At 35.1% G+C, this 1,063,823-nt stretch overlaps 4 protein-coding genes and 2 pseudogenes across 9 annotated transcripts; 3 read left to right on the top strand and 3 right to left on the bottom strand.

Moving 5' to 3' along the window:
- The first annotated feature begins 117,604 nt into the window (after positions 1–117,604).
- Positions 117,605–118,078, top strand: LOC127557340 (mitochondrial inner membrane protease subunit 1-like; annotated as a pseudogene).
- Positions 118,079–159,358: 41,280 nt separating this feature from the next.
- SLC36A4 (solute carrier family 36 member 4) lies at positions 159,359–235,081 on the top strand. Its single transcript, XM_051986806.1, has 11 exons — positions 159,359–159,520; positions 180,938–181,061; positions 191,606–191,696; positions 193,874–193,962; positions 195,285–195,380; positions 199,354–199,438; positions 206,509–206,733; positions 208,824–208,922; positions 217,958–218,127; positions 219,336–219,505; positions 229,347–235,081. Exons 1-11 carry the CDS (start codon positions 159,472–159,474, stop codon positions 229,652–229,654), a joined length of 1,506 nt encoding a protein of 501 aa, XP_051842766.1. The 5' UTR covers positions 159,359–159,471; the 3' UTR covers positions 229,655–235,081.
- A 10,625-nt stretch (positions 235,082–245,706) lies between these two features.
- LOC127554881 (zinc finger protein 420-like) lies at positions 245,707–264,520 on the top strand. 4 transcript variants are annotated; one of them, XM_051986805.1, is made up of 5 exons: positions 245,707–245,839; positions 247,552–247,787; positions 254,967–255,093; positions 256,140–256,208; positions 260,589–264,520. In XM_051986805.1, the coding sequence occupies exons 2-5, from the start codon at positions 247,755–247,757 to the stop codon at positions 261,869–261,871; spliced, it is 1,512 nt and encodes a 503-aa protein (XP_051842765.1). In that variant the 5' UTR covers positions 245,707–245,839; positions 247,552–247,754; the 3' UTR covers positions 261,872–264,520. The 4 variants fall into 4 exon arrangements, with proteins under 4 accessions (XP_051842765.1, XP_051842763.1, XP_051842764.1 ...); XM_051986803.1 differs by having other exon boundaries at positions 247,297–247,787; XM_051986804.1 differs by lacking the exon at positions 245,707–245,839 and adding an exon at positions 246,030–247,459.
- Positions 264,521–357,496: 92,976 nt separating this feature from the next.
- Positions 357,497–390,255, bottom strand: MTNR1B (melatonin receptor 1B). The gene is given in 4 exon segments (XM_051990692.1): positions 357,497–358,332; positions 389,589–389,652; positions 389,655–389,773; positions 390,183–390,255. Coding segments are annotated over 4 exon segments (1,092 nt in total).
- Positions 390,256–404,114: 13,859 nt separating this feature from the next.
- On the bottom strand, positions 404,115–404,494 carry LOC127554883 (40S ribosomal protein S12-like; annotated as a pseudogene).
- Positions 404,495–507,414: 102,920 nt separating this feature from the next.
- Positions 507,415–1,044,838, bottom strand: FAT3 (FAT atypical cadherin 3). Of its 3 annotated transcripts, XM_051986799.1 has the most exons (28): positions 1,041,547–1,044,838; positions 870,647–870,961; positions 702,695–702,756; positions 636,390–636,704; positions 632,970–633,180; positions 632,493–632,561; positions 622,293–622,432; positions 612,119–612,394; positions 611,024–611,234; positions 602,924–606,997; positions 599,127–599,323; positions 597,013–597,166; positions 593,387–593,620; positions 575,026–575,415; positions 570,995–571,209; positions 569,989–570,126; positions 565,974–566,117; positions 563,296–563,493; positions 560,961–561,759; positions 551,317–551,451; positions 548,768–548,925; positions 537,433–537,901; positions 524,696–524,849; positions 522,780–523,435; positions 518,813–518,926; positions 515,456–515,515; positions 514,388–514,423; positions 507,415–513,827 (listed from the first exon to the last, which is right to left on the bottom strand). In XM_051986799.1, exons 1-28 carry the CDS (start codon positions 1,044,836–1,044,838, stop codon positions 513,205–513,207), a joined length of 13,839 nt encoding a protein of 4,612 aa, XP_051842759.1. In that variant the 3' UTR covers positions 507,415–513,204. The 3 variants fall into 3 exon arrangements, with proteins under 3 accessions (XP_051842759.1, XP_051842760.1, XP_051842761.1); XM_051986800.1 differs by lacking the exon at positions 632,493–632,561; XM_051986801.1 differs by lacking the exons at positions 514,388–514,423; positions 515,456–515,515; positions 632,493–632,561.
- Between the last annotated feature and the right edge of the window lie 18,985 nt (positions 1,044,839–1,063,823).

Below are 1,063,823 nucleotides of genomic sequence, written 5' to 3'. Positions count from 1 at the left end.
ATAAAGAGAAGTGATCATTCCAAGCTTATCTTGAAATCTTCTATTATGTTGAAAGCCTTAGTCATATTCTTAAATCACACCTAAACTCAAGTGGTTCACTTTTTATCCTTGATCTGGAGAAGGGAAAATGGAGCATGAAAAAAGTTAATATATTATCATAGAATAGCTTAAAGTCATTTATACTCATTCACTCAATATGAATTCTCACTAGTCCCTATGCTAGAAATATTGAGCAAGTCCCTTTTAGCCACATGAAATTATGTAATTTCACATTTTGACGATTCAGAGGTTTGACTTATGATCTATGGGCAGAACTTATACAAATGTAGAATCAATAGAAGAATTTCATTTCTCAGGAAGATTTTTTCAGTTTCCCTTAATGTTAGTGCTTCCCTCTAAGATTACCTTCCATCTACCATTTATGAGGTTGTGTATATCTTCCATAGTGTGTATATCTTTTATATATAGTTATATGTTGTCTCCACTATTAGAATATAAACTCCTTGAAGGCAGAGACAATTTTTGCCATTCTTTGTATTCCTGGGCCTTAGCACAATGTCTGACTTACAATAAACACTAAATGAATGTTTTTAAAAAAATTTTTTTTTTTACTAATTCATATATATGATTTGTTATTATTATTATTACTACAATTAAAGGTAAGGATAGGGGCAAGACTGTCAACAGCAAAATAGAAGACTGATTAATATCATAGATTTGGAGCTGGAATAAGGCCTTAGAGGTCATCAAATCTACCCCCTTAACTCCTGTTTAATTTACAGATGAGAACATTGAGGTTCTAAGCAGTTAAAGGATATATTCAGGATTACACAGCCTAGTAAGTGTCTGAAGCTGGATTTGAATTTAGGTCTTCCTGCCTCCAAGCCCAATGTCCTATCCTTTAAGCCACTTAACTGTGTACCATTTCATTATTCCACTGGTACCTGGGAAACACCAAACCCCACAATTATTTGCCCTATTAAAAGGATTGCCCAATTTACAATTAGAGTTGACTATTTAAGACACAAATAATCCAATGGAGGTATCAGTTACTAATATGAGAGCCTTCCTTTAGAGTAGGGGTGAGGAACAGACCACCCACAGGAAAGGCAACCTCAGGCAATAATGATATGAAAGTTAGGTCCAACAACGCCCCGCCCCCCTTGAGTTTTATAAATTCAAATTTGTATGAGTGATGTTATAAATATCCGAATAGTCCTTGGGGAAAAAAAAGTTTCCCAACCTTTGTTTTACAAAAATTTTGAGAGGGTAAAGGCTTTCTCTGAGATTATGATTGCAAAAAGAGAAAGGTGAAGATGTGAAAGATAATTCCCTATTTAATAGTTTTTTCTAAGATTTGATCTTATACAAGAACAGAAGTGTTAGATTCCAATCCTAAAAAAAAATCTATACATGTGAGTATAAATGCATGTACATGTGGACAGTGTGTTTGACACCTCCACTGTAGATCATAGAATACTGTTTGGGGTTTTTGCTGAGAAGAAGCACACCTCCTTGCACTCTCCTCTTCCTGTATCCTGGATTAGAATCCCCTTCATTCACCAGTGTTTGTGTGCCTGGATAAGATTATAGAACTGGTAGAGCATATAAATTTATCTTAATCCCTGAGGGCCTAATCATCAGGAATTTACTGATTCGGATCTTTAGTACATACTATTTACTGCCTCAAGTATCAGCACCCTTGTATTTACAGGTACAATTATCACCTGTACCAACAGTGACTTCTTTCGAACCAGGATCCTGAAGTCAAATGCCTTCAGTCAAAATTTGTAGTTATTACTTCATCTCATGGTTGGAAAACTCCTACATTCTCTTCCCTAATCCACTGATTCAGAATTGTCTGCTAAGGCAAAAACAACCACCTTTTCCTTATTGTTTTTCCTTATGCTATCAGCCCAATTGATCTCAACTTGACCTCTCCCCAGTTCCTTTCCCCCTCTGTCCCTTCTACTATGCTCTCTGAAATCTTCATTTTATCATAAGCTACCCAACTCTTCCTTCTAGTTCTCTTCACAATCAGACAAGCTTCTTATATTCACTGAATTCTGGTCATCTCCCCAAAACACAATATTCCTTGCCTTCATTTCTCGTCCACATTGTTTCATTTTTCATACCTTCCATCCTCTGTCCTGTCTTTGGGCAGGTGAAATATTCTCTCCTCCCCATTGCCACATACAGATTTTTCCATTGTCATCAACACTCAGAAGCTTTTCCTCTTTTGAGGCTATTTCTATCACCTGATGCAGATTTCTTTAATTTACCAGTTTTTGAGTTATTCTTCCTTTCTTAATAAGTTAGGAAAATTTGACTACTGAAATGGAAATAATGGAAACTTCTGTTCACCCTCTATTAGGATATATCATAGAGATAGAAAAGAAAGCAAGACCTAACTTGACATGCATCCTAAATTTTGGGAAAGAAAATTCAGAGGTTTTAGGGAGAACATATTTAGAATCTTATGGGAAACTACAAAGTGAGTCTGCCTAAGAGAGATTGAAACAAGGACATGATGGAACTAGCTAATACCAACTCACAAGAATATTTTGTTAAATTTCCAACCTGAGCATTTACATCCCTGAAATTGAAAAACTACAAATCAGGGCTTACTGGAGAAAAATAGTAATAATGCAGATTATATTTAAAAGTGTGTCATGTGCACATTTTTCAGATTGTTAATTGTTAAATATTTACAAACATATCCTCAAATAGAAAGCTGTCAAGAATTAAAAGTAAGATAATTAGGATGAGAAGGGAAAGTGAAAGTTATATATAGAAACCTGCATAAGTGTTTTCAGAACTCAACTACCCATTTGGATTTTTTCAAAGACATGAAAAATGAAAACAAGAAAAAGTTATAGAGAATTAATATATAAGCATGAAACAGTCTGGTAAGACTTTTCTGGTAAGAAAAGTCAAGAAAACTAAGGCTCAGAGTAAACTAAAGTTAACGAGAAAAGCTACAAATAATGAAAAAGGTAGGATTCAGGGAGGGATAAATGGAAACAAGATGAGGATAAAAGGAAGAAGAAGATCACTGATTGGGGGGAATGGAAAAGTGATTAAAAATGACAGAATGGACAAGGCTGCTCAAATTTTTTAAAAAAGTTTTAAGTCTATTTTCTTTCCCATAAAGAATTATCTTTGACCCATAAAAGACAGAAGAAAAATGGCTAATAATAAAGTAGGTTATAATGAGAATTCCTTTTGGGGTATGGGTAGGATCAGCTGACTACTCATTCCCTTTTAAAATCCCCAAATTTTTTATTCTATGATTGAATTGATACCCAAGACAAGTAGAAATAGTAATGAGAACCTAGTTGACCTTTATATATTTAAATCATTTTGTCCAAATAAACTGGCATTTAAAGATACTGAACTACCATATGTGATTACTGAAGCAGTGACTACTGAAAGAATGTGAAGAACAGGAAACTCAGAATTAGAGAAAGGCCAATGTTTTAGTTTTCTGTCAAGGAAAGAGATATCATCATAGATTTATAGATTTACAGTTGAAAGGGGCTATTAAAAGTAATCTAGTCCAATTATCATTTTATAGATGAAGAAATTGAAATCTAGCCTTCCCAGGGTGACATAGGTTATTAAATAGAAGAGTTGAGATTTAAATCGATATCCTTTGATTCCAAATCTATTGTTCATTTTGTTGCAGGAGTCTGCAAGCCATAGATCAATGAGTTTGATTTTATTCTAGAATGTATTATTAAAGATGAATATGTGGAAAAATAAATCAGTGATGACAAAGAACCAAGATGACTCCATTAAGAACAAGTCATGCCACATTAACCTTTCTTCATTTTTTTTGACATGATCACTAGTAATCAATATAATGCAGAGCTAAATAGGAATATATCTCTTAAACGCATCACTGAAATGTAAATCTAGTTAATTTATCTGAATATTAGCAAGGTATTTAGTATTTGCTAAATTTTTAGGAAAGTAAATTATACTTTTCTTGTGGGCAAAATAAAATGTCCAATAAGTTAGTTGATTAGATTCAAAAACAACAATTCTTCACGATTCCATTTGAGGTTTTCTTGGCAAAAATACTGGAATTATTTGCCATTTCCTTCTCCAACTCACTTTGCAGACTAGGAAGTCTACTGAGGCAAACAAAGTAAAGTAACTTCCCAGGATCACATTATACATTTGAATTGAGCACTCGATCTATTATACTACCTACCTGCCCTAAATGGACCAGACCCAAATAATGATCATTAGTGGTTCAATATCACCGTTAGAGAGGTATCCCATGTAGCAGTAAATCTGTGTTTGGCCCCTTGCTGTTTAAAATGTATATCAATGACTTGGATATACATATGCATGGCCTGCTTATTAAATTTGCAGATAACACAAAGCAGGTGAGTGTTATTTAACACACCAGATGAAGGAATCAATATACCAAAAGACAATAGCCAGTCTAAAAGGATGGACCCTGTCTAATAAGATGATAGTTAATAGGGATAAATAAATTTTACACTTGGGTTCAGAAAATCATTTTTCTAAGTAGAAGATGGGAGAAGCATGGTTATCTCAATTAAATTTAATAAAAGCAAACTGAGGTATATACTCTGAACGAAATCCTTTTATAAACAGCTATGTGTTTAATTGTTAGCAAAAAGGGTCAGACTGGTCAACTTACTAAAGCCAGTGATTCCAATGAGAAAGGGGAATGCTCTTTGTTAACACTCAAGAAAGAAGGCAGTCTTGGTACTTGTGGAACATTATAATTGGCTATACTAAAAAAAAAGGCTGAATGACTTTTAAGTGAGGATAATCACACCCTTTTCTGAATTCAAGGAATATTTATTGTTCTGAGGTATTTTTTTGCATTGTTTAATTCTTGTTAAAGAATCAAAACTTTCAGACTTCCATCTCCTTGGGAGATATAAAATCTCCCCTAATTTCACATGGACTGTTAAGGACAGATAACATATCTTTTGGGCATGGTACAAGTATCCTAGGGGCTATCAGTATGAAAGATATTTTTTCTTTTAATTGTATCTTTAAACTAACAAAGAAAAAACAAAATTCCTGAGCTCAACTCAAGGATAGAGCAACGTGGCAGATGCAGACCCAATTATAAAATTAATACATGGTAAAATCAATTACATTTTAGAATCAATACAGCAGAAATCAATACAGTAGAAACCTGAGGTAATATTTATTTTAATATTTTCAATAAGCAAATAGGAATTCCTTTGAAAAAGACATGGATTTTGGTGGACTGAAAGCTCAATCTGAGTCAACAGTCCATGGAGATAGCCAAATTTTTCAAAGGATCTTAAGCTACACCAAGGGAAGAATAGTATCTAGGGTAAGGGTAAGGTGATAAACTCACTGCATCCTATCATAATTAGACCACATTTTGAGTATTATGTTTAGTTTTGAGTGCCCCATTAGGAAAAAAATTGACAATGCAACAGCAATCAAGATAAATAATGGTACTGAAACTTACTTAGTGCTTTAAGTTTGCAAAACACTTGGCAATATTATCTTATATTATTCTCACAACAATCCTGTGATATATTAGTCCTTTTTCTTGAGAAAACTTAGACTTACAGTGATTAAGTAACTTGCAAGAGTCATACAACTATTGTATGAAAAAAAATTCAGTCAAATCTTCCTGACTTGCAATATGGCACCTAATCCACTAGCCACTACTCACATATGGAAGACTCAGGGCTTTAAGATCTTGCCACATGAGGATTGTTTAAAGAATATAAAAATGTTAATCTAAAGACAAAAAGATATTAGCAAACATTTTTGTTTTTAAAGATGAAACAAATTAGACTTGCTCTAACTGATCTCAGAGGGTAGAACTAAAATCACGGGGTGAAAGTTATAAAAAATTTAAGTTTAAGTAACTAAAGCTTAACAACTAGAGCTGTCCAAAAGCAGAAAAGACTGCCCCAAGAGACAGTGGCTTCTGCATTATGGAGGGTTTTGAGGAAAAGTCTAATGATCATTTGTCAGGGTTATTGTAAAGGGGATTCATGTCCAGGTATGAATGAGACTATATGCCTTCTCTACTTTGAAATTCAGTAATTAATACATGTCAGAAAAAGGTTTGGTTATTGAGTTTATTTTTCTTCTTCCCTTTTAAAATATTCCTTTTGAGATTTCACCTCTTCCCTTCCAAGAAACCCTATGTAATGCCGAGATTGGTCCAGCATCTAACATTTCTACTTTGGAATATCACAAACTGAAATATCACAGGCAGGAGACAGAATCACTGTGTAAAACAGCCAAGTTTGATAATCAGAAATTTGGGTCATAGAATTTGAGGACCAGAGACAATAAACTGCTTTGAAGTACTTCAAAAGGATAAAAAATAGGAATCATACCAAATTCAGAGGAGGGTAGCAAAAAGGAGAAAGGTACTAAGCAAACAAATTATCTTTAATTCTTTATTCTCCCATCCTACATATCCATTCAAGTTGCCAATATAGTTGTCTTAACTTCTACAGTTTAGTAAGAAATAAGGTGTTGAGTTGACTGAGTTCCTTTGATTTAGTGAACTCTAATTTTCTGTGAATATGAGTGTATATTTATATCCAGCTCTGTATAGCTGGCTCTATTAGCTTCCTCTGAATATTTCTTTTGAAAAGCTTTCAGTAGCACCTCTCTGCTGCTTTTATTTTCTCACAATGACTGATTTTAAGTTGTTGGATACTATCTAGTGTATCTCAATTAGGAAAATTTTAAAAGAATATAACATAATTATTCATGAAATACAGAGATTTCCTTCATTGGAATAATGTACATTGAACACAAATTTGAATATTAATGAAGTCAGACATTATTACTGTTGTTGTTTGATGGTTGTTTTTTTTTAACTAATAAGAATTCAAGAAGTAATGGAATTTTTCCTTTTGTAACTCTGGATATCATACTTGACAACTTGCTTATAAAAATTTATCTTGATATTCACTAAAGGCTGTTATTTGGATATACAAACATATGTGTAAACACATACAACCATGAATAAACATCCTGACTTTTATAGTACTAGTAAAAAAAATGTAGTGTCTATTTCAATGAGGTAGCAGAGTTTTATTCTCTTTAGTGTCACTATTGAATAATCAAAGAAAAAAATAAGATATGCAGGCTGAAGAAAAATCACTCTTTCAGTTGTTTTGTTCTTTCTGAGGTTTTTTTCTGTCTTATGAAACTACTCATCATGATGCTATTCTACCTTCTCTTTGTATAAATAGAACAAAGCATGTTTCCTTTGTTACTTCTTCTATGGCATGTAAGTTGATGTAGTTATAACAGAACATTGTTTGGACATACATTTCAGTGCAGCATTGAGAGAAACCATTTTATGTTATTCAATAGGAAGAAAAAAATTAGCTTTCTGTTCTTTTTATGGAATTAGCCTATAAAATTCTCAGACTTGTATCATAAAAGGAAAAAAAGTAATGCTTTTATACTATACATGAAATCTATATTTGACCCTACATTCCATTGAGTTGACTCACTACATGGTTACATTGCACAAGCATACAATTCAGCTTAACTCTTGATAAATAGGTAAATTGTCTTCCCCAAAAAAACTTGCCATGGCCAGAAAAATATAATCTCCTAGTGGTCAGCCTCCTGGTGATAAGCATCTCTGTACTTCACCAGCATGGTTCATAAATAATAGTCTGTTGCCAGATCCATCCATCCTAGCTTTGTAAGACCCATAAGAGCTTGAAGGCCAGTGTTAGAGCATTTATGAACTCAATGTCATCTCCAGGCCATCATGAAGCATCAGAGTACAATCTTATTTTGAACAAGAATTGCAAATTGATGATGAGCAATGTCTAGAAGTGAATGGGAAGAATTACTTCAGAGTGTTTTCAATGATCCCAATCATTTTTCCTCTGCAAAACCCATCTCTTAACATACATATTCTTCCATCTCAGATGCTTTCTACCTGTGACAGGGCACTTAACCTACCTGGGTCTTAGGGTCAACTGTAAAATGAAAGTACTGGACTCAATGAGTTTTGAGATCCCTTTGAGCTGATTCTCAGGATACTATGTGACTGAAAATACCATAGTTTCTCAAGAACTGAAGTTACATAGAAGTCAAAGAACACTGAAAAGCTGTGTGGTTAATTGAATTAAGTTTCAAAAAACTGGGCCATGTTACCAATAACAATTTTGGTGCAACAAACTGTATAATACACATAGATTCCTGGAGGAGGTCACATATTAATAATTAAAGAATTATTAAGAATAAAGGACAAAAAATAGATATGCTAAGATACATTAAAAAAAAAGGGAAATACAGTGTGTTAATTGGGTTTATAATCTTCAGAGGATTTATGTGAAAACATGGAAAAGAATGAAACAGAAAGGCATGAATGTGCATTCTACATTAGTGGAAGATGTATATTCTTTTTCCTTTCTTTTTTTGAGAAAGAATTTTTCATTTATTACTTTTTTAACATTCTTTTCTTGTTAAGTTTTGAGTTCCGAATTTTCTCCCTCCTTCCCATCTCTCCCCTCTCCTACTCACTGGGAAGACAATCATTATGATATCAATTATACATGTGAAATCATGCAAACCATATTTCCACCTTAGTTATGTTTCCAAAAATAGGCAAGCAAAATAAAATGAGAAAAATAAACTTCAGTTTGCATGCAAAGTTCATTGATTATCCCTCTGGCTATGGATAGCATTTTTCCTTTAGAATTGGCTTGGATCACTGCATTGATCAGAGTTGACAAATCTTTCATAGTTAATCATCATTACAACACTGCTGTTACTGTACATAATGATCTCAAAGTTCTTCTCACTTGATTTTGCATCAGTTTATATAGATCTTGCCATGTTTTTCCGAAACCAATCCCTCATAATTTCTTATATCACAATAGTAGTACATCATGATCATATGGCACAACTCATTTGTGTGCATCCCCTCAATTTCCAATTATTTGTTGCTACAAAAAGAGCTGATATAAATATTTTTGTTTAGAGGCCCTTTCTCTTTTTTTTTTTTTTTTTTGATCTTTTTGAGATATAGATCCAGGAGTAATATTGCTGAGTAGAAAGATGTGCACAGTTTTATATACCTTCAGGCTTAGTTCCAAATTGGACTGCAGAAGGATTGGACCAGTTCACTGCTCCAACATTTCCTTCGTGTACCTGTTCCTCTTATCCCTTCCAGCATTTGCCATTTCTGATTGGTGTGAGGTAGTACTTCAGAGTTGTTTTAATTTCTCTTTCTCTAAACAAGTGATTTAGAACATTTTCCTATGACTATAAATAGCTTTGGTTTCTTCTTCTGAAAACTACCTGTTTTCATCCTTTGACCATTTACCAAGTAAGAAATGTTCATTTATATAAATTTGACTCAGTTCTATACTCATTATGTATTAAGAAATTAGAGCTTAATGAAACTTGATGTAAAAATGTTTGATATTACTTTGTTTTCTGTGATATTTTTAGCAAAATGTAATTTTCCTGATTATTCTTTTTAATTATGTCATTTTTGCTTTTGTTTTTGTCTAACATCAAGATCACTATCTCTGCCTTATTTACTTAAGCTGAAGCCTATTAGGTTGTATTTTAGCCCATTATTTTAACTCTATATGTATTTTTGTATTTCAAGTGTGTCTCTTGGAAACAACATAATTGTTTCTGATTTCTAATACACTCTGCTGCCTATTTCTGTTTTATGAGTGAACTCATCCCATTCCATTCAAAGTTATGATTACTAACTGTATTTCCCTCCATTCCATTTTCTTCTGTTTCATTTTTCTTTACTTTCTCTTTTAATTCTGTCCCTCCTTAAAAGTTTATTTTGCTTCTAACTATGGCTTCCTTAATCTGTCTTCTCTTTTATTATCTGCCCTTTCTCTTAGTTTCTTTTCCTCCTATTTCTATAATGGGTAAATTACATTTTTATAAATAACCTCTTTGAACCAATTCCAAAGAAAACGAGGTTCAAGCATTGACTGCCAGCCCATCTTCCACTTTAAAAGTGCATTCCTTGAATGCCTCTTTTATTTGAGAAAATTCTCTCCATTCTACTTCTCCCTTCTCCTAATGTATCCTCTTTCTCACTCCTTTATTTTTTTAGAGATCATTACAAAATAGTTGACATATTTCTGCCCTCTTTCTATATAAACTCCCTGTAACTGCAATGATGGTGATAAATTTCTAGAAGTTAAATGAATCATCTTTCTTTATAGAAACATAAATAGCTTAACTTTATTGAGACTCAGGATTAATCTTTCATGTTTACTATTTTATGCTTCTCTTGAATCTTGTGTTTGAATGTCAGATTTTCTATTCAGCTCTTGTCTTTTTGTGAGGAATGACTAAAATTTTTCTATTCATTAAATATCTATCTTTTTCCTAGAGGATTATAATCAGTTGTATGTTATTCTTGGTTTAATTCTAGTGTACTTGCTTTCTTGGATATCATATTCCAAAACCTCTGTTTCTTTAAATTGAAATTGCTAAATTTTGTGTAATCCTAACTTTGGCTTCACAATATCTGAATCATTTCTTTTTTGATGTTTAAAGCATTTTCTCCTTCACCTAAGAACTTTGGAATTTGGGTATAATATTCCTGGGAATTTTCTTTTTGATATCCTTTTCTGGAGAATGGTAGATTCTTTCAATTTCTATTTTTATCTTCTGGATATTAGAAACTGTGGCAATGTTCCTTGAAAATTTCTCAATAATATGATGGGTAGGTTCTTCTTTTGATCATGGCTTTCAGGAGTCCAATAATTCTTAAGTTATCATTCCTTTATTTATTTTGAGATCAAGTGTTTTTATGATGAGATTCTTCACATTTTCTTCTATTTTTATTTTTTACTTTGTTTTATTGTCTATTGATGTCTCATGGAGTTATTAGTTAAGGAATTATTTTCTTCAATGAGATTTTTCTTTTTTACATTTTCCTCTTTCCAATTTGGCCACTTCTGTTTTTTAACAGAACTTCTTATTTTTCAGTAAATTTTTGTGCCTCCTTTCCCATTTGGCTCATTCTGTTTTTAAAGAGTTTTCTTCGTCAGTGAATTTTTGTGCTTCTTTTACATTAAGCCAGTTTTGTTTTTAAGGTTTTGTTTTATTCAGTATTCTTTATACTTCTTTTGCCAATCTGTCAATTCTCTTTTTGTAATTTTCTCATATATTATAGCTTATGTTTTATTTCTATTTCCATTCTATCCCTCTACTACTCTTATCTCTTTCTTTAACTCTTCCAGGAATTTTTATTGGTCTTGAGTCCAATTAACTAGTTCTTTTTCTTTGATGCTTTGTGTCTATTTTCACCTTGTTTTCTGCTGAGTTTTGGTTTTGGTCTTTCCTGCCACCATAGTACTTTCTTACGATCAAATTCTTCCCCCCCCCCGTTTGTTTACCTTTCTAGCTTATTTCTTTACTTCAAACTTTATTTTAAAGTTGGGTTCTACTCATCTGGGCATGGGAAGGCACTGTTACCAGCTCCAGACTTTTTTATGCTTTTGTTTTCAGAGCTAGTTCTTGGGGTCTGCAAGTTTTTGGTACTTTCAAGGTGATGTGATCTTGGAAGAAGTATAGTCACTAATTTCCTGGAATGCATTCTGGTCTTTATTCTGGAAGGTTATCTAGTCCCCTATAATCACAAATTATATCACTTTTTGCCTTGGAACTGGGACCATGGTCCCTATTCCCTTGTGACTGATGCTCAGTGCTTCACCCTGTAACTGTGATCTACAACTGCATATAAGCAATAAAATTGCTGATCAAAATTGTATTCAGTGTTGGCAAAAGGCCCCCTATGATTTCTTTCTGACATTGTCTGACCTTCTTACTATTGTTAGATTAAGAGCCCCCTGTGCTGATATTGATGCTGTGGCTGCTAATGCCCTTCCAGGTGTGCACACTATAGACAGGATTCCACTTTGATGTAACTGACAACCTCCTTAGCTTTCTTCACCAAAATAATATCTCACCCAAATCTTTTGGTGACTCTGTTGCTCCAAAGTTTGATTTGAGGTATTACTTCAAGGTTGTTTGAAGGAAAATGTTGAGTTAGCTGAGTTGTCTCTAATCCACCATCTCGGCTCCAGAAAAAAGTGTATTCTTTAGAAATGGAACAAAAGACAGCTTTGTGCAATAATCTGATTTCCAGTATTAACAAGGCATAAACAGGGAGACATATGCTCACTAAAAGTGAGCATGTGCTCACCAAATATCATTATAATGGAGGAAATGAGATGTCCAGATGCTCCTGCTTGAAGATGATAATGTAATGATGACATGTGACTTTGCATAGCCACCTTCATGAAATTCATGACCACATAAAACCTTTCAGCCTAGAAGAATACATAAAAACACCTATTTTGAAGAAGCTAGATGGACAAGTCATAAATCCAGGCCAACAGCACATATCTCTTGAATAGGACATTGGAATATGAGGATAGATTCCTGTTAGAAAACTGAGCAGTGTGTTTCATGACTCTAAATTTCTTCCAGAAACAAATGTTTATTTTTAATACCAATATTCTCTTCTGGATGTTGCATAAATATGAGTCATGAAAGTCATAGCCAGAAGATAACTCATTTTCTTTCATTCCAAACCCAACTCTCTTTTAAAATTTCCTATTCTGTTGAGGACTTCTCCATTCTTTCAATCTTTTACTGGATTGGGATCTGTTCTTCAGTCTCTAACAGTGACATCCTTAATGTTGCCCTTGATTCTTCATTGTTTTTTACCCTTTTTATCCATTAAATTGTCAAATCTTATTGTTTCTACTTTTAAGACATATCACATATATTGCTTCTTTCTGCTCACATAGCTAATTTCTAGTTTAGATACTCATCATCTCCTGCCTTGACTATTTCCATTCCTGCCTCAAGTTTCTTATCTATCTTTTTCACCTCATCATCTACACAGCTTCCAGAGTATTTTCCTTAAAATGAAGGTCTTATACTTTAACATATTTAACATGTATTAGTTAACCTGCCATCTGGGGGAGGGGGTGGGGAGAATGAGGCAAAAAATTGGAACAAAAGGTTTTGCAATTGTCAATGCTGAAAAATTACCCATGCATGTATCTTGTAAATAAAAAGCAAAAAATAAAAAATAAAAAAAATAGCTACTAAAAATCAATAAAAAATAAAAATAAAAATAAAATGAAGGTCTTACCAAGTCACTCTCCTCCAAAAGTTTCAGGGCTTCCTATTATATCTAGTATAAAATATAACTCAGTTGTTTAGTATTTAATACAGATCACCATGTGGTCTCAATTAACCTTTCCAGTTTTATTATACATTACTCCCCTTTAAGCACTCTAAGGTTCAAGCAATCTATCCTTCTTGCTGGTTTTTTACACATGATCTTCTCTCTCCCATTTCTGTGCCTTTGCACTATTTATTTCTTCTTCTTCCTCTTTTAGGCTTATGGTTTTTAATTTATTTTTTTAAAATAGTGTTTTATTTTTCCAGTATATGCAAAGATAGTTACCAACATTCATCTCCACAAAACCTTATGCTCCAAATTATTCTCTCTCCCCTCCTTCTTTCCCTCATCCCCAAAACAGCAAGCAATACAATATAGGTTAAACATGTACAGTTCTTCTCAGCATATTTCCATATTTGTCATGCTACACAAGAAAAATCTGTACAGGTGATTTTTCATGCCTGAAACATACTGTTTTCTAATTTCTATTTAATAGAATCCCTTGTTTCCAAAATTCAGCACTCTTGGCAAATAGCATCACCTTCATTAAGGCTTTCCTAATTATCCCCTCCCATAGCTCCTGGGACATCTCATCTCATTTCAAATTATATTATATATGTATATATGTAAGAATGTGCAAACTTATTTATTAACCCCAAAATGATATTAAATTCTTCAAAAAAATTCTTTTTTATCTTTTATCTTTAGTACTTAGCAAAGTACATCACACTTATAAGATAACTAGTAAATGCTTGTTGGGTATTGATTGATTGGTAGGGAGAAATAAATTTTTGACTCAAACATCAAAGGAAAAGCATATGGTAGGTCTAAGTATATTGTAAAGTAATATCAATGAAGACTTGCTCAGGAGTTAGAATATAAAACATATGAAAGGAAAAGGAAGTGAATTAATGATGTAGTATGGGCAAAAGATAACTGATGTACAATCCATGCTCAATTCAAGAGATCTAGAGCGGTCTGCTAGTTGGTATGTGAATAGACCACCAGCCCCCAAATCAAGAGGACCTGAGTTCAAATATAGCCTCAGACACTAACTTCCTGGCTGTGTGACTCTGGGCAAGTCACTTAACCCCAGTTGCCTCAGCAAAAAAAAAAAAAAAAAAAAATCATATTTAAATAATCTAAAGGAAGGCCTTTAGAACTTGATGTATACTTTATGAGAGATATGGGAGGTCATGAATAAGAGTACTATAAAATGAAATGAATTAGAATCTCAGCCATGTTAAGCCAAAGTGATCCTTTTTTGTGACTATAAGTATTTACTTCGAAACAATGATGTCTTTCAATTTCATGTCTTTCAAGTGTTTTCTGTAAAACTCTTACTCACTATGCATTAGTACATGCTCATCAGCTTGACTGATAAATTCCTGTTCTCCTCTTGTACTATGTAAAATTTGCATAAAAAGCCAAAAAGCCATGAGCCTCCAGGTCCTTGTGCTGACCAAGAGCTTTACACCCAATTTATTTCTGCACCTTCATGCCTAGCTAAATAAAATAGCTGTCTGAATATAAATAAGTGTCTTTATTTTTTTACCCTTTTATTTTAAAAATATATGCATAGTTTTCAACATTCACCCTCGCAAAATCTTGTATTCCAATTATTTCTACCTTCCTTTCCTCCATCTCCTCCCCCCAGACAGCAAGTAATCCAATATATATTAAACATATAATTCTTCTACACACATTTCCACAATTATCATGCTGCCCAAGAAAAATCAGATAGAAAAGGAAAAAAACTGAGAAAGAAAAAATGCAAGCAAACACCAAAAAAGGTGAAAATACTATATGGTGCTACACATTCAGTCCCCACAGTACTCTTTCAGGATGCAGATGGCTGTCTGTAGAGGGCTGAAATTATTGAATTCAATGCACTGAGGTCAGGACTGCTGAGCACTTGAGACTAACTTCTGATTGGACGATACTCTACAGGCATATGCTTGGAAAATGGTCCTTTCCACTATCTGTACTGGCTCAATGATTGGTATAGAGGATTGTAGGAGGGACTAGGGGGTGGAGTAAAGCTAGCCAGGGACACACACTCCCGGGTAGACGAGGGAGAAGGTGGTCATGGAGAATCTGCTTCCATCCTGCTCAAACCTGCGTCTGGGGACAAGAATAAAGATTAAGGACTTTTGCTTATCCTGACTCCGGCTGATTCTGGGATGTCCTGGGTGCTAGCGCGGTCGTTATAGCTGTCTTTATCACAAGTCTATTGGAACTGGCCTGAATCTCCTCATTGTTGAAAAGAGCCATGTCCATCAGAATTAATCTTCTTGTTGCCATGTGATCTGTTCATTTCACTCAGCATCAGTTCATGTAAGTCTCTCCAGGCTTTTCTGAAATCATCCTGCTGGTTGTTTCTTATAGGACAATAATATTGCATAACATTCGTATACTATAACTTATTCAGCCGTTCTCCAAGTGATGGGCATCCACACAGTTTCCAGTTTCTTGTCACTGTGAAAAGGACTGCCACAAACATTTTTGCACATGTGGGTCCCTTTCCTCCCTTTAAGATTGGGATATAAGCCAGTAGAAACACTGCTGGGTCAAATTATATGCACAGTTTGATAGCCCTTTGGGGATAAATTCCAAATTGCTCTACAGAATGGTTGGATCAATTCACAACTTCACCAACAATGTATCAGTGTCCCTGTTTTCCCACATCCCCTCCAACATTCATCATTATCTTTTCCTGTCATCTTAGCCAATCTGAGAAGTGTGTAGTGGTATCTCAGAGTTTCTTAACTTGCATTTTTCTGATCAAAAGTGATTTAGAGAATTTTCATATGACTAGAAATGGTTTTAATTTTTTCACCTAAAAATTGTCTGTTTATGTTCTTTGAGTGTCATTCTTTTCAGTAAGAATTTTGGCAGAAGAATCTCCTTAGATATTTGCCCACAGAACATCCCAGGACCCTCTGGTATGATTTCTACCAAGGCTTTTTTTTTTGACAAAGGATTGTCTAACCTGTATCTCCATGACCTCCCAAATTTCATGCAGACCGAGGCTTCAGAGATAAGAGACAGAGGAAATATGGCAGAGTAAAAGCAGGAACTCACCTAAACTCTCCCTCAAACTACTCCAAAATTCCTTTTAATAATGACTCTAAATAAATTTTAGAACATCCCAAAAGATGGAAAAGAACATTTTTCACCTGAAAGCAACTTAGAAGATCAGCAGAAGAGGTCTGCAATATCAGGGTGAAAGTCCAGCATGCAGAGCTGGCTCTGACTTGGACCCAGCAGACCCCACACAAGTAAAGCAGCATCAGATCTAGGGACCTATGAACCAGCGGTAAACTGGCAATTTCTAAACCTCTCAGCCCAGAGACACTAAAGACAACTTGGAAGGTCAGCAGAATAGAACTGTGGAATCAGGGTGGGAGCTCAGCACATAATCCTAGCACAGGCTGTATCAGCACAACCCCAGCCCCAGGTCCAGGCCCCACCGCAGAGCCAGCAAAGCAGGACTCTGTTGCTTTAGCACACTATATTTTACAGCTACAGTGGGTCAGAGATAATTCTAACAGTTCCAGGGCAGAAAAGAGTGCTTGTGATCAGGTCCCCAGAAGGATTATTGAAATAGCTGCACAAAATTCCTGAAGCTCGGGACAGTGCACTCTCCAACCTGGAAAAAGAATCTTACTTTATCAAAGAATTAAAAGCTGAATAATAGGTTTTCTACCTATTACAACAGAAAAAGTTTCTGACCATAGAAAGTTACTATGGTGACAGAATAGATCAAAACAAATAGATCACTTAGAAGAAGATAACCAAGTCAAAGCTCCTATATCCAAAGCTTCCAAGAAAAATAAGAATTGGATTCAGACCATGAAAGAGTTCAAAAGGGATTTTGAAAATAAAGCAAGAGAGAAAGAGGAAAAATTAGGAGAAACATTGAGAGTGATGCAAAAGAAAATACAAAAAGCTAATGAGCAGACTGAGGCTTCAAAGAAGATAAGAACCTCGATAGAGGCACAATGGAAGAGTTCTTGTTGCCCGGAGTCATGGAAAATTTGTCATTTAGAAAAAGTCTGAGAAGCTAGCAGAGAGTTCCTTAGGACAATTTTTCATGGCCTAGGATCTATACTGTACTTCCCACACAGAAGGGAAATGTCAAAGAATAAAGTTCTAAGAAGGTCTCGTCAGAGGTGTAATGGAATAAAAAAAGAGAGAGAGAGAGAAACTGTGGTACTCTTAAGAAATCACTTTTGTAGGAAAGAATCAGAGAAAAAGTAAATAGAGGTTTCTGGTGGAATCCAGGAAGGGGGTGATGCAAACAATGAGGTGGGCTTCAAAAGTTCCTAAATACAAATAAGGTCTTTTTACCTTGGAGGATTTCGGTGGAGAATACTTCATCATAATAAACAGTTCTCCCAGCTATCAACAACATTAATCAGAGACTTAACTTTCATGACTTTTTGATTAAACATCCAGTGGGAGATAAGGAAAATGTTATTGAAATTTTTCCATTATCTCTACCTTTCCAACTCTGGGTCACATTGGAAATAAAAATAAAGAGACACAAGATAAGCAAGGAAATGTTTTCCCCCTTGTTTGTAGAACATTATGGCATTATAAATTAATTAGAGGCTTAATTTTAATTGAAATGTAATATCTTAACTGTGAATTTCCAAATTATGGTAATACTTATATGGATTTTGGAAATTTGCAGTTGGGGATAAAATCAGGTGCAAGCAGCACATATCCCTCTTTCCTCATCTTGGGGGATGCTAGATGGATTATTTTAGTAGAAGCTGATTTCACTTACTAAGCAAAACTGAAGTTAGTTTGTAATGAATCAATGGAATTTAATTGTTTAAATAAACTAGTGATTAAGTCACCTAAATTAAAATAGACTATGCAAAGTTTGGCAGTTATTATTATATAAGAACATATGTAAAAGAGTGATGCAGTGAAATAGACTAGAATGTTACTGAGAAAAAACATGAATGAACTTAATAGTGAAGATTAATAAAAATGAGGAATCATTGTAAAATGAAAGATTAGTTTCAAAGTTGGTAGGCTTTAGATAAAGTCCACCAGAAGGAAAACAAATGGCAAGAATGAGGTTTAAAGTAAGGAGAGACAGAAAGACAATGGGTGGAAAGTTATAAAAAGTTGAAGTCTGCACTAAATAAAGGAAATTGAAAATAAAGGACTTGTAGTTGTACCAGACCTGAAACTATATTATAAAGCAGCCATCATTAAAATAATTTGGCACTGCTTAAGAAAAGTAGTAAATCAGGGAAACAGGTTAGGTTCACAAGACACAATAATCAATGACTATATAGCTACACCCTCTTGCCATCCTGATTAATGATACATGCACAACACACTCGTTCCTAATTCTTCCTCAGTCTTCGCCAGTCTACTGGCTAACATTTTAGAGAGGTTCAAAGCCAAGTCAAAATAACCTTGAATACAGCAACTAAGCAGGTATTGCTAGGTAAGTGTTTCCTGGAGAGGCACAAAAAGTTTTTGTACAAAACAAAACACTACCTAGTGTAGAAGAGAAACAGAAATCAAGGAGAATTTTTTTTTTTTTACATCAATGTTTCTGATAAAGGCCCCATTTCTAAAATGTATAGAGAATTAACTCAAATTTATAAGAATACAAGCCATTTCCCAATTGCTAAATGGTCAAAAGATATGACCAGATGATTTTCACATGAAGAAATTAATGACATTTTTACATATGAAAAAATGCTCTAAATAACCATTGATTAGAGAAACGCAAATTAAGACAACTCTGAGGTGCTACTTCATACCACTCAGAATGGCTAAGATGACAAGAAAAGATGATACATGTTGGAGGGGATATGGGAAAAACTGGGATACTAATGCATTGCTGATGAAGCTGTGAACTGATTTAACCATTCTGGAGAGCAATTTAAAATTATGCCCAAAAGGGTTATAAAACTCTGCATAATTCAGCAGTGTCTCTACTAGGTTTCTGTATCCCAAGATCATAAAAAAAGGAGAAAATACCTACATGTGCAAAAATGTTTGTAGCAGTCCTTTTTTTGTAGTGGCAAGAAACTGAAAATTGAGGATTGACTGAATAAATTATGTCATATGAATGTAATGAAATATTATTATTCTATACAAAATAACGAGCAGGCTGATTCAGAAAAGCTTGGGGAAGACTTAAATGAACTGATGCTAAGTGAAGTGAATAGAATACAGAGAACATTGTACAAAAAAAATAACAAATTTATGTGATGAGCAACTGTGATAGACTGGGCTCTTTTCAATAATGGGGTGATTAAAGGTTATTTGAATAGATTTGTGATGAAGAAAGCCATCTGCCTCCACAGAAAGAACTATGGACTCTGAATGTGGATCAAAGCATAGTATTTTCATCTTTTTTTATTGTTCGTTTGTTTGCTTGCTTTTTTTTTCTTTTTCACCTTTTCTTTTTTCCCTTTTGATCTGATTTTTCTTCCACAGTATGATGAATATGGAAATATGTTTAGAAGAATTACATATGTTTAACCTACAATGGATTGCTTGCTGCCTAGGAGAGGGGAGAGGGAGGAAGGGAAAGAAAATTTTGGAACACAAGATTTTACAAAGGTGAATGTTGAAAACTATCTTTGTGTGTATTTGGAAAAATAAAAAGCTATTATAAAAATAAAATAAAGGACTTGGAGTTTTGAAAAGAGGTTTGAGAAGGGTTTGATTCCCTTGATATAAGAATTTTGTAACTAATTTTTTCTCTTTTTTTTGATCTGAAAAACTTTTAGAGAAATGCTTGTTAGCAATATTTAGATGCTATTCTATTAACTTACAACATTTACCAAATAAAAATCACAAAGAAGAATTTATAGCATAAAATTATTTGAGTAATTAACACTATCCTTGAAAGACCATTCAAAGGATTTACCGAAACTTTAATTCTTAGTTGCTCCAAAGGAGGAAGATGGCAATGTGAGACTTCTATGTGGAGCTCCTCTGTCACCTCTTCAGGGCTTTTGGGAGTTAAAACTAGGAGAATATTTTTTAAAAAGAAATAACATGTATCTCAGGTGAAAGTGAGTTGTGTACTTTATCTATTCTATTAAAATGCTAGGTTTATTAACAGATACAATTTCATAATTTTAATCAGTAATGGTCAAATAATCTCAAATGAAACTCTTTACTATATGCAAACTTGTAAGTTGCCCCACTCTGACTGGGAGAGTTCCAGTTTCTCAAACTTTAGATCTTTAAAAGTTTATAATATATTGTCAATAGGGCTGATAAAATGTAATGAGAATAGGAAGTCTCAAGGAACCTTAACAAGTTCCTTGGTTGACAGGGCTTGGTTGAGTATAAGAATCAATTAGGCTCATTGGGTGATTTTAAAAGAACCAAAAAGGTTTATGAGAAGGTGAAAATGTCAATATGAATCTTTGAAAATTAGCTAACTTAAGGCAGTGGGCTCTGAAATTTGAGGTTCTGGCAGCTAATGGTCCTTGGAAAATTTGAGATTTGAATGATTACCACTAGATATTATAAATCTAGATTTGATTTGGTCAAAATTTGTCTTGAAACTAAATTATAATGTGCTCTTATTTATAGTCAGACACATTCTTCTATTTGGGTAATTGTGATTAATGCAAAATACATTTGCTAATATAATAAGAAAAAAAACATGGATTAGGAAAACCTAACTTCACATCTAATTTTAGAAATCTATTTGCAATGGGACCTTAAGCAAGTTACTTAACTGTTTATCACAGTTCCCTAATCTTTAAAGGAGACAATAATAGCACCAATTATAGTATAACATCCCAGGATTGTTGTGAAGATCACATAGCATAATAATTGTCAAATGCTTAGCACAGTGCCTGGTACATATTAAGTACTCCAAATTAGTCTTCTATGAAACCAGTAAAGAGTGCCAAAAATGATAAAATGGATGATTTTTATATAAGGATTTGAAAATGCATTAAATGAACTAATATTATTTGACTATTAGAAAGGTTTGTGTTCTATTTTTTAAAAATTCACAATATTACTTGTTATTGTTATGCTTCTGATTTTCCTTATATTGTGAAGTTTCAGAAACCATTGTTTCAGAAATGCTTTTTAAAAGTAACTTTTTTTTTTCATCTGGATGCTATTAGACTATGAATTAAGCTGTTAAAAAGGATGTGGTCAAAATGTCTGAAAAACCTGAATACTTCATGGGACACATTTTGCTTTAAAATGGAAAATAATTATTTATTGTTGGGAGGAAAATAGCAAAGGTCTCTAGTTATCCTTATTTGTAAGGTTCCTTGAGACTTCCTATTCTCATTACATTTTATCAGCCCTATTGACAATATATTATAAACTTTTAAAGCACTAAAGTTTGAGAAACTGGAACTTTCCCAATCAGAGTGGGGCAACTTACAAGTTTGCATATAGTAAAGACTGAGTTTCCTTTGAGATTATTTGACCATTACTGATTAAAATTATGAAATTGTATCTGTTAATAAATAGTATTTATTGAGATTACATCTTTGAACCAATTGACCTTCGAGTCATAAATTTCATTTTTGCCTTAGGCAAATGAATATGAATGTGTTGTTCTGGAGACATACTCAGTATTTTTCTGGGACTCTTGAGTGTATTATGAAATTCCAAAATTGATTATTCTTCATTTATGATTGAATCTATAATTTGTAATTGAAAGACAAATTCATAAGTTCATAAGACGTGTTCATTGTTAGTTGTTATTATAACATGAGAAAAATAATAATAACCTATCCTGAAACTATGATTAATGAAAATTTTGCTATTTGAGTTAAAATCTTGTGATTTGATTTGTTCTGAATTTTGGTTTCAGGTATAATTTCTATAATGTCATTAAGCTAATAGTCCACCATACAAAAGGAATGTCATGTGCTGTCCAAAAGGAGTGTGGTATAAGAACTATTACAGTGGAGGGGGAGGGGGGATGAGATATGAATGCATTATTGGTTGAGTTGTGAACTGATTCAACTATTCTGTGGAACAATTTGGAACTATGCTCCAAAGGACTACAAAACTCTTTGACCTAGCAATACTACTACTAGGTCTATATCCCAAAAGAGATAAAAAACAAAAAGGAAAAGGATCTATATATACAAAAATATTTATAGCAGTTCTTTTCGGAGGGCAAAGAATTGGAAATTGAGGCATTTCCCATCAATTGAGGAATGATTGAGCAAATTATAATATATGATTATGTTAAAATAGTATTGTAGTATAAAAATGAGGAGCAGGATGCTTTTAGAAAAACCTGGAAGGACTTAACACTAATGCAAAGTGAAATGTACCATATACAAAGTAACAGCAATATTGTAAATGATAAGCTGTGAACAACTTAGATATTCTCAGCAAGACAGTGATCCAAGACAACTCTGAAGGACTTATGATGGAAAAACATGTTATCCATATCCACAGAAAAAACTGATGAATACAAATTGCAACATGCTTTTTTTTTTTTTTTTTTTTTTGCTTTATTTTTCTTGAAGTTTGGTTTTGGGCTTTTTTGTCTGTTTTATTTTACAGTCTGACTTTTATGGAAATGTTTTGTATGACTACACATGTATACCTTTATCAAATTGTTTGTCTGGAATGTGGGGAGGGAGCAAGGAAGAAAATTTGAAACTCAAAGTTTTAAAAATGAATGTTAAAAATTGTTTTTAATATGTAACTGGGGGAAATAAACCACTAAATTAAAAAAATTGCTACAGTTGCATGTCTGCATATGAGGAAGTTGAGGAGACAACTTTGCATAGGCAAAGATAGGATTCTCTTGACTCAGTTTCTCCATTATACTATTTCCTTTCTAAACAGTAAAATTTTCCCACCTGGTAAATTCTAATCTTGTTTCTTATATGCTGTGAATAACATAGAACTTTTCTACGTAGCTGGCTCTTAAATAGAACTGATGCCCGGACTCTAACAGAGTTAAGGGAATTTTCTTCTTGTTATGGCTTAGGACACATCAATCTGTGCCCTGAAAGGAACAGTCTTGATATTGTCATAACTATGCATTGTTACCCAAGTACCATTGTCAAGACCTGCTTTTACTTTTTATAGCAAAATTCTATGATTAGGACAGATGAACAGGGAAAATTTTGTCTTTACAATACTAAAAAACCTATTCATTAATAGTTCATATTAATAAACTATTTTTTAATAGATTGAAAACATCTCTTAGTTACCATAATAGGATGCATATGGAAGATCTTATTATTTTAATATGAATTTGTGGTCAACTTCCCTATTCTAAGCAACTAGGTAAAAACTGAAATTATATGAAGTTTCAGGTGAATTATAAATTTCTAATTAGGTATACTTCTTATAATCTCTTTTCTGATTTGGTTTTCACCCTTGAACTAATTACTGGAAAGCCAATCTAATTATGTTATGTTTTGCTAAATTATACAGTCTTTTCACCAGCAGGCTTTAGCAACATTGCCTAGAAAATCTCTACAAGTGACCTGGAATCTGAAGATGGTCAAAGAAATATCTTTATAAATCTTCCCTGATCCATATGACCAGTATTAAAGAAAGAGATGCACAGAAGTTGCTTTCCAGAGTCCTGAACTTCATTGCCAAAGGACTTAACACCCCTAAAATCCTCCTAAAACTATAGTTATATTGGGTTTCTTTATTCCCCTGTTGAAATCATGCTTGCCCTGGGAATTATATTTCTGTTAGAAGTCTTTCTTACTTGTTGTTTTTCTTTTTCTTTTTTTTTCTAGAAGAGTCAGCTCTACCCAAGCCTTGTGCTCTAATGTTGTGCAAGTAGATCATTCCCACCTTCAATGTCTGAGGCTAAATCGAATTTTCTTTAAGGCAATTGGCAGACCCAGTGGACTCCCTGAGCCATAGGTACAATCCAGAGAAGTGTTCGGTTTATTGTAGTATAATTGTGTATTGTATTACTACATACTTACTACATTTTGTGACTAGCTCTCAATTTTGTGACTATCTGTTTCAATTCTCAATACTGATGCCTTTGAGTTTCCTGTCCGACAAATGTTTTCTGTAATATTCCCCAATCACAAAACATTAGCACAAGCACTGATCCAGTCACAATTTTATTGATGTATTCCTGTTCCCCTTTTGTACTATGTAAAAAGTGTATAAAGGCCAAAGAGCCATGGCCTCCAGATCCTTCTGCTGAGAGCCTAGGATTCAATTTCTTTCTGCAATGACACACATGCCGTGCTAAATAAATCATTGTCTGGATGTAATTAGGTGTCTCTTTTCTGTAACATACATTGGAGAGAGTGACCATATAAGTTGATTACAAATGCATTTAAGTATTAATGAATCAACTTCGTTTTTAAAAATATAGAATATGAACTGAAAATTCTCAAAATATAGTGTCCACAACATTTTAGTATTTTTAAAGCAGTTTTAAGTTTTTAATAACATAAAATTGCATTAAGACTTTTGAGATGTCCATTATATTCAGAAGTGATATCTACAATAATTCTGACAAGTAATCCTTTGAAAGAAAAGAGGTTTTTAGTGTTAAAAAGAGAAGATTCAGGAGGGATATGATAGATGTCTTCAAGTATTTGTAGGGCTATCATATGGGGAATTTGTTCTGGTCCCAGAGGACAGAATGGGCAGCAATGGATAGATATTTCAAAGAGACCAATTTAGGATGGATATTAGGAAAAAATTATAAAAATTAAAAGTAGAATAGTGGAGGCATTTAAATGGAAGATACATGATTCCTTATAAAATATGTTATGATATATGTTGCCAACTCTAAAATCCTTTTGTTCTGTAATTCTAATCATTTAGCTTCCATTTGTGATCTTCAGTGATGGCTTCTTCATAATTTCTCAAGGGAAGGCCATTAAGTTTAAAAAACCTATTTAGGTAGTCTTCAGATTGAGTTGAAATTTATCTTTCTGTAACTTTTACCTATGTGTCCTATTTTTTGCCTTTTGAGGCAAAGCAATATAAGCTTGTCTCTTTGACTCCTTTAAATATTTAAAGCCTTTTATCATGTCCCCTGAATTTTCTCTCTTGTTACTTGAACATAAGAAAATAAAGTTTTATTTTCCTTAAAGTAGAAAGGAAAGTCAGAGTTAATGTAAGCAGATATGGACAATAGCTGAATTTAATGAGAAAATCCTTTATTTATATCTAGTTTGTATTTATTTAAATTTTCTTCTTTGTTTTATTTGGAACTCTATTGCAAAACAGAAATACCAATTAGAAATTTTAATGGAAGTATTCTTTTCATAGAAGTATGAAATTTATTGTATTGTATGCTTTTGGTTCTCCTTTCATTTATGTATTTATTTATACATTTGAAAAGAACAGATCTCCAAGTATCCATATCCATTTCCAAGAAATATTATTTACCAAAATTGTAGTCCTAGTACGTAAGTCAAAGTACCTTAATAATAAACCTCAATAGAGCTAGCCTTGTATTTTCCAACTAATAAGAACATTGAATTTGGAATTAAAAGATCAAAAATTGAATCTTGGTTCTGCTCATTACTACCTGTGTGACATTGGGCAATCACTTACATGCTCAGAGTCTCAGTTCCCTCATCTACAATATGAAGGACTAATTTTTAAGGACTGATTTTTTATTCCTTCTAGTTCTAAGTTCTTGAGTGCTAACAACTATTCTATATACATTCTATACAAGAAATACAGAGCTAGTATTTATATTGTGCTTTAAGGTTTTCAAAGAGCTTTATAATTATTATCTCATTTGATTATTACAGTAACACCAAAGGCTATTATTCTTATTCTCATTTTGCAAATGAAAAAATTGAGGCAAATATTCATTAAACCACTTTCCCAGTCTCCATCTAGCTACTGTGTTTTTGAGTCTGGATTTGAACTCAGGTCAACTTAGGTCTTCCATTGTACCACCCAACTATTTCTATATAAGTAGAAGGTTTATACTTTTATAGGCCTACTATTTAAAATATTGTAGAACATTAAAGTTTCCTCAACTCTCCTCCCTAATGCTTATAAAGTTCTCAATCATCATTCACTTTGAGAAGGAAAGATAGGCTAATTTTTTGCTAAATTTAACACTATCCTTTTGTGCCCCTACTTTACTACATCTTCCAAAATTCTCTTCCATAAGTCATTATCTCTCTTTCATGCAACTCTCTCTTTCTCTCTTTTTTAATTATAGATTTTTATTTGCAAGTTATATGCATGGGTAATTTTACAGCATTGACAATTGCCAAACCTTTTATTCCAGTTTTTCCCCTTCTTCCCACCCCTTCCCCCAGATGGCAGGTTGACTAATACATGTTAAATATGTTAAAGTATAAATTAAATACAATATAAGTATACATGTCCTAACAGTTATTTGGCTGCACAAGAAGAATCAGACTTTGAAATAATGTACTATTAGCTGTTATGAGTTCAAATGTTGGAGTTCTTGTTCTTCTCAAGGCAAAGCCGGTTTAGAGGCTTGGAGTCCTTCGGATGTCTCCAAATCCAAAGGTTCTGTCCTTCAGCCTCTGCCTCTGCTTTCTTCTGCCTCCAACCAGCACAGAGATGGAAGGTCTCTCTTATCTCCTTCTGGGGAGCCCAGCCACCAACTTGCCGCAGAGAGAGGGCTTCTGGCGTAGCTCCACTGAAATCCGTCAAAGTGTTCTCTGCACCAAAGTCGCTCCTCTCGAGTCCAGTGCGATCAGCCAGCCAAGAGGAAAAAATGTATTCTGCCATAGATCCCTCATCGCTGGCCTTTTATCTGCCTCTTCTGAGAGAATGGGATTATGGGTTTTCTCCCATAGTGCTCTCTGGCCCAATGAGCTTTAAGGGAGGTGTGGACTCCCTTGAAGTTAGAAAGTGTGCTTTGTGAAGCTAGCATACTTGTGGACTCCAATGAGTAAAGGTGGGAACACAAGCCTTGTCTTAATTAGTTCTACTTAGTACCTTGTTTTAGGTTCTGGCCAAAACATCTTCTTGTAAGATTAGATCAACTCTAATTAGTTAGCAGTTAGTAAGGATTCCAACAATTAGCCTATGAAGGAAATCAAAAGTACAGGCAGGCAAAAATAGAGGGATTGGGAATTCTATGTAGTTGTTCATAGTCATCTCCCAGAGTTCTTTCACTGGGTGTAGCTGGTTCAGTTCATTACTGCTCTATTGGAACTGATTTAGTTCATCTCATGCAACTCTCTTTTCATTGATTCCTTTGTAATACCTGTAACAATGTTTAGGTCTCATCAATCCTAAAAAATACTTTCTTGACCCATATGTCTTAACTAGCTCCATTCCCATTTACTGCTTCCTTTCAATTCAGACTTCATGGAAAAGTTGTATATACTCATTGTCTTTACTTCCTTACTACTGATTGTCACCACAATTTCTTGCAAATTAGACACTCTAATGAAATGCTGAGTCCAGAAAACTACTAAATTGCTATTACATTAAAAGGCAGAGAGAAGGTTATGCATTTAGCATAAGGGACACTATTTTATATATTCTTATCTCAAGTATAAAATTAGCTACATATGGTTTCTTTTTGGACTTCAACCTAGTTCTTCCAATTCCAATTCCAGTATTTCTCCATCAATGCTGTTACAGAGCACTGCTTTCAGATATCTACAGATTTGTCATGGGGTAAGTGGAATGGAATTTTTATGCATGGCCCTAGAGAACAGATTTAGGAATATAGAAAAGACAGAAGACAGATTCAATAGAAAAATAGATTTCAACTCAATTTAGGAAATATAATGTGAGGCATCATGATGAGATGGATTCAGACCTCACCCAGGTGCCGTGAGGTACAAGTGAAATAATGCTTATAAAGCACTTTGAAAATCTAAAAGTACTCTATGAATGCCTATTATTATTATTAACTTCCAGTTGTCATTGTTAAGTCAGTTTAACTCTTTGTGACTCCCTAGACCATGGGACCAATACTGTCTATAGTGTTTTCTTGACAAAGGTACTGGTGATTGCTCCCATGGCCACAAAGTAAGTGTCTGAGACCAAATTTGAACTCAGTTCTCCCTGAGTCCAGACTCAGTCTTTATCCAACTGAGCCACTATAGTGATGTCCTCGATTCAGTGATAAATTCCTTGAGTCTTTATTGCCCTCCTGCTGAGCTCAAGCATAATGTTTATAGAACAATACATGGGTGTGTTGGTAAATGCTTAACAGTAGGGTTGGGGAAGGGAAGGGATGTATGTACATACGTTTACACTGCATTTCATTAATACTTTTTTAAAACTGAGGCAACCAATAATACAATCAATAAATCAAACCCTGATTTGTTGGGATGGCTAATTTCTAGGGTATAACTGCTTACACTGAAAATTTAACAAACTTCCCCAGCACAACCTGACCCCAATTCTGATCCAACAATTGTGGCTATGTAAAGCTGGACAATTCTCCAAGAATATAAGTTGCAGAGAATGTGCCAATATTCATTAACAGAGAAAATTTTCTCACTGAGAGTTTCTTATAGCAGTGAAATCACAGATAGTACTATTCTCCCCTAAAGTGAATATCTTGTATTTATTATCTGTAAACATGCTGTGACTGTCTGCCCAGTCATGAATGCACACTTCTTAAGGTTTCTTACTTTTGCATTTATATCCCCACTATAGACAGTGTAGTATAGTGGATAGAGAGCTAGTTGTGAGTCTAGGAAAACTTAGTTTCATATCCTGACTCTGACATATACTGATCAAGGCATTTAACCTTTCAGCTTTCTGGGCTACTCTGTAAGGATATTAGATTTTGTATACATTTCATAGAAGTTGCCAACCTGTATTAGTAAGTGGTATTTTCTCACATGGGATTAATAAGGAATTGTATACTAAGCAGTAAGTAATAATAATAATAAATAATAATGAGGAAATAACAAATTCTCTCAAGCTATTCCTGTACTCAGCACAGTGCTAGGCATATAATATGTGTTTAATAAATATTTCTTGATTGAATTAAAATCTGAGTTATCCAACAATAAAGTTGACTGATTTGGGAGTAATGAAGTCCCTGTCACCACTACTAGTCTTAAGAGAAACAGATGACTCCCTATCCAAGAGATTCCTAATAGTTATTCCTAATTTAGAATCAATGAATGGGTTTTTTTTAAGTTATCTAGTCATATTTCAATAAAATTAATTTTCTTTGTAAATTTTTATTTTATTTATTCTGAGAAGGGATCTAGAGATTTCACCAGAGGACCCAGGGATAAACAAGGTTAAGAATCTTTGCTTTTGAGTCTGAAAGGAATTCTTCTACTGTGGGTAAGGTTGGATTATAGAGACAGAATTAGGAAAGTTGAACTGAAGACCATCTGGGGTTTTCTCACCTTTAAAATGATCTCGTTTTATGAAAGGAAATTCATTGCCTTTTGAGAGAGTTCATTCCACTTTGAGACCATTTTAATTGTTAGGAAATTTCTCTTTATAGAAAGCCTCTCTGAAAGTCTAAGACAGACCATGTGCTATAGTGGATAAAATGCAGGGCCTGAAATCAGGCAAGTTTGAGTTCAAATACAGCTTTAGGCACTAACTATGTAAGCCTGGGCTTAACTTTTTTAAACTTTTGCCTCAGTTTCCTCATCTGTAAACTAGGGTTATTAATAGTATTTATCTCACAGAGTAATTATGATGATCAAATAAAGTAACAATCATACAGTGCTTAGCATAATACCTGTCATGTAATAAGCAATATGCATATATTAGCTATTAATTGTTACATCAGTTACATTTCATATAGTCAGTCACCCTGTTCTGATTGCTCTCTTCTCCCTTAATTTTGAAGAGATTGTTTCTCCAAGAGAAGACCCCAAAATTCATCGAATTTCAAAGTGAGAAGAAACCTCAAGAACTATTTAGTCCAAAATCTACCTTAAAATACCCTCTCTTTTCACTGCTCTTAACAAGATCTTCTCCAGACTCTGCTTAAAAAGTACACAAAAGGGGAAATCATTAGGTCTCTAGACAGCTTTTGGGTAACTTTAATAATTAGAAGAGAGGCATAGTAGGTCAGCAATGAGCTGGAGAAAGAAGGGAGGAAGGAAGGAAGGAAAAAGAATGGAAGAAAGGAAAGGAAGGAAAGAGGAAGGCAAACCACTTCAGTATCTGCCAAGAAAATCCCCAAAATGAGAACCTAAAGAATCCACAAAATTGAACAACAACAATGGGGATCAAGAACTATTTACAAAGTTGGAAAAATCTGAATTCAAGTCCTACCTCTCATACATATTATCTGTCCATGAGACTCTGGAAAAGTTAATTAAACTCTCAGTGAGACAATTCTCTAAGATATTAATTTGCAGAGAAATAGCTAACCAACATTAGCATAGGAAATTTCTTCATGTGACAGTTTCCTATAGCAATGAAGTCAGAGGTCTAGTCCCTTTCCCTTAATTATTAGAAGTATTTCTTTACATTTAGCCTTTATTTGCCATTTTTATAGTTTTCACACATCTTTACTATTTCTGTGTTTCAGGACCACATCTAATCTTTCTTTTACCTACTTGACAAGTCAGCATATGTCTCAAAATCTTTTTACACCTTTATTTCCTCTTATGTTATAGTCTCCAAGTCCTGCATTCTCTTGGTTATGATCTATCGGTTGCATCTTAGTTTTAAAATGTCTCAGAACTAAATGAATAAAAAAAGAACTAAATGAATTACTCCACATGTTATCTGAGCAAGGTAGAAGATGGTAGGACCATCACCTTACATGTTCTGAACACTGTACTTCTTCCAATGCAGCTCAAGTTCTCATTTTGACTACTATGTTTGGTACTGAGCTCTTAAGTTTTGTTAGGTTGTTTTCCTAGGTTGTTTTCATATAGATTCTTGCATAGTTACATCTCATCTTTACATTCTTATGCAATTGGTTACTTGAACCCAAGGTTAAAACTTTATCATTATTAAATTACATCCTACTAGATTTGTAGTCTATTAATATCTTTTTAGATTCTGTTATTTTCCAAAATTCTAGGTATTTTGAGCCTTGTTTTATCTGTAAATTTAATTAGAATATCATCCATATAAAAATAATCCTTAATAGAAATGATCCACAGCAGAGGGTCCATTACAGATGCTTGGGTCCCTCCACTAGAAACATTCCCCCCATACAAGTTGACATCAATCTGGATAAAATTATTAATTGGTGACATTCAATCATTTCCAAATCCACATATTTACTACTACTTATTCTTCCTATTTACAAGCATACCATGAAAGATTGTTAAATGCCTTTCTGAAATCCAAATATACTAACTCTGAAACATTCCCTTACTCTTCCAGTCTAGTAATCCTGTCAACAAAGAATATGAGTTAGGTGATAAAATCATGTCAGTTTTTATTAATCCTTTATCAGTTATTGGAAACCATCCCCTAATTTTCTACTTCTATGGTTATTATCCTTAGCAAGAGTCACTGCAAAAATTCTCTTTGCCCCCTGCTATGTGCCTGTTAATAGTTATCACAGGCAATTCTTCTAGCTAAATGCTATGCCAAGATCCCATGTTTGTTTAGTCAAGTGAGGATTCAGTTAGTGGGGGATCCAGAGTGAAACTATAAACAGATTTACTGTCTTTTCTTTAAATATGACTCAGTTGGCTGCTACTGTGATTGGTGATTAATATATTTCTTTCCAAGTCACAATGTAAATCAAAGCTATCCAAAGTTATAGTCCCAAGCAGAATCCAATCATCATTTTTTTTGCCCCTCTTCCTTCCTTTTTTGCAAGGCAGTTGGGGCTAGGTGCTTTGCCTAGAGTCACACAGCTAGGACATGTTGTTTCCTGAGACAAAATTTGAACTTAGGTCTTCCTGATCTCAGGGTCAGTGCTCTATCCACTGCATCATGTAGCTGACCCATCTTTCTTTTTCTTGCGGAGAAACTGAGCATCATTTTTTAACCTATCTTGCTACTTCTCAGGCCATAGTGTTCTATTTACTCACCTCAGTTTTTCAAGATTAAGTACTTTGGTTTGGGTTTTAAATTGAAGAAGGGGTAGAAAATAGGGGAAATAAAAATCTTCACAAGGCACTATTTGATCTCTTTTAAAATTTTCTTTATCCATTCCCTCTCTTTTACTTCCCTATCTCCATAACCTCTTAGGATCCCTAAAGGGGGGGTGATCCTCGATGTTTTTATTCTTGACCATTTTTCTTCTCATTTTCCTTCTCTTCCTCATCCTCCTCTTACTTCTTATTATTATCATTCTTAACATTCTTTTCCTCCTCCTCTCAATTCTATGAAATCAATGAATAAAGGGTATTGACTAAATAATTACTAAGTGCAAAGTATTGTAGACCCTTCAGAGTAATCTAATATGCTTCCATAACTTCAGTTAGACTTTATGCAGATGATTCTACACACACACAATTCTGACATCTCTCCTGAGCTCCCGACTTACACCTCCAAAGAAATGGGACATTTTCACATAAATATCTTTCTGGCATATAAAATTCAATATATCTAAAAACAAAGTTCTTATCTTTCACTCAAAACAGATTGATCCTCCTAATTTTAGCAGTTCTGTTAATGTCACCATCATTTATACACAGTTTTGTATGTTAAAAACTTTAGTGTTATATCTTTCCTACTCTTTTCTATTCCTCACCTTCCACCACTAGTCATATTCAGTCAGTTATCTATATATAATTATACATTCATAATATCTCTCTTAGATTAATCTTCTCCAATCTATTCTCATTGCTATTACTTTAGGTAGTTGCTCATTTTCATTTTCCTGTACTAATACAACAGTTTTCTAATAGAATTTCTTGCTTCTCTGCTTGCTTATTACTCTCCAGTCCATCCCATGCACCAATACTAGACTAATCTTTCTATTGCATAGAGTTGGGCACTTCACTTTTTTGTTCAAATATCATCATTTCCTACTGAATAAAATTCAACTTCCTTGGTTGCAACTTGGTTTTCAATGATATTCAGAAATTGTTGTAATCTTTCACTGATTGTATATTATAATCTGCATTTTGAAAAAACCTTTCTATTAGATATCTTTGCTTCTTATTTCATGAAGAACATGCAAGTTATTAATACTTTCAAAATTTTCCCTTATCTACTTTTTCTTTCTTTCTGTTTTTGTTTCAGTCTCAAAAGAATTGATTAATTTTCTTCTCATTGGGGCTCCTCTTTATTTATTCCCTTGATTCCAACTTCCTTTCACCAATTTTCTTTAACTATTTGGTCCAACCTATTTCCAGTTTGATTTCTCTGATGCCTACAAATATACTCTGGTATCTCTAATCCTTAACCCTTAAATCCTCTCAAATTACTATAACATGTCTTCATTTTACTGCTGAATTTTGAAAACCATCTACATTTGCTGTGCCACCTCCACTTCTTTAACATTCACTTACTGCATTAAGCATTCAGTTGGCTGTAATCTTCTGGCTAGCTCTCTAGAGGTCCTCCAAATTGGCCTTGGTTTCAGCAGAATAATCACCACAAGAATAGTCAGGAATAAAGTCAAAAATCTTTATTGTCTCTTTCAGTCTCCCAGTCTGCATCAGCAGTCTCAGTCAGTCAGCCAGTCAGCAGTCTGCACATCTCATTCTCTGCTGACTCTGACTTCTTCTATACTCTATTACAATTAAATCAATTCATCATACTGAGTATAAGCCAATTATTATATCACTGGGAAACCAATTATCTCATTAATTCCACTGAGTTAATATCTTGTTGTAGGATTAAATCAATCATACTGAGCCTTAAGTATACCTTTTAAGAGTTCCTGCCCTCTATATCTCCCACTTTCTTTTGTTTTAGAACATAGGTGGTCACGCTACTTCCTGACTTCTCAGGGAGGTAAGAACTCCAAAAAGGAGGTAATCATGCTCTCCCTGACTTCTCAGAAAGAGGGGGTGAAAATACCAAAGGGAAATGGAAAGTCAAACCAGATTTTGTTAGCAGGTTTCTGAAGGGTTTCACTTGAAAAAGCTATACATAAATCCATCAGCATGGGAGGTATTATACAAGCACATAGTAATAGAACATAGGCTAGTAGTGATGGCTCTCTCCACAGTTGGTACAGGCTCAGTGTGTTTTAACAAACATGAATTATACAAGTATTGATATAACAAACAATATGAATTAACATAGTATTGCAAAAGATTTTCAGAAGTCCTAGAAGGAGGGTATATAAATAACAATCACACATACACCTCCTTCAGCCAAGAGATAATCCAAAACCAATCTATTATCCATTACTTCATGTGTCAGGGAATCGAATGATTTCTGCAAGTTTTGAAATCCTGCAATAGTCTCATCATGTGTTAGGGAATCCAATGATTCCTGCAGATTTTGAAGTCCTACAACAGTTTTATCAACAATTTTTCATCTCAGGGAATCCAATGATTCCTGTGGGTTTTGAAATTCTGTAACAGTATTATCAACAATTTTTGATGTTCATGAATCAATTGCCATATACATTGGGTTAACAGTCATGCTTTTTCAATAGCACATGCAATCAGAAATGAAATCACCCAATATTTCTTGAGTTTTCTCCTTTGTTTTGAGGTTTTCCTCTTTTTCTGTCTCTCTCTGATAGACAAGGTGAATACAGCTTGTTGGCACCCATCTGATTCCTTCTCCATCTGTAGAGATACAAGCAAACCCTCTCCCCCAAGCATTAACCTATCTGGTCCCTTCCATTCACCACTTTCTGTATCTCTCCACATCATCAGGCAATTATATTGGAGCTGCTTGCACTGGACACTGCCCTTCTGTTGTGTTATAAAACCTGTATTCTCCTCAATTGTAATCCCTTCCTTGTATCAGATTGCTTCTTGGCTAATTGATCATGTAATTCCTTTCTCCCATCAAGTTGCTTCTTGGCTGATTGGTCATGTCTGAGTACTGCACTTCTAAAGATTCTCTGGATGTAACCTCAGCTGCCATCATGCCCTACTTGTTTTTTGCTTGGGGCCCTGGAGCTGAGCCCTATCTCTTGTTTCCCTGAGTCGATCTGCATTCTAATGCTCCATGGAAGCCTCTGTTGAATTTTGGACATAGGGTTTTGGGTCTTATTCTCTCACCCTGTCTTCTCAGTCTATCTCTATACCAATGTTGAGCTTTCAATGCCCTACTTAACACATTGAAAGCATTGACGAGTTTCTTTGGAAGTCCCTTGCCAAAAGAGCCCCTGTCTTCTCATGTTCTGCATCATAGCCTGCATATAAAAGGCATTTGTGCCCACTGTGGCACAGTGTCTTATGATCTCCTCTAAAGGAGCATCTTTGTGTAGTTCTAGTATAATTCTTCTATAAACCTTATTATCATTTTCTCTAGAAAATTGTTTTATCATTATTCCTGTTGCTTCATTTTCACCAAGAGTTCATATGACAGCTGTCTGCAGATGTCCCATGAAATCAGCCAAGGGGTCATTTGGACCTTGCTGTTTTGGGGAAGACTTCCCCTCTATCTTGTTTTCCTGGGAGGGTGCCCCATGCTTTGATAGCAGCAGCAGCAATTTATTCATATGCTATCAAAGGGTAATTAATATGCTAAAGTGTCTGCATAATGACCTATATCTGCTAGTTGATTAAAGGTGATTAGTATGTTAACTCCATTTTGCCTATTTTGTTGATCTTGTATTCTACAGAGTTTACTATACACTGAAAGCCACAAGTTTTATCCAGGTTCTAAACATGTCCTTGCTATAGATTTCCAATCAGTAGAGGTTAAAATTTCTTTTTTTTTTTAAATAACTTTTTATTGACAGAACCCATGCTAGGGTAATTTTTTTACAACATTATCCCTTGCGCTCACTTCTGTTCCTATTTTTCCCCTCCCTCCCTCCCTCCCTCCACCCCCTCCCCCAGATGGCAAGCAGTCCTATACCTGTTAAATATGCCATAGTATATCCTAGATACAATATATATGTGCAGAACCAAACACAGGGAGAATTGGATTCAGAAGGTAAAAATAACCCGGGAAGAAAAACCAAAATGCAAACAGTTTACATTCATTTCCCAGTGTTCTTTCTTTGGGTGTAGCTGCTTCTGTCCATCATTGATCAACTGAAACTGAGTTAGATCTCTTTATCAAAGAAATCCACTTCCATCAGAATACATCCTCATACAGTATCTTTGTTGAGGTATATAATGATCTCCTGGTTCTGCTCACTTCACTTAGCATCAGTTCATGTAAGTCTCTCCAAGCCTCTCTGTATTCATCCTGCTGGTCATTTCTTACAGAACAATAATATTCCATAACATTCATATACCACAATTTATTCAGCCATTCTCCAATTGATGGGCATCCACTCAGTTTCCAGTTTATAGCCACTACAAACAGGGCTGCCACAAACATTTTTGCCCATACAGGTCCTTTTCCCTTCTTTAAGATTTCTTTGGGATACAAGCCCAGTAATAACACTGCTGAATCAAACAGTATATACAGTTTGATAACTTTTTGAGCATAGTTACAAATCTCTCTCCAGAATGGCTGGAGTATTCACAATTCCACCAACAATGTATCAGTGTCCCAGTTTTCCCGCATCCCCTCCAACATTCATCATTATTTTTTCCTGTCATCTTAGCCAATCTGACAGGTGTGTAGTGGTATCTCAGAGTTATCTTAATTTGCATTTCTCTGATTAATAATGATTTGGAATATATTTTCATATGGCTAGAAATAATTTCAATTTCTTTGTCTGAGAATTGTCCGTTCATATCCTTTGACCATTTATCAATTGGAGAATGGCTTGATTTCTTATAAATTAGAGTCAATTCGCTATATATTTTGGAAATGAGGCCTTTATCAGAACCTTTAACTGGGAAGATGTTTTCCCAGTTTGTTGCTTCCCTTCTAATCTTGTTTGCATTAGTTTTGTTTGTACAAAGGCTTTTTAATTTGATATAATCAAAATTTTCTATTTTGTAATCAGTAATGGTCTCTAGTTCATCTTTGGTCACAAATTTTTTCCTCCTCCACAAGTCTGAGAGATAAACTATCCTATGTTCCTCTAATTTATTTATAATCTTGTTCTTTATGTCTAAATCATGGACCCATTTTGATCTAATCTTGGTATATAGTGTTAAGTGTGGATCCATACCTAATTTCTGCCATACTAATTTCCAGTTATCCCAGCAGTTTTTGTCAAATAATGAATTCTTATCCCAAAAGGTAGGATCTTTGGGTTTGTCAAACACTAGATTGCTGTAGTTGACTATTTTGTCTTGTGAACCTAACCTATTTCACCGATCAACTAATCTATTTCTTAGCCAATACCAAATGGTTTTGGTGACTGCTACTTTATAATATAGTTTTAGATCAGGTACAGCTAGGCCACCTTCATTTGATTTTTTTCCCATTAATTCCCTTGAGAGTCTTGATCTTTTGTTCTTCCATATGAATTTTGTTGTTATTTTTTTCTAGATCATTAAAATATTTTCTTGTAAATCTGATTGGTATAGCACTAAATAAATAGATTAGTTTAGGGGGTATTGTCATCTTTATTGTATTCGCTCGGCCTATCCAAGAGCTCTTAATATTTTTCCAATTATTTAAGTCTGACTTTATTTGTATGGAAAGTGTTTTGTAATTTTGCTCATATAATTCCTGACTTTCCTTTGATAGATAGATTCCCAAATATTTTATGCTGTCGACAGTTATTTTGAATGGGATTTCTCTTTGTATCTCTTGCTGTTGGATTTTGTTGGTGATGTATAAAAATGCTGAGGATTTATGAGGATTTATTTTGTATCCTGTAAGTTATGAATTATTTCTAATAGCTTTTTAGTAGAATCTCTGGGGTTCTCTAGGTATACCATCATATCATCTGCAAAGAGTGATAATTTGGTTTCCTCATTGCCTGCTCCAATTCCTTTAATCTCTTTCTCAACTCTTATTGCCAAAGCTAGCATTTCTAATACAATATTGATATAATGATGATAGTGGGCAACCTTGCTTCACTCCAGATCTTACTGGGAAAACTTATCCAGTTTTTCCCCATTGCATATGATGCTTACTGATGGTTTTAAATATATGCTCCTGACTATTTTAAGGAAAAGTCCATTTATTCTTATACTCTCAAGTGTTTTTATTAGGAATGGATGTAGGACTTTATCAAATGCTTTTTCTGCATCTATTGAGATGATCATGTGGTTTTTGTTAGTTTGGTTATTGACATAGTCAATTATGTTAATAGTTTTCCTAATATTGAACCAGCCCTGCACTCCTGGTATAAATCCTACTTGGTCATAGTGTATTATCCTGGGCATGATTTTCTGTAATCTTTTTGCTAATATTTTATTTAAGATTTTAGCATCAATATTCATTAGGGAGATTGGTCTATAATTTTCTTTCTCTGTTTTCAACCTACCTGGTTTAGGTATCAGTACCATGTCTGTGTCATAAAAGGAGTTTGGTAGGACTCCTTCAATCCCTATTTTTTCAAATAGTTTATATAACATTGGAGTTAATTGTTCTTTAAATGTTTGGTAAAATTCACATGTAAATCCATTTGGTCCTGGGGATTTTTTCTTAGGGAATTGGTTAATAGCTTATTCTATTTCTTTTGCTAAAATGGGACTGTTTAGGATATTTACTTCTTCCTCTGTTAATCTGGGCAAGCTATATTTTTGAAGGTATTCTTCCATTTCATTTAAGTTGTCGAATTTATTGGCATAAAGTTGGGCAAAGTAACTCCTAATTATTGCTCTAATTTCCTCTTAGTTAGTGGTGAGTTCTCCCTTTTCATTTTTAAGACTAACAATTTGATTTTCCTCTTTCCTTTTTTAAATCAGATTTACAGTGGGTTTGTCTATCTTGTTTTTTTCATAGAACCAACTTTTAGTTTTATTAATTGTTTTTTTACTTTCAATTTTATTGATCTCTCCTTTTATTTTTAGAATTTCAAATTTAGTGTTTGACTGGGGGTTTTTAATTTGTTCCTTTTCTAGCATTTTCAGTTGCAAGCCCAATTCATTGACCTTCTCTTTCTCTATTTTATGCAAGTAGGCCTCTAGAGATATGAAATTTCCCCTTATTACCACTTTGGCTGCATCCCACACATTTTGGTATGACGTCTCATTATTGTCATTTTCTTGGGTGAAGTTATTAATTATGTCTATGATTTGTTGCTTCACCCAATCATTCTTTAGTATGAGATTATTTAGTTTCCAATTATTTTTTGGTCTATTTTCCCCTGGCTTTTTGTTGAATGTAATTTTCATTGCATTGTGGTCTGAAAAGGACGCATTTACTATTTCTGCCTTACTGCATTTGAGTTTGAGGTTTTTATGTCCTAATATATGGTCAATTTTTGTATAGGTTCCATGAACTGCTGAGAAGAAAGTGTATTCCTTTCTGTCTCCATTTAGTTTTCTCCAAAGATCTATCATATCTAACTTTTCTAGTATTCTACTTAAGGGGTTAAAATTTCAAAAGCCAAATTCTCTAATACCATCTTAACATAAGATGATATAGTCCCATAAAGAGTGCAACCCTTTTTTAGATCTTTGATAATTTCCAGATCAAAAGGAGTGCATCTTCTCCTGAAGAATCAAATTCTTCAATCACAGGGTATTCTTTTATTCTTAAATCACATGTATCCTGTCCTTTTTTAGCTTAAACTAGTACCTTTTGTAATTGTGTCATAGGGAGTGAACAAAGCTGCTGCATGGGTGGTGATTGTGTCACTGCCCTTTCCCCTCCTCCTCCTCCATGAAGGGGGAAATTGAGGGAGGGTCATGAGATGGGGAATGTCCTAATGTCTCCTGCTGTGAAGTACCACATTCCTTAATTTCATCAGTACTGTACTTAACTCATTTTTTGTCTAATTCTTCATGCTTTTAAGCTATTTTTGTCAGTACTATCCCTCTTTTTAATTTCATCAGTACTGTACTCAACTCCTTTCTTGTTTTATTCTTCATGCTTTTCAGCTATTTTGTCAATACTATTCCCCTTCTGCTCTTTCTCCTTTTTCTTTATTCTAATACTTATGTAATTCCTTAAAGCCAATTGCATTACATTGTATCTACACACACACACACACACACACACACACACACACACACACACACATAATGTTTTTTTAGGAATTGAATCAGGACCATTATCATTATAATATTCAATCAGTCGCTTTCCCACTAGTTTCCACTTATCTGGTTCTAATTTTTCTTCCTGAGAACCAAGAAGACGTGTACTGTCATGTTTCTAAGTGTTCAATGATTTGCTTCCAAATTACAATCAAACCTTGGTTCTTTATTAGCTTAATTATGCATTCTACACACTTCCCTTGGGTTGGGGAAAGTTCTTTTCTAAGCATTTGTCCCATTTCAACTGAAATACTAGTTTAGTCCTTACCAAAGTTTCCTGCTTGTCTATTTTTGCACTTATCCTGTTTCCAGGTCATAGGGACTTCTCCACTGAAACCATGATTGATGTTAGTCAAGCTGCTGAGTATAAATCCTTACATCCATGTTCAATCACCAAAATGTAATGTTCAGGCTAGCTCTCTGGAGGTCCTCCAAATTGGCCTTGGTTTCAGCAGAATAATCACTACAAGAATAGTCAGGAATAAAGTCAAAAATCTTTTGTCTTCTTCAGTCTCTCAGTCTGCATCAGCAGTCTCAGTCAGTCAGCCAGTCAGCAGTCTGCACATCTCAGTCTCTGCTCCCTCTTTGGTCTGAGTCTGACCTCCTAAACCCTCTACAATTAAATCAAATTCATCATACTGAGTATAAGCCAATCAATATATCACTAGGGAACCAATTATTTCATCAATTCCACTGAGTTAATATCTTATTGTAGGATTAAATCAATATACTGAGTCTTAAGTATACCTTTTCAAAGTTCCTGGCCTCTGACCTGACCTGACAGCTATATTGAAATTGCTCTCTCAGAGGTCACAAATGATTTCAATTGCAAAAACTCAGTAGTCTTTTCTGAATTTTCATTGTCTTTGACCTTTTATCAGTTTTTTTCAAACTATTACCACCCTGTCTTCCTGGATCCTCAATTCCTTGGTTTCTGTGGCAATGAATAGCATGATCAGAAATGCAATGTCTTTGTTGAAAGAGACCCCAGAGGCCATTCAGTCCAAGCTGCAACTAACCAAGAATTCCCTTGGCAGTTTTCCTAGGCAGTCATTTAGCCTTCCCATAAATACATCAAATAAAGGGGAGTCCACTATTTTCTTCCTTTCGTCTGACCCCTTTACAGTCTCATTTGCTAGATCATCACCTCTTCCTCTAATTGTAAATGTTCCTCCAAGGTCCTGCCCTAGGTCTTCTGTCCTCTCTCAATTCTGTTTCTCATGGTGATCTCATATTCTCCCATTGGCTCAATTTTCACTTCTATGAAGATGATTCACAAGTCTGTTTTTCCAGCCCTATATAAACTCTTACCTGAAACTCCAGTCCAGTATTATCAATTACCCATTAAACACCTCTATCTGGATGTTGAACCAACATGCTAAATTCAGTATGTCCAAATTTAAATATACATGTATGAATGTATATATGCTGGCATGTGTGTGTGTATCTCCTCTAGACATATGATTTTATTGATGGGCAGCCTCCTTGATGTGGAAATTCTTTTTACTATTAGAATATACAAATTTGCCTGTCATTGATAATATTGCAGATTTACTTGGGGGAAGTAGGTGATAAAGATTTGCAAGAATCACATGTCTAGATGTATTAGAAAGTAAATATAAACTAGGTTTTCTTGTGACTAAGAATGACTTTCTAACAACTATACCATACTGCTTCTCACCTAAGTACATGTGTATGTATATAAAAATATATATTTGTGTATATGTACATGTATTTATGTATAATTTATATATTTATACTATATAGACATAAATGCTATATGTGTGTTTATATATATATATATATATATATTTTTTTTTTCTCCCTTCCTCCCTCTGTGTGTTTGGGTATCATTCTATATTTATGGTTTTATCTTCTATTACTTACTTCCAGTTAGTCTATATTATACTATAACTGAACTATGTGCTTTCTCCCTTATATGACATGTTTCCTCACCTCCATGTCTTTTTTTTACATTATTTACTATGTCTCTAATAGTCTTCCCCTCCCATTCCTCTCACTCTCTTGTATGTTAAATTTCCTTTTATTAATATTCAACTTAGACTTCTCATAGTTCCCAATTCTTTTCTTATGTATTTATTATGAGCATTCTACTTATTTGTGTATTTGTTGTGGCACCCTATAAGACCTTGATGATAGAAACTCAGTTTTAGCCAAAATTTGTATCTTCCACAGTAATGCACTAGTATTTTCCACAAATGAGGTGCTTAATATGTGTTTGGTGAATTTAATTTTAATACTTTAAAAAACCTAGTTTAATTATAGGATGAGAATTGGGCACTACCACAGAATAATGCATTGTTCTGCATGAAGTAGTTGGGACTGCAAATTCAAATACAGGTCTTGCTAAGTCTATATTTAACATTAATATTCAGTTCCAAGCTGTATAGCACAATGATTAATTAGACTCTCTATTGTTTGGGACATGTTCCAAAGTAGCATGACTCACTTCACTGAAGATATTGGCAATAACAACTCATAAGAGAAAGTCATGTTTCTCCAAGTCAACATATTGTTAATTCAGAAGTGGAGATCATTCTCCTTTGACAGCATGACAACTTAATGAGGTTTGTACAGATTCAGAGAAGGCATTTGATAAAAGAAGAGAATAGAAAAAGCCTCAGGACAAAGCCCATTCATGAGAAATGGTATGCAAAAGTAACTTAGGTAACCTTTAGATGTGAACTCCAGGGATTCATTGTCACAACTTCATCATGCTTTTTCATTTCAGCTACAACAGAAGTGGGATTAGTTATCCCATGATAGGATGAATTATTGGACAGAAAGTACTTTTCAGTCCAATAGGTACCATTTCTGTTTAAAATGCTTACAAAGGCATTTTTATGTTCCCAGAAACTCAGCTATCCTTCATTCAACTTTATTGCTGTTATCTATATTACCAATGTAAAATTATACTAATAGTGTGTCTTGTAACTGGACAAAGGACTCTCTCCCTTCTGTATCATGGGTCTCCTGTGCATCAAAATTCCAGAAAGTTCCTATTAGTGGAAGTGCTAAGAATTAGATGACAACCTAGCACTGGGGCCTAGGACAAATTATTTAACTTCTCAGAATATGTTAATTAATTTGTAAAACACTCATACTTATGTATAGTTTTTAGACTAGGCCTATGATTCCATAAACGTAAGGAATTCTCAATAAGAAAAACTCCATCCAATAAATATAGATGGCACAAGGTCTTCCTAACCACAATTCTGTTTAAGCTTATTGGAGCTGGTTTAAAGCATGTGATAAACACCAAGATCAGGGGGAAATGATCCTGAATTGATTCAATAGCAACATTTCCTGGATCTTTATGCTCTTGATTCTTAACATTAAATTTCTATTCACATAAAATCTCCTAAAGGCAATAGGAAAACTCTAAATATCTTGGAACAAGGGAGAGACAGGGTCAGGCTTCTGTTCCAAGCATTTTTGGGCAGTTGATTTCAATGTAAATCAGTGAAGAGAATAGATATAGTAGTAATATCATAGACAGATTAGATTGTTGAAGAGAAGGGAAAGCCTAGAAATATGGAATCTAATTGGGAAGCTATTATAAGAGAAGGGACAGGGAAGTGAACCATAAAAATAGTTAACTGAATGGTAGGAAAGGGAAAGATTTCAAAGATTATGATATAGAGGTGGTTTGGTTAGATTTGGCAACTGATTGGATATGGTAGTGAAGAGTTAGAAGAATTGAAAAGGAAGTTGAAGAATTGAAAATGATTTCAAACTTGTGAACATGGATCACCAATAGAGTGGTCTTGTCTTCAACAGAAATAAAGAAGTGGGGGTGTGAAAATGGGTTTGGGAAAAGATAATGAAATAAATTTTGGACACACAGTGTGGTGAATTATTGGTATAACATCCAGAAAGAAATATCTATTAGGCAATTGATGATGAGAGCCCAGAGACAAAAATTAGAGTGGGATAGGCAAGATGTCTTAAAAGTTTTTTTGTGGTTTTAAGTTTTTTTTTTTAATAACTTTTTATTGACAGAACCCATGCCAGGGTAATTTTTTTACAACATTACTCCTTGCACTCACTTCTGTTCCGATTTTTCCCCTCTCTCCCTCCATCCCCTCCCCCAGATGGCAAGCAGTCCTATACATGTTAAATATGTTACAGTATATCTTAGATCCAATATATGTCTGCAGAACCGAACAGTTCTCTTGTTGCACAGGGAGAATTGGATTCAGAAGGTATAAATAACCCGGGAAGAAAAACCAAAATGCAAACAGTTTACATTCATTTCCCAGTGTTCTTTCTTTGGATGTAACTACTTCTGTCCATCCTTGATCAATTGAAACTGAGTTAGGTCTTCTCTTTGTCGAAGAAATCCACTTCCATCAGAATACATCCTCATACAGTATCATTGTTGAGGTATATAATGATCTCCTGGTTCTGCTCATTTCACTTAGCATCAGTTCATGTAAGTCTCGCCAGTCCTTTCTGTATTCATTCTGCTGGTCATTTCTTACAGAACAATAATATTTCATAACATTCATATATCACAATTTACCCAACCATTCTCCAATTGATGGGCATCCATTCATTTTCCAGTTTCTAGCCACTACAAACAGGACTGCCACAAACATTTTGGCACATACAGGTCCCTTTCTCTTCTTTAGTATCTCTTTGGGATATGAGCCCAGTAGTAGCACTGCTGGATCAAAGGGTATGCACAGTTTGATAACTTTTTGAGCATAGTTCCAAATTGTTCTCCAGAATAGCTGGATGTGTTCACAATTCCACCAAAAATGTATCAATGTGCCTGTTTTCCCACATCCCCTCCAACATTCCACATTATCTTTCCCTGTCATTTTAGCCAATCTGACAGGTGTGTAGTGGTATCTCAGAGTTGTCTTAATTTGCATTTATCTGATTAATAATGATTTGGAGTATATTTTCATATGGCTATAAATAGTTTCAATTTCTTCATCTGAGAATTGTCTGTTCATATCCTTTGACCATTTATCAATTGGAGAATGGCTTGATTTCTTATAAATTAGAGTCAATTCTCTATATATTTTGGAAATGAGGCCTTTTTCAGAACCTTTGACTATAAAAATGTTTTCCCAGTTTATTGCTTCCCTTCTAATCTTGTCTGCATTAGTTTTGTTTGTACAAAAACTTTTCAATTTGATATAATCAAAATTTTCTATTTTGTAGTCAATAGTGATCTCTAGTTCTTCTTTGGTCATAAATTCCTTCCTCTTTCACAGGTCTAAGAGGTAAACTATCCTATGCTCTTCCAGTTTATTTATAATCTCATTCTTTATGCCTAGGTCATGAACCCATTTTGACCTTATCTTGGTGTACGGTGTTAAGTGTGGGTCAATGCCTAGTTTCTGCCATACTAATTTTCAACTTTCCCAGCAATTTTTGTCAAATAATGCGTTCTTATCCCCAAAACTGGGGTCTTTGGGTTTGTCAAACACTAGATTATTAAAAGTTATTGGCTGTTTTGTCCTTTGAATCTAATCTATTCCACTGATCAACTAGTCTATTTCTTAGCCAATACCAGATAGTTTTAATAACCGCTGCTTTATAATATAATTTTAGATCTAGTACAGCTAGGCCACCTTTTGTTTTGATTCTGGGAAGTTGGCAGAGTAGGTTAACAACTTTGACCAAAAGATTCCAAGACAGTTTTACCTAGTGTGAAGCATAAACACCTGCAGGCTAGCTTCACAGAAACAACAAGCAAGGAGCCCCAGGGCTAGCTGGGTTTGAAGCGGCTTCAACCCTAAGTAGGAGAACTTTCAACTCCCAGCCAATCTGAGGAGTCAGGAATCTGAAGTCTGGGAAGATTGAGGGAATTCTCTTGATTATGAACACCAGAACCAGTTGTGCTGCTGAGACACAGTCCTGGGTAAGAAACAACCAGCACATCTAGTAAGTGCAGAAGCAGTGAGATAAAGTTTCTTCTGGCTGTGGGCACTTGCAAATGGGTAGAGTTTTGGGTTTGAGGTTCCAGGTGAGAGGAGAGAGTGGAAATGAAGCCAGAAGTGCCATCCTGATCACCTCAAGAGTAGGGCTGATTACACTAATAAGTTCTTATTTTTTTAAAATAAGCAAGTAAATAAGAAAGAACTTAACCATAGAAACTTAAAATGGGAATAATGAAGATGTATTCATCTTCAGAGGAAAATCTAAGAAGTAAAAAAAAAGTTGCTTCTACCTCAATCAATAACATTAAATGGCTACCTGTTCAGAAGGAATTCTTAGAAGAATTAAAAAAAAAACCTTAAAAATCAAATGAGAGAGCTTGAGGAAAAACTAAAATCAAAAAATATTCAAGAAAAACAAGAAGATTATGAAAACAAAATCAACTAACTGGAAAATGAAATCCATAGTCTTAAAGAAGAAAATAAATTAGAATTGGGTAAAAGTGAAACAAGTAAAGCTATAAAAAACCAAGAAATAACAAAACAAAATATAGAATGAAGAATATAAGAGAATGTAAAACATTTTATAAGAAAAACAACATATCTAGAAAAGAGAGCAAGAAAAAAATCATAAGAATAATTGAACTGCCTGAAAGCTGCGACCAAAAAAAGAACTTTGACATTATATTACAAGAAATAATCAAAGAAAATTGTCTTGAAGTGATGGAACAAGAGGGAAAAGTAGAAATATAAAGAAATCCATTGATCATTACCTCAAAGAGATCCTACAAGGAAAACACATAGGAACATTACTGGTAAATTTTGAAGTCCCAGATCAAAGAGAAAATTTTACAAGAAACAAAAAACAATTCAAATATACTGGAGCTACAATTAAATTTGTACAGAATTTATCAGCTGCTAAAATAAAAGACTGCAAATCTTGAGATAATATACATCGGCAATTTGGCCTATGGCCAAAAATATCACATCCAGCAAAACTTAGCATTTAATAGGGAATTAATTAAATTAAATTTTATTTATTAAAAATGGGAAAAAAATATTCAATGAACTAACAGATTTTCAAGATTTGTCTCAACCAAACCTGAACTCAATAAAAAATTTAACTTATTAGGGCTAACATCAAAGACTAATTTCAAGGGACTCAGCAAGGACAAACTGTTTGTATTTTATATGTGGAAATATAAATCATGTTTAAGATTAACATCAGTTACTGGGTAGTTCAAAAGAAAAACTGGGATAGAGATGAGTATAATCTGACTCTAAAAAGTAAAATTGTCTAGGAAAAGGCTAAAATAGTCATTATGCTATATGAATGAGGTACAGAACTAAAATTGACAGCCATTAGATGGAGGAGAGCTTCTGTTATATATGCTTTCTTGAAATGGAAATTTAATATTATATAGATTGAATCCTTTTTGTTGTTCTGCTGGGTACTGTTTTCTTTAATTTTCCTTTTTCTGTCTTTCTTTTTATAATTTTTTTCTTATTTTGCATTTAGTTTTAAATATTTTTAAAAGCCCTGGGATAGTTTACATGCTTACAATCATAAAAGAATAAAGTTAAATTAGAGATGAGCAACAAAGAAAAGGCACTAGCATTAAGAAGTATTATGACGGGTTTCTTGCAGAATGTGCTATTTGAGATGGAAGCCATTGAAAGCAGGAGGCAAAGATAAGGAGGAAGGGAAATTCAGGCACGAGGGGGAACCCATGAAAATGCCCAATCAGGAGGTGGAATAGAAGAACAACAATGTCCCTGGACCAAAGAGTATATGAAAGGGAGTAAGATGTCTGCATATTGAAAAGTAGGAGCAGGTTAGATTATGAAATTGTTTTTCAAATAGAGGATTTTAAATCTGATCTGACAGGTGATAGGGAACTGTTAGAGTTTACTGATGGGAGGATAACATGGATCTGTGCTTTAGGAAATCAGTTTAGGAAGATCAACAACTAAGTGGAGGATTGACTGGAAAGGAAACAAACTCAAGGTAGAAAGTCATAGAGTCCAATCAATTATTACAATAGTAAAGGCCCTAGAGTAATGGCAGTTATAACAGAAATAACAGAATAAATAACAGAAAGAATAACAAGAGATGTTGGGGAGATAGAATTGACAGAACTTGGCAACATAACGGATATATAGGGTGAAAAAGAGTGAGGAGGTTGGATGATGTTTATTTTGTGAATTTGGGTGACAGGGAAGGTGTGGTACTCTTGAAATAAATGATTCAGGAAGAGGTAGTATTAGGGGAAAAGTTAATCATTTCAGTTTTGAACATGTTGAATTAGATTTATTCACTAGACAATCAATCTGAGATAACTAATAAGCTATTAAAGATATAAGACCATAGGTCATAGGAAAACTTAGGGCTAGATAAGCAGATCTGAGGATCACTTGCAAATGTATGATAATTAAATTCATTAAAGAATTTCACACAAAAAAGGAGACAGAGAAGTTAGGAGAGAGCAGCATCACAAAAACATCAAAAGAATAAACATTAAGAAGAAGAGTGTGGTTGGCAGTGTCAAAGGCTTTAGAAAGATCAAAGAGGATGAGAAGTGGAAAAAGATCTTTAAATTTGACAATAAAAAGATTACTGGTAATTTTGGAGAGAGCAGTTTCAGTTGAATGATGAGATTGTTCAACTGACATAGGAAGCCAGATCATAGAGAGCTAAAGAATTGGAAGCACAATGCAGATAGTAGATGTTTTCTCAAAGAATTTGGCCAAGAAAGGATGGATATACATGAGACAAATGCACTGGGGATGAACAAGCACTGAGAATGGGAGAGAATAACTATATGTTTGTAGAAAGTAAAGCAGCAGTCATTAGACAAAGAGAACTTGAAGACTGATGAAAAAGTGGGGATGACAGAAGGGACAAATTGCTAAAGAGGTGGAATAGGAACACTTGTACACGTAGATGGATTTGCCTAGGCAAAGAGGACTGTCTCTTCATAAGAGATATAGGTGAACGAGGAAGGAATATGAGTTATGTGAGATGAGGCAGGGAGAAGGAACTCAGCAAAAGTCTCTTTTTTTCTGTGAAATATGATGCAAAGTTCATGGCTGTGAGGTTAGGGAAGGCGAGTCATGGGAGGTTTGAGGACAGCTATGTTGAGTGAGATAGTGAATCAATTAAAGAGGTAGAAAAAGATTACCTTGTGATAACAAGGGTCTAGATTGAAAGGCAGGAGAGAGAAAGAAAGACACAAGCTCTGAGATAGAACAGAATGGAATTAAGAATGCAAGTTCTTTCTCAGAAATGAGAAGAAAAGAGGGAAAGATAGAAGCATAGAAATGGAAAGAAAAGCCAATATGAATGACTTCTCTTTTTTGATAAAATGCTCTGCTGAAAGGCAGTGGGGAAGAGATTGTTTAGGATGTTACAAGAGGGAAGAGAAGGCTCAAAACAGCCTCTACATTATGGAAATATGATAGTAAAATTCTGAATAATAACAGAATTGCCATGCTGAAGTGAATATCCAGTTGAGAGTAGATAAAATAAATTTATAGTGGAATCTATCAATGAAGTTATATGACTTCCTACAGAATCATTCAACATGAGGCTAGTATAATCCCAAAGGACTCATGATGAAAAATGCTATCCACCTTCAGAGAAGGAAATAATGTTCTCTGAATACATTTTTCTTTCTTTCTGTCTTTCTTAATTTCTTTCTTTCTTTCTCTCTTTCTTCCTCTTTTTTTCTCTTTCTCCCTTCCTTCCCTCATTCCTTTCTCCCTTTCTTTCTTTCTTTCTTTCTTTCTTTCTTTCTTTCTTTCTTTCTTTCTTTCTTTCTTTCTTTCTTTTTCTTTCTCCCTTCCTTCCTTCCTTCCTTCCTTCCTTCCTTCCTTCCTTCCTCCTTCCTTCCTTCCTTCCTCCTTCCTTCCTTCCTCCTTCCTTCCTTCCTTTCTTTTTCTTTTTCTTCTTTCCCTCTTTCCCTCCCTCCTTCCCTCTTTCCTTCCTTCCCTCCCTTCATCCTTCTATCCCTCCTTCCTTTCCTTCCTTCTTTCTTTTCTTCCTCCCTTTCTCCTCCCTCCCTTCTTCCTCCCTCCCCCTTTTATCTCTCTCCCTTCCTTCCTTCCTTCCTTTCATTCAAGTTTTCTTGCACAAAATGATTAATATATAAATGTTTTGCATGATTGTACATGTATAATCTATATCAGATTGCTTGCCATTGGGGCAGCTAAATGGCAGAATGGGTAGAGTACCAGCCTTCTCAGTGTTCAGGATTTTGAAGTAGAACAATTAAGGGGGGGGGGTGTTGAGATCAAGAATATCGTCAATCCTGTAAATGTCATGATGGAGTGAAGATAAAGATCAAGGTTACTGAGGAAGTTGATAAATTGGGAAGCCAGGGTGTATCTAGGAAGAATGTCCAAGGAAAAAAATCAATTTTTTAAAAGCAATGAGATATTCACATATGTTCAACTTGAATGAACAATGAATAAAGAAGAAAGTGCAATTCTTGCCAAGGAAATTTGGCTTAGTGGCTGAAGCAATGGGCTGGAAATTCAAATCACAGTTCTGACCACATGTCATGAATTTGGGCAGACTGATATTTTCTCTGTCTCAGGTTTTCACTTTTTAAACATTTGAAAGTCAAAGAGTCATAGCCGAATTATTCAGTAGCTTTGTGTCACTAATTTACAGTGTGACTGTGAACAAGTCACTTTACCTTTTGGGGAATCTCAGTTTCCCCATCTGCAAAATAAGGATTCTGGACTAGCTGACCTTTAGTGTCCTTTCCAATCTAAATTCTATGATTATGAAAATAACAAAGATGACAATGTTATTCTACCATTACTAAAAAAATGATTTGCCTCCAATGTTCTAAAATAAACATAATCACAGGTTATAGCAGCATGCTGAAAGGTTATGGAAATATTCCAAATGAATCAGGAAATTCTCAGTCAGGAAATGAGTAATGTGAAGTTTAATGAAATTGAGCCAAGTAAAATTAATTGGAACAGGTAGGGAAAAATCCCTACCGTGAGATATATTAGGCTGTAAAACTATCTCCTGAGGCAAATGGTAGAAACTTCAGTGATTTAGTTATTTTAAATTGGACCAGACAAAATACTTGCAAATACATTAATGATAATGCCTTCCATCTCTATGGAACTTTCAATTTTTCAAAGGACTTTCCTATCAGTTACCTTATTTGATCTTCATAAGAATTCTGGAAGGAATGCATTAATAACCATCTTCAATAGACAAGGAACCTGGAATGTAGTGATTTCTTTAATATTCTAGTCATCTCCAATTTCATATATTTACTTTGTTCGGATGATTGTATTTAGAGTAAACCAGTTACTGGATAATAACAATGATGATAATGATAATAAGATGATGATGATGATGATAATAGTATTTATACCACAATTTAAAATTTGCCAAACACTTTACAAATATTTTATCTTCACAATAACCATTAGAGATAGGTTCTATTATCACAAATGTTTTTACAGATCAGGTAACTGAGGCAAATAGAGGTTAAATGAATTGCCTTGGGTAACAAAGCTAGTAGGTATCTGAGGTGAGATGTAAATTAGTTCTAGATTTGAACTTCTCTTCGAAGACAAAGTCAGCAACCTACGGTCAAAACAAGGGTTAACTATTCTAGTAGTGGGGCAGGTCAAAAGGAAATAATAAGCTGAGAAAACTTTTTATGTCGGGATGGGTGGCCAGGATCTTTGGTAGTTTATTTCTTTGGAAATCTCCAGCCTAACTCCACGTCTTTTTGAAGAGAAAGAAGCTATTAAGACCATCAGTAGATATTAATAAGAGGATATCAGGCATATGGCAAACAGCACATGGAAAGCAGAGTGACTTTTTCCCTCACTAGTATTTCCCAAGGTCACAACATTGTCTAGCTTCCATTCACTGTTCCAATATCCCTAGAAATATAATAATTAGAATTTATTCTTTATGGGAAAAGGAAACATGGAATATCAGGAATACTCTCTGACTATCTGAATTGGCTAACCCCCTACTTCCAGAGTGAAGGTGACTTACACATGAGGGTTAGGATCAGGCTTTCTCTAATGTGCATCACATTTTCTGGTGGAGACTGCTCCCTATTCTCACTTGAGCACAGCCTGGTTCAATTTAAACTGCCTCAGCAGGATTGCAGTTGTTCAGTCTCAAAATGAACTCACTAATAGTCTCCCACTGCTAGATTCTGTATTCAGTGCCCTGGACATAATTACCATCTGACCCCCACACCTCATTACTTCCAGGGTGAAATTCACTGCAGGTGCCCTAGCCAGGTGTCAACATTCCTTCCATCTGCACCCTGCTCCTTCTCTTTTTTTAGAGTGCAGTAGAGACCAGTGGGACTCGATGCCCTGCATCTTTGCTGTGTAGTTTAGAAAGATTATCTTTAAAAAGTTCTTTAATGTGTGAATAGATTTATGGATTCTTTACTTTGTGCACCTCTACTTATAGCAGTTTATATTCCAGTAACCTGTAATTCTTACAGTTCTACAATATCTATTTGATTGACCAGTTCTCAAATTATGCCCAATAACTATGGTTTTGCTGTGGTCACTCTGTATTCAATTGAAAACAATCTACCTAGACATGGATTCACCTGCCAGAATCAATCAATTATACAGTATATTGTTGTAAGTGGAATAGTAAAAATCAATTACAATTTCACATAAATTCAGATGTTAGTTTTAGATATGGAAGGAAACACTGAGGCCATCTGTTCCAATGCTATCATTTTATTGATGAAGAATTGAGTCATAGAGGATAAAGAGAATTAATTGTTCAGGATCACACAGTAAATGCTGAGGACTGAGGACAGCTCTCAATGGCTATGGAATAGGTTTTCTATATACTAAACTACAATGCTTCTGAATAATAATAATGGTTTATAAAACATTTTACAAATATTATCTCATTTGATCCTTATAATAATCCTGAGCTACCAAGGTCACATGACTTGCCTAGGGTAACATGACCAAGAAGTATCAGTATTCAAATTGACACTCAGATTTTTCCAATTCTATCCACTGTGACTTCTACTCACAGATCTTTTTAATAATATGATGAAACCTATGAACTCCTAAGAATGATGATTTTGAATGTGAAAAGTAAAATATTCAAAAGAATTACAATAGAAAACAATTATATTGAAATGTATTTATATGTATATATGCTATATATGTGCCTATATATGTATATATGTGTATATCTATATTTCTAAATCTTATAAACCTCAGGGTTAAGACTCTTTTTCTAGATGTTCTTCCTTTTTAAATTTTTAAAAATTTAATCCATTTTTTTCCATTTAAATTTTTATTCCATTTTTTCCATTTAAATTTTAATCCATTTTTTAATCCATTTCTTGCCACTGGGTCCATTTTATCTACAGTAAGGGGAGAAATATTTACCTTTGAAGAAGGACAAAACAGGATCCTATACCTTTTTTTTTTTTAACTGCAGAAGCATCAGTAAATAATGACTTTAATCTTATTTAGATGTAGATATAGATATAGATGTTGATAATGACCCACCATCAGCACTCAATGTGGTTTGTTTTGTTGTTTGAGATTTTTTGTTTTGTTTTGTTTTGTTTTGTTTCATTTTTGGTGTATTTGTTAAATTTGGAATTTTGATCCTTTTTTATTTAAGCCAGAAGGGCAGTGCCTACTGCAATCCCCCTGAATCAGTATTGAAGTTTTGACCTGTTGCATTCCCTGCTCATTGGGTGGTCTGGTAGCCCTTCCATTTCTCAGGAATCACTAAATTGATATCAAATTTAATGCATGCAATTGACTGGTTTGAACTCTTCTCCACTCAGCTTAATAGTTCTGAAAACTTCAGCCTCTTTCAATAGGAGAGGTTCCAGATATGACACCACACCTGATACAACAGCATTTGCTTTAAGGTTGTTAGGTGGTACAGAGAATAGAACTCTGAACCTGGAGACCCAAATTCAAATCATGTCTCAGACACACCTATGTGATCGGGCAAATATTTTAATCCCTGCTGCCTCAGTTTTCTCATCTGTAAAAATGGAGATCATAATAGCATCTATCTCCCAGGATTGTTGTGACAATCAAATGAGCTAACAAGATTAGTAAAGAAGTTTACAAACTTTAAAGTGTTATATAAATACTGCTACTATTTTCCAATGGCAATGAGCTAATGAGATTGGTAAAGAAGTTTGTAAACCTTAGTGTTATATAAATATGCTAGTATTTTCCAATAACATTGATAGTTTTAGCACTATTCTTGATGCATTTATAATCTTGCACTAGGCCTTCCTTGTTATCAATAACAGGCATTGAGAGAAAAAAACAGTTTGTGACAATGGAATGATGATAAAATAATTTCACCCTCATGGGGACCAAACCAGGGTCACATTAGTTAATAAGTACCAACTATTACTGTCAGGTCAATAAGAATGGCAAGCTTATTCATTTTATAGATTAAGGAATTAACAAAGATAAGAATTCATGAGGTATTTTGGTTATTGGATCTTGTATACATTATTTTATGTTGATCTTCATAAGAAACTTGTGATATAGTACAAAGGTTATTATCCTCATTTTACCAAGAGAAAACAGAAACTTGGGGGGAAATTCAATTACTCATTTATGTTCTAGATCCCAGAAACATTGAGAGCATAGAGCCAGGAAGATGTGTGGCTAGCATGACATCACCATTAAAGAAAGATGTCTTGGACAAGGATATTTTACAGGAGGAAAAAAAATCACAAACAACTATTCTCCTTCAATTATCTGCCTTGACTCCATACTGATTTATTGTAAAATGTATTCTTACCTCCTATTTTACCCTTTAGAAGAAACATTCGGGTGGACTTTGATTTTATCAGTCACAGCCTCTGGTTTACACATTTTGGCCACATCTTGTACTATACCCGTTTTTCCCAGGTGAATTTTTCCCTCGAGTACTGTTGATTATGATTAATTATGAAAGACCATCCCCCTTTTCCTCAAGGAGTGGAGATTCATCCCTCAAGGTCACATAAGTACTATTTGGCACAATCAAGTCTTGAACTGAGATTTTCAGACTCCAAATTTAATGCTAATTTTACATGATGCATTGCCTCATCCATTTTCTTCCCTCTGTTCTACAAGATGAAAAAGTAGTTCAAGAGGGAATTATGTATGGTATTTGTGGCTGAAATGAAGCTAAGATTTTTCAAGGGTGAAAAACCTGTAGTGATAAAGCTACATTGTACAATAGACCAGAAGCAAAAGGTGATTCAAATAAATCAGAAGAGTCAGATACCAAAGTAGCCATTTTGAAATACAAAAGAAAGGGGATCTATTGCAAAAATATTATCTGGGAACTGCTAGCTTAAAAAGCCAAGGTCTCTCATTTCATCCAGGGCCATCTCTAGTCATTTTGATCTATACCTTGCCACTAGACCCACTTGACTCTGGAGGAGAAAGAGAGGATGGTGACCCTGTACAGCCCTTGCTCATTTAAATCCAATTCACTTGCATGCCATGACATCACCTCCCTGATGTCATGGTCCTCTTCGAGAACAAAGGACTAACTACAACAATATCTGGGGACGAGAAGAGTAATCTGATAACAAGACATGAATAAATTAGTAAGTGAAAATCACGTATTAAACACTTTCTATTGTGCCAAGAGCCGAGATTTAAATCTAAGCAAGCCAGATGGTCCCTGACCTTAAGGAGCTTAATTTTATTGAGAAGACAATAGATATGTGGAAGTGATGACTAAAGAGGATCATTTTGAAGAGGGATGTTATAAAGAATGGTGATTTGGGTAACAGGAAAGCTAATTCAGAGACCCTTTCAGGAATGGTAGAGTTGATATGATTATCATTCTAAGAATGGTTAAAAATGATGAAAAGACAGGGAATGAAGAGCATGAAAGTGATTAGAAAATAGGGGATTGAGATTAGATAAGGTAAAGTGATGATAATCTTCACTAGACACAAGATCTAGGGGGCAAGCAGAAGAGTCCAGGGTTTCAAAAAAATTTAGGTATCCAATAAAGTCTGAGCTTTTAAAAGGAATTAAGACATAATTTGTCATATCTTCATGTTCTCATCCTGTAACATGTAATGCTGACTCACTTTTTTTTGGAATGAGCTTCCAATATATAAAGCTGCTGAAGTTCCAGCATTTCCTACATGAAAAATATTGCTGAATAAGCAGTAGTGGAATGGACTAGATTCTACCAGTATCTAAATAAGTCCTTAGCTCTGAATTAAGGACCATTGAATGGTATATTCAGTTCAATTCAAAAAGCACATAGTAGGCACTATATGTAGTAAGATTATCAATAACCAAACACCCTAGTCCGGACTGAACTCTTTAATATTGTACAAATACTTTAAATGAGTATTTTATTCAGCAATCAAGAATTCAGGCATTCTAGCCATTGGAGGTACAAGTACAAAAAATGAAATAATCCCTATTTGTAATGAACTTACATTCTAATAAGAAAGATGACAAGTACATAAAAATAGATACAGCATAAATATTAAGTTAATATATGTAGTGATAAAGGAGTGAGGAAGAGCCCCATATGCAGTGAAGATTCTGTTCTTGTATATGTCTTGAAAGATGGCAGAAAAGACAGCTCTAGTTTCTCCCCCTACCTTGCTTCTCCTAGGGAGGCTTTCATTCCTGCCAAGATGGGAAATAGAAGGATGGGACTGATGACCATCATTTTGTTCTCCTCAGAGAGGTACCTAGCTAGAACTCTTATCTGCTCACTGTTTGTCCAGAGGATATGATCAGGTTCAAGTTAGCTTTTGATTGCTTTATTTGAGGAGGGAAGGGGGATTCCAAATTCTATATCCATGGCTTGATTCCTTTCTCATTAAATACTAATTTCATAATGAACACATATAGAGAATAGCAAAGACAATCCCAATCAGTAACAAAAAGGAAATCAGAAAAAGTATTCATAAGGAGCTCAATACAAGCTATCACAGAGTAAAAGAGTTCTCTCTTTGGAGGTGAGATAACTAATCTCAGCCAACTGGATCTTTCCCAAGGGAGGACTCCCTAAGTTTCAAGAATAGCAAGCAGGGATAGGGCATGATGAAGATTGTTGTTCCTTTCATGTTTTCTCAGAACTTTTTACTTCAGCAGCCTAAAGTGGGATTGGCTTTTTCCATCTTACTTCTCAAAGCTGGAAGTTAGGAATATTCAAATGATGGGGCTCTGAAATAATGTTGGACAAGAACTGAAGCTCTTGTCTTTGACTAACTTCACCTCACTTTTTACATAGGGAAGAACTTTTATCCCCATCAATAAAGAGAAAGTTTCATATCAATAGGTTTTGAGATAGGGGTTATTTTTTTCACTTAATATTTTTTTAATTACACATAAAGATAATTCAATTTTGTAGCATTTTGAATCCCAATTTTTCTCCCTCCCTTTCTTCCTTTCCCACTTCCCCAAGACAGCAGATAATCTCATATAGATTATATATGTACAGTCATTTTAAACATATTTTCCTATTAGTCATGTTGTGAAAGAAAAATCAAAATAAAAAGGAAAAAAAACATGAGAAAGAAAAAACAAAAACACAAAAAAAGTTAAAATAGTTTGCTTCAATTCACACTCAGTCTTCTTAGTTTTTTCTCTGGATGTGGATGGCATTTTCCATCCTGTCTATTGGAATTGTCTTGGATTACTGCATTGTTGAGAAGAGCTAAGTCTATTATAATTGATCATCACACAATGTTGTTACTATATATAATGTTCTCCTGATTCTGCTCACTGCACTTAGCATCAATTCATGTACATCTTTCCAGGTTTTTCTGAAATCATCCTGCTCATCATTTCTTATAGAATAACTATTTCATTACATTCAAATACCATAACTTATTCAGCCATTCCATAATTGATGGGCACCCAATCAATTTCCAATTCTTGCCACTATAATAAGAGCTGCTATAAACATTTTTGCACACTTTTTTTCCCTTAAAAGAGAAAAATCTACGTCAGGATTCAAAAAGATCTTGACATAACTCAAAAATTGAATTATTAGAGGACTTCCATACCAATATATACACTCCTGCACAAGGTAGATCCATAGGTATATTGATGTTATATACATTCTCAGATTTTTCAATGTATTGATCAGTTATGATGATTTTTTTCCCTTTCTTTTTTTGGTCTTTGAAACATGCCATTTATTATATGGAACAGCTCTCGGAAATGTAGTTAAACTGAATAAATTAAGATAATATAAAAAAGAAAAGACATCAATAAAAATTTGTTTAAAAATGCAATGGTCTGAATCTTTTGAAATAAAATTCAGTAGGAATAAATGTAACATTTTAAATCTGGATTCAAAAAAAAACATTTTTACAAGTATACAATGAAGGAGGCATGGTTCAAGAAAAGTTTTTCTGAAAAATATCTTGGAATTTTAAAAAATTAAAATCTTTGAATTTCACTGGACTACAGCAGTGGTCCTCAAACTTTTGTTCTCAATATCTTTATCCTATTAAAAATGATTGAGGATCTGTCCAAAGAGTTTTTGTTTATGTGGGTTATAGTATGGATATTGATCACATTAAAAAAATATGAATTTGTAGATTCTCTGAAAGGATTTCAGAGATTCCTCAGGATGCTCTGGACCAGACTTTGAGAACCACTGGACTACAGGCTCAATATGAATAAGCAGAGTGATACAGCAAACAACAATGCTAATGTGATCTTGCACTTCATTAAAACAAGCATAGATTTCAAGAATAAGGAGATGAAAATTCTCAATACTCTGCCCTGGTCAGAATACATCTAGAATATTGTTTTCAATTTCAAGATCCACATTTTAAGATCAATAAGATGAAAAGGATCCTGAAGGCAGCCAGAATAGTGAAGGACAATAAGATCATATGAAGATGGCTTAAAGGAATTAGGGATGTTTAAGTTTGAAGAAAAGATGACTCAAAAGGAAAGGATCTATTAAAAACAATATTTTGGGAATTTAAAGTTTAAAATTCAAAGTTTTAAACTTTAATTTTAAAGATTAATAAGATGAAAAGGATCCTGAATATTGTTTTCAATTTCAGGATCCACATTTTAAGATCAATAAGATGAAAAGGATCCTGAAGGCAGCCAGAATAGTGAAGGACAATAAGATCATATGAAGATGGCTTAAAGGAATTAGGGATGTTTAAGTTTGAAGAAAAGATGACTCAAAACGAAAGGATCTATTAAAAACAATATTTTGGGAATTTAAAGTTTAAAATTCAAAGTTTTAAACTTTAGAAAATTAAAATTTCAATAAGACTTCTAAAACACCCTATATTAGTATATATGGGATAAATATATGCAGAATGTGTGTGTGTGTGTGTGTGTGTATGTATGTGTGTAATAGCTAAATATAAAATAGTTAAAGAGGGAGGGTACTAGCAGGAAGATCAGGAAAAGTTCTTATTGAGGGATCCTATGAGACTGAATATGTCCTAGACATGAGGACAACTATTTTGAAGATAAGAAACAGAGAGAAATGCATTTTGATTAAATTGTGGCCAAACTCTATCTAGTTTGGGAAAGAAAATAATCTATAATAATGTTAGAATGATAGATTGGGGCCAAAGGGAAGAACTTTAAAAAGCAAACTTTATATTTGCCCCTAGAAGCAATAGGGATATTTATTGAATAAAATGACATAGTCAAGGCACATATCTGTGCTTTAGGAAAATAACTTTGGCAGTTGAATGGAGGAATAGGAGTAAGAAGATAATTTCAGGTAGGGAGTCCAATTAGGAAGCTATTGCAATTGTTTAGACCTCATTAGAAATCACCAAGCAGCTATATGACCACTTGTTCAGGTATGTTATGATAGATTCCTTTTAGATATGAGTTGAACTAAATGACCACTGAAGTCTCTTCCAATGCTAAAATTCTGTGATTATATGAACTATTATGTTAGAAACTGAGAAAAGAGTTAAAAGTGAGAAAATCTGAAGACTAAAAATACATTATTAGTAAATTTGTAGAATGTTCAATTCCTATTTTTTCCCTTGTTTCCTATCAATGGTAGTGATCTTTAAGATATAAAGCTAGAACAAACATGGTTAACAGAGAATTGAAATCTGTGTTAGATAAGGAGATAGGAATTAATTGTTTAAAAGGTAGTTACAGCTATCTAGATCTAAATCAATTATATTTCAGGGTACTGAGAAAATTTGTAGATGATACTTTGGTCTATTGAAGCCACTTTAACTGGGTAGACTGCTAATCATCTTGTAATAGAGGAATAGTAACAGAGGAATCTATAAATATCCCTTTAAAATAATATTCACTTAGAAATTCAAGGACAGACCTTTATGGAGTGACCAAAATGACCGATATAGTTCATTATTGAGAGTGGAGATGGAAAGGCTGCTATAATGATTAGAATGCCATTAATTTAACTATCCAGACCAATTGTTTTGTAGCCATTATTTTGGTCATTTTAATGACAGAAACAGATGGACCATGTGGCAAGATGATTATTTTCTAAGTGATAGAATTGCAACTGATTGACCCATGGATCATATAGGCTCATTGTAAATTTAACTAAACAAAAATATTATTTATTTATTTATTCATTGATTCACTTAATATTCTTTCAGTGAGGCAATATGACTACAAATCATGAAATACCACAGTCTCCAAAGAATCAAAATTGTAGATCACCAAAAGTCAATGAGGAGACATATGGTAGGAATAAATACCTTGAAATATACTACCAACAATGACTTGCATATAATGATGAGGTGGGCTGGTCTTGTCACAAGAATAAGAAATGGCTGCTAGACAGCCTGTGTGTTTTACTGATAAACAACCAATTTTAAGAGTTCTAAATAAAAGTTAACTGTACATTGGTAGGCTTCCTATGGAAGACTGATGAGAGGACATTGTTGAAGTGACCCAGCACAAGAGGGCATGGATAGATTTCTATCTATTTATAAAAAACTATAACTCACAAGTTCCCATCAATAGATTTGCTTTCAAGAGTGAGCCAGCTTTCATTGAAGAAAAGCAAAGTCATTTTCCTGAAATGGCACAGTAAGAAGAAAAAAATCTCTCATAAAAACCTGGTACACAGTCACTTAGAAATATATTCAGCATCAATTGGGAAAGGAAATACACCGTGAATTTACAAGTAGAAAGAGACATGCATAAGGAACACAAATGGCCATGGAATATGCATGTAAGAAATTGTCTCTTACACCTCTAAACATTACAATATTCTTCATATCCCTCTGCAATGTAGGTGCTTAATAGTATGTCAAAAAGAATTGAATTCCTTATCTCCTTAATTAGACTCTGAGCTCTTGAAGAGTAGGCATTATATTTTAATCATCTTTGAATCCATAAGTGTCTAGTGAGCATAGTAGAGGGTCAAAAATGTTTATTGAATTGTGTATGATTAAATTGGAATCCAAAAGATAGATGAAAGGTTGAAGCAGGGGCCAGGTGGGTAGCAATGTGGTCTGCCATTGCTACTGTAGTGTGAGCAAGTCAACAAGACATGTGCATTCAATTTCAGTCACTTTGGCCTTAAAGACAAGGTTACCCTCATAAGTATTATTTCCTCTCTGCTCAATTGGTTTGACTCAGGAAGATCTGCCTTTGTATATCCACACATACACATACATACACAAATAGTTTGGGTTAAAAAAAAAAAAAAAACTAGTACAGTTGCAAACAATGCTGTAATATAAATAAGTAAGTATCCACAATCCTACCATTTTCTGCCTATTGAAAGTTCTAATTAACTTCCATTAAGAAAATTAGCTAGAAAGTTTCTTATAAACACCTATTCACATAATCATCAATTCTACATTCTATCTGAAAGTATCCCAGCGTGTAAGTAATTCTTTTATGATGTAAGTTCCTTGAGACAGAGATTTTCCATTTTGGTTTTGTATCCCTGGTAAATAATAAATGCTTGTGGAATTAAATTGAGTTAAAAAGAGGTTTTCTAGGGGTGGGCAAGGAGAGAAACAAAGTATTTTAAACGAATGAAGTAGAGACATTGCAGTGAAGCTGATATTTATCTGAAAGTTACATTTTACCTAAGCAATCTTTGCTCAGAGTCCTTAACAAACCACTGCTTTGGACACTTGAGCTGTCCCTCAGATACAAGTTTTCAGTTTCCCAGAAGGGTGTCATTATAATAATTATTCCAGAGAGTTTTCACATCAGCAGAGAATAAACTTATGAAATCTATGACATTGTTAAATTTCCATCTGTTCCAGGAGCTGTTGACGATACACATGAGGTTATTCAGGCACTGTTTCAAAATGATGTGAGTTGGAGGACCCATAAATCATGTTGCTGCCTCACGACACAAGGTATATGTGGTGCCAGGTGCAGTATAACAGATGTAGCCTCCAATTTACCAGGATCATGTCACAATTCATTCACATTATGGCAGTCTGGAGTTAGAAATCTGCTGGAAATGCGACAAACATATGCCGGGTGGCTGCTGGGTAAGCATGTTTTCCACAGCAATATATTATACATAGCAGGTTGCAGTATTAATTAATTTATTCCTGGTCTGCAGATATCATTTGCAAATTGTCTCTGGACATCTATGTCAAAGCTTTAAAGTGCTGGAGAATCCATTGTGATGGTGTGATGAAACTCAAAGATTTGCCAGAACTGTGGCAGATCTGTTCACATTTGATGCTAATATATTGGAAAGTGTGGTGCTAATGAATTACAAATAGTGTCATAGAGGCTTTTAGAGTTGTCATATTAATTCAAGATTCCAGAATTTTAAAATTTATTTTAAAATGTGACTCAAATGTATAAATATTAAGGAGGCATTAACCTTTATGGAACAGGTTTCCCCCCTTCATTAAAAAAAATTAGCATCCAATATCAGTGCACATAATTTGACTTTGCTATTAGCTAGTTGAAGAGTACAAAGTCTGTCCCAAATTATTCATGTAAATTCAGCTAAGTTTTTCAAACAGGGGCTAAAAGAGAAATATATCTGGTGAAAAATATGTAAATTGAGAAAAGCTAATAAATTCATATCCTATAAAGGGATTTTTTAAATTCAGGTATGTGGAACTCTATGACCTAAGAGTTCTCTTGCAATTCAAGTTTCCCTAATTTTATGACTTATCATGCTTACTTTAATATTGATCCATAATAAAACACTGAATAAAATGACTTTTCTGTAGTTTACTCATCAGACACATCCAGCAGAAAAAAAAAATAAATGCTTGTTAATCAGAAAAATAATAAAATTAAGGTGGGAGAAATTAGATAACTAATTTTAAAAATAACATATCTTTTTAAAAAATCTTAGATACCTAGCAGAAATTAGGTAATGTTAAAAATAATATGTCTTTAAAAAAAATCTTAGATACCTAGGAATAAACTTAAATAGTCACTTAATATCTTTCAATATCAGTTTTCTTATCTGTAAAATATTATATGAACAGTAACTACCTCACAGGGTTGTGCTGAGGATCAAATGAAATAGTGTATGTAAAATGATTTGCAAATGTTGCTTATTATTATTTATTAAAGAAATTTGCTGCAAGGAATTTTCCCGTTACCTAATTCCCTTCTAATTTTAATTGCATTGATTTTATTTGTATAGAACCTTTTGAGTTTTATATAATCAAAATTTTCATTTTTTCTTCTGTAGTTTTCTCTATCCTATAGATCAAAAAAGCAACTTCTTCCTTGAATTTCTAAATTTGCTAAAGATGACACCTATATCTGTCATGTATCCATTTGAGTTTATCTTGGTACATGCATGAGATGTGTGTCTCTATCTAATCTCTGCCAGATTGATTTCCAGTTTTTGCAGGTTTGTTGAATAGTGAGCTCTTACTCAAGTCTTTGGATTTGCTTTGTTTTTTTCAGATATTAGACTACTATGTTTATTTGTGTATATTGAATGGGCCTAATCTGTTGCACTGAAGGACATCTCTATTTTTTAATGAATACCAAATTATTTAGGTAATTACTCCTTTGTAATATGGCTTGAAGTCTAACAATAACATTCTCTTCTCTTAAAAAAACAAACAAAATAATAATAGATGGAATGGAATAAATGGAATTTTCATAATATAATAAATAGTGTTAATCTCAAACCAAAATCTCATGTATATATATAAATATATGTGTGTATGTATGTATGTATGTATATGTAAATAATGGAAAAAAGTGAAAGGCCTTTTCAATAAATTAATTTTTAAAAATAGTTTTTAAATTGTAATTCTTGTCATTCCTTGCCCATTTTTTCTGCCTATCACTGTTAAAATGAAATAGAACTTTAAGAACTGAAGGTCATTTTTAATCTGGGTATTCTCATGACCCAAGAAGTTATTATCTACTAACCTGCTTAAAGTAAGGACTAGTCTCATTAAATACAAAGAGGCCTATTACAGTTAAGGAAATCATTAGGTAATAAATACCTGGTCTTATACACCAGATATAATCTGTTGCCAAGACTGGGCAAGTCAAGAATCCTATCTCTAACACTAGCTGCATAACAAGGACAAATCATTTAATCTCTCTGAGCTTGCAGTATAGGAGAATTTGGATAAATAGCAACAAAGCCATGAAAGGATAATAATAAAATTTTATCACTAATCACAAAGGGAGGAGGAGATGCTAATAGAGAACAATCTTGGGTGTGTGGTCCCATTGTCCTCATCTAAGAACAAAGTATGGTGACATGACTTCCAGAAATGAAAACTCTGAAGAAAAATTCAGAGCTCTTTAGAACTCAAACAGAATTGTAGACAAAGAGCCAGCATAGCATCAATAGGAAATTTCCTTTCATACATAAAGATAGTATGAGTGGTACAAGTGAAATAAGAAAGTTTTCTGAATTGTCTAACAAGAGTAGAGTACATAGATGTAGGGAATTTAATTCTAATTATGCCATCTAGAAACATGCTGAGAGTGAGATTGGGACTAATGCATGTTCTCTAGATTTTATTAGCCATAGCATGTTTTCTTCTTGGAGAGCTGGGGATTCACTCACATTGGTGTCCATAGATTCACAGAGCTCTATTATCATGCCTGCAGTATCTACTTCATGGGGTGGTTGTGGGGCTCAAAGTATTTGTAAAACACTTTGCAAACCTTACAATGACAGAAAAATGCCATCATCATTGTCATCATCATCATTATCATCATCATCATCATCATCATTCTTGGTAAGACCAGGAAGATGTTGTGCTACTTAATAGAGTAAGAAGTCTAGGTCACTGCCACATCATTCTATGATATTAGAGAAGAACTTTTATGAAGGACCCTGACAGAAGCAGTAATAAAAAAAAGGTATTTTAGACTTCCCAGAAATGTATATACTATGTGGATAATTTACCAAACTAATAGAATTAAAACCTTATAGTTAGTTATAACTCAAGAGCATTGTTGGCTGGAAGTAGTAATTTTCTGTGAAGATATATCTTTAATTAAAATCTGAAGGTTAGAAGTCTATGTATTGATTTGGAATCTTTCAATAAAGAATATTCATAATTTTTCAAACTATTTTCCTCAAAACTCATAAATTAACATTGTTTAGGTTTTTAAGAAATGCTAGGTGGCTGAATCAATCAAGAATATTTACACTTTGCAATATAGGGACAATAATTCTCACCAATTACAACATTCCTGGCAACCAGTGAACTGTCAAGTATAACTTTCAAGATTTACACTAAAAAGCTTCCAGTCACAATTCTTCAGACAAAACAATAAAGTTTCAGAAGTCACTTTCAACTATTTTTACATATGTAAATTATAACCTTTCAAGGTTTATTAAAGCAAGAATATAGAATAATCTCCAGATAATTCAAATGTAATGCCAAGTGTAGGAAAATATTTTGCAATGTGATGGGGGAGGGGAGGAGGAGGGCAAACAGGAGAGAGAATAAGTTAACTAAGACTAAATAGCTAGTTGAGTAACTGTTTTTTTCCCCTACGAAATGCTTACTGCTTCTGTACCTTCAACCTATAGGAATTGCTATTTTATTCAGAAGGAAAAAATTGCCTCAAAGTCTATGCTAATTTTGTTCTGCTTCCTTGCTAAGAGATTTAGATTTATGCTTTTATAAAATATTCTTTAAATCTGATTACTCTAGCAAGTGTGGTACTTTCCATTTTCAAAGCTAAAATTTAAGAACTATCCCCAGCTTCTAACATTTTTATTCAAATTTTACTTTTGAGGCAAGAAATAGTGTAACATAGCATCAAGGGCATACTGGTAATGTATAACAACTGGCTTTAAAAAAAAAAAAAAACATTCTTCAGGACACACTTTTAACTTTAATCTGCATGATTAATATTTTCTCCATTACTTTGTAAAGTCTAGACAATCAACAAAGTAATAAATCAAGTCTTGATTTATGGCATTTGGTAATTTCCAACATGTAAATAATGACATTGAAAATTTAACACCTGACTATCAGAAACCTGTAGGAGCTGTTCCCGGCACAGAATTAAAATATCTGGGTGCAAGCCTTGTGTCTGACACTCTCTGGTTGAGTTACTGTGACTTACTTATCCTATTTCTAAGACTTAGTTTCTTCATCTTGAAAATTACAGTATATGAAATACCTACTTCACAGGTTATCAGGAAGAAAGTTTAAAGCAATATTTTAAAATAAATTTTTATCAGCAGCCTTTGTGATTCTTGAAAATTTCATTTTTATTTTTGTAAAGTTTTAAAGAATTCCCACTCCCAAAAGATATCTTTGGTGTTACTCTGGCCATAGTTTGCGATGCTTTCCTCAGGTGTAAAAATTAATCACTAACTTTTAACAAAGCAGTATGTGTGCTGGTCACTGGGGATACAATGCAAAAGTCTACCATCAAAGAGTTTATAATATACTGAGAGACACAGTGCAAATTAGAATATATGCTAATTGGTCAGGATAGTTGTAGAATTTTAAATTTTAAAAAATAAATTGAATTATACTTGAATTTTAAAAATTGCCATTCAGGAGAAGAAAAAAGTCACCACAAAAGTAACTAATAGTGAACACATTCTACCTGTTCTGATACCAGCCCTGGATAGCCTCTGAAGTTATGCTCTCAAATCAATTGCAATTATTAGATAGTGTAACAGATAAAGCACTGGGTCTGGAGTCAGAAAGATCTAACTTCAACTTCAAATACTTACTAGCTGTGCTATGTGATCCAGGGCAAGTCATTTAACTCTGTTTGTCTTAAGGTCTTCATAAAATGAGCTGGAGAAGGAAATGATGACAAAATACTATAGTATTTTTGCCAAGCATACTCTAAATGGGATCACAAAGAATCAGACATGACTGGAAATGACTGAACACTAAAAGCAACACTACATATACAGGAGAATTATGCTGTAAAACATATGGAAAGGTCCTATGGTCCTTAGATACAGTGGCAGAAGGGATGGCAGTGCCTAAAAGTGGTGGCAGAGACTCGGCAGAAAACAGAGACAGGGTAGATACTGAGGCTTACCAATGGTCCTTAGAACCCAGATAGGTAGTAAATTAAGAGTATTAAAGTGAGGAAGAGTACTGGAAGTGACCTAAGCATATGATGAAGAATGACTATATCTCAAGGGTCCCTGCCCCACCCCCAAGGAGTTTAATTTGCACAGCAAATTTATAAAACAATCAGAGAACATCAAAAAGCAGTTTATAATTAAGAGAAAAATTTTGAAACAATTCCTATACTTGTGGGTAAACATATATATATATAATGCATACAAAGTGCTTTCAAAGGTCAGAGTGAACTAATAAGTGGGATATCAAGAAAGGCATCAAGAAGGAGATAGTATAAGAAGCAAGAAATTCTAAAAGGTGTATTACAGATAAGAAAAATCAATTGTGCAAAATTGTGGAGGTAAGAGATGGCATATTGTGTACAGGAACTAGCTAGCAGTTCAGTGTGACTGAAAAATAGAATGTATGAATAGGAATAATATAAAATAACCCTGGGTTCACATATAGGTAGCAGTCATAAAATGGGAGATTTTATATTCTAGGCTGAATATTTCATATTTTCTTTAAGAGACAATAGGGAATCACTGAAGATTTTTATAGAGGAATAATTTCATGGCCATACCTATGTTTTAGGAATATCATTTTGGCAGCTTTGCTGTGAATATAATGAAGAGAGGGAGAAGCTAGAAGCAATCAGCTGCTAAATGTTGAGATTTAGATAGTGGTCGTCTATGATAAATTCAAGGGAGTGAGCAGTCATTAATAGAGGACTTAGGGAAGGCAGTCTTCAAGTCAAGATTTCAAAAGGAAGATGCCATTCTCTTCTGATAAGAGATGAAATATAGAAGACATATTTAACATGACATGTATAAGAGCCAATGGTTGAGTGGCCTAATAAAAATATCTCTCTCCTTAGAAAGGAGCATTATTTTACGAAGCTTAGTCTGTTCAGTTGGAAGATATAGGATGCTCAGTGATCCCCTCATTCTTTGAACTTGCATTCTATTTATAGAATACATAAGACACTTAGAAACCACCATATGAGATAGATTGGAGAATAGGAGAGACAATAGAAGCCAATGAAAAAGATATTATAATAATCCAAAGTAGAATATGATGAGTGAGAGAATGAGGTTGTGACCTTGGAAACAGAGAGAAAGCGATAACTGAGAACCATTTCAAAGGGAAAATACATACAATTTCATGACAGATTGGCAATTGGGTGGGAGTAGGGTAAAGGAGAGGGACTCAAGATTTCCAATCCTGAAGACTTGGTATATGAAGACTTATTGCATGGGGGAAAGGTTAGGGAATTTTTCTTTTCATGAACACAAAACAAGAAGGATTTGCTTTTAAATGAAACAATTAAAATTTAGATTATATATAAACAACTCCCCAATGTAAAAGGTTAGTAAAAGATTACTTAATTGGGGCAGTAGATAGAGCACCAGCCCTGAAATCAGGAGAACCTGAGTTCAAATCTGGTCTCAGACATTTAACACTTCCTAGCTGTGTGAACCTGAGCAAGTGACTTGACCCCAATTGCCTCAGGGGCTGATGCTAAGTGAAATGAACAGAACCAGGAGATCATTATATACCTCAACAACTATACTGTTTGAGGATGTATTCTGATGGAAGTGGATCTGTTGGGAGTTCAAATGTTGGCGTTCTTGTTCTTCTCAAAACACAGCCGGTTTAGCTTAGAGCCCTCCGAATGTCTCCAAATCCAAAGGTTCTGTCCTTTAGCCTCTGCCTCTGCTTTCTTCTGCCTCCAACCAGCACAGAGATGGAATGAATCTCTTGTCTCCTTCACTTGGGGCTCGGCTAGCTTTCTGGTGAGTCTTTCAGACCAGCTTGGTCTCAGTGGGGGGTGTGCAGGAGCCCAGCCACCAACTACAGTGGTGTGAGATGAAGATGAATCTGGTTGTCCACTGAACTCTCCACTCGTCGTAGCTTTATCTTCTGAAAACTCTTCTTCTGCCACCAGCCAGCCAAATGGAAAATATTCTCCTTGCCTCGGAGAGAGGGCTTCTGGCGTAATTCCGCTGAAATCTCTAAGTGCTCTCTGTCTGCACCAGAGTGCTCCTCTCCAGTCCATCTGAACTCTCTTCTGCGACCAGCCAGCCAAGTGGAAAATATATTCTGCAATAGCTCTCTCTTCACTCTTCATTACTTAATTAATATCTCTTTCCCTTGCAATAAAGTAGATGTATTAATTTCCTTTTAATAATGGAATTGTCCAAATATTAAAGATACATTTCATCCCAAATTGTTGTTTTGTTCAGGTATGTGTTTGATTAAAAAAGAAAAGACAACATTTCACTTTATTATTATCATCTAATCTTATTACCTGCAAAAGTACCAAGCATGGTGCTCTGCATACCAGAGGAATGTAATATTTCTGTTTGAATGTTTGTTGTTGTGAACTGAATAGCTATACAACCATGAGAGCCATATGGCATGATAACCAAAGTACTACAATAGAAGCCTGCAAGCTTAGTCTCTAACCTTGAATGGGTCCCTTACTAGGTGAACTTTGACATAGCATTTATGTCCATAAGTTTTCTGGGCATAAATATTCTTACCAATGATCTTTTAATTGCTGAATCTAATGACATTTTTCTTACAGTCCTCATCCCTTTTGGTCCCTTTGCAGCTTTTCACACTATTGATCAATCACTTCTATATCCTCTTTTCTCTCTGGGATTTTGTGACATTAGCCCTCTTGCTTCTCCTTCTTCTTCTCTGACCACTCTTTCTCAGTCTCACTTGTTTCTTTTTCCAGATCACTGTTATCGATTGTGGGTGTACCCAACTTGAGCCTCTTCTATCCTATTTCACCTGATGAATTCATCAGCCCCCAGGAATTAAATTATCATCTCTCTGCTGATGATTCTCATATCTGTTTATCCAGTCCCTAACTTCTTTCCTAATTTCCAGATTTATATTTCCAGTTGCCCTTTGGACAACTTGAATTGAATGTCCTGTAGACATCTTCAACTCACATGTCCAAACCAAATTCATTATTTGTCCTACTTCCTCCCCAAACCTCCCTTCTTCTTAACTTTACTATTGTTATTGAGGGAATTAGCATCCTTCCCAATTCTTGACTTGACTTGACTCATTGGAAAATAAAAGGAGTTGCATTGGATCATGGATTCTCTTTTTTAATTTTTTAAAAAAATTTTGTGAGGCAATTTGGGATTAAATGACTTGCCTAAAGTCACATGGTGAGGTTTCAATGTCTGAGTACAGATTTGAACTCAGGTCTCAAATTTCAAGCCTCACATTAAGAACTCCTTATCATTAGAAAATTAAATATTTGAGCACAAAAACTAGTAAACAACAGAAAACAGATTACAAGTATTAAGCTCTTTCAAAAATGTTGTTACATAAACAATTCATACCCATTTTATGTAAAATTCAAAATAATGGAAAAAAGTGTACTTATTCAATATATACAGAACCAACAACCTCTTGAGGCAACCCATTTCACTTCTGGTCAGCTCTAATTTTTAGGAATTTTTTTCTGTTATCAAGTCTAAATATGCCTCTTTATAGCTTCTACTCATTCATCACTCCTAGTTCTGGCCTCTAGGGCCAAATAGAACAAGTCTAATCTCTTCTCCATGTGACAGCCCTTTAAATATTTAAAGACAGCTATGACATTTCCTCTGAGTCTTTTTCTAGACTAAACTTACCAATTCCTTAAAGTGAACCTTATATATCATGGACTCAAGACCTATTAGTATCTATCCATGATACCATCTTCTACATGCTCTTAAATCTAATGAATGTCCTTTTTAAAAAATCAGTGTCCTTCTGATACATGGTGCTATTCACATAAGTTAGCTATGATACCAGCTAATAATAGGAAAAAATGTGGCATTTGGGATCTTATCTATGGTACAATTATGGACAACTTCAGGATTTGGTTGCCCCATCTGTAAATTGGGGAAAATAATACTTGTATTACATATTTCACAACCTATTTCATAGGGTTGTGAGAAAAAAAGACTTACAAATTTTACAGCGCTGCTATTGTTGTTACTTATTAATCATTACAAATCAAGTTGTATGCATGCTTCCTGACAAACAAACCTGGGTTCTCTATAGCTGTTCAACCTTATTTCCAAGTGGCTTGCAATAGCAGTAGCCATTTTCATCCACAGTTAGTTTTATCAAAATTTGAAAATTGTAAAGAAAACAATACAAATAAATTCATTTTACATGATATCAGTAACTTATTGTTCTAAACAAATTCCACTAAAACCTGTTAATAACTTCTCCTATTCTATACTGTCTCTTATATTTGTTGGCTAACCTTTGGATGACATACATTCTTATAGTATGTGCAGGTGACAATTAAATATGTTTTTTCAGTTTCCACTGACCCAGAAATGGCTTTTAGCACTACATGACTATATCACTAAGCTCATAGTTGGATGTACTCCAGATTTCTTAAATTGAATGGAGGCTGAGCTCAAAGGATGTCCTTGACACTTGTCCTCTCTGAATTGTTTCTTTTAATGAACTAAATAAGCTCATATCTATTCCATTTCTACAGCCTATAATCTTGAGGTCATCTTAATGGAGAGCATTTCTGACTTTCACATCAGTTTACAATAAAACTTTGTATTATGGCTTTAAGAATTGTTGTTGTTATTATTATTAAAGTCTGCAATGTTTTCCTGGAATTTAAAGACAAAGATAATTTCATTAGTCCTTTTGTATTGCAATCAACTATAGTAAAAATCATAAATGTGCCCTGAAAAAAAGTCTGCATTTAGCATACAAGGAGAAGACATCACTGATGAACAGAGTACTTCATCATCATTACAGGTCACATTTATATTTCCATGCCTTCTAGGACAAAACATCATTTTTCCCTTTAAATGCGCCATTCTCTGAATTTCCTTAATTTTGTTTCTGTATCAAAGTTACCACATTTCTATATTTCTAGTTACCCTGGATTTCAAAATAGTGGTTACTCTTTTGGGGGTATTTTCATAATAATAGTTTTTTTCCTTCAAAATATATGCAAAGATAATTTTCAGTATTTACCCTTGTAAAAACCTGTGTTCCAAATTTTTCTCCTTCCTTTTCCTCTTACCCTTTCTCTTAAACAACAAATAATCCAAGATAGTTAAATGTGCAATTCTTCTATATATATTTCTATATTTATCATTCTGCACAAGAAAAATAAGATCAAAATAGAGGAAAATGAGAAAAAAACAAGCAAGCAAATAACAACAACAACAAAAAGATGAAAAAACTATGCTGTGATCCACATGCAGTCCCCACAGTCCTCTCTCTGGATGCAGATGGCTCTCTTCATCATAAGTCTATTAGAATTGTCCCGAATCATCTCATTGTTGAAAAGAACCAAGTTCATCACAGTTAATCATCACATAATCTTTTTGTTGCTGTGTACAGTGTTCTCTTGTTTCTACTCACTTCACTTAGCAATAGTTCAGTAAGTCTCTCCAGGACTATCTGAAATCAGTCTGTTGATCATTTCTTATAGAAAATTAATATTTGATTATATTCATATACCATAACTTATTCAGCCATTTCCCAACTGATAGGCATCTCAGTTTCTAGGAGTTACTCTTGACTTTTCACTCTCACATGCCTCCTACACCCCAAGCCAATACAATCAGTTGTCAAATTTTATTTATTCTATAAACACAACATCTGCATATGCTGTTTTTTTTTTTCTCATTCACATGTTCACTACTTTAGTTCAGGCCTTTATCATCTTTCACCTGTACTTATATAAAAGTCTCCTGATTGTTCTCCCTGCACTTGGCCTTTTCTCTCTCTAGTTTATTCTTCACAGTTGATAAGTTAATATTTTTTAATGATACTTTTAAAGTAGAGGATTGACCACATCACACTCCCACTCAGATTTTCTATGGTTCTCTATTGATTCTACGATAAAATAGAAACTCTACATCCAGGCATTTAAAGCTATAATGAGAAGTATCATTATAGAAGAATTATAGAGAAGTGTCATTATAGAGAAGAGGCAAAATAACCATCTTTAGTATATTCAATCCCCATCCCTCTCCAAGGGAAACTTTAATTTCTGCCAAGAGAAGAAACAGGAGATGGGAGCCAAGGCGAGACACTCTATTTTTCTCAGAGAGGAGTATTGAGCCAGAATTATATCTCTCTATTCCCTAAAATATTACTAAGTTTGAGGATATAATTTTAAGGTACAAGCTAAAGTCCTAATCACTATTCATTAATGAGGAAAAGGGACCTTAAGTTTTATATCCAATGTTTGACTTCCTTCCCATAAATGACCAGTTCCATAATAAATACACAGAGTAAATAGAAAAGAAACCTACTTACCCCAGTTGATAGCAAAATAAAATCAGAAATAGTATACATATGAAAATATATACATATTGAAGGAGTTCTAGTGGGAGCAAGGTAAGTCAACTCAACCAAGAGTCCTAGACCTCACCTAAGAAGAAATTCCCCAAGGAGGGGATAGAGATGACAGAGAATGCTAGTTCTAATGTCAGCTTCTTCCCAGAGACTTTATCTCTCTTCAACCACTCAAAGAGAGAGCAGAATGGATCATTTTCTCTCTCAAAGCTGGAAGCCAGAAGAACTCAAAAAGACCAAATCTAGCTATCATCTTTCTCACTTTTGCTAATTCTACCTGCCCCTCACACAGGCAGAAACTGAGTAATTTCTATCAATAAAGAGAGTCCCATGCAATTGGCCTTTTGAACCAGTTACAAAGCCTTCTACAATCTGTCTCCAATATATCATTCCAACATTATTTCATATCATTTCCCTTCACAGACTCTATATTCCAGCTGAACTAAAATGCTAGCTGTGCTCTGAAATTACTAGTTTATCCAACTCCTGCTTCCTATATCTGCACAAATTGATTCCCATTCTCCATTCAGAAATATACTGCCTTCTCATTTGTGTCTCCACAACTTGTGACTTCAAAGTTCAGCTCAGTGACTATTAGCACAATCTCTGAATTTGCTACACTGGTATATTGTATTATTGGTATATATGTGTATTTTTTTTACCTTTAACTATAACTCAGTACTTCAACCTTCATAGGTGATTACCATCTGGGGATTAAGGGAAAGCTTCTTTGAGAAAAGCATTGAATTTGATTTTGAAGAATAAGTAGGAATTCAACAGCTTTTTTATGGAAGGGAGGGATGGTAGTGGTGATGGTGCTGAGAAGACATTTCAGACATGGAGGATAGTGTAAGCAAAAGAAAAAAAGTAAGGAGAAACAAGATGGAAAACATGGGGTTAACTAAGGGGATGAGTATTCCAGTTTGGCTGGGCTATAAAATAAAATAGGGTCAGAGTAGTATTAAACAAGATAGAATGATGATTTTAGGTTGTAAAAAACCATCAAAGAATTTTGATCAGGGAGTGACATGATTAGATCACAGTGTAAGGAAATTCCAGAGATGGGAAGAATGGTTAATAGGGGAGAAAGGTTAGCTGGAAGAATCCTACAATAACCCAGCCAGATAGTATTAAGAGGCTGTTGATGAAGGATATATTGTCAGTGGAAATAGAGAAGCATGATAGAGAGTAAGAAAAACAGAGATGAATAGACAAAAAGAGACAGTAACAGTGACAAAAACAGATAGACAAAGGCAAAATCAGAGACAGTGACAGAGACACAGAGAAGCACATAGAGAATGAGACAGAGACAGAGAGAATGAGACAGAGACAAACAAAAACAGAGTCAGAGAGACAGACAAAGTCAGAGAGAGTAGAAGAGAGAATTAGTGATAGATTGAATGTAGAGGAGCCTTAGAAAGGGTGATATCCAAGCTCACATAACTAATACATTGTGAAGGCCAAATTTGGGAGTCATTGGTTTAGAGTCATTGATTGCCTGAAGCCATAGGGAGTTAGATTGCTAAAGGAAAGAGTATATGGAGAGAAAGCAAAAGAACTAAGAATAGGACTTTGGAAAACACTCTACCTGAAGGAGCTAGGAAAAAGAAAACTCCACAAAACAAGCAAACAAAACAAAAGGAGTAGTTAGAAGGGGAGGAGAACACAGAGAACTTGAGGGTGAGATTATCCAGAAGAAATAGATAGCAAATATTGTCAAATATTTCAAAGATCTTAAGGACTGGGGAGGGGAAAGAGAAGGCAATATCTAACTTTGAATTTGGTGACTTACTAGATGACTAGCAAGTGGCCTTGAGTAGTATCAAGAGTGGTATGGATGGAGATGAGATTGCAAAAATTTGAGAAAGGAGCAAGTAGATGGTGAGGAACGAAATACTTAAACATTATATCAAACTACAAACCTGGTAACATATTTCAAGAAATTACTTTATTAAATTGGCAATATCATCATACTTCCTCTTATGCAAAATATGGCCCAGTTCCCTTTTCTGAATCTAGGAAAGTACAATGTTCTCATATACTTCCCCCGGGGCATTGTACAGCTTATTTTGGCATTTCCACATTGCTTACTGGGAAAATTTGACTTCTAATTTCAGAATCTCACAGCTTGACTTCTTTGGAGACCTAGAGAAAAGCCAATCACTCTGCTTCAGGGTATGCTACAGGAAAACATTTGCTTAGCTCCTCTTTCCCTCTGCTTTCAAATATACTTGTCCAGGATTTCTCTCAGTCTGTTTAAGCAGGGATCATCTAGGGCAATGCTAGATCCTGAAGAAATTTGTTTTCAATAACCTCTCATTGCCTCTCTCTGGGCTCACATTGAGCCCCTTGGATTTTCTCCCTCCCTGATTTCTAGTATTATACCCAACAGAACTTTAGCCCTCTCAGCACTGTCCTTCATAGACAAAGTCCATTATTCTTTTCTTCTCTGACCAAAGTTTTCCAAATTAGTATCTTAGTCACAGGTGGTTATTAAGAGGAAATCCATCTAATAAACTAGTTTGCATTAAGATGTTAATTACAAGAACTACTCTTCCTTGGGATAAATTTACCTCTTAAAAGATGATGCTCACACACCCCTAACGAGGTCAAAGCGAGACATAAAGTTTCCATTTCTACCAAAATACTCATAGCAACATTTTTTTTCATGGTAGTAAAGTGCAGGAAACAGGGTGGGTACCCTTCAATTGGTGTATAGCTGAGTAAATTAAGGAATATAAATGTAATAGAGTGTTGCTTTTTTGGAAGAAAAAATAAATACAAGAAATTTAAAGAAATGAAGGAAAATGTGTGAATGAAAGTAGAGATTAAACAGAATCTGAACAATATACACAATGTCTATACCACTTCACATTTAAGTAACACTAATAGACACTCAGAGTTTAATTGCAATAACCAGTACTGAAGAATAGAAGATAAAGTGTAATTTCCTTTTCTCAATAGAGAAGATTTGGGAAGATTGCCTATGTTGTCAGATGCTGTCATTTTGTTGATTCATTTTTATAGTACTTTATTTTTCCAAATAAATACAAATACAAAAATAGTTTTCAACATTCACCTTTGCAAAAACTTGTGTTCCAAAGTTTTTTCCCTTCTTTCTCCTTTCCCTCTTCACAAGACAGTAAGCAATTCAATATAGATTAAATATATATAATTCTTCTAAACATATTTCCATATTCTTCATGCTGTGTGGGAAAAATCAGATCAAAAGGGAAAAAAACAACACAAAAAAGAAAAAAAAACCCAAGCAAACCAACAGCAACAACAACAAAAAAGTGAAAATGCTATGCTTTGATTCACTTTCAGTCTCCATATTTTTCTCTCTGGATGTGGATGGCACTTTTTAACACAAGTCTATGGGAATTGCCTTGAATCAACTAATTTATAATTGTTGAAAATCCATCACAATTGATCATCACATAAACTTTTTGTTACTATTACAACATTCTCTTGGTTCCCCTCACTTCACTCAGCATCAGTTCATGTAAGTCTCTCCGGGTTTTTCTGAAATCATCCTGCTGAGCATTTCTTATAGAAAAATAATATTCCATAACATTCATATACCATAACTTATTCAGCCATTCCCCAACTTATGGGCATCCACTCTGTTTCCAGTTGCTTGTCACTACAATAAGAGCTGATACAAACATTTTTGCACATGTGGGTCCTTTTCCCTCTTCTATGATCTCTTTTGGAAATAGGCCCAGTTAGAGACACTACTGGATCAGAGGTTATGCACAGTTTGAGAGCCCTTTGGGCATAGTTCCAAATTGCTCTCCAGAATAGTTGGATTGTTTCACAACTCCATTGTTGATTCATTTTGCTTTAATACGTTTCTTTGTTACAATGGAATGGTTTTTTTTTTTTTTTTTTGGTCATTAGCCTTTTTTTTTTAATTTTATTTTATTTAATAATAACTTTGTATTGACAGAATCCATGCCAGGGTAATTTTTTACAACATTATCCCTTGCACTCGCTTATGTTTTGTTTTTCCCCTCCCTCCCTCCACCCCCCCACCTCAAGATGGCAAGCAGTCCTATATATGTTAAATATGTTGCAGTATATCCTAGATACAATATATGTTTGCAGAACCGAACAGTTCTCCTGTTGCACAGGGAGAATTGGATTCAGAAGGTAAAAATACCTCGGGAAGAAAATCAAAAATGCAAATAGTTCACATTCGTTTCCCAGTGTTCCTTCTTTGGGTGTAGCTGTTTCTGTCCATCATTTATCCATTGAAACTCAAGTCTCTTTGTCATAGAAATCCACTTCCATCAGAATACATCCTCATACAATATCGTTGTCGAAGTGTATAATGATCTCCTGGTTCTGCTCATCTCACTTAGCATCAGTCCATGTAGGTCTCTCCAAGCCTCTCTGTATTCATCTTGCTGGTCATTCCTTACAGAGCAATAATATTCCATAACATTCATATACCACAATTTACCCAGCCATTCTCCAATTGATGGGCATCCATTCATTTTCCAGTTTCTAGCCACTACAAACAGGGCTGCTACATACAATGGAATATTAAAGCAGAGTTAGTTATTAGAAAATAAGTTATTTTTAAAAAGGCAAAAAATGATAAGTCCTTTAAAAAAAAGATGTTTAGAGAGGTAATGTCTTAAACTCAGAATAATAAATCTCTAAATGTATAATTTCACACAATTAGGGAAAGGAGGTAGTTGGGGTTTCTGGGGCTCAATCTGAGCCCAAAGAGAAGTGAAGGATTATCAAAAACACATTTCATTAGCTTTTCAGTTTTGCTAGAAGGTATCCTTACTTAAACACTTTGATAGAAGGCCTAGACAAGTACTTTTGAAAGGGAACCTTCCTGGAATCTTTCCAATAACATCATATAGGCTTAGTGAATTTGTCAGCACTAGCAAAAATCAGGTAGTCATAAATTATGATAAGGTCTGCTCTAAATAGAAGACAATTATTCAAATGATGGGAAAGCAAATTTTCTTCCAATCATCAGTGAAATGAATTTGATTAAAAATCTCAACAATAAATCATTTCTGTGCTAATGCCTCAAACAGCAAGGCTACAGCCCTCAGAAACACTTTGAGGACATCAACACTAATCAACCAACATGTATTTATTGGGCACTTAATTTAACTGAACATTAATGTCTCCCCACTAAAGTCAGCCTCCAATGTCTCTTGGTAATATGCAGATGATCTCAGACTGTCAAAGGCTATGCCAGCATAGCATAAGCTTTGTTAGGTCCTAATAAGCTGGAAACACTTCAAATATAGACCCAGTAACAAATAGTAATTCTATTATCTGAGAATCAAGAAAGAAAAATCCAAAGAATTCCTTCACCACAAGATTGGTTACCTACTGAGGAACTCACAGGTACAACTACTTCTTGGAGAAATCATGATGTGCATTGGTGGAAGAAGTGTCCACAAGGATAATGTTATAAGTCTTTGAAGGATTGGCGTACAAAATACCCAGAACTATGCCAAAACTAATTGAGAAGATAATCATAATTGCATGAATGGTCTGGACTCAAAATCCAATAGTTTAAATATACCAAGGCTATTAAGATTTCTTTATTCTTTTATCAGGGTTGAATGATTCATTCCTGGCAGCCAAACATTTTTATAATTCTAGACAATCTTGCATTCCTCTGAAAAAGTTCTACTTATCCTTCAAGATGTTAAATATTAAATCCCCCATGAAGCGTTGGGATAGTAGAAAGAACACTGTTCCTACCCCTCCTTTGATTTATTTCCACTTAATGTTTTTTCTAAATTCTGTTAAAAAGTTTTTTCCAGATGTTTTTCATAAACACTTGTGGTTGACTCTGTTTTTATATTGTCTGATATTCCTTTGTATGTGGCTTTAAGGTATATTGGAAGCCACACTGAAGAGACCTTATCTAACTCAGCACTGGAAGCTCACCTTCCAACCCAGCATTAGAGAGTTTTCTTCTCTAGCTATTGGCATAAGTAATTGCCATTTCAAAACTTCATTTCTAAATGTAGAGTTATTATGATCATAGGCCAGTAGACAAGAGCTTAAGAATAACTAGATTTATATTGTGGTCCATTCACATTTCTAGAGTAATTAACAAATATTCTTTCTTTGCCTTTTTAAAACACTAGAACCATCAAATATACAAATAAGGCATCATTCTATACATTTATCAAGATAATTTAAATCTTTTCTTAGCTTTTATTTTCAAAATATATGCATAGTTTTCAATTCATCCTTGCAAAACCTTGTGTTCCAAATGTTTTTCTCCTTTCCCCCCATCCCCTTCTTTAAACAGGAAGTAATTCAATATATGTTAAACATGTGCAATTCTTCTATACTTATTTCCACAATTATCATACTGCCCAAGAAAAGTGATTTAAATCTTTATACTTTTACCACAAATCATTTTCTGTCCAAATCTAAGTGCTTAATATGAAATGAAGAGTTTTTTAAAAAGAACAATAGCTTAAATCATTCTTATGCTAAAGATGGAGAGATATGGCCTAAAGTCTAGTAAAATTGAGTAGATTCTAAATTGTTTGCATGGCTAAGCCCAAAGAATAGTCATTAATTATTCTATATCTACTTTTTTTCAGCATCTCTTTCAGTGTCTCCCTTTCTGCCCCTTTGTCACCCCTTATCAGTACCAGTCACAGAGCTGGAATTCTGGAGAGGCAAGATTTTGTGACATTACACAAATGTTTGCCTATCTAATAAGTAGTAGGAATAATACAGAGTAAATGGACACCTGGGATTTTCATTAAGCAGTACAAGGTTTATATTTTTGCTTTAGATTACCTGTGAGAATAATCATATGTAAGGGCTTTTGACATTAGCCTTGATGGAATTAATTTTTTGGCCTCAATTAAGATCATTTGTCCTTTCCAGGCTTCAGTTTCCTTATTGAACATGATCATGCACTTGGTATGGTGTTTCTCAGCTGTCATAAAGTTATAAATGACATATGATTTCTCTTTCGACATCAACTTGGAAGGAGGTCTCTAATAAATTTTTTTAAGTATGTGAGTATGGCTTTGTACTCTTTGAGATTTTCATAGAAGACTTGAAAAAAAGCCTAAATTGTATCTTTATCATATTTTACAGATGATTAAAAACTCCAAGAAATAATTAATTTATTGAATGATAGAGCTAGGATTCAAAAAAGTCTTGTATAGGATCCAATCTAGAACACTAGAAATTAAATATACATAGTATGATGCTGGAGAGATAATCTGGGGTTTACAAAAGAGGACAGAATGCTTAAGGATATTAGATTCATATCAAATAAGTATAGGTTGAAGAAATTGTCAGTGTTTAGCCTGGAGAAGAGAAAATTAAGATGGTGATGTGAAAAGCTTTCTTCAAATATTTGAAGGGCTGCCATATGAAAAAGGGGTTTGACTTATTTGGTTCCACAAAGCAGGATTAGGAGCAACAGGTTGCAAAGGGACTAAATTGGGTATGAGATAAGAAAAAGCTTCCAAATAATTAGAGCTATTCAAAAGGAAAGTGGATTGTCTCAGCACTACCTCAGGGGAGTATAGTCTAGAAAAGGCTAACTGGCCATTTGTTGGTGTGATATAGATGACAATCTTGATTCTTGTTCAAGTACTGGACTGATTTAATTAAGGTCAAAACAAGTCAGAAAATATGTATTAAACACCTTCTCTGCACCAGGGACTGTGCTAAGTGTGGAATAATAATAGCAAGCATTTATGCAGTACTTTAAAGTTTGCAAAGCACTAGATGCTTATGTTTCATTTGATCCTTCAACTTGGATTCTGTAAAGACATCTGAGTTGTGACTCATACAAAGGCAAGCAAGAGCAGGATTCATAAAACAAATCTAGTAGGAGTTAGGGACAAGCTATAACAATAATTAATAGCTAGCATTTATATAACTTTTGAGGTTTATGGCTTTTTATAAATATCTCATTTGATATAGTAATTCTGGGAGGCAGATATAATTATTATCCCACATTATGATTGTGGAAAATAAGGCAAACAGAAATTTGAGTTACCCAGGATCACATAGCTAGTAAATGTTTGAGGTAGAATTTGAATTCAGGCCTTCCTGACTCCAAATCTAGTACTCTAGTTGCCTTAAATAGCTCCAAGGGACAATCAAAAGCATAGGACAAGGCATCCAACCCCAGCAGCAGAAGAAAATTGCTCACTGTTTGCTTCCTGTTGGCAGAAGAGCCTTTTGGCAATACACACATAGTCATGCTATCTTCAGGTTATTGAAAGGCTATTACTTTGTAGAACTTATGACCTTAGAAGCTCTTAATGGACAGCTCTGGTTCAAGGTTGTTTCCTTGTTAGTTTAGGTTCAGTACTGGCATTCAAGTCCCTTAACCTACTCCTTAACCCTTTCTTCATCTTCAATGCTTCCTTTCAATTAATGCTCCAGGAAACTAGTACAACTTTAATGGGAAATTCCCCTCACCATAATGGAGAAAATTTTCCATAAAGTCTTTCACATCAGTCTCAAATCCTTCCTTTAGCCACATAGACAGGAAAATGCATGCATTTCCTGGTTGGGAATGATAACTACCTCAAAAATAGACAGTCAAAGGATGGATTTGGTAGAGAGAGCAATGTCTACTTAAAATATGTCACATATTTAAAAACAGTGTTCAAAAAGAATGAAATGTCCACTTTAAAAGAAAATGTGAAAGTCTCAAAATGACTTTAAGACTACTGCTTAAGAATACTACAGAGTGTATTTTGGGATACACTATTCAGTCCTATAGGCTGTATATACTCAGAACTTCAGACTGTCTGACTCATTCCCTTGGACCCCTACAATGCTGGAAGGTATTAAAGGGGATGCAATGATTACAACAGTGAGGGAAAGCTTGACAACAGTAATCACCAATAGTTTAATATTTAATATTGACCAGTCACAAAAATGAGTAATTAACTATTCCTAATATGTGCAAACAATAAGCATAAGCCACTTTTCTGCAGCAGAAAGTATGATTTTAATCTTTATGGTCACTTTGTGACCATATTGGTTTTTTTTTTAATTTTTCTTTTTCTTTCTTTTTTTTTAATAACTTTTTATTGACAGAACCCATGCCAGGGTAATTTTTTACAGCATTATCCCTTGCACTCACTTCTGTTCCGATTTTTCCCCTCCTTCCCTCCACCCCCTCCCCAGATGGCAAGCAGTCCTTTACATGTTAAATAGGTTACACTATATCCTAGATACAATATATGTGTGAAGAACCGAACAGTTTTCTTGTTGCATAGGAAGAGTTGGATTCAGAAGGTATAAATAACCCAGGAAGAAAAACAAAAATGCAAGCAGTTTATATTCATTTCCCAGTGTTCTTTGTTTGGGTGTAGCTGCTTTTGTCCATCCTTGATCAATTGAAACTGAATTAGCTCTCTTTATCGAAGAGATCCACTTCCATCAGAATACATCCTCAAACAGTATTGTTCTTGAGGTATATAATGATCTCCTGGTTCTGCTCATTTCACTTAGTATCAGTTCATGTAAGTCTCACCAGTCCTCTTTTTATTCATCCTGCTGTGACCATATTGTTTTGTTGATTGTCAAAATTTAAGGAAGTAATGAAGAAAAACATTAGCAATACAGATTATATTTAAAAGTGTGCTGTGTATATATTTTTCACCTAGACATCTGGTTGTTAGACATATACCATCACACCTCTGGGACCTAAGGGCTTATCCAGGCCAACTTCTTCTTGTTAATTTTATGGAGATGTAGACTTTCTCTTTTGTGAGAAAAATTAGAACAATAGCAAAAATTTTGGAGGAAAAGTAGCAAGATCAGTGCATTTGTTTTTTATAGGATACAAAGGCAATGATTAAAACTAATTAAATGCCCCTCACTCTTCAACTTTTCATAAAAGGTTACACAATAAAGTCTGGCCTCATGGATTAAAACAAATACAGAAAAACATCTTGCTCCACTGAATTTACAACTACAGAGAGAGATTCCATGTGTATAGCCTCTATGTAGAGAGCATGGGGGTGTCAGTATATGGCTCAAAGAGAGGCAGAATAGATATTTTTAGCCTCTTTCCCCCTGATTTTTGTTTAAAAGAGACTTTTATTCCTTCTAGGAGGAGAAGCTGGAAGTTGGGGCAAAAGGTTACCACTCTTTTCTCTCCTCAGAGAGAAGGGGTACCAGGCTAGAATTATATACATCAGCTCCTTTAAATATTAATAATTTAGAGATGTAATCTGTTGGAGTTCTTGTTCTTCTTTAAAATAATATAATAGTTTTCTCTGGGAGCAGAGGGTAAGTTTCTCGGGGAGGTTTTCTGGAGGCAGCCTTAGTTGCAGTTGAAAGTAATAATCATCCAAAATGCAGCCAGCTGGTAAAAATGCAAATGTTTTATTTTCTCCTTCCAAAATAACCTGGTTAGTTGAGGCCTATCTCTCTGCTTGGTTCTAAGAGCTCTTGCAGCTTTGTCCTTTGCTTCTGCCTCTGCTTTCTTCAGCCTCCAGAGCCAGCACCAAGTTGAATCTGTCTTGCCTCTGAGAGAGGGCTTCTGGCTCTCAATCTCCCAGAGTGCTCCTCTCCGACCCCAGTCAATGTTCCGAAGTAAAACTCCTCACTCAGAGAGGGCTTCTGGCTGAACTCACTTGACACTCCCCTCTCAATCTAAATTCAGCTCCACTCTCTTAACTGGGCCTCAGCTTTCTTCTTATATACCAGAGAGTGGGATTATGGGTTTTCTCCCATAGTGGTCTCTGGCCCTAAGAGCTTCAAGGGAGGGGTGAATTCACAAAGTTACACAGTTAACTTTGTGAATCTCCCATGCTTGTGAATTCCAATGAGTAAAGGTGTAAACACAAGCATTGTATCAATTAGTTCTACTTAGTACCTTGTTTCTTCTGGCCCATAATATCTCCTTGTAAGATCAGATCAACCATACTGAATTAGATAATTATTGTTTCTATCAACTCTAATGACTTAACAATTTGTAAAGATTCCAACAGTAATCAATGACTGTCTCTGGAATAAGAGGATTTGATTTCAAATCCCATGTCTGATATTTAGGAGAACTTGGAGAAATTACTTTGTCTCCCTCTGCCTCAGTTTCCTCATTTTCAAAATGGCGTGGGGAGAGGCTGAATGATATGGCCTCTGAGGTTTACTTTACCTTTGGATCTATAGTCCTATGGTTGTAGTTATGGTAAACCTCGGTTTTTCTGGCTTAATCATTCTCTATCCAATAGGTTACCTCTTTCCTTAACATGCTTTCCTACAACTACACAGAACTACCTTCTTTTTTCTTGCCTCTTCTCCAGAATGTCTCATATCTAGAATCTTCTATTCTAGACTAAAACTTTTCAGTTTCTTACCTGATTGGTATCTCCCTACTGTAATCGCAGTAGAAAGCCAATCAGAACTTCCAGAGGAAAAATCTTATTCTCTCTCTCTCTCTTTTTTTTTTTTTGGTTTATTTATTTATTTATTTATTTATTTATTTATTTATTTATTTATTTATTTATTTATTTATTTATTTATTTATTTTTATTCAATAATTACTTTATATTGACAGAATCCATGCCAGGGTAATTTTTTTACAACATTATCCCTTGCACTCATTTTTGTTCCGATTTTTCCCCTCTCTCCCTCCACTCCCTCCCCTAGATGGCAAGCAATCTTATATATGTTAGATATGTTGCAGTATATCCTAGATACAATATATGTTTGCAGAACTAAACAGTTCTCTTCTTGCACAGGGAGAATTGGATTCAGAAGGTAAAAATAACCCGGGAAGAAAAACAAAAATGCAGATAGTTCACATTCGTTTCCCAGTGTTCTTTCTTTGGGTGTAGCTGCTTCTGTCCGTCATTTATCAATTGAAACTCAGGTCTCTTTGTCGAAGATATCCACTTCCATCAGAATACGTCCTCATACAATATCGTTGTCGAAGTGTATAATGATCTCCTGGTTCTGCTCATTTCACTCAGCATCAGTTCATGTAAGTCTCGCCAAGCCTCTCTGTATTCATCCTGCTGGTCATTTCTTACAGAACAATAATATTCCATAACGTTCATATACCACAATTTACTCAACCATTCTCCAATTGATGGGCATCCATTCATTTTCCAGTTTCTAGCCACTACAAACAGGACTGTCACAAACATTTTGGCACATACCCAGGTCCCTTTCCCTTCTTTAGTATCTCTTTGGGGTATAAGCCCAGTAGCACTGCTGGATCAAAGGGTATGCACAAATTGATAACTTTTTGGGCATAATTCCATATTGCTCTTCAGAATGGTTAGATTCGTTCACAACTCCACCAACAATGCATTAGTGTCCCAGTTTTCCCACACCCCCTCCAACATTCATCATTATTTTTTCCTGTCAAATTAAAAAAGAAAACCTTATTCTCTTAAAAAAAAAAAACACTTAGGAATCCCTGATATAGATGCTGCCATGACTCTCAAAATGATGAGTTGCTGCAGAAACTAGACTCCAGAGTCCCACACCACTGTGGATTCTGTCTTCCTTCCACAGCATATGAGATAATTGGTTAGTGTACCCGAGTTTTGAGGGCTCAGTATTGGTCCTGGTGAAAAGGTAGAATCAATAGTCTGCCCTAGTACCCTTCTCATTTTCCTTCTGACTTCCCTTCTCTGATCCCTTGAGTGTCTTTAATTAAGCTATATGGCTTTAAAATAAACCAAATAAAATTTCCTGTTCCATTTAGTATTGACTGAAATGTCTAATTCTTTGGTCAAGTTCCTTTTAATCCTAGAAGTAAATCCTTAGAGTTTTTTTTTTCCTAGGCCTTCTGAGACTATGTTTATTGTAAAAAGTATTTGGCCTATTGTATTGGGAAACCACAAGCTTTAATAAACCGTGACTCTATCTAATATTCTATCCTTAGATATTTTTGTTTGAATTAGACACTAAATAATTATTTGGGGAGATTGGCCAATTGTGCCAACTTTTATGGAATAAATAAATGACTAGAACATTTATTAAATGCTTACTATATGCCTGGTATTGTGCTAAGCACTAGAGACAAAAAATACAAAAAAAAAGATACAGTTTCTGCTCTCAAAGAGCTTATACTCTAGGCTAGGTACCACATGAAAGAAATGGAGAACAAGGAGAAAGGAAGTTAGGTTTATTGATTGGGGTAGGAAAAGACTGGTGGTTCATCAGCATACTGCTGCTCTTGGAGAAAATGAGAGGGATACTTTCATTGTTTCCATGTATATAAATCTCTGTCTTGCTCTTCTGTTATTCCATTCCAATCTTCAATGATACTTCTGAGATTAAAAATAGTAGTCGACAAATAATTTGTTCTGGGCTCTCTATCTCATCTGGAAAGACCTTAATTAAATACTGTTGCTCTCTCACTTAGGAGCTGGACATTTGTGTGAGTAAGAGGCCCTGATTTGCCGTAGATTACATCAAGCGTAATTTAACTCCATAGTTATGGGGCCCAAATTATCCCAGAGGATTGTAAGTATTTTGTCTCATGGCCTTTTTGTTGAAAATAGAAGGATGGGAGGAGAAAGTTCCCATTTGCAGAGACACAGAACTGTGTCTGACTGGTCTACATCTCAGCTAGATCAAAATCCTATAATCAGGTTGAATACCCGCTGTGAGACAAAAATATTCTTTGATAGTATGCTGACCCTGCTGGGCCCTCTTTGATAAGTAAGTGACCTAGCTTAGTGAGTATCTGTATCACATATAATTGCTACTGATTCAGGATTTTAAGGAAGAGTCTTACTTCTACAACTATTACCCACCAGGGACATTTATGTGATTGAGACTTTAATAGGAAGAAAAAGTTTATTTAATGATCACTCAAAGAGATATTTTTCTCTTTTCAGAATTTTAATATTCAATAAATGAATATAATCATATTATATTATATTATAAATGTGTGATCATAGCAGAACAATTCTATGGTGACAGTTTTTACAAATCCTGAGACAAAAAAATTTGCTAAGATATAAAAATATTTTCAACCATCATGTTTCAGTTTAAATGTTACTGAAATTCAATCTAAAGAATATAAGAAAACTTAATGTCTCTTTTTTTCATAAGATGAAAGCTTTTTAAGGGACAAAAGGATGTGCTAGAATTATGAAGTCAGATTTTAGATACTGTTATGCTAACAGAGAAACTGGAGATGCTCTTTAATGGATACAAAATTAGGCAACATTATCCACAATAGTCATTTTGAGGCTTATGAAATTATTATATTCATGATTTAATATTATTGGAGCTGTCCAATCGATTTGAAAGGTATTCTTATTGCTCAAAGATAGGACTAGTACTAAGCAAAATTATGATGTAGCTCTATCAACCAATATTTATTGAACTTCAATTTAGTCTTAAATCATTGTGGGAATTTTGAAGCATGAGCTGTGACTCCTATCCTCAATGAACTTACATTTTAGTCAGGAAAACAAGTAGACATAGTCTTTGACATCTCTTCTTCCTTTTATTCTTGCTTATTCCTCTTCTGATATTACCTCTGTCCTTGATACTCACTGACTTCATGCTACTCCTTAGTTGTTCAGAATACTCCATAATGGGAACCCCACTGAACTTCTTGGTTATTGTCATACTCTCTGACCCATCTAATTTCTCCACTTTGCATCAAAACCTATGTATATTTCATTCCTTTGGGGCCTTGCTCTCTTTCTGATAAAAAAAAATCATGCTAATGTATTCATCACCACAGATAATGATGATCTTTTAGCTATGGTGACCCAAGAAGACAGTTTCCTTCAAAATTTAACTCAACTTTTACCAATTCCACAAGGCCTTTCTTAATTCCCCCAGTGCTAATGCACCCTACCTTCCTAACTAAAATTCTGGTCCCTATCCCTATATTTCATATATACTTATATATGTGCATGTTTTTTCCCTTGATGGAATATAAGCCTCCTGAGTGAAGGGGTTATTTCTGTCTTGTTTTTGTATCTTCCATGCATGATACATAGGGGTAGAGACTGTAATTTCACTAGTACAGTGAATAGTAGATAAGAAAATTCCTTCCTTCCATGCAGATCAATGTGTTTTCTGAAATAGATATCATCTTAGAGAGTTGCCTGAAGAAGTAAGAGATTAAACAATCTGCCCAGGGTAATGCAGACAATATTGTTTAGAAGACAATTTAGGGGTCAATTTTGAAGGAAGTTTTCTGGTCCTGAAGGCCAGCCTTTATCTCTTATTATACAGAGGCATACAATAGATATTTGATGCTAGCTGATTGATTTGTTGAAACAGTTAGGATTTTATTGGTATTGGTTTTTGTTCCATTGGTGCCTATCCCAATTCCTCTATATCTTAGTAAAGGATCTTAGTGTGTTGCTATAACTGAAAAAAATTACCCTGAAGCTAACATAAAGATTAACCAATCAGAACTTGTACTGGCCTTTAAATGATAAACCTACAATCTACTATTGAACACCTTCACAAGTCTTTCTAGCTTGGGAAGATCTTTGATATTCTTGTTTGTAGATGAAAAACTATTTGCTCTCCTCTTTGAGATCCATAGCTACTCCAAAAACTTTGGAATTCACACAAGGAAAACATGTGAATGAGAATTATGAATTGCTTAGAATATAACATTCATTTGGGTAGATAATCAAACATATGTACTGATGTACATATGTCGCAGACAGATATTGCAGATAGAACATGAACTAGATCCAGAATTACTTGGGAGGAGGAAAGCAGGAAGGATTATATGTTCACAGGAGACAAAATCATAGAAAGAATCATTTAGCATGGTAATTGAATCATCTGAGATCATAAAGCTGGAAAGATCCTCAGAGGCCATTTAGTCCAACCGGTTTACTTATTTTATAAGTTAAGACCCAGGGATGTTAACTGACATACAGATGGTGGCAGAAGTATGGTTTAAACCAAGTTCCTCTAGCTCCAGAGCCACACTTTCACAACAATACTACAACTGGTAGTAAAACTCACAACCTTAAATGTCTACATACAAATCCCCAAAGTTAAGGCAATAAATATGATGAACTAGATGTCCTTAAGTTGGGTGACAAATTTGACCTCCATATTTATCACTAGGATTTGGTAGGATTCTGTGATGATTAGAATATGATTTCTCTAAGGGTATATCTTATTCAAAAGAAACAGAATAGGTAAAATGGGATGAGGGTAGAGGAGGAATAATATTGTATATTAGAAAGTTATATTTTGTGAGAAAATTCAGGACTGGAGAAGGAAAACATGATGGAAAACATTTGAATAGAAATTAATGGGGAGATTAACCAAGTAACTTTTTCATTAGAATGTACCATAGGACATATGAATAGAAATAGATGAGGAATTCCTACATATTACTATTGTCCAGTCAAATTTGTCTTGTTATTTCTTACAGTGCCTTTACACTGAATATACCCCCATGCTTAGAATGCACTCCCTTGTCATCTTTGCCTCTTAAAATATCTCTTTTCCTTAAAAATTCCACTCAAGTACTTTCTCCCACATGAAACTTTTCCTGATTCTGTTCTCCAGACACTAATCTCCCCTTGAAAGAAAACCTATCTTGTATTTTTCCTGCATGTATTTTATGTGTACCTATTTATATATATGTTATCTCTCATATAATATGTAAACTCCTAGAAGTCAGATCAGTAATTTTGACTTTCAACCCCTAGTGTCTAACACAGTGTCTGGCACATGGTGCTTGCTGATAGAATGATTGACTGAGTGAAAGAGATTACAAGCCTCACAAAGAATCATGATATAGATTTTGTAAGAATTCTCTCTCTCTCTCTCTCTCTCTCTCTCTCTCTCTCTCTCTCTCTTTCTATGTCTTCTTTCTTTTTTTCTCTCATTTCTCTCTATATATTTTTCTCTGTCCCTCTCTGTGTGTTTGTCTCTGTCTCTCTATTTCTCTCTATTTTTCTCTGTCTGTCTCTCTCTTCCCTCTCTTCCTCTCTCTCTCTTTCTTTCTCTCTCTTTCTCTCTGTGTCCCTGTTTCTCATTCTGTTTCTCTCTCCTCTTAAATGTGGAGAATTTAATAACTTATTGAATTGGCTTAATGATAATTTCCTCCTTCAACAAGTGAAGGAAACCCAAGGGGAAATTATCTTTTGAATATGAGTCTCATGAATTAGTTGCTATGTTAGAAATGATGGGAACCTCCTTGTTTGTGATGGAGAATGAAAGTTGTATATCCCTATGTTTGGGGAAATTGATTTAAAGGTTTCAGAGAAAGGATAGATAGCAGCCCATGGACTAATATTCTAAAAAGAGAGCTAACAGATAGATCAGGCCAAGTTTATAAAGTCAAGAAAGTCAAGTTTGATGCATAAGATAAAAGGCAACTCTTTACAAATACCTTTTCTCAGGATTAATAGTTAATACTAGAGTTTGGGGTTGGGGTGAAAATCAGTCATTTTTATTTAACCTTGCAAATTACTTCAGACACTCTCTTTTGCCTGGTATTAGCAGATAAAGCAAAGGAATAAACTAGGGATTTTCAGCTTCCCATCTATGTAGTCTTAAGCATGCCAATAAAGCAAACTTCACCTGTCATCCTGGTAGGCAGCACAAATTCACTAGAGGAAGGTGGAAATGAAGAAAACCATCCAGCTAAAGCTTTTAAAAAATGAGGAGCTCAAAATTGCCTAGGGTCTTTTGTTTGTCCTCTTTGAGAACTCTCAGGATGCTAGCATTTTATAAACAAATAAATTTCTAAAATCTCAAGCTTTCTATTCCTTGTCATAAGGAGAATAAAACATTGGCTTGTACAGTGCTGAAAGGTGTATTAAACATAGTTGATATTAGTTGATGAGGAAATAAAGTTAAAACATCATTCAAACTACTTCCCAAAGCCTTCCCTAGTTTACTAAACACAATGTAATTATTGTGAAGTGTTATAATTATTTGTGTATCTGGATACCATCATCAAAGAGGTGGATAATTGGCAAAGGATATGGGCACATCATGTATAAAGAGCAAGGAATAACAGTTAACATAAAACCTTCATGATCCATTGCTATTTATATAATGTAAAGAGATGGAGAGTGAGGGTCTTCCAGTACTGGGGGTCTCCAGTCCCCTGTGGAGGATTTCTGGCAAGACATGATTAAGAATCATACGGGTTGCAAAAGAACTAGTGGGTTAAATTCTGCAAGATGGGGTATGGAGTGAGGTGTGGATTCCTCATGTTGCTGACATCCCAGATATATTGTCAGATAAAAGTAAATAATCCATAAAAATAAAGAAGCAATAAAAATCTGCAAATAAGAGAAACTGAGGCACAGTTCTGTGCATGATCAATATATTAGCAAGGTTGAAATTGCCAATAAGTGAAGTCAATGATGCCTACTAGTCAGAGATAAGCTGAGGGATTTACAGAGCATTTTTTTTAATAGTAAATAAAAAATCACAGAATCTGTTTTGGTTGATTTTGGATTGATTAGTTTAGGGTTGACTAATTGGAACGAAGAACTTTGGGCTGATGGATGTGTTGAGAAGTTATGGGGCATTTCAAGGACATAGCAATAATCATACTGTTTATCTAACTAGTTATTACATTACATCAGTTATATACATCAGTTATATATTACATTACATCAATAACATGGAATTATTGAGCTCACTGGAAGGTTCGGTACTTGTGGTAAATGTGGTTTCCATGTTTCCCTGCATCCTTACCTGAACACAGAACAAAGGGTAATTTAGTGGGACATGAAGGGTAATGTAGATTTAAGAAATATTTATGCTCAGCTCTAGGGGCTCAATACTGCAAAAATGAAGAACATAATCTACAGTAATCATATATCTCTTCATCTAAAAGCTAACTGAATTGGACGTTATAAATTAAAAATAAATCATCAGGATAATCAATACTAACTTGATTAGGAATTATTTCTTTCTGTATTGATGAAATATTTATTTCACTACTATACCATAAATAAGCTCCATGAGAGCAGGGACTGCATCTTATTCATTTTTCTGTAGCCTAGACTGAGTCTTGAATCAGTCTTGAATCAATCTTGAATTAATGCCTTGAATCAGTCAATCAGTCAACAAGTGTTTGCCATGTTTACTGTGTGCCAGCCACCGTGATTGAATAATTGGAATATGAAGGAAAGCAAAACCAGAAGATAGCAGCTGCCTAATAAATACTATTGAATTGAATTCAATTTCCAACCATTTATTCTCACAGTGAAGACTCAGAAACATAGTCAAGTGGATGAGCCAATAAGTTTGATGCTAGAAAATTGCCTTAGTTCTTATTTTAAAGCAATTATCAGACTAATGTATCAATAATGAGCACATCTTGGTAAACTATCAAGTGCTATATAAATACCAGCTCTTGTTATTCTAATTTGACACATTCTTTTTCTGTTTGTGCTTCGATGGTTCTTCATTTATTAGTTGGAAGCTAAACTGGCAAAAACTCATGTGAGGGATCACTGCGAGGGTTTATATGAGGGTGGAAAAGTTGACCCACAATAGATAACAATTGGAATTTTTGTTCCCTTTGGGAAGGAGTTCATTTTATTCCATGGATATGGAAGGAAAAATTAGGTTGACTCCTTCATTAATGCTCCTCAGTGGATAATTATATAAAGTATTATGGAAAGAATGAATTACAACATCTTCATTTTTTATTTTAAAATTGGAATATTGTCATAGAAATAAATAAGAAAGGATTAGAAAAGGGAAATGGTAAGGATAATGGCTTTGACAAATTAATATCAGTATTATTACTAGTTGACTTTTCTTGGCTTGTTTTTCCTGTTTGTCCTAATTGGTATTTTCTGATTTCTATTTGCTATTTTCTGGGATGAAGGAACTTACTCATATTTATTATTTTTGGAAATCCTTTGTGTAACTAGCATTTGGTTAGAAGTCAACTTGATGTCAGATGAGAGTTAGCAACCAGAAAGCAGCTTTTTGTCTGAATCTATATCAGTAGTATTTAGGAGGATGCATAAATATAATGGTATTTATCTAATCATCCTCTCAAAGACTAGAACAAAGAGTGCCCAGACTCATAGAATGTTTTTCTGTTCCCTTTAAGACAAGAATCGTAGTCTTCCTCACAGAGGAATGGTGGAAATTTCAGAACAAACTATCAGTACCTCCTGTAAGTCATATTTAGACAACCATGTGAATATATTTATCTTATACAAGACACACACAGGCTTTATCAATTTAAGATCTTTCAGTCATGGTGGAATGACATGCCTAGAAAGATTAATTTGGGAAGTGTTATATAGCAATTTAAAACCATGCAATCTAGCCAAGTCTGAAGACATTCCTGAGTACAGAGGAAAGCAGTAATCTATGTATTATCTTGTGTTTCTCCATGCTATTCCTTCTTGAACTCAGTTCTGCTTACTTATTTTTCCCTTTCAATAGCTGAAGGTCAAGGAGGCTTTGGGTTAGTGATGCATAAGACTATGCATCCTATTTTCCTGTTCTAAACTACTGAGGTGTAGATAAAGCTGAACTTCTTTCTCCTCTGCTGCATTGTCGATCAAGCAATAAGCAACAAGTCAAAGGCAGGTTCTTCTTCCCAAAATAATGTCATACTTTATTTAATGGCCATGTGAAGAAAAATGAACTTTAAAATTTCATTTCCTCAGTTTTTTATTAAATGTGTCAGTTTTTCTATATTAAATATGTTGAAGAAGTGGAGCTTTCTATCTGTGTTTCTCAAATGTAAAAGAAAGGTAGAATTATGTTCTTAATACCTAGCACAAGGGTTTACAGATAGTAGCTAATGCATGTGTTTTATTTTGTTTTGCTTGGATAAAGGAGGAAGAAAAGGTGGAATGGAATAGAAAGATTATTAGATTTGGAGCCAGAAGACCTGGGTTACAATCCTGAGTCTACTCTCCACTACCATCACAAGTAAATGAGAATGAGAAGAGTGGAAAGGCATTACTGACTGATACAATGTTACCATGACCATTCTCTGAACGACTGATCGTGTTTCTGGGCATATAGACCTTAGAGGCCAAAGACAAATAAAGTTCTTACATGTAATAAAATATTAGTAGCTACACTTTTGCAGTAGCAAAGAAGTGAAAGCAAAAGTGTTGCACATTAGTTGGAAAATGACTAAATAAATTGTGACATATAAGTGATTGCAGTGGAATAGTATCATTCCTCAAGAAATGACAAAGATAAGTAATTCAGAAAAACATGGGAAAATTTATTGGAACTGATACAGAGAACAGTACCAGGATAGCAATGACTACAATAATGCAAAGGAATCCTAAAATAAAGCCATAAGCTATGTAATTGTAATGGCCAGTCTTTATACCAAGTTAAAAAAAAAAAAAGTCCTTCATCAAGATATGGGTAATATCTTGACGTGCATGTGAATTGGATTTAAGTGAGACAGAGTTGCACAAGTCCTCAGCTTCACTCTCTCTTCCAGAATCACTAAAGTCCAGTGGCAAGACAAAATCAAGACAACTGGCAATGGCCTGAGATGAAGTGGATGACTCTAGAGCATCTATGAATGTTCCACTAAGCTCAAAGCACTTCACAGATAAATAGCTCCTCCTGCATCCTGAGCCTTCCATCCCCAGTTGTCCTGATCCATGTCTTACCACTGGACTAATGACTGGAGGAGAGAGGACGACTGATAACTTTGCATATTTTCGCCTCATTGAAATCCAATTCATTAACAGGTCAAGACATCCCTCTCCTGATGCCATTGGTGCCCCTTGAGAACAATGGATGAACAACAGCAAACACTCCACAGAATCTGTTTTGGCTGCTTTCATGGCCATCAGAACAAATTGTTCTTATTCATGCATTCCATTTGAGTAAATCTTCACATACCTAGGGGAGATGTTTCCCTAACTCAGTGAGATTTGAGACCTGTCAGTTACCTTCAAAGCAGGTTAGCCTATCTGCCTAGACAGTTTAACAGTGTGGCCCCTGTTCCTGCTATGGATGAGAATGGGTGTGGAGTGGACACCAAAGGTGGAAAGCATCCATGAAGAAGGCTCAGCAAGTCTTCACAACATAGATGCTAGTCCTCCCTGAACACCCCCAACCCTAAATAAAAGAGTAAATAATATAGCACTCTCTTTCCCTTAGAGAGGTAGAAGCCTGCAAGTGAAGAATCTTTTATACATCTTCAGATGTATTTGCTGCCTCGGTGATTTTTTTTAACAGCTTTTCTTTATTAAGAAGGGAATATTTATTGGTTGGTTAGGAAAGATATATTTGAAAATGACTATGATGCAAAAAGTCACCAATAAAGTGTAAAGTATTATAGTTTTATAATTGTTTTGGGATTTTTTGTTTGTTTGTTTTTAGTAAACACGGCCTTGGTGTTCTGGGAATGGCCTTTCCTTCTCTGTCTCTGTTCACATTAGAGTTCAAGAATGTTGCTATGAACAAAAACATTTATCCATAGGAGGCAATGACAGAACAGTGATGGAAATAGCTACAGATTACTCCTTTCGACTCATTTAGCAAGCAGCAAGATGGACTTCATCATGAGTGTTCATGAAGGACAAAATAGAATAAATGAACTGTGGATATCTAGAAGGAGGTTTGGGAGTGAGAGTTGTTGACTTCAAGTAAGGAGTGGTAATGTAAACAAGAAGAAGAGGTGGAATAGCAACATGAATGAGAATAGAGAAGCATTAGGCCTGAGAGGGAATGAAAAGGACGCAAGCTTCACCTATTTTCCTAGAAGAATGTCCTGAAGTCATTATCATGTTCCTGCTCTCAGACTACGAAGTCCTAAATTGAGAAGGACTGCACGGGGTTGTCTGAGTTGTAGTGTCTTCAACAAGCAATGATGCCTTTGCCTTGGGGAACAATGATGGGGGAGGAGTAGTGATTAGATACTGGATCTCAGAATAGCAAAATTCTGAGCTCATGTCGTCTCTGCATCCAATCTATCCTGCAATTAACAAGGTTTTAAAAATCAGCAAATCACAACATCTGCTCTGTGCCAGACACTGGGCTAGGTACTAGGAATACAAAGACACAAACTAAACAGTTCCTGCCCTCAAGTTCCTTGCATTCTATCAAGGGAGTTAATGTTTTTAATATATAGTGATATGGTTATACAATAATTGTGGGAATAAAGACAATGAAAGTGAGAATGATCAAGAAAAGTTTTTTGGACAAGATGGCATTTATGCTGGCCCTTGAAGTCTAGAATAAGGGATAAGTTCTAAGGGTTAAAGGTTAAAAGGAAGAATATTTTAGGTATGATGGATATCCAATGTAAACAGGAAAAGAGATAATAGTGTTGCATAGGAAGAATAATAAAAAGTCTGTTTAACTGGACTATAAGATATAGGAAGGGAGAATAATGTGTCCTAAAGCTGAAAATTTATTTCGAGGCCAAATTGTTAAGTTTTAAATGCTAAACAGAAGCTTCTCAATAGGCCAGCAAGTATATTCAGAGCTTGAATGTGAGATGAAGGGAAATAATGTGACTGTATAATGAGATCTATGACAGTTTATGGGGCAGCTAGGTAGTACAGGGGATAAAAGCACTGGGTTCAGAGTCAGAAAGACCCGAATCCAAACCCCATCTAAGACTACCACTAGCTATGTAATCCTGGAGAAGTCCTTCTTTGCCTCAGTTTTCTCATCTGCAAAATGAGCTGGAGAAGGACATGGCAAACCACTCAGCATCTCTGTGAAGAAAACCCAAATGGGGTTACAGAGAGTCAGACACCACTGAATGACTGAATAGCAACAGAAAATGGCAGCTTATTCCCTCCCTCTTGAGTAGAAGAGACGTCTATCAGATTTACTTATACAGTATATTTCCTCTCTGTCAGATCTTGTCTGTCTATGTCCATCTACATCGACAAGCTGCCTGAGGATGCAGGCACACACATACCAATAGGGAATTGGCCAATGATGAGCTGAATACCCAAAGGTATAGCTAATTGCTGCCTAGACAACATTGCTTCCTGAAGTCATTTTCCTTATCCCTAAGGGTGAACCCACTGCCAAAACTTTTAACAACTAGTTTTAAATGAACCACTTGGTAGATGTGAAATCAGCATTCTTAGTATTCAAAATGCTGCTATGAGAGCACTTTTCTTGAGTAAAGTACCCACTAGGGTACGCTTTAGAAATATATTATTTCAGTCAACTTCAATGATTCCCCAGTGGTTGGAACATTAATGTAATATCCAAAAATACCAAGCAAAACCAGGGCTAGATAAGGCAGTGTGGTAGAATAGAAGGACCATAGAGTTTGATGTCAGGTCATCTGGCTTAATCTTAAATATTAAGGTATTAAAGTATTAAGTATTAAAGAACCCCAGTCTAAGGAAGCTGAATCTGTGTGATATCTGAACAGCCCAGCAAATGTTTATTGATGTTCTGCTAAATGAAAAGCCTCCCATTCAGGTAAGAAACCATTCAAATCATTTATTTGACATTACAGAAATGAAATTCCTAAATGATTACTTTTTACTTTTTTTGACCAAACTGACTAGATATTCATATAGTGAAACAAGCTCATGGCTTGCAAATCCAATCCATGATGATTTCCTGTATAAATGTGGGTCAGGGAAATGTTGCTGAGGTGTGCTTGCTTCCATAAAAATGAGGAGCTATAGCTATGCCAATTTGCATTTTTATCTTAAGTACCCTGGAGATTTCCCAAGACCCTAGAGGTTTACACAGCTTAAAATCAAGAGCATCTCTTCCCCCATCAAATGCATCTTGCTGAGTTGCAGAGTCAGTTTAAAAAAAAAAAAAAAGACTTCTTTTGCTAATGCACTGGCTAGATGAGCAGAAACAAATAGGTTTAGTAGAAAGTTCCATGTAGGAAAGCAGAGTTTGCTGATCCCTTATACCTTTAGTAATAGCTCCCTTACAACTAATTGCTTGGTATTTTGATTTGGTGTGGGGTAACCATATAGCTCCATGTTCCCCAGGTTAGAGGGTGGAGAAATAATTTCTCTACACCTAAAATTGTCTCTTGTAGGGGTGAGGGAGCAAATCAAAGAGCCACAAGTAGCTTTCCATATAGTTAATGTTAAATTTCACATCTCTTGACCCACTTTTCCTAATTCAGACAGTGTGATGACTAATTTAAACACCTCATTTGCTGAACCATTTCTCCCTACTCAGTGCTGTTTCTGATACTTGCATTGCCCTTTCTTCTGAAAAAAGATTTTCCTTGCTGTAGCTATTGTCAGCCTTCACTTGAGGAAGATCTGGCAACAGGATTTTGGGCAAGTCAAACTCTCAGTGATCTGGATAATTCCATCATGTTCCATCCCTGATCTTTTCCATGTGTAAAAATTTTGGGGGAAAATAAAATCTCCATACAGAGTGACTTTGCTGGAACCTCCATTTCTTTGGAAATCTATATCCCACAAACAGGAAAATCTCCTCAATATTTATTAATATATACATATTCATTCAATCAACACATATTTATGAAGCACCCATCTATTATGCTATATTGCCTCTCAGCTACTAATATTCACTTTTATTAATTTGTTACAGGAAGGGGATGAGGAGAGTGTACAAACACAGGAATACTTGGTTGGATTCAAGTTCTCTGATACATACTGGCTGAGTGATCCAGAACATGTCCTTCTCAGGGTCCTTCACAAGTCTTTAAAATTAAAAATGACAGCGAAGTTGTCCATCTGTACCAGTGGAGGGAACTTCTTAACTGAGAGTTCCCCAGATTCATCAGATCATAGCTCCAAATTACTGGACTAAATTTTAATAATATTCATTCATTGATTTAACTAATAGTTATTGAACATTTATTCTATGAAAGCCATAATGGAAGAGAAATGTATCTAATCAATACTAAATCTGGCTAATAATAATTAATACTTACTAAAAACTTATTTCATGTAAGCCATTATGGAAGATAAAACTTTTAAAATTAAAAAAATCAACAATCTGAAGCCAAAGAGGCTATGGTCCACTCAGAATGAGATTGAAACTTGGAGATTTTTATAATGGCTCACATAACATAAAAATTCAATAGTTATTAGTATGATATAGTATTGGGGAATCTGGGTTTCATTCTATCTCTGGTTAGGCCACAGCTTTTCTAGATTTTTTTTTAAGTTTTGTTAATGTATTTTACCTTTACAAATGTTTACAGATCTCTTCATTCCTTGAAAAGATCTTATAACAAAGTAAAACAATCAAGTAAAACTAATAATACAGTTAACTCATTACAAAGTAGATAAACCATTCTACATCTGAAGCACCTCTTCACTTCTCTACTTAAAAAAACTAACAGAAGTTGACTTCTTTTTTCTCTCTTCCCAATCCCATTGAGAAAAAAGAAAAACAAATTTCTTGTAAGAAATATACATAATCTAGAAAAACAAATTCCTTCAATGGCTCCATATGAAAAATATGCATCTGATCCTTCACCCCAAATCAATCACCTCTCTGTAATAAATAGCATGCTTCATCATCAGTCTTCTGGAATCACAGTGAGTGGTCATTGTATTATTTTTAATTCAATAATTTAATTTAATTTTTCAATTCTGAAGTCTTTACCTCCCTTTATCTTTCCCTCACCCACCAAGAAGACAAGAAAAACAAAGTGTAATATAAATATGTAGTCATGCAAAAAAAAATGTCCTATATGCTTTAAGATATGCTATGTATCCCTCAGCACTTTCTCTGGAAGTGGACAGCATGTTTCATCATACATCCTTTGGAATTATAGTTGGTCATTGTACTAATACAATAACAGATTCCTAAATTTTCAAGTACATTCTTGGTAAGAAATGGGATGTTGTTAGTAGAGCTATGAGTTATAACAATCATTCTTAACTTTGCAATTATGCACACAAAAAATTGATTCAGTGATAACATTACTAGTCCTATATATCAAAGAGATTTAAAAAAAGAAGAAAAATGACCTATGAAAATATTTGTAGCAGCTCTTTTTGAGGTAGAAAATAAGGGATTACCTATCAATGGGGAATCATTGAATAAACTGTGATAGACAAATGTCATATAACTCTGTTGTGCTATAAGAAATGAAAAAAAGATGAAAAGTCTCAAAGATACATAGAATGACTTTTATGAATTGAAGCAGAGCAAAGTAAGCAGAATTAGGAAAACAATATACATCAATATTACAAAAACAAAGTTTTGAAAAATAAGAATTAAATGATCAATCATGATTCCAGAGGACTGATAAAGAAAAATGTTGGCCACTTCCTGACAAAGAGAGGATGAACTAATATGCAGAAAAAGAAATGCATTTTTGGACATGATCAATGCTGGAATATTATGTGATAAGCTTTATTTTCTTCTTTCTTTGCTATTCTTTCTTTCTTTCTCATTTATATTTATTTTTTATGCTTCTCTTGAATCCTATGCTGATAAGTCCAATTTTCTAGTCAGCTTTGGTCTTTTCAAAAGTAATGTCTAGAACTCCTCTATTTGCTCCCATAGGATTATACTTTTGCTAGGTAGGTTTCTCTTGACTGTAAGATCATATATTTTATTTTCTGGAATATTATATTACAAGCTTTTTCTTCCTCTTTAGTGGTGGCTCTAAACTGTATATGACCTGAGTGTGCTCTGTGGCAATTGAATTCTGTCTTTTCGCCTGTTTTCAGTATTTTTCCTTGACCTAGGAGCTTTGGATTTGGGTTATAATACTCCTGAGAGTTTTCATTTTAGAGTTTCTTTTAGGAATTGACCACTAGATTTTTTCATCTTCCACTTTTCCTTCTGATATCAATATATCATTGAAATTTTTTTATGATTTCTTGAAATATTATATCCAGATACTATTGTTTTGTAAGAAACAATCAGCAGGATGATTTCAGCATGTGTTGATTTACATTCAATGTCCAAAGTTCTTTTTCTGGATGCAGATAACACTTTCTATCCAAAATCTATTGGGATTGCTTTGGATCATTGAACTACTAAGAAGAACCAAGCTTTTCATAGTTGATCATCACACATTCTTGATGTTATTGCATTCTTGGTTCTGCTTGGTTCGCTCAGCCTCCGTTGTGTAAATCTTGCCAGGTCTTTCTATAATCAGCTTGTTCATCATTTTTTATAGAACAATAATATTCCATTACCTTCATGTACCACAGCTTGTTCAGCCATTTCTCAACTAATGGGCATCCATTCTTTTTCCAATTCTTTGCTATCACAAAAAATGCTGCTACAAACAGTTTTGCACATGTGGGTCCTTTTCCCTCCTTTGTGATTTCCTTGGTGCTGGGTCAAAGGGTATGCAGTTTTGTATTCCTTTTAGCATAGTTCCAAATTACTCTCCAGAATGGTTAGATTGTTTCACAACTCCACCAACAATGCATTAGTGTACTAGTTTTCCCACATCTCCTCCAATATTTATATTATCTTTTCCTGTTATCTTTGTCGATCTGAAAGATGTGAGGCAGTCTCTTAGAGTTGTTTTAATTTGCATTTCTCTAATCAATAGTGATTTCGAGCATTTTTTCATATAACTATATATGGCTTTAATTTCATCACCTGAAAATTATCTGTTCATGTCCTTTGACCATTTATCAATTTGGGAATAACTTATATTCTTATAAATTTGACACAGTTCTTTATATATTTTTAAAATGAAACCTTTATCAGAAATAGTCTGTATAGATTTTACCCTAGCTTTGTACTTCCTTTTTAATCTTATTTCTGTTGGTTTTGATTGTGCAAACCCTTTTTAATTTAATGTAATCAAAGTTTCCACTTTGCCTTTCATAATGTTTTCTAGTTCTTTGGTCATAAATTCCTCCCTTCCCCAAAGTTCTGATAGGTAAACTATCCCTTGTTCTCCTAATTTGTTTATGGTATCATCCTTTATGCCCAAATCATGTATCCATTTTGATTTTGTTTTGGTATGGGATGTGAGATGTAGGTCTATGCCAATTTTCTGATGTATTTTTCCCAGTTTTCCCAGCAATTTTTGTCAAATAACTTCTTATCCCAGAAGTTAGTGTTTGGGAATTTATCAAATACTAGATTGCTATAAGCCTTAATTATTGTGTTATGTGTATCTAATCTATTTCACTGATTCATCACTCTATTTTTAAGCCAGTTCTGATTACTGCTGCTTTATAATATAGTTTTAGGTTTGGTACTTCTAAGCCACCATCCTTTTTTTTTTTTTTTTTTATTAATTCCCTTGATAATCTTGACTTTTTGTTCTTCTAGATGAATTTTGTTATTTTTTTTCTAATACTACAAAATAATGTTTTGGCAGTTTGATTGGTATGGCACTGAACAAGTACACCAATTTAGGCAGAATTGTCATATTTATTATATTAGCTTGGCCTAATCATGAACAACTGATATTCTCCAGTTGTTTAGATCTGATTTTATTAGTGAGAAGTGTTTTATACTTGTGTTCATATAGTTCTTGGGTTTGTCTTGGAAGGTAGACTCCCAAGAACTTTATTTTGTTTATAGTTATTTTAAATGGAATTTCTTTTTCTATCTCTTGCTAATGGGCTTTGTCAGTAATATATAGAAATGCTGATGATTTACATGGGTTTATTTTATATCTTGCAAATTTGCTAAAGCTGTGAATTGTCTTCAGTGGGTTTTTGAGTGATTTTCTAGGATTCTCTAAGTGTATCAAGCAAAGAATGATAGTTTTATTTTCTCATTTTCTATTCTAATTCTTTTATTTTATTTTTCTTTTCTTATTGCTAAAGTCAACACTTCTAGTATAATGTTGAATAATAGTGGTGATAATGGGCATCCTTGTTTCACCCCTGATCTTATTGGGAATGTCTCTAGCTTTTCCCCATTCCAAATAATGCTTGCTGTAAGTTTTAGACAGATACCGCCTATTATTTTAAGAAAAGCTCCTTTTATCCCTATGCTTTCTAATGTTTTTAATAGGATTAGGTACTGCATTTTGTCAAAAGTTTTTTCTGCATCTATTGAGATTATCACATGATTTCTGTTGGTTTTATTATTGATATGGTTGATTATGGTAATAGTTTTCCTGATATTGAACCAACCCTGCATTCCTGTTATAAATCCTTCTTGGTCATAGTATATTATCCTGCTAAGTTACTATAATCTCTTTTCTAATATTTTATTTAAGATTTTTGCATCAATATTCATGAGGGAGACTGGTCTGTAATTTTCTTTCTCTGTTTTTGCCTTTCCTGGTTTAGGTATTAGTGCTATATTTGTGTCATGAAAGGAATTTGCCAGTACTCCTGATAAGGTTTAGATTTAGGGAATCAAAATGAAATTAGGGTTTCTGTTGGTCAGGGAGTTAAATGATACGGTTTAGTGGCAGGTTCAGGGTTCAGGGAACCAAATGGAGAAGTTTGGCTCCCTTGTAACCCCTTGGGATTCAGCACAAGGGTAGGGAGTTTTGAGGACTCCCTTCTGGCAACACAGAGGTTCTCTGTAAAAGAATTTACAGACCTGAAAACCTAGATTGATAAAAGGGTTTATTATGGAGATTGGAAGTAAGGTTAGAAATTCTGACAGAGGCATAGGGTTAGGGAAATAGGTGAGGGTAAAGAGAGGATGGCACTGGAAAGAGTATTCCAGTGCACAGAGAATCCTTGGGATGTCAAGCATGGCATAGCTGGCATGTTTGGAACTTCTGCAAAGAGAGTATTTTTGTTTGTCTCTTTTTATAATGAGGGATTTAGCTGAAGGGGGCCCATGGGTGGAGTCCCAAGTTGGCTCCTCACTGGGTTTCAGCTTAAGCTAGAATTTGACTTGACACCACTCAGATGACAAGAGTGAAACTGTTTGTCCCTCTGGGCAAAGTCCCTCACTGATGCAGAAGGAGATTTTCTCCTTCAAGGATTTTCAGAGTTTCAGGGTCCCCTCTTCACTCCTTTATCTATTTCTGCAAATAGTCTACATAGTATTGGAATTAATTATTCTTTAAATGTTTGGTAGAATTCATTTGTGAGTCCATCTGGCCCTGGAGATTTTTTTTTTTTTAAGGAGTTCATTAATGACATGTTCAATTTCTTTTTTCTAAAATGGAACCATTTAAATGTTTTATTTCCTTGTCTGTTAATCTGGGAAATTTATATTTTTGGAAATATTTTCCAGTTTGGTTAGATTATCAGACTTGCTGCCATAGAGTTGTGCAAAATAGCTTCTAATTATTATTCATCACAAGATTACTGGGGCTGGTCTGAATCGTCTCATTGTTGAGAAGTGCCACATCAATCAGATCTGATCATAATATAATGTAGTTGTTGCTGTGTACAATGATTTCCTGATTCTGCTCATTTCACTCAGCATCAGTTCATGTAAGTCTCTCTAGGCTGCTCATCCTGCTGATCATTTCTTATAGTACAATAATATTCTATAACATTCATATACCATAACTTATTCAGCCATTCTCATGCTGATGGAGAGTCACTCAGTTTCTAGTTTCTTGCCACTACAAAAAGGGCTGCCACAAACATTTTTCCACATGTGGGTCCCTTTTCCTTTTTTAAGATCTTTTTGGAATATAAGCACAGTAGAAATACTGCTAGATCACAGGGTATACACAGTTTGATAGTACTTTGGGCATAGTTCCAAATTGTTCTTCAGAATGGTTGGATCAGTTCACAACTCTGCCAACAATGTATCAGTGACCCAGTTTTCCCACATCTCCTCCAACATTTGTCATTGTCTTTTCCTGTCATCTTAAGCAAATCTGAGAAGTGTATAGTAGTATCTCAGAATTGTCTTAATTTGCATTTCTCTGATCAATAATGACTTAGAGCATCTTTTCATATGACTGGAAATAGTTTTAATTTCTTCATCTGAAAATTGGTTTGAAGACAAATAGGCCAAAATTTGACCATTTATCAATTAGAGAATGGTTTGAATTATTATAAACTTGAGTCAATTCTCTATTTTAGAAATGAGGCCTTTATCAGAACCTTTGAATGTAAAAATGTTTTCCCAGTTTATTGCTTTCCTTCTAATCTTGTTTGCATTAATTTTTTGTACAAAGCCTTTTTAACTTAATATAATCAACAGTATCTATTTTTTGTTCAATAATGATCTCTAGTTCTCCTTTGCTCACAAATCCCTTCCTCTTCCATAAGATCTAAGAGGTAAACTATCCTGTGCTCTTTTAATTTATTTATAATATCACTCTTTATATCTAAATCATAAACCCATTTTGACCTTATTTTGGTATAAGGTGTTAGGTAAGGGTCAATGCTTAGTTTCTGCCATTACGCATACAATTGTTAAACAGCACTGGCCTACACACAGATTCTTGCATCCTTTTACTAGAGACCTCCTTACAAATTGGCTAGACCATTAATACTTATTTTTGAGGTTCAAAAATTTAACCTGTTCTTTGCCATTACCTAGTCATCTAACTTTATTATTACCTAGCCTATATTTTCACATTATATTTTCAAGCATAAAATGAAATATTTCTTCTTTAGTCCAGCTGTCATTTCAAAAAAAAAATGAAGTGCTTTTACTGAACTCATGCTGACACTCAGTGATCATTTCCTGCCTTTCAAAATGTTTATGATATCTTTTAGATTAATGTCTAGTGAGCCTCTTCTGAGGGCAGCGCCAAGATGGCAGAGCAGAGAAAGCACTTAGCTGTGCTCTCATAAGTATCAAAAATTTAAATAATTAAACTTTGTAATTATGATGTTGGGGCGGGGCATAAGATTTTAGTATTTATATCTCTGAAGTTAATAAAACTTAAAACTGCACATAACTTCTGGGACACCTTGTATTTCAGAAGCCAAAATATCCACGGTGTTAACAAAATGTTTCCCCATCTTCCCTATGATGAGATGATAAGTACTACATTAACAGTAACATAAGTACTATATTAGTACTTGGAATTCAGAGAACAGTTCGATAAGCATTCTATTAAAGGTTAAAGAGTGCTGAGATAAAACAATAAATGCAAATAGATAGTAGTGCTATTGAGCTGGGTGGCGACATTGGAAAAGTACTTGTAGGGGAGGAATTGTCCCAGACACTGCCTGCCACCACTCTGGTGCATGCTATCATCCGCTCAAGCCTGGAGTGTGGCAATGATTGGGTCTCCCTATTACCAATTCCTCCCCACACCAGCCAGGCCATTTTCCACTCAACTGTCAATGTAAACTTTCTAAGCACAGGTTTGATCATGTTCTCAATTCTACTTCCTCCCCACCCCTCACTCCCATCCGTCAATAAACTCATATGGCTGACTCCCTCAAGATATAAAATCTTCATACTAAATAAAAATCCTTCATAACCTGCTTTTCCCACCTTTTTAATCTTAATCTTAAACTTTCATATTCTGTGATCCAGTGAAAATGGATTCCTTTCTGATTCTCAAACAAGATATCTCAATTCCTGTTAGGAATTTTCTCTGACTGTCTCCTATAACCATAATGCTCTCTCTACTCATCTGCTTCTTGACTTCCTTGACTACTTTCTATTTCTATTATTTTGTTGTTTTTTTTCCCCTGAAGCAATTGGGATTAAGTGACTTGCCCAGGGTCACACAGCCAGGAAGTGTTAAGTGTCTGAGACCAAATTTGAACTCAGCTCCTCCTGACTTCAGGACTGGTGCTCTATCCACTGCTTTCTATAAGACTATTTTCTATAAGAAACTTTTCCCAATTCTCCTCAAAGCTGGCGTCTTCCCTCTTGATTATTTCCAATTTGTTCTGGCCATAGCTTGTTTATACATAGCTGTTGGTATGTTGTCTTCCTCATGAGACTTTGAGCTCCCTTTGCATCCCCAGTGCTTAGCCCAGGTGTCTGGCACATAGTAGGCACATAATAAATGTCTATTGATTGGGCTGCTACATAGAGGATTTGGAAGAAACTTTAAAAGATCCTTTAAATAATCCCCCTGACTCAGGGGAGAACCACACCTATGACTGTGATGCACCAAGTTGCTAGTTATAGGTTTGAATTTTTTTCTGCCCTGATATCTTTGCCCCACTGACAAGTTTTTGATGTATTCAAGAAAAGAGAAGAAAACAAAACATAATAAACCTACAGCTAGGCTAATGGAATACCAATTTGAGATTAGTATAAACCTAGAGTCACTTTACTCTCCCAAGGTCTCTAGGGCCACGCTACCCATCTGGAGCATAAGAAGTGTCCTTGAGTTTCCACAATTTTAATTTCCACAATTCCACAATTCCACAAAATTAATTTTAAAACTCCAAAACCCAAATGAAATAATATGACATTCTATGGATACCTTACTTTTCAGCTCCAGGTACAAAGAAAGAACAATTATAGTTTTAAATGATAAGATGAATAAGTTTAAATCATCCAGGTATCTTCCTATTGTGATCTCATAACACATCCTTGTAGTTTCCTCCTTATTTTTTGTCACTGGAGCAATACAGCAAATAATGAATGAGTCACATTGATATAAAGCAATAAGGTTTAGAAAATAACTCTAGAAAGAACAACAACACAACTGCTGCTTAATAGTGCTAAAATCTGCAAATCTTTATTCTATCTCATTTGAACTCCTCAACAACGCTTCAAGGGAAGTGTCTCAGGTATTATTATCCCCATTTTACAGATGAAGAAATTGAGGCACTTAGAAGTTAAGTGGGTAACCATGGCTCCATAGCTGTTAAATATATAGAAAAATATTGTGATCCAGATATTCCCAACTCCATGTAAAAGTCCAGCAATCTATCCATTATACCATACTATGTAAATAACATCATTATTCCCACTTTACAGAAGAGCAAACAGCCTCAAACAGATTGAGTGCCTTGCTAATTACCATATCTCTTCTCAGTGTCAGATCCAGATCAAAGAAGAGGGAGTCAGATTTGCAGGTTTAGGGGCTGATAGTTTGATTTTTAAGGAACATTAAAGCTTAATTTAATTCCTTGCCATCAACAGAAAAATGTGAGAGTGTATGGAGGGGAAATGCATATTTCATGGAGTTGTAAAGATCAAATGAAACAATATATAAGATATCCCAAAAGTCTTGGCACAGTTTTAGGCTCGCTTATAAAGTTAATTAATTGATTTATAATATTGTTGATGACATAATAATTAAATATTATTAATACTATTAAGATAGCATAAATCTGAATTGACTTTTAAACAAAACAAACCAAAAAACCACAATGTAGATGGAAGTTTTTGGTAACCTGCAGTGAACTTTACAATGTAAAGAATTGTTATTATTATTACCAATAAGTTGCAGTGATTTACATTTAGCACCCATGACTTTATTCTTCACCTAGAAAGGACTAATTCTTGAGGCTCACAAAATCATAGAATTATAGAGCAATAAACAGTCTGAGAAAGTTTGGATAGAGAATTAACCTGCTTCTGATATATATTGGCTATGATTCTAGGCAAGTCACTTTATTTTTCAATATCCTTAAACAAAGATCTCTAAAATTCTAACTTGCAGAAAAAGATACTGAGCTGCATTGGTCAACAAATCTTCCTCACTGGGATTTCCCTAATTCACTGAAATCATAGATCTGGTCAAAGACAAACAGAAAAAGTCAGTTGAAATCAATATGGTAGTGGAGAGGAAAGACCATTGAGTTAAAATGTCAAATTCTTACATTTTCTACCTTTGAGAAACCTCAGTTCTTATCTATAAAACTGGGATACTAATACTTGTATCACCTACTCCCAGGTATGTTGTAGGGAAAGTACACTGTACCAATTAACACTATTACCAGACTTCTTTCCTTTTACAAAAGAATAAAGTGAGGTACAGTGAGATCATATGAGTTGCCTGAAGTTATATAGCAGATAAAGCACAAAGTCTGGAAGAGAAACCCAATTTCAATGATCAACTTTAAATACATTTTCTGTTTTTCTTTTCATAGTCCTAGCCCATAAACTTCAACTAATTAAGTCTCACACTGCCACTGTGAGGTAGATGGAGTTACAGCTAGGAATCAAGGAGGGAAACTGGCTTAGCTTATTCTCTCTTCTCATTAGTTTGTGAGACCACTAATAAGACATTCTCCTTGATGAGTGTTTCCTCTCCAAGATTCCCTGGTACTGGCAGCCTCTAGGAGGGAACCCTTCTTGGGCTCATTCAAGGTGAAAACAAGAAATTACCTTTTAAAGTGAGGATACATGGGGTTGTAGGACTGGCACTATGTAGAGGATGAAAAGATATTGCATTGTAACTTACTCCTGCTGTGTGTGTGAGTGTGTGTGAGTGTGTGTGTGTGTGTGTGTGTGTGTGTGAGAGAGAGAGAGAGAGAGAGAGAGAGAGAGAGAGAGAGAGAGAGAGAGAGAGAAACAGAGAGAGAAATAGAGAGAGAAAGAAGGGGGGAAGAGAGGGAAGGAGGGAGAGTGGAGGGAGGATGAGAGGAATAAAGAGAAGGAGGAAGGGAGGAAGGGGGAAAGAGAGGGGGAGAAAGGGAGACAGAGACAGAGACAAAGAGAGTGGAAGAGGAGAAGGAGTAGGGAAGAGGGAGGGAAAGAAGGAAAGAAAGGGAGAGGGAGAAAGGGAAAGAGTGTGTGTGTGTGTGTGAGAGAGAGAGAGAGAGAGACAGAGACAGAGAGAGAGAGAGTGAGAGAGACAGACAGAGAGAGAGAGACAGAGAGAGAGAGAGAGAGAGAGAGAGACAGAGAGAGACAGAGAGAGACAGAGAGAGACAGAGAGAGAGAGAGAGAATAAAAAGGAGAAGAAGGATGTGGAAGAGAAGACAAAGAAGAGGAGGAAGAGGAAGAGGAAGAGGAGAAAAGTAGAAGAGGAAGAACAAATGTTTCTCTCATAGAATCATAAATCTAGAAGATCCTCTGAGATCACCTAGGCTAACTTTTACCTAAATCATGTATCTCATTTATAACATAACCAATAAATACATGTCTGCCTCATCCTCTCTTTTCCCTCAGTGCTTGTTAGATTGCAAGATCCCCATGTCGGTCATATCAACCTACGTTTCAGCTGACCCACTGACAGGAAAGAGGTCACTTCTAATTGGAACCTTCTTTTTTGGCTTTCTCTGAGCTTGCCCTCCCTTCGCCCTTCCCCACCAGCATTTTCTTCTCTCACTCCTCCCCTTCACTAACTGTCCCTTCAAAATATAGCTGCCAAAAGCATCATGCTTGCCGGCTATCTGACCTTGTCACTATTCCCCTTGCTAGTGGGTCCCTGGGGCATTTCTCTTAAAAATCAGCATATTCGACCTGGGAGTCAAAGACCTCTGTCAACGTCCCAGTACCCATAGCACTTTCTTCATTGTTCTCCTCCCTGTCAGCTCCTCAGAGCCCTGTCAGAGCTGCCACCCAGTTGTGGGAGGGAGCAAGGTGCAGCAAGGAGGCAGCTGTCTAATTGTCTTAAGTGACAAGAAGTCAAATAGGGTTGGAAACTTTGTGTGAAATAATGACTTTATAGAAATGTAATGGTGCGCTGGTATCTTTTGTCTTTTGAGACAAGGCTGCCTCTTTGAGTTGGCTTGCTTAACTAGCTAATATTATGTTTAGCCACTGAGATTCCACCCGGGCACCTAACTGTTCTTCTTTCTCACCATCTCTTACCTCTGTACATTTGCACAAAGCCTAGAAATGATGCCCCACTTTTTCTGTCTGCTGTAATCTTACCTCCTTCCCCCCCAAAAAAAATCAAGTTCAGATGCCCCTTCCTATATGAACTGCTCCCTGATTCTTCCTATGTCCAGCTAAAAGTAATCTCTCCCTTAAGGGTCAGTCTTTAATCTCTCTTTGACCTCTATTTACTTATCATGATCTAATTTGCATTCTAGTCATTTATTTACAAGGTTCACCTCTATTAGAAGGTAAGCTCCTTTGGGTATAGGTCTCTGCAATTTTTTTCATCTTTTTATCTATCCTTAGCACCCACTTAAGTCAATTATAGTGCCAGGACATCGACATTCTCTTAATGTGACATTTCTGTATTGCCTCCATCTTCACAATCCCTTACACTTAGCCTCCTATTCTTCATATTTCTATTCAAAGTTTGGCTTTCCAACGTGATTTAGTTAGCTATTATAGGTAAAAAAAATTAATGATATTGAATTATAATTATACTGATTATCAATCATATTCCATAATGCTTTATAAAAGGTATTCATATACATTATGCTGGGTGAGATGATTAACTCCATCTGCCTCTGATCAGAGAAATTTCAAAGACTGAGGACTCATCACTTGTTGGTGAAACAAGTCTGGCTCAGTCTTTGAATCCTATAATCAACCATAAAGCAATGATGGAATAAGATACTTCCCCATACTTCCTCTCCAGCTACTGCCACATTTTCTGTAGGAACTCTTGGCTCCTGCTTGGACAACACAGAAAGGCAGTCCCCAACGGCACGAGTTCCATAGCTGGTTCCTCTGTGTCCATTTTGACCCTCGGACACATTAGCATGGTGCTGAAATATCCATGTTTATCACCCTCTTCTCCGGGGTGCTGTTTCTCCCAGGGAAGATACTCAATCATTTAGAGTATAGGAGAGGTGCCATATAATAGCATATAATAACAACAAAACTTCCTAATATGGGGACTGGAACAAGGAGGAAAATAGGATAATAACATAAACACATGTATACAAATGCAAACTCATGCTTGTGCTTAATTGCTAGCATGAAATATGAACCTACCACCATGTGCACACATATGCTATTAATGATAGGTGAAAGAATGCACAATGAGTTTTATAGTGCAACCCAATGTAAAAACAATATTCCATTTACAAGAACACGTTAATTAAAGGGTGGTAAATATTCCCAAAATTGATAGTTATTAAAAAACACATTATTATTTAATTTTCCACTAGGTGACAGTAGAGTCCACAGGATAATCTTTATTAGTTTTCATCCATTTACAAACAGAAGTCCTCCACTAAAATCCCATTTCTGTGTTTTATAGTGGTGAAAAAGTGGTCTTGATTTTTTAAAGACTATGCTGATAGAATATAAACTACGGTGAGCACTACTATTAGAGAAAGCTTCTCAGTGATATACTTTTACGATACCATGGGATCAGTCTAACAATTTGGAAGTAATTAAATTGGACAGAAGGTTGTAATTTTGTTCACCTCTGATCTCTCACAGTCTGTTCACCAGTCACAGAGAGTGACTAGGTTTAGTAGAGGAAGTACAAATATAGTTAACATTTGAAGTCACTTTGGAGATTCCAATTTAACTGCTTCATTTTATAAATGAATAATAGGGCCCAGAGGATTTCATGTCCAATGACATGAAAGTAGTAAGTGGCAGAATTTGAATTTCAACTCACCATCCTCTGATTCCAAATCCAGAACCTTTATACTACAACATACTAACGATCATAGGGTAAAAAAAATTCAAGTATGGACATCCAATAGTCCTTTTGACTCTCAAAAATATCATATCATATCGATCTAGGATCTGATATATACAAAACAATGAATGTTATCAAGATTCCGACTTTCTAAATGGAAAAAATGAGAACTTCAAGCTTTAAAAAAAAAGATGACAGCTTTTTAGGACTTAGAGATTCATGTAATTTAGTAGGTATTATTGACAACCATCAACTCTAGCCTCCTCTTGAGTAATTCTTTGTTTTTTTTGTTTGTTTGTTTTCATGGGATGAAGGTAGCGCTAGACTTTGAAAGCTATACCACAACAGGGAGGTTCTTGGAGAGCCTGTCAACTTTGAAAGCTTCAGGTACGAACCCACTGCTGGACTTTCTCTCTATGCAAGAGGATCAACATCACATAATGTTAGAAAGACTCATTGCCACTGATTTGTTTTTGTTCTTTGCTATGTTATCTTATAAAGCTATCAGTTAAGAATTGTATCAGATCCTCTTTAAGCTCCTTTCAAGCTCCCCAAATTCTATGACCACAGATATTCTACCTTAGTAGTTACTAGAACAGTAGAAAACCATTTCACAGAAGATTAATTCCTATGGGGGGAGGTATACAGTGATAGCATTAATAAGCAGAGAAAAGAATAATAATAGAAACAAGGAAAACCCAACCAACCTTAATACTTGTAGTTTGGGGAAATGTAAAGTATGCTTTAGTATAAATGATGATTGAAGGCTGTTTGACAGAATGCTATGTGAGAAATCTAGAAGGAACCTCAAGAGGTTAATCTGATTTGGCCTTTTCCCTCTGGGGAGAAATACACGTGAGTCATCAGCACCAGAATGCAAATCATCAACATTACGTGTGCAAATAGCCTTTTGGTGATAGGTGGGGGAGTCGATAGCTTTGTGCTTGGATTCCCTCTTTTCATGTCACTCCCCACTCTGCCAACCACACTTGGAATTACAGGAACATACCTACTTTGGGGATCCTGGCTCATTTGAAGGATTGAAGCATAGATTCTTAACAAACCTCAGCATTAGTTTGGGAAGTTGAATACAAAGTGATGATTGTGTCAATGCATTGTTCAGAGAAGAATAAATAAAACAGCTGCCTTGGAAAGCTACATGTCTTAAAACTGTTTCTTTAGCTAGTTCAATCCTCATGATGAAAGATTGTTCATAAATCAACTGATTCAATCAAGTCAACCAAATCAACTGATTTCACATTTTAAGAATCTTCTCTCAAGCAAATTATTTTGGATAAGTCTTAACTCTAGAGGGGATAAATTTTTTGAGAAAGAAATCTTACTATATTCTATGGTAAAGAACTTTTGAAAAAAGTTTTCAAGGCATTTTCACATGCACAATCTCATTTGATATTAACTGCAACATTATGAGGTAAACAGGGCAGTAATTATGATTTCTATTTGACAAATAAGCAAATTGAAATATCCAGAGATTGAAGTAGCTTGCCTAACATTACTTGTGGAGTCACTGAGAGTGACTTGCTAATAATCTCAAGGATCTCTGGAGAAATGATCTTATGGAAAAGAGTGGGGAAAGGATCTGTTAGATTCTATATTATCCCTGTCAGAAAGAAGATAGGGTTTTCCTCTCCTCCCCAATTCACCATCCAGCACATCTTAATGATACTTTTAAAAAGTTAGCTGGGAGCAGCTAGATGGTGTAGCGGATAGAGCACCAAGCTTGAAATCAGGAGGATCTGAGTTCAAATGTAGCATCAGACACTTTACACTTCTTGGCTGTGGTCACTTAACCCTAATTGCCTCGGCAACTACAACAACAACAACAACAACAACAACAACAACAACAAAAACCAGTTAGCTGTAGGACAGCCTCCAGGGATTGTCATTAAAATTCAGAATTTCTTCTAAAGCCAACTTGCAAACAGTCATTTGCCTTCACAGGCCTAGCAATAGACTATACTAAAAGGAGAGCAAAAATGGCAATTTCACAAAATTATAAAATTAAAAATATTTATTATTCTAGGGCCTCATGTAGATTGGGAAAGAATAGCTTTAAATCTGTGTGAACTAATTATTTTTTAAAATCCATTTTCATTTGTAAGACTACCTTAAGGTCACTACATTCTTATCCTAGGATGGGAAAGGAACATAGGCAGGTATTGTGCTAATAACTTTACAAATATCATTTCATTTTTATCCTTTAACTAATCCTGCAAGATAAAGGCTCTTATTATTTCCATTTTACAACTGAGGAAACTGAGGCAAATAGAAGTTAAAGACTTGCCCATGGTCACACAACTATAAAGTGTCTGGGGCCAAGTTTGAAGTCAGGTCTTCCTTCCTCCAAGTCCAGCCCTCAGTTCATTGTGTCACCTAGCTGCCTCTAGGCTAGATAATAGGAAATTGAATTTGTTTTTTCATTACTTTGGAGAATTGAATTCCCAGGTTAGGAAACTCCATTTATCCAGGCAGATCAACCCCTTCTTTGTAACATATGATCTTAGAGAATTGAGAAGTTATGTGATTTGCTCAAGAACACCATATATATCAGAGCCAATATATATCAGGGGCAAGACTGGAACCCAGCACTTCCTGGCTTTGCTCCCTAACATTATATTGCACTACCTCTCATACGGTATTCAAAAGTTGTAATTGAAGGTCCTTGTTGGTCAAAATGAAACTTAGAAAAACCAACTCTGAATTTTGGATAAAACTAAAGTTCCAAATATACTATAGTATCCTAAGGGACTTGTGGTTTCATTAATGTTCAGCTCAAGATCTCTTCATGGGATCCTACCCAACTTCAATAATTCTAATCTAGGTTCTTCCATATATTTATTTTAGGAAGTGTTTGAGGGCTGCTGGTGACTTTGCTCTGGATACCTACACATTTATGGACACCAATGTGGCATGTGATCTGCCCATTGACTTGTTTTCTATGAATAACAATCTCTTTTTTTTTCTGTTATATACCCTACAATGACATTCATGGAATTGTTTTTCCTTTATAAGTCATTTATAGTATATTGCAGCCAGCTTGTGTCCACCATATATTTCTCCATGACTCCTTGGATGAGCCTTAACTTTTGAGAGAGTAGTACTCCATTACTTGCAGCCATATAAGATCACTGAAATATACCTTTATTAAAGAGGGTCTTTGTTTCAAGTAGGAGTTTGAGATTATTTTTAAAACTATGCAATTTCCCAATGATAATCTAGCCTGTTCAGTTCTGGGCCTGGTTCATATCATTTTTCAGCATCTGTCAATACAGATAGAAAGATAGATAAATACATGAATCACTTACTAATTGCTTACTATATTCCAAGAATTGCACTATGCTGAGGAACACAAACAAACAAACTGCTTCTTGCTCTGGAGGAACTTGTATATTCCAACAGAAAAAGAAAACATATAAGACAGAAAGGGGGGGCTTATATTACGTGAATGATGAGAAGGAAAAGTATGGTATGGCGGTTTGGTCTCCAGTAAGATAAAGCTCTCTTATCAAAGCGAGGGGACCTAGGATTGGAGGCTAAGACTCTGGTGAGATTGAGATGATGATGATATGATGGACAGAGAGCAAAGAACATGGTGGGGAGACAGCAGGAAGTGACCAGGAAGCCTAATCATGGATGACTAGCTCTAATGGTCCTTCCCCCTGAGTGGATAGCTAGATCAGATAGTAATAAGCAAATAAAGAAAAACTTCCCTTTATGATTTTTAATAAAACTTTTCCTCTTTCAGGAGTGGAATGGGAACATTAGATAAGAGGTAAATGGGGATTTTTAGGAAGGACTGATTTGTGAATATAGAAGCACTAGGAGAATCCAAATATGCTAATAGGAGGCCATAGAAAAAGGATAATATAACTTTATTGAGCCTGAAGGGAACACTAGAAGGTAGGAGAAGCACATCCAAAAAGGAAAGAGAAGAACAGTAAAAGACTACTTCATTTCCTCTGTAATCTTTTTAAAGCTTTGATAATGACTTCTAATATCACTGAAAATAATTTTAGGTTCAGGGACAAGTGGATGCCCACCAGGCCCAGATAGACATCAAAAATCTTTTGAACAATTCACAACTTCACCAACAAGATATTCCCCGAACCTCTCTTCCAACATCCACTTCAACATTGTCATCTTTGCCAATTGGCAGGGTGTGAAGAATATGATTTCCCTGAAGACTGCTTCCCAGAAATGATAATTTCCTGAAATTATGGAGTGCCCACCTGTGTTTTGAGAAAACTTAAGCATGTGGTTTTCTTGAGATACCACCACAAGAACTGAATGTATTATAGACCTGGCTTTAGGGATAGGAAGGCCAGTGGCATTTGGATATACCTAGAATTATGCTTCAAAGTATTGTGGGATAAACACTTCAACTTCTTGCCTATACTCTTCAGCTCATTGTGCCTTTCAAAATAGTGATGGTGGTGTTCTATGTTCTGGACCATCAATGGAACCTATAAATCAGAATTCTGATATTGTCTTAACAAAAGAATTTTAGTTGATATTTTTCTGATATCTAAAGAACTTATATTATAGTTGCCAAAATTCCAAGTGACTTAAATCAAATATTTGCAAAAGAGTAATTGGTTTGGAAGGAGATAAAGTTTTCATTCCTAGCTGGCTAGATTATCTTAAAAGCCATAGCTATGTACCAAGAAGTCATGTTTGGCTAAAGAGTGATAATCACCAGAATGTTACAGATTCCAAATAAGTACTATGGACCTGTTCCATATAAACTAATCAGAGGGTGTATTTGCTTAAAGATTTAGTCTCTGAATAATTTTGGATTTCTTTATAACCCCTATCACTACTGATGTATAGTTAACATTTAGCCAACCAAATCACTTCATTATCATTTCATGTTTCTCAAGAAACATTTTATCAAGTCACTTAAATCATGTATTCATAAATAAAATATTTTATATTGAATTTTATTTTCAAATAGGAAAAAAGAAGATGGGAATCCAATCTGTTACTGAAATTTTACATATATAACACATTCTCTTCTCTCCCTTCTCTTTCTTTCCTCCACCCCTACTAAAAGTAAAAATGTATAGATTTAAAAGAAGAAAAGATCAAAGCCATCTTAGTATCTTATCTGACCTAAATAGTGGATATCTGGATCAAAGACTTAGATCTTTTTACTTTTCATTTGTACTTTATATATTCTATAGACCCAGCCAAAGAAATTCTATTCTTCCATCTCAATTTTGCTTTGGTTTGGGTATAATACCTATGAAGGTGGTGACTACTTATTTTTAATTACAAGTCAAATTTGGCTATAAGAGAAACTTCCCCTAATAAGGATTGCCAAGGAAAAGCTTTGACTCACTTACTCAACAAAAAGAACAAAAAATTTCAGCAATCTTTTGAGATTCTCCAAAATGAGATCTGACCTGTGTTAACACAAAAAAAAAAACCCACTAAATATATAGAAAAATAAAACTGTTTAATGGTTACAGTGACATATGAAATTTATGCTTATAAGAGAAGATATAGAACAGGAAAATTTTGGTCTTAAGACACCAATAACATTGTATTTCAAATTCAGAAACTGTAAGGAATGCTGTGTTTTTATAATTAAAAAAAGAAAGAAACAATCTGATTTAAAATGATTTATCATAACCATAAATACTCATTACTTAAATTACACGACTGGACTAGTTCTCTGTACTACACCAGTATGAAGTACTACTTGGTTCCTGACCACAGATGATTATTTCCACACCCCAAAGAGAGCATCAAAACTAACAGACCCTTTGCTTAACTTTATAATTAAGATCTCGCTCTAGTCTTAAAACTAACCTAACTTGCTCATACTGCAGCTTATGCTCATTTCTTTTTTTCCCAACATGGAAGGGTTAGATATTATTAATAAAAGATCTCACATTTATAAAGTGAAAAAAAGAAGATAATTTTATGCACACTCTTGTTTTTATTCTTAATTTAAAATGTTCTTGTATCTTATTATTAATTTTATAAGCATGAAAAAGCAAAGATTTTATTATAGAAAGAATAACAAAAAGCAGAATTAAATATAACAATGGGATTTTATAATGTGAAATATATTTATATCTGTAGCTACTTGTCTATAATATATATATATACATGTATGTATATGTGTGTATGTGTGTATGTATACATATATGTGGTTATCTTTGTCAAAGTACTCACTTCTGGAAAAGAGGTCCTGGGAAATGTCTGCTATAACAGAAGGAACTAAAAATTATGAAGATTCTTTTCTTACCTCAGTTACTTTTTTGTAATTAAAGAATATCTAGAAAGAAGTTCAAAAGTTGCTTCTATTGTGTGGTATAATCAACACCCTCCAGGGTCCCATTAAAAGATATCTTTCTCCTCTGCCTGTTTCCCCTCCACCTCCCAAGTCCCTGAAAAGCAAGCGCTAAACCACCATCTCTTAATTTTTTCCCATTCCAATCCCCCAATGGAACAATGGAAATATTGTTCCCCCAAATTCTAGTTATGGTTTTAATGCTTACCACATCTGGACCTCTATAATGCTTTATCTTCCTTAGCACTGCCTCATCCCAAAGTATCCCTTTGCCAGCAAATGCTGGATCCCTAATCCCATTGGTGAGTGCTTGGGTTTTTTGAGAAAGGGTTATTCTTCATTCCTCTACTGTCTCTGCTGACTTTGCTTTTGGGTATGACATCATGTCCCTGAATGGGTACCATCCCTATCATCAAATCTGCTTCCTGCACTTTCTCCCTCTTTTGCTTTGTCTTGCTTCATTTTCTTTGAGGAAAAAAATTATCTATCTGGAATATACATATACATATATATCTACACATATGTAGAAAAAATATATATTCATATATGTAGAAAAATATATTGAATATATACACATGAATATATCTATATATATAGCAAATATAAAGATATATAATATATAACTATGCAATTACATAACAAAAATACAGATGTAAATACATATTTATATATATATATATATATTTGAATCCTCAGCACTTACCACAGTACCTGATATATGTAAACTCTTAATAAATGTCTGTTGCCTTACCTTGTGAGTTCCAAACTGTTTCTTCCCACATTACCAGGATACCTGTTTCCCTTTCCCCATAATACGCTACATTATTTGACAACACTGATGTTTCACCTATTCAAAGTTCCTTCTGCTGTTACAGGCAGAGGGGTGGTATGGTAGATAGGACTCTGAACTTGGATACAAGACAACTTAAGTTCAAATCCTTCCTTAGACACTCACTAGCCATGTGATCCTCAGTAAGTTACTGAGTTTTTGTCAGTATTTATTTCCTCACCTATAAAATGAGAATAATAATATCCTTTACCTCACAAAATTTTTGTAAAGATCAAATAAAATTTTATATGTAAGGGGACAGAAATAAGAAATACAGCTATCCAGCCCCCTCTACCCCCAAAAAAAATCCTTGTCCAAACACATCTAGAAAACTACCAGACTGAAATCTGTTCTGGCAAGCCAATAAAAATACAGTGAATCATTTTTACATCCAGATAGGCCTGAGGAGACAGACCTGTGTCTGATTTGAAGTATGGTCAATAATCTACTCCCTATAGAGCATTCTAGTGAAGGGAGAGGCTGAGCATCCAGCAGAGCAAGGGGAGGTACCAGATGCAGCATAAAGGGTCCTAAGTTTGGGTAGAATGCAGAAAAAAGATGCCAGCTGGTAGCTTGGCCCCTGTCTATTCAGTTCTGCATCACACAAATCCAGAGCAGACTGAGAAGGTGATCTGTACCATCCAGAGGCAGTTTTGCAGGATATGAAACTATCATAGAACCTACCTCACATACCCAGCAAAGAATAAGTTCAGCAGCAACGAGAAGCCATGTGGTTCAGAGCCCAGGAGCAGAAGGGGTTTCAGTTCTAGCTTCAAGGATAATCTCAGCCCTGCAGAAGAATAACTAAGGTAGGTTCCCCAAACCAAAGGAAAACCAAAAATTCAGTCATTAAACTGACAGAGCTTCCTAGCTTGTTAATAGGTACAGAATTGAGCAACAGTCTCCTATGGTTCATTGTTCATACCCAAAACTAGATCACCAACTTGCTGAGCTCATACCAGGGTAGGAAATGATCAGACTTTTCCTGAAATCAGACCATTTTGGTAACACGAAAAGCTTGCAGGTCCCCAGCCTGAGCTATCCTTCAAAGACTAGAATAATGTCTTTATTATTATTATTTAACTCACTCAATACCCCCAAGAAGCAGTAAGATCAGATTTCCTTCCAGAAGTGCATAAAACCTGAGCCCAACATGTGTGTGGAAATGTGTCCATCTAGGGGGTGCTGGTATTATACACACACATATGTCAATGTGGAAGAAAAAACTACTCCCCTCAAATATGGAGTTCTGGTTGAGTCAGAACAAAACTATTTATTAAATGGAAAGTCGGCATGCTTGTTGGACCCCAAATCCAAAGTTAAAATGGAGCCTATGGCCCAAGAGGGACAAGGGCAATTTAGGCTTGAAAAACCACAAAGGGGGATTATTGTAAAGAACGAACAACTTTTCCAGGAACAGATGAGACTCAGAAGCAGTTATTTTGTAGGTACAATTGTCTTCAAGCTACTTTAGACCGATTTTTGGTACATACCTCAGCAAGTTCAGCAACAAATACTGGCAAAGACATCTAGGAGTGAGACAAGACTGGTTCACTGCAGGCTCTCAATGAGCTCTTTTCAACAAACAGCTTTACTCTGTGCCTTTGCAACTAGGCAACCCATGGAAAATAGACATGCTAATCTCTATTTTCATAGACACACACACACACACACACACACACACACACACACACACAGAGTTTGTATATGACCAGATATCTATAAAGATATAAAAGGTTTTTCACTGTCAGTGAAGGGAAAGTCCACACCATTAAAATCATATTGTACTGATGTATTGCTATTAGGAAAATAGATCACAGAAAGCCTTGAAACCCAGACATTGATATATTGGGGAGAAATAAAGGACCATTCTACATGCTTGAATAGGAATGTAAAAGAAAAGTGATATTTTAGGAAGATTATTATGAGACCATCCGGATGCTGTAATGGACAGAGTACTGGACCTAGCCTCAGGAAGGCCTGAGTTCAAAGCTGACCTCAGACATTTAGCACTTCCTAGCTGTGGAAAGAAAGAGAGAAAGAAAGAAAGAAAGAAAGAAAGAAAGAAAGAAAGAAAGAAAGAAAGAAAAAAGAAAGAAAAAAGAAAGAAAGAAAGAAAGAAAGAAAGAAAGAAAGAAAGAAAAAAGAAAGAAAGAAAGAAAGAAAGAAAAAAGAAAGAAAGAAAGAAAGAAAGAAAGAAGAAAGAAAGAAAGAAAGAAAGAAAGGAAAGAAAGAAACAAACAAAGAAAGAAAGAAAGAAAGAAAGAAAGAAAGAAAGAAAGAAAGAAAGAAAGAAAGAAAGAAAGAAAGATTATTATGGTTACAACATGTAGGATGGACTGAAGAAGAAAAAATTAAAAGGAAAATTAGGAAGCTATTGCTGTGGTCTGATCTTGAGATGATGAGTCTCTAAACTGGGTTGATAGAAGTAGGAAAAAAGGAGAAAAGGAAAATGCAATAAGTTTTTCAAAAATAAGGATGGGGAGGTAGAAGGGTAGAATAAACAAATCATCCCATTTGGCTCTTGTGCCTTAACCAAGAGAGAACATTTTTTCGATTGAACCAATCAAAACCAAGTGTGAACAGGGCCTGTAGATCTCCATGAATCAATCTAAATAACTGAAAGACAGGATTAAAACTAAAGCAATCTACACAAAAAGAGAGTTCTATAAATCTGAATGTATGGATTCCATAGGTTGGAGCAAGCAGAGCTCTGAACTATGGCAGAGAAAGGAAATATTGAGAAACTTTGCTTTAAAACTAAAAGAGAAGAATTAGGGGAGGAAGAATGTTGGTTACAGAATTGAAGTGATTTAAAGGGCACATAAGTGGCAAAGTAGATATAGTGCTGGGCCTGGAGTCAGAAAGGCTTATCTTCATGAATTCAAATCTGACCTCAGATACTTACTGTCTTTGTGCCCCTGGACATGACTTAATTCTGTTTGTCTCAGCTTTCTCATCTGTAAAATGAGATGGAGAAGGACATGGCAAACCACTCCAATATCTTTGCTTATGTACAGTCACAGGAGTTGGAAACAACTGAAAAACAACAACAACAAAAAGAAATGGATAATTAGCATTACATAGCAAAATTAGGATCAATACAACAAATGTAGACAAAATATTCAAAGGAAAAATTGACATGCATAATTTCAACAGTGCAGTAGCTTGTGGTTGTACTGGTCTGAGTACTCCCTCCACCAATACAGATCACTGTCTCCTAATAATTTAGTGAAAGGCTTTTGGTAGTTGCTAGGGCCAAAAAAATAAAAATTAATTGCCCTATAGACAATGATGAGTCTCTCTAACCTTATTTAGTCTGGTTCTCAAAAGTAAGACACAGTCTCTCACCAAGGCTAAGTTTAAAGTATTTCCAACTTGATAGAACCTGCTAGAGCTTTTGTTCCATGGGCAGAATCTTTAGCCAAAGGTTTCCTTCACACCACAATGAAACATTAAAGAAGAAATTAGGGAAAATTGCTATTTGAAAAAAGAGGAAAGGGAAGATGATAACTAGAATGGATGGGGAAAATTTTTGTTGTTCTTAATTTCATTGAACAAGCATTTCTGAAGTTTCAGGTGTAATTAGGAAAGATAAGGAAAATCTGACTGTGTTTAAATAATCAAAGGAAAAAGCATCAAGGAGAGTCTGAAGCTGAAGATGCTTGAGAAGCTAGGAATAATTGTGGGAGGTATGGAAGGAGATGAGAATAAGATGTATATAGTAGAAGACAATCGAATATAAGAAAAGAGAGAAATCCATTCCTTTGAGACTGCTTTTCACTACATCTCATTGTCTTACTTAAATGTTCAGGTTCATTCAGTTCCAGCTTACTCCTCTTTTCTTTCTAAAGGATAGGTTAACAATTATAGGGACATAGAGAACTGTCATGCAGGCTATATTTTTATAGGATTTTTGTTGTGATCCAATCTTTCACATTTAAGACTTCTAATGAAAATGCTTATTTAACAATTATGATGTGTAAAAGAAAGAACTCTTTGAAAGTAACAAATGAATGCAAGTGAAATTCAGCCTGAAAGCTGCAATTTCCATAGTTGTTACTATTGAGCTATTGAAGCTAATTTAAGAACCAAAGACTATGCCAGTCACCGGTTTCACTGGGGCATTTCTGAGTAGTATAGATTTCATGTCTCATTTTTTGTTCAGAACAGAGTCCTCTTTCAAAAATTATTGTGAAGAAGTGGGGATCAATATTGCTCCAATCAAACACAGAAGGCTTGAACTTCTCCCTTGAATCAATCATTTCAGCTGTCCCCCTTCATTAATGTAACTAACAAAATGCAACGTAGCTGATATCTTTATCACATAAAACAGGCCTCTGATTAATTCTGAAAATTAATTAAGGGCATAAAATAAATGTGAACAGTTTCTAGACATTTCTACTGAAGTCATCAAGAAATTAAAGTTATAAGATATGTGGGAAAAGTCCTTAATCAATTTGTAAGAACAGAAATGCTTGGAGCCATTGGATAAAATGAAATGGATACATAAGAAGTGCATTAAGACTGGTTGAAGAGCATCAAGTGTATCTTGGGAAATGAAATAAAAATAGCTACACCAACAGCAGCTCAACAAAGAGGTAGAACAGATCTTGCCTAGCCTGACAGAGGGAATAGCTTGGGAGAAGAGGGCAGAGAGTCTCTATCCATTCTCTCCAGCTCACCCACTAAAGGAAGATCTTGCAGACTTCAAAAAATTCAGAAGAATTGACACTTCCAATTGGAAGTGGTGTTTCTTGAGTATAGCAATGCCTGATGGTAACAGCTGCATTGGGAGGCAAGGATAAATTGTATACACTGAAGAAAGAGGAAGGAGGAAAAGGAAATTATATATAGCATATATTTGCTCCTGTATACATATATACAACATGTATGTTTATATGTACATTTCTATAATAGCATTCATATAGTGCCTAATGTGTGTGAGTTACTGTGCTAAGCACTTTATAAATATTATCTCATTTGACTCTTATAATAAACTCTTTGAGGTTAGTGCTATTATTATCATTAGATTCTTTGAAAACCATGATTAAAAATAGCCTGGACAACATATTTCAGGAAACCATAAATGAAAACTGTATAGATCAATTAGAACCAGAATGAAGAAAGAAATAGTACACTATAAACTAGGTTCTCTAACCTTTAATCTTACTTTCTCACTTTCTTCTTTGGCAATTAGAATCACAGACACTTAGAATTTTAGAAACAATATTATCTAATCCAGGAAGTCTTATTTTTATTATTTTTTTGATGATGCAGACCTCTTAGGCAATCTAGTGAAGCCTATGGATCTCTTCTTAAAATAAAGTTTTTAAATTAATAAAAAATTTTAAAAGCCATAGAGTTACAAAGGAAACAAATTATACTGAAATAATTATAACTTTTTTTTAAAGTTCTAAGTCTGCAGGTTAAAAACTTATGCTCTAACTTCATCTCACAATGTGTAAATTGAGGTCCAGAGAAGAAAATTGATTCATTCAAACATACAGCTATTTGGGAGCAGAGCCAGCTCTAGAATCTATGTCTCTTGGTTCTCAATCCAATGTTCATTCCATCACACTATGAATTCTAGTAATGTGGCATATACTGTTATTTATTTGCCTATTTCTCCTTCACACCCACCTGCTCCATCTGTCTGTTTAATTCTCTTTCCACACAACTGCTTCATTTCACATTCAGTCATCCAACCCTCCCCTGTATACTTATAATATTAATAAGAGTTGACATTTATATGACTCTTTAAGGTCTGCATGCATAATCTCTAGCTTCCTCTCCCTGGTTTTCCATTTGAACAATGCATATGGTGTCATTCACTTATATATAGGGACTTGAAAGGTACTGCAAAATCATCTTTCCTTTTAAGGAAGTCTTAATTCTTAAAAACTCCAGTGATTTTAAGTCTCTTAAGTTGATTTTATTAAACTAAATAAAATCATTAAAATTAAACACATTCCTCCCCTCACTCTCTGCCAAATGGAAGAGGGAGCCATCATTGCCCTGCTACCACCAAAACCAAACACAAACCAACTATGATCAAAAGTCAAGAGCCCGGGAATAGCCTGACCCTGCAGAGTATAAACCTTGCTACCAGCCCCAGCTACTGAAGACCTGGAAAAGAAAGTTATTACTACTAAAGTTCTTGGCACCTTCAAATGTTTCAACATCAGAAACAGACATAATTTTCTCACTATAAATGACAGATGCATGTACCATCTGCTTTGTTTCTGCACCATAAGGACCACTGAATCTTTCCATCTGATTTGAAGCTGAAACCTCTTACATGAGTTGTCTTTCCCTATAAAAATATGAGCTTCTTAAGAGCAGAGGATGTCCTGTATTTCTATATGTATTTTCAATATACAGCACATGGCTTTATGCTTAATAAATACTTTTTCCCTTCATTCAACAATTTTTAAGTGCTTATTAATTTACAAGAGTATGGGAACACACAGACAGAAAGAAAAGAGAAAAAAAAAAGAAAACGAAGAGTTCCTGCCTTCAGGAAGCTTACATTCTAATGCTGCAGTCATATTGGTGATCATTTTATTTACCAGTCTTTCATATGGTAGTAACCCTGACAGTCCTACTAATAGCTTGTGAAGTAGCTTGAACTTAAATTTCCAATGATCATTTATTGCAGGTTTAAGTTTTGGTGGATTCTGGGATAATTGTTACATTATGGACTTATTCTTTTCTCGGTGAGAGCAAAACACACATACAGATAGAGAAAAACAAGTATTCCAGCAACCTTCAATGAGGGAGAGAATTAAGCTATTAGTCAATCAATAAATATTTATTAGATACCCACTAACCAGGATTATGCTATGTACTAAGAACAAAAAGAAAATGTGTTATTTGAACTTGAGGAAGCTATCATCTAATTATATTAAACAATCAACAAGTATTTAGGATGTAACATAATAAAAAAAATTAAAGGACAAGACTAATGCCAAGAAACAATTAGAATCACATAGAAACAAAGCTTTAGAGTTGTAGGGATCTTTGAGGATCTTAAAAAGCAATACAATATAAAAGTCTAAACTAGGAATTTTGGTGCCCAAGACAAAAATCACAAATTGTATCCAGGGTAAACGGTACCAGACATGCTCTCATTTGAGGGTGGCAGTAAGGAACAAGGAAAGAGCTCATTGAATCCCTCCCTCATGTAACTACTTATTTTAATTTGATTTCAACTTGCTATGTTGTACTAAGGTATATTGCTCCCCCCCACCCCTGCATTCTATGAAAGGGCTGAAAATACTATCAATCCCCTAAATTCAGGTTCCCTTTGACTCTGACAATCTTTGGAACATAAAGTTATACAAAAATGAATATTGAAAACTATCTTTACATATATTTGGAAAAATAAAATACTATTGAGAAAAAAATTGTGCCTTGACAGAAATATTTAATAAGCTTTATTGATAACTTTTGTCTTTAGTTTTATTTCCTCTCCCAACTCATCAAACTGACCCCTTTTTGGGGAGGGAATAAAATACTAAAATAAAGCAAAAATATCTGATCTAGAGTCTGTCTGACAATATTGTATATACATATTTCACACACATATGGAGGGAGGGAGACATGTACTTAAATACCTATATCCAAAATATATTCATGACTAATTTGTTTGCTTAGCAAACATTGTTTTTTCCTCCTTGACTTAGAGACCTTTGCACCTCATAAAGGGATCTGGACCCAGAGACATCTTTAGAATTTATCATCTCATTATGACCCAGTGATTACACTCTAGGACTTCTGAGATTATATTGACTGAAGTGGGAGGTAAACCCTAGTCACCCATCTGTTCTTCTGGATCCATAAACTATCCTTTTTATAGTGGATATTTTGCTGCTAAAAAAAAGATGCTAGATGAGGGAGGGAACTGTGATAATGGAGCAGGTGAGGAGATAGTAACCATATGAATAAATATGAATAAATGGTAGCTAGTGAGTATAATTTTCTTTTTCCTTCAAAGCTTTCTGGGAAGCTCTGAGGCTGCTGATAATCCAACAAGGCCATCAGAAGAAATGCATCATTTCCCCCAAACAATATCTGTGAGAGTAGAGGTAGAATTACATAAGCAGGAGAGAAATATTGAATACACATAATAATTGCTTTTTCCAGTGCTTTATGTAACCCTTTATACTGTATCACCTTAGTTAATGAGCCATGTTTTATAAATAAGTTTGGTTTGGAGAAGGTGCTTTTCTTTTTTTTTTTTCTTTTTTTTTTTTTTGAGGGGGTGAGGGGAAGTTGTGGTGACATGGCAGAGTGGACAGAATGCCAGGCCGGGAGTCAGGAAGACTCCTCTCCATGAGTTTAAATGTAGTTTTGGGTACTTATCAGCTGTGTGACCCTAGAAGAGTCACTTAACCCTATTTGCCTCAGTTTCCTTATCCACAATATCTTTGTCAAGGAGAGTCACAATTGAAAAATAAATGAAGAAAAATGTTTTTTTTAAGTGACAATAGCATTTTGGGGAGGAATATGTAAATCCATAATTACAGAACATCAATTGTTTTCCACTTTACAATCTGAAATACTTGCCTGAATATAAAAAAAAAAAAAAACCTTTTTCCTCATAAGTTTCCTACAGCAATGAAATTGTAAGTCTTTAACAAAAGAACAAATGAAAACTTTACCAGCATAAAACAAGTTTCTCCGACTAGATTTCTCTGGTTTGAACTTTTTTTTTGTTTCCTGCTCTGCACTAACTCCCCCAGTCACACCTGATATTTGGGTTAGGGTGAGTAAATTCCTTTCAACTCCCATCATACCTCTGGCAGCTAATCTTAGAGGCTCGCTGATTACCCTGGAGTTTCACTTATTAAAATTGGAAGGGGAAGGATAGGGCTGGAAACCTTTATCTTTATTCCTATAGCTATGCCAAACTGTGTTTTCTCTAAGAGGTTACATGCTTTCCCCCCAATTCTAAAGCCCTATATAAACATTACTTACTTATATGTGCTAATAACAGGCAGCTAAGCGTGGCAGTGGATAGAGTGTTCAACCAGTAATAAGGAAGATCCAAGTGTAACTCCAACCTCAGACATTTATTCTCATATCCCATAACAAAACACTCAATCTCTGTTTATCTCAGTTATCTTATTTATAAAATGCAGGTCATAATAGCACCTACATCCTAAACTGGTTGTGAGAATCAGGACAAATGCCATAATAACTGCAAAGTGTTCAATAGACCTTAAAAAGTGCTAGCTAACTGTGTTATTAATAAAAATGATTGGATGATTGACTTAATGTTGAATTGTAACTGTGAGGTTAAAGTTGTTATTTTTTATGTTTATGATAGTACTACTTGTGAGTCAGTCAATAAACATTTAAGTACATACTATTGTTAGGGTTCAAGGGGGACTTCCCCCAAAATAAATAAGCAACCAGCCACCTGAAACTGACAGGTAAACAAACCCATGGAACCACAGTCAGCCTGCGGGTGAATTGTTAGGGCTAGAAAAGAAGGTTGTTGGCATTTGCTGGAATCTGAGAGCCTTATTTCTCCCCTTCCACTGTAGTCTCTTTGAAATATTCCTTCTTCGGAGTCCTACCAAACTCCTTTTACAACACAGACATGGTACTGATACCTAAACCAGGTAGGCTGAAAACAGAGAAAGAAAATTATAGACCAATCTCCCTAATGAATATTGATGCTAAAATCTTAAATAAAATATTAGCAAAAAGATTACAGAAAATCATCCCCAGGATAATACACTATGACCAAGTAGGATTTATACCAGGAATGCAAGGCTGGTTCAATATTAGGAAAACTATTAGCATAATTGACTTGATATAGTCAACAATAACCAAACAAACAAAAACCATATGATCATCTCAATAGATGTAGAAAAAGCATTTGATAAAATCCAACATCCATTCCTAATAAAAACACTTGAGAGCATAGGAATAATTGGACTTTTCCTTAAAATAGTCAGGAGCATATATTTAAAACCGTAAGTAAGCATCATATGCAATGAGGAAAAACTGGAACCTTTCCCAGTAAGATCTGGAGTGAAGCAAGGTTGCCCACTATCACCATTATTATTCAATATTGTATTAGAAACACTAGCCTCTGCAATAAGTCGAGAAAGAGATTAAAGGAATTAGAATAGGCAATGAGGAAACCAAACTATCACTCTTTGCAGATGATATGATGGTATACCTAGAGAACCCCAGAGATTCTACTAAAAAGCTATTAGAAATAATTCATAATTTAGCAAAGTAGCAGGATACAAAGTAAATCCCCATAAATCCTCAGCATTTTTATATATAACCAACAAAATCCAACAGCAAGAGATACAAAGAGAAATTCCATTCAAAATAACTGTCAACAGCATAAAATATTTGGGAATCTATCTACCAAAGGAAAGTCAGGAGTTATATGAGCAAAATTACAAAACACTTTCCACACAAATAAAGTCAGACTTAAATAATTGGAAAAATATTAAGTGCTTTGAATAGGCTAAGCGAATATAATAAATACAACATTACTCCCTAAACTAATCTATTTATTTAGTAGTATATCAATCAGACTTCCAAGAAAATATTTTAATGATCTAGAAAAAATAACAACAAAATTGATATGGAACAAAAAAGGTCGAGAATCTCAAGGGAATTAATGAAAAAAAAATCAAATGAAGGTGGCCTAGCTGTACCTGATCTAAAACTTTATTATAAAGCAGCAGTCATCAAAACCATTTGGTATTGACTAAGAAATAGATTAATTGATCAGTGGAATAGGTTAGGTTCACAAGACAGAATAGTCAACTATAGCTATCTAGTGTTTGACAGACCCAAAGATCCTAACTTTTGGGATAAGAATTCATTATTTGATAAAAACTGCTGGGATAACTGGAAATTAGTATGGCAGATATTAGGCATGGACCCACACTTAACACCGTATACCAAGATAAGATCAAAATGGGTCCATGATTTAGGCATAAATAATGAGATTATAAATAAATTAGAGGAACATAGGATAGTTTATCTCTCAGACTTGTGGAGGAGAAAGAAATTTGTGACCAAAGATGAACTAGAGACCATTACTGATCACAAAATAGAAAATTTTGATTATATCAAATTCAAAGGCCTTTGTACAAACAAAACTAATGCAAATAAGATTAGAAGGGAAGCAACAAACTGGGAAAACATCTTCACAGTTAAAGGTTCTGATAAAGGCCTCATTTCCAAAATATCTAGAGAACTGACTCAAAATTCATAAGAATTCAAGCCATTCTCCAATTGATAAATGGTCAGAGGATATGAAGAGACAATTTTCAGATGATGAAATTGAAACTATTACCACTCATATGAAAGAGTGTTCCAAATCATTATTGATCAGAGAAATTCAAATTAAGACAACTCTGAGATACCACTACACACCTGTCAGATTGGGCTAAGATGACAGGAAAAAATAATGATGAATGTTGGAGGGGATGCAGGAAAACTGGGGCACTGATGCATTGTTGGTGAACAAATCCAACCATTCTGGAGAGCAATCTGGAATTATGCCCAAAAAGGTATCAAACTGTGCATACCCTTTGATCCAGAAGTCTTACTTCTGGGCTTATAACAAAGAAATATTAACGAAGGGAAAGGGACCTGTATGTGCCAAAATGTTTGTGGCAGCCTTGTTTGTAGTGGCTAGAAACTGGAAATTGAATGGATGCCCATCAATTGGAGAATGGCTGGGTAAATTGTGGTATATGAATGTTATGGAATATTATTTTTCTGTAAGAAATGACCAGCAGGATGAATACAGAGAGGACTGGGGAGACTTACATGAACTGATGCTAAGTGAAATGAGCAGAACCAGGAGATCATTATATACTTCAACAATGATACTGTATGAGAATGTATTCTGATGGAAGTGGATTTCTTTGACAAAGAGACCTAACTGAGTTTCAGTTGATCAAGGATGGACAGAAGCAGCTACATCCAAAGAAAGAACATTGGGAAATGAATATAAACTATTTGCATTTTTGTTTTTCTTCCCGGGTTATTTTTACCTTCTGAATCCAATTCTTCCTGTGCAACAAGAGAACTGTTCGGTTCTGCACACATATATTGTATCTAGGATATACTGTGGCATATTTAATATGTACAGGACTGCTTGCCATCTGGGGGAGGGGGTGGAGGGAGGGAGGGGAAAAATCAGAACAGAAGTGAGTGCAAGGGATAATGTTGTAAAAAATTATCCTGGCATGGGTTCTGACAATAAAAAGTTATTATAAAATAAAATGTATTTTAACATTAAAAAAAAGAAAAGAAAAGAAATACCCCTTTTTCAGTATTATGCAAGATAAAAAAGTCAGGGCAGGTGCTTGTGCAGACCTGAATTTTAGTAAAGATGCTGAGTGGAGTACAGCAAGATAAGAGGGAAGGATCAAGTTCTATATAAGTGGCAGTGAACTTGGCCAAGCATAAAGTAATCCAGTGAAAATCCTTGATATTATATTATTAATCCAGAGTTTTTTTTGAAAGGATACAAATTGGTTTTTATACCTTCTGGCAGGCAGCCACGTTCCGAAGAGAACTGACCTTCTCAAATGTCACAACTATAGGAAAAGTGAAGGCTTGTTCCACAGCGGAGGCACCACTGGAATTACACCTGGATGTGACTATCTACACCTGACTGTAGAAAGAAAGAAAGTACTCCTTATAAACAGGCAGCAGAAACACACACAGATACTTCTATTTAAGAATACTGGAAACAAGCCAGAGCTAAATGAGATATGAATTACTTTATCAAAGGGAAGAATTAAGGACAATAATAACAATTTATATATATATATATGGCTTTCTGAGTACATTTATTTTATTTTATCCTCACAGCAACCTTATGAGTAAAGTTGGGAAGCATTATTATTCTTATTTGATAGATGAGGAAATTGAGATTTAAGGAAGTTATATAAATTTACATATGTTATCTATCTTTATGATTCTAAAACCCTTTACAACTATTATCTCATCATATCAATTATATTTGTACAGTTCTCAGCACATAGTAAGTGCTTTGGATTCTTATTCCCTGCCTCCCCTTCCTTCCCCATTTGCTCTTCATAAAATCTTTTGGAAATAGGTGTTCCTATTATCCCAGTTATACAAATGAGCAAGCTGAAGCAGACAGGTTGAATGCCTCTAACCTAGCTAGCAAACAGACATAATTGAAGATCAGACCTACATTTTCTGACTCCAAGTCCTGTGCTTTTTGTTCCATTATCCTATGAAGACAAAGAATCTGCTATTTCTTAGTGATATATTGAATTCTTTGAAAATTCTAAAACACCATATTATTTCTCTGCTTAAAAATCTTCAGTAATTTCCTATTTTATCTAGGATAAAATACAAAATCATTTGTTAACATTTAAAGCCCTTCCCATTCTAACTCCATCAAATCTTTCCTGGTTTCTCTCCCTCGTATAATCTACATTCTAGGCAAAATGGGCTATTTAGTGTTCCCCAAATTCAGCTCTTTGATTTTTGCCTCTTACATTTTTGTTTGAAATGTTTGTCTTCACTTCTGCCTCTTAAAAGCCTTAATTAACTCTCTTCATGTTTCATTTCAGGTGCCATAGGAAAGTTTTAATGATCTCCTTCTCTGCCCTCCTCCACCTCCACCACCATTTAGTTATCTTTTCCTGAAATAATTTTATATTTCCTTTGTATATATTTTGTATTTATATATGTATATGTTATATCTTGACAACAAAACGGATATTCCTTGAGGGCAGGAACTCCCCCCCCCACTTCAGTGTTTCAGTGTTTACCATAATATCTTCCAGTGTTTACCATAGTAGATATTTATAAAATGCTTATAACATGAACAAATCTAGAAATATATAATGATAGGACTTCAAATTTAGTCCTTTTGTTGAAGACTCTCCCACAGCATGAGGAACCTGACCCTACTCTGGGAGATTGCTAATCTCTGTGGCATTATGATAAAGAAAGCTCATTATTTAGCACAAACACATGGTTCATCACCAAGAGGGGCTTGCATGAACACAGTTCATGCACAGTTCAAATTCAAATAAAAGGAAGATAAAGCTCACAAAAGAGCTGATAGAAAAGAACAGCTCTCAAGAGAGAGATATCTAAATGTTGTATTATTTCATTTTTCTTATCTGAAAGTGGGAGAGCTATAAACAGCAGTAAAAATCATTTCAACTTGATTATTACAGAAAACTAAAAGAGATGTCACAAAGTAAACTACTGATAAGAATGAATAGAATAGAGAATACTACTACTCACATTTGCCAAAATTATTTTCTACCAGGTCAATGTGACAGGATGGATAGGAAGTCTCTTTCTGAATGAAACCTTGTGCTTGCGATTTGAAAGGGACACTGGAGAAGTATTAAATATTAAAGGGTAGGCTTTTGAGTCTATTTCCTAATTCCTGAATTAGGTCCAAGGTCCCATAAGCCATATCAGTAGGAAATTCCATCCTTATCTAGAATTCATGTTAGACTTTTGAAGAGGACAGTGTACTTTTGCTTCTATGATGGGCTTCTGAAGTCATGACAGGATAGTGAATGTGATAATGATCTTTAGAGAAAGTATATTGGAACTGGGGTTGTTCAAGCCTTATGATTCCAATGTAGGGTGAGGAGGAAGAAAGGAAACCATTAAAGAAGAGAAACCATTTCACAGGAAAGGTTGGGTGATCTTTTATTTGAGATGTTAAAAAGATTCCTGTTTACAGTTGATTAGGTGGTTTCTGTAAATTTTCTCACTCCAAGAATCTTTGTGTGAGAAGAATAATTTCTCCCTGATAATATACCTTGAAAAGTATGTCATAAAAGAAACCAGTCTCTTAATATCTCCATTGCTTTCTTTGAGATTTGATGTCTTTACAATTTTCTATTAAGACAACTCTGAGATACCACTACACACCTATCAGATTGGCTAGAATGACAGGGAAAGATAATGAGGAATGTTGGAGGGGATGTGGGAAAACAGGGACACTGATACATTGTTGGTGGAATTGTGAACACATCCAGCCATTCTGGAGAGCAGTTTGGAACTATGCTCAAAAAGTTATCAAACTGTGTATACCCTTTGATCCAGCAGTGTTTCTACTGGGCTTATATCCCAAAGAGATACTAAAGAAGGGAAAGGGACCTGGATGTGCAAGAATGTTTGTGGTAACCCTTTTTGTAGTGGCTGGAAGCTGGAAACTGAGTGGATACCCATCAACTGGAGAATGGCTGAATAAATTATGGTATATGAATGTTATGGAATATTACTGTTCTGTAAGAAATGACTAGCAGGATGATTTCAGAAAGGCCTGGAGAGACTTACATGAACTGATGCTGAGTGAAATGAGCAGGACCAGGAGATCATTATATACTTCCACAACAATACTATATGATGATCAATTCTGATGGACGTGGCCATCTTCAACAATGAGATGAACCCAATCCGTTCCAATGGAGCAGTTATGAACTGAACCAGCTACACCCAGTGAAAGAATTCTGGGAGATGAGCATGAACCACTACATAGAATTCCCAATCCCTCTATTTTTGTCTACCTGCATTTTTGATTTCCTTCACAGGCTAGTTGTACACTATTTCAAAGTCCGATTCTTTTTGTACAGCAAAATAACTGTTTGGATATGTATACATATATTGTATTTAACTTATACTTCAATATCTTTAACATGCATTGGTCAACCTGCCATCTGGGGAAGGGGTTGGGGGGAAGAAGGGGAAAAGTCGGAACAAAAGGTCTTGCAATTGTCAATGCTGAAAAATTACCCATGCATATATCTTGTAAATAAAAAGCTATAATAAAAATTAAAGATTAAAAAAAGAATATTTGATAAACAGAAAAAATATACAATTTGCTCTGTATGGCATCCTCAATGTAGCTCTAATATACAGAAATTACAACACATGTTCTCCTGCCATCTTCTGGCACAAATATCACTGCACACAATCTCTTCTGTTTAATCAAGCAATCAGGAGGTTTCTGGAGGAAACTTCTGATTATCATTTCTGTAAACCTCACAGAAGCAACTGACTTCCTTTGTAGACTTTTTATATAAATATAAAATGTTGAATAAAATTTATCTGCAGGCTATCCTTTATTGAGATTAATAAATCATAATTGAGATTACCTTGAATCACTTTCTCAATTACTGATTGAGCTACTTATTAAGCAGGAATATCCACTATTTTTCTAACAAAAAGATTTGTTTGATTTATCTTAAATTAAGGTTTATGATAACTGTGGGGAATAAAGGATTAGAATGGGATTGCAGATTACTAGGGAAAAAAGAAAGAATATGACTCTTAGCCTCCTCTCCCCTTTTCAATAGCCTTTTGGCAAGCTCCCTTTAGGAAACACTTAAGTGTTCCATGATTCAGTCTTATCAATGAAGTGAGATGTCTACAAAAGATTATAGAGTTTAACAGCAAAACATGTGTAAACATAATAGAAGGCATTGATTTCCCAAAATCGCCCTCCCAGGAATTAAGCCACTGGAAGTAATAGTTAACAGTACATTCTTTTGTCACCTTGGGTTACAATGCCCGAGATCTGCCTTATCTGGATTTCCTTGATTCTTTAAATATAATAACATGGCACTCAGCCTAGCACAGTGTACAGTCTAGAGATTTCCCCCTCATGCTTTGTATAGAAGAATTAGATTGAAACTAGCTACATTATCTCTCTTCAAGACATAATTTCACACATCAAGGAAGTAATTTAGTTATGAGACAACACTACTGATCATCTAGCCTGAAGGGCTCCTTTGGGCTCATCTCTTAGACTATTGCTTGACTTAATAGAGTCTAGCAAACTCTATCTCCGAAATAAGGTTACTGTATATACTGGAGTCCACTCTGTTCTTAAGATTTAAATGAGCCAAACAATTAAGAGTTAAGCCCGTCACTATTACTTTCAGTGGCTGAGATAAATAAATGAATTGGGTATTTAGGGTTCATTAAAGAGTGAGATTTGAATTTTGTAAAAGGAATGTGGTACTCAAGTTCTATAGGTAAAATAATTCTTGAAATAATATGATTTAGGATAGGCAGGAGACCAGATTTGAAATCAGGGCTGGTCTATCTGGAGAATCTGAGCAATCAGTGAGATCGATCTAATTCAGCTGATAAAATTTGTGCAGCCATTGAGATAACTAGCTTCAGATATCTGACAGTGTTAATTGCAAAATCAGATAAAGAATGAGAGATCTAATTGTTTGCTGATTAGATTCTCTATCAGGTCAAGGTAACTGGATGGATAGGAAGTCTCTTTCTGAATTAAACCTTGTGCTTGCGATTTGAAAGGGACATTGGAGAAGTATTAAATGTTAAATGGTAGGCTTTTGAGTCTATTTCCTAATTCCAGAATTTGGTCCCATAAGCCATGTCAGTAGTATTATCACTGAATAAAACAAATGGACAGGAAAACAGAGAAGCACTGATAAATAGAAGTAAGTAGTCCAATAGGTTCTTGAAATTAGCTAAAAATGAAAATGGCTGAAGCTCTTGGCTTTTAAAGGAGTACTACTCTCTCCGAGACTGCTTGGTTTCAAATCTTTTCTGAATAATCATCATAGTAAGGTTCCCATACTTGTGCCACCTTTTGGCAGAGAGTTTCCAATTTCCATTCTTCCTTCTTTCTTCTACCAGCTGGCATATTTTATATTGGTGTTTTTTGTTTTTTCTAATGAAGTCCTGTGGGGACCTGCAATTCAAGGCAGGGAAAATCTTTTTCTTTCCTTCCCTAGTGCTTTTAGTATTATTTAACAGGCCTTTAGCATATATAATGAACAGGCTCCTTGAATTTCTATGATAAGTTGTCTAAGTATCAAAGAATTCATGATTCTTACTTTATGGCATTTCTAATGGTGATCCATTTATTGCAAGTAGAATGTGAACTCCCATTGGATCTTGTCCTATGATAAAAGGCAGGATACACAAAAGCTCATGCTGACAGGTCATGAGAAGAAGCCTTATAATCAGAACTTGATGGAAGTATAAAATTGGGAGATAGAGTTCTAAACAATTCTAATATTTTGTGTATATCATTAATCCCTCATGGCCAAGAGAAAACACAATTTGTACTTGGAAATATAATAGCTTCACCCGGGTAGAAAAACAAAAACAAATGATTTCCTTTTAGTTTGATGTTTAAGCTACATATCATGCTTTAAATGGAAACAAATACTATTTTACAAGCATCTGCATTCCTTTAAATCTTTGGAATAGTATAGAAGGTGAGCTCAGTGTTTTCATCATTCATTAGATGTGTTAAAATTTACACATATATATTTATACCCAAAAGTAATAATTAACTTTTGGAAAAAATTGGTATATAAGCAAGTTTTCTTAGTATATACATGTAATGTTACATATAATATTCATATTTATAGCATGTTGTAGTTTAAGTTGAATGTGATATGAAAGAGACATTATGGTATAGTTTTGATCTATTTAAATAATATTAAATTATATTGACATTAGTGGAGTTTAGACAACTGAGTCTAAAAACCTGAATTTGAGTACAGTCTCTGCCAATGGTATTCCTTTGAACAAAGAACAAAATCTCTCTGGGCTTCAATTTGACCACTTGTAAAATGGGGATAACACTCCCCTAAATAATAATAATCTCCCCTAAAGTGATGCTAGTATTACAACTATATTCTGTCTAAATGGTAGAACTAAGAGGAATGGGTAGAATTTGTCAAAAGACAGATTTAGTTTTTAAGTCAGGAAAAATCTGAAAATTATAACTGTCCAAAAATGGATTACCTCAAGAGATGGTGGGGTCCCCCTCATTCGAAGTCTTCAAGTTGAGCCTATATGAACCATTATCAGGCATATTTTAATTGGGAATTACTTTCTGGTATTAATTAGTATAGAGGGACACCAAGTCCCTTCCAATTTATCCTGTGTATTATGGAGGTGACTTTGTTCTTTCATAAGTAATGCTAATTTACTCTGTAATTAGGCTCTGTAAATCCTACCAAGTGGAGAATATTTGAGAGCAAGTCCAGTGACATATACTATTTAATTAAGGACCAGCTTTACTAAGTTGATAGAGGCTCCTTACTACCAAATTGGTTGTTAGGTGTTTAATTTTTTTCAATTTTTTGATCACGTGATTCACGAAGACCACAGATTAAGGAATAAGGGATTAAGCTATATGTAGACACAGCAAGTACACATTCTAAGGAACCTTCCTCCTGAAATTGCTATAGGGAACAAACAAGGTAATGACTTTAAAGTGTTTTGCCTTTCTAAAGTATTACATAAATGCAAGTTATTGTTTTTTTTTAAATCTTGATATACAAAATTTAAATACCAACAATATCACATATTTCCCTAATTTGAAAGTCAAATTTTGACACTCATTTACAGTTGGTAGATTGATGAAAAAGAGAAGTGAAAAAATTTTCTTATTTCTGAAAAGATCATGCCAGTGAAGAAAAAAAATTTCCAATCTCAATGATAGAACACTTTAAAGTGTGTAAAGCTTTATACAAACATCATCTCATTTGATCCTCTTGCTTAGATAGCACCAATTATTATTCCCTGAGATAAGATTTCAATTTAAATCTTCCTGATTCTAAGTCCAATGCTCTCATCTACTGCACCACCTAATTATAACATACTTTTCAGTTGTCTAAATTCCAACTAATGTCAACATAATCTAATATTATTCAAACAGATCTGTATAATAATAAGTCTTAGAAGAATGAACAAAAATAAACCATTGTTAAAATCGGTAACCATGCCAATTTCTATGGTAAATCATCCTTATCAATTCATATTATACAAGAATAATAATAGCAGGCATTTATTAAGTGCCTACTATGTACCAAACAGTATATAAGAACTGACATATGCCATTTTCTTGGTTCAAGAGTTTTTGATTATATAGTACTTGTTGTATGATACAGTAGGGTCTGATGGCCCAAACAACATATCCCCATCCCTGTTGGAATCTTTACAAACTGCTAACTCATTAGAGTTGATAGATTATTGAGCTGATCTTACAAGAAGATGTTTTGGGCCAGAACCTGAAACAAGATACTAAGTAGAACTAATTAATACAATGCTTGTGTTTGCACCTTTACTCATTGGAATTCACAAGTATGGGAGATTCACAAAGTAAACTTTGTAACTTTGTGAATTCACACCTCCCTTGCAGCTCTTAGGGCCAGAGAGCACTATGGGAGAAACCCATAATCCCTCTCTTTCTACCATCCCACAATTCCTCTCTCTCAAATAAATAGACCTTCAAAGGGGCCAGTCAGAAGAGTTTTCAGAGGAAGAAGCTACGAGTGGAGAGTTGAGCAGAAGATTGAGGAGGCTCTCTCAGAGGCACAACCAGATTCATCTTCATCTCACAGCACTGTGGTGACTGGGCTCCTGCACTTCCCCCACTGAGACCAAGCTGGTCTGAAAGACTTGCCAGAAAGCTAGCCAAGCCCCGAGTGAAGGAGACAAGAGATTCATTCCATCTTTGTGCTGACTGGAGGCTGGAGAAAGCAGAGGCAGAGGCTGAAGGACAGACCCTTTGGATTTGGAGACATTCGGAGGGAGCTCTTGGAACCAAGCAGAGAGATAGACCTCTAAGCTAATCGGGCTATATTGGAGACAATAAAAGATCTGAACTTTTATCACCTGGCTGCGTTTTGGGTGATTATTACTCTTAACTGATACTAAGACTGCCTCCATAAAATCTCCTTGAGAAACCAACTTTCTCCCCCAGAGAGAACCATCATTTATATTATTATTTTAAAGAAGAAAAAGAACCCAACACATCCCCATTTCGAAGAGAATTTCAATCTCAGAGGTAAACTAGTAAATCTGCAGTGCCAGTGGACAGAGTAGGCATTTCCTAAGAAGAGTATTTGGTAATAGGTATGTTTCTCCATAAGGTCAGAAGATAAGTCAGCCACTTGGTAAACTGTAATTTTGAGTATAGACTATTGTCACCATCTTTAAATGACAAGGAAAAGACAAATGGTTCTCTAAAGCTATAACTAGGAATTTGGGCATTTGGTACAGGTTCAACTGAATGGGCAAAGATGGGGAAATAGAGGTCTAAGGCAGGACTTCTGTTTTATTATTTTAAATAATAGCTTCTTATTTTCAAAATACATGCAAAGATAGTTTTCAACATTCATTCTTGCAAAACTTTGTATTTCAAATTTTTCTCCCTTCCCCCCCCCACCCCTAGACAGCAAGTGATCCAATATATGTCAAACATGTGTAATTCTTCTATACATATTTCCACATTTATCATGCAGCACAAGAAAAATTAGATCACAAAGGGAAAAAATGAGAAAGAGGGGAAAAAAGAAGCAAAAAACAACAAAAATGTGAAAATACTATGTTGTGATCTATATCCAACTGTCGCAATACTCTCTCTGGATACAGATGGCTCTCTTTATCACAAGTCCATTGGAACTGGCATGAATCACCTCATTATTGAAATGAGCCAAGTCTATCAGAGTTGATCATCACATAATACTGCTGTTACCATGTAATGGGCTGAGGCTTGAGTTGATGCATTGAGGTCCCAAGCACGTGAGGTTAAATAGTAACTGGACCATACTCTATTAATATATATATGCTTGGAGAAAGAATGGCCCCCACCCACTCTTTGTGCAAGTCCTGATGTGTTGTATAGGAAATGACATTTTTGGTGGACGGAGGCAGGGGAGAGGAAAGGGAAGCGGAAAGAGAGACTGCTGGCTGGCATCTTGTCACAGCTGCTCGAATTGCTATCTCGACCATCCTTGACCTCCGATCCCCTTCTGCTAGCTGGCTTCCTGTTGCAACTGCCCATATTGCTGTCGCAATCCTTCACTGTCCATATTGCTATCGCAATCCCCCCTCACCTCTACTAAGAATAAAGATTGAAGATTTTTCCCTTAACCTGAATTCCTGACTCTGGCTGATTTTAAATACACGGTCATCACATTTGGCGCCCAAGCATGGGAACCAAGGACCCTACTTTCACTGAAGAAGTCTCCAGTGACCAGGAACTTAGGTGACTATTGTAATAGACAAACAGGGAACTTATTTTCTTAAAGACTAAACTAGTAACTTTTTTTTGGCTGAAATGGGACAGATCCTAGCTAAAGATTCTCCATCCCCTACTCTCTCCCCCACCCAGGAGTGGCGCTATAGAAAGCCTGCTTAAGCTGATAGAAGATCTAGGGCTACTTATAACTTGGGAACAGACAGCTAGACTTCTGGGTACATTAAAATGCACCTCCCCTTGGTTCTTAGAGGAAGAGCAAATCTCTCCAGATAATTGAACATTAATTGGACAACAGCTCTCCGCATATTACAATGAAAACGGTCCTCATTCAATTTCCATCGAGGCATTCTATTTATACAATATGATACAGTTGGCCTTAAGATACCGTATAAGTTATAGAAGAAAAGGAAAAAACTCTAGGAAAATGCCAAATGGGGAAGCCTGAGATAAAGGAGGAAGACAACAGATTAATGACCATATCTCCACAGGGCATGGAGACTTAAGTGAGGCTCAAGGGTGAGGTGAATCTGAGGCAGCTTCAACCCCACCTAAGGAGCAGATGAATTGACTTACATACTCTCCTTCTAGGACTTCTGGCAATCTTTTACACCACCATGTTGATTTATATTGTTTGTTATACCATTACTTGCGAGTACAATTCATGTTTGTTACACCACATCAAACCTGCACTGGTTGTGGGGAGAGTCATCACTAATAGCATCTGTGTTATTGCTATGTGCTTGTGTAATACCGCCCATGCTGAGGGGTTTGTGCATACCTGTTTCTAATAAGACCCTTTAGCCCAGAAACCCACTAACAACCCCCACTTCCCTTTGGTGCTTTTCATCTCCTTTCCTGAGAAGTCAGGAGGGTCGTGATCACCTCCCCTTCGGGGCTCTGACCTCCCTGAGGAGTCAGGGATGGCATGACCACCTGTGTTCTAAAACAAAAGAAAGAGGGAGATGTAATGGGCTGAGTCTCGAGTTGATGCACTGAGGTCCCAAGCATATGAAGCTAAATAGTAATTGGACCATACTTTATTAATATATATGCTTGGAGAAAGAATGGCCCCCATCCACTCTTTGTGCAAGTCCTGATGTGTTGTATAGGAAATGACATTTTTCGTTGGTGGAGGCAAGGGAGGGGAAAGGGAAGCGGAAAGAGAGACTGCTCGCTAGCGTCTTGACACAGCTGCTGGCATTGCTATCTCAACTACCCTTGACCTCCAATCCCCCTCTGCTAGCTGGCTTCCTCTCGCGCCCATATTGCTATCACAATCCTTCTTCACCTCTACTGAGAATAAAGATTGAAGATTTTCCCCTTAACCTGAATTCCTGACTCCGGCTGATTTTAAATACACGGTCATCACATTACCGTGTATAATGATCTCCTGGTTCTGCTCATTTCATTTAGCATCAAGTTATGTAAGTCTCTCCAGGACTCTCTAACATCATTCTGCTTATCCTTTCTTGTAGAACAATAATATTCCATAACATTCATATTCCATAATTTATTCAGCCATTCCCCAACTGATGAGCATCCAAGAAGTTTCCAATGTATTGTCACTACAAAAAGGGCTGCCACAAATATTTTTGCACATGTGGGTTAAGGTGGGGGTTTTTAACCTGTTGTCTATGATCTTGTTTCTAAAAAACATTTTGACAACTAAATTACAATGTACTTGGTTTCCCTTGTATAACTATGTATTTCACTGAAGGGATTCATTGACTTCATTAGATGCTGACAAGGTCCATGATTCAAAAAAAGATTAAGTCTACATAAGGGATGACTGACTATTGTGGAGGAGCCCACTTTCCAATGGACAGTTACAATGCATATGGAAGGTCTCAGCCACCAGTCAGATAGAAAAATCACAAGGTCCTTATGTTACAATGGGAAAACAGATGTTAATATCCTATCTTTAAGATTATTTCAGTTGATAAAAGGATATCCATCTCTGAAGTGAATCATCTGACAATTGTCAAGGACCACGGTAGTGCCAAGAACTTTCTTATCTGAGTTTTCAGTAGCTTTGACTATAGTGTCTGCAAGAATAGTCATCAGGCTGTATCTCCACAAAGTTTGTGCTACCCAGGATGATGACTGAGTATACTAGGCTGTAAAAATTGCTATTCCCATGGCTAGTGTGTTCAAGGTCCTGGGTTTCCCCATATTCCCTTCTTTGCTATACATTTCCTATTGCCAACACTGTCACAGAAATACCTCTCTCTTACTACTACTTTTTTTTTTAATACTCTTCATAATTTCTGTGAATTGTAATTAATTGAGTGGCAATGGGAATGGGTTTTCTAAGGGAAATTATAATATTTTCCTCCTGGAGATCTTTTTTAAAAAAATAGTATTTTCCTATTATGTGTAAAAATAATTTTTAATGTTCAATTTTTAAAATTTTGGGTTCTAAATTCTTTTCCTGTTTTATTTTCCCTTCCTGAGATGTAAACATATATGTTGGATATGTGCAATCATGCAAAACATATTTCCATATTAACTATGTTGTGAAAGAAAACACAACACAAAAAAAAATAACTCACAAAACAGTTTTTTAAAATATCTGTATTCAGTCTGTATTCAATCCTTATTCAAACTCAATTCTTTTCTGGAAGTTGATAGCATTTTTCATTACAAGTCTTTTGGAATTGCCTTGGATCATTGCATTGCTGAGAATAGCTAAATTATTCACAATTGATCATCATAGAATATTTCTGTTACTGTGTATAAAGCTCTCCAGATTTTTCTGAAGTCATTCTACTCATTCTTTCTTATAGCACAAGAATATTCTATTAAAACTATATACCACAGTTTGTTCAGCTATTTCCTAATTGTTGGACATTCCTTCGGTTTCCAATTCTTTGCCATCACAAGAAGAGCTGCATAACTATTTTTGTTCAAATAGATCCTTTTCTCACTTTTAAAAAAGTTTTTTGGGAAACAAATCCTAGTAGTGATATTGGTGAGTCAAAGAATATGCACAGTTTTATAGTCCTTTGGACATAGTACTAAATTACTATCCAGAATGGTTGGTTAAATTCACAACTCCAGCAACAGAGCATAATCTTCCCACACTATCTCCATAATTTGTCCTTTTCCCTTTCTGTTATTTTAATCAATCTAATAGATGTGAGGTAGTATCTCAAAGCTGTTTTAATTTGCATTTCTCTAATCAATAGTTATTTAAAGCACTTTTACATATGACTATAAATAACATTGATTTCTTCAACTGAAAACTCCCTATTCATATCCTTTGAATATTTATCAATTAGGGAATGACTTGTATTCTTAGAAATTTGACTCAGTTCTCTATCTATTTGGGAAATGAGGCCTTTATCACAGACACTAGCTATAAATATTATGCCCTAGCTTTCTTCTTTCTTTCGAATCTTGGTTGCATTGATTTTGTTTGTGCATAATTCTATTAGGTTAATATAACTAAAAGTATTCATTTTACATCTTGTCATATTCTTTACATCTTATTTGGTCATAAATGCTGGAGATCTTTAAAGCTAAGAAAGAGAGCTTTCTGAGTAGAGAAACTTACTTAAAGACAGAATAGAAGTCCTAGAGAATTGACAAATTTTCAATCAAATGTTACTTCGCTGGACCCTTACTTGAAGTATTTCCAGCTTATTAGGAACTGCCAAAGTTTTTAGAGCCTAGAGACACCTTTACATTACAATGGGCATTGAAGAAGGGCTATTTTATGGGAACTGACCTAGCAAAGTTTGGCATGAATGTGAACTTCTGAGCAATGAACTATTTGGTCATAATATTTTCAAAGTCTTTCTGATAAATTGTGGAAAGGTTGAGATCAGAATTAATGAAAGCAAATACTCTCCCCAAAGAACTAAAAGATCTTTAAAGTATCGACAAAAATGTTCCTTCTAATAATTTCCATTATTGATATTGTTTTTAAGCCATTTCTCAGTTGTGACACTTTTCATGACTCCATTTAAGATTTTCTTAGTAAAGATACTGGAGTGGTGTGCTATTTCCTTCTCTAGCTCATTTTATAGGTAAGAAAACTGAGATAAACAGGGTTAAGCTAGTATCTGAGGCCAAATTTGAACCAGGACCAACACTGTATCAATCAACTGCACCATCTAGTTGCCAATTCTCATCATGACTTCCTATTATTTTATGACAAGTGTAATTTTTTCTATCCCAGTATCTTAGAGAGGAACAAAGTATCAACAGGCTGAAATACTGAAAAAAGAAAAATGTCAAAGGAGACTAATCAATTCTAAATTGGAAAAAAAAATCACTCTTCCCTCTCTACTACCCCTTCCCTCCCCTCTTAAAGAAAAGGTTTTCTGATGATTTGCATAAGAGGCATGATAAAGAGTCACAGTTCCATTCTGAGTTCAGTTATAATGGGTAATTAGAACTAGTCACTTTTTTTAGATTCCAATTCTTTTTTTGGTAGGGATACCCTGAAATAAGATTTTTCTTAAAATTTCAGATCTGTTGCACATGGTGTTAGAAAAGATTATCTGTCTATGAGATATTCATTAAATATTTATTGACCATTATTACTAGGCACAAGGCCCTGATATTAATTACAAGTCTTTGGGGTAAATACAAAAACAATCAAAAAAACAAGGCAGCCTGTGATAAGTGCTGCAGAAGGACATTTGTTCAAAGTTATAGCAATAATAATAATTATTGTTGTTGTTCAATCATGTCCAACTCTTTGTAATCCCATTTGGGATTTTCTTAGCAAAAGCTGTGGATGATTTGTCATTTCTTTCTCTAGTAGATCTATTTTGTCAAGCAATCAGGGGTTGAGTGACTTGCCTAGCTAGGAATGTCAGAAGAATCTGATCTCAGATCTCCAGGTCCAGTACTCTACTGAATTATTAATAATTCAGTAATAATAACTACTGCCTCTCCAGTAATAATAACTACTCTAGGACTTTAAGATTTGCAAAGCACTTCACTTATTAGCTCATTTATTCTGTAGTACAACATCAAATTATAATTATTCCCATTTTACTGATAAGAAAACTGATGCTTACTCTAAGGCATCTCCAGACACAAACAGAAAGCCTTTTGTTTGGTTCTTGCAAGAAGCGGGCCAGCACATTCACTAGGCAGTCTAATGGGGGCGGACCAGTACTGAAGCAGAAGCAGAAACTGGGTTAAAACTGCAGGTCTCCCCCTTATTCTGATGATTTTAAAATTCATTGGTTGGACTGAATTCTTCAGGAACCAGGAAGGGACCATTGACTAATGTACAACCATATCTCCTTATTTGGCATGAACAGTGCTGATGTGAAAGAGCAGATTCTGTTAATGGTTACATGACCTGAAACTCAGGCTTAGGGTCTGCTCTTCTTTACACTACAGTCTCCTGAGAAATCTTCATTTATTCCATTTACCTGCAATGTGCCAAGCACTGCAGAGTATATCTATATAAATATATTATATATTAGAGTATATCTATATCTATGTAAATATATTTATATGTGTATTCATTTTTTCTTCCTGAGACCAAATAAAACCTCAGAACCTTACTAGCTGTATGACTCTGGGCAAGTCACTTAACTCTGTTTGCCTCAGTAATTTCCCCATCTGAAAATGAGCTGGAGAAGGAAATGGCAAACCATTCTAATATCCTTGCCAAGGAAGTCTCAAATGAGGTCACAAAGAGTGATTGAACAAAAAAATATAAGGTGACACAGTAGAACTAACTTTAATGACTTTTGAGTCATTTGTTAAATTTTGATTTACATCGAGGGAATCTGTGAACTCAACAAATAAAGGCTCCTTTTATTGTTTTGTTAATAATTGACTTAAGAAATTGATAAAGGAAATGATAATAATGAAGATCAAACTTAAAAGTATCTGTATGCATTTTCTCTTGGAAAACCTGGTTGTGAAATATTTATCAGCACTTTCCTGGATATATGTTAAAGATATTTTAATATTAGAGTTCACCCTTTGTCATTAACGATGGAGAGGTCTCCAGATCATAGGGAAGAGCTGGCTCAGTTCTTCTGGTTGGAGGGAAAGAAGCCTCTTTTTGCTAAAGTTGTCTTCCTCTTTGTGAGCAATGGATAGACATTTATTTGGTTTCCACAAAAAATTAAATTGGAGAAGTGAAACTTAAATTAGAAAAACTGAAATCCACAAGGATATCAAAGAATAATCAAGGGTGGAAGTTAGTTCTTCCCCTAAAAGAAAGTAAGCTCCTTGGGGCAGGGATTGACTTTTATGATCAGGAATAGTGGCTTGAAATTTGAAAAGAATCTTTTTTTTTCTTTGCCTTTAGCCCATTTCTGTATTTTCCTTCTTCTAGAATGTCCTTTGGGGTAGGGACTGGCTATATAATGGGATGTGGAGATTCCATGTCTTGTAACTTCTGTAACATCTAATGAGGAATGAGGAATCAAGGGAGGGACTTGTGCTTTAGGACAGGAAATAAAATGCTACCTTTGGTGTTTCAAAGTCAATTGACCTAGGTACCCATTTTTGCAAGAATGAAAATTTTTTCCTGAATTCATCAGTGAGTCAGTGGAGTTCTTCATAAAATATTTTGTTTCTTACACTCTTGCTTTTTCCTCACAATATTTATTTTACTTGGCCATAACATGCAATTGGGGATATTTTTTTCTATTTGTTGTATTTTTTAATAGAAGTTTTTACTTTCTGTTTTTAAACATGGGTAAGATGAGTTTTTCATTTATTCTCAAGATTTTCCCTCACCAATAACTAAATTAAATTGTTCTTTTTTGTGTGTTGCCAGAAATTTTTCCTTCTTTAATGTTGTTCTTTAAAAAAACTTTTCCCACTACTGTTTTAAACAAAGGGACTTTGAGGTAATCCATTTCTTTCCAAGTCTTATTTAGTCACTAGATCTGTGGTACAGATTGATTATTCCTTCCTTAGTTTACAGAAATAACTGAACAGAAAAATGTAAAAATATAACCGTGAAATCAACTATAGATCAGAAAAATAACTTTAAAAATATATTCTTTATTTTGGCATTTCATTTTCATAATATCACAGTTTGACAAAATTTGCTTTGCCTAAATAATTTAAATATCTAATTCTAGCTTTGACATTCCCTAGCCTAGTGACCATTGGTGAGTCCCTTAACCTAATTGAGTCTGTGTAAAACAGAAATAACAATACTTACTCTACCTATGCCATAGGGTTAAGAAAAATAGTCTGTAATCCTTTAAGTGCTTTATAAATACTGCACCTTGACAAAATATTTTATATATAAACAAAAAGATAAAATAATGCCATTAGTAAATAAACTAAGGCCATTAATACTTATTGCCAGTGATGAAAAATTTCTGTAGAAGACAAGTGCAAGAAAAGAGAAGACATTAAAATTGGTTAAGATGGATATTAGTGAGCCATTTTGGGCAGCAATCTGAAATTATGCTAAGATAATTAAAAAGTTTATACTCTTTGACCCTGTGATGAAGCATCTCTCCTAATTTGTTCTCCCATTTAAGTCAGGCTTGTTTTTTCATTAAAAGTATTGATCTATTCCTGGAGATTTGATTGGTTCCTGGGAACTAAAGGCTCAGGTAGTTTAAGTTGCTTATCTCCAGAATACAAAACCACCAGAAAGAGCTCCCAGGTATGCTGACACTAGGCTGGTGGATCTTGATGGTTGATAGATCACATAGATCATGTGTGATGGATCTGTTAATTGAATAACCAACTAGTATCTCATTTTTTTCCAATGGCTAAACCACCAGGAGCTTTCTCTGATTCAAGTCCAAACAGATCCAGGGGATCCCCATGAGGGAACTTGTCTTTTGCATCATTGATTGTTATAACCTCTTTCCTTTTTAACTATATGCTCTCCCAACTCTGTTTCATATTTACCACTTCTAGTGAATATTGTATTCTTCGTTTTGTCTGTAACCTCATCTCCTAAATAAACTTAACTTTTGCCAAAGAGAATGGCCATTGTGAATTCTTCACAATATTTTAAGGGGGCAGATAGATATAATTAATGGAGAAGGAAACAGCAAACCACTCTACTCTCTTAAAAAAAATCCCAAATGGGGTCAAGAAGAGTGGAACAACTGAAATAACTAAACAAAACAACAGCAAATGAAAGTAAGGTTCTCTTAATCACAATTAACTTAAGGGGAGAGGGAAATGTGGGTCCCCCTCCAGATCCCTGTGAATCTGTGCAGCATTAACAATCAGATATAAGGACAAAGACCCAGAGTTCTGGGCAATTAACTGGGTATACATCCCACTCTAGACTTTCACCACTGCCTATGATTGCTCAAGGGACTGAAGGGCCAGGTAGGTTTATGTTTATATAACTCAAAAATAAAAGGCCTGATTAGTGACCCTTAAGTGTTCCTTAAAAAAATAAAATATTATCAGAGCCTCTTGTTATAATCTGAGAATGTCAAAGAAGACTGCACTAAGTAGATGACATTTGAATTAATTATAAGGAATGATTAGGAATGTAATTTAAAAAAAAAGAAGAAAAAAGCAGATGCTAGGTATAATTCAGGATCATTCTGGGAATAAACAAAGACACAGAGATGGGAAAGTACATAGGGCACATTTCAAGGAAGAGGTGGCAATCCAGTTGGCTGCAGTGTATCATGCATGTAAAGGAATAAATGAGAAAAGAAAAGCCAATAAGGGAAAGGGTAGGTACTTCCTGATTATGAAAGCTCTAAAATACAAGGCAAGGGAGCTCTATTTTAGTCTAAAGGCAGTAAGAAATGAAGATCTTTGAACAAATGAGTACCATCACCAGATTTGAACATATGGATCCATATCTAGTTCAATGCGATTTTTGCTATTTATTTATTTGAATTTTTTCCTGTTCTTCTATACCTCAAATGCCAGTGCCATCCTTCCCAAACTACCTTGCATTTAATGTAATGCCAGAAAAACTGAAGCAAGACAGAAATTAGGGTTTTTAATATTTTAATAATGGAGAATTTGGACTAGTGGCTGAACAGGACCCATGTTCGACCCCTAGCTAAGTGGGATTCTTGTCTCAAAGCATCCAGCAACAAGCAAATAATTCCAGAGACATTATAGGGCTTCAGCTATCAGGAAAACAAAGGCAAGGCAGGGGGAGGGAGGTTGGGGGGGGGGGGAGAAGGAGACAAAGCAGTGGATGAGTGGAAATTCCAAGAAAGGACCATAATGTTTAAATTCTAACATGTTTGGGGTCAAGAAGATGGTCAAGCTGGAGACAGGAAGTCTGAGACTAGGAAATACCCAAGTACTTGAGATAAGCCATCTGACTTTTTGGAATGTGAGAGTGGCCAGAGCTCAGAGGCCCTAATTCTCTCAGTCCTAATGGCCAGGAAGAGGTAGAGGTGAACATAGCATACTAACTCAGGGAAACTGAGACAGGTATTACAATTCAGGGAAACTGAGGTATTTCATTAATTACTTTGGATTAATTACTTTAATCTCTTTTTTCACCTAACATTTTTGTTATATATACTTAAATAAGTTTTTGTTTCTTCCTCCATTGGAATGTAAGTTCCTTGAGGACAGGGATTCATTCTTTACTTCTGCCCTCAGTGCTTAGCACAATGTATAATGGGAGCTTAATAGACACTTGTGCTTTAGACACAAGTGTTCTACTTCCTTGTTTGAGAACTCTGAAATCCTTTTGTCGTAATTTCTTATCGTTCATATTTCCTTATGTTTTACAGTTCTCACCCCTGTTCTTAATTCTCATCCTAATCTCCATTTCATCTATATCCTTCACTTCTTTCCCAAGTTATCACCTCTACATGGGTTACATTTTCCTCCCTTAATTATCTATATTCCTTCGTGAAACAAATTAATTCCACATGTTCCTCTATTCTAGAATTCCCATTCCCATGTCTTATCACTAATCATGACTTACCAAATACCAGCCCTAGATTACTACTATCATCTGCCTCCATTGCTTTTTTCTTTTTCTTTTTTTTTTTAAATTTTATTTAATAATAACTTTGTATTGACAGAATCCATGCCAGGATAATTTTTACACAGCATTATCCCTTGAAATCACTTATGTTTCATTTTTTCCCCTCCCTCCCTCCCCCCCCCAAGATGGCAAGCAGTCCTATATATGTTAATTATGTTGCAGTATATCCTAGATACAATACACATTTGCAGAACCGAACAGTTCTCCCACTGCACAGGGAGAATTGGATTCAGAAGGTAAAAATAACTCAGGAAGAAAATCAAAAATCAAATAGTTCACATTCATTTCCCAGTATTCCTTCTTTGGGTGTAGCTGTTTCTGTCCATCATTTATCCAATGAAACTCAGTTAAGTCTCTTTGTCAGAGAAATCCACTTCCATCAGAATACATCCTCATACAATATCGTTGTCGAAGTGTATAATGATCTCCTGGTTCTGCTCATCTCACTTAGCATCAGTCCATGTAGGTCTCTCCAAGCCTCTCTGCATTCATCCTGCTGGTCATTCCTTACAGAGCAATAATATTCCATAACATTCATATACCACAATTTACCCAGCCATTCTCCAATTGATGGGCATCCGTTCATTTTCCAGTTTCTAGCCACTACAAACAGGGCTGCTACAAACATTTTGGAACATACAGGTCCCTTTCCCTTTCCCATAAGGCTCTCTCCAATACAAGTCTACTGAAATTGGCCTGAATCACCTCATTGTTAGAAAAAAAAAGCCAAGTCCATCAAATTGATCATCACATAATCTTCTTGTTGCTCTTCTACTCACTTCATTTAACATCAGTTTATATAAGTCTCTTTAGGCCTTTTTGAAATCATCCTGCTGATTGTTTCTTTTAGAACAATAATATTCCATAACATAACATTCCATAGCATCCATAAAAATTTTAAACAATAACATTCCATAACATAATAATAGCTTTTTATTTTCAAAATATATGCAAAGATAGTTTTCAACATTCACTCTTGCAAAACCTTGTGTTCCAAATTTTTATCCCTCTCTTTTCCTAGACAGAAAGTAATCCAATATAGTATAGCATAACTTATTCAGTCATTCCCCAGCTGATGAGCATCCACTTAGTTTCCAATTCCTTGCGACTAAAAAAAGGCTACTAGCAACATTTTTGCACATGTGAGTCTTTTCTATTTTTTATGATCTCATTGATATAGATTCAAGGACTATAGACCAATGACTATTTAGAGACATGTACTGGATTGTATGCACAATTTGATAGCCCTTTGAGCATAGTTCCAAATTGCTCTCCAGAATGATAGGATCAGTTCACAACTCTACCAATAATGTATTAGTGTTTCAGTTTTCTCACACCCCCTCCAACATTCATCATTGTCTTTTCCTGTCATTTTACCAATCTGAGAGGAGTGAAATGGTTTCTCAGAGTTGTCTTACTGCATTTCTCTAGTAATTCAGAGCATTTTTCATATGACTAGAAATGGCTTTAATTTTTTCATCTGAAAATTATCTGTTCATATCCTTTGACTATTCATCATTTGGAGAATGGATCGTATTTTTATAAATTTGAGTCCATTCTCTATATATTTTAGAAATGAGATATTTATTAGAATCCTTGGATATAAAAAATTTCCCCCAGTTTTCTTCTTCCCTTCTAACGTTGGCTGCATTAGTTTTGTTTGTACAAAATCTTTTTAATTTAACATAATCAAAATTATCCATTTTGCATTTCATAATGTTCTCTGGTTCTCTTTGATGCTAAATTTCTTTCTTCTGCATAGATCTGAAAGGTAGATTATCTCTTGTTCTCCTAATTTGCTTATAATATCACTATGTCTAAATCATGAACCCATTTCAACCTTATCTTGGTATAAACAATTAGGTGCTGATCAATACCTAGTTTCTGCCATACTATTCTCCAATTCTCTCAGCAATTTTTGTCAAATACTGAGTTAATATTCCAGAAGCTAGATTTTGGGTTTATCAAACTATATTGACTATTGTGTCTTGTGAACCTAATCCATTCCATTCATCTACTACTCTATTTCTTAGTCAGTACCAAATGGTTTTAATAACTGCTATTTCATAATAGAGTTTTAGATCTGGTCACAGCTAGGCCACTCTTATTTGCACTTTTTTCAATAATTCCCTTGAAATTCCAAACTTTTGATTCTTCCAGATGAATTTTGTTATAATTATTTCTAGCTCTATAAAGTAATTTCTTGGGAGTTTGATTGGTATGGAACTGAATAAGTAGATTTATTAAGACAGAATTGTTATTTCTATTATACTAGCTCATACATGAAGTGAGTAGAACCAGAAAATTATTGTACACAGTAAAAGCTCAGCCTACCCATGAGCACTTGATATTTTTCCAATTGATTAGATTTAACTTTATTTTTGTGGAAAGTGTTTTATAATTGTGTTTATAATTCCTGACTTTGCCTTGGCAGGTAGACTGGGAAAGTCACTTAACACTGTTTGATTTTAGTTTTTTCAACTATAAAATGAACATTTCACACCTTATACCAAGATAAGGTCAAAATAGGTACATGATGTACATATAAAGGATAATACCATAAGCAAATTAGAAGAATTAGGGATAGTTTACTTGTCAGATCCATGGATAAGGGAAGAATTTATGACCAAACAAGAAACAAAGAACATTATGAAATGATAAGATGAATAATTTTGATTGTATTAAATAAAAAAGTTTTTGCACAAACAAAGCCAATGAAATGAAGATTAAAAGGGAAGAAGAAAGCTGGGGAAAATTTTTTATAGCCAGTGTTTCTAATAAAGGCCTCACCTCTAAAATATAGAGAGAACTGACTCAAATTCATTAGAATACAAATCATTCTCCAAATGATAAATGGTCAAACGTTATAAACAGGTAGTTTTCATATAAAGAAATTAAAGCCATGTATAGTTATATGAAAAAATGTTATGGCATATTATTGTAATGGCACATTATTATCTATAACAAATGATAAGTGGGAAGATTTCATAAAAACTGAAAAGATTTACATGAAGTGAGTAGAACCAGAAAATTATTGTACATAGTAATAGCAAGATTAAGAAGATGATCAACTTTGATAGACTTTGCTCTTCTCAGTCATACAATAATCTAAAATAATCCTTAAATCTTTAAGGGTTTAAGGATTATTATGGAAAAGCTATCCACATCAAGTGAAAGAACTATGGAATCTAAATATATATTGAAACACACACTATTTTCACTTTATTGTTGTAGTTTTTCTTTCTGATGGTTTTGCCCTTTTATTCTGATTCTTCTTTCATAGCATGATTAATGTGGAAATACATTTAACATGATTTATATGTTTAATTGAAATCAGATTGCCATTTTGGTGAAGTGTGAAAGGGAAAGGGAGAAAAAAATGGAAATCAAAATCTTATTAAAATGTCTTATTAAAATTTTCACCAAATCTGGAAGCATCCAATTGAAGGGGGTTGTCTTTAACATTACCTCATCAACAGTAAAAGATAATGATAAATGTTGGAGTGGATGTGGGAACACTAATAAATTTTATTATTTATTAATAAATAAATGTCTCAATAATTTCTAAAATTTATTAAATAAATGTCTAAATTTTATTGTCTATAAATAAATGTCTAAATTTTATCGTCTAAATGTCTAAATAAATAGATAAATGTCTAAGACTAATAAATAAATTTTAAAGAAAGAAAGCCCAAGATATCTTGAAAGGTTTCAGCAATCAAAATTTACATTCATCCACATGTAAGGGTTCTAGATAATGGACATGCTCTTTCAGTCTTTAGATCACATGTCTTCAGAATGAGGAAGAACATGGCTTTAAGATCAGCTACTGCACTGATAGTAAATTTTTCAACTTGAAAAGGCTAAAATGGAAGAAATGTTAGTCAATGCTTTTTTGTTTGCAGATGATTATGCATTCAGTGCAGCCTCTGAAGCTGAAATGCAACAAAGCATGGGTCGATTCCATGTTGCTTGTGCTAATTTTGGCCTAACAACATTATGGGACAAGGACCACCAGAAAGAGAAGTTTGGGGTCTGAGTTCGAGATCAGCTTTATTCTTTCTCCAGCTCTCAGTGCTCAAACAGCTGCAGGCAGGGAGTGCCTCGTGGAGAAGCTCCTAGATTTCCTTTGTCCTAATTCTAACCCCATCCCTCACCTCTGTCTCCCCTCACTATTTGCTGGTAAGGGGAGCTCACAATCTTCTTACTAATACTAACTAATCAAAGACAAAACAGTATCAATCCTTTAATACCGTTTGTTCATAGCTAATCTATAACCTATGAGCATACTACATTTTATAAAACCTCATTTATGCATTTCTTTTCACCAAATCTGGAAGCATCCAATTGAAGGGGGTTATCTTTAACATTACCTCATCAACAGGAAAAGATAATGATAAATGTTGGAGTGGATGTGGGGACACTAATACATTGTTAGTGAAGTTGTAAACTGATCTAACCATTTTGGAGAGCAATTTGGAACTATGCCCAAAGGGCTATAAAACTGCCTTTGATCCAGCAGTGTCTCTATTGGGTCTGTATCCCAAAGAGATCATCAAAGAGGAGAAAGGACCCACATGTGCAAAAATGTTTGTGGCAGCCCTTTTTGTAGTGGCAAGAAACTGGAAACTGAGTGAATGCCCATCACTTGGAGAATGGCTGAATAAGTTATGGTATATGAATGTTATGGAATATTATTGTTCTATAAGAAATGATTAGCAGGATGATTTCAGAAAAGCTTGGAAAGACTTACATGAACTGATGCTAAATGAAGTGAGCAGAACTAGGAGATCATTGTACATGGCAACAAGATTATGGGATGCTCAATTCTGGTGAACATGGCTCTTTTCAACAGTGAGGTGAGTTAGGCCAATTCCAATAGACTTGTGATGGAGATAGTCATCTGCATCCAGAAAGAGGATTTTGGGGATTGAATGTGGATCACAACATAGTAATTTCATCTTTTTGTTATTTGTTTTTTTTTCTTTCTCATTTTTTTCCTTTTTCACTTGATTTTTCTTGGGTAGCATGATAAATGTGGAAATATGTATAGAAGAATTGCACATGTTTAACATATATTGGATAACTTGTGTAGGAGAGAGGGTGAAGAGAAGGGAAGGAGAAAAATTTGGAATACAAGGTTTTGCAAGGGTTAATGTTGAAAACTATCTTTGCATTTATTTTGAAAATAAAAAGCTATTAATATTATTTAAATGATAAAATGGATTTAAAAAAACCTTTTCTTCATTATGGATTGTAAAGTTGAGCCTGTTTGTAGAGATAAAAGTGTAGCAATGAGGAAACTTCACTGAAGGTCATTTTTCACAACACCAAGAAAACACAGGTGCTCCATCAACTAGAAACACACCATCCATATGTGAAACCATTAATTACAGCAAATAAAAAAGTTTTGAATGCTGTGGATAACAGTATACATTCCAGGCATGTACACATTGATAATGAAGTTGACACACACATTGCCAAAGCTAGTTCAGTTTTTGGAAGATTGAAGGAAAGTGTGGAGAGAGAAGAAGTATTAGAATGACTCCCAAACTGAAGGTCTACAGAGCCATTGTGCTGTCCTCATTGTTCACTTATGAAACTTGGATGGTTAAACTGCCAAGCATTACAACTCTACTGCAGAGAGTGCAACTCCATTGGGTTGACCATGTTGTTTGAATGCCAAATGTGCTCTTGCCAAAAAGACTGTTTTATGGAGAACTCATACCATGCATGCACTCACATTAAAGTCATAAAAAGTAATATAAGGATACTATCAGAGTCTCTTAAGAACTCTGGAATTGATTATGGGACATGGAAAATATTGACACAGGATAATGCAGCATGGTGTACTCTCATCAGAGAAAATGCTATATTTTCTATAAGCAAAGTAGAATTGAAATGGCTCAAAAGAAACAGAAGATGTACAAATTTAAAGAATCTACCCCAAATGTTCACATGAATTATTTGTGTTTGACCTGTTGTAAAGCATTCTATTCTGATCCGCCACAGTCAGATACCTTGTAATTTGATTCTAACCATAGTGGTGTCTTTAGAATGATGAACACCAATCAACCAACAACAACCAATCAACCAACTAATAACAACTAACCATTGTTGGTCAATCCATGAGAGCCAGTGATTTGGGTTTAAGGCCTGGTCGTAGCCTGTAAACCTCAAGATATCTTGGGAACTTTTAGCCATCAAAATTTAAGTTCTTTTGGGCAGAGTACCAGTCAGTACAGGAATGATTCCCTAATGGACAGGGGGAAGGAAAGAAGAAAGAAATTTAATTAAATTTACTGAGTATTACTACACTGTAAACTCTTTGAAGACTTAATTTGTTTTGAGGTTTGCCCCTGTTAGAAATGTGACTTATCTAAGAAATGCATGATCAGAAAAGGAGGAAGGCCAGAATGGACAAATGGACAATCTCGGTGGCTGTACTGGTGCCAGTGAAATGTAACAGTCCCGTAAGGTCTATGGATCTTGGATTTGAAGTTGGAAGGAACTTAGGGATAAGCGGGGTACAAAGAAGCTTTTAAAGGTTTAAGTGCTTGGCTCAAGTTTACAGCTAGTAAATAGCAGAGCTGTTGTGAAGCTAATTTGGGTCCGGACCCTCCCCTCCACCTGGTCTCCCCTCACCCCAGACAAATGGGAGGGAGTGGACAAAAATTCCCTAGAATGGATGGTATTCTGGGCCCCACGACGGAGAGCCCAAGTAGATGACCTCAGAGTTGTGAAGTAGTTGTTACTATTTTCGTATCGGTCCCCACCAAGCATCCCCCTCTCTCCCTTCATCGGTTCTGTCCCAGAGAGATGCTATGGTCCTCCCCCACATCCCACAGCCTGTCCTCTCCACCCCAGTAATCAGGCTGCAGGAAAATCCCGGAGTTACGGAATCCTCGGCCTGGAATTCTTCCCGTGTGGCAATGAACCTTCTGATCTGGGCATGCTCAGTAGCCGGCGAGCGGGAGGAGGGGAGGAAGGCTCTCCTCATCCCTGCCGGAGGAACCCTCTCTCCAGACTCCAGCTGCTCCACCGTGGCGGAAGAGCAGACGGCAGGGGCGACGGCGTCCTGGAGACCAAAGAGAGATGGAAGCGGAGGCGCCGGCGTCGTCCCGGTTGGTGGAGGAAGAATTAGGTGGGTGCTTGCGGGTACAGCAGTTTTTTGCCATTCTCTCCTCTCTTCCCCCCCTAGAATGGCGCGTGCCGGGGACTGAGACTAGGGAGGCCCTAGGTGGTGGTGTTTTGGTAGGGGGTGCCATTGTTTAAGATCCATCCCCGCTTTCTACGATGGTACCTCCCTCGGGGTAGTGTGAAGGCCTCTTAGGAACCTACCACCCTGAGAAGCGGGGGTGGTCTGTGGGAAGAGAGACCGCGAGCGGGAGGCGGGGAGGACCCAGAGGAGGATGCGCGGGCTGCCCTGGGGCCCGGGCTGGGGTTCGAGCGAGGAGATGTGCTCTTTCCCCGCTATCCTCCCCTACTCTACCCGGCCTTTGGTAAGAAGAGAGAACAGAGCTTTTCAGGGACTCCGGGGATTGGATGTGAAAAGATAAGAAGCAAATCCTGCCGGTTTTTGTCCCCAGCAAGGATGAATTTGAACTCGGGGCCCGGGACTAAACTGGAGCCTTTTATTTGCTGATGGCAGTGAAGTTGGCCATGGTAAACAGCCGCCGCCAGATTGTAGCAGTTTTTTGTTTTGTTTTGTTTTGTTTTGTTTTTAAACGAAGAGGCAAAAAAGCTTGAGTTCTCACCATTTCATCGAATGAGGCTTTAAAAGCAACCATGGTTTCTTCTTTTGAATTTTTTCTTTGCCATCTGTAGTCCCTCCATAAGAACTATCCTCCTTTTCCTATCATTCAAGAAACTGAGTAAAACATGAAGTGTGATTTAAAAAAAAAAAAGTATATGTGTGTAGTGGGCACTTGTGTATGGACTTGTACTTTTCTTGATAGGGTTGAGACTCTCAGCTGTAAAAAACATGAATAATAACAGTAATAGCTGACATTTAGATGGGAGTTACTATGTGCCAGGCACTGTGCTAACTAAACACTTGATAGTTATCTGATTTAATCAAGTATAACTTTTAGGAAATCAAACCGGAACAGGTCTCTAAAAATCTTTTAATTTAAGCTGATATAAAAATCACGCATAAAGTTATATAATTTTAAAATTATTATACATAGTGATAAATAGAGGTGTTATACTTCATATTTTCCTGAATTGAGAATCGGACTTGGTGATCAGGTTTCCATTTCACCTTCTTTCAACACTTGAATTATGATTTCTTTACAAACCATTTTTCTTTACTGTGCTTTGGAAAATGAGGATAAATGGTTGTGGTTCTTATTTGCATCATAATGTTATTGAAGAATTAAATATGCTGGGGACAATTTAATCTTTCTGTCTTCATAATAAAATGAAAATGGACTTTGTAAACTGTTTTTGTTATTGTTCAGTTGTGTCTGACTCTTCATGACCTTGTTTGGAGTTTTCTTAGTAAAGATACTTCTCTAGCTTATTTCACAGATGAAGAAATTCGGGCAAACAGGTTAAGTGACTTGTCTGGATTATAGAGCAAGTAACTGTCCAAGACCTCATTTGAACTCAGGTTTGACACCAGGCTCAGCCATCCATTATATTGTCTTGCTGCCCTAGAAGCAAAATAGAGTTCAACAATTTAGTCTCCTTACTATATATTATCTTTTTATTTATTCTTTTGTTCTTTTGTTATACTTAAGTATTCATCATCAGCCTCAGTCCATTTTGAGCTTTTGATGCTATTCTTACTTGATGCTATGCTTCTTTTTCATACTTATCCTCTGTAGTTTACTCCTTTTAATCTTCCGTAAATGTCTTTAAAAAAAAATCTAGATTGATTAATTTTCTGTGCATTTACACCATTTTGTTTAGTCAGATTTGCCCTTTTTCCTTTAATATAATAAATTCTGTTTGTGTCTTCAGAACTTAATTCTCGAGAAGCTTTTTATTTATCTTGGGCTGACTTGCCCTACAAGATAGTATACCTAGGGACCCAACTTATTCTTTCTCTTTAGCCTTTGAAAGGATCTGTGATTTTTAATATGATTATTTCCTCTAGTGATAATGGATCACAGTCCATCCATTTCTACCTGCCTATGATGTGTCTTATCCACACTGTACCATAAATTTGTCATAGAAAGTCATTCTAACATGTTGAGGGCCTTCTTTGCTTTTCTTGACAAGTAAAAATATTAGTAGAATGCATGAGGCTCACCTGCAGTTTTACTAGATCATTTTTTTTTTTGCTCATGTTTCTTTGATAATTCTTAATTTTTTGTAATGTTACAACCTAATCACGTTTTCTATGGCTCTTCTGTACCCTTTGGGTGATTTATTCAACATTTCATTTTTTCAGTGTCTGTTATCTTCAATTATTCAGAGTTATTATATAACACTGATGTAATATTAATGTGAAAGAAGGGCCTTTGTTTCAAGAGAATCTTGTAGTTGTTTTTTTAAATTCAGTTTCTCAAGACTAATTTTTCTTCTTCCTCTTAAACTATTGGCCCAAGTCATTGTCCATTTACACGGTTTGTCAAGACTGTTAGAAAAGCTCTACAAGTTGTCCTTCCAATTGCCAACCATTGTCCATGTTGAAGATATTCTTCATCCACTTGTTTTTTTCCCATGTGGGTTGTTAAACCACGTGTTCTTGAGTGACTATAGATTTCATTTAGAAGGCCCTGCAGTTCTTAAGAGCTAGAAATAATCACTTCAATGCCATGAGATGCAGGATTAGATCTCCAATGTGACAGTGGTAAATTTAGGGAGCATTTATCTCCTTTATTCCTTACTTAATGATCAAAGGATAATCGGACAAACTTTTTTTTCAGTTACTTCGGGGAATTGTGTATCATTTTAACATATACATGGTGGGGCACGTTGTTGGAGGAACCTTTAAGGTACCGGTTTGCTCTACTAAATTAGGTAATTAAAAAAAATTAATCGCAGTGAGATCTTGTATTTTCTATATCTTTTTAAGTCAGTTGTTATGATGAGTCTCCTGTGAAATATCCTTAATTAAAGCCTTCTCATTCTCTTCTAATGCTCAGAAGTCCTTGTTACATGCTAGGTTATTTAAAAAAAAAAAAACTTTAACATTGATGGACAAATAGGCAAATGGGTCAACATCTATTGATGGTGTTTTAGTTATCTATTTTACTAGTGTAAAGTCAGATTTTTTTTCCTGTGCTTGTGGTATCTTTTTCAAATATTTTGATAATTTTCTTATTACTTTTTAAATTGTCACCTTAGCATGTATTGCTTCTGTAATATTCTGTAATAATTGCTTTTTCTATATTTTTTCTTCAATGTTGTTTTAATTTTTTTCTAGGTTTATCTAGGTATGTAATGATAAGAGGCAAATGTAGTTGCTTTAGTGACTTTGATCTTGAAAAGAGTTGCTTGTATAATCCTTTAAAAGATACCTTTTCGTCTGTGTCTGTTGTCCTTTCCAGATAGAAAAACTCTTCTCTTTCTCCTCCATTGATTGTTACCCAGCTGCATTCTGCTATATTTTTTCTCTGAAGTTTCTGGATTTCCTCATGCATATTTCTTTTAAAAATATAATACTATTTCTCTGCTCCTAATAATTAATTTCTTCCTGTCGAATGACATATGGCCTTTCAGTCATATTCTGTCACAAATTCTCTCCAGCATCACATAGACAGTAAATGTCTGAGAGTAGATTTGAAAACTGGTCTTCTTGACACAATGTCTCAATCTACCTACTGCTCCACTTTATTTTCCTCAGAAATTACCTTCGTAGAAATGGTAGTTGAAACATGAAAGGATTGATATGGTCAAGGGTAAAGAGAGGATATTGAACAAAAGAAATACTCTTTGGAAGAATGTCATAGTTAAGGGATTGGGAAGATGATAAATAGGAAAAGAAAGATTTAAATTTTATTTAAGTCCTAGTTAAAAATAATCATTGTAGATAAAGTTAATTGGAAAAAATGGAAACAATTACCCAATTGAACTAGATGTTAAAATTGTCAAGGGAATTAGTTGCGATCCATAATTTAGCAGAATGGAGTAAATTATATCACCATGTCATAGGATCTGAGAATTGAGGATCTTGGAAGCCATTTGAATCAGCTCATACCAGAATAAGTATCCCCTCTACAACATTCCTAAGAAGTAACTATACAGCCTTTGCCTAAAGATCTCTAGTGAATGGAAACCCACTACGTTATGAAGTAGCCTTTTCAACTTTGGGACAGTTTTAATTATTTGGAAATTTCTCCTTACAAAAAGTCCAAATTTGCCTCTTTGAAGTTCATAACTATTTCTCTTATCTCTGAGCTTTGGAATAAACAAAGCAAATCTGTGCCCTTCTTTATATAGCAATACTTCAGATACTTGAAAATAGGTGAAGATAGCTATCACGTTTCCTTTTTCTGTCTTCTCTCCAATTAATTAAAAAAAAAGTTCTAGCATGGAAATATTCTCAATGATATTTTTTTTAAAAGTAAGAATAGTATTTTATGGTTTTACTCTCTAAAGGTAGCTGTTAATTGTACAACAGTGTGTTAATTGAAATTTAAAAAAAAAAAACATTCTGCGATTATAGAGATAGTACATGTATTATATCCCTCAGAGGTAGACTACTGTAGCAGAAAAGGGGAAGCCAGAAATGTCCAAGTTGCCCTAGGTTATCACTGATATGGTTAAACTATATAAAAAACAAGACCCTTAAAAATGCAGTATTTAAAATACTCTGAAATGAGATGGGAAGTGACATTTTGTTCTATACATAATCATACTTTATCCTTTTTAATGTGAAGGTGACATTTAATACCATAAAGAGAGAGTTGATTTTTGAAAGAAATTCATTGTATATGTAGAGCATTTTGAAAAAGGATATCTGGAAACACTTTTCATCATGTTGTGCTTTTATTGATGAAAATGATGCCAATTAAAAAAAACTATAATATTTGAACGCTTAAGATCTGGAAACATTTTTTCACTGGTTTAAATATTTCCTCTCCCTAAACAATTTTAGCAGGTTTTGAACCCATTTGTTATATATAGAAAAATTTAATGCCTTCTAATTCTAATTAGCTGGCTTCATGATTGTTGGCACAAATTATTATTATCTGCTCTTTCTATTGGGGAAAGTCTTCATATGTTTGAGGTATACATTTTCCTAATTTACCAAGAGATTTAAGGCTGAACAGTTAACCTGTAACTTTATTTAGCCCACCTGCTGAGATAGTGTACTGGACTATAGTCACTCTGCATGTTATAGCTTCTTAGAGCCACAGGTGAAAGTTGGGATCTTATTAACAATAAATAAATAAATAAATGAAGTGACTGAGAAAACATTGTCATCTGTTTTTATTTCCATATAAAAATATCTCTATTAAAAAAACTCACATCTTTCATGTATGTTATAGTATCATGGAAACAAATATTACTAGAGAATAGGTGAGCTTTTGCAACTGTTATTCCATAGCAGACCACATCTTCACTTTTGCAAAATTGACCAAAATATGTAGGAAACTGATTATCTCATATTCTAAATTATTTTGTTGACTATAAAAATTGCTTAGTTGAGTATAGCAAAATCTCTAATCATAAATACTAGGTGAATCATAAAACACAAATTTACAAAAAGTATTTACAGTGATGAAGGCTATCCATTGCACAGTCCAAGTCAGATGGTCTAGACATTTCTATTTGTAGATATCATTGTGCTGATTTTATCAATCCTTGGATCAAGGAAGAGATTACTGAGTAAGTTCCCTAATGATTCAAGAGTTTGGCCTAACTATTCACATAGCAACAATTAGCCAAAGAATGCCTTTGTTCTAATTATGATGTGTATTTAGATGGAAATTGATGAATCTTGTCTATCAGTATATGTATACTTTGGACAGTATTGTATGTCACTTTTATGATGGCTTGCTTGCTCAGGTCCTGGATGTTTTATTTCAAAAGTTTTCCCCAGTTACATTGAAAAAAATTTTTTTCACATTTGTTTTTAAAATTTTTGAGTTCTAGGTTCTCTCCCTTTTCCCTACTCAGTTAAGAAACCACTTATGAAGCTCTAAGTTCTGGATAATGGACAATGATCTTGTTCTTTCCCAGTCATCAATGGAGTAAAACAATTCTTTGCTTGTTCCCATGTTTTTTAGCATGATGTTTTCAGCCATGTGGTCAGATGCCTTCAATGAGGACAAACACATCATTAAAGTCAACTACTGTACTAATGGTAAATTTTTCAACTTGAAAAAGTTGAGAATCCAACTAAAAGTGGAGAGAGTGCTGGTGCATAGCTTTTTGTTTGCAGGTGATTGTGCACTTAATGCAGCCTCAGAAGCTGAGATATCCATATAAAGTATGGATGGATTCTCTGCTGCTTGTTCTAATTTTGGCCTAACAATCAATACTAAGAAAATATAGATACTTCTTCAGCTAGCACCACATTACCCAAATGTGGAGCCATCAGTTACAGTAAATGGAGAAGTTTTGAATGCTGTGGATATAATGGAAAGTGTGAGAGAGAAGAGATACTAGACTCAACCCAACTGAAGGTCTACAGAGCCACTGTGCTGACTCATTGTTGTATGCTTGTGAAACCTGGATGGTCTATTACCAGCTTGATGCCAGGAGACTGAATGGCTTCCATTTAAATTGTCTTAGGAACATTCTGAAGACTGCCTGGCAGGATGAGGTACCAGACACTGAGGTCCTTTCTCAAACTAAACTGCCAAGCATTCCAGTTCTGCTGCAGAGAGCATAGCTCCGTTGGGCTGGCCATGTTGTTGGAATGCCAAATATGCTCTTGCCAAAGAGATATTTTATGGAGAACTCACGCAATGCACGCACTCACATGGTGGTCAGAAAAAGTGATACAAGATCACTCTCAGAATCTCTTATGAACTTTGTAATTGTTACTAGCACAGAACTGTCCAGTATGGTGTACCCTCCTCAGAGAAGAGTCTGTGTTCTATGAGCAAAGCAGAATTTAAGTAGCTCAAAATAACCCCCACAGGATCTGCAGCTATAGAGAATCCACCCCAGATGTCCTCATGGATTATTGGTGTCCAACCTCTGGTGGAGCATTCCGAGCTCATGTTGGTCTCATGAACCCCAGGCACACTTTAACTTGACTCTCACATAGTGATGTCATTTTGGTCCTCTTTGAGAACAAAGAACAATAACTAGCCAACTTTGGATAGATATTGCAAATAGCTGGCTACTTGAGTCAGGGATTAAATGAGAGGGTCAGTGATAGGGATTACTGCAGAAAATTTTAGAGTTTCTTTAGTGACTGCAATTTAATAACTAAAGTTCCCTGAAATGAAGGTCCATCCTTCTTAATACCAATATTATACCAGTGGTTGTGTATGCTTATAGTTGTGGAATGTTGCACTCTTCAAATAATTGAAATTGATTATTACAAAATGGGTGCATAGGAGGGGTGAGCAGGTCACAAAATGTAACAAAGTACTATGGCGAACTGTAGTAAAGAGTGACATCAAAGAAATGCATGATTGAAAAATTATTGGCCAATCATTTGGCAGTATCAAAAGAGAGGTATTGGATTATTTGTGAATTTTATTAGTATCCTATTAATGTCAGAAAAATTTGAGAAAGACTTCACTATATTGGGTGGACCCTTTGTAGTGAACTTAACAGAAGAATATGGACAAGATTTGCACCAATAGGCAGGCATGGGTTGTAGTCTTATTATTCAGAGGATGCATTAGTATCAATGAGATAACAGATCAATGAAGAACATAAAGAATTAGAAAAGCAGGTTTTAATGGAAAGACAAGAAATTGAAGAAATATATCAGTTTACAGTGATGAAAAGATATGGAACTTTAAAAATAAGATTGGTAACAAGTTTGATTAATACATCTTAAAAATATCTGAGGAACAGATAAGGACAATTAACCACAAATATACATTACATATTTACATAAATTGAAATCGTCATATCCTTTACAAGTAATATCACGAAGAATAAAATTCAAAACAATTCTTAGGGACAGAGTTCTAACAATTAAATTGATCCACTAATTTTGTTAATAGAATCAGATTTCTGGTTACTAGTTATGCAAATTCCTCATTCCAACTTTCTCTGGTCTTATGTTATTTTAAATTAATTTTTAATATATAAAAGAAAACAAATTTGTCTTGTGTTTAATTTTTTTGTAATGGAGAGCATGACATTTTTATCCAAAAAAGTGTTTTTGGTTTTTTGTATGTGTGAGGCAATTGGGCTTAAATGACTTGTCCAGGGTTATGCATTAGGAAGTGTTAAGTGTCTGAGGCTGTATTTGAACTCAGGTCCTCCTGACTTCAGGTCCTGACTTCTATCTATTGCACCGTCTAGTTATCACCCAAAAAAAGTTTTGAAAAGGCAGAAACAGCATTTGCTTTCACATCCTTGACATATTTGGAGGAATGATTATTTAGTTATGGAAGCTTAGGATTTTGATAGGGTTCATAAAGTTTCTTCTAGATCAGGGATTCTTAGCCTTTTTTTCTGTCATGGACCTTTGACACTCTGAACTCTATGTATCCCTTCTCAGAATAATGTTTTTTAAATATATAAAGTAAAATGCTTAGGATTACAAAGGAAATCAACCATATTGGGATATAATTGTAAGAATGTTGAAAAGAAAAAAAAATACCAGATTCCAGGTTAATAACTCCCAATCCTTATCTTGTATTTTAAAATAACAACTATATTCAAACCTTATTTACCCCACCCCCCAAAAGATCCCCAGCAACACAACAAATCCAAACCCTAACAACAGGAACTACAGACAAAACTCCTTAACAAAAAGATTTCTGTGACATTCAAATACATATCAGTTTGCATTTAGTTAACACATATAATACAAAGTAGCACTAGGTATTGTATAATATGTGAAAGAAAGGTATATAGCCATTGACTTTAAGCAACTTAGGTTTTATTGGGGAAATATATTAAAAAGATTTAAAAATGGTATAAATAGTGAATATAACACTAGCTTTATAATCAGAGGGCCTTCATTCAAATGCTAGTTCTGCCACTTCCTCCTATATAATCTTGGACAATCCACTTGACTGCTTTTGGCCTTAGTTTCTTCAGCTGTCCATTACGGTTTGGATTAATAGAAATCTAAGACTCTGTCCAGCTCTAAAATTGTGATTCTGTGCTGCTTTGTGTTTTTTTTTTTTAACTTTTATTTTTTAGGGATTCTTTTCAAATATGAATTAGGCCAGATGGTATTCAGGTCCTTTCTACTTTGAGATTATATGATTCCCTAATATACCAACTAAGTTAATAAGTATAGAATAGATGACTGATTATTAGTGGTTAATCAGGAAAGAAAGATTATGTTTAAATTTTGAATAGGTATTTGAGGGATAAGAAAAAAAGAAAAAAGACATAGATTGGTGTGGAGGAGTTGGCAAGGCATTTCCGGGTAAGGTGAATATCATGTGTTATAACAGTTATAATAATGTTTTTCTAATATCTTTCTTTCTGCTTCAGTTTAAATTTATTCATTACGAGTGTATCTTTAGTAGATAGTAATGGATGTTAGTTGTACAAAGCTAGTTATATGCAGTCATTCCCCAATTCGTGAGTTAATTACATCCTAGAAATAAATTATTTGGAATTTGATATTAAAAAAAATTTTCCTTATGGGATAAATATTATAAATTGTAATTATAATAAAAGTAATTTATATTTGTTTTTAACACCTTAAAGATTGCAACTCTGTAAAGTAAGAAATTTCAATGGAAATACTTATTTTAGAGATACAAAAACAGTCTCTTGATAGCCTCTAAATTCTTGATTCTGACCGCATGTGAGTGGAATTTGAATCCAGATCTCCCATTTATGAGTCTGATATTCTTTTTCCCCCCTCAGTAGTGTTTTATTTCTCCAAACATACAGAAAGGATAGTTTTTAATATTCATTTTTATAAGATTTTGTGTTCCAAATTTTTTCTCCCACCCTCTTCCATTCCTCCCTCCCCAAAACAGCCAAGCACTTTAATATAGGTTTAACATGTACAAGTCTTTCAAACATATGTCCATATTTGTCATGTTGTGCAAGAAAAATTAGACCAAAAGGGAAAAAGCCATGAGAAAGAAAAAGCAAACAAACAAAAAAAGGTGAAAAAAAAACCCTATGCTTTGCTCCACATTCAGTCTCCATTCTCCCTCTGGATATAGATGACATTTTCTAGCCCAAAGCTGTTGGAACTGTGTTGAATCACTGCATTGCTCAGAAGAGCCACATCCATCAGAATTGATCATCACATAATCTTGGTGTTGTTGTGTGTAACGTTCTGTTGGTTCTGCTTACTTCACTCAGCATCAGTTCATGTAAGTCTTTCTTTTCTGAAATCACCCTGTTCAACATTTCGTGTAGAATCTTCCATTACATTCATATACCATAACTTATTCAGCCATTCATATACCATAACTTATTCCCCTATTGATGGACATCTACTCAGTTTCCAGTTTCTTGCCACTACAAGAAGGACTGCCACAAACATTTTTGCACATGTGGGTCATTTTCTTTCTTTTATGATCTCTTTGGGAAATAGACCCTATAATGACCTTACTGGATCAAAGGATATATGCCTAGTTCTATAGCATTTTTAGGAAAGTTCCAAATTGCTCTCCAGAATGGTTGAATCAATTCAGAACTCTATCAGCAATGTATTAACGTCCTTTTCCCCCCCACACATTCCTTCCAACATTTATCATTATCTTTTCCTATAATCTTAGTCAATCTGAGATGCATGAGGTGGTACCTCAGAGTTATTTTATTTTGCATTTATGAGTCTAGCATTCTTGCAAAAGCTTGTTGGCTCTCCAAACCCTTTTTAATCCATACAGTTGAAAAAGGGGCTATGTGATGTAAATGGAAGGATGCATTTTCTTCTCCTTTCCTAAATATATCAGAACAATCATTTCCTTAGTGAAGTATATCTTAGGAAGGTATTAATAGGAAGATAATATAATTCTGTTAATTTACATTTTTTAGAAATATGACTAATAACTAATAATCCCTTAACTTCCTAGAAATACTTGTTTTTAAATGAAGATACTTATTAATACAAATGAATTTCAGTTGATAAAATTTCAGGTTTTATGGTTAAAGAGGAAAAAATCAGATAGAATGGGGGTGGGGAAGATATTTGGGTCTGAATTTGTCACATTCATTCCTGTTATAAGCTTCTTTCCTGTTACCATTTCAGGTTCTATAGAATCTTCAAGGTTTCTCCCATCATATGTTCTCCTAGGTATAGTAGAGTATTTTCCAGTACTTAGGGTATACAGTTTCTATTTGTTTTAAACTTGTAAACATCTATAAAATGCTACTCCAATATCTTATTGTGTCTTATTGTGCAGCTCAGTAAAAGCTTTTGTAGGTCTTACCCATCTAGAAAATCTTCATGTATAAGCTTAGTCATGGAGTGTGTGTCAATCATTTGGGAATTTGCCTGATTTTAGAAAGACTTGTCATTAGAAATTGGTCATTAGGAAATGAAATTTCTGGGCCATGGAAACTTGTGAAACTAAGTGTTGAGGAAGTACAAAAAGTATCAAGGCATGAAATTACCCTACCAATAAAAAAAAAGAAATATTGAAGTATCTAGGAACCTCTTATATTTGATATGAATAAAATGGATTTTTAAAATATTAGTAATACTAACAGTGTCAAGATGGGGGTATTAGGACCTATAAGAGGTCAGGTCCCCCTGTAAAATCAAAAATATACCAGAAGGAACAATGATAAAACCAAGAAAATTGTTTACAAATTCCTCATTCAAAGATTAAACAAGGAGGAAGAGCTAAGGCCAAAAGTGTGTTGATGACCCATCTACTATAAGAGATTGAACTAGACAAGTATCCAGGTATTCTAGGCCCAAAACATAGCAGGAGATAATTTCAGATGTTTCTTGCAAAAGGCAGGACCTATTTACAGCACCAAATCCAGGATCATATAAGGACCTATCCAAACTCTTCACTACAGGGTAGCTTTTGATCTGAATTCAAGCCCCTAATCTAGAATTTGAGGCTGGAGATAGGATGAACAACCAAATACAACAAAGAATTGCCATTGACGGAAGCCTGAAAAAAATGCCTTGGTCATAAGGACTAAAAAAAAAAAAAAAAAAAAAACCTTGAAAAATTGAGATAAAAATAAAATAAGGAGGAAAGGATATCAAAGAAAATTAATTTTAAAATATTGGGTATCATACAGTTTCCATGAAATGAACTCCTTGAAAATTAGGGCCAAACAGAAAACAACAATGTCATGACATAACAAAAGATTGAAGAAAATACAAGACATAAACAAAGATCAAGGAGAAATCTAAGAATCATTAGAGCAACTGAAAGTCATGGTCAAATAGAGAAGCCCTAGATATGATGTACTAATAAAAATAACAAATAAAAATTACCCAGACCTCGTGGAATCAGAGAAGGAAAGTGGAAATAAAATGTTTACCTACTTCCTGAAAGAAATTCCAAAATGAGAACTCCCAAGAACAATATAACCAAAATCCAGAGGTTCTAGATAAAGGAAATGCTGAAAGCAGAAAGAGTTCAAGTACCAAGAAGCCATAGTCAAGATTATATAAGAATTCACACTTGACATATTCTAAGAAAAGAGAACTTGGAATTTAATACTCAAAAGGTAAATGATAAAAAAAATTATAATTAAGAATAACCTAACAAAAGCAAAATCCTAAAGGGAAAAAATAGATATTTTATGAAATAGAGGATTTTTAGGCACTCCTGTTGAAAAATCCACAGTTGATAGATACTTTAAAATGGAGACATAGAAGATAAAAGAAACATAGAAAGATATACATCTATGATCAATTGGAAGAAACTGTGAGGATGAATTGTTTTTAATGCTAAAAGATCAATTGAAAAGTTCTCTGAGCCTTACTTGTCTTTAAGGATCATAGCCAAAGTTAAAAAGAAAATGCACAAAGATGATTTTTTTTGTTTTTTTTTTATTTTTTGATAGTCTTAGGAAACAAAGAAATTGAATGGATAATATATTTAACTGGGGAGAAAAGGAGGAAAAAAGGGAAATCTAGCTCACATGTTAGGCTATATGAAATACAGAGAAAGTGATATGGGGAATGAACATCTTATTAACTTCACTTTCATCTGAACTGGCAATTATGAAACTGATTTTAAATTGCACATTTTCCTCTATTCTCTTTATTTGTATATTTTTCCTTTATCTGCATTTCCATATTTTTAAAGTATGAGAAGGTGACAAAAGTTTTTCTAAAATTTGTGATTTATAGAATCTGTTTTGTGCTTCATTTTTCTTTTTTCATTTGCCTTACACTAGGTCACAGGCATATAAATAGAAATGTACAAATAAATAAACACATGTTATATGTATGTATATATATATATATATATATAGTATAACATAGTATAGTATCCAAATACTTAAAGTAAAAATTAATTGAACTGCAAAAAGAAGTGACGAAACTATATGATGGAATCTCAAAGTATTTCTTTCAAAGTTGGATAGATCTAAGAAAACAATAAAAAAAAAACTGATAGACCTTTAAGGTATTAGAGATAATGGATTTCTAATAATTAACAAATGGGAATAGAAAGGAGTTTGTTATCCAACTATATATAACAACTTTGCAAAAATTGTATTGAGACATAAAAGCCTCAATAAAAAATTAAAAAATACAAACAAATATTAAACATCCTTTATTGACCATAGTACAATGAAACTATATCAAATAAAAGGTCTTTAAGGACTTAAAAATTAATTGGAAACTAAATAACTTAATATCAAATAATTGCTCAAAGAATAAATCATAGAAATAATAGAAAATTTCATCAAACGAATTGGTGAGATAATTACATCAACAAAAAAGAGGACAAATCAATGACTGAACATGAAACCAAAAAAATTCCCTAAAAAGGCAAAAATGATTGTCCAACTAAATAACAGATTAGAATATTATTCTAATTAGAATATTAGAAATACAGATTTTTCAATATCAAAGGAGAGATTAGAAAAACTAAAACCAAAAACAAATCTAATGAATAAAACTAGAAGCTACCTCTTTAAAACTAAAACTAATAAAATGAATAACTGGCCACTCTTATTTTAAAAAGAAGAAAACCATATTATTCCTTTAAAAATTAAAAAGATTTCATAACACTTGAAAATGAAATAAAGCTATTAGAAAATATTTTGCCTAATTATATGCTGACAAAATTAATAACTTAGATAAAATAGTTGAATGCTTATCAAGATAAATAGCCAGATTAACAGATGAAATGGATAAATTAAATTATTCAATATAAAAAATAAATTGCACAAAGTATAATGAACTTTCAAAGGAAAAAAACTCCGAATTATATAATGTGAAAGTGAATTCTATATAGTATCCCAAGGACAATTCCAGTAACACATATATAAAGATAGGAAAATAAAGGGCTCTTCCAAATTGTTGCTGTGAAACAAATGGCAAAAACAAAAAAATACAAGGATGAGAAAAAAAAGTATAGACCAGTGTTCATAATGAACCAGTGAATCAAAAATATTCATCAAAACAGGCTCCAGCAAATAGGTTCCAATAACATGTTAGATCAAAATGGCAGTACCCCATAAAATGATTATTAAGTTGAGTGAGTACCACATAAAATATTAAGTTGAAACATCTAAGGCTTACTTTATAGAGCTAGAAAACAATAAAATTCCTCAGGAGGAACAGAAATTCAAGAATTTTGAGAAATGATGAAAAAAAAAAAGGAAAAGTGAGAGGCTAGCAGTATAGATATATAGATATATACATAGATCTCAACCTATACAATAGAGTGGCAATCATCAAAATAATTAGATACTGGTTATAAAAATTATATCTGCTCAATGGAACAGATTAGATTCATAGCATATTGAAGCAGACAAACACTATAGTATTAGGTCCAAGAAACCAAATAACCTCCTCTGTTGGAATAAAGACTCACTCTTTGATCTCTTTTTCCCCACCCCCAAAATTTGCAGTATGGCAGAAATGAAATTTAGATCATTATCTCATATCATATGCCAAATTAAGCTCTAAATGGGTAAATGACATAGATTTAAAGAGTGACATTGTAAACAAATTAGAAGGCCAAGAAGTTAACTTTTCAAATCTATAGTTGGGAAAGAATTTAATGAGTGTTAAAACAATCACAGGAGATGAAACAGACAATTTCTATTAATCAAGTTTAAAAACTTACACAAATAGAACAAATGAAGTTAAAATTATGGTGGCTATAGAAACTGGGAAAATTCTTTACAAAATTTTTTGACAGAGGTATCATTCAACCTATATAAGAATATTATTCAAATTTATAAACACGAGAGCTATCCCCCAATAGATAACTGGATATATAAGTGGTCAAAAGTTATGAAAAAGAAAAGAATATATTATATACACTAGATAAAGAAAAAAAGTAGTTTTCTAAAGAACAAATTCAAGCTGACAATTATGAAAAAATTCTCCTAGTAACTAATAATGAATGAAATATAAAAGTACCTCTGAGGTTCTGCTTTATGTTTAACAAATTGGCAAAAAGGTCAAAAAAAGTAAAATGATAAATATTAGAGGAGGGGCACACTAGTGCATTGTTGTTGAGACTGAGAGTTGATTTTTTGCTTTGGGAAAAAAAAGGAAACTATGCCCTTAAAGTAACTAACTCAATTGTGCTTGCCCTAGTTATACCACTATTTAATTTATATCCCAAAGAAATGAAGAAAAAAAAAAAGAGGCAAAGAACTCATATGGGTTCTTTTGTACAAATGGGTAATAAAGTTGTAGCACCTCTTTTTATAATTTGCAGAGGACTGAAAACTGGTTACCAACTATTGGGGAACAACTTATGATAGATAAGTTTAATGGAATATTATTGTGCCATAAGAAATGATGAAATTAATGGTTTCAGAGAAACTTGGGAAGACCTCTATGAAGTGATGCATATAAAATAAGTAGTACCAGGAGAAAAAAATTGTATAATGTCAACAACATTAAAAAAGAAAATAAGTTTAAAAGATTTGATAAACTCTAGTGCAGTAAGTAACCATGATTTCAGAGAACTGAGAAATAGTATGCTCATATTATCCATCTTTTTATAATTGATGAATTCATGATGCTAAATAATATATAATTTCCAGACACAGCCAATGTGGGAAATTTTTTTTGCTTGAATTTGAAAATTATGAGGGCTTTATTTATTTTTTCTTTAGTGAAGATGGAAGGAACAGGACAAGAGGAATAGGGTAATCAGAAAAAGAAAGAAAGAAAAGAAAAAAATTAGAAAAATAGAAAGGTAGAAAGCAGAACTTTCTTAAGAAAAAGTATATATATAAGCAGGACAGCTTTGAAAACTACAGGTTGAATTTATAAACTTAAAAGGAAAAGCAAGGTCTACATAATAGATATCTAGAGAAAAAGCAAGGTCTAGATAATAGATATCTAGAGTTTTGTTTGTAATATTATTTTCCTCTGCTACTATATGTTTGAGATTAACCATTTTATTTTAAGTTCTAAGTCATCAATGATGAGCAAAAAGATCAAGAAATGCAGTTATCAGTACCTTAGTATTGAGATTGTAAACTTTCAAGTACATATATAATACATTTTTCTCTCAGTTCGATGGACAGGATCATTTCATATTTTCCCATGTTAATTATGTAGAAAGAAATATTTCTGCAAATAATATCCTAAAATATTTAACAAATACAAATCTTGTTTTGATACAAGTTATATGCCTTAGAAACTGTATTTTAAAATTATATAAATTTAGTTTCAAATTAAATCAAGTAGGGAAAAGGAAATCAGTAGGGTAATTCTTAAATTGAATAAATCTACACTTAGTTTTCTAAGTATGAATTAAAATTGAGTTGCCTTTATCTTAAAAACTTTTTATTAATATATATCTTTTGTGGTGATGTTAACAACAATAACTACGTTATTGTCAGAGTTAATATTGTATTAATATTTAATGTCTTTTTAGATGTTTTAGGCCTTCTGACCTTCTTATAAAGAATGTTAAGAATAAATTTTAGTATCCATACTCTTTAAAAAATATGAAAACCTACCTTTGTTCCTTTTGATATTGTTTCTTTAGCCAGTATATTCTACAGGACTGTATGTTCAAATGATAGGATTCCTGGCCTCTCTGGAATGTTAGGTAGTGATGACTATCTACATTGTGAGGATACAGTGTACTAGATATTTTGCAGAACACAATGCCCAGTGCCCATAGGCAGAAAAATTAAATTTCTTATAATTGAGATTTTGGAGGAGTGATTAGGAGAACTGAATTAAGTTAAAAAAAGAAGAAATTATTTATTAAGCAAGGTTATGTATTAGATGGGCCCTTCCCCATTAAGAACTTTTGTTTTACTGGTGAGAGGAGTAGTATAAGATGGCATGATGTGTACAAAGGTAAGTATAACACTTAGTGGGGTATGATAAGGACAATAGAAAAATACGAAATGCTCATAAGAAAATTTTAGGTTTTAGATGACAGTTTCATTAAAGGATGGTTTCACAGAGTTGATGACACACATGAGTAGATTTTTGAAGGAAGGGCAATACAGATTATAAGATGCAGAGATGAGGAAGTGCCTTCTGGGAATGGGGGGGTAACCTTTGCAAATACATAGAAATGAGTTTGGGGAACAGTCCATTTTAGCGGGAAAATAGGATATATGAAGAGAAAATGTGAAATAAAACTGGATTGAAAATGAAGACAATTTCTAATTAGACCAGATGTCATAAGTTCCAAAGTTAGGCTTCCAAAAGCCTAATGCAAGTTATGTATGACCATGTGAATCATAGCTTAACTCCTCAAAGCTATATTTATATCCCAAATTTAAACTTCATCAATGTTCAGATAACATTTTCTAGAGTAAATTTTGCCTGTTTTTTTTTTTACTAGAAACCTCTTCACCCTAAAATTATCATATATATATATGTATATATATGTACATGTGTATTCTATGTGTATAGATATGTTTATATCTATACACAATTATACACACATATATTTACCTGAATATATGTACACATTTACCTTATGTACTTGTTTGTCTTCTGAGCTTCAGTTCTCTGTTTTCAGTTAGATATTTTAAAGTTGATATCCTATAGACATTGCATACTCAACTTGTCTAAAACTGAACTTATCTTTTCTCTACAAGCCCTTTCCTCTTCCAAACTTCCCTATTACCTTTGAAAGTTCCATCATCCTTCCAGTTTCCAAGTTTTGTGATATCATCATTATCCTTAACCTCTCACTTTCCTTCATCCCACATGTCTAATTATTTGACTAGCTTGCTGTTTCTATTTTTACAACATTGTATCCATTCTCTCTACTTGTACAGTTATCACTTTTAGTTCAGACCTTTACCACCTTTCACCTAGATTAGCAGTGTCTTCCCTGTTTCAAATCTCTCATAACTCCAATCCACCCAGCACATTGCTGCCAAAGTAATTTTCCTTAAGCTTAGAGCTAATGCATGACTCATCTACAGTCTATCCTAGTGACTGTCTTTCCTCTAGGATCAAATATAAACTTTTCTAGTTGTTAGAGCTCTTCATAACCTGGGCCCAACTTCTTGCAACTCATTATACATTACTTTCCCTCCAGCCTCTGCACTCCAGTTAAATTGACCTCTGTGTTCCTCACGTATTAAATTCTATCTCCTGCCTCCATATCTATATTCTTTGTTCTTCATGTCAGGAGTGCACTACATCATTACCTTTTGTGTGAAGTTTCTCTCTTTCTTTAAGATGAAGCCAAGTGCCACATTCTACATGAAGCCTTTCCTGATTCCCACAGTTTGCTAGTGCCCTCACTCCCAAACTACCTCATATTTACTTTGTATTTATTCACTTATTTCTGTGATATGTACTTTAATATGTCTTCATTTTTTAAAGACATTATCATGTAAGTTCCTTGTGAATAAGAAATGTTTCCTTCTTTACTCTTGTATCCCCAGTGCTAATCCCTACCACATTGCTTGGCAATTTAATGAATACTTGTGTTGGTTGATTGGCTGATTATTATTTGTATTATTGGAAAATAATGCTCATTATTATTATTATTATTAATCTGTAATAAATAAGATATTTTGAGTGTTCCAAAAAAGGACAGTTGTGTTGTGCGGGATAGGATATTATACCACATAATGCACATGTGGTACTGGGTCAGAATAGTGAGATAGTTCTATTACATTAAATTTTTTCTTCTTCCTTTTCTCTTTTCTTTATTAGACACATAGAGAACTTGGAAAGGGATCACAGGAAAAAAAAATTAAGGAAGGGATTGGAAAAGTGACCCAAAAAGGAAAAGGAAAACATTTGTTTTATATAACTTTAATTAATTTGTGATAGATCATATTTAAACTTTTCCTTTGTACTTTTCCATGAGAGGATTTATTAATCAAAATAAAAATTATTTGAAAAAGATAGATAAAACTTTTTAAAAATCCTAATATTGAATATTAGATACTTTAGAACTATATTTTCTATCCACTAGGCTCTGGACTGCTATTTATTGTTCAGGGTCAATTGAAAACTTTTATTACTATAGGTTCTTTCAAGACTTTTCATCTTTCCCTACCCCCTCTACTTCCAAAAAATACACAAGGGGTGTGAGTGTGTGTGTGTGTGTGTGTGTGTTATGTGTGTAGGATACATAAATATACATACATATACATTCATTGTATATTGGTTGTGCTATTTCTTTGTGGAGAGTACAATAAACATGTTGCAAACTAGATCTCTAGATACAAAACAACTTTCAAAAGTTTAACTTATGAAAAATCAAGTATACCTTCTTTAGAAAAATTTAGAAATAAGTTTGACTTTCATATTTCTGTTGTTTTGCAGTACTTCTGTCAGATTCTTGTTAGATGATTTCTTTAGCTTTCCAGTTCAATCAATAAACAGAGTATTTATGGGACTATAAATACAATAAGTGAAACATTTTATTGTGTGATGTATGGCAGCACACTAAGGTGAAAGTTCACCTAAGAGAACTCAAAGCCATATGCATGACACCCCAAGATTGTTGTGGTGACATAATATTGGGAGTTGGAACATAGGCAGTATGGTAAAGAACTGCCTGCAAAATAGTATGGAAGCCTAATTCTAGACAGGTTAACATGAGAAAGCTCAGTCATAAATAATCCCTAATTAACCCTGTTTTAAATTAATAAAACTGGACGTGGAGAGATAAAATAGATTATCTGTGTGAAAATAAAAAAAATATTTTGCTTATATCTGTAGCTTATGCTCTCAAAGTTCAAATCTAAATTCCCACTCCCACTGTTAAATTGGATCCCCAGAACTTGACTGTTGGGTCTCCTTGATATTTTAGGAATATCTCTGAAGAGTTGGAAATGTCTTTCTAATGCTATAGCTTATAAATTCCTACCAATACATTTCCCACCATGATGATTAAAAATAGCCATTAGTTCTACTCCTGACACACTCTCTTACCAGTATATGTAGAAACAAGAAGAAAGTGAGCTTAAGCTTAGAGAATACATGTAACAAAAGAATAATTCACAGCTCTTGGTTGCTGGGAGTTCTTTTCTCCCCTTTATGAGGTGTTCAATAAGTTCCTTTAGACATGATGTAACTTCTTTGCTGGATTCTTTGTGGAGATGTGAATCTGCATTCACTTTTAACTTTTGCTCCTGGTGAAGTTATTTGGATAAAAAGATGGGAAGATTTCCAGACCTCTGACATTCTTGAGGTTCTCCTCCTTTCACTGGGTAAGGGAAAGAAGATTAAGGAAAGGCAGAGATGCTCTTTTCTCCCTAAATGACTTAGGGTGGCAGTGTGAGGTGGAGAGTTAACTGGAATGCTAGCTCTCCATTGCCACCCATTGGAATCTCTGTCTCCACCAGATGCTAGAATAACTTGGGTTCTGAACAGGTCTTCAAATTCTTAAATCATTCACAAGGCATGACCAGTTTCCTTAGCAAATCTGAATGTTCTTCCTGTGAACATTACTAGCTTTTGATTGATTGGTTGATTTGTTGAGACTTTCTCTTATCTTAAAGCTTAAGTTGTCAGGACATTTTATCACTTACTTTAAGTGACATGGATGACTTGATTTATTCATCACCCTATGCTTATATATATTTTAAAGATTCAATTGATTGTTTTATTCCAGTAAGCTCATTCCAACAAATAAACAACTCTCATTCTACCCTAAAATATATTGCCTCCAATAGTTAAATAAAAACACTTAAAAGAGTGATTGCAACTAATGGTACTTGTCACTTTCCATTTGGGGGGCATTATATTTATTAATGAAAATGAAGAATACATCCTTTAACTTGAATAAAGTAGTTTCTGTTTTTTTTTTAATTTAAAGTTTTATTTAACCTGAACAGTTTGGCAAATTGCTTTAAAAAAGTGGAATTAGAATTCAGGTTTCCTAATGTTCAGACTAAGCTCATAAATATTCATTCTTTTTTTGTTTCACAGATATGGAAGTAATGAAGCCTTTGATAGATGAACAAAATTTAGATGGTACATCTGATGAAGAGCATGAACATGAGCTATTGCCTGTTCAAAAACATTACCAGATTGACAGTCAAGATGGCATTTCGTAAGTAAAATATTTTAAAGATCTTTCTTCATATTTTACTTGCTCTTTTTTTTCCTTTTCACACTTGTTAAACTGATTTGGAGTATTCTCTAAATAGAAGTTAAATTGGGCAAATAATAGCAATTACATTTATTTTAGGAAAGTGATTGAACTACCTGAAAGTCAGCTGTAAATTTGTACCATTTTACTGATAAATTAGATTTTGCCACATTAGATATATCTACAAAGCACATTAAAATAATCATAACAGTATTTCATGAAAACATTTTAGCAAAATCACATAATAAAGAAAATTTGACTTTCTCCTCTCTAGGTTTTTGTGAATTATTGTCTCTTCATTCCTTTGACACCTCTCTAATCACTCTAAATCTTCTTTGCTGGCTTATCATGCATATCCTGTCATCTTACTGTTGTAATATACCCTAAGACTCTTCCCTTGGATCATCTTCTCTTCATCCCTGTATTCTTTTTTTTTGTAATCTTATTGACTCCTATGAATTTGATTATTATAATGTTACAGATACAGATACAAATGATTCCCAGATCTATAAATCTAGCCCCAGTTTCCTTCTCAGCTCCAGTTCTATATCACCAATTGCCTATTAGACATTTCAAATTAAATCCTTTGGACATGTCTCAGATTCTACATGGACAAAATAGAAATCATTATCTTTCTTTCCTAACTTTCCCTTTACTGAATATTTCTATTTTTGTCATAGGCATCACCATTCTTCTATTCTGTCAGACTTGTTACCTGGGTGTTTTCATCAATAAATTTATTTTGCAAGAGTCAAAATTTGCATATCAAATCAGGTTCCCTCACTCCTCAGAAGTCAAAAAAACTTGAGTGACTTACAGAGCTGATTTTTATAACAAAAAAGAGGAAGGAAAAAAATACAAACTTTTTAAAAACAAAATTCAGTTGGATAAGAAAGTTATGTGATTAGACTTCTTAAATTCTACCTCAGAGATCTTTACCTTGCTATTGTTATATTTTGAAGCAGAAATATATTTTAAGGAGCCCCCAGATCAGTTGATATGATTTCTCCACTTCTAGAAAGGGGAACTTCTTTCAGAGGTCCAGGAAAAAAGGGAACTGGGACTGGAAAAGAGGAACTTGTGGTTAGTAGTGAAAAACTAGTGGTCAACTCACATTCTCCCAGTTGTCAGAAGAGGAAATTTAACTTTAGGAAATTAAATTAATTAACTTATATCTACTAGAAAGAGGAACTTAACCTTTGGTCAACTTCCATTTCTGCTAGAAAGGAGAACTTAGCCTTTGGTTAACTCCCCATTTCTAACAGAAAGGGAAATTAGCTTTTCAAAAAAATCTTATTATCTTAACATTTTTCCTAAATTATTTGCTATTAAATGATAAAATATTATCAATCTTTTCATTACATGTATAAGTAACATAGTCTTAGGAGACTACCTATATTAGTTTGACTTAAGCTAGTTTTTCTGTTTTATGGGAGAGTTCATCCCATTCACATTTACAGTCAAAATGACTAATTCTATATTTCCTGCCATTTTATTTTCTCCAAATTATACTTTTCTCTTTCCTGTCCCCCTTTCCTCCTTTCCAGTATTTTTCTTCTGACCACTACCTCCTTTGAACAACCTTCCCCTTTTACAGCCCCTCCCCTTTTCTTATATCTTTCCCATTCTACTTATGTTCTCCCTTCTATTAGCCTCCCTGTTTCCTTTCTCTTTTCCCCTCCTACTTCCCTATAGGGTCAGACAAGGTTTCTCTGTGAAGCTAAATATATTTGATATTATCTCTTTGAGCCAAATCTGATGAGAGTAAGATTCACACAATGCTCATTGCCCTCCCTTATTTCCCTCAGTTGTAATAGGTCTTTTTTGCTTCTTCTTGAGATGTAATTTACTTCATTTTACCTCCATTTTCCTCTTCTTCCAGTACAATGCTCTTTCCACCTCTAGTTTCTTTTTTATATCATCACAATAAAATCAAATTATACTTGTACCCTCTAAGTATATCCACAAGAGATACAATTCTCAAAAGTTAAGCATGTCATCTTCCCATATGAGGATGTAAGTTTTTTATCTTTTAAAAGAAATACATTTTCCCTTCCTTTTTACCTTTTTATGCTTCTCTTGAGTCCTGTTTTTGAAGATCAGATTTTCTGTTCAGCTCTGGTTTTTTCATCAGAAATACATGAAATTCACCTGTTTCATTGATTGTCCATCTTTTTTCCCTGAAAGATAATGCTAAAGTTTGATGGATAGTTGATTCGTGGCTGCAATTCAAGTTCCTTTGTCTTTCAGAATATCAGATTCCAGGCTCTTTGATCCTTTAAAGTGGAAGCTGCTAGATGCTAGATAATCCTGATTATAACTCCTCAATATTTGAATTGTTTCTTTCTAGCTGTTTGCAATATTTTCCCCTTGATTTCATAATTATGACATTTAGCTATGATATTCCTTGGAGTTTTTAGGGTCTCTTTCAGGAGGTGATTGGTGAATTATTTCAATGGCTATTTTGTCTTCTGGTTCTAGGACATCTGGACAGTTTTCCTTGATGATTTCCTGAAAGATGATGTCTAGGTTCCTTTTTCCCCATGGTTTTTAGGAAGTATAATAGTTTTTAGATTGTCTTTCCTAGATCTATTTTCCAGGTCATTTGTTTTTCCAATAAGATATTTTACACTTTCTTCTATTTTTTCATTTTTTTTGGTTTTGACTGATTCTTGATGTCTCATTGAATCATTCACTTATGTTCATTTCTAATTTTTAGTGAATTATTTTCTTCAGTTAGCTTTTTTTTTTATCTTTTTGCATTTGACCAATTGAACTTTTAAATAAGTTGTTTTGTTTGATTTTTTCCATTTCACAAATTTTGTTTTTCAGTGAATTAGTTTCTTTTTCAAATCTATTTTGCAAGGAGTTATATGCTTTTTTCATTTTGTTATACATATTTTATGAGGATTGTATGATTTTTCTATTTCATTAAATCTATTTTCTAGGGAGTTTTCTTCAGATAATGTCTGTGTTTCCTTTTCCAAACTCTCCTGCAAAGTTCTGATTTCATTTCCCCATATGAGATATATATCTCTTTTAAGATATGTTTTGAAATCTTCTAAGAGAACCTTGTGAAATGGAGATCAACTCACATCATTCTTTGGGGCTTCATCTGAACACGATTTTCCTTTAGTGTCCTCAGGATTTGAGGTCTGTTCTCTGTCTCCATAAAAGCTATTTATGGTCAGAACCCTTTTTGCTTTTTTGCTCATTTTTTAAAGGTTGAGGTCTGCTCGTAGGGCAATTGGAGATTGTCCTAAGCTTCTTCTACAGGTGACAGCTGCTTCACACTGCTCTGGGCCCATCCTACTGACTTCTTTCCTGTACTCAATGGACATGGCCAAGTCCCACATTATTCTGGGGTTCAGAGGCTCACTCTTTGCCTTGTATATTTGTGTTGGATGTCTCACAGCTAATCTGCTGATCCGCTAGCTTATGAACCACAACAGTGTAGCCGGCACTGCTATATTTTGGCTAAGAGCTTCCTGGTAGACTCCCAGGTGTGTGGACCCTGGGTCCCTGTGCTGATCTTGTGCTCGACTGCCTCTTTCCCCCCACCCCCAACTGATAGAAACAGACTTTTTCTAAAGTTCTTCTAAAATATCTTCTGCTGGAAATTTGTTACACTCCAACTATTTGTGTGTTCTGTCACTCCAAAACTAGTTCAGAGGCTTAATTTGGTATTGATCTAAGGGAAGCCAGGAAGAGCTCAGATAAAGATCTGTCTACTCTCTGCCATCTTGGCTCTGTCCTCTAGTTTTTCCTAAAGAAGGGAGTTTAATCCTATAATCAAACTAAAAATAAATCACAGTAATCAATATTAATTGATTTCCTTTTCAGGTGTCATCCTTGACTTTCCAATTCTCCTTTTCTTTACATAAGCAATCAGTTGCTATTTATATCTCTACAATATCTCTTGTATCTGATTCCTCTTTATTCACAGTCACCATCTTTGTTCAGATCCTCATTTTCTCTCAAATGGACTATTTCAATACCTTCCCAATTCATTTTTCTGCCTCAAGTTTCTCTTCCCTTCAATCTATCCTCCAAACAGCTATCAAAGTATTTTTTATTTAAGTCCAGATGTGTCCTTGTGTCTCCTCTACTCAGGAAACTTTTTTGGCTTTGTATATAGCTATAAGCTAATCTGCTTCTCTTTTAAAACCCCCTCCCCCAGATGGCAGGTAGACCAATACATGTTAAATATGTTATATGTTAAATACAATATATGTATACATTGGACATAACTTTTCAAGGTCTTTTCTAGCTCTAAATTGATGATTCCATGATTCTGTTGCTATACCTTTCCATTAGTTGTACCACTGCTCATACAAAAGCTTACTGAAATCTTCAGGGTTATATGGCAAGAAGAAGTTGTTCCACAAACAACAAGGATACTTCTACTGTACATCTCTATAAGGAAAAAAGGGTCTAGGTTGTCCTGTGACAATACCCCTGTAGTCTCTTAGTTATTGCCAGCAAGTTTCTTGCCAGAGTTGTTCTTAATCAGTTAATCCTTTACCTGGAAGATGGCCATCTACCCAAAAGTCGATGTGTCTTCAAAAAATAGTGTTTGACATGGTATTGCCTGTTACAGCTCTAGGTGAAATGCCCAGAAGCAGAACAGAAGTCTGTTCACAACATTCATCATTCTGACCAAGGCCTTTGATACTGTCAATCATGAAGGCCTATGGAATATTATGACAAAATTTGATTGCTTGAAGAAATCCCACAATATTTTACACTAGTTTCATGATGGTATGCTTACATGGATTCTGGATAGTGAACAATGCTTTTTCTCAATCATTATTAGAGTGAGGCTGGATTGTGTATTTGCTCCCATAATTTTTAGCATAATGCTTTTAGCAAACTCCTTCCACAAGATTGAAAATGGCATCAAGGTTAACTACCACATAAATACTAAGTTATTTGACTTGAAAAAGCTACAAGCCAAGATTAAAGTAGAAGGAGAGTTGATGCTTGACATTTTACTTACAGATGATTATTCACTCAGTGCAGCCTCTGAGGCTGAAGTACGACAAAAAACAATTATCTGCTATTTGTGTGAAATTGGCTCAACAATTAATACCAAGAAAACAGATTCCCTACCAGCCAGTGTTGTATTATCCATAAATGGAACCATCAGTTTAGCAAATGGAGAAATTTTGAAGGTTATGGATAAGTTCACTTACCTTAGCAGTATACTTTCCAGGGGTGTTCATATAGCTGCATTGCCAGAGGTAGCTCAGTGTTTGAGAGGCTGTTAAAGAAAGTGTGGGAGAGAAGAAGTAAATCAGGCTACCTACCAAATTGAAGATCTTCAAAGCCATTTTGTGGACTTCAGTGTTTGCCTATGAAGTCTGGAGAGTCTATCATTGCTAGACATGAAAATTGAATTGCTTCCATTTGAATAACAAGGAAAATCCTGAAGATCACCCGGCAAAATAAAGTACTGGACACTGATGTCCTTTCTTGAGGTAAATTTCCAACTATTACTGCAGAGAGCACAACTCTGATGAATGGACCATATTGTTTGAATGACAAACATACATTTGCCTACAAGGTTATTTTATCAAGAACTCTTATAAAGCAGGTGTTCATATTATGGTCAGAAGAAGCAATAAAAAAGACTCTCTCAAGGTCTCTCCAAATAACTTTGTAATTGATTGTGAATATTTCAATGAACAAATGGAGACCATTTGCCAAAAGTGTCATCTTCTCCCCTCTTCCTCCTTTCATATCAACTCACATCTCCAGGATGCCTTCTTCTACTCTCTATGCTTTCATTCCTCTCTCCTGTAGAGAAGTGGCCCTTTTCCTTGCCAAGGCAAACCCTTCTACTTGAACACATTGATCCCATTCCATCCCATCTTCCCTAGCATATTATTTCCTCTATCATCCCCATTCCCTCCCATCTTCAGTTTTTATTGGCTGCTTCCCTATTTCCCACAAATATGCCCACTTCCCTTCCCCTGTCCTCAAAAACTCATTTGCTATATCTATCCCCACCAACTATCATCCCATGTATCTTCATCTTTTGTGATTAAATATCCTGAGAACGCCATCTGCAACATGTACTATCAGTGCTTTTCTTCTTAATCTCTCTTCTTAACTCTACAGACTGATTTCCAATCTCATCATTCAACCAAAACTGCTCTCTTCAAAGTTACCAATAATCTCTTAATTGCTAAATCTAGTTTTCTCAATCTTTTTTCTTCTTTACCCCTTTGTAGTCTTTGTCACTGTTGATCACCTTTTTCTATGTGTTATTTTCTCTCTAGGTTTTTATGATACTACTCCTACCTGTCTGACCTCCTCAGTCTCCTTTGCTGGATCTTTCTTTGGATAATGCCCACTAGTCACACACACACACACACACACACACACTCACACACACACACACAGACACACACACCCAGAACTCTGTCCTGGACCCTTTCCTCTTAACCTTCTCTACTATTTCACTTGGGGATCTCATCAACTTTTATGAATCCCAGGATTCAATTATCTCTCTCTATGCTGATGTTTCTTAGATCTATTTACCAAGTCCTCACTTCTCTATGGACTTGTCTCATATTTCCAACTATCTATTGGTTATCTCAAACTAGATATCCCAAAGACATCTGAAATTCAATCATATACTTAAATTTTTTATATACAGAAAAAGAAAGAAAAAGTAAAAACAAAATAGAGAAAAGGAAAACAAAACACAATATTGTCATGTGCTCAGTAGAATATCAGAGAGGATTAAAAGTACATAACAATAAATTTCCATTTCAAGAAAGCATATGTAATAATTGAAGAGATTATATTCATGACTGTTCATCTTTTCTTTGATTCCTGGTAAATTATTTTTTTGCTCTCTGCTGTGCACTTTTTATTTTATTCTTTTTCCCCCTTCTTCCACTCCACCTTCCCCAATCAGACAGCATTTAAACATGGAGTATTTTTATGTGCATCTATATACATACATACACACACACATATAACCATACACCCTCCCATACATATATCTGTACATGTATAGCATACATGCATACACACACAACACACATATATACACATACACATTTATACTTATGTAGATATGCATCTAAAACAATAGTAATATGACTGACATATAACTTAGAGTTCTCTTAATTGAATCTTTAAAGTTTGACTTTGTTGGAAATCAAGGAATGCTAATCCTGCTTCATTTTTCATAATAAATTCTACTCTTGATTCTTGTTAATGTATTTGTGTATATGTCTTATTTCCTATCCCTGTTAACTTTTCTATTTGCCTTACCATTACTTAACTTCTCCCACCCACAGAACCCTCTTATCTTCTCCCCCCACCTTCCCATTAATTTACATATCTTATCCTACTCCCCTTAATCTAAACACTCTTCTGTACCCCATCTTATCCTGTGTCACCATTTCCCTCTTTTTCTCTTTCCCATTAATCTATGTACCTTGTCCCACTACCATAACACACCTTTCTATATCCCACCTTATCCTATTCTCCCCCCCTTTTCTCTTTATAGATGTTGGAGGGTACTATACCCTTCTTGGTATATATCTATATTATTTCCTGCTAAACCCATTCCAGATATAAGTAGGTGTTCAGAATCACCAGCCCTCCTTCCCCAGTGCCTCTGTGTCAGTTCTTTTTCTGTACCTCATTCATACAGCATAGTTATTATTTTTACTTTGTCCAACAAAATTTTGCTTTTTCGAGGCAGATCAAACTTGTCCTTGTCCTTGATAAGTCCCTTGAAATTAATCTTTTCTTTTTCTCCCCTGAGGCAACTGGGATTAAGTGACTTGCCCAAGGTCATAAAGCTAGGAAGTGTTAGTGTCTGAGGACAGATTTGAACTCAAGTCCTCCTGACTTCAGGGCTGGTGCTCTATCCTCTGCACCACCTAGCTGCCCCTGAAATTAATCTTTGATGTTGGCTCTTATATGCTAAATTTTCTATAGAGTTCAGGTTTGATTGAGACAATATCCTGTAAAGCTGCAAGTTCATTGAATATTCCCTTATTTTTGTTCAATATTGTGGTTAGTTTTGCTGTATACTGTATTTTTTACTGACAGATCTAATTCTTTAGATTGCCTATATATTATTCTAGGACTTGAAGTCTTTTATTGTAGCGTCTAATAAATCTTGTACAAGTCTAATTGTAGCTCCAGTATATTTGAATTTTTGGTTGTTGTTTCTTGTAGAATTTTAGTTCTGGGTTTTTTGAAATTTAGTAATAATATTTTTATGCCTTTTCCTTGTAAAATCTCTTTGAGGTGGTAATCTATACATTTTTTTCTATTTCTACTTTTTCCTTGTGTTCTATCACTTCAGGACAATTTTCTTTGATTTTTTCTTGTATTATTTTGTCAAGATTCTTTTTTTTTTTTTTTTTTTTTTGGTCACAGCTTTCAGATAGTCCACTTATTCTTATGATTTCTCTTTTTTGATCTATTCTCCAAATCTGTTGTTTTTCTTATAAGAAGTTTCACATTCCCTTCTATTTTTATTCTTTATGTTTTGTTTTGTTGTTTCTTGTCCTCTTATAACTTCACTGATTTCCCTTGGCCCAATTCCCCTTTTCAAAGAATTATTTTCTTCTTTAAGCTCTGTATCTCCTTTTCTAGTTGGTTAAGTTTTCACAATTTCCTTGTTTTTCTTTGAAGGGTCTTGGTTTTCTTTAGTTTTTCCTCAATCAATCCCTCTCATTTGATTTTTAATGTCTTTTTTGAGTTCTTTAAATTCTTTCTGGGCAGGGAATGCTTTAATGTTATTCTTTGGGGTAGAAGAGGCCTTTTTAACTTGCTGCCCTCTTCTGATGAACCATCTTGATCTTTCCTATTCCCATAATGTTTCTGTGGTTGCAAGGTTTCTTCTTTGCCTGTTAATTTTTTTTAAATGAGATCTATTAGTGTAAGCATCTCTAGTCCTGAGGTGGAGGGGATGGTATCTCTGGCTTCGCTTCATCTCTCTCCTCTGACCTGGAGCCTCAACCAAAAGCTCTCCTCTCCTACAAGTGCCTGCAGCCAGCAGCATCCTTGTCCTACTGCTTCTGCACTTACCAAGTTAGACTGGTTCCTTCTTACCCAGGATTGCCTGCAGCATAGCTCAGCCTGGTGTTCCTAATTAGCTGAGGTTCTCTCAATCTTCCTGGACCCAGACCCCTGATTTTCCTTCTGTCTGGGAAATGAAAGATCCTGTAGTTTGGACTGAGGCTACTTCAGTAGAACTAGGCCAGGAGATGTTTATACTTTACAGGAATTAAAGCTCTTTCCTGGTGTCTGTCTTCTTTTGTCCCAGGAGGATCCCTGTTTTGCCCCAAGTCATTTTTTTTCACCAGTCTATGTTTGCCCTGAGGTACAGTTTTTTTTTTTTTTTTTTTTTTTTTTTAGGAGGCAATCTGGATAACTTGGAATTTTCTGACCCTACTCCACCAACTTCCTAGAATTCTCTCTTAACCATATACTTTTTAAAAAGCTTTTGCAAATTAAAGTCCTTTTTTCTCATCTTACATATATAGAATAAATTTCTTACAGTTTTATGCCATAAGAAAATAATATCAGTTTAAAAACAAATGATTAAAAAACTACAGCAAAAAAATTGGAAATAGTTGAAGTTTTGCTTGGAATAAGCAAATTTGTTGGAAAATTAATTAATGCCATGGTTAATAAAGGATAAAATTGAGATTCAAGACTAGAGTCAGAGGAGAGTTCTTTTAATTTCATCAGTTTTTAGAGTAGGTGTATTATTCCAAGAAGCATAATCTGTATTATCAGTACTATTACTATGGTTTTTTTATTGCTATTGTGTATTTTTTTATTAATTTTCTTAAGCTAGCTTATACATAGAAGAAAGATATTTTTATATACTTTTTTAAACTTTTGTTACAAATATTGCTTGGGGCTTAAGGAAATTAAAATTATGGAAATCAAAGAAATTGGGGGACCAGGCTTAATGATTTTTAAATTAGAAATAAGATATTCTGAAGCAAGTGGATAGCATAGAGAACAGAGTACTAGACTTGAAGTAATAAAGCCTGATTTTATATTCTTCCTTTTACTCTCTGTGTGACCCTGAGTAAAGTGCTAACATTTCTTATACTCTGTTTCCATATTTGTGAAATGGGTATAATAATAGCACACACTTTATAGAATTATGACAATCAAATGAGATTCCATATGTAAAATGACTTGCAAATCTTAAAAGTACCATGTAAATAATATACTATATCTGGGTTTTATTGATTCTTTTAATATAGTTTCATTGAAACATGGAAATGTTGACATCTTAATTATTGAAGATTCCTGCCCACCCCAAAAAAGCTGGGGTGGACCTGACTTCAAATTTGATATCAGACATAACTAGCTTTGTTATCCTGGCAAGTTACTTAATCTAATTTATCTTTCCTTCTCTTTCCTCACTCTCTCTGAAAAGATTCTGTGATCTATTAACTTTTTAAAAAATTTTTGAATGTTTAAATCTTATTATTTTTACTTTTCAGATTTATGCAAACCCTTATGCACCTACTTAAAGGAAATATTGGAACTGGCCTTCTAGGGCTCCCTTTGGCAATAAAAAATGCTGGCATTGTGGTAAGATTTTTTTTTTTTGTAATGATAAGTTGATACATTGAATGATCTAATTTATAAACAAAAAAATTATCAGAAAATAATATCCAGGTTAGTAATATTAGATGTTTTTTGTCAAATACATTTTGACCAGTTGAAAGTCAGTTTTGATACAATGTGATATTTTGCTAAAATTAGGGAAATAATAATGCATAAACAAGTTATAAAGCTTTTAATATTTCTTAATCATTGATTGTTTACTTATGGTACTATATAGTGGCATAAAGCAGACCATTAATTGTTGAACTGAACTGGTTAATACTGAACATATTTAAAACAGTGATGGGTGTGCTTGTAACTCAATTTTCTTTAAGTTTCATAGGGTTGAACAGTCTGCCTATCATTTTTGGTAATCAGTATTAATTTACAACTGGTAAGGTAGATATACATCTTGCTTGTGTGGCTAACGTTGGGACCATCGAAATTATGAGCACAACTACACAGTATAAGAAAATGAATACCGCCAGTATTTTGTCACCTGTTTGCTATTGCAAGCAACATATAATAAGGATGTGAGCATTCTGATAGATTGTTGGTTGTTGACTGGTCATAGTAATTTTATTAAGAAACAAATTACCTGAAATTGTGATTCTGATGTTGTGTTTGAATGATGACATGGACTGAGAATGTTTCAGGTTCTGATTATCTATTACTTGTGAAATGTGTGGCTTCTCATGATTTCTGTTAATGGAATTAGAACTAAAAGGGATCAGCTGTACCTTCTTGTACTTTAGGCAGAATAGACATCACTAGTTTGATCATGGGCATTGACCCATGATGAGATAATGGATTACTTTCCCTCTGATAGATATTTGCTAATCTCACAGGTAGCCTGTGATACAGATTGATCCTTACTCTTGGCTGTGTTGTTACAAGCCAAGAGTAGAGATCAATCTGTGTCACAGGCACAGTGTGTCAGCTGAGCCATTTGACTTTTTCAAGAAAAAGGAAAAGAGTAAAATAATAATAGGGCATCTTGGTGGCATGGTGGCTAGAGTTCTGGTACTGGAGTCAAGAAGAATTTTCTTTATAAATTCAACTCTAGCCTCAAACACTTATTATTTGTTTGACCCTGGACAAGTCACTTAACCCTGTTTGCCTTAGTTTTCACATATGTAGATGAGCTGGAAAAGGAAATGGCAAGCCATTCTAGTACCTTTGTCAAAAAAATCTCCCCATCAAGAGTCAAGCTTAATTGAAAAGTGACTAAACAACAATAACAACATAATAGTACAGAGAATGTAGGATCAAAAATTATAATGCAGATTATTTGTATTTATAAAGCTATATACTTTGTATGTAATAAGTATGATTTTTTTATTGTTGTTGCTAAAGAATCATGTTAAACATACGTCTGCTAAAGAGAAAAAAGTGAAAGATGTTTCTTGTTGAGATTATTGGTTGTGGTTCTTTGTAATTTAATGTATAGCTGAACTTTGTTTATTTTAAGAATATTTTGGGAAAATTACCTATGAAATAGTGGAATAGTATTTGACTTTTGTTTATTGATTGAAAACATGATGATCTCACTGTACAAATGATTTGTCTGATTGGCCTATTCTAAAGCAACTTTCATCTTTTGGTTATATGAATAAATATGAAATTGTGAAGATGCTTTGACCATTTTTCGAAAACCCCTCTTTTTTCAATTATTAGGAGATTATCTACGATACAGCTCTTTAGTCTGATTTTTAACCATCTCTGTTAGAAGAGGAAGTAGAAATAGAGAAATGCTGTCTCATTTGCTTTGGCATGCATTGCCTAATATACCAGTTTGACACATGTTCAGCCCTTTTAAGGTAATTTAGCATGAAAATGATCCTACAACACTAGTTCTTTTGGTAGGAGACTATGATATTCCTTGACTTCTTATATGGTTTTGTATAGAATGTATTTTTTAGCCTACATCATTATCATTCCCTTTCTAGAAATACTCTAGGTTGGGGTAGCTAATGGGAGATGGATCTTAAATGTCAGTTAAAACATTTTTATGTCTTTGAGTTTATTGTCTCATTAAAAACCTATTTAATCATTCAATTAAATTAATATTTATTAAAATAGTTTTCTAATTGCTTAGGCAACTTATATTTGTTTAAAGTTTCAGTATTTAAAAATTGAGTTTTGATCTCTTTCTTTTATAGCTTGGACCAATCAGTCTTGTGTTTATAGGAATTATATCTGTTCACTGTATGCGCATGTTGGTACGTTGCAGTCACTTTCTCTGTCAGAGGTAAATTTGAAGTTGCTCAATCTAGTTCACATATTTGTTAAGGAACTTTAGAACCTTCAGATAGAACCTTTGCTGCTGTATTTTGTAATTAGAAATTATAATTTTATTAACAAAACAATTTTTTTCTGTCATTAAAATAATGTCATTCAATTTACTATTCTTTAGACATATTATAAGAAAGAAAGAAATTACTTTTCTTTCCTATTTATGAGAAACAAGAAATAAAAGAAAGTAGAAAAGTCTGAATTGAACAATATTAATGACAGTTTTGGCTTAGTGTGCTTCATTTGTCAGAAGTTCTGTTTTGTGTGCCACATAAGATTTTGTGGGCTTTATTGTAGTAATAATAATAATAATAATAATAATAATAGCAAAAATGATAGCTGATATTTTTATTAGTGCTATAAGGTAATAATGAAAGTGATCTTTTATGGTGGGATTGGGACATAAGTGGCAAAATCATGTTTTTGTAACTATAATGAGCTTTCTAAATGTGTGATTTTCACTTTTTTTCTTTTTTCTTCATGAGTCTAAAATACCTAATTTGTAGTGGATCAAGTGTTTCTTAAAAGATTTGGACTCTACTGCCAGCTCTGACACTTAATAAATGTGTGATTTTAAGCAAGTCACTTGAACAATGAATCTTATTTTCCTTATCTGTTAACAAAAATGAGTAATAACTTTGTTATTATAGTTTTGCCTTAGAAGGTTTTTCTGAGGTTAATTTTGTAAATTAAGCTTCCACCTGGAAGATATTAAAGAATACTAGTTTAAAAATTCATTGGTTTGGATTTTGAATATAATAATTGCTGTTCATTTGAAATACTTAATGTGTGAAGCATTAACATAGAATTAATATCAACTAAGTTTTAATAGGAATGCAATTTTAACATTTATTTCCATGACTATAAAAACAATAACTGCATATTAACTATCACAATGTGGCACTTCTTAAGAGAGAAATAGCATTTTTAGAATTTTCCTTAGCTTATTAATTTATCTTGAATTAGCATGCTAATAGCAGTTCACATTTGAAGAAATAGCATAGCATGATGAATTGAGAACTGGATTTAATCAGGAAGAGCTTGGTGCAAATTTATCCCTGATACCTTGATAAGTGATTTAACCCTTCAAAAGTATCAGTTGCAAAACAATTTCAGATACAAATTGATAAATATTCTCAAGTTCTCTATAGCAATGAAATCACTCTAGCTCCTGCCCGCCCAAATCCTTTTGTATTGAATTTTAAGGCTTTAAAAAGTAATGATAAGAAATTATAGATGCTTAAATTTTTCTTTTACATATTTATTATTACATTGCAGGTTTAAAAAATCTTCATTAGGTTATAGTGACACTGTTTGTTTTGCTATGGAAGTAAGTCCTTGGAATTGCATACAAAAAAAATCTTCTTTGGGAGGGTGAGTATTTTGTTAATATTTCATTTTATCTGAAAGTACACAGACAAATTAAGAATCCTTCTGTAAAGCAGACTGTTCCAAAGGCTGCAAGGTGTGTGATGGTATTTTTGCAAGATGACAAAGTTGCAGCATCTCCATTTATTCACCATATGCTCATTGTCATCCTGTAGCCTAGTTTCCATCCACATAAGTTTCCTGAAATTTCTCTCAGAAGTTATTTCCTAATTCTAAGACCCAGTGGTCTTTTTTCAGTCCCAATGTTCCTTGAACTCTCAGTATGATTTAGCATTGTTGATTTACCTTCTCCTCCCTGGGCTTTACTTGGTTTTCTTTCTAACTTTCTAAGAGTTATCTGGTTCCTTTTCCTAAAAATTGTATCTTAAAGTGCTATTGTAAACCCCATTCATTTGTTTCTCTCTTCTCTTTCCTTTGACATCTACTCACAACTTCATTTATTATAGATAGCTTATTCCTAAGTGTGTGTGTCCTTGTACACAAACACATCACTGATCTCTTTCAGTTTTAGGTTAATATTTCCAAATGTTTGACCAATACTTCAAACTCTTCATGCTTTGAATTAAATTCATTATCTTTCTAAAAGAAAAAAAATTCTTCAACTAGTAAATAAGCATGTATTTTAAAGCACTTATTATGTGCCAGTAACTGTGTTGAGTATAAGGGATACAAAGAGAAAGCACATATAAGTCCTGCTCTCAAGATACTTATATTCTAGTGGGAGAGACAAACATGAACATAAATAGATATATACAAGATAAATACATAGTAGATACTAGAAACATTCATTAAATATTTTCTTTGTGTAGAGAATAGTGCTTAGTGTGTGTGTAGCTAATAAATTTTTTAAAAACCCTGTCTTTTCCTTCTGGATCTTATCAGTAATGGGGGGTATAGATAATAAAGTTGGGTTTTGTCTTTTTTTTTTTCTTTTTCTACCAAACAAACATGAACAAAATAATTCTTTACAAACACAAAAAGAACTATTATATTTTGGTACATAAAGAACCTTTGAATCAGAGAAACTCCAGGAAATAGAGGATGAAGATGTGGTGGAAAACATTTGGGTGAAGACCAGTTTAGCCAGAAATAGATTTGATATCAAAGCATGTTATGGAACTCTTAGATAGGAAGAAAATAGATGATGAGATTTCAGATAAGAGATAACAATGCAGTCAAGAGTTATGATATAGTAATCGTGAGAAACTTTAATTGGATATCTGTTAGTGAGCTTTCTTTCTCGTCTTTGTTTCTCTTTCATTATTCTCAGAAGCTATTCATTTCTTAGGTTTAAATGATAATTTCATTATTCAAAATGTAGAAGAATCAATGAGAGGCAATTATTCTAGACCTGATTCTGATCAGAAAGGAAAAAGTTATTGATAAAGTACAAATAATGGGAATCTCTGATTGAAATGAGCATTCTACCCTAGAATTTTCAGATGAGAAGAAAGCTAGATATTACCTTAAGAGCATCTTGTTCAGAGGAAACATTGGAAGAATCCTATGGACTAAAATTCTTCAGGGAAAGATAGCTCAGAAAGGTTGGAAAAATTTTTAATAATGACAACTTGAAGGCACAAATTAAAACAGTTCTAGTGAGAAAGCAAATTGGGAGTTAGATTTTTTTAAAAGATATGTTAAAAGATAGATTTAAGCATAAATATTGAAAGATAAACAAAACAAGGTAGAATGGTCCTGCAGGAAGAGTATCAGTAATTCAGAAACTCAGAATTAACTGAGGTTAACAAGTTCTAAACTCAATAAAAAGGGGTTTTGGGAAGTTGAGGATGGGGGAAATTGAAGGGAAAGACTAGTAAGGGTTAAATAAGATAATAGTTAATAGACAAAGGAAAAGAGACAAAACTATTCAGTTTTCTGTTCTTTCTGTCTTGAAAAATCATTTTTGGAATGAAAATGACAGAACAAAACTGATCCTGAGGAATTTATGCTAGAGATAAATAAGGAAATAGGAAAAGAGTTCCTAGCTATAAACTTAAGAGCTCAACTTGCCAGGTCCTGACAAGCTACATCCCACAGTAGGTTGTACTTTAAAAAAAGTAATAGATATCAATCATCAATTATATTTGAAAGGTTGTAGCAGACAGGAGAACTTGCAAAAATGAAGAAAATCAAGCGATGTTCTTATTTTCAAAAAAGCAAGAAGAGTCTGCAGGGGATAGGCTAGGGAACTTGACTCCATTTCTTTGTAAAGTTATGGAAAATGTTACTAAATAGAGTAAAACTCTGGGGTAGGGGAGAGGGATGCATTTGTCAACTCATGCCAAATTAACCTCATTTCTTTTAGATCAAGGAATGCTGAGATATAGTTAAAAATGGTAGGTCCATCAAACCACTTTATGTTTACTTTGATTATATTAAAAGAAATATAGGGTTCAGAATGTGGAGTCTGATAGGCTCTAGCCTGTAAGCTACACTACACTGTGCCTTCATTAACCTATATCTGTAGTGTATGTTGTTCAGTTCTGCCTACCATGTTTTAGGATGGACATAATAAGGTATAGAACATCCTGGGGGTATAGAACAACACAGGGGAAAGTGACCAGAATATTGAAGGGGCATAAGATTATTCTTTTTGAGTATCTGATTGAAAGAATGTAACCTGGAGAAGACTTACGTCCTGGAGAATGCTTAGCCTGAAAAATTACTGAGACTATTATAGCTATTTTCAAATATTTGAAAAAAATTATCATGTGAAAAAAGGATGACTTGTTCTGCTTTGCTCCAGAAAACAGAAGTAGAACTTCTAGAAAGGCAGATTTTTACTACGAGTAAATAATTTCCAGTAATTAGAGCTATCTAGAAATGTGACCAGCTGTCTGAAGAGCCAGTAGACATTACTGTGCCAAAAGTTTTCAAGTAAAGGCTACATGATTAGGTGTATTGCAGAGTGAATTTTTGGATTTAGATTTGTGGCTACCGTGTTCCATTCCACTTTGGAGACTATTAACCATCCTTTTAAAAACACAACTCAAATTCTGAATTCTTTTTTTTGATGACCCCTAATTGGTAAGTGACTTTACCCATCTCAGACTTGACATAACACATTATTTGTATTTTTCTTTTGTGCCTTTTCTTTTTTCTTTTATATTATGGTTATTTGTAGTTTATTCTGTTTTTTTTTTAAACTGTACTTGTAATCTCCATTAGGACACAGAATCCCTATTTATATAAACTTATCTAAACATGGTATTTTACTCATAGCATATGCTCTATAAATTTCTGTATAGTTACTCAACCTTTATGCAACCCTGGGTACCTACAGTAATTTATGCTAAAATGGTGCAGCAGTACTGGAAGATGACAAAATCTGATAAGAAATTATTCTGTCAGACTTTCATGGTATAAACTAAATCCAGATGTTCTGATCAATAAAACCTAAATATCTAAATTAACATGTATAGTTCATGCTTACTGTATTTTAAATAGAATAGAATAATTAGGGAAATGGACTAAAACCTAGAAAATTATGAACTTTTAAAGGGAGATAATATGTCCTAGGAACTTTATATCATAATCCTAGCTGTGCCACAGAATATGTTCTGTATAAAATAACTTATCATAATTTAGATAATCCTTGGCTTCTTTCAAATGTGTATATTTATTTATTTTTTGGAAGATGTTTAGAATATGGCATACTTTATTGGGAGAGCTTTTCTGTATTGAATCATTTGCCTTTGGGGGGGAAGAGAGGGGATTATCAACACAAAGCAGGATTTTTTATTCTTTGTTTTATTTAATTGTAAATTATAAATATATATACACATACATTGTAAATATATATACATTATAGAAAGTGAATATTTTAATTCTGTTCCATAACTGTCACTTTGGAGAAAAACACTTCATATCCAATTTTTTTTAACATGGGTTATAAAAGAGTTTTAAAAATGTCATTTTAGAAGGATGACCCTAAATTATATGTATCTATTTTCAGGAATATTGTGGACATTTTTCTAGTGATAACACAGCTGGGGTTCTGCAGTGCTTACATTGTCTTCTTAGCTGAGAATGTGAAGCAAGTGAGTATTTTTCTTCCAGTTATTGAGACACTTTCCCTTAGTTATCCTTATTTTGCTATTATCTTTCCGTCTAAAGAAGTTCCATTTTAATGTGGAAATGCTTTTATTTCATGGAGAGTGATGCTTCATTGCTTTCCCTTAGGCTCCACTTTGCAAGTTGGCCTCCAGCTTTTGGCGTTTTGGGGTCTGCTAGCTTTCTTTGCTTGTCTTCAAGGTCTCTGGGGGACTTTTCTCCCAGTGCCCTGGGCATCCCAGGCTGTCTTGGGCTGTCTCTTTGGGCACCTCTGAAAAGGTGCTATGGGCTCCCCTGAGAAGGGAGAGTAGGACTGAAGGCTGGAATACAAACAGGTGCTATCCCCGTCAGAGTGCGACAGTTTTCGGGAGTCCTCCTTTATGTTGGGATATTGTTTCAGGTTGACTCTAAGGGGTCTTCAGCCTTGGTAGAGAATGGCTGCCTATTTGGGCATACATGCCAAGCACTGAAGTTGGAGCTCTACCCAAAAAATGCCAAACCACATTCATTTGTAACTGGTAGGTAGTCTTTATTATTATTTTCTTTATCTTTCTTTTATTTATTATCATTGTCATCATTATCAGTTATAAGTTTTACTTACATTTTAGGGGCTGAACAAATGTATATTTATTGACCTATGCAGTATAGTAGCAAGTGCTATATAGAATAACACATGGCTTCCCACTTTTTAGATACTGATAATGTAAAGAATTAACAAGAATATTTTTGTAAAAACATATATCTTATTTAAAATTTTACAGATTATATTTTAACTATGTCCTTTTAAAATCTAAAGCCTAATATCCCTAATGAATGAAGCTGCTAGTTTAAAATTTTCAAACTGGAATGGACCTTTAAGACATAGTCTAACCCTTACATTTTAAATATGATGAAACTGAGGCCCCAAAATAATTGGTTGTGTGAATTATCTTGCTCTTGGTCACTCTGGTAGTTAGTGACAGAGACCCTAGAACCCTCTTTATCTGAGCCCAGGTCATTGTTTTTCCCATGGTCATATTCTTTTTTCTTTAGTACACAGAATTATGTCTGGATGTAGCTGAATTACTTTTTATTAAATGAATTTTACTCTTCTCAGCCTCATTTCCCCTGTATAACCTTTTTGTTAGCAGTTGCAGCTTCTCTTAGATTAACTACCTCTCTTTGTACAGGAATCCTCACCCCATGTTCTCTTCGTCCTTCATCAAATGATTTTCTTTGGCCTGACTTTTCTTTGCTAAAACTATTTTTCATACTCTTACCAAAAGAATTACAACAGTACTTTCAGCTGAGCCCATTAGATTATTTAGTCCTCCTCTAGCCAAGTAGTAATTGCTCTTTATCAACTAACCTATTTTCAAACTGTCTCCTTCATACTGAAACTTGTATACCAAAGGAATCACTTTCATTCCTTTTTACATTATTCTTGCCCACAGGAAGTTCTATAGCTTCATCCTGATCATTGTTGTTTCTTTCTCTCTTTCTCTCTGTCTCAGTCTCTCTCTCTCTCTCTCTCTCTCTCTCTCTCTCTCTCTCTCTCTCTCTCTCTCTCTCTGTGTGTGTGTCTCTGTGTCTCTGTGTCTCTGTCTCTATCTTACACACATACACACACACACAGTTCTCCCTTTCCATAAATTTGCATTACACAATTTTGATCCCCCTGCAAGTGGCCACAAAATATCCTCTCTCTCCCCTCCCTGCCAGTTAGGGTTCCTTGATCTCAGGCACTGAAGCTGCTCTGACTTTTAGGGTGTTCTGGTGCTGAAGCTGAGCTGCTCAATGCAGCCATGCAGGACTCCCCAGGGGAGGGAGAAGTCTGTAGAATGAGCCATTTGCTGTCTTTATAGACATTCATATATTTGTACTTTATAAAAGAGTAGGAAATAGTGAGATAGTTAAATGAAAATACATGTAGCATGTTAATATTAGTATGATGATATGTATGTTCATTAACTTAGTCTAGATCTACAATTTATCAGTTCAAGGAACTAACAGTAAGTAAAATACCTCTGCCAATACGAATGGGTAGCTCTTCTGCATCTTTGAGTCTTAAAGAATTGCCTGAGACAATAGAGCAGTAATGAATTGAACCAGCTGCACCAGCGAAAGAACTTTGGGAGATGACTATGAACCACTATAGAATTCCCAATCCCTTTATTTTTGTCCGCTTGCATTTTTGTTTTCCTTCACAGGCTAATTGTACACTATTTCAAAGTCCGATTCTTTTTGTATAGCAAAATAACTGTTTGGACATGTATACTTATATTGTATTTAACTTATACTTTAACATATTTAACATGTATTGGTCAGTCTTCCATCTAGGGGAGGGAGTGGGGAGAAGGAGGGGAAAAATTGGAACAAAAGGTTTGGCAATGGTCAATGCTGTAAAATTACCCATGCATATAACTTGAAAATAAAAAGCTATAATTAAAAAAAGGAAAAAAAAAGAAAAAATTAACATACTAAATAAATGTTATATTGTTATTAATTCATTTAAGAAATTATCAAACTTTTTTACTCTTGCTAATATTGAATATGCAATGCCAATAATAATGGAATTAAATTTCTGTATATAATTTAAAAAAAAGAATTGCCTGAGATATTAAGAGGCAAAGTGATTGATCCAGAGTCATCTAGTTAGTGTATGTCAGGGCAGGGACTGGGCTGCAGATCTTCTTGATCCTAGGTTCTAATCCTGGCACTTTGTCATGCAGTTTGTGTCATCACAGTGAATAATAAAGGTCCAAAGGCCTAAATTATTCCAACCTATATTCAATTTTTAAATAGAGAAGATACCTGGCTCACTGAAGTGGATCTGGAAATACAATTGTAGGGTCTGATTTGGGTAAATCAGCCTGGTGCTGCCAGATGAACTGAAGCTCCTGATCAATACCACCATCCCATACTACCTCCCACACTTTTATATTAATATATGTAAATAATTTTATGTATAAACACATGTGTGTATAGATAAATAGATAGCTATTAGCTATCTAAATATACAGATGAATGTATACCAAGACTAAAGAGAGAATAATTTTAGGAGGGAAAAACAAGTAACTGATTTATTAAGTAAATCTCATTTGAATAAAGTTCAATAGAAGCACAAATGGAGATGATATTGTTACACAGATCTGGATAAGAAGAATAAGATGAGGAATTTGATAAATTATAGGCCTGGCATAGCAAAATATGCTGTATTAATGATGAAGGAAATTATATTATTCAGATGTCCACTGAAATTTTCACTGTGTCTAAAGCAGAACAGCTAATAATATAATTGTTTTCCTTGAGAAGCAACAGGGGATCCTATTATTTGGGACTAATTCTGACCAAAAAGAAAGTCAGAAGAAAGTAGAACTTGGAGGGCAGAGACCCATTCATTTTAGAATTGGAGATGCAGCTGTAGGAAAGAAAATCCTTTCATTCATGCTTCTTAAATTTGGGAGAATAGATTTCACAGGTTTAATGAAACTTTCCAAAAAGAAAAGGAATAAAATCTTTAATAAGTAGGTCTTTGATCTCAACTTAGCAAAATTCTAAAAGGTATAATTAAAGATATGGCTAAGGAACATGTAGAAAAGGAATGATGAGAACATAGCATTTAATAAAAGATATGTTATTTATAAATTTGAGGACAAATGAATACTTTTGAATGATAAAATTATGTGACTTTTGGGATTATTTTTTAAAAATTCAACTAATTTCAATTTATTATAAGAAATGGACTTTGTATAGAAGGATTTTTTCAGAATGTAGAGAAATATAAATACTTCTAAGGCATTGTGGGACAGAGTATACAGTAAAAACTGGAAAAAATAGTAAATAGATTCAACTAAGCAGAATACATGAAGGAAAAGATCAAGAATTTCTCTTTGTAGAAACGTTCATGAGAATTTAGCAGCAGCTAATTTAGAACTATCAGGCATTTTACCTGATTCTCTCACTCCTGTCTCATAATTTTGCAAAAGCCTTATCTGTTTTCCTTCACATCATAGGTGGTGATTCAGAAGCACTTTGTTTTGTCAAAAACCTTCTTATTTGCATCCCTCTACTAATGCTGTTGACTACATCTGAAATACTCAGTTTTCTTCACTTCCATTCTTCAAAGTTCATCCCAAAGGCCATCTCAGTCATTAAGCCTTACTTTTCTGTCTATTTGTACTTCTTTTATACCATTATTTTATGTACATATTTTACCACCCCTACTAGATTATAAATTCCTTAATAAGGGCAAGGACAATCTCTTATTTAACTTTGTATCTCTCTCCACTGCATAATGCAATTCATTGTATGTTATAGGTATTTAATAAATGTTTGAATGACTAAATAGATGAGATAAAATTGTTGCTTAAATCTTAATTATTTTAAACATGAATATAATTGAATATAGCTTTCATTATTAGTGTCATAATATTTTTTTGGAAAATTTGAATGTATATTATTTCATCCTTAAAAACATTTATTAATTATTTTTTGCACATAGGCTCAACAAATTTATCTATGATTATTATACAAATGCAAATGCACACATACACACACACAGCCATACACACACACTCTACAAATCGTGTAGCTCCAAAAGATCCTTCCTATTTTGACTTTTTCCTATCAGTGATAGGCAATTACTTAAAAATATAGGTGGGTAAGGTTTTGTTTTAGTTTTAATTTTGTGGTTGACTTCACCAAGACTAGACATAAAACTCTTGAGTTACTAAAAAACCCTCACAAGTTGGATTTAATAATCAAAAAATTAAGATAGAAACAGTTTAATTCAGTGCCTTCTATTTCTTATAATGTTCATTACAAAGTTTTATGTTTGGGTTATATATATATATATGTATGTATACATATATATACACACACATATACACATATATGTATATATATACATATACACACACATATATATATAATATATAGGGATACACATATCAGTATATATCATATACACACACACATACATTTTAAATAATCTCTGACTGTAGGGTGCACCAAAGAATACAAAAGGTTACCTAAATCTGGGTGTAGGTACGTATCTGTATTATTTTTATTATTTGGCTTATTTTTGTAGGTATCTTTATGAATTTTATGAAGTAACCTAGTATATTAAAAGAAAGTTGTGACAGATCTGTTAAAATTTCCAATAGACTTCTGTCCTGTCAGCTTAGCTATTGAAGTGTAATGAAAAGCTCATCAGAAAATAACAGTTTGGTGGATAGCCTTATCATTTGCAGCAAGTAACTTAATTTTCTAGACTAAGTAAATGATCTCCAAGGTTCCTTCAAAATACTACATTCTTAGCTTTAAAATTATGTTATTTATTGAACAGTTTTTCTCATTGGTATACAGTAGTTCAGGTGTTTTTAGGATCCTTGCTTTTTTTAGGATCATGCTTTGCTTCCTACAAAGCCCTAATTAGTTTGTTTGCTTTGCAAATCAGGTAAACAAAAGTAATATGTGAATAAAAACTGTGCTATGAATTAACAATTTTATTTCTGTTATATTTGAATAATATAACATTTTGTCTTGAAAAAAATAACTTGTAAGCCACAGCAGTATGGCTTATAGTATGGACTGCTGCACTTAAAGTCAGGAATACCTAAGTTCAAATCTCACTTCTCACATTTACTGATTGGATGCCCATAGACAAACCACTTAACCTTAGGGAACTTTATAGGCAGTTCTCTAAGACTTTGATGTAGATAACTTTACACTTTGCATTGGTAGAGTTTTAAGATTGAAAATTCTTGTACCCATGATATCTCTGTCCTTGAAAGATTGATGTAATTCACAAGTTAAATATGGGTTATGTATCTCTGAAAACACTGTATGATTGGTAAAATATTCTTGGATCCAAAGATTTTAAGACAGTATAATTTTAAACTCTAAAAGATCTATTGTTAGACATATAGAATTATTTATTATTTCAATTGTCCATTTTATTAATAAGGCATAACAGAAGTAACCCAGAGAAAAGTTTTTACTAATGGTACCAGGACAGGTTTTTAGCTTTCTGATTAATTGATCATTTATAGAATCATAAAATCTCAGAGGAATAACGGAGCTTACAGGTGATCTAAATCAAGACAACAGAGGGAAGGATTTGGCAAATTTATTTTCTTGTTATTGAAATTTAGTATGTTCTACTCCAACTAGCATTTTTATTTTTTAAAAATTTCTGAAATTGCATAGTAATCCTTTCTTGTTTCATTCTAATTGTTTTAATGTGGGCAGTAAGATGACATTAAGTTTAATTGTGCTTAATTACTTAATTGATTACTTAAGAGTAATTGTGCTTACCGAAAAAATAATAATTATTACAATTGAAGTCTAATCATTTTAAAAATAATAATTGACTTTTTTTTGGTAAAATAGTTTGTTTGCTCCAGGTTTAAAGTGAAATAGTCTAGTACTTACCACTTCGTGAGGTGCCATATACTTGATGTAATTATTGAATATGACTTGAAATTATGTGTCTTTTAAAAATTAAGTTTATATATTATGTTTTTAAAAATAATTTATTTTGGCATTATATTTCTGAAAAATAATTACAACTTGCTTTTCATATGAAAGGAAATGAAAATGCTTTTGAAGGTTGGATCTATACAATATTAATACACTCAGCTCCTACATTAGATATATGTGTTCCAAATTTCTTGTACATATCAAGTTTTATTAGAGTTCAAAAATGTGGTGCTTCATGAAATTTCAAAATGAATGAATCAATTTATCTTAACAACAACATTTATTGAACTTAATTTTCATAGTAAGAAAGAATAAATATTTTTTGTTTAAATAGTTCCTGCTAGAAGGTGATTTGATTGTCTATGTTTCTGGGAAGTTATTATTCTTAAAATGATGCTACAATATTTTTGTTCACTTTAAAATTATTATGAGTAAATATTGTACAGGATACCATAGGTCACTGATTTCTCTGTTATCTCCTTTTTGTTATTTTAATCACATTTTTAACATGTAAAATAGAGTAGATAATAAAATTTAAAAAAAAAAACATTTTCTTTACATTTTCTCCTTTCTTCTCCTAATCCTGTTATAGATTCATGAAGGAATTTCAGCAAAAATGTTCTCTCTGAATGGTACTGGTGAAGCAACTCTGTATGAGAGAAGAAGTATTGACCTGAGGATGTATATGCTTTGCTTTCTCCCATTTATATTTCTTTTGGTCCTTGTTCGTGAACTTAAGAGCTTGTCTGTGCTTTCATTCCTTGCCAATCTTTCCATGGCAATCAGTCTTATAATAATCTACCAATATATTATTAGAGTAAGTATAACACATCTTAAATTATTATGTGTTTTTAAGTATGTTACTTAAAAATACTCAATATAAATATTAGAAATTATAAAAATATTCTATGATTTTATAACATTCCATTTTTTAAAGGAGGGGGTTTTTATGAATTAAAAATGTAGAAAGGCTAGATAGTTCCATCATGTTTTATTTTATTCCTGACTGTTTTATTTTATGCTAGTAATGCAGGTGTGGATATTAAAACTACTTTAGTTCAAGTCCCCAGTTACTCTTGACTGAACTATTGTATTATTTAAATATTATTTTTGGTAGTAATATGTTTCATTTCCCTAGAAAATTTGTAAATTTCATATTATATAATTTTTCTCTTAGTGCTTTGCACTTAAAGGTCACAGATACCAGAGTTGGAACAGATTTTAGTGGTTGTCCAGACAGTTTTCTCACTTTATGGAGGAGGACGATACTTAATAATATACAGTTTTTAAATTCGTGGGTGCTAATTAAATATTTAAGCTTCATAAAATTTTGTCTAAATCATAAATCATTTACCATATCACATAGTTTGCTTCACTATTATACATTATTTTATAAAAATACAGCTTAAAAATTGTTAGCAAATGTCAGATATGGTTTTCATATGTCTATTATATTTGCCCCTTGGCTGGATACAGAAATACTTTAAAAATATTTTTCTTGGGATATTTACAAAGACAAACTTAGGTTTTATGTAAGAAAAAAATTAAACTCAGAGCTATCCAAAAATGTAAAGGGCTATCTTAGGAGGAAACAGCAAAGACTTAAAGGATAATCAGTTACCATGTGTGATGTAATGAAAATTCTTATTCAGGTACAGATTGAGCTAGATATTTTTAGAGGTTCTTTCTAGTTTTGCTCTTGCACTAGCCTTCAGATGATTTTATATTTTGCTGAATCTAAAATGCCACTTTCACTTTCTTGAAAGAAATTACACAGGGCAATCCCAATGCAGGGTGGGAGAGGATTTTATTGGATCCGTATTGGTTTCTTTTATCTAAGAACCTTATTAACTTACCTAAGACTTAGTAAGGGATACTTGTGACCAGTTTTATAGTTCCTGTTGTATTACTCCCATGTTAACATCTAGCTTTGAATTCACAAATCACTTAAGATCACACAGTAAGTTTAAAAGGCTAGAGAAAAAAATCAATCTCTTCTGATATTTTTAAAATATTGTTTCATTTCAGCAAATATTTTTATTTCCAAGTGTATATAGCTCTGTACTAATTACTGTCTGGAAACAGTTCAAGACACTTGGGGAAAAGCGAAACATTTTTAGATAGATGACTTTGTTAATATCAGCACTGCAGTTGACATTGAATTATATAAGGTAAAAAAAAATGCATCTTAGAAAGATCTGTGAACATGTGATAAAAAATAGTCATGGAAATGGGTCAGATTAGAAAAGGAAACGGAAGCCGATATTCATACTAGAGCATAGATGAGTAGTCTAGATTGAATTTTCATATTAAAACTTAAGACAAGACTGTGGCCAAGAGCTTCTTAAGCCAGATCAGGATAAAATGATAAAATAATAAGATCAGAAACCTCATTGATAAGAACCAAGAACAAATGCTGTAAGAAAGATCTGAGTTTAAGGATTAAAATCAAACACATCTGTCAGACATTGGGAAGTTCCAAAGTATAAAAGGGTAGGGCAAGGAAAGTCGAAAAATAAATACTAATTTAATACTAATACTAATAAGAACCTATTAACTGGGATAGCTTTCTGCCTGAGGTCTAGAGTTTTCATATATTTTTTTAAAGATCCAATTCTGTTATTAGATATCCTGGACTCTTCTGTTAGAAGTAATTGGAAGCTTTTAACTCCCAGGGTAGCTTGTATAGGAAAGGGATGAACAACTTTTGATAATTTGAACCTGACAGAATGAGTCTGGTTGAAGTCATTTTTGTCATTTTTGTTTGAAAAACAAAAATTATTAATTATTAGGATTTGAAAAAAATGTAAGAAGCACAAAAAGGTATTTGATTTTGTCCGTTGTAAATTTTATTAGACAAGAACTCTTACCTATCTGTGAAAGTTTTTTTTTTTCTTCAATTACCAGGATATACCAGATCCGCGAAATCTTCCAGCTGTGGCTGGTTGGAAGAAATATCCACTCTTTTTTGGTACAGCTGTATTTGCTTTTGAAGGCATTGGCGTGGTAAGGATTTATTTTAAAGTATTAAGTATGAAAAACACTAATATAAAGTATCACAAATGAGCATTTCTCTAAATTTTCATGTGCTTAATTTAAGACTGTTCATTTTTACATTATTTTATAAGTTTCTATATGACTAATTACAGGAGATCAAAATATAAATATTCCTTCAGCATATAGATATTATATACATATGTATTATGTTATTTATATATGTACATATACATGTCTTTACATACATACATATATGCACATGTGTACACATACAGCATTGAGTTGGAAGATTAGAGTACATCTTATACAAGCAACAGTTAGGAAGCAGTATCACTGAATCTCAAGATTCATGATGGGAAGTATGAGATATTAGAAGACTGGAAAGTCAGGGGAGGAAGTCAATTTATATAGGACTTTTATTGGCAGTTTGTTACATGGTCTTGGAGATATAGGAAGCCACAGGAGTCTATTGAAATGTGTATGGGATGGGATAACATAGTCAGAATTGTATTTAAGGAAGATCACTTTGACAATTGAATGGAGAGTGTACTGAAGCAGGGAGAAACTTGTGGCAAGCAGATCAGCTAGCAGGTATTTGCAAAAGTCCAAGCATGAGATGATGAGAGCTTGGGCCAGAGGAGAAAAGGGAGTGTGTATGAAATATGTTACAAGGTGAAATCAACAGATTTTGGTGAGAGATTGCCTGTGAATGGGGAGCGATCATGGGGAGTTGAGGATAACACCCAGATTTGTGAGTGAGGGCGGCTGGGATTGTGCTTTCTTCAACAATGTAGATGATAGAGCACTCTGCTGAGCTCCCCTAGCATTCCTCTCCAGATAGCTTTGAAATAACAATTGAAATTGATATTCTACAATGGTAAAGCCAACAAAACATCAGAGTGAGACATTCTTCTAGTCTGAGATAATATAAAAAGTAAGAAAAATCTCTGACTTAGAGGAAGAGGCTGCCCCAGAGCCCACTGGATGAGATACCAGTGGTGGGCCTAAGTGTTAGAGACAGAAACAGTAGCAGTAGCTTTGGGCACTCTCAAGCCAGAGACAATAATGGAACCTGGCAACTATGGTACCCCTGCACTATCACTTGTCAGAAGACTAGACACTATTTGGCAATTCTATCATCTATATCCATTTCAGTATCAGAATTCAAGAGCAGAGATGATCACTTTGGGTGAGGAAGTAGGGGAGTCCTGAGGAGCAACTGTTTGGCAACTCCATTATCTGTACTCACTTCTGGATCATCTATACTCATTTCAAGATCATAATTCAAGAGTAGAGAAGAACGCCTTTGGTCATGAGGGAAGCAGAACCCTGAGAGGGCAATATCACTTCTGGTTTCAAGCGATCAAGTACCTTGAGGAATAGTATTACTTCTGATCTCAAGGAAGGAGAGTCCCCAAGAAGCAGTATTAATTGCAGTCCTAAGACCTCAGAGGTCCTTCCTGGGTAAGGACCAGAGTGAAGACCAAGAGAGAATGGACATACTTCTCCCCAAATTACATTATCTTGGAAGCACCAAAAACTTTCAAACACCTAGAATTAGCTCTGAAAACAGCATAATAAAAAAGTCTGAAATTTGAGATGATATCATGCCCATCTCTGCCCATCCCCCTTGTATCAGAAACAGAATATAACTCTAACATAAAGTTACAAAGAAAGAAAGAGGATGGAAAAATGAATAAGCAAACAAAAAAGTTAATGTGGTGACATGGAAGTTCACACACAAATTCAGAAGAAAATAAAGTCAAAACAGCTATAAATAAAGCGTCAAAGAAAATGTGAATTGGATACAAGTCTAAACTTAATTCTTAGAAAAATTAAAAATAAAAATGTCCAAATGGAAAAGGAAGGTAGAAAACTTCATTGATGAAAATAATTCCTTAAAAAGCAGAATTGGCCAAATGGAGAAAGAAGTAGAAAAGTTCGCTGAAGAAAATAGTTCCTTAAAAATTAGAATTAGGGAGCAGCTAGGTGGCACAGTGGATAGAGGACCAGCCCTGAAGTCAGGAGGACCTGAATTTAAATCTGGTCTCAGACAGTTAACACTTCCTAGTTGTGTGACCCTGGACCAGTCACTTAATTCCAATTGCCTCAGCAAAAAAAAAAAAAAATTAGAATTGGGCAAGTGGAAGTTAATCACTCCATGAAACATCAAGAAACAATAAAACAAAGACAAAAGAATAAGAAAATAGAATAAACTGTGAAATATTTCATTGGAAAAATGACTGACTTGGAAAAAAGATTGAGGAGAGAGCATTTAAAAATTGTTAGACTCCATGAAAGCCATGATTGATGCAAAATCCTAGATATCATATTTCAAGGAATTATCAAGGAAAACTGCTACAGTATTTTAGATCGAGAAGGTAAAATAAAAATTGGAAGTATCTATCAATCGTCTCCAGAAAGAGGTCCCAAAATGAAAACTCCCAGGAATATTATACTCAAATTTCAGAACTTCCAGGTTAAAGAGAAAATATTTCAAGCAGCCAGGAAAAAAAAAATTCAAATATCTTGGAGCTAGAGTCAGTATCACACAGTATTTGGCAGCTACTACCTCAAAGGAACAGAAGGCTTGGAATTTGATATTATAGCAGACAAAAGAGCTAGAATTACAACCAAGAATAATCTATCAAACAAAACTTGAATCTAATCCATCAAGGGAAAAATGGATATTTAATGAAATATAGGATTCTGAAACATTTATGATGAAAAGACCAGAGCTGAAGAGAAAAATTTGACTTTCACATGTAAGATTCAAGAGAAGCATAAAAAGGTAAACATGAAAAAGAAATCTTAAGGGGCTCAGTAAAGTTAAACTGTTTGCTTTTCTATATGGGAAGATGATATATGTATCGTCTAAGAAATTTCTCATTATTAGGGCAGTTAGAATGGAGTCTAAATAGAGGGTGCAGAAGTGAACTGAGTGTGTTGGAATGATGCTGTTTGAAAAAATGGATAGATGAGAAAAAGGATTCTCTAGGAGAAGAGATAAGAAAGAAAAAGAATGGGGAAAATTATCTCAAAAAGAGCTTTTAAAGTGAAGGGGAGAATGTAAGTGGGGTAGGAGGGTGGGCAATGTTTGAAACTTACTTGCAGCTAAATTAGTATTAGTAATAGAACTCTATCTTAGATTTTTTAGAATTTCTTAAAATAGAAATCTGCTCCTACAAGCAAGTAGGAGGGAAGTGTAATAAGAGAAAGTATGGGTAATAAAAGAGAGGACAGATAAATGAAGTCAATGGTCAGAAGCAAAACAGACCTTTGAGGTAGGTTAGAATAAAAGGAGAGAAAGAAGGATAAAGAGAAGTAAATGGGATGGAGGGAAATGCACAAGTAGTAATCATAACTGTGACTGTGAATTTACCCATGAAATGGAAATGCTTAGCACTGTGGTTTAGAAACCAGAATCTGACAATATGTTGTTTATAAGGGGCATGAGTAAAGTAAAAATAAAAGATTGTGACAAAATCTAATATGCTTCAGTTAAGGTAAAAGAGGCAGGAGTAGCAATCATGATCTTAGACAAATTAAGAACAAAAATAGACCTAATCAAAAGAGATAATCAGGGAAACTATATTTTGCTCAAAGTTACCATAAACAGTATGTAATATCAAATAATTTCATAGCAAGTTTCTCTGATAAAGGCCTTATTTCTCAAATATATATACTGAGTAGATAATTGAGTCAAATTTATAAACATAAGAGTCAACATCCAATTGATAGTCAAAGGAGATAAACAAGCAGTTTTCAGAAAAAGAAATCAAAACTATAGTCATTTGAAAAAAAGTTCCAAATCACTATTGAGTAAAGAAATTCAAATTAAAACAGCCCTGAGATACCACCTTACACCTATCAAAAATGATAATTGCAGTAGGAGATGAGGGTGAAATAGTCACTGAAGAACATTTTGAAACTTTGCCCTATAAAACTGTACATACCCTTTCACCCAGAAATACTATTACCAATTCTGTATCATAAAGAGACTGAAGAAAAAGTAAAAGGACAGTTATTTACAAAAATATTTATAACAGCTCTTTTTGGGGGGCCAAAGAATTGGAAATTGAGGGGACGTTTATCACTTGGGAACTGACTGAACAAGTTGTGGCATATGATTGTTATGTATTACTATTGTACTAAAAGAAATAATGAAGGGGATGTTTTTAGAAAAACATGGGAAGACTTATGGGAACTGTTGTAAAGTGATGTAAGAAGAATTGAGAAATCATTGTGCACAATAATAGCAATGATGTAATGATGATTAATTTTTTAAAATTATTATTTTTTTATTATAATAACTTTTTATTGACAGAACCCATGCCAGGGTAATTTTTTACAACATTATCCCTTGCACTCACTTTTGTCCCGAATTTTTCCCTCTCTTCCTCCATCCCTTCCCCGAGATGGCAAGCAGTCCTATATATGTTAAATATGTCACAGTATATCCCAGATACAATATATGTGTGCAGAACCGAACAGTTCTCTTGTTGCACACAGGGAGAATTGGATTCAGAAGGTAGAAATAATCCAGGAAGAAAAACAAATATGCAAATGGTTTACATTCATTTCCCATTGTTCTTTCTTTGGGTGTAGCTGCTTCTGTCCATCGTTGATCAATTGAAACTGAGTTAGATCTTCTCTTTGTCAAAGAAATCCACTTCCATCAGAATACATCCTCATACAGTATTGTTGTTGAGGTATATAATGATCTCCTGGTTCTGCTCATTTCACTTAGCATCAGTTCATATAAGTCTCTCCAAGCCTCTCTGTATTCATCCTGCTGGTCATTTCTTATAGAACAATAATATTCCATAACATTCATATACCACAATTTACCCAATCATTCTCCAATTGATGGGCAAATGATGATTAATTTTGAAAGACTTGGCTACTCTGATCAATACAATGATCTAAGATAGTTCCAAATGATTCACAGTAAAAAAATGTTATTCACTCCCAGAGAGAAAACTCCCAGAGAGAACTCTGAGTGCAATTGAAATAAAACTTTCTTACTTCGTTTTTCTTACTTTTTTTGAAACATGGCTAACATGGAAATATGTTTTGCATGATTTCAGCTATAAAATTAACATATTGCTTGCCTTCTCATTAGGTGGGGTGGGGAATGGGAAGAATATTGAATAGAAAATTTTTAAAAATAATAGAACAACAATAGGGAAGCTTGGAAGGTAGAAAAGTTTCTAGGTAAAGATAATGGATTTGGTTTTGGACATATTGGGTTTAAGATGGCTACAGTAATGTGATTTGAAATGTGTACTAGGCATTTAGAGATATAAGAGCAGATATCAGCAGAGATGTTAGGGATACTTTAGTAAATTTGAGAATCATCAGGAAAGATAGTATTTGATTGAATTCATGGGAACTTATGAGTTTACCAAGTGAAATAGAGGAAATAGAATAAAAAGAGATTTGCCTAGTGCAGAACCCTGTGGGACACTCTTTTTAAGTAAGTATGATTTGGAAGAAAATCTAGGAAATGATACTGAGGAGAAACAGACACATATATAAGAAGGTGAACCTGGAGAGAATTGTGTCTTGAAGACCTAGAGAGAAGAGGATGTCAAGAATAAAAGGGTGATTGACAATGTTAAAGGCTGAAGAGAGGTCAAGAAGGATAAGGTTTGAGAAAAGCCCATTGAATTTGGTAGTAAAGAGATCATTAGTGACTTTGGAGAGAACAATTTCATATTACTGTCAGAAGTTAGGGTGCAGAGTTGAAAAGAGAGTGAGAGGAGGGGAAGTAGAGGAATCTATTGTAGAGACTTTCTCAAGGAGCTTAGCCACAAAAGGTTAGAGAAATCTGGACCAACAATTAGCCCCCACTCTTGGGAGTTTGCCATGTTAGCTGTAGTCTTTAGAACTCCTGAGCTCAAGGCCTCCACCACCACAACTCATCCAGTAGCTAAGGTTTTTTTCCCTACATCAGCTGCCATTATTAATACCTGATTTATATATCTGACTGGTGTCCGTCCCCTTCTTCAGTCCTCTACAGCCAACTATATATTGAGCATTTTGCATCAGATTCCTATAAGCATCCCAAACACAATATATTCACTTATTACAATTATAACCAATGTTTACATAGTGCTTACTGTGTGCCAGACATTGTACAGAGTGCTTTAAAGTTGCTATTTCATTTGATGTTTGTAACTCTGGGGGTTCAATGCTGCAATCCCCAATTTTCAGAAGAAAAAACTAAGGTTAAACAGAGGGTAAGTGACTTGTCTGAGTTTACATATCTTGTAGTATTTGAGCTTGGATTTGAACTCAGATCTTCCCAACATTAGTCACAGCACTCTATCCACTGCAGCATTTGATTGCCTCTATGGAGTTCATCTTTTTAATCATACATCTGTAATATTCTGTTCTCTAAAATATAGTTGTTCTCTGGGAGCAGGTTTCCTGGGGGGTTTCTGGGAGCAGCCTTTGTTTCAGTTCAAAGTTAATAATCACCTCAAATGCAGCCAGGAGTTAAAGTCCAAATCCTTTATTGTTTCCTTTTAAGTCTTGTCTCCTTCCTTGGGCCTGGTTAACTTTCTTAGAGGTTTATCTCTCTCCTTGGTTCCCAGAGCTCTTGCCGCTAGTCCTTTGCCTCTGCCAGCTTCAGCCTCTCTTCCTCCAAATCTCCAGCCAGCACAAAGGTGGACGTTGGAATGAATCTGACTCTGCCTCCAAGAGTGGGCTTGTGGGCTTCTCAAAGTGCATCCTGCTTGAGGCTCCTATCTTAAATATGCTCTCTTAAAGGAGTGAATTTTGTGGAACTCTTAATAAGTACTAAGTACCTTTAGAGAACTGTTAAGCACCCTGCTGAACAACCATTGTCTCTATCAATTCCACTGACTTAGCACCTTGTAAGAATCATAACACATATCCTTCTTCTAAAATGGTGTTTTTTTCCCTTTTAAAGATATTTCCATCCTTCTAATCACCGAGATTCTCATTGCAAATAGTCATCATTACCTCCTCATTTTTTTCCACGAGTTTTGTCAATTCTTTCTTTACAGTATATCCTTTATGCAGTCCCTTCTGTACTCACACATTCAACAAACTAATCTAGGCTCTCATTTCCTCTAGTCTAATCTATTGTAATAGCCTCCTAATATCAATGCCCTTTCTACTCTCACCCTTAATCTTGCTTGCATTGTCACTTACAATCCATCTTCCAGATAATGTCTAAAGCATAGGTCTAACCATGTCACACTCCTATTTAATAAATTCTTATGATTCCTTATGACCATGAAGAGCAAATGCAGACTCCTATTTTTTCCCATTTAAAGCCTTTTACAACATGGTTCCTACTTGCCTTTCAAACTTAGGACATAGCATTTTCATTTATGCACATTATGATTCAGCTACATTAGACTTCAGGTTCCTCACACACAGTGCTGCACCTCCTATCTCTCATGCCATCAGTGCACTCCCATTTCACTTCTGCAGACAATTGAATCTTCTTTTAAATTCCCAAAATGGCACAAAATAATTTCATTTACATAGAATTAATTTTTTGACATAAACAAAAGCAGTAAAGATGGAAAAGTATCATTGATAAAAAATTGTTTGCATCAAAATTTTCTGATATCCAAAATGTATATAAAGAAGTAACATCTACATACTGTTTTTGCTTTATATAAGTGGGCAATTCCTCAGATCCCTATGTGACATGATTTTTATATAATGTGAATTTGTCTGCTAATGTGGGGAGGTATGGAAGGAAGCAGAAAGGATGCCCCCTGTCCATGGGTGGAAGGGGCTGGCACATACTTCAAGGATATTTAGAGGCTGGAAACAGAGGAGCAAGTGCAAGAGGAGTAACCAGAGACCAGTGACCAAGAAGAGATAATAATCCTCAAGCATAGACAGACATGCAGATAGGTGGGCAGAGCAGGGCAACAGTCTTGGTGCTGGAGATCTCAAACCAAGCCCCAGATATGGAGTCAACAGTGGGGTCTCTCCAGGAGTCTGTTTTTCTACTTTCACTTGGAGGACATTTTTTTTTTAGTTTTTGTTTTTTTTTTCTTGTGTGGGAAAGTCCAGTGGGAAGCTCCAAAGTGCTGAGCTGAGGAACAGGACTGAGATATTGTAAGAGAGAAAATACTGTAAATTAAGTTGATGTAGGTTTTTTAATGCATTTTTCTTTCAGAATTCTTTATGAAAAATTGAACTTGTGTAACATGAATTTGTGTAAAGTGAGAACTGTGTGTGTGCCTGTGCACACAGAAGTGTGTGCATGTCTGTGTGTATACACAGTTTTTTGAAAAAAGTTACTAAGCTTTGTGCCTTTTGACCCAGAAATCACGTTAGACCTCTTAAGAAATCAAGGTCAGAAAGAAAGGTCACATTATCACAATATTTTTAAGTGGTACTTTTGTAGTAGCTGAAACTTGGGAATAGAGTTGGAATACATTCATTAGCGAATAGTTGAATGAATTGTAGTGTGTGGTGTATGAAGTATAATGGAATATTATTGACTGTTAAGTGATTGATATGCCGAAATTTGGAAAAATGGGAGACTTTTATAATCTGATATATAAGCTAATATAAACAGAAGCAGGAAAACAACATACTCAGTGATCTCAATAATGTGTACAAAACTCACTAAAATCAAGTGAAGTGGTTTGTAATTATAAAGATTAATATTGATTCTGGAAAAGAGAGATGATGTATGCATAGTCAGACATGGTCTCGGTCAGTTGTTGCTGAGAGGTTTTAGTTGTGTCTGATTCTTTATGACCCATTTGAGGTTTTCTTGGCAAAAATACTGGAGTGGCTTGCCATTTCCTTTTCCAGCTCATTTTACAGATGAAGAAACCGATGTTAAGTGACTTGTCCAGTGTCTCACAGCTAGTCTGAGGTCAGATTTGAACTTGGGTCCTCCTGCCTTTAGGGCCAGTGCACCTTTTAGATACCACCTATGTCAATTGTTTTTATTTGACTCCTTTTCATCTTCAGCTCTAAAATTCTATGATTTTATTATGCATGTATATATTTTTAAATCTTTTCTCCATCCTTAGGTCCTTCCATTGGAAAATCAAATGAAAGAAACAAAACGCTTCCCAGAAGCATTGAACATTGGCATGGGGATTGTTACAACTTTATATATAACATTAGCCACTCTTGGATATATGCGCTTTCAAGATGAAATCAAAGGCAGCATAACTTTAAATCTTCCTCAAGATGAATGGTAAGTGGACATGTATATTTTTGCTCATTTATTATAATTTCAATGCTAATATAAATTAGTTATATTCATAATTTGTTAAACATGTAAACTTTTGTTTTAAACATCCCCTTTTTCTTTTTAGATATAACATAGACAAAACAAGAAGTTTTGATTATGATTTACTTTTATATATAAAGGAAAATATTTTAATTAAATACAAATTAAGAAGAAAGGGGAAGTAGCATATGAGGAAAAGAGTTGAGATCAGAGAGCCAAGTAAATCAGAACAGCAGAGCTACTGCTACATCATTATTGATTTTTTTTAATCAATAAAATTGAGCTTTTATAGATGTGAACTAAAACTATTATAGATGTGAACTATAGAAATATATTTTAATACTATAGAAAAATAAGTTATATTCTCCCCCCGCCATTACCAATTAATTGTTTCTATAACCATTGCCCAGTAAGGCTACTTTTGAACAATGGCTTCAGTTCAGCAAATATGGTAGATGGAATTTACTATATGTAAGGCATTGATTATTCCAGATGCAGGGGTATTAAGACAAAAAGAGGATTATCCTTGTTTTGAAGGAGCTTATGTTTCCTCAGAGTAGTAAACAATTGTTACTCTTTCCGTTTCTGTGTGCAAATTGTACCACTGATAAATGTCTTTTTGTTAATGTTGATTGTTTCTTTGTACGTTTTTCTTCTATTCTCTTGCTTTTTCAGATTGTTTTTCAATAGCAAGCACTATATTGAATAAGAATTTATGTATATTATAAACCAAGGTGATCATGAATGTTTTTGAAATCAAGAGAAAGACAGTCTTTAAGAATGTAAATTTTTCATTCTAAAAAAAATTATAGTAAATGTCAAAATATAAAAATAAGAACAGATGATTTGTCGCTTTTTTTAACTGAAGATTTATATTTTCTTTAGACACACAGTATTTCATACCTTGAAATACTGACTACAGAGCCAAGAGTTTCGGAAATTGAACAATCCTTGTGCAAGATATTGAGGATGCCAAAATGAAAAATAGCATACTACCTATCTTCAGGGAGCTTAGAGTCTACTGGTTGTGAAAGGGAAAGGGAAGCTATAATATTTACATAAAAGTAAATTATGATAATAATAATAGCTTGTGACAAGGTCAAAGGAGAGATACAAATTATCTGCCAGAGATTGCATTTTATTTAATTAAACCTTATTCAATTTTTTTACAGGTTGTATCAATCAGTGAAAATTCTGTATTCCTTTGGGATTTTTGTGACTTACTCAATTCAGTTCTACGTTCCAGCAGAAATAATCATTCCAGGAATCACATCTAAATTTCAAAACAAATCGAAGCTAATTTGTGATCTTATTATTAGGACTTTCTTGGTTTTTATTACCTGTAAGTAAAAATATTTTTTTTCATTTAAATTAATGTGTTGATATTATTAATCATATAATTTTTATAGTTTAATATATTTTTCTACAAATGAGGATTTTAACAGATGTTATCTGAAATAATCTCATAATGCTAAAATTTTAAATCAGCTCTATAAGTTAGAGCAGATTTTAAATTGCCATCTTAATTTTTCATCTCATATAAGCATTTTCATTACATAGTAATTGTTTTTACTTGTCTAACCTTTGATATTCTACAAAGACAGTAGTTTTACTCACTTTTAGGCTTTTGGTATCATAACAAAATCATTATTCCTTTGGATGCTGCCTGAAAGTGAATTTAATATCTTTATAAATTTATTTCATTCTAATTTCTTGCTTTTAAGGTTTTTATTGGCCTAGTAATTATAGTAATACAAAAATATCCTTTCAGTTACAGCTAATGGTAATAGCTTACATTTGCATTATGCTTTAAGGTTTACAATGTATGTTATTATTTTATTTATCACAACTACTTTCTGAAGTAAACACTACAAGTAGCATCCCTTTTATCTACACAGGCTCAACGAGGTTTTGGCAGCCACCCCAAAAGTTAATACATTCTTGGGCTGCATGAAGATGAGATGTAGCTTCTGGCCATAAGATGATCATAGTCCAACTATACTCCCATCTTCTCTAAGAGATTGATTGCTCTATCATCCTCATTCTCTCCTTTATTTTCAATCTTTTCTTATCTCCTGACTGTTTTCCAAATGCCTAGGAACATGGCTATTTTTATCTTGAAAAAACTCTCATTTGATCCATCCATTTTTACTCTTCTCTCCTTTTTCTCTTAGATGTTGTAGTTAAGCTCCTTAAGAAGATTATTCACCATGGATGCTTCCACTTCCTTTCCTTTTACTTTCTCTTACTAACTTTCTATTCAGCATACCTGCTCTCCAAAGTTCACTCTTAATTGCCAATGATGATGATCTTTTTAAAATTTTCATTCATTTTGATCTCTCTTCAGCGTTGGTCACTGTGGATCATACTCTTTTCCTTGATACTTTCTTCTCTTTAGATTCTTTGAGACACTGATCTTTTCTGGTTTCTTCTTATTGATCTTATAGCTCCTTCTCAGTCTCCTTTTCTGCATTTTTCTCCAGATCCTGCCTGCTTACTCTGGTTATCCTCTAGAGTTCTGTCCTGAACCCTCATATCTTCTCCCTTTATACTGTTTCACTTGGTGATCTCATCAGCTTTCATGGGTTCATTTATCAACTTTATGCTAATGATTCTCAAATCTACTTGAGTATACATAATCTCTCTGCTGTTCTCCAGTCTTGCGTCTCCAATTAGGTATCTCAATTGAATATGCTGTAGACATCTCAAATGCAAGAAAGGAAGGATAACAGTATTAGAATTAATGAGGTGAATGTCTGTATTCAGACAAAATAAGACAAAACTTATCTATTAAAAATGAGGAAGAGTAGGAATGAAGGTTAATGAAGCAAAGGCAAAGGATTTGGAGATGAACAGAAAGTCACCACTTTATATTATTTATGAATAATATGCAACAGTAAAACTCAAATGAAGATTGCCATCTCACCCAGGGATATGGCACAAATCAGCTTGGGATCTTTCTGGACAACAAGCAACCCCAGGACCTAAATTCAAGAAGACAATAGTGACCTTCAACCATACGGGATTAGGAGAGAGAGAGAATTCAGACCTAGATAAAACTACATTGAACATCAAAGAGACAGTCTTACAAGATCTTATTCTGAGAATAGCAAAACTGTAATAGTTGAATAAAACTTAGATTTTTTAGGAGAAATCTAATTAAATAACAAAGAATAATAAAAATATATTGAAAAAGAAAGCAAAATACTATATTATTACTCAACTAATTTTTGGTATATCAAATCTAATTAATTAGTAAAGGGGGAAATTATTAAAAAACCTAGAAAATATTTCAAATAAAATTTGCTATATTGATGCTAGCCTAGAAAATATTTACTTATATATTTAAATAAAAGTTCATTTTCATGTGCAAATAAATTTAATTTCACTTTCATAAAATATATCTATATTGCATCTCTGAATAATTTACAAATAACTTTTTAAGATGGTTATTATTTAGCTCTAAAACATTCCTGAACTAATGGCCAGAGATGATAATTCTGAATTCTTGAAAGACAAATCTTGCAGAATACAAGCCTTGGTAGTTGCTAAAACTAGAAAGCCTCAAGTTGATTGGTTAGTTGTTGTCCTTCATTCTCAAAGAGGACCAAAATGACATCACTATGTTAAATTAGAGTTATAGTGTATCTGACTGTGGCTTATTAGACCAATATGAACTCGCAATGCTCTGCCACAGGTTGGACACAAATAATCCCTGTGAATGTTTGGGGTAGATTCTTTAACTTGCATCTCACATTTCTTCTGAGCTAATTCAATTTGGCTTTGCTCATAGAGCAGAGCACTTTCTCTGATGAGGACACACCATGATGGTGGTCCTGAATCTCATGTGTTATGCAATCAATTCTAAAGTTCTTAAGAGAGATCTTAGGAATGTCCTTGTTCCATCTAAGTTAGAAAGCTTCAAGTATGGAATGGATGACATTCTATGTGTCTGTGGCTCAAGTTTTGAACCCAAGTTAAGAAAAATTCGGAAGTTGATTCATTAGGTGATAAGTGATAATTTTTTTTTAAAGTAACCATAATTCAATAAGAGGGCCTATCAAGTTGTAGAAAAGAGAAGCAATGATCTGCCTTAGTAAAAGATATACCTGTGCCTATGAAATCATTGATTTTTCAAGAAGTGTTGCCCAATTATCCTTGTGGTTTTTCTCTTGGAAACTATTTTGAAAAGATAAATGTGAAGAAAAAGCAGCTTTGGTTCCTAAAGTTGTTAGACATAATGTTACTGAGGAAACTGAAGGTGGTGGATTTTAGCTCAAATTTTAAACACAGTAGGAAAAGACATTTGAATACTAATGTGGAGAGCCTCAGGATTGAGAGGATCTAATTGGCTAACTAAGAAGGATGAAACTAGCTTAGGTTAGAGCTCCTTTGGTGACTAGTAGTGGAATTGGGCCCATGAGGGTCCACAATTTCAAGGGAGATGGAGAAACTTCATCTCAAAAACAAAAACAATGGATTCTAAAGTCAAAAACCAGAAAGCATAATTAAAAAAAAATCTATTCAATGAAATGGTCAAAGAAGATGCATTGGAATTTCATTTATTTAAATTAATTATGGCTACTAATACAGGCAGCAATAAGAAGAAAATTAAATGTTTCAATTATATTTGCAGCTATATCTTTTTCTGGTGATTTTTTAAAAAAAATAAAAGTTCACATGTATTCATTTTACAAAATAACTATGTTCCTGAATAGTCTGTAATTTGAATGTTCATAAATTAAATAATAAGTTATTGTTTCAGGGAAGCATTCTGTTAAAAAAGATTCAAAATGTTGATCTATTGAGTGAATTTCTATTTTAATTCTTTAAACCTTCTAATTTACTTCTTTTGTATATCTATATTTGAAGTATTTTGAAAGTTGGTAATGTGACTTATTCCTAGTTTTTAAGCACAGTTGGCTTTATATAAGTAGGTACGTAATAAATGTTTTCTTAATTAATTTTCATATATTACTTTTGCTTAAAATGTGAAATACTCTGTTGTATTTACCTTCTTGAGTGTTGATAGGATTGCTAAATGTACACAGTAGAGTAAGGCAGTAAATAACTACAGGAACACAGTAAATTAATGTAAACTACAAATATACTGATTAAATTACTTTTGTACATATGTAGTCTAGAACAGAAAAAGTAAGAAATTAAAAATACATTAATTGTTCAAGTCAAGGATGATGATATTAGGTAAATCAGGAATGGATGACTATTTTAAGGTGATAATGAATTCACTTTCAACCTTATTAAGCTGGAAGTGCTAGGCTCCACACAAGATTCTTTTTGTTTCTATTTTTCCCATAAAATGAGACATCTTACTGAATTTAAATTTGACTTTCAGTCTCAGAATTATTCCCCTCCCCAGAATTTTTATTTCATCTATTTGTAATTATCATATCAAAGATTCTTTTAAGGAAATCTATTGGCTTTTTTCTCAGTCCTCATCTTTCTTGACCTCTCTATCCTAGTTAATATTGTTGACCATGTTTTTTCTTTGGGTTTTCATGACAGCACTCATTTATTTTGTTGTTCCTTCTCGGTCTTTATTCTCAGATCTATATATTTAGTCCTAATATCCCTCTTGAACTCGAACCTTACATTCCCAACCGTCTCTTAAACTTAACAAGACTAAAACAAAAACTCATTATTTCTCCCCAACCTACCTCTCTTTTGATTTCCCCCATTGGTTTTAAGGATGTCACTATCCTTTCCATCACCCAAGTTTTCATCCCAAATATCAGCTTTAACTTCTTTCTCTCATTCACTCCACATACCAAAATCATTTCCAGTTCTTGTTTTTATTTTATCCCTTGTTTTGTCGTATGTTCCTTTTCCTTCATTCATATAGTCCCTACCTCATCCAGGTCCTCATCACCTTTCACTTGGATTATTCCAATAGTTTTCCAGTTTCTAATTGATTTCCCCAACTTATATCTCTTTCCACTCCAATCACTCAGAAGACAAACTGATTTTCTTTAAGTGAGAGCTTGATCATGTTATTCCCCCATTTAAGAAGCTATTGTGGCTCCTTGTTGTCACTAGTATCAGATAAATAAAAGCTCTTCTCATTGTATTTAAAATCTTAGAACCCATTCCTTCTTTTCTTTCCATGTTTTCTTAAAATATTGTATATTTTATCTATAGTACAATCTATAGTACATGATGAAATCTATAGTACAATCATAGTGGTCTATTTAATTTCCTATTTTTCCTATGACTTTGCACTAGCAGTTCTCCATTCCTGGAATGCTTTTACTTCTTACCTCCATTTAGAATCCCTGGATTCCTTCCAAACTCCAACATTATATTCTTTAGAATGTTTTCTCTGGCATCTTGGAAGTTAGCACCCTCCCCTTAGAGGTTGTCCTGTGTCTCTTGAACAGGTCAATGGGGAAAGATAATGAGTTCAGCTTTAGACATGTCGAATTTGAATTGCTGATCAGATAGCTAATGTAAAATTTCTAATAGGCAGCTGGTCAAAGGTCTTAACACAACCTGGCAGAGATCAGTGCGTACTTAATAAATGCTTTTCATTCATTAGTGCTTAATAAATGCTTTTCATTCATTAATATTGTAGTGAAGGAACAATGAAGGGGAAAGAAGTTCATTTTCTCAACTCTTCTCTAGGTCCAATAATAGTCTGTTTTCATTAGTGACAGAAAAATTACCACATTTGGACATTAACATATCAATCCCTGATTGCCATTAGAAGGTATGAAAATGGTACTTAGGAAAATAAAATTCAAATACACAAAGGAAATCTATGCTGGAGATAACAGTACTGAAATCATTGAGGGATTACTTTATAAATTATCTCAGGAAAGAGAAGATTCCAAAAGGATAGAAAAAATGAAAAAAAAATCATAGACTGGTAATAGCCCCCAAAGGCAAATGTGAGAAGATCAGTAACTATTGACCCTTAAGTTTCCTTTGTTATCTTGATACAAATCTTTATTTGAGTGATCTCTGTATATAGTGTGGGCATTCTTATGAAACAGAATGGTAATGGACTGTCTATCACAAATGATAATCAGTCCACAAATGAGCCTTCTCAACGAAATTCATGATAACTCAAAAAGGATGCATCTAGTTGTACTCAAAAGAAAAACAATGAATGTAATCTGCTTTTTGGTCTAGAAAGTGAAAATTGGATGAATGATAACATTAGCCTGATCTATAAGTGAATGTGCCTATGACAGGTATTCAGATGGATAAGGATTTGGATTAGAATTAAATAGAAGAGAGTGACATAGGTTATATTTGAAAAATCACATTATGCTTCTAATTCTTCCAAATATGGAAAAAAACCCATCTATTTATTATCAGTGTTCACACTGTAATATTGAGTGGGTTGTAAATCTTGGAGTACCATAGTTTTTGGGGAACCCAACTTCTGAATAACCCTAAAATCAATAGGAAGGGGGAAGAGAAAAAGGAGGGGGAATAGTGACAAAAAGAGAGACAGAGAGAGAAGGCGGCATCATATTTCTGGTAATTTAAGAAGGCAATATAAAGGATATCAGTAAGGAAGTATTTAAAGGGCTAGTCATGTGATATGGATAAAAATTAATTATTACGTAGAAAGTTCAAGTATTCCAAAGATTATCCATCATTAAAAGGCTTAAAGGAAATTCTCTGGGATATTGGGCAGATACTTTGGGAAGAATCCATGGTAAATACAGTTAAGTTTGATACTGTATTAAAAAGGCAAGGTTAACTTGCCTTTTTAATTGCCTTTCACCATTGGAGAGAAATAGGAGTTCATAAATACTGTGAATATGTGAAAAACTACTCTGCCAGAATGGCAGAAGGTCAGAGTAAAACAATTTTCCAGACTTGGAAAGAGAAAAAGGAGGGGGAATAGTGACAAAAAGAGATAACTTGAAAGGTCATCAGGAAAGATCTGTCTCTCTGGGGTAGGAGTAGAACAAAAAGCCTAACATAGGCCATGCCCCAGCAAGCCAGTAGCAGCCTGAGGAGTGACAGAATTAGTGACAGCAGTGGCTACTGGAGCTCTCAGCTCAGAGACAGTAAGTGAGGGAGTTGGATAACTAATCAGAAAGAGATTACAAGGGTCCTTTTATTGGCACTGAGTTGGGCAACTGTATGTTGCCCAAACACAGTTCTAGGTTGCATACCTAAGGAGGAGCACTAACAGGAGTAGGAACCCTGAACACAATTCCAAGGTAGAAAAGAGTTTTTGTGGTCACTCAGATGAGAGCAGAGTCTAGGAGAGCAGTGACAATGCCTCTCCTTAGAATATGCCACTGTGGAAGAACTAGAAATTTGCACACCCCCAGAACTAGCTCTTGAGAGCTACAGCAAGAAAGGCCTGAAGCTTGAAGCAGTGCCCTCTCCATCCAAGGAGCACAGGCCAACTTTAACAAAAGTACCTGATTATAGAAAGTGACAAGGAAGATCAAGATAGACTTAGAAGATGATAACAAAAGCAACTATATGCAGAATCTCAAAGAAAAATGTGAATAGGTTTCAAGATCAAAAAGAATTCCTAAAATTGTTCAAAAGGGAATTTAAAAATCAAATAATAATGATAGAGGAGAAAATGGCAAAAGAAATGAGAGAAACAAAATAAAATCATGACATTTTGTCTACAGTGCTAAAAAGAGTTTTAAAAAATTATTGAAGAAAGTACCACACTACTAAAAAGAATTGTCCAAATGGTAAGATCAGCAAAAAACCACTGAAGAGAAGAACTCCTTAAAAAAGTAGAATTGGCCAAGTAGGAAAAAAAGTATATAAAAGCTCATTGAAGAAATTAATTCCTGGGTAGCTAAGTGGCACAATAGAGCATCAGCCCTTTAGTCAAGAGGACCTGAGTTCAAATCTGGCCTCAGACACTTAACACTTTCTAGCTGTGTGACCCTGGAAAGGACTTAACCCCAATTGCCTCAGCAAAAAAGAAAAGAAAAGAAATTAATTCCTTGAAAATTAGAATTAGGCAAGTAGAAGCATATGACCTCATAAAACATCAAGAAACAATAAAACAAAATCAAAAGAATGAAAAAATGGAAATGTAAAATATCCTTTGGAAAAATAGCTGACCTAAAAAAAAATAGAGAGAATTGAAGAATTCTTATACTACCTGAAAGCTATGATCAGAGGAAGAGACTAGGCATTATGTTTTTTAAAAATTATCAAGGAAAACTGTCTTGATACCTTAAAGCAAGAGGGTATAACAGAATTTGAAAGAATCCATAGCTCATCTTCTAAAAGATATACAAAAACGAAAACTCCAAAATGTTGCAATCAGCTAGGAAAAAACCAAGTATTATGAAACCACAATCAGGATGATACAAGATTTCATAACTTCTACAGTAAAGGATTGGGGGGTCTTGGAATATTATATTCCAGATGGCAGAGTAGCTAAGATTAGAACCAATCATCATGTACCGATAAAAACTGAATATAATCTTTAAGGGTAAAAATGGATATTTAATGAAATAGAGGACTTTGGGGTATTCCTGATGAAAAATGACCAGAGCTGAATAGAAAATTTTAATTTCACATACAAGATTCAAGAGAAGCATAAAAAGGTAAACAGGAAAGAGAAATCATAAAGGATTCTATAAAACTAAATTGCTTCCAACTTTGGAATATATTTATAACTTCTAAGAAGTTTATCATTATTAGGGCAGTTAAAATGAATATACAGATAGAGAACAAAGGTATGAGTAGACCATGTTGGAATGCTATTCCCCCAAATTAAGGAGAGATAAAGAAGGATGCATTAGAAGAAAGGAGAGGTAGAATGGATAAATTATTTCTCCTAAAAGTGGCATGAATGAACTTTTACAGAGGGGGAATTAGGGAAGAGGGTGGCAGGAAGCACTTGATCCTTATACTCATTGGAATGAGTTCAAAGAGGGAATAACATATACACTAAATTGGGCATAAAAATCTATCTTAATATATAGGAGGTAAGGGGAAAAGGAATAAGAGAAGTGGGGGTTGCTGATAGAGATTGGAATTGAAAGAAATAGTAATCAGAAGCAAAATACTTATGAGGAGGAATGGAGTGAAAGGAGACAGAAGGATAAATTGGGGAAAAGTAGGATGGAGGGAAATATACAGTAATTGTAATTGAATTTGAATGGGAGGAATTTACCCATAAAATGGAAGCAGATAGCAGAGTGGATTAAAAACCAGAATCCTACAATATGTTATGGATAAGAAACACACTTGACACAGTGAAATATAAAGAATAAAGCAAAAGAGCTGAAACAGAGCCTCTTATCTGTCTGCTGAAGTTTAAAAAAAAAAAAAACCACCAACAAAAAACATCATGATCTCAAAGAAAACAAAATGAATAATAGTTCTTAAACATAGAGGTTTTTTTGCAGATTTCTTTGTATACTCACCTGAATGTGTAGAAGAAGAAGGAATGAGGTTACTAACAATAACTTAAATTTATGTAATGTTCTTGAAGCATTTTTGTCATAATAATAGATGTGTAGATGACAACTGTTATCTTTGCATTAAAGATAAGAAAACTAGGACTCGGGATAAGAAATTTAAGAGTAGTGATTGTTTAATTGTTTTTGTCTTTGACTCCAGAGGGCTGGTATGGTAATTGGCACAGTTGTAGACACTCAGTAAATGTTGATTGATTGATTGGCTGTGTTCACAGTGTCAGAGTCAATATTTCAACCTAGTTAGCACCATTTGTTCTGCTACATTGTATAAGCCTTTAGATCAAGTTCTTAGTCCTGTTTTTGAACATTTAAAAATTATTTTGATACATATTTCAATATAATTGATTCCCTATGTAATTCTATGTATTTTATTTTATGCATTAGAACATACCCCATAGTCTTAACCAAACTGCCAAAGAGATGTGTTACATACAAAAAAGCTAATAACCTCAGTTCTAGACTAAGGGTTCCTAAGAGGCAACAATGTCCACTGTTTTTTTCCCCCAAGAAAATGTTTTTCCTTAGATATAAAGAGCAATATAGCGTAATAAAAATATACTAGGTTCAAAGTTTGGAGTCTTGGAGTCTAGTCCTAGTTCTGCCATAATGTGGTGTGACTTTGGGCAAAATATTTTATCAGTCTGAGCCTTATTTTTCCCTCTCTATACAAAAGAACAGCTTTCTCCATTTTGATGCTCATTAATTCATGCCCATGTTTTTTGTTCTTCTTTGCAGGTCTTGTAGCAATCCTGATTCCTCGTTTGGATATAGTGATTTCACTTGTTGGAGCTGTGAGCAGTAGTACATTGGCACTCATTCTGCCACCTTTAGTTGAAATTCTTATATTTTACAAGGAAAGTTTCAGCCTGTGGATGATTCTCAAAGATATCTTGATATTACTCATTGGAATTGCTGGTTTCTTAGTAGGTACATATGTATCTATTGAAGAAATTATTTATCCTGCTACCACATTATTGCCTAATGCTACACAAGGTCCAGCTGTAAGTCTCAATTCAACCTATGTGGCATCTGGTTTCAAGTAGTGGTGATAGGATTGCAAACTTTCTACTCTTTGCTTAACTGTGAAAATGTAGTATAAAATGAAAACTAGGAGAACTTATTTTTAAAATACTTTTTTTACATTTTTTCCAATATTATCCTTATTGTAACAAGTGATCATTCTTTATTAATAATAATCTCTTTAAATTATTTACCTTAGTGAAACCATGCCATTCAGTTTCAACAATTTCAAAGAAAATCAAAAGGTTACAGTTTACTGTACCTTTTAGTCTTTTTTTTTGCTTTACCCTACCTCATCCAGGAGACTTTCAAGCCAGATTTTTTTTTATTTAGGAGATAGGCCATTCCATTCTTGGCTATTATTCTGTCAATGGGAATAATAAGACTTTAATAATAAATACTTTAAAAATCAACCAAGAAGAAATAAATATCTTCCCCAAACTATGAGAGTGGATATTAGTGCATACATTGTAAAGAATGTAAAAGATTGTGATTTTGTTGTTTACCATTAATCAGCTTTACAAAAGCAAACTATTGGTCCAAACACAAGCAATTAAAAATTGTATGTTGTGTGTTATACATATATCTATACACATATATGTAGATATATGCATACATATATATAATTTCTTTTATAGTTCTTTACAATTATTATTGATAATAATAATGATGATTTATAAAATCCTGAAATGCCTTCTGAATTATCAAAGTCATTATTAATCAATAATAATAATGTAAGTGGATCATTGGAGTACATTGGAGTAAAAATTATATTTATTTTAATATATTTTTAAATTTTTCAGTTAACCTGAATAGTCATTTAATAACAATATTCTCATATCAACTATGCCAAATAGAAGGTTATTGTATCTTCATATGAAAGCTGTCTTTTTCCCTATGTGTGCAAGAAGACAACAGAGATGAGGGCATGTAACCCCATCTACTTCTCCTTGAATTATTTTTTTCTAAGTGTGTGTTGACCTTTACTGGAGAGAATCCCAAGGTGGTTTGAAAGGCCTACATTTTGATAACTCAAAGAGTGATTGAGGGGAATAATCCAGACCTTCATTGATTCTTCGTTTGTTAGACTCATTTGGCAGTATGATTGCTGAGTAATACAGTTTAATTGTAATCACATACTTCTGTCAGCTTCTTTGTCCTTTTTTCCTCTCTGGAGTCTGCAGCTGCTTCCTCATGTCTTCTCTTGTACCTAGGAACTTCTCTATGCTTCCTCTGCCCCTCTCAGGGAGTCTTTAAGACAGTTTGCAGAGTCTGAGGCTAGCCCTTTCTTATTCATTACAGCTGACTCCTCTGGTAGCAAGCAACTGATAGGACTTCCAGTGTTCCTCGAATTTTTCCAAACCTCTACCTAGCTGGATCCCAAGCTTTCATTTGCTGGAATATGTAAAACACACTAATCACAAAAGGATTTATTCATGCTAAAGTAGTTATTTATGAGGAAGTAAAGGATGAAATCATAAATCTTTTTTGAACCTTATGAGATAGAGGAAAAAATTCTTTCCCCTGCTTGATAGGCCTTGATTATCAAAAACATTTTTAAAAAATCTTTCAATTTACATAGAAGATGAAAGTTAAAGAATGAAATATGATTACAGAATATGAAAAATGCAATTGTACTCTTGGTTTGTATGGTTCATGATTTAAAAGGTTTTATACTTTTTGTCACAGTATCAAGTGTTCTGTGATAGAATAGCATTATTTAAAGAGAGCTATCAAGATCACAATAATGGTGCATTTATTCCATCTTGATTTATTTTTTGCAAATTTGCCTTAGCTTAAGGACTGTTTGCTCATATCATTAGTCTCATTAAGTACAAACTACATACATCATATTCTTTATTTTGATAACCATTCATGACAGACTTTGTATTTGTAGCTGTATGAAGATTATCAAATAGTAGTTTGCTGTGCTTTTATTTTATATTGAGAGCATTACATTGAATGCTAATCATTTTAAAATGATAATTTAAAGGCTATCAAAAACAAAACAAGAAACTTTAATGAAAAGATAAATCTGTTATTGTTATGAAAATACTAATTTGTATAAATATTACTATCAGTTACCAAAAACCACTACCTTTCATCAATTTTAAATGTAAATTAATTCTAGGTATTTATTATTTGCCTTCTGAAAATAGATTATTCTAACACAGTTCTGTTCTCTTTTCATTATCAAGCATTTATTCCATTCCTTGGGTATTTTTCTGATCTAGAAACAGAACTTCTACAATAAATTATTTTTAATTCAGCACATACAGAAATTATATATAGTTTCATTAGGCATTCATATGAAAAGAGTTTTTGTTGATTAAATATTCCATTATGAAGTTCTTTAACTTACCCAGTGTTTTAAATGTAAAGATAACAGAACAAAAGCAAACAAATTGAGAATCTAAGCGTAAGAAGGTAACTTGACTTTTTAGCAAGAAATGTCTTTGTCCAATAAAGAAATAATATACCAGTGCATTACTTATAGATGAATGATAAGACAGAATGTTATAGGCAGTAGAGGAGTCAGTCTCAAAGACAGGAAGACCTGGGTTCAAGTTTGACTTTTGATACAAAGTATGTGATCCTAGGCAACTCATTTAACTTCTCAGTGCCCTTGACTACTCTTTCAGACTCATCAAGTTTCAAAGAAATTGCTGTTGAGCATTGATAAATGCAGTTTCCTCCTTTTGGGTTCCCTACACTACACTAATAAACTCACAGGTCTGGCAAAAGAAAAGGGGATGGTGGGTGGGCAGAGATGTTTGTAACAAAGATGTATTCTTTACAATGGAATTTGTTGGAGAGTACTGTTAGGTTTTTCTGTGAAAAATTCAGTTTTGGTGATAAATACTTTCTAGATAAAATTTTTCTGTGAAGATTTCTCTTGCTTGTTGATTATTCACTACTGCTTTACACTGGCTGTGAGAGTATGAATGAATATATATGCCAAATGTATTTGTGTCTGTTGTCTCCTGTATATCACTTTTTGGGTTAAAGTTTTTTTTTTGTTTTTTGTTTTTTGTTTTTTTTTGGTTTTCTGTGTGTCATGTTGAATTTATGTTCTGCTGAAGTGCCATATTCTGTCATGTGGGAAACTTGGACTGCACCAAAATTAAATCATTTAGCCTTTGGGCAGCAGAGAATATAGGAGCAGGACGGGGAGGATGCTGTTGGAAACCTGAAATAATAAAGAAAACAACCTAGGTCCTAGTCCTAGCATTTACTGGATGTGTGATTTAGGGAAAGTCACTTTACTCTCAAATTCCAGCTTCCTAAGAAGGAAAATGATGGGATTGAATCTGAGAATCTTTAAGATTTTCTCTAGATTGTGATTCAGTCTCTTAAGAGTATTTTCTCATTCCAGATAAGTGGTAATTCATATGGGTATTCAGGTTTGAGGAATTTAAGAAACAGAAAAAGTGTCACACTGACTTGATTTACCTACGCCATTTACTGATAATATTATAACACAGCTTGGTACAGAAAAGGTACAAGACCTGTATGTCTCTATTTTAATTCTTGGTTCCCCCCAAGATTGAAGAAATGAAGTCAAACATCTAGGTGGCTAAGTAACAGGTAATAAACAATGCTCAAGAATCTGTCTAGCCCAGAAAAAAACCAAAAGCTCCCAAACATCTGTGGGCAACCTAGAACAAAGGGGACTTGCAGGATTAGAGTGAGGAAACTGTGGCTGCCTTTGAATACTCCCTTCTTAAGAGGTCAAACAAGCTTAAAATCCAGGGATGATATATAGTTCCTTTGGAGTCGGGACCTATACTTAGTTGTGCATTAGTCACTCCATGTGGCTGTATCTCCCTGTCCCTTCTGGAAGAAAGCTAATCTGACTAATTCATATAGGTATCACTGATTTCCAGATTGGGCCTTCTAGAGCACTGCATTTAATTTAAAACTGGTTCTCAAGTGGTTTGATCAGAGACTTTCTCTTTTCTTCCTGTATTCTTTAACAGTCCTGTTCTCTGAAGGAGTTAAAGAAAAAAGTTAACCAGAATTCTACGTTATTAAAATTATGGAAATTAGGGTTATTATGGCTTGGCATCAATTTGGGCTGATGATCACATCCAATACAAGTATTAGCAAATTCATTTCTTGAGTCATCTTTTCAATTCTTTCTTCATGGAAGTCTCAATTTTTGCTGGAGACATTGCTTCTATAGATATTGTACTTAAATTTCCTAAGTCTGTGAGATTTGTACAAATTGTAGCAGGGGCTTAGCCTTACTCAATATTCTCAAGCATAGGTTCTTTTCTAAAGTAATAAATTATTGTACCTCATAATAAACTCCAAACAGAATTTTAATTAGTGAATTTGGAAAATTCCATTTGCCAACAGCTCATTAGGTCCCATAGTTTTTTTCTTTCTTTTGATCACTTATAAAAGAGAACAATAATGGAGAAAACTTGTACAGTAAATAACATAAATATATTATCAAAAATGATAAATTAGCATAGTCATGCATATACTGGATTAACAAATGCTAACTATTGAAAAACTAAAGTGGATAAGTAAAGAGCAGAGAAGAGAACATAGAATAAAAGATGTTGAACTGTCTGGCTCTTCAATCTCCATGATTCCTTTGGAACTTCCCTACATTGCAGTTTGAGAAACACTTTTTAAAGGTTTCTAACGTGATAGTGATGAGTATGCAGAAGTTTTAGCATCATAATTATTATCTTGGGACAGAACATGTTGCCACCGAGTTTCTTCCAAGTCACTATGAAATAAATGTATGAGTATATTTGGCCTCCTTATGAGGTCAAAAGAAAACTAAGCCAAAGAAATGATAAGGAATATTATTCCAAACCCCTCTGAAAATGAAATGACAACTCATTATGATTTTTAGGAAAGACCCTGCCAATTTTAGTCCATTTCTATGCACACTCTGTATACTATATGGATTTTAACTTATTATTTTAGTTGAGAATTATAAAGCTTCATTATAAACTAATGACCAAAAAATTGTGCTGGCACTTTCTTTAATCAAAAAGTGGAAAAATGCAGCTTTACCAAGTTTTAAGGAAATTAATCTCAAGTTGAGAATTTTTTATGGTTCTAAATCAAATCATGTCTCTGAAGCCCTTACATTTTTATTCTTAGTCAGTGGTTGAATGTGAAAGAAGAGAATTTGTGGGTTCTGTAACTTAAGTTTTTGGAATTTCAATAAAGATAACATCATTATTTGTTGGATAATGTAATTTTTATTGTCTCATCTTGATTTGATTACAGGGTATTGCTAAATAACATGCTTGAAAAATGACAGCAATGTGTAAGACTCAATAGACATCAAAGATTTAAAAAACCAATTTAATTTGAAAGTGAAGGAAACTTAAGTTTAAAACCAGTTCCTGTTATGTGTTTGCTGCTTTTTTCCTCGTGAATGAAAAATGAACATATCAATAAAGGTTTCTGGTCTGTAGAAATGAGTTTTGCAAATTGTCCTTCCCCTTCCCCTATCCCTAAATTCTCCCCTTTAGCATTTCCACTTTGTTTTAGAGTGGGGTCAGCTATTATTGTTGCTCCTTCATAAATGGCACAATTCTAGCTCTGCTACAATGGAAGCAAGTGGGTACAAAATTCCTTTTTCCTCTTTTCCAGCCACTAACCAGGGGAGGAATTCCTTTTTTGTGTTTAGGTATAATATTGCTATTAATATTATCTTTACTTTGGTGTTTCAATTGATCTATGATTCATGCATGCAGATTCATTTCCTCCCAATGCAGATCACATGCCTTTTATTCTGTGTAATTTGTCCCAAATAGTATAAAATATCGGTTATAATTATCTGAAGTAACAAGGAAACTTGAGGACAGAACTATCAAGCCATCTATGATTTAATTTGCAGTCAGTATTTGTCTATGAAATCAGGTCATCTGACTTCTCAGAGGTCAGAGTCACAGTGATTTACAGAGCTGACTTTTATAACATAAAGGCAGAAGTTTGTTTTGAATATAATTTAATTGGACAAGCTAAGCCATGTGACTAGTTAGGCTTTCTTAATTCTACTCCTGAAGTCTTTGCTTTGCTTCTGTTATATTTTGAAACTGGAAATGTACTCTAACGAGCCCCTAGATGAACTGATATAACTTCTCAGCTTCTTCAAAAGGGAACTTATTTTAGAGGGTCCTGGAGAAAAAGGGAACTGGAACTGCAAAAGAGGAACTTAAGTTGGTAGTTGATAAACTACTGGTTAACCCTCATTCTCCCAATAGTCAGAAGGGGAAACTTAACTTTAGGAAATTAGAGTATTTAACATAACTTAACTTCCTCATGGAAAAAGGAATTTACCTTTTAGTCAATACCTCTTTATGCTAGAAAGTGGAACTTAATGGCAATCTTCAGTATTAGAGATATTTCCTTACAAGGGAAATTCCCTAAATCAATGAAATCATAGGTCCATATCCTATGAAGCATAAGTGAAAGAGCAAAACCACAAAGTACAAAAGTCATTTAAAATGATACATAGCTGGTGTCAAGAGTATGGAGCCAAATATGTTTCTCTTAGTTTAAGTCCCAAATCTGAAATGTTGAAAGAATATTTCTTACGGGATTTCCAAAAAATTCTCACCAACTCCCTACTGTCCCCCACAAAAAATGGAAAGTTTAAGTAAAAAACAAATCTTTCTCCCAATATATACTAAAAAATAAATAAGTATTCACTGTGTGACAGACACTATCCTTGGTGCTGAGAAGACAAAATCAAACTTCCTCCCAAGGAATTTACAGGAGGATGTAGATGGGAAGGGGAAAAGACAACATGAATACATATCAATACAATATAAAATAATAGTTTAAGAAGAGATCAACGAGTTCTAAGAATATTTGCAAAGATGCAACTTGAATAGTTGAGAAATTAAGACTTCCTTGAGGAAGTGATATGTGGGCTCAGTCTTGAACAAGGTAAGTACTCAAATGAGTTGGCTATGAGGAAGAAAAGATTAGGAATTGAGGTTGACTTACCCAATTGTAGAGACAGAGTCCTACAATGAATAAGGTGACTGACCTTGATTAGCACTTCTTATTGTCACTTATTACCTTTTCCAGCAACAGAATTATCTCCATTCAGAAATGTGTTTTGTTTTCTCACTGTTATCATTAGCAGGATTCTTCAATATGGTGCTTTTCTCGGTTGTTATGAGTATAGCTCTTCTTAACAAGAACAACAAATGGAACCAAGATGGCAGATTAAAGGCAGCAACTCAATTAAACTCAACATTCCTCTCCAAACAATTTTAAAATAATGCCTCAAATTTTGGAGTAGTAAATTCAACAAAAGGTCCGGATGACAATTTTTTTCCAGCCTAAGAAAATAGGTCAGCAAGAGAGGGCTGTGATATTGGTGTAGAAGGCTGTCTAAAGTACACCAGTGGCAACATCTGAGAGCAGATGAGGAAACTAATGACCAGATAAGCAAAGTATCTTAATGGCTTTTTTTATAATGGTGAATATTAATTCATCCTCACACTCAAATTTAAATATGAGCGATTTTTGTTTCAGGGTTCCATCACCACACTTTCTAAAGTTTAAAAAGAAAAAAAAAACTTGTCACAGATTAGAATATACAATACTGGAAGAAATCTTGATGTTGTTTAATCTAACTTCCTACCTAAAGTAGGACTTCCCTTTCTATAATATCAACTGCTACTCGTCCATCCTCAGTGGTAAGGAACTCACAAGCTACTGTATTTAAGTTAGCCCATTACATCTGGAGATAATATTAATTTCTATGGAATTTTTTCCAGCATCAATGGCAAGAGCTCTCAGCCCAAAGATGAGAAGGGGATTGGACAACTGGTAAAGATTACTGACACGAGGTCCAGCTGGTTCTGATTGTAAATTCTATTGCTCATAGCAGTTCTGTGCCACAGATTCAGGGTGGAGAGGAAAGGAGCATTTATGTTAAATTGCAAAGAAATAGGACTCTGGTTGTAGTTCCAAGCTAGTCCCACTTAAATTTAGAATATGGGAGTCCTAGCAGTGGAGAGCTGTTAAATGGGTTTGAAGATCCATAGCTTTATATTTTACTCCCTGGAGGCCATATAGATCATTAAGTCTGTTACTCAGTAGCTTAACATACTTGTTTTCATACCAAAAAATTATCTTGACAAAATGGTTATTAATGGCAATACTCATACCAGCCTCTGAGGTAAAGAGGATATCATCACCTTTAAAGTCACTACTTGTTCTTCTATGTAACCCAAGGATTCCTCTGATATTAATTTCATTCTGTTCTTGAATTGGCAAATTTCTTTAGGTGGCAGGTAAGATCCAATGAATACATTAGAAAGAGGAATATAGAAGTTTTCCCATTCAGCTTAGGGATGACCTGAATCTGTTGAAGACAGGGTTGATACTTTGGGCAACACCATGCCTATTCTACCACAACTTGCCAGAGAGACCAGTTGTCTTCTGGGTAGCATTAATTGCTTGGATTGTGATTATAAGGCCTTTCAGTAATTATAAGTCTTTTCAAAGTTGTCATGGACGACCTTCACTGAAGGAGGAAGGGAGAAGAACTTGGTAGGCATTATTGACAGTCCCATGAGAATTATATTTTTCTTGGTTCACTTCTCTAGGAAATGCAGGGACATAAGCAGAAGGAGGAGAGATGATAGCATACCTAGCTTCACCTTACAAGTAATCTCCATTAATATATAAATTGGTACAGATATCAGTGTACTATACAACATGCTTGATCCCAGTATCTCCCTATTATCATTAGATGAAGTGGTGTTAAGTTCTCTTAGTCATCAAAATTATAGTCTTCCAGTTAAACAGTAGATATGGACTGATTTTTAGCTCAGTGGATAGAGTGCTGAGTCTGGAGGCAGGAACTCATTTTCTTGTGTTCTAACCTGCCCTCAAATACTTAACTAGATAACTCTGGGAAAGTCACTTAGCTCTATTTGCCTCAGTTTCGTTATCTATAAAATGAGCTGACCTTTGGTAAGAAAACTTCAAATGGGGTCATGAAGAGTCAGACATGATTGAACAGCAAAATATAAGATATAAACCTATGATATGGAACTTTTCCAAGTTTCTCTCTCCCTTCCACTTTTCCTTTCTTTCCCTCCTTCCTTCCTCTTCCTTTCCAATCCTTGTCACAATATTTTAGGAGAGATATTGAAATTCTGGGAATTGTCCGATAGGATTACAGTAAGATTGATGAAGAATCCCTAATTCATGCCATATGCTCATAGACTGAAGGAGTTATGGTTGCTTAGTTTGGAGATGACAAGCTTTGGGCAGTGAAAAAGGAGATATAATAGCTGTCTTTAAGTAGCAAATATTTTCTCACTGTGTAGTTCAGAAGCTTGGATGTTGCTTCCTTTTTGCCAAGTGACCTTTAAATTCATATAAAATCGAACTTAATGTATCTTCCTTTAGTTATCATAGATAAAAAGAATTAGCTATATCATATGTCCCCCATTGGGAACATTTATATCTTTAAATAATTCTATTTTCTATGTAAGAAAAAGTTACTGCATTTATTATTAGACAGAAAATTTCTAGATAGAATTCTATATAGAATTGATTTCTATACAAATAAATCACGTAAAAAGCCTTTTATAAATTGAAAAACACCAAACTGGTTTTGAAGATCAAATGTGATCAATCTCAGTGTAGGAACATATATTTTGCATGGCTACTGTTCCACCACTTAACATCTTAGAGTATTGCTTTTGCCTAGGGTGGTGATGGTAGTGGTGGGCATACTGAGGTTTCAGTGACTTGCCCATGTTTACACAGTTAAGCAGAAGACAAAGGCAGACCTTCAGTCCAGATCTTCCAGACTGTAACTTTTACCCTTTTTTACCCACTAGACTAATTTCTGCTTCTTTGTAAGTAGAACTGTATAATGTATGAATGTTAATGCATTTTGTTAAGTTTTAGTCATAAACTAAGATGGAAGTCCTCACTGGGTAGCTCTTTAAGAATATTTATCTCCATATAATTGAAGAGTTGACACGTAGAAAGGTGATTAAATCCATTCTGCTCAATTCCAGAGGTCAGAACTGCAATCACTTGATTAAAGATGCAAAGAGACAGATTTTGGTCTGCCTCAAGAAAAAATTCCATAGGAATTAATATTGTCTCCAGATGTAAGTGAGATGTAACTTAAATGCAGTAGCTTGTGAGTTCCTTACCACTGAGGTTGGACGAGTAGCAGTTGGTATTATAGAAAGGGAAGTTCTACTTTAGGTAGGGAGTTAGATTAAACAACATCAAGATTCCTTCCAGTATTGCATATTCTAATCTGTGACAAGTTTTTTTTTTTTCTTTTTAAACTTTAGAAAGTGTGGTGATGGAACCCTGAAACAAAAATTGCTCATATTTAAATTTGAGTGTGAGGATGAATTAATATTCACCATTATAAAAAAAAGCCATTAATTAAGATACTTTGCTTCTCTGATCATCAGTTTCCTCATTTGTAAAATAAGTGAATTAGACTAGAATAATCTCTGAAACCTTTTCCAGCTCTTAACATTCTTTGATAGTAAGGAAAGTAATCTCAACAAAGATATATCCACAAAGTCTCAAATGAAGACAGTATGGTTAGAGAGCTGATCTTAAAAGTTAGGAAGATCTGGGTTTAAAATCCCACCTCTGTTGATAACTGTTATCAAATCACTTGACCTCTTGGTTGTGGGCTCTTAAGACTTAAAGAGGTGGGAGAAAGCACTGATAGTTCCCTACACTGTTTAAATCACAAATATACCATCTCCCTCTCTTCTTCCCCTCGAACCAACAAAGAATTTTGTCGGTCAAGTCAGCATTATTCACCTGAACACTGGATTTATGAAGGCTTGGAATTTAATCTAGGCAATTTTTTATACAAATCTTAATCTGTTAACTTATTTTCTTTCCCTTTTCTTTTTAAAGTAGGATTCTCCAGAACTCTAAAGGAAAACGTGAATTTTAAATTCCTTAATGTCAGGGACAGTCTTCTTAATATACCTCACAACATCTGTCTAAGCACTGAGATAAATACCATTATACCTTGTCTTCAGTTTTGATAGGTGAATTTTCACCTTACATTGCCAGGAATCAGGGCTCTGAGTCATTTTCCAGCCACTTCCAAACCTGAACTGTTGTTGTTCAGTCACATTTGATTATGACCCCATTTAGCAAAGATCAGTATTGCCATTTCCATTTCTACTTTATTTTACAGATGAGCAAACTGAGATAGTGTTAAGTGACTTGTCCAATGCCACATCACTAGTAAGTGGTTGAGGCCATGTTTGAACTCATGAAGATGAGTCTTCCTGATTCCAAAGCCAATGTTTTATTCACAATACCACTTCAGTGCCTCAACTCTAGACATCTTCTTAATCCCCCCATCCCCTTAGACCTTGGGACCTTAGCCCTCCCACCACACCTTTGCTCCTACATCTCTAACCTCACTCCATGCACCATACTTTTGTATTATCTTGTCTGGAATCAGGCTTCTATGTCACTTTCTGGCCAATTCCAAATCTGATTTACTTTCTCCTATGGCTCTCTTTTATATTGTCGTGTCCCATTAGAATTTAAATTACTAGAGGACAAAGATTGTTTATCTCCCATACTTAGCTCAGTACCTGGCATGGAAGCACTTGATAAATGTTTTGTCATTATAACTATTACTGTCATGGAGACAAAGTTCTGTCTTACCTTAACAAACTGTGAAAAAGTAAAACCAAAGTCACTTATAATTTTTAAACTGTTTTTAAAAACAAAAATTCTTTCACTCCCCCAAAAAAGTTATTTTCTAACTAAAAATAGAAGTTTGAAATAAAAATGTTAGTGGAGTTTCAGAAACTTAATCGTAAGAGTAACATTTACAATAAGATGGCTACACTTTTGAAGTATGTCATTTAATTAGCTCTTGTGTCCCTGAACACATTGTTCAGAAACTCATTAGTTCATTTTTGTCTTATTAGAAGGGAAATAATAGCATTTATTTTAATTTAGATTTCCTGTTGCAGTCATTATGAAATAATGATGTAGTTTTCACTCATGAGATCATCTTCAGAGGGTTTTGGAAGATGAAGTCTAAATAATTGCCTAGATTCACAACTGACAAGCACATTTATATCTTATATTAAAAAAACTCAACTTTTGGAGATATGCAGGGTGTTTTTGGTCTTGGCACTGTTTTTCCTCTTTTATCTATGATTTATTCTAACTTTAAATGATATCACACCGCAAAAAGCCCAGGGAATTTCGTAAGTTTTTTGAAAATCTAAATAGACATGGTGAAGCATGCCTATAATCCCTTTTTCTGAGGATGCTGAGGCTAATGGGTTGCTGGAGATCAGGAGTTCTGAGTTTAGGGCTAAACTTATTGAGTGTTCACATTAATTGTAGAATCAAGACTGTGAACCAGTAGGTGGGGTGAGTAGTGGTCCAAGCCTAAATGGAGCAAGTCAAAGCTTTTATGATAATTAATAGTGGAATCAAGCCCTTGATTCCAAAAAACTTGAGTTTTTTTTTTTTTTTTTTTTTTTTTGGTGGTTGTTGTTGTTTTATTTTTTTTTTTTTACGATAAACCTGAAAATCTTGAGAATTCCCTGAATCCTAGAATTACAAAATTTAAAATTTGGTATATTACCTAGATGGCATAATAGATAGACTAGTAAATTTGGAACAAGAAAAATCTGAGTTTTAATGCAATCTCGACATTTAATGAGCTGTGTGATTCTGGACAATCATTTAACCCAGTTTGCCAAAGTTCCTCATCTATAAAATGAGTTAAAGAAGGAAATGTCAGAACGCTCCAATAGTTTTGTTAAGAAAACTCCAGATGGGGTCAGAGTCAGACATGACTGAAATGACTGAATAAAACAGCAGCAAATCCATCATGACATGATTTACAGTTTACTTTTGTATTAAACTATATTCATAAGATTAATACATATTTATGTTTTTAATGATTGTAGTATTTATTTATAGTAAACAGTTATTGGGAGGTATAACAAGGACAGGAAGTAAGTTTATTTGCAGTATTGGATTGCTGGGATGTTTCTAGAGTGGATTAATTACTAGATTTGATATTTTATTGGGTTAGAGCTAATGTCTATCAATTTGTGAAATTTTTTGAGAAGTACTTCTTAATTTGATTTAGCTAAGTTGTTGACTATAAATATTTCTCTGCTCTCTTCACATTTTCCTCCAAACCATTTGCTAGGCCACAAATTTTATACTTAGTATTAAGAAGCTCATAATTCAACTCCAAAGATTTAATATTGATTCTGTTTACTTTTAGTTTAAATATTTATTATATAAAGCAACTCAACAGAGCTTCAGACTAGCAGCTAACGAAAGACTACACCCAGCAATAAATAAAGAATTAAAGGCACAAACACCCATGAAGAAAGTTGTATCTACTAGAGAGGGTAACTAGGATACATCGATCTCGAAGATAGAAGTTTCAATTAGTTAAAGTTTAATGGCTTCCTGTCTGGTGTTAGATTTAAGATGTTAAATAAAGAGGTCATTTGGGGATGGAAAATGATTTAGCTTGTGCTCTTTCATTTTAATATTTTGTTAAGTTTTTGTGGGAAAATGTGGCATTTTGACAGAAACCAGGAAGAGGATTGTTTAATCCCACCCCCACCAAAATAGAAAAAGATGGAAATAGTTGAATATTTTAAATATTCATCCAGTAGAACAGAAGAAAGAACATTAGGAATCAGGATGGATTTGAAAGCATCATATTCAATTTTTTTAATATCTCAAAATGAACACAGTAATAAATAGAAATTATTTCATGTGCAATTCTTATTACTGAAGACCTGGGTGACCTCCCTGTAGTTCACAGCAGCACACATTAGTGCTGCTAGTTTATGGGATCTCACACTGAATGGCGTGTCCTGAGCAGATCCAGTGTCCTTAGGCGTCTTGGCTTACTATGGGGTCTTTCACCAGCTGTACCAAAAAATGGAGATCTGGGCCCTCTTAAGCATTCATTATTGGCAGTGCTATGTCTTTAATGCCCACATGATATCTATAAAGGCCTAAATTTCTTGGGAACTATGATTAGGCTACCTACTTAGGGATTGCCCACATTTCTTGCTCTGATCTTCATCCTCTGTCCCAAGCATGTCCAGTGCATTTATTTCCAGGCTCACTTGGGACAGAAAGGGCTCAGGTCAGTATTGCCTCCATTATTAGTCTGCTTAACTTCTTCCTTATCTGAGATCCCTATTCCCATGGGTGGCCAAAATCTCTATTCCTTTGGGTGAAGGCTCAGGATCATTTTGCTATATTTTCACATGATGCTGATATTCCAAAAGAGACTACATTATTTCAGGGCCTGCAGTCAAAGGAAAGAGGATGGCTTAGTATTAAAATAATGAGTACATAGAAGGACATTAGTATGGGAAGGGTGTGAACTAACATTTTTGGGGTATGGCCCCGATAGCTTATTTAGCTGAACTTATTAGGATATGGTGTAATGGGAGCACAAAGGATTTTGAGCTCTTTGATATGGGTTCGAATCCTGTTGTCCTAGAAATAAGGGGGCTTGCACCCCTATTTTTTATCCTATCAAGATAATTCTTTTGTCAGACATAAATCTGTATTTGTGGGGGAATACACGATAGGGCAATTCTTGGGTCTCCTCTTAGGAACACAGCTTTGGATTCCTCATAGACTTGGGCATCCTTTAGTCTCTTCCTGAGCTCCTCCGAAGAACATACATTAGTTAGTTAGAAATACTCATTAAGAGCGTTGGGGCTAGAAGCAATCAGCTACAGGAGAGTTGGGGCTACAGACATCTAGGAGCAAGAAAAGTGGGGCCAGTGGGTAGAGACAACCCAGAAGGAGGGCGTGGCCAGAAACATCCAGGATCAGGAGGAGCGGGGCTGCAAACACCTAAAAGCGGGAGAGGTGGGGCCAGAGACAATCAAGGATGGGGCGTGTCTAGAAGCACATCCAGGTGCCGGAGGGGCGGGGCTGTAAACATCTAAGAGCAGGAGAAATGGGGGTCAGAGACAACTCAGCAAGAGGGCGTGGCTATACACCTAGGCGCTGGAGGGGCGGGGCTACAAACAGAAACAGGAAGAAGGTGTAGCTAGGGAGTCCTCCACCTACAGGGCATGGTGGGGTTTTTTCTTCTTCCAATGGCTCTTTTCCCAGTAATGGCACACTTACCTAGGCTTAAGAAATGATGAACTCGTTGATATTAGGGGAAAAAATGGATAGACTTGCACAAAATAATTAGTTAAATAAGCAGAACTAAGACATGGTATATTATAACGGCAATTGTTTTAAGAAACGACTTTGAGCCATTCATTTTGACTATTACTTGACTCAACTATAAAGCACCTAAGAAAGTGCTAAAGAATTGATAGTTGTATAGTGGTTTTACATACACATAATACATCTAAATTTATATCTATATACATATTTGTGTCTAATAGTAGCCCTCTCTAGGCTGGTATGGAAAGAAGTTACAAGGTAACCTTACGTAGCAAGTTGTATATAATAGATTTGCAGTTTCACGTGCAATTCTCCCCTCCGCCCCCAATTCCATGCAATGGAAATGTTGTATTTTAAAGTTCAGAATAAAAAATAAAAAATCCAAAACAATTCCCTCACCAAATAAACACAAAGGGAAACTACTCCCCGGTTTTTTAAACCTCTGGGCACCTGGCCACGCCCAGCTAGTGTCTTTTCCAAGAACATTTAGAAGGGAGAGAAAATATTATTCCGTCCTCAGAGCTTATAAGAATAAAAAACTGGAACTCAGGGTACAGGTATCGCCCTAACTTCTTTTCATTCGGAAGCCTCCGAAACAAGAGCTCTTTACTCCTAAATAAGGTTCGCATAAATAAGGCCCCCGCTTAGACCGTTTTCTTCCACCCTCCGGGAAGGAGGGAGGGGCGGAGGGTGCAGCCCGAGCCTCGTGGAAGGGGCGGAGCAGGTCAGCAGCGTTGAGGTGGGGGAAGGGCTCAGGCTGGGGAGGGGGAAGGGGAGGTTCAGGGGCGGCCCACACAGCAGGGGGGAAGGGCTGGAGCGCCCCAGTCCGGGGATAGAAGGCGGCCCAGAGGCCTCTGGGAAATAGGAAGTCGAGAGCAATGGCGGCGATCCTGGGTTATCTACATCTCTCTATGACAATTCTTAAGAGTTTGACCTGCTTGGCTCATTAACTGGACCAGGCTGCTTCCCGTGGAGCATCCTGCTCACAGCACCAAGTGAATGGATAAGTAATTTATGGAAGGAAGAAAGGGGGGGCGCACCTGGTTCTTTGGGGCACTCACCGGAGATTCTGTGATTGACAACGACAATGACGTTTTAATACAGAAGGAGACTAGCATGGAATAGTGGGGAGGGGGAGGGAGGCACAGGGCTTGGCTCAGCTGGGGGATGGGATGGGGACGGGAAAGAATGGGAAGGGGGAGGGGCAGAAAGCATCCCTCTTGTCACAGGGCTTAGGGCTTGGGAGTACTGAACAGCTGTGGACTCTCTGGTGGGAGTAGCGGGAATTTGAAGTCTCCTTTTTATTAAGTTTTTTGAGGAGAGAACAACTCTATGCCACCTTGGAGGTATTTCCTGGAAATACCCAAAGCACCCCAAAGTTAGGAGCCCCTCTTGAGGTCCTGCTGCTCCAGAGTTGGGCAGATCCGGATAGAGCCTGGAATAGACATATCAAAGTACATCTTAGTTGGCTTCTGATAATTCAGTACGTAGTGATAGGTTGTGAATTTTGGTTAATATATGATATAATGTGTAGCTCAGGTTGTTTTGATCTTTGAGACAGTGTAGGCTGCCTTCCCACTTACTCTTTTCAGTCTTATTTCCTGCTAAAATTTCCTGACTAGAAGGGGAGGAAGTGGTCAGAGAAGTAGAACAGGATAGATTTTTTAAAAACACCCTGCAAGTATTGGGATCTAGGGAAATGATGGAGGGTGTGTTCTGAAAGAATTCAGGACTCAGGCTGGCTCCAAATCAAGTAAAGGTATTAAGATTTATGCAATCAGTGGGTTAGCCTCTATGAAGGAGTTAGCAGCACAGAAGAACAAGACAAGGATTTTTATAGAGTAAATGGTACTGATCACATCACAAGATGTCTAAGTTTGGGGTTGCAGGAGGAGTTTATTAACGTGAAGAGGTCCTAAAATCTTGGTGAAACTGTGTATATGGTTACCCAGAATGCATACAGAAAACCCAGTTTTTTAAGGGATTATTAATATATGGTAATGATATTATAACTAACATTAAATTCACCCAAGAATGACAAAAAAGGAGAAGTCACAGGTGCCATGTCAATAGAAAGATTTGTTGATGGTTTCGGATCCAATGTCCTGTTTTATATCCTGTTGGTACTCCTTTCTTATTAGCTGATTTCTCTGGTATGTCTACACCAGATGGAGTAGTCACCAGGGCTGGCTGACTTGCTCATTGTTGTAGTGATTCTGTGGGATTTGAGGCTGGGGACAACAATTAGAATCCCAACAATAGTATAAGTAACATAAGTTCACCCAAGGACCGCAAAACAAAGGAAGTTTGAAGGTGCCACATTGGGAAAAGTCCTTTCTGCCCTTTGTGGTACACCACCATCCTAATCTGCATTTTATTGGCTGATTTCTCTTATGTTTATAGCACCTGATGTGGTTATAGTATATGCTGATCTGCTTGTTGTTGATTATAGGAAAAGTTCAAGCTGGCTGGAGGCAACAATTAGAATCTCATGAAAAGCATCCAGTAATACTGCCTTCTTGCCCCTAGCACTCATGTTGGACCCAGGCACCAAAGATCTCTTGCCATCTCAGATCCCAAGCCCTTTCTGTCTTTTGGGTCTCAGTAGGATAGAGGTATGGAATTGGGTAGAAGTGAAAGAGTAAGAGAGGGTGACACCATCTCATTTACAACCCTGACCCAATCTGCTGCTTCCCTTTTAACCTAGGTTGGAGTCTCTCCTCTGAGGACAGACCCAGGGACTTTATAACTCCGGTGGAATCTCTCCCTCCACAAATCCCTGTTGGACAGCCTCCTGCCTAGGAAGAGAAAGGAAAGAAGTTTCACTTTCTGGGATCCTTCTCCCTCTCCAGCTCTCATTCTGCAGAGGACCAAAGCCTGGCCCAAGCAGGGAGCCCAAAGTCAGAGGGAATGGCCCCTGGGAATCACAGACCCCCACCCCAGGTAAGTGTTCTCTATCTACCAACTTGACCAACTTCAGCCAGAGACCATTTTTATAATTAGAGAAGATTGTCTTTGAAGATGGAAGTCTCTTTTACCTGTGAAATTGAGTGCATTAGTAACAATACTGCCCTGCTCTCTCTATCAGTGTTTTGAACGGATTCATAGCATTTTGAACATTTATTCCCCTTTCACCTTCTAAATTGCAGCCTACCAATGTTTGTTTTTTAAATTCTCTCTCATTAAATTGACTGACAAAGAAAACCACTTGGCTCTTTAGACTGTATTCTGTATAAATGATGTCGTTGCTTTCTTTATGCATACCTAGTTCTCCCTCTCCTCTATATAGAATTCCTCTCCCCTTTGTTCTTTTGGTCAAACTTTCCCTTTTAGCAATGGAAAGTCAAGGAAACCTCTTCACACTAGAGTCTAGTCTGAACAAATAGAGTTCTGGAGCCTTCCCCTGCTTTTGTCCTTTGCAGTGTTGTCTTCACAGTAGACATTGTTCTGGTGCTATTCATTACCTTCAGCCTCAGATCACACAAGTCTTCTCAGGTCTCTCTGAATCTCTCCCTTTTACCTTTTCTTAAGTCTAGCCAATGAAGGGTCACTGCTAACTTCTGGAAATACAATGGAAGGAAAAATTCGTTCCTGCCTTATTGAAGCTTAATGGGGAAGACAAAATGTCCAAACAAGCTTTGTACAACTTGGAAGGGTGGTATTCTTTGAGGGAAGGCTTTGATAGTTTTAGGAACAAGGGAAAAGACTTTTTTCAGAAGGTGGAATTTTAGCTGAGACTTAAAAGAAGCCAGGAGGCCAGATATGAGGATAGAGAATATTCCAAGTATGAAGGACAGCTAATGGAAAGGCACAGAGTTAAGCCCATGGAAGGAATTTGTCAAAGATCATCCAGGAGGCAAGTGTTCCTGGATGAGGGAGGAGGTGGAAGAATCAGTAAGGTGTAAAAATAGTGAAGAGGAGATTGGGATATGCACCAACTATTTTCTAGGAACATTATAAATACTTTCTCATTTGATTCTTTTGCAAGAATTGTCAGGGCTCTTGCTCATGACAGCCAGAATAAGGCAGTAGAGGATGCAGCCAGGCTGATATCTTATGTGACCCACACCATCAGTAGAAGATGGACATGTGTCTTTCTCATTCACAGATGTGACACCCATGTATATTTATATATTTTTTCATCTTTCTCTTCTCAAAAGAACTTTGGGAAGAATATGTATTGAAATTATTGTACATTTTTTAAAAAAGCATCTAAACATAATAACAATTCATGATTTCACCTATGATCAATCCTATTTCTCTTATATTTTGTTTACAGAAATGTTATTCCATTTCTAGATGTTTATTAAGTTTAGACTAAATTTAAAAACTAAAAATCTTTGTCTTCTTTCAAGTTTCCAGTTAAGACCTTTTAAAGAAGCTTTTCTGCTCCCCAAGCAGCTAGTTCTTTCCCCTGTGAGATTGATTACTTTCTTTCTATTTTTTATGTGTCCTGTAGGCATTTAGGTGATCCAGTGAATAAAGAATTGGGTCTGGAATCAAGAAGTTCAAATGCTGCCCCAAATGCTTACAAACTGTGTGACACTAGCCAATCCACTTAACTTGTCTGCCTCAGTTTTCTTATCTTAAAGAATTAGGAAGATAACAATACCACTTTTCTAAGTTATTGTGAAACTAAATCAATCAGTAAATAAACATTTATTAAAGGCATATTTTCTGCCAGTATTGTACTAAACCTTAGGGGTACAAAAAGATGCAAAAGATAGTCCAAGTCTTTTGAGGGGCTTATAATCTAATGGGAAAATCAGTATGTAAACATATAAAACCAAACTATATATAAGATAAAGAGGAAATAATTAATAGAGAAAAAGCACTAGAATTAAGAGTAATTGGGAAAAACTTCCTGAAGGGGATGAGATTTTTATTTAGACTTCAGGGAAGCCAGGTAGGTCAATAGTCTGAGTGGGGAAGGGAGAGCATTCCAAATATCAGGTACAGCCAGAAAAAAAAGCCAAAAGAGATGCAGTGTTTTGTTAATGAAATATCCAAAAAGTTTGTATCACTAAATAGCAGAGTCTGTGTTATGGAATAAGGTATAAGAAGACTGGAAACATAGGAGGGGAATAGATTTTAAAGGGTTTTGAATATCAAACCTCATTTTGTATTTGATTTTGGAGGTAATAGGGAACCACTGGAGTTTATTGAGTGGAGTGTTGAAATATTCAGATTTGCAGCTTAGGAAAATCACTATAGTGGCTGATGGAGGATGAACTGGAGTGGGAAGAGAGTTAGTGGCCATTAGTCCCATCAAGAAGGTTTTGTAATAATCCAGGTATGAGGTTATGAAGACCTGCCCCAGAGTAATGGTTGTGTCACTGTCAAAGGAAATGACATAGAAATACTACAGGTAATTATTTTCCTTATCTATCATCTCTTCCCTTGGGATCATTGCCCTTTTGCCTTTGAGGCTGTTTATGGCACATAGTTAGAACATTGAAAGGGACTTCAGTAATATCTAATCCCACTCATAAACAAAATGAATCTCCAGTAAGAATAAAAAATGGTCATCTAACCTCTACTTGAAGACTTTCAGGGATGGGAGAGCTCTTTACTACTTCCTTTTAAAGCAGCTTATTCCATCTTGGGACAGCTCTCATTATTAGGAGTGTTTAGTTTTGGTTTGGTTCAGTTTAGTCTAGTTTTTTTTTTTTTTTTTTAAACTGTGTTTAAATTGGCCTCTTTATAACATTCACATGTTATTCCTAATTGTTCTCTTTGGGTTCCAAACAATAGGTCTAAGTCCTCCATATGTTTACCTCTTCAAATAAGTGAGTACCATGTGCTGTATTTTCTCGGTTGGGAATGAAATTTGACAAAAAGGGTGAAAGAGGATATTTTTCAAGCAAGTTAAGATTTATTAGCAGTGATATGCTGCTTGTCAATATGACAGCCAATAACTTGTTTTCATTTACACCAAAGACAATGAGCAGCTGGACACCTTCCTTTGTATAGGTTTTAGGGAGTATAGAACAAAGAACAGAACAGGGTAGATGACATCATGGGATTGGAGATAAGATGAATGGTTGAAAGTTTGGGAATGGGTGCTAACAAAGATCCTTTCCCCCACTTCTTTCCTGAGACTAAGAAGTGCTCATTATTTGAGTGTACAATGCAAGATTTAAAGATGATAGATTAGACCTTTTTGGACAGCAGTCCAGAAATCCTTGAAGAATAGCTTAGTAATATAAAGATGTTAGGCCTGATTTCCTGCTTCTCCTAAGATCAGTTTTTTATTGAAGCAAAAATAATTTAGTGATTAGCAGAAGAGCTGGTGTTTCAAATTAACTCATTACTAATCAGTTGAATCTCTGATCTAAGTTAAGAGACAAAGAAACATGATTTGAGCAGTTAAAGGACAACATCAATTACTTGTAAATAGGAGCAATAACAAAATGATACAATATCAATTCAGTCTTCTTATCCTAATATGTTTGTTTTAAAAACCAAGTAGCCCATTTTTGTGGTTCTCAGATTTTCACCATTCTCAAATCACTGGGAGTTGTAGAATTTCTGACATTAAATTTACTGCACAGTTTCATTCTCATTTCTGTTCTTTCTTTCATCATGTATCCTTTTTTTTTTGGTGAGACAATTCAAATTAAGTGACTTGCCCAGGATCACACAGCTAGGAAGTGTTAAGCTTCTAAGGTCAGATTTGAGCTCAGGTCTTCTGGAGTTCCAGGGGTGATGCTTTATCCATTGCACCATCTAGCTGTCCCATCTATACTTTTTTTTTTATTTAAACTAAGTTTGGTGGTGAACTCCTTGTGACTCTTGGGGCAAGAGTTTTATCTTATTATTGAAATTACTTGCTTTGTATCTTCAGGGTTAGCGATTTTAATGTCATTTGTTGCTTTTGGACTTAGTTCTCCTGTAATATAGAAGACTTGGGAACCTGCTTTTTCTAGATCTGTAGTACTCATCAATCTGTCCCCAGAGTTCCCTGCCTCCTTCTTACCCCCCCGATCTACATTCTAAGAGGGATCCCTTTCCTTCAGGGGGGATCCCATCATTTCCTAACCTGCATCAAGTTCTTTTCTTTTTTTTTTTTAATGACAATCTTATTAAGAATACAATTTCTCCTTGTTGATTATTATACCTTTTGAAAAATGAATTTCTTTTGAAAACCAGTCATTATTGTTATTGGCTCCTCTGCTATTGAAAGAAAAATAAGGAGAAATGAGGAGGAGAGACAAGAAGAGAGAGTAAAGAGGACTCATACTAGAGCTTTCCCAACATTACCGTCCTACATCTATTCTAGGCTTTGTTCTCTTTGCTTGGAAGACAAACTGGTGCTTCTTTCTTGGATGGTTTTGGTGAATTGTTTTATTCTTTCCACCAACTAATGTCATCAAGACAACAGAAAGCAGAAAAATAGGTTTATTACACTCATAGTGTCCAGTGCAGAGAAAAGGCTATCATATAGAGCAATTAATAGTTCATCAGTAACTTTAGAGAGAGCAGTTTCAGAAAAGTGAAGGTAAAAACCAATTTGAAAGGTTGAAAATTTGAGAAGTGGCGAAATGATTGAGGGTTTGCAAACTATTGGAGAAGTTAGTATAGAGTGGGATCAAATGACCACATAGAGGACTGGCCTTGGCAAAGACAAGATTCTCTTCTTTGGGGGCCTGGAGGAAAAAAATTTAGGAGATTACATATAAGGGTTTTAATATAAAGAGAATGGGAATATTTAGTCATTCAGTAAACATTTATTAAGTGCCTACTAAGTGCCAGGCACTACCATTAGTGCTGGAGATCCAAAAAAAAAAAAAAAAGTAAACAACAGTTTGCTCTCAAAGAGCTCACAAAATAATGCAGGGAAACAATAAGTAAACAAATAATAGGAAAACAAGTTAAAAAGAAGATAAATAGGATATAATTAAAGGAAGAAAGGCAAAAATGAAAAATAGTTGGTAAAGGCCTTCTGTAGAAAGAAATTTTAGTTGGGACCTTGAAGGGAACTAGAAGGCAGAAATGAAGAGGGCAAGTATTTTGTCTGTGAAAAACAGCCTGAGAAATTATTTGGAACAGAAGATAGAGTGAGTTCTTTTTGGAATAGCAAGGAAGCCAGTGTCTTTAGATCAAATGGTAGATGACAGAAAGTAAGGTGCACAACGTAAGTGTTGCCCAGTCATGAAAGACTGAATTCAAAAAGAGTATGCAAAAGTATTTAATCTTAGAGGTGGTAGAGAGCCACTGGAGATTATTGAATAGGGTAGTGACAGAAGTAGAAAATGGGAGAGGAGAGAAGATATCCAATTGAAGGGTAGGGTATAGAAGTCAGTCTGAGAAAGTCTTAAAGTAGTTGAGGCAGGTTAGAAATAAAGAGATGTCTGAGATTAGCTTTCTTCTTAAATGGAATTTTGGAATTCATAGACCTGTCTCAGGATAGTAAATGATGTATGGTGAAAGATTGGGGAGAAAAGAGGCTTGGCTTCTCTTGGGAGTGATGTATTAGAGAATCAATTTGGAATCATTTGTCATAAAGAATTGACTGACTTCCTTTACAGATTGCTCATGAGCTATGAATAAATGACTATGCAGTGAAGAATAGTGACTAAGAAGACCCTACTGTAAATTCTTGGGAATCTCAGTAAGTGGGGAGTGATCAATAAATTCATTAACTGTTTAGAAGACAATTGATAGAAATAAAGGAAGTTAAAGATGAAATATAGATTCCAAATATAACATAAATCAGGTGTTTTAAAAGAAACACTTTCTTTTAAAGAAAGAAGAAATCAGGACAGTTAAGTGATTCTAGAGTGTCAGGCATGGAGTCAGAGAGACTTTCCTGAATTCAAATCTTGGCCTCAGAAACTTACTAGCTGTATGACCCTGAACATATCACTTAATCCTTTTTGCCTTGGTTTCCTCATTTATAAAAAGAGAGAAGGAAATGACAAACCACTTCAGTATTTTTACCAGAAAGACCTAAATGGAGTCACAGACAATCGGACACCATTGAAAAATGATTGAACAACAAAAAAGAAGAAATCAAAAATTTGAAAAAGTGAAGACAGTGTAATACAATGATGAAAAAATTTCTTGCAAATAGTAGATATTTTCAAAAGGTAAATCATATCACTATAACATAAATGGAAGAAAATGAAAGAGCAGATCATTAACTATCAAGTGCATTGTTCTGTGTGTAGCAGGTTGGCAAAACAGAGGACTCCTTCTCAAGTATCAAGATGTTTTCAGATTTAGTCAAGCTCTGCTTATGATTTCTTTCATCAACCTATTTCTTAACTCATTCTCTTGATTCTTGATCGTCAGTGTTCTAGAATTCTATGAGTATGTTTAGATTATCTTTTTTCTTATAAAGAACCTGGAAATATCTGTCTCATGAATTAGCTCCACTTCCACTTAATGAAATACCACATGTTATGTCTTTGACACCTCATACCCAAAGCCTTTTCAAGCCTTACTAGAATGAAAGATATCTTGGATGGAAACAATCTCATATGCTATTCAGTTCATTTCAGATTGTGATTAATATCTCTTAAGAAAATTCTCTAGATAAGATGTTATTTCTGACTTTTAGGAAATTAAATAAATTATTCATTTTTTTCTCTCTCTTCAGAGATCATGAGAAATATTTTAGCCTTTCAATATTTTAGCACCAAATGCTTGGTGCTTTTTACAATTTTTTTATGGAATTATATCACTTATGACAGTTCTGATGAGGAAGAAATTTCAAATCACCTTGTTTTCTTCAACAGTTCTGATGAGGAAGAAATTTCAAATCACCTTGCTTTCTTCAACAGTTCTGATGTGGAAGAAATTTCATATCACCTTGTTTTTTTCTTTCAGAGATCCTCATCTCTTACTGAAGACATAACTTTTCTAATTCAATATAGAATAACACTTCATAGTTATACATTTTTAAGCTTTCCAACTGAAAATATAAAATGCTTTTTTCAATATTCCATTGGACTTTTCATGACAATAGTTTCAAGTGTTGGCTCTAACACTCAAAGGGTATGACCTTTGGATCAGACCCTTTGCTTTACTTTGCTTTTGTATATTTGTAAGTATTGAACTAAATCAATTCTGAAGTGTGTCTTTCAACTCTAAATCCTATGCGTTTTGATATTCTAGGAGTTGGTGACATTCAAGGATGTGGCTGTAGATTTCTCCCCAGAGGAGTGGGGTCTGTTGGACCATGCTAAGAAAGAGCTATACAAGGATGTCATGCTGGAGAATGCTCAGAATTTACTCTCCCTAGGTAAGGACCACTTCCTCTGGCAATTCTGAATCTGCCATCAAAAGGAGTGTCTTCATTCCCCTAGTGTGCAGTATTTCAGGCATTTGACATTTGGCAATTCTTAGATTAGATGCTGATTTCCTGTATCCAAGAGACAAGATCCTCCTGCTGCCTTGGTTTTCCTATGAAAGATTTTTGCATTGTGTGATTGAGAGCTGGGAGTTTCCTTTGTTGTTCCTAAAGATGTCTCCTCCTGGTTCATAGCAGCTTCAGGTCAAGGATCAGATCAATGGTATTGAATCTCAGACTTGGAGTGAATCTCAGGCATTATGTATTTTAACTTCTACCTGGAAGTGAATTTTGTTTGCAAAATCTCTAATAACTGTTCATGTAACTTTGCCTTGAATATGGACAATGATGGAAACCTTCCTTCTCCTAAGGCCATTCTTCTTTGGGAAAAATTTTTGTCTTTGAAATTTCTTTTTGATAATAAGGATAAATTTGTAGCCCACTGCTCATGGTATTACTCTTAGAGTAAGTATGTCCTTGTTTTTTCTTTGTATATACCCCAGATTCTAGTATAGATACAGAAAAATAAAGGGAAGGGAATAAATATTTATATACAATTCCTATGAGCCAGACTCTATGCTAAGGGCTTTCTTTATGCATATTTTCTCATTTGATTCTCACAGCAATCTTTTGGTTTTGGTGCTGTTATTATACCCATTTTATAATTGAAAAAACTAAGGCAAATAGAGATTAAGTTACTCTTGGGCACAGAATTAGTAAATGTCTGTTGCCAAATTTGAACTCCTATCTTTCTGACTCTAGGCCCAGTGCTCTCTCCTCTGTACCATCTTGTCTCTAATTTCTAGAAAATGCAGGCCCTGGAATTTGCATGAATTTCCCTGAACCCCAAAAAGTTCCCAGCAATGCCTACCCCAGAAACTTTTTGAGTAGTTCTTGAAACCATTTTGCAATCTCTGCTTGCAGTCCCCTTTTCCCTAATGAGGATTAAATTATAATTTTCTCTTTATCCTCATCCTTAACTTATTCCCCATGCCCAGGGCTTCCAGTTCCCAGAGAATATTTGATCTCCCATTTTGAGCAAGAAGGCCTGAGGAGCTCCTGTCCAGGTGAGTGAGGTGAAAACCAGTGTATGTGGGCTGTTCATTTCCAGAGGCTTCTGAAGGGCACTAGACTTGGGGACAGGAATACCTGATTTGGGATTCTTTTTAGCAGTGAGATCTTGGTTGGATCACTGCAACTCTATGCCCTGCTTTCCTCAAGTATAAAAGGAGGGGGTTGGACTCCATGGACTTTTACTTCTCTTTTAGTAATAAATCAGTGATCCTGGGACTTAGGACTCTCCTGCCACCATCTCAAAAGGGCCAATTCTGTCTAATACAAGCTTGCTCTTAGGCCTTCCTTAGGTATTTATTAAGTGCTCATTATGTGTCAGACTCTGTGCCAAGCACCAGGGTTATAAAAATATAAGACAGACATTCCCTGCTCTCAGTAAGCTTATAGACTAGTGAGAAAGACCGCATGGATACAGTACGTAGGATAAGGGCAGCAGGCACTAAGGTAAGAAAGAATAGACATCTTGTCAAAAGTATAGTTTTACCTTGTATTTCAGATAAGCCAGGTGTACATTCTCAGTGTGAGGACCAGCTAGGGAAAGCTTCATGGAGTGGGAAGATGGAGTGTCCTGTTAATGGGACAGAAAGAAGCCCTGTACTTCACTGGAGTATATATCTGTGAAGTTGGGAGTAAGGTGAAAAGGGGTCAGAGAGAGACAGATGATAAAGGGCTGCAGCGGCCCAACAGAGAGATGCCTCTTTTTTTTTGTTGGCAGCAAGGAGCTGCTGGGGTTTTTGAGTAGGGAGTGATATGATTAGGCAAGAGTTTTAAGAAGATGTCTTTGACTGCTGGTTGGAGGATTGAGTGGACTGGGAAGAACTGAGGCATGGGTCCCAACCATTCAGTTCTTGCAGTGCATTCAGTGTAAGGTTATTAGTCCTGACTGAACCAAGGAAAGAGCAATGTTGGGAGAGGAAGGGATGTATCTAAAAAAGGTTACAAAGGTGCAATCAACAGCAATAGATTAGATGTAGGGGAGAGGAATGTGTGAGAAATAATGAAGAGTGAGTGGCACATAGGTTATGAGCCTCGGTGAGTAGAAGAATTGTGCCCTAGATAGTAATAGGAACGCAAGAAGATGGGAGCATTGGGGAAAAGATAAGCTTAGCTTTGGATGTGTTATGAATTGTACCAGGAAAGAGAATTGCCCCAAAATCTTAGAAGAAAGAGAAGAGAGTATTAGGAAAAAGTGATTGATTAACAGTTATCAGAGGCTGTAAAAAGTGTAAGAAGATTAAAGATTAAGAAAGTCATTGATTTTATTAGGAATTGGGAGATCACTGGTAATTTTGGAAAGAGATGTTTCAGTTGAACAATGAAATTGGGGGCCAAATTATGGAGTTTTGAAGAAAATAAGAGGAAAGTAAATAGTGACAACAGTTATAGGTGGTCATCTCCAGTTATTTAGCTATACAAGGGTTGGACAATATAGGACAACATATGATGGGGAGGAAGGAATCAAGTGAATTTTTTTTGTATGAATCTAGGAGACATGTTTGTTGTTTCATAGGAACTAAGACAAGATGTAGTTGACAGAGAAAGATTCAAAAGTAGTAGGAAAAATAGAGTCATATAAGGAATATTCTGGGGTAGAGAGTTGGATGAAGTAAAAATATTTATATATATAGATGAGTTTTCTTTGACAAGTAGGAAGGATCCCTTCTTACTTGAGCTTGAGGAAGAGAAGGAAAAGAACATATATGACATATGTGAAATGAGGAGATGATAAGATAGTTCTAGGTAAATGTCCCTTTTTTAGTGAAATAACAAGACCATGTTCTGATTAGAAATCATAGAGGGGAGCAAATGATATGGGAAGGTTGAGGAGACATGAAAAGATTTGAAAAAAGTTATATGGTATAATGTTTTGCCATAGTGAGAGCCCAGCTGAGAGTATGTAACCTAAGAGAATGGAGGTTTATGAAGGAGAAAATAATCAGGGTGGAAAGAATCAAAATGATAATGACAATGATAATACTTAATAATTATATTGTGCCTCCCCTGTGCCAAGAGTTCTACAAATATTGTTTTTTTAAATAATAATAGCTTTTTACTTTTCAAAATACATGCAAAGATACTTTCAACATTCACCCTTGTAAAATCTTGTGTTCCAAATTTTTCTCTCTCCCAATATTATCTTATTTGGTCCTCACAACAGTCCTAGGAAATTCGATATCAAATTCTGGTCCAGATGTTTTTTTCACTAGCACTACTGTCCTTATATCTGTCTCTGAATATGCCAGTTCTGTACCTGGGGGCTATTAGAATTAGCTATTATTAGAAGGGGCTAAAGGGTGGGGGGGAGGAAGGGGAGAAGCTCTGGATCTGGGAGATGCTGTAATGAAACTGGCTAGTCAGTGTTGTCTTAATATTGTTGACAATTCTGTAAAGTTCCTTTTTATGAGAGTGCTATTTATTTCTTTCATAATACAGATAAATTGAGGTAAAGAAGTACTGTGATTTTTTAAATATTTGCAGGTAGTTAGTTTCTGAGCTTAATTTGAAGTTGTCTGCTCGACTTCTGCCCCATTGCTCTATCCACCAGGCTATTCAGCTGTGTCATGGTGGAAAATGAATTTCTGTCCTAGAAGATGTTTCTAAGAGGATTATCTACATAGAACATATGTGATGATCCATGATTTTTTAAATATGGCTTATAATGCACATGCCTAACAGTCATGGATCTTCCTAACAGTCATGGATCTTGATTACATACTTTGCCTTGTATTCTGCAGGAACAAAAATATTTATCACTAATGAATATGATTACAAGATAATTGTAGAAGGAAGTACTCTGGTGCAAGTGACAAAAAGCAAGTGAGGGTCTTTGCATGCCTATGACCTGAGGATTTGGAAACAATTTGATGACAGCTTGAGAAACTGAAGAAATCTGTTGCACTTAGAAGAAATCAGTTTGATGCATTCACTGCATGAATGCCAAATGTTTTGTATGCCTAATCATGATGTTTGAGACTCTCTGAAGAAAGGGACTGATTATGTTTTGAATATTCACATACTTGTTTTCCCTGAGGAAAAAATGTATTTATAACAACATTAAGTAATTTACTGCTTAAAGTAGCATGAAAGAATTTTTAGGTCAAATCCTTTGGTCTATTATTACCAACTCCCAAGGGATCCTTGATCCCCTAAATGGGAAGAGTTGCTGGAGGACTAATAATGTAGCACACCACCTACTTTTTGGCAGATGGAAGAGAGTTTTAAAATCCATGATGAGAAATAATTTTGCACATGAAAAATATAGTTTTTTATTGGCCCATATAGGATTTTTTAAAATTAAAGCAACAGTGTCATTCAAAGATAAAAATTTTAAAATAAAGAGATAATAACTATCTTAAAAAAGGTATGACCCAGAATAGAATCTAAAATGCCTTATGTAAAAACAAAAAACAGAATTAGTACTCATGATAAGATCTCATTTTCAGTAGCAACAATAATAGAAATTTAAAAGGCAATTATAGTATGTTAAGAGATATGATAGATAATGAAAAATATGAAAATTTTAATATGTGTGTAATAAATGGCATAATATCTATATATCTGATTAAATTATAACTAGAAATTACTATAGGGCAGTTGAAAAGAGTAAATCCTTCTCAGCTTAGTGTGAAATTCACAATAAATGGCAATATGATATTGTATCAAAATTGGTCAGTATAGGACAGTAGAAAGATTAATCTGAACATATAGAATAAGATTGTAATCAACAGTTCTTCTTTAAAAAAGGATTGAAAGTGGAATGGAGATAATCTGTCTAATGCAATATACAGGTCACACTCAGTTGCTGGCTTTGAGTACTAGTCTCAGCTGCTAAGATTTGGGTTAGGCAGAGTTCATTGCCTGAATTATAAAGTATAATGAGAATCCCAGCTTTGCCTGTATCTCATGTGTGTTGTGAAGACCCAATGTGATTGGATTATTTGTGGAATTCTTTGTTAGTTAAATCATCTTATAGGTACTAAATAATAGCATTTTCACATGATTTAAGTAAGTTTGAAAGCTCTTTTTGATTGAGGGAATTAAATATCATTCAATTTTGTTGTTGTTGAGTCATTTCAGACTCCCTGTGGTCCATTTGGGATTTTCTTGGCAAAGGTACTGGAGTGGCTTGCCATTTCTCTCTCCAGCTCATTTTCCAGATGAGGAACTGAGAAATAACCTAAGTGACTTACTCAAGGTTTACAAAGTTAGTAAATGTCTAAGTCCAAATTTGAACTCAGATTCTCCTGACTCCAGGGCCAACACTTAATATACTTTCCCACTTAGTTGCCCATATTTCAATTTATTTTCTGAGAAAGGAAGGAAGAGGATATATTTATAATGTGTGTGTATATATGTATGTTTGCTTTCTTCAGATTCAGAGACCAGATTTGATGTGAAGGAATCAACTGCAAAGCTGAAAGTGATCTCATGGAATGACTATTCTCAGTATAGTCAATGCAGTGCTGGTCATGCTAATCATCAAAGAATTCACACTGGAGAGAAACGTTATGAATGTAATCAATGTAAAAAGACTTTCAGAATGAGCTTCCATCTAACTACACATCAGAGAATCCACACTGGAGAAAAACCTCATGAATGTAATCATTGTGGAAAGACTTTCACACAGCGTTCCAGTCTTTATGTGCATCAAAGAATCCACACTGGAGAGAAACCTTATGAATGTTATCATTGTGGAAAGACTTTCACACAGCTCTCCAGTCTTGCTGAACATCAGAGAATCCACACTGGAGAAAAACCTTATGAATGTAATCAGTGTGGAAAGACTTTCAGAATTAGCTCTCATCTCGTTGTACATCAGAGAATCCATACTGGCGAAAAACCTTATGAATGTAATCATTGTGGAAAGGCTTTCTCACAGCACTCTGGTCTTGCTGAACATCGGAGAATCCACACTGGAGAGAAACCTTATGGATGTAATCAATGTGGCAAGACTTTCAGAAGTAGCTCCCATCTTGTTGTTCATCAGAGAATCCATACAGGAGAGAAACCTTATGAATGTAATCAATGTGGAAAGGCCTTCAGATGCCGCTTCACTCTTTGTAGACATCAGAGAATTCACACTGGAGAGAAACTTTTTGAATGTAATCAATGTGGAAAGACTTTTACCTGCACATCACATCTTTTTAAACATCAGAGAAGTCACAGTGTAGAGAAACCTTATGAGTGTAATCCATGTGAAAGACTGTCACACAGTCCTCCAGTCTTGCTTGAACATCAGAGAATCCACAATGGAGAGGATTCTTATGAATGTAATCAAGAGGGAAAGACTTTCAGAAGGAGCTCCCATCTTGTACATCAGAGAATTCGCACTGGAGAGAAACCTTATGAATGCAATCAATGTGGGAAGGCTTTCCGATGCCTTTCCACTCTTTATACACATCAGCTAATCCACAGTGGAATAAAACCTTTTGAATGTTATCAATGTGGAAAGACTTTCAGGTGTACATCATATCTTTTTAAACATCAGATGATACACACTGGAGAGAAACCTTTTAAATGTAATCAATGTGAAAAGACTTTCACAAGGAGCTCCAGTGTTACTTATCATCAGAGAATTCACACTAGAGAGAAACTTCTTAACTGTCTGGAGTATGGGAAAACTTTTAAGGTACACTCTCATCTTACTAAACAATAGAAAGTCCATACTAGAGGAAATACTTCATTAATGTAATCAATATGGAAAATCACCCAGAGTAGAGTTACCCCTTATTTCCCATCAGAGAATTCACATAATATAGAAATTACATCTCTGTAATGCATATGTAAAGACATTCAAATGTAGTGCAGAACTTGTTAGACATCAGAAACTTCATCTTGGGAACAAGCCCTATATGGATACATTATGGGAAAACCCTTGGCCAGAGATCATCTCAGAGATTCATAGTAGAGAGAAGGCTTTGGAATATACTCAATGAGGACCTGCCTTTTGCTAGAAGATGGATGTCACTAGACATTCACATTGGAAGGAAGCCTTATAAAAGCAATACTTATGGAGAAGGCTTTCACCTAAAGCTTGTATATGTATATACACTGGAAAAATCTTGCTTGGGATAAATCTTATTGATCTAATTAATATGGGAAGCTTTCCTGAAGCATAAACTTTTCATTAGACATCCCAAATTTCATATTGTGCATAAAGGCCTAAAAGTGGATTAAATATTTCTCTGAAATCCTAAGGTTTCTCATTACTCTTCTATAATATTCTTCCATGGCATTTTAATGACATAACTTTTTTTTTTTTTTTTGAGGCAGTGGGGGTTAAGTGACTTGCCCAAAGTCACACAGCTAGTTAGTGTGAAACTATATTTGAAATTGCTATCTCTTGGCTCCAGGGCTGGTGATCTTTCCACTGTGCCAGTTAGCTATCTTTCTTCCCATTCCCACAGTGGCATAACTTCTGCCATTTCCCAGTCAATTGGTACTCACTGTTTTTCTTGATGTTAGCTGGCAAAAATTTTTGTTATCTGTTGGACATTTTTTGAAATTTGATTTTTTTTTGACAATTACATGTAAAATAATTTTAAAGATTAATTTATTAATATTTTCATTTTTTTCCCTCTCCCTGCTATTTCTCCTCCTTGAGACAGCAAGCAATTTGATATAAGATTATACATGTGCAATCATTCAAAACATATTTCCATATTAGTCATTTGTGAAAGGAAAAGCAGGTTTCTCCCCAAAAACACCCAAAAAAATTTAAAGTGAAGAGTGGTATGCTTTGATGTGCATTCAAATTCCACCAGTTCTTTCTTCAGAGGTGAATAGCATTTTTATCATATGTCCTTTGGAATTGTCTTGGATTGTTATATTGCTGACAATAATTAAATCATTCACAGGTGATAATTTTATATTACTATACTGTATACAATGTTCTGGTTCTGCTCACTTTATTTTGCATTAGTTCACGAAAGTCTTCTAGCTTTTTCTGAAAGCACCTTTTTCATCATTAAAAAAAAATAATATGATAATATTCCATTACAATCACACACCACAACTTTTTCAGTCATTCCTCATTTGATGGGCATCCCCTCAATTTCCTATTCTTTAATACTACAAAAAGAACTTATATAAAATCTTCCCCTTTAAAAAAAAAATCTCTTCGGGATATTGATCTAGGAGTACTATTGCTGAATGCATAGATGCCAATTGCTCTACAACAGGGGTCCTCAAACTACTGCACACAGGCCAGATGCAGCAGCTGAGGATGTTTATCCCCCTCACCCAGGACTATGAAGTTTAGTTTTTGTTTTTACGTAGTCCGGCCCTCCAACAGTGAACTGGCCCCCTATTTGAAAAGTTTGAGGACCCCTGCTCTACAAAATCATTGGATCTCAAACACACAACTCCTGATTTTTCCACATTCTCTCTTACATTTATCATTTTCCTTCTCTTTCATATTAGGCAATCTGATATATATGAGGTAGTGTCTCAGAATTGTTTTAATTTGCATTTCTCTATTCAGTGGTGATTTTCAGTAGTTTTCTTATGGTTATTAGCTTTAATTTTTTATGAAGAAGAAATTCTTTCTTATCCTTTGACCTATTGATCAACTGGGAAATGTCTTGTCATCATGTACATTTGACTCAATTCTCTATATTTTTGAGAAACAAAGCCTTTAACAGAGATATGCACTATAAAATAATTTTTCCAACTTCTTTACTTCTAATCTTGGATGCATTGTTTTTGTTTGTATAGAACCATTTTAATTTAATGTAATTAAAACCATATATTTTATAAGTGATAATGTTTTCTCCTGTTTGGTCATGAATTCTTTCCTTATCAATATATGTTACAAGTTAATTATTTCATTCTCCCCTAATTTGCTTATACTATTTTTTCTTATGTCTAAGTCAAGTTCCCATTTTGACCTTATCAATACATTATTAGATGTTTGGGGCATTCTGCCAAATGGCTTTCCAGTTTTTCTAGCAGTTTTTCTCAAATACTAATTTTTTTGTCCCAAAATCTTGGCTCTTTGGGTATCCTACTAGGTAACTGTGGTCATTTATTACCGTGTATTGCATACCTAATCTATTCCACTGATTTATAATACATTTTTTTCCCAAAACAATACCAGATTATTTTTATAATTATCATTTTGTAATACAATTTGAGAGCTGGCACTGCTAGGCCACCTTCACTTTTTTTTTTTTTTCATTGATTCTCTTGATATTCTTGAACTTTTGTTCTTTCAGATGAATTTTTGATGGCTTTTTTTTAACACTGTAAGATAATTTTTGGTACTTTGATATGGCACTGAATAAATAGATTGATATGAATAGAATTGTCATTTTTATCTTATTGGCTGAGCCTACCCATGAGCAATGAATATTTTTCCAATTGTTTTGATCTGACTTTGTGTGAAAAGTGTTGTGTAATTGTGTTCATGTGGTTCTTAAGTTTGTCTTGGGTTTGTCTTCCCAAGTATTTTATATTGTCTACAGTTATTTTAAAAGGAATTTATCTTTTGCTGCTAGGCTTTGGTGATAATGCATAGAAATGCTGATGATTTATGTGGGCTTATTTTGTATTCTATAGCTTTGCTAAAATTATTGTTTTATCTAGTTTTTTAGTTTATTCTCTAGAATTTTCCAAGTATATCATCCTGCCATCTGTAAAGAATGATAATTTTATTTCCTTATTACCTATCCTAATTGTTTTGATTTCTTTTTTCTTTTCTCCTATGGTTAGAACTCTATGGTTAGAGCAGGTTAGAACTATGGTTAGCTAATTCTTGGTACGATGTTGAATAATAATCCAAAATCCTTGCTTTACCCCTAATCTTATTGGAATGACAGCTTATTCTCTTTACAGAAAATGTTTGCTTAGGGTCTTAGATACATACTACTTATCATTTTAAGGAAACTTCTACTTATCCTTATGCATTCTAAGTATTTTTTAAAATAGGAGTGAGTGTTATATTTTGTAAAAATATTTTTCTCTAGCTATTGAGATGAGCATATGACTTCTATTGTTTTTGTTACTGGGGTGGTCAGTTCTGCTGATAGTTTTCCCAATATTGAACTAGCTCTGCATTTCCTATGTAAATCCCACCCATTGATAGTTTATGTCTTTGTGATACATTGTAATCTCTTTGCTAATATTTTAAAATTTTTGCATCAGTATTCATTAAGAAAATTGATTTATAGTTTTCCTTTTTTGTTTTGGTTCTTCCTGGTTTAGGTATCAGCACCATATTTTTGTATGGTAAATGGAATTTAGTAAGAACTACTTTTTTGCCTATTTTCCCAGATAGTTTCTTTAATATTGGAATTGTTCTTTAAAGGTTTGTTAAGAATTTACTTGTGCATCCATCTCGGAGATCATTGATGGTTTATCTCATTTTATTTTATAAAATAGGCATATTTAATTATTCTCTTTCTTCTGTTATATGGGCAATTTATATTTTTATAAATATTCAACCATTCACTTACATTATTTGATTTATTGGCACATAATTGGACAAAATAGCTATTCTAATTGGTATATAATTGGCAAAATATCAATCCTAATTACATTAATTTTATTTTCATTGGTGGTATGTTCACCCTTTTTAGTTTTGATACTTGTTATTTGGTTGTTCTCCTTTTTAAAAATTTTTATGAACCAATGGTTTATTTTATTGTTTTTTGCCCATAAAGCCAGCTTTTAGTTTTATGTATTAATTCAGTGGTTTTCTTTCAACTTTATTATTTTCTCCTTTGATTTTTCAAGATTTCCAGTTTGATGTTTAATGGGAAATTTTAAATTTATTTTCTAGGTTTTTTTTAGATGCCTTCCCAGTTTATTGCTTTGTTAGTCCTCTGTTTTATTGATATATGTGTTTAGAGAATTTTCCCAAATACTGAGAACTCTGGGAGCCAGAGCAACTCTGGCTGTTACTAATTTAGTTGCCTCCAATGCCTGAGTTGGCTTGCTGGGGCAAGGCCACTGCTGGTTTACCAGGACTCTGCATATGCTAGACTATGTTCTACTCCCACTCTAGTGAAATAGTACTTTCCTATTGATCTTGTAGGTTGTTTTGGGCTGGAAAATTGCCTCACAGAATCCTTTTGTTGGTTTTGTCATTCTAGAATTTATTTTGAAGGATTATTTCAAAGTTGTTTGGAGGCAGATTTGGGGATGTTAGGCAAGGTCTTGCCTCTATGTCATCTTGGCTCTGCCTCTGGTATATCTGGATATTTATTTTTGCAATGTTTTCTTTAGGCTGATGGGCACATTGGATAGAAGGCTATCACTGGACAAATGACATGTGGCAAGCCAATAGATGCATTGCTTAGAATCAAACAAAAGTCAGGAATTTATAGGATTCAGAGAAGAAAGGAGTTAGAGAATCAGGCTATTTTGGCAGCACTGAAATCTTGTAGAATCTCAGTATATTACTCAGAGACTGTAAGCTTCAGTAGATTTAAAGTAGAAATTGTAAATTTCAGTACATTACTTTGTCACCATAAGCTAGCTAGAAAACTATCCTGGTCAAAAGTGAAGAATTCCAGGGTCCTCCTTTATTTTAGATTCCTTTCCTGCAGGCTTCAGACTGAACTGCGTGCTGGACCTGATACCGTATTTTACATATCAGAACCATTTGGCTGCTACTTGCTACTTAATTTGTTAAATGCTTAATACCCACTCTAGGGCCTAGCACTTGTTATGGAACTTGCCACTTCCAAGGGCAGTCTCCCTCCGTTTGCCCAACTTGAAGTTGGGCAGTAAATAATAGGGCTGCCAGATGCCATCTGTTTTTGTATCCTACTTACATTAAAATCCCTTTATACTGAATCTGAGACCCTTTCTTGGCTTGTTAAACAGGCCTTTCCCTATGCTCACAGACCTTTGTAATGGGCTGAAACTGAGTTGATGCACTGAGGTCTGAGCACTTAAGGCTAATTACCAGTTGGACAATACTCTATTAGCATATGCTTGGAGAAAGACTGGCCCTCCCCACTTCTCTGTGCAGGTTTTGATCTGTTGGCGTATAGAGAGATTGGGTGGAAGATTTAGAAGGTGGAGTAGGACAAGTGAGGTGGCTCCCGGGGTCAGAAGAAAGAGGAGATTCCTGTGTCCAGGAGCTCTTCTCTCCCTTTGATAAAGAATGAAAATCAAGGACTTTTGCTTATCCTGACTCTGGCTAATTTTAAAGTACCCAGGGTGCTAACGTGGTCTTTCTCAGTTTAACTCTTTACACTGAACTCATTTGAAACAGTGCCTCAGTGGTTTATTGGATTTCCCACTAATGATTCAGGCTAAACCATGTTCTCCCTTTTGTTTGCCTTAACTTCTTCAGTTGTAAAATGAGTGTAGTAACAGCACCTACTTTATAGGATTATTGAGAGGATCAAATGAACCAATTTATAAAGCACTTGGCACCAGTAAAATTTAACAAAGATGTAAACTGAAGCACTTCTGACACTAAAATTAGTAAGTGGGCTGCCAGTGACTTGCCATTTATGCCAGACACCAAGCAAAAGAATAGTTCTTCTAAAAGAAGGGAATACAGATCAAAGAACATACCTAGGACTGAGGGCCATATAATTGACAGTGTAAATATATTAGGCCTGACACTGATATTCGCATATGTCCTCCAAGGTCAGCTACATTCCTTGAGGCAAAAATAGATTAGTGATTATTAGGAAAGCTGGATTTTAAAAATTAACTTATTATAGTGAGCTGAATCTCTGAACCAAGCTGAGAGGCAAACAGCCATAACTTAAGCAGTTAGAGAAAAAAAATCTATCATTTATAAATTGGATCGATAAGAAAAGGATCTAGAATGAATTTTCTCTGTAGGCACCATGGTTGTGAACCTGAGAGATGAAATTCACGAGGGATCGATTATAAGTCTTGCTATTGGGTACAAAATAATTCAGTTTCACAAGTATGAGATGGGAGAGCAAGAGTAGGCAGCCCTTGTTCTGAAAGGGCTCTACGGCTTTCCATGGACAGAGAGCAAATTTAGAAGGAGCCAGAATTTGCTCTTGGGCTGCAGCAAAAGACAGCTTCAAGGGAAAAAGGAGGGGAGAGCCTTTGTACATATTCTGCCCTTATCAGACCTCAGCTAGAGGACTGGGTCCAGTTCTGAGACCACACTTTAAGAAGCACATCATAAGTTGGACGATGCTCATAGAGCAGCCAGGGGGGGTAAGGGCCTTGAGGCCATAAGGAATACTTGGGACTTAAAAAAGACAAGTCAGCTGGAAACAAGATAACTGTCTCCAAGTATTGGAAAGGCTGTGGTGTGGTGGCTAGACTTGCAGTTTGATTACAGAAAGCATAACCAGAAGCAGTAGTTAGAAATTTCAAAGAGGAGTCAAGAAATCAAAATTGGCCTCAATCACTAGCTGTGTAACATTGGGCAAGTTACTTAATTCAGTTTCCTCATCTATAAAATGAGCTACAGAAGGAAAATGGAAGTTGCTCCATAATATTTGCCAAGAAAAACCCAAAAAGGGGCCATGAAGAGTCAAACAACTGATACCAAGCAGAAGGAAGACCATAAATGTTTCTGTTGGTATTATGGTTTTTATTTTTATCAGATGTAGAGACTAGATTTGATATAAAGGAGATACTGTTAAGCTGAAAATGATCTCATGGAATGACTATACTAATTATAATGAATGTAGAACTGGTCTTGCTAAAACATCAGAGAACCCATGATGCAGAGAAATAAGAATACAATCAACATGGAAAAGCTTTAAGACTTAGGTCTAGTCTTATTCTATATTGAAAAATTCATACTGGAAACTTTATGAATGTGACCTATGTAGAAAGACATTCAAAAATAGGTCCAATCTTGTTGCACACAAGAGAAGCCACACTAGAGAGAAACCTTATGAGTGTAATCAGTGTGGAAAAGCTTTTGCACATAGGCCCAATCTTGTTATCCATGAGAGATTCCATACTGGAGAGAAACCTTATGAATGTGATCAATGTGGAAAGGCTTTCAGATGTCTCCACTCTGTAAACATCAGGTAATCCAGAGTGCAGAGAAACCTTATAAATGTAATCAGTGTGGAAAGACTTTTCGAATGAGCTTCCATATTGCTGTACATGAAAGAATCCACACTGGAGAAAAACCTTATGAATGTCACAAATGTGGTAAAGCTTTTACCTACCACTATTCCCATTATGTACAACAGAAAATCCACACTTGAGAGAAAACTTATGAGTGTCTAGAATATGTTAAATCTTTTTGTTTTTGTTTTTTTGAGATGCAACTGGTTAAATGACTATCTGCTGCTCCATCTAGCTGTGCCCCTGTAGGAAAGCTTTTTTCCCTTACTGAACATCAGAGAATCCATAGTAGAAAGTAAAAAATCTCATTAACATAAAGTGGAAAAGCATGCAAGCTAAAGTCATCTCTTATTTCCTATAAGTGAATTCACATGAAATAAAAATGTCCCTATAATGAATATGTAAAACTGTTCAAATGGAATGCAGATTTTGTTAGACATAAGAAATTTCATTTTGTGAACAAGTCCTATATGAACTTAATGTGGGAAGGCCTTCAACTAGAGATCATCTCTTTATATCAGAAGATTAATAGAGAAAAGACTTATGAATATGTTCAATGAATATTCACCTTTTGGTGGAAGATGTAGTCATTAGATGACATAACATTCATACTGGAAACAAGCTATAAATAGCAAGGATTGTGGGAAGGTCTTCACTAGCAGCTTATACTTGTGCATGCATTGAGAGATTCTTGCTGGAGATAAAACTTAGAAATCTAAATTTTTAGCCATTCCCCAGTTAATTGGTTCTCTATTTTCATGATGTTAGTTGGCAAAAAAAAAAAAAAAAAAAAAAAAAAAAAAAAAGTCTTGGTATAAATATTTTGGTGTCAGTAAGTTATTTTTGTAAAGATTTCTTTAGCTGCTAGGTAGCATAGTGCATGGAAGTCTGTCCTGTTTCCCCATATGTACAATAGGGATAGTAATAATACCTACTTCCAAGGGTGCATGCATGAGATCAAATGAGATATTTGTAGAGTCTTTTGCAAGCATTAAATCAATATGCAAATGTAAGCTAGGAACTCAAGGCTTATAGAAAAATCAAGATTCTCAAAAGTATTGTTACAGTAAAAACTGAGGCACACATTTCCAAGCATTATCAATTTATTAGTTAAACTAGTAGTAACCAATAAATTGACCTTTCTTGATTATCAAAGACTGGTTGAAGCCTGAGAGGAAGTTTTATAAACAATTAGGGAGATGATAAAGCCAAATCTTAAGCAACATAGGTATGTCTTCTGATTGGCTATTGATGACCTAGAATTGAGATTACATTATTTGAATTTTCCATTTGAAACTTATTAACCACAACCAGGACATGTGACACAAGACAAAGATTCTCAGGTGATAGTGTTAATCTTCAGGTAGTGGGATTAGTCTATAGCCCATAGGATTAATCTGTAGGAGTTGAGAGTTTGTTTGTTTTTGTTTTGTTTTGTTTTGATAAGAACATCAAATAAGAAATCCATAATTTCCTTGAAGCATAAGAAAATTTAAATTTTTACATCTTACCACTTTAAAAATCCATGAAGATCTGTAAAATGAGTCATTCTGGTTAGAAGAATTAATATTTATCAAAGTGGCCCTGCAAGCAATGGTTGAAAAAGTACTTTTTTTCTTCTCAATATTTTATTTTTCCAAATACATGTAAAGATAATTTTCAGCATTTATTTTTGTAAGATTTTATGTTCCAAATTTTTTTTCCCTTTCTCATCTCCCATTTCTCTAAGAGGAATCTGATTTGGGTTAAACACATGCAATCCTTTTAAACATATTTCCATATTTTTCATGTTGTGCAAGGAAAATCAGGCCAAAAAGGAAAAAAAAAACACAACAAAGAAAAAAAGCAAAATAAACAAACAAAAAGGTGAAAATACTACACTTCAATCCACATTCATGCTCCATGGTTCTCACTGAATGTGGATGACATATTTCATCCCAACTCTACTGGAATTGTCTTGAATCTCACATTGCTGAGAAGAGCCAAGTTCATCTCACTTGATCATCGCATAATCTTGCCATTACTATGTATAATGTCTTCCTGGTTCTGATCACTTCATTCAATATTAGTTCATGTAGGTCTTTCAGGCTTTTCTGAAATCAATCTGCTCATCATTTCTTATAGAATAATAATATTTTCTTACATTAATATGCCATCACTTAGTCAGCCATTCCCCAATTGATGGACATCCAAAGAGTGCCTTTTCTAGATTAGCACTGACTCTATTATCATTTAACTTTTTTTTTTCCCTGCTGAGGGAATTCGGGTTAAGTGACTTGCCCAGGGTCACACAGCTAAGAAGTGTTAAGTGTCTGAGTCCAGATTTGAACTCAGGTCCTCATCATTTCAGGGCTGGTGCTCTATTCAGTGAAAAAAGAATAAAATAAAAAGCACAACATAGAACAAAAGAATAATCTTGGACAGTCATGAATATAATGTTTTCTCTTATATATATATATATTATATCTATATATATACTATATAATATATATACTATATATATATGCTATATATATTATATATACTTTCTTAAAATGGAAATTTATTGTTACACATTTTGACTCCTCCATTATGTTCTACTGGGCATATGACAACGTGTTTTTTTTTTTTCCCCTTTTCTGTCTTTTTCTATTTTGTTTTTTCTTTTTTTTGTATTTAGGGTTTTTTTTTTTTTTAAGAATTATTTATATTTGATACATATATGTCTGTGTGTATGCATATATATAATCATCTAATCTTGATGCTTTCTCAAAATTTTTCATTCTAGCTAATTCTCCCCTTAGATGGATGAGACATTTTAGGGTTCTAATCCTAAACATAGACGTATGGCTATTAATACTCTTTATAAGTAGGTGACTCTTCTCCTTTGGTTCATTGGCTACATAAATGGAATTGCATAAAGTATGCTGATTTAGCTTCAATTGTAATACAACAAAATATTTGGGATGGGATATATGTATATAGAGTAAGTTCTTTATCTCAAATTGTATGCAGAAAATAGTGTATATCTCAAATTATTAGTCTATATGTAAATCCCTTTTACTTCAGGATATACTCTACACACATATGTTAATTTCTAATTAAATAATAAAACCAAGTAAGACTGGATTTTCTTTTGGATTCCCTTTGAGGTAATCCAAGATGGTTCACAAATTACTCTCCTTTAAGATAACTGCATAGAAATTCTTTTCCCTGTAACCAAACAAAAAATGTTTCTGATTTTAATCTTACTAATTAATAGATTGATATCTTTTCTTCACAAACTTCTTCATCTATGTCTAATTATTCCCATATGATTCTGAATTATTTCAAAAACCTAGCATTCTATTACATAGTAGTGTGGAGGTGCTGGAGTATTGCAACAGTGAAATTCATTATCTTAAAATTACAGCTTTATATATCCTGGTTAGAGAGATTTGCTATGAAAGGAAGAACCAGGGACATGGTTATGACAACATCAAAAGTGGTCCTTCTTACCTAAGCCTAAAAACACAGAATAGATAAAGCACTCTTAATAATGTTTGGTTTTAAATAAGAATTGTGTCTGCCATTTGGAACAGCCAATTTTTAAGCAGTTTCATATCATTCACAAGTATTCACTGGTTGTAACCAGGCTCAAGATTGCACAGGTAGAAAACATTTCTTTTTAGAAAGGAAATTGAACAATGGGAAAACTGAACCAAGAGGAACATACTTTAGTCCAGGCCAAGTTCATCCCCTCAATTTTTTTCTAGAAATAGACATTCCTCAGGCTGAATTCCCTTAAGCAGAAAGTGGCATTTACCTTTGAATGTTGGGTGACTGAGTTTTCATTCACTGAATTGACTGAATTAAAAAATCAGAATAATGTCAGAGTATAATCCCATGAGATTTCATTTCAAATAGTTAAGTTTCACTAATCATAGCTTAGGATGATGATGATGATGATGATGATGATTACAGTTATTATTACTCTCATTTTGTTGCAATAAGTTTTCCTGTTGTTTTTCAGTTAAATACTAATCTCATGACCCCTTTTTGGAGTCTTCTTGGCAAAGATATTGGAGTGGTTTGCCATTTCTTTCTCCAGTACAGTAAGTTACTTAGCAATAAAAGACTTTTCAAAAAGAAAATTCACTCAACATCTCTTCTTCTCTTCTTTCCCCATTTGAACTTATCATTGTGTTAAAAAATCAGTCATCAGAAATCAAGAAAATAATTACATTCTGCAATTCCAAATAGGGAATATATGAACATCCTATTAAAAATTAGCCAAAAAACACTGACTAATTATAAATCTTCAGACTGACAGATATCCCTCTCTGAAAGTATTGTATATTTAATCCTGAAACAAAATTAAATTTAACACTAATTTGGCCCAAGATGTAACTTTAGTATATACTATTCCAGGTATAACTTCATAATTTTCATAATTACCAATAATCATATAAATTATCGCTATCCTATAAACAGATTGTAATTCCTCTCCTCTTTGTCAAGGAGTGTTTGTGATGGAAGAGGAGATCCCATTTAGCAGTAAATTACAGTAAAGCAAATTACAAGTTATTTCACATGAGAGCATGCCACTGTTGAGGTATAGGGGCTTTGGCAAAGTTCCATGGCAGAGAAGAGTTCCTGTGGTCACTCTCAGAACAGAGCACAAGCTAGAGGAGCAGCTGTCCACTTCTTAGAATATATCACCTTGAAGTAGAAGTCGAATATTAACTCTTAAAGTAGTATCAAGAATGACCTGAAATTTGGGACAGTGCCTTCTTCATCCCAGGAGCAGAGCTCATGTTAAACATAAAGCTAAAAATGAAGAAATAAGCTGTAAAAATGAACAAACAATAACAAAAAGTACCTGACCATAGAAAGTTACTATGATGACAGAGAAGATCAAAAGTCAAATTCAGAAGAAAATAAAAAGTCAAAGGACCTATATGCAAAGCCTCAAAGAAAAAGCCTCCAAAAAAAGCCCCAAAATCGAATTGATCTCAGTGCCATTTGTCCCTACCACTAAAAAACTTCCTGGAAGAACTCAAAAAAGAGTTTGAAAATTCAATAAGAAAGATAGAGGAAAACTTAGGAAAAGAAAAAAGTGATGCAAGAACATGATGAAAAAAGTCAATAGCTTAGTAAAGAAGGCATAGAAATATTGAAGAAAATAACCTCTTAAAAAACAAAATATGTAAAAGAATCACAAAAATCCATTAAGGAGTGCCTTAAAAAGAATTGGCCAAGTGGGAAAAGATGTATAAAAATTCACTGAAGATAGGAACTTAAAAAATAGAATTGGCCAAATAGAAAAGAAAGTAGGAAATTTCATTGAACAAAATAATTCCTTTGATAAGTAGAAGGTAATATCTTCATGATTCATCAAGAAATTAAAAAAATGAAAAGAATTGTAAAAATAGAAGAAAATGTGAAATATCTTGTAGAAAAACAACTGAACTGGAAAATAGATTGAGGAGAGATAATTTAAGAATTATTGCATTTTCTGAAAGCTATGATGTAAAAAAAAAAAAAAAAAAAAAAAAAAAAAGAGCTAGCTATTTTATTGAGGAAAACTGCCCTGGTATTCTAAAACCAAAGCATAAAATAGAAATAGAAAGAATCCACCAATCACTTCTGAAAAATCCCAGAAATATTATAACGTAATTCCAGAGCTCCTTGGTCAAGGAGAAATGCTTCAAGCAGCTGGAAAGAAACCATTCAAATATTGTGAAACCAGAGTCAGGGTGGCATAAGATTTAGCAGCATATTAAAGGGCCTGAAATACTATTCAAGGTGACTTGAAGCTTGAAAAAAACCCAAAAAACTAACATCTTGGCAACTAGTCCCATCACTTCAGAGTAGAAATGGAAGCAGTGTCATCATATATTAATGAGCTCAAATATATCTGCATATGATGACTACAGCCATGAAATTAAAAGACATTTGCTCCTTGGAAGGAAAGTTGGACAGCATACTAACAAAAAGAGATAACAAAGGTTTGTATGGTCAAAACTGTGAGTTTTTTTTTTTTCTTTAGTAGCAAGGTATAACTTTGAGAGTTGGGCTATGTAAGGAAAGCTGAGTGCTATAGAATCAATGCTTTCAAATTGTGCTGCTAAAGGAGACTTTTGAGAATTCCTTGGATAGCAAAAAGATCAAATCAGTAAATGCTTAAAGAAATTAATTCAGACTATTTACTGGAAGTCAATACTAAAGGTGAAGCTTAAATATTTTGGCCACATAATAAGACAGAACTCATTCAAAAGGATCCTGATATCGGGAAGGATTGAAGGCAAAAGGAAAAAGAGAAGACAGAGGATAAGATGGACCGAGAGTGTCATGGAAACAATGAACGTGAACTTGGATAGACTTTAAGAGATAGTGGAGGATAGAAGGTTATGGCACATGATGGTCCATGGAGTGATAAAGAATTGGACTTGGCTGAAAAAACAACAGTATTGAATTTGGCAGTTAGGAAATCCTTGGTAACTTTGAAATATGGCTTCCAATTTTATAATCTAACTAAAAGTATCCTCTCCAAGAGGTTGAATGTTGAGAGAAGTATCAATAATGAAAAATTAGTTTTTGTTTTTTTCTGCAATTTTGGCTGAGAAAGGGAAGAAAAATTATAGCAGGTTATTTGAGAGTATGGGGAGATTATCTTCTTAGGTAAGCCTCAACTGTCACTGTCATGGCTACCTCCAAAGCCTGCTGCTGGTTCTGCTACCATGTATACTCCAGACCAGCTGCCATTCCTATGTCAGAGCCGGCTCCTGGCAACCTCCTAAATTGTCTTGGGCTAGAAAAGTGTCTCATCTTGACCTTTTGTTGGCTCTGCTACTCCAAAATTTGATTTGAGACATTATTTCAAAGTTAATTGGAGGGGCATTTTGGAATTTAGCTGTATTACTGCTTCTACTCTACCCTTTTGGCCTCCCTTGAGTGATATCTTGAAGAATGATTCTGCAAAGCAGAGGTAAGGGGGAAATGCCATCCAAGCATGAAGGTAAGACAGTAAAAAGGCACGGGGAGAGCAGGAGTTTTGTTCACAGCCAGTTTGCCTAGATCACAGAGGGCAGGAGAAAACTCATGTTTAATGATCCTGTAGGGATAGGAAAGAAGATAAAAGAAAAGGGAAGATAAACTGAAAAATAACTTTCAGACATTCTCTTTGAAGAAAATAATGCTAAAATACCATAAAGAATTTAATTTCAACTCCTACACCAGCCTATTCTGAGGGCATGGGGGAAGACAATGATGGCGATACCAGTGAGAGAGGAGAAAATATTACAAATATCATATATTTGGAATAAGAGGTATTCAAGGTACGTCCCAGTAAGCTGCAGAAGCCCAGTTTGCCCAAACCAGTTAGGAATGAAAATGCTTCAATGGAAAGAGGGTACATTCATTATAACACCTTGATATTTGTCATAAATGTCTGCAAAGTAGCTGGCATAGTGCCTGGCATACAATAGTGCTACATAAATTATAGCAATAATTATTAATCAGTTTCCTCTAAGTTCTTTGTGAACAGTCTCAGTCAAAATCTTGAGCACTGGTTGAGAGTCAGCAGGGTGAGATGGAAGAACAAGCAGGAGTGTCAGTGGTAGAGCAGCAAGAAAGAAAGAAGAGTTTGACAGGGAAAATTAGAAGGTGGGGCACTGCTGAAAAACTGCTTGTTCTACACTGTGACAGTAAGAAGCAGTCATTTCAGAGAAGACTTTAGCTGGGACATTTCATTATTGTTCCAAAAGATAAATGACTTCATTGGCCGAGAGTTTCATTGACTGCTATTATTCTCTAGTGCTGCCCAGAGTTAGAAAAAGATGAAGCTTTTTAATAAGGGCTTGATGCTCTCTGTTGACATCTCTGTCTTGAGAAAGAAAAGCAGAGAGGGGTTCATAGCTATAGTGAAACTCTGGGGAGCAGCCTTAAAGAGTCAACCTGAACTTTGATAATGTAATTTCCTTCTGATAAAACAGAGCAGCATACTTGTATAACTGCCAGGTGAGAGTCTATTTGAATTTCACAACTCTTTGACTTAGGGAAATAGTCACATTAAAATCCCACACTTCTCAAATGCCCTTGAAAAGTGATAGTTAATTGGAAGAGTTTGAAAAAACTATGTTCAAATAGAGAAGAGGATTTATTTTTTTAATATTATCATTTTTTTATAACCATTTATTGACAAAACATATGCATAGGTAAATTTTCAACACTGATCCTTGCAAACACTTCTGATCCAACTTTTCCTTTCCTTCCTTCCACCCTTTCTCCTAGACGGCAGGTAGTCCCATACATGTTAAATATATTAAAGTATATGTTAAATACAATATATGTATACATATTTATACAATTGTCTTGCTACACAAGAAAAATTGGATTTAGAAAGAAGGTAAAAATAACCCGGGAAAACAAAATAAAAATGCAAGCAATAATAACAGAAAGAGTGTAAATACTATGTTGTGTTCTACACTCAGTTCCCGGTATTCTTTCACTGGGTATAGCTGGATCTGTTCATTACTGATCAATTGGAATTGATTTGGATCTTCTCATCATTGAAGATAGCTACTTCCATCAGAATTGATCCTTATATAGTATTGTGTTGAAGTATATAATGATCTCCTGGGTTCTGCTCACTTCACTCAGCATCAGTTCATGTAAATCTCTCCAGACCTCTCTGTATTCATCCTGCTGCTCATTTCTTATAGAACAATAATATTCCACAACATTCATATACCACAATTTATTCAACCATTCTCCAATTGATGGACATCCACTCAATTTCCAGTTTCTAGCCACTACAAGAGGGCTGCCACAAACATTCTTGCACATATGACCCTTTCCTTTCTTTAAGATCTCTTTGGGATATAAGCCCAGTAGTAACACTGATGGATCAAAGGATATGCACAATTTGACAACTTTTTGAGCATAGTTCCAAATTGCTCTCCAGAATGGTTGGATGTGTTCACAACTCCACCAACAATGCATCAGTGTCCCAGTTTTCCCGCATCCCCTCCAACATTCATCATTATCTTTTCTTGTCATCTTAGCCAATCTGATAGGCATGTAGTGGTAACTCAGAGTTGTCTTAATTTGCATTTCTCGGATCAATAATGATTTGGAACACCTTTTCATATGGGTAGAAATAGTTTAAATTTCATCATCTGAAAATTGTCTATTCATATCCTTTGACCATTTATCAATTGGAGAATGGCTGGATTTCTTATAAATTAGAGTCAGTTCTCTACATATTTTGGAAATGAGGCCTTTATCAGAACCTTTAACTGTAAAGATGTTTTCCCAGTTTATTGCTTCCCTTCTAATCTTGTTTGCATCAGTTTTGTTTGTACAAAAGCTTTAACTTGATATAATCAATTTGTGATCAATAATTGTTAGAATTCTTACAAGGTACTGTCAGTTATCTAATTTTAGCATGATACTTAACAGTTCTCTAGCTCACTAATGTATTTAGTACTCATTGGAGTTCTACAAGATTCACAAGTCATAGAGTAATGGAGAAGATTCACAAGTCAGAAGCCCACAATCCCACTCTCAGAGGAGGAGTCAACCTTTGAGTTCACATCTCTGAAAGAGCATAAAAAAGGACAAGCCCACTGGGAGCACTCTGGGAGATTGAGAAGCTGAGATTCAGAGAGAGAGAGAGAGAGAGAGAGGCTGAAGCTGGAAGAGGCTAAAGACTAGCAACAGGAGTTCTTGGAACCAAGAAGAGAGATAGGCCTCAAAGAAAGCTAACCAGGCCCCTGAAAGGAGAGTCAGAAGTCCAAGATAATAAAGGATCTGGACTTTAACAGCTGGCTGCATTTAAGGTGATTATTACTCTGAACTGAAACTAAGGCTGCCACCAGAAGTTCCCTAAGAAACCTGCTCACAGAGAACGATTATATTTTAGATAAGAGAACATTACAAATAACAATCTCTAGTTCTTCTTTGGTCACAAATTCCTTCTCCCTCCACAGGTCTGAGAGGTAAACTATCCTATGGTCTTCTAATTTATTATCTCATTCTTTATGCCTAGATCATGAACCCATTTTGACCTTATTTTGGTGTATGATGTTAAGTGTGGGTCAATGCCTAGTTTCTGCCATACTAGTTTCCAATTTTCCCACTAGTTTTTGTCAAATAGTGCATTCTTATCCCAAAAGTTGGGGTCTTTGGGTTTGTCAAAACACTAGATTGCTATAGTTATTGACTATTTTGTCCTGTGAAACTAACCTATTTCACTGATCAACTAAGTTTATTTCTTAGCCAATACCAAATGGTTTTGGTGACCGCTACTTTATAATATACTTTTAGATCACGTACAGCTAGGCCACCTTCATTTGATTTTTTTTTTTTCATTAGTTCCCTTGAAATTCTTGCCTTTTGTTCTTCCAGATGAATTTTGTTATTTTTTTCTAGGTCATTAAATACTTTCTAGGGAGTCTTGATATAGCACTAAATAAATAGATTAATTTAGGTCATATTGTCATCTTTATTATATGCACTATCTACCAGCACTTGATATTTTTTCCAATTGCTTAGATCTGACTTTATTTTTTTGGAAAGCATTTTGTAGTTTTGCTCACATAGTTCCTAACTTTCCCTTGGCAAATAGATTCCCAAATATTTTATACTATCAACAGTTATTTTAAATGAAATTTCTCTTTGTACCTCTTGCTGTTGGATTTTGTTAGTAATATATAAGAATGCTGATGATTTATGTGGATTTATTTTGTATCCTGCAACTTTGCTAAAATTGTAGATTATTTCTAATAGCTTTTTAGTAGAATTTCTAGGGTTCTCTAAGTATACCATCATATCATCTGCAAAGAGTGACAATTTGGTTTCCTTATTACCTATTCTAATTCCTTTAATCTCTTTTTCATCTCTTATTACCAAAGCTAGCATTTCTAACACAATATTGAATAGTAAAGGTGATAGTGGGCAACCATGTTTCACTCCTGATTTCATTGGGAATGGTTCCAGTTTATCATGATTACATATGAGGCTTACTGATGGTTTTAAATAGATGCTACTGACTATTTTAAGGAAAAGTCCATTTATTCTTATTCTCTCTACTGTTTTTAATAGAAATGGATGTTGGATTTTATCAAATGCCTTTTCTGCATTTATTGAGATGATCATATGGTTTTTGTTAATTTGGTTATTGATATAATCAATTATGTTAATAGTTTCCCTAATATTGAACCAACAAAGGATTTTTTAAGATAAAAATGGGAAGGATTAATGGTCAAGTAGTGAACAGAGAAGCAGTTTCATGTATGTTCAATTTTCACCATATCTATTCAGTCCATTAGCGGAAGAGAGTGATCTGGGTTTATCTGAGTATTGTGATGTATTTTTTACTTATGTATTTGTTTTACTGCATTGTTTCTAATATTGTTTTTGCCTTATTATCATATAAATGATTAGTTTTAAGATCTAAAAGTATCTTTAAATGATTGTATAAATATTGAAACTCATTGAATGGAGATTCAAGATTGGTGAACAGGGTTCAACTCAATAGTTATTACAGGCTTTTGAGGGAGTTTGAATATAACTGTGGTATTGGTCTATTTCTGGGAACTTAAAAATCCCTAGTTCTCACTAGAATGGGTTAACTCTTCCAACCTGCTCTGAGGTAAGAGGTCTGCTTGCACACTTAGATGAAGCTCCTCTGATGTGAGTTTTGGCTAGACCTTATCTGGCATATCACACTAAAAGTATTATGTTTGGGGAACTGTATGTAGAAAACTGCTTGCTATCCCAGGAAGTAGTGAAAAAGGCTAAATTAATAAATAAAACTATACTGTTTTAATTGATTAATGTTTTTGTTCTATTTTGATGGTCTTTTAAGAATTCTCTTCCAGTTTTTAATTGGCTTTCTCCTTTTATTTGGTACTGCTATTTAATGTATTTTTGAGAGATAGGTAAAAAGTTTGATCCTTTTCACCTTGCTCTCATTTTCAGTAGAAAGCACCAAATATTTTTTCAACATCGATAGACTATTAAAGCACTATGTTTAAAAGAGACAGGCTTAAAACAGTTGCCACCAGCAACAGCCAGTTAAAATTGACCTTCAAGGTGACTCACTTTGTTAAAAAGGTTGGGAAATAAGTTACATTATAGATAAAAGAATCTTTAAAGTAGTACAAAGGCCCAAATGGAGCAAGAAAATCAAATTGTGAAGTAATTGCAAGGATGCCAGAAATAGATAACCAGAAAATAAATGAGCTATAAAACCCCAGATAGGAAAGATGCAACTCAATTTTGGAGTAAAATATCAGCCTAACCTATCACATACTGATATAGCAACAACACCAGTAACAAGCTAAACATGTACTACAAGGCCATAAAATACTTCCAGCCTTAGATCATTTTCTCCCAAATAAGAAGAAAATACTGCAATAGAACTAGAGCTATTTCGAGAAATGCATTTGGGGATTTACATTCTAGGTTTAGGATAAAGAGACCTTGAAGACAATCTAGTCCAATTTTCTCATTTGACAGATAAAAAAAACCAAGACCCATGGAAATTATAGCATGTCCAGGTTTTTTCAACCTGGCAGGCTTCAAATACAAATCGTGGTGACAGTCAAAACCATGGTTGAAACAACCGAGCTAATGTACTTCTCACTTGGGTAAAGTTCTAAATTGGAGTATCTAAGATGTTTCAAAATTCTTAGAGTGAGATGTAATAATATCAGAAGTACAAATGATACAAATTTATAAAAAAAATTGAAAGGTTAATTTATTTAAAATTTTAAAATGTTGATTTATTTGGGTTAAAATTGAACATAACTGTCTTATGCTATACATTAGCAGGCTTTCAAATTTCATAAAATTTCATCAGTTCATCAGCATTTGTAATCTTAGCTTTATAAGGAAATGAAGCCTGAAAAAAATAAAATTAAAAATTATCTTTCAAAATTCACAAAAATATTAAAAGATTTACATTTTGAAGAGAGAGAAGTCAGAGGTTGCCTGAGCTTTTCCTACTATTCCTCAGAAACAATGTTAAATCAACCCTCTAAATAGATTATGGAGTGACAGAAGCTACAAAAAGACGCAGTGAAACAATTTTCTAGCATAAGATAACTTAGAAGGAATTCAGGAAAGGTTTGTCTCTTTTGGAGAAAGGGAGGATGCAGCTCAGTGCTGATGGTGTCCAGGCAAGCCAACCAAAGGCTCTTGGCCACAGCATAGATTAGCACCCAGTGCCCCTCAATCCTAGCTCAGCATGCAAGTATTATGACTGGCCAGCAGTGAGCCTCTAGATCTAGTGCAAAAAGTAGGTTTCCAGTCCCCCAGAGGCCAGACAACAGCAGGCTCAATTGGGTCAGACTATCCCAGCACAGTGAGCAAACTTCCAGTCCTGGAGTATTGGAGCACCCCAGTGCTAAAAGTCAGTAATCAGGCAAAAAAGAGTAAATTACATCACACAAGAGGCATAGAAGAACTAGGATTTCAAGGGAAAAAACATTGTTTAAACCTTATTCTCATCAGATTTGGCTCAAAGAGGGAATAAAAAACCATGAGAAAGAAAAAAAAATCAAGCAAGCAAACAACCACAACTTAAAAAAAAAAAAAAAAAAGGTAAAAATGCTATGCTTTGATCCACATTTAGTCTCCATAGTTCTCTCTCTGGATGCAGATGGCAATTCCACCTTCTGTCTATTGGAATTGCTTGAATCACCTCATTGTTGAAAAGAACCAAGTCCATGACAGTTGATTATTACATAATCTTGTTGTTGCTATGTACAATATTCTTAGTTCTATTCACATTACTCAGCATCAGTTTATGTAAATATTTTCAGGCTTTTCTGAAATCAGCCTGTTCATCATTTCTTATAGAAAAATAGTGTTCCATTACATTCATATACCATAATTTATTCAGCCATTCCTCATCTGATGGGCATCCACTCAATTTCCAGTACTGCCAATGTTTCTAATAAAGGATTTGTTTCTAAAATATAGAGAATTGAATTGAGTCAAATTTATAAGAATACAGGTTATTCCCCAATTGATAATTAGTCAAAAGATATGAACAGACAGTTTTCAGGTGAAGAAATTAAAGAAATCTATAGTCATAAAAATGCTCTAAATCACTATTGATTAGAGAAATGCAAATTAAAATAACTGATGTAGCAACTCATTTTTGTCAGATTGGTTAATAGGACAGAAAAGAAAAATGGTAAATATTGGAGATAATGTGGGAAAATAGAACACTACTGCATTGTTGGTGTAGCTGTGAACTGATCTAACAATTCTGGAGAGCAATTTGGAAATATGTCCAAAGGGCTATAAAACTTTGCATACCCTTTGATTCAGCAATGCCACTATTAGATTTGTTTATGCCCCAGTGAGATCACAAAAAAGAGAAAAGGATCCACATGTACAAAAATGTTTATGGCAGCTCTTTTTGTGATGGCAAAAAGCTGGAAACTGAGGGGATGCCCATCAATTGGGGAAATGGTTGAACAAATTGTAGAGTATGAATATAAGAGAATATTATTATTCTATAAGAAATGATGAACAAATGAATTTTAAGAAATCTGGAAAGACTTATATCAACTGATGTTGAGGGAAGTTAGCAGAACCATAAGAACATTTATAGCAACATTGTGTGATCAACTTTGATAAACTTTGCTCTTCTCAGCAATATAATGATCTTCAAACAATTCCAAAAGACTCATGATGGAAGATGTTCCAAATAACATTTTTAGAATATATCTAGCATTATTAGAATATATCTAGAAGTGGTGCTGTTACATTTTATAAAATAATATTTTGACATAAAACTATTAGAAAATGCATGTTTCTGTATTTCTTGAATCTCTACATCATGCTATGTTTTCCACCATATGCTTTCTGACAACCTTTTCCTGAACAGAAGCTGCAAGAAGTTAAAATTTACAATTTAGGTATTTGGCACAAAGTTATATCTAATATTTCTTGGTTTTTTATCATAGTTCAAACCACATTAATAGATACTGTATAGAAATGTAGAGGGAAGGGATGGTGTTTTCTTATCCATGGCTATTTCCCTTTCCTTTCCTCCATGGCAAATTTCCCTGTATCTTTTTTTAGACCAAGTCTAGTTCATAGCTATGGTTCCCATTTCAGCACAATTCGCAACATTCACTGACTTTACTATCTTTCCAGTCTCACATAAAACCTCTCAACTTACTTTCACACAGAATTTCTTAGGTCACCATCCTATAGGTTGTCTTGTTTCACATACCTGAGTTAAAAGACACCTTAGAGACCGTCTAATCCAGGAGTGGAAAACATCCATCCCACAGGTCCAAAATTATTTGCTAAGGCAACTGCGGGTGATAATGAGCTGAAATCTCCCAATGCTTGAATTCTTTAACTTAATAACTTTGTACAGCCCACGAATGATGTTATAAATATCCAAATGGCTCTTGGCAGAAAAACAAACGTAATCCATCTAGAATATTTGATAAGAAAAAGAAAGAAGCGTGAATTTATTATGCAACTACCATATTCTAGAAACAGTGCAAAGCATTTTACAAATATTCTATTTGATTCTTACAACAATCCTGAGAGATAGATGTCATTATTATTCCAATTTTGCAATTAAGGAAAATTATTTTATCTTTTTAAATTTAATATTTTATTTCCCCCCAATTACATGTAAAAACAGTTTTCAACATTCATTTAAAAAAAATGTGAGATGCACATTTGCTCTCTTTCTTCCCCCTCCCTTTATTGAGAAGGCAAGCAATTTGTTGTAGGTCATACTTGTGTAGTCATGCAAAACATAATTCCATATTAGTCATGTTGTAAAATTAATATAAACTAAAATAAAAACTCAAGAAAATAAACTAAAACTGTATGCTTCCTTCTGTATTCACAGTCTTTAAATTCTTTCTGTGGGAATGAATTGTATTTTTTATCTTAAGTTTCTCAGAATTGTCTTAGATCATTATATTGCTGAGAATAGCTAAGTCATTCACTGTTGATCATCATACAATATTGCTGTTGCTATGTACAGTGTTCTCATGCTTCTACTCATTTCACTCTGTATCAGTTCATGTAAGTCTTTAAAGGTTTTTCTGAGATCATCCTTCCCATCATTTCTTATAGCACAATATATATTGTCCATCATAGCCAAACACTACAATTTGTTTAGCCATCATGCAGTAGTTGATAAGCATCTCTTCAGTGTCCAATTCTTTGACATCAGAAAAGAGGTTTATGAATATTTGAACATAGTTGAGCATAGTTTCAAATTGTTTTACATAATAGTTGAATTAGTTCACAACTCCACTAACAATACATTAGTGTCTCAATTTTTCCTTATCCCCTCCCATATCTATCATTTTCCTTTTAGCCAAATTAGTCCTATTAGCCAATTTAAGGTAGTACCTTTGAATTATTTCAATTTGCACTTCTCTAATCAATAGTGATTTAGCACATTTTTTTTCCATATGGTTATAGATAGTTTTAGTTACTTTATCAGAAAACTGAATATTAATATTTTTGATCATTTGCCAGCAATTCAGGAAATTTTAGTCAAAGAGAGATTAAGAGAATTGTCTAGAATTCTACAGCTGCTAAATGTCTGAGACTGAATTTGAACTCCATTTTTCCCGATTCCAGGCCCAGCACACTATCTACTGTTTACCTAAGTCCCATCAATACCTTTATCTCTAAAAGCAGTTCATTTCACTTTTTAATAGTTCTGATAAATTATTGGGAGGTTTGCCTTTATCAAGACTGAACTTTTCTCCTAGCTACTTTCATCAGTTTTTCATACTTCTGCTATCTGTGGCCTAACAGAAGTCTAATCCTATCCTTACCTGTATTAAAAGGAAGTGCTCTGTGTTGAAAGTTGAATGTTGTGTGATAGTGGCAATATGTAAGAATGTAACTGTGGTATAAAAATTCATCAATAAAACAAAAAAAAAAAACCAATGGTATCAGACTCAGATAGAAAAAGATGTCAAACCATACACAAAGATCTCTGTAAACTACCCACTGACCTGGAAAACCACATTAATGTGTTTTCAATTGTTTTTCAGTTATGTCCAATTCTTCTTGACCTCAGTTGGCAGAGATGCTAAAGTAGTTTACCATTTTTTCCCCCAGCTCATTTTACGGATGAGGAACTGAGGCAAACAGGGTAAGTGATTTGCCCAAGTTCCACATAGCTAGTAAATGTCTGAGGCCAGATTTGAACTCAGAAAGATGAATCTTCTTGACTCCGGTAATCTATCCATTGCATCACTTAGCTGTCCCATATTAGCTTTATCTATGCTCTATTATGTTTATGCTCTATTTATTTTGTTAAATATTTCTGAATTATATTTTAATCTAGTTCACCCTAGAAGGTTTGATATGTTTGCTCCAAATCTTCAACACATCTTTGAAGGATTGGAGAAGCAAAGATTTTTAATGGTGTTTCTTGGCAATCTCATTTACTAGTTTTTCTATTATCTCTGGATGACATTGCCTCATGTCTTGATTTCACTAATGGCCACTGGCTACTCTCTTTTTATCTATTTATGGATTTCAAGTCCCTAATAGTCATTTCCATAATATTTTTTCTAAGATTGACCTTTTTTGATAGAGAAAATATGAACAAAATGAGAGATGAGTTAATTTTGCTTTCTGTGTTCCACCATCGATATCACATCCACACTTACCTTGTTTCTTTTCCATCAATATGGCAAAAAACAAAAAAAAAAAACCAATGGTATCAGACTCAGATAGAAAAAGATGTCAAACCATACACAAAGATCTCTGTAAACTACCCACTGACCTGGAAAACCACATTAATGTGTTTTCAATTGTTTTTCAGTTATGTCCAATTCTTCTTGACCTCAGTTGGCAGAGATGCTAAAGTAGTTTACCATTTTTTCCCCCAGCTCATTTTACGGATGAGGAACTGAGGCAAACAGGGTAAGTGATTTGCCCAAGTTCCACATAGCTAGTAAATGTCTGAGGCCAGATTTGAACTCAGAAAGATGAATCTTCTTGACTCCGGTAATCTATCCATTGCATCACTTAGCTGTCCCATATTAGCTTTATCTGTGTTCTATTATGTTTTTATTTATTTTGTGGTTTGATTTATCTAATTCTGAGAGTGCAAGGTTGAGATCTCCCACTATTATAGTTTTACTGTCTATTTCTTCTTGCAGCTCTCTTAATTTCTCTTTTAGGAATTTAGATGCTACACTACTTGGTGCATATATATTTAATATAGATACTTCTTCATTATTCATTCTACCCTTTAGCAAGATATAGTGCCCTTCCTTATCTCTTTTGATTAGATCAATTTTTGCTTTAGCTTGATCTGAGATCAGGATGGCTACCCCTGCTTTTTTGGCTTCACCTGAAGCATAGTAGATTTTGCTCCAACCTTTTACCTTTAACCTGCATGTATCACCCCGCTTCAGGTGTGTTTCCTGTATACAACATATTGTAGGATTCTGGCTTTTAATCCATTCTGCTAACCGCTTCCTCTTTATAGAGGAGTTTACCCCGTTCACATTTATGGTTAAAATGACCAATTCTGTATTACTTGCCATCTTGTTGACCCCGGTTTATGCTTTTCTCCCTTCTTACTCCCTTACCCCCTCCCTTACCCCCCTTCCCAGTATTAAGCTTGTGAGCTCCCCTTGCTTCTCACAGCCCTCCCTTTTTCAGTATCCCTCCCCTCCCCTTAGAGTTCCCCCCCCCCCCAACTTACCCCTTTCCCTCCCAGTTCCCGTATTCCCTTCCACTTAGCTTATTCCTTCCTTTTTCACTTTTCCCTTCTCACTTTTCAATGAGGTGGGAGAAGTTTCACCATAGATTGAATATGTCTAAAATTCTTCTCTTACTGCCAATTCTGAAAGCAGTAAAATACTCACTATTTTCATTCCTCTCCATTCTTTCTCTCAGATATACTAGGTTTTCTTTGCCTCTTCATGAAATGTAGTACCCCCACTTTCCCTTTTTTCTAGTACAATGTCCTTTCCTCAACTAGTTTCTAGAACAAGGTATACATGTATTTTTTATACATCTTTACAGCCGAAATATAGTTCCCAAGATTAATCTTTACCTTTTTAGATTTCTCTTGAGTTCTGTGCTTGTAGATCAAATTTTTTGTTAAGTTCTGGCTTTTTCATCAGAAATAGATGAAATTCGCTTATTTCGTTGAATGACCATCTTCTTCCCTGGAAAAAGATGCTCAATCTCGCTGGGTAAGTTATTTTTGGTTGCATACCAAGTTCCTTAGCCTTTCGGAATATCATATTCCAGGCCCTTCGATCCTTTAATGTGGATGCTGCCAGATCCTGGGTGATCCTTATTGTGGCTCCTTGATACTTGAATTGGGTTTTTCTAGCCGCTTGCAGTATTTTTTCCTTTGCCTGAGGGTTCTGGCATTTGGCCACTATATTCCTTGGTGTTTTGATTTTAGGATCCCTTTCAGTAGGGGATCGATGAATTCTTTCAATGTCTATTTTACCTTCTGTTTCTATGACTTCTGGGCAGTTCTCTTTGATAATTTCCTGGAAGATAGTGTTCAGGCTTTTTTTTTCATCATACTTTTCTGGAAGTCCGATGATTCTCAGGTTGTCTCTCCTGGATCTGTTTTCCAGGTCTGTTGTCTTCCCCAGAAGGTATTTCACATCCTTTTCCATTGTTTGATTTTTTTGGATTTGCTTGACTGATTCTTCTTGTCTCCTCGAGTCATTCAATTCCAATTGTTCGACCCTGATTTTCAGTGAGGTATTTTCTTCACTCACTTTTTTAAGATCTTTTTCTAATTGTCCAATTGAGTTCTTTTGTTCTGTGGAATTTTTTTCCATTTCGCCAATTTTGTTTTTTAGAGAGCTGTTTTCTGTTTCCAGTTCACTAATCCTATTTTTCAAGGATTTGGTTTCTTTATCCACTCTCTCTTTAACTGACTTCTCCAGGCTCTTTTGCCAAGCCTCCCTCTCCTTTTGCAGAGCCTCCCTCTCCTTTTCCCATTTTTCTTCTAGCTCCCTTGTGAGAGCCTTTTTAATTTCCTCCATGAGATTCATCTGTGCTGAGGGATATAAGGTCTCCTCCTTCGGGGATTCACCTGGGGACTGTTTGTTTTTAGTCTCCTCAGGGTTTGGAGTCTGCTCTTTATCTGTATAAAAGCTGTCCAGGGTTAAATTGTGAGAAAAGATAGGATAAGAGCTAAGAGATGGGGAAGGACAAACAAGGGGGAAATAGGATGGAGGAAATAAAGTTAATTATTGTAACTGTAAATATAAATGGAATAAATTCCTATAAAATGGATATGGATAGCAGAATGGAATAAAAACTAGAATCCTACAATATTCTATTTATAAGAAACACATCTGGATCACAGCATTATATCAGGAGAGTAAAGACAAGGGGCTGAAGCAGAATATATTATGCTTCTGCTGAAGTAAAAAAAAAAAGGCAGGGGTAGCAATATTGATCTTAGACAAAGTAAAAGCAAAAATAGGTCGATCTAATTAAAAGGGAAAAGAAAGAAAACTATATCCTACTTAGAGTACCATGGACAATGAAGTAATATCTCAATGCTAAATATGTATACAACAAGTGTTACAGCATCCAGATTCTTAGAGAAGTTAAGTGAGTTATAGAAAGAAATAGAGAGCAAAATTATACTAGTGGGGAACCCCAAATTCCCATTCTCAGTAGATAAATCTAACCATAAAATAAACAAGAAAGAAGTTAGGGAGGTGAATAGAATTTTAGATAGTTAGATATTATGAAATTCAGGCAAAAATTGGTTGGGGATGGAATGGAATATACCTCTTTTTTCTCAGATGTATCTGGTACCTACACAAAATTGACCATTTGTTAAGCATAAGAATCTTGCAACCAAATGAAGAAAAGCAAAAAATTTAATGCATCCATTTCTGAATATAATGCAATAAAAATTGTATGCAATAAAGGTCAGTAGAAAGATAAATTGAAAACTAAATTGAAGAAATACTATTGTTCTATAAGAAGTGATGAACAGGCTGATTTCAGAAAAGCCTAGAAAGACTTAAATGAATTGATGCTGAATGAACTAAGTAGAACCAGGAAAACATCCTAACAGTAACAGCAAGAATGTGTAATGACCAACTATGATAAACTTAGCTCTTCTCAGCAAAACAGTGACTGAAGACAATTCCAATAGAATTTGGATGGAAATACACAGAAAGAATTGTGGAAATTGAGTGCAGATCAAAGCATACTATTTTCACATTTTTTGTTTGTTTTTTTTTTCATGGTTTTCCCTTTTGTTCTGTTTTTTATTTCCCAGCATGACACATCTAGAAACATATTAAAAATTATTGCATATCCATAACCTATATCAAATTGCTTGTTATTTTGAGGAGGGTAGAGATAAAGGCAGGAGGGAAAAAATTGAAATTCAAAATCTTACAAAAATGAATGTTGAAAACAATATATGTAATTGGAAAAATAGCAAACTATTAAAACAAAATAAAATAAAATTTATAAAAAAAATATGTTAAATACAATATATGTATACATATTTAAACAGTTATCTTGTTGCACAAGAAAGATTGGATTTAGAAAGAGGATAAAAATAACCTGAGAAGAAAAAACAAAAATGCAGGCAAACAATAATAGAAAGAGTGGAAATGTTTTGTTGTAGTCCATACTCATTTCCCAGTGTTCTTTCTCTGGGTGTAGCTGGTTCTGTTCATTACAAATCAATTGGAACTAATTTGGATCCTCTCATTGCTGAAGATGGCCATGTCCATCAGAATTGATCCTCATATAGTATTGTTGTTGAAGTGTATAATGATCTCCTGGTTCTGCTCATTTCACTTAGCATCAGTTCATGTAAGTCTCTCCAAGCCTCTCTGTATTCATCCTGCTGGTCATTTCTCACAGAACAACAATATTCCATAACATTCATATATCACAAGTTATTCGATGGGCATCCACACAGTTTCCTGTTCCTTGCCACTACAAACAGGGCTGCCGCAAACATTTTGGCACATACAGGTCCCTTTCCCTTCTTTAGTATCTCTTTGGGGCATAAGCCCAGAAGTAACACTGCTGGATCAAAGGGTATGCACAGTTTGATAACTTTTTGGGCATAATTACAGATTGCTCTCCAGAATGGTTGGATCCATTCACAACTCCACCAACAATGCATCAGTGTCCCAGTTTTCCCATATCCCCTCCAACATTCGTCATTATCTAAGAAAGTAATTTCTTAAAAATTGGACAAATAGAAACTAAAGACTCCATGAAACTTCAAAAAAACAATAAAAATAAATCAAAGGAATAAAAATAATAAAAGAAAATGTGTAAGTCTCATTGGAAAAAATAACTGACTTGAAAAAATAGATCAGGAGACACAATTTAAAAATTATTGAACTACCTCAAAACCATAATCAAAAAAAGAGCCTGGGCATCAATACTTCAATAAATTATCCAGGAAAAGTTCCCTGGTATCCTAGCACCAGAGGGAAATATAGACTTTGAAAGAATCTACTAGTCATCACTTGAAAAAGATCCCCAAATGAAAACTCTAGGAATAGTTAGCAAAAAAACTCCTAGGTGGAGGAGAAAAATACTGCAAGCAGTCAGAGGAAAATAATTCAAGTATCGTGAGCCACAGTCAGAATTACACAGAATTTAGCAGCTTCTGCATTTAAAAAACTGGAGAGATTGAAATATGATATTCTGTAAGGCAAAGGAGTTAGGTATACACACAAGAATCATGTTCAAGGTTCAGTACAAACTTTCAGGGGAAAATTGGATATTTGATGAAATAATTATCAAGTATTGCTAATGAAAAGACCAGAGCTGCAAAAAAAATTGATCTTCAAATATAAGTCTCAAGAGAAATATATAAAGGTTAAAAAAAAGAAAAAAAGAAAACATTCAATAATTTTATATTCCTTATATGGCAAGATGATATTTGCAATTTTTAAGAACGATCACTATAAAAGCAATTAGAAGGAATGTATATGTAGACAGAGGGTGAGAGTATAATAGGACAATGATATTGAAAAAAACAATATTAAGTAATGAGAAAAAGATTGCATTGTGAGAAAAAAAAAAGGAAGGCAAATTATCTCACATAAAAGAAGCATGAAAGAGCTATTACAGTGGAATCCAAGATGGGGATGATGATAGCAGGCAATACTTGAAATCTACTCTCATCAAAATTGTCCCCAAAATGGAAAAAAAAATACATTCATTTGGATCTAGAAATCTATTTTACACTAAAGGAAAGTAAAAATGAATGGGGATAAGAAAAGGAGCCTGAGGGTGGGACTGATACAAAGGCAAATTGGAGAAGATGATCATCAGAAGTAAAACATTTGTGAGAAAAAATAGGATAAGAGCTAAGAGATGGGGAAGGAAAGAAAAGGGAAATAGGATGGAGGAAATAAAGTTAATTATTGTAACTGTAAATATAAATGGGATAAACTCCTATAAAATGGATATGGATAGCAGAATGGAATAAAAACTAGAATCCTACAATAGTCTATTTATAAGAAACACATCTGAATCACAGCATTATATCAGGAAAGTAAAGACAAGGGGCTGAAGCAGAATATATTATGCTTCTGCTGAAGTAAAAAAAAAAAAAAGCAGGGGTAGCCATATTGATCTCAGACAAAGCAAAAGCAAAAATAGGTCAATCTAATTAAAAGGGAAAAGAAAGAAAACTATATCCTACTTAGAGTACCATGGACAATGAAGTAATATCTCAATGCTAAATATGTATACAACAAGTGATACAGCATCCAGATTCTTAGAGAAGTTAAGTGAGTTATAGAAAGAAATAGAGAGCAAAACTATACTAGTGGGGAACCCCAAATTCCCATTCTCAGTAGATAAATCTAACCATAAAATAAACAAGAAAGAAGTTAGGGAGGTGAATAGAATTTTAGATAGTTAGATATTATGAAATTCAGGCAAAAATTGGTTGGGGATGGAATGGAATATACCTCTTTTTTCTCAGATGTATCTGGTACCTACACAAAATTGACCATTTGTTAAGCATAAGAATCTTGCAACCAAATGAAGAAAAGCAAAAAATGTAATGCATCCGTTTCTGAATATAATGCAATAAAAATTGTATGCAATAAAGGTCAGTAGAAAGATAAATTGAAAACTAAATTGAAGAAATACTATTGTTCTATAAGAAGTGATGAACAGGGTGATTTCAGAAAAGCCTAGAAAGACTTACATGAACTGATGCTGAATGAACTAAGTAGAACCAGGAAAACATCCTACACAGTAACAGCAAGAATGTGTAATGACCAAATATGATAAACTTAGCTCTTCTCAGCAAAACAGTGACTGAAGACAATTCCAATAGAATTTGGATGGAAATACACAGAAAGAATTGTGGAAATTGAGTGCAGATCAAAGCATACTATTTTCACCTTTTTTGTTTGTTTTTTTTTTTCATGGTTTTCCCTTTTGTTCTGTTTTTTATTTCCCAGCATGACACATCTAGAAACATATTAAAAATTATTGCATATCCATAACCTATATCAAATTGCTTGTTGTTTTGAGGAGGGTAGAGATAAAGGCAGGAGGGAAAAAATTGAAATTCAAAATCTTACAAAAATGAATGTTGAAAACAATATATGTAATTGGAAAAATAGCAAACTATTAAAACAAAATAAAATAAAATTAATTGGTACTAAATAATCTAATTCTAAAGAATAAATGGGTCAATCAAAATAAGAAAGAAATCATAAATGTAATGGGGTTACATGAAAACAATTACATGACTGTACTCTTGGTAGAGCTATAAATTGATTTAGCCATTATGAAAAGTTATTTGGAAATATGCTGAAAAAATCACTAAGCTATGTACATTCCTTGACTCAAACTTAATTTATTGCATATTTTCAGTGCCCATTTCCAAGATACTGATATATTCAAATTTATTTATACCTTGAATTTAAAAAAACACTAAATAAGATGAACATTTCCATTGAATAGTAGAATACAAAAAGAGGACTAGTCAGAAAAGCCAGTCAGCTATGTAAAAACATATAAATAATTATTACATATGAACATATAGAAATACTTTTTATGTATATATGTATAAATTTTATAAATAAGTATATAAACAACTTGTATTATAAGAACACAAATAAACTATTAAAGAACATAAAATGAAGTCTATATATAAACTTCAAAACAAAATATTTATAAAATATAAATATAATGTTATATATACATATATCAATAGATCAATTAATTAAAATCAATAGAAAACATTAATTTAGTAAATTTTCAGGTTTTAAAGTGAATCTACATAAAACATTGACATTTCTATGTATTACCAACAAAACTACTGAATCTTGTATATAACCAAAAAACTAAAGCAACTCTATTTTATTTTTAGTTCTTCTATTTTGTCTCTGATCCTCTTTGTGTGATTCCTAGTCTGCCTTCCATATTTCTTTCTGCAGACAGCATATATTCAAAATAGTAAATGTATTAGGATGAGGTTTCAAGAGATAGCTTATCTGAAGATTTCCTATTAGTATCCCCAACAACAGGATTTGTCTTATCAAATGATATCACATCCCTTCCTACTATCCTTGCAAGATCCAGCAACAAGTTCTCTTTAATCCAGAGTTATTCCATACCCAATTCTCCTGCTTAAATTGAAATATATATAAGCTGTGTTTTTTGTTGTTTCTGAGAATCTTACCATGTGGGTGGGGCTCCCTTGCTGCCAAACTAAAAAATCCTCCTTGATTCCTAAATTTCTAGTTTTGATTCTGTTTTGTTCTTGCACCAACAATTTTGTCCATAGTCTATACCTCAGAGACATCAAAGAAAGCAAAAAGGACCTATAAATACGAAAATATTTGTAGCATCAATTGGACACCATTGGAGACCAAGGAGGTACGCATCAATTTTCAAATGGCAGAATAAATTATGGTATATGAATGTAGTGGAAAATATCACTGTCTTTAAAAATGACAAAATAAACAATTTCAGAGTAATATGAGAAGACATATATAGAGAGACTGGTACAAAGAAGTGAACAGAGCTAAGAAAACACTTTATATGATAATATTATAAATAAAAACTTTTTTATAAATAAAATAAAACGAGAATTGTGATCAATCCAGTGACCAGTTATGATTGCAGAGGAGTGGTTGTGAAACATGCTACCTAATTCATGACAAAGAAATGATAACCCCAAAATACAGAATAAGACATGCATAATCAAGCAAAAAAATACATTGATTCTAAGAAAATGTATTTTACTGCAAAAGTTTTTTTTTTAATGAGACATGGAATCCTATAGGAATAAATTTTGAAGATGAAGGATAAGAAGAAGAGGAAAAAAAGAATAATTAAGTCACTTTTTTTAAGGCATGGAAGAAAACAGAATGATGGCCAGAAAGAATCATTGACAAATCAACCAAAGAAAGCTATAGGTTAAACTTGCTATATAATAAAAAAGAAAAGCAAGCTGCACATAATATAGAAATGTGGCTTCATATAAAATCCTTTTTTTTTTTTACTATGTATATCAAAATGTCCATTTTATTTACTATTTAAGTTCAGAATACACATATGGATATCTGTACAAATATGTATACATATACATTCACACATTGGATATAGGTTAGTTACACAATTGAGTAGAAAGATCAAGATAAGTCAAATTTAGAAAAAACATTTAGCCATCATTCTCACTAAGTACCGTAAAAAAATCTGTCTTTAGTGACAATTTTCTCCTGATAATATCATATGACTATCATGCATAGAACATTATAAGTTCAGAAGAAATATAATAATAGTCCAAAGAATGGTGAAAAAATTGAATGTCCATTGTAAGTAGGCAGCAACAAATTATCATTGTGGCTATTTAAAAGTATCAGCAATAAGATATCATAGCCAGAAATGGATGTGAAGCAATGGACCAGTCCAAGTACAACAGTAGTGCCCTGAAGACAATAAAAGAATCATAAAATGCCTTCGGTACTTAGACTAGATCCTCCATAGGGATTGACTTATAAAAGGGCATGACCTTAAATTCCACAGAGTGAGAAAAGTTCAGGGTTTGCTAGAAACAGCAATGGAGAATATACCATGTTTATCTTTAGGAAAGCTCTCAGAGTTAGGTAATAGAAGTAATCTGACTCCTTTTAACAGATAAGGAAACAGATAAGAGCTCACTGACCAGCCTGGACCTCAAAGATCCCACATCTGGTCTGTGACTGGATCAGTAATAAAACCTGGACTGTTTACCCCAATTCTCCCATTGTTTCCACTAAATCATCAAGGTCCATGTATCTTCTTGGCTTCTGATGGCCTCAGATTTCTAGGGGATTTTTCCAGATATGGTCATTGATATGTAGAAAAAATTCCTTTTGTGGCAATTAACACACCTTGGAACAAGTATTAAATGTCAGGTTAAAAATAGCTAAAAACAGCTGAACATTACAGAAAGTTACAGCGGCAGCTCTTATTGCACTGGGAGGAATCTATGAATAGTATGGCAAGGAAGGATGGTAGGAGACTCAGCCGAGATCACTCTGACCTGATTTACTCAGGAGGTGCAGTGTGTTTCTGTGGGTATCCAGCAGCTGATTCTTTTTTGATATTTAAGTTTCTCACACAAAATTTCCAGTAGTAGATGTTTATACAGAACTTGGAAGGTATTAATGAAAGAAATTACCCAAGGAGTCTTAAAATGTATCTGGGTTGTTTCCTTTCCATGAAAAATAAAGAATTATTTCAACCAAGTTGCATAATGAATGCAGCACAGCTTAGTGCATTTATCATGACTGTGCACAGAAAAGATATCTACAATAAAAATACAGAGGAGGTGAAATGGAGTATGCTTTTCAGTGATTAAAACTCATTACTGCTCCAGGACTATGACTTGAGGAAAGAAACATTTGTTAATCAAAACGGATTAGTGACATTTTTTATTGTTGGGCTGCTGCTCATTGATTTCTTTTCTTGAAGAAAATTACTTCTGTGAGAAACTGATGATTGTCAATTGCTTAGAGAAAATTTTTTGCACTTCATTTCTCTAGTTTTGATTTCTTTTTCTCTAAGTGCAAGTATATGTTCTGTTATGTTCTCTAGTATATAGTTTGTCGCTTTGCTGTGAATCCAGGATCTTACACAGTAGGCAAGATCCCAAGTCCTTTTCCGTCCTAATGGCAATGTCACTTCCATGGTAAATCATTCTCATTCTAGTTGTTTGCCCATATTCTCTATTTTCCTTAATAGTGTAGAAAAGAAAAAAAAAAGGATAACTAGAATCAAAATACAGGTTAAGAAAGACACAATATTATGCCAATTAATGTGGGAAAATTGTGTATGTGTTAAGAGGGATTTAGTGGAGGGTTCTGTGAATTGTAAACTCAATAAACATCAATGATGTGACAAGACAGTGCAAAGAGCTAACAAAAGCATTGAAATAGGAATGTTGTCCAGAATGCTGTTGTTTGCCCTTCATTTTGAAAAGAACCAATTTCATCACTAGTATGATGTCTTAACTTGTTCATAAATTGGATTTGAGTGAGGCAGAACTGTGCAAGGTCATCAACCTTGATCTCTCCTACAGAATAATCAAAGTCCAGTTGTGAGATAAAGATCTGGCCGTTGGAGGACTGGCAATGGTCCAGGATGCAGTAAGTTACCTTGGCTTTTCTAAATTAAGATCTTTCCCAGGTTTCATTTTGTTTGATGTTATGCCTAACCAAGGGTCAGATAAAAACTGAGATAAATATGGCTCAATTTACCAATCTGAGGAGTAAGACTCTCAGAGTTTTTGGCCAGAACAGAAAATAAATTCTATTTACATTCATCCTAAATCTTCAAAACCTAAACAGTGATTCATAAAAACTTGTGCTGAGTGTATTATTGGTCACTTAATGAAAGTCAGAATCATTTGGGTTTAAGGCATAATCAAGTAGTTCCCTTTAAAACACAGGTTTTTTTAAAAGCCTATTTTTCAAAGCTATATGGCAAAACATCAAAAATGAAAACAGCCTGCATCAGTGAAGAATGAGTTTCAGGGACAGCTTTTTCTCTCCCTCTATCTTCATGTTTGTATGGTAGATTTTGAACTCTGTGACAGAAGGAACTGTCTTTTTATCTTTCATTATATCTGATTAGCATAGTGACCAGTACATAGTAGGCACTTAATCAATGTTTACTGACTGGACAAAGGACAAGAGAGATAAAAGACTCACTGCCCAAGGCAGCTAAATGGCAAAGCATATAGAATAGTGGGTTTGAAGTCAGAAAGATTTGAGTTCAAATTTGACCCCAGAAACTTATTAGCTATGTGATCCAGGGCAAGTCATTTAAAGTCTATATCTCAGTTTCCTCACCTACAAAATGGGGATAATAACACCTATCTCCCAAGGTGGTTTGGAGTATTAAATGATATGCTATTTGTAAAGTGCTTAGCACAGTAGTTGACATAGAGTAGGTGCTTAAGAATGCTTATTCCTTCCCAGGTCAGATCATCTATGGGACATTGCGTACAATTCTCCCTTTTCAATATAAAGCCCTCTTGATCCTAAGTGAGAGAGTCTCCTACAAAATATGCTATTTCTACTCTTTATACAATCTATTTCCCCACTTATACCAAGAGTGTTGTGTTGGTATCATAAATCAAGGTCAACTCACACTATTTGTTAAATATCTGTAATGTGCCCAACCTTGTACTAAGTACTAAAGATGCAAAAAAAAAGAGACAAAAAGAATAGAGATTATTTTAAAGAGGGAGAACAACATTTAACTTATGCACACACACATATCCAATCAATAAATCGGGTATTTATTAAACACTTAGCACTGTGTCTAGTACATAGTGCTAAAAATACAAAAAAGGTAAAAATTCCCTACCTTTAAAAAGGGGAAGGTGTTAAGAACTAGGGGTGGGTGTATAAATAGAAGTAATGCCTTTTATAGAAGGCAAGATTTGAACTGAGATTTGAGGGAAGCCTAGTTACAGAAAATCATATCCTGTTTCTTTGATACTTTCACTATCTTACCAGTGTTCCCTTTTCCTATTCTCTTTCCTCTTCTGAAGTCATGACTTTAAACTTAAGTAGGGAGTGGGAAATTGAAGACTCCATCTGTCATTAGGGATGCATTCCAGATTTCTTCTGACTACATCATTTGTCAAGGGAATCATCGTAAGTGGACAGTAGTCAGTGGGTCTATCACATTTTAGGTACATGGTCTCCAAAGATATGTCCAAGTCAACTTTATCTACAACTCTCTTTACATATCTATTTCCAATTGAGAGTTGTAACTCCATGCTATTCTATGAGAAATAAATGGCTACCACTACTAGAGTGCATATCCTTCTTTTGGGGGTGGGAGGGTAACTGATATCCATGAAGTCTCCTTATTGGAAATGAATTACTGGGACTTCCAGTAAGAGGGTTCCTTGAACAGAAGTAAGATACCAAAGCCACATTTATCTACCTTAGCAAAAACCTAAAATTCACACCAGACCAAATAATGACCAAGAAATCCAATTAAAAACTACAAACAAGGAATATCTGCAGCAGAACTACTACAAAAACCATCCAAAAGTCCATGGGAAATGGGGAACGGGACCAGCACCAAAATTGGTGCTAAAGCAGGCAAATAAGCCAGTAGCTTCCCACAACAGAGGCATAATAGCCTGCAGGGCTTTATGTTTATGGGCAGCTAGAGTGGGGGGCCCCACTGAGAAAGTTCCAGAGTAGATATAAATCACTGAAATTCCAGAGATTGAAACCTCGGAAATCACTAGGAGCAGCACTAGCCATGCAGTGATAAGGCTATGTTCAGAATGAGACAGCCATAAGTGTCTAGGTGCTCCGCATTTCCCAGTATTTTGTCCTGAGATGTCATACAGGGCCCTAAAAATCCAAAATTCAAACTTCACAGATCTCAAGGTAAACTAATCTATGGAAACAGATGTACAGAACCTGAGGGACCCAGAGCAAAACCAAAGAAACTGACTACCATACCTAAAAGTGCAGCAGGAGATGCTGTGTGGCTTTGGCAAAAATAGTCAATTTAGGAATTAAAGCTGGAGAGATGAGCAAATCACAGAAAACACTAACAGGTAAAAACAAAAATTCAGTCTTAGAGGAGAAAGTAATTCCATGACAACAGCAAACAGAAATTCAAAACAAGAAAATGTGTTTCCATAAGGATGTTGTGAAAACCTGGAAGGAATAAAGCAAGAAATACAAAATAAAATAAGACACCTTGAAGAAAGAATGGGAAAGATTTTATAGTAGATTAAAAGAAATGGAATTGCTGAAGACTATTAGACAAATAGCTAACAAGAGATATCAGAATAAAATTGCAGTTAAAGGCAGGGACTCCCCAACTTCTCCATTTACCTTTAAATAATGACTGTAAACACATCTTAAAGCATCAGAACCACAAAGGATGGAGTCAAACAATTTTCCAAATGAAGACAACTTAGAAGGTCAGCAGGAAAGGTCTGTGTTGATGAATGAGCACACTTCTGGATCAGGCTCCACCAACACAGGCCCAGCCAACTGGGCCTTGGGGCCTCTGAACCAGGGGCAGCACTGGAAGTCTCCAGACCTCACAGCCTACAGACACAATAGATTACTCAGAAGGTTAGTGGGAAAGGTTTGTCTCACAACAGTGTAAGGGCTTTGGGAGATCAGCAAACAAGGAGCTGGCAGCTGTGGCAGGGACAGCATCAATGCTGGTAGAAGCTTTAGTGACAGCAGTAGCAATTGCTTCTGGAGGTCTTAGATGGTAAAGGGATTGAACTGGCCAGAAGGGGGTCTCTTGACTAGCACTGAGGCAGGACTCTGCTGCTTTGCCCATAATCAGATCTGGCACATAGTCCCAGGATGAGGGGAACACTAACACTAGAACTTATAGCCAGAGTAGCATGGGACTCTTCTCACAGTTCCAGGCCCAAAAAAACCATTCACAGACCACAGCATGGGTCAGGAGAATAATAAACACACTTGGATCATAACCCTTGGAAAAACTGAAAACTCACAGGAGGATCCCTAAGAAGAATGTACTGGGAGAAATGGAAAGGGCGAGGTAAAATGGTATAAGTTGTCTGCCATAAAAGAGGCAAGAAAAAGATTTTACAGTGGAGGGGGAAAGGGGGAGAAGAGGAGGAGTGAATGAACTTTGTATCATCAGAATAGGCTCAAAGAACAAAGCCTCTGAAGCTCAGAATGTTGCACCTTCTATAGTGGAAATAGAGGCCCACTTTAACAAAGAGTTAAGAGCTGAGTAGTAGTCTGGAAAAAATGAGCAAACAACAGAAACAGATTCTGATCCTAGAAAGTTACTGTGGTGACAAGGAAGATCAAAACACACAATTCGGAAGAAGATAACAAAGTCAAAGCTCCATCACTCACTAAAGTCTCCAAGAAAAATAATTCTGAAAAGTAATTTGAAAAGCTCAAAAGTAATTCTGAAAATCAAGTAAGAGAGGTGAAATTGAGAAGAGAAACGAGAGTGTTGTATAAGGTACTACAAAAAGCTAATGAGGAGAAAAATGCCTTAAAAAGCAAAATTGGCCAAATGGGAAAGGAGGTACAAAAATTCTCTGAGGAAAATAATTCCTTAAAAATTAGATTTGAGCAAATAGAAGCTAATGACTTGATGAGAAATCAAGAAATAATAAAAAACCCAAAAGAACAAAAAAAAGAAGAAAACAATATGAAATATCTCAGTGTGAAAAACAGTGGACGTGGAAAATAGATCCAGGAGAGTTAACTTAAAAATTATTGGTTTACCTAAAAGCCATTATCAAAAAAAGAGTCTGAACATCATCTTTCAAGAAATTATCTGAGAAAACTGTTCGACATTCTAGAATCTGATGAGAGATTCAAAATCGAAAGAATCCAATAATCATCTTCTAAAACACATCCCAAAATGAAAACTCCCAGAAATATTATAGCAAAATCCCCAAATCCCTAAGTCAAGAAGAAAATATTCAAGCATCCAGAATGAAAAAAAAAAGTATAGTGGCACCACAGTCAGGATAACACAAGATTTAGCAGTTTCTACATTAAAAAAATCAGAGGGCTTGGAACATGACATTATGAAAAGCAATGCAGCTAGTATTTTAACCAAGAATCACCTACCCAGAAAAACTGAGTATAATCCTTTAGGGGAAAAGTTGAATATTCAGTGATATAGAGGACTTTCAAGCATTCATAATGAAATGAGCAGAACTGAATGGAAATTTTTACTTTCAAGTACAGAATTCAAGAGAAGCCTAAGGGGTAATTAAGAAAGGAAAATCATAAGGGACTTAATCAGGTTTACCTGTTCATATTCCTACATGAGAGAATGATACTTGTATCTCATAAGAATAATAATGTGGCAATTGGAAGGAGTACAGATAGATAGAGGGCGCAGATATAATGTTTAATATGAAGGGATAATATCTAAAAAAAAATTAAGGAGTGAGAGAAGGATGTACTGGAAGAAATGGAAAGGGAGAGATAAATGGTATGTTATTTGCCATAAAAGAGGCAAGAAAAAGATTTTACAATGGAGGGAATAAAAGAAGGAGTGAATAAATCTTGTATCATCAGAATTGGCTCAAAGAGGAAATACCATAAATACTCAATATGGGTATAAATATCTTATCCTGCAGGAATGTAGGAAGGGAAGGAGATATAGGAAGAGGGGAGAGTGATAAAAGGAAGAACATATTGGGGGAGGGAGTGGTCAGAACAAAAATAATTTTGAGGAAAGACAGAGTGAAAAGAACAGAATAAATGGGGAAAATGCAGCAATAATAATTGTGGAAAGAATGTTGAATCAAGTTTCTCTGATGAAGTCCTCATTTTTCAAACATATAGGAAATGAAGTCAAATTTATTAAAAAAAAAAAAGAGTCATTCTCCAATTGATAATCAAAAGACTGAATAGTTTTCAGATGAACTAATCAAGCTATTCATAGACATATGGAAAAATACTCTTACTATTGATTGGAGATTTGAAAATTAAAACAATTCTGAGATACTATCTCATACCTATTAGATTAGCTAATGAGCCAGAAAAGGGAAATAATAACTATTGAATAGAATGTGGAAAAAATGAGACATTAATGCATATTGGGGGAATTGTATACTGATTCCAATATTCTGTAGAGCAATATGGGAACTATGCCAAAAGGGCTATAAAGTAATGTATATCCTTTGACCTAACAATATCACTACTATGAATGTATCCCAAGAGAATTAAAAAAAAAAAAGGAAAAGGACCTATATGTACAAAAATATTTATAGCCGTTCTTTTCTTGGGGCAAAGAACTGGAAACTGAAGTGATTCACAAATTCAGTAACTCATTGGGAAAATGGCTGAATAAATTGTAATATGTGATTATGATGGAATATTATTGTTCTTTAAGAAATAATGAGCAGAATGCTTTCAAAAAATAAGTAATAGCTATGCTATAGAATGATCAGCTGTGAATGACTTTGTTATTCTAAGCAATACAATTATCCAAGACTACTCTGAAGTACTTATGATGAAAAAATGTATCCATACTCAGAAAAAGAACTGGTTGTATCTGAATACAGATTGAAGTATACTTTTTAAAAAAGCTTTTTAATTTCAAAACATATGCATAGATAATTTTCAAAATTCATCCTTGTAAAACCTTATGTTCCAAATTTTTTTTCCTTCCCTTTTCTCCATCCCTCTCCTGGATAGTAAGTAATCTAATGTATGTTAAACATGTGCAATTTTTCTCTATTTATTTCTACAATTATCATGCTGCCTAAGAAAAATCAGATCAAAAAGGGGAAAAATGAGAAAAAAGCAAAATGTAAGCAAATAACAAAAAAATAAAAATACTACATTGTGATCCACACTTAGTCCCCACAGTCCTCTCACTGGATGCAGATGGATCTTTTCATCACCATATCATTGGAATTGGCCCGAATCACTTTGCTGTTAAAAAATCCAATTTATCATAATTGATCATCATATAATCTTTTTGTTGCTATGTACAACATTCCCTTGGTTCTATTCACTTCACTTTGCATCAATCTCTCCAAGTCTTTCTGAAATCATCCTGTTGATTTCTTATCATTTCTTATAGATGATTTCTTATAGAACAATAATATTCCATAGCCTTCATATACCATAACTTATTCAACCATTATCTAACTGAAAGGCATCCGCTCATTTTCCACTTCCTTGCCACTATAGAAAGGGCTGCCACAAACATTTTTGACCATGTGGGTCCTTTTCCCTTTTTTAATGATCTCTTTGGGATACAGACCTGGTGTAGATACAAACCTGATAGGTTTGAAGTATATTTTTTAAATTACATTTTCCTATATAGAGAACTGACTCAAATGTATAAGAACTCAACCCATTCTCCAATTGATAGATGGTCAAAGGATATGAACAGGTAATTTTCAGATGAAGAAATTAAAACCATTTCTAGTCATATGAAAAGGTGCTCTAAATCACTATTGATCAGAGAAATGCAAATTAAGACAACTCTAAGATACCACTACACACCTGTCAGATTGGCTAAGATGACAGGAAAAAATAATGATGAATGTTGGAGAGGATGTGGGAAAACTGGGACACTGATACATTGTTGGTGGAACTGTGAACTGATGCAACCACTCTGGAGAGGAATTTGGAACTATGCCCAAAGAGTTATCTAACTGTGTTAGCAGTGTTACTACTGGGCTTATATCCCAAAGAGATCTTAAAGGAGGGAAAGGGACCCATATGTGCAAAAATGTTTGTGGCAGCACTCTTTGTAGGGCCAGAAACTAGAAACTGAATGGATGTCCATCAATTGGAGAATGGCTGGGTAAATTGTGGTATATGAATGTTATGGATATTATTGTTCTATAAGACATGACCAGCAGGATGATTTCAGAGAGGCCTGAAGAGACTTACATTAACTGATGATGAGTGAGATGACCAGAACCAGGAGATCATTATACACTTCGACAACAATATTGTATGATGATCAATTCTGATGGACATGGCTCTCCTCAACACTGAGATGATTCAAACCAGTTCCAATGATCTTGTGATGATGAGAGCCATCTAGACCCAGAGAGAGGACTGTGGGAACTGAGTGTGGACCACAACATAGCATTCTCACTTTTTCTGTTGTTGTTTGCTTGTATTTTGTTTTCCTTCTCAGTTTTATTTTTCCTTCTTGATCAGATTTTCTTGTGCAGCACAAGGTTTTTGTAAGGGTAAATGTTGAAAATTACCCATTTATATATTTTGAAATAAGAAGCTTTAATTAAAAAACCCTATATTTTCCTTTTTTTTTTTTTAGGGGAGGGGAATCTATTATGTTCTTATATGTTCTTTTACAACATGACTTTTATGGAAATGTCCCACATAACTTCACATGTGCCTTTTTAATGAGTGCATTAATTCCTTTTAATTCCTTTTTAAAATTCCTAAAAAGAGATTTTTAATTCCTTTTTAAAGGAATAGGGGAAGTAGGGAGAAGATCTGGAACTCAAGTTTCAAAAACATTAAAAATTGTTTTACAGGTAACTGGGAAAAATAAAATGTTAAATAATGAAAAGTAGAAGGAAATGTGAGCTATTTGACATTAAAAAAACTGATCTGGAAAATAAATCAAGTAAAGATAATTTGGGAATCACTAGATTCTTTAAAAATCATGACTTAAAAAAAAGTCTAGACAGTATTTAAAGAAATCATACATGAAAACATGCATATTCCCTTGGAACAAGAAGACAAAGTAAAGATAGAATTAATTCCCCAATCACTTTCTGAAAGAAACCCCTAATTGAAAAGTCCATGACCATAACAGTTAAAATTCAAAATTTTCAGATCAAAGAAAAACTAAGTCAAAAAGAAGTTCAAATACCAAGGAATTATAGTCCCCTACATAAGATCTGGCAACTTTTATTATAAATAAGAAGTTTGGGGATAGAATACTCAAAAAAGCAAAAGAGAGAGATTTACCATCAGGAATAACTTGCAATACTGTTTGTAATACTACAATATAAATAAGATGGCATGTGTTACATCCTGCCTTCTGGTATTTGAAAGCTTTTTCTTCCTGGATTTCCTCCATAATGTTCTCTTCCATCTGTTCCCAGACACTTCATCCTTCATAAGCTGAAAAAAAAAAAAAGTGTTCTGCAGATTCTTTCATTTGCTTCCTCATTTGCTCGTTCATTTTCAGTGCTTATCATTGTTGTCAACTTTAGACAGTAAAATATTGAACCTACCCAATTCAGCTCTATTCAGGGATCTAGCTCAAGTTTCTTGATATGCAGACATCTTGAGTACCAAGGTCAACTTCAGTCCTAAAATTTTTTTTTTTTGCACTGAGAAATACCTTATGAACTCCTAAAGCAACTGTCAATACATTAACTGTTTAATTGTTTTTAGGATATGTTATCATGACACCTATTGTGTAACTGATAAGATATCAACCACTTCTCTACTATAGATCAGATAATGTAGTGGATAGACTTGGAATGTTGGAATGTAGAAAGACAAGCTTAAACCTAAATTCAGATATTAGCTATGCAATCCTAAAAATGTCACTGAATCTCTATTTTGAGGTGGAGTTCAAACTATTCTCTCCCTTTCATTTTATAGATAAAGAAAATAATACATTCGTCACACTGTGTCTCTGTCTCTCTACCTGTTTCTCCATACCTGTCTCAGAACACTGCAAAGGAGTTACCAATACAGAAGGTACAAATTCCATCTTTGGCCTGTATAGCCACTTTCAAAACGATCTTGCTTATCTGATTTCTCACATATTTCTATCCTAACGTTCGTGATAGTTTCAAGAACTTATAAGCTTCTCAATTACCCTTTCACAGTCAACCTGTTTATAGCTTTTCACTGCTAGCATGAATGCTTTTGTCTCCTCGGTGAATGTTTATGTGGCTTTCTATATGGGAAACCATCAACTCTGTGTGGGAAGAAATTAGAATTTACTACAGCTTCAGAAAATTAGAATAAGTTGGCAGTGATTCTTCTTCTTCAATAACCTTGTCTCATATCTAAAGAGTAGGTAAAAACCAATATCATTCCTATGGAGAAGAAAAGATGGGCATAAGATTTAGGCACTGTGATGCAATGGAAAAAGTACTCAGTAAGTTCCCTCCCTTCCTCACTAATTAGTTGTATCACCTTGAACATATTGCTTCACTTTTCAATTTCTTCATCTATAAAACAAGTGGGTTGATCTAGATATTCCAGATCTACATGGTCTCCGCCAGAATCTATGAATTTAGCATCTATGCCAAATCTGAAGAAAGGCAGGAACAAGAGTAGCATATTCATGTAAGATATAGAGATGGCTGCTTCAGCTCACAAGTGATAATGGATTGATAATTGATCTGGGATCTAGACAACCCTGTCTCTAAGAGGAGGCTGAAATTTCCAGCGGGTGGAGAGTCATGGCTGAGTGCTTGCTCCTTTATTTGTCTGTCCTCAAATGGGGTATTGAGCCAGAATTATCTATTAACACCTTAAATATTGATACTCTAAGGATATGATACATTAAATGCCAGTATATATATATATATTATATATATATATATATATATATATATATATATATATATATATATATATATATATATATATATGTCACTTTTTCCCTCATTACTCTCAAGGGAAGCATAATACTTAGCTTACTATTGCTTGCTCAGTTTTCTCCAGTCAAATGCTGTTTTTACAAAATTCCATCACAAATAGCTAGCAAATCTTGGTTACCATATTCAAGGATTAACATAGGAAACAAAATGAAATTAGTTTTTAGAAGGCTATTCATTCTTTCACATGATGCTATTCTCTCTTCCTATTCTAAATCTAGGGTTCTGTGTGTTCTTATGCTAGAATGGAAAGAGTAGTTGGCTCAAAGGAGAGACTGATTCCAATCTCAGCTTTACCACTTACTGGTTGAGTTACTTTCAACAAATAACTTAATTTCTTTGACCACTCTTTAGTTTTTCCCTCTGTAAATTAAAAAGATGGGACTAGGAATCATTATCTAGTCTAAACCACACTATATTTCAGTAAAAAAAAAAATTAGAATCTTCTAATTTTCACAAACTCTGGATAGCAACTTCCAGTGTCTCAGAGAGTGGGAGTTAAAGAATAGTGAAAAGGAAGGAGCTTACAACTTAAAAATAGGATGAAAGGAGAATGAAGATAATGTTTTAGAACTTTTAAGAAATAAGGATCTAATTTCCCACAAAGAAGACAGAAAATCAAAGCAGTTCAAATATCTTACAATTACTCTCATAAGGATGAAAAAACTTTCTTGATCATTACTCTGTGTGATACACTTAGAAGAAACTATAGTAATTGCACTTTTCTATCCCAGAGATGTACAAAGAGATATCCAAAAGCCGGCAGGCACTGAGGAAGAGAGTCAATTAGAAAAACTTGACCAGAAGGCATAGTTCACTGAAGCTTTCTAGTACATGGACTAGGGGTGATCCAGGGACTATTGAAGACTGAGGTTATATCCCTCTGACTTTGGGCCAGAGACAGGAGCCTGATTATCACCACAAAGGAAAGAAGATCCTAAAATGTGATATTCTAAAAGACAAATGATAGAAGCTTACAACCAAGGATAACTGAATCTGCAAAACAGTATAAACCTCTATAATAGAAAACAGCATTCTAATAAAATAGTTCTGGTCTTTTCATCAGGAATATTTGGAAGTTCAAAAGAAAAGTAGAAAGATAAGCAAATAAATGATAATGAAGTTCATAGGGACTATTTGTGTCCAACCTGTGGCAGAGCATTCTGATCTTCTGATCAGCCAGTAGGACACATTAATTTGACTCTAACATAATGATGACATTTTGGTCCTCTTCGAGAATGAAGGACAATAACCAATCAACCAAATAAGAGCTATCTAACTCTCAGTGATATACCTTTTTCTTTAAAAACCACAACTATCCATTTCTCTAAGTAAATTGATAGTCCTTTAAATTGTACCTCATTTTCTTATGCTTATCTTCTTTAATTATAATTTTTTTAAATTTTATTTATATAATATATATAATATACAATAAAGCAATTTATTTTATTAAAATCTGTATTTTATATAGATTGTGAATTAGAGGAGGTATCTATAATGCCCCTTTTAAGTTTCTCTTTGGTGCCCTTGGAAGAGTTTATTCACATTTCCATTCCTCTTATTTTTAATAAAGAATTTCTCTGCCTCTTTACAACATTGTGCCCATACATACAAATCATCACTCCATTTTATTAACAAAGAGATCCAAGGTTTCAAATAATTGTCCTTTAAAGTTAAAAAAAATCACTAGTCTCACTTGATCCTCACAAGGACCCTTGATATGAATACTATTAGTATCCCCATTTTACAGATGAGAAAACTGAGCTTGAGAGACATTAATTGTCTCTCATTGTCACTCATTTAGGAAGAGGTTGAAACTAAATTTCAAAGTAAGTCTTCATGACCCCAAGTCCAGCTCTGCTACAGATCATTTTCTCTCTAAAAGGTCCAAAATCCCTTCTGAAAGTGAGCTTTCTTTTATTCTCTCCCCCATACATATCTATGCATTTATACAAAAATACATACATACATACATATATACACACACACACACACACACACACACACAAACATATACTTTAACAGTGAATGTTAAAACAAAGTTATCTTTCTATTTATTAGGTATCGGAATGTTCATCCATAACAATGTCAATATCCTACAATCTTTGACGATAAATACAAATATGTTATTTCAAACAAAAACATATTTTCTATATCCTTCAATATTAACTGCTTCTTATAAAAAAGAGACAGAGACAGAGTATCTTTTGCTGCCTTATTCCCTTCTTTGAAAAAAATTAAACATTTTTTCATCTCTCCTGAACCATTTTTTCTAATCTCAATATTTTTCAAAGATATAACAGAAGCTCATTTAGAACTTCTTATAGGACCTGGTAAATTGAACTCAAAGCATTGAGGTGCATTCAGTCATTTATGTAGCTTCAATGATTAATTAACAGTTTTTGTTCTCTCATTCATGTCTGAAGATTATTATCAAGATTTACTTAATACCCTCCACAGAAAAGAGTTTTAATTTTAGAGAACCACATTTTTGGACAGTAGTATTGCCAATGGAAAAGGGTGATTCATGAAGTTACTGTAGCTTATTAGAAATTCCTCTTTATTTTTATTTATTAGAAATTTCTCTTTAGAACATCCAGCTCTTTTTACTTACCACATTTGGTCTCCAAATTAAAAGTGATTTTAACCAGCATGAGTAGGTGTCCTGTGCAAATAAATAAAATCAATTCTTATTCCAGGATTATAGGATTATGGGATTTAAAGCAAGAAGGGACCTTGAAAATTATCTAGTCTAACCCTTTCCTTTTTGTACATAATGAAAGTAAAATATAGCTTCTCATTCTACTCCAGTTAATTCTGTTCCCACCATTATTCAAAACAATGAAAGAACATAGCTACCAAATGCTACCATTTACAATTTTATTCTCCTCAAATACTTTAACATTATCTCTTATATTCATGTTTTTGTTAGAAGTCTTCTGCCTCTTTACCATTATTTGGCATATGTATACACACACACACACACACACACACGTACGTGTCTTTTTATTGCTTGCCTGTTGCTTTGTTTCATAGATATATAGTTATGCAAAATAGATATTTAATCTATATTTATATATGGATATTTACACATGTATTTATGTATCATATCCATATGTTTATATCAATCCATATATTTTTACATTTGTAAAAGCAAAATATATGTAATAGGAAAGCAAAAATAGGTTCTATAAGAAACTATGAACAACTATTTTAAAATACATTTCTTCTTATTGCAAACTGAATTGACAACTATCACCAATTTTTGAAATTCAAAGACACTCTCTCTGAGTATTTCTCTGGCTGTCTCCCATGCTCAGAATGCTTTCTTTCCTCAACTCCAACTTCTGGCTTCCTTGCCTCCCTTCAAGCTAAAATGCCACCTTCAACATAAAGCATTTCCAATCCCTCTTAATTTTAGGCCTTCCTTCTATTGATTATTTCCTACTTATCTTTTATATAGCTTATTGGTGTATAGTTGTTTGTATGTTGTCTCCAACCTTAGGCTGTAACCTCCTTGAGGGCAGAGACCATCCTTTGCCTTTCTTGGTATCTGCAGCATGCAGTAAAATGCCTGGCACATAATTGACACTTAATAAATTCTCACTGACCTTCTCATATTAATGAAGAAATGCAGGCTCAGAAATCTGGGCCTTGATCAAAGTCATGCAAAATTGATTGAAATTTGAAGCCTGATCCTCTGCTTTCAAATTCAGAATTCTTCACATTATATTACACTATATACCTCAAGCAGTCAAGAGATGTGGTTACATAATGTTAATAAACAGGTATTTATATGCCCTATCACTGGGAGTCACTGATCTTTATTACCTTTCTCTTCTTTCTTTATTACTAGATGACTTCTTCCACTGTGACATATAAGAAGTTTAGGGGACATAAGTTCTGGATAATTAAACATTTTATTAATAATATTAGTGGACAAAATGAAAGGGATCAGTTCCACTTTGGAATGCCAAAAACCTCATGGAACCCAGTCAACGCTTATATGCCTTTGGAAGAGTGGGCTTTCCCCAAGGGTAGCAATCAACTCTGGTTAACAACTAATGGGAAGAATGAATACTATAATGAGAGGTAGATCTGTTCAAATGAGGACCTGGAGTATTTCTCTCAATCCCAGACCACCCACATCTGGATTATTTAAACCAGATAAAAGATCTGTTCCCCCTCTGAAGCCTGAGTGGAACACAATGGGTTTCTTCACTTGAATGGGATCTGAACTAGGTTGAGGAGAAAATTAATGTAATTTCGTTATCAGCAATATCTTCAGATGCTGACTTGACCCAGTAGAGAATAAAGAGATAGGAATGGAGAAAACCTGGTTATCCCCCCAAAATTGGTTATTTAATAATCATTTCTCACTTGGAAGTATCTAAGTAGCCCCATGAGTTTATAAGAACTCACTGTTTATAAGAAAAAAGAGAATTCATCTCCATTAATAACAGGAAAAGTGTCACACTCATTTCCAAATATATTCCTCATTTCTTTACTTCTCTGTGTTACATATGCCTGTTCTCCAATTTCATGCCCTTGCCCTTCCACTTTCATCTCTCCAGATTCTTTTTTTTTCTTATTTTCTCTCAGAAGCACATCTTTTTTTTTAATTAAAGTTTTTAATTTACAAAACATGTGCATGATTTTCACTCTTTCTGTTGTTGTTTGCTTACATTTTTGTTTTCTTCGTTTTTTTTTTCATTCTAGATTTGATTTTTCTTGTGCAGCAAGATAACTGTATGGATATGTATACATATATTGGATTTAACAAATATTTTAACATGTATTGGAATACCTGCCATCTAGAGGAGGGGGTGGGAGTAAGGAGGAGAAAATCTGGAATATAAAGTTTTGCAAGATCAGTATTGAAAAATTATCCATGCATATGTTTTGTAAATAAAAAATCTAAAATAATTTATAAATGTTCATGGATAATTTTTCAATATTGACCCTTGAAAGGCCTTCTGTTCCAAATTATCCCCTGCTTTCCTCCATCCCTTCCCCTAGATGGCAGGTAGTCCAATACATGTTAAAATATATGTTAAATCCAATATACATATACATATCCATCTTGCTGCACAAGAAAAATTGGATCAAGAAGGAAAAAAAAACTGAGAAGGAAAACAAAATTCAAGCAAACAACAGAAAGAATGAGAATGCTATGTATGTTGTGGTGCACATTCAGTTCCCAGAGTCCTCTCTCTGGGTGTAGATGGCTCTCTTTATCACCAGATTATTGGAACTGATCTGAATCATTTCATTGTTGAAAAGAGCCACATCCATCAAAATTGATCATTGAATAGTCTTCTTGTTGCCATGTACAATGATCTCCTGGTCCTGCTCATTTCACTCAGCATCAGTTCATGTAAGTCTCTCCAAGCCTTTCTGAAATCATTCTGCTGGTCATTTCTTACAGAACAATAATATTCCATAACATTTTAACCACAATTTATTCAGACATTCTCCAGTTGATGGGCATCCATTCAGTTTCTAGTTTCTTGCCACTATGAAAAAGGGCTGCCACAAACATTTTTGCACATACATGTCCCTTTCCCTCCTTTAAGATTTCTTGGGGATAAGACCAATAGAAACACTGCTGGGTCAAAGGTTATGCACAGTTTGATAACTTTTTGAGCATAGTTCCAAATTACTCTCCAGAATGGTTTGATTTGTTTACAATTCCACCAACAATGCATCAGTGTCCCAGTTTTTCCCCATTCCCTCCAATATTTGTCATGTTTTCCCGTCATCTTAGCCAATCTGAGATGTGTAATAGTATCTCAGAGTTGTCTTAATTGGCATTTCTCTGATCAATAGTGATTTGGAGAACCTTTTCATATGACTACAAATAGTTTCAATATCTTCATCTGAAAATTGTCTGTTTATATCCTTGATCACTTATCAATTGGAAAATGGCTTGAATTCTTATAAATTTGAGTCAATTTTCTATATATTTTAGAAATGAGGACTTTGTCAGAACTTTTGAATGCAAAAATCTCCAGTTATAAACACATTTTCTTTCAAAAATGTCTTCATTGTCTCTGACAAATTAAGGAGCTTTCTGCTTTCACTTATTTCTCGAGGATAAAGACCAAAATGAGTTTTATTTGTGCAAGACATTACTTATCATTTGGCAGATATGAAAACATAGCATGCTTGGCAAGTTGCTTCAAATACTCTCATGTTCTACATGCTAGAAGAAAAACCCTCAATACTTTATTTTAACCTTCATCATATAGTACTAAAACAAATTGTTTCTTTGTACACACCTAAATCCTATTTTCTGAAATTTGTTGGAGAATTCATTTTTCCTCATGATAAAATGTTTTTATCCTTATCTGCCTTTAACTGCATTAGGGCTTGGGGGAAAATCCATAACTATCAGATAGAAAACACCTTCACTGTTATCTGAGAAAGGAACAGACATTTCTTCTCCAGACAGAAGATATTTCTTCCTCTCAAAAGTTCTCAAGTACCAAGCAAGAAAACATATTTTGAACAGTTCCAGAAGAAAGAATCAAAAGCACAGAGCAGGAGTTATAGAAAAATATTTGAGGTTTAATATAAAGAAGAACTTTCTTTTTTAAAAAAATTATGATGATAGCTTTTTAGTTAAAAACATATGCATGGGTAATTTTTCAACATTGACTCTTGAAAAACCTTCTATTCCAACTTTTCCCCTTCTTCCCCTCACCTCCTCCCTTAGATGGCAGGTAGTCTAATACATGTTAGTGAACATGTTAAATCCAACATATGTATACATATTTATACAATTATCTTACTGCACGAAAAAAAAAATTGGATCTAGAAAGAAAGAAAAAAAAACCTGAGAAGTAAAACAAAAATGCAAGCAAATAATAACAAAGACTAGAAATGCTATGTTGTGGTCCACACTCATTTCCCATAGTTCTCTCTGGGTGTAGCTGACTTTCTTTATTACTGAACAATTGGAACTGGTTTGAATCATTTCATTGTTGAAGAAAACCAAGTCCAAGAGAGGAATAGATCAGATGTGTGGTGCAGAGGATAGAATTCTGGGTCTGGAGTCAAGAATATATATTTTTTTATCTTTCTGAGATCAAATATGGCTTCAGACACTTATTGGCAAGTCACTTAATTCAATTTGTCTCAGTTTCCTCAAAATGGGCTGGAGAAACAAATGGCAAACCATTCCAGTATCTTTTAGGAAACCCCAAATGGGGACACAAAGAGTTGGATGTGACCAAAACAAGTGAACAATAGCATGCCAATAGTTTGCCATGTTAAATACCAAGTTCCTGCCTCTAATTGTTCCAGCAAAGACTAGATGGATAATTGATATAGTAGGTCTAATTTCTGCATGGGTAAGAGATTGGATTTAGATGGACTTTAAAGTTAATAATAACAGTTCGTGCTTATAAAGTATTTTAAGATTTGCAGGACACTTTGCATACCTTATCTCACTTTATCCCTATAATATCCCAGTGAGGAAGATTATCTCTATTAGAGATGAGGAAATTCATTACCCTCAAAGAGATTAAATGGCTTACCTACCGTCATATAGATAGCAAGCATCTAAGATGAGATTTAAATTAAAGTCTTCCTGACCCTAAATCCAGTGTATTATATTCTATATAATATTGTCTCAGTTCTCTTCCAAGTCCAATATCCTATGATTCTCTGAATATTGGGACCAAGAGTTTCAGATATGGCCAAGAGCAATCAATAGGGACTATCACAATAAGAAGAAATATTTCTCCTACCTAGTAACTTGTAGAGGTAGCATTTCCCAGGGAATTACTTAGTACTAGTCTGATAACTTGATAAATGGCTATATGATATGATTTAAAAATAGAACAACTTCCCCACTAGTTTCCCAAATTGTCCCAAAATATCAATGTTTCCTACTAAAATGCATCTATGGTTGTGAAGTCCAAGTTAGCCCTCTGGAGGCCTCAGAATCAGCCAGAGTCAGGATAAGCCAAAGTCCTTGGTCTTTAGGGGGAAAAGTGAAGGCGATGGACAAGACTGACACAAGCTCTCCACAACCTCCCTTCTCTTCGTCCACCTCCAAAGTGACTCTGACTCACCTCACTCCACCCCCTAACCCCTCCTTACAATTCTCTTAATCCCAAGCATTGAGCCAGCATTAACTGTGAGAAGAGAAATTCCAACATGCTAATAGAGTTATTGTCCAATAGGTAATTAGCCTTAAGTGCTTGGTTGTCTGATTCAAGTGCACCTATTCAGAGTCTCAGCCCGTTACATATGGTAGAATCTGGAAAACAATTTATACTACAGTATTATAAAAACATACACCTTTGAAAGACTTTCAGAACTCCAATAAATGCCCCGACCAACTAGGATTCCAGATGTAGCATGCTCCTCCTGATAGAGAAGTGATGGACTCAAGTTAAAGAATGAGAAATACATTTTTGGACATGGTCAATAGGAATGTTTTTTTTTTTTGGACTATGAATATTTTTCCCAAGAGCTTTCCCCTATTTTTTCTTTCTCTTTGGGGAGAGAAGTTGGGGGAGGGGAACAAAGAAGCTAATAGAGATAAGACAGCCAGAAGAAGAAAAAAATATCACTGAAGCATTATGTTAAAATACATGGAAGAAAACAAGAGGAAGGACAGAAAGAATTACAAACAAGCAGAACAGCATTGAAAGAAAGCAGAAAGCATATGCTTAAAAAGAAAGGCAAGCTATACATAATAGAGTTTTATGTATATAGCAGTTATGTGTAAAATTTTCTTTATATTCTATCATGTTTATAGAAATGTCCATCTTATTTTAGTATTAAGTTCAGAATTTTGAAAAAATTAAAATTATATTTATGACCCTATGAGAGATAACACAATTAAGATGAACAAATCAATGAATATAGGGCCTTAGGAAAATAATAGAAAAAATAGGCAAATTTTAATGATGAAAGTATAATTGACTAACTTGATGTCTTTCTCTGACATGGACCATGTTGACTATGCAAGGTCTAAGTTTCAGGGTTTCTGGGAGTTCTAGGGTAACAAGAGCTATGACAGAATAACAAAAAGTACATTATTAGGTAATTGAAACCTAAGCTCTCTCCTCCCATTAATTTTTTTAACAGGAAAGGAAAGGAAAAGAAAAAAAAATTGTTAATTGTATCGACAGTTGCTGAATCATGAGTTTAATGCATATAGAAGTTTTCCTGAGCAAGACCAAGGCAATAGTTTTCATGGGATGTTGCATCATTTTCTTGGAACAGGCTCAGTAATTAGATCTTACACAGCCACTATGTTACCCCTTGGTTCAATTTTGTTTTTCATTCATTTTAATCATGTTCAACTCTTCATGACCCTATTTGAGACTTTCTTGGCAAAGCTATTGAAATGGTTTTCCATTTCCTTCTCCAGCTCATTTTATAGTTGAAAAAATTAAAGACAAACAGAATTAAATGACTTTCCCAGTCTACCTGCCAAGGCAAAGTCAGGAACTATATGAACACAATTAGAAAACACTTTTCACACAAATAAAGTCAGATCTAATCAACTGGAAAAATATCAAGTGCTAATGGGTAGTCTCAACTAATATAATAAAAATGACAATACTACCTAAATTGATTTAGGTGTCATACTCATCAAATTCTCAAGAAATTATTTTACAGAACTAGAAAAATAATGATAAAAATAATAAAATAATAAAAGTATAATCAGTTCATCTGGAATAACAAAAAGTCAAGAATTTTAAGGGAATTAATGAAAAAATTAATGAAAAAAACCAATGGCTTGGTTGTACTAGACCTAAAACGATATTATAAAGCAGCAGTCATCAAAACCATTTGGTACTGACTAAAAAATAGATTAGTTGATCACTGGAATAGGTTAGGTTCATGAGACAAAATAGTTGATGACTATAGTAATCTAGTGTTTGATAAACCCAAAGACACTGGGCTTCTGGGATAAGAACTCACTATTTGACTAAAATTGCTAGAGAGAAACTAGGTATTGACTCACATAACCTCTAAGAGGAGGTTGAAATGGGTTCATGATTTAGCCATAAAGAGTAATATTATAAGCAAATTAGAAGAACAAAAGGTAATCTACTTCTCAGATCTGTGGAGAAGGAAAGAATTTGTAGGCAAAGAAAAACTAGAGTACACTATTGAACATAAAACATATAATTTTGATTATATTAAGTTAAAAAGGTTTTGTACAAATAAAACTAATGCAAATAAAATTATAAGGGAAGCAATAACTGAGAAAAAATTGACATCCAAGGTTTCTGAGAAAGGCCTCATTTCTAAAATATATAGAGAATTGATTCAAATTTATAATAATTCAAGACATTCTTCAATTGATGAATGGTCAAAGAATATAAACAGACAATTTTCAGATGAAGAATTAAAGCCATTTACAATCATGTAAAAATGCTCTAAATCATTATTGACAAGAGAAATGCAAATTAAGACAACTCTGAGGTAACACTACACACCTCTTAGATTGGCTAAGATGACAGGAAAAGATTATGACAAATGTTGGAGGGGATTTGGGAAAACTGGGACACTGATACATTGTTGGTGGAACTGTGAACTGATTGAACCATTCTGGAGAGCAATTTTGAACTATGGCCAAAGGGTTATCAAATTATGCTTCCCCTTTGATCCAGCAGATCCAGGGATACACTGAACTTGCATCCCAAAGAGATCATTAAAAATGGAAAAGAACTTATATGTTCAAAAATGTTTGTAGCAGTCCTTTTTGTAGTGGAAGAAACTGGAAATATACTTTTATGGTATATGAATGTTAGGGAATGTTATTGTTTTATAAAAAACAATCAACAGGATGATTTCAGAGAGGTCTTTTGGAAAGACTTACATGAATTGATGCTAAATGAAAGAGTAGAACCAGGAGAACATTGTATACAGCAACACAGATTCTGTGATGATCAATTCTAATGGACATGACTGTTTTCAATAGTGAGGTGATTCAGGCCAGTTCTAATGGTCTTGTGATGAAGAGACCCATCTACATCTAGAGAGTGAACTATGGGGATTTAGTGTAGATCACAATATAGTATTTTCGCTTTTTTGTTGTTTGTTTGCATTTTATTGTCTTTCTCATTTTTTCCTTTTTGATTTTTCTTGTGTAGCAGGTTAATTGTGGAAATATGTATAGAAGAATTGCACATGTTTAACATATATTGTATTATTTACTATCTAGGGAAAGGGGTGGGGGGAAAGAAGGGAAAAAAATTGGAACACAAGTTTTTACAAAGGTGAATGATGCCCTGAAGTCAGGAGGATCTGAGTTCAAATCTGACCTCAGACACTTAATACTTCCTAGTTGTGTGACCCTGGGCAAGTCACTTAATCCCAATTGCCTCAGGAAAAAAATGATGAAAATTATCTATACATTTTTTTTGGGAAAAAACTTTAATAAAAAAATTAAAAAGTGACTTTCCCATAGCCATATAATTAGTGTCTAAAGCCAGATTTAACTTGAGAAAATGAGTCTTCCTGACCCCAGTTCTACCACTTTCTCCCTTACACTATCTATCTGCTCACTGGTTCAATACTTAGAGGATATATAACACACAGGGACAAATAAAAGCCTTTTGTTGTCCAGCAGAGATATGCTTTCTTCAGCCTTTTGTAAAGTGACCAAAAGGCCACTTTAAGTTTAGTTCTATCTCAGATTCTGAGATCAATGTGGCTTCTAGGCAGAAAAGATATATTAATGCAAAGCTACATAATTAGTTGGATAAGGGTCTAATCATTCTTCATCGTAGTTCTGCTTTGGATCTGAGTCATGGAGGAGTGGATAGACCCCTGGACTTCTTCTTAGTGAAAAGTTAGGAACTCTTTTGTGAGAACTAGAGAAGAGAGTCTACCTTGGTATCCTGCCCTGGAAGACAGTTTCTCTAAGACTTGGCCTTTTCCTTTGTTGATCTTTCTATAAATCACATCTCTGCTTCAATCTTCATCTTCTTTCTCCCTTAATACTCATCTGCTTAGACCTTAGTCTTCCTTCTTTCTTTAGATAACTCTGACATCATAGTTCCTCTCACCTTCTGGGAGGAAGAACCTCCCTCCCCCACAAAAAATATTATTGGGTCTTCCTGATTCTGACACTTATCTGGACCGCAATTTATTACCTGCCATTAAGTACCACTCCATGTTCTTGAACAGATTTTTCTCTTAGCACACTTTGTTATTATCTTTTCAGATTGCCTTCTTCATCTTCCTTTTCCTGGTCTTATCTTTGGATTTCAGCCAATCCATTGACAGAGAGAATAAAGAGAGTTCCAGAGCATAGAGGGATGGGTTTGAGATATGTAGTCTATTGGAAGAAGGGAAGGCAGCCAGGGTTAGCATGAGAACCCTGAGACCATACAAGTGGGCAGTACCAACCACTGAGAGAAGGCTATTGAAAATGGAAAGAAGAGTGTATCAAGGATAAATGCCACTAATTTAGCTTCAGGCTAGTTCTGATAATATTTCTGCACTTAGAACATAAGAAATAGTCAGTAAATATATGCTAATTGATCCAACAATGGGCCATAATATGAAAAGAGGGAAAAAACCCAACAACAACATATAAACCAAGAAGGATTGTGCTTATAAGCACCAGAAGAGAAAAGAACATTGAAGGAAGTCACAGCAGATATGGAATATCCCATACTATGTATGGATCCTGAAGAGCTCTGAATATTTAGATTATTTTCCCGTTCTGAAATCTTTTTTTGATGAAAGTCAGAAGTCAACAAATTTGTTCATATACCAGGTTTATGCTCAGTATTCTTTGGAAGTCTAATTTCATATCTTAACATCTAGAATCCTTTTACTTTTCTAGATGAGAATTTGGTTGGTTGTTGTCCTTCTTTCTCCAAAAGGACCAAAATGACATCACTATGTTAGAATGGAGTTACGGTGTATCTGACTGTGGCTATTAGACCAATACCAACTCAGAATGCTCTGCCACAAGCATGAGAATGAACATTTGGGTGGTTTCTCTAATTTTGCACACCTTGCATTTCTTTTGGGCTAATTCAATTCTGCTTCATTCATAGATTACAGCACCTTCTCTAAGGAGGGCACACCATGCTGGGTGGTCCTGTACCAGTGTCTCCCATGTCATAAATCAATTCTAAAGCTCTTAAGAAATACATTGAAAGTGTCCTTATATTGCTTTTTCTGACCACCTTATAAGTGCTTGCTATGTGTGAGTTCTATATAAAAAATTTTTTTCGCAAGTGTACATTTGACATTCAAACAATGTGGCCAGCCCAGTGGGGTTGTACTCTTTGCAGTGGAGTTGAAATGCTCGACAGTTTAGTTTGAGAAAGGACCTCAGCATCTGCTATCTTCTCCTGCCAGGGGATCTTCAGAATCTTCCTAAGATAATTCAAATGGAAACGATTCAGTTTCTGGCATGGCACTGGTAGATTGTCCAGGTTTTACAGCTGTACAACAATGAGGTCAGCACAATGACTCTGTACATCTTCACTTTGATAGTCTAATACCTCTCCTCTCCCACACTTTCTTTCAGAATCTTTCAAGCTCTGAGCTAGCTCTGGCAAAGTGTGTCTCAGTATCAATGTGGACATCCCTGGAAAATATACTGCAAGGTAAAAGAACTTATCCACAGCATTCAGAGCTTCACCATTTACTGTAACTGATGGTTCCACATACGATGGTTTGGTACTGACTGATGGAGAACCTGTGTTTTCTTGGTGTTAATTGTTAGGCCAAAATTAGCAGAAGCAGCAGAGAACTGATCCATACTTCGGTGCATCTTAGCTTCAAAGGTTGCAGAGTGCACAATCTTTTGCAAACAAAAGCACCATGCAGCAATACTTCTTCCACTTCAATTTGGCTTTAGTCTTTTCAACTTGAAGAATTTATTATCAATGTAGCAGTTAACTTTGGTTCTATGCTTGTCCTCATTGAAGGCATTAAGCAACATGGCTGGAAATGTCATGTTAAGAAGTATGGGAACAAACACACAGCCTTGTTCTATCCCACTGGTGACTGGGAAAGCTTGAGAGCATTGTCCATTGTCCAGAACTTGGACAAGCTTGCTGCCATGAAACTGCCATACTATACTGATGAACTTCTCTGACAACCCTCACAACTTACAGTATCAGAGACTTGGCCAGATCTACAAATGTGTCTACAGACCTCTGTCCTGCTCCCGGATTTCTCCTGGAGCTGTTGGGCAGTAAACACCATGTTGACTGTTCCTCAGCCCCTTCTGAAGCCACACTGGTTCTCAGGTAGATGACCTTTTGCTGGGTGTAGAGTCAGCCTATTAAGGACTTTGGTAAGAATTTTGCCAACAATGGGTAAGAGAGAGACCCCATTGTGATTGTCATAGGACAATCTGTTCCCTTTAGTTTTATAAAGATGGACAGTGGAGGCATCCTTGAACTCTAGAGCATAACTTCCTCTTGTTGTATAATCTGGAAAATTTCAGTCAGCTTTCATACAAGCAAGGGATCTCCAACTTTGTAAATCTCAACAGGAATAGAAACAGAACCAGGTGCTTTACCATATGAAAGTAGACTTATGGCACTCAGAACCTCTTCTTCAGTTGGAACTTCAGCTAGGAAGTGATTGATTTCAACTTGAGGTAAATGGTCAATAGCTTTAGCATTGATTAATGATGGTCTGTTGAGAACACTATGGAAGTGTTCAGCTCATCTTATTACTAAGATGTGTGGCACCATCAACACTGAGTAATTGAGATGCACCACAGGTCTTTGGCCCAGAAATAGCTTTCAGTGCATTATAAAAATGTTTTGCATTGTTGCTATCAGCATAAAATTGAATTTCATCTGCTTTTTTAGTGAGTCAAGAATTCTGCATCTCTCTAAATTTCAATTGTACTTTACTTTTGATGGAGGTGGACAGTACCTTCTTACAAGAAGGATGAATTGTCCTGCCTGTACACCCTGTGAAGTTCTCATTTTTCATTTAGCAGTTTTTGAATTTCCCCATCATTTTCTCAAACTAGTCTTGATGTTTGCAAGTGTTCTGATTCAGATGAACAAATACAGTGCTGAACACCAAGTCTCTGAAAGTTGCCCATTCCTTTTCTGCTCCATTGTTGTCAAATGTGTGTTGGCTCAACTTACTCTCCAAGTTGGCAACAAATTGTTTCCTCTCAGAAAAGTGCTCTAATCTGATGATAATCTAATTCTTCAAGTAGTCTTTTTGACCTGGGACCACTAGTTTTGCTGAATGCAAATATTCAGCTTGGAGAGGATAAGTCTATGATCTGTCCAGCACTCAGCCTTTGTCCCTATCACATTCTGTCTGTCTCTTCTTATAATCACATAATCTATTAAATGCCAATGTTTGCTATGAGGGTGCATTCATGAAGTTTTATTGCATTAAGGTAAATAGAATACAGTGTTGGTAATGAGATGGTCATGAGATGCATGAGTCTTCAATAAAAAATGACCACTGCTGTATTTCCAACTCCATTCCTCCTGGGGGCTCCCTGCTTTGTCTAGTAGTCTAAGCCTACTTTAGCATTAAAGTCACCCAGAATTATAAGCTTATCTTTTTTTTTTAACACATTGATGATAAAGGTCTTCAGATCATCATAAAATTTTTCTTTGACTTCATCAGGATTCGTCATGGTGGAAGCATAGGCACTGCTGATGGTGACGTGGTACTTTTCCTCCAAGAAGCAATTGCATTGTCATGAGCCTGTCATTCATTCCTTTTGGGAGGCATGTGAGTTTATTTTCTAGCTTAATTTTGATCACAAAACCTACACCAGTTTTATGGTGTTCCCTTTTATTGTGGCCATTTCAGAAAAATATGTATCCAGCCCCTACTTCAGTAAGCTTGCCTTCACATCCATCCTTCTTTCACTCAGAGCTGCTATTTGGGTTCTCTTGCAACAAGATCTGTAAAATCTTATCTACTAGATTTTGTGTTGTCTCTATGTGTATGCATGTCCCAGGTACCATTGGTGAGAGGAATCAGCTTTTCTGAAGCTTTTGTACATTTTTTAGTGCTTCAACTGCAGAACTGGATCCTCGCCTGCCACAGTAATTGGGCCAGGGTTGAGTAAGCAGACAGTTTTTAGGGAACCTCTTCTAGCCCCTCCTCACACATAGAGGTAAGCGAGCAGTGCAATTCTTAAAAAGCTGCTCAGACACCCAGAGGGCCTAATCCCACAGCTGCTTCCAGTGAGAAGACACCCTGTGGCCTGGGCAACCTGGACGCAAGGTTGTGACCACAGCTGCCAGTGTATCCGCTCCTGCTGCATCATCACTCACCCACCACCACAGAGCTTTGGGATGGGTAGAAATGGGGAAATGGTGTGGTGATGTCTTGATTCGGGCATAAATTGGATTTAAGTGAGTTATAGGGAATCACTCTCTCTTCTAAAGCCCCTATTGTCCAGGGGCAGGACAGAGTCAAGATGACTGGTGATACCTCGAGGTGCGAGGGATGACCTTGGTGAGTTCAATTCTAACCAGGTTCTAAGTGCTACATAAGACCTGCCTCATCTGCCTTCGAGGTCATTGGAACAAATTGTTCTCATCTGCCCATTCCCTCAGGGGAAGACTTTCTATATCTGGGTTAGACACCCCCTTCTTGCGTAGAGTGTGAGACCTGTGGGTTATTCTCAACCTGAATTAGCCTTCTGCTGAAATGATTTGCTGGGATATGGACACTGCACACTACAGCTTCTTGGAGCCAAAGGTGAGAGTTAAGTGGATCACATGGACAGCAATGGTGGAAAACAGTCTTGTAAAGGACTCAACACCCTTCACACCAGAAGCACTAGTCTTCCTGAACACATCCTACACTCCACTTTTCTAGATGAGAATTTATCATTTTAATAACAAACGACTCAGCTCCAGTTACTTCTTACTGTTTTTGTAAACAGATTCACAATTTCATTTTTCTGAAGTTGGCTAAAAGGAGAAAATTAGATATTACTAGAAAAATGAATATTATTAGCTTTTCTACATTTTCCCATCCACAACCCCAATTTGCATACTTTATGGATATTTTTGATCCTGACGTTTGACTCATCTGTAATCTTTCTAGCCAGTATCAATCACTCTTTCACTTTTTTATGTATCTAATCTGTTGACATTCCACAAAAACCAATTTCTACCTAGGACCTAGGAGTCTACCTTCCAACAATATTTCTATTTCTAAATTATTATGGAGTGATCGTCATTATACATAGTGGTTTTCTTCCTGACAGCTTCTGGGGACATTGTTTTGTATTTCTCCCATAGAGGGGGAGAAAATAAAAGCAGCTCCAAGAAACTCCAGGACAATAAATTTGTGTGCCTGAAGCAAAGTTTGAAAAATTTTCCTCATCTACTTTGCAATCAAAAATTGTGCCTGCTATGGATTCCTGCCATATGTCTTTCTTCCCTCCTTCCTCCTTTGAGCTTTAATTGAAATACATGCAATTTGACTTTGTGGATCAGAGAGCAAGTATTACAACATGAATATCAGCATGCCATGGAAGTGGAATTTTCTGCCATTGAAAATAGGTGCTTCTGTTTAACCTATATTAGATTGCTTGCTTTAGGAAGTAGAGGAAAGGAGAGGAAGAAAAATTTGAAACACAAGGTTTGCAAAGGTGAATATTGAAAATTGCATGTATTTGGAAAAATAAAATACTATTAAAATAAAAAAATTAAAGAAAATATGTGCTTCTGTAAAAATCATACTAAATTATGTCTCTCCTTGTGCCATTCTATGTGTTGTACCCTCAAAAGCTTTCTCCCTTGACTATCCCAAGAATTAATTCTGGTTTGAAGGCAGATTAGATCTGATAGGAAATCAGCATTCTTGAACTGGAGATGATAATCCAAGGTAAATTTCAATCTTCATCAATTTTAATCATTGATGGGATTGAAAGGAAGAAGGAGGAGGAAGGGGAAGAAGAATTTATTAAGTATCTACATATGTTCTAGGTACTGTGCTAAGCACTTTATAATTATTCTTTTTAGTCCTTATACCGGTGAGTTGGGTATTATTATAATCCTTTCTTTTTCTTTCTTTCTTTCTTTCTTTCTTTCTTTCTTTCTTTCTTTCTTTCTTTCTTTCTTTCTTTCTTTCTTTCTTTCTTTCTTTCCTTTTCTTTTTCTTTCTTTCTTTCTTTCTTTCTTTCTTTCTTTCTTTCTTTCTTTCTTTCTTTCTTTCTTTCTTTCTTTCCTTTCTTCCTTTTCTTAACTGTTTCTCAATTTGTTGTCCAAATTAAAAGCTGCCCTCAGGCTCAAATTCCAGGTATCCTGATTTTTCATAATTTTCCTCTGAACTGGCTGACCATAACATCCTGCCTGGAATCCTGCCTTCAAGATCTCCATGCTTTGAAAGTGGGACTGGTAGCCAATCTATACCTAAAAATTCAATTAACACAGAACAGAAACAGAAATGAAGTTTAGAGTTAAGAAGGGAGGAGAGGTCCTCTCACTGGTTCATTTCATGAATCCCTTACTGGGTATATAGTTATCTTCACCTTCTGAATTCAGCAAAAAAGAGTATACAGGAAAGAGAGATTGTCTCAGTTTGGCCAGTTTTAGAGATGGAGCTTGTTCTGGAGGAGCTGCCAATTAAAAGACTCCTCTTCCTTTTTTATCAGGGGACATAGAATGTCTCCATGTTGGACAATCTGGGCCTGCCCAGGACAATCCCCTCAGTCTATCTCCATTTTAAGAGATATGGGCGTGCTCCAAGCATCTGTCTAGATGGCAGAGTGGGTAGAGCACTGTCAGAAAGTTAAGATCCAATATCAAACATCTGCTAGCTGTGTGACACTAGAAAGGCCATATCAAACTGTTTTCCTCAGTTTCTTCCACTGTAAAATGAGAATAATAGCATCCCCATTTCTAAGACTTGTGAATATCAAGTGAGATATTAATAAAGTATTTAGATAGTCTCTGACGCATAGTCAATGCTTGAAAAATACTCATTCCTTTCTGGGCAGGTCTTCATATTTTATAGTGGGGGAATTTGCAATGATCTATTAGTCACTGGACCCAGTAAACTCTTCCCATTTCTTTCAGTTGTACCATTCAATGGTTCAGTGAAACTAGGAACAAAACAGTTGTGGCAGGAAAGACCAAGAGGAAGACACTTTTAGAGATAAAGTAACTGAGGTAAGTAAGATAGGAAACCAGATTCTCACGTTACAAAGCCAACCTTCTTTCCACCTATTGTCCTAACAGCTCGAGTCTTACTTTTAACATATGCTGACCCTGACAGTGTTCTAGTAACTACCTGAGACTCAAAATTGGAGGAATGATATGAATTTCCATTGGTAGAAGAATTTTTTTTTATTGAGAGTTTCACTGAAATCTCAGATCCAATTTCTATCCCTATTCCTATTGAAGAAAACCTAAATAATACCTTCCTAGCAAGTGAGGGGAAAGGATTGACTTCTGAGCATAGATATTAGCCCTCCATCATGTAAAATATAAGAATCATAATGCAAAATGAAAATTTCCCCAGGCCATAGTTTGGATTGGTGCCCAGAATAAGGCTTATCAACCATATCTAGGAAATAGGCATTTATGCCATTTTATAAGGCACTTTATATCATTTTAACAAAACCAGTCACACTGTGTTAAAAAAAGAACTTTAACAAATCCATTATTAGATTAATTTTGAATTATTCACTCTCTCCAGAAGATAGTAGTCTTAAAAACATGCCTGTAAGGATCACTTCAGTTCATATCAACAAGCACTTCTAAGATCTTACTCTGTGACAGGCATCGTACTAGATGCTAGAGATACAAAGATAAAAATAAACCAATTCTTTCTCTCAAGGAACTTACCTTCTATCAATCTAAGGAAGTGGGGATTTGGGACTTGGAGAGGAGAAGACAGGGAAATAAACATTATTTTCATGTATTTGTCTGAAGGGCTGACACATGAAAGTGAACCATGAGCAAAAGGTATATGCTGCTGTGAGGAAAATGTAGATTTCATGCAAGAAAACTTCCTTCTATCCACAGATGGAATAACTGCAAGGGGAATATAGTGAATTCCCACCACCCTACCCCACCCCGAGTTTTCAGATAAGACCAAAAGACCATTTGTCAGGAATGATTTTGGGTCCCCGTATTGCTTGGACCAGGTAGTCTCTGGGTCCCTTTCTATTCTGACATTACTTTTTTTTTGCAACATCAAGATAATTTTACACAGAGTTTATTCTTTGAAACAAAGTATTTTATTTGAGGGAAATTAATGTACTTTCCTACTTGGTTTGAAAGCTTACTATATGTGTGGCACCTGTCAATCTGTAGTGGGAAGAGTTCAGACATCAGTTGCCTGCCACCTTTCATTTCTACCCTGCTTTGGGTAAAATGTTGTCTCCATGAATTTTTCTTATGAAATTATTTTCATAGAAGTCCAATAGTTCAAAGTTGGTCTTAATGAGATCCCCAGGGCTGGTCACAGAAATGAAAAGTGAGTTCTCCCAGGCCTATAGTACTGTGCATCACCTGCAGAGATTGTTTTAACATCTCTGACATGTTTATTGCCTGCAACCAAAAGCATCCCATCCATTCTGGGTTTTTGCTTTGAAAAGACTGGTTCCCTTATGAGCTGACTGTGCTCACAGTTAGCTCCCTAATTTCTAGGTTATTTCTGCTGTGCTCAAATCATAAAAACATTTGTTAATTCTATATTGATGTATTTCTTGAGAAGCAGCAGTGTTTAATGCATTGAACTAAAAGTTACAAAGACCTGAATTTGAAACCTGCCTCAGACACTTTTTAGCTATGTGACCTTCTATGAATTCTAGTTTCCTTATGTGTAAAATAAGGTATTTGGACCACTGTGATTCTATGATTCTTCCCAGGAATTTAGTTCTATGTTCCATCTAGACTACTGAAAATTATTTTTGAAACTGCTAATCCATCTCTCATCTTCTTTGCATCCACTCAAATCATTTTCCAGGCCTGGGAAGTGCTCCCTTTTCAATTTGACCTCTTAGAAGCCTTATCTTCCAATAGGTTTCAGCTTGTGTTTCTACTGTCAGAAGTCTTCCCTGGTCCTCCCAATTGCTGGCTCTCTCTCTCTCCTCAATTTTTCTTGTACTCTTATTTGTCCACATGGACCCTTCCCCCATCACGCGCAAGTGCCCATTCCTTTTGAGCAATCCAATGCCTTTCTGGAAATGACTCAAAGTAAGAGAATGATTACTAGATTTGCTCAGAAAGTGGCAGGCCTGGGATTGGAGCTCAGTCTCTGTCATTGGGTTCTTAGGTGGCAACATGTTCTATGATGAAGAATGTTACACTGCTTCTGACAGAAAGGCAAAGCATTCAAAATGAAAAATGAGAAATGCATTTTTGAACATAGCCAATGTGGAAATTTGTTTTGTTTTGTTTCACTATATTTATGTGTTTTCTTTTTTATGAAAATTGTGGTGGTGGAAGGCAAGGTGAGAAAAAGACTAAACACTTATTAACTGAAAAAAATATTAATAAAAAACCCAACTGTTCTTGACTCTTGATCTGGTGTTCTATCTACTATAAAAATTGTCTCTCCTTAGGATCTATCAAGTCTTTCTGGTTCCAAATCTATGTTTCTTTGATTCTATATCATCATCTTTTCTTTCACCAGAGAATTTGTCAATTAATTAATGACTTCACATTTGGAAGGCATCATGCCATCTCTGTTCATATCTAGCTGTTTCAATCATGTTCCATGATTGAATTTGGGGGTTTGGGGTTTTCTTGGCAAAGATGCTGAGTAGGTTGTCCCTTTCTTCTCCAGTTTATTTTATAGCTGAGGAAATCAAGGAAAAGAGAGGTAAATTATTTGCCCAGGCTCCCAAAGGAAGTGTCAGAGGCCAAATTTGAACAGTTTCTTGACTCAGGCCCAGCACTCTATCCACTTATTTTAATGAGGGAGATAATAGGTATATATATGTATATAAACATAAATATATATACATAAAGCATATGTATATATAAAATATAAACATAAAGTTAGCAAATATAAATATATACAAAATAGTTAAATAGAAAGTGGTTTGAGCTAGGGCACTAGAAATTGGGGAGACCAGGAAAGACTTGATATAGGACATGGTACATGTTATATTTTAAAGGAAGGGAAAGACCTTTTAAGATAGAGATAAGAAAAGAGATCATCATAGTACCAAGGAATGGCCAATGCAAAGAGATGGGAGATGAGTGTCATATGTGAGGGACAGAAAGGAGAGTAATTTGATGTGATCACAATGTGAAGAAGAGAAGTAATGTCTAATGAGTCTGAAAAGATTAGTTGGGGCCAGGTTGGGTAGGAATTTAAATGCTAAATTCTGCAGAGGACTTTCTAGTATATCATAGAGGTAATAGGAAGCAATTAGAAATGGTTGAGGAAAGTCACATAGAAACGTATGTGACTAGGAATTACTTAGATTAGGACCGACTGGAATGGGGAGAGATGAGACAGAGAGAACAGTTAGAAAGATATTGCAATAATCTAGGTAAGGAAATGAACTAATAATAGTTCTATTATTCTGTCTAATAGCTAATATTAATAGCTAGTATTTATATAACTTGTTTGTAAGATACTTTATAAATCTTTCATTTGATTCACACAACCCCAGAATATATATATTTAGAGATTTGCTCATAATTGAACAGCTAGGTAATAATTGTCTAAGCCTGGATTTCAACTTGGGTCATCTTGACTTCAGTTCCAATACTCTATCCATTGTATCACCTATCTGCCTAAAGCATTAGCCAGCTGTGTAAATAATAAGAACCAGTCAGGTTCCAAGAGACACAATGAAGGTAGGAGTGGCAAGATTTGATGATTGATTGGATATGGATATTGGGATGGGGAGTGTGAGGTGTTAAAGATTCTGCCAAAAATGACAAACCTGAGACACTGAAAAGATGGTACTGTCTTCAACAGAAAAAAAAATGTAGGAAGAGGGGCAGGTTTAGGAGAAAGATAAAGTAAACAATATTGAGTTTGAGATTCCTCTGGATTAGTCAATTTGAAATGTACAATAGTCAACTAATAATGAAGGACTAAAATGAGGTAAAGTCTGGGCCTATTATATATGGATCTGGAGGTCCTCTGCATTGAGATGTTAGTTTAGGGTAATTTGGAGCTATGGTCAGGACTGGTCATACAGATTAGTAGAATAAACAGTGGCCTGATAGTGTACTTTAAAAGGCCTTTCCAATCCTTCCCAGATATCTACTCCATCCCTACTGAAATTGTTTGAAATTACATTTCCAGCAATATCTCTTAGTACTAAAATACAAATATTCCTTGAATGGGTAACCCTGAAACTTTTTATTACCGGGGCATTAGTGACTCATCAGAAAAAAAATTTTTTTTCTAACAAGATAGACTGAGGCATTAAGGAGAAAGGAGATTAGAAGGTAAGATCTTTAAAAGGGGACAAATGTTTTCAAAACAGAGAGGAGAGGGCTACCAAAAACAGTTTTGACCAGGTTCATAATCTGTCTATAGCTATTATTTCTCATCCCCAATTAGCTAAAGGATAAGACCAGGGTTGCTAAAATCTATTAAGGCTAGCTTTGCCCTTAGCTTGCATTAGATGTTTAATGAAAACTTTTAAGTATTCCATACATTTCCTCTAATCTTTAAGTTTCCTTATAAGTAGATTTCTTTTTTCTAAACCAACATTTCCTTCTTCTATTGCTGCAAATTCCTTGTAACATCTTGATCCTTATGAAAGCACTTAGTAGCCCAAGGATATGCATGAAAATGTAGCAATTATATTTTCTTAATGGTCAAAGTCAGGGTTAGAAGTACACATTAAATAGAATTGTTTCATCTAACCCAAGAGCTCTCACATCTTACAGAATTAGTTCTTCAAATCCAATTCCATTTTAAATCTGTTTTCTCTGTGCCATATTGATTGAATGTACCCTCTAAGCCAAATGTTATTGATGCTATGCATTTCTTGGGTGAATACAATAATCAAAATTACTAGTTATTCTTAACACTTATTTCTTTAAAGGGGTTACAAGATAGAGAAATACAATGAACAGTATGAAATTTGTAAAATTGTAAGAAAAAAACAAGCATTTGTCAAGTCCCTACTATGTGCTAGACTTTACAAATATCTCATTTGATTCTCACAACAACCTTGTGAAAACTGTGTACCTGATTTAGAGTTATATAATCTCTGCTTTATGGCCTTGGGAAGAATCCACTACTTCTCATCTTTACTTTGAAATAATTCTAATTAACTGAGAGTTTGAGAGTTTAAGTGACTTGCACATCGTAAGACAGATAGTTAAATGGTCAGCTTTTCTCAATCCATATCTGCTGCTCTATCCACTATGCCAGGGCTTCTCAAACTTTTCCTATCATGATCCCTTTCTGCCCAAGAAATTTTTATACAACCTAAGGTATATAGGTATGTAAAATAGGTATACAAATGAAACATTTACTGATAATAAATAATAATTTTGTGACCTTCATATTCAATTGCATGACCCTATTAGGGGTTGTGAAGCACAGTTTAAGAAACTTTGCATTCTGCCATGTTGCTTCAACCCCTTCAGTTTTCCAGTATGTCCTCATTTGATAGAATCTTCACCATCCTGGTTGCTCTTCTCTGAATATTCTTCAGGTATCGGTGTCCTGCCTAAATTTGACTTGAGAAAATTGAGGCAAATAGAGATTAAGTGACTTGCACAGGGTCACACAGCTACTAAGTACTTGAAGCCAAATTTGAATTCAGAGCTTCCTGATTCCCTATTCAATACTTTGTCCATCAAACCCATGTAACCATCTCATAAGATTTAGAACTAAGATGACTTTGACTCCAGATTCAATAAGTATTGCCCTACATAACTAAGAACTTAGATTTGCTTTTACCTCTAATGTTTACTACCTGTAAAATTTTAGTTGTCATTTAGCTACCCTAACCTCAGTTTCCTCATGTAACAAGAAAAATTAAGATTGCTATTCCAATAGTGGGAAGAACAGTGATTCTGGAGTTGGAGAATCCGGTTTCAAATTCTACCTTTAATACAATCTATATGACTTTGGACAAGTCATTTAACTCTGAGACTCCCTTTGTTTCTTTGTAAAATGAAATACTAAAAGGTTTCTGGGATACCTTCCAGATCTAGATCTATAATCCTAAAGTAATGGTATCCAAAGAACTTCAGAGATTATCTAGTTCAATGTGAATATTCTCCAGTGTATCAGTGTCCTGCCTAAATTTGACTTCAAGAACTGAATACAGTACTCCAGAATTTCTCTGACCAGGGAAGAGGGTACAATGCAATAATTAACTCATTATTTGTGGAAGGAATGTTTCTCTTAAAGAACCCTAAATCTCATTAGCTTTCTTGGCACTGTTATAATGGACTAAAATCCCTAGACATTCTTAGCTTGCTATCTAATCACACCTCTCCCACCTTACATTAGGTTCAAAAACTGAACTTTACAAGTATAAGACTTTATCCTTACCCACAACAGATTTTATCTTAGGTGATTTAGTTCAGTGCTGTAGTCTTTCAAGATGATTTTGAACTCTCTCAATTCAGTGTCTTAAATATTTGTGTATTCTGCAAATTTGATAAGCATGTCAAGTGCATCTTTATTTGGGTCATTGCTAAAAAGATTTACTAGCACAGGGCCAAGGCTCCAGAGACCTCCTTCCTGGTTGACACTGAATAATTAATGACTACCCTTTAGTTTTAGTCATTCAAGTAATAAACTAAGTGTACTATCATCTAACCCGGGGTTTTTAATCTGGAATCACTGCATACATTCCAGGGGGTCTGTGAACTTTAATGGGAAAACTTAAATTTTCATTTTCATTAACCTCTAACTGAAAATTTGCATTTCCTTCAATTTTGAATTAGGCAACAAAATGTTATAATGAGAAAGGGATTGACCAGACTGCCAAAGGAGTCCTTGAATTGGAAAAGTTAAGAACTTCTCTCATCTGAATCTTTCCATTTTCTCTGTGAAAAGAGCATAGCCTTTTTTGTTAAATGCTTTACTAAAATCTAGGAAAGCTTTTTCCATGGTTTTTTCCTATCTATTAGCTTAGTAACCCATGAAAAAAGGAAATAAAATTAGTCTAGTTGTTCTCCATAAAACTATGCTCACTATTTGAAACTACTGCTTCCTTTTAAAAATGTTGACTGACCATCCTTTTGAGAATAAATGGTGTTTAGGAATGGAAATTAAGCTCTTTGGACGATTGCTGATAGATACTGCTCTCTTACCTTTTTGGGAAAAAATATGACATTTGCCTTTCTTGTGTAATAGTTCTTCCATTTTCCATGATAATTCAGAGTTCAGTGACAGAGGTCTAGCAATTATCTGCCATTTCTTTCAATACCCAAGAATGTTGTTCATTTAAGATGATTTGAATTCATCAAGGAGCTGGCTACTCATTCCATGCTGGTCCATTTGGGTAACATGGAATCTTTCTGTAATCCTTGCTCCAATATCACTGTGGTTCAAGTCCCCAGTCTTGTAACATACCTCTAGCACTGGAAACAGAGGACAAACAACACAGAACAGAAGCAATACACCAAGTCTTAAAGTTGTGGTAAAATAGAGGGAGCAGGGGAAGGACACTTTTCTCACTGGTTTGGTTGTGGAACACAGAACTAAGGAGTGCAGCAGAGAAAGTGGCAGAAATGATTGCCACTGAAAAAAGGGGTGAATGGATCAATGTCATTGATTTAATGATAAAGACAACCCCCCCAAAACACAATCCCATAGGCAGCTAATAAAAGGAAGGCACACTATCTAGGTGGCAGGGGACACAGATCTCTATGTTACCCAAACTAGGGATGCACAAGCCATCCTGGGTTACACATATTATCTCCTTACTTATCTTGTGAATCAGCAACCTGTGACTTACCTTGATCTTTCTCTTTTCTGCCATTCAGTTCTAAATGTCCAATTTATTGATAGTTATTGATATAATTAATAATGTGGGACTGGGCTAGGTAAGGAAATGGGGAAATCACCTGCATATAGATATGCTAATTGAATCCATGACCATCAAATGAGAGGATAAAGAGAGAACAGAGTGCCCAGAACCTACAGAATTGGGCATGACATAAATGAAGAGTCAGCAAAAGAGAAGCACTAGAATAAATGAACTTTGTGTATACATAGATAACTCTGGAGTAAGTCAATGGCCTTCAAATATCATCACCAATTTCCTCAAGCAATGGATATTACTGATAATCATTTGAATTCAGCTATTTTCTCAACATTTTATAGGAATTAGAAAGCAGTTGTCTGCTCTAATGGCTCAGAATCTAGACTAGCTGGACAAGTTCATTATCTGCAGAGTGACCTCCCTCTACATTATTTACTATTTGCCTGTTTTGTAGTTCTTTCCAACCTGTCACTGATTTCAGAGCAAGTATGCTCCCCCTCTTTGACTTCTGCCCCTCCCATCCTGCTTGAGTATTTCTGGGCTAGACACTTGATACTGATTAATTCTTTTAATGTATTAATTAACATATCCCAATACACTGCAAGGTTCACCTGAATTATTAACCTCCAGTAGGAAATGTAATGAAGTTTGTAACTAACAAATCAATTCAGTTTGCTGATCTCTGCATTCTAAGTCTTTTGGGGAAATGAACTTGAACATGTTGTGCTTAATTAGAGTATAAATATTTGGGTTTAATAGCACTAGCAATGAAGCTAATGGCAAAGAAAAGCTGTCTTTTTATGGATCTAGTAGAGGAGCACCCCATTGATCTAGAACAATAATCCTAAATATAGTGTCTCACTATCTGACCTAAAAAAATATTTTTTTAAATGATCATTTAAAAATGATCTCTTACTGCTTTGGAATGGTCTGGGCTTAGTTCCAGAGAAGAGCTGGTCCCTCAGCTCATTGGAAAAATGTAATTAGAAGGTGTTAATGAAGTATTAAACTGACTATAGACATGCTTCCACCTTGAATAAGGGTTGTATTCCCTTCTTTGAGTCAAGAAGAGAACAGCACAATTGGCTGAGTAAATAGTCTCTGAGGGCTTTACAACATGAATTTCAGAGATTGATGGTGACAGGGCAAGCCTAAAGCTCCCTGTTTAGGATCCTCCTTTCAATAGTTCCAGAAGAGGGAATTTTCTTTCCCATCACCCTCCCTCCCATCTTCACGTCAGTCATAGCAAGGAGTCAACTTTTAGTAAGGAGCAGATCCCTGGGATGCTAGATGAACAACCCCCTGAGCAGAGATGACACAACCAAAGGGAGCCTCATGAGTACTCTGGGATCAAAGGTCTTCCGAATTCTGAAATACCAGCAACAGCAGCAACACAAAATACCAGTGTGCATTGCTTTGGCTGTGTGTGTATACGCTGTCATTCTAAATTGATGCCCATTCTTCCCTTTCTCTCTATTGAGCGAGTTAGGTTCAAAATCATCTTGAAAGACTATACTGAACTAAATCAACTAAGATAAAATCTATTGTGGGTAAGGATAAAGTCTTATACTTGTAAAGTTCAGTTTTTGAATCTAATCTAAGGTGGGAGAGGTGTGATTAGATAGCAAATCTATTTATTTTTAGCAAAAGTATACTTTGTGGTTAAGTTCACTCCAGCTTTATTGGGGAAAGGTTTTCTATTTATTGTTCTTGCTAATACCATTTGAATAAATGTCTATCTATGCCAGGAGCTAAATTATTCTACTGGCTGATGATCACTGGAAAGAATATTTGTAGTATCCTTCCTCCCTACCCTTCCTCCTTTCCTCTTTTCTTCTCTCCCTATTTTCTTTCCTCCCTCCCTTCCTCTTTCCCTTCTTTTTTCTTTCTTTCCTCCCTTCCTCCCTCCCTTTTTCCTTCCCTTTCTTTTTCCTTCTTTCCTATCTTCCTTCCTTCCTTCTTTCCTTCCTTCCTTCTTCCTTTCTCTCTCCTTCCCTCCTTTTCTCTCTCCCTCTCTTCTTTTCTTCCTTTTTTTCTTTTGTTTGTTGGAGAAAGAGTAATGATAATTTGTATTATTTATTACTCTATTTTCATTTTTTGTCTCATCATGACTATTTTCTATGGGAGATAACATTAATTCATTCTGGTATCATCTATTATGTACTTCAATTCCTAATTCAGCCCTATAAATCAACTAAAAACATTATGCATCTAATTTTGGAATACTTATCTAGAAGTAAGAATGGAGGCCCCAAGTCTAAGGCAGCTTCTTTTGTTTATTTATTTTATATTTCACTAATAATAATAGCAAACATTTTTACAAGACTTTAAGGTTTCAAAGCACTTTCCAAATATTATTTCATCCTCAAAACAATCCTGGCAGGTAGGGGCAATCAACATTTTTAATGGTTCTCTATTTAGAATTCTAAGTCAAGTTATTCTGGGCATTTCTCAGCAGGAAGAGATATCTTCTCATTTTGGAATAGAGTAAAGAAGATCTTAGTTCAAATCTCATGTTTGATTATTTACTAGTTCTGTGAGCTGGACAAGTCACTCTACCTCTGCGTGTCTCGATTTCCTCACCTATAAAATGGGGATAATTTCAGACCTGGGAGATAACCATTGAAAATACCCATTCTGGGGAAGTAGATTGTTTTGTGTGAAGAATAGCAAAGAGGTCAATTACTGGGGGAGAGTAAGGGGAGTGAAAGGGGCTGGCTTATGAAAGGCTTTAAATACCAAATAGGATTTTATTTTTAATTCTCAAGGCTATAGGAGGCCACTGGAGTAGATAGAGTATGTATGTGGGGTTTGTGTGATATGGTCAGATCTGTACTTTAAGGAAGATCAATTTGATATCCCAGCGGAAGATGGATGAAGTGGGGAGAGACAGGAGACCAATCAGCAAGCTATTGAATGAGCCATGTGTGAGGTGATGAGGGCTTGCCTCAGGTGGTAATAGTGTCAGATGGGAAAAGGGAATGTATAACAGAAATATTAGTGAAAGTAGAAAGGGAAATGTTCTTCCACTTGGTGTCTGCCTTCCCTTGCTTCCTTCAATTTACAGTTAGTTTCCCTTTCTGCAATAAGACTACTCTGTCCTCCTTAATCTCACTGCCGTCCTCTGGAGACTACCCACATTTTATTCCATACACATTTTGCTTATATATAATTATTTGTATGTTAGGTACACCTTAAGACTGTGAGCTTTGAAAGACATACCCATAAAGATTTTGGTTTTTTTGTCTATTGCCTTTGCTTAGCACAGTGCCTAGTCTATACTAGGTTCCTAATAAATGTTAGTTGACTGACTGGCATGCAAAGAGTGGTGGGAGGATGATCTTTGTGATTTTAAACTATTACCTAGTAAGCACTAAAACAGGAGATAGTAGGTGTGCTTAAAGATTAAGAGGGAAGGGAAAAAACATTGAAAATTAGAAAGTCAACCTTAAAGAACATCGAGTCTAAAAAAAGGGAAAACTGAGCCTAAGTAGGCTATGACTTGCTCAAGATCATGTAGTAAGGTAATAGCAACATTCGGACTATAGCTCAGGTCTCCTGACTCCAAATATGGGAGTCCTATACCTCTCTTATGGAGTACTATATATCTCTCTGCTTTTAATGAAGAATCAAAGAATAGGATAGGGAATAAGAATGAGGAAGAGGTAATTGGAGAGAGAAATAGAAAGCCTAGAAGTGATGGGGAAGGAATTAAGTTAGAGAAAATTAATTTGAAAATGTATACTATTATATGTTCTCTTCCTTTTTAGAGATGAGGATAGGAAATCCTGGAGTATATGGTGGCAGAAAGTAGGGGCCCTGGTCACAATAGGCGTAATATTCCCTTGTGGGAAATCATTCCAATTAACTTGCTTTTGTAATGGTCTCTGGCACCTCCCTTTCATTAGACTGATTTTTCTACAAATGAAATTATTTTGTATAACTCCACAAACAATTTAATACTTCAGTGGATTCGTGATATCAGCAATGTGGGTATGCATTCACATGCACACATATGCATACAAATTTATGCTTTCTCATCCCGTGTGATTTCTCTCCATGATCTTCACACATACCGAGCAAATTGTTTTGGCCAATCAACTGTCCCCTTTAAAAAAAATTAAAAAAATAACAAATTCTGAAGTGACATACCAGGACAGGACAACAATTTGACTAAGAAGTAAATAATGTTATTTTCAATCTTTAGCTCTATGTCTATTTGGTCAGGAGACTAGCCATGCAAGTTTATAGAACTTTAGATTTTGCAAGATGCTTTTCTTTCAGCTTTGTAAGGGAAGTAATAAAGGATCTTCTGCTGGAAACTGACTGTCTCTGAGTCTCAGTTTCTTCTTTTTAAAATAAGTGGCTTGTCTATGGTCACATAGTTAATATGAATTGAAGATCACATTGCTATTCAGATGCAAGAAAAGTATCTGAGATCTTTGGTTATAGGAACTAAAAATGCTATGTCTTCTTTCTCTCCTTTCATGTTATTCAGTTTGTAAGGTATCATCTTTCTCAAGTTATATACCAACTTGAACTAAATATAACAAGATACAAAGCTTAAAATATATATTTAATTTTCCCCCTCATTCTTTTTATAGCTTTTCAAGTTAAAAAACTTTTCAGGAAAATTTTATTATAAGAAGTTACATTCCAACCATTATTTTTAAGAGCAAATGCGTGTCAGTAATATCTATACTGATATGAATTTTTACTTCATAAAAGTCACTCTTTAATACTCTGAAATGCACATGTCAAAACTATAAAATCAAAATAATTCAAAATTGTGGCCATCTACTTGAAATTATACTCAGAAAAGAATACCCACTCTGATACATCAGACAAGTGGTTACTCTGTCTTTGCTCAAAATTCTGTAATGAAGAAAAAACCTCTATAATCCAAAGAAAATAGATCTCTGAGGATCTTCTAAAGAATGTGTTATAAACTCTACAAGCAAAGGGGATAATTAGACCAAATTTTCTCTAATTTAAAATCTTCCCCTTTATTTTCCATTCTATTTCTAGTATAGAAAAAGCTTGGTTTAGAAAATAGATAACTAGCTTTGGATTCCATGTCCAGCCTCTGACACTTACTATATGTCACAATCTCTTAGAGTTCTTTATAAATCTCTCATATTATCAAATTTCAAAGAAGAGGCCAAACTCCATGATGAAAAGGAATTCCTTGCTTAGGGTGAAGTAAAAACAAGTTTTCTTTTGGGCATTTAAAGTCTTTTATAGCCTGGTCTTTTCCTTCCTTTTCAGTCTTGTACTTTCTTCCCTACCAAGTATTTTATAATCCAATAACACTGGTTTCTTTGCTTTCCTCACTTACAACAATTCATTCTGTGCATTCTTCTTGGCTGTCTCCCATGCCTGTAATTCTCTTTCCTCCTTTCTGCCTCTTGGATTTTCTTCCTTATTATCTCCATTTTTTCCCTGTATATAATAGCTTATTGGTACATAAGTATTTGCATGTTGCTTTCCCATTAGAATGCGAATTCCTTAAGAAAAGGAAATGTATCTTATTTTTTTGTATTTCCAGTGCTTAACAAAGTGTTTACTAATTGTAGGAGATTGATAAATTCTTGTTGATTGATTGACTAGAACATAACTTTCAAAGGATATGTTCCATGGCATTGATGAAGGAAAGCCCCACCACCCCACTTTTCATTTTCAGTGGAATAAAGTTACCTGCTCAGAACAAGAAAACATTGTCAGGCTGTGGTATCTGTTACAGAGATGTACTTCAATATTAAAATAGGATTGCTTTGCTTCAATGAAGACTCGTTTAAGATTGAGTAACAAATTTGTAATGAACTCAATCAGCAGGGTTTCATAATTTCCCCTGATTCTCTTCAGTAGCACACGAATAGGTGAGATATTGTAGAGGTATTAGTGAATTGGGTTTTGCAAAGGTGGGAGATTGTGAAAGAAATATAGCATTAGGTTTTTGCAAGGTATCACTGATAATAGAAGAAGGAGATGAAAAATTTGAGAATAGAAGAAAGCACAAAGTTGGACTGGTTCACCAATGAGTCAACATAGGGAAAGAAGGAGAGTGTACCCTGTGCATATGTCATATCTTGGAAAGAGACCAAAAAAGGCATAGGGAAAAAATAAATAAAAGTTCATGATCAGATAAAGACATTTAAGAGTTCAAAAAACCCATATGGGGATGAGAAGGTTAAGAGACCATTACTGTCTTCCTAATGTGAGGTGGAAGAATAGAAGCCCTAATATAAAGTACTTTACATCAATTGGTGTGTAAAAAGAGACTAAAGGGATCAATGAATTCGTTGAAGAAGATAGAGATTGCCCTAATTGACAAATAAAGATCTAGGATCTTGAGGAAGATCTCCCTCCCCCAAATTCTAACTGAGAGTTGAGGGATTTCCTTGCTCCTGTGCCATTTAGATTTCTGATCATAGAGCTAGAAGAGCACTTTATGATTACCTGCTGTTAGGTATATAAATCCTACTGAATAGGTAGCACAGAGCATTTGCTCAAAGCCAGTCAAATATAGATTAAAATATTTATCAAGTATTTACTATGTGCTAGGCACATAGTATGCTAAGCAGTGGGAATATAAATCTGAAAAACAAAAAAACAGTTCTTGCTTTTGTGGATCTCAAGGATATAATGGGTAAAGACAACATATAATAGGGAGCTAAAGCACATGATATGGTGGTGTACTTGAATATCCTAAAAATTCAAGTAAAATTAGTTGAAACAATCAGTAATTTTAGCAGTGTAGCAGATAGAATATAAATCCACTATATATTACCAACAAAACCCTGCAAGAAGAGATATTAAGTAATATTTATCTAAAATAACCATAGAAAACAAAATATCTAGCAGTATTCCTGCCAAGACAAGTCTAGGCATTATATGAACCTAATTATAAAAGATTTTAATAAAATAAAATCAGATTTACATAATTGTAGAAATATTAATTGCCTCGGGTGGGCTAAGCAAATATAATAAAATAACAATTTTACCTAACCTAATATACTTATTCAGTGCCATCCTAATTAAATTACTAGAAATTATTTCATAGAGCCAGAAAAAATAATGACAAAATTCATTTGGAGATTAAAAGGTCAAGAATTTAAAAGAAATTAATGGGAAAAACATAAACAAAGGATGTTCTAGTAGTGCCAGATTTTAAACTGTATCATAAGACCATAATTATAAAACTGCACAGGACTGGCTAAGAAATAGAATGGTAGGTCAGTGGAACAAAGTATACAATACACCAAAGCAAATTATTGTGTTATGTTTGATCAATGCAAAGTTCTAAGTTTTGGGGATAAGAACTCATTTTTGGGAAAAAATTGCTGGGAAAACTGGAAAGCCGTCTGAAAGAACTGAGGTAAACTATTTACCAAAAGAAGGTCAAAATGAACGTATGACCTAGATATAAAGGGAGATATCATAAGTTAATTAAAACAGCATAGAACATGATACCTATCAGATTTATGAATAGGAGAAAAATTTACAAATAAACAAAAGAGAGAACATTGTGAAATAAAAATGGATGATTTTGATTTTATTAAATTAAAAAAGGGTTTGTACAAATATAGCCATGATAGTCAAGATTAGAAGGAAAGCAAAATGTTTGGGATTTTATAGTCATTTTGTTGAATAAAAGCCTCATATAGCAAACATTCAGAATTAAGAAAATTGAGTTAAATTTATAAGAATCTGAGTGAATCCCTAACTGATAAATGGTCAAACGATATGAATAGACATTTTGTGAAAGAAGAAGACAAAGCTACACAAAGTCTTTTGAAAAAAAGTTCTAAATCATTATTGACTAGAGAAATAAAAATTAAAGTAACTCCGAGGTACTATATTAAACACGCTGGATTGACAAAAATGATAGAGGAGGAAAATGACAAATGCTGGAGAGGTTGTGAAAAATTGGCACACAAACTGTTGTGAAGCAATTGAGAAATTTTGGAGAGCATTTTGGAACTATGCCCTAAGAGTTATAAAACAGCAATACTACTACTAAGTCTGTTTCTTAAGGTGATCAGAGATAAAGGCAACTTATATATAATCTAAACTATTTATGCATCTCTAATATGGTACAAAGAATTGGAAAATGAGGTAATGTCCTATTGGAAAACAGATAAATCAGTTGTGGTATGATTGTGATGCAAAGCTATTGTGCTATAAGAAATGATAAGCAGGTTGGTTTAAAAAAAAAAAAACATGGAAAAAATAGACTTGTGATAGAGAAAGCCATTTGTACCCAGAGAGAAGAATGTGGGGACTGAGTGTGGATCACAACATATATTTTTACCTTTTTTGTTGTTTGCTTAGTTATGTTTTCTTTCTTGTGCAGCACGATAATTGTGGAAATATGTATAGAAGAATTGTACATGTTTAACATATATTGGATCACTTGTGTCTAGGGAAGGGGTTGGGAGGAAAAGAGGGAGAAAAAAATTGGAATACAAGGTTTCACAAGGATGAATGTTGAAAATTATCTTTGCATATATTTTGAAAATTAAAAGTTATTATTTATAAAAAGGTCCCCCAACACAAAGAAAAGAAAAAAAGAAAATATGTGAAGATGTGCGTAATATAATGCAGAATAAAATGAGCAGAACTAAAAGGATGTCCATAGTAATAACAATATTTTCAGTAGAGTAACAAAATGACTAATCCACTCAAGTAATATAATCATTCGGATCAATAATTGAGGACTTATGAAGAAAAAAGATGTTATCCACATCCAGAGAAAGAACAGATATATATATATGGAAGTGTCTAAGGTGTGGTTCCACCTATCTATATCAAAATGGGTCTTTTGTAATGTAGGGTTGAAGGGAGGGAGAAAGACAACTTGGAACTCAAAATGTAACCCCAAAAAGGCAACTGAAAGGGAAGAAAAGAAGGTACTTGTAGGTTTTGGAGTGGGGGAATGATGGAGAAATCCTGAGGAGGATAGCTTGGTGGGAAATGAAAAGATGACAAATCTGGGTACCCTCCTTAATTGAAGTTCTAGGAGAAATTCTCCATCCTCTAAGACTTGGCAGGAAAGATCTCAGATGCAGAAGGTAATAGCTTAAATCCAAGACAGAAAGGATGTTGCAAAAAAAGAGGTTCCTGACATGATAGAGAAATCCAGAGGAGGGTAGCCAGGTGGGACACGAAGAACATTTTGGGGTTGCATGTCTCATAAATAGCGAGTGAGGAAAAATCCAAAGACATTTTAAAATGTGTATCTGCTGCTTCCTTTTCACTTTGGCTGAAGAAATAATAAGCATAATTAGATTTTCTTTTGACCAAAAGGGCTATGAGGTTTCTATTTAGATTCACATTACTCCCCCCAAGCAAGAGATTAAGTAGTTTTTTAAACTTTCTTTTGAAATGTAATTAATGGTAGTCTATAATTTTCAAGAGAAAAAATAATTAGTCCATGATGTATTAACAGACTAGTAAGAAGCTTTTGTTTGAAATGGGGCTGAGCCCATTTTCTAGGTAAGTGACTTCAATAGCAGTCTGATGCTAAGATTAAAATGCAACTAGTCTCTAATGGCAAATTGGGGAACTCTTGGAAAGGGTGAGTTTTTGATTCTATGCAAAACTTTTAGTCCAACCTGTTATCAGTCAGAAAGAAGAGAAGCTGGACATTACACAATTACACCTAAGGTTCACATTCTCCCTGCTAATAAGTTATTTTTCTTGAAAATTTCCATGAATAATATGAACCCATCATAACAGGTAGAATCAAGAAGAACAGGGTTTAAATCCTGCCTCTCACACTTACTTGGTTTCCTCATCTGTAAATTGAGGATACTTAATAGTACCTATCTCCAGGGCTGATGGAAGGATAAAATGAGATGATAATGAGCTAGGGATGATAATAATATTCAACCCATATAGTTGTAAGGATCAAATAAAATGGTACATATAAAGCATTTGGTAAAATTTAAAGTTCTATATATATGGCAGCTTGTATTTTATTGTTAGTGAACTTTTTGATTGGTATTTGTTCATATACACCTAGGAAGCTGTTGCATCTTTTGAAGTTTCTATGATGGAGAAAGTAAATAGCTGTCTCATACCTGTACACTCAATGTACATCTATTTTGTACACTGAGCACTTTTGAATGATGGGACCCTGTTACCCACTTTTGAGGAGACCCTAAGCTTGTTCTACCTACGTTTGTAGGAAGTAGCATAATGGATAGAATGAGGAGAAAATTTTCAAGAAAATTTGGTTTCAAATTCTGCCTCAGACATTTACTACTTGTGTAACCCTGGCCAAGTCACTTAATCTCTATTTGCTTCAGTTTCCCTATCAGTAAAGCAAGGAAAATAAAAATACCTATCAGATTAGACGAGTTAACATATGTAAAATGCTTTGCAAACACAAAAGTTTGCAATAGCTATATTGTAAACTTAAAGTTTGCCTAATAACTATATAAATGCTATTTATTATTATTATTATTAATGGTAATAGTAGTTGCTGTTGTAATAGTAGTAGTAGTAGTAGTAGTAGTAGTAGTAGTAGTAGTAGTAGTAGTAGTGTCATGGACATTCCCCTGTAGTTTTGTTTTTGAATGAGGGTAGAATTAAAAGGAGAATTTAACCTTTCCAAGAGCAGGGGAGTCAGGTACTCCAGAACAGACCTTGTTCGTTATAAACCACAAAACTAGACTCCAATTAACAGAGAGCACATGATTCATCAGAAACATTGGGATATAAATAGGTCTGAATCATCAGAAGAAAAACAGTCCCTTTACCTAAGTTCACATTCTACCCCTGAATCTTATCTATGTGGCTCTGGACAAGTTATATAACTACTGAGAATTTAAGTGGCTTAACCTGTACAAGGAGGGGGTTAACTACATGGTTTTCTCAGATTCCTTCTAGCTCTAGACCTGAAATCCTCTAAGTTAGGGAAAAAAAGATGAGTCATCTAGGACTTATCCAAGTAGAATTATTAAGTCATTCCATTCTGCCTTCTTTGACTGCAACCTCATCCATATGAACCTTAAGTGGACCCAATTCCCTTTATTTCCTCTTCCCATTTCTACTCTCATCCCTATCCTTACCTGATTTTAGATAAATATTTGCAAATTATCATTTAAGTCTTGACAGAATTCCTAATGTGAGGCCCATGAATTTATTTTAAAATTTAATTTAATATAATTGAACTTACAAGTTAAACAATTCTCTATTCCCTGAATAAACCCTTGGATACAGTAACACAAACCACCTGCATGATCCCCAAACAATATATTTCATCTCTTGGCTTAATGTATTTTCTTTTCTCCATAACTGGAATATTCCCCCTCCTAGCTTCTCAGCTAAAATCCTTCCTTCTATTGATCTTCTTTAATATTAATGCCTTTGTCACATTGTACAGTGCCACGACTGGATTTGTATCCCAAAGAGATTATAAAAGAGGGAGAAGGACCCATATGTGCAAAGATGTTTATAGCAGCTCTTTTTGTAGTGGCAAGTAGTTGGAAATGGAGTAGATGCCCATCAGTTGGGGAATGGGTGAATAAGTTGTGGTATGAATGTAGTGGAATATTATTATTCTGTAAGAAAAGATCAGGAGGATGATTTCAGAGAGATTACTTACATGAAATGATGGCAAGTGCAATGAGCAGAACCAGGACATCATTGTACATAGTAAAAGCAACATTGTGAGAATGATCTACTAAGATAGACTTAGCTCTTCTTAGCTATACAGTGGTTAAATGACTCACCAGGATCACACTTCTAGGAAGCATTAAGTGTCTGAGCCTGGATTTGAACTCAGTTCTTCCAGACTTCAGGACTGGTGCTCTATCCATTGCACCATCTACCTGCTCCATCCATAGACTTTTGATGGAAAAAAGGAAGGAAAAAGAAGGGAAGGGAGTGAGGGAAAGAGGGAGGGAAGAAGGAAGGAATGAAGGAAGGAAAAAAGGAAGGAAAAAGAAAATGAAGAAGGAAGGGAGGGAGGGACAAAGTGAGGAAGGAGTCTTCAACTGACCAATTGATGATGAAGCTTTTTCCCCCTGAGATATACTTCTTTTTCAATTTTTCTTGTTAGTCAGTAAACATTTATTATTAAGCATCTACTATGTCCCAGTGCTAAGCCCTAAAAACATAAAGAAAAAAGATCATCTTTACTTGCAAGAGAGTCACAATCTGATGGTGGAGGTGACAGGCAAATAACATCTACAGACTGGGAGGGGGGGATTAGCTTTGTCCACAGAGGTTCCTTAATTCTCAAAGATGACATCAGGGACCTTCCTCCTTCTTTCCCTCTTTCCTTCCTTCCTTTCTTCCTTCCTTCTTTCCGTGCAGATAGGGTATCACACTCTTACCTCCAGATGCTCTTACAAGTATTTTTTTTCTCTTTTGTACTTCTGAACCATTCCAAGATATCTTGGAATCTTATTCTAATTAGCCCCCAATAGGTCCTAAGCCCCAACTCTGCTCTCTGAAGCTAGCTCTGCAGTCTCCTTCAGTCTCCCAAAACAGATTTGAGTCTTCTCAGTGGATTCCTTGAGTTACAAACTTGAAAGACCTTTTGAAAAAGAATATCCCATTGACACTGAAATAAAGTTTAAAAGGATTTTCTGTTTCTTTTGCTGCAGCACTTTCTTTGAAGGGCCATTCTTCTCCAGGTGGACAGCAATTATAGAGCTTCAAATAATAGAGGCAAAGCTCACAGCCAAAAAGGTACAAAAGCAATAATTCCTCAATTAAGTGGAGGTCAACCTTCTGACATACCCAACTCTCCAAGATGTGATCCCCAGCCAAGAAAAAGTAAAAAGTTTTTCAAAATAATTGACACAAAGCCTCAGTGTGAAAGGAAACATTAGACCATAGGCGAGGTCTTCAGGTTCTCAGTGTTTATTTATTCTTAAGTGCAAAGATAAACAAACTAGGCTTCTTTGGGATCTTGGGCAGTGGATCTCAAATTTTTGTTCTCAATATCTTTCTACTGTTGAAAATCATTGAGGATCTGTTCAGAAAGTTTTTATTTATGCAGGTTATCTTTATAGATATTTACCATATTAAAAATATCTCCAAATTGAACCTCCAAATTAATAATACAAATAGTCATTGTAACAGTCCTGAAGATTCTACAGCATTACTTTCATTATACCACCAGCACCATCATCATCACCACTCTCACCATCATCATCACCATCATAACCATCATCATTCTATATCACAATGGGCTGGGGTGATATTGAAAATTTTAATGGAGTTGATAAAATTTAAATTGAGACCTGAAGAACAGATAAGGTTCAGTCACATGCATGGGGACAGGGGGAATGGTGCAGTAGATATTTCAGCTTTAAATATTAAACCTGGGCCACATGGGCCATAGGTTACATATACAATTGAGCCTATTTCATGAGTCAGTGACTAAAATCATGCACTTACAAAATGTAAATTAAGGAATCTAGTCTTAAGGAAATTGAGGAGTGCATAAGCTCATTAGCACTAACCAGGAGTAATGGAACAATTCAGAAATGATTCCTTTGGAGTGGAAAGAACATTGGTTCCAGAGTCATAGGGTTTGGGTTCATATTCAGGCTTGGATGCTTTTTACTTATATGACTTTGGGTAAGTCACTTAACCCTTGTGGACATCATTTTCCTCATATATGAAATGAGGAGATGGACTAGATGATCTTTCATGTCTCTTCCAACTCTATCAATGCACCTATGACTCTTACCACTTAGTTTTGCATTTCTTAGACTTAGAATCATAAATCTATACTTGGAAAGAACCCCTCCTTTTATAGATGAAGAAACTGAAGCACAGATAAGTTAAATAACTAGTCCAAGCTCACACAATTAGTTAATAGCAAAGTCAATTTGATCTATAGCCTACGACTCCAGATCCAGCATTCTTTCCCCAATATATGATAGTTTTCTATGCTTATGTCTCATCTTTGTATCTTCCTAGCTTTTGAGGCTGGGGTCTTCAGCTTATCTAAACTCTATATCTCTCTCAATATACAACACCGTGCTCTGCACACAGAATGTAGGAGCTTAAATAAAATTATATTATATTATGTTGAATTGTCTTATACTCTTCTATAGGCAGCTAAGTAATATAGTAGATAGAATGCAGGACTTGAGTTCTAATCTAACTTCTGATAGTTGTTAGCTGTATGACCTTGAGCAAATAATTTTAACCTCTATCTGCTTCAGTTTCCTCATATGTAAAGTGGATATAATTGTACTGCTCAGGGTTGTTGTGAAAATAAAGGTAAACATATATATAGCATCTCTGTTACTCCCCACTGGCTAATCCCCCCACCCCACCCCCAGTCTGTAGATGTTATTTGCCTGTCACCTCCACCATCAGATTGTGACTCTCTTGCAAGTAAAGATGATCTTTTTTCTTTATGTTTTTAGGGCTTAGCACTGGGACATAGTAGATGCTTAATAATAAATGTCTACTGACTAACAAGAAAAATTGAAAAAGAAGTATATCTCATTTCATATCTCAGGGGGAAAAAGTTTCATCATCAATTAATTAACACGGTAACCAGTCACAACTTCAGAGTTCTAAAGTCTTTCTGAATTGTTTTTCCTTATATTACAGTTATTGCATATTTTATTCTTTTTGAGCTATTTATTTTTTGCATTTATTTTTCTTTCCAAATTTCTATGAATTCTTTACATTTGCTAATTTCTATAGCATAATAATATTCCATTATGTTAACATAACACAATTATTCCCCAATTTATGGGTACTCATTCTATTCCCAATTTGTTATTACTGTAAAAAGTGTTGCTATTGACTTCTGCGTTAAGATGGTAATATGCAATTGTCCACAAAGAGTTCAACTAAATCCTGAAAATTCACCAGAAAGAAGAATGATAAAGAAAAGTAAAAAGACATCAATAAACTCTTCCAGTCAGTCCAGCACTGAACAAGAAGACTAAATCTGTGGCATGCTGAGCTGAGAAAAGAAAGGGGAGGTGGGAGTTAGTTACTCTGCTTAGGGTCGCTGGGGTCCAATTATTACATAAGGGCTCACTGCACACGGATATAATGAAACTATACACCTCTTGGGCATAACAGGTGCTTCTTAGCCAGCTATTGGGGCAGATTCTCAATGAAATACACAAAGCCAATATGATGCTTAGACAATAAATTTCTTTTTAAAATTTCTCAATTTACATGTAAAAAAACTTTTAAATATTTATTTAAAAATTTTTGATTTGCAAATTCTCTTTCTCCTTCATCCCCTTCTTCCTTGAGAAGACAAGGAATTTGATATAAATTGTATATCAGCAATCATGCAAAACATATTTCCATATTACCTATGTTGTAAAAGAAAACACAAATGAAAAAGAAAGAAAGTAAAAAATGGTATGCTTTAATCTGCATTCCATCAGTTCTTTCTCTTGTATTGGATAACACTTTTCATCATAAATCCTTTGAAATTATCCTAGGTCATTGTGTTGCTGAGAATAGCTAAGTCATTTACAGTTGATGATTGTAAAATTTTGCTATTGTTGTGTAGAATTTCCAGGTTTTTCTGAAAGCATCCTACTTATCATTTCTTATAGCACAATACATATTGTCCATCATAACCATATACCACAGCTTGTTTAGCCATTCCCTAATTTATGGTCATCTCCTCAATTTCTAATTCTTTGATATCAAATTACAAATTGTTATAGATATTTTTGTACATATAGGTTCTTTTCTTTTTTCCTTGATCTTTTTGTTATATAGACCTAGAATAGCATTTCTGGTTAAAGGGTATATACATAGTTTTATAGTCTTTTGGACATAGTACCAAATTGCTCTACAGAATGGGTGAATCAGTTCACAACTCTACCAATAAGGAATGAGTATCCCAATTTCCCTACATTTCTTCCAACATTTGTCATTTTCCTTTTTTTCTCATATTAGCTATTCTGATATATGTGAGGTAGGTAGTATCTCATAGATGTTTTAATTTGCATTTCTCTAAATAGTGATTTAAAGGATTAAAACAATCCACTTTACATCCCATAATATTCTTTATCTCTAGTTTGCTCATTCTTACCTTCTCCATAGAACTGAAAAGTAAAATTTTCCATGTTCCCCTAATTTGTTTATGATATCCCTCTTTATGTCTAAATTGTGTGCCAATTTTGGCCTTTTCTTAATCCACAGTGTAAGATGTCAGTTTTTGCCAAACTGCTTTCTAGTTTTCCCAGCAATCATTGACAAATGTAGAGTTCTTGCCAGTGACTGTCAATTTTTTCCTCAGGGGATCTGATATAAAAGAAACCATCTCTGTCATTCCAATCAAAATACCAAAAATTTATCTTATAGAGCTAGAAAAAAATAACAACAGTATTGATCTGGAAGAACAAAAGATCAAGAATGTCAAGGAAATTAATGAAAAAAAATAAAAAAGAAGGCAGTCTAGCAACACCAGACCTCAAACTATATCATCAAAACTATTTGGTATTGGCTAAAATAGAGTGGTGGATCAATAGCACAAGACACAGTAGTAAATGACCATAGTAACCTATTGTTTGATAAACCCAAAGACGCCAGCCTTTAGAATAAGAATTCATTATTTGACAAAAACTGCTTGGGAAAAACTGGAAAATAATAGGAAACAAACTAGGTATAAACTAAGATCTCACACCATATACTTTTTTTAATTAAAGCTTTTTATTTTCAAAATATATGCATGGATAATTTTTCAACATTGACCCTGGCAAATCCTTGTGCTCTAAATTTCCCCTCCCTTCCACCATCTCTTTCCTAGATGTCAAGTAATTCAATATATGTTAAACATGCTATAAATATGTTAAATCCAATGTGTGTGTACATATTTATACAATTATCATCACACAATATACTAAGATAAGGTCAAAATGAATACATGATTTAGACATAAAGGATGATGCCATAAAGTAAATTAAGTTCAAGGAATAGTCTACCTATTAGAGCTATGGTTAAGGGAAGAATTCAGACCAAACAAGAGATAGGAATCATTATAAAATGTAACATAAATAATTTGGATTATATTAAATTAAAAAGATTCTGCACAAACAAAACTAATATAGTCAAGATAAGAAGGAAAGCAGAAAACTCAGGGGAAAAAATCTTTACAGGAAGTATCTCTAATAAAGACTTCATTTCTCAGCCATATGGAGAACTGAGTCAGATTTATAAAAATACAAGCCATTCTCCAACAGATAAATGGTCAAAGCATATGAAGAGACAATTTTCAGATGGAAAAAATCAAAGCTATCTACAGGCATATGAAGAAGTATTCTAAACTACTTTTGATTAGAGAAATGCAAATTAAAATGACTCTGAGATACTATCAGATTGGCCAACATGACAAAAACGGAAAAAGATAAATGTTAGAGAGAAAATGGAAAATTTGGGACACTGATGCATTGTTGGTAAAGCTGTGGATTGTTCCAACCATTCTGGAGAGCAATTTGGAACTATGTCCAAAGAACAACCAAACTATGAATACTCTTTGATTCAGCAATATAACTACTACATCTGTATCCCAAAGAGATCATTAAAAAGGAGGAAAAGATGTACATAAACAAAAATATTTATAGCAGCTCTTTTCATGCTAGAAAAATATTTGAAAGTGAAGGGATGTCCATCAATTGAGGAATTACTGAACAAGCTATGGTATATTAATATAAGGAAATACTATTGTCCAATAAAATATTAACAGACACATATCAGAAACTCCTGGAAATGATGCAAAGTGAAATGAGCAGAACTAAGAAAACATCGTACACAGTATCAGCAACATAGAGTAATGATAAACTATGAATGATTCAGCTCTCCTCATCAATACAATGATCCAAAGCAAGTATAAAAGATTTAGGAAGGAAAATGCTATCCACATGCAGATAAAGAACTGATGGACTCAGTGCAAATGGAAGCATATTTTTTTTTCTTACCTTATTCTTTTTTTGTACTCTTTTTCCTTTTGATCTGTTTTTTTTCTTTTACAACTGTGATTAATATAGACATATGTTTTACATTTATAACCTATATCAAATTCCCTGCCATTTTTGGAAGATGGGAGAAGGAGGGAGAGAGAGAAATTTGGAACTCAAAATCTTGTAAAACTGAATGAAAAAATTATTTTGACATATAATTGGAGGAAATGCTATTTAAAAAATAGAAAAATTCTCCTCCACTCTTAGTTTTTTGCTCATTGCTTTTTCCCCATGTGTTCCTTGGAAGGTTTCTTACTCCTGATTATAATCAGGGTCACCAATATCAAAACAAAAACCCAGCCATAACACATCGATTAAGAAGCAACCTAAAAAAGAAAAAAAAAGCAGCCTGCTTCATTCTTCAAGTATCAGCCAAGCTAGCCAAATGCTAGTTGTTTGGCAAGATCTCCTTATAAATAAATGAAAGCTTTTTGTGTTATTTTCTGACTCTGAGGGCAGTCAAGTGCCCAAATGGAGAGAGCACTGGGCCTGGAGTCAGGAAGATAGTTCAAATCTGGCCTCAGACACTTACTAGTCGTGTGACTTTGTGCAAATCATTTAATCTCTCTCATTTTTCTCAATTATAATATGGAGGTTATAAAAGCAATTACCTCCCAAGATCAAATGAGATAATGTTTGCAAAGCACTTAGAACAGTACCTAGCACATAGTAAGCAATACCCAAATGCTAGTTACTACTATTAATCTTAGTAAAGAAGGTATAAGTCTAAGAGAAATAATTATTAATAACCAATGATTTAGAGAGAGTAAGAGTTCTCCCTCCTTTTCTAAAGTCTTCCTTTCACATCTCAACAGGCCAGGACTGATGACAACTAAAAGGATTAACATTGTTCTCAGTCTAAGTATTGTTACCCCATCCAAACTTCTGAGGAATTTAATCTAAGATAAAACTCCTGGCTCCTTGTCTTTTGCTTAGACTTGGGTGGAGGGCATAGATTCTTTGCCTAGATTTTGCAGGCTGGGAGTGATTTGGCAATAAATGATATAACCAAAATTACATTCTCCTTCCCTCTCATTTGAATAGGTCTATCTCTTATTATAATATTCATCCTCTCTCATTAATTAACCAATCAGAATTGATAGCCACCCTATAGAACATCGTTCTAAGGAACATTTATATGCCCATTTTTCTAAGGGCATATAAAATATGAGCCCACTGCCATAATTGTTCTTTGGCATTCAAGAGTTTCACTGACAATTTTATTAATAAAATGCTAGCATTATTAATAAAAATGCTTAATTACCCAGAAACCATGTTTCTCAAACTTTTTAAATCATATGATGTGGAGTAGAAACTATGTTCTCTCAGGTAACTTTCTTGATGTCTCTGAGTCTTAGGTCCCTTATCTATAAAATAAAGTTTGGAAAGGCATTCCTTTTCAGTTCTAAATTCTGTGTTCCTATGGCCCACTAAAGTATGGTGAGAAAAACATAGACCTGAGAGTCAAGAGGTTTGAATTCTGGGCTATGTTCTGCTTCTAATTTACTGTGTGACCTTGAACATTTAACTACTTAAATCTTCCTTTTCCTCATGTATAAAGTGCTAATGGACAAGATGGCCTCTTGAGTTCTTTGCAGATCTGTGAAGGGGCATCTGGTGGTATATTTATTATAATAAAAAGGCAAAAAACAGATATATACCCAGAAATAGTCCCAGGAAGAATTATGAAATTATCTAGGTTTTCCTTTATTATTTGCAGCTCTTACATATCTCTTAACAGTCAAATGCTTTTTCATTCTTCTATCTATTTCTGCTCTCATCATTATCCAAACCTGCTTTCAGAAAAATGTCTGATTTCATTTATTCCTGCAGAAGCCCTGTTCTTAACCTAAGGTTTATGAGTTTTTAGATAAATAGAGTTAGAGATATGCATATAAATATGTATGTGTATGTATAAGTATAAATAATTTTGTTTGGATATAATTGGCTTTTTTGTCATCTTAAAAATTATATTTTAAGCATTTAAAAAATATTGTTCTGAGAAGGTATCCAAGTTCACCAGGCTATAAAGGGATCCATGACACACAAAAGATTAAAAATATTTACCTTAGGATATCAGAATCTGAATGGAACTTTATTCATTCTGTAACTGTCCTCAGAGTTGTTCTGAGTAAAAGATGACATTATGTGTGGAAATGTGCTTTGTGAGAATAGGAGGTGGTGTACAACAGCATTATGATGACTTTGAGGGATTACATAGGAAAATGAGTGAAGTACTATGGGGAAAGAAACAACCAGCATACATGTGAAACAGGGGGAACAGGAAAAATGTGGGTACTTGGATTATCAGGAAAACAATTCCAACAAAAGTATTTCAGGCAGAATTTTCTTTATTGAGAGTCAAATCTTCCAGTTTGAAATAGTCCTGGTATGTGTTAAATATACAAACATATGCATATACATATATACAAATACATATGTGTAAGTATATATATATATATATCTCATCAGATGTCTAATTTGCCTCATTTGTATCAATTTCCCCAGTTCCAGACTCAAGAACAGCAACCTATAGAAAAAGATGGAAAAGTTTAGGTTAGTGAATTGTAAGTAATATTAAGCAAAACCTGAGTGACAAGGTAAATGTCTCCCTCCCTTCCTCTCTCTCTCTTTCTCTCTCTCTGTCTCTGTCTGTCTGTCTGTCTCTTTCTGTTTCAGTCTCTGTCTCTATCTCTGTTTCTCTCTGTCTCTCTGTCTCTCTCTCTCTCACACACATACACATACACACACACACACACTGCCCTCACAATGGGCTTTCCCTTCTAAAGGCAGGAAACAGATCAGAAAAGGAGAGATATCCATTATGTTACTTCTGGGGAGCTTGTAGTAAAAGGCACAGAGGGAGGAGGGGATGGCAAGAGAGGAACTCATTCCAGTCTATCATTTGGTAGCTTCAGATTATAACTAATTCTCTTTGCTAGGGAGTTGTTAAGCTCTAATATTTCTATATTACTGAAGGAATACGAGTGCTGTACGAAATGAGGGCACTGAGTCAAACTCCCAGTTGCCTCACTCTAGTTAAAGCTTCACTTCAGGGTTGTTTCCCTCATGTTTCCCCACTCTCCACTCTCTTTTGTATTCCCCTCCTTATTCCTACCCCATTTCTCTGTCTCTCTCAATCAAGAAGCATTTATTAAGTACCTAATAGGTGCCAGGCACTGTGTTAGACACTGACGTTTGAAAAACATTGAAATAGTCCTCCCCTCAATCTTTATAGTTACTTCTTTCTGTGTGTGTGCACATGTATGCGTACATACGTGTGTGCTTGGGTGTGCCCATGATTCTTCTGTGGAATGAAGTTCTTCTTGCAAAGAGCCCAGTATTTGTAGCCAGGTCATAGGTGATTGTGAGGATCATGGCTTTATAGAACAAATAGGGCTTGTAGCCAGGGATAGGTTATGAGATTCTAAGAAAAGCTTTCTTGGTGGACTGCGAAAGTTTCAAACATGTGTATTTGACATATGGTCCTAATCCCTATACCCAGGCAAGTGCCAGGGTATTAATATTTAACAATTGGCTGGGCGGGTGAGTTTTTGCCCATAACACACTTTTAAGTTTTATGTGCATTATTAACATTTTCTCCCTCACTTTCTTAAGTCTACACAATCAAAAAACCACCCAATAAATCAAGCTTTGAGTTATATAGCTTGTATGATTTCCAATGTATGAATGCTCACAATAAAAATCACAATCAGTTCTCCAGAGCTGGTTCTAATCTGCTCCCTCCACCTCAATTCTCCCTTCATCCCCCTGTCTTACTGATATCAGGGAGATGATCATGACATAACTAGACTACAACTAGAGCATCCCATATAAATGCAACATATCTCCTGCATTTATTCCTACACGCATGGAAGGATGGGATGGATTCAGGACACCTTAAATTAGACGGATCAGTTCAATCTTTGGGAATCCCACAGGGACTATCAATATCTGAGAAATGACTTATAGAAAGAGTGAGGGAGAATATGATTTTATGGTGGTACTTGAAGGTCTTTTATACATATTAAGAACTACCTCCCTTCCACCCATGCCACTCCCCTCCCCCTTTCTCTCTCTTACACACAAACACAAGTTTATTTCTCTCCTTCCCCAACCTCATTACCTGCTCCTTGGCTACTTTTGGGTGGTCCTTTCTTCCTCCCCCTTAAAGATAGTCCTAGCTCTCTATTTTCATCTAATGATAAAGATGGAGGGGAGACCTAAGATGTTTGTTAACTTTGCTGAGGCTCCTTTTTCAGAGAGACCTTCTTGTTTGGAGGACTAATTTTCCCTCAAGTAGGATTTATCTTGACACCATGCTAGGAAGGAAGGTCTTTCTGTCTCTGGATGGAACAGTGAAAATATGGCACCAAGAGGTCAAAATATCAGTGTAGTCAGAAGTCCTCAGAAAGATGTGTTGGAAGACCAGAAATTAAACCTTGCTGCTTTATGGAGCGCCTGAATCTTCCCTCAGGTGTGCCAAATACCCAGAGCAACAATGCAGAAAATTAAAGAGACCTGTACCACTGTGCAAAGAGATAGTGAGCACATGAGCTTAGTTAACCATGTACAAATCCACTGAACATCTTGTCCAAAAATTAGCTGATCAGGATGCACAAGTCAAATGTTAATTAAAAAAATAATGTAAGGGTCTCAGAGCCCATCTGCTCCAGGACTCCACCAGTCCTTTCCTTGCTCTGCCAGAGAACTCACCCCAGATATACTGATTCCTTCTGAGTGCTCTGTAGAAAGATTACAAGTTGTTGGTCTCTATGTGTAAAGCATCAGGCTGTTTCTCTGATTGTTAGTCCCATCCTTGGAACTATCCTGAAAGAAGTACCTTGGTATCCATAGAAACAAAAGGATTTTTTTGTATTCCTTCCAAAAATTCTGATTGAAAAGACCATATATAATGACATTCAGGCAATTATTGAAATAAGCCAGGAAGTAGCTCGTGGTAAACAGCCCATCTGGGACCTGGGAAGCCATGTCCAAAGGGTTAATAGCTATAGCAAGACCAATAAAGTTCAATGGAGCCCCGCAAATGGCAAAAATCACAAACACCACAAACATGGTGAGGAAATTCCAGACCTCGCTCAGTTTCAACCTGGGCTTTATCGCCAACTTGACCCTTCTTCTGGATTGAATCACCAGCACCCAGATCCTCAGGTAGCAATAGGTGACAATCGTGATAGGGACAAGGAAATGGATCCCCACCACAGCAATGGTGTAGTGGGCATTGGCTGTCTGGATAAACGTGCAGGAATAGATGCGGGGCTCATATTTTAAGGAGCCCACAAAAAAATTGGGCACCAAGGCAATAACCATGAAGACCCAGATGAGGCAGACGTGGAGGGTAGTATTCCAAGCCCTGTAGATCTTGTGGTAGCCAAGGCTGTGGCAGATGCAGCAGTAGCGATTAATGGCAATTGCGGTGATGTTGAAGACGGAGCCAAGGACGCTGAGACCCATCACAAATCCACTGGTTTTGCAGTGTATCTCACTCAGGGCCCAATCATTGTGGAAAATGCCCATCAGGATCAGAGGGTAGGGGTACAAGGCAACCGCCAGGTCTGCCAAAGCCAGATTCACCAAGAACATGTTACCTAAGGCAGAGGAAAAGAGAGGTGACAGTAATTTGAGACTGCAGCTATAATAAATGAATGTGGTAGACACCCAATCAATCTACTTAATCAGTGATAACAATTATAACATCAGACATTTAAGGTTATATTCTATAACTAAAGCATTTGCTCATTCGTTTAAAAAATATACCCTTCAATTCTATATTGAATCTATAAGACACTTAGTTTCTTTCTTGTTCTCTCTTCTTTGGGTCTAAGAAATTCCCATAAAAGCATTTGTTTAATTTGAATTGCACAAACAACTTTCTGCTCACATTTACCCTTAGGGATTAGGATAATGATCCGGATTTATGATGTCACTGGAATAGGAAACTCCAGATGAAGAAATTTTATCGATACAACTTAGAACTTTTTCTACAATTGATAATCTTATACAATTGCCTTAAGTGCCGAGTTGCTAAGAGATTTAGTTACCCATAGTCACTATATGTCAGAGGAAGGGTATACTGATTCAGAGGAGCCAAACATCATGCTGATTGATCATAAATAGTGATATTGAGGCTAGGATTGATAAGAAGGAGGAGGAGGAGAAGATGAGGTAGATGTGGGGGGTGGGAAAGCAAAAAAACAAAGAGAAATTATAGGGTCTTTAGAACTGGATGAGACATGAGAAATCATCTGATTCAACTGCAACATCTTAAATGTGAAGAAATGAAGGATCAGATTGGTAGTCAGAACTACTCTTTAGGAAAATCAATTTGGTGCATGTGGAGTATGGTTTGGAATAGGGATAGACTTAAAAAATATCAATTAGAGATTAATTAATAAACTTAAAAAGAGATATCAATTGAAATAGTCCAACTTTGATATGATTATGCCTGAAATAGAGTGGCAACTAAGTGATTAGACAGAAAGGCATTGCTGCAAGATATATAGAAGTATAAATGACAAAATGTGACAAGTAATTAGACATGTAGAATGTATGAGAACAAGGAACTAATTATTATGCCAGTCATTGGCAAAACAATTTCTTCTGGCGAACTAGATGACAAAAAGTGAAATATCTAGGTCATTGATCTCTTCAGCCTTTCAGTAAGTTTTAAGTTCCCTTTCTCCCTCTTCTGCTTTGGGCATGATTTTCACTTCTTTAAAACAAAATAAAATAAAAGATTGAATGACTAGAATAATGCTCACTCATAATATGTGCCTTTCCTAATGGAAAGGTGGTAACCAATTGCCCCTCCCCTCCTTTCCCCTCCTCAACATGCCTTTTGTTTATTCTTAAAGATAGACTTTTCAAGAATAGCTCTCTCAAGAGTCCCTCAGTGGGTGTCAACTGTACAATGAGAGGTGCTCCCTGCAATTTCTTATAGAAATCTACTAGGGAAAGGAGGAGGAGTCTCAACTCTTAACCTTACTGACCAGAAGACATTGCCTTGAAGTAGCTATTCAGGAAGGGGATGCTAAGCAGAAGGAGCTTCCAGAATCCCATGATGCAGGCTTCAAGTTCCTGGGTAGCACAAATGTTTAAGTCAACATAAAGGGGAGGTGCCCTTACTCCATCCCTCACAAGAAGTTACAGAGATTTACATGTCCTATTCTGAAGGGAGGAAGGAAGAAAGCAGGCCATGAAGTGGAGTCAATTTCTTTTAAACTCTACTAAGTGGGTAGTTTCCCATCCCACACTGGTCAGTCCCCACGGATGCAAGCAAGACTTTACTGCCACCATGGGTCCAAGTGCTTTAGCGATTTAGGAAGGGAGGGGAGAGGGGGTGATTATCTCACCTTTAAAATAAAATAAAGAGAATTTTAAATTTCTTTAATCTTAGTACTTTTGCTATTTAATCAACAAAATATTTACTGTACATTTACTGTGTACCAAGTACTTCCTTCTCCATTCATGTTTCATTGGTCAAAGGTGCCTTCTTGGTAGTAGTGACATATAATATTAGTAATCATCTAATACTGAGGTTATGAAATTGAGAGATTGTAAGAATGGTGGTACTGTAATTCTGGAGGCAAGATAGAGATTAGAGGTTTTAAATATTTTATTAGAGGGAGAGTTTGGACTGGGGGCAAAACAGGAACCATGTTGACCACAGCTGGCTGGATCAGACTCTTGTCTCAAAGTATCCAGCAAGTAGCAAGGGACTCCAGAGACTCTTATAGGGCTCCGGTGATCAGGGAAACAAAGGCAAGGTGGTGGTTGAGCACTGATGAGCGGGGAGTTCCAAGAAAAGACCATAAATTCAGTTCTGACTAGTTGGGGGTAAAAAAGAATCATAAATTCTGAGAAGTTGGGAAGAGGCTAGGAGCCACTAAGTCTGGTTCAGAGGGTCCCATCTAGGCATCTGAGATAAGCCATCTGCAGTTTTATAACTCTTTGGCATGCTAGTGGTCAGGGATCCCAGCCCTAATGATCTCACTCCTAAGGTTCAGGAAGGAGGGTTGCCATCAGGGAGACTGAGGCAGAACAATTCAGGGAAACTGAGGAAGAACAATTCAAGGAAATTGAGGCAGAACAATTCAGGAAAACTGAGGCAGGGAAACTGAGGCATAACAGTAGCTTTGACATAAATAAGGAAATTTATCAGAGGTAACTGAGGTGGGAAGGGAAGAAAGTAATTCGTTTTGTTGGGAATATGTTGAGTTTGAGATTTCTCTAGGACATCCAGTTTGAAATATGCAATAAGTAATTGGTGATGAGGGATTATATCTCAAGAGAGACATCTCGATAGAGATCTCAGATCATCTGAATAAAGATAATTAAACCCATGATAGCTCTTATCAAGAGAAACAATATAGAAAGAGAAGAGAAGTAACCCTAGAACAGTCTTGAGGGAATCAATTAATTAGGAAGCATAATATTAATGAAGAGTCAGAAGAGGAGACAGAGAAGAGGTGAGAGTTTCAAGTAGGAGATGAACTAGGAGAAAATAGCATCATGAAAACCTAGAGAGTGGAGGGTTTCCAGGAGGAGAAAGTGATCAACAGCATCAAATGTAATCCGAAGAAAGAGCAAGATAAAGACTTTTCCCATGAGTGCTTCTTGGGATGGCCTAAACATCAGATCTACTCTAATATAAGACTAAGAAATGAATTCATTCTATTGCCCAAGGGAGCAGCAACAAATCTATTTAAATTAGCCCTTGAACCATCCTAGTTTTCTAAAAAAAAATTTTTTCCAAAACAATGACTCAGAGTGGGATTGTCTTTTTAATTTCACTTTTCACCCGTTGAGTTCAGCTGTCCAGAGCCACAATTTCTGTCCAGTGAATAGAAGGTCAAAAATTCCCTCATGATCTTTGTATTGAATTAAAAGTAAAGCCTCTGCCTGATCTTTGGTGGGAATCACTTGCAGGAAACATAAAGAGTTATGGAAGATATAAGCTTTATAGCACTAATATCCCAAAGGCCAATGAAACAGAATTCTTGGATAAAGTCATCCAGTTTTGTTGACTATAGACCTTTACTGCCACCATGTGTCTAAGCGGCACAAGGAATTCAGGAAATAGAAAAGTCATAGCAGGAAGAAACCAGTCTTTGGTTGGGAAAGAGTTTCTTTGTGGGGAATATAAACTCATGTGTGTTAAAAGAGAGATCTTTACCATTTAATAATGGTCATTTGGTAATCCTCTTTGCACTTGAATTTTTATGCATGGAATGCTCATAGAGTAGAGAAGCTACTTATTTTAATTAAGTCAAAGAGACATGTATCATTATGTCCATGAGATCTAGTCTTGAAATAAAGATGATCTCACTCTACAAAAATCCTTTCCCAATACTTTTTTTAAATTTATTTTTTCTCAATTACATATAAAAATAATTTTTACATTATTTTATTTTATATTAAGTTCTAAATTCCCTCCCTCTCCCTCATTACCCCCCTCCTTCAGAAGACAAGATATTTGATATAAATTATTCCTGTTTAGTCATGAAAAACCTGTCCATATTAGTCATGACATAAAAGAAAATATAGATAAAAAAACAAGAAAAGTACAATTTTAAAAAGCATGCTTTGAACACATTTTGACTCCAACAATTCTTTCTCGATGTGGCTAGCATTTTTCATTTTTTTCAGTCCTTTAGAACTGTATTGGAGAATTTTATTGCTGAGGATAGCTAAGTCATCGCACCATACTGTTCTTAGTATGTGCGATAGTTTCATGGTTTGCATCAGTTCATGTAAACCTTTCTAGATATTTCCAAAAGTATCCTGCTCATCATTTCTTATAGCACAATATATATTGCCCACCGCAATTGATAATCATTCTCTCAATTTCCAAATCTTTGACACCATAAAATGAATTGCTATAAATATTTTTGTATATATGAATTCTTTTCCTTTTTTCTATTTCTTTGGGATACAGATCTAATAGTGATATTGCTGGGTCAGAGGATAAGCACAACTTTATAGTCCTTTGGACATAGTACCAAATTTCTCTTCAGAATGGATGAATCAGTTCAGAATTCTACCAATGAAGCAGGAGTATCCTAATTTTCCCACATCCCTTCCAATATTTTTCATTTTCCTTGTCTGTCATATTAGCCAACCTGATAGGTTTGGATTTGAAATTCTCTAATCAATAGTGACTTGGATCCTTTTTCACATGAATAAATAAACTTTGATTTCTTTTTCTGAAAATTGCCTGTTCATAGCCTTTGACTATCAATTGGGGAATGATTTTTTTCTTATAAATTTGACTCAGTTCCCTATATATATTGGAAAAATGAGGCCTTTAATAGAGAAACTTGTTGTACATCTCCTCCCTGTCCCAATTCCTGCTTTCCTTCTAATCTAATCTTGGGAACATTGGTTTTGCTTATTGGAAATTTTAAAAAACTGAATGTAATAAAATTATTCATTTTACACAGCATAATGCTCTTTCTTTCTTGTTTGATCATAAAGTATTCCCTAATCCATAGATCTCACAGCTAAAAGATTTCATGCTCCCCTAATTTGTTTATATCACTCTTTACAGCTAGACTATTTTGACTTTATTTTGGTCTACAGTGTGAACTGTTGGCCTATATCTAGTTTCTGGCAAACTGTTTTCTAGTTTTTTTTTTTTTTCCCAGCAATTTTTGTCAATAGTTAATTCTTAGCCCAGAAGTTGGAATCTTTGTGTTTATCAAATAGTAGATTACCATTGTCATTGACTATTCCATCTCGTGTACCTAACCTATTCCATTGATCCACCACTATTTCTTAACCAGGACCAATGCTTTTGAAGACTGCCATTTTATAATATAGTTTTAAATCTGATGCAACTAAGTCCCCTTTCCAAAAGCTTGGATCTTTGTGTTTATTTTCCAATACTCCTTAATGCTAACACCTTTTTCCTAAGCTGATCTTCAATCTATCTTGTCTATATAGTTATTTTCATGTTGTCTCTTCCATCAGACCATGAACTCCTTAAGAGCAGGAATTATCTTGCCTTCCCTTGCTAGCACAGTCCAGCATATAACAGTATTTAAAAATACTTGAAGACTTGATTTAAGACAATGAAGAAGTGAAATCAGCTATGTATTAGTTTGTTTCAAAGAATATATGTGTTATACACATATATGTATGTTCTTTTCTCTCTCTGTCTCTGTCTCTGTCTCTGTGTGGCTCTGTCTTTGTCTCTTCTTTTTCTTTCTCTCTTCTATCTCCCTCTCCCTCTCCCTCTCTCTGTCTCTGTCTCTCATCTCTATCTCTCTCTCTAACACAAAGACACACACACACACACACACACACACACACACACACACACCTGAGCTCAGCCAACCAATACTGAAGTTCTAACCTGGCCATTAAGAGTTTTGTGGAATAGGGGGTAGCTACCTTTTCAGCCTTCCTTATACTTTGTTTTGATGGAAAAATAGGCTGAATAGCTGTCTGCCTATCTATGTGAGTTTAAGGCAAATGTAGATGACAGAGAGAACACAGCTAGTGAATCATGAGAGCACATAAGACAATACCTTCCCATTGAGCTATTAAAGAAAGGGACCAGACCATTTAGGAAAGGTCTTTCTGTGATATGAAAATCCCCTAAGGGCAATTCAGAGTGGATAATGTACCCAAGAAAAACTGGAAGTCACGTTCAACATGATCATCTCTTTTTTATAAACTAGAGCTTGGCAAAATGTTTTGCTCAGACTTACAATCAATAAAATTACAGTTTATAAGACCTCAAGTAAGATGTCAAACTGTTCAGATTTTCATCAGTCAGATGAAGCTTTCTCAGTCCTTCTTAGTTGAAGAGCTTTTTTTCTAAGATTATCAATATATCAATTAATAAATCAATAAACATTTCTTAAGTGCTTACTATATATGCTAGGTGTTGGTAAAAAAGATAAAAAAGGACAAAACTCAGTCCCTAACCTCAAAGGCCTTACAATCTAATAATGGAGGGAAATATATACATACATATAATACACGCACATGTATATGTATACATATATAAATAAAAATATACAAACACACACATATATACATATATATATACATATACACACATGTATGCATAGGGCATTCTGTATACATTTTGTTTGTGTTTAATTGCTTTTTTGCTATCTCTATTAGACTGTGAGCTCCTTGAGAGTTGGAACTATTTTTTGCCTTGCTTTGTATTTTCAGGGGTAGGTAAGCTCATAATAAGGCTTAATTTCTAGTTGAATAATTTTTAAAACTCATATCATGCAACCTTTAATTAGGTGAAAAGCTCAACCTTTTTCTCCCTTATGTTCCTGGGAGCATATTAAATTGTCTAGCCTGCTAAATATCTCACAGAAATAGTATAGTTTTGCTTGAGTTGAAGTTGAGCTTCCCAGGGTGGAACTTCCTAAGCCATTTTTTCTTTAAATCCAGTCAAGTACAAAAGAAGAACTAGGAAAAGGCATTCTAAGAGAATAAAGAAGCAGCAGCTAATTATATTTTTCTTTTTCCTCCTGAGAAAGTCTTGACTTTCCTGAATAGAATCTTACTCCACTCAGTCAATGAAATCAATAAATATTTGTTAAGTATCTACTATATCCCAGGCACTGTGCTAAGTGCAAAGGGTACAAAGAAAGGCAAAACAGCACCTGTTCCCAAGGAACTCAGTCTAATGGGGAGACAACATACAAACACGACTATGGACATTCAAAGTATATACAGAATAAGCTGGAATAACTAATAGAGGGAAAATACTAGCAAGGAAGATGGGAGGGAGAGATTGGGACAGGCTTCCTATAGATGACATTTTCTAGTGCAGATATTTCCATTATTATAATTATTATCATATCTACCTTATTACTAATAGAAAAAGGGAAGAAAAGTAAAAATGGCCAATATGAGAATTATAACAATGCCGACTCTTGTATACATAGCTTTGGCCAGTGTGGACATTTTTAGAAGTCTCCCCTAGCAGATCTCTGATGTCAACATCCAAATAGTCAATGCATCATTTAACAAGAATATTTTTTCAAAATGTAATCACTCTGGGGAGTTTTCAAGTTGAAAAGCAGTTTGAAACAGTGGAAAGTGTGCTGAATGAGGCATTAGAGGACCTATGTTTAAATCCCTGGGCTTCAGTTTCCTTCTCAGGGAAAATAAGAGGGTTGGACTATGTGATTTCTGTGGTCTCTTCCATCTCTAAATATATGATCTTATGAACAAATGAAGTCACGGGGTGCTAGAGAAGCATTTTTTTAAAATTCATATGGATAAACAACTTTGTTATCTCATCAGAGTGAGTTAGGAGACTTTTAAGAATTTCCTTAGGGCAGCTGGGTGGTACAGTGGATAGAGCACTGACTCTGGAGTCTGGAGGACCTAAGTTCAAATCATGTCTCACTTATGTGATCCTGAGTACGCTATTTAGTCCTGATTGTTTAAAAAAAAAGTCTTAGTACTTCTGCTATTTAATCAACCAAATATTTATTATACACTTGCAGTATAGCAAGTACTTCCTTCTCCTCCATTCATGTTCCATTGCTTACAGATATCTTCTTGCAATGTCCCCCATCTTCTCATAACACTGTTTTTGGAAGTTATTTGAAATATTCCTCTTTTCAACCCATGGCAACCAATTCAAGAGAAGCACTGCTGTCCTCTCTTTGCTGAGTTTCTAGTTGATGTGCCACGAAAGTCCAACACTTGTTGGAGTTATTGCCAAGTCCCTACCAGCTGTTTCTTTTAAGTTCCAAATGCTGCCTCATATAAGAATGAAGCCCTACAGGGCTAAAAGCAGCATGGGAAACAAGGCAAGAAAACATGGATTTCCTCGTGAAAATTGATCTCATTATTCTCCTCTAAAACACTGACTGTTCCTAACAGGCTCAAGTCATCTTATTGCAATAATACATTTATCTGGGCCTTTGAACTGTTTTGGGAGAAAGAAGGAAAAAGTCTTGTTTTGTTTCCAAGACGAAATCAGGCCCAGCCTTCTTGTTCTATAATCATTTTCTCATATTTTTCTTCCCCAGACATGACAGGTATAAATTAGGATGCACATGAGATTGCTAATAAGCTTCTGAGGGGGCATCTCATGAATATTTATAGTATAACCTATGAAATGATGCTCCTGTTCCTGGATCAGATGGGGAGGGATTACTGTGGATATAGCGCCAAAATAGGATTTAGTAGCTTATTAATGTATACTCACACACAGACATACATAGAGCCCAAACTGAAAACATGATTACAAATGAAAACGACAAGTAGTGTCCTAGATCAGCATGACTTGGTCAAAGTTAGAAATAATTTGAAAAATGCCAATTACAAGAGTTATGAAAATGACCAGGATAAGACATGATACAAAGCTTATCTGAATCTTTAAGACCCATTCACCGCTTCCCCCAAAGGAAAAGGACCAGCCTAGGAAAGGGAAAACTGGAAGGCTGTTTTTTACCTCTCCCTTCTCTCAAGCTTTCTCTACACGCTACCGCCAGATCTTGTCTTTTTAAAAGAAGGTTTGGCTATAGGTATCTGGACTTTCTATGGAAGACCCAGCCAAAGAAGAACTAGAATGCTCCGGTAACATGAGAAGATACTGGAGAGTTTTAGAGTGAATACTAGAAAGTCCCAGAAAGTAGAATATATAAATATATACCATCACACACACACAAACACACACACACACACTATAACTGATTAGCTTACTTTATTGAGTATGAGAGAGTGGAAAGAATGCCAGTTCTGGAGTCAGCCCTAGATCTGAGTCATGTTTCCACAACTTACTCATTTTAAGCAATTTACCAATTCTGAGCAAATAATGTTATTTCTCTGAGCTTGGCTTTCCATCTATAGAATGTAAACAGAACATATAAATCTATACTGTGACATATATTTAATATTTATATTATATTAATGTATTTGTATACTGTTTACATGACCTATAATTTATAATATATATTTATATAATCTGATATATATTTGCTTGGTTGGTTGTTGTCCCTCATTCTCAAGGAGGATCAAAATGACATCACTATGGTAGAGTCAAGTTACAGTGTGTCTGACTGTGGCTGATCAGATCAAGAGGAGCTCTAAATGCTCTGCCACAGGTTGGACACAAAGAGTTCCTATGAACATTGGAATGGCTTCTCTAACTGCACATCTCAAGTTTCTTTTGGGCTAATTCAATTCTGCTTTGTTCACAGAGCACAGCACTTTTCTGATGAGGGCACATCATACTGGGTATCCTATGCCCTGTCTCCCATGTCACACAGTCAATTCTAAAGTTCTTAAAAAAGACTTTGGTAGTGTACTTGTATCTGTTTTTCTGACCATCTTGTGAGCATTTGTTTTTTTTTTAATTAAAGCTTTTTATTTTTAAAACATTATGCATGGATAATTTTTCAACATTGACTCTTGCACAACCTTATTTTCCAATTTTCCCCCTCTTCCCTCCACCTCCTTCCCTCAATGGCAAGTAATCCAATATATGTTAAACATGGTAAAATATACATGTGCAAACAAATTTATACAATTACCTTAGTGCACAAGAAAAATCAGATCAAAAAGGGAAAAATTAAAACGCAAGCAAACAACAAAAAGAGTGAAAATGCAATGTTGTAATCCACCCTCAGTTTCCACAGTCTTCCCTCTGGGTGTAGATGGCTCTCTTCATCGCAAGATTTTTGGAATTGGCATCAATCATCTCATTGTTGAAAAGAGCCACGTGCATCAGAACCGATTATTGTATAATATTGATATTGTCATGTACAATGATCTCCTGATTCTGCTCATTTCACTCAGCATCAGCTCATGTAAGTCTCCCCAGACCTCTGTAATCATCCTGCTGGTCTTTCTTACAGAGGAATAATATTCCATAATGTTTATATACTATAACTTATTCAGCCATTCTTCAACTGATGAACATCCATTCAGTTTCCAGTTTCTGGCCACTACTAGAAGAGAGCCGGAGGGCTGCCACAAACATTTTGCCCATGTGGGTCCCTTTCCCTCCTTCAAGTTCTCTTTGGGTTATAAGCCCAGTAGAAACACTGCTGGATCAAAGTATATGCACATTTTGATAGCCCTTTGGGCATAATTCTAAATTATGAGCATTTGTCTTGTGTGAGTTCTCCATAAAATAGTCTTTTTAGCAAGCTTATAGTTGGCATTTGAATAATATGGGCCGATCTAAGGGAGTTGTGCTCTCTGCAGTAAAGTTGGAATGCTTGGCAGTTTAGTTTGCAAAGGACTTGAATGTCTAATGCCTTCTCCTGCCAGGTGATCTTCAGAATCTCCATAAGATAATTCAAATGCAAACAATGCAGTTTCCTGACATGACTCTGGTAGACTCAGGTTTTACAGACATATAACAATGAGGTCAACACAATGGCTCTGTCTAATACTTCTCTTCTTCCACATTTTCCTTTGGAGCTTCCCAAATGTTGAGCTACTCTGGCAATGCATTTGTCGACCTCATTCTCAGTGTGTACATCCCTAGAAAGTATACTGTCAAGGTAAATGAACTTATTCACAGTTTTGAAAACTTCATCATTTGCTGTAACGATGGTTCTATGTATGGATGGTGTGATGCTGGCTGATGGAGTAACCATGTGTTTTTGGTGATAATTGTTAGGCCAAAATTGGCACAAGCGGCAGAGAATAGATTCATACTTTGTTGCCTCTCAGTTCTAGAGAATGCATATTCATTCAGCTTATTGAGTGCACAATCATCGGCAAACAAAAAATCATGAATTAACATTCCCTCCACTTTAACTGTAGCCTTTTCCAGTTGAAGAATTTACCATTAGAGGGGCAGCTGGTTTGTTTTTATTAAAGGCATTTGATAGTATAACTGAAAACATCGTGCTAAAAAGCACAGGAGCAAGCTCAAATTTGTTTCATTCCATTGGTGACTGGGAATGAGAGCGTTGTCCATTGTCCAGAACCTAGGCAAGCACGCCATCATGAAATTGATGTGCTACATTGATAGATTTTTCTTTTGACACAATTTCCCATAAGTCCTCATGAATGACAGTATCACAGACCTTGGTCAGATCTACAAATGTTATATACAGACCCTGTTCTGCTCCTGGCATTTCTTCCAGGATTGTCAGGCAGCAAACACCATATCAATTGTTCCTCAGCCTCTTCTGGAAACACAAAAGGCTTTCAGGTAGATGACCTTCTTCCAAGTGTAGTATCAGCCTATTAAGGAGGACTCTGGCAAGAATCTTGCCAGCTGTGACTAAGAGAAAGATTCTTTCTCTCTCCATTCCCATGATTGTCAAGGATAATCTTTTTCCTTTACCTTCATTAAAATGGATAATAGAGGCATCCTTGAACTTCTGTAGCAACCTCCTATTGCCATATGATCTGGAAAATTTCATCCACCTTTTGTATGAGCAATAAACCTTCCGCCTTGTAAATCTCAGCTAGAATAGAATTAGTCCTATGTGCTTTGCCAATGAAAGCACCCTAATGGCATTGAAACCTCTTCTTCAGTTGGAACTTCAGCTAAGGAGTGATTGACTTCAACCTGAGGTAAATGGTCATTGACTTCAGCATTGATTGATGGTGGTCTGTTGAGAACACTATGGAATTATTCAACCAATCTCATTATCCCTAATTAATGTGGCTCCATCAGTACTATGTAGTTGAGATGCGCCATTGGTCTTTGACCCAGTTAATCATAAGAGTGCTTTTGATTGTTACTATCAGCATAAAACTGAATTCCATCTAACTTCTTACTGAGCCAAGAATCCTGCATACCTCTTAAATTACAGTTGTACTTTACTTAATTGAATGCTACCTTCTTAGATATGGATGAACTATCCTGCTGGTATACCATGCGAAATTCTCATTTTTCATTAAGTAGTTTCTGAATTTCTCCATCATTTTCACCAAACCAGTCTTGATATTTGCACCAAGTCTCTGAAAGCTACCCACTCCTTCTCTGCTCCACTGTTGCCAACTGTAAATTGGCTCAACTTACCTTCCAAGTTAGCAACAAACTGTTCCCTATCAGAGGAGAGCTCTAATATGTTGACATTAATTCTTCTGGTAGTCATTTTGCCTTGGGGATACTGCATTGTTGTTGAATGTGAATATTCCATGTGGAGAAGATAAGTCTAAGATCATCACAACACTTTACTCCACACATTGTCTTTCTCACTTTCTGATTTTTCTTACAATCAAATAGTCTATTAAATGCATCATGAAGTTTTATTGCATTTACATAAATGGAAGGCAGGGTTGGTGATGAAACGATCATGAGACAATGATGAAATCAAGTCTTAATAGCAAGTGATCATTGCTGTTGCTGTTTCCAGTTCCATTCCTCTCAAGGACTCCCTGTCATGTTTGATAGTCTAAGTCTACTCTGAGAGCATCAAAGTCACCCAGAATTATATGCTTGTCCTCTTGGCACATTGATGATAAGGGGCTCCAGGTCTGCATAAAATTTTTCTTTGACCTCATCAGAGTTTGTCATTGTGGGAACATGGGCACTGATGTTGGTGGCGTAACATTTTCCTCAAGTGGCAATAGCATTGTCATGAGACTGTCATTCACTCCCTTTGGAAAGCATATGAGCTTGTTCACTAGATTATCTTTGATTGCAAAACTTACACCAGTTTCATGGTAGTTCCTTTCCCTGCAATCACTCCAGAAAAATGTATATCCAGCTCCAACTTCAATAAGCTGGCTGTCATTTGCCAAGCTTGTTTCACTCAAAATTCATCATCAGTAGTGATAATTGTTAAGTTCTCTCACAAGAATTTTGTGTTGTCTATAAGTGTGTTCACATTCCATATACCAATGACGAGTGGAATCAATTTTGCAGAAGTTTTTGTACATTTTTTAGTGTTTCAACAGCAGACTGGGATCCCTGGCTGGCAGGGGTAAGTGAACAGACAATTTTAGGGCACATTTTCTACCCCCTTCTTTGAACTTGGAGGGGAGCAGTGCTATCCCTAAAAGGCTGCTCAGACATTCAGGGGCCTGCTGCTCCAGTGAGAAAACAACCCTATGGCCTGGGCCACCTGTGTGCAGAGTTGTGATTACAGCTCCCAGTGCATCTGCACCTGCTGCTTCATAATTCATCCATTGTCAAAGGAATTTGAGATAGGTAAAATGGATAGTTGATATCTTTTGATTCACGCACAAAGTGAGGCAGAATTGAAGTTGTAGGCTTTACTCTTGCTTCTTTCTTCATCCTTGTCCAATGGCAGAACAGAGTCAAGATTGTTAGAGATGCAATGGAAGACCTGGAGTCTTTGATGCCCAATCACTTCACAAAACCTGCTTTACCTGCCTTCATGGCCTTAGGAACAAATTGTTCCAGGGAACCAGGGAAGTTTTCACATGCTTAGAATAGACACCTCCCTAATGCACCTTAGGGACTGAGACCACTTGGTTACTCTCAACCTGCTTTAACTCCTTTTACCAAAATGGCCAATGTGTATTCTACATCTTCTTGGAGCCACAGGTGAGAGTTAGGTGGATCAGGTGGACACCAAAGGTGGAAAGCAGACCTGTAAAGGGCTTGGCAGCTCTCACCTCAGGGGTACTAGTCTTCCCTGAACTCCCCTACACCCCAATATATATATTTATGTAACATATAAATATAATACTTTCCTAATCTGTAGCCTATACATAAATATAATACTTTCTCAATCTGTTGCTGTAAGAACAAAAAACAATCAATAAACATTAATTCAGTATTTACTGTTGGCCAGGCACATTGTCAAATTCTAGGCAAAAAAAGAAAGGGAAAAACAACCCCACAAAAATGGTTCCTGCCTTCAAGAAGTTTACATATTAACGGGAAGACTATATGAAGATAAATAAGCACATAATATTATATATATATATGTATGTATATATATATGTATGTGTATATATATATATATATATATACACACACATATACATATACTTGTGTTTGTAGCATACATCAAGTGTAAGGAAGATAATTTAACCTCAATGGCTGAGATGAAGAGGGAACGGACTGGGAAGACCCTTCATAGAGGGTGCTCTGAGTTGTCATCTGATTTGAGTCTTGAAGGAAGCCAAGGATTCTAAGATTCAGAGGGAAGAAGGGATGGCATTCAAGCCAGAGGCCAGTTAGTACAGACATGGAGATGGGAAATAGAATACTATCTTCAAGGAATAGTGAAACTACATGACTAGAGTACATGGGAAAGAAGAAACTATAAAATGGATAAAAATATAGGAAAGAGTCGGGTTTTAAAGAACTTTTATGTCACACAGAAGACTTTATATTTGATGTTGGCAATAAAGGCGTACCTCATTTTATTGTGCTTTGCAGACACTGCAGGGTCTTTTTGTTTGTTTATAAATTGAAGGTTTGTGACAATCTTGCGTTGAGTAAGGCTCTTGACACCATTTTTCCAAAAGCCAGTGCTCACATCATGTGTTACTTTTTGGCAATTTTCACAATATTTCACACTTTTTCATTATTATATCTGTGATCTGTGATCAATGACCTTTGCTGTAACTGTTTTGGGGCACCATGAACTGTGCCCATATAAGATGATGAATTTAATTGATAAATGTTGTGTATGCATTTCAGCTGCTCCATTAATCAGTCCTTACCCTGTCTCTCTCCCTTTCTTTGGGCCTCTCTATTCCCTGAAACACAATATTGAAAAAATACTACATAAACTTTGTTGATAAAGCAAAAGCAAGATTTAGGAGGCTTGAGTGATTTTGAAAATTCTTTTGTGGATAAAATGCTATAAAAGAGCACCATCAAATGCTACAGAGAGGTCTCTCATGAAAGGAAAAGTGAATTGATGTGACAAATTTCATTGTTGCCTTATTTCAAGGAACTGTCATGGCCATCCCAACTTTTAGCAATCACCACCTTGATCAACATGGCCATCAACATGGAGACAAGACCTTCCACCAGCCAAAAAGATTACAATTCAATAAAGATTCAGATGCTGGTTAGCATTTTTAACAATAAAAGTATTTTAAAATTGTTATATACATTGGTTTTTTTTTAGACATAATACTATTGCACCCTTACATTTTACAGTTCAATGTAACTTTTATGTGCACTGGGAAACCAAACAATTCATGTAGCTTGCTTTATTGTGACATTTGCTTTATTGCAATGGTCTGGAACCAAACCTGCAATATGTTTGGGTATAGCTGTAATTGGGAACCATTGAAAAGAGGAATGACATAATCAGATGCAGGTCTGTTTAAGGAAAATCTTGTGTTTGGATTACAGTGGGGAGAGACTTGGGGCAGGGAGATCAATTAGAAGAAATGATAAGGGTTTGAACAGAAGTGGTAGCTGTGAGAAGGAGACATATATAGGAAGCACCAAAACAAGGTTTAGAGCATTACATTATATTGTATGCACAAACATACATGCCCACAATAACCAAAATCTAGAATTTAATTACAAATGAGTTACTGTAAAGACATAAATGACAAATGAAGTAATATGTTGAAAGCACCCTGAGAAATAGAAAGCAATGAACAAAGTTTTATTAAAGATTCATAGAAAAGCTAAAGTAGTAATGTTATTATTTTCTGTTTGGCTTTCGGTGTCTCTTTTTTCCCCATAACATGGAGATGATAATATATGTTCTTTTTACCTCCCAGGATGCTAATGTGAATTAAATGAGATATGTTTTAAAATGTTTCAAAGATTTACAAGTCTTAAGCATGTAAAATAAAAACAAATTCAATAGTTATATAAAATAATAAAAATAATATAAAAGAATAAAAATAAAATGAAAATAAATAAGACTTAATAAAATAAATAATATATAAAATATGGTTATTAGTATTCAAATTAAGGAATTTTTCAGGAAAAAAGTTCTTCTTCTGCAAGTGTCAATGAAAAGTGCATATATAAAAGAGCTTGCCAGTAAACCCAGGCCCTGTGAGCCTGCACAGAGTACAAGAAAGTAAGGCTAGGAAGCCTACCTCCAGCTCAACCCTGTTGTTAGGTAATAGAAGTGCCTTGAAGAGACTTTAGGACATATATAAATATTCTGGAATTGGTTCTTATCTGCTAAACACAGTTGCCTTTTTAATTGACTATAGTTGTAGAACACAAATTGGAGCATCTTTAAAAGATGTTAGTCATCCTTAGGAACTAATCTTGATTGGGCAGCTGCTCTTGGTTCGATTCTTTTGCTGATGACATACAATAATGACAGTTCTATAAGGGGAGAGGCCTGAGCCTGCCCATCTGCCTGTTTCTGTGTTTCTTTCTTTCTTTTTTTCTCTGTCTCTGTGCCTGTTATGCTATCTCTGTATTTATCTGTGTGTCTGTCTGTCTCTGTTTCTTTGTCTCTTTGTCAGTTTCTCTGTCTCTCTGTCTGTCTCTCTCCACAAGGCCAATATACAGACCTACAAATGTGGTTTTCAGCATTTTTATCTGCATCAGAGGCACTTAGGTGGTGTAGCCTGGCATTGGGAAGATCTGAGTTCACATCTGGCCTCCTATATTTATTAGCTGGATGACCCTGAACAAATCAGTTAATCTCTGTCTGCCTTAGTTTTTCTTCTGTAAAATGGGAGTTATTCTAGTTTTCCTCTCAGGGTTATTATAAGGATCCAATGAGATGATAATTATAAAGTGATCACTACAGTGCCTAGCACATAGTAAGTTCTATATAAATGTTAACTGCTATATTTATTTATCTTTTTTTCATTTTACACAAAGTTAAGAGCAATAACTTTGTTGGATTTGTAAGATAACCCAAGGTCTAAGATCTTACTGCATTTTATGGCCAGCCAGAATTTATGGTCCAGGGAGTACCCTCAGGACCAGTCTAGCTAGCAAGAGCCAGTCGTTGAGATGAGGGTGCATCTGGCAGCAATGTCCCATTTGGATGTAAAATTGGTGAGAACAATATTGGATTGAAGTTGTGCTAAGTCTGAGCCAATTTTCTCCAGTCACAGAGATAATATAGGGGGAGTGTACTCCTAAAATGGTAAGAGGAAATGTTTTGTCCTTTTCTATTCTTCCTGTAACTTCAAAGGAAATATCTTTTTGTTAAAGCTATCATGCTAATTGATGGACACCAGTCATTCATGGTTAATAGTGGTGGGAACACATCCAGCGAATATTCAGGCTAATAGCATTAGAGAAAGAGATCTTTCCAACTATGGATGTGGTAGAGATAATATAAACAAAATTATAGAAGTTATCTTTAAAGAAAATTCTTTCAAGCACTTTAAAAGCATCTATTTACATAAAATAATAGATATGATCATTATAAACCATTCTTTCCTAACCATTAAATCAGAATGCCTGAAAATCTCAAACAGAATATACTTCATTAACAAAATTGCATATGATATAAAATTTTCACTAATTTAAACCAGCCTTCTGTTTTGTATCTCTATGCATGAGATTTAACAATTAAAAATCCCTTCATTCTAAGCATTCCCATTCACCTTCCTACCTCAATTCCCCCTCCAATGCACATTTCTCTGGACAAGTAAGCCAACAACAACAGAAATGTTTGTTGATTAATTAGGGTATAAGATAAAAGATATGGGAACTATTATTCCAATCAACTAGCCTATTAAATCCTTCAGTTCTTTAAATTCACTATTCTGTCCTTAAGATTGTGTGATAAAGAATACCAAACTTGGAGTCAGAAAACTCTTGTTGGTGCTGTGAAACTGCCATTTATTAATTAGCTGTATGGCATTTTTCAATTCATGTAATCTTTTAGAATCTCAATTTCTTCATCTCTAAAATTAAGGAAAGGGGAATATTGTGACTTTCTTCCTCAAAGATCCTGGAAGATAAAATAAGATGTGTGCATAAAACAAGTACTGTACTGAATGAATTTGATATCAGAAATCATAGGTTCAAAATCTAACTGCAACTTATTCCTCATATAATCTAGAAGTAACTTAATCTCTCTGGGCCACTGTCTTTAAATGAAGGTGTTGGATTATGTAACCACTAAAGGAAGATCCAGTACTAAATATATAATTCTATTTATTTCATCATCATCATCATCGCATCTATTGTATGTTAGTTCAATCAGCTCATTGTGATCCCCGTTTGAGCATTTCTCAGCAAAGATACCAGCATGGTTTGTCATTTCCTTCTCCAGCTCATTTTGCAGGTGAAGGGAATGAGGGCAAATAAGTTTAAGTGACTTGCTCAGGATACACAGGTAGTAAGAGTCTTAGGCTAGATTTGAACTCATGAGGTTGAGTTTTCCTGATTGCAAGCTCACTGTTCTATCCACTGTACCCAATAGTAAGCACTTACTAATATGGAAAAACTTAAAAAGACTTAAGAACATTGACCAACCCAATCACCAATCATAGGGCCAATGATGAAGAATGTTTCCCACCTTCTGATAGAGAGGTGATGGATCAAATTAGAAAATGAGGCATATTTTTGCATATTTCAGAAATTGCTTTCATTCATCACTCCTTTTTGTTTCAAGAGTTTTGTTTACCTAAGTGGAGTCATGGGGCATAGTAAAAAGGAAGAGAAAATAAATGTTTATCAATTGAAAGGATAACATTTAATTTCAACTTAATTTTAATTTAGAAAATTTAAATTTACCACACAATAAAAAATAGAAGTTTCTCGATGAATTAATCACTAGTAGACAACCAAGCATAGAGGCAAGTTGACATAATGGATACAGCATTAGATTTGGATTTAGTTTAAATCTAATCTCAGATATTTATTAATTAAGAAAGTCATTTAACCTCTGTCAACATTAACTCATCCATGATATTAACAAAATAATAACATCTATCTCATGGGATGGATCAGATTACCAAACAGGTTAGGTTTCAACAATAAATGAACTGAGAATTACCAAAAGGACAGACGAATTTTCGAAGAAGCAGAGGAATTATAGATCAACTTGTTGATACTTGCTGGATTATAGAGAAAGCAAGGGAATTCCAGAAGAGCATCTACTTCTGCTTCACTGATAACACTAAAGCTTTTGTGTGAATTACAATAAAATATGGAAAGTTTTCAAAGAGATGAAAGAGCCAGATTATCTTGTCTCCTGAGAAACCTGTATGCAGGCCAAGAAGCAATAATTGGAACCAAACATAGAACAACTGACTGGTTTGAGATTGGAAAAGGAATACAATAAAGCTCTATATTGTGATCTCATTTATTTATTTTGTTTATATGTAAAGTATAATCATGCAAAACGCCAGAATGGATGAATCAAAAGCTGGAATTAAGGTTGCTGTGAGAAATATAAACCATCTCAGATATGTAAATTCTGATGTCAGAAACTGAAGAGGAATTAGGAAGTCTCTTGATGAGAATAAAAGAAAAGTGAAAAGCTTGCTTGAAGCATACACACACACCTATAGGATCTTGGCAATCGGTCCCATCACTTTTTGGTAAATAGAGGGAAAAGAAATAGAAACGAAGTCAGATTTTAAATTCTTAGGCTCAAAGATCATTGCAAATAACAACTGCAGCCATGAAATTAAAAGAGGCTTACTCCTAGGAAAGAAAGCTATGGCAAATATGGACAACATACTAAAAGCAGAGATATCATCTTGCCAATGAAACTCTACATAAGGTTATGACTTTTCCAGTAGCAATGTATGGCTGTGAGAGGAAAGAAAGCTGAGTACCACAGCATTGACACCTTCAAAGTGTGATGCTGGAAAAGCCTTTTGAGAGTTTCTTGGTTAGTAAAGAGATCAAATCAGTCAAAAATGCTAGTTACTTATTTTACTTAAATAGTTCCTGAATCTTGGTTCACGCTATTCACCTGAAGGTCAAATACTGAAGCTGAAACTTAAGCACTTTGTCATATAATAAGAAGAAAGGATTCAATGGGAAGGACCCTGATATTGGGAAAGAGTGAAGGCAAAAGGAAAAGGGGGTGGCAAAGGATGATACCGATGGTATCATGGAAACAATGAACAGTGGAATAAATAGAAATTGGACAAACTCTGGTCCATAGAGTCGCCGAAGATCAGATATGACTAATAACTGAACAAGAATAACAACATAGGGTGATTTCAATAATCATGTGAGATAAAGTATGTGTTTTGTAAACCTTAAAGCATTAGTAAGTGTTATTTGCTGTTACTTTATCTAGGAGCAGACTGAATGTTTTCTCTGGTAATTTTTCTTTAGTAAGAAAGTTCATATCCAGGAGTTTCTTAATGATACATTTTTAGGCAAAATTTCATATAAACCAGAAATAATTTCTAGAAACCACAACTTGTGTTAACAGAATTAAATTCCAAAGACCTTGACTAAATTTTGTGCGAAAATCCTACTGTACCCTTGATATTCACAGCTTCATCATGGATCACAGATTTAGAGGAAGGTCATCATATCCAAACATCCCTCTTGACATATAAGGAAAGCAAGTTCTGAAGCAGGTAAATGTCTTACCTAAAATTATGCAGCTCATATGTAGGTAAGCCAGGATTTAAATTCAGGTTCTTTCAAACTTGGAGTCATCTCCATGCTTATAAGAACTCTGGATTCAGTAAAGCAAGTTGTTGGCTGACATTCAGTTTTCCAGATCTAAGTTGGCTAAGATCTAAGAGAAGTAATCCCTACTTCCTGGTTTGCTTCTAGTCATGTTGCCCAAACAAGCCTAAAATTGTGACAAAATTAAGCATCATTTATGAATCAGTTCCTTCTTCCATTTTTCTGATTTTTTCACATCTTTATCAAATTCATTCAGTGGCAAAAAGGTCCCCTTTTTTTTTTTTGAATAGGCATATTTTTACATTAAGACTACATACCAAGCTAGATATCCAAGAAAAAGGGCAAAAAACCATCAAAGTCTTTATAATTCTTGTCTGCTGGGGGTTGCATAAGAAGAATTAAAGAGGATTACAAGCTTTTCTGATTATCCAGCTAAAAACATAATTACAGGATTTAAAATTAGTTAATTTTTTGCTGGGAGGGAAGTTAATAAGATATTCACAATTGAAGTGAAAAGTTGGAAAGCTTAGAGAACATTAGGGAATGAAGTCCAAGACAAATGGATTTGAACTTCATTAGATAACAACCCCCAAAAGTTAGGAAGGCTTGGAAAGGCCAAGAAGCATCTGGCCCTTGAAAACATGGAGCAGAATTTTAATGTGATGATACAAGATGGTAAAATGTAGAAATTTAGCCACTTGTGAGTGAAGGGAAATAAAATAGTTCCTTCTATACACATGGGTCCCACCTAAATTGCTTTATGAAATGTATATCAGATAAAAAATTAACACAATAGCATAGAGCCCTCGATTAGGAAAATTCTTAATGTTTAGATAGAAATCTGACTTTCTGTCCTAATTTAAATTTATGTTTATTTCTAGCTAACTTCTGGCTTCTTTGTGTTTGAAGCAAAAACCAAGATTCAGAAAATATTTAAATAAAAGCACTGGGCATATTACTGTTACTGGGTAGACCTGGAAAGGGAAAGTTGGGTAAAGAGCAGATTTGGCAGGTTTGTGTAGAGGAAAACTTCCCTTGGTCTTTTAAAGGTATATACAACCTAATAACTTTGGACAAAGATGTGTACTTCAAGATGCCTGTGAGGGTCCTCCTGGATCTCTTTCTTCTCTACCATAGCTCAGTTTGCCTTTTGAAAGTTCAGTTTGTTAAATACTTACTGAGGTTGGAATTCCCACTGGTACTATTGCTCAGCTATTTCATTCTCAGTCTCATATACTTTGTGTGAATCTGACGAATTCTTAGCTTTCAATGGAGTCCATCTTCCAGCTTAAAAATCATGCTCAAAATCACTTTCAAGACTGAGAGGAATGTCCTTCTGAATTACAAACCACAGGATACCAACCCAGTCTCAAATTTCACTTACCACTATAAGTAAGGCAACAATGTAGTAGATGGAAGGCAAGTCTGGGAGTAAAGCAGATTTGGGTTCAATTTTTGTCTCTGACACATATTAGTTATGCATCCACAGGAGTCATATCACTTTTTGACATCCTAGATATCATAAATTACACCCAAGTTATCAATCTGCTTGAATAAAGGCAGTTTCCACACTAAGAACTAACTGCATGAAAGATATTACAAGTTGATGGCTCCCTCCAAGGGCACTGTGTTAGGCACGAGGGACACAAAAATACAGTGAGACAATGCCTTCTACATTGGGGAGTTTATAATCTAGTTGGTGATTCACACTTACAAATAAAAAATATAGCGGAGTTGTGGCACAGGTCCCCTACTTCTTTCCTCTTCCTCTAGCTCCCTTTTCTGAGACTGATTTTTTAATACCCCCTCCTCTTCCTAATTTGACAGGTTGCGGGTTCCCAGCAGAGGCAGCTATAACTCATATTCAAAGTACTAGGGATAATCCTTACAGGAAAAAAAAAAAAAAAAAAAAACTATTCATTTATTGTTCACAGCTCCTAAGCCTCCACCATTGTGTTTCCTATTTAAATCAGCCAAGATGACACCATTAATTTTTAAACAGGAGACATTTACTAACAAGAAATAAATGAATTAATAATCATAGCAAGGAGGAATTGCCTCTCCTTGGAAATCTTCAATGAGCATTTTTTGTTGAGTATATTATATCAGGAATTTCAGATTATAGGTAAAATCCCTTCCAATTCTTAAATTCTGTGATTCTCTGTTAACATAACAGTCCACCCATAAATCCGGGTCATATTTTTCCTAGAAGGCACATGGTTTTGGAGAGGACAGTGAGCAGAAACTTCTAGGAACCTAGCAATGAGGTACACGTATGTATCTGGGCAATTCACTGTGCTGGACTGATGGTTTTGAAATTCTTAATCTTGTTAGTGAATAGTCTGTACCACTGATGACCTTCTGGGCAATACAGCTATTCTTTTGGACTCTCCTGAGGAACAAAGCCCCTTATCTGCTACTCTCAAGGCACAGAAACAGTGATAAGTTCATTTACCAAACAGCAACTTTAAGCCTAAAATTTGCAGTTTCCTGGGAAACTTAGTTTCCTGCTCCCCTAGTTGAGTGTCAAGGCAACATTACACTCTTTTAGTGAAAAACAATTCCCTTGAGCTTGGGATTTACAAAGCTATTCAAGTCTTCTCATTCATTGGTCACTCTCAAAACATAGAGGGCAATAATGGGAAATGTGGACAAGACTGTGAGGAATAACTCCCCTCAGAAGCTCTAAGTGGTGCTAAAGAGCAAGGCAGAAGCTCAGATAGCTCTTCAAGCTAAATAGCAATCTTTTTTCTTCCAAAATAGTCTCCCTCTCAAACAATAGTGCTTTTTTCTTCTCCAATCAGTTGACTTCCCAGTATCAACTGCAGAGTCTGTTTCCAATCCACTGGGCTCTTCTAGAATCACAGTGAAGATCTTCCTTTTACAATCTTCTTTCTTTTATCTGCTTCTTTTGTTCTGCTGGTTTCTTCGTTCTTTTGGCTTCTGCTTATTTCTTGGTGTCTAAGCTCCTCATGTTTCTTCTGCCTCAAATCAAGGCCTTTTTATGTGTAATAATATCTATTCCAGGTCAAAAAAATCAAAAATTCATATTTCTGTTAAATGTGACACAAATAGGCAATGTACAATTGTCCCATAATTTCCCCAAATAGTTCTTGGTGTATATATCCAGAAATATATATACCATCAGGAAATACTGTTTTGCAGCCGTCTTTACTATCAATAAGAATGTTTGTTTCTCAGGAACTGTTTTCCCCCAGATCCTGTCAGGATTATCTGTTTTTCTCCTCAAGCACTTTTTCTCAGTTTTTCATTAAAAAATTTTATATATTTTACCTCTTTAAGCAAATGAAATGTCCATATAAGAGAAGGATATTATCACACACACACACACACACACACACACACACACACACACACACGGTGTTTTGAACAGAAAAGTATTTAGAGCATAGGAAGATGAGGAAAGGTCTCACAAAGAAGATAAGTTTTGACCTAAGCCTTGAAGGAAACTAGACATTATGAGAGATTATGATGAAGATGAGAGGAGAGAATTTCAAATATTAGCAACAATAAATACAAAGATACAGAAAGAAACAGAAGTTGGTTGGGGAATAAGATATTGTTGTTTATCCGTCATTTTCTAAGAGGATCAAAGACATCATAGATGATGTCTTGACTTAAATCTGTATTGAAATTAAGGGAGACAGTTCCACAAAATCATCAACCTCACTCTCTCTTCCAAAGTCATCAAAGAACAGTGGCAATGTAAAAGGACAATGAGCAATGACCCAAGATGCAATGGATAATTTAATGTCTCTGATGTCTGATCAAACTCCTAACCACTCCACAATGCCTGCTTCAATGACCTTCAAGGCCATTGGAAAAAATTGCTCTTATCTACTTTCACATGCTTTAGTAGACATTTCCCTAGACTCACCAGTAGGTTTGAGATCTGTTGATTATCTTCAATCTGGGCCAGGGCTGGCCCAGAGGGCTCTTCAAAGACAGTTTTACTGGGTATGAGCTACTGATGAACAATTAAAGAATTTGTATCCTGACAAAGAAAGAAAGTCACCTTGAAAACTTTGAAGGTAGATTGGAGTGAGATTGTGGAGAAGAGACTACTAAAGAAGTCACTACCAGAGTCCAAGCAACAAGTGAAGAAGACCTGAAGAAGAGTGGTGACTGTATAAGTGATTATGAATGTAAGAGATGCTAGATGCTATAGAAGTGGAAATAATAGCATTTGGGATCTGGGTTGATAAAAGTGGTTAGTCAGAATAACAATAAAGTTATGTATCTGGGAGGCTATAGGTGGTGTAGGTATAGGCTAGTGGTATCAAAAGAAATAGGAAACAAGAAAATTTGGAAAGAGAATGAGTTGGTTTGGAGTGGAAGAAAATGACTTCTCTTTTGGACATGTTAAGTTTGAGATGCCTTCATAATATCCAGTAGGAAATTCTAATATGCATTTAGTGATTCGGGTCTGGAATCCAGACACAGAGTTGTAAGAAAAGCTAGGACTTTAAGGTCCTAGATATGATTCTACCATCATTTTTAAGGTCCTAGATGATTTTAACTGAGCAGCTAGGTAGCACATGGATAAAGTGCCAGCTCTTGAGTCAGAAAGACTCATCTTCCTGAGTTCAAATCTGGCCTCAGATATTTACTACCTGTGTGACCCTGGACAAGTCACTTATCCCTGTTTGCCTCAGTTTCCTTATCTGTAAAATGAACGGGAGAAGGAAATGGCAAATAATTCCAACATTTTTGCCAAGAAAAACTCAAATGAAGAGTCAGACATGACTGAAAACAACTGAAGAAATGTTGTTACTATTACCTAATACAATTCCCTAAATTTCAACAAACATTTATTAAGTTCCTATTATGTACCAGGCACTGTAATAGGTACTTGAGAAACAAAAACAAAAATAAAAACAGTCACTTCAAGGAGCTTACATTTTCTGGGGAATTGGGGAAAGGAGAGAAATAATATGTGTACAATTAAGTAAACTTAAAATATATACTAAACACAGAGTATTTGGAGGGAAGAGGATACAATATTTTTCCAGATGAAAACACTCAGATCCAGAAAGCAAGAAACAACTTGCCCATGGACACCCAGATTATTCATGACAAAGCTGGAACAAGAACTCAGTTCATCTAAATATGGATCAAAATACAGTTTCAACTTTACAAAATCAAAGAAACAATTGGAAGGAATTTCAGAGGCCATCTAGAAACTGAATTTGACCAATAAGGGATCCTCAAAATAACTTAGGCATTCATAATCAGTACCAGTAGGGAATACTGGGAGTTTGAATCCTATCTAGAGAGGAAAAAGAAGGGCTAATGGTAGTAGAAGAGGTAGATTATAGAGCACTAATTTTGTACTGACCATACTGCCAATAAATGGTTAGGGAGCATCTATTTGAAGTGAGGAGTAAACAACTTAATACAATGTAAAGAAGTATAGAATTGCCAAAAAAATGTTTCATTTACCAAACCTTGTTTTATACACATTGAGTTCTAAAGATTAAGCGGTATTTCAGGTGCTGTAAAGAATGAAAAAGGCAAAAAGAAGACTAGGCTCCTCTTCCTTTTAAGAAATTTAAAAGCAAAAGATTATATAAAAAGAGTAATGCAAACTGACTAATCACATGATATTGGACTACACTCCAAAACAATAAGAAGAAATGAAAATTTAAATGCTTCTGGCATTTCAACCAACAACCTGCATATTGGCAAAAATGACAATAAAAAGTGAATCGGAAATATTAACAGGGCTGAGGATAGGCAAACACACACATACCCTGTTAGTGGAGCTGTAAATTCTAGATAAAAATTTAAAATTATACAAAAAAGTGACTAGGTTTTTCATTTCCTTTGGGCTTTTTATCCATTTCTACATGTTTACCTAAAGAAGTCAAAGACAGAAATAAAGTTCCAATATACAGCAAAATAGAGTAAATAGTTTTCTTTGGGATAGCAGAAGAATGGAAGCAAAGTGAGCACTCATCAGTTGGTTAATGGTTGAAAAAACTATGGCATGTGATTGTAATAGAATATTGTATAGTAATATTTATTAATGCAAAAATTTCAGAAAAACATTAGATTGGTATTAACTAATACAAAGTAAAATAAACATAACTAAAAGAACATACGTAAGAATAACAATGTAAATGAAAATATCACTAAAAGCAAGCTAAGCTTTTAAGTACTTGAAAAACTAATGAAGAGTAAAGCGATTGTATACATATTATGTATATATATGTATATATAGGTATGTGAAAATAACATTAATAAAACTTTAAAAGTGAAAGTTAAAGAGAACAGATAATGAAACCTATCTCCTGCTTTATGGCAGAAAGGTAGGGAACTCCCAGGGGAAAATGTTTTTATCCATTGTCAAATGTAGTCATGATATATTTCTACTTAATAGCCTTTCTTTATCTAAAAAAAGGGGTTCTATATGCCCCCCTCCAAAAATAAATGAGTGTGATATGAAGGTAAAGTCATAAATAAAATGTGTTTTTTGTAATAGAAAACTGAAGAAACCTGTTCAATTTACCCACAGCTGCTCCTAGATAGACATAAATATTGGGAAACAGGTGGTAAGGGATCTATCCAGAGAAAGGAATTGAGACAATGATAAATGATGGATATAATACCTCTAGAGTGATAATGATTTTAAAAAGAAGAGACTGTGTCAATGAGGGGAATGACAGAGTAAGCACAGAACAAGTTTAGTAGCCTCTAGAGGACTATATCAGCTTCAGAAGCTGAAATAGAGAACAAACTAATCTATAATAAGCATATAGTCCTGAAAAACTAAGGGCTAAATATGATAAGGGACTGAGGAAATGGCTGACAGTCACAGGCAAATGTCTAACTTTTCTCTTGCTCCTTCAGCAGAGACCTTTTGAGTGCAGGTCCTGAATATACTAGTTATATAACCTTGATCAAGGCATTAACTTTCCAGTGCCTCAGGCAATAATGCAAGACTATCATTTATGGAGCAAGTGTTGATCTGCATTAGTAAAGGAAATTACTTCAATGGAATTCCACATACCAGTGAAAGCACCAGTCTAATCCAAAAAAAAAAATTTTTTTTTAAAGATTTTTCCTAGGGACATCACTAGCTTATTGATTCTCCTCCAACTCTATCTATGTCTGGGCCCTAGTCCAAACCTGTGTCACCGCTTGCAATGCCAAACCTATTAGCACTGCCCATCTCACGTTTCCTTGTTTTTCCTAATGCCTTTCCTTCCCATGTCTAAGTAGCAAAGTGGTGCAGTGGATAGAGAGGTAGGGCTGGAGTCAGGAAAACCTGAGTTCAAAATCAGCTTCAAACATTTCCTAACTTTGCCACTCTAGGCAAGTTATTTAGCCTCTTCTGCCTCCCTTTCCTCCACTTTATTTGAAATAACAATAGCTCCAATATCCACAGTTGTATAAAATGCTTAGTATGGTGCCTGTTGTTAAAGTAGGTGTTTAGTAAAAACTTGTTTTCTTCAGTCTCTTTGCTGGCATTATCCCTGTACCCAGCACAAAGAAAAATTCTGGACACATAGAAAATACTCAATAATAATATGACTTTAAAAAAACAAACAAACCTCAAACCTGGGTTGCATTAGTGTGGGGGAAATTCCAACATGGAAAACTCTGTCCACAGATGAAGATCACCAAACACTACAACTTATAACCTTAGAAAGTTACCTTGCACTAAAAATCATATCCATACAAAAACCTTTAACATTAAATAAGTAATAGTTCATTTTCCCCCATTTTATAGATGGGAAACTGAGGCACAGAATGGGTGAAAGGATCTGCTAAAGATCTCACACCTGATGTGCATCAGAACTATTATTCAACCTCATTCTCCAGTATGCACATTGAACATGCTTTCCAGTGTATTATGATGCCATTAATTATTAGCATCACATTCTAACATTAAAGATAATGATACAATAGATAGGATCCAGCCAGAGAAGAAACAAAATTTAATTTATAGAAGTCTAGCCTCAATGCTAGGAAGATCTAGAATCACAGTACTATCTGAGTGACCATAGATAGATAATTCACTTTTACCTCAATCACAACTCTTTACAAGTAAAATAGAGAGTAGAGTGGTTTTATTCTAAAGTCTATCTGACTATGTCTCTTTCCTATTCAATTAAGTATAATGACTCTTTTACTTAGAGGATCAATTTTAAGGTCCTCTATTTGAGGACCAGAGGATGATAGCACTAGAGCTATAAAGTATTGAAAGCCCTTTACTACCTGGCTCCAATCTATCTTTCTAATCATATGTACTACTCCTCTTCTATTCTTCTGCATTTAATCTCCCACCTCTATACCTTTGCACCAGTAGTCTCCCATGCCTGGTAACATACTCCTAACCTCTGCTTCTTAGAATTACTTGTTCTTCTAACACTCAACTTGGGCTATATAAAGAGTATCCAGATAAAATTTATTAAATATAGTTTTCTGTTTGTTTATTATTCTTTTCTAATGAAAACATTTAAAAGTAGGGATTGTAGCATACTGAAAAGGATACTGAACTTGAACAAGCAAACAGGTTCCAAATCAGGTTCTATAATGTATAAGCTATATGAACTTAAAGGAAATCCTTGTACTTCTCTGAGCCTTAGTCTTCTTATCTGCAAAATAGGAATAAAACTTGTACTACATAATTGGGCAGGCAGGTGACATAGTGGATAGAGTGCAGAACCTAGAGTCAGAAAGATTCATCTTCCTGCATTCGAATCCAGCCTCATGCACTTTCTCATATGTCTCAGTCCCTCATTTATAAATGAGCTGTAAAAATAAATGGTAAACCCCTCCAATATCTTTGCCAAGAAAACTGCAAATGGGGTCATGAAAAGTCCAATGTGACTTAATAACAACATCTACTTCACTAGACTATTGGTGAGTGCTTTGGTTCTGATTTATAATTTTAAAAGAAATAGTTATACTCTTCCTGAAAAAAATCTTGAGTGTAATTTCCTTTTCAGAATGTTTATGGTACTTTGAATAAAATGGAAACATATACTTCATTTAAAATTACTATTATAACCAAAGAATTAAAAAAAACTTTTTAAATAACTGAAGTAATATTAAATTCTATACACAACAAGAGGTTTTTCATTTTTGTTGTTGTTGTTTTTGGAGTCCCTTTTAAAAAGAATACTTTGAGATGATCTGGTACATAGTGATTAGGTCTTAATGAGTGCTTAATTGTGCTTGTTGGTTGATTGTGTGGATATGTACATATGTAAGGACTTGATATCAAATCTCCCATGGTTCTTCTAGGATGAAAATTCTGGATCCAATTAGTCAGAAAAGAAAGCATTTACTTTAAAAAATACTTTCCCTTATGAAAATATTGAGCAACATTTCTAAACTGTATAAGTTGCTTGCTATTGCTGGGCTTCTTCCATTTTAATAGCTCTTTTAAATTTGAGTTATAGCCTAAATATGGCTGGAAAAAAAAGAGATTTCAGCTCTCTTCAGCGAGATGCAAATGGAAAAATTTAGAGTTAGATGTTCAAATCTCATATCCAGCCTTTACTACACATGAGACTTTAGGCAAGGCACCTAATTTCTCTGGACCTCAGTTTCCTAAACTATAACAAAATGGAGGTGGACTAGATGACCTTCTAACTAAATCTATGATGCCAAGGACTATAGCATAAACTTAATGATCAATCAGGACAATTGTTCAGGGTATGTCCCCTAACTCAGCTTTCTTCCTTCCAAATTCTGCACATAGAAAATCTGAAAGTCTAAACTGTGAGAAAATTTCAGAATTGTAAGCTCATGAATATGAAGGAGATTTATTCCTTTGTCTTTAAATATTTCCAGTAATCCTCTAATCTCCAAAGAGACAGCCTATTTATATGCTTCCAGGAATGTTTTTTCAACTTCTATGATCAACAAAGTATTCTTATTTAGTACTAGGACTAATAACATTCAAAAGAAACTCAACGTGTACACATCACAAGGGAATATCTTAGAAATTTGTTAGTAGGTAGCACTCCCTAGAACTGCATTAAATGGGAATCAATTATGGAACATACTTCTGGACAAAAGGTAGTTTCCTTCCTCTGATTGTCCCTCCCCTACTTGTCACCCATCACTACCCCACCTCACTGCCAGCAGAAGCCTAAGGAAATGAGTGAACAAAACTTTTTAAGTAGGTTGTTTATAAGATAAATCAATAGAAGAAGTTGGATTTCCCATGCCTTAGAAATGACTTGAACCAACTTTTAGTTTCAGGATCAAACTTGGGGAAAACAAAAGCAATGTCGGAAAGAGTTAAAAACTATGATGAGGGGACATTTGTCTGAACCAGAGTAGGGTTAGAGTATAAATTGAAATGGGAGAGTGGGCGGAATAACGAATAATGAGATGCCCACGGCTCCGTCCATCCTCCCCTACCTGTATTCCGGATTTTGCGGTTCCTTAACACGGACAAGATCACCAGTGAGTTGCCCACAAAATCTAAATGGTGGTGATGATGATCAGCACGCTGGACAGTGCCGTAGTTACCCAAAAGGGCCTAGAGGCCAGAGAGGGCTGCGTCCAGTCCCCAGCTTCCGCCTCTTCCCAGCCAAAAGTGCGGCCTGATCCGTACAAATCACGCAATTATGGAGACAGCCATTCTCCAGCATTCGGACCTCTGCTTCCCCAAACCGCCGCTGTCCCGGTTCTTGCCTCCGCTGCAGCATAAACCACACAGTAGCACAGAAAGTGACTGGGCACACGCGCAGGAACCTAGGTCCCAACTTCTTTCTACTTGCCTCACCAATCTGGTCTGCCCATCCCTCCCTCCTCCCGACCACCCGGCCTCAGAAGGATTTATAATGAGCTTTGTCCTTACCACTACTCTCACTCCCATTTAGCTAAGCACTACTCGGACTCCCCAGGCTTACTGAGGGTAGGGAGGAGAGGAAGTAGCAGGAGGATTTAAAAGAAGAATGTTAAGGATCGGAAAGAAGAGGAGGGACGAATAGTGACTGAGTGGAAAATCACCGAACTGTTCCTGTCTCAGAAGTCCATGCTGTAGCAATGAACTGGAGATCCAGGGACAAATCATTTCACACATTATCTCATTTACTCAATAACCTAAGGCCCTCTGATTTGGGCAAGGAGAGAGGAGGGTCAAAGTGGGGAGGTCATGGAAGAAAGGAAACAAGCATTATTATGTGCCAGATATTGTGCAGGGATAACTAAATTGAAAAGATGCCAGTCAAGCAAAAACAAATATAAAGAAAGAATTTAACAGTTTAGTTAATTTTTTTAAATTAAAATATATTGAAACTAATGTATAGCTAATATATAAATACTCTTTAGTTACCAAGGTGTATTTATGGAGTTTTTGCCAGAGGGATATTTATGAAGTCTTTTTCCTATTAAGACTATCCTTCATGTTCATATTTATTTTAACCCTATGTTATCTATATTGTTAGTCCACTTGTATCCCTTTAGAATAGTCTTGGGTACTCTTATTTCCTTAGAAATGACTTTTACCACATAGACCAGATCATCTATTCTCCCTACTTTGGGCTGAGACAAACCATAGTTTGGTAGTCCACTTTCCTTACTAAAACCATGCCCCTTCCCTTGGCCTGAGCAGCTCACATTCTCCAATGCTGACAGAGTCTTACTCATTTTATTTAGTCACATCCAGACTCTTAATTCAGGACAGTGGAGACTGTGTATTAAACAGTCTTGACGGACTTCCGGTTAAGATGGCGGAGAGGAGGCTCACAGTTGCATAAGCTCCGCGCTTTCTCTCACTATCCACTTCATTACAAGCCTCTGAATCAATGCTTGACTGAAAAAAAACCCACAAATAGTTACCAAGAGAAGCCATCCTTGAGATCCACCAAGAAAGGTCTGTCTTTACTGGAGGGCTGGGGCGGTTTTAGATCGGGCGCAGGCGGCGGGCAGCGGCAGTGAGGGCACAGGAGCAGACTGGAGAGGGGGTGGAGAGTGATCGTAGCCGTTTCTGCGGGGAGAGCTTCGCTACAGGTTTGGATACTTTCCTCCGGCAGCAAGTCAACAGCCCAGCAGAGAAGCTAAAAACACCGGGGCTGAAGAATACAACCCCAAACAGCTGGAGTCTCTCAGGACCTGGCCGCCCCCTCCTTCCCCCCCCTCAGTGACTCAGCACGCTCTGGGATCTCAGAGCGCAGGCGCAGCACAGTCCTGCTAGTGCCTCACTGCTGCCCTGCAGTCTGTAGAGGAAGCTCGATAACACACCCAGCCCCCCCCCCAAAGAAAGACTCCAGTTTTTTCTGTTTTTCTTTGGTAGTTTGTCTCTGATTAATAGACAGAATGAGCAAGAAGCTGAAGAGGACTTTAACCCTTGACAGCTTCTACACAGATAGAGAGCAGACTCTAAATCCTGAGGAGACTAAAAACAGGCAGTCCCCAGGTGAATCCCCAAAGGAGGAGATTGTCTGTTCCTCAGCATAGATGAACCTCATAGAAGTGATTAAAAAGGCTCTCACAAGGGAGCTAGAAGAAAAATGGGGAAAGCAGAGTGAGGCTTGGGAAAAGGAGAGGGAGGCTTGGCAAAAGAGCCTGGAGAAAGTTAAAGAGAGAGTGGATAAAGAAGTAAAATCCTTGAAAAATAGGATTAGTGAACTGGAAACAGAAAACAGCTCTCTAAAAAACAAAATTGGCGAAATGGAAAAAATTCCACAGAACAAAAGAACTCAATGGGACAATTAGAGAAAGATTTTAAAAAAGTGAGTGAAGAGAATACTTCACTGAAAATCAGAATTGAACAAGTGGAATTGAATGACTCGAGGAGACAAGAAGAATCAGTCAAGCAAATCCAAAAAAATCAAACAATGGAGAAAAATGTGAAATACCTTCTGGGGAAGACAACAGACCTGGAAAACAGATCCAGGAGAGACAATCTGAGAATCATTGGACTCCCAGAAAAACATGATGAAAAAAAGAGCCTGGACACTGTCTTCCAGGAAATTATCAAAGAGAACTGCCCAGAAGTCATAGGAACAGAGGAAAAAATAAACATTGAAAGGATTCATCGATCACCCACTGAAAGGGATCCTAAAATCAAAACACCAAGGAATATAGTGGCCAAATGCCAGAACCCTCAGATGAAAGAAAAAATATTGCAAGCAGCTAGAAAAACCCAATTCAAGTATCAAGGAGCCACAATAAGGATCACCCAGGATCTGGCAGCATCCACATTAAAAGATCGAAGGGCCTGGAATATGATATTCCGAAAGGCTAAGGAACTTGGTATGCAACCAAAAATAACTTACCCAGCGAGAATGAGCATCTTTTTCCAGGGAAGAAGATGGACATTCAACGAAGTAAGCGAATTTCATCTATTTCTGATGAAAAAACCAGAACTTAACAAAAAGTTTGATCTACAAATATAGAACTCAAGAGAAATCTAAAAAGGTAAAGATTAATCTTGGGAACTATATTTTGACTATATAGATGTATAAAGAATACATGTATACCTTGTTCTAGAAATTGATGTGGAAAGGACATTGTACCAGAAAAAGGGTAAAGTGGGGGTAGTACATCTCATGAAGAGGCATAGGAAACCTATTATATCTGAGAGAAAGAATGGAGGGGGATGAATATAGTGGGTATCTTACTGCCTTCAGAATTGGCTTTAAGTGAAAAATCTTAAGACATATTCAATCTATGGTGAAACTTCTCCCATCTCATTGAAAAGTGAGAAGGGAAAAGTGGAAAGGGAAGGAATAAGCTAAGAGGAAGGGAATACGGGAACTGGGAGGGAAAGGGGTAAGATAGGGGGAGGAACTCTAAGGCGGGGGAGGGACACTAAAAAGGGAGGGCTGTGAGAAGCAAGGGGTGCTCACAAGCTTAATACTTGGAAGGGGGGGAAAGGGGAAAGAAGGGAGGAAAGCATAAACCGGGGTTAACAAGATGGCAAGTAATACAGAATTGGTCATTCTAACCATAAACGTGAATGGGGTAAACTCCCCCATAAAGAGGAAGCGGTTAGCAGAATGGATTAAAAGCCAGAATCCTACAATATGTTGTTTACAGGAAACACACCTGAAGCGGGGAGATACATGCAGGTTAAAGGTAAAAGGTTGGAGCAAAATCTACTATGCTTCAGGTGAAGTCAAAAAAGCAGGGGTAGCCATCCTGATCTCAGATCAAGCTAAAGCAAAAATTGACCTAATTAAAAGAGATAAGGAAGGACACTATATCTTGCTAAAGGGTAGCATGGATAATGAAGCACTATCTATATTAAACATATATGCACCAAGTGGGGTAGCATCTAAATTCTTAAAAGAGAAACTAAGAGAGCTGCAAGAAGAAATAGACAGTAAAACTATAATAGTGGGAGATCTTAACCTTGCACTCTCAGAATTAGATAAATCAAACCACAAAATAAATAAGAAAGAAGTCAAAGAGGTAAATAGAATACTAGAAAAGTTAGATATGATAGATCTCTGGAGAAAATGTAATGGAGACAGAAAGGAATACACTTTCTTTTCAGCAGTTCATGGAACCTATACAAAAATTGACCATATATTAGGACATAAAAACCTCAAACTCAAATGTAGTAAGGCAGAAATAGTAAATGCATCCTTTTCAGACCACGATGCAATGAAAATTACATTCAACAAAAAAGCAGGGGGAAGTAGACCAAAAAATAATTGGAAACTAAATAATCTCATACTAAAGAATGATTGGGTGAAACAGCAAATCATAGACATAATTAATAACTTCACCCAAGAAAACGATAATAATGAGACATCATACCAAAATGTATGGGATGCAGCCAAAGCGGTAATAAGGGGAAATTTCATATCTCTAGAGGCCTATTTGTATAAAATAGAGAAAGAGAAGGTCAATGAATTGGGTTTGCAATTAAAAATGCTAGAAAAGGAACAAATTAAAAACCCCCAGTCAAACACTAAACTTGAAATTCTAAAAGTAAAAGGTGAGATCAATAAAATTGAAAGTAAAAAAACTATTGAATTGATTAATAAAACTAAGAGTTGGTTCTATGAAAAAACCAACAAAATAGACAAACCCTTAGTAAATCTGATTAAAAAAAGGAAAGAGGAAAATCAAATTGTTAGTCTTAAAAATGAAAAGGGAGAACTCACCACTAACGAAGAGGAAATTAGAGCAATAATTAGGAGTTACTTTGCCCAACTTTATGCCAATAAATTCGACAACTTAAATGAAATAGAAAAATACCTCCAAAAATACAGCTTGCCCAAACTAACAGAGGAAGAAGTAAATATCCTAAACAGTCCCATCTCAGAAAAAGAAATAGAACAAACTATCAATCAACTCCCTAAGAAAAAATCCCCAGGACCAGATGGATTTACATGTGAATTCTACCAAACATTTAAAGAACAATTAACTCCAATGTTATATAAACTATTTGAAAAAATAGGGATTGAAGGAGTCCTACCAAACTCCTTTTATGACACAGATATGGTACTGATACCTAAACCAGGTAGGCTGAAAACAGAGAAAGAAAATTATAGACCAATCTCCCTAATGAATATTGATGCTAAAATCTTAAATAAAATATTAGCAAAAAGATTACAGAAAATTGTCACCAGGATAATACACTATGACCAAGTAGGATTTATACCAGGAATGCAGGGCTGGTTCAATATTAGGAAAACTATTAGCATAATTGACTATATCAATAACCAAACAAACAAAAACCACATGATCATCTCAATAGATGCAGAAAAAGCATTTGATAAAATCCAACATCCATTCCTAATAAAAACACTTGAGAGCATAGGAATAAATGGACTTTTCCTTAAAATAGTCAGGAGCATATATTTAAAACCATCAGTAAGCATCATATGCAATGGGGAAAAACTGGAACCTTTCCCAGTAAGATCTGGAGTGAAGCAAGGCTGCCCACTATCACCATTATTATTTAATATCGTATTAGAAACACTAGCCTCGGCAATAAGAGTTGAGAAAGATATAAAAGGAATTAGAGTAGGCAATGAGGAAACCAAACTATCACTCTTTGCAGATGATATGATGGTATACCTAGAGAACCCCAGAGATTCTACCAAAAAGCTATTGGAAATAATTCATAATTTTAGCAAAGTAGCTGGCTACAAAATAAATCCCCATAAATCCTCAGCATTTTTATACATCACCAACAAAACCCAACAGCAAGAGATACAAAGAGAAATTCCATTCAGAATAACTGTTGATACCATAAAATATTTGGGAATCTATCTACCAAAGGAAAGTCAGGAATTATATGAGCAAAATTATAAAAAAGTCTCCACACAAATAAAGTCAGACTTAAATAATTGGAAAAATATTAAGTGCTCTTGGATCGGCCGAGCGAACATAATAAAGATGACAATACTCCCTAAACTAATCTATTTATTTAGTGCTATACCAATCAGACTTCCAAGAAAATATTTTATTGATCTAGAAAAAATAACAACAAAATTCATATGGAACAATAAAAAGTCGAGAATCTCAAGGGAATTAATGAAAAAAAAAATCAAATGAAGGTGGCCTAGCTGTACCTGATCTAAAATTATATTATAAAGCAGCAGTCACCAAAACCATTTGGTATTGGCTAAGAAATAGATTAGTGGATCAGTGGAAAAGGCTAGGCTCACAAGACAGAATAGTCAATTATAGCAATCTAGTGTTTGACAAACCCAAAGCCCCTAACTTCTGGGAAAAGAATTCATTATTTGATAAAAACTGCTGGGATAATTGGAAATTAGTATGGCAGAAATTAGGCATGGACCCACACTTAACACCATATACCAAGATAAGATCAAAATGGGTCTATGACCTAGGCATAAAGAACGAGACTATAAATAAATTAGAGGAACATAGAATAGTTTATCTCTCAGACTTGTGGAGGAGAAAGAAATTTGTTTTTTGTTTTTTGTTTTTTTTTTTTTATAATAAATTTTATTTTATTTAATAATAACTTCGCATTGACAGAATCCATGCCAGGATAATTTCTACACGACATTATCCCTTGCAATCACTTATGTTTCGTTTTTTCCCCTCCCTCCCTCCTCCCCCCCCCCCCCAGGATGGCAAGCAGTCCTATATATGCTAAACATGTTGCAGTATATCCTAGATACAATACATATTTGCAGAACCAAACAGTTCTCTTGTTGCACAGGGAGAGTTGGATTCAGAAGGTAAAAATAACTCGGGAAGAAAATCAAAAATGCAAATAGTTCACATTCATTTCCCAGTATTCCTTCTTTGGGTGTAGCTGTTTCTGTCCATCATTTCTCCAATGAAACTCAGTTAAGTCTCTTTGTCAGAGAAATCCACTTCCATCAGAATACATCCTCATACAATATCGTTGTCGAAGTGTATAATGATCTCCTGGTTCTGCTCATCTCACTTAGCATCAGTCCTTGTAGGTCTCTCCAAGCCTCTCTGTATTCATCCTGCTGGTCATTCCTTACAGAGCAATAATATTCCATAACATTCATATACCACAATTTACCCAGCCATTCTCCAATTGATGGGCATCCATTCATTTTCCAGTTTCTAGCCCCTACAAACAGGGCTGCTACAAACATTTTGGCACATACAGGTCCCCTTCCCTTTTTTAGTATCTCTTTGGGGTATAAGCCCAATAGAAACACTGTTGGATCAAAGGGTATGCACAGTTTGATAACTTTTTGGGCATAATTCCAGATCGCTCTCCAGAATGGCTGGATTCGTTCACAACTCCACCAACAATGCATCAATGTCCCGTTTTCCCGCATCCCCTCCAACATTCATCATTGTTTTTTCCTGTCATCTTAGCCAATCTGACAGGAGTGTAGTGATATCTCAGAGTTGTCTTAATTTGCATTTCTCTGATCAATAGTGATTTGGAACACTCTTTCATGTGAGTGGTAATAGTTTCAATTTCTTCATCTGAAAATTGTCTGTTCATATCCTTTGACCATTTATCAATTGGAGAATGGCTTGATTTTTTATAAATTTGAGTCAGTTCTCTATATATTTTGGAAATGAGGCCTTTATCAGAACCTTTAATTGTAAAGATGTTTTCCCAGTTAGTTACTTCCCTACTAATCTTGTTTGCATTCGTTCTGTTTGTACAAAGGCTTTTTAATTTGATATAATCAAAATTTTCTATTTTGTGATTGGTAATGGTCTCTAGTTCATCTTTGGTCACAAATTTCTTGGAGAAAGAAATTTGTGACCAAAGATGAACTAGAGACCATTACTGATCACAGAATAGAAAATTTCGATTACATCAAATTAAAAAGCTTTTGTACAAATAAAACTAATGCAAACAAGATTAGAAGGGAAGCAACAAACTGGGAAAACATTTTCACAGTTAAAGGTTCTGATAAAGGCCTCATTTCCAAAATATATAGAGAACTGACTCAAATTTATAAGAAATCAAGCCATTCTCCAATTGATAAATGGTCAAAGGATATGAACAGACAATTTTCAGAGGATGAGATTGAAACTATTACCACTCATATGAAAGAGTGTTCCAAATCATTATTGATCAGAGAAATGCAAATTAAGACAACTCTGAGATACCACTACACACCTGTCAGATTGGCTAAGATGACAGGAAAAAATAATGATGAATGTTGGAGGGGATGCGGGAAAACTGGGACACTAATGCATTGTTGGTGGAGTTGTGAACGAATCCAACCATTCTGGAGAGCAATCTGGAATTATGCCCAAAAAATTATCAAATTGTGCATACCCTTTGATCCAGCAGTGTTTCTATTGGGCTTATATCCCAAAGAAATACTAAAGAAGGGAAAGGGACCTGTATGTGCCAAAATGTTTGTAGCAGCCCTGTTTGTAGTGGCTAGAAACTGGAAAATGAATGGATGCCCATCAATTGGAGAATGGCTGGGTAAATTGTGGTATATGAATGTTATGGAATATTATTGTTCTGTAAGAAATGACCAGCAGGATGAATACAGAGAGGACTGGCGAGACTTACATGAACTGATGCTAAGTGAAATGAGCAGAACCAGGAGATCATTATACACTTCGACAACGATATTGTATGAGGACATATTTTGATGGAAGTGGATTTCTTTGACAAAGAGACCTGAGTTTCAATTGATAAATGACGGACAAAAGCAGCTACACCCAAAGAAAGAACACTGGGAAACGAATGTAAACTATCTGCATTTTTGTTTTTCTTCCGGATTATTTATACCTTCTGAATCCAATTCTCCCTACGCAACAAGAGAACTGTTCGGTTCTGCAAACATATATTGTATCTAGGATATACTGCAACATATCCAACATATAAAGGACTGCTTGCCATCTAGGGGAGGGGGTGGAGGGAGGGAGGGGGAAAAAAATCGGAACAGAAACGAGTGTCAACATACTGTAATTATTAAATAAAAAATTAAAAAAAAAAAAAAAACAGTCTTGACTGACAGAGCCTTCACCTGCTTCTAAATTAGGGTATAAAAAAGAATGAAAAGAAGCCTCCCTTTAAGAGGGAAGGGCCAAGCCCAAATGAGTCATATCCAAGTCCAAATGGAGCAAACATGAGGAGGAATGAAAAGGGAAGCAACTCTATCTGGAACTCAAATAGAGCAGAAGGAGAGAAGAGGAGTAAAGAAGCCACAGACTGATGATCAATTGCTTGGTTTGAACTAGATATGATTAACTGGATCAATCAAGGGCTTTCTTTCCTGATAGTAAGGGAAGGAAAAATTCAGAACAAAATAAGTATTCATTTCAGTGAGAAGACCTCCAATGTCCTACTTTCTCCCTACCTTTCCATCTCCAATATAATACAATTATATTGTATTTACTTTGTATGTATTTTGTATTTATATTTTATGTTTCCCTAGAAAAGATCTAAGCTTCTTTTTTAATTAAAGCTTTTTTATTTTCAAAATATATACAAGGATAATTTTCAACATTCACTCTTACAAAACCTTGTGTTCTAACTTTTTCCCTCCCTTCCCTCTACCCCCTCCCCTAGACTGCAAGTGAGGATCTAAGCTTCTTGAAGGCAGTTTCTATTTTTGTCTTTGTATATCCATCATCTAGCATAGTCCCTGGCACATGATAGACACTTGTTTGACTCTTGTTCAAATATGAATTGGTCCAAAGTACTCTTAGGTGCTTTCCAATCTGAGCTTCTGTGATTTTTCAGATGAGAAAAATGAAGCTGAGAAATCACTAACCAATGACTACAATCACAAACTAAAGATGACTTCATATTGTTCCCCATGTTTTTGCCTCTAGAAAGAGAAATAAACCAATTGTTTATTCAAACAATTGAATCCAGCCCAGTTTCCCAATTCCATTCCAGTATAGGAAAGTTTCCACTTCAAGCAAGGCAGCAAGCAATTTTTGGTTGTGATAACAATGCACAAGTGGACTGCTAATTGCTTTTAACATTCTGGGTTGATGCACTCTTATCTAAAAAGAATTCTTTTAAATAGACAAAAATATTAGCTGCTACCTATGATGAGATGAAATTACATGGGAGGAAAAATTACTAAGGAGGAATGCAGAAAGAAATCGAGGTTCAAGACATCCAACTGGTTCTTCTTATATACCTTTTACTAGGCTCAAATTCAGACCAAAAGCCCTCTCATAATAATATCAATTAGGGAACAAATAACTTAGAAAAGAAAATCTCTGACAAAAACAGCACCAGTCTCTATCTCTGCCTCTATCTCTGTCTCTGTCTTTATCTGTCTGTCTGTCTCTCACACCCACCCAGCCCATGCATGTATATATACCAAAACCCTCCCTGAGCAGAGTCATAAAATTAGGAATTATTAATTTCAAGTCATCATCTAGCCTCTACCTGAAGATCTACAGTGAGTTGGGAACTCCAACTTCAACTCATTTCACTTTTGAACAGCTCTCACCATTAGGAAATGTTTTTCTTATGCTTATTAAGGAAAAGTATTCCTTAACTTCAAGTTCTGCCCTCTGGGGCCAGGGAGAATAAGGCCACTAGATGGATAGGGCACTGGAACTAGGGTCAAGAAGGCTTGAGTTCAAATCTAGCCTCAGCTATTTACTAATTGAATAATTCTGGGCAAGTCACTTAACCTCTGGCTACCTCAGTTTCCTCAACTGTAAAATGGGAGGGAGCTAATATTAATACCTCCCAAGATTGTTGTTAAGATTAAAGGAATATTTATAAACTATTTTGCATAATGTAAGCATGTGATAAATGCTTGATTTCTTCTTTTTTTCCTTTTCTTCATGAAAATCATTCAAATACTTGAACATCTTTTACCCCAATTGTTTTTTTCTTCTTCAAATACAGGCTAAACATAACTAATTAGTTCAACTAAAAATTGTGAAATAGTTTCAGTTTCCCTCATCATCCTAGTCAGACTCTTCTAAACACACTCCAACATGTCAACATCTCTTTGAAAATAAAATATGCAGAATAAGATTCTAAGGAAGGAAAAAAAAAAGAAAGGAGAGAACAAACAATTGGTGACCTGAGCCAGAAAGAACCAGCAACTTAGGAGCAACCAAAGAAAGAAATAATTAAAAAATATGAGCACCACATTTGTTTCATAAAACTCTAAGATTTTATATTGAGATTATTTTAGTAATCACTAACCTCCACTAACAGACAGCTAAGCACAGGAGCTCTCAGAGTAGCAGCACTTCTCATTCCTCTTGGTCTTGCTTCCAGCCCAACACTTACAGCTACTATTTGAAAAATGGCTTTTGAGGAGAAGGGACCAGCTATTCTAACCACCTACCAACTAATCAAGCAAACCAGCCCAATAGAAGCAGCAGGAGGAAGACAAGAGGCAGTTAAATCACCCCCACCAATATGACTAGGAACTTCCTACTCATTCCCTAACAGAGACAGCCTTAAACCCATGAGCCTTGGAAACAGCAATTTTCCTACCTGTAATCACTTTCTTAGGAAGTAATTCCTGGGAAGATACAGGAAGTAATTATCATTACTCCTTCACGTGATAAACCTATATCTATTGAGGACCTAGAGATTTTTGTCACCATACACCTTGGCAGTGTTGAACAGTTCAGCATCAGAAATAGATATGATTTTATCAGTAGAAATTACATTGGAGGGACAGTCTTAACACCTGCTTTACTGCTACACCCCTCAAAACTCTGGTCCTTTCTATCTGACTTTCAACTGAGGCCTTCTATGTATATTGTCTTTATTATTAGAATGTGAGCTCCTTGAGAGAAGGGACTGCCTAAATTTTTCTATTTTTATCCCCAGAATTTAGCATAATGCTTTTCAAATACTAAATACTTAACAAAAGCTTCATTCATTCATTTTTTCAATGTGGTCTGCTCAGAATGAATACAGCAGAAATCCTTTGCTTGGGATTATATACTTCCATTCATTAATAGAATGTAAGATCTCGGAGATTCTTTTGACTGCTGTACCACACTGCTGCTTCATATTGAGCTTACAATCCATGAATCCTCTAGAATTCTTTTTATATGAATTCTTTTTTGGCCACGTTTTCCCCACTCTACATGTGCAGTTGATTTTATTAGCACAAGTATAGGACTTCACAGTTACTCCTATTAAATGACCAAAGTGTTATTTTTATAGAGCTAGCAATATCAGAAAAAAATTCATCTATAGGAACAAAAGCTCAAGGATAGTAAGGGAAATAATGAGGGAAAATGAAAAGGAAGAGGGGCAACAATGCCAATTCTTAAAATATAAAGCAAAGTAATAATCATCAAAATTATTTAGTACTCTGTAATGGGCCAGAGTTCTGAAGAAATATATTTGAGGCAAGGGTTCTTACAACAAGGTGTTAACTTAGTGGAATTGATAAGACAATGATTATCTAGTTTAGCATGGTGATTAATAGTTCTCTAATTCAGTATGATTGATTTAATCTTACAATAAATAATGGTTGCCTAGTGATATAATGATTGGCTTACACTCAGAATGATGAATGGATTTAATTGTAATAGAGTATATAAACTGGGGACAAACTCAATCACAGGGAGGAGAAAACTTGACCAGCCTCATGGTGGCTCTCCTGCCCTCATTACCTCTCCACTAACACCAAGGACTCAGGCTGGTCCTGAGATCCTCCAGAGAGCTAGTCTGTGCACTATATTTTAATCCACCCCAGTGTGGGGGCTCTAGAAAAAATTGGTATGTTTTGTCACCCCAACTTGGGGGCTCAAAAAAGCAGGACATTACATTGAGATGTGCAGACTGCTGAATGACTGGCTGACTGAGAGTGGGAGACTGGAGGAGACAATAAAGACTTTAAACTTTATCCACCACTATTCCTGTGGTGATTATTCTGCTGAAACCAAAGCTGGTCCTGAGATCTCCAGAAACCTACTCAGAACATTACAGTGCTCAATTTTAAAAATTGATTAATAGGATAGATTAGGACCAAAAATACAGAAGCAAATAAACATAAAAGAATAGTATTCATTTACCACAGGTGAGGGACAAGTTTATTATTTGACTGTAATTTCTGGGAAAATTAGAAAACAGTTGAATAGAAATTAGGTTCAGACCAGTATCTCACACAAAACAAAACCCAAAATTCCAAAAGGATATATGACTTAGACATAAAAGATCATATCATAAATAAAATAGAAGAGCAAGGAAAAAGTTGCACTTTACAACAATAGATAGAAGAAGAATTCTTGACTAAACAATAAGATAGGATCACAGAAGATAAAAAATGATAATTCTTATTATATAAAATTGAAAACCTTTTGTACAAACAAAATCGATGCAGCTAAAAATAAAAGGAAAATTATTGCAAAAATTTCTCTATAAAAGTCTGAAATTTTAAAAATACAAACATAGGAAACTGCTTCAAATATATAGGGAAAAGAGCCATTTTTTCTTTTGATAAATGAGGATAGGAGCAAGCAGTTTTCAAAAAAAAGAAAGAAAAACAAGCATCAATACATGAAAAAAGAGTCCAAATTATTATAATAAAAAATACAATGTAGGACAACTCTGAGGTTCCATATTACACTCATCAGATTAGATAAGATTACCAAAAAGGAAAAGGATCATTATTGGAATGAATATGAAGGGAGGCACACCATAGCATTGTTGATAGAGCTATAAATTGGTATGTTCATTCTGGAAGGCAATTTGAAACTAAACTATGCATATAGAATTTAACCAAACAATTACATTGTTAGGTATATATCCGAAAGAGAATAAAACAAAGGACACATGAACAAAAATATTTACGACAAAATTTTTTGTTATAATAAAATTAACTGAAAGCTAAGAAGTCCCCCTTTTGAGAATGACTATGATGGGATACTGTTGCATCATTTAAAAAATATCAGAGGGGACAGACTCAGAGAAGTCTGGGGATATTTATATGAATTGATACAAAGTAAAAGAGTAATTCCAATTCATTTATACAATAATCCATAACACTAGAAAGAAAAATAACTTTTAAAATTTTAAGTACAATCAAAGAAATGATAATTCTCTTGACACAGAGGTGATGATTCATAAATGAAGAAAGAAACAGACGTTTTAGGGCTTGGGCAATGCATAGATTTGCCTCACTTTATGCTTATTTCTTACATAAGAGGATTAAAAAAACTTCGATGAGGGGAGAAGTGTTTTGGAAAAGGTGGATCTCATGACAATAAGGCCAAAAATGAAAAAAAAAAGAAAGCATCAATAAAATATTTTTTCAATGCAAAGAATAAGACAGAAGAGTCAGAGGAAAACACTGACAAATGGTCCCATTTTAGAAAAAGCATACTGAATTTAATATACCTTAAAAATGAACTTAATAATGGAAATTCAGGATTTTATATGTAATTTTCTTTTTTGTTATTTATATATGAAAATGTCCATGTTTCTTGGTGTTTGCTAAGTGTAAAATAAAACATATATTAATATGCCATGTGATTATAACACATCTTTAAAAAATAATTGTTTTATTTTTTCAGACCAAAGCTTTTATTTATTCATTTCTTGCATTTGAAATATTCTCTGATGATGTCGTTGGCTTGAGATTCCTTGCCATAGTCCTTAACAATACAATTGTAGCCAATCACTTTACCGAGTTTTCCCTCTCTATCATTTTTACAGAGACCTATCCATTCACCCAGCTTCTTGTTGTTATCAACCTTGATCAGGTTGATTTAATGTTCAGCATACAAGGCTTCAATCAATTTTGCAAACATGGGTTCATCACAGTTGGAAGCAAAACATAAAGATGGGCCTGGCATTTGTCCAAGGCAGCTTCACAAATTCCACAAGCTAAGACATCATGGATGACTGCAGTTTTCAGCACTTCTTGTAGAACAGTATTAACATCCATTACACCAGCAGCAAAAACTTCCTTGGCCAAGGCAGTGGTTAGCAGGTGAAGCTAAATCTTGAAAATATCCAGGAGCTTCTGTCTCCACTTAACTCAGCAGCAATAGGGAAAGAGCAAAATAATGGTATTTTTTTTAAAATTAATGAATATAATGACCAGAGCAAGGGAGATGATAGTTCTGTTAGACTTGGCCCTGATAAGATCACATCTAGACTATTCTGTTCAGTTCTGGGTACCACATTTTTAGAAAACTAGAATGTGTCCTGAGGAAGACAACTAGGATGATGAGGGAATTTGAAAACATGTCATGTGAAAAAATGGTTAAAGGAAAGAGATTTAACCTGGAGAAGGGGAAGACTTAGGGCAATACATAATTTTGATATCCATTTCCTGATAAAATTCCAGAGCATGTCGTTAAAGGATAGCTTATCAACTCTTGGGAAGAGTGAATCATTAATCATTATCTTGAATTCATTAAGAATAAGTCATGAGAGATGAACCTCATTTATTTTTTTGGATAAAATTGTCAAGTAATAATCTGTTCATAAATTTCATTAAAAAGTTCATGGTTAAAATTACTTACTACAGAATACTGAGAAAACATACAAACAGAATTTTGTACTTACAAAATCATAGCAATGTTTTCTAATAATTCTCTATGAGCCAGCCATTAGAATTTTATTTCTCCTTCTTAACTCTCTGTCACTGTCAGCAACTTAGAATGCTACCAACGTGTAGTCAAAAAAGATTCTTCTCTTAAAGTGAAGAACTGTTCTTACTCCTCTAACTCAAAAATCCAACTTAGGACCAATCCATATGGCTCTGAATAACTTTTACCTTTTAAGGTTGAAGAGTTGGCCCTAAGGAAATGCTTGATTTAGAAAATATTGTCTTTCCAGTACTGAAACTGGCACCTTCTCTGGTATCTCCCATTAAATTATAGTTTTTTATTTCTAAGCTGAGCTGAGAGAAAGGGGCCTTAGTTTTTAGTTCATCTGAAGAATAGATGAGACCAACACCCTTTGGGCTAAATGATATCTTACATTTATTCAGGCCTGTTAATTCCATTCATTTCACTGAGTTTGGTGATTCATAAGTCATTTGTCATAGATAACAGGATATAGAAAAATGAAGAATGTAATGGAATACTAATGAAAATGAAGAGAGATAATTTTGGAGAAACCTGGGAAGGATAGCATGGACTGATGCAACTTGAAGTGAAAAGAAAGAGAATAATTTATACAATAACATTGCAAAGACAAACAACTTTGAAAGACTTAAAAAATTTGATCAATGCAATGTTTTTTCCTGAGGCTCAGTGATGAAAAATGCTATTCACTTCTTTGCAGAGATGTAACATATTAAATATGCATCCTGACGTGTTGAGGACCATGCATAGTGTGAAACCCAGAAAACCTGAAAAGGGTTAACAGGGAATTGCACAGGAAAGCAGATCGGTTCTCACAGACCTGCAGCTGTGTATCACAGCACCCTTTGAGAAGTTAAGGGAATGGTTGGTTCTCACAGACCTGCAGCTGTGTATCACACTTAAGAAGTTGCAAATTAGTCTCTACTGTTAGCTTACTTTTAAGTTGAGCTAGCAGACTCTTGGGAACTAACATGACCTTGGCAATCAGAGATAAATGTCTGAAGGTCATAATACAGAGTTGCAGATGCAGGTGTTGCTTGCAAAAGAATGTATGCTTTTTTTTAACCAATAATAACCTTGCTGTGTCTTGAAAACAAATATATTTTGTGTAAAGCATGAGAATAAATTAGAGGTATTCACTGACATAAAACTGCCTCTTGTCTCCTTGTATCATTCCCATCTTCTCACATGATATGATCCATTCTTCTGTTCAGAATTATATCCCGAACTAACAAGTGGCCCCTAACACTGAAGCACAGATTTCTAAACGTGGTTACTATGTGAATTAATATTGCTTGACTATGAATATATGTTATAAGGGTTTTCTTTTTCTTTTTTTCTTTTCCGGTGATTGGGTGAGAGGTGGAGTAAGAGGAAGAGATAGAAAAGGGGGAAATGATTTAAAATGGAAGCTTCAGAGTGCCTGAAATCATGTTTATTATAGAAAAAGACAAGTCTTCAGATGGTAGAATGTGCAAGTTGGATATAATTGGATTGGATATCAGGCCTTCTAGGTTCTTGTTTTAGCTCTGCTGTTAACCAGATATATGATTCTAGACAACTCAATTAATTTGTTTGGGCCTCTATTTCCACATTTGTAAGCTATGAAAGTGAAACCTGAGTATTTAAAGGGACTTTAGAAATCGTCTACTCCAATCCTATCATTTTACCAATGAGGAAAGTGAAATCTAGAGGGATAAAAGAACTTGCCCAACAATTTTCCAACCATCAGATGATGCCTTATTTTAAAACTATCTCCTCTGACAATGATTTGATCTTAGATTTATAGATCAATAATGTTCCAGTAATCTAAACATGCAATAATAATACATGATTTTTCTACCCACAATAAGAGAAAAATAAAGTTACTGGATTTGATTGGGAGAGGGGCAAAGAAGTGATTAGTTTCACCATTCTGTTAAACCAAACAACTTATAGAATATGAGATAATTATATGAAGGGTCTGAATTTTTATCATCTGCCTGTTGGTGTTAGAGGAATGCTATTAGCAGGCCAGATGCTCCAAACACTTTCCCTTTCCTGCTTAGTACATGATCATAGTTTGACAAGCTTGTACCTTTGCCAGGCTTTGTGGTAGGTGTTAAATTCATCTCCCCCTAAAAAAATAATAATCTGCCTTGTCCTAGCTATCAACACTGAATTGATTTCCTCAAGCAAATTTATTAGTCTAAAGCTGATTCTTGGTTTCTTTTTTCTCAAGAACTAGTGTCTGTAGTAAAGCTAAAAGTTTTCTCATGCCATAAGTATTAGGTGGACCTCTTACACTTCTCAAAGTTTATCTTTAGGTTAAGAGCTAATATCCAAGTTGTACATGGGAAAAAATGGTAGCATGGTGCTATGGATAGAGTTATGGATTAGAAGTTAAGAAGATGTGGATTCAGATATGGTCTTTGACTTCTATTAACTTAAGAATATCAGAATACCCTATCCATCACTCAATTTTCACATCTACAAAAAAGAAATATATTTGGAATATCTACGTCCCAGGATTGTTGTTAAAACCTAAGTGCCATAATTTATATAAAGTGCTTTGCAAACACTACAAAAATATCAGTTTTTATAATCATCATCATCTGTTTGAATAGTGGCAAAATGTGCCAGCCCAAAGTGGTTTGATTATTCATCAAATTATGAAAATAAAGCAGGACAAAATTAATCTGTTTCAAAGAAATGTTTATCACTACCTCATGCTAGGAGGCTGAAAAGCAAATGGCCAGGTTACTGTAACTCTGGTAATGTGCTCTGTTCACATTTGTCATACTAACGTCTTCATGGGTTTATATTTTCTGAAACCCCATACTACTGTGCACATATGAAAACATTTTAGGCTGCCAATAGGGCATCTAAGTAGTGCAGTGGATAAAGTACTTTAAGTTAGGAAGATTTGAGTTCATAACTGGTCTCAGAGACTTACTAGTTCTGTGACCCTGAGTAAATCACATTTAATCTTGATATGCCCCAGTTTCCTCATTTATAAAGTGGTGGCAATAGCACCCACCTCCCAGGCTTGTTTGAGGATCAAATGAGATTATAAAGTACTTGGCTCCTAGGAAGCTCTATTTGTCTGTCTGTCTGTCTGAGTGGCTGTTGCTATTCAGTTATTTCAGTCGTGCCTGATTCTGTGACCCCAAAGATGCTGGAGTGGTTTGTCATTTTCTTCTCCAAAAAAACTGAGGCAAACAGGATAAAGTTACTTGCCCACAGGCACAAAGCTGGTGTCTGAAGCTAGATTTGAGGTCAGATTTTTCTGACTTCAGGACCAGTATTTTATCCACTATACGACCTCGCTGCCCAAGTGGAATTTATACAGCTACACTAATTGATAGTCTTAAGAAGATGGAAGAAATGGGCTTCAACGTGATGGCTTTTTCATATGTGATGCATATGCTGTAACTGCTAATAATTGGTTCATTCATTGCAATGTTTGCTTTATGGCATCCAAAAGAAAGCCACCCATTAGGAAGAGAGTTGTTGGGGAGGTCATGATAATTAACTAATATTTAAATGCTTAATAGATCTCTGATTTCAGTGATTCAAGATTTTCCTTCGACTATGTGGGCTCATGCTTGCCTGTTCTATGTTACTAGTATCCATGTCCATATGTTAGCCACATAAAATCCCTCTAATTTGCTAAAGACATTCCTTACATGCTCTTGACAGCCTAAGGGAATCACTGGGGCATTCTGGTTTCTCACTTACCATCCTTCAAACTTGCCACATGTCCAGCCCATCTTCTCTTCCTCTCATACATCTCGCCAATGATATGATTTATGCCTATTTTTAAGTTCCTTATCAATTATATGTTGCAGCTTTCTCACATCAATCATACTACTATCCATTGGTCTCTTTTGATACTCATTTCAATTCTTCATAGACTTATAATCTGACTTTCATTGCTATACAATAACACTGCCACAATGTTGATATTAAAAAGATGGGCCTTTATTTGCCTGGAATCATTAAAGAAGTTTTGCAGTTTCCCGAAGCAACCAGGTCACCCATCAAGCCTGTTTTTCTTTTACTGATATTATCCTTGAAAACATCCTCAATTTACATAAACATTTTGGGTAAGTGGGAAAATAGGCATTCTAGTCAGTATTCACTGACTGTTTTTTGATCATCTTTTAACAAATATTTTCTCTATGTCTTTAATGGCTTCCCTTCCTTCAGATACCTATTATTACAAGACCAGCTATCTTCAAGAGCATATTGATTGCTCTATACTTATATAGTCATGACTTCTCCAGTATAGATTTCCTCTAACTACACTTAATCCAATTCAGCTGTTTTCCCCATCTTTATCCTTCTTAATGGTGGTGTTTGTTGTACTTAAAGGCACATCTAGGAGATTGATATTAAGATCCAGATGAGGTATTTCCACAATCCTTAATGCTAAAAATTGTTTATTATATGATCCTTGCAGATATTTTTCATTTTTATTCTATTTGCTGTCTACCTGTTTTCCTCTTTAAGTGCAGTTACCTCAAGGTATTTAAGAATGAAAATGGTAGGACAAGAAGTTTTCTTTAAATTGGTTTTCTCCTCGACTGACTAAATCATTTCTTTTAGTTTTTCTGGTCTTCTTATAATAACAGATTTACAATAGCTGAATGTCAATATAGAGTTATTATAAGAGGTTTAAATACAATTTTTATTGTTCATTTCTCAATTTTCATATCTAATTACTTGCATAGTTAATGAACAGGATGTTTCAATTGGATCTCAATCTTTTTCTCAATATTATTCTTTCTTTTTGCTCTTGCCTAATTATGATCTTTTGCCTGATAAGTCAATAGTCTAACTACACACAGAATCTGTTTCAGGGATAACTTTTAAATCAATTACAAGCCTTTTCTGTCTGTTAAAATAGAATCAATTTCCCAATGTTATTTGATGCTAAGTTGTGTCAGTAAATTATTTTATTGAAGAAAGTATTCATGAGGACTCTCTGAAGTCTACAAGTCTTTTAGCCTTTCTGACTCATTTTTCCTGTACCATGCATATATATATATATATCTGTAATTTTCCTTGTCTTTCCCCACTTTTGCAGTGAAGTCCCTGAACAAATTTAACTTGAAAGGCCTTTTTGATCCTTCTTTTAATACAAGATAACCAAAGTTAGATCAGCTTCTGTGCTTCTATCTCCATCACCCACAGACATTTTTAGTTCTCCATATGTTGGATGAGGGATCGGACTTTTCTTAATATCAAATAATAGAAGAATTATAATCTACTTAACAAACTGAAGGTGGAAACACAATCAATGCAAGGAGTAGGGAAATGTACCTCAGAGAGGTCTGTCTGCCTATTTAATTATCTTTGATAATATTGAAGTTATCTATTGACTCCTTCCTTACCTTTCCAATCATCTTACATCTTTTTACTCCACCCTCCCCCCCCACTCCCACATGCTGTGTGATTCAATGACACTAGCTTCACAGCTATTCCTCAAACAAGACACTCCATTCTGGCTCTCATGCAAATAATACTATTTTCCCTCATCTCTGTCTCTTGCTTTCTCTGTTCCTCCAAATTTCAACTAAAATACCTCTTTCTATAAGAAGTCTTACTTTCACTTAAAACAATGAAAACAGGTAAAACCCCCAAGTGACTCTCAGATCTGACCTAGAACTTGGAATTCAGCTGTGATATTACCTTAAACCTAAAGGATGCCAAAAACTAGGTTTTCGAGTTTATTAAGAAAGAAAGTAACATTCTATCTGCACTAGACCAGATGGATAGGATTTAAAGAGCCACCCGTTTTCTAAAATTTCTTTCTTTTTGTAATCCAAAAATTGATAAAGAGCTTTAAAATTTGCAAAGAACTTTATGTACAGTATCCTATTTTGTCCTCCCCAACAACCTTATTAGATAGATAATATGATTATTATTTCTGTTTTACATAATAGAAAACAGTCTTAATGACTTATTTGCCCATGATCACATAACTAGTAAATTTCTGTTTCTCTGCCTCTCTCTATACCTCTCTGTATTTCTCACTTTGTCTTGCTTTCTCTATCTGTTTCTCTTTTCCTTTTTCTCTCTCTCCCTATTCCCTTTTTCATTTGGAACTTAGAAGCCAATATGGCCTTGGGCCAAGTAAAAACCAAAAGGACTCAGGAAATGCAATCTAATTTTATCCTATTCGCTGGCTCTGTTTTCAATATTAGGAATTAAATTCTTAATTCATAGGCAATACATGCAGCTGCATTTGCAATGTGTACACACACACACTCACACACACACACACACACACACGACAGAGAGACAGAGAAAGAAAGACACACACACAGAGAAATGTAAAAGTGAAAAGTTCTACCTTAGGAAGTAATGAACTTCTCTTTACTGGAGGTCTAAAGCCCAATCTCTCATCCAACATATGGAGAACTAAAAATGTCTATGGGTGATGGAGATAGAAGGACAGAAGCTGATCTAACCTTGGTTATCTTGTACTAAAAGAAGGATCAAAAAGGCCTTCCAAGTTAAGCTGGGTGTTAGCAGCTTTGTTAGTAAAAGAGATTCTTAATTGAGTACAGATGGGACTACATGGTCTCAAATCTTTTTCAACTCTATGATTCTGCATTTCTCTGAATGTGGGCTTTTTGGGTAGATTTTCCCAGGAGTGGTGAGCTAGAAATGTTCTTGAAAGACTATAAGAATGATAATCTTCATTTCTCACTTGATTAAAATTATCTTTGATTTTTTACTTGTCAGACAAGTGTTTAGTTGTCCATTGCTTGAAAATCCTGAAGAAAACTGTTCAAAAAGGGGTGGGGGTCCCAGTTACACACACACACACACACACACACACACACACACACACACACACACACACTCTCTCTTCTTAGACAATATTTTTAAACAGATTTTAAAATGTAGAGTTTTAAGGGGACTGATTCCTTTCATGGCTATACTCTATTTTCAAGCACATTTCTCTAGTAACACAAGATCGAAGTGATCCTTGAACTAATGATCAAGGATCTGAACATTAAGACCAGCTGGACATAAAAGTCCAGCTTTTATATAAAGTGCTCTTTATAAATTTAAAGTACTCTTATGGTACAGTCACACTGATTTCCTCACATTCTACATCTCCTACATTCATTCTTTTGCACTGGTTATCCCCAGTGCTTTCCATTCTCATCTCTACCACTTGGGATTTCTGTTTTCCTTTACTCAGCTCAAGTGCCACCTTCTATGTGAAGTCATCCCTAGCACATAGTCTTGCCCCTACCTGCTAGAGCACAATTCCCCAAATTTTATGTATTTATTTTACCTATATTTAGTATATACTTATGTAATTCCATTTGTACATCTGTTGTCTTCCTGATTAAAAGGAAAGGTCCTTGCTGTCAGGAACTGTTTCATTTTTGGTTTTGTGCAATTTTATCACCACACCACATGAAGTCTAGAATATAGTAGTAAGTGCCTAATCAGTGTTTGTTGAATTAATGGAATGGAATTTGCATAACATGGTGGCCATCTGCTGACCTTCGCCTAATATTATGAGCCAGGATTCTTGTACTTAAAACAAGGATTCTTACAAGGTGCTAACTCAATGGGATTGATAAATATAATGGTTATCTAGTTTAGCATGGGGATTAAAAGTTCTCTAATTCAGTACATGTGCTTAGTACTTAATATAGTTCCACAAGATTCACACCTATGATAATGTAATTAGAATAGAGCATATAACAACCAGTAGGGACTGAGAGACAGATTCATTCCATCCTCTACCTTTGTGGCGGCTGGAGGCTGAAGCACAAGCTTTTAGACTCAGAGAGATTCATTCATTCCATCTCACACCACCATGGTGGCAGGCTCTCCTCCTTAGCTTCTCCACTGAAACCAAGACTCGAAAGGTCTTTAAGAAAGCTACCTGAAGCCCCAGGCAAGGAAACTAGACTTTGAAGGAGATAATAAAGGAATTGGACTTTATCCCTGGCTATTCTCCTGGTGATTACTGAACTGAAACAAAGGCTGCTCCAGAGACCACCAGAAAACCAACCAATGACATTACATCCTAACAACATTTTTCTCCTATTTCTTCTTTCCTTTCCACGACTTCAAATCACACCTCCCCCCCCCACTCAATCTGGCAATTTATTATTATTGCTGCTGTTACTAGCATCTATGTTGTATTTTATTCTTTGCCAAGTGTTTTGACATCTATGTCCTCATTTGATCTTCATAACGGCCCTGCATGGTTGACAAAACTGACATGATTCTCTTTTTTTTTTTAGCAGATGAAAAGTTTGAGACCCAGATCATTAGAGATACAGCTGAACCTGGAATTAGAATACAGGTCTCTACTTTCGTCCTATATTCTTTCCAACACAGACAACAAATCTGTTGTGCTGCTGCCTTATACAAAGTGTATGTGTGATGGCCTCAGTAAATATAGATAAGCATAATCAGAGAGAGAGAGACAGAGAGAGAAAGATGTAAAAGTGAAATATGCTTGCTGCAGTGAGGTTGCTCTTTACTAGAGGTCTTCAAGTAGAAAGTGGGTGATTTTTTGTTAGCATAATTATAGAAGGGATTTTTAATTGAGTACAGGGTAGACTATATGGACTTCTAGATCTTTTCCCACTCTTAATATTCTGCATTTCTCTGAAGTTGTGGGTTTTTTGAGGGGGATCAATTTTCAAGGATGTGCTGAGCCAGAATGTCTTTGGAAGTCTATAAGTATGACAATCTTCATGAGCTATCTCTCTATGTTCCTCACTTGATTAAAATTAGTTCTTTTTTTTTTTTTTACTTGACAACCTGACAAGTGTTTTATTAGCTATTGCTTAAAAATTCTGAAGGATACTGCCTTAATTAACCATTGGAGGATTAGTACCTGTGTACAAGTAGATGTATTTTTCTGTTGTTATTCCAGTGAGATCCCTCTAGGTATTTTAAATGTCACATTACAAGAAGGTGAAGATGGTCGCTTTCACCAAACCCATGGGCTGAGGCATTCCTTAGATCATAGCCTAAAATGAGGATTGCTTTAGACAAAAATCAGGCAGGATTTTTTGATCTGTGGGCTCAATCTTCATTGGCTTCAAATGAGTTCTGCCTTCTTTAAAGAATTACAGAAAGTCAGATGATCCCTTAGATAGCCTCTATAACATGATGTCATCTAGCTTTCATTTGAAGTCTTCTAGTGGTGAATACATTGCTACCCAAGGCAGACCATTCTTTAAACAGACAGTTCAAATAAGATGATTTTCCTATGCCAAATATATATATTCTTTTAAACAAAAAATGGTTTTATATTTATATTCAAAGCTTCAGCATACAGTTGTAACTAGGGTAGGGCAACTATGACTGTTGCTTGAGGCACTAAAATTTAGTAGGCATCAATAGTATTTATATACTATTCATACTTACAACCTTTATGAAAGTTCCCTATTTTGTAGATGAGGAAATAAACTCATAAAAGTGACTTAAACTAACCATGTCACTCAGCTAGTTAGTGGCAATTCAGGACTCTTCCAAATATTCCACATTTGATTATTATCCATTAGCTTTTATATCCTCTCAATATCCCATGGACTAGTAAATCAAGTATTATAATTAACCCCATTTTATAGATGAGGAAACTAAAGTTTAGAGGGGTTAAATGAATTAATATGGGTTATTAACATTGTTATTAATTATACCTTATAGTGATAGAACCCAAATTTTAGTTCAATTAAATTCAATTCTCAGAACATTTCCTAAACATTTATTATATTGAATGCACTATGAAAAGATATATGTTAAATGGTACTTTTTTGCAGTTTTCAAAAGTATAAATAAGTAATTTCCAGAAGGAAATCCTTCTTTCAGGCCTCTACCATTAACCATGGCTCCTGGCATAAGTGACAAGACTTCATTATATCCTTTGACCATCATGAAGATATAAACTGGCAATGATTACATTGGAATGATTATTCTCCTCCTCAGTGTTTCCCCCTGTCCAGATCACTTGGTAGATTCAGTCTTTATCTATGGAATTTGAACTAGGACATCCTGAAAATCCATTTGTGCAGCTGACTTATTGGGTCCCAGGGAAGAATTTGATCTTGTCATAAAAATGTAGCTTAGCTTTAAATTTGGATTCAGGCTGCAGTCAGCCTGTGCCCTTTGAGAACCAATACAGCTGTCACACAGACACTGGGGGAATACTTTAACACAGTGCTTCTTTCAAAACAATCAGCCAGTAATGATAAGGAGCACATTTGAGAAAAGATTTACCCACTTGTGCTTTTTAGTTCTATTGGTTTTATTTCCCTTCCTCCCCATTTTTTGAAGTAAATGGGGTTAAATGACTTATCTAAGGTCATTAATTAGTATCTTAAGAAGGATTTGAACTCAAGTCCTCCTGATTCCAGGGCTTGTACCCTAGACTCTACTACTTAGCTGCCCCTACTACTTGCTTTTCCAGCTTCCTGTTACATGTGTTACTTTGACTTCTGCTTGGCAAGCAAATCATTTGCAAGCACAAAAATTACAAGAATGAATGCAGTATCTAGCCACATAGACATCCAATTTTCCAGGTTAGATTTTGGGCCAGCATTCTCTATCCCTGGAGATGACCATCTTCAGTGTATTGGAATAGATGAGCCATGAGTATGATATAGTAAGAAACTCTAGATAGATTATGATAAGATGCAAAAACTATTTCATTTCTAAGAGTCTAGCAATATTAAGTGCCTGGGAAAAACTAGTCCCTTAGCACATATTTGTTGATTGATTGATAAATTGCCTCGGAGTTTATAGTACCTGCTCTGTCACTTAGTAACTATGATAATCTTAGATAAGTCACTTGATCACTCAAGCCTTAGTTTCCCCATCTGTAAAATGGGAATAATAATATCTGTCTATGTTATAATGACTAGAGGGCTGAGCCTGAAATCAAGAAGATCTATATTCGAGTTTCACCTCTTCTATATTAGCTATTTGACTTTGTGCAAGTCACTAAACATTCCAATGTTCTAAGCAAATCCCTAAGATTATACATTTCAGAGAAGGCTGCTGATGTCCAAGTCTTTGTGACCCTATTTGGGGTTTTCTTGGCAAAGATAATGGACTAGTTTGCTGTTTCTTTTTCCAGTTCATTTTATAGATGAAACTGAGACAAACAGGAGTAAGTCACTTAATCCTGGTTAAGTGTTTGAAATTAGATTTAAACTCAGGTCTTCTTGACTCCAAGTCCACACCCCCTATCCGTTGCTTCATCTAGCTGCCCAGTTAGCTGCAGAAAAAGTGCTGGATCTGTACTGGCAGAGGAAGCTTCTCCCCTCCCCATATCAATGAAATCATATTTCAGTAAAAACAACAACAATCACACACACACACACACACACACACACGTACTATCAAATATTTGTGTTACACAGGAAGAGTATGACATTAAAAAGAGTGTATGTGAAAATACTCATTCCAAATGGTCAGAACATATATGCCTTCCAATTACTCAGGTTAGAGCCCATCCATGCTATACATCTAACTCTTGCACCTCTTGTCCACATCCTCTCATCACTTTTCCAGAGACTTTCCTCACACTTTCTTGATATTGCAAGAGTATCAGTGAAGTACAATGGCTATACACTGGTATGCCTCCCATTCACCACACAGCCATTTTCTCTTCCTAACATACATTTCCTTGACATCTCAAAACCAGTTTCATATTTCCTTCTTTATAATATATTGCAGTTTGCTCACAACCATCATGTGCTTTTCCATCATCTTCTACGAAATGATGATTTTCAGTTTCCCAGAGATAATCATATTCTATGAAAGGAAACAAACATTTACTCAGTGCCTACTATGTGCCAGGTATTTTGCTAAGTCCTTGACAAACATTATCTCAGCTGACTCTCACAACAGCCCTTTGAAGCTTATTATTGAAATAAACTGAATCAAATAGAAGTTGCCCAACTTCTTGCCCAAAGTCACATAACCAGTAAGTATCTATGCCTTAATTTGAATATCAGTCTTCCCAATTCTAGGCACAACATTCTATTCACTGCACTTTGAAAAATTACAATTATAAAGCAATACTATTTTTTATCATTCCCTATCATAAATAACATGCAATTCAAAGTAAATGAGATAATTTGTGAGGATGAGTCCATTAAAAACATATCATATTACCTTATTTTTTCATTTTATATAGAATCATATTATTAGAATAAGATCTAAGACCAAGCACTTTGGAAAGACAGAATGATGTAGCATAAAAAGATCTATATCTGGTGTCACACAACGTAGATTCAGATCCCAGTTCCAACATATTATATTCCAGTGATTTTGGGAAAGTCACTGCATTTTTTATTTTTTTCCTCAATTAAATGTTTACTTTTTTTCAATTTTTTTTGTTTTGTTTTGAGTTCCAAGTTCTATTCCATTCTCACCTCCTTGCTCCCTCCCTGAGATAGTATACATGTGTAATCATGTAAAACATTTCCATAGGAGGCATTTTGTATAGGAAGAAACAAATAAAAGAAGAAGAAAAGAAAGAAAATTAAAAATAAGATGCTTCAGTCTGTATTCAAATAATATCAGTTCTTTGTTTGGAGATTAATAATATGCTTCATCATTAGTCCTTTTAACTCCTACACATTGAAGGTTATGCAGCTTTAAGGAGCCTTCATTTTAGATCTAGAAAAAACACAAGTGAATTCTACTCCATGACTCCTCAATACAGATCTATAAAACACATGAGAACAAATCCTGGTTGAGAAATCCAAGGGAAAAAAAAACAACAGTCATTTTTCCAATTCTAGGTTGGCAAAGAAGATAGAAAGATAGGTCTGTAGACATTATGTCAAGTCTTGCTTGGAACAGCTTTGAGGAACATTGCAGTAAAAGATTGGGAATCAGAGCCAGAAAATGTCCAAAATATATTTAGATAGGCTTGAGCTTGTGCAGGATGCAGAACTAAGTGCCAGTTGGCACCTGTTGCTCACTACCAGGCAAGAGCCAGTTTGTACTGACTCACAAGAATAAATCATAAAATTTTAGTGTAGATATTTACACCTTGGAACTCAGTAAATGCTACAAATCAGGCCTTGATTTGGTTTACTTATTGTCTGGACTTAAGAAAGTGATGGAGAAAATGTTAATAATGAAGATTAAGCTTAAAGTGTTTTGTGGATACATTTTTCCTGAGGAGCCAATTGTTGAACATTTAGCAGAATATTCCTACTTACTATTTAATTCCAGGTCATAGATTCACAGCAGAGTGAGAAAAGAATGAGTACATATGGGTGACATTCCAAGATAACGTGTGATCCCATGTGCCCTAATCCCTGTATCCAACAAGGAAAAGCTCAAAAGCAAGCAGCAGCTAGCCAGCTCTGATCCTAGGAACCAAGCAAGGTCTCAGTTCCAAACTCTAGCCCAATCTAAAACTTGTAGCAAAATAATCAGGGGGAAAATCCTAGACCAAAGGTAAGTCAGAAATTTTATCATTGATAATCATTAGGGTCTTCTTGCTGGGCTAATAGTAGCTAAATCCAGGAACAGTTTTCTGAAACTCTAATTGAAGCAAGCCACAAGTGTGTTGCTCAGATTTAAACTTAGATCAGGAACTTACAATGTGAAAATAAATTTGTTGTCTTGATATAACTGAATTCATTTGTTTCTAAGCTTGTATTTTGTGATGGAATAGATGCTATGTATCTATTTTTATATATATGTTTTTTCTGTATTAAGATAAGGACCTGAATGGCATAATTTTGCAATGATATGTTCTCCAAATTTAATAAATAGCTACTAATGATATATGTCTCCCAAATCTGCTGAACAACTGACAAATACTTTTTAATAATATCAGCTCTGATTGAGCTTAAATAATAAATCCCTAATCAGAAAATGGGTAAACCATAGCTAAAACTATAAGAAACCCACCAGGGACATCTAGTTCAACTTTTGGTCATATATTAGGGCTGGTTTTTGGGTTCCCTTGCACTTGGGATCTAAGCAACCCTATGATGGCTTGAGGACAGTGTTTATTGAATGAAAAAGATTTCCTGAATTGCCAGGCCTTTGAGGGAGATATGGCCTTCAGCTAGGCAGAGAGGGAACATTATCATTTAATGCCAATATGAGACATACTTACTATGATACCCAAAGAAATCAGGTTAATAACTTGTTCCTGATGGGGCTAATGTTTGTATCATCTAATAGATAATATAAACTAATATTTGCTTTTATTTCACTATATAAGCTTTGATTCTTAGCATTGAGAATTATAAACCTAATTCATGTTTTGATTGTACTAATTAGCATAATTAATTGTAAATCAGTTTTATGCATAGACCACAAATTACAATTGAAGGGGATAGAACAGGAGACAGTGCTCAGACTTCACTTTGGATAAAACTTTTTTATGGATCCTGAAAACTTCCTAGTACTTGGGCCGAACTGTCCCTGAGATAATGGAATAATATAATACTCAATATGCCAAGAAACAGCAGGACCCAGGAGAACACAAGCCAGCCTAGAAATTTCCACCAGATGAGGGTTTCTCTCTAGCATAAATTTCATTGTTCAGAAAAAGCCTAATGGTGACACTAAAGATACAAATCCAGAAGAAAAGAATGATTCCAAAATATCCTCAAGCAAAGTTTCAAATTAAAACATACTTTCTATACAAGTTCAACCAGGTTTCCTGGGAGAAATAAAGCAAGGGTTTTTTTCCTAGAGATTAAAATGTTTTATAAATAAAATGTGAGCACTGGGGATGGAGGCAGGGGATTGGAAAAGAAATGAGACCCATGGGGGAAAAGAATTGGAAAGGACATTAACAGCTTGGAACAAGAAGATACAAAACCTTGCCCAAACAATAAATGCATTAAAATTAGAATGGGTCAAATAGAAACCAGTGGGTGACAAAAAATATTAAAAATAAGTCAAAACACAAAAATAATAAGAAAATGTAAGATATCTCCTAGTAAAATGACTGACCCAAAAAGGATATTGAAGAGAGATAATTTAAGACACATTTGGACTACCTGAAATTTGGCTCAAAAAAGAAATCATAAAACTGCCCGAATGTTTTAAACAGATGAAAAATAGAAAAAGAAGGAATCCACCAGTGACTTACTGAAAGAAACTCCAAACAAAAACTCTCAAGAACATGATAGCCAAAATCCAGAGTTTCCAGATTAAAGGAAAAAATACTACAGTCATTCAAAAAGAAAGATTTGAAGAACTAAGGGACTACAGTTTAGTAATCACTATTATAAAGGCAGAGGCAGATTTCCAGAAGGCAAAGGACATAGACACCACCAAGAATAACTTACCCAGCAAAACTGGGTATCCTTCTAAACCTCTAAAAAACCTCTAAAAATAAACATTATAAACATTCCCAATGGAAAAAACCACAACTACAAAGAAATTCTGAAATGGATACACAGGAATTGGGAGAAACATAAAAAGGTAAATGAACAAACAATCATAAGCAATTAAATTATGATAAACTGTTCACCTTCTAATATGGAAAGATGATAACCTTTGTCTCCTTAGAAATTTATTATCATCAGGGATCACAGGAATCTAATTAGGCAAAGGTATGGGAATGGTTCTGTTATATTTTGATGATTTTAAAAGAATAGAAAGAGATACACTAGAGGAGAAATAGGAAAAAAGAAGAATGGAGAAATTGTCTTTTATAATTTCCCTTAAATGGGCAAGCAGAAGTATATACGAAGAGAAAAATATGGAGGGACTAATTAATCTTTACATCTCATGCTCATCTGAACTGGTGAAAGGAGAAAAGAACACACACCCAGAATTGGGTAGAAAAACACTTTTATTTTATTTTATTTTATTTTATTTATTTTTATGGGAGAAGAAAAAGGGGAGATTAAAAAAGGGTACCCCCAAGTGAGGGATTATTCCTTTTTGTCTATTTGTTTTTTTTTTTTTCAAGACAATTGGGTGAAGTGACTTGCCCAGGATCACATGGCTAGTAAGTGCTAAGACCAAATTTGAACTCAGGTCCTTCTTTCTCTATCTAGCTGTCTTGAAAGGATTTATTCCTAAGAAAAACAAAGAAATTTTTTTCTAAGAAAAATCATTCCTAAGCAAAATTCCAAGAATGTACACAATTATAGCAACTCCTTTGTAGGGATCAAAAATTAGAAATCAAAGGTATAACCTTCAATTGGGGAATGTGATATAAGAAACGAGGGGGTTGATTTCAGAGAAAACTAGAAAAATTCATATGAACCTATGCAGTGTGAAATGAGCAGAACCAGGAGACTAACTTCTGCAATAACAATAATATTGTAAAGACAAACAACTTCGGAAGCCTTAATTATTCTGATCAGTATAATGAATTATATTTCCAGAACATTTTGCCTGTTTCTTAATAAAAGTGTCAATAGAGTCAGAGCATAAATTGAAGTACATTTTTTGGATGTAGAAATGTGTTTTTGCTACTCTACATGTTTGTAATAGGGATTTTGGCTTTCTTTCTTTTTTAGCTGTGGGGTGTAATGGGCCAGAATTCTGGAGAAATATATTTGAGGCAAGGATTTTTACAACAAGGTGTTAACTCAGTGGAATTGATAAGACAATGGTTATCTAGTTTAACATGGTGATTAATGATTCTCTAATTCAGTATGAGTGATTTAATCTTACAACAAATAATGGCTCCCTAGTGATATAATTGGCTTATACTTAGTATGATGAATAGATTTAATTGTAATAGAGTATTTAAGAGGTCAGAGTCAGACCTAAAAACAGACTTGGAGATAGAGAAGACAGAGGACTGGAGGCTGGAGCTCAAGCTGGTGGCTGTCCTGTCTCCTTCACTTCGCCACTAAGACCAAAGTCCATCTGAAGGTCCCCCAGAAAGCTAGCCTGGCCCCAGGCAAAAGAGATAGACTGTGAAGGAGATAATAAAAACTTTGGACTTTATTTTTGACTATTCTTGTGGTGATTATTTTGCTGAAACCAAGGTTGGTCCCAAGATCTCCAGAAAGCTAGCCTGGACATTACAGTCCAGTATAGAATTGGAGAAAGAGAGAGAGATGGTGGCTTTTCATTGATTGAAAAAATATATTTTTTAAGTTCTAATGTGTAAAAACCCCCAAAGACTTAACACTTTATCCTGGGCCTATAAGATCCCTATAGATGTAGAGGCTAAAATCCCTTACTCTAGTCCCTTACCTTAATCTAGTCATTTTGGTTTGTTTAGATTCAATTCTAATTTCCTACTTACTGGTTCATCACTTTCTAAGCAGCCTGAGAAAAGTACTATTATGGAATTAGTTATAATCTCAAAAATCTAAGGGATTTTCCAAAAAAAATGAAAATTAAAAGATAACCAATATACAAACATGAATTTGATAAAGAATAAGTAATTTGTTCCCACACACAAAAGGGAGCACTAGGCCCAAAAGAAACAGAATTACTGGATCAGTAGTCTTATTTCTTTCCATGTTACTTTCCTTTTGCATTATCATGGTCATGGTGTGAATTTCTCTAATTTATCTTGCTATTCTCTGCATCATTTTATGCAATCTGGGATTCCTTTCAGCTCTGAGATTTTGGGATGGTGAGGCAATAACCATAATTTACATAGTATTTCTGTATATTCTACCCTCTTCAATGCTGAGCACAAAATTGACTCTACCTGGAAGAATGCTAGACAGAAGCATAACTCTCTCATAGCTAAAACTACTGTATTCTCCTTTCCTTTCCCTCCTCCGAGACCTAGAAAAATGTCTATGATCCCTCAGGCTAATGGGGAAAAAAAGCCCTCCATCTCCTCTGGGATAATCTAAGTTTGTTTAGCTCCTCTTCTTCTGAAAAACGATGATTGAATTCATGTCACTAAGAAATTCAGAGAAAATAATTCAGAAAGGCCATGCAGCATTTTTCTTATAAGTTATAAACTGGCAGACAATGGGAGAGAGCTATCAATCAGTGAGGTGCTCCATGCCAAGTGCGAATTAGGAATGAGCAGGCCATATTCTGCAGAGCAGCCAGATTACTCTAGGGACTGATTTACACTCTATTAAAAGAATGAAGAGCTGCCTTCCGTCAAAGAGAAGAGAGTATATTCTAGTCTTAGAGCCCAGGGAAAGCACTGATAAGAAAGTTAAATTTATGGCAGTTTGCAGTGTAAGTACTTCTTCCCACACTTTTGAAGGTTTTAGACAGCAGTGTCAGAGTGATGGAGAGCAAGGTGGGAAGGAATCATTAGGAATCTAATATCTATTTGGCTATTTTAAAATTAAAATTTAATTTTTTTGTTACATTTTAAGTTCCAAACTGTCTGCCTTCCCCAACCTACCCACACTAGAGAAAAACCACCATTTGACACTGATATATAGATATAAATAGATAGGTAGGCATATCTATCTATCTACACACATATATGTATGTATTTATGTATGTCAAATCATATTATGCATACCAGTTTTTTTCTGGACGTAGATAACATTCTCTTTCATAAGTCATTTGTAGTTGATTTGAGTATATATAATACTCAGAATAATTTAATGTGTTTGTTACTATGTACAATATAGTTACTATGTACTATGTTACTATGTTCTTTTGGTTCTGATCATTTCACTCGATTATTTTGTGCAAATTTTTCCATGTTTTTTCCTAAAAATAAACTGACTCATCATTTCTTGATGCACAATAGTATTCCATTATGATCAAATACTACACTTGTTTAGCCATTTCCCAATTAATGGACATCCCTGCAATTTTCATTTCTTTGCCACTACAAAGAGAGCTGCTATAAATATTTTAGAACATATGGATTCTTTTTTTTCCCCCTGATCATCTTGGGAATCAGATTTAATAATGATATTGCTAGGACACGGGATTTATACACAGCTTTATAACTCTTTGGGTATAATTCCAAATTGCTCTTCAAAATACTGAGCTCACAATTTTACCAATATCAGTGTCCCAATTTTTCTATATTCCTTCCAGCATTTGTCATTTTCCCTTTTTCTCATTTTAGCCAATATGATATGTATGAGATCTGGAAAGACTTACATGAGTTAATGCCGAGTGAAATGAGAACTAGAAGAATATTGTACACTAGGAGAACATGTGTACACATTTTACACATTATAAAGCAAGATTATGTGATCATCAACTATGATAGACTTGGACTCTCTCAACAATATGATGATGCAAGGCAATGCCAATAGACTTGGAATAGAAAATGCCATTCATATTCAGAGAGAGAATTATGAAGACTATGCAAATAGAAGAATACTATTTTACTTTTTTTGTTTGTTTGCTTGCTTTTTTCCCCTCATGGTTTTTCCCTTTTGGTCTGATTTTTCTTTCACAACATGACTAATATGGAAATATGTTCAAAATGATTGTACATGTATAACTTATATCAGATTGCTTGCTATCTTGGAAATGGAGGAGGGAAAGAGGAGAGAGAAAGAAATTGGGAACTCAAAATCTTATAAAAATAAATGCTGAAATACTATTGAAATTTTAAAAAATTATCCATTTTATATCTCACAATACTACCTCTTGTTTATTCATAAATTTTTTTCTCTATTAGTCTTTTCTTCATTAATCTGATAAGTAATGTGTTCCATGTTCTTCTAACTTACTTAAGATATTTCCCTTTATATCCTAAAGACTCTAGTATTCATTTTGACCCTGTCTTGGTAAATGTATTATTTTGACCTTATCTTGGTAAGTGATGGCATACCTCAAAAGTTGCAAATAACATTTTTTCATATAAAAAGTAAGCAGTTTGGCCTTATTAAACTCTTATAATTGGAATTTCATGTTTATTTTCTTATGTTTTTCCTAATTCTTGTGTTTAAATTTTGTGTCCAGTTGTGGTCTTTACCTCATTAATATCTGAAAGTCCTTTAATTCATTAAACATTCATTTCTTTTTCCATACAAGATTACAATCAGGCTTTGCTACATAAGTTATTTTTGGTTGCAAACCCAGTTCTTTTACTGTTTGAAATATTACATTCCATGCTCTTTAGTCTTTTAATCTAAAAGCTATTAAACCTTATATTATTCTGAATGTAACACTACAGTATTAAATTTTTTCTATTGTTTCTTGAAGTATTTTTTCCCTTGATCTGGGAGCCTTAGAAGTTAGTTATAATGTTCCTGTGAGTTTTCATTTTGGGAGCTCTATGAGGTATTTTTTCCAATTTCTATTTTTATCTTCCAATTCTAAAACTTCAAGGCAAGGCAAAATTTCTTGATAATTTCTTAAAATATAGTATCTAGACTCTTTTTTTGGAATCATAACTTTCAGGTGGTCTGATATTTTTTATATTGTTTCTCCTCAAGATGGTTTTCACTTCAATAGTTTTTCTAATAAGATATTTCACATTCTCTTCTGTTTTTTCATTCCTTCGATTTTATCATTTCTTGTTGTCTTATGAAGTCATTAGGTTACACTTGTCCGACTTTAATTTTTTTTTACCCATACATATAGTTTTATTTTGATTAGAAATTTGAATATTCAAATTCAAGATTTGAGTTTGATTGGAATTTGATTGGATATTTTATAAGTTCTAGTGATCCACTTTTTTTTTTTTATTCAATGGTGTATTTTTTCTTTCTTTCTTTTTTTTTTAAATAGGTTTTTATTGACAGAACCCATGCCAGAATAATTTTTTACATTATCCCTTGCATTCACTTCTGTTCCAATTTTTCCCCTTGCTCCCTCCACCCCCTCCCCCAAATGGCAACCTATACATGTTGAATAGGTTACAGCATATCCTAGATACAATATATGCGTGTGGAACCGAACATTTTTCTTATTGCACAGGGAGAATTGGATTCAGAAGGTATAAATAACCTGTGAAGAAAAACAAAAATGCAAGCAGTTTATATTCATTTCCCAGTGTTCTTTCTTTGAGTGTAGCTGCTTCTGTCCATCCTTGATCAATTGAAACTGAGTTAGGTATCTTTGTCGAAGAAATCCACTTCCATCAGAATACATCCTCATAAACAGTATCATTGTTGAGGTATATAATGATCTTCTGGTTCTGCTCATTTCACTTAGCATCAGTTCATGTAAGTCTCGCCAATCCTCTCTGTATTCTACTGGTTATTTCTTACAAAACAATAATATTCCATAACATTCATATACCTCAATTTACTCAACCATTCTCCAATTGATGGGCATCCATTCATTTTCCAGCTTCTAGCCACTGCAAACAGGGCTGCCACAAACATTTTGGCACATACAGGTCCCTTTCCCTTCTTTAGTATCTCTTTGGGGGATAAGCCCAGTAGAAATACTGCTGGATCAAAGGGTATGCACAGTTTGATAACTTTTTGAGCATAGTTTCCAAATTGCTCTCCAGAATGGCTGGATGTGTTCACAATTCCACCAACAATGTATCAGTGTCCCTGTTTTCCCACATCCCCTCCAACATTCCGCGTTATCTTTCCCTGTCATTCTAGCCAATCTGACAGGTGTGTAGTGGTATCTCAGAGTTGTCTTAATTTGCATTTCTCTGATTTATAATGATTTGGAGCATATTTTTATATGACTAGAAATAGTTTTAATTTCTTCATCTGAGAATTGTTTGTTCATATCCTTTGACCATTTATCAATTGGAGGATGGCTTGATTTCTTATAAATTAGAGTCAATTCTCTATATATTTTGGAAATGAGGCCTTTATCAGAATCTTTGACTGTAAAAATGTTTTCCCAGTTTATTGTTTCCCTTCTAATCTTGTCTGCATTAGTTTTATTTGTACAAAACTTTTCAATTTGATATAATCAAAATTTTCTATTTTGTGGTCAATAGTGATCTCTAGTTCTTCTTTGGTCATAAATTCCTTCCTCTTCCACAGGTTTGAGAGGTAAACTATCCTATGCTCTTCCAATTTATTTATAATCTCATTCTTTATGCCTAGATCATGAACCCATTTTGACCTTATATTGGTGTATGGTGTTAAGGGTGGGTCAATGCCTAGTTTCTGCCATACTAATTTCTAGTTTTCTCAGCAATTTTTGTCAAATACTGCATTCTTATCCCAGAAACTAAGGTCTTCGGGTTTGTCAAACACTAGATTATTAAAGTTATTGGCTGTTTTGTCCTTTGAATCTAACCTATTCCATTGATCAACTACCAACTTTAATTTTTAAGGAGTTCTTTTCTTCTGTAACTTTTTGGATCTCTTTCTCTAAATGGTGGAATTTGTTTTGATAATTTTCTTGATTTTCCTTCATTACCTTATTTTTTTCCAAAATTTTCCCCAATCTCTCATTTGGTTTTAAAATCTTTTTAAAGCCCTTCCAAGAATTCTTTTTGAACTTGTGACTATTTTACATTTTCTTTGAATTAGAAGTAGCTGCTCTTTATTCATTGTCTTCTCGGATCTTAGTAGTCACTCTAATAGCTAGTTGTGATCATTTTTTTTCTCTTTTGATACTCATTTTAGAAGTTTTTTTTTTTTTTCTTGGCTTAACTTTTATGTTAGAGTCAGGGTAGTCCTGAAATGTGGGCAGTAATGCATCAGGCTTCAGATTTTTTTTGTTTTATTTTTCTGAGCTCTATTTGGGGGCTTAATCACAAATATTCATCACTATTCCTGACCTCAATCAGGGGCCCCAGCAATGTCAACATTTGTTGTGCTACCTTGTGGTCCAAATAGTGGCTGCAAACTTCAGCTTACCCTGGACCAAAACCACAACTCTGTTCTCTTGTGAGTGACTACAGCCAGGAGAACCCACATTCCTAGTTGACTACATTCACTGGCATGCATGTGTACTCTCTTTTTCTTATCCACAACAGCCTGGGACTATGTCTGGTCAGTGCACCTAGGCCCTGCATCCAGAGTGAGTAGAGGGCCCTTTTATGTTTCCCTGGTCAGTCGTTTGACTTGCACACTGTCCACGAAGCAGAGGTTGCTAAAGCTGAGACTAATACTTACATAGCTGCACCTAAGGTTTATTGTTTGCTGATTTTTTGATTATCTTCCTCTTGGTATCTACACCTCATTCACACCATCCCACCATCAACCAAGCAGATCAGAGATTTCTTAATGTCTTCCCAAGTTGTCATAGTCTTATTAAACTTACTTTTCCCTATTTATTTCTGCTATTCTAAAATTCACTCAGACATTATTTTAAAGAATTTGTGGGGGAATTAAAGAGAGCCAGGAGCTATCTTCCCAGAATCCTTTCTCCCCTGTTTAACTATTAAGTAGATCATCATGAAAAGCTACTTTTTAACTCTTTAGAATGGGAGGGAAAGAGTGGGGAGGATTCTGGGAAAATGGCAAAGCAGATCAGAAAATTTCAACGTTTCCAGATTTCCCCCACAAATGGAAAAAAATGGTAACTCAAGGCAAATATAAACAGATGAAAACAACAACAACAACAAAAGACTTGGAGTAGAACAGGTCATCCTGGGAAAACCCAACTTGGAAGAAACGCCCAAGGATGGGGTCAAATTGTTAAAAACATATCATAAAGAGACAAAATAAGAATAATTGGACTACCTGAAAGCTATGACTACAAAAATAACCTTGACACAATAATGTACAAAATAATCAAAGAAAATTGTCCTGTGATGATAGAACATGAGAAAAAGTAGAAATAGGAAAAAAAAATCCACTAATCACCACCTCAAAGAGATCCTTTGTGGAAAACACATAGGAACATTATTGCCAAATTTTGAAACCCCCAGATCAAAGAAAATGCTTTTCAAGAAACAAAAGAAAAGAAAACAATTCAAATATGCTGGAGCTAAAATTAGAATTTTATTTAGGACTTAGCAGCAGCCACAATGAAAGACTGGATTAATATATATCAGAAATCAAAAGAACTTGGCCTGAGGTCAAAAATATCATATCCAGCAAAATTATCCATAATATTGAATGAAAAAAAATGGACATTCAACAAATTTGCAGATTTTCAGAACTTTGTCTCAAACAAACTTGAACTTAATAAAATTTAACACATAAGAGCCAATATCAAAGATTAACTTCAAGGAGCTCAATATGGATAAATTGTTTATGTTTTGTATATGGAAATATATACCATATATGTAAGATTGACATCAGTAATTGGGTAGTTCAAAAGAAAGATTGGGGCAGAGGTGAGTATGATTTGATTCTAAAAATCAACACTGTTTAGGGAAAGATAAAAATAGTAATTATGTTATACAAATGAAGTATATATGTATATATGTGTGTGTGTGTGTATGTATGTATGTATACGTGTATACTATGAAGGATAGAGTACCCTCCAAAATCTGTAAGGCAAATAAGGGTTGAGGAACTAGGATAAATGGGCAATGGATAAAGAAGGAAGGAAAGATTGGGGAAAGAAGACATGGGAGGAATTCATGGGTGTGGCCAGGTTAAGTAATAGCAAGGAAAGTTAAGCAAATTTAAAGTAGAAGAATTAGCAAGGGTAGGAAATAAGAGATATACAGAAACACTATTACAAGGATCAGGAGTATAATTTGTTAGGGAAAAAAATAGGACTGGTAATCATTGATTTTAGAAAAAGTCATACTTAAAGATTTAACCGAGAAAGCAATCTACATTATATATCAACTATATTAAAATTGTTTTACATACATAGTTACGAATGGGTAAATGTGAGTATATATGTGTATCTGTAGGTATGTATGTATATGCATGCAGCTCTATGTTTGTGTGTATATGTAGGTAGGTGTGAATGTAAATATCTCTCTATATATGTGTGTTTGTGTGTTTATATCTCTCTCTATATAAATATATCTGTACTTAACTATAGCCTGCTTACAGGAGATGGGGGGATGAAAGAGGAAAACAATTTTTTTTAAAGTACACAACAGAGGACAAAAGAATAGCTTACAAGGAAGCAAATAAGAGATCAACACTCATGAATATAATTTATTTTGTTATTATATGTGGTTTCTTGAAATGGAAATTTATTGTTATATATTTTGAATCATTTCTGACATTCTGCTAGGCACATGACAAATGTTCTTTTTTGTTTTGTTTTGACTTTCCTTTTCTGTCTTATTTCTATTCTCTTTTTTTTCTTCTTACTCTTATGTTTCTAGAAGCAACCAGGTAGTTCAGTGGATACAGCAGGAAAATCTGAGTTCAATTTGGCCTCAGACACTTTTTAGTTATGGTACCCTAGACAAGTAACTTTACTTCTAACCACATACTCCTCAACATCACAGAATTGTTGTGAGGATGAAATGGGATAATATTTTATCTCAGTGCTTGACAGGTGTTTAGAGGTTCAGTCATGTTAAATTCTTTGTGACCCAATTTGAGGTTTTCTTGGCAAAGATCTAGCATGATTTGCCATTTTATTCTTCAGCTCATTCTACAACAGAGAAAAACTGAGGCAAATAGGGCTTGCCCATGGTCATATAGCCAGTAAGTGTATGAAGTCATATTTGAACTTTTAAAATTCCATTTTAAAAAATCTTACCCAAAAGCATGGATCGTGCAACTCCTGACAACTGGTCCTGAATGGATTACTCCCTCCCCCTGTAATATTCAGCTCAGTATTTTCATCCCTTTTTGGTGCCTAATGATACTGAAAATGCACAAGGCAAACACTGACAATCTGAAGGCGAAGGATGCTTCAGATATAAATGGTGTGCATATAAAACAGTTCCTTTAATGAAGAGATCAAACAATCCAGAACCTGTCTCATCCAGGAAGCATTTAATTGCAATACTAAATTTGACCAAGGAAGGGGACAGTATCATGAAACACTGAAGATGTAAAGGAAACAAATATTAATTAGTTACCTGTTTGCCAATCAAGGCAGCTAAGTGGATGGAGTGTCCAGCCTAGGGTAAAGAAGCCTTATCTTTTTAAGTTCAAGTGTTAGAGCAGATGAACAAGCCTAACAAGAGAGGACATGAGACCTTAAACCTAGCTATTATTCTTTGGGTAAAAACAAAGAAGGCAGAAAAGAGATTTGGGGAGAATAGAAATCGTGTTCAATTGTGTGTTGGAGCTTAGTAAGCTTACTATCCTTTACTTTTGCTTTCCCTGTAGTTTTAAAGTTATAAACTAAGTAAGTGAATTATTTGGAGATTATAATGAGAAGTGAGAAGATCAAGTACTTAGCCAATAGGATTGAGTTGTTGGTTTTTTTTTTTTTTTTAATTAATCCATTCTCTTAGACTTTAAACCATGGCATCCAGATATTTGAGAAAGGCTGAAAAGATACTAGAAGATAATCTGCGCATGTTCTATTTGTAAAGAGCTGGTACTTTGGAGTTGAAGTTGACTAATTTTGAGTTTGTTACCCTGTAGTTTAAGAAGATACAGTATATCTACCTCCCAACACAAATACAATTGCTTTCACCAACATTGTCCACATGAGAACTAAACTTTCTATGTGAGGGTAAATTGTTTCTTTAAGAAATGGAGATAATCAATCACTATATTTTTATCCATGTCCAATTTTTTGAGTCAACAATTTATTGGAATAGGGATTGTACATTTTTTAAATTTTTATTCTTTTTTCGAATTCAGTGCTGGTTCTGACCTTTAATTATTCAGTGATTGACTGCACACAGGCAATGGATTCTGAAATTTTATCTTCCTTGGGAACTACTTATTAAAATATAATTGGTTGCATATTTTGTAATATTGTTTGGGGTTTCATATTTTTCTGATTCTTTTTTTGAAGAAAATATTAATGACAAAAATGTCAGCTTTTAATCTCTTTGAACCATATTTTCTAACACTTTTCCCCCTTTTGACAACTTTAAAATTAAAATCATTAAGTCTTAAGGTATTTCTTGATTTTATTTAGAGGAGATTTTCTGGCACTAATCTTCTCCCACCCATCAGAACTCTGGACTCCTATTCTGGATTCCTTGGCCCCAACAGACTAGCTGAGGTTTTGCCTCATCTTGCCAAGATCTGGCCTCCACACCATTATGGAGTGTCTCTCTCCCCTCTCATCTTCCATTTTCCAGAATCTCTCTCTGTGTATTAATTGTCCCATATTAGCATGTAAGCTCCTATAAGGCAGAGATTGTCTTGCTTGTTTCCATTTGTATCCTAGCACTGGCCCAATCTGTCCATGAATTTCTAACCCATAATATGTGTTTAATAAGTGTTTTATCCATGCCTCTATTTATCTGTAAGTATGGCAATAACTCCAAGACATTTTCATTAAAGCAATCAATCAAGAGTATGAATTAGATGTGAGCAAAGCCTATAAATCTCCACTGAATCAATAATTTAAAAAAAAGAAAAGGAAAGAAAAAGCATTGGAATTAAGAAGGGTTGAGAAAGGCTTCCTGTAGAAGATAGGATTTTAATTCGAAGTTAAAAGTCTTTGAAAGCATTTGCATATGGATATAAGAAGATATATTGGTGTTGGCTAAGAAGATTCCATTATGTCCTAGAGGGAAGGACATCCCTTCTATAAAAGAGTCATTTCTTTTTCCTTGAAAACTACTAGACCAAGGAATTTGAATTCTTCTATTCAAGCCTTTTTGTGTGCACACTCAATTCCAATTTAAAAACTTTTTAATCACAATAAATAAATCATTAAGATACAATATGAATAATTACAAATATTTTGAATTGGGGACAGAGTCCCTCCATCATGAATCATTAGGTAATTAGAGAAGCAGGCTCCCCAAACTGCTCCGTATGCCCTCACAAGGCTGTACAGATTGGATACAATGAAAGGACTGGGCCCTCTGCTGGCCAATCCCCCATTACTCAGATGTAGATCTAATCTAGTTCTTCATAAAACTATTCATCTTCCTTAACTTTGTAATAATACTGGCCTATAGTTATGAATTGTAGAGGGCAGGAACTTGGAGAAGTATACTTGAAACAAGAATACTTACAGCAGGGTGTTAACTCAGTGTGATTAATGAGATGATGGTTCTCTAGTTCACATATATATTTAGTACTTAGTATGGTAGTGTAATGGTTCTCTAGTTCACACATACATAGTGTGCTGTAATGATGTAATCATACTAAGATATTTAAGGGCTGAGGACTGGAAATGGGACATTCCATCTTTGACCATCCTCCTGATAACTCTCTTGTCTCCTGCATTCCTCCACTAAGATCAAGACTGCAGTGAAGGAGACAATAAAGACTTTAGACTCTATTCCTGACCATTCTCATGGTGTCTATCCTGTTGAGACCAAGGACCATCCAAAGGACCTCCAGAAAGCTAACCCAAATATTACAATGAATATTTTCAGCATCCTTTTTTTTTTCTTGTAACTTTTCTTGTAATTTTTCTTCATAATTCTCATAAAGATTGCAAGGTAAATATCACAAAGTGATATTTCTTGTATCTTTAATGTGAATAATGAAGCCATCTCCAATTTTTTTTTAATTCCCAATGATCAAAAAAGGAAGTGAATGGAATTTGTGAACTTCAGGCCAATGGGCTTGACTTCAGCTTCCAGCAATATTTGAGAATATATTATTAAATATATGGTTAATGAGTATCTAGAAAAAGAACTGTAATCGTACAAAACCAGCAAGGCTTCAACAAGAAGAGACCATATCAGATCAACGTTGGTAGTATATATAAACTCTAAGGGTCTTTATCCCAATTTCCATTCACACTCATGAGATGAGCCCCTGAAGCAAGGCTGCTATATTTCCCTTCCAAATCTAAGGTTAATACTGATACATTGGGATTAGTACTGAGATTTTTTATAGTTCACAAGCCTCCACTGTTGTGTTTCCTGAAATGTTTATGGGTCAATCATCTATGAGTTAGGAAGACTTAAGGAGCTTTTAGAAAGATGCATTTTGTTGTTGCTCAGTTGTTTCAGTCATCTCTGTGACTCCATTATGGGTTTTCTTGGCAAAAATACTGAAGTAGTTTTCCATTTTCTTCTCCAACTCATTTGACAGATGAGGGAAATGATGAATTAAATGGGTTTAAGTGACTTGCCCAGAGTCAGATAGTTACTAACTATCTAAGCTGGATTTGAATTCCTGGCTTCCTGCTTCCTGGCCTAGTGCTCTAATTTGCTGCTCCATCTATCTGCCTTAAGGTGTTTTTATTCACTCCCATCAGTGCAAAACTATCACAAACACTTATTAATCCCATTTGCTAGAAGTATATTTTTCCATATTATGGGGTATTCTTGAAGTTCTTAGGTTGGTATAGAATAACTTTGCTGGACTTGTAGAGCTGTGAATTTTTGACCAGTTTGTCCTTGATTTCCTGACATCACCTGCTCCAAGAACATGGCTAGGAAATCTATGGGAAAATAGGAAGTCATTTGGGTCTTCTAAGTCCACCAGTCCTTCTGATCATAGTGAAAATTGGAGATGAGGACTTAGATTCAATGGAGACTTAGATTCAAGTGAGGTCTGTGTTTCTCCCTACCAAATGATTCCTTCTTAGGAATCTAGCCTGAACTCTATTGCTCATATGTCTTAGGTTCTGAACTAGTTCCCATTTGCTCCTGGTTTTATAAAAACCCCACAAGTCATTATCAAGCTACTTCAGCTAATGTGAATAGTTTCCTATACACTTGGTTACCTAAAGTCTATGTGATTAAGTGATTAAGATTGTTTTACTAGGTTGACTAAGACATGTTCCCATCTGATTAAAATATTAGGATTAACAGTAGGACTTTATCTCCTACTTTAGGTGAGTTAACTTGATTAATAAACTCAATCAATTTCCACTTTCAAATTTTGCTTCCTTTTTTTTTTTTTGACAGGGTTAGTAGACAGGTAGAATACAGGAATACCATACATATAATTTAATTAGAATTTAGCAAATCATTTGACAAAAATATTTCCTTATATTTTTGTGGAACAGATAAGAGAGAGATTTGAACTAGACAACCATAAATTAGGTGGATTTGGAACCAGTTGAAAAACTAGACACCAAAATAATTAATTGCCCAATATCATCTTGGAAGAAGGACCCTAGTTAAATGCTTGGTTGGACCAGTGCTGTTTCACATAGATGACATGCTTATCAGCTTTTCAGGTGACACAAAGCTGGCACACAATAGCTAACATATTGTGTAACAGTCGGGATCCCTAAAATCTTAAGAGATTGGAACATTTTGCTCTACCTAATAAGAGAAAATTTAATAGGGATAATTTAAAAGTCATGCTTGGTTTCAAAAAATTAACTTGACAGGTTATTAGATCATATAGTATGGCTAGACAGCAACAATTTATCTGAAAGAGAGCTAGAGATTTTTTTTCAGAATTTCATTATATCTTTAATCAACTACTAAAGACAAAACCCAGTAGTTAAAGTGATACAAGAAGTCAAAGTAATGTAAAAACCAAAATAAACAATTCAATATCAATAAAAATTATACAAGAATTTATTATTTAAGATATTTAAGAAGCAAGAAATTTAGAGAAGAGAAAACCACAGAAGAAGAAGGCTATGAAATTTTCTGATCATCTATATGGTCAGAAGGTGAACAAAACAATGAAATTGAAGTTAACTCAAACATGAAATGGAAAGGTAATGTACTACTAACATAACTTATGACTAGTTAAGAAACAAATCTCCCAAGTGGAATGTCTGGACAATATCTATAATTATTTGACCAAAATTATCTATGATCTTTGAGCATATTGTTGTTGTTTTTTATCTTTTCATATTTTTAATTATAGTAAGTTTATTTATTTTTAATACACATTATGCATCATGTTGGGAGCGAAAAATCAGAGCAAAAGGAAAAAACCATGGGAGAGGGAAAAAAAAAAACAGAAAAAAAAGTGAATATAGCCTATGTTGATTTATATTGTTTCCTTAGATCTTTTTTCTGGATGCAGATAGCATTTTCTGTCCAAAGTCTATTGGAATTGCTTCAGATCACTGAATTGCTAAGAGGAACCAAGCTTTTCATAGTTGATCATCACTTCATTCTTGCTGTTATTGTGTACTACATATTCCTGGTTCTGCTTGTTTCCCTTAGCATCAGTTCATGCAAATCTTGTATTCTTATAAATTTGACACAGTTGTTAAAATATTTTAGAAATGAGACCTTTATCAGTAATATTGTCTGTAAAGATTTTCCCCCAGCTTTGTACTTCCCTTTTAATCATGCTTATGTTGGTTTTGTTTGTGCAGAAACTTTTTAATTTAATGTAATCACAGTTGTCTATTTTGCTTTTCATAATGTTCTCTAGTTCTTCTTTAGAGCTAGAGATTTTGTTCTTGTCATATCATATATAATGTATTCAGTTCAGCTTTAGGCACCATATTTTGAAAAGGATCTTCACAATTTAGAGAATATCCATAGAATAAGTAGCATCCTAAAGGCACTCAGGACCAGTCATAAAAAGAATGGATTGCTGAACTGGGGATGGAGAAGAGAAGCTTCAGGGAAAACAAATTTACTCTCTTCTTTGAAGTTCTACAGAGAAGAGATTAGACTTGCTTTGCTTGGCCCCAAAGGGCAGAAGCAAGAACAGCAAGAAGACTTATGAGTTTGATGTGAGGAAAAACTTCCTAATATATGAATATAGATATTTATATATATATATATATATATGTGTGTGTGTGTGTGTGTGTGTGTATGTGTGTATGTACATATAGGTATATATATATATATATATATATATATATATATATATATATATATATATATATATATATATATACCTATATGTATATACCCATACATATATGTCTACAAATAGCTATATAAATGTCTATATTTATATATACTTATTTATATATAAGATACCTATTATATATATACATATGTATTTATATACCCATGTATGTATACTTGTCTATAAACAATTATGTATCTATATCTGTATCTATACATACATTTACATAAGCATACATATATATTTATATGGTCAAACCTGTGATTTCACTACTGTAGTGACTACTTAGTGAAGAAAATTTTGCTTCTGAATTAGATTACCTAGCCGGTTAAGTTAACTTTTCAATGTTCCCAGTCAGATCTCTAAGATTGGAGAAATCATCCAGGGTCACACAAAGGGAAAAGATGAACTCTTCTCTTCCTGATTCCAGGGCCAGTTCTCTATCCTCTATGAAATGCTTCCTTTCTTCTAATAATTAGGATTGCCCAAATGTGGAAAAAGTTGATCCAAAGAAGGCAGAGTCTAGCAAAGTATGGGCTTTTATATTATTAAAGAAATTCTTACTTAAGTTTGGGTAGGATTTATTAGCTTTAGAGAGTCTAAAATTCTGTGTTACTTAGTTTTTAGTATCTTTACAGGATGATGGATAAAACTCCAAAAACATGGCAGCCAGCCAATTCAACTTCTAGTTTCTTTTTTTAAAACTTTGAAGCAGCTTTATACTAGCAGCAGGGGCTTATACCTATTATTGTTTTAGATGAGACTTGTAAAGAAATCTCTTTTCTCTCCTTTTTCCTCATTTTTTTGGGTTACCACCTGCTGCTGTTTCAATTTAAACCTAGGACCCATTTGAACAAAAGGGAAAATTTAGGTTCATACCCACTGGATGTATTCTTACCTCTCTCCTCTCTAATAGTCCCTGTTCAGCACAGATACTAGTGATCCTCCCATACAATTATTCCCAACAAAGACTGTTCTAAATGGTCCTTCCTTATTTTGTTAGTCCTTTGAGCACAAAACTAGGTTACAGTCTTTTAAAACAGATCAATGGGGAAGAAAACCTCAATCAAGATAAGCATCCTGGTCTTTGATAAAATCCAGAAATGAGGGGGCTTTCCCTTAAGAAATGGGATTATCCACCACTTTTTTTTTTTAAAGCTTGTTCTTGGTTCTTTAATCCCTGTATCAGGAATCCTTTTGTGGGTAGAGCCGATGTCTTATACTTCTTTGGTAATCTTACACACTATCCTATTTCGACTAAAGCATTTGTTGACCAAGTCTCCTACTTTACTAAAATTGAGAGCATCTGAAACCAGGATCTCCAAAATTTCTCAATATTATCAGACTTTTTTTTCTCTTCTCTCAATTTCAATTCAATTCATCAAACTGTGCTACACTCTAAGGGAGATGTTGAGCTTAGATAATATGTGGGACAGTATCCTTAGAGACGTTTTAGTATAGTAGGTAGTAAAGATATATTATAATATATTATAACATTTAATTATAATAATTTTAATATTTGAATGTTAAATTTACATATGTTTTCATATATTAAAATGTATAATAAAACATTATTTTTAATACATCAAGTGTATATCAAATGATAGGCATTCATGAATTGGGATATAGAGAGCAAATCTCAGAAAGACCTGGGTTCAAGCCCTATCTGTCTCTTAATCTCCCAGAGACTCCAATTCTCTATCTTGCAGAGTAGGTATAAATTTGTATCTGTGAAGAGTTTTTTTAAAACTAGACCTGTAATTGTATTGGACACCAATACAATTACAGGTCTAGTTTTAAAAATATTTTTGTAGAGTTACAAAACAGAATGCTAAGGGACATCCCAGAGATAAAGCTTCATGGAGGAGATAGGTTTTAATGGGTTTTAAATAATGAACAGAAATTTTAAAAGGGAAAAGAGTGAAGGAAGTTATTCCAGGTATAGAGAATAGTGTGAGAAAAGATGCAGTGATGGAAGATACAGTATACAATCAGGAGACAGAATAGAATACAATTTGGCTGCTATAAAGTAAGCATAGGAGAATAATATGAGAAAAGCTTGGGAAGGGAGATTGATTTTTTCACGCAGAGCTTTGTATGTCAGATAAAAAAAAAAGAGGAGAAAGAGGGACAAGGAAAGAACTGTGGGGAGCGTCCACCTTTCGGGATGAAGAAGAGGATAAGAAGTCAAGAAAGGAGATTGAAAATGAAAAATTAGAGGGGAAAAGGAGAATCAGGAGAATGTTCATAGGGTCACAAAGTTAGAGGTGGAAGAGACTTGAGAAGTTTTCCAATTAGACAAATGAGGAAATATAGATCCCAAGGGTTATGGGATATACACAATGTCACACAGCAATACCTAGTTCAAAATAAACATATGACAAGGGAAAGATTTGAACCCAGGTCCCCTGACTCCATATATATGATAACAGCTTAAATTTATAGAGCACACTGAGGTATACAAAACCTTTTGCATATATGACTTCATTTTTCAAATAAAAATCAAAAGTGAACAAATATTTATATGATATATACTATAACATTATATTAGTATGGTATATATGATTATATGGGTGTGTGTATGTAATCCACTCACCATGGGAAGGAGATGTTGGTCTCTGACTTACAGTGGTAGCCAAGGCTTGTGGTGTTTCGGTATAAATGGAGTGTTCAGTAGCTGATAAAGTCCTCATCCTCTGTCATGGTGGAGGTAGCTCTGGAACTTCCAGTTCTATTTTATCAATAAGAAAACTAGCTCAAGGAGATTTAGTGATTTTCCCAGAATTTAAGATATTAAGTACCAAGAGTGGGGTTCAAAATGAGGTTTTATGTAATTCTAAGTCCAGACCTCTTTCCATTTTATCTTGCTTAGACAGTTAGGTGACTACAGCTGGGCCTGGAGTCACAAAGCAGGGAGTTCAAAGTGGGCCTTGGCCAGGTAATTTAATTTCTGCCTCAGTTTGTAAAACAGGGATATTAACCTGTCTCAAAGAGTTATTAAGATAAAATTAGCTAATATTTGCAAAGTGCTTTGCGAACCTTAAAGCACAAGCTAGCTATTATCATTATTGTTGACTCTCATAGTTCTTGAGAAATATAAATTATCAATAATAATATAAAAATGATCCAAATCACTCATAATTTGTGAAAGACATTTATAAATTGAGCATCAAACAGGTTGTTTCAGAGAGGCCTGGAGTGACTTACATGAACTGATGCCAAGTGAAATAAGTAGAACCAAGATATCATTATACATGGCAACAATAAGACTATATGATGATCAACTCTGATGAACGTGGCTCTCTTCAACAATGAGATGATTCAAACCAATTCCAATTGTTCAGTGATGAAGAGAGCCATCTACACCCAGAGAAAGGATCATGGGAACTAAGTGTGGACCACAACATAGCATTTTCACTCTTTCTGATGTTGTTTGCTTGCATTTTGTTTTCTTTCTCAGTTTTTTTTTCCTTCTTAATCTGATTTTTCTTGGGCAGCAAAATAGCTAGATAACTTTGTATACATATATTGGATTTAACATATATTTTAATATATTTAACATATATTGGACTACCTGTCATCTAGGGGAGGAAGTGGGGAGAAGGAGAGGAAAATATGAAACAGAAGGTTTTGCAAGGGTCAATGTTGGAAAATTACCCATCCATATGTTTTGTAAATAAAAAGCTTTAATAAAATAATTATGTTTTATATGTATTACAGTATGCTTGGTTCTTTGCTTCTTTACCTTAAAAATTTCTAATCCCATTTAAGCAATTCAGAGATTTCTTATTTATTTTAAAGATTTACTTTCAAAATTTGGGCCCTCCACTCTTTGGAAAAATGCCAAATTTCCTTTCCTATCTAATTTTACATTGTTCAAACAGTTGAATGTTAGGCTGGTCTATTTTACAGTTGGGCTATCTTTGTTGGGATACATTTGTTTACATTTGTTGGTGATTAATTTGTATGATTTCTTTTCTTTTTTGAATCATTGGATAAGTAACCCTAAGCCAGGATTTGACCCTAAGGATGCTTGAGTCACATTAAGTATGTTAAATACACACATAATAGTGACTCTTTTTGCTAAAATAAATTGGATAAGTCTCTAAGCCCTGTTTTCTCAGGGTTACTCTCAGAGTTAAAAGGGATAACAGTGTCCAGTAGGATAAAATCCTACTTCGAGACAGAAGCACCTCTACAACACAGCCCAGAAGAAGCCTTTACCTGGAGTTGTTGCTGTTGTGCCATTTCAGTAACATTCAACTCTCAGTGACCCCATTAGGGGTTTTCTTGGCAAAGATACTGAAATAGTTTGCCATTTCTTTGCCCATCTCATTTTACAGAGATGAGGAGACTAAGGCAACCAGGGTGAAGTGACTTGTCCAGTTCACACACAATGAGTGTCTGAAGCTGGATTTGAACTCAGCCCTTCCTGAATACAGACCCTGCATTCTATCCACTATACCAGCTAAAAAGAAAGAAAAATGTCTGAGACCTCCTTTTTAGAGGTCAAAGTCCCTACCATGACTGAATCCAATTCATGTATATGAATGTGAAGCAAGGTATCCCTTTTTCATGGGAGGCAAATACCTCCTGAGTCCAGTGGTGGTTCGGTGTTGCTACTTAGGTAAGACCAGGGAAAGGAATTTAGAGTGAACCCCTCTTAAGGGGCTAACTAGATAAGGAGATTAAACAACTGCTGGAAGTCAAAGACTCCTCCACCCCACCCTCTAGATACTGAAGGGAGCTCTAAAAGAACTGACCTGATTCTATGATTAATAGTGGGAGCTAGCTGGGCTCCTTTTAACAATTTCTGAGAATAATCTGATTTAGAGTTCCCAGCAGATATTACTTCTCCAGCAGAGAAGATATAAGAATAATCCGGATGATTAAGAAAAATAAGTTTTGGGGATTTCAAAAACTCTTGATGATAATTCCCTCTGGTCTAAGCCTTATGTCTTTAGGGCTTTTGGAATCTTCCAGTCTTCCAAAACATCAAACATTTAAGAACTTTAGAACTAATTGTATGGCATGGGAGATGAGGTGGTCAGGACAGCAATACCTAGTTCAAAATAAACACATGACAAATTCACAGTGGCCATTCTCTTTGGCAAAAAATAGATTTATTTAGCAGAATAGGTTACAGACAAAATTAGGAGGTAAAATAGGCCTCAAGAGTGGGAATTATGAAATACAGTTGGGAGAGCATATAGTTAGCAAGGAAAAAAAGACTCACAGTTAAATAAGAGAAGGAAATACTCCATGAGGTGGGAGTAAGCCATTGCTTGATTGGTGGGTTAGACTGACCAGAGTTAGCTTGAGTAAGGAGAAAGATGTCATTAGAGGAAAGGCACTATGAGAAGAGAGAAACCAAGCTTAGTCCTGAAAGAACTTAGCAAAGATCTTCATCATAACCAAATCTTTTATAGGACAAATATAGCTTTGAGGGCTTCCCAGGGAGACTAGAGAAATAAAGGTGGGAACAAAGAGAGAGGGATCAGGAGCTAGATGGAATATACCTGGCGGGGCAGGTCTCAGATCTGCCTAAAAACATGCTAATCAATATCTCAAAAGATTGTTTGAAGTTGCCCAGTGGTTGGGGGACAAGCAATGAAGTTTGATAAAAAGTTCCTTCCTAAGGAAATGAAGCCACATGTGCAAAAACATTTGTAGCATCCCTTTGTCTAGTGGCAGGAAACTGGAAACTAAGTGGATGTCAGTTAATGGCTGAATGAGTTATGGTATATGAATGTTACAGAATATTATTGTTCTATAAGAAATAAAGAGCAGGATGATTTCAGAGAGGCCTGGAGAGACTTACATGAATTGATACTAAGTGAAGTGAGCAGAACCAGGAGATCATCATATATGACAACAGCAAGATTATACAATGATCAATTCTCGCAGACGTGACTCTTTTTCAACAATGAAATAATTTAGGCCAGTTCCAGTGGTCTTGTGATGAAGAGAGCCATCTACGCCCAGAGAGAGAGGACTGTTGGAACTGAATGTAGTTCATAACATAGTATTTTCATTCTTTTTGTTGTTGTTTGCTTGCATTTTGTTTTCTTTCTCATTTTTTCCCTTTTTGATCTGATTTTTCTTGTGCAGCATATATTTGTAGAAATATGCATAGAAGAAGTGCACATGTTTAATATATATTGGATTACTTACTCTTTAGGGGAGGGGATAGGATGAAGGGAAGGAAAAAACTTGGAACACAAGGTTTTGCAAAAGTAAATGTTGAAAATTATCTATGCCTATATTTTGAAAATAAAAAAAAACTTGAATTAAAAAAGAAAAGAAAAAAAGATTCCTTCCTAGATGATCTGAAATTATTTGATAATAGATTATCTGATAAATAGCTTCTTCCTGATAGGGAAAGAGAGTTAAGTCACATCAGGAAACACTGGTGGGATGGCCCACCATGGCGTGCCCATATCAGAGAAGATACTATGTTCTCCAAAGCAGAATGAATTAGCTCAGAAAATGCACACAGTTAAAGAAGCCATCTCCAAGGTTCATAAGGACTATTTGTGTCCGACCTGTGGCAGAGCATTCCAAGCTCATATTGGTCTGATCAGCTAAAGTTGGACACATTAACTTGACTCTAACATAATGATGCCATTTTGGTTCTCTTTGAGAACAAAGGACAACAACCAATCAATTAAACCTTATGTCTTTAGGGTTATAATCTTCCAGTCTTCCCAAACATCAGCATATTAATGTGATAACATCATTTGCTTCTGTTGTAATAGCTCTCTGGAGACCCCTTACTCACTATTACAGAGGGCACATATATGTTTATTTATGGTAAATGTTAAATGTTAAAATATTAAAATGTTAAAAACACAGTGTTTTTAAAACTTTCTAGATGAAGGAATTATGCCAGCTGAACTCTGAAATTCTTTTAGCTCTGAATTTATGATCCTGTCTAGTCCATATCTTCTCATTTTACTGTTAGAAACTGAGGCCCAGAGACATGAAATGATTTGTCCAGTCATACAGCTAGTGAGCAGTGCAGCCCAGCAATTACTTCTCAATATTTATTGTTCAGTCGTTTTTTATCATGTCTGACTATGACCCCATTTAGGGTTTTCTTGGCAAAGATAATGGAGCGGTTTGCCATTTCTTTTTTCAGCTCATTTTACAGATGAGGAAACTGAGCAAATAGGTTTAAATAACTTGTCTAGATCACACAACTACTGTCTGAGGCTGGTTTTGAACTAAAGATGAGTCTTTCTGACTGCAGGTTCTGCATCCCCTGTGCCACCTCCTATTTTCATATTTAGATTCTCTCTATATATCTCCTTCTGTTTCCTGAAATTCTAAACTAAGAAACTAAGGATTTACCTCCAGCAAAATTTGGTTCCATAGCTATAGGGAAGGAAATAGTGAAAGGGGCAGGAAAAAATGAGGCTTTGGAAGTAGTAGAGTCAGATGGGAAGCCATCTTTCCCAACTTTCTGTTGTTGGAGGTTAGTAGCACAGAGTTAGAAGGTGAGGGTCTAATTGGACTACCCGAGAAAGAACAGTAACAATGATTGAGCAGGTTGATAGAAAACTGTGTCAGTAGACAATCCCATCTTGATTAGGCAGCTAGACATGCTCTCTTTTCCCTAGTTCTAATTTCTGAGGAATCACTCAGAAAAGAAAAAAAAAAAAAAAGAAAGAAAGAAAGAAAAAAAAGAAAATAAGAGATTTTTATTGTGGGCACTTCTGACACCTAGTGACAGAAATTGGAAAATACATCCAATTTGTAAAACCTGCTATTGACAAGACTTCTCAGCTTTTCTACTTGCAATTTAAAAGCAACACAATAAACCTACAACTTTTCATCTTTGGTTTGAGACGTTTAAAAAAAATCTAAAAAATCTTCACCAACGTTTAATTTGGTTAAGGAAATCTTTACTTGCCACACAACTTCAGACATATCCCATATTTCAAAAAATATTATTAAGGATGAAGTTCAAATCTGGCTTTGCTACTTACCATGTCTGTGACCCCATTGAGCCATTTCCTTTCCCTATTTATCTCCCTATAAACGGGAGATATATCAAAATAAATGATATCTGGGGACATTTAATAATAATAAATAATAGCATTTGTACAGCATTTGAGGTTTACAAAACAATTTATAGTCATTTTATTTTATCCTCACAACAACTTTGGGAAACATGCTATTATCATCCCCATTTTACATTCAGGGAAATTCAGTCAGCTAAAATTAAGCGATTTCCATAGAGTCATAAGGATAATGTCTAAGACTGGATTTGAATTCAGCTCTTCCTAACCCCAGATCCAGTTTTTTATCCACCGCTGCATCCTAGATACTTTATATCACTACTTGATCTTTATTTTATTCAGAAATCTTAGGCTTATAGAAATATTTTATCATTTACAGTGTTTTCTTACACATATTCTCATTTTATCCTTCCAACAACCCTATAAAACAGGACAAATAATCCCATTTTACAGATTACTCAACTGAGAAAAGGGAAGTGATTGTCTAATGTTCTACAGCATTCCAGTTCACATGATTTTTTTACTCAAAGGCTGGCACATCTGCCATGACAAGGTACTCTCCAACTCAGTTCTCAGCACACCACAGTTCTCAACAGCCAGGTAGCATAGAAATTAGTTGATAGAACACTTCACAATTATTATTTAATTTTATACTCACAACAATCTTGGAAGGTAGGCACTCTTATCTCCTTTTTCCAGATGAGGAAACTGAAGCTGTAATGGCTTAAGTGACTTGATCAGCTCACACAGTTAATAAGCATCCAACAGGATTTGAAAGGATTTGAATTCATATTTCCCCATCTTCAAATATAGCATTCTGGGGACACCTCCTTGTCTTTGCTGGGAACTGTGTACAGTAAATCTGAAAGCTGGCCCTCCAACCCAGTGTTCTAATCTTAGGTTTTCTGATTTCAAGATCAATTCACTTTCTGAGATATTGTGCAGTGTCCCATAAAACACATGCACATGTGAGTCCATTTTCACCTGACATGAGACTATTAGTGTTTTAAATTGAGTGCATCTTTATACTAATATTTTTAAATAACCTGCATCATTCACTACATAATATAAAGAGATGAATGATGATCCGGGCAGCCAAGAAGTAGTGAAAAAAATCTGGACCTGTTTAAATCCTGGCTCTGACACTTAGCAGCTACCTAGATGATCTTGGACTAATCACTTTACATTTCAGCAACTGTTTTTTTCATTTGTAAAACGAGAGTCTCAAAGATGTCTTCCATACTAGAAAGTTCATTCTTGCACTAAATCCTATGGCTTTGTGGCTAAGAGCCCTCCAGCCTTGCAGTATAATTTCTTGATTCTGGGATTTCATTACCCTCTTCCATCAGTGCAGGCAACGACCTTACTTCAATTTAGTTGGAGGGCTAAAAAATGCTTTTTCTTGAGGCCAGCCTGGTGATAGACTTCTCTTTGCTTATCTTGACTGATCCTCAGACAGCAAATATACATTTGTTCGATTGGATTGTAGCCAAGGCTTGTCCAGTTTGGTGATTCTTTCTAGAGCTTGTGTTCTGTTAGCTTAGCCTTTGAGAGTCCAATATTAGCAACATAGACGTATATATATTTATTATATAATTATCTAATAATACATTTCATATAAATTAAATACCAACATTAATATGAATTGATATAAACATATTAATGTGATAAATATATATATAGAATACACTATAATAGAACATAGAATATATAATATATTATATAATATATAATTATATATAATAAATGTGTTCTATATTACATATATGGAAAAAGACTTTTGTGAATATCTTTGTGTATCCTTGAATATAACATCTATGTATATGTATGTACACATCTGTATGTGTGTATACACATACTTAAAAAGATAGCACTAATTACCCATCTCAAATAGATAAGAAGTTCTTCAACTTTGAACACCTCCAAAAATGAAGGCGTCTCCAAGTTCACTGAGCAACCCCATGAATTGTCCAACATATATCTCATTGTTAAGTACAATACAGCCAGTGTCTTTGCTTTTGGTCTTAGCTTTGGCAGGGATGGATTAGAGCTTTTTATCATCCTAATAATGGATATGGTGCCCAATGGGATAGCTTTGAATTCTTGATCTCAGGCTTGACTTTCATTGAGATAATTAGCCATCCAGCCAGTGTAGATCAGGGATCAAGTCCCAAACAGGAGCGAATCGTATTCCCCAAACAGGCCACAGAAAGCTCTGATGAACAGACAGAAGGAATTATAGGGGTCCTCAAACTACAGCCCGCGGGCCAGATGCAGTAGCTGAGGACGTTAATCCCCCTCACCCAGGGCTATGAAGTTTCTTTATTTAAAGGCCCACAAAACAAAGTTTTTGTTTTTACTGTAGTCCGGCCCTCCAACAGTGTTAGGGTCAGTCAACTGGCCCCCTATTTTAAAAGCTTGAGGACCTCTGTGAGGGATGCTAGACAGAAATACGCAAAGTAAGAGGGATGAGGAAAAACATAAACCAGGTCAGATAGGTCTTGCTCTCTATGTAGGCTAGACTAGATTCCCTTTAAAAGGTTGGGGGTCAGTCATAGGATGATCTTGGTTTGGGTTCTTGTTGCCTGAAGCATGTTCTATTTCTATTATGCTAAGATCACATGACTAATACTCATTGAAATGAATGTTCAAAAAAAGAGAAGATCTTTCTCAGTGGATGGGAGCTCTGAGTTAAATTCTAATTGTATAACTCCTGGAGAACTAGCATTTGAGTTATTAAGATAAAGAAGGTAGCAGTCATTTTATGTTAATTGTCCTCTTTTTAACCTTAAAAAGCATATTAATTTTCTCCTTTTATCAGTAATCATTTTTATTGTGTTTTATAGCTTATTATTATCTCTCTGCCCTATAACTCTGAGCCTGCATTATTGGACTGGCCTGAATCAAGAATGACCCAGAATAGAAGGGTGGTTTGTATTGTATCTGCTACATTCTCTTGGCAGCAGTTAACTAAACTGTCAAAGAAAATTCCGAGCACCCATGCTCAAACATTTCCATGCCTCTTTTCTTTTGATCTTAGCTTTAGTGTTTTGGTGGGAAAGAGGGGCAGTATAAGCACAAGGCAAAGGACAATCATTAGGGAGATTCAAGGGGAAAAGAATACTTCTGCTCCATCAGTCCTTCTAGCTACAGAAACTCACTGAAAGCATTCCCTTTGAAGGGGAGAGAGAGTGAATTACTGTCATTGCCCAAGGAAGACAAAAACAGAGGAATGGGCTGGCAATATGTCAGAAAGGATTTAGGTTAAAACAGAAGAAGTGCTTTTTAAACTTGATTTCTGTAAACACATCAGCCAAGTCCTGAATCCTGAGGGAGTTCATCCCATCTAAACATATAATCAAATTAAGCATCCCTCTACACTATTTTCCTAAATACAAGCAGCAGAGATTCTGGACAATTACTTCCAGTTCATGAAGTAATATGTCAATGAGTCACCAGGGAGACTGTGAAGCCTCCTTCCCTGGAGAGGTTTAAAAGCAAAAAGACACTAAATTGTGTGTGGACTGTGTGTGTGTTGGGGGATGGAGGGATTACTTACTTCTTATTTCTTGTTCCTTAGTTCTCTTAGTTCAATCATAATGATGATGATGGGGCCAGAGTCATGGTCATGGATTCAAGACTCCCATGGGCTAATTAGAATAGTAGAATTAGAAGGATTATTGAGTCAAACTTTTTCATTTTTATGGATGAATAAGCTAAGATTCAGCAGAGTGAATTATTTTGCCAAAAGGACACTAAACTAACAAATAGATCAGGAATCAGAAGTAGCTTTCCTAATTCCCATCTAGTCCAGCAGTTTTGCTCTCTTAAACAGCCACGTAGTATATACCTTTATATCTAGATGTCTTGCAAATTTAACTACCAGGTGACATGGCATTAATAGCTACTCAGTGCTCATTATCACACTCATCTAGATGGTTTGCAACTGCCCTGCTGGATGTAAGTGCTGAGTTAGAACTATATTCAGTTCCACCTCTCACAATAGAACAATGCTAATTGATTTTCAAAGGGCAGGTGGATTCCTGGATTTATACAATTAGAATTTAACTCTGAGCCCCCATCTACTGAGAAAGGCCTTTTCTTTTTTTTGAATATTGAACTCATTTCAATGAGTATTTGTCATGTGATCTTAGCACAATAGAAATGACTACCAGAAGGAAATAAATATACTTGAATATTAAACACAGTTATTTTTCATTTTTCATTGCTGTTTAATCATAGGATAGAATTTAAAAGCAAAATAAATATAAGAATAACAGACAAAGACTATTTCAGTCTTTTACCCTGCCCAGAAGTAGAGTGGTCAATCAATGGATTTTAAAAAAAAAAAAGAATGGTTAGTATAAGTGTGAAACCTTGAATGATCATTTCCATGGGAAAAGGTTAGGCCATCTGAAGGTTGGAATGGGCTTTTACACATTGAGAGTCTGTTGGAAAGTCAGGTTGTGGATTGAACAAAGGAGGGAACGAGATTGAATCCACACTGACTTAAGCCAGCCCCATGGTAGTATGGGGTGAAGTTTTGGAATGATATGAAATATTCCTAGAAGATCTGATAGTAAGAAATTTACTAAGCCATAGCAAGGGAAAGAAAATTCAGGGAGGACACTAATCATCTGATTCTGTGTCCTCTCCTTCTCTATATGATAATCCTCTGGTCAAGCATCAGGGCAGAGCTAAAAATACCTTTCATACCCAGGTAATCAGGAAGTGACATCATTCATGATTTGCAGTCTCTTGAGCCAATTAAATTAAATGCTCTCAATACATTTTAAGGAAAAGAACTGTTCTAGCCCACATGGAAAATATTCCTCCAACCACAGTTCCTCAGAGTTGGCATTCTGCTGGTCCTAAGGTGGATAATTCATATCTTTCTAAAATTGTATAGCAGTACACTAGATGAGAATGTCAGCTGAACTCAAAGTTAAAGCCATCACAACTCCAGTCAAACAGCATTTATCAAAAATTCCAAAATCAAATTTTGGATGCAGTAGTTTCAGGAAATACAATTTGAATTGGCTTATTTTCTCATAGCTGTGCCATCTTTAAAGCAGCAAAATGTTTGCTTACCATGAAGGGCTATGGATGGAGATACTATGTGATACTCTGATGTTACAGCCATGGCTATACTTCTAGAGCAAGAATTTTTAACTATAAATGTTTATATATATATATATATATATATATATATATATATATATATATACGTATATATATATATATATACGTATATATATATATATATATACACACATATATATACACACATATATATATACACACACACATACATACATATGTGTATATATATATATATATATATATATATGTATATAGGAAAGTATATCTGTGTGTCTTTGTATACATATATACATACTAAAAAGAGAGATTAATCTTCTGGAGGGAAAAAGAGAAATTTCCTTCTGGAGAAAAAAATAGATGGGTCACAGAGCATTGACATCAAGTCATTGGAACTTTGGATCACAGCACATGAAATAATATAGAAATCTGGATGGACTGCAGAGAAAATGAAACTTTTTCTTGGTCCTGGACATCCTTTTGGTGATAAAGATACTCACTCAATTTCTTCTAACTACAACTAAGCTACCACAAAGTAAAATCAACGGTGTCCTAGGTACATGAATTAATTTCAAATATTAGAGAAATGATAAGATTCTCATGCATATTCTCCAATATTTAACAACAAATACTTCCTACATGGATAATTAACCATTAATTCTTTTCTACCACTAAGTAATAAAAGTAAAATCTACCGTACAACTCCTGCATATTCCAATCAGATTTATTGAGGGATGCATAGCTGGCTGGGTCTTATTGGACTAGAAGAATCCTCTCAGGTACTTTTATACAAAGGGTACATTTCTCTAAAATTGTAGAGTTCCTCTGACAACCTTCCCTACACTAATAAAAGTATCCATTGTACAACAGTCAAAGTATGAATCTTTAGAAACAATGAAATAAATACCAATATGAATCACTTCACTTCAATTATTTCTTATAAGCAAGGCTTTGTTTCATTAATAGCCTTGAAAATTTAAAAGCACTAATTGGTCAGTGCTCAGGCTTGTGTATTTTTTTTGCTGTTTGACCAGAGCGCATACATTTGCTTGAGTTAATGAACAGTTTTTCCCACATTTATTACTAGTTGTGGGAGTAACTTTCGCTTGGCACAAATTCCAGACTCTCATTGGCCTCAGGTGTAGGAAGTGGGGAATGGAGATGAAGCAAATTTACAATTTGAGCCATATATTTCCATTATTCTGGAACTAATGACCATATTTTATATAATTATAACTTCAGAATAGCTCACAATCAAATGCATGTAATCCCTTCATGGAATTCATTATTTATGCTAATTGGGACCTAGCAACATTAAATATTCTGAAAATGAGTTCTTCAAAGAAATTACTGTTATATTAAAGTGGAGAGAAGAGTCAGTCAACAAATATTTAGTAAATGAGTACTATTGACTAGGCACTGTGCTAAATACAATTTAAACAGAAATAGGCAAAACACATCCCCTGCTCTCACTGAGCTTATATTCAAATGGGAGAGAAACTATATAAGTAAATAGCCATATACAAATTTTTATGAGCAAAATCCTTTTTCTAAAGGAAAAGGATTAGTAACTGGTAGACATAGGAAAAACCTCCAATAGAAGATGTTCCAGATAAGGCCCCCTTTAGACACTTTTACCAAAGGGGCACAATTCTCTATAATTGTAGAGTTCCTCTGACAATCTTCTCAGAACTTGATCTATTGTTTTTTTTTTATTTCCTAAGCTGAAGAAAGTGATGAAAATGTTAACAACCAACTTAGAAGTGTATCCTGTACACATTTTTTCCTCTTAAAGATTCCATTGTTATTTCAGAGTCCAATTCTTTTTGTACAGCAAAATAATGGTTTCAACAGATATACTTACTTTGTATTTAATTTACACTTTAACATATTTAACATGTATTGGTCATTCTGCCATCTAGGGAAGGGGATAGGGGAAAGGAGGGGAAAAATTGGAACAAAAGGTTTGGCAATTGTCAATACTGTAAAATTACCCATGAATATAACTTTAAATAAAAAGCTATTAAAAATTTTAAAAAAGATTCCATTGTTAAATATTTACCAGCACAATGCTGCACAAAGCAATCAAAATAAGGGACAAGGTAAAAAGTATGAATGTATCCCCAGAGAAGCAAAGCATGGTAATTCTCTGCAATATAGTAGGTAAGTAAATTCCTGTTTGGATATGCAGAATAATGTGCTCTCCTTTTTAATGTTCCTCTTTCCTTCTAGCCTATGTGTCTGTATCTCAATTTTACTTGTAGGTACATGAGAAGAAATCCCCTTGTGTTTTTCCTCTGTTAACATTCCCTTGTGCATAGTGGATTTTTTTTTTTTAAGTCTGAGTCTGAATATATGAATGGTAGGCTATCCTCAGTAATGCTGAGGCAGACTTTATTCTGGGAGCAAGAAAAAAGATAATAAGAGCTCCATAAACCTGGGATGTGTGATTAGTAGGCAAAATGACTGATTCTTCCATAGGGAAACATTTTATCCAATTTTTACATTTAATTTCTTTTCTTGGGTTTATAGGAATCAGGTGGTAAGACAAAGAGCTAATCATGATGAAAAAAGTTATTGGATTTTCATTAACTGATCATGACTCCATGGGGGCTACATAAGGAAATTGATCATAGCTCCTTGAAGGTGAATTTTTTACATCCTGGAAACTTTAATTAGCACCACACTGACTAATATAAATACTCTAGTTCCATCCTGATGACACCTCATATACCAAAAAATACTGAGCTTGAGGTGGGAGAACTAAGAAAACCCTGAGGCAAAAAGAAAATTTCAGCTCCCCATTCTCCATTTGACCCAAAGAAAATCCTTCTAGGGCCATTAAAATCCTACCACTATTGGTACATCTTCTAGAGACTAATCTTTTCTTGGTTGTGGACAAACAACATCTTCTCAGAAGAGTTGTTGCACAATAATCATGATTTCCCCTTATGCTAAGTTAGAGCAAAGGCAAGGAGAAAAAGTGACAGCATTTCAATGAAGAAGAAGGCACAAATGGACTGAAATGATTAGAAAATGGTGCAAATATTAAAATAAGTCATGTAATTAATTCTTTCTCCAAGAATCAAGTGACTGTATTCCAAATCAAAACAATAAACAAAAAGGGGATCAGTTTTGGAAACATTTTCCCCAGTGATTCCAACTGTGCAATTTAATCAATCTTTGATAGTATATTTTTTTTTCTAGAAAAACAGTATTTCTCACAATATCCATTAACAAAACAATTTTCTACATTCGTCAGGTGATGATTTGGAAGTCTCAAATGGGAGTTTGTTTTGGTAGTTATATCAATCTGTCACTGCCATCCACCCTTGGGATGGTACAACTTACATATCATTTTGTCTTTGTAGCCAACTTTCCATTACATATAACTAAATATTGATTAATTGTTTTCTGGAGCAAACTGTTTAATTGGTTCAAAACAAATGAAAGCAATGTTATGTAATAATCAATAAAATGGTAATAAAAGACTTGAATTAAGACTTAAGCTTTGGCCATGGCTTGTAGGGACTGATGGTTTCTATTTTACTATTGGACCCAGATGACTCTGGAGGAAAAAGTGAGGCAGGTGACCTTCCACAACATTCCTTCTCTTAAATCCAACTCACTTGCATGTTATAGCAACACCTCTCTGATGTCATGGTCTTTGAAAACAAAGAATAAATAACAAACAAAAAAAAATTTTTTGCAGTAATAGGGCCCTGGAAATAATTATGGGGCACCAATAAAGGTAGGAGGACAAGATCATAACTTCTTTCATCCAATTTCATTAAATTAGCTGGGTAGGTAAGTGGCTCCAGATAAGCTAATGTTAATTTTAATTTTTTTGTTTTATGAGATCCATTTGTTGGCTTAATATTTAATTCACAAGAAGGCAACAAACAGGTATTAAGTGCTTTTTATATGCTAGGCACTGTGGAAACATGAACAAGTAAAAAGAAATCCTATCCTCAAAGAGCTTACATTCTAATGCGAGAAAAGATATAATAATAGCTTATATTTATATAGCACTTACTCAATTCCAAATATCATGCTAAGCATTTTACAACTATTATCTCATTTGATCCTCACAACAACCCTGGGAGATAGGTGCTATTATAATTCCCATTTTTACAGATGAAGAAACTGAGGCAAACAGCAATGAACTGGATTGTCCAAAGTCACACAGCTTATAAGTCTCTAAGACCAGATTTGAATTCAGGTCTTCCTGACTCCAGGGTCAAAACTGCATTCATTGCACCATTTAGTTGTCTCATAAAAGAAGCTAAAAAAGGAGAAGGGGAATGAGGTACCTGTGTTATAGGGCAAAAGGGGGAATTCTGTAGAAAAGATGTTCCAGGGTGAGAAATCTCCAAGTGTTGAGATTGTTCTAGGATGAGGAGACAGCAGAGGCCTTGTGGTTAAGTCCAGAAAATGAGAAGCACAGATAGAAGGGAAACGACAACTCAACCATCTGGTGTCAGAGAGTGCTGGGATACCAAAGAAAGGTAGAAATAATATCATTTTGACTCTTCCTTCCACTGGTTCAATATAAGAAGGGCCCTTTTACTTTCGTTGCCAATTAGGGTATCTGTTCTTTTCTCTTTACCTTTGGCACAAAAGACATTTCTCTCCTTGTAGAAGTGGTGCTTTAAAAAAAAAGGTTTGTAGGATATTATAAAAGAAATTATGGAGAGATGATAATAGTTTCTCCCATTAGAATGTAAGCTCTTTGAGGATAGGATTTCTTTTTACTTGTTCATGTTTTCAATTTCCACAAACCTTAAGGTACTATAGAAATTTAAGCTATTATAACTATTGCTATCTTGGGGATAAGGGCAGCAAATGATGGGATAGTGGGTGTAACTCCCAAAGTATACTGGAGTTTCAGGCTAATGAAGTCCTACAAATGCAAGAGAATTTGTAGCCTTAGACCTTTTTCAAATCAAGAGATAAAGATGTTATTATGCTGCTAAGAGCGGGCTAAATCCATGTGGAATTTTTAGCAAAAAAAAAGAGATTTTAGTAATTAGCAAGGAAAAGAGAAGAGGAGAGATAAGTTCCCTGGAGGAACTCACAGTTAATCAGGGGGAAGATGCCATTATGGAGGAAGATGCCATGAAAGTATGGCAAATTCCTAAAGAACTCTTGATTCCATAAGGCAGGCTAAGCCTTAAAAGGATTTAGGGTCCTGATAGACATTAGCTGGGGAATTAGAGTAGAGCAGGTCTTTTCTAGGAGAAATATAATCTCAAGAATTGGCATTATAACTTGGCTTTCTGATTGGATACAGTAATTATGGAGTTATGATGGTTTTGTCAATGCAAAGAATTAGGCTAAAAATTCAACCAGAGGTGGGATTGTAATAGCAGTCCACTTAAAGATTTCAAAAGATCTAATCAAAATCACTCTATTAAGTGCTCCTCCCCTGCCTAACTGTCTATCTGGTCTTCCAGATTGTTTACAATAATTCAGGGTCTCTCCAGATATCACTCCCTGCTACCAAATATTTCCACTCTTATCACTACTATCTTTCAGATCAGCACAATTCTTTGTCCCAGTAGTTTATAAACTTTTTCAATCACATATATTATCAATAAAAATAATAAGAAGAAAGAACTTATAGTGCATTTATATTTGCTTTTTTGTGAATTATCTCTCTCTCTATATATATATATATGTTTTACACTAACAAATATGCATGTTTGACTGGGGGTTTTTAATTTGTTCCTTTTCTAGCATTTTTAATTGCAAACCCAATTCATTGATCTTCTCTTTCTTTATTTTATACAAATAGGCCTCTAGAGATATAAAATTTTCCCTTATTACCACTTTGGCTGCATCCCATACATTTTGGTATGATGTCTCATTATTATCGTTTTCTTGGGTGAAGTTATTAATTATGTCTATGATTTGCTGTTTCACCCAATGAAATTCTAAAAATAAAAGGTGAGATCAATAAAATTGAAAGTAAAAAAACTATTGAATTGATTAATAAAACTAAGAGTTGGTTCTATGAAAAAACCAACAAAATAGACAAACCCTTAGTAAATCTGATTAAAAAAAGGAAAGAGGAAAATCAAATTGTTAGTCTTAAAAATGAAAAGGGAGAACTCGCCACTAACGAAGAGGAAATTAGAGCAATAATTAGGAGTTACTTTGCCCAACTTTATGCCAATAAATTCGACAACTTAAATGAAATAGAAAAATACCTCCAAAAATATAGCTTGCCCAAACTAACAGAGGAAGAAGTAAATATCCTAAACAGTCCCATCTCAGAAAAAGAAATAGAACAAACTATCAATCAACTCCCTAAGAAAAAATCCCCAGGACCAGATGGATTTACATGTGAATTCTACCAAACATTTAAAGAACAATTAACTCCAATGTTATATAAACTATTTGAAAAAATAGGGATTGAAGGAGTCCTACCAAACTCCTTTTATGACACAGACATGGTACTGATACCTAAACCAGGTAGGCTGAAAACAGAGAAAGAAAATTATAGACCAATCTCCCTAATGAATATTGATGCTAAAATCTTAAATAAAATATTAGCAAAAAGATTACAGAAAATCATCACCAGGATAATACACTACGACCAAGTAGGATTTATACCAGGAATGCAGGGCTGGTTCAATATTAGGAAAACTATTAGCATAATTGACTATATCAATAACCAAACAAACTAACAAATATGCATATGATAAAGCTCCACAATCATATTTGATCCTAGAAACAATTGGAAGCTCCCATATCTTCCAAAGCAAGGCCATAAAAAATTAATTCTGAGTCAGAAAGAGACCTTTGATTTAAAAATATCTAATATTTATATACTGCTTACTATGTGCCAGGAATTTTTATAAGTGCTTTCCTATTATTATCTTGTTTGATCCTTATAACAACCCTAGGAGATAGACACTATTATCATCTCCATTTTATGTATGAGATAACTGAGACAAAAAGGAAGTTAAATGATTTGTTCAAGATCTTAAGGCTAATAATATCTGAGGTTTATTTGAACTCAGATCTTTCTAGCTCCACTTGGAAAAATGCTGAATTTGGAGTCAGAGTCTAATATTAGCTTCATCTATTCCCTAAGTAATTTTTGTCTAGTCATTTAAATTTTCTGGATCTCAGATCCTTCACCTTTTACAAGGAAAAATTAGGACTAGAAGACACCTAATTTCCCTTCCAATTGTAAATCCTAATTTCTCACACAATCATTTTTTATCGACAATTAAGTCAGTTTACCTTCTCTGAATCTCAGCTTTCTCATCTAAAAAATAGTTTCCCATACTGATCTCCCAGGGAATAAATGTAAACCATTATTATTAGAGCTTGGAAAACACAAGTCCAGGGAACTCATCAAAGTGAGTTGTTTGTCATTCTCTGTTTATATATTTTTTCTGCTTTCCTTAAAAGTTCACACTCAAGTCTTATTCAGATTTTTTAATGTGCAGCTAATATCCATCAAGAGACTATGGAGGACTATACTGGGAGGAAATGGGGATGAGGAAAAGAAGGGGCATACAGAAACTTCATTGTCCTATTATTCCCCATGTGGCTCCACAAAGCATGATATAGACTACTCTTGTTGTCATACAACTCAGGATAATTTGCATTCACACTGCACGTTATTGGCATAACACTTTTGTCCCTTTGAGCTGTTTTATTTCAAGTGGTTCCATTTTAATTATCTATAACTAACAGAGCAACTATAAAAATGATTGTAAAACAATTTGCAAATTGAGAAGAGTTGCCCATAAAAGCTAAAGACCAGTAAAATGATAAGCATCACAAAAGGGGACCTGTCACCTTTCAGGGTGATGTTTTCATTTCCTACAAAATGTACAGTCAAATTTTTATCATCCACCTCTGGATGACCCACATGCTAGATGTATATTTGGATCCAAATTTGTGAAGAGTATTTGTGGAGGGGAAAATATTTCAGAATAGAAGAACATAATACTATTAATTTTTTCTGTATCATCAAATACACACACTCATACATACATATACCCACAGGTCTATGTATAGCAATATATTTCCTTTAATAGTGAAATAGGGTTTTTCACTGAAAGAAGGGGGAGAAAGAATTAGAGGAAGAGTAAATCAAGGGAGAGAATAATCTTAAGCAAAACAAATTTTAAAATGCATAAAAATATATGTAGCATTTTTTGAGGTAGAAAAGAATGGAAATCTGAGAGGGTTATTCATAAATTGGGGAAAAGATGAATAAGTCATAGTATATAAATGTGATAGAACATTATTGTGTCAAGTTCTAATCAGTATAATGGCCAACCACAATTCTAAAGGATCAATAATGAAACATGCTACCTACCTCCACATAGAGAGGGAGAAGATTCAGAATACAGAATGGAAGAATTTTTTTTCTTTAGGACATGGCCAATGTGGACATTTATTTTGAGGTGTGTGTGTGTGTGTGTGTGGGTGTGTGTGTGTGTGTGTGTGTGTGTGTAATGGATGTGCAATTTTTTATGATCTCAAAAAGGAGGGAAACTGGGGTAGGAGGATGAGAAGGTAGATATTGACTAATAAAAACCAAAATGTATATACACATACACATACGCATAAACAAACTTTGGAACTCTAATCAACATAATTTCTGAAGACTTGTCATTAAAAATGTGGCCCACTTTCTGATGGAAAAGTGATTAAAGCATTATTTCTTGACACAGTTAATGAGAAATTTTATTTTGCTTGACTATACTTATTAATATTAGGGACTTTGTTTTTCTTGTTTCCCAACTTAGGAAGGAGGAAAGAAAATGGGAAAGAGAGAAGATTGATCTTTGTGTGAAAATAAAATAAAATATAATTTTAAAAAAGGAAAAAAATTTAAAAATCTTTACTACATGTTCTTAATAATCAGAGGAACTCTGATTAAAGCAATTCTGAGGTTACTTCTTTTACCCATGAGATTGACAAAGATAACAAAAAAGGAAAATGGCAAGTATGGTTGTATGGATTATGGGAAATTTACAAGTGCACCATTGATAGGGCTGTAAGTTGGTCCAGCCTTTCTGGCAAATTCCACAGAAAAACACCTCATGTACAAAAATATTTATAGTAGCTCTTCATATATTAACAAAATTTTGGAAACTAAAGAAGTACTCATCCACTGTAGATCTGCTAGACAAGATATGGTATATGAATATTATTAGGCCATTAAGAAATGACTGCACTTACAATGACAGAGAAAATTGGGAAGGTTTTTATGAATTAATACAGAGTGAAGTTAGAACTCGTGGAACAATTTATTCGACATTATAGAGAAAAACAACTTTGAAAGACTTTATACAGAATGGAAGCAGCCAGGAAAGAGGGGAAGACTGAAGATTAATGAGAAACTGAGACTGAAGAACACTCAATATGTGAAAAAAGAAGGCATGGAAAGAGGACAAGCATGTTTGTATAGAGTGGTTTGTCTTGGCAAGAAGAAGCACCATCTGTTCAGTGCTGTTAGACTGAAGGAGTAGATAAGTGAGGAGAAGGAGAATACTAAAGTGTTGTGAGATAAGAAGAGAAGAGACAGATCTTAGGGAATAGCTTTAGTTTTTAGGAAAAAGATCAAAGAAGGTTCTTAGCTAAAAGCATATGGGAAAGAGACACTGTGGGAGGTTAGAGAAAAGACAAAAAATATTGGAAAGTAATTGTAGGGAGTGGGAAAGGAAACCAGGAAAGGAGATACAGGTTTATCTAGCTGCAATGAGCACCCAGTTGAGACAAATTTGGAGAAGATCCAGTTAGCAAAGAATCACATTTAGTTCTGGAATATTAATGTAATAGAATACTCTTGTGCCATAAAAAATGATAAGTAGGAGGATTAAAAAAAAAAACTAGAAAACTTACATGAACTGATACAAAGTGAAATGGGCAAAAAAGAGTATAGCGACATTATTTGATGATCAACTATGAATGACCTAATTCTTCTCAATAATACAATGATCCAAGACAATTCAATGGATTCATGATGGAAAATGCTATCCACATTCAGAGAGAAAGAACTGATGAAGTGTGAATGCAAATCAAATCATACTGCTTTTACTTTAATTTTTTCATGTTTTGATTTTTTATTTTGGTCCATTTTTTTCTTTTACAACATGACTAATATGAAAATGTTGGGGGGGATGAGCTCCCATAAAGCGGAGATGGTGGAGAGTATACACATTTTATTCTACATTCCCCTTCTACCCTCACTACTAATTACCAAATTCAGCCTCTATAATAGTGCTTGACTCATAAAATCCATGAATATTGGGAGTACAACAAATTATCAGTTGAAGATAATCAGGAAGATCACCAGAAAAGGTTTGTTCTGATCAATGGGAGCAGACCAGCACAGACAGGGAAGCAGAATCAGAAGCTAGCACACTGAGTGGACCAGAGATGAGTGTGGTCTCCATGGGTGGAGAATTTTCAGGGAGGACTCTACCACAAGTTAGCTGCTCTACTTAGGTTGCAAAGCAGTAGATCAGCTGTAAAGTTACACAAATTCCAAAAACAGAGTATACTCCAAAAACGCCAGAATTTAACATGACCTGGCCACACCCACCCAGCATCAGAAGTGACTCAGCACGGATCACAACACAGTTGTGCAGCTGCATTCTGTAGTACGGGGCTTTTGCTCAGGGCAGCCACACTTCTGCACAGTGGGGTTGGGGGGTGGGGGTTCTGCCTGGGGCAGTGAAACTTCCACTTCAGAGTTCTTCACAGGGCAATATCACTTGTGCTGCCTTGTGCAGCTCGGCTCCTCTTTGTAGCCCATTTGCAGGACAGCTACTGTCCATTTATCTATCCCTGTTCTGCAGAGAAAGCTGGTAACCTCGTTGCCCTGAAGGTAGACCCTAAGGGCTTTTTAAAAAATGAGTAAGAAAACCAAGTGAACTCTAACTATTGATATACAGAAAGAGAGCAGGTTTCCAATCCTGAAGAGACTAATAGCAGTCAGTCTCTAGACAAAACCCCAAAGGGGATATATTCTGCTCCCCATCACACAAGGTTCTCCTAGAAGAAATTATAAAAGATTTTAAAAGAGAGCTAGAAGAACAATGGGGAAAGGAAAGAAAAGCTATGCAAGAGAGTATGAAAAAGGTACATAATTCATTAAAAGAAAAATTTGATAAAGTGGAAAAAGAAAACAACTTCCTGAAATGTGAATTGGAAAAGATAAAAAACTCCCAGGAAATTATGATTTTGTGAATTGGAAAAAGAAAATAACTCAGTAAAAAAAAAAAAAAGTGAAATGGAAAAAATTCTGTAATGCAAAATAACTCATTTAAAAATTCAATTGGACATATACAAAAAGAAGTAAAAAAAAAATCTAATGAAGACAATAACTCATTAAAAATCAGAACTGAACAAACAAAATGAATGATTTGTTGAGACATCAAAAATCAGTCAAGCAAAACCAAAAATGAAAAAAAAGAAAAGAAAAAAAGTTAAATATCTACTTGGAAAAACAACAGACCTGGAAAATAGATCTAAGAGAGATAATCTGAGAATTATTGGACTTCCTAAAAATTATGATGAAAAAAAGAGCCTAGACACTATTTTACAGGCAATCATCAAAGAGAACTGTCCAGATGTAAAAGAATCAGAAGGTAAAATAAGCATTGAAAGAATTCATTGAACACCTTCTTAAAGAGACCCCAAAATAAAAACTCCAAGGAATATTGTGGCTAAATTTCAGAATTATCGGACAAAGGAAAAAATATTATAAACAGCCAGAAAAAAAGAATTCAAATACCGAGGAGCCACAATAAGAATCACCCAGGATCTAGCTGCTTCCACATTAAAGAATCAAAGGGCCTGGAATCTGATATTCTGAAAGGCAAAAGAACTTGGAATGCAGCCAAGAATAAACTACCCAGATAAACTGAGCATTTTCTTCCAGAGAAAAAGATGGACATTCAATGAAACAGGTGAATTCTATTTATTACTAATGAAAAAACCAGAGCTAAACAAAAAAATTGACCTCAAAATATAGAACTCAAGAGAAGCATAAAAGATAAAAAGAACTCTTAATAACTGTATTTCTGTGATGGGCATAAATAAAGAGCATGTGCATAATTTGATTTTACTATTATAATACAAAAAAAAGGAAGTAGAAGGGGAAAGGAGATAGTATCAGAAAAAGGGACAAGGGGAGATAAAAAGATGGAAATTACATCCCATGAAGAGGCAAAGGAAACCTATCATATCTGAGGGAATTTAGGGAAGGGAAGGAACATTGTGTGAATCTTACTCTCATTAGATTTGGCTCAAAGAGAAGATATTAGACATATTTGGTTTACAGAGAAACTTCTCTCACCTCATTAAAAAGTGGGAGAGGAAAAGGGAAAAGGAAAAAAAAGTAATAAGGAAAAGGCATAAGAAAGGGTAAGGGACTCAAAGGAGGTGAGAGGGAGTCTAAAGAGGGAGAGCTGTGTGAGGCAATTGGTGCCCTTAAGTTTAATACTGGGGAAGGAGTAAGAGGGGAAAGAAAAAGAAAAGCATAATCTGAGAATAATAAGATGGCAAGAAATACAAAATTAGTAGTTTTAACTATAAATGTGAAAGGGATGGACTCTCCCATAAAGTGGAGGTGGATTGCAGACTGGATCAAAAGCCAAAATCCTACTATATATAGTTTACAGGAAACACATTTAAAGCATGGTGATACATACAGAGTAAAGGTAAAAGGCTGGAGTAGTATCTATTATGCTTCAGGTGAAGTCAAAAAAGCAGATTTTGCTTTATCTCAGATTAAGCAAAAGCAAAAATTGATCTAATTAAAAGTGATAAGGAAGGAAACTATATCATGGTAAAGGATAGCATAGATAATGAAGCAATATCAATATTAAACATATATGCTCCAAGTGATATAGCATGTAACTTCCTAAAGGAGAAGTTAAGAGAATTGTAAGAAGAAATAGACAGCAAAACTATAATAGTGGGAGATCTCAACCTTATACTCTCAGAATTAGATAAATCAAACCACAAAATAAATAAGAAAGAAGTTAGAGAGGTAAATAGAATATTAGAAAAGTTAGGCATGATAGATCTTTGGAGAAAACTGAATGGTGACAGAAAGAAATATACTTTCTTCTCAGCAGTTCATGGAGCCTATACAAAAATTGACCATATATTAGGATATAAAGACCTCAAAATTAAATGCAGAGAGGAAGAAATGGTAAATGCATTCTTTTCAGATCACAATGCAATAAAAAGTACATTCAACAAAAAGCTAGGGGTAAATAGACTAAAAAGTAATTGGAAATTAAATAATCTAATCCTAAAGAATGAATGGGTAAAACAGCAAATTATAATTTCACCCAAGAAAATGACAATAATGAGACAACATACCTAAATTTGTGGGATGCAGTCAAAGCAGTAATAAGAGGAAATTTTATATCTTTAGAGGCTTACTTGAATAAAATAAAGAAAGAGAAGATCAATGAATTGGGCTTGCAATTTAAAAAGCTAGAAAAAGAGCAAATTAAAAACCCTGAATCAAATGCTAAACTTGAAATTCTAAAATTAAAAGGAGAAATTGACAAAATTGAAAGTAAAAAACTATTGAATTAATAAAATTAAGAGTTGATTTTATGAAAAAAACAACAAAATAGATAAACCTTTTATAAATATTAGAAAAAAGAAAGAGGAAAATCAAATTGTTAGTCTTAAAAATGAAAAGGGAGAACGTTCCACCAATGAAGAGGAAGTTAGAGCAATAATAAGGAGTTACTTTGCCCAAATTTATGCCAATAAATTTAATAACAAGTGAAATGGATGACTACCTCCAAAAATATAGGCTTCCCAGATTAACAGAGGAGGAAGTAAATTGCTTAAATAGTCCCATTTCAGAAAAAGAAATAGAACAAGCTATTAATCAACTCTCTAAGAAAAAATCCCCAGGACCAGATGGATTTACAATTTTTACCAAACATTTAAAGAACAATTAACTCCAATGTTATATAAACTATTTGAAAAAATAGGGAATGAAGGACTCCTATCAAATTCCTTTTATAATATAGACATGGTACTAATACCTAAACCAGGTAGATTGAAAACAGAGAAAGAAAATTATAGACCAATTTCCCTAATGAATATTGATACTAAAAAAGATTACAGAAAATTATCCCCAGGATAATACACCATGACCAAGTAGGATTTATATGAAGAATGCAGGGCTGGTTCAATATTAGGAAAACTATTAGTATAATTGACTATATCAGTAACCAAATTAACAAAAAATATATGATCATCTCAATAGATGCAGAAAAAGAATTTGATAAAATCCAACATCCATTTCTATTAAAAACACTTGAGAACATAGGAATAAATGGACTTTTCCTTAAAATAGTCAGTAGCATCTATTTAAAACCATCAGTAAGCATTATATGTAATGGGGATAAATTGGAACCATTCCCAATAAGATCAAGAGTGAAACAAGGTTGCCTACTATCACTATTACTATTCAATATTGTATTAGAAATGCTAACTTTGGCAATAAGAGTTGAGAAAGAGATTAAAGGAATTAGAGTAGGTAATGAGGAAACCAAATTATCACTTTTTGCTGATGATATGATGATATACTTAGAGAAACCCAGAGATTCTACTAAAAAGCTATTAGAAATAATCTACAACTTTAGCAAAGTTGCAGGATACAAAATAAACCCATATAAGTCATTAGCATTCTTATATATCACTAACAAAATCAACAGCTAGAGATACAAAGAGAAATTTCATTTAAAGTAACTGCCGATAGTATAAAATATTTAGGAATCTATCTGTCAAGGGAAAGTCAGGAACTATATGAGCAAAACTACAAAACACTTTCCACACAAATAAAGTCAGATCTAACCAATTAGGAAAATATTAAGTGCTCTTGGATAGGTCAAGCAAATATAATAAAGATGGCAATACTACCTAAACTAATCTATTTATTTAGCACTATACCAATCAGACTCCCAAAAAACTATTTTAATGACCTAGAAAAAATAACAAAATTCATCTGGAAGAACAAAAGGTCAAGACTTTCAAGGAAACTAATGAAAGAAAAATCAAATAAAGGTGGCCTAGCTATACTTGATTTAAAGCAGCATCACCAAAACCATTTGGTATTGGCTAAAAAATAGACTAGTTGATCACTAGAATAGGTTAGGTTCACAGGACAAAATAGTCAATAACTTTTATAATCTAGTGTTTGACAAACCCAAAGATCCCAACTTTTGGCATAAGAATTCACTGTTTGACAAAAACTTGGAAAATTGGAAATTAGTATGGCAGAAACTAGGCATTGACCCACATTTAACACTGTACACCACGATAAGGTCAAAATAGGTTCATGATCTAGGTATAAAAATGAGATTATAAATAAATTTAAAAAACATAGCATAGTTTACCTCTCAGACCTGTGGAAGAGGAAGGAATTTGTGACCAAAGAAGAATTAGTGATCATTATTGATCACAAAATAGAAAATTTTGATTATATCAAATTGAAAAGCTTTTGTACATATAAAACTAATATAGACACGATTAGAAGGGAGATAATAAACTGGGAAAACATTTTTACAGTCAAAGCTTCTGATAAAGGCCTCATTTCCAAAACATATTCAGAATTGACTCCAATTTATAAGAAATCAAGCCATTCTCCAATTGATAAATGGTCAAAGGATATGAACAGACAATTTTCAGATGAAGAAATTGAAGCTATTGCTAGTCATAAGAAAAGGTGCTCCAAGTCATTATTAATCAGAAAAATGCAAATTAATAAAACTCTGAGATACCACTACATACCTGTCAGATTGGCTAAGATGACAGGAAAACATAGTGATGAATGCTGGAGGGGATGTGGGAAAACTGGGACACTGATACATTGTTGGTGGAATTGTGAATACATCCAGCCATTCTGGACAACAATTTGGAACTATGCTCAAAAAGTTATCAAACTGTGCATACCCTTTGATTCAGCAGTGTTACTACTGGGCTTATACCCCAAAGAGATTTTAAAGAAGGGAAAGGGACCTGTATGTGCAAGAATGTTTGTGACAGCTCTTTTTGTAGTGGCTAAAAACTGGAAATTGAATGGATGCCCATTAATTGGAAAATGGCTGAATAAATTGTGGTATATGAATGTTATGGAATATTATTGTTCTGTAAGAAATGACCAGCAGGATGATTTCAGAAAGGCCTGGAGAGACTTACACAAACTGATGCTGAGTGAAATGAGCAGGACCAGGAGATCATTATATACTTCAATAATAATACTGTATGATGATCAATTCTGATGGACGTGGCCCTCTTCAACAATGAGATGAACCAAATCAGTTCTATTTGTTCAATAAATAATAGAACCAGCTAAACCCAGTGGAAAAAACTCTGGGAGATGAGTGTGAACCACTACATAGCATTTCCAATCCCTCTGTTTATGTCTGCTTGCATTTTTTATTTCCTTCACAGGTTAATTTTACCTTATTTCAAAGTCCATTTTTTCTTGTACAGCAAATTAACTGTATGGCTATGTATACAAATATTGTATTTAACATGTACTTTAACATATTTAATATGTATTGGTTGACCTGCCATCTTGGGGAGGAGGTGGGGGAAAGGAGGGGAAAAGTTGGAATAGAAGGTTTTGCAAGGGTTCAATGCTGAAAAATTACCCATGCATATATCTTGTAAATAAAAAGCTATAATAATAAAAAAAGAAAATGTTTTACATGATTGCACATATATAACACAACAAATTGCTTACAGTTTTAGAGAGGGAAAAGGAGAAAGAGGGAGACAGATTTGGAAACTCAATTTTTTATAAAAAATATTAAGAATTGTCTTTACATATAATTGAAAAAAATACTTAAAAAAACAACAACAAAGAATTATTCCTGCCTCCCCTCCCCCCCAATTCTACTTAGCAGCACGGGAGGCAGATGGTGGCAGTTATCCAACTATAGTTTGGCAAAAAATAATTTGTAACATGATAAAAAAAGCAAGGGATTTGAGAATGGAAAATGATATCAAATTGAATTGGTAATAGAATATAAGCTTCTTGAAGGCAGGGAAAGTTTCTTTTTTGTTATTGTATTCTTAGCATTTTACATAGTAACTGAGACAGAGACAGAGCAGGTGTTTTAATAAATGATTATTAAATGAAAAGATTACCTTTGATTCTAGACAAAGGAGAAACTCTACATAAGATCAATATGCTCTGAGTTCATGGAGGACTGAAAGAAATGTTAGAGAATATTTTAATCCAAGCACCCTCATTTTACAAGTAAAGAAATCTCCGAGCACAGAGAAATGACTTGATTCTCTCAAGATCACATAGAATTAAACCTAGAATCAAGATGTCAGGAAATCATCAACAAGCAACTAAACAAATTTATAAGGAGTTAAAATCTTATCTGCTCTGTGGTATTTGCATTTAATACTGACTTCTGTACTAAAAAACCCAACACTTTCCCATTCCTTTTCAAAACTTTGTTCTCACAATCAAAAAGATGATTTTAGAGAGGCTGGAGAGACTTACATGAACTGATGCTAAGTGAAATGAGCAGAACCAGTAGATCATTGCGCTTGGCAACAAGATTATATGATGAGTATATGATATATATTATATTATATGATTCTGAAGAATATGACACTTTCCAACAATGAGATGACTGATGCCAGTTCCAATGATCTTGTGATGAAGAAAGCCATCTGCACTCAGAGAGATGACTGCGGAGACTGAGTGTGAATCACAACATAGCATTCTCACTCTTTTTGATGTTGTTCGCTTGTATTTTATTTTCTTACTCATTTTCTTTCCTTTTTGATCTGATTTTTCTTGTGCTACAAAAGAATTGTATAAATATATTTACACATATTGGATTTAACATATTTTAATATGTATAACATTAAATTGCTTGCCATCTAGAGGAGGGGTTGGGAGTAAGGAGAAGAAAATCTGAAACACAAGGCTATGCAGGGGTCGATGTTGAAAAATTATCCATTTTGAAAATAAAAAGCTTAAAAAAGACCTTTGTTCTCACTTTATGCAACTATTAGGTCCTCATTTGGTTTTAGAGATGATCAGAGTTTTCTATCAGGAGAGGTGGGAAGAAGTGATAGGGAGTTATCATGTATTAAAGCCTTCAATATAGCAGTTCCAAGAATTCCAAGAATTAAAATGGACATTAAAATGAAAAATCAGACCTAATATTATTAAATGAGAGAATACTTTCCTTTATTTAATTTGATTTTAGTTCTTCTTCAATTACCTGTTTGCTTAAATTCCTCATCTATAAAATGAACTGGAGAAAGAACCATTCCAGTATTTTTGCCAAGAAAACTCTAAAGGGGTCACGAAGAGTCAAGCATAACTGAAACAACTGAACAATTGGGTTCTTCCATAAGGGGAAGGATGAAAAAGGGCTTGTTCTTTGTGACTGAAGAAATTTCTCTCAGGAATTTAAAAAGAATATAAAATCCTTTTTTAAAAAGGATTTCAGAGCTCCTTACCTTGAGGATTCCTTTGGAAGAAGCTGTTTGTCCTTCTAGCTTGTAGAAAACCAAAATGGGATCACATAAGGGGAAAGTAGAAAAATCAGGAAAGGCCATCAAAGTATTTTTTTTTTATTTCTTTTGTTATTTATCTTTTGTTGTATGTGTAGAGTTTGGATAGAGACAGTGGCTACGGGAGCCAATTTGTACAGACTTGGGAGGAGTTCTTCATAAATTTTCAATGTGAACATTTACATCTTGGAAATTGGCAAACATTACAAGGCAGGACTTGATTTATTGTTTCATTAATTAAACTTAAGAAAGTGATAGATAAAATGTCAATAATGCAGATTAAACTTAAAAGTATTTCATGCATATATATTTTCTCCTGGGGAGAGCCATTTGTTAAGATAGATAAATATTTATCAAACACCTACTATTTTCTAGGGATTGTGCTAAGCATAAGTAAACAAGAAAAAAAAGAAAGTCCTTTCCCTCATGTATTTTATAATCTAAAGGAAGAAGACAATATACAAAGGGAAGCTGAAAAAGCAAGGGTATGGGGATGCCCACAAAAGAGGAGATGGATGAAATTTTGAACCCTATAATAAAGAGAAGATATGAGAGGAGGCTTTCTGATTTTTTTTTTCCCTTCTCCCTCCAGCCTCCAAATCAAAGTGGAAAAAGCAACTGAGAATAAGAGTGAGGTGTGAATACCAAAGCTGAAGTAATCTCCCTGGGAGGAATTTCCTGGTGATGAGTTATTTTAGGGGTCAGAATGATGATGATGGTGGTGGAGTTAGGACCAAATAGAGTAGCTGGTAACAAATAAAAGTAATTAAATATTTCACTAGTCTTAAAGTGAGCAAGACCCTTCTTGTCGCTGATACACTACAAGTTATATGATTCTGGACAAGTCATTTAAGCTTTTGACAACTTCCTAAAACTCAGTTGCAGAGAAGGTATCAAACTGAATTAGTGGAAGTATTTCCTTATACCTCATGCAGGATTCCCTGTCTAATTTTTGGAACTCTAGGGACCATAGCATGCCATAGGGTTTTCTTGACAGAGTTTCTGGAATGGTTTGCCTTTTCTTTTTCAAGTTCATTTTATAGATGAGGAACTAAGGCAAATCAGGCTGGAATTTTTCACTCTAAGCCTTGTCAATTCTACTTTCAGTAGCATCTCTCCCATCCATCCCCTTCTCTGCCCTCACAAGCCATATCCTCATTCATACCATAATTCCCTCTTCTTCAGATTAGTGCAAGAGTCTCCCAAATGGCCTCCATGCCTCCAGTCTCTGCTCTCTCTCAAAAGCTCCTCCACATCGCTGTCAAAATGATATGCCTAAAATCCTGATCTGATCCAGTTCATCTCTTTTCTCAAAAAGCTCCAGTTCTTCATTGCTTTCAAATAAACAATTTCCTCTGCTTACTATTTAAATTCTTTCACAATCTGGTTCCAACTTATCTTTCTAGACCCAGTTATCATTACTGTCCCTCATGCATTGTACTCTACATTCCAGATGAACAACATTACTTTAGGTTTTATGGGTACAATATCACATTTCCTGCCTCAATGCCTTTGCATAGGTTATCTATTCCCCCACTCTTGGAATGCTTTCCTCCCTTACTCTCACCTTTCAAATTCCTGGGTTCCTCCAAGGCTCAACCCAAATACTAACTCCTGCATTAAGCTTTTCCTGACTCCCTATCCCTTTCTTTTATTTGTCCTCTTTTCCCCCTCCCATAATTGCTTATTTTACTCTCTATTTATCTGTCTGTCTATCTACACACATATTTATAAATATATATTATGCATTTACTTATATATGTACATATGTACGTGCATATTAGTTTCTGCCATAAATTATAAATTTCTTGAGGGCAATTAAAATTTTATTTCTTTCTGTGTCTCCAATGTCAAGAGGTGAATTGAATTTCAGGTAATGATAAAGATAATTTAAGGTCTTTCACTGTGTTCCTTAACATTCTTGAAGTCTGTTATGAATTCTCTAAGTTAATAAGTTAGTAGAGCTAAATTAATAATAATAGTTAAGATTCATATAATATTTGCTATGTGCCAAGCACTGTGCTAGGCACTTTACAGTTATTACCTTGTGCCAAGTATTTATAATTATTATATCATTTGATCTTCAAAATAATCCTCAGAGATAGATGCCATTACCCCCAGTTTACAAATGAAGAAAATGAAGTAAACAGAGGTTAGGTGTCCTGCTCAGGGTTACCTAGCTAGTAAGTGTCTGAGGCTGCATTTGGACTCAGGTCTTCCTGACACTAGACCTGGAATTCTAAGTTTACTAAACCACCTAGACCTAACCAAAGATTTGTACAGCCAAGTTTCCATTGCAGGGGGCTAATTACATTGAGTTGTTAAGTTCACTAAGTGAATCAGTGAACAACGAGTGAGGAGAGATGGTTTAAGGTCACCATTTTCAGAGAAAAGTAGCCAAAGGGCCTTTGACATGCTGAAATATGACTCCTCCTGGCTATCCTTCTGTGTCCAGAATTCATCCCTAATCCCAGACAGTGCTAATGGACAAAACTGCACAAGGATCTGACCAAAGGAGTTGTGGCCAGGATCTCACCTTTACAAAAATGGTTTTCCTTGACTGGTAACTTCCAGGTAGAACTTTACCAACCCTGCTTACAGATTATTTATATTATAGATTTATATTACATTTATAGATTGCATTACAGCTAACAAGGATTAGATCCTCGAGGCAGCTAAGTGATATGTGGGTAGAGTACTGGATTGGGGTCAATAAGACCTGAGTTCAAAGCTGGCTGGAGGCACCAGCTGGGTGACTTGGAAAAAAATCACTTAATCTCAATTTTCTTCATCTGTAAAAAAGGGAAACAATAGTGCCAACCTCTGAGGACTTTATGTGAGAAGCAATAAATATTTGTAAAGTATTTAGAACAGTGCTTGGCAAATAGTAAGTGCTATATAAATGCTAGCTATTACTATCAAACCCTCAGATATTTCCTCAAAGTATGTCTCTCACAATATCTCTGTGAGTCCGTATCTGATCAAGTGTAAACCTTACTCTTTAACTTTTAAAACTCTTCACAAGCCTGCCTCCAACTTACCTTTCTTGCCTCAATAAACATTACTTCTTCTGGAGTCTAACCATGAGGGTCCATTTCCTATTCCTCACTCATGACACTACATCTGTCTCTTAGCCTTTGCAAGGCTGTGTCTCTCCCACACCTGGAGTGCACTCTCATCTCATCTCATCTCCACCTCTTGCAGTATCTTTCTCTTTTTCCAAATAGCTCAGGAACACAAGGTGATATCTGAGCTACTATTAAAACTTAGATCATCCTTTCAGCTTTCCAGCACTGCTTCTTTGTCTAGATTGTTACAAAAGTGGGTTTTTAGTTCATTGAATTTGAGAAGGTTCTCTAGAACACGTCTTTAAATAGCAGAAAGTCATGTATATGTGATATTCTTCAAGAATTTTGTTCTTCTCATCTATCTATTTATAGCACTGGACTTGAAATCCAGAAGCCCTGAAATAAAATTTAATATCAGATACTTATTAGCTGTGTAAACCTGACTTAGTCACTCCAATCTGCCTCAGTTTTTCCATCTATTAAATAGGGATAAATAATGACACTTATATCCCAAAATAGTTGTGAGGTCGAAATCAAATAATTGTTGTAAAGCATTTTGCAGACCTTAAAGTTCTATGCAAATGTCAGTTATATCATCATCATCATCATTACTATTTCAATATTTTAAAGTCAAAATGATTTCTCAAGGCTTAATTATGTCACAAACAATCATAACAGGATTAGGGGCAGCTGAATGGCATCTTGAATAGAGCACCAGCCCTGGAATCAAGAGAAATTGAATCAAGTTCAAATTCCTCTTCAGACCCTTGACACTAATTAGCTATGCAACCTCAGGCAAATCACTTAACCTTGATTGCCTCACCAGCCTCCAAAAAATCATTACAAACTTAATATTAAAAACAAATTTAAGGATTATAAATTTAATATATTTATTTATAATATATTTCTTATGACTTTGTAATATCATTAATATAATTTTAAAATGATTGAAATACAAATAAGAAAGGAAAATTTATCTGTAATCACTTTAAGGATAAAAGAAAAGATGGAAAGAAAAAGGTTTCAATAGACTTCCAAATTAATATAGCACCAACTTTCTAATTCTGAAAATACTTGTAAAATTATAACTCTTTGGTGATTAAGGGAGGATTCAGTTTCCTAGTTAGTAAAACAAATGGGTTGAACTCAGAGCAGGAGTTGAGCTGGAAAGGATCTCAGAGATCATCATGATTCCTTATGATCTCGCTCAGTTCCTTAGAGGAGATAAAAACAAAACAAAAACTGGAACTGAGGGGAAAGGAGACCTCCCACTTCTGTGAGTAAAAATTAAATGATCATAAAGAAAAGCGAGTTCACTGACTAGTCCTACTTTGAACTAGTTCTAAGAAAAGCTTAGGGGAAAAATTACCCTTATTGCCTTTAAATGAATACTTTCTTCCTATTCTCCTTTGGTTCCATAAGTCAGTTATATATATTTTCCATATATAGTAGTATTTTTTTAGTAATTTAGTTTTAGTAATCAAAGTTGAAGGTGGGATTGTATTGCCATTCTGAGCTCTAATAGTTATCTATTTTTTTTTCTTTATGAATAATGGCCCCATTATTTGTCAGAAGCATAGTTATACACAAAAAATTGGGGTAAACTTTTAAAAGGCTCTAACACTTTTTTTTCTGTTTTGCCAATTCAATCCCCAATATAAACCAGGAAACAATCTGAATATTCAAAAGAATAAATCACATTGAACAATCTTATTATTCCATTTTGTACAATCCATTTTGCAAAGTGCTTTCATTTAACTGATAGTATACTGCATTTGTTTTTGAATTTTAACTGAAGAAAAGTTTTGATGTGGTATAGTGACAAACAGTGTGATATCAATTAATAAAGTTTTGGGGTCAAGAAGATCTGGATTTGAATCCTGCCTCAAATACTAACTGATTATGTGACTCTGAAAAGCTACTTAATCCTTCTGAGCCTCTATTTCCTCATTTGTAAAATGGAAGTAAGATTGAAATTAGTGACTCTAAAGTTCCTTCCAATTCTATGATCCTGTGTGTAAACTGCCTCTCAGCCCATATAAAGTCTGCTTTCCTACTCCCATATACCTTTCTTGAATATCAGCAACAAGAACAATTATACTTTATCCTTCTTGATTCTACGTACTGTCCTTCTTGCTAGTCTAACATGAAACCTCCAGATTACACTCCAATCCAACCTTCTACAGGAGGCCTTTACATGTCCTCACTGCTAGTACCTTCCCTATGGAGACTGCCCTAAGTCCTATGTGTGTAAATAGACACACAAGTGGGTATGTGTTTTATATAATAGCACATCTAACAGATCATTATATCATATAATACATTAACATCTATGATATATACTATCTGTTTTATAATATGTAACATTATATAATTATACAACATGGTATAGTTATATAAACTACTATAATTATGTCACACATTATATATACTATAATACAGAGTATAAGCTGGGTCTACTATAATATATACTACATGTAATAAGTGAGAAGTATTATACCTACATACATATATGTGGGATGTATGTGCACACGTTTAGTTGTTTTCTTGTTGTATCTATTAGGACATGGGCTCCTTAAGGACAAAGATGTGCTTTTGGGGTTTTTTTTTTGTATTCCCACACTTACATACGGCTTGGCACCCAATAAGTGTTTAATAAACGTTGTTGTGCAGGGTAATAACAATGGTGAAGATGCTGATGAGGCTGCTTTGGTAGCTAAGAACAAATACATGATAAATAATAAGATTTCTACACTAAGGGGCATTCTTTGGTCTCTGTAAAGCAGAGTTGCTGGCACATAATGGTGCTTAATGTTTGTAGGATTGAGTGGCAATCCAGAAGGGCTGATAAGAGTATCAGTATCTGTTTGTCGTTTAGTACAGTTTAATTTACTGTTGGCGTTGTCTGTTGGATGAATTACAGCAGAGACGGAGTACTGTAACCACTGTTCACGCTTCATCAGCAGCTCCTAAGAACCTCTCCTCTGGGGAAATTTTGCTGCAGCAGCTGAGTTCCCTCGTGCGTCTCAGTCCCTGTGCAATTTACCTGGGTAATTCCTGTCTTCCTCTGTTCCTGCCACATTTTATAAATAGGGTGATAAACTTGAATGACTGGGGGAAGGGGCAGGCCAGGGATGGAATCACACGTGTCCCTTTGGTAGAGCCTTAGGTTGATCCATCAGTCAAGTAGCTACTTACCAGTGAGTCCTTTTCAGATTAGGTTATATCCCTAACTTTCCTCCTATAACCTGAAGCTCAGGATGGAAGGGAGGAAGGGACGCTGAATAACCTAAGCCTGAGAATCCTGAAGAATTTGGAAAGTGGGAGGGGAGCACAGCACTTCCTCTAGAGAGGTCACTTCAGCAACTCATGACTTTTGCAGGGGTCCGCGGGCCAGATGTGGCAGCTGAGGACATTCATCCCCCTCACCCAGGGCTATGAAGTTTCTTTATTTAAAGGCCCACAAAACAAAGTTTTTGTTTTTACTAGAGTCCGGCCCTTCAACAGTCTGAGGGACAGTGAACTGGCCCCCTATTTAAAAAAGTTTGAGGACCCTTGCTTTAGAGGGTTGTCTTGAAACCGGGGTGTTAAATAATTTGCTCCAGATCACACAGCCTTTGTCAGAGCTCGGACTCAGCCTAGGGGTATGCTGTGTGTGCTTATATAACTACTGTTTGGCACTTGAAACCTTTATAAGATTATCCACCTTAAAGGGGATTTTGCTTATTATTCTAGTATATAAATTAAAAGTATGAGAAAATAAGATCAACTCAAAAGGAAGGCATGTGTATTTATAGATGTATCCCTCCTAAATAACACAATACTCCCCATATTATGTATATATATTTACATATACACATATGTGTGTATTGTATATGTGTGTGTATATGCATTGTGTGTATGTGTACCTGGGGATGAGAGGATGAGAAGTGCATCTGTGATTTCATTGCTGGAAGGAATTTCCTGGAAGGAACTTCTATCATTTCAGGTTGGTGCTGTTTCTACAAATGTTAGCATTAGAGAAATGTTTTATACCGGTGAGAGGTTAAGTGATTTATCTAGGGTCACATGAGCAGTATGAACCCATATCTTTGTGAATACAAGACCAGTTCACTACACCAAGTTGCCTCTTAGCTTAATATACATATATACATAAATACATACGCACACATACGCACCCATTATCTACTATTGATGGATTATCGATCAGTGCTTTTGGAATTTGTGTTTCCCATTAATAAGCCATGCTGACCCCTTCCTCAGGTATAACTAAAGCACAGCCAACAAGCCCATCTTGGCTGAGTAATAACATTAATATAATTGTCTTCTCTGTGCATTCCATTTGCAGTGCCCTAAATGATCTCATTTGATTCTAACTACTTGAAGCTTACATTACAGCCGTGGCAGATTTCATTTCTAAATCCAAACTGCTTCATTCCAGGAACACCAATGACCTTAAATTTATGAGTTGTAAATACTGTTTCTAATAAAGTGATAATGAATCACTAGTTTCCATCCAATTTGTAAATAATAGGAATATTTCCCTAGCAACAGCCAATTACATCAAAGGAGGAAATCCATTCTATCAAGAACATTTACCCTTCAGCTTTTTTTCAATGTCGGGAAACCTCTTAGTTCTGATTATTTGTTCAGCCCCAAGTCAGCAAAGACCACAGAGATTGTTGTTAAATGGGGCAAGGGGAAGAGCCATAATAATAATCCTTAATGAGATGACAGGCTATCTCAGAAGATGCACAGCCAAAGAACCTAATCTCAGTTCGCTCAAGGTCCACTACTTTGGGCAATTCACAGTAGCTCTCTGTGCTTAAGGCTGTGTCAGCTCAGTGGAATTCAATGCTGGTAGCATTTATTAGGGCTGCTCGGTGGCACAGCGGGTAGAGTTTCAGGTTTAGACAATCAGGAAGACTCATCTTTCCAAGTTCACATCTGATCTCAGACATTTTACAAGCTATGTGATCCTGGGCAAATCCCTTAACCCTGTTTGCCTCAGTCCATCATCTGTAAAATGAACTAGAGAAGGAAATGGGAAACCATTCTAGTTTCTGCCAAGAAAGCCTCAAATGGGGTCATGAATTGATTGAACAACAAAAAGTAGAGCTCCTGTATTTCTTTAATCACCAAGGTACAACCTAGCATGGGGAGGAAGGAAAGGAAAAGAGAAAGAGAATTTCATAGCATCAAAGTAAGAAGAGACTTAACAGACCATCAAGTTTGACTCCTCCTTTTTTAAAATAGATGAGGAAATTGAGCCCCAGAAAGATGAAATAACTGGGTCTAGGTCACACTGGAAGTAACAGTGCCAGGCAGAGCCTTTTTCTAATAAATTTGGAAACTGTTCCCTCATTGTCTCTATGACCTGTACACAATGTACATCTGTACAGTAAACAGTAGGCATTGAATCAAATTAATTTTTGTCTTTCTTTGTATCCCCAGCACTTAGCTAATTTTGGGGGGGAGCAGGCAATTGGGGTTAAGTGACTTGCTCAGGGTTAAGTGTCTGAGGACAGATTTGAACTCAGGTCCCTCTGAGACCTCCTCAGAGCCTGTGATTTATCCATCCAGATGCCCCACTTTGCTTTGCATGTGTGTGCGTGTGTGTGTGTGTGTGTGTGTGTGTGTGTGTGTGTGGTTCGTAGGTGTTTCTGAAACTTCCCATTCTTGAAGTTCCAACTTTCTAAGCAACCAAATTTCCCTTCCATCTCAAGGCCCTGCACGCTGAATATTCACATCAGAAGCAACTGACATCATTGCCTTTGGCAATTTCTTCACAATTTTAATTGTTTTAGCCCCATTTTTAGTCTTCATACTTACCATAGTCACTCCAAAAAGCTAGTAGGTAAAATGGGTTATAGAAGAAAGGGAATAAGAGTTAATGAAAAGTGAGATCCATTCCTATAAAATTCAAAGGAATAACATGGGAAGAACAGAAGGAAGTAGTCAAGATGGAGAATGGAGGAAACCCCCCAAAACTTTAATAGAAGCATAATGATATTTGAAATGTATAAAGAAGCCTATTACAAGGATATCAAAATCTATAACTAGAATGTCAGTAAAATGCAAGTCTTTTGATGACAGAAACAGTTTTGTTTTTGTCTTTGTATGTTAAGACCCTAATATAATGTCAATATTACATAATAGGTTCTGATGAAATGTTGAACTTAAGTTATTTTGCCTTTTTAATGTTTCTAACAGGTGGGGAGAGAAAAGTAATATTCTCCTAATTTTACATTTGGGGGAAGTTCTACCCAAAAAGTTCAATCGGCCTACTGATAAGACATGTTTGCCATTTACAGAACCAATCTTGATTAGCTTTGTTGTTGTTCCGTTATTTTCAATCCTGTCCAGCTATTTGTGATCCCATTTGGGGTTTTCTTGGCAATGATACTGGAATGGTTTGCCTTTTTCTTCTTCAGTTCGTTTTACATATGAGGAAACTGGAGCAAATAGAGTTAAGTAACTTGTTCAAGGTCACCCAACTAGTAAGATTTGGACTCAGGAAGAGGAGTCTTCATGACATCAGGCTCTGATTTCCAATACCACCCATCTGCCCTATCTTGATTAAATTAAATCAGTTTAATTCAACAAACATTTATTAAGTACCCACTAGTGCAAAACATTGCTTTCTGCCAAGGATACTAAACAAAAAGAAGAACAATCCTTGCCTTAAAGGAACTCCCTCACACAGAGTTAAAAAGTCCAGTGTCTTAAAGGAATTAAAAATACACATCTATATTTCTGTCTTCTCATAGATTTAAAGTATCACAAGATTTAGAGTGGCAAGAGGACCTTGGAGATGATTTCATTTGACCTCTTCATTTTTTATAAATGACAAAATGGAACCCCAGTTGAATGTTAAAGGGAGCTAGGTATTACAAGAAATAGAGGTTAGGGGAGAGACCATTCCAAACATATAGACATGTTATACTGGAATTTTACTTAAGGGAAACAGCAAGATGATACATGTAGTGAATAGTAAAACTACTATTTGAACCAAGGTCTTATGACTCCCAAGCCAATGCTTGTTGCCTCAAAGTAGGTAAGAGCAGAGTCAAGAAGAATGGGTGGAAGTGCTTTCATGGTAAAGTCCTTCTCTTCCAAAGGAGAGTAAGAAGAATCATCCTAGGTTTTTAAAAGTAGGCAAAAAATGCCACTGCCTGCAATTAATACATCCAAATAAGCCTTTGGACCTCAACTAAGGTTTCAAAAGACATCAAGAAATTCTTATTAGAAAAGGCTACAATAAAATTATAGAATATTAGCTAGATGGGAATTTCAAGATCATCCATTTTGGAGCTTTTTAACTTGCTTTGCATTTCTTTAAAATGTTTTTTTTTAAACTATATATATGTTTTTTAAACTAATATAGCTATTTCAATATAGTTTATTTTCTTTCTAATTTTAAATATTTTACTTTGATAATTTTAAAAAAGTAATTCTGAGAAAGGAGACATAGACTTCATAAAAATCACAAATAGGTCCATGACATCTAAGATTTAGTAATTGTTGATCTAGTCCGACAGAGGACTATATTATGGTTAAGATAGGAAAAAAATATATAGTGCTAATTAACATATCAGAAAGATATTTTCCTATTGTTTACTTTCTTAGTTATAAAATATGGGCTATAGCTACAGACTGTAACATAGTAACTTCAACAGTTAATATGAGAATCAAATGAGATAACATATGTGAAATATTTAGCATAGTGCCTGATTTTTAATGAATATCTATTCCCTTCCTTTCATTTATAATTATATAGTTGTGTAATATATATGTATATATATGTGTGTGTATATATACATACACACACATAAACATATGCATGTGTGTTTTGTACATATAAAATCTGTTATATATATATAGATTATAGGTTATATATTATATTGTTGTTCAGTTGTTTTAGTTGTGTGGACTCTTCATTAACTCCATTTGAGGCTTTCCTGGCAAAGATATCAGAATGGTTTGCCATTTCCTTTTTCAGATGAGATTGAGGCAAACAGGGATACTGCCCCATTCTCCTAAGAGGCAAAATACAGACTGTATCCCTTTTTTTCAGAGACTCAGGGTCTGTAGAGGTTGGTGTCTGAAATGGAGCTGAAAAAAACCTGGGGAAGGTGTGGGAAGGCTCTCTTGTCTAGCCTCCACTCTTCACTCCTAGCTAAGTTCCAATCTGGGAGCTACTTGAAGAACCCTCAAAATGGTACAAAAGACAAGAAGACTCATAGTAACATTGTGGTAACAAATCACATGGTCTTGGGCAAGTCCAGCGCTATGGAGTACCTCATCTACAAATAAAGGGGCAACAACAGGAGGACCGTCCAGAAGTTTGAGAAGGAAGTGGCTTAAGTGATAGGGTCCTGCTAAATAAGGGGGTGGGAGCAACAGATGCTGAGCTCTAAGCTGCATCCTCAATCTCCCCTTCCAACCAGGCACTCACATGTTGGCACAGAGGCAGATGAAAGTGATGGAGCAAAGTAATAGAACTTGACTTCATCTTCATCCACACTGATTTCCTGCACAGATAGACAAAGGTTCTTTCAAGTATACCTGGATCTTAAACAAGCTAAAGACAGAGCAGGAAAGGAGCATCAACACTAACATTTATCTGTGGAATTTCGAGCAAATACTCTATCACATGGCTGATTTTCCTGGCCATGGGAATTTCAGAAACATGATTATCAGTGCCTTACAGATACTGGCATGTTCCCCTAGGCTCACCTACTTCTTGTAAGCAGATCTAACTCCCTATCCTAGATCTCCCCAATAAGAGTCAAAGATCAAAAGAGTCCAAAGTGTTGATTGCAAATCAAAAGCTGATTTTAAACTATGCAATGAAGCATGGTATCCAAAACATGAAAAATGGTATTTTTCTGTTTTATTCTGTTCTCATTAGACTGCCTCTAAGTTTTGTGGCCAGTTCTGGATTACACATTTAAGAAAAGGGATCCTCATACAAAGGAGAGCTACCAGGATGGGAAAGGCTTTGAGAAGAGAATGAGGAGCTGGGGATGTTCAACCTGGAAATGAAACAAAAACTGATAGTGGGTTTGGAGGAGACTGAAGGCCTGTTTTCAGAAATTTGAAGGACTTTCACAGAGAAATTAGACATATTTGGTTTAGCTACAGAGATCATAAGTAGGAGTGAGAGGTAGACATTAACAGAGACAGATTTAGACTTAGTATAGGGAAAATTTCCTAAAAATAAGAGCCATGAAAAAGTGAATTTGGCTGGTTGGGGAGATAGTAGCTTCTTTGTTTCTAAAATATTTCGAACTGGAAGGGATCTTGGAATCCTGACTCCAAAATTATCATTTTACAGATACTTCATTCTATAATATTCTACTTTCCAGGTCATTTGCTATCTGGAACATGAAACAGACAGGGGAAGTTGCTATTTTCAAGTCAGTGGACAAAAAGGTATCTACTTCAGTTAAAGTCACTAAATCTGCAGTGAGGGCCAATAAAAAATAAACACTAACCAACTCTCCACTGCCTACTTCTTGTGTAGGCTTTTTTCTAGTATTTTCAATTTTTAATCTTAAGTACCGTATTATTATGTGAGGTTTTAAGAAGATAGAAACTTGATACAACGTCTCTTTGAATCTATTATGGAAATAAGAGGTTAAAAATCTACTTCAGTTTGGGTTACTTTAATTATAGCCATAGCATGGGAAACTACTTTTACAATTTACTGAGAATTTTTCATTCACTTTTTGCCCCATTTAGTTTTTGCACATGCAAAAATTCCCCAAATGTTCCATACATTTTAGAAAATTTAAGTGAATTCCCCAAGGTCATTAACAGAATGGGACACTGTTGACTGAAAACTATTTTATCTTTGTATAATTCCATGCTGCCTGTGAGTTTAAAGCCAAGTAATAAAATAATGCAACAGCAATCAAGGCAGGAGCTATCCCTAGTGCTGATTTACAGGAAATAACATTTAACTCTTGACCTATATAGATAATCAGACAGATGCTTATGTAAAGCATTTTTTGGGATGGTTAAGATGTAAAGATCTGTGGAGTTCTTTCTAATTTGAGGTGAAAATACTATGCCTTATATTCACAGATCCTAATTTTTTTGGGGGGGGAAAGGGAGGAAATTTTTGAGGCTCAATGGAATGTAGTTCTTTTTGATTAAATACATTCACTTAATTATCTCAGGTCTTGGCCTGTCAGCATTGGCCTTCCCTCAAGCACATTTCTTCTTAGCAGTCACAGTCCCAGAACAAACCCAGAATTTACATTCCCCTAGGAATTCTTCTGAGTGACCTATCAGAAGTGTCAGCTCAAAAAGCATCACTAAGATTACTTGTTTCCTGTGCTAAGTGACCTGTCAAATTTCAACGATTACCATAAATTCAGGTCCTGAGGGAAAAGGGCCAAACTTGGGAACTTTCTGGGCCTGTCACAGGAGTTACCAAAGCCACCAGGCTGTGGAGGTGAAGTGCTGACATGTGACCACTGCCACATTTCTGTCTCCTCTCCTGAATTTTATGAAATCATAGATTCACAGGATGGCAGAACTAGAAAGGACTTTATAATCAATCTAGACCTACCCCCTAAATTTGCAAATGAAGGATGCTCTCAGTTCTGCTAAAAGACAGCAAATGGCAAGCAGCACAGCCCATACAAGAATCCTTATAATCTGGCTTAGTCCAGGTTCCATGTTGCCTCCATTGGACTTTGATTTTAAAATATTGCCTATTTTGTACTTGGGAGGGATCTTTTTGCAGTCATTCCCTCATTTTACAGATGAATAAGGTGAAACCCAGAGAGAAGTTCATTGATTTGCTAAATGTTTCACATATAGTGATAGAAGACTGGGTTCAAACCTACATGTTCTGATGCCAAATCTAGTTCTTCAGATTTTTTTTAACAGTCTGGGAATTTATTCCATTAGTAAACGTCTGGGTCAAGGGTTAATTCCCTTTTGGGTTTGATTTTTTTTAGTTAGAACTCTAGTTCTTTGCCCTTGAATACAGTGGTCAGCTCTGCTAAACTGTATTAGTCTTGAGGCTGTGCAAGCAAGCAGCTTGCCCTGCTAGAACTGTCTCTCCAGAAGTGAGGGATCTTGGAATTCTTTTTCTACTCCTTATATTTCCTCTGGATTTTCTTTGATTGTTTTTAATTTAAAATGTCTTTCTTCCCAGGAATCATCTTTGTTTCCCCTCTTCTGGTACAAAGGCAGGACATAGTGGACTTATACCATTGGTAGTATGGGATGATATCAATGAGCATGATGCAGATCTTAACTAGTTGTCTTGGTCTTTGGTGGGCTTCACTGCCTGATAGTATTTATTCATTTATTCAAAACACATGTATAATGCATCTGCTTATGTGCTTAAGTATTGCCTAGAGCATGGACTATTAAAAAACATGCAGAGGGTCAAACAACCAATAGTGTCAGAGACTGGATTTAATCTTCCTAATAGGGGCCAATTCTCTATCATACAAGATGCAAAAAAAGTGATGACCTGCAGACTTGTGTTGGTAAAAAGGAGTTTCCTCACCTGGTATTCCCTATTTTTATGGGCCAAGAGCTGAGATGGGGAGAAATAGAGAGAGACCCAGAACAGACAGAGCACCAAATCTGGGATATAGAAACTGGCCTGTATATAATCTTGGCACTTCTATCAACATGTGTAGTCTTGCCATTTTATTTCTCTGAACTTAGGTTTGCTCCTCTACAAAATGAAAGGCTTGGACAAAGTAATATTTAAAGTTCCTTCCACTTCTAAATCCCTCAGAAAGTATTCTACTATAAATAAGGCAGTTTATACCTTCAGTGATGAGCCCACTACCTAATAGGAGAGAACATGCATGTATATAAGTGAGTTAAGAATTTGAGGAGCCAAAAAAAGGACTAGTGAGAAAATTCTGTTAGAGAAAGTTTGCATTGACCTCCATTTATATAAAAAGATGAGCACTCTTTTCTGCATAATAGCAACCTTCCTGATAAACTGGAATTCCACAAAATGAAAAGTGGAATAAAAGCATTTATTATGTACCAAAAAATCTATTAAGCACTTTGAATACAAATATAAAAATAAGATAGTCCCTGTTCTCAAGGAATTTACATTCTTAATGGGGAAAACAACACAGGGATGTATATATCAATCTTCAGCATAGTTCTGCAATATTCTGGACTAATGACAAAGTGATAAAAGTTGATTTGATCATGGTTCATAGATCAATAAAAAGAGAGGAAGTTGGGGTGTAATGGAGTTATAGAAGGAGGAGCATGTAAAGAAAGGTGTATATGTGTGTATATATATATATATATATATATATATATATATATATATATATATATAAATTTTCCTTGGCTTTCTTGAGATAGAAGAAAAGACAATCACATATCAGGTGAATGAGATTTTTGAAAATTTTTTTAAAAAGCATATTATAATATTGGCACAATGATTTGATAAGGCAATAAGCAATTTTTCTTTAGTTACCCAAATAATTTGGATAAAAAACATTTCATGAAATATCTGTACATGTAAGGTTTGGATTTTGCCTTAAACCATTTTCATGCATAATTTAAGGTTGTTATGAATGGTTCCCCTTCCTTTTCTCTCAATTTTAGGAGTAGGAAAGAAAAAAGATTGATTTTCCTAACTAAAGAGAAGTATTTTTATATTTTTATCTAGTGCCTAGCACAGTGTCTGGCATGAAGCAGTGCTTAAGAAATACTTACTTATTGGTTCATTAAATGAATAAATAAAGGTTATTAATACTGTTGCCATTATTATTTACTCTTTATATTCCATACAGAACTTAACAATGTCAGACAAGTAAATTATACATTTCATACTCAATGAAAACTTATCGAGTAAATAATAAGCATTTATTAAGTGAGGAATCTAGAATAATAGGTTAGTTGTGAACCTAAATGACCAGGAAGATAGTAGTGTCCTTGACAGTAATAGGGGAGTTTAAAAGGGAAGAAGTTTGGGGGAGAAATATAATGAGTTCAGTTTTAGACATATAGAGTTTAATATTTTTATAATATATCTAGTTTGAGATATCCAATAATCAGTTGGAAATGCAAATGTGGAAGATAGGAGAGAGATAAATATAAGTAGAGCTATGCAAGGACATCTAAGAATCAACTATCTAGAAATAATTGAATCTATGGGAACTGATGAAATCGCCAAGTGAAAAACTATAGAGGGAAAAGAAAAAAGGGGAGAAATGCAATAGAGTACTAAGTACTACCCCAGAAATTTAAATAGAAGAGAATATTAAGAAGAACATGATTGACAGTGTCAGAGTTTATATTTGACATTTGAACAAATGGCCAGTCCATCAAACTTGCATTCTCTCATAGAGTTTGAATGTTTGGCAGTTTAACACAAGCAAGTAAGGACCTCAATGTTCAGTACTTTATCTTTTCAGGCAATCTTCAGAATCTTCCTAAGACAATTTAAATGGAAACAATTCAGTTTTCTGGCATGGAACTAATAGATTGTCCAGGTTTCACAGTCATACAACAATGAGGTCAGTACAACAGTCTCTAGACTTTCAGTTTGGCAGTAATTCTAATACCTCTTCTCTTCCCACACTTTCTTTTGGAGTTTCCCAAACACTGAACTAGCTCTGGCAATGTGTGCATTAACCTCATCATCTCTGTGAACATGCTGAAAAGCATATTGCTAAGGTATGTGAACTTATCCACAGCATTCAAAATGTCTTAATTTGCTGTAACTCATGCTACTATGCATGGATGTTATGGTGCTGGTTGGTGGAGAACTTCTGTTTTCTTGGTGCAGCTATTAGGTCAAAATTAACAGAAGTGTTAGACAATCGAGCCATACTTTCTTTCCTCTCAGCTTCACAGGCTGCATCGAATGCATAATCATTTATGAATAAAATGTTATGTACCAACTCTCCCTCCACTTAAGCATTGGCTTGTAACTTTTTTAAGTTGAAGAATTTACCATCAATACAGTAGTTGACCTTAATGCTTTTTTCCATACCCATTAAAAACATCCAAAAACATCAGTGAAAACATCATGCGAAAAATCATAGGATTAAGCACCCAGTCCTGTTTCTCTCCACTGGTGACTGGGAATGCATCATCCATTATCCAGAATCTGTGTAAACATACTGTCATGGAGCTGATGTACGATACAGATGAACTTGTCTTGGCAACCAAAGTTTGTTACGATTATCCACAAGCCCTCATAACTGATGGTATCAAAAATCTTGGTCAGATTGACAGATGCTATGTATAAATCTCTGTTCTGCTTGTATCATTTCTTCTGGAATTGTTGGGTTTTCAAATGCCATATTGACTGTTCCTTTGTCCTTTCTGATTTGGGGGTAGATGACCATCTTCCAAGTGAAGAATCAATCTGTCCAGGAGAACCCTATTAAGAATATTGCCAGCAATGACTAAGAGAGAGATATCCTCTTTGTGATAGTCACAGGACAACCTACTTCCTTCTCCATTATAGATAGAGACAATGGAGGCATCTTTGAACTCCTAGGGGCTAACCTCCTCTTGCAATAATTCAGAAAAATTCAATAATTGTTTTCTTTGCATAGTAGACCCATTGTCTTATCGTTATTAGTGGGAAAAGAATCAGCAACAGGCATTTTGCCATACAAATATCTAATAATTCAAAACCTCTTATCCACTTGGAAGTTTGGCTGGAGTGGGATTGACTTCAACCTGAGATATACAGTCAATGGCATTAGCATTGGTTCATGATGGCTTTGTTAAGAACACTATGAAAGTGTTCAGCCCATCTTTTGAGCATAATTTCCTTATCATTAACCAATGTGGCTCCATTATCATTGAGTAGTTGAGATGAACAATAGGCCTTTGTCTCATAAATGGTCATCAGAGAGTCATAAAAGTGCTTTGAATTGTTACTACCAGTATAAAACTGAATTTCATCTCCTTTTTTACAGAGCCAAGAATCTTGCATATTTCTAAGCTTTGCTTGCACTTTACCTTTGAAAGTGTTGACCAATTAAGAATGGATGAACCGTTCTGCTGGAAAATCCTATGGACTTCTTATTTTTGTTTTTATATAAAAGCATCTGAATTTCCCCATCATTTTTGTCAAATTGGTCTTGGGATTTGAGTGTTCTGGCCCAAAGGAGTAAATGTGGTGCTGCATACTAGATCTCTGAAAATTGCTTATTCCTTTTCTGCTCCACTATGCTCAACTATGTGTTGACTCAGCCTTCCCTCTAAATTAACAGCAAATTGTTCCCAAACAGAGAAGTACTTTAATCTGTTGACACTAACTCTTCTGGTACTCATCTTGCCTTGGGACCTCTGCCTTTGTTTAATAATGAATGCTTTAGCTTGGAGAGGATAAGTCTATGATTGGTACAGCCTTCTGTGCCACACATTGCCTTTGTTACTTTCACATCCTGTTTGTCTCTTCTTTTAATGACATTGTCCATTAAATGTCAATGTCTCCTTCAAGGGTGTATCTACAAAGCTTTATTGTATTTAGATAAATGGAAGATGGTATTGGTGACATCATGAAACACACAATTCTTCAATAGTAGTCTTCAACCTTTGCTCTTGCTGTTTCCAACTCCCTTTCTTCCAAGAACTCCCTGCCATGTCTGTGATTACTCTGGTGTTAAAGTCACTCAAAATAACAAACTTGTCCTCTTTTGACATATTGGTAATGAGGTTCTCCATATCTTTATAACATTTTTCTTTGACCTCATCAGAATTTATCATGGTGGAAGCATTTGCACTGATGATAGTGGCATGGTACTTTTTTGCAAGTAGAAATCACATTGTTGTGAGTCTGGCCTTCACTTCTTTGGGGCATACAAGCTTGTGAATCAGATTAATTTTGATTGCAAAACCCATGCCAACTTCATGGCATTTCTCAACACAGTCATTGCAGAAAAATGTGTATCTAACTCCTATTTTGGTAAGCTGGCTTCATTTGCCAACTTGTTTCATCAGGGGTGGTGTTCAGCTGTGGTACCTGCAGAGGCCTTTTGCAACGTGAGTTATTCATCTTTTAGGTCTACTGAGTTTCTTTTTGTCCATAAGTATGCACACATTCCATGTATCAATGGTGAGTGGAACCATCTTCACAAAAGTTCTGTACCTTTTTGTGTTTTGATTAATGGATAGGATAACTATCTGTCATAGTAAACAGCAAAGGTTTTGATGAAGCAGACAATTTTTAGGCACCTTTTCTAGCGCCTTCATTGCATCAGGAGGCAAACAGTATATTATTAAAAAAGACTGGTCATAATTTGGAACTATGCCCAAAAAGTCATAAAACTGTGCATACCCTTTGATCCAACAGTATCACTACTGGATCTATATCCCAAAGATCATAAAAAAAGGAGAAAGTACATGTTAAAAATGCTTGTAGCAGCCCTTTTTTAGTGGCAGGAACTGAAAATTGAGTGAATGCCATCAGTTGGGGAATGGCTGGACAAGTTATAGTATGTGGATGTATCAGAATATAATTATTCTATAAGAAATGATGAGTAGGGTACTTTCAGAAAAGCCTGGAATGACCTACACAAACTAATGCTGAGTGAAATGAGTAGAACCAGGAGAAAATTGAATATAGTAACAGCAAGATTATAGGATGATCAACTGTGGTAGCCCTGGAAACGTCTCAGCAATGTGATGATTCAGGATAATTCCAATAGAGTTAGGAAGGAAAATGCCATCCACACCCAGAGAGAGAACTATGGAGATTGAATATGGATTGAAACATAAAATTTGTACCTCTTTTTTGTTTATTTGTTTGCTTGCTTTTTTTCTTTCTCATAATTTTTTTCTCTTCTGGTCTGATTTTTCTTGTATAACATGACAAATATGGGAATATGTTTAAAAGGACTGCATTTTATTTAACCCATACCAGATTGCTTGCTGTTTTGGGGAGGAGAGAGGTAAGGAAGGGAGGAAGAAAAATTGTAATAAAAAATGAATGTTTAAGACTATATTTACATATATTTGGAAAATAAAATAAAATACTGCTCAAACAGCCAAAGGACTGTCAAATCTCCCCGCTGCTTCAGTCTAGGGAGGAGACAATTCTATGGCCTGGGTTGCCTTTGTACATAGTTATGACTACAACTCACAGTGTACCCAAACCTACTGCTTTATTATTTGCTTATCAACATAGAACTTTGAGGTGAGTAAAAAATGGTAAAATGGTATAGATGATGTCTTTTAACTAGTATATAAATTGGACCTAAGTGAGGCAGAGTTGTATGAAGTCATTAACTTTCATTCTTTCTTTCTAGTCACGAGAATCCAGTTGTAAGACAAAAGTCAAAATGTCTCATGATGGCTTGGGATGCAGTAGATAACCTTGGGATCTCTGAAATCTCACCAAGCTCTAAATACTTCACAACTCCTTTTTCACTGCCTTCATGGACAATTGGAACAAATTGTTCACATCTGCCCATTCCATTGGAGGAAGTCTTCACATTCTTGGGATAGATACCTCCCTGAGTCACTGACAGGTTTGAGGCTATTTGGTTATCCTGAACCTGTTTTAGTTCATCTGGCAAAATAGTTTGTTGAGATGTGACCACTGAACATACCACAGCTTCTTAGAACTATAGGTGAGAATTGGATGGTAAATGAACACTAAATGAAGAAAATAGCCCTGAAAATGGCTCGGCAGCCTGCACACCAGAAGTACTAGTCTTCCTCAACACTCATACATCCCTAGCTGAATAGTAGGAGATAAAGGGGAATGGAGAGGAGGAAGCTTTCAAGCACTGGTTTCAATTTTTCAGTAAAATACGAGAAGTTATTACATCAAGGTTCTCAAGGACAGGAAATGCTTTTTATTTCTTTGCAGTTATTAAGGACACAGATATTTAAGGTGTGTGTGTGTGTGTGTGTGTGTGTGTGTGTGTAAAAAATGAAAATCCAATAATAGCTCTTTGTGAGTTTCCAAAGGAGGCATTCATAGTTACTCTCCTGGGAAATGAGCTTCCAACCCACTAAGTCATGTTGCAGACATGATTTAGAGGCTCAAATCAAGCCCTGAAATGAATAGTTTCCAATGATAGCAGCCAAATTGGAATCCAAGACAGGGGAGACCCAAGGATGGATCTGCCATGTACATCCTCAATTACTCAAATGGAATGGAGGAGATGGAATTGATCCAGAAAGCTGATGGTTTGGATAACAAGGGGAGCTTTTAGTGCAAATCACACTTGTCAGAGGCCATGATCTCATTCAAAAAACCAGGATGTTAATGTCATAGGGGCCTAGTTCTGCAGCCTTATACCGCCTTTCTATGTCCTCAGCTTTCAACTTCTTTGAGCCGCTTTGAAATTCCCAGCTGCATTCATGATTCAGAGCAATATGAACTGCACAAAGCCCATATTTTTTACAAGGATTGTTAGACGTTGTTAGAGGAAACAACACAAAGCCTAATTGTGGAGGCAATTGGTTCTCCTGCTTTCTAAAAAAATGTCATATAGTTCCCCTCCAGAGGAGCCATAAATAATATCCCAATGGCAACATAAATAAGGGAATCATAGAACTATGGATCTGGAAAGGAACTTCAAAATCCTAGTCTCACTCTCTCATACTAAAGGGATGAAAATTGTGGCCCATAGCAGTGAGACAACCTGTCCAAGGTAACTTAGCTAGTTAGTAGCATGGCAAACACTAGCACTCGTGTCTTCTGATTCACGTGCTTATTAATTCCCCAGTCAGGGGTTAACATTTATGACCTTAGGGAAGTCACGTAACCTCCATGGGCTTCAGTATTCTCATCAGTAAAATGAAGAGGTCAGATCAAATAGTCTCAGAGGTCCTTGTAGCTCGAGATCTCTGATCCTGAATGCTGCAACTCCAGAATGATGATGATCTCATTCTTCTTTAGAGAATTAAATGCTATTTTTTTTCTTTCTCATTTTTCCATTTTGATCTGATTTTTCTTGGGCAGTATGATAATTGGGGCAATATGTATAGAAAAATTGCACATATTTTACATATATTGAATTACTTGTCTTCTAGGGAAGGGGAGAGGGAAAAGGGAAGGAGAAAAAAATTTGGAACACAAGATTTTGCTAGGGAGAATATTGAAAATTAGTTATACATATGTTTTGAAAATAAAAAGCTTTAGATAAAAAAGAGAAATAAATGCAACTTCCAATAAACTTGGGATGGAAAATGTCATCTACATCCAGAGAGTGAACTATGGAGACTGACTGTGAATCAGAACAAAGTATTTACACCTTTTTTGATCTGGTTGTTTGTTTGGTTGTTTGTTCTTTCTCATGTTTTTTTTTTTTTCTTTTTGATCTAATTTTTCTTACACAGCATGATGAATATGGAAAACACATCCAGAAGAATTGCACATGTTTAACCTATATGAGATTGCTTGTTGTATTAAGAGGGGGGAGGGAGAAGGAGAAAGAAAAATTTGGAACACAAGGTTTTGCAAAGGTGAATGCTGAGAATTAAATGGTAAAGAGATTTCATCTTCACCTATTCTCACGGTCACAAGAACTCAGAATTGGAAGGCATCTGAGAGGCCATTAAATTCCCCTTTCCAATATCATTATAAAGTGGTTATGCATCCTTCATTCTTGAAGAAGACCAATGGCATGATGAGAGTGACAACTTGTAAGTGAATTATATTTAAGTGAAGTGGAGCTTACTTCACAAAGTCATCAGCCCTTCCTCCTCCATAGACACCAGATTCTATTGGCAAAAGGCATAAGTCGAGAAAGAGGGGGAGCCTATAAACTCCCCAGGAATTTCACTCAACTTTCTGGTTGTTTTGATCATTTTGGATCCATTAGAAAGGCTGCATAATAGAGTTGATAGAGTTCTATCAAAAGTGCTGATTTCAAGCTTGGCTTCTGATATATTAGGTTTGTAACCCTAGGCTAGTGATTTTGGCTCTCAGTTCCTGAGAACTCTCTAAGACTACCATGTTGCAGATATGCATCGATGGAGACAGTTCCCATACGAGGAAACTGGAAGTTCCCCGAACAATGATGTAATTACAGATTCAGACTCTTACTCCCCAATCACTCCCCATATTTATTCTCCAATAAACTCTCTGGTCTGCAATTCTTCCTTACTAGCCCCAGGAGACTAGAGGCTGCCAGAAAGATTCAGAATTTCCTGTTTTGATCTTTGGGTTCTGTGACCTTTATCCTGAGATAAAGAGAGTTGTCTCTTAAGCTCTTCCTAAGAGAAGTTGAATGTTGAAGTCAAAAATCATCTCCACTGCTATCACTAAACAGGTAGGATTCAGCTTGGCTCAGTAGAAAGAATGGTAGGTAGAATCTAACGTCTTTGGCTATTGAGAGAAACCACTGATCATCAATTTATTGATTAATCAGCCAATCTAATTAATAGATTGGTAATTAGCCAGAAACACTGTCTCTCTGGTTTTTCATTTGTCTTATATATAAATGCTAATTATAATTAGTTTGCTCATATATTTATTAGAGCAAAGAAAATCTGAATGACAAATTATTTCTTCAGAGAATAATTGACTATGTTCATGAGGTCCCTGCCAGCTTTCTATGTATGAATTTAGAAACAAAGAGAAATCAAAACAGAAGTTATAGATTTAATTGAATTGAATTTAGAAACAAGACTTGTTCTATGCAACAAACTCTGGAGCTGCAAAAACAAATGAAACTTCTTACCTTCAAGGAACTCATAGTTGAATCGATTGATATTTTGATCTTCTATGGACATCTACAAATATGTTTGTTTGACAAAGACAAGTTAACTCAGTAAGATCATAAGAGCTGAAAGAGACTAAAAAGTGTCCAATTCTGTCATTCTACAGATGATGGAACTGAATGAGCTTCAGGCAGGTCAAGTGACTTGTTTAAGATAATTTAAGTAGTAAGTGGCAAAGATGGGTCCAAGTCCATTGACTTTAAACCTATGCCTGTTTTCATTCTGTCTTAGTGTCTTAGAGAAAAAAATAACATATGGTCATTATCAAACTATGTACAATACACTGTTAATTTTAAAATTAGAGGAGGGCATTTATTGTACTCTTTCTGAGATGAGTGAGTTCTTCCCACAGCATCCCTGGCAGATCCTTTCCTTCAGCACCTCCATAGAGATATCTTTTTTCCCCACAATAAGCTTGATATTATTTAACCTCCCAGACATAAGCAAGTTTGTTATAGGCTGGCTTTGTAAGTGTATGTTGTTCTGTTCACCCAATTAGGAGATCTAATTTCTCTTTAGAGCATAAATAGAAGCCAGTTTGGATGAGCTTCATAAAAGGAATTCCTATCTTTGGTCTCCTCCACTAGAGTTTAGGGTGACTTAACTCATGGAGAAAACCAACCAGAGAAGTCTGGATGGAAATGGTTTCCTTCTGTCCAGGAGGCTGAAGGCTACTGTATTTCATCATCAAGACCTGTTCTTGGTAGAAGAAGCTAAAAACTTTTAGCTCTCCTCCTCATTAAATGTCCAGGCTGGTTTTCACTTGTCAGAAAAATTCCCTTTCAGGAGATATTTAAGGTGTCTTAAGGTTTCCCTTGGCATCTTTGGTTATTGAGAAAAAAATATTAACCATCAATTAATTGATTGATGGCCAATCTAACAATAAGTTGATTATTAATTACCCAGAAAATCTTTCTCTCTGAATTTTAATTTGTATCACTCTTTAAGTCTAAGCATCTCCTTTAGACAGTCCTGATAATGATACAACCTCAAGGTTCTTCCATATCCTACTTGTTTTCCTCTGACAATGTCCAGAATATCAGTGCTCTTCCTACAATATGATGCTTAGAACATCTATAGAATTATAACGTCTCAGATTTGGGAGAGACCTTAGACATAATTTAGCCAAATTATTTTATGTTCAAATGGACCAATGAGTCTATGACCTTATTGCTTTGAGAGTTTTCTCCAGTTATTCAGATTGGAACTCATCTATGATGGACCATTCTGTAAGACTCCAGTTCATATCTTTTCATAAGCTCACCAAAAAGGTCCATTCATATGCTAATGGTCTACTTCACTTTTTCCTGGTATCATGAGGTTACTTACCAATGAAGCACTCTGGTCATTTACCTCTCACTCCTTGCCATGCAACCAGCCCATCTCTCCCTATCATACATAAGATGACATCTCTTGCTTTTTGTTTTATTGGCAAAAAAATGTGACTCCTAGGTGAGAAACAACTTGTTCAAGGTCACATAACTAGTGTGTAGTCTCCTTTTTCTCAGTCTATTTCTTTCCATTTGAGACCATACTGCCTCTTAGTCTCCCGTGGGAAGATTAATCCCATGGTCAGGGATGGTAGTGCCGGAATTATTTTTCAAAAGAAAAACTTCACACCTTCCCCACATACATTCTTGTGTTCAATAATTAGTCTAACACTAATCAGTCTATGCATTATTGTCTTTGCCATGTTAATTTTGTGAGACAATGGTGCGTAACTCAAAAACAGGGCAAAGCTAGATGATAAATTGGCAAAGGGCTCATGGGATGGCTGCATTATTCATGAAAACATACCAGAACAACCGAAGGATAACATTAGATTTTAAATCAGAGGAGCAATTACAAGACTATTATTCCAAATGGTGTAATTGCCACACTTACAGTGCATATTACGCAGATACCACACACTGGCAGATTTCCTCATTTTCATTTAAGGCCAATTGGAAAGACTATGTATATGCTTTAAAAGGTCTGTCAAGACAAAAAAATGTACACATCTGCATGATTCTTCCAGAGCATCAATCAGGAACTCAGGTTGAGTTCTGTTTTCAAAAGCTTTTTGAAGTATTTCAGGGTTCTCTCTTCCCTTTCATACTAAGTAGTACAGGTCTCTGTTATGTGAGTTTATGGATGGTCCTGGTTTCAAGGCAATCAGAGATGCTTCATTTCCTTTCTTTTGGCTTTAATCCTTCAGCTGCCTGGAACTTGTCTTCATCTAATACTCATTAAATCACAAGCCTTGAGCTGAGATTGACTTTTGTGATCCCCTACTTCAATCACCTCATTTGAGAGAAGGGATAATGCTTTTGTGTTCCCTTTATTTTATTGGGTTCCTTTTGAATGGAGATGTTCTCAGAAAGCTATATAATCTGTGAATTAGGCCATCAGATAAAGAGGGTAGGGGTTTACATTAGGTTTCTCATGGCATCTACAGACCCTTTTCAGGATGTAGATGTTTTGGCAAGTGCTTCCATTCTAACTGACTCCAGAGAATCCTATTCATTCACTTTTCAATTCAACACCCATTTGTCAACCATTTATTCTGTCTAATGTACTATGTTAATCCTTGAATTCGAATTGTTCTTCAAGATCATCTAATCCACCCTTTTATATAATCCAGACATTTCTTCTACAATATTCCTGAGAGAATCTTTACCTAAATAGCTCTCTCTAGGGACCTTTTCCCATAACTGAATTTTTGGGTCATTCAAAGGTTTATGAATGCCCTTCTTATTTCTTATCATATGAAAATGAAATTATTGCAGTACCTTTATAGGAGGAAACTTTGGTGGCTTGCTGGTGAGTGTATATTATTCTAGTTTTAATTTTATCCACAACATGGTTGCCAACCTATGGCACTGTTCTAAAAAGTTCTCTTGCTGAAGAACAACAGATGGATGAACAACATCCTTTATTCTAGAGATGGACTAATGACATCATGAGAATAATGTATTGATTTTTGCATGAATTGGATTTAAATGAGACAGAAATGCAAAAATTGCTCAGCCTAATTTTTTAGTCTGTACCATTCTAAGGAACACTGTTCTAAAGAGCTTTCTGCCATTGTTCACCACAGAGATCTTCTTTTTTTGTATCTTTCCCCCTGCCTTCCTTCTCTTCTATTTGCTTTTCTATTCTTTTTCTCTTTTTTCCTCTTTCTTTTTTGTTCTTTGTTACTAACCTATGCCTTAAGACACTCAATGGTATCAATAAACATTGCTTAATACTACTAGAGAACCTTATGGTTGAGTACATTATTAATGCTATGTTAGGATATTACAGGTCTATGTCCAAAGGTAGAATTGGAATCACACATTTTTGGATGCTAAACCTGAGGCATGGATACCCAGATAAAATTATGTACTTTTGAAATCATGTAATTAGAATGAGGGTGTGTGTGTGATATTCTTCCCCTCTCCTCTTTCCTCTCTTCCACTTGTTAGCTTCTTAATAGTAGGAATAAGCCTGGAGGGGATCCCTCCTTCCCAGGGTTGTTGTGAACATAAAATGAAAGCGTTTTTGTAAAATGCTTTTCAAACTTTAAAAAATCCACAGAAATGCTACTTCTATTATTATTTTTTCTAATACCAAGTACTGTGGTTCTTTGCTCGAAGGAATAAGAATATGAACTGGACCTTAATTTTTATTGTTATAGGATATTCCTAGACAAGGAAATTTCACCATTTTCCTGTAATTTATAGTCTTAGAGAGTTGTTTAGGACTGTGGGAGATAAGTGACTATCTCAGGGTTATTCTGCCAATATGGGTCAGAAGTAGGATTTTAACCCCAGTTCTTCCAAGTACCAGCTCTTTAGTCACTCCTCTTCTATGTCTTTCACCTTATGAGTCCACATTGTTGTGACTCAGGCATTTCAGTCATGTCTCACTATTCATGACCCAATTTATTTTCATTTATTTATTTATTTATTTATTTTGGGGGGCAAAGCTACTATTTTTTTTACCATTTGCTTTTCTGGTTCATTTTACAGATGAGGAAACTGAGGCAAATAGGGGTAAGTGACTTGCTCAGAGTCACACAGTTGGCAAGTGTCTTGAGGTCTGATTTGAACTCAAGAAGATAAGTATTCCTGACTACAGGCCTGGCACTCTAGCCACTGTACTACCAATTTCCCTGCATATACATATAGGTAACTACAAGTATTTAATAAATGGCTATTGAATTGACTGATACCACGCAGAAGCTGGACCGAACAAATCACATCCTGTTATATTCTGAAAGGTTCCTATGAACTCCAATATCCTAAGCACTCTAAAAAAATTCAGGATCCTGATCTGATATCAGCATCAAAGGTTGAGTGAAGTCAATAAGCATTTATTAAGCACCCAGTGAGCACAGGCTCTATTAAAAAAAAAAAAAGGCAAAAATGGTCTGCCTTCAAAGAGCTCACAAGCCAGTGGGGAAGATGAATAGCCTAAGATTGCTATCCCTAATAGCATTCTCAATGGTTAGAGATTCCAGGATCAGAATAAGATCAGAAAAGGAGCTTAGAGAACATTTTACCCCACTCTCATTTGACAGAGGAGAGTGAGATGGCTCAAGGTAAAGTGATTTGCCCCTGATCACATAGATAGTCAGTGACAGAGTTCAAACTTAACCCAGGTGCTTTAACTCTGAAGTCAGCATTTTTTCCAATGTACTTACTGCATGCATGGCCAAGAGCTATAGCTGCCAAATATCCCTGATGTCCCTTAATGATCTATTATGGATATGCCATCTATTAATTTATCATGCTCCCTCAAGGAAGTCAAGCACCAGCATTGCTGTAGTGGAAAAAGAATGGAAACGGTAGCAAGAGAAGGAAAAAAATATCTGGGTAGCTGGCTTGGTACTTGGACTACAGCAGAATTTCCTTCAAGGGCATTAAGTACACCTGATGGAGTCAGGAAGACCTCCATGGAGAATGGTTGATACCCTTTTATTTTGCTTCCTGAAACAACAATTTTGGTCCCAATGGTAAGGAGCAAAACGAAATGAAATGAAACAAACAAAAACCACCTTAGGAAAGATTGCATTCATTGCAAGGTGCCATTCTTGTCTTTCCCATCCATGGGAAGTTGAATTCAAGATTCTCACGAGTACCTTTCTTTCAATTTTCCTCATCTCCACCAAGCTATACAATACTTTTATCCCTCGTATAAACAGGCAAGAAAGTAAAGTAACTGGCTGAACCAAACCCTCAAAGGATTGAAGTTGGAACTTATCTGCAATGCATGCTTCTGATAAGAAAGGAATAAAAGATTAGTCATCTTAGAAGTGATTCAGAAGGAATATGCTATTTTTGCCTCCTCACTACTGTAATGATCGTGTATTTAAAATCAGCCAGAGTCAGGAATTCAGGTTAAGGGGAAAATCTTCAGTCTTTATTGAAGTGAAGAGGTGAAAAAAGATTGCGATAGCAATATGGTCAGCTGCAACAGGAAGCCAGCTAGCAGAGAGAGAGATCTGAGCTGAAAAGTCGTCCCCATTGCAATTGCAAAAATGCTAGCAGTCTCTCCTTCCCCTTCCTTTTCCATTCCCCTGCCTCCACCCACCAAAATCGTCATTTCCTATACAACACATCAGGACTTGCACAAAGAGTGGGCGGGGGCCATTCTTTCTCCAAGCTTATATATTAATAGAGTATGGTCCAATTACTATTTAGCCTCATGTGCTTGGGGTCTCAGTGCATCAACTCAAGCCTCAGCCCATTACATCTCCCTCTTTCTTTTGTTTTAGAACACAGGTGGTCATGCCATCCCTGACTCCTCAGAGAGGTCAGAGCCCCCAAGGAGAAGTGATCACACCCTCCCTGACTTCTCAGGAAAGGAGGTGAAAGCACCAAAAAGGAGGTGATCACGACCCCCCTGACTTCTCAGGAAGGGAGGTGAAAGCACTAAAAAGGAGATAATCACGCCCTCCCTGACATCTCAGGAAGGGAGATGAAAAGCACCAAAGGGAAGTGGGGATTGCTAGCAGGTTTCTGGGCTCAAGGGTCTTATTATGCACAAACCCATCAGCATGGGAAGTATTACACAAGCACATAGCAACAACGCAGAGGCTATTAGTGATGACTCTCCCCACAGTCAGTGCAGGCTTGATGTGGTGTAACAAACATGAATTATTCACCCAAGTAACGGTATAACAAACAATATAAATCAACACACTACATCATACTTGAAGAGTTGGGAAAGGTATGCTATGGACAGATCCTCTGTTGCAGGCCCTGGAAGAACTCAAAAGAAATGGGTGTTTCCAGAATGAATACTCGAAAAACTGTCATCTTAAAGCTATATTGTATGTATAGAGAGGGAGGAGAGAAAAAAAAAGGAGAAGAAAAAAGGAAGGGAAAGGACAAGAGAAAAGAAGATGAGAGAAGAAAAGGGAAGAGGGATGGAGAGAGAAAAAGGTAGGGGAAGGAAGATTAACAAAAGAAGGAAAGACATGGAGGAAGGTTGGATAGAAAAGAAAAAAGGCAAAGAGGGAGGAAGGGGAGAATGAAAAAAAAGGGGAGAAAACAGAAAGGAAGGCAAAGGAGAGAGGAGACATTGAGAAAGGAAGGGGAAAGGAGAGGAGGAATGGAAAGAGAAAGGAGAGCAGAAGGTAAAGAGAAGGAATAGAAAATAGGAGAAAGAAAGGAAGACAAAGACAAAATGGAGGAGAATAGAAAGAAAAAAGGTAGGGAAGACAAAGGGGAGAGAGAAAATGGTAAGTGAAAGGTGAGATAAAAAGACAAAGAAAGGAAATAGTAAAAGAAAGGAAGGGACGACAAAAGGGGAAAACAAAAAGGAAAAGGAGAGAGGAAAGAAAAGAAAACAAGAAGAGGATGGAAAGTGAAAAGGGAAGGCAAAGGGAGTGAGGAAATTTGAAAGGGAATGGAAAGCAAGGAAGAAGAAATGGACAGGGGAAGAAGGAGGAAAGGAAAGGAGAAAAGGAGAAGAAAGAAAAAATCAGTGGTGAAAAGGTGGAAAACAAAAGTGGCTGAAGGCTGTGTGTGTGTGTGTGTGTGTGTGTGTGTGTGTGTGTGTGTGCTGACTCAGCTGAATATGATTTCACTCTTTGGCACTTCCCTTTGGAAATTAAAACAAAATCTTTTTGGAAGGTTTTTGATCCCATTTCTACTGGATATTTTGGAGGACTCCCCTTGCCTTGTTAGCGGTTTTCTGCTTGAGAGAGTAAAGTCCCCTTGCCAAGCATGACTGCTCCAAAATACCTTGGGATGAACAAGGCAGCAGGGCATGAAAGGCATGTTTTTATGAGCTCCCCACTTTCCGGGATGCTCAGTGACACATAGCTGATCGCTCTCCCGGAGAAGAGGAAAGACGGATTTGAAAAGCAGTGAGAGCAGAGAAACTTGGATCAATTGTGGCTGCTGGAAACAACTGCTAGAGCAACGGATCGAGCTCTGGACCTGCGCGTCAGAACCTCAGATACTTTCTAGCTCTGTTACTCTGGGCAAATCACCCACCTCTATTTGTTTCCATTTCTTCATAAAACGGGAATAACAGTAGATATAAGGATCAAATGATGTAATATTTGTAAAAGGTCTCTGGCATATAAAAATGCTTCTTCCCTTGCTACAAAGACTATTTGTCCCTTGGAAATCAGATGTTACTATGGACTCTGCAGCATTCTGATAATTGTATGCTGACGGCGGCTGCTCTATGCCTGAAACAGTCACAATTAGGTTTTGGGAATGGTAGGTAAATCCAGGTTATTTTCTGGAAATGAGCCCTCAGACTGACCTAGAAAGGAGATGAACTTTAAGAATATCACATGAGACTCAGCCAGATGTTCTAGGCGCTTTCCTCCTCCAAATCTGCCATTTTGGTGCTAGAAGATCTGTTGTTGGGGAACAGTAAAGTGAGTATTGGATCTTGAGGCAGGAGAGCTGGGTTTGAATACTGCCCCTAATATTTACTAGTTATGGGGCCATAAGCAAGTTCTTTCATCTCTTCTCAGATTCCTCATCGGTAAGGGGATAATGGATTTACTTTATAGAGATATTGTGAGGAAAGCAGACCCATTCCCTTTGTTGAAGATTGCAAATGCAAGTGATTTTGATGAGCACCATGAAGGCTTCACAGGAATGTGCTAATTTGGGCACCCTGAATTTGATTCTATCCTCTTTTCTCTGTTTCTCTCTATTTATAAAGAAAAATTTTTTATTAACATCTTTTGTTTTTTTTACATAATCATAATTTCTCCCAATATTCCATCTTTTTTCTTCCCCAGAGAGCCATACTTTATAACAAATACTATTTTTAAAGACAAAAAAAAGAAAAAGAGGAAAAAACCTGATTAATATGTCAAAAATGTCTGAAAATATGTGCAATACCTGTGAACTTCCCACCTTCTTTGAAGGGGTTAGATTGGGAGCAGCATATCTCTTCTTTCAAGCCATGTTTACTTTAAATTTTGCAACATTTATTTTGATTTTTGTATTTATGTAGTTGTTTTGTTGTTTTATTTCCATTGTTGTAGTCATTTTGTATATTGTTTTCCTGGCTTTGCATCAATTCATATAGATCCCTTCAGGTTTCTCCATATTAACCACATATATTGTTTCTTACAGCACAGCAATATTCTATTACATTCATACACCACACTATGTTTAGCCATTTTCCAATTGATGGACATCTCCTACCCTATTTTCTTTTAGAATAGCTCTGGGAAAGAATCTACTTGCTCCAGGTGCTAAAACTGTTGGTTAAACTTTTGCCTAGAAAAAAACAGAGCTATAACTAGCATTCTTGGCATTTAGAACAAGTAGAATGAGATAAGAAACTAGAGAAAAAAGCATTTCCATGTGCAATTCATTCCTCATGAAGACCCCTGGACTTTGGTCCCATTGCTGAAGGAGAATGCTGAATATAGGAAATGAGTGCTCACTTATTTTCCTAATTTACTAAACTATTCTTATTAGTTTGTTCATATGCTGCTGGAAGAGTGAAAATACAACAAAAATGTAAATATACCAATTTTTAATTTTTTAAATAATTTTTTGGCTTTTACATTTCTCTGTTCTAGGATAAAGTCTCAATCATTTCACACTAGTGAAAAGGGAAAAGGGAAAAAAATCATCCTAATTCTTATGTCATATCAGGAAAGATAAGTAAGTATTCATGAAGCTAACTTGGTAACTCATCAGAAATAATGAAATTATAATCTAGAATACAGAACAATCATATACATTGGCATAGGGAGTCTTCTCAAGCTCCCTACACCAAAGAAATAACATTTCATGACCAAAAAATGCTTAAATAAAGATTTTAGGCATATAAACTGAAAATGACAGATTCCAGGAATAGGAATTAAAAGCCTATTTAATAATTGGTTTGTTAAGAAAAGCATCTAAAGGACTTTAGGAAAGGGTTAAAAATTTTAAGCAGAAAGTAAGTCCTGGAAGAGGTACAGAAGGGGAAAGAATGATTTTAGTAAATATAGAGTTGATTTTTTTTTCCCCTTCTGAATCCTGGGATGATCAAAGAAAAGACATTTTTCTTTTTAGTTTTAAGTGTGAATTGAGGAGCCAAAAATTTTGACAGGCTCTATGTCAAGAAAATTGGGTTATAATTTTTAGTATATAAGTATATATATATATGTATATATACATACATATATATGTATATGCATATGTATATGTATAGATAGATAGATAGAGATACAGAAATAGATGTATAATTTTTTAGTAACCTAGGATCAACTTCTTTATGTATAGGAGAGACTTATTTATCCTCCCTCCTAATATGCTGAATAAAATACTATCAAGGAATATATGAAAGCTTGCAAAATTTCCACCACCCCCACCAAAGTAATTAGGCTCCAAGTAAATGTTAGTAGCTTGTTATTAAGAAAGTCACTGGATTCAATTGCAATTTGCTATGTTAACATCAAGTGTTAAATGCCTGGAATATTCAGTTCTGACAATCACTGTACCAATTAATATAATTCAAACTCAATTGCACGATTGGTATTTTTTTATAGAAATAGAAATGGAAAAGAACCATTTAATTTGCTGAATGTAGTATATTAATATTGCCCGTCACATTATCCAAATTTAAAATCGGTTCTGCGCAACCAGGAAATTCAATTTTCCTGTTGTTAAAAATGTTCATAGTAATTCAGCAACATGCCTTCAGGTTAGAGTTTCTATAATTACTTTGTATTTTGAATTCTTAATTAATTATATTCTCTGAGACATGAAAAAGTCATTTTGTGCTTATAGCTGGAGAGCCCATCTTAAATCCTTTTCTATTCTCATTAACTCACCCGACTGCATTTCTTTTTAGTTCCTGAAGCTGCAGGGTCTTTCGTTTCTCTAACTATATTATTCTCAGTTGATTTTTGCTAGTCTCTATGTGTGCCCCAGTTTTAGTTTTCCTGAATGATGAGGTTCTTCTGCTTGTCACCAAGTCCCTTTGTGACCCAGTTAAGTGGAGCCCTTTCTGGATCATAGCCATGATTGTTTTCTCAAAGTATTTGCCCTAGTAGCAGCTCCTAAAAATTGACTTTAGCTTCCCTTTGATCAGAAAATGGCCTCTCTCAAATCCCCCATAGCTTGATATTACTCTAAAAGAGTTTAGAATATGGATCTTACGGACACACCATAGAGGCACCCCAGGTTTAACTACTAACACAGTTTGGTTGTAATGATTTCTAAAGCATTCATTTTTTCAGCACCAGTGGGTGCCAGTCACTTGACATCATCTATCTCTCTCCATCTTCCTCCAGCCCAAACCCAATAGGACCCCTGTGGCCTTAAGTAATTAATATACTTTCCTCATAGCAGATCTTGGATGATTCTTAACAACTTAAGAAGATCAAATGCTCCTGTATTTTCATTGATAGATACAATTTTCGAATAAGATGGTTAATTATGTTTAGATTGCTTCCTATTTAACTCTGAAGCAGCTGTTTCAAAAACACGAATATTGCTCTCTATTGTTTTCCTGTTGCTTTTAATTCTCAGTCTATTCTTTTTACTTGCCTACTTTAAGACAATATTAAAATTAGAGCTTGTACAGTGACTCTCTACAGGTAGTACTTAGCTGTATATCTTTCTAAAGCACTTACTATGTGCTTTTATAGTCTATTGGAACTTGAGTTAGTCCTTCCAATTCTCATGTCAAAGGGGAGGAAATAGCTCCAGAGAGGGAATAGAAAAAAATCAACTGAAATTAATGTAGTTCGAGAAACCAAAGGCCCATCCTCGAGATTACATCACAGATGGGATATCTGTACTTGTGTCTTATCCCCCAATAGTTTATACATACATACATACATACATACATACATACATACAGGGGCTGGGCTTTAGCTACACTTTATATCTGTTCTAGTGTCTAGCAGAATCCTATACCCAATATTTGCTGACTTCTAGAGACTATAAATGAACCTGTTGCCATTAGAATTCAGACTTCAAGGATTCTATTCAGTTGGTTCTTGGTGCAGTCCCATGACCAAACACAATCTCATATGTAGCCTTGTGTCCAAAGTTCAGATCTTGAATTTTGAACTTTTTGGATTTCACTGGTTAACATAGATTCTTTCAGGAAGTTAGCTCATTTGCTTTTCTGTTTTTTTAAGTAGTATAAATGAACAGTGTTGATTTCAGTCAAGAAGATTTGAGTTCAAATCTTACCTCAAACTTACTAACTAGGGAACATGGGAAAGTCATTTAATCCCTGAAAGCCTCAAGTTTCCTCATTTGTTAAAAAAAGAAAAGTACCTTCTCTCAGAGAGGTTTTGAGGATTCAATGAGATTGAAATGTTTTGCAAATCTTAAAGCATTATGTAAATGCCAAATAACATCAAATAACAACAATAAAATACATTAAATAACAAGGGCAATAACAATAAAATTACAATTATGAAGAAAATTGCTCTGGCCTCTGGTCACCTACACCCCTAGTTGTGCATGGTATTGGCAAAAGCATGGACAAGGTGTCAGAGGCTGTCACTCAGTTGTCTACTTATAGAAACAGCGGGCTTGATTCCAAGAAGTGATGACAGGAGTCATATAAGTCTCTATGAGTAACCAATGGTTCTTGAGCTAAGCATGTCTAGAGAATATGATTGACATAGCATGGTTCTGAGGAAGGCATTTGATGTTTTGGGCCTTGATATTTTCGTTTGGGAAAACAGTGAATACAATTAAAACAAGAACAGCAGCAGCTGCCGCCACAAACACCACCTCTACCACTTCAGGAATAATAAAAATACTGGAGGAAGAAATCTAATCACAGTGCTAGGACCATATTTTAGGCATTCAATAAACATATGTGGCTTAATTAATAGTGCTTACTACCAGTAGGCTGAGCAGAGAAGCAATCCATTTGAGGACTTATTTTGCATTTTACTTTTTGAAAATAATTTGAATTCAACAATATCTAAACTGAGTACTTCTATTTACAGTAAGACTGAAAGAGAAGATTGTACCCAAAAACTTTGAAACTCTCTTGTGTATAGTTACTTTCCTATCAAGTAATAAATTCAACATGTTACTCTTACATCTGTCCTGCTGTTTGTTGTTGCATTTGTGACTTTCCTTCTCTTTTCATATGCATGTCAAAAACATGTTTCAAAGACTATCCTTTTTTTAAGTAGGCCAGTCCATAGCTCTCTTTTTATTTGCACCTTTCTGTCAAGAAAAAAAGAAATACTAAACCTTTGTAACTGATATAGTCAAGCAAATTTCCCCCACTGGCTCTTATTGAGAATTAAAATTTCTTCTGCATCTTGGGTAGCAGACAGCAACCACATACTTGGTTCTCATTTGTGAGGGGTTAAAACAAGATAAAGTTTCAATATGAGAAATATGGACAAACAGGAACTAGTTGCAGCCCTTTCATCTCAACCAACCAAAAGAAAACAATGTTCCTGGGTAAGGAAAGTTTACCAATTCACATTCAGACTCCAAGGATTCTATTCAGTTGGTTCTTGGTGCAGTCCCATGATCAAACACAATCTTATATGTAGCCTTGTGTCCAAAGTTCAGATCTTGCTCCACAATTTATCGTCTTAATGCAGGCCCAGGTAACCCTCCAAGTCGTTAAGTAACTTGACTAGAGAAATAGAATCAGTATTCATCAGAGGTAGCATCTCATCTGAGACTAGCCTGGCTCTGGTTGGGCTGATACTCCTATTAGTAATAATAATGATAATGAGTAAGTCAACAAGTATTTATTAAGCTCTTACTATATGCTAGACCCTATGCTAGTAATGCAAAGAAGACCAAAAACTAAAAACAACTTCTTGTTGCAGCAACAATAATGGTTATCACATTTATGTAGCCCTATACAAACATCATCTCATTTTATCTTTACAACACTGGGATGTAGGTGTTATTATTATTCTCATTTTGTAGATAAGGAAACAGGCAGCCAGAAATAAAGTAACTGTCCTATGATGATACAGCTAGTATAGTCTGAGGCAAAATCTGAACTCTGGTCGTTTTGCTCTGAAGTTCAGAGCTGTCTTGAGGCTACCTGTCCATCCTCATTGCATGAAAGGAAAAAAAAATAGAGATTCTTGAGCTTAATGACTTGCTCACTTAGTATAAGGGGCCAGGGCTTGAAGCAGTTTCCTTATTCCTAGTATTAGGCTCTTTCCAAACTAAATTTTCAGAATAGTAGAATTTATAATTAGGAACCCCTGAGAGATAAGTGCTATTTCCATATCCTGTTAGTAACAGGATATAGGAAAATTTTGGCTTCCCTAATCTGCCCTGGGAGAGAAATTACGAGGAGTACATTGAGAACCTTCCAGGCTGATGCTTGTTCTCAGTTCTCTGCTGGTTGGGTTGGCAAATGTGGCAATGAGAATAATCAATCTTGTTGAAATCTCTTTCTTGATTTGTTATTTCTGCTGATCTCTTCTCACTCCTCTCTCTAGTTTTCCCTTCCTTTCCTGCTCTTTGTTTAAAACCAATGAACCAGCACAAAACCCTTGTTGCTTCAAACTCCCTTCTCATTTTTCATTCACTGCTGTGATTAAGGGTCTCTCCATACATGGAGGCCAATAACGTTTTTCTCCCATCAGTCTCAATTTCATCTATCCTTTCCAACTTTTAGAGATGGGTCCCCTGCCTTTTCTCCCTTACACCAATATTTGTGATGATTGAGCTCAACCTCAATTTTTAACATTTAGCTCTACAGGGATGGATATCTGTTCATTCCACTTTTTTCTATAGGTTGGGACCTATAAACTCTGACCTGAACACAAATAATTGCTCAGAGTTTTGACTCACACTTTGCTTATATAATCAAATCATAGCAGGTAACATACAGCACACACCCTTTGGCCTATTTAGTGGCTTTTGGAAATGGATTTAAAGCAAAACTACCTTGTCAAATTGCCATGATGTGATTATGAGAAGAAATGAGTAACTTTTAAGGCTCCCAATGATTGCTCCCTCTTTAATATTACCATCCATTGTTATTTCTGACTTAATTACATTGAGTGAAAAGTCATTAAGACAATGAGAACTCATTTTGGGGAGATGAATTCTCATTGATTAAGTTTTTGAATCAAAAGGCAAAGTTTTGGAACCAGACTCATGTAAAGGGTACAGAAAATCAAGATGAATATTTTGGGGGGAATGAGTGGAGATGGAAGGATTCCTGTGCTATATGCTTCTAGGCAAAGAGATGGAGAGGTAGCTGATGATAAAAGATCAGGGGTCTTGAATACATATAATGAGCAACTTTCTCCCATTATCACTGAAACCAAAACTTAGACCTTTTCACCTTTACTTTCATCATTTTGTTTTATTTAGACTTCACTTCCTTTTCAGAGGTGTCTTCTCACCTAAAATTGCATACAGATGTTGGAGAAAGAAAACCAAAAGGACAGCGAAATCTTCAAGACTGAAAGGTTTTTAAGATCAATAGCCTTCCTGTCTTTTTTGCTCCAAATGGTGGTATATGGTATTTGGGAAGGACAGGAGGTCTACATAGCTACGAGGCTTCTTCCTTTATTTAGCTCTGTCTCATTAATAACCAAAAATCTTGGATTGTGTCCAAGGAAACTCTTGAAATAAATTAATTCAAACTTCCAAATGTAAGTAATTTCCAAGTTAGGGGCTTCCTGTGAATAGTTAAAATAATGAGAGAGAGACTATAGGTAAAAGGCTCAATGACTCCAGATGGGAGTCTTCATTTAAATTTCACATTTTCCACAATTCCCTGCAAGATGTAAATGGTTACCTTATAAATTGTGATCAGGAGGCAAATGAAAAGACAGTAAATCAGAAAGAAAAAGGCAACACAAAGTTTTTTTTTTTTTTTTTACTTGAAAACTTGTTTTTAACCATCAAATTTTGGCAGTTACAAACCTGTACACTGTTGGGCTGTTTTGTTTTTTTTTTTTTTTTTTGTAGTTGTTGCTTTTTTTTTCTTTATTTTTTTAGGAAAAGAACACAAGACTTAATACTGCCAACAGCAATATATGAAGGAACAATTCATCTTCATACAAGGGACAAGACCCACTTAAAGTGTTAGCTTTCCCTTTTGCATAAGGTTGTGTGTATGAGAGATAATGTGTATGTGAAGAAATGACATACTTTAATACATACTTGAAATGGCATAAAAATCATGTACCTAGTATCTGTGCAAAACACATTCATTTTAAAAAAAAGTCAATAAAAAACATTTCCTTAAAAACTGAAAAAAGTTAAATGAAAACAGTGAAACCAAAGAAAGGTTACAGTACATTTTGGAAATGATTAAAAAGCATCATTTTCAAATCTAAAACTTTTTTCTCATTATTTTAAAAGTTTATAGACTGATAACTCAGATGATTTAGAATCTGACTCCCAAATTAAAGCATCCTGATAGGCATCAAATACAGTATCTACAAAAGCCTGGAAATTTGAAACCACTATATACATTTTTATAAACATTTTTAAACACCAAAACATACATCTTTTACAAACCAGCCTGTTTGCAACAGGTAAAATTTACAAGACAATCTTTCTAATACAGTGCTTAAAGAGAACTGCTTCCATGTTCCAAACACATCTGTCCTTCCCCGAATGCAGTAGTATGGGCTCATTAAATTGTTAAATAGTAGCAAACCCGGTATTTGCTTGCTAGAAGAATACTACAGTACATATTAACCATTCCCACCTTGCTCTTATAACAATACAGTTCTAGTGCATCCTTAACACTGGTAAAGACTAGTTATGTATGGCCTTTGTGTAGCATTACACAATTATTGCTTTTCATTATTACAGAAAAAAAAAGGAATTTGTTTCCTTTTTCCATCTCTCCCAGCCAGCTGGTGAAACATTAAATGAATGTCTCATCCTCTAAAGATAATTTGAAACCTCAGACTCCTTCTCCCACACTCCCCCACCCCCCAAAATGAGCAAACAAGCAGAAAGCAGAAGCAAAAGACAAGTTTGAGGCATCCTATCTGATTAATATAGATAGATGTTTGGGACTCAAATCAGCAAAGTCTGAGGCTTACCTTCTTGATCTTGAATCATTCTCAAGCCATAATTTCTCTGGGTTTATAATTGAATATAATTGAAGAGTAATTTTAATAAGCCAAACCATTTGACCAATTAACATGTATTGATATTGTTTGGATATCAACAAAATGAAATAAAGAAATCAAGAAATTATTGGGATAACCTTCCAAAAATAAATACTTTTGATACTACCTGATATTTCATTTAAAAGTTTTTTTGGGGGGAGGGGAGGGAAGTGGATTTAGATAATTTGCTGCCTCAATTTGAAACATATACAGTTCCAGTGAGCATCTATAATTGCTATATTTAAAAATTTTACCCCCTTAGTTGGGATTATCCTGGTGATTTTCATTGCCTCAGGAATGCATTGTGAATTCCCCTTTCTGGCTGTCATACCCATTCTCTGCCGGGCCTGTAGGGATAGACCGGTCCATCTTACTGGGCCTGCATGGACAGCCAGGACTTTGCACATACAGAAGGTTGTAGGGCCCAATAGCAGCATATATACTTGAAGGAAACAGAAAAAGGAAAATGCCTCCTTGGTCATCTTATACTGGTCTTTGTTCATCCCTTATTGCCAACATGGTTTCTGTTCTTTGCAGCAGCTTTAGCCCAAACACTCATTCAAACCATTCTTAACTTGGTCATGTGCAAAAGTAGGCTATGTGCCTACCTACAGAGTTTATGAGAAATGATGGATAAGGGACATCATGGAAAGGTAAGGAGAAAATGCAGAGAGTGCTTAGACATTTCCCTTACGTGGAACGTTCTGAAAAAAATACCCATTAACATTGAGCAAAAACAGAAAAAAAAAAATTCCCATCCCACGTTCTATCCAGATCTGAAACTGATCTGTTCATATGTATAATCACCGCCCATTTTAGGGCAGATCCAGCCACCTGAGAGGTTTAGTAAGCTAATAATGAACCTAGCCTGTGAAGTCTGTGTCTACATGACCAAAGAGCCAGTAGAACACCAGGTCTTGGTGCTTCACATGAAGATTATCTTGGTATTTTGGCGTTCTCTTTGCCTTCTGAAAGCAAATATATGGTGGAGAAAGATCAAAGGGTTTTGTGAACAAGGCTACTTGAATCTTCTGCAGAGTCCAGTTAAGACCATTATGAGATTGTAGGTCCTGAGAAGGTAAACCTTCCTCCCATGCTTTGGGGTTCTGAATTTGGCCTGCTCTCAAGGGAAAACCAAAGATGCTATTTTAAAGGATGAGGTACTTCTAAGTAGGGAATATCATTTCAAAGACACCATTTGGCATGTTTTATCACATACCTTGTGCTCAGTTCTGTTAAGTGCATTTCAAAGTATCATAAATGATTAGAAGCTTTTTTAAAAACAAGAATGAAGACAAGGACTTGGTCTGTTTTACTTAAGGAAAAAGGTTTAGAGAAGAGAATGCAGAGGTATATTAAGTAAAGCTAGGTAGAAAAAACTCTAGATACAAGCTGTTTTCACCAAGTGCACAAAATGCAAGAAGGATGTAAAGAGAAAAGAGAAAAAAATGGCCCATGGAAATTGTAAAAATCGACAAGCCATTAATGCATGGAATTGGGCACACTTGGGTATCAAGGAAGCCAACAGCTGCAACCAGTGCTCTGGCATGCCAATGTTTCTAATTCTTTTCCCCCAAATTGATGCTTTGGATGTGTCCTAGCAAATAAAATAACCTTTAGATATTAGGATCTTCAGGTATAAGAAGAGCTAATAATATATTTTCAACACTTAACTGAAGCAGCATCTATAACAATCTGATATGTAGCAGATCAGAGTTTATTTAAACTTAGAGACAAAAGCTTGAAGAAAAAAGCTTACATGAAATTATAAACCTCTGTGCAACAAATTTAGCCTTTTGAACTGAGAGAATCATTCTGAATTCAATGATGAACAGTCAAAATTAAAGGTCAGAGAGATCACAGAGAACATATGATATGATAGAAAGGATCTTGGATTGGAAGTTTGAAAGAAAAGATGCATGTTCTAGCCCTTGCTCTGTGGCTAACTGGCCAAGTAATGCAAGACTGTAAGTAAAAATGAGGTTGAGGATGATAATCTCTAAACTCCCTCTCAGCTGTTCAGATTTGGAGATCTCTACAGGGAAATCCTTCACTTTCTATGCAATTTTGAGGAGAAATGTCAAATAATGTTCTCACCTGATTTTAAGATGATGATTCATTACATGACATGAGATAGAACTACCAGAGATGGACATTTCCCTGTTTGGCTTTTCTAAAACGATTAGGTGAGATATATCTAAGAAATATGCATGTTGGAGATAGCAGGCTGGCTCCCTGGATTTCACAGGGGCATTCAGATCTATTTGCTCCTTCATTACCATGTCAGTCAAGCATTTCTCTCAGCAGAGAGGTTGTGTAAGCAATGGAAAATCATCTGTACTAATCCTGTCCTAATATATCCTGGGGGGTAAGAAATGAACTGTTGGTTTTACTTTGTCAGTTTTTTTATGCCACTGCATTATTAAGATGGTACAGAGATTCTATCTAGATCATTAGTTTGTCATTTTCTCGCTGATTCCTACAAATGCACTCCTCACATAAGAAAAATGCTGAAGAATTTCTTCGAATGCATTCTGGTTATATACTTCAATTCATTGCAGAACCCTGATTTCAAGACTATGGTACAGATCATCCTTCATTTAGTACATCCGGACAAGAACAAGGATGAGAAAAAAAATGAAATCCTTTGAAGTGTGTCCACATATCTAGGAAGCTCTGAAGTGCAAGGGTATTACCTTGACAAATTGTCAGGATACACTGATCCCTGTGCCAGGAAAGAAGTGAAATAAATGCAAAGAATGCAGTTAAGAAATGTGACTAGGTGGACCATGACTAGGCGAAGTTCTTTAGAGCTCACACACCAATGCCAAAATTTGTTAAAAAAAAAAAAAAAAACCCAAAAGCCAACAACCCACAATAATTTTGCTCATTAAGCAGATAGTGCAAATAAATGTTTGCCAGGGAAAGAAGTCATGGACTTCCTAGTCCTTGGAAACAGTTCAGGCTGCTCAGTATAAAATCTCATTTGCCCTAATCAGCCTGAGGGGAAGCAGAAAAGCAACTCAAAATGTCAATTTTATATTTTATTGTACCAGGTTGTAACATCTCTCGTGGAATGACTCTCTAATTCATTTAGAAAATTTTCATGGCCAAAACCCATGTGTCAGACTGACCCTGGGCTAAAATGAAACATGAAGTACTTTCTGAAGACATTTGAGACTCTGAGTCATTCTAGTAAAATGCTACTTTTAAAATCTGGAATTTTGTTTTAATTAAATAGATATGGCACTATCCAAATAAGGTTAACTGCACTAACACAAAAAATAGCATTTGGTCAGTCTCTAATATTAAAGAGATCCAAAAGGTCAGAAGGCTTGCACTTTTGGCCATGGTTCATAGAAGTTCATGAGTCTCAAAATCATTTTCCTCACAGAGGTGCCTTCTTGGGAGAAAACATACACACACATCTACATTGGCCCAAACACACATACTATTATAATCTTGTGTACAAACATCTACTCATCTAGTCTCTCTTCTTTGACTTAAATCCATTTATTGAAATGATACTGTCATGTTAAAAAACAAGTACTTACTTGCCTTTTACCTGTGATAATAAAAAAAAACATTTTTTGGGGAAATTTATGAATTGTAGACCTCTTTCAGCCTAGATAATGGTCACAAATTGGTCAGCTTTATCTCCCAGTTTCCATGAACAAGGTCAATGATTACAATAACTCTCAAATTGTAATCATGGCTGGGAATGTTCAAAAATAAAATCAAAGAGAGATAACTTCTACCCTTTCCTCCTCAGTACTCAGAAAACCCCTAAACTGTCATGCATTACTTTTCATTGAAATCTTTTTCAGAGATCCACAAACTCCATCATCATTTAAATTTTGGGTTCCATTTTTAATCCAGGTTTTTCTAATTAAACCAGTATCTGAAGTCTACAAAAATGCAAGTCTTTTACTATAATTTTATAGCTGACAATCAGAAAGCTTTATAAAGAAAATCATACTTTATTTTAATATTTTGCCCACTTTTGACTGATTTTATTTTTACTCTTTCTTCTTTCCCCTTGAGGCCTTAGCTTCTCCCCTTCCCCAGTTCTATTAACTATTTTCTTTCTTTTCTCTGTCGGCTTAATTTTGTTTCATGCACCAATACCCTGGTGCCTGGATTTTTATTTGTTCATTAATACTGCGGGGATTGATACTGTTAACACCTTCAAAAACACAATACTGCACAAAGCTGAAAAGATTGACTGCATATAACTTACTGGGTGAACTTATGTAGGGGCTTCTTTACCCCTTAAAAACTTGGTGTGCACTCTTGGCCATGAATGCTGGGTACATACTGTAAGGATTGTCTGTTGACTCACAGTAATAGATTTTGTGACATGATTTACACAACTGGACTTTAAAGTGTTTGCATGAGACAACATCATTTGTGACTAAGTTATTTGTGGGAAATTGTGGATTTCCCCCTATCCAATAGACTCCTCTCGGTCCATTTCCTTCGACGTTTCCATGAAGAATGGAGCCCAGATGTCTGTGTCCTTCACACCTGGGTCTGGTGCTGGGTCTCAATAAATGGAATGTGAAGGCTGGTGAGACTGAGTTCCTCCACGCTTTCATAGTCACTCATGGCCACTTCGGAGTCCTCGAAGCCGCAGCCGGCAGACACGTCCGAGGAGGAGGTGCCGAGGGAGTTGTGCAAGGTTAAGGACATGTTGTCTGCCGCACTTGGGTTCTCCAGGTTCTGCCCCACACCCACAGCAAAAGTACTAAATTCGTGTGCAGGCGGAGGTCCCACCATGTCTGTCTCATTGGGGAATGGGTGGGGAGGGAGATACTGGCTGGGGTGGAACTGGGGCCTTCGCCTGCAGTCTGGGCTCAGTGTGCCGGCCAGGGAGGCCGGCTGGGAGGGGGGCAGCGCCTCAAAGTGGTCCGGGTAGTCCTCCGGCAGGGGAGGCGGCAACTGGTCTTGGCTCAAAAACTCCTCCTCGTGAGGCGGGGGGTATTCGCTATCGATGTCATAGCCCCCTAGGTAGTAATCGGATTCGAGCTCCCTTGTGCTCCCCTGGTGCACCGAGGTACCGTCTGTATTCTCGTAGTTGGGCACTTCCTCGATGTCGGACAGGCGGGCTCCTGGCATCCAGTCTGAAGTGTCCCAGTGGTAGGCTGAAACGAGAGACCAATCTTAGTGAACACCCCTGGGATCGGGAGTGACCTGGGGCAGGAATGGGAGCAGGAGGGGAAGAGCGCCACATGCACGCCTTCACAACTCCATGAAGTCATCCACATGCTGTTTACAAAGCATTCAAGGAGGTCAGCCATGCTCTGACCAAACAACCAGCCACTTTATATGATGATGCTCAAGGGGATAAGGTGCTCCCCTTCTACTCAGCCAGACCACGAACAAGGCGATGTGGGGAAAAAAAATTAGGAGTCTACACTGTAGGAGAGACCTCCTATCTCCAAATCCCTTTTCCCACCCCCACCCTCCAAACCATGTAGAAATCAAAGCTTTCAGCATGCTTGCAAAGGTAGGCTTGAGGAGAGGCAAATGGCTGGCTTAGGATGTGTCAGAGGGACCTGGAAGGAGATCCCACTCGATGTCTGGAACATGCAGAGAGCTAACAAAACACTCTGAAAGGGTGAGGGGGAAGGAGAACGAGAAGAATCGGGACAGCAAAACCAGAAAAGGAACAGGGGGCTTGACTGAAATCTGGGGGAGTCACCTCGGTTGTAGTTCTGTCCTTGGTCCATAACTGACACTGTTTAAATACAAAGCAAAGAATAAAACTGAGAACCCCAGTCACATGAGCACTGGAAGACTTAGAGAGGACATGCTTTTAGGACATGCTTCAATAATATATTTGGGATCTAGCTGATTATAGCTTCAATCTTCACTCCTAAGCAACAGAAGTGGGAAATGAGCTTCATCAATACACAGTCTCGTACGGCATGAAGAGCTAGCTCTAGACACAAAGAGCTCCCTGATGTAATCTATTTCTTCACATTATATCTATGGGATGAATCTTTAAAGCAAATAATTACACTTTTCACCTATTTTTCTGCTAATTACATTCACCTCCTCTGGTATTCCTATATCACAGTTTACTTTTTTAAGGTAACTGATAAACTTTTTGCACTTTGGTCCAGGTGTGTGATTGCAATGGCAAACTACTGGTAAGGAAACTTTCTCTACCTATTCAAACTCTGTAGCTTCAAGAGTTGTCTAGAGCATGTAGCCAGGATGTATCTGAGGCAGAACTTGATATTGAGATCTGACTCTGAGACCAGCTCTTTTTTCAACAATGTTCAAAGTGGGAAAGTAAACAACTAATTTATTCATTTAATTTCTATTAAATGCATCAAAACTGCTGAGTGACTTCAAGGAAAAGAAACAAAAACCAGGTCATATAACTAAATACAGGCATGCTCCAGCAGTATGAAGCATTGGAAGCTCTACTATTTGATCCCAAGATTTAAAAATATTTGTAGAATCATGACTGACTATTCTTTAAAAAAAAAAACCATTTATAGGGGACATAGAGAATATTTTAGGTCATGAGATTCGCTTTTTTTTTAAAGAACTTTAAAACTGTCTCAAAGGAATTCTTTTAAAAAGCCAATACCAATGAATGGCATGAAACTAATGAGCCCTTGGAGCCAATGGTCCCTGATGCCTCATTTTATCCTTAACTGCTAATATTGGATCTAATCCTGAGTAATGAAAGGTTACTAAATTTCAAAGAAAGATAACTTGATAAAAAAAAGAAATGTTACAGAAAAAATATAAATACCTTCATTTTCTATAGTGTCAACTACATTGTTGACAAGCTGAATGACAGTCACTATGGAAGCTTGCGGGAGAGGGAAAGCAGACAAAGGAGGGAAAGGATAGCTTTACGTTAGTATTTTAAACATAAATTACCTTTTCAACCAATACACATGTATGTTCACATTTTATTATACTATATAAACAAAGTTAGAGATTCCATACAATTCATTGAGTATTCCAATACACACCTTAATTTGGATAACATTGATTTTTGGAATGAATGGAAAATAATGACAAATTCTAAGCCAAATTTGCCAAAAGGCATATAATTAATAAATTAGTTATGTGGATATGTGATTTTGTCAAATTAAGAACTTCTAGTGAAGATCACAGCAGATGTAAAAAAAAAAATCCTTCAATTTATAGTTTTAAAATTTTCTGCGATTACCAAGTTTAAGTGACTTGGCCATAGTCACATAGTCAATATGTGTCACAACGTCTGTCCTCATTATACCATAGTATACTATGCCCTAGTATCTGTCCCCATTTACTAGTTAATACAGTGAATGCAAATTCACATCAGCAACACCAGCTAAATAAATTTAAGAAGCTAGTACCTCTCTTACTTCTAATTTCTCTTTAGTAACTCTCTAATGAATCTTGGAACAAAGCAATTAATTCATCAGGTGGTTCTATCTGAATCAGGTTATTTATGAGAAGGCTTATTTCTTAATGTCAAATGCTTTGCTCATATACCAGTACCTTTTGTGATTAAGATGTGTATGGCCTTTACAATGATTAAGATGTGATAAGGAAATAATTATGATTTATAGTTATCCTAAGTGTTTTCTGTTGATGTGACTAAGCATAGAGTCCATTTCCCCAAAACTCTAATAGAATGCAGAATGAAATGAGAATATTTAATTTGAGACACTAAATGTACCACAAAGAGATGGCCATATTTTCTTTGCCTGGCTGAGCCAAGTAGGGGTGCTATAGGGAGCTTAAATAATTAGTCATCCTTGGATGTTTCTTACAGCCATTGAAAACTGGAGTCAGGATGACAATATTTCACCCCTTTCCCCATTTGTTTAACTCAGAACAACCAGTCTTGGGAAAGTAGGTAGTAGTTACATAACTAAATTGAGATGACTTTCTATTAAAGAAATTGGCTCTTTTCGATTCAAAATTGATGAGTTTAAGTAAGCAATGACCTGGCCACCCTTATCACCTCAGCATTGAGAAAAAGGATGTTTTGAACACTCAGTACCAACTTCAGAAGTGATGCCCCCTCCCCATGCAATACATTTGTCTGTTTCTTATAGTTGTCTTTTTATGTAAGGGGGTTCAGATGGCTAAGCATCCTGTTATAAACTGCTTATAAGTTGCTTGTTATCCTGAAAGTTAATGGTTGTATAGGGATGGTGGTAATGGTAGAAAATTGTCAACATCATCCTAAATGCCATTGAGATGTCCTTAACAATAGCAGTACACAGAATATCAATTCTAGAATTAGTCCTAGGTATTCTATAAAACATTTGTTTTTTGCAGCTGGGGTGATGAAGTTTTTAAATAGCTTGCAGCCAAAAATAGATGCTCAATCCTTAAAGTAGTACAGTGCAAAGTGAGACTGGAGTAAAGCATCTGGCTTACTCTGCCATTCGGGGTTCATTTAATCATTGAAGCCAGGGAGGTGCTTAAACCCATAAAAACCCCACTTTGGCTGTGATTCATTGTACCAACATAAGAGCAAATGCCCTTTTATCACACAGCTTATCACAGGGACTCAAGTCCCTTGAGGATTTCCTCAGAGTTCTCAAGTTGAAGTGTCATATGGAACACACTTTTAAAAAATATTTTATTTTTTCCCCAATTACATATAAAGACAATTTTTACCATTCAATTAAAAGAAATTGAGTTCTAAATTCTCTCCTTCCCTTCCTAAGATGATAAGCACTTTGTTATAGTTTATTACATATTCAATCATGCAAAATATTAGTTATGTTGGGGACACATATTTCTAGTAGCAGTAGCTGGAATGTTGCTGGAGGTGTAGTTGGATTTTTAGGTTTTCAGCTTTTTTTAAGGTCTGGGGAAATACAGCTGTTGCTTCAACATATATTCATAATGTTGAATATGCTATCTCTACAGATAGATGCTGGGGAAGTGATTTAATCTTGAGAATAATATTCTAAGCCTCTTTATATCAGTCCAAATCTAATTACTATATAGTAATTATATCTTGTGATGTATCTTTTAATTTTTTTTAATAAACAAAAAAGTATTTCTTTCCCTCCAATTTCCCCATTGAAAAGACAAAGAACAAATTCCTTCTAACAAATACTTGCTTTATATATATAGTGTATTACATATATAAAATATAGAGAGGTCTTATCTCACCTTTTTTTCTTCTTTTATGGGACAGAAAACAAGTTTTTACTCTCTTATCACACAACTCAGGGAACCTATACCCTTAGCCATAAATAAGAGTTCCTTCTTTTCAATTCTGATGCCACTTTGTATACACTTCTCTCATGGACCTGTACATATATTTATTTTATGTTTATCTGTATGAGGCTTTTATGTTTCATGACAATATCTCACCCCTTTCCTCATTTGTTTAATCCAGAACAACCAGTCTTGGGAAAGTAGGTAATAGTTATGTGATTAGATTGAGATGACTTTCTATTAAAGGAAATGACTCTCTTCAACTCAAAATTGATGGGTTTAAGTAAGCACTGTCTAGGCCACTCTCATCACCTCGGCATTGAGGAAAAGGATGTTTTTATTTATCTATTTCTCTTTATATGTATGATAAATGAACACAGTGGGGCCACAATACTGGCAATATAAATTGAATGCAATTTATGTGTGTGTGTGTGTGTGTGTGTGTGTGTGTGTGTGTGTACAATTACATAAAAATAAGTACACTTATATAATTTACATATAATATAAATTGAAATCAACTTGTTTAAATTGGTCCTTCTCCAATTTGATGGTACCTTGGGAGTGTATGTAAAATGTGGACATGGCTTTATCCCAATTATGAAATGAATAGGTTTCTCAATATATAAAAGCCCATCTACATGGGGATCATGATAGCAGGCTTCAATTCAAAATGAAGCTAAATGAAGAAGGCAAAATGCATGCTGAAGTGGGGAGGATAAAAACAATAAAAAAGGACAAGCCAAATTCCACCATCTAGTAAAGAGAATAATCTGTGAGGAGGCAGGTCCATTTTGAATCATACCAAGAAGACTTAGTCATTAAATACCCTTTTCCCTCATGAGGGAGTAAACTAGTGAATATCTAGAGGACACTTGCTATGTTGAAGCTCATTCTCTTAGAATTCTAAGAAATGAACTTGAAGATTTCTTACCATTATCATCTCCAGAATCAGACTGGAAAGAGCTGAGGGACTGAACCTCCGAGTTGCTGCCTTTATTACTTCCCACAAAACAGGTCACTTCTTCAGCATCATCCACACCTTTGTCTTCAAAGACAGGAAAAAGAGAAAACAAAATGGCAATGGTTTATTCTGTCCATGTATCAGTTCCTGCCACTTCCAGAGTTCATTTTTATTTTTCAGGTTCTTTCCCCTCTTCTATTTTCATTTGGTCAGAGAAACGATTTACTTCCAAAGGAGAAAATTGATTGTGCTATTGGGTGTAAAGGTCTATCAATCATGTGATTTGCATTATGGATTTGAAACTCTTAACCCAGGGTAAATGAGCTTCGAAATAGCTGACAACCAAAAGTAGATGCTCTGTCCTCAAAGTACTATAATTAAATGAAGTCTGAGACCGGAGTAAAAGAACTGGCTTGCTTTTAGCCATTCAAGGTTCATTTAAATCATTTACATGAACTGATGTGGTGTCAACAGTAGATTAAACAAGATTACTTTTAAAATGGGGAAAGTATAAATATTTTATAGGCAAGAGTGTCATGACATTTATCCAAACTTCAATCAACAGATAGATTTTCAGTTCAGCCTCTAGAGGGCAGGCTAGCACCAACTTTAATAATTATACAATTCTCATAAATTGTGCTTGTTAAAAGGGAAAACGGGGTAGAAAGGCTTTCTGTATCCCCACTCTCTTATTCCTTTAGGTACAGATTTATCCTGGGCACACAGATGCACAAACACCATAGGGTCATTTTCTTATTTGATGGAGTACAATAGCCATAAAAGCAACCTATATCTTGAGCCTGTCATCATCTGAAAAACAAATTGGCCACTTATAGAATGTCTTTCCAGCACACTCTACCACCCTTAACAAAGAAGTCAATGTATTAAATAAAAACTCAACAATACTTTGGGGGGAAATCTGAGTTTTGGCCTGAGGAATATTTTGGAAATAAACCTGTCACATTAAAGAGGGAAAAGAAATGATCATCAGAAAAAGATTTAAATCATCGCACTATGTGATGGTATGTAGAGACACAGGCTTGTAATAAAAGGAATATCCACTCTTCTTTCTGGACTCAGGAATTAGTCCCCACAGAAAGGACTATTTTTCTGCATCTGTTGTCAATTAGACAAACCCCAAGTAAGATGTGGCATAGGATTAATTACTAATATAAAAGCAAAGAAACACTAGGAAGGAAGTCACATTTTGGGAAACAAAACAAAACAAAACCCCAAACCCCCTAAGCTCTGTTTTTGACAAGGACAGCTATATACATGGTTTATATTTATCATAAAGAAGAATACAGTGAGCTCTGGGAATGAGAGTGGTACAGTCTAGTAGCAGAAATGAAAATATAGGAGGTTTCCTTGTATTCTCAAATTGAATTAATTTAACACAAACTCTTGAGGCCCCATGACCCACATAACACCACCCTGGACTGATTTAAGTCCTGGGTTAATGCAGTGCTGCGGCCCAAGATCATCACATTTTTTGGCTTTGGACTTCATAGTGCTTTGTGGATGCCTACCTCTCTTACATAACTAACTGTAAAACAAATTAAAATTGTTATTATTTTTGTATGGGCCTTATTCCACTTTTAGACTGTGAGCTCCTTGATTATACATTTATCTCTGAATTCCCAATTGTCAGCCATGTCTTCTATGTGCTAAGTTCTGAATCAAGGAATAGCAAAAGATAGTTCCTGCCTTTAAAGAGCACACAATCTAATGAGGGAGAAAGGAGGAAACTACTATATACAAATACAGTTACCTATCTATCTGATCAATTAGAAATAATCAACAGATGAAAGATACTAGTATTAAAGAATTGAATGATTTTGGGAAGATGGGATTTGGGCAAGGACTTGAAGGAAGTCAGTAAAGTATGGTGGTGGAGATAAGTATGGAGGAAATTCTAAGCACAGTGGAAAGCCTCTGAAAACACCCAGAGACAATTCCCAAGGATTTTATGATGAAAAATGCCATATGCCTCCAAAGAAAGAAATGATGGGCATAAATGCCAATTAAAGGATACTTTTTTACTTTATTATTTTAGGAGTTTTTTTTTTTTTTGTCTGTGTTTTCATTTGGAACATGGCTAATGTGGAAAGGTTTTGCATGACTGAATATGTATAATCTATATCAAATTACTTGCTTTATTAAGGGGAGAAAAGTGGAAAGAGGGAGGGAGGTAATTTGGAACTCAAAATGTAAAAAAAAATTGTATATGTAGTGGAGAAAAAATTTAAAAATCAAAAATTAGAGGCAGCTTGGTGGTGCAGTGGATAGAGCACCAGCCCTGAGGTCAGGAGGACCTGAGTTTAAATCTGACTTCAGATACTTAACACTTCCTAACTGTATGACCCTGGGCAAGTCACTTAACCCCAATTGCCTCAGCAAGATAAAAATAAATAAATAAAGCAATTAACCCCCTTCCCCCAAAGAAAAGAAACATTTGGAGTTGTGAGATGAGAGTTTTCTATGAGGACCTGCAAAGAGTCTCATTAACCCAAAGTGGGAGTAAGTTGAAAGAAAATTGGAAAGATGGGGGAGGAGAGATTGTGAAAGTTTTGAATGTCTAACACAATTTTATATTTTATCCTGGATGTAATAGGGAGCCAATGGAGTTTATTGAGTAAGGGAGTGACATAGGCCTATGCTTTTGGAAGATTACTTTCACAGCAGTGGGGAAAGACGTAATGAGGCTTGAAGGTCTCTACCAAACTGGTAGCAGTGTCAGAGCAGAAAACAAGGAGTTTATGAGAGATTTTAAGAGGGTAAAATTGAAGAGCCATGATAAGAGATTGGATATGGGGAGGAATGGGAAGAGGGAGAGAGGGAGGGAGGAGGGGAAGAGGAAGGGGGAGGGGGGATGGTGCTCTCTTGACAGTAATAGGGAAGTTCCGAAAAAGGAGATTTTGAAGCAAAAATGAGTTTAGTTTTGGGCAAGGTGAGATTCATATGTTTATGGGAAGTCTGAAGATGCCCAATTGGCAATTGGAACGTGAGATCAGGAGAGAAGTCAGAACTGGATGAGTAGATCTGAGAATTATCAGCATAGAGATGATAATTGAACTCATGGGAACTGATAAGCACCTAGTACTATGACTTTGCACATATACAGCAGGTGCCTAATAAATATTAAAGTGAATTTAATTAGAAGAAATCCTTACTGGCCTCTTTGTTCTACTTCTTGATATGGGAGAGAAGGAAAAAAGAAAAAAAAAAGAATTGAGCAGGGAAACAAGCATAGTAGCATGCAATTAAGAACTCAATAAACTAACAAGCTTAGTCTTTTTCAGTGGCATGGAGAACCACAAGACTAGTTAAGAAAATCCTAACTACATTAGGCAAAACAAGTAAGTAAACCTAGCTAAAGTGTTATAGTAACTTGTCATTTAAAATTGATTATATATTGTAAAATCAGAATCAGAATTGGCTTTTTCTATGGGAAAAAAAAAATCCATTGTAATGACAGATGAGTTAAAGTTCATCTTCAACCATTTTTCTGACTAATTTATTGTCCATTTACCTGGATATCTAATTGGAGCCAATGTGACATTCAAGGCACTACCTCAACTCTTGAATTATGGATTATACTTCTCTCCTTAAGTGTTTAAATGTTTGTGACCCATATCAGTGACCCTGAGGCTATGTAGTAATGAACCAGGCACATCCATGGCGCCATTTAATCACTGACCTTGATAATGATGATTAGAGTTCAGCAAGAAAAGATTAAATTATGTTCAGTGTAAAAAATGTAGCTTTTTGTTTATTTTTAAACTAAAAGAAATCTGCTAATAGAAAAAGAAAAAAATGTATGAATTTGGAACCATTTGAGTTCAAATTTAGTGTGATGACCTTTTAGTGGCTCAATGGTCGGTGAAAGGAAGCCCATCTCCCACAAGTATTTCCACCACCACCAGCTTCCACTCACTCTCTGTTCCTGCATCCCAGACACTTTTCCTGATGGAATCACAATCAGAACGACAAGGGGAGACAGCTGGGAGATTGGGAGCCACGCTGCACACCACCACTCCCCGCCTGGCAGTTAATATTCGGGGTGACTCAGGATGAAATGTGGTCATCTCCTGGTGCTCCACACCAAGCCCATCGACGATCTTGTCCAGGTTGTTCCTAGAATCGCTCTGGAAACAAGGGGTGTAGGCCATTGGGCGCACGGGGACTTGCGGGGGGCCAACCTCCTGGTAGATGTTCCGGCTGTCCCCACCCCCCCTTAAGTTCTTGAACTGAATCCCATTGCTTTTATTCAGTAGTGCCGCAGTGGCTGGGTCCTGGACCAGAGTGATATTGTTCCTGGAATAGTTCTTGCGGAAGACTTTCTTGCGGAAAATGATAAACAAGACAATTAAAACAAAGATGACAAACAGAACCACGGCAATTCCAATGAGTTCTTCCTTTCCAACATAGGAGTGGCCAGCTTGGATGTTGGGAACCACCACTGGTCGGAGCCCACAGTACTGGCCCACATAACCTGGGGTGCAGTTACAGAGGAAAGAGCCAAATACATTGACACAGGAACCCCCATTTTCACATTCTTCTCTGTCGCATTCATTGATGTCTTCCTCACACCTTTAGGAACATAAGAAAAGAATCCCCCCCAAAAAAACAGTGATGATTGGAAACTAATTAGAGATTTTTAAAGTCACCCTCTGCCTAATATTTAATACTCCCCTTCCCCAAAATACTCGAAGAATGGGAACATTTCTTAAGGAATTTTAAAAAAAGTAATTATATCAATTTTTTTTTTATTTTTAATGTAATCTGATCCATATTAATACTTACCTTGATCTATCTCTCTATCTATATGTGTGTGGGTATGTGGGCTACACACCCACATACATACCCATTCTATTTGCCCATTTTAGCAGATGTTGTATATTTATTTAAAGGGCTTGATCCCCTGTGGTTTTTGGTAAAGTCAACATTATATAGTCAAATTTCACTAATTGGGTTCAAATGGAGAAAAGGACAGTCTAAATTAATAAGGAATTGAAATCATAGAAATATGAAAAGAAATGTAATTTGGTTGCTTTAATGACATTATATACAGTGAATTACACATAATAATTCAAAGTAGGCCAATAGAGAGCTATCTAGTATATATCCGGTTTGCTATAATGACTACAAAAGAAAGGTTTATAATCAGAATATGTTATCCACATATATATGGATACTTAGGAATGATCAAGGAGATTTCAAAGTGGTTTGTGCTTATAATATAATAAATAATAATTCACATTTTTATATAACTGGAAGGTTTATAAGTGACTTTCTTTACAACGGATTTCTGAGGTAGGCAATGATCTTCATTTTAGAGGTAAATGAATTAAGGCTGAGAGAACTTCAATAGCTTGCCACGGTCACACACAATGTCTGAGCCTAAATTTGAATCAGATTTCCTGATGCAGATCCAGAGATCTTTTCATTACATCACGATATCTCAAATATTCTGAGCATCCTATTTCAATCTAAACATGCTGTTCATTTGACCCATCTCTGAAAAAAAAAATAATTTAAGCTTAACTTCAGCTTCTATCCAAATGGCCATCAATTCCTAAAAAATTGGGAGTATGAATACATAAGGAATGATTATTTTTGACTAGAATACAGATATCTCAAACACAAAATGGAAAACCACCTACTCCACAAATTTGCTGCAAGAATCAAATGAGGTCAGGTATGTAAAGGGTCTTGCCAATCTTAGAGTGCCATATAAATACCAGCTATGGTTATTGTTGTGCTAGCAATTTGTAGGCCCTAGAGAATTATACTTCAGGCTTTTCTGAGGCCGTCCTGCCACCTAAATGCCACCAAGGATGATTCACTTACGTGACACCAGTAAGCCCAACTTTACAGTTGCAGATGAAGGTGTTTCCTATTGGGTCGCAAGACCCCCCATTCCGACAAGGATTTGGGAAGCAGGCTGTAATCTCTGACTCACAGTTCCTTCCAGTGAATTGTGAGAGACAGGTACATTGATAGCCTGGGGAAACAAAAGACCAGAACATTCCATGAACACAGCTGTGTATATTCAGAGGCTGAGTTAATTCTAATGTTTTCTCTCTAGTTATTACTCCAAATAGATTTTTTGCAAGGAGGTGCAAGTAAAACTCAAAGGTGAGGGTTTTGACCTTATGGAAGGCAAAATCATTTATTTATTTATTTATTTTGATATGATACTTTTGAAGAGACCTTTTCTTTCCTAGAAATTTAGAATTTTGGAACTGAGATCCTATGATGATCTAACTTATCCCTTTAAGTGATAAAACTAAGGTTCAGACAAATTAAGTAATTTTTCCTAGGTCCTAGTTAGAAGCAAGGTTAAGATAAACAGCACATTTAGCAGTCAGAAGAGCCAGATTTCAATCCCATCTATGTCCATTACAAATTGTGCAACACTGAAAAAACACTGAGAAAAATGTGCTGTACTTTCGGCTTTATAATGCTTATTAAAATAGAGATTAGAATCTCTACTCTGGCTATTCTATAGATTGGCTGTAAGGACCAATGAAGATGATCTAATATAAGTACTATATAAAAACAAAAGCTTTTATTATTCTAATTTATCTCAGGGCATGAGTAACATTAATTTGCAGCTTAAATGATTTATCTTGTTTTGCAGGGTGTATAGAATACTTGAAATAAATTGTATAAGACAATGCTAGAAAGGTAAACAATACAATTAAATCATTTACTCATGAATGGGTTGTGCCAGTTTAGAAGAAATGGTGATTTAGTGTTATGCTAATCAAACTGGGAAGGGCTTACTTGAGAGAACTAGGAAAATTAACAACAGAATTTATTTGAAATGACAAAAAATCAAGATTCCAAGAAAATCATGAAGGAAGAAAATCAATGAAGGAGGGGTCCTGATAATACCTGATTTCAAATTATATTATAAAGCAGGCATCATTTAGACCAGCTAAAATGTAGAAGACTGAATTGTTGAAATAAACCCAGAAACAACTGACATAGTAAAATAGTTCAATGTTTGATAAATGCCCAAAGGGAAAGTATTTGGGGAAGAATTCCCAATTCAGTAAGAAACATTGGGAAAACTCAACAGCAGTTTAGAATAACACCTTGCATCATATATTATGATAAACTCCAAATAGCGAATGTGATAAATTAGAAGACAACGAGAAGTTAATTCTTAGATCTATGGTCAAGGGAAGAATTCTTAAGTAAACAAGGAAGAGAGGTAGAACAGAAAAAAAGAGACAATTTTTATTACGTAAAATTAAAAACTTTTATACAAATTAAATGAATTCAACAAGAATTAGAATATTGGCCAATAAAAATCTTTTCATCAAATATCTTTAGCAAAAGTCTGATATTTAGTATGTATAAGGAATTAAAACATAAATATATAAAATATGTAAATATATAAAACTAAGATTGTTTTCAATTAATAAGTTATGAAAAGAAATAAATATATTTTCAAAATAAATGTAATTATTTACCATACACACATAAAAAAAAAAACTAGAAACTAAATACTTTGTTCATTGGGGAATGGCTGGAAAAACTGTCATACATGAGTATAACGAGATATTATTATATCAAAAAAAAGAATCAATATGAGGAAGGACCTCTGCTTAGTTTAGGAAGATCTGCATGAACTGATTCAGAGTAAAGAAAGTAGAATCAGGATAACCATATACTGTGATTACAATTCATGTAAATGAATATAACACAAAATAACAGTTGAATTAACATTAATTGTAATGATCAAGCTTGGCTCCAGAGAACATATGATGAAACACTACTTTTTCTCCTAATTAGAGAGGGGGCAGAATGTTGCTTATAATTCAGATGTGTTCATTATTTTACTCCATGGTTTTCCTTGTTAAAATGAGGTTTCAAGGGTCATCTGAATGACATAGTGGATAGAGCCCTGCACCTTAGAATCAAAAAGACCTAAATTCAAACACAAACAAGTTGAGTGACTCTGAATGAGTCACTTAACCTCTTCAGCCCAGTTTTTTTTTTTTTAAATCAGTAAAATGGTAATAATAACAGAATTCACCTCCCAAGGTGATTGTGAGGATCAAATGAGAAAGTATTTGTAAAGTGCTTAGTATTGTGTCTGGCACATAGTAAGCGTTATATAATGTTAGTTACTGTTATTATAGAATCAGAAAATGGCTAGGCTGTAAAATCCAAAGAGCATTAACAAACCAGTATAAACAAATAAAATTTGAAGGGAAGGTGAGTTTTCTGATTTCTTTATGTGATGGAAGGAAAAGTGTTATGTAATAAGCAAACGACATAAAGAATTAGTTAATTATTACGTGCGTAACTTGTTTTTCCAATATGGAAAATGTTTTTGCCTTACCAACTTAGAGAATAATCAATCAGATAATAAATACCCAATAAAGTAGCCTTAAGGTATTTGATTGATTGCATTGATATGGAAGTATAGAATTACATGATACCCAAAAGTCTTTCTGACTTGCAGAAGTACAGAATATATGGGAGTTGAGAATTAGGAGGTCTGTGTTCTAGAAATTTTTTTAATAATATTTTATCCCATGAGCTCAAAAAATCATTTAACCTCTATGTACTTTAGTTTCCTCATCTATAAAATGAAGAGATTGGACTGGATGAGTTTTTTGGTAACTTCATGACTGAAGACTTCACTGAAAAGAGTTAAAGGCAATTATTGAAGGGCCTTAGATGGTGTTTACTTAGAATGTATTAAATTATTAAATTCAGAAATTACTGAAACTTTTGGAAACACATAAACTAGGAGGGAGCTGAGACAGATAAGAAGAGATAGTTAGAAGCACACTCAAGCACATACATACATACTCACACACATATTCATTCCACAGTGAGGAGGCACATGGGGGAAAGATTAATTTCTGCTGGGGGATAGGAAAAGGTTTCCCTTCATCATTCCAGAGATACTATTTAAGCTAGATTTTAAAGGGTATGTAGGAATTCAATAGTCAAAGAGGGAAGGAGAAGGCATTTTAAAGAGAGGGGAGAATTACAAAATTATGAGAAGTTTTTCATTTAAAACATTTTATACACATAAATATGCTTGTGTATATTTACATATACATAGACATGTATAAAGACTAATGTGTATAAAAAGACAGACATATATAGAAAGACTATACATAGACAAACATGGAGTGACTTTATAAGGCGCTGTATATATACATATATGTATGTATATACACACTTTATATATATACTTTGTAAGTATATATATGTATATAAATATATGCATATTTTATAAAATACTATATACATATAGACATATAGACACGTATATAAACAGGCACCTACTTACCCCAATTAAAATGTATTAAAATGTGATCAAATGAGAGGACATATGCAAAATGTTCTGCAAATCTTAAGGCACTACTATTTTATAGTGCTGTCTCTTAGTATTATCACAGTATCATGTTGTTTCTTTTTAAAAAAGTAAAACAAAAACAAAGGGAGATGTTCTTGTTCTACTGTTTGACTAGAAGAATCCAGATAATCATGAAGCAACATGATCCGTTTCTAAAAGTCTAGATTCTGCTATTCATTAATAGAAAACTCAGTTCCATGGCCACAATGGCTTCCTTGTGTGGTATAGCTCTAGAGCCATCTTGCTCCTGATGCCAGAGGGAAGATGCTACCATTCTGCACTGACAGTGACAAGCCACATTTGCTGTTTGCTCAGCTTTTCCTTAGTTTCTTATCATGGATCCCCAGGGAAGTGAATTAGTTAATTCCCTTAGCTCATAGTACACTGGGCTGAGAGACAATGAGATAGCCCAACCTGGACAACCCACGTGGGTGCTAAATAAACATTAAATAACCACTATGATAAGAAAACCCAGCAAGGTTGTTCCATGTTATTCCCAGGTGCCACAATATGTCAATATGAAACACTAGAACAGGAAAAAGAATGTCAAGAGATGCTCAGGCTTTATTTGACTACAACTAGTTCATTCCCCTTTTGTAAATACAAAGTAGAAATATGATTGCAAGAAAACCCTACATTTCTCCTAGAATGAAGGGGTGTAAGGGAATACTCTGAATATGTAGTCCTTACTAATTACTGGTAGAGTTGAGGGAAATGAAATAATCATTTCCTAAGCTTGTTTCATTGAATCCTGACAAAATGAAAAGCATACTTCCCAAACTCCTACCTTAAAAATCCATTTACAGAAGTTATAAGTGTCTGTGGAAATCTGTGCCCACATGGACTCTTTCTTTGTACAAAGAAAATATTTTCAAAATCCATAAAATGCCATAATATATCTGCATGGGTTAGGATCAGCAATGTTCTGGTAGATATAGTATGCAGAGAGAATCGGGATAATTTATCTGTCCTTCTTCCAAGACATCAGCAGTTTCTTTAGTCTGATTTATTTAGGTTGTAGCTTCAAGCCTCTATTTGATTTTGTCTCAGTAGGAAATGGTTGAATCATTTTGGGAATTTCTGGCTGTTTTGATCCATGTGCATGCACACACACACATACATATACACATACACTCTACCACAAAAATGGAAAAAAATGCTAACTGCAACAAATAATTTGGTTCTGAAGATGGCAATCAACTAAGGCATTTGCTGGGAAAAAAACCTAAACATTTTATGTCAATGCTTCCATGGCTGTCAAGGGCCATCTTGAGGTAAATCTCAAATCTAAAGTAGGCTCTTTCTCATATACCAAACAATGGAAAGCTGCAAAGATTTTCCCTCTTTAATTTTAGGCTGAATGTCAAGGGGAAAAAACCCTCCTGTCAGTGAGACTATTAATTAGTCTTCTAAGGAAAGTGGTAGCAGAAGTATCACTTGGGACATTGAACACAAGTCTGGATAAAGCAGACAGTGTGCCCGGGGAATGAGCTCACACTGACACAGATGGCCTCATGATTAGTTAGGCCATTTCAACTTTTAATTACTCTGATCATTTTTTTTTTTCCCCTTGTTTCTTTTCAAACACAAAGAGGGACTAAATTCAAAAGCCATGTAAACCCTACAAAATGAAAGCACACTAAAGGGAGACCTGGAACTTTCCCTGTGTGTGCTAACTGGCTCACATCTCACATAATGCAAATGGGGCTTGTCCTCCAACAGTTTACTGAGGAATTGGAAGCTGTTTGTGAAATGTGAGGGAACTAAACATGAGGAGTCTTTATGTCCGCAGTTTCCAGCATGTTCTTCTGAACACTTTATATGTATATACATATATACTTAAAGCACACGATATACATATGTATATGCACATACATATATGTGATGACCGCGTATTTAAAATCAGCTGGAGTCAGGAATTCAGGTTAGGGGAAAATCTTCCATCTTTATTCTTTTTGGAAGTGAAGAAGGATCGCAATCGCAATGTGAGCAGCTGCAACAAGATGGCAGCCAGCAGAGGTGAAGGGGGATCGCGACAGCAATGTGAGAAACTGTGACAGGAACCAGCCAGCAGTCTCTCTCTGCTTCTCTCTCCACCGTTCTGCCTCCATCGTCATTTCCTATACAACACATCAGGACTTGCACAAAGAGTGGGCGGGGCCATTCTTTCTCCAAGCATATATCTTAATAGAGTATGCTCCAATTACCATTTAGCCTCACGTGCTTGGGACCTCAGTGCATCAACTTGAGCTTCAGCCCATTACACATATACACATATAGGTCCATATTACATCATCATGTATATATTCTAAAATGAGTTTTGTCTGTTAATAGCTTTACTAACATTGTCACCTTGAGACTTTCCTATTGCATGAATGATGAATTTAGTCCATTAGGAAAAGCTACCCTAAAAACTCAATGTTTTTTTTTTGCATTTTTTGAAACTACAAATGTATAGCTAATCTATAACTACTCCTTTGTCAGTGGCGCTCTCTCCTTCTAAATCATTCTTATGTAGTGGGGCCAACTTCCAATACTGATTTTTATTTGTCATTCCACTTTTATTTTCAATTTTTAAGAACAATGCAGAGAAAGAAGATGGCTCTCAAGGTAGTATCTCTGGATAAAATGGAAAAGCATAAATTTCCCTCTATGATCATCTAGGACCCTGGTCTCATATGGCTGGGAATATAAATACTCATACCCAAACTAACATGAGTTTCACTTGGGAAAGCACTTTTTTTTTCAAGTTCTGTAGAAACCAAGACCTGTTCTCTCAAAGAACCTTCAAGATTTCATGGATCTCACATGAGAAAGGCCTACACTCAGTTAAGGGTATATGGAAAAATTTTATTCCTATCATCAAGCAGAGAAGAAGGATGAAATGTACTCAATGTCACCCAAAAAATGAGTTGGAAAAAATGTTTTCTTTCTATTTTCTAGCAGGGGCATAGGGATGTGACATATTCAACATCACCCAGAAAATTCTGGCTCCACTAGCAACAAAATTCAATATTTAAATATCTGATATTTATAGTTTAATAGGTTTATAAAATGCTTCATAGACATTATGTGAGTAACCTTGTAAGGTTAATGCCATTAATACCTCTATCTTACAAATAAGAACACTGAGGCTCAGAAATGTTGATTTGTCCAAGGTCACAAAACTAATATTTGAAGTGGGCTTTAAATCTAGACCTTTCTGATTCTAATACTTGTTCTTTAGCCACTATGCCAAACTGCCCCCCAAAATAGATAAATACTACATCTGACTTTTAATTTTTAATTTAGTATTCTAAAGAGAAAACCACTTTTCTTTCTCCATCTGTTTACCAACTTGCCGGGGATCTTATCAGTTGCCAGGACTCCAAGCATTACATTTATCAAGATACCTGATGGCAAATTTGTAGGTCTGCTCAGGTTTAGTATAGTCTGGAGACAGAATCAAGAATCAAGATTAAAAGAAAAACAACAAACTCAATAATTTCTTAAGAACCAAAACTCTTCCCAAATACTAAAAAACTATTTATAGCAGCATTTCTTATGATGTAAAACTATGGAAGAAAAATTGCTGCTTATTAACTGGGAAGTAGCTTGAACAAACAGGTATGAGATTATAATAGAATGTTATTGTACCCTGTGAAATGATAAATGCGAAGAAATTGGAGAAACTTGGCAAGGCTGATATGAACTGATACAAAGTCAGCAGAACCAGGAGAGTAGCTTACATGACAATCAAAACAATGTAAAGAAAAACTACACTGAAAGACTTCAGAACTAAATCCAACCTTTCTTGTGCAACAAGATAACTGTATTAATATGTATACATATATTATATTTAATATATACTTTAACATATTTAACATGTGTGGGACTTCCTGCCATCCAGGGGAGGGGGTAGAGGGAAGGAGGGGAAAAGTTGGAACAGAAATTTTTGCAAGGGTCAATATTGAAAAATTACCTATGCATATATTTTGTATATACAAAGCTATAATAATAATAAAAAAAAGACTTCAGAACTGAAAGGCAGTGATTAATCATAATTACAGAAGTTTTGATGGTAAAGCATTGATAATGAAATGGCAGCTAAATGAGATGTACATTTTTACATGTGGCCAATGTGTGGATTTATTTTGCTTGATTGTACTTATTTATAACAATGCTTTTTCATTCATTCATTGCAAAGGTGGAAGTCAGTGGGACATTATAGGATTGTGAACAAAAAAAGGAGCATTAATATGCCTAAAAAAGACAAAAATCTACCAAATTCAATCTTGTTTCACTTTTAGCTGAACAGAGAGAATTAGGCATCCAGACCCTCATACAAATGTCCTAGAGTCTGCTTCTTCCATTGAGATTGCTTTACTGGGCCCACTTACTAAATTGCCACCTCACCAGTTACTTTTTTGCTTCTTAGGGACACAACTGAGTCAGGGGAGGACAGAGGAGTGGGGGACTAAGGTCTCCTTGTTCAGAGCTCTGCCAGTTTTCTGCTGAACAGCATGCTCCCTGGCTGTGGGGATAGGAAGGCAGAGGTCACTCTGGCTATGAGCCATTTCCCTGCCACAGTGCTTGCTGCTATTTCCAGCTCATGTTTATGCAACACGTATCATTTTGAGGTTCTGCTCAGAAGGAGCTTTCCCTCTGTGGCTGATGCAAAAGGCCATATTTATGTTCTTATTACAAGCCAGCTTTCTGGGCTCTGGCTGCTGGCTGCTGCAGCTTCATATGTGTCCTGCGGCTAGCTGCTGGGACAGCTAGACTTATAAGCATTGGTCAAACTTGCTGAGTGCCTCATTCCAAGGTTATATACACAGCTTCTAGCCTCTCTGCTCTACATGCCAAAGATTTGATTTTAGGCCTGTAGAGTGATGATGGAAGGGAGTAGCTCCTTAAAAAATAATTGTGTCCTACTTATGGTTCATTTTTAAGGACCCAATACTGTCCCAGAGTAACATTCTAGAAGAAACACTGATTGAGGGGCACTGTATTTTAATAACAGGGCAGGAAAAGTCTACTTTTCTAACATTTTTAGATGCATAAAGACTGGGCATTGGAATGGGGGAAAATTGGTGATTTATGTAGACCATTTAAATACTCTGGATTCTGGAGGAATAAACAATGTAGGCTTAGAAACAATAACTGCATGGTCAAATTATTAAAACTTAAATGAGAGGATGCTTGTGGATATCATCACATTTCTAGTTCTCTCATCTTATTTCTTCCTGCTGAGACTTCCTATTTAAATAAATATACAGGCTCTCACTGTTTGTTTAGTAGGGCAAGGATTCCTCTATTCCAATCAGGTCTTTGGAGAGCCCCTTGAGGAAATTACTAGAAGATTTTTCTTTCTTTCTCAGAAAAAGGTCTCTCCCATTGTTTTTTACTTCTCCCTGTTTTACCTCTAGCTAACATCGAACAAGAATTCTGTTTTATCTTAAGTCACCATGCAATTATATAGCCATGTACCCGTGGGTCTGAATTAAGAAATGAGTTGCTGGCTCCTTTTTCAGTGCATGATACTGGGAAATGTTCTTGCGCCTATTTTAATGTGTTTGCTGACAAGGTATGCATGCTTAGCAGAAAGTCTTCACTGTAAAAGAATTGACAAAGATTGTATATGACTCCTTTTTCTTCTCTCTGCAAACATCAAGGTGTCAAAACAGGAAGTATTCTAGAAACTGGAATGGCTTTGAGAGAAACTCTCTCCTTGAGTTTTGTGCTTGGCATTTACTCCCTTCTTACCTTTCTGGTCTCCTCACATTTTATTTTCCTTTTCCAGACTGGCTCAGAGACAGCAAAGATCTGTTTCCATGTCTCAATTCTATACAGATAGATACCATGGTGCCAAGAATTGACCTGCTCACTTCTGCTTCTTAGTCTTTCTGGCTTTCTTCAAGATTCAGCTGAAATCCAACTTTCAGTAGGAGATCTCTTCAAGTTCCTCCAGTTATTAATGCCTTTCCCTCTATCTTCTATGGACCTAGTTATTTCATGTTGTCTGTCCCATTAAAATGTGAGCTCCCTATGGGCAGGGACATTTTTTGACTTAATTTGAGTATTTGTTGTATAGTAAACAAATAAAAATGGTTGTTGATTGTTGATTGTGCTAGAAGGCAAGTCACTATCCTCTCACTTTTGTCCAATTTGGCTATGTGTGATAACAGGATTTATAGTTGAAAGGGATCATTGATTTAGTAGTGAAAGAAATCCCAGGGGCCATCTAGTAAAATCCCCTCAATTTACTTAGAAGAGAAACAAGACCCAGAACAGGGGTCCTTAACCTGGGGCCCAATTCTATCCACTGTGCTACCTAGCTGAAGTTCTGTTCTTAGGAGAAAGTCAGCTGTTATGCATAAGGAAGATAAGAACTGACGATTTATTATCTAGGGGGAAAAACCTTAATAACAATATTGTTAAGAGAATAATAAAATATAAGGGTAAAAGTGGAGTTCAGGCTTTTTAGCCTTCTTATTACTTTTTTTTTTTTTTTTAAAGGAAACCCACTGTGGGTTCTGGTAGCAATGCCAGCAAACACAATGTCCTGCCATCGTTAAAAGTATATTACAATTTGTGGTTGTGTAACTAGCATTTGACATGGAGTGGAGTTCTATTTCAACCCGATTTAATTATATGCTCCTTTTTTATATCATAGATGGCTCATACTAGCAGAATTGTTTTGCCTGGTGAAAAACTGGCCATGACTTGTCATAATGGGCTGGTTTATAGAACTACTGAAGTATAGTTAGTGCCCATCATTTGGGAATTATGGCACTATAACAACCCTTTATTTACATATACTGCTGAGACAGTAAAAATGGCAAATAGATTTCTTAAACTGAGACAGCAGAAATATCCCCCTAGGGTATTTGGCCCTCATTGTGGCAGTAACATATGCAAGTCTAAATAACTTTGGTGTCTGTATTTCTGCAGTGCATCATCTCGTAGACACTTTATACCAGTCTAATAATAAGATGGACTCTAAATTGGGAGTTGGGCTTCCTGAGTATTCGATTGTAATACACACTGTGGAGCCTATAAGTGATTTGTGAGAAAGGTTTAAATTTACTAATCACATGGCTGTGGAGTGATCCTGCAAATGGGCTGGAGGAAAATCAATGGCAGAGCTGCTCCCGTGCCCAGCTGCCTCAGAGAAGGATGGATGCTTGACTTAGTTTACTGTTAACTCAGATTCCTCATCCGAGGAAAGTCAAGCAGTTGTTTCATCTTTATACCCTGGGACTTTAGTAATCTTAGCGTCTTCCTCAAAAACAAAAAGCATCTACAAATGTTTTGCTGCTATATCTCCATCCCAAACTATTTCCTTCCCTTTCTTGATGTCTTTCATCTTAGTTGAGAGAGATAGGCAGGCATACATGTAGAGACATACACAGAGAGACAAAGAGAGAGAGAGAGAGAGAAACAGAGAGATATAGAGCCAGAGAGACAGAGAGATACCCACAGGAGAGACAGAAACAGAAACAGAAAGACAGAGGCAGAGGAGAGAGAGAAAAGAGAGACAGAAAAACAGATAGAGACAGAAACAGAAAGTCAGAGAGGGAGAGAGGGAGGACAGGAAAGGAGGGAGGGAGGGAAGAGGGAGAGAAAGAGAGAGAAAAAAGAGAAAAAGAGAGAGAGAAAGGGAGAGAGAAGGAGGGAGAGAGGAGAAATAGGGACAAAGACAGAGAGAGACAGAAACATACACACACAGAGACAGAGACAGAAAGAGACAGAGGGAGAGAGGAAGAGAAGGAGGAGGAGGAGGAGGAGGAGGAGGAGGAGGAGGAGGAAGAGGAGGAGGAGGAGAAGGAGGAGGAGAAGGAGGAAGAGAAGGAGAAGAAGAAGAAGAAAAGAAGAAAGAAGAAGAAGAAGAAAGAAGAAGAAGAAAGAAGAAGAAGAAGAAGAAAAGAAGAAGAGAAGAAGAAGAAGAAGAAGAAGAAGAAGAAGAAGAAGAAGAAGAAGAAGAAGAAGAAGAAGAAGAAGAAGAAAGAAGAAGAAGAAGAAAAGAAGAAGAAGAAGAAGAAGAAGAAGAAGAAGAAGAAGAAGAAAAGATGTAGGAGATGAAGGTGTAGGAACTAAATCAGAAAGGAAAAGAAATCAGTTGCTATTATATTTTGAGACTGTTATATTTGTTCCTCAGGTTTCATGTACAATGGTTATTGCTGTCTCAATTCCTATATTTCACCTGACAAAAATAACATTGGTCCAAAGCCCATTTCCCCCTCTTCTTTTTGCTATTTTCGATTTGCTATGTTCACTTCTCTTCCCTCCTGTGTTCAGCTTTTATTAATATTTTACCTCGCAGGGAGTAGCTGGAACTGGAAGGGACCTTGGAGCTGCCCAGGGCACCTCTTTTACAGCTGAGGACAGCAAAGGCCAAGGCTTGTCCGGGGTCACACCGGGTGCTAAGCGGCACATTTGAACTCGGGTCCTCTGATGCCAAATGCACTAATCTATTCACTGACTCGCTTTAAACCGGCTTCACAATTTCTGTGCTCCCCCGTGTGGGTGCCTCACTAAAGCAATTCCTTCAGAGTTGATGTGGACCTCAGCGATAAAAATCCCCAAAAAGGATGGCATCGGTTCAAATCTGGTTCTGCCATCAGGGGATTGCAGGCTTTCATTTCCTCCTTTCTAAAACAGGGGGTTGGACTAAAATGGCCTCTCCAGTTCCTTCCAGTTCTAAATCTGTGATCCCCTAAAGGCGTTAAAAAGCATATGAGTCTGGGGGATCAGCTGAGGAAGACCGAGCTTTTCCCGCCTTTGCTTCTTACCTGTAACACTACAAATGGATTTTTTCCCCTGAGGTAACTGAGGTTAAGTAACTGGCCCGGGGCCACACAGCCCGGAAGTGTTACATGTCCGAGGCCACCTTAGGTCCTCCTGCCTCCAGGGCAGGCGCTCTATCCAGTGCGCCCCCTAGCGGTCCTCACTACACAGAGATCTTGGAGAAGTTGAGCTAACTGTACATAAACAGGACGGAGAGCCCAGTGGCAATCTGGGCTTGTATATCCTTCCCTGTGGCTGGTTATTAACACACGGCACTTGGCCACTCTTGGATGACCCGCGGCATCTAAAGAGGCGCATTTCTAATGTGGTCCCAAGATGAAAGGGGTTCGTGGCTCGCGGCTCGGCGGCCACTGACTGAATGGGAAAAGGAGGGGGAGGGAACTGGGTTGCAGGTAGAGGCACTCACCGCCAGATGGCAGGCTAGCGCAGCTCCCTCCGTTCTGGCAGGGATTCCGCTCACAGGCATCCGGGTACAGGACACATCCGAGCTTGAGCTCGGTGAGCCCCACCACCTCAGCAAAGCTGCTGCGTTTGTTCTGAAGGGGCAGCTCGTTGTTATTCAGGACCACGGAATCCAGGCAGCCCTGGAAGCCACTCAGGACCTGCGTGACCCTCTTATCCGTCAGACTTCGGATGTTGTCCACCTGCACCAGGGCGCCAAAGTAGATGGCACTCTCCGTGCCCGGAGTCTGGAAGTAGAGGGGGGCCTTGCGCCGCTCCACGTAGCTATCATCCAGCGACAAGCTCGTGAAATTCTGATTGAGCTCCAAGAAGACCGAGTGCCAGTTCCCGTCATTCACGGCCCGGCCGGAGATGCCCAAGATGCCCGGTCCTGTGCCGCAGTCCAACTGGAACCAGAGTTTGCTGTCTACAATCTGAGAGGGAGAAAAAAGGGAAATGCATTAATATTCACCTCAAAGTATACTTGTGCATATGCACTTTCTTGCTGAGCCCAGGCTCCCCACAAGAAGACTGAAGAATATTATTAGATATGATAATAATAATAAAAACAAAATCAGTGTAACGGGATGCTTTTTCTTTGAAAAATCCCCTTCTCTTTGCCATGTCAATGCAGGCTTGTCCTTTCGCTGTCCTCCCCCCTCCCCTCTCCACTTAGTAATTAGTTACGGCCATAGTTATAAAAATGCAATTAAATTTAATGGTATTTACAGTCCTTAGGATAGCGCATTCCTAAAAGTCAAAGCAATGCTTCCTCAGATACAAGGACCGCTTATTCCCTCTTGTAATCCAGGACTCAAACCCGCTCAGTGGAAGGATGACTCGTTCCTGGGTTTACTTTTCACTGCCAATACTTAATACCTATGTGACTTGGAGCAAATTATCCACCTTTCCTGGGCCCCTCTTTCCTCATGTGTAAACTGGACTTAGATGGACTATGAGCTTCCTTCTAGATGAGCTATTTAATCTGTTTCATTGCAGTTCATTTCTGTATTAGTTATGGATTGATTTCTATGAATTCCTCTGGAAAACAGGAATTTTCTCTATATGGGGAAAATATGAAATATTAAAGGTCATAGGATCACATACCTAGAAGGAATTCAGAGCTAATCCAACTCTAATCTAATCCAAGACTTTCAGCTAAATGGCAAAGTGGGGACCCAGAGTCAGAAGAACTGAATTCAAATCCAGTCTTAGATCTTTACAAATTATCTGACCAGGGGCAGGTTGCTTGACCAGTTTCCTCATCTGGAAAATGGGCATAATAACAGCACCTACTTGTCAGAGTTAGTGTGAGATCATTAATGTTAATAATTATTATATTATATGTATAATAATTTATTATGATAATTATAAATAATGTTGAGATAATTGTGCGATATAATGTTATCTACTATTATTGATATTATCTACTGATGGACAAACTGAGGCTCCAGAATGAGGTAAGATCACACAGGAATGACACAAGATCACATAGGAACAGAAGAAGGATTGGGATCACAAAGTGGTAATGACATGATCATAGCTGGAAGGACCCTCAAAGATCTATCTATCCTCAATTTTTGGACTTGCAGAAGGTCACATAGATCAGAAATAACAGAAGCAGAATTGGAATCTATTACTCTTTACACAGGCAAGGGGAGAGTTCAAGGCTCCCTAAAATTCACACACACACACATTGATACATGCACACACATGGAGACATATATATACACGTTTGTACATATGCACACATACATGTGTGCATTGTAACAGATACAAATCAATTTTTACAAATATACTCTCATATTCCTCCAAGATAGTTCTTTTTTCCTTCTAACTAATACTGTTGCTCCTGGTATTAGAAGATCACTCAATGCACTATAATTACTTGTGATTAGATATTTTCAACAGCAGATTTTATTCACTCCTTAGAAGGCCTCCCCGTAGTAACACAACCTCTCATCTGAGATGGGACAATATAACTAGATGCTTGTTTTATGTGACTTTACTATTTCCATGAATGCCTCATAACGGAAGTTTAAAGCAAAGAACCATGTGGCAGGATCTAATATTAAGAAAATCTTTGAGACTACTGGTCCTGCTGCCATTCTGGCTTTCCCGTGGAAGTAAACAACTTTTGTGGAGATTCAACCTCTGCAGCTGCTACAGCTGCAAACAGCTCAGTAATCTGGCTAATGAATATTAAGAAGAGAAAATTCTTACCACCAGAGTACTTGGCCTTGTCACTTATCAGAAAAACATACGGTTTTATCAATGAAAATATGACTAAAGATGCTATCTGCTTTGCTTGGACACACTAAAGATCACTTGGTCTTTCCATTTAACTAAAAATTGACATGTTTTCTATGTGTCTTGTTCCCTAGAATTTGAGCAGTAAGCATTTTTAGTTATCTTGACTAAAACTGATTTTACTTAATTGAAGAAGGGAAAATTGAGTCCAATTGTTTTGAGCACTACTCCAATTTTCTGTTGCAGTTCTCATTTTTCTAGGTTTAAAGGGGAATAAATGGATTATACAAGAATGGAGCAGTGTGGTGGTCTTTTTTCTTTAAATTCTATAATGGTTTTTCTGGAGCAGGTTTCTTGGGGAGGTTTTCTGAAGGCAGCCTTAGTTTCAGTTAAAAGTAATAATCACTCCAAACACATACAGCTGATAAATGCAAATGTTTATTTTCTCCTTTCTAGGGCTTGGGTAGTTTTCTTAGAGGCCTATCTCTCTGCTTGGTTCCAAGAGCTCTTGCAGTTGTCCTTTGCCTCTGTTTTTTTCAGCCTCCAGCCAGCATCAGGGTGAAAGTTGGAATGAATCTTTTGTCTCCTTGCCTGGGCCTGGGCAGTTTTCTGGAGAGCCTTTCAGACCAGCCTTGGTCTCAGTAGAGGAAGTGCAGGAGCCCAGCCACCTCGGTGTGTGAAATGAAGTGAATCTGGTTGCACCTCCAAGAGAGGGCTTCTCCTCAACTGACTTGGCTGGTTCACTGAAGCTCTATTTATGCTTCTTCTCCGAGAGTGGGATTGTGAGATCCGAGAGTGGGATTATGAGTTTCCTCCCAGAGTGCTCTCTGCCCCTAAGAGCTTCTTGCTTATATATGAGCTCTCTAAAGGTGTGAACACAAGCATTGTTTCTATCAGTTTCACTTAGTACCTTTTTTTCTTCTGGCCCATAACATCTCCTTCTAAGATTACATCAATCATATGTACCATGCCATATTAGATAATTATTGTCTCTATCAACTCTAATGACTTAACACTTGTAAGGATTCCAACAGAGCAGGATTAAGGACCTTATATCATTTTGTAGCTCCTATATTTATATTCTGAAACTGATATCTGTTTCCTTCAAGAGCTTCTGTCGTGAATTCATCTAGAATGTGTTTGCTGTATAAATTCTCATTGTCAAGGTGACTTCAGAACAGAATAAATTTTGTTGTTTCTCTTTAGGAGAAGAAGGTCCTTCTATCTAGAGGGAGCACTGCTTTGACTTTTAGATTTTGTCTTAATTTTCTATTTGTATCCGCAGTACTTTGCCCATGTTAAGTCCTTAATGAATGTTTTTTCAATTAGTTCCTTCTTCTAAGAGGAATGTGAACTCTTGAAGGGGGACTCTTATTACTCTTTAGAATGCCCTCCCTGAGGGCAGGGACTGTCCAGAAGCTCAAATGTATTCCCAGTTCTTAGGACCCTCTGGTACATTAGAAGTGCTGAAATAAATGCCTGTTGACGCGAATCCTCAAGGCTGGAAGAGCTCTTAGGTTTTTGAGAGCCATGCAAACTGAAAGGTGCTAACAAAAGCCTGGGAAGGCTTTCAAGTGTGGATTCTGTGAAGCTCTCAATTGAGATATGTAAAGCATTATACAATTCTTAAAGTGCTATGTAAATGCTAGCCATTATTATTATCATCATGATTATCACTATTGCAATTATTAGAGTGGAGGGTTGGCCTTCTAGCTCTGTGATTCAGAGATTGCCACCATCCTAACCTTTGTTGACAATTATGTAGGAGTATTCCATGTGAATACCAGAGGCTAAACTATGGATAGAAAACTGATTCATCTGGAATCAATGAACTTTTCTTTTTCAGGGTCCAAGCTTAAGCATTCTTCATTTTTTTTTTTTTTTAGCACACATACACACACAAACCCACAAAATCTTCTTATTTCAGGTTATTAACAATAAGAGGTATATAAATATCAATGGAATACAAAGTAATATACTGAGAGTGTTTCTAAAATGTGTCTTATTCATGATAGACCTGTCAGAGATTATTAGAGCCTCACTTATTCTCTCAGACTATTTCTTTATCTATTCTTCAACATGTTCCACAGACCATTAGTTCTTTGGGACTCTCTCCTTAACTCCTTTGTCACAGTCCTGCTGCCACTCAATGTATGTCTCAAATGTATATGCTACATAAAAGCATATATGAGAGAATCTTTGTGGACTTAATACAGCTTTAGGAATTTAAGAATCTAATGAATGCTCTGTAATCTTGTGTATATTATGCAGCTTCTCTGTGTCTACATTTTTAGCTGCATGGAAGAGATAACTACAATGACTTATTTTACAAGGGTATTGTTGTGTATGGATAATGTTAAGCTCTACCACACACAAGCAATACATACATACCTCTCAAACATCCAAATTAAAAAGAGACAAATACATATAGTAGGAGTATTTTATTTTCCTCTCTGGAAAATTTTAAGTGTAATAAATGCGTGTTGGATGCATAATTTTTTGGTTCAGTGAGATGAAGTGAATGAATACTGTAAATCACACCAGAATACGTGCTTGCCCATGACTCTTGGATAATGTCCATATTTGTATATCAATGTAAGTAATAAAATGATCAAATTATCCTTTGGGGACTTCTTCCTTTTTGCACAGTCCATCTGCTGTTACATGCTATGGCTTTAATATAGTATCTACCAATCTAACAGGGATGGAAAGAAGAAGGAGGAAGAATACCTGGTTGGTGCTGTTACATTTTATGGGACTTAAAAAAAAAAAAGATGGGCAGAATTAAGCTTTCACTAACTTCAACCTTCTCTCACATCTGGTTTGATATCAAAGCCACACTCTCATTCAAGAGAATTGAAGTGGTATTGATATACATAAAATGATATGGATCACTGAGCACAAAGTAACTTGCAGTTTTTCTTCATTTAGTGAATAAAAAGAAAGCCACAACACATCAGCTTATCCTTATTTTAAAAATTATATTTTATTTAGAAATTTAAATTTAATTGGAAAATTTTACTTTATTGTATTTTTGAAGTTAATAGTGGTTTATATTTATACTATGCTTTAAGATTTAAAGTGCTTTTCACACCATTGTCTCATTTGACTTTAAACATTGTTGGGCAGGGTTTTGGAAATCATATACCTTTTAAAGAGATTAACGTAATAGAATGTAGTCCCCAAGCTTTCTCTCACCAAAACTTGTTAACCTTTTTCTGTTTCAAAGGTAGGTGATAATGAAAAATAAATACTGGTTGTTCTTTAAAGCATTTATTTCACTTTATTATCTTTAAAATGGGCCAGATCCCATATAACCCACCTTTTATAATGATAAAGTGTCCCATTAGTTAGTGAACAAGCTGTTACAACTGAAGTTCAAGCATGAATGAAATGCTTTATTACTGAATATCAAAGTTACTATAATTGGTATGCTACTGTGGGTGAGGGTGGGCAGAAGTGGGGATAAGCAATTTGTTCAGTGGAATTTATTATTTATAGACTCAGTTTTATAAAATATTTAGAGTCTCTGAGTTGCCTGAAATCAGTCATGATTTCCAAGCATCAGCCTAAATTCCAGTGACCTAGAGTCTCAGAGTCATTAGTTTGGAGCTAAAAGAAATCACATTATAGGGGCAAAGGCAAATTTTAATAAAAATTAAACTTATGGCAGAAAGAATTAACCTTTCTTGTCACTGTGTTCAATGCTGCCAGGAAGACTATATTTATATGAGCAGGGATTGATTAGAGACATCCTTATAAGCATGACTGGAAGAAGACTGAGAAGATGAAGCTTTTAATCAGAATTATTTAATTGGAATTATCCCCAGATACAATGGATGACCACCATAGAGGAGTCGTTCCTCAGCTCTGAAGGTCTTTCAAGCAGAAGCTGCTCTAACTCTCATTTATGGATGCTGTGCTATGTAATGATAATCAGGCTGAGATCACACTAAGGAACTCTTTGTGTCTTAGATAGACATTATGGATTGTCTGATAATTTGTGAAGAACTGATATTTTAAAGCCTGTTTTAGATTTGCTTTAAATTCATACATTCGGCACATTCACAACCCAAATCCTGTCTTACCTTTCACCACACAAGTTCTTTCCAACTGGCCCTAGCTCACGTTAATCATTAATTAATTTTGAGTTTTCATTTTTCAGGTTGTTGCCTTGAAATGGTACTTAAGTTTGCACAATTCCATCCACAGTTCTATCTTTGTATATTCCTCTTGTCTATTAGCCTATTTCAAATCTTGGCTTATTAGCCATGGCCCCATAGTTAGCATTCCATCTACTTTGCGTTTTAGAATCCATAGCTTTCTTTCGAATTAAAACTTCAGTTCAGGTACCGCCTCCTATGTCAAGTCTTTTCTAACTCTCTCAGTTTTGGTTCTTTACCGCTCTATAAGTTATCTGATTTTTTACTTACAAGTATATATGCTATATGCTTTACTAGAATGAAAGATCCTTCACTAGAATGGAAGATTCCCTGAAGCCAAGAACCCCATTTTGTTGATGTTGTTTTAAAATATCCCCAGTAACTAACAGAGTGCTTTTCATATTTTTGTTACTGTTCAATTATTTCAACTGTGTCTGACTCCTTCTGATCCAGTTGGGGTTTCCTTGGCAAAGATACTGGAAAGGTTTGCTATTTCCTTTCCCAGCTCATTTTACAGATGAAAAATTAAGGCAAACAGAGTTAAATGACCCACGTAGGGTCACACAGCTACTAAGTGCCTGAGCTCACATTTGGACTCATGAGCTTTCTGACTCCAGGGCTGATGCTCTATCTATAAGAGCACCTTGCTAACCCAGTAGGTGGTTAATAAATGCTTGTTTTCTTCCTTCTCATCCCCTCTGGTGAGGGGGATTTTATGTCCCTGGCAAGGTTCTCCAGCTGCCTGAATTGCAGACATTGGAGAATGAGTGAGCTGTGATGAATGTGAGCCAGAGGATCAACAAAGGCTGTACCCTGAGATACATTCTGAGATAAATCCCTGTCTTGCCCCACTACCATATCACATAACACAACAGTTTGGAAGCCTGACAGCTATGTATTGAGCTTTGGGATCTGACAGAGGAAGCTTTAATCCAAAGCTTCATGAATACTCTTACTTCATTCTATCCCCATGTAATTCTCCAAGAGACACCTTTCACCTATTTCTTATTCTAAGTGCTTTCCAAACATGGCACGCTCACTTGAAAAAATACAAGGAATCAGAATGTACAATTGAAACAATGCATTTCGACTTCATTGGCCTCTGAAAAAAAGCACAAGGTATACACACTGCACCAAAACCCAATAAATGAAGTCTTGCAAGAGGCACAAAATGCCAAGCAAACAGATTCAAATTCCCTAAGTGGATGTTCAGAGCTATTAATAGTTTAGTACAGATGTGCTCTGATTTAAGACAGCCCAACATATGAAAAACCTCAAATATACAAAGACAAGCAATTTGGGGGTGAGAATTAGCATTATAAAAGTATTCATAAAATTTTCCTTTAAATAGCAGGCTCTTCTAGTATATTTCAAATATGACTTTTTATAAAAAATTGAATTTATATAACTTTCAGGAACATACTTGTTTTAGAAAATGAAGTCCAAACCATCTGCTTTGTATCTATCAGATATTCATAATTTATTATTGGATTTATAACCTAGGATTTAGAAAGGGGGGTGCTTTTCAGATTAAAGTGAAATGTCAAAGTTAAGAGAAGTTCCATTTTGGAAGAAACTATAATCCTATCTGTGAGTGGTTTTGATTACCTCAAGTTCAAAGCCTTGGAAGATATTTATTCATCAAAATTCCATTTACTAAGTATTTAATGAGAGCATACTATGTGCAAGATACTGTAAACCTTTGCTTAATAAAAAGAGCTTCATCAAAGGCCCCTATTTCAACTTGGAAGAAAGGAAGGCAGAGAGGAACTAAGGAAGGAAAGAAAGATATTGGTACACAAAGAAAGAACACTGGGAAACGAATGGGAACTATTTGCTTTTTTGTTTTTCTTTCCGAGTTGTTTTTTACCTTCTGAATCCAATTCTCCCTGTGCAACAAGAGAACTGCTCGGTTCTGCACACATATATTGTATCTAGGATATACTGCAACACATTTAACATATATAGGACTACTTGCCATCTAGGGGAGGGGGTGGAGGGAGGGAGGGGAAAAATCGGAACAGAAGCGAGTGCAAGGGATAATGTTGTAAAAAAAATTACCCTGGCATGGATTATGTCAATATAAAGTTATTATAAAATAAAATAAAATATTAAAAATGTAAAAAAAAAATAAAAAAAATAATTTACTTGTAAAAAAAAACAAAGAAAGAAAGATATTGGTACAGAGCAAAACGGAAGCAGTACAAATTGGCTGGTGTCTTTGCCTTACGCTTTATAGATAGGTAGAAGTATTCCATAATAGTTCCTGAAAACTTTGCTTTCATCCTCCACCTTTAAACCCATTTTGAAAACTGACCTTCACATGGGAGTCTGTCTTGAAAATGAATCAAAATAAAGAAAAATCCAGAGCAGTCATTTTTGTAGGTATTTTTCTTCTCCCACTATGATCATAATCCTTTAGTCAATATAATCTAGCCACATAGAAAGACTTTTTTTCACCATTGCCTTGAAAAAAAAGCATTGATAATATTTTCCCTCTGAACTGAAGAAAAAAGATTGATAATGGGATTTTCTGTAAGTTTCTTTGAAGGCTAGAGTTTTTGACTTGGGGTGCATGAACTTTAAAAAAAATCCCTTATCTTTAAAATTATACCAATATAATTAATTTCTTTTGCAAATCATTTTATTTTATATAATTTATTTATTTAAAAACCACATGTTTTGCTTTATGCATTTAAAAACACTGTTCTGAGGAAGGGACCAATGGTTTTTAACAATTTCCAAAAAGGGTCAATTACACAAAAATGATTGGGAAATTCTTCTTCTATGGAAAATCATAGCCCTAGTTAAGTCCACCAAAGATGGAAATTACTCTATACTTTTGTCAGAAAGAGCACTCAGTAAGATATGTTAGGAACTAAACCAGTCGAGTAGTCCCTCCTTGTCTTAGGCTCTATTAAGATAATAGTTTCCCTATACTTTTGCCTTGGTAAAAACTCATTTGGAATAAGGTGTAGTGTTTTTTAGGTGACACCGATAAGCTGCAGACTCAAGATGGCAACCAAGATCATAAAGAAAAGCATAAAGATCATGTCTTCTGAGGATCAATTGAAAGAGTTGGGAATATGCAGTCTGAAGAAGAGAAAATATGGCAGCATAATACTACTCCAAGAAAAACTACTGGGGAACAGGAATCAGATGTGCTGTTTGTCCTCAGATGGCAGAAATAGGAGTAAATGGGAAGTTGTAAAGAACCAAATTTAAGTCTGATGATATGAAAAATCTTTTTAATAATTAGAGCTAAAGATGGAATGGGCCATCTCAGGAGGTAGTGGTCCCTGGTGCTCTTTAAGCAAAGGCTGGATGCCTACTTGTTGGGGGTACTGTAGGTGGAATCCTTATTCTTGGATGGATCATGTGGCCATTGAAGGCCTTTTCAGCCATGAAATGCTGTAATTAATTTAAATGCTGACTGAAGTTCCAGGGATTAATAAGCATGTAGAGACACAGGGAATATATGTGTATTTGGGGGTCAATAGGGAGCAAAACATGGTCCTTTCATGGTTATTTTTAGGGGTAGGGTTCATGATGTTTAGATAATTTCTAAAGTTCTTTCTGGCTCTAAATTCCAAGATGCTTAATAGCTTTCCACAAGGGTAGATTTTTTGCAGCTAGTCACATGCCTTGAAGGGGTAGAATCTTTAACCAAAAATTGATGATTATACTTGGCAAAAAATGAGAGAGAGGAAGGTTTTATTTCTAGCCTTGAGGAGGAGCTTTTCAGTGAGTTCTCTCTTCCCTTCTCATTGTGAATAGAACTCTCCTTTAAAATAAAGCTGTATTGTTGTTGTTTTTGTTGTGAACTATTTCAATTATATCTGACTCTTTGAGACACCATTGACATTTTTCTTGGCTAAGATACAGCAGTAGTTTGCCATTTTCTTCTCCAGATCATTTTGTAGATCAAGAAACTGGGACAAAACAGGTTAAATGTCTTGCCCAGGATCAAACACAGATCCAATTAGATTAGGTACCTCACTCTGCTCCCATGATCCATCAACTCTCTTCTTGAAGTGGAAGGGAGGGTTTTTCATTGTTTGGATGCATAAGACTTAGATATTAGTATTAAAATTCCCTGTCCAAATAAGTTATCATCCAAGTTTGAATATTTATTTTTGAATTTAAAATTTCTTCAGAGAAATTAATCTGCATTTTAGTCTTTCATACGTAAGTTTGTTAAATGTAACCATTCTCTCATTTTTTCAGGAAGATCTGTGTATTTGTGATTTGTTGAGGTACTGTAGAATACAGTGTTATAAGGCTACCATAATGATTCTAGGGATGTTGAATACTGTCTCAGAAAAGGACTTTGTTAGGGGAGGGAGTATAGAGTGTCTTGTTCAGAGATTCTGTACATCTCAGGAATCCCTGGAAAAAATCCAGACTGCTCTATTTTTTTTTTTTACTGACAGAATGGTTACAGTTGAAAAGTCAAGATACTCTGTCATTGACTGGAAAATATAAGTCCCCATACTTCAGGTCTGAAGTCTCAGAACTGAAGAAGGCTTCACAATCGGGTAGGGAGAGATGCTGAATGGAGTGGAGGATTAAAGTCAATGCTATCCCTGTGGAAGAGTTGCTATGAATTGTTGAGTGATTATAGCTTAAGGAGACTAACTATTGAACCTACTCTAGAGGGAGATGACACAATTTACAGAGTCAAGTTTGATGCTAGATGTTCAAAAGGAAAATGGGGGTATTGGCTCCACTCCCAGTTTGGCTGCTGTCCTCTTCTGCCCTGAATTGTGCTTCTGGTCTTCTGAACCCAAAGACAAAATGATTACAGCATTCCCCAAACCGAGAGCCAAAATGCAAACATATAAGCAAGAGAAATGACTGCAAGAAAAGATAACCCATTTTAATTACCTTCAGAATTATGCAGGGATTTGCTCTGGTGTACATTATAATCCCATTGCTTTGCAGTGTTCGCAGACGCAGAGCCAACTTAAATTCCTCTTTCTTGCTATTTTCAGAAAGCCGGTATTTGATGTAACTGTTTCCAGCAAAGCTGAGAGAAGTGTGCCCTAAAAGAATCATTATGAGAAGATACATATACTTTTAATGTTCATAAATGAGCAGGGACACACAAAATTACCCAACAACTGCCAAGCGAGTTAATTAAAGATCATGTGCAGTTAATGAAGCCATTTTTGGGAGAAAGCTTTTAAATAAAAACCTACCAACTTTGGATTAAAAACTGTTCCTCCATTACACAACACACTCCTTAAATTTGAATTGAAAAAATTTATTAAGTAATCAGATCCCAGGGATCTGGGTTGCCCTGTACCAATGGGAAATTTAATAGTTCAAAACCTACATTATTACTGTGCCACTATGACTCTTCCTATTGAGAATTAGCAAAATTCTTTTTCAAAGATGTAACAAATAGCTTCTGAAGAGACTGAAGCACTTTGAGCATCATCAAATGAAATCCCATTACTAAAAAATGGTTCCCCTACTGTCAATAATGAATTTCCCAAGTATTGCAAAATAAAAATCAGTTCAAACCAATCTATAGTAAGGATGATTATAAATAATTCAAAAGTGGCACTTTATGCAACATTTCCAACACATTTAAAATATTTATAAAAATAAATTCTTGAAATGGTAGATTTTGAGTTTGATTCTCTTTTTCTCCTATACTCTTCTACTATATGTATTTTAATGGTCAATGGCCAAAACTGAAATACTCAGATGGAGGAATTCAATCTTCTACAGAAAGACTTTCCCAAATCCTCTAAATTCTAGCCTCTTCCTTCTTTTAATTCTTATCTATTTATTCTGTATATAGTTTATTTGTACATGTTTGTTTGCTTGTTGCTTGTCTTATTAGACTATGAGCTCTTTGAGATCAGGAATTATCTTTTATTTTTTTGGGGGGGTAATTCTAGAGATTAGCACAATATCTGACAAATAATAGGTGCTTAATAAATTTTTACTGATTATTGAGTCAGAAAGAGAAACAATTTCTGTCACACTATTAAAAGGATAATTAGCACATGGAAAATTAAGGGCTGATGTGGATTACATGATGATGGCTAGAAGGGAAGTTTGGAGATAGGAGATTTGGATTCTAGTCTAAATATTTTTTATGAATTGTAATCTTATTTATGTATATTTTGAATATGCTGAACATAACATTTTCTAACTCTAACCGTTTTTAAAAAGAAATAATAGGTTATTATCAAAGAGTAGGTTCCTGGGAATAACTAATTGAAGGTGGAAGTTACTCCATTTTGTTTATAGCTTTGTTCTTAGGGTTCATATCTGAGAAGATTATATTGTCATCTCCAATAACTGAGGTAGAAATGTCAAAAATTCTGAGTCTGTAAAATTGTCCATATTTTTTAATTTCAGATACATTTTATAATAACAAAATAACATTTTGATAATAACTAATGATTACACTCTTCCCTTTCCCCCAACAAAGTATTTTAACAATGTTAGAATTCAAAAAGTCAGGCTTGGAAATGAATGAAGACCATATCAGCCAAATTGAATGCTGGGATGAAGGTCAAGAAGGGAAAATTTAAAGCTAAAATCATATAAATAAGATTTTTTTTCCTAGGACATGGGAGTGGATGCCTCTGTTTTTATGAAATATGTTGTCATCCATCTCAAATGGATAATACATTTCTTACTGGTCTAGGCTTGCTTATTCCATAGACCATGAATGGCTTTTCCATCTAAAGTGTTATCTTCTTATAATGGCAGATTTATGCAATACTCTGAATAGCAAGGACTATACTAAAGATGGGTTGCCCTTTGCTCCAACAACTTTCTATTTTCTATAATGTCATACCTTTAAAATAGATGCGATAAAACCAAAAAAGCCTACATTTCTTTGTCATTCCATTATAAAAATAGTGCATGTTTTCATTTTTATTTAGTAGAAATACTAAATTTGGGGTTCTGGATTGCTGATAGAACCTAATGGCAGACAGCTGTTAGCACAGCACAAAAAAGGAATTTAAATAAAATGCTTGCTGACTGATAGCTATCCCCTTCACAATATAGAATGTGAAGGCATTCATGGCAGAATCACATTTAGAGTAAAAAGAGATCCAAGAGATAACTGGGTCCTCATTTTTCAGATGAAGGGACTAAAACCTAGAGAAGTGGTGTTTTTTTTTTTTTTTTTTTTTTAAGGTCACATTGTGACCACATGGTGGGTCTGAGACAGGACTTCCTGGTTCTAAATCTAAATCAATTTGTGATCTTCAAGGTACAATGACTACTCAAATGAACAAAAATAAGTTCAGAGAAATTCTAAAGGTTTGAGAAAATGCATTATACTAAGTCAATTCAGAAAGGCATTTCATATGTTGTCAAGAAAAACCTTCTAAGAATTTGGGGGAGAATCAAGGGTGTTATAGGAATCAAAATTTCAATATTCATCTAACACAATTCTGTACCTGAGCACTCTCCAAGTTTTCCTGGTGGACACTGACAGATGAATGGCCTTCTGCTGGCTTCATATCCAACACATTGCATATCTCCAGGACAAGGCTTCTCCATGCAAGGATCATTTGATCCTGGACAGAGTCCTCCTGTTACAAATGGAACAACACAGTTAAGTGTACAAAGAAATTAACGGAATGCTGAAATTGGGCAAGAATAATGCAACAATGAGGATTCAAAGAGAAGATCAGAGGGAAATACTACCTTATATGTATACTTCCTACATTATGGTGTTCCAATAGAATACATCTAATAGCTATTGCTAGTATTGCTTCATTGAGAGTGGAAAAATATGTCGTTTAAAACTGAACTAGGCCAGTATTCGATCAGTTCCATCAAGGAAACTGGGAAAATGTTTACCATTTCATTACTTGAGATTTGTGCAGATAAGATGAAATGATGAAAATCTGAGCTTTAAAATCTAGAGTTGGAAGAAACCTTAAGAGATTAATTGAGTCTACTTCCTTTTTTTTTTTTTTTTAAAGGTAAAAAATTTAAGACCTAAAGAGAACAATGTTTTGACCAAGGTCATGAAGGTAAATTACCTGGGAATTGAATTCAGATCTTTTACCTCTTAATCTAATGCTTCCTGTCTCTTCTACCCTCCCATATTCCATGTGACTTTTATCACCAAAGTTGGGCTAAAGAGTAGGGTAGAAGTGGACTTGTTAGCTAGGCTCCCACCAAGGTCCCATTAATTTAATCTAATTCTGCATAGAATCTAGGTGATTAAAAATATCTATATGGACTCCAAGGAAAGAATGGATCATTTTGCTGAATTAATTTAGAGTTATGGAAGCAGAGCACTTGTCTATTTCCTAATCTCTTCTACTACATGCTGTTTTACTGACTATGTGTAAATGTGATATAGCAACATTCATGAAAAGTAGAATTAGTCATTTCAAAGGAAAACATCGTTCCCAACCATGATCCTAATGACACAGGAGGATGAAATTTGTATTAATTCTTTAGAAAGGAAATCCTGGGAAGCAGATTAACAGATTTAACTATGAAATTAGGTGCTAAATGAGTTATTTTGATTCTGCAACCTTGGCAAACATAGGAAATGTACTTTTCATGGAATCTGGATATTTCAAAAGTAATTAGGCCATTTCCTACCTGGTGAGAGAGCTACTCCTTAAGTGTAAATTACATCAGGGTAAGTAATAAAGTGGCTATAAAAGGAGACAAATTAAAAATAACTCACAACTGAAACAGTAATTTTCTAAATGGGTTCTCAGTGGCCTAAAAGAGTTAGAGCCCCTTCATGTGAATTTAACACTTCTGGGGATTCAGCAGCTCCATCACATAGCAAGATCTGGTCTATTATATTTTTCTTAGATTTCCATTCTATCCTGACCATTACACACACTGTCCTACTAACCATTAATTTCTTAGTCTAGAAGAAAATAGCAATTCAACTTTAACAACATATAAATATTTTAGGAACTGTAATCTCTGAGAGAAGCAATATAAGTGGCAAGAGCAAACCAAAAATTTATAAATCCTATTTTTCAGTGGTTTATAGCTTAACCATAAAAGATGTTGCCCGGCCATGAACTGGTTTATCATGTCTCAACTGATGAAAAGGTTCTTAACAGAAAACTTAGAAATAACTATACATTTGGTTATAAAGAAAACAAGGACAAAGAAGAAAGGACCTGGATAGTTTATAGAATAGAGAAACTTGTTTAGTGACAACAATTCCACAAAAACTCCCCTTTTAAACTCCTTGGGACTTCTCAGTACTGCCATGTCTTTTTCAATGCTCCCTCATCTTACACAGTTGCTTGTACATTCTATGTCTTCTTCCCAGTAACTATTAATGACTAATGTTAAGTGGCTTTTGTACTTTCAGGTAAAAATAAACTATTTTGTCCACAATTCACAGGTAATAGCTCAAACAGATTCTTTAATATTTACTTGCCACCCAAACAGATAAATTGGGGTAATCATCCTATTTCACTGGCATTAAGTCAACTCTCAATTATCTTTATGCAGATTATCCCCATTTTCTGACATCCAACACAATTTTAGGTCACTTTTTTTGCCACATGGTTTATTTGTGCTCAGGATTACAAACTAATCTTAACATTTATCTAAGCCATATCTAATTAGCAAGATATATATTGCTGAACAAAATAATTACAAGGTGCAGCCCCCAAACAAATGTTGATAATTTCTAAATCATCTATGTCAACAATCAATCCCCTAGTTTAGCATGACATCTAACTATATTCAGCCAATCTATCACTGACTTTTTCAACTAAGGGTGATCTATGTCACCATTTTATCCCTTTCTTTCTATGAGCAATATGCCCAAAAGTGTTGCTTTGAAAATATTATTTAGAGAGAAGGCAAAAAATTCTTGGTTAGGAGGGCAGGATTGGAATAGAGTATTGTCTTCCTCAGTATTCTTTGGAATTTTTAAAGGTATCCTTTTTGATCTCCTAATTGGAAAACACACACACACACACAAAAAAAAAAATATTATGACTGCAGTTACTATTTTATCTCTGGCCCTATTACCATCCCACACTGCAACAAAAGTTACCACCCCCACCAGATCTTGATGAAAAAAGGGGGCTATCCTTCTCCGGTAACTGTCACTATTATCTTGCTCTCTTCCCTATTTCTCTTCTCTTTGTCTATTGGTCTGTCTCCATTTTTTATTCAAATAAAGAAAGGCTAAATAGTGAGGTTATTGAGCAAGCCAGTTTCTTCAAACTAGAACTTTTTCTTCTCTGTAAACATTTGGAAGCAGTTAAGTCATGTCTAGAATATATACTGTTACAGGGACTGGATTCTTTATAACTGATGTGGAACAGATTAACACCTGCTTCATTGTGGCTCAGATACTCTGAGATTCTAATGAAGTTGTCTAAATCTTGGGAAAGATTTTTAGGAGCAAAACCTTCTCTTTTCAGCTACAGCCAACAGCTTCTTAATACATAAGATCCATAAGCTCCAAACAACTCCTAATAACTTAATTTGCTTTGACAAATTACACGTTTACATAATTACTATTTTAGGACTATATGCATCCTATAATTGTTATAGGCCACAAGGCACTTTTTTATTGTAAAAGAATCCCCCCCCCCATTGCTCAGGAAGTGTCTGCCTACTTCTGGGAGGATAGTCTGTCATCATAACTATCCCTAAGGAATTCAGATTTAATCATAAATGTGTATTGAGCTCAGGAACATCTATCTTAAAGGAGATGTGTCAGATTTATTCCATGAATTTTCAGGCTAGTCAATTTATGTCCAGAATTGGTGCTGAGGGGAAAGGAGTTCATTTTGCTAAGCCAAAAAGGTTTATTTTCACTCCATATCATGGCAAGATGAAAGGGAACTTGGTTAGTGTTTGCCATTTCATTTCCCCTTTCAACCTGTATGTTATTTAAAAATACTTTTTGCACATGTTATATTTTGAAACTTGTCAAAAAGTAAAACTATCAGGACAAACGACCTATCCCTAGTTCCATAACATTTACAAGGAAATTCAAAATGCCTCCTAAAGGCTGAAGCTAATTACTCTCTACTTTGTAGAATTTTCCTGCAATCAAAACATTAAGAGTTTCAAACAGGGGCCTGCCAGTATGTCTGGCTACTATGACTACTAACCTGGGAATAATGTAAGGCTTAACCCTGTCATATTTGAACGACATTTTTTAAAAATTTAAATCAAACACATGATTTAAAAGTTTGCCAAAGATATTTGATTAATATTAGTTAATATCTGATGTTTTAAATTTTTATTTTGCCTTTTTGGTCTGGACTCATTTCAACAAGTTTAGTAAACCTTCAAGAAAGAAATTTTTCTATCCATGCTGATTGACAATTTACAATCTTAAAGAGCAGCCCAAAGTAATGAAAGGATTTGCTCCAAGTCACAGAGGTAGTAACCTCTTGACTTCCAAGGTCACATAGTATCTGTCAGAAAAGTAACTTGAATATCTTTTTTTTTTTTTTTTTTGGTTGGGACCAACTCTCTTTCCACTAAGCTACACTTCTCAGCTATCATTAAAAAGCCTAACAGTTTCAGTAAACAGACAAGGGTTTTTCAATCTTGTCTTGTGTCCTTCCAAGGTATCCAGTTCAGACAGCTTCTTTGTCGAAGGTGAGGCTGCAAACAATATGCACCCCTTTGAAAGTAACTTTAATCTCATAGTCAGGTGATAATTTAAGATGCAAGAAAGTTCCTGTGGTTGACAAACATACAATTTATCTGGATTAAAGTTGATGGAGGCTTGGAAGCAGCTGAGAGAAGGGGGCTACAGGATGGAAGCTCCGGCATCTTTAGAACTTTCCCTTCTCCTCTCTTCCTCATTATATGGAGATTTACCTGATTGTATACAACATTTAAGGACTTAGCATTATCATCATTCATATTTTTACCTGGACTAGTATCTAAATTTGTATCTGATCTGTGTCAAAAACTAGACAGGGTCATGGTAAAGAGTTAATATCACACATTAGAACATTAATCCTGCCCCCACCAGCTCCCTTCTGTCTTTTGCTCAGTAAGAAAAGTTAAACTACAGAAATGTACAATACCTGTTTTGAGTTAGTCTCCTGTGGTTTTCTCACAGAAGCCTGAATCATGCAGTATATTTGCTTGACTGAACCACATTTTCTGGATGATTTCACCACTGTGCTGAGTACAACTTCATGCAATGATACTTTCCAGGGCTGATATATATACTATGTCATACACATATTGGAAAGGGAGGCAGCTGGTCTCAGATTCAAGAAAGGGTGGGTTCAGATCCTATATCTGACACATACTAGCTGTGTGATTTTAGGCAGGACTCATAACCTCTCTGTGCCCTGGGGAAAGCGATAACTTTCAGAGATCTATACAGGTAGAACACCTTCCTCACAAGAAGCTCCCTACAGTAATGAAAATACAGGTCTGGTCCAGACAAAAACTGGAAAAAGTCATCCAATCTTTTAAACAACAGGGTTACACCACATTGCAACTATTACAGATAGGTGACATTTATATAGTCCTTTGGAGTTTATAAGGCCTTTTAATATATTTCACTTGAGCTCCACAACAACACTTTGTTGGTAGGTTAAATTATCATAGATGATGAAATTATGGTTCAGAGAACTAAATGTTCTGCCCTTGTTCAAAAAGCCAGAAAGTGTTAGGGAGAAAATTTGAATTCAAGTCTTCCAGATTCTAAGTTAAGACCTTTATCTAGAAACACCATGTCACCTCCCACCATCAGGATAATAGAAGGCATAATCATTCTGGAAAACTCAAGAAAGAGTTCACACATATAGGACACTATATTATGTCTATACTTACATCATTTTGCTCTGTTCTTTCAAAGGAATATCTATTATGAATGGTTATGTAAACAATGGATTATGCTGCAGGTATGGGCTGATATACCTTTAAATATATAATATATACACACATAAATACATACACACAAGTAATCATTTATCAGAAGGGAAAAAGAAGCATTTATGATTTCAAATAACCTTGAATATTTGTTTTATATCTACAGAGGGTTTATCAGCCCATTCACTCTGTGTGTGTGTGTGTGTGTGTGTGTGTGTGTGTGTATAAAACATGTATAAATAAATGATTACCTGTATAATGAGGATGGTGACTGACTGATGGGGATGAAATGAGATAGGCCATATAGTATAAAAATAATAGTAATAATTATAATATGAGGATATTTGTATAGTAGCTTCACACTTGTAAATGCTTTAAATATATTATTTTATTCTTCCAACAATAACCCCCTAAGTTAGGTGTAATTATTAGTCTCATTTTGCAGATTAGAGAACAGATGCTAAAAGAGATCATTAAAGTATCTTATCTAAGGTTGTACAGCTAAAGAGTACCTGAGTCAAGATTTTAACTCATCTCTTCCCATCTTCCACTCTTAGTGCTTTATTCACTATGCTCTCTGGCTGGTTATTCTTAATTGAACCTCAAAAAGCTCTCCAAGATACATAAAATAGAAATTATTTTGCTTGTGTCATAGGTAGGGAAACTGAAAGCTTAAAGCAGTTAGTGACTTGGTCAAAGTGAATGCTTTGTGTAGCTGGCACAGTAAGTGGAACTACTTTAATCTTAGGATACTTTTTTCCTGACCTTCACACACACACAATAACTTCTCAAAACGCTAATTCTTTGGCAGTACCAATATTGTTACCTTCATTTTACAGAACAGGAAATTAAACCTCCAAGAGGTTAAAATAATAAATATCTCAGATGGGATCTGAACCTGTTCTTCCTGACTCTAAGCCCACTATTCTAGATACTGTAGCACATTGCCTTACATGTAGCAGCATGTAATACAGTATCTGCCATATAGTAGGCATTTAATAAATATTTATTTAATTGCAACATGCTTGCAAGCTTATTTATTTCACATAGCTGAAACTGAGACCTTGGAAAAATGCCAGGAGGACAATGCCCTGCTTCTCCCACTGTTCCTCACACTTTGATCAATTCCTGAGCCTTTTTGTTTGACAGATCCTTCTTCTTCCCCTTTCCTCTGAGCTGGCTGGCAAGCCGCTTTAGAATGGGCTGGGTCATGCTTTCCCAGGCCCCTTCTCTCCTTTCTTCCCTGGTCAGATTAGGTTTCTAATTTCCCTGATTTTATGTCAGGCTTCCTTACGAGTCAGTGAGGTGCCCCTCAGCCAGAGGCAGCGACAGGCAATCACACAGCCTCCCTCGCACCTGCTGAACTGCTGTTCACATGCAAAATTTAATGGTGGCTGGAATTTAATGGGGCCAACTGGCACTAAAATTTAGGTCTTTTTTCATTCAGTTGCAGCAATTCAGCATTTTAGTTCAAAATGATAATGATCATCAGACTCAAAAATCTGGATGAAAAAAAGAGGAGGTTCGTGTTGGACAAGGAAGAGAGCCCCGAGGAAGTGGAAAACCGTGCCTGTAACACCTATGGGCCACCATTTGTACCGTTAATTACTCCTCCACATGGCCAGCAGGGTCACCTCAGGTCCTGTAGCTGGCCAAGCTGAGTTATTGAGAGTCCAAAGGGGTTGGGCTCTCTCTATAAAGTACAAAGATCTAATGCTTGTGAGTTATTTGCATTGAATTACTTGACCATTTACTTCTTTCTGAGAAGTGAAGGATGCTGGGCAAAACTGAAGCTGAGAAAAAAAAAAAAAGACTTCCTTTACAATTCCTCATCTAATTTTTATTGGCACTAGGGAAGTGCCAGGGGATAGGCTGATATGTTGTACAATACAGTGATCACCCTCTCCATTTCTGAAGAACGCCTTATGTCCTTTTGGCATCATACTGACCTGTATAGCTCCAATTCAGTTTGCTAGTATGTCTTCATGGGACACTCACTGGGTACAGACCAGATAATAGGCAGGGCTGATTATCCAATGTATAACCCAACATCATGCAGCTATTAAGTAGCATGGTGATGATGATTATATTTCTGCCGCTCTCCCACCTCCCTGACTTTACATAGGCTGTCCCCCATACTTATAAAGCTTTTGAGAATCTGTTTCCTCCTGTACCCCAAAATTACTTTATATGTATATGCATATACATACATTTATCTCTCTGCATTTATATATCTATATATTTATTTATTCATCTATGTAGCTATGTGTATATTCTTTCCACAGTAGAATGTGAACACCTTGAAAAGACTGTTTTTATTTTTGTCTTTTTATCTATATATTTATTTATTCATTATTTATGTATTCAAATATATATTTATTTAATCATTCATTTATTCATGTAGCTATGTATATGTTGTTTTTCCATAGTAGAATGTGAACACCTTGAAAATACACTATTTTTATTTTTGTCTTTCTATCTATATATTTATTTATATATCTATATATTTATTTATTCATCTATATAGCTATGTATATTTATTTTTTATCCACAGTAGAATGTGAACACCTTGAAAATAGAGACTGTTTTTATTTTTGTCTTTTTATCCCCAACATTTAGCATGATGGCTTATACATAGTATACATTAAAATGCTTGTTGAATTGAATTGTTAATTGTGTGTTTTATCACTGTTAATCAATTGTAAATGCCTTAAAGGCCATAAATATAGCCAGGATTATAATTTTTTTTATTAGTTAGATAGTTATTAAATCTCTCTAGGCCTTAGCTGATCCACATACAACACAGAATCAATTAATACCTTGCCTGTTTGAAAGAAGGGTTATATTTTTCTTTAGATCTATTGTATCTCTAGTATCTATAATTCTGTGAATAATTACAGAAGTGATTCACTAAGAAAGGGAGACAGACAATGATGTTTTCTACATCATCAGAATTTCAATCCTACCCAAAGCTCAGCATTTATAGGGTTCCAAGTCCTCGTGGGGTACTTAGGATTTGGCTTCCAAAAAGAATTAGAAATGAACTGCTCAAGAGGAAAAAGATTCAGTCCCCAACACATTTCCCCATCCTGCTTTCACATATAACCATCAGCCAGAGCAAAATTCTGAATTACAAGATTTTCCAGTGCCTGTTCTTAATGACTTAGTCACCTAGAAACAAGCTAACATGCTGTTCTTGGTGGTTCCTCAGGACTTTGAGAACATGCCATTTCAGTTCGCTCTGTGGGTGAGACATCGAGATGTGTGCCCAGGTCACACCGTGGGGGTCCACGGCTGGCACATTTGCTCCTGCAGGGTGGAACTTCCCCTTGTACTGAGCCATCCCACCTCCTGATCTTTGCTCTGCACACCTTCATTAAGCCCCTCACAGTGCTTTGTTGCATAAATCAGCTTGCTTACTAAGGTAATCTAGGTAAGACATGAACAGCTGGCCCGCATAAATTGTGTGTGGCAGTGACATCTGCCAGCGACAAAAGCACACCGCATATGATGCAGGCATTCGGACAGTCTGGCTTGCAGACAATTAACATATCCAACAGGTCTGGTCATCATTGAATCTGACTGTCGAATACAACTACACAGTATTTATGGAGCACCCACGAGGTGGATGGCACTGTTCTGGGCGTCTGAGTCCAGAATGGAAATGGAGGCAGGAAAACTGTCAACACATTCTCTTACTACAGCAAATATCCCATTCCTGGATGCCTTAATAATGACATCCAAAACTGGATGGTATTTCTACGAACTGGGCAAATGGGAATTTTCTACAAGTTAAGAGCTAGAGGTTGTCTGTCCCTTTCCAAAGACTTAAAGGGCAACTTTTTAAGTGCACTCCATCTTGGAAGTGATCTCCTCAGCAATCACTTCAGATTCCCATTGTTAGATTCTCATTGTTAGAAAACCGTGGATGTAAGATTCTAAGACTCAGACAATGACATTGTCCGTGCACATCAGACAGCAGAGCATGTCCTCTCACTGACCGCTGAGAGTGTGGTGACTCTCTACACAAGTGACATTTACCCCTGAATGGTCCAAGTTCATTGATGCATTTTAGCACAAAAGCAGAAAAATCCCAACCCGGCAGTCCTGAGCAATGATTCCATCCCTGTCTGTTCTCCAAGACATTTGGACCTTGTAAACTATCCTTTCTAACCAGTATCCCCAAAGACTGGAGGGAGCCTGGGAAATTTCCCCATCCAGAGATATAAACTAAACTCACCATTACACGTACAGCGCACATTTCTGTAGAAACGAGGGCAAACAAAACTAATGCGAGCCGTGCTGTAGGTCATTAGAGAGTGTGAATCTATGGACAAGCTTTGTTCACAGTGTTGTTCTTGGCAGTCCAGTCCGGAGCAGTTCTTCTCTAAGATGGCTGAGATGCGAATCACATTCTCCAGATGTCTCCTTGCGTTGGACAGCTTCTGGATGAGGTACGCGGGCTTGTAGAAGCTGCCACTGTGCATCTGCACAGCAAACAGCATGTCCAGTTGGTTGGTGCCGGCCATGGGCTGGATGCTGATGATGTGGAGGCTGTCCTGCTTCTGGGAAAGGACGGCATTCCGGAGCGTCCTTCGGAACCCATGCATGTGCAGCCCCACAAAGTCCTCGGGGGACACATTCTCGAACCGGATGGTGACCGTGTTCTGCAGCATCTCCTGGACCAGCTGCTCCACGTGGACAATGACGTCAATGGGCACCTGGAAGCGGCCATCACTCACAGAAACATTCAAAATGTACTTGCCACTGTCCAAGCCCCCCAAGGCAATGATCTTCCCGTCATGGGTGTTCACCTTGAACAAGCTTCTCTGCTCAGATTTTAAGGCATATGTGAGTACGTCATATACATCCTGGTCGGTGGCGTGGATCTTTCCAATGACACCCCCGGGGAAGTCATCCTCCATTGTAACAATAAAGATCTCTAAGGGAATGGCAGTGGGCTTGTGGATGCTTTCTTCAATCACCCGGACGTGAACATAAGAGTGGGAAACTTGCTGGGGTTTGCCTGAGTCTTTTGCCTAAAATATTTAAAGAAGAAACATGGGAATTAAGAGAAAAACATAATAAAAAAGCAACAACATAAATCCCTGACAAACAGAATCTTACCTATACTTTCAATTTTGTTTTTTTTTAAATTCTTTTTAAAAAAGATATTTTCCCTCAAAGTGCTGAAGATATGCATTTAAAATAAAGGGAGTCATTTATCACTTTCAACCCCCAAATGCACCATTGATTATTAATAGTAAGGAATGACAAGAGAACAGAATTGGGGATAGAGAAAAACATGACCCAGAAAACAATGCAATGGCATGGCTTTCAATGTGGATAAAAGGAAGAAGTGATACTGAGGACAAAGTGTCATTACAGCAAGGAAGGCTTGGTGCTCCATGGAAGTTTTCTCTTTGATTCAGTTTACCTAACTTTGATTAAATGCCCATTGTGTGCACCAGAATACTATGGTACACGCTGAGTGAAAAAAATTAGGTGGAAGAAAGTTCTCTACCCCAAGGGAGCTTACAGGGAAGAAAAAAGGTCAAGGAACATACAAAAGCAACTGTACTATGAAATAATGCACCTTCTTCACTGGGGATATGAAAGAGAAGACACATTGTTGTTAATTCAAAAATTTAAACAAAAGAAGCATGCTTCCCCAATGTCAATCTGGGGCAAATAAGCCCCTTTTGAACACAAATAACCCCAGTGTAATGGTGAAATCTCTTCCAAGATAGACTGCTTTGTTTTTAAGAAGGCCTCAAATAATTAAGTACCCCAATATCTAATGCCTAAGATTGTCCTTCAGGTGAGGGCACCTCTTGGGTGGTTCCTCTTATCATATACACAGTCAATGGAGCACTGATGTTCCTGTTCCTGAGCTCTGCTGAGGGAACTCTCCATCTTTGTTAGCTCTTTTCCCCTTTCATTTTTTTTTTTTTTCTGTTCCCCCTACATCTATTGTCCCACATCAGAGGGAGGATAAGTGAGCAAAAGTCATCCCCTGAATTGTGTTGCAAGTCTATTTATTCATGGTTCCATACTTTTTTTTTTTTTTTTTTTTTTGCAAAATGTGAGGAAATGGAATAAGATTAAATGGACTGGATCAAGACCATGAGGTTTCTCTCCCTCCCAGAAAAATTTAAAAAGACATCTGGCCTAAACCAAATATAAGATGCTGATTCATTACTTCCCCACACAATGGTGATTCAGCAGAGGATGCCATCACAAAGGAGGAAGCCTTATACAACTGAACAATATTCTGGGGAAGAGGGTAAACTGGACCCTGGGGCAGTTTTAAATACATTTAAGCACAATGATTGCCTGCTTAAGCCTACTAATGTTAGGCCTGAACAATGATACCCTCATATCTTTCTATTCAGTTTTACATACAGAATCTACTTTTATTGCTGTGAAATTAAATTTGAGTTAAGAGAGGTCATATTTCTACATGTCCTCTAAATTATATTTACTTACTCAACAAAGAGAAATTAAGCAACTGGTTCAATAAATAACAAAAAGAAATAAAAGACATATGGTTCCCAAAATAGGCAAGACAGTACCTGGATGTAAAGCACATATTCGGGAGAGTCTGTATGCCTAAAGATTACTGCTGATCTTAAGATCCCATGAGGGTCCAACACAAACTCCTCTTCCTCATTCCCTGCTAAGATGGTAAAGGTAAAGGGGGGCCCATTGTGAAAGGAATCACGATCTGTCACCATCAGCTGCAAAATGCTTGTTCCCACTGGTTTGTTTTCCTGCATAAAACAGTATGAGGAAAAAAGATTAAATTATATTTCTCTCTCTTTAATAAAAATTTAAAAAAAGCAAACCATTCCTCACTAGAAATAAAATGTTTTGAAAAGGAAGTAGTTTCCCATGATATTTTATTATCTTAAGCCAAATATTGCTGCTCATTAACAATTTTTATTTTACTCCCTTTCCCTTAGCAATAAAAGTCATATTTATGTTACACATTTTTCATTTGTTTGTTTGTTTTTGAAATTCTAACTATGGTCTTAAGCTGTAGTCAATTCTCTAACTAACTGAAATATCTATGGCTACTTGAGAGAATTCTAAAAAGCCAGAGATGGAATGGCACTCACAGCATGGTTCATTTGTAGAACAACCTGGCCTTGAAGACATTTCCAGGTTAGGAAAAACAATAGATTAACCAGAGCTAACTTTTTCTCAAACAGTTGTTACAACAATTATGCAGAGCAAACACTATTGCACACATTACAATACAAGATTTTGCAGGGTGGAGACAGTATCTAGAGAAATCAACAAATTTATAGAAAACACATAGAATAAAGACCAAAAAGACTATTAATTTTAAGGTTTTAATACCCACAAAAAGCTTGAATTAAGCACAGTTAGCAATGAATGAGCTCATTTATTATATTATTATTCATTGAAGATATGTGGGAAAGAGTATCCTGTAGCTTTAACACCAGTAGAAAAAAATTTATTCACTTAAGCAATCAGTAACTCAAATATTTTACTGATTTCTCTCTGCTTCTCCCATTCTCCCATACATCTTAGGTCAAAGGTTATCCTCACTTGGATTTAATTCTGTGGCTCAGGAGTTGAGTTACTTGCTACTCTCCATTTAGATTTCAGTGCTATTATAGGATGGAACCAGAGTTAGTTTTGCTAGTGCAGGCCTTTTGATGACAAAGATTTAGGATTAAGTGAGTCTGGGTCAGAGAGATTGATAGAATGATACATGTAGTTTTGGCAGGGAGGAAAATGCAGGGCAGGATCATAGGCTCTAGGTCCTGAATTAGATTGTGTCTTATCAAAACCATGTGTGGGAGTAAGTCAGAGTAGATTGGGAAGAGGGAGGGAATTATTCTGAAGGAGAAAGATAGCAGGACCTTCAAGACCTGTCATTTTTCTCCTCCTCTCAAGTGTCCTTTCCATCAGCAAGAACCAGATGCAAGATCCCTCTGGAATCAGTTACCGTCCCTTCCGGGTTCAGTGAAGATTTATTGCTTCACACTGACAATATACTCAGCCCAGCACCAAGTGTAAGATTTATTTATTTATTTGCTCAATCTATATAGCCACTTCCCTCCAGAGAGGAAAGACATAATAGTCGCTTCAGGGGCTCAGTGTCCATGAAAAGAGAGATATACTACAGAGACACAACACTCCAAGACCTGGAGGAGGGTCACAACTTGAATGGGGTGAGGGGCTTCTGATCTTTCATTCTTTCCTTTCTGTTTGGCATTTAAAAACAACCTGCCAGGTTGATTGATATATGTCATAAAATGAAAATTAAGTACCAGGAGTCTATCTTGTCTTGAGGAAAGGATAAAGGACAAAGGCTGGGAGTAGCTGGATGTAAAGGCAGAAAAGAGTCTGAGAGAAGTACCATCTCCTAAAGAAACTGAGCCATTTGCAGAAATCTAGTAAATATCTATGATGGGAGGAGAGAGGTCACATTATACAGCTGCTAGAAATAAGATTAGAAGGAGAGGAATTGAGTCTAGCTGGGATTTAGGAGAAGCAAGCAAAAGAATATCATCACTGGAGGCATCAGATTTCATGAAAAGAGGGAGTGATCTTTCCTGAAAAGTGAGGGTTTCTACATGGGTGGACCTGCTGTCCAAATTATCTTTTATCTATAGAAGTCTGAGGAGATGTGGAGAATAATTCTGCAGCCAAAAAAGTTCAAGTCTATACTGGGGGATATCTGACATGGGAAAAATATCAACACTCCACCTCAGATCTGCCCTTGATCCTTTATACAGATGGAGATCTAATCAATAGCTGGCTTTGTTTATATTTCTGGTGTATGGAGTTGCAACAGCTTTTTGGAAGTATTAGGATATGGGGCACATGGCCTTTCTCTCTGATGTATGAGTCTAGAAAAACACGACTAAGTCATCACATCTTGCAGCTGGATTTTAAAGGGCAGGTGGGTTATAAAGCGTGAAATAACTTTTTGGCACTGATTCAGCTCTCTAGAGGGACACTGCTTTGTCCAACTGCCAGATCTCCAAGCTGCCTCCACCCTCCTTCTGCTTTATGAAATATTCAGCACCCAACTCGCTTTTTTTTCCTCCTTAACAATCTTAGAGTTTGTGTTCACTCCTTTCCCACTCCAGACAATAATCAAGAAGGAACATGGGGATCTCTTCAGCAAGTCAAGTGAAAAGGGTAAGCCAATGTTGAAGAAGAAACAAAAGTAGTATCCTTAAGAGTTCTCATCTTTGAGAGGTGAGCTTACCTGGATTACAGCAGTATAGTTAGCTGGTGTGAAAACAGGGCCATTGTCATTTACATCAGAAATGTCTATGTTGACTGTCACAGTGGAAGACATGGCAGGAATGCCACTGTCCGTAGCTTGAATGAGTAATGAGTATCCAGACACCTGTCAAAGGCACCACATACTGAATGAACAGCTGAGAAATCCAGAACTCTCATACCTATGTCTAAACCCCAAGCAAATTCAGGCAAAGCAGAGCAGCTCAGAGTAGTTCATTATGTTCCAGAGGGCTACAAAAACTAAAAGGATATGTAAATGCATATATACATATACATATATATATATGTATATGTATGTATGTACATCTCTCAAATACATGCATGTAATTATTTTGGGGGGGAGGGGGTCAGATCTTGTGATTTCATTGTTAAAGATAACTTGCAGTAAGAAAACTCCCTTTAACAATGTAGATTAGTTTGGCTTTGAAATTTAGCATTTTAGACAGTTGTGGAAGGCACTAGGAGGGTAAATAATTTGCTCAAAGTCACACAAAGCTAGGACTTAAATGCTTGTCTTTCAGGTTCACAAGCTGGGTCTACTCTGCTATATACACAATTATCCCTAGAAACTGATACACTTAAAAATATGAAAAAAAAACCCACTGCCTTCATTTTGTTATTTTGAGTCTTCATACAACATCTGCATTGTGGTCCAATATATGCTACACAGCCTCATGGAAATACTCTGAAAGTCTACTTTGAAGGACAAAATTTTGTGATGTTAGATTCTTCATAGATACACTTGTTGTTCAAGTTCTATTTTTTTTTTTTACAAATATTATCAAGTGAGATAATATCTGTAAAGTGCTTAGCATAGTATTTTACACGTGGTTGGTGCTTAATAAGTGCTTAATCCTATGCCCATTCCTATCCCACTTTTTTAGTACTTATAAGTATAAAGGATAAGCTCATCTTCCTCCAAGAGACCCTAAATGCAGGATTCTCTCTTACAGTTTCAAGAAATTAGCCTTATTACTTTATATGTATCCCCAACACTTAGCATAAGTGTCTGACACATAGTAGGTGCTTAATAAATGTTTACTGATTGACTGATATATTCCTAATTCAATATAATCTTAGCCAGTTCCCTTAATGGTACATTTAACACTAATCAAAAAAAATTCTGCCTTTGGATCAGTCCACCACTGCCTCATGGTGTCTTTCCCCTTCCTTTTCCCCTTCCTCCATGTCATGGCTATCACTTCTAATCCCACTATGTTCCTGATTCCATTTCTCCTTACAGCTAATTCTTTTGGAGTGCTAAGTCCCTTTCAGGATTTGACTTGCCTGCTAAGAACATGACTTAACCTCATGGGGTGCTTCCTTTCTTCTTGCTCTTTCCATCATTAATTATTAAAGCCCCACTTTATGCTCTCCCAACCCTATTCCATATTTATCATTCCTGGCGTCTATTGTACCTTTTATTTTGTCTGTAACCTATTCCCTTAAAAAAAAACCTACCTTTTGCCAAAGAGAATAACCATTATGAATTCTTCACATGACCAAACCCCAACTTTTGATACTTACCATCATGTGGTGTCTATATCAACCACATCACAAGGACCCTGTCTCTTTTGCTGAGGTGGATGTAACTGGATTATCTTAAAATTACCTATACGAGCTATTCCTATCTTGAAGCAATATTTATTTCCAATGATCAGTCTGTCAATAAATTGCTACCTTGATGTACTTATAATAAAATCTTTCTAACTCTCAAAAAAGAAATAGAATTCGGAGAATTGGGTCAGTGAAGAAGCAGAGAAAGTAGAACCTTACCTATCTAAAATTCTGTATTCTAATAAGATATATATATATATATATATATGCATATATATATATATTTAAATAGTATTACAATTATGCATGTGCTTACACATATGTATTTGTACATATAGGCACAGACTTGAAAGACATTCAATATGCCAAACTCTGAATTTTCAAAAAAAAGAAAAATTAAAAGTGATAATTCACGTTATGAAAAAAGTCACTATTAATAAGTGTTTGTTAAAGTGAATTAACAGTGAGTTCCCTTAATATATTGAAAATGTCATTTAATTTATGAATATTTGATCTTCCACATCTTTTAAAGAATACAGTTACTGTCTAATGTGAAGTACATTTTAATAACCTATCTAAAGATGAGATTCTATTAAATCAGTAAGAGAAAAACCATTAACAAAGTCAAAGAATTAACCTTGATTTCAATTCAAAAAAAGCCAGCTACTTGTTTGTTTAGTCAAATGGCAGTGCCTAGATTCTTAGATGCTATTTCAAAGATCAATATATTCATCCATCTGGATGTTTCCTTCACCAAAGCAGATCATAACTTTTTAGCCTCTTATTCAACATTTTTGTGAATTGTAACTAACAAAAAAAAAAAAAAGAAAAGAAAAGAAATCAGCTGACCAAAGTTCTGGTGAAGAACCTCTGTAAGTCTAGCTAAGTTAGTTTCCCAAAGAAAAGACAATTTTAGGGTCCCATACACGCAGCTCTTCCAGCATGGAACACCCTGAAATGACTTTTCCCTCTTCTTTCTGTTATTACTATTGCTATGAGAGCCTACAAGATTACAGTGTTATCTCCATGCTCTGATGAGAAGGAATATTTCCTCTTTTCAGAAGAGGAAATCCTGTCAGCTTTTTCATAGGGAAATCTGTGTTCAGAGCATCAAACAGTACTCTATCATTTAGCTTTCCCACTCAATATATAAACAGTTATAAACAGTAATTGTTTACTATTCTGTGCTGTGGACATTGGCAGTAATTTGTCTGTAGTTCTATGTTAACAAATATCTACATTTAATCAAGTAAAAATTATATGGGATAATGCTATCAATATGCCTTGAAAATGGTATAAAATGCAAGGTGTTATCATCACTTAGGAACAACGACTCCTAGTCATATAAGCATAAATAATAATAACAATAATAATAATAGCTTTAAGATTTGTAACCATTTTACAAATATTTTATTTTATCATCAAAACAACTATGAGATTATTATGATTGTCATTTTATGTGTTTGATAGGATGTGTTAGTACATATGACTGAGAGCTTGAGGGATGGGATGATCCTTCCTCTACATTCACTCATACAGGGATGACAATTAAGTAGCTGTATACCTTGCTGCGGGCTTTTCAGGCTGGGTCTCTGGGAAGTCTTATTAAGGCTGGTCAGCCTCCTTTATCAAGACTAATCATGCTCGGTGCCTGATTCACACAGGAAATTCCTTCTGGGTTTTCTGTACTTTAGGGAAAGGAGAAGGGGAGGGCTTCTCTACCTTTACTTTTTCTTTAGAAAGCTGAATTCTTGGTGGAGAAAGAGTCTTTTTGAAATAATCAACGTAAGGAAATGTTAAGGATGTGGGCTTTTAAAATTCATGTTTCTTGACCTAGGAGTCCTTCCAAGTCAGCATTGATCACAGCTTCTGGTAGAGATAAGTTTGCTATAGAAACCAGAATCAGAGCCTCCTGATGCTAGATCACAGACCCACATCTATGGCATTAATAGAGTTGACATTGGGCTGGTATCTGAGAGGTTGGCTTCATATTTTATCACAGATACTGGATGCTTTTTACTGATTTTTCAGGTCACCTCCTTTTTCATTTTTCTAAACAATTTTCCTTTTGGTCCTTGGCCACCACAAAAAGAGCTTTCGATAGAAGCCTGACAGAACCAGTCACTTCCTTAATATCTCTTGAGGCAATGAAATATGGTGTTACATAAAATTTGGCAGAAAATTCTTCCAAGGGTTTAATCAAAATCCAAGTCATTATAATTGTAGACTGGTTTTCTATTTCTCCACTTTTGCTGTACTTAGAGAATCACTGTCCCTATAGTGCATATTTTACAATTAGATATCCTTCCACAGCCCTGTCTGTTTCAGACTATAACCATTTCTTGAAAAAAAAAATTATTATTCACCTTTAGAGACCTCTAAGGAAGCCGAGGGAGGGAGATTGGTCTAATTATTCTTACCCGTTCTCGGTCCAATTTCTTTTTGACTTTAATGAGTCCCAAGACAGAATCCACAGCAAACTCATTGTCCCGGTCCCCACTGACAATGGAAAAGCGAATCTGCCCATTGGGTGGGCTGTCTACATCTTCTGCTATTAACTTCATGAAAAAACAAGAGGGTTAGACAAAAAAGTCCATCCTTAATCTACACCCATATTTCCACAGAAATGGAGGTAAAGCAAAGCCCTAAGTATTAGCCTTGTAGAAGTAATGCCAGTTTTCCCATTAGGAGCTCCCATTCTTATCCATCATAGTGACAAGAGATAGTATCAATGTCAAAAGAGCACTAGGGCTATGGTCCTAGACTACATTTTTACTTAAAGTCATATGTATTCACAGCTTGATTTGTTTTCTGAATCCCTTATGTCCTGAGTCAAAAATAGGATTCTAAAATTAAGTGATTACTCTTCAAGGGCAGGGATTATTTCCTTCCTGTCTATGTATCCTCAGCACCTAGCACTGTGCCATGGTACACAGTCAATACATACTTAATAAATGCTTTTTTCAGCTTTATTATTATCTTTGTATTCCCTCAAACATTTGCTTCTGTTTACTGTGCCGAATATTCAATATGTATCAGTAAATTTGACTTCATGTACAAACAGATATGAAGGATGATAAAAGGGCTCCCACACCCCTAAATGTGTCCCCTAATTGTGTGCTAATGTCTAAAATTTTACCATTAAATATTCATTTGAGTTAAGATACCAATCTCTATTAAAATGTGAGTCATCCTTTAAATCATTATCAGTCATCTATATCTTAGTATGAAATAGCTTATCAACTCCTTTGCAGTAGAAAATAAGGGTTGAAAGGTACTGGGATTATATTTGGTTTCTAGAGAAAATCCCAGGAGAGAAATATCACTCAAAAAAGATGATGGAAGAACACCAGAGACAAACTTTTACTTCACTATTCTACCTTCATTTGGCTCTGGACATTAGGACCAAACTAATCAGATACCCACCACAATAACTGAGTCCCCAATGGAAGCATCTTCACTGATGACTGCACTGTAGACCTCCTGGTTAAATTTTGGTGCATTGTCATTCACATCAGTAAGGTTGATGTTCACAGTGGCCACAGCACTAAGGGCTGGGGTGCCCCCATCTTTGGCTTCCACCACGAGGTAAAAATCTTTGCACATTTCATAGTCCAGGGCCTCAATGACAGAAATCCCTCCTTTGAAGAAAAATGGGGAGTTTCAGATTTTAATCATTAAAAAATATTGGGGCAGGAGTGCAATTATCATTGTACATTTTATTTTTGTTATCTTTAACCAAAAAATGGTGGATATTCATTTATTTAAGGTCCTTCCAAAATGCATCCTGGAAGCCTACTTAATACCATCAATCAGTATATAGTTGCCCATCAACCAGAATACTGAATCACTTTAAAAATTCCATCTAAGAATCAGACATTTTAATAGATTTCTAGAACTGAAATTGAGTTTTCTCATTTGGGAGCACATTTGGACCATGCTCCATTCTTATGCAATCCAGGTTTCGGTCGGGAATTGGTGACTTTATTTGAATCTCAGTCTTGCTTCTCTGTTTCTAGACGTATGATCTTGGGCAAATCACTTCACTCATCTGACCCTGTTTCCTCATTTGCAAGACGAAGGGTGGGCGGACTGGATGACTTCTAAGATTCCTTCCTATGTTTGGTCACCACGATTCATGCAGCTCAGTTATAAAGCATATACAAACTGGTCCTGTTATAAAATGAAAGTCATAACTCTTCCTTGTAAACAAAGATGCTACAGTTTTTTGGTTCTCTAATTAAGTTTCCTTGATGATTATCTCACTTAGTGCTTTATTAAGTCTCCTGCCCTAGCTGTCAAATAACAAAATTTAAGCAATATTTAACCATTTCCCCATGGCATTTAAATACAATAGTCATTAGCCCGACAAGCTGAAATTAATGAATACCTAAATGTGTGAGGATCCCCTCCCCATACACTTTAATTTTAAATAATGGGTTTTAACTGAAAGAGGTGATTGCAATGCAGAATCATTGTTGGGAGGAGTAGCTCTTTTGGCCTAGTACAATCTTCTTCCTATAGGGACCCCCTTTGCTAATCTATTATGACTAATACACTTATTCTTCTAGTGATAGAGAGGTGTGTGTGTGTGTGTGTGTGTGTGTGTGTGTAGTGTTCAGTGAAGGTGGTAAGGATCTGCACTCAGCCTTTATCTTATTACACACTAGTGGAAGAGTTGTTTTCTAAATAAAAAGGGTTCATCCTCATGGTGGATCTTATTTATACTGGCCAGACCCTTTACCTTACCTTAGAGAAAAATATTGCAAGTTTTGAAATAGTCCCTGAGTCATTCTATTTCTTAGTGCTATTTATAAGATCACTAGCTTTTTGCTTTAGGTTAGCTAACTAAAGCTTCAGTGAAAAAAATACATATATATATACACACACATATATGTGTATATATGGAAAACCCTTTGCAAACATTAAAGTTCTATCTAAATGTTTATCATCATCATTATTATATTATTATTACTATCATTTTGGCTCACCATAAAAATAAAAAAAATCTGGTTTCCAATGAAATGAGGATGTAAGGTTTAAGAAAGTGATGTAATGTAGTCAACCTCTCCTATTTATTTTTGGCATGGTTGTCATGGCAATATGTTTGTAGGCAAACTGAATATTTCCAAAGGTGGATGGACATATTCTCCAAATCTAATAATCTTCTGAAAACAGGGATATGTATAGGAAGAAATATGAAGCTCTGAAAGGATTTTTGGTTGGACCAATTCTTTGCCCCATCCTCTAATTCCTTTCCAACATCTTAGACAAATAGTAATCTAGACCCTACTTAAGTACCTTTAGTGATAGGGAGCTCATCACTGTCCAAGCCAGTCACTTCCACAGTTGAGCAGTGCTGCTTATAAAGAAATCCTCCACTGGATTAAGCCAACATCTAACTCTGCAATTTCCATTCATTAGTCTTAGTTCCAGTTTATGGAGGCAAAGGGAATAAATCTAATCCCTGTTCCATATGAAAGCTCTTTGGATATTAGTAAGACCTATAATGATAACTCCTTAATCTTTTCTTCAGACCAAACACTACCAACTCCCTCAGCTATTATAAGACCTCTCACCATTCTTGTTATGTTTCTCTGGGAGTACTCTGATATATCAATGGTTCCTTTCAAAAAGTAACACTTGGAATGAAACCTGATGCTCCAAGAGTTATCTGACCAGCAAATAAAGCCAGATTTTCAGCTCCAGAATTTGGGGCACTTATTGATTGTAACAAGGATCAGTAATTTCATCTAAACCACATCCCTTCTATTGAGGTAGATTGTAAGCCCTCTACAATTAAGGGACTGATCTTTGAGCTTTTGTGGCCTCCAAGTTTATCCTCCTCTCAGCCAAACAGATGGTGTTTTACTTTCATTGCTAGAGAGTGTTGATGAGGAACTTTCTCTTTTTGCTGTACTTCGTTGATAGATATATATTTTGGTCCCAAACTCAAGGTTTTTCCAGTTATAAAGAAAAGGGCTCTGGATTCAAGAAGTACTACCAGAGCTTATGTTCCACATACATTGCCTTCAATGTGCCTTCTGCTTCTGGATATTATCATTTTGTCAATGTGACTGAATTATATTATTTATTTATGCTGACTTTGCATTCATGTCAAAGCGCTGCCTTTTTCAAATGAAATGTTAAGCCAGGTTTCCCCATCCTGAACTTGGACTGTTGAGCTTTTGAATATAAATATATGACTTCACATTTCCCCCCTGTAATGTCATCTTACTAGTTTTTATGTTTCTTTCTCATCAAAAGAGAACTTTCTGAAGTATTGATTCTGTCACCTAATTACTCACTATGCCCTTTCTTCCTTTTTGCTTTGTGTGAATTGGATATATCTGCACTCTAGGGTCTTTCTCCAAGGTGCTGACAAAAATGTTGAGAATGATGGGGCTGAGGACATATGGGAAGAGTTCATACTGGGCAAAGTGTATGTTGGGCAGTGATGCAAATTTTGCAAACTAAATAGAACTTCTGTGGGCTTAATGGTTTATGAAAACTATTTGTAAGGGCTGGGTTAGGCCATATGGTTCTCCCTCCCTTCTTACTAAATGCTGTGGAATTGAGGAAGCATAAAATCAGTTGACAGATCACTCCTGCGGCTGGCTCATATTTTAATTGGAGATAATGACCAGTTTCCAATAGGAGAGCTGGAAGAGTAATGGCTTCTGCAGAGGCAATATGTCTACCAAAAAGAGCAATAGGCTGGGGGCTAGAAGACCTGCTGCTTTTATTTCTTTGTTTCCACACTGAGTGATTTTAGGGAAATCAATTAACCTCTCTGTTTTTCAATTGCCTTACCTGCAAAATGGGGACAATAATGTCAGTACAACTTCAGAGAACTGTTGGGACAACGGAATGGAATAACAGATGCCAAAATGCTTTGGAGAATATTGTAAAACACAAAGTGTGATTTTTATAACAATTGCTCATTAGCATTCTCTCTAAACCCATTTGCCTGATTATAGTTTTTTACCTGTGGTGCTTTGTCATTAAGCAGATTACTATGAGGAATAAATACCCCAGGGCTTCTCTGAACCTTTGCCTTTCCCCCCATATACCTATGCTGTAAATGTCACATATTCTTCAAGATACTGGAGAGAAACTAGGATTAGTAGCAGAAGTTTAATAAATGCTTACTGATTAATAAAAGATTTTTTTTTTTTGCTGTGGAACCTTCGAGTCTGTAGTCATGAGTATAACTCTTGATTATTGTTGTTTGACCTTAATTCATGAAAAGGACCCTAATATCTGATACTGGGGAAAGTGACATCTTGACTTGAAAGTGAATTGGATTTAAGGGAAGGAGGAACAATTAGAAACTACCAAAACTGGAGTGACCAAACCAAACAGCCTTAATAGAAAGCATTTTTTTTTTTTTTTGGTGTGTGTCAGCTTATAGGCCTTATAAACTTAACTGTAGAGCATTCACTTGTTTTACTCACCTGTCTTTGGGTTAATCATGAATTTCCCTCGTTCATTCCCAGAACGAATGAGATATGTTATTTCAGCATTTGTGCCAATGTCTTTGCTTGTGGCAAAAACTGCAAGGACTTCTGTGCCAGGGGATGTATCTTCTGGTACTGTAACAAGATAATCCCTTCTTTCAAACACAGGGGGGTTGTCATTAATGTCCAAAACAGTAATGGTGACTGTGGCTAGGGAAGACAGTGCCTTTAGGATACTCTGGTCTGATGCCTTCACACTGATGTTGTAGGATGACTGCAGCTCTCGATCGAGTGGCTGTTCCAAGATGATAATGCCTGATGAGCTGTCTACTGAAAAGTATCCTCCTGCCGAGTCTGCCAGGGAATAAACAACTTTTCTGTTGATGCCTAAGAGAAGAACAAAAATCAGAAAAAATGATGATGATTGTGGACAATGTTTTATTTTAAATGATATTTTTCCTCTAAATGCTAATCCCTGACCTCCTAATCTTGATTAGAACAGTCAATATCTACCTTTACTATGAAAAATGGAGACCATCCTGCAAAAACATTCTCATTTGTTACATTCATTTTCTCCCTTAAAATCCAGAAACTAATTTTTAAAATAATTTATCTTTTCCCAATTACATGTTATTTTTTAAACACTCATTTTGATATTCTGAGTTCTAGTTCTTTCCCTTTCTCATTAAAAAGGTAAGTAATTTGATGGAGGTTATATTTGTGAAATCATGTAAAATCTCTCTCTCTATTAGTCATGCTGTGAAAGAAAACAGACCAAAAAAACACACAAATCCCAATTCAAGAAAAATAAAGTAAAAAAAAAAAGTATATATCAATCTGCATTCAGATTTTATCAGCTCTTTGTCTAGAGGTGGATAGTCTTTTTCATCATAAGTCCTTCACGATTGTCCTGGATCCCTGTACAAGTCATTCACAGCTGTTCATCATATAGCATTGCTGTTACTGTGTATGCTCTTCTAGCTTTGCTCACTTCACTTTGCACCAATTCATGCCAAATCTTTCCAAATTTTACTGAAAGTTTCCTGCTTATCATTTCTTATAGCACGATATATATTGTCCATCACAATCATATACCACAACTTGTTTAGTCATTCCCCAATTGATTGGCATTGACTCAATTTTCTAATTCTTTGTCACCACATAAAAAGTTCATATTAATAAGTCTGTACATAAAGGTCATTTCCCTTTTTAAAAAAAACTTTCTCTGGGATAGAAAATTTAGCAGTGGTATTTCTGGATCAGAGTTAATAAGTATGGCTTTATAGCTCTTTGAACAAACTTCCAAATGGCTCTTTAGAACGATTGGATCATTTCTCAATTCCAACAACAATGCATTATTGTCCCAATTTCCCCACATCCCCTCCAATATTTGTTATTCCCCTTTCTGTCATGTGACCCAATCTGATAGGTATAAAGTGGTACATTTACATTTCTCTAATAAGTAGTGATTTGGAGCATTTTTTTACATGTAGTTCTAATTTCATCTTAAAATTACAATTATCAATTGGGGAATGACATGCGGTCTTACAAATTTGACTTTGTTCTCTATGTATTTGAGAATAAGGGGTTTAGAGAAACCTGCTATAAATTTTTTCCACAGTTATGCTTACTGTTTATTTTCTTCCATCTTATCTTCTTTCTCTCCTTTCTCACTATCTCTTCAAAAAGTGTTTTATTTCTGACCACTACCTTTTTAAATTTATCCTTACTTTTATCATCTCCCCAATTCTCTTATTTTTACTATCTTGAAGGGAAAGACAGATTTTTTATAAGCAAATAAGTGTGTTTAGTGATTCCCCTTCCCTTCTCTCATCTTCTCTTGTAGTGTAAAAGCTCTTCTGTATCTCTTTTATGGGAGATAATTTATCCCATTCTACCTCTTTTTTCTCCTCCTCCTCTCAGTGGATTTTTCTTTCTCTTTTAATTTAATTTTTTACTGATATAATTCCATCATAGTCAACTCTCTATGTATACTCTCCATACTCTCTATGTATAATGCTACTAACTGTCCTATTGATAACTGTCTTAAATAATAAATTCCTTAGTAATTATCTTCCCATATAGGAATGTCAACAGTTTAACCTTACCAAATTCCTTATGATTCATCTTTCCTGTATACCTTTTTTATGCTTCTCTTGAGTCTTGAATATGATAGTCAAATTCTTCTATTCAGCTCTGGTCTTTTTATCAGAAATGTTTAAAAGTCCATGAAATATTCATTTTTCCCCTGATGGATTATACTCAGTTTTGCTGGATAGGTCATTCTTGGTTGTAATTAGCTCTTTTGCCCTCTGGGGTATCATATTCCAAACTCTCTTCTCCTTTAATATAGAAGCTGCTACATTTGTGTTATCCTGACTGTGGTTCTATAATATTTGGATTGTTTATTTCTTGTCACTTGTACTATTTTTCATTGTTCACTCTTCATTCTTGAAGAGAACCAATGACATTGCAAGGATGATGTCTTGATTTGGGAGTGAACTGGATTTAAATGAGGCAGATCTGGGCAAAGTCATCAGTGGAGTTCGGTGTCAAGACATAAGTCATAAGGCTTGGCGGTAGCCCAGGTAATACCTTCCATGTGGCCTGGGAGCTCTAAAATTTGGCTATAATATTCTTCAGTGTTTTCATTTTGGCATATCTTTTAGAAGATCATCAATAGATTCTTTCAATTTCTATTTTATCCTCTAGTTATAGGATAGCAGGGCAGTTTTTCTGGATGATTTCTAGAAGCCATGTTCTTGTTAAATTTTTTTTATCATGGTTTCCAGATAGTTTAACAATTCTTAAGGTTTTTTTTGCCTCAATCTATTTTCCAGGTCACTTATTTTTCCAAAGATTTATATCACATTTTCTTCTATTTTTTCCTTCTTTTGATTTTGTTTGATCATACCCTCATGTCTTATGGAATCATTAGCTTCCACTTATGCTATTCTAATTTTTATTGAAGCTTTTTATTTTCAAAACATATGCAAGGATAATTTTTCAACAATGACCCTTGCAAACCTTGAATTCCAATTTCCATCCCTTTCCCCAATATATGTAAATCAAATGTAGGCATATATATTTATACAATTATCATGCTGCACAAGAAAAATTAGATCATAAAAGAAAAATGAGAAAGAAAATAAAATTCAAGCAAACAACAACAAAAGAAGTGAAAATACTATGTTGTGATCCATACTCATTTCCCACAGTGCTCTCTCTGAGTGCAGATGGCTCTTATCACAAGATCATTGGAACTGGCCTGAATCACTTCCTTGTTGAGAAGAAACACGTTCCTCAGAATCAATCACTGTATAATCTTGCTGTTGCTGTATACAATGCTCTCCTGGTTCTGCTCATTTCACTTAGCATCAATTCATTTAAGTCTCTCCAAGCCTCTCTGAAATCATCCTCCTAATCATTTCTTACAGAACAATAATATTCTACAGCATTCATATACCATAACTTATTCAGCCATACTAAAAGGACTGCTGCAAACATTTTTGAACATGTAGGTCCCTTTCCCTTCTTTGGGATATAAGCCCAATAGAAACACTGCTAGATCAAAAGGTATACACAGTTTGTACTATTCTAATTTTTAAAGAATTATTTTCTTCAGCGAATTTTTGTAACTCCTTTCACAGCTGGTCAAATCTGCTTTTTAAGGAGTATTTCTCATCAGTAAATTTTTTTATGGCTCTTTTATCCTTTGGCCCATTGTGTTTTTAAGGTGTTAGTGTTAGGTTATTTGTGTGTGTGTGTGTGTGTGTGCCTCCTTTACCAAACTGTTGACTTTTTTTTTCATGATTTTACTGCATCCTAACTCCCATTCATTTTTCCATTTCACTTTCTACCCCTCTTATTTAATTTGTAAAATCCATTTTGAGCTCCTTCAGGAATTCTTTTTGGGCCTGAGACCAATTTACATTTTTCTCTGATGCTGTGAATGAAGCAGTTTGACTTTTTTGTCTTTTTCTGAGTTTGTATTTCAATCTTCTCTATCACCATAGTAATTTACTATGGTCAGGTTCTTTTTTGTTGTTTGCTTATTTTTCTAGTCTATTTCTTGACTTTTGACTTTATCTTCAAGTTGGACTCTGCTGCTGGAGTAGAAGGGACATTGATTTGACTTCAGATTTTTTCATGCTGTTTTTTTTTAACAACTAATTCTTCCCAAATGGTATAGGAGAGATGTGGTCACTGCTTTCCTCTCTGCCCTGCAACTGGATGCAGAACCCCTTTAACCCTGTGGTCCCACACTCTGTGATGTACTAGTGCTTTTCCTCCTCATCCTGGAACTGGGACCCAGAACCACATATAGGCAACGGGGCAACAGAGCCAGAGTTCCCAGAGCCAGAAGAATGTCCCTTTTAATCTCCTGGCCAGTTGTCTTATGCCCTCACTGTCTGTGTGTGGAAGCTGTTCTAAGGCCCATTGCTGGCTTGCTCAGTTATGGTCTATGCTAACTCAGCCCACTGAGACAGACCTTTCCTACCAATGTTGTTGTGGGCTAGAACATTCCTTCATCTTGTGCTTTTGTTGGGTCTGCTGCTCCAGAATTCCATGAAGACAACACCTTTCAGCTGATGGGCTTCCCATACCAGGCCCACTGGGCTTGCACTATATGGAGTAAAGCTTCTAGAGGGCAGAGTCTGTATTGTGTATTTATTCTGTCTAGCACTTACTTTATATCAAGCGGATGCAAACACTTACTGGTAACAAAAGCTTAATATTTTATTCTCCCCAAAGTGCACTTTTCTGATAGCAAAAATTCCCAGCAAAACAATAAAATGATGTATCTTGGAAGGATGACATAAATTGCATTAAGTTACTTCAACAAAAAGGTCAACTCTGAAAAACTCACTCTTGGTTTAGTTCCAGACAGTTGATTTTTTCCTCGGTTCCATCATTTTTTTTTTCAAAAGCAGCATGCAAGCATAAATATCAACCTCTAGTTTTATCAGCAAAAGGATAAGGAATCAATGATGGGAAGAAGACGAGATGGGAGTAGGGGAGGTGAGGGGGGTAGAGTCCTAACAGATCACAGAGTATGTGGTTCTGTTCTTTGCTATAAATTACTGGGGCAAGTATACAGTGCATTGCTAAGGCAATCAAGCATGCAACAGAGAAACAATAACTTAGATGGGTATTAAAACTCCCCCTGTGTCCTGAGGGCTGACTTGACTGATTTGATGGTCTCAGAACACCTTTCAAAATAGCAAATATGCATTTATGGGAACAGATTAGCAACTGACATGAATGCACCGAATTGGCTTTAAAATCACACGCGTTCCCTAACGATCGTGACTTCCACTCCATAACATCTGGAGTGTTGCTATTACTAACAACAACACAAAACACAAAATTCATACAGTGTCCTTTCATCTGAGGATCCAGCATCTGTTGACAAATTATTAAGCCCATTCCACTGATGCATAAACAAAGGGCTAGTTACACTTGCTCAATGTAATTCAGATCTTTAGAAAGCTATATTAACAATCCTGAGCCCTTTGTTGTTAATAGCTGTGTGACCCTGGACAAATGACAACTCTATGTGTCTCATCATAACCCTATTTCTTCATCTGTAAAATAAGCTGAAGAAGGAAATGGTAAACCACTACAGTATTTTTTCTAAGAGAACCCACACAGGGTTACAAAGAGTCAGACATGACTGAACAAATGAACATTAAGAACAAAAACCAAAAACGTGATTCCTTGTCAGCTTGCTCTTTTTCTTAATGCTTAGCCATCTTCTTTAAGGCACCTTTTGAGATCCTGGGAAAATTTTTACTAAAAACAAACAAATAGAAAAAAATACAAATCTAAATCTCTACTCCCAAGGCCTGCCCAGCATTTTAGAAATGACTTAATTCTTATTCACAGCTTGGGAAGGAAGGTTTAGGTCGCCAGCTGTAGAGGAGGTGATACAGAAGTTTAGATCTGCATGTAAATAATGAGGTCTAAAGGGAAAGAACTTTTATGGCTGCCTGCTCTTCCCTTCATTAGGAATACCACTGAAATCTAATTTAAAATATCTGATGTGTTCCACCATGTCTGTTTCTTTAATGTCTTTAAATGCCCATGGAACTCTGACCTGCATCCAGCCTTTGCCCAAACTTAGCGAGCAGAAGTCACTTTCTTCACTTCTCTTATTTCAGTGGGCTCATCCTGATATGGGAGCAAGGGCTGACATTAATCAGACAAACAAACATGACTAATCCCCAGGGGGCAGATTCTGTTCATTTAAAATTTAAAATGGCAACAGTGGTAGGGTTTTTTCTGCTTTATTATGGCAGAAAAATATATGAATAATCTTCTGATCCAACTAACACCATCCCTTCTGTCTTTTCCTATTCTTCCTACCCTCCATCCATGTCCCTAGTCTCATGACATTTACTTTGCTCTTGACATGCTCATCCACCCTGGGGAAAGAATCATGCATAACTGATAGAAAGACAACACTAAGAAAAGGAAAAAAAAAAGATCTTAAATGGCATGACTGATGTCTGCCAACTCTCAAGAACAAAATTTTATTAGCATAATTTTTTTCTATTAAAGGTTTTTATTTTCAAAACACATGCATAGTTTTCAGCATTTGCCCTTGCAAAATCTTGTGTTTCAAATTTTTCCCTTCCTTTCTCCCCACCCTCTTCCCTAGACAGAGCAAGCAATCCAATATATGTTAAACAAGTACAATTCTTCTATACATATTTGCAGAATATCAAGCATAATTTTTTTAAAATTCAGTTTAAATAATCATTTGGTAATTTTAAGGAAATTAGGTAATCATTAGTAATAGAACAAGCCTAATCCTTCTTCCATAGGATAACCCTTCAAATAATTGAAAAATAATTGTGCCCTTCACTTTCCAAGACTTCTTTAACTTGATATGATAGTGAATAAAGAACTGGGCCTGGAGTCATTAAGAGTTAATAAGAGTCAGGCACTAAGTTTAAGTCCTAGTCCTTTCACTTCCATAGTAATTTTTCAAATAATTCAGAATAATTTCCAATAATTGAAAAAGCAATTGCACCCTTCCCTTTCTAAGTCTTCTCTAGCTTGACAGGATAATGAATAAAGAGCTGGATTTGAATTCAGGAATATTTGAATTCAATAAGGCCTCAAAATACCATTTTAGCTTAATTTAATGAGGCCAGAGTCATTTAGCTTCTCATATTCTGCTGAAATTCTATGATATTAGAGAATTGTGGCTTTTACCTCTGTTAGCCTCAGCTTCCTCATCTGTAAAATGGAGATAACATAGCACATCTCCCACATTAAATTAAATCATAATTGTAAAAAGTACTTAGCATAGATCCTGGGACATAATAAATGTTATATAAATATTAAAATATGTATGCATGTATTAGTTATATATAAACACTAATATATTTCAATTTATATAGTATTTTATAGATACAAAGGACTGTCATCTTCTATTCCCCCCATTCTCATAATCAATGGCAACATGGAAAAATAGAAAAATTCCTACATTTAAAATCTGAGTTGCTCTTTACCAGTGTATTCTGTTAAAATTTTATCTTCTAAGGCAGTTCACTAAAACCTGATTGCCTTCTCCCCAAAAGGTTCATCTTTCCCAAATCACTGAGTATGTCTTTCATGACTGAAATTTGTATTTACTTACTTGTAAACATGTTATATTCCTTTTTCAGCATGTTAGCTCTTTGAGAGCTGACACCATGTCATTTTTGTATCTGTATCTCCAATCCCTGGCACACTTTATTAGATATTATTATTAGGTATTATTAAGTAGGTACTTAATAAATGCTTATTGACTGATTTTTTTTTAACTCCTCCGTCCTCAATTTCCTCATCTGCAAAGTGAGAAGTTTGGACTAGATGGATTTTGAATTCCCTTGGATGCTCTGATTCCTATCCTGTGAGGTAGACTTAAGGAATGTCATTATTCCCATTTTACAGATGATAAAATTTATGTACAGGTCAATAAAATGATCTGTCCAAGGTCATACCATGTCAGAGTTGGAACTTAAAATCAGGTCTCCTGACATTTGTCCAATATTCTTTCTACTGTAAAGTAAATCTGAAATTAACTCTCCAGTTAACTGTGGTAAAATAAAAGGAGTCAGGCTTAAATCCTAGCCTCTGGGCCTCAGTTTCCCCTAGGTCCCTTTAAGATCCAAATCTATATTCCTGTGAATACATCCTCTTGGGACAGGATTTGGGCTGTTTCCTACTTTTGTCAAATGAATGCATGCCATGATAACAGAATAGAAACTTTCTACCACAAGGCCTATGGCAAATGCCATTTGTCAAACTATCAGTCCTCCATTCTGTTCTGAGGTGAAGCAATGTAACAAGCTGCTAATTGGCTTAATGCTTCCACCCTATGTCACGATTTGTTATATCAAGGTATAATATTAATCCATCATTTTGTGTCTTTTCCTTTTTTTTTTTTTTTTTTTTAGCATGTAATTCTCCTCTGCCATTTTAGCTTAATTTAATGAGACCAGAGTCACTTAGCTTCTCACACTGTGCTGAAATTCCAGGATATTAGAGAATTGTGGCTTTCACTGAGTGAAGTTTTGGCATGTTAATTGCTGCAAATGGGGGCAGGAAGCCCCAGAGGACTAAAATCATATAAAAGGAGCATGATTAAACTCTTTGTATGCTTAGAGAAATAACTAATCGTAGCGGCATTTCATGAAGGAGTCTGGAAGGGCCTCTGAAAAAATTTCCTGATATTGTATTTATTAGATATTAGAATGGATTACCAGGAATGGCTGTGGATTCTGTCTCTAAAAGTCTTTATAAATCTTTGTCTGGGACTCTGATTTGGCCGAGGGCCAGGGAACTGACTTTTTGGGGCAAAAGTGTATCCTTTTGCTATCAAGAAGGGTGAGATTCAAGTTTTAAGTTTTTCTGGATGTGTGGAAGGTTATATTGCAATAATAAAGTACATTAAGCTTAAGAATCAGGAGTTAGTCATCTTGGCTCTGTCACCTGCTTGCTATATGACCTTAAGAAATACATTCAACTTCTCCAGGTTGCAATGTTCTCATCTATAAGCTAAAAGACTATAATGGATTGATGTCTAAGACTTTAATGAATTTGAGAGTTTCTACAAGGCTGAGAATGGGTGAATCCCAAACTTCAAAAAGATTAATTATCCAAACTATAGGCTAGTGAACTTTAATATTAAATAACTTTTTTTTGAGGTTTTAGAAATGAAGATGAAACTGAAGCTGGAGTGGGAGATGGGACAGAACTGAGACCCAAGGGCCATGGACACATGATGATAGAGATTGACAAGATAATGGAAGAGGACAAATGGCAGGCTTTAGAGGATGAAGAGGGCCTGAGCTTCATTGCCGCAGTTTCAAAGTAAAGCTTAATTCAATTATACACACACCTGTGATGAAGTGTGTCATTTTGGTAGAGACACTTTCTGTAGGGCCAGAGCAAAAAAGACAAAAAGAAACCATTCCTGTTCTCAGGAAGACAATGTATGAGTACATGATACATAAAGATAAATCACATATATATGTAAATCTGAACTTTATATATATATATATATATATATATATATATATCCTATTTATAGTATATATTTTACAAGCATACGATATGGAATAAATGCAGTCATTTAATACAAAATAATTAGGAAACAATGGCTATAACAATTGTGGGTACAGGAACAGAGTAGAAAGTGGTCATTAGGGAAGACAGAGATTCTATGGAGTAGAGGGTAGGAAGTAATGCAACGTAAGCAAAGGGAAACAAACACAGAAAGACAGGAGATAAGAACGTTCTCTATGAAAATCACAGAAGCTACTCTGGCTATATTATATTGTGTAGTAATGGGAGAAATATATAGTAAATGAGGCAAAAATAGGTGGGCAGCAGATTTGGAAAAGCTTTAAAGACTAATACAGGAGTTTATTATATTAGCATCTATAGGTAATAAGGAGCTATTGTGGTTTATTGCAATGGAGCCTGACATGGTCAGATGGAAACATTTTTTAACAAATAATAAGCAAAATTATTTGAAGTTATAAGGAGAACGGATTGGAATGGAAGCAATTTGAGGAAGAAAAACCATTTAAGAAGTTGCCGAGTTAATCTAGAAAAGAAGTAATATGGACTTGAAGGAAGGTCATGACTGACTATATTTGAGGAGAGAAGCCAGCCAGATGCAGAAGATGTGATACATACATACATATATATATATATATATATATATATATATATATATATATATATATATATATATATATAATATATATATATATATATATATATATATATATATATATATATATATATATATATATATATATATATACACACACATACATACACATATATGAAGGTTAACATGTCTCCAGGATAATCAATTTGAAATCGGCAGTTAGTGATATCACATGAATTCAGGAGCAAGAATATCACTGAATCTACATAATATCAAAATAATGTGGAGAAAGCCTGAGTACATAGAGCCTGGCAATGAATTTATAGGAAGATGGGCTTTGATTTGCATTATCTAAATTGACAGGATCACAGAATGGTGGCCACAACAAAATAAGGGCAATTTGATGTAGAGGCAAAAAGACAAGTGTTTAGGGGTAGAGATCAGTACTACTTTTGATATATCAGATAAAATCATAAAGTGTTATAATATGACATAATAATATATAAAATAATACAATTAATATTATAAATTGTTGGAATCATGGTTTCATCTATTTATTTTTGAGTTGTTTTTTAATAGTCTTTCTCTATTCAAAAGTGTTTACTGTCATAAGATCTCAGTTATCTATTCTAATATATCAAATCTCTCATTTATCTTTTCTAATGCTTCCTTAAGTACTATAATTTTCCTCCTTATATTTTTCTTTACATTCTTTTTCTGAGCTTCTAAATTATTCTTCTAATTCTTGCGGCTATTTTATTCTCATTTCTAAGGATTTAGGGAGTTATTCTTCAAATGTTGCTGCTTTCTCCATTTTTACTACTTTTTGCTCAGAATATCCATTCCTTATTTTTTTTTTGTATTACTATTTCTTTACTTTATGTGTTTAATTTTCCTTGAGATTTTCTTTGTGAGGACTGTTTACAATTTTATTTTTGTTGTTATTTGGTGCTTTTCTTGCTGTTGAGAAGCAATGGATTTGGGCTTAACTATTCATTCACTCATCTTACCTGAAATCTTGCCATTTTACTTGAGAGAGAAAACATACGCGGCTAAAGCAAATTCCAGAGACAAAGCAAGTCCATGAGAATGGAAACCAAGTCATCTTTGGAAGAATTATGGTGCTTGAATAAAAACACAATCTAAATGAAGCAGGGAGCCTTCAGAGCCAACATGAAGCCACTGTTTAATATTTTAAGCCAGAGAAAGAACAGTGCTTTCACCTAACAACAAATGGCGAGGATAGCTAAGTTCTCCATTTCTCACACCTGTTTACTTTTTTCACAAGAACACCATCTGAAACAGTTTTAAGCAACTATGCTTGGCAAGCAACCCTCAGCATTCCCTGCTTTTTAAGATTTCCAGATCTTAAAGTACATTCCATTCTGTTTTAATCTGTATCCATGAAGTCACTAATTTTTTGGGGGGAAATATTTTTAATAATAGTCTTCATTGTGAAGAGATTTGGGGGAACAAATTATATTCAACTTTTTTTTTCTTTTTAAGTGCTAGATGAAAACCTAACATTTGTTACCATTTTCTGCAATAGGCAAGTAAGTCACATTGCATCAACAACAACAAAAAACAGCGACTGATCTTTCCCCCTTCTTTTGTAAATGCCTACAGCCGATATGAAATAAAACAGAAAGTCACCATGATGAGGTCCAGGAAATTAGCAATTACTTTTAAGTTGGCAATTACTTTTAAATAGTCTCTCTAATTACTTCTTTCAGGGCCTTTTAAAAGTTTTTCACAGGGTGATAAGTAAAGCTGGCAAGTGCCCACCAAGCAGAAGTCCAAAGCATAGGACATCAGTCTTAGAGCCAGTAAGAGGTAGAAGGAAGTGCGGCTTACAGACCCAGAAGGAGTGCCTCTGGTTCAGCCTATACAGGACTCTGAGTCACTTCTGCCCAGGAAGCCTGGTGGGTGAGACAAAGCATCTTCTCTGAAGGGAATATGAGGGAGGTTACCATCAGTGCAGAAAGTCATCCAAGCTGGTCCACACTTTAGGAAGCAACCTGAAATGTTCCATTCTGAGCCCTGTTTTGGGGAAGTGGGACCTCTGCCTTGTCCCTGTATTGTAGAATGAGAAAAATGGTGATAGAGCAAAGGCTGGAGTAGGCCAAAGGAACTCCTGATTTAATTAAAAAAACTTTTATCAGGTCCCTACTAGATGCAAGATTTTTATAAAATATTTGTCGTGAGGGGCAGCATGTGCACTAGTGTTAGGGAAAGAAAGACTTGGAATTGAGTTTGATCTGTGATAAATAGTACCTGTGTTACCCCAGAGGAAAAAGGAGAGAAAGCAGAAGAAAGAAAGAGAGAGAGGGAGAGAGGGAAAGAGGGAGAGAAGAAGAAGGAGGAGGAGGAGGAGGAGATGGAGGAAAAAGAGGAGGAGGAAGAGGAGGAGGAGAGACAACATGAAGAAATAGATCGCACTGAACGGTTTACAAATCCAGAAGATGTAGAGAAGTTGGAATCTGCACTGCAAAAGGAATATCCACATTGTAGAGGTCATAGATCCATTTATGTGTGCAAGATACTGGGGATAAAATGGGGCTTTCAGAGCTCTGAGCCAATCCTAATTCCAGGCTCACTGGGGCATCCCCACTAGCTTCTGTGACTTAGAATATTGAGAAATCTCACGACTTGAACCTTATGAGACATCAAGTATAAGCGTCACACAGAACCGAATCAGAGAAGGTCCTTTATATAAACTGAAGTCTACTTGTACACAGGCAGACAGAGCTGCCCTAACTCCTCCATCTGTGATTCCCATTGGGTAAGCCATGGGAAAGGTATCAGACTGCATGGTGAAATGTATCTGGATACCACTGGGAAGCAGAAGTGAGTTTTCAAGCCTGAGCCAAGATTCCAGGACTCTCCAAGTCAGTTCTGTGGGATGAAGGAGTCATTTAACCTGTTGCACCTCAGTTTCCTCATCTGTAGGTAGGGGAGATCACCATCTATTATTCATCTAAATACAGGAGTACTGTAAGGATTACTAGAGAAGTTCTTTGAATGCCCTGGAGAAAGGCTTCACACAGATGATTACATTTTTGTTATCTACAATAAGCAGAAAGCTTAGAGTATGATGTCCTCCAGAGAATGACTCATGTCTCTTGGCCTTTGGGGGAAAGGGAGGAAAAAAGAGGAGGAAGATTGTTTAATTTTTACTGACATTTTAATGACTCCTCAGCTGCCATCAAAGATTTAACACTTCAGAGAATAACTAAGCTTTGGAAGAGAAAAAAAATAAAACCCATATTAAATCACTGACATAGAAAACTAGAAATGCCATCCGCTCTCCTATAGTGCCCGGCAAAGACACTAAAATGCTCAGCACCAAATAAAGTTCAAGTCGACATCAAGACTAGCTCCTTTTCAAAACATCGTGGATCCACATTTTTGGGTCAGTATGATAAAGCAGGAGGTTTAAGTTTGGGTTCTGACTTTGTCACAAAATAGCTTTGTGGTCTTGGACAAATCATTCTGCAGCTCAATTTCCTGACGTGTAGAAGGGGTTACTAATCCTCCCACTCCCTACCTCACAGAGTGGTTGTGAGAAAAGCACTCTGCCCACTTTAAGGGTTTATGTAAATGGAGGTTATCATCATGATCTATGTGAAGGCTGCTGCTGTTCAGGGAAATGACTATGATTTTAATAATATACAGACCCAGCAAGCCAGAAATAATCCATTCAAGACTCCAAGGATAAGCCAACAGCTGTGACATCATAACTCATGTATCTCCCCCGCACTGGATTGCTTCAATGCTCTTTGCTTGAGGATAAGCTGCAAAACCATCTGTTGCAGAAGGCTGCTTCTGAAGTTTAGGCTTTCGGCACGAGTCGAAGCATCTGTGCCCCAACTCTGGCAGAAATATCTTCCTGATTTTGATCATGACTGACCTTCACTGGAGCATACATTTCCCCAAACAAACACAGCCATATGGACAAATCATCGTTTTAGCATGTCGGCTTTCTCCATGGAGAACAGTTGAGGAACTATTTCTTGGCTCTTCCTTCCTTGAACCAACAAGCAGAAGGTCCCAGCATTAACTGTATGATGTCTTGCTTTATAGAAACCTCATTAGGTGGTAATCAGAAATGATTCCATCCCTCATTTGGCAAACACTTATTACGAAGTTTCTATGTACATACAAAGACAGGATGAAATAGTTCTTGCCCCCAAGGATTTTATTACTACATGGCCCATTTCATTAGGACTCTAAGAGTAACAGGACAATTATGAGATGGAAGGGGAAGGGGGCATTATTCATATTTCTACCTCTTAACACTTAGGAAACTTTTTGAGAAGGATGAGGAGAGAGCCCAGTGAGAATCACAAACTAGACTATTTGGAGCTGATGTAGAAACACAAGTGAATTATTAAGGACTTTAATAAATCAAGTACTAAAGGTAGGACTGATAGCATGGCAGAGGTTCAGCCTAGGTCACTTCTGAGAAGTCTTATACCACTTCTAACAGTCGCCACTTTTGGTAGGGCTCTGGAGATGAAGGAAGAGATCAGAGTCGATCTAAGTGCTGAAGACTATCTTGTTTTCAGGAATGTGATGGTATATAAGTTCTTTGAGAAGAATATAAAGTATATAAATAAGTGTGCTCTAGGTAACTTTAAAAAAAACCTAATAACAATAACAATCCATCATAGAACAGAACAGGAAAAACTAGGTTAAGGAAGCTCTTTCCATCTTCTTTTCTTTATTCTTTATGTTCATACCTGTAAGGTTGGGACAAAGATATTTCAAGAGATTATGATAATGCCTTTCCCTTATATATAATTTAAGAGGAAGTCACTGTGATAGGTGATAATTTAATTAAACAAATGTTCATTTTGTAACTATTGCATGTTAGGCTTTGAACATAAAAAGGACAAAAATAAATGTTACCTACTCTCAAAGAGCTTACAGTCTACTGGCAAATTCTTGAAACTCTCGAAACAGCATGGAAACTTAGAAGCTGTAAGTTTCTGCCAGCTATTATTCTTAGAATGGGCTAGTAAATTTGCTCATTATACTCCTGCCTTGCTCCTTATTCCTGTATACTGCAAGGAATAACAATCCCTCTACCCTCTCCTTGTGTCTAGAAATAAAACAGCTCTTAGAGTACAACATAATATATTTTCCACTGAAAGTTGCCCTTTCTTTTCCATCTCATTTTGCCTAAAATACTCACACATACCGTGTCTCCATTACCACAAATTCCCTGAGCTTCTCTGAGACGCACTAAATTAGGTGTCTAAATTCCAATTTATCTCCATGAAAGAGGCAGAATTAGTGCTTGAGAACACTAACCCAAAGGGCACGGCAGAAAAGGTGTCCTCATCTTTCTCGAAAGTACTATGCTTTGCAAATGTTGGGCCATTAGTTCATGTCACTGGTTTATGGGAGTGAAGATGTTTCCATTTTACAGGAAAACTGAGACTGTGTTAAAACTAGGGCAAGTGACACATTTTTGTGTAGAACTCATAAAATTCATGGCACAGTCATCCTCCCCCCTCCCCCATTCTTGACCCTTCTCATCCTTTTGTTGCAGTTGTTTCACCTCTGAACAAAGCTTCCCATGGAGCCGGCACCTGCTTGATACTCAAGAGCAGGGAGATATTGTGAAATTACAAAGAACAAGTCACTTGGGTTTAGTGACATTTATTATTCTGGCTCAAAGCATTGGGGAAATTCTATAAAAAAATCCTATAAAGTGAAATGGTTGGACTAATGGCTTCAGAGATTCCAGGTAAATCTAGATGTAGGATTCTTTGGACTAAGCTGCCTTCAAACACAGGAGAACATTTAACCAGACCAGGTGACCGACATTCACTTGTTATTTTGTTCATTGGCAAATTGAACAGCAGGTATGTGAACTCAATCTACTACTTATCATTAGTGGATGAGCTTTGGTCTGCCATCAAGCTCAATTCTCCACTTAATAATACAAAAACTTCTAGACTCTGCTCATTCCCATCCAGCCCCATTGCTAAAGATTTTAAAAAATCTACTAGTTCTTCTGCATGAGTTGGCTTTCCTTTCACCTTAATTGCCTCCTCAGAGAAGCATATAAGCAGCTTAAGAACTGCAGGTAAGAGTACCCAGAGGCCCCTTAATCTAATTTATAAACTGACCAAGAATCCCTTAAACACCACCTTCCAAAAATGTCCATCTAGACTTCACTAGGAGACTTTTAGTACCTAGGACATACATGGGCTGCCCATTAGGGATAGTCAGGTGATGTAGTAGACAGAGCAATGGCCCCAGAGTCTAGAGAACATGATACTACTTCAGACACTTACCAGTTCTGTTTGCCTCAGTTTCCATTTGTAAAATGAGGATCATAATAACCCTGCCTCCCAGTGTTATTGTGACAGTCAAAAAAGAAAATAACTGGAAAGTGCTTAATATAGTGCCTGGCACATAGTAGGTATTATCTAAAATATTAGCTTTTGTTGTTGCTGTTATTATTTAACCTGAGGCAAAATTTCCCCAAGTAGAACTAAGTCAAAGCTAAATTTGTATTTTTGAAACTTCAGTCTCTTGTTCCCAGTTTTGTCCACTGGAGGCAACTAAACAAGTCTAATCCCTTTATTGTCTTAGTTGCCTATTTGTACCAGTGTTCAGGCAATCCAGAATGAACCTCCAAATCCTCAAGGGTGGAATTTTTTCTTTCTTCAGTATTTCATTGATAACTAAATTCATAAAGAACAGGTGTATTACCTCCATTGAAGGAAAAGTAAAATTTTTCTTTAGTTTAGCCAACTACTAAGAGATAGCGTAGGAAGACCTGGGATCAACTGTTACCTCAGAAATTTACTAGTTGAGTGCCTGTGGATAGATCATTTGATCTCTCTGGATTTCTGCATTTGAAAAATGACGAAATTGGACTCAATGATCTCTAAAGTTCCTTCCAAATTTAAATCTATTAATTCATGAAGGCAGCTGAATTTAAATCTGGTTTCAGATATTCAACTAGCTGTGTAACCCCCAGCAAATCACTTAACTCTCAGCCCTCCAGGCCACTCTCTAGGATGCTAAACTGCAGAGCTTGGGGTGATGTGCACAGATCACAGGGAATTTACTTAATAGGCATTTCCTATGCTAATGAAATCACAGGTCTTCACTGCCCCAAGATTCAACATACACATTACCGATTAAGCCATATAATGCAAAAGACCTTTTTAACCTTCCATAATCAAACATTGCAACTACAATTCTAGACACAATAACTTCCCTAAGAAGAAATTTCCAGAGGTTTTCAACTTTAAATCTGCTTACAATTATTTATTCAATGTTTACTCTTTCATTAGTCAAATAAATTTCCTTTCAATCCAGAATTAGAGCAATAAGACACTGAATTATATAAATGTCTATTTAGCACATCAGACACACCCCCATCATACTGCAATCTTCTGATTTACAGCTCTTAAATGCAGAACCAAAAGGATGTCCATGCCCTTTCATATTTATATTCCATCATGCAGTCACCCCAATAACTTATGCATCCTCAGAAGAACTACCCAGCAATTAACTTACATCTTTCAGAGTTCACCATCTCATTATGTAAAGTGGGTTTTAATACAAACTTTATTGGTAACTTTCAATTCTAATTCTCCCCTTATTCCCCCATAATGTCACTCCATACATGACCAAAATGCCTTGGAAAATGGCCATAAGAAAGACAGCACTGGGCTGACAATGCATTTAGTAATTGGTCTTTGTCCTACAGGGTGGCACAATAAATTGTGATTGTCATTTTTCAACTGTGACATGTGATAGAATTCTTTATTGAAAGGGAAATGAATTTTCTCCATTGCACAGTGAATTTTAACTACCTTCAGGAGACACTAAAAAGGAGGGAAACAGTTATTTTTTATTTAATAAAATAAACAAACAGAAAAAAAAAACTTTGTTGGAGGGCAAAGGAATTCATAATGTGTTTCCTTTACAGTACTTACCAAAAAAAAAAAAAGAACAGAGAAGGAAACTTGGTGAGTTATAATACGTACATGAAGCATAAAAGCTGAAAGGAGAATTTAGGTCTTTACAATGTATAAGTTCTATCAGAAATGTTTCTGTTAAAGCTCTTACATGGCAAGGGAATGGCAACCCAACTAAGAAGGCACATTATACAAAGAGATTATCAAGATAATGTATGTGTTCTTAGCTTACCTAAGTCAGGATCTGTAGCTTGCACTCTTGTTAACAAGGCTTTGGTGGCTGTATTTTCATAGATACATGCGTTGTAATGGTCAGATGAAAATATGGGGGGATTATCATTAACATCTTCCAGAATCAGGCGGATATCTGACTGGCAGAACCTGCCACCCCCATCTGTTGCCCTGGCAACCAGGTTGTACACAGGTATTTTCTCTCGATCTAAAAGGGCCAGGGTTTTTAACTCACCTGAGAAAAATAATAAATAAATGAAAAATAAAAGTGATAAAAATAATAGTCTGAACAGCACAACATTTCAATTTAAAAATATATGTCAGAATTAAGAATCTATATTATAGGGATCCACCAATACAGAATAGAGTGTCAGTCTATGTGTCTTAACCTGGAACAATTAATCATCAGGTATTTATTAAATACTTATTTTGTTCCAAGTACTGGTCTAAGTTCTGAGAATACAAAGACAGACAAAAAACAGAATCTTGTCCTTAAGGAGTTCACCTTGTAGAAACAATATAAATATAAATAAATATATTCAAGATTCATAAAGAATAGATGGAAGGTAATTCTAGAGTAGAGTTTCTTAACTTGGGGCATAAAAATTTATTTATTTAACATTTTCTTAATATATTTTCAATATATAACTGTTTTCATTTGTTACCCCATGTATTTTATATTTTATGTATTTAAAATCAGTATTTTGAAGAATTCATAGGTTTCACCAGGCTGACAAAAGTTCATGATGACCAAAAACAGGCTGAGAATCCTTGCTCTAAGAATCCCTCTAAGGGACAGCTAGGTGATGGGATGATGATAGCTAGTAGGGCACAAAAGAACAATCTGTCTGCTTCCCTTTCACTAAACAGGAAGGCATAAGGGACTCTTGAAATACAGCAAACACATCTTCTGTCCTTCAAAGTTATGTAACTAAACCTGTACATGGCCAGAAACAGCATCTGGATTGTTTCCTTTGGAAACTTGGGGAACATAATCCATCTTCGGTCTCTCAGCACCATGGTCTGGTCACAAACAACAGCAAAGAAACATACACAGCACAGTTCACTAATGATAAGCTGACCGCCAGTCAATCCTAGGTATCTATTAGTTCAATCTTTTTGTCCCCAGTATAGTACTTGGAATATTGTAAATGATATAATAAATATAAAATGATAATAAATCAGTCTTATCTTCCTTTTCCATCCTTCTTCCTTCCTCTCTTTCTCTGCCTCCTTCGCACCTTTCTTCCTTCCCTCTCTATCTTAAGGAAAACACATAAAGCTGAGTATGACATAAATTTATTTACTATCATTAAGAGTATGAGATGAGAGAAGGTATAAAATATTATCAAATAGAGGAACTGGCATAGTAGTAACCTTCGATAAATTCTAATAGGTGATGATTCACAGAAGGTGAAAACAAAGGCTAAAAAACAGGGTTTGGGTCTTGCCAAAAATTTTACATCTTAGGCAAGAAGGAGTTCACTGCTGCAATGGTTAGATGAATGCTTCAGTTGGGTCCCATTATGGGCAAAGAAATGTTTGCTCATCAAAATCAAGAGTAATGGAAATTTAGAAAATCTGGCTTTTCTCCACATATTTCGTTAGTTTTTCATTAGATTGTCAGTTCCTTGAGAGGAAGAACCATTTCTTGTCTTCTTTGAATTCTCATCTCTAAGCATGGTTCCTGGCATACAGTAAGCACTTAATAAATGCTTCTTGACTTGACTCAGGAGGCTAGATTAGAAACCTATCTTTGACTTTTACTAGCTGCATGACTGAGGGCAAGTCATCTAACTCGGCTGTTTGTTCCTCATCTATAAAATGGGGCAACGTAAAAATATATTTTTTGTGAAGAAAGTGGTTTGTAAATGTTGGTGGGTACAATGGGGAGCTGGTCTGAATCTATGACTTCAATGGTATTGAGAAACTCTGTAACTTACAGTCTCAGAATTTAAGCTCATGAAAGTTATTATAACATCCAAAGCTTAGCATGGAGCCTGACTCAGAGAAGATGCATAATAAATCTTTATCAATTGACTGACATGTCTGGTATACAGGAGGTATTTAATAAATGCTTGATGACTCTGTATAAGATCACAAAGACAGGTAATAGATGTTAAGAGACAGAAGATTAATCTTGAAGTAGGAAGACCTACTTGGAGTTGAGCTCCTGTCTCTGACATGTACCACTTGTATTACCCTGCAAAAATCATTTAATCCCCTGCTACCTTAAGCACTGGTTTGGACAGAGTCATTTCCATTAGCACTTGCCCTCAATATGGATATATAACTTGTTTCATAAGCTTTCATTTTGTGAATTTTACCTAGCCATGAATATAAGACCTGGCCTAAGAAGTTTAATGAAAATCTAACAGTAATAATAGTGAGAATTAGGAAGTAGACATAAAAGAATTTCAATCCTACTATTCCTTGATTTTTATTTTTGTTTAGTTTCCTGGAAAATCTATGAAATTTACTTTTTGGGGGGAGGATACTGAGAATTATTTGCTGAAGGAATTAAGAAGAACCAGGAAAATAATACAAATTATGATAATCCCATAAATGGAAAGAACATTAGTGGCAACAACCACAATGAAAAAAAGGGAAAGTGAATGTTGTATGATTATAATGAAATAATTTGACTTCTGAGAACAGATGAGAAAATGCACCTTCCTCCCTTTTCTACAGGGGTGGGAGATTATGGGGGCAGAGCAGGGGATACACTGTCAAATTCAGATAAGACCTAGTTATTGTACAGAACTGCTTTTTTATTCCTTTCTCCTGTTCTTTGTTAAAAAGGGATGGCTTCACTTTGTAAAGGAAATGGGAAGAGATATGTTTGGAAATGAAGGTTATATTAAAACAAAAGTATATTAATAAAATCAAAAATCTGATTGACTGAAGGTAATTATCTTCCTATAACTTATTGTATTGATAGGTAAAAAAGTGTATAGTAATTAGAAATTTCTAGTTGGGGGTGGTGGTGGGTACTGTTAAATATAAAAGAAATTATTATAAGATTTTTGGTCAAAAACAATTTTTTGTGGCTAAGGTAAACTACACAGAAGATACTTCTCTAGTATCATGGAGCAAGATTATGTAACTTAGCCAAACAGTTAAAATGAGATGCTTCTGATCTTTCTTAAATTCATATAAACATCCTAGGTAGGATATTAAGATATGCATGTAAAGCAACCAAGAAATGCAATATCAATGTAATGTATTATAAAGTTTAAGCATACATTATATCCATGATCAGATCCCATTAAAACCCAGCTTCTTAAACTGTGTGCTGTGACTCCAAAAGAGGATCTTGTAACTGAATATAGGGGGCTAAAATGATGATTTCTTGTCAGTAAATGTTTGATTTGTATACTTATTTTATATCCTATATACTCGAAGTTGTGTAAAAATTTTATGGTTCAAAAAGGGGTTGTGAGTGGAAAAAGGCTAAGAAGCTCTGTTTTAGAGTACAATGAGTAGTGTAATTTGCAAGACTGGTTAGTCACCAATTAGTAATTTTATCATTTAAACAGAATACCAAAACTGGGGGGATAAGATTCAGTCATGTTTGTACCTAGGGATCAAAACTGTCATTTTACCAAAGAACACATGACACCTTACCACTTTCTGGATCTAAGAAAAATTTGTTGTTTCCTGAGCCATAGAGTGAGTATCTGATATCTCCATTGGGCCCAATGTCAGCATCCTTGGCACTGATCTTAAGGATAATTTTATTTGATGGAATGTCTTCTGGAAACAAAGCTGTGTATGCAACCTAGACAGAGAAGAAGAAAAATGTTTTTTAAATATTTGTAGGTTTGGGATAGTCTAGGCTTTAAAAGCAGACAATTTCATTTCTAGTCAATTTTTCCCATTTAAATAGTGATATGCTTGTCACAAATGAATTCTAAGTTATAGGATATCAGAATCATAACACATATTCATTCACACTATGTAGGTACAGAGAGAGAGAGAGAGAAAGAGAGAGAGACAGAGAGAGACAGAGACAGAGACAGAAAGAGCACATTAAGGTTTACAGAGCCTTTTACATATATTATCTCATTTGATCTCCAATATAATTCTGCATTGTTGCTGTTTTATAGAAGAGAAAATGCAGTTTAAAAAGGGCTTAAAGATCTGCCCAGAGTCACAGAGCTAATATGTGTCTGAGACAGGGTTTTCACCCAGATTTTCCTGACTTCAGGTACATTATTTTATCTACCATGCCATGTTTCTGTTCCATATTGGGAAACAACATGGGAATGGGGGATCTGATTTGGGAGAATCATAGAAAATGTCCAGTATAATGGGAATAGGACTTTGTTTCTTGGATTTAAATAAAGCAACTGAAACTCAGGGAGGAAAAGTAAATTATTTCTAAGGTTTCCTACCTAGTAGGTGCTACAATTGTGACTAAATCCCAAGCCTCAAAGTCTACACTTCTATGACATTTTGATTGATTAGGAACCCAATCTGGCCACTCATGGCCCTTTCATTTTTAATTAACTTTATTCCAAAAGCTATCCAGTGACTAACAATGACAACCTTACTAAACCTAAGAAGGACCTGAGTTGAGTTATTGCATTAAGAGGACATTCACATTTTTCAAATGTTTAATCAGAAATCTTTGTGTGCAAGCCACAAGAATTAAATTATCTAATTAGTGGAATTCAGTTTTAATTACCATTACTAATGATACAAGCCTATGAGTGTGGTACCTTAAGTCAGGTAATTATTGTTCAGTTCCGTCAGATTCTTTGTGATCTCATGGACCATGTTAATAACTGTCCGTGGAGTTTCCTTGGCAAAGACATTGGATTGGTTTGCCAGATTCTGCTCCAGGGAATTAAGGCAAAAAGAGGCTAGATGATTTATCTAGTATCATCCAGCTAGAAAGTAGCTGGGGCTGAATTCAAACTCAGGTCTTTTTTGACTCTAGGCCCAGTATTCTAAATTCATCAAGCTACCCTACCTGCCTGTCAGTCAGGTACACAAGAGCAATTACACTGGTAGCAGGAACTTTTCTTTTTCTTTACATGTGTTAATTAAGTAGGTTTTTTTTTTTTTAATTTGGTGAAAAAAGAATCTCAATTTGAAATAAGGTAGGCCATATTTAGCCTCAGGATAACACTTTGGATATACCCATTCTATTACTACTATTATTGCTGCTGCTGCTGCTTCAATTACTATTACCATTACCCAGCATTTATAATTTGCTTTAAGAATTGCAAGGCACTTTATAAATATTATTTTATTATCATTTTTATTTATTCATTATTTATTCATTTTTTATTGTTTTATGCTTCAGGCAAGCCTGGGAAGTAGGGACTATTGTTATATCCATTTTAAAAATGAGAAAACTGAGACAGACAGAGATTAAATGACTTGTCTAGATTCACACAGCTCTTAAGTGTGTGAGGCTGGATTTGAATTCAAGTCATCTTGGCTCCTGGTCCAGGAACACTGCACCATCTAGCTGCCTACAAGTTCATAGGAAAGACATGAAATGAGATCCCTTAAAAATCAATTATAAGGGGGGCAGCTAGATGGTGCCACGGATAGAGCACCAGCCCTGAAGTCAGGAGGACCTGAGTTCAAATTTGGGCTCAGATACTTAACACTTCCTGGCTGTGTGACCCTAGCAAGTCATTTAACCCCAATTGCCTCAGCAAAAAAAGTCAATTAATAGGAAAATGCTAATTATTGAATAAAAGGATGAGAATTATCTGACTAACCTGGTCACACACTGGACTGTTGTCATTCACATCAGTGACAGTGACTTCTACCATAGCCTGAGTGACAAAAAGTCCATCTGTGGCAGTGATGTTCAGGAAGTAAATATCTTGTTCTTCTCGATCAAGAGGTCGCTTTACATAAACCTTCCATTCGTTTTGCACCAGGCCCAAGGCGAATCTTCCTCTGGGATTCCCTCCTACAGTCAGAGAAGAAATCGATCTCTTTAAGTTTCTGGAAGAAAATCCCTTCTATACTAAAACTACTCAGAAAAGAGCACGAAGATGATCTCACTTTCTTTTCAAACTCAGGATACTAAAAAATGACAGCCACTCACAAAATCCTAAATTCATCTGATTCTCTTGCAGCAAAGCAGGACATTTATATGCCCTGTGTGGAAACAAAGACAATAACTTCCAAAGAAAACAAAATCCACTTAGAGGAGTTTGAGATGATCTCTTGTTTAGTTTCCCTGAAGGACGATCAAATTCAAACTGTGAACAATCAATAGACTTCTCGGAACCATACAACTGACAGTCTTTCCACTTTGTCTCTGGAGAGGATGTAATACACCATAGCTCTTGTTACAAAGACAATTTCATTAGCTGTTGATTATGTAATCAAAGAATGGCAATGAGTTCTATTAAGGAATCTTGTAATGAAGGTTTATCATACAGTTGTGCTGTTCTTAACTAGGAACAGAGTTGGGCTTTTTTGTTTTTTAAGTTTCCATGGCACATAAAGACAAATTAATATTTAAAAAGCCCTGACAAAGGGGTCATAGAAAGAGCTCTTCAGAGATAAGCACTGTAATTAGTAGGTGCTTAATAAATGTTTATTGACTGACTGTAATTAGATTAAATTTATCAATAAACAAAAATAAAGAAAAGAGTAGAAAGATGCAATAGAATAGATTTATGTATGCACCTGTCCTGATGTTGAACCTGGCAGTAAGACTGCTCCACATCATTTAAGTCTGATGATAAAAGTACAGAAAGAAGAGCAACAAAAAAGAAAATGAAAATGGACTTCCCTCTCTACCCTCTCATCCTAGAATAATAATATGGAGTTGAAATAGGCAAGAAGTTGGGAATCACCTTTATTTAACTGTGTGTCTACATGATTCACCTGCTCAAGAACTTTTAGTGGCTCCCTATTGCTTCTTGAATAAAATGAAATCTCTAGCATTTACAGTTTCTCCCTATTTGGTTACACACTATCTTTATCTTGCTCTTCTCGATCAAGAGGTCGCTTTACATAAACCTTCCATTCGTTTTGCACCAGGCCCAAGGCAAATCTTCCTCTGGGATTCCCTCCTACAGTCAGAGAAGAAATCTCTGCATTCATGGATTCTAAGTTCCAGTCAAACACGGGATAGATACTCTATAACTTGCCTTTATACCCCTTCCCCATTATTCCTCTCCTTTGTATTTCTGCCTCTTGGAATCCTTTGCTTTTAAAGCTTCCTCCTCCTACAAGAGAACTTTCTGATTTCCTCAAAAAAATGTAGTGCTTCCTTCTAACCCTGGAATTACAATGCATTTTTTTCTCTGCTTATAATCTACATTTACTTACCTGTATATGTGTTATGCTTTCCCAAGAGTGTAGGCTTAACTGTTGTCCCTTCCCAACATCAACCACAGTGCTTGGCACAAAGCAGGTGCTTAGTAAGCTTCTTAAATTGAATTAAGTTAACGTCTGTCAGGGCTTTTGATCTCATTGGAAAACAGGAGAGACCTCACCTTTTCCTCAAGGGATCTTAAGTCAGAGAACACATACTTATCTAGTGGAATGCCCAAGGGAGGGAGACAAAATCCTGAAAGAGAATTCTAATTTGTGACTGAAGTATTTATGTTATGAGTCAAACTGGTGTTTCTCTGGTGTGGAAGACATAGAAAATACTTTTCACCCCACAGGTAAACTATTGACAAAAGGTGATAGTCCCACATTCCTCCAGGTGAGATCAGGATGGGCCTCTGGGCCCTCCACCATCGCTAAAATCTAATTATGTTTCCACTGAATATTTTGACACTCACAAATTTAACCTTTCCTATTACATTGAATTTGTTTCTGTACAGCAGCAACTGTTTTTTTTTTTTTTTTTCCTACAGAAAATGATTAACCATCTTTTGTTAATCTGGAGCACTAGGGGCAAGTTGTCTGCAACCAACTGCTATGTAAGAAGGAAAAGTAAAATCTAATTAATGCCAGTTGGTGGTTGGCATTGCCAATAGTAATTTTTGTTTTAAAGCTACTGCATGCTCTCCACTAGAGTAGAGTTGATGGGATAGTGTGTGGACCCTTTAAATCACTGGGATTTCAGAGAAAGTGCATCAATAATTAGAAAGGCACATTTAAACTTCAGTCTTCCTAATAAGAAAGAGCTCCTCAGAATGTCTACAAGGTTTCTGTAGTAAAAGTGAAAACATATAAATCAAAGATGATTCACATGTCTCTTCTCTTCCTTCCTATTATCCTTCATTCCTCTACTGTAGAAACGTACATTTTGCAGATGGAGGGCTGACAGTGTGTGATAAAGTATAAAATGCATAATGAGATTTAAACAGAAAACATTGTCAGGGAAAATAGTTTCATGAAGGCAAAAGGAAAGAAAATGCTGAAATGAAAGGTACTTTTTTGCTAATGCTCATATGTATGCCCTGCTGCAAGCTCTTATTCAGTAGTGATTAATTAACTTTTCCACTAACATACTTAAGCAGATTCCATGTCCTAAGGGCAGTCTAATTAATTCCTTTTTCTCTCTGAATAATGTAGTTTTTCTAAAAGGAAGTCACCTGACTACAAGTATTGATAGATTCTTTAAAATCTTTTGTCACTTTTCCTAAGTATCATCTTTGAATGTCACAACACAAAAATATTGACCTGAAAATCCTCAAAACAATTTTTAGGAGGACTGCTCATCATTCATTAAGATTCATTTTCCCCTGGCAACTGTCCATAACATGGGCTCCACCCATTTATTATACTAATAGTGCTCCTACCAGAAAGGCAGGTAGTGTGGTGGTTCTCAAAGTATAATCAAGGAACTCCTAGCACCCTGAGACTCTTTTAGGGGGTCTATGAGATTGAAACTATTTTCATAATAATATTACGATAATATTGTTTGTCTATTTGAAACACTCCTTCCTTTTTCAACTACACTTGTGAGGCTGAATTACCTCATATACGCAACCAAAACTACATAATCTAACAATGTAAAAACAGAGTGGAGTCCAGTTGTTGTTGTTGTTGTTGTTGTTGTTGTTGTTGTTGTTGTTGTTGTTGTTGTTGTTGTTGTTTTTTTTTTTTTTTTTTTATTCACCCAGATATTAAAGAAATTTGCAAAAATGTGGCACTTTGCTCACTATTATTTTTGGAAAAATAACTTTTTCAAGAAATGTCATTTTAAAACAAATATTTTTTAAATGTATCAGGTTTAATTTCAACTATGATAAACTTTGATATTTAAAATCCACAAAGGATAGAAGCTCTTTGGAGTCCTCATTTTTTTTTTTTTTTTAGGCAATTAGGGTTAAGTGATTTGCTCTGTTACATAACTATTAAGTATCTGAGTAGCCCTTTTACAAAACTAATCTGTCCTATAAAAGATAAATTTTCTGAAGGCAGGGGTATTTTGTTGAGCTTCATTTCCTTAGCACTTACATGGGCTTTCTGCCCTTAATACCAATTTAAGAAATGTTTGAATTGAGTTCTCCTTGTCTTCGTTCTCCCTTCCCCCCAACTCCACTTCTTTTCCAGACAGCAATACAAATCATGGAAACGTGATAAGGGGACTGACCTGTAATATGATAGCTCACTTGCTGATTAATGTCAGATGTATCTTCATCCCATGTGCTGAGGACCGCTACAACTTCACCTGGGGGATCACTCTCCTTCACCTGCTCTCGGTACACCTCGTGCCCAAAGACAGGTGCATTGTCATTTATATCCGTCACAGTGACCGAGACCAAGATGGTGGAAGACAGAGAAAAGGCTTCGCCAAGATCCGAGGCTACCACTGAGAAAGTGAATGTGGGATCTCTCTCATGGTCCAGGTCTTTCAAGGTGCTGATCCAGCCTGTGTTACTGTCAATGCTGAACACTTCCATTATCTTCTCTGGACTGGAATCAGAGTGGAGAGCGTAAGTGACCTGCCCATTGGCACCCCAATCTCTATCAATAGCCTTCACTTGGATGAGCCTGGTGCCTATGGGCATTCCCTCCATTATAATGGCTTCATAGCTTGAAGCATCAAAGAATGGTTTATTATCATTCAGATCTAGTACCTTGATCTCTATATCTACCGTAAACACAATATCCACCTTGTCCAAGGGGATAGTAGCTGCCACCTTAAAGTAAAAGGTGGGAGTCATTTCACGGTCAAGTCGCTTGTCCAGTTTGATGATACCGGTATCCTGCTCTATGATGAAGACCCCACCTTTGTTATTTTCAGGCCGTTCACCGTTAACTGTGCTAAAAACAACATTCTGACTTGGCAAAATCCTGAGGGAATCCACTGTGCTTCCAATGACAGTATCTTCTGGAATGGAGAAGGAATACTGGGGCTGCGTAAAGGAGGGTAAGAGTATTTCGGGAGGCAAGACATGAATGTAGACAGGGATGAGGGAGTGCTTCACTGGAATACCTCCATCAACTGCTTTGACAAAAAATGACAAGACGGTGTTTTTCAACTGGTGAAAATTGCTCTTTGTGACCATCCAGCCATTGTCAGGGTCAATTTCAAGAAGATCTGCTACGGAGACAGAGGCTTCACTATACAGTGAATAAGTAATCCTTGAATTCACTCCATCATCTGGATCAATGGCTTGGACCTGAGTTACCAAGTGACCTCTCCCAACATCAGCTCTGACACTGGCTCTATATTCTATGGTCAAAAATTGGGGAGCATTATCATTTTCATCCACAACAATCACCCTCACGGTGCAGAAAGTTGTTCTCCCTCCACCATCCAGAGCCCTCAAAAAAATACTGATGTCCCCTTCCATGGGGCTTTCCCGATCCAGCCTTTCTGTTGTTATGACTTGCCCATTGCTGTCTATCAAGAACCGGTCCTTAGCAAAGTCATTGATGATGGCATAGCTGATTTGTCCGTACGCTCCCGGATCCCCATCTGTTGCTCTGACATGAATTACCTTTGTCCCCGGAGCAGCGTTCTCTCTCACTTCGGCGACGTAGGTGCTTTGTGAGAAGGCTGGACTGTATAAGTTAGCACCAAGTATCCTAATGTGCACCTGTGCTGTGCTGGTGAACAGTCCGTCGGAGACAGACACATTCAGACTGTACAGAGGTTCCATTCTCTGCTTGCGATGGTTGGACAGCGTGATGATACCACTCTTGCTATCCATCAGAAAGCTAGTTCGGTCATTCCCAGATAAAATGCTATATTCTAATCGGTCAAAATCAGAGCTATCAGCGTCAGAAGCTTGGACACAGGTCACAAAATGGCCCCGTGGGGCTAATTCACTCACATAGGATTCATAAATCAGCTGGTTAAAAATTGGAGGATTGTCATTCATGTCAGTCACATAAATGTTAACAAGTACTTCGCTGCTCATTGGTGGGAACCCATTATCTGTTGCTCTGACTTTTAAAGTGGATTGTTGCACTGATTCATGATCTAACATGCGGGCTGTCAAGATTAAGCCACTTGTGCTATCTATGTGAAAATAATCAGTACTGTTATAGGTGTCCTGAACAATCTGATATTGTACAACTTTATTGTTTTCCGAATCTGCATCAGAGGCGACCACTTGCAAAACAGGTGTCCCAATGAGAGAGGCTTCAGATAAGGTTGCGTTGTAGGTGGGTTGGTCGAAAATGGGGGGATTATCATTTACATCATTAATTAACAAGTCGACAGTGACCTCAGCCCTTGCACCTGTGAGAGCATCACTGGCTCTCACTGTCAATTTAAAAACAGGTGTTTCTTCATAGTCCAGAGGGCTAATGACATTGAGAACTCCAGTGTCAAAGTCAATGTTGAACTGGTTATAGGGATCCCCGTCAACAATGATGTAAATGATTCCTTGTCCCTCTGGGCTGGTTGCGTTGATGCTGAGGATGGGAGTGTGCATTTCGATATCCTCATTGACAGAAGTTGTATAAAAGGGCTTATCAAAGACGGGCATTGCTTTATTGACGATAGTGATGGGAAGCTCCACGGATGCAGACAATGCGGGCTTCCCGCCGTCTTTGGCTAGGATGATAACTCCGTACTCGATGTTAGATAAATCAGAATTGAAGGCTTCTTTTAAAAAAACGCTCCCTGATTCTGGGTTGATTTCAAAGTGGCCATAATCCTCTTGGAGAGTGTAGGTCACTTCCCCATTGGCACCTTTGTCTCTGTCAAGAGCAGATACCCGGTAGATAAGAGTCCCAGGTTCAGCATCCACCTGCACAGCAGCATAGTAAGGCAGCCCCACAAAAACGGGAGAGTTATCATTGATATCTTCAATGATGACTCGCACCACAACCCTGGCCACACGCAGATGGTCTAACTCACGACTGGCTTCCACCACCAAGTCGTACAGCTCTTGTTCTTCACGGTCAAAGGGGACACCAGTTGTCTGGATGACCCCGGAGGTAGATTTTATTTTGAATTTGTTTCCTGGATTCAATATGCTATATATTAAAGGTTCATTAAGGCGATTTCCAATTGCATTGACAATGGCTACTTTGGTGATGTTGGTGCTGTTCTCTGAGATTGAAGCAAAGTAAAAATTCTGTGTGAAATGGAGACCACTGTCCATGGCTTCTTTTACCATGATAGTCACCATCGCAGTACCATAAAACTTACCATCCGACACTCTGACTATGAGCATATAGTGATCTTTGGAAAGACTGCTGTTTTTTATGGAGATCACCCCACTACTGGAATCAATTAAAAAGTAGTCCAAGTTGCCTTCCATCAGACTGTATGTTAGTTCAGCTGGTACTTCTGAGTCAGGATCTGTTGCTTGGACTTTCAGAATCTCCACCCCAACATAAGTGGGTAGAAGTAAGACTGTCTCAAACACTGCCTGAGTGAACACTGGAGGGTTATCATTCACATCTGTCACCTCAATATTGACCTCGGCTGGGCTTTCCGCAGTCAACTGGGGATTACCACTGTCTCTCACATGCACGTGAAAATGGAAATGGGCAATGGTTTCGTGATCCAAGCTGGCGATTGTTCTGATGGCGCCCGTGCTGGAGTCCACAGTGAAATACTTCTTGGCGGTGGACTCAACAATTTGATAAACTAGCAAAGCGTTCTGATTACTATCAGCATCTGTGGCTCGAATCACCAATGGATTGTTACCTGAGCTACGGACGATGCTGTTGACTGGGGCAACCTCACTGAGGCTGCCTGAGTAGTGAGAAAAAAGGAAAATGGGGGGGTTGTCATTTTCATCAACAATCTGAATATTAACTGTGGCATTGGACGCCATCCCTGCCATGTTGGTGGCTTGGACGATGAGCTGATAAGAGGAAATGCGTTCATAATCAAGGGCCTTTTGGTTGGTTATCACACCAGAATATGGATTTATGGTAAAGACGCCTTCAACATTTCCATCTTTGAGTTCATAAATGAGTGTAGATTGACTGATGGCGGAGATTAAAATAACCGATGTCCCAATGTCGACGTTTTCATTCACTTCTGCTTGGTATTCTTTCTGAGTGAACTTGGGGTGAGAATTATCTGACATAGTGACAGAGATGCGAACAATGGCAGTAGCAGACATAGGTGGGGTACCCTGATCGGTGACTTTTATGGACAAAACAAACTGTCCCATTGTTGTCATATCTGGTTCTTTTGATACAGTGATGATACCCAAGATGGGTTCAATCTTAAATGTGTTTCCAGTGTTTCCTAAAATACAGAAATTGGAAAAAATTAAAATTAGTTACATTTGTCTCAACAAGCATTTTTTTCTAAATATCATTTCCTTAAGGCACAGAGCAAGCCAAATGATTTTGAACTTACTTATTTTGATCCTAATGAAAATAAGAGATGCTTCTTTGATTATCTGTAACTTATACTGAATTTCCCAGATTGTAATGGTCATTCTTGGATCAAACAAATAGACAGGCTTTCCCATTGATGAAAGAAATAGGTACATGTGAATTAAACAATATAATGAGCTGAAGGTAAACTTTTCTGCCTAAAATGATTAACATTTTCTTTCCTCTCTATCCTTCTGTGGAAAGGTATTGATCAAGTACAGAAATACACATATAAAAGGGGGAGAAAAACACCTTCATTTAAAATATAAAGATAGTATATTTTAATGAGTACTCACAAAACATTTTTTCTTCCCACATTCTACATGAAAACACTCTATGAAGATAATAAGGCAGGTATTTTTCCTCTGCCTAGATTGTATTGCATTCTCTCATGGCAGATGAACCATTAATTTGTGTAACTGGTTGGTTACGTTCAGATTACCCAAAATGGCAAGAAATGACTTTAAGTCATAGCTTGTTACAAAGATGGTTGAGCTTACTCCAACTCAACCTAAAAATTAAATGAAGAACCGAGGACACTGCTCTAACCTATGGTGTTCCACTCCTTTAAGTGTGGAAAGGATTTCTTGTAAAATGATGAAAATGTGTACAATCCGAATTCAGTAATTAAAATTAGCATCTTGATGTCAGAGCATTCATGGATCAGAGAAAGCAGGGGTCACACTTTGATAAATCTGGAATTGGAAAGGCTGTCAACAATTATACTATTAAAGTTCAGAGCTCTGAAACAAACAATGGTTTGAAGTTTGGAAAGCAGACAGAGATTCAGATGAAAGAAATAGCAACTACACTATGGAAGATAAAACCTGGAGTGTGTAATGAAGGGAGGTGGGTGACATATATCTGCAGAAAGGTAGCTGGTGGGATGAAGCATCTCTAATCATGAGTTCTTCCCTCCTCCCACCTTCTCTCATCAGGCATCCTGCCATTTCTGTAACAACCCATTTGCTCACAGACTTGGATTCTTTAAATTAAAATTTACACTTTTTAGTAGTTTAAATATTTTTTATTCCTTCTGAGGTAGTGCATGACGGGAGACATACAGACGATTTACTAAATGTCAAAACCATTAAGGCAGGCTCAGGACTACAGAGGATAGATACAAAACAGATCTGGCTATAAAAACGCAGAGCAAAGTCATTGAATCTTTTAAGTAGAGATGTACTGAATAGAAAAGTTTTATTTTCCTAAATAAATGCATAATGACTAAAACATTTATTGAGATTTTCTTTTGTTCCTGGCTGGCAGTGTTATTTAAGTTCTATTTCCAAGTGAGAGAACCTTATTTTCCATATTTAGTCTAGGGAAACCATTTGACTCAGGCCTAAAAAGTGCATTTTGAATCATCAAATCTTCCACATGAGTGAGTTCTTATTTCTCAGTCTAGAACAAAGCTAGATTGTGATCTTTACTACATATACTCATATGTACCTTTTCAAATGGTCAATCTATAATTTGCTCTACCTACTTTTATGTAACTTACTATCTTAGGGACTTGCCTGGGATGGCGCTGAGAGGCTTAAGTAACTTGCTCAGGATAATACTGTCAGCATGTGACAGCCAGCTTTTGAACTCTTTCTGGCTCATAATGTGGCTCTCTGCTTACTAAACACTATTTATCTAATTAAGGAAATTATCTTATGGGGAGATTTCCTATACTAGTGAAATTACAGATACAGGTCAGAAGAAGCATCTTGGTTTAATTGATAGTACTCTGGACCTGGGAGTTAAAAAAGATCTGTATTCAAATCATGTAACCTTTTCTAGCCTCAGACTTCTCATCTGTAAAATGGAGATAACAGCTATTATCTTATAATAATATCTTATTATCATATTATCTAATTATGAAAATCAAATCAGATGATATATGTAAAGTTTTGCAAAATTTCAACTGCTATACAAATGCTTATTATTATTAAAAACATTTTATAAGATATATTTGCATTTCACCAGGGAAAAAGGAATAATTTCTCTTCATGGTAGAAAATTGAGAAAAAGCCTGAGTAGTGCTGGCATTTGATAAGCTAGAATAGATCTAAAGGAACATGACTAAGGATAGTGAAGGGAAATTAATCCTTGGACAAAAGATGAGTTTGCTCACATGCTGCAGAAAGACTTGGCGGGCAGGAAGTAGGGACACAATATGGTTTTCTTCCAATGGTTAAGGCATTGTCATAAAGAACTATAAGTTTTGTTCTGGGTAGTTTTAGATTTAAAATCAATGGATGGGAGTTATAAGGATGAATTTTCTGACATTTACAGCTGTCTTAAGATGGGATGGACTCCTTGGCCAGGTAATGAGTTTTATGATGTCTTTGGGAGGATTAGGCAGGTGTTTCCTACCCTTTATCTTTTTCATTCATTATAAAGGATGGCTCTTTAGAGAATGAGATATTTGGAAAGGGAAATGATATAAAAACAAAATATTGCAATAAAATTTTGAAAGAAAAACATTTTTTAAGAGTATGAAGTAGGGATTGGATCATTCAATTAATCAATCAATAATTAATAATCATTAAGGACTTACTATGTGGCAGGAACTGTGCTAGGTGTTGAGGATACAAAGTGTTCCCTCTTTGAAGAAAGAGACTGGCCTAGGTGACTTATAATGTTTCTATCTAAACTTAATTTGAGTTATGTTATTAGAGGCCACAACTTAGACCCAATGTAGTTTGTTCTCTTTATAAAGAACTTAATGGAGCATTAGATACAATTTGGTACTTAATACACTAAACCTTTTTTCCCTATGATATGATGATTAAGAATCTCTTTTCAAGGAAAAAACTTCCCTAATATTTTCTAGTCTACAGCTGTCACTGAAACATTCATATTTTAATTGTAATCACTCATGGAAGTGCTTCACACTTAAATTTAAGGAAAGAAACCTCTCTTCCACTGGCATGAAAAGAGATCACATTTGGCATCATCTGTAACAGACAGAATGTTACAGAACATTTCAGAAAATATGTGGCTTGAATATTTAACGGGGGAGAAAGAGACAGAAATCTAAGGGAAAAATATAGTAGGAAAAAGAAGACTGTCATTTTTGCTTTGAAGGGCCACTCCTGACAAGGCTATTTCATCTCTTTTGTCAAAATAAATGATTTCAGTTCCTAATCTTTAAGACATCGGTTTTACCTTATGGAAGTAAGGTTAATAATACATAGACACATATATAAAGGAGAGGGATTAAATTGACCGCCTGGGAGACTAATATCCTGTATTTATCTGACAATCCAAGAAGGTCCCAGCTCCATGTCACCTAACTCCTTCCACTATCAAGACTAACTCTAATGTATTATAGTAGTCTTGGCCTTAGGGATAGTGGGAACTTATAAGAACTACATTCTCCCACATTCAACTAAATAAAGACTCCAAACAGTCAGTGTAGAGAAGGCATTCACAGTTGTCTCATGTGGTGACACTCTGTTTACTTTAGGTTGAATTTTTGACCTAGTTAAAGTGAAAAAAGACTGACTTTTGTATGCCTTTTCTGTATCTTCTCAATGCAAGAAATAATATGAAGTTTGGATGAAATGAAGGCAAATATTTTTCCTATATGCACTCCTGAATCACTAGGTATTCAGGCATTCCTATTGTCATTCAAAAAAAAAAGATAATATACTCTGTGCATATTGTATTTCCCCAGGAAATAGTGGGTTCCATGGTTTTTCTTTGTCTTTATCCATTCACATCTTACACAGACGAGGTGCTTAATAAATATCTCCTGGATTGGATTGAACTGTTTGGCCAGAGGATGCACTGAGGGATTTTCTGCGACTATCTCCACATAAATTAACCTGGACATGAATGCTAGCTACTGTTCACACAGACACCAGACCCACGGGTTGATCTGAGAATCAATTCTTACCTGCTTCTATGGTATAGAGAAGTTCTGCGTTTTCCCCTCGGTCTTTATCCAGAGCAGTCACCTGCAGAACGGCTGATCCCAATGCTGCAGATTCAAATACAGACGCTTCGTACAGTGGGCTGGTGAAATAGGGACTGTGATCATTGGCATCTTCTACATTCACAATGACTCTGGCCAAATTCCTCCGATAAGGAAATTCTTGATCTCTGACCTTCAGACAAACCACAAGAAACAATGACTTTCATTCAGGTGTGTAAATGTCTTGTGATGAATGAAAATACAAGGACCTCATTTCTGGACTTGTTCATGGCTAGGTAATGTGGGGTCATGGGAAGAATACTGATCACGGAGTCAAAATGCTGGAATGATTCTAGATCTTAGTCTTAGCCCTGCCCCTTACTGATTGAGATGAGCTATTTGATTTTTCAAAATCCAATTTTATTAAATGAAAACAAAGTAGGGAGGAACTTGATAATGTTATTTAAGCACTGTCATTATCTAAAATAATCAATCCATATTCCAAAGATGGGGCCATTCACTTTCTGTAAATTGGGAGCTCCATGCTCATAAACTCACAATCAATTCTCACTGCAGGTTTCAGTGTACTTTGAAATCTGATATTTATTTTACATGTATTTATTGCTGGGTCTTGTGTTGACATAGTGAACAATATAATAGGATGTTGAACTCCCAGAAATTGTGCACAGTGTAGATCAAGAAGTAATTATCCTTATGATTAACTTCTCAAAAAAGTTTCTAAGCTTTTCCATGAAATTTTCTGAGGACTACTCCTAACATCAGACATAAGAAAATTGAGAAAAATAGGAACTACTCCTTCCTTTTCAATATCTATTTAGCACTTGCTATTTGTGGGACTTTCTTGGCATTTCAGTTCAGAAAAATATGTAGTTACTTTCTAGTGACAATAATTCTTAACCTAAATAAAATAGAAAAAAAAAAGATGCACAATCAATTGTGAACAGATTAAATTTATGACAGCTTAGTAAAATTTAGTGCTCTTCTACATCTGAAGGCTAAGGCACATGCCTTGAATAACTAATGATCCTGTGTGGAGAGCAAATGAATAATTCTTACCATTATATTAAGAATGTGCTTGTCCTGGGCTTCATGGTCTAGCCTCTCAGCAATGTAAAGAACCCCAGTACTGGCGTCAATCCGGAATTTCCTCATGCTTACTGAGTCAATACTGCTGTGGATGGTATAACTTAGTTTATGTTTTTCATCTCTGTCTGTTGCTTCAACCTGTAATATCTCGGTGTCAGGAAGTACATCCTCAGAAATCGTGACATCATAACTTGATTGGGAAAATTCAGGGCCATTATCATTATTATCCAGCACTTTGATAAATACCTGAGGTTAAAAGAAGACAAGACAGACTGATAATATTTCATTTCCTCCACACAGGGAAGACCACTACTCTAAGGTCAGGACAACATAGATTGAAAGAAACATCAAAAACAAACAAAAGAAAAAAAAAACAACCCAAAAGTTCATGTTTCAAAATGACAAAGAATGAACCCAACATGAGAATATAACCCCAACCCATTTCTTTGTAGAGAATTCAACAGTTGAATACATTGCATATATTTTCAGAATCTCTTTGATATATTAATCTGCTTCCCTGAATATTATGTTACTTCCTTCTCTTCTTTAAAAAAAGTGATTTGTTACATAGAATGGTTTTTGGAGTGAAGGCAAAGGTGGGGCAGGAACAGGGGAGAAGAGAAGGGATGGCTAGCAGAGAGAGAAAAAAACAAAATATGTCAGTGACAATTTATATTAAAAATAGAGGGTCATTTTACCTGCTGTTCCTCACCTGCAACTTCAACATGTGTGGCAAACTCTTGGGGGACCATAGATCTAGAACTGAAAGGGACCTCAGAGTTCATTTAGTACAACCTTTCGTTGGGCAGATGAAGAATATTAAACATTAAAGTCACAGCAGACAAAACTGGAGTGCTAGGAAGCCCAGAGGTGACCCTCCACAAAGAATCCTCTCAGAGAGGGTACCAAGGATGGAAGTGTAACCTTAGCTAGTGTCAGCTAGAGTTGTAGTCACTCCATTCTGGGAAGGACTCTAAGGACAGTGATGAGTGTAGCAGGCCAAAGGGAAGGAAAGCTACATAGAGACACAGGAATGAAAGCAGAAACATCTACCAGTCAACAAGCATTGATTAAGCACCTACTCTGTACCATGCACTGTGCTGGGTGCTAGAGATACAAAGACAAAAAAAAAAATTATTCTTTGCTCTCAAGGAGTTTACATTCAATGTTGTGGATAAACATGTAGATAAAGATATGCAAAATTAATATAAGATAATAGATCAGGAAAGACCTGAGTTCTAAAGAAAATAAGGGATTCTAAGAGGGGAGGCAGCTGGGTAGTACAATGGATAGAGGGAGTCCCAAAGATTTGAGTTAAAATCTAGCTTTGGATACTTAGTAGATATATGATTTTGGGTAATTCACTAAAAAAAAAAACCCTTTTTGCCTTAGTTTCCCCATTTGTAATATAGGGATAATAATAGTAACTATCTCTCAGAATTATTGCAAGGTTAAAATAAGATGATATTTGAAAAGTGCTTATTATAGTGCCTGGCATACATTTGGTACTATATAAATATAATAGAAATATGTTATATATATAAATATAATAAATAATAATTTATTATAAGCATATAATGCAAATATTATCTAAAAATATAAATATTATGATGAAACACAATATTCCAGATATCAGGGGCAGGCTGTACAAAGACAGGGAAACAGGAGACTAATAATAATAACAATAATAAATAGCGTGTGTGTGTGTGTGTGTGTGTGTGTATATGTGTTATGTTTGTGTGAAGTGTTTGACAAATGTTATCTCATTTGATCCTCAAAAATCTCTGAGAAATAAGTTCTATGATGATTTTCATTTGGTAGTTGAAGAAACAGAAGCAAGGAACTACCTCTAATAGGTAAAAAGAATGTAGAGTGTAAAGAAGGGTTTGCATTCTGGGTCAAATGAGACAATATATGTTAAGGACATTTGCAAACCTTACACCTTTGTATTAATGATAAACTGTTATTGTTGTTATTATTAACAAAGTGTAGGAAGGGGAGGCTTGAAAGGGAAAGTGATACTAAGTTATAACAGCTTCAAAAGTCAAATAAAAGAATTTATATTTGATGCTAAAGAGATGTTCTTAACCTGATATCATGAACTTGTGTGTATTTTTAAAAATATTTTGACATCTATGTTACAATATAATGTTTCATTTGTAATACTATATTTTATTTTCTGTGTTTAAAATCATTAATATGACAGTCCATTAATAAAGAAACATTTATTAAACTGCTGGTATATGCTAGACACTGTACTAAACACTGAGAATACAAAAAGATGCAAAAGATAGTTCCTGTTCTCAAGAAGCTTATAATCTAATGAGTAGGGTCCATAGGCTTCACCAGGGTGTCAGAGTTCTCTGAAACAATAAAGTCCTAGAGTCACTAGGGAGTTTCTGGAATTTATTAAATGATTGGAGAGAGGGGAGAACATGGTCAGATGATATTTAGGCAAAACACTTTACCATCTCTTTGGGAAATGTTTTGGATTTCAGTAATAAGGCAGAGAAACCAGTTAGGAGCTATTAAGGTAGTTCAGATATGAAATAGAAAGGAAAGAAAAGCAAAAGAAAGCATTATCAGGGAGGGAGGGAGAGAAGAAACAGGGAGGGAAGGAAGAAGGGAGAAAAGGGGAGGACAGGAAGAGAGAGAGTGAGACAGAAAGAAAGTGACAGAGAGAATCTAAAGGAAGAAGATGGTTAACAGTGTCAATGCTCCAAGAGAAGTTAAGAAGAATGAGAACTGAAAAAATAAGACCATTAGATTTGGCAATTAAGAGGTTGTTGGTGACTTTGGAGAGAACAGTTTTAGTTGAAGGATAAGGTAACACTGACTACAAAAGGTTGAGAAGTGAATCAGCAGTGAAGTGGAGACAGAGAAACTAGCTTTTTCAAATAGTCTGAAAGGCAGGAAAGATAGAAGGCATTAACTTGGGAAGATAGTAAGGTCTAGTGAGGATTTTTTTTTTCAGTTTTTAAGAGGGAGTTCATGGATAATGGGAAGAAGAGAGAATAATAAAAAGGAAGTCTACAAGTTCTGAGGATACATTCTTTTCTCTTTGGTAAATTTATTGAATAAAAAAAAATTGAGATTAGTTTTACCAAAATGTCAAAATTTTCATATTTAGGGAAAAGCATTCAAGTTAGTCAAAATAAAATACTTCACCTGAAAAAAGAAATATTCAGAAAATCTGCTCTGACATTCTTAGATGTTCCGATTTCTACCAACAATTAGGAGCTCTGGAGGAGCATGCTAGTTTTTGCTTACCTTGTGCCTGGCCTAATTTACAGTCAGAACAAGTATTTTTCTGTAAAAGAATTTGTTCTCCTTCTGTCTTGTTTCCCACAGTTAAGGCATTTTCATATAAAAGACATAATGGGCTCCTGAACTTATAAACCAAGCAAAACCCCTCTCAAAGCCATTGTGTTCAAAATGGTAACCAAAAGGCCAAAAGAAAGACAATAAAATCCAAACAGGATAGAGCTGAATGCACAAAGTCTCTCCAAAGCCATTTCTAATGTTGCCATCACAAAAACCTTAGCTTTATTCAGAAAAGTACTTGAGTCAAATCTGGGCAAAGGCCAAACCAAGTTTCACAAATGCTCAGAGCATGAAGGATCCTTGGGGCTAATTGCTTGTTCAGGGTCTTGTGTTGTCCTTAAACCTTATTAATCACCCAAATTACTTGAATTCTGTGCACTTGTATATGCATTTCAAAAGCACACCATTTTTCTTTATAGCATTACTGTTTTGTTTGTTTCAAGGGCAATTTCCCACATATTCTCCTGTTTTAAAAGTTTGTACTTTAAATTCTCATTTTAGTCTATCTCCCAACAAGTTCTACTTTGATACATTATGCAATGAAGGTGACCTTGGAGTCTTGAATTCAATGTCAGCAGAATGCAAGTTCTACCAAGGTCTTACTGTGTTGGAAATGCATCTGGAATGGCTAGCCAATGGACTCTATTCTGAAATACTGAGAACTACAATGCTTTCTGCACAGAGTAAACACTAAATAAATACCTAGTAGATTGAATAGAATTATGTACTAGCCTAACTAATTTTGGGGATGCTAAGAACCTGAAAGCTGGTAACCAAATGGTAAACGGTTTTCAAGCATGGCCATTGACACAGGCAAGCTACAAAGACATAAAGTGTTTGTAAACTGCGCTAGGAGAGTTTATGCTGTCTGAAGAAATCATATATATTTGAAATATTCATTAAGTAGAAGATGTCAATAAAAATATGTTCTCCTCTCGTTTCCCACACTTAAGGAATTTTCCATACAAAAGATATCACTGGATACTGAACTTATAAAAATTAAAAGCATATTTCAAAGACAATATGTTTAAAATGTAACCAAAGGCCAACAGAAAAATAATTTAATCAGTAGTATGTTATGAATATTGTCTTAAGAAAATAGCTCAGCTCTTCTGTCAGACACTGGTTACATGATGCTAGGAAAATCACTTAAATGTCTTAGTTTCCTCATCTGTAAAATGGGTGGAAAAATGGGACCTGTCTTTCAGTATTGTAGTGAAGGTCAAATAAAATGATATTTTAAATGTTTTATAAACCTGAAGATCTACATTATAGTCATTATAATCATCAAAGTTTCTAACTTATAAAATATCAATAACAAGGTGATTGTCTCTATTATAAAAGAATAAACCATCAGATTATATTTTGAATATGATTTTTCCTATATTCATGTTTAGCTAAGACTTAGCAGAATGTCTGGCAGTTGTGTAACTCACTATTCAAGTTTGAAAATATTCTCATTCATTCTTATTTTGCATAATTCTCATTCTTTCCATGAAAATTCCATAGGAGATATTTAGCCTTTTTGGGGTGCTTATAATATTTTGAGAATACTCATAAGTCTTCCATCTGTCCATATAGCACCTCCCATTCTCACCACATAACCTTTTCTGGACATATTTATTCTTGATAATGTCATATACAACATTTCTCTTAAGCAGATTATTGTCAGTTATAAATGTATGGTGCATGGTTCATGATGACCCAAAGCCTGTTTAGTAGTAATTTCAAATGACTCAGCAAGGTGCGCTGATAGCTTAGTGTAACAGTTTTAACAATATTCAAACTCAAAGTCTTTTCTCTAACAAATTTTTCCCCTTGCCAAAGTGGATGATTAGAATAGTTTCCATTTCTAGTAAATAACTGCGTAGGCTTTGATAACAACTAGCATTTATGTAGTACTTTACAAATATGAACTTTTTCTTTTGACAAAACCCTGGGAATTAAGTGTTATTGTCACCCCCATTTAATAAATGAGGAAACTGAAGCAGGCAGAAATTAAGTGACTTTTTCAGTGTCAACTTAAGCCACAGAGAACTTCCCAGGGAACTTGTCTAAAGCCACAGAGCCAGCAGGTATCAGAGCCAGATTTGGACATTCTGGCTTCAAACTGACTTTCTAGTCACTCCGCAAGCCTCTCTTAAATAGAAAACCAAATTCTTTAAAAATACCATGTTATATTTTATAAAGTCAAACAGTCATCATTCTCAAATTATCCATTGTTTTGGTTTATTGGCTTTACTGCCTCCCTTCCATGGGATGGAAAATGGGGAAAAAAAGTCTTGTATATAAATCTAACACACATATGAATAAGTATTTAAGTATGAGGTGAACCAAAATAAATTTCCTTTCTTCCAACTAATCTTTTTAGCTGAATCCTGATTGGAAATAATTTTAATTTGTTAGAAGGATATGCTATCCTGGACTGATTTTGTAGATAGGTGAGAAAATCTGTTATAATAAAAATTTTCTCATAACTTGGGATATAGTGTAACAGGAAAAGGCTGAGTGAAAGGAAGCATGATGTCATAGAAAGAGCACAGCATTTGGAGTCAGAATACAAGTTTTTCTAGTCCACTAGTTCACTCACTAACCTTGGAAAAATTAGGCTACTTTTCATGGCCTCAGTTTTCTCAACTGGAAAAAAAGTGAAGGGATTGAAAGAGATTAGCTCTAATGTTCCTAGCAAGCTCTAAAAACATTGTGATTTTAATATGGTTTTGTGAATAATTAGTTAACAAACTAGAGATAGGACCCCATTAGTGAGAACAATGAATCTCATTAAGTAGTCTCATTATTCAAATCCACACTGCATATTTCTATTGGGCTAGAAACAATGATTCTCTTAAATAAATAAATAAATAAAAACACACGTGTGTGTCTGTGTGTGTGTGTGTGTGTGTGTATATATATATATGTGTGTGTGTGTGTGTATAAAATAACACTTCTAATAGGAAGGAAAAATCAGTCCATTGAAGACTGCGCATGTTAGAATTCAAGCTATTCAAAGTTATAATTCTGTAAGATATGGTTAAAACTATTTAATGAAACTCATTTTTTGCACTAATGAGGATCTAGCTGTAATGCTATGGTCACAAATGGTATTTCTTACTGAGACAACCATCTAGTACATGGCGTCTTTGGATTACAGGTACAACTTAATCCACTTTGCTTCTTTAGCAAATCACTGCAAATATAACTGAACTATTAACTAAACAATAATCATGTCCTGTTTCCAGATTATTATTCTTTTTTAAATAATATTTTATTTTTCCAAATACATGCAAAAATAGATTTTAATATTCACTTTTTCAAAATCTTATGTTCCAATTTTTTTCTTTCTCTCCTTCCCTCCCTTCTCCCTAACATAGCAAGCAATTTGATATAGGTTTAAATGTGCAATTTTTCTAAATATACTTCCACATTTGTCATGTTGCACAAGAAAAATCAGATCAAAAGGGGAAAAAAAAAGCAAGGGAAAGAAAAAAAAACAAGCAGACAAACAAACAATAACAAGAACAAAAAGGTGAAAATACTATGTTTTGAACCACATTCAGTCTCCATACTTCTCTCTCTGGATGGAGATAGCTCTCACCATCACAAGTCTATTGGAATTGTTTGAATGACCTTGTTCTTGAAAAGAGCCAAGTCTATCACGCTTGATTATCACATAATCTTGTTGTTACTGTGTACAATGTTCTCTTGTTTCTGTTCACTTTATTCTGCATCAATTCATGTGAGTCTTTCCAGACTTTTCTGACATCAACTTACTCCAGATCATTATTCTGAATGCTTACTGTATAGTTACTATATGTGGAGAAGACTTTTTTAGTTTTGGAGGCTTTTCTGTACTATATAAAATATTTATTTTACTCTAGAATTTAGGACATTTCTTTTAAATATAGCTGGAGGGAATGGGGAAAATGCTGATTGGGAGACCCAGACCTAACAATTTTCCTCCAAGGGACAGATAATCACCACCCCCACCACCCCTACCACCAACAAGAGGGTTAGGGTTTTGAACAAAAAACCTTTATACTTTATTAGCTCTTTAGGAGAAGTAAAGTTCTTCAGTCAAGCTTAATGAGATCAGAGTGGCTAACCATTGGTTGACTGAAGTATTGATCCTACCACTGGCTACCTTCTGAAAAGCTCTAAGCAAGGAATAAGATCTATGAGCTGAGAAAAGTACCAGTTTTTGGGAGCCCCGGTACAGAGAGGAAGGAACAGAGGAAACTCAACTGAGTAACCTATTTTGCAGAGGCATTATGTCTTGAGGATATCAAGGAGAAGGGAAAGGCTATCATCCTGGAAATGCTCAAGGTGTGAACCACCTGGTTCCTTATTGTTCCCTATATGTATGTCTTCCTACTAATGTATTCATTGTATGTTTCCATTCTTCTCACTGATGCTGTAATCAATGGTTCTCAAAGTATGGTCTAGAGAATCCTGGGGATCTCTGAAACCCTTTTAGAGGGTCTACAAATTCAAAAATAGTTTTTGTTTCCAATATGGTAAATGTCTACAAATATAATCCAGATAAATGAAAATGCTTTGGAGAGATCCTCAATAATTTTTAATAGGATAAAGATACTGAAAACAAAAATTTGAGAACCACTGCAGTGTAAATAGTTGTGGAAGAGTATGTATGCCTCAGTTAACAACAAGAGCTAGTATTTATACAGAAGTTACTATATGCAAGGCAGCTTTACAAATATTTATCAGATCTAATGCTGACAACAACCCTGAAAGGTAAGTACTACTATTATCCCTGTTTTACAGATGAGGAAACTGAGGCAAACAAAAGTTAAATGACTTGCCCAGGATAACAACTAATAAGTGTCTGAAGCCATACTAAACTCAAGACTACCAGACTTCTTGGAAATTATATTATGCCTGTCTGATTTTCTGGGAAGCTCTGCTAAAACATGAAAAGCTTTTTATAAAATGCACTTGGCCTTAACCTGAAATATGTCAGATCACAGTTCATGATTTCTAATTGGGCAAAAGAGCAAAAAAGTGTTTGGAAAGGAGACTGGAAAAGTGTTGTAGAATAGTGGATATTTATTTCATTGATGATGGTCATCTGTTTTATAGTAAAACTGTAAACTGCTCAGAGTTTTTGGCTTTTAAACAAATTTTAGATGAAACTTTTTTTTCTATTTTTTCTAAATCAGAACATATTTCTGTAAAATGTCACTGAACTGAACTTTTTTAGCTTAGGTTTAGTTTAGAAACTAGAATTGTTTAGGCGTAGCTGTGAATTGCCAGAAAGGACAGTAGATCGTTGAATTCCCAGGAGTTGAGTGGGATTTCTATTCCTCTGTCTCATGAGTACCATCTGCAGAAGAATGCCTGACAAACACAATTGTCTTATATGATGCTAACAATAACGCAGGGTTGTTTTTTTTTTTAATAAGAAAGATGTAGAGATGTCTCTTGAATGATACTAAGGATACTGTCATTAGTGTGCTTATATCAGTCATCTTCAGGATGCCAGCCTTTTTTGAGGGCAGGAACTATGGCTATTTTATTTTATTTTTTTTATTTATGTATTTACATGCCCAGTGTCTCACATATGACAGGCACTTTATAAATTCTGAGCTGATTTCTGGCTTCAGAATTGAAAAGGTCTTAATAGTTTCATCCTATGATCTCACCTAGCTTTAAAAAGCTTTAGAAAACAAGTCTTATTCTATTTATTCCTGGATTGTGAAGAATAGTTTTTTTTTTTAAAGCTGCTTGGTCTAAGTGCTCAGCAGCCATAAAACACAGCAGAAAAGAACAGAGAATATAATTCCACTGTTTATTTGTATTGTAATCAAATATGCCTCTAACTGTTTGTTAAATGGAGCTCAAAAGTAGTGGTTAGAGTTGCTGAGACACTGGTTAATTTAGGGACCTCATTTGAAGTGACTTTCAGGGAGACAGGAAGCTATTACTTTGTACTGATGAATAGTTTGTTTTCTATGTGGGTTGCTTTGTATTTGATGCGTTTCTCCTAAGAATCATATATTTTTTAACTGGAACAGCAAAACTGTGGCATCCACTATGATTAGGTCATTTTGATATATCTAGATTTCAACCTTGGTAATAACCTATACTCAAAAGGAAGAATCTCTCTACATTTCAGAAACAATGCCCAAATAGGAGATAATGGCTGAAAAAAAAGACATTTCTGTTATTGTCTTAGGAGAAATCAAAGCTTATGTCATATTAAAATAAAACAAAAGGAAAAACTGAGTCTTTGAAGTTAAAAATTTTCCACAATATATGCTAATAGACTTATTAAAAACTCCTTGTCAAAATATAAAGAAATCCTCAAAGTCTTACTACTTTCTCCCCAAAGTCCTACTTTGTTAGATTGTTCTAGTATGGTTTAAGAATACCATTAATAATGAATGAATAGTGAATGCTCTTTCTGTTACTGCCTCTTTACCCCACCAAAACTATTTTAAATTTGCTGTCTACATTTTGTTTATCTGTGTATGTTGATTCTCCCTAAGAAAATATAAGCTCCATGAAGATAGGGAATGTTTTATTTTCATTTTTGTATTCCCAGCTCTTAAAAAACAAGCTGGCATTCAGACAGCTCTTGATAAATGAATATTATATTGATCTAAACTGCATGAAAAATCAAGTTTCTTGTTTTCAACTCCAAATTGCCTTTCATTTGATAATCCCAAATAGAAAATGCACTTAAAATTATTTTTTAAAAATGCACTTAAATAGTAAAAAGGAGATAAAGTAGACCATAGAGGTAACAGTGCTGACCTGGGAGTAAGGAAAGATTTTAAATATAAATAAGTTAATGGTCTACCTGAGTGACAGCCACATTTGTTCCATCGGTGACTTCCACACTCATATTATAGATGGACCTCTGCTCTGCATCCAGAGGTTTTGCAATGACAATTGTTCCAACACCTTTCTCTGTGTCGAAAGAGCTGTCAAAATTTCCTCCTGATGATTTCACAAAAACAAAATGAAATTAGCATATTCTGGGAAATGATATATGTGCTAAATATGTACATATGACTGGAAGCATTTCTATATTTGACAGGCATCCCTATGGCTCCATTTTGTACAAATTAAATGGGACCTTTTTGTTTTAACCTAATTTATTTTTTTCAAAGCACAGCCTCTACAATGCAAAACAAATGTCACAAAAATAATGCAAAGAAAAGAATAAGCAGCAATATTGTTATGGTAACTGAAGCATAAACACTGACTATAAAAATATAAAGAAAGCTACAATCCCTTATAGCTCCTGTGCTATAAATCTGCAGACCCTGTAGGCTTTTGAATTCTGAATGTATTTTTTTAAAAGAGATAAACACAGAAATATCCCTATTAGTTAAAGTAAGTATATAAGTAGATGAAAATGAATTGACAAAATGCAATTTACATGAGGGTTGATGGTAAACCTTTGGTGGCTGATTTTACCCTCTCAGTCTCTGGGGAAACACTTATTATATAGAACTACATGATTTTTTGAGTTTCATTTACAAATTGGATCACCCTGACAATGAGACATAACTTAAGAGAGGAAATTGATCTAAAAATACAGAAGAAGAAAAAAACATAAATAAATGTTGAAAATAATTATTTTAAAGATTAGTGAATGGCCTTGCCTCTTACCCAATCCCCCACTTATAGGTATAATTCACAGTTGGCAGCTAACATTTTTAGGTCTATAGCTGCACACAATAGAAGGATATTATAGATGAGGTTGTCTACTCTCTTTACCCAGACCATCCTGATCACCCAAGGGGCATTTTATAATCCTTCTAAAATAAGAGAATTTGGAGGAAGACAAGAAGAAAATAGAATGAACACTGCAGCTATTTTAATTAAAAACGAGTAGTATACTTTTGCAAGTTCTACTATTTCTGGTTCTGAAATTTCATGTTGTCCATTAATTTTGTTCTTTGGCAGTAATTTCATTTTACAAGAGCAGGATAAGGCAATATGTTCACTGCAATATCTAATTTAGGAAAACCTGGCTTTTCATATATTTAGGATTCCTTGAATTTCATTATGCTAATCAATAGAGTACATTTCCTATAATATTACAGCTAGGAATGTACATGAGAGATAAAGAAAAATAGATTTTTAGTTAAATTAAGGTGATTTGATCTATTATGACATCAGAAAATGAGTACATGACTTAATTTCCCCCCCTGGTCATATATATTCCAAAACACTTATTGCCTGCAGCTGTTATATACACTTAACATTATTTAATTGCCAGCAAGAATATAATTGCCCTTGACATTTAATTAAATTTATGGACATACCAAGGTATAAGGGAATTGCTTTAAGATTATACACTTTTCCAAAAATTTCTCCTAAAAAAGATGTTATCTTCCAATTAAATGACTTTAATTGTTTTCCTAACAAACATTAAAAATAAACTCCAAAAAAATTCCAAATTATTTGAAGAATGAAGATTTCTAGACAATGTTAGATATCTGGGCTGAAAGGAAACTAGCCTTAGGACAACATTCACTTTTCAAAAGGAATGTTCCATACTGATAATCAGAAGAAATAAAATGTTAAGGCATTAATTTGAAAGCCTTAATAACTATCTGAAGAAGCAATGAAACTCCTGAGTTATCAGCTGGTACTCCTTGAAGAAAGTTTGCCAAGAAAAGTTTCACAAAAGTCAATGCTAAAAGATCTATAATTATCTCCCAAAGTCAACTCTAGTGATAAAGATGAAAATACAATTTATACTTAGAAATGTACATTCACATTTATGTATGTGTATGTATATATATAACATATATACATACATAAATATAAATTTCAGTACAAAATCTCTTTTTGACTTTTAAAAAATTGTGAAAGGCAATAAAACATATTTTCTTCTCTCAACAGAGTACTTCCCTCTTTTTCTTTAAATTTGAGGATATTTTGGTTTTGTAACCCTGGGAACCAAGTATTTTTTCCAAGGTAAGAAATGGGAGAGTTGTAGAAGATGGATATACAACTAGCACAAACACCAGTGCTTACACAAATTAGATCACTGTAATTTTTATTTTTAGTTCAGTTATTTATGAGAATGAAATTTAGAAGAAACATGAAGATTTTCAAAACCTTAGGCAGACAGTACTAGGTCTGAGTTCTTGTCCCCTTCCTTATAGATCTTTTAGCACTATGGTCTTCATTAAGATTTTCCTTAGGGTCCTATATAATCATATAAAATTAAAGCCATATGCTTATTTGCATAAATTTACATATTTTGCATGTCACATAGACTATGTGGTTTATCCTGTTAGTTTTCAAATTTAAAAAAAAACATTTTTTTTGGCAACTCTTAGGCTGTGTGTGTGTGTGTGTGTGTGTGTGTGTGTGTGTGTATTTTAATTTTGCTCCTTCTCTTTCACTCAACATACTGACCTACACTTAAACTAGAATAAATAAATACTAAAATAATAAAGAAAAGGAAGTCATAAAAAAGTCACCAGGCAACCAGGGGAGTTATCAGCTTCTCTTTGCAGGGATCTCTCCCTGCTAGATAAGTAAACTTTTTAATTTGTAACAGACTCTAAAATCTTCAGTGATTCGGATGATTATTTTCTGGCAAGGGGAATGGTGTTTGGACCAAGAGTTCATCAGCAACCCTCATGTAATGCAATAATCAACCACTTATGCATTCTGTTTCATAAACCATCTCATATCTCTCCCCTAGGTCTCAATTTTGTAGCCTCCATATTAACCCAAAAGCTAATTTCATTTTCATGGACAACCACAACCATTAATATCAAATGAAAAGATCACATGTTAGGAATCTACTTTCCCTTACAGCATCCCATTCCAACATGGAGCGCTCCCTCAAAGCCAGTAACAGACATGCAAAGCAGGAGTGTGTTGGGTGCAGCAGGGCTTGGCTAAACAAAAGTGGGGGAAACACTGCTGGGCTTTTCCAAAGGTCAACAAAGTGGGAAGGGGAAAATCCCAGCCTTGGAGTTGTTGCAGGAGTGAGGAAGATGAGGAAAAACAAAAAAACAAAAAAACAACAACAAGGTTGTGAACAGCTCATGGGGCAGATAATACAAGGCTGTGGAAGGGAAATTTCTCTGTATCTGCCTAAGGTCCTATCTCAATAGAATTGCCCTCTATACTAATAAAAAGGGGGATAATGTAATATGCAAAGGGAAGAAAAAATATAATGGATTTTTTAATTGGATCATCAAAAGAAATGCAGTAGATAAGAAAATTATAACAGTTTCAAAAGGTGTTTTCTATGAAAATACTTTAATTAGAAGGCACTTTTAGAATGTGATGGGATATAATTAGAGATTAGTAAAATTTTACTTGAGGTGGGGGAGGATGATACATGGTTCCCCCCAACCAAAGCAGACCAATGATATAAAGGGCAGAGATTCTCCCATAGGAAAGATTCTACAGTCTTCAGCATGCATGCAATCCATTCCTTACTATGTGTAATTTTTAAAATGTCAACTAAAATCTAGTAGCTACCAGAGGGGAAAAAGTGTGATGTGAGTAGCTTCCAAAATACAGAGATGTTTTAATCTAAATGAATTAAGGGAGTCACATACAAGCTGTTCATCATTCGAGTTCAAAATGTACACTGAACTTATGGAAAAAATGTTAAAATTAGCATGTTACATTTTGACCACGAATAATTTTTGGACCAGGATAGCAGCAAGTAGAATAATTGTAAAGGGCTTTAAAAAAAAAAAACCCAAAGGCAGGAGAGAGTAGGTAGACATCAGTGGAATGTGATAGGAAGCACTTCCCCTACTGAGGCTGGATCTCAAATTAATTTTCTGAAAATAATGAGGCTTCTCTCTTTTCTTATTTTTTTTGATCCATCTAAAAGTGTTTAGCATTTTTCATCCTACTAAATATTTGGGGTATTCTCTAACGCAAAATGTGATTGCTATGAGAAGAAGGAAGAGGACCCATTTAGAAATTGTTTTTGGTTTTTCTTTAAGAGGAATAAAACAAAGAGAAAAGAATAGGGTGCTGAGAGATGTAAATCTTGATAAGAGAAATATACAGAAAGTAACTAGCTCATCTAAGTTCAAGGAAACCTTGAAAAGTTTCAGGTATTCATAAATTTGGATGAGGAAAAATTACATCATTATTTTCACTAGCCTCTAACTGAAATTCACTATTTTCTTCATATATGAATGTAAACAAGCATTATTCTGAAAAAGGTTAATCCTTAGGGATCCACCAGGCTGCCAAAGAGATTCATTACACATGTTCACATGTGCACACGCACACACACACACACACACACACACACACACACACAATGTTAGGAATCCCTGTTCCAGGAAATATTACCATGAGGTAAATTATAAAGTACTATTGCTGTCTGGAAACATCCACTGGACAGATAATACATTTCAATGTTTGTGTTTTAACAGCTTTAGAATTGGCTGTTGTATTAATCAGTCACTAAATGTGACCTTGGGCACATCACCTGTTTGCCTCCGTTTCCTCATCTGTAAAATGGGAATAATAACAGCAACTATATCCTCGGATTATTGTGAGGATGAAATGAGATAACACTTAGAAAAGCACTTTGTGTAGTCCCTGGCATATAATAGGAACTATATAAATGTTAGCTCTTATTGTTATTAGTCTACTTTTGAGTAAAAGAATCAAAGAGAGAGTGAAGGATAAACTCAAATAATCTCAAAGCCCCTCGTTATTTTTAGATATGTCCAGAGCTAGAAAAGTCTCAAGCCCAATACTGCCATACCTGACACATAAAGTCAAGGTCACTACTAGCAGCAGCAAATGACAGCCCTTTCCTGCTTTCTAATCTTCAGAGAGAGAAATTAAAGGAAAATCAATGTGTTTTATATATACATAACATATATAAAACACACATATATATAAATATGGGGTAAATATATATATAATATATATATACACAAAATATAGGGGTAAATATATGTATATGTAAAATATAGAGGCAAATAAATATATATATGGATAAATATAGGTAAAATATATTCCAAACCCTATATAGAGGGAGACTAATTTAACTGTATGAGAACAATGTTCTTTAAAATACATAAGTGTTTCCCATCAGGGTAAAACATAGTGGGACTGAACTGTGAACCAGATTGCTTGCACACTAGAGAGTATGTAAATGAAGAAACTGCTGAGTAGTAATCACATTCCCCTCAGAAGTGTGAAGATACACGCTAAAGCCACCAAGGACTCTGTGTTATTTTTGTTCCTTCCTTTTTTTTTTTTTTTTTAAACTCCCGGGCCCCCTTTTAACAGAGGGAAGGAACGTGCTGTGCATGGGCTATTTAAACACAGAACAGCTGAACTTTATGATGTTTCTTTTTAATTACAGCTTTCTTAACTCAGTTCCGAGTGGTGCTTCTGTTTCTGAAAGCCCAGGAGAGTCTAGTCACAATACCACGATGCGAGGTGGCAATCTGGGAGGCACAGGCTGGTGTCTCTTTGGGGCTTTGCAAAGGGGTCTGTGGATACGCCATCGCCTTTGAGGATTCATGCAATCAGGAATCTGGCACATGAAGACATCAAAAGGCTTTGTCTAGTCTTGAGTGGGCGGAAAGACAGGGTAAAATGCTCTCTCTGCTTGGTGACCTATAACCATAATTTTAGCATTAAAAGCTTGCATAATCTGTATTTTTAATATGTACCTACACAGGGGATTCAAATGTAGGCTGCTCAGAATGGACTATGGGAAAACTAATTTCATCCTTCCCTAGTGGTCAGTTCTATCTCAGCTTCTTGGACATAGGATTCATAAGGGAAAGTCTCTTATTCATATTTATGAGGGCCAAAACTCTTATTCTATATACCATTATAACTCAGTCTATATACATTGTCAGTGAGCTATGGAGGCTACATCTATTTTTCTTAAAGCCACTGACAAAACTTAATGCTGTTTCCACTCTCAGAGGCAATATGTCACAAAGATCTGAGTTTAGAAACCATCTCTGAATCTTATTAGCTTGGGGAAGCTATGTGGTCTTTCTACATCTCAATTTCCTTATAAATAAATTGGAGTTTATAGTAAACTCTAGGACTACTTAAAGATTATTGTGGAACTGAAATGAGAAAATGAATATAAAGTGTTTTTCAAATTTTATAATTTTATATAAATATCAATGATTACTTTGATCCCAAGTTCATTCATTTTAGTTGCTTTCTTGGGGACCCTAAAGGACCTGACATACCTTCTTTTTAAAGTCTTGGGGGGACAAGTCATGCCTGCATTTCATTTATAATTTTTTTAAATGGCATCTCTGTAATCTTGGGCCCTGGCAATAGAAAGGATTGTCCTTGGCCATTTGGGTGAATCATAAGTAGAGGTTGACAGATTTGACTTGAGAGGTATATTTATTATGTCCTAAATGGAAAGAGACGCTGAATATTAGTTTTACAGAGATAAAGGAAATAATAATGATAACAGTGATGATTGTTAGCATTTATACAGCATTTACTATATGAAGGTACTTTACAAATCTCTCATTTTGACCTCCCAACAACCTTTTTTGGTAGGTGATGTCATTCTTCTCAATTATAGTTGAGGGAACTATGACAGAGAGTGGTAAAATGCCCAGGGTCACACAGCTAATAAGTTTCTGAAGCCAGATTCTGACTGCAGGTCCAGAGAGCTAACCATTGTGCAACCAACTGTGTCTGACTGAAGAATGGGGAGAATATCTGGGAAAATGCAATAGTAGCAAGTATTCTTGAAAGCAAGGATGAAACATTTGAATTTCATGAAGGAAATGGCAGTTACAAAGAAATTTAGAAGTAGGTAACTGGCAGAGAAGGAAGGTTGTTTTTTCAATGACATTTTCTCAGTTTCATGGGTTTGATGAAATTCATTCTTGTGTAATGCATGTGTGAGACAAGTTACTCTTTGAACAAGGAATAGTTCTTTTATGATAAAAAGAAATGATCACTAGTGTTTTTAACCACTGACTAAATAAAAGGAGGCAGAGAGGAGGAATAATGATATATTTGGCCCTCTCATAGATTCCAAGGATTAAGTGCACACAGAACTTGGAGAGAAAGATGAAATCGGTCTTTTTCAAGTCCATTTTAAGATAACAATGAGATGTTCAGGGAGAAAATATTAACAGAAAAGGTAGTCTGGTTCATATGAGAAAAAGAGAGAGGGAGGCGCAGAAAATATTTTAGGGATTCTAAGGGTAGTGCTTCTTAATTTGGAAGCCATAAGCTTATTTTTTAAAAAATTGATAACTGTCTCAATAGAATTGGTTTCTTTGTAAACCCATGTATTTTATTTTATGTACCTATAAAGTTGCATAAAGGGGTCCTTGAGGTTTTAGCAGGTTGACAAAGAGGCCTATGACACTAAAATAGTTAAAAAGGGAAGGTTTTTGTATCCCTGATGTTCTGAATCTTGAAGTCACCTAAGTGACATTTGTTAAAGTGCACTGAAATAGCAGATACTGTGGATATACATGAAAGCCATCCACATCAATCACCATAACAGATAAACTCTAGCCTTGAAGAATTTTAGACAGAGAGAGACCATCTAAGTTCAGCCTTCTTTCCTAGGTACAAAAGGGGATGTATAATTTTTAATGATTGCTGGACCAAGAGGCATTTTATAGAGAACTTTTATCCTGGAATACCCCTTCATAAGTGGACACTGAAAAGTTTCACTGATCTCTGGGGAAAGTATCAGGACTATTTTTATTTAGGTTTCTGCCAAAAGTTCAGTGTTCAGTGGGGGTAGGAATATATGAAGCGATTATTGTGATGATATATGGGATTTGGGAAACCTTGGTGAGGCTGGATTATTGGCTACCTGTAGTCTATCAGTCAGTCAATCAATAACAACTCTTCAGGGTCCACTAACTACTAACTAATGTATTTTTGGAGAGGAAAAAAGATGGAAAAGAATAAAACTGAGGCTGTAGGAAGGAGAGAATAAGAAATGACAATGGTGACATAAGAACATGCCATCCATTCTGACCCCCTACCCAGATTTGTGAATGTTGTAGGCACTTCTGTAGCAATCAGATAAAGTGGGACTAGCATAGAATGAAGAAGGAAGAATGAGGATTAGGAATGAGCAAAAATGGTCTAAGGAAGAAACAGGCAGGTTCCATTTGAGGGCCAGAATGAATGAAAAAAATTAATTTATTTATAATTTATTAATTTACTATAGCTCTGGGCTGAGTACTGCGCTAAGTGAAGGCAATACAAATGTAAAAATAAAGCAAGTCTCTGCCTTCAAGGAACTTACCTTTTAAGATTAATTAGCTTTAGTTTTTGAAATAAAGACCATAATTTAGAAAGTCACAAGGAGGAAGTAGATGATAAGAAAAAAAAACTATCCCAACTACTTTATAGTGTAATTGTAAAGTTGTAGTTTAAATAAACCATGATTTATTATATTCTATATAAATTCTAAATAACTAAAAAGTAAATTTCTATGTAAATAAATAAATGTTGGTGTCCCCAAATCCTTTGTGCAGCTTTATGCTTTGATAGCATAAATGTGATTTAAGCTTTGAGTAATTTAGTTTGCTTTAATAGTTTAAAACTGCACCAAGACATTGGGACACCCAGTTTTATATATTTAATTTTATTCTTATGTCTACCCTTTTCTTTCAATACCAACAATAACACTATTGTTAAAATAATTGTAAAAATATTGTTAAAAAAAAGCTATACTCAATAATAACTGCTATGTGAAAGGAACTGAAGGCACAGTACTAGAAGCAACTTTCAAAAATGGAAATATATCATTTGTAACCAAGATTGTGATGACTTGAGGAAAGTTATTATGGCAGAGATTGAGGTGCAGCAGTAAGAGAATCACTTAATGTGGATTTATGAACAGGCAAGTGATAAATATCAGCAACTTATATTTCACTGAGAGTGAAAAAATGAAAACAGAGGATACCTTAATGAAGTGGAAAATACTGAAGTATTTACTGAGAGGCACAAAGAATGAAGAAGTCCATATATCAGAAGGTGTCAGAGTTTTACAAATAAGGGGTCTCAAATGACAATTATGGCTGAACCATAATAGGATGGAACCATCAATATCATTTAAATATTATTTAAATCATATCAAATCAATATCATTTAAATAAAATTCAGAAGTATTACTAAGAAATAGAAACTAGAAAGACAGAAAACAATTCCTTTTCTAGTAAGATTTTTGAAGAGAGGAACTTTGGGCCATTTCTTTGAAACTATATGCAAGAAAATTATAGAAAGAAGAGTATAGGCAGGAATACACATGAAGTACTTTCTTGCTATTCATCCCTGAAGTAGGGAGATTTCCACTATTACTCTATCCAGTGGTAGATATACCCTTATAGAAGAAAATTATTCCTCTAGGATTATTCTTTTCTGGCTTACCAATCTCCAAAAACAGAAATGTCCCCTTCATTTCAGATTCAGGATGGGGCAAAACACTCTTCGCTTCCTCTCTTAGCAACACTCCTGGTTTTCTTAATCCTGTGAGACTTTAGCTTCTATTCACCTTTTTCTCTTTCTTTGCACTGATACTATTTCTCTCTGTCTAGCTTGGTTTCAATTCTTTCTTTCAAGGAATTTTAAAGCTGTATCCTGGGGTCCATGATGTACTTAGCATCCCATGTCTTGTCTGATGATTTTGTTTGTCAGCCTACCTCATGGGGACAGCAGTAAGACAACCATTCCTCTGGGGGATTTTAAGGCTTGGAATTGTACATGCAGGATGTTATTGCTGCAAAACAGTAGGGCTGCAACTCGACCTTATTATTAAACATTGAGAAAAACCTGGGCCAAAACAACCCATCTCAGGAGGAAGAAAAACACCCCACCCTCAAACAAAGGAAAGTAATTGGACACAAGTAATGCAATAGCTGTTAGAGAGGCATGTATGAAATCTATGGGCTGCACTTTACCCTGTCAGAGGCAGTTATGAAAGATGTAATTTAATTTGCTTCAAAAAACCCATAAAAAGGCAGATTGGATAGCTGTATTTTAGCAAATGTGTTTGCACTAAGGGTACCTTCTGTTGAACAGTTCTGCCCACAAGCTGTCTGTAGAATATAGAACATCTCTCGAGCATGCTTGCCACCTTGAAGCAGGGCAGTCGGGAGCAGAAAAAAAAAGAACAGAATGCAGAAAAAAAGGTGAAGAAAAGAGAGAAATGAAGGACAGCAAGTCTAAGTACCATCAATACATTAAGAAATGAGATTAGCAAAGTGTGACAATAGAATTTAAATGACACACAGAAAGACATTAAGATTGCAGTAAATAACATACTATGAAAAAAATTCAGCCAAAGAGCGCTTTCTGTTCAGCTTAGCTACAGAATCATAACGAAAGCACAAGTACATTAATTCATTTTACTGGTTCATTTGCATTCTAGCACTAAAAGGCTATTTAAATCTTAGTTCTAACGGTTAGTCTTCTGGCTAGCAAATCCAAAAAGCCAATGACTACATTATTTAATACCTATAATACCTTCAGTACTGGGACTTACCAACTACATCAAACCACAGAGGTATATTGGCTGGTTGCACAGACACCACACCCACAATTTCTGTCACTCTATCACTTTCCATGACAGTAAAGTTATAGAAGGGCTCATCAAAAGTCAGAGGCACAGGGGAAGGAGGCGGTTTCTTAATCCATTCGATATGGAGGCGGGCGGTGGAGGACTTCTGGGGACGTCCGTTATCCACTGCTTTGATCTAATCACAAGTGGAGAGAATATAGAACATGGCTTAAAGCCCTGGTTGATTTGGAATTCTCAGATAGCAACATACAAATTTACTTCCATTACTATGGCAAAAGGAGAACAAAATCTACCTACTTGTCTTTCAGGGAGAATCCATTCCAAGTTGATCTGAAAGCCTTGGGAGCCATTGCTGTGTTTTAGAACGTGAGAAAGTCCAAAACAAGTGACATGGGGACATGTGAATATGAGCAGTGAGAACAAGAATGGGAGCGACCAATCTGGTTCTCTGAGAAATGTGATTTCCTGGACAACAAGAAATTTGACCAGACTAATATAAATCTACATTTTTGGGGGAGGGAGGGAGTGTGTTTAGTACCTTTTAACTACCCTTCTCCCTGCTTCATATTTGTATATGGTTTTAGAAGGAAGAAGGATCCAGATGGACTTAGTAAGTCATATAGGTAATAATCATGTACAAGTGATGAATCTGTGTCTAGAAGAGGAGAAGTTTGTGAAAAATCCACTAAGAATTTTAGTTATACAAAGTCTGCAGTGACGTAAGTGAATTCAGCCTTCATAAAAGCTCCTGATACAGCCAGGGAGCTATTTCCCCCTTTGGACAATCATGAACTCTGACTGAAAGACTGAATAAAGAATTCATTTTTCCACTTTGAATTGGAAAGGAAAACTGCTAGGGTTTACTTGATACATGGGAAAATTACATCTGGTAATGAGAAGTAATACCAAATAGAATTTAAAAAAATTAAAATCACCCAACATAAACAAAAAGTGATAGACAAATATCACAATGTTCTATTAAAGTTTTTGGTAGTGGATTGGGAATTAAGTATACCTGTATTCAATGCCTGATTTCACTACTAACTCATTCTGTGATCATGGACAAGTCACTTGATATAGGAATTTAGACTATAAATTAGCTTACAACCTCTTCATTTGAGGAATGAGGAAACTGTGGAAAATACGTAAAGTTGACTGAAGTCTCAGCATCATAGTATCACAAGGTTAGAGCTGGGAGGAACTTGAGAAGTCATTTAGTTCAACTGTCTCATTTTATAGCTAAATAAACTAAAGAACTCAATGGCAAAGTGGATAGAACACAATGCCTAGAGTCAAGAAGACTCACCTTGAGTTCAAACCTAGCCTCAGACAGTTACTAATTTCCCAGCCTTTGGCAAATCACTTCAGTCAGTTTGCCTCAGTTTCCTCATCTGTCAATTAAGCCAGAGGAGAAAATGGCAAATTACTCCAATGTCTCTGCCAAAATTGGGGCATGAAAAGTCAGATATGATAGAATAATAACAGCAAGCTAAGGATCAAGATGGGGAAGAAATATGACTTCCCAAAATTATATAGGTAGCAGAATTTCATATTGGAACTCAGGTACTATAATTGTAGATCCAGAGTGCTTTCCATTTGAGCATTTTAAGTGTCATAATTTTTTTTCCATTTACAAAATGGGTACAAAGTTTTTATCCACTGCCTTAAAAACTCCTTTTAAGTAAAATATTTTTAAAATCTCTATGGGAAGTACTTTGAAAACTAAAGAAATAGAAGCTATTATTCTCCAAAATAAAAAGCACTGCAGATAAAATTTATATATTTTACTTCCTTAAGTATAAAGTAGCTATCTTTCACACAATCCTTATGAGATAGCATGCTTCCCCTGGTTTAGCCATAAATCAATTATTTTTGGAATGTGGTTAACAAGAATATAGGCCCACATTAATTGGCTGTGTGAAAATACAATGATAAGTAAAGCACTGTTACTAGGGATAAAGTTGAGTGTAGGGAAGAGGAACTACCTGACAAATTGCATAGTTAGCAGACACAAAAATGAGTTAAAATCAATGGGCTCACATATTAGCATGGTTGGTTGCCCATCGTTTGAACTGTAACTTAGATGAGTAGCCAGATACTATTAATATGGGATTTGGTTATAATGCATCTATTAGTGATGTTATTGGGAATCTACATTAGTCAGAACAATGACATTCATGCAAGTAGTACCTGTCCCTGAAACTCACAGATTAAAAGGGTCTTGTTAGAAAAAAGCTACAGCATTCAGAGCATATGGAACACATTAGGAGCATATTAGCTCCTTTTATCTACTCTGAACATTACCTGAGGGTAGGTAATAGGAGCAAAGAGAAGCCCATCCTCCCAAACTAATCAAGAATTGGCTGCATTAGGGTCAAGGATATGTAGGCCAGAGAGAACAGACTTGAAAGGTAAATAGGAACTTAGTACATGCATGAAAGCTGAAGTATTTTAGATTTATAGTTGGAAGGGACCTTAGAAGCCAACTAGTCCAAGTCCTTCATTTTATAGAAGAAATAAACTCAGAAAGGTTAATATATTAACATTAATTATTATTATTAATATGTCAGTATTTATAATATTAATATATTTCCAAGGCCATATAGCAAGTAAGTAGAAGAGTTAAAATTTAAATCAAGAATTTGAATGTCCTCTAATTCTAAATCTAATATTTTCCAAGGTACCACAGTGCTTCTCAGAGAGAAGAATTAGGATGAATTTCTTTCATGTTGAGCTCTCTTTGTCAAGCTTTGACTTAGTATATATACAAAGTGACACTCGGCAATTGTGAATATGACCAATTTCTCTCTGTTGTACTAGAACAAAATGAGAGTGAGGATGCAATTGTACATGTGAAGGTGAGATAGAGAGGAGGGAGTATATGGATGCATGTACTTGCATATGTTGATCTAAGATGATTGGAGAACACTAGGGAATTGAAGCAAGGGAGGGAAAAAATTATTTTATGCCGATTTTATGCCAATATATCCAACATGGGGCTATGGGTGAAGCTTCTAGAAATATTACAAATCACTAGAGAAGAGTAATATTTATTTATAAGCCTTTGTCTCCAGGACAGCATTTCTTTTCATATGTATCATGGCACTACTTATTAGCAAGATTTACTACATACAAGAACATATACATGCATATCTATATGAATGAAAATTGAATAAGATATTCATCCATTTCTTTTTTTTAATAAATGAGAAATTGGATGATAAAAATGGAAACATACATATATCCATACACACACACACACACACACTTCCCCATGTCCCCCCAATCCCTGCTTCTCTCTCTCTCTCTCTCTCTCTCTCTCTCTCTCTCTCTCTCTCATACACACACAGACAGTCTTCTGATTTTGGATTCAGAAAGTCTTACTGTGAGGATGTCGTAACTCCCTGCCGTAAATTGCTTCCTGGAAGAGACCATGCCAGTTTTGGGGTCAATAAAGAATTTCCCATCATCATTTCCATCTACGATGCTGTAAGATATTTCCGCATTGGGACCTTCATCTTTATCAAATGCAAAAGCCCTGTAAATTGGTTCTCCTCTTTTTTTTCGATCCCGCTCTGGCAGCTTGATCTGATAGACTTTCTCTGGGAACTGAGGTTTATTGTCATTTTCATCCAGAACCTGAACCACGACCCAAACTGTTGATTGCTTTGGAGAAGAACCACCATCAGTCACGGTCACCTGAAGCAGGAGAAAATTAGAGCTATGCAGAGTTAAGGTGTTGGGGCACTCGACTATAAATTTGCTTTAAAAACCAAACCAAACCAAATAACAACAAAAATTTATTTCGTTCATGCAAAGCATTTAGCAGAATTTCTTTTCTTTTTGCATTTCAGGATGTAGAACATCTTATTCCCACTAATTAAAATTTCTATGTAATCATCACTCTCCTTAAGGTTTGCAAAGCATACTTCTCCCAACATGAAGCAAATGTTAAGTCCCATTTTACAAATCCAATTCAATATGCATTTAGTCAGTGCCTACTATCTATAAAATCTCTGTTTATAATGGAGGGTTCTTCCCTGCACCCCTCCAATGTGTGTGTGTGTGTGTGTGTGTGATTATGATTGAAATACAGATCAAAGATTAAGAAGAGGAAAGGTCCTTAGAAGACATTTGGTCCAATGCCCTTATTTTCCAGATAAGGTAGTAGAGGCTTTGAGAGAATAAAGTGATTTAATTATGATGACAGTGAATAAGCATCAGAGGCTGGGCTGAAACCCATCACTTCCTGAGGGAACTCTAAGATGGACTTAGGTCCAGCATTCTATCCAATGTTCCATGCTATCTCTTGAGGTATCAGGGAAGAACATTATTCTAATCCAAAGCTTCTTAAATTGTGGGTCACAAAATTATGATTTATTATCTGTAGTAAATGTTTGATTTGAATACCTATTTTATATATCTCCATACAAACGGTCATGTAAAGATTTCTTGGACAAAAAGGGATAAGAAGTGGAAAAAGTATAAGAAGTTCTCTATGTATAGAACCCAACAAGGACAAATGAAAGTTAACACCATTAAGAGCTCAGGTTTATAAAAGTGGCCCACTCCCATACTTACCAGGTAAATAGATAAACCAGATTCCCTTTGAAAGAGGGGGACAGAGCATCAGTTACTAGAGGGTGGCAATATGTTTTGAGGAAAGAAGGAAGGAAGATAGGAAGATCAACCTTTTCTTGAACTAGACCAGGTTAGAGTGGTGAAGTTCTACCTTGGAGAAACAACCACTAGTGTATTTCAGCTGACACTTATAAAGGGCTCTGAGGTTTGGAAAGGGCTTTACTTGCATTTTATCATTAGAATCCCTTAACACAACAAGGAATTAAGTACTACTGGTACTAACTATTCTTTTTAGATGTTGAAACTGAGGCTCAGATAGATTGACTGATTGTACTATAATCAGAGTTGCTTAGTGATAGATGGATTCGAACCCAGAGGGTCCTGACTCCCAGACTAATGCTCTGTCCACTCACTCTGCCAGCCTGTAATAGCTCCTTTAATAGCTACTTCCTTAGAACTTTTGGTAATTCTTATTTGTTTACTATAAGCTATTCTGGAAGAATCTGTCATTCTTTCATTCATTACCTTGAATTAGACAGCTCATTAATCCAAAATATGCTTTCTGAGGCTCTAATGAACACAGATGCATTTGGCATGAAGAAAAAAATATAATGGTGAATTTCAGCCAAAGTCTGTAGTATTTCATCAAATAAAACAATTTGACAGCACTCAATGAAAAGTGGGAAAATATATGGGGAAAATGAATTGGGAACTTTTATGTTTTTCCTCCTCAATTGGTTGGCTAACCATTTCACTTCCTCTAAATCATTGGGAAGGGGGTGGGGATGGAGGGAAGGGTGACTTGAAATAAACTCTTATGGGCTTCAGTAATGAACTTCTTTGAAAAAATCAATCAAATTTTCTTTCTTTCAAAGCTCTTTCTCCATTTGTGAGATTTTCCAGAAGACATGAGGCAGCAGCAGATATGAAAGAAGGCTGGAAATTTTGCTTTTTTGGTTAATTTTCTGACATACTGCCTCCTGGAGTGGCATTTCCTGCTGGTGGCAGTGAAATTGAAACGTTATACTTGCTAGTCTGGCTGTGCTAACCATTACACACTGATTGCATTGCTGCTTAACTACTCTGTGGTCTTTTTTCTACTTAAATGTCCCTGCCCAACTTCCAGCTAACCCCCGCTGTCCACTCACACAGAGCACAAAATCACCTTCTCATCACCTATCAATAATGCCCTGCAGTTGGATTCAAGATATAACATTGTAGACTTAGTGGGAACAGTGTCTGTGCTAACGGATTTCCACAGAGAAGACAAGATTACATTAACAATGTTTCACCCCCTTCCATGATTCTTGCCTTATTCTCAGCTCTTGCTGGCATTTTCATGTAAAGAAGATCTGGATTTATAAACTCAGGCTCTGAAATCCAGTCTGCTGACAAGAAACCGCCGCAGCTAAATGGGTGAGACTCCTTAAATTAACCAACAGAGAAGCTTCAGCTATACTCTTAACTGGTTTAGGGAAAAAAGCAGATGTAGAGCATTGAATGAATGATCAAAAATCTGAGGTCTTAATCCACGTCCCACTATTGGGCAGCTTCTTTTCAGGTCTTTGATACTATAAAGTATCTGCTGCTGTGGACCTTTATTTTTATTACCTTATTTTTACGTCATTTAGATATATGCCCAGTAGTATCAGAAAGATCTGAGTTCAAATCTATCCGTAGATACTCACTTTTGTTTATCTTAATCCCTTGGGGAAGGAAATGGCAAACTATTCCAGTACCCTATGGACAGTATGGTTCATGAGGTCATAAAGAATTGGACATGATTGAACAACAGGAAGGATCCCTGGATCTAAGGTTATAGATATTTTTGTCACTTTTTCAGTATAATTATAAATTACCTCTTTAGAATTTTGGGGGCCAATTCACTGGGCCATTAATTTATCACAATATTCCTTCTAATATTGATTAGTCTTACCCTTTATCATATTACTCCACAGGGTATAGTATCTTCATCTTTTTTTAAAAAGATTTTCATATTCAAAACACATGCATAGATAGCCTTCAACACTAACCCCTGCAAAATTCCACTTTCCAAACTTTCCTCTCCCTTCCTTTCCTCCACTCCCCCAGACAGCAAGCAATCTGATACATGTTAAATATGTGCAATTCTTCTATACATATTTCCACAATTATCATGGTGCACAAGAAAAATCAGATCCAAAAGGGATAAATGAGAAAGAAAAAAAAATGCAAGCAAACGACAACAGAAAAAGTGAATATATTATGTTGTGATCCACACTCACTCTCCAGAGTTCTCTCTCTGGGTGGAGATAGCTCTCTCCATCACAAGATCTTTGGAACTGGCCTGAATTATAGTACCTTTGCCTTGTAAAATGAGGATCCATGAAGTAATAGAAGTGTGTGGGATTTCCATTTGGAATAATGAAGAAAAAACTAAGGTGTGTATCACTTTTTTGTCTCAGAAATTCCAGCACTGGACAGATAGTCTAAGGAAATGTTATATGGACTGAAACATAAATGCTTAATAAATGCTGGTTAATCATCTGCTTAACTGAAGACAAAGACAGAAAAGTCCAAACTGGGCCAAAATATCAATACCCTTTATGATAGGAAAGAAATGAAAACAAATTGGTTTGGGAGTATTCTTTAAATAAAAGCTGAAAAGAACCAGAATATGTATATCATATACGTATAGATGTATGCAATTAGAAATGGCAAAAATGAAGAATGCAGAGAAACACAGGGAAATTTATAAGAACTGATACAGAATAAGAGAAGCAGAACCAAATGGGAATTATGCAGAAGGGCTACAACAATGTAAGCAAATTGATTGTTAAATGAAACCTAAACTATGAACTGATAAATCAGTAAAGGTATCTTAGGAAAGAGATAACATATCTACCTCTTCCATCATGGCAGACAGATGGGGGGTGGGGAGAACTATGTAAGATGCCTATATCAGATGCTTTTGCTTAATTATTATTCTGAGTGGGGCATTCAACGTGGCTAGAAATGACTGCAATGTAAAGAAAATTAACAGTTTAATAAAACATTAAAATAGAGGAAGATGAATGAATTCTATCCAATAAAAGAGAGCTGAAAGAAGCACTGTCATCAATTTATCATTATGCTACACTGGCATGGGCATATTGGAAGGGAGGGAATTCATTTGTGGAGAACTGTGGAAAACAAATTCCTACCTTTTCTATTTATCTTTATTATTTATTACTTTTTTTTTAAATCACCTTTAGTGTCAGAGGGGGACAAACCAGTGTCACCTGTGATGTTGATGGAACATCTCAGAGTTATTTGATACCTCTATTGCATTTTCTTGCCAGTCCCTGAGAAGTCTACTCCAGAGCCAAGGATGATTTTCAGCCATTTTCAAAGCTTAGTAGTTTTCATTTACTAACCTCAAAGGGAAAAGGATATAAATGTCCCATTATTAATTCCCTCAGGCCAGCTTGTCTGCCCTGGCCACATTTTATACCAAGCCTAATAACCATAAAGGATTTCATCAGATTCCCAGACTTCATTTTAGATGCTGTCCTCTTTCTTAGTCTACTGGATGAAATTAGCCTCTTCTGAAGGAATAACAGTCCAATTCAATGCACTGGGGTCTTAAGGGAAATTAGTCAAGAAAATACCCATTATCCCTTATTAATAACAGAAGAAATAAGCTATTATTTAAGAATGAGCCAAATTCTTTTTATTCTGATGTAGGTGGCCAGAAGAAGTTCACTCATCTCATTCCAGGTTATCTCTTGGCTCCATAGATTAAATAATACTTTCTTCATATAACTTAAGATTTAGAAAAAGCATAAGTCAAGTTCTTCTTGTCCTTATATAGGTAGCCAGGAGAAACTTATTTCAATTTTGGTTTTGCTTTTGGCATCAAAAGTTAAATAACACTTTCTGAAAAGTAACTAAAGATCCGGACAAGCAGCTTATAAAAGTATTAATTTTTAGTAACTTAAAAGATATAATATAATTAATTTCACAGTTAAATAATATATTCATATTTTGAAAATAATAGGTAATGATGGGAATAGGAGAGGGGAAAATCAATACAATGTAAAGATAAAAAGACAAAATTGCATAGTAGGGATATTTTTTTTTTTCAGGGGGAGGGAGGTTTCTCAACCTCTAAAATGAGCAAATTGTAAAGTGCTACAACAAAACAAAACTGAGAATTCTGAGCACAATGGTGTCAATCAATAAAGGCAACAAAGTTTTGATATATGGATAACTCAGCCCACACATTCTTGTCTGTCTGTCTGTCTTTCTTTCTTTCTTGGCAATTGGGATTAAGTGACTTGCCCAGGGTCACACAGCTACTGTTAAGTGTCTGAGGCTATATTTGAATGCAAGTCCTCCTGACTTCAGGACTGCTTTTCTAACAATTCTTTCAATAAATATTTATGAATACTTATGTGCTGGGCATTGGAGCATGAATGAAAGATAAAATGTGATCCTTACACAGGAAGATATTTAATCAATATGTGCATAGCACTGTGGTAGGTAGAAGGAGAAGGATAAAATTTATTTTTCTAAAAAGCTTAGTTTTTCATTTAATAAAATCTATTCTTTTTCCTCCTTATTTTCTGCCCACTCTCATACTGGATGAAAAAAAAAAAAAACCTGCAACAAATATTCAAAGTTGAACAATACAAATTCCCACATTGGCCTTGTGCAAAAATAGCTGTGTCTCATTCTACAACTTGAACATCAGTGCTCAATGTTGGAAATCATTGTAGCAAAAGCCAGGAACTGATGCTTTTCATGCTATCAGAAATCTGATGACTATGCCCCTCTTGAATGAGAAATGAGCTTAGGAGGCAAGAAATAATGAGATTAAGAAGTATGCTGCACTTGATGGCAAACATTCCATTAAAATAAGTTTAATATATAAATACAATAGGACACTTAGTATTCCTCTTTTTTTTTTTTTCTGATATCACATCTTGAATCTTGCAAAATATCTTATGAGCTAGATTTCTTTCTTAAGGACCAAGTGTATTTTATTTATTTATTTATTGTTTGCTGAGGCAATTGAAATTGTGATTTTCCCAGGGTCACACAGCTAGGAAGTGTTAAGTGTCTGAGGCCATATTTGAACTCAGGTCCTCCTGACTTCAGGACTGGTGCTCTGTCCACTGCACCACTTAGCTGCCCCAGGGACCAAGTCTTAAACCCAAATCACTCTGGCCTTCATTGATTGGCCAACAATAGGTCTAAGGTCAAGTGACTTGGTCACTGTTTGGGCATTAACTGGCTCAGAAAAATATAAATAGCAATTGTTTCTGTTTTTGCACAGAAGCCTCAAGGGTCTTCCCCTCCCAGATGGATCTTTTTTTTTGCCAGGGGTAAAAGAAGCTATTCTTTGCTTCAATTCTTACCTGGCCTTAGTCAAACTGAGATCTACTAAAGACCTTAGCTTAAAAAAGATCAAGATTTCCCATGCATCTAGGGCCATTTCCAGTCTTGGACAAGTCATAAAACGTTTCTGGAAGTGACATTTGAGATGAGCTTTAAGTGACAATAGCTAAAAGAAGAAAAGAAAAAATAAAAATGAAAGAACACTATAATCTTAACAGAAAGGCAAGACGAACAAGATAAATACACATGAAAAGTTAACAATATGTATCATATCTTAGAACAATAATTAAATACCAAATACTCTGAGTACAGAGGCTGATCTAGCCAGTAATATTTCATGAAAGAGAAGAACAGTTCAGCTAAATCTCAAAGAATGAATGTGTGAGGTTTGGAGAAAAAATGAGATGGTGAGAAAACAGTATTCTAGTAAGAAGGCTTGAGTAAAAATTCAAAGGTGTTACATTACAGGCGATATTTGCCTGATTACAGGGGATAGCCTGATTGGTGGTCTTATATAGTCTGATCTGTGTGAAGTAAAGGATCTGTGCAGAGGAGGAGCTGGAGACTCAGCCCACAAGGTGCAGAGGACTGAATAAGAGGCTAAGGAATTTAGACTTCATCGCTTTTTTTAATAGGAACTCTTGAGAATTTTGAACTTGGGGAGAGAGCTACAGAAATGATGTAACTATTAATATTTAGGATAGAATGAAGGCAGAGAGGGACACTAAGACCAGTTAGAAAGTTATTACTATAATTCAGAAATGAATTGATGTGGGTCTGGGCTGGGGGTGGGAAGTGGTAAAAGTAGGAATAGAAAATTAGGGAGAGCTGTGAATGACATAAAGGATATGCTGATGGGATTTAGTTGTTGATGTGATATGTGGATACTAGATGAAAGATAATAGCTCATTATTAAGTTCTAAACCTAGATAACAGAGGGAATGGCTATCAATGGCAGAAGTGACAAGAGGGAGATACTTGGGGCAAATGTAATGAGTTCCACTCTGAAGGTGCCAATTTCTCCACTGCTTCAATGGCTCATAGCAGACTCCCTATTAAAATTTGAGCTTTATGAAGACAGGGCCTTATTTTGGTCATTGTTTAATGAGTACCTTCAGTATTTAACATAATGCCAGGCACTCAGTAAATGCTTAATAAATACTTGTTGACAAATGGCTTTGAGAAAGGTGATTGTGAAAAAGCTCAAGTTATCTGTGGCAAATTGTTAAACAGATTGCCCTCGAACATTCTTCTTTCATAGAATCACTGAATTTTATCATTAGGAAGTGCTTGAAGATCATACAGTTAAAGTCTTCCATGTAAAAACATGAATCCTGTAAAGTAGTTATTCATTTTTTGCTTGATAATAGTCAGGAATGGGCAGCTCACAACTTAATGAGGATAATCACTGTATCTTTGGGCAAGTTGGTTGACACTCCATTTCTTCAAATGTTAAATAAGAAAGTTGAATGTGATGAACTCTAATATCTCTCAATATCATGGCACCTCTACTTTTATAGTTTATGTTTTGAAGCTAAGTGTAGAACTTTATGTCTATTCCTATCAAATTTCACTTTATTGGTTTAAGCATATCATTCTAGTCTGTGAAAATGTTACTGAATTCTGATTTTGTCATTCATTATATTAGCTATCCCTCTTTTTTGTGCTATCTGTGGACTGGATAAAAATGATTTCATCTGAATACTGCTAAAAATGTTCACTAGATTAGGGCTAAGTACATAATTGTACAGTATTGTATGCCACCAGAGGTTTCCTTCCAAATGGACAATAATCTACTAATCAGTATCTTGAGATGCAATGATTATTCAATCCTGGATATACAACTATACTGTCACCTTGCCCCATATCTTATCATCTTGTCCAACAAGATATCATGACACCCTGAGCCAAATGTTTGTGTTGAAATATAGCTATAGTGCATCTACAGTATTTTCTGATCTATTATTGAGATAATTTTATTAAAAAAGGAAAGGAGGTTCGTTTGATATGACATGTTCCTTCCTATTCCTTAGTGATTTCTAGTCAGTTAGCAAGCCAACAAGCATTAGTTTGTTGTTATATGTCAGGCTACGTATTGGGAATGCAAAAATGACAATGACCTTGAAGGAGCTCATACTCCAGTGGGGGGAGACAACATGCAAATAACTAGATACACACAAGATATATATATATATATATATATACATATATATATATATATATAGATAGATAGATAGATATAGATATAGATATATAGAGATAGAGATATAGATAGATAGATAGATGATAATTTCAAAGGGAAAGGCATTAGTGGGGTAGTGGGGGGGGGAGTGATGGTGCCAGAAAGCATCTGTTGAGGAAATCTGGGATTTGGGCTGAATCTTGAATGCACTCATGGAGACTAAGAGGAACAGGTGAGGAGAAAGAGCTTTCCAGCATTGAGAGACAGCCCAAAAGCTTCAGAAAGGTAGGAGGAGCCTCATGTTCAAGGAATAACAAATAGGTGATTGCAGCTATAATATAAAATATGAAAATGGCAGGAAAGTTAGAAAAGGTCAAGTTATGAAAAGCTTTAAATGCCAATCAGAGGAATTTATATTCAATGCTGGAAGTAAACTAGAGTGGGGGGTGGGGAAGAATGGTATGGCAAAACTTGGCTTTAGGAAAATCATTTGACAACTGAGTGGAGAATAGATTAGAATGGGTAAAAGACCCAAAGGCTTGGATTAGGATGGTGGCAATGTAACTGAAGAAAAGAAATATAGGAGAGTTATTTAGAGAAAGACCCTACAAGGTTTGGCAGCTTACTGATTGAGTATGTTCAGTGAATGAAAGAAGAATAGAGTTTGATTTTAAGACTGTAAATCTGGGTAAGTGGGATGATGACTGTATAAGTACAGAAAATGGGGGGTTAGTCAGAGAAAGAAAATGAGTTTTCTTTTCAATATATAAAATTTGAGAAGTTTATGGGTCATCACTTCAAAGCGTTCAAAAGGAAACTGGAAATGGGAGATGTAGCTCAGGAAAAAGGTCTGGATTACATATATGGAGAATTTGGGAATGATCCACATAGAAATGATAATTGAACCCACAGACGCTGATGAGATTACCAAATGAGAGGGCAGAAAGCAAAAAGAGAGGTTTAAGAGGGAAGGAAATGAATTAATTATGTAGTAGGTATTCCAGAAGGCAAAATGGAAGAAGCTGGCGAATTGCCTGTATTGGTTGGAGGAGAAAGCAAGGATGGTGACTTTGCATGTCTCTGCCTCACTTAAATCCAGTTCACTTGGAAGTCGACATCACTTTCCTGATGTCATTGGTTTTCTTAGAGAATGAAAAAGACAAAGTTTCTGGAACCACTAATGTTTTCTACAATGGTAGTGGGGATGCTAATCAAGTTATAGTTTAGAGCTGGTTGAAACCACATTTTCCCCCTTTCAGTGTTAGCCCTCATCCTATTTTCAGGGAACTCTTCCACTGGTCATGATTCTTCAATTTCCATAATCACAAATACAGCCTTTCAGTGTTCTGAGATATAATTTAGCTGGGCATGGAAATTTAAACTTGTTTAAATTAACTGGATGCTTTTTACTATTTCTTCATCTATCTTAGAATTTAATTCCCTTTTGACTATAATTATGCAGACCTTTCTTGTCTGAAGACTTTCCTTGACAAGTGTAAATGGGAATAAAATAAGATCTGAGTAGATCTGCTTTTTCTCAATTATCTTTAAAAATTACATCATCTGCCAGTGAGCTTAATTTTTTCCTTCCTTTTTTCTTTATCCCCAAACAACTAAAGATAACAATTATCCATTCCTGTCTGCTGACAACCCAGCTCTAACCTTTTTGTTTTTCATAGCATTTCCTCAAACCTAATCTTATTCTAAGATTTAATCTTCCCCAAACTATTTTTAGTTGTTATTTTTGATCGTTCTTGTGGTATTTCTCTTTTGTTTCTGAGACAATGCTATCCATTCTACCTCCTATCCCAAACCCTTACTCTCTTAAGCTCCTAGAGCATATATTCTTTCTCCAGAGTATTTTGAGGCCATTTCATTACTTTATTCATTTAGACTTGCTCTCTGAGCAGACCATGCTTTCTAAAATCATTTTTCCCCCTCTTTCTCTGTCTACCAAAGCTTATTCCAAAGCCCTTGGTAGCATGTTCTTAGGTAGCTAATAAAGAAGAAAACTATAATAAACTCTTTCACACTGAGGTAATAACACATGAATGTATTATACTTCCTGAGGACATTTCTGGTCTGGAAGAGAACAATATTTCCATTTAAAATGCTGAAATTTTAGTTGTTGAGCTAGATGGGCAGGAGAAAATTTGGAAAGGAAGGATACCCCATGGTTCCTATAATCCTCTTCAGAGATGCAAAAGGCCAAGACTCTGGAGTGGAGACAGATTATAAAGTACATCCAATATATCCATGTGCTATGGAGACTGTCTTCTCAGCCACCTTGAGAAATACTGTGGTTAACAATTAATAAAAAGCTACTTTCTGGTATAATGGATTTCCAGAAGGAATGGTCCCGAACAGGCCATAAATTGAAGGGGCATCTTTCTATTATGAAAGGACAGGACCCCCTTGATTCACAGCTATGGGCTCTAATAAATTAAGTGTAATTGTCTGAGAATAAGGCTTTCTATTTGTTAACAGCACAACCTTCCCCATTGTCCACCATTTTTATTAAAAACTGACTCCAGAAAAAATAAACTGTTTTCTTTAACTTTTTGAACTAGTAATGATTATACTGTAGTCAAGACAAAAAATATTTATTAAACATTTGCTCTGTATCAAGCACTGTACTAAGGACTGAGAATACAAAAAGACACCTCCCTACCCTCAAAATACTAGATGTCTATTTGGGGAGGAAGGAACAACATATAAACAATTATGTACACACAAGAAATTGAAGGTAATCTCAGAGGCGAGACATTAACATTAAAGGGAACTGAGAAAAGCTTCCTTGCAAAAGACTGGATTTTAAACTTATACTTGAAGGAAGCCAGTCAATCAAGCCAGGAGGCAGAGATGAGGGCAGGCATGCGGGACATACTGTGAAAACGCACCTTTGAGAGCTAGGGGAGAGGAGGTGAAAAGCAGGAAAGCCAGTGTCAATGGTCACAGAATATGTGGAAGGGAGTAAAGTATAGAAAAATTGAAAAGATAAGAAAAGACCACATTATGAAGGGTTTTAAAAGTCAACATTCTTATATTTGATCCTGGAAGTAATAGGTAACTACCAGGGTTTATTGAAAAAAAGAGTATCAGTTCGAACTGCACTTTAGAAATATTATTGTTATAGATGAGTTTGGAGGATGTCTTGGAGTGGGGAGAGACTTGAGACCAATGCCCCAACAGCTAATGTTAAAAAAGGGTAAAGATAAGGGGTCCTCAAACTACGGCCAGTGGGCCAGATGCAGCAGCTGAGGACGATTATCCCCCTCAACCAGGGCAATGAAGTTTCTTTATTTAAAGACCCACAAAACAAAATTTTTGTTTTTACTATAGTCTGGCCCTCCAACAGTCTGAGGAACAGTGAACTGGCCTCCTATTTAAAAAGTTTGAGGATCGCTGGTAAAGATGATTTTTAAAATCCTTAAATTCTTTTTGGCCTTCAAAATTTCTCATAAACATTCAACACATAAACATCACAAGATACCAATGAAGCTAATAAAAAAAGGTTTTTATCTTCCTTTCACAGTTGGAGAAACAGAGAAATAACAAGTAAATAAATGACCTTCCCAAAGACTATTTGAGAGTAGTCTTACATTTCAGAACTCTAGCTAACTCTGTGCTCAGACTACTGTACACTTTGGGGAAGAGAACTCCAAAGAACAATAAACAAAAGATTAGATCTCAATAGGGGTGAAATCCCTGAAGCAGATGAACTTTCTAAAAAATGAAATCACCAAACTAAAATTAAGCTTCTCTGACACACAAACATACAGTACATGAAAAGGAACGGGAAACCAGCAGGAAACATACAGCCCTGAGTGACATTCTGCTATTTCTCTTAGGATATAAGGTTGTTTTGCTTTGATGTATAATTTGGCATTGAGAAACCAATTAGAGATGATGAGACAGGGGTAGTTCTGGTCACTTTCTCTTACATTTTGCCATAACTCATGGGAACGATACATTTAAGGATTTCATTTTTTTTTTGTCTGAATCCATTCTTCCCCCATTATGATCAGGTAATAGATGTATTCAACCTTGAAAATTATCTTGCTTTTCAAAAGCTTTGTTTTTTTACAGACCTGATGAATTGCTTATTTCTATCCCCTGTAATTAGAAATGCATGAAATGTTTCATATATTAGACAACAAAGACAGAAATTGTTGGATAACTCTGAGAATACATAAAGTTATATGATAGCAATATAGCACCCCACATTTTGGGGTAATTGGGATTGTTTAGAACTGTGCTTCTTTTATAAAACTGAAAGGGAGAAAGACCTCTAAAAACAGTAATTCTTAACTCAGGAAGACTGAAACCTTCTCTCTCATTCTCCATTAGCAAACATTTATTAAGTAATCACCATGTACTATTTCAGTGAGACCAAAAATAAATAATGTATGAGATAAAGTTGTTCCCTTAAAGAAATTTAAATATTAGTTGGGGAGAAGGAAGAAGCAATGAAATTGTGTTAAAGGTATTTACCAAGAAACATAACAATTGTTACAAAAACATCCAGCAATTATTTACTGATTACTTGCTAGCTTGTCAGGTAGGTACTAAGCATTACATTTACCAGGTATTTATTTATTAACTGATATTGAGAAATATGAATAGTATTGTGATAACCTATACAATTATATTTGTATATATTTATAATTATAGTTTTAAGGCACAAGATCTTCAAGAGTCTCTTAAGTAATCAAAGCAATGCAATACAATTTGAATATATAAAAATTAATTTTTTTCCTCCATAGAAAGCCTACTCTGATGTGTCACTGGGTCACTGAAATGAGCCTGGGATTTTAAAGGCTGTGCCAAACTTGGTGGAAGTTCAGGTAGATTCTATGACAATGAAAAGGCTTTTGATTATTGCTCTTGTGAAAGATAATGTGTGTTGTCCAAGGATCAACCTAGCTAATTATGGAAAGCCTCATTAACTAGTAAGCTGGTCAAAAGATGATGAACTTTTTTAATCACAGCAACCCAGGAAACAAAAGTCCAAAAAGTTCCTTTGGTGTGTGTATTCTTCTCTGCTTCTATGGAGACAGTGAGTAAAAAGGCAGGGGGAGAAAGGGAGGGCTTCTATACTCCAAATATGTGATTCCATATATGGAAGCATGGCTCACTTGGTATCTTGTTGGAGCAGCAAATAAAAGAATTGGCAGAAATGTTTTTATTCATGCAAAAGAGAAAAAAAAAACATTTCTTGAGGTAGTTGTTCATGTCACCTTGAAATGTTTACAATAAACATTTACAAAAAAGACTACTAGGAAGATAATTGTAGATTAAACGATCAGACAACATTCTTTGTTGCAAAGAAAAATGTTAAACAAAGAACTCAAAAAGTCCTTCTTAATTAAATCAACGTTAATACATAATATATTTAATGGTAGACATAGGAGAGGACAGCAAAAATATGCTAAAAAATCAAATCTGAAGTATTCCAATAAATATTCAATAAACATTTGATAAGTACCTACTATGTGTAAGGTATGCTGGAGACACAAAGGGGGTGGGGGGGAAAGGACATAGTATGTAGGCCAATAAGTAAATACAAGATTATAGAAAGGAAAAAAGCACCAAAAACTAGGGCTATAAGAAAAGCCATGACAAAAAAATGACCCCTGACCAAAATCTTGGGGATTCTAAAAGGTATAAAATAGGCATATTGTAGGCAGTAAAAAGACATTGAGAAGATAGAATGTTATGTTTGTGGAATGGCTAATGGGTTCGTCTAGATATAAGACAGAATGTATGAAAAGGAGCAATGAAATAAGTCTGGAAAAGTAGGTGGAAACCACACCGGTACCAGGCTGAAGAATCTGCATTTTATATTCAAGGAAATACAGAATGAATAAAGGTTCTTAAATGGGACAGGACATAATAACAAATATTCTAAAGGAAAATCATTTAGACAGTTGTATAGAGGACAGACTGAAAAGATGGAAGACTGGGAGAGACCAATTAAGAGAATACTGTGGAGGACCTCAACTAAAGTTTTGGAGGAAAAAAGAAGGATGGCTCTAAGAAATATTATAAAGGGGAAATCAATATGATTTGGCAACTGATCAGATACAGAGATCATAGGACAGGAAGACATTAAAGATGATTTTGAGGTTAAGGAGAGTAATAGGGAATATCTAGGAAGAAGTATATTATAAGATTGTTGAGGGCTTCTAATGCAGATGAAGGATGATTTAACTGGACCTGTGTTTTAGAAAATTAATTTGACAGTTGCTTAGAAAATGTTGCATATCATCATGATCATTATGCTTAACAGGTTGGAAATGCAGTGTTCACTGATGGGTCCAAACCTTAGTACCGATTGTCAAATGAGCTACCAATGAGGTCAACTTCTACATTTTTATGATTTGAGTCAGTTTGCCTTGCTTAGGCAGCCTAGTGGCTCCCAGATCCTCAGGGCCCACCACATTGATGCAGATAGTGAAGATATCTGATCAGCTTAATCCACTATAGCTCAGAACTCTTAACTTCCAAGATCCACCAGTCATACCCTCCTTTCTAGCAGGGATTAAAAGCATATCAATGAAAATGCTATCCAACTGAATGAAAAATACAAAGTATATGAAATTGGAATTTCAATGGAAGGTGTTTATTGTTCACTATAAAAACCCATTTGCTTCAGTAAGGAAATTGTTGTTTTTCTTCAAACAAGGTATATCCCATGTAAATGTTAAAATCATCCAAGAATCCCTGATAAATACCAGAGACGTTCTTTGTCAAATAATCCTTGAATTAACAAAGAATGAGTCAAGAGAAAAAAAAGGGTTAGAGATATGCTATGTGGAGATGACTGTTACTGTCATGGAAGCTAGATAGCTATAGTCCCAATGTAAAAGGGAAAGCTCTATAATTAGAAAGATCCTCAAACTACGTCTGCTTAGAGACAGATATTTAGAGAGCTTATCAGGCTCTGAATTAAATTCTAAAAATTCAAATAAAAGTAAGCAAGATATTTTCTGCCCTTAAGAACTAATATTCTAATGAGAGGAATAAAGGGGGATAACAAATAAAGGGCAGGATACATATTCATTGGAATGTCTGAAGATGTTTAGGGAGCACTGTGTGGACATGGAAGTAAACAAAATAAGACCATAGTTGGCTATCAAAGGTAAGGGTGGTTCTCCAAAGGAGAAAGGAATGAACATTAAGTATCTACTATATGCACTATTACTGTATTAAGCACTTAGAACAAATATTATCTCATTTGATCTTCACAACAACCCAGCCAGGTGCTCTTATTTGCAATTTTGCAGAGGATGAAACTTAGGCAAATAGAGTTATTATAACTATTAAGTGTCTGAGCCTGAATTTGAATTCAGGTATTCCTGACTTGAGTCCTAGCACTGTATCCATTATACTATCTAGTTGCCTTTTCAAGATAGCCTCCTTCTAGGAACAGAGTCCGATTTTCAAATGAGAAGAGAATGAGAATGATAGCCTAAATATACAGTCCAGCAGAGATGTCCAGACTTTGATAAATGCATCAAGAATCAGAATATGGTACATCCTCTTAAAGAAGATACCCAATCACTCAGAGGAGTTTGGTGTAAGCATTCACATAATTTATTCTGGAGCAAACATTAGAAAAACATTTTAAAAGCTGTTTCTGAATACTACTGAATAAATGTGAGCTAATATTAAAAGTAACAGACATGAAACAGGAGAGGCAGAGTGATTGTCTCTGTCAGCTCCCTTGGAAACCCTGGCCCATATTTTATTGGACATTTCATCGTTGCCAAAATATGTCACATAATTGGGCAGCTACAGGAAGGAAGTAGCTTGAAATTCATTTACAGAATGTATAATACAAAGAAAATTGAATCTGGAATCCAGGAATCTGGCTTTAGTCTTAGCACTGCAATGCTTTGTGTGATGCAAGTCACCTAACCTCTCTGCATCTTAGTTTAACGAGAAGGTTGGATTACTAAACCAATGAGTATATCTTTCAGCTCTCAATTTATTATTCTTTTAGAGAAGTGGTGTTAAACTCAAATAGAAGTGGCTCCTCATAGATATCATACTGACTTCGTTGTTGTTCAGTTCTTTCAGTCACATCCAACTGTTATGTGACCCCATTTGAGTTTTTTGGGCAAAGACACTGAGTGATTTGCTATTTTCTTTTGCAGCTCATTTTACAAATGAGGAAATTAAGACAAACAGGAATAACTGTCTTGCTGGGAGTCACATAGCTAGTCAGAATCTGATGCCAGATTTGAACTCAGAAAGATGAGTCTTCTTGGCTCCAGACCTGCTGCTCCATCCACTGCTCCACCTAGCAGCCCTACAGTTTTAACTTGGAAAAGCATAAATGAAAATTATTTATCTTGTATTGTATTTTTATTTATTGTTAAACATTTTTCAATTACATTTTAATCTGGTTTGGGCTGCACTTAGTGGTTTTGCCTCTGAGTTTGATATCTCTGTTCTTCAGCATATATCGCCCACCCTACAAAAGTCCTACAAACTTTTAGTTTCTTTTTCAATATCCATTACCAACTTATTTTTATTTTGGCTACTAGTATTATACCAATTCTCTAAATCTCTTATCTTTGCACTTCAGGAACAAAGTAGTTTCCAGTCTGACATCTCTTAAAGCCTTTATATCCACAGAGAGGTATACATCAGACTCTAATCTCATCACATTACTGTATCCTTACAGACCCATCTGCTCATCATTTTCTATTCATAAAACTTTCCTGATTCTAATCTTCCATATCAGCAGGAACTAAATACTTCCTCTAAGTTTACTTATTACTCCATGGGTTAATTCTTTTTCAGACAGATGGGTCCAATCTATCCACTCATATGTGGGACATTAAAAGGAAGGTCTGCTATGTGATGCTATTAACAAATGAGAGCCTTTTGGGGAGAGGATATTTCTTTTATTTTGCAATTCCTTTGCTAGCATCCAGGTCTTAGTCAAAATTCTACCCTATATCCCTTTCTCATGTTAAGATATTGCTACAGAACAGAAACTAGCAATTATAATTTACAATCCCAGAGGCATGGTTGATGGATGCTCTTCACAATTTTACTTTGATTCTCTTCAAGTTAACAGTGTCAATAGTAGCTTTGAGTACGTGATTTATGGCTCAGTTAACAACTGCCAAAATAGGAAGGATGATGATGTTTTGGGAAATGGGAACTGGATCCAACAATGGAAAATACTACCAGCATAATTTTGTGCCCTTTAACTGATGCATTCAATTAAAAAAAAAAAAAAACAAAAAAAAAAAAACAGAGTTAGTATGGCAGAATGAATAAAGTCCTAGTTTAAAGCTGGAAGGATGTGAGTTCAAATTTGGATTTTGACACTTACTATTTGTAGGTCCCAAACCCAAGTCATTTAGCCTCCATAAGCATTAGATAAGTCTCCAAATGAAAATAGGTTTAGCATTTGAAAAAGGGATGATGAAGAGGTAACATGATATAATATGAGGATTGATTAAAACAACTGGGAATGAGAAAACTTAAATGGGAGGAAACAATTGATGATTTCATCTATTTGAATAATTCTCACACAGAAGAAAAGGCTATTAAACTCAACTTGCTTTCCCCCTAGAGAAGAGAACTAACACCTGTGGGTTGGTAGAAAAACATAGAAAAGCAAATTTGGATTTAATGAAAGGAAGAACTCTAAAAACAACTATAGTTATATGAGAATGGCTTTTTAATAAGGTAGTCTGTGTAGTTTCAACATATTGTTACCTAAAATAAGGAAATAGCATTTTGAACCCCATATGTGGACTTCTGATCATTGGAGATTTTTAAACAAAGTCTGGATGACCAATGACTTGGTCATTACACTGGATTTGATGACTTCTAATGTCCCTTCTAACTTTTAATATGCTGTGGCCCTAATAACTTGCTAAGAAGAAAGGATTTACAAATTTTGATTATTTCTCGCTCCAATATGAGCTCTTAGCTTGCTTTAACATCATGTTTTGAAAACAAGGAGACCTTACATTGAGACTTACAGGGAGTGAACTATGGCTGTATTTCTGCCACAATCTTGGAAACTGACTTATATACAAGATACACAATGGTATTCATTCTAGCAAAGTAAAAGAACTAGAAGAATTTATTTCAACTTCTTAAATTCCCAGAATGAAGTATTTCTTAATAGAATAGGGAAAAAGTGTTTTAAGAAGCAGAGAAATGGAGAGGGACTGTTGATTGTGTTAGAAGGACAGGAGATAGAGGAATGGGACAGAACTTTAAATGAACATTCCAAGTTAATACACTTGGTATGGTATTCTTCCCAGAGGATTTGGGAGACATATGGGGAGCAGGAACAGCTCTGTAGCTGCTTGTGCCTCCAAGAAATAATGGTGTATAACCACAGGCAACAAAGTAGAAGTAAAAGAAGAGCTGAATAATTCAGTTGAATAAAGTGATCCTCCAAAATAATCACTAATAGAATGGTTTCAGTGGCCCTTGAATTTAGTATTAATTTCATAACTCCTTTTTTCTCTATTGGGGTATTCATTTCTAGTACTTCAAATATTCCTGTACAAATCTATTCCCCTTTGTTCCTGCCTCATTCTCTAACTTTCCCATTTCTTTTTCTAATTCAATTTTCTGTTATTTTTACATCCAAATTCTCTCTCTTGCTCCTCTTTTTCTTCCTCCCCCAGTAAGAAAGCAAGAAAAACAAAATCTGTTACAAATGCGCATAAAGAAAACAATTTCCCGATTTAACCATGTAAAACAAATAAAAATAAACAAAAAAACCCTACCACATGCTTAAATCGACACTCTGAATCCATCACCTCTCTATCTTGAGGGTTTCATATCAATGAGTCTTTTAGAATTGTGGTTGTTTCTCATGTTAATCAAAGTTCCTAAGTCTTCAAAAGTTGTTTTTCCTTACAATATCATTATTATTATATAAATTGTTCTCTTGTCAATTCACTTTATTTTGAATTAGTGTAGACATGTTTACTCAGTTTTCTCTGAAATAATCCTCTTAATTATTTCTTAAAATACACTAATACCTGTTTCTTTTGATAATGTCCTTTTACTCCCAGTCACCCAGGTTTTAAGTTCTCACTCATTCTTACCTATCATCTTTTACATAAAATTCTGATAATTTTGTCTCTAAAACATCCCTTGTATTTTATTTGCTTGTTAATTCATTTATGGTGCCTATTCCCTCATTCAGATCCTTATTACTTTTTTGTCTCTTAACTTTTTTGGACCCTCTCCTCATTGTCTCCCCCTTTTATAATTAAACCCTCAAATAGCTGCCAAAATTATCTTCCTAAAGAATGACAAGTCTGATCATATCACTATTCTTAATGCCACTTAAAGCTTTCCACCATCTGAATACAATCCACTTTGCCAGCCTTTTCAGACATTTATTTTCCAAAACCTACTCTGGCTGAACTCAACATATTGTCTCTTGCTCCCCCCCGCTCAAGGCTGTTCCTCATCTGTACTAGTCAAAATCTCATGCTTTCTCAAATCTCACTCCCCTATTCCCAACAAGTTTTCTCACCCTACTCAGATGTTCTCAGAATACTTCTCTCCTTTGTCCTCATTATACCCTAACTTGTATTAAACTCCTATATATACATACCATTCTCCCCAGAAACAAAATGTAAGCTCTTTCAGAGCAGGAATTATATGTCTTTATTCATTTTTATATCCCAACCACCTAACATAATGACTTGCTTCAGAAATAGTTATTGAATTGAAATCAATAATTTAGATATCATATCTTTGAAAGAGTTCAGACAGAGTTTGAGAAAGGAAATAATAAATTGACTAGCTAAATCTTCTTTTGTTTTCATGCTTTAGTAACAAAGCTATGTGTCCATGAAGAAATCTATCCTTCTACCTGTCTTTTCTCCTTCCAACAGTGTTCTGTATCATTCCACTTTCCCCTAATGGCGCTATTTAAAATAGTCATGTTTATCAGAGACCAGGTTAAATGTTTGCTCTTTATATACACAAAATTGTCTAGGAGAAATGATTCTATAAGATGTAGTTAGAGGCTAAGGTCTTAGGTATTTAAAATATCTTAATTATTTTTACAAAATAAAAGTGCTTAGCATGTCAGTACATTGGAAGCATATAATAAACTCATTATAAGCTTTATCTAACAAATACTATTTAATAAATTCTAGCTCTTTATATATCTATTTGAGGGAATATATAGATTAAAATGAAAATCTTAAATTTCTCCAATAAACTCTTACAAACTATGAAAGATTTCTTCCAAAAAGATCAGTAAATTCCATGAAGACTAATAGTATACATTTAATGATCATTATCAGCACAAACGTCAATGCTGGGTGACTTGATCATTGACAATTATGAAACATACACTTCCATATAGCACTGCACAGAAAGAATAATTTCCAGACATATGCCAAAGACCCAAATCATAATGAAATATGGCAACCATGAAGTGACTCAGGATACCATGGCAGGGAACTAACCTGACAATCTATGCTATTGAGTGATACAGTGCAATGGCTGAAATGTTCATAATACAGCAAGGAATTTTAAAATTGCTTTCACAAATGTTCCATTTAGTTTTTTGTTTTTATTTTGGAATTTCCTTTAGACCTGAAATCATGCTGCTGTGAAACTGAAAGGAATGAGGTTTTTAAAAGCATTCTTTTTTTTAAAATTCAATCCTCCTCTGCCATCAATATTTAAAAGGATATGTTGATTTATCTAGCCAGATCATATGGAATCACGCAGATTCAGCAATTCACTAATTTCGCCAAATTGGAGTAGTGGGGAACACATGCTGTGAACTATTACTTCTCTCTTGTCAATCAAAACTTTGGCCCAAAGCAGAGAATAGTTTCTCACCTTTGTTTTAGTGGAGACAGACAGCTAAATGATACCTTACATAATTATCATAAAGGCAGCACCTATGGCCAGGCCAAGTATTGGAAAAAAAGAAGAGTTACTGAACTTTCTGGCTATGTCAAAAGCTAATGAATGAAACTTGTTACTTTATAAAAAATACATGAATGTCACAGTGGCCCAAGGATTCAATTAAAAATGTACAATCTGGTGATGTCTATAGTCTAAAAGTAATGTCTTTTTATTTAAATAAGTTAGAAATATATTTGAAGAGAAAACCAAAAGGTACTTTGGATCTTGTACTGGGGAAAAGCCAGTATAGAAAAGCCAGTATAGTGGCTAGAACACTGGATGATAGTAGTTTTGATTACTAGATTAATGTCATTCTCAACATCTCCACCATCACTACCCATCATTCCTTAGGGGTACATGCTTAATAGGAGGTTTTCTAAGTCAAAGAATAAACCTATTTTAGTCAATTTCTTTTCATAATTCCAGATACGGGCCAGTTAATAGCTCTATCAATAATAATTGTTTTTGTTTCTTTATAATTCCTACAAAACATTGACTAGTCTTCTGTTTTTGGACATGTTCTTTTCAAAGGTCTCCCTTTCTCTCATTTGTTTTTTTCTACCCAGTCTTTCCTTTCAGGAGAAGAAACCAGTAGGAACCAAATGTGTGACTACTCTGTAAGCTCCTAGATTTTTAATGCTATATAGAAGTCTAAGGGTGCACATAATAAATGACTCATAAGAAAACTCACAGCTATTTTTGCTTTATGGCAAAAGCATTTTGAGAGAAGTATTTTCAAACCACATTTCTCAAATTGGAAGGAGCAAAAAAGCACGATTAGGTAGGATTTTTGTTGTTCAGTTGTTTCACTCATGTTTGACATTTTATGACTACAGTTTGAGTTTTCTTGGCAAAAATACAGTCACACAACTGGAATTTGAACCTGCATTTGAACTCAATTCTCCTTGATTGCAGGCCCCTTGCTCTATCTACTGCACTACCTACCTTCTCCATTTAGTAGCATGAAAAGGATAAATTATGATATTGTGGAAAGAGCTCTTGCTCCAGAGTCTGAGGAAGGATACTTGTGCTGATAGATACTATCTGTCTGATCAAGCTACTTAATCTCTTTGTGCTTCAATTTCCTCATCTGTAAAATTAGGGGATTGTACTAGGTAGCCTCAAAAATTCCTGTTAGGACTAAATCTATGATAATACAAAATCATCACAGTGGATAGAGTGCTTGCCCTGCAGTGAGGAAGACTCATTTTCCTGAGCTCAAATGTGACCTCTGACATTAGCTGTGTGACCCCGAACAAGTCATTTAACCCTAAAAGTTTCAGTTTCGTCATCTGTAAAATGGGCCAGAGAAGGAAATGGCAAACCACTCCAGTATCTTTGCCAAGAAAAGCCTCAATAGGGTCAGAAAGAGACGGACATGACTAAAAAAACAACTGAATAACACCAGAAAATATACTTGTCAATAATGAATCTAATTATTTTTTCATCTCCACAACTTTCATCCATAATGTAACATTTTCTTTTAGTTTTCTTCAGAGAAATATTTGGTGGTCTTCCATCCAGCTTAAATAAGATAGGAGGCATCTAACCCTAAACTAATATGTTAGGAAGAAACAACTAGCTCCCATAGTGATGAGAGCTCCATATGAATGGGGAAAAAATCACAATCCAACTTATCAGCATGCAGCTTAAGATAAAAATTATCTTCACCCAGAGTGAGAGAAGATGAGAATTTTGTTCTTAAAAAGTTATCAGTTTTTAGGGTTCAATGAATAAGCTGATTACCAATTATGAGTTCAGGTTTCTACATTCTCTTGAAATCTCTATAAGTATAATAAATTGAATGCAAGATTAAATGAGCTAAGAGAGCACATCTGAAAAAGAAAATTTGAAGAAGAATTTGCTTGTGAGTCAAATCTTCAGACACAGAAGTGATGGCAGCAACCAAAGGCAACTCAAAGATGTCAGATGGTGAATGGCTATGTTCTGGTGAGCAGTACATGGTCTCCTCACTTTCTAAAAGCTATCACCAATGTGTCACCAATGGACAAGGCAGGTGAGAGGTGAAAACCTACTGGCTCTGATTCAATTTCTAACTAATCCCAAAATAAACATATGGTGCATCTTTAGGAAAAGAAAGCTCATCTAAAGTCTCAGGGCTGTTTACTGGTAGCTTTGAGAAAGACATCTTCTGTTTCCAGGTTTTCTTGAATTCTTTCCAATCCCATTTAAATCCCACCTTCTGTAAAAGCTTTTCCCAGTTCTTAATCTTAGTAGCTTCCCTCTGAGCTTCTCTCTAATATTTTATGTATAAAACTTGGTTGTACAAGTTTTTCCCACTTATCTCTCCCATTATAAGGTAGGATGGTGTGTGTGTGTATGTATAGAGCATTCTTTCCATCCTATGTTTAATCCTGTGCTTTTAATTTAGAATGGTCACTTAATAAGACTTGACTGACAATAAATAGCAAATTGGTTATTGTTGAGAACTTTCATACTAGTAGCAATCTGACCACTTGTCATTTGTATTGCACTTTTAATGTCTGAGGATACCTAGATGGCACAGTGGATAGAATGCCAGGTCAGGAGTCAGGGAAATACATCTACCTGAGTTGAACTCTGATCTCAGACACTTAGTAGTTGTGTGATCCTAAGCAAGTCACTTAACTCTATTTACCTCAATTCACTCATCTAAAAAAGGAGTTGGAGAAGAAAATGGCAAACAGTTCAGTATCTCTGTCAAGAAAACTCCAAATGGGGTCACAAAGAGTTGGAAAGGACTGAAAAATTTTAATTTATAACTCTTTGTGCCTAAGAGAAGCTAATAATAGCTAGTATTTATAGAGCACTTTTAGGTTTAGCGTCAATGGTAAAATCTGAAGCTAGGTCTTATGGATTTCAGTTATGAGTTTTAGCCACTACACCTGAATGCTTCATATAATTAAGGCCATTATAAATTGTAAACTGTATAGGTTATCTGGGAAAAAAAATCCATATAAGGTACTCAGTATAACAAATTGAATTAACCTCTCTGTTCAACTGAAAAAAAAAAGAAATAAACAGGCTTTTGGATTGTTTACCATTAATAATACTATGCAATCATGTCAATAAGTCACTTCTTGTCTAAGCACCTGCTATAAATTTATGTTACAATGTACTTATTTCCCTCTATAATTTCATTAACAAGTATATGCATATTCAAGCATACATCCTCTTTAACAGTATTGCACAATTTAGGAAAATGGAACCTTTGGGTGAGTCCTTAAAAACCTCTTAGAATTGCTTAAGGGAATTAGGCTTGAAATGCTAAGATCAGACACTAACATAGTCTAATAGAACAAAATAACATTTGCTTTGTGTTCATGGAACTGTGAGTGCTGTGGGTACTACAAGAGGCTCTCTTAATAATGAAAGGTCCCATGAGAAATCTAAATCTGAACCTAAAATCAAGGGCTTGCCTATTCTTTTTGTTACTGAATATAATCAGCAGTTACCCTGAATTCTGACTGCTTTTCCCTCTGTTGGTAATATGCTTAATCTCTCTGCTGATTCAAACTTTATGAATTATGATTAGTAAGGACTCTGGAGCTTGTGAAGTATTGCTGGTGCCTTTCAGAATTACCTCAATATTCTAAAAGCTGCAATTAGTTAAATATACTCTAAGTATATGTCACCTTGTTCCTTTTTTTGGAAAGATGTAGGAAGAGAAAAAAGAGGAAAAAGTAATTATCTGAAATAGTCAAGGCTATTTTTTAATTTATCTTATTCTACCATCTTATCACACTGTCAAGGGTCTGTTACATTTGTTTATTTCCAGCTTTCAAAAAGATACCAATGATATGGGAAGGGGTGATTGTATGTTAGCTGCTTTTTATAACAGCAGAGCAATAACCTCCCAAAGTGGGTGTGAATCCCTTCTGAGTGGCAGATCTTTGACATTAGCAGATCAAATAACAGCTTTATAGTCTGGTTACTAGGGACTCTTCACTTTCAAAAGTATGAGCAGGCTGTTCAAATCCCTCCATATTTGAGATTTTCTTTATAAAAGCTGAGTCTCAATATTATCAGTTAGGAAATGAGGTCTGGGAACTCTTCTTGTCTGAATGGCTCAATACTGGAATGTTAATTACCTGTGATACCCAAAGAAGCCTGTCAGTCACATAGCAGAAATCCTTTCTGCTAGAAAGGGAAATCAGAGAATAGCATAGAGGCTAGCTGGGTCAATCCATACCTGGATAGAATTCCCTCTATAACACATATGATGAATAAAATGGAACCCACCAATTACTGAATCCCCCTATTCCACTTCTGGATAGCTAAGTAGTGTTTCTTTACATTGGTCTACACAGGAACAAGACTACAGGAAATAAAGAACAGGAAGATGTAGATATGGATAAGTTATCCATGTTATTAGAAGAAATAATATCTACATGGATGAGATCATATGGTATATCCATTGGAATATTGTAGCCGAAATCTGTTTCCCATCTACCAAGTACTTTTGGTTCTGTGCTCTGGAGCCAGCTGGGACAAAGTTTAAGCCTACTCCCACCTGACAATCCTAGGAAGCTCTAAAAGAATATATTTTTTTTTTCCTATCCATCTTCCATGTGTCTCATGATTATAAGTCTCAAATGGCAGCAGCTCATTCTGATCCCATGACTGCATAATTTCATGTGGCTTCCTGACTCCAGTGGCTGCTGGACTACAGCTCATTGTCAAGCCTCCTACACTCTGAAATCTGAGGCCCCAAATCCAGAAGTCACTTAAGGCGTTCTATGCAAGTAAATCAGGTCATCAAGTTTAGAGATATTGATAAAGCATTTAGTAAGTGCTTACTGTGTGCCAGGTTCTGTGCTAAATGCTGGGGTTACAAATATAGGCAAGCAAGATAGTCCCTATCCCCAAGGACTTTATTTTTTTCAAATTCAGTTTTATTTTTAGTTCCAAATTTACTTTCTACCTCCCTCCCACAGACATTCAGAAGACAAAAATACCAAAAATATAGTCATATCAAATAAATTTCTGAATAAACTGAGAGAAAGATGGAAGGGAGGGAGGAAGAGAGGGAAATCAGGAGGGAAGGAAGAAAAGAAAGAAAAAAGAAAGGGAGGGAAAGAGGAAGAAGATAAAAAAGGAAAATAAGAAAATATGCTTTGATCTATACTCTAAATCTATCAGTTCTCTATCTGAAGGTATACAGCATTTTTCATCATTGTGTTGATCAGAATTTCCAATTTTTTTCAGAATTAATTTTCTTTACAATATTGATATTTTTGTATAAAGTATTCTGGTCTGTTCATTCACTTTTCCCTACACTATTTCATACAAATCTTTCCACCTGTTTTCTGAAACCATCTCCATCATTTCTTGTAGTACCATAGTATTCTATCACAATTATATACCATAATTTGTTTAGACATTCTTCAACAGATGAGTGTTCCCCTGGATTTTAAATCTTGCTGACATAAAAAGAGCTGCTATAAATATTTTTGTACATATGGGTCTTTGTCATTGTTCTTTGATCTCTTTGGGGCATAGAACTAGCAGAAGTATCTCTGGGTCAAAGGCATGCACAATTTAACAGTTCTTTGGGCATGGTTCTTAAAATATATCCAGAATAATAGGATTCCTGAAGAAATAGGGATTTCCAATAGGGAAAGACCACGGCAAATGGGACAGAAAGTGAAGAGTGATACTTATGAGGGAGCAGTATAGTAGGGGAGGGAGGAGAGTCAACAAAAAGGGGAAGAAGGCCCCAGGGAGGAGGCTTCTCAGGGGGATAATATAGCAGGGAAGAGGGTGAGAAGAATTCTGTAAGTAAGGCAATAAGGCATGGCTGAAGTCCTTTGAAAGATGCTAATCTGAGCATGGAATTTGAAAAGCAGACCAACCCATGAAACAAGGTAGTTCATGTCTTCAGCATGTCCTTCCAGTCCTATAGATGCTTAATAAAAATGGAAAGGAGAGTGAGTACATATTTAAAGGTAACACGATTACAATCTGGGTTCTCATATCAGATTATTTACTCCAGAAATTGTTGGCTCTTCTTTACTGAAGCTGATCCAAGTCAAACTGAGATGCTTTAAATTTTTTACTAAATTGAAAACTTGTGTCCCAGGAGGAAGAGATTGGGAACTATTACATTATTAAGGTTGTGTCCTGGACTTGGAGACAAGAGAAACCTGGATTCTACCTCTTGCCTCTGCCACTAGCTATTTGATTCTGGACAAGTCGGTAAATCTTTCTGAGTGACACTTTCCTCATCTGTAAATGGGAGTAATACCACTGAGGTTCTAATGAAATCTAATGTATTTAAAGAGAAACATTATATAAGTTACTTAATATTAATAACTATATAAATTATTTAATATTATCAGTTTTAGAAAAACAGACTGATTATATGGATTTTTCCTGCATGCTTTCAATATTTTTATGTATAAACACAATACTGAAATTATAATTGTGATCTCCTAACACTAGGAGTAAACCAGAAATATATTGTATGTTTTCTGGAATGAACATTCTCACTCACTTATGCATTCGTTCATTTATTTTTTCTTTCTCTTCCTTCAGTCTTTCTCTCTCTCTCTCTCTCTCTCTCTCTCTCTCTCTCTCTCTCTCTCTCTCTCTCTCTCTCTCATACAATGAAAATTTTGGGTTTAGTGTCTAGTGGTTTTTTTGAGATTCTGTGATGGTTAGGAATCCATATTTCAGATCTCTCTTGAGAAAGTGACAACCTTATAAATAATCACTTTCACCACATGAGCATTTACAGAAAGGTCCTCATGCAAATGACCTTCTCCCCAAAGGCAGTTAACTCCATTTCAAGGGATGGCCTCTGTGTGAACTGCCATGATTATTCCCAGAAGAGCAATCCTGGTTCATGGAACCATGAAAATGGTTATGAATAGCCCCCTAGTGACCTGAGAAAGTTCATTCGACTTCCCAAGGTGCCCACCTCACATCTCAGGTAAGTGAAAGCATCAAGTTGATTGTTCAGGGGAAAGTGTTAGAAGGTAGAAAACGCCACAGGCAGCTGATAATCCTGACAGCAACAGAACTGTTGATTTCCCAGGCCTTCTTTCTCATCACCAGCAGTTATAAGAAAAGTCCAACAGAAAAACCAATATAAACAGATGCTACTTATATAGGGCCTTATGGATTAGCAAGCATTTTTTATCCATTATGTTATTTGTTCTTCACTACAACCCTTTGAGATAAGTAGTATAGATATTGTCATTCCCATTTTACTAATAAAGAAACTGAGACACAGAGAAATTAAGTACATTTTTCCAGTGTCTTGGAGTCAATAAAAAAGAGAGCCAAAACCAGTTCTTACAATTAGGTCATTTTACTACATCACAGCTGCCCAGGATGTAGAATACAAGCTATGCAATATAAAATATGAAGTAAGCATACTCAAGACAATGTCAAGCCACATACATAATACAATTTCTAACATATATAATATTTAATATTCATATTTAAATTGAATATTCACATATTTCAATGTAAATATTTATATATTTAAAATTTAAATAATAGGTATATGTATATACATATATGTATACATGTGTGTATATACACATATGCCAATATACACATATACGCATGCAGTTAATGATGAAAATATTTTGGTAACTAAAACTTTCTTTTACCTCTCAGAGGCACATAATTTAAATAGGAGCCTAGCTTAAGAACCAAAAGCTTTGGATGATTGGCTAACTGATAATTAATTCCTACGTGACTTTAGGTTTCTCATTTAAACTCTCTGGGTCTCACTTTTTTTAATCTGAAAAATCAAGGAGGTGTACAATTATATTAAATGGGTGAAACTAAAATGGTAAAATAACAATCGAAAAAAGAATAACAAAATCCATGTATAAAGCCCTTTAAAGATTGCAAAGTACCTTTTGTTATGAAATAGCTAGGAAAATATAAAAAAAACAAAATCTGTTAGGGTCCTCAGAGGCCATCGAGTGTAATCACGACACTTTACTGGTGAAGAAACTACTGCCTGTAGGGGTTAGGAGCTCAAGATTGAATAGGTAGCAAGCATCAGTTCTTCAATACCAGATCCAGTATTCTTCCCAAGTCAGAAGCAGTATTTAGATTCACTTAAATCCAAGTCCAATATTCCATCATTTTGTGAAAGTGATGTCAGATCCAAAGAGATAATATGTAGAAAGTAAAGGACCACAGGAACCTTAAAGTGCCATATAAATGTGAGTTATGAAAGGGTCCAAAATTTTCAGAACTGAAGCAGAAGTGTAGAGGGACTGCAATATTAGGCTGAAGATTTTATTCTTTAGGCAGAAAGACTGCTTTTGAGCCATCTGTTAACATGACTCAGTTAAGGCTTTTTGAAAATTAAGCTGCTGGTAGGTAACATGTAGGAAAGATTGAGGCAAGTTAATTAGTACATTACAGTCATGGGGTAATGCAGAGATGAAGAAGAGTCATGAAAGCAGAAATGTAAAATAAAGAATGGGTATAAGAAAATTAGGTTTAGGAAAGAAAAAAGATAGATGAAGCTTAAAAAACCTTTGAGGTTTTGAGCCTGTACTATTGAGAGAATGGTGGTCATGGCTGTAAATAAAGATATTAAGAAGCTTTCAATGCCTTTTCTAATGATACCTTTTTATCTCTTGGCTGTTTGAAAAGGGGAACAATTATTCAGATCACAGGTGAGCCCATAGATTTGCTTTATTTTATAGATGAAGGAATTGTACCCCTACAGAATGACCTCTAGCCCAATGGGTAAATCCTTTATGAAAGATTTATGGGAGAACATGAAGAGGCATCTTATAAGCTAAGAAATCTTGGAAGAAGAAATTTCAATAGACTTGGAATGGAAAGTGCCATCAATATCCCAGAGAGAGAGAGAGAAAGAGAGAGAGAGAAGAGAGAGAGAGAGAGAGAGAGAGAGAGAAGAGAGAGAGAGAGAGAGAAAACTAGGGAAATATGAAGTCTGAATGGGGTTTAAATCATGATATTTTCACCTTTTTGCTTGTTTTTTCTTTCTCATGGTTTTTTCCCATTTTTATCTGATTTTTCTTGCTCAGCATGATGAATATGAAAATATGTGTAGAAAAATTGCATGCATTTAATCTATTGCTTGCACGGGAAGAAAGAAGAAAGAGAAAAAAATAGAACACAAGGTTTTGCAAAGGTGAATATTTAAAACTATCTTTGCATGTATTTGAAAAAGTAAAATATTAAAATAAAAAGAATTTGGGTGCTAAAAAAAAGAAATCTTGGAAGGGTTATAATCTTTAAGATAAAGGAAATTAATGGGATCACAGGCTCATCAGAGTAATACGTAGTCCCCAACATGAACCTCCTATTCCAACGAGATGAGTTTTATCTTTGTTGAACATTCCATGTCAAGTATGAACCGTGAGTACTATTGACTAGATTTTATTCTCAACTCAGGATTCACTGACCTGTGTACTATTATTTGTTAAAACTATCTCTACCTTTTCTCACTCGGATGAAGTTCAATCTATTTTTTTGAGGTGTATTCCACTACTCCTTCTACATTTAATCTCTCCCACTTTTTAACTTTCATAGCACTTCCTATATGATTTAGTCATTTTATTTAGTCATACATTAACTCACATGGTTATTTCATTATTTTCCTCCTATATGTCTTGTCTCAATTATATTCTTAGCTCTTGGAAGGCATTATATTTCTCTTGCAACATATTTGCATGGCATAGAATAATGTATGGAATAGCTGCTCAGTAAACATTTGTTGCCTATATCGGACATAAAGGAAAATTGGGAACATGGGTGGTAAAATAAAACTGGAAAAGAATGTGACTGTAATTACCAAGAAGAAGAGAAAATGCTTCCAATAAGTAACTAGAAAATTACACAAAGTATCCTCCCTTCATTCCTAAAGAAAACTGGTTCAATTCATAGCATCATAAGGGTCAAAAGATATTTCTGACCCATTGGACAAACTACTGGACAAAACCATGCTTATTGTTATAGGCCTGCATACACTCTCTAACAAAGGAATACTACAGAAAACAGGAAAAGAACAAAAAAGGATTGTCAAAGATGTCAATGACCTTGTAAACCAAGCAATATGAGTGCAAATATTTTTACATATTCTGTGGCTAAGTCTTCAGGTGATCCTCAGCATAGTCACATGTACAAAACCTCCCCAAGAACACAGATTATAAAGAAGAACATGAAAATCCAGCCTGAGACATTTCCTGGCTGTGTGACTCTGGACAAGTCCCTTAACCTGTCTGGGTTTCCTCCTCTGTAAAATGAGCTGGAGACAGAAATGGCAAACTACTCTAGTCTATTTGCCAAGAAAACCCCAAATGGGGTCACAGAGAATGGGACATGACTAAACAGCTGAACAAACAACAACAAAACAGAGGAATAAACCTAGAAATTTTAGAATCTTCCCCAAACTGTAACACTTGAACCTGAATACCTTTATCTTCTTCCTGTCAAAATATCAATTTGCAGCTACAATGTCAAGTGTAAAAATACTAGTCCAAAGTTTCTAAGTGTTTCTATTTTTATTATCAAGAGGTTATGTGAGAGGGGGAGGGAGACTGATGTCCCCATCAAAGCTACAGGGAGCAGTTTACTGCCTTTTTATCCCTACAAGTAAACTGCTCAGCGCACCTGATTATGCTGACATTATCCCAGAGGCATAAGACACCTTCCATAGTAGAGAGCTTATAGAGAGAAGCCAAGAAAGAGTGAAATTAGCCCAGTTTAATGATTATGAGTCTTCCACTTATCAAATTATGATTTGGAAAGCTTATATATGTTTTTATAAAAGGAAGAGAACTGGGAACATCTGTGAGATAAAACTGAAAGATAGAAGCTGCTGATCTATACAGTACTTCAAAAATATTTCTAATTTGGGCAAAAACAGGTTTGAGGGTTAATTAGAAAGCAAAACATCAATTAACTTTCTGGTACATGTTGCTATTTTCAATAATAAAGTGCCAAGTTTTAGAGTGATGAGCAAAAGCATTGGATTGAGAACCATTCTTATATTATTAACATTCTGAAGGATTTCATTCCAATAAACTCAAGCTAAGGGGATGGGGGAAGATAACAAAAACACAAATGTGACTGAATGCCACATTTAGTAATGAAAACCAATACTTAGAATTTCTTCTGGCTCATTTTATAGAAATCCAATTAGCTCTTAGAAGTAAGAGGAACAGTTGGCCATAGAGTTAGAAGATGAACTTTCAAAAAGATAACAATACTACAAAATACTTTTTCCTGAACCTAGACTACTGCTTTTATTTTCAAATTTTGTTACATGGGTCCAACTGGAAACCTTTAGATATTCTTACCAAAAAAATGTAGTCTTAAAATATATATATTCATACACATACAAATATGTTTAATAACTGCTTTTTTCCACCATATCTAGCATTCCACATAGAGATGAGGACTAAATGCAAAAATAACTTTTATTAGAATAATAATAATATTCATAATGATGTCTTACATTGTACAGCACTTTATATTTTTTTTAAAAAAACTTTTACTTGATTTTTTTTGTTTCTTCACAAAGTCACAGAGGAAGCAACTTTAGAGACGAAGTACTCTAACTTGTATCTTTTTTTTTAACATTCCTGACAAGAAAATTACTGACAAGAAATTACTCAAAAATACCCCCTCTCTCATGAAGTGGGAATGGGTCCCACATAGCAATAACATGAAAGGGATAGAGGATATAAAACTGTCAAGCCAGGAAACTTTGCTTGAAATTTAGGGCTGCCTATTTGCTGTGACACAGACTTTGGCCATTTATTCACCCTCTTAGTGACCTAGGGACTGTCTCTTAAGACTTAAGTTTACCCAAATCAGTAGAGGGTATTCCCTCATTTAAGTCCCGAAAACTTATTAAATCCACAGGTCTATCCCACCAATCCAGAAAAAGGGCATGTACTATCTCCTGGAAAGAGGCAACCAATTATACTTGTAGATAGTACTAATGGATGATAAGTTAAATTCACATGAATATGGCTCTTCAAACTCATATAAAGTAAGATAGAATTAAGACTACATCAGGTACAATCTATATTGAATGATGCTTTTCATGTTAATAACACACAGTAAGGACTAGTGCATAGCATATTAGGTCCTGATGACCTATTGCCTTAAGTCTTTTAGATTTGGGGACCCTTTTCTGGGAAATTGGGGAAAAAATCCACTTCAACATATTTCTACCACTGACCCAACTAGGATTCTATGAAGATCAGTTGTATGAATTGTTAGGAAATGTTTTCTTAAAAGTTGTCATTTTCAAATACTTTCATATTTCTATAAAAATACAGAGTCTAGATTTGCTTCATGGATTTTTGTCTGCAAGAGATCTTAGAAGTTGTCTATTCCAAGCAATATCAAGGTCAAATAGAAATGGGGACCAGTAATCTGTAAATAATTATTCCTGTTGCATATTCCATACTGACTTAGCATTAAAATTCAGTGTTATCTGTGTTTTATTATATTTTTATTTGTTAACTATTTCTGAGTTAGCTGTACTGGAAATGTTGCAGGATTCATGTTTGATACCTTTGGTCTGAGCCAACACTACTATTTTTGAAATGAGGAAGCAGGGAAGCAAGAGTTATAGTATATACAGCATGCTAACTGTCAGAAGACTTGGAAGTCACTTCACTCTCCTTCAGACTCAGTTTCCTCATCTGCACAATGTGAAGACATCTAAGTATTATGGGTGATAACCCAGGGAATAAATCTGGATTTGAATTCCAGTAGGCTAATTCCAACCCAGCATTCTTTCCCCATGCTGTACTTGCTCTCTGGATAATAGGAACTACCTTATTACTTAGTTCCATTTCTGCAAGACTAGGCTGAGAAAATGGGTAGATGTGTTGAAAACTGAGTAATAGTTTTCTCAGGAGCTCATTTGCACTCATCAGAGGGGCTGGTTTGGCTCCAACAAAGGCCAGATGAGTGTAGAATGCAGTCAGTGAAAGCAGCAACTATAGCCTCTCTTCGTGGTCCCCTGAAGGTTTAGGCTGGCGGGTCCAGAGAAAGCATCCTCTGCCCATGTGGAAGGAAAAAACATCAATCTCTCTTGGGCACACAGGCTCCCTTGCTAGTATCACTTTGACTAAATTGCTCCAGAGAAACTGAGATGCACATTTTAAAGTGACTCATTTCTACTATGTGCATTTAGTAAATGGAGGGAGCTGATACATATATGTGAAGGTTTTTTTTTTTTTTCTTTTAAATAAACTATGTAGGGTTCTGGCTTTTCTTCTACTCAGGGGGCTTATTTTGAGCAGGTGCCTGTTAGCCAACATGGGCTCCACGCGCAGGTTCTTCCCCCTGCCAGAGTTAATCCTTCTCTTCCGAACGGGGCCAGAGGAGGACCTTCTTTCCCTGAGCAATCTCTGCCATCGGGGAGTGACTGTGTCAGGTGGCAGAGCTAAGCTGGCCCGTATTGAAATGAAGCAGTCAAGTCTGGTCATCCGCCTGTGTGTGGTCCCAAAGGACTCGGAGGCACGCTGGTCCGGGACGGGTCTGAACACTGTCACAGGCAGGAGAGCCCAAGGCAGTGGTGGAGATAAGGGGAAAGGAGTGACAGCTTCATGAAACATCCTGCTGTCCGTCTCCTGGGACGCCGAAGCTGTCAGCTCCAAGACTAACCTTACCTTTGCCGACAGAGAGAACTCCCTGCCAGTTATTTTGAGAGATGCTTGGAAAAACCACTTCTCTTACCCCCTCCCCATCTCCACCCAAATCCTCAAATAATTACCATTCATTATTTGCAGCTGAATTTGTCATTGCAGTAGAATGACAAGAGCTCTGAATTTGTAATCTAAAGGTCCAGATTTGCATATTGTTAGTATTACTTCCTTAGGGTTAGGGTTAGGGTAGGGTTGTCCTACCTGCCTGTAACCTTCTGTGATCAATCAATCAATCAATTAGCATTAAACATCTCAGCTATAAAGAATGCAAAAATCCCTATTCTCAAAGAACTTACATTATATCAGGGGAGATGCATACATATGTCAGTATAGAATAAGTAAAAATAAATGCAGAGTAATTAGAGAAGGAAGGTATGAGCAGTGAGGGTGGGAAGAGTTTAAAGTAGAAGGCTGTGCTCAGCTAAGTCTGAAAGGAAAAAAGGATTCTAGGAGGTAGAAGTGAAAAGAGAGTGCACATGGTTGGCAGGCTTGGAGGGTAGCCAGTATAAAGGCAGAAGATGGGAGATTCAATTCTGTTCTGAGGAATAAGGAGAAAGCAAGTTTAGCTGTACCACAAAGTGGAGGAAGGGGACCAATCTATCAGGAACTTGCAAAGATGGGGATGAGTCATTCAGTTCTCTGGAGCTTTATTGCCTCGTATATAAAATGAAGGGGTTGGACTAAATAGTTTCTAAGGTTCCTTATAACTCTAACTTCTATGATCTTCTCTGATGGATGTCTATTTTAGATTCCACTAAAAATGATTTAGCATACAAAAGATTTCATTTTAAAAGTAGTTCACTAAAAATAAAAATAGTTGACTCAGGCCGTAGGCTCAAAAGATAATATTAAATCAAGACTCTAGTGCATACTCGGTTTTATGCATGGTAAAATGCATAATGGCTTACACTGAGACTCCAGCCTACATTTCCAGGCTGGTGGTACATTACTCACATTCGTACATTGTATAGTCAAGCTTTCTTGCTGCTCTTCACACATGACTTCATATATTTCAATATCTCTAGAAAGTCTACGATAGCCTGACTGTGACTCCATTTGGAGAGAGAGGTACTGGGAGAAACGAGGTATATAAGGGTGCAGACATTTCCTTCTATATTTTTGGCAAAAAGAAAATATAAAATCCAAGAAGATATTAAGAACTTTTTATGTTCTTTCGAGTGCAGCATGGTAACTGTAGAAATATGTATAGAAGAATTACACATCTTTAACATATTTGGATTACTTGCTGTATAGGAAAGGGGGGGAGGGAAGGGAGGGAGAAAAAATTTGGAATTCAAGGTTTTGCCATTCATAATTATGTGGATGTTTTGAAAATAAAAAACTTTATAAAAAAAGAACTTTTTATAAAAACACATCCAGGGTACAGTGCTGGGCTTAGTATCCATCAAGACTTATGTTGTAATTTAAATGAAATAATATATGATCCTGAATATAGTAGGTGCTTAATAAATGCATATTACTTTTTCCTTTTCATTTCACATATTTCTCAATAGCAAAAGCATGTGATAACAGCTGATGCTAATAATAATGACCATGAATTATTAATAACAGGTTAAATTAAATTCAATCTCACCTTTATAATGGGAATGGGAATGGAAGAAAAGTTTTAGATTTTAGATTTTAGAAAGATTGCTATAAAATGCACAAGACTTAAAAACCATCTTTTAAAGAGTTAATCTTCACCTAGTTGAAACATTCAGCAAATACAGAAGGAATCATTCCCAGGAGAGTACATTTACCATATTTGAAAAGTGTGAGAATTAGCTAGAAGGCATCTATTCCCTTGCAGATCTATAAGAGAGACCTAGACTCCTAGTGCAAGTCAGAACAGGCCTGCTGAGCTAGATGCTCAGCGTGATGGAAGGGTATGACAGGAAGTTACTATATCCTTGGAACTTGGATATTTTCAAGGTCTTAATCGAAGATTAAAAAGGGAAAAAAGAATTTCTGTTTTAAAAGAAAGTGGCAGAATTCTGATCATGTAGCTTATATTATATTATTATATTATATTATATTGTATTGTATTGTATTGTATTAGCAAACTAAGGTATCCTGATTAAAAAGTAATTACTCAAATTGACAGACTAGGATAAGCAAAATTTCAGCTAAAAATTGAATTTCAATTAAAGCAATCGACTGTATTATTGTCAAAAAGTGGGCTTTAAAAAAACATTTCAATACACACACACACACACACACACACACACACACACACACACACACACACACACACGCCCACCTTTTGTCTTTATGGAATCACTAGAGAGAAGGATTCATTAGAGGAAGACTCATTTAGAATCAGACATTTCCCCTCCTCTGCTATAACTTGGAAACAGTCACTTAATTTTGCTACTTTAACACTGGTACTTGTGTTTACAGAAAAAGGATGCCTGAAGATAAAAAAAAAAAAAAATGTGTGGGAGGTTTGGAAGAGTATAAATATAAGTGTTCTGAGATCTAAGCTTGATTCCAAAGTGAATTTATAAAGTTAAATTGTGAGGATTTTCCAAAATATACTGGTGTGATTAATATTTGTCAAGAACCAATGAAATCAGACTTGATTTCTTGGTTTCAGATCTAGGATAGTATTTCAGTTTACAAAAGAATACATTTCTTACAGATTACTTAGTTTGACGCACTCATTTTATACCCAAGTCAACTAAGTGAGATCTGGAAATGTGCAGTGACGAGATTTCAGGAAGAATGTGTTGAACTTCCCTCTTGGTCTCTTTGAAAAGTCATCCTTGTTCCATCTCCTAAATACGGGTACATGTTAGTGGCCTGGTTTTTCTTCTCGCTCTGGACTTTTCCTTCAAGGTTCTTATTGGTTTTCATAGTTTCTATCAACTCTTTAGATGTGATTTCAAGCTCTTTATGTATACCCCAGTCTGTCTTCTGAACCAGTTTCTTTTTGTTAACTACCTATTGAGTTAGATGAGATCTTGAAGACCATAGACTAGGGAATCCTAGTTCTACCATTTGCTAGCCATGTGACCTTGGACTTGATACCACTGGGTCTTAGTTATAGAATCATAAATTAGAGTTGAAAGGGATCATAGAAAATATAAAGTACAAATTCTCATTTTACAGGATAAGAAATTGTGCCTAAGAGAGATTAAATGTCTTGGCCAGGGTTACACAAATGGTATGTGTTTGAGTCAGGATTCCAAATAAGGTCATTTTTTACTCTATGTCCAACACTTTACCCAAAATGGCACCCAGTTGTATAAATATTCTTACTTCACAAGATTGTTTCGATGTAAATAAATCACAAACTCTGAAATGTTGTATAAAAGTATTGTTGCTGTAGCAGGTGTTGGACAAATGGAACCTAACAACAAAGTATGATATTGAATCCTTACAAAGACACTGTAAATTCCTAGTCAAAAAGAGGAAAAGAGCAAATTCTAGAAATTGGCCCCAGAAAGAGATGAGAAAAAGTGGATAAATTAACAGAGATAAGAAAATATTACTCTTTCTAAAAGGCATAATAGTATATATCCTTTTTATTCATCAGGGGTTATTAATTTTTTTGTGGGTGTGCCATGAAACCCTTTGGGCAAATTGGTGAAGCCTATGGAGTCCTTTTCAGAATCATGTTTTTAACTATACAAAATACATATGAATAACAAAGGAAACCCATTATATTGAAAAACAGTTGTTAAAATATTTTTATTTAAAACAATTCTAGGACCTCAAGTTAAGAACCCCTGCTATATACATAAATATCTTGGTCTTTGTTAAGAAGGAAATTATCTCTCACTAAAACCTCCCATTTCTAAATTTTGTAGAGTTTTCCTCATAACCCTACTCCCATAGGGATATATGAAGTTAAAAGAATATAAATTTTAGACCAGAAGGGACTATAGAAATTATTTAGGATTTGATTTAATAGCTTAGTTAATTAATTAAAATTAATTAAAAGTTTAATAATCCTTGATCAATAGAAAGGATATGTACTAGTATATCCCAGATTTGCCACAGGCAAATCATTTCAATGGACTTTCATTTCTTCCTGTCTTTTCTCTACTTTTGGTGATCTGCAGTTTTTTCAATTATCACCTCTTGTATCAACATCTTCAGGTGTCATATCTTGCTCTATGAGGTTTAATTTTATAATGGAAATCAAGGGGAAAATTTATTTACTTTATAAATGTTAACTTTGCTGTAACTTCTCTCTTAAATAAAGTGAAGGATCTCTGTACTGAAATTTTAAAGCATTATTACAGAGGTAGGACTAGTAGAGGTCATGTAGACCAATTCTTCCAATACAGAGATGAGGAAATTAAAACCTAAAAAATGTAAAGGATTTGACCAAGATTCATGAACAATAAACATCAAAGATTGTATTTGAACCCAGTCCTCTAGCTCCAGTCACTGTTCTTCCTGCTATATTCCTTTATAATTCCTCTATGGAATTAACTTCAAATGTAATTTTGGTTGGAATTGTTCTCTAGTGCTTAAAGATCTGGGGAAAATGAACTCGACTGAAAGAACCATAGAATTCGAACATTAGAAATGAACAAAGAAATCATTTAGGTCAATCTCCCACTCACTGAAGGAATCCATTCCATGATAGCTTGTTATCATCTCACATTTTAGAGAAGAGCCTTACATTTGTACAGTTTTTCTAACTGTGTTATTTTTTATTTGAACTTCATAGCTGCCATGTGAGGTACTGTGACCCACAATTTCACTTCATAGCTGCCATGTGAGGTAGGCAGCTCAAATATTATTTCTATGTTATAGATGATACCATTTATAAGAGAAGCTGGCTATAAATTTCCCAAAGTCACATATTAAATTAGTGTTAGATCCAAATTTGGGATTCAGGTCTTCTAGGTTTTTAGCTCTGTGTTCTTTCCATTATATCATATTGTAAATACACTGTCACCAATAAAATGAATGAGTCTTTTTATGGGGTAAAAAGTGAGAGAGTGTGGTTTGTGAGGAGGTGAAGGCATGGGTGAAAAGTAGTATCTTTCTTCTCCTTCGCCTCTTTCTCACATAATGAAGTGGTCTTACTCCTTGTCAAGGGTAACCCTTTACTTATTCAAGCTATCACATTTCATTCTGTTTCCTCCCATGTCACCCCTGTTTTCTCACTTATTTTCAATCTCTCATTTTTTTACTGGTTAATTATCTAATGCCTACCTACATGCCCATCTTTCCCCTATTCTGAAAAATTCCTCATTTAATCCTTCAAACTTTACTAAGTATCATCCTATATCTCTTCTGCACTTTGTAGCTAGACTCCTCAAAAAACCTATCTACAATAGGTATTCTACCTTCTGTTCTTTGACTCTTTTTAACCCCTTACCATTTAACTCCTAGTCTTATCATTCCACTGAAACTGCTCTCTGAAGTTACTAATGATTTCTTACTTGCCAAATCCAATGGCCTTTTCTCTATATTCATTCTCCTCCTCTCTGCAACCTATGACATTGTTGATTACTCCCTGATATTCTTTTCTCCCTAATATTGGGACACTATTATATCTTGGTTTTCTTCCTATCTAATATCTTTTCTGTCTCTTTTCTGGATCTTCCTCCAAATCACACCCATTAACTATAAGTGTCCTCCTTTAGGGTTCTATTCTGGATCCTCTTCTGATATTCTATTTGATGATTTCATAAATTCCCATGGATTTTACTTATAATCTCTATGCTGATGAATCTCAAATCTACCCAATCTCTCTGCTGACCCACAATTTCACACATCTCTAACAAACTTTTAGACATCCTCAATTGGATGTCTGGTAGATATCTTAAACTCATTGAATCCAAAATGGAACCTGTTACTTTTCCCCAAGCTCTTCTCAACTCCTACCTTCCCTCTTACTATAAAGGACATCACCATCCTCCTAGTGACTCAATCTTACAACTTGGGAGTCATCCTGGACTGCTCTCTCACCCTCCTTATCCACTTCAGCATAGACAGCTCCTGTAGCTATCAGTGGACATTCCTGTGTCATTTCTCTACTTCTAGAGAAATCTGTCATCAGAAGTCATACTCATTTATCCAAACCCTCTTTCTCTTGCCATTAATGAAGCCCGACTGTCATCCTGGTTGATAACATGACATTCAGATTCTCTTCTGTCTCCCCACATGTAATTTTCCTTTTTTCTTACTCCTTCATAGACTCTGCTCTCCCAGCCAATTCTTCCTGGAGCTTTCCTAAGATACGTTTGGTCCAGTGTTTTAAGAAAACCAGTTTCCATTCTCCCCCATCTGCCATGTCATATATCCAGTGTCTTCTTGTTTCCCTCCCCTCCTATGTCTATTTTAGAAAGAAGTAAAAGTTTTATTGTTCTCATCCTCTCATGCATATCCTGCTAGGAAAGTGTAGTAATGATAATGATTGGCTTGTGTGACCCAAACAAGGTTTGAAAGGCAATGCATTAAAGAGACTATCTAAAATTACTTAGAGCTTAGTGTACTAGTCACATAGGTTCTCAAAGTAATTACTTCAAAGGATCATATCCATTTGAATCTTTGAACTCTGCTGTATTTCTTTTTTAATTTTATTTTTAATTTTTTTACCCCTGAGGCAATTGGGGTTAAGTGATTTGCCCAGAGTCACACAGCTAGGAAGTATTAAGTATCGAAGACCAGATTTGAACTCAGGTCCTTCTGACTTCAGGACTGGTGTTCTATCCACTGTACCATCTAGCTGCCCCCTCTGCTGTATTTCTTAAAAGATTTATTTCATTACTTCATGGTCAGATCTTATATACTGAACATAATCTAATAGGTCCTTTTATGAATCCTAAGAGCTATGAGTCATGAAAAAACTTCCATCCTGGTTATTTCTCTATAAGAATAGGAAAATATCACTCTATTTATGGAAGATTTCAAAATTGAGGCATACTACACAATGGTCTTTGATACATTCAAGGCCTTCTGGATGGCTTTCAAGACAAATGAAATAAAGGATATAGCAAAACAAGTTAGTTCAATTGAGTTATTTGTCTTACTTTCCAATGAGGACAAAATACAAAGAAATAGCTGATACATAACAAATATATTACATTTTAAAGTCTGCAAAATTCATCAGACCTTTGCTTATGGGGAGAATGACTATTATTCCCCATTTTGAGGATAAAATTAAATCTAAAGGACATTACACGAATTAAGGGAAGCATTGGTCTAGGAGTCAGGAAAAAATGAGTTCAAATAGAGCCTCAGAAATTTAATAGCTGTGTGACCTAAGTAAATCATTTAACCTTTGTCTACCTCAGTTTCTTTATTTGCAAAATTAGGATAATAATAGCACCTACCTTTAGGGGTGGTTGTAGGAATTAAATGACATACTTGTAAAGTATTTTGCAAAAGTTAAAACACCATATAAATGTGAGTTATTGTTGTTATAATTATTTTTACATTTAAATCAGCCAGAGGCCGAGTTTGAATTCTTTGGACTGCAGGTCCAATATCCTTTCTAGCACACCATACTGCCTTTTTCTAATATCCCATATTGCTTTTATCAAAATATAATAAAATTATCATTAGAAACTAATAAATATTAAAATAATTACAAACACTAGAATAGCTGCAGCAGAGATAATCAACTACAATATGTAAAGGAATAACAAAATTATAGAATGAACAGAGGTCAGGTATGTGTGTATTTAGCTAAAAGAGGAGAAAAATAAAATGTGAACTAGGTTTTTCTACATTTTTTTCCTTTCACTAGGCAAAAAAGCAAGGCAAATAAACAAAAATCACTCTAGGATATGCTGTATTAGTTACAAAGCTTTTTTTTTTTTTTTTTTTTTTCTATTTTGGAAATTGGAACGTACATGTCAATAGCCAGCCAAATTGGGAGAATGTACTGCGAGTGATTGAAAAGCAGACTAATTAAGTAGTTAGAAAGCACAATCACTAAGCAGCTTAATCTTAAGTGGGAGAAAAACGAAAGCTTCTGATAAAAGTATAAAGTTCTTTATACTAAATACTATCTCAAAGTACTGGTGAGAAACAACTGCACGCATTTCCTTTCCTCCTTCTTGCAATGTTGGCAGATGATGAATTTTTTTTTTTTTTTTAGCCATGACAACTTATGAAATGTGAAGAGGTTGAGGTCATTCCTGGTGAAGGAAAACCCACCATCAATACTGCCAGTCTTTCTAAGTCGCATTGTTTTTTTCTTCTGAAATGTCATTCCATTTCCATTGTCATTATCTTTATCCTCTCACACCTGGATTCTGGCAATAGGACACTTGTAACTGGACTTTCTGACTGTGGTACCTGCTCCCTTCTAACTCCCTTGCACATAAAATAACATCTTAAACAACACTTTTTATAAAAAGTCTTGTATGATTTACTATGTTTTATTAATTTGTCTTCATTTTATCAGTTTATTAATATATTGCTATTCATCAAAACAAGAAACTAACCAGTAATTAAAGTAAGTTTGTTGGGAGATTTTGGAGGTTGACATGTCTTCAAATGTTAAAAAGGTGTTATTTTTCTGGAATAGACTCTCAAGAGAATACTAAGATATGCTCATAGAAATAATAGGGAAAGAGAATTTAACTCGCATAAGGAATAACTTTTGAACAAGTGATGTAGTTCCCAAATGGACAGAAGTTTCCCAATCTCTGAAGCACCATTTCAAGCAGAAACTTATTATCTCTAAAGGAGGCTACCTAGAGGGTTCATGTTTTAGACTGAGGATTGGACTAGATGATCTCACAACTTTCCAACTGTTAAGTCACTTCAACTTTATTTGGTTTTTTAGACCCAATGGAATTTGACCCCATGTTCCTTATCCAATGATCTTTTCTATGACACATATGTTCCTCTTTCATTGGTATTGTTTCCTTTCTGTCCTATAAACTCACCGTGCTCACTGAATCTTTCACTCCTTTATTTAGGGATTTTTTCTTCCCCTCCTTGGAAATGATTTTTAAAGTCCTTGTCAGCTCGAAATACAAAGAAAATCAAGAAGCTCTGGGCTACCATTTATTGTTGTGGGATCATAGGTTATTCCATCTCTATGATCCTCAGCCTTTTCACTGGGAAAATAGGGTACAGGATAAGATCTATTATATCAAAATACCTTTGATTAACTCCCTACCTCTCCAATGACATATCTTGCAGGGTTGTTGAGACAGTCAAATGAGTTAATGCATGCAAAGTATTTGGCAAATTGCCAAATGCTTTATGGATATCAATGAATCTTATTCTGTTAAGAACTTTATGAGGTATAGTTTACTCAAAAGCCCTGTAAGATACATACTAAAAATATAGTTGGCATAGTAGATAGAATATTGGACCTAAAGTTACAATGACCTGAATTCAAGTACAGTCACTAACACTTATTATCTGTCAGTGTGACTCTTGGCATATTACTTGTTGCTTTGATTTACTTATCTGTAAAATGGGGATAATAATAATGGCATCTATGTCCTCAGGGCTGTTGTGAAGATAAAATGAGATAATATTTGCAAAATACATGGCAAATCTTAAAGTGTATATACATGATAACTTATTATTATTAGCTATTTTTAAAAAATAACAAAATACTGAGATTATCAGAATGATTGTTTGAATCTACTTTATAGATGTGACTTTACTTTTATAATGTATCTAAACAAAGAACAAAAAATTTAAATTGTAGAATATCTTTATTAGGCAGGGAGAAGGAAATCTCACTGTTGGAGAAATAGGTATAATACATGTTCTTTTTTATGGTTCTGATACTCATTTTTTAATTAAAACTTTGTATTTTCAAAACATATGTATAGATAATTTTTCAACATTGACCCTTGTAAAACCTTGTGTTCCAATTTTCCCCTCTTTCTCCCACCCCCTCCCCTAGATGGCAAGTAATCCAATATATGTTAAACATGGTAAAATATATATGTCAAATCCAATAGATGCATACATATTTATACAATTATCTTGCTGCACTAGAAAAATCAGATCAAAAAGAAAAAAATGAGAAAGTAAATAAAATGCAAGCAAACAACAACAAAAAGAGTGAAAATGCTGTGTTGTGATCCATACCCAGTTCCCACAGTCCTCTCTCTCGGTACAGATGGCTCTCTTCATCACAAGATCATTGGAACTGTCCTGAATCATCTCATTGTTGAAGAGAGCCATGTCCATCAAAACTGATCATCATATAATCTTGTTGTTGCCATGTACAATATATTACATGTTCTAAAGTCCAGAGTGCCAGACGCCTTATCTGGTGATGATCCTGTCGAGGGTCATTCTAATTTTTTGTCCCTCAATAGAAACCAACAGATTTATTCCTAGATAACCAATCAGGGCTGGTTAATGGCTATTCAGAGATATCAGCATCTCAGGTGTTTCTTCATGTTAATATATAATATTTATATATCACACACATATATGTTTATTAAATATTTATGTATATTCATATCTGAAAGGATCAGTGAGATTGGAAAGAGAAAGGCAATGATACAAATATGAGGAAAGGATAGATAAAGTGAGAACTGAGATACTAAACCACCAACTCTTTTAGTTAGAAGAGTAAACAGCTTTCTCTCCAATCATTAATGACTTTATGGAACATCCAGTGGCTCTTTTCAAGGGTGTCCTGCTGGAGAGGAGGATTATTTTACATAGGTCATTACATTTCAAGCTTTAAGCTTAAGCATGGACATTAAATTTAGATTTCTCGGACCTAGAAGACAGTATACTAATGAAGAAATCCATATAATGTGAAAGCACTAAATCACTTCTAAACAATAAATACCACTGCTGCATATTTATTTGGTACTGCAGTGCCTTGCATACAGTAGGCATTCAAGAACTGTCCATTGACTTCAACTGAAATGCCAGTCAAGTAATTCCACACTGGGCAGACATCCAAGCTGACAAAGAACACAAAACAAATGGAGACACGGAGTCTCCACCATATAAGGGAAGGTCTGTCAGAGAGTTCATTTTTTCTTTATTTCTTAATTTTTAAAATCAGCTCATTTTTAAAAAGAGACAATCAGGTATCTTCATGCTTTATTTGTTTTCAAAGTGGCAAATCTGCCATAGTTACACATCACAGCAATCATGAACTGATTTAACTATTTTAAAAATTGTTATGCTATGACAGAAACCAGGCCAGAATGGGAGGGGATGAGGGAATGGAGAAGTGTGAAAGGATGGTTTATACATGTCCTTAAGTCAAACTCAACTAAAATAACTGAGGGGTGGAATAGGATGATTTCTGAAGTTTCTTCCCAAGTCTAAATCCTTATGATTCTACAAACTTAACCCCCAGTTACTACCATAAAGCACAAAGAGACTTTATTGAGACTTTTTAGATAAATAAAATGCAAGATATAGTAGACAAAATGGAACACACTTCCTTCTTCTTTCCCCACATGCTGTCCCCCAACAAAATGTCATCCCGACAAGATGACAAATTCAAGGGGTCCTAACTACTTCTTGGTTCAGTCTATTTCATTTTATTTTCCTATAGCTCCAATTATTAGGATATTTTTCCTGTCATTAAATTGAAATTGGTCTTTCTGAAAATCTCACCCTTTACTCCTAGGTCTGTCATTTAGAGTTAAGAAACATGAAGCTAATTCCTGTTATTTCCAGTCCTTGAAATATTTGAAAATGACTGTCCTACCTTCTATAGTTTCCCCTTAAGTCTACATATTCCCTAATTCCTTCAATAGATCCTGATATAACACGATTATTATTATTATTGGCAAATTGAATATTAGAATCATATTTTTAACATTTTGTTATATATGTGAGGCAGACAGGTTGATCATATTCAAAAGAATTTTTTAAAAGCAGTGTTTTAAAATGTCATGGTGGAATTTAGTGTTCGGTCTACTATGAAAGTATCTGTAATGTAATTTCCCAAGTTGGTAGCTTAAATAATGGAACATCTGGATGCCACGGCACTGTGTGACAATCTAGAAGAGAAAAGCAATACAAACAATACTGTCCCTTGCAAATATTTCCTTGGGGTTTCAAATCCTTTTTGCCAAATTCCAGCTCTAGCCTTAAAGGAAAATTCCTTGTTCATAAGTCTGCCGATCATCCACAATCTCCTACTCTCATCTCTGCATCTACTAATCACCTTGGACAGCCACAGTCTAAGCCTGCCTCCATATTCTGCTGTGTAAGATTTTATGCCTGAATACACCTGTGAAGCTATGCACAATGTCATATGTAAATTGGTCCAAGAGTGATGAGTTTAACCTCTGAAGCTAGTGCTTCGCCTTTGGAAACTTTGGCAGATTTTGATGGATAATACCATCTACTTAGCAACTCTACTAGTGATCATCAGGTTTGCTTTCTCTGGTCTTTCCTTTTCAACCATGAGCTACTGTAACTCTTTTCAGGTTTGCGTTTTTTTTCTTTTGGCCTGGTAGTTACTTCATGGGTACTGTACAGAGGTTTATCTTTCAAAAAAAGGGTTAAGTCCATAAACTAGCTGGGTCTGCAAATCCATTTCTTAGATTAATCAACAGCCACAAAGATAATTGCTTTTCTTTTAAAGAGACCTCAGATCCACAGAATGTCAGATGTTATCTAGTTTAAGTGTTCTTAACCTGGAATACCAGAAATTTGATTTATAAAATATTTTGATAAGTGCTTTCAATATTATTGGTTTTTTTTGAAACATTGTTCTAGGAAGGGGTCTATAGATTCTGCCAGACTGTAAAAGGACTGCATGACACACACAAAAAATTAAGGACCCTCAATCTAGTCCAATGTAAACTTTAAAATTCTTTAAAACATCTTTGATTGATGGCTATCCACTTAAAAATACACAGTGAGGAGTAATGTATACCTCCTGAAATAGTCCATTCTGCACTGGGATGACCCTAATTGAAAAAATGTTTTTCCATTTCTATTATGCTGAAGTATGGCTTTGGATCTTTTACTCTAGTCTTGGGTATTTCTTTTGGGGCCAAGAAAAACCAGTGTTTATTACTTAAACATATTGTTGCTGTGGAGTCAATTCAGTCAAGTTGCACTCTTTGTGATCCCACTTTTGGGGTTTTCTTGGCAAAGATATTGGAGTGGTTTGCCACTTCCTTCTTCACCTCATTTTACAGATAGGGAAACTGAGGTAAACAGGTATGTGACTTATTCTGGGTCACATAGCTTGTATCTGAGGTTGGATATGAACTCAGGAAGATGAATCTTTACTACATGAAAACAAACTCCAAATTCATAATGGTAAGTAAAATGAAAATTGAAATCTCTCAAGTTTTATCTCATACTAAGCAAACTGGCAAAGATGACAAAAAATGGGAACATTCAATGCTGGTGGGGATCTGACCCACTAATATGATTTTGGTGGATCAATGAATTGATCTAGTCATTCTTGAAAATAATTTAAAATCATGCAAAAAATGTGATTATACTATCCATACCCTTTATGCTACTATATATGACTCTAAGTCAAAGTAAAAAAAAAGTTCCAAAAAAAAAAAAATTTAGTGCCACACTCTTTGTGGTAGCAAATAAACTGGGTATGCCCTTAAATTGCTGTATAACTAAAAAAAGATTAGTGTAATTGAAAATTATTATATAGTAAACTGGGGAAATTTTGAGAAAAATGAGATTTGTATAAACTGGTACAGAATAAATAAGCAGAACCAAAAGAACAATATAAACAATAATTGAAAAAAAGAGTAAAGGCAAATATAATTTATACTGACTTAGTACAGAGTTTAAAATTGAACTCTGAATAATTTTAAAAAATCTTACTCTACCTCTTCATGGTAGAGAGGAGACAGGTAACCATGATAAAATGTTATATACATAGTCAAATGTACTCAGTGTATGAACTATTTTGAATCAGCTATCACTCTGATATAACAAAGATTTCAATCTAAAAAGAAAGTAAGGCCTTCTGTCCTGAAATGACTGATGAGAAGGCAAAAAAAATATTAATCAAAAAAGAAAAATTTTGAGGCATTCAATGAGCACCCTGTGTAGCCATATCAATAACGTTAAAAAGTACTCCCTTTGCTGTCTCATCACAATAATTTATGTTGTCAGAATTTCCATTTTGGGAGGAACCCATTACTCTAGTGTTCATTTAAGTGTGCAAATTTTATACTGTTTAATCTTACTAGTTTTTTTTGAACAACTTGAAATAGACTTTCTTCAAGTCCAGGATGCTTGTCACAATTTAACTGGCATTCAATCCCTTATCTATGACAAATTTTACAATATCCACTTCATTTCTTTCTTTCTTTTTTTTTTAAAAATAATTATAACTTTTTATTGACAGAACCCATGTCTGGGTAATTTTTTACAACATTAGATCTTGCACTCACTTCTATTCTGACTTTTCCCCTCCCTACCTCACCCTTTCCCCCAGATGACAAGCAATCCTATACATATTAAATATGTCACAGTATATCCTAGATACAATATATGTGTGCAGAACCAAACAGTTCTCTTGCTGCACAGGAAGAATTTATTCATTTCTTAAAGTTCTTGTCAGTTCTATTTTGGCAATAAAGTAAATCTTTTCTTATCCGATTGAGATGCAAAAAATTAGTTATAATAGAATAAAGATATGAAGCTCAAAGAGAAACAAGGACCTCTAAACCTAGTGATCCCTGTGGGTGCATACTAACTCAGAAAAGCCCATATTAACATTATCTATATTTTATTGTATTTTTTATTTATTTGACTAAATACTTCCCAATTACATTTTAATTTAATTTTGGTTGTACTTAGGAGTTTTATGGGTCAAATGTGGCCCAATAGTCCATTGATCTTTGAAAAGGAAAAAAAAAAGCAAAACAAAAAGCCCCACAAACATAGAACAATCTCTGAGATATAATGTTTTATCGCTCTTTATATCTGTTGAAAATGACTCCTTAATCTCTATTTGTTGTTGTTACTTTGGCAATTAACAATTGTGCACTGTCTGTGATTTGAGGATTCATACATAAGGCTTTATTATTTCTTGTTTTAGGAAGATGGAAATGAATACAAAATTCTCAGGAGTTCAAATCCCTTCCTAACAGAATTTGAAACTCAAAATTTAAAAAAAAATTAATGTTAAAAAATAAACATGTGATTTGAAAAATGTGATTAAATATATGTGTATATATATGTGTATTTGTGCATATATTTGCATATATACATCCATATATGTGTATGTATTTATATGTATGTCTGTATTATATACATCTATACATATACCTACACACAGATGTGTATATAATTCAGTTATGCAGAGATTATTCTCCTCCATTTAAAATCCTCCTCTACACTGTATGGTTGAAGAAAAGTGGCTAGTCTTTCTTTTAGGGTCTTTTATCAGGCAAACTATGTTTCTAAATTATGATTTTCTTTGCACTTTTTCCAAAGTGATATAATTTGTAAAGAGATATTTCCTTCTCTCTTATTTCTACCCCTTCATCATTGCAAATTATATTTCAAGGACTCCTGAAAATGAGCTTCTCACATTTTAGAAATGACTTATTTTTGGCAAATACAACAGAGTAATTCCAGTGCCCCTTTAACTAAATAACCTGAGCTTGGACTTGGATGAAGGAAGGCTGTTGAAGAATGGGGAGGGAGCTTAATTTTTTTCATGCTGGTTTTGCTTGTGTAATCTGATGGAATTTGCTTTTAAACTGAGGAAGGCATATGTACCCTCTCAAAGATACGTCAGCTCTTGACTAGAGTTTGGTTTGGACTCTCTCCCTCTTTTATACCACAATTTGTCACAGACAAGGAATGCACAGTTGGCTATGTCAAACGTGAATGCTGCTCGTATACCCACATTTGGCCAATATTTACACAAATTTATAATTTGGGAATTAAATAACTCATAGTTTTGAAGGCCTTTTCCAGCTCTAAATTTCTAGGGGATCTTGTTCAGGCTAGAATTGGATTAGATTTCCAAAAAAAGAGGCTTACACTGTATCATTTTGTTCAGATTAAGTGAATTTTATACAGTATAGCTTTATGTGGTCTTGTAGAAGATGGGGGTGGAACGATGGGTGGTCATAATTTTGTGGGTAGAAATGAAGATTTCTTGAAATCTTTTGCCAGGTGATATCAAGCCACATCCAATATCTTTATTCAAATTATTTCATAGAAAGTTATTCTTTATATCTTCATGGAGCAGTTAAGAACTTTCTTTGATGGATGAGGGTAGGCGTGGGAGATAACATAAGACAAAGCCACAGAAAAGTAAATGCATGGGATACTGACCTGCCACAAAAACAGTCATTCAAATGATAACTAAAGAGTAACTATTTAAGGATGTTAAAAATCCCATTACAGGTCATACCTAAACTAATCCTGGGACTCTAAAAAGAGATTCCAGATCTGTTCTTTTCCCCTAAAGCAACCACAGTGTTTGTTAAAAATGAGGTTTTATCCACAGGCAACGCAATACAGTAGAAAAAGTGTTAAGACTCAGAAGTCACAAAAATCTGGATTTAAATCCTACTTTAGACACACAACAGCTGTGTGACTGGCAAGTGGCTTAACCTGGGACTCAATGGTCACTAACGTCCTTTCCAGTTTCAAATCTAGGATTCTTCAATCCTACTTTATATGATTCAACTGCAAACTCTGGTTAGATATTTTTAAATAATGGCTCTCTGGGGGTACCATTAAAAGTGTCAGGGAAATGATTTCTGTACCTGAACCAACATATATATGATATTGTAAGGCCATTGTCATATTCTCATACAAAATAAATACGAGACAGAAAGGGATTTGCTTTCCTGTATCAAGTGTCAGTCATCACATGTGGTGCAATAAAAATGATAAACTAAAAAACATTACTACATTCCCTTGCTGAAATCAAGCTACCCCGTCTCTAATTCCTGCACACCATAAAAGTCTTTTTGCTGCTGTGGCTCCCAGCTGTTGCCAAGGGTGTAAAATTTCTTTGAATTTAACTTCAATCTTTCTGACCTCTTTTAAAGACTTTGGGAGAGGTATTTTTGCCTTTTAATACTAATTGAGGATAGGACTGGTCAGACTAAATGTAAATGACATAACTAGATAAAATAAGACTTGGAAATTGAAAATTTCAGATAAATATATTATTTGGTGTCCCTTAAAAACTTGTAAATTTGATGAGGTCACATATAAAGATGTGAAACTGATCTTGGATATTTTCATACAAATATACAAACATTTTATGAAATTTTTGCTTGGGAAGAAATTCTTTGTCTCATTGTTATCAGTGCCATATTAAAGGATCTATCCTTTAAAGGGTTCCCATGATGAAGGAAAAATAATTATTAATACATTTTTAAACTTAAAAAAAACCTTACATATACTTTTTGTTTTAGATGAGGGCTGCAGAATAGTAAAGCAGAATTTAAACTTTATAATGTCTACTCTTATCAAGAATCTCAGCACAGATCACAATGAATTAATGAATTAAAAAGAACTTATTAAACACTTAACTATGTATACTTAAAATGATACACACATTTCCTTTTTCCTTTCTTTCTACCTTCTTTTCTTCCTTTCTTCCTTAAATCTTTCTAAAACACCTATAGTGTGCTAAGAATTGGGGGAGTACATAGGTAAATAAAATTTGGTTGTTATCTTCAAATAACAGAGTTGTAACAAGAAGATAAGACATGAATCTGCCTTCAGACAATACCTGTGTAAACCTGAATACGTCACTTAACATCTGCCTGCATCAGTTTCTTCAATTTAAAAATGATAAGAGCAGCTTCTATCTCCCAGAATTGTGTGTGTGAAGATTAAATGACATCTGAGATATATTTGTAAAGTACTTTGTAAACTTTAATACTCTATAAAAGTAATTACAATTATTATGTGTTGCTCTTATTCTTATAGCAGTAAGCTTTATGATTTTCTAAACCAAGTACGGCTCATGTTCCAACCAGCTCTGAACTTTTTTGGTCTTGGGTTCAAAACAGATTTAACAATTATATTTTCTTTCTGGCTATCTTATCCCCTTGCTTTTTTTCTGATGTTCATAGATTAGGTACTCAGGAATACTGGATTATCCTGCTAATGGAGAAAGGTGAAAAAGAGCACTAATATGATAAAATAATTATAACAAATACATAGTGAAGTAAAGGAAAACATCATCATATATTCCCAAATGACTTAAAACTATACCCATGGTCACAAAGTGCAAGAATTTACCACTCTGACAAGTCTCGGCAAGACAGATCCTGCATCTAGCAGATCATTTGATGTCTGAACTGAAATGCTGTTACTGGCCAGCAATTGCAGTTCATTAATTCCTCTTCCCCCCCAGATATAATCAGAATACCTCATTTTTAACTCCATATTTAATTTTTAAAAAAATCTTGTTTCTGTTGCTATTCATTTACAGAAGCATTTCTTGTTCTATCTCATCATAAAACTCATCTTTTTTTGATCTCCTTAAGACAACCACTCCTTCCTTCATTGACATCACAAAACTGTGCATTACATTCACACTCTTCACTTGGAAAAGATATTCAATGTTTTCAGCAAATGAGCTCTGTATACCTTGGACCCAGGCATTCGGAGAAATGCAATGTTTTCCCCCAACTTGGCCACACCTGTTTCACAGGTATTTATGATTTCATTAATTTGATATATTTAAATATAAAAACATGATTCAGAATAGCTGTCACACTTCTATTAAATATTCCTTTTCTTATTTCTCTGGAAAGACAATGACAGAGAAATGTCAGTGGTTTTTCTTGAAAGGAAAGTCTTGCCATTCCTTATGACAAGAAGTAAAAAGGAATTACTGTGGAATAACTATGCCTAGGTACAGTCCTCTATCAATAGAGGACTTTCTAGGAAGAGTAAATCTTTTTTAAAATTATCAAAGCACAGATAAACTTCTGAGTCTTGATGTTCTAGCCTCTGGATTTTTTAGGACACTATATTTCATCTTCTCCCTCTTCCAGAGGTGAAAGAACATGAGATAAAATCCAAATTCATTAATTTTGTTCATTACTAACAGTTTTGGGAGCTTTCTGAAGGAGCTTGAAACTACATTAGATATGATGATTTGAATTTCCAATTTGGAAGGGACTCGGAGATCTTTAAGCTGTCCTGCACTTGTCCAAGATTTTCTTCTACAACAGCTATGAAAAATGATCATCTAAGTTCTACTAACCACCTTTAGTAATTCTACTAATGACCTTCAGTTATATGAATATCACTACCCCCCCTAGACGGCCAAATAGTTTTGGATGGCTCTGTTGGGAATTTTTTTTCCTTAGAGGGACCCCAAAGTCTGTTTTTCTGCAGTTAACAACACAGCTCCTTCCCTTTTTTGGTCTGGTTTAAACCATCTTCTGCAAATCACTTTTCAATGACTTATTGTGTCTTCTCCAAATTTCTTCAAACTAAACATACCTAGTCCCTTCATTAAGGACATACTGATTTGTCATTTATAGGAAGTAATGTTTGGGTGTTAGAAAAGGCAAACAAAAGTAGTTGGGATTTAACACAATCCTGGGCTCAGGAATGATTGGGCCTGAAGCTACTTTTATCATCTCTTTAATTCTTTGGTTGACCTTTGTAACATTCAAGTAAAAGAGATGGTCAGCTCTTTCTATGATATTATCTAAATATGGCAAACAAGGGAAGATTATAAAGAAGCATTTTGAGAGCCACTTGCATCTAGATGATTCTTATAAAGTCTAAAGAACAAAAAGCTGTTTTCAAACATTTTGGTTAATCCACTAGTTTATATGGAGATGAGGGGTCAAATTTCCCATTCTCACATCAATGAGATTCTCTGTAGTTCTCCCCAGATGAGTGAGTAGGCTATTACAATAGCTACACACAGAAAGAACAAAACACCAAATTAATATGCTATAATCTCTGTATTCTGCTATAAGGAGGAAGCCTCCAGTATTCCAACTCTGACATCACAGTTTCCTGACTTATCTTCATTACAACTTGCACTATTAAAGATATCTTTCTCAGCACAGAACTAAAGGGATCCTTACCACAAAACTGATGAGGCTGGTATTTCCTGATTGACCACAGAAGCAGGAGGCTTGGAAGGTGCTTTTACGACAGATTGATTGAACAAGGCTGTCTGCAACAAGGAGGAAACAAGCCAGCACACCATTTTCCCCTTTATTAATAGAGGCACTTCAGCTGGAATTTCATGTTTCTAAACTTGCTGCTGCCACCACATTTTTTATTCTTCCATGGACAGACGCTTAAAGCATCAGGCTGGTCCATGAACATCTGGTGTAAGACTCTGGCTTTTACGGTCTCTGATGGATTCAAAGGAAATTGGAATAGACATGTCATTCTACTACATAGTAGAGTTTGTGGGAAATGGCAAAACCAAAGAGAAGGAGAGGAAAGAAATGGGGGAATGTGGATAAAAAAGGGCAAAGGGTCAATATACCTTTACTGAGATGTCAAGGGGAATGCACGCGCGTGTGTGCACACACACACACACACTTCCTAAGAGTATAATTCTCAGTTGGGAGTTTCTTTCTGTTGTTCAGAACTATATAGTGAAATCAGAAGCCTTTCTGGGGGAAAAAAGGATAGTCCACTGATTCAATATTAAGCCTGCAGAGAAAGAGATTTCCTATTCAGGAAATGTTACATCTGCTTGCCCAAGAAAGCATGAAGGAAACAGAAATATAACAGCATACTCCGAAACCTTTCACAACTCAAAACAAAAGCAGCCACTCATCTCGACTTTATAGCTTGTGTATGCAGCTCCTGAAGCTGAAACCTGACTCACAGCAATTATCTCCCCAAGTACCACATGTGAACAGTGTGGCAAAAGTAAAAGGCATCTTTCTTTTTGGAAGGTTGAATGCAGACAAATAACTGTTTATTTTAGGAAGATCTAAAGAACGAAAATCCAATTTGCTATAGTGGAAAATAAGGAGTCATATCATCAGAGTTTGCCCCAGATGACCTTCCTGATAATTCTCCCAATATGCATTTCAGTATTTCTTTGAGGATGTATGAACTTGATAGTGATTTGGGGGCATGTACTTGAGTAAGGGAATCTGGAGAACTTAAATTCTACAAACTATTGTCAACTTTAGAGCAATGATGATCTTAGTAATAATATGCTAAAAATATGATTTAATTACAACATGAAATTTACCTTCTGCCTTTTTTTCAAGAATGTATATATAATATATGTATGTATATATTATATATATATATATGGAGAGAGAGTAAGAGAGAGAGAGAGAGAAGAGAGAGAGAGAGAGAGAGAGAGAGAGAGAGAGAGAGAGAGAGAGAGAGAGAGAGAGAGAGAGAGAGAGAGAGAGAACATATTTTTTGGGAAAATTGGATTTTTTACCTTTAATCTCTGTGGGAAAGTCATGACCTCTCAAAGGAAAAGTTAACCTATTTATTAAATGATGGGGTTGAATTAGATGACTTTTAACATCCTTTTCATCACTAATATTCTAATTCTGTTATTTCATTTATTCAATAAACATTTAAGGGACTACTGTGTTAGGCACTAGGGGGAAAAAAAAGACCATATGAGAATATAGATTCCATTGCCAGCCATCATATCAAAAATCCTAAAGGCTCTAACAAGAAGAAAAAAAAAAAAAACCTTAGACTATGAGCCCATCAACATATTGCCCATTGTCCAAAAAAATCAGTCTAGATAGTTTGGAGAGACTGAAGAAGAAAAGATTGGCCATCTCATGATTATTTGTTTGGCCATAGCAATTCCCCAACACACTCCCTTCTCCTGACTCCAGGTATTTTCCATGCTTGCAATATATTCCTTCTTTAGTTGCTTCTTCTGGTTCCCTTGGCTTCTTTCAAGTCCTGGTTAAAATTCCATTTCTTTCAGAAACCTCTCTTCTGTTCCATTTTGTCCTGTACATATCTTGTTTGTAAATGGCTGTTTGAATGTTTTAGTCCCCATTTGACTGTGAGATCCTTAAGCAAGGGCTGATTTTACCCTTCTTTGTAGTACAATGTCTAGCACATCATATGTAGGTACATAAGTATTTATTGACTGACTACATGAGCACAATTATTACTAATAGCTAGTATAAAGTGCTTTAAAATTTGTAGACTACTTTATAAATATTATTTTATTTAATCCTCACAGAAATCATTTAAGGTAGGGATTATTATTATTATTATATATCTTATTTCTTATCTGGCTGTACTAATTTTGGACTTCTTCAACTTCTCTACCAATAGATACCTTCCTCAGCCCTCTCTTTTAAGCTTTCTTTTATATGTTGTCTCCCTCCATTACATTGTAAGCTCCTTGAGGGCAGGAATTGTCTCTTTTTTCTTACTTGTAACCTGAGTTCTTAGCACAATGACTGGCCCATAGTAAGTACTTAACTATTTGTTGACTAATGATAGGCTGTCCCCATTTATACAGGTGAAGAACCTGAAGCTGAGATTTAGCGACATGGATACATAGCTAGTAAATGTCTAAACTAAGCACTGGGTTCAGATCTTCTTTACTTCAACTTCAGTTCTCTCTCTGTATGTATGAATTGAGACACAGAGTAAATATAATTTGAGTCTTTGTGGAAACTGCCCATATGGATGAAATGTAGGATCCTTAAAGTTCTTAAGTACATGAGGAGCAAGCACTGTATGGCAATTTTAAATACTTTAAAAGCAAGAGCTAATTCTAAGTAGCAATAAGAAGAGGTTTTTTTTTTTTTAATTGCCCTAACTCCTAGGGAATTTCCTAAATTTACTAAGAGAATTCCAGTTTCCTTTACAGAAAACAGAACTTTTAAAAAGGAGAGAATGATAAGTTCAGATGGGAGTAAAAGGGGATGGCATCTATTCAAGTGTTGGAATCTTTACAAACTGCTAACTAATTAGAGTTGATCTAATCTTATAAGAAGATGTTTTGGGCCAGAACCTGAAACAAGGTACTAAGTAGAACTAATTAATACAAAGCTTGTGTTTGCACCTTTACTCATTGGAGTTCACAAGTATGCCAGCTTCACAAAGTAAACTTTGTACCTTTGTGAGTTCACACCTCCCTTGAAGCTCTTTGGGCCAGAGAGCACTATGGGAGAAAACCCACAATCCCTCTCTTGAAGGAGCATAAATAGAGCTTCAATGGGCCAGTCAAAGAAGTTCTTCAGAGTGAAGAAGCTACAAGTCGAGATTTCAGTGGAGTTACGCCAGAAGCCCTCTCTCCAAGGCAAGGCAAGAGAGAATGTATTTTCCACGTGGCTGGCTGGTCGCAGAAGAGAGTTCAGCTGCATTGGAGAGGAGTTGGTGGCTGGGCTCCTGCACGCCCCCCACTGAGACCAAGCTGGTCTGAAAGACTCACCAGAAAACTAGCCGAGCCCCAAGTGAAGGAGACAAGAGATTCATTCTATCTCTGTGTTGGTTGGAGGCTGAAGAAAGCAGAGGCAGAGGCTGAAGGATAGAACCTTTGGATTTGGAGACATCTGGATAGGCCTCTAAGCTAACCGGGCTATATTGGAGATAATAAAAGATCTGAACTTTTATCACCTGGCTGCGTTTTGAGAACAAGATCACCACATTTTGGCGCCCGAACAGGGACCCACAAAATCCTGATTCCAGGGAAGGCACCCAGAGAGAACTTTAATATTTTAAAGAAGAACAAGAACCCAACATTTGAACTCCAACATTCAAGTGAGCTATATCTTACAGTAAGGAAGATGGGGGATTATTTTAAAGCAACTAATGCTAAATAATTTACATTTTCATATATCCAGTTTCTATTCTGTAATATATTTTTTTATTTATACAGATGTCAAAAAAAAACCCCATAGAAATCTCTGGCCTCGATTAACACAAGAGTAATTGCATATTAGCACTTCCATTTTTCATTTCCTATCTTAATATCAGATACTTGTCCCCATCATTTTTTAATTTGCAAATAAAAAATTTCGTTTTTGATGGGAGATTTTAGTGAGTCCTAAATGGGAAATAGATCAAGATGAAAAAGAAAGATAAAATAGTACTTCTTCTACAAGTAAAGTAATGAATGACAGATAATAAAGCTGGGCCTACAGGATCTCTTAAACAATGAGTCTTTTAGGAAGAATTAAATCATTAGAAAACATTAAAGCTAAAAAAATTAAAGCTTCATGGATCATGATGAAAGAAAGACCTATTATTTAAAAATTCCCTGGAACTATTTGCCCCTATACCTTTTGTCCCTATGGAATCATCAAAGGCTGCCCTTGCTGATTTCTTGCTCTTCTCTTTTAAGAATTAAATGACTGTAACTCAGAAGAAACTATCATTTAACTCTATTATCACTCTCCAGCTATTATCCACCTCCCATGCATGATAAAATTCTTTTAACATTTTGTAAAACATTTGCTAACTCCATCTATATCAGAGAGCCCTGCTAGGAGGGGATATGGAGACAAAGAAGAAAGACTGCCAAGGACAATTTAAAAAAATAGAATCTGATTGTTTTTAGTTCAGTTAGTTAAAGAAGAACAAGAAGAAAACAAATTGCTTCTTGGGATGGATGGAATTATAATGGAGGATATAATGAAGGAAGAACAATTCAGATCTTAATATTTCTTTCTCCCTTTTGACAAGGAGAATAATCACTGCATTAGAAATAGCAGAAAATAGGGAGATGGTAAGAAATCACCTAGTTGCCCATGTTGTCAAGGTCATATAAACTATATTCTTAAAAACTGAAAGAAAAGCAGATGTGAACACTGACTCATTTGTGATCTTTGACAAGTTGTAGAGGTCTATAAAGAAGGGAAAAATCTACAGTGAAGTATTCTAGTGATCTATGATTGGCTCTATGCTGTTTGACATTTTTAACTGGTTAAAGAAAGGTAAAGACGGTAGAGTTATCAAATTCAGATATAACACAGATCTAGAAATGAGAACTAGCACATCAAATGACAGAATAAGGATATAGTTGGAAGGAAGGAAGATGAAATTAAAAGTCTTCTACTTGGGTCAAAAAAAAAAAAAAACAACTCCACAAATATAAGGAGACATGCAGACAACAAAACTGAGTATGAGTTATCAGTGTGATAAGGCAGCCCAAATTCTAATATAATTTTTTGTTATTGTTCAGTTGTTCTTCAGTCATTTCCAACCCTTTTGATACCACTTTTGGGGTTTTCCTTGCCAAGAAAACTGGAGTTGCCATTTCCTTCTCTAGGCTCATTTTATAAGCAAATAGCAGTAAGTGACTTGCCCGGAGTCACCCAACTAGTAAGTGAGTGAGGCAGATTCTCTTATCGTGCTCCATCCACTGTGCTACCTACTTGCCATCTAATGACTTTAAGTTGTATTTTTTTTTTAAAGATGCAATGTCTAGAATTAGGGAGATGATGATCCCATAATACCCTGCTCTTATTAGATCTGCTCTTATTAGACTGCATTTAGTTCTAGTTACTACATTTTAGAAAAAAGATTTATAATTGTTCAGAGGAAGGTTACTATAAGAGAGAGGTCTTGCAATATTGTTATATAAAGATCATTTGAAGGAAATGGAAAGATTTAGTCAGGAGAAGAAAAGACCTAAGGAGGGACAAATTAACTGCTTTAAAATATTTAAGAGGTTGTCACTTGGAAGGGGAACTAATTAAACTTATGCTTGGCTACAGAGGACATAATGATTAGAAGTTGCAGAAATCCATATTTAGATAAAGTATGATGAATTTTTTTTTCTTAGGCTTTTCAGAAATGCTTCTTAGCTTAGTATTTAAAGCCCATCATAGCTGTCTACTCTAATATACAGATTGACTTCACATTATTCTCATTTATGAACTCTAATTTCCTGCAAACTGGTTTACTTGCTGTTTTCCTAATTCAGCAACTCATTTCTTGCTTACAAGCCCTTCTTAGTCTGTTGCTCATGCCTGGGAAATTTTGAAAGTAGGGTCTATTTTTTTTTCTGTCTTTAGAAGTGAAGTTTTAATGGCCAAACATTCAAAGCAGAGATGACTGGGCTGCCTCTGATGGTAGTGTTCCATTCCAGCTCCTTCAGAGCTCTTCAATCAAAGCCTTGATGACCACTATAGGAGGAATAATCATTCAAGTATGAGTTGTACTAAATGGCCTATGTGGTCCTTGCCAACTCTGAGATTCCATATTATGAAATATAAATTATCCCTGCATGGCACTTGAAATTTCTGGAATTCATGGGACTTGCATGCCTAGAAGTTCAGAATCTCAATTTCATAAGCTTCCAATAAAGACAATATGACTGTAATGATCACTTAAGTAATGGAGAAGCCAGTGAAAATATCCTTAGAACTCATAGAAAGCTCAAATTGTAAAAGTAAATAGTCTTTACCTTCAAGAACTAGATAGAACACTAGTTTAGGCCTATGAAGTTAAAGCACACCAGCTGGACAAGCCATTAGACAAATGCCTATATGGCTACATTCATTTTAAGCTAAGACAAAATTATATTAGTGTCAGGATAAAGGCCAAATCAGAGCTAATGTTCCAGCAACACAAAGTAATTAGCAAATTCATTAATTATAGTCCTGTTTATTTCATATTACCAACTCTGACTATTTGCTGCTTCAAATTAATCTTCTACTGTCATTACAATCATTAGTATCTGCCTGGATAATATAGTTGAATGTTCACAAGTATATAGGAGTTCCAGACATTTTGCATTTAGCAGAAAGGAGAAGAGGATTAGTCAATTTTTTTTATATCTATTGTCCAACAAACTTGGCAAAGGGTCTTAAATTTCACCACGTATAAAGGTCATATGTAATTATTGAATTTACTAACAATTCTTTCCTATTGTTGCTGGCTTTTATCCAATAACATCAGAATTTTCCACTTCTAATAAAATATCCCTCTCTACACTGTTAGGGGGCAGAATCAAGTTATTATTGTAAGAATGGTAGTTTGCATTCTACGTATGGTCAAGATAAATATTTTGAAGTAATTTAAGTGCAAAAATGCTATAGGCAAACAATTATGGCTTCTATTAAGGAAACAACAAATGACCAAAAAGGTGTAAATTTTCTCTTGTATGACCCAATCAGAAATGTACCTGCTAGGTCAGCTTTGGTTCTGTCTTTTCAAAGAGAAGTCAGTTGTGCTTTTTCAAAATAAAAGTACAGAAACTCTACTGGGAAGGAGAGGTATGAAATAGAGCCAGAAGGTTAATATAAGCAGAGTGGGAGCATAGGGTTATCTTGGTAATTAAGGACTCCCCAGGAGGTTAATTATACACACCAAGAGCGAACAACTTCACAAAGTGTTTCGTGAGCATTACAAAAATTTGTGCACAACAAAGAGCTTCAATCTGTATCGTCAACAGAGTAATTTCTTTATTTGGCAAGTTGAATCTGCCTTCCCTACATGCTTCAGAGATGGAAAAATAATGGAAAGGCAGTTCAGCTGTGATAGAAATAATCCAAGAAATGGACAAAGAAGCAACTATGTCATTACTTTCAGTGTTTTGGATTTGAATAGTTCAAGATGAACTTGTTACTTTTAATTATTTCCTATCAATATATTTTATGCTAATAGCTTGACAATCTGATGGGGGTGGGCAGGGTGGGAGTTCTCTCTCTCTCTGTTATTACTGACAAGATTTTTGTCATAGTCCTTAACAGGCTGATCTTTCACCTGGAAGATGATCACCTACCAGAGAACTAGTGTGGCTTCAGAAAGGGCTGAGTAATGGTCAATGTGGTGTTTGTTGCCCTACAACTCCAGAAGAAATGCCTGGAGCAGAGCAGAGGTGTGAACACAACATTTATTGATCTGACCAAAGCCTTTGAAACTGTCAGCCATGAGAACTCGTGGAAAGTTAGAGCAAAATTGGGAGAAGTTCTTCAATATTGTATGTCAGTTTCAGGATGGCGTGCTTGCCTGGGTTCTAGATAATGGGTGATGCTCTTGTGCCTTCCCAGTCATCAATGGGGTGACACACCTGTGTGCTTGCTCCTGTGCTTTTGAGCTCCTGATTTCAATGATTTCAGACATTTCAGACAAATTCAACAAGCACAAGCAAAACTTCAAGGTCAGCTACTTCACTAAGGGTAAATTATTTATCTTGAAAAGGCTACAAACCAACACTAAAATGCAAGGAGAATTGGTCCATGCCTTTTTGTTCACAAATGACTGTGCACTGAGCCTCTAAGGCTCAGTAAGGCTCCGTTCTCTGCTGCTAACACTGGTCCTTGTTTTTGACTTCTGCTGCTTATTTGCTTTGTCCATTCCTGAAATAATATTCTAGGATTTGTATCTTGGTTTGAATTTTACTTGTACCTTTATCTTGTCTCTTTTGAGCCTAAGCTTACTTGCACTTTCATTTGTGATTGTTTTTGGATTAGAGATACTTGAACTATGAGCCTATTCTGAGATCCCTGATAGCAACTGCATGATTATATTTGGACCGGATTGAGGCAACCTGATTGCTACAAGAATCCCAATTTTCACATTTGTTTGTTCAGAACTCAGAATGATCTTTCTAAAAAACAACAACAACAACAACAACAACAAAAACCCCTATAGTTAAGATGGTAGTTAATTAATTAGGTTCCCAGATTAGTCTGTGAAAGCCCATGAAAGGAAAGGCTAACAACTTTTTCAGTATAGCTTTTAAAAACTCTTCATCACTTTTATGCCAGGATGAATGATAGAGAGTCCTGTTACTAGATTAGATTATGAACAGAGAGGAAGAACATTGGGGGAGAGTTGAGAACCCATGGGAAAATGATGGAAGATTTAAGTGGACAGAAAGTTCAATAAGTATCATTCATGTGACATGATGACCACAGGAGTAAACTGAACATCCTTAATCAGAGACCAGGTATCTGTCTGCATCTGTCAGGTATATTCTAAAGGAGATTCAGCCCCAGGTACAGGTGGTTATAAAACCTGTGAAGTCATTTTCAACACTGTGTCTCAATTTGGTAATTCTGTGATAATCTGAATGAACGTGTAAAGTACTTCTCTACCAAAGAGTCAACTTACTGTAGTTATGTTTCATACCATAATTCCTCTAAAGATATCCAGTGCTGCATGCTTCAGCCTATATCCTCTATCAAAGTTCATTTTCCACATAAAGATTGGTTGTCTAATTGTTCAAGTGAATGTCCTCTCTATGGGAATTTAACACTTGTCTTATAAATTTAAATGGTATAACATATAACAAAAAATTTTATTATTTTGGCAAAAAAAAGATCATTCTGGAATAGTTAAGTTCATTACCTACCTAGCATTTACTTCAAAAGACATATAAACAGCTACTGTTTACATCTAAAGATTACATTGTAAACATCTAAGATTTGGGAGCAAAGGTTTCTTCTCTCTCTTCATCTCTATCTCTTGTTCCCCCTGGCTTCCTTCAAGTCTTGGCTAATTATTTTGATTTATCTGGCATATATCTTGTTTGTACATAGTTGTTGGTATGTTTTCTTCCCTGTTAGATTGTGAGCTCCTGTAGAGTAGTGATTATTTGGGAGTGAAGAAGAAAGAGTTTGTTTTTATTTTTTTGTATCCCTAGTGCTTTCCACAACACATGGCACATAGTAGGTGCTTAGTAAATAATTGTTGAGAAATGGCCATGGTATTAAAGCAAAGAAGGCATCAAAAACACCCTGAGTTTTAAACAACATTGTTGGACAACTTCTCTTCAAGTATGATATCTGGAGTATGGTGTTCGGTATGGGGTACCATATTTTAGGAATGACATTGACAAATTGGAAAAACATTTATGCTTGCCAGTTTAAAATCATTTTTTAAGAATTTAGTTGACAAATATAGTTCCCTAGAAAGAATCTGGCTACCAGAATCAAATGTAAAATTTTAGAGGCATTAACACTGATGGATGGAAACAGTAAGAAGCCTTGACATATGCTTGCTTTCTTCTAAGTCTTATCCTTTATAGAACATATTTATAGAATATAAATGTTTCTATAATATGTATTTTATAAATTTTACATATAGTTTTATATATTATATGGGTTCATTATATTTTGAACAGATGAAAATCAGAAAATCATAGTGTTTTCCACATATATTAAAAAAAAAAAACTTTGTCTCTGATTCAAAATAATAATATTACTTCATTCTTATAAAGCCCTTACATGTGACTGAGAAAATAGATGTGAACATACTTTGTAAAGCACAGTGTTATATTTCTTCAGTAGAAGTGATGCTTATACATTCCTATTGTGCAAGTTTTAATAAATTATATAGTAGGAATACTTTATGTTTCTTAGTACTGTTCTTAAAGGCATAAATCACTTAGGCAGCTAGATGTATAGTGACTAGAGTGATGGCTTAGAATCAGAAACAGTTACATTTAAATTAACATCAGATACTTACTAGTTAGTTGTATGATCTTAAGCAAGTTACTTAAGCTTCATCAGTCTCAGTTTCCTCATTTGTAAAATGGGAATAATAGTAGTACCGATCTCACATATTGACTGTGAGAAATGTACCACATTATACAAACAATGGTACCATATGTAAAATGCTTTGCAAACCTTAAAGTGCCAATATAAATGCTATAATTATTAGTAGTAATATTCTCTCTATCCTAATAAGAAAAAAGAATGACAGACTAGAACAATGTAATACTATACAAATATCTATTGATCTAACCCTTTCACACATGAATAAGCATATAAATAATATATAAAGTTAACTTAATTCATAAAACTTTTATCTTTTCCTCTCTTTATATAAATGGACAGCATGTCTTATGGTAACATGTTTCTGAGGATTGTTTTCAGGCTTAACCTAAAATACAGGCCAAATTGTTGATAAATGGGATAATCATTACTAAAAACCAGCAGGGCATTTTTATTCCCTTGTCGTTCACATTGGAAACTTTTTAGAGAAGCAAAACAATAGTTAGCAGGTTCAGATCTCCAAGTTCTGAACCTTTTCGCTCAGGGGACGTATCACTGGTATTTGAGGCTCATAGTTCAATTCTATTAAGATTCTAGGTTGTGATGAAAGCTAAAGTTTCAACTAAATTCCATTTTAATGAATGTAGGTTCCTTCTTGGAGCTTACCTCCAGAAAATGCTCTGCCTGCTGTTCTCGATCCAATTTCCTTGAAGTAGTTGTAATCAAACCTGTGAAGAAATGAGAATATTAGAATTTTAAAGACTTACAGGCATTAGATGAGAATTTTGCTGAGGATGGGAGACAATGTCAGTTTCAGGAAAGGGAACCCAAGTGGGAACACACCCTCTCAAATACTGGATGGTAATCAGATTTCTTCAGAACTGAAGAACAAAAATAAAATGTATGAAAAAAACTTTAAAATTTATTTCAATTCAGTTTATACAGTGGAGGCATTGTAATTACTACAGTGAAAGCAAAAACTCACTAAAGAACCATTGTTTTTGTTATAATGAGGAGTTTCAATGATTCATTTGCATATGACTGAAATTCTACAGTAAGAACCTCATTAAAGATTTTTAGTTAGAGTTCTTGAACAATTAATAGGTTGTGGATGCTGATTAGATTCTTCTAGAGAATAGCACTTTCTTATTTAACTTTCAGATGTCTTTATGATTTTTTTTTGTTAGGTTTGACAAAGAAGGTTATTTCTGTAATAACTACTTGGATACATAATGATTTCAAATGTAATCGTTCTTATACACTGAAAATCTCATACTGTAATTTCATCAATTTGTTTTATATGTTTGATTCTTAACACAGTATATTCTACAAGGAAAAAAAATCCTGTATCTTTAAACAGAGCTCTTTAATAAATGTATAAACTTGATGAGTATTAAGTAAGGGAAGGAAATGAAGGGAGGAAAAAATACCCTTTAAGACCCTCTCCCCAAACTGCTTTCTGTTACTTTACCTATTTGTCTTTAGATTACTTTATTATTTTTGAGTGGCAATTAAGAGGTCAAATTTACATTTCATTTCTCTCTTAAACTAAATCTCAGAAGAGGGGAACACATTAAGGGTTGTTTCCTTGACTGACAGTGAAAACCCAACTTTTCCCACAGGCAAGGTCTGGAAAATGATATATCAAGCTAGTTCTCAGCCAAATATTTTACTAGTGAACTATGTGAAATGTGTGCCTTTGGTTTTGTCAGGTATCCACATAGAGGAGCTCCTTCTCCAGTTTCATGCTTTTGTCTCAAATAGAAGGAATAGGATTTGCTGCTGGATAATACAGGGCAGGAAGAAGAGAGTCTGAGGAAAATATGAATGCTGAGTATGGTTCACTGGGAGGGAATGGATGAAGAATAGAAAGTATATTTTAGGAAAAGTGGAGGAGAAGAAGCAACTTGGAGGAAAAAAAAAATCATAGAATAGTAACTTGCTTTTACAGAGGATAAAACTCCAAGTCCAGGGAGGAGTTGGAGTTAAGAAAAGTCTGAGTTCAAATCCTGTCTCAGTAATTTACTAGGCTTAGACAAGTTACTTAAATTTTCTTAGCTTCTTTTACTTAATCTATAAAATGGAGATAATAAGTATTCCTATCTTATTTGAAGATCAAATGAGATAACATTCAAAGTACTTTGCAAACTTTAATAACACTACATGAATAATAGCTATCATCATCATCATCATCATCAACCTCATTATTAATTTGCCCATTATTGCAGAAAAACAAATTTCCTTATTTAAAACCTCTGCCCTGAATATAGGGAGTAGGTGATTTTGCTAGATATCACAAAGGTTTGGGTAAGAGAAGCCTTCATGAGCACAAGTTACAGAAATTTAGAGAGCTACCAATCAGATGACTATAAATAGGTTTGAAGTGTTTGGACCTGAGTTACTATTAAACCTGAGCAAAGTAACTGATGGTGCTGTGAATCCACAAAATGGCAGAGAAAAAATAATTAAAAAGTGATTTAGATACAATCATAACTCAGATAGCATGAGAGTGTAGGTTTTTTGCATGGCTGGAAAATAGTGAAAACTCTCCCATCAAGGAATGGTGCCTGTTTAAAAGAAATCAGTTTACAGGGGAGATATTCACAGAAGCAACTTCCTTGGCATAGTAGTAGACATGCCCTAGCAACTGCAAATTATTTCAGTTCAACAAATATTAAGATACTATGGCAGGTGGCAGGAATATGGGGACAAAAATGAGAAGCAGTTCCTGCCTTCAAGGAACTTATATTCTATAAGGGTACAATGCAATATATACATAGATATGTACAAGATAATTGGAGAAGGGAAAGATCATCATTAATTAGATCATGGAAGACTTTGTGGGGAACATTATATCAAGCTGAACCTGAAGGAACAGGAATATGAGAAAAACAGACATTCCTCTGATGGTGGACAGCTTGTGGAAAAGCTCAAAAGGCCATGGAATATGTGACTTGGATATGGAGAACAGGTAGAGTGATTAAAAAAATCTGACAATGTATTTTTCTTTCTCTTTCTAGCTTTGTTTTTTCTGCATAGACCAAATTAAAGAGGATGTGGGGTGTACTCCATGAACCTTCTGCCTTAAAATACAGAAAAGAATAAAAGAAATAGACTATAAAACAGTGGCAAGGGAGAGGAAAGCATAGGGAAAAGAAAATAGCAAGGCCAAAAAAACTTATGCCGTCATGTATTTATTAAATATTTACCAAGAATGAGACATGGTGCTAAGCACTGAGAATACAAGGAAAAGAGTCCCTATCCTCAAGGAGGTCACAGTCTAGTGTGATAGAAAACATGTCAACAACTAAGTACACACAGGTTATATACAAGGCAAACTGGATGTAATCTCAGAGGGAAGGCACTAGAATTGAAAGGTACTGGGAAAGACCTCTTTGAGAAGATAAAATTTGAGCTGAGATGTGAAGGAAAATGGGAATGGAGGAAGGACAGTATTCTGGACACGTGGGAGATATTAATGCTTATATTAAAATTTTAACAATGGTTCATATGAGTTGGTTTCAGCAAATTCCTGACTTTACAAGCTAATCAGAGAATTCTATATTTAATCGTAAAGATAATAAGAAGCCTCTAGTTCTCAGTATCTTCATGTCATTAAAAAACTATCGAGGATCTATTCAAAGAGTTTTTGTTCACATGGGTTATATTTATAGCTATCTACTATATTAGAAATAAAAAATAATTTTGAATTTGTAGACCCTCTGAAAAGGTTTCAGAGACCCCAACAATTCTTTGGACTACATTTTGAGGACCACTGCTCTAGAGGATGCTCATCAATTGGAGAATGGCTAAATAAGTTATAGTATGTGAATGTGGTGGAATATTCTTCTATATGAAATGACGAGCAGGTTGATTTCAGAAAAGCTTAGAAAGACATTCAAGAACTGATGCTGAGTGAAGTGGGCAGAACCAAGAGAACATCGTACACAGTATTAACAAGATTATGTGATCAACTCTGATTCTCTTGGCGCCTCTCAATAACGTGGCAATTTGTAAAGAACTATGCCTGGGTGAAGGGGCAGGTTAATTCTGCAAAAACCTCCGCAGCTGTGGATTATAACATCTGAAGGCGTTGCAAAGCAGCCTTTACTGACACAGGGATTGCTTGTGGACTGGGAATGAAATAAATTGGAGGCAAGAGGGAAGAGGGAGGTCAGAGAATGCAACTGCCTCTCAGTCTCCTTGTATCATCATTATCCTCTCACAAGAAGAGATCCACTCTACAGGTCTGAGTTATACCTCCAGCAGCCACTGGCAGGTGGCTCCTGTATCCCAACAGTAATTCAAAGTGATTCAAATAGACTTGGGATGGAAAGCGCCATCTGCATCCAGAAAGAGAACTATGGAGACTGAATATGAATTGAAACACGATATTTTCACTGTTTGTTTCTTCCCTTTTGGTCTGTTTTTTCATGCACAAATGAAAAAAGAAGAAAATATATTTAGAAAAAATTGCATGTATGTAATCTATATCAGATTATTTGCTGTTTTGGGGAGGGGGGAGATAAGGGAAGAAGAAAGAAAAATGTGCAAAACAAAGTCTTAACAAAATTAATGTCATAAACGATCTTTAGGTGTATTTAGAAAATAAAATAATATTGGAATTTTTTTTTTTAAAGACGCCACTGGACTGTATTGAATGGGGTGGAAGTGACATAATCAGATACTGTAAAAATATTATTTTGATAGCTAAATGAAGGATGATTTGGAGTGAAGAGACCAACAAGAAGACTATTGAAACAGTCCAAGTAAGAGAGGATGAGGATCTGTACTAAGATGGAGGCTGTATTAGAAGAGAAGAGGAATAAATAAGAGATTTCGCAAAGGTATACTCAACAGAATTTGGCAAATGATTTCAGGATGCGGAATGAAAGAGTGAAGGCTAAAGGTGGGGATTCTGTGGGAGGGTAGTGTTATCAAAGTAATTATCACAAAGAGAATTTGGGGAGAAAAATAATGAGTTCAGTTTTGGACTTTTTGAGCTTAAGATTTCTATGGAACATCTGTATGAGATGTTCAATAAGAAATTGGAGATATGAGGCAGTATGAAATTCTCATGAGAAAGATTAGGGTAGATCTGAGATTCATCGCTGTAGAGATAATAAATGCATCTATAGGAACTAGTGAGATCACTAAACAAGATAATATGGTGGGAGAAAAAGATCCAGGACTGAATCTTGGTGCAGTATTCAGATAAAAGCCTTATGTGTTCACAAAACAATATTTTACATTTTATTATTATGTTATTATTAACGTATTACATTTACGTTTTTATAGTTTTAAAAATGCTATCATTTCATCTCCTGTGAAATAAGTAATGAAAATTTCATATGAAGTACCATAACTAGTACAAACTCATGAAGGTGAATATGAACTCACTAGAGAGTGGCCTTGAGCCTGCCACCTAAGTCTTGTATTTTCCCATACAGTCACCCATCAGTTAGGATCTCTGTTATCAAATGGGTGCCTCTGAATCTAGCAGTCATTCCCTCACTTGTTCTCAAGGTAGAGATAGAGGGAAGGGCTTTCATACTTTCTCACCACCTCCTCAGTAGAACCATTTTGCTCAGAGAGGATGTAGTGGAAATGAGAAATACTTGCTATATCCATACTAGCAACAGCAGAAGAGCAGTAGACTTCTGTAAGGAGACTGTTATAATTCCAGCCTCAGCCTGCTGTTTTTCCAGACAGAAAAGACAGAAAGACCTTTGCCCTCAGACACCCTGAGGAAACTCAGATCATTTCAAGTTCCTTTCACACTGAATCATTCATTCCACAGCCCACTGGGGGCATTGCTCATTGCTTTGGGAAGAATGAAGCTTCCTTTCCTAATTCATTCTCAGGGTAATTCTTCAGCAAATTTATTTATTTATTTACTTATTTAAGCACAGGTGTGTAATTAGAAAAACCACCTGGGTTCTCAAATGCAAAAAAGAAATGGGATGTCTCTTCATCCATCGTCATCATGCCCTCAGACAGAATATGTGTTTCATGTAATTATCAGTCTACAGGGAAAGGGACTTATGCTTCCTGCCAAGTCTGGGGCAGCTCTCAAAGCAGTGAACAGAGAGCTATGGAAAGAGCCCAGTGTTTTTGGCTCCCTGATGGGAGGTGGGCAAACTTGTATAGATTTCCTTCCTGTGGGGTTCCACCTCCTTCAATTCCAGTTTTAAAGCAAATAGAAAGAAAGAAAGAAAAAAAAAAAAGAAATTGAACTAGAGTTGAGAGATTTAGAAGGAACCAGAAAATGTCAGGAAATGACAAAATTTCACTTTTTCCATAGTCATGCCTACCTTAAAGTGCCTGAGGGCACTTTTTCCTCTCCAGAGGAACTAATCAATCATTACTCTCTCCCAGAGAGAAGCAGAGAATCTTACTTGACATAGGAGCTAAGCCTATGTTTTCGAAAATCTGAAAGATTTTGGAATTGCCTGATGTAGCCAGTGGAATACAAGAAAGAGAGCCACAAAAACATGGGTTCAAATCCTTCTGATACTAGGCAAACCTGAGCAAGTCATTCAACTTCTCTGAATTTCAGCTTCTTCATCTGTAAAATGAAGGGCTAGACATCTAAATGGCCTCTAAGGTCTCTTTCACTCTAAATCTGATTTTATGAATCAGATTTTATAATCATTTATGATTTTAATTATATTATTAATATACATTATACTATACATATTCTATACTATATAATTATACATTTTAATCATTTATAATTTTTATAATCATACTCATAATCAAGGACAAGTTATCTGGATTTTGGTTTCAATACTTATTATTAATATTCAATATTTATTTCTAGTTTCTATCTTTCAATTACTTTAGCCAATCTTTCTTTCAGCTTCCTGGATAAGGACAGTTTGGTCCTTCAATTATCAGTGTGCCTAGAACTGAGTACATATTAATTTACAATCACAGTTATGTGCAAAAGTTCCATCATCTTTTTTCACTGTCACTTTCCTTCATCACACAGTTCCAATCATCACACATTATCTCAGCTGCCTGCTTTGGAAGGTATATGTTAGTGCCACAGACTCAATTAAAGGCAGGGGAGTGAAAACAAGTATTAATCCAGTCTTTTAAGTCCCAAACAATATTGATGCTGATTAAAACTCAAAATGACAACAGAACACATGTTTAAAAACCCATTAATTTTTTTTAAAAAACAAATTGTAACTATTTTAGTGTAGGAGAACTTCCTTGCAATATCTAATATGCATAACCTCAAGTAGAGTAGACTCATTCTTTCCCTGAGAACAAGGTAAAAATCTGCTCATTCTGCAGGAATTCTTATAATTGACTTAAATAGTTAATTCCCTTATGGTCCATTCACTAATTTAATAATTTTTATATTAAAAAATCTATAATAGGTATGCTATTGTGTTACATATATAAAAGTTGTAGGGAGCCATAATTCAAAAGGATACAATGAAAATGAGGAAAACATTTGCTGTATTAAAATTGTAAGTAAGTAGAGGAGCAGGGAGGGGACCTTGAATAGGCTATTTTAATTCCATGCTGCAGCCTGGTGGGGTCAACTCTCATGATTTTTACAAAAGAGGAAACTGAGGTCTGGAGCAGTTAAGTGTTTCACCCAAGGTTGTAAAGGTAACAAGTAGAAGGACTGGGATTTGAGTCTACATCCTTTGACTTCAAATTCAGCATTCTTTCTACCATATTATGTTTAATCCTTGCTTGAAGAAACATAAAATTACATTGTCTTTTTAAAATCCATGGCTCTTCTGATTTCTACATTTTGGAGCACTTAGCTAACATTTAGACATTTTTTAAAGATTTGTAATCTTCAAAATTATTATTGTTACTACTACTGCTACTACTATGACTACTACAACTACTAATTATTATTACTTCTGCTATTACTACCACTACTATTACAAGTTTGGTAAGTTGGAGCTTTAATCAAGCAACAAATATTTATGATTTTTTTTAATTTTTTATTTTTTATTAAAGCTTTTTATTTTTAAAACATATGCATGGATAATTTTTTAACATCAACTCTTGCAAAACTTTGTGTTCCAATTTTCCCCATCCCTTCTCCTAGATGTCAAGTAATCCAATTTATGTTAAACATGGTAAAAATATATGTAAAATCCAATATATGCATACATATTTGTACAATTATCTTGCTGCACAAGAAAAAGCAAATCAAAAAGAAAATAATGAGAGAGAAAATAAAATGCAAGCAAAAAACAAAAAGAGTAAAAATGCTATGTTGTGATCCACACTTAGTTCCCACAGTCTTCTATCTGGGTGTAGATGGCTCTCCTCATCACAAGAACACTGGAACTGGCCTGAATCATCTCATTGTTGAAAAGAGCTACATCCATCAGAATTGATCATCATATAATCTTATTGTTTCCGTGTACAGTGACTTTTTTATAAATGGCAAAAAAAGTGAAAATTCAAGGACATGGAGGACAGACAAGGCAAGATTCTAAGCAAGATGGAGAGGGACTCATTTTGCATTTGGCTTGCCCTGGGCTACAAACCATTGCTCCATTAATCATGAATAAGCCAAGAAGAATGCTCGGGTCTGCTTTCAACTTTGTTTCTGACTTTCTGAACTTTGTCACTATACTTCAATTGCCTTTTTGACTTCAACCCGATCATCTGAGCCTATCCACTGCACCTTATAATCTTTCATCCTGGAACATTCTTCCACTCTGCCTATCCCGTTTTCTATTGTTGTTCTCCTCCCAGGACCTCAATTTTGAGGAAGAATCCAGGCTAACAAGGGTTCATTTCTGCTTTCCCTCTGAATTTTGGGACTTCAAAGGCATATTCTTGCATAGCCAATGTTCCCCTCAGCCCTTCTTCTCTACTTCCTAGCTTTTTAGCTCCATTTTGTTTGTACTTAACTTTTCCAACTAAATGTAAGCTCCTGGAGGAAAGCGTTGATCAGTTGTATTTGCCTCCATAATGTTTAGCACAGTGCCTGGCACATAATAATTGCTTCATAAATGCTTGTTGCCTTGTTTCTGCTAATGAACAATGAAACAAGCTGTAACTGAAGAAATGATCAGAGGTCCTTGCATTTAACTAAAGTGGAAAAAGCAAGTAACTTTGAGATTCTAGACTCCCAAGTTTCTATTCTTTTTAATCTGGACTTTGATCCACTGAAAAGCTGTGAATTAAAATTTGGGAAATATTTTATTTCTAAAACTCTTTTACTCACTATTCAGGCGCAGACTTGACAGGGCTAAAATATCTAAAACATATACTTTTTTCAGGGATTCCTGTGTCCAGAGTATATGTATATACTGATGACTAAACACAAGGTCAAATGAGAAAAATATATAAGTAAAAACCAATTAAATGTGGCTTAGTATCTATGCATGGCTACTTAGTATCCATGCATGGTTGGCATAAACAGAATGGTATCCCAGGCCTTTGGAGCCAAAAAGGACTTTAGAGGTCATTTAGTCTTATCCTGCCTTTATTTGACAGGAGACTGTGGAAAGAAGCCAGTAAGGGTTAAACAGTGGGAAAGAAATAAGAAGAGTCAACAACTTAAACCCCCACTCAAAAGTAGTTAATATAAAATCATAGAATCAAAAGAAAAACTCAGTAGCAAATGATCTCGTAACAATAGGAAGTTGGATCACTGTCAAAGGATACTGCCATTTCTCCAGTTTTCCTGATGAATAACTTTGTCATTATTCCTGACTCCTCAGCCTACATATACCATAGGTTGCTATTTTCTATCTCTACAACATTGCATGTGCCTTATCCCTTTTCTATACTCATGCAACCCCTGCTTTAGTTCTCCGGAAGACTTTTATCACCTCTTATAGATCACTGCAATGGCTTCTTAATTGGTGTCCTTTCCTCCAGTCTTTCTCTACTACAGTTAACTACATTAATTGCCAAATGATTATCCTTAAACCAGAAATGACCTTGTCAGTCATCTATTCAATACACTATTATTAGTTTCCTATTGCTTCTAAAATAAAATATGAACTTCCCTTTTTGATATTTAAATCTTTCACAACTTGACTCCAACAATTTTTGTTCCCAGTTTCATTCCATACATTCCCTTTCTTTTACTGTAGAGTCAATCCAGGCTGGCCTTTCCTCTGCTTCTGTGTTTAGAACAAAAACTCCTTGAGGACAAGATCTCTCCTTTTTCCTTTGGATATTTAATGTTCAGTACAGGCAGATGGCAAATACTTTAAAAATACTTATAATTTGTATATAATATTCCAGCTTTACTGTTTCCTTTTCCTAGAATGCAATCTCTTCTAATGTCTGCCTCAGAAAATACCCCCACTTTCTTTAAAACATAATTCAAGCACAACTTCATACATGAAGCATGTCCTTATCCTTCAACTGACTGCTACCCTCTCTCCTTAACCACTTTATGCTTAATTTTTTAAAATTTGTGCATATTTATTCTGTACATGCTTATATATGCCTATGTTATCACTACTAATTAAATATTAGTTTCTTGAGAAGAGAGATTCCTTCTTTCCTTTTTTTTTTTTAGTCTTCCTAGCCCCTGGGACTAGCATATCAATGGCACTAGATAAATGCTTGCTGAATGACTGATTGATCAGGAGGCTATGCTTGAACTTTGTGAGTTTTGTGGAAAATGGAAATCACAATTGCCCTACAATGGCTATGTCTGATTAATAAACCACATGAGGCAAAAAAGCAGACTATTCACTCATTTCCACAGGTGTGGGTAACAGTGTAGTCATCCGATGTAATAAATTGGGGATTGACATGATGAAATTGAATTTCAAAGATAAATCACAGACCAGAATTTGAATTTGACTCAGATGTAAACAAACACATCATTTTATATAATTACATGTGCAAACCCCCAATTTAGGGAGAAATTATGCCAGTCCCAAGTGAATGATACTCAATAAAGAGGAGGGGGGTGGAAAGAAATGATGGCTTGAACTGTGCAATTACTTTAAAGACGGCTGCTTTATTATTTCTGTTGTGATGACAGGGGGAGTGTAATGACCTCGCTGGGAAACAGCCTGAACAAAAGAAAACTCGGAATGCTCTAAGTACAGTTATGGTCAGAGAAGTGATACTTGTAAAGATGGCATCATTTTTGCTGATTTCTCTCCCTGTGGGTGTTCTGGGTCGCAGCTGTGTAATCTACTGCCATGACATTCACATTTTCTCTAAGTGTTACTTCAAGTGCTGAAAGCCTTAACCATTTCAAACATAACTCTCCATGACGATTTGGAGGCTGAGTTTAGTTTTAAAAATAAGAGCAGGATAACTACAACTGTAAGGATGTTACTGAATGGCATTTACCCATGGGCGTATGTGGGGTGACATGGATGTAGTGAAGCAGTTAACGGGTGTTGCAACTGGACAGATCTGAAACAATGGAGTCCCCTTGCAAGTGCTAAGGGGGATAGTTCTCTGATCTTTCCCTTGATTCTAATCTTATCTCCCACTTCATGGTGAAGTGGAAGGAGAAAAGGGAAAAGTAGTGATAAAAAAGAAATTATTTCTTTCTTGGTTCCCAAACTTAGTCCTTTCTCTTTTCTCTTGATTATAGGTTTTGGTCACAAAGGATCAGTAGTTATCTGGTGACCTTTGTGCTCATGCCAGCCAAATAGGAACCACAATGAAAACAGTAGTCCAGCTGTAAGTAATCAGTACCTTCTTTGAATTGGGCTCCTTCTCATCTCTGATATTAAAATTCAATTATCCTCATTCCTAAAGAATGCCCATCAGCTCAGTGGTGCTGATTGGCTCTCTTGCCTTCAATACCATTAAAAATTCAAGAGAAAAACCAGGGTCATCCTTTGCTTTGACTTTCCCACCAAGGCAACAATTGTAGCAACTTTCCCTTGGCACTCTAGCATTGGGGTCCTTAATCTTTTGAGTTTCAAGTACCTACTAAGTATCCTGTTGAGACCTATGGATTCCTTCTCAAAATAATATTTTTAAATGAACAAAACAAAGTATATTGTATCACAAAAGAAACTAGTTATATTGAAATAGTTACCAATATATCAAAAGAAACAAATTAACAGACTACAGCTTATACTACTTCTTGCTATAGTGTGCTAATGTTAGAGCACACCTAAAGAAATAAATCAGGGTCATCTCAGTCACTGGAGTAAAATACCTACTGGAATAAATATAATGGGGATAATAAATAGCATAGGTAGGTACAAAGAAAATTCAGAAGTAACCAGTGAGTGATAATAAGAATAACAATAATTTATATAGTACTTAAAGCTTTGCAAAGTATTTTGCATATATTATCTAATCCTCACAACTTCTGAGATAGATACTATCATTATCCCCATTTTAAAGATGAGGAAATTAAGTCTGAAGGAATTTAAGCAGTTTCTCTCAGGTCATATAGTTAACAAAGATCCAAGGGAAGATTTAAACTGATTTTTCTGGATCCAAGTACAAGATTTTGCTACTATATTCCCCAACCTCTTCAAGTGAAGGAGAACATTTAAGTAAAGGGAGGAAAGAAATGAGGAATTCAAGAGAAGGGCAGTTTTAGGACATTAACCAAACAATATATAATACAAGTATGTGTGTTTTTTAGAAGGCAGTAAATAAGAAACACCATAAATTCCTTGTTTTGTACCTAAATAATGGCATCTGGCTTTAAAGGGGCAAAGATTCTGAACTACTGTGTTGAGCATGAAATGCTAGCTATGGGGGAAAAATAAAGTTTAATTTAAGGCAAAAACAGAAAATTTGTCACAGAAATCATGGACAGTCCATAAAACTGCAACATCAACTTTTCTTTTTAAACAGCTATTTTTGAGATATTAACTGAACTTTCCAACTGTAAAATCTGGGTGTTTTAAAAATCTTAGCATAAAGAATCCTGAAGCCAGATTTGTTTACACCTTATTCACAGTCTTTTTCTATCATTTTCTTTACCTTTGCAGCTTAGCAAAATGATTAACTGACTCTATTTAATAGCAACCCTGGCAATTGTGGGATTTTCTTCAGAATAGAAACTTTTTCCCAAGCTTTCAAGGTGCAGCTGATCACTTACCAAATAGAAGGCATAGCCTTCTCATAGGCGTAAAATAATAATATATTCCAGTTTACCTTTATGCAAAATTAAGAGGCTGAACTAGATTACTTCTAAGGTTCCTTTTAGCTATAGCTTCCAAATATAATCATTTATTCATCTCTCTTCCCTACAAAGGGCAAGTAAAATTACATATTCATTCATTTAATAATATTTATTGATTGCAAGCTCTTTGAGGACAAGGACTGTTCTTTACCTCTTTTTGTATCCCTAGAACAATTCACAAGTTCCTGACATATAGTTGGTATTTCACACTCTTTATTGATAGCTGGTTGGTCAATTACTCACTACGTATAGAGCACTATTCTGTCAAGATGAAATGCAAATCTAACTGAGGCATTGGCCCTCCAGTGTTTACTATCTTACAATTTATAGTTTAGTGAAAATGGAATTTAATAGTTTAGTAAAATGGTACTTGTATGTAACTCTATGAACACACATTCTAGCTAGTATAAAAATCAATACCCTTTAGGACAAAGAACCCATATAAATGCAAAATAGTATTAAGTATAATAATAATGGTCTGAGGTTCTGAAACATGTTATTGGTTCACTCAGCCACGTTTGGGGGTTTTGTTGTTGTTGTTGTTGTTTGTATTCTGTGTCAGAGCCTATTGTGAGTGCAGTTAACTGAGGTGAATGGGGGGAACATGGCAGACTGCCAATGCTAATGAATTTTTCTTGTCTGTTTCTAATATGTATTTTATTTCTCCTTTCCTTTTTAACTAAATTATATTATTTAACCAAGAATTCATCACACAAATCTCAGAATCACCAAGCTGCCAGGGAGAGGTTGGGTTATCATATAATCAGTTGCCAGTTAAAAAAAAAAAATTGACATGGGAAGAGATTCCTTCCTCTTCCCAAACCCTGAAAGCCTCAGGCTTCAATGAGGAAACAAAGAATGGCAGCCTTAATGAGAATGTGCAAATGGAAAAAGATCAAAGGACATGAGAGATCATGAGTCCTCAGTGTTGAGACAGTTAATTCTTCTAACGAACCACAAATAACTTAAAAATGATATGCAATTATGATGTGGCAATAAAAACGGCTCATATTTACAAAGTGTTTCCCTATTTGTAAAACACACTTTTCAAACGCTGTCTCATTTGAATCTAAGCAGTTTAACATATCTAAACTTCACTTTCCCTCATCTCTAAAATATACATGAAAATCGATAATGTATATAGAGTGCTTTGCAAACCTTTAAAGAGCCACATAAGTGAGATGTCTTTATATCACATTCACATTGTCCTTTTAAACTTGGCTTCTTTCAGAAGAATACATAAAACTGATTGTGTAATATCCTATGTGATTTTACTATTTCAGTTTCATATTCCCGATAAATATGAAATATGTGCAGTGTTTTTGAATGAACGACTCTTAGATAGTAACTTGGTTTTTTATTTTTAAAAAATCAACTTAAATATGTGTAAGAAACATACTAAAAGTATTTGAAGGCAGAGCTAGTGGGAGAGGTAGAAGCTACTTGGAGAATTGTGTGGTCCAGAATGGAAAATCCCTTCCTATTCCATATTCATTAAGCACTTTCTAATTCAATTACTGTTTTATTCAATTTATTAATTTCTCCCCACACATATATCCTTTTGGAAAGAGGTAAGTTTGGTGATGATGTGACATTTTATTTCATCAATGTGGAAACCAGTCAATAACTGGGCTAAAATGAAAATCTATGACTAGCTTGGCCCTGGATTCTGTTTATTGGGGGTAAAGAAAATAACTTGATTCAATCAATCTCTTTCCTTTCCCTATGTTCCAGATTAACCCCCATTCCTTCTAATTCAGATTAGTAAAAGGGGCAGAAGAATACTTTCCAAAGCATTCTTGTAAACTTTTAGTAGTTTATAATTATCCCATTTGGAGTAATAGCTTGTAATGGGTAGGTGCATAAGATCCTTATTTAAAAACCAAATAGCCAAATAAACATGCCACTAAGACTAAAAAACCATTTTTATCTCCATTGTTTGGCATCTGGGAAATTCAGTGTCTCCCAAACAATTAATTGTTAATACAGAGTCCGGGAACAGATTTTTTAAAGTGCTCACTATGTCATTCTTTCATTCTTAGTGAAAATTAACATGATTCTATTCTGATTGTAATTAGTGTGTAATTATTACTTGTACATGTTGATGTCATATGTCATGAAACCGGTGGCTAGTTTGGTATCTTACTCTGCATTTAGGGCTTTTTTTTTTCTTTAAATTTATTTCTTGTGAAATATAAAGGCCCTCTTGACACTTCAAACTAGAACTATTAAGGTTCTGAGTATTGGTAATTAATCTCATCCTTGACAGGAAAACTAACTTACTAAACATTCAGGGGGAAAGGTAATGCCATTCAAAGAAAGAGAAAAGAACAGAACTTTGGAATGGGCAGAATAAATTAATTCTGGGAGCCATTCTAGGCTGTCATTTATTCATTTATTTAACAGCAACATTCAATAAATGCCTATCATGTACATAACATTGTGCTGGGTTCTGGGAAAGATATGACAATAATTAGGTCTCTGTCCTCTTAGAGCTTACACTCTAATAAGATAGAAAGGACACATAAAATAGTTTTACACTCTAGTAAAACAGAAAAGACACATGAAATAGCCATATATGTGCTATGAAATGCAGAACAGAATGGAAAGCAGCATTTATAGTCCTTCCCATTTAATTCATATCTTACTATTTCTATCCTTGTCCTTCTATTGGGAATGTGTTCATTATTTTGGGGTCTTCCCTCTTTCTTCCATCTCATATATCCCATCAATTCCAATCTAAAGGACAAAATTTGAATCTAAAGGACAAGAGCTTTGCCTTGTATCTCCAACTACTTCAAGTTCTGACTAAGCTTTCACTCCTTGAATTACCACTTGCCTTGGCTCCCAACAGATCCTTTTTATTCTGCTTCTAATTTCCACTTCTAACACTTCTAACCTATTCCTTGTATTTCATCCTTTACAATTCTGTCACAATTTTTTTTTTTTTTCTTGCATAGATCTGACCCTGTCCCTCTTCTATTACAAACTCTTCAGACTTCCTCTATCACTTTGCGGAGTTCCGACCTCTTATCATTTACAAGTTTTCTACCATCTGTCCCCAAATTAGCTCTCCACCTTGATTTCATAGTAATAATCCTCTTTAGAATCTGATTCCTGAAATGCTACTCCCACAGTCACTTTGGATTTAGAGAAAAAATGTGCTATTTTTGAGTTTCCTGAATTTATAATAATTGCTAACATTTATACAGCACTTACTACATGCCAGGCACTGGTGCCAAGCATTTTATAATTGCTATCTCATTTGATCTTCTAACAACACTGGGAGATAGATGCAAATATTATCTCTATTTTGCAGATAAAGAAACTGACACATACTAAGGTTAAGTGGTTTGTCCATAGTCACACCACTACTAAATATCTGAGACCAAACTTGAACTAAGGTTTTCCTGATCGCAACAGAACACTCTATTCTGATTTTAGAAAAAAAAAAGTTAAAAATATTTAAAGATATTCAAGTAATGATGGCATCTTGGTCTTGTTTTTTCTCATTTGTTGGGAACACAGCAAGAACAGAGGTCGGTTATGATTCGTATGCAATGTTTTCCTAGAACCTTGGAAATATAAATGGTTTAACTTTTTTCCTCCTGTAGAAATTACAAAAAATATCTTTTTAGGAAAACTCTCCTATCTCCTCTTGTTGAAATTAAGACTCATGTTCTCATTACAGTAATTCTTTTGTTCTAAAAAAGCAAAGCAGCATTAGGCATTAGGCACTTTTTTCCCGAGAGTTCCTTGTCAAAGACGAGGATTTCTTATTCATTCATTTACCAAGTATTCAAGAACACCCCACAAATCATTTATTCAGTACCTATTACTACCAGCCCTATTCTAGGCACTGGAGAAATGAAGACAACAATGAAACACTCCCCTGCCCTCAAAATGTTTACATTTTCCTGGGGGATACATCATGTAAGCTACATTATATTTAGTACATATCAAAGAGTTAGAAAGTAAATGCCAAGAGGGTTCTAATAGAAGCATACAAGACATCCTATTGGAGGTCACTTTGGGCTAAACCTGGAGGGAAGCTAAGAGTTCTAAGATGCCTTTTTCTGAGATAAAGGAGGAAGGGCAAAGAGGAAGTACACTGCTTTTCTGCAACCTTCATCCATAATAATAATAATAATGATAATGAGAGCTGGCATTTATGTAGCACTTTATGGCTTTAAAATGCTTTACAAATTTATTTCATTTTATCCTCTTAACAATCTTGGGAGGTAATGTTAGAAGGACAGGGGTAGTCTTGAAATTCTAGCTCTTCCCCATCCTCTGAGCTCAGTATTTTTCCTTGATGGCTACAGTACAATAGGAAAATTGGAAGGGAAACTTAATCCTCACCAAGAATCATTAAGTTTCAGTAAATCTCTATGGTCTTGGAAAAGGTAACATGAGAACTCGTTTAATCCAACACATACCTGAACAGAGTTCTATAACATCCCCACTGAGTAGTTATTCAACTTCTACTTTGTAGACTTTTTAGTGGGAAAGGGAACCATTACCTCACAAAGCAATTCATTCTATAGTGCTGATAGAACCTGTAGTTAGGAAGACCCAAGTTCAAACTAGTCACAGACACTTACCAGTTGTTTTATCTTGGTTAGACACTTAATCTCTATGTGCCTCAATTTCCTCAACTGAAAAAAAAAGGGGGATATTAACACATACCTCCCAGGGATGTAGTGAGGATTAAATAAAGTAATATTTGTAAAGTCCTTAGTTGCCTGACACATAGTAGATGCTTAATAAAAAGCTTTTTCTCCCTTTCCCCTAACATGGACCCATAATCTGCTTTTCTACAACCTTCCCCAACAGTTTAATAATAATAATAATGACAATTGGCATTTATATAGTACCTTATGGCTTAAAATGCTTTATAAATTTATTTCATTTTATCTCATAACAACCTTGGGTTGTTATAAATATTATTATCATATCAATTTTACAGATGGGGAAACTAAGGAGATGGAGGTTAAGTGACTTATGAATGCATACTGTAAGATTTATGAATCCATCCAGGAAGAGTTCAGATCTCATTTTGGAGATTCACCTGCTATGTGACCCCATCATTGTTAGCCACTGCAGCCCCTCACCTGATTTCATGTTTCTAGTTTTGCCCTCTGGGGCAAGCTGGGAATAGAACTTGGATCTCTCAATTCCTTAGTCCAATGCTTTATCCACTATAAAACATCTCAAGACTGGAGAACATTTTTTAAAAAAATATATGTTTTAATAAAATACAAGCAAATAGTAACACCCCCCAAAAGGACATGTATTTCAAAAACATCATTTAGTTTAAAATGAGACTTACAACTTCAGAACATCTTTCATTGCCATCTGGAAATCTATTATTCCAGGAGGAAGTGGTCTGGGGGAAGCCACAAAGCAACATCCTTGTTTCAGTACAATCAATGCTTTACAAAGAGTAAGCACACAACTAACTGGTACATGGTTCATAGCCGGGGAATTGGATGAACAGATGTGGGTCTCAGGTCTTTTTACTCTCAATTTATTGCTCTTTTGGTTTATGTCATGGTCAAACCTAATGGCCTTTCTTAGCATTAGAACTAGGAAGCTAACTTTCCCATCATTTGAAAAAAAAAAAAACTGCATTTAATTTAAACATTGGCAGAACAGGTCTCAGACAATGGTAAATGTTCCCAAGAGTTCATTCTTGAAAGAATTAAAAAGCCTCATCCTATAATGGAATAAATGTTTCAGGTCCCAATGTAGTTCAGTCTCCACAGAGCTTTAGGAGAGGGCTAATCCCAAGTAAAGAGTTTTTTCCCTGGCTGGGTTCCTTGAGAAACCACTCCAATTAACATCCTAAGTATCCTCATGAATTGGTTGAGCGGGCTAAAGAAATTCAAATCCATTAACTTTTTAGGAACTAAAGTGCACTTAAGACTTACCTTTCCTTTGGGTTGCTTTCATTTCTCTTCACTTTCTACTTTTCACATTCTTTTTATTTCACATTTATTCCAGCTTCTATCTACCTTCCAACTCTGACTGTAGCTGCTTTATTTCTTTTGGTTGTAATGCCCTTTTTTTTTGAGGGGGGGAAAGTTATGACCTGGGATGTTTTCAGTATTGGGAACTCTAGGTATGGAAACTTTAGCCATTGACAAAGACCACTAACATGTCCCTAAATGATCATCTTAGTTATCTGGGGACATTGAGAAAACATGTTCAATTGCATCACATAGCTGGTGTTCATCAGACTCAGACCTTGAAATCAAGTCTTCAGGAAAAGGTTAGGTTCACAAGACAGAATAGTCAACTATAGCAATCTAGTGTTTGACAAACCCAAAGCCCCTAACTTCTGGGAAAAGAATTCATTATTTGATAAAAACTGCTGGGATAATTGGAAATTAGTATGGCAGAAATTAGGCATGGACCCACACCTAACACCATATACCAAGATAAGATCAAAATGGGTCCATGACCTAGGCATAAAGAACGAGATTATAAATAAATTAGAGGAACATAGAATAGTTTATCTCTCAGACTTGTGGAGGAGAAAGAAATTTGTGACCAAAGATGAACTAGAGACCATTACTGACCACAAAATAGAAAATTTTGATTACATCAAATTAAAAAGCCTTTGTACAAACAAAACTAATGCAAACAAGATTAGAAGGGAAGCAACAAACTGGGAAAACATCTTCACAGTTAAAGGTTCTGATAAAGGCCTCATTTCTAAAATATCTAGAGAACTGACTCAAATTTATAAGAAATCAAGCCATTCTCCAATTGATAAATGGTCAAAGGATATGAACAGACAATTTTCAGAGGATGAAATTGAAACTATTACCACTCATATGAAAGAGTGTTCCAAACCATTATTGATCAGAGAAATGCAAATTAAGACAACTCTGAGATACCACTACACACCTGTCAGATTGGCTAAGATGACAGGAAAAAATAATGATGAATGTTGGAGGGGATGCGGGAAAACTGGCACACTAATGCACTGTTGGTGGAGTTGTGAACGAATCCAACCATTCTGGAGAGCAATCTGAAATTATGCCCCAAAAATTATCAAATTGTGCATACCCTTTGATCCAGCAGTGTTTCTATTGGGCTTATATCCCAAAGAAATACTAAAGAAGGGAAAGGGACCTGTATGTGCCAAAATGTTTGTAGCAGCCCTATTTGTAGTGGCTAGAAACTGGAAAATGAATGGATGCCCATCAATTGGAGAATGGCTGGGTAAATTGTGGTATATGAATGTTATGGAATATTATTGTTCTGTAAGAAATGACCAGCAGGATGAATACAGAGAGGACTGGCAAGACTTACATGAACTGATGCTAAGTGAAATGAGCAGAACCAGGAGATCATTATATACTTCGACAACGATATTGTATGAGGACATATTTTGATGGAAGTGGATTTCTTTGACAAAGAGACCTAAGTTTCAATTAATAAATGACGGACATAAGCAGCTACACCCAAAGAACGAACACTGGGAAACAAATATGAACTATCTGCATTTTAGTTTTTCTTCCCAGGTTATTTATACCTTCTGAATCCAATTCTCCCTATGCAACAAGAGAACTGTTTGGTTCTGCAAACATATATTGTATCTAGGATATACTGCAACATATCCAACATATAAAGGACTGCTTGCCATCTAGGGGAGGGGGTGGAGGGAGGGAGGGGGAAAAAAATCGGAAAAGAAACGAGTGCAAGGAATAATGTTGTCATTATAAAGTAATCATTAAATAAAAAAACAAAACAAAACAAAACAAAACAAAACAAAACACAAACAAAAAAAAAGAAATCAAGTCTTCAGGACATCAAGGTCAGCAATATATTTAGCATTTCATACTATTATTCTCATGTGACCCCCCTGCCTATCCAACTTTTAAACATTTTGTATCCCTTTCCCCCTGTTTTAACTGGTCAGTCTTTTTCTTTTCTTTTTAATAAACCTAATATTTGAGGTAACTTTTCTTGTCCATCCCTGAGGTTTCTGGGGTATGTATACAGATTTGGTTTGTAGCTTCCAGTGCAAGTATTGATCTGTTCATTTTAGAGTGTGATTTATTGAATTCTGTAACTTTGAAACCCTGCCTTAGGACATTTACTGAAAAATTAAAACTTTACAGAGAAATGTAAATAAAATGTAAACACTCTCTCAGATATAGCAGAGGTCTTGTCATCTAGGGAATCCAAAAATGAATAATTAGATCTTATATTAAGTAAGGCTTTACATCTTCACTGCCATGAATTTTGTCAGCCTAATCCTGGCAAGAAATTCTTGCAAAATAAATGTAACTTCTATCAGTTTCCCAAAAGTTCAGTGTAAAAGCTACCTATGTCTATTAGGTACAATGGACTGAACTTCAAAGCTCAAGTTTCATTTTCACCTGCCTTGAATCAGGTCAAACATGTGGCTTTTTTATATTCTTGATAAATCATTCTAGTATTTTTGCTTAGAAAACCTCAAAAGGGGTCACAAAGAGTTGGACATGACCACAACTGAAATTCCTCTATCTGGAGGAGTCAGGTTGCTCCTAGACAGTTATGGAAGTAACAAGGGTTCAATTCAGCAAACATTTAATGAATTATTACTATGAGTATGGGCCTGGAAAATAATTCAGCTGGCTTTCCATAAAGAATGAGATTTAGGAGTAGGAAATCCCTCTACCAATGCAGACAACCACCCATCTATGGCATTCATCTTAGGGAGTTTCCTCCATCTCACAGAGGCTCAGTGACTTCTGTGAATATTACCAGGAAATATCAGAGGCATAACTTGCAGTCAGGCCTTTTTTTTTATTTCAAGTGCAACATTTTTTTTTTTCTATCCATTATGCTATACTGCCTTTTCCAATGTTTAGGGATAAATCTTTTACTGGCCTGTAGTACAAACAGAGGCAGTATTGAGTGGTGAAAAGAACTATCCAGAGACTGAGTTTAGTCCTAGCATTTTTGCTTACTTGCTATGTGATAATGAACAATTCACTTAATGTCATTAAACATTGAAGTGATCATCTATAAAACCTCAGAAAGAATATTTAATCATGAGGAAAAAGTAAGATCACTGATTAACTGATTCAATCACAGAATCTCAGAGTAAGCTAAAGACAAACGAGGGAACTTCAAATGAGGGAAAATCTGCTATAGGAAGTTCTTTCTTATGCTAAGTTTAAACCCACCTCTCTCACTTCTGCAGATCACAATTCTTTCTTCTCCGGCCAAGAATTTAATAGATGCTACTCTGATCATGTCCCTTATCTGCTCAATTATCTTCAATAGCTTTCTATACCTTATCATATCAATTATGAATTCCTCAGCATTTTGTGACTGGGGCCCAACCTTATTCACTCTATGGTTGGTTATTTAATGTTCTCTATGCACCCTGTGTTATAGCTGCTGGATCATTGTCTATCATTATCAGAGTTAAAAGGGGAAAGACATGGCTCTTTTAAGTGGCTATTCCATAATCCTGGCACCTGAAAAGTTAAACTATAAACTTCTGAATAACACATTTTAGGAGACTAAGGTGCAATTGCAGTTGCTATTGTTTGTCCTTTGTTCTCTAAGATGACCATGACATCAGGGAATTGGTGCCATGTCCGGGAAGTGAATTGGATTTGAGTGAGGGAGGGCTGTGCAAGGTTACCAGTCTCACTTTTTTCTCTGGAACCATCTGGGTCCAGTGGCCAGATATAAATCAGGACAACGGGAAATGACCTGGAATGCAGTGGGAAACCTTGACCTTTTTAAGCTAAGATCTTAGTATGGCTGAGGGAACAACCATTCAGTGATTATGGTTAGGTAAGAAAGAAATGAGGAAAAAAATATCCTTTTAAAAAACTATCATAAAAAATGAATAAATAATTAAAAGAAGAATTGTGAGAGAGAAAGACCCTCAGGATGGGGTAGGCAAACCTAGAGAAGGTATCTGGAATTGTGACTTCATCAGTATAGGGGACTCTCAGTGAAAAAATTCTTTCTACCAATGCCCTCTTAAGGATGATTTCACAATGTCACTTCTCCAGTTGCCAAATAGATGCACTGAAACAGGATGTTCTGTATTAATCCTAAATTTAAAATGTACAAAATTGAACTGATTATATTTCCTGTGGATTCTCTCCTCTTCTCAACTTTTCTGTTAATGTAAATAGCATCACTACCTGAAGTCACCTCGACTTGAAACCTAAGTATAATCCTCTATTCTTGATTCTCTCTCATTCTCCAAACCTGATCTGTTGTCAAAGTTAGCTGATTTACTTTTGTAACATCTCTTGAAAAACTCTGACACTGCCACCAATCCGATGAAGGACCATATCATTTCATACTTGGATTGTTGCAATGACATATTGGTTGGTGTAGGGACCATAAGTCTCTCTCCAATCCAATACATCCTCCACTTTACTATCAAAATTATCTTCATAAAATTCATCTTGGTTCATGTCACTCTTCTACCCAAAAAAATTCCCTGAGTCTCTGTTATTTCCATTTAAAAGTTTTTCTATTTGGCATTCAAAAGCCTTTCATGATCTGCTCTCCTGATTGGAATTTTTTCCCTCTTCATCTCTGCTTCCTGACTTCCATGGTTTCCTTGAAGTCTCATTGAAATTCCCAGTTTCTACAGGAACTTCTTTCCAGTATCTCTTAATTCTAATGCATTCCCCTCTGTAATTATTTCTAATCTATCCCAAATTTAATTTGTATAGTTCTTTACATAGACTGAAATTAGATCTGGGAAATGGGACTATTTTTGGACTTACTTTGTAAACTTTGTGCTTTACTATAATATTGAGCACATAGAAGATGCTTAATAAATGCTTATTGACCAATTAATGGTCTTAATAAATTGCCTTGGATCACTGAGAACACAAGTAACTTGCTCAGGATCACACAGCCTATATTTGTCAGAGGCAGAACATGAACAAGGTCTTCCTTGGGTTAGGTTAGGGTTATACTGAGATTAGCTTTCTAGTTACCATATCACATTGCCTTAATGTTTAATTGAATAAAATATTCTTTATTGCAACAAAAATGGCATGAACAAATTTGAATCAGAAATTCATGATGAATTGTTATCCCCGAGTCTCAAAGAACTTGGTTTTGGCAATGATGAGGTCTTCCTTTACAAAACATCTAATGCTCTGTATAATGCTTTATAGTAAAGATAGGTCTTGACCTCAAGAAGCTTAGTAGTGGAAGACAACATTAATAGGGAAGTACTGGGAAAGGAGAGTTCATTGCCCTAGAAAGTTACTGGGAGGGTGTGTCTTCTTAGAGACACATCTTAGAGAGCAGAGCTGATTTCAGTATGGTTAGAACTAATATATATATATATGTATGTCTTTATACATTGGGAGAGGGTAGAAGGAGAATGAGTTGGGAGGGGATATAAAGTTGGAGAGTAGAGAGTATAAGAAACACTGCTTTGGATCTGATACTGGAGGCAGTCACCAGTCAGGAAAAAAGTGGGGAGAGGGAGGGTATCCCATTTCTGCTTTAACTTCAAAGCATCCTCTTTTCTTCCACCCTCAATAAATTCCAACTTTTCATTGTGGAACTATATTTACTTATCAGGAACTTGTTTACTTATAATGCAATTATCAGAAGTTTTCCAAATATAAAAAAATTCTAAAAGAAATCAGACAGCTTGCTTTCCCCCCCCTTCTTTCACTTCTCCCACACCCCATGCTTAATATGAAGTGCTGAAATAATGACCAAAAAGATTACGCAATCAACCCAAAGAGAGATACGACTTTTGTTGTTATTGCTCTGAAATCTTAAATGAGGAGAAAGATAATAGAAATAGACCTTGTGTTGCAATTCAGTAGGAAAGGTTCATAATAGGGAATAAGAACAAGTGAATTGTAAGTTCAATTTGACTGAAGTCTTTTATAAGATAAACGTATCTCTAGTGGAGGTTGATAGGAGGCTCATTACTTAGAATTGGACAAATAACCTTAGGGTTCTGTGATTATAACCTAGCAGAAACATCGGTTCTCAGAAAATGACCAAAGCCTCTGCTGGGAACATTTAATAGCATTTATACTTGGAAATCACAGGCTACATCTATAGTCAATGATTGTTATCTCCTGAATTCACTGGCAAGTGAACAAACATCCAGGTAATTCAAGTTTAACAAATTTGTCTAAAGGAATATTTGCCTTTGGAGTCTCCAAGGTATGGTTTACCATTTTTTCTAATACACTATTTATTGAGGTCGAATTTTAAGTTTTATTTAAAACCTTTGCTTTTCATCCAGTTTGGACAATTCTCCCATCCAAATACACACAAAAAAGAGATTTTTTCCAAAAGCAGATGAACACAGGAATATTGTTATTGGTACTTTAGGATAGATATTTGCTTCATAGCTTACTTTGCTCATTACTAGAAGGCAAAAAAAGAGATTGCCAACAACTCCAGAGCATCAGTGGTAATGCAGGTACATCATCATTTTTCAACTAATCTTACAATAAACCTTAATAATACACCTTTGCTAATAAGTAGTTAATGATAAACAACCTCTGATATTTTCTGTTGCTGATATTTTACCATTCTCTTAAAAAGAAAACCAAGTAAGCTTAAGGTTAATGAATTTGTCTCAACCTAATTCAGTGAAGAATGAGGACTAAAATCTATTTAGCTAAAGTCTAAAACCATGTTTAGACCACATTGCAAGTCCTTATTGCCCAGTCTCATTTATTTTTCATTCTTCTCAAATATGGAGAATGATTTATTGAAAAGAATATTGCATTTGGTCAAGAAAGTCCTGCCTTCCTAGCCTCTCTCTCTCATTTGGTTCAAATTTGATACCACATAAGACAATAAACCCCTTTGGATTTTGGTTTCCTTATTTGAAAAAAGGAGAGAGATTGAACTAGATGCTGAATAATGGCTCTTACAGGTATGGATCCATGAGCCTCACAAGCTTTCCAGCAATTAACCTATATTTATAAAATGCCTACTATATACATTCATGTTAGGGCTACGTGAAACAATTTAGAGGCGCCATGTTTTATTTCATGTGAAGCTTTCGTCTATCACTGTTAGCTCTCTCTTCCTTCTCACTCACTTATTAAAATCCTTATGGTATTACCATGATTCAAATATACCTGCTCTAGAGTTTGTCATCCTGGAACTTCCGTTACATAAGTTGTTAGTGTTGTTTAGTGGTATCTGACTCTTTCTGACCTCATTTGGAATTTTCTCAGCAAAGAAGCAGTTTTGGCTATTTCCTTCAGCTCATTTTACAGATGAAAAACTGAGGGAAACAGGATTAAGTAACTTGTCCAGGATCAGAGAACTAGTAAGTGTCTGAAGTGAGATTTGAATTCAGATCTTCTTGAATCCAGGCTCAATGCTTGATCTACTGAAACACCCAATTGCTTTTATTTTCCTGCTATTCATAAACATTAGCACAAAAAGCTTATCTGATAGATGAACACAGCTAAGTCCTTAAAAAAAAGCCAGCTGAGTTCATTAACAACTTAATTTAACTCCTCCCTGGGTAATTGGAGTAACCTCTCTAAGAATGGTATTTGTTCTCTTTTACTGATAAAGAGACATGCTGCAGATTTCCATTTTTGTAGAACAGAATTATCAGTTTATTCAACAGGAGAGACATTGGGAAGAGAATTAGGTCAATAGGAATTCATGAGTACAAATTTTCCTACTTGGAAAGACAATGGGATGCAGAAGAACTACTTTAATCAGAAGAAATAAAACACAGGACTAATATCTTTTGAGCTATATATTTAAAATATTTAAAATGAATTCTATATATTTAGTGATTCTGACTCACTTGGATATAGGCATTATAAATGACCAGTAGTAAAAGTCATCATTCATTCCAATTTGTTAGGAAAGCCCTAATCATAAAACCAATGAAATGGTGATAGCACCTGGCAAGTATGTGCCAACTTCATTTTATGTCCTAGAATTTCAGCATCTCAGAAACCATTTACTTCCTTTGGGACCTGGACATGATTCTGAGGATCACAGCTCTATAGCAGGGACCGACTTCTTTGCATGACATTTGAGATAGCAGAAGAACACTGTATAAAAAGTCAAGAATACTTGAGATGAAATTTAGCCCAAATAGTTATCGGCAACTTTAGGTTACTATATAAATATTAGTTACTATTATCATATCATTTATCAGCTACATACAGTTCCAATACTTTTTGTAGGAGAGGATCAGACAGTGATGATGCTGGTATCAAGAAATGCTATTAGCATGATAATTGTGAAAATATATATAGAAGAATTGCACATGTTTAACATATATTAGATTGCTTGCCATCTAAAGGAAGGGGTGAGGAAAGGGAGGAGAAAAAAAAAATTGGAACACAAGGTTTTGTAAGGGTGAATACTGAAGCCTAGAATTCTAGGATCACCAACTAGTTGGAAGGGAACTTAGACCACCTAGACCAATCTCTTCATTTTACAGAGAAGGAAACTGAGACTCAAAAGAGATGAAATGTTCTTGCCAAGGTCACATGGGTAAAGACAGAGAAAAGATTTAAGCCTGTCTTCTTATTTTTTTTTCCTTATTTTTTTCTGGTTATACATATATATTAACTTTTAAAATACATATTTCTTTATGAATCATGTTGATCTATTGGTCATCCTGCCATCTAGAGGAGAGGTTGGGAGGAATGAAGGGAAAAATTGGAACAAAAAGTTTGGCAATTGTCAATGCTGTAAAATTACCCATACATATAACTTATAAATAAAAGGCTATTAAAAAAAAAGAATCATGTTGAGAGAGAAAAATCAAAACAAAAGAAAAAAAAAACACTAGAGAGAAAAAAAATCAGAAAAAAAGTTTTTCTTTTTTGTTGATTTGCATTCAATTTCCATAGTTTCCTTTCTGCATGTGTTGATTTACATTCAATTTCCATAGTTCTCTTTCTGCATACAGATGGTGTTTGATGTCCAAAGTTTATTGGGATTGTTTTGGATCACTGAACCACTGAGAAGAATTAGGTCTTTCATAGTCAATCATCATACATTCTTGCTGTTATTGTGTTGTACAATGTATTCCTGGTTCTGCTTGCTTCCCTTAACATTAGTTCATATAAAATTTCCAATCCTTTCTAAAATCAGCTTGTTCATCATTTTTTATACAACAATAATATTCCATTATCTTCATATACTATAACTTGTTCAGCCATTCTCCAGTTTATGGGCATTCACTCTTTTTCCAATTCTTTGCCACTGCAAAAAGGGCTGCCACAAACATTTTTGCACGCAAAGGTCCTTTTCCCTCCTTTATGATTTCTTTGGGATACAGACCCAGTAATGGCACTGCTGGATCAAAGGGTATGTATAATTTGATCACCCTTTCAGCGTAGTTCCAAACCTATCTTCTTATTCTAAAGTTACTTCTCCTCATTTCACCATGATGCTTCTCCCATGTTCCTATTATTCTACATATTCTATATAGTTGCTGTAAGGAAAAAAATTTGCTGCAATCAGACATACTGTAGAGCTGAAGGCTTCCTGACCACTCATACATTCCCATGCCATATACTGACCCAGATTAAGATATAATTGGAAAATATTTAGCAAAATAAACAAAAGTACAATAAAGCACAGAAAATACTACATTTGAAAACTAAGCCTACATAGATCCTTAGGTAGAATTTTAGTGACCTTTATTTCTATTTGAATTTGACATCACTGTTGAAGAAAGGGGTTCTCACCCTAGACTATGGCTACTCTTTGGTGATTTGAAAGTGGTCAAGGAGAACATATGGAATATTTGATGAATAACCATAGCAGCCCATGGACATATCCCCAAAGAAGTGATAAAAAAATTATGAACTGAAGAGAAGAATTTATGATACTAAAATAAAGAGAAGAGATGGAGTTGTAGTAATTATCTGGGGCCAGATTTGAACTCAGAAAAATGGATCTTCCTGATTCCAGGTGCAGTACTCTGTGTACTGTGCCACTTAGCTGTCCTGTTATAAAAATATTATGTACTCAATAATAGCTGTCAAAACAAATCGATCTCTTTCTTTTGTTTTCTATTTTGTGTGCATATGTGTGGTAAATGCTGTGTTTATTTCCTCTTGTAATGATTAAGAGACACTGGAAAGCCACGGAAGAGGGGGAGCAATAAAAGGTAGAGTTTACGGTTTAGAGGAAATGAACAGGTGATTCTGAAACCCACAGAAGAGAGAGACACAATCCTTGCTGCTGGAGAACCCAAAGCTCTTCCTCTGTTTGAAGAAAGGAAGTACACAAACCATTATGCTCCAGTGACAGAAGAACTCAACAGCTAAAAGTTGCTTGTGATCCACTTTTATATGGTCTGACATTTGGATGGAGCCTGAGTTCAGCCAATGACATTTCTATGGGAAAAGGTGGGGGGCGGCCCCCAAAAGTGGCAGTTAACCCTGTGGCCACCTCATTGTTGGGCATCCACGAGGCAGAACCCAGGAATACCTCCGGCAGAGAAGGGGGCCTGCCACCTGTTGCTAGGGATGACATCATCCAGCCCTTTTAGCTTCCCACATTTCTTGGGAGGATTGTGTTTGGCTCGTTAATCAGTGCTGTCCCCTCTGCCAGCCCATTCAGCGGGGCCTCAACTGTCAGGGCTCCAGCTTCACACTTCCAAAGGGACCTGCCAAAATGCTTGGCTTCAGTCCTAAAAAGATTTGGCCCAATGTCAACATTACCTTGCATGGTGCAAGTGGGGGTGGGGAGGATGCTTTATTTTTTCTTTTCCTTCCAGTTTATGGGGATGATAAGGTTAAGTGGGATATGGGAATAGCTGGGAGGTACAAAGTGGAGGAAAAAAAAGAAAAGAAAAGAAAAAGCCATTGCATTTATTTAGAGAATAAAAGAAACCTTCCTAATTTAAAATAAATAAATACATTCTGTATGGTGCTTATTGATAGTCTTGAGTGGCTTTATGTTGGCAAGCAAGGCTGAGAATTGGCTAAATCATAAGATAATTTATTTAGAAGTGGAAGGAGCCTTAGTTACTATTTAGTTCAAATTTTCTCATTCTACAGATGCGGACACCAAGGCCCAAGTGTCAATCATACTTTTCACATCATCTGTCTCCCAAACAAATTTTCGGATTCTCTAATCTTAGGCTGTTTGTTAAAAGGGAAAAAAGAAGGGTAAGAAAAATGCATCTCTCTCTCTCTCTCTCTCTCTCTCTCTCTTTCTTTCTCTAAATTGGACAATTCTTTATCAATTTATTTAGATCAAGAGAGATATCCTGACTGTTTAGAAAAAACAAAGAATAGAGATGTGCATGTCTGTTCTGCTCCCATGTTATACAGGGAGTTTAGTACATGGGGCTGCCTGATGCTTGCAGTAACAGGACCAAATTACTGTATTACCAAAATACTATAGCATTGTTCTTTCTTTCTCCCGATTTTATAGTCCTTGACTAATTTTCAATCAAAGTGTCAATCTAGCACTATACAATTCAAACAGAAGTATATTATTTAGGCTAAAGCATCTCCTAGGAGTCACTGAATGCTAGAGATAGACGGACTCCCCTAGTTTAGAGATGAGGAAATTGAGGTCTGGAGAGAACAAATGTCAGAAGATCAGTAGTTAAGTACTCCCATCCAATCACTAGACAGTCATTTCAATGTTTCTTCTTTCTAATTCATCTTCCAGGAGATAGATTCATATCAATAACATGTCATAGATAATAGGATTTAAAATGCATATGTACATGTATTTAAAAATAACTGTTGGGGTAGCTAGATGGTGCAGCGGATAGAGCACCAGCCCTGGAATCAAGAGGACTCAATATGGTCAGATATGGCTTCAGATACTTAGCATTTACTAGCTGTGTGAAACTGGGCAAGTCACTTAACCCCAACTACCTCACAAAAACAAATAAATAAATAAAAAACAAAATAAATGTCACATATGTACATATATGTGTATGCATATGTATTAGGTATTCAGACAGATGTCTCAAGGAGCAGAAATTTAAAAATGTCTTGAGCAGCATGATAAATGTGGAAATATGTTGAAGAATTACATATATTTAACCTATATTGGATTACTTGCTGTCTAGGGGAGGGAGTTGGAGGGGAGGAAGGGAGAATAATTTGGAACACAACATTTTGCAAGAATGAATTTTGAAACTATCTTTGTATTTTGAAAATAAAAAAGCTATTATCAAAATTTTTTTTAAAACTTAGAAGAAAAAGAGAACTAGAAAAAATTTTGTAAACAACAAAAATCCAAGACCAAACTGAAATAAATAAAATGTCTATAAAATATGGATAATTTTCTCCCTCATTAACAGAATGCTTTGGGAGAATCATGAAACTAAAATATATTCTATCCCCTTCTGTCTTCTCTCAGTCTTTAGAAATCTAGTTAGCCACTTTTGCTGCTACCTAATCCTTTCTGTCTCTTTTCAGGAACAAACTGTAAACAATTACCCTCATAAAACCTAAGTCTAAATGTGGAGTTGTTAAGGAGTTAGGAAAAAGAGAGCCACAACAGAAAGCAAAGAATTACATCTCTGCAGTTTTAAAGAGGAAAAATAAGAAAGCTAAAGAACAGAATAAAACAGTTGCTTTTCCAGTTTTTTTAAATGTCATATTTAATATGTCTGAAAGAATTAATGTTAATATAATTAAATGGTTTCAGTAGCATGTCCAATTAATACAGAGAGGTCCAGTGGGAAGATAGATGAGAAACAGGGAATCATTACTAAAATCAAATATACCAATTTGAGTAGGATATTTCTATATTATAGTTTTTGAGAACTATGATCTTTGGAGGCTGGAGAATAAAATTTGGAGCTCCAGCTCCTTTGACTTCTTTGTAATCACCAAAACTGACTTCTGATTTTTTTAACCTATTTGGATTTCAATATATCTGTAAGTTAAGAAGTTGACAGTATTTACTTTAATGACACTCTTATGTACAACTATATCCATCCTGCCTCCAAACTTCCCCATTTTTATTGAGGGTAGAATTACAGAATCATTGTCTCTCTCTCTTTCTCTGCTTATAATGACTACCTCTTTCTCTCTCCCTCTCTATCTCTATCTCTTGTTTCTCTCTCTCTCTTTCTCACTCACTCTCCCCATCTGTCTGTCTCTGTCTCCGTCTCTCCTCTCCTTTCCCCCACCCACTTCCTAATTGTCAATCCCACTTACATATCTTTTGCATTTTTTTCCTTCTTTTCATTCATACATCATCTATTCTAGATTGGACCCTCAGCATCCTTTCAACTGGATGACTACAAAATTATCCTAATCATTTTCCTTGTCTCCAGTTACTTCCCTCTCACTCCATTCTCCATATAGGTCTCAATTTGGTATTGCTGAAATGGAACAGCTGATCATGTAATAACTGTTCAAAAATCTCCTTAGGGTTCCTAATTTTTTTTTTTTTAGCATGAAATACAAAGTACTTAGACTAGCATTTAAAGCCCTCTCCCACCTGGCTCCACCTTTCTATTATTCCCAATCATTTCATATTATTTCCCTTGACCACATTTTTTATTTCATTCAAAATGGCCTGCTGAAGTTCCCCATACATGACATTTCTGCTCCTGTCCATGTACAGGAAATCTTCCATGTATAGAATGCACTTTCTCTTCACTTCTTCCTATACATTCCTTTGCAAGCACATAATTCCATTCTATCACATCTTCTCTTTCCCCCTAATATCCCCACTCTTTCATAAATCTTCATTTTTTCCCTATACTAGCTGTTTCCCTACTACCTAAATACCTATGTCATACTCATCCTTAAAAAGATCCTCATCCAAACTAGCATCCCATATTTTTTCTCTCTCTTATGGCTAACCTTGAAAAAGCCATCTACAACAAGTGTCTTGATTGCCTTTCCTTTAAATCTGGCTTCTCCTAATTCAACTAAATTCGACTATTTCAACTAAAATACTTTCTTCAAAGTTACTAATCCCTTAATTGCCAGATTCATTATTTTTTCTGAATACTTATTTTTCTTGACCTCTGCCACTGTCCATCACCCTTTTTTCTCTAGTTTTCATGTTTATCTTGATTATACTCCTATCTTGCCATCACAGCCATAGAATGTGAGTTTCTTAAGGACAGATACTGCTTTTACCTTTCTTTGTATCCCTAGCATGGTGCCTAGCACACAGTAAGTGTGGCTTACTTGACTGGAATTGACTTGGAAGAATCCCTTTCTTCTATAAAGCACAATACAGGTGCTATCACTCATACCAAGTCCTTGGGATCCCCTCTAGTAATTAGGCTTCTTTTTCCTTCTTCAAAATGCTTATTCTATATATTTTTTATTTTTGGTGTATGTTGCACCTCCTCTAATAGAATACAACTTTAAGATCAGGGAGTATTTCATTTTTGTCTTGGTATTTCTAATATAACTTAACACAGAGTAGGTACCTAATAAAAATTTACTGAATTAAATGGAATTAATTAATGGATATTGAATTCCATTTTAGGACTTTGGATAAAAGCTTCTAAAAGGAAAAGGAGGAGAGCACAGGATGATCATTATTATTTGCCTCTTCTTATTTTGAATGATTTTTTTTCTTTTCCTTTTAAAAATTAGACAGAGAAATACCAGCTGTCGATAAAACTGGATGAATATAACTACTATTGGTACTTGTTATATTTTCAAAAATCTGTTATTTTCACAATAGCCATTCTACTGGACTTGACAACATCATGTTGTGAGGAGCATTTGGTGACGAGTTTCTACTCTGGCAAGTACACAATAAAGGTTTGGGGAGGTCAGGAAGAACATGTGGAGTGACATTAAAGTGAAATGTCAAAAAGTACTGGTGGATAAGTTTGGTGAATCTTTTTGTTACTATTATTATTATTTTCCCCTCAGAAGTGAGATCATTCCAACAACAGACAATGTAAGTGGGTAAAAATTACTTGACAACTTGTTTGGAATGGTCTGGGCATATATTACTATTGTTGCTGTCATGGACCAAAACACAAGAAGTGAATATGCCTACAGCAACAAAGACGATGTGAGCTTAGAAATTTAAGACAAAGCATTTATTTAACCTGACTTAAATTTCTTCCCCTTAAAAAAAATTTCATATTATGAAGCCAAATATTTTTGCTGATCTTCTTTCCTTTCTTCTCTCCATTCCAACCTCCCTCCCAATCACCATTCCTTTTTTGACAAGGCTATAATAAATACAAAATAATTTTTGGAGAGAGAGGAAAAAATATTTGGGAGAAATCATGGAAAAAACTTTTTCTTTTCATGCTCCTCTTTCCTTCCTTCTCTTCATTCCAACCTCCCTCTCAATCATCATTTCTTTCTTGAAAAAGTTATAATAAATACAAAATAATTTTTTTAAGGGAGGGAAAACTAGTATCTGAGATAAACCATGATTTACTTCATGTAGGAGGTGGTGCTTGAATTGAACTTTGAAAGAAAGCCTGGGATTCTACCTAAAGGGGAGGTAAGGAGGGAGTACATTCTAGGAATGGATGAACAAGCATCCTTATTCAAAGACAAGGAGGCAGGAGATTGAGAGCTCTGTATGAGAATTTGTTTGATTGTAGAGTATATGAACGGGGATAAAACACAATGAAGCTGGAATAAAGAGATTAAAATGCTAAACAGAGAAGTTTTTATTTTGTTATATAGATATTTGACGGCTACTATAATTTATTAAGTAAGGGAGTAACACCTCAGATGTCTTTTTAAAGAAAATTCCTTTGGTAGCTGGGAGAAGGATGGATAGTCAGAAGGATTGGAGGAAGGGAGTCCAATTACAGAGGCTACTGGCAGAGGCCAAGAAAAATGTATCTCAAATGAGGAGTTATTTATGTAAAAGATACGGAGATAGAATGTACAAGACTTGGTCACTGATTGGATATGTGGGGTGATAAGGTGAAGAAGCTGGGAATGACTGTGGAAGCATCTGAATAACCTTTTTTATTATGTCTAGAAATATTCAGAGATAAATATTTCTCTATTTTAACATTTTTTCAAACTTGTTTTCTTTGGAAGATGAGTTGCATCAAAAACAAGGAAATGAATTAAGAATGGAACCAAATTCAGAGAATGCTTGCCTTTTGATGATCCTTTCTTTCTCCATTTCCTGAAGTGACTCATTCTCTGGAATTCCTTAAGGGAGTGGTCAAAGAGGGAACTCAGTCATGACTATTCAATATTAACTTCAACTTGCATTTGAACATATGTCAAATCATCTCGGGACAGAGGGAGTTATGTAAACTCACATGGAAAGTATGGTAGTTTGGAACTAAATATTTAGGACTACCCATTGTGAAAACTGCTGTTCTTAAGATAAACAAACATTTCAATTAAATTTGATGTGAATTAAGCATCAAGTATTTGTAATATATTGTGCTTAGTACTAGAAAAGATATAAAGATAAATAAGACAATTCTTGCCCACAGTGGAATTTTAAACAATTAGGGGGAGATTAGACATGTTGTAAATTAGAATACATGTTTAAGAAAAGCAAGACATTACAAGAACAAAGAGGAGAAGGGCTATCTATTTTAGGCAATAGCATGAAACATCCAGGAAATGAAATGGAAACCTGGGACCTGGAAAGATGAGGAGAAAACACTTCTCAGATCAAGAAACTACAGGAGTGGAGTTTGGCAGGGGAAAATGAAAGAAGTCTTCAGCTATAATGAGGAGCCAAATAGACACTAAAAGAGATGCATTACCATCTGTTTTGTTACTACATTCGAAAGATCACTGGATCTTTCCATCCCTTCTTGAAACTGAAACTTTCTTCCATGCTTCACATGGTACCTTTGTAACTGGCCCCACATTTATGCAATTTCAAAATATTCAATTTAGCACCTAGGCCATCTAAAGTGTTTTATAAAATCTAAAAATGACTGAGCTTCTGGTGGCCTTCCTTTGCAGCTACTGTACCCTTCAACTGGACCTCCAAAGGCCAATGTATAAAATAGCTTTGGATCTCCTGTTCTGATGCCAGGTTGAACTGATTGGTGAGATTTCACTGTATCTACTTAATCTCACAAGTGTTCATGTTCTTTCACCTAGCCATTTTCCCTACTATAGAAAGAAGGAAGTGGGATACCATAAGATGTATATAAGAAAGAATGGAGTTCCTAAAAGTAATGAAATATGATTAAAATCCATTGACATTCATAAGAACTAATGCATTAGGTATTGCTAAAAGAGGTCTTATGTATTCCTCTACTAAGTTTCCTCCATATCCTGCTGTCAAAAAAATTACTAATATTGTATATGTTGTATGTATTATTCTTTCATTACTCAGGTTTTCCAAAGAATGGGCCAGAAATGTCATTTCTCTCTTGCTTTCTCTTTCTTTCTCAACCCAACGAGCACTTGAGAATCAAATGTGCTTGGAATAGGTGTTTGAAATGTGCAAAATATACAGTTTATAAGAAATGTACTTGGCAAACATTCCGCAATAAATCTTTATCACTGTCAATCAGCAATCATCATTCACATTTTGGGCATGAGGAAATCTATCCACAACTTCACACTTCTGTTATGTCTGGCCATTTATACCATGAAAGACTGAATATAAATAGTATTCTCATAGGAACTGGAGAATCTTAGGCAACTGAGACCCATCTTCTTACTCTAATTCTAGTACTCTTTCCAGTTAACCAAGTAACTTTCATACCTCTGAAATCTATGCGACAGTTGTTTCCTTACTAATCATCTTGTCAGTCAGCAAGCATTTGTTAATATGGTGCCATTTATTACGCTAAGTGCCAGGAATACAAAGAAGGGAGCTCACATCCAAATGGAGGAGACAACATGCCAGTAAGTAGGTATATACAAAATATATAGTTTAAGGCAGCTTATAGTTAGAGAAAAAGGCACTAGTAGCTGGAAGAGAATAGGAAAGACTTCCTAAAGAAGGTAAGGTTTGAGCTAAATCTTGAAGGAATCCAGAAAATGGCGAGATTATGAAGAAAACTATCCTGGTGGTGATAGGAAGCCATGAGAGTTTAATGAATAGAGGGTGACATGATGATCCCTGCGCTTCAGGAAAATTTCTTTGGCAGTTGCCTAGAGGTTGAACTTCTGTGGAGAAATGGGGCAAAGAGATCAAGTGCAATAGTCCGGATTAGAGACAATAAAGGTCTAAAACAGGGTGGTGTCTCATTAATCCTCTTTACAAACAAAGAACAACAACAAAAGAGAAGGTATTGAGGTAAAAATGGCAAAAATAGACAATGGCTTTCATTCTTCTGGGGATCCTTTCTTAATTTCCTCATTTATAAAATAGGAATAGCAATGTCTATGTTTTCTAGAAAGTGGCTGTGAGGAAAACAATTAGATAGCATTTATGAATCATTCTGTATGCTGTGCATTGCAAGGAAAAAATGATACATGGATAATATTTCTTCCCATCCCTTTCTTTATAATGCCCCTCTTTCTGGTGAGAACATTCCCTTCCTTCTAGTCACCAGGTTCCTTCCTACAAAGTCATCTTCTACTCCTTCCTTCACTGACTCTTCATATCCAATCAACTGCCAAGTCTTGATGGCTTACCTTCATTTCACTTCCACCCACCCTGTTTGTCCTCTTTACATATCTACCAATTAAGTTCAGGTTTTCATCACCTCTCACCTGTATTATTGCCTAGAGCCTCTTAATTGGGCTCCTTCTTTCAAGTCACCTCTCCTCTCCTCTCTGGCTCCACAGAGCTGTCAAACTAATATTACTAAAACACAGCCATGTCACTCTCCTGATTAACAAGCTCCAGAAAATACCTATTGCATCTAGGATAAAAATCTAAGTTCCTCTCTTGGCATTTAAAGTCCTTCAACACTTCAGCCTACCTTTCCAGGCTTATTTATTATTCCCCTTTACAGAGCCTTATGGGTTCAGCCAAGCCAGCCTTCTTTTTCTGTGCTCTATCAGTCTGTTTTTCCCTTGCCTAGAACATATTCCCTCCTCACCTCTGCCTCTATAGAATCATTCATTTCCTTCAAAAATTACTTCAAGGGCCACCAGCCACTAAGAGAGCCCTGAAGTTCCTCTTATTTTGGCTTCATATATATTTTATTTTTATTTATATGTAAGGTTCTTGACTGATTTTAGTCTGTTTCTTCAATACCTTCATGAACTTGTCCTCTCTTATTTTTCAGTTTTTTCATACTGTAATCAAATACTCTCTAATCCAGTAACACTAGCCTCCTTACTATTCCTCATATAAGACATTCCATTTCTTCACTAATGAGTGGAATTTTGTTTCTCCTCAACTCTGCTTCCTGAGTTTTCCTGTTATTCTTCAAATCCCAGTTAAAATCCCAGTTTTTATGAGTATTTTTTCCTCGTCTCCAATTTCTCTGTTTGTACATAGTGGTTTGCATGTCTCCCTCAATAGACTGTTTATTTCTTGAAAGCAGCAGCATTCTTGTGCCCCCTTTTTTGGTACTCCCAGTACTTACTATAATACCTGGACATAGTAGGTGTTTATTAAATGCTTACAGACTAACAAACAGAGGAAACTGAATAAATGCTTAGTGAATGAACAGACAGAACAAAAGTATGTGCAATGACTGACTATATAAAAGTTTAAGATTCTAAATAAACATAAGTTATAGCTACAGTCAGCCAGTCATAACTATGGTGATGGAGAGGAAGATAATTATCCAGCTTTGATGCTAACCAAGTATATGGAGTGGTTATGTTGTTCTATCAGAATAAGGAACCAAAATTTGATCTACTGAATATCTGAACCCAGGTCATAGTAATACACATTTAGATAGGATTTGAGCAGATCAGTATTTAGTTGGCATAGACCCACAAAGAGACACCTCAACAAGTCAGTACAGAAGAGAATAATTCACATTTTTCTAATTTCAAACAGGCGCAGGCAATAGAGCAATTTCTCCCCTACCCGGTTTAGGAGCATCAGGAGCATAATAATCTAAGCAGTCACCTTACACAACATAGAAGGTTGTATCCTGGGGCAAAGAGCTTCACAGCAGAAAATGTACCTGCAGGGAATCACACCTACTAGGGTGGCAATTAAATTCAGTGTTTATAGAAGAAGAATCAGCAGTAGGAAGGGACTGGTGATAGATTGATTGATTCTGGTTTTACTAAGGCAAGTGTATATTCCTATACAGTTGGCATACAGGCAACAAACAATAGGGAATAGTTTCAGGCCTAGATTGAATAAAGCTCCTTTTGGAGCTCAGGTCCTAAACAACAAAATTATGTTGTAGTTTTTTGGTGACTCCAAGGGGTTTGACTGGTTCAGTTAAATATAAAGAAGATACATCTAGTGTTTTTTTTCTCTGGTAGAATAAGCTTGTGTTTGTCTGGGATTTGGGAGTAATGTGGGACCAGAGAACAGGATGGTAGTATTGATGAGGAATTGCTGTAATTAAAAAGTTTGTCTTTCAGGTTTATTTACTTGTCACTGAATAAAACCAGGAAAAGCCTGAAATGAACTTAGTGAGAAACATTTGCCTTCTTATAAAGTAGTACCTACAACAAAAAAATTCAAGTCTCTGGCCAAGTGGGTATTCTGTTATGCTTTGAAGAACTGGAAACAGTAGAACAAGGCAGTGATGATAATGATGATGAGTCTACAAAACCCTTTATCCAAAATATGTTTCCAGCTCATTTACTAAGGCTTATGCTAAGCTGTTGGTGCTGGATAAGCCAGCTGTGTTTCCAAAGGAGTATGTGACTTTTCAGAAAATGAGATGGGTCCTTGAGGAGCTATAAGGATGCCAATTTTGGGGAGAGAAGATCCTTAAAGTCAGGTGGCACAGTAACTAAGTAAAAGACCAGCAATTTTCAAGCAGCATATTCACAGCTTGACTTTTTTGCTCATGGGATCTCCAAGAGGAGGTATTTTATATAATAGAAAGAACAGTGAACTAGGAATTTGGATTTAGATTCACAGAAAAATAATATTTGGAAGGAACCTTAAAATCTCATCTATTTAATTTTCCTAATAACAATAGCTAGCATTCTGGTTTGCAAAGCATTTTACATGTCATCTCATTTGGTCCTCACGGGGCTGGGAAGCAATATTATCTTCATTATCTTCATTTTAGATATGAGGAAAGTGAGGTCTGCCCAGGATCACTTAGCAAGTAAGTATCTGAGGCTGATCTTAAATTCATATCCAAACCTTTGTACACACTCTTATACATGCATCTTCCTGACAATATCCTAACACATGCCAATCCTGGTATAAAGCTCCAATGTTTCTTGCAATGGTTGCTTTGCAAGGCAACCCCTTCCAATGGTAGTGAGTTTTTTTTTTTTTTTAAGAAAGTTTTTTCTTAAAACAAGAACCAAAATAGATTTCCCTATAGTTTCCTGCTTTTTCTTTTAGTTTTATCCTTTAGAATAATATATGTTACATTCTCCTCATAGATAATAGTCATCCAAACTTTGAAGATGGCCTCCTCATTGTAATATGTCTTTTTCCCATCGGGGGCAAATTTTCAATGTCATATTCAATGTTCATGGAATACTATAATTTCTAGAATGCTTTCACTATTTGTAACTAAACAACATTTTATTATTTGTTCTCCAGCAAGAATATGTGATTCCTGGAACCAAACTCAAGACTTCAGATGTGGTCTAACCAGCACAAGGGAGAATCTTCCTTAATATGTATATTATTCTTGTATTGATGAAGCTTCAACAAGCATTTGCATTTTTGCCATCCAAGTTCTAAGATGAGATCATGCTATGCTTGTGATTAGCTAAAATGACAAAGTCCTTTTCCTCTTAATTCTTAAATCAGGCCTCTCTTGACCTATACTTAGACAATTGATTTTGAATCTAAAAGTGGTACTTTATGTTCTATTTCATCTTCTCATTTTTGGTTGGGAGTTCAAGCCTTTTCTGATTTTTTTTTTTTAATTCTGGGCTTTGAATCCATAAAGAATATATTCTTTATCCTTTCCACAAGGAAACCATGTAGACTTATGAAATGGCTTTGCTAAAATAAAGCCATATTATGCACCCAGTATTTTCCCAATCTACTGTTTCAGTAAACTCATCAAGAAAAGAAAGAAAGTGTTTTTGGCATCACATGTTTTTTAGACTTCCACTATGCCAATTAGTAATATGGTTAAGTCACTCAACTTTTTCTTCCTCACCTTTCTAAATGGGTAGAAGCTGGCACTACTCTATCTTTATCACAAGGATAATAGGATCCTTGACTTTGAACTGGAAGGAGACTTAAACAACATCTGTCTAAACCCTCTTAATTTACAGGAATTATCAGGAAACCAACCCAAAAGGATAACTATGTTGCTCAAGATCACATAGGTATTATGTGGCTAAGACATATCCCCATATACATATATACATACCCATATGTTTTTTTGTAGAAGTATCTATATCAAAAATATATAGTTTCCAAAATGTACTAAAAATTATTTCCCCACACTTTTGAGACAGGAAAGAAGGCTGCCCAGGACAAAGTTAAACACATTTCTTCATCTATAAAATAGGATTTTCGCCATAAATATCCTGACTATAAGATGTTGTTATCACTTGGCTAATTGGTGATTAATTCTTTAAAAAAAAAAATACAATAGTATTATTAATGCTAAAGATGTTTACCCTAAAGCTATTTCAAGTAATTAACAAAACTAAGTCTATTCTGAAATGAAATGTAGATGTAAACTTGAGAATCCATTATCAAGATTGCAAAGATAATGGAACTAATAATGATGGAAATGATCTCAGTGCAGAAGTCCATTCAGCCATCTCATTAATTTAGGAAGATATCTTCTTCTTGTTTTAAATAAAGTTAACAGGTGTCTTGGGGAATAAAAATGAACACTTTTAAACAAATGATAGCTTCAAATGCTTCTATTGCAGTTGTGAAGAGATGAAGAAGGCTTCTACATTTTGTCTATAGATCAAAGATTGGCTCTGGAAAGGCACTATCAGGCCATGTAGAATAAGACTCTCATGAAGAAATTTAGGTCACTGTAACTTTTTAAATCCTATGGCCACATATGCCATAAGCATCAGAGGTGGGATTAGAACACAGATTCTGTCTTCAGAGCCTATGCTTCTCTATATACTAACTGAACAAACTGTGAGTATATGAATGCAATGTAATCTTATTGCACTATAAAAATTCAGAGAAAGTTGGGAACTCGTGTAAATGGATGCAATTAAGTAAACTCAAGCAAGAGAAGGGTGTTGATGCTATTGTTTAGTTGTTTGTTTCATGTCTAACTTTTCATGACATCATCTGGGATTTATTTGGCAAAAATTATAGAAGTTTGCCATTTCCTTTTCCAGTTCATTCTCCAAATAAGGAAACTGAGGCAAAACAGATTAATTGAATTGTCCAGGGTCCCAAGACTAGTACGTGTCTGAAATTGGATTTGAATCCAGGTTTTCTTACCTCCAAGCTCAGCATTCTGTCATCTCACCACCTAATACACAACATTAAAAGATAATAAAACTCAGAGCAACTTACTAATCAACTCCTTTCCAGAAAATTGATAGAGATGCATTTCTTTTTCCTCTGGGTAGAGAGATAATAGGCTACAGGTGTGGAATGCAGTATTGTAGCCTGAGTGGCATCCTGGAAATTGTTGGGCTAATTAGTGAGGAGGTTCTGAGTTCAAATTCTTGTTGGACACTGGATGGCCTTAGGCCAGTTATTTTACCTCTCCAAAACTTCAATTTCCTCATGTGGAAAATGGGGGAAATTATAGTACCTACCTCACAGGAAAAAAAAAAAACAACTATCTCATGTATCATATGTACTTTAGCACTTTTCAAATACTAAAGTGCTATCTAAATGTCAGTTATATGCTTTCAGAAATACTCAATGTGTCTGCTAACACTGCTAACACAGTGGATGGAGTCCTGGGCCTGAAGTCAGGAAAACCTGACCTGAATTCAAATCTAGCTTCAGATGTCCAGTGCAACCATAGGAAATTCAATTAATCCCAGTTACCTCAGTTTCCTATCTCTAAAATAAGCTGGAGAATGAAATGGCATATCTTTAGTATAATTGCCAAGAAAACCCTAAAGGACTCTTAAAGAGTAGAATATGTTTGAAAACAACTAAATAATACCTTCTTTGTTGCAAGAGGGATATAACAGTGATTTTTTAAAAAGAATCAAATTAAAAAAAAAAAACCATAAAAGAAGTTTTCTGTACATTCTCGAGTTACTTTTACTCGAGTGAATGATTCATTTATAAATCTCCTTAAGTGATTTGCTGTGTTCTATTTACAGGCAGGTCTGAATAACCCTGGCTTGCATTGGTCTAGATGGCAAATGATAATTAAATCACGTGCAATATTTTAGATCCAAGTGACTTCCCCTGCAACTGATTATCTCCCATTAATGAGGGATATCTATTTTCTTGAGGAATGTGAAATTCCATAGATATTGCTTTTCCTTTGACCTTGAAATGTAGTTAATACATGCCATATTCCCACATCCCAGGGCTCTGAGATGCCACACTGTCCAGAACATGCTCCTAGTGGCAAGGCTCCAAGTTTCAGGAAATGGATTTCCAGTGGCCAGTGGTAGTTAGCCAAGCTACCCACAGGACTGTTATTCCTTATTTCCTGGGCTCACATTCCCCAGTATGTGAGAAGCAATTATGTAAGTTGAAGACAATAGTATCAAAGATTTAGGCCTAGAAGGTCCACTCCAATCCTCTCATTAAAAAAACAAGGAAAATGAGACTTAAGGAGATTATATAAATTGCCTAAAGGCACAAATACTAAATGGCAGAGCTGGCATTTGAACTCAGATGCTGTATCTTTCCAGTTTAGTGCTTTGGGCACACACTGTGGATTTCTGGGTAACATGGTGGCCCAAATTTGGTAAAATTTCATATCTCAAGATTCTAGCCTTAGTGTTTTAAAGTTACCCTTAAAGTGCAAAGGACAGAAAAGTGGACTTAGAGTCAGAAATCCATGCATTCAGACCCAGCCTCAGAGATTGAACTAGCTGTGCAATCCTGGGGAAATCTCTTAAACTCTTCCAGAGTTATTATGAGGATCAAATGAGATATTTTAGTGCTATATAAAAACTAGGTATTATTATTCCATAAAGATCACATCTTTATGCATAGAGATAAGGAATTCCTTACTTGATCAATTCAAAGGATAAGAGATAGGATCCAGACCAAAGGAAAATGGTAATAATACAGGGACCTCTCAGATGAGGAAATCTCTACTAAAATTTAGAACTTTCTCTGCAACTTATAAAATCTTAACTAGGAAGTTAAGGAGAACATTTAATGTTTAAGCGATTTGCCAAGTATCACACCATCAACAAGAGTCAGAAAAGGGGCTTTAAGGGATCCAGTTCTTCCTGGTAACAAAGCTGGTTCTCTATCCACCTACCCATACTGCCTCCCATTTGATCAATTCGACTAAAGAAAAATATTAGAGACTGGAATGTTCTATATGGAGGAAACACTTGAGTGTTAGCTTCTTCAATCTGCTAAGATTCAAGGTAATTATACACACACACACACACACATACACACACACACACACACAGAGAAAAATGAATGACTATAATAATACCCTATACAAAACTCTAGAGATGTAGTGGGGGGTCACTGAAGTAGCCCAATATGATGGAGACACCTCCATGAGAAGTTTGGGGATGGGAGAAGAAGCTGTTTTGATAAAGTTATAAACTTCCTTGCTCTGATGGCCACAAAAGCAATTTACTCTAGAGAAAACTACAAGGGAAAGTAGATATATTTTAAGTTCCTTCAGGAATTCATGTTAATTAAGCCAGTATTTTGGCAGCAAAGATGAGACAATGTAATTTGTTACATCCCCAGTCAGGAAGGATAACAAGAACATCGCTCTCCCACTTTCCAACTACAAGATTCAAGAACAATTAACAGTGTAATGTTTAAAAGTGATTGTGAACTAGACACAAATGTTTCTTAATATGGCACAAATAAATAATTCCCCACAAATAGTTATTGCAAGCTGACGACAGATCTGTTTTCTCCCATAGATTTATACTTAGTCCAATTAGAAATAAATGTTGAGAAACCATTTTTAAAAATTCCACATTTAAGTCTAGTAGAATTCTAACCATGAATATATGCAAAAGAAAGTCCATTTTTAAGGCTGACTATTTTTAGAAATTCTAAATTTCTTTATGTCCTAAGAACAATTAAAATAAAAATATGCCCTAGATATGTGTGATTGTAAAGGGGTGGGTTACTAGCCCTTCAAATTGTGTATTTTTCAGAAATTCTTTGTTGCTGGAGACCTTTAGTCTTCTGGGTCCAGCCATAATCTATGAACCGTGGCAACATAGTCAAGGCCACCTTCCAGGCTGGATTTTGCCAAATTACTTGGGATAAATACTTATATAAATTTATCTTCTTGAATAATTATGATCTCATTATTCAAAAGTTGGAAAAATTGTTTCCTGAATATCAAGATATTATTGAATCATTTCCGTCATATCCAACTACCTATGACATCACCCAGGTTTTAAGACAAAAATATTGGAGTAATTTGCCATTTCCTTCTCCAACATTTTGCAAATGAAGAAACTGAAGCAAACAGAGTTAAATGACTCTCACAGGGTCACAAGTATCTGAGGCTTCATTTGAATTCACGTTCTCCCAATTCCTGGACCTGCACTCTATGTTAGGGTAAAATGAAAATATGCTCTAGATATATGAGATTTTGAACTTCCCAAGTGGGATGTCCTGTCTTCAGTTCAGATCACAATTCTTTTTTGACGTTATAGACAGGACACGGGGAATGTCCCAAGTGACTTGCCATGGTTCACACAGTCAAGGAAATACCTGTCAGAGGCTGAATTTGAACCAGATCTTCCTCATATAATCCAAACTTTTAACCATTATATCTGCCTGCCTTTTTAAATGAAAGCAAATATTGAAAATTCATATATATCTGAATATATACTTATTTGATCAAATGTGCCTTCACTTTTAGATCTAATATACCAAAAACTGTCAACCTAGGTACATCCAAATGAAGGTTATTCAAATTACAAAAATAAATTCTTCACTCTGGGAATTGCATAAATAATAAGCTTCTAGCTTGTTTTAACATTATTTGATGGAATTAATTTATGTCTCAACTTTTTATAATATATCTTTTGCAAAAAGTAATTTAAAGTGGTTTAAAAATAAGCCCAAGACAGTGTTGAATGAATGATGCAACTATGGACTTCCCACTTACAACCTCAGGATTTAAGATCAGAGCAGATTCAAAATGACAAAATGCTCATATTCAAATCTAGGGGTAATCAAGAGCTCCTCAGGCTATTACTTGGATGAAACAAGTCTAAAGGCAACTCAGATCACAGTCTTCACTGATTTCTCTATCTGGGAGAGGTAAATAGCTCTGGGGATTCAAGGTGGTTGGAAAGGTATATGGAGGGAAGGAGTCTTAAAATGCACAGTGTCATCTAGGTCTTTTTACCTCACTAATACCAATACACATCAAAAACAAAAAATCTGCCTATAATGGGTAATGGGGAAACCTGGGGAAAAGAAATTTAAAAAAATTATTTCAGAGAACATAAATATGTCTACCTTTACAAGTATAGGAAGAATCAAAAAAGTCTTTCTTGGAAGGAATGCGTTCATTTTTTGTTTGTTTTTTAAAATTTATTTTATTTTTAAATTATGGATTAAAACAACCCTTCCATAACATAGTACTATAAAAAAAAAAGTTAATTGAACATGCAAATCTACTATGCACAACATGCTCTTTCTTTCAAATACAAAACAAAATTATCATGTAAATTTCTTTTATCCTCCTCTGCCCCCTTTTAGTTTTAGAAGAGATTAGACAAGGAAAAAAAACCCTGAAAAATACAGTAGATTAATTCATTCACAGAATCTCATAGCTGGAAGAAACCTTAGAAGCACACTATAACAATGTGTATCTGATCGAAAATTCTTTCTCCAATGTCCAGTATAAGTGACCTTTGCTTGAATACTATAATGAGAATACATTTTAATATCATAATAATATAGCAGGAGTAAGTTGTCAATATAGTATAATGGATAAATGAGAATAAATTTTGCTGCCTTACTGAAAGTTTATTAACTTGGCCTAACCAATTCCTTTCTGTTTGAAGCTTGAGCTTTTACAGATTAAAGTGGTTGTTCAGTACTAAGATAATCACCTGTAGATCAAGGCATAGAAACAACATGTATATATTGTTAAACAACAATCAACATAAGGAACTCTCTGATAAGACAGACCACCCATGATAAAAAAATAAAAACAACTTCGATCAGTAATTCTGAAGTTTAACTAAATTACAAATTAAATTATATAGCAAAGACCTTAATCTAAAAGTATAAAATTCACTTGACTTGCCAGTCACCAGAGCTGGTTGTGAGTCCAATTAGGTCTTACTCCTATTCTCCTGCTCTTGAAATAAGCCAGTGGTGACTTCAGGACAGTTCATCCAGAGAGAGAGACTCAGTGACTGCAGCTAGGCAGGAAGGAAACCTTCTAAGTCTGGTAAGAAAGAAGCCTGTATGCATGCTTTGATTAACAAAGTCTGATTGCTCTCACTAAGAAGTATAAGTCTAATTAGTGTTTCCTGTGCACTAGTTGGCATATGGTAAATCAGCCATACGTGTGCACCCACATGGAATAAATACTTCCAGTGAGGGGGTACTCACTACCTCCCCCAAAGCTATTAAGACTGTTTAGAAGGTTTTTATTTTGTTTATTTTTGTTTGTTACTTCTTTATTCAAATTTGACATTTCTATTTATTTCATTTTTGATTTCTGGGCCAAACAAAAAATATCCAATTCCTTTTCCATGCCATGAAGGGGCCTTTCATAAGCTTAAAGTAAAAAAAACTGACCCAAGTACTACTTTTTAGCCATAACTTAATTGACATATATTACATGCTAGGATAGAAATGGCTCATCAATGATATTCAATGATCTAAAGTGTACAACATGTAGGGGAATAAAATTTAAAACTATGAACTGAACAAAAAGGAAAGAATCAGGCAAAACAAAATATGAATTTTGGGGATAGAGATATCACTTTAATATCACTCACATTATGGAGAAGGTACTTGATTTAAGAATGGAAGTAGAGGAGGGTATTTCAATAGGCGTAAAATTAGTGAGCAATCTATTCTATCCATAGAATATCACATATGCAATAAAAAAAGGAATTTAAAAGGACAGTAGGAGTATGAGAAGGAATTCAGAACACAGTCTAGCTTCACTGGAATATGGAGTACACGAAAGATGATTTAGAGCTATATTACAAGAAAGCTTTGAATTTTAAGACTCAAAATCCTAAATCAAGATTTAGGATCACTTTATTTAGTAAGCAAATGATTTTTTAGTAGGGAAATAAAGCTTCCAAGCTTGCAAAGTAGCTCTTTGGGGAAACAAAAACAAAAACAAAACGTACCACAAAATGATTTTTAATTTAAACTGCACTATTGATATTTTCCTCCCCATCACTTTCAAAAATCTATACAATCAGCAAACAATAAACCAGTCACATATTTGTTATTGTTCAGTTGCTTTAGTTACACTTCAGTCATGTCCAACTCTTCGAGACCTCATTTGGAGTTTTCTTGGCAAAAATACTGGAGAGTTTGCCATTTTCAGCTTATTTTATGAATATGGAACTAAGGCAGAAAGTTTTATCACTTGTCCAGGATCACACAACTAGTAAGTGCTTGAGGTCAGAATTGAACTCAAGGAGATGAGTTTTCCTATCTTCAGGCTCAGTACTCTATCCACTGGACCACTTAGCTCTCCTTATTTGTAGCAGTTACCAATTTCTGAGGTATGAATACTCACAGTGAAATTTTAAGCCAGTTCTTGAGACCAAATTCTAGCATACGCATAAGTGTACCCCTAAGTCTAATATAGCTTTCCTATTAATGCAACATGCCAGGACATATCAGGATTGTCAGGATTTTAGAAAACATTACGAGAAGCTCAGTTTTCTACACAGGGTTTTGGAGACATTTCACTGATGAAATTATTTTGTCTAAAGGGCTATCAGGAAGTCATGAGAAAGTATAATCAATGGGAAAATGATTATATTTACATAATGCTTTAAAATTTAAAAAGTGTTTTCCTTACAATAACTTTGATAGGTAAGTAATATAACTAAATTTTATGCCCATTTTACCAGGAAAGAACAATGATTCAAGAGTTTAGATCTCTTGTTCAGACAGCTAGTTTTGTTTCAGAGGTAGTTTATCACATTCATTAATCCTGGTTAAGATATTAAGATCATAGGATCAAGACTGTAGATCTAGAAGGGACCATTGTCATAAAAATCTGGTCCAACTTCCTCATTTTATAAGTGAGAAAATAGATCACAATGGAGATGAATGACTTTTTCAAGTATCACGAGTTAGTGTTCTTTGTGAAGTATTACTCTGCCACTCTCATGGCTTTGACTGAATGCTCACAAGCCATGCATAAACTGAGCACTTCCTATAATTAATTGGAGTTCCTATTCGTGGAAATATTTGAAGGGGAGCTCTAGAGTTGATTCTCTAAATACAATCTAATCATTTCCTTTAAACAATAAATTTTATGTCTATATTTTGTTTTTACATTGCCTAAATTATCACCCACCCCAGTTACTTCTACATGAAATGATAAAATCAAATTTCTGAATGTGAAAAGACAAGAATGAGACACTAACCCATAATGACTCCATAAACACAAAATCTCTATGAAGTTTCTTTCTTTACTACATAATAATTAAAAGCAAATTATGAGGGGAAGCAAGACAGCAAATTAGGAAAATAAGGAATCATAGAATCACAGAGGGAGAAGGGAAGAGATAAAGAAAGAAGAAAAAGAGAGGGTGAAATTAAGGAGAGAAAGAAAAAGACATTCAAACAAAAGTTTTTGGTTTGACTTGTACAGCCATATTTTCCAAAGTCTGATAATCTCAGAAACCCTTGCATATAAAGGCACTCCCAGAGCCTATACTTGGTATGCATTTGCATGCTGATGTATGTGTGAATGTGGGATTAGATAGGATGGACTAGAAACCCTTCTTGCTAAAGTGAGGACAGGAAAGGTCAAGCTTGCAGAGGCTTTCAATAAAATGGTGGAAGGCCACATGGGAGTTTGAGGCGATATACAGATATTGCTGTGACCTCATTACAACTGAGCTGGCAGGTGTATTTTTTTTCTCCAGGTGAATTAGGCTTGACATTATGAGATCTCAGGTCGCAGGCATGTGAGATGTGCTCCACTGTTAGGATTATATGGGGTCTCTGGAGACCAGGAATAAAATAATCACTCCCCTGGTCCACCAGTCATTGCTATTGGAGTTCAGGGCTCATTAACATACTTATTGAACCATCTGAGTCACATTCTCAAAAACAGAATTTACAAAACATGTTTATGTTTGATCTAGACCCATGACTTCATTTGTATATAGAATTGTCATAAGAAATCTCAGTTTTAGATATATGTTGATCAGTAATTTAGCTGAATCGGGCATTGAGAGGTTGTGTCTTATCAAGGGTCACTCAGCTTATTGGAGTCAATGGAAGAAGATAAACTCAGTTCTTATAAGCTTGAAAACTAAATCTTTATCCATATGCAACAATGCCTTGCAAATATCTCACAAATGTCTTTGAAAGAGGAGAGAGAGAGACAGAGACAGAGACAAGAGAAACAGAAAGAGACAGAGAGAGAGAAAAGAGACACACACAGAGTGAGAAAAACAAAGAGAGACAGGGAGAAACAGAGAGACAAAGAGACAGAGAGAAAGAGAGACACAGAGAGAGAGACATCGACAGAGATACACACACAGAGATAGAGACAGAGACAAAAAGACAGAGAAAGACAGAAAGGGATACAGAGAGCAAACTCTATGTGTTGGTATGTATTAAGAAGGGGCATTTTTCAACAACTGGATCAAACTAAAATTCATTTAAGACAAAAAAGAGATTTCATTCTAGCTTTAATTTCCGTTTCACTTAAGCAATAGCCTCTGGCATCCACCATAGTCTGTCTAATCATTCTGGACTACCAGGGGTCTCTTTGATATAAAAGAAAGAGTACTGTTTAAAGGTATGACTAAACTTAGACAATTTCTTAGTATTATAAAATCTGAAAAAGAGAATCCAAAGTTGATTTTCAAAGACTCCCAAAAGTCACTTTTGTAGTTTACCACACTAAAAAATACATAGGTGTTTGAACTTTCACTCTAATGTAAGTTTGACACATGCCCAGATTACCTGGGATGACAGCATCCATATGACAGGAATACCGACATAATTGCAAAAACAGAAGTAACAACAGATATTTATCATGCACCAACTATTTGCAAGACAAAGCACAGAGTGCTATGATTATTAAAAAGTACAAAGAACAGAGTAACTTTTTTCATTGGAAGACCAAAAGAGGCCATCTACTCTAACCATTGGCTACCAAAAATATTCTTTTAGTGGAAGTCTTACTTTGCTTTCTGGACTCAAATTGAAATGTGAATGTAGTAGAAAGAGTGATACATGGTGTCAAAGGTTCCAGCTTTAAATTCTGCTTCTGACGCCTACTACCATTATGACCATAGCCAAGTCACTTCTGGGCTTCAATTTCTCCATCTGTAAAATGAGATTGTACCAGATGTACCATTTCAAATTTTTTAAAAAAATGATTCTACATCTTCCAAGTAGAATGACTACAATAGTCTCTCCTTAGTTTTGAATTTCTAGTTCACTTAAAAAAACACCATCACAGCATGGTCAAAAAAATCTACTATTGTTCTAAAACTTATCTGTGAGACCCTAAAAGAGTCACTTAAATTCAAGATTGCTCATCTGTAAAACATTGTGAGAACTGAATATAAATGACAACCATTCTGGTTGTATACACACTGTACCACTCTACCTTGTTCAGATTTAGGTAATAGAAGGGTCCTTGTTTCTGATTCTTCAGCTAATCTGTAAACATCTTGTGAGCAGATACTATGTATTTATTCTATTTCCTCTCTATTTCATCAAATGTCTAGCCTAATACAAAGCCTAAAGAAGGTCGTGTAATAATTGGTCCCCAAAGAACAAATACATAAATCATATACTTTAATGAATACATGATAACAAAGTGTTGAAGACAACAGAATCATTTTGTTTTGTTTTGTTTTGTTTTTTTATTTTTGACAACATAATTATTGATTAAGAAAAGCAATGAACTGGGCATCAGGAGAACTGGGTTTGAATTTTAATTCTAATATTTACTAGCCGAGTAATTTGGAACAAGTCAATGACTTGTCATTGACTAGTTTCTTTATTTGAAAAGTGGATAAGATAGTATTCACACTTCTCATTTCAAACAGTTCATTGAAGATAAATGTTTTGTTGATTTTAAGTGCTATATAAGTAGGAGACGTTGTTATTAAATACTTTTCTATTCTGGATTATTTCTAATGGTAATATATCCAAAATGTTAGTTGGAAATGTAAGAGAAATAGTCTAGCAAAACTTAGAAACAATTTTTGGCTTTGTAAAAAGATAACAATAATAAATAGCTATATAGTGAAATATAATTTATGAAGCACATTATTTGCATTTCTACAACACCCTTGTTAGACAACAGTACAATGATTATTATCACATTTTATAGACAGGGAAATAAAAGGTTACTTATATCACCTCTGACCAAACATACTCTCCTATGGAGCATGTCTATGAAGACCTTATACTTTTGAAGGTGTGGATAGGATGGGAATAACACACCCAGCTTTTCAGAAGTATAGGTTATTCCCTAACCAGGATAGAATGTATTGCTCTATAAAATGTCAACATCAAAACAATATAGAAAAAATAATTACAGACAGTGTTAGTGTTGTAAGCTGATAAGGACCAGATGGTCTTTTGTATTTATGGTTCTCCTTGTGCATACAAATGCTTTGGGGATCTAATTAGCCTTCTACAAAACTCAAACTGGGTAATTACTATCATTATCCCCTTTTCAAATAAATCTGAAGTCTAAACTGCAATTAAGTTTTTTATCTTAGAGTGGTATTCACACATTTTAAGAATTGTTCTTTGCTATCCTCTCATAGAAGTTCTCACTGGTAACTTAAGTACATAGCACACTTTTTTTTCTCTTTTTTTTCCCCCAAAGGACATATACTTTAAAGGATCATTATATCAGAAAAGAGTCCAGAGCAATGCTAAAGCAGTTTCCAAGCAAATGCCATTTGTCAGATTTCTCGCCCACTGGAGATAAAGCATCTTTTCCACTTGGCTTTCACTTTTCTAATAACACTTTGAAAGGCAAGTTCAGGAATCGCACATACAAAGTTATAGACACAGGCACTCAGGTGTGTGAAGAAAGGATTCTTTAAGAGATGGAATGTGGCAGGTACACCAATTAACATTTGACTCTGCCCACCAAAATGTAATACCTAGGTTGAGGATGAGCTATGAGCTATGGAAGAGTAGCCATGCACTTAATAAGACTAGTATGTCATTGTTATTGCCTTCCTCACCTAGGACAGTAGAATCACCTGGTTACAACATCTTTCTCTGGAAAGACATGATGCCACAATCCCCTGCATCAATGAATGCAGGATAGACGATACATCAACATCTGTCTGCAGACCACTTGTATGCTATAAAGTAAATTTAATGTGGAATCATTTTATTTCAGAACAAGGTTAATAGTGATTATGGATCGCGAGGGAGATTTGAGACAAAGAGAAAATCCAGAGCCATCCAGTGGTATCTCCTGTGTAACTAATAAGGATGGCATGGGATGATGATGGCTTAAAAAATAACAGTTCAAAGTTCTTGTTGAAATATCACTATTGTTCTTATCCTCTCCTGAACAGAGTATCAGAGGTCTAAATCCTAAAACAGAGTTGACAGAAAGAAAATCAAACTCACAGACTGGAACAGAGGCAGGTGTCCCATACCACATGTGCTTTCCTGTCACATCTGTACTGAGGATGGGAGATTTCTGTCATCTCCTGCTGTCACAGCCAACATTTCCTCTCCCCCTCCCCCCCAGGCTCACCTGCTGCAAGGATCACTTTTGACTACGATTACTGCTATTTACTCTAGGGCTAATCAAGGGAAATGCCATTAGATAGCAGCAGAATGAGGATTAGCAATAATGGAAGTCTTCAAAGATTGGGAATATGAGTACCCCTACCTCATTAAGATGGATCCCAAAGACTTGGCACTGCAACCCCACTCCCAAGCAAAAAGTTTGCAAACCTGAGATCTTTGGAAATATGGACATCATATCAAGATGGGTTGTCCCAAGTTATTGTTGCTTTTTTCCCTTTTTGGGGGGAGCTTAATGGTTTCCTTAGACCTCTTGATAACAATAATAATAAAAAATAATGATGATGACAAATAAAGAATATGTATATAGTGCTTTGAATACTGCTAAGTATCTTACAAACATTATCTCATTTTATTCTCCACAACAGCCTTGGTGCTATTTTATCTCTATTTTAATGATGAGGAAATAGACAACAGAGGTGAAATGTTTTCCAGGATCATACACATTTACTAAGTATCTAAAATGGGATTTGAAAAGATCCTCCTCATTCCAGGTTTCTTATTAATTCTGTTAATTCAAATTTGAATGAATAATTTTTTAAGTATTTATAAGCGCCTACTATGTATCAGATATTGTGTTAATAATATTACACATTTATATAATTATATAAAGACAACAAAGCACTTTCATCATAACAACTCAAAGATAGTAAAATGAGCATTGAACTTAGCACCACAACATCTGAATTCATATTCTAGCTCTGTCTCCTCCACTACAGCTGTGTGATGTCAGGTAAATCAATTATTCTCTTCGATTCTCAATTTCTTCATCTGTTAAATGAATGGGTTGGGTCAAATAAATTTTCCCTGCTTTTAGATTGGAAGAGGCAATAGGATTAAATAATTCACCCAGGGTCACATAGCTAGTAAGTGTCTAATAATAAATATCTGATATCATATCCTATGGCTCTAAGGCCGGTATTCTATGCACTGAGACACCTCACTATTCCTGACTAACTTTTAAATAATGAAATAAATTAATTTTTAAACAACTAAATAAATTTTTAATAAATAAATAATATTTTTCCTTACTGACTCTAGATCTATGACCACATGAGTTCCACTTTAGAGGTAAAGAAACTGAATCTCAGAAACTACTTAAGATTATACAACTTACATATATCAGAATTAGGATGTGAACACGTGGCTTTCCTGTGATGTAATGAAAATACCATCTCTCAGAAGTTGATATTGCCTCATCATGTATCATTCACCTCTGTCAAAGCTGTTATAAAATTTGAGCCACTGAATGGCTAACTGTGAATCAGTGAGCAATTTCTATTTTGCTTTGCTCAAGACATACTCCTAAATATGGGAGCATAGAGTTTAGGGATGTCTAGAATACAGCTGAGAAAGGTACAAGGCTGGGTTAAGGCAGTAAAGGGCAGCTAAGGACATATCTAAATTCACAGAATTTCCGAGGTGAAAGGAACTTCGAGCCCAGTCCTGTACCTGAGCAGGAATCCCTGCTGCAGCATCTACTATCAGTGGTCATTTATAGACAGTCACAGCATGCACACCAGACTGAGCTGTGATTTAATAGGAAGGGCAATTTGAAGCAGTGGAAAGAATGTCATACATGGAGTCAGGCCTGTATTTGAATCCTGGCTCTCTCTCCTTGTCCGACCTTGGGGAAGCCATTTAAAGTTTTCTATAAAATGAAGGAACTAGGTCAATGATTACTAAGATAGCTTTTATCTCTGAAACCTATGATTCTATTCATTAACTCTTGTGCCTTCCATTGGGAAAATGCCAGCTACCTGAAGGACTCTTAATAGAGCTAAGTTTGGTATCCAAAGTCCCCTGTGGACCCTGGCTTATGATGGAAAACATCTCACGTTCTGGACTGAACCTGGATTACAATGAAAGCACTCAAGGTAAGAGTAGTTTATACCCATAAAGTTGCCTTGGTCCAAAAAGTAACGCAAACATGGCTTTTTCCAACCATGAAGTAATTCAGGAAGTTTTAATGGGCTTAAGATGGAGAGAGCCATCTGCACCTAGAGAGAGGACTGAGTGTGAATCATAACATGGTATTTTCACCTTTTTTTGTTATTTGCTTGCATTTTGTTTTCTTTCTAATTTTTTCCTTTTGATCTGATTTTCTTGTGCACCATGATAACTGTGGAAATATGTATAAAAGAATTGCACATGTTTAACATATATTGGATTACTTGTCCTCTAAAGGAGGGAGGGCAAAACAAATTTGGAATACAAAGTTTTGAAAGGGTGACTATTGAAAACTATCTATACATATGTTTTGATAATAAAAGCTTTAATAATAATAAACCACACTGGATTATTTGCTATTTGGGGAAGGGAGTATGGGAAAGGGAGAGAGAAAAAAATCTGGAATACAAGGTTTTGCAAGGGTGAACGTTGAGAATTATATATATGTTTTGGAAACAAATTCCTTTAAAAAATAAATAAAAGGTAATACCAGCTCCAACTATAGATATACCTTCATTTGAGGATCATAGAAGCTCCATTCTTCCTGGAGTTTGGGAAGTGATAGGTATGGCTATCCAGAAGTTTCTGTCCACATGGCATTTTAAAGAATGGAGCACTAAGTGTAGTTTCCAACTGGGAGTATTTGTCAGTCTTAATTCTTTTAGCTCAATCTATACTAAAATCAAAGAATTAGATGGGATTAATAGTGTCTTGTGGCCTGTGCAAGAGGAATAGAAATTACTTAATATCTGTCTGGAAACTTTTAAGCCACAGAGTGATAAACACATGTTTGGTAGTTATTCATGGAGATGCTTTGCCAATCCTCAATTAGGAAACAGAGTCTGTCAAAAACCATCATTAGTTCCCCAACAGGAACACTTGTTTAAGGGTGGGAACTGAATAAAAAAGGGGGGAAAACCTACTATCATATGAAAATTATTTCTTGCTGATGTAAATACATGCTGACTTTCTGGTTAGGATAAAGCAAGATGAACCTTCAGCTGCCCTCCTAAGAGAATGGGCTTCAAGCCAGTAGTACAGCCATGCTGTGCCCAGAACAATAACGGAGATGACAGCCAGATTTTGCACTAGGGCTGAAATATCAGACTGGATCCGTTATGCACCCTGATGTCAATGAACAGTGCCAACTTGCCAGATTTTTCAGACAACTGGAAGGCAGGCAGCTTGGTGATCCGCACTCTGTGTTTGAGGGCTAAAGCTATTTTAGGGAATAGTCTGCTTTGCAAAAATAAAGGGAATAATGGTACCAGTGTGATGTGAGAAGAGGGTGGGTGAAGAGTTCAAAAGGCCATAGCACATCTGGAAGGCATTGTCTCTTTAGCTAAAACTATAAGCAACCTGCCACCCTTGATGAAGCTTTTCTGTAAGATGGAGAAACTACTGGAGACAGGGAATGAGCATCAACATGTTAATAATGAGCAGGAAGGGAAAGAAGGAAGGCTAAGTGATGAGCTCTTCAGCAGAAACAGAACAACAGCATTTATTTAGCATTTTAAAGTTTCTTGCTTGCTTTTTTTTTTTTTCCAGTCATGTCTAACTGTGATCTGTTTTGGATCTTCTTAGGAAATTTTCTTTGAATGGTTTTCCATGTCCTTCTCCAGCTCATTTTACAGATGAGGAAACTGAGGTAAGTGGCTTGTACAAGGTCACACAGCTAGTTTAAGGTCAGGTTTTCTTAACTCCAGGTCTTTTGATCTATCCACTACCACCTAGTTATCCACTTTAAGAATTACAAAATGTTTTCTATGTTATCTCATTTGATTTTTATGATAATCCTGTGAGACAGGTGCCATTAATGGGCTTGACACAATTCCTGACATGTAGTAGGTACTCCATAAATGCTTATTCCCTTTCCTCTTCCCTTCTTCTATTTAATGACCCATTACTTAGTAAATGTCCAAGGTAGGATTTGAACACTGTAGGATTTCCTGGCTACAGTGCAGGCAAACTCTCTCTTAGGAGGTATTTATACTAGATCTGCACTCCTTTCAGTGCCAGGGTACTCAGATCAGCCTATTCTTGTGTGAGCTTAAGGGACATGTAGGAGAGAAGAAAGAAGGGGGCAGTAGAAGAGATGTCTACAACTGCTCCTCACTGGTGTTCCTGGTGAAAGCTGGTGAAAAGCATTTTTGGGGGACAGGTTTAGAAACTCTAGTAATATCAATGTGTATTCAGTGGAATTTCTGTGTGTTAAAAATCCCATTCTTTACTGATTAGGAGTAAGAATACATTAAGAGGGGGTCCAATCGCAGAACTGAATGTGAACAGAAGATACAGTTTCAATAGGATGCTCTATCTTTCACAATTAAGCAAAATGCCTTCTAGGTTTCCTCGCCATGGGAGCATATTTAGGAGAGAGTGGAATGTTATTGAAAGTACTCAAGGCAAAATCCCTTTGTGGCAGATCAGAAAGAGAAAAATGCGAAAGCATAGCTTGTAGGATGGTACCAGTCATGAATGACATTTGTCCATGGTAGCATCTTTCATTTCATTTCTTCAGTGTTTAATAAATACAAGGTCAGTGTGTGAATAACTTGGTAACACCTGCCTCTGCCAACCATAACATCTGTAAAAATATGTATGTGCCGTGCAGAACATATACACAAGGACGGAGTGTCAACTTTCTAGTCATGCTACCTCAGAATGCTTACATTAAAATTTCAGATCTATAAATATACTCATTATACACACACACATACTTCAGTATTTTAAAAAATCCAACAAAGCGATCAGTCTGATATCCCTTACACTGTGGCAGATCATATCACTTAGATATTGTAATGATATTTCCATAAGCTGTTCTGACCAACAAATTCATTTCCTGGTGACCAATTTCTGATGAAAAGCATCATCCTATAATTATATTTATCCCTAGACCACTGATATCTATGTAGTCCATTGCCTGATCTGTATTCAAAAGCTATGAACTTTGATAGGACCAACAAAGAGCTTATGGGAATTAGTGTCACCCCAGTAACACAAGGAGGCACTGAAGTAGTTCATGTAAACCTACAAGCTATAATATATTCCTGAGGAATAAAATGTCTTCATATTTCTAACATAAAATTATAAGAAGCCATGAACGCCTAACGAAAAAAAAAAATCCCTATGGAAAAATCTCAGGGCAATTCAAAAGCCTGCCTGGATAAGCTGATGTGGAAATGGCTGAATTTAAATAAAAATACACAAGATCGTAAATTTAGCACCTGGTTCTTTGAGAACAAACAACAGTTACCAGGGTTAAAGAATCAGAGAATCAAAGAATTTTAGAGTTGAATGGGACCTTGGAGATCACCTAGACCCACGTTCCCACTGGCTAAACACAGAGCAGACTAAAATAAACATGTAGAGAAATGGTTGTTTCAGGTCTGATAGAGGGACAGAGCCACAACTGGGAATATCACTGTATTATCTTAAAATAATAGCAAGGTCAACTGAAATATCTTATATCTATTCAGGATTTTATAGCTGACAATAAGTTATCATGTCCAGTATGCACTCATTCTAACAATGATCCTATCAACAAAAATGCAAGTCTTCTAGATTCTTTCCTACTGTACCATACTGATAAAATAAGGAGCACAAAGTAATTTGGGTTCCTGCTGTGATAGAGGAAGCAGCTTTAACACCAAAGAGGAAGTTCATCTAGACAGGACAATCCAAATCCTCATACACATGGTCTGCATCCCGCGTTTAGCTGAACTGAAACAACTCCACAAAATGTGACCATATGTCATGTTTCTCACCTTCTCTATTTCCCACTTTTTAAAATATTCTGTGCAATTTACCACCTTCTATCATACTTTGAGAAATGTTTGGAAATAAGTTTTAGATGAGGATTTCAAGCCATCAGACAAGAAAGGGGAAGAGGTTAAGAGAAAAGTAAATAAATGGGGAGTCAAAAGAAATAGCACTTGTCACTGACTGGTCTGCAAATGGGCTCTCCTTCATTGGAAGTCTTCTGGAAAATTATAGATCATCTATATAGAAGGATGCTCTAGAGAGGACCTCTTTGGTCAAGTATGGGTCTATTAAGATGATTTTAATATCCTGGATATATAAATACCCATGCACAAATTTATAGTGACCCTGATTGATACTTCTTATGGCACAGTGGATAGAGCATTGGTCAGAAATAACTGTTACCTCAGTTGCTTGAAAGCTAGGAGTCCCTCATCAAGTCAGTTTCTCTCTCTTGTGTATGTCTCATTTTCCTCACTTCTAAAGTGGAAATCCTAACAGTACATACTTCATACAGTTATTATATGATCAAATGAAAACAGTGCATGTTAATCTTAGCAAATCTTAAAGCATTATACAAATATTTCAGGCCAGTTACTTTTTAATCATTTCTGCCTCTGTTTTAGAAGTTTTCTTTTTAAATCTTTTTTTAATTAAAGCTTTTTATTTTCAAAACATATGCAAGGACAATTTTTTCCACACTGACCCTTAAAAAACCTTGTGTTTCAAATTTTCCCCTCCTTCCCTCTCCTAGATGGCAAGTAACCCAATATACATTAAATATTAAAATATATGTTAAATCCAATATATGTATACATATTTATATGATAATCTTGCTGCACACAAAAAAAAATCAAAAAGAAAAAATGAGAAATAAAACAAAATGCAAGCAAACAAAAAGAAAAAGAGTGAAAATGCTATGTTGTGGTTCACACTCAGTTCCTACAGTCCTATCTCTGGGTGTAGCTGACTCTCTTCATCACTGAATAATTGGAACTGGTTTGAATCATCTCATTGTTGAAGAGAGCCATGTCCATCAGAATTGATCATCATATAGTCTTGTTGCCATGTATAATGATCTCCTGGTTCTGCTTATTTCACTCAGTATCAGTTCATGCAAGTCTCTCCAGTCTCTGAAATCATCCTGCTGATCATTTCTTACAGAACAATAATATTCCATAACATCCATATACTGTAACTTATTCAGCCATTCTCCAATTGATGGGCATCCACTCAGTTTCCAATTGCCTGCCACTACAAACAGGGCTGCCACAAACATTTTTGCACTTGGGGGTCCCTTTCCCTTCTTTACTATCTCTTTGGGGTATAAGCCCAGTAAAAATATTGCTGGATCAGAGAGTATACACAGTTTATTAACATTTTCAGCATAGTTCCAAATCGCTCTCCAGAATGGCTGGATGTATTCACAATTCCACCAACAACGTATTGGGCTCCCAGTTTTCCCCACATCCCCTCTAGCCTTCATCTTTACCTTTTCCTGTCACCTTAGTCAATCTGAGAGGTGTGTAGTGATATCTCAAAGTTGTCTTAATTTGTATTTCTCTGATCAATAATGATTTAGAGCACCTTTTTATATGACTAGAAATGGCTTTAATTTCTTCATCTGAAAATTGTCTTCATATTCTTTGACCATTTATCAATTGAAGAATGGCTTGAATTCTTATAAATTTGAGTCAATTCTCTATACATTTTAGAAATGAGGCCTTTATTAGAACCTTTAAATGTAAAAAAAAAGTTTTCCCAATTTATTGCTTCCCTTCTAATTTGTGTGTTTTAGTTTTGTTTGTGCAAAAGCTTTTTAATTTAATATAATCAAAATTATCTTTTTGGTCCTCAATAATGAATTTCAACTCTTCTTTGGTCACAAATTCCTTCCCGTTAGGATTTTTCTTGACAAAAATAGTGGGATGGTTTGCCATTTCCTTCTTCGGGTCATTTTACAGATGAGGAACTGAGGCAAACAGGATTCTAAGTACCCTGTGTGCCAAGGGTCACAAAGCTAGTATCTGATGCTGGATTTGAACGCAGGAAAATGAAGCTCCATGACTCTAAGACTGGCACTCTGTCTACTATGTCACCTAGCTGCTCCAAACATTAATAGCCAATATTTGTTATTGATATAACAACAAACTCCATGATGGAAGATACCTTGTCTCATCTAAATTGCATTTTCCCCATAACATCTAATGGGGAATGTGGCACACAGTAAAGTTTGATGAATTGAAATCTAAATCTAGCAGCCTTCAAAACTAACCATAATCTACCTATCCAAATTTATTTCTCATTAATCTCAAATAATTTTTCTACCTTTCTCAACTCCAAAACTTTGCTCTAGTTATTGACCCTTGGAAATAGCAACTCATAAATTCTTGCTGTTCTCTCTCCCTAGAATATAAGCCTCTTTCTCTTTCATATGTTTGTCCTGTCAAATCATCTAGATTCATAAGGTCTTTGAGGACAAAAACTGTGTCTTATTTATTTTTGTATCCTATATAGCACCGTCAGAGAGACATTCAATAACTGCTGAACTGAGTCATAGTACTGTTTTTAAAAGATTGTTATGGTGCTTCTGTGCAAAATGAATTGGAGGGAACAGGACACTGACTTCAGGAAAATAAATTCTTATGACTTATTATTTGAAGTAAAATAAGCAAATGGATATTTCCAACACTGTTATTTTTAAGGTCTTGTATACAAATGGCAGATTTGTATATATCTTAATGATATACTTATATTTAATGAAAAGGGTTTTTTCCATACTAATGAGTGTTTAGTCTGATGTATAGGGCCATTTGAGGTATAATGGAGAAAGTGTGGGTTCTAGAGTCAGGAAGCCTTACGTTCAAATCTACCATCTGACCTTCACCTGCCTCAGTTATCTCAATCATAAAATGGAGATGATAGCACTTGTCTTAAAGAATTTTTGTGAAAATTAAATCTGTAACACTCAGCACAGCACCTGGAATAGAGTAGAAGCTTAATAAGTGCTTGTTCCCTTACATCCTCCTTCTTCCCATCCTAGAATAGGACAAAAATGTAGTCAGTTTGTAAATGGGTGCTAGTTTCATCCATCTGCTACATAAAAATACCTGTTACCAACTCTCTGGAATTATTTATAATCCTAAAAAATTATTGATAAAAATTATAGAGCCTAGTGTTGATCAAAGTCAGAAACAATCAGAAAGAGAAGAACCTAAGACTTGAATGCATTTCCTCTGAGCCCCAGCTAGTTCAGTGCTATTTTCACTAAGCAACACTGCTTCTGGTAAGAATTAGATGAGATACTTATATGTGCCTTGTTCCCTATCTCTGTGTTTGTTTTGCCACTGTGTTTATGACAATCTTTCCCCCTCAAAATTTTTTTAATTGATTTTTAAGGTTTCATCTCAATGTTTTCCTATCCTTTTGTCAAACTTCCATTGTTTTGTGTTAAACAGAAAAATACATGCAAGATGGTTTGAAGAAAGGTAGGAGCACAAATACCACTTTAAAGGAAATGTAATATTTAAGAGGTGACAAAACATTCAAGGAGAAAGATAAAGATCAAGAGCACCAAAAGAAATATAAAACTACAGAAAGTTAAGAACACTAATCTGAGAGAGTGAAAAAAAAAAAGGGAACTCGATTTGGAAGTAGAAAATCTGGATTTATGGGCCAGCTCTGCCACTTGCTTCCTATGTGATTAGGCAAGTCACTTTATTTCCTTAATCCTCAGTTTCCCCATTTGAAAAATAAGAAAGGTGTGCTAGATGTCCTTTGAGGTACCTTTCTAGTTCAAGACATGATTCTGTGATCATACATTATCTTATTTATTTTTTAATTTTAAAATGCTGAGATAAATGTTTACATCAAAAGCCAACTAAAATGACACCCCCCTCCACAATTGTGAAGCAAAGAAAATAACAATGAAAATGAGTGTAAACTAAAGGAGGCTCCTCTAATTTTGATTTTATGAGATTAACTCACATGAACATGGCACCTTAAGGTTGCTTATCTCAAACCTGTGAAAAACATAATGTGAATATTATCTCTATTCTACAGATGAAAAAACTGAGGCTTTAAAAAGTTGTGAAATGCCCAGGTTTACACAATGGTGTTTGAAGAAGTTTTCAACCTCAGAAGTCTTCTGCCTCTCTTGATTACAAAACGATGACCCCTTCCGTCTAAACCCAGAATTAAGGCTTTTCTTTAGTCTAGACTTGAAGAATCACTTGATATCCCAAATACTTTAGAGATGGGTATCATTTCCATCCTGTGTTGGATGAACAGATTGTAAACATGCAAAACAAGCTGTAATTGTTTTAGATTTTCAAATTCAACTGTATAACACATACTCAATTCTATTCACTGGCATACGGCTGGTTTGAAGAACAAACTTGTATACAATCTAGCTTTTGTGCTTAGTCTAATTTGAAGGTGAATGCTCAACATCTTACCTTTCATTTCCCTCCACACCAAAATTAACTTTTTCTTTGACCCTCATTATACTTTTCATCTTCTCATTTCTTTTTGTCTATTCACAAGTCTTAGTTTGACTTTAATGACCCCCATGTGCAATCTAGAATCCATGGTTATTTTGTTTTCAAGGCTGCCCTTTCCAGAATCCTAAACTCCTGCCAACCCTCTCCTCTGGGTCTGCAATGGGAATCACCAGTCTCTACTATTTTTTTTTAATTCTCTGTTCTTAATCTTACATTCTTGTGGAGCAATATGAAAGAGCTATGTTGACAGGATTTACAAAAATTCATGTTATCTAGTCCTTAGCTGACTTTTCACTGCTGTTCAGCGATCTTTTTGCTATATCTCATTCACACTTTACCAGACTGTTCACAGTGATGATTCCAAATCTTTTGTACACTTCTCAAGACTCCAATCTATGCATTTTTTATCTGTTTTCCCCATCATCTTAACCCCCAAAGAGGTAGCTCTTCTTTCCTAAGCTATTTACTTAGGATCTTCATCTAATTATTTTTGACATTCCTCAAGTTCTTGTTCTGTTGATAATTTGTTGATTCTCTCACATTCCTTTCCCCACATTTTTCCTACTTTTTTTACTTTAATAATTATCTTTCTCTCGACTGGGATAAGAATTAAGATACAACAGAAAGGACATTGTACCCTCTTATTATGAAATATTATGTAATATTAAATAGTAAATTACAATACTAAATTTATTAAAAACATATTCAAATATAATTTATAGTCAAATATAAACATATGATATTAAATTATTAATAATTATTACATTTTAGTGATATGATCTCTAGTTGCAATGCTATCCCTAATTAGCCTTAGGCAAGTCAAGAGGTTAACTCTTAGGGACTCAGTTTCTCCTTCTGTAAAATAAGTGCTGGCATAGTTGTAGTTAGGATAAATATATATATATATATATATATATATATGAGTGAGCCTGATTTGGAAAACTGCACAGTCTTTACTAATGTAGGTTATTGTTATTCTGTCTCCATTCCCTTTCACTGGGCCTTTATGTGCTTTGAGATAATAAGAACACTTGAAAGAGAGTCAGAAAACCTGATTTCCATTCTGGGCTTAAAACCTTACCTTCCCCTGCATAAAGTGGAAAGAATGCTGTCTGTTGGCTTGCTCACAAAGGTACTGAAAAAAAAAAAAGTTAATTCCCGTAAGAAGCCTTTGACTCTGGGTGAAAGAGACTGGAATTAAGCTCTTAAATCATTCACTTCCACAATGAATCATGAAGATACATAACAATATCTATGGGATATCTTTGCCATTTACAATATTGACTCTATTAAGGCCTCTCTCTGGAAGCATGGTTTGACTAAAGAGTGTAATTTAAGAAAATTTGCTGAACTTTTATTGAAAGGAGAGAGAACCTTGCCCTGAATCTGGAATAGACATACATAATAGAATTGTAAACAGGTAGGAAGGGAAAGCCCTCATTTGATTAAATAAAGATTCTTATGGAATCCTAGAGATTATCATTCCTTGATGAGCTCCTGAATACTTAATAAATGGATACTATGTAGTAGTATGATGACATATGTAGTAGGTAGAAGGTAAGGTTTGGATCACTAGCTCTGTGGCATTGGGTGATGTCTCTAAACCTTAGATCTTAATCATTCTGGCTCTATCTACTTCACAGAATTGTGCTGATATGATGAGATTTTGTACCCAAAACAGATTAAATATATGTGAACAACTGTTACACTAACTACTACAGTATTACTCTGCATAATAGTACTTTCTCATTATACCTTATGCTCTTATTTTTAATTATTCAATTCATCATGGATTCAAAGGAGCCAGAAAGAATGTAAGGGATCATTTTGCCTACCTTTTACTCAAAGTACAAAAAGTACAAAAGGGTACTTTTACCCTGTTTACTACTCCCAACAAATGGTCATGAAACCTGTGCTTAGAGATTTTCAGTGATGCAGAACTTACTACTCACAGAAGATTCAGTTAATTTTGCCTAAGGTCACATTCATTTTTTATTTCTTCTTCATCATACTTTTTATTCAAATGAGCATAATGAGCAGAAGCTCTATATAATTTTTCATATACACTTCATTTTAACCAGTCTTCCTCATTCTTGATTTATGCAGTTTACTTTTTAAAGCTCAGGTACAAGATTTTATAGTTATCCCTAATTCATTTCATTTTGTTAGCTCCATCCTTCTAGACCATCAAGCGTTTGGAGGATGCTAATTCTGTTATCTAGAACTTTAGTAATTTTCTCCAGGCTTTGAGCCATCACCAAATCTCATCAACATCCTTTATCCAGATCAATAATAAAAAATATTTAACAGAATGGAGCTTAATAGACCATCTAGTTAACCATCATCCAGCCCTTCTGGGGAGGGATAAGGAGCTAGACATCTGTCTATCTAACTTGGAAAGCATTTCTCCTTCCTGAATCAGCCAGTTCAATCATTAGTTGTAATGATTAAATATGTTATTTTTCCTGACACCTAACTGAAAAATACCTGCAGCTCTTCAACTTTCATCCACTACTCGTAATTCTTCCTTCTGGGGCTAAGCAAAACAAGACCATCACTTGTCTATAGAGATGACAATGCTTCAATATTTGAAGACAGCTATCAGCCTTACCCCCAGCTTAATCCTTTTTAGGCTACATGTCCCTGATTTTTAACTGATTTCTATAAGGCATCATCTCTGGAGTATTCCCTAATCTGATGGCCCTCTTGAAAATTCTGCAGTATGTCTGTGACACATTTAACATGTATAGGACTGCTTGCCATCTGGGGGAGGGAGTGGAGGGAGGGAGGGGAAAAATCAGAACAGAAGTGAGTACAAGGGATAATGTTGTAAAAAATTACTCTGGCATGGGTTCTGTCGATAAAAAGTTATAATTATTAAAAAAAAAGAAAGAAAACTCTGCAGTATGTCAAAATTAATCTTAAAATGGGAGGCTCAGAAATCAACAGAGTGGTAGGACACACAAATGAAGCTATACAATAAGCAGTTAGAAACACATAGTTAATGCAAGCTTATTATAATATTCATATGTCAAGTGAGAGAAATTTTTTAGAATAAATTGCATTAAATGAAAAGTTAGTAGCTACAATGTAGGGAAAGGTAACAAGCATTTATATAACATTTATACAACACCTACATTGTCAGGTATTGTGCTAAGAGAATTTTCTTTTAAACAAAAAACTCATTTGATTCTCACAACAAATGTAAGTAGGAGCTACTATCATACCTATCTTACAACTGAGGAAACTGAAGCAGACAAAAGGTAAGGTAACTTGTCCAAAGTCATAAAACTAATAAGTGTCTGGTGCCATATTTGAAATCAGGTCTTCTTGACCCAGTGATCTATCCTTTATATTACCACCTACCTTTCAATGTGGAAGACATATAATTCCTTGAAAATAATAATTAAAAAAGACTTGGAAGAAATCCCGTCTGTCCTCACTTAATAAAATCAGGAACTTTCAAGTCTCAAGACTAGTAAAAGTGTTAATTTTTTTTTTTAAATTAAAACTATATGATACGCAATAGAAAATCCTACAGCTGTTATGGATCTCATTGACCATAATACTTTTTAAAGTTATTACCCTTATTTGGCCATCTCTGCCAAATTATGTCTGGTAAATGTTCTAAGGAAGCTTTACACATACAAACACACACACAAACACACACACAACTCATTAGTCTAGATAACTTTGTATGTCCAATTTATAAATACATTTGGAGATAGTTTTTTAATTCACTTCAGCTCAATTCATCCAATGCATATTTATAATTCTTTATTATATGTAGTGGGAATAGGTCAATCCTCTTTTCCCCCCTTTAAAAATGGCAGAGGCTAGATAATGGATACAATAATAATAATGATAATTCTATTGTTTATATAATGAAGATAATATATATATATGTATATATATATACACACACACACACACACATATATATATATGATAAATCTTTCATCTTCTTCCTACAGAAATTCAATTCAATAAATTTAATATGATAAAGCCACAGGGAATTTAGCTGTTGCTACAGGACCCTCTTTATTAAAAAGCAAAACAAAACCAAAAAATAATAGGAAACTTTGTAAGCACAAAGCTAAATTCCCTGTGGCTTTGTCACTAGACAGCCAAGATCCCAATAAGCTATTACTAAAATTAATGTAACCACTTTTTAATGACAGATTTTTTTTGGAGGGGTAGAGGGAGTCATAAGATAGGATAGTTTTTACCAATGCTTTTAACACACACAGGTTCAGGCTGAAGAAGCCACATTAAATTAAATGTAACAAGGATGATGTATTTAATTGTGATGTAGCTCTAGCTAAGTTAAATAGCAGATCTGTAACCAGAAAGATAACAATATAAAAGAACAATAGACTGAAAATGTCAAGCATTCTAGAGAATTACAGTTCTGTACAAATGATTGGAAGGTGTTTCAGAGTTTATTCATATAACAGATAAAGGTTACTGACTGTACTGAAATTCATGAACTTTCTCCCTTTATGGAGCTATAACATAATTACTAAGATAATTTACTTTTTCAAGATTTCAATACATTAATCCCTTCTCCCTACTCCTGCCTTCCCATATCTATAGTCCAATAAAACTGGAATTTCTGAATTTTCTTATAAAAGGCACCCCATTTTCCATTTCATTGACTTTATATAGGTTGGTCTTCAAGCCTGGAATTCACTCCCTCCTTTCTTATCTCTCTTTAGGGATAAGAATCTTTAGCATCGTTCAAATTCAAATAAACCACTGAGACCTTCCCTCTCAGTTATCATGTCTCTCCAAAAAAATTACTTTGTATTTCATCAATCAAGTAATAAGCATTCATTAAGGACTTACTAAAGCAGGCATTAGTACATATTTTTTATATATTATGTATGTGCATTTTACCCCCCAGTTCAATCTCTTTAACAGTAGCTACTATCATTTGTTTGTGTTTGTATCCCCTAAAATTAGACTCTTAATAAATGCTTATATCACTAGACATGTGGCAGAGATGAAATCATTACAGAACATTCGGTAGAATTCCATTATAATTTTACACTTATAGAACACATTTATAAAATATCTTTCTCACAACCCTGAAAACTAGTCCATGCCCAGATCTCCATCTCCTTTTACAATAAGAAAATTGATTCTCAGAAATTGAGTTATTGCTCCAGTCATAGGATTAATAAATTTAACCTGAATCTAGGTCTTCTCATGCAAATGAAACCTGTTAAGATTGTTTATGAAAATATAGTGTGGACATGGTAATGGTGCATGTGGACATGCATCAAATTAGATACCTTGAAGTGTAACAGCTAACAGAAGAAAAACCTTAGTTCCATTTGCCTATTAATTGAGTGGAGATCTTGTTCTCCAATGATACTTAGAAAAAGATATCACAAATAGTGTCCATTTCTATTTAATTCTACAGAAGAAGACTGTAGTTGGAAAAGAAAAATCCAGTAATCAAAATTAACCACTATGAAACATGGCATGGAAACATATGAATGGATTTCATACAGCAAAAGTGGCCTGAGAAGTGATTGTCCCCTACAATTTGATTTTTTTCAGTCCTTGGAGAAGAGTGTTCATGACCTACAGAGGTGAGGAAAAGTAGAGAGGGGTATCACTATCATCAATTATTACTTACAGAGACCCTCACAAGAATAAGGTGCTGAACTCCTAAATCCAGAGGAGAGCAATAAACATGATTCAAGGGTTAGGAAATGAGATTTACGAGGGAAGGTCAAAGCAACTAGAGTTATATAGCAAAGGGAAGAGAAGAATGACAGGTGATTTAACAGCCTTCAGATATATGAGGGGAATATTATACAGAGCATGGCAAGCAGCTGTTCCTTTTAGCTACTAAGGACCATCCAGGAGAAAATGGGATTAAACAATAACAAGATGAGGGGCTTAAGTAATAATAAAGGAAGAATTTCTTGACAATGCATATTATTGAGCCGGGATGAGTGTTTGGAGACAGAGGAACAGGTTACTAAGGAAGGTTTTTGGCATGTTAAGAAATCTTAAATAATATGATAGAAAAGTAACACCCTGAAAAAAATACTGGAAGGTTTCAGGCAAGATATCACATACTTGTCAAACAAATGTCTGGCTATTACTCTGATATCCTAAAATTCTTCCTCTTTTGGTCTGCAGATGTTATTATCCTTCGGGCTTTCCCATTGATCTGCCATTGCTAGAGAGATAGGAGCAAAATGTATGATGTTCAGTGCCAAGAATTACATCTAAATGGAACAGAAACTGGCTCTTTCAAGACTGGCATAAAGTGGGGAAAGATTGTCCACAAAGATACCCGGGATGGACCCATGATACTGTCTACTGGCTGATGACTGAATGATGAGTGGAGGTACTCACCTTAAAGAGCCCTCAAGCAACAGATAGAATGGTAAGGCAGAAGAAAACAAAAAAGCCCTGGGTTCAAGTTTCAGATTTTTTTTTTAAATTCTCTATATGAGTCATTTAGAACTTATCTAAACTCCTATGTATTAAAGTTCTACGTGATCAGAGTTCAAACTGGAAAAATCCAAATCAATTTCTAGCTATAATTATAATTTCTTCCAGTCTGAGCAGTTGTTAAAGATAAGACCTTTTCTAAAGAACTTTAAACAAATGAAACCATTTAAATGGAATAACTTTAATAAGTGTTTGTACACATATAAAAAGAGGTAATACATGCTTTACTAATTTCATGGAGTTTTTGTGAAGGCCAAATGAGATAAAAGGAATTTTAAAGGCTTTGTAAATGATTTTTAAAAAGTAATATAAAGGTGAATTGTTGTTATGGTATTCACTATGATTGTAGCTCCCACAATAGGAAAACACTATTTTTTTTAAAAAAAGCTTTTTATTATATGGATTCCAATAGTCAGAGGTCAAATTAGACAACTGAATGGAATAACTACAAACAATAAAAGGCCAATATTATCTTGCTAGGCTGCAACCTAACATATAAGTCACACAAAGCCAATGCTAATAGGGGTCTGACAATATTTTATATTTTACCCTGCCTCACTTGTTCTAATTCTTTCTCCCATTGTAAATTTAGCCTTGGTTGGGGTGGTGGCAGTGGTAGCAGCCACAGCAGCAGCAGGTAACATTTACATAGTACTTATTATATGCCAGGAATTACATCAAGCACTTTATAATCATTATGTCATTTGATTCTCACAACAACCCTGGGATCTGGATGCCATTAGTATCTTCATCTTACAGATATGGACACTGAGGCAAACGAAGTTTTAAGTGACTTGCCTAGAGTAACACAGCTAATAAGTGTCTGAGTCTGGATTTGAATCTAAGTTTTCCTGTCTTCCATGTTCTATCTGCTATGGCACCTACTTGCCCCAAAGTCCCTTAAATCCACACACAGGAATACCATTCAATCATAGACTCACTCAATAGAAATACATTGAGTACAAGCCCTACTCAATTTTGTAGGAAATACTCTGACATAGGTGCTACAATTAGAGAACTTAGGATCTAGTCTTAATATGACCCATTTATAGGAAATAAATCACAACTTCTTTGGACCTTGGTTTCCTTATCTGAAAAATGGGGGCTAGAGATTAAATGAGATCCCTTCCAGTTCTGTAACTATTAATGCTATGCCCTTTAACTTGTTCAGCTATGTTTCTTGAGGTAATTCTCATTATGTGCTGGGTACTGTGTAAGAAAATTTCTTGGATGTTTGAGAAACTTATAAAATAATGGAGGAGGGATATTTAATCTTTTTTTTTCTCTGAACAATAGATTTGAATAGCCTAAAAGCTAGAAGCCAAAGAGCTTTGTAGCTAAGAGCCATATAAATGTGAGTTGTAAGTATCCAGCAAGCTACTAGCCTAGTTCAGCAGATAATTCAAAGAAAAAGAAGAAATCTGGAGTTTTTCATCAAGATAGGGAGGATAATTGAAGTTCTGAATGCTTTCAAACTTCCAAAAGTTTTTTTTGGGGAGCTCTGAGAAAATGTTAGCTGTGACAGCCTAGGAAATGAATAAAATGGACAATTAAAACAGTACAGACTACATTACTAGATAATATAAAAATAGACAAGAGATATTCACTGAAAAACAAGAGCTTACATTATTATATTGTATTAAGGTTTGTAAAGTGCTTTTATATCATTTGATTTTCCCAATGTCCTATGATAGGTACTGTAATTGTCAATTTATATAATATGCATTAACAATTTTTTTTTTAACCTGGACACATAATTTCATTGACATTTTTCCCCAGGGAAGAAATTCTCTTTGTCACTGAAAATGGACACCTGCTTATCACAGAGCACTAAGAGATTAAATGACTAAAACAGGTCACAGAGCCACTGGGAGTGCTAGCCCTGGGGCCCTATACTCTTGACTTGTGAGAATTCAGCATGTCTTGCTGCTTCACAATCCTCACTGTGCATTCTAACTATTTCCTTTTCTTTTTATCTTTCTTTTTTCAATAGTATTTTATTTTTTCCAATTACATAAAAAAAGTTTTCAACATTCCTTGCGTAAGATTTTGAGTTCCAAATTTTTTTCTTCCTTCCCCAAAACATCAAGAAATCTGATATATCTAATTATTTCCTTGCCATACCTTAATGGATACTCCGCCATACTTTTTAAATCTCTTGCCTTGGGAACAATAATCCAATCCTAATTCTTGGAAAGGAAATATCAATCAATTGTCCAGTGCCTCTCTTGCTCATACTTTTGTCTTCTCAGAGTAAATAAAAAAATACTCCTTTCTGGATTGCGTGCGTGTGTGTGTGTGTGTGTGTGTGTGTATGAGAGAGAGAGAGAGAGACAGATAGACAGACAGACACACACACACACACACACACACACACTGTGGATGTACATATATGTTCTTGGAGCCCCAGATGGGATCTAAGTGCCATGCAGACACCAAAGGTGCATGAATAGCCTAGGAAAGAGCTCAGCAAGCTCTCAGAGCTACTAGTCCTCCCTGAACACAGCATGGCAGGAATCTCTGTATTTTTTTATTTTTTTTTTTAATATATATACTTACATTCCCCAGTACTAAGCATACTATTTGGCCTATGAATAAACACTTAAAAACTCTTTCATTCACATGTCAAAGGCAGGCCTTGAACCTGGGTTTTCTTGACTCTTAAGACAGTTTTTCTATTTTATTTTCTAAGGTCATATTGCCATTCTCATTAGTTTTCCAATCTCCCTCCATCATAAATAATGAAACAGAGGTTAAAAGATTTTAAGTGAATTTTTTTCAGGTCTCACAAATAGTAAGTTGCTTTAGCTACGATTCAAGCCAGGTTTTTCCCATTCCAGGGACACTAGCTGCCTCAGTATTGGCCATTTGTAATTGGTGCAGGGATCTCTTGGGAGGCATAAGATAAGGTCAAAATCACATGCTCATTGCCTAGACTAGACCATCACTCTACCTTTAGGTCCAAAAGGGCAGACAGGATGAGTGGTGGTCGGCCTTAGTTTCTCAACAGGAGAAATAAAATGAACCAGAAAGACAAATCAGGAAAGCTTCCCTTTGAGAATCAGCTGGTTCACTCAAGGTGAAAAAGAGGTTTACAGCTGACCTATTTTTACTGTTAGGAGCATTAAAGGAGGGAACTGAACCACAAAAACCTTCGCTTATGAACAACACCTGTTTTGCTTATTTATCATCTAGTTTATCACAATTCCAAGCAGAAACTTCACTGCTTTAAATGTTTAATTTGTAAGCCAATCACCTAGGTCCACAGAAACCTTGATGTTGTTTTGTGTTTGTTTTCCCTTCACAAAAGTAACAAAAAAAATATAAAGGCAAGAGAGCAGTATAGACTTGTCTAAATCCTAACTGTCCTCAGCCTTTACACTTGTTGGTGACTTAGTTTCTAACTATAGCTAATTGACTTTTTCCTCCTCCAGTTCTTAACTGAGGTGGGGAGAGGGAGACAAGTGAGTTTCCTCTCAGCCACCCACACTGATGTAGTGACACTGAAACTTTTTTTAAATGTATAAAAGGAAGTTCATAAAGAAGTACAAACAAGCAGGACAGTTTTGAAGAAGATACTGAATTTATTACGTACTTACAAAAAACAAATTGAATGAAATTGAGATAATTTTGTATACAATCTACTTTTAATGTCCCATTGTACACATGGAAATACTCTCTTTTATGTGTTTAAGTTCAAAATAAAAAAGATGAAATTAAAAAGAAATCTAAATGAGTCCCTTACCATGCTTATTCTCAGTCTTCTCATTTGTAAACAGATAATACAAACTGTCCACTCAGCGTTATTGTGAGGACAAAAGATCTCTTTTTAGAAAGTATTTTAAAAGAATTAAAATGCTTCAAAACCAGTAGCTTATTTATTCTCCCATCTCAGTGGAATTCTATAGTAATTCATTATATATGAGAGGTTTTACAGATTGTACAATTCACACACATCGTTACACACATCTATAATCCCTATTCACACACCCAATTTCTTTAAAAATCCATTAAAATTACATGATTCAGTTTGAAGAACATTCTATTTGAGAAGAGGGATGCAAAACAGTAGCTGAAGAGTTATGCTTTTTTTTCTACAATGTCAATATTTTACCATTTGCCCCAAGCAATGGGCTAATTTCTTTCTTAGTCTTCCCATTCTCAACATACCAGAAAATTCCAAGCTGTTGCTGTTGCATATCTCTGCTGAATATGAGTTTTGGACTTTCTGATACTTTATTATGGATTCACGGACTCTTTTTTCCCCCTCTTTTTCTTAATGCTCACTATTTTTTACACACTTTTCCTGGGTTTGGGCTATTATTTCCCACCTGGGTAAAATGTTGGATCACTGGGTCTTTAAGATCTCTTTTATTTTTAAATACGAGAATCCTTAAAACATCTATAAATGTACCTTTAAGGTCTGTGCTCAGTGGAATGCTCCTTTTGTTATGGTGGTTTCTATAATTCTTTTAACTTTCTCAGAATCATTTGTGAGTATATCCTTTATATATGTATATATTTATCCTTCAGAATTATCATTTAGAATGATGTCCTGGAAACATCTTCCCTTTTAAAAATTCTAAGACAATTCTGTTATCTATCCTTTTGCTGAACTCTTTGAAATCTTAAAGCCTGGGATACATGCTCTCTTTGGCTATGACAAATTCTCAGATGACAGGGGGACTTTCTCACAGAGTCCTCATCATTTCTCATCACTTCCACTTGACCAACCAATTCTTCCTCACCAGCCAGAATAAACTCCGAAGTGACGGTTTCCCTCTCATTACTCTCTCAGCATTCTGAGAGATGGACCTGTCAAGCAAGGTAACTTGAGAGTTTTTTTTTTTTTTTTTTCAGATAGTCGACTTTTAATGGAGGAAGGATTCCAACAGATGCCTAGAGAGTTTCAGCCTGTCCCAACATTGCTATATCTCATCTCCATGATGGCTAAGTTACCAAATGAAGAATGATCAGCTTAAAAAAAAAAAAATACAGATGCAGGCTCAAGATTAACCCTCTGCCATTACAAAATACCTCCATTTTAGAAAATGCTGCCCCTATTTTCTTTTGTAAAACAACTTCTTGGTTTTAATTCCTACAGAAGAAATTTCTTAGGATGATTCTGGCTTCATCTGGCCTTCTAAAGTGGCCTTAAATGACATAGTAAGGAATATTTCTTGCCAATCGCATGTATGCCTTTCTTGTTTAGACAGTTTATTTTCTTAATTCATCACATTAAATCACTATTCTATGTATGTGACATCATAATAGTCTCTATGGCAACTGTGAAGCATATTAAAATCCTGTCTGTGACTAAGTAGGAAGGAGAACCAGCAAGAGTGGACAATCTCCTAAGCAACAAATACAGTTTTTCCATGGAAACACCACATTGTGGATGAAAGAAAGACATAGGGCATAATAGACACAGGGACAGAATAGCTTCTAAATATAGGATTAAACTAAGTACCGTCAATTACAATTTAAAGACAATCAACATAGCATTCAACTTATGAAAATGATCATGGACAAAAAGGTTCATCTAGCTTAACATTTCAAGAAATGAGGGCACATTGTACATTTTTTTTTATTCCTTTCTCAAAGTCAATTGTAACTACTCATCACAGGAAATCTAAATGGAGTGATATATGTTTGCTTTCCTTGAAAAATGCCAACACTTCTAAATCCAAACTTATTAGACAGAGAAATTGGGAGGAGGGATTTAAATTGTACACTACAAGCTTTCTTTATGCAAACATGTGACTCTACATTTCTTTGAGAAACAGACTGTATTAATGTATTAAATTGTTTATATTTAGATACACACATAAAAGAAATGTATATTACATAGAGATATATTTCTACATATATACACATGTATACTTACATACACATATGTTTGTATGTGTGGATAGAGATATAGATATGTCTGTCTATCCCTCTATTTTTTGTTTTATTCCATTATGTCCAATCTTCATAGCCTCATCTGAGGTTTTCTTGATAGATATTGGAGTAGTTTGTCATTTGCTTCTCCAGCTCATTTTACTGAAGAGGAAATTGTGGCAAATAGGGTTAAAGTGACTTGTCAACAGCTACTAAGGCTTTAAAGACAGATTTAAATTCATGAAGATGAGTCTTCCTGATTCCAGGGCTGGCCCTCTACCCATTGCATCACCTATCTGCCACTTTCACCCTCTGCATTATAATTAAGAACAACTGATCCAGATGCAACTTTCCTGGAAAATGTGTTGCATGGTAATGATAGTTAACATTTGTGTCACAACTTTAAGTTTTGTAAAGCATACATTTTGTGTTATATTCATAGAATCCTAGAATGTTATAGTTGAAAATAGCTATCCTGAAGAATGAATGGCACTCTCATGAAAAGTTTCACAACGAAAGAAATCTTGGGGATGAGTGCCCTAGAAGCCTTTCTTCCAAAACTGCTGCCAAAATATGATGGAATTCTACTTCTGTGAAATATCAAATACCTTATGAATTAACTGGACTACTTGATATTCTTTTCCCAGAAAGGACAACTGAGCCATTTCTGTCTTTGCTTTGGCACAGGCCATGGTCTAGCATGGCCACAAGGTACTTCCTCCTCATCTCAGCCTCTTTTTTGGAATGCTCACTTCCTTGAAAGCCCTGCTCAATTGCCAGCTTCTGTGAGAGGTTTTTTGTTTTTGTTTTGTTTTGTTTTTTTTTAATGATTCCTATAACTTTTAGTACTTTGCTCATTCAGAATAATTCCATGTTTCCATGTAAATGCAAATTCCTTCAGTGCAGGAGTTGATTTGTTTTGGCTTTTGTATTTCTGGCGCCTGTCATCATGCCATAGACACTTGATAAATGAGTAGGATTGAATTGAATTAGGGATCAAATCTCTTTCACTGACCCCTGTTTTTTAGATTTTTGTCTATTAACACAGTGACTGCTGCCCAGTAAGTGTACAATAAATGCTTTTTATTCATTCAAACAGATGAAATGATAAGACCTGAACTAAAATTCTGATCTCCTGTATCTGTTCAGTCAGTTACCTAATCACCATCACTCATTTCTTGCTTTAAAATATTCTAATGTTCTTTTCCTACACGTTTAGTTGATTCCCTCTTTGTCCCCTATGAAACAATTACACTTTGGTTTAACAAGTAGGTACTATAGTTTGGGACACAAGTTTCACATCTCAAAGACCAACCAAAACTTTAGAAAAAAATTCTTTTCCAAGTGCTCAATGCAAAAACAAATAGCTCTTCAAAGGAGAGCAGTCTTTCCTCTCAAGGAAATGTTTCAGCAATGTATGCTCCTTCCAGCATTATTTATCATGGGAAAGCCCCCACAAATGCTTCACTGTGGACCACTACAATCCCTCCTTGGTGCCTTCCTCACTAACATCATAATAGTCTCACAGATCATTTTCTTATTAATCTATGATGAATGCTTATTAATGCTAACACGAGTTACACCCACATCAAAAGAAGAGTAGACACCAATGATTCCACAACACTTAATTTTCTCCTTAGGTCTGTAAAAGGAAGACATCTAGTAGATTATCCATAACTAATAAATGTGGATTTGCCAGCTGATTGAAATTCACTGGGTGATGGCCTATGATTATTTTAACAATGCCTCACTTGCGTTAATAAAATTTACTCATTTTTTCTTTTAAGTATATCTCTGGGTGAATTAAAAGAGTAGTTATATCAAATGGCACTTACTGGGATGAAATGCATTAACAGTGAACATCCACAAAGGGACCTGCAGTACCATGCATAGTTCATGAGAAGTAAAATAACTACACTTAATAGCTGGCAAAGCCAATAGAGCGGAATATATCCACACTGACAGCCTTAGTAACAGCCATTCCATTTATTCTTTAACTCCTTTAACCCTTTGCTTGTTTAAAGAGAAAATCTCTCTTCAGAATCATTTAAGTTCTATATGGAAACGATAGTAATGTTCACAGCCAGGCACACAAACAAAACATTTTTAAAGAGTTTAAAATCCTATTAAGAGAATCTCATACTGAGCAGGAGAAAGTGAATTCCATTTGGAAACAGAAGACTGCAGTTCAAAGTCCAGTTCCATTGCTTATAAGCTATATGATGCTGGGCAAATTCCTTAACCTTTTTGAGCCAGACTCTTCATTTAGAGAATCTCTGGAGTCCCTTTTAGTACCCAATGTATATTCGTATGAACTACTTACTGGTGAGTCAAATAGACTAATTACTAAATAAACCACGGTATCATAAAATTTAAGAGAACAAAAAGATCTAAGAGATATTCCATTTTAACTTTTTTATTTTGTAGATGAAAAAACAGAGGTGCAAGGCCATAGTAGTTAGAACCTGGAAAAAAGAATCCAGGTCTCTTGACTAATGAAATCTGAAGTTCTTTGCATATAGCATCTTTAAGTTTCCTTCCTTCTTTCTTTCTTTCCTTCCTTCCTTCCTTCCTTCCTTCCTTCCTTCCTTCCTTCCTTCCTTCTATTCGTTATTTCTCCTACCTTCCCTCTCTCCCTCCCTTCCTTCCTTCTTTCCTTCCTCCTTCCCTCTCTTCTTGCTTCCTTCTTCCCTCCTTCACTTCTTTCTTTCCTTCCTTCCTTCCTTCCTTCCTTCCTTCTTTCCTTCCTCCCTCCTTCCTTCTTTCTCTCTTCCTTCCTCCCTCCATTTCTTCCTTTCTTCCTTCCTCCTTCCCTCCCTCAATTCTTTCCTCCCTCCCTCACTATCTTCCATCCTTCTATCCATTCTTCCTCCTGTCCTTCCTTCCTTCTTTCCTTACTCCTTCCCTCCCTCAATTCTTTCCTCCCCCCCATCTTCCATCCTTCCTTCCTTCTATCAATTATTCTTCCTGCCCTATCTCTCTCCCTCCCACCCTTCCTTCCTTTCTTCCTTCCATCCTTCCATCCTTCCATCATTCCTTCCATCCTTTCATCATTCTTCCCTCCCTTCTTCTTTTCTTCTTTCTTGCATCCTTCCCTTCCACTTCTCTTCTTTGCCAATACCACCTTGTACTTCCACCTTATTGCATTTCTTCCATTTCTAAATCTAACTCTGTGAAAATCTACAAAATTATCCATACAAATTCTAATTTAGCAGTTAAAAATATTAATTCTGGGTCATACAAACCTCTAACTGCTAATGAATTAAATTTCAATCCCATCTCCTTCTCTCCCCATTGGAGGGCAGGAACAATTTCATTTTTTGGTCTTTATACGTCTAGCACATATTATTGGTGAATCAATAAGTATTTATCAAAGCTAGACACTAGAAATCATTACATGTTTGTTAAACTGAATTATTAACAATAATGGTAACAATATTAGTAATAACAGTTAATAATTATATAGCACCTAAAGATTTACAAAGCATATTACAAATATCATCTCATTTGATCCTCATAAAATGCTGGAGATGTAGGTGCAATTATTATCCTTATTATTCAGAAGAGGAAACTAAGGCATATAAAGTTTAAGTGTCCTGACCAGAGTCATACATTAAGTATTTGAATTCACATTTGAACTCAGGTCTTTTTTACTTCAGGTCTATCTACTATACCACCTAGCTAACTCTTAGTTAGAATGAAATTAATCATAAAACATATAAATGTTGATCAAAACAATTCTAAGTCAACAGAATACACCTAGATAATTTAGTGGGTAGAGTGCCAGACCCAGAGTCAGGAAGGCTTTGTTTCAATAGTCCAAATATGTTGACAGATACTTATTAGCTATAAGATCCTGGGCAAGTCACTTAATTCTGTTTGCCTCTGTTTCCTCCTCTGTAAAATGAGCTGGAGAAGGAAATGGCAAATGCTTTCTTTGCAAGAAAATTCCATATGGGATCAAGAAGAAGTTTTTAGTCAATAAGACTAAAAACAAGTAAACAAAAAGTGCCTAATATCCTGTGAATTTTTCTTAAGTTTATGTAAGAAAATCAAAAGTGATCCATTTTCCCCAGTTAACTTAGAATATTAAATTTTCTCTATTCTCTATGTTCCTGGTATCTTTATGTTGTATCTCTGCTGTTCGAGAGACTCCCACAAACTGTTTTTCAGAGAAACTTTTGGTTTTTTTCCAATCTGATTTCTCTGGGATAATTCTCTATTAATATGACATTTGTTTGCTTCACTTCAAAGAGCTTTGTGTGTGAGAGAGAGAAGGGGAGGGAGGGAGAGAGAGAAAGGGAGCGACAGAGAGAGAAAGGAAAAGAGAGACACGGAGAGAGAGACGGAGAAAGGGAGAGAAAAAGAGACAGAAAGAGTAGAGACAGAGACAGAGAGAAACTCAGAGACAGAGACAGCAGTGAGACAGAGACAGACACAGAAAGACAGAGACAGAGAGAGGAGACAGAGAAAGACAGACACAGAGACTCGGAGAGAATAGGGCGTGATGGGTGAAAATGATTTTGTCAGGCAATTTGGCCATCCACTTAGAGTACTCATCAATTTCACAACTTTAATTAAACCCAGGAAGTTGCTTCGCCTTTCTCAATGAAGAACAATTCATCTTTGGCTTCAACTGAGCCTAGTGCTTGAAAGTGACAATGGAGAGAGGGTTTAGTCCTGGGTGAAGAAATCAACCTATTCTCTCCAATCAGGCGCTTCTGAAAATCATGCTTTTAAGGGTCTACAGCCCTCAGCCAGAGCTGAGCCCAATGTTCCCCAAGTGGCATCACATGACCACTGCCAAAGGCAACTTGGGGGAAAATGAAGAGCCAGCATGGTGTCCAAGTACATTTAGCTGCTAAATCTGACAGCAGCATCTCTGCTCTCAGGGCTATCGTCTGAGCCTTGCTGAGGGTTCTGGCTGACAACATGACTGTGGCAAATTCCTAGATACTAGCTTCTCTGGCCTCAGGTGTCATTCTCGGTGATGACAGGCACTGTCTTGGGGGATGGGGGAGGGCTAAAACATGGATTAATGTCATCTCAGTGTCACTAAATATAACACTGTGGCTTGAATACAGCAGACACTGACAGACAGTGTTTATGTGTGGTAGCCTGTGGCTGCTTCAGATAGCCACTCTCTGTAGGTACTATCAGAGGGATAAACCAGGCATAAGAGGGAGAAAGAAGGAAGGAAAGACAGGAGGGGAGAGAGGGAGGATGGAGGAAGGGAGAAAAGAAAGAGGAAGGAAGAAAGAAAGAAAGAAAGAAAAAAAGAAAGAAAGAAAGAAAGAAAGAAAGAAAGAGAAAGAAGGAAGAGAAAAAAGAAAGAAAAAAAGAAAAAAAGAAAGGAAGAGAAAAAAGAAAGAAAGAAAGAAATCAAGAAAGAAAGAAAGAAAGAAAGAAAGAAAGAAAGAAAGAAAGAAAGAAAGAAAGAAAGAAAGAAAGAAAAAAAGAAAGAAAGAAAGAAAGAAAGAAAGAAAAAAGGGAGGGAGGAAGGAGGGAGGGAGGGAGGAAGGAAGGAAGGAAGGAAAGAGGAAGGAGGGAGGGAGGGAGGGAGGGAGGGAGGAAGGAAGGAAGGAAGAAGGAAGGAAGGAAGGAAGAGGAAGGATCAGTCTATATCTTAGGAGAGAGTCGCACAAAGCATTTTTTTTTTTTAATAACAACCACATGATCTACTTAAGGAAAATAAAGCTCAGGCAGTAAAATTGAATAATAACTTCTTATTTATTGGTTTGACCAGATGAAAACAGGTCTGTATTGATCCTAGCTCCTGCTTCATCCTAAAATCTTACCTGTGAGATATGAAAGGAATCTCAAAAAGCTACCTAGCCTAATCCTCTCATTTTATAGGTGAGGAAACAGGCCCAGATAGGGTAACTGATTTATCTGGGGTCATACATACAATTATTAGTTAAGAGTCTCATTCAAAATTTGAACCCAGAACTTCCTGACTCCAATTCCAGTTCTGAATCTCAGCTTGAAGTGATAGAAACAAGACTTTCAAACAAGTCTTCTGAATATAAGTTCAGGTTTGGATTTGATTAGATGAATTCAGAGCTTCCTTCTAATGTGAAGATTTTATGATTCAGACTTTAATGTACCTTCAAGGTGTTGTTATTTGTGTAGAAGTTGGTATTAATGAATACTTTCTGATTGAATGCAGGCTTGAATTTCTAAGTGTGCTCATCAGGTACTGGTTTATGTGTTTCTCAAATGATATTTTAGGATATACTAGCTAGTTTTATCCTGTCTCTGTCCCTGCCCCTAATGGTTATTGAAAAACAAAATAATAGGATGTCGCTATAGCAAATTTGCCATCTTTTTAGGCTTCTTAAAAGAAAATGTGAATATTCTGCAGTAACTCATTAAAAGTATCATGAAACACCTACCAATTGAGAAATGACTGGACATTTTTGGGAATATAATTGTGATGGAATACTCCTCCACTATATGAAATGACAAGCAGGATGTTTTCAGGAAAAAAAAAAATCTGGGAAGACTTATATGAATAGATGCAAAGTGAAGTGAGCAAAACCAGGAGAACATTGTATATTATAGTAGCAATATTCTAAGATAATCATCTGTCAATCACTTAGCAGTTCTCAGCAATACAATGATATTAGACAATACTGAAGGACTTAGGATAAAAAATTGCTATCCACCTCCAGAGAAAGAATTGGTAGAATCTGAATGCAGATCAAATCATACATTTTTTATTCTTGTTGTTTGGTCTGTGTTTTCTTTTACAACATAACTAATGAGAAAGTGTTTTGCATGACTGCATATGTATAATCTATATCAAATTGCTTGCTCCATTGTTCCCACTGAGGTGATAGAGGAAAGGCGAAGAGAATTTAAAATTCAATATTTTAAAAATGAATGTTAAAAATTGCATTTCCATATAATTCAAAAAGTGAAAATATTTGAAAAAATTTTAAAAGCATTATGAAAAACAAAATGAAACAAAACCTATGGAGAGCTCACATAAGAAAGTCATTTATTTCCTGGTTCTTTTTCAAATTCTTTAAAAGCTAGCCTTTCAGGACAAAAACAAGGTTTTCCAGAGCCAAAGGTTTAAAGAACATACAGGCCTCAATGGGGTCAGTTCAATTATGTGAGTAGTCATGAATTCTAACTTAATGAGAAACCACCCTGAGATCCAGAGGTCAAAGAGTGATATACTATTGCTGAACAATCCACATGGAGTGTCATAATTCTTCCATGGTACTTCAAAACAGAATCTTTTGAGTAAGACAGACTCTGAAATGAAGCTCTGGACTCTCTGTGCTTTTGGCTTGCTTTCTTGCCAGGGGTCCTAGCAAATAGCATCATTTCAGGCAATAAGATTTAAACTTTTTTTTTTTTTTTTGAATTAACCTCTACAATTTCAGTGTGAAAAAATGATGACTCAAATGAGAACTTTAGGCGACCCTGTTTTTGAAAATCACCCTTTCCTCAAGTTAAAATTTTTCACTAGTGTCTTCTTTTTAAACTACAATAAAAATAGGTCATGCATGACTTCTGATCTGTGACGCTGGAGTTATTCGGATTATTTATAAGTACACACAGCATGAGTGACTGTTACAATCAAGAAAAATTTTGGCACATCCATTAGTTTGGACTCTACAGAAGCTGTAAAATGATCTCATATTCATACTTGTCAATATAAGCTTTTCTTATTACCCTTTTTTCTTTTTCATTAACTTACCCTTGACCTTCAATATTTGGTCACATTTATACCTATTAGAGCCACAGTGAAAATACTTGAGTTGGGCTAGCATCTGTGTTCAGAACATTAAAGTGTAATAAAGTATAATATTGTGCCACTATTGGACAAGCAGAAGCTAATGTTCTTTGTGGAGAGAATGGCGAGGAGGTAGGGAAAGGAAAACGGGCCAAATTAAAACAATACTACCTCCAAAAATCAAGGAATGTAAAGAAAGTTAATTTTTTTTTAAAGCATGATTTAATCTGCATTCCAAATCCATCAGTTCTTTCTATGGAGGTGGATAGCATTTTTCATCTTCCTACCAAACTTTCTTGGATCATCATATTGCTGAGAGAAGCTAAGTTATTCATAATTGATCATCATATAATACTGCTAATATCATGTACAATGTTCTCCTAGTTTTGTTCATTTCCCTTTATGTTAATCAGTTCATGTAAGTCTTTCTAGGATTTTCTGAATGCATATGATCATCACTTCTTATAAGGACAAGAGTCATTCCATTGCAATCTTATACCCCCCACCTTGTTTAGTCTTTCCCCACTTGATAGGCATTTTATGATGAAGTTTTTCTTTAAAGAACAGAAAAGGCATATTTGACATAGGACTTCCCATCCAATAATTTTGGTTTTTGCTAACGTTAAGGGCAAGGGCATAGCAAAACTTGCTAAAACTTGTAACCCCCAAATTTGTCAAAATGCCCTGATGCATTGATGATAAGGCATGACATAGGAATTTGAAGAGAAAGGAAGTATAAATATGCAATTTAATATAAATATGTACTTTAAAAAAAAAGTACCTACCTGGAAATTTTTCATAGATATACAATGAACTCAATTCCCTTATTTTACAGATGAGAATAGAGATCCCAGATAGTTTAAGGTATGTGCATAAGGTCCCACCAAAGATAAGATTTGAATTTTGCATGTCATCTCACTCTAAAACAAATGTTCATTTATCTATTCCCCATTAGCTCCTTTTTGGGGGGATCTTTAATAAAAACACATAAAATTGTATTACTATTCTTTTGTTGTACTGAAGTGGCCAGTTTATGAGTGACAGAGTAGTCTGGGCCAAAGCAATATTTGTGACAAAGAGGACAAATAGGCAAGTAGCAGTAATTACCAATATTGAAATTGGCCCAGTGAACTCAGCCTGTCCTATCCCTGGAAAGAATATAGATTTCTGCAGTGGCAACAAAAGGAATGAACCAGATGGCACTCAGTTGTAATGGAAGCATCTTTGTGGGATACTCACATTCCTCTCCACTCCAAAGAAAGGATCCATCCACTTCAATGAGCTTTAACATCTCAAAGAGTAGGAATTGGAGATAAATTATAATCCAGAAGGGTAGCATTTTATCAATGGGGAAATAATTATTTGGAAGGCCTTCTGAGAAGCCCTTTTTTCTTTTTCCCCTTCCCTCCCACACAGGGTAAAGAATTCATCAGATTTCTTCCCTTGCTCTGTTTTTTTCAGATAACACTTGATTCTCCCAATGGAGCATTAGTGTTCAAGTTTTGTCTTTGCATGGACTGGCAGAGAATTGAGATGCTCTGATTGTGATGAAAGGCAGAACCGGATTTTGGAATCAAGTCAGGAGGCAGTTTTCAAGGCAATTGCCCTCAATAAGGAGGGTGTGCGGATTAAAAAAAAAAAACACACACACACACACACACACACACACAAGCACAAAAGAGATTCTTTCACAGGAAATGCCCAATCATTTACTCATTTCTGTGACTGAAAAGTCTGCCAATTGAGAAGAGTCAAAAGCATACAGGCAAAGGATGAGGGAGACTGTGCTTATTATAAGAATGTGTCTAAAAAGTTTTCTCATGAATTTATGGAGGGGTTTGATTCATATTTTGATCACTAAGTGATGTCCTATTTTTCTTTACAAATTGTATTACCCAAGATGATCAAAGTCCTGCCAGAAAGTCAAAGCCCTTACAAGTCCAGATTTGAAAGGATCAAAGATGGGATTTTGATTACTAGGTACCTGAATACTATGATATAAATTTTGTGGTTATCTTGAAATTTGGGAACCCAATATTGATATTTCCCTTGATGCTGACCTTTACTGAACTGAAGATCTAAACTTTGGTATATCCATTATACATAAAAGATTTCTCATTTTCCTTTGTTATGTTTTGACATGCTAGCAACTATGCTGGAACAGGGAAAAATGGAAAATGCATATGTGAATTATATTCACAAAATATTAGATCCATTGAATACCTTTAAGATCATTTGATTCTAACCTTTCATTGTCACAGATGAGCCCTAAAGAAGTTGAGTGGGGTAGCCCAAGGTCACAAAGCCTGAAAATATTAGAATCTCATTGAGAAATCAATCAAGTAAACAACACCAAGCATTTATTCACCATCTATTAAGTGCCAAGTACTGGGAATAAAAATGACCAAAAAATGGAACAGTTCTTGACCTTGAGAAGCTTGCAATCTATCAAATATAATGCATTTTCAACTATAACATACTAACTCTCTGATCAACAGCAAAGTAAAATAGAGTAATATTTCAAACTGGTATTGTACTTACAAGCCACAATACAAACATATTTGTCCTCATTTTATAACTATTGGGAATTGGAGCTTGAATTAATTGGCATAGAGGTCATTTGAGTAGAGAAACTCCATTGTAAATTAGCAGTTTCTTGCTGAGAGCAACAAGAAATTAAGTGGCTTTCATAGAGTAACCTAGTGTAACTCTGTTACTGTGGGACTTGAACTCAGGTCTTTTTTATTTCATTGTCAGTACTGTGGGCACTGTATACTATATTGCTTCTTAAGGGAGCCAACATCAACAGAAAGTATCATTGTAAGGGTTCTTAGCCTGGAATCTATGAACTTAAAATATTTTTGATAACTATTTTAATATAATTGGCTTCATTTATAATGCTACGTATTTCATTTTATGGATATAATGTTTTCCTGAGAAGCAGAAAAATTCACCAGACTGTCAGAAGGACAACGTCAAGACTGAACCTTGATCTTCTGACTTCTAATCAATGTTTTTTTCTGTACTTACTTCATTAATAAGGACAAATTACTGAATAATTCCTTGTTAATATCAAAGCAATTAACAATGAAGTAAGATTTTCAATGCCTTTTCATAACAACTAACAATGAAATGTAATTTTCAATTCTTTGCAAGTATTTTTATTTTAAAATATGAATAAAACTTTTTAAAAACTATAAATAATGTTTTTAATTTCTGTTTTTAAATAATGAAATTAAATGTTTAAATTTAGTTTATGTGGTTTTAAAATATTAGTTTAGAGTCGAAGTTCACCAGCCTTCAAACCAAGTCAATGTATACCTTGACATGCAGAGACTTGAGTGAATGTGGGCACAAGAGAAATAAGTGAAAAATATATTGGAAAAACAGAGTTTAGGATTAAGAATGTAAGAAACCAGAGATTTGTAACTAATACAAAAGGCATATCCTTTATCATGGATACTTTCTTCAATAAAAAGTGTTAGAAGATCAAAGATATGATGGCATTTACCATATCTTTAACAAGTTATTATTGGCTATGACAATGAGGGTCATTTCAGATTCAGCTGTTTGTGATCACACCATTGTTGGATTGAGCAAAGATTAAAATTAACCATACATTCAAAGTAAAATGTGAAGTTTTAAAAAAGATACTAAATGGAATTTTAAGAGCGAAAATACAACATATTTAAGCAAACTATTATTTTAAAAAAGAGGGGAAATGTATAAAAATAAAGTCATGATGATCAACTTTTTTTGTAGAAGTTTAATAAATGTTAAATCAACCCTTAATGAGAACAGTTATCACTATAAGTGTTCCACACTGACACTGCTTTGGACAACAAACTTTTGATCTCTTGGTTTAGCAGGTTAGAATCAGAGCTCATTTACAAAACATTATCAAGGAATAGTATAGGAAATATACTGCTTTCCAAATAGGTCAAAAACAACAGAAGGAAAAATGAGTTTGAAGAAATCTTGGTGTGAAGGATAGAAAACTAAAACAGTCCAATGCAAAGGGAATTCAGAGCTAAAACTAGGACATAAATAAAAATTAGGGAAATGAAAGAGTAGAATTCATCACAAGATCTGCATTCCAGGATTTGAAATGTTCCTATTATATATTTATGGCAGTTTGTGCCTGGATTTAAATTTCTATAGGCAAGGGTTGTGGTGAGTTCAAATGTGGGGTTCTTGTTCTTCTATAAAATATTATAAAAGTTCTCTCTGAGTGCCTTCCCTGGAATCAGGATTTTGTCGGTCCCTGTTCGGGCACCAAAATGTGGTGAGCTTTTTCTTCTCAAAACACAGCCAGGTGATAAAAGTTCAGATCTTTTATTGTCTCTAATATAGCCCGGTTAGCTTAGAGCCCTCCGAATGTTTCCAAATCCAAAGGTTCTGTCCTTTAGCCTCTGCCTCTGCTTTCTTCAGCCTCCAGCCATCACAAAGATGGAATGAATCTCGTCTCTTTCACTTGGGGCTTGGCAGCTTTCTGGTGAGTCTTTCAGACCAGCTTGGTCTCAGTGGGGGAAGTGCAGGAGCCCAGCCACCACAGTGGTGTGAGATGAAGATGAATCTGGTTGTCCTCTGAACTCTCGACTCGTAGCTTCTTCCTCTGAAAACTCTTTCTTCCGCCACCAGCCAGCCAAGTGGAAAATATATTCTGCCTTGCCTCGGAGAGAGGGCTTCTGGCGTAATTCCGCTGAAATCTCAACTTGTAGCTTCTTCACTCTGAAAAACTTCTCTGACTGGCCCATTGAAGCTCTATTTATGCTCCTTCAAGAGAGGGATTGTGGGTTTTCTCCCATAGTGCTCTCTGGCCCAAAGAGCTTCAAGGGAGGTGTGAACTCACAAAGATACAAAGTTTACTTTGTGAAACTCCCATACTTGTGAACTCCAATGAGTAAAGGTGTGAACACAAGCCTTGTATTAATTAGTTCTACTTAGTACCTTGTTTCAGGTTCTGGCCCAAAACATCTTCTTGTAAGATTAGATCAACTCTAATTAGTTAGCAGTTTGTAAAGATTCCAATATCTCCCTTTTTCTTTTGTTTTAGAACATAGGATGGTCATGACCTCCCTGATTTCTCAGGACATGAGAACCCCACCTAAAAGGTGATCACGCCTTCCCTGACATCTCAGGAAGGGAGATGAAAACACCAAAGGAAATAGGAAATCAAATCAGATTAGTGGGTTTCTGAAGGGGTACACATAAATCCATCAATATGGGCCAAAACTTTGTAACAGATATACATGGTATACATAAATCCATCAATATGGGAGGCATTATACATAATTTACATAAGCACATAGCAATATAACACAGGCTAGTAGTAATGTAACAAATAACATGAATCATCCTGAAAATTTACACATGTCCATAAGTCCTAGAAATAGTCCATAAGCAATCCATTGTCCATTAGTTCTTGTGCCAGGAATCTAATAATTCCTGTAAGCTTTGAAGTACTGAAAAAGTCTCATCAACAATTTTTCATCTCAGGGAATCCAATGATTCTTGCTGGTTTTTCAAGAACTAAAACAGTTTCATCTTGTGTTAGGAAATCCAGTGATTCCTGAAGATTTTAAGAGTCCTTTTAACAGTCTCATAGTCAGCCATCTGATTCTTTCTCCATCTGTGGAAATATAAGCAGATCCTCTTCCCCAAGCAGTTAACCTAATTCCCTTCTATTTACCAAATTTGGGATTTCTCCTCATCATCTGGTAATTACATTGGAGCCATTTGCACTGGATATTGCCTTGTTGTCTTAAAAGGCCTGTATTCTTCCCAACTGTAATCCTGATTGCTTTTCTGTTGGTTGATGACATCAGAGTTCTGAATTTCTAAAGTCTCTCTGGGTGTAACCTCAGCTGCTATCATGCCCCACCTGTCCTTTGATTGATACTTTGGAGCTGGGTCCTGCCTCTCATTTCTCTGGGTCAACCTACATTTAGAGGCCCAGTGAAAGCCTCGGTTACATTTTGGACATGGGGTTTTGGGTTTTCTCTCACCCTGTCTTCTCACTCTATCTCCATTTCTACAATGGGCTCTTAGATGTCCAACTTTTCCACACTGAAAACATCGATGAGTTTCTCTAGAATTCCTCTGCCAAGAAGGACCTTGTCTTTTCATGTTCATCATAGTCTGGGCATAATAAGCATTTGTGCCCACTGTGGCACAGCGTCTAATGATCTCCTCCAAAGGAGCATCTTTGTCTAGCCCCCATATAATTCTTTTGCAAACCTCATTGGCATTTTCCTTAGCCAAATATCTGGTCATTATTTCTGTTGCTGCATTATCTCCAACGGTTCTTATTACAGCTATTTGTAAACGTCCCACAAAATCTGCAAAAGGTTCACTGGGACCTTGCTCTGTTTTTGTGAAAGCATTATTTCCATCTTTCTGTCCAGGGAGAGAATTCCAAGCTTTTATTGCAGCCTTAGAAATTTGCTCATACACTGTTATGTGATAATAAATCTGTTCTGAACTCTCTGCATATTGGCCAAAAATGTGACACTACTCTAAGGAGAACGAAGACCTCATACATGTTCTCCAAGAAAAGATCATTTAAATAATATAAAACTCACTTCTTCAGAATAAAGGTATTGCAGAGAGAAGTCTGATTTAATACAACTTTTAAACGATCATTTATAAGAGAACCTTCTTTCAATTCCTGACTCTGCCACTTACTAGTATAATGAAGAGGAAGAGGAAGAGGAATCGGAGGATATAGTGCTTAATATGAGCTGGATACTATGTTAAACATTTTATAATTATTATTTCATTAATCCTCACAATAACCCTGAAAAGTAAGTACTGTGATTATACTCACAAATAGTGAGGAAAATATTGGTTTTGAGTAACTTGCTCAGAGTCACATAGCTAATAGTACTCAGACCTGATTTTAACTCAGTCTTCCTGATTTCAAGTCCAACTCAATACTACCTTTACCCCCTAGCTGTATGACTTTGGATATATCATTTCTCCTTTATAAGGCCTGTCTCCTTCTCTCTAAATTAAGGAGTTGGACTAGAGTACCTCTTAGGTCCTTTCCAGATCAAAATCTTTAATCCCAGTCTTTCTGCTTCTAAAAACATACAGCAACTCAAATTGATATGTATATTAAACCCTTACAGTGGAAAGAGTACTGTGTTAAATACTAGGAAGAGAGCCAAATTCCATTAAGATACAGTTTTTTTTTTTTTTTCCCTTTCCTGGTATTAACAGTCTAGTACTAAGAAAAAACACATGCACAAATAGTTAGAACACACAACACATAAAAAAGCTGAAAGCAAAAGGTAATACAAAATAACTACTTAAAAAGAATACCAACAAAGTGTACAATTGGAGAACGACATACTACCACATATATTAGTGAAATTTCCCCTCATATTTTAATTCTAGCAAATGGAGATCAAGTGTCAAACCAGGGCATCTTTCTGCACAAAACCTTAAAGGTAAGTTAATTAGGTGATTGCAACTTAAAAAAAATCCTCCAAAAATGAAAATAAAAATAAAAATAAAACTCCAAGTTCTTCATACCGCTTATAATGAAGATCAAAGAGTTTCTATTCTAAGAGTAGGTCCTGCAGGGCTTCTTTAATGATTATAGGCAAAACTCATTATGAATTTAAGACACTAATTTGTATGCAAGAAATTAACATCTTAAATTTCTTAACAGTTTTTTCTCTAACAAACAGTTGAACCCACAGTAGACTTCACAAATAAATGAAATGAAAGTAAATGAATTGGGGTCTCTACAAACATGTTTACATTTCAAATCTGATTAGCAAATACTTTTTGGACAGGCTATACTTTATTTGCCACATTTCCTCAATCAGTGGAGTATGAAGCAACCATTTTAAAAAAATCTATTTTTTTTTTGTCTCCTCGATGCAGTTGGGATGAAAATAAGAAAGCAGGACTTGGTTTTCCAAGCATCTACAAATATTGACAAGATCTCAAATCTAATAAAAGGTAGAATCCTAAATAATTATTCATTCCTCTTGCTGATAGAAAAAGACAGCGTTAGTCTGCTGACTTTAGACCAGTCGATGCCAATTATCCCAAGATTCAGCCTCAGCTCCTCACAGTTGATAATAGCTGGCTTTCAGTGGCAGCTACAGGGGCAGTTGATTAGATATCTAATAAGAAATGACATATCTAGCTTGTGGTCATTGAATAAGATGCTCCCAATGTACCCCATCACTCTCACCCTACTGAATCCTTAAGGATGCCCTAATGATCCTTGGCTTTATCAGTTCATGAGATTTGGCCTTAGGCCAATTTTTTTTTCCCTATTGGAAGACTTTGGTACCAAAAAGGTATAGTGTTCTGTCCATTTTCCTCTTTAGCTTTGATAATACTGTGCATCACAGGTAGCCTGGCCTAGTGAGTACAGAGCAAGATTGGAAGGCAGAAAGATGGGTTCAAGACTCACCTCTCACACCTATTGGCTATGTGACCCTTGAACAAGTCACCTAGTCTCACAGGGTTCCAGGTGAATATTTACCATTATTAAATGCACAGCATTTGCTGATCTACGTGGTAAATAGTGTTTCTTTGTTGAATGTCTGCTTATACCAATGATATCAGGCAGTAGTATTTGATTTTGGCTGTAAAAGAAAAGTAGTAAAGGGATGTGTAGAGTAGGAAGAGAGGCAACTCAGGTAGAGGGCATAGCATGAGATAGAAATGGGAAGTGGGAAACCGCATTATACTGAAGAAGTAGTAAATATAACTGGCCTGAATCATCCGTTCTTTAAAGTAAGATGAAACATGGAGTAGGTTAAATAGGCCAAAGTCAATCACAGTAGGTCATGAAAAAGCTGGGAACTTAAATTCCTTATGTACAATGAGTCATTTTAGAATGTATAAATTTCTAATGGGGCAAAGTAACCTGGCAACATAAATGGGAGGATGCTAAAAATGATAATTAGTGAAAGATTTCCTTTTATTCAGAAGTTTTCCCTTTTCTACCACATTGCTTTAAACTCAAGGTTAGTACCTTTCTCAAAGCTAGAGACCATATCAATGATTATAGTTTATTTTTTAAAAAAATATTCATTAAATATCTACAATGAAATACTATGCTATTCTTTGGAGATTTTTTTTTTCTTTTTTCTTGTCAATTCCTATGTTCTTTTTTTTAGAATGTAGTTTTATGTTTTATTTTTATTTTCAAAACATATGCATGGATAATTTTTCAACATTGACCCTTGCAAACCTGTTATGTTCTTGACATAGAGAACCTTTAATGAAGGTACACTGATCTACAAATGTACATCAGAAGTGTTTTGCAAGTCATGGCCATAGATGATTGCTGGGGCTAGTAAGAGACTGAGTGACTTTCTTGATGTTACTTGGGTATTATGTTTCAGACAAGATTTGGATCTAAGTCTTCCTCCATCTATTATATGAAGCTGTCTCTTTATATCTCTGGAAATACAAGGACCAATTTATTTTAAATTATTCTTGTTCTTCAAAAAGTTACATTTTATTATTTCTTAAAAAACTCCCCTGAGTACATTCTTTAAAAAGTAGATACTCAATAAATATAGACTCATTAAGATTTAACATAATCATGTACTGCTATCTTTTATAATTCTCTTCAATTGGATACCTATCATTTTAATGTACTGACATTTTGAGGAGGGAAGTTTGTCACTTTCCTTGAGCTTAGATTTTCCTTCTGAATATCATCTCACCAACATGTCTTAAACAATATTGTCATGCCTATGTTTACAATTAACTGCATATAAATACTGATGAAAATTTTTTTAAATAAAAAAGTTATATATCCCATTTTATTATTTTTGTCAACAGCTGGGTGATGAAATAGAGATATTTTAAAGTTAAGATATTAGAAAAAGAAGCCAACAGAATATATAACCAAGAGATTTCACATATTTCACACTAAAGCAGGGTTTTTCATTTAGTTTTCTATTAAAAACTGAGTAATTGCAATATGGAAAGCTGAACGAGATTGAAAGGTACCAACTAACTGCATATCATTCTATGAAGAGTTGGGAATGAAAAGTAAATTAACTATGAGAGTTGTAAAGTATCACTATCCTGATAATACAAAACCTATCACACACATCCCATGGATGTAATTAATATAGCTTCAAATAATCTCCTAAAATTCAATCATCAGGAAACTCCTGTATTTGCTTCCAGCAGAAGAAGTGATACGACTGTCTTTTAAAGTTTAAGTGACTATGTTACACTTTAACCATCTATTTGAATCATTAGTTACTTTCCCTGAGTTCAGTATATGCCCAGGGCTCCAAACAAGATACACATTGCATCCCAACATGATTATGTGAAATCAGACTGACATTATTCATTTAGCCTGTATTTCATTCTGCCGTGAAAAAAAAAATTGTCCTTAAATGGAAATTTCTCTATTTTTTGTAACCAGAGATCAAATTAATTATTGCCCCACTGACAAATTTCCAGGAGATTTATATTTCCTTGGGGATTAAATGCAAAGTCTTTAGTCTAGAATTTAAACCCCTTCACAATATGTCTCAAGTCTACCTTTCCAGATGTACTTCATTTTGTTTCCCAAGATGTACGCTATGTCAATTAACATGTTAATGAGCATTTATTAAGCACCTACCATGTTCTAAGCACTGTGATAAGGGTGACAGACATAGGGAAAGGAAAAAAAAAAAGAAAACAGAAAAAGAAAAAAATAATCATAATTCATCTCTGCTTTCAAAAGCTCACCACAGGGGCAACAATATGCAAACAACTATATATAAATAAGATAAAGTGGTCCAATTGAACTGGTCTACCTCACACTCTCTGTACATATTATGTCTCTGTGCCTTCACATAGGCTGTCTCCCATCTCTGATATGTACTCATTCCTCATCTGCTTCTTTGAGAATTCTCAGCCTCCTTCAAGGATTATCTCAAGTGTCATTTCCCATTCTCCCACTCTCCATTCCTGCCTGCTAGGAACTAATGTTTCTTCTTCAAATTATTTTGTATGTAGATTGTATAGTAACTTTTAAGTGTATATAGCACCTATTGAACTCCTCTGCCATTTCCCATCATTGCTTCTGTAGAAGGATTTTAATGTAGCTACCCTGGGTTCAAGGTATTTTATGGAAGCTCTATCCAATTGAAACAATAGTTTATGAGCCCCCGCTGATGCACAGCTTTTCTCTATTCAGCCAGAGGACATAACTAATTTGAAACAAAATAATTTAATTAAATAGTATGTAAAAAATTCACAAATAGAATATCTTTTTCTTCTCTGCACTTCCCCACTGCTGCATTAAATGAAGACACATTTTCCCCAAATATAAACATCATCAATGGAAAGACTGAATAAACATAAAAATTATACATGATAGAGAATATGGGTGGAGAAAATATATGCTTCTACTTGTAGGTCACTGGTATATTCTTGGGTTATTTTTGGGTTTTCCTCTCTGGTCACAACATCTTTGCTGAGAACAATATGCTAATGGGTTTACTAAGCCTGCTTTCCAAGAGCTATATTGCTCTTAAGTTAGAAATCCCTAGATCCCTATAACTCTATGGATATATGCGTGTGTGTGTGTGTGTGTGTGTGTGTGTGTGTGTGTGTGTGTATTTGCATTTGCTACTGTCTAAACTTATCTCCAGAACATAAACTCCTTGAGGGTAGGAATTCTTTGTAACCCCAGAGTCTAGCACAGTGTATAGAACAAAGCATGAGATGAATAAATTGTTCCTTCATTGAATGGTTGATTGATTAAGGATATTTTAGGTAGATGGTGATGGTGTTGGCAGCAAAGGCTTATCAGGTTGTGGAAAATATTCCAAGACCAACACTATACCAGCGATGCAGCTATGTAGAGAGAGCCAAATACCTAGCCATATTTATCTCTACACATCTTTACTTAACTAAACTTGAAGCAAATAAAATTTGCAATGAAATAGTTCTTTTGCTGTTTTAAAAATAGATGGGCCATTTGTATAATTTTGTGATTTTAAATAATGTGACTCATGCGGAAAGAGATCACAGCATTATTATACACAGCATATCAACTATGGGGACAATTTTAATCATATGTTATTCAGGAGGATGCTCAACATTTGAATTAAGTTTATCTTACAGCTAAATACATGCTTTAAATGTATTTCTGCTTCGTTAATTTGTTTTAAGACTTCAGAGCAAAACAGTAACAGCAAAACAGTAATTATCCTTTCATATATGCAAGAAATTCCTAAATATTTGCTTCAAAGCTGGTCTAAAACTGAAAAAAAAAGCTAATTCCCATAAGGGTTCAAAATACTCATAGTTATTAACAAGAGAGTATTTTCTCTACTACAATATAGGAAAAACAATGAATTTTTGCAAGAAATAAACCCAAAAAATTTTCATTTGTTTAATCAATTCACTAGTAGGTAAATTCAACTATTTATATGACCTCAGATAAGTCATTTCCCTTTTGTATTGCTTAGCATACTTTTCTGTAAAAGGCATATAATACTAAAGTCTACTAGAATGCAAACTTGCAAGTAGAGATTAATTTATTGTAGTTGAATCCACAACACAGTGGTTGGTATACAGCAAGCACAAAATAAATGTGTTGATTGCTGATCTATTGTTGATTCATTAAAGGACTATAAATACATGAGACATCAAATAAGCAGTACTTTGAGATATCAGGGCAAAAATCACTAGGTAAATTTCAGGTGGAATTATTTTCTTGACTGCTAGAAGTAAAAGAGGTCTGGCTCTAGGAGGCACAAGATGCAAAGGCATATCTCCCCAATAATCTTCCTGTGAGAAGTGTAAATTTCTTCCCCTTTTCTCTGAAATAAGAAGGAATAAGAACATAAAGAGGTACCAGAAGACTAGAAATATGGCAGAAACTCAGCTCCGGAAAATGTGTTAGTCATTTCCCTTCATGGAAAGAAGAGACACTTCCAAGATAAATCGTAATTAAAGTGACCTCAGTTTCCTCCTCTATAAAATAAGAATCACAAAATTTGTGCTTCCCACTTTATGAGCTCTGAGAATTCAATGTGATATTTGCAAAAATTCTCCATCAATTATAAAAAAGGCTCTGCATATATACATTCATTCATATTATTTTTATAGTGCATTCAATAGAAAGAGTTAAATTTGTTTGGCAAATCAGTTAAGTATTTAACACTTACTGAGTATGTAGCACTGTATTTAACATTGGAGGAGGGGGAAATGCACAAAAAAGTAAACTTGGTTTCTCTGACTTTTTGGAGCTTTTATTTTAGTGGAAACTAGAGAGCTGGAGTTAGGAAAACATCTACCTGAGTTCTAATCTGGCTCCGACACTTAATAGCTTTGGGACCTTCAGGAAGTCATTTAATTAATTCTATTTGTCTCAATTTCCTCATCAGAGCTGGAGAAGAAAATGGCAAACCACTCTCTTATCTTTATCAAGAAAAGCCTAAATGAAATCATGGAGTGTTGAATACAACTGAAATGAAGGCACAACAACAAAAAAGGACATTTTAATGAAACAGTGCAAGTTTATATGAATAAAATGCCAAAATAGACTCAGATGATGAAAGATTAGAAAGGACTTTAGAATCCTTTCTTTCCTCCCTCCTATTTTGCTTTTCTTTCTCCATTCTGAAGATGAGAAAACTGAATTTAACACCATGCATCTTTCATTAGAGGAAAATGGAACTTATATGAGTGCAAAGACCTTTAAATGTACCATATTACATAACTGTTGTATGAAAACAATGATGATGATACAAAATAGAATGGGCCCTAGTAAACTGGCTTCTGTGGAGGAAAGTTTATTAGATTTAAATTATCCAAAAAATAATTGGTCTTTAAGGCCTACCAGCTTAAAAATGTCTAATTAAACTGGAGTGACAAACTATTTCAGTTTGTATAGACTCCAAGTGCTGTAAAGAGATCAGTTCAGACTGGAATACTCAAAGAAGACATCATGAATAAGATGAAATTTGAAGCTTTGGAGGAAATGAAGGATTTGAAGAAGCAGACAAGACTAGGAGGAATTCTTAATAAAGAGAACAAGCAAGAATGAACATGCTCTCTAGAAAGTAGAGAAACTAGAGAGACTAAAAAACAAAACAAAACAAAACAAAACAAAAACAATGCTACAGATAAGTTTGGGCAGGGGTCCTGGCTTAAAAAGACTTAAAATATTCCCATCTCTGAGTTTATCAAACTACCCCAAGTTCTTTGTTAAAGCTCAGAACCTTAGTCTGATCTTCCCTTTTATTAATTTAGCTGAATTTGTTTCAGCCTTGGGCTAAATTGTTTATTTTGGGACAAAGCATTTCATCTCTCTTTCACAATATAAATGAGGAGCCAGACTAGATGATTTTTTTAATTCCATGAAGTTCTAATATTTTTTGGTTCTGTGAGAAATTTAAATAGGGTTCTGATGTTCATTTTGAAGGTCATTTCCCTAAAATATGAGTTCCTTAAAAGACTTCTCTTGAAAATTTTTTTGTAGCAATACTCAGTTTGTCCCTCTCTATCTCCACAGCCTTATTATATGCACATCCAGGCACTTTTTTCCACAACATATTTCCTTAATGTATTTTATGCCACTTCTTATGTGCAAGTCACCACTGGTAATATCCTGCAGTCTACTTTAAATCTCCTCTTCCCTGGCCCCATCCTTCCAGCTTTAGAGAAAAAGCAATAGCATTTTTCTGGAACATAACTAAAAGGGTGAATTTATAGGAGGATATTGATGAGAGTCACACAGGAGAGCGAGCATGGATGGGTTGCCATCTGTTTATTAAAGGAAGTACTCACACTTATGAAACCACAGATCAAGTGGAATTTTGGAGGACTTCCTAAGTGTTATGGCTGAAAAAAAACAGATAATAATTCTGAGAGGAAGAATTAGAAGTTTCACAAATTATGTTTCTGATTAGTCTTCTATTCCCAAAGCTAATCCTTTATTTAAGTGAGGGCTTCTGTCCAGTCCAAAGTTCCTGGCATTTGAAACAATAGTTGATGAGCCAGACCTTTTTAAGAAATTGTAAACCTTTATAATTCCAATACTTTTATGAAATCTAAATAAACATAGTCTTATTTCCTAGAAGTTATAATCATGTCTGAGGTTTCTTTTTTTTTTTCAATTGAAACCAACAAAATAAATTAACCTTGAGAATAAAAGATTAAGAAAAACAATTTATGTGTTCCTTATTATTCCCTCACTATGGACAACAAAGCTAGCTCTGGCCTTAATAAATTCATATATGTATAAATTCTAGTTTACTTTAAAAGGAGAAAGTCATGGGGCATTTTCATAGCACTACAAATGCCTTTTGCACAATAACAACTGATTTTCAAAGATAATTTGAAAAAAAAAAGGCAATTTAGAAAGAGAAAAGAGAACTTTTCTAATTCTCTCTAATGACATGGAAACCTGCCGAAGCTTACTAAACTTTGTGAATTACAGAGACAATATAAACTATCGTAAAATCTACTCTGTTCATTTATTTTGATTAGTAAAGTTTGGGCAAAATGATTTATGGCCCTATCTCACAATATGTTTCATAAAAGCAATGAAGTCTTTGTAATATGAGCCTCCCCTCCAGCACTGAGCTATTAAATCTTGGTTGAAAAGTGGGGTGAGCCTGCCAGGATTTTTCCGATTATTTTTTGGCTGACAACAGCAGGGTCATAGAATAAATGCAATGAAAGTGAGGAAAGTTCAATTCCATGAAATCTTCCATTCTAAATGTTCCAGAAGTTACTTTCTATTCAAAATAATTGAAAATTGTTAAATTAAATCACTTTATAATCAATGAAGTCATTTCTACAATTATTTAAACAGGAGTCTTACAATAACACAATGAGTTTTACCACAACAATAGTACTATTATGTCAACTTTATAGAAGAGGAAACTAAGGCTCATGTATGTCAAATGATATTATTTCGTAATCATACAACTATAGTCAGATATGGGATTCAGTTCTTTAAAAACTATCTCATAAATAGCACTAATGTTTCCTTGGCTTATGTGTCTGAAAATAGCTGGAAAATAAAAATCATGGGATCACCTTCAAAATAGCAGAGACACTCTAGGGGAATAAAGAGCCTGTAGATTCAAGTCACTCAAGAATGGCCCACACAAAATTGAATAAATATCAGGGGCCAAATTTCAACTCAGTTCTTCCTGCTTCCAAGGCCAATGATGCTATCTAAGATATCAAGCTAATTCTACTGAAAAAAGGTGGACAAAAGATATGGAAAGAAGTTGTCAAAAGTTCAAAACTTGACTTGTCTAGATTTAGAGATTATTATGTAATAAAAGTGTGAAAGAGTTAAATGTATCTGACAAAGGAGTTCGAGATTTTCTTCTGAAGTGGCTGACATATATCATTGATAACAGGATATAAAGCTAAGTAACTCAATGATACATAGCTACATTCAAGTTCATAAGCAAGTTCAACATACCAGACTGATATGAATCAAAAGCAGGGCAAGCCTTTGGGAAGATATTTGAAGTACTAAATTGGAAAAAATGCACACACAACCTTGTGGAATGCAAATGGCTTTATTCATTTAACAGATTACTGTTTTGCCTTTACTTTAATAGAAGAGTAATGTTCATGAGTTATTTTTCCCTAAGACACTTTCAATGTTGAAAGATCATTTAAAGTCCATATGAGAAGATCCTTATGAAACTAAATGTACTCAAGTTTAACAAGTAATTATTAAGTAACTCAGTCATACAAGTAAATAGTTCATGCCACCAGGGAGCTAAAATTTTCCTAAAATATATAATTGAAGTTGTATTCTGGTATTTTGAAGCTGCATTCTGATATATTTTAGAAGACATAATTTAAGCAAGGGCTATTGATTAGATATTTTATTAAAACAGACTTTTACTTAAAGGGCTCCTGATATATAAGGTATATCCTTTGATCATTATTATTTTTTAATTCTTTCAGTATTACCTGTGAGCTATAATTACTGATTATGAATGTCATCATCATAGAAAGGACAGGTGGTGAAACAGAAAGCAGTTCTGAATCCTTCTTGAGATTCGGGGAGTAACCCTTAAGGTTACCCATTCAACTTAGGGGCCATTCTAATTGTTAGGAAACTTTTCTTGCTATGTGGTCTAAATTTATTTGCCTTTAAAAAAATAAATCCCACCTGTCGTTTCTGATTCTGCCTTCTGGGGTTAAGCAGAAGAGGTGAAATCCCTTCTCCAAATGACTGCTTTTCAAATACTTGAATTGTAGCTAAACATTCCCAAGTTCTTAAAAAATGGCCTTAAAAGGATAGACTCAAGGCCAGTCACCATATTGGCTACTTTCCTCCAAGTATCAAAATATCAATACTTCATCAAACTATGGTCCTCAGAACTGAACAGAACACTCTAGGTATGATTTGACTATGGGAGCATACAGAGAGACTATTATTTCCTTATTCCTTGAAGTTGTGTCTTTCCAAAATAACCCAAGATCACATTAGAGTTCTTTTACCAAATATGCCAAATCAAAGTGATGATTCATAGTGAGCTTACAGACTACTAACCCCCCTAGATTTTTTCAGGCAAGCTACTACCTAGACATACCTCTCCTATCCTATAGTTATAAAATTGCTTTTTAAAATCAGTGTTAAAATCTTATCTAATAAAAATATAAAATCTAATATATAATAAAAATAAAATTTTATCTAATAAAAATTATCTAAGGTTATAACTTATTGAATTCATCCCAATACTTGAACAGGTCAATATCTACTTGGATCCTAACTGTCATATAGGGGAAGCTATGTCTCCCAAGCTTGTGTCATCTATAAATATGATGGACATGCCATCTGTACCTTTATCCAAAGTACTGATATTAAAAAAAAAGGTTAAAGTATACAGGGCCAACCAGAGAAAGTTAGGTCATTCCACTGGATACCTTCTGTTAAAATGATATTGAACCATGAAGTCGACTCTTACAATGTGACATTTAGATTCATCATCTAACTTTATCATTGTCTAATTAATTAATAAATATTCTTTAAGCTCTTACTATGTGCTAGATATTGTTTGAAGAATAGCCCATGTCTTTTCTCTTTTTCTAAAATAGAAATAATAAATGTTTTGGGAAAAAAATCTAGCGAGACTGTATCTCTAGCATTCCCCTGATCAGAAAGGTAAGAAACTCAAAAAAAAAAGAGGATATAAGATTAGTCTGGCATGATCTATTTTTTTATGAAGCCAGCTCTTAATAATCACCACTTCGTTTTCTAGCTATGCACTAACCATATCTTTAATGATCTGTTCTAGAGTAATTGCAAGAATCAAAATCAAGTTGACTAATCTCTTGTTTGCAGACTCTCTTTTGATGTATTTAGAAAGAATTCAACAACCCCAGGCATTCAGACTAGAGGATATGACTGGGGACAGAGCAAATCAATTTGTATTTTGAATTGAATGCATTTCTCTTCTATTATAACCATGACCTGATAAGGGATTAATGAGAAATAAAGAAAATACTGCATGTTCTTGTCTCATATGCCCCTTGACTTCATCCAACATAACTCTGTCCTCGGGAATCAAGCATAATGTTAAGCACACAAAAACAACAGCCTGTGAAGTCCTGACTATTTCCATCTACACTAAATATAAAAGAGAAGGTATTGTGGGGAAAGGACATCTCAAATATTCACAAAGTGAAACATACCATAAGCTTCCATGTTTTGAATTAATCTAAAGTCTGTAGTCAAATTCCAAAAAGTTCATCCCTCACTTCCCTTAAATTGGAAAGATTCCAAAGGAAGGTTAAAATCACAGACTGTTGGAATTAGAAGGGAACTCTAAGAGGACAGAGTTCAGGCTTTTCTTATTTATTGGTTGAAAAGTGAAACCCAGAATGGAGAAGTGACTTATGCAAATCACAGAGCTCCACAGAGTAAAAACTGTCAATGGGATTCTGTCTGGTCTTCTCACTCTTTGGCTCATACTCCCTTCATTGGACTAAACTGCCTCCTTCCTAGTTCAAACTCCTTATATCTCATTTTAACTTATTTTTTTAAAGCATTAGAAAACAGTGAAAGGTCAAGAAAGTATACTATTTGATGGGATTTCTACTGTTTGATTTGAAGGAAACCATTTGTGTTGCTCCTCTCTTTGTTGGCATTTCCTTTTTTTTTTTGAATAATTGATTCACAATATTTTAATTACAGACATTTATCTCATGCTTATTTAGGAGTACTATTAGGAAAAAAGGGTCACCATCCCTGAAAACCTAGCCTGAAAAACATCATGCATTTGGTAATAAATTGTCAAATGGGAAGCACTGACTTAGAGTCAAAAAAAAAAAAAAAAAACCAATCAAGGTGATTGTATCCTTTCATCAGAAGTCGTAATATAAAAACTGTTCTTGCTTGATACCTACTTAGAAATACAGGATTATAGAGTTAGACGCCATCAGAGCATATCTCATCTAGTCTCTATCATCTTTTAACGATAAGGAAATTTTGCCCACCGTCATATAGATAGTAAGAATCAGAGGTGGGGGGCAGCTAGGTATTACAGTGGATAAAGCACTAATCCTGAAGTCAAGAGGACCTGAATTCAAATTTGGTCTCAGACACTTAACATTTCCTAGTTGTGTGACCTTGATCAGGTCACTTAACCCCAATTGCCTCAGAAAAAAAAATCAGAGGTGGGATTTGAACCTCTATAATTAATGCCCTTCCCCCACTCCCTTTCTAGGGTAGCAGGGAGAGAGATATTTCTAGTATCTTTGGGAACTGGGAATACATTTATTCAAAATGTGTATATATATATATATATAACATACACATAATATATACATACATACATATATACATATTTATAATGACATACATAATATGTATGTTACATAGGGTTGAAATAATCCTAATATTGCTACTAATTACTTTCTCTGAGAGGAGAGGACAGCCCTGAAATGGCTATCCAATAGGTTAAAAAGTGAGAAGGGAGTTGAAATCACTGATCCATAACTAAAAGATATCTAGAGGTCATGTGATATAATCCCTTAATTTTATATATGAGGAAACTGAATTAGTAAACCAAGGGAGTAAAATGATTTACCTACACAGATAAATGTCTGAGGCAGAATTTGAACCCAGGTCCTTTGAGAGTGGAGCCGGTATTCTGAAAAACTGTCAGAAGTCACCAATAGTCAAACCCATCATTTGATATATAAGTGCCTGGGGCATAAGGAGACCATGACTTGTCCAAGTTCAGACATCTATTTAGTGTCCTTCTCAGAGTAGAATATACCATGCTTCCTAGACTAACTGAATCTCTGACTACAATCCGATAAAAGGAAACTGCCTTCTTAGAAGGCTTTGACACTCTGTATTACAAATGACACATTAGAGGAAATACACAGAGCAACCCCAAAGGAAGGAATCAGGGAAAAGGAGGCTCCCTGGAAAGAAGCTGTGTCTGGACTTCACTGAGATGGAATTTTAGTCAATTAAGTGGAATGGGGACATGGAGACATTCATTCATATCAGCGTAGTAAAGCAGGCTGGTGTTCAATGCCTAAAGCATTATACCTGCTGTTGGTACAAGATTGATTTCCTATATTTAAGCATCCTTTTATGACAAACTGTGCTTGATATAGAAACAGACAGCACTACAGCAATATGAATAGCCTCAATTAGGCCACGGTTACACATGTCACATCTTTATTATTATGATTTGAGAGGAAAGAAATGGTGTTTATGTTGGTCAGGGAAAGATTATCAAAACTCATTCAAGAAGAAATACTTGACCAAAACAAACTGAAAATATACAACTAAATTTGGGCTTCATTGAGTAAGATGATTAAAATTAAACTGATGGTTAATTGTGCTTAGCTAAGGTGGTTCTAGGGATTATGAAGAAGTCAGAGATTAAAATGTGGGAAGAGAAAATATACTTATTCCCCAGTAATTATAAACTCCATGAAGGCAAAGACTGTATCATTTGTTTTTATAATTATCTGAAACAAAGTTTGGTACAACATCTTTCTTTTTTTTTAAATAATACCTTTTTATTTTAAAAATGTATGCATAGTTTTCAATATTCACTTATAAAATCTTGTGTTCCAATTGTTTTTTCCCTCCCTTCCCTCACATTTCTTACCCTAGACAGCAAGTAATCCTATATCTATATCTATCTATCTATCTATCTATCTATCTATCTATCTATCTATATATAACACGTGTCATTCTTCTATACATATTTATACAATTATCTTGCTGCACCAGAAAAATCAGATCAAAAAGGAAAAAAATGAGAAAGAAAACAAAATGTGAGCAAACATCAACAAAAAAGGTGAAAATGCTATGTTGCGATCCACAGTCAGTTCGCATAGTCCTCTCTATGAATGCAGATAGCTCTCTCCATCACAAGTTTACTGGAATTGGCCTGAATCATCTCATTGTTGAAAAGGAGCCACATCCATCAGAACTGATTGTTGCATAATCTTGTTGCTGCGTACAATATTCCCTTAATTCTACTTACTTTACTCAGCATCAGTTCATGTAAGTCTCTCCAGGACTTTCTGAAATCATTCTGCCAATTGTTTCTTAGAAAATAATAATATTCCATTACATTTATATATCAAAACTTATTCAGCCATTCTCCAATTGATGGGCAGCCACTCAGTTTCCAGTTCCTGGCCACTACAAAAAGGGCTGCCACAAACATTTTTGCACATGTGGTACACCACTTTTCAAACTTAGTGGTGGTCAGTAAAGATCTCTTGTATGAATACATGAATAATTGCTCCACCCACCCATTATCAAACATTAACAGACCAAAAAGAAAGCAATTATTACTTTGCATTTCCTCCAGTACCTAGCAGGATGCATTACACATGATAAATGTTTGATCTACCAGTTCAATGAATGGTTCTATCTTTTGACAAAGTGGTCATTATGAAGGCACACATGCCACAGCATATGATATCCCTTTACTTTTGTCTTCCCTGGCCACCATGACAAAAACAGGTACATATCAATCCTTAGACTTGTTGACTGAAACTAGGAAGTAGCTTGAAATGATCATATATTGTGAGCAATTTGTCATGGCATTTTTTTCCTGTGGATATTTCTTTGTCTCCACTGTACCTCAACAGATGCGATCCTTAATTTGCAACTCAGCTGACTCATCTTTCTGATTTGCTAAATGATCTGGTTTCTCTGCATTTCTCTTTATTTCTTCTCTTCTATGAAATGCTAAATAAGTAGGATGTTAACTACAAAATGTTTTGTTAATTGATGTTAGCAAAATGGGTAGCCTTCCAGAGAAGTATTTTTATTGTAGAATTTCTTAATTCCAACTGTATAAGCAACACTGGAACTAATCATTCTGGAAATAAAATCAGTAGGAAGCTGTCAAAAAGGTCAGCATGTAATTAATCAATAAGGTCACTGACAATAACAATAGTACATCGTATTACATGTTTTGCTGTATTTAATGGATGTACCAAATGTTTAAGTTACCGGAAAAAGAAAATATTTCATTTTCTGCCCTGGAACAACATCATATTGCAAAAAGCAACTGAAATACTGTGATTCATGCCAAAAGTACATCAAATGGGGAAAGCAACAAAGACCATTATTTGTAAAATAGCTGACCTAAAGACTGATTTGGGAGACTGGCTCAGAAAGGACAACATGGTTAAAAGACAACACTATAATCTGGTCAGTAGACCCAGGGTGGGGAAAGGTCACTGAGTCTTTGAAGAAATGTTTAGGCCTTTCAAATGTTATGTCTGATGGGAGCATAAGTAAGCACTAGGTGGGGTAGAAATGACAGGAAGTTTAAAAGGAATAGGTTTGTTTGGCTTGGAAAAGAGGTTAAAGGGTTATTAATGCTAATGGATCAATTGTTGTACATTTTCTTTGAGGAGGGATAGAAAGATTAAAACTTTTTTTTGAAGGTACCTTCCCCATTGCAAATTCTTAAAACCCATAACTGCTGAAATATTAATAAGGAACACTTTGCAAGGAAATTTCATATCTTCATGGTTTAGTTATTCATTCAAGGAGGTGTTAGAGCATTTACCTAGCACAACAGATATCTGCTCAAGAATTAAAATATCAAATTAAATGTTCACAAAATAATTGCAAGAATGCCTTGCTTGATATATTATGTATGTTCAAAAAACACGCAAATAAATTAAAATTCTGAAATTCCAACAATCTAAGGGTGTTGGGATACTACAGAACTCTTTTGTAAAGTGAATAATTATGCCTTAATTAATCTTTTTGAATATTGAGATTTTCCAATTGAGAAATGGTATTTTTTTATTTGTAACAATTAAATCCAATTTGTTCTGAGTACTCATTTTCCTTGAACTCTCTGCAAAATTTGGCACTGTTGACTACTGACTCCCTCTTCAAACTCTTTATCATTGGCTTCCATCATACTGTGCTCTTTTGGTTCTTCTTCTAATCCAATTCAACAAATATATATTAAAGCCTCACTGTATCCAAGAATTGCAGTTTTTGGGGAAGCAAACACAAAGTTTTCTTTTCCTTTAGGAGCTAGCATGCTAATTCCAATATTCACTAATTGGCTAGTCTCTTCTTCTTTTCCCAAAAATTCTCTCTATATTTTCCCCTGGCAATCTCATCCATTGTAAAAACTAGAACTTCTTGATAAAAAAAAAATCAATCAAACAAACAAAAAACTACACCTCTAGTTTCAACCTTGCTCCCAAATTTGTCATGCATTTTTAATTGGTTAATAGGAATATACAACCTAATCTTTCCTTGCTCCTCATATACATACATTTAAAAAAAAAATGTCAAAACAGTATGTCTAAATCAAAATGCTATATTCTTCTCCTGACATCTTCTTTCTATTAATAGCCCCACAATTCTCTTAAACTCAAAATTTCAATATTTTTCTCAATCTACTAAATTTAACTTAATTTAATGAACATTAATTAAATTAATACCCAAAGTAAACCACTGTTCTGGACACTAATGATACTAATAAAAAACAAGCAGGCCTATTCCTTAAAGAGACTACCTTTTTCTGTGGAGATACACTATGTATAAAGCAGTGAACACAAACAAGAATGCTAAGAACTAGAAGAAACATGAAAAGTCTACATAAGGAGATGATGACCATAATAATGATACAATACTTTAAGATTTGTACAAGTCATCCCTTTTGGTTTTCACAACAACCATGTGAAGTAGGAGTTATTATTATCACCATTTCATAGATAAAGAAACAGGTTCCTGAGATTAAGTGACTTGCCCATGGTAGCTAAGAAACATAAAGCAAGATGCTAAAAAGTTATCCTACTCTGTTTCCAGTGCTTTTAAGAAAGCAAGGGATTCCTTCAGGACCAAAGAGAAGAGGATGTCCATTCTAGAAAGGGGAGATTACTTCTGCCAAACCTTGGAGGAAGGTCATGGAATGTCATGTATGGGGATCGCCTTGTGGTCCAGTGTGATTGGAAAGAAGAATATATGAAGAAATATAATGTTAAAAAGGACTAGTAAAGCACTTGGGAGTCAGAGATGAGCTTTAAATGTCAAGTTGATAAATCTGTATTTTTTCCCTAGGGACAAAAGGTCACTGAAGATTTCTGAGTAGGGGGACGGCAGAATCAGAGCTGTGTTTTAGGAACATTCTTTCAGCAGCATTATATAGAGGGTACTGAAAGGCAGTGAGACCAATTAAGAGGCTATTCAATAGTCCAGGTGTGGCACCCTGGGCATTTGTAAGCATTCCCTTTAAACTTCAAATCAGATTCTGCTGTGGGAATGGAGAAAAAGGGGAAAGATGCTAGGATGATAGGATCATTCAATCAGGCAACTGATTAGTTATGAGGGTCAAAGGAAAGAGAAGATTCAATGATGACTTTAGGTTATAAACTTAGCTGACTGCAAAGATGGTAATAACCTCAACAAAAATGGGAAAATTTGGAGAAGGATGGCTAGTGTAAGAATGTTATATGTTTTGCTTTGAATCAGAGATATCCAGAAGAGATCAATATGGTAACTATCTTTCAATTAGAGCATTTTACAAATGTTTGTCCAGTTATTTCTCAGTTGTGTTCAAGCCTTTGCAACCCTGCAAGTATTTGCAGAGATACTGCAGTAGTTTACCATTTATTTCTCCATCTCATTTTCAGATGAGGAAACTGAGGCAAAGGAATGATTTGCATAGGATCACACAGCTAGTATGTGTCTGAGGCCAGATTTAAGTTTAAGATGATTTGTTTTTGTGACTCCGAGACTGGCCCTGTATTTACCGTGTCACCTCATTGCCCTTAAATAAATTAGGTGCTTGGTAAAATTGTATAAATAAAAACAGGATATTTCTGTATTCCAAGGATTTGTAGTTTGGAGAGTATGCCTGTCCCCAGGAACTACAAATCCTAGGGTTTTTCAGTTCTCAAATATGTATTACATTTGATTTGCCAGAATATCATTTGCTCTTAAACATATAGGTCATAGAAAATTTTCCTGAGCAATGTTTGCTTTAAAGAGGGATTCAACATCAACTACTTCATTATGTCCCATGCTCTATTTTTCCCTGTCTTGGGGATATTAAGTAGATTTCCAAATGAACACATTTTAATATGAGAGTATTATGCAAGTGAGTATGAAATAAACCAAACTCTAAAAAAGTAAAATACAAACTGCCAGTTTGTATCTAAAAGAAAGGAAAATAGGTGGGTAAAACAAAACAAAACCAAATAAATAAATTTAAGAGTATTTGCATAGTTAATCAATGCAAAATTTCATGATAGAAGTATATTTGTTATAACTCCACATCAATGAAATAAAATTACTTACTGTTCTGCTCTTTCTGCTCATCATCTAGAACCTGTCTTTTTTTTTTTTTTTTTTTTAATGCTTTGGTCAACATTATGTGACTTTACAAAAAATAACTCAGGATAAATACTCACTGAAAATCAATTTGAAGTCAATTTGAAGAAACAATAAGGGCATTTCAGTGTATGAGATTGTACGCCTAAAAGAAAACTTAAAAACATATTATTATACTGTCAAATTATTGGTATTTAGGAGAGAATTGGAGCAGTTGAGTGGCACAGGAGCTAAAGTGCCAGGCCTGCAATCAAGAAGCATCACCTTCCTCAGTTCAAATCTGTCCTTAGATATTTCCTAGCTGTGTTATCCTGGGCAAGCCATTTAACCCTGTTTGCCTCCATTTCCTTACTCTGAAAAGAGCTTGAGAAGAAAATAGAAGTATCTTTGCCAAGAAAATCCTAAATAGGGTGATAGAGTAGGACACTACTGAAAATGATTGAACAATAAAAGCAGAGGCTTGACTAAATCCATGATTAAGTAGGTGCTTAGAATCTCCGAGGCCTGGTGATTTGGTCAAATATCAAAAATCTGAAAATCAAAGAAATCAAATTACATTCTAAGAAACTGTTATTATTGCTATTATTTTTTTTTTACATGCCAATAAGATTTGCATCACATTTTTCAGCTGGGATCCTGTGATTACATTTGTTGTAAGAGATTTCCAAAATAAAGGAACACTTTCCATCTGATACTTCCAGCAATTACTCAGATTTAATATTTTTGGGGGAGTTGCCTGAAGGCACTGAGAGGTTAAGTGATGTGTCCAGGGTTACATAGCTGATCTGGGGCAAAGGTAGGACTTGAGACCTGACTCCACGTCCTCCAAATTTCAAGAATGGCTTTCTGTCCACTAGCCAGTGACACTTTTCTTTGTAGCATATGTAATAAATCATTCTAAAAATACAGAATTTTTCTACCTTTTTAAGTACTTCAAGGATTTATCATTTCACTGTTGGAATGTACGTCACCAGCGTAGGTTAGAACCCCTTTCCATATTAGTGCAAGGCTTTTAAGAATGTCTGTGGCTAAAGCATTCACTACCATATCTATGATCAATGGAAAGATAAATTCCTTAGCCAGGCTGCTATGTAGAAAACAGATACTGTTTATCATCAGATTCATAACAACAGCCTTCTCAACTTGGGCAGCCTTGCCAACATTTAGACATCACTGAAATAGACATGAGCACCCAAAGTAATCTACATACTCTATGAAGGAAAAATAATAGACATTTATTTAAGTAAAACTTCTAAGAATAAAGTACAGTGAAGATATCACTTCTTTTTATCATAGAGGTAATAAGAAGTTAGTGAAGACAGAGAATGACATGAGCAAATCTACAGTTAGGAATATCAATTAAATAATCAGATTGAAGCATATTTTAATTATTTGGCCAAATTTCACTTATAGTAATCAAGTCAGAATAAAGCCGTCACTGGAAAGTATAGAATGATGCTGAGAGTTAATTGCTACAGGGACTATCCTTTAAAATACTGAGATAGCCAAGAAGAGTGGACAAAGAAATGAGTCCAAATCCTGCCTTTTTAATTAGCTGTGTGACCCTGGGCAATTTCCTAGCAACTGTATTTATTAAATTGTGGCCAAAGATTGGAATCATTGATCATGGAAAAAGTTGGTAAAAATGATAGAATCACATATCCTTCCAGTATATTTTTGAATTAAACAGCTGAATGCCCATTACCAAATTTTTCTTTAGTTTCATGATTTCAAAAGGCCAAATTTGCCTTGCCTACTATCGTATCTTCTACTTGACAGACAAATATTGAAATCAAAGAAAAGGAAATGAAATGGAACAAAGTCACAACAATTCTGAATTTGGAGGACAATATGAATCCATTGATGCACTGAACAATTATTTACCAAGCCCACTCTATTTTCTACATTACACATTAGAAGGGAGGGGAAAAACAAGCATTTATTAAGCACTTACTATGTGCCAGGCAGAATATCAAGTGCTTTATAAATATAATCTCTTTTGATCATTATGATGCCCCATTTTACAACTGAAGAAACTGAGGCAGATTGAGAACTAATGACTTGCTCAGCATTATAAAGCTAATAAGTGTGGGCTAGATTTGAACTTAGATTTGTTTTTTTACTCCAGGCCTGCTAAGCCACTTAGCTGCATTTAGAATGCATATGTGTAGGTATATGTGTGTATATGTGTGTGTGTAGTTTTCCCTAAGCTGATAGATGTTCTATTTTCGCTCAGCAGTTAGCATCCTGTAGATGAAAGGCTCTGTCTACCCACAAAGCAGTATCAGTTTGAAATGATAAATCTCAAGCTCAAATAACCTTGTAAATGCCAGAGATGTATTCAAAATACTGCTTAATAGAGAATATTACCCTCCAGGTGAGCTAATGGCTTCATTTTCCAATCAGTCTTTCCCCCTAAACTTCTTTTTCTCCTTTCCTATGGAAACTTTCAAATCACTCAGCAGGTTGGAGAATGAGGTACTCCAGTTAATCAAATATTCTGGTTTATTGAGTTGATATACATGCCATAGAAGCACATCAATTTTTAAAGAATCGAAATGTAGACACTTTTCACCTTTGTGATTCTGACTCCCTAATCTACTTTGTAGAAACCAGCTATTTCAGTTCATTCTTTATCTTGAATAATTGCCCTAAAAGCTGTTCAGTCAAGCTTTCTGAACAATAACTGTAACAACTAAAAACACCTGAAAATGGACCGCCCCGAAAAGACTAAAATTTAAGTTCCTAGAAGTGTTTATAATTGCCTTACTCATTTGATAAACCATTTGTTTTCACAGGTACAGAGAAACAAATTCAGGAGGTCTCAATAGGTTGGTTGATGGAAATGCCATTTAATTCAAAAACCAAGAAAATCCTGTGATTCATTTTGGTGGCAATGTTCTGATATGTCTGGGCAAGACATTTAATCTTTCTGCCTCAGTTCCCTCAACTGTAAAATTGGGAAAATAATAACACTTACCTCACAGGATCTAGTAATATCACATTTGTAAAGCATAATGCCTGGCACATTGTAATCATTTAATTTATGCTTATTCCCTCTCCCCTCCCTCTTCCTACCATCTTTACCTACCAAAAGATGTGGTAAAAAAAAAAAAGAACATTCCTGGATTTTAGGATAATAAAAATTCTTCTTTTAAAATGCAAATGCTCTCCCTTATTCAATCCTGCCCCCACAATTAAGCCTCATTCACACTTTGGGATGGATTATTTTAGTTAATACCTACTTCATATTAATAGCAGTTAGGCAATAGGAATTTTGACAAAGATTAGCAGAGAGGGAGAAAGGGAAATATTAGCACTGAGTGGCAGCTGTGGATCTCTGGAAAGAAAGAGATAAAGATGACATCATTGGGCAAAGAGAAAATGAGGGACAGAGGGAGAAAATGGTTCAGAAAGTGGGTGAGAAGGCAACAAAGATTGCATTTACCTATATTGTAATTGTGTGCAGCACACCAGAGTGGCTGATGCAAAGATTATCACTGCAATAGGATGGTCATTCTTTAGTTTAGATTTCACAATTAAACTAAATGAATGAAACTTCAACTCCCTCAAATTTACCCCAGACATTATTACACTGTGTTCTACTATGATTTAACTATTCCATAACAACATCTCTCCATCTAATCCCTGTCCTTTCCCTAATGGAGGGAGTAAGATGAGAAAAGAAAGAAAAAGACGGACTAAGAAGAAGAGGGAATAAAGTAAGATGAACAAGGGGAAGGGAGAAAGATTGGCGTGCTCTCCCCATCTCTTATTCCTATCCCTCTTAATCAGAAAAATAGTTCACCAGTTTTCTCAAGATTTCTCTATTCCCCAGGACCTCTACAACTAATTCCCACACATATGCCCAGGGTCTGCTATACTGATAAAAATGAGATCTGTTAAATATGAAGAGATTTTCTTTCAGACAAGAGAGTCTGAATTAAATTAAATTTAATGAAATTGTAACAGGCTTTTAAAAAATTCTTCAAAGTGCTAATGTGATTTCTAAGTAATTACAATCTTAATAGAGGAAGCCAATGTTTATAGGGAAGCATATTAAGTAAAATATGAAATCCTGAGGAATAATATTTCAAAGGTATCTTAGCATGGAAACCACATTTTATTTCTACTGTTTTTTATGTTACTAAAGAATACTGTATCTTATGAAGGTGATCATATATATGTATGTCCATTCTTTTGCTCCAGTATGCATTCACTGAACATAAGCCCAGGAGGCTTCAACAGCATGAGACTTTCATTATGCAACGGCATCATAGTACACATAAAGAATTCTGGACAGGGAGTCAGGAGACCTGTATTTATAGTCTTGCTCTGCAGCTCATTACCTATGGATTCCGAGGCAGGTCACTGACATGGAAGATGGAAATGTTATTTTTGTTACTTACCTCATAGGTTGCCAAAAGGAAACCAATCAATCAATAAACATTTAATAAGCACCTCATATGTTGAAGGCACTGTGAGAAGTGCTAGACTACTTTATAAACATTAAAACTGATGTGTGAATTGTTTTCATGAATTTTTTGAATTTTTTATTTTTTAAAGATATTAAAATATTAAATCTCAAGGGTGGACAAGATATACTGAGTTTATCCAGATATTAGGACATTTACTTCTTTAAGACAGGATGGAATTGAAAATACTCAGACAGGTGCCATTTCATAGATGGCAAAGCTAGAAAGGAACCTGGAGATAATCTAATCTAACTCCCTTGTTCCTCTGAGGTTCCTTCTATTGCTACAATCTTAAGGTTCTTTGAAAATCAAAAGAACTGGCAGGCATGGAAGCACACACTTATAATCCCTGCTGCCAGGGATGCTGAAGGTAAAGGATCTCTTTAGCTTGGGAGTTCTGAGTTACAATGGGCTAAGCTGATCTGGGGTCTGCACTACATCCAGTGTTAATATGCCGATATTCTGGAAAGAGGAGCCTCTAAATTGCTTAAGGAGCAATAAATCAGTCCAGATTGTAAATGAAGCAGGTCCTAGCTCTTGGGATGATCAGAGTGGAGTCAGACCCACAAGTGCCTACTACAAGAGGGGCAGGATAGAGAAAGACAGATATACTGAAAAATCAAAAACAGAAGGAAAAGAGAGAGAAAAAGAGAAAGGGAGAAAGAAAAATGTATGCTGTTTGTTTGCTCTTGGAAACTTTTGTCAATTGCTTCTTTTTCTCAGGACATATTTTTTGATTCCAAAATGTATTCTGAATACACTTCTGTATCTCTCTGTCTCTTTGTCTGTCTGTCTTCTCTCTCTCTCTCTCTCTCTCTCTCACACACACACACACACACACACATGCATACACAAACACATACACACCCCTTTTCTACCCACAAGACTATATTGAGGGGAGAAAAATATTAAACATACTGATTCGAAATAGATCTGCTTTCCTTTTTGGAACTAGCTTATTAATTCTTCCCAATATTTTGCAGTTTTGAGAATGTCTTTTTAAGGCCCCAGGCAACCTGTCTGGTAGATTCACATTGCCATTCTATTAAAGAGCCGCCTTTCTTTCTTGAGAACTTCAAACATGTCAGTCTAAGTGTGCACTGGTTTCTTTTCCTCTCTAGCAAAACCTTGTCACCCAGAGATAAGTTAAAGAAACAAGACAGGGGAAAAAAGAGCTGATCTCATACCTTTTCTATGTACAGAAAAACAGCAGTCTATCTTTTCTCCCCAATCCTCCTCCCTCTGAATGACCGAGGCTAAACTGACTCTGTATAAAATCTTAGCTATATCTCCGACCCTCCCACTCCTATCCCCAATACTGATTTTTCAGACAGAATGTGTCTACAAATACAAAAAGTGCAAACCTGAAGACTTAGAATGTAGTAAGCTTAAAATAGTAATTTCAGTCTTGGATTCACAAGTTTCACTTTGAAATAAATCAGTTGATACATTAAGCACACTATGGATTTGTTTTTATTTTTAAATTAGAATAGTGTATACACATTATTTCCAGGAATGAAGAATATAATACATAACATAGCAGCATGGAAGGATTCTCTTGGGGTAAAGATTTACATATCTACCTACAAAATTATCCAATAATGTATAAAATTTTCCCCTAACTGCAATTTATCATCTTAGGAAAAGTTTTTCAAAGATCAAGATATTAGAATTTTTTTTTAAAGGCAAAACAAAACTAAAGAGGTGTGCTTATCGGGGGGGGGGGAAGGAGACGAGAGAGACAGAGACAGAGACAGAAAGAGAAGAGAGAGAGAAAGACAGACAGAGAGAGAGAGAGAGAGAGAGAGAGAGAGAAAGAAGGAGAGAGAGAAAGAGAGATAGAGAGAGAGACTGAATTTGGAAATGGAGAGTTAGACAAATATCATAAGGAATCCTGGAGGTATATAAAAGCCAATGAAGCTCATAGAAATTGACATTGTCAGACCTTCAATTTAGAAAAAAAATCACCTTGGAAATAGAATTGAGGATGGTTTAGAAAAGGGAGAGAATTAATATGGGGAGAACAGTAAAGAGACAGTTGTAGCTGTCCAAGTGTCAAGTGATGAATATATAAATTACTGTCTGGAGAGGAGACTCATATGAGAGATTTTGTAAAGATAAAGGTAAAAATGACAAAATTTGGCAGATATTAGATATATGAAAGGAGGGCAAGATTATAAAGGGCATTAGGTTGTGAGCCTGTGAGGATGAAGATGCCCTTAAAAATAAAAGGGAAATGTCAAAGGGAGGAATGTGTGGGCCCAAAGATAAGGACATGCTGAATTCAAGATGCCTATAGGAGATACACTTTAGGGTTTACTGAAGCTCAGGAGAGAGATAGAGCTGGATTTATAGACCTGGGAATCTTATGAAAGATGAAAGCTGAACCCATGGGAGTTGATAAGATTGGACAAGTGAGCCAGCAAATGACAAAAAAGAAAGGCTTCAGAGGAAAAAAATAGTTATTGAGTATGACATATATAATTAACTAGCAAGGGAGATATTAAAAAGGAGTGGCAATATAGTAAAATAATTAAGAATAAGTCATGCTACAAAAGTCTAGAGATGAGAAATTAATCGAGTGGAGAAGGTAATCAATTAGTATCATATGTTGCAAACAGATGAAAGGTGATCTGAATTGGGGAAAGGCCCTAAAATTGAACAATTAAGAAATCCTTGGAAACTCTGAGGGATATATTACTTTTTATTAATTATGTCTTTTTAATAGAGGCTTTTTCTTTTTGTTTATTATTTAACGAGAAGAACAGAAGGGAAAGAAAAATCTTATTCTTATTTAAATTTAAGTTTTAATTTAAAATACCATACAGAAAGTAATTTTAGGGAGGTTTTTAGATCAGGGTGCAAATGTAAAGCAGCTATGCCACCTTTCACCTCTTTGGAAGTATTTCTATAGACTCAAAATTTAAATCAATTTTTCCTGTCACGTGCCCCTGTAATTTTGATATACTGGCATCAAGTTGTATGATTTGGATGTGAGTTCCATGAAGCTGAGGACCAAGTCTTTACCTTCTTCTCTATTCTCAGAAATTAATACAGTTCTTAAAATATAGTAGGTGCTTAATGAATGAAAGCTGATTACTCGGCTCAGCTAGGTCATACATCTATTAATTTAGAGGCTCTAAAACTTCAAATGTAGCTTTCCTCCTCCCACTTCCTTCCTTGTTCACATTTTTTACACAGAGAATCCACCCAATGTCCTGAATGATTTTATCCAGGTCTTCTTGCATTTTGTGAGTATTGAGACTAGCCACCTGTTATCCCCTCACTCTTGTGACTGGCCTGTTTTTGTTTTGTTGTTGTTGTTGTTTTGTTTTGGGTTGTTTTTTTTTTTTTTGATCAATAATTTCCTTGATGGAAAATTTCCTAAGGCTACATTGCTTGTATAGGTCAACACTAGAAATAAGCAATTACAAATATATATTTTCATTTCATTCCTGTAACAAATGCAAACTAGGTATAATAAGAGGATAAATGTTGCAATATAGCCAAGAAAAGCAAAATTCACACCAGATGTGAAGAAAATAAATCATTGTTCATTATCTGAAAAATTAAAAATTGCTTTATATTACATTTATGACATCAGCTACTGAAGTTTAAAAGTTTAAATCTAATTTTTGATGCCCAAACAGCACATTCATTTCCAAATATATCTCTTCTTCCCATTCCTTGTAACAAAAATTAGAGACAAGATGACTAACTATCACACTGACCACCACACTTAGCAACATATATAGTATTCGATGTTCATATTCCCAACATCAACAATGTATATGCATATGTGTCCTTTACTAAAGAAATAATATGATGTTACTATTCTTGTTTCTGAAACATCTACCTCAATCACAAATGTCTACTTAAGTGCCATTTCCATATGTGTGTATGTGTATATACATATAGTACACACATATAAATATGTCTCAGAAGAATTAATTACCCTATTTTTATTTTTCTCTATAAATACTTACAAATAAAGCAATGGGGGAAAAGAATGAATTAAATTTATTTTCTGCCTTGTTAGTGCTATTTTGAGTTATAAACCTGCATTTAACTTCTGACTTGTCACAATGACAAATTGACAACTGGTCTCATCTTTTGCTATAATGCTTTCAACCTGTCACAGAGAAATCAGATCTGCTTTCCCCGCAAGGATCTTAAGAAATTCTCTTCCATGTCAGTAAAGTGAGAAAGAGAAATTTGTCTTTCTATTAAACTTGATTTGAAAGACACCATCTTCAATTAAATCCAGAGGTTATTCTAGAGGGATTATACCATGAGTAGCTGATATTATTAGAGAGATTTTTTAAAAGCCAGTAATAGCTGTAGTTACTTTGTCCACTTCCTTCAATCAACAACTTCAATTGTCAAAACTATCTCTATTATAAGTAAGAAATCTGGCTATTGGAAGAAACTACTGAAAAAATAAGAGGATCCCATGTTATTAGTACTAAAGGAGGTGAAGTGGAAGAGGAAAAAGCCCGTAATTTTGGTTCCATCCATCAACTTAAACTAAACCAAACTGTCATCATCTCAAATACTCACATAACAGAAGTAGCATCACATGGAAGACAAGGCTACTGCCCACAGGCACTAGCATGATGAATTATAAGCAAGAAGGCATGCTTGACTGCTTGTTATTTATTGTCTTCATAGTATCATGTCTCCAGGTAGTTTGGGTCCTTTCCAATTCCAGTATGAATCCAGTAACCATCAAGTAGTTTGGGGCAGTATTATTTTTAAGCAGTGAATCGACATTTGGAAACCTACTGCTTTCTCTTAAGCCACAGGGTGTTCTGTCTTATAAATCTCAGGTTTATGAGTTTGCAAGCCCTGCCACTACCTTTGATAACTGCTTTTATGCAGTATAGTCTCATTTCTGTATACAGGGAGGTGTTTCATTGGCAAGTCCCACTAGTTTGTCAAGGTGGAAGATGGAATTCAGTAAGGATAAGGTTAAAGATTCTTATTTAGGTTTAAAAAATCAAATTCATGAGCAAATGATAGGGGTGGGTATTACCAAGAAAGATCTGAAGATTTAGCAGATTGAAAGCTCAAAAATGTCAACAATAAGATAATGAAATCCATCAACAAAAGCTTATAATGTGCCAGTTACTGTGCTGTGCTAAATACTTGAGATACAAATAAAGAGAAGAAAAAAAAAAACCGCACTCCTGCCTCAAGAATTTTTTATTTAATGAAGGAAGAACACATGCAAAAGGAAGGTAAAAGGGAAGTGGAGAGTGAATGTTAGGGGAATGTAGAGGAAATTCAGAGAGCAGATTAGACAGGAATGAGACATGGTTGACCTGGTCACCCTACTTAAAGGCAGGTTCTAGAAATAGCTATTCTGAATTTCCACACATCAGCACTTTGATCAGCTGTGGGAAGGCCACTGGATTTTGAGTCAGAGGTCCTAGGTTAGAATTCAGCCTCTGTTACTTGGGCCAAGCTATATCCCTTTAGGCCTTTCCTTTTCCTCATATGTAAAATGAGATGGTTGGTCTAGAGCCCAGCTTCTTAAACGGTGGTTCATGAGGTCTGGTAATTAAACATGGAAGTTATGAAATAATGTTTTATTATCAGTAATTGTTTCGTTTGTATACTTATTTTATATATGTATATACTTGGAGTCACAGAAAGATTCCTTAGGGAAAAAGGAGTCATGAACAGAAAAAAAAGGCCTGATCTAGGGTACTTCTATAGTTCCTTTCAAGTTAAAATCTATGATGCTAGGATCCTAAAGTAAATCTAGAAAACAGAGATTTGTAACAGAATGCTTATTCAAAGACTATTATATCTTAATCTTCACAACATATTAAGTAAGCTATTTAAACATAGGGACTATCATTCCCACTGTTAAAGTCCTGTGACCTTAAATGCTTCAACAACTCCAACATGATTCTGGCATCCCTCGAGGAAATTAAATGTCCAGAGCTTACTAGGTGCTGGAAATTCAAAAAGCAGGTAATAAGAAAGATAAGAATCATCATGTTTGTGACATAGTATGAATAGCAATTAATTTATTCATGATGTCATGTATATAAGGTTGGTATCAGAAGCAGGAAGACCTGGATTCAAGTTTATCCTATCATATCTATAGGATGTATGACTTTGAGTAAATTATTTAACCTCTCACTACACTAAGCAACCCTCTAAGACTGTAAGTTACAAAAAAGTTGTTAAAGGGCATTGATAGAAAGAGTTCCTTCATCTTGGAGTTCTCAGTATCCATTAATTCAATAAATCAGTCAAATAAACAATGATATTGTTTCTTTCTGTATGGGCAAATTAACTTGTTAAAAAAAAAACCTCTTTAATATATGTATTTGATAACTGTATGAATATGTATACATCTATTATATTTAACATATACTTTAACATATTTAACATGTATTGGTCTACCTGCCATCTGGGGAGGGGGTTGGGAGAAGGAGGGGAAAAATTGGAACAAAAGGTTTTTTGCAAGGGTCAATGCTGAAAAGTTACCTATGCATATATCTTGTAAATAAAAAGCTGTAAAAATAATATATGTAATTTAATAAAGTCCTTCTATCTAAAGAAAATCTCCATTTTCCACAACTCTTCTGACTCTTAAGTGATTGACACTGCAATCACAATCATCCACAAACACATGTATTTATACTTAATTATATCATCTAAGTTGAGATACTTACAGCTTTATTTCTGGTATCAGGCATCAGCAGATTCTGGCAGCCCAAATAGCAGGCTCTAGCAGCCAAAATAACAATCTCCTTTAAAATTTTCCTTGAAATTTAATTCATGGGTGAAAAAAAGATTTAAATAATCTGCTTAATTTTTTCCTAGTCCAATGAATTTGGCTTATGACTCTCCCCTAATTAGCTTCAGCATAAACTGAAGTTTCAAAAGATAGAAGATTCTGAATGCAAAAACTATCCATAAAACTTGTTGTATAGGAATATTGTCATTTATCTTTTCTTAGTTCAGTTTTTAAAAATAGACCCCAAAAAGACAAATTCAAAACATATATTTTGTATAAAATGTTTAGCCACATTTAAAAATTTTGTAAAATGTTAATATTATGAAAGCCATCAATAGATATGAATAGCATTTTTTCCAATCCATCCATTCTTCCATATGAGATAAGCATGTTCATAAGTCTGCTAAGGACTTTCTTGTTGACTATTTGTATCCTTATTCTATGTAGAGTATGAAAATATTTTTGACAAATAGCCAAAGATAATAAAGAAGAAAAAAACAGATCCAAAGGAAAGGGGGAAAGAAGGGAATTGGGAATGGGAAAGATGAAAAAGAATAATGAGACTCCAGAAGGAAAACTAGGACACAAAGAAATAATAGAATATAACCATTCAAAGAATATCTGATAAATGCCCAATATGTATAATATACATAAAAGAAGGAAAGAAACAGATAAAAAGATAGAAAGAATCTTTATTAGAAGACTATGAAAACTGCTCATTGTTTTTTGATACTGAATTCAAATTTCAAATGATCATTGATACTTGACTAATTTTATTTGAAATCAAATTAGTAACTTTAATGAGCAGAATGACAAAAGTAAAACTTAGAATGCTAGAAATATAATCTATAATAATTCCCAGACTTTGGCAAACAATGGTTTTGCAAATCGAATGAATTCAGCTTAAGTAAGATGTTGTAGCTCTTTGTTTTCAGAATATGGTTGACAGTGAATGTATCTAGCTGGGGAATGGAACTGGCTCTGACCTTGATTTCTGACTTGAGAATCAGCTTCAATCCAAAGGTTTCCATTTCATTCATTATATAAATGAGAAGTTCCAGACCTTAGAAAACAAAGAGCAGACTGGTCACATGTAACCCCCTAAAAGTCCAAATATTCAGGGATTATGCATATTTCAATGATTCTATGTATTAAAGTAATGACAATTTTTAAAAAAGAATAAATGTACTTTGAAAAACTCATGGAAAAATCATATACACATATACATGTATGTATATACACACACACACACACTCTACGAGAGAAGGGTGCAAGTTTACAGTCTATTAGTCTTCTACAAGTAAAATCTCTATTTTTGCTAATTTTTGAGTAGTTGGTTTTCATTTCAGTTAAATCCAATTCAAGAAACATTTTTGTCCCCATAAACTAATAGAGACTCAATTTGTCCTGTGCTCACATTTTCCACATCCATTACTCAATTCTACCACCCAGGAAAGAGCAATTGTTGGGAATACACTGAACTCAGTATGGTGTACCAATTGGAATCTGCAGGCTTTCGATTCTATGCTGAGAAGTCTATTAAAAGGAAATATATAGATAGATAAAAAGGAACATCAGTGTATCACAGGAAGAAAAGGGGACCTATGTTAAAGAACAGTGCTCAAAAGAATCACTTCAGGTAGCATGAGCTGGTGGAGATCACTTTTTAAACCAATTACTGCTCCAGTGTGAACATTCTCTTCACTGAGAAAATTGATTCCAGGGGTAGGGCTCAGCTTTCTTTAGCCTACACAGAACTCCCAAAAAGATCAGTAAGGAGCCTGTCCATTTCCAAAACACACAATTCAGAATTCAGGAAATCACTGTGAGCAGCAACATACCTTCTAAGCTGTCTCACCTGGGTAGTACACAACATGAAATATTCTTTAGGGCAACAGGTTCTTTGCCTTGACAGTCATCTTCCCAGTTAAAGGAAAATAGGGCCTGATTGTGGCAAAAACAGGAAATAATCAAAGTTTACCACATTATTCTCAGCCTCCTTTTTATTGTTCTGTTGGTAGCTCCCCTCTATCAACCAACTAAGCAAATAGGAATTTGTTGTTCAGTCCTTTTTTTCCCCTCCCTCTACAGGACTGAAAGGGTACTTTTAAAAAAAGGAAGTGAATTTCCTATGGACATTAAACCTGCTTATATTCCTAAAACATTACACAATTGTAATGAAGGGCATGTTTCCATTTTCATATTTTCAGACACCTTCCAAAAGAGTATAACAGGGAAGAAATTTTTTTCTTTCACTATGCCAAAATATCTATAATTGCATAAGTGTCTAGAGACTCCTTTCATAATTCAGATTACAGCTCTTACATGTCTTTATGAGGCACTGTAGCCTTCCACAAAAACAAAACAAAAACCCATCACCTGTTGGCCAGTGATGTGGTGATAAACCTCTCTGAAAATAACCAAGCTGATTTCCAGATGGCAAACATATCCAGTCTCTGGATTTATATTTAACATCTTTCCACCTTGGTAGGATCTGCCAGAAGTTATTGTTGAACCATTTTGGTCATGTCTGAATTCCCATAGACCCTGTTTGGGTTTTAGTTTTTTTTATTTGTGGCAAAGATACTGAAATGGCTTGCCACTTTCTTCTCCAGTTCATTTTTCATAGATCCATTACAGCAATAGATGGGATTCACTTCTTGAAGAGGATTTAGAAAAGATTAAAGTTTTAAGTGTTTAGCTATCCTAAATGTTCTCAGCGATCCTTTATAATTCTATGATCAGATGATTTTATAATTTTCTAATTTAAAAATATAGTTACTTTTGTTCTTTAATAGTTTTGATATGTTTGGAGTCTATAAATTATTCCTCTCACAACATCATTCATTTCATAAGAATTATAAAAAGAGTATATACTATATATGTATATGTATATATATATATATATATACACATACACATACATATATTATATATATATATATGTGTGTGTGTGTGTGTGTGTGTGTGTGTGTGTGTATGTTAAGTAAAACCAGAAATTTTTAACTGGTAAAAGTAAAACCCTTTTTAAGATTATACATTAAAATGTAACTCAGTACAATCATTCCCTCCATTTGACAGAATTTGAATTTAAAAATTATTTGGTGGAAATAAAGAAAGAATTTTTGGAAAATATATATCACTTGCCATCCAAAAAGGTCCCAGAACATTATTAATACATGTGGCAAATGTTATAATGGGATCCATACATGGGAAAACATTTAAAATAAAAACACTCAGAGGAAAAGAACCAAACCACTATGAAAGACTGAAAGATCAGAAAGCTTGAAAAGTTCTGCCTGTCAATAATGAAATAGATTGAGTAGAAAAGTGTTGACCACATACAGTAGTGATAAAAAAAAATCTGTAAAATTTAGAGAATTTCCTTTCAAATGCTTTAGATTGTAAGGGCACTAACTGGAAGAGAAATTTTATTTCCCACTGATAAGTACCTAACCAGCCTTAAATCATGTTTAAAATATTCTGTCAAGGAAGTCCATAATATAAAAGGATGCTAGTACACAATCAGGAGATTTATTTATTTGCTTATTCATTCATTTATTTAACCTTTTCCAAAAAGTTCTAAAATAGGACATGAAATTTAAGGCCAAATTAAAAATGCAGTAGATGATCAACCAAAAAACTTGAATAAACCATGGCTCAATTGAATCAGACCAGAGATTGGTCATAAAATTAATTAATTAGTTAATTCATTATATTAATTCTATTCTTCACAGACGTCTATGTTTCTAGGAAGCAGCCCAGGCATGTTCTACACAGAAACACATGTATACATATACACATGCACACATGGATATATACAAATTTCTAATGATGTGTGTGTGTGTGTGTGTGTGTGTGTATGTGTGAGTGTTTGTGACCCTACCAAGTTCTATGACTTTCTTGCAAAAGCCCTTGCTCTGATCCAAACTCATATCAGTGAAGTCTCAGAAGTTAAGACAAGAAAATAGGGGTCAAAAAAGAAGCATGAAACAACCTTTTTGTCAGCCAGTTACTGTTTTTATCCTCATGAGGCTATTGGAAGTCTCTCAAATGGCATCTAACAGAAGCAAATATTGCAAGTGGACTCAGGTGTAGCATTGAGTGTGGTATTGGAGGACCTACATCCATTTTCAGTCTCTAATGATTATTGCCTATAGGATGTCTGGCAAGTCACTTAACCTCCAAAGAACTCAGTTTTTTTTTTACCTGTGAAATGAAGAGTTGAGAACAGATGGACTCCAAAGTCTCTTCCAGGTGGAGATCAATAATCCCTGACTTCAGGATGAATTTCATTGAACTCTACACTCTGGTCTCTGTTTTTCATTCTCTGTGCCCTATAGGACCTCATTCTTTTCTCTTTTGCTGCTCTGGCTATATTTCTTATTCTATTTTTTAAAAATTGAGTCATTCCCAAAATTATTTAGTTCACAGAGTGGACAAAACATTATGTTAGTTGCTAGGGATAGAAATATTTTTTAAAAATAGGAAAAAATATCCTACGAAACTTATAATTTATTAGGAGAATAGAAGAAATATATACAAATAAGTGTATCAGACATTGTGCTAAGGCCAAAAGAAAGGGCTAGTCAAATTGCTGTAGGGATATTTGAGAAGAGAGAAAAGACTTCAGTGAAGAGATCGAAAAAGGCTTCCCTGAGAAGGAAATATCTGAATTCACCCATGCTGAACCTCAAAAGCAGACATTTCAACAGGCAGAGTACAAGTTAGTAAATTTATAAATGTAAATGGTAAATCCATTCCTTTCCCTGTACTGCTTCCTAAAGTACTCACTCCCTCTTAGAGAGTACTGCCTCCCTCTTAGGAGTCCCATCTTTTCAATCTTTTGTCCTGCTCTCAAAGCTACTGGATTGATCATGGGTCAGATCTAATGTGTTCACTTACATTCTCTTGTCCTAATGGAAACTATGATATGGGTAATATGTACTAGGTATTATGGATTACTGTTTGAAACATATTCTCATTCTTGTAAGTAGCAATTAAAAGTAGAAAGAGAGTACAGAATCATAGATTTTGAGCAGGATGTAATATTAGAGATCACTTAACTCAATCACCTCATTTTACAGATGAGAAGAGTGAGGTCTAAAAAACAAAGCGACATGCCCAAAATCACATAGATAGTAGATGCATTGAACCCAGGTCCTCTGTCTTTATATCTAGAATTCATTCCTCAACATCACATGAGGCTAAGGAGAATTAACTATTGGCAAGGTTTGCCAATAATCAAATTTGGGTCATTATGAAACTATAGGTTTAAAACCAGTTTCAAAGCAACTCCTTGGATGGGCTCCTGAAAAAAAAAAAAACCAACAATCCTTTGCGTAATCACAATATAAAAACCCTACCACAATAATGCTTTAACCCCTGTGTTATTCATTATGATTCAAAAAAGGAATAAAACAAAATCTACAAAATAGCATGATAACCCAAGAGAGGTTGCAACAGATGAGCTAAGTTTGCTTCAAGCCAGAGACAAATAGGTCTTCATTCAGTGCCAAAGCTAAACTGGGCCATCTCATCTCATATCCAAAAAATAATTCTCCAGATGCAAAAGCAGATTTTAAAATACTAACAAGCACATATGTGTGCACTCACACACACACACACACACACACACACACAAACACACAGTCTTACAGATAATCATATCACAAACAGTGCTAGTTCTTTGAGAGACTATTTGGAGTATAATTTAATACTTATTAGGCAGTATTTATCTATGGATAAGGAAAATCGTATCATTCAGTCACAAAATTTCTTAACAAACATATTCAGTAATCATTAAAAATAAATTTCTATTAAAAATCATCCTCTTCAGAATAAGTACTCCAAAAATTCAAAGTAGTAGAGAAGAAAGGGAACAAAATATTGTGAACATGAGCTTCACACAATCTGCACAGGCTATTAAAAGCAAGTCCAAGCCACAGCTAGGGATTTATAAGCCACATTTCATGCCTCAAGGCAGCTTTTACAGAAAAATGGTAAAGCAAAAATACCTACATATAATGGCCCCAGATATCTTCAGTACAATAAAAGATACTACTCCAAAATAAAGACTTTCTAATACTTATAAATATTAAAAGACTTTTCTTATCTGGCAAAAAAAAAATCCTCATACAAAATAATTTTGTCCTCAAACCTTCTCATCCTCCAGTCATTTGGGGTGAATTCCTCTCTGCATAGGCAACTTTATTTTCTTCATAATTTCTAGAACCTCAAAGGTCAAGATATCAAGTCACTTTAGCACATAATGATTCTCATGTCTTATCTTTATAATTCATCATGATACAATGCCAGGCTAAACTTTTTACAATATAACTTTCATTGTGTCACTTCCTTTTCCAAAAATCAACAATGTCTCACAGTTAATTGTAAGGCATTCAACTGAGGAATAAGGCTTCCCATGTGAGATATGATGGCGGAAAAGTTACATAATATTGAAGACAGGTTGGCATGTATCTGGGCTTAAATAGGGTTAGTTTATACTTAAATTGGGGTTAGAGGTGAATCACAGTAGGAAACTGTTACCAAAGTAGCTTGAGTCAGGAAGTTCAGATTCAAGCTAGGCAGAATCAGTAGGTCAAAAATAAAGGAAAAATCCATTTGGAGGAAGGCAATAATAAATCTGGCAGAGGAAAGAATATTGACTCTAGAGTCATGGCCCTGGATTTAGATACTGCCATAATACCCATGTGGTTTTATCCAAATCATTTCAACCCCATCCCCATTCTCAGTTTCCTCATATGAATGGGTTGAACTGGACAGCTTTTCAGATTCCATATAACCCTAGATCTTTTATCTACAAATGATCAGCAAAATATTCAAAGTACCTTTGGAGTTCAGTACTCTGGAGAGTTCCCTGGGAAAGAAGCTGTTGGGATAAAATCCTACTGGGTGATGATTTTTATCCTCAAAGGGCAAGGTCCACTAATTTCACTCCAATCCCTTCCATGAAGTTTCTGACTCATAAAAGAGTTTCAGGTTCAGTGCACCAGGCTTAGTCTCTAATGAAGTCTAATAATCATTTACATTCTTTTTTCCTGGTTCCCTAAGAGCTCTTCCAGGTTTGGAAGCTATAATGTACCTACCACATCAAATTTAAACTGGACTTCTCCTTGGGTTTTAAGGTCTTTCTTGGTTTGGCTATACCTTAACTATCTAATCCTATTTCTCACTAATCTCTGATAAAGACTTTTTGATCCTCTCCTGTAGATCTCCTTACTGTCCCCTGACAATGTGACTGCCTCTATGCTTTGCCTTATCTTCTTCACCCACCTGCCTGCCCTCCCTCCTTTCCTATTATTCCTTCAAAGTCCATCTCAAGACTCATTTTCTCCATAAGACTTTCTAAAAAAACTCAAGCTCACACATGGTTTCCCCTTCTTTAAATTCTTATTACACTGTAGTTCAAATCAGCCAATTTAAAACTCAATTATATAACATCTTCAATGTACTCCTAATTGCTTCACGGTTATTAGTCTTCACTCCTGAATTTCACAAAAAAACCACAGAATGAATCTTATATTTCTTTGTACCTTGAACAATAGCTATCATAGTCTTTGTTGTGTAGTAAATGCTATATATACACAGAATCCAGATGAGGGAGCATCCTTTTATTTAAATTACTACTAAGCAAATGGACAGAAAAATCGAGGGTCTGTTCCTCTGATTCCCAAGAAAGAACTGTCATAACTTTGTTATTCTACTTTTAGATCAATACTTCCACACACCTTTTCCCAATCCCAAATTTTACAATCTTTACTATGCAGATGGATTAAGTCAGTATTCTATCCTTCTAACGAAATGTAACATACTTCAAGTTGTAAGTATGTGAGAATTAAATGAATTATAAAATCTTAGATGGTAGTACTGAAATATCAGAACCTATTATGCAAATATTGGTGGTATATTTAAAGTTTAATGCAAATATGAATTTACAAGAAAATAATTGGATTCAATTTTATTTTATAATTTTCTAAGACAATTTAGACTAGCAAGAAATGGCCAGGAACAGTGGCATATAATTGTAGCCCACATGATCAGTAAGACCCTCAGGCAAAGGCAGGCCAACTCCCACAAATGAAGAATTAGAGTATCTCAGAATTGGAAGGGTCATCTATTTCATTACTTACCAAAATTGAAATGCTCTTTACAACATTCATGATAAGCAGTTATGCAATCTTTGCTTGAAGAGCTCATTATGCCCTTTAAGATAGTCCATTTCATTTTTGAACAATTCTAACTATTAGTGTATTCTTGGTTACATGGAGTTAACTCTGTCTTCCTATAACTTATACTTATGGTTTTAGATCCACATTCTAAAGCCAAGTAAAATAAATCAAATACTTCTTTCAGTATGGTCTAAATACAATTCTTTAGATGCCATTTGAGGAGTATGGGGTAAATTGTAGAAAAGGAAGAGATAGGGAGAACTCATCTAGTATGATCCATTTCTTAGGAGAAAATATGGCTCAGAGAAGAAAATGTACTTGCCTAAAACATAAAAATCATGGGTTTTGAAAAAACAATATAAATTTAATGTGCAAAATCAAATTTAAAAAAGTAAACTGAGTCTATAGTTCCAAGCATTCTGTGCATATATCCTGTTACAATGAGTAATTACACCACCATGTAATAAATGGTGCATAACCTATCCTTCAGAGTGCCAATATATATCTCCGTGAAAAGTTCAATTTGATTTACCTTTTTCCACCTGCAGGATATTATATTCCCTGAAAAGATTTTACTTCTAAAGCATGCTATAAAGACCTGAAAATAGGACATAATAAATCCTTTTAAGTCATCAAATGAAAAGGTAGGTCTGGATGAAACTTTTTAAAATGTTATTGTTGCTACATTGACATTGATTATTAAATTAAGAATAATCATTAAAAAAGCTTTCCTCATGCCATTATTTAGCAAAATATATTACTTACCCATTACACCCAGAAGCATAAGAAACACAAGTATGACCACATGAGGATATACCACTTAAGGAGCTATTTTTTGTGGCTACATTGGAGGGCAATCATACAATCTGTTAATATTGCAAACCCCAAGAGAACTATAAGTAAGAAATTGTAATTCCTCTACTCCACAAGAAAATCTGAGTACATAAGCCTCTCTTACTCAGATAGCTAGTTGAGAACCAACACCAGAAACAAACCTGAGGAACAATAGAACTCTTACTTTCAAGGCTCTCTGAAATCCTTACTAGCTTTGAACTCTCTTGATAAATGTGTTTTATTTCTTTCTTCCTGGTATGTTGACTAACTTACCACAAAATTATTCATTTATAGAGTAATTCCTGTCATATGTAAGAAATGATATGGGCAAGGGGATAGGTTTTGTACTCTTAAAGTGCTATAATTATGTGTTATTTATTTTAGACAAAACAAACATCCAGAAAAGATAATATACTTTTCACTTGAGAAGAGTCAAGTTTCTTATTTTATAGTCCTAATTCTAGTTCATCTCCAATTGCTCCCCAAGTGAATAAAATATGCATTTTAATTAGCTCAAGACATTTGTTAAGAACTGATAAGTACAAAATATATAGTCAACTTCCTGGAAGCACTAGAAACTTTAGGGTTTTTACATAGTAAGTCAACCATGAGGAGATTCTACAAACTAAGTACCCACAGCTGTCCAGGAAATGAAAGAAAAAAAAGGAGAATATAGTCATTGCCTTAAAAATTTTATGCATTTGAGAAAAGAAGACAAATACAGATGCATGAAATATGAGACAACAATAAAAGAAACATTATCAAATGGTTTCATCTATACCACCTAATTAGAATTAGAAAAATTCTGAAAATTAGATTTCCTATTCCCTATCAACAACACAATTCTCTATCACTGTATAACATTCTGTGAAGAAAACTCATTATTATGGAATCAGAATACAATATTTATGTGGTATTCCAAAATGTATTCATTATACAACAGCAATAGGGCCCTAGGTATGCAACTACTGGACTAACCTGACTTGAAATCTACAATGAATAACTTAACAATCTATAACAAGGTTATAAGTCAGTGACTAATTTGTCGAGCCTTAGAAATACTCAATCTTTTATTTACTAGTAAAATTCTTATTTGAATGAAGGATATGGGCATTCTCAAATACTGAAATATGGCAAATACCATGATGGATTAATCTCTTCTTGTACTCAAGGTTTAGGACTGCCCAGAGGGACTTTCATGATTCACCATGCAACTGACCTTAACTGTTTTCTAAATCTAATGCTGTTACTCTGTGAAGCTTTAGCCCATAGCTTAGATTTAGTCTTCAATTTAATATCCAGCCCGCGAGGCAAACACACAGCACATCTAGAGTTACAAAATCTTCAATGCATTTAAAAAAATGTAATGGAAATATCTTAAAAGGCTATAGAGATTGAGATGTAATGGCCCAAAAGTTTATGGGTATATTATTGTATGTAATAGGTGGTTAATTGTTGTGGGTATTTCTCCCCGTACATGAGTTTCTTTGTATATCAGTCTTCTATGTTTACATTTTTGTTTATCTTTTGAGGTCACTTTTTCATTTTCAGATAATATTTCAATTCAGGAATATATTTTGTAGGTCAGGCCAATATAATTAAAAGCAGATATTAAGCAGCAGGATTTCTGGTAGAATCATAAGGTCATAGATTTAGGGAAGCAAAGAACCATAGAGATGAAACTAATTTAACTCCTTCATTTTATAATCTGAGACCCTGAGCTCCAGGAAGTTAATTGACTTCTCTAAGTAACAAGTGACAGAGAGAAAGCAGAAGAATCAAAATTCAAATCTTCATCCTTTTTTATTTCAAATTCAGAGTTCTTTCCACTATAATAATTAATAATTTCAAAGAAAACTTAGGTTTTGCCACCTTTACCCTTGTCAGTTTGGAACAAAAGCTGCGAGTATATGCCCGCACTAAGAAGAAGTGTTTTATAAAAAAAATACCCACTTTGTCCTTCCCTGACCAGCCTTCTCCACAGAGGGAGATTTCCTTAGAATGATTCTCCCCTACCCAACCTCATGTCACTGAAGGCACACAAGTGAGAAATTTCAATTTCTAGAAGGGATTTTAGAGCCTAAGAGACTTGGCTTCGATGGTAATTTCTTGCAACTTTCAGAGGGACAGATTCAGGTTCTGAATGTAGCTTTTAATATTCCTATAATACTTATAGAGGGTATGCAAATTAACTTGGCTGAAAAGGCAAAAGGGAAATCTTTAGAAGTGGCAACCTTTGCCTTCTTTTTGATCAGACTAAAAATCCCTAGTTTATATTTACTGAATATAGTTTCCCATTATTCATTCTTAATATTTAAATAAGTGCTTAATATTGAATAAACAGAATATAACATTTCCTTATTTTAACAAAATTTATTGACATTGGAATTTGTATTCTTCATTTGATACCACCTATCATTTCCCAACATTTATAATCCCAAATATGAGAGGTAACATGCCCAAATTATTTTAAGTGTTATCTTTAATACTACTATTGATTACAAAGAAACCATCTATTTTTGGTTTTCAAACTCAAATTTAAGACCTTGGTATTTCTTTAAGTGATTTTTCAAATTTTCATTTGACAATCAACTATAATTCAATAAATACTTATTGCTGAGGGGGCCAAAACTTGCATTTTAATTCCTATATTCAAGTTTTTACATCATTGGCCGCTACTCCAGGGTATGAACAATTTGTAATGTTAGCAATTTTTTAGATGCTGAATATTAAAATCCACTTTTGTATTTCAAGGGTTATTTCTAATTACATGCACAATTGCTAATCCATCTGTTTACTACATAGATGTCTGTGGTTATATATGCTTGAATAATTATTGAAAATTAAATAACATCATAAAGAGTCAGATAATTTCTCTGAGAATACAGGAAGCAAGAAGGCAGCAGAAAGATAAAGCACAATCGCCCTGAGAAACAGCAAAAGCAGGCTTATCATATAACTCACCAAATTTGTCACTTGCTGTTTTTAACCTGATAGAGAATTTTTTAAAAAATCCTCAATGTGCAAAAAGTAATGCTTGAAAAGTGTTTATTACACAGCAGAGCACCTTGGCTGGAGGTGTAATTTAAAACTTCAATTTGTAGATACTCTCACTGTCAAAACAACAAGCTCTGTGTGTGCCATCTGTAGTCACATCACTGATTCTAGCACTTTCAGTTAGAAATAGTTTCCTTGAGAATTCTAGGGAAAGGTAAATACAATATATTAACAGAGAAAGAAAAATCCTGACCTGTCTATTATTCCTATAATAGGAGGTCATTGCTATGAAAGACAAGGACTGTGTTTCGGGTCCTAGAAAAGTCACATTTTATTCCACTATCAGAAGAGGGACTGAAGAGTGTCTTATAAATGAGGTGCTAAAGGATCAGTCAGAAAGTAAAAAAGAAAACTAAGTCTTAGACCATAAGCTGGGATGAGAAAGGAAAGGGAATTGAGGTAATTAGGATTTGCCATGTTCAAAAGTGCTAGGAGAGAGGATGGTGATAGAGAATTAAGTTAAAGGCTTTAACAAAGAAATAAGACCACTTGACGAAAATAGTTTTTGTAGAGAAAAGAGCTGGGAACTTCATAAGGAAGGGAAAATGAGATGGAATGAGCATACACCGCTATGGATACTGGAATCAGAGATATTAGGATCCTTAGATTCATAAGTAGAAGGGACTTTGAAAATCCCTTTGTTTGAAGATGAGGAAACTGAGGTCCAGAGAGCTTAGGGGACCTGTACAAGTTTATCCAATTAATAAGTATTAGGTGTGAAACCAGTTGCTGATCGAGGGCTTTTCATGGCACCAAACTGCCTCCTTCAGGAAGGGTTTAGGATGTGGTTTCACTCCTCCAAGGCCCACATACTTTGCTGGAGCCTAGATTATTAGGAGTGTCTTTCCCGATGCTTACAATGTTATTACCAACATTTAGTGTCATTCCAATCTCCATAAAGGACTAAGTGTAGGGGGACACAGAGAAGAGTATCTCTTCTTTCATCCTGCCCTAAATCATCCATCAAAACAAACAAGCATTTATTAAGTAATTAGTTATCATGAGTCAGGCGTGACTATTGAGAGTTTGTTAAAGAACTGCAATTAAAGAACCTCAAAATATCAAACTTGGATGAAATTTGAAAGATCATTTAATTTAACCCACACCTGAACAAGAATCCCAACTACAACACAGCTCACTAAAGGTTCATCTATTTGAGGGGGCAGAATGCTGGGCCTAGAATTAGGAAGTCCTGAGTTCAAATCCCACTTACTGGTTAGGTAACTCTGGGAAAGAAAATTAGCTTCTGTTTCTCCCAGTTTCCCCAACTGTAGAATGGAGATAACAATACTATTTGTTTCTCGGGTTGTTATAAGGACAGTATAGCATAGTGTTTGGCATATAGTAGATGCTTAATAAATGCTTGTGTTTGGCCAGTTACTAGCTCTGTAAGTATATTCTGATAAATTCACTTCTCTACCCCTCAATCTCCTTATCTTTAAATATCTGTTTTCTTCTAGCCCTACAATTCTCTTCCATCCTTGAACATTCTTTCCTCTGCCCTTTACAAGTTTAAAAAGCTATGTCTCAAGGCTATGTCCAAAGCCCACCACTTCTTTCTTCAAAGCTTCAACTCATAGCCTTCTTTCTATGCCAAACTCTTATAATACTCATTTCCCACTCATTTCCTTTTAGTAATTAACCTTATCCTGGTGCACATAAACATACTGCTGTGAATATCATTTCCCCAAGGAAATCATAAAACCCTCTGAAATCAGACATTAGTTTTTTATTCTTCTATAGTTTCCCCAGCACTTAATAAAAAAGGTATGATTCAAGATAAATACACTCAGAAAAAGTAGGCTTGCCATGTAATAAGAACAAAAGATTTATAGAAACTGGAAGAAAGACCTGCCAATGATAATCCACCAGACCCAATTTGTTATGAGAAAATTGCTAGACATGAGCCTCCATTGTTTTGTTTTGTTTTATTTTGTTTTTTTTTCATTCCTAGAATTAGCAGGGACATGATTCCAGAGGCTGCTTATAATCAGAAGGGAGGGAATATAACCAGCAATTGAGGTATTCATAACTGCCTCGGGAAAACTTAGCAGGAGGTCACAGTGGAGCTGATTTTATCCAAAGCATTTATGGAAACTTAAGTAAAAAGAATCATTCAGCCAATGACTCACATACTAATATATCCTTTGTGATGCGTTAAGAAGATAAAATTATAATCATAATAATTATCTTTTATAATCACCTAACACTTGTAACACTATCGCCAAAAGCTTGCCAGCCAAGGCTGATATTTCTTTTACTTGAGCTGTGTATTATCTCCAAGAGAAGGTGGAAAGATAATCTAAATACTCCACATAATGTAAGGGAAAGGACTATGAAGAGAGATATAAAAGATTTTCTTTTGAAATATTTGTGGGGAGGGGCATGATTTAAGTGGATGTTCCTAATTTTTAATTGTTTATTTCCTTAATGTAATTTCACAAAATACAACATGGAATGTTAGAATCAGAAGGGACCTTAGAAGCCATTCAAACTATGGGAGTTACCATATGATAGGATAATCATATTAAGCTGCTTGTTGTTAAACTCTACTGATTTCTTTAGTTAATAACTTCATAGTTTGACATACAAAGAGCCCCAGATTCTGACTTCAACCAGATACAGGGTCACAGCAAGTCACAGGATTCAGACCTAAAAGGAACTTCAAATATCATATAATCTAACCCTCTTTTAATTAAATTCATTTCAATTCAATTCCTATTTATGTAGTGCCTATACTATATGCCAGGCACTATACTAAGCATGGGGACACAATTTAAAAAAAAAAGGAAAAAGAAAGAAGTTTCTAATCTAAGGGGGTAAGACAATACATAAAAGGAAATTGGAAAGGGTGGGAGTAGACAGAACATCTGGGGACATGTTGTTCTGCAAAGTTTAAACCAAGGAAAACTTCAACTAAAAGTGGAATATGAGGTAAAAGATCCGGATCCTGCCCTCTTTAAAGGAAAAGAGCCCTCTAGAGAGGAAATGAAGTTGATGGAATTGAGAACATATTGAGTATGTAAGGTAAAGTGATTTCCCAATCTGATACAAACTTTGAATTGTAGTATTGTATGTACTATATGTGTGTTCCAAGCTATATCAAACCACAATAATTCTCTGAATACCTATTCTTGTCTACATCCCTGATCTGTCATGGATATTCACTGATATTTTTAATTGTTTTATTATTTTTATTTTTATATTTATTTTATAATTTTATAATATTTTAATATATTTTACATTATATAATTTTACAATTTTTATTTTATATAAATACATGTGATTCTGTAATATAATTTTATATTTTGTAATTTTATATAATACAATAATATAATTTGATATTTTTAATTTTAATATTTTATTATTTTAAAAATATTTTAATATTTTAAATCAAATAGAATTGAAATATTATGGTTAAAATCAGTTTTTTGAAATGTTTCTTTTTTCTTTCAAGTATGTCAAAGTGGCAAAACCAGCACTAGTGACATAAAGATAGAAAATTATCCCTCTGCCACCTATCTCTTATCCTAATGTCAGTTTCCTTCTCTTCAACACAGACCTTCCTTTCCTAAAATAATTTCTTCAACTTATCAGGATTCTCTAGTGAGGTAGGAGATAAAAAGTTCTTCACCAATAAGCTGATTTTTTTAGTGTTTCTTTTTTTTTTTGTTAATATTATTTATTTTTTTAAGATAATTATTTTTTTAAGATAATTTTCAAGATTATTTTAAACTTTTTCTTTTCTTTTTTTTCTATTTTTTTATTATAGCTTTTTATTGACAAAACATATGCTGGATAATTTTTCAACATTTTTCAACCTTGCAAAAACTTCTGTTTCAACTTTTCCCCTCTTTCCCCTCCACTTTCTCCCCTAGATGGCAAGTAATCCCATACAAGTTAAATATGTTAAAGTATATGTTAAATACTATATAGAGAGTTGTATTGCTACACAAGAAAAATCAGATTCAGAAAGAAGGTAAAAGTAACGTTGGAAGAAAAACAAAAATGCAAGCAAACAATAACAGAAAGAGTGTAAATGCTATGTTGTGATTCACACTCATTCCCCAGTGTTCTTTCGCTGGGTATAGCTAGTTTTATGTTCATTACTGATCAGCTGGAACTGATTTGGATCCTTCCTTTGTTGAAAATGGCCACTTCCATCAGAATTGATCCTCACATAGTATTGTTGTTGAAGTGTATAATGATCTCCTGGTTCTGCTCATTTCACTTAACATCAGTTCATGTAAGTCTCTCCAAGCCTCTCTGTATTCATCCTGCTGGTTATTTCTTACAGAACAATAATACTCCATAACATTCATATGCCACAATTTACCCTCCAATTGATGGGCATCCATTCAATTTCCAGTTTCTGGCCACTACAAAGAGGGCTGCCACAAACATTTTGGCACATACAGGTCCCTTTCCCTTCTTAAATAGCTCTTTGGGATATAAGCCCAGTAGTAACACTGCTAGATCAAAGGGTATTCACACTTTTTATTTTCAAAAAACATGCAAAGCACTCTCAACATTCACCCTTGCCAAACTTTGTATTCCAAATTTTTCTCCCTCCCTTCCCCCTCTTCTAGATAGTAAGTAATCCAATATGTTAAATATGTGCAATTCTTCTATACGTATTTCCACATTTGTTATACTGCACAAGAAAAATAAGATCAAAAAGGGAAAAAATGAGAAAGAAAAATTAAGCAAATGACAACAAAAAGATGAAAATATTATATTGTAATCCACTTTCAGTTCCCATAATCCTCTCTCTGGCTACAGATGGCTCTCTCCTTCACAAGTCTATTGGAATTGGTCTGAATCACTTCATTTTTTAAAAGAGTTATGTCCATCAGAGTTGATCATCAAATAATATTCCAACATTCATTTTTTTCTCCTTTTCCTTTATTCTCTCCCCAAGACAGAAAGCAACTTGATATAGATTATGCATACACAATCAAGTTAAACATATTTTCGCATGAGCCATGTTGAGAAAGAAAAATCAGAATAAAAAGGAAATACCATGAGAGAGAAAACAAAACAAAACAAAACAAAATGAAAATGGCATGCTTTGATCTGTACTGAGACTCTATAGTTCTTTCTCTGGATATGGATTGCATTTTTCATCTCCAATCTTTTGCAATTGTCTTGGACCACTGAATTGCTGAGAGTTAAGTCTATTATAGTTGACCACTGCGCAGTGTTGCTGTTATTGGATACAATGTTCTGCTGGTTCTGCACACTTCCTTCAGCATCAATTTATTTAAGTCTGCTTGCTCATCATTTCTTATAGGACATGTACCATATGCATAACTCATATACCACCATTTGTTCAGTCATTCCCCAATTGATGTGCATCCCTCAAATTCCAATTATTTACCAACACAAAAGGATCTGCAAACATTTTTTACACATGGGCCCTTTTCCTTGTTTAATGATCTCTTTGGGATACACATTTAGTATGGTATTGATGGATCAAAGGGTATGGACAGTTTTATGGCCCTTTAGTTATAATTCTAAATTGTTCTTCAGAATGGTGGGATCAGTTTGCAACTCAACCAACAATGCATCAGTGTTCCAATTTTCCTACATCTTTCCCCAATATTTACCATTTTACTTTTCCATCATATTAGTAAATCTCACAGGTGACATAAATACGAGGTGATATTTCAAAGTTCTAATTTGCATTTCTCTAATCAACAGTGATTTAGACTGTGTACTAGAATATTATAATAGTAATTTTGACTGCGTATACTTTAATTTCTTCATCTGAAAACTTCTTATTCATGTCCTTTGACCATTTATCAATTGGGAAATGAATTACAATAGGCAATGTCACATGAAACATAAAATCTGAATTTATTCCAAGAGAAAAGCTACATACATCTTATTAATGAAACTGCAGAAAAATTTTGGAATGGTGTGTATCCTTGGCTCAGAATACCTAAATCTTTCTGAGTTAAAACATGCATCCTTGTTCTTCCTGACAATGAATACATGCCCCTGACATTCCTACTAGGGCTTCAATGTTGAGAGCATCAAGTAAGTACAGAAATATGAAAATGAATTTATGAAGAAGTAAACTATTGAGCAATACCTATTACCTTCCCTGGATGACAGAACAACTGTGGCATTTTAAGACATCTGGAGGTAACAAATATTGGAAGTATTATATGATGGGTTTTACAGGCTGATGCTTTATTACACTTGGACAGCTAGCATTGTGACCTTGGCAAACTAATTAATTACCAAGTTTCCTGAGCAATGGCAGCAACTGTCAGCAGTCTAGCAGCCAGGGAATCGGGGAGTGGTTATACAGCTTAGGGGGGAATAGATGGCCTGCAGAGTGAGATACTTACAGACACACCTGCAGGCAATTCCACCCCAGGGGGTGGGGGATGCCTGCAGAGTACATAATGGGAATGCAACAGCAAAATTGGCTGATACTGATTAAAAAAAAAAAATTAGGCCACCCATCTATTCTATAGGACCAAGGTAGAGTATTACCCAGTTTGAGCTGGTGTCAATTCCATAGGGACCTAAAGAAATGTTATGATTTTTTGCCAGGTCCAAGAAATCTCCCTTCTCATGCATTATGTCTATATCACCCGGAGGGATTTCATAATTGGTGGGATGCCACCGGGTCTATCTATATTGTGCATGCTACATAGATCGCGCCACTATTATATACACAGAGGAATTTACTGTGATTTTAGAGCAAGAATACACCTATTTAATGGTCAGCTGCTTGGGAAAATGCAACTAGACTGAGGAATTCTCTCTCCCTAGGGCAGAAGCTGACTCAGAGTCTACATTCAGTCACAGAAAAGATTATTATATAACATAACTGGGTATATAACCCTGGAGCCTATTTTCTTATACTCTTCACTTCATCCAACACCAAAAAAATCCTACCCAGGTCTAATCTAGGGATTTTCTTTCTTTCCCTTTCTTTTTTCTTTACCTTTTTCCTCTTCTTCCTTTCCTCATTCCTTCCTGCCTGCCCCTTCATTTTTCTTCCCCTTTCTTGATTTCCTTTTTTGCTTCCTCTTCCCTTTCTTCCTTCTCCATTTCCATCTTTTTTTTCTTCCTTCTAGCTTTCCTTCATTCCTTCCATCTTTTCTCCTCTCTCCCTCCTTCCTTCGTTCGTTCCTTCCTTCCTTCCTTCTCACCAGACTCAAGTCTTTCCAACAATAAGGAATGCAAGCCTACATTACCAAGCCTGCCTTCAGTGTTTTAATTTTCAAATTTAACCCCCAATAGCTAGAACAACAACAAAAATATCATTGCCTTAATTTCTTGATTCATCATCAAACTTTAAATAGAACAAAAATAGTACTATTAAGTCTTTTATTTGTGATCAGCATAGTGAAATTTCTGTATAAGTGTAAAGGACCAGAACTTTGGAGAAGAATACTTGAAACAAGGATATTCGCAACAAGGTGTTAACTCAGTGGAATTGATGAGATCATGGTTCTTTAGTGTGTGTATATATATATATATATATATATATATATATATATATATATATATATATATATAATTAGTACTTAGCATGGTGATATAATGGTTCTCTAGTTCACACATATATAGTGTGCTATAATGATGTAATCATACCAAGGTATTTAAGGGCTGAGAAGGACTGGAAAGGAGACATTCCATTTTTGACCTGCCTTCTGCACTCCTTAATTACAGAAAGCTAGCCAGAACATTACAAACAAGATATCCATCTTTTTAAACTTTTAGTCAAAATGTTCTCTCTCACAAATACCAGCTCCTTCAGAAAATCCTGTGTGAATGATTCTCTTATTATCAATATTTGGAAAAGTTTCAGATTGCTAAGGATTGCTAGGGTAATATAGCCAAGTACCTGAGCTAACATTATTATAGAATGCAAATTAGTAAATCAAAGTTATATCTAAATTCTTAAAATAGGATAAAATATTTTCTTTTGTGGTAACCAAAAGAAAAAAAAAGTGCTATGTCTTTTCTGTTATGTCCCTTTTTGAAAGGGAAAAAAAAAAACTAGCCTTTTACAATTAACAGAAAATGTTACTTGGCTTTTCTAGTTGCATCACAATGCCAAGCAGATCTATTTCTCTCTTTTCTCTTGTGAAAGATGGAAGCAAAGGATTCAAGAGCTATTCTCAAATGCCTAGACAAAAGTGAATAGACCACCTATGGCTAAGTCCAAGAGAAGATAGCTGGCCAGAAGCCATAAAAGCAGCTTGGGATGGAGAGGAGAGGGAGAAAGGGAAGAAGAAATGGAGGGAAATAGGAACTGCTGCTTTTATCTTAAGCAAAAGGAAGATAGACAAAAAATTTATTGAAAGGGTTCTGAAAGAGGAATTCAGAGTGAGCTGTTTTACAATGGAAAGCAGGAGTTCTTAAATGCTAATTTGAGTTTCATGAAAAATATGTTGATAAGTCTATTTTAATATAATGAGCTTCCTTTTTAAATATTTTATTCATTTAAAATATTATTCTAAGAAGGGGTCTACCAGATTTACCAGTTAGGTGATATGGGTTTGACTTTGATCTCACTTTTTACTAGCTAGATGGTTTTGAATAAGTCACTTCCATTAAGTTCAATTCAGTATTTATCATTTTCTGATCTACTATTTATAAGACACTGTATTAATTTCTGGTGACCCAAGAAAATGATGAAATAAATTTCCCCTGATCTAAAGGAGTTATGTTCTAGTGGATGATTATAGTACATGTACAGAGATATAAGTCAAAATGATGAGAGGCAAAGCACTAAAAGTATAGGAATCAGATGATCAAAACTCAGTTTCCTCATTTATAAAGAGACTCCTATATTAAGGAAAATAATTTGAAAACATTAAAGCACTGCATAAGTGTTACTGGTTATTATTTAATAAAGAAAAATCTTAAAGAAAAGTTTAAGATTACTGAGCAAGATATTTGAATCCAGCCTTTCGCCTGAAGACTGTAGGCAAAATCCCTAAGTATCATAACTAAATGAAAATGTAATTGAAACATTTTAATAAAATATAGTAAAGCATTGATAATGTTAATTTGAGTTTTCCAAGTCAACATACTACTTACAGGAATTTTTTTTCTATTTGAGCTTGACAGCAATCGTCTAACCTATGGGTGCTGATGTTGGAGATTGAAGTTGAAGAATATGGAAGGGATGATCCATAAAGCAAGTTCCTTAAAGTAATAGTTAACATGGTGAACACCAGAATTATAACCTAATAAAATCTGGGTAGATGAAAATGATGAGTAAAATATCATAAGATGAGATTTCAAATCTCATATCTGGATTTTTAAAAAACCTACTCATATAAGATGATATGTCTAGAAAATGGAAAATTTTTACATCGAAAAAGACATGAAGCTTTAGTGTAATGTAAACTTAATAAGAATAAACAGGGGATCATGGCTGTCATAAAAATATATGCAATCTAAACCTAAATTTTAAAAAATGAACAAACAACTAGTAGTTGGAATTGAGGTGATAGCTATTTTATATTTCATCTGGAGCAAATTGTAGGACACTAAAAGGACACTGAAAATTTGGGGAATGTAAGAAGGGAGATGGCGAGGATACTAAGAAAAGTCAAAGCCACAGCATGTGTGGAAAGAAGGTTAGCAGGGAGAAAAGACAACATGATGTGTGCGTCTTCCAATATATGAAGGACAATAAAATGGAACAAGGGTTCAACTCAACCCTAAAAAAGCAGAAAAGAAACTGTAAATGGAAGGTGTAAGCAGCATATTTTGGTTTGAAACAAAGAAAGATTTCCTAACAATTACAGCAGTCCAGAAGGAGAACAGATGTAAATTGTGAATAAGAAGGATGGATTAGAGTCACTAGTCAGGGTTTTTGTAGGGAAAGCAGTGCTAATCTTCTTCAGGTAGGAGTTGGGCTAAATTGCCTGTGACCTTCCAAACAGCTCCGAAAATTCTATAAATCTACTGTCATATTTGGGTTCAGCACAAAGAACTCAAGGAAGTCTGCCAGATCCATTGATGGAGTATTCTAATAAGAGAATCTGGTTATGGCTTTTCCATTTTAGCATGTAGGAAATGAGTCCCAAAATCAGCCAATCAACAAGGTACAATGAAAAAGATACTGAAATACGTTCCTATCCTGGTTCTACAGTTATAAGCTGTGACATTAGGAAAATCATTTAACCCCTCTGGGTTTAAGTTTGTATGATCTAATCTGCATGGTTCCTTCTGAATATGTATGGTTAGTTACATATATATTGCATTATTATTCCTGTGCAGACTTCAAAAATGAAATAAGAAATGATTCTTCTCTAATCACCAAGTTAAATGTAATTGCAGCAAAGGTTAATCTAAACAGAGGTTAAGTGCTTTTAACTCATATTTTTGTGTTTGTTTAGTATGAGGCAATAGAAGAAAAGGGAGTATAGCTAGAGATATTCATTGATTAAATTTATATTAAAATGCTTAAGAGTACATTTCAGTTAAAAATGGCACAAAAATAAAAGGAGATCACAGAATGAAAGGATCAATTATTCAGTGGTCAAATAATGAGAACTTATTATCAATAAACATTCATTGAACTGAATATGTAAATGCCGAACAAAAGGCCTGGGGAAGCTGGACTTTGGGACAGCAAGGAAGAAACTATAAGGAAATTAATCAACATGAATTCATTAAGCCTCATGTCATTGGAAATATAAAGACACAAATGGAATAGTCTCTGTCCTCAAAGAGATTACACTCATGAGTGATACACTGTCCCTTTCTTACTCTTGAAAGTGTTTAAAGCAGCTCACAAAGCAAGATGTAGCAAGGTTTTCACAGCTGGTATTTGGAAACAGCCCTTGCGAACATTATATAAAAAAGTCTTAAAGGGGTTGGGAGAGGTAAGGAAGTGAAGAGATCAAGAAACCCTCATCTGAGCAGAATAGAACAATTATTAGGTTGTTCTATGCTTGTATTTTTTATTTTGTCATGCTTTGTTTTTTCTTCCCTTTGTGTCTATGTGTGGATTCCACCCGGGAATGTCCCATGGCCAACCATGGTATGAAGTTCCAGGAGGTCTGAGACAATGGGGACAAAGAATGAACTGGTCAGTAATGTATCAGTGAGAAGGATTAGCATAGCTACACACTTAATAGCCCCTTCTGGAACATCCCCTCACTTCTATGGCATTTTAGTGTCAGAAGAAGGTGCACTACAATAGTCAAGAGATCACAAGAACCTCAGAATGTTTTGTGAATCCTGGAAACCTGAGGAGAGCATCAATATAGTCTGGGAATCTACCAGGTTCGGCTTGGCCACTGCCACTAAATCCCAACCTATCAAAGTCTTCTAACACCATACCCATCTTTTTTGCTGGTCATATTCTATGTGGTTCTATGTTTATAAATAGAAGTTATTAATCTTATTAAGATTATAAGATCTTTGGGGGAACTATTACATTTCTATTAGTTTGTCATTCAATCTTTTAAGTCGTGTACAAATTATTGTGACCATGTTTAGCAAAGATCTTGGAATGATTTGCCACTCCGTTCTCCAGCTCAATTTTACAGAGAAGGAAACTGAGTCAAACAGAGGTTAAGTGACACAGTTATTAAGTGTCTGAGACCAGATTCAAACTCAAGAAGATGAGTTTATCTGACTCCAGGTCTAGCGCTCTAGCCACAGCACCACCTTGCTGCCCTCTCTCTTAGCATTTGGCCTAAATTTTTATAAAAGGTCCCTCCCTCTAGTCTCATGAGTCTCTCAAGAATATGACTTCAAATGATCATTTGATATTTAGCAAGAAATATCAGAAAACAACTTGTTACCTTTTGCTCAAAACAAATCTCAAGAGAGCATTAGTTTGGGTCTTCTCTCAATTCTATTTTCTCTGTGTAAGCAAAGAGGAGAAAGGCTCTGATATAAATAATGAATACAAATCATTACCTATATATTCTAGCTCCCAAGGTGGGACATTTAATACTGGTGATACTTAATATTTCAAAATGAAGGTGAGCAGTTCATTTTGCTGCACTGTAAACAATCAATTTTTAAAATATTGAATACTCCATAGTGACTCTACTTTCAGCGAAGATCAGAAAACATGAGCATATGGAGTATGAAAGCAAAATTAATTATGGTCTCAATATCTCCTTTCAGATTGGTCTCACTCATCATGTATTAATCTTCTGGGCCCTGTTCCTACACGCTAAAATACAGAGTATGAATTGTTGATTATATGTCATTGCCAGGTTAAAGTAGTAGAGGATGTGAAAATGTCAGACAACAAATCACACTGAGAATTGAAATACTGTTTCCCTCTGCTTACAATTACCATACAAATAGACTACTTTTGAATATAAATTATAACAACCAAAGAAAACCTTAGAAATATCCTCAACTCCCTAATTCTTTACATTTGATTACATGGAATACAATAAGGAAATGGAGACTTCTGAATATCAGTACTTCAGTTTAACACACATACATAAAAATAATAATAATAAAATAAAAATCAGGCAACATTTTGCTTTGAAACTTGGGAAATATCATGTTTCAAAACATTATAGCAGACGATAATTCCTGAATTAAAAGCAAAAATCTGCTAACTTTAACCACAAGGAAAAGTCAGCATAAACAACGTATGGAGAAAAAGAACAAGGCTGTGAAATAAGGGGGTAGCAAAAGGAAGAAGGAATTTATAATTCCTCTAAGCCTTGCCAGGATCAAGAGACTAATTTTAGAAATGCTCAGATACATTCAACTATCATTCACAATCTCAAGGTGGAAAGTTTAATTATTTGCCAGGCAACAGTGGCTACACGAAAGTACTTTAGCCTAGGTATAGGAAAGCTCTCTATAACCACCTCAAAATTAGACTTTTTTTGTTTCTCTTAAAGAAGCAACCTTAAAGTAACAGACTCAAATAAAACTGAATTAAAAAAAAAACACACAACAAAACCTCAACAGTGTCTCTCTAACCATCCAATAAACTGGAATCCATGAAATTATAAACAAGTAATGGAGAAACTCAACATAATACAATGTAAAAAAAAAAGTATCTTAGAGTCAGAGAACCTGGGCTCATATCTCACTTCTAATATGTTTTACCTATGTGATCTTGGGCAAGCAACTTAGCTTTTTTTTTTTTTTTTTGGTGCTAGTCTGTTTATCTGTAAAATCAATGGACTAGACTTTAAGATCCCTCAGGTCTAACTTGTGGTCCTATAAATGGACTTTCTAGAAAAGAAGGAAGTACTGAGCTATCAGTAAAATTTGTATGGATTTCTGTAGCATGATGAGCAAGGCCAAATTCAAATATGAGTAGGGAAAAAACATTTTTTCCTTTAATGTATGTTCTACTTTGAGAAAATTTAAAATACAAAAACCCAACATTTCTTTCTTTTCAAGTTTCTGTCTTAATACACTCAAGTGCTACTTTAATGATCATTAAAAACTTGACAGAGAAGCCTGAAATAGCACAGCAAGGAATGTAGGGAAGGCGAACTGTGGTGATGGAATGGCAGCAGTTACAATAAATACACAGGAGGGACACACCTGCATATTAGTCCTGCTGAGGTGCTGACAACCAGCACCAAGAAGAAGCAAGCAAAAGTAAAGTTTTTGTTTTTGTTATTAAGGTTTTGTATTGCAAAACTATTAATGTAAAATGTTATAATTTTGAAAGAGGAAGAAACAGCTATGATCTCATTACAACAGACAAAACATTGAAATGTTTTAGTATTCCTAAGTATTATTCCTATGCACAATCACTCCAAAATTCTTCAACTTATGAGTTAAACATCACCCAATGGACTTGAAAAAATTTATTTTCCAGATAAAATTGTACCTTTCTTTATGAAATACCTTTATTATTTTCTCCCCTCATTGTCATCATTATTGGTGAATAGAGATTTGGTTATGGAGTTGTGAAGACCTGACTTCAGGCACTTAACTGTGTGACCCTGGAAAATCACTTACCCTCTGTTTCTCTCTCTTTTCTTCACACTAAAATGGAAATAATAACAATACCTATCTTCTATCGTTGCTTGAGACTCAAATAAGACATTGTTTGCAAAGTGGCTAACATTTAGCACACATAGCATTATATAATTGCTGGATATTACTACTCCTCTTCCTTTTCCTCCTCTCTATCATTATGACAATTATTTCTAAATCTTCTTATGTATGTATAGTAATATTGTTGAATGGTTTGAGCAAAGGTCAAAATCGATGACAAAAACAGTAGGAAAATATGGCTTACAAATGAAGCAATAACAAATTGACCTAGGGAAGTTCTTAAAGGTTCCTAATGAGAAAAGGATAAAATCACCGATAACAGTCAATAACCTAACATTTTTCAGCATCAAATCATCATCATCATCATCATCATCATCATCATCATCATCATCACAATTGTCTTTTCCATTGCAAGGAAACACAATGCTAGGTTTTTTTAAAAGACAGATAAAAATAGACAAAAATGAAACAGCCTTTTTCCTCAAGGAGTTTAGAATTTTATTCTCATATCCTAAGGAAGTCTGTCTGACTTATGGACAGGTTCATAAACATCATGGGAGATATTAAACTCAGGGTCCAAATGAGAGAGGGTGAATTCTTCGAAATGCTCTTGTTTTTAAGTGATATTGGTCCAGTGTATGAAGTTCCAGTATGGTCTCCAAAGTGAGATCTAGAATCAGTCAAAAGATTTCAGTATAATTATCTCCACTAGAAAAATAAAATGGTTGAAGATTGCTTTTTGTCAAGATTATAGGATCATAGATCTATAGATAGAAGGAACCTCACCTAACTAGTCTGACAGTCTCATTGTATAATAAGGAAACTTAAAGCCAGAGAAATTAAGTAACTCGCTCAACTCTGCAAAGGTAGTATAAGAGGGAAAAGGCTAAAAGATTAGATAGAACACCCTTAAAGCTGGTTCATCTATACATCTATGAGAGGCAGCTAGATTTGGTGGAGGGAGAACCAAGAGGGCTTGAAATAGAGTTTGCATTCAGGTCCTGTTTTTGACACATACTGGATGTAGACATAAGACAAATTATTTCTCAGAGCTCTGAGGAACTCTCTAAGACAGTAAGTAACAGAGTGCTGATCTACACAGGCAGGAGTTTCCACACACTTCCACTGCTGCCCTATATATAAAATCATAGTTATAATCTCTATCTGTACAAAGATCTTAGACAAGCACGATGGAAAGACTAAGAATTGAACAAGAGGAGGAGAGCGAGATGGATGGGTTTTGGGAAATGGGGCTACATTTTTAATGACTGCAAACTTCTCCTTCAAACAATACTCAGAAAAAATTATTTAACATCAATATTCTTCTGGTGATGCTAAATGGATGTAAGTTATGTAATATCAACTGGCTTCAAACAATTAAAGATGTGAGACACACAAAGGTCTATCAATGGAAAGGCCTAGGATAATTATGAATAAATTGAAATAGGATATAAACTAAAATTTGCAAATATTTAATTGAATAAAGACTACCACCATAAAGAAATATGGCAGGGAGAAGATGGCCCAGTTATGAAGGAAAAGGAATAACTTATGGCCAGTCTAAGCATTTCACTTGTGATATCAAAAGATACAGAGGTAGATTCTGAGGACATTGGATGGTCCATATGCAGACGGATTGAGATAAACCCTACCAGAGGGAGAACCCACATCAAAAACATCACAGATCCATGCAAATATTAAAGTACTATCTGTAACCTTTACTACCCAAGACTTCCTCTAATGTCTCTTTCATGACTTGGAGAGTTCTCAAAGATTATGTTCTGAGAGGAAATTCTCTGATAGGTTACACCAAACTGACAAGACTTAAGCCTGGATCAGGCAAAAGACAATGTGTGTGTGTGTGTGTGTGTGTGTGTGTGTGTATATGTATATAATATAAAATATCTATTTCATATATGAAATTATATATATATTCACATATATGAAATTATATATACACACATATGAAATTATATATATATACATATATATGAAATTATATATATACATATATGAAATTATATATATATGCATGTGTTTATAGAATGACCCAGTGCAGTTTTAACCTATTATCAGCCAAAACTTCCTCGGATTTGGGAGTCACTCTGAATATTTGTCACCCACTGACCAATACTAGGTAAGGGTAGAAAGGTTCATCATGAGAAAACTAGCTACCAAGCTAGCAACTCACAAAGACCACTGAATAAGTCACAAATTTCCCTGCTAGAAGGAGTATCAAGGGATATCATGAATGTAAATATTAAACTATTTATAGGATCACAGGATTTTAGAGGTGGATGTGACTTTAGAGATCATCTAGTCATAACTTTCATCTTATAGCTCAATAAATTGGGGGGTCAAATAGGCAAATTCCTTACCTAGGATCACCAAGGTAAAAAAAAAATTGACAAAGCTCTTTATCCATGTAAATAAAATGCTATTTGTCATAGCATAGCAATAATGGATTTAATTAGGACAAATTCATTCTGACTTCCTCTGAGTATCTGTTGATTATGTATTAAGGAGAAAGTCAAGAAAAACACTGGATTGGGAGCCAGATGATCTATATTTGCATCTCATTTTTGCTTGTGACTCCATGTGTGATCTTCAGAGTCAGTGAATCTCTCTGATTTTTTCATCCATAAAAATAATAACCAGAGCCAAATGGACTCTAAGATTCTTTGCAGATTTATACTTTATGATTCTAGGATATATATAACTAGGTCTCAATTAATGTGAATAATGAAGTGATCATAGCATTTGAATTTATACTATATATTTCCATTGGGACGAGATTCATTATCATGTTTTACATAATTAAAACTTCAAATAGTGTTAATTTAAATGCATGTGAACCACTTCACAAGGTTAGTTATTTGTATTAATCAAAACCCCTCTAGGCCCTATTCTATTTGTCCTAGGACAGGGCTTCTTAACTAAGTTGTTGTTCAGGTGTTTCCATAGGATTACACTATTTATGTCCTACAGAGGCGTGAAATAAAGTTTCTTCACCATTTTTTTCTTTTTGGCAATCTAATGAAATCTTTTCAATATTTTAGATGACAATGACAATCTAAAAATATTGAAAAGATTCCACACTAGATTGCCAAAAAGATGTGACAGAAACATAATTTAAAAATATAATGTCATATCAAAATAACTACATCTATAATATGTGGGGAATGCTATTAAAATTATAAAACACTGTCAAATAAAAGTACTAATAATGATATATTGAAAATAGTTATGATAATCACGAGGAAAGACAATCTTCTAAAAGAATAAGAGTCACTTCCTATTTGATAAATGGCCAAGAAATATGAACAGGCATCAGAGGAAGAAATTAAGATCATCAGTGGTCTTATGGAAAAATGCTTTAAATCACTATCAAAGAAATGCAAATTAAAACAATTATGAATTACCTTACACCCATTAGACTGGTAAAGGGGGAGAGACAAGGAAAAAGACAAATGCTGAAAGAACATTGAAAAACAGATTCTCTAATACACTGTTGGTAAAGCCACAAAACTAGTACAACAGGAGAAAATTTGGGACTAAGTCCAAACAGTATTAAACTGTATATATATACATATTATATATAGTAATATATATAGTAATAGTGTGTTTACATATATATACACACACACACACACACACACACACACATATATGTAAACACACTACTACTTCACCTGTGCTCCTAAAAGCAAAGAAAAAGGGAAAAGACACACACAATTTATAACACTTCTTTTTGTGGGGGCAAAGAATTGGAAATCATGGGGATACCCATCAATTATGAAATGTCTGAACAAAGTATGGCAGATGCAATGGTATACTATTGTGCTATAAGGAATGATAAAGGGTATGATTTCAGAAAAATCTGGGATTTGAAAATTGTTAAAAAGTACAATGACCAGAACCAGAAGAACAATTTATATCAATATTGTAAAGTTAATCAACTATGAAAGATTCAGTAATATCAATATTGTAAAGATAATCAACTATGAAAGATTTAGTAATTTTGATGAATACAATGATCTACAACAGTTCCAAAGGACTCATGGGGGAAATGCTATCCACCTCTGAATTAAGAATTGATTGAAGCTTTTTTTTTTCTTTTTGGAACATGGCTAATGCAGAAATTTGTTTTGCATGACTTCATATTTGTAATGGGTTTTGTATTTCTTGCTTTCTCAATGGGTAGGAAAAGGGAGAGAATCTGGAACTGAAAATGAAATTGAATGAAAAATAAGAAAGAAAAACTTCCATTGTTTTCATGCTCATAAAAGCAAAAAATATTGTCCAAATTCTTACCTCCCATTTTCTCCCTTAAACCCTCAAAATATATGCCATTAAACCCGATAAGAGCAGAGAATTACAGTGTAAGAGGGCTTGAAAGGACAGTGAAAAGTCATTTAATCCTCCCCCTGCCTTTTAGCATGCCAGATGGCTAGTTTATTTGCTTTAAGGCTAGGATGGTACTTGATGTGCAAACTCCCAGAGCACTTTGCCTACCCAAGACAAATTGATAAAAATGATAAATGAACCATGATTTTTCTTTATGAAAATTTATTAAACTTTAAGCACAGTGTGCATTCTAATGACCTATAGCCTAGGTCAGTTTAATTACTTTCAATTCCATGGAGGCAATTCACTCACTCCAAAGGTGATATTTTTATAAGTTAGTTCAAATGTCAAATGAAAATTTACACTATAGCAATTTTTTCATGGGAACTTCAGGCATAGCTAGATTATTGTAAGGCAAAGGAAAAGAACTATTTACTACATATGATGAGTGAACAGTTCTTGTGTTCCAATAATTGATATTATTAGTGCCCATTCAGTAAACAAATAATTACTAATGAAGGAACAACTGTTAGGTTTGGAGTTAATTAGAGTTAGGGTTAGTTCCTTCCTGAAACTTTTCTACATCTTTCCTCTTTTATACTATGCATATGGAAGAAATATGATAACATTTGACTATACAGATATTAGATAAAAAAATCAAAATCAGTTAACGGACTTAACAAAATTAAAATATCTAAGTGAAACATAAACAGAAAGTAACTTGCTAAAATATTTTTCCTAAAATGTATAGAAAAATATTATTATTGTTGTGTTTTAAATGCTGTTAAACAGAAAATGAGAAGTTCATTTGATTCCTGGAATTTAGTTGAGACCAAAAGGGCTTCTATATAATTCATTATAATCAAATCTGGTTAGTGTATGATGAAAATACGGCAAAACTCAGTTTAAAAATAAGCCAATTTGATAAGTGTCTTTATTTTCTAAGAAGTTTCCTAAACCCCTTTCTAATTGTCTTTTTAAAATCTGCCTGTGGCTGAAAAGTTATATAGCCAAGATTGTCAGAATGGGGTTTAAAAATTAAGAACCACAAATCTTGAAATCTTGTTCTGGTCTGATCTCCTACTGCAAAGAAAATGAAATGGACATCAACACAGTTTAGTGAAAAGACTTAATTTTTCACTATGACAGGAAGGTAAATTAGATAAGAAAAAAAATAAAACATTTACTACATAAACAGTCAAGATGAAACATGATTTTTTAAAGAAACTTTTACAACAAAATTAAATTTGCTTACATGACAGAAGGCAAATTTAAAATTGTCTTGCTTAACTGATGAATCTACTAGAGACATTATATTTTAGCATGGTCCAATGGCAAAGGTTCAATATATTTTCCTTATAATAATCCTAATTCAATAAATGATTTCTAATTTCATTCAAGTTCCCCAATTATGAAATAATTACTAAAGATTATAGCCACTCACTAGCTTAAAAAAGTGACATAAACATTTGTTGTATTTATTTAATATTACTCTCTCCATGTGAAAACTCTAGAAAGTAATCATTTGTAATTAATAGTATTTGTAAATGATGATAGTAATGAGGAAAATGTGTGTGAAATACATGAAAATACTTTAAAACATTTTGCCTACTTTGATAAATTTCCAAGAATCTAAAACAGAGATCATTGAGTTTAAATCACTCATTTTTACAAATGAAGAAGCTGAGGGCCAGAGATCAAATGGTTAGAAAATATATGAACTATAATTCAAACACAGGTTTCCTTATTCCCAAATTCAACTACCACACCCTTGCAAAGGTACCTTGTCCTGTTCATATATCTTATGTTACATAAGAATGGAAACCCCTTCTAAGCAGGAACTGTGATTCTGCTTTTGCATCACTGGGGTGTTTCGTGTAGCCTTGGGTAAATGGCAGTTTCCTTATAAATAACTATTGATTTGACTCAAACCCAGAAATTTTTTTTTTACTTTATAGTCACATATTAATTCACATTTCAAGTACATTTAATCTTAATTTGGAAAAAAATGGAAGTTTACAAAATTTAATGTGCATTTCAGGGAGCATCAAGAAGTCAGGAAGGAAGTCATTTCAAAATGACAGAAAACTGTTAAGGACAAGAACAGAAGACTAAAAACAGCATCAATTCTAAGAGTTAAAACAGAAACATGTTCGGTTCTCTAGAGAAGTCACACTTTTAACTAAGATATTTTCAGGTTTGTGGCTTCTAAACTGAACAAAGGAAAAAGACTGCAGTGTTTTCTTTTGTGAGCTGAAAAACATGACACAATGAGCAATGAGATAATAAGAACACCCTGATTTATGAAGCATGAAAAATGCCAGTCAAGAGGAGTTTTTATGTAATCTATAATCACCTTGTAGAAAGACACCTCATTCCCCTCTCTACATATCTCTCCCTCCCTTCCCATATTTCCAAGGATAGAAGGAAAACTAGCAACTAGAAAAATTGTTATTTTTTAAAAAGTCTTAGAGAAGATTCCTCATCCATAAAATGAGACTCTTGGACCAACTGACCTCAAAGGTCCTTCCTGGCTCCCAAATCTTAAAATTCTATGATTTTAAATTATAATAGTTTATTCTGTCCTAATGATTAAAATAAAAGAATTATTCCAAGCTGTGGAAAAATATATGGCCCAGCTGATCCACCCAAGTAATGAAAATATTATTAGATAACTAGCAGTGCAAAGAAGGAAAAAAAAGCATCCCTTAGCACAAAAACATAGCATCTTGTCTTTTTGCTGTTTGGTACAGAAGAAGAAAGTCCTGAACTAGGAATCAAAAAAATCATGGTCGTACTCCCAGTCCTACCCATAATTAGTCACATAACTCTACCTATACACCATCCCTTAAAGTTTTTCTTAGTTTCCTCCCATGGAAAATAAACAATGTGATGTGTGTGTCTATGTGATTTCTGTGGCCTCTTCAAGAACTAAAATTCTAGGATTCTGTGATTCTTATTCATTTGTGAAATTTATTGACTTTTTCCAAATTTGACTGCATTTTTGAGTTTGAACCACATGGTATGTCCAAAATGATCTGGGCTAATTTTCCCATTTTATCCCTGAGGTAAGATGAGCACTTAAGTAGGAAATTAGTAGGAATTTCACTACAAAACCATCTAAGACCTGAAAAAAACTGGCAAGAGTGTGAATTAAAATTCATTGTTTCCTTCAGGACAGAAGAATGCAATAATTCAAAGTAGTAAATTATCACTTTGAAATTAACACCCCAATACAAGAAATAAGAAATCAAATTTATGGTCTAAATCCATCATTTTTTATATCTCCATCATCTGCTTTATTTATGCTTCTTTGCTATCCACCCAAATAATTTTTCCTTGCTTCTGGCAAAGCCACATAACCAGCTGCGCCCCTGGAACTGCACCTAGGCACAATTGCCACATTCCATTATCTAGACTGTACTTCAGCTAATAAGATTAGAGAAGAATGGAAATGTGGAATACTTGGTGCCACAAACTGTGGCCCAAGAAATACCTTGAGTAGCTACTTATGGTTACCTGTCTTCAGGAATTCTAACTCCACATGGTTAACTCACTCATTCTTTCCTTCTGTCATAAAGTACACAGCTTCCATCACAATCACCCACCTGAGGCCCAGATTTTTTCCCCAATTTGACAACTGTGAAGGTCTGGTCACTCCTAATCATTGTATTGCCTCAAATTCTTCTATGATCTATAAAATGAAGTCACCAAGCTGATCAAGCTGTGCAAACTGCTTTCCAAGGTACTGAAAGAACATGTGGATATGATTGGGGAACCACCAATGGCAATTTCTTATGAACTCATGAAGAACAAAATATGTATGGTAGGACTAGAGTGGGAAAATTGTAGTCAGAATTTTCAAAACAGGTCGATTTTTAAAAATTAGAGGCCAGTTAACTATAAAAATATGGTTTCAGTTCTTTTCAAATTTTCTAGAATGTCTGACAAAAGGGATAGTTTGTAAGTATATATAAAGGGAACATTCCTTAATCTCATTTCCTTTTTAGACATGGTTAAAAATCTAGTAAATCATAGAATTAACATATATTAAGCATATATGAATTATAGAAAAGCATTCCCAAAGTCTAGTGGGGAGGTTTAAACCAGATAATACTATAGTTAGGTGAATTTGGAACTGGTTAAAAGACCAAGATAACAATATTATAATTAACTGGCTTGATATTCACTTAGACGTGGAACTCTATCATAGGACCTATGCTATTCAACGTTATTATCAAGTACTTGGATAAAGGTTTAAATCAAACATTTGTTACATTTGGAGATGACACAAATATAAGCTATAACAAATATCATAAATGGAAGAATTAGACTTTAAATAATATCTCCACAATCTGGGATGACAGATTCAGTCTAATGAAACAAGTTTTAAGTAGGAATACATATAAAGTCCTAAATTTTCATTAAAAAAATTAACTGTATAAAGATCAGAAGAAATGTATCTATACCAACAGCTCTCAAAATGTGTTCTATGAATCCTAGAGTACCTCTAAGATGCTTTCAAAGATTCCACAATATAAAAATTATTTTCAAAATAATGCTAAGAAATTATTTACCTATTAATCTTCCTTTTTTAAGTATATGCCTATGTAAGGCTAGATTTTCTTCATCTACTTCAACCAAAACAATATATCACAACAGACTGAATAAAGGAGTCCAACAGATTGGATGAAAGTATAAAAATCCAGCTAAAGTGAAAAGCATTTGCAGAAATATATAAAACAATGTTCTTACCATTATTTTTGGTTTTGGGGGATGAATACAATTATTTTCACTAAAATGTACTAAAGTTAACCTTCAATGAGCTTATTAATAGAATTTTGAATAGAATTAAATATTTTAAATGTATCCATTTTGGTTTTTAAATAAAGCTAAATAATGATTGATATTTCAATATTTTAATCTATATGTAGATACTCATATAAGCAAAAGCTCTTTGCTATTTTCAATAATTTAAGGTATAAAGTAATAATACCAAGAAAAAATTTTGAGAATGGCTAGGATAGATAATTTATATCAAAAAGGGCTTAGATTTTGACAATTGTGATGAATGTTTTCTCTTGGACTTCTGGCTTTCCTTTTCTCATTTTGGACTAATTGAGAAGTTAGAAGTGTGTGGATATGCCTTTGCGTCTTAGGACACAATATTTTGGTAGAGGATTATAAGTGCTTTGAGGCAAGGATACATCATATTTTATTCTCATATGCTCAGCACTAGCTCAGTGCTAGTAGGCAATTAATAAATGTTAACTTGTATAGGCTTTGGGAAATAAAGATTTTAAAACACTGAGGTATCCATACCAAAGAGCTATTTAGAGACTATATAGTAAAATCCTATGAATCTCTACCTACTTGAGATAGGAATGGAAATAGACAACAATATTTAACTGGTGGTACCAAAGATCTGAAAATGAAATAACCAAAAGAAGGTTATTGAGTGAATAAATGTGTGTGTGTGTGTGTGTGTGTGTGTGTAAGAAAGAGAGGGAGGGTGATAGGGGAAAGTATTTAACCATAGTTCCTCCTCAATGTACCAATTAAGACACAGGACAGAATTTTGTGTTAGTAGAGGAATTATCTACACAAATAAAATAAGAACTCTCTTAAATACCTAAATATTACAATTTTTGTTGAGGTTAACATAATTTATTTACTGTCATTTATCACCAGCAGCACTATAATCAAAACTTATTGTGGATATGACACTGATTAGACTTTGCAGCCTAGCTTTTCAAATTTTGAATTTTTTTCCCAAATGTTTTTTTTCAAACGTTGAAATGATGTCACTCCCCTAATATTAAAGAAGCTGTACAAGTCTTTTTATTTCTTCTATCATAAAATATAAATTGATCTGTTTAGCAATGAAACAACTGTACAATCTGGGTCTATTTCTGTAGATTAACTTCATAGTATCTCCTCCCTTACCCTTCTTTCACAATCCAGCCACAAAGTCCTATTGATTGTTCTATATACATATCACTCTCTCTCTCACACACCTGTAGCTTTAAATGGGTTACCCCCTTGCCTAGAATGTTCTCCTCCTTCCCCAAGTTTCATTTAAGTACTACATTCAAATATGCCTTTCCCTATTCCCTCAGTTGTACTGCCTTCTTCCTTTCACTAAATTATTTTGTACTTTTCATTTTTTGTTTATTTGTATACATGTTATTTCTTCCTGTAGAAGTATGGTTCTTAAGGTAAAGGGCACAGGCACACAGCAAACACTTAATAAATGTTTTCCTGCCCTTGTACTACCAGTGCCTGGTACACTGTAGGAGAAGGGAACACATATTTAAGTGCCTACTATAAGTGAGACACTATGGTAAGCACTTTATAGATATTATTATTATTATCTCCTTTGATCCTCACAACAATCTTTTGAAGTAAGATGCTATTATTATACCCATTTTACAGTTGAAAAATGTCTGTTGAGTTGAAACCATTCCACAGATTTGTTTTTCTTAAGATAATGATCATTAAAATAGCAAAGAGAAAAGGCTACATGACAATAAAGTTGACATTCCCCTCACAAGAAAGGCAATTCCATCCTTCACTAGCCAGGCTCTGCACACTTCAAATTGCTATGAGAATACACAACTGTGAAATGATGAAGCGTGAAAATATGTCATCCTCCCATGACCATAATCACAGTATAGAAAAAAAGATACCTTTTGTCCCTTTCTCATTGAGAATGTATTCACATGTATGCAAAGGTCAACGCTGAATTTAAATAACCCAATGTGATAAATCTGCATGAGTCTGATTTGTTCTATTGGACTCACTGGATTAAATGAACAATTTAGTGGTCCACAGGACAAGGCATCCTTTCATAGCTGAAAGAGCTAGAGGGTGATTTACTGTTTGATTCCTATTCCTGCACTCCATTATCTGCTTTGTGTCTGTCCTTACAGGTATCAGCTTAGCATCTAAAGCCCATTTCTACCCCTTTATGGAAATTTAGATGCATGTTAGGAAAAGCTCAATCTAGTTAAAGAGAAATTTTAAAAAGTACATATATATACATATATAATAAGCATATATATATATACATATATGTGTGTGTGTGTGTGTGTATATATGTGTATATGTATGTATATAAAATAACAGACTGAAGACAGGACCCCATGCAGACATACAAAAATTAATTGATATGATGCTGACTTGTAATTCATGGCAAGTGAAGCATAACTTAAAAGTTTACCTTTTTGATACCTCAGGGAAAATGTTTTCTAAGCAAATTAATAATATAAACGAGATTTTAAGGGGATAACATTCAGCTTACTTACAAATTAGACTGTTTCCAAAATCATCCTATGAGCCCTATTACTGCTGTACCTCCCAAACTAGAACCCCAGGAATCATGTTTCTGAGGAACTCTGCCATTGAACTCCAATTCCCACTCTGAAACTCTGAATAGCTTTTGTGTGTGTGTGTGTGTGTGTGTGTGCCAAAAAAGCTTTCTCTCATTACCTCCAGAAAAGGTATGTCAATTGACTGCTCCATTGTTCCTATCAACTACATGGTGACTTCCTTGACTGAAAGACAATTCATTGGTCATTACCCTCCAAGGTATTATCTTTCTCTATTAAAATGTAACTTTTTTATATGCCCCATGTCCTCCCATTAAGATGTAAGTTCTTAAAGATAAAAATAGTCACAATTTTATATTTGTATTCCCAGCATGTAGCACAGTGATTGGTACATAGTGATTGATTAATGTTTATTGCATTCTCCTTCTTTTATTTATTCATCTATTTGCTTTAAGATAGCTTGAAATAAGCATCCAGGTGATTTAAAGGATAGAGTGCTGGGTCTGAAATCTGGAAGACCAATTCAAATATAACCTTATACACTATTTTTTAAACCAACTGTATGATTCTAAACAAGTAACTTAACCTGTTTGCCTCAGTTTCCTTGTCTGTAAAACGAGCAGGAGAATGGTAGAAAACTATTCCAATATCTTTGCTAAGGAAATCCCCAAAAAGGGATCATGGAGAGTAGTATACAACTGAAAACAAGAAACCTGTTTTTCTTTTAAGAGACTTTTCTTGAAGAAGAGTAAACTTCCCCAAAGACATTGTTATTTCAAGAACCAATGGAATTTTGTGACAGAAAAACTGGTTTAAATATCACTCAGATGTACGCCCACCTAATCATTTACAAAGCTCTGTATTTTGAACATTTTTGAAGCTGTTCTTTCAATTGTAAAATGAAAATAAAAATATCTATTTTAGAGGGTGAGACTCAAACAAGATAATGTATATTGTTTGTAATTATAAAGTGTTATACATATTAGTTATATTATGAAGTATTATATAAAAGAATTAGATGAAACAAGTTATTTTTGTTAGTATTACACAGAGAAATAGTGTAGCATGACCTATCCTGTATTCAGGAATATCATATCGAATAAGCAAAAGCAACTCACATAATTTCTCAGTTCCCCCAGAAAACTATCTAAAACCATCAGATGCAGACAAATTGCCTAACTCTATAGTACTTATTTTTTTTATACAAGGAGTTCTCCTACTCTGAGGAAATCATAGGTGTGACAGATTCTAATCACCCTTCATATATAAAGACATACATATATATACATTCATGAACAGATAGACTTAAAAAATACTTATATATTTATACTTATATATCATCATCTCAAAGAAAGAAAAATATTCTTTTTAGCATATCTTATTTTCACATGACATGTCCATTTTTTAAAAAAAAAATTATCTATGATACAATTATTATGGACATTAATGAAGCAGCTATTCCAAACCCCAAAGGATCTTCCCACCACAAGGTCTGTCCTCTAAGAGTTATGCAGTTCAGTCTGGCTGACCAATGGGAGGTTATCTTTTCTTCACCTGGGATGAATAGCAAGTCTCCTGGCAATTCTTTAAAACAAGTGAAAAACAGCTCCTTGAAATTTATCCTTCCTCTCAGATCACAAGGTTATTCCTCTATTACTAACCAAGTCAAGTAGGCTTGGGCCTGGGGGAGGGAATGCCGCATAGGTGTAATTCACCTGCTAAGCATGGAAATAATTATTTTGGCTCAGAATAGATCTTAGAAGCTTAAGCAGTTTTTTTGGTTGGAGGAAGGAGGGGGATAAAGGGATAGAAGATGAAGAAAGAGGAAAGGAACAGCAGGAGACAGAAATTTTACATAGTTTTACAAGAAAAATCTCCATGTCATTACATGAACTTTCTGAGTTTGAAAAAAATATTGCCTTTAGGTATAAAATAGTAACTCATAAGAAGGGTGGGGGAATCGGCTCCTGCATAGGTCATTGGCTATATGCTGAAAACTGGACAAAAAATTGACATTCTTTGCATTCAACATTTTAATCTTTATTTCTTATAAAGCACTGTGCAAAGAACTATATATTTTAGTTCTACTACAGTAGAAAAAATTTTAAAAAATGGTTTACTAAAGTTAACACCCACTTGGGGAGGGAAGAACAGCAGGGGAGGAACAGAAGAATTTATAAATCCTTACTAAATCTGCTGGATAGCTAAGTCCTTGCCTTCATTAGTGGAAAATGTTATGTTAACAAAAAAATGTGATACCTAGGATAAAACTTCAAGTGAGACTGTGAAGTTTTCTAATGGCTAATTGCTTTCAGGTTACAAACTATAAAATATGAATGAAAGTGGCTCAACTTTTAGGGCCCCAGGACAATAGTAAAAATTCATCAATGCAAGGTTCCCCAGAATCACAACCCCATTTTCAGGTTGGTAGAGCCCTTTGACTTATTCTGTTATATGGAAGGCTGAAATGCAGAATGAACTCTTTCTGAAACACACATGTTCTCATATTAACAAACATGTTCTTAAATCATCTCACAAGATTTAGCTTCTATCACTATAAAAACAAACAAAAAAAACTTTTTCTCCAAATTTGGAAAAGTTAATAGCCAGGATCATGGTACAACAAAGTACAATATCCAGGAACATGGTACAACTTAAAAAGTGTATGTAGAATTGGGGGCAGTTACTTGGAGTAGTAGATAGAGAACTAGCTCTGAAGTCAGGAGAACCTGAGTTCAAATCTGGCCTCAGACATTTAATACTTCCTAGCTGTGTGATCCTGGGAAAGTCACTTAACCCCAATGGCCTCAGGGAAAAAAAAGTACATGTAGAATTAAGATGAAAAACATTTATGATTTAACAAAAAAATGAATAATTATTTCCCCAAGAATGTTTTATTACCTGTCAGAGGGACTGAAAATAAAACTGCTTTTTCTTCTTTAAATGGATAAGAAAAATTCAAAATGAGATCACTATACATGGAAACACTAGTACTAAGAATTTTTGAAGTCTTCATGGTCACTGATATCTTTTACCATCATTTTTAGAAGAGAGGCAATGAATTGCACAGCAGATAGAGTGCTGGGTCTAGAATAAGACTCATCTTTCCGAGTTCAAATCTGACCTCAGACACTTATTAGCTCTGTAACCTGGCTTGGCTCAGAAAAGGAAGTGGTCAACCACTCTTTCTTTGTCAAGCAAGTCTCCGAAAAGGGGTCACAGATATTTGGAGACAAGAAACAAGTGACCTATTAGAATTAGGATTGGGTAATTTGAAATATAGCATTAGGAGCAAGTTATTGGTTCATGAACTACCTTCCAGACTCAATTAAAAGAGTAATTCTTTTATATAAAAATAAATCCTGTTACCTTTTCTTTTTTGTTGAGGAAATTGGCGTTAAATGACTTGCCCAGGGTCACACAACTAGGAAGTGTTAAGTGTCTGAGACCAGGTTTGAACTCAGGTCCTCCTGACATCAGAGCTGGGACTCTATCCACTGCACCACCTAGCTGTCCTATTGTTGCCTTTCTTTGTAGAGCTGATTAATGTGAAAAATGAATCTCCTAAAGTGATTATATTTCTTCAAATATGTACTTTTTAAAGTTATAAGTATGAAAAATATAGTAAGTGGTCCTGGTTCTGTGGAAATATGAAGTGTGATCATTTCAGGGAATTCATTATTCCCATTTACTGGGAGACCTAGCAGTAAATTGAGGGTTTAGCATAGTTGTCTGGTACACAGCATTTAATTTATGTAATTTAATTTAATAAATGCTAGTTGTTGATAGACTGACATTCTATTTGAGGCCTTTTTTGATCTTCCTAATTACGGGAACCCTACCCTCCAAAAATCACCTTGTATTTACTTTGTATGTGCGTTCTATCATTCAGAAGATCATAGAATTATTCTTTTCATGTACACATCTTCCCCAGTAAAATATGAGCATTTTGAAGGAAACAAGTATTATTTCATTTTTGTCTCTGTACTTCTAGCAATGCATGGCACAAATCAGATGCTTAATAAAAAGTTGTTTAATGAATGATTGATTAGAAAAGGAAGTGGACCAACTATGCAGCATGAGTGAATGCTAAGAGAAAGATCACTTAGAAGCTGTACTTATATCCAAAAAGTGTTGTTGTTTTTCTTTTAAAGCAGAGGAAAGGTCTCAAGACATTGAATAAATTCTTCATGTAAAGATCTTGTTAAAAATTTCCCAAGAGATGAAGGCCTGGATGGAAATCTACTGAAGTATCAACAGTTGAAAGGGTTTGTAAACTACAACAGGGAAAGGAACATCTCTACTAATGAGATTGAAAATCCACTTAAGTAACAACAAAAGAACATAGGTTTTTATAACATAACAGAGGCCAAAGTTCTAGTGGCTCAATGGGCAGAACACTGGATCTGTTGTCAGGAAGACCTGAGTTCAAATACAACCTCAAACATTCAGTTACTATCTGATCTTAAGCAAGTCATGTAATCTTGGTCTGCCTGGGTTCCTTATCTAAAAAGTGGGGAAAATAGCAGTATTTATCTCACAGGATTGTTGTGAAAATCAAATGAGATAATTGTAAAGCACATTGCAAAGTCTGAATTTCTAAGTGGTAGCTATTAAATTTAGTTTAGTACTAAGTATTTGTGTTGATTCAGTGCCTAGCAAATAGGAAAAATAAATATTTATTGACAGATTATTTCACAAAAATTTATTTACCAAGGCAGCTTTCAAAAACAAGTGTTCCATCTTTACCTAAAGGGCAACCATCTGATTCTGCAGATTTTTCTGTGTTCACTGAAACTCAGATTAGTAGAAGTTATTTTCTACCTGCAGCCCAAATTCTCCCTATTGAAGCTTGGAATTTCTTTTTATTCATTCCACTTTCAAAACAAAGGAGTGGGTGAACAAGCACTGGGAAGGATCTGAATAGCACTGCATATAAGAAGCTCAGGTAAAAAGATCGTGGCACCTTTGGAAATATATGGGATATTTCAAACCAGGCATTATGAAATAAACTGGTCCTTGACCACATAAGCACGTTAGGTATATTGTTGCATATATCTGTCTTAAGTTGAATGGACTAATGGCCTCTGCGCTTTATCTCAATTCTGAGTTTCTGTGATTCTGTCATACATACCCTGCTTCTTTTTCCTGGAAAGCCATTACTTTTTAATATTCCAAAGTGGCTAATTTGCTTCCAATTTTCTCACATTTCCAAGGAAGCTCAACAACACAGGAGTGGATTGAGGGGTTCCCTTTTGTTCTTATCTTAGTTTTTTTTTTTGCATAATTTTTTTCCTTTGTCTTTCAGAACAGCTGAGGATTTTTAACCTAAGTGGTATCTGTACCTCAAGAGGTTAAAGCAGGCTATAAAAGCCACCAATTCACCTTAGTCGTGCAGTGCTAGATTCATATGTGCTAGGTGCTAAGGTTGTAAAGACAGGAATGAAAAATTCCTACCCCTCTTTGTGTGTACATGTATATATGTACAATATATTCCATATTTCATCATACATGTGCATTTATACACATGTGTGTGCACATGCCTTATAAGTATAAAGGGGCACTATAAAGTAAGTGTTATTTTATAATAAAATACAGGCAAATTCCTGCTTTAACACAATTTGTAGTAAAAAAGAATAATAAGAAAAAAAAATAACCTGTATAACCTGTATATAATGCTTACTATGTGCCAGAATCTATATTAAACTCTTTACAATTATTATTTCATTTGCTCTTCATAATAACTCTGGAGTCAGGTAGTATTATTATCCCCATTTTACAATTTGAAAAAATGAGATGAACAAAAATTAAAGGCTGGGGACCAAATCTGACTCAAGACCCAGGATTCTATTCACTGTATCCCCTGGTTGTCGCTTAGTCATTAAAAAGGCTTGTCCAACTCTTCATGTCCCTATCAACCATCTTGTCCATGGAGTTTTCTAAGCAAAGATCCTGGAGGAGCTTGCCATTTCCTTCTGTGCCACCTAGCTGCCTCTAATTTCCATACAATTTAGTGGTTATAGAATTAAATAAACATTTATAAAGTACATACTCAGTAAAAAGTACTGGAAGTGCAAGAAAGCTCCATGTGACATATAATCTAAACTCTCAATGAGTTTACATTCTTACTGAGGGAAAACATATGTATGATAATATAAAGAATGGAGGCAAATGCAAAGGTGAGAAGAACAGGCAAAATCTTTTAAGAAATCCCAGGAGAACATGGAAACTGAGTGGATGCCCATCAGTTAGAGAATAGTTGAATAAGTTATGTTATATGAATGTTATGGAATATTATTGCTCTGTAAGTAATGATCAGCAAGCTGATTTAAGAAAAGCCTGGAAAGACTTACATGAACTGATGCTGAGTGAAGTGAGCAGAACCAGGAGAACATTGTACAGATCAATAACAAGACTATGTGATGATCAAGTATGATAGACTTGGCTCTTTTCAGCAATAAGATGAGGCAAGGTAATTCCAATTCATTTGTGAGGGAAAGAGCCATTCACATCAAGAGAGAGAGATAGGGAGACTGAACGTGGACCAAGCATCATATTTTCACTTTTATTGTTGTTTGTATTTTTTCATTTTTCTCATGTATTTTTTCTTCATCTTTTAATCTGATCTTTCTTGTGCATATGGAAATATTTTTAGAAGAATTTCACATTTAACCTATATTGCATATTTGCTGTCTATGAAATGGGGTGGGAATAGAGGGAAAGAAGAATTTGGAACACAAGGTTTTGAAAAGGTGAATGTTGAAAACTGTCTTTGTATGTATTTAGAAAAATAAAAAGCTGTTTTTAAAAAAAGTATTTATAAACAAACAAGAAATTCCAAAAGAGCTCATTTTAACTTAAGTGTGGGTGGGGAAGGGATGAATTTGGAAAAAAAAAAATCTTTATGGTGAAAGTACTATTGTGATGGTGAAGAAAAAAATGGTAATAACTGGGGAGTGGAGACCACATTTAACACAGGATGAAAAAAGGTAGCAGTCCAGTTTGATTGTAATATAGAATACATTAAAGGTGACAATAGAGGAAGACTGGAAAAGTTGACTGAAGGTAGAGAGTGAAGCTCTTAAATTCCAAAATCAGAGCTTTTGTTTTATTTCCTGGACCAAGGTGAACTATTAACACTTAGTAGTATGTAGTAGCTTAGGGAATAGCAGGATAATCATGGCATTGCAACAGGGGAGTTTTCTTGGGGCAGTGGTGTGATCAATGACAATGAGATAGGACCTTGAAATATCAATAATGAGGCTCTTGTAATAATCTAGGTGAGAAAAGATAGTGGCTTGAACTTGAGTGGTCTGCATGAGTAGAGAAGACAGATTTGAGAAATATTAAGAAGATAAAATCATTTAAATTTGGCATGTAGGGTGAGGAAAAGGAAAGACACAAAGATGACTGACATAAGTCTAGTAAAATGAAGTATGCCATGGAACTCCAGTTCAATGAAGAGAATTAAAAAGGTTAGGAGGAATAACAATTCTAGAAAGTTAAGGTATTAATTGTCTTTTAGATATCTTCAGTTTCAGTACTAGTATGAGCTACATGGAGATAGTTAAAAAGTGGCTTGTAAATAAAGGAAGGAAGACTTGGGAATAATTAGTGGATGAGTTATAGGTTATAATGACAAGGGTCAAGAGGGATTGGTGTAATAGTCAAATGACAATGAATGCCAAAGGAGACATTACTGAATTGTGGCAGAGCACAAATATCTAAAACAGTTCTTGGTGAATCAGCAGTATATGCTACAGGTTGTAGACATCAACTAAACAAAAAAAAGTTTTCCAGGTCTAGTAAAGTCTTCTTATCATTAGCAATTTTTGAAGATAACAAAATTCCAGTACATTTAAAGAATATAGAGTGCCTTGGGAGTTTGCTTTAATGTAATAGAATGTGACATTTATGTATAATGGACTGCAGTTTAATATTTCAACTTAAGCAAAACCTGAGCAAGAGAAATGATATCATCTACTGAGGACTCCAATAACACTCATTAAGAATACTGAACGCATGCACACTCCAAGGAATGCCTTATTCTTGTTCTCTATCTCATGTTGATTCATTTATCTGGAATATGATAATATTACCTGCTTTACATTACAGTAAAAGCTTGATTAACCCAAACCCAACAAAACAGAATATTCATTAGTTTGGTTCTCTCTTCCTCCCTCCCTCCTTTCCTTCTTCCATCTCTCCCTTTCTTCTTTCCCCCTCCCTATGTCTGTCTGTCTGTCTGTCTGTCTGTCTCTCTCTCTCTTTCTCTCTCTCTCTCTCTCTCTCTCTCTCTGCGTCTCTCTGTCTCTCTCTCTTTCTCTGTCTCTGTGTGTCTGGCTGCCTTTCTCTCAAAATGAGAACTGAAAGAAAATATCTGATAACAGGGAATTATTTACAAATCAAATTGCACAATACATCTTGGATTCAATTCACAGTCAGCTCAGTCACCTCTACCTCAATATCTCCATCCATAGTCCTATACAAAAATCATTGATGTCTGGAATGATAATCCTTAGGCACAACTAGTACATCATTCATCAGAGTCAATTTTGATTATATCTACTTATTTACCCAGTACTCATTATGACAGAAAAGATAAGCATTACATTTCTGAAATATTTTCAACAAGGAGAGTGGTGACAGAAAAGTTTATCTAGCTAATACTCAATTTGGCAGAACACTGAAATAGCAAGACTATTCTCTCTGACTTGATCTTTCTAGTAAATTATGTTTATTCTGTATTATTACCTAATGGCAGATATTGAAAGGTAGTTATGCTTACAAATAAGTCATTGAGAGGTAGAACAGGATTCATGCACATGTAAGTGCACACACAAACACACATACACACAGAAAATCTGAATCTTCAAGATTCAGTGGATAGGACAGTTCTGATTAAAGTTGAGCATTAGAGAATCTGATACAGAAAGGAATGACCAGTCAATCTCACCTAGAAACTCTAAGGATGAAGTCCTATTACTGATTAAATTAACTGATTAAGGAAATAGGCAATAGGCTTTCTAAACTTTGGCTGTTATTAACTACAGTGATTCTGATACTACCTCTGAGTTTTAAATTGAAAAGAAAGATCTCCATCCCATTAGTTCACTTGACTTTGTCAACTGAAATTAGAGCCAACTTAAAAGATTAGAGAATAAGTCTCCTTTTTGTAATATTGCTTCAGGCAAAAAGAACGTGTTGATAACCAGAAAATCAGTAGGAATAAATCTAAATAACAAGTATCCAGTGGATGGATTTCATTGCTCTACTGCTCATCGACAGATGCTTCCTTACCTGTTTTGATGTTTATTACAAAGAAGTTCTGAGGATTCCCACTTGTAATCCTATAAGTTAGTTTTTCATTCGAACTGGAATCTGGATCCTCAGCCTGGATCTGAATAACCGATACATCCTTAGGAGAGTTTTCCATGACCACAGGATAGTAAATGGGCTCAGAAGTTAAAGGAGCATTGTCATTTACATCTTCAATCTCAATGTAGACTTCAATAGTAGAATAAAGGGGGACAACACCGCGATCGGTTGCATATACAGTCAGCCAATATGACCCTGTTGTTTCTCGATCAAGAATGTCCGCAGTGTAGATGACTCCTGCAAGAAAACACAGCAAGAATACCACCAAAAGTTACTACAGATTACTCAAAGTAATCATTTTAATTAAATTGTCTTAACTAAGGTAAATTCAATATTACTTCAATTTAAGAAAATTTGGTGTCTAGTCCAGTGGATAGAGCTGGATCTGGAATCAGGAAGTTCATATCTAGCCTCAAACACTTCCTAATTGTGTGACTGAGCAAGTCACTTAACTCCTGCCTCAGTTTCCTACTGTGTCAAACAGGGAAATTAATAGCACTTACCTTCTAGAGTTGTGAAGATCAAATGAGATAAGTATAAAATATTCATTATATAAGTATATATAATTATGCATATAAAATTATATAAGCATATATAAACTATATAAATGTCAGCAATTATAATTGTTATTATTATTTAAAGATATAAGAGATCATCTAAATTAATGAATGTTTACCTAGCTGAATGGAATTTAATTGTACCCAATCTTCCTATTGTATAGTTAGGAAACAAAAAAGAGAGAAAGAATATGATTTGTGCTAATGACAGAGGTGGGACATGATTATTTGTGACCATTCCCATGTTCTTTATTGATTTTTTAAATCATAACCTACCCCTCATGGGGGAGGGAGGAAATCAGGAAAAATCCTTTAAATAGTGGCTCTTCTAGTAAACAAAATTACATTTAGAAAAGTTCAATTTTGAAACATGACTGTATAAAATACATCTTTGCCATATATATTACTCTGTTTCTATCTTCGTCCCCATTATCGAGACTCATCTCCTGATCATTCCCACCACCTCCTCAATCTGGCTAAGAGATTAACTCTAAAGGAATAATGCTACATTTTTAGTCAGAGGGCCTAAGTTAGACAATTGTTTTGCCATGTACAACCCAGGTGACAATAATCAAATGACAACCTTTCTCGGTTATATGTAATTTGAGAACACTGGATTCACTGACTGCCAAAGATTTTGTAGCTCTTTGATCTTCTGTTCTCAAAACTAAACTGAATATTAATATTTAAAACAACTTTATCGGGAAAATCTATAATTCTAATTTTGCCTCAAAAACTTACTGCGTGATTCTTGGAAAGTGACTTACCCCTCTGCTGACAGTAGATTTACCTGCTAGAACTGATAAAAAATCCAATGGGACTCCATAAATGGATTCACTATGGTATGGTATAGGATCAGAAATCTAGTGTAAAGAATTCTCAGTCATCTGTTCTAACAGATGATAAACTGGGGCTCCAAGGATGACTAGGTAGTAAGAGGCAGATCAGTGTTTCCAATTCAGATCTCCTGAATTCCAAAACTTACCCTCTTTCCACTAGTAACAAATACTGAAATTCTGAGAGCAAAAAAGTTTGGTCAGAAAATTGTTTCAAATTATGAGCCTTAATGAAACTTAGATATTTGGGGCAATTCTTAACCATGTTTAGCTCTTGCTTCCTATTACTACAAACAATTGAGAAATTGCATTGTATTATTTGAATATTAAAATTTTCTCAAAAGAATCCCTCTCCCATCTTTCTATGCAAAATATAGGAATATTGTTTTATGTTTTCCCTGGTCTTTTTGGATGGGGGAAAAAATCAAATACTACATACAAAGCTATGTGAAATTTTCAGATTATATTTCTCAAAAAAATTTACCATTTTTTTCAGTATCAGTCAGTTCTGCAACAAGAGAAATCCTAATTTCAATTCTGAATATCAAATTGTATTAAATGAAATGAATCATCCATTCATCATTTCTTATAAAAATGGATCTGTTTAAACACAGTGATGCCAGAAGGCTCTGAGAATGAGCTGAATCACTACCAGCTTTCCAAGAGTACTCATTGAACTGTGATCTGCTTTAAGAGAAACTCATTAGGGGCATCCAGGTAGTGCAGTGGACAAAGCACTAGCCCTGAAGTCAGGAGGAACAAAATGAGTTCAAATCTGGCCTTAGACAGATTGCACTTCCTAACTGTGTGACCCTAGACAAGTCACTTAATCCCAATTATCTCAGCAAAAAAAGAAACAAATTAAAAAGAAACTCACTGACTAGGCACAATTTTAAACACGTATAAGAAAATTGTCATCATCTTGTTGTTGATGAGTTTCTACCAGAAAATAGATGCCAGACAAAAAAGCTTTAGAGGAAACATTTTGTACTCAGATGCCCCAATATCTCTAAGCGAAAACCTTAAGAGGGAAAAAAGATGCCTGAGGTTTCACAAAAAAATTGAACAATTCTCAGGTTCCTGCCTCAAGGGTTCTTAATGATTCTGTTGACTGTGTGAAAAGTTGGACTGACAGATTCCAGAAGGTTTTAAAATCCTCGGTGATGAAAGGAGAAAGAGTTTGCCTTCCAAAATAGTTATTGGTCTGCTTTTTTTTCTCCTGGGAAGTTTGAATGAAATAGGCTGATAAGTCCTTCTGTTGATTATGAATAAACAAGATGCCAACTATAGTAACTATGTGGGGAAAAGGGCACTTCTCCAAAAACAATTAAGCTGATAAATCTTTCCCCTTTGGTATCCACAAATGTGCTTGCAATTCTGAACAGCTAAACTGTTCAGGGGGTTGTAACCCAATTAAATTGAAATTTTAAGTTCTAAAGTTGGGGGTAAGAAGAGAATTAATGAGCAATCTAAGCAGAAATTAGCCAGCATTTAAAGAAGCATAAAGCCATTGTCCTTGCTACTGAAATACAACTGACCAAAAGAAAAAGTAAATAGGGATATGCTATAGGACACAAGAGAATACTATTTATTGTTGTTGAAAATATGTGCTACATAATAATTTGGTGTAGAAAAACGATGTAGAAACATGTATTGAACTTTGAGGAAAATGTCTTAAGTCAAAATAGAAATGCTACTCTGCCAACAATGAAAATACTATATAATCAACAACAACCTAGGAAGTAAATATTAAAATGTCCAGGCCAAAAAAGTAATGGGGAGAGGGAGAACTTATCTTGGGTATGATGATTTGTGATGATTACAGAGAAGAATTTTCTCCCTCCTAAATGCATCAGATTATTCAGACTGGAGGTAGAAGTAGTAAAGAAAATTAAAATTTTCTTAATACTACCTGAATCAGATAACTGATCAACATAATCTGAGATAATTTTAATTTGAGACTAGGAAGCCTGGCTATGAGCTTGTCCACCTCAGAAAAAAGGGATAAGTAAACAAAATGCTAGTTATAGCCTACCATCAGATTCCACAGTCTCCTCCTTTTTTTCCCCATTCTTTTCCCATGAAGGCATATCTCTGCTCTTTAGTGAAAACACAATTTACATTCAATCTTTTGAATTTATGTAATCAGATATTTCACCTCTAACTTTGCAGAGAAAAAGTCTTTATTTGCTATGTATCATTGGTTATTAATGAATTGAATCAGCCTATATGTTGGGGGGGGGGGAGGAAAGAAGGTCTATGGATTTCAGTGCAATATCATGCAACAGATCTACCCAAATGGCTATAGAGTGGGACTTATAATCTACAAGGGCCTTGAAAAATAAAAGACAAGAAGACACTGGAATATGACTGGTATATCAGAATAGGTGCAAGGTTGACCATAACACTGCTCTAATAAGATAGAACTAAGGAGAGAAGAAATTAGTAAATGGTAGCCATATAAGCAGCTGTCCATGTAAACTCTACACAGGGTAAACTACAAGCAAGACATGGAAGGGAAAATGTTATTAAGGATCATCTCTGGAATATCTTTTCAATAATGAGCCATTATTAGGGAATACTGGGAAGTAGTAGCACAGTAGCACCTAATTATATATTTAATGAGTGTTTACTGTTTGCTCAGTACAGTCTATGACAGTCTGAGCTACCTAGTTTAAAAAACACACAAAAGAATGGCAGTAAAAATATTGACAATAGAAGAAAGAATTGGGAAAAGAAAAATTTATTAAGCACCTACTATGTGCCAGGGATTATAGACTAACCTATTTATTAAATCACTTGATCCTGAAATGTTATCACATTTGATCCTCAAAACAATACAGGTAGGTACTATTATTGTTTCTATTTTTACAGTTGAATAAACTGAGGCAGACAAAGATTAAGAGATTTTCCCAATGTAACAAAGCTAATAAGTATCTAGGTCTTGATTAGAACTCGGGTTTCATTGGATCTGCTCTCCATCCACTGTTCCTAGGTACAGCAGTTATAGACACAAACCAAGAAACGGTTTTTATTTGTAAGCAATTGGGGGGAAAAAAGACCAAGACATGCTCTTATTCTTCCAGTCAGAGCAAATTAACTGAATTCATGAATTTGCTAATGGAATTTTTCCCAGTCAACCAAAGTTTATCTGCTCTTTAGCTATCACAGAGATAATTCACAAATGTATATATTTATACAATCTGGTATTCCACCTTTCACTTCTGAGAAATATAAAAGCTAGCACTGGAAAGGACCCTGAGGAGCTATCTAGTCAGAATCACAGAATTAAAGAATCACAGAATTTGAGAGTTAGAAAATACCTCTGGAGCCATCTAGTCCCATCCATTTACAAAAAAAAATTCCCCACTACAGCATGCTTGGCAAATAGCCCTCCAGCCTCTGCCTGAAATTTGCCAGAGGGCAGGGGGAGGGTAGAGAACCCACTTCTTAGTCATTATACTTTTAGACAGTATTAAATATTAATAAGAAGGTTTTTCTAACATAAAGTCTAAATTTGTCTCTGTAGTCAATATAATAAAAATGGCAATTCTACCTATGCTAATTTACTTAATAAATGCTATACCAATCAAACTACCAAAGAATTCTTTAATAAAACTAGAAGAAGAGATAATAAAATTCATCTGGAAAAATGAGAGAACAAGAGTATCAAGGGAATCAATGAAATAAAGTGTTACAGAAAGTACCTTAGCAGTACTGGATTTCAAATTGTATTACAAAGCAGTATGCATGAAAACAATCTGGTACTGGTTAAGAAACAGAGTGGTGTATTAGTGGAACAGATTAAATATTAAATATATACCAGTAAATGACCATAGTAATCTAGTGTTCAAATAGGTTGATCAACTTAAAGACCCAAACTTTTGAGGCAAGAACTCATCATTTTTATACAAAATTTTGGGAAAACTGAAAAGCAGTTTGGGAGAAACTAGCCTTAGAACATCTCACACTCTATACCAAAATAAGGTCAAATTGGTTATATGAGTTTGACATAAAAGGTGATATCATAAATAAAGTAAGAGACCAAGGTATGTTTTACCTGAAAAATTTATGGAAAAGGGAAGAATTTATGACCAAACATGAGATAGTAAATTTTGAGATGTAAAATGGATAATTTTTATTACATCAAATTAAAAAAGTTTTTCTAACGTAAAACCTGCAGCCAAGATTAGGAGGGAAGCAGGAATAAGGGGAAAGGGGGAATTTACAACAACTTTTTCTAATAAAGTCTTCATTTTTCAAACATATGGATAACTTAGTCAGATTTATAAGAATACAAATCATTCCCTAATTGAAAAATGGTCAAAGGCAGTTTTCAGAAGCCAAAGGTATCAATAGTTACATAAAAAATGCTCTAAATCACTATTGATTAGAAAAATGCAAATGAGAACTCCTCTAGAAATATCATCTCACATCTATCATATTATTTAATATGAAAAAAATGATAAATGATGGAGAAAATGTGAAAACATTAGGATACTAATACACTGTTGATGGGAACTGCTCCAACCATTCTGGAAAACAATTTGGAACTATATCCAAAGAGTTATTAAAATTTGCATACCCTTTGACCCAGCAATACCACTAGCAGTATGTATCCCAAAGAGATCAAAGAAAAAGGGAAAGGATTTTTTAGTAAAAAAAAAAATTTATAACAGCTCCTCTTATGATGGTAAAACACTGAAAATTGAAGATATGTCCATTAATTGAGAAATGACTCAACAATCTGTGGCATATCACTGGGATGGAATACCATTATGCTATGAGAAATGGCAAGGAGAATGTATCCAGAAAAATGTGGGAAGTCTTATTGAACTTATGCAAAGTGAAATGAGGAGAATCAGGAGAACATTGTACACAATAACAACAACACTATACAATGATCAACTGTTAAAGAATTAGCTATTCTGATCAAGACAATGATCCAAGACAGTTCTCCAAAAAACTAATGATAAAGTACACCATCCACATTCAGAGAAAGAGTTGATAAGCTGTGATCACAGATTGAAGTATATTTTCACTTTATTTTTTTTTTGGTTGAATGTATTTTCTTTTGAAACATGGCAGATATGGAAATATGTATTGCATGACTTTACATATATAATCAATATCATATTGTTTGCCGTCTCAATGGGCTGAAGAGGAACAGAAGGAACAGAATTTTTTAAATTAAAAAAAAGAATGTTAAAACAATTTCATGTAATTGGGAAATATTTAATGAAATAAATAACGCATACATTAAAATAAATTTGCTTCTTTTTGACTTCTATCACTCTCTGGGGCAACCAGTACAAATCTAATCATTCCTGCATATCAAATTATTGAAGATGTGCAAACCTCTTCTCCCAGGTTTCTTTTCTATCTTTAAGTTGATCATACTGAGAAATTAAGATCACTGTCTCCACTCCACTGTGGAGACATGGAACTTCCTTCCAAATCCCAAATATCACAAATATAACAGGGAAAAGCAAAATGACACAGATGTAAATTTCTTTGCCTAGTAAATAGGAAAAGTTTTATGAAGGATGTATCACTTGAACTATGCCTTGATGGAATGTGTTTGAATTTTTGGTAGAAAACAAAAACAGATTTAAATAACATCAATTCTAAACATTCACAATGTTTTCATTCAACTAATCTGTGAGTTCAAATTCTAGCAGGATGTAAAGTCCTTAAGGTTACAAGTTGTTTTGACTGTTCCTTTTTATCCTCAGCAATTAGCTCTGCACTTGGAATCAAGTAAATTCTTAATAAATGCTTTCAGATTACTTGATAAGAAACAAAGTAAGAAAAGCTGGAATACTAATGCTCATTTCCAATGGTTTGGCCAATTTAAAAATGCTCACCAGGTCATAGTGTGGACAAGACAATGAAAAACCAAATTTGAATGAATGAATAAAAAACCAACAAAAGAGTGAACTAAAAAGCATTTACTATGTGTTAGGTATCAAGTGCTGGAGATAAAATTAAAAGACAAGCAGACAATCCCTGTATTCAAAATATTTACGTTCTAATGAGAAAAAAAAAACACAGTAAGGGGAGCTAAAAAGGCTGAGATGGCAAGGAGATAGTTTGAAGACCTAGATTTCTTGAAGCTAACCACAATTTCAAGTCATCCTAACCCTGTGGTCCACATAAAGCTTTCCTAAAGCTAAATTTTCAAAAATGTGAGTATAAATATTTGTATGTTTATTTGTGTAGTTAGACAATCTCCTCCAACAGAATGTAAGTCCCTTGAGGGCATGATACATAATAGTGTAGATACATAATAGACAGCTCTCAAAACTGGCTGATTGCAATGATTTGAAGCCTACCCTTATGCTTTGTATATAATAGATATTTGTTGTAATGAACTTAAATGTTTGCAAATTCCCCCTCTTATTTTGCCACAAATCTACCAGCTTGTAACTTCATAGTTAAGAGAGATTCAGAACTGAAAACCCTTTATGTACCAGAGAAAGAGACTGAACTCAAGAGCTAAAAAGTAAATTGCCTAGTGTAACACAGATAAGAACTTGTTCAGGTCCTCTGGCTCTAAAGAGATATTTCCTACATGCTGTAATCAAATGTCTGTATTTTCACCAGTGGGTCCTGGTTTGTTGTAGCAACATAAGATGAGTCAATTTTTCTCTTTTGGTCCTTTAAATGTTTAAAGGCACAATGACCATAGGGGCAGCTGGGGATAAACTAGCCCTAGAATCAAGAAGAACTGAGTTCAAATACAATCTCAGATACTTACTAGCTTATGACCCTGGGCAAGTCACCTTGACTGTCTCCTTTGCCCTCCTCCTCTAAAGCTACAGTGACCATGGCTGCTAAAAACTGAAAATTCTATTTTTAGAGTTAAAAGCAACATTATTTTGAGTGACCTTGTGGCACGTTAGGCTCCCATTAAATTTAGAAATAATGAAAACTCCAGAATCAATAGTGTTTATTAATATATAGACACATAATTAAGCAATTATAATTTACATACATATGAACACTACATAGTATTTCCACAGGTTTTCTGATTATGATGTTGAAATATTAATTAATTTATGGAATTAGTCACTGATTTGTGCTCTACACAAAGGGAAATTCTCTTAGGAGGGGACATGAGGTTCATCTTTCCATCCTCGCTTTCTATCAATGAATTCATTGTGCCATGCTTGTTCGTGGTAGGGGTGGCCGTAAGCACAGTTTAATCCCTGTTCTAAAGCTCCCGGTTTATAAGAAAAGAGGAACCGTGATGGAGTCCTTTTGGACTGGTGGGAGTGGAGAATCAATTTGCCTGAATTTTAGATACTTACTGAGAAAGAGCATTGTGGTAGGAAGAGGGGTTATGTTTTGATAAGGTGCAGACTACTGAAGCAAATAGCAAAAGAGTACAGAGGCAGATGGTAGGGGAGACAGGTAAAGGGAAGTAGACAGTAGTGGGGAAGACATTGGCGGAGGAAGGCCCAAAGAATCGCAAATAACCACAGATTGGAGTTGGGAACCCTTTGCAGCATGAAACTTTAGCAAATGGAGAGGTAGGAGTGCTCAAAAGACAGGAGTTTGCGGTCTATTTTTATAGGTTTTTGGTGATGGGAGATAGACTAGTTCTTAGCCATACTATCTTAGACTTAGTTCAATAATATATGTGTTTTATCTTAAAGTTAGCAGGAATTTCTTAGCTTTAGTTCATCAATATAATACTTTAATGGTCTTACTGCACCTGTCTGTGACGCTTATAGACCAAATTAGTAGGAGGACTAAGAGACTATTACACATGGGCTTGGCTAGCTCCACCTAGTTTAATGCATAGTCTTTGGATGTGGCCATAGTTAATTTATGAGGCAGTTATCAGTGGTTCCAATGGCTACCCTGATTTATAAGACAGCTTGCAAATATCTATTTTTTACCTTTAATTTATAGGACAGTTTGTAAGTTACTTTTAGGTTCCCTTTTCTAATCTTATGTCCTACTATTATTACCGTAAAGTTACCTTGAATTACTTATTAACTTAACTTACTAAACTAGCTATGAGGGACAGAAGTAAGAAACCTTCTCATCAGTATCATGGTACCCTGTAAATTAGCAGTGAAAAGAGCTAAGGCATAAGGCAAAAAGGACTAGTGTGGTTACTTCTCTAGAGCATTTGGTTATTCTCAGGCCCCAGCTTTTCCTCTGCTTGGTTACTTACATCTTATATGCTTTGTAAAATATTACAAAGTTCTTACCTAAGGTTTCAAGTGAGACAAGCCCCTTTAGAATTAGTCCCCTCTTATAAGCAGTGACATAAAAAGAGCAAATTTACTTCCTGTTAAAAAAAAAAAAAACAGCCCCAAAATGCATATCACAGTCAGAGATTCCAGGATTGTACAACAAAAACATATATACTATTCAATTTCTAAATTAATTATATCATGTCTGAGTATTAGAATACACTATTCTACCCATAAGTCACAAGGCATCACCATTCTGGTATTAATTTTTCTTTTAGTATAATCAGATAAGTCTTGCTTCTTCTGGCATCCTTCCTTTTTCTCTAGGTGGGAGGGAAAGATACATATGTTCACATACTAATTTTATTTAATGTAGTATTTTTGCTTTCTCTATAACAAAGGAGGTAAACTACAATTCTTTGGTTTTTTTATTATTTAATTTTACAAGTAGATAAATAGATAATATTTATTTATTTTCCACTCTATAACTGTGCACAGCTTGAACCAGGATTAGTTGATCTCAGCATGAACATATATTAGCCATAATTGTTCTTTCTTTATTCTCAAATAAAAATATATTCAAGGGGAAAATAATGTATGCTATTTTCATTTAATATGACTTGAATATTTGAAACAGAAAATAAAAATAGGAACGTGTGCATAAGTTAGTTAAATTCTCCATGCTGCTATAAAAATACCTGGGTTGGTCACTTCGACATAAATCAATGACCCTGCTCTTCTCAGGCCTTACTACTTTTGCTCCTTTGTTACTATATTTCAAATGACACCCTATCCAAAGCAGAATGTTATTCAACTTCTACAATATCTCCAAAGTTAACAGCTGGTACCACAGGAGAAGGTGGGACAGGAGGGCTGGCCCATCTTAAAGAAGCATCTCCACAACAACTCTCTTAAGTGGTTTCATAGACTGCTTTCTTAAGTGATATATTTGTAAAAACAAAAACAAAAAAATTCATAATTTGTGTGTAAGTTATGTATTTCAAACACTGAAGACTTGAAAATCCTCATAAAATCTCACATACTATGATATTCTTTGAGAGGTATCAGAATGTAATGGAGAGGCAACTAGGTGATTCAATGGAGAGAATACTGGGCCTGGAAACAGAAATATCCAAGTTCAAAATCAGTCTCAGATACTTACTAACTGTGTGACTGTTTGCCTTAATCTAGTGGAAAAGGAAATAGCAAACCACTTCACTATCTTTGCCAAGAATACCTCATAGACAGTATGAAAACTCCACGGACAGAATCCGCCATCTGGGGATTTCTTGGCAGAGATACTGGAGTACTCTGCCATTTCTTTCTCCAGCTCATTTTACAGATGAGGAACTGAGGCAAACAGGGTTAAGTGGTTCGTCCAGGTCACAGAGCCAAGAGTAATATACAGAGTAAGTATCTGAGGCCAGATTTGAAGTCAGAAAGATATTTTCTTAACTTCAGACCCAGCATTTTCTTACCACATGGGTGGTGCATGAGTAAGTGCATAATAAATGCTTGTTGATCTGACCTGACATTCTTATTCTTTGCAAGTATTCCTGACATATTTTGTGTGAGGGTATCAAACTCAAAAAGGAACATGACCACTAAACCTTACACTAAGATATCTGTAGGCTACATATTAACTTAAAATATATTATCTATAGTCTATTTTATTTTTGTTTTATTAAATATTTCTCAATAATGCTTTTATCTGATTTGGCTTTGGATATGTGATTGACACATCTGTCTTAGTGGACAGAAGCCTGGTTTTGGAATTTGGCAGAAGTGGACGCAAGTCTTACTTCTGACACAAACTTTCTTGAGTGACTTTGGACAATTCATCCAACCTCTCAGTGGTGAAGGTAAAATTCTAAAGATTATCAGTTGCAAAGCTGGTGTCAATCTGTATTAACAAAGGGAATTTTCTCACATGGCGCTGATGAAATTATAGGTCTTAGACCAAAACACATACATACCTACGCTGATACCCCCAAATAAGGAGAGACCACAATGAACTCTCTGGATTTCCATCAGTACACATGTAGGTTTCATGCTTCTCTTTTATCCCAGAGTTATCTCCTATTGATTCAACATCTTTTATCTTTACAGAAGTAAAAGGAAAACCCCACAACAGTTGTTGAAAACAATGACAAGTTGAATCTGAAGCAGCCTTGATTCCATGTTATTTACCATGGCTTTAACCTAGGGAGCTATGGGTAAAATTAAGGAAAAGCGCTCCGGGCTGAATTTAAGCTTTTATTTGTAGTTAATGAGAAGGGACAGTATGCCTTGTCAGTTCAGAACTTAGGGACTCCAAAATTTAGCTTACAAATTTAAGAAAGTCTAGCTGCCTTTGAACTCTTCAAAATTGGCAGAAAAAAATACAAAGCACATACATCATATCTAACCATTGTTCAGATGTTCTTTTAGGATGGCCTTTGTTATGCCCTGATTTTTCAGTAGCACTGCCAGCAAAAGGTAAAGTTAGGATTGTGAAATATAGTTTTGACTTGCATATTATTTCATACTTTCTCAATTTCAAACTTTCTCTTTTTAGTTGCTGTTCAAATACTTCCAAGGCATGTAACTATGGGTGTTAATTTACATACTTGCCAAAAGGGATATTTTTTCAGTTCCATAAATTTAAAAAATGATATTTTGAAAATAATGCTTAGAAATTTATTGAAAATGAAAAAAGATTTGCTTTATTGTTGTTCTCATCCATCCTTTGACCCTGAATCTTTGCACTGGTTGTCTACTATGCCTGGGATGAACTCCTTCATCTTTATTTTCAGTATCTCTCAGATTCAAAGGTTAGCTCAAAAATCATCTTCATTTTTAAGGTCATTTTTAAAAATTCAGTTCCATTTTATTTATAGTTTCAAATTCTTTCCTTCCACTTTGCTTTCGCTTTCCAATTAATAAAGCAGGGAGACTAACATTAATTACAAAAATGAAGTCATATTAAACATGTTTTCATACTAGCTAAGGTTTGTTTGGTGCTTAGGGGTAGAGAAATGAGAAAAAGGAGAAAAATACTTTAATTTGCACACTCCATAAAAAAAACCTCTTCTCTCAGTTATTTTGTATATAGTCTACATAGAACTATATTTGGACATGCTGTCTTCACAGGGACAATGTAAATTCCTTGATGATAGGGACTTTTATCTATAACCCCAGAGCCTGATATGATGTCTGACATATAGCAGGTACTTAATGCAAGATGATTGAAGAGAAAAATAAAACAGAAAAATTTACTCATGCTTCTGACTATGTATGGAATCAACAATAAGTTCTTACCATTATGTTATTGGAAGCACTATATGTTTGAATTATTACTATTTATAATCATATTCCTCCTAGGTTCTATAGATAGCACCACTAGTGCTTTGAACACAGTAGATATTTAATAAGATTTTTGTTAAGAGATAGAATGAATGAGTGAGTGAGTAAATGAATGACAGTCATCAGGTAACTCCATCTTCATAGAAAGAGAAATGGGCTTAAATTGCAGTACAAAGGTTTAAGATGAGATATTTTGACTGCCTTAAAGTTAAATTTACAGAAGGCAAGCAAAGTTGATACCCTTTCAAACCTTATGTTTCAATTAAAAAAGGAAATTGTCTGAAGTGGCCATGTCAAATTTAAATCCCATTCAATATTGAAATTCTTTGTTTAGTATTTAAAGGCCTTCATGACTTCATTCCCACCTGCCATTTTAGTATCATTCCCCTTCATAAATTGCACAGTTCAGCTCATATGGCCATCTTGCTAGTCAGCACGTATAAGAGTTCCATCTCCATCCCTTTGCTCTGGCTGGCTATGTCCTATACCTCTTTCCTTTGCATTCCATCCTAAAACTTTTTAGAATCTCCAATAATATCCTTCAAAGCTGAACTCAGACACTATTCCCTCAAGAGGCCTCTTCTGATTCCCTCCGGTCCTAGTATTTTATATGAAAACATTATCTTAATTTTTTTTCTCGACAGTATTTAATTTTTCCAAATAGGTATATAGTTTTCACCATTCACTTTTGATTTCCAGACTTTTTCTCCCTCCCTCTCTTACCTCTCTCTTACCTAAACAGCAAGCAATCCAATATAGATTAAATACATACAAATCTTTTAAAAATATTATCTTCATATTTCCTATAGTGCACAAGAAAAATCTGCTTGTCTTAATTTTGAATATATTTTTATAAACTTAAATATACAATGTTAACTTAATATAATGTAAGCTGAAGGCTGGCCCTTTGTATCACCAGCACCTAACACAGAGTAAGTTCTTAATAAACTTATATTAATTTCAATAATTTGTTTATTGACAGATATATACTTGAATATTAAAAGAAAGCAAAGATGACTTCCAGCAACTTGTCTTATTTGAGAACTCAAAGGTGAAAGTACACTAGTCTGGCAAACTCAAGATAGGTTGCATCTAGCCCCACCAGAGGGAATACATCTTTCGGGAAGCTCAGAGAGCTATTTGATTATATAAGTAAACTCAAATTTCATAAGATTTAGAGTCAGTATAAAAAATAGAGGGACAGCAAACAAGAAGACATGCAGAGGTCTCAAAGTCTGATTAAACCTCCTTGGTAGAATGCATGACCTCTGGAAGGGAAGGGTACCCCTCAGACTAATGAGAGCATATACAATCAATAAAGCAAACTATGTGCTAAAAGGAAAGTTGTTGGGGAAGGCAGTAAATTAATTAACTAAACTAGAATTTGGCCCGAGCATGGGGTTAATTAATATTCCTTCACTTTAAAAAGTGCTATGGGGTTTTTAATAAAATGTCAGGACCCAAGCTCGCTCGCTCTCTCCCCTGCAGGATAAAAATGTTGAGTCAGATGCACTGTCAGGTATTAGCCACTCTCTAATTCCATTTGGGATCACTTCTTACCATCTGTGCAAAGGAGTATAATCAGTGTCAAGGATTGTACTGGACATTCTTCCGAGTCTGTCTGAGTAAATGGGCTTAAAATTCAAGTCACGGTTCTATAGAGATTGTTCTTTTCCTCTCAAAAGCATTTTATACTTAAAGAGGAATTACTCTGAGCTAATGACAGGGGAAAATGCATCCACATACATTCATAATACATATACATAAATGCACTATCAGAAGATTAAAACATCTTACAATGAAGATCCTCTCTTATGGAAACAAGAATGAGGCTATTGCTAAAACATGGCAGACATTATTACTTTTAAAACGCTATTTAAATTTATTGTGTGTATGCATACATGCAGCACACATGCATGTATGTGTAAGGTGCATATATATGTTATACATGCATAAGGGTGTATATTTGTGCATGTCAAACAAATCCATATCTACAATGATATATACAACCATTAACTCACATAGAAGAAAAGTATTAAACACTGGGAGACAGTATGTGGTAGAAACAATGCTAGCTTTGGAATCAGGAGAACTGGATTTAAATACAGATTATATTATATTATCTTTTTGATATGTCAAAATTAAATCTGAATCTCAGTTTCTTATTTGGAAAATCAACTTATCTATCTGTCAAAAACATTTATTAAGCATTTATTTGCAGTAATAAATGCTAGAGATACAATGAATGATAAAAATTAGTGCCTGAATCCAGGGAGTTCACTTTCTAACTGGGAAAACAACATGTAGAAAATTAGGCACATACAACTTAAAGTAGATACTAATTAAGCTCATGAGAAAAAAATATATTACTATAAAAATCTTATAAGACTAAATTATATCTTATTAGGGGCTCAATATATTTAAACTTTTTTGTATGACCTATTTTAAAGAGTTCTCTGAGGAAAGTGATTTAAAATTTGAACTATGAGTCAATAAGTATTCATTAAATATCTGGTGTTAGATCAATTCTTGAGCTAAGTAGAGAACATACAAAATAAATAAAAAATAAATGTAATTATTGCATAATAAACAAAATAAAATAAATGTCTACCTTTAAGAAGCTCACAATCTACTGAGAAATACAATGTTTGTATATTGAAATAAATATTAAAATAAATACAAATTGGTGGGGTAAAAGGGAGTTGAAGGGAGTCAGGAAAAGTCTGTCAAAATGCAAATGAATTAATGAATGATGAAGCATTTAAGTAATTATTATATACTAGTAACTATGCAAAATCCTGTTGATTAAAAAGCAAACACAAACAAAAAAGCTAGACCATCATCTCTCAAGAAATGTACATTCTAATTGCTGTTCAGTAATTTTTTGGCAGCATTCAACTCTTCATCATCCCATTTGGTTTTTGGGTTTTTTTTTGGGGGGGGAAACCATACTGGAGCGGGTTTGCCATTTCTTTCTCCAGCTCATTTTACATATGAGGAAATTGAGGCAAATAGGATTAGGTGACTTTCCTAGGGTCATAGCTAATAAGTATCTGAGGCCAAATTTGAATGCAGTTGTTTGACGTCTGGTGCTCTTTCTACTGTACCACTTATCTAACCAAGAGGATGCTACTGAAATAATCCTAGTAAAAGATAGAGAAAGGCTTAAACTGGAGTGACATCTATATGAAGCTCCCATGTAACAGTGTTCAAAAAAATCAAAGGAACAAGTACTTTTCCATATATATTATATAAGGTAACAATCATTATTAATAACATTTAGCAAAACCCTTTCATTAAAGCTTTCTATCTTAAAGTCTTAACCTAGGATTTTTGTTTCTCTTATCATCTCTTGAGGTTTTAATCTCACAAAATGCTTTTTTTTTTCCTTGTCAAGAGCATTGGCTAAATCTTTTAGACAGTAGAACAGTCTGATAATTAAGTTAGGTTAATTTAGTTATAGCTCCTTTACTATAAACAGGACAAATGGAATTTTTGAAATTTGCTTGTTTTCTGTACAATGAAAACAACAAATGTTCTGTTCCCTGTTCCCCCCCCCCCCAAGCAAGGAAACAAGCTATAATTGTGGCAGAGGCTCAGGGGGTATAACCAGGGCCCAAAAGGAAAGAAAGGTATTGCTCTCTCTAATTGAGTTCTCTTGTTCTCATCTCCTATAGATTTCCTGGATTGTTTTCCAATTTCCATTCCCATTCCATCCATTAAATAACTCCCATTTCCAATACCCACTTTACCCTTGCATCCATCTTTTCTTTTTAATTATGGTGAAATGCACCTACTTGCTCAGATCTAAGCTATAAAGGTTCCAATAAGAACTTTGACAAATATAAACTTATTCTATAAAGGCAGTACCCCAAATGGCAGGGGAAGAGAGAGAAAAATGCACTTTAGTTATGATCTTGCAAAAAGATTTTGGTACACATATGTATTCACAAACATACAAAGTCTATAAGAATAGCAATTCCCTGAAATGAGGTACTGGGAGGATGGCAGAGAATCATCTTCCTTCAAAATATTTTCCTCTTAGAGCCATGCCTGTGGTGTTTGTTGGAGATAGGCTATCTTAAGGAATTTTTATATTTATGTTCCCAGTGAAAGTTGTTTAAATAACAATAAATCTAAATGCTAGTTTTGCAAGCAAATTTGTGTTTTCTTAAAGGAAAAAAATTGACCAGTGGTAATCTCTTCTTTTGGCATTGGTAAACAAACTACTTTCCAGTTTGGATAGCTTGGAAATAACAGACAGTGGTTAGGAATTAGGTTGCTGATTTTTTTTCCTATTTATAAATGTGACTGTCTATTCAAATAAATCTCAGACTTTATAAGTCACAAAGTTAGAAAGTAAAATGCATAGAAGGGGGAAAGAAGGCATTTTAAGAGGTTCAAATAAGATGTAATAACTTAGAAGATGCAACATGTCATAATGGCTAGAAAGCTTGGCTTGCAATCAGGTAAATGTGAGTTTAAGTCCTGTCTGACATACAGATCTTGTTGGACTCTCAAAAAGTCACTTAATATTTCAAAAGTGCACTAGTTGAGAATATACTACCAGTGAAATTAGGCAAAAAAAAAAAATAACAAAGGAAGAAAATAATGTTAATCAACATTTATATAACATTTAAGGTTTTCAAAATATTATGCATACTCATATATAAATGTGCATGTTATAGTGATATAAGTGTATGTGGACATGAATATATATCTAATTCAATCCTCACAATAAGTCTATGAATTAAGCGTTATTATTTTCCTGGTGAGAAAAAGGCTGAGAGAGGTAAATAACTTACTTGGGCAGTCTCACACATTTGAAGTTTCTGAGGCAGGATTTGAACATATCTTCCTGATTCCACATATACCTAGCTATCTCAGGGTAATCAAAAGTACCAAAATAATGTTAACTTACATTCAACAGGCTCATGTTCAGATATCTGATGTTATAAAAGATACATATGAAAAGTTCAGTACCCCTAGGAAAAAAAGACTGATGGAAAAAAATCAAAATATAGGGGGCTAGCTTTAGATATTCTAACAAAGGTAAATTTTGTGTCTAAAAACCATCTTCCAAGTTAAAGTCAGGTTTTCTTTGTCAGGGAAAAAGGAAATAATGAGAACAAAAGTTCCCATTTCCTCCTTCTGGGCCCATATTCAAAGATTTTCCAACTTGATAGGTCCTGGCAGATCCTCACCTCCAGGCAGAGTTTCAGAAAAGCAAAGATCACTTGTACTCTAAGATGAAGCTGTGGATGAAACTGTTCAGAGAACCTTAGAGCAGGGGAACACAGATTTTATTAGGGTGCATGTTCTCTCCATCAAGGAAGATTGCAATTCATCTATCCCCCAGGGACCAGCAGCAAAATAACTCACAGCTTAATTAATGCAGTGAGGTCAGGGTAAGAAATAACTGAAAAGCTCTACTAACAGGATTTTAGGAGTCCTGACTGTCTGATTACGACAGAATGTTTTCTCTGTTTCTGGGTGTTGATTTTGCTTTTAAGGGTTACTGAGATGTTCAGATTATTAATGGGTTGTAGGCATTAGAACAAAGGATAAATAACCTGTCAGGGAATGATATATTTCTGCCATACTCATTGCCCAAGTGCAACTGGCCACTTGGCCTTGATGTGAAGCCACAAGATAAAGTGAACAATGACATTCTGAGAGTGCAAAGTGAAACAAAAATCAAAATTAGATGAATATGGTAGAGCTTCAGCTGAAAAAATATATATCTTTCACTGGCAGAAGTTTTCTTGCTTCTGATAGGAGCCACAAAAGGTGAGAATAGCTATCCACTTAGTTATAAAATTTATACTTCAAAGTTAACTATAAAAAAAATCAATTGACCAACTCTCTGCCTACATACAAGAAGTTATTCCAAAAGCCAACTCTAAATGTGTTTATGGCTCTTACATTCATTTATTCCAACTATCCTAATTTCTGTCAATGGTGAAACTATTTTCCTATTTGTTACTGTTGTTATTGTTCAGTCACATGGATCACATCCAACTCTTCATGACCTCAATCGAAGTTTTCTTAGAAAAGACTCTGGAATTGTCCAGCTCATTTTACAGATGAGGAAACTGAGGCAAGCAGAATAGAAATTACAAATCTAGTAAATGTCTGAGATCAGATTTGAATTCTGCAAGATTAGTTTTCCTGAGTCCAAGACCAGCACTCTGTCCACTGCACTATCAAGGTGGTCATTTTCCAATTTATTCAAGCATAAAATCCTTTCAAAATCCATCTTTAATTCCTTCTCCTCTTCCTTAACATCTAGCCATCTATTCTTACGGATTTGGCTCCCATAAAATCTCTCCCAATCTTTTTTTTTTTCTTTTCATCATTCACATTACTCCCACCCAAGTTCAGATTTAATATTCATTCACTTGGATTATACAAATAGATTCTATATAATTAGACTCACCTCCAGTTGTTCACACTTTAATCCACCTAGTCAGATAAATCTGTTTTTAATACAAATCAAGTCAATAAGAATTTATTAAGAACTTACTGCATGCTAAAAACTGTGCTGAAAACCGGGAATAAAAAGAAAAGCAAAAACTTAGTCCCTGACCTCAAGAAGATCAAGTCCCTTTGATTTAAAAAGGGAGAGACAGCATATAAATATCTTGGTATATACAAAGCAAATGGAAGGCATTAAGAGAGGAAGGTGCATTAACCACTTGTAGTACCAGGAAATGTCTTTTATAATAGGAGCCAAGGCCCCTTCTAGGATATAAGCTAAGTCTTAAAAGAAGTTGGCTAAACCAAGAAATACAAGTCAGTGAGTAAGTATTCCAGGGATAGGGGACAGAAAAGGAGAGCTGGAGGATCATGTTGCTGGAACTGAAATTAGGTCCTAAATACGGACTATGTAATGTATAAGAAACTAGAAATAAGGTGAAGGGACAGGTTATGAAGAGACATGACACTAGAATTTAGATTTGATACTGTATACAACAGGCAGGGGGAGTTTCTGGGAAAGATGGGATTCATATATAATGTGGTCAGAATCTACATTTCAGAAAAATCTCCTTGGTATCTGAGAAGGACAGGATAGAGTAGGGAGAAGTTTGAGAAAGAAAGCTCAGAGAAATGTCTATTATAGTAATCAATAGGGTTGGACTTATAAAAGTGAAGAGACAGATGAGAAAAGCATTGAAGGCAGAAATAACAAGGTTTTTTGAGGAACTGGATATATGGGGTGAGAGAGGAATTAAGGATGGCATCAAGGCAGTGGGACTGATTGGGTGATTCGGAGGATAGTGATAAACTTGACAAAAAACTGCAACATTCAGGAGACAAGAGAGTTTGAGTTTTGCTTTAAGTATGTTGAGTGTGAGATGACCATAAACCATTAAGTTTGAGAAATCCAGAAGTGAACTGGTAAAATAAGACTTAGATTTTACTTCTTAAAAAATGTATGTGTCTTGAAGAAAAGGGTTATATTTTTGCTTTTCTTCCAGCTCTCAGAAAAGTGCCTGGCACACATTAAGTGCTAAATAAATGCTTGTGGCATTGCTTGTAATTTAGGAAGACTAGACCTGGATATTATGCGGCTAGATAATAACTGAACCTATGGTAGTTGATGAGTCTCATACAATATAATGTAGAACAAAGAGAAAGGAGGACCCAATCTTAAAGAAAAACACTTCTGTAGTGGTGGTGACGAGGATGAACCACCAGAAATAATGATAAATAGAAATCAAATAGATAGCAGAAGAGTAGTGTCAGGAAAACTTAATGAGAAAAGGCTTCAAAGAAGATGATCAAAAGTTTCAAAGGTTGCAAAGAGTTTTAAAAAGATAAAGATTTAGAGAGAAAAAACAGATTTAGCAATTAAAATATCATCAAAAACTTTGGAGATGGAAGCTTCAGTTGAAAGACTTGAGAGATTGCAGAAGATCTGGTGCAAACATACAACGGGATCTGAGAAGCAGGGAGTGAAGAACTGGGTTAGGGGATGAGGAGGGAACCAGCAAGGGAACATGGTTTAGAAGCCCAGAAGCCATGATCTGAACTGGGAAAGGAATGAAGGCCAATTTGGGTCTCTCAATAAAAATGGAAGCCCTAAGAGGAACTTATCCATGGAGAAAAGGGATGGTTCTTACAAAGGGACACAGCAAGTTGGTTAAGACCAGAAAGGCACAAGAATGAATACATGATCCAGGGAAGAAAAGTGGAGCTCTAAGGGAATTTTCAATGATTTTGAATTCTAGAAGCCAGAAATAAAAACTAAAGAGGGAATGAAACAGGGCTAGGAGTAGAATAGAAAGAAACATGTAAAGACACACATAAATATGTGAAAAGTGAAGTAATGAGACTCAGAGAACTAATATACACATTAATAGCAATGAAAAATGAAATTGCCCCCAAATAAAAACAAAACTAAATGCTATGAAATTATAACTACTAAGACTAGTCCGAAAATATAAAAAAGGGGGACTAAAAGGTAAGGAATAAGGCTGCATATAACATAAGAGTTTTTTCCCCTATACTTTAACCTTCCTTTCATATTTTTTAAAATCTGTATTATAAGGAATAGTACTGAGTAAGCAATAGGGGAAAAGATATATTGAGAAATCAAGATGTTACAAAAACAAAAGAGCCATAACAATTTATTTTTAAAGAATTTTCAGAAATAGAAGTGAAGAAAGAATGCATTAAAGACCCAAGGAATGGCTTGTGAAAGGGGATGGAGACAGAAGATTAAATGTTAAGTATGGGTAAGAGTAATCTGCTTTGGCTGGAATGTTAAATAAATGAAGGAGTATGATGTGAAATGAGTTTAAAAGGTAGGCTGGAGCCAAATTTTGGAAAACCGTAAATGCCAGACTAAAAAATCTGTAATTTGTCTTAGAAGGGTGTGTGTGTGTGTGCACACATGCACGTGTGTGCTTATGCCCTCAGAGGAGTAAATGTGCCCTTCTGAAGGCCTGAGGATCAATCGTCCACTTGTGGTCACTTTCCAAAAGTCTCAAAACAAATGCCTTCCCTCTGCTGATTATCTTCCTATTATTCTGCAGATAACTTGTCTGGATGTAGTTGTTGCATTTAGTCTCTCTCATTAGGCTGAGCTCCTCACATGGAGGGATTGCCTTTAACTCCCTGCCTGGCAGGTAGCAGCCACTTAATAAATGCTTGCTGACTGATTTATTTAAAAGGGGAGGAGACAAATTTGGACACATCCTTCAAAACTACATGCACATGATCCACCAACAGAAACACTGGGCAGTAGAATCTGCCATCATGTAAACACAGTCCAAAAGATAATGAAGTCCATCAGCATAAGAAATGTTCTCATATCAACCAAAATTATGATGGGAAGGGAAGGTAAAAAACACAATACATTTACTCATAACCCATTAAAATCTGGTGCTTCGATGACATGGTTGACATAGTGTTTTGAAATCTGCTATAAAAATGTTTTATTTTTAATAGGGAAGGCTAATCAGCCATTTACATGGGTTCCTGCAGAGTGCCAATATTAAACTACTAAGTAACAGCCGTTCTGCAACCAAATAAGTCTCTCAAATACCTTATCGTTGTCTGTGCTGTCAAACACAATCCTTGGGCACAAGAATGTTTTCACATGCCATTGACACTGTAATTTGGGAAGCTTTCAGGAAATTAATCAAGAATAAAAAGGCTGGTCAAACCAAAATGAGTCAGATCCTCTAAACATCCAATTCTAACACTCATGTATCAAGAAATCCCATATATAAATTGCATTTCAGTAGTCTTCTGCTTATCTCATTATTTTCTCTGATAGTAGTAATTTTTACACAGTAGTAACTTCAAAGTATCGGGACCCAAAACTATTACTAGAGGTTTGGGGTAAATCTTTTGAGTGGTAATGGTATCATGGCAAATGAGTGGAGTTTGAAATGAGATTAGTAGAACTCTAATCTCGTTTGCTACCTGTGTGGCTAAATCACTGAATCCCCCTAGTCTTTAATTGTTCATCTGTAAAATGAGATAGTTAGACTACCTCTCTTTAACTTGATATATATGATTTTGTGATGCTATAACTCAGGGGTAAACAAACTATATTCCAGCTCTGACACTGTTTTGTGTACAGCCTGAAAACTAAGAATAGTTTGGTGGGGTTTTTAAAATATATTTTTAAATACAATAAAACCTTATTTTTAAACATGTAAGAACCATTGCAAGATCCCTGGCCATACATCAGTATAATTTAATGATACCTACTATAAAACATGGCGTTTCTTTTCATCTTTTAAATCTACTCTGGCTCTAACATCCTAGAATTCCATAAACTCAGCAGTTTAAAAAAATTTAAAGCAAAAAATTTAGCATGGATCAAGTTAACAATGCACATAATTTTTCAGCCTGAATAACAAAAATAAAGGTCTTTTCTGTTCTTTTTGGTCTAGACCTGTAATTGTATCACTATAAGGTACTCAGAAGGATACTACCTCTGAAGGACCTTTCAAGCCTTGTGTTCCCTTCTAGCTCTTTATAATTCCATGATGGCATCTCAAATTTGGATTGGGACCATTAAAATGTATAAAGTGTCCATCTCATAACAATTCTGTGGAGCGAAAGGTTATGAAATCGGAGAATACTGGATTCAATCAACACTGGTACACAATGGAATAAAAAGCAAAAGTAGATCCATAATTCCTCTGCAATTTAAAAGTCAAGTCTATCTATATGACTTGTGGCTAAACATATAACCTCTCCAGTTCTCCTTTTTCTTCATCTATAAAAAGAGGGTAATGGAGTAGGTGATCTCCAAAATCCTTTCAAGGTACTTGAAATCATGTTACTATCTTGGGAAAGGTACTGATCAGAAAAATATTATAGAAGAGGTAAAATAAGATATTGTTTCATCCAACTTCAAATTTTCTTGGCAGAAATGCTGTAATAGTTTGCCTTTCCTTCTCCAGCTAATTTTAAAGATGAGGAAACTAAAGCAAACAAGGTCAGATTGCTTGCCCGGTATCACATAACTAGTAAGTGTCTGAGGTCAGATCTGAACTCATGAAGATTTGAACTCATGAAGATGAGACTTCCTGACTTCAGTTTGGGTACTCTTTCCACTGTACTAATCAGTTGCTGTAGCAGGAAATAGCTTAGCAGAAAAAGTCCTAGATTTAAAGTGAAAAGACCAGATTTCAAATATCAGTTCTGCTACCTGTGTGATCTTGGGCAAGTCACTTAATGCATAAAGACTCTTATCTGTAAATAACAGGGGGATAATTTCAAACCCTGTGTTCCCTTCTAGCTCTTTATAATTCCATGATGACATCTCAAATTTGGATTGAGACCGTTAAAGTTTATAAAGTGTCCATCTCATAACAATTCTGCTGGAGCGAAAGTTACAAAATCGGAGAATACTGGAATCAATCAACACTGGTACACAATGGAGTAAAAAGCAAATGATTGTAAAATTACATTTGTTACTCCATCTCTCAAAGTTTACAGATGATTTCAGAGTTCCCTTCATCTCTACTGGAGGAAATATTTAGCTCAAAATGAATCGTGCGTATGTGTGTATTACATTTTCAGAGTACTACCACTCAACTGTAGTCACTTGAATCATACTCCAAATGTCTCTGCTGTCAAGTACTATCTGAAGCCTAGTGCTGATCTAATTATGTATTACTGCAAAAGACATTCATATTTGGCTTATGGAGTACTCATCCTGTCTCTTACATTAAATTATAAATTACTTTAGGTTACCTTCTTTGGTACAACATCTTGGGCATGAAAGATACCAATTGTCAGCTGACTAGGTTGACTATAAATTTGCATACCTGTCAAAATTCTCTGAAAGAATCTATTACAAACCAAAAAATAAGAAAGAAAAAATAAACAGCATACATGGCACTGGAACTTCTGATGTAAACCAATGTCATACACTAATGAATTGGTCCCCAACAATCACAGATATGTGAGATAATTTAAAGACTATAAAATGATCCATTAGAAAACCAACTCAAGAAAGAAAGCTACTGAAAGGCAGGGGAAATTTAAAAATGAGACAGAAGTAGGCAACATGATGTAATGTAATTGGAATCAAGACTTGAATTCCAATCTGTCTCATACACTTCCTAACAATGTGAGCTGGGGAAATCCTCTAACCTGTATGGGACATTATCTATAAAAAAGCAGTTGAGAAGGGATAGATTAAAACATTTTCAACAAAAATATCTAAACTACTCAGTACAAAGCTTTCACCCTTATACACCCAGGCATATTGCTGTAAGAGCACTGGGTTCCTGATAGTAGTATACTCCAAAGATAGCCTATTAGGGCATCCCTATTTACAGGGTTTAAAGAATGTAATATGATTTCCCACTAGTATCTTGCCATTAATTGGTAAAAAGCACTCTAGGAATACAAGCCCAAGACAATATCTCAGCAACAATTAAAACTGAATCACATTTGCTGACCTAGACAACAAAGGGAAATGTGCTTGGGACATTCCATGCAATATTTTACATCCTGAACTAATTAAAGATCGTGTTCCCTATACAGTCAGAAAGCAAACATGAGCGGTAGCCCCAGCTGAAGACTCTTCATTTGATGGTTACTATAATGAGTTCAGCCCCAAAGGAATCAGGCAATATAGAGCAGTTCCTATCTGGAGGTTGCTGAATGAAACTTTGACTTTTCTTAATTTTAGAGCAATTCCTTATTGCACAATATCATTCCTATCCAAAGATTTCAGTTCAATTTTTTTCATAATGAACTTGGGGAATAAAAGGAGGGGGAGAGGGAAAGGATCTCATCTCAGTCTGCTAAATTCCTTTACCTGATTTAATGTTGACAAAGATTAAGAACATCATGTCATAATTACATGACCATATGTGGGTTAAATTTCATTTACTAACTTGAGAAATTCTACTTTTCATCAAAAGCAGACGCTGGTCTATGAGTGTTTTTACTGTGTTATTAAAGTGTCATTACCCAAGTAGCCCCAGGCATTTCTAAATGTTGATCAGATGCCTAGAGGTAAATTAAGGTGATGCTTTTCTTTTCCCTTGTCTCCTAATGGAATTGTACCTTGGCCCTTGGCAAAATAGATTACACTATTACATTTTTTTTTGTAAAATAATATCATTCCTGAGTGCTGACATGTATGCTCTATCATACATGGATTTTTAAAAACTACTTTACTCTTTGAGAAGAAATGAGAAACTTTCAGGATATCAAAGTTTTCACAACCAGAAGAGATAGAGGGATTTAATTACACAATCACAGACCTAGGCCTGGAAAAGATAAATACTAGATATTAATGGAAATGAAAAAGTAAATGTAATGAGAAGATAAATAGGGGTTATTGATAATGGCTTGTCAGGATTTATTGAAACATGTGCCAAAAATCATCAGACAAACGATTTTACACTAAAACTCATAAAGAAGGCAGCTAGTAAAGGCTAAGAAAACATACAAATGGTAACCATTAGAAAGCATAAGAAGTGGGGTTTTAAATTCCAGTTCTACTTATCATCTCTCTGTGACTTTGGGGCAACTAACTAACTTGTCCTTTATCTTTAGTTTCTGTGAAAAATGAGTATCTTACAGGTGGAAAGTGTTAGGATATAGGGAGTGTGCACAAAGAGTGACTTGGTGACTCTATTACAGGATTTGATTGAAACAGAAATGAAGCACAGGATTTAAAACATACAGGATTTCTGAAGTCTGTGTCTGCCCACCTGGCATTTCTCTCAATTTTGGACCTAGGAAAGGTATATATTGGCAATATTATGCCACAACATTTAGTGTAACTGTTAGGAACTACAGTCACTTTTTGAATTAAAAAAATTTTTTTTAACATTCTTTCAAAATTGTGAATTCCAAATTCTCTTCCTCCTTCTGACTCCTTCCAATACCCACTGAAAAGGCAAGTAACAGTGTATTATACATGTGAAATTATGCAAATATATTTCCAATGTTAGTCATATTTCAAAAAAGCAAGAAAAATAAAGTGAAAAAATTATAATTTAGTTTGCACTCAAAGTTTATCAATTCTATCTTTGGAGGTATAGCATCTTTTGGAATCATCTTTGATTATTGTTTTGATCAAATAGCCAAGTCTTTCACAGTTGATCATCATTACAACATTGTTGTTGGCCACCTATGCACCTCATTAATGGGAATGGAGTTAGAAAGACCTTGGGTTCAAATACATCCTCAGACATTTGTCAGCAATGTGACTCTGGGCAAATCACTTAATCCTGTTTGCCTCAGTTTCCTCATCCGTTAAGTGAGCTGGAGAAGGAAATAGCAAACAATTACAGTATCTTTGCCAAGAAAACCCTAAATGGGATCACAAAGAGTAGGACATTACTGAAATCAAGAAGATATTTTCCTTAGTCCAGATAGATGTGTAACAATAAAAACAAATTCAGTATTACTGTGCACAATGACCCCCGGTACTTCTCACTTCACTTTGCATAAATTCATAATGGTCTTCCCAAAACCCTCCCTCATCATTTCTTATTTTGAAATAGTACTCCACTCCCTGATTAATTAGAACTTCCTTGATTTCTAATTTATAAGACTTTCTTGACATATCTGCATGTTTGTACCTAGTTAGAAATCTCTCCAACATTCCATGTGTTTTTCGGTGATTTCTTGAGCGAAATTGTTGGTTGACTTAGAAAATCAGCCTGCCAAAGGTCTTATACTGTCTACTGCTTTAAAAGGTCCCCTGCGACACAGATTTTTATGCGGTGATATGGAGTGAAGCAAGCAGAACTGGAAGAAGAACATACACTAAAATTATAATAATATAACATAAAATATTCCTAAAAGGTAAATGGATTTAGATTAAATGCGATGACTTAAAATATTTCAGAAAAATAATTGATTAAACATTTCTCTAAGCAAAAAGATGAAAGACTATAGATAAGGAATGATTTCAGTCATTTTGATGTTCACTTTCATTTAAACTTTTAGTCTGAGTCATAAAGGAAGGTACTATAAGTGATAATCAATAGGCTATAGTATAAAAAGAAAAGGAGTCATAATACTTTAAGAGAAAAAAATCCTTAATTATTTGGCAGGGGGAGGGGGGGGAGAAAAAGAAGTCTTTGGAGTGAGGTTAGATTTAGATATCATACAGTATGGGGAGCCAAGACCTGTACTGGGAGAATTCTTAACTCTGATTAGCCCAAAGTCATCCAACATGCACATGGTCAAATCAACTTTTGAATCTCTATTTCCCGATATTCAAATAAGAATTTTCTTTATACTATGCACTGTCCAATCTAGAAAATATTCTTGTGCTTGGTCCCAGATTGCAGGGCCAAGAACAATGGGTAGAAGTTATAGATTTATGGTCCTTCCCTCCTTCGGTTTCCCAGCTGACTGTAAATAATCCATCCAGGACAGCTGGGCAAGATTGCCACTAAGAATGTTCTTTTCCCCTGACTTGCCCTCTTTGACTAGCTCATCCGTTCATATGGATGAGATGGGAACCAGCAACTCTGTTCTTTCCAAAAAGTTGGAGAGCTCTCATGCTTTGCTTCCAAAAGTCCTCCAAATCTCACCATCTGTCTCAATGCCCTGCAGTCCCCCAGCACTGAGATCTGAATCCTTATATGACCTAAGGACCCCTGGGCCTTGCCAACTGTTCCAATACTCTTAGTAGTTCTAAGTATTTCTATCATGTCTGCAAAAAACTTACTTTTATATACTGTCTCCTGTAATTTAGAGTATGAGCTTCTTGAGAGTAAGCTCCTTTATATCTCCAAAGAACAGAGGTTGGCACATGGCAAGTATTTATTAAATTATTTTTCATCCATATTAAAGCTTTCCAGAAGTAGAATGGGCTGCCTTGGATAAAAGTGGATTTTTCAAGGGGAAAGTAGATGACTGATTACTTGTCAAGAATGCTGCAAAGAGAATTCCTATTCAGGTACAGCTTGGACTAAATGACCTGGAAAGCACCCTACAATTCTGACATTAATTGATTTTTAGATCCTTTCCGATTTGTCCTTTCCAGTTTTATTCTACATAATAAAAATAGTCTCTTTTACTATTCTGATACACTACACTTTCTTAACCATTTCCTTGAGCAACTTTGCAAAACTATCTTGAATCTGTAAGTATAGCATTCTTAATTCTTAATAATTATCTAATGCTGCATATAAAGAAAGCAGTGTAATCAAATTTCAAACTAAATAAAATTTTCCAATCAAAAGTATGTTGAACATTTATAAAGTAATATAGGCAACTGATGTGCTCTTGTTTAAACTCTAATAATTAGTCTTTGAACTGTTTCTGTACATGTATCTCTCAACCTGCAGAATTCTAGCATGGATGAAAACCAAATTAAGCAGTATAGGACCATGGATACCGAAATGACCCTAGAAATCATCTAATCTAACTCCTTCATTTGACAGGGAAGAAAAATGAAGTTTGTGGTAGTAATGACTTGTTTAAGGTCCCCTAAAATGAGTTCTGAATTTCCATCTTTTTGAGTCTGGGGGGAGTCCTAAAGATTTGTCCCCAAGTCACCACAGTGTATCTCACTAAAATCAATTAAGAGATCTTGTTCCTATGGAAAATTTTCCAACAGACATAAGGAAAGAAGGGTTTAGGAGAATAGCCAGATCATAATGGCACGGCAGATACATTGTACATATTTTGAAGAACATAAAGTATTAACTGATGTAAGGTTCTGATGTTATTATTCCAACTACTTTTATTGAGAATGTCTTTGAAGAGCTTGCCAGCATTTTCACTATCAATCAACAAGCATTTTAGAGCACCAGTCCCTACATTATCTGGCAGGGATGCAAAGACAAATACAAAACATTCCCTGCTCTCAAAGAGCTTACTCTCTCTTATGGGATACAATATTCAAATAGGGATGTGTGTGTATGTGTGTGTATATGTGTGTGTGTGTGTGTGTGTGTGTGTGTGTGTGTGTACACACACATACACATATAACAGACAGCACATGCAAAACAAATCCAAGTTCATTTTTTCATACGTTCTTAAGAGTAGAAAGGATTCGGTGAGTTTTTTTTTAATTCAATCACCTAATAATACACATAGAGTGAGTTTTACAGAAAATCACATCTCTTGGAAGATAAGGGAGCTATTCAAGATCACAGGAAAAGTAAGCAATAAGAGAGAAATTTGGACAGGTTTTCTGATTGCAAATCTCAGGCTCATTCCATTGTACCACCCTGTGGGGGAGAAACTAGAATTTCTATTAAGCCTACCCTTATTATTCTCATGCCTTAGGAAATCATTCCAATTCCATAAAAACTAGCTGAAATTTAATACTCACCCCAACTCTGATAGCATCTTCTCTCCCACCCCACTCCCCAAATAAAGAACAATGTCTAAGAGAATTGTCTCATAATATCACACCAGACCAACAGGAACTAAACCTGAAACATGAGAAGTACCCAGAAAGAAATAGGAAATAAGCATGCATATTCAATCTACAAAAATAAACTATCATTCTAGTTTATCCCTTCTATAAGAGGTAATACGGACACAATAATAAATGATATTTGCATTGTGCCTTAGTTTTGCAAAGCACTTCATATTCATTACTTCACTAGAATCTTACATCCATACGAGATGGGTGCTAGATATAATAACCTAATTCTAAACATGAGAAACCGAGGTTCAGAGATTAAATGATCACTCATAGTTATATATAAAGTAGAGACAGGATCTGAACATGTCACCCTACTTAACCCAGGATTTTAACCTAAGTTGTAATGTTTTTCTGACACATTAATAATGTTGATATGGTGCTGGTTAAAGTTCCAATCCTAATCTAGACTGCAGAGTGGAACAAGAGGTAATATCAATCCTTTTAAACCCTGAATACCAGTTAGCAGTTATCTATTAAGTGAATCAATTCTGTAGAAAATATAGCTTTGAAGCACATCTAATGACAATTTTATAGATTACCGAAGTAAAGAACTAAAACTTTGATATGTCTTTTCAATTATGATTTAAGCCAGCTGATATTAGTTCAAATAGCTAAGTTCAAGAGACCAACATTATCTTCAGTCCAAGTGGCTTTATACAACAAAGGAATCTGTTAAACTACTATACCAGGAATCCGATGAAAACATATTGTGCATAAAGTTTTATTATTCTCTCAAGCCTAGCTAATGGATGTTTTGTCTAGGAAGTAGTTGAGAGCAGGATAAGCATCCCTTCCAAAATTAACCTAGAGTTCACTTTACCAGCTATAGAATGATCATTCCCAGCACTGACTTTGAAGTGCAGAAGATCTGTATTAGTCATTGACTGAAACCAGGAGTCTGTTTTGCTTGGAAATTTTGCTACAGTTCTCCAAGAAACCAACTTTCAAAATCCATCAGTGGATTTTCCATCAGATTCCCTTTTTCCACTCCAGGAAACTATGTTCCTTCGTACATTTCAATATGTACTTCAAATGTGTGATTTCACTAAATAAGTCTGTCTTAAATTAATAGAATCAAGAGTTGCTGTGATTTAATACAGCAGCAACAAAAATAAAACTTATTTGAAATGAACCTCGATGAATTCTAGTAGGTTCATTTGCAAACAGCAAAATTCAGCAATGATTTAATAACTGAGGTTCTTCCATGTTGGCAGGGCCTGCCTGTACTATCAGCACAACACCTAAGAATACAGGGTCATCCTAACACTATCATAAATCAGGGGAGAATTTTTTAGTTACTGTTTTCCAGAAGTATTTGGAAAAATAAAGACATAAAATCTATAAATATATTAAACAAAATTAGTATGTCAACAATATTTTTGAACTCTAATAGCAGACAAAGTGTTGCAACTTCCCATGAGAAGCTCCAGGAATAAGCACTAAGAAACTGGTTGCTGGTTATTTTATAATGACTTGAAATCAAGAGACCTAAACTCTAAAACCATTTTGTCAGTTACCAGTTCTATTACATACTAGATGTCAAGGGACTACACATGTTCACAAATTGGTCTGGTGAGTTCAACATTGGCATCAGAATGCTGGGATTACAACATTCTATCCCTAGGAGGACTAGGTTTGGGAATTTAAATTATGAGCTTTATGAAGCTAAGAAAACATTTTCCATATGCTGTGTAAATTTCCCACTAACTACTAGTACCATGCACTCAGCAGGTACTAATAAATTCTAATTGATGATGATAATAATGATGATAAAACAGAATGAGTTTGGATAGAATACCTAATTATAGGTATCATGTTGTCTTCTATTTCAAAGTGCTATTTATATTGTAACATTCAAAAATATTATTCAATAATTGAGGGATGACCTAAAGTCCTTCATATCAGGAATTTTTGCAATCAGTTCTAAGGTTAGTCTCTTTGATCTTCATATCTATAGCTATGTAAAGTTCTCCCTTCTAATTTCCTTATTTTTTTTAACAATTAATAATTTGTTTGGTGAACTGGGAAGAATCAATTAATCTCCAAGTATTATAGAAACACTCTAAAACATGAGTTCTTAATCTGAGATTCATGGATTTCTTTTTGTTGTTTGTTTTAAATGTTGTGAAAACAATTTTAACATAATTGGTATTTTATAAATTAAAAGTTTTTTTAGAAGGGCTCCATAGGCTTGGGCTATCAAAGTGGTCCATGACACATAAAAAGGTTAAACTTAAGGACTGCAGACTCAAAATCACTGATCTGTAACCAGTGTAAGGACTTTTGTTGGGGGGAGCTACCTACTCCATTAAATCACCTACCCATACCCACACCCAACCACACACACAACCTTTTCCCTACCTGGGTAAAGGATTAAATGAAATGATGTACATGAATGCATTTTATAAATCATAAGCCCTATATAAATGTCAGAAATTGTTATTATCATGCTAAAACAACAAAATGAGTTTCCTTTTCTGAAGGCAGCATCCAAAGATAACAGATTCAGCATCCCCACAGACCCTGCTAAGCCACATCAAAGGACTACTTGACTGAGAAATAAATATAGAAGAAATATTTTCAGTATAAAACATAGAGTCAAACACTAAGCCTGAACATTTCTGCATTTAGAATTACATTTATACATGCTGAACTATGCAGACTGTGGAGACCATTTAAAACTGATTATTTAGATGATTATCTTCATTAGTCATGTAGCAAGCTAACATTATAGATCTGCAGATGCACAAAAGAACCACTTCTTTTGTCAAATGCAATTATAATTAATTCTCAAAAATGTATTTGTATAACCCAAATCAGATGGAGCACAAAACCAAGGGGATGAATGTACTTCTTCCATAACTGCATGCAAAACTTTAATTAATCCCAGAAATACAAAGTGGTTACAGCAGAAAGCTAATAGAATGAAGGGTAGATTAGAGGAAGCAAACAGAGGAAATCTCCAAAGGAATCTTACAAGAATTTCTTTCTACTCTTGTCTGGGCTGCTTCATTTCTTGCTTTCCAAAGGAACTAATGAATAAGCAATGCAGTTCAATTCTTAGAAGCAGTGGTCATCTGAGGCAATGTGCTACAGTGGAAAGAATACTGGCTCTGGAGTGAGAGGATAAAGGTTCAAATCCAGTCTCTGACAATTATAACTTAACAAGATCTGGGGGAAATCATTTATCCTTTCTCAATAAGTCTCTGTCATTTGTAAATTGAGGGAATTCACTCGATGACCCCTATGGTCCCAGTTGGAGGCAGCTAAGTGACACAAGTTATAGAGTACCAGGCCTGGAGTCAGGAAGATTCATGTTTGAAAGGTCAAATCTGACCTCCATTACTAAACCCTTTTTAATCCAGTTCCTCCTTTGTAAAATGAACTGGAGAAGAAATGGCAACCCCCTCCAGTATCTTTTCCAAGAAAACCCCAAATGGGGTCATGATGAGTATGACATGACTAAAAATGACTTAAAAAAACATGTTCCTATTAATAATCCTAGGAAAAGGCAGAGATGTAGTATAAGAAATCAAACCCACCTGGGAAAGGATGACACAGATATCAAAACTTGTTCTGCTTCCAGACTTGTCCCAAGATGGTCCCAATGAGTCTAAAGGAGATGAGCAAATTACCTTTTGTTTTGGTCACAAAAAAATGGTGACTTTATTTCCCTTTGCAATAGTCCCAGAACTATGAATCTGACAGAATAGCAGAAAGCAACCCATCACATGATCATTTTTATATGTCTTCTACTGAAAAATAGGGGAAAACAATGACCTCAAGTGTAATACGAATTAGTGTTTATATAGCATCTACTGTATAAAAGGCTCTGCACTAAGCCCTTTAGAAATTTCAACTCATTTGATCCTCACAAAAGTTCTTGGAGGTAAGCAACATTATTATTACCATTTTAATGTTAAGGATTAACAAGCACAGAGGAGTTATGTAAACTGGAATCACACAGCTAGCAAGTACTGGAGGTTACCTTTGAACTCCTGTCTTCCTGACTCCAGACCTGACATCTGTCCATTATAGATGATATTTCTATAGCACTGCAAAGTAGTTTACGTAAATTATCTTAAGTCTCAAAACAATCCTGTTTTGTAGTTTTAGTGGACTCTATCCCCACTTCACAAATAAAGAAACTAAGGGCAAGGTGAGGTTAAATTATTTATCTAAGATCACACAGCTTAAAAGGTCCAGAATTCTGGGTGAAAAGTTTACTTTAGAAAAGGAATTCATTCTACTTTCTCACAGGATGCTAAATTAATTAATCCTCTATAAATTAAGGGCTTTCTACGATGTACCAGGCACATGTGCAAAGCAGTGGGGAAAAGAAGCCCTGAAGAACCTCACATTTTAGAATGGAGAGATAGCACATGCAAAAGAGGTACAGGTAATTAAGGGAGAAGTCACTAGTGGCTGAGCTGAAACACGACAGGTTTCCCAGAGAAGGAGCTTTGAAGGAAAGGAGGGAGAGTAATAAATGGAAATGAAGAAGGAGTACATTCCAGACTTGGGAATCAGAGCAGTGAGAAGCCCAATTTGGTCTGACCCAAGGGTGTTTGAAGGGAAGTAAGGGATTTCAAGTCTGGAAAGGTAGAGTATGGCCAGATTGTGAAGGGCTTTTAAATTCCCAACAGGAACCTAAAGGAAATAGGGTTCTGTTTCTCCCTTATTTCAAGCCTGAATGATCTTTGTAGCTTGTAACCACTGCTCTTACTCGGTGATGTAGAATTAGGCAGAACAAGGCCTCTGCCCCGCCCTTTTCTAGTTTGTCCTTAAAGGTGTACACTGCAAAGCAATGAAAGGGAACTGCCAAGAGGAAAATTTAGGCTTGATGCAAGGGAAAAACAAATAAACAAACCCCAAAGCCACTTCCTAGCAATTAGACTTATTCTAAAATAGAATGAGCTGCCTTGGAAAAACACAAAGCTTCCTTTTTTTATTCAAGTACTTCAATGAAATGCTGAAGTGACCATGCAGTGTCATTGGCTATCTAGCTGTCTCTCAAATAAAATGTTTCTTCACTGAATTCCAGGTATTTCAACTGATTATCCTCCAACTGTTCCCCCTCATCCCTGCCTACTGATTTCCCTGGCTTCCTTCAAATACCAGCTAAAATTCCACCCAGCAGCAGTGGGGAACATCTCAGCCGGCATAAGGCCTACAAAATTATTTGCTAAGGCAACCTCAGGAAATAATGAGCTGAAAGCTAAGTACAAGAACCTCCCACTGCTTGAGTTCTATAAGTTGATTATTTTGTTTGGCCCACAAATGATGCTATAAATATCCAAATGGCCCTTGGCAGAAAAAAAGTTTCCCCACTCCTGGTCTACAGGAAATCCTTCCCAATGCTCCTTACTCCTCTGCCAAACTCTACTGATTATTTACAATTTCTCCTGTATATGGCATTTGTACCCAGGCGATTGAATATTGTCTCCCCAATCAGACCATTAGCTCCTCAAAACCAGGAACTGTCTTTTGCTTTTAATTATATTTCAATACTTAGCATAATATTGAGCTTGCCTGGGACATAGTAGGTGCTTCATGTAGTTAGACTAGACAATGATAACTACTAATATCGATTATGACTTCACAATTTTCTATTTGTGTAATTGTCATCATGATATAGAAGGAAAAAACTGGAGGCAAAACAGGGATTTATTTCCTACCTCTGGTTCTTACTACCCATATAATTTTCAACATGTCTCAATATTCCTGAGATGAAGTTTCATCATATGTAAAATGGGATGGCTGGAAAATAAGTCTAACTCTGAATCCATGAAACTTTGTTATTCCCAAAGTGCTTTCTTATTTATTATCAGATGTATAGGTCTCTGTGTATTCTCTGTAATAATCAATCAAATGCTATTATGTTCCAGGGACTATGCTAGATACTACATATAGATAGATAGATAGATAGATAGATAGATATAGATATGGATATAAATATATGCATATATGTATATATACATATATATACACACATATGTGTATGTGTGTATGAATAGACAGACAGATAAAGAATTGCATATATATGTATATAAACTCATAATAAATACCTGGCCTCAAAGAGCTTACATTCTATCAGGAGTAGTGGAACAACATTTAAGTAAATAGAAAATATATATGACTACTGTATATATCACTCTTAAATTGGAGTTGTACCTCCTTATAGATCCTCTCTCTCTCTCTCTCTTGCTCTTTTGCTCTTTCTCGCATACACATGCATACACACACACACACACACACACACACACACACTCCTTTCCTGGCCCTTTCCTCTGCTCTAAGCCCTTTGAAGAAAATAAAGCAAAAATAAATCAAAAAGAAGAAATAATGGAAATAAAATTGCATATCACACAATTCATAATTTGGAAAATTTTATGGAGGTTTCTAGACAAATCAGATCCCATTGCATTTTCCACAGTAGTTTACAAATTGTCTCTTCCTTGGTCCCCATTAAAATGTAAGATGGCCTGGATCCAATTAAGAAGGATAATGGCAGACACTTGCAACAACTAACAACAGAAATATGTACTTCAAAAATAGGCAATCCTAACTGAATTGGTTACAGAAGCTAATTCATGGTAGTTCAGGTAGGATTAAAGGGTGGACATCGCAAAACACTAACCAATCTGCACATAACAGCCCCCTAAAGGATCATTCCAGAAGCATTTATTCCTAGAGCAAATTAAAGCAAAATAAATTTGAGTCTACGAAAAAATAGCAGGCTTTCGTTTAGGTTACTTAAGAGTCCTTAGAGGAAACTAGAAACCACAGGCATCTTATCTTCATTCTCTACCAGTTAAAGCTATAGATTTCATAAGGTAAGGGGTAGGGGAGCGGGGAGAAGAGAGCTGTCAGTCCAAAAGGGACTTGGTTGGAGTGAAATAAGAAAGTATTAAGTCTGTTTTAAATCTCATTGTTTTATTCCTTCCTGCTCCATACACTTTATATTCACTAAAGATCCTGGGAGCCAGGAGATCTGGGCACCAGTTTTGCTATCTATAAAATGAGTGAGTTTTCCTAACTTATCTCCAAAGCTTGTTCCAATTCCAAACTTATATCAATAAAAGAATAAGACAAATCTTAGAAATGATCTGAAAATCTAGAGACATGCTAACTTGTTATAACATACCTAGAACTCTCTTTGAAAGTGATACAGAAAAAAATGAATACAAAAAACTTTTCACTGCAATTTATTTTAAAAGCTGTGATCTGTCATTATCATTATCATCTAATTCCCAACAATTGAAAAACTGTCTCGAAGTAGAAGGAGTTTAGTCTTAGATCATGTAGCCAGCCCAACTCTTTCATTTTGCCAAAGGGAATCTAAGCCCTGGAGAAGACTACTCTGAGGGAATTCTTTAAATTGACTAATATAGATCAAGAGTTCCCATGATGCCTAAGAATATTACAGGCATTATGAATTAACTAAAGGATGTGGAAAAGAGAGAGATGGAGATATAGAAACAGAGACAGAGCAAAGGAGAGACAGAATCAAAGAGACATACACAGAGACAGTCACAGAGAAAGAGAAAGAGACAGAGACAGAATGATAGATCTATACTTAGTCACAGATTGAAATATTTTGCCTTCAATTTGTTATTTTGGCCATGTTATTCTCTGCCATTCTTCCAGCACCCATTTATTTATTATGCCAGTTCAAGTCACTGGGACACAAAAGCACAAAGATGACCATGATACTTCCCCTTTTCTTAGGGAGCTTGCAATCTAATGAGACTCCTAAGATATCTATATCCATATCTTTATCTATATCTATATCCATATCTATATCTATATACAACTATGAGAGAATATAATAAGTCAATCAAAGAGCAACAGGCTAGAGGTATTCCAAAGGATCAGATTAAATCACAGAATAATAAATAAGAGTTAGAAGTCATTTTACAGATCCATTCCATCATTCCTTCTCCTCCACTCTTCCATGGAAAAAATAAGAAAAAAGAGCTCAAAAAAAAAAAACAAAAACAAAAACAAAAACAAAAACAAAAACAAAACAAAACAAAACAAAACAAAAAAAAACAGCCACCTCTGGTGATCACATAAGTGAATAAGTTATGACCAGAACACCAGCATTCTAATTCTAGAATTAGAACCATTTAACATTCTACAATATCATGTTGGGTTTGAGGGAAAAATACTTCCAATCTAGAGTATGACTGACAATCTCTAGGTGTTCTCAAGCATCAGAATAGGTTAAACCATGTTCCTCTCTCCTCAGTCACATAATAATAACTCACATTTATGTGGTGTGGTACTTTATGATTTACAAATCACCTTCCTCATTAAAACTATGGAGTAGTAAATAGTGCTATTATTAGTGTTATTTTACAGATGAGAAAAAAGAGGCTCAAATGGCTGACCTGATTTGCCCTCCGTTTGGCTGTTAATTTAATTCAATAAGTATTTATTCAGCATCTGCTATGTGTCAGGGAACCATACTAGGTGCTGGACATGCAAGGACAAAAACTTCAACAGCCCCTTCTTTGGTGACATCAAGAAGTTTATCTTTTCCCCACTTGTGAAAGATGGGGGCCAGACTCAGGATTTTCTGAATGAAAGACAAGCCCTCTAGTCTCTCTACCACACTATGCCTCCAGAACCAGTACATAAAGAGGCTAAAGTAAGTGGGCTATCAAAGAAATTAGACAGAACCTCGGTTTACTTCCTTGTCTTTCTGTACTATGTCAGTATTTGTCCAAATCTGTATATTTGTCTTTAGCCTGGCCTTATTATGGGCAATCAGATACAGATGAACTTCTCTCACTCAGAACAGCTTATCCCCAATTTAAGATTTGAGCAAGAACCAAATTAAATTTCCAATCCAAACAAAACAAACAGAATTCCAAGCATTCAACTATGGTTCTACACAGAGTTAAACTTCTATCAAACTATGTTTTCAGGCAACCATAACAGTCAAGCTTTCTTTGCATTTGCTAAATCACCTTGGAGATTAACAAAAAGCAGTTTTCCTTGGGATACCTTATATGCAAACCACCTTATTTTAAAGATATTTAATCTGTAAATCTTGTTTTCTCAAGACACACATAAGCATGTACACAATTTCAAAGACATCCTCCAATTATACTCTTTATAAACTTACATATTCAGTTATAGGAGCTACGGTTACAGTTTGAGCAATGAGGATATTTGATTTCAAGATGTTATTAAATTTAGTTAATAACTAAAGATGCAATGCAGAAATGAGCATTTAGGTTTAATTGACATGTATTGTTACTATGAGAAAAGCAAAAATGATTCAGTTTTCATTTATATTATCTACAATAAGCTATAATTTTAAGATTAAATTATTTGATAATTAGTTTGGGGCTTTTTCTAAAACAGAGTAACTAAGGTAAAGCTGATGAAAAATTTTACTGGTTTTGTATCAATCTCAACTTTCAAATCTTTAGTTTTTCTCAGGTTAGAATTCTAATTAATGAAAGTTTTGTTCCTTTTTGCTAAACCAATTACCAATTTCTCCTTTTTCCCAACAGACTCTCTTTCAACTTCAAGCTATAATTACATATATTCACATAAATTTAAGCTTGATAACAATAGAATTTCTATAAAGTGCCTTCTAGATATTTCCCATAAGATCTGAGGCAGGATGGTATAATTTAAAAGCCCAATGAATTCAAAGCAAAGGTATGCTACTTCATGCTACCTTCATGGTGCTTCAGTATCCTCAACTATATAACAGGAATTCAAACTAAAAAAGTTAGGGTGGAAGTTGTCTAACATATCTCCCTGTTCTGCAAGTTATAATAATCAAAAAAATCTAAATATTGGCCCTAATTCCTACCTTCATGTGCCAATTCCAGAGACCAACTCAAGAAGTAGAGGTAGTTTTAAAAAACAACAATAATTTTTGGGGAATCTATAGTTTTCAAGGCTTAGATATCATGATATAAAGAATTTAAGGTGAGGCTAGGTGGTGCAGTGGGTAGAATGCCAGCCTTGATTTTAGCAGGACCTGAGTTCAAATGTAGTCTCAGACACTTAACACATCCTAGCTGTGTGACTCTAGGCAAATGTCTTGCAAAATCCCAAGTACCACACACACACACACACACACACACACACACACACACACACACAAATATATATATATAGTTCTGAACATACTGAAGAAATTATAAAGGATATGTTCAGAAAAAGAAGGGCACCATGTTGAAATAACAGGTACCTATGCATGACCAACAGCACAATGACTTCTCTTTTATTTATCATTGCCTGCTATGAAGATTAATTAAGAAGAAAATATATACTCCTACAAGGCTTGTTCATGTGTTACATTTCTGCAGGCATTAAAAAGACAATAGGAAAGAATATTAGATCTGGGAGGAATGTAATGGATTCTTTCCTCCTCATTTTATTTAACCATTCCTTCCAAACCTTCTTACAAATGAGGATTTTGAGACACATCAAGTATCTTGAACCATGTTGCACAGTTCAATTTAAAGTATGAGGACTCCAGGTGCTTAGTGCAGTATTCTCTTCAGTACACCCACTGTACTGAATTTAGTTAATTCAATTAATTAGAATTAATTTAATTAGATCAATTAATAAGAATTTACTAAGCATCTATTATGTTCCTGATACTGGAGATGCAAAGATGTATGTGAATCAGCCCCTGATCTCAGGGGTACTACAGTGACTTGTAGATATGGGTGAATGAAAAAGAAATATTAAATTATATGATATGCATATGTATAATATACATGTACATATAATATGCAATGCATATACATGGGGAGCTGGTGAACCACCAGCCTTGGAGACAGGAAGACCTGAGCTCAAATACAGCTCTAAACATTTACTAGCTGTGTGACTCTGGGTACATCATTTTGCCTTGGTTTCCTCATTTGTAAAATGAGTTGGAGAAAGAAATGGCAAAAACTCTGGTATCTTTGCCCAAGAAAATCCCAAATGGGGTCACACATAGTTGAACACAATTGAAAAAATTGAACACACACACACACACAGGTACATACACATACATACACATGTGTGTATATATATAATTTTTTAAAATGTCTAAAAGACAGAAGGAACTCATCATCCAAGGACATATTAATACAAAACATATTTCTGAAACCTAACCTGAAGGCTAAAGTCTTCACATAACCTCAAACAGGAGACAAAGAAAGGGAGTTTCAGAGATAACATTTTTTTAAAGGTGCTTTGTACTGTGCCTAAGTGGGAAGAAATACAAATAATGGTCAGAAACTTCAGAAATATAGATTTAATCTTGATTAAGGAAAAAATAGAAATCCTAACAATCAAACTTGTTGAAAAGTGGATGGGCTGCTTCGGAGGATAGTGAGTTCTTCCTTCAATGGAGACTTTAGCTGAATGATCATTTATCTGAGATGTTGCTGATTGTTGGGATTCTTCCAATTCTAAGATTCTGCAATTTTCTTAAAAGCAACCTTATTGATCTTAATTGTCACAAAATGATTCCCAAACTAAGCAATGTTCTAAATAACATGCTGCTAGAATCACTGAATTTAAGCAGCAGAAGGACTCTTCCATAACTACATAAGCTACTGAAGTCTGCTACTGGGGGTCACTGGAATATAAGCAATTTTATAATCTCAAGCAATAGAATATCAAAAGCTAAATAAGGAAAGCCATTACCCATGATCCCATACCAAGTCATAAATACTTCCTAGCTTCCCAGCAAATCCTATGATTAGAAAAAGTTGCTTTGAATTTCTTCCTCCTCATCCTGGCCAAAAACATATCTTGTTTTTGAAAGGTCATATGCAGTCTAGTATTTATGTGGGCTGCCATCATCCTGTAGAAACTTTTCAGGAAGTATCATGCATTCAACTGGGACATTCAAAAGATGATGAGCTAAGAATGTACTTCTGGCATCAACCTCTATCTATTCCATTATAGAGTTCTTTCTCAGATTAGAGGAGGCCCGTAGAAGCCGTAATTGACTTTCAGGGTCCACTCTGCCTTCAAAAACCAATGCTTGTCTATACCCTTTCAAGATGTATACATTCTTTATTCTGCTCTATGGTATCCATTGCCGTTTGATTCTGTATTTCATTGCTCTAAGTCATTGAATGATACAAACAAGATCATATTGTTTCCTTATTTTTATGTTTTTACTATGCCTCTTGATGGAATTTCTCCAGGATCCCCTGGGAGGCAAGTATCACAGCATTCTAGCTACCTAACTCATAATTAGTGGTCTATCCTGTTCCCAGACAACCAGTCCCAAACATCCCTGACTAGAAAAGAAAGGATTAAATTATCATGTAAAACCATTTTTATGCATTGATCTACTCTTCTTTTAAATTCTGTGTGATGAACTGAACAACTGAAATATTACTCTACAGCTTTCCTTTAGAAATACCAAGCAAATAAATCCAATTCTGACAGAAACACATTTTTAAAAAATTCTAAACAAAATAAATTGGATCAATGCATAAATGCATTAAAAAAACACAATAATAAACTCTTTCCATAAATTTAACAGGTTTCTCTGGAGCCTGAGTTTTATTATGTCTTACTTCTTTCCTAAAGAATTAATTTCTAAAGTACTAAGCTAGAAACCATTATTGTAATGTCAAAATGTAACATGCAGTGGTAGGTATATTCTTTATATGAATTATTTCAGACTTATCTAATGTACATATTAACTATATCTAAGTGGCCTCAATTTCATGAGCAATCAAAGAAATTAATGATAATGGCGGCATCAAGAAAACCATGAGGACATTTAGAATTTTTTCTTGTAATGATTTCAATACAGACATAAAGCTAACTTTGAATCTTGGAATTCCAGTCATTATATGAGGTGCTGAAGGTACAAGAACCATACAAGCAATGGAATCTTTCCTCTTGATAAGCAGTTTTTTTTCTTCCCCATTGAACCACAATATCAATTTTCTTTTTTACTTTCAAATAGTAAATACTCAAATATAGAATAGCATCCAGTTCCTTACTTAATGAAGATAAAACATCCTATTTATTATGACTTCATGTATATATATACATATATATTAATATTCACCTCATAATTTCTGCTCTAAATTGATTTTTGGCTATTATCTGGCCTGTGATGTTAGGTAAGTGATAATCTCTATATTTCCCTTTCTTCATCTATAAAATGGATATAACAATAGTTTTTCCATCCAACTCATAGCATTTATTTTGAGATTAAAATAATATAATCAATATTTTAAAGGTTAAGAGCCTCACAAAATACAAAATATCATAAACAATCACTATCAATAGTAATTACCATCATGATGATCCTTTTAGGGAGATAAAATAAAGATGCTTTTCATTTTCTAAAGGGTTTTAGTACTGTACCCAGTAGAGCCGAAAAAATGAATATTTTTTCAGGAAAAGGACATCTATTTTCTTTTAGTAAGGCTTGAAGATTTCTTCTTATATTCATATACTCAAATTCATTTCTCTCCTGAGGGAGATAAAACCAACACTCATTTGTAATAGATTAATTTTATGTATTTATTAGATATAATTCTCTTCTACTTTGGTGAGAATTACCTGTTTTCAGGAAAGGTGGAAAGGACTCAGGTCTCACAATCACTTTATTATGTCTAGGGCTTTGAAACCATTCCCAAAGTGGATGCTTCATTATGTCTAGGGTTTTCAAACCATTTCCAAGGTGGATGACTTGGAGTCTTGAAGATGTGAGTTTGAATCTGTTCTCTGGCACTAAATAGCTACTTGAGGAGCTATTAAGTCATTTAACCACTCAGCCTCAGTTTTGTCATCTAAAAAATGAGCATGATAATACCTAGTGTATACCTATAGTATAGGATATTATAAGACCTATTATTAGAAAATCCTAGAGAACCTACTTCACAAGATTGTCCTGATGAATGTCTGTAAGGTCCTTTTCAAATCTTCAAAGAGCTGTATAAATGTCAGGTATTATTTAACAGAGGTCATTATGATAAAAGTGATGCTTTAAGAATATTAATGTGGCCTCAAGTACAAAACTTTGCTAGAGTAGATAGAGGTGGTAGTCAAGGAGACTGAGTAAGAACATGTTTTCACAGTACAGGAAGGGCTCAAACCAAAAGCAACTATTGTAGGAATTAAGGAAGACTTCTGTTTGAAGAAAAAATGGAAGGAAAAAGAACAAGTTTGGGTGACTTATTCCTTGTGGGAATTGAGAAAAAGGTTGCAGAGATAATTCCAAAGCATTAGGTTTGGGTAAATGAAAGAATAGTAGTTGTCATCTTCCCAAAACCCCTACAAAAGAAAAAAATCATGAGAGAAAGCATTGGGTAAAAAAAAAAAATATGTGTTCAGTTCTCAGTTCTAAATTTGCTGGCAACACATTTCCTCTTGGAAGTAAATGTGTTGGGTAGTGATATTGTAAAGCATTTTGAGTGCATATGAAATATTTTAATTTGAAAATGTTTGCCTGACTTGACACAGGAAATGGGAAACCAAATGCTGACTGCTCAAAATCACCTGTACTTTAATTCTGTAAGGAGGTCATAGAACTTGTTAGCTTCCTATCTCCTCAAAGACATGTTATGAAGGCAAATCCTTTTGGCATTAAAAGCATAATGATGTTCGATGAGAGCTTAGAGAAAGAATAAATCACTTTTATTTTGGCACTTTGGAGGGGGAGCAAATTAGGGGAAAGGTTTATGGATGCCTTCATAAAAATAATGACATTTGGGATGAACCATGATGAACCATGTAAAAACTGTAGGAATGATATTGGGTGAAGAATAGAGAGCACCACTCTTAAGAAGTAGGGTCAGAATCAAACACAAGTTTTCAGTCCAGGGCAAAAAAAAATTGTTATCGACATTATCAATGAACTGGTGACCTAGACATCTTGGGAACTCTATAGCTAGAAGGCAGTATATGCTACTTAATGGAGTCTAGGGTCCAAGGGAAAGGACATTCAAATTGATGGTACTTCTATAGAACAATGTATCTGTATACAATTATGAAATCTAAGAAATGGAAAGGACCTTTGGAGGCCAACCCAAACTCCTGTACAACAGTCCCCTCTACAGCTTACCCAACAATCACCTGGCCCTCATTTGAAGGATCTTGTGGATTGGGGCAGAATCTCCCAATGAACCCCAGTGCACTTTGTATACCTCCAATTGTTACGAAGTTTCCCTTATACCAAGTCTACATCTTCCTCTCTATAACTTCTGATCATCACTCCTAGTTCTGACAGAATTTGAAAAAGCATGATTCTCTCTTCTCCCCAACTATCTTGTAGTTACCTGAAGACAGTTATGTTTCCTCAATTCCTCCATTTCCTAGCATAAAACATTTCAATTTCCTTCACTTGATCATTAATTAACATCTCCAACTCTCTCATCATCCTTCATCTGCCTTATCTAGATAGTCTCTTTTTTGTCAATGTGCATAATGTTCAGAATTCTATGATACATGACCAATGCAGAATATAATAGGATCTTCACACCCCAGCTCTATTATTAGTCCCTATGTGATCTTGGATAATTACTTTACCTATGATTTCTGTTTCCTCATTTGCAAAATAAAGTGGTAGAATAAGAACTTCACCCACAAAAAAATAAGCTCTTTGAGCTTATTTTATTATTTGAGCTTATTATTTTGAGCCTGTTGTGCCTTTGTCTTTGGGTCTCCCCTGATAGCCCAGGGTAAATGCTGAATAAATGTTTGCAAGTTGATTATTTTCCTTTTGGCATCAATTGTTTCTCCCATATACCTATTAATTCAGCTTGCTCAGTGAGAACTCTTGATAGTTTATCATCTCGTATGGTGCTGTTGGTTGACACCTACATGAAAAGTCTGACGCTACAACCAAAAATAAATCTCACACCAGAAACTCCAAAATACTGAAGTCTACAATATCATCTGTTATCCAGAAGAAATATGCTCACATTTACAGAAAGATTCATCCCCAAATTTACTCATTCATTTATTTTAAACAAAGCAGACAGATGGCTTTACTTAAAAATAACAACAAAGGACAGGCCAGGGAACACACTATGTAGTCCTTTGTATTCATTGAGAAAGTTCCTCAAACAGCTTTTCTGCTGGGTATGTTGTCAATGTAAAATTTTTATTAAAATTAAAATGTAACATTTCTATTTACTTTTCAATCTTGAAAAGGGAGATCTTGCCCTTTTCTTATGAATTAAGTAGAAATTACAAATTCCTTTGACCCTGTATTGTCAAATTAGTTCAACTCAACAGATGCTCATTAAGATGCTATTTTGTATTAAGCTGTCTCCTGCCACTGAGGATACAAAATACAGCCTCTGCCCTCAAGAAGCTTGAAGGAAATGAATATGAAGTAAGTCAACATATACAAATACATATAAGTAAATAAAAAGTAATTTATGGTAAGGGGGGAAAGAATGAGTAATTGGTAGGATTCAGGAAAGACTTTTTATAAATGGTAGTAAGTTGAGTTTCAATGTAGCTAGGGATGCTAAGAGGCCCAAATGAGGAATGAAAGCATTCTAGTATATAGCCATGGAAGTAGTAAGTTGAATGGCATGCTTGTAGATCAGCAAATATTATAGTCTGGCTAACTACTACTTGAGAAGGAGAAATGTAAGTTGCAAAGCTGGAAAGAGAGGCTGCAATCAAATTATGAAGGACATAAAATGCCAAGAATTTGTCTTTTATTCAAAGAGGAAAGAAAATGAGAAAATAAAGAGTAATGATATTGAACTATATAATAAATATATCATAAATAGAATATTTATTGTACTTATCTTGGAAAGAATAATAATAGAAATATGTATAGGCTACTTTAACACATAAAATATCTTTTCATAGTGAACCCATAAGTTGTACATTATTTTCTCTATTTTTTGAAAAGAAAACCAAGGCTAAAGGAGGTTAAATGGATTTATCAGTAATTATACATCTAATAAGCAGCAAAACTAGGATGTGAATACTTTCTCCAAATGTAAAGATTCATCTACTAGAGAGGTTCTTGTTTTCTCCTTTACCTTCTCATTCATTTATTCCATAAGTCATGCAATAAACATGATTAGTGATCTAATATCTTCAGAACACTGGGAAAAAGATGAAACTTAGATAACACAGGGCCTCTACCTTCATTGATTTTAGATTCTATCCAAGACATTATCCAAGGATATTGATAGAGACTGAACCTCTGTGTCTACTGTTATGACGAATTTGCTGCTCAATGCAGGTTAGTTCTCTTCTACTATTATCTTGGAGTAAAGATTCTTAACTGCATTTTATTGCAATTGTTTTCCTTTTTTAATATTGTATATGTTGCCTTTGGCACTTAAAAGCATTATTCTGAGGTCCAAACACTGCCAAAGCAGGCTAAGACATATAAAATAAGAACCTGTGTCTTAGAGAACTAGCTAGAGCACTGAGCAGTTAAGTGAATACCCCAGGATCATACAATGTGTCAGAAAGGAGACTTGAACCAGGTCTTCCTGTTTCAGAAGCCAGTTCTCTATACCAGAGCTTCTTAAACAATTTCCACCTGTGACTCATCACTCAAGAAATTTTTACACAATGCCAAATATAAGATAGGAATACAAATCAAACATTTACTGATAATAAATCATATTTTCATGGCCCTCATATTGAGTTTGCAACCCCACATTGGGTCATGAACCATAGTTTAAGAAGCTTTGCTCTATATCAATACACACACATATATTCCCACATTGCAAAAGGGAACTATTAAAAAAAAATTCTAGCAGAGGAGCACATGCCTTCCAAAAGTAGTGAATGACAGGCTCGTGACAATACAATTGCCACTTGCAGGAAAATGCCATGTCACCATCACCAGTTCCTATGCTCCCACCATGATGAACCATGATAAGGTCAAAGAAAAATTTTATGAAGACCTGGAGACTCCTCAATGTGCAAGAGGACAAACTTATAATTCTGGATGACTTTAATGCTAGAGAGGTTCAAACCATCAGACATGGAAGGTGTCCTTGGGAGGAGTGGAATTTGAAATGAACATTTACTATTGAAGATTTGTGCATCTCATGATCTTCTCATCACCAGCACAATTCTGTTTACCTAAATTTTTAAAATGTCATGGATGCACCCTCACAGCAAACATTGGTATTTTAATAGATCTATGCATAATGATGAGTCAATCTGGCAGAAGTATGAAGTATTTTTAGGCACATCACTATAATAGTATTGGCAAGCAACATAATCTAAGTGTCTACTCTAAGGTCGTGAGAGTAGGAATATGAGTTATGAAGAGTATGGTTTCTCAGAGTCAAACAGAAGAAAGTAAGTAGTAGGAATGGGAGCTAAAAGTTTAAAATATTCCAACGAGGGATAAAAAAACCAGTGGTTTTGGCAATAAAGAGGTCTTTGATGACCTTTGAGGGAATAGTTTGATGGGTGATAATAGGGCAGAAACTAATTTGAAAAAAATTTAAAAGAATGTCAGTGATGAGAGAATTGAAGTTCTGAGTACAGATAATTTTCCTTCCTTAATAACCTAATATATATTTATATATACATATACACATGTGTACATATGTAGTTTCTCCTCTAAGTTCATATTCTGATGTCTCACTATGGCATTAATGTGGGGTCCTAAATTCTTAAGGACAAGACCAGCTGAATCCATTCTGACAGGTCCCATCCACAAAGAAGGAACATCTAACATGGATCCTGCAATTGTTACTTGTTATCAGTGGACCAGCCATGCTAAGTTTAGGAAGGCTTAGTAACATAGAGAGGGACAGAAAAAGAGAGGGAGAGTGGAGAGAGAGAGGAAGAGAGAGAAAGAGGGGAGGGGAAGGAGAGGGAGAGAGAGAAAGAGAGGGGGAGGGAGAAGGAGAGAGACTTAGTAACATACATACACACACACAGACACATATATACATATATACTTAGTAATACATACACACACACACATATATGTATGCACGTATAGTTGGTCTCCAGGTGTTGATATGCTTCAAGCTCTGAAAATCACAAAAATCATCTTCCAAGGTGTAGAAAAGAGACGTTATTTGAATTAGTGACAAAATCATAACTCCAAAAAAGCAAAATATTCTAATTTTGGCATTATTTTATAAGTTCTTGAAGGTAAGGACTACATTCTATTTATTTCTGAACCTCAAAGGCATGTGTCACAAGGCCTTCAGCACAGTAAATACTCTGTCAATACAGCTAGGTCTTGGTTAGTGCAAATAACAAATCCTGTGAAGTGTAAGCATTAATCTCTGCACTGTGATTTCCACTGGGCTGGAAACAGTTACCATATTTTACATAATTATAACTTCGATTAGTTAAAAAAATTCAAATACACATTTACAATTTACAGGATTCATTATTCATACTAAAGAGGTCCTTCTTGTATTTCATGAATGATTGAATGTGACTCCTATGGTCCTCTTTTGTGGTTCATTTTCTCAAAATAATTTTCTATATCTTCTTCTCAGCATGAGGATACGTTTTTCCTTCTCTGTGTATTTTAATATGAACATATTTGCTATGATACTAAATCAAAGGATAATCCAAGTTGGTTTTATGCTTCATCAATAAGAAAATATTGAGATATCTTTTATAGGAGGCTAGATGGAGGAAATCAAATTTACCATCATACTGCCTTTTAACACAGATGCAATTTATATCCTTTGGTTAGGCAACGATATTTTCTAAGTTGATCTGGTCAATCCCAAAGGACCATTAACTACCATAGCCAAATTAAAGCTTAACCTCCTGATTTATAACTGTTTCCCAATTCATATTTTCTTGTACTTTCTTTCTGCTTTTTACTTTTCCCCTACATATCCTACTTCTCTGAATTTGACATTTTGACCTTTAAAAGGAGTTGATTTTTCCTTGGTCTTGTCCCATATATCAATTTAGCCCTCCTCCTCTGCTCCACGTTAACCTTTGCTCTTTAATCTCTTCCTTTACATTGCTTTTTATTGCCCAACTCACCCCATAAAGGCATTTTATGAGGCTTTGTAGGGAAGTCATTCCTTAAGAATAAACTGCCGTTTATATTTGGCAATGATTATTCTACTCCATAACTTTATCTTAGAAAGCTCAAACTATATAAACATCCTCACAAAAAATACAAGCATTACTACTCTTATTTTGAAAAATTGTGAAATTCCTTCTATGTTCCCTTAGATTATTTTTTTTCATCTTTTGAATTCCTCCAACAACTAAGCAACCACATAACAGTAAATGAAGAAGGGCTTTTAGGAAAAAAAGTATTAGGAGAATAGCAACTAATAACAGGAATCTCATAATTTGTAGTCTGGGTCTATATAACTTTTTTGATGCATATCTGTCTGTTTTAGAAACTCTGCAGCCCATTTCTCTTTGTTTTTGCTATACATCCCAAATACTGGCCAACAACCAAGAAGCAGGTTCACTGACAAAAACCACTATGTGTCCTTTCATTCTCTATTACTAATAAGAAAAGGATCACACAAATAGCACAAAAAGATAGAGCTCAGAGCACTACTGATGTGCATCTGTCAAAGAAATCTCCATTGCTACTACTACTAAGGCTAACAACCTAATATAATGTTATTGCTTTAAGATTTTGCTGCCAACATTATGCCTCAATTCACTCATCCAGCATACTAATATGTATATAGTCATATTTCCTCTTCTTCTGAGTCTATCATAATCAAAGCATGAATTAAATTCCTCCTGCAGTCTCCATTGTCCCAATCTCTGCTCTTCTTACTTCTTAATGCCAAATTACATATGCTCTAGTATGTAGATTTCATCCCTCATTCATTTCCTGGTGTAAGTATATGTCATTTGTGTAAACTGCTTAAGGGCATATACTCTGTTTTTGATGGTGTACAGCAAGAACACAAAAGTAGCTTCCATATTTAGTAACAAAGGAAAATTCTATGTGCAAAAAAAAACAGTGGAAATCAAAATTAAAAAAAAATCTCCTTCAGATGAATATAATTTCCTTTAGGACAGGATCTAGGTCATTTCTTGTCTTTTATTCACAATGCAAGGCAGAATATAAGTGGTTGATAAATGTTTCTTCACTTGAGTTCCACACTACAAAAAGAATGCTAGTTTACAAAAGGTTTCAGTCTAGGACTCCTTATAACAATCAATTTCTTTTGCAAATTTAAGATGCAATTTGCTAAAATTTAATTCATATCTATTGTTCAAAGTGAAGTACACCCAGAAAAAAACTACTTTTTCCTTTGGTACATTTTGGTCCCCAACAAGATCATAATGCACACCTGCTTTCCACACTGCCAAGCAGATCAAATTATGTTTCAATCCTATCTTGATGGCTTTTTCCTCCATAGATTATTTCAGTTATCAAATTTATACATCTTTCTCACCCTTGTTAACTATCTTTGAGCTTGCTATACTCAGTAACAAGGACATATTTTTACTTTTCAGTTTCTCTTCAATCCACTTAGTTATTTTCATTTATTCTATTATTCTATTTTCACTATTATATTCTAAACCTCTAGTAAAAATGAAGAATTGAGATTTGAGATAAGAAATAAATATGTATCTTCCATTTTATAGTGACACCTGAATTGAGTGGCCATGATAAGCTTTTTGAACTAATAAATGATTAGATGAATGAATGAAACATTTATGATCAAAAGCAATAAACAGACTAAATCATATTTACACTATAAACACTATAAACTTTGGAAGCTACTTTCCCTGTCACAACCATTTATGTTGTTTCATAGTGTTATCCCCATTTTCCACCATGGAAATGGCAGCTAATAGAATTAGGCTAATTTGTCCATGAACACCGTTAAGATGTTGTAAAAGCTAAGATACAAATTACAAATCATGTTTTCTACTGCCCCCTTACCTGTCCTAAAACATTACTCAGTCAACAAGTACCTATTACCAAGCTATGTGTCTGGTACTATTATAGATATTACTTGCCATATCAAACTGGAAATAAAAATGTGAAACACATAAGGGTACAAAGTAATTATGGAATAAAATGTTACTATAACAGCTAGAGAATGAATCTCTTATCAATGCAAGTTGTTACCTTCTCTTCAACTTGCATTTGCCTAGATCACTGTTAAACTCAAATAGAAAATGATTTCTATGGGCTTCAAATTGATTTTGAAAACTAAAAATTAACATTATCTATGCTGCATTGTATTTTTATTTATTTTGGGCAAACATTACCCAATCACAATTTAATCAGATTCGGTTTTACAGACTCCATCTTGTTAGTTTAACACTTCCTGTCTATTTCTCATTTAGTCTATTAAACATAATGAGAAAGGTGTTACAGGTCACAGAATTCTCTAATATTTAAAGAATAGACAAAGTAACAAATCCAGAAGGAAGTATAGAGGCGCAGGAGAAGCAAGAACAATCTAGTATATTACAAAGGCAATGGTTGAGAGAAATCACATTTAAAACAAGGACTGAATCAGAGAAATTTAAGGAAAGGGTAGGGGAGATGGGTTACCTAATCACATAGCAACAACAGAAGATGGCATAAAAATAACAAGATCAACATTTTAAAAATCGCTGTTATTCTACTTGTGCTATTATGTGTAGTAGTCAAAAAAGGCAACTGAGTGCAATCTCCAATTACAAGTGACTATCAATTGAATGAATTGTGCTATATTTTTGGTACTATAAAATGACAAATTTAAAAATCACAAAGAAATTTAGAAATACATATATGAACTGATTTTTAAAAAGATGAACAGAGTCAGAAGCTTACATTCTGATCATAAAACCCTGTAGATGAAAATAATAAAAGGAAGAGAAAGTAATGGAGCTTTATGAGTACAGAGATGATTTCAGGTCAGGCTATAATAAAATTCTGTTGCTACTATTGAATTGTTATATTTTATTTTGTTTAAAAATAGTGTGCCATAATATGAGCTTTGGTGGTAGTAGAACACATAATATTGAACATCACAAAGGGGGCTGGACATCTGGATCCACAAATCATCACAGTTCATTGTGTCACCTGGAAAACTTAATGGATGAGTAAGATGTTGACCTGACCAACTGCAACCATAAGGAAAAGGGAATTCTTTCCTGAGCAAAGAGCACAAAAAACCTAATTCTAAAAGGCAGAAGCATGGCAAGTACCACACAGGGTACTGGCTGTAGTTTATAAACCTCGGCCCAATGTCCACGTGGTGGCAAGTTATAGAAAGACACTTGGGTCTATGCCCAGTCCTTTCAGCATCACCTGCCATCAGCAGCATCACAGCCTAACACCAAAGACAAGAAACAGCTGATGAACACTGGGAGTCTTACAAAATCTAACTGTAAGAACAAGGCGTCCCAATGGGTTTAGAATCTAAGGCAGATGGTACAATTAACACCTAGAGACAAGGGATGGTGGATGGCCATGTATATGTACTGCAGCAATAATTTGGACGTATGACCTCAATGGCCATTTTCATACTGTACACTATTTTGAAGGAAACTGTAAAGAAATGGATGCTAGTAAGGATACGAGCTGTTGACTGTACGTATCCTTTAGAAGTGAAGAAGATATTGAATCAAAAGAATAGTATTCTGGGTATGGGGGACATCCTATAAAATGGCATATATATATATATATCTTTAAAATTTTCAAAAAGTTTTCTCCCCTAACTCTTCATGACACAGAGCAATAGTTAATGAGTTATCACTGACACAGCACTTTAAAGTTTGCAAAACGCTTTATATATGATAGCTCATTTGATATACACAACAACCCTGTGAGATTATACTAGTAATTTATTATCAGTGGTAGGTTAATATACTTATCAAGACAATGAAACTGAGCCTTCAGCAAAGCATGTAACTCATATGTGATTATAGCTTTTCAAAAATCAGAGTAGGGAGTGGAATCCAGTCTAGAATCACCAAATGCCTCTTTGAAGTAGATCTCATACAGACTTCTTAAACTCAACTTATACAAAATTCATTGTTTTTTCCTCTAATTTCTCTCCTCTTTAAAAATTTCCTATTACTGTTAGAAATAACACTATTCTCCCACTCATTTAGGCTCCTACCCTTGACTGACTCATCGCTCAAATTCACTGACGCCCTCTTTCTAAAGTCTTATCATTTCTATTTTCACAACATCTTTCTTTCTTTACTCATGTAGTCACCATGCTGATGCAGGCTACCATCATCTTACTGGTGATCTGGTTGGTATCCCTGCCTTAGGTCTGTTCCCACTCCAATCCATTCTTCACTCAACATCCCAAGTGATTTTCCTAAATCACAGATTTAATCATTCAATAAAATTTAGTCACTCAAACTCAATGGCTTCCCATTATGTCAAGAATCAAACATGGTCTACTAGGTGGTGCAGTAAATAGAGCACCAGTTCTGATGTCAGAAGGACCTGAGCTCAAATCTGATCTCAGACACTTAACACTTCCTAACTATGTGACCCTGGGCAAGTCACTTAACCCCAATTGCTTCAAAAAAAATCAAAAAAAAACATCACCTACAAATGTGATTATATAATTTGATTACTTACACACACACACACACACACACACACACACACACACGTATAATCAAATATAAAATGCCCTGTTTGGTAATAAAAACTTTTCACAGCTATACCCCTTTCTACATTTCCAGGTTTTTTTTTAATCATTCCTTTCAACATACTCTGTGTTACAACAATATCTCCCTTCTTCCTGTATCTTAAAAGAGATATTTTATTTAATGACTATATGCCATTTTCCTGGCTGTCTCCCATGTTTAGAATGTTCTCTCTCATCTATCTTCCTTTAAAATTCAACTCTGTAACAATTATTAATAGTTTTTACATATAATTGAGAAAAATAAAATTAAAAAAACATTCTTTTTTTTAAAAAAATGGAAACATTTTTAAAGAAAAAAGACAGTTCAGTTCCTACTTTCTGTAGGAAACCTTATATTGTCCAGTCCATTTCCAACTGCCCAATTCTGGTCCATCCTTTCACCCTCATGTCTCCCATCTAGATTACCTTCCAATTATGGCATTTTTTTCTGTTTGTCTTCCTCTTTTTGTCTTCCTTTCCATACACACACACACACACACACACACACACACACACACACACACACACACAACTAGGCACTATACATGGAACATATTGAATGCTTAATAAAGGCTTTTTAACTGATGGATGATCCAAGATACCAGGCTGAAAAGCCTGGTGCATCTTAATGCTATGGCCTATAGAGTCCAAACCTGTGTTCAAATCCTGATTTTGATATTTTTACTAGTTCTAAGACCTTAGGCAAGTCACAACCTCTCCTAGTCTCAATTTCCCCATTTATGAGATGATGGGGTTAAAGACTTGATCTCCAAAGTTCCCTTTAGGTCTAAATCTATGATCCAATAGGAGGTCAGCAATGTTCATACAGAAGAAAGATGAGGCCCTACATATCTTTGGAGGATATGTCCCAGATTTTTAATTTAAGTAATTAAATAAATACTTACTAAAAGAGGTTCTGAACCCTTTCAATTAAGTTTCTTACTTGCACAGTTTATTTCAGCTATATATTTTTCTTACTTGAAACAGAACTCATCTCCTTTAAAAAAAAATTACAAAGAGAACTGAAAATCAACCTCTGTCAGAAAGTTATCCCCAGACAGGCAAATGATATCTCCTTCTGCTTCCTACTAATATTAAATATACAATTACTATTTCAATTCAGCTCCTATATATAATTTTTGGCCATCTCTTCTTTGTTTTGCCAAGAGGAGACAGATGGCAAATCAATCTATAAATCAGCCCCCAAAATTCTTGAAGGCAAATGAGTGCTTTATAAATCAGGGTTTTAAAAAGGTCTCATTTTTATAGCAGTTATTACTTTGAAGCAATCTTTCTCTAATTATCTCCATAAACATTAAACAGGAATAATTTATGAGTTCCAGAACAATTTTGGGTTTTGAATGAAATAATCAAAATTCCACATGCTTCCTTTTCTCTTTTAATCATCGCTAATGTATACAATGACCTTGATAGGCCCTATGGTTCCTTACGCTATGACCCTAATAGTGTGTAACAAAGAGAAATGCTTTTGTGTTTTCAAACTGAGGCTGTATTAGATAACAACAATAGGAAGAAAACTCACTGACCAAGCTGTGGTCTGGAAAGCAAATATTTTGTGTATATAAAACCTTAGTAGAAAGAAGGGCATAAGGAGAAATTATCTGAATGTTCTGGGATTCTGAGCAATTTCCCGATTCGATCCTCTTTGGTGAAAGATAGATAGATAGGCAGAAAGATAGATAGATAGATAGATAGATGAATAGATAAATATAGATATATAGATATACATGTTTAGATAGATATAAAGGCATTGACAGTGTTATTTCTTGATATTCTATGGGAATTAACAAAGTAAATACTTTAAAATGTTAAATCTCTGAAGCAAAGGGTATAAAAGACAATCAAATATCATTCCATTCTTCTTTCCCACAGCTGCCTTTCATAATCCCCTGCTTCAGATAAATAGGACTAAATATATTCTATCTCTCTACTTATTTCATGCCACTTCCTTTATCTGGAGTGTTCCCTTTCTTCTTTTTACACTGATCTGCCTTATAACCACCCCCATTTTAATTTACAAGGGGAATTTTTCCTCCTCTATGAAAGATGTTTGTTATCTCCTCTATGATCTCTATTCCTGGACCTGGATCTCCCTCTGAGATTCAAGAACTAGATAACAGTCTTGATGCCCTTTCACATGCTACCTTTTAATATAGGGTTTTGTTTCCTGAGAAAACAGGGAGGTTAGTGTCTGGGAGGTTAAAACTTCACCTTCCCATGCCATGCCACAGGCTGTCTGAACTTGGTCAAATATCTAATTGCTGACTACTTAGCCAAGTGGTCAGAAATGATAGTTGGAAAATGGCAAAAGCTGAGCCAAAGGAATAAAGTGGTATTTAAGATTGCAATGAGATCTAAGCAGTGGAATCAGAAAATGTGACTAAATGATGAAATGATGAGTCAATCAGCATATATTTATTAAGTACTTACAAATATGCAAGGCACTGGGGACACAAATAGAATGAATGAAACAATCCAGGCAAGAAATGCATAGAAAAATAATATACAGTATATATAAATTAAATGAATATAAATTTCTATAAAGTAATTAAATACAAGATTATTTGGGAAAGAAAATATTGGCATTTGGAAAGATTAGGAAAGGTTTGATAGAGAAGATAGTATTAGAGATTCATTCTAAGGGAGGAGAAGGATTTTATAAAACTAAGGTGAAGAGGTAGTAAGCACGTGGAACAATCAGGTAAAAGATAGGGACATAGGAGATGAAGTATCCTGCGTGAATAACAGAGAGAATGCCAAGTTGACTGGATTGCAGAGTCTAGTCAGGGGAGTAATGTCTAAAGAGGTTACGGAGATAGGCTGGGGCCAGATTGTTTAGGACTTAAAAAGCTAAACAGCAGAGATTACTTTTAATCCTTGAAACCATAGGAACCCACTAGAGTTGGTTGAATAAGAGGGTTAAATGATCAGATTTGCACTTAAAGAAAATGGTTTTGTGAAGACGTAGGATGGACCAGAGCAGGGATACACTTGAAGCAGAAATACTAAATGGTAGCCTTGCAATAATTTCAGTGAGAGATGATGAATACCTTAAGTAAGACAGTATTTATGGAAATGGGAGAAAGGGGATACATATTACAGATGATGTGAAAATAGACATGTTTCATGTGTATTGCATAACAACCATGTGTTATTTTTATCCCCATTTTACAGATGAGTAAAGTTAGGTAGAAAGACATTATTTACTTTGAATGGTATCCCCCAGTAAATGTCTAGGAAAAGATTTGAATTCAGGACTTACAAACTTCCAGACCATCACTCTATCATCCACTATATCATATTTTCCCTACTAAAGAGGCGATGCTATTATGAGTCTTCTCACCAGGATTAATAGACATAGAATTATTATTTCTAAGCATTATAAATTAATAGCATTCTCTTTCTGACACACTATGACTTTGAACTCTTATTATCTCAAGACTTTGCTCTATTTAATTCTCTCTCCTTCCCCCTCCATTCTAGGATTTTCTTTTTGAGGCAAAGCTTTACAATAAGTCTAGAGGTGATACTGTGAAACCTTAATTTTCACTTTAAAATAATTCTGATAATTGTATTGACTTAATATGAACTTTTTAGTACAAATCAAGCCAGAGCCTACTGACTCAACCAGAAACATTCAAATTCAATTCCATTAACTTTTAATTAGTAATTTTCACACGTATGAATGGGGAAGGGGATGATTTAATGCTTTATGCCCATCTCCAGTGATTCTAAAGGGCTTTTACCCCCCTGCCATTATTATGTCTAACCACAAATATTAGTTACTAGAACAGAGTATCACACAAATCAAATAAACTATTTTTTCCCATCATCACTCAGGCAGCTGCTGTAGTATATTTCAATAGCTATGCAGTGGAACTCATTAAGAAAGCATTATGTATAGTAAATTAAAATGCAAGGCCTATGATCTGCAGACAAAAGGATGACAAAGCTTATCAAATGTATGCTTTGGACTTCTCATTAACTGTCAGGTTTAAATGCCATTGTCCTCTCAGAACAGGTTACTACAGCTCCTGGCTCCCGGGGATTTCAGTTTGTAAGTCAGCCAGCCTCTCTATGGCCATAGAAATTCCTACATCCAGAGAAGTAACTATTAAACAAAAAGCAGAGGCCTCAGTTCAGGTTTTTAGGAAATTCTAGGAATGGCTTAGAAAAGTCCTCTTTTTTCCTCCCTTCTCTCTCTTCAAATGGTGTCATGTATAAGAGCAATCAAATCCACAAGAGCATGATTAGCCTAGACAGAGAATGATCAGTCACAAGAGCTAGCCATGGTCTCTGAGAATCCGTTAAGTAGACAAAAAAACCCTTGTTCTGGCCCTGTGTAGATAAAACATGAATTTTAAAGGACTTTGCTTTATTTACAAAATGTCTGCAATCCCCTTCTGTGCTTAGAAATTTAAGCACTAAATGGACATGACATAAAGAGATGCCAAATTCATCTACAGTATCAACCTTTGAATGTTAATGAGGAAATCTCAGCATTAATACTATATAGCACTAATAAAACTGAAACTTCTTGGGGATCATAGACTGCAAGTCCACCTAGTAAGTTTGTGCATCTGAAACAAGGTAAGTGGGAGAACTAGATGGGTGTGGTGTATATAGTGCTAGGCTTGGAGCCAGGTAGCAAGTATTCCTGATTGCAAATCTTGTCTCCAACACTTACTAGCTGAGTGACCCTGGGAAGTCATTTAACTTTCTTTGCATCAGTTTCCTCATCTGAAAAATGAGCCGGAGAAGGAAATGGCAAATCATTTGAGTATCTCTGCCAGAAAACACTAAATGGAATCAAAGAGTTGGTCATGAGTGAAAATAACTGAACAATAAACACCAGAGTTTCATAGATAGGACAATTTTATCCAAAACGAGAAAGGAGAATGTGATTTTTGTAATCATTATCAAACATCATTCATGTTGAATTCATTATTTACTGAACTAGCTATTCAGTAAAGAAATTAATTTGCAGCCAGGTACTTCTCTCATGGAGTACATTATAGTTTAAGCCTGGGTCAACTTTAGCCCATTTTTCACTGACTGTACCTAAGGGAACTCAGGAATAACCTGAGTCTTTTATGGAGTAAGAGGAGAAATAGAAGAATATCTAGGTTAAGGTTCAAAAGGGGTTTTGAAGAGTTAAGTTATGTGATAATACACCATAGCAAATCTTACCATCTATGTGACTCTGGACAAGTATCCATATGATTCTGAACCACAATTTCCCCATTTATAAATTTGGAAGTTACGCTAGGTGATCTCAGAAGTCATTTTCAGTTCTAAAATTCTACGGTTTTTGTGATTTTATTGGTGGCTGTCCTTTGTTCTTGAAGAGAGTAAAAATGACCTCACTATGTTAGAATTAAGTTTCAGAGTGTCTGACTGTGGCTGATCAGACCAATATGAGCTTGGAGTGGTCTGCTACAAGTTAGACACAAAGAGTCCATATGAACATTTGGGGTGATTTTTCTAACTTTGCACATCTTGCATTTCTTCTGAGCTAATTCAATTCTGCTTTGCTCACATAGTACAGCACCTTCTCTGATGAGGGCACAACATGCTGGGCCAGTGTCTCCCATGTCATACAATCAATTCTAAAGTTCTTAAGAGAGACCTTGAAAGTTTCCTTGTATCACTTTTTCTAACTATCCTGTGACTACTTGCCATGTGTGAGATCTCCATAAAATAATGTTTTTGGCAAGCGTATATTTGGCATTTGAAACAATGTGGCCAGCCCAACAGAGCTGTGTTCTCTGCAGCAGAGTTGGAATGCTTGGCAGTTTGATTCGAGAAAGAACTTCAGTGTCTGGTACCTTCTCCTGCCAGATGATCTTCAGAATCTTCCTATGACAAGTCAAATAGAAGTGATTCAGTCTCCTGACATGGTTCTGGTAGACTGTCCAGATTTCACAGGCACACATCAATACAGTCAGCACAATGGCTCTGTAGACTTTCAGTTAGGTAGTCAGTCTAACACTTGTCCTTTCCTATACTTTCTCTCAGAGGCTCTCAAATCAATCAATCCACATTTAATCATCCACTATGTAGCAGACACTGTGCTAAGCATTGGAAAGTGCTGACTGTGTATGTACCAATACAGAGAAATGTGTATATGCATAAATATATGTGTATATATGTTTATGTGTGTATGTATAAAAGCACTAGTCTACTCTAAAACTTCCTTGAAAATTCTTTTCCACCCATTAATCCTTAAAAAAGGTTTAAGATGCTAAACATGAAATATTTGCCAAATCTCCTTCAAACACTTGCCAACTCTAAGAGAGTTGCCAGTCTTGAAATAGAGAAATCAACTAGTCCAATCCCTTTCATTTTACAGATGAACAAACTGAGACCCAGAAAGGTTAATCTGAAGGATATATGAGTAAAAAGAGAGCCAGGATTGAAACTCTTCCCTCTTTAGTTTCTAAATTAATACACCTCACTGCCTCTTAAAAGGCATTTGTTACTTAGCATGTTCCAGAGAAATTGCAGTTCTCATGGAGGCCATTAATTTCCAGAAAATCAAATGACAAAAAGCAAATGATCATCAGAAAGTTTACTAACTTAAAAAGCAAGAAAGACTCGCTAATTGAAACTCTTAAACCCAGTTAAGGAATCAAAGGTGCACCGTTCCTAAATAAGCTTATGAACAAAATTCTCAGGGCAAAGGGTTAACTAGAGTCTTGGTCTCTGCAGCTGGATAACAAAACACCAAAGCATGTTCTATTTCAGCAAATTAATATTTTATGACACTGGATGTTTTCTGCTTGGTACTAACGATCTCAGATTTGTTTTATAAGTGAGAGTAGATTTGAGTTCATGGTTATGTATCTGTCCTTAGGTGAGAGCTTGAGAGAGAAAGGCAGTCTCCATTATTTAGTATCAATCATATTCTATTTTCAGAGGTGAAACTTCCCGTGCCTACTAAAAATAGCTTGGATTTGTTGCTATTTTTTGGGTGTGAACCTATAACTTTATTGGTAAGAATGATACCAGTAAGAGATTATTCTTACTATTTCTACAAATCTGCAACTACTCTGAAATTTATAGGTTTAAAGAGCTGTCTTGAGTAATATGAGGTTAAAGCACTTGGGACATGGCCATACAATCAGGATGTATCAGGATGAGGCAGAATTTAAATCCAGAACATAATTATTCTATGGCAGTTAGATGGTGCAGTGAATAGAATGCTGGGCCTTCAGACTCAAATCTGGCCATGGAAAGACCATGTGTGATCCTGCACAAGTTACTTACTTTTTCCCTTGGTTTCCTCATCTGTAAAATGAGCTAAAAATGGAAATGACAAGTTGCTCTATTATCTTTGCCAAGAAAAACCCCAAATAGGTTATGAAGAGTCATACAGGACTGAAAAACTTCTTGATTCTAAAGCCAGGCTTGAAGGAAGAGAGGGCGGGAGGGAAGGAAGAAAGATGGAATGGAGGATGGTAAGAAGGAAGGGAAGGAAAAAGGACAGAAAAGGTGAAATCCTACCCAATGTCTTCAGTCCTCAGGGGGCCAAAAAAAAACCCCAGAAATACACAGTTCATTCATTTATGTGATTCTGACAGATGCGTAATTAGCCCAGCCTGGCAGCATTTTTGTGTTAGTGCTGGACCTATGCTGAACATGACAATGTAGGGATCACGGCCATGCTTCAGTAGGCCTTTGATTTCCCAAATGGCAGCTTTCTTTGAAGACCATCATTCATTCGTTGAAAAATAAAAACACATTAACAAGGTGCTGAGAACCAGTCAAGTGGCTTAATTATCTGCTCCCTGTTAAGTGTCCCTGCAGATTCAATATTTGGGCCCACCCTCCTCCCTCCTTTTGCTCAGTTCTGAAAGAGATACTAAATCCATTTCCCAGGACTCGTTTTACACACAGTTGTCCCAAATTAAGCCAGGCCCAAATATCTACGGCAGGCAACATTTGGAGAGGGAATCAGGAAAAGGAACAGCTGCTTTTTAAAGGCTGGCTAATAAATAGGTCTCTGGCAGCAATAACCAGAGGATAAAGAAAAAACAAAGAGATAACACATTTTCTTCCTTCCTCACATTGCTCCCCTAGCTTAATATTATACTTTGAAGAAGTTCCAACTTTGCAAACAAGGCATGCAGAAGGAAGCCAGAATTGAAATAGTATGAGAAGACACAGCACAGATTTCTCATGTCGTCAAGCACCCAGAGTCTCACATCTATTAGCTGAAGTGGAAACTAGAGTTGAATGTTTCACTAAATAAAACTGATAATGACATCAAGCCACTATGGCTATTTCCCCAATAAAGGTTTACTGAGCTCTACAGTAGCACCTGTGAGATTCAACTCATGAAGCTCTTCATCCCTCCACATCCTACCAACCTGGGACTCTAAAAATTGCTAATCTTAATGTGAGTGCATCAAGTCTTATTTTAATGCAAAATTCACTGTCCCAACCAGAGATCACATCCATATTATAGGAGATATAGCAGACCAATAAGGTTTTTTCTCCTCTTGTAAATTCTACCAGCTTATACAAAGACCCCAGACAAAATGGGTCCTGTGTAAATGAGGCTGTACAATTTTCAGGAAACTAAACTTAATGAGTCAAAAATTTTATACGTAGGTATTTCAATGATATTATTAAATTTATATTCATCATCAGAAAATACAATAAATAATTCACATTTATCTAGCTCTCAGGATACTTTTCTTCCATTAAAATCCTGTATCATAGAGACTGACTACACATATCATCTTTGTCTTTTAGATAAGGAAACTTAATCCTAGGTTAAATACTTTGCTGATGGCACAGTGGATGCCCCAGAGCCAAGGATACTTATGTTCAACTCTTACCTTAAACTTAGGGTGCATGTGTGATTCTAGACAAGTCACCTAATCAGTCAATGCTGTGGTAGGCCAGGGCCCCAAACACTCCTGAATGTAGTTATTTAATATAACTCGGAAATATTTACCAAAATAAGTAAAAATAGAAGTAAATCTAGATAATGTTAATAATATGGTTTTCAAAATCTATATGTAACATTCAGGGACTCTTATGTGGAGTTTGATGGCCCTCATTTCTCTAAGTTTAGCATCATTGCTCAATGTTACTGAAACAACATTGATCTTTATTAGTAGAGAAGAGCTTCTTCACCTGAGTGTTCTCAATACAAATAAGATGATGGATCCAATCCTCATCATTATATATGGTCACATGATCAGCAAGGAGAATCAGAGCCATGGCTTCAGATTTAAAAATTCAATGCCCTTTCTACTACCCCATATCAGGCTTTTTCTGTCTGCTGTTGCTCAACTACATTTATTTAGTGCTCATTATAATGAATGTCACAAATTCAGCCTTCTGGGTCCATGAGAACTAGTACTACAAAACTCAATCTCATCTAATATTTATGTACTTACTGTGTGAAAGAACCACACTTGGTGCTTCTATCCATGGGAAAGGGCCTCAATGAAGTACTCTAAGGCAGAATGGGTCCCATCTTTCTCTTATAGTCTCTAAGGCCCTTGACGATACAAAGTTATTCTCACTTTGTTCAATCTCATTTCATTTTCTCTGGAGCACATAATACACACAGGAGTCTTTGTAAAGGCCCATTATGAGACATACTACCAAGAAGAAAAAAGATCTCGGCACTCACTCTTCCTTCCTCCCTTCCTCCCTCCATTTCTCCCTTCTCTCTGAGGTCTGTGTGTCTCTCCTCCTTCCAAAAATGGAATGCAAATGAGTCCTACTTACTTATATGGATGGCTACTCCATGGATGATAAGCAGAGATAAAGCCAGGATGTAAAATACTGTTAGAGTAAATGGAAGAGAAAAGATAGATAATGTTTTCTCAAAATTTAAGCTGAAAGGACTGAAAATTTGCTTGGGTGTTTCCTATGAACATAATAATAATAATAATAATAATAATAATAATAATAACTATTATTATTATGCCATGCATAATTTTTTTTTGTTTTCAACATGTTTACACATTTATAAACCTACATACACAGGGGAAACCATCATAACAAATAAATGCCAATCCCTGGATAGAACAGGAGAAGCATCTCTTCCAGAGAGAGCAATAATGGGTCTTAAGTTATTTAATATTTATGTGATAGACTTACAGTTTTGCTCATTGCTTCAAATCCTCCAGGCAAAAGCCCAATAAAATGTCATTAGTTAAAATACTTTTAACAAGCTAGTCATAATTATAATATAGCCCCAAACAACACATTGAACTATATAAAATAAAAATTTTATACTATTTCTCTATATAGGTATCCAGCTCAGAATAAGCGAGGAGAAGGAGAGAAAAAGGGGGAGAGAGGGAGAGAGAGAGGGAGAGGGAGAGAGACAGAGAGAGAGACAGAGAGGGAGAGAGATAGAGAGACAGAGAGAGAGGGGGGAGGGAGGAAGGGAAGGAAAAGAAGGGAGAGAAAGAGGAAGGGAGAAAGAGAAGAAACACACACACACACACACACACACACACATACACACACACACACACACAGAAGGTCCATAGTTCCCTTTCAGAATGTCATCTTAACCGGAGACAGACAGACAGGAGTTTTAACAGATAGTTTGTTGGCCAATTACAATATCACAATTTTAACACTTTTACATGATTACATGATTATATTAAATACAAATCCAGTTTCTATCTGTAATAGAGGAAGATAGAGATCAACTTCATAGAACCACAGGGTCTTAGAGTTGTTAGGGATGTTTTCAAATGACAAAACAAATCAACAATGCCACAAAGTGACCAAGAGAATTAATGAAATCTTAGCTTAATTAAAAGAGACATGGCATCCAGGATGAAGGTTATAATCCTTTTAAATTTTCTCCAGTCAGACCCACATCTGAATTCTTCTGTTAATATCTTGCTGCCATATTATAAGACACTGATAAGAAAGAGACTGTTCAGAAAAGCATCAACCATGATGAGGAAGGTGATCTAGATCATGGTATATAAAGACTGAGATGGAAATGTTTCACCTACAGAAAAAGAAGGAATGACATCATGAGCTTTCTTCATGTTTCTGAAGGGCTGTCTTATAGGAGAAGGAAAAAAAACAACAACTTCTATTTGGTCCAAAGGAAAGAAATGGAAATGATGAGGAAAAATTTCAAAGAGGCCAAAAAGGAAAAGTAGCCTAATCTTGAGAACTATCCTGAATTGGAATGTCTTAAGAGACTATAGGCTCCTCCTCACTTCAAGTTTTCAAACAAAAGCTGGATTAACCACTTGTTGAATATGTCAGAAGGAAGTGACTTTCAGTTTTAGAATGTTCTAGACAGCTATTGATGCCCCTCTTTCAACTCTTTAGATTTGTGAACTAGTCCAACTCTCCCATTTTGCAGAGAGAAAAACTGAAGCTCACAAGAGAGAAGTAATAAAGTCACACTGATACTATAAGCAGCAATGTTTCGATTGACTGCAAAAACAAGATTCAGCTCTCTCTAAAGGCTGCTGGCTTTCCCTCTTCAGAAAGCCTTCTGCAATTACTGCAGGCTGTATTGTTCTTTATCTTTTCATACTTCCTAAAGCAAGAGTTCTCTGCATATTTCTTTTATGTTTATAGCTTTTATGTTTATAACATATATATTATGTTATAATAACAATAATATAATAACAACTAATGTAATATAGTACTTTGAACTTCACAAAGCACTTTATGTATATTGTTTCCTTTTATCCACACAACTTGATGAAGCAGATATTATTATTAACTTCATTTTACAAATGACAATACTGAGGCTGGTATTGGCTTGCCCAAAATCATAGGGCTAGTAAGTGTAGGAAGCAGGATTTTCCGGACCATTCCTAAATCATCATTTTTGCCGCAAAGACTTGTTGATATGATTGCATATTTGCTTAAACAAAGTACATATAGTTATGTCATATATTTTGAGAGGCAGTAGATGGCTTCAGCTGATCAGTGAGAAGCCCATCTTTCTGAGAATTCAATGCTAAGGAATATTTTTCTATAACACATGATCTCTTGGACTTTTATCTTTCTCTCATATGTAAGTGAGCTACAAAAGGCCAAGATTGCATTATCCTTTGTATTCTCAGCACTTAGTGCAGTATCTGGCGCACAATGCTTAATAAACAAATATTCCTTGATGGATAGCTAAATGATTGTCTCCTTAAGGTAAGTGTAAGCTCATTGAGGGGACAGAATGTTATTCTTCCTTTGCATCCTTTACACTTCCTTCAACACAGGGTGGTGATTGGTCAGATGCTCAATAAATACTTGCTGGACTAAATTTCTGCTTAGTTATCATGATAAAGACATTTTCTTCTAACGGTAAGGGAATGTCTTTAATGAAACAGACCATATTAGTTAATCATTCTTTTTAGAAAAAGACATAGCCCAAGAAACAAATTAATAGGAACACACACATGTACACAGGTATTCAACAATGTTTTGCTTCTTACCCCTACATGATTTTTCTTCATTGTTCCCTCATACTATTCCGCAGAGGTAAATATTATGTTGAGAAACATCAGCCCATGAATTAACAATACTTTAAAGTGCAGTACCAACAGGTGGTACAATACCAAAAACAGGTCAATTATCATGGAAGAACAAGATTAATGAAATGACTACAGCCAAAGCCTATGGTTTTACAGTGCTCTCAGAATCAGCTGAAGATTCTAAAAAAAGAAGAGATGGAATAAGGCTTAATATATGATTCAAAGAATGATAAGCTGGAATCTCCAAAACAAGAAATCACCTGAACATGGTTATTGCTCTCAAATCCAACACTTCCTACAAACAGGGAAATTGAAGAATACCCCATAACAGACATTACATGCTTCACAATTACTGTGGTGCTATATAAATCTCTTCAACTAGCTGGAGGGGAGGGAAGATCATATCAGGAAAAAATATAAAATGTATTATAGCAAGGGATTACAGTGTGAATATACACATTATAATATTTATGGTTCACCTTAGAAAAAATATTTAATCAAAGGAGTTATAGTTTATATAAATACACATACGTATGTGTGCATTATTATTCATGTAAAGATGTATGCACATGTATGTGTGTATATAAACATGTGTGTGTGTGTGTGTGTACATGATCTTTACAGATATGGACTTTTTCTTGCTTAGAAAGCAATTCACCTTGAGGAACTTCCTTCAATTACTCTTCCATTTATAGACTCATAGAGTTGCCTGAGGGTGGACAGTGGAATTTGGAGGGCAAGTACTAAGCGTGAAGTCAGGAAGATCTGAGTTCAAATATAGCCTCGACACATACTAGCTGTGGGATTCTGGGCAAGTCATTTACTCAGTTTCCTTATCTGTAAAGCAAGCTGCAGAAGGAAATGGCAAACCATTCCAGTATCTTCACCAAGAACAAAACTGAAAAACACCCAAACAACAAGAAGAATTATCTGAGCCAGCCATTAAGCCTGTTATTTAGGGTCTTATATAGAAATGAGACTTGAATCAATATTATACTTTTCTTGGTCTTCTCTCACCTACACTCTCTCTATACATTACAGAATTATAATATAACAACAAAATGATAAATGTTATATGATCTTCCTCTGCATCTGAAAGACAAGGCCAGTGTCTCTACTACTACTACTACTACTACTACTACTACTACTACTACTACTACTACTACTACTATTACTACTACTACTACTACTGACTTTTTGCATTTGATAAATATCACCAAAAATCTCTTTAGATAACAAGCTTACATGAGCAATCTTGGATTTTTTCACATGAGGACTAGTTCCATGTTGGAAAAAAAGATGTATTCTCATAACTGGAAGTTCTAGTAAGGAAAATCTTTGGCAGTCTCAAAACAAACAAACAAACAAACAAAAAGGCCCAAAGAAGCTAAGAATTTTGTTTCTGTGCAAAGTTCTCCTAGGGATGAAGAGCTTTCATTGGCTGGATACTCTGTGACTACCAGACCATCAAACCAAAACCCTAGGGACACACAAAAATTCACAGCTGTCTTTCATAGCAAAGATCTCATAAATCTCACCAGGAACCACAGGACTATGACAAAGGATACAGGTTCCACATTTCCATCCTTTTTAAAAAGATATTCTGTACCTGACGATACAGAACATCCTTGAAAATAAGACTCTGTCATCTGACTTGTGTCTTTTAATTTTTTTGTTGAACAAAAAGGGAAATACAATTGAGATAAAAGATTATCACTAGAAGGAATTTTGGATATCATTTACTTCAACCTCTTAATTTAAAAGATGAGTAAATTGCAAGTAATATGAAACAGCAATATCATTGTCAACAAGAACATAGTGTTTATATAGCTTTAGGGTTGTGCAAAACACTTTACAAAGTATCTAATTTGATTCTCACACCAACATAAGGAGCTAGGTGTTTTTAATCATCATGTTTACAAATGGAAAATCTGAGGCAGAAAAATTTTGAGTGACTGACTCAGGGTCATACATTTAGTAAGAATATATATCTATAATTGAATTCTGGTTTTCCTATCTCTAGGTCCAGTACTGTATCCACTTGCCTAAGATAAAACAAGAGATAAAAATAGAATTAGTATTTCAACCCTCATCTTTAAGTCAGTGGGTTTTATTATTTTTAATTCTACCAATTGATCCTGCTATTCCAAGTTGGTTCTGCCCACTTTCTGACTTTGATAATCATTCACTCAAATTCATTTTAGCAAATAATACTCATTATTCTTGTGATAAAGTTCATCAAATCAATATGGGCACAATTTCTTGGAACATCTTGCATTTTTCAATCTTTGTATCTTTACTCATACTATTTTCTATACTTGGTATTCCACTTCTCAATATTTTCCTGCCAAAATGTGACCCCATTCTTCATAGTCCACTTTAAATTCCTTCAGCCAAGATCACACTGTGTATATTTGTTTTTATCTTAAGTTTAACATGCATGTGATAATATGTCTTTCCTACCTCGAACTTTTATGGAAGTCAAGACAATATATGTGCAAGAATTTTTGGAAAAGCACATGCAAGGGATTACTGTTGTGATTTAATTGCCTTGAGAAACTCTTAATCCTCCACACATGTAAAAATATAACTGTTCTATAATTTTTATTCTTAAAAGAGATGATGGAAGCATTTACAAGTTGAATGATTGGTTCTTGATAATAAAGCCGATATGTGGCAGAAATAAAATTTTAGCACAGGCCTTTGTGATTCCAAAGTCAACCTTCTATCCAATATGTCAAACTGCTAATATTACTATTATTAGTCCTATAATAATCCTGTAAAGACCTGAAATAATCATCATGGAAAATAACCTGTAGGATATTTGAGTTTTCTATAAAATAAAATGTCACCCTTTGATCCAGCAGTGTTACTACTGGGCTTATATCACAAAGAGATCTTAAAGAAGGGAAAGGGACCCACGTGTGCAAAAATGTTTGTGGCAGCCCTTTTTGTGGTGATTAGAAACTGGAAACTGAATGGATGCCCATCAATTATGGCTGAATAAGTTATGGTATATGAATGTTGTGGAATATTATTGTTCTGTAAGAAATGACCAACAGGATGATTTCAGAGAGGTCTAGAGAGACTTACATGAATTGATGCTAAGGGAAGTGAGATCATTATACATGGCAACAACAAGACTATGTTGTTCTAATGGACGTGGCTCTCTTCAACAATGAGTTGATTCAAACCAGTTCCAATTGTTCAGTAATGAAGAGAGCCATCTATACCCAGACAACTATGAGAACTGAGTGTGGACCACAACATAGCATTTTCACTCTTTCTGTTATTGTTTGCTTGCATTTTTGTTTTCCTTCTCAGGTTTTTTTCTAGATCTAATTTTTCTTGTGCAGCAAGATAATTGTATGATATGTATACATATATTGGATTTAACATATATTTTAACATATTTAACATGTATTGGACGACCTGTCATCTAGGGGAGAGGGTGGAGGGAAGGAGGGGAAAATTTGGAATAGAAGGTTTTGCAAGGGTCAATGTTGAAAAAGTTACCTATGCATATGTTTTGTAAATAAAAAGATATAATAAAAAAAGAAAATGCCCATATCTAGTTGTCAAAAAGTCTTTTAAAATTCAGACTATCTTATAGCATATAATCAGTTAAGGGAGAGGAATTATAAAGTATACAGATACTTTCTTTTTCTCTGAATTGAGTTCTTCAGATCACCCTCACAGCTATGAATATCCTTTCTAAATGTTCCTTTCCCTTTGTCTCATGTGATGAGTGATACAAAAAAAAAATGGAAAAAAATCATTACTGAATTTGTGTACATGGTAAGCAACAGTTCAATACCACTGCTCGTGTAGCAAACACGGTGTTCCATGTCTTATACAAAAAATATCTTCTTTCTTTCTTTAATGTCTTTCATAAGTTAGTTTTCAGGGAATGCTAAATATTATTAATTATGGATATTCAGTCCCAATGTCCCAGAAGAAACTTAATTACTCTCAATTTCAAGGTCACAGAAACAACTACAGGTGTCAGTCTACTATTTTCAGAGAACGATCAGCTGGAAGAATTGAAATCAGGATTTAGGATGGAAGATTGGTTAAAGTCTTAAAAGTCTGTTCACTAGTTCTCCAAAACAGAATGAAAAATGCAAATTCTCCCCCGACAACCTGATTATGAACCTCGATCAATATTTTTCTTCAAGTCAAAGGAAGGATGATTCTGATAGCAACATTCTTCAAAGTCAGAGCTTCTCTTAGATAGTAAAAAAGTAAGAAGACACTAGGCAAAATCATTAAATTCTCCCTCTTTGAATAATGAGGTAATAATAGAGAGCACAGCATGAAAAAGGAACTGCTTTGTAAGTTTTCAGTACATAATTTGTCTGTTGTTTCTAAGGTTAACTATCTGTAGGAAACATTAATACCTTGAAAAACAGATTATGAAGCACAGCACAATACAATTACTCTTAAATTTGAATATGTTAATAATAGGCATTTAGTAATAACATACACAAAAGGCATTAACTCTGTAGACTAGCTTCTTGAAAATAATTTTGGATTTGCCCAAGTGAAATTTCAATCCAAATGATTTCTCTGACTTCGATTATGCTATTAGAAAAATATTATTCTGTTTACTGATAGATAAAATAAATTTGTTCTCTATTAATTGCTCCCAGTCTTGTTCAGTTTATATGGACATGTGAGAAATGGAGACTTCACTATTTTTTTCATAGCATACCTATATAGTTCATTAATAAAGATCTTTGAGGAAATCTACTAATGGGAAATATATTCCTAAATGTGGCATCACATTTACATGAAAACAATTCACTAAATATGCATGAAATCTGAGAGCAGAGGATTTACTCCTGGAGGAATCCTTAAAGTAGGTATTATTCAACAAACATTTATTAAACTCCTAATATATGTCAATCATTCTGCTATGTGCTGGGGATACAAATAGAAAAAAAGGACAAAATATCTCTATTTTCAAGAAGCTAGCCTACTAATAAAAGAGACAACATATACACACACACACATATACACACACACATATACACATAAATACATATATGTATATAGATTGATAGATACAATGAGATTAAATAGAAAGTCAATAAATACAAAGTCAAGACAGAATTTGAGGAAGGGTCTCATATAGAAGATAGTACTTGAAATACAACTTGAAGAGAATGAGTCTATGTGGTTGAAGTAAGGAGAGAGGAGACAGGATAAAAAATGAAAAAGAACAAAAGATATGTGCAAAGTACAAAGAGGAGGCCAATCTAACTGGATGAAGAAGTATGGGAGACAGAGTAATATTAAATGAAGGGGAAAATATCATTCAATCTTTTAAACATTAAAGTAATTTTTCATCCTATTTGATAAAAAAAGTGGAACAAAATCCCCAATAATCAGAAGTGTATGTTGGTAAGAATCACAACCAAGAAATTGAGCTACAAGTACAGAGAGGGATAGGTAGCAGCTTTAGGAAGTCAAAATGAACAACAAATAGTCAAGTCCAGAAAAATATAAACATAGGCACATGACTGTTCCTGGGACCAGTACATAACATACATATATATATCTTTCGATCTATATCTATCTATATGATCAAATACTACTATAGTGCTAATACATAAGAGGCATTTAATTAATCAGGATAGGGACTAGTTCATTGTCTAACTGACCTTTGCTTAGTTTACTTGAAATATATGAACCTCAATTGCCTCAACTATTAAGTGGTGGGAGGAGAGAGTGAACAAGATAATCTCTAAGTCCCTTTCCAAAGCTAATGTTCTAGGACTTTGATCATGTGCATCTTAAAAAGGAAATGTAACACACTAGTCACATCATAATGTCGTGAAGATCAAATGAAATAATATACTGAAAAGGGTTTTGTGAACCATAAAATATACTAAATATGTCATACTACTGGCTGAGGAATGAAAGGCAAAATTCAAGGCAGGAACAATGCCCAGAAACAGCACAGGAACCTCATACACTAGATCAGACCTACAGATATTAAGCAGATAGACGAGGACCTTGGACAGTTCCCTCAGAGAGATGTTGTTCAGACATAAGTCTGAGGGATTTTATCCTGGTTCTTAAACTTATTCATTACTTCTGCTTTCTCTCAGTCACTGACTGGCTGTTCAATCATTTACTCCCTTAAATTAGTATCTATAGAGGCAGGGAGCTGGAACTATTTTTCCCCTTCTCAACCACCACACTATATCCAAAAAATCTTTCCACATCTTTGTCTTGGTTAGAAGTCAGAACACTTCTTCTTACCTAAATGAGAAGTTTCACCAATACCTATGCCCTTCCATTGTCCTATTGTCTAATTTAAGGATTACTCCCTTTGTCTCTCTTTCTCCTTTTCCTTTTCCTTCCCTTCTTTCTACCTCTTCCTCTAGCCCTAGACCTCTCAGACCTCACAAATTCCCAAATCAAAGTCAAACAAAAATTATATTTTTCTCAGGGCTGACAACAATAATTGGTGTTTTTGCTTTTTTTGCAAATGATACTCCCACCATGCCCCCAAATCCAGGAGGTATTATATCATACGTCTTAGACAAAAGTTCTATAATGTCTCATAAAGTTTTGAATAGTGCTCAATCTCACTTATTCATAGAAAAGCCAAAATCTTCTATACAAAATCAAAGATTATAAAAAAGGCAATGGAAAAGGGAGTTTCTTCAAGCAATACCTAAGACATTAAGCATTTCAAGAAATATGGCTCTTTCATCCCATGCCCAACAAGTACAAGCAAAAAAGAGAAAATTAGGATCAAAATTTCCTAGGGGACCTAGTTTATGGCATGCCTAAAATATGCTACCACTGTATTGAATATAGAAAAGGTATTTCCTAATCATGTGGAGATGGCTTTAATTAATTGAGAAACAGGGAGCACAAAGAATGGTAAAGTGATAGCTGTCCTTGAGAAGTCCAGAGTTCAAGAATCACCTCTGACACACATAATAGCTTTGTGACCATTACAAGTCATTTAACCTAAGTACAACTATTATCTTCTCTACCCTAATGTAGTCATACATCCATTCTCTATCCCTATCCTAATTTATAACACCTTATCAATTATTCTTTTTAAGTAAAGGGATTGCCTTTAATGGGAAGGACTATATTTTATTTCCCCAAATACATGTAAAGATAGTTTTCAACATTCATTTTTGTAAGACTTTGTATTCCAAATTTTTCTCTCTCCCCAAAATAGCAACAATCTGATACAGCTTAAACATGTACAATACTTTTAATCATATTTCCATATTTGTCATGTTGTGCAAGAAAAATCAAACCAAAAGGGAAAAAACAAAAGAAAAAGCAAACAAAGGAAAAATGCTGAAAGTACTATGCTTTGATCCACATTCAGTCTCCACAGTTTTCTCTCTTTAAATGCAAATGGCATTTTGCATCCCTAGAAGGACCATATATTAAGAAGAAAAGGGGGGAAAAAAGAAAGAAAGTAGCTTGAACTGAGGAAATTTAGGTCATTTTGTCAGATCCCTAGCATGTGAGATGGAAGGGACTAATTACTTGCCTCAAGGGGCAACTGCAATCTATTGAAAATGTATTCTTTTAAGCACAATGGAGACTGGGTAAGGAGTGTAGAGGGATGAATATAAATGTAGTTTGTCTACTAAGTAAAACTCTAAGATGAAATTCCAATGATCAAAAACCCTAATAAGGTCAATCTGAGGGATAGAGCACTTCTGGTAGAAATAATATGATACTGGTGAACCAAGAATAAGATTAGGAGTCATATAAGCTGTGTCCAGTTCTGTGTCTCTTATTGCCAATTGGCTCTGGACAAGGCATCCTACTTGTGAGTCTATACTTCCTGATTTATAAAAAAAATGGGATGATATTTTTAAAATGGCAAGGCCCCTTCCTCCTCTAAAACAAATATTCCTTTATCATATGTCCCTTTTTGAAATTCAGGGAACCACACTCTTGGGCTACATTCCACTCAATAAAATCTATAGAGTCAAGGTTAAAAGAAGTCACCTTAAAAGTCCTGATTAAATTATTTAGTTTTGTCATCTAAAAACAGCATTTTTCCATCAGTACTTTCCTGACACAAATATTTTCCTGACAGTTCTCCCACAAATGAAGTAAAATTTCACTACAAAAAAGGCTGGGTGGGTGCCCAAGACCTAATGTATTCCCTGCGGATGAAGGTCACAAGTAGCCTCATTTTTGTGTATGAAAAGTTGAACATTTATTAGCTGTTACATGAAAGAGGTGAAGCTAAAGATAAATAAGTTAGCTAGTATGAAGTACATGAATAATTGGACAGAGCTCTTCTGTTTCCATTAAGGAAAAGACAAGATATAGTAGCCTCAAAATGCTGCATGAAAGAATAATGCTACAGATTAAGAGCCATTTCCTTAGTGAGAGTTTTGAGTTATTGGAACAAGTTATCAGGGGGATTTGTGCAGTATATCTTTCTCGAAAATTTCCCCAAAATAAAAAAGGGCTCTCTTAGGATGGCTTGTATGTGATTCTGTATGGAATAAAGAAAGTAGAAAGAATGACCTCTCTATAATACACTGTCATGGAGGAGAAAATTTTACCTTCACTCCCATCTTCCATTACGGCTAAAATAGTAACCAAAGAGGTTGTAACATTCCCAGACCCAGGGAAGCACACAATCTTAACACAAGCCTATGGAATTTCTTTTTCTATACACAAACTAAAGCCAGCTTGTTATAGAATCTTTACTGCCCTTTGGAATACTATGGATGCTGAAAGACAAATACAATGAACCTTGATGACAAAATAATGAGGAAAATAAAAGAGTTCCTTCCCCCCACCTCCACTCCAGCCACCAATAAAGACAATTAATTAAACTAAAGTTGGAACAAGGAGGGAGTAGGAAAAAAGGAAACACAGGAGGAGACAGGCCTATCAACCTATTCCAGCTGCGATTTAAGTTTAGCCCACAGAGGAAAAAAATGTAATTTGCATCTCAAGCTGCACACTTGCTGAAAGCTAACTCATTTCCAAAATACCTAAAGTGTCCAGATTGTTTACAGGTTTTTGCTCTGACAGAGATTTGCTCTCCAGGGGTAGTCTATTAAACTATTATTATTCCAATAGACTGCTATTAGAATGGAAGTTTTGTGAAATTTCAGAGAGAAAAAGAATAATTTAAAATACATAATAAAAAAGAAAAGACATATACTGTTATGATTTGTTAAAGTGCATATTTCATCTAGTCCTTTGAAGTTACTCTATGTTTGTATATCTCCTTGAATTTTGGGTTTAAAATGAGAGCCAGTTTGGCATGGTGGACGAGCTAACGCGGGTTCAAGTTTCAATTCTTGGCATATATGTGCTATGTGGTCCTAAACCAGTCACTTCACTTCTCAGTGAACCAAATAATTCTCTGAGGCTATATATATATATATATATATATATAGTTGCTACCTATAAATAACAATTTTAGAAGAATAATACAAAAGATTTTTTGCATTATTACAAAGTGTATAAATTCCATTGATACTGAGGAAAGGAGAAGAAATTATTTTCTTTTACAGAACAACATTAAGGAGACAGATGCCTAGAGGTTACAGCTGAAAGACACTGGGTTTTCCCATCAGAGACATGTTCAAGCAGTGGTTGCCTTTTGTCAGAGAAAAGTTACAGAATATATTGCTGAACCAAATGGAAGGTTAAGCATGATGACTTTTAAAATCTTATTTATAATCTGCTTTATGAAAGGATTCAAATACTATGATTTAAGAACTATCTGAACTCAATCCTGACCCCTATCCATAATTGCATTTCTGACTAGATACAAACTATTCTGGAGAATTCTTTACTTTTGCTCCCTTTGTCTTTCAGATCAAATCTAATAAGAAATAATGCTACACTTTGAGTTAAAATATCTAAATTCAAATTTAAGCTCAGTATTTACTGTGTTTATCACTATGGACAATTCATTTAACTTCTGAACCTAATTTTACTAAAATGGAGACACTATGAGCTGGATTACCTATTCCACAGGATTGTTGTTAAGAAAATATACATATATGTATATATGGACAGCTAGGTGCCTCAGTGCATAGAGCACCAGCCCTGAAGTCAGGAGGACCTGAGTTCAAATTTGGACTCAGACACTTAACACTTTCTAGTTAAGTGATCCCGTACAAGTCACTTAACCCTAATTGTCTCAGCAAAAAGAAATCTACACGGATTGTGTAGATATGAATCACTATTATGGTTAAGGTTGAGGAAAGGAGAATCATTCCTCAAAACTTTAGAAGGTACAAGTTGGAAGGGACTTGACAAGTCATAAAAGTCAATCATGCCTTCTGTAAAATGAAAGGGACCTGTAGCTTTTGCTTTAAGATCTAAAAACAATGAAAAGAAATCCAGTATTTCCCAAAGCATCCTATTTCATTTTTTATAAATTTTTGGAAAAAAATCTCTCTTCCATTCCAAAGGGAGATTTGACTCTCCAGTTCCTACCTACTGCTCCTATTCCTCACACTGGGAAGAAAAAAAAATTGTTTAATTCTTATTCAATAAGACAGTCCCAAAATTACCTGAAGAAGGAATAGTGCCCTGCTTCTCTCTCATACTTCTCTTTAATTTCTTCCAATAATCCTCCTATGACATAATCTCAGTCCCCCAACCATTATGTACACTCTCCTCTGGGGCTTATCAACTCCAGCTTATCTGTGAATGTATATAGCAAAAAGATCAGGTATTGTCCTGAACATTAATCCTCTTTTAAGTCAGCTATGAATCTCATTCGTTTTATTGCCCTCTATGTTGTACCATTGATACATACTAGACTTAGAGTCTGGACCTTTTTCTGAGGAACTATTGCTTAATCTTGTCTTTTATCCCACCTTTTACTAGTGAAGTTATTTTTTTTTAACTCATGTAATATGAAAGATGAAAGAGCCCAAGTAAGCAAGACACTTTATTTAAGTCAAAGTTTTTGGATCTATAAAATATCAATAACAACACTTGTAGTGCACTCACCCCAAGGAACTACTATAACATTCAAATGAGATCATGGACACAATAGATTTTTGCAAAAATGAAATCAGTTACATAAAATCGGTTGTCATTTATTCTAGTAATGGGAAATAAGCTTTGCTTGTCAAATTAACATCCCAAGAGGAAAAAAGGGCAAATAGAGACAATGAAGTCAGCTGCAGGACTCTTAAAAGTAGAAAAAAATGAGAAAAGGTGACAGCTGTGTCACTCTCTGTTTTTAGGAAACATCAGACATTGATCCTTCCCATTAAAGGTAGGGTTTTAAGGACAGATCAAGTACTCCAACCATCAATGCAAGTGATTTGCACAGCAAAAAAGCAAAAAAGAAGGAAACAGCAAATAAATCCTAACTGGAACAAAATTAATTACCACACCAATGATGAGTTAAAATTTTGCCTAATTATGTCCTATACCACAAAACCCCAAATAACCCAAATGGAGCTTTTAGAACATGAGGAGGAGAAAGGAAGGGAATTCTAAAATTAAATGAAATGCGAAGGCTGTATTACATACCACCAAGGATTCTCTTTTTGCTAATTTAGACTATGTTAAAAATTATGAATAAAAATCAACAGAAGTGAGGCAAAGCAAGGTTAATGACAATAAAACAAGACACCAAGCAAAAAAACAAAAAAACAAAAAATAAAAAAGAGAGCTGAGCTGGAAAAGACAAGGGGAAAGAGCAGTTACTGTGACCAACCATTAATTTGACCAGCCATTCTAACTTGTTAGACTCTTTTTTTTCTTTTTGGACTTTTATCATACAGGTAAACCTTCTTCTTAGCTTTTGTATCATATACAACTGTGACAAAAATACTGTATTTGTCTTTATCCAAGACAATAATAAAAATATTAAACAGCAGAGCACCAGGAAAAGGACCTGGGACCATCCAACAGAAGTCTCTCTTTAAAGTGATACTATCCTATTAATGAGTATAACCCATTGAGACTAAACATTCAATTTTAAATTCATCTGGAAATATAAAATTTCCCCTAAAACTGCTTTGGTTGTATCCCATAAATTATGGTATGTTGTCTCATTATTGTTATTCTCTTGGATGAAATTATCAATTGTTTCTATGATTGTTTTATCTACTCATTCTTTAGAATTAGATTATTTAGTTTCCAATTGATTTTTGATTTTTGATCTATTTTTCCATAGCACTTTTTTACATGTAATTTTTATTGCATCAGAATCTGAAAGGGATACATTTACTATTTTCACTATTTCTGTCTTTCTGCATTCGATTATGAGGTTTTAATACCCTAATATATGATCAAATTTTGTGTGTTTGCCACATACCACAAAGAAAAATATATTCCTTTCAATCCCCATTCAATTTTCTTCAAAGGTGTATTGTACTTCACTTTTCCGAAATTCTATTGATCTCTTTAACTTATTTCTTGTTTATTTTGTGGTTAGATTTATCTAATTTTTGATAGAGGGAGGTCAAGATCCCCCACTAGCATACTTCTGTTTACTAATTCTTCTTGTAACTCATTTAATTTTTCCTCTAGGAATTTGAATACTATACTACTTGGTGTATATAGAGTTAGTAATAACATTACTTCATTACCTATGATACCCTTTAGCAAGATATAGTTTCCTTCCTTACCTCTTTTAATTAGCTCTATTTTTATTTTTGCTTGATCTGAGATCAGTATTGCTATCCCTGTTTTGTTTTGTTTTTTTCACTTCAGTAGGACCTAAAAAAAATTCTGCTCCAGCCTTTTATCTTTACTCTGTATATAGCTCTCTGCTTCAAATATGTTTCTTGTACAATCTGGCTTTTAATCCAGTCTGCTATTTGCTTCAATTTTATGGGAGAATTAATCGCATTCACATTCACAATTAAAATTACTAACTCTGTATTTTTTACAATTCTATTTTTTCCAGGTTAAAATTTTCTCTCTCCTTTTACCCTTTCCCTGCTCAACAGTATTTTGCTTCTGATTAAGACTTCCCTCAATCTACCCTCCCTTTTTTCAGTCCCTTCCCTTTCTTGCCCCTTCCCCCTTCTTTTGCTTTCCTTTTATTAGATCCCCTCTTTCCCATTCTATCTCTCTATAGGGTGAAACAAGTTTCTATGTCAAATTCAATATGACTGATATTCCCTCTTTGAGTTAAATCCAATGAAGTTAAGGTTCAAACAATGCTCATTCCCCTCCTTTTTTCCCTCAATTGTAACAGGTCTTTTTTGTCTCTTCATCTGATGAAATTTACCCCATTTTACCTTGCCTTTCCTTTTCTTCCAGTATGATCCCTTTCTACCTCTAGCTTCTTTTTTACATCATCACTTAATTAAAATCAACTTATACCTTCATCCTCTAAGTATACTCCTGACAAAAATACAGTTCTTAAGAGTTAAACATATCATCTTCCTATGTAAGGATATAAACATTTTAGCCTTTAAAAAAACATAAAATTTTTGTTCCCTTTTACTTTCTAATGTTTCTCTTGAGTCTTTTATTTGAAGATCAACTTTTCTGTTCAGTTCTGTTCATCAAAAATTATTAAAAATTCCCTATTTCGACCAGCAGGATGAATACAGAGAGGCTTGGAGAGACTTACATGAACTGATGCTGAGTGAAATGAGCAGAACTAGGAGATCATTATATACTTCAACAACAATACTGTATGAGGATGTATTCTCATGGAAGTATTCTGATGGAAGTGGATTTCTTTGACAAAAAGATCTAATTCAGTTCCAACTGATCAACGATGGATAGAAGCAGCTACATCCAAAGAAAGAACACTGGGAAATGAATGTAAACTGTTTGCATTTTTGTTTTTCTTCCTGGATTATTTCTACCTTCTGAATCCAATTCTCCCTGTGCAACAAGAGAACTGTTCAGTCCTGCACACATATATTGCATCTATACTGTGACATATTTAACACGTATAGGATTGCTTGAGGGAGTGGAGGGAGGGAGGGGAAAATCAAAACAGAAGTGAGTGCAAGAGATAATGTTGTAAAAAATTGCCCTGGCATGGGTTCTGTCAATAAAAAGTTATTATAATTTAAAAAATAACAAAATATACTCCAAAAAATAGCTTGCACTTAATAAGTATAAAAATTTTAATATGTGTCAAGTAAAAATATGGACTTAAGACTTGAATTCCAAGGTCAAATGAATTAGAAAACAGTGATACAAATATCAAAGTCTTCTCTAAGCAAGGTGCATTAATTATAAAGATATCAAAAAAGTATAACTGCATATTAAGGGACTTACAGAACCCTAAAATCAAAGCTGAATAGGAAGAACATATATGTAACTTTTTGTTTGTTTTCCTAATAGAATGTGAGCTCCTGGAGGGCTGGGATTGGTATGTGGTAAATGCTTAATAAATGATAGTCAACCAAAAAAAAAAAAAAAAGAAAAGAAAATTCCCTATTTCATTGAATGTCTATCTTTTCCCTTGAAAGATAACGCTTAGTTTTCAGAGGGTAATTGATTCTTGGAAATAGTCCAAGCTCCTTTGCCTTCCAGAATATCATATTCCACACCCTTCAATTCTTTAAAATGGAAACTGCTAGATTTTGGGCGATCCTAATTGTGGTTTCTCACTATTTGGTTTCCTTCTACCTGCTTGTAGTATTTTCTTCTTGATTTGATGATTCTGGAATTTAAGCTACAATATTTCTTAATTTTGAGGTTTCTTTCAGGAAGTGATTGGTGGATTCTTTCAATGACAATTTTACCCTCTGGTTCTTTGATGATTTCTTGAAAGATATTATCTAAACTTTTTTTTATTGTGGCTTTCAGATAATCCAATAATTCTTAAATTGTTTCTCTTGAATCTATTTTCCAGGTCAGTAAATTTTTGTCTATTTTTTCATTTTTAAATTTGGTTTGACTAATTCTTGATGTCTCATTAAGCCATTCACTTCCATTTGTCCAATTCTAATTTTTAGTGAATTATTTTCTTCAGTTAGCTTTTTAAACCTCCTTTTACATTTGACCAATTGCACTTTTAAAGCAATTGCTTTGCTTATTGGATTTTTTTTCCCCATTTCATCAAATGTATTTTTAAGTATTGTTTTTCTTCAGTCAATTTATTTCCTTTTCCCAACTCTCCTGCAAAGCTCCCATTTCTTTTCCTTATTTTTCTTCTAACTCTCTTTTAAGATTTGTTTTCAATTCTTCCAAGATAGCCTTTTGAGTTGGAATCCAGTTCATATCCCCCTTTGAGGCATCATCTGGAGGTGTTTTGTTTTTAGTGTACTCTTCTAGGTTTGAGTTCTATTCTTCCCCATTTTCATAGTTATTCTTTTTTGCAGCACTTCTTTTACTTTTTTGCTCATTTTAAAGGTCTATTCCCAGGGCACAGGAGAATTTGTCCCAAGCTTCCTCTGCAGAGCAACAGGAGCTTTTCATTGACTGTGCTGGGGCCAGTGGTGCTGCAGATTTCCTCACCACACTGGGTGGGTCTGGCCAAGTCCTGCCTGTTATGCTGGGATTGATGGCCTCACTATTTGCTTTTTGTAGCTGTACTGGAAGTCTCACAGCTAGTCTTCTAATCCATTGCCCTTCTGAATCAGGACAGAGTAGCCAATTCTGTTTTATTTTGGCTAAGAGCCTACTGTTAAATTCCTGAGCCAGGTATCTCCACCCTAGACCTCCCTGCTCCAAGCCATGTCTGCACTGAGCATTGTTCTCCTTTGCCCAATTGAAACAGCTCTTTCCTGAAATCCTTCCAAGATATTTTTGCTGGAAAATTATTACACTCTGAATATTTGTGTGTTCTGTCACTCCAAAATTCATTCAGAGGCTTGAATCTGAAGAAAGCCAGGAAATCTCAGGCAAAGTCCTTTCTACTTTCCACCATCTTGGCTCTGCCTCTCAGTTCTGAATTTGAAGAATTTCTAGGTGATAGTGCTGTTTTAAACACGTAGAAAGCATTTCTTCATGTTGTTTACAAGGACAGAACAAAGGAATGAGTCAAAACACATAAACAGAGTCAAACATCACCTCAAATCCAAATTCTATCTCACATGAATTGAAGGAATATCACTACATGAAGAGTTTTATTCTGATTCCAATATCGGCACTGTATTTTTAAAGTTTCTCTCTATAAAATATTTTTCAACTTTTTGTTTTCAAAATAAAAATAAGTTTAGATTTATGTAGAGTTTTACAGTTTAAAAAAATGCTTTACTTAAAACCTGTATAAGGGAAGGATTGGAAGAATTACAATGCCTTTAAAGACATAAGCCTAACTATTCAAGGTGGTATTGTCTGAATTCTGATTTTCTAACTCCAAATACAGGCAAAGGGAATTTCTTTGCTATTGAGATAAAACATTTTTTCTATACATTGAAAAAATGATTATTTCTTTGTGTAATCCATATTTTCCTCAGGGCAAAAAAGGGCATTAAAAGAAATTGAGTAAAATGTGTCCAATTTTAAATGTATTAAAGGAGTTCACTATTTAAAGAAAACCTGTAATGAATCTTTTGCAAAGTGAGTAATTCTTTCACAAAGTGAATAATCACTGCCTAATTAATTTGCTTTATAAATTCCAATTTTTGCATATTGCATTAGGCAGCTCTTTCTAATCTTCTCTGGGCTGGAAAATCAGATAACCAAACTTATTAGAATTATGTTCATGAGTAAACAGACTCTGAATGATGGTCTAACTACCTCTCCTTGAAGTCAAGTATGTATACTTCTATACACAATTATATTTAGGTTATAAAGAAGAATCCACTTAACCTAAATAAAACTTCTCATACTTTAATGGTAGTTGTCATTCTGTGAACACATTGATTCAATTTAGGTTCCTATTACAAAAAACGCAAGACAGAGAAATTCAAACTAACTTGATGCACATTATCATTTAATGACAGAAACTAATTAATCTAGCCAAAAAGCTTCAGTCCATTCAACCAAATTCTTGCAGATGACAATAAAACAGCACTTTAGCTGAATGTCCTAAATGTTCTTTTTTGTAGCTTCTTCAAGCCCATGTTCCTTAGTCATCCCCCCTTTCCCTTTCACTCTCTCTCCTATCACCCCAATGCAAGCACAATCGGCAGGGTAAGGTATAGATGGTGAAAAGTAAGAAGAACTGAATCTAGACCTTGAAACAAATATTTATTAGCTTTACTAACCAATGAGTAATTAATTTTATCTCTCAGTTTCCAATTCTGCAAAATGAGAAAAAAAACCTATTACTTAACAGAATTTTAAGAAGAAAAATTTAAACACTATAAACAACTATACATGTGCCATTTATTACATGTAGTTATATGTATAAAATGGGAATATAATAAAATAGCTAACATTTATAAAGCATGTTATAGTTTATGAAACACATTGTTTGTGTGTGTGTGTGTGTGTGTGTGTGTGTGTGTGTATAAGTAATTTCACCTGATTTCTCACAAAAGCCCTGTTATAAATGGAAAAGCTATTATATAATATGAGTCCTTGTTCTGGTCTCCACAAATAGCTTAAATGACATCCAGAAACATGATATTTCTGAGAGAAGACAGTTGCTATTGTTTTTGAAAAGGCAAATCTAAAACAGTTTAATTTTACTGTAAGCCATTTTTTAAAATGAAAGATTCTGATCCTTCTATGACTTCATATCTGAAATGAATGAGGACAGTACACTTTCTTTGGTTGGTGGGGGGTTAGCTTTTCAGTGCTTTTTATTCTCTTGTGAAGTCTGAGAAAAAGTTATTACTGTAACATGTAGATGGATAGTTTCTATGTTTATCTTCTTTTACACAAAATCCTTTATTTCATGGGCTGCTCTGGATATAATTAGTTTGTTTTTCTGAATTTCTAATAAAGTACCCTTACCAAAAAGTACTAACTCTAATTTACATACAAATTATTTTTCCTAATAACTCTCTGTGACACGTAAAAATTTGGTTCTCAATAGTTTCATGGGCATATTTTCAATATATTTGCTATGGATTTGAACAAATCAATTCTATCTCACTCTCTTTTCATTTAGCTACATATAGTATATATTCTAAATTTCATCTTATCATAGAAATACTTATTAAAAAACTTGCAACAAAACATTAAGTAGATGTAATGAAATATTATAAAACATTTAATTCATAAACAAAAATCCTCTCTCCAAAAAATGAAAAAATATTAATATATAGTGTTGATATTAAGATACCATTTTATATTAGGCACGCATATTTACATATACTATAAAAGATATATGCAAAGATCAATGAATAAATACATGAACATTATATCCAAAATACCCATATTTGTACATACCTCATTATTCACACAACATAAAGGTAGATTATACATCATGAATATATACACATATAAACATACATATGTATAATTAACAAAGTACCATTTGACACATCTGAGTTCTTTTAAAAATACTTTTGTAAAAATAGATGAATATAGACCTATGCAACTATACATACACATATACAAAACACAAGCACACAAATTGTGTTTGTACATTGTACACACAGTATGAATACACAGCTGGGGAGGGCTGCTTATCTATTAATTCGCCGTTAGACAAAAATTTTACTATTTGGATAACTTAATGCCAACACTTTAATATTTATGCTTTACTTTCATTTCCAACTTCAGTTTTCTGATGGTGAGAGGAAGTTTCAGAACTGTTTTCATAACCTGGGAAACTCCCCTCATGACAATGATAAGGCAACATGTTTCAAACTCAAAGTGAGGCCAAATGGCAGAAGTCCCAATAGGTTAAATAATTTATCTCTGTTCATTCAAGCTAGTATGTATCAGACGATCAAAAGCAAGGTTTTCCTCACTTCACAGCTAGTCTTTTATCGTTACAATGTAAACTCAACTTTCTTGAAAATCATTCTTTTTTTTTTTTTTGCTATATTGTGATGATAAAGCTTATATTAGATTCTAGAACTATATGAAAAGTAGTAGGATGAAAATAAGGAGCCAGATTTTGTTTCAATATAAGGAAAATCTAACTAACACTTAGAGCTGCTTGGTATTTAAAAAGAGTTCTATTTAATTATGAAAGGAACAAATTTTTCTCAAAAGGATTCCAGTAAGCTTCAACTTCACCTTAAGCTCAAATTATATTCGTGACATTGGCTTTTCTCAAATAGAAAGTGATAAACAAAGAAATATCACTGTTCAGTGGAAAGCTAGTTGTGATTATGAAATAACTCCCCTATTTTTTTTAAAAGCCATATATATTGGAACAAGTACTTAAAAATAAACAACTCACTGAAGAAATAACATTTCATACCCTATGGACTGGAATTGGAAATTGTGAAGTCCCTTTTGGTGGTCTGGAATACTATTATCAATAATGACCTTCCAGACCAAAATGAAAGTAATATTTCCATTTAGACTCTCCTTTCCCCTTGTCCTAAAATATTTAATCAGACAGTATTCATGTAAGATATATTGCCCAGCCCATTCATCTTTGGTCTTCAACTTCTGTTTTCATTCCTAAAGTAAGGATTTGATTTATATACTGGCAACAACTCAAAAGAATCTGCAGAAACCTGAATATTTCTCTGAAAACATTTTTAATGTATATTAAGTTACTCAAACAAAATACATATGCTATAAATGTTCTCCATAATGCCCTGTGCTTTTTTTTTTTTTTAATGTATACTTGGGTAAGTCTGGCTACTGTTATCTCTTCTGGGGTCCCCAACAGCTGTGCCAAATTAGGGATGACTATTTTGGGAAACAATAGACTTGTGATAGGCTCCTCAGCCTCTCTCAAATTATGAGTTTTACAGCATTGTTCTCTTTTCATTGATTCACAGCATTTCACAATTTCAGGAGAGAGGAGAGGATGAAGAGATGCATGAGATGATGAAAGAAAAGGAAAGATGAGGAGGAAAAAGGAAAAAGAAAAGGAGGAGGAGGAAGAAGGAGAAAAAGAAATATTCACAGAATAAAATGTACAGGAAACGAAAAAGAGAATCTAAGGAGATCATTTTACAGTAATTATGGAAGCAATAATAATAGAACCAAAGCAAAATTAAAATAAGGATGAGCATTATTATTATTCATTATTATCCATCTCGCTTTGCAAGTTATAAAAGCAACATTTTTATGTTGTGGAACTTCACAGCTTTCATAATATGCAGAATTTGCTTCTAGCATCATCATTGTGATGTTAATTAGATCCTAGTTCATAGATAAGGCAACTGAGGCTAATGAATCTAAAGGACTTGATTAACCAAAATCACATAGGTAATATAGCTAATAAGTGGCAAAGACTTAGAAACTCAATCTTCCAAATTCATGTGCCTAGTTCTTTTATCTCCATTAAAGTTGAGCAAGGAACACCCACCTCCTTCAAAGAAAGATGTGACTTCCAAGAAATATGCCCTGCATCCCATTCACTAATATACAAATAAGGGGAAATACTAATGGGAAGATACCAGCTGTCTCATTCATCACAAAAAATTCCAAAGTGATACATGGACATAAAAAATGACTAAGTGTGAAAAACCCATAATCAACACCAAGTGATTCTAACCATTCTTTTATGGGATCATTTATATATTTAGGAAACATTTATTGAACATCTACTATAGGCAAAGCCCTTGTAGCACTTACAAACTTATTTATTTAGGCTTTTGTATTTTACACCCACTGGAATGTGCTTGAACTTTGCTGCATAAACTAACTTATGTGTGTATAGGGGTGTGTGTGTAGGGGTGTGTGTGTGTGTGTGTGTGTGTGTGTGTGTGTGTGTGTGTGTGTGTGTGTGTGTGTGTGTGTTTCTTCCTCTAGATTTGAAGTTCCTTTAGGAACAGTGTTATACTGTGTATCTTCTACATCTTCCTTCCTAAGTTTATTGAGTTACATTTAAACCAAAACCATCTGATTCTCATTAGCCACCAATAGGTACTAAGTCGAACCCCATTTGGTCATTGTTTGGATCCTGATGGAGTCAGGTTGAATGTAAATAGCAATCATTTCTGCTTTGGTCAGATACCCTGAGGGTCTTTCCCTCCCAAATTTATTTAACTGGTTGGAGGGGAGGGGAATTAGGTAAAAGAAGAGATTTTTTTGCCTCACTTGCTATCTAGCTTTAATCACTAAATGGGTACAGGCTCAGTCAAACTGAGACCTGATAAAGACTTTAGCTTAACAAGGCCCAGATCTCTCATTTCATCCAGACCCATCTCTAGTGGTCCTGATTTCTATCTGGCCATTGGACCCAGATGGCTCTGGAGGGGAAAGTGAGGCAAATGACCTCCCTCACTTACATCCAATTCACTTGAAGGTGATGGCATCATCTCCCTAATGTCATAGTCTTCTTCAAGAAGGGAGACCAAACAACCTCTGTGAACCTGAATAAACTTATCCCAATATCTGGCATATAATAAGCATTAAATAAAAATGCTAACTATATGACTAACTGTATGTGCTTAAATATACTCTCTAAGCTGGACAACTAAATAGTATGAGAAAAATTACTTTACTATTTTAATAATTCATGGAAACATAACCAAATATACTAAATTCAATTTTCATCACATCATTCCTTTATTTGATAACCAATAACTGTTTGCTACTTGCTACTGCATCAAACCTAAATTTTTCTTTCTTATTATGGAATTTAACTACATCCACATCTCTTCTCTAAGTTACAACATTTGACCCCATCAGCCTAGTTTCTTCAATTCTTATCTTTCTTGAATATTTATTCTGTTCCTCCAACTAAAATATAACCTTCTTGAAGGCAGGAATTATATGTAATATCTTATCTCACATTGCAGCTACTATAAAATCCTTACAAGATATTCAAGAGAAGCTTGTTGATTAAGTGATTGCAGGAAAACAAAAACAAGACATGTTTTTTCAATCAAAGTTCACAGGATTACTGCTATTAAGAGGTTCTCAGAAAAAAAATTTTCATGAAGAAATTCCATTTTCCTGACTGAAATATTATTTATGCTGAGGGAATTTAACAAAAGTATCAAGAGACCCCCATTGGTAGCCATATACCACAAGGAAGTTGAACATTAAAAAGCCCTATATATAGTACACTAAACTATTCATATTAATTCTTTTTGAAGTAGCCAAGAATTTGAAACAAATTAGAAACCCACTGTTTCAAGAGGATCTAAACAAATAAAATATTACTATGTTATAAGAAACAAGAAAGCAAACAATTAAGAGAGTGAAGACTTATATAAACTTAGGTAAACTACAGTCAGCAGAGATAGAAAAATAACATGCGATGAGTAAAATAATGTAAATGAAAACAACAAAACAAATGGAAACCAAACACTATGTAATCACTATAAATAAGCTTGGAGTCAATGAAGAGATTAAAAAATATGTCTCAGTTCCTCCTCTGCAGAGGCACCAAGTTATGGATACCAGGCATTGTATATACACTGTCAAACTTGGTTGATGTATTGGTTCATTTCACTGAGATGCTTTCTCCCTCTCTATTCTTCACTTCAACAGAATAGCACTCTAGGCAAAGGAGAAGCAACCAGTTAGTCAACAATGTGTTCATTAAGCACTTGCTTTGTGCCAGGCACTGTGCTAAGCAAGGGGTTCACAAATGAAAGCAAAAAGAGTAAATTCAAAAATAACAATAATGTAAAAATCAAAAGATCAGCATTTTAAAATTATTTTTTAAAAGTAAATACATAAAAATAGTGAAATTAGTTTTTAGATTCTTCCTTTGAACTGTATGGGTGTGAAGATTATAAGTTTTCCCAAAATCCTTGTATAGTTAAGACTTTAGGGAAACCTTATATTTTAAACATCAAATTTATGTTTACTCATATTTGTTTTTTGTGGTAACAATACACTATAGTCAGAGTGATGACAAGAAAAAACATCATGAGTTATTAAAAAATGGCTAAATGCCACTCATTACTAGCACAAATTTAAATTTTAACATTGAATGCAATGGTACAACTAGCAGGCATTTTAAGAATGGACAGAAGTATAGGTATACATGCTCATTCATATTAAAATAGAGCAGTTAAAGTAAGTGGGAGCTGTGGAATTCTCAGAGGTCACAACCAGGCCCTGCTGATTTAGGTTTCAGGTGAAATTCATATGCAGTGTTAAAATGCTTTAAGAAGTATTTATTTTTGCCCAAGCACAATTTATTGCTTTTGATTAACCATTTTTCATTATCTCCAAGAGAAGGATTAATTTATTTTGTACTCAACTGCTCATATTAATCTTTCAAACACATGCTCCATGTAAAACTTTCTATTGATGAAATGGATCTCATTCTGGTTGCCAAAAACATTTACCAAGCATTGCAGTGCATGTGAGTATTTAATAAAAAATCCTTTTAGAGGGCATACATGAAGTAGTAGGCAACACAGAGAATCCTGAGCAGCATTCAAAAAAACACATGGGAAGATCTGGATATATTGTCTATAATGTTCTCTCCCTCAATCCCTGCCTCCTAAATTTTAGTAGATTTATTTTAATGAGAAAACTATTTTAAATGCTTTTAGAAATAAACTTGAAATAACAATTTAAGTTTAATGCCATGTGATCCAACTGGACTTAAATGAGAACTATAAAGAAAAACTATATACTTGTGTAGATTCTTAAGACATTTATAATTGAAAGTAGCCTTGTAGCTCATCTTCTCAAATCCTTCTATTTTTAGAAATGGAGAAATTGAGGTCTCATTTCTAAAATATATGAAGAACTATGTCAAATTTATAAGAATACACATCATTCCTCAATTGATAAATGGTCAAAGGATATGAACAGACAACTTTCAGAGGAAGAAATTAAAGCCATCTATAGTCATAAAAAACCACTCTAACTCACTATTGATTAGAAAAATGCACATTAAAACAACTCTGAGGTACCACCACTAGACACCTCTCAGATTGGTTAAGATGAAAGGAAAAGATAATGACAAATGTTGGAGGGGATGGGGGAAAACTTGGACACTAATACATTGTTGGAGAAGTTGTGAACTGATCTAACCATTCTAGAGAGCAGTTTGAAACAATGCTATCGAACTGCATACTCTTAGATCCAGCAGAGTTTCTACTGGGCTTATATCCCAAAGAGATCTTAAAGAAGGGAAAGGGACCCACATGTGCAAAAATGTTTGTGGCAGCTCTTTTTGTAGTGGCAAGAAACTGGAAGTTGAGTGGATGTCCATCAGTTGAAGAATGGTTGAATAAGTTATGGTATATGAATGTTGTGGAATATTATTGTTCTATAAGAAATTATCAACAGGATGATTTCAGAGAGGCCTGGAGAGACTTACATGAACTGTTTCTAAGTGAAATGAGCAGAACCAGGAAACCATTATACAACACAACAGCAAGATTATACAGTGATCAGTTTCGAAGGACATAGCTCTTTTCATGACATGATTCAGGCCAGTTCCAATGATCTTGTGATAAAGAGTAGAGAGAGGATTTTGGGAACTGAATGTGGATCGTAACATAGTATTTTTCACTCTTTTTGTTGTCATTTGCTTGCATTTTGTTTTCTTTTTTCATTTTTTTCCTTTTAGATCTGATTTTCTTGTGCAGCAATATAATTGTATAAATATGTATGCATATATTGGATTTAACATATATTTTACCATGTTTAACATATATTCAATTACTTGCCATCTAGGGGAGACTGTGTGATGATCAACTATGAAAGACATGGTTCTTCTTAGTGGTTCAATGATCCAAGGCAATCTCAATAAACTTTTGATAGAAAATGTCATCTGCATCCAGAAAGGGAACTATGGATACTGAATGTAAATCAACACGTTATATTTGCTTCTTTCTTCTGTTGTTGTTTTTTTTTTTCCTCTCTCATGGTTTTTCCCTTTTGTTCTGATTTTTCTCTCTTAACATGATTAATAAAAAAATTTGAATTTTAAAAAGTTTGTGTGTGTGTGTGTGTGCGCGCACGCACGCATATGTGTGAATAACCAGAAAGAAAAAGCAATTTTAAAAAGACATAGAAAACTGAACTCAAAGAAATCAAGTAAACTGACATAAATCTACAACTAGGCAGTTACCAACCCAATCTAAAACTGATTATCTTCTGAGTCAACTAGCCTACGAGATAGATAGAATCTAGACACTAAGTTGTTCCATATTGCTTTGAAGAAATGTGAATTTCCTTTAGTTCTTTTCCAAATACAATTAAGTTTGCATATATGGATAATAATGCAGTATAGATTTGTTCTTTTAACTCTGCAGAAAGTTTCCAATTTTCTGAACATGCATGATAATTTTTTTTAAAAAGAGAACAATAATAACATGACTATTACATTGCTCAGAAGCAATGGTATCTACCTTTCACTCTAGTTAATTCACCTAACATCTCAGTCACAGTATCTTCCTCTACAAAATGAGGATTACTCAGGTCTGTGCAGAAGGAAGGAATTTGTGATTAAAGAAGAACTGGAGTTTATTATTGAACACAAAATAGATAATTTTGATTATATTAAGTTAAATACTTTTGTACAAATAAAACTAATGCAGACAAGATTATAAGGGAAGCAATAAACTGGGAAAACATCTTTACATTCAAGTGTTCTGATAAAGGCTTCATTTCTAAAATATATAGAGAATTGACTCGAATTTATAAGAATTCAAGCCATTTTTCAATTGATAACTGGTCAAAGGATATGAACAGACAATTTTCTGATTAAGAAATTGAAACCATTTCTAGTCATATGAAAAGGTGCTCTAAATCACTATTGATCAGAGAAATGAAAATTAAGACACCTTTGAAGTACTGCTACATGCCCCTCAGATTGGCTAAAATGACAGGAAAAGATAATGACTGATGTTGGAGGGGATGTGGGAAAACTAGGACACTAATACATTTTTGGTGGAGTTGTTAACTGATTGAGCCATTTTGGAGAACATTATGCCTAATTGGGATTATGCCCAAAAGGCTATCAAAATATGCATACCCTTTGATCTAGCAGTATTTCTACTGGGTTTAAATCATAAAGAGATCCTAAAGGAGGGAAAGAGATCCACATGTGCAAAAATGTTTGTGGCAGCCCTTTTTGTAGTAGGAAGAAACTGGAAACTGAGTGGATGCCCATTGGTTGGAGAATGATGAATGAATTGTGGTATATGAATGTTAAGAAATTTTATTACTCTATAAGAAATGATCAGCAGGATGACTTCAGAGAGGCCTGGAGAAACCTACATGAACTAATGCTGAATGAAATAAGCAGAACCAGGAGAACACTGTACATGGCAACAACAAAATTATACTATGATCAATTCTGATGGACGTGGCTTTTCTCAACAATGAGATGATTTAGGCCATTTCCAATGACCTTGTGATGAAGAGAGCCATCTATACCCAGAGAGCAGGCTGTGGCAACTGAGTGTGGATCACAATATAGCATTTTCACTCCTTTTGTTGTTGCTTGCTTGCATTTTATTTTCTTTCTCATTTTTTCCTTTTAGATCTGATCTTTTTTGTGCAGCAAGATAGCTGTATAAATATGTACGCTTATATATGTATGCTTATATGGGATCTAACATATATTTTTTTACCATATTTAACATATTGGATTATTTGCCATCAAGGAAAGGGGCAAAAACTGGAATGCAAAGTTTTGCAAGGATCAATGTTAAAAAAAATTATCCATGCATATGTTCTGAAAATAAAAAAGCTTTAATAAAAATAAATAAAAATTATATGAGGACTAAAACATTTTTCTGTTGCTGTTCAGTTGTTGCCAATTCTTCATGGTTTTAATTAGGGTTTTCTTTGCAAAGATATTGGAGTGGTTGCCATCTCCTTCTTCAACTCATTTTACAGATGAGGAAACTGAGGCAAAAAGGCTTAAAAGACTTGCCCAGGATCACATGGCTATTAAGCATCTGAGGCAAATTTGAATTCAACCCAGCACTCTTATCCATTGTGCTATCTAGCTGCTTCCCATATGAGAAAAACACCTACTACTAATACAGATGATTAACAGCTTTTTAATCTTGGTGTTTTATCTGGGGCACTGAAAGATGAAATGATTTGCCCACTTATACTAAAGTGTAAATGTTTAGTTCAATTTAGTTGTTTTTTTTTTTTTTTCCCTGCCAGATGATACTATAAATTCCTAGAAAAGCAAGGCTGGTTAACAAGCATTTAGTAAGCACTTATATGCCAGGGACTACAGCTAAATGTTAATGGAGATGGCATCTCATTTTCTGAAATCTTATAGTATGTTAACTGAGAAAATATTTGAACTCTTATCTGTGAAGTTCATCTGGATGCTATGGAACTTTCACATTGCTATTACAACAAGCAAAGTTATCTATACACAATTGATGATGAAGGGTCACGCTATGTGAATAACTTCTAATTCTTCCCTCCTTCAAATGAACATACAGGAATATGTGTGCTTTCTCTAGGAGCAAATATCCATAAAATTTAATTTCAATAGGATCCTAAAAAGGCAAAAAGTAACCAAGAACTAACTCTGTCTTGATTTTCTCTCCATTCTTGTATTGCTACATAGAACACTATAGTTCAAGAATTTGGGCCAGTAATAAAGAATGGAAAAACATGCATAAGAACTGGAATATCAAAATATACTTGTCAAAAAAGTATAGTTTGGGAACAAAAATGGAACAGATGGCTACCAAAGCTGGGAAGGGGCAGGGAGCCAAAGATTTGTCTCACCAGGGCCATTTTCAGGAGCTGAGCAATAGATTTTCATCTCTGCCTCTTTTCACCCCACCAACAGCACTGGTTACTGGTGCCATCCTGGCTATGGAGGAACAATGCTGGGCATGTGGGGAGAGGGTTAGAGGATCTCAGTCCTTGAAATCATGCTAATTCAGCAGGCCAGACAGAAAGAGATACAGATCAGTTCTTTTACAAGGAATGCATTATTGAAACCAAACAATGACTCTGAAGTTAAAACTGAAGAGTACTGGATATAAAATGATTATGAAGTGACAGGAATGAATTAAAGAGTATAATCATAATTTGTTTCTCCCCATCCCCTCCCCCTTTGCCTAATCTAAAGATAATTCCATGATTAGTTCTCCTGAGGGAAAAAATTTTCAACTCTAGCTCCTAGACTCCCAAAATAGTAGCACTTGAAGGGTCATAGAAGCACAAATTTAGGGAGGGAAAAGACTTTAGAAATCCAACACATCCAAAACCTTTTTATCCCTTCCTCCAAATGAATAATAAACAGAGGATTGAAAAGTGCCTCAGATCAGACAAGAAGAAGAGACCTTATGTAAAATCAAGTCTATTCCATATATTTTAAAAAATAAATAAACTGGAAGTTTAAAAAGTTAACATTACTTGCCAAAGATTGCAAACAGCTGGTGTGATACTAGAGACAAATCTAAACCCTTCATTTTCTGACAAGCTCAGTATCTTCCCCACTACATATCTATAGAATTCAAGTCTATTTATTTATCTGAATTCAAATTCAAAACATTTAGAAAACATCTTCCATGTAACAGACAGTTCTCATCTCTAAGAAAACAATGATAAAACCAAAACAGTCCCTTCCCTTGATAAGCTTATATTCCACTTGGAGGAAATAACATATGTACAAATAAGATTACAATTAATTTTAGAGATCACAGTGGGGTTCACCAGGAACAGTTTTCATCTTTCTGGTTTATTATGGATTAGATTTGGAAGAAACCTAAGGATGGCATGAAATCTAAGTTCCTACTACAAGAATTCCTTTTCCATAGAATTGCTAATAGGTGATTACCTGGTATCTGGTGGAACTATGCTAATAATGAATAATTCAGTAGCTGGAGTCATACAGACTATTCTCACTGCCTCAATTTTCAGGAAAGCTCTTCCAAGTCTCTTAATTATAACCACTTTTTTTTTCCATCTCAGATGACTTGTCCCTCTTTCTAAGATTGACCCCTCTTCCCTGTCTCTTCCACCACCCTGTTCCATCAATCTTTGCTCACCTCTAATGAATGTGTAATCACTCAATCATTTTCTGTCTACTGGCTTTTTTCCAAATTGAAATTCAGAGATGAGAGATAGTGAATGGACTGAGAGGAAGATGAGAGATGTGACAGGAGTAAAACACTTAATTCTGGAAGAATAAGATATACAGTGGGCAGATTAAGAATCCCTGCTCCCTTCCAAATTCCATTACTCTACAAAATCAACAATTCTTCAAAAGAATAGGGGTAATACAGACAAAACCAAACCAAACCTCACTATACTTGGACTCAAGTTCCCTAGTCAAATACCAGAAATACCATTGCTAAATAACTGGTGAAATGATGTTCATAAAGTACTTTGTAAAGCTTAAAACACTAGATAAATGATAAGAAAAGGGGCTAGCTCTGTAAATTAATTACTATAATCAACTCCCTCTTTCAAAACATAATTGGGATCTTGTTTGCCATATGTGAAATTAGAGATTGTCAAGAGAGAGAGAAGGTACTAGGATTCAGAAGGAGAAAAAAAGGCTTCATATAGATAGGTGAGATTTTCTTATAGAAGATGAGATTTTTACTGAGAATTAAAGGAAGTCTGGGAACTAGGAGGTGAAGATGAATGGCAGAGAACCAGTGAAAATACCCACAGGATAGCAAATTATCTAAAAAACTAAGGTTAAGTGACTTGTCCAAGCATTTATAGCCAGAAGAAATCTTTGAACTCAGGTCTTCCTGACACTGGAGGCCAGTTCTCTCCTCTAGCCACTACTCCATGATGCTTCTCCTATAAATTAGGAGAATAATTATAATGAGATTCCATTTCCTTAGTCATAAAATTGGAGCAATGATATCTCACAGGATTGTTTTGAAAATGAGATACTTCATCATTTTGTTATTATAATGAAAACAAAATGAGATAAAGTACTCTTCAAGCATAAAACACTAACATACACACACACACACCACACATACACACACACCACACACAACATACACCACACCACACACACACACATTATTCATGTAATCTATAAAATACAAATGCTATCAGAGAGGCAAAAACAATACACATTTGCCGATCCATGCTTTAAGAAGGAATCAAGAAGACTAAATGTGTTTTCAAAACTTGTTTTTCAGGTGAATGAGATCTGCCACTGTTGTCTTTCTTAAATATAAATTGCTACTCTGGAGAAAATAGTTCTCATTATGTCATCCTAGTATAAAATTTCTCTACCTCCCACAGGAATGATGTGAACAGCTTCACTGAAGAAAAGATAGTAGAGAGAGACACACATTCAAAGCATCATACTTACAGGTATTCATCATCCTAGGGCTCATGTGCTGCCAGAAATCTTGAAAGACAATGGCAAGATAATTTGTAATATATTATGAACCAAGCTCCATTTTGAATAACATTCATATTTTTTAGTCTGATTTCTTTTTGGTGTTGACCCATGAGTTGATGATAATTTGTACTGTTGTTACACATAATACAATGCAAAAATTCCAAGATTTGTTTTGCTCCAGGAGTTATATCTACTTGAAATCAACCCATCCATTGAAGCTAATACTCCTTTGGCAGTGGCAAGGGAGTAGAGAGATGCTTTCTTCTATTACACTCAAAGACTTTTTACCAAACCTAATGTTAGACCAGACAAGAAAAATCAACAACAAAAGTAAGGAGTCTGGATTTAGAAGCAGAAGATTTAGGGTCAAATCAATAGTTTGCCATTTACTTCTTATATGATCCAAGAAAAGTCAGTTCTCTTTGGGACTTGTTTTCCTTAACTAAAAAAAATAAGTGGGTTGGAACACATTTTCTCTAAGTTTCTTCCCAGCTCTAAATTCCAAAATCAAGGACAGATTTACTTTCAAATGCATACTAGCAAAATGTATTCTTCTCAAAATGATTAAGTATAGTCACTTGGGGGTAACTGCCAAAAATGACGGAGATTCCTTTAGTTGTGCCCTTGATAACTTTCAATATTAATGGTCATTTCCTTTTCAATATGTGCTGCTTTGCAATTACAAACTTCTTAGTTAAGTCCCTAAAGTTTCTGTACCAAATCCCAACTACTGAGCTATGTACTATGGGAATTATAGTGAGGCTGAAATAATAAGGAAAGGAAATTTTTTATAGTTCTGAAAGGTGTGCAAATCATTTTTTTACCTATTACCTCAATTAAATCTCCTATCAATCGTTAGATCAAGCATTTTACAAATAAGGATACTAGGCAAAAAAAGTGACTTGTCAATGATTATAAGGCTGAAGCTGAATATATTAATTTATTAAGTTATTTCTAAAATCCTACTTTGTTCAAACCAAATTAGATCCTGAAGGATAGAAAGATAGGAAATAAATGTACTAAAATCTGAGTCTTAAACTATGATCCATCTACCAACCTATTGAGATATAGCAAAAAGCAAAAAGGCAGGCTGACAGGCCATGGGTCAAGAAATAAAATGTAAAGGAAGGAAAATTTAGGGTTTAAAAGAACAACTGATTTTTGATTTTCTCATTTAGAGATGAGGAAATTAATAAGGAGAGAGACTAAATGGGCACCCTAGGGAGAGGAGAAGGCAGAAATTTAAGGGAATGAGATGAAGAAAGGATAAGATATAAGAATTACCATTTTGAAAAGTCACTGCCTCAATCAATGAAGTTCAGGTACGCATGTTGGAATCTTTACAAACTGATAACTCATTAGAGTTGATAGATTATTGATCTGATCTTACAAGAAGATGTTTTGGGCCAGAACCTGAAACAAGATACTAAGTAGAACTAATTAAAACAATGCTTGTGTTTACACCTTTACTCACTGGAGTTTACAAGTATGCCAAATTCACAAAGTAAACTTTGTAACTTTGTGAATTCACACCTCCCTTGAAGCTCTTAGGTCCAGAGAGCACTATAGGAGAAACCCATAATCCCTCTCTCTCGTATATCACAATTCCTCTCTCTTGTAGAAAAGAGACAGACAGAGGCTCTCGGTCAGATTTCAGCTGAATTATGCCACAAGCCCTCTCTCCGAGGCAAGAGAGATTCATTGGAATACTTTCCACTTGGCTGGCTGGTGGCAGAAGAAGAGTTTTCAGAGGAAGAAGCTACGAGTCGAGAGTTCAGTGGAAGATTGAGAAGGCTCTCTCAGAGGCACAACCAGATTCATCTTCATCTCACATCACTGTGGTTGGTGGTTGGGCTTCTGCACTTCCCCCACTGAGACCAAGATGGTCTGAAAGACTCACCAGAAAGCTAGCCGAGCCCCAAGTGAAGGAGACAAGAGATTCATTCATCTTTGTGCCGGCTGGAGGCTGAAGAAAGCAGAGGCAGAGGCTGAAGGACAAACCTTTGGATTTGGAGACATTCTGAGGGCTCTAAGCTAACCGGGCTATATTAGAGACAATAAAAGATCTGAACTTTTATCACCTGGCTGCGTTTTGGGTGATTATTACTTTCAACTGCAACTAAGACTGCCTCCAAGAAAACCTCCCTTGAGAAACCTACCTGCTCTCTCCCCCAGAGAGAACTATTCTACTTATTTTAAAAGAAGATCACCACATACCCCTTTCCTTTAATTGAACATAATGGCTTACTAACAACCATATGGAAAATGTGACATGAAGGATGTCATTCTAACTCTTCAAAAGAAAAGAAACACAAACTAAGATAAGTATTTTAGAAAAACACAAATTTGAGAATTATAATTCATCTACAGATAAAATATTTCAACAACTATTATGCAACTTTTCAGACAATTTCCTTTGAAACTTAGAGAAAAACTTCCAAGATTTTCTCAGTTTGCTAATGTAAAATGTCTAAAAGCATTTAATCACGTAATTATTCAAATGTCATTTGCCAATAACATGGAAACTGAATAGTAATTTGGTGACTTTCTGTGCAAGGTAATAAGTAGTCCTACAAAAGACTAGAAGTAGTTCACAGGAAAATTAAAGACCATGTTAAAACCTTTTTGAATAAGGAATCTAAATTTGTTTTTAAGACATTTAGTAGAAAATATTGATCAAATAAATAATAATAAAACTTAACCTCTTTTTTCAGAAAACAACTCCCAATAATTTCTAGGCAGCATATCATCAAATTAATACAATCACAGCTAAAGTGAAAGACAAAGGAGCTTTGTTATATTAAAAGTGAAATTTGACTAAAACAAAAACTAAAGAATTAATTAATCTGTATTCAATCTTAATCTCAATTTCCAAGTTTGCTTGTTCTTTTGAATGCCACATTTCTTTTGAAGAATGCAGTATCAACAGGCAGAAGGAATTTACCTGAAATGTGAAAACAACAATTGATATTGAATGAGAAAGTTAATAAAATGGGAGTCAAACTGGGTATTTCATGAGCAGTGCTGAAAACATAATTCATGGGGGTAAAATACCATCGTTATATCTGAGAATAAAAAACAGATTGCTAGTTTTACAGTCTATGAGTATGAAGGAAATCATTTTAAATCAATTGAGTTACTATTTCTTAGCAATTTGATAAGAAGGAGAAATAGTGTAATTGGCAATCAAATGCTCCTTTGGGAGCTTAAAAATAGCCCACTGGGTCTGTGAGTGCACTATAATCTATTTGTATATTTTCTCCTACGTTAAGAGAAAAAAAGAAAGAAAAGTTGACAAGCAGAGAAGATTGATTGAATAAGTAGCCAAAACCTGAGAATCTATAGAATTTTATTATTTTTAAAACTGTTACATGTATCTTTTATTTTTACAATACTACCTTATTAACATATTTCCCTGAACCTATTAGAACTGTACAAGAGGAAAAAATTAGTTCAGCAATTAGTCAATACCTCAATAGAGTTTGGCTTACATGAAATGTAAACAAAAATTTCCCCTTGCTTCCTTGAATTTTTTATTCCTTGTTTCTTACAAAATGTTAATATTATTGTATTCAGATATTATAGCTGAGTCCTTCAACAATCAACATGTTTCGACCTGATTTCTATTTCTTTACCAAAAAGTGCTGCCATGAATGTGTTGGTGCATTCTCTTTCTGCCCTCCTTTCACCTATCATACCTGATCTGGACTGCTTATTGAGCTTGACCTATTAGCATTCCTAGAAGTAGCACCTTCTACAGGATGCTTTTCTTAATATTCCCACTGCTGGAGTCTTCACCCCCAAAATAACTTCAGATCTATTTTATATACATGTATATAACATATACATGTTGTTTTCCAGAAGAGCCTATTAGAATAATTCTCTTTTGTTTTTATATATCTATATATAATATTTCATATTATCTATATGTTGCATTAATAACATTAACAAATTGCATATATTTACTACACATATATTTTTTCAAATTTATATTTTTAACTAGCTTAATATCTTAGTAATAGTTTAGAAGACAAGTTGATGGATAACTTGATATACACCTGGTGATAGATTCTCTGAGTGAAAAGGTATTCAGCTTTTCCATTACTTTCTTTAGCATAAATTTAGAACCTTATTAATGAGATTAAAGTAAATGTCTTTTTTTAAGGCAAGAAAGACTGGCTTGGGAATTCATGCTGAAAATATTTTCTATATAAGCTCAATATTTCTGTATCTTTACATTGATATAAAATTCAACTCTGTTTTACCATGGTTGAAAGGGCAGAATAAAAGTTATAGGTAAGAGTCAATCACTTTATTCAAGCACTATGTGTTTATAGCCTTTTATTAGTAAGATTCATTAACATGTTACTTTAATTTTGCCTCTTCTCTCACTTTAGCTTTGCATCTTTATGGAACTTAAGGTTTAAGAATATTCATTCATATGTCTACTCAGAAACGAAATGTATGAACTTATTCTATTAATGACTACCAAATGGTACTTACAAAAACCAAAGGTTCAAAAGATCTTGAAATTTAAAAAAATTAAATATAGTCCCTAAAGGAACATTTAAAATATAGGTGGACCATCTATGTTTCTACCACCTTAGAAAAAACAAAGGAATAATGTTTCATGTTAACTAGATTTCTGTTTTCTTACAAACCTTGAAGGTTGGTCATATAATGAAAATAAAGCCCAAGATAAGATAAATACCCTACAGGCTAGTCATGATGAATAATATGAATGTCCAAGAAATCAGAGAAAAGCCTCCAGGACCTTTGTTGCATTTGATATGTGATATTTAAGGCTAGGAATCAACAACAGACAAGAATTACACAATGCATATGGCACAGAAGGGGGTGGAGATGAGTGCTCGAGGACAGCACATGCATTAATAGAATGACAGAGCCACTAAAATATTCTGAAATTCATCAAAGTGGTGAACCAATAAAACATACTGGACATGTCTGTCTTGGATTGATGGAAGAAAAATGAAGGAATTTATCCATATTTTTAAAAGGATAAAATAAAACCAATCACTCTTCATTATGATAGTTTTAATCATTCACTTGTTTCCCAATGCTATCTTTAAGTGTCTTAAAGGGTGAAGAGGAATTGTACCTTCTTTAGTGGCTGGTATGGTATTAGTATGCAGTGACAACAATAATAACCACAAGGGCAAAAATGACAAAAATCTGAATCCATTTTGTTACCTTGTTTTAGATCATGGTTGAGTCACAAATAGAAACAGTGATTAGCCAAGTACATTTGGGATTTTAAAGGAATTAGACTGTGACTCCAAAATAAATATAATAAATAAGACAGCATATTTGTAAAGCTACTGCTATATTATAACATATATACTACATATAATATTATTATGGCCTTATATAATAGACATTATACATAAATGTTTCTATGTTTTATGATGCTGAGATATTACTTATTCTGAGGTCACAATCTAATTTCTTAATATCAAACTTGTTCTGCTCTCTTACTATTTCCATTGCAATAGTAAAGTAGAATAAAAAATCTCCCTTCTTCCTCTCTCTCTCTTGTTCTTTCTGTGTATCTCTCATGTATCTGTCTCCATCTCTAGGTCTCTCTCTGTTACTCTCTCTCTCCCTTTCCTGGATAGGTATACCTTATTCTTTATCTATATCTACCTCTAGCTCTATCTATCTCTATTTAGAGACATATTTATGGCTTTTCATTCTTAATTCCCAAATCAGCAAACATTCCATGAGACTTATAGATGGTCTTCTATACGCTTATCTCCAAACAACATTCAGGCTTCTCTTGGCTCACAGATTCTTAAGGGGTGCAAAGGACTTTATTGAACTTATATGGTTCTACTGATTTTAAAAAATGGAATGCCAGGTGGCTCTAAGTGATGTACTCAGACTATGCAGTCAGGAAGTGCTAGAACAAGAATTAACATTTAGATTTTAGGTAAATACCAAAGCAGTCATCTAGCTGATGTTTTCTCCTCTACCTTACCCCTCTCCTGCTTTGGAACTTTCCAGGGAGTGCTATCTAAAAGTGATTTTATCATTCTTCTTAGATGATGTTTTGAAAAGCATACACCATGATAAGAAAGACAAGGAAAAATAAAAGGAAGCAAGGAAAGTTGACACAGTAATATAAATTGATTTTTGTGATACTGCAAATGATGCTGTATTGAAAACAAAACACAGAGGTAACAATGATGATTTATGATCCTAGGACCTCCTATTTAAGGATATGTAAGCTAATATTTATCTCCACAAAATCATTATTTAAGAGGGAGAAACAAGTCTACATCCTGGACATGTGACTCATGTATAGGCTATAGAAAAAGGGACAGGAAGGGATTTTTTTCTAGTCTTCAAAAATAACACAGCTTTGTCTCTAACCATTTGAAAGGTGACTTTAGCTTTAGCTCAAAAAATCACAAATGGAATTTTCTTTCTGAGCATGTTTTTCTGAGAGCAATGCACAATCCAAGTCTGTTGAAAAGCATCAACAGACTCTGGCCATGCTGAGTTAAATGAACCAAATGGTTTTTGGAAACAGAACTCTGATTAAAAGGCAAGGAAGGGAGGGAGAAGGAGAATCTAAATAAACACCCAAAGTGAACTAGATTATGCATCTGTCAACACAACCTACTAGAAGGAATACATTCATCAAGAGTAGTCCTTAGAAGCAAAAGCCAATCAACACTTCAAAATGGAGCCTGGGGACCACTGAGCACAGTGACTTAAGACATGCTATAATTCCAAGTCCTCCAGGAGCATTTATCAGCAAAAGATGAGCTGGAATGGCACAATTACACCTAGAGGAGCAATATTTTTTCAGTGTCTAGCGCGTTCTAGGAGCTGCCTAGTCAAACTACTAGATGGCCATGTGTTACTGAAGCTATTGGATTTATTAAATGTTACCGTAAAAACCTAATTTACCCCAGACTTATTAGGAAGGAACAGTTCCACATTAGTGAGTTTGTAAAAAGTGTTTCTCAAATTGAACTGAATTACTCTATTCACTTAGATTCTGCTTTTAAGTGATATTTTTAAAAAAATGAATTTGGAACATTTCAGAAATGTATTGCATACTCTCTTATCTTTTGAAAAAAGGCATATGTAAAGAATCCATTTGTCAATGATTCAGTTGTCAGAATAAGCATTAATTCAATCCAATACTTATTGAGCAACTACTAAGTTCAAGGTAATTTGATAGATAGCAATGAACATATAAAAATATTTTTTAAAAAATTCTACTTTCAATAATAATGATTCAATACAATTAACTTACACATGCAAATACAAAGCACTTACTAAGTTCAAGATACTTTGATAGATAGCAATGGAAATATAAAAATAATTGTTAAAGAGTCCTACTTTCAATAAGTTTGTTTAGTCATTCAGTCAAGGCCCCCATGATCTATAATGTCCATAGGGTTTTCTTAATAAAGATAAATGGAATGGTTTGCCATTTCTTCCTCAAATGGATTAAGGCAAAAAGAGATTAAATGACTATAGAAGAATAATTTCATATAAGTGATTAATATAAAATAAGAGGTAAAGGGTCATACACATAGTAAATGTCTGAGGCCAAATTTGAATTCAGATCTTTCTGACTCCAGGCCAAGTACTCTATCCATTGTACCACCTAGTTGCCTTGCAATAGAGTGGGGCCTCCGAAGGCATTTAAAGTTGTCTACCCCTATGTTTAAAATGGTCTCAAACTGCTATGATTTTCATAGATTTTTTTCAGTTTATTAAAGTTTTTCTCTCCTTCATTGCTGTCAGGTAATGAGCTGTCACTTCTTGCTCTTGACATTGGGCCCAGGTCCTTACCCTCACCCATTTCTAATTGGTTTCATCTGCTATGGGATGGAAAACCAAACAGGCAAGTTTGTCAGAATTCTGTCTGCCAAAAGAGAGAGAGAGAGAGAGAGAGAGAGAGAGAGAGAGAGAGAGAGAGAGAGAGAGAGAGAGAGAGAAAGCGAGAGAGAGAGAGAGAGAGAGAAAGCGAGAGAGAGAGAAAAAGAGAGAGAGAGAGAGAGAGAGAGAAAGAGAGAGAGAGAGAGAGAGAGAGAGAGAAAGTGAGAAAGAGAGAAAGAGAGAGAGAGAGAGAGAGAGAGAGAGAGAGAGAGAGAGAGAGAGAGAGAGAGAGAGAGAGCAAGTTCTGGATAGAGGCCAAAAGAGATCTTCTGTGAATAAAAGTTCATTGGCTCTGTAACATGTATTTTACTTACTGCTGGCACAGTATCTTGCCTGCTAAATAGAACTACATTTGGTACTTCCTTCCTGGTTATCAGCTCTCTTCTAAATAGCTGAGGTGAATGGATAAATAAGTTGGACTTGAAAGTCAGACAACCTGAGGCCATATTCTACTTAATCCATATTTACTAGCTATATGTCCTTAGGCAAGCCACTTCCCTTTGCTTGCCTTACTAAAATGGGATAATATACTCACTAATTCAGAACTGTTGAAGGGAAAGCACTTTGTAATCTGAGAGCAAAAGAAAAATGTGAGATTTTAAAACGGACCAGAGCAACTAAGTCTCCTACTCAAAAAGATAAGACTATGTATGTGTGCATATGTATAATCCATATGTATAATACATGTATATGTGACTTTGAAATTAAATTTTAGTATTTCTGTGCTCATTTCATTTCTCTCACTAAATGTTTTTAGTTCCTGAGAAAATTCTAATCTTCAAAATCAACCCGTGCTGCAGCTGGTACAGAGCCATATATTCCACAGGTACTCATTAAAAGTTTATTGACATGTTAACACTATAAAGTTTAAAGACATCCACTCTCCTTTTTGTTTTCAAGGAATGTATTTTGCAGAGACATTCCTCTGAGTGTTGGTTGAATAGTATCCATGGTGTCAAAACAAAACAGGTTTAAAAAGAAAATCTTATTGACAATAATGATTTTTGTTCAAAGTTAAAAATGATATCATGGGAGGCATGAAAAAAAATTCACCAGGAATAGTCAAACTCATTAATTATTTGCTTAATAAATCCTGGAATATTCAAAATGAAAATTTACAATTAGTAGTAAGTCTAAATTAGTCTATTCAGGGGGTATTCTATCCTCTACCTCACATGCTAAAAGTTTCTAGTTTCTAACATTTTATAAACTGAATATGGCAACTCATTCCCAAAATTCTAACTTAAACTTAGCCTTAAAAAAATCATTTTTATTGTTTTTGTAAAAACAACAAGCTTAATATATTAGCAACTTGGTTGGAGATGTCATGAAGAAATAAACAGGAAAAAAAATGATGGATCCTTAATCGATTAACCAACAAGTATTTATATTCGGTATCTATTGTGTGCCAGATACTATACAAAGCTTTGGGGATACCAAGGCAAACTGGTGTCTACTATTTCCAGGAAAAAATCATATACAAATGCAATTAAATACAAAAATATACATGATAATTGGAAGGCAGCTAAGGTTACCTGGAATGGCCTTATACAGAAAGTGGAACCTGAGCCAAAATTTGTAACAACATGTAATTCAGGGTTGCAGGACAAGTTTTATATAAAGTTTGGAAACTGAATACCCTGTGCAGGGAGGACAATTTTTGAGGAATGTAAAGTGCATAAAGGAGAAAATTGTGAATGAAGTCTGAAAAATTCAGATGAAACCAGATGACAAGGAGCTTTCAATGCCAATTTGTATACTTGATGTTTACATTCAGACCTAGCAAGTCACCTCTAAGTTTAAACTATTAATACCAACATTGTTAAACAAGTGCCTCCTCTTTATTATTTTTCACTCCATTCAACTAGAAGGCAATCTCCAGGAGGGAGGTTATATTTTCCCATCTCCTTTTGTATCTTATCACTTATTCCAAAGCCCAGCTCTTAGCAGATGCTTAAGTAAGTATAAGAATCTATGATCAAGGCTTTATGTCAGGTAATGTGGATACATTCCTCATTCTTCCACTTACTTGGAACTTCAAAGATCGCCCAGCTCACTAACCATTTGTACCCAAGTCTTTGTGGTATTACCTCTACAATCAATGAAAAGTCAGGTGCATTCAACCATCCCAGAAGCATAAAAACAGAAAAAGATATTAGCAGTTCCACCACAGGAGGGACTGGTCGGCCGGGTTCCAAACCTAACCTCTTGAAGAGAGGGAGCACAGAAATGACCTTGAGTCCCATTAAAAAGCCATTCATTAAGAAGAATTCCAAGGAAAGTTTGGTAATATATTTAATTGTTATCAATTGTTATCAGGGGGTTGGGTAACAACTTTCTTTCTGAATTCAAGACAATACAATCTGGATTAAACACTGAACTAGAATCAGGAAATCTGGATTCTCTTCAAGGTTCACATATGAACTTGGGAATACTAGTGAAACTCACTAGTCTGTGGTTGCCTCCATCCTACTCATTCAGTAAAGAAATGTCTATAATACAAATTAATATAAGTCTGTAAATTCTGATTTAACATTTAAAAAAAAATAAAAGTTCTAAACAATAGAAATGAATGATCAAGTTCAATTGATGAGATAGTTGACTTTCGTTTGTTCAAAATATGGTATCAGAAAAATGAGAGGGACACAATTGTTCTATTATATTTATAAATTATAAATTACTTTCATGGAATGTGTGCCATCAAACGTAGCAAACTTCTTAGTCTCATTCTTTCTTGTCCTTGTGTTCATTTCTCTCTCAAGAGGGACAGAGTCACCAAATCTGATAGCATGAAAATCAACAGTTCATGGCTGATGATTTGAGGAATTCCAGCATTAAGCACTGAGATTCTAAAGTTCTAGGACTGTCTTTCCTTTGAAATCTGAGGGAAATGGGGGACATAAACATTTATTAAGTATCTACTATGTGGCAAGCATTGTGAGAAGTGCTTTACAATTATAATCTCAATTGATTGAGGTAAAGAAAATACCTAGAATTTAACATCTCAGAAGCTGCAATTGAACCTTAAATAAAGTAATCTAATTCCCAGTCATTTTTGCAGATGAAGAGTAGATAATGTGATCACAAAAAAATTCACAAAGTAAACTAGTAAGAGTGATAAGATTAGCACTGAGTCTCTAAGGTTTAAGATCCAAGTTCACTGCCTTTTTTACAATAACTTTCTACTCCTTTCAATTTCAATTTTAGAATACAGGAATGACTAGATATACCTAGATTTATGCTTGGCCATTTTTTTCCCCCTGCTACCTCAAATGTAAATTTCTCATAATAATTGCATATCGTAAGTCTCATCATTTCTGATCAGACAGCAGGGTATGGACACTAATGAAATTGCAGTGATCTCAAGCTGTGACAGGAAATCAGGGGAGCACAATTCTTCTGTTCCAATGATTAATCAATCAACAAGTACTTATTAAACATTTTCAATGTTTGAGGTGTTGGGTCTACAAATACAATGAATGGGGCAAGTCCTTTTGGTGAGGAGTTACATGCAGGAATCCGTATTTGATAAAAACCTGAGAGATTAGCTTCAATTGTTAAAATTCTGAGTAAATATCCATCCTGATTCAGACATTCCAAGAACATACAGATAAGAGAATACTATATTGAAGAAAAATAATGAAGGGCAAAGCTGAATGAATTAAAAACTGCCAAAAGTATTCATTTCATATATTAAAATTCCTATGAAAAGATGTTATAAAACTATAGAGTTCACTTCATTCCTCCGTTATTAGATTACTAGGATAACAAATATAACCAATTATTGGCAAAACCAAAACTATTAAGTATATTCTCCATTTGATTTTATATCTCTTTCTCAGGATACTGCTATTCCTCTCGACAATCCTATGAGACAGGTAAAGCTAAGGGTAAGAAAAGCTAAATGACTAACTAATCATCAACTAATGAGTGTTAGAGACAAAAATGCTAAGCCTGATCACTTCAAATTTCATATCTTTAAACTTCACTATACCACAGCAAAATGATTTATGAAATGATTTTTATTTTTCAGTCTGGGATGTTATTAAGCAGATAAATATTTGGAATGATATTAAAGCAGAAACAAGTCCAAGTTCTTCTTGACTAAATGTCTGCATAAGCTGTTTGAAACACCACAATTTTTTTTTTAATTTTAAAAAAGATTTTTCTTTATTTGATGCATAGGAAAAAAAGATCCACTTTTAATTATCACTGAGTATCTTTCCAAGAAAAAAAAAAAAAACAAATCCAAACCTAAGTCCAGCTATCATACTATTTTTCTCAACCAAAGGATGGCATGAATGTATCAAACAAAATGATACATATAATTAATAGTTACCAGAGGAAAAAAAAAAGTGAAAGGCTACACTTAAAAGAAAAAGAAGTTAAACCAAATAAGAAAAAACTGAGAAGTATGATACATTTTCATTTTCCATAAAGATCCCCAACTTCAGTCTGATCCTAATGCCTTATTATGACATGGAGGTCAAATACAGCTCTCAAATGCAATGCCAGTGGCTCACAAATTCATCAGGTCTAGGACTATGCAAGATTTCAATTCAGGAAATATTTATTAAGAAAGGATGAAGTATGAGGCATTATACTAGGTGCTGGGAATAAACAATCATAGGACAACAGAGGCCGTCAAGATTAAATCATCCAGCATGGGAGAAGCTTTATTTGAGATCTAGTTATGGCCTGTATGCCTGTAGGATAAAGTCCATCTGATTAAAATTTGGAGAAGCTCATCACCAAAACTGGCCAACAGCTGAAAAGTTGTGTTATCATTGTTGTTTTTCCCCCAGCCACAAAAAATAATGAAATTAGTAGCATCATGATACAATGAAAGAGATTTTGAATCAAAAGACATGGGGGTTCAAAGAGCAGCTTTGCTATTTATTATATGTATGACCTTAATCTCCCAAATCTCTATCAACTCCAACGGTCAAAGGAGGATATTGGATGAAGTGGCCTCTGACATTCCAAACATATGATCTAAAATGTTATTATCTTGTGAACTATCTGATAAAGTGTGGTGCAATTTGAATGTTACTCAGAAAGAAATTATCCACATCAATGAAATTGTGGAGCCTATGAGGGTTGTTTGTTTTTAAAGATAAACTTAAATTCACTCATGGACTCAAAAATATTATTGGATGGAGGGAAAAGCTGATGAATGCTGTACTTGTCAAATGAAAGTAATTTTAACAGTATGCCAATTTTCATCCAGTGAAATTACTCTCACCCTCTTGAAAACTCTTATTGAAATATCTAAACCTCTCCTCTGTGTTTATCTTCTCCCCTGTATTGCAATTATTTGTATATATGTCTTTGCTCATCATTAATTTGCTTCTTAGAATGTAAGGTACTTGAGAGGATGGACAATACTAAGTCTGTCATTAGGGTCTTGCAATATATATATTTAGCATATTTGCTGAATTTGAATCATGTCCTGCATTTTCCAGAACACTGTAACTTTGAAGAAACTTTGATCAGGTAATTTTCTAATCTTTTAGATTATAAGTACCCTAAAGACAAAAACAAAACAAAACAAAACAAAACTATATTTTTATTAACTGTATTAAGTGCTTAGCACAGTTTATTTTAGTTACCTCTTTAGAGCACTCATTTCTCCTCACTAGACTGTAAGCTTTTTGGAAGCAAGACTACTTGCAGTTAAGTATTGCATCTAGCAAATGGCATACAAACTGATGAATTGGATTAATTATTGATCAATTACAGCAGTATCTTCAAAGGGCTGTATTGTAGCTTATCAGCTTGCATGTGGCCACAAATCACAGATACTAGCTAAAAACTGTAATGAGAGAAAATGGGTGAACCTGAATTGACAGTTGAAGTTATGTCTTAGGAACAAAATTCCAAGTTGCATGTAGGAACCACAAAGGCAACCCAATTTATCTGTCATTTTCTTTTTACAGTACAGATGCCAATTCAGTTTTTACAACTTAGAAGAAACTTGGCAATTTTGGAAAGGATCCAGAAAAGAGCAATGAAAATGATGGAAGAGTCAGGAAATGGAAAGGTTGATGGATCAGGATTAATTAGCCTGGGGAAGAGAAGACTAAAGAGAACTTAATAACCACCTTCAAATATATTAAGGATTATTATACAGAGGATGGTCATCATGATTCACATTTCCACTGAGGTTGAAAACAGAGGAAATAGGCTTATGCTGAAGCATGAAGGATTTAGATTAAATATAAAGTATAACTTTCACTGCCAAAGTTTTGAGGCACAAGAAGAGGTTACTTAAGGCATAGGTGAAATTGTTTTTCCTGGAAATTTTGAAAAATTACTTTACAGAGTAATTTACATACATTCCTCTTTAAAAGCTAAGAAATTTCCTCTTAACTCTCTTGAAGGGTTTTGATTGGTCCATGATGAATAATTATCAAAAAGTAATTATTTGCAAGAAATAAGTCACTGGGTTGAAAAGGGGAAAAATGAAGATGAAATAAAAACAAAAAATATCAATAAAAATGCAAAGGCAAGAAAAAGCTAATTGACACTGAATTGCTTATGTAAATAATAACATATTTGGTCTATTAGCTTTTATCTTACCATCAATTTAACAAGTATATGTTGAGCATCAGCAATATGAAGAACAATGTGCAAGATGGAGAAGATTCAAAATTTAGATAAACAATATGTATAATAATATATATTACATAGGAAAACATACCCAATATTGAAAACACCCAATATGTGCTCCCAAAATACTGCCAACAAAATCTAATGCAGGCAATATAATCAAACTTCCTTGCCATAAGATTTAATTTTATTCATTGAAACTGATATTTGGCTTAAGTCCCCAAGACTGGAATTCAAGGAAAAGGCAGCATGGGAGTCATATTTTTGTTTATTGTTTATTTTGCCTGATTTTAGCAGCTGAGGCTATCATAGGTCAATGAGCAAAATGAGGACCTGGAATGTCTGACATGTTGCTGGTTGCAGTTGGAATCAGTGCCAGAAGCTAATACAAGGAATTATTTAGTCAATGATTCACTGCACACCCTTCCCCCTTACCCCTATCAGCTGCTAAACTACCAGCCAATGCTTATCAAATGCACAGATTGGCAGCGGACACAAAGTCAGTGTATTGTGCTACAGCAAGGAATAAAAGTCCCCTTAAGGAAGAAGTAGACCATCTTTCTTTCTTTCTTTTTTTTTTTTAAATAACTTTTTATTGATAGAACCCATGCCAGGGTAATTTTTTACAGCATTATCCCTTGCATTCACTTCTGTTCCGATTTTTCCCCTCCTTCCCTCCACCCCCTCCCCCAGATAGCAAGCAATCCTTTACATATTGAATAGGTTACAGTATATCCTGGATACAATATATGTGTGCAGAACCGAACAGTTCTCTTGTTGCACAGGGAGAATTGAATTCAGAAGGCATAAATAATCCGGGAGGAAAAACAAAAATGCAAGCAGTTTATATTCATCTTCCAGTGTTCTTTCTTTGGATATAGCTGCTTCTGCCCATCTTTGATCAATTGAAACTGAATTAGTTCTCTTTATCGAAGAGATTCACTTCCATCAGAATACATCCTCATACAGTATCATTGTTGAGGTATATAATGATCTCTTAGTTCTGCTCATTTTCCTTAGCATCAGTTCATGTAAATCTCGCCAGTCCTCTCTGTATTCATCCTGCTGGTCATTCCTTACAGAACAATAATATTCCATAACATTCATATACCACAATTTACTCAACCATTCTCCAATTGATGGACATCCTTTCATTTTCCAGCTTCTAGCCACTACAAACAGTGCTGCCACAAACATTTTGGCACATACAGGTCCCTTTCCTTTCTTTAGTATCTCTTTGGGGTATAAGCCCAGTAGAAACACTGCTGGATCAAAGGGTATGCACAGTTTGATAACTTTTTGAGCATAGTTCCAAATTGCTCTCCAGAATGGCTGGATGTGTTCACAATTCCACCAACAATGTATCAGTGTCCCTGTTTTCCCACATCCCCTCCAACATTCTGCATTGTCTTTCCCTGTCACTCTAGCCAATCTGACAGGTATGTAGTGGTATCTCAGAATTGTTTTAATTTGCATTTCTCTGATTAATAATGATTTGGAGCATATTTTCATATGTCTATAAATAGTTTCAATTTCTTCGTCTGAGAATTGTAGACCATCTTTCTCTTGAATTTCCAAACCTACTCAATCAAGTCACCTTGTATGAGTATTTACTCAGTTTATCAGGAAACTAGTTGGGGCAATGACTAAAATATTGGGCCTGGGAGGAGAAAAACCTGAGTTCAAATCCATCCTCAGACATTAGCTGTTAGACTTTGAGCAAGTGACTGAACTTGTCTAGGTTTCCTCATGTGAAAAATAGGGATAATAATGGCACCCACTTTTCAGAATTGTTATAAGGATTAAATGAGATAATCATTGTAAAGCACTTTACACAGTGTCTGGTACATAGAAAGCATTACATAAATGTTAGCTAGTATTATTATCTAGACTCAGACAATTACTAGTTATGGGACTCTAGAGCAAGTCACTTAAATGCTCTTTGCCTCAGTTTCTTCATCAGTAAAATGAAGATCAAATGAGTTAATATGTGGAAAATACTGAACAAGGTGCTGATACACTATAGCTACTTAATTATTACTTCTTTCCTCCCTTTCAATGCTGTGTGCGCAACACTGAATCTTCAGAGCCTAGGATCACAGTCAACAGAAATTTTCATTGTAATCTCAATGCATACTGAAATTAATCCCTAAACGCTACACAGGCAAAGATATAATTCCTGCTTGAAGATTTCCAATGAGAGAAAAATCTGACCTTCCAAGGTAGATCATTTTACCTCTATATAGCTCTAATGTTAGAGTGATTTTCTTGATATCTGGTCTACTAAATTTGCCTCTTAATAACTTATAACTATTATTCCTGGATCATCTAGGAACAAACAAAACAATGTATTAGTCCCTCTTACACATGAGAATCTTTCAAATATTTGAAGATAACTATCATATCCCACTGTGCCTCTCACTTTTTTTATCCCATGCTCCTTAAGTTTATCATAGTCTTCGTAAACCCTTCCCCAAGAATGGGTTAAATTATGAGCTGAAGAGTTGTTCTGAGGATCAAATAAGATAATATTTGTATTGTACTTAGTAGAGTTCCTAATATGTAGTAGCCATTGTGTAAATAATTCTTCCCTTCCCTCCTTCTTCTGGGGCACTGCATTTCTGCTTGGATTCTACATCATAGGAGGAAAAGTGATGAGAGGAATTTCATGATATGAAACTGATTAGGAAAAATGAATATATGAAAATATATGTTATTAAGAAAAGCTTCAGGAGGTGGGGATATTTAGATTGGTAAAGAGAAGACTTAAAGGGGACAAGACACCTATTCCTATTCCTATACATGAAGGGTTTTAACCCCAAAGGTACACTGTGTGACTCCAAAAAGCAGACCAAGGATTAATGACAAAAAGTGACATGGAGACAGATTTTAACTCAATACATGGAAGAACTTTCAAATAATTAAAGCTGTAGAAAATGGAATAAGTTGCTTAATGAAGCAGCAAGTTCTCCATCACAGGAAGTGTTCACAGAGAGAGGTTGAGAGGATCACTCTTCAGAAACATTCGGGGAGAGGATAGATTAGACATTCTCTATAGTTCTTCCTAAATCAAGAGTTCCAGTATGATTCTGAGATATTTTCAGCCATAAAAGCAAAATCCCTACATGAAGGCAACACTGCTATATAACAATTACAAATGAAAGATCCCTTTCAAATGTGTTTTATTTCCTATCAATATTCCCATTTTAGCCAATATCTAATCCATACAATTTTCTCCTTTTTTACCCCTAATCAAGTATTGCACAACTTAATCTGACTTGCTTAGTAGAGAAAACAATACACTAACACAATTTAACAGTAAAGAAATTATGTCCATTCCACCGCACACGAATCTATTAAGGGTCTAGAAGCTCTGCCTGAAGATGGCAAAACACAAAATGAAAAACACTGAGCTAGTTTTGCTCTAGGAATAACAAACAACAACAACAAAAATCACAACAGTAGCAGCAACACCCATAGCTACAGTAGCAAAGAGTGACTATGCCTCAAGCATTACCCTGTAATCAAAACTAGCTTATAAGTATGAAATACAGTCATTATCTTATGGAACTGATCTAATGTTGTACTCAATGCCCTAAATGAAGGGTTTCTCTTGAATACCAAATACATGGACTTGGACAAAAAAATGATAATAATTTGACAGCCCTTTAAAGTAGTGATTTTTCTCCCTCTTTCCTGTCACATTAAATAACACCAAATGACAAACGCTCTATACAGACTGAATGAATGAAGATGCATTTGCTGAGTGGAGGAAATCCTGCCGACAGAATGCAGTGGGAGTCTGGTATTAGCTCATTAGACAGGCTAAGCGGCCCCAGCTCACAAACAGCATAGTTAACTATCATCTACAAAGGCATTCGAATGCAGCTGCCATCCTGAGAAATTGAATTCTCTTCTTTTCGTGCAAGGAAAGGAGGAAAAGGAGCAGAGGCCTCTTTGAAGAGTCCTGTGGCTCAAGGCTACACATGTGTATATAAATATATTAAGTCTATATGTCCCATCTTGTTATTAATTTGGGTTACTAAAGAAAGCAAATAGAGCATGGTGACATTTATTAACTTCTGCATTAAAATCCATGAAGGAAAATGACATAGAACATTTGACCAGACCTTCATTTTCAAATACCAAAGAGAATAGAAAGAAAAGTGAGCAGGAAAAGAATATTTTCCCATGAAACTGATTTATAGCCAAAGAAATAAAAACAACAGTCCTATACATAATGTTTAATTCATTAACAGTTGACAGGATTATTAAAGGAAAATATCTAAGAAGAGGCATAATTTTTTAAATGGAATCCTATTAGAACATATTCCACTTTATTCTTCCATCAAGCTGAGGCCTTAAGAAAATCTTATAATTTGTAAAGAGTGTAACTAGGGTCATCATTTCTTCACATTAATGAAATAAAAAGTGTTCCTTAGCTTCAATATACCACAATTTCAATGACAGTTAAAATGTTTTGGTTAATTTCTATATAGTTTCTAAAGTATATCATTATCCTTCATTAAAATAAATACCTAATGCATTCCAAAATCTAGTCCATAATTCTGGAGTCTTCCTAAAGAATTATCACTGCATTTTGTATAGGAAAGATATTATCAAAGATGTATTTGCAATATGGTAAGATGCCTTTTTTCTGACTAGGTAAAGGAAAGGTCAAGACTGACCAGTGAGGAAAATTGAGGGGTTCTTTTCTTTTTAGAACTTTTATTGCCCCCCTATTGAAAATATTCGTGTCTATGAAATAAGCAATACATCAGGAAGCTCCCCATAATGAAGCAAGAATTAATGCCCTCTTATTATGAAGAACTACCCAATCTACTACTTAACAGACAGCAACAGCTATTATTAATTGGCATCAGATGAATGTGAAGAAGAATCCATTTATGACCTAGAAAGTCATGAAATTTTGCATAATTATACACTCTCTTGTTTGGGAGATTTTTTTTCCTGTTATTAAATTAGGAGTCTACTTTAGACTTCAATCTCACCATTTCTGACTAACAATCAAGAGTATTTCCTTCTAAATCAATCCTTGAAAATATATGCAAACTAATGCAGAAGCACCTTCTAAAGCTTATTATTAAATGGGTTAAAAAACTGAACTGGAAAATAAGCCAATGGATATATGCAGGATTGCTTTGCGAAAATAAGGCACTAGCTCTTGTGACAAGCACAAGAATTGGAATAGCAGGTAAAGATGTTTAGTTTATTGGTTTACCTTCTATACATCAATTCAAATCTTATGTGAAAGGCATTATACATGGTAATAGGATAGAAAGAGAAAAAGAAAAGTTTATATCCTGAAGTTTAAAGTATGAAGCTCAGTGCTTAGAAATTTCAACACTTTCTCAAAATTTTAAAAGGATCACCTCCAATTTCAAAGCTAGGAGTAGTGAATAGAAGACTGGATTCAAGATTTCACTCAGTTCAAATCCAACCCTCACTAGCTGTTTGACTCTGGGCAACTGATATAACTTGTGTATGCCTCAACATCCTCATTACAAAGGAAAATAATAGCATATCTCAAAGGGTTATTGTGAAAGTCAAATCAGTTTATATAGATTATATAATTTCACAAATTTTATATAAAGGTTTATATAAATTCTAGTTTGAATTATTATGATGATGATTGTATACTTAATATTGGACACTAACTCACTCCATACTCCCTAAGGTAACTGAGGAAGGCACTGTAATACAGTGTAAGGAGTGATAGCTCTCAAGTTAAAAGACTAATTAAATGATCTAAAGTTCTACTAGTCCTACCTGTGGTTGAACAATAATTTCATCAACATCATATAACTTGATAAATGTTCAATGCTCTACCTTAAAAGATTTCTAGGAAGAGAGAAACTGCAACTTTCCCAGGTTTCATTTAGCTTTCCTCTAATTGTTATTTTCCCATTATCATTAATCTCTGATCATTAATTCTCAGTGTGACTTTTGAATGAGTTACATAAACTTTGTGGACATCAACTTGTTCATCTTTAAAATGATAAGGGAGGAGATGGCATCAAAGGATTACATTTGTCATTGGAGCTCTTGGCCAATGAAATCAATTCTCTCTCCCAGAAATCAAGAATCACTCAACTGAAATCTACTATGAGCTGAATGCTTCTAACTGCTAGAACCTGAGCAACTTTGAAGCCCTCCTGTTGTGTAAAATCAATAGCCCTTTTGGAGGGGAAATCACACCTCAGTCTCCAAATATTTATGTAATTTCTTTCTTTTTCTTTCTTTCTTTCTTTTTTTTTAGTGTTACCTTCAGTCAAAAAACAGTTACTTACAAATGAATTGAATTACACATCATGCTTGTAGCTCTCTGAAGGCTTCACCATAAGCATCTACCATTTTGGTCCCTTCAGACTTTGTTCCTATAAATTAATTTCTCTAATTTTTAATAATAAAAGATCTTTCTCTGACTGCTTGAAAAATTATACTGTTCCTATATAAGTGAGGCCTAAATTGATATTTTATGAGTTTTTATATTATAAATCATTGATTTCTGCCCAAATATTCATACACATATACTAGTAGTCTATTTTAAAACAAGATTCTTTTGTTCCTCTTTAGCTATCAATTATCTTTTTTTACCAGCCACATCTTACACCAATTAATAATTAGCATAAATCTTTTCCTCCACATGAAAATGTGTTCTAGCCTTCTCATCATTAAGTTGCTGTATATACTATGAATGAGTTCCTAAATATCACCTGATTCCCATATTTAGTCTGTACCCACAAAAGGGGAACTTGAAAAGTAAATAACTAAGCATTCACACTTTGCCCACCCAAGATTCTCCATTGCTCATTTTTAGGACAAAAAAATTGTTGTTTTAAGAGCTCTCTTATGAATTAGAATGCAATTCCTGGCAACCACCAAGTTCCTTAAAGGGTCAACACGTGTCACCTGAATATTTCTTTATTTTCCCTAGTTGTCATTGATTCTTTCTTTCTGTCATCACAGACACAGGGAGGATTTCAAATTTCAGTAGTTTAGTACGAGAAAATATGGAACTCACGAGTCAATAAAAGTAGGCAGATTTTACTGAAGCTTTCTTTAGCCTTCTAGAAAGTCACAGCTATGGAATCTGTCATTTGAATATCATGAATTTTCACACCCATGCCATGCAAATATGTAACATCAGTATCACCCCAAGGGGACACCTCATCACATCTATGAAACACCAATGTCATGACAATTGCATGGCAACGTCTCACAAAACTCTCTCTAATATTGTACAAATATCATGTAACATCAACATTATATGCCATTGTCATACAAACATGCCCAAACCAAACACATGTTAATTGCACATACATTTCACATAAAGGGCAAGTTAAAGGACTAATTAAATGATACCCAGTGTCTTACAGACCCCACAAATCAACCATCATGTCAATTACATGTCACATAAACAAGCCATTCCTGCAAAACACGATATTGCATTTAAACACCATGAGAAATTTCATACCAATGTCACACCAATTACATGTCAACCACACAAAACACACCAATTACATGCACATAAGCAAGCTGTTGCTGCAAAACACTATATTGCAATTAAATACCATGGCAAATTGCATACCAATGTCACATCAATTACATGTCGGTGCCATGAAATCATGCCAATTACATGTCACACAAAACAAGCTGTTGCTGCAAAACACTACATTACAATTAAACACCATGGCAAATTTCATGCCAATCACATGTCAACCACACAAAACATGCCAATTACATGTTACACAAACAAGCCACTGCTATAAGACACTATTTTACAATTAAACAACACAACAAAATACACACCAGTATCATGCCAATTGCATGTCAATGGCACAAGCATTGCAATTATGTCAGATAAACAAGCCATTGCTGCAGAACCCTATATCGCAATTAAACACCACACTAAACTGCATGTCAATGTCATGCCAATTACATGTCAATAGCACAAAATATGTCAATTCATGCCACCATTATTACCTTGAAATTGAAGCTCATACCAACTATATGCCAATGTCACACAAATATTACATTGAAATTAAACATCACCCCAACTCCACTGATAGCACGCAAATATTACATAAAAATTGAACATCATACTACTACACACCAACATCACATTGAAATTAAACATCACATCAACTAAGCCACCATCATTCCAATTACACACCAATGTCACATGAAAAACACAGTAAATGCATATCAATGCCATACAAACACCACAAAATTATACCAATTATGTGACATCACACAAATATTATTGCAATGTTATGCCAATTACTGCCAACATCTCACAGACATACCAATAACATCCAGTTTCAGGCAAATGTTACATTGAAATTAAATATCATCCTAATTAAATGACAATGTTATGCCAATCACATGCTAATGCCATGGCAACAACATGCCAATTACATGTCAACGTCACAACATTGCCTCCAAATTAACCATCATGGCAATTGCACACCAATATTGCACACTGATGTCACAAAATATCATGACAAATTACAAGCCAATGTAATGAAACATTACAATATAAATTATGCTAATTATACACAAACACCATGCCAATTACAAGCCAATATCCTATAACCATCCTTCCTATTACAAACCAATCTCATGAAATTTTTCCAACCAATTACAAATTAATGTCATATCAATATCACGACATGGCTTATATTCCTCTGTCATAGCTCTATCACGACTATGTCACAACACTGTCACAACTCACCATGGCTCTCTCACTCCAGTTTAACAATATGTCATGACTATTTTGTGCCTCTGTTGTGGATATGCTGGAGGATAATGTCAGGGGAGAAATTCCAAGTATTTTCATTTCAACGAAATAAATGATTTTCAACCTCTGATGAAAACACCAGAATGTAGAAATTCCAAAACATAGGAGTCAAAAGAAACTTACACACAAGCAAATAACCGCAAGGAACTAATGGAGGATAAACTGCCTATAGTCTTATATGGGAAGATGGTACGTGTCTCATTTTTGCCATAGGAATCATCCTCGGTTTTTGTTGCCTCCTGATCAACCAGCCATCAGATCTGTGGCAAAGATCTGGGATGGAGGGGGTTCAACATTGTAAGCACAATAAAAGTCAACAGTGGGGCAAACAAAAGCTAATATAAGCAAATAAAGCTAAATAATTGTCATAATTGTCAGAGGCAAGATCAATACTGGGGACAGTGTGGTAAAATTCAATAGTTTAAATCCTAGTCTTCCCTCTTTGGGTAAGTACAACTTTCTAAGCTGAAGTTTCCTCCTTTACAACTAAAACCAGATGACCTCAGAAGTCCCTTTGGGTTACAGAGATATAAGTATTTGATTTCATTGTTAGTAAAACCAGATACTTGTTGCAGTTTTCTGAAATCAAACTGAGAGCAAGAATCAGAATCACAAAAGGGATTAATATTCATTAGACAAGCAAAACACAGAGTAGAAAGGGTAGAGGTAGGCTTTATCTGTAAAAAGTATTCAAAAATGTTTTTTTAAAAAAATTAAATTTGTATTGATGGTTTATATTTTCACCACTGTTTTACCTGAGTAGTAAAAACCTAGAAATACTCTGTAAATCCCAAAACTGAGCAAGAGCTGAATAAGTTATGGGTGATGATGTAATGGCCTATATGAAGAATACAAAATACATTATTAGGAATAATGCAAGGTGACATGCACAGAATAAGAAAACATGGATGGCTTTGATTTTAAGAAGCTAAGACTATGTATGAACTGAGTAAGTAGATTAAATACATTAATGTAATAACAAAATTTATATTATTATTTTCCTCCTTAAAATAAATTTTAATTTGATGGTGCTTTTAGGTTATTTACTTCATAGTGAGTTTGATTTTTAAAAATTAGTACCTATTATGAATCTTAGTATTTAAAATAATGAAAAATAGAGTAAATAAATACATAAGAATCTGTTTTTCAGGCAAACTTTTCATTTTGTTACTATACTGATATTAGCTAAAGGCCCAGAAATAATAGAATTAAGATAATAATCACAATACTCCATTTTCTAAGTATACTGAAACAAGTAAAGCAGTTGGCAACCAAAGCCAAATTAACCAAGATATTGCTGTAAAACTAAAATTTTGCTCTAAAATTGTTGGCTATTAAAAAAATGGGAAAATGGAATCCTTTTTCCTCTGGATCACATCAGGCTACCATTAAAAAGAATAAATGGAGACAAAAATCTACCAAGCTTATTCCCTTAAGATAAGAGGTAGTGACCAAAGGGTTCTGGGAAAGTAAATAAAGAAAGATACAGAAGGGTTCTAAAAATTAAGACTCACTGGCAAGATAGATATAAAAAAATGGCAATGTAATTAAATAGAGTAGCTGGTGACACATGATTTGTATGACTAGCCATGCATCACTTAAGACAGAAAACAAGAACAGCTTTTGGCAGGTAGTTAGGGGAAAGATTCACTCCAAATCATTTCGCATAAGCAGAAATTGTTGAACACAGCCAAAACTTCAAAAGAATCCTATGGTGAGGTGTTAATGATCCCAGGGATACTTTCTGGAAAGTGAGAAAAATCAGTGCAATAGAAAAGAGAATCTTAAGGGACTCTGGATATGTTAACAGCAGAACGCAGAAGATTGCTTAATATTCTTACGCAATTAAATTAATTCCCTTTAAGCTTCCATTACCCCACTATAAAACAAGTTCATTTCATCCTCTGGAACTTACCTTTTTAATGGCAAATGGACTACCTGATATCTGAACTCTAAAAATCTCAGGTTTTTTGTTTGTTTTAAACAAAAACCAAATAGAGATGAATGCTGTAAATTGTTTATACCTTCCAACAGTCTGGTCCTCAAATTATTTATGAAAAAAGTAAGTAAGTATCTTTCAAAACATCCATAATCATAAGGCCCATTAAGTGAAAATAACTGCATTATTACCACCTCTCATTTACTTAAAAATATATAGCTAATAAATGTATCATAGAAAAAATTGTTTATGTTATAATTAGAAAGGGGAGAGTGAGAATGAGGAAAGCTGGTTGCTTTTGCCTGATTTACTAGGTTCTAAACTGCATCTACTTACTAAATAAATAGACTTTTCACACAGGGCTAAGAAAAGAAGAGCTTATCCACTGTCACACTTCAAAAATGCCTGTATTTTTGGCTACTATGGTTCAAGCCCAACCATACTGAATGAGTATCACTCTCCTATGTTTTCCAATGGTCAATTAGTCAAATCATTCTATAATCTGGCTTTAAATAATGCCTGATAAAATAGAATTGGGCCATCATCAGTCATCTCAACTTATGTATTGCCACTGGACTCTAATAACTCTGGAGAAGAAAATAAGGCTGATGACTTTGCATAGATCCAATTCATTTGCAAGTCAAGACATCTTCCTCTTGATGTCACTGGTCCCTTTTGAGAATACAAAACAAACAACAATAAAGTCCCCAAATTGATAAGTTCAGAGAGTTATTTTAGTGTTTGCATATATGCACAGACAATCATATACAAGATAAATGTATATGTATGTATATATGGATACAAACATGTATCTATCCCCAGATAACTGGATCATATAGAGCAAAGCTTCTTAAATTCTGGGTCATGACCCCACACGGGTCAAGTAACTGAATATAGGGGCTGCAAAAATTATTATTTTTATCAGTAAATATTTTTGATTTGTATGCTTATTTTGTATACCTATGTACCCAGAGCCGTATAAAAATTTCTCAGGCAAAATGACTGGAAAAAGTTTAAAAAGGACTGATATAGAGGAAGAATGAGGAGAGAATGATTCTGGTGGTGGATTAAATCCAAATACTTTAAGAGGAAGATGGGAGTGATAATCAAAAATTAGGCTGAAATGAAAGGATAGATATCCCCTACACAAGATGACAATTTTAAAATGTAATGTGTATTTTATTGTTCTTTTACGTGTTTTCTTAAACGTATTCAAGTTAGATTTTAATCTTGATTAAAGTTTTAATTTTCCTTCAATTAGATTTAAATTGAATCTAACTTTTAATTTTAATTACAAAGTAATGCCACATTTGGCAGTGTTGCAGGTCACAAATCTGACAACAAAACCACAGTTTCTATTGGTTATACTTGTGAAAAGAGAAGTAACATAGCTCAATCATCCTCTGTTCCCCTTCCTTAAAAAATAAAAATGAACTTTCCTCTGAAAACTTTGTCAACTCAGGTTTAAATCAATGCATCTCATGATGAGATTCTGCCACCACAAGAAGGTCCAAATCTAATGATATCTCCTACAAAAAAGCTTTTCCTAACCCATTCTCATATCGCAGTTGGAAGTGATCTCTTCTTAGACACTGAATGTCCATAGCTGTTCATTTGTTCTACTCTCACAAAATCTTTGTGCATATATCTTTCTTTCATATCTCACCAGATCCTAAAAGCTTTTATGACTAGTAACTATGATGCTTTATCCTTAGATCCTTTGCAGGCCCATGTATACTAGCAGCTTCAAAAATGTTTTGCAAAATCAGAGAATGTTAGTATTAGAAACTGCGAGTGTCTCTAGTGAAATTTCTCTATCTGAGAAGAAGTGGGCCATAAGGAATAGACTACCAGACTTAGGAAATTCTGTGTTTGAATCTTGACTCTGACATTTAATTTTCCTTATTTGTAAATAGAAATTATTTCATATATAATATCCACTTCTTGGAATTTTTGTGAATATCAAATGAGATCATCTGCGTAGATAGCATTCTGTAATCATTAGCTCACCATCCAGTCAGCTTATGTTACTTCACAGGTAAAATTACTTTAGGGGCCAAGTCAGGGCTTGAATACAGATCTTCTGGTTCCAAAATAAGAATCTGTTGTAGTTCTTACTTAAGAGGGTTAAAATAATTTTGTTTGTTGGCTTTTATGACTGGCCTGTAGGGTTCCTTCTAACACTAAGATCCTCTGATTCTAGGATGGGATGGAAAATTATAATTCAATGGGTTTAGCTCCTAATTTAAGGGGGGGAAAGATCTGGTTATTTTTTGAGAATTTAAATAAACAGAAATACATTATTACTGAATGTAAATTAAGAAGGGGAAAATTTATCTACTATTATTTATTTAGAGAAAACATTCAATGGAAAGCCAGAATTAATTTGTCATTGGAATAATTTTTTGTTTAATTGCCCCCACATCTAGTAACACAATTCATAATTCAGTCTCCTCTTCATTATCTATGAATGGCTTATCCGAATTATGGTTTGTATTCAATACATTTATTTTCAAGTGTATTTTTTCATTAAAGCATCAATATAAGATAAACACTATGCACCACACACTACCAAAAGTATATTATCAAAAAGTGTATTACCAAAAGTGTAGTACACCGAAAGTGTATTATCATGAAAGCTTGAACCAGGAAGAAACCTAAGATTAAGTCTCAGTTTTCTAGAGCTAACTATGAAGCTAAGAAAAGTGGAATGATCTTGAAGGGCACAAACAACATGGCGCCATGACTAAGATCTCCTCTTACAAGGTTTCTGTACAAAAGAAACAGAAAATTCAGACCCTATAATTGAGTATCTTGAAAGCAAGTTGGGAAGACAAATGAGAAACATCTAAAATAGCTGGAAAAATTGTAATATAATGCAAAGAATACTTGACCTTACGTCAGAAGTGGTGGGTTCTAGACTCAACTCTGCCACTTACTGGAAGTTAGGAGGCGATGAGTTATAGTTCGGTGACTTTGGGCAAATGACTTATCTTTGGAGCTTAAGTTCTCTGCTCTAAGAAATATGGATGGCAATCTCACATTGCCCAAAGGAGTAAATTAACACTACCCATAGTATTAAGTGAGATGATGCAGAGGAGTATTATTATATAAAGCATATCATGAATACATGGGGCTTCTATATAACTAAAGCACAATAATAATACACAGGGGACAAATCAATAAGCACTCACTTATTGAGTTCCTATTATGTACCATGATTTTTGCCAAGTTCTGGGGATACAATAACTAAAATGAAACTATTCCTGCCCTGGAGAAGACAGCATTCTAAAAAGGTGGAATGTTAATATATAGTTTTTATGAAATAAATATTAAAAAAAGATGAGAGAATAATATGGACAGAGGCAACAAACTCATGGATGGATAAGAAAAGATTTCTTCAGTGTTGATCCTAAAGGTAACTAGAGCCTCTTATTTAATAGCTTGTGGTACTGAGTTTAATGAGGCTTCCAGAGGTGAATAAGTGACAACCTGATTTTAGATTAGGATACAGATAAAATTATTCTTTCCATAATTAATATCTAATTAAATAGTTAATTAGAAGAGATAGGAAGCTGCCTCAAAGCTACTTACAATGCCTCTTTTTCATAAAAGCAAGACAGTAAAGCACTTCACCCTTTGACTGTCTGTACTTGATCTATGATGCTCAACTGCTAAAGGATGTGAGGATGCGGGTATTACTGCTGATGAGAACATATGGTTTTGATGGTTTGGCAGGCAAGTTTCAGGCTGATGAGACGTGAGGAGTCAGCAGATGCTACCATCGTAGAGACATCCAAATGGTGGTGTAATTACCACCTTGGCGCTTCAGTACCACCCTTTTCACTGTGGTGACAGCGATGCATTTCAAGGTATGGCTGTGGCAGAACCTGCCTCCTTTTCATCACTTAAGTGAGTCTCTCCTTCAAAGGTGTGTAGAGAAATGTGAAAGTAAGTCATCCATAGAATTTAAAGCCAACTGGAAAAGGGAAATGGATTTGAAGAGCTATCTGCATTTTTAACTTACTTAAATTAACTTTGACATTTGGGTTCTATTCAGAAAACAGGAAATCACCACCAGCTTTGCACAGAGTTAACAATGGCTGGGGAAAAAAAGCCTGCCGATGAGCTGGCTGGTGATGGGCTCAGGGCCTACTGGTCTCCCTAGCAGCCTGGGCCTCTGCCAGGCTCTAATAGCTCCTTATCTAACTACAGGACAGCCTGCAGCTTGCTCAGACTCATTTGTGCTATTAGTCTCCATCTTTACACCTGGGAAAATTCAGTTCATCTCATCCCAGAGGAAACAGTTGAAGCAACAAAGAGGGGAATAATGGTATTCAATTGAGAAATCTAATTTGTTTTCTATGGGTCAAACCATAAGACTCTCATACTACTGCTAATTTTTGATTATTGCTCTCTTCTACGATATCAACTGGTAATGGGAATGGACAGCACACTTACTATCTCATCCTTTACTCTGCCAAATATTTCTATACTAAGGGAAAGTATTTGATTTTAGTAAAGAAAGCTATTAGAAAAAATAACCAATGTGAAGCAAATGTGAATAGATAACCAACTCAAAATAGACAAACAACTTTAAAAATTAAAAAAGAAGAAATGCTAAATTGTCTGCCACAGCCATCTCCATGATCCTCATTCATCATTAATGGAATGAAAAATAGGTAAACTAATGAGCTGACAGAATACAGATTTGAAGCACTCATTAATAATATGAATCCAGAGCCATACTTTAAAAAATAACTTACCCTGAACATCAGGATTAAATTAATCTGAGATAGAAGCATGATGAATCATTATGCACAGATACTTTAGAAATGCATCAACTCAGTAACATAGATGCTAGGACAGTCACTTTTGCCCAAGAGCCTAAGGCCAGAGTTAATGGGGTATTAATACATACATCCTAATTTTATACAGAATACTTCCTATGTAGCCTGTGGAAGAGAGGGATGGGAAGAGCAAGAAAGACTTTTTGTATGTGTCTTTGGAAGATGAATTAACACTGAACAATATCCACAAAATACTGAGTAAACTAGAAGATATTCAGTGGACCTGTTACAAAAAATACCAAACAAAAACAAAACAAACACACAATGAAAAGATATAACTAAAGATGACAAACTTACTTAAACAGAAAAAAAAAGACTTTAAAGGCCAGGAAGTTCAATATCTTTATTTTACAGGAAAATAATTAAGAAATTTGACAACAGTCATGTAGCCACCAAGTGTCTGATACAGGATGTGTCTGATTCAGGATTTGAACACATCTTCCTAACTTCAAAGAAGTCAGAAATGTAATATCCAATATGCTATAGGTTTCATATAAAAATTCTACCTATTGAGAAGTTATGAATATCATCCGGGCTGATGGAGGTCAGATTCATCAAAGTATATTTGCAAGGTTGCAGAATATAGAAATATCTTGTATGTTAAAAATGATATCTTGACTTTAAAGATAAATATATTTCTGATAATTCAGATATAAAGCCAATAATATTATATGTCCACTATCGGCAGATCATACAATATCAATAGTCTTTCTAACAGTGACAATGGACTTAGACACTCTCTTTTTGGATATACCTCTCAAATCAAGCACACATATTTTCCTGAAAACTATCTGGAAAAGATGAGGTACTAAAGTCATGAAAGAGAACATGGCTAACTGCCCCACCAAGGGATAGAAAGTATGATCTTAGTTTTACTAGGGTGATGTTCTTATGAAGCTCATTAATTAATGTGAATTAGAGCAAGGAATAATCTACCTATCAGATCTGGGGAGAAGAGAGGAATTTATGGTCAAAGAAGAACTAGAAAATATTATAAATGCAAAAATGGATACTTTTGATTGAATTAAATTTAAAGATTTGCACAAACAAAGCCAATGCAGTCAAGATCAAAACAGAAGCAGAAAGCTGAGGGAAAATTTTATAGGCAGTGGTTCTGATAAAGGTCTCACTTATTAAATATATAATTATATAATAAGTGACTCAAATCTATAAGAATACAAGTCATCCTTAACTGATAACTGGTCAAAAGATATTCAAAGGAATAAATTAAAGCCATTTGTAGTCATATAAAAAAAACTCTAAATCACTAGAAAAATGAAAATTAAGCCAATTCTGAAGTACTACCTCATATCTCTCAGATTGGCTGAGATGACTGGAAAAGATAATGATAAATGCTGGAGGGAATGTGGAAAAACTGAGATAATTAATGCGTTGCTGGTGGAGTTGTGAAATGATCCAGCCATTCCAGAGAACAATCCTAAAAATATTAAATCTTTCTTTGAACCCAGCCAAAACACAAATCAATGCTAATTAATTACTAATTAGACTATTTTCTAAGTTTCCAACATGCCCCTACTTTTTAGTTTTACTCTAATTTATTTTGCATGCTATTAGCAGCATAATCTTCCTAAAATACTAAGTTTATTACATCTTTCTAATAATTATTTTTGGCTTCTTTTTCTAGTGGCAAAACCTGGAAACTGACTGAGTGAATGCCAATCAATTGGATAGTGACTAAACAAATTATGGTAAATTAATGTTATGGAATATGATTGTTCTGTAAGAAATGATCAGCAGAATGAATACAAAGAGGCCTGGGAAGACTTACAAGAACTGATGCTAAATGAAATGAGCAGGACCAGGAGATCATTGTGCACAGCAATAATAAGATTATACGATGATCAATTCTGATGGATGTGGCTCTTTTCAACAATGACATGTTTGAGGTTAGTTATAATGATCTTGTGATTAAAAGAGCCATCCACACTCAGAGAGAAGACTGTGGGAACTGAATATGGTTCATAACATAGCATTTTCACTCTTTTTGTTATTATTTACTTGCATTTTATTTTCTTTCTCATGTTTCCTTTTTGTTCTGTTTTTTCTTATGCTGCAAGATAATTGTATAAATATGTATACATATATTAGATTTAATATATATTTGTAACATGTTTAACATATACTGGTTTACTTGCCATCTAGGGGAGGTGGTGGAGGAAGAGGGGAAATTTGGAACACAAGGTTTTGCAAAAGTCAATGTTGAAAAATTATCCATGCATATGTTTTAAAAATAAAAGCTTTAATTAAAAATAGTAATAATTTTTTGGCTTGAAAACTTTTACTAGCTTCCAATTGCTTATAAAGTCATGTCCAAATTCTTTAGTCAGCATTAAATAGTGGAAAAGAGCGCTGCATTTGAGACCAAAAGCCTGGACAACTCAATCCAAATTACAACTCTGACATTTCCTAGCTGTATTGGGATGATAATTAACAATTTTGTATCAAAGTTTACCTCCTCTATAAAAGGAGGATACTACTGTATCTAACTACCCTGGAGGTAGTATCCTGCAGGTACTATAAACCTAAAAATGTCATATAAAGTCATAGAAATAGAGGTAGGTGGGACTTTAAAAGTCCTCTGGTTCTGGCAGAGGTCACAAGTCCATCACATGTATCTGTAAGACTGTCAGAATATATTATTCTAGACCTTTCAATTAGCATATGAGCAAACTGAGGTTGAGGCAGATTAATGACATATAAAGTAAATGCTCAATGATCAATTATCCAAGGACATATCGGTTAGTTAGTAGACATCAGAAGCAGGTTTTGAATTCTGATCCTCTAGCCCCAAGTCAGTGATCTTTCTACCACACAGTGATGATTGTGATGAATGATGGTGGTAAAGAGTAATTACATAATAAATACTCATTTATTGATCAATTACTAAACATCAAGAAGATACATGGGTACATCAAGACATGGTCTGTAGTTTGTCTTGAAGCTTAGAATTTACCTGAAGTTGATCAGATGATTCTATATGTATCAGATTTCTTTATGCTGACATTTCTGAATTGAGACCTTAGACTGCCCTCAAACAATTCATAACTAGTTTCTTATTTGCATTTTATACCTTCCCCATAATTCTACTTCCAGACCAAAGCTTAATGCCAAGAATAAAGAACTTCAGAAACTCTTTTAAATGGTTAGGAATCCAGAAAATACAATCAGCTGCCTTCTAGTCACTCTGTGATATATAAAAGACCAGAAACTTCTCTAATAAGGGGTGATCCTTAATGTATTCCTACATATATCCATACACACATCACACACATAAAATTACATCACACAAAAGGAAGAAAAACATCAAGCATACATTCAACAATTTTTAGTTACTTCTGAGGGTACTATATGTGGGGTAGAGGGGCACTCCCTCTGATGGTGGACTTCTCATTTTTTCTACATAAAATAGATAAACAGTTATGACACATCCACAAAACCACACTAGAATCATAAAATTTTCATTACTTTATCAGCTTGGAGCCAAAACATCAAACACTATAGGCAGTACTAATCTACTTCTCTCTGCTCCTAAGTGCTGCCGCAAATAACCTGGCGTCAAGCCCAAAAATGGAAATTAGTTGCTCAGATTAATTCCCTTCACCAGAAAAGATCCTTGTACTGTATTTAAAACAAGGACATCATGCCATGGCTCTTTACTGACAGGACAATTACTCTAAGAAGACAGCATTTAATGTATGTAAGCTGGTGGTTGCTGAAGTAATAAAAAAAAGTGTCTATGTATGTTTATACTCATAAGTGTGTATATATATATATATATGTGTGTGTGTGTGTGTGTGTGTGTGTGTTTATACTTAAATATATATGTTTGTGTGTATGTGTGTATGCATACATATACATATACTATATGCACTAACTCTTCTTGCAGTCTGAACTCCACCAATAATAGACTTGCAAATTCATTACAGGATCTAAGTTAAAATCCCAGCATTACCACATAACTATCTATGTTATTGTGGGCAAGTAATTTAATCCCTGTATGTCTCTAAAGTGAAAGAATATGATTAAATGACTTCTAGGGCATTTTTCAAGCTCCATGACCTCATGACAAGGGCCCCCCTCCCTAATACTCATCCTGTGTACACAATACAAGTTGTATTGTATAGTGGGTGGGGTACACCTAACCAAGAACACAGAAAGATCAAAATTTGAAGAACGTCCTACAATAGGGAATTCCCAAAGCTAAAAGTCACAAATCAGGTGTCTGTTCCTACATGTATCACACAATCCATGTGTATTGCCCATTGCCATTATAAATGCTTTTTATTCCTTCATGCATGAATGCATGCGTGCACGTATTCAGTCATTCTCATTACAAAGAAATTCAATTTGTAATATAAGGAGCTCAAAGGGATGGACAGGTATTCTAAACATCAGATGTGATTAAAACCATTTCAAGAGCATCTCTTCTCTTTGTGCTTTTATTGCATTTATCATCTATGCAATAATACTTAGCTGTTGATAATGCACTGACTGCCTCCACAACTAGACTTCTACCATAGAATTATTGATTTGTAAAAAAGTAAAAACTAGAAAAAGCCTTAGGGATCATCGCAGCTCTGCTTCTTGCAACCTGTGACACTTTGGGTAAACTTCTTAAGTTGTCTGAGTCTCAGTCTCCTTATCTGTAAAAATAAGGGGATACTCCAAATCTATGATCAAATGATCTAATCTACCTGCCTCATATTTTAGGGGAGAAAGATGAATTAGTGATAAAGTGCCAGATTTAAAGTCAAGATAATAATAGTATTTATATAGCGACTAACATTTGCAAAGCACTTATAATTATAATCTAATTTAATTCTCATAGCAGCCCCGGGAAATAGTTGTCATTCAAGCACATCCAAATCTATGTGACACGATGAACACTTGTCCATGTGGTTTTCATGGCGAAGACACTGGAATGACTTGCAATTTCCTTCTACTCTTACCCAAGAAGAATTGAGGCAAATAGGTGTCAAGTGACTTACCCAGTATCACACAGCTAATTAAGAATCTGAGCCTGAATTTGAATTTAGATTTCCCAACCGCCAGGTTCAGTGTTCCATCTACTATAGCATACAGATGCCTCTAGAATACCTCCTAGTAATATTAAGAAACCTGGGTTTGAATCAATGATCAGACACGGAACCTGAGTAAATCATGTAATCTCTTAGTCACAGTTTCTTCACTTGTAAAATATGGGTATTAATACCTCCTCCCACAGGATTCTTGTGAGGAAAGGGTGCCTAACATGAAACATACATTGGGAATATAAAAAGTTAATTAAAAAGCAGCTCTTGCTTAGATATATTTTAGCACATTGTCCAACATGCTATTTTACTGAATGATTATTTGCATTAGCACTCAGGTGTCGGGGTCCTAATTTCATCTCCCCAACTGACTTACTGTGTAAAAACTTGGGCGAGTTACTTAAACCTCTAAATGCCTTAGTTTCTTCAATTGTAAAAACAATCGAACTTTCCCACCCAGAGTTGCTGGGAAATTAAAATGAAATAACATATATGAAAAGCATTTTTTAAATTAAAAATGTTCTGGAAATGACATCTATTCTTATTCCTTTAAGTCTCAGTCCAACCTATATTAGACATGTCAATCCTGTTTTCTAAGTATATTTTCTCCAGTCAAGCATTCCCTGATTTATACATGGAAATCTAACACAGATGAACCCCTCTGACTGAAATGTATTTCTTTCCCCAACCCCACTTATTATAATCCCTGATTTCCTTCAGACCTCAGTTCAGGTGCAGTTGCTTATATGAAATCCTTTCAAATCTACTCTGATCTACTGCATTCTTCTCTCAGAAAGTAATGTGTATTTACTTATATGTGTATGTATCACTCCCCTCCCCCCAAAAAAGAATCTAAATTCAAGGAGAGCACAAAATTTTTTCAATTTTGTCCCTGAATCCCCAGCATTTAGCACGTCTGGGATAAAATAGTTGTTTTGGAAATGTTACTGAGTTGAATTAAACAGAATTTAATCACCAATACCTATACGAAGCAAGGAAGTGTCTCTAAATATTTATGAAAGATGTAGATGAAGTCATCTAAAACCAGCTCCCCCAAAATTAAAGACCTAATAATTTGGATAATTAGAAAGGATTACAATATTCTAGATGATTCGGTAGATAATGTGCCCAGCCTGAAGTCAAAAAGATTCATCTTCCTGAGTTCAAATATGGCATCACACAATTACTATTTGTGTGACTGGGCAAGTCATTTCACCCTGTTTACCTCAGCTTCCTCAATTGTCAAATGAGCTAGAGAAGGAAATGGCTAAACACGCCAGTATCTTTGCCAAGCAAATTCCAAATGGAGTCACAACTCTTTAGACAAGACACAAAAGAACAATGAGAGAGTAGCTAGCATGGATAAATAAATCAATAACTTGCTTCCTTGGAGATGCACCAACGTGTAATTCCAAACTAAACTGCCACGATAGCTGAATCACAACATCTTAGATCTAGAGCTGGAAAAGGCATAGGAGAACATGTGGTCCAAGCTCCTCATTTCACAAAAAAGTAAATTGAACTACACAGAGCTTCCCAAGATGACAAAAGCAAGTAGCTTAGGGGCTATTGCATGATCTAGTAAGTTTAAAGTTAGTGCTCTTGCTACTGTAGCCCACTGCCTCCAGAATTCCTACAATGTTTGGATCCTGAAATCCAACTAGGGGAATTCTGCTTCAGGGTTGGAGCCTGACTGCAGCCATCGGCTATCTCCCCACATCAACCAAATATTACCAGGATTGGAAGAGATTGCTGATGCGAGAATTATTCTCCCCAGTTACCCAAATTGTTGTGGCTGTAAGCCACAGAAGAGATGAAGTGATTTTCGTGTGGGGCTAGATGCTCTCTACAATCTCTTCTAACACCATGTTTCTGTGATGAAGAAGCTATCATTAAGGCAGAGATTTTACTCCTAGTTCCACTGAGGACACCCACCTAGGCAGACTATTTAACCAACTTTCTACACTCCCATTTCTCCCAAATGGTAATAGGTGAGACAAGTCCTAAGGTTCAGCTATTCATAAAACTCTTCCTCAATTCCTGGAGAAAACGCAATGCAGAATAAGTTCAAAGAATCATCATTTTGCCAGGCTATTTTCTAACAAAGAACATTAAAAAGGTTATTTTCCCAAGTGGAATAACCGAGTCCCAGCCAGACTGTCACATCTCATATGTACAAAGCCCGCTGCTAAAGGTGATCACACAGCACCGTTCCACTTGGAGATGACAGATCCTCTCCCATGCTCTTTCTTCTGGATGGCAGATGAAATCTAGGTCACTCAATCACATGGCTGACCCACATTTACTAATAGCAACCAGGGACCCACATTTACTGAGAGCAACCATCTTTATCCTACTATAAAAAAAGCCCTAGCAATTCTGTAGAAGTTATCTTTACATATAAGTAAATTTACAGATCAGCCAGTTTTAATTAGTGGAGGAAGCAGACACCCATTCCTCTTCCTTCAAGACAGAGCCAGTAAGCTTTCCACATCTTGGTACAGCTGTAAACAACCAGCACCCCTTCCTCTGCATGGATTAGTCTGGTTTAAATTCCTTTTGAATTTAATTAACTTGCTTTTTTTTTTTTTTATCTCTGCATCTGTAGGGCAGCACTTTGGAAACATCAATCTTCCAGGCAAAGGAAAAAGGACTGATCTTCCTGATACAAGGCATGCAAGGTTTGTAAATATGTCTAATTCGGTAAGCTTCAAACTTTTACAGCTGATTACTACATGTGGAAGCTGAGGTGGAGAATTTTAACTTAAGTGGGTCACTGTGAGAAGAATTCTTTTCTGGGTTTTAATAGGCAAAATAGTAAAAGCCCGTTCTCCCCCATATTTCTTCTTTTTCCAGGAAAAAAGACAAAAACCAAAACCCTGCTATTGAAGAGTTACCACCATATTACCTCTTTAGAACTATAAGACAACAAATAACTTAGGTCATAACTAACCAGATAAAGATGTAAAGACTAGTGATTAATCACACCTAGGTCTATTAAGTGTTACTATGTGAGTAGGGGAGCGGATATTGAAAAGTAAAGGTTTTCTATGTAAAACCACCTAGCAAATATTAAAAATATAAATCTAGGAATATAAAAGTCACTCATTAAGACCTTTTTTTCTGGAGTGAGAAGTATATTAAGTCAGAATGGGAGCACTGAAATCAAAATCCAAACTTAACTAATTCTATAGAAAGCCAATTGAATCTGTCAGCCAAGCAGCCAGATTTAATAAAAATCTTTTGAGTTATCCTTGATTCTTACTTCTCTTCTACCCCTACAGCCAATATATGCCAAGTCTTATGGATTCTACCTCCACACTACCTCTTGTACATTCTGCATTCTCTCCTGTCCACTCACATGCCCAACACCGTATTTCAGGACCCCACCACTTTATTTTACGCTAGATTATTAGAAGGATCTCTAAACTAGTTTTTTTTTTCCTGCTACCACCATCTTTCGTCCCCATTTCATCCTTCATATAGATGCCTAATTAACATTATTAATACATGTGTCTGCTTATGACATTGACCAACTCAAGAATCTTCCAAGATCCTAAGGCTCCTAGATCAAGATACAAACTCTTTTGTTGAATATTTACAATCCTTCATAATCTAACTTCAATCTACCTTTCTGGATTGATTCCACACTATTCTCCTCAATTACACCCAAACTTCTCTGGTTGGTGACATCTTTAGATGCCTTCATAACTCAATCAAACACCCCTTCCTATACAAGATCCTTTGTGATACTTCCAATTTTTATATTTTTCCCTTGTTCTTTATATTTACTAGGTGTTTACTTGTATATGGTTTATAATTTATATCTTTGTGTGCATGTTTTAGCCTTACAATAAAAAGGTAGGTTCCTTGACCACTGGAACCGATTGGGCTTTGTCTTTGTATGTGGAATGCTGGTGCCTTACAAACAGTAAATGTATAATAAGTATTTGTTCATTTAATTGAAATTGCAGCAAAAAACATTTCAAAGAAACCAAAAGTGGTTCTCTAGGTGGGAAACACCCAGTATCTCCTGCTTAGAAACCCCATATAAAACAAAAGCAAAAGCAAAAGCAGGGATGTCTTTTCCCATCAATAACCACATCAGAATTACCACAGAGAGATGTGTATTATATTCTGAAAAATGTCAAGAGGAAAAGGAAAAAACCAGTCCAAATCCTTCATGCCAAAATAAAAATGATCATTTTCAAATGCATGGGTATCCAAACTTGAAAAGGAAGAGGCCACATTCAATTGGAAACATCAGGAGATTTTTTATTAGACATATGCTATTTAAGATAATGTTGAAAAGTTAAGTAGTATTTTGAAAAAAGAAATTGAATTGTTAAATCAGATATAAAAGAGATAAGAGAAGGAGAATATCCCATGAATATGAAACAGCATGAACATAGTTGAAGAAACAAGAAAGCACCATATTTGGCAATAGAAGGCAATCTAATTTGACTGGAATTCTAAAATACAATTGCCTTGAGAGTAGGGACTGTATCACTTTGTTACTCTATACAATTGTCACATCTCAACAAGTGCCATTATTTTGAGCAATACTATTACTTAACTATTGCTTTCACTTCTTGCTTTTAAAAATTTAAGTTTGCACATCCAAAGGGCTATCAAACTGTGCATATCCTTTGATCCAGCAGTGTCTCTACCAGGTCTGTATCCCAAAGAGACCATTAAAAAGGGAAAAGGACCCACATGTACAAAAAATGTTTGTAGCAGCTTTTCTTTGTAGTGGCAAGGAACTGGAAACTGAGTGGATGCCCATCAACTGGGAAATGGCTAAAGTATGAATGTTGTGGAATATTATTGTTGTTTAAGAAATAATCAGCAGGATAATTTCAGAAAAGCCTGGAGAGACTTAGATGAACTGATGCTAAGTGAAGTGAGACTTCATTAGTCTTCACAGACTTGTGATGAAGAGAGCCATCTGCATCCAGATAGAGAACTATGGGGACTAAAAGTGGATCACAACATAGTATTTTCATCTTTTTGTTGCTGTTTGATGGATTTTTTTCCTTTCTCTTTTTTTTTTTCCTTTTGATGTGGTTTTTCTTGCATAGCATAATAAATGTCAAACATTCCAAAAATATTTGGAATAGTAATTCCACACATTTAACCTATATTGGATTACTTGCTGCCTAAAGGAGAGAAAAGTAGGGAGGGAAAAAAAACTGGAATACAAGTTCTTGCAGGGGTGAATGTTGAAAACTATTTTTGTATTATTTTGAAAATAAAAAAGTATAAGTAAACATTTTTAAAGAAGAAATGTGTGAATCCCTACTGGGATATACATACTACCGGGAATGTTAAAAAAAATTCTCAAAGGGTATAGAGATTATCTGGTAAATAAGCAAAATATTTTGTTGAAATATCCCCCAAATAATAGTGTTTTGAAAAAAAAAACACATGTTTTAGGTTGGAGAAAATGACTTTAGTATAATGAATAATGTTGTTATATAGTAAATGAAATTTTTTTTGAAAAAAATTTTAAGAAGGTAAAAATTAAATTGGTTTACAATTTCCCTATGTAATCTTATAACTGAATATAATGAGTTAATCTACACAGACAACAATGTATGGTATGGTACTTAAGCTACTTTATATCAAATTACATATGCTGGTATATCTTTATTGTACGTATTTTCTCCCCTAAGCTCATTGAGGGCAGGCGTAATATTACTGTCTGTTTTCTATCCCCAGTGCTTAGTAATTAATTAATTAGTAATTAATATTTGTTGCTTAATTGATTTTTAACACTCATGCTTAGAAGAGTGTTTGCTTATAATAAGCATTTGATGAATGTTAGTTAAATTGAACAATGTCTGTTTGGAGTAGTAGAAAATAAGGTTAGAAAAGTAGGTTGGAGCTAATCATGGAAGGTCAAGAATGGCAAGCTTTGAACTTTTTAAGTTGAACAACTGGTAGGCTTTGAAGATCTTTCAACAGGGGAATAAGCTGATCAAAGTTAAGACTGAGAAAGATTAATCGGATAGTACTAAGTGTAGGATTTATTAGATTGAAGAAAAAACTAATGAAAAAGAACATAAAAGAAAATTATTTCTATAGTTTAGGAAAGTGGAAAAAAAACAAACAAACCTAATTAGGCCCAACAATGAGAATGGGCAAAAGTTAGGGAATTGATATGGTGGGAGGGGAAGATGTTTAAGAGACATCTCGGATGAGGAAATGTACAGGATAAAAAACTGGTTATAGAGATGAAATAGAAAGAATGGGAAAAATCAAAGACGAATCAAGAGTTTCAAGGCGAGCAACCAGGAGAAGGAGCTAGTTGGCTCAGGAGAGCCTGGGCTTAGAGTCAGAAAGTTCAAATCTATCCTCACACACTTACTAATTATATCACACTGGGCAAGTCATTTAACCTTACCTGCCTCAGTTTCTTGTATAAAATGAAGTAGAAAAGGAAATGGCAAACTACTCAATCCAGTATTTCTGCCCAGGAAACCCTGGGTCACAAAAAAGCAGACATTATTGAAAATACACACACACACACACACACACACACACACACACACACACACACACACACACACACACACACGAGAATAGTAAAAATATTAAATGAATATATGTAGATTTATCTTAAGGATTTTGTGAATTTTAGGAGGAGAAAAATACTCTAACAACAATAGTAACAGCAGCAATATTTTCCACATTTTCACATGAGGAGGGATAAGGGCTAAATTTGTTAAGTGACTTGCTAAGGTCGCAGTTGATTAGAATCTAGGCAGAATTTGAACTCAGGTTTCCCTGCCCCAGATCCAGCCTTCTATCCTTCAGAAAAGACTAGAAAATAGTGCTTGAAATAAATCCAACTTAAAAGTTGATGGACCAGTGTTTAGTAGCAGAATGATTAAAACATAATGATAGAGGGAATGTTACAGATCAGGACTGCCTCTTATGAGCTAGGACCTCCTAATGATCTCCTCAGAAAATGCAAGGTTTTTGTTTATAATACCATTCTGGGAAAGATCAGCCTAGCAAATAATTCCATTAGCTTTATCACTTAAATAATAACCAGATTTTCCAAAAGAAAATGATCCAAAATATTACACAAAAAAGGCAACTAAAAATAGTTCACACTTGACAATGTTTACTTTAGTTGATAGAAAGTATATTCAATCACAAGATGATCTAGAAGGAAAAATGGAGTGGAGGATAGAATCTCATGGTCACAAGCTCCAGCATCTACTCTGGGGATTTAGATAATGAGCAGTTTGATTAACTAGTATAGAATGGAGAAGAGCTATCTTAAGGAGAGGTAAGTAGTAGAGGAATTATGTTGAAGAGAAGTCTTACAAATGGCTATTCTGGGGAAAGGGAGATACCACCATTTTCTTATCATTTAATTGGTTGATCACGTAGTCTTAGTTCCAACTATGTATGTCATTATATGAGATTAGAAACTCTTTGAAAGACTGATGGTAGGATCTCCTCTCTTTTAAGAATGAGTACTTGAAAAATGGTTGCTACCATTTTTTCTTACTTTTCTCTCTCTTCTTAAAAATTAAATCAAGCAAAGCTGTGACAAAATATTACTAAAATATATTACTGAAATTCACCAAAATTAATGTGTTTTGTATTATGTAACATATCTAATGGAAAATATATGGATTTGTTCCTCTCAGAAATATATAGCTGGGTTACTACAGGAAATAAACATTTTAAAAAGGCTCTGGCTCATAGTTTTCAAGGGAGAGATAGGGTTTTGTTAGGCAATAGCTCTTTAGTTTCTGATTCAAATAATCATAGTAACTGTAATGAAATTCAAGGTCATCTGATTAAGTGCAAGGGTATCAGGCAACAGAAATATACTAAATCCACTTATCTTAGATGATTGTACAATAAGATTTTTAACACTAACAGAAAAATAGAATGTGAAGTGTTACTAGATTTAGACTCAGAAGACCTGGCTTCAAATCCTATCTATGTGACATTGGGAAAATTATCTGGGTCTCAGTTTCCTAATCTAGAAAATAAGGAGAGTAGATTAAATGACTTCTAAAAGTCCTTTATCTCCCTAGTTCTGAATTCAACAATCCTACATTTTTTTTTACACTTTCAAAGAATACTATTACATAACCACGAAGAAGAAAGAAACAGAAAAAACTTTGAGGAGAGGAGGGGAGAGAAAAGGCAATATCATAATATTACATATTTTGGACTGGAAATAATCTCAGATCACATAGTCAAGCACTTGCAGTTTTACAGATAACGTAAGAGACTGTGTCCTCCCAAAAGTAACAGATATCTCTGTTAATGGGCAAGAACCAGAATAGGAATCTACATTTTCTGATACCAAATTCAGAGCTCTCAGAAGCTGTCTCATCAATTTCTAAATGATTCCTATGTCTCTCCAAGCCTGAAGTAGAAAAGAATTCTGGCTGCTGACATTAAGAAAGCAAAACTAAACTATTTTACTGAGAAATATGATCAATCAACAAGGATTTATTGAATTCCTACTATGTTTTAGGCACTGTGCTAGTGAGTTTCTAGGGATATAAGTGCAAAAGAATGAAAGTATTTTATATTCTTCAGGGGTGTGTGTGTGTGTGTGTGTGTGTGTGTGTGTGTGTGTGTGTGTATAAACAAATATAAATAAATGTAGAGTAGATTAAGAGGGATGGGATTAATAGCTGGGGAATCAGAAAACACTCAGGCACACAGTGCCACCTGAGCTGCATCTTTTCCCAGAATTAAATATTATTTTTTCGATTAATATCCTCTCTCTTCTCCATATTAGGGGAAAAAACAAGATTTTTGTAACAATCCACATAGTCAAGCAAAACAAAATTTCACAATGACCATGTTTAAAAATGTATAGCTTGTTTTGTATATTGATTCTATTCACACCTTTATGTCAAGAGATGGGTAACAATTTCTTTTATCATAAGTACTTTGAGATTATGGCTGGTCAATGCGATAGTCAGAGTTCTTTTACATTTGTCTTTTACATTTTTCAGTTTTACAATGTTGACTTTATTGTATAAATTGTTCCCCTAGTTCTGTTCATTTTATTCTGCATTGGTTCATATAAGTCCTTCTAAATTTCTTTGAAACTATACCTTTTCTTATTTCTTACAGACCCATATTATTCCATTACAGTTCTATACTATAATATGATGAGCCACTCCCAAACTGATAGTTACCTCAAATCCTCTGCCACCACACAAAAGAGCTATGAGCTGCATCTTAAAGAAAAAGAGAGACTCCGTGAGGTCAAGGTAAAGAAGGGGTATTCCAAGACTAGGGGATACTAGGAGAGGCAAAAAATATACAGTTCCCAGAATTTTTTTTAAACACTAGGTCCAGAGGCAGAGTAAGCATCAGTGGGAATGTGAATTGTAAAGCAGCAAGGTGAATTGTTTTTAGGAAAAAAGAAAATTCTTTTTTTTAAAGAAAAGATGCAGAACTAGGGCAATTTCACCAAAAAAAGGAATAATTGGGTTCAAATTCCAAATGAATCTCAATTGAAAAATGAGATTTTTTAAAAGTAGCCTTTTAATATCCATTACAGATCTATTTCTATGATCATATCTTACCATCAAAAATTTCCCCAAAAGGTGAGATTTTAGAGAAATATATCAATTCACAAATGTCCAAAAGATACAGGAGTCCTCTCAAAGATCAACATTGAAGAGCACATCTGCACAGATAAAATCATGCATCTTTAAGGAAAAGGAAAATGAGTGGATGCCCATCATTGGGAAATGACCACATAAGTTATATACATGTAAGTTATGGAATGTTATTGTTTTGTAACAAATGACCAGCAAGCAGATTTCAGAGAGGCTTGGAGAGACTTACATGAACTGATGCTAAGTGAAATGAGCAGAACCCATTTCACATGGCAACAACAAAGTCATGACATGATCAATTCTGATACATAGGGCTCTTTTCAGCAGTGAGGTGATTCAGGCCAATTCTAATAGACTTGTGATGGAGAGAGCCATCTACATTGAGAAAGGAGAATCTGAGGACTGAATGTGGGTCACAAGATAGTATTTTCACCTTTTTATTGTTATTTACTTGCTTTTTTATTTCTTTTTAGCATTTTTTTTCATTTTTGATCTGATTTTTCTTGTGCAGCATAATAAATGTGGAAATATATATAGAAGAATCACACATATTTAATATATACTGGATTACTTGCCATCTAGGAGAGGGAATAGGAGGAAAAGAGGCAGAAAAACTTGGAACAGAATTTTCAAGGGTGAATGTTGAAACCTATCTACATGTATTACGAAGAATAAAAATATATTATTTAAAAAAAAGAATGAAAGCTATTTCTCAGTGAAATTTCATGTTGGAGACCCTAATTATTAATTCAACTGAGGTGAACTTCAAGAGAAATACTTACAGGCATTCAAGTTCCAGGAAGAAAGGTTAATCTGACCTTCATATTAACAGAGTAATATGATGAGCTATGAATGAAGCCTGTGCTAGCTAAAGTCCATCAGGGCTGCTGAAAGACTTTTAGTAGTCCAAGGCCAAAAATTCTGTTTATTATCTGAAAAAATGGAACACCAAAGGCAAAAAAAAAAATTAAATCCAATTAAAAAACCAGTTCCATTTAAGGTAAAAAATTGATGATGGGGGTCTCACTTGGAGAATACAATATGAGGAAAACAAGAGAACAAATGATCTGCCAGATCCTTTTCATTGAAGAGAAGAAAAGGGTTATTTCAGCTGCCATCAAGTATAGCCAAAGGTATGCTAGTGGAGTTGCTCAAGAAATCATGAGTATGTGCTGTCATGAAAAGTATTTCTCTTGGAAACTGCAAGGATATACCAGCATATTGTGTATAAAGAGAAATGTGTGTGTGGCCTTCAGGTTGGAAAAGGGGCAAAAGGTTTGGAAAAGCCTGTGGATATGTTTTTTGTTGTTGTTTTAATGAAGAAAGACATAATTCATTGGGGCCGCCAGAATGAAAAGGGAGACAGAAGCATGAAACTGTATTTCAGGGACAACTATAAGCCTTTTTGAAGAATGGAATTGCTTGTTTACATTCTTGTCTTGCTAAAGCCCCATCACATAACACAGTGCCCAGGACAGTCAGTGATTAATAAATACTTGCTGATCAATTGATTAAACTGGTATTATCCTAAATGAGAGCAAGCCAGACTCACAGAGTTAAGAAATGCAGAGAAATAAAGAAAATGATTTTAAGGTCATGATGGAAAAGAAAAGGAGATGGAAAAAAAAAACAGATAAAGCACTTAGAAGTGAACAAAACACAACAAAGGAAAAGAAAGAAAAATACAAGTCCTAAAATGGAGAGGAGACAAGAAAAGCTGACATTATAAGAGACAGGTATGTCTGAAATCTACAGAAGAAACTCCAGGAGAGCAGAAAGGCCACAGAGAAGTTAATGGAAGAAAATACCAAAGAAAATGAGAATAACAGGATCCCTGTGATTAGAACCCAAGAAGATGAAAAAATACAGAAAGAAAAAAAAAAGAGTACTCAAAGGGAGGTAAGAGAGGAAGGAAGGTCAAAGGAAAACTTTGAATCAAACAAAGTTAGGGAAATTACAAATTGGCTCAGTCTTCTCCTCCCAGAGCTGTATTTCAGATGGCTTTCCCCAGTCTAAAACTAAAGCATGTCTGTTGACTATGAAATTCTATCATTTTAACCAGGTCAACCAGTTCCTATATTCACTGTCCCCATCCCCAAAGAGAATAAATAGTCTTTTGTACTGGATTATTAGTGGAATAACCAAAATTCTCTCAAAAGCCTGAATCTCAGTCTCCTGATACAGTCTACCAAATTAATCCAATTTCTTTGCTTTTCAGAAGGTCATATGACTTCTGCTCCCTGGGATTTGAATTATTGCAAATATGTCCCATGAGGTTCACATAAGTTGAATTAATAATCAGAATTCTCCTCCACAACTTCTCTCTTGATGACTAACTGTGCTCATTTTTTGTAATAAAAATACAGATCTCTTAATACCATTAGAATTAGAAGGCTAGAGGCAATCTATGGGATAGCAATCAACACAAGAAACAAGACAGAAGAAAAAAAAAAGAATCATCGCCAATTATAAAATCATAGAAATAGATGGACCTCAGAACTCACTGAATGAAAGCCAAACCTTATCCTGAATACTCTCTGTAACATCCCAGCAAATGATCATTCAGCCTCTACTCAAAAAATTCAAGTGAGGAGAAACTTTACCTCCCTGAGGCAGATCATTCCACTTGTAGAAAGGCCTAATTATCACTCAGATTTTATTAAAACTAACCTTAAATTTATCTCTCTGTAGTTTCTTTGCAATATTTCTGGCTCTGCCTCATGAAACTGGGCATAACAAGACTCATCTCCAACATTTCTAAATTGTACTGTATTTATTTATCTGCATAAAAGCTTTATTCTCCACCCACCAGAAAGTAGCATTATTTTAGTTATCTTTGTACCTCAAGCATCTAACAAAGTACCTTGCTCAAAGCAGGCACTTAATAAAGGCCTGTTGAATTGAAAAGAGTAATTCCATACAGCATTTCAAAACCTTTTATATCTCCTCTAGTTCTCACATATGTTGGTCTTCAGGACTCTCACTCAGCTGATGACTCTCTTCTGGACATAGTACAGATGTAATCTGATCAAAATTAGTCAGAAAATATTTATTTTCTCTCTCATTCTGTATGCTACATTTCTCTTAAAGTAATCCCAAATAATTACTACTTTGGAATGGTAATATAAATGAACTTATACTTAGTTTTGTAATTACTAAACCACTAGATTTTCCCCCCACAAATATTGTTTGTAGCCAATATTCTCCCATCCTGTACTTGTGAATCTGATTTATTTTTTAATCCAAGTAGGACTTTCCATTCACCCATATTAAATTTTATCTTATTTGCTTCAGTCCATCATTAGGACTTTGTATTATTTGCACATTTAACAGGATTACTTTCTATGGTTTCATCTGAGTCATTGTTTAAAAATGTCAAACAGGACAAAACCAAAGCCAGATCCATTAATGCTATCTCTTTAATGGCTATTCACTGGATCAAGTTATTTAACCAATTCTCCTCATTTCTGTCAGCTAGCTCCCATCTCTTCATCTTTTCCACAAAGAAAGACTGATATTTTGTCACGAATCATTGATATCAAGGAGGTACTGGGTTTAGGATCTTTCACACCATGCAAGAGAGAGCTTAAAAGATAAAAACAGCTACTAGTGAAATAATTCCAACATAACCACAAATAATGGAGCAGAATCCTTTATAATGGAGGTGTCAAATGCTGCTGCCCACAATATTCCCAAGTGCCCCTTGAACTAGATTGAAATGTAATAAAAACATAATAAAATATAGATAACATTATATTTTAAAGCTAAGTCAATAGGAGACCATTTGGGATTCATATGTATGGATTAGCAGCCCCCTTTTCTCTCTAAATTTGAAAGCACTTCTTTTCAGGACTGTTGCAGAAGCAAAAAAGGTACTAGAGATTATTAAGGGACTGGAGGCTAGTATAAGGCTTGTCAGAGTCCCCATTAAAGGATGAAGACACAAATAATTTAATAACTGAAATCACAATTTGAGGGGGAGAAGAGCCTAATTCTTTTGGGGGAGGCAGGGGAAAGGGGATCCAAAGTTCTAATTCTTCACAATTTATTAGCTGAATGGAAGATGATATCTGAGGACTGCCTGAGGAAGTCATTGGTGGCTGTAGTCAATAGCTCATGAGGGGAAACAAAGAATGTTTAGCACAACCAAACAAATCGTTGTTATGTATGTATACATATATATTCATTTATATTTAATTTATGGACATACATATATACAATATATACTCATTCTTCATCTTTAAAGACAATGCTACAGACAATAACCACAAACATCTGTCTGCATGCACAAACTCATGCTGTTACATTTATTTCTTCATTTTCATACATGTATATGAGGTGCAGGTTAGAAAATTTATTCTTTAATATCTGTGTAGCCTCAAAAGCCGGTTCCAATTGAAAGCCATCTTTTTAATGTCCACTGAAAGGCATTTACACTGTATTTATGACCTGAATATAATCATTACCTCCCTATAAAAATGACTCATTAAATAAAAAGCAATTTTCACCCATGAGCTATTAGAATGTATTTGCTTACTTATGGAAATGCACTAGCATGCTGCTCAAAATTACTTGTATCTCTCAATACAATTATATAGCCTTCACCCTGTGCTAGTTTTATCAAACTTACATAGCCCACAGAAATTTAAAATGGAAAGTCTCAACTTCACAAGGTGATGGGATCTTAGTTCCCAGTTCCATGGGTTGACCCAGGGGGTTGTACAAAAAGCAGGATCCCGTGCATTTAAGTCACTCTCAGAGATGAATTTCTTGAGATGTGTCTATACTGCAAACAATTGTTTTCTGATATGTATAATTCAAATGAATACTTATTAATTAATTAATAACTGGTTATCAAAAGTAGTACTTAATACCTTTAATTAATTAATTAATTAATTAATATATTTTAACCAAACTTGTTTACCTGTTTTACAGTTAGAAGGCACCTTCAAGATCACTTAGTCCAATCCCTTGATTTTACAGATGAGGTAACTGAGGTCCAAAGAAGTTGAATAATTTGCTGAAGTTCATAGAAGCAGCAATTTGCATAGCTGGGTTGTTAACTCAATATTCCTTGACTTTGCCCCAGCACATTGGACTTAAAACTATACTACCTCTTCAATCTGGGTGGGAGGGAAGGGAGAAACTTAATCATATACTATCTATAAAATATTTTGAACTGATATTACAAAATAAAATAATACTTCATTCCTGCTCTTAGAAAAATTTAAATTCATAGAGAAAACAGAAAGGTTCAAGCAACCATTACATGTATTAAAATATGGCTAGTGTATAAAAGATATTTAATGCTATGAGACATTTGAGAGGGCTAAAACTTTCTCCAACTGCCTACATTGAAGATATGAAGAAAAAAGAAAAGTAGGGAACTAGCTAATGAGACTGATGTAGATGCAAAAGGAAACTCAATAACAATCTATGAACTTAAAAAGATCTGCATAGAAGATTAAATCAAAAGCAAATGACTCACAGTAAATATTTTTAAAGAGTAGCTTAGCCCTAAGAGAATGATGTCTGGAGCATTGACTAAAATGCAGAATTAGCTATATTTACAGTATTTACAGTGATAAAATAGGCATTTTAAAACTTGGGACAAGAGGAAGAAGGGATAGTACAGCCCTGCAGAGTAGACAGAATGATAATAGAGGACAGAAATTAGGCAAATATACTCAATAGTTATGTTTCTTTTAGTCACACAAGTAATAAGTACCAAACTTAAAATCTCTTGAACATAAAATCTAAGTCTTTTATAATTACAATATTCTGTCTTTTCTTTTTAGTGAAACTACAGCTTCAATATGAGGTAACAGTGTGTAATGGCAGCCAAAAAGATAGTATTATTTCAAGTGATATTAAGCAATAGTGTTCAGGGGTAGAGAGGTGAAAATTCTTCCTGGTCAGACCACATCTAGAGTAGTGTCTCTCAAACTTTTTGGTCTCAGGATCCCTTTATACTCTTAAAAATTACTTAAGACTCATCTGCTCCCCAAAGAGCTTTCATTTATTTGTGTTATATCTGTAGATACTTACTATATTCAAAATGAAAATATCAAAGTATTATTATTAAAATTTCTGACCTGGTAGAATTCTTCTAGGGGGGTAAGACAAGTACAGTTTGGGGGACTGAGGTTAGGGAAGGACATGTTGGATATCATAGACCATACTTTCAGACTCGTTGATCTAGAGTGCTATGTTCAGTTCTAGGAATATCAACATAGAATGGTCATTCAGAAAATAAAAGTAGACCAAAGGAGGGTGGCCAACATGCTTAGAGGACAGGAAACCTTGCTTTACACAGTATGTAACAGGACCCAGAAAGATTTAGCCTTAAGAAGAGAATACTTAGGAATTACAGAATTACTGGCTTCAAGTCAGCAGGGATTAGTGAGTCTTCCTGGAGCCAGGTATAAGAACCAGAAGCTGTGGAAATTGTAGAAAAGGGGATTTAGGCTCAATGGAAGAGTCCTAAAGAACAGAAGGAAAACTTCCTGACGATTAGAACTGTGCTGTCCAGAATAATGAGGTTGGATTGTTTTTTGTTTTTCATTCTCCCAAAGGACCATGATATCAGGGAGGTGAAGCCATGACATGCAAGTGAATTGGATTTAAGTGAGGAAAGACTGGGCAAAGTCACCTGCCTCATTTTCTCCTCCAGAGCAGTCTGTGTTCAGGGACAAGATAGAAATCAGGATAACTGGAGATGGCTATGAATGCAGTGAGAGACCTTGGCCTTTTTAAACTAAAATCTTTAACAGGTTTCAGTTTGACTGAGGCAGCATCCATTCTGTGATTAAGGCTAGGAAAGGAGTAAGTTGGATAATGACCTCTTTTAAGAGTCAAACAACAAAAATCAATCTGGGAGGGGAAGATGTTCAGGGTTTCTAGTCAAAACAGAAATAATTGCTATTTACATTAACTTTGAATCAATCAAGGCCTAAACAATGACCAAGGAGGGACTTGGAATGGGACTTGCTGTTGGTCAATCAATGTGAGCCAAAGTGATTTGTGTTTAAGGCATGAGGTCGGGAGTTTCCCTTCCACAGAAGTCTTTAAGTGAAAGTGAGGCTAGTTTTTGTTGAGTATATTATAGAAAAGATTCCTTCTTAGACATGCATTATACAGAGTAAAATACAAGAAATGAAGTACCTTCCAACTTGGATAATCTATGGCAAATCAAGGAAAGCTGAGGAAGAAGGTAGCACCTAAATCAAGAATTTAAGCAAAGTGGGGGACAGGAGAATATAAAACATATTTCTCTTCTACCTAGTTAAAAAGACTTTCTCAATCAATGCTGGCTCAGAGTCCTAACATCTGTGGTACCAGTCTTCTGCAGCTTTGGGACAGAACATAGCTATGTTTAACATGGCCTGCCTGGGGCCCCTCTGGGAATTTATTTTTGTTTGTGTGTAGTGTGGTTTTTTTTTTCCACAGCACTCAATAATTTAATGACAACAGAGGTACTGCTCCTACTTTAAATGTTTAGGCTTATTTATCTAACTCAAAACACCATCATAATGCATAGTGAAAACCACTTTGGGAGAAGGAATGTTTGCATATGCTAATGATTTAATTGGAATAAAATGTGACTAAAAGCTGGGGATGTGTGATAAAAATTCAGTCCCATATTTGTATGAAAAGTACAATGTGAGATAGCAGCTTTGCAGGTCAGTACACAAAAGAATATGAAATGCTTAGTCACGAAGCCTCAAAAAGAATGGACACAAACATTCATCAAAATGCAGCTAGAAAGTGCAAATACAGAACCTCTCTCTTATTTAGGTTTTTTGGCAAACAAAATTGTCTACTAGGTGATATTTCTGCATATCTATAACATGATATAATTGGTGCTTATAATAACCGGAATTTATATGGTGCTTTAAATTTTATAAAATGAACAACAGCTCATTTGATCCTCACAATAATCCTATGAGGTAGGTACTATAGGCATTATTATCTCTATTTATACAGTTGAGGAAAAGGAAGTGAGCTAGTTTTCTATAATCACCAAATTAGAATAACTTAGGAGTGGGATGGATGGATTCAGTTCTTCCTGACTCTGAATCTAATAAATCAGACAATCATTAAGCATTCACTAGTCTATACTATTTGCAATGTTGTGTTAAGTGCTAAGGATATAAATGCAAAAATAAGAAAATTTGGCCATCAAAGAGCTGATATTGTAAAACTCTATTCATGGTATTTCTTTTATTTCAATAACCTTGATGCATTACAGAATATTAGAGAGCTTTCTACACATGAAAATGACTTCAATTAGGTTAATTTCATTTCAATTCAATAAGCATTTATTGGGTATCTAGTGTATACTCAGCACTAGGATAGATGCAAGGGACACAAAGATTTGTAAAATGATAATCTCTATTTTCAAGAGGCTTACATTCTTCTGTGGGGGACTATTCAGGTATACAAATAAGTATATTACCAGGAAGAATGTAAAAGACACAAAAGAGAAATTTTTTAAAAAGTACGCTAAAGGAAAAAAGTAATGAGGGGAGACAGCAGCTAAGATGGGCTTTGAAGAAAAAGATTAAAAAGTTATATTTAATAGATGGGGGGTTGTTATTGCTGAGTCCTATCTTATTCTTTGTGACCCTCTCTGGGGTTTTCTTGGCGATGTTACTGGAGTGGTTTGCCATTTCCTTCTCCAGTTCATTTTACATTTGTATTTATAGCTGCTTGCAACAGTGATTGCTCACATGCCCCACCCCCAAAAAATGAAAAAGTAAGTCAATGCTAATATAACAAACATCATAAGTCCTCAGTCCTTGGAAATCTTAAACTAGACTGTACAAATGCTTTTCATGGTACAAGGTATCCCTTGAAGTGATTGAATTATTTAACTGTATAATGTGTCTCCTAGAAGAAACCCTAAATGGAAAGGGATACTAAAAAAAAAAGCAGGGATCTAGAAGGGGAACAGAATAAACATTTATTAAGCACCTACTATTTACCATAAAATTTTTAAGTGGTTTACAAATATTATCTTAAGTTATTCTTCACAACAACCCCTTGAGGTAGATGCTATCATCATTTTATAACTGGAGAAAATGAAGCAGGCATGGGTTAAATGACTTGCTCAGAATCGCAGTAAGACCCTAAGGAAGTGTACGTACAGTTTATATAGTACAACACCTTCATTTACTGCTGAGAAAACATTCCTGAAAAGATGTCATTTGCCAAAGTCACTTAGAAAAGAGAAGCATAATTTAAACATTTGTCCTCTGGTTCAAAAACTCACTGTCCTTCCTTACTGCTCCCCTACTACTTCAATTCACAGTTGACAATTAGATAAGATTATCTTTTAAATACTGAAGTCAACTTAGAGCTATTGCTTAATACTCTGCAAAGGTCTGTAGGTCAGCTTCAAGCTACTGGAATTGGGAATTGAAAAAAAATTACATTAAGAATTATTTTTTTTAATTTTGAAAATAGTTTTTAATACTATACTCTTAGCTTAAATATTGTATACCATTGAGGATTCTGTAACTTCAACCTCATTCCACTGTGCTCATATTTTTTCAGTGTTTATAAACCAGTTCATGCACCTGCATTAATATTCATTTGGCAAATGAAGAAACTGAGGCTGAAAGAGTAAAGAAGTGACTTGTTCAAAATTATACAGTAGCAATGCTGAGAGTCAAACTGAGTCTAACTCGCAGTCTAGTTCTCTCTATCCCACACTAGAAACAATTAAAGGAAGAAGAGATATTTGCCCTGAAGAAAAGCAGACTTGGAAGGGCTTGAGCACTGTGTATTTTACAAGGCTATCATTTGGAAAATAGGATTTGACTGTAAAGCAGCAGTCATCAAAACCATTTGGTACTAGCTAAGAAATAGAGGGATGCATCAGTGGAATAGATCAGATACACATGACACAATAATCAAGACCTATAGTAATCTAGTATTTGATAAACTCCCCAACTCCAGCTTCTGAAATAACAATTCACTATTTGACAAAAATTACTAGGAAAACTGGAAAATAATATGTCAGAAACTTGGCATAGACCTATATCTCATACCTCACACCAAAAATAAGATCAAAATGGGTACATGATTTGGGCATAAAGGATCATACTATCAGCAAATTAGGAGAGCAAGCAATAGTTTACCTATTTATCAGATCTTTGGAGAAGAAAGGAATTTATGACCAAAGAAGAACTAGAGAACATTGTGAAAGGCAAAATGGACAACTTTAATTACATTAAATTAAAAAGGTTTTGCACAAACAAAACCAACAAAAACAAAATTAGAAGGAAATACAAAGCTGGGGGGAATTTTTACAGCCAGTGTTTCTGATAATGGTCTAAAATATGTAAACAACTTTATCCAATTTATAAGAATACAAGTCATAACTCAATTGATAAATTGGTCAAAAGATATGAACAGACAATTTTCAAATGATGAAATTAAAGGTATTTATAATCATGAAAAAAAGCTTTAAATCGCTATTAATTAAAGAAATGCACATTAAAACAACTCTGAGATATCACTGTACATCTCTCAGATTGGCTAAGATGACTGGAAAAGATAATGATAAATATTGGAGGGGAGGTGAGAAACTGGGACATTAATGCATTGTTGATGGAGTTGTGAAATGATCCAAACATTCTGGAGAGCAATTTGGAACAATGCCCAAAGGGCTATAAAACTGTGCATACCCTTTGACCAGCAGTACCATTACTGTATCCCAAGGAAATCAAAAAGGAGAGAAAAGGATCCACATGTACAAAAATGTAGTAGCTCTTTTTGGAATTGGAAGATGAATGGATGCCCCTCAATTGGGGAATGGCTGAATACGCTGTGGTATATGAAGGTAATAGAGTATTATTGTTCTGTTAAAAAGTGGTGAACAAGCTGATTCATTTATTGCTGAATGAAACAAGCAGAACCAAGAATACATTGTACACAATAACAGCAAGAATGTGTGATGGATCAACTATGAACTCTTAGTTCTTCTCAGTGGTTCAGTGATCCAAAACAATCCCAACAGACTTTGGACCGAAATTACCATCTGCATCCAGAAAAAGAACTGTGGGGATTGAATGTAAAGCAACACATTCTATGTTCATTTTTTTCTGGGTTTTTTCTTCCATGGTTTCTCCCTTTTGTTCTGATTTTTCTCTCCCAACATAATTCATAAAGCAATGTGTATTAAAATAAATCAATAACAAGAAGTTATAAAAGAGGGAAATGGACTCTCTGTGTGCAAAAATGTTTGTAGCAGCTCTTTTTGTGGTGGCAAAAAATTGGAAAATGAATAGATACCCATTAATTTGGGAATGACTGAATAAGTTATGGTATATAAAAGTAACAGAATGTTATTGTTCTATAAAAAAATGATGATAAGCTGATTTTAGAAAGATCTGAAAAGACTTACATAAAATGATACTAAGCAAAACAAGCTGAACCAGGGAAACATTGTACACATCAATAACAAAATTGATGATTAGCTATGACAGACTTGGTTTTTCTCAGTGATTCAATGGTCCAAGGCAATTACAATAAACTGGATAGAAAATGCCATCCACATCCAGAGATGTCTCCAACTATGGAGATTGAATGAAAATCAACACGTGCTATGTTAAGTCCTTTTTCTTTTTCTTCTGTTTTTTTATTCTTTTGTAATTTTTTGTTTTTGTCAGATTTTCCTCTCCCAACATAATTCATAAGGAAATATGTGGGAAAATGAATATATATATATATATATATACACACACACACACACACACACACACACACATATATATATGTATAAAACAAAAATAATTTTACATGTAACTGGGGAATATGAAAAATTAAAAAAAAAGAAAGAAAATATGATTTGACTTTTTTGGGGGGAAGTTCTATAAGACAGAATTGGAACTAGTGGATAAGTTCTAGTAGACGATCTTTCCTTCTCAGAAAGAACTTTACAAACTTTAGAGAATTTAAAGAATGGAATGTGTTTTCTGGTGAAAATATAAGGTTGTTGTCCCTGAAACAGGTTCATCAGGTAGGGATATGAACATAATACCATCTAAGGTCTCATTTAAGATGCCTAAGATTATATGGAGGAAAAAAAAAAGAAAAAAAAATTTGTGTAATGTTACAATTGTAGGGAAAGGGGAAATTGAGAGTCCATGAGTAACATGGAGGCTATAATCATAGTTTTCATAATTTGATATTATTGTGACTTGCCCAGAATCACACAACTAGCAAATTTTTAAGGCTATATTTGAAGTCAGGCCCAGCACTCTATCCATTGTTCCACCTAACCACCTACATATCTCATATAGCACTTTATGAAATGCATTCCTCATAATAATCTGAGGAAATAATAATTTCTCTGAGGAGGAAAACAGAATCTCAGATTTTCCCAAACTGGTAAGTTTCAAGGCTGAAATTTAAATCTTTGAGTATAAGCCCAAGTCTTATTCTCTTATCATACTACTTACCAATCAACATTTATTTTACAAATACTCATCAAATGCTTATTATATACAAGGACTTGCATAAACTACATTATTTTATGTGAAGGTTAAAAAAATAAAAATGCCCTCAAGGAGCTTACAGTTTATTGAAGAGATAGAAGCATACATTAACTAAAAGCATGGTCAACATTCTGTGAATCTGTGAAGGGGAATGATATTACATAAAGATAGGGGAAAAAAACAAATTGGAATCAAATTGAAAATAGTCTTCAATGCCAGAGTCCTTTTTTATCTTAGGAACAATAGTTATTGAATGTCATTATTAAAGAATGTGATTTGCCAGTTCCTAAGAATCCCTTTTTGAAAATGTGTCTCGGATTCAACTCTTCCTTTGTACTTTCCATAGTTACCCTCCCTTTCTAATTCCACATTTAGGCAGTTATGTTATAAAAGCTTAGGACTGTTCCTCACACTTAGCAGAAGCTCAATAAATGTTCCTTGATCATGTTAATGATATTGAAAAAAGGGAGAGTTTTGTGGAGCAATACTTCAGCACATACAGATTTTGCAATTAGGCAGCTAATGACTGCAATAAAATCCAGGGTCTGGTCTTTTACTTTTTTTAATTATCCCCCAAAGCTCTAAACACAGTGGCCTGTCCATGGTAGATGCCCATAGTAGATACAAATCTGCTAAGTTAATTTGCAGCAGACTCCAGAAAGGTCTTCTTGCCTGGAGTCTCTTGCCACTGCAGTCCTTCCAGGATAATCTTCTCATTTGCAGTTTTTATGGTGTCAGTCCCTATACTGGGATTTACAAAGGCTCAGCCTAAAATAGCCAGCAGTTCCCAGAGTCAGGGGAAGTTAATTGTTTCAGCCTCATATAAAGTCCCTCCAGCCACTAGTAATGCCATATTTCTTCAAATCTCATTTTCACCCTAGCCCGCCCAAGAAGGAAGTCTCTTTGCCATGTCTCATACACACGTCCTCTTTCTACATTTGTAAAAGCTCTCATTTTCTGACAGTGCTTATTATGCTATACTTATGATACTCATGTAAGTGACCCAGTGGATAGAGTGCCAGATCTAGATTCAAATCAGGTCTCAGATATTTATTAGCTTGTAGGATTCTGGGGAAGTCAACACTGCTTGTCTCAGTTTCCTCATCTATAAAATGGTTCACGAAGGGTCAGACATTATTGAAACAACCTGAACAATAAAATAACATGGAATAACATGGCATATATATATATATATAAAGAAAGAGTCCAGCTTTTTTTAAAATTCAGATTTCATTTAAATGCAGACCACTTTACTACATGTTTATTGATTATAACAAAATATAAACTCTCCCATCTGAATTTAAGATACTTATAAGTAGCAATTGTTTCATTCTTTGTAATTGTATCCCCAATGCCTAGCACAATGCATGGCACATGATAGATACTTTGTAAATGCTCCTTAATTAAATGATTGACAAAAATATGCTTTTATCTTCACATCTTCAATTAGAGGGTCAATTTCTTGAGGACAAGGGCATGGTTTCCAGGGATATTCTGATAAATAATTAATAACCTATTCTAGAGGAAATAAAGTATATACTTAAAAGATGAATCTCTATTAACCTTTTCCCCAAACTTTCTTAAGTCTGGGCAATCAAGAAAACAATGAATCAAGTTCTGATTTCTATTGTTGGCTGGTTTCCAATGTATAAATTCTCCCAATGAAAATTTTATAGCACAGTCCATGTCTGACACATAGTAGGTACTTAATAAATGTTCATTAACTGACTGACTGGTTGGCTTTAGACAGCAGATTTAAGCTGGCTCTAGTACAATTCTTGCTCAATTCCAACCTATGGCCAAGCCCCATCTATTATAAAGTAATTTGTACACTTAAATGATTAGACTAATCAGAGTAGTAGCACATTTTACAAAGTGCTTTTCTCACTTTAAAAAATAAATGAAGTAAGTAGTGTGAATATTATTTCCCCCATTTTGCAGATGAGTGAATAAAGATTCAAAAGACACATGCTCAGTCTCAAAGCAAAGACAAAAATTCAGGATTTCTGACTCAAAGAAAGGTACCGTCCTTTCTTTTAGCATCTTATTAAATACTTGATGAAGTAATGATGATTTATGAAGAAGTAGAAGGAAAAGGAGGATAAGGAGAAGAAAAAGATTTCTAGAAACTCAGGAGTTATTCTGCAAAGTGATGGTGATAAAAAGTCATCTAGAAGCAGATGGAAAAACAGCAAAGAAGCAGATGGAGAAGAGGTAACATTTTTTTTAAAAAAGGAAAATATGCTTGAGTAAATTATATTTATAGCAATAGCCTATATTTATATAGCCCTTTAAATAAGTATGTCACAGATCTCATTTTTATTATGGGGGTAACATCCATCTCCCATATACCTATCTTCAACTTAGTAAACAGTCTCTGAGTGGGTCCATTGCTAGTGGCAGAGGCAAAATTTGAACCCATTTTCTTGATTCCTGTTCTAATATTCTATCTCATATTTGCCATATCATCTCCCTTATACTTTATAAGCTTCCAAAATGTTTTCCTTATCCAAACACTATAAAATAAGCTCAAAAGATAATAGATTTAAGAAGAGAAAAAGAATCTATGAGGCAATTTTATACAGGAGGAAATCAAAACTCTGAGAGTGTAATTAACCTACTTATGGTCACACAGCTAGTGCAGGTCTCAACCATAATTCTTCCTGAATTCTAAGTACCATATTCTCTCTATTTTTGGCATCACATTCTATTTTGTCACTCTTATTCCCACATTTCAGATGAGAAAATTGAGGAATATATTGGTTAAGTGACTTTCCCATAGTCATAAAGCTAGCAAGCAGCAGAATGAGCTTGCAGATTTAGGTTTCCTAATTCCAAGGCTAAGGAGCTCCCTAAATTACATTATCTCCTGTTGTTCATTGAGGTCAATTCTGCTCCTTTATGTCTCATAGTATAATTAAATTCAATGTATATGTGTGTGCGTGCATATTTTCTAAATTTTCATCACAATTCCATGTATTTTGTGTGTGTGTGTGTTTGTTTTGGGAGGTGTTTTGGGGGGCTTAAGATAGTTCCCATTCAATATACAACATTTTGCGAGTTTAGGAAGGCATTATTTTCACCAACATGTTGACTTCAAAAAAAAAAAAACTGAGCCAACACATTAACTATGTTATGCAAATGAAGTCAGCTGCTCTGTGAATTTAATCACAGAAAGTGACCATGGAGTGGGTAATAAAATCTACATAGTCCAATAGGAAAATGTGGAGAGTCCTATTATATCCAATAACTCAAACACCAGCACACAGAATTTAATATAAATTGAATTGAATCCTACACATAGCTCTTTGTAGATTTTGTCTATCGATAAGACACACTTTCATAAAACCCAGCAAGTTAAAAATACAGACTGAAGCCCATTTTCATTTTCATTTCATTCTCTTTTCAATGAAACACTGCAAAGGTAGTAACACCACATAAATATTTATCAAATTCCATATCTCTCTTTGTACTGCAATGCTAAATGAAAGTATCCTTCAGCCTGCATGCAAAAACCCCACACAACTGTTTCACTAAACTAAAATGAGATGCAAGTCATTTGAAAGAACAGAAAAACACATTTAATAAATTTATACACCTATATGTATGTGTTTGTGTTTTTTGATTTTTACTGACTTTCTATGGGTCCTAGAATTAATTCATCCCTACACTCATTCATTCATTAACTGTTTAAGTAAAAACTCATTAATTAACTATAAAGTGCAAAGAACTGAATTATATACTGAGAAATAAAGAAATCAAACTAAGAAGTAGTCTCTACCCTCAGAGAGCTTATATTTTGGTAGGGCACATGAGATGTATACATTCATAAATATAATACAAATTAGAGTTTGAGTCAAGTATGAAGGAGAAATCAGCATATTATTAGATTTGTGGTCACCGTTTACCACAATTTCTAAATGTCACTTAAAATTTATGGTGTCAGAAAAAAATCCAAAAGCAGTTCCATTGATGATGTTTTTATGGCAATTTTATAATCAAGACCAAGTTAATTATAAACATAAAAGACCCTAAAGACCTATTTAGGATAGAAAGGCCACATATAGAGAAAAGATCACAAACTGTTGTCTTATCCCATTATTAGAATTAATTAAGGTGATCGTTATTTTTTTTATCACTGACTATTTATTATAATATTAGGAGAGAGAGCTTGATGCACACTGCAGATGTTATTACAGATTCTAACCAACAGTTTTTCCATTAAAACCCAAACTGCCTCCAACCAACAGCTTGGAAAAGGTCAAGAAGAAGGCACCTGATGAAAGGAGTAATAAAAACATGCTGTTCACTCTTTCCCAGAAACATCTAATCCTTTTCCCCACCTGGTTTATATGACAACTACTAAGTTCATCAAAATGTAATACAGTGTTCGAGGCTCCTCAGGGAAACATTATTTTCATTCTGGAATAATTAGAGGAGAGAAGTCTAGAGTGAAGGTTAAAAATCCACAGCCATGGAAAGTCCCTGCTGTCACTGGCTCATAACTCCATTCCTTTTGGTTTGATCTGGACCCAAATGGAAATTTTAGGGGCAAGTCTGGGACAGAATTCAATGAGTCTCTTTTGAGTTAGGTGAGTTGGGGTAAAAATGTCACTTTTTAAAACGAATGGCATGGGGGAGGAAAGTCATTCAAGCTGGGCTTCTCATAAATAACTCTGAAACTGCCAAGCGCCATCTGTCTTCCTCTTTGACTCATCACTGAGGAGTTACCACAGAAGTTTGCGGGAAAATAACTAAGGAGAGTAAGAGTCACAAATCATATGAAATGTGAAGTCTGGTGCCTCAGAACATGAGGGAAAGAAGGTTTTTATTGCATTCGTTACATTAGGCAATAGATTGGATGCTACAAGAGTTAACTGACTTCTTCATACCAAAAGTGATGCTTTCAGCCCTGACAAAACTCAGACACTATAGTCATACCTTTCCTGTGTGTCCCTTCATCCACTCATCAAACTCCCCCCACAGCACCCTTCTCACCCCCTTTCCAATCTACTAGGCTGGGTACTGAGAGTAATACAACGAGCTAACCATCCCAGTAGGAGAGAGAAGCTATATACATAGAAATTTAATAGATTTTCATCAAATCTTTGAGGCAAGAACTGATTTTTATCTTTTTATAAAAAGCACAATGCACAATGATTTAGACAAGGTAGGTGCTTAATAAATGCATAATGAATTCAGCTTAGAGGTCGGCATCTGTAATAGTTTCAGGGTACTCAGAAGAGAAGTCATTTCTCCCTAGAGATATCAACAAAAACCTTTATGACTTTTTTCCTTCACATCAGACTTGAAACCAGGGATTTATTTTTGCCTTTCTTTGTAACCCTAGTGCTTAGCACAGTGCCTCACACATAGCAAACACTTGAACATTTCTCATCACAAAAATATTTATTGTTGTCTGGAGGAGGTGGCATTTGGGAAATGGCAAGAAGAATAAGAATGAACAGGAGAGAGGAGGGAAAAGGCCCTAGGGACAGAAGGAACAGTTGGAACAAACACACAGAAATACAGGGAGATTTTTGTGTAATAGCAAGTGGTATAGTCTGGCCAAAATATAGGATTCAAGAATCAGAGCAGAATGAGATGAAGCGGAGGTGGTAAGATGGGAACAAATTTTGGATGATTCCGAATACTAAGCTAAAGCTTTCCAGCTTTTCTCTACTGGAAACTAACCTGGCAGAGACTGAAGTTTCTAAAGAAAAGTCCTATACCTTAGGAGAGCAAATGAAGTCTAATGGAAAGAGCACTTGCACTGGGAGTCAGGACACCTGAGTTCTAGTTCTGGAAGTTATTTCTTTGTTATGTCACCTTGGGCATATCACTTTAACCATGACCATCTGTTTCCTCCTCTGAAATATAAACAGTTTGCTAAATCAGGGGTTCTTATACTGGGGTTCATAGGCCAACCCCTTTCACTAAAATTCATGTATAGATTTCAGGAGGTGTGTGAATTTGGATTGAGGAACAGGGAATAATTGCTCCCTCACCTTTAATTTCCTTTCTAAGCATGTGAATATTATTTAAGCATTTAAAAACATTTTTCTAAGCAATCCACAAGCTTCACCAGACTGTGAAAAGGGTCACACACACATTCACTTTAAGAATGTCTAAACTAAAAGAACATTAAGATCTTACTTAGAACCAAAATTACAATTATGATAAATCTGTTATCAACAAGGACGATGAAATATAAATAATATATAATGTGACCCTTTAAAAATTTGTATCATAAAAGCAAGATGACCTGAACTAGTACTGTAATAAGATCACAAAGAATATGTGACAATGCCTCCAAATTGGTATTTCTCTGAGTCCTAAATCTGGGAATGAACACTGATACTACACCAATAAAGATAGGGCAAGGTTCTTTCTATATGGAATGGCTTTCTAATATGTAAGTTTGCCAAGAGTTTCTATCTGTCATAAGGTGGGCCCACCTTCTTAAGTAAGGAGAAGCTACTCACTAGGAGAATGGCTACAATTTGGCCAAGTTATCTGTGAAGCACAAATACACAAATATATATGCAATTATATAATATATATTAGCATCTACATATGTATTTATCCATATTTGTATAGAATGTATACATGGAATGACCCTCATTGATGAGGAGGTCTATGAGGGATAGTCTTTATTAGAAGATGTAACTGTACCAATGAGAACGTGGGTAGTTGTATTGAAGCAGGGGAGTATATGAAATTATAGGCTCTCTTTCCCATTATTATCACTATCATTTCTAACTTGAGACAACCTCTGACTTCTGCTGACACAGTAGAAATGGAAGAAGGTTTTCTGCTGAACAGACTCAGCCCTAAGAATATATAAAGGGTAGGGAAAATGCAGGTTAGAGAAGCTGAAGCCCTATTCATTTCTATATCGTCCCTTTCTCCTTTTAAAAACAAACAAAACAAAGAAAAAACTGGAGGATTTCTGTTAACAGTGCTATAAGAATTCACATTGCAAAATATTAGATTCAAATTTTGTCATAAAGAGACGAGCGCAGTATCTGGTGAAGGGCTACAAACAATATTGTTTCAGTTATCAATATGCACAATGCATACAAAGATGTCTAATAAATTGGAAATCCATCAAATAATCCCAAATGAGAGACACCCTTCATTTTTTATTATATTGCACTCAAGGTGAATAAATGTCTTTATTTGTTCCCTCTCCCTTTTTTTCTTTTCTTTTTGCTTCCTTTTTGCTTGTCCACACTGCTGATTTCATTGGCATGGGAAATTCCTGGTGTGAAAATTACCTTCATCAGAGCACATCAGCAATCCTTGTGTAATTTGAGTCTTAGAGAATTGCCTTGTGCAATGAGAGGTTAAGTGAATTGCCTATGATCACAAATCCAGAATTTATCAGCAGCAGAATTTAAGGCTATTCCATGATGCCTCTCTTTTTAAAAGCTTAATTTGTTAAATTTGAGTGGTTTGTTGGTGTTTAAATAATTTAAAAACATTTTATGTAAAAATACTCAATCTGCAATATGTTAAAATTCAGAGATATCATTAGAGAAGAAGGATTTTGGTATTTGAAATAATATATTCATTTATAGGAGGCAGCTAGGTGTTGATGTAAATAAAGTGAAGGATCTAGAGTCAGGAAAATTCCACTCCCTGAGTTCATATCTGGCCTCAGATACTTATTAGCTGTGTGATTCTAGGCAAATCTCTCCTCCCTGTTTTCCAAAGTGCCTTAGTTTCCTTATCTGTAAAATGAGCTGGAGATGAAAATGTCATTCCACTCCAGTATCTTTGCCAAGAAAACTCCAAATGGAATCATAAAGTGTCAGAAATAACTGAACAACCACAAATTCATTTGTAGAAAAGTTTTGTGAATTGATGAGAATTTCTCCTTGAATTCACTCAAATATGTGTTCTCATTAATGTGATAAGCATTTGGTAAATCTTTAATGACAAAGCTCACTGAGGGAAAAGGCTTGTCTCACCACAAAGGGAATTTGTATATTATTATAAAAGGTTTAAAAATATTTTATATTATGATAGAATTCCAAAATATTACTACTCTGAGAGAACTTACAACATGATTCATAAACAGAACTTAGAGAGTAATTGCTCACAAATAATAAATAGCTCATTTGTAGAGTACTGTAGTTACAAAATCTTTTGCATAACTTACCTAATTAGAGCTATAGGACAGAGGTTTTGGGGGAAAAAGTAAGTATTGTGCCTATTTTATAGATTCAAGAATTGAAGCTCTTAGGGGTGAATGAATCTTGTCTTCTATGGTAATTGGAAATAAAGAAAAGATAATTCACTTTTACAACCAGGATCTGAATATATATTAACCTCATAACATATCCACCATGGAAGGTCTTAAAAAAAACAGACTAGAAACAGGAATTAAGTTGGAATTCTAGCTAGAGATTCAGGATTCAAAACAAAGAGAAGCAATCTCTTTCTGATATTGCAAAGATGTAAAGGAAATGCATCTGGTGGAAAAAGGGTCCCATTAAGCCATTTCTGTAGGTCAGAAGGAGAGCTAGGTGCTAACCTAGTATAAACAGACTAGAAAGCTGACCTACCAGTAGGTAGAGATTAAGGAGACTTAGCTGAGGCAAGACACAGAAACAGGGCAAAGTGAGACCTTTTAAGATGTGACAGTAAAATGAATCTTTGTTTAGTGCATACTATGATCTTTGAGTTTTATAAACATGGCCATCTGTATTTGATTGATATTTTTGTGTTTGGGGGGATTTATATGTCTTGCTAAAAGTTTTGTCTCTCATTAAGGAAATAAGGTCGGCCTCACTTAGGCAAGAAGAAATGGGAGTAAATAGGTCACCATGAAGGCTTAGCTTAGGGGGGGCAGCCATTGCCATATAAACACAGGCCCCTCTTAGAACAGTTCTCAAGATTCTGAAGCTGATATAATTCAGTACTTTAACAGATTCATTATCTCCTTAAGGTGAATACTTGCTCAATAAATATAGTTCCACATCTTCTCATCCTATGCAATTTTCATCAATGTTCTTTCAGAATCCCAGTAGTCAGTCAGTCAGTCAATAAACATTTATTAATTATTTATTATGTATGGGCCAGATTCTTTCCTAAGCACTGATATTTTAGAGGAAGAATTGTTGCAATAGCCCGATTATTGGTCTCCCTGTCTGGTCTCTCCCCATTCTAATTTATCCTTCTCTTAGCTGCCAAAATGATCATCCTATAGCTTGAGTATGACCATGATATTCCACACCCCTCTTCACTCAAAACTCCAATTACCAACATGATATAACCATCAGTTTGGCTTTTAAAACCATTCACAAATTCTTTCCTTTCTATTTTTCCAGGCTTCCTACATTTTAATGTCTTCCAAATACCCAGTGATGGAGCCATACAGGCCTTCTCTTTTTCTCCCATGCTTCTACATGGTTCTCACTGGCTGTCCTTCCTGCCAAGAATGGTCTCCTTCCTCATCTCTGTTTCTGGATTCTTGGTCTTCCTTCAAGACTCAACTCAAATACCTACCTTCACAAAAGATTTTTTCCAGGCTTCTGCTTCCTTTTTCTCAAAAAAAACATGCCTTCTAAAATCACCCCCCCCCCCGTGCCCCATTTAATTAAAGGTTTATTCTCTTATTTATTTAACATTGTCTATATTCTGAACAACCTAGTTTACATGTTGTTTCCCCCTTGAGAATGAAATCTTTTAGGACCGAGAAAGTATTTTTGCCATTATTTCTAAAAAGTGCCTGACACAGTATATGTCCATAATAAATGTTTCAGTGATCAATCCTGCAATAAGAACTATGCCCCAAAGTCTTCAATGGTTTTAGCAAAAAGGTTTAAATTTCAACACAGTAGCCCTCTGCTTACTCCTTGAAAATTATATTACTCTCTACCTATAAAAGCCCTCTGCTCTGATCAACCCTGTCACTGACCAATACACTGTCACCAGGGCAATCCACTGAGTAACACCGAGCCTCAGTTTCTTTCTCTGTGAAATGAGGGGATTGGGCCAAATTATTGCTGAAGACTTTACTATTTCTAAATCCCATGATTCTATTTCTATATATACATTTACTGTAATTCAAAGAAAATCTGAAAAATCAGCTCAAATTTTCAACCAAAGTGCAATATAAGATGTAGGTCACTCCAAACATATTCCTTTCAATTAACTTAAATAAATCAAATAACCAAATTGCTATTCAGGTTTCTCATGTGGCTGCAAAGTATTTTTTAAAAGATAAATTACTGTAAAAATAAAATATAACAATAAGAAAAAAAAAAAAGATAAATTACTAATTTCAAATATATAATGTGTGTATGTATATGTAGTGAAATCTCTAAATTGTGAAGACTATATATAAACATACATATATAAAAATGTGTACTATACATATATGTACATATGCATATATATTAATATTAATAGTATACACTAAGAATGAAATCTATAGGGAAAAAATGATTAAGTAGCATCTTCCAGACTAATGATTTAAATCATAATCAAATCTACTCTAGTTGGAGCTCATAGTATTAACATTTATTAAATGTCTATGTACAAAAAATATTTAAAAATTGTCTATGTACAGTAAAGAAATTCAAGTTATAGTTCTGTTTCCTGAATTCCAAGTAAAAGCAAAACTATAATGGGAAAAAAATAAAATAAAAAAGAATCAACCAATACAAATGCAGTGTAACATATATCAGGATTGCTCTCATTTCTAAGGCAAGAAGGTATTTTTCTCTGAAGAAGACTATTGGAAAATGACCACTAATTAAGATTAGAAAATTATGTAGATTTTTGAGAATGTGAAAAAAGGGACTACGTTTGCTCTAAACAACAGCAGACAAAGAAAGAAATAACATCTTATGCATAAAAGCAACAATCTGGGACACATTTTATTCTGGGCCCCCAGCTAAATTTAGGGACAAGGATCAAATCTCTGGATAGCTGAACTCAATCATTGGTTAGCAACATAAACCCAAATGAGGTTGGGTCATTCCATCTAAAAGGCCCAGAGATATCCAGTTTGTCCTTTGAGGAAAGACTCATTAACTGAAGAAAGAATAAACAGCCTAGTGCCGCAAATGCAATTCAAACTGTGACTTTTCGCACTTCACCAGAGCAAAGGGCTGATGAATCATTCAATAGCGCTTAAGCTATTGCTAACCCAATAGCATCATGCTAATGACTACTCATGTTGGACAACCGATTGCCAAACTTATCCTCAACACTGCCTCAAGTTGGCAAGAGTCCAAGCAATCATTCTGCGTCAGCTTCCATGGGTTTATAGGTTGCTAATTAGCTAAATTCTTGCAGAGGTGAGAGGGGAAGCAGCAACATGGTTGTGAATATTATTATATAGAAAATCTAATCTTCAGGAAAGATTTCAACAACCAAATGAAAATCTTTATTTCTTACAAGTAGAAAGAGATAGTGATGTTGGTAAGAAGGAAAAAAAGGTTATACAATGAGGGAAAAAATAGATTAAGACCTATGATTTAAAAAAGAATTAAAAGTCTTTTTAAAACAGCTGATTAATTCAAAATTTATGTGACAATGGAAAAAGTCCTTGACCAGTAAAACATAAGCAAAGTGAGAAGAAGGAGGGAGGGAGGGAGAAAGAGAGAGAAGAAGGAAGGAAGGAAAAAAGGAAGGAAAGAAGGAAGAAAGAAAGGAAGGAAAGAAGGAAGATGGAAGGGAAGGGAGGAGGAAGGGAAGGAGGAAGGAAGAAAGGGAAGGGAGGAAAAAGAATGAAGGAAAGAAGGGAGGAAGGAGAAATAGAAATATAGGTATATATAATATATATCCTATCCCACATAATGGGACACAGAGACAGAGAGACAGAGAGAGCATTTATTGTTTACTGTATGTACCAGGTTCTCTGTTAAGGTCCTAGAATAAAAATATGAACAAAAAAGATGGTCTCTACTACCCTCAAGGAGTTTACCAATCAAGTACATTGCACATAGTGGGTATTAAATGCATGATCCTTGGATTTGTTGATCTAGTTTCTGGTCCCAGCTTTATCACTCCCTAGTTCTGCGATGGTGTGCAGGTTACTTCCCTCTCTAAGTCCATTTCTCAACCCATCATTTGTAAAATGAAATAATACTAGCAATTATACTTCAAAAATTATTTGGAGAATGAATGAGATAATGTGCTTAAAGAACTCAGAAAACTGTTCAAGATAATGGAAGCACTGTTATTAATGTTGTCAATAATGTCAAATACATTTCTATAATTCAGAGCTCAACTGAGGAAATATAGAATTGGAGTGATGATGGGTATGATAAACAGAGGATTTTAATTTATTTTTAAAATATAAATGAAAGCTATCATATTCTCAGAGCCCAAAATTAAAAGGGCAGTTTTTCATCCTAAGTAATTATACTCACATTTTACATTCTAATACTCAGGATGAGAAGAAAAAAATATATATACAAATGATAAAAACATAACAGATTCTCACCTAATCAGTACTATACTTTGTTTCATTAAAAGGGAACAAGATGGAATGTCTTTTTAAAAGCACAACAAAACAATTTCCTTGTGGCTTGATGTGGTTTAAAGATGGGGTTGCCAAGGGGATAGGTTGGAAAGTCCAGGACATTTTCCCTTTATGCTTGTCCAAATCCAGGGTCTTATACCTTGTGGCCTTATGAACTCAACTATTAAAAAGCAGCTAAAACACATCTTCAAGTCTATCCCTGTAGTCGTTTCGGCTAGCATGGTAAGGGAAGTTCACATGTAATAATAGCTGGCATTTATATAGCTTTTCAATGTTTGTACAAGGCTTTACAAATATCATTCCCTTTTATCCACACAACAACCCTAGAAGTAAGTACTATTTTTCTCCTTTTTGGGGGAGAGGATTTGAGGCAATTGGGATTAAGTGACTTGTCTAAGGTCATAAAGCTAGAAAGTGTTAAGTGTCTGAGGCCAAATCTGAACTAAGGTCCTCCTGACTTCAAGGCTAGTATTCTTATCTACTTAGCCATCTAGCTGCCCCAGTAAATGCTATTTTAAGACTCATTTTTCAGATGAAAAAACAGATGTGAAAATCTGCCCAGGATCATACAGATAGTATGTCTGTGAGGCAAAAACTGAACTCAAGTCACACTGTCTCCAAGCTAGCACACAGTGTGAAATTTGCCAACTGACTGACAGGTATATTGGACAGTTTTTTCATTTCTACACAATTGACTGAACATTTTTATAGACCAATGTTTACTTATACGCTGTCATACTCAAGAGAACTCCAGAGTTTAACTACATTTTTCTCATGTGCTACAAATCAGTCATTTATTCAATCAATTAGTCAACAAGAGATTATCAAATTATTATCATATATTTACTTTACACTGTGCTAAGCACTGATGTCACCAAAAGAAAAGGTAAAAATACTATTCCTAGCCTCAAGGAATTCATTCTGTTGGAAGAGACAACATTTCCACACATGGAAATAATTATAAGATATAAACAGAGTAGAAAGAGCACAGTCTTAGATGGCACTAATAACAGTAGCAGGGCTAAGGGAGGCCTCTTGCAGAAGGTAAAACGTTATATGAGTGCTAAAAATAGCCAGAGAAACTAAGAGATGGAGATAAGGAGGGAGAATATAATGGAGGATAGCCAGGTTACAACACAAATGCAGCCTAATTCACATGAGGCATATTTCAAGCTCCAATGTACTACATAATTATTTTCATTATCTCCAATTTTTGTTATAAAACATAGGGGCATTGATTTATTATTAGCTAAAATGGCCTTAGAGACCATCAAATACAACTCTCTTATTTTATGGATGAGTAAACTGAGGCACAGAGTGGTTGTAAATTGCCCCAAATCATATAGCTAGTGAACACCTGAAGCAAAACTTGAAATCAAGTCTGCTTTATTTCAACTTCATGACTCTAATCACTATTATTTATCCTAAAAAAACTGCTTCTCAGAATTGGGAGCTAAATCTAAAATTTAAGTATTTCATAGGTGCTTCTTTTAGTATATACTGGTTAGTTCTGCTGAACTAGTATTTCCTCCCTCCTTTTCTTCTTTACTATAAGAGATGGTGGGGACAAATCAGGGAAAGGAAAAGAGAAATACATTTTCCAATGTATTCCAGTTCCAATACATTGGAAAATGTTGGTGATATAAAAAACAAAAGAAATAATGTATTTTTTAAAAATACATCAATGTGAAGTTGATGTTTGGCAGACAGAAGATAACACACTGTTTACTCCAACTGTATATACTTTTATACCTTCCCCTTCATAGGGATAGGATCTAGACTTGCAATTTTATTAGAATAAGGAGCTCCCAGGTACAGAAACTAAATTTCATCTACTAAGACAAGTCAGTATTTCCTTTGTGAGTCATACTTGTAGAGAATTATATGGAGCAAAACTTAAAACTATGGGTCATGACTACATGGGATTGCATAACCCAAAGTGGGGGTTGCAAAATATTTGGCAACAGTAAACGATTTCTGAATGCAATGATCAAAAATTAATTCAAAATCAAAAGTGTAATGATTCCAAGGTGTTTCTGGCAGCACTAGCACATACTATACTGTATGATTTCATGGCAGCCTTGGTTCTGAATACAAAATATTTCTCACTGAGCACGCATGAATGCTGTCAGAAACACTTTGGCTCAGATTCCAGAAGGGGAGCATGCATATTTCTTATGTGAAAAAGGGTTGTGATGGAAAAACTTTAACAGTAGTGAGATTAAGTGACTTCTCCAGGGTCATGCAGACAATGTGTATCAGTTTAGATCTGAACTTTAGAACCTGTCTTTTAAGCAATAAGGCTAGCTGGTCAGTATACTAAGATGCCTTTTATCCTTCTTGATTTAAGTATTAAAATTCCTTTTAGATTACATTTATTATAGTATGATAGTGATGGTTGTTATCATAGTATATTTTGTTTCAAGGCCTATGCAAAATACTGAGATGATAAAACTAACTTTAAGAAACTTACAGTCTGGAAGAGATGATGGGTTAAACATGCATTATTATCCAAGAAATAGTTGGATTTATGTGTGTGAATATATACATGCATATATATTTATACATTACAGAAGAAACATGAGTATAAACACAATTCCATACACATATGGGAGGCTGAATGGATTATAAGTGAGCCACTACAGCAGAAGTGGGGAATCATATCTTTTCATCTTTAAAAACAAATTTGTTATAAACAATTAATTTGCAAACCCTAAATTATCTGTTTTTATACTAGTACATGTAGTACACATACACACACACACACACACACACACACACACACACAACCCTTGATTAAGGCCAGGTTATCTCAGAGTTTGCCAAATGTCAGTGCTTATTGTTTAAAGTTGTAATAGGCCCATGAAAAATGATAGAAACCAAACAATTGATTCAATATCATTACAGAAAACAGCACCATGGCAAAAGGAAGAAGTAGGATATGAAATCCATTTGAGAATCCATTTCACACTTCTAATTTAAAGCCAATTCTGCCATAATTTACTTTACTAGGTCCCTATATTTTCATGAGGGTCAAGAGTGCAATCAACAGAGGTGACAATAGTTATTTGCAGCTATCAAAAGATAAAGTGACAACAGTAACTGAGCCAGTGACTAATAAAAATCCTGGGGCTCCCACTGAAAACTGAATTACTAAATCAAAGAGCCTTGTCCCTTAGTCCCCGTGTGAATGCTATAACAAAAGCTTTTAACGTATGTCAACTTGGCATCAAATGCATGTTTGCAATTTTACTGAGTTCAGTACAATGGAGTTGGACTCACTGGTGCATAAACCCATCATTTTGCTTCTCTACGAACATTTACAGGCAGTAAAGCAATCACTTTTGCCTTTATGTTTAAACTTACCACTTTCGTCATCTATGTTAAACCTTCCGAGACCGCTGCCATCCCTGATAGAGTACTGGATCTCCCCGTCCCTCCCAGAATCCTCGTCTCGCGCAGTCACCTGCAACACACTCGTTCCAATACGGGAGTTTTCCTTTACAGATCCAACCACAGCAAAGTCTGGGAAATAGGGAGTGTGGAGGTTTTCATTGACGTCCACCACTTCCACCTCCACAAAGGAAACGGAGGACAAAGATACGGGCCGTCCTTTGTCTTTCGCACGGACAGTGAGGTTGTAGAACTGTTGCTTCTCATAATCCAGCTCTTTACTCAAACGTATGGCTCCGCTGGCTTTATCGATCTCAAATCTCCCGTTATAGTCGTTCACCAAGGTGTAACGCACCTGACCTCCCAGACCGAGGTCCGGATCGTGGGTCTCCAGCCATGCGATGACCGTGCCCACCGGAAGATCTTCGAGGACTTTCACACTGTAGCTAGTTGGTATAAAAGTAGGAGAGCAGTCATTGACGTCATCCAAGAAAACCTTAAGAGTAACCACAGAAAACTGCTGCTGGCCGCTCTCCGATCGGTCTCTAGCCTCTATTTTTAAAGAGTAGTTTGCTTTGGATTCCCGGTCCAGTTGGTCGGCTACATAAACTATCCCAGTTGAACTATTGATGGAAAATTGCTGCGCATCTGTTAATACTGAATAAGTCACTTCGCCATTAGATCCCAAGTCTTTATCCCGGGCTTCCACTTGAATGATCTCAGTACCAATACTTGAGCTTTCTAGAATATTAACAGAATAACTCTCCTGCAAGAAAATGGGCCTGTTATCATTGGCATCCTCCACATTGATGGTCAGTAACCTCCATGAGGATTTCTGGGGCCTCCCTAAGTCATAAATGGTAATGTTAAGGAGGTAGAGATCCGTCTGTTCCCGGTCCATCGGCATCAGGACTTTAAGCTGACCTGTCTCCATGTCAATGTTGAAACAGCTATCCGTATTCCCATCAGAGATTGTGAAAACCACTTTTCCATTGAAACCAGAGTCAGCGTCAAAGGCTTTTATTTTCAAAATGTTAGCACCAACCGGCATGTCCTCCTTGACAGCAATATCAGAAGGAAAGGATTTGTCAAAATGGGGTCCCTGCCTGTTAACAGAATAAAAGTCAAAAAAACCATCTTCTGAATTCAGCCTCCCATTGGCCTTTGCTTTGATGAGGAGTTTCTCGGCTAACTTTTGCGCCACTCTAGTTTCTCTACAACTGAAGCTCTTAGAAGATACCTTTCCCTGTAAGACTGAAATGTTAACAAACATGGCATCTGCAAAATTCTCTCCATCAGTGGCTGTGATCCTGAGGCCAAAGTTACCATTCTTTACACCAGAATTAATCAAGGACTGTTTAAGTTGTAAGACACCTGAGTCAGGATTCAAATAAAAAAAACCAAGTTCATTTCCAGAGATGATTTTGTACTTTACTAATTCCAGTTCATCGATATCGATTGCTGAGACAGCAGTGATGTGTCCCCCGACAGGGAAGTCGTACGAGATGACTCCCTGGCAGGCCACTTTTTCAAACAAGGGTCTGTTGTCGTTGACATTTCCGATGCGAATGGTCACATTGACCTCACTTTCATGACGATAAGGTGACCCCCAGTCAGAGGCCCTCACAATGAACCTGTAATTTTCTGGGGAGGATTCAAAATCCAGTTCCTCGGTTGTACGAATAACGCCTGTAAACTGATTAATGGAAAATGGTAGGGCACTAAGGCTGGCGATACTGTACGTGATATACCCATTCTCTCCCTTGTCCTTATCAGAAGCTGAAACGGACAATACGCTTGTCCCCACCGGCACGCTCTCATTCACAAAAGCTTCGTAGGATGGCTGCTGGAATTCAGGAGTATGATCGTTGGCGTCTTCTAAGCTGATGGTGACTTGTGCTTTCAAGTCACCTTCTTTGTTGGATACTCCCAGCTCATAAACTTCTTTTCTGATGACATCCAGGGGCTGGGCTGTGACTATTAGACCAGACCTTGGATTAATCTTAAAATACTCTGCATCCTCTCCAGGAGATATTCTATATTCCACCCCTGGGGGCTCTGGGCTTAGTTTAACAATGGCGACCACAACTCCAGGAGGTGAAAATTCACTAATGGTGACATTATAGGTTTCCTTCTCAAATCTGACGGGGATGTTATCTTTCTGGGGGTTGGCAATGTGGACTACTTTCACCGCAGAGAACTTCTGTGGAGAACCCTTGTCCTTTGCTTGAAGTGTGAGATTGTAGCCATAGGGAAAGCTCTCCCAGTCAATTGACTTTCTCTCCTTAATTTTGTACTCATTGATCCATTTCCCTTCCTTTACTAGAAGAAACTGTTCCAAAGGATCTCCGGCTACAATGGAAATTGATTCAATCTCACCATTTGCACCCTCATCTAGGTCATCCACATTAACCACCGCGTATGTGGGCTCCTTGTCCAACGGGAAGGGGATGTGTGTGACCACACTGATAGTTGGAGCATGTTCATTGATCCGTTCAATATGAACATAAAGCTTTGCTGTGCTGCTGACACCATTGTTACCATAAAGTTTCATCCCCCGGTCCACTGCCAAAACTTCAAGGTCATACCTGTTCTTCTCATCATAATTTAACCTCCCACTTAGAGAGATCACACCACTTGTAGGGTGAACAGAGAAGAGGTCAACTTTGTTTTTAAAGTAATAGTAGAATTCACCATTAGAACCAATGTCAGCATCGGTAGCTGTTACTTGGGCAATGCTAGTCCTTAAAGGTGTGCTTTCTGCTATTGTAACAGAGTATGTTGTTGGTGAAAACAAAGGTCTCAGATCATTCATATCCAAAACCTGTATATTCACTTTGGTCCATGCTTCTAGATCCTCTCCTCTGACAGAACCTTTTACAATCAATAAATAATTGTCCTGTATTTCTCTATTCAAAATGGCTGAATTGCCACCTTTAGTTCTTATTCTGAGGAAACAAAAGTCTGCAATGATGACTTCCTCTGCTTTAAAGAAGCCTTCTTCATCCCCAGACACTATTCTGTATTTGATGTCCCAGGAAAGATCTGACAAGATGATACCCATTCTGCTCTGGCTGTTGACATAGGTCCTTGCTGCAGAGTTCTCATATACTGTAGCATTATAAATGGAATGTGTAAAGTGGAAACCCAGAGGTCCTGTCCCTGGGAGACCTTGGGAAACACTGGCCAAAAGCTTGAGAAGCAGGAGTACAAGGCAGGAGGGAGGGGGTCCTGTCCCCGTACAGCAGCCCATAGTTATATCCATCACATCATTGTTTCATCCTGGGGGGAAAAAAGACAGAGAAAAATAAATGAATCTAAAAGGAAACCCGCAAGAGGAGACTATTATGTATGCGTTTTATGTGTGTGCTGAGAAATGATGTATGTTATTATATGTCCTATACAGAACAACATGTGTACACATCAAATATTTGGAAATCTAACAAGATTGCAATTAATTCAAAATATACTAAATCCATAAAGAAATATTATGTTACTACCATTTTACTACTTCTTTTTGAGTGATCATGTTTATTTTTAAATAACAATGCTCATAAGCAATTTAGCTCAGTAAAATAATCTATCTATCCATCCATCCATCAATCCATTTATCCCTGAAAGCAAAAGACCAAAGGGCCCATAAACATTTCATTCAATAAAATCCATTAGCAAATGGAACTATAAGGGGGTTGGAAATGAAATAATAAGTTATTTAGATATGCACTTAAGGAACTACAATGGAACTTCTAACTCTCTTTGTTAGTTACCACAGAAGTTCCAGTCCTCTAGAGTATGGTGCCCCTACCAAATTGACTTACTAAAAAAAGAATCAGAGTTGAAACATGTAAAAATGGAATACTAGTCAGTCAGTTAACATTTGTTAAGCACTTACTGTGTGCAGGTACAGTGGTGGGATACAAAAAAAATTACAAAGGCAAAATGTAGTTGTTGTCCTCAAAGAGCTAGCTATCCAATGGAGGAGACAATATGCAACTCTGTACAAACAAGCTAGTTACAGATTAAATTAATCAAAATCAAGAAAGTATTATGATTTAAAATGATAATGAATGAGTTCTTACAGAAGCCAAGGAAGCCAGGAGGCAGAGTGAAGAGAGAGTAAGAGAACCAGGCATATGGACCAGTCACTGAAAATGCCTGGAGTCTGAAGGTGGAATGTCCTATTTGAAGAGAAGGCCTGTGTCACTAGTTCAAAGACAAGCGATAAGCCCTCAGAACACAGCAAAGTTTTCACCTGGAGCACACGCTCACTTCAATATTGGTTATTGTTACCTCTGACCTGTCCCGTTTTCTTGCTGACTTACCTACCACCCGAACCTTCCTTTTCCTGTACTGAGTTCATCTGCATTAGAAATATGACTCTGGTGCTCAAGGACTACAGTTACTGATGACTTATCTGAAAATCTGACTCGAAGCTCCTCTTTCTTCTCCCAATTATAGAACAATATGATGAAAAAAAGTACTAGTTCCAGGGTGAAAGGGCATAGAATAATGCTCTACCCCTTATGGGCTCCTTGGAAGCTAAGGGACATAGTGGACAGAGGACTGGGACTGGAGTCAGGAACTCATCTTCTTGAGTTCAAATCTGGCCTCAGACACTTAACCAGCTGTGTGATCCTGGACTAGTCACTTAACCTAATCAATTAACTCCCAAATGGTGTCATGAAGAGTCAGATAGGAATGAACAGCCACCTTACTGACTGTAACGTTTGAGTAAGGTATTTTCCCCTTTCCTTCACATTAGTACTTTTTCCTCACTTATAAAATGAAAAGACAAAATTAACTTATTTCTATGTATTCTGGTTAAATTTCTGTAATCCTACAAGAACAGATTTGCTTCTTTATTGACAATATTCAGCTATCCTCTCTAACAATATGTTCTTTAGCTATTCCCCTGTCTACTATGATCCCAGTTGTGAAATTCTGGCACAGACCCAGTGAGCTGAACCCTTAAGAACCTCTAGCTTAGGGCTGATTAGGATATAGAGTTTTAGAATACTGTTGCCTCTTTCACTGCATTCTTAAAATCCTTTTATTTTATTTACAAGTTTCTACAAAAGTAATTATAGAGAACTGTACTCCAGCATCCCAGATTTTAGAGCTCAGTGGTTGGGCAGTTTGTCCTAGAAAAATTAATCTTATATTCTCTTATCTTTGTCTCTTTCATTTGGTAAAATTTAATCCACAGTTCCAGACAAACTTCAATGCTTTAATGGATCTATTGTTCTGTCATTTTTCAGTTGTATCCAACTCTTAGTGATCCTATTTAGGTTTTTCTTGGCAAAGATACTAGAGTGGTGTGCCATTTCCTTTTCCAGTTCATTTTATAATTGAAGAACTGAGGCAAACAGGGTTAAGTGACTTTCACAGATTCAAATAGAAATAGTATGTGTCTCAGGACACCAAGATGTGTCTTCCTAACGTCAGCCCCAGCATTCTTATCTACTATACCACCTGTCTTCTATGATCCCACAGCAAGTCAATTTTTGCTTTTTCATCCTTTGTGACTCTTTCTATATCTTCCTATGAATTAGTCATCCAAAAATTCATCCTGAAGTTCTTCCTCCAGAAGTTTTGACTTTGTGTGGTGAGCCCCAGAAAAACCATCGGTTTTCCATCAATGACTGCTTAATTCTTTCACTAGCTTTTGTCACTCTCTTCTTTCCTCTTTTTCACGACTCTTACCATGCTTTAAACTAGCCTCGATTGTTCAAGTTTGGAAATTTCCTATACTAGGCACTGCTAAGAAGAATTTTCAAAATATATTTCAGTAAAGAAAAATCCTAATTCTAATTTCACAGCACATGCTCACCTGTCCGGACAGATAAAGGCAGAAAGAGGTGGAATATAGGTCCTGAATGATCAGTTTTACAAAAGTAGATTTATAAAATGTGAAGGAGAGAAAAGAGATCTTACTCTCAAAACTCATAAGAGCTTCAGTAAATTCAATATTATTTTCTATACAACTGTTGGAACATAGCCCATCGATCCCTATACAATGCTTAATTTCTCAGTTTATGAAGTGAATAAATGTATGGTGAGCTGAAGCAAAAAGTGAGATTCAGGAAGTAAATGAACAATGATAACTCCTATTCCAACTCTATAGACTGATGGTGGGGATGAGGGTGGTGGTGCTTTTAGGGTCTGCCTGCCTATTTAGGCAAAATTAACCTATTTTACATGTATGTAAGACATTAAAAAAACTTTCATAATCATTATCTTATTGAATTTTGACAATAATCCTGCAAACAACACATTTACTATTCACATTTTATAGGTGAAGATGCTATGAGGTTAATAGACTTATTGGTGACACGAGATTGGCAGATAAATACCAAAGCTAAATTATGAACTCTTTCCTCCAACTCTGATGTTCTTTCTGCTTCACTATTCTAGATTATCCTACCTGCTCATTATCACAATCCTGTGAAGTTGTCTGAGCAAATATCCCAGGACTCAAAAGTCTACAGGTGGAAAAGTTATCAGAAATCATGTAGTCAAACCTCTCTCATTATATAACTAATAAAACTGAAGCTTGAAAAGGTTAAATGTTCAAAGTCACAAAAAATATAAGAGAAGCATAATTCAAACTCAGCACCATTTTCAGTACATCACACAGAATCCTTATTTTAATATATAACCGTTTCTTGGCTATGGGCAACTTCCCTTTTATTTCTAAAGCTGTTGTCAATATTATCAGGCTTTTGCTAATTAAACATTTTTTGCTTTCATTCCCATGAGTGGTTGAGGTGTTAGCAACAGAGCCATTTAAAAGGAAGGTGGGCATTTTAATTGTGGGTGGGTGGGGTATCTTAAGACCAGAAGAGCTTCAGGGGAGATTGCCTAGAAACACCAAGAGCTGCCACCATTTAAATGAAAACATTTGGCTTTTGTCCAAGCATTCCCTCCGCAAGGAGAACATTAAAGAGACAGTGTGTTGGGATGTGACTGTTCTGGGCTGAAGCATGTGAAACATAGAAACCTCTTAAGGTTCACACAGAATAAGCCACCTAAGAGCACTCACTCGTGTTTAATTATGTCTCAATGTCATTTCTTTCATCTCCCAAACTGAAAAGCACTTCCTGACAGTAGTCACTTCTCTCATGTTTATTAAAGATAAGGGACAAAATGGAGGAATGGATCTGCTATTTTTTAAGTGATCTGCCAATGGTCATGTTACATCAACCCCATCTCTCCTTAGCCAAAGCAAAGAAAAATAGAGGCAACTCCCTCAGGCAAAATACCACATCTGCTTTTGCTGCCTTCGCCTGCTTTCCCTGTTCCTGATCACCGTACATATGTGGTGGGGGTCTTGTGACTTCATACATGGCTGACCAGTTTCCTGATTCTTTCTCAAGGTGTCTAGACAATACTGTCTTCAACAAAGGAAACTCTTCTCAATGCTGATGTATGGCTGTGAGAAAACATCAACAAGACTTCACATCTCATAATGCTGGATGCTCAGTTTCCGCTTCCCAACTACAAGTCTCTCTTGGTTTTATGAAATACATGTGTTCTTTTTTTTTTTAAGGCTGTGTTTGAGCTAAGCTGTTCTCTCACAGAATTACATCATCATTTCAGCAAGCATTTATCTTTGTCTCTGAGTGATCTGTAGTGAGCAGTGTTTTCTAACACTTTGATATTATTATACTCCTTGGTGTCCCCTCTCCTCATCACGTACTTAACGGATTGTGAGTAAATACTTAAATGTACTGGGGGAGTTACTACCCAAAAAATTCTTCTGTGAGTTTTTTTTCAAGCAAAGAAAGTTCTTATAATATAGGAATATTACTTCTCTGTACATGCTCTAAATTAATGGACTGGCTCAGTCCCCTGACTATATTTTATACTCTCCCCATACCTCTGCTCATTCCCAGCACGCCCTCTCTCCTCCTTTTTACCTTGATGAATTCCTATCAAAGGATTTAAGATTTGGAGCTACTACATTTTACAACTAAGTCAATTTGTGGCCTCTGGTATATTTTAGTGACCCCATTTCTTTTTAAGTTTTGCCTCACTAATATTTCTTATTCTGCAAATGAGGAAATTAAAGGTCAGAGTTAAGTGATCTCTTAAGAACGCACAGGTAGCAAGTAGAATTTGAACCCAGGTTCTCTAATTCCAAATTCAATACTCTTTCCATTATGACATTCTGCTTTCTCACCCTTTAAATGGCCAAAACATGGCACGTCCTCCATAAAGCCTTTCCTTACCACCACCTCATTCAATAAGGACTTTCTCCATCACATTTAACATATTATTATCTTTATATCTAATGCCTTTCACTAATATTGTATATTAGTGTTGCTTTGATGCTCACTTCACTTGTAATAAATCTAGTTTCAATGCATACTTAATGGACTTGTGATTTTTTGGAGGGTACATACAAAAATACTGATGTCTTTTCCTGCTACATGAAATGAAAGTTCCAATCTTCTCCAGACTGTATCTCTAACATCTCATTCATGGAAGACATTCTATAAATATTTGATGAATCAATGAATTAACTAATCTCTAATTTATGTTTGGTTGAGAGGTTTTTATATTAGGGTTTTCACAGGCTATACTTCTACTCAAGCTGTTAGAATTATCTATTATACTAAGGCTGATTCGTTTCAATATAAAACAGAAATTTCTCTAGGAACATGCAAAACTCAAATAGATGAATGGTGATATAATACTCAAAGGAACTCTTTCTACTTAGCAAAACAGGTGTATACGTTTCAAATGCTGAAGAAACAAAGCCACCTCATAGGATCTTTGTGCTTCTATTCTCTTGAAAAAAATTTCTCCCTAGCACAACATAATTAAACGACCATGCTATTTTCCTATTGATCCAAGAAGACAAATGAATGGTAGATGTTAAGATTTCTGTGAAATTTAGCAAAGTAAATATTAAAATATGGATCCTGTTTCCAATATTTTTCTAATATTCTCAAAAACAATTGCTAGGATATGTATTTATTTTTTTAAATGTGTGTTTTGCTTTTTCCACATTTTGTGTGAAAGCTATTTTCAAGGCCAGCTATGACAGGGATGATATTTGAGATACCTAAGTTATTGATTTATTCCATTGAAGCCAGGTTATTATAAAGAAAGCACTTAGTCCCCTACCTCCAAGCCTATTTTCTACAACTTAGTAACCTAATCGATAATATTTGGTAAAAATCTCCAAAGTAATCATCAAGTCATAAATCTTTCAGACATTTATTTTCAGATGCAATTCTGAATGGTCCTTCACCTTCCGTCTTTCTTTCATTCTCTGTTGAATTCAGTATAAGTCACACAAAAGATTATTTTCATGAGGATGAGCACCAAAGAGACCCGTTAAAATACCCTGTCCTTGGCCAGTTAAGCTATTTTTCAGGGGGCTTTTGCTTTTCTTGTATAGGCTCCAAATAAAATCTGATTAGTAACCATTAAATTGGCATTGGTAAAGTGACTTCTGGGGGGAGAAAAGAGCTTTTTGAATGGCTTTTTTGAATGAGTCCTATGGTGCGGCAGAGGAATTTTCTATTTACTTTCTATCCATCTTTTCCCGTCACCTATTCACTTAAGAGAGTTCCCTGATGCATCCAATACAAGTGCTTGGGAAATGCAGTGAGATCGATTATAGAAACAAAGAACAAAGCAAACCATGGCAAATGAGGAGACCTCTTTACAAGCATTTCTTGTCACTGATTGTTATGGTTAGGAATTAAGAGAAAAAGATGAGAGAGACTGGGATTGCCATTCCAAAAGCCAGGTCAATAATGGCTAGGAAAGGTAGCCAGTGACTTGCTAAATCCATTTTGGAGGTCATCAGTTGTACCTGAACTATAAAAGCACATATATTAAAAAGCATGAGAATTTTTAAGTCCCTTCTGATATTTGTGACTTTAAAGCACAGTTGCTACTATTAGAGATGATGTCTTTAAACTAAAAACATATTCCTAAAGAGAATGTAAAGAGAAATAATTAAGGATAGAAAGAAGGCACAGGGGACAAAGGCCTTGAATGATAAGTGCAGTGCTTATTCACTAGGGAAGAGAGTTTCAGGATCAATTGCATTAAATTCAAAAGCATTTATTAATTACTTACTATACTCCAAACATTTTGCTAGGGGCTATAGCTACAGAGATGAAGATTAAACAATCCCTGCCTTTAAGGACCTTACATTGTACTTGGGTAAGTTAATTATATGTATAAAGATGAGCAAATACAAAATAACATGTAATTTCAGGAAGAAGTAGGAACCAAACAACAATATGGGAAATCCTAGTGTTTCTCTCTTGAAGGTCTTTCTAAATACCTTTTGACAAATCAGAGTGTCTGATGCAGGAATCAGGAAAGGGGTCCTAATTTTATCTGCAATATTTAAGACAAGCTATACCTTCAACTCCTCAACTTCTGTGCTCTCAACTTCTTGGCAAGGATTTTCTACTCTGGGGAAACCTTAGTCACATAAGGGGATATGATCTAGGGACAATACCAACAGACTGTTGCCTTAAAAGGAGGAGTCTTAGACCAGCTAAATATCTCTAAACATTATCTTCTGGAGAAGATTATTCTCATATTTCGCATCCTAATGGGAGTGCTTTTATGTTTTCAAGCAGCTCTAGTAATTTACCATCTGTACAGTACTAATTATAACAGCTAGCATTTAGATAGTGCTTTAAGATTTACAAAGTGCTTTACAAATAGTATCTCAAATAGTGTCCTCACAAAACCCTAGAAAGTAAGCAGTATTATCCTTATATCATAGATCAGGGAATTAAGGCAGACACATGTTAAGTGACTTGCCCAGGATCACATAACTGCTAAGTATCTGAGGCTACTTTAAACTAAGGTCTTCCTGATTCCAGGTCTAATACTGTAGAACCCAGATCATTACCATAAGCATAGGAATAAAGCTATATTCTTTTCTTTCTGCTAATGGCTTTATTTAGTATTAAAATTTATATAAGTTGTATTATTTTTGATAAAAGTATTGTGGTGTAATTGGTCACTATACGGCAGTGTCAGATAAGGAGTCAGAATAATCATCCTCACGAATGTGAATCTGGCATAAGAATCTTAGTAGCTGTATGAACCTGGGCAAATCACTTAACTCTTTTTGCCTCAGTTCCCTCATCTGTAAAATGAGATGTAGAAGGAAATGGCAAACCCCTCCAAGAAAAATCCAAATGGGTCCTAAAGTCAAACATGACTGCAACAACTGAACAAAAACAACTGCAATAAATGGAAATAGTAGATTTCAGAATCAGGAAGACATGGATTGATGCACTACTGACACATACTGCCAATGTGACCCTCGGAATGTCACTCTCATTGATTCAGGCATTTTCTATGTTCCTTGAACCGTCATTCCCAACTCCCTACCATCAGAATCCACACTCAAGTATAATCAGATGGAGTGTGGAGTGACGACAAAGAATTCATGTCACTCCATTCACAGCTCAACTGGCCAAGAGACTAGATAACATACTAGTTGTTTTCCCATTTTAATTTATAAAGTCTGCATCCATTTAAGGAGTAAAAAATTACTCATCTAGTAAGATGGAATAATTTGCCTAAGTCCCAAAGCTAGTTAGAGACTCTAGAATTCAGATCTCTATTTGTCTTACAAGATGATGAAATGTTATATCATATTATATATACTATTAGCCAAAATTTGATACACTCAACAACTCTGTGAAGTAAATGCCATTATCACCCTTTTTACTGGAGAAGAAACTAAAGCTGAGGAAGATCAAGCAGTTTGCTAAAGGATGACATAGCTATTAAGTCTCTGAAGAAGAATGTGAATTCCTCCTCATTTGATGTTCCAAACTCTACTACCTTACACAAATATGTTGCTTCTAATAAAAGATAACAGAAGAGAAGGTAATCCAATTAGGAATCAACTGACTTCCAGGAAGGAACAGAGCTTTTGGGGAGCTCTCCAAATTCAAAGCATGATTTCCCATTCAACTGAGTTGGTAAATTATCCTGGAATCTCACCTCCCACTTAAATCAGAGTTTGGAAGTATCTCCTTCGTTGTTTGTTTGCTTATTTTTTGAAGGAATCATTTTTTACTTTTATTTTGGTATAGGGTTTCTGGTTTTTGTTTTTGCTTTTAAATCAGACATGCACAGACATTGCCAAAGTGCAGTTATATGAATTCGTAATATTAATATAAAAAACAAGTAGAATTTTAAAAAGATGGTTTGGAAATGTTATTTAGAAAAAGAAGTAAAATTTTAAATAATAATTTGATGTATTTTTGCTCCAATTTTACTTTAGTCAGAGGCTAAAAGCAATCAAGCAATCCAGATTTCGCTCTTCCCCTTCAAAGCAGTTTTCCTATCTGGCCTCTAAAGTCCAGTCAGGGCCCAGTGGAAATGCACAATATTTGATTTACAAGTTTGAGACGTGCAATATTCTTAGGTTTCCATCATACTTTGAAGGGAAACAAATCTCAAACCAAAAGTCTTCAAAAAGTATATCAACCAAAAAAGAAAGACCTTTCCCAACGCCAACTTCTTGCAACAAAATCACCCAGCAAATTCCAGTTCTTTTTAACCACTGCAAATCTTTCTCCAGTTAAGAACAACAATGTAGGAGAAAAGTCAGTCGGCCCGCAATAAGTGTAATCCAAGCTGATGCTGGGCCAATGGAAGATTTAACCACAGAGGGGCAGCATTATGAATACCTTCCTTTATCTTCTCCCCAGGTGCTGGGAATATTTCCATACAACCAGTTAATGTCAAGAATCAGTTTGCCAGCAAATGCTTCAAATTCAGTGAGAGATTATGTGCAGACTTTTTAAAATCCCCTTTTTCCCGGGGGAAGAGGAGAAGAAAGGGAGGAGGGAGAAAGAAACACATCTTGGGAGAAAAGAACAGGGAGGAGTTAATTTGTTGCCATGTGTGACAGCTTGAGAAGGAATTCCAAGGAATACCTGTTTGCAAAGATTTTTTTCTACTTTTTTCACTGCTGGGTCACTGACAAATAAAAGTTGAATGCATTATACAACAGGGTTTTCATGCATTCCCCATTTTTCAAAAGAGTTTTCCAGTGATGTACTACTCTGCTGCAATAATAAAGATTTTTACAACAAAGAAAGCACCCAAATGCTTTCAAAGGGAAGAAAGGGCTTCCTGTGATGTCTTCCAAACCTGCATTATTTTGATATAGAGAAAATCTTGACCCTAAGGGAAAATAAAGAAAAGCCCACAAAGTTTCCAATAGAAGGAGTTAGATTAAATGAGTTGTAAGATCCTTGCCAGCTCTTTAATTCTATCCTATCACACATGGGATCAGAAATAGCTGTGATGGAATGGACTAAGGCAGTATGGTGCAAGAGAAAGCCCTCTGAGTTCCAAAGTTGTAGGATATAGGATTCATTCTTGCCTTGGACATTTGATGTAGCTTGGTGGCACATGGGATAGAGCACCAGGTCTGGAGTCAGGAAGAAATGGATTCAAATCTGATCATGGGCAAATTATTTAGTCTTTGTTTGCCTCATATTTTCTCATCTGTAAAATGAGGATAATAACAGCACCTACCTCCGAAGCTGTGCAGATCAAAGGAGGTAATAATTATAAAATTCTAAGCACATAGTAGATGTTATATGAATATTATTATTTTTACCTTCATATGTAACAGGCAAATCACTTACATAAATCTCACCTTTGTGACTTATTTTGGCCATTTATAAAGCAAAGAGGAGAGATTATAGGGTCTCTGAGATCTCTTCTACTCTATATCTGTAATTAGATAATTTTACCTATGGAAAAGTAAAGTTGAGCATCAATGAATACTTATTAAGCACCTGCTGTGTGCCAGGCAATATGCTAGACTCTAAGAACACAAGATAAAAGAATCAATCAATCCCTTCTACCAAAGAGAAGGGGAAACAAATAAGGATAAGTAAATAAAAATGTAAACAGTATATACACACATACACAAATATATACGGAGTAGTTTAAATAGGGAGGTATATATATATATATATATACACATATCTGTGTCTAATGTCAGCCATCTGGGAAGGTGAGGAAGAAAATAAATTTACGTGATAAATGTATTATATATTTTAGAAGGATAACAAGTATTTTTTATTATTCTACTATGTAGTAAAAATGCTTATTTTATTCCATAAATTAAAAAGAAAATAAATAAAAGAATAAGAAGGGGGAATGAAAACCAGAGACAGAGAATCATGGTCATAAGGTCAGGAGTTGAAGTCTTGATTAAGGTTTGTGGACAAAAGTGTGCAGGTAAACATTTAACGACTGGCTGAGAGAGGGATAAAGTATGCACTACACATTTTAAAATTCAATCTGTATTATTAACATTTTCTCCATCACTTTCTTAAATCTAGACAATCAATAAAAGAATAAATCAAGCACTGATTATAATCTTTGTCAATTTCCTGAGTTTAAATTCTCATATGAAAATTCAACATCATATCCTCTGGTTGGAGTTGGTTATGAATTAGGGAAGAAATATCAAGGGTCACAAGAACATTAGATTCTAAACTTATTGGAAAACATATAGGAAAGACAATGACAAAGCTGTAGGGTGGAGACTACTTGGCACAGACCCCTGTACTCCAAGCTGGCTCGGCCCCTTACTGCCCCTTTCCTTTTGACCATTTTTCATGAAATATCCCAGGTTCATTTGATTAAACAAGTATAGCTGCTCTGGAAAATAGAGGAAGTGGGAGATGGGCGTTTTAAAAAGGAAGAGGTTGGAGGGTCCTCTGAACCCCAAGATTCAGCACAAGGTATTGATCTGACTGGAAAGCACATCTTCTGGGTCCTAGGGAAGAAAAATGAGATGGCTCAGTATGAGTGACCACAAGTACAAAGCAGAGACTCATTTCAGAAATGCAAGAAGAAACTATTCCCAGAAAGCCCTGAGAAACCCTGAAGGAGGAAGAGCTGAGCTTGTGTGCTGCTATTATACAAGAGGTTTGGAAAGGATGTTTTGTGTGTTAAAAACCCTTCATCTGAAACACCAGAGTGATAGAGATGGTCCCCTGGTTAAGGTGACAAGCACCATCCTCTGGAAAATGGCTGAACTGCAAAAAAAGAAAAAAAGAAAAAAAGGCGGCAATGGAACTGAGCCATGGAGGAGGCAGAACTCTAGTGAACAGCAGGAAAAAATGTTTAGCATAGGAGGTGAAACGGCAGTAGCGGTGGGAGCTGAGTTAAAGCAGGTGTAGAATGGAGAAAAACAAAACCAGTGATACCTGAAGAGAACTACCAGAACAAAAACAAAGGGACCACAGCAGAGAATACCACTGTACAGGAGAAAACCCTGATTCCTCCCCCTGGGGAAGTCTTCCTGCTGGCAAAAGCATAAGTCACAGAGACTGTATAATTCTCTGAGAGATGAGATACTCCGTTGGCTCGGTAAGAGCCCCTTCTTCATATACCAATATATAAATGACATTATTTTAACCTTGTTTGTCTTGAATATTTTTTGTAACTTGTAAGAGAGCTTATGGTTACCCCTGAGGGAGTGCCATCGAATAAATAACCTTCACATGTATTCAGGGCAACACATCCAAGAACTAAAAAGTTTCCAAATTGTACCAGGCCTTTTAAATCAAGAAAAAGCCTCCAGTTCAGAGGTTACACTAAGTTAGGACATGGAAGATCAAAACATTGAGGAGAAACCACCAGGGCATTGGGCAGAAATTATAATGTCAAAAAGGCCAGGGGGGAAAAGTTATTAAATAGGGAGCTCGTAAAAGTTTGCAAAACTGAAAAGGGCTTAGATGTGAGACAACAAGAAATATGGCTCAAATTGATAGACACACTGAAATTCTAAATATTCCTATGCCTCCTTCATCCAATTAAATCTAAACCTGCTGACAATTCAGTAATGATATCAGTCGGGCTCCTTCAGACAGGCTTTGTAGATAACTGTATATACATGAAGGAAATACAAAGTTAGGCTCCCTCCCCCATCTCATTAAGATTCTTATTTATTACTGACTGATGTGTTTATGCTGATGTTGTCTGGGTTAGTTAGAGCATGGTGCTAATGAGGCCAAGGTCACAGGTTCAATCCCCACATGGTCCAGTTAGCATCTCACAGAGGAAAATTCAGATCCTGGTATACTCTGCAAGCTCAGCCTTCTTAAAAGTGTTCGCCTCAGTCACAAGGGGTCCAGCTAGAAGGATGTGGGTAGCAAAGCATAAATTTATCATCACTCCTGGAAATAAGCAAATGTCCTTCTAATGGTAGGTCAGAAGTGTCATCCCGGCCCATGCAGAGCAGAATATTTACTGTTGATTGAAGGATGCAATGCTACAGTGGGTGGAACACTCTAATGCGATGCATTATAATGGAAGTCAAGTTATAAAAAGAACGTATGGATGTGCAGATGAGAAGGGGGGCGTGTTCTAGGAGCAAACAAGTATTCAGGTATGTAGACAAAGATTAATTTGATCTAGGAAAAGCAAAAATCAAGGATGATAAAGGACAAAGCAGTTTATGCGAGTTGGCAAAAGTTATAGATATTGGGGAGGGAAGAGGGGGGACAAGGAGTAGGAAACATGGTTTAAGAAGATCCCAGAAAAGTATCCAATGGAAGAAATAGGACAGTTTCACTGAGAAGTTTATACCCAATAGTATGGAAGGAATAAATTCTACAAAGAGATTTATCCAAGTCGTTGGAGAAGTTCTTCAAGGTAAGATAAAATAAAATAAAATAAAAATCTAGGAAATAAAGAAAAACCACCTTAATTGTAAAAAGGCTTCAGGCTTATGTTAACAGGCACTCTGCCCAAAGTAGCTGAGGACATTTTTCTGAATGGGGCCCCAGTGGACAGTTATCCCTTCTTACAGCAGGACCAGGAACAGTTCCAAGATGGTGAGATTTTCATCCTCGCATGCAGATTACTCTGAGTACTTTTAGCATTGGTATAACTCTAAACTCTTAAGTCAGCAACAGAATCTAGTCCAAATTTTTTTTCCACCACAGAAAAAGGAGAAATGCTACCTCTTCTGACTGATTGATTATCTCCAGCAAGAATTCTGATCTTCATTCCTTCCCAACATCTACCACAACAGGTCACTCTTCTGCGGTCAGTCCCTTTGGATCTCTCTCTTTCAGAAATACATACTTGCAGACAAAAATCAAAACTGGAATATTGATCTTTGCAGGTCATTATAGGGCCTCTGTCTCCAGAGACCTCACCTCCCTTGCTCTCCGTAACTACTAAGCCCACAGCCATGCCAGGAGTTCAATAGTGTAGCCCTGTCACAGCATGGGAGAAATTATCATACTCTTTGCAGCTCGGCATTAAGAACAAAAGATTACTCTCCACAAGGTTAGGAAATCAGGCAAAGCTCCCTCAAATCCCCAACTATAACCCAAACAGCTTTTCCTGACACTTTCCTTCAAGATCAGCAGCTGTTGGAAAGTAGATGAAAGCCTTGCTACTTCATGTACTGCACCCGAGTGGACTCATTCCGTGTATTTAAATACACAGCTTCTTCTTAGTCCACCCCGGGGTATGTATCATCAGAAACCCAGGATATACTTTCCCACTAATTATGTATTACAAATAAATAGTTTACACAAGAGTATGTAAACTGTTGAAGGGAGTAGCTACAGTTTTCAGCATGTACAGCAGATGTGTGGAAACAGCTGTATGCAGAAGATGACTAGAATTTAAATGAAAATTATTTCTAAATATCACCACAGTGAGAGGTCGTTTGTTCAGCCTTCAAATACTACCAAATGATGCCCCCCAAAAAGGTATGAAGGACTCCTTTCTCTTTGCCCAAATTCTTGCTTTATCTCAAAATATTCCTGCTCTAGTTCTGTTTATTGAAAGTAGAAACATTCCTCATTCCAGTTCCTTTCTCACTGATGCATCCCTAAAGATTCAATGCAAATAAATGCAATTTTCTTGTTCATTATTATTTAAAGACAACAGCTCCTTTTTAAAGACTGCAGAGTATAGAGAATAGTCTTGCAGTCAGGAAAGCCTAAATTCAAGTGTTGTTTCTGACACACATATTAGGTATGTGACGAAGAGCTATAAATCATGTATGTGTGCATGGGCTTAAGTGTATGCATGTAAGTGTGTGAAAAATCAGGGAGAGGCGGGAGACTGGGGAAATCCTTACAAAAACTTCATGGAGATGAACATCAATCACACAGGTTGACAAGATATAGGTGAGAAACTATCTGCATGAGTCAGAATTCTGGCAAGAATGATGGCACATATCTTACAGTTCAAGTATATGCAATTGTGAAATGCTAACAGATGCAATCAGAACTCTTTATGTTAAAATTCAAGACCAGTAAATATTTTAAGCACTTAACTCTATGGGAAGGACTACAGTGGATACTGAAGGAAATACATAAATAAAGTAGTTCTCCCACTGAAGCTCATATTTTTTGAGTTTGAAGGAAAATTAAAGACTTTCAAGTCCAAGCTTCTCGTTTTACAGATGAGGAAACTGAGGCCCAAGGAGGGCAAGTGTTTTTCCCAAAGCAGTTGTGTAAATGGGGTCAGCCAGATGGGGCAGTGGGAATTAGGAAGATTCATCTTCATGAATTCGTATCTGGCTTCAGACATTTACTAGCTGTGAGATTCTGGGCAAGTCACTTCATAAGGTTAACTTCAGTTTCCTCAACTGCAAAATAATCTAGAGAAGGAAATAGCTAAACTATTCCAGTATCTTTGCCAAGAAAACCCCAAATAGACTGATGAAGAATCAGACATGAGGGAAATGACCGAACAGCAATTGTTTAAGTGACTCAAATCTGAGTTGCCCCACAAGTTTTTCTCAGTTTATTAGTAAAATCAAAATACTATCATTCTGCTCATGTTTTCCTTTCCTGAATAAGGGAAAAGAAAATATTAAGAAAAAATGGCTAAGCTAATATGAATACATGTTTAATTAACTACAAATTTGAACTGCCTAACATCTCCATCATGAAGGATCTATGACCAAATAATGCTTCAATTGGTAGTTTCTTTTTGTTTGTTTTAACTAGACAATTAATTCCTGTGGAAGAATTTCCATGTTGAAGAAGTTCAATAGGATTCTCAAAGAAGATCAGCAAATTTCTATTGTTTATAGAGAGGTATCTAAGGGCAATGAGTAGTCTACTGGCTTACTTGTGGGAGATCACACAGTAGACATAGATGCTCATCACAACTTAAACCTTGGCCTTCTTTAATTTCAAGGTCAACTACTTAACTAATTAACACAACTCTCTAAATCCCATACATATCTGAAGATAACTGTTTTTTGGTATCATAGAGCTAGAAGGAGAATTAGAGATCACTTAGGCCAATTATGATAGATTTTATAGACTTGATTTTATAAATGATTTTTTTTTTGGTAGACAAAGAAACTGAGGCCTAAAGAAAGATAGCACTAGGGGTAATCGGAGTGGAATCAGAACCTTAGTCTTGTGATTCAAATGTCAATATATTCAGAAGAACTGTGACTGATAGAAAGGAATAATAGATTGGGCGTTTTCTTTAACATCCCATGAAATGATATTCTGCAAAGTATCCATCAGGTCATTTCCAAATAGCTGTTATCATCCACCCCAGCTCTCTATGAACCTCAATTTCCTATGATCAATCCCTCAAAATGCATTAATGCTTCTATATAAATTTAACTATAAGTACAAGGAGCATTATTATTCATTACCATAGGGAAAGTCCTATTGCTTTTTTAGAGTGCACTCAGAAAGCACTAATAAAACATTAATTAGTACCTTAAAGATTGGACCCATTAATTTGTCCAATGCTAATTTTGTTGCCCCATTAAGTCCACAAACCCCAGTTTCCAGCAAGGTCAATATGAGGTTGATCTACTATGATTTAAAAGAGAAAGAAGTAGGATGCTAAAGATGATTTGTATAATTGTAGCAAAAAATAGTCCAGTCTTACATTTTATATAAAATCATGGAGTTTAACTGTCAGATTTTGGCTAAGTCAAGTTAACTTTGCTTGAGACTATTTCTTTAGATATAAAAGAAGGAAATGTTATAAAGGAGGGAGTCAAATCAAATGATCTCATAGATACTTTGCAACTTAAAACTGATGGTCCTATGATCCCTTTGGCTGGAGAACTCTGTGAGACATTTTGGAATACTCTTGCTGTTCCTTTCCTATCCTTCTTCCTTTTTCTACTTTTTTGAGCAAGGTCTCCCCTTCTTTTTCTTTGAGAATCTTTTATTTCTCATAAGTTTTTTAGTAATATACTGTCTATGAAAACATCATTTTAATTTGTCTCACATACTAGTCTAAGCTCTTTGCAAAGTCTTTCCAACAGCTGAAAAAGCAATGCTTTCAGTAGATTTATATCAATTTTTGTTCTGATAACTAAGACCTTCCATAAAGGCAGACTCTGTTAAAGAAAAAAAAAATCATTACAGGATCCATAACTGCAAGCAATTACCTCACATAAGCCAAAGGAAACAAACAATAACACTAATGAATCACACTCTATTTACCTGATGGATAGCAAATCCCTGGGACAATCAAGAGAGTAAGCTATCATCAGTCACCTAACCTAAATAGAAAGTCTAAGGAATGAAACCAGCAATTGGAAGAAACTGGAAGATTTCACTTATAGATATGTGCATGTATGTGTATATGTAAATGTATATGGACATAGCAGGAGGTGTTCTTTCTGTTCTCACAAACAAAGGTTCACAACTTCCTTTAAAAAATGAACCCTGTAGTTCTTAACCCTTTTTGTGTCAAAGACCCCTTAGTGACCTAGTGAAACCTATGGATTCTTTCTCAGAATAGTATTTTAGAGTAGACAAAATAAAATGCGTAGAATACAAAGGAAGCCAAATAAAATGAAATAGCTTTCTAAAAAAAAATTTACAGTTGTATAAAAACCCTGGCCCAAAGCACACCATGAAGATGGAAGTTTGAGGTCAAAGTTGATAAGACAGGGCAGAAATTAATTAGGGGAAGGGTCATTTCTGTACATAAAAATGTAAGATAAAGCAAAAAAAAAAAAAAACAGAACTTCGTATTGCCAATGTTAACATGAAAAATATTTTTCTCTTCGGGTATATGGGAAGGACTCTGATACCTTAAGGCCCAGTTAGAACCAAAATGAACACAGACCTGACCAGATAAAGCCCTCTGCTCCTCTGACATGACCTCATCCAAGTTTACTTAGTTGATATCAGAATCACATCGAGATAGTTCTTCACAACAGCTCATGACAGGATTTGAAGATAATGGCCTGGGGATGTTTTAAAATCCTTCTATAATCATTACATCTAAAGCCCCTGAAAAAAATTATAAACCAATTCTATTATTCATATGCAGGAAACATGCTTCTACAGCAGATGATAAACTATAACTATTTAATGCTTTTTGGTCTACTATAAATGATCTGAATATCTTTATGAAAATTTGCCAGAATGAGAGGTCAGGTTTTCAACCATATGTAGGTGTGCTTAAGATAAAGCTTTTCTCTTTAAATTTCACTTAAAAATTTTAACACCATTTTGGTTAAAATTAAAAGGTTTCCTGAAACCACGATATTTGTTGAAAAAATGCCCCCTTTTCCTGAGCTATTTCACTTTAATATAAGAAGAGGGACTTCACTCAATCCTGTCAGTTTGCAACCATGAAGACTTTTACCTCCAAAACAACCAGGAATCAGAAGCCAATTTCCCTAAGATCTGGCTGATCTAATTTTTCCTTAACTTTTCCATGATAATCCCTTTAAATATTTGAATAGTAATTGTATCATTCCTCCAGTCTTCTCTGCTTCATGATAAACATCCTCAGTTGTATCTGTATTGACCTCTTCTATTTAAAATGTAAAAACCCTTCTCATTTTTGAGGCAGAAAGATTAGGTCCTTGGATGATAATTTGACAACCCTTGCTCTAGACTTTAATTATCCTTTCTTTAATTTGCTATCCAGAATGGATCGAAATATTGTAAATATGATCTGACTAGTATAGGGCACATAGGTAGCAGGGTTACCATCTCTTTCATATGAGAAAATAAATACATAAGCATTTATTAAGTACCTACTATTTTCCAGGCATTATGTAAAGCTCTTTTTCAAAGTTATCTCGTTTTAAAATTTTTTAAAATAACAGCCTTTTATTTTCAAAACATATACAAGGATATTTTTCAATATTCCCCCTTGCAAAACCTTGTGTTCCAATTTTTTTCTCCCTCCTTTCCTCCAATTCCCTTCCCTAAACGGCAAGTAATCCAATATATGTTAAACCA

Source organism: Antechinus flavipes, chromosome 3 (genome assembly GCF_016432865.1).
Source record: "Antechinus flavipes isolate AdamAnt ecotype Samford, QLD, Australia chromosome 3, AdamAnt_v2, whole genome shotgun sequence".
Taxonomy (NCBI): Eukaryota; Metazoa; Chordata; class Mammalia; order Dasyuromorphia; family Dasyuridae; genus Antechinus; species Antechinus flavipes.
The sequence above is the reverse complement of the archived record's forward strand: the minus strand, read 5'-3'. Positions and strand labels throughout refer to the sequence as shown.

Excerpts from the sequence above, each read along its gene's own strand:
- LOC127554881 (XM_051986805.1), top strand. The coding sequence starts at position 247,755 with ATGGCCCCTGGGAATCACAGACCCCCACCCCAG. Across the intron at positions 247,788-254,966 it reads ATCACAGACCCCCACCCCAG|GAGTTGGTGACATTCAAGGA; the intron begins GTAAGTGTTCTC and ends TTGATATTCTAG. Across the intron at positions 256,209-260,588 it reads CCTGAGGAGCTCCTGTCCAG|ATTCAGAGACCAGATTTGAT; the intron begins GTGAGTGAGGTG and ends TGCTTTCTTCAG.
- FAT3 (XM_051986799.1), bottom strand. The coding sequence starts at position 1,044,838 with ATGGATATAACTATGGGCTGCTGTACGGGGACAGGACCCCCTCCCTCC. Across the intron at positions 633,181-636,389 it reads GGAGTTACGACATCCTCACA|ATCAAAGCAGTGGATAACGG; the intron begins GTAAGACTTTCT and ends ACTTGTGATTAG. Across the intron at positions 611,235-612,118 it reads AGCACATTCTTAATATAATG|GTCAGAGATCAAGAATTTCC; the intron begins GTAAGAATTATT and ends GTTTGTCTGAAG.
- SLC36A4 (XM_051986806.1), top strand. The coding sequence starts at position 159,472 with ATGGAAGCGGAGGCGCCGGCGTCGTCCCGGTTGGTGGAGGAAGAATTA. Across the intron at positions 181,062-191,605 it reads GACAGTCAAGATGGCATTTC|ATTTATGCAAACCCTTATGC; the intron begins GTAAGTAAAATA and ends TTTACTTTTCAG. Across the intron at positions 219,506-229,346 it reads TTTCTTGGTTTTTATTACCT|GTCTTGTAGCAATCCTGATT; the intron begins GTAAGTAAAAAT and ends TCTTCTTTGCAG.